General features: G+C 40.5%; 15 protein-coding genes, 4 long non-coding RNA genes and 1 other non-coding gene across 56 annotated transcripts in view; 8 read left to right on the plus strand and 12 right to left on the minus strand.

Annotated features, from left to right (window-relative positions):
* Positions 1-137,900: 137,900 nt before the first annotated feature.
* LOC122827858 lies at positions 137,901-167,562 on the minus strand. Its single transcript, XR_006370133.1, has 4 exons — positions 167,481-167,562; positions 149,536-149,688; positions 141,568-141,645; positions 137,901-138,479 (listed from the first exon to the last, which is right to left on the minus strand). It is a non-coding gene; the product is annotated as an uncharacterized LOC122827858 (long non-coding RNA).
* A 63,558-nt stretch (positions 167,563-231,120) lies between these two features.
* On the plus strand, positions 231,121-240,004 carry tbx1 (T-box transcription factor 1). Its single transcript, XM_044110933.1, has 8 exons — positions 231,121-231,636; positions 232,778-233,123; positions 234,857-234,958; positions 235,309-235,480; positions 236,307-236,462; positions 237,085-237,152; positions 237,655-237,755; positions 238,912-240,004. Exons 1-8 carry the CDS (start codon positions 231,468-231,470, stop codon positions 239,292-239,294), a joined length of 1,497 nt encoding a protein of 498 aa, XP_043966868.1. The 5' UTR covers positions 231,121-231,467; the 3' UTR covers positions 239,295-240,004.
* A 6,152-nt stretch (positions 240,005-246,156) lies between these two features.
* Positions 246,157-283,633, minus strand: gnb1l (guanine nucleotide binding protein (G protein), beta polypeptide 1-like). The gene is made up of 7 exons (XM_044110934.1): positions 283,550-283,633; positions 274,404-274,538; positions 273,856-273,981; positions 273,437-273,599; positions 268,126-268,218; positions 260,952-261,167; positions 246,157-247,717 (listed from the first exon to the last, which is right to left on the minus strand). Exons 2-7 carry the CDS (start codon positions 274,511-274,513, stop codon positions 247,439-247,441), a joined length of 987 nt encoding a protein of 328 aa, XP_043966869.1. The 5' UTR covers positions 274,514-274,538; positions 283,550-283,633; the 3' UTR covers positions 246,157-247,438.
* Positions 247,724-258,637, plus strand: LOC122827861. Its single transcript, XR_006370134.1, has 2 exons — positions 247,724-249,499; positions 258,385-258,637. It is a non-coding gene; the product is annotated as an uncharacterized LOC122827861 (long non-coding RNA).
* A 13,381-nt stretch (positions 283,634-297,014) lies between the features above and the next one.
* txnrd2.2 (thioredoxin reductase 2, tandem duplicate 2) lies at positions 297,015-326,563 on the minus strand. The gene is made up of 17 exons (XM_044111822.1): positions 326,475-326,563; positions 325,312-325,377; positions 325,182-325,238; positions 324,957-325,101; positions 324,430-324,504; positions 322,764-322,842; positions 321,899-321,961; positions 321,205-321,275; positions 317,373-317,392; positions 315,886-315,977; positions 315,620-315,794; positions 309,167-309,303; positions 305,562-305,657; positions 304,923-305,015; positions 302,594-302,665; positions 301,199-301,296; positions 297,015-300,149 (listed from the first exon to the last, which is right to left on the minus strand). The coding sequence occupies exons 1-17, from the start codon at positions 326,548-326,550 to the stop codon at positions 300,026-300,028; spliced, it is 1,539 nt and encodes a 512-aa protein (XP_043967757.1). The 5' UTR covers positions 326,551-326,563; the 3' UTR covers positions 297,015-300,025.
* Positions 326,564-327,779: 1,216 nt separating this feature from the next.
* On the minus strand, positions 327,780-548,621 carry arvcfb (ARVCF delta catenin family member b). Of its 8 annotated transcripts, XM_044111816.1 has the most exons (22): positions 548,284-548,621; positions 505,349-505,436; positions 470,630-470,721; positions 466,515-466,562; positions 464,830-465,039; positions 411,012-411,179; positions 409,765-409,785; positions 400,121-400,761; positions 391,037-391,542; positions 380,040-380,223; positions 367,875-367,992; positions 367,619-367,790; positions 366,245-366,262; positions 363,316-363,387; positions 341,755-341,882; positions 338,977-339,127; positions 338,636-338,828; positions 336,612-336,723; positions 335,737-335,824; positions 334,900-334,991; positions 333,453-333,565; positions 327,780-330,649 (listed from the first exon to the last, which is right to left on the minus strand). In XM_044111816.1, the coding sequence occupies exons 5-21, from the start codon at positions 465,019-465,021 to the stop codon at positions 333,464-333,466; spliced, it is 2,958 nt and encodes a 985-aa protein (XP_043967751.1). In that variant the 5' UTR covers positions 465,022-465,039; positions 466,515-466,562; positions 470,630-470,721; positions 505,349-505,436; positions 548,284-548,621; the 3' UTR covers positions 327,780-330,649; positions 333,453-333,463. The 8 variants fall into 8 exon arrangements, with proteins under 8 accessions (XP_043967751.1, XP_043967749.1, XP_043967750.1 ...); XM_044111814.1 differs by lacking the exons at positions 505,349-505,436; positions 548,284-548,621 and adding an exon at positions 494,245-494,311; XM_044111815.1 differs by lacking the exons at positions 505,349-505,436; positions 548,284-548,621 and adding an exon at positions 490,273-490,324.
* Positions 548,622-550,209: 1,588 nt separating this feature from the next.
* On the plus strand, positions 550,210-573,385 carry tango2 (transport and golgi organization 2 homolog (Drosophila)). 2 transcript variants are annotated; one of them, XM_044111824.1, is made up of 9 exons: positions 550,210-550,368; positions 551,161-551,283; positions 559,292-559,380; positions 562,342-562,461; positions 562,563-562,680; positions 568,608-568,675; positions 568,883-569,033; positions 569,232-569,336; positions 572,123-573,385. In XM_044111824.1, exons 2-9 carry the CDS (start codon positions 551,228-551,230, stop codon positions 572,241-572,243), a joined length of 828 nt encoding a protein of 275 aa, XP_043967759.1. In that variant the 5' UTR covers positions 550,210-550,368; positions 551,161-551,227; the 3' UTR covers positions 572,244-573,385. The 2 variants fall into 2 exon arrangements, with proteins under 2 accessions (XP_043967759.1, XP_043967758.1); XM_044111823.1 differs by having other exon boundaries at positions 550,215-550,368; positions 568,880-569,033.
* A 260-nt stretch (positions 573,386-573,645) lies between these two features.
* dgcr8 (DGCR8 microprocessor complex subunit) lies at positions 573,646-582,263 on the plus strand. 2 transcript variants are annotated; one of them, XM_044111836.1, is made up of 15 exons: positions 573,659-573,785; positions 574,095-574,238; positions 574,389-575,095; positions 575,370-575,538; positions 576,583-576,725; positions 577,488-577,800; positions 577,902-578,099; positions 578,184-578,285; positions 578,682-578,780; positions 579,612-579,694; positions 579,774-579,874; positions 580,657-580,763; positions 580,885-581,012; positions 581,118-581,231; positions 581,856-582,263. In XM_044111836.1, the coding sequence occupies exons 3-15, from the start codon at positions 574,496-574,498 to the stop codon at positions 581,937-581,939; spliced, it is 2,241 nt and encodes a 746-aa protein (XP_043967771.1). In that variant the 5' UTR covers positions 573,659-573,785; positions 574,095-574,238; positions 574,389-574,495; the 3' UTR covers positions 581,940-582,263. The 2 variants fall into 2 exon arrangements, with proteins under 2 accessions (XP_043967770.1, XP_043967771.1); XM_044111835.1 differs by having other exon boundaries at positions 573,646-573,785; positions 574,095-575,095.
* LOC122828361 lies at positions 579,300-579,558 on the minus strand. Its single transcript, XR_006370215.1, has 2 exons — positions 579,415-579,558; positions 579,300-579,384 (listed from the first exon to the last, which is right to left on the minus strand). It is a non-coding gene; the product is annotated as an uncharacterized LOC122828361 (long non-coding RNA).
* A 1,301-nt stretch (positions 582,264-583,564) lies between the features above and the next one.
* Positions 583,565-590,684, minus strand: trmt2a (tRNA methyltransferase 2 homolog A). 2 transcript variants are annotated; one of them, XM_044111845.1, is made up of 12 exons: positions 590,552-590,684; positions 587,552-588,182; positions 587,331-587,439; positions 586,911-587,092; positions 586,656-586,770; positions 586,457-586,572; positions 586,273-586,384; positions 585,378-585,500; positions 585,110-585,185; positions 584,922-585,038; positions 584,749-584,845; positions 583,565-583,875 (listed from the first exon to the last, which is right to left on the minus strand). In XM_044111845.1, the coding sequence occupies exons 2-12, from the start codon at positions 588,172-588,174 to the stop codon at positions 583,731-583,733; spliced, it is 1,815 nt and encodes a 604-aa protein (XP_043967780.1). In that variant the 5' UTR covers positions 588,175-588,182; positions 590,552-590,684; the 3' UTR covers positions 583,565-583,730. The 2 variants fall into 2 exon arrangements, with proteins under 2 accessions (XP_043967780.1, XP_043967779.1); XM_044111844.1 differs by lacking the exon at positions 590,552-590,684 and adding an exon at positions 588,531-588,648.
* ranbp1 (RAN binding protein 1) lies at positions 589,901-595,547 on the plus strand. The gene is made up of 6 exons (XM_044111849.1): positions 589,901-590,085; positions 591,325-591,458; positions 591,733-591,890; positions 593,200-593,328; positions 593,403-593,471; positions 594,315-595,547. The coding sequence occupies exons 1-6, from the start codon at positions 590,071-590,073 to the stop codon at positions 594,461-594,463; spliced, it is 654 nt and encodes a 217-aa protein (XP_043967784.1). The 5' UTR covers positions 589,901-590,070; the 3' UTR covers positions 594,464-595,547.
* Positions 593,706-593,833, plus strand: LOC122828896. Its single transcript, XR_006370280.1, has one exon. It is a non-coding gene; the product is annotated as a small nucleolar RNA SNORA77 (small nucleolar RNA).
* zdhhc8b (zinc finger DHHC-type palmitoyltransferase 8b) lies at positions 595,224-686,179 on the minus strand. Of its 7 annotated transcripts, none has more exons than XM_044111839.1 (11): positions 684,704-686,179; positions 611,536-611,657; positions 607,664-607,821; positions 606,249-606,421; positions 606,027-606,129; positions 605,804-605,895; positions 604,470-604,602; positions 603,207-603,312; positions 601,592-601,698; positions 600,443-601,506; positions 595,224-599,902 (listed from the first exon to the last, which is right to left on the minus strand). In XM_044111839.1, the coding sequence occupies exons 1-11, from the start codon at positions 684,715-684,717 to the stop codon at positions 599,791-599,793; spliced, it is 2,184 nt and encodes a 727-aa protein (XP_043967774.1). In that variant the 5' UTR covers positions 684,718-686,179; the 3' UTR covers positions 595,224-599,790. The 7 variants fall into 7 exon arrangements, with proteins under 7 accessions (XP_043967774.1, XP_043967776.1, XP_043967773.1 ...); XM_044111841.1 differs by having other exon boundaries at positions 684,700-686,179; XM_044111838.1 differs by lacking the exon at positions 684,704-686,179 and adding an exon at positions 677,038-677,388 and having other exon boundaries at positions 604,512-604,602.
* LOC122828360 lies at positions 644,573-645,971 on the minus strand. Of its 3 annotated transcripts, XR_006370214.1 has the most exons (4): positions 645,910-645,971; positions 645,394-645,556; positions 645,008-645,206; positions 644,596-644,632 (listed from the first exon to the last, which is right to left on the minus strand). It is a non-coding gene; the product is annotated as an uncharacterized LOC122828360 (long non-coding RNA). The 3 variants fall into 3 exon arrangements; XR_006370213.1 differs by lacking the exon at positions 645,008-645,206 and having other exon boundaries at positions 644,573-644,632; XR_006370212.1 differs by lacking the exon at positions 644,596-644,632 and having other exon boundaries at positions 644,692-645,206.
* pgam5 (PGAM family member 5, serine/threonine protein phosphatase, mitochondrial) lies at positions 678,878-686,741 on the plus strand. Of its 2 annotated transcripts, none has more exons than XM_044111846.1 (6): positions 678,878-679,366; positions 681,994-682,166; positions 682,253-682,378; positions 682,490-682,578; positions 684,073-684,206; positions 686,186-686,741. In XM_044111846.1, exons 1-6 carry the CDS (start codon positions 679,137-679,139, stop codon positions 686,334-686,336), a joined length of 903 nt encoding a protein of 300 aa, XP_043967781.1. In that variant the 5' UTR covers positions 678,878-679,136; the 3' UTR covers positions 686,337-686,741. The 2 variants fall into 2 exon arrangements, with proteins under 2 accessions (XP_043967781.1, XP_043967782.1); XM_044111847.1 differs by having other exon boundaries at positions 684,076-684,206.
* Positions 686,742-686,818: 77 nt separating this feature from the next.
* ankle2 (ankyrin repeat and LEM domain containing 2) lies at positions 686,819-703,355 on the minus strand. 5 transcript variants are annotated; one of them, XM_044111830.1, is made up of 13 exons: positions 703,275-703,355; positions 700,072-700,578; positions 699,067-699,261; positions 698,764-698,948; positions 695,065-695,253; positions 694,858-694,980; positions 694,491-694,554; positions 693,247-693,422; positions 693,048-693,154; positions 692,763-692,953; positions 691,117-691,957; positions 690,046-690,177; positions 686,819-688,724 (listed from the first exon to the last, which is right to left on the minus strand). In XM_044111830.1, exons 2-13 carry the CDS (start codon positions 700,565-700,567, stop codon positions 688,514-688,516), a joined length of 2,910 nt encoding a protein of 969 aa, XP_043967765.1. In that variant the 5' UTR covers positions 700,568-700,578; positions 703,275-703,355; the 3' UTR covers positions 686,819-688,513. The 5 variants fall into 5 exon arrangements, with proteins under 5 accessions (XP_043967765.1, XP_043967767.1, XP_043967766.1 ...); XM_044111832.1 differs by lacking the exon at positions 703,275-703,355 and adding an exon at positions 702,638-702,655; XM_044111831.1 differs by lacking the exon at positions 703,275-703,355 and adding an exon at positions 702,439-702,566.
* Positions 703,356-703,444: 89 nt separating this feature from the next.
* golga3 (golgin A3) lies at positions 703,445-727,305 on the minus strand. 4 transcript variants are annotated; one of them, XM_044111828.1, is made up of 24 exons: positions 727,015-727,305; positions 724,648-724,927; positions 721,022-721,162; positions 719,089-719,201; positions 717,743-718,449; positions 717,544-717,652; positions 715,655-715,961; positions 714,447-714,649; positions 714,214-714,351; positions 713,031-713,192; positions 712,572-712,940; positions 712,409-712,486; positions 710,878-711,141; positions 710,671-710,765; positions 710,234-710,450; positions 709,974-710,117; positions 709,671-709,868; positions 709,417-709,533; positions 708,505-708,644; positions 708,290-708,422; positions 707,942-708,064; positions 706,810-706,974; positions 706,546-706,712; positions 703,445-705,153 (listed from the first exon to the last, which is right to left on the minus strand). In XM_044111828.1, exons 2-24 carry the CDS (start codon positions 724,766-724,768, stop codon positions 704,964-704,966), a joined length of 4,401 nt encoding a protein of 1,466 aa, XP_043967763.1. In that variant the 5' UTR covers positions 724,769-724,927; positions 727,015-727,305; the 3' UTR covers positions 703,445-704,963. The 4 variants fall into 4 exon arrangements, with proteins under 4 accessions (XP_043967763.1, XP_043967761.1, XP_043967760.1 ...); XM_044111826.1 differs by having other exon boundaries at positions 720,896-721,162; XM_044111825.1 differs by having other exon boundaries at positions 706,546-706,715; positions 720,896-721,162.
* A 5,180-nt stretch (positions 727,306-732,485) lies between these two features.
* si:dkey-112e17.1 lies at positions 732,486-776,845 on the plus strand. Its single transcript, XM_044111511.1, has 8 exons — positions 732,486-732,744; positions 751,292-751,379; positions 751,506-752,271; positions 761,532-761,583; positions 764,449-764,569; positions 766,642-766,784; positions 771,779-772,015; positions 772,853-776,845. The coding sequence occupies exons 1-8, from the start codon at positions 732,664-732,666 to the stop codon at positions 773,525-773,527; spliced, it is 2,163 nt and encodes a 720-aa protein (XP_043967446.1). The 5' UTR covers positions 732,486-732,663; the 3' UTR covers positions 773,528-776,845.
* A 378-nt stretch (positions 776,846-777,223) lies between these two features.
* chfr (checkpoint with forkhead and ring finger domains, E3 ubiquitin protein ligase) lies at positions 777,224-787,131 on the minus strand. 2 transcript variants are annotated; one of them, XM_044111513.1, is made up of 18 exons: positions 787,007-787,131; positions 786,040-786,161; positions 785,241-785,340; positions 784,843-784,952; positions 784,700-784,756; positions 784,428-784,616; positions 784,252-784,335; positions 782,893-783,016; positions 781,922-782,076; positions 780,792-780,954; positions 780,491-780,696; positions 779,434-779,553; positions 779,208-779,291; positions 778,994-779,064; positions 778,678-778,765; positions 777,859-777,966; positions 777,703-777,775; positions 777,224-777,510 (listed from the first exon to the last, which is right to left on the minus strand). In XM_044111513.1, the coding sequence occupies exons 2-18, from the start codon at positions 786,143-786,145 to the stop codon at positions 777,468-777,470; spliced, it is 1,881 nt and encodes a 626-aa protein (XP_043967448.1). In that variant the 5' UTR covers positions 786,146-786,161; positions 787,007-787,131; the 3' UTR covers positions 777,224-777,467. The 2 variants fall into 2 exon arrangements, with proteins under 2 accessions (XP_043967448.1, XP_043967447.1); XM_044111512.1 differs by having other exon boundaries at positions 784,428-784,640.
* A 16,155-nt stretch (positions 787,132-803,286) lies between these two features.
* Positions 803,287-1,057,577, minus strand: part of fbrsl1 (fibrosin-like 1) — a 348,347-nt gene continuing 94,056 nt past the window's right edge. For 2 of the 10 annotated variants that reach the window (XM_044112683.1, XM_044112693.1), the window contains exons 2-20: positions 1,052,222-1,052,440; positions 1,005,292-1,005,393; positions 1,000,012-1,000,047; positions 938,074-938,103; positions 918,045-918,074; positions 849,046-849,094; positions 823,794-824,214; positions 822,193-822,452; positions 817,743-817,993; positions 814,772-814,822; positions 814,458-814,553; positions 811,600-811,671; positions 811,008-811,037; positions 810,619-810,690; positions 809,840-809,972; positions 808,666-808,749; positions 807,614-807,697; positions 806,495-806,747; positions 803,287-805,779 (exon numbers count right to left, since the gene is read on the minus strand). In XM_044112683.1, the coding sequence (XP_043968618.1) occupies positions 804,480-805,779; positions 806,495-806,747; positions 807,614-807,697; positions 808,666-808,749; positions 809,840-809,972; positions 810,619-810,690; positions 811,008-811,037; positions 811,600-811,671; positions 814,458-814,553; positions 814,772-814,822; positions 817,743-817,993; positions 822,193-822,452; positions 823,794-824,214; positions 849,046-849,094; positions 918,045-918,074; positions 938,074-938,103; positions 1,000,012-1,000,047; positions 1,005,292-1,005,393; positions 1,052,222-1,052,440 (3,573 nt within the window). In that variant the 3' untranslated portion in view covers positions 803,287-804,479. Of the gene's footprint in view, positions 805,780-806,494; positions 806,748-807,613; positions 807,698-808,665; positions 808,750-809,839; positions 809,973-810,618; positions 810,691-811,007; positions 811,038-811,599; positions 811,672-814,457; positions 814,554-814,771; positions 814,823-817,742; positions 817,994-818,221; positions 818,383-822,192; positions 822,453-823,793; positions 824,215-849,045; positions 849,095-918,044; positions 918,075-938,073; positions 938,104-1,000,011; positions 1,000,048-1,005,291; positions 1,005,394-1,052,221; positions 1,052,441-1,057,577 lie in introns of all 10 variants that reach the window. The other 8 variants (XM_044112685.1, XM_044112684.1, XM_044112692.1 and 5 more) reach the window with 8 other exon arrangements.

Genomic DNA, 1,057,577 nt, shown 5'->3' on the forward strand with positions numbered 1-1,057,577 from the left:
GCTGTAATGTGGTGAAATGCAAAAAATAAATAAATAAAATTGAAGGGGCATGAATAATTTACATTCAGCGCAGAGGTCTGAAAAAAGAAATACCAATCAGCATAAAAAGAATCCATCCCCTGCTGCAGAAGAATCTTACTGACCGAGCAAAAATATTTCAGAGTCCCAGGGAAATGGGCCGAGCCGGAACCTCTGGTATCCCTGGTAGAATTTCAAAGGTCACAGTCACACAGGAGCCATTACACACACACACGCACACACACACACACACACGCCCACACACGCACACACACGCACACACACACACACGTTGAACGCATGAGCAATGGGAGTCATCCTGAAAGAAAAATGCAACCACATGTACTCTCCACAGACATGCCAAGTCTGGAGTAACATTCTCCTTTATTGCCGGTAATTATTAAAGAATGCATCCAGTGATAATTAAGGTTTAAACAGGGTGAATGCACATTACAGCAGGGAATTCAGTGCTGGAGACAGATTTTAACAGCTGGAGATGGCAGTGAAGGGGCATCTGGGTAGAGCACAGAGGATGCAAGACGAGATGCAGACATTCTGCCAGGGAACGTGTTAGCATTTTACAGCATCCCCAGCGAAGAAAGGTGAGGGTCCAGTTTCTGTTTGAAAAGGGAAACACGCAGAATATCCACAATTTCGAGCTCCGCACGCACACTCTAACTTCACTGTTTTGATTAAACCCCCTGGTTTCAAGCTGATTTTTAGACAGCATCAGTCAGAGCCAGTTAAAGAGTAGCTGGTGTGAAGAATAAAACAATGATCTGCAACTGCCGGCTGCCCTCGGGCCATTTCCTGCCTGATTAAAATATTAATAAACTATGCACGAGAGTAAGATGCAGCCCAGCGCGGAGAGGGCTAATGACGGCAGTGCCCTAGCTGCGTGAGGAACTAGCTAACGGCACAAAACCAGGCTCCAACTCCGAGTCTGACTAATAGCGTGGCTCTTTAGCTCAGCAGGAAGCAAGAAACAGAAAACAGGGGATCTTATTTATGAATAGTTTTCCAGACAATATGAGGAAAGTCTTGCTTTTTGTGTGTGACAAAGAATGGTAAATGCAGAGATGGCCAGTTACATTTTTATTTGGAAAATATGTATTTTTAGAAGTATGTTTACTACACTGTACTTTTTACTCTCACTTGACTGATGTAATGAAGTATCACTACTGTTACTTGAGTTGAATCTCTGAATACTCTACCCACTTCTCTGAATGAAGAACAAGCCCGTTTTACCCAGAAATCCCCAGACACACATCTCCAGTTTTTCTTAAAATTTCACGTTTTTATATTGAAAAATTTGATTTTGACAAATGTTTCTTTTGCCTGATTTTTTCCTATGCTGTAATTATCTGATCAATGTGAATTATTTTCATTTTAGTTTGTCTGATGATGCCATTATTAGATATTAAATGATTTTATTTTTTGTTGTTGTTGAATGGCCTGTTACCAAATACATAATTTCTTGGAAGGCTACTTCTTACTTTTACTTAAAGTAAAAATATGCTGAAGTAGTACCATTCTTAGTGGAGTACAGTTTTTTGGCTACTCTACACACATCTGGGCAAATGAGAACTAGAAAAGTAAAAAATAAACTATCAAAGGAACTGACTGTCTTTCTGGACGCCTCAAACTCGCCTGCAAACTGAGTTTCAGTCCATGGTTGTCGGCCGGTTAAAGGTGGACTGCTCCCTGCGGGTCGGGGATCAATGTCTGCCTGAAGTGAAGGAGTTTTAATATCTCCGTGTCTTGTTGAGTGATGGTAAAATGGCGCAGGGAGACGGATGGACGGATTGGGACTTCATCTGCAATAATGCATTGCTGCTCTCGTCTGTCATGGTGAAGAAAGAGCTGCGCCGAAAGGTGAAGCTCTTGATTTACCTGTCCGTCTGTGCTCCAGTAATCACCTGTGCTCATGAGGCACGGATAATGACTGGATAACAAGACCCCACGTACAAGCAGCTGAAATCGGCTCACACTGCAGGGTGAAAGGGTCTCGGGAAGCTAGAAAACAGCTTGTTGTTCTGCTTTGGAGCGAGTCAGTCGCGGTTTTCCAGGTTTCTGGTCAGGATACTGCTTGGCTTCCTCTCTTTGGAGTCATTTTTAGAAAATGTCTCACTTGCCGCGTCTCCAGTACAAATGCGTGCAAAACCTTGTCGATATCCCGCTAATGTCGACAAAACACAATTTCACTTTCAATTAAATAAGAAGCATAATTAAAATCAGACATGAATAAGTCTGTTCATGTGATAAGTCATTAAAAAGCCTGATCCTCCAACCACTTCCTGTCTTCTTCTTCTTCTTCTTCTTCTTCGTGGTTTGCGTCAGCTGTGACATCAGGTTGGTGATCATGTGACTCGTGTGATGCGGAAAATTACAGGACTGCAACATAAACCAAATAAATTAAAAAAACACCTCATCATAGAGCAAAAACTTGTTGAATTTCCATTAAGCAAAATGTCAAATTGCACAATTATGTGGTCAGTGAAAACTGGCCTGCTGGGAGGCAGAATCAGAACAAACTTTCTGGGTTGGGGGCCACCATTTGGAGCTGGGTGGCCCTCCTGGTTTTGTTGCACCATAATCTGATCTCGGATAAGAAGAAGATGGATGGATAATCTGCTCACTGTTTCCAATCAATGAGTTGGTCCACAATGTCTGGCAGGAAAAGAAAATTTCCTTTTCAACAAGCTAGATGCTGCCACTGTCAAATTGCTTCATTTCTGCCTTTTGTTTTAATAGCGTAATAAGACACAATACAAGAGGGAAAATAAACCTCTAACACCACACTACAAATGTTTGGATCACATCTTTTTTACTTTTGGGATCTGTAGAAAAATCCCACTGTTATGCAGCTATAATCCAATAATGACCTTATTTATTCTTACCTTGCTGCTTGCACTCAAGATTCACAATTGTGCCAGATGTTTGAAGTTAAGGGTGAAACTCCTGACTTGACCCACTTTCTGATGAATTCAGCTACCAATAATCTGGACATATGGTGGCCTTGTCGTTTCATCACCAGATGTTTGGTTGATCCTTAAATATGAAAAATAACAAGAGACAAAACAAAGTGGCAGAAGTTGTGAACCTCAAACAGAATTAGTCCATGAATTAAGTGTTTTTTTTAAGGAAAAAAGCTTCTCCATAAAGAATTTCTGTTCATGCTTCCTGTCCCGTTCCAAGTCATTACCAATAACTTTGTCTGTGAATAAATTTTTACTGAGAACATTCTTGTTCCCCAAGAAGAACAGGAATGTCCAACTCATTTTCTTCTAGAGCCAAATCAAGATCATGAATGTTTTTAAAGAGCCGTTTGTGCAAGAATGTATTGATAAATCACATTAACAAACTGTCTCTGCATTTGATAGGTACTTCTTAAAATTAAATATTGAACATCTTTTCACGTTACACAGTCTCTCCAAGATTTAACAATAGTTTGTGAATAATTTTTCTTTTTTGCAATCAAAATCATCGATTTTGTGCAGCTAATTTAGAAATATTTGCAAGGAATTCTACAATACTTGCATCTGTGTTATGTTAATTGTGACTTTGTTGATCGTCACGTTGATCATGGTTTAACTAATAAGTCGACATGACATGACAGCAGTGTTGTAAAAGTAAGAATACTTCCCCTTACAGGAGAGTTACCATCAATGTTCTTCACAATCCTTAACTTACAGTTATGCACTAGAACGACAAAAATACGGGGATCTATTGACTTTGTGTAAAATGCCGTCACTGCTAAAAACCAGAGGGACTGACTGATGTAATTTAGCATCTGGAGTCTAGAGGGCCACATAAAAAAAGCTATGGTGTGCCAGATTTGGCCCCCAGGCCTTGAGTTTGGTGCTTCGATGGCCCCTACAACAGAAATTGCTTGTGCAATTAGGTGAATCCAGTTTTTTCCTTTGTTGTGTGACTAACCTGTGGGAAGCTTTGCTTAAAAGCCTCTCCAGAACTAAAAACAGAATACTTACAAAATTCGACCTGTGAGTTTATAGCCAAGGTTAAGCCTCTGAATAAATAATGCTCTGAATAATGGTGCTTTATCCTCAGCAGCTGCTTGCCAGGCATGTTTACATATCCTCCCAAAAAGGTGACATTACTGTATTTTATTTACAGCTCGCCTTCACGCCTCCTTCTTCCACTGAGTTCATCAAGAGAAGAAAATCTCCTGATCTGGGTTTTTAGGAAATCTCTTACTCCATAAACACTTTAGTAAGAGATACTAATGGAGTCCCATTAGTCACCAGATCAGCCTCCGGCATCTTGGCATGGATTCATAAATCATTTGAAACTCTGCTGGGGAGGAGGATCGCTCCTCTTCCAAACGACGGCCCCTCACTTATTATTATGTACTTATTTTTCCTGAGTGCCGACCTTTCTACTGCAGGTTTGAACAGCAACACTGGGGAATCCAAAAATAGAAATATTGTTGCTCGAGTACCGCCATTCAAACTGATGCAAATGAAGGAGGGTTGTTCATGCACATGTACATTTTAAAAAGTTATGTTTGTTTTCTGTTTGCGAAGAGTGTGCTTTCTGTTATCTCTTCTTCTGCTGCTGCTGTTCCTCGTAAGTGGGATTAAACAGGATTGTGTGAAAGAGTAATTCACAGGCGTAAACACGCTGGGTGATGCTAGAGCTGTAGTGGAGGAAACACTGAAAAGTGTCAACAAAGTCACGTTTGGGTCTGGCTTAGAGGAGACGCAGGCTTCCACAACCACAGCGTAAGACGGGAGCCATTTATTTGAGTGATTTTCAGTGATTATTGTGTTAAATAATTTGAACTAACAATCGTGTATTTAATCTACAAAGACATAGTTGGAAAGAAAACTGAAAAGTCTTAAAATAACATTAAAAAAAGCAATAATGGAATATCATTGCTAGCTTCTCTCAGCAAATAGTAAAACAATATTCCCAGATAATATTTTAGGAAAAGTTAATATTAAAAGCAGAGGAGTGCGGTATTGCAAATATTTTGTCGTAGATCCAATCCTAAGTAAAATACAAGGCCGGTATCGACGATACCGATACCAATACCGATACTTTTTATTATTTAAGTTTTTTATGTCATCAAACTTCTGACCTTTCAGTGTTTTTGTGCTTTTTTGCCTTTGAAATATTTCCGTTAAAAACTAGGAATCCAGACAAAGTTGCAAGGCATCTACTAAATACTTACTAACGTACTGAGCAGAAAAAATTGAAATAAAAAACAAAGTTGTGTACATTTTCTTGTAAATGAACAAAGTACAAAAAAAAGTTATCATTTGCGATCAAATCAAAACATATTTTCTTAGGTAGAGTTGAGAAACTACAATACAAAATTAAAATCAATTTCCAGACGGAACCTGAACTGAAGTATTGATTTTGCATGCTATTATCGATCCAATACTGATATCAATATTGATACTTTGGATCTATCTGCCCACCTTTAGTTAAAAGCTGATGGTGTCCAACCAAAGTGTTTAGCAACCAACTCCAAAGGCCAGGTATGAAAAATTGGTTGATGGATATTTTTTAATCCCAATACAAATTCACTTTGTGAGCGACTTCCTTTCTTTGTGTAACGTCACTTAACCATCCAACAATTCCAGCAGTCATTGTAAGAAATGACTGCCCCACTGCTTCCCATTGATCCCTTGTAGCGTGAGATTAATTTGTATTTCGGTCCCTCTAGAAATTGCTCAGGGATTTTGTAGCAGCAGCAGCACACTTGCCAAACAATTAAAACACCCAATTTGATCTGCATTTTTCCTGCAGGGCTCTCTGCTGACATTGGCATTAGACAGCAATGACCCATGTTTGATAAGTGACTTCTTTTATGCATTTCATCAAACAAAATCCCAACCCTCAAACAGAGTACCAGCTAACTCAAGCAGAGCAAAAAAGATCTACAATGCACTTTTAATCCATAAGTAGTAAAATATGAGCAAGGATGCATTTCCTTTTTAGTTGTGTTTTAATAAAGTCTGAAGATTTTTTTAAAGTGACACATGCAAGGCTGTAATGATTTAAAATGTAACCTCAAGGACTCAGGTTTTAAGTCTTTGCTTTATGACAACATTAATTATCTCTCCCTTATAAAAAGTGGGTGTTTGATCTTCTGCCCTCGTTTGTGTTTCTGTTTTGATCGAAGGCTTTTAAGACGGCTGTAATTGCACCTTTACCTAAGAAAGGTTCTCTCGATAAAAATGACAAATTACAGACCCACACAGCTAATCTTCCTTTCTTTTCTAAGAATCCTTAAGAGAATTTGTTGCTAATCAACTGTGTGAACGCCTAACCAGTAATGGGCTGTCTGAAGGACTCAGAGATCTGAAACAGGAGAAAATCACTAATATCATCACGGCTTCAGATAATGGACTCATATCTGTTCTGGTCTTATTAGATCTTTGTCATTTTTTGACAGAGTCGATCACAATGTCAGGGGTCTCAAACTCCAGTCCTGGAGGGCCGCAGTCCTGCAACATTTAGATGTGCTTCTGCTGCACCACACCTGAATAGAATAATTAAGGCTCTGGAGAACTCATCTACACAAGGTGGAGGTAATTAAGCCATTTCATTCCAGTGTTTTGTACCTGTGGCTCATCTAAAAGTTGCAGGACTGCGGCCCTCCAGGACTGGAGTTTGACACCCCTGTCTTAGAACGTCTTGAGCCTGTCGTAGGTATCAGGCTGGTTCCAATCCTTTTTGTTTGACAGATTCCAGTTTGTTCGTGTGAATGATAAATCTTCTTCACACTTCGTGGAAGAGTTTGCGCTAGATCTTTTTGTTGTCTGTCATTTTGACTGACAGGGACATAAAAAAAAAATGATGCCATGATCCATTTTCACCCATCAATTTTTAAATGACAGTGACGCATTATACTGCATTTCATATTCATTCAGTGTAATTAATATCCAGTGTGACTAAGTGGTTGTGTTTGTGTTTATTTACCACGTGTCCCTTAAATATATTTATAATGCTTGAATTTAAACATTGCTGTTGTAACCTTGCTTCACTCACTACCCTGAGTTTGTTTGTGGTAACAATATGTTGCAGACTACACACCGTAAATTCTGGACTATAAGCCGCTTCTTTTTTTCCCACACTTTGAACACTGCGGCTCATACAGCTAATGCATGTTTTTTTCTTTATACCGGCAAAAACATTTTGCCTCGTAACAGTAGACCAATCAATTAATGACTAGTTCACAGAGGCCCAATGAAATTTTGCCATAAATTATGAGCACTTTCACAATTCAATGACCGGCATTGTAAATCCAGTAGTGCCTGCAGATGTATGCATTTTGCATACCTGGAGATATTCATTTAAGTAAAACATCGTCTTCACAGCTCTGCCTAATCTAAAACATCTGCTGTTGCTGTATCAACCTTCCAGACCTTTCAGGTCTCCTCGTTCTGGTCTGCTCTACGTCTCCAGAACCAGAACCAAACTTGGTTTCTTATTCTGGAACAAACTTCCAGAAAATTGCAGACCTGCTGAAACACTGAGTCTGTTTAAATCGGGACTAAAAACCCTCCAGTGAAAGAGTTGCTTAGTTGATTAAGAGCATGTTGAACATTGATCAGCATATTTGCTGATGATTATTCTTGATGATGACATTTAACAAAATTGGCTTGGCTTGTTTCATAATTGATGACTATATGATTCTTTTTTATTATCACGCCTTGCTGCAAAAATGTGTTATGCAAAAAACCTAAGACTGCTGAACTAAGTTCCTTTCATCTTTTTAATGGTCGTCTATATAAATATTGGCTGATTATTTCCTTAATCATGTTTTTGCTCTTTTGTTTCTCATCCAAAATTTCACTAGAACAAATAGTTTTCAGTTTTCTGCCTCTTGCTTTGACCTCAATAAAAATGCCAGGTCAGCTGGACGAAGAAAAAACCAAAAGTTCTTTATCCCTCCTCTGCATCCCTAATGACAAGAAAATAAACACAGGAAATGGCTGGTCTCTATTCTCTGCAATTAGGTCATCAACACACGCACACACACACTAACACACGTTTTACTGCTCACTACATCATCTGGTGTGTACGCACGGAAAAGCTGCTTCTGTTTAAAGCAGAAAGACAGAAATCAGAGCCCAAATTAGTTTGGGCTGCTGAGAAAGGCAGTAACTGTGTTCAGTGTACAGAGCTGGCACAAATAAGGTCAATTACAAATAATGAGCCTAGTGGGCTTTGACTGTTCCAGCTAGATTACCCACGGATATCATAAACCTCCTCAGAGTTTCACTAAATCACTGCTACTCATCAGCATCACTGAAAAGCGGAAGGAAAAAAAAAAGTTACATGCAAGCAGATAAAAGACAGATTAGATCAGAAAACTTTTGACACTTTCAGATCTTTTCTCCTTTTGCCAGTTTGTTCCACAGCATGCACATATATATGCATATATATATATATGCATATATATATATATATATATATATATATATAAATATATATATATATATATATATATATATATATATAAAATACAAAAGCTCCCTGCTGCCAAGCATTTCCCCAAAGGCCACTATTATTGTAGCTTCTGAAAAGTTTTGGACTTGCAGAACTTTGTGCAGTGAGCATAATTCATAAATGTGGAGTTGCCCCCCCAGCAGTGATAATCCATCTAAATTTTCTTTCAAACTTCACAGGAATGCTATAAATAAAACTGCAGTTTTATTGACATGTAGTAGAGTTAATGAGTGGAAAAACAGCAGCTTATCTTTTAGCGTTGTAAAACAGAAGAGCTAGCCCAACTGTTGGCTCCCCTTGGCTATTTTTTTCCAAGCCTAATTTATCAAAACTTTGAAATGCTCTTCCTTAATTATTTATTACTAATTAAAAATATAATACAAAAAATACAATATAAAATATTATTAATCTTAATTATTTTTTTATGAGGACAGATCTTTACAGTAGATTGAATTGTTACTTGAAATAGGTAAAGAAAAATATATTTTTAAAATATGTAGTTTAAGCCTCTTACATGGGAGGCATTATGTATTTTCAGGGCACATAAAATCATTTTATAGCAAAATCAAGTAACGTTGCCTTGGGTTGTTATAAAAAATTATGTAGATGTCAAACAAAAAAATTTGACTTTGCAATTTGACACAGTGAAATTGGTCTCTGTCTCTTTAAGAAGATTGATATGGCTTGAATATGGCCAAAAAAAACTTCCTCCTCCTAGCAGCAAATATTTTTATTCATTCAAAGGAGATTTTTTCAAAATTGCCACATTTTCAAAATGCGAATTTGAAAATGAATGAAAAAGCAATTCAAGTTATTCAGCTGTTGTGACAATATCAAATATAACTTGATGCTTTTTAAATTAGCCCTCTGTCTCTTTAAGAAGTTCCTGCTCTCTCCAGCAGTTTCACCAGGTGTTTAATTACAGCTGACACTTGTTTGAAGGAGCAATGTGGGTAAGGTGCAGGGGAGGCAGAAAAACCTGTACGCCTCATTGCACAAGTTCCAATCAGGAGGGAGTAACGTCTCCTCCAGTCGATCAAGCCCTGAAGACATTGGAGTGAATTGTCGGGTAAGACTCTTCCTATGCAATTCTGCTCAATTCCTCTGGCAGAATTTCGACCAGGCCAATTAGTGAACAGAAGTTCTGCAGTCTGACTGTAGCTTTAGCAATGGGAGCAGAGGAAGTGAACAAAGCAATTTGGCCCGTGTTGGTCACTCTTCGAAATATTGATAAACGGGAACAGACACATTTGACTCAGCACGTCTCACTTTGCAGTGGAGGGTGGTTGTATAAGAACAGGTAATTTTCAGTAAGCTTCATATTGTCAAACTGACGCATAACATTCGTCAAGTGCAAATGTTAGAAGTAAATTTTGTAGGAGAATGTAATGGAAAAGTAACACTCACCCATTACTTGTAAGTACAAGCCACAGGTTGTAAGGCTCAGTGCTAGCTGTTAGCCACTTGTAGCTCTCATGGTTACAGTGTTTTAAAATGCCTGACAAAGTTCTTACTGGTCTGTTAGTGAATCCAGGTTTGGTGTGGGTTTTCCATTTTTAATTATTTCTTTTTTATCCATTAAAGAGCGTCTTGAAAGAAGGCGATTTTGAAAGGTCTCCAAGTAGGTCAACCGGAGTATTTTGTAAATACCAAGTTCACTACAGGCAGAGAGAAGCTCTTTACTTGCAGCAAGGCCTGAAGGACGAACTGTCATTGTATGTCAATTTTGATTGACTGACAATTCTGTCATTCACGCCAACATTGTCCAGTTTTGCCTCTTGGCTGCTTAGACATTTCATTGTTACATTCCCCACTTTGATTGTAGTTTTCAACAGCAGAGTTAACTCAGATAGAATATTGATGCAAGCGAAATGGGGAAACCCAAGAGGGACTCAATAGAGACCAAACGCAACTCAGGTTGGGTGAAATGATGTGGTGAAATGAGAATGTAGGGGAGAAGAGTAAAAGGACTGTAGCAGCTGTCACTAGGTGCTGTCCTGACCATGGTCTTCATCTGTGAGCCCCATATTTAGAGCTGGCACCACTGCTCTGACCATGACTGAGCCTATTTTCCAACAAACAGCTCACACACGCACCCCACACACAGAGGATAAGCCAGGAGAGTGGGGCCAAAGCTGCAGTCTGATATTGTGTGATAGCAATTAGTTATGTCTAAAGCCAAATGGCCATGTTTAAAAATTTAGAGAGGAGGGGAGAAAAAGGACAGAGAACAGAACGAAAGGGATATATCTGGATAAGGGAAAACGACAGGAGGGATTGATCACAGAGACAAAACTGTTGCCAGAGAGACATAATGAGCTCAGCACAGAGGATGAAATGAAAGACGAAACGAAAGAGAGGACGGGTTTGAAGGAGGCTAGGACTAGGTGGAGCAATAAAGTTCGGACAGAGAAGTAAAGTCAGCTTGATCTATGTGCATCTCTCTGTGTGTGTGTGCGTGTGTGTGTGTATGTGAGAGAAGAAAGCTGTCAGTCTAATTGATGCCGGGACAGCCTGACCATTTATTTTAATAGTGTTGTTTTGCAGTGCTTTATCACAGTCTCACTCTCATGTTGGACAAGTTGCTACATTTTTTTGACAGGAGGGGGAGAGGGTGAAAGTCAGAGTTACAAAAGGGATCGTTATGTGTGTGTGTATGTGTGTGTGTGTGTGTGTGTGTGTGCGGGACATTTGTGTCTTATCATCTTTGTTCGTTCTGGCAAGACAGAAATAAATGTCGGTGTGGACGTGTCTGTGTGGGGGAAGAGTGTGAGATTTGTGCAACACATGCTTTTTTTTATGGTAGTTTCATGAGCATGCGTGTCCTTTGTGCTACATCCTGCAGGATGGATTATTTCCTAGTTCCTTTCCTGCTTTGTCTTATTTTAACCTCTGGACACAGGAAACACACATGTGTTCGCACACTAAAACCTCTATACCCACTGCGCTGCTTCTAACGAGAGCTGCACGCTGTCTAATCACAACCTTTCTTATTTGCTTACACATCTGTGGGCAGCTAGCATTCTACTCTGTGAAAGATGTGTTAGCAGACCACACAGGGACTGCAGGGCAGTGGTAGTAGCAGGGGGTTGATGTTATTTTTCTTACCCACACACTGTGGTCTTTATTTTTTTCTGTGACACACACGTACACAATGGAAAGGAGCAGGCCGGCTACCTAGGGACTGACCTCTGACTGCCTCTTCTTCCTCTGACTGTTTTATTAATGGCTTGCTCTGGCACTCTGTAAAAGCTACTGTGCCCACAAATCTGTCTGTCTAGGCACGACACACACACACACACACACACTTCCCCAGGCACATGCACAGACACTGGGTGAAACCGAATAACGCAGTTGTGCATGCACACTTGAACACACAAATGGGAGAAACAGTCAGATGGGTCCACTTGTGAGAAGGGAAGCCAAGACATTTCCCATCCCTGAAAAAGTTTGGCAGCTTCTTCCATCCTCCGGACTTGACCTTAACCAGTACACGCACTCACACACTCACGTATGTCTTTCTATTTTCATAAGGACTTTTCATTGAATTCCATTCATTTCTATAGCCCAGCCCTGAACTTTTGTCCAAAATCTAACCAGCACTAGCAACTGAGTGTGATGCTAGTCCAATGAAGTCTCCTGTATAAGTCAAACTGTTTGGGTTCATTATGTTGGTGCCAAGACTTGCACTCAAGTGAAAGTTCACTTTGGAAAGGGGATGTCCAAAGAACACCTCCTCCAATGCCAGTTCCATCTGGAACAATCGGTAACAAGCATCATAACATGTCACTCCTCCACTCTGGTCATACATGGAACTCAGCTCCTTGATGAAATGACCGACTTGGAAGGCCGGCTTGGCGGGCTAGCATGACAGAGTGCTGCGCCATTGGTGCCCGGATGCATTCAGCAGCACTTTGAGCAAATAACTAGCACAGACACAGTGTCAGATCAAGGGTAAGTACTTTAGTATAAAAGGACTAGTGGTGGTGCTGCGGGTTCTCTAATGATGCTGTGTCTTGAGCCAAGTTGGAGGATGTCGTGGCTTGCTTGAATTTCTTCTGGAGGATGGCCAGCTGGTGCATGTCCAGCTGCAAGGCATAGAACCTGTCCGCCGTGGCGGTGTCGTGACACAACAGGCTGGACATCTGCCTCCTCATCTTTCTGGTGTGGGTGTTCCTGGCTTGTGGTGGCAGAGAGCAGGTAAGTATCTTTGTATGCATGGTACTTACGGTTGGATGCATGGCAAATATGGTTGTGTGGATGCTCCTGGGTCCAGGTGTCGGCTGGTACTCACCAGCATTGCTACGGAGGTTTGGAGATCAGTCACGGACTGTCTCCTTGGTAACTCCATCTCAGCCCATGGAGCCCTGGCGGGGCGGACAAGCTTTGCGAGGCGCAAGTGGCTGGCGTTGAAGAAGACCAGGTCACAGTGAGCCCGGAGCATGGCTCTGATCCTCATCCAGCCAAACTCGCCGTGATTTAGGTAGACTTGGGCACAACCACATGGCCTATTTATCTTGTGGTTCTTAACCTGGTTTTGGTTTGCAGAGAGTTATAGGTTAAGATCTAAGAATTTACATGGAGGTCCATGGGGATTGTGGTGGGGCTCTGAGCCCAACTCGTGTTGATGATGTAGCCCGGAGCATCGGGATTGGATTCTTGCCTGCCCTCATTTACCTCAGTTGTTGTCAGGTTGGTGATGATGCCAACTCTGTGGTCGTAGAGAGAAGTGAGGTAAAGGGCCAGGTAGCCAAAGAACATGTTCCTGAGGGACACCATGGGACTGACCTCCAGCTCATCCAACAGCTTGGGGATCTGGTCCATGGCACCTGCGGAGATGACTGGGCATTACAGATCGCTTGATCTTGGAGCTCTTGAGTATCCACATCTGCAGATTGGGCACTACATGCTCCTAACACTGACCTTACCGCATGCATATCCGAGCAGGATCTTCCGTTCCCGGGCATGCTTCAGGGTGGCCCCTCATGAAGGCTAGATAACAGCACTTCTTCTGATGGGCCCCACAAAATGTCAGTCCCCACAACAGAGCTTGTTAGGTACATAGTTCTCACAATGTATCAAATACAAGAATACACACACACACATGCATAAAATGGTCCGTTCAGCAGGGAAATCTCATCATTTTTATTGGATTATTCCCGCTATTATGGTACTTACTGTAAGTGGATAAAAGATGTCATTTTGAACAGTGATTTATTCGATTTAAAATGTGAGACATGCACACACATGCACAGACACTTTCAGAGGTTTGATTTTCCAAAGTGAAAGTTCAAAGAATTAAGTGTAGCCGCAGCTCTCTAAAGACATGAATGACATGGCAGAAGACGATGCCTGCATTAGCATATTGTTATGCAAAGGGAGTCTGTCTGAAGATAATTTCTTTTTGTCCCTCTTTTGATGTCGTCAGTCACACAGCTTCAGAATCAGATAATGCTAACTCGTCTGAGTAGCTGTCGTGCTTTTTCACTGCTTTGAACTTTGTCTTTTAGGTTTTTAAAAAAATCGCATCTTAAAAACTGTGCCATGCCCAGTGTTGGTACCACTGTTGCCTTGTAGAAAGAAGGTCTTTGGTTGAAATCCTGCGCTGGGGTCTTTTTGCATAGAGACCCCAGCACGCATGGGAATTTGTTATTCCCATGCGCGCTTCCTCCCTGCTGTTGTACTTTAGGCTGGCCATTACCTTTCTACACAATTCCACTCAATTCTCATCTTCCTTCAGTGCTCTGTCTCGGCTTCTTCCATTGAGATGGATTCCTCCAGTAGAATTTCAACTGGAAAATGTAGCGAAATGTAAACAACATTTTTATATTTCATATATATATAAAAAGGAAACCGTCTAAGGTGTGGCATGCTTTTTTGTATTCAGATCTTCAAATCGGTACTTTGTAGAATCATCTTTTTCTGAAAAAACAACTGGAAGTCTTATGGACAGTAGCTGTGAAAGGCAATTTTCAAATACTTTAACAGATTCTGCGTTGGATGTAGTTCTGGATTTTGGTGTAGAGCACATGAAAATGCTTTGGGTTTTACTAAAGCCCTTCTCTTGAAGCTCTGGCTGTTTGTTGTATGGAAGGGTAGTTCTAGTCTCAAAAGTTGCTTCTCTTCTCAATTTTCTTCTTTAGCCCCGTATTTAATTCAATTAATTTTTCTATGAACCCTGACCTGGCAATTTCTGAACCTGCAGAAAAACAATCCCACATCAAGATGTTGCCACCACCATGTTTCATCATAAGGGTGGTCTCTTAAGAATAATGTGCAATTTTAACTTTCTATCGCACAAAATGCTTCTCATGTACACCTTTTTGTTCCCATTTCACTAGAAAACCTCCCACGTGTTAAGAACCTACTTTCTTTTGTAGATCAAATGTTCACTTGGTGAAATTTTAATTATTGACAAATACAATTTTTTTTCCCCCCACATCACAAGTATGCATTACTTTTCATTGTTCCATAAAATAAAATCTTAGCAAACTACATAGGTTTGATTATAACATGGTGAAATGCAAAAAAGCAAAAGGGATGTGAATGTCTTTGGCACTATGGTATAGATAAAAATGATTGGGATTTTAACATCTGTCATTTCATCTTTTTGTTAAACCATCAACTCATTGATAATCTGTTTAAAATATCAGACATTTAGGCTAGACATTGGAAGTGTATTTTTCAGTGGAGGATATTGGTATTTGAAGGATAGTCGGAGTAAAATTATGCAGATTGTTTTAGACAAAGGTCAAAATTCTTGTAATTGATGTTATATTATCTCAAGACGCCTGTGAGTTCCCACGAGGGTAGCATTGAAATAGGAAATTGATCTAATTTAAATGCCATCCATGTTTAATTGCCCTCTCTAGTTAGCTGAAATTTTGCCAATTAGCCTCTGTTAGCTGCCTTCCTACTAACACTTGTGCTATCCAACAAGCTGGGCTCCATCTGTCTGTGGACATATGGCGACACTAAAATGGGACCTAAAGGACCAAAGTTGCCAGTAGTCAGAGATCTAAGATTACTGATTGTGATAAAAAAGGAACAATTATTTTTCTGGCAACAAAGTGTAGAATCCAAAAAGACATGTCAGCATAATGGCATGGGAGAAGCTGGTGTGCGTGTGTGTTGGGGAAAGGGAGGTAGAGCTCAAATTACTTTTTAATCGCATCATTAAAGAATTTTGAATTATGAATTTGTCATTATAGATGACTTAAGGCATGAAAGAAAATGAGATTTTTCTTTTTATTTTGAGAAGTGAAGACAAAGATAGCTGGTGCTGTGTGTATGCACATGCTTATGGAGGTGTGTACAGGTGAGTTATTGAGGAGGTAGATTGGCATATTAAAGCAAATTTACAATGGCAAATAGACCTGGATCAGAAAAATAAACAATACCTTATTAATCGTTTGTGTTTACCAAAGCTTCAGGCAAAAAAACAGCCAATATTCTGCAAACTTTGCAAGACCGTGTTTAGGTGGATCAATGACAGCTTAAGACTGTCTACACACCTGCTCTGGCAGACTTGGTTTGATTGGGGACCATGACTGTAGTTTAGTTTTTCAGCTGGTGTGATTCTCTTTCACATTATACTGGGTCAGACAATTGAAAAACCTGTTCGCCTCTTTACCTGTGGTGGCGTTGGACCAAGAACCATTCAAGGAAATGACAAAAACCTGGACAAAAAACATGAGTGCAAACTTCTTCAAAATACGTGAACAAATGGACTGAACTTACATAGCGGTTTTTCAATCATTTTGTCCACACATAGCGCTTTACACTAGAGTCAAGTGCCTTGCCCAGGGGCACATAGATATGTGACAGGAGGAAGCTGAAACTGAACCTACAACCCTCCGGTCACAAGACGACTCAACCCACAGAACCACAGTTGCCCCAAAGATGTAGTAGCATCAGATTTAAGCAGTTTTTATTTATTTTTTTGTTGCATAAGATGTAAATAAACTCAAAATGAAACAGTTTGGACATTTATTTACATCTTTCCTTACTGTGTGAGAGTCAGTGCAAGTTTACAGAACGTTTGACTTTAAAAGAAAACAAATTATTCAGAAATTGTTGAAAATCATTAGATCAGAATAATAATACATTTCTCCCCTATTCCTTCATCAATGAGCCAGTTAGTTTCCAGCAGCGTCCTGAAAGAGGCGTCATAGAAAACCCAACACCTACTTCAACAGCCAGTATTTGCTTGCAGCTCAGAGCTTAATGCCTGTAGGCCACTATTGAGCAAGGATTATAAATTAAAGTACATGATAGCAATGCTCTTCATAAGAAATGACCAACAAGCTCTGGTAACATTTTATTAGTTTGTGAAACTCTTGCTTTCAAGTTTAAGGTGTCATTCTGTTAATGAGCCACATATCGAAGACATCCAATAAACAATCATCATGCAAAATAGGAACTTGTCATTCTTTTAATACTTTGTGACAACCATATAAATGAATAACTGGTGCCAAAGCGGTGAGAAGAAACACAAGGTTGTGACCTTCTTGAGTGTCAACTTTCACATCTATGTGTTATGAACTATGGGTTATTTTTCTGGCTGTATGATAGTCAACTTTACCTCAGTGGAGGCTTCAAATGCTGCGAGTTTCCTGGGTGGTTTGTGCTTTGGTCTCTTCAGGCTTCAAAGCTTATAGGCTTCTATTGTCTTCTCTTCTGTAGGCCTTCAAATGTCCGACATTAAACTTCTTTTAAAAACTTGTTCCTTCTGAATTCTTCAAGGTTACTAGTTTTCCACAGAGTTGATTGTATATTGGCCAGAGAAATCTGGCTCCATTCTTCCCACTTTTCTTCCCTGTTTCCTCATGTTTAGAAGGAAGACTTCTTTGTGATTTACACCTAAAGTCATGAGTATGAACCAGACACTCGGCGGCAAGTCGGCTGCAATCTCTAAAGGGAAGACTGTTTCTCTCCCAAACGTACATCAGAAGAAATGGGGAGCACTTTGTTGTGGTGTGTGGTTTCGACCTCAGGGAAAAGCGTGTGGCTCCCAAGATCAAATCCCTGTCATTCTGTTGACCGTTGACCACCTTTTTTAGGGGCTACAGTGTAAGCAGCAGAAACCCCCCAGAAAACCATGAACTGCTGTGAAAGAACAACAGAAAATGTTTCCCCAAAAGATTGAAATCATAATTTTTACCGTTTGATGTTGTCATTGGTCTCTCCTTTGTCTGAGGAAGCTGTGCAGCAAGGATACTTCTCTCAATTCCAAGGAGTGGACTTATTTTCTGGTTTACCCTTTGGTGGTTATTAATGATGTTTGAAATCATCAAATGTGTATTAAAAATTTCTCACAAATTCACTCACCTTATTTACAAGTTCTCTGCCTCTGAAAACCAAGTCAGCGGGAGAAGTTGGAAGGCTTCTGCCAGTACCTATCAAATGAATTTGATATAAAATATGCCTCAGTAGTAAAAGTAATAGATGTACTGCATCTATTACAGTACAAATACAAATGCAATAATGAGAATTGTGGTTGACTAACTCCTAATCCAGATTATTTATCTTTTTTTTTTTTGCACCGACCCAAAATGTTTGCAAAAATTTTGTCAGCTAATTTTTTCAGATTTATTTTTCCTATGAAACAAAATGACAGAAAAGGTGATAAATAAATACATCAATCATCTGTCACTTTGTTTTATCTTTAATTAGCTGAATCCAGGGGTTTGACTGGCTAGCTATTAGCTTTTCTTCACTTACAGTGATACATTGTTGTAAGCTAAGAGAGATGTTACTGATAACACCTTAACTGAAAAAAGAGAAAATCCAAACTCTGCCTTTGAGGGGGAATTAGCAAAACACCAGGCAGTACTATAAAGTCAAGAAACGTTTCCTCGTGTAACTAAAAATAACTATAACTATAAAAAATAAAATATTTTTTCTGAAACTAATAAAACAGAAACTTGTTGCCAATAATTTGAACTGACTACATTTTGTTTTGAAGTACAATCTCACTGTGCTGCTAGCGTGCAATTTTGTGCTAACTTTGCTAACATGACATAGAGGTACTGAATGCTATTTGCTTTGTAAGATAAAAAACAGAATTGGTTTTTAAGATTGGAATAACAACTGTTTCTATCATTTACCTCTCATAATAGATGCCAATGTTTATTATATCAACAAAACAGCCAGCTGCTGTACATGTTTCTATTTACAAACTGTCAAACTCTTCAGTCCTCATGTCTTTTTTACCCAACTATCAACATAAATTTCTCCTTAATGACTCATTAAAACGAGACTGCAGAGGCTTCTGCCACACCTATAAATCAGCAGGAAGTTTGCTGTTTATTGGATGAGGTGGGAAAGAAGAAAAACCTCTTACAGCTTCCAGCAGCAGAGGTGCTGGCAAAAGAGCCAGTAATGGAACTGAATTCAATGGAGCCACTTTTTCCACATCCTGCAAGACGCAGCTCAGTTTTCTTTACATAAGAGAAGACAACATTATGGCTGAATGCTCTTTGAACAGTAAATTATGCAAAGCTACTTAGGTGTGCAGAATATAAACACAGAGCAAGAGATTCCTCTATTTCCACTTTAATGATGATTTACCTTGTAAAACCAATACATGACATTAAATAGTCGACTGCAATGGCAAATTTTTTTTAGCAACTTTTCAGAGTTATATGAACCTAATTAGCTGCTGAAACTTTTGATTCAGTTGCAAAATGATCTAGCTGGTAGAGAACAACCTTGTTTTCAACCTCCTTCTGATATGTTTAAAATGAACAATTTATCTGACTGACCTTTAAACATAGGATTTTTCTAGCTTCTTGTGTCTAATTGGAAGCCAATGAGAAACTACAGCACATGTTAATTAGGATATTAAAAATGCACCACGGTACTTCTAAAGATCTCTCAACTTTAACATTTCACAACTATTAATGAATGGATGTGCTTTTTAAAGGGGCAGCACTGTGTAGTTTTCAGCTACATAGTATCATTTTATAGTACAACCAGGTAACTGTTACCTTCAACTGTTAAAAAAAAGATATATATATAAAAAATATGACTTAAAAGAAACCTGTCTTCAAAATTTTATGTTTTGAAATTGGGCCTCTTGCTTTAAAACCTCCTGCTCTTTCTAAAACTCTGCCTTCAGGAAGTCATCACAACAGCTTTCCTCTATTGACCCTTTAACAACGTCTTTACCAAGGTTTCACTGAGAAATAGCATGTAAAATGAGCTCAGCAGGCACGCAGTTTCATCAAGTGTTTGCTAATTGCTGATGACTAGTCGTAAGGAGCTGATGGTTGGGGAGGGCTCGGAAGCTAACACTCCGAGGAGGACCATTAGCCTCAATGGCGGAGCTAGGCCCACCCAAGTGTTTGGCACAGCTGAATAGTTACAGTGGGAGATTAAGGGATTTCTTAAACATTCATGAAAGAATCAAGCCACCACTCCAGCTATGTTTTTGGTGTGGAAATAAAACGATTTAAAAGCTCAGAAAAGTCAGTTTTCTATATTACTGCCCCTTTAAATGTATATTAGTTATGAAGATTTCTTCATAACTGGATATTTCAATCATACAGTATACCCTTAGGAAAGTGTGTGGTCTGACAGGGAACATTAATGAGCAAACATCATGATAACCAAGCAACCATATATAAAGCAATATCATAACATCCAATGGAACATTGTTTAATGAGAACAGAAAGATTATGGCACAACTGCAAACCTACAAAGACATGGCCGCCCACCTAAACTGACAGTTCATGCAAGCAGATAATTGTGATTCTGGCAGCGCTACAGCGAGCCAAAGCTCAGGCAGGCTAATCTGTTGACAAGACAACTGTAAGTCATGCCCTTTACAAATGGCCTTTGTAAAAGAGTGGCAAGAAGAAAAACTAGTTGAGCTTCTTTGCCTTCATGCAAAACGCTGTGTGGCGATACAGAATAACTGTACAAAGCTGGCTGAACTGGATGTCATTTAAAGAGGCAGTGGTATGTAAAATTGACTTTTTGAGTTCTACATCATGTTATAATGTTGTTCTATCAACAAAAACATTGCCGGAGTGCTGGCTTGATTCTTTAATGCATGTTTGAGAAATCCTTTAATCTCCCGTAGCAACCATTCAGCTGTACGATACGATTGGAAGGACTTTCAACGGTGAATCTCTTCCTTGTAGCTGCAGTTTCCAAGCTTCAAATCACCCACTCAGCTCCTTCAGACTAGCCAGCAGCAATTAGCAAACAGCTGATTGAACTGTGCATCTGTTGAGCTCATTATGGGCTACTTCTTAGTGCAACGCTGGTAAAAACATTGTTAAAGAGTTAATAGAGTAGGAATGTGCAAATCACTTCCTGAAAACTGAGTTTTAGAAAAAGCTGGACTTCTGAAAAAGACACCTGGGCAAAAGCAAGAGCTTGTTTTACAACCCATTAACTTAAATGGGGCAGAACACAAATCGCATCGATCTGAAATATTTATAATATCGATACCAAATCAATATCGGTGTCAAATCGGTACTACTGTGATAAGATTCATTCTTTAGTTTAACATTGTTTCTTGAACTTTTACTTTTGTATTGTAGTTTGTTTAGAAAACAATGCAGACACATTTTTTATATATATATATATTGTTTCTGGTTGTCTTGTAAATATGCTGAAGTATTTTGTAGGCACTTATAAACTTTATCTAAACTCTGTCCAAGGCTTTTAGCAAGATAATTCAAAATAAACACCACGAGGTCCGACGTTTGATGATGTATCATATTTGAATAGTAAGCATCGGTATAAGTATTTATTATCAGCGATACTGTCCATGTAGTTGCTTAGTTTTGGATCAATATCAAAATATGCAGCTCCACTCACCAGACTTTTCAGAATTTCAGAAACATTGGACCCTTTCCTTTGACTTCACTATCTTGTACAGCTTTGTGTTCATCCGTCACATAGAATCTGATAGATGTAGAAAACATCAAGGGGGATGAATACCTGGAAGGCACTGTATGTTACAGAAGGATGAGATTAAACCCTGGAGGTTTTTATCACACATAATCTAAATTACATCTTCACCCTTTAACATAAATTGCAATGTGTTTGCAGTTGTACACTTCTGATATTTCGCTGCAGTATCTTAGATATCATAGAAAAAAAAAAACACTGACAAGCATCGCGCTAGAAGGAGCAACACTTGGTAAACTTGCTTGACATAAACTAATGGTCATATCTAACAAATTGGGGCCACATTTAGAGGAGCACTGGTGTCAGACAACCAGGGGGAAGAGAGATAAAAAGTGATTAAAGATCAAAAGAGGGAATGGAGAGTCAGATAAATAGTGTCTCGCTTCCTTCCTCGTCCCTTCTTCCCTCCCTGCTCCTGTCTCACTCTGTGCCGCCTGTGCAGAGGACAGCTCACTCGTTGGAAATCAAATGTTGATAAAGAGAAAATTGCATTGGATGATGGCGAGGAAAACAGGAAAGATACACTCAAAAAAGTCCCAGAGGAGATATGAGGAGGGGAGAGGGAGGGCGGGAAAAAAGCAAGAAATGAGATAACAGTTGTACTCCAACAAACCAGAAAAAAAATGCCTGCACATTATTTGAACAACATTTGTTAAACAGACACACCAACCTTTTCCCTTGGGTTTTTATCTTGGTACGCTGGTACCACGAGGAAACCATTTTACCCTGGAAACAAACAAATTTACAGAGAAATTGGTCCTCTAGTCGCGCTGCTTCACTCGTTTGCGGACACCTCAGTTCTCTCATTACGCTCCATTACGGCACCCAATCAGAGATGGAGGACATTCCCCTCCGCAGATAATAAGAAATCAAGTCAACAGACTATTGTCCTCTTTGCAAGGCCACCGATCTGGGAGGGAGGGCAGACGAGCATTTTTTAGGCTTCAGACCTTGCAAACTTTAACAGAATCTGATTTAACAATTAAAGAAGGATGTTTGGTAAATTTGATTTTAGCTCCAAAGCATTTTACAAAATTTAAATGCTCACTTTACTCCACCCAAGCAGGGTCAAAAATGAACCATCATCTTCATACTACTTATTGTCATATTCAGCGTTTTTACTGAAATCAGAAGACTAGAGACGACTACTGGAGCTGATGCCAGAGACTAATGAAATACAAAGAAATACATAAAACTGCAGTTAACCTTCTAGATCAGTGTTTCTCAACCTATTTTCGGCCGGCGTCCCCCCTATCCTTTATCCAGGTTCTTTACCACCCCCCACCAAAGAATTTGTAGGCTACTTTGCACTGAATATTATTTTATTGTTAATATTACTATCACTATTGTTGATGTTTTGATGTTTATGGTTGTATTTATCATCAAAAATGATCTCCCAGAGAACAAAACAGCCATGTGAATAGAAATTATTTTTACAGGCGTCTACAAAAAATGCAATGAATGGACGTTCAAGTTAAAATTGGCAGGCCTATCAGCAGCCAGAGTGGAAAGAAAAAAATCTTGTTCTGTGCCATTTACTTATGTTAGTTGTTAAATATTCCACAAAATGTCCAGATAAAAGATGCACAACAATACAAGTTTGAACTTTGAACCATTCGCATAAAGACTGAGCGGCTCTGCAACATGAAGACATGGATAGAACTGCAACTATATAATCATAAAGCTTCTCCTCATCAGTGTTTCTGGTGGTGCAGCTCTGTGCTGCCTTCAGGAAAATGGGACAAATCCATAACATTTCACCCACATGGCATTTACTGTGTAAACCAGAGCTTTCAGTGGAAAACCTAAAGTTCCAGAACCTTTTAATGCCATACAAATATGAGACAGGAACATGGATTATATCTTTACATAGACCTGTCTATTGATTTATAGATTAATTTTTACTGGACAGAAATTACAAAGAACAAAGCTGATTCTTAATCAAATCCTAATGAGTCAGATTGAAGGTGTCATGGGGTCAGAAGGCCTCATGACATTAACACCGACATGAAAAGTAATATTAAAGAAATAAATATATCAAATCTTTCTTAGATAAAAAAGCCGGCAGATTACTTTCAGTCTCATGATGCGCAGAACTATTTCGACATTCTGCTAATTTCGAAAGAACACAATTTTGCAATTGCAGTTTTTCCATTAAATAAAGAAATGCGATTAAAATCACACGCTGTTAAGCTTGTTCACGCAATAAGTGATTAAAAATGATGGCTATAAGGATAATAGTGCTCATTATCAACTTCAGAGGAGACAGTGGTGTATTATTATTATTCAACCATTGGAGCGACAAGCCCCTCTTACTTGGTAGCGGCCATGTTCTTATGCTGCGTTTTGGGGAAATTGTATTTGTCGATTCTACAGCAGACCCAACAAACTGAACTTCTGCTGAATTGTTTGATGCTGAGCCCTCTGGCAAAACTTTGTCAATATACCACTAGTGTTGCAAAAACACAACTTCCCAATTGCGGTGTTTCCAATAAGTAAACGTAATCAAAATCACACATGAATAAATTTGTTTGGGTGATAAATCCATTAAAAATCAGGCTGGACCATCGTACTCCTAACACTTCAAGTTGTTTTCTTAATTTTTTTTTTTAAGAAACATCTGATTGTTTAATCGTTTGACTTGTTTCAAGTGGAAAAAAAATGTTTCCATTGCAGTTTTGCAAATTTCGATACGGCTGAAAAGCCACTTCGTTCTATTGCAAAAACGTTTTATTGAAAAAATATTTCCATGGAACGAATTAATTTTTGTAATTTCAGTTTGCGCTAATTTATTGTCAGTCTAAATGCAGTGTTCACTCCCTCTGGATGAGCACATCAGAGCAGCTGAGCAGCGCCATGCGATGTTATTGCGCTTGCCTGTAGCAACAGAGAAGAAGAACAAGCTCTCATTATTGGCTGTTTACCATCCACCACCATGTTTGTTTTCTATTTCGTTGTTTCCTAAACTAGCGAGCATGTGTCATTTATGACCATCATGAGAATGTATTTTATTTGTTTATTTGTTGAATGAAGCAATTAGGCCCTTAGCAGGACTCTGGGAAATCGACTGAGCACTCAGCAGGTGATTCAGCTATTTGATTCAGGTGTGCTGGACCAGAGAGAGACGTCTAAAAGTCCCTGGACACCAGCGCTCCAGGCCCTAATTTGAGCACCCGGGCTCTGCTTTATAGTGTTCAAAACTAGCTGCTGTTGCTCTGTGCATTGGCTTTTGCCTGTGTGCACACACATTGATTATTAGGTTTGCTTATTATTCAAACAGATCTTTTCCTTTTATGTTTACTCATCCAAGATGTCATAGCTCCCAGGTACACCACTGAAATGGTCCTATTGATGTTAGATGAAGGGATTCTTACTCCTGCACACACACATGCATGCACAATAGATATTCATTTTGTTCCACTGTTGTGAAGTTTTCTTCTCCGACTTTCATAAGGTTTTTGAACCTTTTTAAACAGGTTCAAAAAGTTGTGAATAAAATTATTTAAACCTTAAAATCATTCCAGTGTGGACAAAATTATGACACTATATATATATATAACAAATGAAAACACACTTATTCTAATGCGGCTCGTTTTTCCCCCCTCTTGTGGAAGAGCGTATGGTCCAAATATTATTCAATACTGTCATTTGGTGGCAGCGCTGGGATGACCTAATGTGAGTGGTTTGTGAAATTCTTACGAGCGACTGCCCAAACTCATGATAGCAAATGTTTTGCTTTTTTCTTTCTTCCAAATTATTAAAGTTATTGTACACATTGAAACAATAAGAGCAATAAAGATGTGTGTGACCTCAAACCACTATTATCAGCAATGAATGCCTACGTCCACACTGCACGTTAGTGGGGTACAAATGATCAGAAGAACAAATAAAGTTTGTGTTTTGTTAAACATTTGTGTAAGTTAAAATAGATAAAAATGTATAAACAGGCTAAAAACCTCATAGAATAATTGATAGATTACATTTCAGTGGGTTTATTCAATATTGGGTTAGTTGGTACTACAGTTATAATGAATATTGTAAAACAATTTATTAAACAAGATGTTGTTTGCTTAATATGCTATGGAGAATAAAGCCTGCAGCCAAACAATGCAGCAGCTTTCTACATCTGCCTCTTTGCCTCTACTGTACAGGGTTACCATGCCGACACCCCCCTACTGCAGTTGCAGAGGGGCAACACCATCACTAAGACAAAAAGACACTTATTAAATCGTTTCACGGATGAAGTGGTAACATAAACATGTTTTTTCTTTTCTAATTCTTATTTGTGTTTCAGTCTGCATCACAGTACATGAATGACTCTTTTGTATCAGCAAGATTGGATAAAATTAATTCAGATTTCCAAGTAAAATAAAAGATGAGTGAAACATGTGCTTGTTCATCCAAAACTTCCTTTACAATCTGAATGAAAACCGTGCCCTTTGCTCACTTTTGTTCACGCAGCCTCACCTTCGTGTCAGCAATGTTAAATCCCTCTGACCATTTATATTTAGTCATTCTGCAGTTTGTTTGTTTTTTACCCCAACCTGGAACACAAACTCTTCTGGTGAAGCATGAGGGTCCTTTTTCCATTTTTTGTACAAAACGATAACTTGTAAAACATTCAAGAAGAGTGACGATCTGAACCGCGGGATGGATGGGATTACAAAGACGGGGCAGGATAAAAATATGTATGAGGTCACTGTAATAATGTACATGATGGATGCGAAGCCTCCCATTACTGTAGCATGACTGCTGTCAGGGTAAAACTTTCATGATGCCTTACAGCAACGAGAGAAGGCAGGAAATAAAACGACAATGATGCATGTTGCAGAGTCACACAACATGGCTAATTAACAACCTAAGGCTGTATTCACACCTAACACAATGTTCCCTTTTTCCAATGGTCGTTTTCCCAAGACAGCAAGAGTTTGCTTCCCCCATTGGTCTGGATCTTTTGTGCAGGTGTGAATGCATTCAAGAGAACCCTGGTGTGGACCGAACAACTGGACTGAAACCCACTTTTTGAGGTGTGCTTTTGCTTCTGGCGTGAAAGCAGACCGGTCTGCAGATGTGATGTACTGATATTGCACCTTTCCTGTTTCCTGCTTGGCTACGCTGCTGCCAGCGTGTTGTAGGTCAGAACATGCAGAGCATTTCACCTCATGATCATGTTGCATTTTTTCATGTTAAATCATATTTTTCCACTGCATTTTATGTGCTAAACTGGGAAGAAGCAAGTGGCACAAAATGAAGAAGATATCTGCTGCCAGTAGACGGGGTCTGTCTCTCTCTGATTCATCTCAGTGTAAATGCAGCTGTTCTACGAAACGCCTCAGAGGTTTTTGGAGAACACAAGAGAACAAACGACATCATGAAGACCAAGGACGGGGTTAGGTTGTAAAACAATACCCTAAGCATCCAACACCTCACAGTCTCTAATTCAACATATGAAACTAGAAAGAGTATAGCACAACTGCAATGCTATCAAGACATAGCGGTCCAGCTTATCTGACAAACTGGGCAAGGAGAGCATCAATTAGAGATGCATCCAAGAGGCCCATTGTTTTTGTAGAGGAACTGCAGAGATCCACAGCACAGGAGTAATGTGTCCACAGGACAACTGAGTCATCCTCCTTCTGGGCACCATGAAACTGTGGAGAAGAGAAAGCAGTTGAATGAAAGCCCTAAAAAATACTGTGTGCTGTTTGCCACAAGCCATGTAGAAGACAACAAGTGCTTCAGTCAAATGAGGTCAAGGTTGAACTTTCTGGGCTACATGGTCTGTGTGGCAGAAAACTAACAAAACCCTTCTTATATTCTTATATCTGATAATGAGATTTTAGTTTGGTCAGTTCTGTGTACGTTGAGCTCCTTTCAGAGTTTCAAGCTGTTTCTAGGGCCTCTTTGTCACTTTAAATTCAAATAAGCTGCTGCTGGCAGTGCCCACCAGCTCAACGTTTACACTTCCATGTAAAAATGGCTTTCAAACAAATGCAACAGAGCAGAAGTGGCGCCTCCTGCACAATCAACAAGAATGCAGCATGTGGCTTATGTCACACTGATGTAGAACCAGCTGACCAAACGTGCTGGAGCTCTGCCTGGGTTGCTAGGTGAGGGGAACGCCCTGCTGATTTGTGACGTTGTTAGGTTTTTGAAGTGGCTCATTTTCAAACATTAACTTAGTGACAAAAACCAACCACAAAAGTTTTAAGTGCTTGGACTGTTTTCAAAAGCAGTGGAAACCCAAATGGAAATACAAAAAAGAGAAAAATGTCAATTTTGCATACCTTTAAAATCTTCCGAAAAAGTGTTAAAAACCATTTCAATTCCTACATTACCATTGTGTACAACTTTACATTGCTGTGCCACACGAATTCCTAAATCAAGTGCATTGATGTCTGTGGTTACGTAAACACTATAAAAACAATTCAGGACTGTTTAGAAATTACAAAAACATTTTATTCTGTGAAACAGATAAATTCTTTGATGAAAGGTTGTGTAGTTCTCATGTTGGTGTGTTTCCAGCAAGATGCAAAACATTCATTAAAGCAACTTTTTGAAACTTGAAGGAGAGTACATCTGACAAACTTTAAATTTCTTTTCCCTCTGCCCTCTTCCAGTAAATATCTGTCCCCGTAACCATCTGCTGTTGACCGACCTTGAGAGATGGTTCCACCTGGCGCAACTTCAGTAGCAAAGCGACGCTTCTTGTTCTTTCGGTATAAATAATGCAGGTTTTCCAAGTGGATCACTGACTGGCTGCAAAGTCAGCCCTATTTGCTGTCAGAGAAATTAAATAAATATACTCCCACTGACAAAAAAAGGAAGAAAAAAAAAACAGATAAGAGGGGGAAATTTAATCAGTTTGCATGCGAGTCAGCTGATCCCATATAAGATTGAGAGAATTATTTATCATTAGGAAGACCTTAAATAAATACTGAATTTATTCTATCCTATTGAATGAAACAGCCCATCAATAGACAGGTGTACAGTGTGTGGACAGGCCAAAAAGTCCACTACAGTGAAGTGTCTCGCCCATCACAGGTGATTAACTTGGCGAATTGGCGTAAAAGCAACAACCTCTTTTCCATTACTGATGATGGAGGATGAAGATAACGTGTGCAATTTTACTTTTACAAAACACATCTTAGAATGCAATAATTGTTGCTTAATCATTTACAAGTGTCTTTAGTTTGCACTTTTTATGTCAGCGTAATATTACCCTAACTGTGAATTTCAATAGAAACTGCAAAAAGTAAGGGAACGCAAATAGAACAGTAAGAAAACATAAAAATACAGATATTAAAAATGTTTCAAAAATGACTAGAGACATCTTCAATGAATATTATCTGGGGGAGTTATGGAAATGTTCAACATAGGAAAGGATTGCAAGAATGTTAGGGTTGTGCAGTCAAACTTTGCTGTTATTACAAGTGAACTTATTGCACTAGATCTCTGTTAAGGCGCCCATGTTTTTGTCAAATTAGTCTGTATAAGAACATATGCATAGTAAACTTGTTGGTAAATTGGTTTTCATAGAGTTAAGAATAAATTTGATATTTTATATTCATATATATATATATTGCTGGTGGGGTTTGTAATGAAATGTCTGAATGGCCAGTAAAAAATGGAGAAAATGTTTAATTTCCACCCCTGGTTGATCTTTGCTTACACGTTACTCCACTTGCTGTGCTGCTACTTTTCCCCTCCAGTTATTTTAAAATTCATAATCGACTGTATGACTTCACTTGAATTGCCGATTTGCTCCATGGTCCCTGAACTCATACTAAATAGATAGATTACACACAGAGTGATGCATTGTAAGCATCTAAAATGGCTGAACTAACTTTGGACTTGAGAGAACGCAGTAGGCCAACACCAGCAGATGTCTTGGCTCCCAACATCGTCACCAACAGTGGGAACGGAAACCAGCTTGGCTTCTGTGCCTCTCTACTCTTCTAGACTCTTGATAGATGTTCAAAGGAAATGTAAAATTTTATTTCACTTTGAAAGAGTACCACTGAATAATGCCGGTAGCTCATGTCCTTTATACCTTTGTGTATGTTGGTTCTTAAAGCTCTGACATTAGCTGCAGGAAATGTCCACCAAATTACCAAATTGGCTTTTGCTTTACAATCCTCTTAAGCCTGCATTAGATCCTATTGCTTTTTCTACCACAACTTGTACAACTTTCCTCCAGCTGTGGTCATTAGTGACTTATTCAACTTGACAAAGGCAGCAGAGGCATAACACTTCTTTCTTATTTTATTAGAGGTGATTTAGTTGTCTTCTGTGACATTAAAATTTTCTACAAAACTAAATGTAGCATTTTAAATAGCAAAAAAGCCTAAATAAAACTCAGCTGACTAAAATGTTGAAATACATCAGTTTATAATGAATGCACAAGTTTTGCTTCTTTATTTGAATCGAGATAAATAAACTTTTCAATTATGTTTTTATTTCTTCAGGTATAAAAATATCTGAAGAAATATTTCCATGCTTGAATATTGTATATATATATATGAATCTAAATATACAAGATAAACATATTTGTCATTTTTTCATAGTTGAATGAGTTTGTGTTGTGTGAATTTCAAACACTCTTGGATCTAGTTGCTATGTGGCTTCTGCAATATTCTGAATAACACAGTTTGCATGTAGTTATTTTAAACTCCTCCTGTTCGTCTAATCTTTATCTTCCATTCTATATTGATAATAGTAAATATGCTTTATAGCCTGCCATGATTATTTTTACCACCATCATTAAAACCAGAAAGCAGCTAACATATTTGTCAGAACAATGACATCCGCCCTTCTCGTGCTGAACAAAAGCTGCTCCGAGAGCCTCTCTAAGTTTAGGTCCACAGCCTTACTCAAGCACTGGTTACATATTTACGCTCTTCGTGCTTTTGCACTTTCTTGTGTTGCGATGTAAGACAAATTCGGCACATTAATGATATGTGTGGGTGGGACGTTCGGAGGCTTTCACATTGCAGATGAGTTCTCCTTTAATGGCCTCCACAAAAGCTCCAAACTCAGCTGGAAATGTTGTTTCTCCCCCGTCTCTGTTTGTCTGCCTGTCCTTTCAAGTCGTCCTATTTTCTCCGTTGCGTTCTCTCACGCCAGCAGATACAGTGGGCCAGGGGAATAAAGCATGTACAGTTTGGCACATAATAACAGAAAACCACGCACTGAAGAGGCATACATTTAAATCCACTAATTGACACACATGGGTCTGGAGTCAAATAAACAAAGAAAACAAAAAAACACTTGGTTGCCATCTTGGCACATAGTTTACTGAAGCAGATCATAATGATGCAGCTCAGTGAATGGGCAAAGGCAAGGTTAAAAACAGCAGCAACGTGCCACTTCGTGATGACAGGGAGCAGGAGTGTTTTAACGTGGAAAGTGCCCGTTGAAAAAAACGGGGTTATAAAAGCTGTGCTAAAAGCTGCAATTTGGCCCGGCATTACACAGATTACCGCATCTCTCCACAATCCTCTTTGAAGACAAAGTCAAAGTACTTCGAACCCTGTCCCATAATTTCGTTGTCGCAGCTTTTTACCAGAAACAAAAAACACAGACATAGAAACGTTTGTACGGGTGAAATCTGTTCCCCTCTTTTAATGTGGGTGAATCAACTTTTTAGCCACCTGTCCAACATTTCATCTTCATTTGGCACTCAGTGTTTTAAGAAATTATATTGGGAGCCACAAAATGTTTCCAGCGTATTAGTTTAATGATTAGAAGATCATAAAACTAGTGAGATGCCAAAGTAAGATTAAAGTTCTTTAAACTACTTTTTAGTCGTTTAAAGAACAGATCAAATTTCTTTTTCAGCTGTTTGAAAAGTCATGATGAGGCATGAAAGGGTAATATTATGTAAAAATTGACTTTTCTTAGCTTCATCTCATAATTACATCCACTCATCAAAAACATACCTGGAGTGTTGCTTTGGTTCTTTTATGCATGTTTGAAAACTCCTTTATTGACCCATGGCAACTGCTGAGCTGTGCAAACCTCCTGCTGTTATCAAACCAGCTAGTCTCTGTGAAACGCTTGAAGACAGAGTTTCAGAAAGAGCTGAAGCTTCTTAAAGAGACAGAGGCCCAATTTCAAGGTGTTAAATTACAAAGTAACATTTCTTTTAGGTTATATGGTATATGGTTTACAAACTATGTGGATGTAAAACACACAATATTGCCCCTTTAAAGGTGCAATGCCTATCAGTATTATGTGTTTTTTGAAAGGACAGTGGACATGTGAACAGTCTAAAGCAGCGCGTGTGTGTGCGTGTGTGTGTGGGTGGGTGTGCGTGTGTGTGTGTGTGTGTGTGTGTGTGTGTGTGCCTGCTGTCTCTCCTGCCCTCAGGCAGACCATACCGTAGCCTGAGGTGCAGGTCGCCGAGGTTCTGTGAAAGTTTCTTTCCAACCTCCATCATTGTTGAACAGAAATAGTTGCTGTTCCAGTTTTCATTCTCTACCTGCCTGTCAAACATTTTCGGTGAGATCAACATTTCTCTTGTGCGATAATTCCGTTTGTTAGTTTTTAAAAATGCACTAGCCTTCATTTATTGTACTTTCCTCTATAAACAGTAAGTGGTTCTTATATGCTTTTGTTTGTCTTTGATGTTTTGCTGCTGAATAAAGTAAAACTGTCATCTTGAATCTGTCTGAGCCATTACCCCTGCTAATTTACCAGCTAATGTAAGCCTGCAGTGATACTCTATTTAAAGAGCAGAACAAGAAATTATGCACTTTGCAATTAGCATTTTAAGGGAAAGAAAATCTATATCCACCAGGTATTTATGCCATATTTTGCTTAACTCTTCCACCACTGTGTAAATGAACAAAAAATGTTTTAAAGCAAGCTCATGTTATAATTTAAATTTCTTTTGCTACTGGCGATTGGAGCAGTAATAGTTTTTACCTAAAGAAAGCAAGTAAATCACTGTAATGATGAAGGAGCCAATACTCAGTACCTTGCTAATGAGGGGGTTTAGAAATAATTTCCGCCTGAAAAAATACATACCAACAAACTAAATGAGAAACAACATCACAGTTATCAGATTAAAATGCTAACTTTTTGTATCTTTGTAAAGGTAAGATATCAAAGACTGGTTTTCTAGTGTCAGCACTACTGCAGCTTTTTCTCTGCCTGATTTAATACTCATAAAATATAGTTCATTTTGCATTTTTTCAATCTCGCCAATTTTTATTTTGTTTTAGTAAGCACTGCAAAACACTACAAAAATCCTAGTCTACACACAAAGCAATAGTTTAGACTCTTAAATATCCATATTGTCTAAAAATTCACCAAATTAGGACTGAATCTGTTAAAGCAGATTTAGTCCACAAAGGTATGAGAAACATACCAAGTTTCATTTTGGCACAACTTGTCCAAAATGTCTTCAAACTGTGCCAAATATGGTTTCCACCTCATAAAAGGGAATCTGGTCAATTTAAATGGTTGAATTGTATTGTATGACACTTTCTGTTCATGAGATTTACCCTGTTTATCTTCAAAATGAACCATTTGTGTGCAGTGTAATATCAATAATAATGACAATAAACTGAATTATATTCTTTTGCCTCCAACTGGAAGACTTTTATTGAAAGAAGGTAAAATACTTAAACAGTGCAAATAACATTTTCAAAACAGCTCTCAAATAAAAACCCAACCCAAGGAAGGGATATTAAACGGACAACACCGTTGGCAAACATGTCTCCCATATATTTTCTTCTTCTGGGCAACAAATGTTTGTCATTCCACCCTTCAGAGCACATTACTACCATTAGTACCATTACTCCACCTTGGCTGTTTAGGAGGAGAAACATCGTAGCTGTTCTAGTTGTCTGAGTGAACTTCCCCTTTTCAATTCAAAGAGACTGGAGAACGTACCGTCTAGCGACGTTTCCTCTGCCAAGGCGACGCATGTAATCGCTGCAATTACAGCAAAGGCTGTGATTTCAGCAGTAGTTCTCAGAAATACCTCTGAGGAAGCCACATCTTCCTCATGATAACTTCCCAGCCCCGGTCACTCCCCCCCCTCCCCCCCGGGGAATAGTGGAAAAACTGTTCCTAAAGATTGTGATCATGATAGCGGGCTTTTCCACCCAGCGTCATTTTCAGTTATTGGGGGGAAAAAAAAAAACCACCGCCTTCTGACATCCTCTTTGTCTCATCTACATCTGTGGTTTCAAATTCAACTTTCTGTCCCTCAAAATAAATTCCCCCCTCTGGGTTATTTTTTCCTTCAGTAAGAGAAAAGAATCTCCATTGTCTGTTTGGGTTGTGGCTCCACAGACGATCTCGTCTGACGTACTTTTCAATTCGAAGACACTGGAAAACGTACCGTCATGCAATGTGTTCCTTGTCAAATTCATAGCTGTGATTTCACAGTCTACTTTCTCCTGTAAACTGAAGAGTTTGTTCCCTTCTGGAAAAAACAGGGGACTCATTTAACCAAAATACATCGACACACAAGGGCCATGACAAACAGAGGCAGCGCGAGACTTCAGGCTGGATCAGAGTTTCACCTAACAGCAGGAAAATAGACCAGATCAAAAGACAACACCCCAAACCAAACCAGGGAGAAAAAAAAATTTAGATGTCGATGTGAAAAGCTGCCAGACCTGAAAAATCTAGCAGCTATGATGGCTGTTCTACAAAGCTTTAGCCATGAGAGGACAGAGAACGGTCTGTGCCACATACTGTCAGGTTTATTTTTGTAAAAATAAAAAAAGAAACCTTTCTACTTCACAATTGCAATTCTCTATAACTTAAAAAGCAAGAACTCAGAATTTGGACTCACTGGTTGTAACGTGGCAGAAGGGAAAAGACTCAAGGTTTATGAATCCTTCTTGCAAGGTAGTAAAAAGAATCTAGCACAATCTTGATGAAACCTGTCTCCTCCCGTAAAGGTTTGCTCTAACGTCTCACCATGAAAGCTTGGTTTGCGATCATATTTTTTAAAAGAAACAGGTTTTCTACAAATCCAAAAAGGGATTCTGTCCTCACATCCTTAGGTCAAGAACTATTGAGAACAATGTTTTTCGTCTGTCTTTGGGTCCTTTGTGAAAAATACGGGCATAAACACTTCCTGCTCTACTTTTGAGAGCTTAACTCAGAGTATAATAAAAATTCACAGCTTTCCACTGCCATTAAATGCATCATTATGTACTGAGTTTGGCTGTACCTCCACACAGGGCTCTCGGCCATGTTCACTGAACTACTTCTGACCAGATTTCGTGCTGTCTGCTTTTGGAACGCTACAGCCGACGAATCCCAGAACCCAACATTTCCCAGCACAACATTCAACTGTGATTAGATTATAACTGTAATTGACCTTACCTCTCTGCACTTTTAAGACTTTGGCGGTATACTTGGAGAAAAACTGAGGCAGAGGCAAGAGAGTGGTTGGCAGAAACTGAAACCTAAATGGTTTAGTTACAAGAAACCAGAGAACACAGAAGGGAAACGAGATGAAAGTTAAAGGGGCAGTGTATTCTCTCATGTATGTTTGAGAAATCTTTTAATCTCCCGTGGCAACCATGCAGCTATACAAAACACTTGATGGGACCTATCCCCTTCATCCTCTGACTTTCTTAAAGAGACGAGGCCCAATTCCAAGGTGTTAAATTGCAAAGTCAAATTTTTGTCATATTTGATATCTATACTGATGTGGAAAAATTACAATAAGGTCACACCTGCTAGTTGTATTGCTATATGTTTATTCTAAGTTCCTGAATATTCCAAACCAAGTTAAAGCTATTTGGGTTACATGTACAAGGTTGGACGTTGTTTTCCCCAGCTGCATGGGAACCGGTCTGTTTCCCATGCTTTGAATCTCTTATCCCATTTGTATGGTAAATGGACTGAACTTATATAGCGCTTTTCCAGTCATTTTGACCACTCAAAGCGCTTTACACTAGAGTCACATTCACCCATTCGCACTCACAAACACACACCCATTCATACACCAATACGCAGATCGGTAGGCAATTTGGGGTTAAGAGGCTGGAATCGAACCTGCAACCTTCCGATTGCAAGACGACTACTCTACCATAGAGCCACAGTCGCTATAAAACTCATGTGCTGTCTCTGCCTGGCGAGAGCTTTTCATCCAGACCTGCTTCATTACTGATTGTTCTATGAGTTCTCTGTATTGTGTACAATATATGAATAAACCTGATTGAGTAATTTTACCTGAACAGTGCTTGGAGATAGTATTTTTTCCAAGACAATACCAATTTTTGAATTGCCAAAAGCAACAGAGTTATTTGATTGTGGCATAAAATGGCACCATGTGTCAGGAAAACACTTAATACCTCCCCTTTAAAGAGACAGAGGCTTAATTTCAAGGAGTTAAATTGCAAAGTAAAATTTCTATTACATCATGATTGATATACATGTACATTGCTATAAAGTGGAACTCTGTGGAATGCACATAACACTTCTCCAACAGCATGATGAACAAGATGAGAAAAAGAGGTAGAGATAATTGAAAAAGAAAAAAAAGAAAGCCACAGCAGAGAAATGAAAAGGAAAATGAAAACAGATAAAAGAGAACTAAACGCAGCATGGAGCAACCGGCAGCGGAGCGTGTGGCCGGAAGCCAAGATGAATGAGTCATAACTCGGCTTCATTAGCGGCTATGTCTCCTGACCTATCGACATCCACATCGCACCGTGTAATCCCCGCACATCGATCCGCTGACCTCCTGAGCAGCAGGATTCTCACCGCTCCTCATTGTTGCAGCCTTCCAGCTCGGCCCGCTGTGTTTCTAAATCTCTCCCATGCCTCCTCCTCGGCCACCGCTCCCCCGCGATTCCACCAGTCCCGCATTCTGTATTTACCATTAATATTGAACTCCCACAAGCGAGTACAAAGGTCAGGATTTGTTTATGCATCTGGCAGGACCGCATAAATTGGGCAGAGCAGTCAAATGTCAGTTTGAAAATACCAAAAGTTTCAAACTCCTCCGAGTTGAGCAGTCTTGTGAGGGTGTGACCGTTACTTGCTCAAAATGCGCCTCGTTTGAGAGCTGGTTAAAAATGCAGCGGTGAGGTTTTTTTGTTTAAAGAAAATTATTAAGTAACGTTCAGGCTCCAGATTGAATTGGGTTGCAGCAAAGTTCAAAAAGCAGACTGAAGGGCTTTCGGGACTGTCAGACTGCAGGTTGAAATAAACACCCAAAAGCTGCAAGTCCCCTCTGGTCAAATAGGATTTTAGAACAAATCAAACTGAAACTTCCAGCTGCAAAACAAGTCGAATCAGATATTACTCCTAGTTGTTTCTGTGAAATATTCCACTAACCTCCAACATCATTTATTGACATTGAGCTTGGATGGAAAGTCCTCTCAGGCACAAGCAAAACTGGGAAAGTTCACAGCAACAAATCCAGGTACACAGCAAACTTCCCCCGCACACACACACACACACACACACACGTTTACATTTCACTCTATTTCCTGGTAACCCTACCCCTGGATTTACACTACGTGTGTCTCCGCTCCGCTGTGATGTCCAGAGGTGCTCTGAGAAGCGTGCCTGGGAAATGCCAGATCACATGTTAAATCCAGTAATAAAAAGTTTATATAAGACACTGTTGTTCTCAACTTCCAATAATAATTTTCTCCATCCACTGCTGTCTTACTTTGTCTGGCTTGACTGGCGCTCCTACTACAACTCGAGCAAAAGGAGACGCTTGAACTCAGTTAAGAATAAATCCACTTTTAGTCAATATTCTCTGTTTATGTATAGCCATAAAATATTAATATTGACAGCACCTACGTACAAATATACCCATATCCATATGTTCCTTCATATAGCTAGGATTTTGAGAAAATCTGTTAAGGTAGATGCTCCTACCACCACATAGTGCTATTTATTTTTCTTAATTTACATTATTAGTTCCAGCTTACATTATGCGTTGGTTAAAGCCATTTTATTTAGACATGTTCTCTAATGGGTGCACAGTTTAGTGGTTTACTCACACTAGTTCTTTTGTTGGAGGTTCTGCAAACAGACCAGCTGGTGGAGGAAACCATTTTTTTTACTAAACGACTAAAGGGGGGGACTTTGCTGGCTTTAGCTATTTATTTTTGTCACTTTAATATTGACTTATTATTTGTGTTAAGCTAAAGTTAGCTTAGCTTTATTTGTTTCATATATTGCTTTAGCTAATTTTGCATTTGTTCAGTTGACCTCAGTTGAGTTGGGCCAAAATCTCTTCTCATTTGACTTATTTTTCATTGACACCTGATGTTTTGTTAACTATATTCGTAAGCATTAAATTGACATTTTAAAAATAATTTTTGAACACCTTTTGTGTTTCTTAGTCTGGTCCCTTACATTTGAGAAGAATGAATTTTAAAATATGGATATTGTGTTTGTTTATTTTCTCGGTGGTGATCTTTGCAGATTGACTTGCTCTGGCGCTGAGTCAGTTTGAATTTTGACTGATAGCCATGTGCTGCCTGGGTTTGCCATTGTCTTCCTGTTCGATTCCGCTCAAAATAAAAATAAATTCTTATTTCCCTGCACAGTCTGGGAATCTCCCCTTGACCTGGATTGTCTCTGGTAAAAAATTTTTACCAGGCCAATCAGTGAACTGAAAGAGAGGTTGTGAATGGTGATGGTGTTGTTTGTGCTGTTTAAGAACTGGTGGTTTTAGCAGTGGCAGTCCATGTTGGCCACTCTTCCAAATTTTGATTTGACGTTAACAGCCACTTCGTTCGGACCGGTTGTTTACACCACAGGCAATTTCCTGTAAGCTTCTTGGTGTTGAATATAAAGCTACAGTGACTGTTAAGTCAACAAATTATACAGTTGTAACAGATGATAAAGGTGCAGGGAACGGATGGGTTTGTGTGTGTGTGTGTTCTTGTATTTGATACATTGTGAGGACTATGTACCTAACAAGCTCTGTTGTGGGGACTGACATTTTGTGGGGCCCATCAGAAGAAGTGCTGTTATCTAGCCTTCATGAGGGGCCACCCTGAACCATGCAAAAGTACCATTAAATTTTTTTTTACTTTTATTTTTTGGACATTTTTTCTAAGTAACAGACCCAAATATCAATTGGGATTTCTTTTTTCTTTTTTGATAGACAAGCAGAATAGTGATGTGCAATAAAAACATACATGGCTTCAAACTTTCTTACAAACAAAATTCATATACTTTGAAATAAAATAAAATTTAACACAGATAATTAGTCGATACAGTCTGACTCAACCGGGAATATTTCTGTGAAGAATTCGGAAAACTTTTGAGTCTCTCAAAAGTTTCTCAAAGCTGATAAAAGCTGATTCAGAGAGACTGAGTACCAAATAATTAGATTTCCCCCGCTCTTCTCTTTCCAAAGCCAACAACAGATGCATGGATTCATTGCTGCTGGGAAGCTTTCTTTGTCGAACTTATTGCTCTGAGAAATTCTTACCTCTCATTCAAAATGCATAATTTAAATTTCAATATATTTTTACCACATACTCCATCCCACTCCACTTCATAAATAATGAATGTGCACTTTTGGCAGTTAAGAAGCCAGCCAACTGTTGTTTGGTAGGATAGACAGTTTTATTTGTCTGAACAGACACATGGCAGCTGTCTTCCTCAGCGCTCCCCCGTGGCGCTCCTCTTTTCGTGTCGGAGTTTGTTCCTGGCCGGGATCACACTGATTCAATCTTACAGAATGCTACTTGTCTACCACCGAGTGGGAGAAATGTCTTGCTCCTGAATCAATGACCAATTCAATTTCATGCACCACGGTGACATTTAACCAACAAAGCCAGAAAGGTTAATGGAATTCCATATGTACGCACACACACACATACGCACTCTCACGGCGGTACAGTGTCTGATTGTATCGCAACGCTGCTTAGCAGAAGAGCCCAAACTAAAGAGAGAAAATCCTCCTCCAGCTAAGCTGCATATCAGTGCATTGTCATACAAGGCCACCTGGATCTGAGAGCTGCTTTGTCTGTCTGCCACTTACCTGGTCACCCATTACTCTCCCTGCTTTTATACTGCGGCCACATTGTTGGTCCTTGATCACATTTTTCTCCTTTTTGTTCATCCCCTGTCTCTGGTTGTGTTTTCATTAGCCATGTAACTGTGCAAATTAGAATTTGCTTAATGGAAACATGGTAATTTTGAAAAAAAACCTCAGATTTTTGATTAAAAAACTGCGATTCTTGGGACGTATCAATGTCAGTCTGTTTAGCAAAAACTGCAATGCAAACACTTTTTTAGCATCACACGAGTCACGTGATTAACAAACCAGGTGTTACTACAATCATCCTTCAACTTCTTGTCGTCTAATTTGTGGATTTTTTTTTCCCCAAATTTATTTATGCTTTAACATGAGGTACAGTGTAAAGAAAATGGAATAGTTATACAGTTAACAGCGTACCTTTAAATACAAACATACTTGCGCTAGAATAAGCCCAATTATACCCACATATATACACCTACACGAAATACATAAAGTGGATCAAGTCAGAGAAAACTTACTGCATTAGCAGACAGAAATAATTTGTGGATTTTGCCAGTGCGAACGTCTGTTTGGTGATGATATGACTCGTGTGATGGGGGGAAAAAGCGTCTCCATTGCAGTTTTGTGAAATAAACTATTTTTGATATGACCAAAAAAAACTACATCATCCTAGCAGCAAAACGTTTTATTGCAAATCAAGTTTTTCGAAATTGCCATGCTTCCATTAGGTAATATTTATTTTTCAAAATGTCAAATTGCACAATTATATGCTCAACAGAAACACAGCTACAGTTGCAAAATTAAAAGGCAAAAGTTTTCTCAAGCTTTTCTCTAACCTTCTTTAGCTTGTCTGCTAGACTGTAATGCCTCAGAAAAACCATTGCAGTCATAGAGGCCTCCTGCCGGAGCCAAGGATTCAGCACATGGGATCATCTTCGACAGGTAAAACCTTGTTTGGTGTCAAACCACAGTTGCACTGCTGATCAGAGGCAGGGTAGATACTGGGCCCCCGACTCTACAAACACAGCTAGACAGCTTTAACAAAAAACACCATTACTCAAACACCGGAGTGAAGTTCTCACTCTATTACTCTGACAAGACTGACTGGAAACTGGACTGGAGCCAGACAATAGGTTGTAAAGAGGAGCATGGACAACACATCACATGGGATACATGAATTATAAAAGCTACAGCTCCTACACTGTATCCTTTAGCTGAACATGGAGGCGGCGTACTTCACAAGATGCAAAAGGCCAAAACTCGGAGGGGAACGCAGAGAATCCAACACAGATGGAAATATCGGAAGATACGCAAGACTAAGAATAAGAGCCTAGAATTTTTTATTCCACAATAAGAGCTTGTCAGAACAACTTTTCTTTGGATACTTTATGGGGACACTTATTAAAATCTGCCTATTAGTGTGTTGGCTCCCGATTTATTGACAAAGCAGGCCTGAATTGATGTGGCACGGACTCAAACAGGCCCCTGAAGGTATGCAGTGGCATAAATGAAAAATGGCCTGTACTTGTATCATGCTTTGTCTAGTTTATCACCATTGGACCCCAAAGCACTTCAGACTATATTCAATCATTGACCCAATTCATGCACACATTCAACTGCTGATGCCATGTTCAGTCTGAGCACCACCTGCAGGCAAGACCGGTGAAGCGTCTTGCCCAAGGACATAGTAGCTGCGTTTCCATTGAGCATATAATTGCACAATTTAACATTTCAAAAATAAATTTGCTTAATGGAAACACAGCAATTATGAAAAAAAACTTGTTTTTCAAAATAATTTTGACGCTAGGTGTTTTTCTGGGGCCATATCAAACTTGGTTTGTTTCTCAAAACTGCGGTGGAAACACTGCCGGATGACGCCACTGACGCAAACCACAAAGAAAACAACAGCAGGAAGTCATCCTCTTCTTCGTCTTTGTGTAACAAACTTTTCCACGTGTGATTCTAATTGCGGTTTTTATGTAATGGAAACACCATAAGTGCGAAATTGTGCTTTTTCGACATTGGTGGAATATTGACAAAGATTTGCTCACATTTGTAATGGAAGCACAGCTAGTGATAGACAGACCAGAGGTCGGAACTGGCAACCCACTGGTTACAGGATGTACTACTATCTGGCTCTAAGAGGTTCTTCAAGGCATGGAAGTTCTTCTCTTAGACAAATGAACATATTGAGATTGGGTTAATAGGCCAACATATCAAAGTGTTGCTAGGCACCTCAAACTTCTAAAACCTTTTTCTCTTTGTGACAGGACTCATCATTTAGTGGAAATAACCTACAGTCATCAAGAAATGTTTTCATTAAAGGTTGTCAATACCCTCACTGGTAATACCATGTCAGTGAAGGCATCATACTGGCATTGCAACACTTTGTTGGTTCATCACAGAGCTAACACACAGACACAAACTGTGTATGCAGAAAAAGTTCAATGTCTTCACAAACTAATCATGTCACCATGTGAGCTCATATGTGACATTGCTTTTACAGGTGGCTATTTCTCCACCAGTGAAAGGTTTCATCTCTTCCACTAAATCCTAAAGTTGCGCAGAAATTCACGGCATGATTATTGAATAAATAATCGCCTTGATGATTCTCCCAGCGCTCACTCGCTGAGCTCGCTTTCCCACACATGTGGCCCTCCAGTTTCCCTCCTCCACTCACTTGCTAACACACTTTAAGGATTTAGTCAAACAAAGTCAAAAGAGAAGCAGTATTAAGTTAAGTTCTCTGCCTCTTTTTGAAAGAAGGGATTAGAGATGGTCTTACTGGCTTTGATCAACCTTGTCAAAGTCTTTGCAGTCATGTTTAGTCTATATACAGTTTCTGTCAGGAGATCACAGCCAAAACTGTGAAAAAGGTGTTTCCTCCTTTACAGATTTCTTCTGTTTTTAATGTTTTTGGATGGAGGGGAATTTTAGCCCATGAAACAAATTGTAGTGTCAGACGAATATAACCTATTTGACTACAAAAAGCAGTTTTAAATCGATTTTATTCATTAATAGGGGGACTGAGCTGGCCGTGTTGGAAAAAGTATTCCCCCTAAACCCAGCTGCTGGTTGTTCTGCCCTTGTCAGCAGAACTTGAAATCAAACCTTGCCAGTCGCTGCCAACGAGTCTTTCTGAACCATTTGAAAAGTTTGCTGCAGTTTATTTTTTTACATGTTTAACCAAGACAGTCAAGCAGTTGTTTTTGTCAGTCTCAGTTTATTTACTATTGATTTTTGGCTGATTTACTCCTAAATGCACTGACACAAAAACCTCTGAAGAAGCCATACTCAAATTTTGGAAACCAACCAGCATAAACAAATTGTGAATTATGCCAAAATCTTGTAGACGTGAACAAATCGTGTGTTCTTGGTACAGAGCGTTCAGCCAAATATTAGCAGAGGTGTGTGTTTAATGTGGGCCCCGAGTAAGATAAACTCAATCTTTCACAAGTGAACTTAAAAAAAAAAAAGCCTAAATCAGTTTGCCTTACAAAAAACCTAAAACGAATAACCCAACTATTCGCAGATTTTAGTGTACCTAACCTTCGGGTTGGATCTAGATAGAAAATGTGATCATTTCTTTTTAAAACAAATGTCCAATATCTTTATCAAAAGGTGTAAAAGTGTATTATGGTGCTTGTATCACAATAGAATTAGCAACATCTATCTTTCCACTGTTCCTTCTCACCAGCTGACTTATATCCTACCAATATATGCTTTCTGTATGATGACACTGTTACTAAGATAAGATAAGAGAAATGGTGAGTCTTATCTCAGACAACAGCTTGTGTTCGTCCCTCATGTTAAATGCCACTGTGAGTTATACTCACCACACACCACACGCCGTCCTCTAATTCTCAGTTCTGAGCAAATGATGGGCTGCAGTCAATAACGTAACGGAAATGGATGCATTTTAGCATGAAATGGACCCTGTGTGTGTGTTTTTGGAGAACTTTCAGGAAGATGTTCAATATTATATCAACAGATAAACTGCTATGAAGGCAGGTTACTTTTTTTTTTTTTGATTGTAAAGCAAACCCACGGTAGTTAAAGGCCAGTTCTTACATACGGTCATATTCAGAATATGTGGTTTTTTTATTGACGTGGTGTAATATTTGAATCTGAAATGTTTTATTTTCATCAGCTGCAAACAGGAAATCGTCATAATCAATAGAAATACAGCCTGGAAAACATCAGTCTGTTAGTAATCTATATGTGTTTTGTGTAATGAATAGAATCACTTAAAAAATAAACATTTCAATTATATTCTCATTGACTAAATATGACTCTATAGTGGACTCCAAATTATATGTAATAAGCCTTAAAAATTTGACTTTGCAATTTAACATTTCGAAATTGGGCCTCTGTCTCTTTAAAAACTCCTTTCTGAAACTCCGCCTACTGGAAGTCATCACAACATGGCTCCTCTATCAACCCTTCAACATTTTTACCAGCGTGTCACTGAAAAGTAGCTCCTATAATGAGCTCAGGTGTTTGCTAATTGCTGCTGGCTAGTCTGAAGGAGCTGCTCTTGAGGTGGTAGCTTGGAATCTGCAGCACCGAGGAGCAGCTTCATCCACCCAGGCGTTTTGCAGAGCTGAGTGGTTGCCATAGGAGATTAAAGGATTTCCCAAACATGCATGAAAAAATCAAGTTATCACTCTAGGGAAGCTTTTGCTGCTGGAAAAGCATTACAACAGAATGTAAAGCTCAAAAATTTTAATTTTACATAATACTGCCCCTTTAACCAGTGGGGAATGTGACCTGACCATTTGTTCTTAATAAAATCACTTGTGGAAAAAGAGACGCAAAAAGAGACAGATAAGAAACTTCAGTTCAGCACCATGCACAATGCCTTTAATCTAAATGTAGCCCAAGCATTTCTTCTGTTTCACTTATGCAGCTGGATGAGGATCTGTATTTGTTTTACCACCATGCACAGTGACCTGGATGGCAAGAGATAAATGTCCTGAGCTCCTTGTTAAAGAGCTGCAGCCAAACGGGGCATCTTAGGGTCAGTAAGTCTCCATTAAACACTCTATGTACCAGCAAGGTGCTTTTGAGGCAAATAAGCAATGCACCATGTCTTCCCTACAATTACTATTGTAGAGTTTTGCTCAATTTTATTGGGACTTCAACGAACCAATCATAGCCAGGAGGCGGGTCTTAGCCCAACCTCAATCATCCTCATGTACTCGCTGCTAAAAATGCTAATGGCAGAGAAAAAAACATATCATTACAGGAAAACCATTAATCCACTGTCATCCACAGTTTGAACAAATATGTTATATACATTAACTCATGCAAGGTTAAAAATATGTTTTCAAAACCCTCATAAATGTCTGCTGCTAGCATAATTCCAAAACAGCTAGAACTTCTGTAATTTTCTCCTCTTATGGAGAAAATTAATAATTTATTTAAACCCAGTGGGCTACAGCTGAAGCTTTGAATAGAGTTAACATGTTAGTGGACTTCAGCTTGGATTAATACTACATAACTTCATAAAACTGCAAAAAACTAAATATTAATAATCTTCTAGGCATATTTTCAAAGACCTGAAATAATAAAAAAAATGCCTTCCTGGCTTGTAAGACTTTCTGCTAACTGTGTTTATGGAAAGAAAGGAGGCAAAAACAGATTCAGTTATTCAGTTAATACATCCCTCTCTTCAGCAAAACCCCATGAATCATTCTGCAGCATCCTAAGGTGCTGTCTGCCCAGATGGCATTTATACACGACACACAAAAATTAGGCATGTTTGATTTCTGATCAATTTCAGAACGCACCTAAAATACAGCTGGAACTCTACAGGTGGAGTTCTGTGAACGTCCTATGCACCTGTTTGGAAAAGTAGCTCTATTCCAGCTAATAATAATCCAGTTATTCTGCATCTGCATGAGCAACACAGGCCTGATTTTATCGTCTCGGATGACAACGACCCATTTTTATGAGGCAACATCATCACGGAGTGTCTTTTGATAGTCTGTGGTACCTTAAACTGGAGAAAAATACAGTTTTTCTAGAACTGACTCCCAGAGAGAAACCTCTGGCATCAGCTGAGTCCGTGTTCAGAGGGTTGTACCTTTAAACCCCAGTACTTCAGCGACCAAGAAGTCATGCCTCAGCAGACTATAAATTAACTTGTTAACACTGTGAGTAGCAGATGTCATGCTATAATTGATGCTCAGGGACAAGTGACATCTTACTGGGATTTTTTGGATGTGCTATATCCACCACTGTTGCTAACTTTTATTGCAATACATTGAGATGAACTGCATTTCCTGCTTAAATGCCCGTCTATTTTTGATATATTGTCCTTTAGTTAAAATCACACAAATTGAAACTGTGAAAGTCAATTTGCCTCATGGAAATATGGCATTTTGAAAAAAAAGAAAGAAAATATCATGCTTTTTTTGGTGAAGTGGGTTTTCAGTCGTATCAAAACACTTTATTCGCATCGCTAGGGTCACATCATCAACATCCAGATGTTAGCATTGGCGAAAACCACGAACAAGACAGCAAGGAGCAGGAGGATGATGTTTGTTTTGGAGTTTTTTTCCAGACAATCTGCTGTTGGCTCCACCAGAGCTCTTGCAGGATTGCTCAGTTCAGAAAAAGTTGTGTCATTCCAATGTGTTGAATCCATAGCTCTTCTCTAACATGGCCGGCTACAATGGCTCCTGTTCGCCGCTCCCACGTGCAGTATGCTTGTCTCTCTAACTAACCTGAATAAGACGCCAATGTCTCCTCTAGTAGCATTTCTTTCTTATTTTATTGAAACATCACAATTGCAAAATTGTGTTTCATCAACTTTAGCAGAAAAATATGGGCAAAGGGTTGTGCACATTTGTAATGGAAACCCAGCATATGCCAAGACAATTGCTAAGTGACGGTATCGGGAACAAGAAGCTATTGGAAAACAAAAAACAAGACAGACTGCAGTGTCAATAAGAGAGAGCCGGGGGAGGGGACTGACCTGCTTTTCTCTTTCTGTACCACGTTGCAGCTCAGTGCCTGTTTCAGACGTGTGAGGCTTTACTCAAAGAATTACAGAGGAGAGACTGAGGGAGGAGCGAGTCACCCAAGATTTACTTCACCTCTATCCCCAAAACAGTTTTTTTCCCTTTTTTTGTGAAGCAACAATGCAACCTGAGAGAAAAAGGAATGAAACGAGATAGGCAGGACTGGCCTGGGAGTTATGAGAGAAAGGCTTGGTGGAAGATTGATGACACAGTAAGGAGAAGTACGGACAGGAGGAAAAGACGTTAGGGCTCTCCCAGAGTTTAGATTCGAGAGTCTTGCGGCTGCTCTTGGCTTCAAAGTGTCTCCGAATTGAAAAAGTGAACTGAGACCAGGCCCGGGATGAGGCGGTAAGAGGTTAGAGAAGAAGTGAAGGAGGATCAGAGTCGGGCGGGTAAGAGGAGGAGACAAAAGACGAGAGGGGCAGCCGAACCTCCCTGGGGATGAGTTCTGCATATGAATTTTGAAATTGGAAACTAGAGTGGCAGGGTCACTGCACAGCACTGGAGCAAATGCAACTAGGAGAATAATCGTTCTCTCCTCCCTCCCATCCTCCTCCACCGCCGTGTGCCGAGGCGGTGCAGATGGTGCGTCGTTCGCCCGCAGACATGAAGAAGCCCAGGAGGACGGAGCGTGTGAGAATGAGCTTCATTCCACGTTATCCGTACAGCGATTCAACTGAGCGCTCAAATTCACCGGAGAGCCGTCCGTTAGTTAGCGTCTGTGTGAAACAAACGCTTAAAGAGGAAGAAACCCCGGGATCCCATTTCCCTCCCACAAATTAACAGATGCTGGCCTACAAGCCTTTCCACACAAAGAGAGCGTCTTCACGTCCACTTTCATACACACAAAAGACACGGGAGTCTCGTGGCTCAGCTGGTAACATGCAATTATGTGGCTATGATGTCATTGATTTTTCCTGCAATGTTTGGAAGCTGCGCCATGCCAAGCGTTTAGAGAGTGCACAGAAAGTGCCTTGCTGTGTGGAATACTAATATGCTCATTTGTGTTGCGGTGGCCAAAAGGGAAATGTTTTTCCATGCAAGCTCCCCCTGCTAATGGATACCTCTGCAGAGCTTAGAGCTCAGGGAAACTGACTGACGGACAGCATGAGTGGCAGTCTGACTCAACCCTGATGGGCGAGTCGGCGGTCCGGTCTCAGGGTCTGGACTTGATGTGGAAGTAAAGGAGAAAAAAAAGGAAATAAAGACACTGATGGGCTGTATTCCAAAGATTATCTGGTGTTCTGTAGCAAAGTGGTAAAAAGATCATAATGAGGAAGAAAGTAAATAGTGTGGAATATAAATGGATATTATTGTAAGTCAGCAAGAAACTGAAACAGCCTTACAAGCAAAGAAGGTGACCACACAGAGGTCTTTTCTTGGAATGGGCGCAAGCACTCCAAAAGGAAAGTTATGTTAGGCATGTGATTCATGTTAGATATAGAAAATGTACAGTGAATATAAAAAATATTCACCCCCTTGATTTTTTAAAATCATTTTATTTGACAAATCTGTCATGATCAACATAATGTCTTTGACAAAACAAATCACAGCCCCCCCTTTTTTTTAACAAAACACTGACAAATTATTTTATATTAAATAAATGATAGCATCAATTAAAGGAGCTTTTATAGCTTGTTAAATAAATGCTGTTGACCATGTAAAAATTTGTAAAAAATAATAAAAGCTAAATATCTTTTATATGTGCTGTGTTATAATATAAAGTTTAGAAATGGCTCCCAAAAAACCCCAAAACAAAACAAAAAAAACCCATTAACATCTAAATATCTTATCCAGTTTCTCATATTCCAGTTATGGTGAAACATTAAAATCAGATTTTGGATCAATTTTCCTATAATTACCATTCAGTCAGCAGATGGTTTTCAGTTTGACAAAACTTCACCTTCTCAACACCCTGTTATTTGATGCACTATGGATTAAAATGAATCCCAGATCATTTCCAATTCAAAAACCTAAAACTTACACTTATCATTAGTTCATAACACTGGGAGAACAGTGCCTTATACTTCTATCATGATGCTCCCAAAAATCACTGTCCCTTGATCAAGCTTTCAGTTCTATGTCCTTTTGCAATTCAATGAACTCCACGTCAACACCAGTTTATAAAGCAAACACATGATGGAATTTGGCTCCAACTCGCTTGACCTTAAGGGACTGGAAAAGCTTTGAGACAAATGCAGTAATGTCTTCCACGACATTTAGCTCACCAAAACCTGAACTGAATCCCGTTGTCACTTTTTCCAGATGTGTGCAGTACTCCTCCGGGTGGAAAGCGGACCATCTTTTGATAGTTTGAGGTACTTTTTCCAGGTTCGGAAAATGTGTTAGCTGCCCGATGTTCAGATGTGTCGTCCAAACAAGAAAAGCTTTGCTTTGAATGAATTCATTGCACTTATCATGTGGGACGTTACATGCATTCAGTTTGAAAGTTAAATCCGTCAAAAACCCCAGATCAAGCAGCCACGCATCATCAGACGATTCTTTGTGCTCCTCATTCCTTGGTGACAGAAAAGCTTTTATCTCTGGAAGCAAATCAACAAATCCCAACAGCACTTTGCCACAACTCAGCCACTGGACGTAAGCATTGAGAATTAGGTAAGCAGTATCAAGGTCATGCATTTGACGACTTGAATAAGCAGTGTTGAAGAGTTTATGCTCTGATAGAGTTGACCAGTTTTACTGTCATTTTCTAGACAGGAGAAAATCCCAAGGCTTCCCCAAACATGACCTGTTGATGAGTCATACAGCAGTGCCTCAAAGTCTGGGAAATCAGAATCATTGTGCTATTAAACCTAAGCACACACCATACATCGCAGGCCTCGCATTAGTAGTCCTGGTAGCAGCCCTTCCAGTACATGGAAGGGAATGTTATTTTCAAACATCTTTTAAACGCTTTGAAAATATCCCCTTCTTCTATCCTTCAAGTCCAAAAGAGTGAGAAAGTCTGGAGAGCCATATTCACAATTACGTGTTGAGTTACGTCGGTGTGACAGCCGCCTGTGTGCAGTGTGGCTGGTTAACTGTTCTTCTATTAAAGTCCTGGATATGGGAGGTGTTTAATGTGACGTGTCTACATGGACCGTGTGTAAGGAGTGCTCAAAGGCAGAGATGCACAGATGGCCTGGGGCGTCTTGGTCGCTTGACATGGTGTGTGTGACACAGTTGTGTGGGAGCCAGTTAGAAGATTTGGATGGACCACATTTGGAAATGTCACCTGACCGTACCTGATGGGGGTCTACACCCGGGAGCAGATGCTGGGATGTGTGGGAGCCAGCCGCTGATGGAGGACCATACTGAGGGTCACACATGCGCAGTGGTTCCTGGGCATAAGCCAGTGGCCTCGGCCACCGCCCAATGCTCCTACATTTCATTTTAAAAAATAAATGCCTCAAAAGGGCTTAAAATGGTGTTTGGTGTCATGTCCTCCCATTTTCTTGTTGCAGTCATCTGAGCTGGGTCGTAGCAGTCAATTACATCCAAAGATTCATTAAAAAGTACTAAAAAATATTCACTAAGTGACAAAGCCCTTAAGACCTCTCAATCTCTGGTTTGTCTGGGGAGGTGATAATGTGTAATCAAACTCTGATGTGGATCAAAAAAACAAACTGGTCCACCTAAAAACCTCAGTCTGGGTTTGGTTGAGGTGAACTCTGGCATGCTTTGAATGCATATGTGAACACCAAGCAAACTAGAGACCGCTCCAAAAGGAGAAAGTGGACTATAACGCAGAGCATTCTGGGTATAGACAACAAACACGCCAGCAGGAAAAATGGCTCATGATCTTTAACCAACGACAAACAACGACTTTGTTTTCTTTTGCACATTGTGAAGAAGGGAGTTGTGCTCATGTCTTCTCCTGAAGTTTTTTGTTGTTTCCTTCAGTGGTTATTGTTGCAGCGCCACCACAGGCGAGGAGGTGAACAGGATTTTCAATTAGCTTGGTTTGTTTGACAGAGTGCAGTGTGAAAGAGAACCACACCAGCTGAAAATGTAACAAATGTTTCAATTTTGTTCCCCAATCGACCAAACTATCAGGTGTCAAAGTGGTCTATGATGAGTATATTAAAAGCTTCTCTATGACTGGGCAGAGATTTATTATTTATTTTTTAACTGATGCAAAATTCTTGCCTGTGAGAGTAAGTGGTAATAAGGCCACTATTATGGGAACGGAGTATGGAGGAGGCGATGAAAGCAGCCTGGAAATAATTGAATAATAAAAAAGCTAGATGCAGAGTTAAAGCGAGGACAGGAAAGTGAAGACAGTGGGATGGGGAAACAGACATTAGATGACGGGGACAGACAGTGATGACAGTGCATTTCAGAGGAGAGACGCGCCAGTGAGGACCTAATGTCAGAACGATAGGAAGTTTTAGGGGGTTTTTGTGCTGACTTTAGAGAGAAACTGACAGAAAAATAGATAAAATGAGACAGACAAAGAAAAAGAAGAAATAAAAGCCCAGAGGACAGAAAGCAAATATCCACTTCTGCTGCCTTGGAGTCAGCTCCGCCAAAGCATCTCTGTTTCAGTGATTCATCACGAAGCAGAAGGAAAGGATGCAGGGAGGCTATAGACACACACAGGTAGTGTGAGAATAGTTGGAGCTTTCAAGAGAGACTGATTGAGAAAGAATAGGGAAGAAATTTAGTGAGGCAGCTTGGGAAAGAAAAGCTGGCATATTGAGAGCAAAAAGGAAGAAAAATTGAGAGAAGTTAAGTGTGAAATCTTACTTTTCCTACTGAAAAGCCACTCTTTGATCCTGAAAGACTTGGTGAAGACCATCCTGACGAATGCCAATATGTCGGCGCGTTTTCGGTGTGATTGCGACCAGCAGACGCTTCAGACGGCAGAGAAACGACGCCGCAGGGACGATAGGAGGGAAGCAGTATGAAGAGGAACAACTCAATATCAGGATGTGGAGTCGGAGCGAGCTTCAATAATGTTCAATTACATCAGCGCCTGTCACCTCTCTTAAAAATCACATGGCAGTTTAATGAACGGAGAGTTCGGGGCTGGCTTCTCCCTGGAGGCGGCTCGAGTCATCAAAGCGTTATTATTATATCGAAGACTCGACTTGTTGGCGAGGCAGAAAGTACAGCTCACCACGTGACAAGGCGGAGAGTCTCGGGTGTCACTGATTGACTTTAAGTGAGATTGGCGAATTCATGATGCAGAGCGGACGTTAAAAACGCAAACAGGCCCAGTATTCACATCCATTGACTCTTTCAACAGTAGCGAGCAACAGGTATGGAAGTACCTGGTGGAACTTCGTGAAAAGTCCTCCTGATTATAGATAAATAGTTTGGTGGGAGGGAGGAGTACGGTGGCATACGGCAAAAAAAACAAAACAAAGATATTCAGTAGTAGAGACAGCAAGCTAGCAGTACCTTAGTCTGACACTCAGGCATCAAATGACCAGCAGTCAGATCCTCTTAAGCTCCTGATGGCCTGATTAGAAGCAGGTGTGCAGAGTCACACCGCCGGGCTCAGCGCCGCCCTCTGGTGGAAACCTGCAGATCCTGATCAGTGATTAATATCCGTCCGGTGTGTGTGGCTGTTTGTGGGTGTATAATGTGTATGTGAATGTGTTTCATTTTACAAAGAAGATCAGACATAAACAATATATGACTGTGTATGATGCAATCTGTACATATCAAGCCTTTTTCTTATTTTAAAAAGTGACTCAGTGACTCTCCTGTCTTTCAGAAGACAATTTTTTTTTCTGTTTATCCGAGTATTTTCTCTTCTTTTGTTGTTGTAACTCATTTGCTTGCTACTTACTCGTTCACTCCTTGTATCCTTGTTTTTGGCTCATTAGTTCCGTTTGATTTCTAAAATGTGAAAATGGAGACATGTTCCAAAAACTCCCACTTAAATACATCACTTTGAAGGCTTGAGCTGAGATCCATCCATCCTGGACATAAACCACACACACACACACACACACACACCCACACACACACACACACCCAACAACAATTTAGATTCTTGATTTAGCCACACATGCAGTTTTTTTTTTTACTTTCAGAGTGGGACGAGGAATGGCTCACATAAATCCCATTGCATGTGTTTTGGAAAACATGCAAAATTCACCTTCATGTAATCTGCATGTAATGCTTCCATGTATTCCAGTAAATCTCAAATAAAACTGTACTTTGGAAATGTGAAATCCACTGAGAGAGGATTATTGCTGTGAAAAGGAACACAACCGACAGGTTTTTCCTCTTATTAGCTCTGTGAAACAAATGTTATTAGTGGTATATTCTTTTCTTGTTTCCTTTTTTCTTCCTGTGGCTAGCGGTTAATTAAAATAAAATAAAAAAAAAAGGTTCTGGTTGTTCTCAACTTCCACATTTTCTCAATTACGGAGGCCACTGCTCCTGGGAACAGTCAGATCTTCAGAAAGCAGCTCCTGTGCCCCAGTCCTGATCTCAACCTTCTCACTTGTAATAGAGCAGAAAGGTAAAATGAATGCGCTGCAGTGGCATTGCTTTCCACATTTTTGGCACGTTACAACCGCAGACTATAAATTGTTTTATTAAGAGTAACGCATATTTGTGAAGGGGAAAGAAAAATGATAAGGATACATTATTTTTGCAAGAAAGAAAATCTAAAAGGAGATACTTTTCACTGCTTTCGCAAAATGAAAACTCTCAAACAAAAAGTTGCATAATTAATAGGTAGTTCACCTGTGTGTAGTTGAGTTTCATTATAAATCAAACTGTCCTGCGGAAGCCTCAGAGGTTTCTTAGAGAACAAACAGCATCGTGAAAACCATCATTATTTACTGTTTTTAGAAGCATTTTTCAGGTTGAGGAGTTTCATGTAGCGTTTCTGTCTGTTGGATGATTGTCAGCAGAAGCTGAGTTTTATAAGGAAATGTGTTGTGACTAAGAAGTTCGTCAGGTTGTGGGGTTGGGGTGAGGAACATTGTAGTGGTCGACCAGCTGAGTAGAAAAGGTGAGTTTTAAGAGAACTGTTGTAAACTCAGTAGTTTACAACCGATTAAAACAAACGGAAAACAAAAGGTGAAGGTGAACTTAAATTCACACGGGGGAAAAAAACTCGGGGCACAAAGAACAGCTGAGGGAATCGAGGAGAATGACTTGACACCCAGGGACTAAATTAACCAGAATACCTCGACACAAACTGAGGGTCAAGACACCAAGAGCTCAGAATTGGAGAAAAGTAAAACGGCTCTTGGTTTATGCTGAGCCTTGTAATTAATCCTTTTCAGGTGGACAGCTCTCTTTCCTCCCACTTATGTAAAATTGATCCACCAGGAGATGATGACTCTTCAAACGGAGTCTCACTCAAATCAACAGTGAAAATGTGCTGACTCATGTTCGCACTCATTGATTATGCATCGTTTCCAGCACCTTAGTTTATAATTCATCGACATTCCTCTTGGTTTTTCAGCCTCCTTCATGTCTGATTCCAACATCCAGATGTCTGAAACAACCCAACATTTTTCAGCTGATGTGCAGTATTTATTTTATTTTATTTTTTTTATTTTTTCTTTATTTCATTGGTATGTAACCTAGTTGCAGTCCAACTAATAGTGGTGTGCCTTCAACTGTAAAGCATTGGAAAATAAACAGCAACACTTTATTTGAAGGGGTGTGCATGAACATGAAGGAAGATAAATGTTTGATTGTTGTCACGAAGTGTTATTTGATAAATAATGACACTTTATGACAAGAGTCTTCGATACTCATTAAGACTCCTTCATGTTCATGAGTTATGTCAGTCTTATGCACACCAATTAAATAAAAATGTTACCAAATAAACTGCAAAGGACAATTGTTTGGTGATTATCCCTTCAACTCTAACATTATGTTCATCTTACAACCACAAACTTTAGTATTTCACAGCACAAAGTGGCACATCGTTGTGAATTGGAAGAAAATGTATTTGCGGTTTTCAAACTATTTCAACCACTCAAGTCAAGTTTATTTGGATTTGTGCTTCTGCTGAGGTCATCATAGGAGCTACTTCTCAGTGAAACGCTGGTAAAAAATGTTGTCAAAGGTTTAATAGAGGAGCCGTGTTGTGAGGACTTCCTGAAGGCGGACTGTCAGAAAAAGTAACAGTTACTTAATTGTGCTATAAAATGATACTATGTAGCTAAAACTGCACCTTTAAGAGTAAATAGTCTGACTGTGCATAATTTAATCTAATTGCAATCTGAGAATTTACCTATTAGAGCTGTCCTACCAAAGTAGAGGAATAATTTATTTTAATTTACTATCTGTGACAAGACTAGACTGTTTGTGTTGACAGTCGTAATCCAAACTGACTGAGAATAACTGAAAACTTTGACAAAAATAATTTCCCACATGTGCAAAGCTGCTGGTTTTGCTGTAACTGCAGCAAAAGGTACATTTGTCAGACAAACCATTTATTTTATTTTTTTCAGTTTATAATAATAATAATAATAATAATAATCTTTTACTTTGTGTTGTTGTATTAAAATCCCAATAAAATACTCTTTAAGTGTGACAATATGTGGGAGGACATGCAAGGCACAGTGTATAGGAATAATAAAAAATAAACACACTGACACCTTTTAACATGAAGCCGAGAATAATATTTTTAAAAGGATATTTGAAAACTTTGATTATATTTGATACATGCAGTGTAAAGCATATAGTAGCTTTCTGAGAGACTGATTTATATGGCCATTTTATAAATATGGAGAACTTTCGATCTGTAATCAGGCCAAAGAATTTGGAATCGGCCAAAAAACAAAAACAAAAAGATGAGTCTGACAATCACAAATATGACAGAGTGCAGCTGTGTTTGCATTTAGATTAGTGGCCTAATCTGAATGACCACTGTGAATGCAAGACGATCATGAGAGAAGACATACTCCAACACCTGCCTCCGAAAATTCACTACTTAATCCAATTCTGAGCAATTAAACGGAAACAGAGGATTATTTCTGTCAGGGGTGGCCGGGCCCGTCCCCTGGCATTTCAACCTCGCAATAACAATCTTAGCCGAGTGTCTAGAAACGTAGAAACGCTGACGCAGACGAGCAGCTATAGATCCGACTCACACAGAGAGAGACACACACACTCACACGCACACAAATACATCAGCAAATAAGCCATGCAAAAAAACAAAAAACAAAACAAAGCTCACTGAAACTCACGCACGGTTTGATAAGCGCACGCACGTGCATTTGTTCGTTCAGCACTTTAAAGCGAACCATTAGTCGCTCAATCAGGCAAAGCCCCACGAGGGAGAGCGAGCTAATTAACGGCCGTATCGAAACGCCAAGCCTCGCACTTTATCAAGGTTTCAGGAAACACAAAGAGTCCTCACAAATGCCATATTGTTCTTACGCTCTGCCTGCTCATTATTCTTCCGCCTCTCTGTCTTTATCTCTAACGCTAATTACTAATGAATCAAATTTTATATTGATTCAAATGAGCTTAGTAGGCTGCCACATAAAAAAAAATAGACAAAAAAAATAAAACAAAGCCCTCACAAACCGTTTGGATGATACGCAATGCTTTTTCAAAGTCTTCATTAATTGGTCATTGCCAAGTACATAAAAGCATCCGTGATTTGTCCTAGTGGTTGTAGAGCAAATGTGCGCCGCAGAAGCGCATGCTACCCAGATGGTCTTCAAGGCATCGGCTGCTTCTACCGAGTAGCTTTTGGAAGTTGACGACCGGAAGAAAACATCAAGAGACGAGCTGGCAATCCGTACAAATCCGTGCCAGCAGAGGGGATTAGCTTACTGTTTTAATCAGGTATGAAATATCCAGATGGGCCGAGGCTCCGGTTTAACCGCCCCAATAATTACAGCGTCTCAGAAGGGAAAATAATGGTGTGGCTGATGTGAAGTCACCACGTTGTCTCTCCGTCCCACCAGATTTGTTGGGACTGAGGTCGTACGGTTCATACCACAAAGAGAGTTGATAACGAAAAGGTTTATTTCAATTCAGTTTATTTATACAATGCAAATTCATAAGTATTGCCACATGGCACTTAAAAAAACACACCTTAAAGCACACTTGTCATCAGTTGCTAAGTTACAGAGTCCTCATCACAGGCAGGAGACATGCAGGACTGAAATCTTACATTTGCATAATTGAATGATCAGCTTTTAAAAACATTTCTGTGAAGCTTTTAAAAAAAATATTTTTTATATATTTGCTAAAACTGGACTCAGATCTGAACCTTCAGAGCCACATAAAGACATTTACAAAGTCGGGCGGAGGAACATTTCCAGGATTCAAGGACTAACTCACTAAAACCAGGAGGATGGAGGATATCCCCACAGCACTAAAGTCCTTTCACTGCCTTCCTGCAGCTCAGAGAATGGACTTTAAAATACTTCTGTCTATACGCCACTGAGCCACAACACTTTCAAGTTGAAACATTGATCATCATATCTGATGTGTATTTGGTTGGTTTTGACGGCATTTGACTAAATCTAGTGCTTGTTGCTTGTTTCACAACTGATGACTGTTTGATCATATAAAGTGCTTTGAACTAAAAATGTTCTGTTGTGACATTATATTATGAGACAATCTGTGAACAAATTGAGTTCCTCTGCCTTTTCCCAGTGCCAACTACAGAAATTCACAGTTTGGTCAGAAACAAACAAGTCTGTGTATGTGCTGCTCACACCCTCCCCTTTTGCTCTCTCTGCCACTAATGCTAAGCCTAGTTAGCAGGCCCACCAATGACGGCAGGTAAACAGTTTACCTGGAATGGTGAATTGATTCTCCGTCATGTACACATTTGGCAGCGCATACACAAGCAGAATTGACAGCACTAAGACCCTCCTCCTGGTTCTGATTGGTTGTTTTGGACGGGGAGCAGTGCTTTTCTTCAGAAGGCATTAGCAGTGCTGTGAGGAAGTGGATTTTTTTTCCACAGAATATCTGCCTCTTATTATAAGTAATGCCATAGGGACAGTTTTAACAAACATGTCAACACATTTTTTGTAATAGTTACATTCCCCAGCTTTAATGCGTGTTGAAGAAGCGTGATTGTGTGCATATTTCATACTTCTAGCACAACACACTAGATCTGTTCTCTCTAACTCAGTGGGATGGTGACCCGAAAGACTTTGTACTACGAGAGAAGATCAACTCAAAAATTGGCTGCTAATGGCTAACCGCACACATAAAAGTGGTGTGCTTCACTCAAGTTGTCTGACTTAATTCAAATGGACAAGAGCGCGCACATCCAGAGTGCAGTTCAGAAGATGTTAATAGACGTATTGATATCTCCTTCCTCACACAATTACACAAAAGGTTTTCAGCACTTCGTTAGATATTAAGAGACAATTCCCATTTATTACCAGCCAACTTTGAGGCCATTATTTTCTGACTGGCCATTTGTCAGAAATGGAGCCTCAATGGAAACAACAGCAGAGGATAAATCTTTAAATTATCAAACTCACTTGGCTCTCATTTCCCTCCTTTTCTTCCCTTTTGAACTCCCTAATTAAATGTGACGGCGCAGACAAGATGCTTCTGTGTGCCTCCGAGTTCATTTGGCTGCCATTATCAGTAACGTCATTGGACTCCGCTGAAGCAGGTCCGGACGCAGCCATGCGTGCCGCAATCACAAGACCACTTCCCAGAAGCCTCTCAGGTGTGATGTTCCGCAGCGTTCTCTTGTCTTTGCGTTTGTCTCCGTGTTAAAAGCGGACTTTTGTCTTCTGTTCCTCTCTTGTGCGACACCTTCGCTACAAGAGAAATGTTTGTGTTTTAATTGGTGGAATCTCAACCCCACAGTTAATTTCTTCTTGCTTTGCTTAATTTGTTTTTTGTAATGTTTTTAATGAAATCCTCAACGCTGCTGATGGCACCTTCAAGAGACATTTTCCACGCCGCAGCGTTCACTTAGGCTCTAAATTTTATTGGCGCCACAAAGTCTTTTCTTAGGGACTTCATTTCTGGTTTTCTCAACAAAGAAATAACGGAGAGAAAGACAAGCCAAAACATTCACAGCTTGCTTGTAATTACTCTGAGACGGAACACCTGAGGTTCTAAACAAGACCGGACTCCACGTTGTCCCAGGGCTTTCATCACCCGAGGCCGATAAATCGAAGAAATACAAATAACATGTTGGCTTGTTTGGTGTCTAGAACTGTCAGTTTGCATCAAGAAGGCAAAGATGAAGTAGGCCCTCATTTATGTCATACTTATTGATAAGTTATTACAAGGCCAGCTGCAAAGAAAATAAATGAGTTCAGTTAATGTTTGAGTGCATCAGGGTCGCCAACCTTTTGAAACTAAAGGATGTTGAGTAATGGCTACTTCCCATGCAGTCCAGCAGATCTCGTTCACAGTCTCCCCTTCACTTAGATCAGGAGTGGACAAACGTTTTGGCTCAGGGGCCACATCGACTTTTAAAATCTGACTGCCGGGCCGGGCTAGCAGCAGATGCATACATATCAAACATGAGCATAAAAAAGAATTACAGTTTTAACACTTACATTCACTTTTATGGGAACAGTGTTGTTGATCTCCCTTTTTTGCCGGTGCATCAAAGTCAGGTGTTAGTTTTGTTGTGGTAACTCTCAGAACAGATCTGAGGATTTCGTCTCTCAGCTAAGCTCTGTGGGGTGTTTTGTTCATCACACTAAAAGTCTGTTCGAAACATGTAAGTAGAGCCAAACACCACCAGCATCCTCTGTGCCATCTTCTGGATATTTGGACATTTAGCTGCACTTAATGAAGCATAAAACCCATCCAGTTTAAGAGAGTTGGACTTCTCCTTTAAGACAGAGTCACATTGGAGATCAATGAGTTCCTGAGGTTCAGTTTCAGGGTCTTGTGTGACGGGAGATGAAACTAGCTGCCATTCTCAGAGCCATAGACTAACGTCCTTCTTGCGTTGACTGGTTGTTAGCACAGTTGGCATGTCCAGCCAGGGTGAAAGTGGCGGCTGATGTTGTTTTCTTTAAAACCAGCAACCGTTTCTTGACAGATAAGGCATACAGCTTTTGACCGGACTTCAGTGAAAAAGTATTTAGTTGTCCATTCCTTATTGAACACTCGACACTCACTGTCAACTTTTCTTCTCTTTGGCCCACTCATTGTTGCAGAGTTCACAACAGAAGTCCGAGCTCCACAGAATCAAGTCATGCATCACGGGGCCTAAAGCGCCCCCTGGTGGAGCGCCAGGCATTACAGGACTAGACCAAATGAATGAGTCATGATTAAAATATGATTTGATTTGGGGAATTCTGTACCAATCTTCGGCGGGCCAGATTAAAAAGACCAACGGGCCGGATGTGGTTTGCCCGCCCCTGACTTAGATTCTGCCGGGCCAATCAGCAGACAGAAGAAGTTGTGAACTATGACGTCAATTTTCTGCGACGTCTTAAAGGTTGTAAGTCTGACTGTAGTTTTAGTAATGGCAGCAGGGGAAGTGAGTGAAGCCATGTTTGGTCAAATATTTAATAACATTAAGGACTTCCTCGCAGTGGAGGATGGTTGTTGACAGTGCAGGCACTTTCGGGTAAATCTCATGAAGTCAAACTGACTCATCACATTCGTCTAGGGCAAACGCTAGCGACTGGGTGAAAACTGAAAAGTCAACACACTCCGCAGCTACAGGAAGCCATTTTTTCTCAGTAGCAGATAGTCCAGGCCTTCTGGTTTTTACAATGCTATGGTAGCATGGTTTTCCTTAAATAATATTAATATTTAATATAATGTGCAGATTGTCTGTCTTATGTCATTTCTCTTTTTTCCAAATAAGTTACCCCATTTTTTATTATTATTATAACAATTATTGTGTTATTAAACAATTTTTGAAACTTTAAATCTCCACCTGGATATTTTTGCTAATTTTAATCATACGCAATTTTTAAAATGTCCCGTGAGTAAATTAATTCACCCATTCATCCATAACAACTGGGACTTTCAATATCTAGCCAGGCTTTTTTTTTTTTTTTTGCAATTTACCGTCTATTAAAAGAGCGCCCCTCAGATTAATTTCACTCCCTGCTGCGGCGGGGAGTGAAATTACCGTAATAACCCGATATTGGCTGGAAAGCGCAACGTCTCCCCTTATAGAAAACGTTTTTCAGAGTGTGGCGGAATTACAGTTCTGCAAATTTGGCTGGATCGCCGGCGATCCGTTTTGGACTTAGATGGTTAAAAGCTTTTTCCTTAAAAATCCCAGCTGCTGTTTCTGTACAATCGCTTATGATTTGTTAGGAATAACTGGTGTGAAATTCCCCTGGTATGGAAGCTTTATTGATTCACAAGGGGAAATTGCTTCTTCTCCCATCCAAATTGTTAAATATTTATATAATTTAAATATAACAATCAGTAATATAAAACTTATCTAAATATGACCTAATTATAAGATAAACTTGTGTAAAAAAAATTCTATGGTTCATTGAAATGGAAACAAAACGCGTAAATACGGTGATGAGTTATGATGTCTTTTTTAAATTAAAAACAAAATAGCGTAAAATATTCCAAACTCTGCTTCAATAATGTGTGATATAGTTGGTATTTGATTTTAATAGGCTTGAGTAAATATATATATATAAAAAAACATTTGACTTCCAGAGCTAAGAGATAAACACAGGAGCAGTATGTCATTAAAACTAGAAACATTTTCATTATAACCAGATTACTTTGTCTCTCTTCAGCACAAACATATGTTACAACTTCTATAAACGGCTTAAATGAACTCTGTCGTCTCACTTAGTTTCTAGACAAAGTGTTGCTACGTGACTGCTGTGACCTTTCTCGTTTAAATGAGAACATGCTTTGGTTTTAATGGATGTATATGTATAGTAATGACATAAAACTCGCAACAACGTTCTCATTGTAACAAGTTTTATGTCTCGTTTTAACGGAAACTTTATCGTTTTAATTAGATGCTGCTCCTGCATTTCATAGTTCTGGCTGTTACTTCTGTAAAATATAGAAGAAAAAATGCCAAAATTTTAATGGAATAAAACGAGCCCATAGAAGTTGGTTCATTAGTCAGGCTGCTTGGTTAACCAACTTGCACTTAGCTGTTTTACAGAAAACGCCACTCCTAGCTTGCAGAAGTTTTAAAATGACGTTGAAAAATTGCTTTCCTGACCGTGTCTGTCAGCAGCATATCACACCAACCTTGTATTTTTAGTAAACACTATATTTGCAGTGTTTTTGAAACCATTTACATGGTTTACCAATTAAGATTTGAAAACCAAGAAAAAAACAAAACATTTGACTCCTTCACATTGCAAAAGAATAGCTTACATTTCCGCCGGTCACCAAAGCTCTGACATTTATAACAAAACACACTGAATAAAGTCACAAAGCCTCTTAAATGACCTTTTCCCCCCCAACTCTTGTTTTTGACTTGACAGCACTTTCTGTAGCTTTGCCAAAAGCCACAGACGCAGGAAAGCCTTTAAGCACCGACTGCAGAGATATAAGTGCAGCATTTAATTCTTTTTAAATGTATATAAAAAAAAGTCTAACTTTGCTTTAAATATTTTTTATCATGCCAGCGAGTTTAACCTTCCCTTTTGCTCACAGTTTAAATGATTTAGTGTCCAAGCGAAGCTTGTTAAAAACACAAGGTCATGTATCTACTAAGTGTCTTCATGCAGTCACCTTTTCACATAATGGTAAGTTTAGGAAGTCTGGCTCTCCTCTGCATGTTGTCCCAGCATCTGATTCTACTATTTACTTTTTTCTGATGCAGTATATTACATCACACTTTGTGCTGCACTTGCTTTTGCCTTTCTGTTTTCAAAGCTAATGAAACGTATATTTCAGTATCTTAAAAATAACTTTCCACCAAACATTGTAAAAATAGTGTTGTGTTTTTGTTTTTCTTTTGTTTGTTTTTTTACTTTGCTGACATTCTCCCTATTTTTAGGAGGCAACGAGATACGAAGAGCTCCCAAACATGACTAGCTTCTCATAATTGGGTGTGTTGAAAATACTCCTAGCTTTCCATCTAGCAAGCTTCTTATATTTGTGTTTGTCACTAAGAAGCTCTATGAAAAAAAAATACATCCATTTTATTTCATTTCACATATTTCCGCTACACAGAACAACTAGACCATTAACCAAATAACTTGAGCATTAATTATGGAGGATGTCTTGTGGACAACAGATGTGATCTCCCAACGGTGTGCTTTTCTCTGTGGAATCTGGATATTTATTAATTTTGTTTTATTCAATTTGGTTCAAGCGTTCAATAAGGTGTTGAGATGATGATTAACACAGACATGTTATGTGTTTTTTGGCTCCTACAATCAGTCAAAATGATCAGGAACATGTTTACGAAACAGTACAGCAGCAGAATCTTTGTATTCTTGTTACTGTGTGCTACTTTTAGTTACTGAAGCTTCCTGCCGTGGTTGAAGAACTTCCTTATTGGAGTACTTAACTGGCTGTGGACATGAATATGACTTTAATGTGGCAGTGTTATGCAAAATTGACGTTTTTGAGGCTTACGGTGTTATTCCCAAACACCTGGTGGAACTGCGCCTCTGCTGAGCTCATTATAGGCTGGTAAAAACGATGTGAAAAGGTTAATGGGGACAGATGTTGTGACAACTTCCTGAAGTATCTTAAAGAGACAGAGGCCCAATTTTTTCATGACGTCAAATTTTGAAGTCAAATTTCTATTAAGTCATTTGCTATATACAGCCTTTTTTTTTTTTTAGAGTTTATGGTAACATAGTTACTTGATTATGTTTTAAGATAACACCATGTGGCTGGAAAACACACAATACTGTCGTTTTAAGTGAATATCTGTTGCTGTACGTTATAACCTGTGTCAAACGGGTGAGGCTAACGACTTGCTCCTTAACAGCTCAGACATGTCTAGATATTCTGTGACCATGTAATGTTGCATAGTAAAATAAACAAAAAGCTGTATAAATCAAATTCTACAAAAAGAAAAAAGTAATGTGGATGAATTTTCCACTATTTCTTTCCACTGCAGCACAAAACCCCTTGAAAACGTGATGCAGTTTGTCAGGATGAGAAGGGGATTTCAAAGCAAACCCGACCCGCATGTGTGTTTTGAGTCTTAACCATGCGGCACAGGATTTCTTGATCTTTATACTCCTTTGCTCCCCCTTCCAGTTACTTTAGACGCAGCAGACAGATACTTAAAACTGGGTGGAAGCTCTTAACGATTACTTAGTGGATCATCCTTGATGAGGGTACTTTGTCTAAGACAGACTTGTGTGGGAAGACGTAATGTCTTAGGCATGCAGTCTGCAGAGATGATGATGAGGCTGATGAGGCTGGATGGGCGGTAGAAGAAAAACGGGATTAAGGGACAGGACGTTTAGTGGGAAAATGATCCTAATCCTGGTCAGTTAAAGGGTTTTACTGTAATGCTGCATCATAAACACACAGATTTATATCTAGACGGTAACATCTCGATTACTAAGTAGGAAAAACTCACATAACGGCGTATGTAGTGGATAATGGTCCAGCCATCAACAGGATTAATGAGTGCAGTGTAGCTTCGCAGCATAAACTTATTCAGGATAGTTCTTCTAGATTGCAATGCACATATTTCAGTTTTAATGTGTCACACGCTGCTTGCCTAATGCAGGAAAGGGGAACGAGGACAAGTACAATTTTACACGTTGCTGCGGTTGCTATTTTTCTGGGCTGGAAAGGCGGCTGTGGGTGTGACGCCACCAGGAGACAACAGCAGGCCTGACGGAAGGACTTCGAAAACACAGCTTTTATTTGGGATGGATGTCTGTTCTCTAGCCTTTGCTTTGTGTCAAAGACTCATGGCAGTGAGGTTAATTTTTCAGAAGAATGGCTTACCCCTTACTGAAACTTTCAATGTCAACAATGTGGTGAGAATGCACCCCAAAGCTAGCCTCCTATTGTTTTATATTTCTACAGTTGTATTTTTATTTTGCCTTTTACAGACAGAACATTAGAAAAGTGTTTGGACCCGACACACCCTGTGTTTGCCGTAGCCATTCAGTTTCCAGTGTATTTAATTTAATAAGAAAGCTGCTTAGATGTTTTTATTCATGCACTATACTTACTACTTTACATGAACTGACCTGATCTGTGATCTTTATTTGTATTTCCTCAATTTGAATATTTTGGATTTTAACAGTCAAAGTAATTACCAGGAATAGGATCTGTGTGGGACTATCCATCTAGCTCTGAAATGTTCAGTTTGAACTGCATGTCCATATTAAAATGTATTATTGCTTCCATTTTGAAACAAACATATAGACATTCAAGGTGGAGCATGTTTTTTGTTTTTTTTTCTTAACTCGTGTCCAGCGACGCTGCACTGAGAATTGCTATCTGAGTGTGAAGGTGAGGCTCCACAGATTTACTTTCACGAGTGGATAATTATGGCTTTTGCCGTGACGAACGACCCCAGAGAGCCGAGGCGTGGAAGGACCCCAGGCCTCCCTCCGCCCGCTCAAATGTGGTGTTACAGAGTGCATTTAAAACCAAGGCCTTTCATGTGTGGTCCATTTGCTTTGGTCCTGATGTAATCCTCCTCACAGAAGTAGAGTCCCACTGCAAATCACGGAGTGGGACGACACACTGGTGTAATCTCCCCCCAAGCCCAGAAAACTGGGCTTTTCTGTGTAGGAAATCAATGGACGCAGAGTCCAGACAAATTGGAGTTTGAACAACACCCACATACACAAGTAATTAACATATTTGAGTTTTCTTTTTGAATCCCCTTGACTTTAGCATTGAAACAGAATCATTAGTTCTGCCTGGTTACTATAAAAACACGTACAAAGAGGTAACGGAAAGAAAAGTGTGTTTGAGTAGTGAAATAAACTCGTCTATAGAATCACACTCTATGAATGAATGATAAAGAAAGAAGCATATTGGAGTTAAGCTGGAGCAGGTATGCATCAACGCCTGGAACAGACCGCAGCAAATAAAACCCATGGAAACAAAAAAGCTGAAGGCAAAACAAGAGATCCATTTCTTTTCTCTACATGTGTTAATAATTTATTCCACATTGAACACTTTGCAACACAACGGACTTGCTGTAAATACAATCATTTGCGCCCGGCAGCGTCGGTCACGTTATTGCGCTTTTGCTTCAGGTAACTCTCTAAAGCTGTGTTCAGGAAACTCATTTCTCTTCTGATGCAAGAAAGAGCTTTTCAGGTAGGATTTGAATCTTTTAAAAGGTGAAAGGTAAGACGTCGCTGTGGTGTCATCTGTACTTCACTTTGTAAGACACAGCTGCCTGTCAGATTGGCACAGAAAAAAGGTTGTGGTTCAACATCCTTTCGGCTTCACATTAAAGCAGCAAAATGAGCCTAGAGACATCTCCAGTGCTTTACTGAACTTCATCCAACGTGTCTTCGTCTCTGTCATTGTACTTCGATATCAAGGGCACCTCAATTAGACCAACACATTGTCGATTTAGTGGAGTAAAAAAAAAAAAGAAAAAGTGGCAGCTCTCTTCCAGACGTGGTGGTTAATTGGGCTCCTCTTAAAACCGGCCTAGTGCTGCCGCAGAAGCCAAGAGAGAAACATGAAAAGATTGATGGAGACAAAGCGAAAGGACTTTGTGCTAATATTCGTCTGATCTGGAGAGGAGCGGGTTCCGCCGCTAAACGTGCGGATTATGGTGTACGAAAGAAAAAAGTGACGGGATGTCAGACGATCAGGTGTGGCGGGGGACAAAATCTTTCCAACATAAAACAGAAAGCTTGATCAATGGGTCTCGTTAATAAAGACCAGAGCTTTTATTAGATGCGGAGTCTTGCAATATTTAAAGCATGAATATTTCAGAGACCCCGGCAGGAACCCAGACACAGAGCACAGTCAAGTCGGAGCAACAGCTTTCCTCTCCGTTCAGACGAGAGCCGGAAAAAAGGCGAGGTCCTTCATCATGATGTCTCCTTCCAGTGCTGGGGGAGAAAATCTCAGGATTTCTTCAGGGGTCTGAGAGTTCCCACTCCAAGCAAACACTTCAGAGCACACACACCACACAGCATCAAGTTAGTAACTTTTTACGGCAAATGCTGTAATTAAAGGGATTGTTTGAATATTTTCAGTGGGATTCTACTGAATTATGAAAAAATAATTTCAGTCAGATTTCCCTGGACTCTGACTAAAACAATGCAACTCCTTCTAATTATTATTTTTTTATTTGGCTTTTTTAGCCACCTAATGAAGAGTTGCTGCCATTTGTGTTATTGTTCTGTTACATGACTCTGACTTTTTGCTAAACACGACGCCGCACTGTGACGAAACATCTCTACTTTTAATAGAGCCATGTTGTGACGACCTCCTGAAGGCAGAGTTTCAGAAAGTGCAGGAGTTTCTTAAAGCGACAGAGGCCCAATTTCAAGGCAGCAGTCATATTTGATACATACAGCATTTTTTAGAACAACTGAAGTAACGTCGTGACTTGATTGTGCTATAAAGCGGCCCTATGTGGCTGGAAAATACCTAATACTGCCTCTTTCTTTATGAAATCTTGGAGATGGTTTTGAACTCTTTCTGCTGGTCACTACTTTTAGATATCCACCTTGAAATTTTGGAAATGCCTTATAAAGTAATCTCGGTGCAGGAGAAGTTTTATTAAACGCCATTTTCATGTCCTTTTAGGCTAAACTTTTTTCCTGAAAATGGCATATTTTACCGTGACTGTAACCAGCGTGGGAGTTTTCTAGACATGCGTTTCTAGTCTGCAGGAAATAAGAGTCAACACTTTGTTATACATAAAAAAAAAGAGGTGATGTCACCTGCTTTTGAAGCGCTTGTTTGGCAGTTTGCGCAAAGGTACACAGTGTAAGAGTTGCTGTTATTTTGTCAACCCTGAAAAAGGATATGCCACATTAAAGCCTTAGTCATGTTGTCAAAGGGAAGTAAACATGAGGTGGATTTGAGAGCATTTCCTCCTCCCTGTTTATTTTTTTAGGTCATACACACTGCAATCTAATGTCAGCGTTACTCCATTTCAAATAAACTGTTGACAAACTTGGATGTTTTTCGCGAGATGTTCTATTTTCCTCAATCAATTTTCTTTCACACACAGAGCTGGTTAGTAGTCTGTCTACACTTAAATTGGCATGAATGTTCTGCCGATTAAAGGCTTTTTAGTGTTGGATTCAAGCTGCTCTTTTCAGGTTGGACGGGTTATACAACAAACCACTTTAATGTATTATTAAAAGTTAGACACGGGTACACTGTCTTCCACACAACTGATTTAATTCCTTAAATGAGCCAAACATTCCTTGAATTTTAGGAGCAAATGTGCTACAGAAAGAGTCCCACTGTCAGTCTCTGACCGCTCCTTCACCTCTGCTTCCTTTCCTCTCTTCCTTACTCTCTGCTGTCCTCACAACCGGAGAGGTTGACCTTTTCACTCTGAGCCAAATACTAAAACGGCCAACCACCATTTAAAATCCACGCAACAGGGCCACTGCTTCAACTTAGTTCTTCCTTTTTGTCCTCCCTTTCCAATTGCTCTTCATTAATCTCGTCTCTTGCTTTGTGGATTTCCTCGCACTTTCCTTCTTTGCCTATTTCAGTCATTTCACCTCTCCCTGCAGAGGGTTTCAGGCACGCTTAGTTATGCATCATCAAGTACGAATGTGGACATTTCAGATTGATTGTTCCTCCCTCACCTTCATATCCACCTTTAACTCATCAGTGTAAAGTTTCTCCCCCAAAAAGCAGCTTCCAGGAATTTCCCCCAGAGTCTTCCGGAGTGTAACAGCCGCTTCTGACATCCGTGACACCCTGACTTGTCTACATTCCCGGAGAGATGCGCTGAGGAGTGTGGGAACGCGCGTGTGCTTTTGCTGCGGCTGTGCCTTGTGACGGGTTTGTGCTCGTGTGTGTACGACAGAAACTTTGTAGGCGTGACAGTTTGTGCGTTCTTGTGATCAACTTAATTAAAAAGCGCACGCATCACTGCATGTCTGCTCCTTTTTGGCCTGTAATGATATCCTAAACGTGTGCAGGCGTTGGACATCCTGGACAAGACATCTGCAGGGCTGGAGTTCATACAAGTACTTTGAAGATGTCGGTCTTATGTAGAGTCATGTTCATGTGAAACACCTTACCGAAAAATACATTACAGATACATCAGAGGAATGAATTTCTAAAAGCGTTAAGAAGGTATTTACAAGAAAAACTGCACTCAATGTTTAGTCATAATCTGGTGTTATATTGACGTGACGTCACATCCTGTAAGATCCTGTAAGAACGGATCGTCAACAATGACTGCCACTGGCACGTTATTAAATGTACGGATGATATATAAAAGTAAAAGGAATCCAGTGCTTTGCTATGGCGACTAGATAAGATCCAAGAGCGTCACATTTTTCACGTCAGAAAAGAGTTTTGCTTCAGAAAATATATATATATATAGAAATAGCGAGGGGAAATAAAGTAGGTCACCTATGCTAGCTTGACTTTGACAATCTTAACAAGTAGATGTGCTGTGGAGTTTGGGGCGTTTCAGTTAAGTTAAAAAAAAAAAGGCGACCCACACACCAACTCTGACAGGTCATCAGTAGAGCAGGTAGAGCTAATCAACCACCATGTTTAGGTAATGAATCATAAAAGAAACATCAAGCCTGAAAACATAACACCGTAAGAGATTTAATGTTCAGTACTTTGTGTGGGAAATGTTTGCATTTTGCTTTTTTTGTTGTTGAAATCCGACATATCGGCATAGCTGTTGTCAGTCAGTTGCCATGGCAATGGGTCTTCATGTAGCATAGTCGACACAGAGAGCGGGAAAAAAGAATAGGAGTGGTTTTGAGTTTTCTGCATTATTTTCCCTTTGCTGTGGCGCACTGCACTAAATTAATAATCCCTACAGCTCCAGGTTTCATTTTGTTAAAGGAATCGTTCCACCGTGGCAACACGGTGATGGATGGCAAGTAAAAGAATCGTCTTTTTTCCCTCTAGTACTTCACATATGCGCAAAATTTCTGAATGTGAACAATATGATGCAATGTGTCTGTATGTGTTGATTGACATATTGACGTGATTGTCCTTTTGTGAAATGGTTTTGATCTTAACGATGTTCCTCTATTTGGGTTTTTATCTTTTGAATTTACTATATGATCTCAGTATGTTATGTATTTTTAGTTATGTTGAATGTAAGAAACCCCAAGAAGAGAACAGATGTAGGGAACGGCAACAAATGGGCATCCAAATTAAAAAATAATAAAAAGAAAGAATGTGAGCACTGCATTCATCCCTTTTCAGAAACAACATTAACCAGAGGCTTTGTGGTTGTTGTACAGTCTTTTTGATACCTAGAAATGGTTTCTGCCTTGAAACAGATTAATCCAAAGGGGCAAGGTGACTGTCTGAACAAGTACAGTAGCACTGTACCAATCTGTTTTCATTTAATAACATTTAAACACAATGCACAAACCTGCGATTCTTCATTTACTGCGTGAAACGCATTTGCATTATCTGCTACCCTCAGCCTCTAACTCATTTAATTACTGTGTGCTGGAGATAAAGGAACATTTATTTTTAAGAGCTCAAAAAGGAAAAGGAATACAAATTGGGCAAAAGAGCGTAACAGATGTACAATGCTCAATGCGTGCCATTATGTAAATGTATAATTGCAGCTTTCAGCAATTAATACCGCTTAAACCTTTCATGCTGCATAATGTAGAATGAAATGCAATTTAGGAGTAATTTTGGTTCCGGCCATAATTTTGTTTTGATTTGGACAATATTTTATTTACGAGAGAGACTAAGGAGTCTGCAAGAAATGTAATTAGAGAGATCATCATTTTTGGTATTTAAGCCTTGAAGAAATTTTTGCTTTTTACTATTTGAGCTGAGCCCAATGGATTTATAACTGTTTGGCTTTTGGGTAGGGAAAAGTTCAGATTTCCCAGCGCATCAATCTCTCCGGTTCAGACAGACTGTACGTTGTTGCTGGTCCACCATCTCTGTGACAACAAAATGTGGAAAAAGTGAAACGCTGTGAACACTTTTAGCATTCTGCGTGTGTTGGTGTAAAACGACGGTTCTATGATTCACAATAACATATTGTCCGATAATGTTCTGCAGGAGATTTTTGCACGAATAAGATAATGTAAGTCATCTGATGCTGAAGAAATGCAACGTGTTTCGAAACGTATAAAGCCATTGGCTAAAAATGCTCAAATGTGGCATCAGATAAACACAGTGCCTCTTCCTAAACAACTCTTTATTTAGGTCAACAAAACTTGTATTTAGAAAGCTTTAAAATAAGCTTAGACCACTAAATAATTGTGTATGTAGCATTTTCATGTCATTTCAGAAAACTTTGCAACTTTTTAAAAGTGAAGTCTAGCTGTGATCCAGAGAAATACAGTGTGTGAGGAGCAGAGAGGAAAGTGATGGACACACACCCCGTCTGGACGGCAGGCTGCCATGTGCAACTTGCAGCTTGCGTCCTGCTTCTTTAGCGAGACTTCTCACAAGCAACACTTACTGATCAGCACGTTGACATCCAAACCATGTGTAAACAGATACATGCACACACTCGGTTCACATCCAACCTTGTTTTTTTTTTGTTTTTTGCCCACAACCGGACCTTTGTAAGGTTATTATAGTTTGCTAAAAGTATAACAGACTAACAAAAACTGAATTGTAAAAACATTTTTGTTAAATGGGATAGATGAAAATTTTAATTAAGGGGCAAAACCCGTAACTTGGACTATATTGTGTGTTAAAACTAAAAAAATTAAATACAATATCTTTAGTTTTTGTGTTTATAAAATGATTTATTATTTTTGAACTAATGTCGGCAAATTACCATACTCTTCCTGGCGGCATAAGTTGCTAGAAATCTCCAAAGCCAAGTTGGTCGTTCAACAACAATTTAATACACTTTTTCTGTTGAGCTTATATTACCCAACCAACATATACATAATCACAGTACAATACTTTCACCTTTTTGATTACTAAAAATAAAAGTCTACTACTGTAGCTAATAAAAACTAAACTAAAGGTAAAACATGTAAGTAATAACTACTAATAAAAACAAGCTCTCTAAAAAAACTAATTAAAACTAACTGAATTAGAGCAGAAGTCAGACTAAACCCAAAACTATCATAACTCTGGTCCTAAGTTGAACTGGGAAAGAACAGACCAGTAGATGTAATCCTTCTTTTAGGGGGAATACAAAACAAAACGGCAGCAATAGAAAACTATCTCACATAAATCCTAAACCAGAGACAATTGTATCGTTTGCATTATTAAATTGAAGTAGAACTCACGATGCCCTAAGAGGATTTTTTTTCCGAAAAGATTGGTGTTTTTTTTTTAAACAAATTGGTGGACTTGAGAAACAGCAAGTTATTCATGAGTGGAATCCATAACGCTTCTTTCTAACTCCTGAACCCACAAATGCATTTTCCTTACCAATTAGGTAAGGAAAATGCCTAATTGGTAAAGAAAATGCAGGCTTTCCACTAATGTTAGCTTCATTGCTAAGAAGCATCGTCACTACAAAGACATAACAGACAAACGTCGGCAGATTTTGCGTTCAGTATATTTTCTCTGATCAGAGCATGATTGAATCAAGGTTCTTACTAATTTTTCAGGGTCTGCAAAGACAATGAAAAATAACAGGTGGCAAAAACAAATCTCATGTTCTTCTAAAATATAAATTGTGACATGCATTTTGCAGAACTTTCAGCCTAATAGAGAACTGGTTGTAGCAAAGTAACAATGTGACTCCTCAAAAGATGATTATGATCAACGCGACAGGTCTGTTTGCCCGGGGGTTTCTCAGAAAGACCATAGAGACGAGCTGTGTGCTGCTGAATGATCTTGTTTCCATAACGGCCTCACCCCATCTCTTCTTTCTTGTGTCTGGTGAAAGCCTACATAAAGGAGAAGTACATGTTTTTTTCAGCTTTAAGTTGTGTTATGATGTTATTCGCTTATCAAAAACATACCTGGAGTATTTTTCAACCATTCAGCCGTGCAAAACCTAGCTCCGCCTTCGAGGATGAAGCTCCTCCTTGAACAAGCTTCCTGGATTACAGAGCACCTCTCCCCCACTCAGCTCCTTCAGACCAGGACAATCCTGGTCCTGGAGGGCCGGTGTCCTGCAACTCTTAGACGTCTCCCTGGTCCAACACACCTGAACCCAACAGCTGAATCACCTCCTAAATGCAGTCGGGTTCTCCAGAGTCCGGCTAATGACCTCATTATTTGACTCAGGTGTGTTGAAGTTGCATGACACCAGCCCTCGAGACCTGGAGTGGCCACCCCTGGACTAGAGTGATGACTTCCTGAAGGTGGAGTTTCTTAAAGAGACAGAGGAACAATTAGGCGGCATTACATTACAAAGTAAAATTTCTATTAGGTCATATTTGATATATACAGCACACATATAGCAATATAAGGTAACATAGTTACTTGATTAGGCTATAAAGTGAACTGAAAACACGTAACGCTTTCGCTGTATAACTAAAGATTTTTAAAAAAAAAAATTTTTCTTTGGGGGGGGGACATGATCCTGAGCTCTTCGGAGAAGTAATCACAAGGCAGACGAGCAGGTGAGGCGGTATAAATATCTCAGCAATATCTTGTGTGTAATGACACACAAGACTCTTAAGGTGGAAGCTGTGTGCACAAAGGCCGCCCAGCCGGCACATCTATTTTATCTCAGTTATTATATTGTCAATGTTGATTCCATTCTTATGAGAAAACTTTCTTTCTGTTTTATGGGATCTGTGCTTTCCAGTTGATCTGCTGATATGAGGTCAAGCAACCTGAAAACAAACTGAGACTGCACCATTTTGTCAGGCTGTGAGGTGAAACAGCAGAGATGGCTTTGGCTGATCTGGGTCAGGTTGGTTGAAACTCCGGAGGAGACGCTCTGTTTTGTGGACGGTCCACACCAACATCTGTTTTATGAGTTCGTGCCGGTTTTGCCGACAAATACCTCTTATCTGAACGCAGCGGTTGCTTGGATTATTTTTTTTCCCACCAGGGGTCTTTTTGTGGGCTCTAGTGTCCCTTATATGACAGTAGGCTGACAGGAAAGAGGGAAGGAGAGGGGAGAAGACATGCGGCAAACGTCAGCCGGGTCCGGGAATCGAACCCGCGACGCCCGCGTCGAGGACTGAAGGCCTCCAAATGCGGGTCGCGCTATCCCCTACGCCACCACAGCACGCCCGTTGCTTGGATTTGTAACTGGATTAGATTTATGCAATTGATGGTTTCCAAAGGACAAAATAAATAATCTTTGAGATTTAAAGCAAAATACAGGGAACACAACATTTCTTTAAATGTTATCTGTAGGATCAGCCCAATAATACTGCAGGACTGTGTATTATTACACTGCATATTCATATTTTTATTCGTAGTTTAATAGGTGACCTTTTGTGTCACATTACACATTAGTTATATATTATCAGAACTGCATTATGACAATGCATAACATATTTTCAAACGTTTCATCTTTTTCACAAATTCATTGTTGAATTTTGTGTAACACAGAGATATTGCTAACATCGAGGATGATGCTACCAGCCCCAGTTAGTGAAAGTTGGTTCTGTCGTCCATTTTCTTTCATCGTTTGTGGCATTGTTGGCCTTTCTGTGGGCGGAGCCTGTGAAAGCTGCTCCACAGGGAGTCAGTCTGTGGTTAGACTCCTGACGAGTCACACTGAAGGTGATGGACTCTTACATTGAAGGTACTGCTGTCTGTCTGATTTTTAACCTGCCTTGGACGTCCTTTGAATATATTCTGCACCTGCCATCATCAAATTTCCACTTTGATTTCAATTGCAAAAATCATTTTTTGATGAGCGTCCCCTAAATGATAGCTGCTGCCGTTGGTTGGTGTTTGGCTGTTTCTGCGTCAGTTTTATTAATAGATTTGCTTAAACAAAGCCAGAGCAGAAACAACAACCCACCTTATTTAAAGAACTGTGCAAAGAAGAGAGGTCAAATATCCACTTGGATTTATGCCAGGATCTTATTGATGGCTACAAAACGTGTGTGGTGGGGGTGTAACATGTCAAGGGAGAGTTATCTAAATATTAGGCATGGCATTTGAAACTGTAGTTATAACTATATATGATAGCCTAATGCAATGTTCACATGTTCAATGTTGAAAATGGTTAGAATAGATTCACTGTACGTTCAAGATAATTTATAAGGCTGGCTACAATTGTAAGCTACATGACCTTTCCACCCTGAAGAGAAACGGTTTAAATAAATCATTAAAAGCCCCAAATGAATGGCATTTATGCTCATAAGTACGCAAACTAATTAAAGGGATACGGGATTCTTTTCCGACTTACAAACAAGCCCTAATGACATTTGTAACATTTCCTACAATCCTGCCAGGTCGTACTGCTTTTTATGTTCTCTTCATGTGAAAAGTTCATCTTCTTTTACCTGCTGCTGGGTCTCTCCAACCTATAAAGGATGAAATACAACCTGCTAAAGTTTCTCTTTGAATTCCAGCAGCACTTTCAGAGCGGCCTTAATGTGACACGTCACGTCTTTATTTCCGTGACTCGTCGTTTCCACGCTTCATCACTGCACAGCTTGGACTCCCCCAATCATCCATGAACTATAAACCCCAGTTATCTTTCCACACAGCCCAGTCCCGAAGAGTTTTTTTTTTTAAAGTGTTTTATTTATCTGTTTAAACCCATTTTTTCCAAATTAAACACGGCAATATTTTTTTATTGCTCCAGTGATGCATCTTTTTCCATCGCATCACTTCGGTTATTCTGGCCCACTTTTATTGCACTGCTTTGAGTCTCTCTTGATTGCTCTGTAAAGGTCTTTATAAGCTTTGACTTTTATTTTCCTATCACGAGGTAGTTTTTCTTCATTTTGGTGGATTTTTCTCCCTCTTTAAGCTATTGTGTCAGGTTGATGAAGGTGGTGCATGAATCTCTGATTATTACACAGAAGTAGACTGGTTTTGGACAGTTTTTGAGGCAGTTTGCAGGCAGCCTCGGGACACGAAAGGCAACGAGAAACAGGAAAATCTACAATATTGATAGCAACAATATAAAGAACATGAACATATCTAAACGTTCTTCAGCGCACCTCATGGACAACAATTGAAGTTTCAATTCTTTATAAAAGACCTTGAAGGCAGTCAAAGGAATGGAAAGCTCTTCCTGGACTAGACTATTTGAAATGTGTTGCTCTACAATCTAAAGAGATACCATAATTTCTAGAAAATCTTACTGACACTAATCCAGATGCATTAATTAGTGTCAAAGTAACATGTTTGGCTCTGAAATGAAAATGACTTTTTTAAGGTGTCACTGGATTTAACATTACAGCTCGGCAGATATTTGAAAATAGAAAACCGTTCAAAATCATATTTAGGTTGATTGTAATGAAATAGGGACGGTATGGTTGGAAACTCATCAAGCAGGTGTGTTTCTAGTCAGTTCAGTGGCTTATTAGGACCATTGTAGGTAGAAAAAGAAGCAAACTTCCACCAAAAAACTTTTCCTGTTTTTTGCAGAAAAAAATTTGAGAATAATTTTAATGTTTTGAAGTTTTTTTTCTAGCAAAATTACAACCCATCAAACTCAGAATTTGAGTTTTCATGTTCTTTCAAGAAAGTTTTTTTTAGATTAATCTTAAAATTTCAGTTTTTTTTATAGCCAATTCTCAACCTCTGGTGCCGATTAGTTGTCACTGCCTCTGATCTGGAGCAGACAAGGAGACTGCTGCCTTAGCTATGCTAGCCCTGCTATCGGCATATGCTATATCTGAAGGTATTTCTGGCCTTACGTAGTATATTAAGCTTTATTTTGGTTCATATATGCTTTTTATACTTTCTTTTATCTGTGTGTGAGCTTATGTGTTTCTATGTTGCTGTTACCTTAATATCTCCATTGTGGGCAAATAGAATTTATTTTTATTCCGGTCTTTTTTCATAATATAAAATCTGAGAGACCATTTAAAATGAAGAGAGAAAAATTAGAATACCACTTTGTCCTGTATCCAGGATTTAAATTTACCACCTACTAGAAAGCCACTTGTAAAATAAAAATCCGTTCTGATCGTAGTTCTGTCAGCCAACATGGGTCCATATCGAAGTACACATTTTAAATTTGAGTCATATTTTTTCATTTCATGCCCTTTACTTGGTTTTATTCCCAAATCTCTCATCCAATCAGGTCCACCGTGGAATGAATCGATTAATTGTCAGAAAAAATAGCGCAATTAATCCATACAGGGCCCAGCGCCTGTTTGTCACGGCTCGATTTTGTGCTCAGGATCCTCCAGAGAGAAGCGCAGAGATGTCTCCGAAATATAATAATGGTCAGAAAATAATACCTGCCGAGCCCCGAGAGAGACGCAATGTTTGTTTCGCTGTTATTAGCCCCTCAGAATAAGACGAAGGTGGTATTTTTCTTTTCGTTTCATCCTTGTGAGGAGGGAAGGAAGAGGGTGATTATGATGGTGAGGTGGACGCCGACCGCAGAGGAGAAATTTGAAGGTGTTAAAAAAGTGATGGAATAATCTTGCGCTTGGTCTTCCTCATCCTCATCCTCCCACTCACAGCTGCCGCCACTGCCGGCACAGAACATGTTGTGCCGAGGCTTGACATTTAAAATTTTCATCCTGACTGATTTGACAACAGCAAAGTACGGTTGATTTAATGAACAGCAAGCCAACGTCTCAGACTACATCGCTGTAACTTCCATGACAATCGCTGGCTTTTACCGTCTGTCTTTATTTTCAATTCTCAGGTTGTTTTCCTTTCAACCTGAGAATATATTTTAAAATTAGGTCTGCTTTCTTCATCTTTCCACACATCAATCTAATTTGTCCTCTTCTGACTTTCTTTCTCTTTCTCCCACACCTCCTCCATCACCATAACGATGCCTCATCCTCCTCTTACCTCTCATTAACTTCACACAAATAACCACTTCCCTCTTATTCCCACTTAACCATTCACATTATGTTTTCTCCTCATCTCTTTATCGCTCTTCATCACTGTTGACCTCTGGCTGCGTTCCTTGTCTTCGGCATCCCAATCATCACCCTCATCATCGCAGTCCCCCGCGGCGGACTATTTATACGCGCCGGATAGACTGCACTCTATAAAAGCTGTATGCTAATGCAGCAGAAGGCTGCGGAGCATCACGTCAAGTGGACCAATTTCAGGAGTGCTTGGCCACGTTTTATTACAGCTCATAAGCCCAAGGTCAGCTGCATAAGATTAAGAGGCGACAGCGTCTCATGCTGCAGTTGAATCATTTATCAGCCCGACACAGAGTAAGCTTTTTTTCTTTTTTATCCCCTTTGTGTCCTCCCATGTTCAAACGGGATCCACGCGCAATTCAGCACCTGTGTGGTAATTTATGTGTTTGACTTCTGCCCCTGCCATATTCTTTCAGTGTCTCTTTTCCTTCTGATCTCTTTGTCTTCGTATCTCAGTCTTTCTAACGTTTTCACACCACCTTCAGTGTTCCCTCTGTAGCTCTTGTTCAGGTCTCTGCCTAAATGATTTAGACTTTAAAATACTTCCATTCCACCAAGACGTTTGGTTCTGACTGGAAATGAGGCCGAGCATAAATCTTTATCAAATACTTTTTTGTTGTCGAGTTTGTTGTTGAAGATTATTTATGCTCCCCTCAATAATTAATGGAAAAGATTTTATGCTCTTTTCCATTAATTATTGGGAAAGCATGTTGCTGCTATTACAGCAAACTTTTCTTGCAGTAGCTTATGCGGCCACTCCAAAACATTAATATTACCAACCATCTTAATAAATATTTAGATGGAATATAAAGGTTACATTATTGTAAACGGTCATATTAATAATTTTGAGTGTTATAATAATATTCATAAGCTTTAATTATGTGTTTTCTTTATTATTGTGCATTTCAGTGAACTATGCTATAATTAGCTATGTTTCTGCTATGTAATAGCAACATTCTGCAACATTTGATGCCACAATCCTATAATGCTACGATACCTATTTCACATCCAAGTAATGTCTTTTTAGAGCTACGTGACTTCGGCACTCACCATACGAAGGTGAGCGCTTAAATCTTGACACTGTTTACTTTTGTCTGAGACTCGGCTAACCAAAGCTGATCTGATCGTTCAGCTGGGAAATATTTTGTTACAAAATCACTAAGCAAGTTTCAAATTTGTCTGGCAGCAATTTGGGTCACTACTAGGAAAAGAAACGTTGACTGATAACGAGGAAAGACATAACGTGCTAATGTTAGCATCTGCGTTTTAGCATCTGCGTTTTAGCATGGACAATTTCAGAGAATTTTTTTAAGCAAGTAAAAAAAAAAATTCCTGATTTGATTTGAAGATTATTTTCATTAGTTTCACCAACAACATTGCCAAACTCTTATTCTGATGAACACTTTACCGTGCATCATTTCATCTTGTAAGCTAGCAGCTACCTGAGCAGAAATGATGATTAATTAACCAGCTAAAATGATCTTGTTATACTCCCAGTGTTATAAGGAGCAAACAGCAAGAATATTACTCCTGAATTTAGCCGGTCCTTTACATAACAGATAAAGTACTGTTCAGTCCCAGACCTCAGAGTACAGCTCAGCAAAGTCTAAACAACTTTTACCGACAAGTTTTAATGTGCAAGATGATCAGCGGCTTCTGTCTTGGACTTTTCTAAGGTAACTGAGAGTACAGTACCGATATGGAAAATCACATCTATGAACTTCAGGAAGCGTGTCGACAAAGTGGTACCACCAACTAGTGAAGACCTAAAAATCCCAGGTATTTCAGTTTATTTTTTGTTTATTTTTCTTCTCTTTTTTCTGGCAATGACTATTGTTGTGCTCATGAGTTAAAGGTTTAGGTTTGGTGGATTTTAAAGCAAAGTATTAAAACTTTTTGGGGTTACCCTTTTATTTTGGGGAAGCAGCCATTTGTGGGAGTTTGTCATCTCTGTTTTTATTGATTAGCTAACCCCACTATTTTAAGCACCTCTTTTGATAAAGTCAAACTTTAGGTTGGTTGAACTATATCAATTCACATAAAAGTTGTGGCCACCCATTCTCTAGTTCTGATACATAACATGATTTGTCTGACCGAAGGTGTTAAAGGTAAATGTAATCAAAATAAGCTATAGCCCATAACTTGATGGTAATAAGACAGATATTTCCTGGAGGAACTACAGGAGTCTGAATATTTGCTTGGACTTGGGCATGATGCAAGAAACACAAGTGGAAACACATAACAATATTCCAAAGTGCTGAATGCGTAAATATCCAACTCCTTGTCAACAAATTTACTGAATCCACCGGAGAGTTTCACAATTTCCTCAAGCTATTGGGAGACTAGAAACAAAATCAGGTATGGTTTACTGACAGAACTTTAGTGTTACACAAACCTGTTGTTTAAAGCTATACTTTGTAGCATTGCTGATATTCATCAATGTCTAAACATAATATTGTTTTGCAATGTTGTATCAGCCACATGTGAATGATTTGTTGGAAATACTAAACACACATTACTCAAAATGTATGGCTCTTTTTTTCCATTGCAGTGTTTTCCCACAACAGTAACAGCGATGTCTTTTCTCCGTCTGTGATAAAGCCGAGCACCAAAAGAAGCTATCTCTCATCTTTTCATCTCTATTTGGTTGTCTTCCCTACCTAATTTACGCTTCCTCTCCTTGTTCTGCCTCTTTCTCTTTCTCTCTCTGTCTCTTTGTGACTCAGCAGGGGGTAGTTTGTGTGATGCAGCTCCTCTCCAACTACATAACAAGATGGAGAAAAAAAACTGTTCAAGATTACACTGTGTGCGGCTGAGAGCTTTCTTGTTTTTTCAGTCAAATCAGTGTGTCTGTGTCCTCAGAGGTGCAACATCACGGGAAGAACGGAGCTTCACCCATTTTGATTATTGTTTAGATGCTGCGCATCTATGCAGTGTGTCCACTGGACCAGGTGTGGGTATGTGCGTCAGTACAGTGAGGAAAAGAAAAACAAATCCTCAGGTCCTTTTGGGAGCCAAAGAAAATACTGTAAGATGTGTAAATGAGTGTCTGTGTACAAGTTGTCAAAGGTGACACAGTGAAAAGCTTGACATTGAGAGTGTGACAGAGACTAAAAAGGGTGAGAGAATCACCGAATAGAAGCAGGGAGGACGGGGAGAAACACACATAGGGAGGTGAGAGAAAAGCAGGAAAAAAGAAAAGAGTGCTGACATGTTTCTTTGGCCACGTTCCTTCTCTTTCATCAGGAGGTCGTTCGGCAGCTCATCTGCGAAATGGGTGCTTTAATTTAGCGGCCCAAGTCGTCTCATAATTATTAGCATTGCCACAGCTAAAGCTCAGTCCTAATAGCTTGTAGCCTCCTCTGCTAAACGACTTAACACGGGTGAAAACATTTCAGGGTTTGACCTTCGTGACCTCGTTCCTGCTTTGTTGTGTTCCTTGTCAGAGTTCTGGTCTAAAAAAAAAAAAAAAATCTGAATTTGAAATTAGTGTTAGTGCTTAATGGCAAAACTTCCTCAAAACAAATTAGTAAGCGCTTAAAAAAATCAGTTGTACTCTGTTCACTGGATTCACTAAACATAGATAGATTTAGTACTGTGTGTTTGTTACTGGTTTCACAGTTGGTGACTGTACGATGTTATGTTTTGGACGTTTTTATGATATGAACCTCTTTTGTTGCTGAAAAATATTGTCCTCAGTGTGAAAGCGACAACTGAGTGAAGAAAACGCAAAGTTAGCTACTTTTATGCTGGTGCTAAAGAAGTGAATCAGAGCAGTAAGAAGCTTAATAATGCTCCCACAGTTTTAAAAGATAAGGTCATTTGGACCTCACAAGATTTTTGTCCTGTGTGAAGTTTGACGGGGGTCACGTTTACAAGTTTTTTTTGCATCTGTGTGTGATTTGAGGTCTGATGGGACATCCTTCCCTGCTTCCCTGCTGTCTGACTGTGACATCTGCTGCACTCCTCCTGAGAGACTGTCGGATGGTTAACAGCAAACTGCTTTCTATAAGACACCAAGACACGTTTGTGGTTCAATCAGGCAGGAGGAGAGTAAGATTTTCTATTGTTAACAAGAAGATAAGGAGGGTACTGCAAAGTCAGACAGTTTGGTGCTTTAAAACTGTCATGAAACATTCTGCATTTTGAAATATTGGAATACCAGAGATAAGGTTAGACTGCACAGTCTAACAGGCAGATTTAGCTATAAAATCATACTTAAAAAATACAAATGTTTCTTCTGGAAGAAGAATTGGAAAGCTGCCATTGTATAAGTCTATCATTAGCGCTGTTTGCTTTTTAAAATAGTCACTGAAATGAAGCAGATAGCGAACACACTGAAATCTGGGACTAGTACGTGGAATGCACCGTCAGTGGTGGGCCTGTTTCTTTGCTACCTGCAATAACCACATAGTACATCAGTCAAGATAGATTAGCTGTGGTGGAATGTGAAACAAAGAACAGTTCTTCATTAAACTGTAAAAACCTCTAGTTTTTATTATTTTAGTAGAATTTAACTAAAAGGGAAACTCTGCCGCTTGAATTCCCTTCTTCAAGAGTTAACTCCAACAGGGTTTTGTATTCTTCTAAAATATACTTCTTTCTCTCAGGTTCTCCCAGCGTGGGTGTCACAAGGAAGCCAAATCGTTATTCCCTCTGTGTCAATCTAAAGCAATGTCAGACGAAATCCTTTCCTTGTCCTCATTTCCTCCTGGTGCCGTTGTGAGATAAAAAAAAATTAAAAAATATTTCTAGATATGGTGGACATGTGAAAGCATAAGTTAGCCTAATGAAAAGCCCCTTCGGGTCTCTTTATTTCCTGCCTTCATCATTCTCTTCCATCACAAAGTTCTTGCTCTTATCTCGGCCCTGCTTTTTACATCCACTCAAGTATTGATTTCAGATTTATCCAGTCTGGAATATGTGAGAGTTTTCAGATGAGTAAAAGCTTGCGGTCAGCATTTGGGTGACATGTCTGCGTGCAGGCTGTTTCATTAGCAGTACGAGTGAAAATGCTGTGCATTCCCAGGTGACTGGAGGAGCGTCCTTAGGAGCTTTCGAGGCTGAAATAATCGAACACCAATATATTCACACATATATATATATATACATGCAAAATTGACGTTGTTCGAAGAGCGCGCCGCTTTCCTTTGTTTGAATTGTTATTTTGAGGCCAAACATTTCATCGTTTGATGAGATGATGAATGCAAACAGCCTGGATGTTAAGTCCATACAGTTCCTGTATTTCAGTTTGAGGAACAAGATCAATAAACCTTCAAATTTGTCAAGAGGAGAAAAATTTGCAGTGCGTTTTACTTTGAAGTTGACAGCAGAAATCGTATTGGTTGAGCTTCTTGACATCTGTGGACTAAGAACCTTGTTAAATGTGTTTGTTTCACATTTCGGCTGAACAACCCACTTATCTGCAGAAGCTCCTACTGTTTGGTGTCGTCAGATCTGCAGGGAGATCTGCCAAACTCAGCACAATCAAGGACCTTGTAGAAACATGCACATCCCCTGAGCTTAATAACTCCATGGTCTTTTTGCTGGAATTTTAATGTGATTGGTGATTATTTTTAAAATAGAAGGGAAAGAGTACATATTTTGTTGACATTTCTTATACAAAAAAACATCTTAAAAGTGAGGGATGTGCTTCTTTCAGCTCCTTCACTGTGAGTCCAGTGCAAACAACTTCCTTCAGAAATCACAGAATCAGTATATAGAGTCGGTCTGAGTGTAAATCCAGCTTACTGTGAAGAGCTCAAAGGTGTTAGAGATGAGTGAAAAAACGCCATCAGCAAGCCAAAGGACTATTTTGGTTTCAGCTTTTATTCTTAGACTTTAGACTGTGATGCATTTCACAGTCTACTGACCTTGAAATGCAAACGCTGTCTTGTGAAGACAGAAACGTTTTGTTAGCGCCGTAAGAAACTAGCTGTGCACTGGTGCTAGCTGACATTAGCATTCCATGTAAACCTTCCCATTTCAAAATCTGAAAATAATGGTCAAACTTGAACTGAATTATTGCTAGGCACAATTTCTAATTTTAGAAATGTAACTAATTAGAAATGTAGTTTCTAATTAAACTAATAGTTTTGGACATCTCAGTGCTGACTACAGATTCTAATATGGTGCTAAGGAAAAGTTGCATTTCATCTTTTTTTTTTCCACGTAAATGTGGATTCCATTTGCTCAGAGATCCAATCTTGATGTTTTTCAAATCTTGTCTTGTTCTTATGAGCTGAATTCCCAAACCGATGAAAAGCTGAAACAAAGACCTCAGGAGGATTGAGCTGGGTTTACTCTGCTCTGGGAGACTATGGAGCCTTACTTACTCAGCATACTCTCACCCTCTTGTTTCCTTATCATTTCCTTAATTTTTTTCCCCCCTGTATACAGCCACACAAAAACTTTACACGTCTAATCATCCTTTAAACCTGCCCGGTCCTTTGTTGCAGCAATGTCCGGTTCTTTTCTCTCTCTGTGTACCACACCTTGTCCTCCTTCTCTCTCATCCTTTTCAGCCCCCCCTCAGAGACTTGAGCTCTCATTTTTGCTTCACAGCTGGGGAGCCTTTGCGCTGGAGTTCACACCGACGAATTCGGCCTATCTAGGCCACCGTAAGAACGCACTTTTCATCAAGAGCTCTCTAATTAAAACCCAGTAATACTGTAGGTTTCCAGGCAAAAGAAGAGAGACAAGCTCAAAGAAAAGACATTTATAGATAGAACAAGAAGAATATCTAATTAAGGACTTATTCTTATCCAAGTCTGATTGCATCGAGCCCCTCCCCCTGCCCCTCTTTGCCTCGCTCTCTTCAATTATGAAACCTGTGCTGGCCCTTCCTAGCGTACACGTAGGCTGGGGTTTCATCTTGCCAGTGCCGGGGTGTGAGGAGACTGACAACAAAGCTGCTGGAAGATCTGCAGGGCAGAATGCGGGGGCAGGTGAGAGGAGCATCTGTGTCAATATGCAGACCTACATTTCTAACTATAGCGTGCTTGTCCTTTGTATATGTGTCTGAGGTTTCCTTTAGTTAAAACCAAATATGAGTCTAAATAAAAAGACACAAAGTTACAATGCAGATCCCCGTAGACACTTTGCATGTTATTGTTTACATCTGGAAAATTTGCACTTGCGCACAACGCTGAGGGCGAAAAGAGTATTATTTTACATGCCATCCATTGTCGCGCTGCTGCGGTAGAACAATTTTGTTAACTAAGTGAATCCTGGAGATGATGGTATTATTAATTTAGTGCAGTGCGCCACAGCAAAGGGAAAAATAGTGTAGGAAAATCATTAAAGAGAATCTCAAAAACACTCTCTTTACCTTGCTCTTTGTTAGCTATGCTACACACAGACCTGTTGCTATAGCAACTGTCTGACAACAGCTCCACTAGTATACCAGATTTCAACACCAAAAAAACTTGCAAACATTTTTCACACAAAGAACTGACCATTCATTGCTTTGCAGTTTTCTATTTCAGTTTTGATGTTTGTATTGCGATTATTAATTAGTGATTGCCAGAAAACAAGATGCATGATACTTCTTTAATTAGCTCTAACGAGGACTGCAGCTGTATTTTTGCATAAGTCCAGTGGAATGAATTAAACAACAAGGCTGTGGATAAGTTTCTAATTACTTAACTACATGACAGATTCACAACCTTAACTTCCTCATATGACATAGGCATCAAAAAGAAAGGAAAAACTGTAAACAAAATGATATACTCAGTAAAAGTACAGCGCTAGTGAGTACTTGTCACCCTCATCACACCTTTCTACAGTTGACCATGTCAGCCTTGGGTCATTGGCAGCAGAGGAGCTTTGTGTAATAAATTCCAACTCAATGTTTATTTTATTTTTTTCCATCTACATATACATTCACTTTCTTGCTGATGTTGCCACTATCCTGTCAGGTTTCATCTCAAACAATTGTATAATGAAGTTGTGATGTTGTGTACAAGAGGAAAGTGTCCAAGGTAGAAAAAGGCTGTCCGAATTTTCACCCGCACAAAGTTCAAAGGCCAGCATCTATGATGGAACAGGGATTAGTGTCCAAGACATGGGGAACTCTCACATCTGTCAAGGCACCATATTAAAGCTGCTGTATGTAACTTTTCCAGAAATATGTTTTTATATGTTTGTTCAGACTGTCACCATGCTGTGACAGGATAATTTGAAACACATCATCTGTAAACAGATCAAAGTCTCCCACCTCTCCTCTGTGCTGCTGTTGTCGTCTAAAGAAATGCACCGTTCACCAAACAGAGCCAGGAGGAAGGTCTGTCAATCATGCTCACGTACAAGCTACTAGATGTGCTAATGGTGGAGAAACAACTTATCGTTCCAGGAAATCTGTGGCCACAGCCGAGTCTGCATTCATAGCAGACTCGGCTGTGGTGAACCAGCTGCAGCCTGACAGAGTTCATGGATGAGGGTGACAGCTTCACTACAACGTCCAAACTTCATTGGAATTTGGGTTGTAGGATCAATATTATTGCAAAACACATAAAGATTGGTCTTTATACTATATTATACTTTATACTATACTAGACTTGACTGCATGCCAGTTTCTGTTTCTTGTAATTTTGTTTTACATGGATATATTTACACACAAGCAATCAAATTTCTATAGCACATTTCAGCAGCAAGGCATTTCAAAGTGCTTTATATCAAATCAAACACAAAAACACAATGCAACACAGAATCAACAATCAAAACACCAAGTCAGATTCCGTCAATAAATTTGCAATTGATTACGTTTCAAATACAACTCTAAACAAGTGGGTTTTTAGTTGAGATTTAAAGGAAGTCAGTGTTTCAGCTGTTTTACAGTTTTCTGGAAGTTTGTTCCAGATTTGTGGTGCATAGATGCTGAATGCTGCTTCTATGTCTCCCAAGACGAACTGGCCCCGGGAATAGAGTCAGACTTTGGCTTATAGGGCCACAGGAAGCAGACTCTATGTAGAGAGGAACATCGGGGATTTGGTGCCATGCAAGTTGGCTTTTGTGTGCCAATTCACTGTGGCATTGTAATCATAATTTTCAATGTATTATTTTAATTATTGGTTGTGTTCTTATTTGTCCATTTTACTCTTTATATAGCGATAAGTTAGTAAGGGGGCAAATAATCCATAATGCGATGAGTAAATTGCTTGCAGTCATCTTATCAGGATACCCTTCTATTGCTCTAATGGGGGAACTGATGCCATCTCCAGACCTCATTGAAACTTCTAAATCCTATGTGGCATTACTCATCTGAAAGATTCCCACTGACATCTGATAACATATCAAGCTAAAGCAGTTCAAACCACGGTCAGTCACTGCATCACTTCTGGGGTTAGTGAAGTCATTACCATGTGACAGGAAGTCATGGTGAAGTCATTACCGGTGGCTGAAGAACAATGGGGCCACAGTTTTCCTGAAAGCAAAGCGAGTCTGAAATAGAATATGTCATTTCCACCCCCGTCCCATTTGTTCACTGCTCCTCGCACCAGGATCAGAACCAAAGCCTCTGTTATCTTTTCTCCTTCGCTTTCGCTCAGACACTCCACAGTATCTGAACCAGCTGCCACAGAAAGTAAGCCTCAGCGTTTCTTTCTTTCTTTTTTCTTTCCTTCATGAAGCAGTGAGACAAGTGGAAAGGTGAAAGAGGGGGTCAAGGCTGCAATCATTGGGCCTGCCTTTGACCTAATGAGACCAGCCTCTCAGCACCTCCCTCTCTTCCCCATCCTCAATCTTTGCTGCCTCCTTTCTGCTGAAAAGTACAGCAGAGCACACAGAAATAACACAAACATCTTGACAGTCACTAGAGCTAGTACAGTGGACCGCGACAGAAACTGGTAGGATAAAAGGTGGTGATCCTTGTCTCACAAGTGGATTCCTCTTCACCAACAAGGTCTTATGATCTGTCACAAGCAGGCATTGCTTGATCCTTGTCCCCACAGCCTCCAGTGATTTAATTTATGCAGGATCCTGCAGTGCTGCTAAGCTTGAAAGCTGCCGCAACAAGAATTTGAATTCAGGAGCTGGAGGGTTAGTTTTCAGAGCCGATGTTCTTGGTTGTGCATGAGTGCATGGAGGATTCTGTTGCTGAGCAAAGAGCTCAGCTGCAGTAAATACACACTGAGGACTTCAATTGGGGTGCTTGGGGATGCACTTATTCCCCAGTCTCAGCCCAGAAGAGCAACTTGGTTTGCTTATAGGTAGAGCACTGCCAATATCTTTCACCACAGCTTTAAAGACTTCATGCCAGCAACTCAGAGGAATAAGAATTACTTCCTCGTGGTATACTTTTTTAACTGGATTCACAACTTCCATCTTGTGTAAAGAACCTCTACGTCTCCCTCGCCACTTTCCTGTCTTATTTCTCCAGCTCTCCTGTGTGATAGCAGAGCACAGTGTGCTTTCATATGGTGCTTTGCTTCATGAGCTGTCAAGAAGGTGGACAGAAATGAGATGGGATGGAACGTTGAATGAACAGAGGGGGAACGAGAGAGAACGAGCTTGCCAATGATTGGGAAGCGTATGTGGGACTAAGGGGGAAAAAAAAAAAAAAAGCTTAGCTGCAGTGGCGTCTTTTCAAAGAAGTTGGCGTCAAGACAGATTAATTAGCAAAACCTAAGCTAGAGTAAGACCTAAAACAAAGAAAAGGAGTCCCATCGCCCTTCAGCTCCGATCACGTCTGGGTAAAAATCTTCCACCTGCCACAACGGAGCAAGTGTGCAGGTTTTAGTTTTTTTAAATATATTTTCAGCAGGCATCCTCCAGACGAGGATCCATTTGTTTGACTTGATGAGCAAACAAATGGAGAGAAATCAGTGTATGTTTAAAGCTGGCAAGCATTATTCACAGAAAGCCCCATCCTCCGTCGTTCATTACTTATGTGCATTCTCCGACGTGAGATTGTTTCCATATAAAGAATTGGCACAGTTTCCCACTTGACTAATGACGGCAGAGATAACTCCACCAGCCACGGTGCCTGAGGAGGACAATGCTTAGGTGAATAATGTTATTCCACTGTCACTTCTGCTTAGATCTAATCATCAATCTCTTCGCCTCATAAAGATTGCGTGTTCACGCAAAAGATGTGACGTGTTTTCTCTAAATTAGATTGAGCCTCTGTCATTTATCAGGCCTACCGCATATCGGGGCCACAGCGCAAAGCGTCACACAGCAGTGGGGTGTACAAGGTCCCATAACTTTGAGCATTTTCTCTTGGACTTGATTTGGACTTCTGCCGTACCCTTTGGCGCAAATGTAAATGGATTGAACTTATATAGTGCATTTTGACCACTCAGAGCTCTTTAAAGTCACATTCACCCATTTTAATTCACAAACACATTGGGGGTTAAGTGCCTTGCCCAGGATCACATCAGCATGTGGCAGGAGGAAGCTGGGATCAAGACGACTATTCTACCCACAGAGCCACAGTCACAAATGGCAGTTTTCACAACCATGTTGTATCGTACGAGAAGCTGTTTTCAAACTGTTTTCTTTGCAACACCAAGCTGATGATTTTGAGAGTCTGTGCCGTCTTGTGGCCGAAACGGAGTCACATTTTGAAGGCTGTCTGGTGGAAGAGATTAGAAAATATATAAATTTGTTTGATACGTCCATGGGGGAACCTAAAAACTTTTTAAATAACAAGAAATACATGGGAGGAAATAGATCTTGAGAAAGGGTGAAGGTCTGTGTCAAGGTGTGTGGAATTGTGGGGAAAAAAGGAATTTGCCATAAGAAATGTAGGTCCAGTAAGCTTGACTATGAAATCTCAACCATCCGTGGACACGGGCTCAGTAGGCGCCAAGTATAAATGCCACACGCTTGCTTAACGCAAACTTTCAAATGCACAAACCTTCAAAAGCAAGACTATAACGCAGCCTTAAGTTCTAAAATGTGAGGAAAAACTGAACTAAAAGGAGAACAATCCTTGCACTAAACCTAATGAGCACAGAGACTGGAAAAAAAGGACCCATAACAACCTACAATGCCTGTAAGCAATGTGTAGTGTGAAAGAAAAATCAACAATTAGGAGGCATTTAACTACAGAAAAGTCTCTGGTGAGATTTTAAGTAACACATGTGGTATAAAATGGACAAGCAAAAGGCTTATTGGTTTTGTAGCATATTTTGGTTGTAAAATATTATTGCTCATGATTAGCTGCCTTCCCATTGCAAATGTGCACAAAACTTTGTTGGTATTCCGCTAATGTCGAAAAAACACAATTTGGCAATTGTGGTGTAAGAAAGGGGAAGAGGAATTGAATAACTTAATATTTATGATAGTCCTGGAGGACCCTGAACAAAAGAAGAAGAAAGGGAGGTGGAGCTGGAGGTCCAAACCCCTCATAAGAGACACAGAGGAACACAAGAACACTCAGGTAACCAGACAAATACATTAAAAAAGACATTTTGTGTGAATATATAACTATTAATATAGACCCAGTTACACTTGTTCACACAATAAAGCATTGAAAAATATGTCGCCATCATCCTCCAACTACTTCCTGTCGTCTTCTTCTTCGTGGTTTGCTCCAGTGGCAACATCTGGGTCTTCATCATGCAACAAAAAGTGTATCGATTGTATTGTTGCGAATTAAACCACTTAATATATGGCCGAAAAAAATCCCACCTTGTCCTAGCGCCAAGCTTTCTAGCAGAAAACTTTTTTTTTTTCAAATTTGGCATGTTTCCATTAAACAATTTCTTTTCAAATGCCAAATTGTGCAATTATACAGTCAATGGAAACTCAGCTACTGTTGCCCACCTCAAACAATCCTGCTATTGCATCGAATCAGTCCAGTCAAATGTTGAGTATTCAGTAGCCATTATTTTTGTTTTGCTTAGTTTTTCCCCCACGAAGAAAAAAGAAAAAGTGTGACTATTAATCATTCACATGCTGTTAATGTCCCAATCTAAACCCTCTGCTCATTTCCACAGCCTCTGCCCTGATCTCTGGAGACGAGGGCGGCGGCGTGTTCTCCCAGGAAACGGAGAAGGGGGCACGACGTTTTATTTTTTTTACATCGCAAATTCAGCGAGCTGCTGTGCATAAAGATGCATAATTTAGGGTATCATTTAAATGCAAAGTACAGCTGCGCGTTCCCGTCATCCCTCTCGCTCATGCAAACAGCAAACAGAGAGCGCCATGGAAAACGAGGATCACCGCCGTGCATGGGCTTTGGCAATAAGACAGAGGGGAGCTTTGTCCCTCCGCCTCCTCCCTGTATATCAGCACATCTCCAGCTCTGACTGTTTGGGGCGGGAAGGAGGAGTGAAACCAGTGAGTGTGGCTGTGTCCGCGTTCTTCATGCCCACGACTCTTGCGTGGAAGCATCTGCAGAGTGCGCGGTCGTGCGTCACCGGTGGGGTCATGTGAATGACTCGGCGTGTCACCGACCTGAACTCTTCCACTGATTAGTCAGCCAAATACAAACTTTCGAGCTCAGCAAATAGACATGGCAGGAGGGGGGGGGAAGCTACGCAGCTGCTCACTGAAATGACTTTAAAGAGGGAATAATGGGAGCTGGCACAAGCAAAACTGTTCGTTAATGTGAATGTGTGTGTAGTGTGTTGTGTGTGTGTGTGTGTCTCTGGGGGGGAGCAGTGCAAGCGATGACTATCAGCGAGGCAGTTTAGGTAGCTGCTTCCTGAGTGCTGATGTGGCCCCTGTGATTCAATTGGCTGAGCTGCTGAGTGACTCCAGGGCTGCCAGGCTTCTGGTTGGCCAGAGGAGCTCTGCTGCAGCACAGCAACGCCATCTTGTGGAGAAGAAGTGAAGTGAAGCTGGGAAAAGAAATGATGCTGACCCTGTTACAGCTCCAAGAAGCAGACAGTGAAAACCGTGGTGGGTGGGGGGTTTGCTCCCCAAACATAACGCTACTGCCGACTTGATTTATTTATTTGCTAGCAGATTTCCTCTTAGCTGATCCAAACTTTGGAGATTTTCACAAGAGATACTGTCTGTCTGAGTAGGATTCAGCCTTGCTTAGTGCAAGAAAGGAATATTTTATTTATTGAAATGAGACACACAATAACACGGTGCTTATAGCATTAACCTTATTTGCAGCATTTATTCCAAGATTGGCTTTTCTCAACAGTCTATGTAAAAACTTCAGAAGTGAAATAATTATAAAGGTGTGAAATAATAAAAATGATGACATATGCAAAATCAAACAAAGAAATTAAAACAATGACAATTAAAACAGAAACATTATGGTAGGTTTGGATGCAATGCTGTTTTTGACGTAGCCGGAGTTTTTTGTTGTGTCTTTTTAACATATTGAAGCTGGTTATCGACTCTAATTTGGAAGGGAATGGGTTCCAAACTGTGGATCTTCTCACAGACACAGTACTTTGAACAAAAGTGGTTCTGCAATTTCTGTATACTACTGGTTAACGGTTTGGGTCAGAGTCTAGATTTTTTTTTTTATTCATTTTTTAAAAGACACAGATTTAGCTTTATTTCATTCACTTCCTTCCTTGCACAGCTCTCTGCACCGATCCTCACACTAACAAAGCTTCAACCCCATAAGTCCCAGATGAATTTCTCCCGCTAACTCTGACTGTAGGTGGTGTTAAACATCTGAGTCAGGAACAATAAGAACCTCTCAGCAGAGTGGTCCATCCAGCACCGGAACCGCCTTCTGTTCTCTGAGAAGAAATAGAGATAGTCTTTTGATCCCACTTTCACAGATGTAAAATACCTCCTCTGAATCCTAATGCGGTAACAGTCACAAAGCCAAAAAAATGATTTCCTTTCTTCTGTATGGATGACAGTTCCTGAGGGACGTTGATACGTTGTCAGCCGTTGCACCTACGACGGACTAATAATAGTGGAGCAGGATTCCTGTGGCAACATTTACATCCAAATGAATACTTTAGTTTATTGTATTACCAAAGATATTATGTGTGCCAATCAATGCATTACTCGTGTCCAGCTTTATAGTCATATTTATTTAAAATGTCTCCACTGGTTGATAATAAACAGACATGTTAAGTAATTATTCATTTTTATCCGACCTTTCCTCCACACTGGTTTTACAATTGTCTGTTGTCTAGTTTGCTGGGTCGACACAGGCCAAGGAGCGCAAAGATAATAATATCTGAGGACGAAGCAGTGATAATCAGGACAAAAAAACTGCTTTCTGGCTTTGGACCAACAGGTCATTGCAGCATCGTATTATAGACGTTGGTATTGTTTGGTCGTTTTTATACAATCTGGTGTGATAGTTTAGTCAGTTTTTAAGGAATAGATTAATTTAGTTGTAGAGGAATATGTTTGATTGTATTTTATTGCGACTCCTCTCTGTTGCGAGAATGAGATCGAAGTTATTCTGGTTTCTCACTGGGGTTTTAGATATTAGAAAGATCTACAAAAAAAATAAAAAAATTTTTTTGTCTCTCTGGACTTTTTAAAAAAAATGTATCCACTCTTTTATTACATCCTAGCCTAATCACCGTCCCCCTCTGACCTCAGTGTTTGTAATGCCCGTCTGCAGCTCATTTTCTACCACAATCTCGAAAGCCTGAACAGATTTCCCCAGTGCTTGCTTCTGTGCAATGGTTTCTCGTTCATTAGAGTTGATTTTCAAATATTACCCTTGATAAACATAGAGGGCCCCATAAGTTATTGATCAGGCTAGCCCTGGACATCTTTATTTTTGGTTTTTGCACATCTATGTGGTATGAACGTTGGTATTTGTCTCAATTTTACAGAGCAAAATTGTTCTTAAATGTGGTTCAGAAATGAAGGTGAACTGAAAGACATGAAAATGGAAAACAGATTGTCATACTAGGAGTTACAGCACTGCAGATTTATCCTGTTTTCCCTGCATATTTGACGACAGTCATATCGTAGCGCCGAACTGTCTGCAACACCCCAGTCAGCTACACTGATTGTGCTGTTTGACACAGACTTTATTGTTACTTGCTTTTAATTTGACAACCACACAGGCTGCACGCTGCTCACACTTCCTCCCATCTTGTCATTCTTCACCCATAATATTGTATTATGCTAATTTATCCCCACATGGATACTGCGGTGAAAGACGTCGGCGTTGTCGTCCTCTGAACTGACGGCTGTGCAACATGTTCTCCATGGGTTGTCGCCCCCCGCAACACTGATTCTTTTCACATGTGTTGCAAATGTTTATGCATCACTCTGAGACACTCCAAAGCTGGCAATTGATGTCCATTCCCCCTGCAGCTGATGCACAGACACGCACACGCCATGCTAGCAGAGAGCGACTAACTAAAAAGAGAACTTTATTTTGTCATATTAAAATCTAGCTCACTATGGCGGTGAGGGGGGGGGACACATTCAAACACAGTTGAGAGGAAAGTGACTCAGTTAAGTTTATAAATATCATATGCATGATATGAGAGCTTCCATATCCAATACAAACTACTCATTATTATGATAAAACTCGTGTTATATCTTAATCGCATGATATAACCTCTTAGAGCATATTTAAAGATATGCAGGAAAGACAGACGGTTGTTTTTGTGTTACGTAGGCATTTCTCATTAAAAAGGACAGTTTTATATATTTTCTAGGCACATCAAGTTTTACCTTCAGTTGTTATAAAGATGTTGTGTGTACCAAATATGAATTAAAAGGAATTTGACTTCAAAAATTGGACGCCTTGAGATTGGGTCTTTGTATCTTTAAAAACTCAAGCCCTCTCTGAAGCTCCGCCTTCAGGAAGTCGTCACAACGCTGCTCCTTAACCCTTTAGTGGCGTTTTACGCCTCAACACAGGGCAGCGTCAGATACAAAGGATCACAATCTGTAATTTAAGGTTTCAAAATGCAGCATAACTTTTCCTACCCATACTGGTGAAAGGAGGGCTGAAACAAACCTTGTTTTGTGCCACATGAGCACCACTAGCTGCACTGTTCACAACTGCCTGGACAGGGAAAATGTGTTAAGTTCAGAAAATGCTAAAGCGAATATACAGTTTCGCTGCAGTGGTCTATAATATCGCATAGCGGATTTATGTCACCCAGACTGTTGATAACCATTTCATCTCCCGTTAGGATAATTTCCTTTTATATATCCAATCTTCTAAAAGACCTGTGAGCAATGAAAGGTGATTTTCACATTTTTCATCTTGCTTTTTTTTCCCTGCTGCCCATCAACTCATTGTCTCAGTGATAGCAGGGTCCGAATATTAAAATCTGACCTTTCTCTCATCTACCATCAAGGCACACTGGATTTGCTTAAATTGATTCAAAAGTTATAATCAGTCGCTGTCTTTTCTGACCCCAGTTTCTCCAGATGGATCACGACTCCCATTCGACTCCCACTCACACTAAACCAGCTACAGCTGAAAGTAGCAAAGCCCTTGTAAATAAAGATTAGCATTTATAACAGTGACAGGCTTCCCCTTGTTTGTAATTCCCATCTGAAGTGAAAGCAGCATGTCCTCGGTGTGAATGCTGCCTCGCCTTGAGGAGCTGCTTCATGGGCCCCGGCCAACCTGGCCGAGTCCCTTTTCCCGAAAGTCTGTCACCACCAGCTGGAGTAATTATCACAGCTCCTCCCCACTGCAGGCCAGGGCCACTCCCCAGGGACAGACGGTCATTACAACCCCGTTTCTTCCTTCCAACGTTATATCTATTAGTGATGAGGAAGAGTCATACAGGTGCTTAGCTGTCTGCTTCCTGTTGTGATGCGGGTATTGCTTCATGTTGTAACAAGTGAGTGGGACTCCTGCATTCATCACACACATAAGCTCATCTGCCAGCCATGTACTACCACGATGCGCTTCGCCACCCATTTGTTGCGACCGGGATTGTATGAAATTTATTTTTCCTGTTCGTCCGTAAAGCTAGGCATCTAAAGCAAAGCCGCCGGCCGTGTTCAGTCTATCCGCTCACCTGTATAAATAATCCCGCCGTGCTCCTCCCCGCCGATCGCTCTGAATCCAGCAGCTCCGGGAGGAGAAAGGCTGTCGTACTCCAAGCATCGATGCTTATTGGTCCCCCGAAAAACGACAAAGACCCGAACATTATCACGAATCAGTAAAATCCTCCCAGGCCGAACTTGAAAAATTGGACGTTATGCTGCTAACAGTTAGCTTCCGTCAACAACTCAGGCGGAAGTGAGAGCTCCACGCAACGCAAATAACAACCCGCCCGGAACACGGTGCATTAAACAATAAAACATAATTTAACGAAGCTTCGAGGCAGATAAATTTTCCTCGAGGAATCTTAATAATCGAGGTACTCAAATCACTTGAGGAATCGCTTCAGTCCTACTCTGAAGACACTATTCCTTGCAGTCAGTCCTTCCACTCCCACGCTGAAAGATAAATATTTCCTGTATTCTTAAGTCCAACACTAGAAAAAGCTGCTGGGTGTGTAATAGTCTCAGTTAGCCCTGATATTACAGTACAAATAGATAAAACTGTACACTGGGTTACTAGCAGTTGCTAGCCTCTCCAATGCTAATGCAAATGAGTACTGGCCTCTTCTTACTCTGTTCAATAACTATACCAAGTTTATAAATCAGCAGCAGAGTTTAGAATAGCTACTCTGAGATTTCACAAAACACACACTGCCGAGGATGCACTAATGTTTTGTTTGCATTACCGGGCCACATTTAAACAAACTCTGTCATAACATCTTTAGCAAACAAATGGAAGTACTTACCTCGATGAAAATACCTTCCTACAGTCAGTGAACCAACAGAATCTATCCAAAAGCTATTCAGTTAAGTTTCGCCTGGTGTTTGGAAAGTTTGAAAACTCAAAGCCCACACAAAGTTCACTCAGAGCGTGTCTGTGAAATACTAAATCGATTACCTTTTGGTAACCTTTTTACCAAAAGGTTACTTACAAATTACTTTAGCCTTGTTTCAGAGTGTACTAAGAAACTACACCAAGAATACTTGGTAAGATTGTTTTTTGCAATGTGGTTTGATGTTTCTTAAACCGCTGAAGCCTGTTGTTGCCTTTTTCTGTACAACATGAAGCCCCACAAGGAGTTACTGAAAAGGAGTAGTGAATGTAAAGCGAAAGCTTTGAAATAGCTTTTGAAATAGCTTCAGATGGATTCATGCAAAAAAATAATTGAAGTCCAGTTTTTTCCCTTTAGAGAAGAAAAACAACACAGTTAGCAAGTAGGAACTCATGATGATGTAGTACTTGAATACCCATCAGCACTCATTCACTTTGACATCCATCTTCCAAACAAACCCTTTATTAAAGTGCTTTTTCTTTTGTACATGACCGAACCTTCCATACACAAAGGCAGTAATGGCTCATTGTGGTGCCTTTTTATTTTTTTTACAGCAGAGTATGCGTTCGAATCTGGCAACACTCATTTGACTGAGGCGCTAGTTTACTGGCAGTAATTGCTGCTTTTTTGGCATCTTCTCAGCCCATCTGTTGCTGACGATTAGAGCATGCGGTCTGGTACAATCGGAATACACACATAGCTGCAAAAACAAGCGATACCCTCAAACACGAGTGCACACAAATACATACAGCTTACATTCACCTAAATACATGAAACACAAACATGAGCACGCATGCCAAAAGAAATACGGGCCAACACACACGCACACACAGGCACACCAGAAAACAGTCAGTATATGATTCATTTTATATAAAAATGCTTTCATATTTTTTCTGCTTACAGATTTCTGGGCTTCTGTCCGTCAGATCAGTCTTTCTCAAACTGGTCTCCAGATTACTGGTGGTTGGCATTGATATTTGATTAACCACATTTTTTGTTTATTACAGCCAAATGTATAGAATCATATAGCAACTTACTTAAGCAATATCAGTAAATAAGTGAGTTCTTGGTTCTTTTTTTTTACAGTTTACTTTTTAACTTAACTTCTCTTTGTGGGACTCTTGGATCAATCAGCATCACCCACTAAGCATAGGCTCTGGACTGCTTGAGTCTTTCTGTGATTTACATCATTTCTATGTTCACGAGCATCTATACAGGTCTGCAACGTCGAATGTACTTTTGCAGGCTTTAATAAAAAAATCAAAAAAAGAATAGAGTAAATGATCTTTTTTCTTCTTATTGTCTTAGACTTCTTTTATATTTTATTATTAATACATTTTTTTAAAATCCAGACCACAAGAAATTGCTACTATTATCAAATTTTTGTCTAACAACATGAAGCAGAGCAAAAAAACTAAAAACCCTAATCTAAAGAAATTCAACAAAATATTAATTCAAATCAATGAAGCAAATCTATTTGATTATCTAATAGTTAAGCTGATAAGTATTCAAATAGACTATCTATTTAAATAAGGAACTCCAGAAACATATGGAAGACTCATCCAGGATTTCATAGAAGAACCTGGAAAAACATCTAAAGTACAGATTAGTGGTCCTGGTGCAGCAGTATTTGTGTTTTCATTGCTCATAAAATTGCACAATTTGGAATTACAAAAAATAATTTTTCTCTATGGCAACACAGCAATTTAAATACAGCTATAGCTTCTGATAAAAAGTTTTTTTATTGAAATTTTTTGATTTAGCAAAACTGCAATTAAAACATTCCATTTTGCGTCACACGAATGATGTGATAAACGCCTGATGCTGCCACTAGTGCAAACCATGAAGAAGATCAGAGGAAGTAGTTGGAGGACGATGGCGTGACGTGTTTATTTAGTGACTGTTGAACATGTTTTGATTTGAATCGCTAAAGTTAACTCAAACAGCTGCCGTGTGTAGCTGAGGATCTCTTTACTTTTCGACAAGCTAATGTAAAGTAACGTAGCATCTTAATATAACAGGTAAGGGAACAATTTCCAACAAAAACTGAACTAAGTCTAAGTGGATCATTTATGCTTGAAAGCCTTCCAACACGGACACAAAAAAGGAAGATATTAAACAACAGGCCAAAACTGACCCTCAGTGAATTAAAAAGCATAACATAAGTTATCACAAACACGGGACATCAGCCGTTGCCATCAAGTGTTGCCCAGTTCAGCTATGTAGTTTTCTTCCCCTGTCAATAAATAAAATCATTTGGAAACGACACTTTGTATTTATCGACCCAGGTTATCTATATTAAAATTTGTTTGATGACCTGAAACACTGAACTGACAGAAAAAGAGAGAATAAATCTGGAAGGAGACAAACGCTTTCCCACTGCACTCAATACTCCATATGAATCTTTCAATAATTCAGCACATGCACTCATTTACTCTCTGTAAGCAAACATAGAACACTCATGCATATTTCGTCCATTTCACAGCCCACTATGACACACACACACACACACGCGCACACACACTGTAATCCCTTTTCCAAAGATCCATTCACCAAAGAAAATAAACGTTTTTGAGAGAACGAGTACACACGTATATAATTACATACATGAATATGAATGCATCCATGCGCAGGAAAGCATAAACTGTCGCAACAAAAGCCTGTTCTATGACATTGATGAATGGACTTTGGATACTGAATCCTCTTTTTAAGTGGGGGAAGGAGTAAGGTAGAAACAGGGTGAGAGAGTCGCACGCACGAAACCACACACACACACACGCACGAAACCACACACACACACGCACACACACAGCCCACGCCTCACTGACGTGACAAGTCCAAAAATATCAACAGGGCACCGTACGTCTTCTAGATCTGCATGTGTGTGTTTGTGGGGATGTCTGAACACACGCACAGGGATCCTGTGGAAGTCCAGTCTTCACTGTGATTAATAGCGGGTAGTGCGGCTCCCACTCATTGCCTCGTACTATCTCCGTGCTAAAGCTGCAAAAATAAGCAAGCAGTCAGCTAACATGACACTGACAAGAAAAACTCCCAGCTGAGCCGCCAGCCTGCATAAAGTGTAAGCAACACAGAGCTCAGCATGCAGAGTTCTGGCTGAACAAGAAGCCGGGAACAGATAGGCGTCTGAGATTTGGCTTTAAAGGGGCAGTATTATGTGAAATCAACCTCTTTGAGCTTTAACTCGTGTTATGCCGTTATTCCCCCAAAAGAAACATACCTGGAGTTTTGCATCGATTTTTCCATGCATGTTTGAGAAATCCTCTAATCACAGCCATTCAGCTGTTTACAACACCTGGGTGGACCTAGCGCCACCATCAGAATGATGCAGTTTCCAATCTTCTGAGCTACTGCCTCACAGAGCAGCCCTCACCTGCGGCTCACCCACTCAGCTCCTTCAGACTAGCCAGCAGCAATTAGCAAACACCTGGTGGAACTGCGTATCTGCTGAGCTCATTATACGAGCCACTTCTCAGTGATGCGCTGGTAAAAACGTAGGTTTTTTTTTTCCAGCTGTATCAAAATTTGTGTACTTCGCAAAGCTGCAATGGGAACAGTTTCTTCATCACACTTGTCATGTGATCAACAACCGGATGTGATCGGTGGCGGAAAAGACCAAGAAGACGACAGGAAGTGGTGGCAGTTTTTTTTAATGAATTCACTCACATGTGATTTTAATCACGTTTATCAGTTAACAGAAGTGCTGCAATTGCAAAATGGTAGTTTTTTTTTCCCATGTTAGTGGGATATCGGGCACGTTTGTAACAGAGATGCAAGGAAGCATTGAGCTGGTAGGAAAGAAAAAGGAACGTTTATATAGCAAAACTCAGATAATGTCCCTTCCAGCAAAGGGACACAAAAAACAGGTGAGGTTTAACTTCTTTTAAAGAAAAAAACTTCCTTCCTTCAGTTGACCGGTGGCCCATATGAGAGTGTGAGACGGGGTGAGGCGGCAAAAGTAGTGGACGCTGCCTTCCGACAAGAACTTTTGTCCCATCAATTGACTGATGGGTTCATGGCCCCGGTTTCAGCGTGGACACACACACACACTCACACACACGCACACAGATTCAAATCTTATCTTCTAGTCATTCACTGAGGTGCTACTGACCGCCTGTTGTAAAGGTCTGAAACCTGACCCTCTGTGGCCAGTTGAGCGTCTGTCCGACTCAGCGATCAGAGACAGTCGGACGTAAAGGAATTTCTTCATTTACTCACATCGTGTAGCTCAGCATTCAGAGCTGGAAGAAGCTTGCAGAACTGTAAGAGGCATTTAGTTTCTTGCTGCTAATGGAGAAGAACGTTTTACTGGCTCACTTTCGTCAGCTTCTTCCTGCAAAACATTGAAAGTCAAACTGCTGCTGACCCTCCGTTCACACTCCCCTTGTGTTTATCACCTCCAGGCAAAAGGCCACAGCAATCTGAACCCTTGTCTGATAAAATGTCACCCGTCGACAGAGATTCCTCCTCACACAAATGCAAACGTCTGCTGTGACCTCAGAGAGGTTTCTGGCCCGGCGGCGGCGGTGGAGGCGGTATCGCGGCCGAGTCTGCGTGGTTTCTCCCTCCAGTCGCTGTCAGCCTTCCGTCGGGTGCCATCCATCATGCTCCGGCTATTTGGATCACCTGCAGCAGAATGAAGGAAGACAAGAGGGCCTGTAGGTCTGTCAGTCACTGAGTAATGACAGCGGGCTCCTGGTGACCCCCGGTGCCGGGAAGCAAAGCACAAGAGGTCTGCAGGAGAGCAGAGGGAAGTAAAGCCAAATAACAGTTTGTTGAAAAGTTTAGTGGTGTAAATGCTTTAGGTTTATCTGAGGAGCCATTTAGTTGCATCACAAACCCTGGTTTTCTAAGTATAAGGTTGGAATTTTGTGACAGATCAAACAGTAGTCCATAATTGCAAAGTGTTTTGTGTTTTATGTGTGTGTGTCAATATATTTAATTGATTTTCAGTTTTTGTACATCAAAAATAAACTTGGGTATCCAAACTTACCCAAACCTTGATTACCAAGTTTCTTCTCCTGCAACATCAGCGTGAAAAAAAAAACATAAATAAATTAAATAAAAGTGTAATAAAATAACTACATAAAAGGTACACAATTCAACCATTTTGACCAGTAGTTTTCAAAAACTATCCCTAGCACACTTATGGTTCCAACATGAAAACACCATATATCTAATCAATCATTTATCTTATGAGTTTCCTTCTGCTCCTGACTTTTTTGCTGCTACTGATAGTTCATGTCAATCCAAGTTAAGTTTTTTTAACGCTGTTTTGTATGAGGTTTAAAAAACAGATAACTATCAAGTATAATGCTGAAGTTTTTGTAGTCATATGTAAAGTAATCATGTGTGGGCGATTCATGTTCTTTGATTTAGCATTAGAAAATACGAGTGTCGTTTTATGTGCTTTTAGAAAAGATTTCAAACTACACACTGTAACTTGTACATTACTGGGTGTTATTGCGCGTGTTTAGTTACTTGTTGTAAAAGGCATTATTAATTAAATGGATTATTATTGCTAGCGGAGAGCCTAATTTGGTGAAAACGCAGAACTATACATTGATGTCAAGTTTAAATAGCACCTTTAAAAAACAGGCTGGAGCTGCACCAAAGTGCTGCACAAGAACACATGAAGAATATGAAATAAAACTAGAAAATTCCTGAAGAAATTTAACTGGGGCCTGCCAAAGTGTGCCCGTCGGTTTGGACCCAGCGTTCTGATGCTAAGAATTAGCATCAATGCTAAAGAAAGCTGCAATGTAATCAATAGCATGTGGAGAATCACAAGAATGTTAAGTAAGCTGGACATGCAACATTCAGTATGATAAAGTAAGTGTATTAGCTAAAATGAGCAAATATGCTAATATAAGCATAAATACTGTCAGTAGCATGTGGGGTATCATTAGAATGTTTACTGTCATTTACTTACTCCATTAAGTATACTAAACATGGCTAATAAGTCTGAAAAATAGAAAATAGCTTATTTAAGCTAAAAGGCTAATGCTAATGAACTGCCTTGCTGTGCAAGGCAGTTCCCTAACCTCGGATAAACAGATAATGCAGAATGATATCACTGCACATCCTGTTGCACTCCAGGCATATTGAGGCTTTTATTTTGAAATTTGCAGTAAGCTTCATATTAAATGCCCACACTAATCCAGTGTCTAAGAGTGCTTTGGATAAACCAGTCACGTCAAGCAAAAATGAGCAAATATATGATGTAAAAATTGCCAAAGCTTTTATTTTGAAATTTTTGTTAAGCTTCATTTGAAAGGGTCAAAGTCATCCCATGTGTAACAGTCATTGGATTAAATCAGTCATATAACGCTCAAAAAAGCAATGACCTGATGTAAAAATGTTCAAGGGCTTTTATTTTGAAATTTTCAGTAAGCTTCATTTTGAAGGGCTAGACTCATCCCATGTGTAACAGTGACAGGGTTAAATGAGTTATATACAGCCCATAGCAGCAAGTTGTTCTAAAGGCCAGCTCAGTCCTCTGTTTTAACTGAACTACTAGTTCGAACTACAGTGATGCGTATTTGTAGTCCTCAGCAGCTCTCCCTGCTCTGGGTTCCGTTGCCATGGTAAATAATCCTCTCTGCCAGCTGTGAGTGAGACATCCAGGGGAGACAATTCTCTGTTTGAGCCAGCCAGTTTGACTAAAAAGCATTGTAAACAACTGTTTGTTCGAACCGTAATACATATTCAAAAACCGTTTGAAGCATATGAGACGGCTATTTGTCGTCTCACATAGTCCCGCCATTCATATCTCTACCTCACTCACAGTATTAACAGCGATGAGATAAAAAAAGTGTGTGCCAAGGTCTGAAATTTATCAGAAATACATGGAAGTGAATCAGTGAGATCTGTCTGCTACCCTGGCGCATGACTTTGCTCTGAAGCACCTGGAGAGAAAACTGTAAGCGCTAGATAATTTTTGAAAACATTTGACCGGAGCAGGCACGGTCATGACCAAGTTTGATACCAATCATGCAATATTTGTGGCGTGAGGCGAGTTAAAAAATGATTTGGGGTCAAAATGTCGCTCTGACTCTCACTCTAAGCGGAGCGGCCTTCACACTCTGATTTTTCCAAAAATGAAAAACTTTGGGTCGCTTAGAAAGAAGTTGTGGACAAACCATAATACATATTGACGTGCTGTCTTCACTTTAAAAGAGATCAGACGTATCTACAAAATGAAGTTTGAATGGCGTTTCTACATAAAGTTATGACGACACAGAAAATCCTCAAAAATAGGGTATTTTCAGGATTTACTGGTTGCCTCGTCCTTGACGGAGAGTTGCACCTGGTGAGCTAGTAGTGATTTTGGGGTCGTTTTTTGCTTTTACGTCGCCATGGTAACTCCAAATCCCACCAAAAGTAATAGCTCCAATGCCGGGTTCGAGCGCGTTTGATACCACTTTTGTGGGTGGGCTCATGGCAGTGCGAGCCGCGTGCGGAGCCGGAAGAAAAATAAATAATAAAGAGGCATTCTATTGGGTGTAGAACAATAGGTGCCTGCCATGCAATGCATGGAGGCAGTGACTGACTTGCTTCGCAAGTCAGTCACTGCTCTCCATATGCATTGCTATGGGCAGGCCCCAATAAAGAAAATAGAGAACACAAGGATAAGTAACCAGTGGGTGACGTGTTCAGACGTTCTCTGCGCGATGCTGCTTTCTGTCGAGTCTCTCCGTGAAATCTTTTGCCGCCTTTAGGACTGAAGTAGCTGTGCCGTGCTTCTTTTCAAACCCAGGTTGGGATTCGGACAAGATATTGAAAGACACCCATTGTTTCGGCTGATCAATTACGAGAGGTTCCACTTTGAGCCAAGTGAGAAGAACGCTTTGCAAACGGATAAATAGATGGTAGCTGCTTCGCAATAAATCTTTCTTTAATGCTTGCTAAGCTCTCAGGTCGAGGCCCATCACAGGGATGCGCCGTATCAGACGTCATGCTAATGGCCAACAATTAAAAGCTCAGCAGTAAAATTTGATAAATGACTGCAGCTGGCAGAGTTTGATTGTTCCCTTTTGTTCCCATTGTTAGTTGCCGGGCTCTGTAAGGCAATAATCACTCAGCGACGGGTCTGTAACTTTAAACTGCGAGTGGATGTTCTTTTATCGCTTCACCGTGACGTGGCATATAATTAAACTGAAGTAGATAATGAACCTTTATTACGTTTGTAGAAGTTTCAGTCAATCTTTATTGCATGTTAGATGCGCAACGCGCAGTTTAATCGCCGCGCCACCCTGTGTGTGTGTGTGTGTGGTATTAATTAACGCATAAAATACAATGACGTGACTAGCACATAAAGAGGAGGGGGGAAAAAATTCTCATATGTGAACAAAACGCATGTTTGAAGCATTTATTCCTGCTATGTTACCAGATTGTTATGATGGAGAGCAGACTGAAGCACAAACAGAACAATGACAATCAGTCAGACTCCCATCAGTGGCCCAATTTAACGCCTCATATTCGTCTGTGAAAGTCTTGGCTCAGATTCTTAGTTTTATTCAGAGGCAGGTAGAGCAGCAAAGAAAAATTACAAAATAAAAGTAGCATCATTTCAAGAAATTACTCAAGTAAAAGTAAAAAAGTATTTAGTAAAGAGTACTTTTACTAAATAGTACTCTTTACTATCTAGAGTAAAGAGTACCCAAACTCTTTACTTTTGATCAGTTGAGGTAACGGATCAAAACCTCAATCGTTTCACATTTAAACGTTACATCAGCGGACAGACCAAAACATGACGTTATGTTGAAATTTTAGCATTTTAAGGTTCAAATTGAACCTAATTCATACAAGTAACAGAATTACAAAATCAGGCAAAAGAAAACTTTTCAAAGTCAAACTTCTGACAGTTTGACAAAAAGTGCAGGTGTTTGTGTGAATTTTTGGTTACAACATGTTTGTTCTCCATTCGGTGAAGTTACTCACAGTGAGTAGAGAATCTAGAAATTTATTCACGTAAAAGTAGTAAAAACAGTCCTGAAAGTACTTTTTTCCCCAAAAAATATTCCTCACGTAACTGTAACTGGCTTGGTCTTTGACTAGTCCATTCTAATATATGGATACACTTTGATCTAGTGGTCATAGCTCTAGCTTTTTTTTCTTTCTCTGTGCATACAGGGACATTTTAACTTTTATGAAGATTATAACATTTTGTAAAGAATGTTTTCTTTTTACATATTTGTTATAACTGTCACCATGTCGCGACAGTGTAATATGAGACAGATAATCTATGAAAAGATCTCCACCTCCTCCCTGAGCTACTATTCCTGTCTGAAGAAATGCGTCACCCCCGACCAAAAACAACCAATCAGAAAAAGGAGGAGGGTCTTAGCGCTGTCAATCATTCTCATGTACTCACTGTTAAATCTGCTAATGGCAATTAGCATTTCTTGTAACTTACTGTTTCAGGGAAACCTATTATCTGCCTTCATTGGTGACTATGCTAACTAGCCATAGCATCCACAACAGGCTTTGCTAACTGCAACATAGCAGAAAGTAATGGAGGGGTGGGGAAGGATAAAAGTTACATACTGCAGCTTTAAATCAAATAAAAGTGAGACCATACACAAGTGAGCACATATGTGGAGCAACAGCCCACAGTCTGAACCCTGATGAAAGCCAGGGGGAGACAGCCAATAAAAAAACCTTCAGAAACTCAATGACTGCGAAGTGAAAGGAGCGTTTTGGCCAGGCTCTGGTAGTTTCTGTCAGTTTCTGCTCATTGCAGATAACCACCGGCCTCTACTTCACCTCCACCCTTGACTGTGCCACGGTTCGATTACAGCCAGGTTCAGTTTTACCCGGGAATTCTGACAAACGTACTGTCACCACTGTTCACAGGTAGAAAGACAAAAACACACACACACACACACACACGCACACACGCATACACACACACACACACAACGTTTTGATTTTGTTCATGCAGTAAAAGAGCAGAAAAGACCCTCTCTGGAACCCCGTTGCTTCCATTCCCGTTTGGGCCCACCATTAGAGGTCCATCAGATGTGATTTACACCCCTGCTGTTAGCTTGATGGAATTGGACAGACAGATACCTCATGTCAGGGCAGCCTCTCAACCGTTGCTTCTGTCTTATTTATGAGGCCTGTGGATTTCAGCTCTGAAGCTGATCATTTTTCCATGCAGGAGGAGCCTTGTTTGTGGTTAGCGACAGTCGGCTTTACCAGGGGAACAAATAGGGAGCCATAGCGTCAGGCAGAAGTAAAACATTTTGGGATGCATACATATAAATTTGTTCATTTTTTCTTTTCTTTTTTTTACATAGGTTTGGAGTACTCCTTTGGGACTTTACAACATTCCTTGTGAATCCTCTATCTCTAAATGTCAGATGCTGGTGGGAAGTTTCTGACCTGCCTCTCATGGACAGGGATGTGCAGAAGTACATCTGGTTCTCCACTGTTTTTCACATTTTGCTACAATTGCAAACTTTTTAACTTTGCTAAATTACACAACACAAAGTGCATCATTGTGAGGTGGAAAGAAAAATAACAGATTTTTGTTTCAGATAAGCGCAAATTTACATTAAAAGGTTTGGTTGGCATTTTTATTTAGGTATTAAAGCTATTAATCTTTACATTAACCAGCCGTGAACACGGTCTGAGCGATCAAATAATTAGAAGTAATTATTAATCAAAAAGTGGGTCAGACGGAGGCCCTTTAAGCATTCAGCATGAAGAGTTGAGTGAATTTTCATCAGTACAGACTGAGCATCTGCATGAAATCAAACAATGTCGACGCTGCAACGTTTGAGTAGAAATTTGATTTGATTTTTGTAGCAGTGCCATATGCAGTCATATGAAGACACTTTGAATACAGTTCAATTTTAAGCTTTTTATTAAGAAAACGTTACCAAGCAACTTCAAATAAAAATATGCATGTATGGAAAATGAATTACCTACAACTAGAAAACAAAATAACCTTTTAATCATTCTTTTTTTTATGTATATAGATAGCTCAGCATTGTTACATTTATATTAACCGTGTTCTTATTTTCACACGATTAGTACATCACACCTCAGATTCCTGATGCTCATGCCACAGATATTTTGGGATATGTCAACAAGTTCTCACTAAAAACACTTTAAAAGCAGGTTATTGTTAACTATAATCTTATTCTGTCTAAATGGTTCTGACTCAAAGTTTTGCTGGGAAACAAAAGCCCCCTAAACACATATAGAGAGCAAACTACAGTGAGACACAGCAGCCTGAGCTGGAGGGCGAAAGGACCAGGAACTTATTAAAGTTGTTGGACGTGTTGTTTTGATTGTGTCATTTGGAATCTTCCACAGTCCAACAATAACGAAACAAAAAAAAAACAAAAACAAAAAAATGAAGCAAATACCAGAATTAATCTGGCCTTCATGTACAGTTTCTCTGCTAATACTTCCATTTCATAAACGTGAAATGCCCGTAACTGATACAAAAATATTCACAGTTTTCTGCCCCAAGCGAACTGATACGAACACAGAAAAATACCTTTTGAGGATTAAACCTAATTTTAACTCATAAGTGAGATTGTGGGTTTTTATTTGATGCAGGCAAAATGTTCTAAACGGCAGCTTCAGTCGTCCTGCCAGTGCCTGGACCAGAAAAGGCCGACCCGTGGAGGAGTGGTGTTGTTAAACAAGACCCTCTCCTAAACATCCAGCTTATTATCTGATAGGAATCTCTGTGGCCGCATTCGATCAACTCCCCCCACCCCTCACAACCTCCCCACCCGACTCCCCACGAGTTAATCACAGCGTTCTCCCCTCATCTTCTGTCCACATTATCCCCGTCCTGCAACAGAATCAATTTGCCTGTCACTGACATGGCATGGAAAGCTCTTTGATGCAGGTTAAAGGAATTCAATTACGCTGCAGAGCAGAAATCACATCTGGAATGTGAATGAAAAGGGGAGTAAAGCGAAAGAGACGGACAAGAGTGCATCTTTTTTGCAGACTCCTTACAATATCAGGCTTGATTTGGTTTTGAGTTCCAAAATTCTATGTACATTTTTTATTTGTACTTAAAAAAAAGAAAAAAAGTCCTGATAGCTATTGATTAGTTGGGTGTGCAGCTGGAACTTTAACCTATCAGGACGAAAATGCAAATTGTCTTTGAAATTACAGAAGCAGGTTTCCAATAACCAATACTTACACAGCGGCTTACATAAGTATTTATACCCATTGATCTCAAAAACCTTTCTCCATTTTGTCACTTTATAATCAAAAAATCCAATGCTTTTTTATTGCTGTTGATGTAGAAGAGTAGCACAAAGGAGGACATTGTGTTGAAGCAGAATTAAATGAAAAAAATTGGCTTGCATTTGAAGACAAATTGACAAATTATCATCAGAACTTACCCAATCAGTAAACGGTAAATTCACTATGGATCCAACAAACCACCAGGAACACTGAAGTGTGTGGTAGCAATGTGAAACGTGAAAAAAAAAAAGTGTTGAAAATGTTTTTTGCAAGGCACTCAATGAGCTGCAGCTCAACTTTTAGAGCGTGCTGCATTCAGGCTCAACTTGGAACATGGAGTTGTTCAGGTATTGAACCAAAGAAAACAAACCCAACAATAAATCCTGCCATTCCTCGTCTTTCGGAGTTAAAGCAGATTCTGATCTATTGTACAAACAGTAACCACTTTGCATAACTGAATAACTGACATATTTAAATTAGCGGACTGCGCCTGTAAGCCAGCTATAGCATTAACACACTACAGAAGAAAAATGTATTGGAAAACTTTAAAGATTCAGACCTCACTCTATAGTTAAATTGTAAATGTAAATATTAGGTTTGATGAGAGTTTCATCTCTCTTGTACTCAGTCATGTTCACAAATTAGTTCTTTAAGTAACAACCACAAAACCTCTTCCAGGCACCTCCAGTTGACCTCTTACTTACTACCAGTCAATTACCATTTTCTATAAAACACACGCACACACACACCGTTGACCCATCACCTGACCCACTCATGCATGGGGCAGTCGGGGTCGAATGCCAGACCAATAAATCTAAGCAGAAAAAAAAACCTTTGCTGAACCCTGTTTACTTTCAGAGAGCCTTTCTCTGACTCTCTCCTCAATGCTCCATAGCCCCAGGCGTGAAGGATAATAGCAGCCTGGCCGAACAATGAGCACCTGTGTGTAGGCGTGTGTGCGTGTGTGTGCGTGAGGAGTGCCTGCTCTTGCAGAGAAAGTGACCTTGCCAATCCCGACTGTTCGGACTGCTTTTGTTCTGCACAGGCTTCCACTGGTCCGCTGTGGAGTAGAAGAAGACACGGGTTCCTTTTTACCTTTTCACCTTGAAGATGTGAAGTCTAATTATACACCAGTCTCTCACATCCCCTTTGTGTTTTCATCAAAATTATTGAAAACTTGTCTCTAAAACCACTTTTAGCCTCTGTTCTGCTTTTACAGGAGCAGAGTTGTTTCATTTTTATCAGTAGTAGTCCGACTTTGGCGTACCAGACAGGAACAAACGCTGGCTGCATTTCCAATGCCCAATCTTTGTCAAAAAACCCCACTATTTCACAATTGCAGTGTTTTCATTAAATAAGAAATGAAATTAAAATCACACGTGAATAAGCTTGTTCACACCACAAGCCATCTTTTTATATACATAGAATTTATAAAAAATTATTTTCTCTACTCACCTTCCTGCCTAGTTATTTTCTACTTTTAGCTATTCTTTACACATCCTGTCGTGTTATAGACTTTGAATTACAATTGTTTTCGAAACATAAAGATAAGCTAAGTTGCTCAGAAGATCTAAAACAGCTGGAAGGGTTTTCTTCGAGGCTGAGTTATGGTCGCTTCCAACAGTTCGGGTTGAGCGCGTTTTTGAGCCAAGACAGCATTATGGCGTTTATAGTTAAGGTTTACACTGGAGCATCTTCGTGATCATCCAGCTTGTGTGAACGGCAGCGAGCGCGCGATCCGCGCTGAGTTACAAACATCCAGAGGTGCACAAAGTGCTGCGACATGCGGCGTGTGCCTCTGTGTGCGCTTCAACGCGCTAGCTCAACGAGTCAATAATCTAGCTCCAGCTGTTGCTAGCTGCTTCAGGCTCTGAGTTGGAATTGATAAAGTGTCAAAATGATCCGATCGCTATCGGCGGTTCTGAACTGATTTGAATTTGTGTCGTTTCATCATTAGTGTGACCTGATGTTTCTGTTGTTCTCTTGGTTTGTTGTACTTCATGTCAGATGGATTTCAGAATGACAGTCTCTCTCTGTGGTGGTGAAACTTGTAAGCTCCGCTGTTGCGGCCATGTCTGTGCTGTAAAGTTAAATTATCATGAGCTTTATTATTTGGGTATAAAGGGCCGGGTCATAAGCCCCGCCCCCCGGCCCGACGCTGACTTGTTCCGCTAGCGGTTCTCTTCACATGTAATATTAATCAGATTTATGGTGGACATATTCTTAAAAGTCATGTCAAGACTGCTGGTGGAAACCAGTTCAAAAGAAATACACTGGATTTTTTTTTTTCCCGCTAACCCATGAATATCTGTCACAGTTTAAGGGACGTTTAGCAGATACACCAAGGTGAAAGAACATCGCATGAAAAGACAGATCAAAAACACTACAATGCCATCTGGATACCATCCCTTCAAAGTTTGTCTAAAACTGCTCACTGTGAGATTTTAGGAAAAGCGTCGTTTTTTAAAGCGAAGTAGGAAAAGTTCAGGCAGAGGTCAGATGAACAGCTCTCTGCTTGTTCATCCAGCAGAGAGCTGGATGAACAAGAATAAAGCAACCAATCTTTTTGTTTGATGAACAAACATGATGTTCTGTTAACACTTCTGATAAACCAGAGGTTTTTAATTGTACAAATCTGACTTTTAGTCTTTAATCCATACATCTTCCTCCTCAGTTTGCGTGGCATCTTATGTTGATCAGACGAAGCCTGCTTTAAATTGAGACCCATTCTGTTTGTTATAATTTGTTACATTTTGATGTTGAATAGTTATCCTGAAAATAGAATGATTTATTTCAAAAAAGAACATATTTTTGTGACGCTCTTGCTGACGGTGAGTGGGTGTAAGAGAAAGACACAGCTGGAGCCTCAGCTGCAGACGCTCATCCATCTCAGCTTGATGACTCAGCTGGTTTAATCTTCTATCGTTTCATTTAAATGCATCAGATCTCCTGAAGACACTTTGACAATTTTACCAAGTAACATTTAAGGTGCTCACGTTAATGAAAACTTCATTAACGTGCAATCTCTGGTAAGAACCCTTTTTTTTTCCAGCTGTGCAAATCAAGTAGCTCATGAAGCTCTAAAAGCTCCTTATTAAGTTATTTTTGTAAATGTTTCAATCAGACAGAGCTGTTCATATTAGAGAAAAAGCCATAGGTAGTATAATGAATATAATCAAAATCCTATCTGCGGTTACTCAACGTCACATTGTGTTCACCCCGAGGGCAAATCGCAGCTCAGCTGGTTTAGTATTTCTCTCTCTCTGTCTCCATGTTTTATGGAGGGACGTTGCACAGTACAAGGAAATCATACAACTGCAAAATGTTGGTAAATAATGCAGTGATGAGATCAGTTGGCATCAAGGATTTTCCTTTCACATCACCATATCCTGATGAGTCATGGGAATAGTTTGGCAAATTAAATTATAACATTTTCTAGTTACAAAACGGAAAATCGTGATTGTTAAATAAGCAGATTTGTACTCATTATTGATGAAGGCAAAAAAAAAAAAAAAGTAAAAAGCTTTACAAATTGCCTGTTGGTTTGTAGTTTGATTGCTTTGCTTGGTTTTAGTGCGATCTGAAAAATGATTTACCAACCTGGTTTTTCACCACGTCGAATCCGTTACATCATAATTAATTACACCAACCTGTCCAGGGACTGCAGGTGGCAATTACATTTTTCTTTCGCTCCAACCTGGTACCGAGCATCTCTCCTTTTAAAAGGTTAATGAAATGTTGTTGGTTTTTTCTGTGTAAATAAGTAAACAGTAAAAAACATTGTTTTTGTCTGTGCTGTGAGGACTTAAAACCAAAGCTGATTCTGATAATATGTATGTCAAAATAAGAAAGAGAAACCCTACAAATGGTGCTAGTAGTTAGTTATTTTATCTTTAATCAAATATGGCCCACTATAACGATTTCTGTGTTCCTCTAGACTCTAGAAATAGCACTTAAAGACACGAGTTGTGTGCTTAAATATTATTTTATCAGGCAAACCCAAAAGGTTTGCCCCACGCCGCACAATTTAGAAGAGAATAAACACAGTTTTTATTGTCCTGCAAAGGACAAAATCAGGCGTAACACCAGCAACAGACGTAAAGGTTCACACAAAAAGTTCTTAAAGTTTTTAAAAGATATATATGGAAAAATACAGTTAACAATAAGAAAAATAACATACTGGACGAGACTACAGCAGAAAGTACTGTGCAGTTTTTAGAAATCACGCTCACGATTCAGGGATTGTGCAACTGTGTAAATGGATGTCAAAATGTTCCGGTTAGGTTTTCTGGCACTTAGCAGACAGACATAACTTTGGTAATTCTAATTCACACAAAACAAACAAAAGTTTGGTCTGGTCTAACTTCAGACGTTGAGAAAAAAAACAAAAGCAAGTTTGTGTCTTTTTTTATTGGGTGTCCGTAAACGCTCGGTTTCATCCTGAGCTTCAGGAACGTTTTGAGCAGCTCAACGACAGGTTTGGATGGAGTTCTGGGGAACTTTGGGAACAAGACAACACAATCGAGACTACAACACAAACAAGTCTGGCCTCATCTTTTTCTGAAATGAAATATAATGGCACAACTGCAGCGCTCCAGCCTAGTTCAAACCTCGACGGGTTAGATGTGGCAATTAATGAGGGACCAGCGCACTATCTAGCAGGTGATCATAAAGTTCTTCCCCGTCAGTGAATGAATAACAACCACACTCCTGCATAATGCTCTGCTCTCTGTGTGCAGTGATCGGCCGAGCCGAGTGACTTTCTAGATACAAGAATCGTACATCTTGACATTTAGAGATAAAAAAACTGGTCGTATGCTCGCGCCTCCAGGCATGTGTCCTTTTGCTTTCCTTGGCCGTCTCTTTGCTTGGGTTAAATGTAACTTCAGAAAGGCCAGAGCTTGCTAAGCTTCCCTGTCTCCAGTTCAGCCCACATCATTCTCCATGCATCATTACCACTGCAGAACCCTTGAGCCAATAAACAGCTCAGTGGCACTGGTCTTATTTAAAAGGAGTGTAGGGGAAATGGAAAAACCAGACACATGCGCGCACACGCGCACACACACACACACACACTCAAACCCTTAAACAGGCCGGCTTAGTGCACACACACTCTGATAACAGAGCTTAAAGTTCTGAACTCAAAAACACACACACACACAAAAATGGCAACCCTAGCATAAACACACAATCGCTCACGCAGCTTCTAATTAAACTCCAAATTAGCTCAAAAAGCTGTAATTAATACCTGGAATACACACTTAGTGGTATTAAAGTCTGAGCCTGAGGACGTTTTGCTGTTGTGGAAATTTCATATAATTAATATCTGCAATCAGATACAAGGACAAGACGCCCCCGTGTTTCTAAAGATAGATGTGCGTCTTGTTTTCCAGCCCCCCCTCATCCCCAGACAATATTTGGCCCCGCAGAAAAAAGGAAATGAAGAATAAATAACAGAAGACATTGACAGCGGCAGAATAATTATACGCTACTCTATTCAATCTACATAAATAAACGCTCGCGAAGGCGAGAGAAAGGGAGCGGCGCGCGCGGTTTTGTTTAAAATCATTTTTCAGGCCACGGCCCAGCACGTTCTGAAGCATGTTTATGGCTGCGAGCGTGTTTTACATTGTAAGTGAAATATTTGGTTTGGGTTGGCCCGGCTGCGACCGGTGAGTCACCGCCCCAGAACCGATGCCGAATGTGTATCCTAGTGTGACATTAACCATTCATCTCTGACCCTGCGGCGCGCAGCCCCAGAAACTCAATGAGGTCTCTGTGAAGCGTCGCTGGAGGATCCGTTTTCACCACCGCGTGATTCTTGTTTTAAAAGACACGACTGGCGCGCAGGCTCTCTGCTTCACTTGGCCTCGATATTGAAATGGGCTCAGGATGGATGTCAAACTGAGGGTTAGCTCCCGTACTGCACAGCTGATGCACGTTATATTTTCTTAAGAACACCAAATAGACAGCTCCAAGCAGGAACGAACCATTTCATGCATTTTTGGTCTGAGAGTGACAACATAACATTTTTACTGCTAAAAACAATCTTCGAAAACACAATATGATTAATTTTGTAATTGACAGGCCCCCAATTTTCTTTTTTATTTCTATGAACAATAAATAAATAAATAGTGGAGGGCCCCCTGTCGGTCAGGGGACGTTAGAATTGTCATAACTTTTTCCCCCTATATGGCGCCCTTGACCTCAGCTCTCCCCGCCATTCAACCATGATAACTTCCGCACTGTTCCCGAATGTCGCACTAAGACCGTGGGAGGGTTAAAACATAAATGTACGAATAAAGACTGCGTATTTCATATGTTTGGGAGTGATTCCTGATATGGAAATCGGCATATTTAAGCCAACAGAAAAACAAAGACGGGGCTTTTTACTGCATTACCCTTCCTGCTTGTTCAACTCGTCCAGGTTATCTGATAGGAAGCAATGAGTCATCGTCCTTGTTCACATCTGCTATCTGTTTGCTTGATCAAGACACTTGTTGCTTTTAGCTGTTTACACTTCGCCTGCCGCTTCAGCTCCAAGGATGTTTGGGGATGCTGGACTCCCCCCACGCTTCGCAGGGCCTTGATCAGATAGCACGGCGGTAAACATCTCCCCATACATATTTATACACACATGCAGCCAGAAGACTGATATATATAATGCATAAACTGTCGCGTTTACACGTATGCACGGACACATTATACACACTGACAAACAGCCTCGGAGGAAAGCACGTCCGTGAGCTCATAGGCACTGCTACGCGACCCTCCGGATCAGCACCAGCATGCTTCGCTACTCTTTGGAAGCGGCTTGCAATGGATTGGCTCGTCGGCTCTGTGCCGTCTTGCTCCATCAGTTACTCCATCAGCGTGTTCATCTGTTCTGCTCGTCCGTATGTCACTGCAGAGATAAAAAAAATAATAAAAAAAACAAACAACAAACAAAACAAAATAAACTCTCCGGCCCGTCACTCTCGGCTCGGCTGACAGACAGAACAAGGGTTTGCTTCACTGCAGCACAACGGGAAAGTGCTGCTCAACATCCTTCGAGGAGCGTTTAAATAGTTGGAAGATGAATCGATTCCATATGAATATTAGCCTGATCTTTTGTTAATTAACCAGGAATAGACAACGACCTAGTAGAGCGATCAGGGCATGTTTAGATCAGTTCAACTAAAAGGAAATGCATTCACTCCTGTTGCTACTTGCTAACTCATTCACGTAGTGCTATTCATCTGTTTGTAACATGAATATCAATAACAATTAGAGAGATTTTCACACGGTAGACCAACACAAAGAAGTGCTTAACTGTGAAGCTGAGGAAGATGATTAGGGATGCACAATATGTCTGTGTTAACATCAGTATCAGTTTATTTTAGTCACTTTTATTAACATGTATGCATCAGTACCGTACGTGTGATGTTGTAATAGTGATACAGTCCAGGTTTTAAAGTGAAGCAAAGTCAACTATTCTTTCATTTTTCATGGTCTTGAAAGGATTTTGGTCCATATCTCTATATCAGTGCATCCCTAAACTCACCCATGGTCTCAAAATAAATGTGATATCTCCAAAACCGGAGCTTTATAAAAGCATCTACACAACTATAACAGAGGTAAGTGTTTCTATGCATGTCACTACTGGTTGTAAATTGCGACAGATTGAAATGTTTGCTAACTCTTCTTTGCAACAAAGCTCAAATTGTGAATAAAAATGTATTTTCAGGCCATTCAACATATTCTCAACAGGTTTTAGGTTTAAAATGTAAATATGACCATTGTGCCTTTGACTAAAGTTGTAACAGCTCTAGGTTTTTAAAGTGTTTAATTTGATTTCATGGTGACTTTTTGAATTCATAAAAGTCAAAGTGTTGCACTGCGATTATGTATACATCGATTTAGTATTGAACACTTAACAGAAAATACTATTTTAATTCAATTACAGGCTCACCTACAGCACAGACCAAAGGTTTGGACACACCTTCTAATTGAACTCAATTAGAAGGTGTGTCCAAACCTTTGGTCTGTACTGTATATTAACGTTGACCACACACATACTCTTTTTTTACACAGTGAGAATTTGGGTTCAGGGTGATGTAGTTATCATCACGTGTTATAATTTCCATATTTTCTTACAAGTTTAATTTGGTTGTCAAATTTAAAAAATGCCATCTTCTGTAGGTTTCCAGCCTTGTTGACTTCTCACAGCCTTTTGTTTTTTTAAAGCTATTGCTTCCTTGTTTCTACTTACTGTTCTTCAAAGAACAGCTGGACTTATGAGATTAAACTAAAGAGGCGTTCTCTGTTGGGTAATTTTTTGAAGATTGTCAGTTGCCAGGCAGTTTACTTTGGGGTGTCAGACTGAAAAGGGCAGAGCTTCATTTAAACCGTTAAACATCCTTTTATTGACGAGTGTTGCGAATTATCTGCGGCTACACACACTGTGTTCCAGACAGTGGGTTGACTTGATCTACATTTCTTGCATCAGTCACCGTCAACAAACAATTAAATAAATGATATAATAATTTCCAGATTTTTATTTAGAAAAAATTCTGAAAATTAAGAATTTACTTTCTTTCATTTTATGCACCGATTTGTGTTGGTTGATTTATTTGGTCAAAATAAATCAAGCTAAAGATGAACAAAACAAAAAAAATGAGCTAGAGAAATTAAGTAACTTAAGTTAAAGGCAACAAACTAAGAAAATTTGATTATAATTATTTGTATATTTCACTGTTCAAAAGACTAAATAAAAATAATATCCTTGATTTTCTAGATGTCCTGATTGTAATAATTGCATAACATTCATATGAAGCCAGCTTTGTGCCAGCTGGGAAACCACAGTTAGGCTTTTGAAAAGAGATGTTAAGTCAGTACCTTTTCTGGCCAGAGGAGGGGGCAAGAGCCCCATGTGACTCCCTTATTTCTCCTCTGTGCTCCATTGAGCCCACTCTCCCGCTGCATTCTCCACCTACCCACATCTATATAAGCATGTATATGAGCAGTGATGGAGGCAGGTACATGGAAGATGCCCTGCTGATGAACCTCAGCCTCTTGACTGACACCAGCAGCTTGCTCCGCTCGCCAGGACCCCAGGCGTCTCTCTGTTCAACTTTAAATGGCTGCGTTCCTCATTACAGCAGCAAACAGACAGATATTTGTTGATGAAGCTACATGCTTCGGTAACTGCAGCTCCCCCCTGACTTGGGGGGGGGGGGAGGTTGTGACAGGGTGGGGAGAGCGTCCACCTCTACTCAGAAACTTCCTGACTTTGGGAAAATGTCAACAGCTTGGTTACATGGTTGGCAAAAAAAGAACTAAAAAAACTCCTGGGTGTTGTTTTTAGTTTGTATTTGTGCTTCTCGGCGTAAAGTCTTTTTTTTTTTTTTTTTACAGCTGCTGAGATGGCTTTCATGATGTGATAGCTGAGCATTTCATTTAGCTTTTTATTGTTGCTGAGCGCACCTGAAAGCACGAACTTACACAACACATCAGAGGCAAAACACTGTCCTATGGCTGACGTACGGTGGTCTCAAAGATGTGTATTCGAGCCTCTGAACTGAAGCGAGAATGTTGTTGAATAATAAGTCAGGTTTGTGTGGGTTTACAGCTGCGTCAGGCAGCAGCTGACAATACCCAGCCTAATATCATCTTATATTGGTCTAAAATAGCCCTGCCATCTGTTGCACTAATGGGCGGAGAATAGGGGATTCAGTTATTTTTGAAATTACTATTGTATATCTTTACTCTTTCTATACCGGAGAATAAAATACTTTGTAACCACTGCAGTGAGTAGAAATAGTCATTTGTCAATTTAGACCTGCAAAAAACACAATAATGGACAGTTATAGGTGCAAACTGTAATAGGTTACAATCAAGGTTATCACAGTAGGCCAAAACTAACCAGATTACAAAAACTGAAATTGAGAAAATATTTTTGTTAGTTGAAATTAATGAACAAATTTTAATAAATTAAAACAGCAATTAATTGGGAAAAACTGTATCTAACTGGAGCTATATTGTGCGTTTATAAAACTAAAACAAACTGAAAGTATAGATACAATACACTTTGTTTTTGTGTTTATAGATCTATTAGCCTTTCAAACTGATGTGAAATATGACTCTGATGTTCTAGTTCAGACAAATCGTCTTCCATTGTGCTGCTCCAGTTTAACTAAAAGGCTAGAAGCTCTTTACGTCTAATGGAGGCTAGAAGCTTCTATTGACGTAAGGTGCCAGGTTCGCTCTAGCCACAAAGGACCAACATTCAACTGGCGCAAGACTCCTGTAGGCGGTGATCCTCTTTTATGTAGACTTGCTTGCCCTCGTATTTCAGCAAACATCACTTTTCAACCACCCATACAAATAAGCAACTATACTTGGTTTGAGACATCTGAAAAAGATCACGGCTCCCAGTAGAATATTGTTTTTCCCAGTAAATCAATGGCAAGATTAGAAAAGAACGAAGCTAGCTTTGGGCATACAGCTCTGTCTGCTTCTCCCCTTAAGGCTGGCGTTTGTATCTTTCATCTTCTCTTTGTCTTTGATTGTGGTTGTTTTCGGAGCGTCTAGGGGAGAGTGGCTCAATGAACCAAACTGTAATTTGTTGTCTACATTGGGCTCTCTGGTCTGAAAACCACCAAGCTTCATGTTTATGGCAGCAAGTTTTTTTTTTTGGTCTCAAATGTCAAATCTGACAGCTAGCAAGTCACTTTTGCAGAAAAAAGGGTTGCTATATTACGATAGCTGGGGTATTGTTGTCAGTGATAACACTATAAAAGTGTGATATGTTTGTACTCTGAAGGCAGATTTTTTGAGTTCCCAGCACAAAATACAACAGAATTTCAACAGGGAAAGTCAAATGTGTCAGAGCATCTCAGAGTATATCCAATATGGCTCTTACAAAAGGAAAACATGATGATAAATGCAGCCGTAAACTAATAGCACTTCTGCAGATTTGTATTTCTCTAAACCATAAGAACAGATCATGCTGTATTTGTGGAGAGAAACATATTGTTACTTGCTTGTATTGCCGTTAGTGTAATCTACACCAACAATCACCAATCCCACTGATTGTCCGAAATGAAACTAGAAAATCCCAAACGCATCATAATAAAAGGACGTAGCAGACTGGACACTGAACATTTCTTAGCTGTTGAAGCAGTAGAGGAATGTCAAATTGCTAATAATATATTGAGGTGGTGTTAGTCTGGGAAAAGACAGCTACTCCATTATGTACTCCACAGTAAAAGCCCCGCCGTGATTAAAGGTCCATTCTGATCAGGGAACAGATGCAGGTAGAAATGATTCAAAGCAACATTAAAGTTTTAGATTACAATTCTAATAAATATTCATTAAAACCTGGGTTGCTACCTCTCTCTTACTGTTATGTTTATTTGGAAGTTTTTGCTAAATATACAACATGATGGTGACAAACCAGAAGCTTCTGAGTACAGTTGACCAACAAGAATGTAAAGGCTTGAAAATTTCTATTTGAAAAATAGAAAACGATCGAGATGTAGCAGAGTTTTAATTGTATTTTATTTTTATTCGTTGATTCAGTTAAATGTTTTAATTCATTAAACTTTTTATTTTTATTAATTTGTTATTTTATAATACGTCTACATTCATCATGCACACAAGATAAAGTGCCCATATAATTACAATTATTGGTAAAATGGGCAAAACAAAACAAGTATTCAAATGTAATACACTGTGTATTATTTTTGCTACCTTAGTTGTCATACTATGTAGAGATTTTGGGAAATAACTATAGAATCAACCTAAATGATATGTTCTGCAAAAAAAGTCATAAAGACAGTAAATCACCACACTAATGCTTTGTGTGGCCAGTGGGACGTAATCATGTTTGCTGACATAGTTAAATGTAAGACTGCACCAGGAATATACAAAGCAAAAAATATTATACTCCCTAAAAATATTCAGAAATTGTTCAAGAAAAGAGATGGGAGGAAATGTAACTTAATACAACTACGTATAAATGCAACATTATAAAGTATGTTGCCGGGGTTAAACAGAGAGATAGTTAGCCAGAAAGAAAACTGTGTTATGTTATTACTTAGCTTTAGCTAACATACTAATAACACAACACAGTCAATTGACACAGTTAGCTTAACTTAACTAAGTTATGTAATTACTTAATGTAAGCTAACTAAGTAATAGCATAACACGGCTAACTAAAACATTGAAATTATTTCCTACTTCAAAAAAATAAAAATAAAAATTGTTTCTTGTTCTTTCAGCACTCGAACAAAATGCTCCCATAAATAAAACCCATTTTGTTCTGTCTTTGTTTTGTTTTTTTCCCCCTTTATTCTTCTGTTTTCAGTGTCACACAATGTCAACAAAACATCTGTGTTTATCAGTTCCTGAGGGAATGGTTTTATTTTTGATCCCATGCTCTGCAGCATAATGACGGTAACCTTTCCAGCAGCACCGGTCACTCGTCCTGGAAGAAACGTGCAGGAAAGGCCTTGGCTGAGGATAAGTCCGATCATAAAAGGCTACTGTGTTGGTGCTGACTGACGTATCAAACCCTTGTGCCACCAGCAGCCCAACAAGCAGACAATGTTTTCCTTCTTCCTCTCCCCAGTGAGAATGCCCTGCAGTTTTCTGTAGGACACACTGACCCATACACACAACAACGAAATAATTCGAAAACTTTTGATCATGGGACCAATAAATTACAGCGCGCTGTGCGAAGAATAACAGGAAACAACCCGAAGCCGTGTTACGCACACAGTTTGTTCAATTCCTCTACTTGTTCAAGTTTGTGCAGCACTTTCGGCCTTTATCGCACAAAAGCTTAGAGGCGAGCTGATTTCAGAGAGCAGTTTTAATTACGAGTGTTTGCACGAATCCAAACAGCCACACAGAAATGTCAACAAGAGTGATGGGCCAACAAACAGCAAAACAGGCTTCGGCTCTGTAGCTGCGTGGCCGTTCCAAAACATCGTTGGGTTTCTGCTCCGGAGTCCCAGAGCGTTCACCCACAGCAGCAGAACGTCCCTCTGATGCTGATGAGAGCAGATTGGAGCCGATTAAGGCACACACACACACACACAAAGCTCCAAGGAAAGGCCAATGCAGCCAAGAGAGGCAGAACAAAAAACACACAGCAACATACTTTATGTTTGGTATGTTAGCGTGATTTAGTCTTCAGAATATGGGCAGCTGGCGCTACCATTACAACTGATTTGTGAGATCACATTGCACAATTGACCTCTGAAATAATATAATTTGGTGAACTAAGAGAGCCAGAGGTGTTGTATTGTTTGTTTTATGATCAGTGGAAAACTTTATGCAACCAGGGTTGTGTTGGTGAAAAAAAAAAAAAAATCAATTACACAAGAAGACTAAAATAGATTCATAAACACAAAGGAGTAGGATATTTTGTCTATAATTTCACTATGTTTCAGCTTGTTTTATAAAAGATAAAAGTTATAGTAGTATTATTACTATAGTAGTTCTAGTCGTTCCCCATTGATTACCGATTTTATTTATTTCAGTTAACGAAAATGCACTAATAGTCTTTCACTTGCCATGTAGAACAGAATTAATGTTATTAAAAATGACAAATAAAATACACACACCTATGTATGCATGTGTATGAGGATATATATATATATTAGATTAAAGTTAAGACACTACAATAGCCATGTAAATTAAAGTAGTCTTGACCTTTTGTTTATTTATTACATCATAACTATAGTTCTAATGAAGCTCTATAAGAGATGGATGGCCCTGTGAGATGATGAATCTTAATTAAAGGGCCAGCATCGCTCCAGCTTTCTCTTGGCTCTCTCAATCTTGCTCTCCTGGCAGAGATAATTTGTCTTGGAGGTGAAAAGAGGTTGCAGTGGTCTGTACAAGGGAAGTTAGCCAGTTTGTCTTTGGTGCAGAGGGAAGGTGAGCCAGAACTGTGGAGAGCCAGGCTCATCCATCCAGGTGGCTGCTGACGGGTCCAGATAAGCATCTCTCCCTGGGCAAAAATAACACAGTGTCCCATTGAGACCTGATAATTACACGGCCCCGCTGCCACACGGGGTCTGATGTATGGCCTCAGATAGCCATCTCACACCCAGTAACCTGCCGCACATTCACACACACGCACACAAACTGGCTCAAACACTTGCATTTTACATGCAGGTTGAGGGAGCGCAAACATTTCTAATCTATTACAGATTTGGAAAATGCTTCTGTGGCTAACCCCAGGTGTAACAGCACTGAGTCATGAGGTTTTGGTTTACTGAGCGTTGTTGAACCAGTGGTAAGAAAAAGTGTTTTACAGGTGCTAAATGGTGTCACCAGTCCATAGGTGTGGAAGTACCTTTCAACAAGAACATTGGCAAGATAAGAAATATCACTCACACCTAGCGTGACAGAGAGATGTTGGTGTGCTATCTTCTCTTGTCACCAAACATGCCACTTGGTGATGCTATGCACTCAGCAACCTGTTCAGAGCTTTTGTTCCAACAATCCAGGCAAGGAAGAGCAACTGGTAATCACATAACATCCGTCAAATGTCTTCTTTAATCTCAGTTATGGAGATTTGGATGTCATTCTTTGCAACTAGCTAGCTTTGTTTTTTCACTCTTTACCAGCCTCCTCACTTTGCATATTTTGTCACGTTTCGGGGCGCATGTTAGATGTTCATTACATTACATCTACTATGGATAAGGTGCGACAAACATATAGAAGACAAAGAAAAAAAACAGAACACAAGCAGAACAAAATCAGGGGCAATGCTTGTTTTTAACAAATCCAGGCTTTAAGAAAAATGAATCTTTATGTTATGCCACAACTGTAATGAAACAGAACTGATGTAAACTTGTCAGACACTTAAGAATCAAAAGTTGAAATCAAAAATGGTGATTCAGTTACAGTTATTTTCATTTAATTGTTGGAATACCGTGTCTCTAGTAAAAACCTATGCTAATACATTGAAGACTGGAAGAACACCTGTAGAGTAGCAGACCAGGATGATGGAGCCAACTTTTTATAGAGAGGACGGGAGAGTGTGTTCCAGCTATCAAGGGAGAAAACTCCTCTGTGTCCTTAAAAAGGTTTTTTCCAGGACTCCTGTAGGAGTGTGCGTCACCTGTTTGGCTTTTACGGGCGACCCGATCCTCGTATGACCAAACCAAGGGCTGTGTCAACATTCTTGGCACAAAGTCGAGCTTGTTCCCAGTGTGAATTGGCCTTGCCAGGGCTGCCCTTTGTCGCCGATCCAGTCTGTGCTGTTCATGGACAGGATCTCAAGACATGGAGAAATGGATGTGAGATTTGAAAAGCTCGTGGTCTCATATTTGCTTTTGGCAGATTGTGAGGCTCTGTTGCTTCGGGCATGTACTTGAGCCAGAAACAGCTGAGTCTGAGGCAACTGGGATGAGAATTAACTCCTTCAAGTCTGAGTCCATGGACAAAATAGAGCTGCGTCTGGTCAGCTAAGCTTCTTGAGACATGGAATTGGACTGAAATAATTGGACAAAAGTGCTGACCTGCACTTTCTCCCAAGGGTGGCTCATAGACTGAGTCAGGAGTTTAGTTAGCTGAAAGCAGAGTCACTCTTCTTAAGCATTAAAAGGAATCAGCTGAGATTGTCCAGGGATCTGATCAGGAGGTATCCTAGTGGCCTCGCTTTGCAGGTTTTTTGAAAATTCCCCAGTGATCAATGCAATAGACATGGGTTATGGGATCCCTCAAACTGAGCTGCAGAATGTTGGCAGGCAAAGTGATACCTTGGTTTACCTCCTGGAGCGTTATACTCTTAACTGTTTGTCTGATGGTCAATGACAGTGGGAGAGGCCTAGTCAAATGCCCCAGGCCCAGGGCATAGAGAGGGTCCAGAACTGGACAAGATTACTTCCAATCCAAACACAAAAAGTTTGACAACTGACACAACTTTACTGCTCTAGTACAGTAGAAAGTACTTGGTTGACTTAAATCCACTGCCACTAATCTTTACCACACTTCTAATGTTACCGGTCTGGCCCGTTCCAATGGTAACACCAATTAGCTTGAAGACATGCCATGTCTCTGAGAGAAACTGCTAGGTTAGTTAACGCAATCAGAGCAGAGAACACGGAGATGAGAGCGTTCTAGTTGTAATGTGCAAGTTTACATGCACTTGGGGGCGTTTTGTTTTACTAGATCAAAGTTATGTAGTGTCTGCCAGTTTCAGGCTGCATATTTTCCTATCAATACCTGTGGTTGTGCATGGATCAAATAAAGGAATCTATTTATATCTTATCTGCCATGGGGGAACATCTGATAACATCTGTGACAGACAAGCTTATCAGCTGGCCTAAATGTTTGTTAGTCAAGCGATAATCTATGCCTCAAGTCTGTCCGATTATTTTGTGGATCATATGCTGTAAAGTTTGGGAACAGTTTGATCTGCAGCATCACCCCCCACAATACCACAACAAATGTCAAAGTGATCAACTTCCTGGTGGTGATTAAACGTTCACGTCAAATGATTATCCTGAGGAATAGACAGCTGTTACAGGGATTCTAACACCACCTTGTGCTCATTGCAGGCTCTCCACCCCTGCAGTATTTTATGTAATCCATTGAGTGCAAAACACACACTATTGTGTGATCCTGCAGGTGATCCATTAATTTCTCACATTCCTATCCATCATGCGAGGAACTCTTGTGCGACTATGACAGCTAACATGAAACATTGTGCATCCAAATGGACTAATAACATCTGATAGAGGCACCTGGGGGTACGGAGAGTTTACAACATGTTTGGTATTGCGTGGTGGTCCAACAGGGTTAAGTGCTTATGATTCATGGTGGGATACTGTCCTGCTGGGAGACAGGGCTCTGGTGGCTCAAGGGAAAACAGTCTATCAGAGGAAGTTCTAACTAAGAATGTGTTTGGCATTCTGAATACATAAACAGTAATAAACACCATATCAGCAGTAAGATTAGAACTCCTGCAAATAGACACAAACATATTAACTATGGACAACGGGGATATTCCTGCAATAATCTTATGAGTCATAACTGCATTTAAACCCTTTGGGTCTTTTACTAAGCAGGGCAGCTACCAGGCTGCTTCTTGGAAAGCCTTGTTTAGCCTTGGGGTGAGCCCAGTCATACTGTACAGCCACAAAATCAAGCCTCATTACTCTCAGCCAAACTGACAGGACCAGTGTTGCCTCATAAATAGTCCTGGCCGACAAGGGGTACTCTGCAGTAAAAGGTAGAGCAATGCAACAGAGATGTACAATCCTGCAGTTACGCATAGGTGTTATCAAATTTTATGAGACTGTGGATTCAAACATATCACATCCACGCACGCATACACACACGTTTGACTTTCTTGCCAATTTCCTCCTGAGTTTCCCAAACACATTAATTCCAAAGAGATACATCATTGTTGCAGATGGTTTGCTTTTGCTCTCAGTTTTAAAGGCTTAGAATATTTCGGTGTTTCTAGATAAAATTAAAGAGGAGTGTGTTTAGTTATCCAAAGGTTTGCAATTCAGCGTCCCTACTTGGGACATTTGGAGCCAACTCTGACAGCTATGACAATTGGTAAAAGTGGAGCGCCATTAAAAATGAGTCTCTGTTGTATTTGCTAAATGAGAGACACCCGTCCAATAGGCGTGTTCAAATGTAATCATGACTATCAGCACTTTGCCATGAGTTCTAATATCTCTGTAATTCTAATGTTCTTGTGCTGTTTTCTGAAATATTCTCAACACAAGTGAGTGGAAGAGCAATGATTTTGTTTCCTGTGGTCATTTCTTTTACTATTTCCCTTTTTTAACATTAGCACTTGAATTTCATTTAATTTGTTTGCTAAAAATCTCCTTTTACCCATTATGAATAATGAAAGGAATAGTTCAAATCTGCAGTCGTTTGGATCCCGGCGGAGCTTTTTACCGTGTGCAGTTCTGGCGGGTCGTCGGTTTATGAGCTTCTTTGATGTTTCCCGAACTGAGAGCTGATGGGTCACCTGTGGGCTGACATCTGCCGCTCTTCCTGAGTGTCGCGCTAAAACTGCCGGTTAAACCATTTAATCTAGTCGAATTTAATCTAGCCAAAGTAGAGTAGAAATTAAGCAAATATTGTTGCTTCACCTTCTCATCCTCTTGACGTCTGACACCACCTGAACCTGCGATCAACACTCTCCTCTTTCCGAAAACCACAAGGGAAGACTTCGCTTCTATGTCTTTATTATTTAGCATTGGCTGAAAACAAAAATATCTCTTGTGGTGTAGGTTTGTGCTGATTTTTGCAATTGTGGAGGTGGTTGTGCTCTTGCAGGTCAAGTGCACTGATAGTTTTGTGCTACCCTCCGATCTGTCGGACCTTTTTTTCCCGAAATCTACTGGTGTCATCCAGCGGGTGACCCATCAGCTGTTCAGTTCGCAAAACCACAAAAAAAGCAAATAAATCGGCGACCCGCCAGAACCACACACTGTAAAAAGCTCAGGCAGGATCTTAGAACTATGGGAGGTTCAAACTCCTCTCATTCATGTTTAGCTTACAGAAAAACACCAATCAGTGAAATAAACAAAAACAAACTGACCAATAAGATTTAGGCCTTGGCGTGCCCCACCTCACCAACTTAAAACTCTGTGAACTAAGAACGTCTGATCACATAATAGCAATTAACCATAGCTGTCCTTACTGATAACTATTATGAGTAGTACCTAACATTAGTATGATCAGGCAGCATGCAATCATATTTGCATATATGAATTATTGTTATAAAGTCTGAGCCAAGAAAATTTACATCTGTATCAAACAAGCAGCCCTTCGTGTTACTCTGGACCCGTGAAGTAGCTCCCAGTCTCAAAAAGGTTGGTGACCCCTGATGTAGATATTAGCTTCTCAGACCACTTCCACTGGTCATATTAATGCATATTAATGTATATTTAATCTGTGAACAATACAAATAGCCATTTTTAGAGGGAGTTCAAGTACGTTCAAGTATTCAAGGGCGCCTGTGGTCCCTATCCCCCACAAATACCAGGGGTCCACTGTATTATTATCACAAACTTCATTGCATTTTATTGCCATTTTTATGATGGACCAACACAAAGTACTGCATGGTCCCCAAGAGGAAAGACGGGAATATGTGGGTCCCTTTACTCTCATAGAATCCACGTGTGTAATTTCATCTCGCTATAAATCTGGCTCTTCTGTAATGGCTTTAGAGGATTGCTGGAGAACATTTGAGAACAAACAACATCACTAAGACCAAGTAACACACCAGAAATAAATTTGTTGCGAAGTTCAAAGAAGATTTTGACTGTAAATCAATATTTCAAGCTCGTAGCTCAGAGGGAAGACAGCTTAATCTATCATCTGGAATTAGGAAGGCCGTCCACCTAAACCCAGAGATTTGGCAACATCATCAGTAATCAAACAATCAGCCAAGGGTCTCAGATTAATGAGGGGAGGAGCTGCAGAGAGCCACGGTTCAGACGGAGAATCTTTTCTGTGGACAACCACTTACCAAGCTCTCCACTATTCCTCCCTTTAAGGAAGAGCGGCACAAAGACAGCCAATAATCACAGAAAGTCATAAGTCCCATTTGCCACAAGACATGAAGCGAACACTGCAACCATAAAGGCACCATAGTCAGGACATAGGTGGTAGCATGACCATAACCAAAAGCCAGGCAATGCAGAAAGATAGGCGGCTATATATAGCCAGCACGCCTGAGTGCGGCCAACAGTCGCCCCATTGCTCTGGCCCCGGTAATCACATAAACCTAGCCAACCTCCTCTGATTTAATTTTGACTGTCAAACTTCTCCGTCCATTCTCAGCTCTGCCCACTCATGTGCCCAGGGCAGACTACTTCTTCTACCTAGGGTGACCAGATTTGGGTTTCTGAAAAGGAGGACACTTCTTTTTTTTGTTGGCGGGGGAGGGGAAGGAGGGTACAACCGGCGGACACACATGTGCTATCGATTTCTTTGCCATACAAAGAAACCTGGAATGGAGTAGTGGAACGGAGTAGCAATGTAATCACAATGCACTGTAAGCTATGTAATGTGTTTTGAGGCAGTTGACCAAAATCCCAGACGATTTTGAAATTCCCCCCGGACATTTTTTTAGGTCTGAAAAGTAGGACATGTCCGGAAAAAAGAGGACGTCTGGTCACCCTACTTCTACCCTACCGGGGTTGAACAGGCAGTCTGTTTAATTTGAACCCTTAAAACTGTTCCTGCCTCTGCGTCTCCCCGCCCCCCACCTCTCCTTGTGCATATTTTAAGTACATTATCAGTAAACAACAATAACAGCAAACTGGTAGGAAAAAAAATCCTTGTCTGATAAAACATGGAGAAAATTGGGATTGCCACGGCGAAAGGGACTTCAAACTCGGAAAGTGGCGGGTTCACGACTGTTGTCTTCGGATGAACATCCACACTAATCCGGTTTAAACTGGTTTTTCTTTTCGTGCAGTTTTATTGTCGCATTACTGCCCCCTTGTGGCCAAGAGAGGTATCGTGTGCTATTTCAATTAACTAAATTTTGTTGTATTCACACAAAATTAAATTATTTCGTTAGGTTAAAATGTGACAAAACCATGTTATTGTTACTGGAATGAATTAATTAAACACAACAAACACATTTTTTTATGTGTTAACTTAAAAAAATATTAACATAATGTGAACAACTGTCCTGTTTCACTTCTTTGAGGGTAGGTTGTGAAGACTTTAAGGGATAGTGTTATGTAAGATTGACTTTTTGGAGTGTTTTTTTGATTATTTCATGGGAGATTAAATGAGAATCGTTTAATCTCCCATGGCAACCATTCCTCTTTGCAAAATGCCTGAGTAGACCTAGCCCAGCCTTCAAGGTTGAAGCTCCTCCTCATAGTTGAATTTTCCGAGCTCCCGAGCTTCCGCCTCACAGAGCAGTGACTTCCCCCACTCAGCCCCTTAAGACTAGTCAGCAGAAATTAACAAACACCTGGTGGAACTGTGCATCTCCTGAGCTCATTATATAAACATCGTCAGTGCGACACTGGTGAAAACGATGTTAAAGGTTTAATAGCATGTTATTAAACCTTTAGGTGGAGTTTCAGAAACAGCAAGAGTTTCTTAAAAAGACGGAGGCCCACTTTCAAGGCATTAAATTACTAAATCAAATTTTGTTGGAGTCATATTTGATATATATTACATTTTTTAACAACTGACGATAACATAGCTGCTTGATTGTGTTATAAAATGTCACTATGTGGCAGTAAAACACATACCAACGGCCCGTTAAGCCTTGAGTGGTAGTTTTGAATCACAAAGCCTATGAAGACATGAGGAACTTGTCGTAAGTGCAGTTAAAGATGTTTTTGCAATTTAGGGAGACAGGGGAACTGAATGCAGATGTGAGTCATGTGCTCATGTCTCCCACTGCAGAAATATGTAACACTGTATGTTTGATTATCACATAAAATCCCAATTAAAATACACTGCAGCCTGCGGTTGCAATCTGACGAAATGGAGGAAAGTTTGAGTACAAGTGCCTTCAAGGCTCAGGTGTCATTAACACATATCACTCTCATAACTGGATTGTAGTTCAGTGAACGATGCCTAATTTATTCCACATTTCCTGCTGAGGATGTTTATCTTTCAGTAATGTGCAAACATTCCTCCGAGGCAAGTGACAAATTAAAACCCAGCACAGGTGTTACGGAAGCAGATGGCAAAGGGAGCCGTTCAACATGGTCATTATGTGAGCAATCTGCCTTCCATATGTTGGCTGGATGTAAACAAATCTTAACCGCAGCACATTTTGCTGTATTGATCACACGTCTGTTTCTTGTGTAGGATTCACAGAAACATGAGTCACTGCACCACGGGAAGCAGACTAACATCATTTTAATCTCAAATGGATATATGCCTTTAAAAACAAAGAGAAAAGTATGACTTCTCATTTATTTTGATTTCTTTCTTAAAACTCATATCTCAATACTATTTTATTTCCTCAGTTTTCAAACTACAATAAATTACATAACTATTGGTGAATGTTCTTTAATGCTTTCTACTTTGTTTTTGAAGACACATGCTGCTACAGAATCTCCTGCTGTTGTCATTGTGCGCTGTAAATGACAGCAGCAGCCTTTATTAACATCTCTAGTAAAAATACTTTTGCATTTCACCCAATATTTTCTATTTCAAGAAGGTTTTTTATTGTCAGTGAAAATCTGATTCAGCTGTTCTTTTGGTTTTCATCAGGAACCAGCATCGTGTTAGCTCTGACTGCAGCAGTGTTAGCACTGCAGTAGCCTCCATTCCTTTCTCATTGGATATTTTGCTAAATGACAGCAGAAAGTTGGAGTGTTTTTAATGGCAGAAGTCACAACCTCATACAGAGAAGTGCCAAAAAGGGCCGTTCATGGAGAACCTCAACAGAAGTTGCTGGACCATGTTGAGCCCCAACAGGTCTGTGGCCCCTACCAGCTACTATCATTCACCCTGAGACAACCAAACGCCCCCACGCTCCTTTTCCAGCAGCGTTGTGTCAGGAGACGGTAATGAACTTGTTTTCCAGACAGCCATGCTACCTTGGACCTCGGTTTCAAGTGAGGGTATGCACCCAGTGGGACCTGAAATCGAACCACCTGCTGCACTCCCCCACTCCCCTCCCGGACTCCCAGCCTTCTCCGTTTACCAAACATCAGTTTCTAGGAACACTCAGCCTACGCCGCTATTTGCCATTTGGCACGGAAGAGGTGTGTTCGACTGGATGTGTGTTTTGTGTGCGACTGACCATCTGTCCTTTCGGGAGGTTTTTATGTGTATAAATGTGTGTGAGAGCATGTTATGAGGGGTGAAGAGACAAGCAGCTGAGGTCTAATGAGCTATAATGAACTCTAATAGTGGAAAACTCATCTAGGAGCCATGACCTTGGCATTATGACTGATATACACTACCATAACACATCTAAAAACAGCCTGGGAAACAAGCTAAAGCACGCCATCACCTCACATGGTGGTAAGTCGTTGTCCATATTTCATGGGAAGTGTTGAATTACTTCAGGGTTAGCAGCGATTACAGATTTGCAGTAAATCCACAAATTGGACTTAAGAGGCCTGATCTGATACGAATACCACTGCAATAGGCGCATTTATGGAAATAACAGAGACAGGGAAACATGGAAATTATGTTAATGTTGACACTTCAGAAGGTGTCTTGCTCATAATATTCCACATGTCATTTGGTGGTGCTTTTACCAAAAGCGTCTTACTTTACAGTGACTTGGTGTGGGTGGCCACTGTAGGAAATGATTTCTTAGAGGTCGTTACTGTGATTTTTGGCTCCACATTCATATAATCAGGAAACATTGTATGGATTAATGAATGGAGGATTTGGTAGCACTTTATTTGACGGGTTGTGAATAAGACTGCCATTTAAAAATTATGTAGCTTCATGTTATTATAGCTAAAGTTTAATCAGTAATACTTTTATAACAAATTTATGTCAGATTAGTATTTCTTGGTTAATGTCAAGTTGTCATAACAAAGACATTTTGAATAATGTCAACTTTGTATTAAAAGTGTCATGATTTACTGAATGACACTTTATAATAACAGTCATAAATATTCATGAAGGCTTACACATGTTCATGTCAGGTGTTACGTCAATGCCACAGGGAGCAAATCTGCACATTAATTGTGGATATTGCTGACTTTATGCCATTGATCATCCACCATGATTGTCTTTGGGTTTTTTCAGGTCTTTGGGCTTCTTGGACGTCTTCTGTTGTTTGATTATTGTTTTGGTTTCCATGAATTTTGGCTTCCATGAATTTTGGCTCATGTTTTAATATATCACACTAATCTAAAATCCTGGACCTCCACTCCATTTGCTATGTTCTGGAATATTAAAAACAATGTGTTGGTGCAAGGGTAAAAGCACAACCCACTTATGGAGGCCTTCGTCCTGGATGCAGACATCACAGGTTTGATTCCTGGCCTTTGTCTCTTTCTCATTACCCATTTCCTGTCTAATACAGCCTGGCACTGCTTAAGCCGTACTAGAATCTTCTTTATTGAATGTTAATGTTGATGTCATCACCGTCTGGTAGCAAAAATAGATATCACGTCAATTATTTGAGTAATTTTCAGAAGTACCCACTGAGAAGGTCTTTCTCAGTGGAAATATTCTAAAATTATCTCAGCTTTTACGCTAAAAAAATGGTAAAAATAATTTTAGCTGCACCTTAATTTCTCAACGATAAGGAGAATCATAGAAGTAGATTTCCTCAGATGAAACAGTGCTGTAACTATAATTTTAGGTAGTTGTCAGGTCTTTTTTTTTGTTGTGTCTGTTTGTTATCCATATTTGATAATGTAAATGATATCTCGGGTCGTAAAATATGATTGAATCGATGTTGAAGTATGGCTAGTCTCCACTCCTTTTAGAGCTGCATAGATGTTTTTGTGGCTAGACATTATGCACAAAAAATAAGTAATAACATTTACAAGTAAGAAAATGTAGAGTAAAAAAAAAAAATCACAACACACTGTCCTCTACACATGGCGTTCAGTTTAAAACCTCATAACTCCACATTTAATGTTTGAGCCACAATTAATCGTTGACCTTAACCAAGAATCAACTTTTTCGACCACAACTCAACATTGATTTAAGATTGTTTGCTACACCAAATCCGGCAATGTATGACAAAAATTAACTTAAATCGTCTAAGATTCCTGTGAAAAGTGCCGAATGATACACTTTGTGAGCCGTTTTCTTCTAATCATCTTGCTCTCATCTTGTGTTTCGTGCTCCTATCCACCCTTGATACCAAGTTCCTCTTGTTTCGGCTCTCAGGTAGCAGGAAGTTGAGCCGAAAGGCCATCTGGACCGCAGCTGATTTTCTGAGTGCGAGGTACACACTCCGACACACACTCCACCTTAATCACCTTTGAGTCCATACACTGTCGAAGCTGACAAGGTTATGCCTTTTATGGGGCGGCTAACACAAACAATTCACAGGCCATAAGTCCTTGTCTCAGTGTTTTCGTATGACCATAAATCACAGCCTAAAGGACCCTGGGGATCTCATTCAGGTATTCATTTAACAAAAAGAAAAAAAAAAGATATATATATATATATATATATATATATATATATATATATATATATATATATATATATATATATATATACAGTATAGACCACTGAATATATATTTCTTCTATATATCCCGTATTATTTCCGTAATTTAATACCTCATTTATTTGCATGATGATTCAAATTGTTTAGAGTTTAGATTCCTTTCTTGTATAAAATCTTAAGGTAGTCTTACTGCTCCAGGGTCAGCCACCTAGTTAAAGGAATCCCTGTCACTCCTAATTGAATACTGCTAGAGGCATAAGCACCAGTTTAATATCCTGCTGGGACTTATTAAAGCTGTGAATGTGTGTCGTTCACTGCAGTGGTTGCTTAAAAGCCTAAATTCAACCCCCCCTTTACTTTTTTTTTTTAACATGCATATTTGTACAAATATGGACCACTTGGATGTGACTCTACTCCAGGCATCAGACTCGGTGCTGAACAGGTCTGCTGAGAGCGAAGAGCTCCCGGTGCTTCGGGCCAGATTCCATTATGTTTGACTGATGGCCGGTTGTCAGGAGGGCTCTCCTCGAGGTTTGAATGTGGGAAGCTAGCTGGGCGAATGTTAGCATCAAAAAATCTTTGGAGCAGATCAGTCAGGCTAACAGGAGGCATGCAGCTGCAGGACAAGAGTATGTTCATCACTTCCTGTTCATGTGAATTGGGCCTCTGGTGAGCGGTGTGCTACTCCATAAGAACATTTACAAGTATGTTGTGGTTCTGCCTCCTAGCAACAGTTTAACTACTTATGTAAAAATTATTATTGTCTGTTCAAACATTAAACAATTCAAACTTATGTATAAGGAAATGGTCTACACTAAATACGAAAAATTATCTTGATGTATTATGTTGTTATTTCAGCATAAAACACTGATCATTGTTGTTGTTAACACTATTAGAGCAACCTGTAGTACTTATGGAAATATTGCAAGCAAAACATTACAGTGTTAATAAAGAATCTGTGTAGAATGAAGGCATGTTGCTACAACGCTTATAACTAGGTAGAGATAATAGTTGTGATGTTGCAGGAGGAGTTTATTAATAAAACCCACTGCTTCGAACATTTATCATGCTTTGTATCACTGTCCTTTTTATTTGCAACTTTGAACGTTCAATAAACATTGAAATCTAAATTTAAATCATTCAACTTCTAATTACCAAAATCTGGAAATATTACTGTGCTGCAGTAAATGCTATTTTTATCTTCAATAACAATTTTTAAATATAGCAACAGATGACATGTCAATGTGGAATGTGAATATTTAGAGCTGATGTTCGCTGACTGAGGCATGATGCTGCCACCACCATGTGAGGATGGCGTTTTCAGAGGGAACTTTAGTTTGCAGTGTCTCCTACACGGCTGATAACTTGGTGTTCCTTTAACTTTCTTTTTGCCATCGTGTCATATGTGACTCTGCGTAATCTGCTGGGTGTCCTTAGATAGAAAACCTTTGAAGCTAATTAGAACTGAGCTGAAGGCACCGTTTGATAACTAGGATTAATTGAAACGTGTGTGTGTGATTAAACTGAAAAGACTTTTTTGAGGTGACATTTGTTGTGATTTGGCGCTGTGGAAAGAAACTGAATTAAATTTTTTGTGCATCACTGTGGTTTGACTGTAAAGATACAGAGGCTGCCCAGGTTTGATGGGGACAATGCACATTAATTAACATTTTGCACATTAATTAACATTTTAGGTAATTTTGTGCCAGAATTAGGTCTTTTTTTTTTGTCTTTTTTCTTTCTTTTACCTGTTTCCCCAGATCCATAGCTGGGAAAACGACAGGATCAAGGAAGTCTTTGGATCAGATCAGCCATCTCAGCTTCAATGAATTTTCTAATAAAGAAATGATTAAACGGGATACCACAGTCATCAGAATAAATTCTATGTAAAAACATTTGAAAATCATGCATCATTTTCATCTCACTTCACAATTATGCACCATTTTGTGTAAAATTGTTACGTAAAATCCAGAAAAAGCCCATTAATGTTTTTGGCTGTAACATTACTGCTCTGCAAAAAGAAATAAATAAATTAAAAAAGTTAATTAATAAATCTAATTCCGTTTATAAGTGCTAAGTGCAGATTTAGGTCAATAAGGAAGCAAAGAAGCAAATGTGGAATTAAACTGTGAGGCTGTAATCAGACGTTTTGTCTCTCCCTCTCTTTTTAGTTTTTGTTTTTTACGCTCCATATAACATGACAGACGGTGCCCTGCGTTCTCAGAATAATGTTCTGACGGAACATCTCAGGAGGCTCCTAAATATTTCCGTCTGGCTCTCTAAGTCTACGTGTTTGACCCCCAACCAAAGATGCCTCAAGTTTAATGTTTTGGAAAAACGGAGGAGGCAAAATCCAGATGAAGCTTTTCAATGGGAGTTTGGGATAAAAAGTTTAGAAACGACCTTCTGGTACTGTGGCAGGTTTTGTCTTTTCTCTGGTGTTTGCCTGATTGTCATTCTTCCAGAATTTGGGCCTCAGCAGTGTGATTGCTATAGCAACACGGGGCCCAGATAGCCTGGGTGTGACCAACCTGTCATCCTGTTTCCCCGTTTCCTGTCCTGCAGATCGAACAGTTCAAACTTTCCTTTTGCTCATTTTGGCCTCAGACCCTGATTGAGATCCGTATAAACAGCGTTCCCTCTGTGGATGCAGAGTGTTTGATCCCCACGCTTTGATCTCGGAGAGATTCTTCGGTGTCCTCCTTTTGACATACTGAAGACAAACCAGAGGTCCTCTAGCTCCTTAGATGTGACTGCAAACGCTGAAATAACCTCGGAGCTCGGTGTATCCTCTTACAAAGAGATAGTGTGGTGATTGAACCCACTGACTGGCACTTCACAACAATGCCTACTTTCTCTGTCAGGCAACACAGTCCTCATGTAAATCTTGTTTTGCAAAGTGAAAGAATGATAATTACATTCTATTTGCTTATTTTCTGACTTAGGTTTCAAAACTTGGAGTAGGATTGTTCCAAAAGTTGGAGGGTAGGGTCTGGACTTCCAGCTTCTGCTGGTGGTGTGGTTTTATTTTTAGATCCCCTGCACCTAGACCAGACAACTCAAGCAATGGTATGTTCTAAATTCTGTCTCTTCAATAAAATTCCCTTTCTTTTCTGTCAATAAGATTGTTAAGTTCAGATTCTTCAGGTTGCACAGGGACCTCAGAGCCCGGGTCAAGGGAAATGTTTGAATGTCTTCCTCAAGTCCACAAAACACATGTAAATGAGCCAATCTCTAATTGGCTCATTCTATTTATGAACCAGTTAGAGATGAAGTTGCTGGTGTACTATTAGTAACATAAGACCGCTTTAAACTGATTGTTGGATATTCCCTTTCAGGACCTTCGCTGCAGGCCAGCACTCAGGGCTCCATCATTTTCAGCGGGTCATCCTGAAGCATCCCCAGGCCGTCACACCACCAGTATGTTTGAATGTTGGTCTAATGGTCCACAGAACATTTTCACATTTTTAGTATGGTTTTACGGCAGATGTGAGAAGGGTCTTTGGTTTCCCCCATACAGACGTCAGTTTTGCCACATGAGAAAAGTTATGGTGGATCTAGAGTGAAGAAATCTGAAGTGCTTTAGATTTTGTCCAGGGTTAAAACAAAAAAATGTAATGTTAGCTGGAGATAGGCACCAGCACCTTCCGACCCCACTAGGGACAAGGGTGTAAGAAAATGGATGGATGGGTGGACAAAAAAATGTAGTGCAATTAATCACACTTTTTTGTTTTGTTACAGACAAAATTTCCAAGTGGAACCTTTGCATTCGGATGTTTCTGGTACGGCTGTAAATGTGGCGCACAAGCGACATCCGTAATCAAGGCCCTGTCCCAATTCTCACACTTTCACCCTTGTGTCTGTTCCAAACCTCTGGAGCTGCCTTTAGCCCCGCCCCCTTTCTGCCCTTGTCCACATTGCGGCCAATCCCTCATTCAATGGGATTTTAGCAAAGTGTATTACCCACAATTCATTGCTCCACATGACGTTTGGAAGTAAAAGGCCGGACTATAGCAATGTTCACTAAACAAGCTGAGTCTATAGTGAAAAAAATCATCCTGCGTAGTCAGCACTTCTAAAAATTTATTTTTCTTTAAAAAAAGTTACATGAATGATCAAAGTGTCTGGGAACACTTGAACACTGCATGAAAATTATAAGATCTGATGATTGAATAATCAAAATTATAGATTAAAAACAATAAATATCTTAGTTGTTAAACTCACATCTATTCCATTCAATAATTTAGCAGCAAAAAGGGTTTTTGAATTGAGAATTTTGCTTATTTATGAATAACACACCCTGCACATAAATTTTTTGAACAAAATTTTAAAGGTCAACATGGTTTATGGCTTACAATGTTGTTTCTTTCAGTCTCTTTTGGCAGCAGACTGCCTGTCAGACAGAAAATTGGCAGATTGGGATCAGAACCGCGGCTCCACCCCTCCTCCCCAATTACCTGTCCATCCTCACTGCTGGCATCCCTGGATCCATGGAGATGGGGCTGATTCTCTGACCATGAATCAGACCTTCAGTGCCTCTTCATCTAAATGACTTCCTCAGGTCAGAGGTCAATGTCCCATCACTCACTAAGCCATGGCCGATCAGCCAGGATGGTTGTTTGCTTTAAGGAATCTCCAAGTGCTTCGATATTTCCTGTTTTCTTCACTGCATTTGGTGCCTGCTTGGTTGCCAATGAGCAATAAAACTTTAATAGACGTTACATTGTCTTCACTTCAAGTTTTTAAGTGTAACAGTCTTTTTCTTTTATCCTTTTTATTTTACACCACTGTGTCAAATTCAAACCTCTTCCGCGAATTTCTTTGCGGTTGGTTATATTTCTCCCGTATGACTCATCATCACGTTTCCTCCCATGAATCACCCGAGGCGCGTTTGACTGCGATCTGAAAGACTCCCGATGACACATTTGTGTCAGGAAGCAGCCGTGGTCGCCGAATACTGTTCAGAAACACAGAAGAATGGGAAAGGGCAATATTTACATCAACAGCAACGCTTAGGGGCCGCAACAATGCGGGTGTCAACAAAGCAACGCAGCAGCATCAATGTCTAAATCCCAAATTGATTTGTCCCCACAGACTCCGGCTGGTGGGGCGAGAAGAAAGAGCGAGTGATTGTGGTTTTGTTTTATTTTTTATTTTTTTTTTATCAGCTCCACAAACATGGTGGCACTAACAAAGTATCCTTTCTGTGCCGTTTCCTTCCACCCTGATTGGACTAATTGGGACCTGTTGACAGCGAATCCCATCCGCGCAGGAACAAGCCAATCAAATCTCAGCGTCTGTCATCCCTGGCACACGGAGCTTCCCTCCCCACCTCCACCCTCCACACAGGCCTTTGTCTCAGTGACCCAGCTGACCTGCAGCGTTTTTTAATATGGAAAGCCTGATTAAGTCTCTCAAAACAGGACATGAGGCTTTCTGCGGGAGAGGTTTTGGTTCAAAGGACAAAAGCTGTGCTTTATGACATTTACAATCTTTCTAAGGACAAACATGAATAGCACACATTGTCACATTCTTAATAGGATGACACAAGTCATTTTTTGACAAAAGTTGAATTAGGCAAAAAAAAAAAAAAAGACTTTTCGGAATGCGACGGTATCACATGGACAAAAGAAAATGTCTCATGATGTAAACTCACCAAAAAAGCAGTTTTATTTCCAACTCCAATTACATTGATTTTTTTAAATTCTGTTCATGCTGTTGGCTCCAGAAAATGTTGGATGAATTTTTTAAAATTGTTTTTCACCTCAAAAGAAAAGTTGAAAAGACGTCTGAATAAATAAATCTACTGATGTGTAACTTTTAACATCTATTTGAGTACAAAAAAAAGATGTCAGTAGACATCCATCGCATGAACAGTAGATGTGAAACTAAACCTACTGGTTAATTTAATATCCTATGATATTAAAATGACGCTGATGAAATTTTTTGAACCAAAGTGTGTGTTGTGAATCGTTGTCTAGTTACTGACGGTGTGCGACTTTAGCCGGTGAAGTAATTGTGAGCAGCTATGATTGAGAAAGCTAAAAAAAACTATTGTAAGGAGTCCATAAGATTCCGGGACCTTATTGGCTACAGCTGGTTTCAGACTCTTATTTTGAAGTAAAAAAGGAAGTAGATGTGGAGTTTCCCTGCTGTGCTTACAAACTTCCAAGAATCATCTTGGGAAGTAGAAACAAAAATCAGTTCAAGGTTGACAGATGAGACACAAACAATTGATTTCCATTGTATCGGCCAAACAATTGACTTAAAATGCATCTACTTTGCTACTTTGCTGACTTGACTAGATTCCAATTACCTCTGAAATAAAACACGATTGGAGTCTTTCACAGTTTTTAATTAATGTGGACACAATATGGTCATCTCTATTTTATACTCTAGAATACTCAGACTGAAACTAGATCATTCGACAATGATTACAGATTCCTTACAGTAAAGAGTGTTCTGATTTCCTCCGTTCGTGAAAACAAAAGTTAGGCGAGAGTGGACTGTCATCAATTTCAACTTTTACAACTTCCTGGACAACATAAGTCTTTAAAATGTCATATATGACGTGATTTTGTATGACATAAAAATTACTGTAAATGTCTTTTTAAGGAATTACTGTATACATATCTACCTCCTGCTTATTTACCTTAGAGTTTTAAGACGTGGGGTTTTTAATGGGGTTTTAAACTCACATGAAAGAAACCTTTGAAAAGCAGCAACGAATGACCTTGTGTCATCACAACTTTTTGAAAAAAAAAAATCCTTAAACATTTGCAGAATTTTCTTGTTTTAGCACAACTCTTCTTGTAATCAAACTCTAAACATTTATGGACAAGCAGTTTGTCCATAAATGTCGGTCTACAACCTCGTATTTACACAAGTGATGTCCAAACTTTTTTTTGTCAACTTGACTAAACTTTTAATTACTTGTGGGCAAATATATTCATTCAGTTATAAATGCAAAAATAAACTTAGTATAATTTTTTTTGCTTTAGCTTTTTTTAAAAATTTAATCTGCATATGACTAAAAATCCAAAACATAAAAACAGGCTCCAGACTGTTGCCTTACTAAAGGACAACAGACAATTTTCAAATGTTTTGGGCCATTAATTGTTTTGTTAACACTTTATTTGACGGGTTGTGAATAATACTGTCATGACACCGTCATAAACATCACATTACACCTGTCATAAAAATGAGTGAGTCTTCATGAATATTTATGACTGTTGCTGTCATAAAGTGTCATTCAGTAAATCATGACACTTAATACAAAGTTGACATTATTCAAAATGTCTTTGTTACAACTTGACATTAACCAAGAAATCCTGATCTGACATAAATTTGTTATAAAAGTGTTAATAATTAAACTTTAGCTTTAATAACATGAAGCTACATAATTTTTAAAGTTTAATCAGATTGAAATATTTATGACAGGTGTTATCTCATGTTTATGACAGGTGTTATCTCATGTTTATGACAGGTGTTATCTCATGTTTATGACAGTCATGACAGTCTTATTCACAACCCATCAAATAAAGTGTTACCATTGTTTTCTATTTTGTTGTTTTCTGAGTTGTGGTCAGGGGGTGAACCGTCATTTCAAGGGGCACACTTTGGACACCTGTAACATAAAGTAGCGACCAAGTAAATAAATACAAGAGTCTTATTATGAAAAAAGACAAACTGGACATTACTAACTTGAGCATAAATGCCTATAGTGTAGAGTTTCCTGTGGGGGTAAACTGGAGGTATTTGAAATGCACCACAGGGGAAACAGATACATCCTAAATGGTTTCGTGTTTTGTTTCCTCTGCTTTAAAGATGTCCAAAGTGTCAGGACGCAACAGGACCTTTTGCTCCGGCAGTTAGCCGAGACAAATGACCAGAGGAGGAGAGGGACCGGAGCAGCTGAGAAAAAGCTCTCAGCTCCTTCCAGAATCTCTCACAGCAACTTATCCTTCAGCGCCATTACGAACCACTCATAGCTTGGCCAGCACCTGTCTTTAGCCGGCCAGGACACCCCGCCTCCCTCTATTCACCCGAGACCCCTCCTCCCGTCACCTTCGTCCTTTGGAGTGGCGGCGGGGCCCTGGTGATCCTCATCCATCCTAAACGCTCTGCGGAGAAAAGTCAAGTCGTGATGAGAGAGGGAGAAGGACAGGAGTTTGCGCCCATGTCCCCTTTGTGCTTTTAGCCGGCAGCCCTCTCCTCTGCCACGGTCATGTCCGCACAATGGCAGCCCTAACAGGAGCTGTCAGCGGACAACGCCACGCCGACGCTACGGGGGCTGGATCACCTTAGCTCTGTGTTTGGGCGGCACTGAAAGGCCGCTGGCTGCAGCTCAAGCGTGTTTTGTGTTGTTTTCTAAGGAGGTGTGTGGGGCCTTTTAACTCTGTGTTTACCGACACCAAACACTAAAGAAGAGGCGAGAGCGTCAGATCGCTAGAGGAATGGAAAGGCCTTAAAGGGGCAGTATCATGTGAAATCAACTTTTTTTTTTAGGTTTACGTCATGATGAGGATGTTACATCCTTGCTGTTGCTTTGATTATTTTATGCATGTTTGAGAAATCCTTTTATCTCCCATGACAATCTTTCTGCTGTGCAAAAACATTTTGGTGAAACTGCCTTTGAGTTTCCATCTGCCAGAGCAGTGACTCCCCCCACTCAGCTCCTACAGACTAGCCAGTAGCAATTATCAAACACCTGGTGGAACTGAACATCTGCTGAGCTTCTCAGAGAAACGCTGGTGAAAATGGTCTTAAAGGGTTATTAGAGGAACCATGTTTTGATGACTTTCTAAAGGCACAATGTGGGAAAGGGCTGGAATTTCTTAAAGGGACAGAGTCCCAATTTTAAGGTGTTAAATTAAGCAATTATGCAATTACAAATATGCACAAAACTTTGTTGATATTCTGCTAATGTCAAGAAAACTCAATTTTGCAGTGTCCATTTAATAAACCCAACTAAAATCACACGTGAATAAGTTTGTTCACGTAAGACGTTTTTAAAAACATCATCTTGCTGTCACTTCCTGTCATCTTCTTTGTCTTTTCCACCAGTAGTAACATCTGATTATTGATCGCGACACGTATGATGCGAAAAAAGTGCTTCCAGTGCGGTTCCGCAAATTATACTAATTTTGATAAAGCCGAAAATGAACCTCACATTACAGCAGAAAACCTTCTTTTAAAATTCATTCATTTGACGTATTTTCATTAATCAAAAGTATTTTCGTAATTTCAGTTTGATCAGTTTTAAAGTCAATGGAAACACAGCTGTAGTTAATTGATTGCTCTATACAATGTCGCCTGGAAAGTGCCTGGAAAATACATAACACTGCCCATTTGAAATGCTTTGTTTTAAATATATATATATATATATATATATATATATATATATATATATATATATATATATATATATATATATATATATACATGTAAAAAAGATGTCCAGTAGAGGCCTCCACTTTGCTCCTGAAGTTGGATCAATACAGTGAGGTGATGACATGTCATTTTGCCCTGGCGGAGCAGAGCGTCTCTGAATGGCGGCGCTGAGAGACGGCAGCAGGTGAATGGTCCTGACAGCAGATACAGTGTATCAACGTGCTGCTTTTAAGTGTGCGGTTAGGACTCGGTGTGTCCCTACATGCGGAGCTCTGTTTGGCCACCGCCTGTGGAAAGCGATACTTGTCGCCATCCTCATTGTGTGTTTGCTTTCGAGACTCTGCTTATGTGTTTATGAGTTATTGCCGAGTACACAGAGCCACGAGCCAGCTGCAGACTTTATTTGTTGGATACATGTAATTAATTCACAAAGGCCCTTAAGAGCTTTAGGCTCCGGATACAAAGGAGGCGGGCCGCTGCGACGAGTTCAGGTTGAATCGGCTCATGATTGTATTTGTTGGGAACCAATATTTAGGCAGGTGTCTCGGCTGAAAGGGATCAGGAACGCATATAGACACACAACCTGAGGGAAAAGACAACACCGCTGTTTACAGTATCGTGAGCCGACGGCTTTGGGTTTCACTTATGCAGTCTTTGACAAAGTGTTCATGTATTTCTACATGTTTTATCATGTTATACGAAAAAATCTGAATGAATTTCATAGGCTTTTTATGTGATGTACCAAGAAACAATAGTCAAGTCAGGTTTTTCTGTGTAGCACGTTTCAGCATCAAGGCAGTTCGAAGTGCTTTTCATCATGAAGACCTAAAAACATCATAAACGCGTCATTTAGTTAACAATTGTGAAAAACCAGTGATAGACGTAGTATTTGTCAAATAACATTGTTAAAATCATCGTTACACATCAAATATGTTGGTCAATGTTCAAATTATTACGGTTCAAAAGCGACTCTAAACAGGAGGAGGATTTGTCTCGTCTTAAAGGAACTCAATGTTTCGGCTGTTTTGCTGTTTTCTGGAAGCTTGTTCCAGATTTGTGGTGCCTAGTAGCTGAACGCTGCTTCTCCATGTTTGGTTCTGAGGGCACTGAGCAGACCAGAACCAGAACCAGAACACCTGAACGGTCTGGAAGGCTGATGTGACAGCAGGTCTTTACTGTATTTTGGTGCTTAGACATTCAGTGATTTGTAGACTAGCAGAAGTATTTTAAAGTAGGCAATTGTGAAATGAAACTAAAACAACACAGTCTATTTTTTTGTGTCGCAGAGAAGCGAGCAAAAAATTTTGGCACACATCGACACTTTGGCACATTGGCATGAACCCCACTTCCCTCTAATACCTGTAACAATTACCTTCAAAGTTCACCTAATTGGAATGGAAAATATCCAGTTAGTCCTTTGGATTTGATAAAGTGTTTCTTAGAGAACATTAGTAAATAAACAGTATCATGAAGACCAAAGAGCACAGCAGAAGGCTAAGGGAGAAAGGTTTTTACACCACTGTAACTCAAAAGGACATGACTGCTTGCCTAGACAGCAAGGTTGTGTAAGACTAGTCGGAGAAGCAGCCAAGAGGTCAAAGGTAAATCAGGAGGAACTGCAGAGCTCTACAGCTCAGATGTGAGAATCTGTCAACATTAAAACTATTAGTCATGTTCACCAGAAACACAAACACAGGCTTTATAAAGGAGCGACAAGACAAAGGCTACTGTTCAGGGAACGGCAGCATAACACCTGGTCGACGTTTGCCACAAGCCAAGTAGGAAGAAGCTCCTCTGTACAGATGAGACCAGAATTAAACTTTTTGACCTACATGTAACACACTATGGGAGGAGGAGGTGCACTTCGCCTTGAACACATCAGCATGTGAAGTCTTGTTTTTGTTTTTCTTCTGTTTCGTTTTGCTACTTAAGTAGGGGCTTGGAAGGTGGTTAGAGCTGATGGATGGAGATAAATACATGACGAACCTGCAAGAAAACACAGAGGGTGTAAAAGACTTGTAACTGAGACAGAGGTTCAGATTGAAGTACTTTATATTTATGATAGATTGGCCCACTCAAAGTCTCAAATCCATTTGAGACTCCGTCTGTGCGTGAAAATTAATGTTTACACAGCACTCCAAGGATGCTGGAGTGATATTTTCATTCAGAAAGGGCAAGATTTTCAGTCTGTATAAATAAAAAGCTAGTCAGGAAATACCCAAAACACTTGCAGCTGTAATTGCAGCAAAAGGTGGCTCTATAATTTTTCAGATTTTATCTGTAAAAAGAAATATGTTCCATTACTTTCAGCTAATATTGATAAAAAAAATTATCATTTTTGTGGTATGAAACAGTCCAATAGCAGAGTAAGAGAAAACAGGGTTTACAATTCAGATAAGGTTTTGTTGCTAAGAGACCATTAGATGGCAGTAATACACAGCTGAGCAGCTCCGTGGCCATCGGGACTCTATTTTCTTTGCTTTCTGGAAAATACAAAACAAAACCAAAACGGTTTCGGATGAAAATTTGTAATTTAAACAAAGAATGAGTCGGCATAATATAGATGCAATGGTCAAGCTGTCACTTCCTTTAGATCAGAAATAAGGAAAAGAAGAAGAGGTTGTTGGCATAGTCTAAATAATCTAAAAGTATATGTTTTGAGTATATCACTCAAAACGTGTAAACACAGAATGTAAAGTGTCCGTCTCTGAAAACGACTGACCTCATAACCTTTTCTGGGTGGTTTATTGTGCAGAGAAAATGCAGCAGCAGGGAAAACCTGAACAGCTTTTTGCACTTTGTCAACAGATTGGCCGTACGCGTTGACTCGGGACGCCTGATTTCAAAAAATGAGCACCCTACTGTCAAACAAAGAGTAGCGAGTAAGCAGAAGTACATCTGACAGAGTGAAGAAAACTGCAGTAGCTGAGTGCTGGAGCTTTATTGTGGTCTAGCTTTTATCTGTAAGACAACACTGGGACGACTTCAGAGGGCCCGGGGTGTGTGGATCAAACCGGCCTTATCTGCAGGCGTCTATCTTACCTCAGCTTCCAGAGGTTCTCTCTGCAGTAAAGTCAGCCTGCTCCAGCTCTTGCTAAGGCTTAGCCCTGTATTTGTTCAAGACTGAGATTGTTTACAGTTTACAGATAGAATCGAAGTGTATCTCCTCCCAGTACATCAACTTGCTCTAAGACAAGATCTTTAGAATAAATATACATTGTCAAATTCTCACCCCCGTGTTAACAGAAATGAACTATTAATCATTTTTCTTCTTCTGCTCAGTCACACCCAAACTTGTTCAATCAAGATGTCCCTTAAATAGAACTTGTTTGACGACATGAAGTAGGCTAAATGATCTCAAGAAAAGCAGATCATGTCCTCGTCTAAATATATATAAATGTATATATATACAGTATATATTACATTTAATTTATTTCAAGCATGATGGAAGCATAAAATCACACACATGAACAAGAAATGCAAAAGACATATTTTGTTGTGGGACAATAATCTTAACATGCTTGAAAAAGTAAAAAACTTATGAACTCCATAAACTTGTACGATATTTTCAGATGGACCCTCATTATTAAATCAAATAAAACAAAAAAAAAAAAAACATATTAAATTTTAACTTTGTCTTAACTCCTCATTTAACTTGTTCCACAATTTTACCCCATGAATTGAAATACAAAAGCTCTGTCTAGTTGTGCGTATACTACGAATCCTTAAGTTTGAGTAATCTCTGAAGTTATATCCCCCTACTCTTTCAAAAAAAACATGCTCTATATGTGCTCAGGTAGCAGTTTATTTGTTACCTTAAACATAATTTGAGCAATTTTAAATTCCACCAGCTCTTAATGAGTTTGTGTGCTCATGAAAACTGACATTATGGATTATTCTAACGGCTCGTTTCTGCAGGATACTCAGTGGATGTAAAGAACTTTTGTAATTAATTCCCCACACCTCTGAACAACATATTAAATATGGCCCTGTTCTTGAAAGCAGTGTTCCTTTGAGAGAACAACTCAGCAAATGTCGCTGCCAACCCTTATTGAGCCAGCTCAGCAGGCTGACCGTAGGGGAGTGATGGCTCTGGTCTTATTCTGGTGAAACTGTTTACTTGGATAGTCCATGGTTAAGTCTCCCAGTGAGATTAGAAAAACAGTTGCTCACCACATCCTCAAGTGCGGCACAGATGCTTATGGCTAACAAAGGAAAAATATAATCACCGTTGTCCTTGGTGCTTGGGTTGTTGAATGCTAGCCTCCCGTGTGTTTACGCCAAACTACGGGGTGTTTGCTAAAGAAATGCCCTGTGACACAGAACAGAGGAACCTGTCAGGGGAAAAGGGATTTTTATAACGAGAGACTTTTCACTTAATGTGCAAAAGAAGAAAGATAGCCTAGATGTGAGACATAAATGAACGTAGATGTGTGATCTGAAACAGCAGATAGCAGCTCTTTTCTTCTAGGTGAATTTGGTGCTTGTTTAATCACGCTGAATAAGAACCAAATGGTTCAGTAGCAAAGACCAAACAGACAGAAGTTGAAATATTAAACTGAAACATTACTGCTCAAAGGGGTGTAAGGTAATCCAAAAAACTCACGAGACGAGAAACGATTAGTTCACAAGAACGGGACGGAAAGAGATTCTAAAATTGTTCGTAAGAAAAATTCACTCAACAAACTAATCTGTCCTTATCTGATTTCTTTTCATCTTCTCAGACTTTAAAACACTGCCTCAGCTAAGATCTGCAACATTTTCCAGTGACTATTGATACAGTGTTTTGATTTCTAAATAGCTCAACATACCCGTAGACATCCATGCATTGGTTGTTATAGCGATGCTTTTAACCTCCTTCAGCAACTTGCAGTGCTTATACATTGCTTGTCACTCTGTTGCCATTCATAGTTCCTGCCGGAAACCTAAAATGCTGTCAAACAAGCACATATCTCTGATTACAACTTAATCAGGGAAAAGGGAAAAAGATGGCAGTCGCCTCAATGAGAAACATTGTGATTCCTCAATATCAAAACGAGATCTTGCTACGCCCCTAATTGTTTATCATTACTGAGATTTGGATGAGTTAGTCAAAAGTTTCCCAGTTCACTCCCAAAACTTCCAGGTCCAGAGGTTGGTCGAGAAGCCAAAGATCATTCTCAAGCAGGAGAAGCACCACGTAAGCATATTTTACTCAAGTAAAAGTAAAAAGTTATCATCCAAAAACTTACCGTAGTAAGAGTAAAGAGTATTGGAAAAAAAATAGGCAACTTAAGTACTTTAGTAGTACTGTTTAATATAATGTAATGTGAAATAATGTACAGTGGAGTCTCGACTCACGCCCGCCTCCGATTGGCTAAATACTTGAAGCCTTTTCTAAAAACACTTATAACTACATATTTCAATAGTTGAGATACTAAATATACCTTAATATGCACAGTGGAAACCATTTGGCCAGAACAGCAGAAGCTAATATCGACAGTCATACTTATTCCCAGTTTCGGAGTACAGCCAATCAGCATGTAGGAAAAGAAATGGTGCCCCTGGATTGGCTCTTTTGCCAACACCAACACGTCAAGTACTAATATGTAAGTATTTCAGGTAAACAAACTGCAACTACTTTACATATACTTTATGACAAATCTACTCAGAGAGAAAAGGTTTTTGAGTGTCAAATTATCCTTCTGCAATAACATAGATATTAATTTTGAGACTTTCCTGACTGGAAATAGTTTTCATGCTTTAAGCCTCTTAGGGGCTGGCTGGCAGTTTGCCTAACGTTAAGTATAATCCTAAAGGTGTTTTATGTTAGCACTGCCCTCTCAGACCACTTTGAGATGATTTGAGTGCAAACTGTGATGTGCAATAATAAATTACATTGAATTATTATAGTTTACCTGAAATAAATGTATTTTATTCATTAGTTTTGACACAAAACTCAGTTATTAGTTAACTAATCATTTGCAATCCAGGAACAATCAGGTCAGTGCTGTGAGATTTGAGCTGCTCAGAAATATTCAGAGAAGCTTTATCTGTCAGGATCTTGTGTGTTTGACATTTGACCTGCTTGGCTGCTTGTAATGTTGCTAAACAAGGTGTTGACACCTCACCCACGAGTGGCTCGACTTCTGCTGAATGACTGAACCGGGAAACAAAGGTTCACCTGACAAATACATTTTGGCCTGACAGTGGTAGTATGTAAAGTAAAGAAAAAAAAAGAAAAAGGATCTAATAACACACTCTGCTGAGAAAGAGACAAATTGTCCTGGCAAGCTAAATAAACACAAGATTAATCTGTGTTCTTATGAGAGCTGAAAAAGTCAGTCATGGATGAAATCGAGGCTTTTGAGAGGTAGTTGCTCGAGATGCAGCTCTGATATGGAGAACCAGAGAACCTGACTGAAATATGAAGAGACCAAAACAAAGATCTGGGGAGTTACATAAGGCAACGGTTTTAAGCCAGGGCCAGTGACTTAGCAGCTCAATGTGATTCCATCTCTCCTTTGTGAGCTCATGTCCGCAGGTGAAGTGGTTGAAAGATTTATTTTATTTTTTTAAAAAGAAGGAAAAAAAACAGCCCATGTTGTAGCAGGAAGTGTTGATCAGATAATTTCATCTACCTCTGATTTGGTGCCTGTGTCGGTGCTGCAGCAGGTGTCGGCGGAGCTGGGCGGGACCGGTTCAGCAGCCCGCTCGTCTTATCGCACAAAGCTCGATTCTGTCAGCACGGCACGCGTTGAGGCTGTGTCAAAACGCTGACATCGTCCAGATACCTGCAGACTGAAAGGGAGTGAGCTGGTAGCTGCCTGTGAGCGCCCTGTGTGTTAGGAAACCATCTGCAGTGAAGAAAGAATGCTGACCGACTTATTGAATGGGACCTTTCAGACATGCAAAGGGTTATGACAAGTTACCAAAGTATTCATAACGTTTTTACCTTTTCTCATTTTGTCAAATTTTGGCTGTGTACTTCAGTGGGATTTTATGATCAAAATCAAATAACGCATTATTGTAAAGTGAAAGTCAAGTAAGACGTGGTTTTGAAAATCTTGTGCTGCAATAAAGCTGAAAAGTGTGGCATGCATTTGCCGTTGATCTGTTTCCTGGTGCCCACAACCAAAATGCTTCCAACCACAAACCAACGATTGGTGAAATAACAAAAAACTGTATTATCAGATTGCCAGTCTTTCTGATAATACTACTTTTGAATCTACAAACAACAAAAAAATGAGGTGAACGTGAACCAAAGTCTCTACAAAATATGCTGCACTTAAAAACAATGTAATTTCTTGTTATTTGAGATGCAGATTTAATTTTAAAATCCAAAATCTGAATTTGTCTTTCAAATTCAAGGTGAGGTTCCTGGTGCTGCCACATGTTCTTAATGTTTCTGCTTTGCTCATGTTGACTTTTTTCTTCTTCAATGTGTCAATACTAAACTTCCAAATATAAAATAAAATCACTAAAAAAAATGGAAAGATGTAGGAAACGAAGCATACTTTTTAAAAATCTGCAACAGTTAGAAAAACTTTTAAAGCCCTTCTGACAACCTGTTGCCTAAGTTTTAAAAGATTAAGAGGAAATCTGATTTTCTTGCGAACAACTTATTAGTAAGGTGCAGTAAAATAATAAATTATGACATGAATTTAAGCAATCGATCAAGCATCTGTTCAGTCAAAAACACCAATTAGCTGTGTTTCCATTACAAATGTGCACAAAACTTTGTCAATATTCTGCTCAGGTTGCAAAAATACAATTTCACAATTGCCGTGTTTATGAGAAACAATAAAAAACACACGTGAATAAGTTTGTTCACACCATAAGTCATTAAAACATGCGCACCATAATCTTCCAACTACTTCCTGTCTTCTTCGTCTTTTCCGCCAGTAGCAACATCCGGTTGTTGATCACGTGACTCGTGTGATGCCAAAAAGGATTTTTATTGCATTTTTGCAAGACAAACCAATTTTGATACAGCTGAAAAAAGCTCATCTCACTACCAAAACTTTCTACTGACACATGACAGGTTTTTTTTTCTTTTTCAAAATGGTGTGTTTGTTTATTTTTTTTCATGTTAAATTGTAAAATTATATGGTCGATTGAAACGCAGCTACTGCCTGGTAAATGTGGACGGATGTAAATGTGAATGAAGTTCCACGGCACTGCTAGTAAATGCATCCTCCTTAGCACACAGACCGGCCAGCCTCTCTCAGCTGACATGTGTAAAACAGTACACACAGCAAACATTTGCTCTTTGGGTTGTTCCACAAGTTCGACGTTTGGAAGCTTCATGGAAGCAGAAAGCTGATTAAAAACTGAATTCCTCCACCCAGGAGGAGCTCAGACACACTGCGGTGCGCTGCGTCCTCCACACCTGGTGTGCACGGTCGCTGTCATAATACGAGGAAGTGATTTTTCAGGTGTTCATCGGCGGGACCTCCGCCCGTTCCCTGATGTCGAAGCAGATGGCCCCGGGGCAGCAGCGGCAGCAGCAGACGTGGACATGCATCTTCATTGTTGGAGCGGCTGTACAGTATCCGTTACAGCTCATTTTGGGAACATTTGATGTGATGGAGTACATGACAGCTGAGAGAAACCAGTGTACCAGAGTGCTTGTTTCAGTATCAGGTTACTTATTCCTTTGTCACACCGAGCGAGGCCACTACAGAGCACGTTTTAAATCAGCCGCACTGTCCTGCGAATACTCGCTAGAGAAATCCTCAGGAGGTCATGACATTCTGGACCCTAATATGGCAGAGTTTTGTTAAGCAGAAATCAAACAAAATCGTTTATTCGTGTTACCAACATCTGCTGCAGAGACAACAATCCTTCTTTTTCTCTGACCACGTGGTAATAATTTGCTCCCCAAAAAAAAATCCTCCTGCCACAAAAAAAAAAAGAAAAAAGAAAGAAAGAAAAGCCACATTTCATCTCTGCGTGATGATTTTCTTTCTGTGCATGTTTCGGGATTTACTGATGTTTTTTTGGTCAAGACCGTCTACGCACTGTCCAAAACACGATCGGCATCGCAGCTGATTCCTCCGTTTTAATGCGGATTCGGACGACAGCCAGATGTCAGTGTGTGTTTGTGGCTTTTCTGCTCAGTGTGAAAAGTGTTAGTCAGTTTTTAAGTTGTCTATAAAGGAGGAAAAGTTGTTGACAGGAAAATGAATTTCAACTTCAAAAGTCATGGGTTGCATTTGAAGTGGAAGGAGGGAATCCATTTAAAACTGTAGACAAGCCCTGATGAGTTTCATGATATTTCTTTGGTGTGGTCTGTTAAAGTATTGAAATAAAAACCAAAGTCCTCCATCTACGGTTAGATTCGGGGCTGAATATTTGGTCGAATTGGGATCAATACCATAGAGCGTGTAGTTCATCACATGTTTTGGTGCCAGAAAACCTTCAAACCCTTGCTATTGTTTTGTCTATTTAATTATTTTTAATAAATAACAAATGCTTTAAAGTTGTTTGGTGTCTTCATTTGGTGTAAATATAGATTATTTGCTCCCGTAGGCTAAAGATAATTGCTATCCCACCAGGTCTCAAGACCAGAGCGGACTTCAACTCTCCCTAACTCTAATCTCAAAAACCATCACAGCTGTTTACGCATTGTCATGTTTTTCTTAATGATTGTTGTTCAGACGGGAAGTATTTTATATAAACATAACAGGATGATCATTTGTAAATAATCCACACCTTCTGTGTAAATAACTGTTTAACGTAAAGGTTCAAAGGTTCGTCAAGTAGTGTTTGCATAAAGCGTTCTGAGATTTTTCAGACTGGAGTTGTCTGAAGGAGTTTTGATCTGGTTCTTGTTATGGCCTCAGGGTCCACTGTCAAGACGCCAAAAGAGTTATCTGCTGCAGGTTGGGCGTTAACTACCAATAACATTTCACTACAAAAATCCTGAACTATCCCTTTAAGGGGAGAGCTTTACATTAAACTATAATGTGATTCCCGCATCAAAAGCGTACCTGGAGTGTTGCTTCGTCTCTTTCATGCATATTTGAAAAATCTTTTAATTTCCCGTGGCAACCATTGAGCTGTGCAAAATACCTGCGTGGACAAAGCTCCACCTTTGAGAAGAAGCTCCTCCTCAGAGCTGCATTTTTTGAGCTTCTGTCTCAGAGAGCAGCCCTCCCCTCGTCTATCCCTCCACGGCTCCTTCAGACTAGTCAGCAGCAATTAGCAAACACAAGATGGAACTGTGCCCGTACTCAGATCATTGTAGGTCTACATCTCAGTGAAACACTGGTAAAAATGTGGTTAAAGGGTTAATAGAAGAGCCAATGTTGTGATGAGTGTCAGAAAAAGCAAGAGTTTCTTAAAGAGACAGAGGCCCAATTTCAAGCTGTGAAATTACAAAGTAATTACAAAGTTATATTTAAAACAAACATCTTTTTTAACTGTGCTACAAAATTAAACCAAGTGGCTGGAAAACATATAATGCTGTCCCTCTAACATAAGACAATGTGAACTCACATTCACTTAACCAACACTTAACCCCTAAAACATCACGACGCCAACAAAGCTAAAGCTTGTTTGAGGGTCCCCGTTGCTATGCCTGGGTCAATGCCCTGCTCACGCTGACAAACCAGGACAGGTGGAAACAATGCTCTGCCTCTGTGCCCCCCGAACTCCCTCAACTCCGCCCCAAACACCAAACTGAAACCGGATAAGGGAAGTCAAGTCATGCGCCACCATTCTTCACATCTCAGCGCTCTCCTTGCCTGAAACTCTGTTGCCTGGCTACCAAATGTTTTGTAGTTGCACCTTTGATTTTGGCCTTTTTCCCTCAGTGCCCTACAAATCCATCTCTCCATACAGAGATTCATTCGACTTTCATTCATTCTACTTTCCCCTTCCTATCATTCATTTCTCTCCAGCATTTGCGTTTGCAATCGTCCCTCTAATCCTCCAAGGTTCTTTCTTCAGCTTCATTTTCCTGCCTGTTCTCTTGCCCTCGTCGCCCTCGCCCCAACGATGCCAAAGGGTGGCCCGGCCACTGAACAGAAGCGACGGCGCTCTGCCAGCAGGGTAACAGTCGCTGAAGTTTGGCAGTCTGGCGTCTCTTCAAAGTTGGGAGAAATGAGCTGAAAGGAGGGAAACACGGCGAGGCGAGACGAAACTGGCTCGGTGAAAAACTGTTTTGGTCTGCAAACGGCGCAAAGCTGCCGCTTCAGTCGGGGGTTTGCAACACAGCAGGCCTGTCTCTGCTGTTGGAGATGAATATCTCAGGTGCCATCAAACGTCATGCGTCGGAAGAAGCTAGCGGCGGGGCGGGCATGCCGACGGCCCGCTCGGCTTTGTGCGGCGAATTCAAAAGAGCGGAGCGGAGCAACGCTGAAATTCTATTCAAGAGAGCAAACCGCAGGCTGCCTTCCACTTGTGACAACAGCTCCTGTTTACTCAGCAGCACACACAGGTGGAGAGCTACGTGAGAAGAGCTCCTCTTCTTTTCTTCGGCCTCTCCTTCTCCACCAATCAACGGACCGGACTCGAGATGATTGCCCAACAACACACACAAACACACTCATTTTAGCAGCTGCTGTAGCAGGAAATGCTCCCAGTTATTCATTGCTGAGGTAACATTTTGAACTGAAGAGAGATCACAAAGGAGGAGGGTTTGGACGTCAACAACGTGGCAAAAACACAAAATCTCACAAAGTATTTATGATCTAGTTTCTAGTGCAAAAATCTTATTGCACTTGAAATTTGACTAAACTAACTTACAAGCAGGCCTGTGTCAGTAAGCAGTAAATCAATTAATCGTGAGACATTAGCTAGTCCTTCTTTTGAAGAACAATTTTATTTACAGACTAACTAATAACTCTTTTTTTGTTGTTGTTTGTTTATTTTGGATATTTGAAATGTTTTCCAGTTTATTGATATTTGAGGATGTGTTCTTGCTTTTTTGTGCCATTACATTACTAAAAAACTGTCTCAAAACAACAATATTATCAATTATCGCAATAACTTCTGGGATAATTTATCGTCCAACAAAGTTTGTTAAATTTCTGACAAGCCTACTTACAAGTAACTTTTCACACCATGTTTTAAGTAAATAATTTCTTAATATTGATGGAAAAGAACTATTTCCATTGGCATTATTTCACTTGTAACTTGCACTTTTTCCATCAATATTAAATAATTATTGACTTAAACAAGCTCCTAAATCTTGTTGAGAAGTTACATGTAGTTAGTGTTGCCTTTCAAAGATAATAAGATATTTGCACTAGAAACTAAACAAAAAATACTTAAAAAGATTTTGTATTTTTGCAGTGAAGGAACTAAAACTGGAAAAAATTTGAAGAATAAATACTGATTGTTCAACTTTTTTTTTTTTTGCAAACATTTATAAGGTTTAAGAGTAAAACAGAACAAATCTCTCTGACATTAACACTGATATTTGCATTCACTTATAGAAAACAGATTGCACACCGACAAGATTTCAAAAGAAGTATATCATCACAACAGATGCAGCTGATTCACCGCTTCCTCTTCATCTGCGTTTTGAACTGCTGCCACCAGGTGAAGCGTATCGCAACCTCAGAACAGCCAGACTGTTGCAGTGTCTTGCACAAATTTCCTCAAATATGTTGTGCAACAACCGCTTTGCTTTGGCTTTGAATAAATATTATGTGCTAAAGAGAATTATTCATAAAATTAGTAATTTGGATCAAAATTGCAAGTTGGGGCGCCACCTGATTATGAGTCTCAAGTTATTGTTTTGTGAATACTTGCCTGATGAAATTTGGTGTTACCCTAAATAACAACGGAGCAAGAATTAATCTGGTTTTCTCAGACAGCTTGGATGAGCACACAAAGAATAAAACCAGAAAACTTCTCTCCACAACATGAGTTAACAAAAAAATACTGCAACCTTCCACTTAACATACTTCGATCAACACTGAGCTGGCAGTACGAGACCAAACTACAAAGTAAAAAACAAAGCAAGAAAACTAATAAACCACAAAACAGATGAGGCTGATTCATCACTTCCTCAAAAAGTACAAGAAACAACAACAAAAAATAGAATCAAAAACCAATAAAAAGATGTAATAATATCGCTAGATGTCTTCTGGGTTCCTTGGTCTTCATGTTGCTGTTTGTTCTGTAAAATTTCCTAAGAAACCTTTGATACCTTCATAGAAAGGCTGGATTTGTATTAATATTAAATCACACTGTTTGCTAATCAGGTGACTTCTTCAGGCACTGTATCTTATTTAAGTTTATCACTCTTTGACCAAATGTTTTAAGACTAATCTAACTAATCTTATTTTTGAGGAAAACTAAAAAAAACTTGCTTTAGCAAATTATCATAATTTTCTTTTTAAGATGGTTCAAAGAGACATTTTTCTTCAGTGCAGACATTTGATGTCGTTCTTTCCGGTTATTCATTTAGAAAGCCTTCAGTTTCCTTCCGGTTCCCAACACTTTTTGAACATTTCCAGTGGCAATGTGATGAAACGTGGCAAAGTTTAACCTGTATGGACGCTGTAGCTGCTCCCTTTCCATTGACTAAAACACACAGCGGTTCTGAGGCACTGAAACAGACCAACTATGCTGTAACTTGAGGCCTCATTTCCTTCGCAGGCTTTAGGTGGCCTGCTTACTGCAGCAAACATGGAGGATAATGGAGGTCTGTTTGTGGACGGAGGGGTATCTGGATGTAGTGATGTTGTTGAACCGAGATGAAGTCAGAGGGAAGTGGATCCATCTATTAATGGGATAATGAGAGGCAGCAGCTGCATGCCACTGGGTCAGACAGCGCACAGATGTGAAGGAAGCAATGGAGCTGAGTTGGTCGCTGGAGATTGTGTGCCATGACTTCATCAACACAGTCAAGTCTGAGCGCCGCCTGGCCCTGTGACGGCTGACGACGGCTGAAGATCATACCATGGCCTCACCTGAGAAAACCTGAACAGCACTGGAACGTGCCGCATGCTGCTCGGTTCAACTTTGACTGACCTGGAGAGACACGGCGTGCTGAACTCTGCTCTGCAGAACCAGCTATTCATGGGTAGGATCTTTTTTTTTTAAGATTCAGTAAAGTTTATTGAGACATAGGGCACACTATTGAAAAGTCAACAAAATCACCACTTGGCATCGCTTTGAGGTTTTTCCAACTTGAATATTATTTTCTGATCGCAGATCTAAACATGGAGAAAGGATTCTTTGAAGCACTTCTCTTAATGCCAGAATACCGCAAAATAAATGAATACATGACTGGTAGTAAGGTATATAACAAGAACGTGAGTCTCATTACAATGTTGTTTTTCTTAGGATTACAGTATGTACGTTTACACACACATATATATGATCTTACACAAAACCTGTCCAGCTTTTGGCCAGGATTACCAAACTCATTTTTATTTGCTAAATGTCAGATTAATTTGTAAGGATTTTGTGAAAGGATGTTTGTATTGCTTTCTTCAGATTCTAAAACGCACATAATGTTTGGCCTTAAAACAATTTAAGAAGCTTAAGTTGAGAGAACGCCTTAAACGCTGCTGCCTTATGTGACATCATAAAATAATGAAACAAAATCATGAAGAGAATTGGGGGGCCCTACCAATTCTGATTCAGTTTTGGGTACAATTTTAGATGCCTGAAGGAGCATCTGCAATTTACTTAAATAGCTATATGAAATTATAAGTAGCAAGGGAAAGCCAAGACATTACTGTTTAGCTAGGAGACGGGTTTTGTGTCCCAGACTTGATTGTGTTTTAATGCAAAATATGCATGTAGCCCACATGCTCAGATACTAGCTGAAGCTAGTTAGAAACTCAAAATGAGTCATCACTCCAAAACAAACTAAAGATCCTTCTTCACAGGTGAGACTTCATCTCTATTTATAGATAATGAATGGTTCTTGCACTAGGAGTGCTAAAAGCCAGACCTAGCTGGGAATTGAGCACAAGCGATTTGATTGTCAGCAGACCACATTGGCTCGTGGATTCATGTCACTGTAAGAGTGAAGGTGATGCTTTCAAAGTCCTCGAACAACAACATGCCAACCACCATTTTCAACCCGTGTCAAGACCCTAGGAGTCGGCAAGATGCAAATCGATAATTCCATGATCAGATCTTTAGGTTTAAACCTTTTTATCAATCGTGGTGGGAGAGAGCATTCACCCTCAATTAGATAGAGCACATTGTGCTTTGGAGATACTGGCCACCCAAAGGCACACACGCAAAATGACATCGCACTATCAATGGACTTGGCTGGAACGGAATAGACGGTAACCAGCTAGGGTAAGACTTGACAATAGAGAGGGGACTCTAAGAGGCCAAAATACCAAGAGCTTCATTTCTGGTAACATGTCTTATCAGTTTTAGAAGCTAAATGCTTCTAAAATTGAAGCATTTAGCCACCATGACTGTTGTTACACTTGGAGGAAAAACTGTTGTGGGGCAAGAGCAACAGCTGATCTTCCAAAAATAGATGTTATTACAAGGGAAGAACTGTGAAGAAACATCTCAAGACATCAACCAGAAAGTTAAAGACCCGGCTTAGACGCGTCTTCTAAACAGATAATCATCCTAAGAATATTACTTAGAATTACAAACTACTGTTTGAAGAGTACAAAAACGTTTTGCCCAAGTCATTGTGTGTAAAGGCTATTCTATCAAATAATAGAACAAAACTGGTTTCTAAAAAAAGCCCCAAAATTAATTTCTTAGATTCTTATTGAAATCATTTGAGTAATTGTGTAGTACCATGAAAATGGACAAATTTAGTCTGATTTGATGTCGAACAGCAAACAGGGGCAGTGTTTCTTTTTATACAGAGTATGTAAACACCAGGTTTCATCTGCAGATGGTTTTGATTTCAGCGTAGAATCAGACTGGGACTCGGTGTCGGCTTTTCCCCCTTCCTGACTGCGACCTCCCTGAATGTCAGCATCGCATCCTTCCCATTCCATTAAACCTTGATAAATTACCTTTAAGCTCTACCAAAGGTAACTTTGCGATTTTGAGATTTAATAAGACTACAAACATCTTAGATTGTGATGATTACACTAAAGCAACTGTCAATGTTCTAATAATATCATGAAACAACTGCAGGTGATGATCTGCAAACACACGTTACTTCTGCAAGACCTGATAAATGTACATGTTACAGTGACGACACACATTTCACACACACACCGAAACAGCTACAGTCGTTCCTGGAGGTGTTGACACATGCAGGCATTTCAGTTGATTGTTTGGCTGACAGTTTTTGGGAAGTTGAGCCTTGTTCCTTCTGTTGTTACAGGCCCTGGCAGTGTTTCTTTCCTTAAGACGATGACATCAAGCTTAGTCACTCAAGTGCTCCTGCTTTGTAATGCTTGTTCTCTTGTTCTCCACACAGAAATAGAAGCTTTTCTCTCTTACAGTCCTCAAACATAAATTAGTTTTCTGCTTCCCTCCGCCCCTCTCCTCTTCCTGCAGTAGGTACTTTTTCTTCTACAGTCCTTTGGGAACGCAGACCACATGAGATCCTCGCAGAGGTTCCAAGACATGCATTTTGATCCCTACAAATTTACAATAAGTTCGGGTTTTGCAGCTTATTCAAAGCCACTCATGAATGAGAAAGGCATCGGATCCGCGGGGCTTTTATGTCGAGAAAATTACTCAGGTGCACTGTTGCTGCAACTGTGCAGTTGCGTGGCAACATTACAATTCACAGCGATACAAGCCAGAAACACAAGCTCATCTTAAAGAAACCCGCAGAGTTCTATTTGGGTCACTGAATACCTCTGTGTTTACCCTCAGCCTACTGTGGGATTGACGCGCCGATCCTCACCTCCTGCAGGGAGTTTTTTCCACTGTGACATGTGCGATGGGGGAAACTTAAGCCTCGACACATCTTCCAAACAGGAATTTTCACTTCTCTTCTTTTTAATCCCGTAACCCCCATCGTCTTAAAAAACACATCTGTGTTTGCAAGAGTGTGTGTGACAGGTCTAATACTTCTCCAAACAGCAAATCAGTACAGCCCACTGCTCAGGTTAGTGCTGCCAACAATGAAGGGCAGGCAGCCAGCCAATCAGCACGAGGCTCGGCGGTGACCTGACAAGCTTACTTGTGACCTCTACGGTGAATCACACAAAGACTGTTGAATGTTTGCTGAGTGGAAATAGGAATGTGTCTGCATTGTTTCTTTTGGCTCATGACAAATGTTAAAGCTGTACACCACGCTTATATTTAAAATCAGTCAAACTTGCAGTTTGACTTGCAGTTTGACACATCTAAAGCATGCCATGATCATGTTTTCTGTTTGTTTTGCTATTTTGTTGTAAATCATTTAATGAAACTAGTATTGACTCTTCAGAGACAAGCTTCCTGGTTTCTGGTGACATCACAGAAGGCATAAGGCAGGTGATTGGAGTTGATTTTTACATCTGATTGTGAGTTTCTTACAATCAGATTGTGAGCTCCTTTTGGTGAGCAGACACTTTAATTCATTAATTTTGCATAATCAATTGTATTGATTTTAAAATTAAAACTTTTAACACAGTTAACAATGTTCTTTTTTCTTTTCTTTTTTTTTTACATACAAAGGTTCCGGTATTCACGTGTTTCTGGTACACCCAGAAATGTGACGCACAAGCCACATCCGCAAACAGCGATTGATGACAAAGCTGCTTCCCTTGGTACACCTTTTAGCAAAAGCTAAAGTTAAAATGTTATCTTTTGCTTCACAAAAGCAACCTGGTGGGACAGCTTTACGTTGTACTATCAAATTCAATTGGAATGTCGCAGAATTTATATTTAAACTTATTAAAAGGGCTCAGTAGTAGCAACTGCAAAGCTTGATTGTTCTTTCTTACAACGCCATCGACCAAAATCAGTCTAATGGATAGAAAATCAGCATTTTGGTGAAATCCATATCACATTACCCAGCTGTTTCTGTTGTCAGGGTACAGTTATGCCACTATTTTAAGGAAGGTGATGATTTATAGAACACGTGAACAAACATGTCAACATGTAACAAACACACTTCACAACTATTCTTACAGACCACATTGCCAAATCTCCTTGACGCAAACAAACTCTCAGAAGACTGTACCGTTAAAACGAAGAGCTGCAAGATATCGTAGAGGAAATTACTTCTTTCTTCACACACACACGCACGCACCAACACACACACACCTATTCTCTGGCAAGCTGTCATGAGTTTGCTCACAATAATAAGTCCCTCTGCTGTACTTTTAGAATCAAGCCAACAGCAAAGAAGGAGCATCACCGACCCCTTTTTCTAGCTACCCACCATTGAAATCAAATCACCATGTGGGATTTTAGAAACACGTTTTCCACCTGTTGCAGGAAGTGGAAATTACAGAGCAATGTAAAAGCAGCTTTAAGGTTGGGTGAGATGAATAACTGCTGACAGAAAGACACACTGTGCACCGAGATATGAAGCTACACGTTAACACGTAGGATCGTCTGAGGCATGCTCTCATAAGCTAACGAGGAAATTAAAAACAAAAAGAAATTCGGGAGTTTAATCTGGATGACTGAACCTGGACGATTTGGGTTTTTGTACTTCTACCAGGCGGTTGACTGGTTGACCTGTATTTCCTTTAAATTGTTAAATCTGACACACACGTTGAAATTCCAGTAAGAATTCCAATGTGCCAACAAATTTGGTGTTGGCATGAAAATAAATACTCGGCATAAGACCGCATTCTTCCAAGATGAATGTTTCTTTTTCATTGTTGATGTTGTGTGTCACACCCTCACTGAGGTCTTTTCAGCTGTTCCATCAATTCTGCACAGATCAGCCAATTATAATGTTTGGAAAGGACTTAGTGGCTTTTGGGTCAAAAACAACATTTCCCACAGTGCCTCAGAGACACTACCTGCAAAGAGGAATCCCGACCTGCCATTACAAAGGACATTACATGAAGTCTCTGATTCCTTAAAGCAGGGTGGAGAGGCTTTCATGCGAGGCTTCTTAAAAAATCAAACTACGCTGTCAGATGGGCTTAAGAGGCCGTTTAAGCACCTACATGCCTGCATTTGTACCCAGGCCTATTTGGAAGACCAGAAGCTGAACCAACCGTGCAGAGACATGGTTTTAAGTCAGACTTTGGTGTCAACATGACTCTAAATGAACTCCTGTTGTCTTTGGGGGATATTGAGAGTTTCATCCCGAAGGGGAGGGGGATCGGTCGGTAAAGACTTCAAGATCATACGAGTGTTAAATAGTGTTTATGCAAACAAGACAAACGGCCCAGGGAACTGCACGGCACCAATCCAGGTACATTTATGAGCAGGGGGGAAAAACTGCCAACTGTGCCATAAAAACAGAGGAAAGGAGCGTGTAAAGACAGAACCGAGGGGAACATGAAAACACTGCTAACACCAACATCCCTCTCTTTTTACTCTCTTTTTACTCTCTCCCTCTTTTACTCTCTCTTTCTTTCTCTCTCTCTCACTTCTGGATAATTGCTGTTTTGTCGTGACTGTCTGCTGTTATTTATTTGCACAGGAACTCAGACAGTTTCCCTAAGGGTAAGAGATTTTTTTTTTTTATGTTTTAGAGTATTTGTAAAGCAAAAGAAAAAAAAAAACATGTCGGTGAGGCAGTTGCATTTTACTTTAGTTTCTGACGTCTACAGCACTGAACTACAACTGGAGAAAAGAAGTAATTCTCCATAAAATGTCACAAAGATGTAGGTATTGTTAGCCACTGCGTTGAACTGATCCCATTTCTTGCTAAAAAGTTACTTCTTAGTCAGTTTTGTCTCATTACAAGTATACTAAGACATTTGCATGATAAACTAGACCAAAAATACTTGGTAAAATGTTTTTGCAGTATAAAGTGTCGAAATAAAAATGATTATCATCCATAAGGGCCCAGATGTCTGTTGAAGGGTATAAATACTTTTCCACAGGCCAGTTTAAGAGTACAGGAATATGCAGAAAATCATTTTTGACTCAGTGGTTTACATAAATACGACCAGCTGGGATTTCAGTAGATAACTGGTTGGTTTATCTGTTTATCTATTTCTGCCCTCAATCACCAGCAGGTGCAGAGACGATGGCTCCATCACAGCATATTGCTCTGAAGGTGTATCTATTTAGAACACCACCAGTTATGTCATACTGTGAATTATGGTACGTTTCAGTGATGTATTCAAGAAGTGCAAGAACTAAACCACAATTTTTATCTCATTTGAAGACAGTATTTCCCAACCCTGGTTCTTATTTAGTATTTAAACTGGGTGACAGTGGAGGAAACATAAAAGAGACAGAGAGAGCAAATGAGCAGCAGGGTTAAAAGGGAAGAGGAAGACTTTTGGATTAGATCTGTCATCAATTAAAGCACCCAAAGATATATTTTAAATAGCTGTTGATATGGCAGCCTGAAACAACACCAGAAACCAGCGGAGCAATGAAGTGAAAAATGAGACGGTGTCTGTGGACTATTAGAGCACAAGATTGCGTAATGTGATATATTTTATAAAAGCAGGAAAATTCAGCTTCCAAACAATGTTACAATTCTCTCCAGTCCTCCATCCCAGAGTGTGAGCTGGAAGATGAATGAGACCAGTATTGGAGAACGTTTTGGGGGCGGGTGGGAGTGGGGCTCTTCGGCTCTTCTGTATTTCAGTCCCTGTGGTCCAGACATCAACCTCAGCTCCTACAAAGTGAGTGTACCATTGGGTTATGTCTATTAGAGACTCTATTGAGCTGATCCGGGGAAATAGGTGTCTCTGATACGAGGGCCGGCAGTGTGTGACAGGACGACAGCCTGGCGCTGGCTGGTGTGTGAGGATGAACAGTCCAGGCAGATGGAATGGACCCAGATCACAGCGGTCCACAATGCGAAACGTTTCGCTGTGAAATATTACATAAACGTGGGAGGAAGCTGTGTTTGTACAATGCTGTGGAATGTGTCTGTACGAGTAAGAGAGTAACATTGGACTCCCGAATGCATGTGGGTGTAGTGTAGGAAGACATTTGTGAGGATATATTTCAAAACGAAACGCCTCAGGTTGATTTTTGAAATATCTGTGTGGCACTTAGATTGATGTACGCTGATCTCAGAGGAAGAGCAAACACCCAACATGCAACAGATCTTAAAGGGATAGTTCAGGATTTCTGAAGTGAGGGTTGTATTCAAAGGTTAGACAAGTACATGATACCAACTTGAATATGATGAAAAAGTTTGATAGTTTTTGTGACTCATTTCAGAGTAATAGTTACATAGATTTATTACACAAAGTGAAGCATTTACAGCCTTTTTGTCCTGATCATTTTCATTATGGCTTACAGAAAATGAAACCCAAAATCTTAGTGTCTCAAAAAATATTACCTCGAATATTACACAAGGTTAATACAAAAAAAACATTCACAAATGGTGAACACATTGGTGAACTTGTAAAGTTAGATAATCCCTCGCTGCAGTTATCACTTGCTGAAAAATATTGAAAAATTGAGTAATTTTATCATTTGTTTTATCACTGGTGTCACATTTATAAGCCCTTCTAGTGTCTTACATGTTTGCAGTGGGAACATTTCATGGACTTGGAACATACAGAAAATAACTTTTAACCATTCCTCTTTGGGTCATCTCCTTAAATAATCCAGCAAATAAAAAAGCATTTTATGTCTGTTGCATCATTTGTGAATGTTTTTGTTTTGTTCCTTAGAAAGAGCCAGGAATTACTTATTTTCAGTGACAGGGCATGTTTTATATATAATGTACAATCTCATATTTTAAGAAGTTTGTCACTGGGTTCCCAAAGGTCTGAAATAAAAACAGGCCTACATCATCTTAGATCCTCCACCATACTGATAGTGGGCAAAGATGATTTTCCAGATTTTTGTCCTTTGTTGATTCTCCTCAAGTGTTTGTTAAACAATAACTTTGCATCGTTTCACTGAAGTGCCTTTAAATTAGTAATGACCTTCAATTAAAGGTTTAATCTTCCCTACCTTCTTAAGTAATTTCACACATTTCAGTTAATATTTTCTTAGTAAATGACAAAGGCCATCCATCCACCCATCCATAGTCCCTCCATAGTGTCTTCCTTTTGGTCTCCTCCTGGTGGGACGTACCTGCAACATCTGACCAGAGAGACGTCCAGAAATCATCCATGCCAAATGCTTGAGTCACTTCAACTGGCTCCTCTCAATGTGGCTCTACTCTGAGCTCCTCATTTATCAACAAGATCCCAAGATACTTAAACTCCTCCACTTGGAGCACAACTTGATCCTCAACCCAGGGAAGGCGCTCTACACCTTTCTAGTTCAAGAAAAGGGTAGAGTTCTGTCTCTGACTGAGAGGTGCTGATTCTCATGTTGACTGCTTCACACTTGGAACTACTGCAGAGAAAACTGGGGCTCAAGGTCTGACGAAGTCATCAGAACCACATCGTCTCCAAAAAGCACAGAACAAATATTGAGGCCACCCAAACTGATCCCCTCTACACCTTGGCTGTACTTAGAAATTCATATTGCTGGTAAAGTGAACCAAGTTCTGACACCAATTAAACAAAGAGCCGGGTACACCAGACTTCTGGATTACCCCCCACAGGACTCCCTGGAGGCCATGGTCAGACGTCTTCTCCACACAGTCCATAAAACACATTAAGTACTTTTAGAACCTCCAGAACCTTGCTGAAGGTGTAGAACTGGTCCAGTGTTCCACAACCAGCACAAAAACCACACTGCCTTTCCTGAGCCGGCAGATCGTCCTGTCAACAACCTCGTCCCGAAGTCTCCAAACGCAGGCCGGTGGGATTGAGGACATCTTTGAAGTGCCAACAGCAGCACACCATCCCCGCCGTAGACAGAGACGCCAGATGGTGAACCAGAACCACCTCAAAGCCATATGGAAGTCGTTCCCCATGGCTTCACCAAAATCCTCCCACGCCTGAATTTTTGCCTTGCCAAACACCCGAGCCTCAGTCCGGTTGGACTGCTGGTCCCCGTAGGCTGCCTCAGAAGTTCCACAGCCCAGAATGACCCAGCTGGACAAAATCATCTGACGAAACACAGGCTTAAAGTTGTGACATATCTTTGAGTTGACTTGATATTAAATATATTGAACCGGTCACTGAGATCGAGTCAGATGGAATTTTGTAAACTTCCAAGTTTCAAGCTGCATTTGAATCAGTCAGATCCTGTTAATATCAAGGGTGAAGTGAGCCTGTGAACCATTTGTTTCAAGGGAAAACAAGCTAATCTAAACAAACTTTACTTGCTTGCCAAGAAAAACATGCTCAATATTACATTAAACATTAAACTCACAAAATTCAGTATCAATTTTTGTACGCGTCTCAAACTGTTTTTAAGGAATTTTTAGTACAAAATACAAGGCATTACAACTTTGAGTGTATATGCTGTGCAAAATAAATGCACTCAGCAAAACACGAAACCAAAGCCAAGTGTAAATTCAACATTCAGATCCTGCACATCTCAGCAGGATCAAGTAACACAAATCACTGAACAACATTTATTAATTTAGCACACCTCTGAGCTGAGCTTGTTTAATTCTTCTGCATGATTTATCATCTTCACGGCTGCCCTGGGTAATGGTTTCAATTCAATAATTAGTTAGAACATTTTGTTACGCCTCTGTCGACGCTCCAGTCTCAACGGAGCCATTTTTCAATTAGGTGATTAGTTCCTGTGAACTGAAAAATTAGTACCTCCTGTGAAGATCTTCCACTAGTTTGGAAAATGCATCTAGAATTGTGATGTTTTATTTCAAAATAAAACCTTAAACCTTGAGGAACGCATTCCAGTAGTTATTTGTTGTGCGCTGAGCAGAGGGACAAATGAGAGGGGCACTGCTCCATTGTAAATATGGATTATTTGTCATGTGCTTGATGGTGCTGGTAACTTAGAGTGCCGAGTTTGAGACAGAGCACCTGGGCCAAAGGTTTGTAACCAGAGAAGAGGTTTTCAGCAGTGTTCACAAGCGTTTCAAATCTCCAAACTTCCACATGCGGCATTGCCAAGACACCAAATTAGAAATAATATAACTCATATGTAGCAAGTTAAGCTGAGAGCTTCCACATGACCTCAGGGTTCAACCTGGAGTTAATTAATGTGTACTATTTGAAGAAGAGCTATAAATTTAAATTAGAATAACTCACATAAAGTTATGGTAAAATCAAAATCAAGACGCAGCAATACACAGAGTTAACACAAGGCATCAGTTTTGTATCAGAAGAGTTTTGATTATTCTGAGAGAATCTATATCCAGTATTAAATGCTGCATGCAAGTATGCTAAAGAGAAATGGACATGTAGGCTGGAACGGTTGAGAGCTCAGGATACCTGTCGCAAAGCCCTGCAGGCAAACTGCTTCGGAGTTGTTAAAAAGTCAGCAGAAGCCATATCTTTGGCTCTTTTATGACTGTAATTTATTTCCATCACACCTAAGACTAAAGAGTAAAAAAAAAAAAATATCTTTTTTTTCTTTTTTTCCCAAAGTCATGTCGAGAGTATGATACTTCATCAACTAGACAAGTGAAAACACAGAGAAGTGTATGTTTCTTCACAATGCCTGGAGCTTTCAGTCTGACCTTGTCCCCTCTCCATCTCCCTCTCACCTTCTGCCTCCGACTCCTCCGCCCCGGGGCACCAATGGGTGGGCCTTTAGGAGAGATGAGCGAAAGGGGCCCTTGGCATCACCCATACCTAAGATGGAAAAGAAAAAAAAAGAAGAAGATGGAATTGAGGGTGAGGGGAAACCCAAAGGGTAACATTGTTGAGACAGTGTTCGGGTGAGGAGGAATGAGGTAAATATCAGTGGCGGTGGTCTCATATAGCCCATTAGTCAATGTCTGCTGCTCCCTGTCTGAGCATCAGTGCAGAGCTGCCCCGGGGTTTGCACCACCAGCACCACTGTCTTCCTGCTGGATTGTACCAATGTGAAAATAAAGCAACCCGAGCCGGGCATAAATCAAAAGGAACATTTGTTACCTCGGGTAATTGTGCTTCATCCATCTTTGGGCTCTTTTTTCCCCGTATGTCAACCCCTGGAGGCTGCTGGTGTCGGCTTTGCAGGTCTGCCAGTAGGTTAAGCTGGGCCTAACTGGAACCAAACGGCAAAACCCAGGACGGGATCTCACACTGATGATGCGGAGGGATGACGTTCTCACACCTTGGATACCACAGGTCACAGACAGAGTCTACTGTGTTGATTCATCTGATCTGATCTGACTCACAATGTTTTAGATTTTACTCTCCAAACACACCTTTAAAGACATGTTTACTAACTCTGACCAAGTTATAGAAGACTGGTAAAAATGATTACAGTAAAGAAGACCTACGATAATGCTGTAAGAGAGATGAGTTGGAACAAAATAAAAAGGAAGGTACAACTAAATCCGACTCCAAAAGCAAGAAGCAGACTATTGCGCATGGCATTCTGGGTAAATAAAGTCAAAACCAACACGTGTTTAGTGTAGCGGGAGAAATGACCCGGGGTCTTCTGCTGAAAGACAAAAGAAAAATCTTACAACCACTAAAATCTAACGCCACTCCGTTTTTTTTGCTGACATTTTTTGAAGAAGAAAGTTCTACTCACTGTCTTCTTCAGAGGTTTTTACAGTCTTTTCTTCAGTGGTTCTTGGAGCAGCGCCACCACAGGTCAGGGGCGAAATGGGTTTTTCCAAAGGGTTTGGTTCCTTTGAGATAGTGCAGTGTGAAAGAAAACCAGGTCAGCTGAAAATGGAACAAATGTTGCAATTTTGTTCCCCAATCAAAGCGAGTCTCCCAAACTATCAGGTGTGAAAACACGCTTAAGATCGAACTTTTAATATAAAATCGAAACCTGACAAAATAACACATTTACGTGTAACCTTTAGGAGAAATGTGATTATTTAATAGGGAGATCACCCAGGATCTCCAATGTTAAGCAAATGCAAACATCAATGGTGCAGAGAAAAACAAGTTAAAGTACAAATTCAGCATTTGCTCATAGCATTGAATAGTATGGACAAGCACTATTACTTAGTAGAAAGGAGTTTTTTCTTCTATCCACTTGGTGCGCTCCTGTGATATATTGAAGTACAACTTCTAGACTGGAGTTTCCGTAGGTTTTTTTTATAGTCAATTCTTTTCAGAAATTCTTAACTAATAACACTGCAATGAACTGGCAACCTGTTCAGAATGTAGCTCTTTCTAGACAGACAGATGTCCAAGACCTTTAGGTGGAAAAATGTGTGCTTTGCCTTTCTAGGAAAACAAATACCATAAAACTTCAGTTCAAGAAACCTTGAAACAGTAAATGCTGCTTAAGAAACGAGTTCAAAGAGTTTTACTGTAATAAATTTAGCTTCTTACTAAGCAGAGAGTAAACTCTATGAAGGGGGGAAGGTGTGTTGTGCTCTGATGTGCATTGCGATCTGTTCTTTAAAAAGTTATCTCTTCGCACCATTTGTAACCTCAAATAGTCACAAAACCATGAAATCTGTCTGAGCCTGTTAGCACCCTGCCACCTCCATTCACCGTTGTGACACACGTCTTTAACGCACTGTTGTCTGGAGCGCACACACGTGTACACGCACACTCTTGTACAGCATCAGCAACACTAACAATAGGCAATCGGAGAGCTGATGATGTCTCTCTGGCTTTCTTCTTCTCAATGCGTCTGATTCTAACAGGAAGCATCACAAAAAGAGGAGGGCAGAAAAAAAAAGAAACAGAGCTGGAAGGTGGAAGAAATAAAAGAATGAAAAATATGAAATGATACCAGTCATTTTGAATCTAACTTACGTCAGCAGGTTCTCAGTCAGAGTAGACATGGGGAGGTGGAATCTCTTGTGAGTAAATCAATCACATGTCAGTCCAGAAAAAAAGCCACAAAAACTTTAAGACAATAAAGTCTGGGGACAGAGAAATGAGAAAATAGTTATGGAAAGGCGGAAGATGTTTAGCATTTTTTATTTATCCAACTCAGTTGAAACATTCCTCAGGATTGGAGTGTTTTTTTACAACTACATGGTCTTTATGTTGAAATTTTGCCCTTCCCGTACATCGTGTTTGTTCTTCATTCAGTTTTTATATTTATTTTACATTCTGTCTTTGTGTGAGTCCATTTGCCGTTAATGTCTGTCACTTTGCTGCTGTTGCATAGAAATGACGCCATAAAGGATATTTCTATTCTATTGTAAATCCACGTTGATATCGATTGGTGACGAGATCATCTCTGATCGCTCTGACAGCTCGTCTCTGAACTCTCTCCAAGGGCTTTGTTCTCCGTATGAGAGGTAATCTCCTCCCACGCCGTCTCGTCACACCCGACAGCTGACGTTAAGGAATGCGCCCACTGCTACCCCTGCAGCTCCTAATCAGCCCCATCGCCTGCACATGCGAGCTCAGGTTTTTAGCTTTCTGCTCACTTTGGTTCCAGAGTTTCCAGCATTTCATCTCCGTGTCCGAGTGTCAAATTACTGACCTTGTTTCTGTGTTAGCGAACGCAGTAGCATGTCAATGTGACTAGCTTCACGCAGATGTACGGTAAAGTGGTTCTGCACGCGGTGTGAGTAAAAACTGCAGCTGAATCCTGCGACTCTGATCCACAGTGAGAGTGTGTGGTTATTAAACAGAGAACCAGTCATATCTGTCGAACTTGTTTCCCCCAGCTGATTTTGTCATTTCACTTTCTGTACAACGACATCAAACATGAGATGAAATGTGACATAACCATCCAGACTGAGGAAACACTGGAAAAATGCATCGGGATGCAGTTTTAATTTAGAACCATGCATAAAAGTGAACAGGTGGAGAAACTGTGACGTTTAGACTTTTTTTTTTTTAAATGACATAGGTTGCATAGTGGACCACCTTTACATGCAGTTTAAAAATGAAAAGGTTTTCTTTCATTTTTGCCCTACGCAGCATGATGCTGCCACTACAGTGTACAAAAGTGTAGAAAGATGATTTATAGACTTAGTTTTCTGTTTTCACATGCAGGTCAGAAATTGAAGTTTGGTTCAGACCACCTTTTTCCAGAGGTTTGCTGTTTCCCTAAATAGAAAAACTGCCAGTGGGGCTTCTTTTGGCTTTTTTAAGCAGCTGCTTTGTTTGCTTTTACCTTGGGCTGGATTAAAATAATCAGAGGTAAAATAAAGGGATTTATGAAGGAAATCTGTACTGGATTTTTTCGGTGTATTGCAGTAAAGGAAGCTGAAAGATTTTAATGGCCAAAAGGAAATTTAAAAAGTATCTTTCATCTCCCAAAATATGCGCCACAATTATCCCTATAAAACAATGTAGTTTGTGGTTGATACAATGCAAAACGTGCAAAAGTTTAAGGGGTGTGAATTCTATTGCAAGGCATTGTGTTATTATCGTCTTATACAGGTTGTCTTAATGAAATAGATAGATATCTATCCAAGGCTTAAAACAAAAAGCATTAGATGTTGAATCTGTTCATTAATTCAGAAAATACGAGGAAAGTTTTGGAAGAAAAACTTGTTGTTTTCCAGGTGGAAGACCAGGAGCTAAAAATAGCACAAGACACCTCTGAGGGAATGTTTCTAACTCCTCCAAGTCACGAGTTACCGGGTGGCTGTTGACAACAGAGGATGCCATTTATCAACAGGTGTGAGGAAGCCAATGAAGATACGAGGACAGATCACACAGCGTGGTAGCCAAGCCCTCCTCAGGAAGAGAAGAGCACGAACAAGGGGGGGAAAGACGGAGAAAACCCGCAGAAGAGGTGTGGGCAAAACCACAGCCACATTCTCAGGCTGCAAACACCCTTTCACCACTCCAGGACCTCTCCTTCCCCCACCCACACGCTTATCTTCCTCGGATCTAAAAGGAGGCGGATGCCCTGGAAAGCTACACGTTGTCAGCTCCAGCATAATTAGGAGAAAACATGCAGCTGGCCATTGCTGAGCCTCACGTTCTGCTTCTGAAACTGAACTAGAACAATAAAAGTCCTTTTGTCCAAACCGCCAGATGCGATTATATGGCTACATCAGATAAAAAACTCCCAAAGTGGACAGATCATATGCTAAATGCGAGAACATAAATCTACCCGACTTTGTTAGCGCTAAAATAAGAGCCACCGTCGCCCTTAATGTTTTATCTGATTGTCTGTTTTGGTTTTGCGAGTGGAAAAGGGTGGAGCGTGTTTATAATGCATGAGAAACAAACAAAACTAAACATGCAATAGAGATGAGCCATGCAGGCTTTTTGTTGTACCAAGAAAAAATAACAAAACAAAAATGTGTTGGTTTCCCTGACGGTTAAAGACAAACAAGGGCAACCTAGCATGAAGAACGTACTGTATTACAAAGGTGGGGATGAATAGGTCGGGACGAAGAGAAAAGCTCCCTGTTCGGCCTGCCAGATGGGTACCTTTGCTTTTGTGAGAAGACCAGGCTGGCCTCGTCGCAGACAGCAGGCGCGACAGCATTATCCGTCCCCAGAGAAACAGGGCTATCTGTTGGTGTTCAGGTAGCGGGGGGGAGGTGGGACAGGGGGACGCCGGGGTCGGCATCCTGCTTCTAAACGTGGAAGAGGAAACTAATCCTAGGTCAAAAAGGGCCACTGTGTTGAGTGAGACTTCACATCGGGATGGGAGATTCAAAGTGTGTTCCTCTCTCTGTAATTCTGCCATCCTTATTAAAACCCTGCACCTGGGCCCGGGACGGATCCTTGGGGAACCCCCTCATGGCCACCGCCAGCCGGGCCCCTAAATCTGTCCCCGGGTCTTTACTCACTCTCCACTTATCCCTCCTTCCTTCCTTATTTTTGTGCCACTTGGGGTCAAGCTCAGGGCCACAGTATTGGGTAAATGTGTACAGGAAAGGGGCAAAAAAGGATCCGGGGGAAAAGAGCAAGGCACTGTTGGCCAAAGATCATTCACTATTTTTACTTGTGACTCACACAGGTAATAATGGGTTTCAGAACTTGCGCTGAACAACAGATCCCGGTCCACAGGTGTCATCTGCTGTTGATTGGATGAAACAGGCTTTAGGACGAGTTAGCACATAGAGAAAACCTTCTATTGGTGCATAAGGAGGAATCGTTCTGAACAAGGTTAGTGAAATTCATATGGAAGTCTGCCCAGCAAATTTACTTTCACAAGTGGAGCATTGCAGCTTTCACCATGATGCTCCACCAAATTATTAGAAATTATTTTTGCATTTATTTCAAATGTAATGGACACAGATTAAATCTAATTTAAAAGGAAATTAAATAGGAGCAGATGAGAAAAAAAGAAGCATTGAGAGAACCAAAGTCAACATCCATGTAGCCTGCCTCTAACCTGCAAACAAAACCAAGAAACCACAATGAATGTGTTCTATGAGGGTTGTTTTTTTTTTTTTTTTCGCACATCTTAATGGTTCCAACAAATGTACAAAGATTTTTAATGCCCATTTTACCCTCCAAAAGCTTAGAAGAACTATGGAGGAATCTTTTTGGCGATTTAGTTCTGTGACTGTTTTTTTTTTTTTTCTTCCTGGTTTGTATCAAATAAAAAGTAATCATTGAAGTGACATCCTTTCTGAACCCTTAAATTAATCAATCAGCAGTCAGAGCGGACGTGTGCCCCGATGGGAGCGGAATGGAAAACATTCCTACATCTGAAGAACCAAAATTATTGTTGTGGCTTTACATGAAAGTGTTGGCTCCACCTGGCTCTGTCTGCGGCGGGTTTCACACAAGTATTTGTTGAAGTCGCGGTCTTTGAGCCAGCTCCCGTTATTAATTGCTGTTGAGTTTGCGGTGATATCCGATACTCCCGTACGACCGCGTTCGACGTTGGGACAAAAACGTCTGCTGAATCAAACGCCTCTCGAGTCGTGTGTGTTTATCGTGAGGCAAAATAACTCAGAGTTATTTGTGCTGTGAGGTGAATGTTATTCAGCTGCCACTCAGCTAGTTCTTTTTTTTTTGTCTTCAGGCCACTGCCATATGTCCCTCCAAGAGTCTGTTTACACCAAGAACCTTTCGCTGCGAGTAAGTCACAACAGTCAGCCAGACCAGAGGTGGCGTCACACAGCTCCTCCAGCTACAGCCTCAACTCAATCTCTGTTATTGTTACTAGTGGCATTACCATGCTTAAACACGCCAACATAATTTGTAAGAATAAGAATGAATTAGTCGAAGGCCATGTGTGTGTGACGTGTGCTTAAAGCCTCTGCGGCTCCGGGCAGCACCCAAAACACATGTGAGCGCGGCAGCCTCTCCACGGTTTTTCTCTCCTAAACACGAGCGGGGCTCGGATTTCAGGCCTTTGTGGTCTCCTAAATATATATCGAAAAACACATCAGGCTGCGTGTCAGCGCTGTTTACAGGAAAGTGATTTATGGGACTTTCGGAGGAAGAGGGGGAACGCCGATATGGTGTGAACAACTTTCAGAGAAATGCACAGGAGGGGTAACCGTTCAATAATCACCAGACGGTTTGTTCGAATCGCAAAGAGGAGCGCGCCACGTCAGATGTCACCTAGAGTCACGTAAGTTACGGAATTAGCAAGACGTTTTTAGTTGTACGGTTGCGGGACTTCTACTCAGTGCTTGTGCAAATAGATGTTGGCCATAAAGGCATGGTAGTAAACATGGCTTGCATGTTGTCAAATAAAGCCACCATGCATTCCTCCATGCTGTCTTCGTATGACAGACTCTTTGTGTCAGACTTTACAGAGTGCAACTAGTCAAACTGGTGTAGTAGGCCTCACTTTGTTTAGGCTAGCTGCGTGCATCTGCTCGTGCGTGTGTGTGTGTGTGTGTGTGTGTGTGTGTGTGCGTGTGCGGGCGTGTGCGCGTGTGTGTGTGTGTAGTGGAGTACCGGCTGCAGCTTCCTCTTCACACATGCATTAGTTTGCACAGGCAGCCGACCTTCTCGAGTCTGTAGCAGCGTGTTCCCAAAACACTGACGTCTTAGGAAAATATCCTGAGATGGAGGCATGGTGGTGTACTGTCACTGGCAACAGGGCAGATAAAAAAAAAAGGAAAGAAAACCTCACCGCAGCTTAACAAATCTGGCGGCATACGGTGCTTCGTGTGTGGAGGCGAAAAGCGTCCCGATTTTGAAACAATGCAGAAAATGATAGAAATATGGAGAGATTTCAGATTATTCATGCTCCTGAAAATTTTCCAATCTTGTCTTGTTACAGCCATAGGCTTCAGTTTTTTGTTGGCAGACAACTCAAAGTGAGCATACGTGACAAGTGGAAAGATACTGATTAATGGTTTGGGTGGAAAAGAAATCTCACATTGGTTAAAAATCTGAAAAGTGGAGAGTGTATTTCCATTCCACCCTTTCTTAAGTACAACCCAGTGCAATAGTAGCTTTATTAGCCTAAGTAGTCACAGTGAAAGTCACTTATAGGTAGAATAAAGTATGTAATTTAATCTCAACATCAATTCAGCTACTCTGTTAGCTAAGTTAGAGGACATTAGTGAACAAACACCAGGAAACTGAAATGAGAACCAATCACGTCCTACCTAATCACCCAGGAAAAACTTAGAAATGCAAAGAAGAAGCTTAGAAAAATTTACAGTCCAGGTGGGACAATGATTGGCTGTGTACTCCAAAGTGTTTAAAGATGAGTGGCAAGAAGAAAGAAATTCAAAGCTTCCCGTAAGCAATTCAGGGTACAAAGAAAACATGTGGATGAATGTGGTCTGGTCCGTTGACACAAAAATTTAAGTCTTTTCTTCTACAAGCAACATTCTACCGTATAGCTTCAGAGCTGATTGTACGGAGCTAAATACAGGGCAGTCCTGGTAAAAAAAATTAAATAAATTAAAAATGTTAGAGCCCACAGAAGACTTGAAAGCATGTCAAGATCCAGCAAGAGAATGACACAAAACATTATATTCAAGGCAACTGTAGCATGATGTAGAGCAGCGTCAGAGTCTGTGACTTCAAAAAGCTCAACTAGGTGATAAAGAAGGATGACTGTGTTCCTCATAACAGGAAGAATGTCCTCTTCATCAGAATGCCATACAGTAACAGAGTCTTTGTGAGTTTTCTTAAGAGCCGCTGTAATACAGACTGCTACAGGAGACAAATCCCGGCCCACAACCGTCAGCATCCACAACAACTCTTAGAAGAAACTTATATAATCTGAGTCAGATCATTTGATTATCTTTTCGGATTAGTAGCTTTGATTAATTGAATTGAAAATCCTTAGGTTTAATTTCGGAGAAAGGTATTCAACTATTGACTCTGGGGTTGAATAAAAAGGCACGTCACAAATTTCAAAGTTTAATTTGTCAAAAAAAGAAACGTTTTTTAAAACCTATAATTTTCCTCCTACCACAATGCAGCACAGCTTTGTGTTCATCTATCGTATAAAATCCCTGCAAACTGGACTTCAAAAGAGCTTGAAAGAGTGTCAAGTTGTGTTTTCTGTGAGTTTTTTTTTTTAGAAACATAAACCAAACTGCTGAAGCCAAAACATCCGTTGTGTGTTTCCTTTCTTCTTTTATTTTATACTTTTGCAAGCTGTAATCAATAATATGACAATTTCTTTTGATCCTTCACAAAAGTAAAAGATCAAAGTTGTATATAGGGATGATCTATTGATCAGTTGACGTGGAAAGTAACACATGCATAACCCATGAGATCAGCAGTCCAGTAAAAATGGGTCTGTGATGAACGTGAAGGAAACAACAGGCTGGAAGCTGGACTTGATGCACGCAACAATCTCTGCTGACGCTTGTGAGAGACCGCGGGGATTTTTGAAAATCTGGTTGAAGCCGACTTCAGAGCTCAGGTTCTGAGATTTCAGACGGCTGAACTGCTGGATGTGAAACACAGAAATCAATCTAAATCACAGGGCGTCTGCAAATTCATAAAAAGTCTTAAATTCATGAAGGCCTTAAAATTTCTTACATTCTTTCAAAAAAAAAAAAGAAAAAAAAAAGAAAGGAAGGTTAGCTGGCCTAAAAGACATTTATGACAGGTCTTAAATTTTGTCATCGCATGACCAATCTCAAATATTTTGTGTAATTTATCATTTCTGTTAGGCAAAAGTTTGCGTCACACACAAATATTTTCATTGGGTTCTGCAACTTGAGACGGCTGAGGCTAACGCTAACCAGCAGCTAAACCTTTTTCATCTATCGTGGGTTAGGTGCAAATTTATCGCCCATTGGCTGGACGACATTCATTTTTGCTATTGACACTTCGGTTGCTCCATATGAGGTTAGGTGAATCGTGTGCAAAAGTAAAAACAGAACAACTGGTAAGCTTGGCACTAAGGTTAAGGCTGCAGAGAGCCATATGCAGTGTGAGGAACACAAAGCTGCTGCCAAGAGCCACAAGCAGACCATAGAAATGTCACTGTTTTTGTTATGATTGACTGTGACACAGCAGGATTACCCAACCACCCCCAAAGTTTATCAAGTTTTTTTTGGGGTCTTAAATTCAGTTTAAGGTGGCATTAAAAAGGCCTTAAAAATTGGACTGCTGATACCCTGAACTCTAAGCATCTCTTTCTGAGGGACTGTTCAGTGTATTTTTGATAAAACAAACAACAGTGAGTCTGGACGTTCCTAGGCAACAGTAATGCCATCGTTGTCGACGGGACAAACTTGCTTCCTTTTGTTCTGCTCAGGACTAACGGCAGTTTGATTCCGATAATGAGCTGGACCGGGGTCAAACGGCGAGCAGTGCATTATATGAGCCACATGTGCATCACAGTTTCGAACCACATGAAACGATAGGCGTGGGGGGGGTGGCAGGGGGTGAGAGGAGGAACAGGAACAGCAGTCCGGTCCAGATACAGACAGATTCAAACATCCAGAGGAAGGTGGCCTGGTTCAAAGACCAAACAACGACCACCCCAAACTCTCAGCAAAGACGGATGGCCCACAGAGCCTCAGTGGCATAGCAAAAGAAAAATAAAAGATCCAGACAAATGAAGAATAAACCAGCCTCAGTCCAAGTTTAAGCTTGTGTTGTTAACATGAATGATGCATATTGCTGAGTATGCGTGGAATTTCAACAAAGAAGGAAAAGAACTAAAGGGGGAAAGAGCTTGAGCCATGATGTCTTGTGTGTTTTGGCAGAACAAGAAACCTTTTTGTTTCTTCTCCTCCTTTTTGACAAAGACGGAGGTATAAGGTTGGGACTGTGGTGTTTATTGGTTTCTGCCAAGCCAGTCAGAGAAGCAAACAGAAGGAGAGTGAAACCCGATCGACTGGCACCGTGTCAGGACCAGGAGAGGCGCAGCATCGGGTGGAAAACACTGACAAACATCCCCACACACACACACACACACACGCACACACACAAGTTACAAAATGATCACAACATGAACTTATAGCAGCATGAAAAGCATTAATACTGAGCCTTTTTATGTTTAAACAGACATACATCATCCAGGATGACCTGTAAGCATCTTCTTGGATTAGGGGAAATTTGCTAATTCCACTCTATTGATCCCATCCAGGTTTGCTCTTCTACACACCCTAAAACTCACCCCTACACACACACACACACTTACTGTGGACCAGCAGGGAAATCCCTCTGTGGCCAGACGGTTCTTTTTAACTTGATATGCTTGTGAATCATCCATAGTGCTACAGTGTTGCTCCACACAGGGCCCACAGCCGGAGCAGCCCGTGGCCCCGCTACGCTCCCCGATCACCCTGGAAAACAGGATCCAGCTGCCTGGGCACCCTGTCATTACAGACAGACCCGTCTCATCCTCTGACACGACCACATCTCATACACAGCCATCAAGCCTCCTGCTGGGAACTCCGGTCCAGACTTAACCCCATAACCTGCCTTCGTTTTCAACCCAACACCAGCTGTAGCAATGTTCAGCTCCCGTTAAAAGGGTTAGTTTGGATTTTTTATAGAAAGGTTCTGTGAAGTTATTATCAATAGTTGGTAGGTTTTAGTGTTTCATCCAAGAACATGAACATGTTCAGCTTTAGTTGCTTTAAGTTAACATAATTATATAAATCAGTGAGGTGCGGTCAGGGGAGGCAGAGTAAGAGACGGTAACAGTGAGCTAGCCATACAGTAGCTGCGCTGATACAGAGAGCCAGAAAGACGTGGTTTTGAGTTGTACTTTAACGGTTTCTCCCTTTGCTGAAGAGAACAGCACGACATTAATAATATCTACATGTCCAAACTTGATTGAGTTAACGAAATTATTCTACGGCGACAGCGCGGCTTTGCATGACATGTAGAATAGTCTTTTTGCCATCCAGTGTTGTCCGCATGCGCGAAATTTCCTTATGTAAAACATTCAGGGGTCTATATTTGTAAATCTGATTATGATTAAGTCAGTGCCTCACCAGTTATGAACCTCACCTCACATCACTGATATATATATATATATATAGCATTTTTTGACTGATGGGTTAAATATGAATTTGTACTGATGAACAAGTGACAAGGATTGAACATTATGTCTATCTGTCGATGCTACCTTTCCAAAATGCTAGCACGCCTGTTGAGACTTGTCAACGGGGCTGTTACGTCTCCACACCCTGGTGGTTGCCAAGGAGATGAAGTGGAGATTGTTGGTATCACTGCATCATGCTATATAAAACTCTAAAGTTCAAGACCACAGCATGCATCTGACTTTTGTATTATTTTCTGCCCTGCATTTTCCCTGTTCTGAACCCCTGGTAGCAAAAGACAAAAAAACTTTCTGTCTCTGGATAGTGCACGATTGCTCACTTAATCACGAAGTATTCAAAGACAGATAATCAAAGGCCAGTTACAAAGCTCCTTCACTCCAAAGGGTGGATTCAAAACATTCACCTGCACTGAGCTGGAGGATTTGACGGATTGTCCAACACAGTCAGATCCTGAACTCAAGTTATACAGTAAAGTTCAATTTCCACACTTGGTGATGCCAACTCTCTGTACTGTTTTGTAGTTTGCCTGTAGTTTGACAATGCCAGGGGAGGAAGAAAACAAAGCCATTGAGTCATTGTGTTGATCATGCTTCCAAATGCTGAGCAATTAAAGTTGGAGGAAGAGGAATTTATGAGACATTTTATTGCTGACAAATATGCTGCTTGGCTAGAGACTTCTCTCTTCACAGTGGAGGATGGATGTTTACAGTGCACACAATTTCCAGTAAGCTTCATAACGTAGCTTCCTTCACAGTCGACCGGGAACATTGCATACGTCACCGCCAAATGTTAGCGACTGGGTAAAATCAGATCCGATTGATAAAAACTTCTTCATTCCATGCCTCCAACAAGCAATCGTTTTTCTGCAACCATTGGTTCTGGCCTTCTGTTTCTTTTTTTCTTTTTTTTTACTAATATAAACAAAGAAAAACATTTTTGGAAAATGTCAACTATATCTGCATTGAAAACATATTGCTCAGTACCTCAAAAAATAAAAAAGGTATTAGTTATATAACCATTGAAAGGAAGTTAACTTCTACTTACACAGCACATTCTTTTGAAAGTCAGGTTGAATCAATGAATATTAGTTCACTTGTCAATCTCTGCAATTTATGTCAAAAGTGCAAAAGAATCAATGACAGTCTAAGATATTTACCTTTGTCAAACACAAAGTAAATATGAAGGTGTATGGGGAGGTGATGGGAGTCGAGGTGATGGCAGAGTCTTATCTGATAAACTCAATAACATGGTTATTTTCTTGGCAACAGCTTGCGGCTCAGGAAAAAGGGGACACGGATGTACGTGCAAGTGGTATGGCAGAGATTTAAGCTTCCGCAGATGCAGACAAAGGCACAGTCACTTGCACAAAGCTGATACCAGCATCAGGGTAGAGCGAAGCCATGTCTAATATGCTGAGTGAAAAGAAAACACGACGCAGTGGCATCAGGGCTTCCCACTTACTGAGAAACCATCTGACTGGAAAACAAAGCAGGAGCTCAGGGAAGGAAGGGGCTGTCTGGCCTGTACAATACAGAACCACACATGCTAATTTATCTAGCTAGCTATCAATGATTGTGCTGTTGTGTTCCAGGCAATTTATATAACAGGGAATCGAAAGTAGACTTCCAAATGTTCTTGTATACACTGTATCTCAAAAAGCAGCAAGATCAATGCTGTTTAAAATGTATTTCCTCCTTCTTACAGACGAAAGTGACGTTCATCAGAGTTTGAGGTGTAGAGCCCCACGCAGCCCACACTACACTGCAGCCTACCTACACAGGCTGACATTTTCCTCCAGAGTGTTTGTAATTTTTAAATAATCCCAGTGGAGATGTGTCAGCTCATATCCCCCGAGTTCAACTTCTTGATGTGTCAAGAGCAAACACCTTCTGTCTTATTTTGACAATGAGCCTGTGTGCGGGTTTGTGTGTGGGTGTGTGTGTGGCTGACTGGTGTTCAAGAGACTCCCCTGCCGGCTGTGTTGTAGACACAATAAAGGAACCATCAAATGGACGTTGCAGAAGGGATCTGAGTGCTCCCTACCCCCCAACACACATCCCAATACAGTCTCCTGAAAAGTCTCACAAATCATCTAAACAAATGTCCCTGTTTTCCTGCTCCCACTACAAAGAGAGGAGCGCTTTTGTTGTGGCCACGGAGAGCCAAGGTGATCATGGAACATGTGAAAAATATTTGCAGCCATAAAGAAAGGCCAATTGGTATTAATGATGCGGCGGCCAGCAGAGGCCACAGGAAGTGCGTGTTCGAATGAGTGTAAGTTTGGAGTGTGTTTGGTCTGGGGTCAGTCAGACACACTTGTTTCCCACTAGGATGGATCTGACGGAGGCCACAGGGCAGGGAGCCCACAGATTCATCAGAGTCATCATCCCCGGGGTGTCCGGTATCCCAGGGTGCAGCGGTGCAGCTGCCAGGGCCCAAAGTGGCACTTTTGATGGACTCCAGGTGGACAACCAGTCAGCTTCAGATGTTAGAATCTGGAACGGGAAGAAGGATGGTTGAGTAAAAACACACAATAAAAGACTGCATGATAAATATATTTCAGTTTTTCTGATTAGGCAGTGAAACAATTTAAATTAATTAACATGTTACATACATAACTAAGCATTTACCAAGGATTTAAGCTAATGCTAATGTTGTTGTAGCCTAACATGTTTTTAATGCAGATAAATTAAACTGAAGGTATTATCAGCAAAAAGGTGTCATATTACTGTGAGTTTGTAAAAATGTAAAATACAGGCTCGTACAACCCTGTATACTACTCATATTTTTAGGTTGAGCAATTCCAAACTATTAAAATCAGTTTTTAGCCTTCCACTACTTCATTGATTCGTTGACTGTTGTGACTACATATAGAGAGGAAAGTGACGTCTCCCTGCTACAGGTACGCTAACCTTTACTGAACCTCATTTCAACAATTCTGAGATGCAGCCCTAAGACAGACAGAAATGTGATTGGCTTTTGTTTGACTAAATATATTGCTTTCCAAATAAAGGTTCTCAAAAAAATAAAAATGAAAAACAAAATAAAAACTTACTAAAATGCACAAGCGGAACACAAACTGTTGCTGATGCACTTGCACTGACAGTAACATTAGCATTAGTAGTGAGGGCAGCAGTAGACGCTTTGCATAAGTTGTGGAAAACTGCAGTTTGCACTTGCCTATAAAAATCTGGTGCAGTTTTCCAGCTAAAACGCTGATGAGACGGAACCTCATAGCATGGCTCTGTAACTTTCAGATTGTGTTTAATAGCTCTATCTACGGGGTCTGCAACCTGCGGCCCCTTAGCCACATGTGTACCTTTACACCATCCACTGTGGCTTTTAATAATTATTACTTAAGAAAGACCAAATATGATAATGAATTAGGCAGTGTTTTGAAATGTAAAGGGAATTTAAAATCTGCTGACTTCATGAAGTGCTTTTTCTGACGTTTTCTAGAAATTTTAATTGTCCCATTGAAGAAAATTAGATTGGTCTTTTATATGAGTTGCTTGCCTAAAAAAACTAAAAAAAACAAACTGGACACATCTAAATGTCTGCTATGCTCCAAGATGTTCACAAAGACTTTGGTCCACTCTGAGTCTGAGAGTCTGCTTGAACGCTGCAGTCACCTGGGTTTGCACTCAGCCAGCTGTTCTTTTTACTCGTATGAATTTCTATTCAGGTTTGGCATGGAAACGACGACACAGCTAAACAGTAACGGCATAAAGTTTTGTCCGTCATTACAGCTTTTAACTGAATATAAATAAATAAAATTTTCTGCAACAACAACTTTATTGCTAAAAGGGGAATGCTTAAACTGCAGTTGGTGTGGATTTTATGCTAGAAAGACACAAACGTGATGCACTGATTTCTGAAAATATCAGCCTTACACAGTATACCAAAAATTACGCTGTCTGTAACCAATAATCCAAAGTGCACACTAAGTTAGTCTAAAAAGTCAGATATGTTAGTCTAAAATTGCAAATGCAACAAGTGTAAGTTCCTATAATATTGATTAACTGTCTTATTGTTGGGCTGCACAGTGGCGCAGTTGGTAGAGCTGTTGCCTTGCAACAAGAAGGTCCTGGGTTCGATTCCCGGCCCGGGGTCTTTCTGCATGGAGTTTGCATGTTCTCCCTGTGCATGCGTGGGTTCTCTCCGGGTTCTCCGGCTTCCTCCCACAGTCCAAAAACATGAGTCAGGTTAATTGGTTTCTCTAAATTCTCCCTAGGTGTGAGTGTGTGCGCGCATGGTTGTATGTCTTTGTGTTGCCCTGCGACAGACTGGCGACCTGTCCAGGGTGTACCCCGCCTCTCGCCCAGGACGCAGCTGGAGATAGACACCAGCAACCCTCCCGACCCCATTAGGGAAGAAGGGTGTAAGAAAATGGATGGATGGATGGATGTCTTATTGTTAATATGAGGTTATGTATTTGGTTAAAAGTTATTTGTGGTACAAAGAGGTAGAGTTTTGTTTTGTACAAAGTGGAACCTCACTCCCCACCCACAGGTGATTTGGGAGAAACCACTTGATGACTTTTTTCTTTTATTGCTCTTATATAAATCAATAGTTGCTGTAGATTTTCACAGTTACTACAAATACCATTTTTTCTACTTCTAAGACAATTTTGTTTATGGTGTTTTGAACATCCTGGAAACGTCCACAAAATGACTGCAATTATTTAGTAAGTTATTCATAAACATTTCCATCACCTCTTTTCCCATTTTTAGACTTTACAATGTTTTTGTACTAGCTGAGGGGGGAAACATACTTGTTAGTTTGTGTGCAGCGCAGGAATCCGTCTGAGATCCTTATCACAGAAGTGAAAAATAACCCTTCTCAGTGGTTGCTCATAATACATTTTTGTCTCTTTAAGAACCAGATGCCTCGTTAAATCCGGAAATTTGTGACAAGTTTGATTTAGGGCTGTTTGTAATGAAATAGCAGAAGTTCTTCTTGGTAATCCATCAACAAAACCTGAAAGCAGATATTTTTCTAACCTGTTTTCCATTGCGCAGGTATGAAGACAAACCTCCAAATAAACCACAGCACACACCTTTAAGGCAACGTCCACTGAAAACCTTTGCTTTTTACCTCACTATAAAACAAATAAAGTAATAAGACATGGGGCTTTTGTGATATTAAACAAAAGGTTCAAATGGGAAATATAGTCAACACACTGATCCGTAGGAGGCATGGGAGTAGGTCATGAGGTCAAATCAGACCAAACAGAACTTTTTGGCATAAACTCCACTCGCCGTGTTTGGAGGAAGAAGAAGGATGAGACAATCTCTAGAACACCGTCCCCACTGCGGACCGTGGTGGTGGAAACTTCCTGCTTTGAGGACTGGACCAAGTATGGCCAGACTGTGGGCAACAACCTCCTTCCCTCAATCAGAGCGTTGAAGAAGTGTCATGTTTCCAGGATCACAATGACTGAAAACACACAGCCGGGGTGACGGAGGTGTTTGTAAGGAGTCCTGGAGAAGCCGTGCCAATCTCCAGACCTGAGTGCAATAGAAAATGTTTGGCAGCAGCTAAAACTCTGTGTTGCCTAGCGACAGCCCCGAAACGTGAAAGATCTGGAGAAAATCTGTATGTGTTAAAAATCAGGTGATTTTCTGTTGGGTTTTTTTTCTGTCAGAGTCCAGGTCTATCTATGATGTAAACCACACACCTCTCCTCTCTTTAGAAGTGGATATATAGAGTCATATTCAACAAATTGTAATTTGCAGCACGGCGAAGGTCATTTATCAGATTAAAAGCACCTTTTACAAATAATCTTTAAGCAGTTTCACCTAATAACACAATATTTTGTGTGTAAAAAATACTTTTTAAAGGCCTTTTAATCTTACGTGTCATGTTTTCATTAGCTGCAAGCATAAAATCATAATAAATAGAAGTAAATGCTTGAAAACATCAGTTTCTGTGTAATTAATCCATATGCTGTAATGTTTCGAACAGATGTAGTAGGTTACACTCTACTTTCAGCCAAGCACTTTAACATTTTGGTATGTATTGTAAAGCTCATTGTACAGAGTAACTTGATTTGGATATGGCTGTAGTGTTTTTACTGTGTAATTTCAATTAACTGTTACATAAAATATGATATGGTGTCAGAATACAAAACGGTGCCAACATGGCGGCATGGCAAATGGCCAGAGACAGTGTGTAATCTTCTGTGCAGGATGTGCAGAGGCTGGCACTTCCCCCAGCATGCGCTGAGAGATTAATTCTAGGGTAGAGAGTAACCACTACATATTACTGAATTATTAATGAATCAAATCCATCTCCAGAGTCAAACGGTAAAATCTAAATTTTGGATCAAAACAAAAAGAAACTGCTCCCCAAGTCTGTTGAGTCTGAAAGGACTTTAACTGCGTATTTTTCTGATGAGCAGATTTGCACGTTTACACAGATTTCTGAACGTACCTCCTCTTTCACTCCTCACCTCTTAAATTTTCCAAGCAGCTTTTTCTAACTTTTCCCCAGTTGTTCTGGGAGATCCGGTATAAATTTATTGTGTAGCAATTCTGGACAAACGTCGGTGACACTGTATTTGACGGGTTGTGAACAAGACTGTCATGACACCATCATAAACATGACATAATAGTTGACATCAACATGAGTAAGTCTTCATTAATGTTTATGACTGTTGTTGTCATAAACTGTTATTCAGTAAATCATGGCAATTAAAAAAAAAATTTTCCCTCTAGGGGGTCTTTTTGTGGGCTCTAGAGTCCCTTATTCGAAAGTAGGCTGACAGGAAAGGGGGAAGGAGATAGGAGAAGGGATGCGGCAAACGTCAGCTGGGTCCGGGAATTGAACCCACGACCGCCGCGTCGACCCAAATGTGGGTGGTGCTATCCCCTACGCCACCACAGCACGCCCAAATCATGGCACTTTTAATACAAAGTTGACATTACTCATAGAAATCATGATCTGACATAAATTTGATATAAAAGTATCACTGATTCAACTTTAAAAATTATGTAGCTTTCGGTTATTAGAGCTAAAGTTTAATCAGTAATAAAAAAAAAAAACCCTGAGTGATGTTTTCCACTGTGACACATATCTGCAGATCCCAGTTGAGCCTGTTGGCAGCTGATTACAAATGAGGCTAACACTTTTACTGAACGGAGGGAAACGTGCTCCGACAAGCCACGATGCACACACAAATGTAGCGCTAATTCATCAACAGCTTATATTTCTCCTAACTATGGATCTGTAGATTAGCTTTCCTAACACAGAGCCGTGTGTGTGGGAGGAAATCCCAAAAAAGAAAAAAAAAAAAACCTGGGAGTGTGGGGATGGGGGTCATGTTTGTGAGAGACACAGCGGTTAGGGAAACGGGGGAGAGGTGGATCTACACAATCCCAAGTGTAATCTAAAACCTATGGGACAATGTGGGACTGTATAGTGCTGAGCCTCAGCAGGCCCTGAAAGTCCACCTCACATGTCGTCAAACCACAAGGAATTTATCACTAATCTTGATCAGCTGTAGCTGCCGAGGGCAGGGGCAGTTCTTTTCCACCACATAACAAGAGCAATCATTAATTATGTATGCCATCATGCTAGGTAGTTCTTAGCATGTCATCTGAGTCTGTCACTGAAGCAGGACCTCCATCTTCCCCGAGTCTTTTCATCCAGACTGTTCACTTACAGAGCTTGTGGTTTTGCAGCATCGACAGCCAGTGGTGTGAAGGATTGGAGGTAGAGTGGGCAGAACAAAGCAGACATGGCAGCAGCATGTGTGCTGTCGTCTGCGCATTACCCCCAGCATCAGCCAAACAAGGAAGTGACAGAAGAAAAAAATCCCAGCAAACTATTCATAAATACAGGGAAAAAATATTGAAAAGTTAATTTTTCTCAGTAGGTACCCTTTATTTAGTTTTGATGATTTTCCATGTACAGCTAATGAAAACACAGTATTTAGGATAAGAATATCACGTTTTTAAAACAAAAACCTGGACCAAATGAAATGGATATTTAATACCTGTTTACAGGTTATTTTCAAAAAGTATTTATAATCAGAACGCATGTTCAAATTTATTGAATATGACGTTTATGTGAATCTAACCAAGGTCTCTGACATGTCAGAAGCTCCTCAGATGCATCAAAACGGACACTGTTGCTTGAGTCATGTTCGGACTACAAACTAGAGAAATCAAGTGCTGTACGAAACTGATCAACGTTCAACTCTGCCACCACATTCTTGCACAAAAATGATTTTTAATGACTTATCGTTTGATAAGTCACAATTTATTGATTTTAATTTAATGGAAATACTGCAATTGGGAAATTTTATTTCTTCGACATTAACGGAATATTGATTAAGTTTTGCATGCATTTGTAATGGAAACAGAGCAATTGTAACATTGGTACAATGTTGTTACATGTTACACTGTAACAATGTTACAATGTTGTTACATGTTACACTGTAACAATGTTACACTGTAACAATGTTACAATGTTGTTACATGTTACACTGTAACAACATAGTAACATGTCAAGAGTCACATAAACTTTTTGAAAGAGAACAAGATTTAAGCCGACAGGAAATTGGGTTTAAAAAAAACCCAACCTTTTATAATTTTAACCGCTGTCATGGAACAAACTGTATTTGGATATTGGAGCATCTTTGAAATCTCATTCTCCAGACAATACACAGTTTTGCATACCATGTCAGTAGTGCATATCATATTCATGGGTTCCATGCAAATTACAGTAACTGTCCTAAATAGTAGGCTGTTGTTGCGGTTTTCCTTCTTGTGAAGGACATTGTGGCTTTTACTTACTTACATGCTCACTTTATTAACATTATTTTGCCAGGTTCCCTCCAGATGACAAAATAGACATAAAAGTGTATTTTTAACAGTAAGAACTTACAAAACCATCCGTCCACTGTAGCTACGTCCTGTTTGGGAAACACTAGTTTCCATAGCCAACCCAAACTGATATTGGGTGTGGTGGTCCCAGTTCAGTGCAAAGCTAACACAAACATATAACCATCTTCAGACTCGGTGAATGAGGACTCTCAGTTACCTGTACTGAAATGAAATACCAGGTGTGTATTTTTGATGCAAGAGGAAACTGAACCACAATATTAACGTACCATTATGAAAACCTCACATTTCTTTTTTTTTTAAATAACCAAAAGCACAACAAAAGAATTTTTTAACACAGATTTTTTTTCTTTTTTTGCTTTGAGGTGACAATTCAAGCCACCATAATCCCCCACATTGTCCACCCTGAATATTCCTATATTTACTCACAAGAATCACGAGGGGAAATTATGAGAGTCTGACAATTATCAGTTAAGCAGCAGAGAAAGGAAAGCAGGTAGAGCGTTTGGCTATCGTCCAAAAACACTGAGTCACAGATCAGAAACAACAGATGGTATGATACTGTAGATCACTTCTTTGTCAACTTTGGCAGAGAACCACAGCGTGCTTCAGTGGAACCCAACCCTCCACACTAAACAACGCCTGCTAGAGTTTGTCATAAACCTGTCATAAGCCAGAGGAAGGCTAAATAGATTTTATGGGTAAACAAGAAATGTGAAACTATGGGAGGCTATTTTTCACTTTTGGTGTATGTGTGCATGAAGGCGTGTGTGCGTGTGTGTGATATGCAAGTTGCTGTTATTCTTCTTCATTATAACACAACATCGGTTAATCTCTTAACAATCAAAAAAAGAAAAAAGTTTGACAAATGAGTCTGGAGAACTCAGCCAGGTTCTCTGCACCGTTGAATTGCTCTTACTTCTGGGATTGGTTTTACAAAATGGAAACACGGAGACGTACCGCAGCATTGTGGCTGGAGTTGAGTAATGCGCAGCTCTTTTTTTATTTTCTTTACGTGACATCTCTGAAAGGTCTAGAGTAAAGACAAACCCGACAAAAAAATTATCACAGCGCTCAAGACCGACGCACTCCACTTCCAGACGACAAATAGCCGTTACCAGCTCCATTATCCATCACACTGATACAGTACACTGTCACTAGCCCTTTCATACGCTGCAAATGACAGTCATAACTTTGACCTGACAAACCCCGTCAGCTTGAGCAACTTCCCCAATCAATCACAGCTGTCAGAGGCACAGCGCAGCTTTGTCACGATTAATTACAGCCTTGCTGCAAGGTGCCGTCACTCATCCAAAACAGGCACTGCAGCCGTACTATCAAGTGTGTTGTGAATGAATGCAGGCAACGTGAGTCAAACAGTAAATATTTAATTGAATTTTAAGAAAGAGAGAGAGAGAAAGGGAGACAAAACAAACGAAGGAACCGTTTGGTCGCCTCAAGGCAAATGACTGCATGGTTTTCATTGTCCGGGACGGTAGAAAAAGTGCTACTACTGTCAGACGATCAGAGGCGCGGAATTAAAGTGACGAGTGAATGCAATTTACCCGGAGAGAGATTAAATCATAATGATGTCAACGTCTTTTTTGTACACATAATACATTTCACCAAACCTGCAGGGGAGCTCATGGGGAACTCTGAGCATCCAGCTGGCTAACAGTAATGTGTTTAACCTGGCAAGACACACAGTCAACCATGAGCTGACCTGAAAAACATTTCAAAGCTCATAAACTAAATACTTGTGTACGTACAGAACGGCTCATCTTGCCGAGTTCCAAGCCCGGTGCTTAAACACCAGGATCGTTTTTCTGTCTGTGTGCACTGATGAAGCAGAAGGGAATGTACAAATGTTAAACTGCAATTAGCGTGGTTTTGTGTACCTAATACTTGAGCACATAAAATTGTATTTGCATATTTACCTGGAAATATTTGAGTGACTGCATTTGCACAAACATGATAAGTACTTCACAGCATCTCCAGCTGAGCTTCTATAACAAATGTGCATAAGACTTTGTCGACATTTCACAAATTTTGCAACTGCGGTGTCAACATTACATAAACAAAAAATTTCAATCGCCTCCATTCTCGTACTACATCTTGTCATCTTCGTCATCTTTTCCGCCAGGAGCAATATCCAGTTGGTGATCACATGTTGTATTTCAAATAAATAACAAATAAGAATTTGAAAAGAAAAAAAATCCTCATTTTGCGTTCAGTTTGTTGGTTAAAATTGTGAAAAATACATTTACTCTTAGCCGCTCTAAGAGTAAATGCGGTTTCATTGCGGTTTGTCACCTGAATGACACCAGTTCATTCAGGTGACAAACCTCCAGTCACCCAATAATATTTTTGTCAGGTGACTTTTGTGGAAAATGCTCATAAACTTCAATGTATGAATGCTTTAATCTCCACTGCATTACAACGCTCCTAGCAATTCCCATGTATTAATTCTAAATGCTCTCTTCATCTTTTTTCAAAAAATCAATACCAGCAAATCTTACATGAGGCTCCAAAATACACAAGTTTTTTGGTCTTTACCTGTCGGTACAATGAAAGGTTGAAGGTAGGAACATCGGGACATTTCCAGAGTTAAAACGCGTCTTAGGCCAAACTGAACTGTGTGCTTGCGAGTATTTGAGGGTCATCAGGTCGTCCACAGTTCTAACGCGGAAAAGCTCAAGGTGCCATGCCTCCAGCTGATCCTTATCTGACCAAAGGTGATGCAGACCTGTTCTAAGGAGCTTTAGTGTTCTCCGCTCGACATGCAAAAACCTTTTTAGGGATTGACTCCTTTGTGATGGTGGAAAGCTCTGGAGCTGCTGCTACGACGCATTCTGTCTCTTCAGTGGACCAGCATTCGAAAATAACTTTCCAGCTGAGCAGTCCCAGCATTAACAAGTCGTTCTGTTTTTTTGATGAGCTCCATCTGCTAAAACCAAAACTGAGGGGGGGAAAAAAAAGGAGCTTTTGATCAGGGAAATAAAATAATATGTGTGTTCTGTCACGCCTCACATCCTGTGGAGCGAAGCAAAATGTGGTGCGCATGAAGAAAAACAAATAATATGTCCTGGTGCATAGCTGTGTTTGTTTCTGTTGCTTTCGTTGGAATCGTTAGGCATGAGCAAACGTGCAAATGTGAGCTCAGAATATGAATGTTGAGCTAAAAACTGTTGTTAGATGATTTATTTCTTTTACGGAGGTTTTGCAGGAATGCTTTGTCTTATCATCAGGAAGTCGTCCAGCCTGCTGCAGGGACGTGTCACAAGCCAAGATCGTTTTTACTCACAGCCCACTTTGCTGCCTGCGGCTATATTCTCAACCTTGGGTGGTCACTTTACATTTTTTTCCACGTCTTTTATTCCACTCCCACTGTTTCAAACATTTCAACACATTGACAGACAATAGTCGTTTGCATCTTGATTCGACTGGCCCTTTTACATCAATCTTTGGTTCAAAGAACAATTCCTTCTTCCCATCTCCCCACCCCCAGCTCCCCCTTTACACACCTCATACGCCCACAGTGACACACTGCATGACCAGAAGATGCTTGCAAGATAAAATACCTCCCATTGCTCCACCCTGCCCATATTTTCACAGTTGAGTCAAGTTCTGGGTGGCTGAAGTCAACAGAGATGACTTCTGTCTTGTCTCTTCAAGATGCAGCGAATGAAAAAGTTGAAAAATGAGCCAGTTCAGTTTGGGATACTAAAAACGTTTGCGGCCCTGGTTTCATCAGAGCATGCATGCATAGGTATATGATTTGCCCAAAAGATTTTTGAAGTTGATTTAACTTGCTATATTTCGAACTTTTTTCTTGAGCCCTAAGCTTGTGTCAAGTTCCATTAGAGTTTTTATTGTTCGATGAAAAGCAGGAAGGTTTCTGCTCTGTTGGTGAGAACCTCGTGCCAATAAGAGGGAAGCTAAGGATAGAGTCATCAGGGATAAGAGACGAGCCTGGGTTCATGGCATGGCCCCCCTGCTGCTCGCCCCTTTCATCATGCAGCCCATTTGTTGGTTTAACTCTGGACCTTCTCAGCAGGTCTTGGCACAAGGGGAAGAACCCGCAGCCAAAGAGAGTTCGGTCAGAGGAGAAGGGTAAGCTGCTTACCCTTAACAACAGACTTTCCAGCTTCAAGCACCATCTACGTCCAATCATCCGTTCGTCCTGAATCCTTCCTCTGCCTCAGAAACCAGCAAGGTTAGAAACAAGAGATCTAAATATGTCTGAGAAACAATGAATCTCTCAGGGACGTGTTGTTATGCGTCTACGGATTCGTAAGAAAAAACATGTGAAATCCTTTACCTTAAAGAAGTTATTGCCGCATTTATCTCATAGCGGCCAAAGAGATAATGACACACTTTACTGGAATGGAGACGAATGCACTGTTTCCTCAGCGTGGGTGGTCTAGTCAGGACGGCTGCGTGGAGGAGAGTCCCACAGACAATTAACGTGTAAGCCAGACTCAGCATGTGTGATTTATTCATTAGGACATTACTACATTGTGTATCTATGACCTCAAAAAAGGAAAGTGACCTGTTTCTTGGCATTTGTGAAGTATAGTTGGCAGTAGCAGCTTGCAAGCAGGAGCCTCTCTGCCCCGATGGCCAAAGTGATTAACACAGTATACACACAGCAGAAAGCTGTTTAAATCAGTTGACCAAATTATGGAGATCTCTTTTTAAGTTAATCTGATGAGCACATAATGCTTAAAACATTTTTAAATGGTATTAAGTAATGGATGGAATCAACTTCAAGGAAATCTCACAAAGGTCAAGACGATTCATCGACAGTAACAGTAAAAGAGGGACTGTAGGAGTTTTTTTTATTTTTTATTAATGTTTTAAGTGTTTCATGTAAATCTAAAAGTGCTGTATGCGAGACAGCAGTGACAATTTCCATGAAGGAAGAATCCAAAGGGATTAATAAAGTCTTTCTCCATCCATTCATCCATCCATCCGTTTGTCTCTATTTAGTTAATATTTTTACCAGGTGAGCATGATCTGCAGTGACACCTGTACCTGTGATATTCGTCTTTCCACTAATAACTGCTGACTGTGTCGCCTTGGACAGGTTATCATTATATCACAGAAAAAACAGATACTGGGTTTGTTACAGTACTTAAAATGAAGTACATATTGTTTACTCATATATATTTTGACTTTCTAAAACAGTTAAAGAATTTAGTAACTATAATTTAATTTCATCAGTATCTTCTCTCTGTTCAAAAATTAGTCAAAACATAACTGACTGGAGATTTGGTTTAATTTTGTAAAACGATGAGCAGGCATAGATAAAGGATGTATAAATCAACGATAAAACAAGCAGAAAAACTGGTTTAGGAGTTTTTGTATGACACCTAGCTGAAATTTCTTAAAATCACGAACATGAAGCTTTGGTTTCATCTACCAGTCTATTTCTATTCTCACAGTGACTTTGAAGTTCCCACATGTCAAGGAGTCCTTTTTAGACGTCTGGAGCAAAATGTGGAATTTCACACTTTAGTTCTGAACAGTAAGGTTTTGAGTGTGTTCACATTTAAAATTGTTGTATTGGTAAATATGAAAACTGAACTGAACGCGGGCTGCACAGTGGCGCAGTTGGTAGAGCTGTTGCCTTGCAGCAAGAAGGTCCTGGGTTCGATTCCCGGCCGGGGATCTTTCTGCATGGAGTTTGCATGTTCTCCCTGTGCATGGTGGGTTCTCTCCGGGTTCTCCGGCTTCCTCCCACAGTCCAAAAACATGACTGTCAGGTTAATTGGGTTCTCTAAATTCTCCCTAGGTGTGAGTGTGTGTGTGCATGGTTGTTTGTCTTGTATGTCTTTGTGTTGCCCTGCGACAGACTGGCGACCTGTCCAGGGTGAACCCGCCTCTCGCCCGGAACGCAGCTGGAGATTGGCACCAGCAACCCTCCTGACCCCATTAGGGAAGAAGGGTGTAAAGAAAATGGATGGATGGATGGATGGATGAACTGAACGCCCTGTGTGAAAAAAATATCTGCAAAAAACTCCCGATACTGTTCCACTCCTAAAAACCCATCCACACCCTTCATCATACTATCATGTACAGTATCTGACTTGCATTTTAAAATTGACATTGTAGTGTATTAAAGTCAGATTCTCAAACATCTGCTGAGGAAATAACGTAAGTGCTAATTTGTTGTCACAGTATTGACCCAATAATACTATCACTTAATCTAAAGCTACACTATGCAGTCACTATCTACACTAATAAATATTTACTTTACTTACTTGCCGTTAAAGTTAGCATGCTCATATTGACACTACATCAGCTCTTTACAAAAATCAGAGTCAAGCGTTAGCATGCTAATACTACGAAAACTAATCAGGACTTTTATAAACTAGAAAGCAATTCTGGCTTCTTAGAAAGCATAGCTGTGAGCGATCCAAGCAAACATAGAAACGTTTGAAAGATTTATTAAGTAGTGAAATTTTAACATTTTGAAATGAAAAGGTTTAAGATGCTACAAGCCGGCTTCGGCCTTGGCCCATCTCATGCTAACTGTTAGCTTCTGCCTCGTGTACAAACTAATCTGAATTCATATTAAATGAAGTTGGGAGCAGAGTTATTCACTGCAGGTAAGATAAATTGTTGCAACACACAGGATGTTTCAGACACCTAAAAACTTTCTGATGATGATGAGCTGCTCCAACATGTTACATGGTCTGTGTTTCTAATAAGTTACAAAACAAAAGATATCTAATATTTTCTCACAAGCTGTTTAAAATATGTTGTTTAGTCTTGAACGTAATGCCAAGTAAAACATATTAAGTGAGAACCTTCTGCCTGACAAAAGTGGCAAAATCTGAACATTTTCTCAGTCACGTTCAAGTTTTAGCAGCTGCACAGTTTCCACAGTACAACTAAAACAAATATTATCCACAAATGGATCCCCTGTTGCTTTCTTGAAACAGAGCCTGAAAAGAAAACCAAACAGCAGTGCAAAAATGATCTAGATTTCTGGCCACAGCATGGGTCAAATGAATGCATAAATCCCCCTTGTGTGTGTGGCCATGCTGCTGGGAGATCCCACATCATTCATCATCTTATTTAAAAAGCTTACAGAAGGGAAGAAAATGGATGATCGGAGACATTTTCTACAGACATCATTGGATGAGATTGCCAAGTGGGAGGGACTCTGTGAGGTCGCACTGCTCTTCATTGGCAGAGCGCGTCGTCTGATGGTGATGGCAGCTGATCTCGTGGATTGTGCACGGTCAGGTGCAGCAGTCACTCAAAGCCGGCAAGCTGGCAATCTGCCGCACAATGCTCACCCGAAGCCACAACAGATACCTGCAATTTGTCACCCCTATAAAGTAACATTCTCCATCTAAACCGCCATTTACGCGGGAGGGAGGAGTGGGCTTGTGTTCCGACACTTAACTCCAAATTCATGTTTCCTACAATGCTTTTTATTATGACCGAGACCCTCCCCTTTTCCACCCTCCGTCTCTGCCGATTCACAGCCTGGTGTTTTTCTTGCAGTTGGCACCGCCACAGGAAGGTTTTAAAGAAGACATGTAATCTTTCCTGGCAGTGAGGCTTTTCATTCTAGTCAAAGTCAATGATGGGCAGGAAAAGCCCGGAGGGGAGTGCATCAATTCTTTGTTCAGTGACAGCGTTGGCAGATGGCCAGCACCGTGCATGCCACAGCACACCTTGGGCTTAGGAGACAGAGAGACGTGGAAACACTGACAAATAAATCACGGTCTTAAGAGTTGCCTCTTTCCATTTACAGATGCTGTCAATCTTTAAGTCTATAATGAGTTCAGATGCAAACTCTAAACCAACTTGTTCCCATTCATACATATATATATATATTCATGTTGCTTCAAAAGCAAGCTTACAACATTTGTTTTGTTTCTCAGTTTTTATTTGGCTTTTAGCAGCAGGCAGCTTTGACAACATAAATGTTTTAAGAAAAGGACAAACTACCAATCCTGCCTCTAAATTAATTTTGCAGACCTAAGTTTACAAGCTAAACGTAGGTTTACTTAAATCCAGCCCCTACTGACAAATTCTCACTCATTTAGTCATTTTCATTGTACAAACTACATGGCATCATTCATCAGTCGTCATATCATTTGCATCTGCATCATTATGTAGCTTTTGCAGTTATGCTCTGTTGCATTTTAATGTGGCCAGATGGTCACAGCTAACAAAACAAAAATAAATTAAAGATAACTTGTACTACTACTGTGTCAGCTGAACTGACATTTGCAAATGTGAAATTGAAAATTTAGAAGTGACAGAAAGCTTTAATTGGGAATTATAATAGCTCTTTTAGCAGCTTTTGCTGAGTTGAATGTTATTTAATGAGTCAACCTTGGTTCAACATTCCCAAGCAAGTAACACTCAAGCAAGTTTGAAAGTGTACATTACCAAATATTATTTACTAAGCTTGCTAATTTTATAATTCTGCAGAAAAACTCTTAACATGAAATGTTGACTGACAAAGCTGATCAATAAATATCAATGACTAAGATGTATAAAGTAGCTTTACCAACTTTCTCCAGTTTAACATTTTTATGGGTGTTAGTGCAATCCAATACTTACTAAATTCCTTGACCAATTAAAAATTGACATTTGTTAAAAAAAAAAAAAACTATAAACTTCCCAGAAATATGAGTGACACATTTCTCTGATACAAACGAGACCCAAAAATAATAATAAAACATGTAAAGAATGATTCACTTTGGTTGATTGGTTTTTATTTAGATTTCAACCGGGGGGAAAAAAGGCCAATCAAAGATTATCAAAGTCATTCTTGACAGATGGAAACATTTTTATGGGTGTTGGTGCAATCCAATAGTTATTAAGCAGCTTTTTGCATGATTTTACTGACATTCGGACGATTTCATTCAGGTTGGAAAGCCTCCTTCCCATTACCCTAATCTTTAAGTCACTCTAGATATTCTATTAACTTTATCTTCAGAAGAAAAACTCCATAATTTTTAAACCTGCAAGAGACATAAATAATTCTGTCACATAACATCTAAAGAGCTTCAGTTATTCTGTGTTTGTCAAAAGCTTTGAAAGTGTCGAGTTACAAAAATTGTGTCAGCGGTGGGACCAGCCAGGCTAGCTGCAGTGTAGCTGCATGCTGCTGCAGAGAGCCTGAGGGGGAAATAAACATGTATCAATCATTCGCCACCTTCACTACTTTAAGGAAGCTCAGCTGTGTCACACAGGAGTGAATGACTTTATAATTGTTTGTTATTCTGCTTAAGCAGGCGTTCAGGACAATATCACACTTTGTTACAGTGTTGAAATGAACTGAAAGTGTGAGCAGAAGGGTTTCTCAAATGAATCACAGGGACAATTAGAGTCTAATAAGTACCAGCACCTGACAAACGAGGCATGACCACGCACACTAATTTTGAATTTAAAGCTCCTGTGATCGGAACGTGAGTTTCTCAGTTGCAAATAAACGTGGCACCAGCAAAGGATGACATTTCCAACTCTGAGGTTACAAATTCTGTCACTCATCTCCAGGCAGGCTACCTTGCTGCTACCTACACACACTCATAATCTGCTCCTCAGTCAGGCAAAATCAGTTGTTCAGCCTTTCATTTACAAATTATGTCTTGAAAAGTGATGCTTTTAAGTGTTTAAAGCTCTAAAAAATATGGTGCCGTGTACTGATTCTGCTGTGTGGATTCTCAATGAGGTTCACGTTTTCTCTCTGTGTTATAGAATTGCTGAATGTAACTTTTTTTAATTCCAAAAATTTTGCAAAAAGAGGGCAAAAAGACCTTTCTTTCGTTTTGCCGCGGTAGAGCGATTCCGTTAACAAAATGAAACCTGGAGGTGTAGAGATTATTAATTTAGTGTATTGCACCACAGCAAAGGGGAAATAATGCAGAACAACTCAAACTCATTCCTATTCTTCTTTCTTACTCTATAACAGCTACGCTACACACAGACCTGTTGCTGTAGAAACGGACTGATCCACTGATGTATCAGGACTTAAAACCAAAAAACACGCAAACATTTCTCAAACAAAGAACAGAACATTGAGTCTGTTACTGTTTTATGTTTTCAGGCTTGGTGTTTATTTTGCGATAATTAATAAATGATCACTTGAACACGGCAATGGTTGATAAGCAAATTTAAACACCTGCTCTACTGATGGTCTGTCAGAGTCAAGCATAGCTGACCTATTTCCCTCACTATTAATTTTTTTATTAAAACTTTTTCCTGACCTTGATATCTAGTTGTCGTAGTGCTGATAATTAGCAGCAAAGCACTGCATCCCTTTATCCTTGTACATAATGGACGGACGGATGGATGGAGTGCATTTAAGACTTAGCATGTTATATTGACAACTTGACAGCTAAAACCAGTGGTAGTCATCATCAGCAAGCAGGAAGCTAGAGGACGGGATCTTGCGTGCGTGACGTCACACTGCAACGTATCTATGAGGTCTGTTAACTTATTTTTGGTGACCCGTTAACAGACATTATGCACCAAATTCACATTCCTCTAGTACCCCTGCGCAGACACACATACTGTAGCACACGCAAGTATTTGTCCATTAAAGGACGGCAAGTTGAAAGGTCAGTTAGGACCAACACCGACAGCATGAGACCTCTGGGTGGATTTTTTGCAGCGATTTCACGTATTTGATGTGCAGGAGGAACAGTTTGAACCTGTGTTTCTTTCTTTTATTTTTCTTCCCAACACAAGAGACATTTTTGTTCGACGTAATGAATTTGAACGGATGAGGTTATTGAATCCAAGAGAGCTGACATTTGCAATTGCGCTCAAACTAAACATTTAATGTCAGGGGAGATTTCCAGATTTCTGTTAGTGTGCAGTGACTGCCATATTCCTGGCTAATTCAGATGTCGTTAATGAATGGTTTACCTTTAGATAAATATTATGAATACCCCCTTCTCCTTGTTACTCGGAGCTGAGGTGCATAGTTTCCTAGAGGTTGGTTGACATTTGTAGAAAATATTTCACTTTTTGGAGTAAGGAAGTCGGCTTTGCCAGCTTAATGGGCTGGTGAAAGTAGCACCTGAGTCACTTTAGGAGCAACATACCGTACATTCCCACAATGGAAAATTAGGACCGAAATACACCCACTTTCTGTTTATCCTCTATGTTCTAGTCCACTCTGAATCCCCGCAGTCAGAACCAAAGCAGCATTTAGATTTTATGCAATGAACTTCAATACAGCCAAAACACTGAGTTTCTTCAAATTAGGTCTAAAACCTCACCTGCTGAGAATGGCCTTTGATTAAAAACAAGTAGAACATTCGTATATTTGATGATTATTCTTGATTATTTTGAAGGCATTTGACAAAATTAAAAGTTTGTTTCATAATTGATTATTGTTCTACGCTTTTGTTATGCAAAGCAATTTGAACTGACTTTTTGCTGAGCTGTGTAATACAAATAAACGTGAATTGACTTATCTTGAGGAAAGATTTGCTTAGTAACTCATTCGGTTTTGTATTCCAAATGATCTCTCTCACTTTTATTAGGACACAAAAGCAATTATCTGCTGTTGCTTCTTGCTTGTACAGGAGGAGTCAATGACTCACTGTAATCTGCCGGGTTTTCTTAAATAGAAAACCTTTTACACTAATTTAGAAAATGAAGTGAACTTATTGTTTGATTACTAGGAGCAGTTGGAATGCACATGTGACTGAACTGAAGTTACTTTCTTTGTAAAAAAAAAAAAAAAAAAAAAGTAACTTGTCGTGAGTTGGTGCTACAGAAATGAACTGAATTTAATTGAATTGTTCTCTGAATTTGCTGGTAGAAATTTACACATTTCTAATACTAATATTCAAGCATTCCAGTTCCCAAACCCTGGAAGCTGAGTCACTCTGTCCTGCATATGATCCATGTTGGTTCCTCTTACTGTTTTCAAAAACATCTTCTGAAAAAAAGAAAGAAGGAATTTGTGATGTTTTCTTCTCCTTTAATGACCCCATAATGTGCTGCTGAGTGTACAGCACCTGAGATTATGGAGCTGGGAACTGTTTGAACACAAGAATGTGTACTCAGTAAAGCTTCCTTTGATGAGCAGTGGTAAAGAAAACATATTTAAGTCCATAGATATGAAGCAAATGTGTGCACAGGTGCAAACATACAACCACTGCAGTTGGATCTGAAAGACTTGGTGCAGTGAGATGACTTGTTGCTGTTTTAGATGTGGTGGATTCAAAGAAATGATGAGTAAATGGAGATTAATAGATGTTTTACTCACACTACCTGTAATCCTTTGTTGAAGAATAAATGATAATAATAAATCCAACATGATGAATACTTACCGTAGATTCACCATGCTGTGTATGCACTCAGTCATTTTCGTCAGGGAGGCGAACACATATTAGTGAGTAATAGTTAAGTTGAAGGAAAATGATAGTTTTCCAGTTGTTTCACAAATAAAAATATGAAAAATTGTTTTTGCATTTGTATTCAGCTTCCTTCGGGGTCACGGATTCATTGCAAACGTCACGGACAAATGTTAGCAATTGGATAGAATCAGATCTAATTGTTGAAAACGCGAGTCCCCGCCTCCAGCAAGCAAACGTTTCTCATTAGTAGAGGCGCCAAACGATCTGTATGGAGCAAAGCGTAGAACAAGGGGCGGGTTTCTACCAGGCTACCTTTACTCTGATACCCCTAAATAAAGCACTGTAAAATCAACTGGCTTTAGAGGACAACTAATAAGTAAATACAGGACAGTTGGGTAATATAATTTCAGAGAAATAACAGTTTACATGTTTCTAACCCTTTCACTCTGACACCCCGTAAAGGAAATCATGCTCACTTGTGTCTAAATTAATCTCTTAATAAATGTGCCTTCACAGAACAGCTTTATTTATTGCTCTTGCATCATCATTTATTTTCAAATGATGGATTGATTATTCAGATTTTTAGAAAATAAGTGTGTTATTTTACAGTGCAAACTGAAATACCATAAAAGAGGAGTAGCAGCCAAGAGACTGATGGTTATTCTGGATTAGCCGCACGTAATCCAGAATGGGAAATCCCAGTGGCATGACAACTATTATTTCTTCTTCCTATATGGAAGAGGGGTGAGAGGATGGGGATTGTTGAAAGAAATCCCAAAGGCATTGCAGTTTACCTGAAGCTATGTAAACACAGCAGACATTTAAAAATTAATGTCATTGTACATCGATTGGTTGAAAACTCAACTGGAGATGAGAATGCATCTGCATAGTCAAGCGATTGCTGCCTTGAGTTGATCTCATGTTAAATCCAAAATACATATTCAATTCTCTGATTATAAAATAAAAATTCAAGCTAGCAAGAGTCACTTTGTAAGGCACTGTTGCTCAAAAAGAGAGTATGCATGACAGATACTGGATTAAATATGCTTCTGATCATATGCTACTCAGTTTTGCCTTAATAATCATGATTTGTTTAGACTATAGTTGTAGCATTTGCAAGTGTACTTCAGTGACGTGACATAGTTACTAAACTGAAGGCAGTTCCCGGTAAACCGTGTGGGGCTTTAAATCTGTTTATTGGTCTAACCTCAGAAGGTACTTTGTGGCACTTATGCAATGGAAAGACTCAGGCAGCGCTGCAAGGGAAGAAGCAGACGATGATTGGCAGGGCCCTCTGGCCGGCTGGCCGAATAGTTAGGGGCTTTTGTTGTCTGCAGCTGGACAGGAGCGAGACACTGGGGTGAGGTGAAAGCTGTGAGCTAAGTTAAGACCATGGAGTCAGAAAGAGGGTTCCAGCAATTGGCTCTGGTGTTGCTTCGGGAGTCCTAATAAAGACATTCAGAAACTTGCTGGGAAGTCCTTTGCAAACTTCCCAGTTCCTGTCAGGCTGGCCCGGCCTCACAGTGGAGGGTTATCACTACCAGACACAGTTACTGCACCACTTTTGTTTGTGCAACACAGCTCACTCAGATTTCTAAGAAAACCTGAGTCAGCAGAGAAACGGTTCAAATTCACTTGAACGCCCGTTGACAATATTCTGTTTACTCCCCCCTTTAATGTCTGACCTTTTCCTGGGATCAGTTCAGCTATAGTTGATATCACAGCACTGTGGTAAAACCATAAACACATTTCTGGTCCGTCCTTGGAGCTAACACGCAGCAAGTACGGATTGGCTGTCAGTAAACTGAGCAAAATTTGGGAAGAAAAAAAAAAAGAGAAGCTAAGAATCACAAGATCAGTGATCCAAACTTATTTTTTAAGCCCCTCATTTATCAAGTTTTGAAGCAGGTCCTCTAGTCGTTTATCTGTACTGTACTGCAGCTATGATTGTTGTTCTTATCTTAGTCTCTTGATATCAAGTTCAAAGTAAGCATGCCTAAGGACTTGGTTGTCTTTAATTGTACTCTAACTCCTGCATGTCTTTAATAGAGTAAAATTTGTATTTTTTTTTTAGCCATGACTTGAAAACATATTTACAGTGTCTTGCAAAATTAACAATTTGTCCCTGTCACATACTACTGTTGAGGTAAAAAAATTACATTTCAGAATGGGGACCCAGATTGCTGAAGAGAGGTATGAATACTTTTCCGAGTGCTAGTTTAAGAGGACAGAAACCTGTGGAAAAGCAGCTGGCACTCAGTAGTCCCAACCCTGGTCCTCAAGGCACACTGTCCTACATGTTTTGGACTTATCTGTCTCTGCCCTCATGCACAAGCAGGCACACAGGGAACAGGGTGCTTTCAGTGCATATTGTTCAGAACAGTAATTTAGTTGATAATGAAGTGCATCAATGGCAAATCCATTACAACACCCACCAACTATGTCAAACTATTGATTATTTGCTATGTTTCACTGACATATCCGTGTAGGGCAGGAAATAACTAGGGAACTATAGGCACCACTTTTATCCATCTGCACCATATTTATAAGGTGTAAAACTAAGACCTGACTGCTGAGACCAGTTTCAGGCCTTTCCCAGCCTGAACCTATTCCTTCGTTCAACATGTAATCGCCTGCTTTGATTCTTCACAATAAACCCCCAACTCACAAACGCTTTTGAAATTTAACACAACCACAAAACTTATACTGCTTTACTTTATTAGTATTTAATGCTATAAACCAACACAAAGAAGCAGAACCATCTTTTTTCACCATTATTGCTGCAAGTCATTTTACAGATGTTGCTCCCAGCTTTGGACACTCAGAGCCAGAAATTAGGGGGGGGAAAAAGAAGAGAGAGGTAATTTGCAGCCTTTCCTCAGGATTGCCCAGTATTTATGTCCATCTTTCTGTCTTTCCATCAACTCAGAATAACTTCCCTTCCCCACAGGGTGATGTCGGTCATGTTTCATGAGGTTGATGTATTTGGTCCTGTGTACAGTATTCTTATAGTGCCAAAAGCTGTATTTGGTTCTCAACTCTGTAGCCCCTGAACAATGGCTTTTATCTTTCAAAAAGGCCAAATCGGTGGGGTGCACACTTCTAGACAACTTCTAGTTGTCCTAAACTGACCTGTGCTCTCCTTACCCAGCCAGTTGGCTTATTTTGATGGCTTTGTCTTGGTACAATTGCAGGCAGTTCCTTTTGTCAGATGAATATTGCTTTAAACTATTCCACAACTTTCCCCCTGAAATGTTTACCGTCTTGCTTTGTCTTCATGATAGTGTTTGTTCAGCAATGCTCTCTAGCAAACCTCCAAAGCCTTCCCAAATCAGCTGTATTTAGACTGAGGTTGAGTAATACACAGCCTGGATTTTATGTAGGGTATGACAATAAAGGGACTTGAATACCAACGTATGTTACATATTTTTGTTCCACTTATAATTATGCACTTCTTTGTGTTCTTTGTGTGAACTGTGCTTCTAACAAAACACACTGAAATTTGTGGCTGCTGCATCACGAAATACCAAACAGTTCAAGGGGTATGAAAACTTTTACAAGGCACTGTAACCTCATGAACAACATGTGTCCGACACCCAGACACTGCAGCTGTCCACTCTCTCTCTGGGGGTCAAAGGGAACATCCCAGCACTCAGTGCCACGTCAGGCTAACACCTGTTGGTTGTGTCTTAGCCAGGCCTTCGTAAAGTCAACAGAGAATTCAATAAGCGAGACTTAGAGCCAGCTCAGCTCTTAACGACAGCAGACGTAGTAGCAGAGACACTGGTCAAACCGCAGTGGGTTCATAAGATTTTGTGAGGCTGAAAGCTGCTGCTAGGACATGCATCAGAGTGGAAAATGTAGCAGGGAATTTGGAAAATGGCTCATCTTCTTCAAATGTGGTTCTTAGGGCCTGATTTGAAGTTGCAATCTCACAAAATGGAAACTGCAGGTCAAATTAGGCACGTGTTTTATACAAATTTATAAAGCAGGAAAAACTAAGTGAGTTTTAGTGGCCTTATATGAAATAGGGGGTTTATGAAAATTATGCATTGAACGATTATTATGAGCTGCATTTTAATTACAAAGGTACGTAGAACTTTGTCAATATTATGGTGACGCTGAAAAAAACCCAAAAATTGGCATTTCCGGTATTTTCATAAAATAAAAAAACTTAATTAAAATCCCATGAATAAGTTTGTTCATCCTGGAAGTAATTAAAAAACATCCATTGTCCTTCTACCACTTTCTGCTGTCTTCCTTGTCTTTTCCACTGGTAATAACATTCGGTTGTTGATCACATGACTCGTGTGATGCGAAAAAAAGTCTCTATTGTAGTTTTGTGAAAGACACAAATTTTGATACCACCGAAAAACTACCTCCTCCTAGTGCAAAAAACTTTACAGCAGAGTGTTTCTCGAAAGTGGTGCATTTCCACAAAGCAAATTTATTTTTGTAATTCAAATTTGCGTAATCATATGGTGAATGTAGACGCAGCTACTGTCTCTGTACAGCTGCAGCAGGTAGAGCAGCAAGCATTTGATGTGCTTTTTGAAGCAGAGCTCCTCAGACAGTGTTAGTTTTTACATGAAAGTGCCCTCAGCTGTCCATGGGTGTAATTAGAGGGGAGGTGGATCCCACTGTTAAACCTGCCACACTGAAGCTGAAGGAAAATTGCCTGAATGTCTTTTTGACAATGTGAGATTTACCTCTCTGATCCTCCCCTTCATTAGAGCAAATCCCTGGCACAAAGGCCAATGAAGATGAGATTTACTCTTGTCTGGGAGGTCCTTCAGGGAAAAAATAAAAAATAAAAAAGGGGCTAACGCAGCTACAAGCTGGTGGATCCTGACAGTGACGGAGCTTTTCTTCCGTCAAGTCTCTGCATCGGCTCCTCTCGCTGTCGCTCACAGTCCAGCACCCCCCTCCCTCCGCCTGCCTTATAATTAACTGCAGTTGTTAATGGGCTCAAGAGGAATTTAGTTTGTAAGCTGATCCTACAATTAGGGCTTGTTGACTTTGCATAAATGTCAGAGGCTGCCCTCCCTGGGGGCGAGGGGCAGAAGAAGAAGGGCGTCTTTGAGGGGCTGCCAGCCTTGACCAGACCTCCTGAGAAGTTGGAGGAGGAAGTGGGATCTAAAGCACACACAGATGATCTCCTCCCAGCAGCCTTCTCCCTGAATCCGTCGGGTCACTCGGGACATCGGGTCAACAACAGGAAAGGCAGATCAAGACCCGCCGATCAATGAGTCTCATAACACATCACGCATCTACAGTCGATCTTTTTTCCTTTTACCTTGAATGTAAAATACAGCCTTTATCCATGAATATGAATACTGAAATAAGAGGTCTGATTTATCATTGTTATCAAGGTCCCAAAAAACGCAAAGGATGCTCTAAATTTACGATTTCTTCCCAGTGTGTTCAAATTGTGTGTTTGTTGGTGTGGGAATTAAAGAAACCACACAACATAATTTGTGGCTTTTCTACATAAAACAAGCTCCATAATTTCCTCTGTGGGATGCTGCAGGTACAACAGGTGACAAATTTTATTCCTCTTTTTTTTTTCCTTCCTTGTCACTTTTCTTGCAGGGGATTGTTCAGCATCATGTTTTTGTTTCCTTTTAACATGTTGATTCACTGTTGTTTTAAGACTTATGAAAGAAAAAGAAGCAGCAGCAGTACAGTGCCAGAGAAAAGGTGAGCACAGAAACAGCAGAGAGTCGTAGCACACGTTACGACGATTCAGGATCGACAATGTCGTCTCCTCACCTTTGTGAATAACGTAGCACTGAGGATAAGACCAAAGCCGAAAGCCGACTGACATGGACTTTATTTTACAGTTAGGATGGATTTTATGACTGGCTGAGATCATATCAGGAAAAAAACTGTGTGAATGACACCAAAAGGTTAAATAAATTTACAGATTTTATATTAAATGTGTTACTTTAACTGCATTTACAATGATTTTACAGTTTCATTTAGAAGATGGCGAATAATATGAGCAGAAGTGTGCAAAGTTGAATTTGCAAAACCGAAAGCTAATAGCGTTGGGCCAGACAGATCTTGTTTTTTAAGTGGATATCATTAAATTGTTCTTAAGAGTCTCATCAGGTGTTAACTCTGTTAACAGCAATGATTCACTCTTTCCTGATCCCATCGTTTTAAACACCTCTCCCTGATACTGGCTGTTGTTGTGACTGATTTATGAGCGTGGCTTTCCCTCTAAAAGCATCATCGGGATTCGCAAAGTATTGCAAAGCTGCGTCTTTAAACATTTAAATTGTTCTCCAGACTGTTGTAAATTACTCTCTTCGTTGCATGTCCCGTGTTTGGTCTAAACACCAACAGTGAGGAGACAAGTTGACTCAACTTGAAATGTTTAGTTTGTGGTGCTAAACAGCAGGAGCAGTCTGACAAAGACAGTGATCTTCCCCCTTTTGTTTGTTGCTCTTAATACATTCAGCAGAGGAATTAAAGGTGAAACTGAACCTGTACAGACGGCTTGTGCAAATAGATGAAGGCTTTTGTTTATCTGGTAAGTGACATCGGTTCAGTCGGTGTCAGGATTGATGAGTTTGTGGAACTGGTTTTTTTGGTTCATATCTGTTTCTCCAGCAGGACACGAGCTAAGCCAGAAGTCAACTTTGCTTTCAACTTTTTTGAAGTCAATTAAAAGTCTGCCTCCTGGTTTTCCTGAAAACATACAGGTGCAATAGAAAAGTAATTTTCTCTTTTGCCGTGTATTATTCCATACTGTACAGATGTTCTCAATACCTAAATAACTTTCAAAGTTGATTGACAAGAGAATATTGTTACCATCATTGTTTAAGGTATTAAGATGGGACTTTTGAATTAAATCAACCGAAATAACGTTAAAGCTATTTGATTCTTTCAATTGGCTGGCTTGCAATGTTTCTAGACTTCAATGAAAATCAGGGACATTAAGTCACTGTCACAGTATTTGTTTGAAAATGAGAAATTTGACAACATCTCAATGACTTGCACACACGAACGAAATAAACAGATAACGTAGATCCAATAAATCACAAGCTGTATGAGAATGTCTGCATTTAAACCAGTTGATGTAGACCTGTTGGTAGAAGAAAGAAAGGCTGTCTGGAGAGCAGATCTTCTACCTAAAACAATGCAGTAGCATGACTGAGGTGTGAATAGTTGAACATAAATGACCCACAAGGCTTCTGAAAAAATGTCCTCTGAACAGATGAGACCAAAGTACAGATATCTGGACATAATGTTACACAAGAATCCATAAAATGCGGAGCTCATTGAAGAGGAAAATGCAGGACTACTTCAAAACAAGAAAGACCAAATAACTACTGCTCATGCATCAAGAACAGTGGATGTGTCTTTATCTCAGTGGAGATTAAACAACCCAGCGACTTCAGGTCGACATACAGCACATTGTTAGTCTGCTTCCCTGTTGTTTCCATCTATTTTATTCTATTTTAAGTAAATCAAAGTGAATTTCGAATGACATAGATGACTCACAGCCCATTATGTCTTCACAAAATGCATGATGTGTGATATTTTAAAGTTAACCCCACCAAAAACACACAACTTTCCTACGAGCTGCTGTATCGTTTAGTTTTTACATTTACAGTAAAACATTTACTGTACTGAAAGGGTTACACTGTGCTGGAGGAATTTTACATTTCCTAAAATGAGAAAAGACTATTTATCTTTGCAGAAACTGTGTATTTTAATGATGTCACATTTTCTTCTCTCATTTTATGTGACTGATGTCCTGCTGAATGTTGTTCCTCTCAGGAACATCACTAATTGCCTCATATTTCTCTAAGAATATGTCGTCAGGCCTATTTCACGGTTAACACAAACTTATCACTGAACCAAATGAAAGCCCTTGTCACAGTGATTCCAGCATTTTGGCCACCTCCGTGAATTGCTTTGGGACGTTATGCCTTAACACGTGTATGGAAGACTGATGAACAGTTAGTCCAGTCGCTATATCATATCTCCCAGAGAGACACATGTTTACAGGACACCAAAGGGCTCTAATGAAGTCATCACCAAGACAAATGTTGGGATAGGCCCGCAGCGGGTATGTGGATCTGACGCCAAGTGCCTCTGTACAGTGATGGATGGCTGCAGCCACATTTTGCTAATGATCATTTTGGAAAAGCAAATAGATGTGTCCAGCATCGATATTTCTTAATCACTTTCGTTTCCTGTGGAATTCTCTGTTGACGAAAACACAGTGAAACAATCAGTCAAGCAGGCAACAGAGAGAAAGAAACTCTGGGAAGCAGGGAAATAAACCTCAGAGGGTGGATTTGATCATTTATAGTGGATTCCCACTTTTTTTCAGTGTCTTAAGTGTGTGAGCAGCATACAGTTCAGAGATGTATGACATGGGTTAACACTCAGATGTGTGTGGGAGCAATAATAGCCTACCGCTCATGCTAATCATGGTGTCTTGTGAAAGCACCCATACCCTTCAATTGTATGTAATGTTACAAAAAAAAACTTTCAGTGTGTATGACTCTGATTTTTTTTGTAACAGACCAACACAAAGTAGTTGTGGGCAAGGCGTATCGAGTCTCTTCCTGTTAGTTTTTGCACATAATGGAATCGTTTACGCTCGGAAATTCTCTCGATTTTACAAATTTCTCTGTTGACTGTAACAAATCTTATTTATTTTGTACATAAGCATGTTAAAAACACTTGCTTTATGAAACTGCGCTTCACATTTGTTAACCTGTTGTGGTTCACTCAATTTTTTTCTGGTTATCTTCGCATTATCTGTAGCTCTATGGCTACCCAGCTGTTCCAACCTGTCGTTTCTTCTTCTATGACAGTCTTCTACGAGTCTCCTCCTCCATCCTCATCTGTGTGTCAAATGTTTATTCACATCTAGTAAATGTAAGTAAATTTTGCAGATAGATCATCAAAATTGGAGACCTGTCTCTTTTGAAAAACCAGCATTTAGCCATGGCCTGTTGTCCAAAGTGGCCCCACGGAGCTTATAGCGCTTCTACAAGAGAGTCCGTCAGCCACTATACTCAAAAAACAAAAACGTTGTCCTGCTCTGCAATTTCTCCCTGATTTGACCAGACATGAAGTTGTTCAGCCACTGCTTGTCATGGTGGTGCCTGAAACACATTGCAGGGTATATTGACCATTGGTGAACATTTGTGGAGACACCCCAGGCATCTCACTTTGGACACAGCAGCTCTTCTTTCAGGGAATATGAAGCTATTTACTGATCCTCTAAAACAGTAACACACCGGTGGTTCAAATCGGAAAGCAGAGTTTAAGTACTTTAACACACTTTTCTACAGTTATCCAGTAGCACATAGTTAGTGGGTGGCATCGTCTTAAATAAAGAAAAAACAGTAAAATGTGGAATATAATCGTTTTTTCCCCCAAGATGTTAATGTATCAGTGATGATCAAACTGATATATTTTGTCACACAGATATCTGACTATTCTTCAGCATCATGCCAATGCAGTGCATTGTGATGTCCTGTCACATAAATCATAAGACAAAGTGTGAAAAAGTTTATAGCGATATGAATATGTTTGGAAGTCAATGTATTTATTCATTTCTAGTGAAAATGTTGAACTTCTTTTCCAATTTTCTATTTTTTTTGTGCAATTTTGAAAACCATACTGGTTATGTAAAGTCACAAAAAGTGAATGTAAGTTACCAAGCTGCAAAAAAAATATTATCTGCACTTCACACTGCTACTTTAAATGTGAAAGTGTTGACATTGTAATAGAAAAGGATCATATTTCTGTATTTTTTCCAATCCCCCAACACCACCAAATGTTTTCACAAAAACACAGTCCAACTAGGCTTCTTATTTCTGCCTCTTCCGTCCAAACCCACCCACCACGCTCTCTGTTAACTAGACTCTCCAGAGTGAAAGGCCAGGATTAACCTTGGATTTGAGATACACTCACCAATCCCTCGGTGGGACCCACCCACATGAGCTCATCTCTATCTAATGAATAGCCCCTGTCACAGGTGAACACACACAGAGACGGCGACGTGCACAACAATAAAGGGCAAAAAGGCACAAACGGAGGAACATCCACACAATCAAAACATCAGCATATTAGCTCTCTTTCTTGCTGTGTGCAGGTTTCTTCAGCCAGATGTCATGGTATTGTTGCTCTGTCAAAGACAGCTCTTAGGTGGAAGCAGCCGTTTTTAAGCCAACAACTCCTCTGACGGGAAACATGTCTTAACTTACACACATCTTTCTGAATTTAAAAGCAAATCTTTTTGATTGCTACTTCTCTGAGAAAGAAGAGTCAGTCACACAGCTGAGACAGCTGAGATTTCATTCTCAAAAACTCAGCTGTTTTTGAGAATAGATGTCCTTATTAGCAGGATCCAGAGATGTTCACAAGTTATCTTTTTCCAAGTCTCAAGTCTTTCGCCCCAGGTCAGAGTCTCAAGTCTTTAGCAACTGAAGTAACAAGTAGGAATCCAAACCTGCACTGTTTGCAGCTCATATTCCCACTTTCTTTTACTCTTTATTAAATTAGATAAAAACTGTTACTGAGACTCAGATCAAGAGTTCAAGTCATGTCTCAAAAACAAAGAGCACAAGTCTAAATCAAGTCTGAAGTCGGTTTTCGTGACTTAAGTATGACTCCAGTCAGAGTTACAAACTACCAATGTATGGTAGGACCCTCCCCTCTTTTTTACACTTTTAACTAAGTGTAGAAATGTAGGATGAAATAAAAAAAGAAAGAGGCAAAAGAGGAGGAGGAGAATCAGGTGAGTGGAGGTACCAGGTACAGGTGTGGAATGTGGGATTGGGCTGGGATTACATAATTCCTTAGGATTATATTAAACTTCTAAGATCAAAGGATTGTGTTTCCAACCTTGGCTTTTAACTATTTCACTATAAATCAGTAAAATCTACCTTTTTCATCACAAACATAAAATCTCATTCTAATTTCAAATATCCGTCATGAGAAATTTAAGTATATATTTGAAGAAAAATTAATATTTTTTATGTTGTCAGCTGTTAAAAAAAGGTAGTCCGTTCTCAAGAAATTAAGATGCCATCATCTATTTGTGGTCATTTTGAAAGTTAGGACTTTTTTTTTTTGGTGGGGGCGCACGGGGGAGTTCATAATGTAAAAGGACAACAAAACTGAAAGTTATTCTTTATTCCATGATATTTGGCTGATTTTATTTATTTATTGTCAAAATGTGTGTCATTAAATACATACACACACACACAGTAGTTTTGATCGCTGAAGAAAGTTAGAATACTGTAAACATAGTTCCTTTGCTTTAAAATGTCCGTTGTGCGATTGGATAAAAGGCTTCTCCAAACCAAGGTCCTGGTTCTGACACAGAAACGGCCTAGTCAAGGTTTTCAGGTAAGCTTGTTACATGTTGAGTTTTGCTCTCTGCAATATGGGCTCCACAGGTTGTTTGCTTTGAAATCAAGATCTGCGTCTGGTTAACTTGACCTATGATAAATAAGATTAAAAAATTCTTAGATCACTGGCAAGGCATGTTTTTTTTTGTATGTTTTGTTTTTTGTAAACAAGTAGATATTTAAAAAAAAAACACAAGAGGAAGAGTTGCACCGTACTCTTGTCTTCATGTTGGCACCCTTCGACCTCATAGTTTCATTTCGAGTATCTTTTCACTGCGCAGTGATGCAGCTAGCTGTTTGTTTTTATTGGGATTACATTTAAAATCAGATCTGCTTTTCTCTGTTTCTTTTTCCTGTGTGTACACTGTTTTTAAGACGCCACATTCTGGTTTACCCAAGCAAATCCCGACAGTTGTCCATTAAATATTCTCACTTAAATCTTGTGTGACAAATGGAAATTTCTCATTTCCTTTCCTCCCCTTCCTATTCACCGTCTCCCTCACACACATGCACAGACAGGAGTCTTGTAGTGCTATCTGCTTGAGAGATAGTGCTTATTAGTGTCCTATAAATCTGTCCTGACTCCCAGTGGGGGAGTAATTTACAGCAGCACGTACTGCGTTCGCTCAGTGTGAAGATCTGCTTGTTGGTTACATTCGGCAGAGAATCATCACAGAACATCACAAATCCAGTAACTACAGCTTGTGTAGTTAAATCTCAGCATCGCTGCTTGTAATTTATGCCTACAGTTGCCTCCTCGACAGGAGGCAGGAGCAAAAGAAAAAAAAGGGGGAGGTGAAGAGTAACAAGAAGAGGAAATAAGGGGAGATAAGGAGGAGGAAAGGTGGGGAAGAAATAAATCTTGTCTCCTGTGCTTACTGAAGAGCTGCCAGTGTAGAAGCATGACATTTATGTGGAATGGTGTTGGTCATAACACCATTCACCGTTTAATGTTGGCTTTGGAGCACAATCCTGTTTGTAATCTGAAAGTTTAAAAAATGAACCTTAGAGAGAAAAGGAACAATAAAGAGTCAGGAATAAGCCTGTAATCCCACATGTAAGATTCACTTTCCCCGGCAAAAGCCAGTACAGAGAATGAATGGAGTCTTTGTGTAGGCTGCAGTTATAGAAGCTCATTTGCATGCAGTGATAAACGTTGTTTACATTGGACATACAGCTCTGTGAAGTGGTAGGTAAACGCAGCAGGAATGATAGATTTACCGCCTCACCTGGCAGCCAGACACACACATACGTACATGCAGAGCAATTCAAGCAACAGGTATGCAAACACACTCAGACGGATCATTTCGTGCAACATAAATGCAGCGTACACACAAGTTTAGACCCTCGTGCACCAAACAGTATCGGATCTCCGAATGATAAATGTCCTCCCTTCTTCCACCTGATCTGTCAACATCCTGCTCAAACAATGTTTATTTTTTCTCCCCGTGTAAGTCTGATCAAAACACAGATATGAGGGCGAGAGATGAAGAGGGTGTTGGGCAGCGTTGTTTATGCCCACTGCTTCGTCTCAGGTTGAGGGATCCTCTCTGTGAGCCAACGGGGCAAGGCTGTAAGGAGGGGCGGGGCTGGGGTCCGGGAGGACTTTTTAACGGATCTGAAGGTGATTTGTCACCGTCTGAAGGAGTCGGGCATGAGGTTAGTGGTGTGGTAGTGCAGAGAGGTGGAGGTGGAGGTGGGGGTCGGGGGGAGCAGGGGACAGCGATTTAAGGCACTAAATGGGTTACGGGTCACTGCCATCACACAGTGGACCAGTCACTCAGCTCCAGAACAGGACAGGGCAGAAGGAGTGAGGCTGTGTGCACTATGTTGGGGGGTGGGAACGCTCCACCTCCTTCACATTGCCACAAAGCTGCATATGAACTTCTTTCTGCAGCCTTAAGCTGCAGTATGTAGCATTTGCACAAAATATATTTTCTATTTGTTAAAACTGTTACTATGTTGTGACAGTATGTTGTGAGACAGATAATCTGTTACACAGTCTCGTGTGGCGCTGCTCTTCCTCTCTCCTAGAGCTAGAATTTCCTGCTACAAATGCTAATGCTAGTTAGCATAGCCACTTATGACGGATAAACGGTTTCCCTCTGACATCAAGTTCTTTCTCCACCATTAGCACATTAAGCAGTGAGTATATGGGGTTGATTGACATAATTAAGACCTGCTTTCTGGCTCTCATTGGTTGTTTTTGGTGCGTTTCTTCAGACAGTAATAGTGGCTCAGGAGGAGGTGCAGGAAATCGATCTTTTCACAGATCAACCGTCTCATAAACTGTCACAACATGGTGACAGTTTTAACAAATATGCTTAAAAAAACAAACATTCTTTATAAAAGTTGCATGCTGCAGCTTGCACAGCAACTGCAGGGTGTTTGTTTTACAGTACCAGGCAGAGGGGATGTGTTTGGCATGCCATTATATTGGAAGGATTAATTTGCATCAGTTTAACTGAATTACTGAGCTAAACGTGTTGTTCATATATAAATACAGTAAGCATCACATAACAATGACAGGATGAATTAGATAGGGTGTACAGTATGCATATCACTGCTTATGTTGTCTCTATATATATATATATATATTATTGATAATTCCCTTTACCTTGTAAGGGGTTCAACGTTAATTTTCTTCTACTTTATGACTTGAAATAAATCAGTAAATTAAACGAATGGTGTTTTTTTAATCATTGCTGCCAAAGGGCTGCGGTGTGAATGCGAAGCTTGAACCCCTCTGCCCTCGTGTTAAGGACATCCCTCTGTAGGTGGGAGAAATAATACCGAGCTGCCCCTTTTCCCACAGAGGCTCGTATCGTAGGGTTGGTTCGTGAAGCGGTCAGACATTTTTCTCACATGCTACCAGCCAGCTGCCGCTTTTAGAGCTGAGAAATGAGATGAAGGTAAACACACAGACTGGGGTGGAAGCAAAGCGCAACAAAAAAAAAAAAAAAAGGAGAAGAAGTTTGCTTCTGTAAAGAGCATGTTTGTTGGATGGTCAGGTCAGAGTTCAAGTACTGCTCTATAATTATGCTAACAGGTTAGGTGGTTCACTTTTGGATGTGAAGTGTAAACAGAAGAGGGATGCTCCAGAATACATTTTGCAGAAAACCTAATCCAGCATTACAGATTTGATCTAATGTATATAAATATGTATATTTCCCCTCAAAGATTGTCTGTTTTACAAGCATTGTATTTTATTCAAACTGTATTAGCTGATGTGAATGTCACGGGTCTGGAATGAATTAATTGATTTAGAGTAAAAGTATGTATCGAATGAGTAATGTCCTAATTTACACAAACACTGTAGCAAGGCCACCAAAATGTAAGAAATTGTAGATACAATGATAAGAATAGATTTGGCCTAACATTGGCTGACATTCTGAACTTGTAACTCTGTATGAACCTGTTGAAATTAGAATGCAGCTTACAGCGCTTTGCAAAAGTATTAATATTCCTCAGATTTGTTCAGCTCCCTAAAAATCCTCAGCAGCCTTTTGTCCCTTCTGAGGAAAAGCATCTCCACAGCATGATACTTTCACCACCATGTTTCAGGGTGGTGGACAATGTTTACTTTCTTGCTTAATGTAGTGCTTCTATTTGGTCTAATGTGATCAAAGTAACTTTCTTACACATTTCCTATTTTTCCTATATAGCACACTTTTTTATGATTTTAGATGCTCAGAGCTTTAGATATTGTTTTATAACCTATTCTGACCTAAAACTGCTACATAGCATTGTCCCTCACTTGGTTTTCATCTCTTCTGCTAGATGGTTCTGTTTGTGCCTTAATATTCTCCAACAAATCTCAAATGGTTTCACAAAACAACTTCAACTGTAATGAGATTGAATTACAAAGGGCTAACAAAGTCTTTTCCCCTGTCGCTTCTCAATCTTGTGCTATGCTGTGTTCATCTATCACGTTAAAGCCCAACTAAACACACTGAGGTTTGTGGCTTTATTTATTCAGACATCGTGATCATTTTTTAAGGAGAGTAGCTGCAACTATAGTGGACATCTTGTACAATAGAGTCAAAAATACTTAATCTAATTGTCGATGCAGAGACAAGTAAGATATGAGAACTGACATTCAAGTTTGCAACACGTAGAGAAAACCATCTCGTCCATCTGCTGGGGGAACACACACTATCATGCCAGACTTGTCTTGTTTCAGAAGGGCCTGACAGAGCCCTGATTGGTGTGTGTGTCTTTGGGTGGGCTGATTTAAAGTGTCCCTAAGGTCTCGTTCAAGGTAGAGAAATGGACAAGGGCCCAGAATCCACCGCCTGTCGTCCTGCTTCCCTCTTGCCCACTCTTTCTGTGAGTCCCAGGGGATAAACCTAATACACACACACACACACACACACACACACACACACACCCAAACTGTCAATCGTCTACAAGACATTCACAGTTTCTCACACTGTCCCAAGTTTTCTTTGTGACTGGTTTGAAGGGATTTTTTTTCACCAGTCCTCCGGTCCCATCCTCAACAAGCCGCTGCACATTCCAGCAGCACCCGGACTTATTATTGGAGCAAATTTATAGGGCCATTTATTTAACTGGATCCAAAAGACATTGGTTCTGGATGAGTTGAGCTGGGGCAAACTCCCGGGCCATGTGGGCCAGGGAAAACATAGCAGGGGATAAATCAGTGAACTAGGGGGAGGTGGGAAACAGACAGAGTTGAGGAAATAGCAGAAATTTCAGGATAGAAGCCTGAGGCTCAAAACAAAAGGTGTTGCTAGGAGGTTAAACGATGAATATTGTTGACCAGTACTAGAGAAATGCAAATAATATTAGCATCAAAATTGATATGATCACTAGGTTCACGTTACTTTTGTAGTGTTTCCAATAGACATCCCCTGTTTGTTATTCAGGATTTGAAGATTTATCTATTTGTTCATTTTTCTGTGGAGCAAATATAAAGATATTAGTGTTCAAGATAAAAGATGCTGTAGGTATTAGCTGTAGTAGTGCTAAGATGGTTTCCATTGTGGTATTAATGCAAATTATTGTACAGTCGGTGTGTGAACCGTTAAAATGGCAGTTATAAGTGTTTTTAGAGCTAAAATCCAGAAATATTTCTGGAGTACCCAGTAGTACCAGAACTCCAGTCATCTGTGGTTTTCCTATGAAGTCCAAAACGTACAGAATTTGAATTAAATATTTTGCAGTTCTGGAGAAAGACGTAAAAATGTGCACAGTTCCATACTACCCCAACCATCCATCTAACCCTTAGCCTATCATACACCTCCTTGGTTAAAATCTGACTGATGTAGAAATGTCTGCCATCCATTCCAAAGGGAATTTTTAAATAAAGGGTTGTATCATGTTTCTTCCCCAAATACCACCACTGTATTTTTGGCTGAAATAAGACTATGGGCCAGCTGTGATGCCATCCAACACATCTCACAGTCAAACCTTCTTATCTGATAAACGTTGAATTTGAGTCTTTATTGCTTCCTCCAAATGTTTACAGCTATTTGTTAACTGGATGCACGTTGGAGCTTGTCCCTACTTTCAGGTTTTTGGCAACACGAGAACGCAAACACAAAAAAAGCAACTAGAGGTGACATCAGCAGGGGGGCAAAGTTGGTTAGACATCATGTAATAAGTCAACGTCGTGTCTGGGAATCAGTGGGAAGATAAATGACAATTTGTACAGCCTGAAATCCCTTAATTCAAGTTTGTGGAGAAAAACAATAAAAACTGTGCAATAGGCTCATGTGTGGGTGTAAAATGAAACCCTACATTTTCTAGCAGTGAAGGATGATTACTGTTTTTACTTATCAAAACCTAGGCAGCGCTCTGAGTTTAATTTATGTTTGTGCAGTTTTCATGGCAACATATTACCTAACCCTTCTTTACAATCCTCTTTGACGAATGTGATCTCATCCTATCAAGTAATGTGCCACTTTCATCAGTGTGACATATTTCCTTATTTTATTTCGAAGGAATAATATTGTAGACGCTTCAGCGGAAACTCAAAACCTGTTTATTCAGCCTATGCTAGTGCACGCCATCCCACACACACACAAGCACAAACGCAACACACACATAGACCACTCAATGACTGACAGTGACGGCTGACACAAACTACTGGGGGAGTGACAGGGTGGAAGTAGTGCAGTGGTTAGCTGGGTGAGGGGCAGATAGCTCCTTTCCTCAGTAAAGATCAAGCTTCAAAGCAGCCACACCTCACATAATACACACACACACACACACACACACATATGCATGAGTTAGTCAAAAACCCTTTTGCATCTTGCTTACTCAAGCTCTTTTTTTCTTTGCAAAACTAGTGGATTAAATTTTGTTCAGTAGTTCACAAACTGGCCTACAGGGGGTGCTAGAATATTTCAGTCTATGAGAGTCTAAACATTTAGATGAAATCAAATAGTCGACAGCATGTCATGTAATCAAGCATTTCCTTTTCTTTTTTACATGGAAAATAGGAATAGAAAAACAAATAAAAATGTTCTTATTTAAATGACATAGTCACGTGACACAATGTTACTAAACGTTTTTATGAAATGGTTCTCATTGCAGCTGTACATCAGCTTAATTTTTTTGGTTATACTAAACTGTATGCTTTTGTACATCATACAAACACACACACAAATATAATTGTAAATAGAAACCAGTCATTGGGAGTGTGTCATTCTCACACCTGTAACAAGCTGCAGAGATCCGTGCTGACTGGCTTCTTCGCTCCTTACTGGTTGAACACACTCCTCTGTACGAAGCAGATTCCTGTTTCTCAGATAAATCAGGATGTCTGTAATTAGAATGCAATGCATAAGCTCAGCATCCTATTATATAATTTTGGCAACTACATGAAAATGTTACAATTTTCTCACTTACAGTGAAACAATCTACTCAATTAAAGAAATGAAAATGTAACGACATTGCATTTAACTAAAGATGGAAACAAGAAACTAGTTTTCCTTCCCTGAATTAAATATCAGATTTTTTTATTTTTATTTTTATTTTATTTTTTTTTGAGTCAACGGCCTTCAAAGGAACATGAGCACAAGTCCTGAAGACCATCCTAAAGAGGTCTGTCTGCACAGGACCGTCCACCTGATGAGACGATCTGAAAGCATTCCTCCACTGTTTGGGTGTTGAGCAGAATGGATGGAAGAAGAAGAGCTGGACTGCCGCGTTAAAGAGGCAGGACCCACCACCCAGAAAGCCTGCCACGCTCTCTGCTCCTCCAAAGACTGCCAACCTGCTAATTTGTATCAGTAAACAAGCAGCCGACAACTTCAAAGCGTCGACACCAATGAGGCCTGACTCGGGAATGGAGTTGCGTGGGTGCTGTGAGCAAGTTTGTGTGTTTCCCCATTTATTTAATATTCTGCATGTGCGTTTATTTCCTACTTATGTAGGAATACCTTTGTTTTATTGCAAAAAATAAAGAAATAAATCATTATTTATACCAGTATGGTGCACAAAAATGAAAAAAGAAAATAAAAAATGGGCCAAGTTTAGAATTTGAAAATGGTGCATGTGCTTTTTAAAAACAAAACCTTGCATATTTTTACATATGAAAGTACAGAAAACTGTCAAGGGACCGTGACTTAACTTGGGCCTAAACAACATCCATATCGACTTTCAAAACATAAATCAGTAAAGCTCTTGTGTGTGTATGCTAAAAAATCCATCATTGTGAACGTGTGTATACATGTTTCTTTAGATGGGCCACCACCCACTGAGACAAGTCAGGTAAATATTTGGAGGGTGGGGGGGTCAATGAAGTGTCCAGTGTCCAGAAAGAGCTCATGCAATCTGAAAATACTCGACAGGGACACCTGATCCTGCTTTGGGCTCCTTCTGAAGCCGAGAAACATCCCAGCTAGCAACCAACGACAACATAAAAAGAATGCTTCCCACCAAACGGCGAAAACGAGGCGCCTCCATGAGCATATTTGCTCACGTAAACACGAGAAGTCTTGTGTGGATCTGCATGAGGTGTGTGTATGAATATTGGCAGAATTGTTGTCATAACTGTGTCATGCAGGGAGAAAGCGTGATGATGGAGTTTTCTGGGTGTGGTCTCGACAAAGTGAACACAGGCTGAGGAGCGAGCACATCCGAAAGAGACGCGTGTGCAACCTGAATCGGCAACGATTCGCCTGATTTTGATTACGCAGAACTATACCGAAGGTTGCATTTGTACTTTTTTGTATCTCTGGGTTTACTACCAGGTTCAGGGGTCTTCATCATGCTGCTTCACTCAGATCCATATTCACCCTCCAGTGCCAGGTGTTCTTACAAGAGCAAACCACACAGGGGAGCTCCTGCTTTTTATGAAGCCTGCAACACACACACACACACACGCACACACACGCCTACACACACACGCCACACACACCTTCTCTCCATCCAGACCTTCCCCACAGTTAATCTGCTGTTGGGATCAGAACAGATCAGCCATGCAGCAGGAAGCAGCAACAGAACTCAAATGCCGTTAAAATAATATATATAACAGGTTTTATATTGCAACAATGTATTAATTTAATTTAATTTAATTTAATTTAAAAATGAATTGCAAAGATTTCTAGTTAAAAAAAATGCACAGTGAGACTGCACTAACTATTAAACAAACCTGAGATAACTCAACAGTATTTACGGTACTGCTAAAATTACAGTGTGTCATGATTTTTGCTCGTATTAGTATTATATTTTTTGAATTTATCATACTTTTATGAAAAGTTGCTTTCACATCCACAGCTTGCAACTAATGTGTTTTGTAATCAAAGAATGCATTAATTGAATTACAGTTCAATGAATTGTTGTCAAAGCCAGAGATTGTAACCCATATGAAAATAACTGTACATAGTGAAACCATAACCTGGGATGATTCAAAAATACTTACTGTACCATTAAAATGACAATGTGTTATGATTTTTGCTCACTTCAAAATATTTTTCACCTGTTTTATAGTTTTAAAGTTGCTTTCAAAGGCACGTTAACTGAAGCAATTATAAAACGTGTAATGAAAGTTATTCTGCAAAAAGATTTTTCAGAAATTTTTTGGTAAAAAAAAAACAACAAAACAGGATAAAATTAATGTCGGCAGATTATACAATTTGTCAAGCAAGAGAAATAAGAGGAAAATGATAAAGTGATGCTGTCGCCCTGAGTAAACACGACGCAGCAAGCAGGAGGTGATGTCAGATAGTCAGAGAAATGCAGCAGGACAGGACATGTTCAAATAAATATCATTACATCCAAAATGGCCAAATGATGCCAGTCTGTGAGACACGCTGTATGACCACAGAGAGGATTAATGAGCTGAGAAATCAGACCCAAACACAAGATTTTTTTTCTCCCCTTCACGTTCGGTTCCCCTCAGTGGTGAGGCCCTCTCACGGAGTCACATGGGAGGCTGCTTCAACACGTATGATGAGAAAGATTTCTGCCCATCCGTGTTGCCTCGTTCGTCTGTCAGTAGGTCGACCCACATTCTGCGAAGCGGGAGATAATGATAGGAGCCTATATGAAATGCCTCTATGAACGTATCATCCAGGTGAATAATTCAGGCGTAAATACAGCTTTTGAAAGATGGTAAATAAATGGAACTCAATGATGAGATAAAAAAAATATATATAACTTTATTGTGAAGTATTTTCAGAAGATGAAGCGCTCATGTTTTCTAAGTATAATTTATTTTTTTTCAAAAAAGTTTTAACTCTACTTGTCTGCACTAGAAAGTAATTTCTATATTCCTTCAGCATTAGGGACAGGATGTACTCTAAATGTGTGTGCATTCGAGTTCTTTATCACTGCAATAGAAATTTCATGTTATTTGAGAATAAATATTTATTGATTTTGCAGACCTTTTATGGTAGACTAGATGAGGTGTTATATATGATTCCAAATATACCAAATATATTGGCCAAATATACTGGTTGCTGTGGATGTCCTTTTTTTCATATTTCTGTAGTTTGCTGTACACTATTTATTGCTGTTTATTTCATATTTTAAATGGCTGCTAAAACAATAAAAAAATATATATTCTTAATTTTTGATGTACTTATATTTATACATATACACACACAATTAATTAATTAACCAATTAGCCATATTTTTTTAAATGTTTCTACTTAAAGGATAAATATTCAGAGACAATAAAGTATCTTTCACAAATTCCTGTTTAGTTCATATTAATGAGAGTAAACAATGCGAAACATTTTGGACACAAATAATAATCAGCAATATTTCCGGCAATGTTTAAAACTGATTTTTAAAACAAGCAAAGAACATGAATATGAAGACAAAAGCATAATCATCCAAAATGTATTAAAACATTTATTTTAAATGAGAGAACAGCTTTAATTACCCAGAGTCATGTAATCTCTGGACCTTTTGTTTTTTCTTTGCTTCTCAAATGTTCCTCGCCGCCACCAAAGCTGCCTAATGGATGCAGGAGGAGGAAGTGTTTGACATTACGGACACAGCAGTGCTTGTTTTAGAGAAGCTGCTCATGTGCGCGGCCCATACGGGCCACACAGTACCTCCTTAATGTGACCCAGCCCCAATCCAGGGGCTCCAGGAACTGTCCACTCAGCGGGGACCGAGTGTCACTTTAGCCCCCCTGGTGAACAAGTCAACATGCCTTAATCCCCCCATCACCTAAAGTTACACTTTTGGGTCTGCAATTAGCACACCGGTTAAATCTTCCCCCCCACCCCCTACTGAGCTTCCTATTTCCAAACTTCGACATGGAGTTCTGTGCCACAAGGCCGCGGCCTGAGCGCAGAACCCCCAAGCTAGAATCCCGAGCGGTTGCCTGCGATGCTGGCTTTTTGTGGCACAGCGCCGGCCCCCCGCCACATGGTCCCTCATCTTTCACTGTCACTGTGCGGCAAAGGAAGAGATCAAAACAAACATGCGGTGGCAGGGAGAGCCTGACATGATGAATCGCTGTAATTAGAATCAGACTGCCGAGCGTTCGCAGTGATTGGTGGAGGCCACTTTTGACACATTTTGTGCGTGACTGGATGGCAAGAGCCACAGAGTGAGATCTGTGACCTGAAGACCTGAGATACAACCGATCCCAAGATACACCACAACTGAGCAAAAAAAATAAAAAAATCCGCAGGTCATTTTACACCAAGCTATGCTCAACATAAACATTTTCTGGAAGGGGGAAAATTTGTGCTACACGGAGTCGGGTTGATGGAGGAAAAGGTCAATTATCAGCTGATCCGCAGTCATGCCAACAATACAGAATCTGGGAATATACACCCGCCTCAAATGGCATTGGCTGCATTCAGTATGCATAATCCTTCATTGTCGAAAAGGACCACAGGAAAAGCACAATTTTCTCCTTCAGCCAGAGTCTCGTGTATTTCATTAAATACAATAGCTTGTTTTCCCGTCTCCTCTGTTCAAGGAGAGTGCTATCAGCATTCCAGGAGGTCAAATCATAGCACGCCTCTTGATCCCCTAATTTGACTGTCTAGGGTTGATGTAGGAGTGTCTAATGGACACGTTATGCACTTCCTGCTCCCACTGAGAGGCCATCCTGATCCTGCTGCTGCAGGACAGACTGTAGACTCAAATCCACACTAAATACCTTTAGCTTGTCAAATTTGAGACACGGTCTTGTCACCTCACCAGAACTAGGCTGTGCTCTTTGTTGATATGGGCTGGTGGGATTCTGCATCTGTGTGGTGTATTTTCTAGCATTACAGGGCAGAAAACAAAGAGACATATGATGTTTTCACACCCGATAGTCCAGTAGACTCTATTTGATTGAGGACCAAAATTGCAACATTTGTCACATTGTCATTTGGTGGAATTACTACAACTTGTTTAACCCCCTCACCAGTGGTGGCACTGCACCAAGAACAACCAAAGGAAATTATACAAAAACCACTAAAGAAGACACTGAGCACAGCTTCCTTCTTCACAAAATGTAAGAAGGAAGGAATGGTGTCAAAATTTAGCGTTTGTAAGATTTCTCTTTTGTCTTTTTAAGACATTTCTTCTGCTAGTGCTAGACTATCACAATTGTTTATGTTGTGTTTACCCAGCATGTCCTGCACTGTAGCGTGCGTCCTGTTTTTGGAGGGGTCTCCAGTCCACTTGCATCATGTTCATTCAAACCGCACCAAAGTTCCCGTCAGCTGAACCAAGACTTAGGTTGGTAGGTGGAGCAGAGTTTGCTTTTTTGGTCTATTGCATGTTCATATTTCCACAATTGAACTAGACTTTCTAGGCAAATTAACTATAGTTTGATTAAAGTGGACCAAACAGGGCTGGTGTGAATGCACCCTCTGACCACTTTACTAGCCTGGACATAAACTCCACAAGCAAAGTTATTAATTTCACCCTGAGAGGGCTTGCCGTTATGCATGCATGCACTCAAACACCAATACGCTTGTGCATGTGCACAGTGGACCGGTCTGTATTGGTCTTTGGGCAACAGACCTTTGGTTCAAGTTCATAAAATCAGCAGAAGCAAACTTGAAGAAGGACAGGGGATGGAAGATGCTTAGGGAATGAGGGACATGAGGTGGTGGTAGAAGGGAAGGGAGAGAGGTGGGGGGGTCACAGCCTCTAACCCCTTCTGCCAGAAACAACAAGCAGGCCTTCTCATATTTAAATAAATACTGAGCCTGTGGGGAGCAGCTAAGGAGGAGGCAAGGAGTGAGAGCCGGGCCGGAGGATCTACAGTGAAGCCTATTTAGGATGAGGGGCCAGGCTGGGAAGAGCCAAGCAGGCAGTGACAGATTTATAATGAGCACAGACTCTGCCCTCACTTTTAATACCAGGCTCAAGACGTATTAGGGAGACAAAGGCCGTGGATCCTGCTTGGAGAGAAGAAAGGCCTTAATTAATTTGGACAGATCACGGAGGCCCCGGGTCCACATCATCGGTTCTTTGTGGCAGGAATGCCAGCTATTTACCAGAACTCCAACAGGACTGGGGAAGGGACGAGGGGGAGGCGAGGTGATGACGAGCGGGACCGCCGCGCCGCAGATAGGAAAAGGATACTTTTCAAAAGCTAAAAGCTTCCCAGTTTTAAAACAAAGACGGGAGGGGAAAAGAGACGAAGTGATTTTGAAAGGGATCTGAGTCAGAGCGCAGATCGCCCCCACCCACTCACACCCCCACCCCTCTGATGTCCTGCACACATTCCAAACTGTTTTCTGCTTCTTCTAATTTTTAGCTCTGCATAACCTGTCTCAATCATACCTAACCAGAAAGAGGTATTTTTTTATTAGTATGTATAATATGAGTTTACAAATGCATGAGTTATTCAGTTCATTTTCTGATCAGATGAAAGAATATACTTTGTATTTTGTCAAGCCACAGATGATTGAAATTCATCTTATAGTGAAATACATCTTATAGTAATGTCCAGGTAGTTAGATGGTGTCTCCTTTAGAAAAGCATCAGCAACAGATCCTAGTCAGAGGGCGGTAGGACTCTGTGTGGGAATCTGTTGACAGCCGTCAGGCCTGTGTTCGTTGGTTCTGAAATGACATGTGGAGTTCCCAAAATAAACAAATAGTAGAAGTGACACTCTGTAAAGGTGTGGTGGGGGGTTGGGTAAAAGTAAAAACATTGTTTTTTTCTCTCTTCATTTTGAGATTTATATTATTTTGAATAAATAAAAGTTGGCAGTTTTTTTTTTTTTTATTCTGGTTAAGTATCTTTTTTCTCTATCAAAGGGACATCAACCATAAAAACTCAGCTGGCTAAGGAAGGACAGAATTTCATGGTAGGATTTTGCAATAATAAATCCTGTTGTGATTTTTTTTTTTTTTATCTGAAAAAGAAAAAGTCTAAACGTGGTTTTTGATTGACATCACACGTGACAAAAAAAAAAAAGTAAAAAATAGACCTGATCAACTGACAAACTTTATAGCAGAAAAGTGATATTTGACATATTTCTGCATAAGTTCAATTCCAGTCTGTCCATGTTCTCTTTACAAACTGCTTGTGTTTTACTGCTGCCAAATGTTTCAGTGGTCAAATTTGTTGCTTCAGCTGTACAAAAAACACACCTTGAAAGATATTATTTGATTAGGAGCATGCGAATAAAGAGAACAAGAAGCTAGATGCAAATGAACAACTTGATGCACAGAAGACACTCCTGATAAGAGGTGTTTTATCAACGTTTTTAATATTTTTTCATATTTATCAATTACTGTTTTGCAAATAAATAGCAAGACAATATAAAGAACACCTGACCAGGCATTTACAGTGATTTACAGTAATTTCTGGGAAGTAGTTTCCATGCCTTTACCTCATGCATGAGGTAAAGAAGGTTCTAAAAATACAAACCTCCGACCTCTTCCATTTTAAATAATAAAAAAAAAGTTTGCTTAGCCTTTTTTTATGTGTGGGAATTTTTGTGGGACATTGGCTGAGTCTGACACAAGGGAATCATGTTTTTCACCTTTGGTCAGCTATTGTGTTCATGTCCATTGTGTTTTATGCACGTGTCCTTTTAATGATGACTCACAGAAAAATACAAGAGAACAAGGTTGGACAGGAAAGCAACATTTATATGCCAAAAAGGAAATTAGCTGCTTTTTAATTTCTTTATTTTTCAATTTTTAGTGGCTCTTTTTTGGGGACGATTGGGGTCTTTGCTTTAGGGCCTATGGGGTATAACTTAAAATATATTTTATTTCCTTAATCAAAAAATATTCCTTCCAAAACTGAAAAGGGAGAAGTAAAATAATAATAACAATCTGCACTTTATATCTAACTACTCCGAAATTTTGATTTCCTAGCCGCATTTTTTCAGCTTTTGTTTTTGGCAGTACTGGACAAAGAATCACGATGCTGTAATTGACTTCAAGGTTCAGCGAGAAGTCACTAATGAGTGATTAAAATCTAAAAACACCCGTAATACAAGGTAAGCTCAGGGCCGACGGCGATATTCAAATTCATTCAAATACAAGGTTCGCGCGCAAAAAATAACAAGCGAATAAAATTTTATTCATTATGCAAACCAACAAAGACCACAGAAAAAGTATCGAAAATCCCGAAACGTGTTTAAATTACAGAAACGAAATTAAAAATAGTAAAGGGTGAACACGTAAGGATAGACGTCGAAGAAGTCATTTTCGGGAATGGGATTCATTAACTAACTGGAGCGGCCGACAATATGACACAAAGGATGCACCTGTTGATCTTATTCGCAACTGGAAAAAATTCACACTAGTTATAAATAATAATAATAATAACAATAATAATAATAATAATAATAATAATAATAATAATAATAATAATAATAATAACAATAATAATAATAATAATAATAATAATAATATATGAATACGTAAAAAATTGTGAATAAATAAGAAGCTTGTCATTTGAGCTAATTTACATTATGAAAGGACATATAAGATACTAAAGCGCAGTGGTGTTTTGATTTCTCCAGACCACTTTAATCGCAGAGACAAAGAAATAAAATAACATTAATTTTGTAAATTAAATAAAACACACCTATAAAGTCACGTAATGCTCAGTTGGTCTTATTTAATGTGAAGGAGCGTCGCTGAACATTAGATTTTGCATGGACTCAACATTTAATGCAATTTGGATGCATTAAATCGCCCCTCAAAAATAATTAAAACAGAATCAAAATGATTTAGTGAAGAAGCTCATTACATCTTAAAAATGTATTGAAGTTATTTCTTTCCCCTCCTCATATAATTCCCCCTGAGGAGCGTGGTACCTTGAGGAATATTTCCTTCTCTGTGTAGCTGCGCGCGTCTCTCCGCACATTCCCCGAGGCCCCGCAGGGAGACCGGACACCCCGGGCCCTCTCCTGTCAGCGGTCAGCTTCCTCTCCTTCTTGCACCGAGATTTAGACTAATATTTAGACAGGATAGGGTTTTATAAGTGCAGTGCGCCGCACAGCCCAAGTCACGGGGCATGAATGTGAAATTGCTGATTTTATGATTACTTGAGTAAGCTGGGGCGTGTTGCTGTAATAACTTTATCAGCGTGTCTGTGATACAGAGTGGCTCGTTAAATCTAAGCCTGGACACATGGGCATCCTTCTCTGACTCCTGAAAAACATCAGGGAGGACATGCTGTTTTATTGCAGACGAAGAGGAGAAAGGAAATGGAAGCGCGCTCGCAGCTACGCACAGATACGACTCAGTCCCATCTCTGTCTTCTAAAAGTAGAAAAAATGGCTGCCACCGAGCCTTGAGGGTAGCTCATCTGTGCTAGTTTAATGAGGCAGGAGTTTTTGGTTTGATGGTGTGCCGTGTTACTATAACTGGACGCGCAGGACCACACAGGCGCCCAGTTCTCGAGGACCAGAAGATTAAATAAGACAGCGGGAAAACTATCAGCAGACCTGGAAAATATCCTGCATTGGGAGACGTAATGATAGGCTACCCGTGTTAGGGTCTGCTTCAAAGATACGCTTACAATCACACTGATTTATCTGTACAGTCATCAAGGAGAAAACATGGAGATTGGTGCGTAAAAACGCGCGCCAAATGCTATCCATGTGGCTGAATATGCCTAAGCCTCGAGCTCTCTCACTCAAAACATGTATTATTATTATTATTATTATTATTATTATTATTATTATTATTATTATTATTATTATTATTATTATTATTATTATTATCCATTTTCTGTTCACCCTTGTCCCTAATGGGGTCGAGAGGGTTGCTGGTGTCTATCTCCAGCTACGTTCCGGGCAAGAGGCGGGTTCACCCTGGACAGGTCGCCAGTCTGTCGCATTATTATTATTATTATTATTATTATTATTATTATTATTATTATTATTATTATTATTATTATTGTTATTATTATTATTTCATGAACCAGCATGAACAAACGCGTGTACTAAATTTCTACATTATTTTTACCTTCCATTTTCTAATCAACTATCAAGCAGATTCACACTTCTCTAGATTTTCGGACTTTTCATTTGGCAAATAATAAAAAATCATTAATTATCTCCAAAATAGGTCAGGTTATTATGGTAAGCCATATTTGAAGCTGTCAACCCAATAGCGTCTATTATTGTAACACTTTGTCATCCAATAGGCAAACACTGTATGGTCTGAAATTCTGTATTCAGTGATAGTTTTTCCTCACTTTGTTTTCAGGTCACATGCTGAGATTTTTTTCCAGATACATTTATTGCCATAGTGCTTTACTATTATTTGTAAGAACAGTTTTGAATCATTGTTTGATTTTGTTGTTGTTGTTTGTGTTGTTTATCGAGAAGAGACCATGTTTCAAAGAAAAAAATAATGATTCAAGTTCGATTTTAACTTTCAGAGCTAATTATCCATCTGCAGTCCTTGTAGTGTAACTTATAAAAGACGTTTAACAGTCTGGATATATTTTATCTGGAAATATGTTTCGTCGACATTATGCTACTTTAACTGCTGAAAAAGAAAACTTGTATAAATTAATGAAATCCAATCGGGTTTTGGTCATCTTTGAGAAGAAAAAAAGGGGGAACTAGCAGATTTGTGATTAAAGCGCAAAACATTAGTAAAATAAGAATAACCGGTTTAAATATACCCTATCAAGGTGACGTAAACATTTCCTCTGATAACTACAGCTACGCCGTAGCGTGTAATTGGTGATTGCCTCGGGTTAGAAGCAAGTTTGATTTCATCATTTGCGCGAGCTAGACTGGGTAAAGCTGTATACACACCTTAATCCTTCCTCCAACACAGAACATTGATCTAAAATAAGTCTCATGCCAGATTCAAATAAAGCTTCTACTATTACATATTAATAAACTCATGTTTTCTCTGTCGGACACAGCGACTTTGATTACTTGATAGAGACTGTAGATTCAGTTAAAGTCTGACTGAAATGTTCTCGATCTGTAATCAAAGTAAATCGGTTCATGTAATATATTATTGATTATTTAAAATTACGTCTGCATGCTAAGATTCTTGATTAAAATCTTTAATGCTTTTAATACTCTAAAAATTCGCTTTTATAACACACTTATTGTATTCTAAAAATTTAAATCTATTCATACTCTTCAATATTTCATAGTGGTTATTTCAGGAAACAAATGCAGATTTCTGAAAACTTTGCTTCTTTGTATTTCGATGTACATTTGAGCCTCTGCGGCGCTAAATGCCTTTACCACCCTGTCCGCCGCAGAGGCGGATTCCAGCGCGGTCGCGTCCCATTTCGGTTCGCCTCTGTTTTCTGTCTGTTAGCACCTGAATGTTTACAAAGATGGCTTCCGACTTGGCATTGATGAAGTGAAGTGAACTGGCACTGACTGAAAAAACTGACTGCCTTACTATCTATCTATCTATCTATCTATCTATCTATCTATCTATCTATCTATCTATCTATCTATCTATCTATCTATCTATCTATCTATCTGATCCAAACAGCATGTGTCAGTAGTTTGTTTATTCTCTCTGCCTCCCACTGAGCAACATCCAAAACAAACAGGGCTGAAATCCTCTGTCCGCTTCATCCCATTACTGGCTTCCTGTTGACCAACAGAGTAAAATAAATGCTATCCGCTCCCATCGCTTCAACTTCTACAAATTAAATTCATCTTAAGCTGCCGCACATGTGGCTGAGCCCCGACAGAAGCAGCAGGAGGAGGATCGGGCCAGGAGGCGTAGAGGTCAAGTCCAGCTCAGGCCTGCAGAAACTCATTCAGTGTCTCAGTTTGTTTACTGACCAAAGATTGTTTTTGTTTTTCAGTAAAGGGCATCAGTCGGAATACAGCAGGTTGTGCAAAGAGTAAATATTCTTGCAGAAGAGATTATTTATAATGTTGTTCCTTATGAGTAAAAAATACAGATATCCCTGAGTTTAAAAAGTGTGCACCAAGTTCTCCAAATATCTAAAAGTTGTAAGTCCTTCATGAAAGTTCAGTATCAGTAACGTCTCCTTGTCTCAATATCAAAAATCACTTAAATGTTCACAATAAAAGAGACGTATCTGCTGTTCAGGTTTCCGACTGAACTTAAACTCAACAACTAAGATGTTTCAGCTTCACATGTAGCCTCGGTGCATGCTGGAATCTCTACAGAGCTCAGGTCGCTGAAACGCGCGCACGCACCTAAAGCAAGCCTTTACTGAGAGGGGAAAAAAGAGGCGCACGAGAGTTCAGTGACGTTGATATTCAATTCAAATGAGTGACAAGAACTTATTGAAATAAAACATTGAGCACAGAGTGCAGGACGCGTTTTTCCTGCAGTTGTGCAGGGGTTGGTGGGGTGGGGGTGGGGAGGCGTGGATCTGTCTCGCTCACTTTTGACATTCTCGTGGCAGCAGTGGATTCTCTTCCTAGCGCGGCTCAGACAACGACACCCTGCCGGTGATCGGAGGTGAAGCGAGGACAGATCACTCTTTACGGATGCACCACACTTCGATCCGTTCTGGAAACCCTTTGTACCTGGACTACTTTCAAGGGGAGCGCTTCAAGCCAAACTCTCGCACTACGCGGCGGCCGGTGGCGGAATGTGAGAAACTTCCTTTTTGGCGCATGTTCATCTGCACCGCGCACAGCCGCCTTCTTCTGCTTTCTGCGCGGCTGGAAAGCAGAGGAAGAGGTGGTGGTGGTGGTGGTGGTGGTGGCGGCGGCGGCGAAGTAGAAGGAGGAGGAGGCGGGTCGGCTTATAACGACTCGGTCAATTGCCTATGGACGACATTGGTCCCCTCTCTCCAAAGGCGAATGCTTTCAGTATTGCCTCTCTGATTTCGGCTGCAGAGCAAGCAGGAAACACGGCGTTTGACAAACAAGACACCGGTCTGGACAGCCGGAGTTACTGTAAAATGCACTACAGCACTGTCACCCGGGAAATGGAAGGTAAATCTGTGTAGATAACGCAAAAAAAGAAAAAAAGATACAAAATAACAATAAAAAAACCACTTTGGGGCTGCATGGAAGGGGATGATTAAAGAGAGGGCGGAAACTGCTGGAGTTGATCACCGTTGCACTGATTTCAGCAGGGAGAAAAGTGCAGACAAAAGCTTCCAAATCCCCGCAGCGTTCAGTCAGCACTAATTCTCGCAGATCACGTCGAGGAAGGAGCCAATAGGAGGAGGGTTTACAGGGGCACCCCGTGTGTAATGGTAAAAACAGACCATAATAATCACCAGCCACCTGGGAGGGCGAGTGCAAATCCATCCCACTCGTGTATTTGTTCATAAACTAGGAGCGCGACAACTCACCGGCAGCCTGTTTGGTTGTTCATGCAAATCAGTGTTTACCTCGCACTCCTCTCTGCAGGCCAGATCATCTTTTGTTTGTTAACGGGGGCCAAATGTGGGCGATACCCTTATCCAAAAAGTTCAATGGGTGCCGGAAAGGCCATTAAAGAAAAAAGAAGAAGGGGCGCACTTCGGTGTCAATCAGTCTCGTCCCAGGGCGAGGAAAAGGCACATTACCTGCAGTTCCTTATCTAAATAGAAATAAGAACCGGTTTTTATCGCGAAGGGGAGGCCCTCTGCGTCAGATAAGAGAGGAGACTGCGCTGCGGTGTTAACACACAGCGCACAGCGTCAGAGCGCGATCGATCTGAAGGGGGGCAAAAAAAGCAGTTCACACGCACTCGAAGCAGCGCGTATCTGAGAGCAGTTCAGCGACTCGACGTGGGTTCTCTCTCATTTTTTTTCTACTTTTTGGAAACCTTTCGTCACTTTGGGGAATTCTACTGGTTTAGATCAGGAAGTTTTTAGTCAGGCTGAGCTCGCATTGGACGCAACTCCGAGGACTAAATGATCAGTTTTTGAGCAGAAAGGGCTGTAAATAAGCCTCCCAGCTTTCATCGGAGAATTATTCGACCCTGCTTGCTTTTTCTTTTCTTTTTTTTTCTTTTTTTTTACCGTTTGTGTTTTAGTCGACTTTGAAAGAGTAAAACAAAAAAACAAAAAACTGTTTTCTGGGATGATTTCAGCCATATCCAGCCCGTGGCTGACGCAGCTGTCCCATTTTTGCGATGTTGCAGCCTTCACAACGAGCAGCCTGAGCAGCCTCAACACGCCGGGGGGCTATCACCTCTCCCCGTCCCCCGGGGACCCGTACAGCCAGCATGAGTCCCACTTCGAGCCCTGCCCGGCCGCCCAGCACAACTACAACTACCCGGGCTCCAACCCGGGCCAGAGCCAGGGCCAGGCGAGCGACGGCGGGACTCCTAACTGCTCGTCGTCGTCCTCCAGCTCCACGCCGAACAGCAAGAGCATCGTGAAGAAAAACCCCAAGGTGGCCAACATTAACGTCCAGCTGGAGATGAAGGCTTTGTGGGACGAGTTTAACCAGCTGGGCACGGAGATGATCGTTACCAAGGCTGGCAGGTGAGACCACGTTAAGGCTCCAACCAGAGAGGGAGAAAGGGATTGAGGATCGGACATGTTCTACTGTAAGTCACCACAATAGTGCGTGAACATCACGCGCCAGAGACAAGAAAATTTATATTACTAAAAAAAAAAAACTAACTAGGAAATCAAAATCACCATTCGTCACCACCGAATACGAATTGTGGTTTAATAATTTCTATTAAGCTTTCATGTGTATTATACATTATATATATATATATCTATATATATATATATATATATATATATATATATATATATATATATATATATATATATATATAGATATATATATAAATATTTACAATTCCCCACTGTTTCTTTAAAAAGTATATATGCAATTCCGCGATTGCGTAACTGAATTTTCTCCCAGAATTAGACAGCTTTAACAAAACACACCCGTTTTAGTTTATTTGAATTATAAAGTAACACATTTTCAGGCTTTCGTTTGGTGTAGAATATGTCTGCAATAAATACCTGAATCTGCTGTTTTGTAGAACTTAAAATACGAAGATTGTCTCCGCTGCATTTCTTCATCGTGAGCATTAATTTCACACCATTATGTTGAATATTGTTGCTTTTACGCGCCTCAAAGTAAAAATACAAAGTCGTTTCGTTATTTATTGTATCTCGTTTCTTTTTAATTTTAAACTCTTCCGCCGTTAAAAAAAGGGCTAAATTAAAATAATAATAATAATAATAATAATACTCAGAAATATGAAACATAACACTGAATCGCCGATAGGAAACACACTTACTGCAGACGGGTTTTATTATTATTGTTGTTAGAATACAGAGGTAATTATAAGGGGAAAGCAGCCTGCAGCCTGAATGGGAGGCTTCAGTTTCTTCTCTCCATGCTGTCTGACAGGAGAAAGGAGATCTGCTGCAGAGCACTTTAAAAGCTTCTTCAACCTCACCTAGCCACAACACTGACGTTAATTGAGCGTTGATTTTGGGATCCCTTTCACTGACTCGACGGGTGGATTACTCAGCTTTCCTCTCGGATTCTTGAGCAACTTTTAGAGTGAAAACAAGCTTTACGTGGTAGAAAAACGCCCAGCAAAGAAAAAAAACAAAAACTAAAATCCTGCAGAATCGCAGCACACATCCCGAAAGATATAGCATAAGTGTATTTGTTTCAGGGCGCGAGAATATTATTGTGCATTAAACGAATATTTAATTAATACCCAACTGTTCCCTCTTTGTACAAACAAAAAGTTCAGATTCAGAATCAACTGAGTAGTTACTATCCAGATTAGCTCACGGATGCGGGTTTGTATTTACATTTTTTCTAGCATGAAAATATCTGGGATTTGTCAAAAGGTAGCATAAGAAGTAGGGATATACTAAGGGGAAGAAAAAAGTCTAAGTGCAGCAGAAAATGCATCATATACGTGGCAGCATTTGGAGGGACTTTGTCCAGTTACGCATGAAGTGGTTGCAGGATTTTTAATAATCACAGTTATGTTTTCCTGCCTGCAGTTCAGGCTAAATGAACGTCTCCCAGCAAAATGCCTGCTGGTATTTATACTTGGGCAAATATGCACTTTTTTTTCCTCCACAAAAGTCGATGCAATTTAGTCAACGACTAAAGCGCTGTAATAATCGGCCCGTAGGGAAACGTGGCCTTGTGTCATATTTTGTGAAGGAAATGCAAGTTGAAGATAAAGAATTAAGCAGTGAATCTGTGGGTTTCTCTTCCCTCTCAGGAGAATGTTTCCAACTTTCCAAGTAAAAATCTTTGGGATGGATCCCATGGCAGACTATATGCTGCTGATGGACTTCCTGCCTGTAGACGACAAGCGATACAGGTAACGGCTTCCTCTTTCTTTCAACTATTTTCTCTCTGCGAGTGTTTATTTTTTGTTTTAGGGCGCGCATTAAATTTAATCAGATAGGGAAACAATTGATGCAAAGATAAAGGTAGAAAGGCGAACATTTACAGGCAACAAATTTGGACTAAAACACACACACACAAAAAAGCTTCCATAATTAACGTATTTTGGGGATTTCATAAATCACATAAATGTTTTTTTCCACACAGTTTAATTTGACTAAACTTTAATTTCCAATTTTTTTTTCGCCTTGGCGGAGCGATATTTTTTGCACACATAAAGTTGCATAATGCTATTAATATAATTTTTTTTAATCACCCTTCCAGGTATGCTTTCCACAGCTCGTCGTGGCTGGTGGCGGGTAAAGCTGATCCTGCCACACCGGGGAGGGTGCATTACCATCCGGACTCTCCAGCCAAGGGCGCTCAGTGGATGAAGCAGATCGTCTCCTTCGATAAGCTCAAGCTAACAAACAACCTGTTGGATGACAACGGACATGTAAGTAGAGCCAGGGGAGGAAACGGAGCTGCGCCGAGGAACAAACCGGTGCTGTTTGTTCTGCGTCACGGTGATCGAGATAAAGTCAAATATTTCAGCAGAAAGCAATCAAGCTCATCTTCGGAGTTTCAAAAAATAAAAATAAAAAAAAATAAGGAATTTAATTCAGCACAACGTGAATAGTATTCGTGTTGTCATGAACTGAAAATATACCATCAGAGAGTTATTGAATATCATTTTCGCCGTTAAAGTTATTTCCGATTAATTAACGTAATAGTTTGTATAATGCTGAGGTATTCGTTGAAATGGCATTGCGGATAATTTTGCATCTTAAAACTAATTTCACTCCTCCTGACGCCTCTTAGTAATTAAGTAATGAACTAAATTTGGCTTAAAAAGAATGGATATGAACATGCTGGTCCGTGCGTTTAGCATACATAATATTTTCTTCATAGACGATAACTTATTATTCATGTTCAACTATTTATTAGCTGACTTGTGAACAATCCAGACAAAAATTGATTTTCTTTCAGAGCAATTGCAAACTTAATTGCGGTGTTTATTATTATTATTATTATTATTATTATTATTATTATTATTATTATTATTATTATTATTAACTTTTTAAATTATTATTATTATTTCTAATAAGCCCATGGTTAAATGTATATTTAATGTATTTTTACAGATTTTGTTTTTCACTTTTCTTTTTGTTTATTCATGCATTTGGTCACAGCAGTTTGTTAGTTTTTTACTACCGTCATTTGGCAGTCTTTGTCATATAGACCAAACTTAGTCTCCTTCTAACTTTGATGTTATTTTCCAGATCATTCTGAACTCCATGCACCGCTACCAGCCCAGGTTCCATGTGGTTTATGTGGATCCCCGCAAGGACAGTGAGAAATACGCCGAGGAAAATTATAAGACGTTTGTTTTTGAAGAGACTCGCTTCACAGCGGTCACAGCGTACCAGAACCACCGGGTAAGAGATGTTTACCGCAGTGCAGTCAGCCCGCGGCATTGTGTTTACGCATTAAATGCATATTTACCGTGCTGGTAGAGTTAAAACAAAATAGTTCCGTTTTTGCTTTTTTTTTTTTTTTTTTTTTTTTTTTAAATGAATAAATAATCTAAACCAGAAACTATTCGCGTTTTTGGAGCGTGTTTGGCTCAGAACAACTAGCGCCATCTTCTTTTACGTCAGCCATCCTCTCCGGGTGTTTAGAGCCGTACGTCACTGTGTTTATTAGTTTTCTGAAAAACAAATCAGCTTTTTTTTCTTACCAATATTCAGTCAGAGTTCACCAATTTTTAAAAAAAGGAATTACTTAATTTCAGTTAAAATTTTATGGATTTTCAGAAATGAGCAGCAAACTTGTTTTGTTTGTAATAAAAGCAAAAGCCGAGAGCTGGAAAAGTTTCTACAACAATTGATGGATCTTTTATTAAAATGACAAGCCAATAATACAAATAAAGTGTTTTAAAATAGTAACACTATTAATAAGTATAATAGTATTTTAATAATTTTTTCAAATCACTTTCTAAATCGAGAAGATGGAGTGTTAAGCACTGAGATTATTTTTGTGTTTTCTGTTGCTTTGCAGATCACACAGCTGAAGATCGCCAGTAATCCGTTTGCAAAGGGCTTCAGGGACTGTGACCCAGAGGACTGGTGAGCTTTATTATACTCAAACATTACACAGTCATGGTCATGTCTTCACACGTTATAAAAACTGAATAAAATATATATATTGTTTTGGTTACATATAGAGCAGAATCCATGGATGGATTTTATTTTAGAAACTGATGAATTGCAGAAATCACAGGATATTGTTTGAAAGTCAATCAACTGTGTTTGTTACCGAATTTGCTCTACTCCCAGTGTGTCAGATGAATGAAATACGGACTTTTTCAAAATATTAAGTCATGTTTTTATTTTTATTTTTAGAACACATTAATCAATATCAGTAGTGTTTTGGATTGTTTCTCTATTTTTGGATTACTTTATGCTTGTCCTACATCACATTCACTTTCCATTCCTCCACTGTAAAATGATCCTCACACACATCATTCCAGAATATTAAAATGAGTTGTCATCCCCTTAGCATCGAAAGAAACTGTGCCCTTGACAATCCTTAAGTGACTTTGAAACCGACTCCAATCTCCCGCTGCAGGCCCAGGAATCACAGGCCAGGCTCCCTGCCAATAATGAGTGCCTTCGCCAGGACAAGAAACCCAATGTCATCTCCCCCTCAGCAGAACGGCACAGAAAAAGGTCTGCAGCTCGCCCTTTGTTTCACTTCAAGCTTCTTGCCAGCGATCGAATATCCAGCAGAGGCTGGCTGAGCTCTTCTGTGTTTGTGGTGCTGTATTTCTGTCAGCTGTTGGGCTTTCTTTTTTTTATTTCTTTACGTCTTTCCCTGGGCTGAAGTGCAGTAGTGCATTTGCTGTATCAGCCCGTTGTTGGTTTTAAATTAAACATAAAAAATCAGTCAGCCAATGTCATTCACTGGCAGCATAATAAAGGTTATGTTGCATAACCGACCACAGATTCAGAGCGCTACAAAAACTGGAAGGAAAATTAGATTATTATTATTTTTTTAATAATCTGAAGTAATGAGTGATGTACTCATTAGCTGAGAATATCTTTGTCAAATATCTTTAAAATCCAAGAGTTTTACTGTAGCTGCCACAATTATTTTCATTTTTAATTCTGCTTATGGATATTTTTGGAATTTATTCCAAAAATAAACTAAAAAACAAAAATAATAATAAAGTAAAATCTGTGATATTATTTGTATTATTAGTATTAATCTCTATATTTTTAATCCAATTTGCAATTATTTTTTGGTTCATACTTTCATCTAGACATAGAAAGAGTTTTCACTATTCTGCTAATTTTGTAGAAATACGAACAGGCTTTTAAAATATCTCTAAAGTAACTTATTGTTAAGGCTTTTGCAATAAATTAATTGCACGGTTAATTAAAACAAGCTCAATAATTTCCATTTGCATGCCTATTTTCCTCTTTTCTCTCGTTCTACCAAAGACTGGAGACAAAAGTCTTAAGTCTGGTGCTTTGGTCTCAACTGGCCTCTTTTTTGAAGGACAGTTTTGTTTATTAAAACTTCAGCATCCATTTTATCTGTTGTTTTTTTATGGTTTTGTTTAATTTGAATATGTAAAATCCCTTCTAGTTCCAATGTTAAACATTTGTTAGAAATGACAGTTTATTGATATTTACTTGCATTATCACACCATTGCCTTTATATTCCTTGAAAGTTATCTCAAAAGAAAAATGTCTTGTTTATTGCGAAGATTTCTGGGACAATTTATCGTCCAGCAGAATTTGCGATGGCGACAGGCCTGCTTAATATACTGCATTTCGGTCTGTCTTTTTTCTAACTTCTTCATTTTCCTGAACCCTACAGAAGATGCCAGACGGGAATATGAAGGAGACCCCAGCGGCACCCCAATTCACGCCGACCCGGCCCACCAGCTGATGTCTCGTGTCCTCAGCCCGGCTCTGCCCGTCCCAGGAGGCCTGCACGCCGTGCCGCTGACGAGCGGCCGACCGAGCCCTCCCCACGACCTCCGGCCCGATCCCCACCCATTGCCCCCGGACACCCTGCACCATCACCCCTACAAGTACCCCACCGCTTATGAACACTACCTCGGAGCCAAGACCAGGCCTTCGCCTTACCCTTTACCGAGCATCAGGGGACACACGTACCATCACCACATGAATCCCGCCACAACTAACATGTACTCGGCAACCAGCGGCCCCTCTAACTACGACTACGGGCCCAGATAATGACTGCTGCCCGTCAAGGAAAATGCCGCACAGCACTGTGGGAAAACTAGGCGGACAGGAGCAGCAACACGGTCCATTCAGGCGATGGTTTCTGCAACATGTGGGGTTTAATCAGAGGCTGAGACTCCCCTCTGCTGGATAAATCCTGTCATATTTATTTAAAGGAAATGCATCTAAGCATGGACACCTGTTCTAAGCCCTCAAATGGGTCAGCTTTGACCTTTGAACCTGAATGGAAAGAGCTCCTGCCCGATCAGCGCAAGACGTTAAGCCATCAGGCAGTGAGGAGGGAAAGGAGGACCCTGTTCCTTAAGACGGACAAGACTTTTGATCACAGACTGGGATTGATTTATTTTTGTCTCTTTTTGATGCACTTTTCGATTTGCTTTGTTTTTATTGCTTTCAACAACAACAAAAAAAAAGCCATACGTTATATAGCACCCACGAACCATCTAGGTTAGTAGACGAGATGTTTGCATGTTGAGCTCATCGGAGAGGATGTCAAAAATACATCGAAATTGATTTTTTTTGGGGGGGGCTAAAAAAGGAGAAGAAAATAAAATGTTTAAAAAATGTATAAACATCTCGAGCCGCTCTGAGTAGCTTGTACCATGGCACTGACTTGCAGCAATTCTAAGTAAATAAAAACAAAGCAGGAAGAACTCTTCTGTATCTGTAAAATAAACATTAAATTCTTGTAATTCATCCAAGCGAAAGGGTCTCTGTGCGAGTCTTCCATTTGAAGTGCTCCCTGCACAAAAAAGCGGGGAATGGTCTAAAGAAAGAAAACAAAACAAAAAAAAACAGGCTTGCCTCTCCGATAGCAATGTCCGACCGGATTTGGCCCTGTTGAAGTCGGCTGAGGTGTCTGCTGCTTTTGCAGTTATTGGCAGGCAAGATTTGAAAGCTGTCTAAACATTGGAATGATTCAAATGGTGAAATATGCACCTGGTTTTAAAGACACACACACACACACACATTCACCTTTTAGCCAAACTAAACTGCTAAAGTGACTCTGGGTTTACTTCTTGCAATTATTTCTATTTGAAATAAAGGATTCCGATTTTCTTTTTCTTTTTGGAGCAAAACTATTTCAAACTTTATAAGCAAAAACAATGAATCATAATTGCTTTGAGAATAGATTTAGCTCACCTGTTGGACATTTGAGCTTGCATCTTATGCAGTCTTTATTTTTCATTTCAACCCCAGCCCCTCCCTCTCTCCCCGAGACGGATATCATCACTCATTTATAATGTGACACTCGGCGATATATTTTGAGAATGTGACCCCTCTGCTTGTCTGTGCAGCCATTTCCAGCCATCTCATATCTGAAGTCCTAGGAGGAATGCTTTGTTGTCGAGGTTAATCTCTTTGGGAGAAAAATTCGGCTTTGTGGATTTGTGGCTGTCAAAGATTCAAAGGAAAGCGTTACCTAATGATTCATCATGATTTTTTTTTTTCTTCTCTTCCTTTTGGCTCCCATAGAGCAGAGAGCATGGAAAAATGATGCTGGGGGGAGGGGCTGACCTCTGACTGTTAAATGGCTTGTAAAGGTGTCAGAGGTTAAATAATGTTTCCACTCTCTCAAATCACGGCTAATTGGTTGTATCATTTTTGTTTGGTTGTTTTCGTGCAATGGCCAAAAATATGGGCTAATGCTAACATTACATTTTTTTTAATTCATATTTTTATAAGGTGTACACGGTAATGGTTACTTACAGCCTAAGAAACGTAGGACTTAAACAGTTAGCTGTTGCGTTTTGTTAATTTAAAAATTTTCCTTTGTCACTGTTTTAACAAAATGTGCCACATACTCATCAACATCAAAGTTTTCACCAAAATGACGGCTCACTACAAAGAGAAATACAGTTCAAAAACGGCAATGACGCACTTTATTAAAGCTAGTGAATTACAAAATTGTTCATTTCTGTTATTAAGGGCGTCACGAAACCTTATGCCCCGTACTAAAAAAGTCACCGGTTTATTTATTTATGTTTTAACTATTGTTTTAATTTACTTTTTACCTTTTTTTTTTGTTTGTTTGTGTTTTACCTTCTGGTCGTAAAGCGGCGCCCCCGGAGACGTCAAGCCGAGCGATAAGCACAGACAGTCGGCCGCAGGTGTTGCAGATCAGCCTGATTGATGGGCGCGAGATCCTACGTGATCCTACGTGACGGTACAGTTTGTTGGTAGACCGCTCGCGCTGTTGTTGGGTTTCGCGTGAGGACTTCAGTCGAGTGGGTGAAAAGACTGTGTTCGGCTTTACGGTACACGTCAATAAAACCCATACGCGTTGTTATATAGGAAACTTTTCTACAAAAGGATAAGGATGTTGGTGAAAACTCGAGGACCTTGAAGAAGCTCCCAGTAACAATTTTTGTAAATTAGACAGACCAAAGAGGGTTAATCTCAGTGGAACACGTTTGAGTTGTCATTTATTCTTCTATAAAGTGTTCTTAGAAAAAAAAAAAAACATTCAATAACTATATCTTAATTTAATCAAAGCTCAACATTGTGGCCCACAATTGCTGTCTTTTTCATTTTTTGCAAGAAAGTAAAAAATAACAGTTGATTAAAAATGACAGCGAGGCTTACATGGGGCTAGTTGACAGCAGAGCCAGCTCAAGATTATGTGGGGACCTGGACAGATTTTGATTTGGGCCCAACCAGCTAAGCAAATCACTCATAGCTGCTTAAAGGCAAACATGGAAACATGTTATTTACTTGGCTGGTTTGTTTTGTGTGTGTGTGTGTGTATGAATATGAACATGGCGCACAGAGAAAAAGCAGCAGGAATGATTAATGCAAGATGAGTTAGTTTTAAATTTTGACATGTGAACAGCATTTCCCTTTCAGCTAATGCCCTTCAACACGTAAGATTCCTAAAATATTAGCATTTTTAAGAGATTCTACAATTTAGAAGCAGTTTGATTTGTCATAAACATATCTACAAAATGGAAAGTGCAAGTGTGTATTCTGTGTGAGAAGCCAAGCACTGCAGGAGGCTCTGCTGGCATGGAGGCCTCTTGCAGCAGGTTAGTTTGTCTGCATAGTTTTCAGTGAAGCTTCGGTAAAAAGCTTCTTATAGTACAGCCATCCTCTATTTATGGTTGATAAAGTGTTTGAGCATATTACCCAAATATTCAGTCATGCATAGTGATGTATAAATGCAAAACACTGTAAGAATTAAAATGTAAGTGTATCGTAATATACCCAAAAAACAGGCTTTGCCACAACCCGCATGATAAACACTTTGAGTAGTTGTCAATGATTTGGTATAAATTAGATCAGCTCCAATTTGCTGAGCTGTAAACTTTGGAAATTGCGCCTGCTGGAGAACATGTAATGAACTGCACATCTGCATCTGCTAAATGCAATCAGCACAGCTCCTCTGGAGAATATTCAACATGCATACACAATAAAGTAGTAGTTTTCATAACCCTGCAGATATTTAGACCTTGTCAACAGTATTACATTGTTTTTACAAATATCTATGCACACCAAAGGAAAAAGTCCAAACAGCTACTTAAAACCTTATGTGTTTAATTCCCTCATCCTGCAGATAAAAAAAGGGCCCAAATATTTGCCACTGACGTACAAAGGAGGGAAGGACAGATGATAATGTGACCTGAAAGATCACTTGACCCTCCTCTGGATCATCTGTTGTGACAGGCCTATCAAGGGTTTGATGTACTCGCTACAGCAAAGCGTAAATCTCTGCTGATGAGCCTTTTGCCACAAGCCACAGATGGCTTGAAAACAAACCGGGTAAACCGAACCGACTCGACACCAAACGTGGAACGGAACGCAGCCCAACATCTTGGTGCTTGAAGATATGTTTGTCACAGAAGGGGAGACTTTTATGGCACTTTCTTGCCAGTAGTGAATCCCTTTTTGTTTTACCCTGCACCATGGCGCAAACAGAGACGTGGATCTTTGACATTTCCTTTTTAAACAGTTTCTTTAAATTGTATAGAGCACCGGGTCTTCTCATCCTTCCAGGTCATCAAGTTTCCCAAAGCAATTGGATCTGAAGACTGAGATGGCTCCGGAAGGAGAATGATTTTGATGTCTGGTAAGTCGTGTCTGTGTTGATTTCACCATGTGTTTTAAATCATCGTGCAAAGGGAGCTCCCAGTTTTCTGGTGGAGTCCATGTTGCCACATACCTACAAGATGCTCAGGATCTTTTGCAGGTAAAATAGACACAAAGTATTACAGATCCTCCTTTATACTTATAACAGAAGGTGCGTTTCAAGCTTCGTGTCGTTTTGTTCCATATCAAAACCACCAGGAGTGTTCCTTGTCCACGTTGAAATCCTTTTTGAGTTGATCAAATTTCACGTTTACACTTGTAATGGTAGGGCATTACATGTGCCCTACCATTATGTCCCAGATTATGTCCCAACCCAGAGCCAGAAGAGGCTTTTTCTGAGTGGGCCTTCTAAACAACAACACTTAGCATGTACAGAGAGTGGCTATTTGTTGTTACAGAGACTTGGTAACCCAAGATGCCATTGTCTGCTGTATTTTTTGCAATGAACATTGGATTATTTTCACCTTCTTTATGGTCCCGCGCTCTCTATTGTGGCAAGAGAACCTAGTTGGGTCCTGGTCCAGTAGGCCGGTGTGTCAAGTCATATTTATTAATTATGTAAACAGAAATGCTTGTGTTACCAATTAGAAGTTCCTAAAAACTCTGATCAATCTAAAGAGAAAAAAAAAAAGCACAAAAATTTCAAAGAAAATGTTTGTGGTACCAGTAATTGAGTCTCCTGGGATTTTGAAAAGCAAAAAATCTTAAAATTAAATTTTCTACTCTGTGAATGTACTCATATTAAAAGTTGGATTTTTTTGCAGCGTGTCGGGGGGTTGTTATGCTGCTCAAAAAAAAGATGAATTTGCTTTAATAAATTCCGAGTCCTTCTTTACTAAAGGTGCTAACAAATTTATGTGTACACACCCTCAACTGTCTTTTAAAAGCAGACAGTGTTTCGGCTTAAGGTAAATTAGAAATTTTAAATGAACCATTTTAAATGAAACATTGCATATTGTTAATTTAAAAATAATTCCAGGGTCATTATTTTCATTGATTCAGATTCTGTCAAACTCTCTGCCTCTAGTGGTAGTCACTGGTAGTGACGTAGGGAGTGATCAGATCTACACGTGCAGAGCCGTGCAGCCCACCAGATTATGTCCCAACCCAAAGCCAAGCTGACCTCTGACCTTAAAGGCCAGAGAAGACACACGTTAGGTGATAAGTGAAGCACAAGCCCCATTGTGCACAAAGTCCCCCTGTCCATTTATTTACTTCCTAAAAGATCCATTATGGAGGTGATTTACGAGATCTACGGCCGGCACCCCAGCAGGCGCTTCTGAGGCCGATGGCTCTCTGACTGCTCCATTCAGAGCACATCTGCGCCAATGGAGGCAGCATTTGATTTATCAGAGAATGGACGGAAGCTGGGCCACACCACCCCGAGTGTTTGTTCAAAGCCAACATGAATTTAGGAAGCCAACATGAATGCAAGGTGTCAGAAAAGGGGTCAGAGACGAAAGGTGTAGACAAATTCCCTCACTGAGCGTTGGAAGCAAGTCACTAAGTTATTGAAAATATACTCAAGGGGCAGAATTTTACAAAAAAAAAATGTAAAAAAGAAAAAACTTTTAGAAACCCAATAAATTCTTAATTCTGCATTGTATTTTCTGCGACAGCAGCGGCTCAACAATGTATCTCGTCTGATAAATGATGTCGTCCTTCCTCCCTTTCCTGATGGTTTCTCACTGCGCAGTAAAAACACAGAATCTCACCAAGTAGTTTTGGCCTGTAGTGCGCTATGTATTATATCTTATATATGTATACTATATATTTAGTTCATGGTGCACATATCCTAGTACCCTTGAAATAGGACAAAGCTAACTTACAAGTAACTTTTCAGGTAGATTTAGGATCTTGTTTCAGTCAGCAAGTACTTAATTTTGATGAAAAAGTAATATTTTCACTAGCTGATTATTTCACTTATAACGTGGGAAAAATGTTTTGGTATTAGTGAAATAATCTGCCAATGGAACTCATACTTTGTCAACATTATTAAGGAATTACTGACTTAAAACAAGCTGCTACATGAAGTGAAAAAAACGTTATTTGTAAGTTAGCTTTGTAGTACTTCAAGTGTACTAAGATATTTGTACTAGAAACACAAATAGAACTGACTAAAATCACTAAACTGAACACATCATCAAGATTTAGTCATATTTTCAAATTTTAGGTATTTATTGATACTCTCACTGAACAATAACTAAAATAATCCTGCCAATACAGACGGTCTGGGTATTTTTTTTTTTTTAACAATTTGAAATTTATTGCCCTTTGGACCTTGCTCATTTACCTACTCCAGAAAAAACATCCACAATTGGCCAACTTTCATAAAAAAAACCCCTCAGTCTGGTAGATCCATTATACTTAATAGCGTTTCCTTTATCTACGCCTTGCAACTAAAGTAGCCAGCCCTCCCTCTGGTGAACTTTGTTTGACTAATACAGCCCAGGTCAGGCAGAAAGCTAGAAGAATAACAACACAGGATTACAAAGCTGCTCAGGTGCACTATACACCTCAAATTCATGTCCACTGGAGCAAAGCTTCCATCGGATAAGTCAACACAATCACATAGCTGCACAGCATCGAGTTAGGCTTTAGCAAGTAGGAGGCTGAAGAGCTCGACTGCTGGGGAATTAAAACTTTGATCACTTTTCTAAGTGCTCGCTCTTAGAAAAGTGATCAAAACGCACTAAGATGCAACAGAAAAAGCAGCTCTTTAAACTGAAAGGGTTCCCAAAAAGGAAATGGATGAAAAGTAAAAGGCTGGTTTTAGAAGTTCTTTAATCCGTACTTTGGTATAAATATTACACCAGTTTTACAAACTGTTCTTTCTTTCTTGTTTGATCATTTTATGATTTTAGATTTTAGACACAGACCTTTTTTTTCCATCTTGTATGGAAAGATGGAAAAGCATACTTTTTCCCTTTACAAAATTATGCTCTTTGTTAACAGAAAAAAAAAACATTTAAAAATTTTAATCTAAAAAAAATACTAATGTAAACTTTGAAGCATAGCTCTGTGTCGTGTCAGCAGGCATGGGGCAGTTACTGGTATCAAAGTATAAAAGTTTTAAGAAGTTCAGAGTTAATGGGATACAATTAGTCTTTTCTACCAGTTCCTGGTATTCTTAGGGATCTGACTGGTCTATTTGAATTTTTATCAATTTCAATGCTTCCTGTAATGCAGAAAATATTTTTTTTTTAAATTAGCAGGTGTTTTGATTAAGAAAAGGACACAAAACAATTGCTTGAGATTATGATATCCATGCATTAAATTATGATTTTTCTTCTCACAATTGAATCGATGGATCAAAAAAAATGATTGTCACTTATATTATTAATGTATTTATTCAACAGAAAAAAATGCACAAAATATTAACAGTATTTCAACAAGTAATTACCGAATTACACAATTCCGATTTCATGGACCACTCATTGGTGCAGTAGTAATTTAAACAACTTTTAGTGAGATAGCAGGAAACGGGAGGGAGTGACTTTAAGTTTTGGAATAACACCATCTGTCAACGCCTCGTCTCTGATGTTAAATCTGAAAGAAGCGTAAGAACATTTTTCATAATCCTGGTTAAAAGAACAGGACAGTCATGATGTGGAAATTAAAGGGATCCCACTTCTGTCTTGTTATTAAGGTGAAGCAACATGTAGAATCACGGCTAGCAAGCTACAAGCAGCTTGTCTGTCAAGCAGCTGGCTGCAGCCTAGGTACAGCAGCAGGTAGCCCTACTAATTAACCCAGTAATATCAAGAACTAAATCCAATCAAAATGAACATAATTCCTTTTGTAGCTTTTTTTTTTAAAACAATATATTTGAGCAGAAGTAGGAAATACTTGTTGCTTTTCTCATTTTAAAACAAAAAAAGCAAACTACGCTCTGTTCTTTTGTAAAACTTCCATTTGTTCCTCAGAGTTCTCAAGCTGAGAGAATCTGATACCGGCCCAAGCCAAGAGTCAAACCGGGTCAGTATAAAACAGAGCAGAATGATATTTTGATTTCAGTCTGCAGACTGAAACTCAGAGAGCTCATTGAATCAGCATGTGTCGGCATTCTGGTTGTAAATGGACCACAGGCTGACGCGCTGGTCCTTGGACCCAGCGGCCAGCAGTCTTTGCGTGGGGTCCTGGTGATCAGAGAAGGCCACGCTGAGCACCATGTCCGTGTGGTACTGAAGGACCGCCAGCGGCCGCAGCTTCTTCCAGCCGAACACTCGCACTCGGTGGTCCCAGCCCGCAGATGCCAGCAGCCGCCCGTCGCCTCTGACGCGGAGCTGAGAAACGCCGGGATTGACCAGCGTCACGCAGTCCTGGAGCTGCAAAACCACAGAGACAAAGGCCTTCAGCAAACAGTTTGCTTGGATAGAATGAGAATTATTTGCATTTGAAGCACTTCTGCGTGTTTGAAGAGTACATTAACAAGTAGTTTCTTTGAGGAGACTGTCTGATGAGAATAAAACCAAACAAACCGAGAATTCGGGGATGAAAAGGAAAAGTAAACAGAAAACGCACATTAGTAAGATAAAAATTAGGTCAATAAATCACTATGTCACTTCGCCCCAGGGAAAGCGTGGCCAACGAAAACACACACACTAAGATGCTATCAGCTGATACGATGACGGAGGTCCAGGCGCGAGGGCTGGAGGTCTGTTGAACCTGGCCGTAAACTCCCAGGACTCAATCATCGGCCATAAAACATTACGGCGCGAGAGCCCCGAAGAAATCTCTCAGAGTCCCATTATTTGCTTTGGAGTTAGCGCCGCTGGGGGAAGGAACATGGGGTGGGGAAACCGAGTTACCTGTGTCACTGCGAAAAGAAAAGAAAAAAATAAAATAAAAATAGAGGCCCTCTCGCTGAAAAACACGTTTGCAGAAACTCAGCTGCTTCAAGCGTCTCTGATGAATTACGTTCTGGTCAGCAGGTGAAGACTGCTGATGAATACGCTGGTGTAGCTTCTGCCTGCTAAAGATTAGCCACAGCCCCCCTCTTCTCCCCCGCCATCTCCCTGTGATCTACTGTCCCAAGGACTGTATCAATCTCTCTAAAAGGGCAACATTCTGACATATTATAATGAATGGCTCAGATCGGTATCTGGAGGGCCTGCTGCGGCAGGGCATTCCTGCAGAGAGAACGTGCTCTTTCTGCGGCGGGGGATATCTGCCGGATCGCTACATGGGCCGCAAACATCTGGACGTGGGAGCAGAAATCAAACTGGACAGCGTAAAATTGACTTCATAAGTTGCGTCGGGGGAGACTAATGGGCCTTGGATGGGAGGAGATGTTGGGAGAATGTATCTGCATGCACGCTCCCGTTCTGGGCAGGAACCCGTCCGCAAGCTGCATGTGGGAGATATAAGCCAGGTACAAGATGTGAATCAAGAGGAATGCGAGACAGAAAGAGAGAGAGAGAGAGAACAGAGAGAGGAATGTCATTGATCAAAGTAAAAAGAAAAAAAAAGAAAGAAGTTCAAAACAGTTAGTGGTGCCATTTTTCCTATTTTGTTTTTGGTAATGAATCCTTCCCTGCTGGTATCAGTAGCGTAAAACAGTAGCTGTGTTTCCATTGACTGTAAAATTGCACAAATTTGAATTACAAAAAAAAATAATTAAAAAATCATCTTTAACGGAAACACAGCAATTTAAAAGTAAACAACATTTTTTGATAACTTTTTGCGCTTTTATGAAGTGGTTTTTTTATCCTTCTCAAAATTAGTGTGTTTTGTAAAACTGAAATGAAGACACTTTTTTTGCATCATAACCAGATGAAAAGATGAAGAAGGCAACAGGAAGTGGTAGAAAGATGATGGTGTGGGATGATTTTTAACAACTTACCATGTGAACAAACATATTTGCCAGTTATTATAATTGTCTCTTAACTGATGTTGACACCGCAATCTGCAAAATTTGTTTTTTTTTTTTTACATTAGCGGAATATCAAAAAAGTTCTGCGCATGTTTGTTAAAATAAAAACTAGTGCGTGACCATTCAGGCGGAACAAGCCAGAAAACCAGATCCTGAGGAAAGTATGGGAGTTACAGCCATGTGATCGACAACCAGATGTTACTACTGACGGAGAAGACGAAGACAACAGGAAGTGGTAGGAGGATGTTTGGCGCAGCATGTTTTTTAACGCGTTATCGCATGAACGAGGATATTGTGTAAATTTAATAGCGTTTCTTATTCAACGGGAACACCGCGATTTCAAAATTGTGTCCTAAGCGGAATATCAACAAAGTTTTGCACACATTTGTAATGAAAACTAGTGCGTGCCCATTCAGACTTAACAAGACGCGTAAACAGATCCAGAGAAAAGCAGGGGAGTTAGAGATTGTTCTGAGCTTTGTTATTACCTCAGGTATGTGGTATGCCCTTACCTCTCCCCATCTGGTCTGCATTAGAGGCCTGATAATGATGGGTTTAAGTGTCTGTTTTTGTTTGTTTTGCTTCCCATAGTTTGTGTCAGGAAAAGGCATTTGTTTCATTTAAGGGTCAACTGCAGGCGGTAAATGGCTAATGATTGCAGTAATGGTCAGTCAGCGAGGCCGCCTTGTTAATTGTTTTTACTTTCTATCCAAGTGAGAGAGAGAGACAGAGCGGAGAGGAAAACTGCTACATGGAAGAAAGGTCGTCCTGTGTCATTATTTAAAATGAAAGATGCCCGTGTGCAGCGGAGAATACAGTCCCCCTCCGGCTGCTGTGTCGCTGTTTATTGGGGGATTTTTTTGTGGCAACAGTGCCTGCACTAAACACACGAGGGGAAAACAAGCAAATAAAAGATTAAGTTAATAAATAAATTAAATGCTTTACAAAATTAACTTGGTAAAACAACAACAAAAAACAGAAAAGGAAAAATGTGGGTTATTATATGCTTGCTGTATAAATACATTAGAAAAACTAACATCAATCCAACATCAAACATCTTTTTCATATTGTATCCCAGTCAATAGTATTATGCTCTTAGAATAAGGCTCAACATATTATACGTACGCTTCATATTTAAGGATACCAATGGAAAAGATTTGTTCTACTGCAGTAGCATAATCCCACATCTGACAGATGTAGGAAAACCCCAAACTTTCATTTCAAAACATTTTTTCAGTGAGTGAACAAAAAAGAAGAAAATCACTGGAAACACTGTGATTTTTCTTATTGTTCAGCCTTGCAATTTCTTTAAAATAAATGTAAATAAAGCTTTACATTTTTTTTTACATTTCATATTTCACTTGGAAGGTGAATTGGCAAAAGGGTTATAGAAACTTAGACCTAGAAGAACAATAATTAGGTAGTTTCACACAACTGGAACTGAGACAAAGAAGGCTGCACATGTTTCATGTTGATTAAATAACTGCACCAAAGACTGATACATTTGGATCACGGAAGACTAAACTTATTTTGAGACAGTTGTAAAACTTTTCAGTGGATGTTTAAGATTTCTAAATAAAACCAAAGAGCAGGAAAAGCCAAATCTAGTTTATCAACCAATTTTTTTGTTGTTATTTTTATTATCTTATTCCTACTATTAGCTCCGTGCATGTCCATCTTCTTACTTAAATAAGTTGAATTTTTAAACAGATGAGCCTAGGCTCTGTATCTCTTTTTGCTGAGCTAACTTCACCGTCTTGTTTTTTTACCTTAAGGAATAAATCTGAGTATTGAAAAAGTGGAGTTGACTAACAACCAGGTCACATTTACAGCCCCGAGTGGCTGTAACAGGGACAAATGAGCATCTTACTTCATACTTTGAACTGCGGGTGTTACAGGACGCAGACACACACACACGAACGTTGTGTGTGTGTCTGCCCACTTTCCCAGATATCACTTTAACGTAACATCTGGATCCACAACACTCGCTGTGGGTCTCCAAGTGTCCCGACACCAACTCACACTTCACCATCCTCCTTTGTCCCATTTCATCGGCCTCGACACACACTGAAGAAAGGGTGGCAGGTTTCAATCGAGCTCTGCTCCACTTCTCTTCCTCATCTTGGCACACGTCTTGCTGTTAACGCAGATCCACTGAAACATCCCGTCATCGCTCACTCACTCGCGCCTAGCGGCCGGGAAGCTTTTTCGCAGGTATTCCCGACACGCCCTGTCCCTGAATCGCACTCAGCGGAGGAGAGATTACAGCCTTTTGTCGCCCTGTCGGTTGGGGCTTGGCTCTGGCTGACGTGATACGAATTTGTGAAACTGGTGACCGGAGGAGAGAAGAGGAAGTATTGGGAGAGGGAAAACAATTAAGGTTTTTTAATTATTTTTTATTAAAGCTGCTTTAGCAGAAGTGGGATAGGCCCTGTGAGGGTGAGAACATCAGGACAATCATTCTATTTTTGACAGAGAAACCATACAGGTGACCACTGGGTGGGAATATTGTTACAGTCTGTTGGTTTGCGATGAAAAAAATACAATGTCCAGCCGTCATAGAGCTCTAAATTGTTTCTTTATATAACTCTTTGCACATCTCTCCACAAAACACAGCTTCACAAACATTTCAGACACTAGGAGGGAGCCACCCCCTTAATTCCATACACCTGGCTTTTAAAACAGTGCCTGAACTGATTAAGGGGCGGAGACAATTACCTTACCAGGTAGGAAAGAAAAACCTTGGTGTTAAACAATATTTCCACACAAATACACACAAAATTACAAACAACAATTTAACAAAACAAAAACAAGCTGGGCCCAAACAAAAAATAAAACACACACAAAAAACAACACCACCTGAGGGATAAATCCCTCACACTTCCCTCCCCTTCAAGGGACTCGCTGTTCACAGCGAGACAAAAAGTCTGCAACTGTATTCTCTTTTCCTGGAATGTAGCCTATCTTAAACCGATAAGGTTGGAGAGACAGGAACCATCGTGTTATGCGACTGTTCGTGTCTTTCATGGCTTCCAACCATTTCAGTGCCCGATGGTCAGTTTCAAGAGTGAACTCTCGCCCAGAAGGTAATATCTGAAAGAGTCAATTGTCCATTTGATAGCCAGACACTCCAATTCCACTGCGAATATCTGGTCTCTCGGGAACAACTTCCTACTAATGTAGGCAACTGGTTTCTTCTCCCTGCAAAAGAACCCCACCAATCCCCCTTGCAGAAGCATCAGTCTGAACAGTGAAGGGTAAAGTGAAGTTTGGGCTCTGGAGCACAGGTTCTTGGCACAGTGCCTGCTTCAAATCCTGGAAGGCCTTCTCCTGTGCTTCTCCCCAAACAATTTTTATTTTTGATGTCCCAGTAAGGTCAGAAAGAGGAGCTGCTCTAGCAGAAAAGTTCCTGATAAATCGACGGTACCAACCTACCAGGCCCAAAAAGGACCTGACTTGTCTTCTGGTTGTTGGTCTCTCTGCTGCTTTAATTGCCTCCACCTTATCTTTCACTGGCTTTATGACTCCTCCACCCAGGATATGGCCTAAATACTGGAGCTCTTTCTTTGCAATTGATCATTTATTGGGATGAACAGTCAGGCCGGCTTGCTTAATGGTCTGCAGCACCCGTCTCAGATGAATCAGGTGTTCTTGCCAAGAATTGCTGTAAATGACAATATCGTCAAGGTAAGCTGCAGTAAATGACTCCATACCTGACAGTACCTTATTCATCAGTCTTTGAAATGTGGCGGTGCGCGCCATGGAGTCAAAAGGCATCTTTGTAAACTGCCATAATCCTGCGGGTCCTGAAGGCAGTTACAGGCTTAGCAGCATCTGTTAAAGGAACCTGCCAGTATCCCTTGCAAAGGTCTAAAGTACTTATATATTTAGCCTGGCCAACACATTCAATGAGATCATCCAACCTTGGTAATGGGTAGGCATCAAAGTCTGATTGAGCATTTACCTTTCTAAAGTCAATGCAAAAGCGGATGCTCCCATCCTTCTTGATAACCAAAACCACCGGATTGCTCCATTCACTGGTGGATGGTTCAATCACGCTTCAACATGACCTCAATTTCCTCTTTTAACACAGGAGCCATCTTCTCTGGGATCTGAAACATTCGTTGCCGGATAGGGACACTGGTCTTCAAACGAATATCATGCTCCACCAAGTCTGTTGAACCTGGTTGTTCTTTGAAGAGATCTGAAGGAATAATGGCCTCCAATTCCTGTTGCTGGGTGAAGGTGAGATGAGAGATATCAAGTGAAATAACAGAGTCTTTTACAGTTGGCAACTCACCCTCATCATCATCTTCCTCTTCCACAGCACGCACAAAGCACTGCTGACTAAGGGGCGGAGCCCGGGATTTCCACTCCTTAAGCAGATTGATGTGAAAGGTTTGCTTGGTGTTTCTTCTCTCAGGCATCTCAATCTCATAGGTGGTAGCACTTAGCTTCTTTACAACCGTATATGGTCCCTGCCATTTTGCTAGAAGTTTATTGTCAGATGTTGGAAGTAATAAGAGAACCTTCTGACCTGGTTTGAAGGATCTGCATCTGGCAGTTTTATCATACCAGGTCTGTTGCTGCTGTTGAACCTTCTCCAGGTGCCTTCTGACGAGGTTGGTTGTCTCCTCCATCTTCTGTCTCATATTTAGAATGTAACTGATGACATTGTTCGATTGATCCTTCTTGCCGACCCAGGACTCTTGAAGAACATCCAGCGGACCCCTCAGCTGCCTGCCATAAAGAAGTTCAAATGGCGAAAAGCCAGTGGATGCCTGCGGAACTTCACGATAAGCAAACAGAAGATAGGGTAACCACTTATCCCAATCCTTGCCATTGACAGAGATAAACTTCTTCAGCATACTCTTTAATGTCCTGTTGTACCTCTCCACCAGCCCATCAGTCTGTGGGTGGTAGGGGGTGGTCCGAATACCCTTTATGCCCAACAATCTGTAGACCTGCTTAAGATTGTTAGACAGAAAGTTAGTACCTTGGTCAGTAAGTACCTCTGATGGAATCCCCACCCTAGAGAACAACTGGAGTAAAGCATATGCTATCTGTTTAGCTGTTATGTCTCTAAGGGGAAAAGCCTCTGGATAGCGAGTGCTATAGTCGCATACTACCAGGATAAACCGATTTCCTGCCTGGGTCCGTTCAAGTGGTCCCACAATATCCATACCTATTCTGCTGAAAGGAACATCAATAATAGGTAATGACTGCAGTGGATATTTTGGGACATTTTTTCCCCCTGACAGCTGACACACTGCACATGATTGGCAGTACTCTTTTATTTGATTAAAGAGACCTGGCCAATAAAACTTGGCATAAATCCTGTCATAGGTCTTTTTAAAACCCAAATGTCCTGCCCAGGGAGCACCATGACCCAAATTTAGCACTTGTTCCCTTAGACTTTGTGGAACCACCAGCTTCTCAGATCCTGTTTTCCCCCCATGAAGGTAAAGCAACCCATCTCTAAGGATATAATTCCCCCCATCAGGATGTTTACCAATTTCTCCCTCAGTGATAGGAATTGCTTGATCAAAAAGACCCTTCAGTGACTCATCAGACTGTTGTAACCTCTTGAAGTCAATTTGTGAACCCACAGTGTCCCCATCAAGATCTGGCAAACCCAATGATGTTTGCCTAACTGTGCCTGCCATTTTATGAAGCCTTCTTTGTTGTTTGCTTTTCCTCACTTTAACCACACTCTCAAAAGGGATATTAAAGAAAGGCAGTTCTCGCAGAGGATTTAACTCATCAGCAGTCTCAGAGTTTATATGCTGGCCTGTCTCCACAACCTCAGGTAAAGGCTTAGAATCCTCATCCCCAGTTAACTGTTTAGCTCGTGTTTGTGATCTGGTTACAATATACACTGGCTTACAGGCCTGAATCAGTTCTGGTAAAACTGGAATATCCTGACCCAAAATAACTTTATAGGCAAGACCTTCCACTACACCAACACTTAAAAGATAAGTTTGGTTTGCCACCTCTAAATAGACTGCTGCAGTGGGGTAAGTTTTATGATCACCATGCACACAGGAAATATCAAGACCTGGGCCCCCTAAATAGCATTGATTTTTCAGCATAGAAGGGTGGACTAAGGTCTGTACACTTCCCGTATCTAACAGAGCAATGGCTGGCTTTCCATTTACTCTAACCTCCATGACTTGTTTCTTACCCTGAAATTGGTCTTCTGCAAACACTGGCCTTGGTACAGTGCAAAAATATGCTGATTTGGCTTTTCTCAATGGGCACTCTGGTTTTATATGACCCTCTTGACCACAGAAATAGCAGACAATAGGTTTTGTTTCTGACTTAGGCTTAGCTAAGAATATTTTTCCCCTTTGCTTCTCTGCAACTGCTATCTGACCTGGACCACCACCCAAACCAAACCCCACAGACTTACCCTGCAGTAAGCTGGACTTCTGTTGTAGGTTGTATCGGAAGGTTTTTGGTCCCCGCCTTGCAGCCAGGAAATTCTCAACAAGCTCTGCTGCTTCTTGTGCCGATGCTGGGTTCCTCTCTTTGACCCATACTCTCAGCTCCGGTGACAAAGAACTGTAGAACTGTTCCAGGATGAGAATCTCTCCAATATCCTCCTTTCTTCTCCTCTGAGGTTGCATCCACTTCAAGTAAAGGTCCTTCAGACGGTTGTAGAACTCTCGAGGGGTTTCATTCACACGAACCTCCGGTTCTCTGAATCGTTGTCGGTAAACTTCTTCATTAATCTCATACTTTGTCAAGATTGCTGCTTTTACTTCAACATATTCACAGGAATCCTCTGCAGCCATGGCCACATATGCTGCTCGGGCCCTACCGGTGAGATGAGGCACCAATCTTACTGCCCAGTCCCTCTCGGGCCACTGGTATGCCGTTGCTAACCTTTCAAAGGTTGTCAGGTATTGTTCAATGTCATCTCCCTCCTCAAACTTTGGAATATCAGATTGAGTCCATGCTCTCTGTACTGGCTCACCTCTAGATTGAGGCCTAGGGGCTGGCTCAACATCTGCTTCTGATGAGGAGCCTGATTGTGCTCCATCTTTCTGCTGCTTCTCCAGATCATCTCTGAGATTGTTAATTTCAACCTGCATCTGGTGCCATCTCCTTTCTTGCTTACACTCTTCTTTGTCCCATCTGTCAACAAAGTCACTCTGGAACTGAAGACATCTTTCCAACATGGCAGCAATGCTGTTCATATCCACAGACGCAGTTTCATCACTGGACTGCAAAGTCGGCTGACCTGTAGTTCCCTCCTGCTCTGTACCCTCCACTGGAGCTGCTTCTGCCACTTTGAGGCCTTTTGCCTGCTGCTTTGGACCCATAATTAGCTCTTGGAAATCAGCGTCGCATCCCACTTCTGACACCAAAATGTTGGTTTGCGATGAAAAAAATACAATGTCCAGCCGTCATAGAGCTCTAAATTGTTTCTTTATATAACTCTTTGCACATCTCTCCACAAAACACAGCTTCACAAACATTTCAGACACTAGGAGGGAGCCACCCCCTTAATTCCATACACCTGGCTTTTAAAACAGTGCCTGAACTGATTAAGGGGCGGAGACAATTACCTTACCAGGTAGGAAAGAAAAACCTTGGTGTTAAACAATATTTCCACACAAATACACACAAAATTACAAACAACAATTTAACAAAACAAAAACAAGCTGGGCCCAAACAAAAAATAAAACACACACAAAAAAACAACACCACCTGAGGGATAAATCCCTCACACAGTCCCATTAAAAGATGAGGAGCAGGACTTTCTGTCAAGAACTGTCATCAGTTAGAGCTTAGTTGTCAGACATGACCGACTTACTCTGAAGTCTTCCGTTTGCCTTTTACAGGCCACAGCCTGCATTTTTCTCTCTCTCGCCTGAACAAACTCATCATTGCACTTGTCCATGCATTGAAGTGGGACAATTTGTTGCCATCTATTGTTAAGATTAGTAGATAAAACCAAGCATCTGTCTCCGTAAGAAACTCCTGCTCTTTCTGAAGCTCCACATTCAGGAATTAATCACAACATGGCTCTGCTTATTAACCCTTTAACAACTGAAAAGTAGCTCCTATAGCGAGCTCAGCAGATGTACAGTTAAACCAAGTGGTTGCTAATTGCTGCTGGCTAGTCTGCAGGAACTGAATGGGGAAGACGCAGTTGGGAGGCTGCTGTGTGAGATGGTTTTCTTCATTTAATAATAATAATAATAATAATAATAATAATAATAATAATAATAATAATAATTATCTTTGCACCAGAAATAATAACTAAAAGATAACAGAGGTCCTCAGGCCTCTTGGTGTTTAAGGTAAATCTACTGTTCGTAACCTTGGGATAAGGTTGAAAATTGTGTCAAATCCCCCGTTCCATCCAGCTTCATCTCTGTTCCTGGAATGGAAATCTTACTTCATGCTTTTGTTTCGTCTTATCTGAATTACTGGAATGCAGTTGCAGACTCTGCAAAATGCTGCTGATTAATTGTATTCTACAGTACTCAAGTGGTGGTGCCAATGTGTGATATTGTAAAAAAAACCCCTCAAATTATATTTAAATTATGCATTTTGTGGATTTAACAAGGAGTTAAATCCATGTATGTATATTATGTAATGTAACGGCTAGTAAACCCCAACACCCGGCGCACTGCCTCACAATCCCACAAATGCCCAGTAGAAGGGAAACAGGGCTGAAGATGATGCTTCGTTACTACGAAACAATCTGAGGCCAGCAGGGTCACACGGCAGATAAAGGCCTCTGGGAGCCATGTGCAACACATTAACCTCCATTCCTGTGCCCATCTGTCTTTATCTGGCCCAGATAAGCTCGCTTCATAGACTTCCAGTGTCATTAAATCATAACTGCGCTGTTTTGTGTCAAATTCAGTTCCCTCCCGGATTTCACTAAAACCATCCATCTGCCTCGCCCAGCCCGCTCCACTGCAGTCTTTTTGGGCTTTATTGCCGGGGTAATTTGTGGGAAGAGAGATGCTGTGGCACTTGCAGTCTCCCCGGTCTTTATTGCAGCCTCCCACTGTGAACTACTGTTCCCCTTACTGCAGATGTGTTTTTTGTTTGGCTTAGGGGCCTCCAAGGTTTTGATATTTTTATTACCTCTCGCAGGTCGTCCGTCAGAAGCCGTGGCCCGGACCTGCCACCCGGCAGGACCTCCACCCCGGCCACACAGAAAATACGTCTGTGGGAAGCGCCGAGGATAGCTGTCTGGACGTCACAGTGAGCTGCACTTCGGAGTAATTTAAGAGCCCCAACTGAATCCTTTCCCTCTTCCTTGTGCTTTTTTCCCCCTGTCATCCTCATCCTGGATCACACGCTGAATCAATATTTTGTTGCTTCAGCAAAATAAACCCCAATAACTGCTCGCCTCCTGTTTATGGTATACCGACTGAAATCCTGCGCCGTGTTTGTCTAGACACATATTCGGGGTGAGAAAATGGGAGCTCTGCAAATATTTCTAATTCGAGCGTTCATTTGTAAAAAGCCCTGGAAAGAATAATACCCCTTCGCTGGAGCAGGAGCCCACTATATCAGCCGTAGGTTCCCCCTTGGCGTTGATTCATGAGGTTTGACTGAAAAATAGAAGCATTCCTATTTGCTCATGAAATCAAGAGAAAATACAGCTTCAAATGAGGCAGAAAGTCTCTGAAGCAGGAGCTGTTATGTAAAATGAATTATGGTACGAAAGCTGACGTGATCTCTTTAAGTGTGGCAGGGGTGGGGGAGTGCGAATTTAGAACTCTCGCAAAACACACGTTAGTGTGAGAGGCTGCGACGTCTGCCATCCAAGTGTACATACGAACAATTTCCTCTTATGTTACTCTTGAAATATCAGTTAAAATTTCCAGTTTTATTCGCTGCACAAAGAGATTCCTCAGAACAACAATTTTTGAACATATTAAAGTCTATTGTGAGACTATGTTTCAGAGTGTCTGTGGGTGGTTTGACTCTGGAGTGACAGCCTCACAGTGTTGGCCCTGCCAACACTGTGTAACCAGCGGCTGATTTATGGCCCCCGGAGCCCCGCTGAGCCTCTTCCTCTTTGGCCCCTAATGTTTTCCAAGCAAGTCGGGCGAAAGCTAACACTCTCCTCTCCTCTGGTACCATTTATTCCACTCCATGGGATTTAGATGACCACTGGGTGCAACAATCAGTTAGCAGGCAGTGAAGCTCAGCCTTACCTTCTCTGAGCGGTCATTGATTATTCATATTAGGAGCAGTGATGTCATGTCGTGTGTGAGAGAACAAGTTGTGGTTAAACAAGATTTAACTAATCCTTAATGGTGGGCACCACTAACTAAAAAGTTAGTTACACTAAAACCCTAAAAACAAATAATATTTCTGCTAACATTAAACCACTACACCAACATGATATTTAGCAGTAGCTAATGCTAAAGAGCTAACTTTAATTCAAATACCTGCCCTTGAAAGACTATAACCATCAATCACCAACTTCATTTTGAGATTATAATTTACATGTTCTATGATGTCCTTAGATATTTTGTTTATATTGTTTTCTTTACTGTCTGTGTTTTATTTTGTTCTTGTACATTCCTTGTTTGAAATACATTTATAAGGGGAAAACATAGAGAAAGAGAGAGAGAGAGAATGTGAGGAGAGGAAATAGAAAAGTAAATATACTTCACTCTTTTCAAAATGAGAGCATGAATATTAATGTCTGCTTGAAAAGTTCTTAACTGTCCAAACAGATGTTCATCTTTATTCAACTGAAAGTTTGCGAACCAGCAAAGTAAATTAGTGCGTTATAATTCATCCAGAACAGTTCAATTCGGGGAAACTAAGCAGCGAAACTGTTCCAAGGAAGTAAAAGTGCTAATAAAAAAAAAAGTTCCACTGTTAGTGCACTAGCGAAAGTGTGCTCACCCATGATAATATATTAAAACAAGGAGAAACTGTTTATGGACTTCAGTTTTTATTTAATTTTATTTTTTATTTTTTACTTCCTAGCGTGGTTAGCATTACTGCAGCACACTTCTTATTCTTACCTTCCTCCAAACATTTCCACTTCAAAACTGTCACATGACTCGGAGCAGAGTTTGGAAACTCAGTTGGACAAAACAATCCTACTGTGATCCGTTGGAGGTGTCGCTCTCTTGCAGCAAAATACAGTTTCAATTTCCTTACGTCTGCTTACGTCCTGGGATTAAGTTTTTAAGAAACTCATTAAAACCGAAAGTAGCTAACACAAGGCTCTTCATCCCACAGTAACAACTTCCACACTGAGGAGAGCTTTTGTTGGTACGACAAAATCGTTCCTGCTTGTCAGTCATTCTTTAAGGTCGTTCAAGGTGAGAAGTGAAAAGAGTCCCGCCACTAGAAACCAAAGATGGTTTCTTTGTCCTTCTCTAATTCATAATATTAAAAAATTATTTAGCTAGATGTAAGTAACGCATAAAGTCATATGGAGACGCTGATGCCATACTGTGAATAAACAAAGATATCTATAATTAAGGACGAGAAGCCGAAGGCTCAGAAAATGATGAAGGGAATAAAAACAAATGTATAGATGGCAGCTGCTAGCTGAAACGGTCAAAAATGACGAATAAAGGGATTGGATAAGTCAGAAAGTAGCAACACATCTTCGGGATCTCTAGAGTCGCAGCCTAAGCAACAAACACAAGCAGATCATCTGGACAAGCCCTGAGCCTCCTAACCTGTATGTGGTTCTGGCCGTCCAGCATCCACGAAGAGAGCTTCTTCTCACAGGAGCCCGACACGCCCCTCAGACGGCCGGGGTCAAAGGTCAGGCACATGACGGGTTCGGGGTGGGCTTTGACACGGCTCAGCTCGGACCTCTGGGTCACGTCCCACAGCAACAGGGAACCGTCCTCGTATCCAGCCAACAGGAACGGTCCGAGACCCGAGTCAGGCTGCAAGAGAGGGGAGGAAGACGGGAGAGAGGGAGGAGGGACAGCAGGAACGGAAGGACAGCGACGCAAGTTAAGACGTGAGATGAACACGGGGGTTTAGAAAGCCATAAAAAAAAAAAAAAAGAAAAAAAGAAAAAGACAACTAGTGTGGTGCTGGGAGCTAAGAGGAGCAGAGGTTATCAGTCTGGAAGCTCCGGCTGACACTCAGAGATGTTGTGGCCTCCATTTGTCAGTCAGCTGCTCTCTGCAGCACAACAGTGTCATTTCATCCATCATTTGACACTTTTTAACGTCTATCAATGCACAAAATGCAATTAGTATTTTAATTTGCTAATTTAATTTTTAATCATAATTGAACTATGATTTTGACATGGCAGACCTTCAAATTTGGATGTTTTTTTTTTATTTATTTTTTATTGGGATTTATGTATTAAGGTTGTGAAATAATGTTTCTTTTTTTAAAATTGAATCCCAAAAACACTTACAGCTATGACTACAATGAAAGGCTACTCTCATGCCACACATTTCAGATTTTAATTACAAAAAATGGGCAACTTTGGGTTTGTCTTGTGGCACAATGTCAAAAAGATTTAAGACACGAACGCCTTTTAATATTCCCTGTAGGGGTGGGCGATACGGACTTAAAGTTTTATCAGAATCGTAGTCTCACAAAAGCTGCTCTTGAAAAACATCCCCACTTGCAACACGCTTCTTTAGACACCAGTCACATGTGTATTTTGTGTCACTGAAATGCACTATAAGAACATTTGATGATATTTTCAAATTTATTCAAACACCCTTATGGGGAGAAAAAATAGTAAAAATAACAATCCTGATAATATGGACAGTTTTAGTTTTTAAAAAAACAAAAAAAACATTATTTGGAATTCATCGCGACAATTTAAAATGAAAATCTTATCACTATGAGAAACTTATCATGATAAATAATAAACGATATTATAAACGCCCACCCCTAATTCCCTGGACAGTACAAGACCTACAGGAGAACAAGCATGAAGCACAGCATATATTTCTATTAAAAGTGTAAATCTTTTGGAGTTAAAAGTACATGGTAGAGTTGAAATGTTATCTAAAATAAGTGAATAATAAAATAAAGAGTAATGGTACTAACATTGGGAGGAAAAGTCTGAAACAGAAAGAGTGGAAAGAGATTTAGGATTCACAGTGAGATACCAGTTTCTTATGAATAAAATTAAATAAAAACACAATTTCTTATTTTAAGTTTGAACACACCACAGCAAACACACACCTGGCTGGGCAACTGTCTGGACAAAGCCTTGAACTTTGTTGAGCCTTATGAGAGGTCAGCGCTAGATCCAGACTTCAGATGATGGAGGAATAAACACAGATGCTCTGCGCTGCACTGGCTCTACCTTTTGTTTTTAAAATAACACAAGGCCATAAGAAGAAGAAGAAAATGAAGAAGAAAAAGAAGAAGAAGGAGAAAACGCAGTACCATGCAGAAGCCAGAAGGGAAATCTTTTTTTCCATATGTGCCCATGTCAGCCATTTTTCATCCTTGTTCAAGTCCTCTCCTCTGTTAACGCTCCATATTTCTCCTCTTCCAGCTTGAAACAAATTATAGACAGAGTCGTGTACGCCTACCAAACACATCAGCGGAGGACGAACACGGAGGGATTATGAAAACAAATAAAAACAAGTAAAAATCAGTGGCCCCCAGCCCCCTGCTTGCCAGCAGGGACCGGGCCAAGCGATCCAGATTGGGGCCCAGCGTTTCACTTAAGCGAAGGACCTCCTTGATTGATGATGTCATGGGTCGGAGGTCGGGGAACCCTGGGTAGACACCTAATTCATTATATCCTCCACAGGCCTTTCTACAAGAGGGCTCTCTCTGCTGGAGTGGGGCTGGGGCACTGGGTGGAGATTCATCACAGGAGAACAGCTGCAAAGAAGAAGAGAAGACGGACCAGAGGAAGGAGCCGCCTTTCCTAGAACAGCAGCGTGCCGGGGCGACCGAAGTGGTGCAGATTTTACCCAGGGTTTCATTGGTTAAAATGAAATTGGATTACAACTCCAGATGTAAGAAACTGCTGGTTTCTTTTAAAAACCAGCAGACTCAGTGGCAATATTTGAAGTATTATAGGGATGGTTAATAGGTTAAGAAAAATTGGCACATTCTACAGATTTTTCATTTGACCACTTAAGTCTTTTTAATTATATATTACCAAATACAAATGAACAAATACAACAGTTCATCTTTGAAATAAGAAAAATTCTTTAAAAAAATACTTCATAATCCGCAATGACAGCATAACGTCAGTGAATTTGAGCTGAGCGAAGCTAAAGCTGTGCCACGTTTTTATCTTAAGGGCAAAATGTATATATATTTTGTACAGTTTTGGCTTAATTAATGCTTGTTCTTTTGGCATATCCTGTCACTCAAAGTGATGCTAAGACATAAAACAAATCTTCTTGTTCACTTTTTAGATAGACACTTCGACATTTTTGGGATAAAAAACAGGCTACTGTTCGGGACTGATCTTCACTTTGTCCATGTTTTCATGTTTCCATGTTTCCGTCTTGGAAGTGAAAGATTCTGTTTTGCAGCCCTTACACCAGAGATATGGAGAACACGGGATATTACTGACGCATGTTGAACACATCCACCATCTGAGAAATTCCTGCAGCTCTTTCAGGGGTTGATGTCAGGCTCTTGGAGGCCTCATTGACCAACCTCCATTTAGTTTTTATTATTATTATTATTATTTTTGAAAGGACATCCAGTTCTTCTAATGTTGCAGTTTAGGGTTTTTTATACATTTTGTTCAATTACTAAAGATCGTCTTGACTGCACAGAATAGAGCAATGGAAGTTTGCCTTCTCTCTTCCGTTGACTTATATCTTCATACAACGAGATCATTTTGATCTTTCATAGCTTTTCTGTCTCTGCCAGTGCTGGGTAGGACACTTTAAAAATGTTTACAATTAGTAGTTGCTAACTTCTAACTATTAAAGTCACTTAAAGTAATGTATCTAATTCCATTTTCTTCCTGTTCAATGATTTGGATTTTGAGCAATTTTAAACCAGTCATGGCTGGTTACCGTTGTAAATTCAGGTTGCTACGTGATGTGAATAGACGGGATTCACAGCTGTTTGAAGGGAGCTGGATCTTGAAAATCTGTTCGAGAACTGTTTTAATGAATCGTTCCCAACAAAAAAAAGAAAGTACTTTTTTAAAATATTTTGAAGCAGCTAATCTCTGGGAGATTTCAAATTCTTCACTTGAGGACCTGAACTCCTCTCAAAACCTCTGATTACTCCAATATTGTTACACACACACACACACCTCACAATGCTAGAGAAAGACGCTGTTCTCTCCCCTGACAGTATTTGGTTCTGGTTCTATTTTAATCGTTTTAGCAGGAAAGGAATCCTTTATATATTAACTTATTTTAATTCCTGTTGCCTCTTTTTTTCCCCTCTCATTTAACCCTGCTTAATGGCTCTGAGAAGACAATCGTATCCTTCAGTTAATTGAATGAACAAACAGTATATTTTGTGCCACAGAGCTTTTTATAAAACTTTAGTGGAGCTTAGACTTTACTGTGACATTGGCATGTTTTTGCACACTGAATAAATGTGTGACTTTGACTATCTGCTTATGAAGTACATATTATAGAGCAACATCCACCTTAAAAGGAGAAAACATCTGAAATGTCTTTATGCAACTGTGAAATTTGACCACAAGACAGCTTATAAATGTATACCTTTGTCACTAAATAATTTCTTTTTTTGTTTACTTATACTGTAGCCAACTACTGTTTTCTATGTTTTTGCACTAATCTCTTTACTGTGCAGTGGAGTTCTTTTATGGTTCATAATTTGAAAGAAAGAAAAACAAAACATCTCCAAATAATCATTTACGGTAGTAAATAGTAACATTTAACATTACAGTAGGTATTTTGTACTTCTCCAGCTCTGTTGGGACTTCTGATAGGCTATTTATTTAAACCTCACAGGATTTAAAAAGTACAAATGAATAAAACCACAAAAAAAATAGAAAAAGAAATGATAAATCTTGATGTAAATCAAATAAAACATATGAGGTAAGGTAAGAGATCTCAGTAATGATCAAATTTTAAAGACTTGATCACCTAGGAAAAGGATAGCTGGATGAAAGATAATTTGTAAGGAGTTTCGTTCTGATAAACATTAACATTTTTTAAATTTTAAAGCGATAAAAAGGTTGGCTGCAGAAAGGCACTCAAGAAAACCTACCTGAAAAATATGCTAATATGAAGGTAATTGTGTTATTTCTTATTTTGTCTAAGGAAAACTACAAATGTATTTATCTTTCTCCTTTTAGTTCCCAGTGAAAACCTAGTTCACTTTAACCCATGAACAAGCCTGAGTTGTTGATGTCGCGGCGCAGGCCTCGGGCGGGAGCTGCTTCCACATAAGGAACCAATCGCTTCCTGTGGTCGTCGTTCAGCTCCCGCCACCATGTGATGGCCACCAGGCAGCGAGGTGATGAGCGCAGAGTGATGGATATCTGTAAAGGAACATTTCCTCTTTCCCAGCCAGCCTCCGCTCACATCAGAAGCCTCGCACGTCGTACATCACCGCCGTCCCCGCGGCCAGGGTCCGGCGTCCTCGCGCGAGTCAAAGCCACATGTGGAGCCACTTTCGATTGTTCGCTCCATCAAAGCCGATCAGATGGGGAGGAATAAAACAGTATACGCCTCGATTTTTAAGAAAGAGTCCATTCCCTGCAGTTCTTTCACATTTTGTAGACTTTAATGAGTCTAATTGAGTTTTTAGGTAAAGTAAATTAATAGCAGTGAGAGTAATTGATGTACATGGGTGCTGCATTTTGCCTCCACGTATGGTTTACATACTGATCATTGATCTTCAAAAATCCTGACCTGCCAATAACAATTTTTTTGTCTGAGAAACAATTTTTAAAAATTGCTAAGGCGAGACTACTGTTGACCACGGACTGGCAGATGTGGTGGGAGGATCTGTCTGTCTGTCCGTCTGTCTGTCTGTCTGTCTGTCCGTCCTGTCCCACAGCAGAGCAACAGGCGTTTTCAAAGGCCTTTTGCTGGATATCGGTTTTTCATATAATTACCGGCCGATTGCTGATTTCCCAAAATTAAGGAAATCGGGGCCAACCTGTCAGTGTAGCCCTAGATCAAAGCATAGTCTTGTATTGGAATGTCCTAATCAAAGTCCAATCTAAATCTAATTGGGAATCTCTGGAAAGACTTGACATGTAATCTGCATCCAATGTGATTGATCTAAATTGTCTTGCAAACAAACAGTCATAAATGTAAGTGTCTGGATGTGGGTGGATGTGAGCAAATACTTAATATTATAGAAATTGCTGCGAGATTTGATTTATTAAAGTATTTCCCATGGCAGGTGGGAGGGGCTAAAATACAATAAAATGCTCACTTTTTAGATTTTTGCTTTGCAAATCTTGAAAATGGGAAAAAAAACACATTTTCCTTCAGCATTTAGTGCACAATTATGCAGCAGTATCATATTACTACTCCTAATATAATATTCTTTGACAAAAAGAAAAACCCAAAACGATAAAATTTTATACTACACTGCTGATCACGTTTACGGTTATAAAGTTACAAAAGGTGAAGAAAGTTCAAGGATTGTGAAGATTTTTGCCAGATTTTGCATCTCCAGCACTAAAGCCGGACTTATTTTAAGAGAATAAAGTAATAAAGTGAAACAGAATAATGTTGTTTAATGCTGCTGCTGTTTTGTGGAGTTCAGTAAATCTACTGGCGAGTCTGTTTTTAGAAATAAGAAGGACCATCAATATTAAATGGTGAGAGGTGAATGATGAGAGGAGTGACGGAGAGAAGAGGTCACTGTGGGCGGGACCACTGCCTCCAGCGTTGTGGGCTAAAGGAATATTTGATGTGGAGAGATGTTTCTTTCTTTTGACTTATTAAACGAGTGAGTTAGACAGAGAAGGAAGGATCTGTACACAATCATAAAAGTATGTTTCCCACTAAATAAGTGTAGCAGTAAGCGTTTGTCTCTTAAGGAATCCCCATAAAATGATTTACAGTCACCTGAGCCTGTTTAGCTTTGAAGTCAGGCAGCTGCCTGTGCTGTATTACATTGATATTATATCATTTATAATCCTATAATTGATCATTTGGTTTCTTGGCACTCAGCGCGGAGGCAACACCGGTTCATAAATCAGAAGATGAAAAGTAGGCACAGCAAGCAGAATCAAAGCAAAACAAAGAGGGTTTTGGAAACAAACTCGTCGACACGCTCTGAAACAGATCGTCACCTGTTTGTGTGTGTCTGTTTAAAAAAAAATTATTTTAACAGCGCTCGGATTGAAAAGGCGCAGGCCTCCCGGAAGCCTGCCTGGCCGTAGTTTTAAACACAATAAGCAAGGTTTTCATTCCTGTTGCCTGTAAACTTTAACAAGCTCATAAAACGCACTCAAAAACAGGGAGTCTCTAACCACGGTCCAAAAACTGCCTCAAGAAAAAAAAAAGAAAAAGGGAAAAAAGGCCAATATTAACCGTGGAAATAATCATAGGATCACATTAATGAGAGGAAAATAAAAAGGGTTGACGGTGTCCACAAAACAAAACAAAACAAAACAAAGACGTTTTGCTCAGATCAGATTGGATATACAGCTGCAGGCTGATATATGGATGTGAACCCACGGCCTTTCCAAACGCTCTAATTACAGTGTTGAGGCTGGCTGCCAGTTGAGAAGCAGTGCATGGAAAAATGGCCCGGGACGAGTCGTTGAGCCGTAAATCAGACTGTGTCTCCTGCGTGTGCGATTTTTATTTTTGTTGTTGTTGTTGATTTGTCCGTTACTGCAGCTAGTTGTGTGATTTGGAGCAATGGAAAGAAAGCATTTTCAATATGGATTTAAACAACCAGGAGAGAAAAGGTGTGATGGCACCAGAGCTAACTTACCTTCCACAGTTGTACGCACATGACCATTCCCAGCTTCGTGTCTGGTGTCAGTGTGCAGACCGGGTTCTTACTGGGCATCTCGATAATCTTGATCTGTGGAGAACAGATTAAACGTTTCAGTTGGGATTCATGCCTCTGTGCTAAAGCTGTAAGGCCCATTTCATTTTGTGACTCTGGATTTTTAAAGAACTGGTGTTATGTAAAATAGATTTTTTTTTTTTTGGCTTTATTTTACAATGTTAATCCCTCATCAGAAACACACTTGGAGTGTTTCTTTGATTCTTTCATGCATGTTGGAGAAATCCTTGAATCTCCCAGGACAACCATTCCAGGGTGCTTAAACGCCTGCAAAGCACTATTTATCACCACAGAGCTCCACCTCGGAGGTGCATTCTCCAGTCAAGCGCCTCCAGATTAGCGGCGGCAGCAATTAGCAAACACCTGGTGGAACTGCTGAGATTACCATGCAAACTTCTTCTCAGTCCAACACTCCTCACAACGGTCGTAAACAGGATAATGGAGAAGGATTGTTGAGAAAAAGTAGGAGCTTCTTAAAGAAACAGAGGCCAGTTTCAAGGCATCAAACTGCAAATTAAAATTTCTTTTAATTTCTGTTTGAGATATATATATATATATATATATATATATATATATATATATATATATAGCATTTTTATAATAACTGAAGGTGACATAGTTTCTTGGTTGTGTTATGTAATGAGAAAATACACAACACCCGTCCTTTAATTACTTCAGTCTAAACCAAATTGTTGCATCCAGCGAAGTCTTTTTAACCTGCACAGTACAGAGTGTAAACTTTTTCACATTTTTTCAGGTTAAAAACATAAACACGCATGTATTTCATTGCATGTTAGGGAGCTAGAACAACACAAAGTGGCGAATAATTGTGACACAGAAGGTTAAAGATGTATGGGTTGATGCCTGTGGTGTGAAGTTGTGTTCAGCAACCCTGAGTCATATGTTGACCAACGTTCACTGCAATTCCACTGATATTTTTGTTCATGCTTTGGTGGACAGAGAGTGTCTAGGAGAAGCAAATTTCAAGCCTAGCTGCAGATGAGACTTTTGACCGGGTCATTTCATGATGCTGCCTCCACCATGACACTAATGTGTTTTCTGCCACACATTGCAATCCGAGTGTAGGTCAAAACATTTGACAAGAGCTCCATCTTCCACTTGTTTTCTGTGTTCCCTACAAGGCTTGTGGCAAACACCGACTGGGACTTCGGTGTTGGAGTCACGTATTTTTTTAAAAATAGCTAAAAAGCCTTATTTAATTGTTTATTTTTTTGGCTGTTCTGAGCTTGATTCATATTGAACATAAAGGGTGTTAAAATAAATAATATCTGAAACTGGACCTGTTGGCCTCATTTGTTACACCTTCCTATAGTTTCTGCAGAGACAAAAAAACCTGAGTATGAAAAAAAATATAAAAAAGAAACAAACTCCAGGCCATTAATTAGACGTTTGAACAAATTCTATTTGTCCCCCAAAATTTTTTTTGAACTATTTGAATTTCTTAATTACTAATAAACAAGTCACTCTGCTTGCAGCACTGCGGTGAACTGTAGCAATGAAGAATCATTGGAAGTATGCCCTGTATGTGTGCTGGATAAAAGCCTAGATTTGTGGTGAACTTCATTAATAATCATAATCACACTGCAAAAACTAAATCTTACCAAATATTTTTGGTCTAGCTTCTAGTGCAAATATCTTAGCGCGCGTGATATAAGACAATAAATAAATAAATAAATTAGAAAAAAAATGCACCTTTCCTCTGCTTCACACTTAAACTAAATTGTGTGTTAGTCTATCGCATACATTTCGAATACATTACTTTGAAGTTTGTGGTGTGGCAAAATATGAAAAGGCTCATGGGTAATAAAAACCTTTTATTTGCACTGTATTTAGCCTAATTAAATTCAAATTATTTTTGTATATTTATCTCAATGAATCTGTCTTCGCGACTGGAAGAAGGCTGCATATTTGGAGGAAGCACACTTGCGAGTGCAATATCTGTTTACAAGCTGCAAGTTATAACCTGCCTGATGATTTCAAACATCGCAGCTGCAACCAGAATCATGTCACTATAATTATTGTTTTTTGGTTGTTTTTTTGTTGTTGTTTTTTTAGACTTCCGCAGATCATTCCACCACCAGCTAGCACACAGCTGTCTATGATGCATCCAGCTACAGCCTTACCCGGCCACATGAGCCCTGTTTTCCCTGCACACGTTGGAATCAACTTTACTAAAAACGATGGAGTGATAAAGTGTGCCCGTGTGTACCCTCATTAGGGGCAAAACGAACTCCTCCGGCTTACTCCCGGCCGATGATTCACATATTCATCGTCATTAGGCCTCACGTTAAACAGCCCTTTAAGGGAGTGATCTGTATTTTATCACTAGGCCACATCTGTCCTCCATGTTTACCTCTGCGTGCCTGACAAAGGGAGCTTTTAAGGCTCCTCTGTGCCTCAGGTGATCTCTGTTCTTGTGTGGCATCGAACTGCCCCATAAATAAAACGCCCACGCTATTAATTAATGGTTCTGCCACAACAGCTATCTGCTGCTGGCAGGAATGTCAATGTGAGCAGTAAATAGAGGGGGGGAAAAAAAAAAACCTCAGTAGGAACTTTTTGTTTTGTCTGCTTTCTTGTCATATATCAAAATACTGACCTGTTTTTTTTTTTTTTGCATGTGGTAAATCACGCCATTGTGCGTGCTTATTGGCATGAGCCTGTGCATTGTTTCTGCAGAAATTCGTTAATGAGGGTGTTTTACTTGCACATGCATGATAAGCATCTGTCTTGGCCCGTTATGTCTGTGGAATGGGGTGGAGATGCCAAATGACGAGGAAAAAAAAAAAATGGAGGGCTGCAGTCCGTTTTGGTCTGCCTTTAATGGCTACATAGGTGTGCCTCTGTCTGTGTCTGTTGGGACAATGGCATTATTGAGGTGCTGGGAGTCATAGGCGCCCCGCTGGCCGGGCATGCTGGACCCGGGGGTTAGCGGAGGCACGTCTGACCGGATCAGGTGACCGTCCCCGGCCCTTTCAAGTTGCGCGTAACATGAATCTGGAGGCAATAAAAGATGGCTGAATGAGCTTTTGGCTGCCTTCTCCCCATCCAGTCTCACCTCTCAGACAGTGGCTCCACACAAAAACCGTACAAGCTCGCGGGCGTCGTGAATTAACTACGAGACGGACAGAAGTGTGATCTCATTCCAAGTTAACTTTTTTCTTTTTTTTTTCTTTTTTTCTCCCTGTGGATTCAACGTCTAAAGCAGACGCCTGGATTACTTCATCAATCAAAACGGATTTCGTCATTAGTTACCGTCTGAAACTCACCATTTAGCTTACTTTTGAAGGATCGCTGAGGGCTATTAGGTGCTTTAGACAAGAGGATTCAATAAAAAAGAAAGTCACCAGCTGCGACCGCAACCAACCGATATTTAGCTCCCGGTCCAGATTAAATTCTTCCACAGAGGTTTAATAAGGAAAACATTCTGATTACTGTTTGACAGTTTCTGGCTTAAAATATGAGATTTACAGTGTTGGCGAGAATCTATTTAGATAACAATCCCTTAGTAAATCGCAGAGAAGCCACACACATTTGGTAGCAATCAACAAGCTTCTGGCGTGATTCTGGTTGGATGTTTAAGAACTTATATGGATTGGAGGGGTTCATTTAAAGTTCACTGTTCATATATTTTCAATAGGGTTGAAGTCCAGGTAACTCTAGAAGTCTATTAGCTCGTCCAATATGAGGAAAATTAAAAATTTCAGAGGTAGATGTTCTCCTTTAGTATTTCATTCACACCGGACTTGACGTGAAACAGACCCCCAGGATGATGCTACCACCACCATGCATGACGTTTCGTCTTTTACTATGACCGAATTGGGTTTTCTTTGACTTGTGAAACCATGAAACCAGTTGTGTAAAATTGCATTTAGGCTTAGGCATCAGTTTTTGTAACTGCAGTTTCTGTTTTGGTTGACAGCCAGTTGACCAAAACAGACAAAAAAAAACAAAAAAAATTACAATAGTTTTCAATAAAAAAAATTGTTCCTTCGTGCAAAAGAACTAAATAAAATCAACTCCCGAACGAGAAGAAGTATGATGAAATACTTGACAGTTTTGTTCGGTTTTAAGAAATCTAATAAAAATACTGACTGAGACGTAATCCAGTCAGATCTAATATTTGTCTAATTGACAAAAAAAAGAGAGTCAGAAGGAAGTACATGGACTGAAGTATTTAACATCGTAATTACAGTAAAACTGTTGCACATTACATACACACACACATAAAGTTGAGGTAAAACAGGCCAAATCTCAACGTGACATACCTTTAGATAATCAAACGTTTTACACTTTTGAAATGTGTTCAGTTTCATATTGTTGCACTACTGGCATTGCCTTTATAATTTTTACATTTAATTTTAACATTGTATTATTTCTTTTCAAAAGTTATGAAGAGTTATAAATGTTTTATGTCGGTGTAAAAATGATGAAAGGACTGAATACATGTAGCGCTTTCTAAAAGTACTTACAACTCAAAGAGCTTAAGATTAAAGATATTTTCACACATTGATACACAACTTAAGGCAAATCAACTATAAACTATCAGACGCAGATTAGATAAAATTTACAACCAATTCAAAAAGAGTAGATCGACATTTGTCTTTAAAGTTGATTGTGATGTAACCAGTCCGATCAAGGAAAACAGCGCTACAAATCCATTTATAAAAGCTCCAGATTAATGATACTGTGTTTGGTATCAGGTTCATGCTCTTCCCTGCTGTTTTTCTAATGATGTCATGCTGATTACTGTTACTGTTTGACGGTTCTTGGCTGCAGATTTTATGTATCATGTCAAGTCTTGACAAACTCGCTCGCAATCCTTGAGTGGATTCAGAAATAAGAAAGCAGCTCTTGCTTAGAGATACAGTTATCCATTAACAAATTATTGACTAAAAGCCAAAAATAAATAAATTAGATTTTAGTATCAACAAAGATACTGAAACATCTTTGATAGTTGACAATTCCTTTGCACTAGTGCACTGCTTATTAAACAAGTATTGAAGAGAATGCATGTAGCCTTTGGGTTGGCAACAGACATGAACCAGTGGAAAATCCAAAAGTTGTCCAGCCAACTGCCGATAAATTTGCTCTCACTCATTACAGATGAAAAAAAAATTAGCGAGCTGGCTAGCTAGCAAAGTTGTAAAGTCAAGGCGGTAGACTTAACCACCTCGACTTTTAGAAATACCCTTTGTGCCTGACCTCTCACCTCTTCGGTTTGCGGGCCAGCAAAGGCCAGCAGGTAGCTGGACGGGCTCGTTTCCAGCACAGAGCACTGACAGAATCCAACACTGCCCGTCCACACAGAGTCCACCGCCTCGATGCGGCCTTCTGTCAGATCCCACAGGCAGACCCGCATGTCACGTCCCTGACTGCTCCATTTACAGAGAGAAGAAGAAAAAGGGACACAAGCTGTACTTATTGAGATCCATACACAAATATATAGTCAGCTTAAATTGTCACTCTGAGATTTAAAAGCATGTATTGACAGTAGTCTATGCTTTACTAAATGAATCCTTTAATCCCAATGTTGTTAAGCAATAGGAGAAAACATAAGTAAAGTTTTGCAGGTGGGTCCAGCAGCAGGTGTCTGCAGACCAACCAATAGGAGCACATCTTGAGACTTGCCTAATGAGAGTATCTCCTGTCCGCAGTGTGCTGACCCAGATGACTGAATTACCACCATGACCGTCTAGAACCCGCTCTGCCCTCCGACTCTCCAGGTTCCAGATGTGGACGGCGCCTTTTGTAGACCTGCAAAATCGTGCAAACACTTGGTTATTTACAAAGTCTCTACTGCAAATGTAAAAATTGCAGTATCTGTGACTTACTCATGTTCATGACAGGTGTTATGTCATGTTTATGACGGTGTCTTATTCACAACCCGTCAAATAAAGTTCGACAGGTACATTTTTTAACATTACTCAACTCACAGCTCCACCCATAAGTTATAAGATAAGTTTTTTTTTTTCTTAAATGCAAAATACATATAGATCTAATAGTTCTTTAATTGAAATTCTTAATATGTTGCTCTTTCAGCAAATTACCTTTGCCAGTGTCTGAATACTCCACCTAATGATTGGATTCCTGAATTAGTTGACAATTATCTCAATAATCGATTCATCGAGATTCATTACGATTAATCAGACTAATCGTTTCAGCCCTCGTTGACTCACCCAGAAAACAGCAGGGGGCTGTCACCTCCGGAGCATCTGAAGTGGAGGGAGTTAAGAGGAGCGCCGGCCCCTCTTAAAGTATAAATGGGACATGGAGCTGGACGAGACATCGACCAATCAAGTGCAGGCCAAACACTGAAAGATAAAATTACATTGGACTCCATTTAAAACATGCCTTGGTGACTGATAAAAACTGTGCTTCTGCAACTTCTGCAAAGCCCTCTAACAAAGCGATGAATGTTGAGATCAGCCAAGTCAACAAACAGCTATGACTTTGTTGTTGCACAAACCTCGAACAGAGCCAATCTGAGATTAGCTCCCTTTTGCCTTCAAGCTTTGGGTTTAACACAGAACTCAGCGTCTTCATTTCCTATTTTCTCTGTAAGTACAACCACCCTCCTACCTTTTTTTATGATTTCATGTGATAACAACTCTCTTACTCAACTCATCATAAATCAAAAGTCGTGACACTTTAATTACAGTAAACACACAAGAGATTGGGGTTCGTCATTCCTCTCCCGATTAACAGCCGTTGTCCCAGAGGCAAAGGTAACATCTCAGACTTTCATGTCGGTTGTTGGCTGGGCAGGTGAGGAAACCGAATCAACCACAGACACGCTGGGAGGAAACGACTTTCCTATATGAAACTCGGATATTTTCTCATGTGAGGAACTCTTAGTGATTCTTGGTTAAATCTGATGTTTTTACAAAAACCTGTAAAAAAAACAAACAGGTGTTGCACGGATTTTAAAGGTTGCATTCCTTGAGCGTATATTGCATCTGATCACAACTGAATGAACTCTTTGACGTTGTGAGTCAGCACAGGAACAGCTACAGTAAATCTGGAAGTTTTCCTGAACTTTTTGAAATACGAGAAACAATGTGAAATCATAAACTTAATGTAGCATTCAAGTGTGCTTGGCAGGTAAAAAGCAGCTCCTCTACAATCTGCCTTCCTGGTTTACTTTTACTCATCGTAGCCCCCTGCAATCAGCAGACACTGAAACTGGAGCCTGAGGCATTCAGAAGCAGCTCATTTCAGGAGGTTAGTGGTTAAATTGTCCATGTCAACCTGCGAAGCAGAGAGACACAGACCTCCGACAAGCCCGCCTAATTAAGCTCAATGGACAGCAGTCACACAAGGACATAGTTGGTATGCCAGCACCACAAGAACGGGTAAACAGTTCTCTTACATTAGTTCTGATTTGTTCTTTTTGTCGCCTTTTGTTCATATTTTTCGGGGAGCCGTTGAGGCGTTGCACGTTTGGACAATTTTCTTCCTTCTGGTTTTGGATAATGGACAGCAGAAAGTATTTTTATTCTTCATTTTGGACATGTGTTATGATGCGCAACCGTGGCAACACTGTGATGTTTTTACAACTGGGAGCATCTGACTAGCATCCAAACAACTTAAGTGATACCTGAACTACAACGACTGAAAACCCCTGAAGTCTTGAACAGGAGGCTCCATGGATGTAAGCAGAGAAAGGAAGAAGTTCAAACTCTCTTCTATCGATCAAAATCTCTTCACACTGGGCAAACATCAGATATCTGACTCCAACATCTCTCTGCCCAACTATCTAGTCAAACACAGATTAAAAAAATTAAAAAAACGAGAAGCTAAAGCAAGTGAGGTGGGTTAGAAGTTCTTGCCAACAAATGATGGTGACATCCAGGATCTTTTATTGTGGAATATCGTCTCCGCTATCCAAATATTGAGTTGTCAGAATGTCGTGATAGTCATTACACTTTCATTCAGTAACAGTCTTCAGTCAGAGTCCTTTTCAGATTTGTTGCAAGACTGACTGCTACTGAAGTTCCTTTCTGCCCACAGCATCACCATCCACAATGTCCCTAAAGATACGAGTTACGACAACAATATTGAGTTTCTCTTTGGGATGAATAAAGTATTCCTGTAGTTGAATGAACTTAAATTGAATGCAAACTTCAATTTTTTTATTTCTAGAAATCCAAAAGTAACACAACAAATTATGACTGCTTGAGATATTAGGATTTACCAATGAAATCAATCAGTGATCAGAATTTGACAGTTTTGCAAATAGCCAGGAATCCTACACAATTTTCAAGGCAAAAATCCATTTAGACAATCCATCTATCCATCCATCACACAATGCACACAATAAGTCCAGATAATCTTTTATTTAAAAATCAGGATAGTAAACCTATAGGGAAACATTTTACATTCCAGACTTTTCTGGCCTTTATTCATCCCTGTTGATGAATAATTGTTAAAGTAATCAAAACTGAAAAATCAAACTTTTTTCCAGTATATAAACACAACACCAAACAGAGGTGTCTTTGACTAACTGTGTCAGCCACTTTAGGTCCCTTCTCAGTCAAAGAACCAGCATGTTTCATTTCAAGGTCAAAGTTTGTTACATGAAATAATTGAATTAAAACAACATCTTAGAAAGACAAGAAGTGCAATTTCCCGAAATTGGAATAAGGCTTCCAAGAAAACTCCAAAACTAAGATAAGTCTGGAAAAACCTGATCAGGACACTGCTTGTATTTATATGCATCTACAAAGAAACCAATAACTTAGTTTTGGTGTTGTATATAAAAGGGAAGGTAAAAAAGAAAAGCAAATCTTTGAGTTTTTGTTAGGGTAAGGGTTAGTTAAGCCGTTCCTCCAGTAAAAGGTAGGTAAGGCTGCATTCCTGAGCAGGAGGCTCATCCTGATAACAGGTGGATTAAGCATATCTTATTGTCCTCTTGCAGCAAGCCTGATGAAGCCCTGAGTCAGAGAAACAACAACAGAAAACTGGCTCCTCTCATTGTCTAAAAAACCCCAAAGCTGCCATGTGTCATAACCAGCTGTCAGTCAAAAAAAAGGAAAAACTTCCCAGGCCAGGAGCAAGGAGCAAATGAACTGGCTCCTCGGTGGCAGACTTGGGAGAAAATTAAACAGTTTACACAATTAAAACTAGCAGAAAAACTGCCTTCTAATTCAGAAGCTGGAAGCCCAGATAACTGTGTTCAACTCTCAGATTTAAAATCCAGTCGGATTTGTTCCTTAATTTGCTCAGTGACCAAACTAACTAACTCCTATTAGCAACACGACCAAATAACAATGTATTTCTGTTGTTTAGTTTTGTTTCGCTGCTTTCAAAGATTTGTAGAAGCAAGTAAAAAAAAAAAGAGAGATTTGATGATGTACAAATTATCAGAAGAACAAATCAGGCTATTCCAAGCCAACACCAATTTCAGGTTTACTTAAATATTTTTTGCTTGTTTTTCTTTTTTTTTTTCTAACTTGCCGATTGAGATTTGGACCAATTCTGATTTTATTTTTAATTTTAAGGATAAAAAAAATGTGCTGCAGGTTCACTGACAGAGAAAGACGTTTTGAAAATAATAGAAAAAAAAATTGTGCATCTTCATTTATGTTGCAAAACATATCCTTCTATTTTTTTATTAAACTAAAAAAGGTTTAATAAAATCAAAGAACTTGATGTTGGTCAGTGTATTTATAGCCAGAAAATGAATGTTTTTTGTCTTAATGCATTCACTGGATAAGGAAAAAAATTATACAGTTTCTCAGTACTAAACCTGCCAATCACTGATCAGAGCAAAAAAAAAGAAAAAAAAAGAAAATTGGACGGGTTAGATTATCCAGTTGATGAGTGCAAAAGGTTCACATTATGAAAAGCTCAGGTTTGGGAATGTATGTTTTTTGTTCCTTAATTGGTTGTCTGGTAAATACGTCATTTATTTCTTCGTCATTTATTTTCCACTTTACTATTCAGAAGTTCCAGTATTTGCACAATATTTCATATGTCTGTGATTACATAATTTCTAAAGATAAATCAGGCAGTTCAATCAATCTGGGCTTGAGTAGCTTTTTCAACTAATAGTTTTTTTTAACCTTTACTTGGGTGAACCTTTACCTCATTTTTACCAAGATACTATTAGAACCAAAGCAACATATAAGTACATTTGCCACTTTATCCCCCAAACCATAAGCTTCTCCTGGGAGTGCTGCCAGTCTTTTTGTTTTTTTTCCCAGGCATCAGCCATTTCCAGTCCCTGAAACTGCCTCCAACAATGGCTCCTGTTGTTGTGGCTGCGAGTGGGTCGCCCACAAACCCAAACACAAACACGCAGGCGGCTTGAGAAAAGAGACACAGATACTGCAAACAAACAAACCACCAGCGAGATGTCACTCAAACAGACTCTTAGAGCCTTGCTCGCCAAAAGACGGAGGTGGCCGAGCAAACAGTCCGGCCGACATTTGTCAAGCTCTTTCTGTTGAAATCCCATAACTGCGCGTGTTTTGCTTCCCAGTTCGGCTGAGGAAGACTGGACTTTTTACAAACAGCCGACTGGATCCTTCTCACACGCGTTCTGCAACCGTTTACAGAGGAAAAACACGTCAGCAGAACTACGCGTCGCCCGGTTTACATCCTGGAAAAGGTTCTCCGACTTACAGAGAAGAGTAATGAAGATGCATTATTAAACCCGGGTGCCACAGACCAGGCCGTAATAAATCAGGTTGACTGGTTAATATACAGGAGCCAGCAAGAAGAAGAGTACCAAGGCTCCTGCTGGCCTCCAAACAGATAAGACAGTTTGGGGGTAATCTGACTCTAAGACTGTGGATAAAGGCAGTTTGTCTCTTCTTGGGCTGTCTGTCCACACCTACCAGGTAATTAGGCCTAATTATGAGAGAAAGGTCTGCTTCCCCTTCATGTTATTAAATAAGAGCCAGCCTCGTCCGCCAAGGATCTCTCAACACCATCGAGGGGGATGGCGACCTCCAGATCAAACAGTCACTATCTGTGCCCCCTCATGCCCCCATGACTGCAGCAAAGCCCCCCTCTCCCCATCTTCATCGCAGCGTGTGTCAGGCGTATTCGTTATAATATTCTGCATCAAAGTTTAGAGGTGAAGGAGGGATGCCTGTCCACATTCCTCGCTCTGTACAGAGTATCATGTGATCCCAGCAGCAGCTCCCCACCTGAGTTGCCCTCTTTGTCAAAAATAAGATGTGCCATTCATAAATAAGAGCGAGCAGGAAGGGAGGGGCATGCCGATCACAAGGGTGTATTATAGGAGCTTTGTAATGGGCCCGCTTCACGGGAGCCGATACGGAGGATCCGGAGATGCGAGCTCCGATATCGAACCAGTCGAGCATGAGACGTGAGCCGAACGATGAAAACCCAAAACCGACACCTGGCGAAGAAGTTCCAGTGAGGCGTGGCTCGGCCAACGGTAAAACGTTACGGTCTCAAAACTGCTACGATTTCTCAGACAAAGTAAAGTAATTTCACAGAGACGCCAGAGAAAGCGACTGGATGTTTCGATGTCTGTATGAAGCACAAAGTAGCAGCCGCTCAATTCACCGCTTAACCAATCAAAACACTAATTTCTTGCCCCACTTGGGGCAGTTTTTGTAAGTTAACCTTAAAGCTATTTAAATCTACCACATAATTTGATTCAATTGCATATTATTTTCTGAAGAATTCTTGCAACACATTATTTCCACTTCTTCTGACTGACCCTGGTTGGGTCGGTCAACTTTCAAAAATATGAATAAAACCAAACAATAGTAAGCAACCTTCCATAGGAAGATGTTATTTATTGGAACTAGGGTTAGGCGATATGGAGTTAAAAGTTTTATTACGGGGCTTTGTGGTATTATCATAGCAAAAACAAACCAACTATTTATTACTTGTTACTATGACACACCGGTCAAAGCCTGACAAACACAAATGCTGCTTTTGGAAAACACACCCATGTATAACACGGTTCTTTAGGATGCCAGTCACAAAAATGTATGTAATTTTTAATCACTAAACTGTTCACACTAATTGCATGTAATCATATTTTATTGATTTTTATTGATACTCTCATTGAACAAACAGTGGAGAAAATACTAAAACTAACAATCCCCACTATATTGGTGGTTTTAGGGAATTTTAAATAGCATTAATTGGAACTTATGGTGACGACAATAAATAAAAATTTTTTATAAGAAATACATCATAATAAATGAGAAAAGACGCGATAAATGGCCACTCCTAATTTGAACCAGGAACCCTTTCAATACAGTAGACTGGATCTAGATTACTTTAAATCAGGGATGACCAAAGTTAAATACAACACAGAGTATTTGTTTTTTATAACCAATCTTTTTTATAAGTAGAACCATGTCTATATAGACTTTTACTGAAAAGTTGCTGTATGCAGGTCAGATTTGATGTAATTTATACAACTTGGTGAAATATAGCAAGCATTTTGAAAGAAAGTGACTAAAATCTTTTTCTTATGACAGAATAAATTTGTTCAATCAAGCCCAAAAGAAGAAATTTCTTTTCATTTTAAGTTTTGGATGTACAATTAATTACGTTACATTTCTACAAAAAAAAAACAAACAAAAAAACCCCACAAAATCAAACAAATTTAATTGTTTAATTTTATTTAAATCTTTCCAAATGTTTTTACTTTCTTTCTTACAAGTTCTTTTGACTTGTTGATTTTGGCCCATGTGACAAAATGTTTGGACACCCCCGCTTTAAATCATTGATCAATCTCAATGCGCGCCCTAATCTTTGGCTAACCCATCGTACCTCATCTATTCAGAACCCTTGTCTGTTACTTTCATGCATTTTACTGTCTGAATGTAATGGCAGTTTTACCTCGCGGGCTGGTCAGAAGGTGGTGAACTCACCATTAGTCAGCCCTTCTGTCCTGACCCTCCCCCGTCTAATGCAAGTCCTCCAGAGGAGGAAGCCAATGTCCCAAATAGAGAGCAAGCTCCATTACTGAGGTCCAGTTGGAAAAAAACAGCAAGGGAAGCGGCACGCCCTTTATTGTGTCTTGGTGGGGGTATCAAGACTGGACAAACAGCCCGGTGTCAGATAGAGGCTGAAGTCAGACACAAGTGCACCAACACCCACTGTCAGTCACAGATCCAATGAGCGGGAAGCGGTAGCATTGTTCGCATGAATGGCGTGAATGCTAAGCAGGGGCCACGGCAGATAAGGGCTCAATGCCTTGTGGGTGTCGCGGAGGCAGTCGCAGATGGAGCGGCGTGTCAGGAAGACCTGATTTAGGAGGTTCTGACTGTGGTCAACAGGTACCAGGAGCCTTATCTGTTTGCATTATCAGCCATTTCCTCCGTGAGGTCATCTACCTGGGCACTACAGCACAAAGGGACACAAGAGGGTTGACAGCTCAAGTGTCATCGTACATCACCACGCATTTTTTTTTTTTTGGGTGGGATTGATCTTCTGGATATGGGGTGGATTTGGCTGTGAATACAGCTAACACATGAGAACAAGGAAGGGCTTATTGTGCTGTAATCCCAATAATGCAACTAGAGATTAAGAGCAGGAAAAAAAACAAAACAAAACAAAAAAACAGGAGTTACAGGATGTCAAACATGACACCCCTCACAAGTTCTGCTGCCAGTCATGTTTAGGGAGGTATGAGCAAGTTGGTGCACACCAAACTAAGAACAATTACTTTTTGGCAGAGTTTAACTATTAGTACATAGTGGAGATCTTCCAGAGATCAACCTTGTAATATTTAATACACCTGTCAAAGTAGTGCACTCTCACTACACTCCAGTTGAAACTGGATTAAAAAGCCTTAAAACAACTTCATCTTGTATTGGAGCAGAATAATTTAATGCTGAAAAATGTTGACATATCCTGTTTTTATTCTAAGCATATTAATTCAGTGGTGAACAAGAGTCCATGCCGAGAAATAAGTGTTTTCAATAAAGTCGTCATCAGTGGTACAATTATTGGATCCCTTGCTGTTAATACTTTGTAACAATCCATTTTGGCAACAGGACAGCACTCAGTGAGAGTGTTTTACTGTTTTTGAACAATCCTCCACAGCTCAGGGTCCTCTTTTCTGCTTTCATTTCTTCATCTTATGAGATACTTAATTTATTTATTTATTTTTTTAATCATAAGGTATTTCAAGTACTGTAATTGATTTCATACACTCTAGCATGTTCACGGTGCCTTTGGAAGACCAAACACAGAACAGCATCACAGATCCTCCGCCACACTAAGCAGTTGTCTTTTCCATCAGTCTCCACAACAAAACCTTCAGTTGTGTTTTCTGCCTACAATGTCAAATTTAGTCAAAGTGTTCCAATTAAAGTACTTAAAATGTTCATAAAACTCCACATGTTTACATTTATGATGGTAGGACAGAAATGCCTCACAAGGAGCCAGTTGGCAGATTGATGATCTTTAATGGTTCTGATAGATACCAGGTGCATACGATATGCAACTGACAGTAAGCTTTAGACATACTTTCCCGTTTTACTGTGGTAACATAATTATGAGTCACTGTACCATCATGGAATGATGATGGATTCATGGATTAAAAGATCAGGGACGTCGGTGTCAGGTTTTATTTTTACCACAAGGAAACAGAAAGTCGTTGATTACTAACTAGAAGTTCCTAAATACTCAGATTAATTTTAAAAGTAAAGTATTTTTACAAATGCTCCATTTAAATTTGTTTTGAATGAATCAATAACACAGATTGTAGATGATGACTTTGTTAAAAATAAATATTTCTCAACATTGGAATTTTTCTTTTCTGCAAGAATGTACTCAAATAATGATTTATGTATAGAAAAGCTAATGGAGATCTCGAACACGTCTGTCTCATCCATGAAGCTAAAAAAAAACCACAAAAAAAAACCTTGGGATTTAAAATAAGGATTGTCAAGTAATCGTGGACATTTGTCTGCTTTTAAAGTAGCTCAATACTGTGCATTATTTGTAAAGACCACGTTTAGGTCTGTTGGCCACTGATTGCAGTATGAACGTATGCTAATCTGTTCTTTGAACGGAGCTGGATGCCATCTTCTCTAGTGGTGTCCAATTACATTTTCCAGCCGGAAGATTAACCTAATTTTGAACCTAACCAGCTTACAAATCCACAAAACAATAGTTTCTTAATGGTTAAAAGACTGAGAAGCTGAGCAACAAACTTGCTAACTGCAGCTAAACACGAGCAACAACCCATAGATAGAACTACAAACAGTGCACAGACAGTACAGCTACATGGCGGCAGTTCTCAGCCTGCTTTCACTGTCAGTCTAGAGAGCAAAAAAAAGAAACCCAACCGACTAAATGTTTAGAAAATAAGTACCATGTCTGGAAGACCGCGGTGCTGTCAAGAGTTGCCAGGGAAACTGAATTTCAAGGAGGACCCCTCCCTTTAGAGAGAGCTGCCCATGTAAGTGCCTGATCAGAAACGTCACGCGCTCTCTCTCTCTTTCACAAAAGCAGACAAACACAGGCGCGCGCGTCTCTCTCTTTTTCTCTCTCACTCATCACTCTTACGTGAATAATACTTTGACTTCTATGAACAGTCGCAGATTCTCTGTTAGGTTTAGCTCTATACCTGAAACTATTTTAACGTAACTACCATTATATTGAATCTCTGGTGATGTCCTGCTGAAAGGTGATTCTCTCCTCAGTCTTAAGTCTTTTGCAGCCTCCTCCCCCCAAGTAATATTAATGTTCAATAATGGCCTAGTTAAAGCACTGAGCAAAATTTTATTGAAAAGTCGACCGTGGCAAGACCAGAAAAATTGAGGGTCACAGATGCTCTCAATCCAATGTGACTGAGTTCAAACTATTTTGCTGAGGGAATCTGTCAAAAACACAAGTCTTTATGTGCACATCTGTTAGAGACATTTTCCAAAAGGCTCGAGGCTGGTTCAAACCTTTCAGACGGGTTGTTCCATACTTATCAATTACATTCTGAAATTAGTTTCCATTGAGACATCTGGTCATAGCATTTAGAAGACTTAGGAAAAGGAAAGTAAACAGAAACAAATGTGAAATTTTGTTCATCAGCACTACTGAGATCTAAAGGCTGATGACATTTTGATGGCTGCTGGTCTGGAGAATAAAAGAGAAAGTTGGTTTTAGCTCATTCTGAATGCATCAAAGTAACACGTCACATTTTTCTTTAAGAAGATCTGCTTTCACACCTGCTCTTGTAATATAACAAAATATAGAATTTTGTAATCTTGCAAAAGAAAATTTTAATAAAAAGCTTTTGCAATAAACACAGACTGAGGAATCATCCATTTCAGTCTAATTGTGAAACAGAGACAGAAAGCATTGGGCTCTAATCCACAGAGCACACAGACCTCTTTCATAGCAGTGCTGGGAAAAACCTTTATTTGTCCATTCCTATCATGGAAAAAGCAACTTTCATGCCCGGCTAGGCCCGAGCTGGAAGATTAGCTGAAACTAGAGTGCTTTAAACCTCTTCTGTGGACTTGGATTAGAGTCAGTCAATCTCTCTGAACTCCCCTCTTGCCTCACCTCCCCCGAAAAAATGAAACAATAAAGAGTGCAGGTGGTTGAGCAGGAGAGAGAAAAGCAAGCAGAGTGTTTGAGAGTAAAGAAAATCAGTCAAACTAAACAGCAAAGGCCTAAGAAGCAGAGGACTAAAATGTTTTCACTAGATCAAAAACGTGTACGCGCCCAATGACAAAATGCGGAATGGCCGACTTCAAACCAATTAGTACTAATGGAAGTGCCAGGACAGTAAGCCCTCTGCAGGGGGGTGAGGAAGTGTCTCCTGCTCCGCCCAAACAGACAGCACTGCTGACATCATCATCAATTATTCCTGGCTTCTCACCTTACCCATAAGTTGGATGGGTGCAGAGGGATAATGTCGGGGTGCCCTTGAGACCAGATGCCTTGGTCTCCCTGTGGGTCCAAGGGAGGACCAGGAGAGAAGGACAAGGGTGGTGTGTGTATGTGTAGGGGTGTGTGTGCATATGTGTGCCTTCTACAGTGTCACCCACCCCTGGAATCCCACTCCTGTTGCAACCCGGGGCAGGCAGGTCACTTTACAGCTCATCACCAAATTAGAAAGGCTGCGGGTCAGGCTGGGCAACCGGCAGACCACAGTGGGATTGAAACGGATGAGATCTCTGAGGCTCCAGTCTGTTGGCATTTTGTCCCCAGGCTATTCTCTTATCACAGAGAAGTATAGGTCTCTGGAAAAGCTCACGAATAAACCTTAAAATTCGAACAACAGCAACAAAAAATTAACATCTTGTTTTTTTTTTTTACATTTTTCTGGGATTTTATTGTGTCAATGTGAAGTAGAAGAAAAAGACTACATGAAAGTTATTCTTGAAAGAAAGGCGTCCAAAGTCTTGACTGCCACATAACATGTTGAGGACACAGTAAGCTTAGTTCCCCCCCAAAAAAAACATGTATGGCAGAAAACGAACACTGCAGATTAACATTTCATCCCTACATTAACGCATGCTGGATGATACTGTAGGGATGCACCTCTTCAACAGATTTGGGAATGGACTGGATAGATGGAGCTAAATCACAGACAATTCTGGAAGAAAACAAGTTGCAGGTTAAGTCTGTGTGGTTTAGGTGAGGTGAGTGGTCACAGTCAATTTACTGCGGCAAGAGATTTTGAACACCTGCTTTCTGGCAAGTGTTCAAAGTGGCAGAACACTTCATCTGTCTACCATGTTTAGGTGGTGAAGCCATTGTTCCTTTAAAACTACAAAATATGCTTCCAACCTAATCGTCCAGGGTCTTTGCCATCTTATTGTATAATTTTCCTTGTATCTCTGAATGCTTTTGACAATTTTCTTAGTTGATGTTTCTAAAAGAATTGATGTTACTGTCAACTGTCCAGTTGTTTGAATTGTTATTTATTCAGCACACCTGATGTTGCAGCAGGCATACCTGAGACCACACCTGACAATTACATTCTGTTTTGTATCTAGCTAGCTCCTTGAACATTTTGGATTTTGCCAATAAACTTAAGTTGCTGTGGACACTGTACATTTCTAATTTCATTGTATTCCCGGAGAAATCGTGAAGTCCAGTGAAGTTCATAAAGACCCAAGAACTCACCACTTATTGACAAACGCAGATCCAACAGTACAAATTAAATGGATGTATCAATTTCACCAGTAAGCAGACGCACGTTTATAAAAAACCAGGAACAACAAAGCAATAACCAAGGCTGAAGCGTACCCTTAAACAGAAGTGCTGCTGTCAATGGATAAGGAAGTTTAACACCAACTTGGACTGAAAAGATGTCAACTGAGAAAGAAACGTTTGTTCCAAAATCAACAGACAGGAGCTAACTGGCCTACAGAGTAACTATGGAGTCAAGGTGAGGCCCAGTAGAACCTGACAAGTATGTAGGTGGCAGCATCAGGTTGTGGGTTTAGCTCCCGGTTGCACTGGTCCATAACACACTGCGAATTGAATAATAATTAAAGGAGGGCCACTTTAATGGACCCCTTTGGTAAAAACTAACCTGTAACGCCACCAAACAAGTAAGCAATGGTCTAAAGTAGACCCAGTACTTCATATTTTATTGCCTGTCAGAGTGATTTCATAGATGTACCACAACAGTACAAACCTTTATCACATTACACCAAAAACACACCGAGGTATTTTTCTTAACGCTAAAATCAGTCAAGACTAGAACGTTGTAAGCACATGAATGAGTATCCATTAAGTTGTCTCTGAAGAGGAAGAAGATACGGTGCCTAGAAGTACGTGCCGGTATCATCACATGTGACAGCGAGGCCTTGCTGGCTCATGTTTTTCTTGGGCATCTCTGCAGGTGAGAACAGAGAGAAGTCAGGGAGGGCGAGGAGTGACCGTCCTGGTTATCACTTTGAGGAGTGGAGCGAAATGCAGTTTTAATGCCACTATCAGCAACACCGAACCGTCCTCCCTGTGTGCAGTGAAAGCAGGGAGGCAACCCGTGTCTGGCTTAATGTTCTCATCAGTTCTTTTTGAAACTCCCCATTTTTAAAGACAGAGCCGTTTCTCAAGGTCCTGTCCACAAAAAAGAGGAGCACAAGCAGAAATATCATCCCAAACCTTTCTGTTAAGCAGCAGAAACAGTGCTTGTGAATGCATTCCATATATATTCAAGATTTAATTGTCTTTATATTGTAGTGTTTAAGGGGTAACAGTAATGGACAGAGATGGAACTAAATACAATGCAATCCTCAAAGATCTCTATGCGATCTGACTTGAAAAGGTTATTTGCCCCCTTACACATTTCTTCTGTTTTGGTCTTTTTGTCAGCCTTAAACATTTTGGATCATCAAACGAGTTTCATTATTGGAAAATGTACATTTTTGGAGTAATTTTGGTGGTTCAGACACCTGCCACATCTTTCTCCACTGTTCCTGTTTTTAGCCCTGTTGCTCTTTCCAGATTGGTAGATATCAGTGATTTGCTTTTTTTCTTACCAATTTTAAAAAATAATTTTAGATCAGCTAACAGTAAACGTATGTATCGTCACAGCATTAAGTTTTTGGAAATATCGTATCCTAAGGTATTTATCTAAATAATGGATGTTTTTAAATGCTGACATTTTCTCAGTAATTTCTTCTTCTTCCTCCTCTTATTATTATTTTTATGCATTTTTATTCCAAAACCTATTGCATTAAAATTGATACTCTTAAGCAGTATTTTTCGGATGAACGTTTTTGCTGATATGTCCTATGTACATTGATGTATAGTAGAATACGGCAAAATGAAACGTCATCAGTGAACATTGGCTGGACGTTGGCGGACAACGTCTGTTAGAAAGTTAAAGGTGTTTTATTTTGATGTTCAGCGAACGTTCAAGGTGACAAGTGTGGACACAAGTCAATGCTGCACATGAGAGTTTGAAATCTAAATGGTCCAGAGGGAAAGTCATTCTCTCCAGCTTGACCACACATGGTACAGTGAGTCTCACGCAAATACAGACAAGTGTCTCTCTTCAGATAAGCGCCAAAAAAATAAACCCAGTCAGCCATAACTACGTGCTTCTGGAGCACAGCTTGCACAGCACATCCACAATTGAGTTCAGTGTTTATGTGAGAGTCTGATTCAATCACAAGCCACCCGCCGCTTTCATTAGCTAAACAGGGAAGACAGAATCTGTGCAGTCTGTCTCCGCTACTCGCTACGCTGGCTGCGGCGTGGACATGACAATCCACGGGAGTTGTGATTTGTGCACAGCTCAGGTAGAAACAGTTTCTCCCATCTGCAGCCAGATGTGCTGGCTGCAATTTGGAGAAGCAGTCATGGCAGTGGAAGGCACTTTGATTTATGTGACGTGACTCAGACTGATAACACCAGAGCCCTGAAGCGGACCCTGTCGGAGGGAAGCTGTCAGCTCGGTGCTGATGATTTCTCGGCTTTGCTGATGTTCGGCAAAGTCTGTCGGAAGCAAAAAGCAGTTTGTTAGGCAGCAGCTTGTAAAACGGATTAGCTCCTAAATTGTGCCAACTTCAGATCAGAGTGGAAATATGTCCTCTCTGGGCTGCTTAGGCTAATGTAGCACTGGGTTTTTAAGATTTAGCTTCAAGATGTATTATCAATACAGTTTCGGAAATGTTCACTTTATATGTTTTTAGTTTAGAATAATTCGATAACAGTAAATTATATTAAATAAAAAGGGGTCTACCAAAGTCAGCAGTATTCATTGTCCTGCATAAGTGTTCATATCTATTGAATTTATGTGATACCACCTTTTGCTGCCATTAGCTACAGGAAAATGGCAGCAAAACCAGATTCGGTACAATTTGACTCTACCTGCTTCGGTCACTCGGGATTTGAAAATTTCCCAATCTCACTGAAGTACAGTCAATTTAGATTAAGAGCATCTGGGAACATGAAAGTTTCACTGTTGGTGCTGATTTATTAATCATACTTACATTTCTGTTTAGTGCTCTTCTTGCTTCCAAGCATCTTCAGATCCTCATTGTGGACGTTGATGATGTGGGTACCAAGGATTTTTGGTAGTGGTCAGTCCTGCGATGATTTTGATTGAGGGGCGTTGCTATCTGTTGACTGTCATGAGATGCTAAGAGCTCAATTTTCAGGCAGCAGACAATTTTCCACTGTAGCATGTCCTGGATGACATTAGCTGTTGGCAAGCACCACTAATCCACCTCCTTTCCGTTTGTCAATGACATTGTTCTTTAGTTTTGATGGTCTGACTGAAGCCCAACCGGACCAGCTTGTCCACTTGGGGCCCTATTGCTCATTTCAGGGCTGGTTCAGTAGTCAACAACAAATCAATTTGGTAATTAAATTGACATGACGACTGATGTAGGGAAGGAAACTGTATCCGATGCAGCAGACAGTGACTAAGAGGTTGTTTGAGTCCAAATAAAGAGAACAAGACGTGACGCGTCCTGTTTGGATCCAGACATTAAGAGAATGCGAAAGTGATTTGTTTGTGCATGCAAACAGCCCAGGTTTAAACTGACACAATTTGGCACACGAACTCGCACGCACACACACACACACACACACACACACACACACACACACACACACACAAATAGGGCTCCTTTGTTGTGTGCCGTCACCAAACACGAGCTCAGTAAATCTTTGTGCTGCTTCCAGAGGTAATAAGACGGCTTCCTGTGTGGCAGAAGACCTGACTAAATTTAGGAGCTGAGGTTACTGATTGGAATTATTCTCTAGGATATTACCTTTTTGGGATTACAGGAACATAAAGCAAACATCTCACTTGCCTACAGATTACCTCCTTCTATGTAAGACCATTTGCTTCTACAGTAAATCTCCTTTCCAAACAACTTCATTCCAGGCCAAGCCATATGTATTGAATTTAGGCCATTCCTGAGGGTATCCTGTTCTTATCAGGGGTCAGATAAGCTCATTTCACAGGCCCTCACCTCTGCTGGAATACCAAAAAATAAAAAAAATTAAAAATCACCCTCACCTTGACAGAAGCTGGCCTCATCCTTTATCACTCTACCTTTTCATCCAAATACGTCAATAGAGGAAGCGAACAGTCAATGGGAGTTTTGCAGAAGCTCCATTTGTTGCAAAAAGAGACCTGCTGATGTCAGAGCGAGGGAAAGAAATGAGACAGCCTTGACATTCCCGATTGGGAGTATTGCAGCATGCAGATTGTGTTGGCACAGCAGACAGGAGGAAAATGCCCTCAATAGTGTGTGAAACTGTATTCTGAACCTCAGGAACAACCTTTGTTTTGTTTTAGAAAAGGGGCAGAATGGGTGCTGTGGCGGCGCAGAGGTTAAGCAAGGCCTTGGTCCTGGACGCAGCCGTCGCAGGTTCGATTCCCGGCTTGATGACCTTTGCTGCATGTCTTCCCCATTCTCTCAATACTCACTTTTCTGTCAATTCACTATCAAAAATATACCTAGAGCAGGGGTGGGCACTCCTGGTCCTCGAGGGCCGGTGTCCTGTAACTTTTAGATGCATCTCTACTTCAACACACCTGAGTCAAATAATGAGGTCATTAGCAGGACTCTGGAGAACCTGACTGCACTTGGGAGGTGATTCCGCTGTTGGAGTCAGCTGTGTTGGACCAGGGAGACGTCTAAGAATTGTAGGACACCGGCCCTCGAGGACCAGGAGTGCCCACCCCTGACCTAGAGTGTTGCTTTGATTTTTTTCCTCATGCATGTTTAAGAAATCCTTGAATCTCCCGTGGCAACCATTCAGCTGTGCAAAATGCTTGGTTGGCCTATGACGGCCTTTGAGATGGTTTCCAAGCACTCAAGCTCCCCCACTCAGCTCCTTCAGACTAGCCAGCAGCAATTAGCAAACACCTGATGAAACTGCCTCTGCTGAGCTCATTACAGGAGCTACTTCTCAGTGAAATGCTGATAAAAAAAAAAAAAACTTCGTTAAAGGGTTATAGAGGAGCCATGTTGTAATGACTTCCTGGAGGTGAAGTTTCAGAAATAGCAGGAGTTTTTGAAGAGACACAGGCCCAACTTCAAGTCATATTTAACATGGACAGCATTTTTATAACAACTGAAGGCAGCATAGTTACTTGACTGTGCTATAAAATTATACAAAGTGCTCTCCTTTAAACTCCTGCTTTGATGGATCGCTGTCAAGAGTCCTGATGAGATTCCAAACACTTTAATCAAAGAGGCCTCTTTGCACACTACTTGACTGAAATCTGTAGGTAAATCCAATCGAGCACCTTCGTCTTAGACACGAAGTTCCCAGAAGATCCTGTTTGCCGGTCCTGCACTCCATCCACGCCCTGCAGGCAGCTCAGGATGACGGCTCCCGAGCCAGATACCGCCAGGGCAACGACAGCGGCCACAACCCCGCCATATTCGTCTCTCAACCAGTAATCCTTGCTCTGGTTTATCCTCTACCTCACGTTGAACACATGTTTACACAAGGTTTGGATCAGTTTCTCCACATCCCAATGCCTCAGCTGTGACTGCGGCGCATTGCGACAAGCAAGTGTGTTTTAACATGTTACCTGAGTTTTGCTTTTCTCCCCCCAAGCAGGTCTGCTGGAGCTCAAGAGCTAAAGTGACAAAGACCCCGTGAGTATCTGACTCACAGACAACTGTCAGCGTTCAATGGGCTGGATTAAGACGGGGCGTAGAGCAGAGCGCACCCTGACATGTTGACACGTTCTGCTAAGTGCATTTCAAGGTAGATTTAACCCGTTTTCTCCATTGTGGAGCAACACAGGACACACAATTTGCCAAACGGGGGGGCCGAGCATTCTTGAGAGAGCGGCTGAACTTTCCTCCCGCCGTCTTTCTCGAGCAGGAACGACAGCGGCTCGGTGCGCAGGATGAGTGAGGCTGCCGTGGATCTCGAGGAGGTTCAGGGGATTCAGAGAGCTCTCTCCTTAACCAAACAAACACGCTGGAATTTTTGCTATTGTTGGTGCCCGGAGCTGAGTGACGGGGCCGCATGGCAGGGCCGGCTGTCAGCGGAGACAACCCGGGGGTCAAAGAGTGACCGTCGACTCTGATGGCGGTTGCCATCAAAACGTCTCAGATGAACCGGCGCATCAGCTGGGGTGGAAATGTGCAGCATGATGTCTGCTGTCACACACTATGCAACACAATATATACATTCTTATCATTTAGACGGGGGTGTTTTTGTCCACAGCTGTGAAACTTTTCTCTTTTTTACTCAATAAAAAACATTTTCTTGATCAAATATAGCAGAGTAATGTATTTCAGGGAACTGCTCTGGGTTCAGATGGCTAACACATTTAGCATTTAGCCACCCGTATAATAGTATCTTACATAACAAAACGTAGCATCGTATTAAGAGTCATTATGATTTGAGTCATTTTGGCCCAGAGTGTAAATTCAGGTTTTTCTTTTACTCCTTCCTCATCTGAAAGACTAAATTTAGCAAAACATACAAAAAATACACTGCACAAGTTTCTGAAATAATTGATTATCAATTCACCTATTTGACAATTGGAATTGAAGCTTCACCATTTTTACTCATGTACTTTCACTATATACATATAAACTAAATACCAGTGTAGCTTAGGGGTTGAACGACTACATATTTTTTAAGGTCGACTACATCATGATAATAGTCGAGTCGATGTCGACTAGTCGCGGTGACGTCATAGTGACGTAAGCGCAAAAACCCTTCACAACTACTTGGAGGCTTTATTAGCTATTTTCACGGCAAATATTAAATCCCCCCCCAATAAACTATTATGGAGAATTAAAAGAGCAATAAACAGATCATTCTTCGTGAGCAGCGGGGAAAAGTTTGTTGCACAAAGTCGGGTCTGACTTTTTTTTTCTAAACACCGGCTGATGCTGATGATCTCTGGATAGTTACTATAGGAGTCAAATTATCACACTGACTACATGGTGCTTTTGGAACATCACAAGCCAAACTTGTTATGAACGGATCCCGTTTGGTTACAGCTGAATTCAACGAAACCACCTGCTTCTCCTCCGCCCGATGCGCGGCAGGAAGCTCTGCTGACTCAGCAGATTGAACGATTTAAGATATTTTCTAGTCAACGTCAACATGATAAAAGTCGAGTCGATGTCGAGTTGACTAGTCGTTGTGACGTCATAGCAACGCAAGACGCAAACTTTGGAGTAACGTACAGGCTTTATTACCCGTTTTCACGGAAAAATATGGCATTTACACAGAACAGCAACAAGTGAAACAACAAAACATCGGGATAGTTTATGATAAATAATAAGTTGCTGGGAAACCAACATTCAAAAGGAAACGCACATCTTTTAGATGGCATTACCACAGATCTTTATTTAATCAGCAACATAACATCATAATGTATTAGTTAGATCGTGACAAAGACACTCGCGAGCCGGCTAAGTGACATCCTTAGCGGGAAGGGGGCGAGTTTTAGACGGCTCGTGTTTTGTAGTTGACTGCAGCTGCAACTCCATTTCCTTTTAAAAACACTGTAAAACCACAAATATGCATCCATCTACATATCATTTAAACTAATGTATTAACTTATTTTTCTTGTGTCTTGTAACGTATACCGTGCTGTCAGATCAGCACAGGCTGTCACCACCGGCAATCACATGACTGCGACTGGTCGACATGAAATGTAAAACTCATGAGACGCCCCAGAGTCGACTAGTCGACTAATTGGTTCAACCCCTATATATATATATATATATATATATATATATATATATATATATATATATATATATATATATATATATATATATATATATATATATATAATGTCATCTAGTGGTAAAAGTAAAACAAAGTATGCTCTGGACTTAAGACAGAATACACAAAGACATATTCCTGACATGCCTTGATTAAACTAATTTATCTTTGGTGTAATTCCAGTACCTAAAATTTAACTTTATACCAGGTGAGTCTCTCACCTGAGAATGGGCTGATTCTGTATCTTCAAATAATTGGAGAAGATTCATAAATCTGAAACAGGAACAAGTCTAAAAAACTGTCTGTGTGCTACACAAGAGAGAGATTCCTTTGATACATCAAAGAGTGATGTCATCACTGCTGATGTCATTGTTACCAATGGAACTGAACATTCTAATGATGCGTTCACATCAAACTTGTTTTGAGCGTCAGAAAAGTCTGGTTTACATTCAAAGTCTATGTGGAATGTTGGACGCCATAGACTCGCTTGACGTGTCAAACGGCCGCTAGACGCTCCAAACGCGCCACATCGGCCTTCGACTTTGAATGTAAACCAGATGCGCCTGATCCTCAAAACGTGTTTGGTGTGAACGCACCACTATATGTCCAATGTTTTATTATGTCCATCATATTAGGACCAAATCCTAATCCTAATATGATGGACTCATTGCTTTGAGTCAAGGGTAACATTTAGAGGTAGGATTTGTTTAGTTAACATTAGGGTTAGGAATAGGCTAGAATAGGATTATGGTTAGGAAAATGTCTGGGTTAAGCAAAATCCCCGCTACTAAATTGAAGGGAAATGAATGCAAAGTTCTAATATGGATCGAAATCTATACAAATCTGTATAGCATTTTGTTTTCTAAATCATTCTATAAATAATGATGATATAATGTTAGGTTGTATTTCTGCCAATTGCATAACTGCAGTACACTAGTAGTCTAATGCAGTGTTTCCCAACCCTGGTCCTCAAGGCACACTGTCCTACATGTTTTAGAGGTTTCCCCACTTTAATGTGCCTGATTCAACCTGTTAATCAGTCATCAATTGAAATCAGCTGCACTGAAGCAAGGAAATACCTAAAACATGCAGGGTAGAGTGCCTTGAGGACCAGGGTTGGGAAACACTGGTCTAATGTGCTGAGACACATTCAACACATTAGAAACCAATCAGAACTAAAAGTTTGCCTTTTGGTTCTGATTGGTTTCTAATCAGAATGTGTCTCAGCACATTCAATGCATTAGAAACCAATCAGAACCAAAAGATTCTGCTGCTCTGGACAGCAGCAGAATCTGAGTAATTTTCACAGATTCTCTGTCCCATTCACACCTTAGGGCAATTTAGAGAGATCAATTAATTTTATAGATTTTTTACCTGCTGCAGTTTTTATATATAGGAAAGTTTTAATTGTTTATTTTGGTGTTTTTAACTCTGAAATTGATCTTGTGTTGTCTCCATTGAGTTTTGAGTTAGGAATATTATTTGTTATTTGTATCTGTTTTGATTTCCTAAATTTGTGTAAAGCATTGAATTGAATTTTTGAATAGAATTTTTATAATAATATATAATAATAATTATTATATATATATATATATATATATATATATATATATATATATATATATATATTATGCCCAGTGTTGGCAAAACCTGATAGTTACCTAGGTTAGTACCACCTGGGATATATATAATAATAATAATAAGTGTCTAATGCCCTGTGTTGGCAAAACCTGATAGTTAGCTAGGTTAGTACCACCTGGGTGTGGGTTGGCGTAAAGGCCGAGCCTGGCCTAGATTGGCCTTCAGGCCAAGGCCAACATTTGAGGTCCATGCAACTAGTAGAGGTTTTTCTTCAGACCTCCTGCTTGATTTGAGGACCTCACTGGTTGATAGAAGGTAAGCTTTTCTTCAGACCTCCCTGCTTGATTTGAGGTCTGCCTTTCCTCGCGCCACACTGGTTGATTGAAGGTAAGTCTTTCATTAGACCTCCCTGCTTGATTTGAGGTCTGCCTTTCCTTGCACCACACTGGTTGATTGAAGGTAAGTCTTTCTTCAGACCTCCCTGCTTGATTGGAGGTCTGTCTTTTTTTGGTCTCCTGTGTTTGCAGGGAGTCTTCTGTTCGCAGGAGGACCTCTGGTTGGGTGGAGACTCTCAGATGGTTGTTTTCTTCAGAAAGTTTCAATTTCATCTTCAGGTCTGCAACCTGACCCTGCAAAGATTTCACTATTTCCTCCTGATCTTTGAATTTGGCAGCTTGCTCAGCGTGACTTTTGAGCTGGTCCTCATATTTAAGTCGCACTTTGTATCCTTCAATCATCACTTCTATCAGACCTTTATGGCGGGAGGCATATTTTTCAGCCTCCATCTTGAAGTATTCCAGCTGTTCAAGAATACTCTTGCCGTCTGTTACTTTGGAAGAAGAAGAAACCTTTAATCTATCTTCACATTTAACTCGCAGGTGACGTTCTTTTTCCAACATTTTTTCCAGTTTTTTAATCTCCTCCTGCTGTGATTTCACTTCAGCCTGACATGCCATCCTTTGGTCTCTTTCCTCATGCAGTTCTTTTGTAAGATTATCTACCTGCTTTGTGAGTTTGATAATGTGTTGGTTAGTCTCTTCCACGTCTTTTACTAAGGGGTTGCTCTCGAAGCCAGCAGAGGGAGTTGTTTTCTGCTCGACTTCCAATAATCCTGGGTGCTCAAAGTCGCCGGAAGGACTTGGTTCCTCCTCGATCTCTGCTGATTCATCTTCCGGCTCACTGTCATCTTCAAAGACAATGACTTCGTCGTAGTCAACTTGGATGTTGAGCTCCATCATTTTGACCCATGAAAGCTCAGCTGGGAAAGCTTCATGTTTACAAGTAGTCTGTGTTTGCTTCATGTCTGTATTCTTGTAAATACTTGCTTCTTTGAAAGGCTTGTAATATCTCGTTTCGATGAATTTCGAACGTGCTCTGATGAGTGATCTGTTGCAATAGAACTGTGGAACAGGTCTGAGAAAACGCTGTCTGTGAGCTACATTCAAGAGAGAGATTCCTTTGTGGTATCATAGAGTGATGACATCATTGCTGATGTCATCGATACCATTGGAACTGAACATTCTATTGTAGCCAGACATAAAAAAATATTTTGCTAGACAATATCAAACAATGAGAAGTTTTAATTTTTAAACATTATGAAGCCAAAAAAACCTCAGAAATATACAGGGCCAAGCTCGAGAATCAACTCAAACCCAGTTTCACACAAATACAAGGAAGCTAGCATAAATGTTTGGCTGTTCAAGGGGATGGTTCAAGGTCGCTATCAAGCTAATTTTCTTGTCTCTTCTACTGTAGCTCTTTTTTAGTTACAGATAAATTGTGTTGATAGAGGAAAAATATATAAAAATGCATAAATCTCATGATTAATTTCATTATGTAGTAGAGTTGGAAAATATAATATAATCGATTTACACTTGTGGTTGCCATCCCTATTTAGCCTGGATAAAATTAACTATTACTGTGTGAACAGCACCCTGGTTGCCCTCATGTGTCAGATACCCAAACATATAACAAGATTTACAAATTAAAACTTCTAAAAAAAAAAAAAAAAAAATCTGTGATCAGTTCAGAATATCTTGCTGTATTTTTAACTAATCTTAAAGGTTTCATACATTTCATGTGTTCTACAGATTGGTTTTACCTGCTCAGGTATTTTCTGTAACCTGCAGAAGTACGAAATAGTGAAGAATCACAATGACTGATTAGGTGTAAATATTTGGAGCAAATGGTTATAAAAATGTCTCTTTAGCTTTGAATGAAATCTGTGATTCAAGGAAATGAGAATTCCTGGCTTACTCTGAAGGACGAAACTTAAAAAAAAAAAAAAAGATAAAAGTCTGGGCATTAAAAACTAAATGCCTGCTTCTGAATAGAAGTGACACCCACACAGTTCCCCCTTTTTGGACGAAGCAAGATTAGCAGTTAATGCTAACCTAAGCTTTACAAATAAATGGCATGCAAGCATCTTTCTCGATATTTGATGGGTATTTTTAAAGTGCCTTTCACTTTGTATTTCCTTTACAAATGGTTTGGTTTTATTTTTATCATATACTCATGTAGGAATAGCAGCACCTTCAGACTTTGAATCACTTTCTATCTTATATACACGGTTATCTGAGTGTGTTATCATTTTACATATCAATAACAGATCACAAAGCTTTATTGTAAAATTACATCTCTCTGTTTATTTACAGTCAGTTTGTGGCCAGGTGACATCAGGCCTGCACTCCCCAGGTTCTGGTTTTGAGTGCAGGTCATCATTAGCTGGCCGACCTGAAAGTTGAGCCCTGACCCCCACTCGCACAGCTGAAGATTTGAGGGCAAGTATTTGACCTCAATATCAATACCAAACAGTCACATATCTCAGTAAAGTTAAGAGAAATAAGTCTTTATGTGTGCGTTAACGTCTGGATGGAGCAGCAAACAGGAGAGAAGACGGGACCTGGTTAAAGGGGAAGTGACGGGTAAAAAACAAACAGATATTACAGTTTGGCTGATAGTCTCAATGACTTCCTTTGCGCTGCCTCGGGCCCACCTTGGCGGCCCCCTGAAGTGGCTCGTTAAGCACAGGAACATAGACTGAGTAACCCAGGGCACAACTCAGTATTGTGTTGGTTGGTTTGGTCTGCTCCCTGGCCCATGCTGTCCCCCCCCTCTGTTCATCTCCTCCCCTCCATCCAGGCCCCTGCTGTGCTCTGCTACACCACATGAGCCCTCTGTGCTCCAAGTGATAGAGTCAAGCTGTTCCTGCTGAGCGGAGGTCAGGGTCCTTCAGTCAGCACCTCGGCCCTGAACAGAGCACACAGGAATCCCCCCTCTTTCCCTCCCAACCGGGGCTGGTACTCAGCTCTCTCTCTCAAACAAACCTGGTAGCTTTCCTGCTCTCATTTTTTCCTCTCCCCCCCCATATCTCCTGACGGTCTGTCACTCCCTTCATCGGAATCATTAATCAGACGGGGCAGATTAAACTTCAAATAAAAACAAACTCCGACGTACTCGCCGGTTCTTCGAGTTCTGGCCCGTCCTCTTCTCCCCGTCGACTTTAACGAAGCCAAGATGTCCGACGCAGACGGCAGGTTGAACGGTCTTGGGCGGACGCGGGGCTCCGTTAATGCTTTATTGATATAAACAAGTCGCCTTATCTTCAGGGGTGATGACTCTCGAGGGCCAACCTGCCATCCGTGTAAATATACAACCGATAACCCTTATCAGCTTGGCACCAATAAAGTCAGACTTCTGGAGGCACGCATCTCTAATGGGGATTAAAGGGATTAAATGTGCAACCTGAATGCACTCGGGTTCATGTTTTATACAGTGACTGCTTCATCCCGTCTTCCACTGTCGGCTCAGAATGCATTACAGAAACAGGAGGGCAACAGCGCCGCCTGTGGGTGAGTTTGGGTAGAGCAGCTGCAGTAAAATGAAATGGACCTGTGTAAGTCTTGGATTTTGCATTCGTGCGGCTATTTGACAGAACATATTAGTATACTTGTCCCTGCTTGTGGATGGAGGACTTTACCCTGGACTGAGGGTTAAACTCCTCAGTCCAGGCCTCTGCAGGCTGACTGACAGCAGCCCTGCTGACTATTTGTGTCCATGGGAAATGGAGCGGTGTCGCTGTGGCGACGGCCCTGGGGCCATCCATCAGTGTCACGCTTTGGGGGCTGGGGGGCCGTATGGTATGTGTCACCTCGAAGACTAATGGACAGGAAATACAGCCGGAGAAACAACAATATTTGCAGAATGTATATTCAGAAGAAAATTCAGACCCGCTCCTTGTGAATTCTCGGCAAAAATCCTAAATGTGCGTTTCCCTCCTGATTGATGAGCCAGGCTATTTAAAAGCAGCTCATTCCACACCAGAGCCCTCTCGCCCTCTCTCTCTTTCTCATTACCTTATGTTCTTCCAAGGCACACATCTGTGTGTAGGGCTTAATAACAGACCTGGTTAACAAATGGCATTAGCGGACAATGATAATCCGAATCGGTGGTTTGTGACCAGACCTTCCAGTGGAGGAGCTGCAGTAACCAGCCCCTATAAGAGGCCCCCTTTCAAGTCCCCACTACAGGGGCCCTGTGTGCTCGCTGCGTTCAGAAACCGAGGGGCCTAACCTCAGCAGCCGGTGACCGTTGGGTCCAAACCAGAGCGCTTTGTGATGTGGGTCTTGACCACCTCCTCAGCGCAGGTGGGGTGGATTCCTACGGTCTGCAGCAGGTGACGATACGTGGCTCCACACCTAAGAGGCGGCACACGAATACAGTTATTAATGCCAGATTTTATTCAGAAATAAAAGCTGATGAAATCCAACAGATCTGTCTGAAATGCAGCGAAAGGAGCCGGATTCTACTAATAATAGGTTTGATTATTCAGACATTTCTATACATTACATATATTAGTATTAACACCCCAAATTCAAACTTGGTCAAAGTTTGAAAAAGATAAAAATAAAACCTCATCAGAACAAAAGAAAAAAATGAATAATTCTCTTTTATATTATTAGGAAATATGGCAGTTTGGGAATATTAAATATTTTCACAAAACAAATGCAGAACCAAATAACTGCCTAACCATCATGATTCTCACATAATGATTTATAAAATGTTTATAATCTCAGAATGTGTTTTATCAGATTATGTTTTTTTTTTTATTACCAAATAACAGAAAATACATATACTTCTAAGAAGTTTTATTAAAGCATTTTACATTTATAGAATTCTCAAAGTGCTATAAATAATAAAATAGTTAATAAAAATATATACAAAGGCAATAATAAAAGCTCCTTAGTAATAAAAACAAAGGACCTTTAAATACAGCATAAACATTAACATTTAAAACAAGTCATCACTTAGAAGGATGTCAAATTATTTATTACCATGGTAATAAAATAATCATTTTTCATTACAAAGATTTAGATTTAGTCCATAGCTTATCAAAGCTCTTGAATTTAACAATTTCTTTCACCAATTTTTGTTATAATATTTAAGTTATTCCCCAAAGCAAAAAAAAAAAACCATGTCCTTTGCCAACAAAACAACTTGTAATTAACTCAATCATTCAAATTCAAAAGTGAGTATATACATTTAAAAGTTCAGGTCCCAACAGTGAGCCTTGTGGGACTCCAACACCACTTTGTTAAACTGTATGAAACCTTTTTCTGTCTGCAAAACAACTGTTCATTCACCTCGAAACAATACCTCTCATTCCAAAAACCAGCATTTGATTTTATTTTTGATTTCTATAGTGAACATGAAACACAAATGTAACCCAGGATTATTCTGAACTTACTGCAAACTCATAGAGAATCCCTGTATGACCTCCCCAGCATTTGGACCAGTGAAATGCAGACCCAGAATCTTCTGGTCGCCTCCCCTCTCACATATAACCTGAAGATAAAAAGAAAAACAGGAGGATTAGCACAATGCTAGCTAAAGCAGACGCAGTTACTACAAAGAATAATTACAAGCTTCCACAGACCCAAGATGTCCAAGTTTGTTGGTCGGTTTCCCAATGTTTTGAATAAATAAACTAACGTGTTGACACATGCGATCAATCTGAAAATTTTAATGCATTAAAATTACATAATATAGATTAATCACACTACTATTTTGACTTAAAAGCCTCTCTCTCCCATGGAGGGTTACCTAGTTCACAGCAGTGCATTACAGACTCGACACAAAGGCAGCGACAAACGACAGCAAGAGGCAAAAGTTTTCCCAGACAGCAACAAAAGTTGAGAATTTTTAAACTTTCTTGTGTTGCGCCACCAGCCGCGCATGCACGTCTATGTGTACGAACTCGAAAATCCACATCCACGAATTACAGCGGTCGGTTGGCTGGATAAAGGCAAGCGGCTGTCGCCTCATCGCACCAGTTCCACGGGAAATCTATAAGAAGAACCTTTCCAAAACAAAACAAAATGGCTTCCTTTAAACCTTCCCGAATATAAATACAGGGAAAATTGAGAATCTTCAGACATGTTTGGTTTGAGATAATCAAACAATTTTTGAAAATGTGCATAAAGCGACAGCTTTACATATAGGCTTTATGGGCAGTTGCCCAGGGTGGCATCGGAAAGGTGTGGGGCACCCAAAACATATTTAATAAAATAAATCTCGCCTGAAAAAGTTTGCTAGTACTTGCATGTGAGTTGAGTGAAATAAGTTTCCCTTATTTTCGGAGTCTGGCTACAAAAAGGTTAGAATGTGGTAGGTGGTGATTGCACATATAAAGTTAGGCATAGTGATTAATCTGATTACATGTTTCTAATTGATTGACGGCACTAATATAAACACAATCAGCTGGATTTACATTAATGTGGTCAGGTCTTTTTATACCAGTTGTTAGTGGGTCAAAACTAAAAAACAGGAAGAAGCGTTCCTCTGCTGTTTTAGAAACGAGTACCGTCTCTATCTATCTCCAAACATCGGTCCACTAATCAGTTGCAGTTGCTTTTGTTGAATGCTAACCAAAGTCTGACATGTAATCTGTTTGGTCCAACTCGCTCAATATTAATATATTTAACTCGGGGGATGCAAAGTCTGGTAACAGAAACTTTCTTCTCTATGCTATTATTTTCTTTTTTCATATTTACGCAGAGCTGAAACAATCCTTTTTTTTTTTTTTTGACTTTAAGATCATGAATGAACCCTGAGGATGATGGGATGCCCTTCCGGGGTTTACCTTTATGCAACACTGGCTGGCATCGCGCTCTGCGACGGTGAATTCTAGTGGCTTGTAGAAGGCGTGGAAAACCTACAGAGACATAAACATTTCGTTTTCAGTATCTGCCGACAGTCGCTTCACAACATCTAGTCGAGCATCAAAGAAAAAGAATTGGGGAGATTTCAGCTGGTATTGTGTAAAAACATGAGGGTCGCTATGACAAATCTGGTGAAATTTCACACAACCAAAAAAAAAGGAAACTTAAAGGGATCATGATCGCAACTCAAACAAATTAGCATCCAACTGAGAATTGGATGTGTTGCCATGGAGAATTAAAAAAAAAGAAAAAGAAAACAAGCAGCAAAGCTTCAATTGCCAAAACGTAAACAGCCCACTCAGTGTGTCAGTCCTCTCTGAGATGTACAGTCTGATTCTGCGAGCGAACGTGCCGACACAAGTTGTGAGGGCCGTGCAGCTGTCGGGTGATGGGAGGGGTGGAGGGTGGGGGGGGCTCCTCAGATCTCGGCGGGCCTGTCGTCACCTCACACACACCTCAATCAGACCTCCTGCTAGCCCGTCACTCAAAGGCAGGGGTCCGCATTTATCGTCAGCCCTCTGCAGGTGTTGCTAGCATCTGGCAGGTAAACTCAAGAGCAGCTCGCTAATGTACTCCGTATGTGTATGTGCGTGTGTCAGTGTTTGAAAAGCTGTTGTGGGGGCGGCATTGTGCTTTCAATGATGATAACTAAATTAAATACAAATATTTATAAAAGCAGACTAATCTTCTTGTTCGATTATGTTCCCCATTTCTCCAAGAAATGTACAGCTGTTTTAAAATGAAATATGCATGGATTTTATTTTACTATTTTTAGATATTCAAATATATACCAGACCCTGAAGACTTTATCCATTTCATCCAACAACAGGTAATGTTTCCTGTGGGTTTTCAAACTGGAATCACATGGTTCTGTTTAGAAGTAGAAGGAGGCCTGAATATCATGTTAATTTGAAGCTAGTTATGATGCATTTTAACTATTTCTTTCCTCCCAAAGTTGAGTGACTGAAGCCAGTGTTCTAACACAGTTTTTGTTTTGTGAAAATTTACTTTTTTTTCAGATTCTACATTCCTTTGTGCTGAATTTAAACCATAGAAATGTAAAAGTTCCCAATCACATTATGGCAAATATTTCCACAGCGGCCAGGCATAAAGATAAGACCCAAAGTATTCATGTCCTGGCTGATGTAATCTTAAATTAGCTTTTAATTTTTGCCATCATGTTTCTTCTGATTGATCTGAATTGAAGTGGACCAGAGAGCCAGAGATCCATTGCGAGAATGGGAAGTAAGAAAACAAGAAAGAAGGAGAAAATAAAGAAAAGGAGAGACAGAGAGAGAGAGAGATGCTGTCTGACTACAAAATATTATTTTTATTATTCCCATAATTGGAAACATTTTCAGCAGTGCCCTCCTGGACCTCCAGCTGTGCCCAGGTTTTACTCATCTGACCCAAACTATCAAGGTCAGAAGACATAAAGTTGGGCAGTACTCTCAGGGGTGACCAAGGTTCAATAAAATGTAAGTTACTGGAACACCAGTGTCACCTGTGTACGGTGAAGCAGATTTAACCTGGAATATAAGGATACCAACAAAGAAAGAACCATTAAACCAATAAATCAACTATTTTAAGGTCAAATGGAGCCAAATGACCTCTGGAAAACGTCTTGGCATCAGACAAGACAAATACTGACCTATCAGTCCATGAGGACAAGACAAATTAGTCCTGATTGGCCTTTAATTAGTTTTATGTCATATTTATGCTGTTTTTGAAGGTCTTATCTTCTGTGTTTTTATGTCTTATATTTTCTGAAGCAGTTTGTGGTTTCTGACCTGTAAAATGTGCCACTAAGTAGAGTTTACTCACTTACTAACTTACCATCAACTAAGGTGGTAGCATGACGCTAAACGCCTGTTTTATTGACAGTTGTGGTTGTTGTGGGAACAACAAAGTACTGCCTCCACTTGTTTGTGTTTCAATGGTGAAATGATCCAAACTGATTCTGGAGAGGATGAAGCAACGATTTGTTTTTTTACTGGAAGTCGATTTCTATTTAAAATGGATGCTGAAAAGCTGGAACTCACAGCTTGCTAAGGGTGTTTAAACACTTAGGAAGGGTGTTTTCTAAATATATTTCAGACTATTTAAAATTTTGAGGCTTTTACGTCTTATGCATTGAAGTTTTTTTATGTTTTGTTTTTTTTATTAAATAACTCTGGTAAAAAAATCAATTTATAAAAGTCCATTATTTAACGCTCCAGACCAGGGTGGGATGAGAATGACTGACCCCACCTCTATCCCGTCTTTTCCACGTCTCCTCTCGGCCTCCTCCTCTGATAGGCCGACGCAGCCGTACTCCAGAGGGGTGAACACTGTGGTGGCCACCTGTCACACACAAACACAATTGGGAACGTTTACACTTTGCCAAAACAACCCCGCTCGTTTCTTTCGGAAAATCCCAAGCAGCGTCTAATTACAAAACTGCCAAAACGTCGCGTGCAGGTGGAGACTCCCCATGTTCATTTCAATAACGACAGAAACGCTCCTTTGCTTAAAATGTTTATGTGTGAAGAAGAATTTTAAGACAAATGCTTCAACACACGCAGCTAAAACAAGCCTTTAATCTGTGTTGAACGCAGGCGCTGTAATAAAGCCTTCATTGCAACTTGCAGACAGACGAGTACGTATACCGAGAACGATGCAGGACGATGCCGTCGTGGAAAATGTTGGTACATTATGCCATGAATCATCCTAAAGAGAGGCTAGCACTCAGATGGAGGGGAGGCTCAGATGAGAGACCAACCAAATAACAGCCTCGCATTGGCAGAAAGCGATAAACGTAAAAAGCCACAAGCGCTTGAGGTGTGGAGAGATGAAGGCTTTTATTACTGTTAGTGTGAGAATATGTGTGTGTGTGTGTGTGTGTCTTACATTGTCGTAGTTCATAAGGTCGGTGCTCTGGCCGGCAAGCCTGTGGGCAAGGAGCTTTCCTGCCCTGATGGCAGTTGGGGTCAGCTCTGGACGACCCTAAAGTCAAGAGAAATGTGAAATTACTCTAATCCATCTGTTGTTATATATATTAAACTTTTCATTCAACATATGAATGAAAAGTAACAACAGACCAATGCATGATCACAGATGATGGCGGAGAAACAGTTTTCCTGTAAAGTTGTTTCTCTTCTTTTAGCATGTTTAGAAACGAGTACATGAGGATGATTGACAGCGCTAAGACCCGCCTCCTGGCTCTGATTGGTTGATTTTGATGCATTTTTTTCCAGACGGCAACTCAGGGAGGAGATTGAGCTTTTCACAGATTATCTGCCTCAAACTCTCGCGACATGGTGGCAGTTTTAACAAATATGTAAAAATCATACTACTTATAAAAGTTACACACTGCAGTTTTAATAATGTATACATTAGCAAAGGGTGCAACTATCATACATCAAAAGTTTTCAAAAGTCAAAAAATGTCCATTAGAAGAATTATTCGGTGCTCAATTTAATAAATTAATCAGGGTTACATTAAACATCCCAGACTCTGCATTAACCCAACATACCCACAGAAAATGGCTTGTAAAACATGTGTGACTATAGAAACTACAGTCTCAACAGGTTCAATTTAGTTTGCCCGTCAGAAATGCAACAGCGCTAAATATTTTGATTTTGTTAAATTTTAATATGTTCTGTGAGTTTTATTAAGATTTTCTGGACCATTAGTCTAATCAGTCAAAAAATGTGTCAGCAAGAGGGAGAAAAAAAAACCAACTAAAGAAAATGTATAGATCAGTTTTTTTTCTTCTTAGAAATGGTCAAACCTGAGGGGGACTTTGTTCATGCCGAGAACATGATCAGGTGACACTTTGTGTTCAGCTGCCTGATTTCAAAATAAAAAAATAAAACAAGGACCAGCCAAACTCTGAAAAAAGTTTTAGTCTTTAATTTTTTGTGTGCCAAATGTACAGTTGTCTGTGATCAGCAGACATTGTAATGCATTACTGCAAAGTTGAAACAAAATGCAAAAGGGTCTCTAAATTATTCCAGCTGAATAATCTGAATACATTTTGTAGTCCGGTGAGTCAGGGTTTTTTGCAGTTCTTTTTCTTGACCAGCTTTGCACATCTAGACACTGGAATGTTTTGCCAATAGCTGATGCTCAGTCACACCAGGTCAGAGGAATCTCTGAATATGATACTGGAATTCTTTCTGCACAGTTTCAAAAGGTTTTGATCTGGAATTTCTCCCACATGTTTACTGAGTTTTCTCCATGGCCTGTGACAAAAATCATCCTTTGATTTTTTCCTCCTGCCACTCAAAGGGGTGAAATTATTTGGAAAATGTTTCCCTGTGTGTGTTTTCCTGTATTGTTTTGGCTGGTCGCCAACAGACAAACGCATAGCCACGGAGACGCACATCCAACCGTGGCGTTCAGGAAACAGTAGGGCTGCAGGGCAGTTTTAAAGACATGACTTCAACTTGTTAAATCAGCAACACATCCTGTTATCAGCAAACATCTCCAGCGCCTCCGCACGTAAACGGCGGCGCTGCGGCATTCCGACCGCTGTTTGCAAGCCAGTTAGATTGTGTCATCATACTGCATGTAAAGTTACAAATATATATATATATATATATATACTATTCAACCAGTTTTTACCTGAAAAGGGAAAAAATGCCTTTGCTGTTGGGAAAAAGCTGCAAGACAGATTGGAGAGAAGCACTCATCAAAGCTAGCCGTCAATCAAAGCGACTCAGAGAATGTGTGTGTGTGTGTGTGTGGGTGTGTGTGTGTGGGTGTGTGTGTGTGTGCGTGCGTGTGAGTCATGAGACCTGGGAGGCAGGAAGGAAGCTCACAGTTGGTCGTGGTAGAAAAAACAATGCTGACATGCAGCAGGTTTAACTTGTAATAACACAGTACCAGCTCCAGAGCTTCTACCATCACATTATTAAAGTTATTCCAGGTGAGAGAAAAAAAAAGTATTGAGTTTCTGCACAAGTGATAATGAGCTTTGCTCACCCAGCTTTCAGTTATTTTTAACCAAAATTCCTTCTAATTTCAGGTTGTTTTTTTTTCTCACAGTGTGCTAAGATATTTTTGAACCTTTAACTGTTTTTAAATGTGCACCCAGAAGGACGTGAAGTGGCTTTTCCACAGCTGGTTTTGATTGGTAAAACATATAAAATAAAGCTATCACAGCTAGCCTAAACCATTTCCGCTGCATGTTTTTATGCAGCAATCTTTTCTGCATCAGCATGAAGCTGGTGAGAAATAGGAAAATTAAATGTAGCCTCATTAAACTCATTAAAGTGAAGCCTAAACTAAAGCCTTCAGCAAACAATAAGTCAACATTTGGAAAGATGATCAAGTTTTCAGACTGACTGGACACCAAATGCTTTAAGAAGTTAAAAGTCTCGGCAGCCTTTTCATGTTTTCTGGCATGGAAACAGCAAACATCCATGTATTTTACAGCAATGTTTAAGGCTGCAGCTAATTACTTTAGTAATCTATAATTAAATTGATTATTCTGATGATTAATCAGATAAAAGAATTGCCACACACTGGAATTTTTTATTTATTTAACCACTTAAACCTTTTTTATACAATATAAGAAATGCATTAAAAGATGCAAAAAATGCAAATAATTAAATTCCTTTTCAAATAAGATTGTTAACATTTATTGCCTAAATTAAAACAACAGCACTCATCCTTTTTAAACCTTAAATCCAAAATGTATATACATTACGTACAGTTTTGACTTAATTACTGCTCTGACAATGTGGCACATCTACAGATTGAAAATACTCTCTACTCTTTTCAGACAAACACATCAGTCAGATGTGTTTAATGATATTTATCAAGCTTTATGTTTAGGAGTGTTGTCCTGCTGAAAGGTGAACCTCTGATTTGCAGTCTCGACATTGTCCCATTACCTCTGCATAGCATTCCTGCTCCTGTTGAAAACAAACATTTTCAAATCATGATGCCGCCGCCACCATGTTTCCTAGTGAGGATGGTATGTTCCACTTGAAGTGCCATATTTACCTGACATAAATTACTCTCCAAGCAGGAAAGAGATCTTTTGTTTTCCTTCCAGGTTTGCTGCATTCCCTACATGGCAACCTGCCAACAACGCTTCTTCTGTTTCATAAATGGCAGATTTACGGAGTGCATCACTAACAGTCATGATGTCATCATTCACCATGGAGGCCTATGACTTAATTACTTGAAAATAAGTTTCCTTTTCCTTCCACTTTCCAGTTCAGCCGAACTTTTAGTTGTTCTATTACGGAGAATTTCCATAAAATGAAATTGAAGTCTGTGTTTTTAATGTTGCTGCACTAATAATATAGTGAGTCACAACAGACTATGAGAGGTATTTCCAGTTTTCTGGGTGGGAGTGGCGTGTCGTGGGATCTTGTATTTCTTTTTGTTCCCCCCCTCCCGTCAAAATTAAAAGCAGTAATTATAGAGTGCTTCTCTTCTCCTGATTGTTATCGGCATCAAGTTTGCTGTCAGTCTGGCGCCTGGCAACAATGACCTACCTCGCCGATGTCTCCGAAAGCATAGACGTTTGGCACCGAGGTGGATTCGTCTGGGCCTACGACTATTTTCCCCGTCTCTTGGTTGAGCTGCACGCCCAGCTTGTCGAGTCCGAGGGCTTTGGTTTCGGGAGCCCTTCCTGAGGAGGAACCAGGAAAAGTGGAAATATGTCAAGAGCAGGAGGAGGAAAGTGCTAAAAACACAAATTTGTTCTCAGGCTTTTCTTGACTGTGCGTTCTGATTAAAAAGGTTTTATGCCCATCCATTAAATCTTTGACCAAACTATTGAACGCGTTGGGGATTAGGCTTGTAGATATGCAACAAGAGAAAAACGTGGACCTGACACGATATTCCTAATGCTGTGAAACATCACAAGAGATAGTAACGGTGATTAAGCAACATCTGGCCAGCTGGCATCCCAAAGATCCAGCGGACGTCCCGGGGTGCAAATTCTGACACTTTCTGGGCAGATGACTGACGGATGCTGTCGACAGCAGGTCTCCATGGTGATGGAGCTCGGACCATATTCTCCACCCTCTCGAACACAGCTCCTCACAACCTGTCTGGGCAGCATAATAAACAGCCGGGGCCTGAGGAACCCATGTAGATGCTATCGGACAGCAAAAATAACAAACCCCCGAGACCCCTCTTCCTGGCTGGAGCCGAAGAATAACGTCGACCCCCACCTCCACCCCCAATCTGCTCAGTCCTGGGCGGGTGAGGGGAGGGCTTCGGGGAACTGTCTGGTTCTCTGCAACGTGTGTGGGTGAATGGGACAGAACACACAGAGAGGGGAGAGAGGAGCGAGGGGAAGTCGGCCAGTCAGGCCCGATTCCCTAAGGCTGGACTTGTAAATATTTTCCTGTCTTGAAAGAATAAAACACGGCAATGAATGGCATCCTCTCACTGAACTGGTGTTGGTGAATCGATGTGGATTCAGTGTTTATAGTTCTTTTAAAAATGTGCTTGTTATTAAAATGCTCTCTTTTTTTTTTTTTAAAGCTTCGATGAGCAACGACAAACAACGTCGTGAGGTGAGATTTCTTTTGTAGCGCGTCCTCTCCAACAGTGCAGCAGTCAGGATTGCTGCCTGAGTGCCAAGGAGAACTATAACAAATTTACTTTCACAAGACAGAAAGGGAAGGAACGAGGTAGGAGTAGAGAAGCGAAAGAAGGATAAAGAGAGTACAAGATAACACTGTAGAGGTCTGCTCATACACCTGAGAAAATACAGCGACAAACAACACAGGAGTGGGCATTTATCATATGGTTTATCATTTATTGTGTCAAATTTCTTTTCAATTTTGACTCATTATTGTCACGATAAACTCCAATTAATGGAACCCCCTAAAATTGTGCATAATGTCAGAAATGCTGTCTCCACAGTTTGTTCAACGAGTCCATCAATAAAAATATAAAAGAAAATTTAAATTTGACTAAGTGTAGTCACTGTGTTCAGTTTAGCGATACAAATAAATTTTTTTTGTGATACTGGTTTCCTAGAAAAATAAATTAATTAATTCACCGCATTACAAACTGATATGTTTGAGCAGCATTTGTGTTTGTGGAGCCCCGATTGCTGTGCCATGCAGTTACAGTAAAACGGTAATAAATTGTTCTTACCGTCACTTTTATTGTTCTCAGAATAGTACCACAAAATATAGTGACAAAACTTTACATCTATGCTGCCACACCCCGAAAACAATGTTACTGATGATACAAAATGCATTTAGTGGCACTCGCAGCCCAAATGCATCCGTAAAACACCTAAATCCAAACACCTGTGACTGGAGGACCACAGCAGGGACAACTGCAGTCAAAAGCTGGCAGTCAATGTAACAACAAGGTCATAATATAGCATATATTGGGCTGCAGTGATGTTAAAAATGTGCTAGCTGTAAAACGTTGGTGATTAAGGCTTTAACACTTTCACAAAAACCCATTGTTGCGACTCGGATTGTACTTTTATACCTCCGGCCTTGCGAGAGTGACGTTCCGACTTCAGACTTGGCAGGGCTACTGATGCGGTCACACAAGCGGCCGAGTTGGCCAATCGGAACAAAGCCTGTTGTGACATTAAGAGGAAGCTAAACAGCCACAACAAACGTCTGCAAGAGCTGGAAGCTTATCTGATCAAACTAATGAACACAGACAAAAGGGAGAGCGGCGTGGCGGCAGCTTGTTATTGTTGGGGTGGAACGGATCGCGCACACCGCCACAAGACGTGATGATGACGACGTGTTTCATTCCGAGCCAAAAAAGATTTTAAGAGGCAAACTGATAAGAGGCTGTAGAGAAAAACTGTAGCATCTATGGACTGTAATCGGGATCAAGGAAAAGGGAGGCGTCCTGGAGAGAACTGAGAAAGTAGCATTGCTGAAAATTCAGTCAGTCGGTAGAAACGAGTTATGGTGCAGATAAGAGAAAACCATAGCCAGTTGGGTATTGTTGAGCTATAAAAAAAAATATTCATTCAGAAGGAATATTCATGCCAAGAGAAGGATATGAAGACTTTTCTAAGTACCAGTTTAGATAAATGGTTTAGACAAATACGACCAGCTGGGTCAGACTGGACAGAACGTCGGTAGGTAACTGGTTGGACAGAACGTCGGTGGTTGGTTGGTTGGTTGATTGGTTAGTTGGTTGGTTGGTTGGTTGGTTGGTTTGATGATGCCTGCTGGTGTCCAGAGAAGATGGCTCCCTCACTGCATATTGTTCTGAACAACGGCAAGACATTGTATACCGAAAATGAAGTGCATCAATAGTGTGTCTATTTAGAACACCACCAATGATGTCATACTATGAATTAAGCTATGCATCACTGATGCACATCTGCATGTCTTTCATTGAACACAAAACTTAATAAATGTTGTTGATACAGTCTAACTCAAGGTGGTGAGTCAATCCAAACTTTATCAGCACAGTCAGTAAATGTGTGTTGCATTTACTGACATCGACACAATGTAGCAGCTGCAGTCTCCTTATTGTATGAAGACTGATTTCTTCTGAACACGGTTTTGTATCGAGTCTCTGTTGGTTCTTTCTCCACTGTTTGTTGGATCAGAACCAACCATGAAACGTTCCTTTTTTTTTTCTTTTCTTTTTTTTCCGGCAGTCATCTGTGCCAGGACATTCTCGCGAACGAAATGTGTCAAAAACATTTAGCTAATGTGCAACTTAAATAAAACATAAAAGAAGAGTGATGTTCCAGCAGGGTTTTATTGCGTACAGTTACTGTGAGGCAGGCTGCGTTCTGGGCCGAGTCCCAAGTGGCCATTTGGGAAGCTTTAGGAACTTCCACACAAACCTAATCTTTTTAGGAAGTCGACTCTAGTATAAAACAGAGAGGCGAATACCCTTTCAAAATAAGGAAATGGTTTTTAATGACATCCTTTGGCGGGCTAGAGGCCAGCAGGGGAGGAGACTGAAGTGTCCACCATCGTTACGCAGACAGGAAAGCTTGGAAATGTTCTGTTTCCTGCCGTGTTTGTGTGGCCACACCTGGACGGGCGGGGACCGGCCGCGGGGTCAGGAAGGAGCGGGGGGAAAAGGTGGAGGGAGGCGCAGCCATTGAGAAGGATGTGGCAGACAGTGGTGATACTGTCCCCGGCTACCCTCTGGCCTTTAATAGATCCACAGGGGCCCCCGGGACCCCAGTCTGGCTCCTCGACGGAGGCCACAGCGAAGGGAAGTGGCCTTGTGCTCGTAACTCCTGCACATCAAAGACGAGCACGGCGCATTGTTGCCGGTTCTCACCGAGCCGTATGGGAACAAAAACCTCCACTTCATACAGACGTTGCCGAGTTACGGCAAGACAGAGGAAACAGCTGTAACGAAGTCTGTAAGCTTTTAGAACTGTAAAACTACTTTTACGTTCAACAGACAAAACAGAAAAATGTGTCTGGAACCTACAAATAGGTTCACGATTATGAAACCTTCTATATTTGAGAATTACAAAACGTCATGGTTACGAAGTTAGCCAGTTTTAGCATCAGTGAGGCATTTAATGAATGCGGGGGCATGTTGGCTGTAATTGGTCTGCCTCGCCCTGAAGAGTCCCATTTTATCTTTCGTGGAAGTTGCTGAATTTGGAGACGTAGGCAGTCTTCTGAAAATGTAAGGTATGTGAAGTAAAGATTCTGTTTGTTATTTATATCTCCTAAAGTAAACTAGTCAAACTAGTTTTCATTTCGGGCCAAATCAACTTCATGAATGTCCTCATACGGCCGGTTGCAGCCCAATCTATTGATAAAAACAGCTGAAATATTACTCTGTATTCCACAAGTATTTAACAAAATTAGATCACATTTAACATGATGCAATTTGGGAATATACAAATATGAACTGAATTGATTTGAATGACTAAATAATACTAAAGACAGACCAAGACAGGGAAGACAGAACAACATCTCAGCTGCAGGGTCGCCGAACAAAAATTCTCTTACAATAGAGTTTAGATCGGGTCTAGAAAGGCGTCGGGTCTGAGCCGACTAAACAACTTTAGAGGCCAGAGGCTGAATTAAATCCGACATATAATTTTAATTAAGATTTTAATGCTTTTGTTTTTTTAGATCAACATTTAGGTAAGCAGTGTAACTTGTCCCATTAGTAGTTTTTAACGTTTTCCAGCTCCATCCTGTCGCTTGCTGTAACCGCAGAGTGAGGCGAGTGCAAACTGAGTGGGCTGTGTGACTGATGGGAGCGGAGCGGGCAGGGCTGAACGCGGACGCAGTGCGCTGTGGTTGTTATAATATGAACTCTACTTGCTTTATTTCCTCAACAGGTTCAACCATCTACTCCTCTATTTACACTACAGTAACTTAATAATGTACATTCTTAATGTTGGGTTTCTCTGTGCTGGACTTATTGCAGGCTTGTTAAATGTGTCACAGAAGCCTGAGCCCAACACGACCATCAAGCATATGATTCTGGTCCGACCCGGACAGGATTTCGGTTTCGGGTCGGGCTTGGGCCATAAACCTGAACCGTCTCTTACAGCCTGCCTCACACAAACGCTCTAAAATAAAACAAAAGCCTCACGCTCGAGTTTTTTTGAAGTGTTGCTTTTAAACGGGTTCAACACAAACAAACCTGACAGATGTCCCTTCCACTGTAAATCATTCTGCTGCCTGGAAAAGGGAGAAATGACAGGGCAACAGAAAACAGGCCGATGAGAAAGAGGAAGACGGCCGCAGGTGACGGCGGGCAGAGGCGGCGCAGGCCCGGCGGGCAGTGACAGATGCGAGGCTGGTTTCCGCGGAGCTGGCACGGGGCAGGAAGGCGCAGAGCGAGAACAAAGAGGGGAACGCGGTGACCTGCGCCTGGGTGCATCCTGCTCCGTCCTGCCCCGCTCCAACCGGGGCGCCTGCAGTGAGCGAGCGACACTTCCCCTGCCTATTCCCATCACTCTGGCTTTATTACTTTGTTTTCACGCTTGATTCATGCTGTACCTGCTGACACTGCACTTTTTAAGGATGACAGAGGAGCTGGTGGACGGGGGACCACAGACTCACACCAATGTTTTATTTCAGAGGGACATTGTAACATCAGTGGGAAACGATACAACGCGTTGTGAAAGTGTCCCTGCCCTGTTCATTTTCTCCACATTTGCACAGGTTACAAACGGCGGCAGCAACGTTCGACCTTCCACATTGGCCCTTAATAACCATCGCTTAACAAGCTAAAGAACCAACTAATACTTTTAAATATAGATAGAACAGATGCAGCTTTTATCGGTGTCTCATTTTTACACTTAATTTCCGCAACAGAGAGACACTAACATTTTCAGCTCTGTCTTTTAGCTCAAGTTTTCTTGTCATTTGCTTGAAAACGTGCGCTTTTCAAACATAATTTTGCAAAAATATCAACATCTCATAAGAGAATAAGGAAATGTTCGAGGTTTTCTTTATTTTAAAGCCAAACATTGAAATAAAATGGAACTTCTTTAAAAATTTCCCACAGTAGATAGCTGTAAAAAGGTCCTATATGACTTTTTTTTTTTTTTTTTTAAAGGTAATGTAACATTTTTGGCTGTAAATAATTTATTCAGCTGAACTGAGGGCTGAAGTGCCTCCATAGATTACAAAGACTGTAGATTTCTTGCTCCACAGTGAAGTATGGTGGTGGAAGCATCATGCTGCGGGGATACCTTTCTTAAGCAGCAGATTGTCTGCCTCGTATCATACTGACACGACATAGAGACAGCTTCAACATATGTGTAAATCTTTATTTATTTGTTTTAGTAACAGTGACATACTGCGGCTTTAAAGTTGTTACCAATGAACAAGCTTTAGGTGTGTGGGGGGAAAAAAAAAAGAAGTCATCTTTAAACTGGTTTTGGATCATCATGCCATGTGTCAACTTTAAGATGAAACGTTCTTGTGGGATAGAACTGAAAGGATGCCAACATACAACCAAACACAGATTCTGTAAAAGCCTCCAGCAGAAGGACTCACCCACGGCCCATAACACCGAGTCGTAGGTGTCTTTGTGCTCCCTGCCGGTTCCGGTGTCGCTCCACGTCACCTGAAGGGTTCCCGACGGGAGCCGGTCCACTCTTTTGGGAACGGACCTCCAAACGAACCTGGTCCCATAAGCTTCCATGTAGTCCGTCACAAGACCCGCCATTTGCTGCACAGAGTGAAATGGGTCGTCTGCTTTTAAACTGGACAAAAAAACTCAAAACCGCAGATCTTCAGACTGTGCAGGCTGTGAGACGTACCCGATCAAAACCCCGGAGGGCGACGCTACGAACCATCACCGTGGTGTCCAAGCCGATGCCAGTGAGGAAGCCGGCACACTCCAGAGCAACGTCTGGGTTAAGCCAAGTTGAGGATAGCAGTGGTCTATTTGATTCTGTTTTGTTTTTTTAATAAAATGGTCATATTTAAATGTAATTTAAATGTAAACAAGGTTGCTCTTGTTTCAATTCTTCCATTCTAATCTATATACCAGAAATAAGAGCTGTCAGAGGAACGTCTATGTAAGGCTGTGATAGGCTACAAGAGGCCGGCTGAAGAAGGTTACAACCTTTGGTATGATTGGTCTATAATGGGAACATCTAGAACAATCACGATGGAGGGAATCCATCCACCATTACAAGAAAGGAGTTTGGTAATGTTTGAAGCTTCGGACCAAAGTCACCAAGAACAAAAATGGTCAGACCTCCTGCCATTATGGATTGAAATCCAGCAGCTGTGGAATGCCAGTGAATCAATCAGTCAATCGATAAAAAATTAACTGTATAGCACATTTCAGCAACAAGACATTTCTAAAAGATTTCGAGAAGGCTTCAGAGAAAGTAGGGACTATTATCAAGCTGTTGGGCATCAACTCCAACAGCTGAGTCTAGTTAGAATGAAAAACAAAAAAACGACAAGTGGACATATCATGGGTTTTGGCAGCTTCTTTTTCCCTCACTGGGTTGGGCCACAGATGCCTTGTGGATGGGTGTTCCAGGATGAAAAATGTTTGAGTGAAGTCTGTCACTCAGTGGCTTTTGGTATAGCAAGCCGCCAAAGCAACACTTAGCCGCTCTCCAGGCATCGAGCAGCTATGAAGGTGGCTGAAGCTGCCAGTCGGCAGCAAATAAACCTGAAGGATTCAGGGAGTTTCTGATGAGAGAGATGGAGCGAGTCATGAGTGGCTTACGGTTTTAGAGACTTATTTCACTGACTGTAGGTCAAAGTGATGAGTATGGATTCAAAGACGGATTTAAGGCGGAAAAAAATGCCAGTGGCTTAAAGTAAGTGTTGCAAATGGTTTAAATAAAAATAGGGGTGCACCGATATATCGGTGGTAATTTCCTGAATTTTGGATGATTGGCCAATACATGAGGAATTGGTTTTATCTATCTCTGCAAAGGTTTGAAAATCCCTGTCCTCTTTTGCTCTGCTGTGAGAGAGAGGACTGGCCGGCAGCATCATCAGGTCACGTCTGCCGTTAACCGCAGTTGCCCCACTGTTGTCACCCTGGCAACTTCTTTGGTATATTTAGTATCTTTTTGGACAAAAAAAAAAGTATTTGCCAAAATTGAATCAAGCTTTTAAAAGTCAGTTATGACTAGAAAAAAATGCACCTCGTCTAAATAACAATACTTTGTCTATTGCCCTAAGTCTCTGATTTATCAAACTCTGTACAATTGGTCTGCTGTAATCTGGCAGACCAAGCACAAGAGCCTCTTCCTCCCCCTGGGTAGATAAAGGATACAGCTGGCTCCAACCACGAGTCTGCAACACAAAGACGGAGAAGCTCTCAACAGAATTACAAACACAACAAGATACATTTCCATTTGTCCTCAGTGCACTTTAGCCAAATGAAAACAACAATAACCCCAACTCGCACTGGTCTTCTTCCAAATCCTAGACTTAGGGAGGTGATGAATTACAAAGCTTCCTAACCTCAGAGGCGTGAAGAAAATGGAGGACGGGGAAAAGCTAAAGGTTTCTGTGTGTGGTCTGGGTGAATCACCGCTGTAATCCAGCAGTGTTGAGGAGGGCTGATCCCCGCAGACGACGTGCGTCATGTTCAGGGCTTAAACCTGCATGTCGGCCCGCTGAGTGAAGTCCGTCACTCAGTCGCTTTTAGCATAGCAAACCAGACTGCCTGCCCTTCCTCCGCCTCCTCGTAAAGCGCCGCTTCAATTAGGACGCATTGAGAAGTGGCTTAAGAAAAGACGAGGCAAAGAGCTTTACTGTGATCCAAAACTTTCATCACGGAGAAGACGCCTCACTCACCCACACTTTTTCTGGCTCAATGTGGGTCATTGTGTTTTCTACATCCGCAAAGCTGCGACACACAGCCTTGGCGATAGATTTTTATACTCTGCAGGGTGGATGTGTGCCCGTTTTTGTTCAGGTGTTAGTCAAAACGTAACGGACAGGAGGCAATCAAATCTGGGACTCAAGGATTCTTCTTAACTTACTTTTAGAATTTATTTTTTTGTCTAAAAGAGAGAATTACAGCGAGTTCAATATTCGCCTGAAGTCACCCAAAAACCCCCAGACGTCTCCTCACTGGGGGAGGTTTGTTCGGATCAGCGCTTCCCAACCTTGGGCGGCTCTTCAAAAAGCCTCCATCACTGATAAGAACCACAACATGATATTCTTGTGTATCTGTCTGCTGGAGGTAGGAGGCAGATATTGTTGCTGTAGTCTGAGGGCAATGAAAGGTCAACAATCTTTATCCCACAAACAAAAGGCTTTTATTTTTCCTCATGCTGGTGCCAGATTCACATAAATGGTGAAATACACAGATCTCAGTCTGAAAACTAAACGAATGCCTGTGTTCTGATCTGTGAATAAACACGGATCTTTGTGTTAAAAAGTCCATGGTAATCAAGAATCAGGGATGGTACATTTTGCTCTGGTTGCCAGGTCAAAGGAAAACATGTTGTAAGTGAAAGGCGACTTTTGTTCCTGCTAACTAGTTGCATCAAAATCAGCTTTGTCCAGAATTCTCAACAAACAGAGAAGTTAAAATAAAAAGAAGGAGGTTAATGGGGAATAAAGTAATTCTTTAAAAAGAAAAAAAAGTGCTATGTGTGGTAAGGTATGAAACCATTTAATTTGTCCCAAAGGCAAAGCTTCTCCAGCTTGGCTGTTTTTCTTTTTCAGGGTTTTTAGGTTGTTATTTTCTTTTCTTTTTTTTGGCTCATTTGCTCGGTTATATTTATTTTTGTGAAAATGGTATTGCTCACTTTATGATATTCGATAAGAAAGTGTAGTATTCTTTCATGCATGTTTCTGCTAAAAGTTGGGATTTGAAACCAAGCTGGGAGGTGTTGGACAGATTAAATACATTTAGTCTTTTGGTTCTTAGTAATTTTTTTTTTTTTACTTTTGTCCCTCCGACCAATTGGGCTGCTTACAGCGGCCTACTGGTACAACCACTTCCTCCTGGCACACGCTTTGTGTTTTCTCCTCATAGCATGATGAAGGGAGTCAATTCTGGACTTCAGTGCCTAAAGCCAAATCTGTCATTTACCTGTCTGTCTGTGTGTGTTGTGTGTGTGTGAAGGCTTGAGGGATCATTAGACACCCATCCCTCACCTGTAACCTCACACGCCCATCCTGCCTGCAGAAACAACTCCCTGGACCTCACCTGCATAGCTGATGGCTTGACAGACCAAAACAGCTTCAGTTGGAGCGTTTCCTCTGAGTTGGGAATCATTTCTGGAAGGATCCGCTGCTGAAACGCTGCCAAGCGCCACTTCTGCCTGCAGGGGGTGCAGAGCGCTGCCCTGACCTCCACGCTTTTACATCAAAGCACTTCCTCTGCTCAAGTGCTCTCAAAGATGTCTTGACTAAGGGAAAGCTACAGTGATGCTCGGATGTTTAGGAATTCATCGTATTTTAAATGCTCAACCCCTCTTTCACTTTTCCATGTTTTGTTAGCTTAACTCCGCAAAGTTAATTTTGTTTGGGCTTTTTTAAACCAGATTTTTATGTAATCCCAAAGTTGCCATTAACCTGTTTGTTGCAAAAAGCAATAAATCAATCAATCGCACGATAAATTAAAAACAAACAATAATTTCCATTTGCACAATTTACAACTTTCCTGGACTGAATAACAGAGACCAATCAACTAGACCAAAACATCAGAACGATTCTGTTTGCCGTCTTCATAACTCATTTAATTTGTTGTTTCTGTCGTTTTGTTTATTTATTGTGGATATTTAAGATGCTCCAGTGTTAATAAAGTTTAGAATTTAAAGGTTATTGTTCTTTGAGAATTCAAAGAGGAATCTTGCATTATTATGCCATTACCATCATGTTACTCTAAAATGACCACAAAACAACAACGTTATCATTTATCGCGATAACTTCTGGGACGATTTATCGTCCAGCAAAATTTCTTGTTGTGACAGGCCAACGTAAAGTTGAACTAAAACGATACGTGGATTTAAAGATACTTTGCAAACAGAAATCCGAAAAGTGTGGCATGAAAAGGTAATATTCCAATCCTTTCTTGTCATCCTCACTCAAAGTAACTCAATCCAAGTCAGATTAGATGGCGAGTGAACAGTGAAATTCAAGTCTTGCCACAGATTCTCAGTTCTAGACCTTGACTGGGTTATTCTGTCACATAAATACGTTCTGATTTCAGCGATGACTCCATGTTTACGGTCTTCCTGCCTCTAACTGGTTCTCTTCTGGCCCTACATGCTTTACTTTGGCCAGCTTCTCAGTTTGCACTGAAGAAATGCATCCCCACAGCATAAGGCTGCCACTACCGTGTTCCCCTGTAGGATTTGTGCACCAATATTCTCTGATGAAACTGTGAGGCCTTCACAGAACAGCTGGATTTATACTGAGACTACATTACAGTGGCAAATTGGACCAATAGGGTGAGTTGTGAATTGATTATTCCAACAAAAAAATTTTTTTAGGTGCACCAGAGTTAAAACGGGCAGAATATAAAGCTGTACCCCACCATTCAAATCACTGAATGACTAAAAGTATCATTAAATTAGTGAAGATTCCCAAATAAAGTTATTCAGCTGCCAACATTGTCAAAATCTGTATTCAAAAAAACAAACAAACAATCAGAATGTTTTGTGCTTCCTTGTCCTCAGGTGCGGACAAATTAGATATACAAAGGGCTTAAATTTCAAAATCCTTATTTCCTTTTCTCTCTCATCGCGTCACAAACAACCTCCAGGTACACCACAGACACCAGTCACCGTCAGCGTGACGTGCCAAGAGGAAACGCCAGGGAAGGCCCAATTAACCAGGCGATGACAGCGGCTAAATGGCTGGATTAAAGGGCTTGTTCTGTAAAGGTCAGGATGCAACGCTGCTAATATGAATCATGAGGCGAAGACAGGCTGACAGGAAGGCAGAAAAACAAACCGCGCGTCCCTGATGAATGACGGCGCTGCACGACAGCGGGATGTGCAGCGTCAGCGAGCAAAACAGGTGCCGTCAAGTAGAAGGGAGCGTCGAAAATCTCAAAGTCAGATGGAGGGTTTTCGTCAGCACTCCAAAGCCAAGTCGTCATATTTAAAGCTACTTTAGCGGCTTGAGAGAAGCAGGCTTACGTTTTTCCGGGGGACTTGTTCAGCCAGAAGATGTCGTCGCTGGTGATGCCGTGCTCCGCAGCTCCAGGGATCTGCGACGATAAATAAAACTGTCCGTAAAACTAATATAAGAGAAAGAACAGAGTTCTCTCTAAAACACAGTTATGGCAGCTTTTATCAACTCAAACGTAAGGCTTTTTAAGACCATTATGAATGAAATTTAAGACCTCTATCATGACAAATGTACAACAGAACTTTTTAGTTATTTTTATGTTTCATATAGTAGAAGTACCGAGCTTTTTTTAGTACAGAATGGACGTAACACGGTACGGTAGTGGTGAAGACGAATGTCGTCCAACCAACTGGCAATAACGTTACATTTATCAATGACACACGCAAAAAAGCTAACCAGCTAGCAAGGGCATATTAGCAGCTGGTTAGCAGTAGCCTCAACCGCCTTGAGTCGCAATGAAAACGTCTGCACTAAACTCAAATGTTGGCATGATGAAAAAGTTAACTACATTAACTAAACAAGAGCTAATAATCTTGTCGTTTAAGGCCAGTGATTAACATGTTTAAAGCCAACTCACATTTTTAAAAAAATGTATTTAAGGTCTCAATTTTAGATACATAAATTTGAGACTTTCTAAGGACGCAGGGACACGCTGTAAATGTCATGTTTTGGAAAAATGTCCAGAACACTTTGTTTATTTACCTGAGTTGGGTACTTTGGTCGTCCACCTGTGGCGATCACAATGTTCTTGGCGGTCAGGACTGTCTGCAGGAAAGGAGGGGGGAAATGTGAGGCAGCGGCTTTTGTTCGTATTCAGAAACGGCGAGGAAACGCCAAATAAAAATGAGCGGTCTCTACGGCGCCGTATGGGAAGGCGACGACGGGAAAACTGTGAAACTGGTCAAACAATGCAGACGGGGAGGCAGACAAGCGTCCTGGGATTCTGGTTTATGTTTTATTTCAAAGAAGGATTTTATTAAGAGGAAGACAGAGGCTAAAAAGATGTGATGGTGAAAAGTGGCAGAGATTTTTAGTTTCTTAGCTCTGCTGTGAAGCAGTTTATTTCTTTAAAAGGAACTTTGGGAATTCAGAGAAGCAGAGTTTAGTAACATACACAGTTTTAAGTGTGTAGAAAGAAAGCATTGATCTCAGTGTGGCACCAACAGAGAAATCTATCACATTAATATCTTCTAGAGCCAGAAGATATTCAACAAAGACTTCCCTCAGATGAGAATCACTCAGGAAGATAGTTTGATTCAACTCATTTACTTTAGGGCTCAGCTTATCGTGGGCTTTAACATTCTATCACATTCAGAGTGAGTTTCTGCAGCCGTAGGTGGGTTTTCATTGCAGGATTGGTGCCGTTCACACATTTCCACACAGTTTAGGATTTTTAACCACAGAGCAACCTGGACTCTGGAGAACATGCCGATGTTTTTTTATCCGATTAATCGTCAGAGTAATCCATAGAATAATCTATTACTAAAATAATAATTGGTTCCATCCTTAATGTTAGCCTTTCCTGTTTTTATCTAAAAAAAAAAAACTAAAAAAAAAAACAGCCCACCTCCTTTCCTGCTTTGCTCAGACCTCTCACTGTGTGTTCGTCCAGCAGACTGCCTTTGAGGTTCAGATATTTGACTTTCCTGCAAAACAAACAAAAAAAATATCACTAATAATTCATTACAGCATGAAGAGTTAAGAAGAACAAGCGAGGCTAACAAGACATGCTAAAAATATCTACATAAAACATCATTTTGTGGGGTCCGGGGGTTAACAAAAAAGAAGCCTCAAAGCAGATTATAAAGCTGATTCCAAGTACAGGATCTGATTGGACAGAGGAGGTTACCACCTGCCCGCCCTCCAGCAGCCACTCCATCAACATGTGGCTGCAGTCCCGCAGGTGTGTGTGAGAAACACACATGTACAGCCTTGAAGGAGCTCAAGTGATGACAAAAAAGGAAGGAAAAGAAACAGAATCGCAGTTCCTTGAAAGGAAATCAACAACAAGTGAACATGAAGTTCCTGAGAAGCACGCCGTCCATGAAAAACGCGTTACATTTTGATGAGCGCCGACATCGTCAAAATCATCGATACGTGTTGAAAATGTTGGTCAATGTTCCACTAGTTATGGTTCAGAAACAGCTCTAAGCAGGTGGACTTTAGTCTTGATTTAATGTTTCGTCCAGATTTGTGGTGAATAGAAGTTGAATGCTGCGTCTCCATGTTTGGTTCTGGTTCTGGTACGAGGTGTCACTCTGGATGACAGACAGGCACAAAAATTAAAAAAAAAAATTTAAAAATCCGCTGGAAAAAGGAACCGGGCTGTTTCCAGTTTGATCGGAAATCGGTTGGAAACTCAATTTTCCGATCAATGAAAGCACCACGGCTAAGCGCTAACAAGTTGTGCTAACCGCACCACCCCTCAGTGTGGACGCCGTTACTTGACCGAAGCAGCTATTTTCAGTATAAGGGTGTTTAAATATGAAATAAAAGAAAAACACAGCAACATAAAGAAGATTGATAAAAAGTAACTGGATTTTTCACAAGTCAAGGCGCGTCTGCGATTCATCCAGTCAACATCCAGCTGGATTTAGATCTGTGTCTTCCAATCTCAAAGTTTTGGCATCTAAATATCACAAATACTTCTCTACCAACGTGATGTCACTCACAGGAAAAACGCTAAAAATAAACACTTTGGACGCAGCTCTTTTATCCTAAATTAGAGAAATGGGAAATTTCTAAAATCTGTACATGCAGTTCAAAAAAACACATCAGGGATAAAAGTGATCAGTGCATCCTTAGTGCGGCTCATGATACTAAGAAAACATAACATTTCAGTATAGTTGAATAACGCAATTCACATTTTTCTGTTAACCACTTGCTTTTCTGTCACAGCCACGTTTACAATCCAAATCCAATGTTGAAAAGCAAAATATTAATCCGTTGTACTTAATGGTGTGTCCAAGTAGTCCTGTGTAATTAAAATTTTAGCCTCCTGCATTAAAACTACAATTAGATACATCTTTCATCTCTAATCTACAGCAGATGTGTTTTTGTTTTTCACATTTTGAGACAATAAACCGACTTATTTGGTGCCTTTTCGTCTCGCACATTAAATATGTTGTCTTATTCTGTGATTACCTCTTTTATTTTAGTTGGTTGACTAATTTAATTCAATTAAGCAGTGAGAGAAACGCCAACGGGAATTTAGAGTCTCTGCTGTCACTTACTTGTCTTGGAGCTGGACTCTGTGGCCCCAGTTTAAAGATCTGACATGATTCTGAACTGCCTCTGCCATGGTGGCCCTGGAAAACATGAAAACATCACTTTACATCAAACACATCTTCAACTGGACTCAGAGGATTTCTTGAGAAATTAAAATGATAATAAAACAATATGTTGTGTTGAATTTCCATTGAACAAAAAATGAAAATTTGAGATGAAAAGAAGACAAAACAGTTATAGTAGACTAACGTTATGCTGCAGAGGTGCTTTTCCCCACTTGCACCACCAGATGGTGCCATTAGCTAAACACAACAGTGAAGGATATCCAACAGTCCTGATTCCAGTGAATAAAACACCTTATAGATTGTGAATTATCCTGGTAAACGTCTATTAGTTGGACAGAAGTAATGGAAGATTAATTAATAATAATAATTTTTTTAAAAAGCGTGGGACAGTGTGTTCTGGGGAACGGTTGGCACAAAAATCATTCAAGATAAAAAACGCTTCCACATATTTGCTAGACTCGGCTCACCAGTCATGGCGGAGTGTCTCTGGCATCTGCCAGCCGTACTTCTTTGCATCTTTGACTGCAGTACCAAGGAGAGCGGCCTGATGCATGAGCTTCTTAGGAATGCAGCCAACGTTAACACACGTGCCACCAAGACCCCATTTTGTTCCTGTTTGGAGAAGCATTGGCTACATTTTAGAGAACAAACGCTCCATGTTGGAGGGGAAAATAATGTAGAATTTATTTTACCTTTAGCAGACGGTTCAACATGATCTAAAACGGCGACTTTCTGTCCCAGCTGTGCCGCTGTGGATTTACAGATTTATACAGAAGTCTGACAAGTGATTGAATACCTCAGAAAATGTGCTAAACAGTTTACCTTCTTTGGAGCAGGCCAGGCCTCCAGAGCCTCCACCAATAACCACCAAGTCATAGTCATAGCTCCCTGTGAGATGATAGTGAATGATAACTACCAGAAACGGGAACCTTTTTCACATTTTTCCTCATGCTACATCTGCAAGCATCGACACATTTTAATGGAACTTTATGCCACAAGCCAGCGCAAGTAAAACATGAAACGAAGGTGGAAGAAAAATCACGCGTGCTTCTTACTCATTACTTCTTTCCCAATTGTGGTAAAAAGTTTGGAAAGTGTGGCGTGTGCATGGACTGAGCCACATTTAATTCCTATTTAGTAAACATTACATCACGTTTCAATCAATATCATATGACAAAAATGACAACTGCATAGGTAAGCTTATGAATCTTGAGCATCTAACACATTACTTACAAGGACTATATCTAGACATTTAGAAAGTGTGTAACGATTCTTAAAATATAGGCAAATCATAATATGACATTTATTTCACAGTAATAAAACTGCTATTTATCCTTTATTTTTATTACTTTGTATATTTGGTCTTGGTTAGCTTTATACTTTCGGGTTATTTACAAGGTTTATTTGTACGTTAATAATTGCTTAATTTTCTTGTTTGCTTTTTTGTAAGATAAGCAAGAAAGAACTGTGGGGGCATTTTTCTAAAAGAAGCCTAGATGCCTTTTCTTCAACTTCACAGATGTGCATTACTTTGTGTTGGTCTACACAGAAAATAAAAATAAAATGCAACATGGACGAAATGAATGGACAAGTTGTAAGAGTTCAGAACGCACGATATCACTATTAAGACACTAAACCTTAATAATTTTTAACAGTCCAAAAATAATAACCCAATCTTGTACGATGATAAAGGTAATGACAATAAATATGCTAATAAGAATGTCACTGGTTTGCATACAGACAGGCGGTAAAGTAATGTAACGCTCGCACGAATCTAATGCACTAAGCATGTCACAATCTGAGGAAAACTGAGTTTTTAAAACACTATTTTAGAAATATTAGTTCTAAAAAAAGTTATTACGTAAAGGCAGGCGAAGTTACATTAAGCTCCCTGAAGGATTTTGCAATGCTAGAGTCCTTACGTAAACATAGAGAGGGTCTAATTGGTGTAAACGCGAACTTCTATTTAATAGAACTATCATTACCTGTAAGGTTTCTGGTGAAAATCTGCAGACATTTCAACTTTCTCCACCGGCGTCTGACTGTACAGAGGGCAGCCATGATGTTATTATAGAAGGACCCCGGACCGGATATAGGCGTCTACAGAATTGCCTGGAATAAATTACTCTAAGAAAAAAGGCTTAATAATAATAATAATAATAATAATAATAATAATAATAATAATAATAATAATAATAATAATAATAATAATAATAATAATAATAATAATAATAATTTATTATTTACTCATAAATTAAAACAATTCTATGTCGTATGTAAATGCAACAGTGAGAAGAGGGACAAAACGGGTGGGTTGCCCATTTCGCCAATATCGGAAACCGCCACTATTTGGTGGAGCCAGTAGAGTGTTGCGTTCGTGGCTAAATTAAACCACATTCTCGACACGCAAGGAGACTTGCCTGAAGAAATGTGGATGAAAAACTATAGGAGGAAGAAAAGACACGTTTGCCCTACTTTAAAGGGGTAGTATGTATTTTTCAGGCACAGCATATTCACAACAAATATGTTACCTTTGATTGTTATACATAGGTTGTATATGTCAAACATGACTTAAAAGAAATTTAACTTTGTAATTTAACACCATAAAATTGGTCCTCTCGCACCTACTGGCTCTGAAAATTCCACCTTCAGGAAGTCATCACTCTCCCTAGGTGTGGGTGTGAGTGTGTGTGTGCATGGTTGTTTATTCTGTCTCTGTGTTGCCCTGCGACAGACTGGCAACCTGTCCAGGGTGACCCCCGCCTCTCCTGGAACATTAGCTGGAGATTGGCACCAGTACCTCTCCCGACTCCACTAGGAACAAGGGTGTACAGAATATGGATGGATGGAAGTCATTACAACATGGCTCCTCTGTTAACCCTTTAAGGTTTTTACTAACATTGCACTGGGAAGTAGCTCATATAACAAGCTCAGCAGATGCGCAGTTCCACCCGGTGTTTGCTAACTGCTGCTGACTAGTCTGAAGGGGCTGAGTGGGGGAGTCATGGGAGGAGGGCTGCTCTGTTAGGCAGATCTGGGGAGGCTTGGGAACTGTCTCGAAGGTGGCGCTAGGTCCACTCAAGCGTTTTGCACAGCTGAATTGTTGCCATGGTAGATTAAGGGATTTCTCAAACATGGATGAAAGAATGAATGCAGCACAACAGTTTTGTTTTTGACAAAGGAATAACAACCATAAATCTAAAAAGCTGATTTTACACAACGCTGACCCTTTAAAGTGCAGGGAGATTGACTTGGACTGCAAGCAAATAAGACACAAAACCAGACAACCCTTAATTTCCAGGCATGATTTATTGAAAACACACCAAATTTATACTCTACAAACCAGTATTTTTCCATTATGTTTAACAAGCGTAATATTTGCCTCTGGGTATTAGTAAAATTAACATATTACATTCTGTCACTGTGGCATCGCTCCTGCTAGCTACGAAAGCTCCGACGGCTTTACTTCTCTAGGAAATCAAACCCATTTGTCAAATGCTCTCTACCTCATTAAAAGTTTATATTACAATGTAAATCAAGGCAGCAACCCGCAAACAGTCTAAACTACATAGGAGGGGGACAGTGAGGTGGAAGTTGGGGCAGAAGGGCCTGGATGGATGGATAGATAGATGGATGAGCTGAATGGCGGGGGTCAGGGAGGGTAAGGAGTCTGACACTGGGGGTTGGAGAAAGGAAAGGGAATTTGTGGAATGGGAGTTATATAAAACACAGTTCTCTTTATCTAGCATGGAAAAGATTAAGGCACATGATAGGTACAAACACATCTGCTACTCAGTTACTTTTGTTTCACGGTCTTGAATCGGTTGTGTCTACACAGGTAGGTTTGTCTTGATTCCGCGTGTTGGCGTGTGTGTATTTGTGTCCGTGGATTTTAACGGCACAGACGCGTGGCTCTGCGTTCTGCGAATCTACAACTGTTGGGGGCGGGCTGCACATTCACACAACTGAGAGCCCTTTATTACTTTAGAAACGATGAGCACAACTCCCGATCCTTTGGTTGTGCTAGTGCATTCGAGAAGGAGGAGACGGTCAATGTGGGACTTCGTCCGATGAAAGCACGCACGTCTGACGACACACAGGAGGGGTTGTTCGGGTTATGACGACATTTTTTTTTTTTCCTTCTAGAAGTCTGGGTTTTAACATACAGGAACGATGCTTTTTTTTAAAACACCATTGACTTTTTTTTTTTTTTTTTTTTTACCACAACGTACATCTTTGTAAACACTGTAAAATATGCAAGCTTTACAAAGTCACATACGTCACAAACAAAAAAAGAAAAAAAAAAAAAAAAGGAATCAAAAATCAACTCGGACTTGAACGCAGGCACATGCCGTTCGCCTCGAGTGACAGACGCATGTAAACCAGACGGGGTTCGATTTCTCTGCAATGGCAACGACGATTCTGCATCTCGACTGTAAAAAATATATATGTACTATAAGACCCCATCTTTAATTTACAGCGCTGTCCTTCTCGTCTCCAGCTACCATCTTCCTGCACGAGCGGATTAAGTAACACCCAAATGACTCCACGAAGAAAAGAAAACTGGCACTTGGAAAAGAAAAGAATAGAATACAAACATCTTCATGCTCACAACTGGATCATTTCCTTAAAGATGCAGCAGATTAGGTGAGTTGGTGGAAATCGAATCACGTACAAACGCATGAGGAAGATAGATATATGTATATATATACTTTTTCTAAAAATTAAAAATCATCTCTTGTTCCTGTTTTGAAGACACAGGAGCTGCCACAGAACACGGATCCAGATGCATTTTCCTTCCTGTGACCCTTTTCCCACAAATACAAAATATAAATAGGTGATCGCCGGTGTGGCTCGACGACGCTTTGACACACGTTTAAGTTATGCAAGAGAGTTATTTCTCGTTTACAAACAACAGTGAGCCTTCATCAAATGAAATGTGCTTTCCAAACAAGGTGATATTAATATACAGGTAAGAAATCTGATTTTTTTTTTTTTTAATCCCAATTTTTTCTGATTTTTTTGTTTTTTTGTTTTTTTGTTTTCTTCGTCTGACTCTAATATACATTTATATAAAATCCAACATAAATGATTTTAGACGAATCCTCATTAATTTTTTTTTTTTTTTTTTTTTTTTACAGTCTGCTTCTCCTCAGAAACACAGATCCATTTATAAACATAATGCCTTGAGTCCTCTTCGATACACAACACACTGCTACACAACCTGAGAGTGCCACACGAGAAATGGCGGCTGCTTCAGGAACAGCCGTGAAGCTCAAACAGGACGAAAGAGACTCTCCTCCGATTTGGTTTGGGAACCGTTTGAGCTTTCCGTGTGAAGGATGAAACTCCAGTCTTGCTCAGGACGTCACTTGTCCCTCCCCAGATCCCAACTTGCACTTTCTTGACTACAAATATATCACCCGATTCTGATGAATCAGTTTGAATCTGATCACCTGACGCACAATACTGAAGTAAAAGCAGGTTTTTTTGTTGTTTCCTTCTATATATATATATATAAACACACAGTGAACCCAGATGGATTTGTTTTCTTTTTTTTTAGTTCATAAGGACAGACTCTTTACTCTTTTCCTCTACAATGCTACGGCTCCTCTCAGGCTCTGCTATCTCCTTTTGTTTCTCTCTGCTCTCTTTCCCCAACTCTGATCACAACGACGTACCAAAATCAAACAAATCCATATTGTCCAAAACTCCCCTAACCACAACAAAAAGAAAAAAGAAGGAGTGTCCTTTTCCCGTATCCTTTCATTGCACGTTCTTTTTCCCTCTATTCCGCTTTACGTTTCCTCTTCTTCTCGCCGGCCTCCATCAAATTTACTCTCAGAACAAGAGTCCACACTGGAAAATTCACATGATGTCGAGGAATGTAGATATGACCAAGTAGAAAGTGTCATTACTCACACATATATATATCTATATACATCTATAACTGTATAGATATATATAGATATATATATCTATCTTTTTTTTCTTCTGGAAAACTCAACTGCTACTGGGTAGTCTCTGTTATGGCCATATTCTTTTGAGATCCTCTTCTCTGTACAAAGTCCCTCTCCAAAAACGAGCTCCTGTGAAATGGCAGTGGTGATATGAGAGATCCTCTTGTAGCTGGGGATGCCGCACTATTGCTGCCTTACGCCTGAAGCACACGGAGAAAGGAAAACAAATATTAGAACAATCCCGGCAGATGGAAAGAACCAGAAAATGAGAGCTTCGTTCCAAAAAATCCAGGCCACTCCATTCAAATTGTGTGAATAATAACGCATATATGCAACAGTAACTCATCACTTAAAGGGCATATATCATCATATTTTATGTTGCAGTGAGCTCTTGAGACTGTTTTCTGACGAAAAAAAAAAAAATCGATCTTATTAATGGGAATATGTTGAAAGGATGTGATGTATTACAAAGAAAAAAATAATAACTCTATTACTTTCCCAACAAATTCTCCAGACTGCCCAGTCTGTCTAATATATTTAGTGACCTTGTGTGACATACTTAGTCTTTCTGATGAGCCATAAATGCGCAGTGACAACAAGTGCTCTTCTTCTATGAATCAAAAACTGTAAACGATCAGGAAAATGCTAAAAATACAGTCGGAATAGGACCGTTCCAGTTTGTCGATCATCTCCGTTACGATCATTTTCAATTTTAAAAAATAAGGTCGAACGAGGACAGTTTTACAGCATGGTGACAGAGAAATTCATGGGAAAGAATAGGAGCACGGAGTTCATATACGATTAAATGTATGATTATACCCCGCTTTCAATTTCAGTAAAGAGACATCAACCAAAAAGAAAAATCTACATTGACTTTACATTCAATATTTGTTTGCTTCTCTTGCTTTCGCATTGTTGAACAGTGTGAAACTGAATACAGCGTTTAAAAACTGTTGAGTGTTTCAACTGAGATCAAAAATAAAAGCTCCAATTTTGGATTTTGAATTCCTATATCCAACTCCAGAACTGATCACATCATCAACTTGCCGCGACTTTCAACCAAATTCTCCGCTGACATCGTTTCCCATTTCCCCCCCCAAAACTGTTTTCTAGTTCACTCGCAGAATGAAATAGAGAACTAGTAATTAATGTAACTAGAGCAAGATGAAAGCCCCATCGTCACTGAAATGTTGATATATGCCCTTTAAAAGTCATCGCTGTTATTGATTCGGGCCTCGGCAGTGCAGATGATAGCCAAAGATGGCCGAACAGACGCTTCATGTTCTGGATGAAATCCTGCGAGAACGCAACTTACCTTTCTTTTCTTTTCCTAAGAGGAACAAAATATACAAAAACAAATGACTTTACTGTGTGAGCTACTAAGACAGCACAATATACGGGAACAAAGAACTGACAGCTGATAAGAAGATGGAAATCAGGATGAGGAGGCAGGAGGAGAGGCATGCTGCTGATGAAACAACAAGAAAAGCAGAGGTCAGCCCCTGATCAGCTGGCAACCTTGAGAAACTCATTTTGCACCACGTTGATTTTTCTTTTCTTTTTTCTTTTTGCAGACAGGCAGGGCTTCCTGCGCATATCTGGATGGTTCTCCCAGGAGGCTTTCATTAAGGGCCACCTGAGTCCCCTGGAGGATCTATACAGAAAGAGGAAGAAGAAGAATGACTCCCCTCTATCTATCGCCGGTTCAAGAAACGACAGCAGAGAAACATTTCAATGAGGGACGCGGAGTCCAATTGTAGACAGAGACCAAACTCTGTCAATGCTCCGCGAGTGAAACAGAGAAGAGCGGCCTGCTGGCGTATTTACAAGATGAATGTTGGCCGTATTGCGCTGCGGGTTTTGGAATGTAACACAAGAAGAAGTCGACGTTTCTAGAGAGCCACACCTGACTGGACGAGAAACAAAAAAACACAAGGCGCTTCTCCAGGACCGCATCCCATTGGATGAACAAACCGAACTGCGACTCGATTGGACGAGGACGTCATCTCGAAAGCCACACTTCATCGGACAAATTTAGCGTCTGTTCGACTTTTTCTGTTTTTAAATAACGCTAGCTTATAAGATATTTGGGCGATACCAATAAAATAAATTTGGATAAGTCATAAAATCATCAGAATATAGTTATTCTCATAGTATTGTCTATGAAAAATAACTCTTATAATAAACACAATTTCGCAATTGAGGAGATCCATTAAATAACAAATGCAGTTAAAATTACACGTAAATGTAACTGCAAGTTTGTTCACACAATAAGTCATTAAAAGAAACATGCTGGTGCATCATCCTTGTACCACTTCCTGTTGTCTTCTTCGTCTTTTCCCCCAGTAGTAACATCCGGTTGCTGATCACGACTAGTGTGATGCAAAAAACAGAGTTTCCGTTGCAGTTTTCTCAAATAAACTATTTTTGATTAGCCGAATAACCACCTCACGTTAGTGCAAAAACCGTTTATAGAATAATGTTTTTTCAAAATTGCAGGGCTTCCCATTAAGCAAATTTATTTTTGTAATTCCAATTTGTGCAATTTTAAGGTGAATGGAAACGCAAGTACTATCTTTGTCTAGGATGCTCAGCTTTGTCTACACTCATTCTCTTGATGTTTTTTTTCTCAAGAATCCATCTCTGCACAATAATCTGCAGATGTTCCAGAGGCGTCTCCAGAACAGAACCAGCTGTTTAGCCTTTTTATGTCACCGGATCTCATCGTTTTGAACTGGTTCAGGGATTGTTGTTGCTTAATGGGTCTCATAAAAGTTGCGTTTCAGCTGATCTGGGGTTTGTTTCCGTGAGCAGTACAGAAGTATGTTTAGGCTAGCTGATCAAGGACCAAAGTAAAATGTTCTACATGGTGCAGTGAGAGGCGAGGAAGGGGGAGAAAGGCATAAAATGATGAACTAGGTAGGATGAAAATGGTGCACGGATCAAATCTAGAAGGTGCAGCGAAATGCTTTAGTTTGTATTTTTGATTTTTCAGGGACCTACCATGCATGCACTTAGACCCAGGAGTCAACAGGCTGAGGTTTAACATCACAAGCGTCCACCAGACTGACTGCAGGCCTGTTACTCCTGATATAGTGTTTCCTATTTGTGTCATTCTGTCGCCACGGGGAGGAGGAGTTAGGAAAAACAAAAAGCAAAAAAAAAAACAGGAAAAAGAAAAAGAGGTCAGTACATTTTATATAAAGGCTTAAAAACAGACATGCATCGCATCCAAGGATAAGAGAAGCCAGAGTTAGTTTCCTGCCACAAGAAGAGCTGTGGAAAGAAGAAATCAGAAAACGGCAAAACAAAGCTTACAAATCAACAGATAGAAGATGAATTCAAAGCAGGCAGAGGATCAAGTCAAAGAAGAAATTGCTTCTATGTAAAGCAATTTTACGCCACAGCAATCACAAAAAAAACTTTGCAACAATCTTGGAGAAACTGGTTTAAGCTTTTAGAGGAATATAGTTTATGCAAATATACAAAATATGTATATAGACATAGTCAGTGATGCAGATGGAGCTGTTTGGACACAATAACAAGAAGAGTGTTTGCAGGAATCAAGGTGAAGCTCACCACTACACCAATTGCTGAGCATGGCAGTGTGGGTATCATGCTAGGGAGGTTTTGAACAATCTATGTAAACATCACATCTTACTAATAATCAAATCCAAAGATTGCAGCAGAGCACATGTCAGATAAGTCATCTGAGGTCAGGCAGAATGGAGAAGGATGCACTTTCTTTCTAAACCTAATAAAACATATGAATTAATATTAATAAGCTGTCACCAAGACAATACATATCTTATTTTTTTAGTAAACACGTGCAACTAACTTCTAATACGACTCAGAATTACCTAAAACCTTCCCTCAAAGGTAAATATAGGAACCTTAATTTATGGATGAAGATGAACTGATGCAGGCAGACTTTTCATTTTCCCACAAGGCCAATCTCATCCATCACACACTTAACTAGATGAAAACTAAACAGCCAAAAAGTACTTGAAAGTCATCCGACATGTCGGCCGTCCTCCGCGGCCATAATCTTCTCGCTCTGCCCGACAATAAACAAGCTCCGGCTGCATAATCAGCAGACGACCTCTCGACAGTTCGCCGGCGCGCTCATTTCTGTAACAAGACTCGTCTCCTGGAAAGCGTGCTTGTTGGCGGCTCTTTTAATCAGCCCCAGATTAATTGCTTTATGAACCCCAAAAGCTTACGGGCAATTAACTGGTGTCTCAAAGATCTGAGGGCGTCCGCAGCGCTGAGCTGCAGTGGCAACGTTAACCGAGGATGACGACTTTCCAGCCCGTTTGAAGAGTTCATAGATTTAAGAGCTTCTAATGAGGACCACCGCAGAAAGACGGGAGAGACACACGGGCAGAGGACGAGGAATGATATTTCCGGGTGACATCATTGTTGGAGATGAGAGGAGGCTTGTGCGTACCTTTAACGGTTCCCGTTCTGTCAGGTCCGCCGACCCGTCGTCTGTTTTGTATTTGCAGTCCTTGTCCCTCTGGTCAATGGTGGAGTAGCCGTCTGATGAGATCAGAGAACCGTGATCAGCTCATTCCTCTGATTGGTGTCATTTGTTTAACGATTTCCAAGACACAAAGACAAATGCTATGGGAGTCATTAACTTAAATGACTCCCATAGCATTTTGGCTCCTACCATATTTAGCATAGCATAATGCTGAATATTGTAAGAAACGATTTAAACCACAATTCTTACAAGACTTCTTAAATCTTTCTTAAAAATACCCTTTTACTGTGTGATTGAATTTGTAATTGTGGTTAAGCAGAAATTCATTTTTTCGGAGAGCGAATAAGATTTACTAGATAACAGCAGAAAGAAAAGTCCAGTTTTGGCCTTAAAATTTACATTCTTCTCGAGAACATTTCCAATTCTTTCCACTAAAACCAACCTGAAGCCCCTTTCCCCCCCCACACACACACACAAGTTTGTATTTCTACCCATATTAAGACTTTGTATTGACTTCCATTCATTTTAGTAACTGCTTTTACACGTAACCCCAACCCAACCAATACTAGTCTATCCCTAACCTTAACCAGAACCTCATCTCCACCTTACCTTTTAACCCAAACCTCTGACCCCTAACTCTGAACAAGATCGTCCTCAATATTGGGCCCCATAAAGTTCACCGGTCTTCAGAAGGTTAGTAAGTATGTCAGAAATGATCCAAAATAGGATAGCTAGACAATCACACACACACACACCCACACACACACACACACACACACACAGACAGACAGACAGACAGACCTTGGTTCTTCTCCATCAGTGGCAGAGTGGTGTCATCATAACCTGGTTTGCCGTTCTTGGTAGCTTTAGGTGTGGCCGTCACAGTGGGCTGAGAAAAAAAGAGATGTCATGGTGCTTTTTAAACAAATTCATGCAGATTTTAGCTTTGGAGGATGTACTAGTAACTATTCTATAAATTGATGAGAGCACGTAAAGTACTAAAAATGTAATGTTTTTCTGAATAACTCTTTAGGTTTAGGATCTTGGCTGCTAAGATTGCAATCAGGTGTGGGCATCAAGGATAGTGACAGCCAATTCTAATAATGCTGAGCATCAGGGATCCATCAGAGTCAGCCACAGATCACAATCCCAGTTTGATTTCCTCAGACCGGCTCTGATCAGTGACTGGCATATAAAACACTGAAAGTTTAACGTTTTTTCCTACTGATTTGCTGGATTCAAACTAAGAACTCCACATTTTTTTTGTTGATAAAAGCATAAATTACAGTGACTTCCATTTACTTCTACTGTGTGCAAGTAAAAATCAGAAAAAGCTCTTTAAGTTCAGTCCATTTGCAATTTAAAGGTTAGGGATGTCTACCATGTAATCTCTTCATTTCTATTAGATCCAAAACCACTACTGCTATCCAAGGAAATATTTTTTCTTGTCTGTTTTTAATTATCAATTCCCCTCATATATTTTGACTGATTTGAAAACTAGGACAACTCTATTTTCTGTCGTAAATTTATACGCCATTGAAGTGCTGAATGTTGTATAAACTATATGTATAGAAATTTACGTTAACCCATGTTAGATTATGTTTTGCTACTTAATCGCTAAATTTCTTCCAGTGCAGAGCGGGAAGTAAAACTTGCGCTAAAGTAAAGTTGGGTACCTGGAAGTGGCTCTTGTTCCAACCGTCCTTAGTCAAAGCGTTCCTCAGCTCCTTGTAGCTCCACACCGTCTGCAGGACGTGCGACGCTGCCTTTGTTTCGCGAGCCGATTGGCTGAGGGCGCGACAAATAAAAGCGGTGGATAAATGAGGAATTTACAAGAGCAAGAAAGCCAATCGAAACTCCCCCTCCCCTGACGGTGACAGTTGCTGTGATGGATCTGTGCGGCTGCGATCAATCTCTCTATTCAAAAGGCTCTGCCTCCACGCCTGGCTTCAGGCTCTGCTTTTGTTTTTAATTCATAACCAGATGAGGGCACATTTCCTTTCATTAGTTACCTCTGAGCCACCGGTGTTAATTAAAAAGTGGCTTGGAGGGAGGCTCGCATCAAAGAAAGCTAACCTCAGGAGGCCGAGCAGAAACTCGAGCTTTTGTGTTCCGCGACAGAACAATGTGTGAGTTCGCGGTGGTTAGCAGGTGCCAATATGATCAATACGTCCTGACACAATATTAGGTCTTTGAACAGGGCTGGTAGAAGAAGAGGGTATCGTGGGGTAGGTCAGTCCTCTAGTGTTTAGAACCAGCCTGAAATCTGCAGATTCAAAGCTCCACCGCCGAGAACATTGCCTCCAGAAGTAAAAGCCTATTAAATAATTTGTGGTAGGTAGAAATGTGTGCGGGCTCACACTATTCACAGTGTGAAAGGCAACGTCTTACTGGTATTGATACATTTTGTTATACTCCATGAATGCTAATGAAAAGCTCATGATGCAACCAGCTTTCAAGCCCTGAGTAGAATTATCACGCATCTGACGTCTCTTTCATACACAACCTCCTACGTGATTGGCTTGAATAAACACACTCTCTGTGAGTCTGGTTCAGTGTGATCGTCGGTGCCTTGCACAATACAAACGCATCGAGTCTTTTCAAGTACTCATGTCCGGTTTCTAGTGTAAATATCTCAGTGCATTTGAAAAAAGACAAAAATAACTTTTTTTTTTTTTTTTTGCAAGATACAGAAGGCTGTTTTAAGCCAATAATACTTTAATATGGATTAAAAGAAACAGTACTACAAGATTTTCTTTCCCCCAAGCCATAAGTGAAAACCTCTGCCAGTGGAGCTAGCAATTTTTTCATCATTATTAAGAGGTTATTGGCTAAAAATAAACTCCTATTTTTCTTAAAAGTTACTTGCAAGCTAGTTTTGTCTTATTTTCAACTGTTATTTGCACTAGAAACTAAACAAAAAATACTAGGTAAGAATTTGTACTCTTACATTTGGTCATGCATATCAGTGGATGATTATGAAGTGGACGAAAAACAATTCATGGTTTTGAAACATTTTTTACAGAAATAAAAAAGTGAGAAAAGTGCATTGAGCTCCATTTGCACCAACACAATAAAGTTAGGAGTGGCACTTTAACACATTCATTTTGATAATTAATCGCACAGGCTTTAACGTGTTAAAAAATTTTATGCAATTTAAACCTTTTTTTCCCCACCTCCAACATAGGAAAAGTTCCCAGAGGAACCTTTGGCATGTTTCCGGTACGTTTGTAAAGCTGAGAATATCTGCAAACAACAGCGATGGAGGACAAAGGCTCTTGTTTTGGCCCACTGGGGGTTAATTTTCACGTCAACAAGACGATCGGATGGAATGCTGGGAAAGGCTATCGATGTGTGCAAGTCATGCTAAAAGGAGTTGGGCTATAACCAAAGTGATTAAAACATAAAATAGCATCTGGAGCCACACTGATGTGTTAGAACGATGCCACAGTCCTGACTTAAATCACACTAAGAAACTATGGGATAAGAATGAGTGATTAAGACTAAGCCATTATGTAAATAAAATGTTCTTCTTTATCTCTATGTGGGTAAAACCAAATACACTTTCAGGCACAATTGCTAGCCGTTTGTCGAAGTACTTCTACAAAGTATTATCCTATAAACAGCTGCTATATACCACTTTTCAATGTTCTTCCTTTGTGCTGATCGGTTCCCAGATTAGTATTTCGTAATTCTTCACCTGGTCCTGTTGATGGCGACCAGCTTCTCGATGGCCTGGGCCTGGATGAGGGAGCGAGCGTTTTCCGAGCTGTCCGTCACAATCTCGTGAATCGTGTTGAGGATGGCGACCACGGTGTCCTCCTCCAGGTTCTTGGCTGGTCGCTGCTGGCCACTGGGCAGGTTGCTGACGAGGTCCCGCATAGCGTAGCTTCCTGTGAGGTGAAGGGGTTTTTGAAGCCAAACTTAATTCCAAACCATGATTAAATCTTAAGGTGTGTCCAGCGTAGTCTTTCAATCTTGACATTAAGGAGAATACGCCCATACGGTCTCAATGCACCTGACACAACAAATCCTCCATACCTATCAGATCCTTGTTGCGTCGGTCGATGGAAAGGTTGCGCAGAGCGATGGCCACGGCTCGGACCACCTTGTCAGAGTCGGAGCGCAGCAGCTCCACCAGGATGGGGAGACCTTTCTCCTTCCGCACTGTGGCTCGGATGTAGTTGGACCACTGGAAGACGTTGGGGGAGTAATCTTTAGCGCTCTCGCACACAAACACTCCACATCACTCACTCTGCAGCTGCCAGTTTGGCTTCTCCTTCTGCTCAACTCGTCGCGCAGCGGGGCTCTGAACGGACACGCGCTTTAATTTGTCTGAATTTAAACATCACCGGATTTTACTTCTTCTTGTTTTTTGTAGCATGAAACATTAACGCTGACATAAAAGGGGTTTTTGCTACCCCAAGAGATGCAATTAGGCAGAGACTGGGAACGCCTGAGCCACCAGGTGGCAGTAGTGAGCTGTGAAAAAACGTGAGGGACAAGGAGGGAAAAAAAACAAAATCGGGGAATGAGTGTGGTTGAAAATCTTGGATATTCTCTCGAGGGTCAAGATGTGTTTTGTCAAAAACAACGTGTCAGAGACTCCAACGTGCTATGGGGGGAAAAAAACCCAGCTATTACTGTGGTTAATTCAACAGGAAGCCAACTTAAATCTTAACTGCAAGTCAATACTAAATTGTCTCAAATCGGAGCACATTCCACAGGAACTTAAAGTTAAAATCTGCTGAAGAGAGGCACGCTGGCGCTGACGCCCCGGCGGGCTGAGTGCGGCCTGTCTGCCGAGGCGCGCAGGTGCCCGCTCTCGCCTGAGGTGCTTAGCCTAACGTTTGACAGCCAGCCTTTCCACGCTGATAATTTACTGCAGCCTCTCTCTCAGCGGCTCCACAGCCGCTGTGATTGGAGTGACTACCTGACTGCTGCTGGAGAGCCGCTCTACTCATTCAGTGCAGAAAGCCCTGGAAATGAGAGTGGGCTACAGCTGTTATCTAATCACGTCACTTCAGCCAGTTGGAAGGTCCTGAGGTAGATTTTTATGTTTTTTTTTTTTTATGTTTTCCTTTTCATAGACTGGACCTGCAAAGTAGGACTGGGACTTTATTGTTTGGTTTATTATTTATCATAATAAATTTATTATGGTAATCATGGTAAGTATTTTGATTCATTATTGTCACTATAAATTCCAGTTAGCGATACCCTCTGCCACTGTTTGTATTATTGGGATTGTTAGTTTTAGTATTTTATCCACAGTTTGTTCAATGATAATATGAATGAATATCAATAAATATGAAAAAAATGATTAAGTACTCCATGAAGTTTGGTGATACAAATCCCACTCTTTTGTGGCTGTTGTGTTAAAGAAGCGTACTATAAATGGGTGTGTTTCTCAGGAGCAGTATTTGTGTTTGTGGGGCTATTATTGCCTTGCAGTGCAGTCACAGCCACACAGTTACCTAAAAGAGAAGTAGTAAATAGATTTTAATCATCATCACAACAGTACCACAAATATCGTGATAAAACTTTAACTTCATATCGCCGAATGAGTTAATTTCACTACAATTAGCTTTAGTGGGCAATATGTTCAATTTCATTTTTCCACTTTGATAAAAACTTCACAAAAATCCAAAGTTCCTGCATGTTTTTTATGTCAGGATTTCAAGCATTTTTTCAGTTTTTTTAAGTTCTTGAAAGCATCAATACAGTGAACCCTCGCTACAACGCGGTTCACCTTTCACGGCCTCGCAGTTTTTTTGTGTAGTTTTTTCCCCACAGTGCATTGTGTTCTGCGTCCTGATTGGCTAAACAGTCTCCGCTTCTTCTCTACCTGTGTGCCAATAACGTTACGGTATTTAAATATACGTAATACAGCTTGGTAAATGTTTTTGCCCAGAGGAAAAAAAAGAGCGACATCAACTACCGATATCTATGTTCTTCTCTCGAAAAAACTCACCTGCACCAAAGGCTTCAGAAGAAAAAGCCAGTAGAGAGCGGAGTCCGGCCGCAGCGTCACAGTCAGAGGAACAGTTAAATACGCGAGTCACAATTTGTCCTACTGTACTTCGTATTGATAATTAAAATGATTATTTTACTGTAGTTATTTGTAAGAAAGCGTTATATTTGTTTAAAATAAATGCTTAGGCCTGAAAACAGGCTTTGTTCTTTGGTTTCAATGTAGAGTATTTAATTATGCTGTATAATAAAGGTAACTATTTCACGGATTTCTCCTTTCACTGGTTCTTTTTGGAACGCAACCCCCGCGAAAAATGAGGGTTCACTGTATAAAGGTTCTCTCTTAATTCATGGCAGATATTTATACAAAGTCAAGCTTCAGATATGACATCTCAAAAGAGCACAGGAAGGAGAGAGATTTGGATACCTTATTTTGGTCTCTGATAGTTAGCTAGTCCGGGAAAATACTTCAGTCATATTCCATTGTTTTCCAGACTGTGCAGGAACCCTGAGAATTTATTTTTCTTTTATCAAAGTCTATTAACTTTGCTTGTCCTTAAAGCCAGTCTCCTAGCTGTCTACCAGTCACCTTTACGGTAAACGCACATCCAGTTTAGCATTTAGCTCCACTCTGTTGCTGCTTTCAGTGCTCTATCGTCCCTGTCCTCCGCTAAAGCGCAGTGGGATGCCATTTACCCCTAATTGGTGCTTCCAGCTGTAAAAGTTTCAACACCGAAAGGCCACGACCAACACCAAAGTTTGCAGAAAGTGTGCAATTAAGCAAAAAGTCAGTTTGAACATGGCGTCTTGTCTTTGTACCACTCCCACCCCTCCAACCCGAAGACTTACAGTCCACTGTCCAGCGCTGAGGTTCTGCAGAGCCCCTGCAGCCGCCTCCAGGGTATTGTAGTTCTGGCTCTCCGTCAGTAGAGAAAGGTAGAGCCTCACCACTTCGGGCTGGTACAGCAGCTCGAAGCCTGTAGGGGAACACAGAGGGACAAACTGGTAGGAACCGCTGGCAGGGCAAAAGAGGCAGATGGGCTTTGTGGAGGAGCCAGCAAACGTGTTACAAAAGTTATCTTGGAGTCCTTCTGCTCAACAAGAGAAAAGACGCTTGTGGTTGCAAAAATGCACAACACCTGCAAATGGCCGAAAATTTGGGTCAAAACTTTTTGTTTCCAGTAAAAGCTTCATAATACGAACATGAAGAGAATCTCTTAGCAGTAAATGGCTGAAAGAAATTCTTTCCCTTCAGAAAGAATAGTTAAAAATGTTCCACTTAGCAACACAAGAGCAGCGCCGCCGAAAACACTCGAGCATTACAGGAGAACACAAGGAGAGATTATTGCTCCAACTTTCAAGCTTGAACCCGAGTATTTGAGAGGGAGTTTTATCTCACTAACACACAAGACATCCAGCCACAGTCGATCATTATTCCTCTCTCTGATGGAAACCTAATTACATTTATCAGCTATTAGACAGAGCAGGCGCAGCGAGGGAGGGAGGCAGAGGCTTCTAATAAAAACTGAAATCAAATTCATCCATCAAAGGGCTTCCTTTTTTTTTTTTTTTTTTACTTCAAACAAATAGGCTCATCAGTGTTTCACAAAGAACCAGAGCAATACAAAGCTGTACAATTATATATAGTTGACAACTAAACAACATGGCCTTAAACTGTTAAGGTTTCTTGAAGGAAGCAGAGACAAACCCACACGATGAGGTGGTGAAAGGAATCGGACAAATCTGAGCTCAGAAACCTAAAACTTGGACGCATCATCCCTAAATACCACCAGGCTGCGCTAACTGCAACACTCTCTGGTGCAGAAGATGCTACTATTGAAAGATTAGTTAGCCATTGGAAATTAGCTGTCACTTCAGGAAATTAAACTGTATATTTTTGGAACAACAACAACAACGCTAAACTTTGGTGGTTGCTGGTGGTTAAGTTCCTTTGCCATTTTGTACCTTTGCAAAACGAAGCAAATAGGATTACAATCTGTGTATGCTTTGGGAACAAGCAGACCAACAGCTAAATTCAGCAGATACATTGCAAGCTAAAGGTATTACAGCAAAGTTCCATTTTTTCCTCTTTCACCATATCAACCTCTGGCTGTTGCAGACACCGGACCCCCAAGTAACGTTCGCCTGTGAATAGCAAAAATCTGAAAATACTTAAGACGCTTTCTAAAAATGGCTATCACTGCCTTTTCTTTTTTTTTTTTTAGTTCAAACACCAACTATGTCATAATATGTATTAACATGGACAGAGGAAACCGCATTAGCACACAATGCTAACCTTGCTAAAAGTGCTAATCACGCTAATCGCAAATTCTGCTGAGAATTAATTTGTGTCACTTGCAAATCCTTTTTTAATTTGCTGTAGATTATTAATTTAAAATATATCAATAATTAATGACAGCTCAAGTCAGAGAGGCTAGAAAAATCAACTGCCACCACAATCTCAGGATGGGTTAGCTTTGCAATAAAAACATTTGAAAATCAGAGCAAAAAAAAAAAAAGGAAAAATCCAATCTCAAGAATGAAGCTAAGAAAAATAAGCTCTGATTTTGATAACTTATCTTGGGGGGGGGATCATTGTGTTTTTTATTATTCATAAGATACAAGGAAAACAAAATATATTAATCATTAATCTTACTTCACACGATCCTTACAAATGTGCCAATTTAAAAAGATGCATAGATCAAATGTGTCACCTTTGAGTACAGGAGTCTAAAACAAAACCCCAAAAGGAACCAAACTTCTCCTCACCATGCCTAAAGTTAGAAGATATGAAAGTAGTGAGTAAAATAATCTTACATAAATACAACAGCCTGTTTATTCTCGACCACAGCACATTTCAGATTCGTCTTCCAAAGCCCCAAGGCTCAAATGAAATGGAATGCAACTGTGTTTATTCAATGTATTCTGAGGCCAGATTTTATATGAAAACCCTTCTATTTATGTGGGCACCATTATATAGGAACCTTGTAGGAGAAACGCACACAAACCAGTCAGGCTCTGAGAACATTTACTGTCCTAAAACAAAGCTTAGTGAAAGTATGAAAGTGGACGCTCCGCTTTTGGAACTGTTTATTACAGCAGAAGAATACTAAAATGTTATTATTTTTTTTTTAAACAGAAGGGAGTGAGTGAGTTTTGTGCTTGGGAGGTAAAGGAAACATAAAGTTAAATTTGTGCCCTTAAATTCATCTAAATCCCACATCTCACACCCATCATTTGCAGAGAGCCGCGGCTCCCCTCTAAGACTGCCACATTCAGACATGGCAACACGGTTAACACTCGCGAACTGTGGTTTACTTCCCCGTGGCGTTTCCCTTCAAGATCCCAGAATGTGTGTGGGAGGAACTGCCAGATCGGCCCAAACTAACTGAAGGTGCTGTCTGAAAAAACGTTGAGCTCATTTTCAAAGACCTGAACTCGTAAAAGCTTTAAGGCACAATCTTTTCAAGCAAAAAAAAAAAAAAAAAAAAAGAGAAGTGCCTTCATTTTCATAGCTCTGTCATTTTGACCTGTAAAAACTCAAGGTGGCACGCGAGCGTTCCTCGGGGAGCATCGGAACGATCCTCGGCAAAGCAGCGCGACCAGGAGATGTCGGAGCACGGTTGTAACCATGTGCTAAAAACATGAATCAGATGAAAAGGTTCGCTCAGGGGCAAAGCGAGAGAGAAGGGGGAGCCTGCAAACCCCTCCACTCAGCAACATTCTGCATTCGCCTCATATTTCTGGGCGTACTGGGTGCAAACTCAGCAGACTGGAGACTGTAGTCTGCCAGGCCTGTTAAAAGACATTTCAGCTCTGGAGCAGGTTCTGTCTGAGGAAAAACAAGTCAGGCGTGTTGAACTCTTACTCTTATGGACTCTACACACAGTCTATATACAGTACAGTACATTGTACAAACCATAAGCCGCCTCATTATGCCTTCCTTAAAAGAAACGAGATATTCACAAAATCTCTAAGTGTTCCTCTATCGTTCTGCAAGTGTTCTGAAAGCCTTTCAAGGTTTTACTTTGGAATTTCATTGCTAAATTGTTCAGTATTTGTACAGTAAGTGAGGCCTTCAAGACACAACGACAAAAAGAAATAAATACACCAAAGATGTTGTCTGGCCCAGTTCTGGAGATTTTTTATGCACCAGACTGAAAAAGTCCTTCTGTGAATTCACAAAAGCCCTGTTTGGCTCGCTTTAACCAAACTCTAATCTGTCTAGAAAGTAAATCACACTACCTGAAAATAACTATCGAGTGTGAAAACAACCTAACACTATCTTTATGTAAGGCTACCCAAAGCATTTGTACCATCAGAGGAGTGTTTTATTTATTGGGTCATAAAACATCTCTGCCAAAGTTTTTAATCTTCTGCGGCTGCAGCGAAGGCTTAATGTCACCACCTCAGGTTCGTCCTGATCAGCCCTCTGCCAGTTTGCATTCTTGGCTGCGGTGAACTGTGGCTGTTGTTGGTGCCGGCTGCCAGTTTGTTGGACAGAATTACAATCTGGACACGGAGATGAGCTGCGGGGCAGACGTGATCCACTACAGCTCTGTGCCAGACGGAAAACATGATGATGTTTCCTCCGTCAAGCTCCGATTTGGAGTATATGTAAGTGACATTTTTAGTGAAATAAAAATTGTATTAGCACTGCATAGTCGGAAGTGCAATATAATTAGCAGAATATACCACAAAGTGTAGTATAGTAAAGTCAATATAAGCTATTAGGATGAGAAAATATGGTTATGAAGGTGTTTGCTTTAAGCTTGATTCAATGTAGCATCTTCGTTTGAGGCTCTTATTTTGAAGTAAGGAAGGACGTAGTTCTGTCTGTTGGGCTAGCCAACAATATTCTGTTATAAACAGCAGTAAGGAAGCATCCAGCTCTGTCTTTTATCCTACAGGTCATGACAGAAAATAAAAACTTTGGCAGATAAGGTAGGAAAGCTTTCTGTGCATTTTGAGAACACTGAGACGAGCTAATTGTTAGCCAACAATAGTGAAGTTCGCATGTGCTTGATATCTTCTTTCCAGTGCTGGCCTAGAGGGATATTTCAGATTGCTTTAGCATTTGATCGTTTCTACAGAAAGACCAATGGACCTGGATAAAACTGAATATTTCTACAAATGAACAGAATTTTTAAAAACGTGTTTCATTAAATTTTTATTCAATTGCTGAACAACAACAGATTGGTCTTTGAGTGCTTTACTCTGTTAAAAAAAAAAACCATTTTATTAGGGTTCCCTATAATATTGGTAAATTCTAATTTTATTTTATGAATCCAACATTATGTACAGTTTAAAGTTTATACTTTGTATAGTGTATATTACAGTGACTCCACTAGCAGATCTAAATAACTGTGGTGCAGCAGTGGCAGGCTGCTGTTTTTACTGTAATGGCTGTAATAACTCCAGCATGTGCTGTTTACTCCACACAAAATGACATCCAACTACCAACCAAAGATGAGCTTTTAGTTGCCATAGAGACCGAAAGTGTAAAATGACTTTGCAGCGTCATGGTGTAACAGGCGCTAACAAGTCTTCTGCTTTTTGTGTTAAAGTCATCAAAGAGTTACAGAGCCATTTATCGACACAGAGGTGTACATCTACAATGCTGGATTTCCACACTGGATTACCGATGATTACACGTTAAGATGTTAATCTTGCAGCAGTTCAAAGCCGGTATTCCTATTTCAACAAGCTGTTATTTCCTGTAATATTTTGATTACATATTGATCATAGTAAAACACAAGCCGCTGGCATTCTGCATCCACGTCTCCACCACATGCCGAAAGCAAACGCTACAAAAATGATGCCATGGATAAAAACATTAAAGCGTAGCCAGCATCAGTGGCGGCTCCCTGCGAGCTCAGCCCCACGAGCCTATTTCCAACACTTGTATTTCGGTGGGGCACATCCCACACAGCTGTGGCCTCCTTATGGAGCTCCTGCTGCGCTCTGATATACAGCAGTGCACGCAAACACGCCCAGGAACTAAAGCTGGGCCACACAGCCACGGAGTTACAAACGGGCACATGGCAGGAGAAAGAGCCTAAACGAGGGAGGAGCGGCAGGCCGTTTTTCCAAAGCGGAAGACGACGGCGACGACTCCCGCAAATCGAGGCGACGCTCAATTAGCGCCGGGGTCCCGAAGATAAGGAGCTTTGTTGTGCTCCGGAGCATGAAAACTGGGTTAGAAACTAAGTTTGGTTCGAGTGATTGAGCGATGCCTGGTGAAGAGCTGCAGCAGTAATTGGGTTCAGGCGGCTCCGCTACTGCCTCCATGTATTCCACTGTGTTAGAATGGTAAATAACAATGGATTCATTGATGCGCCTGCACGTATTAATGTATGTATGCAAACACCGCAAAGACTATTCGGTACGAGGGGGAAAGGAGGAGGGAGGCGCGGCAAACGCCTCACATTCGCAAGTCTTCAGGGCTTTCTGCTTTGCTCTCACATAGTCGAGTGCATTCGAGCAAAACCGGATACACGCCTCTGCAAACAGCTCCGTGCACACACCCAAATCCATAAACACACCAAACACTTGGCGAGGCATGTCAAAAAGTGATGTCCATCAATTCTGTCTGTCTACGTCCAGCTAGAGGTTCCTTCTTGAATTTACACCGATTCTCCGTTTATTTACACCTCCTATTTCCAGCATGGCTCTTACACACAGCAGGGAAAAAACATGTACGGTGGCATGAAGGAGGATTACTTCCAGGTTTCTGCTGGTTTTGCTTTTGGTTTTTGATCACACTTTGATGTTTCTGATCAGCGAAAACAATTTAATATGAGAGTATACAAAAACAAACTGGTTTTGATTGATTGATCAACCAACGTGGCCCTATGTGCAAAAGTAATTGCCCCTGTAGTTAAGTAATTTTTGAAAAGTTGAAGATGCTTTATTTTCAGATCTGTTGATATCAATTAAATAGAACCTGATTGGTAACATGAATTAAGCTAAAACATCCCCCCATTTAAACAATGACAAAATTTCGGCGCAGCATTAGAATAACAACAGGTGACTTTTTATTATCTATATGGCTCAGAAGTCGTAAAGTTTAAGTAGTTTAAAGTGCGTCTACACTATGCTCACTTGACCTTGGTATTTCTGACAGGTTTTTTTTTTTCTAGACAGTCTTTCGATATTTCCAGTTGAAGTTCATAAATCTAGCTTTGAAAGCTGTGCTTAATTCAAGACTGTGACGATTCCACACCATGTTTTGCATTAAACAGCAGTGTCACCAAGTTTAGTACTTTAGTGGTTAAATTCTCTCCAATCTTTCACAAAAGTTGTCTCTAGGACAGGTTCCAGCTAAACCTCTAGAGAAGCCCTGATTTAAAGCCTTTGTCTACAAATGGAGCAAAAACAGAGCATTGATGATACTTCCCAGGAGAGGCTGGAAAATATTATGAAGACGGATGAGACAAAAATGTCATTTTCTGAATGCCATTGTCTTTGGCTGCTTTACAGCTCCATGACCCAAACAACCATGCATTCTAGAAATCTTTATCTACAATTTCCAGCCATCAGTTTGTGATCTTGAACTCATGCACACCTGAGTTTATGTGTAAAATCAATGATCTAAAGCTGAGAAGCAATTTGGAAAGGCCTAGTCAAAGTCTGGTTTTAAATTTGAGATGCTCTAAAATGGCATTAAACATGTTCATGCTTTAAAACCTTCCAGTGTGGCTGATTTAAAACATTCAGGAAGAGAGGAACGTAAATTCCCCACAGTGATGCAAACACCTGGCTGCAAGTTTTCACAAATACTTGATGGAAACGACTGAGGACAGTTTTAGGAGGAAGACGAATCAAAAGACAAAAGAAAACTGTCCTTCCAGAGGAATGCTGGCAACAAGGCCACATTCTCCACCAGACATAGACCACATAAATAAATGAAATCCTTCCAACGGGGAAAGCCTCCAGTTTCTGGTCTAGTTCCACATCTGAAACTCATGCAAGCTTAACTCCACAAACCCCTCTTTTATGTCTGAGCGTCTTAATGCGAGCGCACGCAGCACATGGGACAGAGTTGCGGTGCTAAAGAAGACGTTCCCGGGGCAGGAGTCACAGTGCCGTGATAGGCCAAACCTCGCACATCATTAAAAGTAAGACGGAATAATGCTCTCGACCATCTCGGGTTCATTAAAAAAGAAAAAAAAGAAAAAAAGGTGAGCGGCAGAACCACATAAATAAAACAAGTAAATTGGCAAGTTTCGCTGAGGCCTTCGCCGCGGCAACTCCGAGTCATTCAGTGTTAGCAAATAATGCCGCTTTCATGTTGTTGTTTATTCTGCTTGGAGCAGAACCAGATGGCGGTTGTTAACTGACATGTCAGCTTCGCACTACATGATAATTACTTTGAGTAGGACAGCACATAGAATACTGGACACGGAGAGAATCTGTAATTACGAGCTGTGGTTCGCTGCGTTTTTATTTTTGGAGAAAATATGAACGTAACAACGTCTATGGCGGCATACGTTTTGCATAAAGCAGCGTTATCCTTGGAGGAGGTGGGGACAAAGACGTCTGAAGTATCAGCAAAGGAGGTGACGTGAGCCGACACCAGAATATCAGCTGTGGTAATTAGAAATCTGCACAGTATTTGTATGCTAAAGACGCCTGTTAATGTCAGCTATGACTATAATTAGGCCCTGATTGGAGATGCATGTTAATGCTAGGTGTAAATCTCACTGAAGTACATCTAATTGACTTTCAAATTCCCTTCCCACGGCTCCCACTGTGAAAATCTGTTTTACTACAATCATGGGAAAATACTAAGTATCTGCCTCCATAGCACTGAACAAGTAAAACAGCAGCCAGGTGCTTTTAATGTAATACAATTAAATATATGATCATTAGCAAGTGTGGCCACCCCTATAAAAGCAGGAATAGTAGTAGTTTTGCTGATCTGGAGTTGTGTGTTAACACAATGTTAAGGAGGAAAAACCCAAGTACCCGGTGTCTCCCTGCTTCAGCACACCTGGCTCCAATATTAGCACATCAGTTCTGTAGAGCTTGACCGCAGACAAGAGAGGCAACTACGTCATTTAATTTAATTTAATTAAAGTGCGTAGGACAAGGGACACATCTAAAAGTTGCAGGAGACTCAATTTTCACCTCCCAACAATTGGCGAAGGGTAAGAAGGTAATTTTCCAACATTTTCAAGAGATTACTTGAGGACAGAACCCCATCTTCCTAGGAGTGTAAACACCCAAGCAAATTCACCATAAGGTTGTTCAGAGAAATAATAAAAACCCAAAGTTCATGAGAGGACAATTAGAAAAAAGACAGAACATTAATGACTTGTTGTAAAGGATGGCCAGGAGGAAATGCATTTTTACCGTTAGAAGAATAAGCAGCACAGTTTTACTTGATAAACCTGCTTCAAAATGAACAAAAAGAGTTTTGGACTAATGTCCTGTAAGGAAATGAAACCAACATAAAGAGGTCTTACCATAATTCATAGAGCCACATTTGGTTAAATAAATAAAATAAGAAAACGGTGCATTGCCTAAAAAACACAACCTATTAGGCAACATGGTGGAGGAGTGAATATTTTGGCTTGAGCACCAGTCACTGAGTGATGACACCATGGACTCCTCTGTACACCAATGTGTTCTAGATTCAAATTGGAGGCAATCTTTCTGCCCATGAAAAGCTAGAAATAAAGTGGCTCACCAACAGAGAGATGAGCCCAAACAGTAGAGCAAATGCACAAAGTCCCAGTCAAAGTCCAGATCTCAATTTGATTGGAATCCTGAGGCAGAATCTCAATGAACTGAAGTGAGATTAAGATGAAAGTGTGATGCAAAATCTTATACAAAAGCAAAAAAAGACTAATACAAGTTACTGACGCTAAACGATGTGTATCCAACTGATCAAATCATGCGCTGTAGTTAGATTTTCTTATGACAGTCTCAACAGCGATGGAAACTTATTTTCCCATGATGATGTAAGAGAGATAAGATATATTCCAACATCTCTTCTTAAAAGTCCGACAGTACCAGCCTTTTCGAAGCGAGAGCTTCTCTTGGTCTGACAGCAGTTGTTCAACCTCCAGTCACCCCTTCGGATTGACAGAGTTCATTGTAACCTCTCATAGTCAGTGGGCTCTAGCCACAGATTGGCATCTCTATGAGCAGCCCCAGGGCAGCACACATTAGCATACACACATGGTGGTTGGCCTTCATTTGGATGTTGACAAAGAGAGGCATTGGCCTACATCTTGGACTGCTACCCGTCGGTTTTGTGCCACAAAATGTAATGGCGTGGTGAAATGATTGAAGGGAGGGGAGAGGAAAAAGATACTCGAAAAGGCACAAAGGCTTGTGCCTCACTGACCCTTCTGTCACTACCTCCTTCATTCTTTGCCATCTCGCAGCAGGCGTCTGCTCTGGCACTACCGTAAGTCTGGTCCATAAAAGCTCTCACATTTAGCACAATGGGACCCTTAGCAGCAAGCTGTTTTTTCCGGTGCGAGGGGCTTCTTCCTCTTTCTTGTTCTCAAAGGCCAGAGAAGCCCCACTGTTCCTTTTTGGTAGAAAGAATCAAGCACCGGTAGCAAAGACCTGCTGATGAACTGGACTGTCTGAAACGTCCATGAATTTCTTTCACAAAGTTCATCGAAGATGTTTCGTCTTTTTTTTTTTTTTTTTTTTACTGCAACCTTTGACTTCTGGATACAAACACAGACCCAGGGGTTCTGTCACTGCCAAAGAAACAGCTAGTGTGTCTTTTTGTAGCTAATTCAAGAATGTGTCATGCATCACATAATGTTTCCATTCAGTGTTTCGTTCTCCTGAAGGGAGTGGGTTTTAGGGCTCCCGATTAAATTATTGTGTCCCTTAGGTGCAAAAGTAATAATCCATTTGGATGAAAATCACATTAAGAACATGTGACATTTTTTCAGTGTTGGAGGATGTAACAGCCTTTTTATGACAACTGGATTGGGAAGTGAGACGAATGAGAATGCATATTGCTGACATTCAGGGTTTGCAGACACAATGGTCATTTAGTGCTCTGGCCATTTAGAAGATAAAACTTAAAGCAACATAAAATGTTGAAATGTAGAACTTTGAATGAGATGTTTATCATTATAAATGTTATTCCAGTTGTGCAGGAACTGACCAAAGTTCCAGCAATTAGAGCCTGAGACCTGCTTGTGGCCCGTGTAGCAGTCTGTCAGACGCTCAAGTGTTTCACAGAGAGGAGACGTCTGCGTGTCAAGTGTTTCAGTGTCTGCAAGAATGTTTCTATGGCTTAATAGTCTATCAGCATCACCTTGAGTGCCTGCTTGTCCTTACCCAGGCGAGTCACGTCCTTTCCCAGACACAAACCAAATTTAAACTCCTGCAACAAGAGGATGAGAAAAGGAATGTAAAAGAGAAGAGGAAAGAGGCTGGAGAGAGAGAACAAGAGAGGCAAGTCTCGGGGAAAAAAAAGAAGCAATAGAGGAAGATGGATCTTCCACGGTTTCTTTTTTGGTTGCTCACTTGAGTGTAAATCATGAATATAAGCTTAAGTTGTCAAAGAGGAGCTATGGCTCGACAACAAATTCACCAGAGTTCTTACATCCTCCATACGTCTCTATATACATGAGAAGACTGAGGGGGGGATGAGAAAACTGGGAAAAAAAATATGTTGAGATATGTAAAGAAGTTGGGAATGAATAAGAAAGAAAAGGCAAAAGAAGCAAGTGACGAGAGAAAAGAGAGGAATAATTTGGTAGTTTTGGGAAAAGAAGGAAATATGACTGGGACAAATGAGAGGAAAGTTGGAGAGAGAGCAAGGAGAAATTGTGGAGGCTGAGAAATGAATATTGCATGGTGGATGGGGACAGCTGTCTGGTAAACAGTGAGCAGGTAAGAGTGGATCACGTCAGCACAGCAAATGTAGAGTATAAAAAGATTATGAACTTCTGCAAAGGTTGAATTTGGATGTCCAGGCTTTGGAAAGGAGCAGAGACAATCCAGAGGACTGACACTGGGTGTGAACATGTGCGAGCGTGGGTGTGTGTGTGGGGTTGATAGAGAAATACAACAATGACTGAAAGAAGGACTGAAAACAGGCTAAGACTGGATGACATGAACAGTATTTTCAAGATGGTCAAGAAGAAAAACGCCCTTTGTACAAACCCACTTAGTAAATTCTGACATTGCAAAAGCATAGAGCCTATAAACATGTTAGCCCCTGATTTATCCTTTTGTACTAGCTCCTGCTCATCTCTACTAGCGCTCAAGTGTTTTCCTGCTAGTAACGGTTACATGGTACAATCCCCCTTTTTTTTAAAACAACTACTTTGCAGGGGTTCTAAACATTCAGAGTTGGGCTTAAAATGTAATGCCACAAGACAATCGGCTACTGATTGGCTAAGGATAAAGTCATTAGTTGCATTCATCTGACCCACCATTTGTAAAAACTCACTACAGCGTATATCTGGAGTCTTTAAGACAGACTGAGCCGAGTGTTCGCCATAGCTTCCACGTCCTGCGTTGTTGTGTTGCGTACATATCACGTTTTGGACTCTGGGATTGCCCAACTATACTCAGTTGGAACAGGAAACGACACAAAGTGTTAAGAATAGAGTTGAGTCGAGTTGCACTGCTTGTGGAAAAGGGCCATAAATTTGAAAGGCTGGTAGAGACACACAGAAGAAGACTTAGAGCTTTCATTTCAACCAAAATCTGATTGTTCAAAGTATTGATTCAGAGGAAGCTGACTGCCTAAATGCAACGCTTCCGATTTTTATGTGGAAAATGCTTCTTAGGAAGCTAGGAAAACAACCGGCTCAATCAGAGCTTTGGCATGATGGTCATGTGGGGATTAACTGCGTCTGTGACACTGACACAGACGCAGACGTCTCTCGCTCCCTTCAGCTTCTCCGTCACAGACACAGACGGCCCATGCTGGATTTTCCCTGGCAGTATTTCCTCCCTCTCTAACCTCCTGGATAAACATCATCACCTCTAATAGCGACATGATATCACAGTTTGTGGTTGACGCCGCCGCGCATTGTTTGTGTCTGTGTGTGTGTGTGTGTGTGTGTGTGCACAGGACACAAAGGCAGAGCCTCTGAAAATATTTATGTGAGTAAACAAGCTCCACGGCTGTTAGCAGACAGCCACAATAACTCAGATGAATCTGGATTTGTGTGGGCTGATAAGAGTCCAATAAAAGGCAGAGAGGATGAAATGCCCCCCCCACAGGCTTCAATGAACCCGTCATTGAATCAAATGTGTATTAAAATCTAAAACGCTGGCAGTCACAGCCCAGACAAACAGGAGGGCTTTGAAAAGTGGGAAACAGTTACGTTGCTCTCTTCTTAGTGACTTGATTGCATCTTTTTTTTTTTATTATTTCTGAATATTCAGACAGATGACAATGCAATAAGACGTTAAGTTATGAAAAGACACAGCTTTCCAAGCCATAAGATGAAAAACTATTAATGTTGTGCTCTCTGAACAGGTTTATGCTCCCTGTAGATCAGTTTCTTAATCAGATTTCTTTACATCATAAAAAGGAGGAGCAGAAAGACAAGTTCACTATCCCAGTTTCCCTCTTGCTTTGTTTTACAGTTGTTTCTACCGTTTACACCAGAGTACGTGTTTTAAGACTTTCCTTTCCAATCATAGTAACAGTGAAAAGACGCATCGTGAAGTTCTGGTTTTCTTCCCCTCCTGTTAGAATCAGCAAATCTTTAATCTACTTTTAAGTACACTAAAGCGTCCTTTGCAGAAACACTAAGCAGCCCTCCTCTGCCTCGAATGAGGCAAAACTAAGACTTGCAGCTTTGTTGTTTTGTTGGGGTTTTTTTTTAAAGTAATTCCCTGAAATCATGTTTGTTCCAATTATCACTTTCCTCCAACTTCTCGGGTCCGGGGAGACGGGAGCGGCACACGACGAGGATAATCAGTTAAGAGATTGATGTTGCGGGCTCCTGGGAAATCCCAGCATCATTTTCTGAGTCATTGAGGGAAAACTGGAGGATGGGAGGGGGAGAGAGTGAAGTTTTGAGGGCGAGGACAGATGAAATAAATAAATGCTGCAGTGGGCTGAAGCATTGCGGTTGGGTTTGCGCACTGAAACCCCCCCAAACAACGCAGGTGGAGAAATGCTGTGACGCTAATGATGTCTGGAGCAGCTTTTGACGAGCCCTCCTTGGAATGGCATTGTTATGCAAACCTCTGTGTGTCTGCAACAAACACAAAGGTGGTCCCACCGACGTCAGCCGCTCACATTTTGCTGTTTGCTTCTTTTGCTTTATAATTACTTCTTTTCATCACTAGCTATACACTGGGATGCAAAAGGAACCAACGTAGTGCTATAGAGGTGTATTAAACTTTTCCTCTTTTTCAAAGTGTGAAACACTGTAAGGTTTTGTATATTAGTAATATTACAAATGGATATTGTTTCGTTTTTGGGGATTTTTTTACAAGATAAAGCACTTTCTTTGGCTCCTGTCTGCGTGTATCCCACTTTACTCTGACTCGTCTTACTGTTGGTGTAGCATGGGAAACTTATAAGTTATTTATGATTCTTCACGATTCACTGACCACCTTTTTTTTTAAGAGCAGGAGAGGTTTAGCTTCTGGTCGTGATAGCCTCCAGAGCAAAAATACCATACAACACATTAAATAATTCGCAAAAGAAAGGCGCAGTGCCTGGGCAACTGCAATAAAAGACGCTACACAGATAAAGTAAGCGATGTAAGGAGCCAGACAGTCTGGACCCAACGCTATGTGGATGGATGCTATGTGTCAAAATAGCAAAGGAGTCCAGGGTCAGAAGCACGGTGTGATTGTGCGTCAGCGTGTGCCAGTGTAAGCTTATACGCCTATGCAGATGCCTTTTGTCACTGACTTGGACCTCAGTGCGTCTGGGTCAAGGGATCATGAGGTTTCCATCTTCACTCAGAGTACCACCTCACTGCAAAATGTGACAGAAACCAGCGAGGAAGAGGTGGTGGAGGGAAGGAGGCGAACTGAAACAACTGAGTGAAGTGTTCATTTAGGACATAAAAGGGCAAGTTATTAGCCATAGCTGTCGACCAGTTGGCAGGAAGTAGCATGAATTCAGCGCACTGAACGCTGGAGTCAGCATTCGCTATGCGGGTGTTAGATTCCACAGGAAAGAAGGGTTTTATGCAACATGCGCCGCTTGGACTTTAAAATCCAGAGTTCTGCTTTTAGTTTGGGAACAAAGCAGAAACAGAAAAAGAGAAATACTCCAGTAAGACTTCTGGGACAGAAGACGTTTAGTGCTGGAAAATGATAAAGCAGCAATGCAACAGTGCGAACAAACAGAAAGTTGCTTGTTTGTACCAACCCGAACAATAAGAATAAAGCTCCTTTTGTAGGATAAAGATACTCTGGCATTTGTGCAAACACAGATTCAGTAGGCCGATATTGGACAGGGTTATACAATGCTTCAAACATCGGCACTGCTGGCTAGTCTGTCAAACAGCAATACAAGTTAAATACCTGGCTTTTAGGCAACAGAGAAGTCATCTCAGTAGATGTTGCAATTTGGTGAATTGTGAGCAAAATAATCTGTAAGGTGGAAGGAGACCTAGAGGGAGATCTCCCAGGTCTTCTGCCTGGATGCCGAAGTGCTTCTAACCCAATCTATTATCTATAATCTATTAATAAATCTCTCTTCAGTGAATCTTGGGTCTGGCCTGAAGCCTTCTGTGGCTCAGAGTTGGCAAAATAAAACTTCTCACAAATGGGTTTTAGGGAAGGTCTCTTACCAAACGCCTCAAGCATCTGAACTTGCTCATTTGTGATATGAAAGATCAACAGCACTGCTCTCCCCTCGGTCCTTCAAGCTGACAAACATGGAGTGAAAGAGGGCAAACTTGTATTGCTCGTGTTCTCACTAAAACCAGGAAGATAGAGCACATAACACCAGTTTTAAAGTCCCTCCACTGGCTCCCTGTAGCTCAAAGAATAGACTTTAAAATACTGTTGTTAGTTTATAAATCACTGAATGGTTTAGCACCACAATACATTAAAGATTTGCTGCTGTTGTATCAACCTTCCAGAACCTCTCAGGTCTTCTGGTTCTGGTCTGCTCTGCATCCCCAGAACCAGAACCAAACGAGGAGAAGCAGCATTCAGCATTTATGCACCAAAAATCTGGAACAAACTTCCAGAAAACTGTAAAACAGCTGAAACACAGACTTCCTTTAAATCTCAACTAAAAACCCACTTGTTTAGAGTTGTATTTCAAACGTAATCAATTGCAAATTTATTGATGGAATCTGACTATGTTGTGTTTTTACTGTTGATTCTATGTTGCATTGTATTTTTGTGTTTGATTTGATGTAAAGCACTTTGAAATGCCTTGCTGCTGAAATGTGCTATACAAATAAAGTTTGATTTTGATTGATTGATTGAAACAAGGAAAGCATTACACCATTAAGTGGCCCTTTTAGTCAACTTCCAGGAAAAGAAAGAGACCCATTGGAAAAAGAAAGAGACCCATTGGACAAAGAGGTTAGCAACATGTATGTGTACGACATCAAGAAATAAAGCCAGGTCTTTATGTGAGCTTTTTAAGATTAGACGCCTCGTTTTTTCAATGCAAGATACCAGTTCAACAAAAAAGTAAGGTCAACATTTTTAATAGGCTTTTTTATGTAAAAAGACCCTCAAACTCTAAAACTATTCCAGTCAACTCAGCGATCTGGTTCCACATTTATTGGCAGTACTAATGAAAGATTCTTGGGTACTCCCTATGCTCAGGTTTTCTGAAGGATTTACGCGTGGAGGCTTGGACGGCAAAGGACGAGGTTGATTTTGTGTCTAATGAAGTATTTCTGTATATAATGGCGACCCATTTTAAATGTATTGACCGAGCCTTCTGTTTTTGTTTCTGGTAATTCAGAGTTTATCATATGACGCACGCTAAAACGTTTCTCGGGCCATCGCAAAGTGAACTGTAAGACCAGTATGTCCAACCTCTGGTGTTTGCTACTGAAAGGCTCAGTTTTAGCCTCATGTGTCCAAAATCATGGTTCCAACTAAAGTCACAAGTCCCTTTAGTAAAGTTTAAATATTTATGTTTGTGATGGTAGGACAGAAAAGGCTAATATTGTCATGTATATTGTGGACAATGGTTAAGATCTTCAATAGTGAGTTCCTGAGCTCACTTACCATCCTGTTTGTCTTGACAAGATAAATGCTTGTCCTCCTCTGGGTTAGTGGCAAGAGAAACGGACCTCTGTGTCACATTATATTTATCCCACAGCGAAAAAGGAAGTCATAGATTGATCCTAAGTAGAAATTTCTTGACACATTGGACGAGAGTCGGGGCACAACCCGGACAGGGCAGAACAAATTCAGTTTATACAAATTCTTTAGGCTTCATTGATGTGTCATACACCACTTAATCTGCTTTCTGCTATCGTTTTCATATTGTTGAGTACAGTCAAACTATAAATTTGCTTCTTTTTATTGAATTGACGATGTTGGAATTTCAGTGCACAAGAAACTGTCAGAGCAAAATGACTCACGGCACGCGAGATGCCGCCTGTGATTAGGTTATCATAGCCAAACTGAAACAAGCCCAGAGAATGACCCGTCAGTATTGACGTCCAAAAGGATCCCAACTTTCCTCCTCTCTTAAATTTCAAAGGATCCTCATTCTTCAGAGAAGTAAACACTTGTTTTCATGCGGCGCGTTTGCTTCGGTTCATTGAGAACACACACCCACACACTCAGAGAAGACGTGAGGCACTTTTCCCTCATCTGCACTCAGCCGCGGCAGCACAGCGGAGCGATATGATTGAGAGAAAGGCCAGATGAGTGTGGAAAGGCAGAGATGGCTTCAGCGAAAAACGGGTGAAGGCTAATTAATCTGAGACGTACACAGAGTTTCTTCTAGAGCAACAAACAGCTAATTCGGTATTCTGTGCACCTCCCTTCAGTCTGAGACACAACTCAGGAGGAAGACAAAAAAACGATGTTTAACAGGAGTTTGTTTTTCTGCAAAGAAAGGAGTCACGGTCTCCGTGCAACTCAAGTTTTCACACGTGAAAAACCTTTGCCTTTTTTTCCTTACTCCACTCGTCCCACTGATTTTTTTTCATTTTTTATTTGAAAGTTAAATTATGTGGTTTCAATGAAGTGATGGGAAAGTATTTTACAATTTCTGTCCCTGCCACACAAACTGCTCTTTTTAACAGCTAATTACTTTGGTTGCGCTGTTATTTTCAGCTCCTCAGGATCTACGCCTGCATGAAGAAAAACAAATCCATCTAATCTCCCCGGGTCTCTCTGATTCTGCTCTTTAGCCACCTGCAATCTGTCTCTGTTGCTCTGAAAGCAAATTCAAATTAGTTCAACACATCTGACTGGTCACAAAGGGAAACTGAATAATTAAACAATAATAATTAAAGATGGTGAAAGTAACACTGGGAATGGGGTAAAACCACAATATCTATTTGCAAATAAAATATAAAACAACTTAAAATCTTGTTTTGATTATTTTCATGGTGAAAAGGAGACAATACTCAGCAATATTTGCCTTGAATAGTTATATTATTAACTACCAGCCTTTTTTGTTTGTTTGTTTGTGGAAACCTAAAAGCTAAATGTTTTCAGGTTGTAGCACATCTACATATATTTCAGTGGGCATTTGTCCCAAACGGAAATCATCCTGAAGGAATTACTGGCCGTTACGGATAACTTTTCTCATATTCCTCCTGATTGAGTTTTCTCCACTGTAGGATTTCTACACATTTGCTGCAGTCCCCCATCTTTCTAGACTCCAATGTCCAGAGCTTTCACTCTGATTTTGAGGCATTTTTTTTTAATTCACAAGTTTCCTGTGAGTTTAAGGTTCTTATTTTTATAGCACAATGGATGGATTCAATCCAAATAAAAAAATACTTAATTTATCCCCAAAGGAAATTAAATGATGTAATTTATGTCATCCAAGTATCTTCAAAGAGTTATTGTGGATGGTGATGCTGGTAGCAGTCAGTCTCGCAACAAATCTGAAGAGGCTTCTGACTGAATGAAATACTAATTGCTCAACATCCAGGCAGCAAAGACTATATTTCATAGCAACATGTTCTGGATGACACCATCGGCGGTGCTAACCCGCCTCATTTGCTTTTGCCGCTCCTCTTCAAGTTACTGCCTGGCTGCACGGTTAGAAACGTGGGAAAAGAGAGACGTTGGAGTCAGCAATATGATCTTCCCCATTATGAAGGACGGAAGAGATCATTTGAACTTCCTCCTCCTGCATCCATGGAGCCTCCTTTTGCATTTGAGCTCCTGAGATGCTAATCAGCTACTCCCAGTTGTGAAAACAACACCTTGTTTCCTCCGTTACAAAGGGATGAATTGAAATGCAAACGTTTTTCTATGCTGATAGCAAGATGATTAAAAAAATCTGCTGATGATCTTGGGTTAAAAAAAAATTGGAAAAAAAAAAAAAAGACAATGTGGAGAATAGTAATGTTAGTGTCCATATTTTGTGCTCTTTCCATCTCCTTCCTCCTCCAACACACACACACACACGCACACACACTCAAGATTAAGCACTGGCCACTGCCACATCCAGTCTGCTCTATGCACTGACCTCCCCCTATCTAGCAACACATCAGGACTGGGATACACATGTAATCTCCCATATCTCCTTTAGCCATCGTCACAAAATGAGAGCTGCTACCCCTGCAAAATCCCCACAGCTGACCGGTGGAAGCGGAGCCTGAACCACACACAGAGAGGTGAAAAATAAATAAATAAAAATAAAACAAGCAAGGTTCCTTGAAGGCTTCTGCAGTATTGAGCACCTTTGAATCAGCAGCAGAAAGGAGAAAGTGAAAAAAAAAAAAGTCTTCTAAAGGTTAATGTGGATTTGGTTCTGGTTATTAAGCTTATGTACCTAGTTGTTGCTATGCATGTCAAGCTAATAAGCATCAAATTGAACCAATTGTTCTGTCCGCAGGCGAGGAAATATATGGCTTGCTGTTTACAATAAAAAGCTGCGGCTGACATTTCGGCCTGTCTGTAAAGGTAACTGCCATCCAAACTCAGAAGGGGTGTTGTTTCCACGCCGTCGAAGATAAATGCAACCCAGGCCTCAACTACGGCGTCTCAGCTTGGCTTTCGTCCATAAACCCCAGCCAGCAGACTAAGTATTAATTATCATCCTTGGAGCTCATCTGCTACCCCTTATTTAAGGCGTAATAAAGAAAAAAAAAAAGGGGCAAAATGGCCTCAACTTTGAAAAGCACGGCAATTAGCGGTGATCTAGTTAAAGAGAGCCCTCTTTACTGTGTTAATGTAGGTAATTATGGCTCCAAAAGGAAGTGATATACACTTTGCCGAAGTGTTTGAGGAGTGCAGGCGAATTCTGCAGACGGGAGAAGACGGATGGGTGGCCTCTCTCACACACACCTTCTCTCACACACATCCACACACACAGTCAGCTAACACGCTGGAAGTCTACTTGATGTCTCTGTGTCTAGAGCCGTTAATACATAATAGTGACAAAACTCATTGTTGCTCTTATGCTTTTTATACAGCTATGCCCAGAATTACTCATAAAATCTGTAAATGTAGGTTTCAAGTCATTTTAAACTGAGTTTCTTCTGCCTGGAAGTGACACTGAAATTTTCAAGTGGCCCAGTTAAAGTCCTGACCTGAATCTGATTGTTTTTGGCGAGAGATGGAAAGGAGGCATTCCAAACTCAATGACCTGGAATTAACAAAAATAAATTGTCAAAAATATTCTATCCAATTCAAAAGTACTTCATTGATCGCAAAGGGAAAATAAATGTTGTAACTCATTTAATTAAAGAGTTACTGTAGATGCTGATGGCTGTGGGCAGGAATGATCTCCTGTAGCAGTCTGCATTACAACAAATTTGGAGGAGCTTCTGACTGAAGGCACTCTGTTCTATGACAGTCATGAAATGTACAGTCTGGGTTGTTCACATTTTTATGATTTTATTTAAAAATAATGTAACGATACGGAAAGCTGGTCGGTAGTTATCACAAGAGGTCGACTGACGTAATGCCAAGAAATGTTTTTCTACAGGTTATTGATTACATACATTTTCACAACATTTTTTTTAAATGCAATGTAAACAAAAATACATCCTTTTATTTACAAGCGATACTTGTAAATATCACTTTATTTTTGATATCGTTTTATACATTTTTGAGGGCTAGTCTCTGCATCAAAAATAAATGTCTTGGGTTTTGGAAAATACTCTCAGATCATAATGGAAATTATGCACAATTGAAACTATACATTCACATACACCTAAGCAAAAAGACATGCATCTTTTTATTGATGTTAAATTAAAGCAAACTTCTCTTGTGCTTGGAATTACCTAAATTCTTTCTATTTGCTAAATGCCATAATAAAGAGAAAGATTATATCACAGACTCATTTGCAAGAATCTTAGGAATGAAAAGTTTACATACCTTTTTCAGATCATTGGGGTTTTATGATGACCACACCAAAAGTCAAAGCCTTTAAGCCACTTTGACTGCAAGCAAAGGGTCATTGTCCATTAGATGTTGCTTCAATATTTACACATAATCTTCCTTCCTCATTATGGCATCTATGTAATGAAGTGCACCAGTTCCTCCTGGTGCAAAACAGCCCCGCGACATGATGATGCCACTACCGTACTCCACAGTTCAGGCGGTGTTCCCGCTCTCTGCTCAGAATGCAACGATGGTCACTAAGGTTGGAGAGTACTTAAAAAGGGGGTTAGTAGTATTTCTATATTACTGGAGTCAAACAGTGAAGACTCCAGAGAAACTCTGGCTGAGGCCAAGAAGCGGCTTGGCTCCTAACTCAGCAGGAAATGACGTACATGTCTGTAAATAGGGGAAAGGCAGAGAATCAGATGTACTTATACTGACAAAGTAGGACGGAGGCTTTGATCATTTGGGAGGAATGAGGAGAGAAGGAGTTTGTTTGTTTGGTTGTAAAGCATTAAGTCAAGATGAGAAAATCTGTAGCTTGAGCTCATAACCAGATTTAATATGTCTATTTTTTTTTCCCCTCAACAACAATTAAATCATTGATTAGTATCTTAGTAGGAGGCTAATTTTCAACTTCAATCCCAATTATCAAATACACATTATAGTTTGAAAGATTAAATCAAGCAGGAGACCTTCAAATGCAGACTTCTAGAGCTCACTCTGAAATAAAGATCCTCTTCTTCTGCTGCAGCCAAGTAATAGAAGTTCTCTAATAATTAGTTGATAATCAGCACTGGTGACACAAAAAATAAACTCAACTAAAACAACTATTTTTTCTATCAAGAGCTTCCCACACTATTAATCCCCCGAGTCGCCTCCTAACCGTTTATCTGCTCCGCTAACAGAGGGATGTTTTTCATTTCCCAGGGAAGGACGTACCTTTGGAAGGCTCTGTACGTTTAGGTAGATCCAAAGTGTCGTAGTTTTTGTCATTTTCTCCATTCTTTCTGCCTGCGTGGGAGGAATAAGGAGAGAAGAAGATGTTACCAGCAGAAACGTGAATTTCTAAGGATGATGTAACAAGCAAGAGACAAACACGGGTTTGGAAGGTTGATATCAGTATTAATGGACCAGTTGGACCCCAAAATGTATTTTTCTACGATGGACAGACTTCTGGGAGACATAACAATATGGGGATGAGTTATAAGTTGGAAAAAGTCCAAATTAAACTAAACATAAAAGAACTGATGGGAACACATTCACCTACGTAGAAACAAGAGTGTTTGCATTTACACGAGAAGCAGACAGATGGGAATGAACAGCATTCATGATCACGAACCAAAAAGAACCTAAACAAACAACAAAATCCACTTTCAAACACAGTTGTAAATCTGACGCACAAGCAACATCCGCAAACAAATACAATTAACAACATCAAGTCTTTGTTGTTGATCTAATATGTCTATAAATATTAAATTTGTTCAAGAATTTAGCTTCAACTTACAGATGTTGAATTTAACTTCGTTAAACGAACGCTAGTTTACATTTAAATTCTAATGGGATTATTTTGACCAACATGATGTAGTGCATATTTGTGAACTGGAAAGAAATTCATTGCTTTTGAAATATTTCTACATATAATTTCCTGCTCTGTACAATTACATAAAAATAGATTTTGCTGTGAAGCAGATTCTAAATTACGTAGAATTCACTGTTTTAATGTAGAACAAAGCATCCAGGTATTTTAGTATAATAAATTATGGGCATAATTCCAACCACTAGATGGCGACAAAGCGGTTCTAGTCCATTCTAGCTCTGGTTGCACGGTAAGGGTCATCTTGCTGAGGGATCTGAACATCCACCCCAGACTGAGGTCGTTCAAAGACTCCAACAAATCTTCTCTAACTTCTCTAGTTCACCTCCAGAGCATAATGCTGCCAACACCATGCTACACAGCAGGAACGGATGGATACAGGAAAGTTTGCCGTCAAATCGCAAATGAATATTTTCTCAAAGCAGTGTAGTTTCACTTTAAACTTTTAGGACTCATGTATCTTGTTGGTAATGTTGCTCACAAAACCCGGTATGTCACATCAAACCAGGCTGCAACAGCAGCAGAAAGCCACAATCCACGTTCACGATAAAACGATACATAAATCTCAAGGTAATCTGTCCTCAATACATATATAGGAAGGATGAACAGCCAATGATAAGAAGAGTTGCTCCGAGCTGGACTGGTCATGCGGCTGAAATAGAGCGATGCAAAGTTAGACTGACGCAGAAGGAACAGTTGCTGCCAGACGCGCTAATGGCTAAGGTTGAGCATTACTTAACAGGTAGGACATGATTTAAGAAGAGAAGAAGAAGAAGACACAGCGAATGACACTGTTGACAAGAAGGGCCTGAACAGTTCAGTTGTGTGGAGATATGAAGTAAAAAAAAAAAAAAAAGCAGCGTACGCATTTTGTCAAGCATTTCTATTTCATAGCTTAGACTTTCAAAAGCAATATTTAAGGTGAGCTGTACAAAGGAAATATTTGGGGAATTTATATTCAAATGTTGATTTTATTTATTTGGCATCAACAAAAGAATACCTCCATTTTTGTTCTGTTCTCCTGTAATGCTTGAAGACTTTAGTTTAAATTAATCTTCTGTTGATCTGGCAGAGGCTGCAGAGAGCAGCTGTATAATGTTCAATAGTTCCAGGGAACATTAATAGAGATTTGTTTTATAATGTGATATATCTTGTCTGTCAACTGTTATTGAAAGAAACTATTGTAATCGATTGTAACAATCGGATTAATCGTGATAAATTAATAATAATAATCGACAAGTTTTGAAATCTATTCATCTTTAATATAGACTCTAACAAAGGCCATTTGCTGAAATAACAAAAGAGCAGTAATTAAGCAAAAACTGTACAAAAATATCCTCTTCTGTAAAAACGTTCTACCCACAACTCTTTAAGGGACAGTTTTAGCTTCACCTGGTTCTAATTCTGTAAAAAAAAATCAATCAATAAATAAAATGAAATAAAATAATAACTACCAGCAGCTCACCTTATGGATTGAACTTTTCACATATTGATGTTAGAAGCTTTTTTTTATCTTCAAATGCATCCATCACTACAAATTATTAAGTGTATGCTAATGGAACGCTATGTTGTTGCATTTTAGGCAATTAACTAATTAGCTTTTTTGTATCTTTTTATGCATTTCTAATATTGTCTAAAAAAAAAAGGTTTACGTACTTCAATGAAAAATCTGCAGAATGTAGCAATTTTTTATATATATAATTGATTGATTAATCATCAGAATAATCAATAGAATACTTGATAGCTAAAAAAAAAAGTTAATTGCAGCCCTTATCGCTACAGGAGTTTTTTTCCACATCTACCAATGATAGCTCACATCAAGTGAAGTTTCAATGCTCACGACTACAAAAATACAAACCAGTAGCAATAAAGTTCAGAACCATGTTTATATAAACATGGTTATTAAAGTTTAGCTGCTTTAGTTTAGCAGCTAAACTAAAGGAGAAACACTTTAGAGAGCATTTCCTACTAAGTCTTTCTCATTATAGGATACAAATCAGATACTTTAGCTCTGAAGTTTAAAATATCGACGTAACAAAACAAAACAAAAAATAAAACATTTGACTGAACTGGGGTTGTTAGCCAAGGCAAGGGAATGCACATGGAATGAATGCTACAATTTTCTGAAATCCTTGGAAGTTTCTCAGGGTCTTCTGGAGGACACCCAAAACTATTTCTAACTGCACGCTACGGCCGGGGGGGAGGGAGAAGAAGGAGAGGAGGAGGGATGAAGATGATGAGGAGGAGGAGAGAATGGGAGGGGAGGACACTCACCTTGATTAAACCATTCCTCTATAGTTATCCAAGGAAGCAGCAGCAATGCCAAAAAACACAAAGCAGGGAGAAGAGAGAATAGGCATGGTGAAAAAAAACAAACGATGTGCGTGTTTGAGCGTGTGTGTGTGTGTGTCAAGGAGGTGCGGTGTTACACACGTCAACACAAAAATAAGTCATTATTTCCTGAAGGGGAATCAGTGAAGGCCGTAAGAGACGGTTAAGAAAGGGTGTGTTTGTGTGTGTAGGGGGACTCTGCAACGAGAACGGTGTTATACGGAGGATTAGGTGACAATACACTGATAGGCAAAAAACATATTCCATTATGAGGGAAGGTAGAAAGTCAAAGAGGGAATATGTTTAAAAGTGGCATCGAATGTCAGAGTGTGAATAAGTGTTTTGTCAGAATGGCTGTGTGGGCAGAGCAGGAATAAGAGCCTGGAAATGTGAACGACTGGGTTTGAGCTGATCGCAGATCTGGATTTCAATCTCTATGTGACACTGCGGTCAGATCTAGTCTATGTTCATTTCAGCTCTACAGAAACCACTGTGTGTTAGCGCTGTTCTCAGAGAACATGCTAACAATTATTTCTCCCTAAGAACTGTGTCTGTTGCTGAAGGCCAGATCTTCTTTTTCCGATTATATTACTGATTATATAATTTTTTTATCTCCTTCTGGCAACTGAAACTAAAATGTGACCAAGCAACCTGACAGCAGGACTTTATATTTATTTTATATTTATTTACTACCAAAAAAATTAGAAAAACAAGGAAGACATTGCAATTCATTGCACATTTAGAGCATCATTTTTTCTACAAAATAAGGAAAAAACACTTCATGTTTGAATCCCTTTAAATATAATAATATCCGGAATGTGAATCATAATGTCTGTCTTCTACAAATTGCAATTTTTCTCAGCATTAACTGGAATTTTGAAGTGTATCTCATATTTATTGGATTGCACATCAGTGGATTGTACAAGAATGGCAACATAGGTGTTGAAATCAGTTGCATATGAAACAAACCCCAGCTTTTCAAAATAAAGGACCCCTTTTTTTTTTTTCTTTCATTTGCTTGCAGAAATGCATGTTGGATTTTGGGATTTTTACACAGACTGCTCAAAGATCCCTAAAGGGCCAGAAGGCCACGTCTGCTCCAACATGTGGATAAATGATTTCAGTATAAATCTGTACATGTGAAAAGCTGGAGTGGGCTTGATCTCTGAACTGATGGTCAGAGTCTAAGGTCACTGTTTGGATACTATTTTTCATCAGCAGGTTAATTTCAGATATTATTATTGGACCGGAGGAGGATAACAGTTTTCTCTTCCAGGCAACTTTATGATTCCTCTCTTTCCCTTTCCGTCTTCTCACCTTTGGCCTTCTTTCCCCCGAAGCAGCCGGCGTCATCCTTCTTTTTTCTTTGTGGCCCCGCGGATCCAGGGGCCTGAAGGGCCGACGGGTCCTGGAATCTCTCGGCGCCAGGCACCTCTTTGTGCACGTGATAGGAGAGGTTCCTCATGATGCAAACGCAGTTCTCCACGGACTGCGGAGAGAGGAGAGACAGCCGTAGCACCGGCCGCACGCTGCAGCTGCGGCGCGTGCGGCGGAAGCCTGGTCGTTTCCTCACCTTGTTGTCCATGTCTTTCTTCCCCACGGCGGATTGCAGCGCGTGCAGCAGAGCGTCTACCAGGCCGTCGCATTCCCTCAGTCTGCGCCGAGCCTCTGCCCCGTCTGAGCTCACGTTTCTGCAGGACAAAGACAGAACAAGGAGTCAGGAGAGGGTAGTCCTAGCATACTGGATATACACATGCCGGGAAAGTAAAATGTTTAAAGTAGAATTCATCCTACAACTGATTGTAGCTGGTTAGATGAGACCAAAATGTAACTTTTTAAGCTAATCACCCTGAACACACAATGACACAAACACGGTGGTGGCAGCATCAAGCTGTGGGGATGCTTTGCTTCAACAGAAACTGGAAAGCTGCTCAAAGCTGATTGGTTTGGAGCTGAACGCAGGGAACTCCTGGAAGAAAAGGTTTTAGAAAAACAAAATATGGTGTGAAAAACCATATTTTGTATATGACTGGATCCCTAAATTCATGATTAACTGATTGCAAGTTTATTGTGAAGAAGGTAGAAGAAATTGACAAAATTTTCTACTTGATGATTTTGGCAGATTTGACAAAAAGCTTGAACACATCTGATCTACAGGCTGCAAAAGACGTCAGATCAGAGCAGAGACTTACACAACAAAAAACAGAGTCAGAGTCACAATTTTAGATAAAAAGCATATTCATGTCTAAGAATGATCCAGTCAAAGTTCAGCCTTAAATTCAGTTAGGAATCTGTGGTAAGTGTTAAGAATGAATGTTTACAAATCTCACTAAGCTAGAGCTGTTTAGTGAGTAACAGAGAAGATTCAAGGACATAAATTTTGATTCAATTCGTTGTATTGATGTTAAAATTCTTAACATCAACTCTTCTTAACATGCAAAGCTTCCAGCTGGAACATTTGTGCCTGAACGTTTCTGGTACGTCTATAAATCTGACGCACAATCGACATCCACAAACAAAAACCTGCTTCTCCTGAACAACTTGTGGTTCATTTTTGCTTCAAAACTATATAAACCATATAATCTGACGCTGTAAAAGACTGTTGTTGTGTTCAAGATGAGCTAAAAGAATACGTTATTCAAGTATAAAATAGCATCTCAATGCTAAACTGGCTGCATCAAGAAATCTCCATCCCACGGCTAATGTTAGCATTCACAGTCTACATTTGTAAAGGAGTATTTTTCGAAGAAGTTACAGGAATGATGAGTTTCCGAAACTCTTGAAAGCTGATGGCTGAATAATCTAAACGACAGTTTAAAAAAACCAATAAATGTCTTTGTTGAGTTTATACGTCAACTCGATAATTTAGCAACAAGAAATGTTTAAGCTTAAAATGCTTACTTTGTCAATGTGTAATTTTTGATTAAAATGTGAATACTTGCAAAAATGAGTTACAGATAATGCAAGTAACTCAATTAAACATTTTAGTCGAGTACCAACATTATGAAGAAAAAGTTAAATTATTAATATAAAATTCTTTTCTTGGTGTCTAGGGGGAGAAACGTGAAAAGCCATCCCTCTTACACAGTGAGCAGCCAGAGCACAGCTGGTTCAGCAGCAGCAGCAGAGCTGGAGGAGTCTTAGAGTGGTTGTCTGACTGTCTGTGAAAGGCAAGGCTCTAAAGAGGGTTAAAGGATAGACGGGGCTCCTCGCTCCTCACCGGGGACTTCATTTATGACGGCTTCCAACCCACGTAATCCCATTAGCTGACCCCCAGTCAGTTCTGTGGAGGCTGGCAGCCTTGCAGAGGTAAGCAGAATGTTTTTTTTTTTTTTTTTCCCTTTCACGCTTTTATTGCTGCATCAACATCCAACACGGCTGCAAATTAGGCCGGGTCCGAGCGCAGGTGTATAACATGACGCATTTACAGTAAAATAACAGATTATTAGTTTTTACTTTATTTCCATTATTTTACTTTCATAAATATATGACTACGCATGCAGCTGTAGGGAACTTTGGCACACCTAAAGCCAGATCTAACACCAAACTTACCCTTTTGTGTAGAGGAATGACAAGGAATGCACCGATCCAAGTTTTTCACTTCTGATACCGATATCCGGGGTTTAGTATGGACCGATACCGAACTGATGCAGACAAACTGAAGTGCTTAACTGAATGAAAACGTTCCTTCAAGTGTTTGTTACATTCAAATGTTGGTTCAGAAAGTGCAATTAGGAACTCTAAATGTAATTTGAACAGGCCAAACTCACCAGCTAATCTGAATAAATTCACAAATATTAATACAACATCTAAGTAGGAATCATACGAGTATATATATGTTTGTGCATTTGCGTGAACACTTGATATGTATATGTTCACAGAATGTAGAAAGAATAATTGCAATAGGTTGTGTAAAGGAAAAGTGTAAATACCTCTCTGCTTGTTGTTTTATCACTAAATGTACAGCTTTTTATGTAAATATAAGGGGATCTTAATGAACAAGCAAACAAATGTTTACGTTCACCAACAAATTTACAAATGAGACGTCAACCTATCAGCCATTTTTTAAACGCGTAATCTGCAAAGTAAAGCTACTCTTCAGTGGAGACCTGGCCAGCGGAACCGTCATAGATCTAAACTCGTCCGTCAAAAAAAAAAAAAAGGCTCACCACCACCTCTGTAAACACAACCAAAGCAGTGTCTGCCTCTGATTTATTTGACAGGGGTGAGTTTGGGGGGATTGCTGGCACAAACGAGGGTTTTATTGGCAGATGTTTCATTTTCAGGAGCCTTTTGGGGGAGAGAGGCCAGACGTGGGAGGTGTGTGGACGTGCATCTGTTGGTGAAGACGGTCTGGGCGGTCGGGGAGGCGGTGGAGGAGGCTGCTGCTGTCTGCCGCTGAAATATTTAGTCCTTCAGATGGTTTATGACCTTTAAGATTTGATGAGTATCGATCCGGAGCCGTTCTGGCGTTTTACCAGTTGTCAGAGTTTGCAACTTCATAAGAATACTCGGCTGAGCTGCAGCCTGGGCCGGCTGCAGGCCCGCTCCGCGAGAACTGTGCACCAACTGCTGCTGTGACATTCACTGGCTCGTTGCTGCGTGACTCCTGGAAGTAGCGTTGGGTTGCTATGGCAACTGTAAGAGGAACAGTGGAGCTGTAGATTTTAAAGTTTAGCTGACATTTTGGAGGCTTCCGGGTGACATTGGTCTGATTTTGTTGTGCGCTACCAAAATTAATAACCAATTCAGCAGATCTGGTTTAATGAAGCGTTTAAAATTCCAACTCTTTGAAACATACAATTTTCTCTTCTTTTTTTTTGTCCCTCCAACATTTATTGTTAACACGCATCCAAGAGTTGATTGGATGAATGAACTCCAATATTAAACCATAAAGTGTTTCTACAAAGTGTTGGTTTAAGAGTTTGCACAATCAGGTCACTGCAGTGTTTTTACTTTTTAAAGATTTATAGTTTTTTTATTCCCACCTAGGTCTTATTTGTACGGGGCATCCATCACAATAAAGGTGGGGAAAAGATACATAGTGTGAATATTTTTAGGTGTTAAAAACCTGAAATTCTAACGAGGGTGTGTACCGGTGCCCCACTTTAATATTTCATTTTGCTGCCTTTAAATTGTATGACACTATTCATGAATTGTAGCATTTTCTTTGATGGGCTTTTGCAAAGTCACAAGATTAATTTGCATTCAGAGTTATAATTTTTTTCACCAAGATTTAGTAGCATTGTTTGTATCCAAGAAGATTAGGGTGACTGGGAAAAAAAACTAAATTTGACTTGATTAGGGCCACTGAAAATTCTGACTAGTATCAGAACTTTTTTTTTTTTCCAGTGGCCCTAATTTTGTTTTCCCCATACGTTCTCTTAAATCTAAGCATATATATTTTTTATTATTTTTCCAAAAACTACATTCAGGTATAAATGATCATTTTGGCAGAATTTCCATGTCAAAAATAATGAAGATTTGGAGCTTTTCTGCACTCTGGTTCTGGTTCTGCCAGTCAATCCTTAAATAAATGAACTGGATATTTTCACTGGCAAAAAAAAAAAAAAAAAAAAGAGCAGAAACTAAACATATAACCTTTCAAAGAAAGCAACTCATAACTTTCATGCAACATTTTCTCTTATTCTGAGGGACTCGGAGAGGAAGTAAGTGTGCACTCAGAAAACCTGCAAGGACATTTTCAGGCCTTTTTTTTTACACTTGATCTTGATGTGTCTACGGTGCCGGAGCCTTTTCAGATAAAGCGTGGGTGTGAAGGTCACGCAGAGCGGCTTGGTCATCAGAAGACAATGGAGCAGCTGGGAGGAACGGGCTGCAGCAGGACTGATGGAGATGGATGAAGACGCGGCTGCCCTCTGCTACCGGCCGGCAAGGTTAACAGCAGCATTGCGGGACCATATGCTCGCCCTCGGGTTAGGCTTTTACCACGCTGATCCCAACTCGGATTTAACTTATTGATTTTGCTTCTTATCTTGTTATTGGTCGGGAAGTTCTCACAACGGCCGGATAAATAAAGGGCAAAAAGAGAGACAGTAAAGCCGGCGTGTTTGGTTGTCAGATTTAAAGTGCCAGAAGCACACTTTGTCGTCAGGTTTCATCAATGCAAGGATCTAGTCAAAGATTACAGAGGATGCACTGGTTGTGCTATTTTTGAACTATAATTTGCACATTTTGTTAAACGTTTGCATATTTGTTGCAATCTGTACAGCTACATCAGTTTGATGTCCTTAAAGTCAATTTTATATATTTTTCATTTCCACTAAGTTATTGGCCTATTAAAGGTATCATGATAAACAACAACATGATCAATAATAGCTTCCAAACCAAACAGTCTTCAGTCTGGTTAATTTGTCTCAACTATCTCTCTTTTTTTGAACGATTATTTTATTGACAGACTTTATGACTCATTTTATTTGTTGTTTTTATTCTAGATATTCTAAATGTATTTCATTTCCAGTGTCTAAATGCTCATTAGAATTGAAAAGTTTCTTGATTTTTGAGAATGTGTTCTTGTGTTATTACGCCATTCCTGTTTCATTACTTGAAAATGGTTTCAAAACAATCAACATCATTTATTGCCATAACATCTGGGGCAATTTATCATCCAGGAAAATTTATCATGACAGGCCTAACTTACTGTCCCTATGACTTAAAATCCATTTTTTATGGTTGTTCGGAGAGAATTGTGCAGTTGTTCCTGCACCCTGATGATAAGCTGGCTGAAAGAGGATAGTGTAGTACTAACTTATTGGTTACAAAAACAGACAAATACAGATGTCTGGAAATATTTCTGCCTGCCAAAAACACAGGCAGTCATGGTGTAGGAACTAAATGACCATAATAATGGTTTAAAAATACATTTAGAAAGTGACACAATCAACTGCAAACTGGAACTAATAACCCTGCTGAAGTCAGCCGGTAGTACTTGTGTTCCTTTATATCAGTGATTCTCAAAATGTGGGCACTCTCCCTTTAATTCCAGTATGTTGAGTATTGCAAGTGGAACTAATGTACAGTGGAGCCTTGATATCATGGGCGTTTGGCCCGCAAATAGTTAAAATCTGTGAATACTTAAGACTCAGCTAAATAAAAAACCAAACTGCCTCATTTAATAGTTCACTCACCAGATGAGTGAACTATCAATACGAATTAATATGCACAGTGGAAAGCATTTTAGCGCTACCACGGATGGTAATGTCTACAGTCTTCCTTATCTACACTTTTTGTTTTTGACTTTTTCCTCATCAACACACCTCTTCCTAAGTCCTGTGTGCTTTTAGGTCAGAGTGTTTATTCCATATTTTCCTTCAGACTCCTACAAATGTATAAATACGTTTGATTTCCTGAAATGTGATTAGCTAAAATGAACTGACCCGATGAGTACATCATTTGTGTATGAAACATGTATTTGTTGTTTTAAACGGAGAAACTTTCAACACTCACCTGAGCTTTGTGACTCTCTGTATGTGTGAGTGTATGTACTCACACATATGTGTTGTCATCATGACTATAATAATAAGTAGGTTATTGTTTTAGCAGCAGCAATATGTAATATTCTACTGCAAATGTCTTTATGTTTAATATCATACAGTCTCCATCTTCTTCTCGTCTATAGCTGCGCCTACAAATCTCCAGGATACACAAAATATTTTCATTTCAAAAGAAAACACAAATGGAAAAGGTAATTTAGTGATTTTTTTTTGTTTTGTTTTTTTGGTGATTTGTAGTCTGAGCTTTGGTTTTAAACAAAAGAGATGGGAAATGATCTTTTCTTTTATAGAAACTAAAAACCATTCTAACACACAGACCACGCCTCTTCTCAAAGACGACAGTAAAAACCCGTCATCTTTGGCTGATGAAACATTCCCCATTCAGAACCGCCTTACTACCAGTCACAACAAAACGCAGAAACAGCCCCCCGTTTCCTGTTTCGGCGACTACACTGTTGGTGTTGTTTACACAGGCAGGTCCTTAATAATAAAATAAGAATAATAAAAAATTTAAAAAAAGAAAAACTATTCTTGGCTTCGCTGAGGACTAAGTGGGTCTCCGTCGGTAAACAGATTTTCCTTGGCATCAGCACTTCTCCCCCGTGCGCAAACCCTGCGTCTAGGCAACTGTGGGGCTTAGCTACAGTTGCTATGGAGACATATCTTCCTCAGCAGGACCAGTGTCTTGGGTCAAAAGGAGTGGAGGGGCTGATGGTTAGAGTTAGAGATATGTGACAAAAATGAGCCAAGTACAAATCAAGGGCGTTAAAATGTTTGCAACCTGAACTCACAAGAGGAGTAGATTTGACAGATAAATAAAATCGTGAAACAAAGCAGCAGGAAGTGACAACAGCGAGCCCTCTGAGGCCCCGATGTCAAATGCTACAACTTCAAAAAAACGTTCCCTTATTTCTTTCTAGTTTGCCAGTGTTGATATTCAGAGCAGAAGGCTCAGGAAGTAAAAAGTAAGAAGTTTCCACACTCGCTTTAGGCAGACAGAGCAGCACGCTGTGTGTAGCTGGTGCTGCCTCTCAGCGATGCTGTTCTGGACAGCGACCAGAACAGAAAGATGAGCCGTGTGGACTGCAGTCTAGACAGGCCTGGCTGGCCCAGGCAGGAGGAGACAGCGAGGCTGGACATGAGGCACAGTAACACACACACGCACACACCCACACACACACACACACACACACACAGGCGCAGTTACACGCTACTACCGTCTGTCACTCTGAGAGGAAGCCAGAAACACAGGAAGGTAGAAGGAAGCTAATAGAGGTTGTTCTGATGGAAACAAGAGGAATACGAGACGAGGGAAATTACATCTAAAAACATGCGGTTTTATTTTTTATTGTATTTGGACCAACACAACTTTTGGTTTGAAATAAATAAACGTAAACACGTATAAAAACGATATCCTCACGATCGATCGATCAAGCGGCTTTTCACCGGAAAAATGGAATAAATAAAAATGTCGATAATAAACGAGATAGTTTCATGTTTTATGGGGGTTATTTAAGCACAATGGCACTTTAAAAAAAATACATTATTTATTAATCTCTTCATATACAACAGTAGACAGCAAAAATACAAAATCTTACCAAGTTTTTTTGTCTAGTTTCCAGTACAAACATCTTAGTACACTTGAAATATGAAAAATACTAACTTACAAGTAACGTTTCTGCCAGAAATTGGTGCGTTTTTGGAATAAATAATTCCTTAATATTGATGGAAAAGTAATAGAAGTAATAGCTCCACTGCTAGATAATTTCACTTTTAACTAATAGCTTTTCATCAACATTAAGGACTTGTAGGCCTAATACAAGCTCCTATATTAGAAGTTACTTGTAAGTCAATTTTATCGAACTTAAAGTGTACTAAGATATTTGCACTAGAAGCGGGACCAAAAATACTTGTTACGACTTTGTGTTTGTGAAATGTTCCCCCTGCAAGCTACATATCTGGAAACAACTTCATGTGTTCCCCTTTCTTAGAAAGCAGTTTTGTATTTACATTGCCCTGTAGAATTACAAAGCTCATAACTTCAGTACAAAAGTAATATATTAGCTTTTCAATATTTTAAGTAACATTTATGGGGATGTTTTTATTTATAAGCTGTTTATGTAATTATTACCAGCTGCCAACGTGACATCACATGTTGAAAGGTTTGTTTTGAACTTGTCACGGTAATGCTGGCATTAGTAAAACAGAAGATTCAGTAAAAAGGCTCAAAAGGCCTTTGGTTTCAGATTAACAGAAGAAGAAGAAAAAAAATCCTGTCCATTCAGTGACAGAAGAACAACGCTTTCACAGCAGTAATGAGTTCTCAAGACGCTCTAGGGAAAGAAGACGACGTCCTCCTCAACATTTCCAATTGGAAGCAGAGAAACCTAAGTGATGAGGAAAACACTGACGACATCAGCTGAAATGTATTACAGAGTAAAAGTGATCAGAGCGTCGAGAAGGTAGAAGTGTCTGTCAGCGCCGGCCCGGAAGGAGGGCGTGCGTTAAACAGCTCCCCTTGTGATCAGCTGTTGAAGCAAAGCTTGTTGTAAGGAGCCATGGGAGCAGCTGCTCCAGCTGAAGACGGTCCTACCCCGATTAGTGCAAAGGCTCGTGGAAATATTAGGTTTAGGCTTCAGGTGTTTAGCGTTAACATCGCAGTAACTCGGCTGAATTTAATTTGACTCTCGGTGCAAGAGCTGGCAAACTCAATAGTAAGATTGAAAGTGCGGTCCATCTCATGAGGAGCTAACCAGAGGCTGTCGGAACGACTTTGTCGTCGTTAAAGTGAGGGAAAGCCGTCACACCCGTGTAGTTTAGGCTTGACCCCCTTTTGTAGCGATGCCTACGTGTCTAATGTTGAAGTGAGAAGGGAAGTAGATGTAGAGTTACCCTGCTGAGGTGACAGTCTGCTAATAAACATGCTTGGTTTGACCGACTGGAAGCTCTTATGTAAGCGTGGAAAATGGGGCCTGGTTGAGAACAGAAATGGGGACTGAGTGAATTCTTTTATCACCTCCTAAACTAAACAGTCAGAGCTCCAATTCACGTTAACATCAAGACTGATTCTGAACCGAATAAATCTACATTAAACAAATATTCTATGTTTTAAAATACATCAAACCTTTATTCGCCATGTAGAAAACAAAAAAAAGCAGCTTTTTCAAAACTGTTCTGCCATTAGCACCCTATCAGAGTAAAACAAACATAAAAAGCAATACCATAACTAGTCAAATCTGGATTGGAATATTCTGTGCTGATTACTAATTCTTTAAAACATTGTGATTTGTTAAAGCTTTTAATTTCCCAAAAAGAATGCTAAAATCTTTTCTACATTCCTCCAGAAGAGCATACTACAACCAAAAGTTATTAATACTCTTGGAATACTTCAATTATACCAAAGATTTTCTTCTGAGTGGAAGTAAAATAAATGTTTTGGAGGGATTCAGCCAGAGTCCCAAATGAAGATTAGGGTAATGGCTAGGAGGCCATCCAATCCGAAGACAAATCTTTAAAAATACGAGTGGAAACATGCAAAAAGCTGGTCAGACATAGAAAAAAAAAAAAACTTGCTTCATGCAGTAAAGATCCATTTATTATTCAGAAGGATAAGATGTCTCATTTGTGGTGAATACAATATTTAAATCTCTACTGCATTAATAATTTTGACCATAACTGTACATGGACAGAGAAATACACTTGAAATATTAGTCAAAGACGTGAAGGTGCAAAAATGATAAAACATCACAAATTGGCACAACAGAAGTGATGCTAAACAACAGAAGTAAGGCTAATGCTAAAGCAAAATTTTGGCTAAAACTGAAAAATGAAAAATCTAAAATGTTAAAATGAAATTTATGCCAAACTTGGTAGCATCACTTCTGCTTTAGCATAACGTCTGTCTTTTTGGTGTTGCATGTTGGCTTTTGCATTTTATTGACCCTTCTGGACCTTTCAGATTGATCAGATTGTGGAGTGCTTGCAGTAAACAGGAATAAAAACCCCAGAAAGATTAGAAGTGAACTACTTCCCACAAAACCAGAAGCTGTAAAACCTCTTCAGAAGTGAACGCATGTTGCACGTGAACAAACGGAGGTCGGAGGTTTAATGTTTTGTCACAGACAAAAGTCGCCCAGTGATCCCAGTATGGACGGCCCAGCATTCCTTACATACAAACACCCACAGGTCAGGAAGGGAGGAACCCTGCATCTGCTGCGTCATAAATCAACAACGCACCTATAGAGCTCATACCGGACCCTGACCCGCGGTCCACTAACAGCTCAACATACACCACACCTGTCTCACTTTGCAGCCGGCATCTTAGTCACAACAAACATGGAAGGGCTTTGCTTTGGGGGTTTTTTTCCTTCCACTGTGTATATTAAAATAATCCTCGGTTAAATCCAGGACGGTCACTTAAATGTGTGCACATACTGGAAACTCTGAAAATTTTACTTGAATGAATGGACCATCTGGCTCCTCATTTGTGCCTGCTGTCTCTCTGCGTCTTTTCTTCTCCTAAAAACTGGTTTGGTCCAGAAGTTTTTAATCTGTCTGAGCTTTTAAAACATATTAGTAGCTTTTTTTTTTTTTTTTTTTTTTTCTTAAACCAAGACAAGCCAAAACTGTATTTTTCTAAATTATCATTTCAAAAAATTTGGGAACATTCCCTGGAAGCCTTTTGAAATCTAATTTGTTTTTCTTTGGATGAAGCGGGAGACAGTCGGAGCGGGACTGCAGCTAATTATCTTTCGTCCGTCCAACTTGAGCCAAACGCTGGTCCAAAACCCAAATATATACAATTTTCAATCAGTCCCGAAACTGACAGAAGAGCTGCACATTTAAACAAATGAAATTCCACAAACTAATTTGCCAACTAAAAACCTTTTTTTTTTTTTACTAATATTTAAATACTTCCCTTTCACTCAAAATTTATTTTTATCTTTTGCATAAAAATCTATTATTCGCTCCCTCATCCACAGTGCCCTGCAAAAGTCTTGAACTTTTCCACCTTTGGTGAATTTACAACTGAGAGCTTCTATGTATTTTATGACCAACACCAACTGAGGACATAATTGGACAATCTGAGCAGTGGGGGGTTACTGTGTTCAGGCCACTTTACTCTGAAATCACTAACTAAAATCCAGGGCAAAACCACTCTATTAATAAACAAAAAACATCTGTCGGCACTTAATCTCAGCATAAATCCAGCTGTTCTGTAAAGGCTGAGAGGTTTAATAGAGGACAACTATTAGTCTTGTGCTTCACTGTTCAATTTATTTTTTTGTTTTTAGAAAAGTAGCAATAACAATAACAATGCTAACACTTAAAGAGCGGTAACTAGCCCTAGTTACAATGCTTGAAGGAAATACAGCAAACATGGGAGAATGTGCTCTGCTCAGATGAACTTTTCAGTCTGCATGCAAAACACTACAAGTGGCAGCATCATGCTGTGAGGGAAGATTTCTTCCAACAGGGAAAAAGAAAGCTGGTTGATAGGAGGAGGGATGATAAATATGGTCCAATCCTCAATTGAGTTTGAGGTGGATGTTTCCGTTCCATCTAGGGATGGACAATCTGGTTGAAAAACGAATCATGACATGAGGGCTTCATATCAGTCAATATTGATAATTACTGATTAGGTTTTTGTTTTAAGTATCTGAAATACTGCCAAACTGGTGACGTGACATTTTCTGTTTTATCCAACATTTCCCTTCAAGCTGTTGCATTAATTTTCTCCTTATTCTCCACAACATTGTTTTGTTTTTGTTTTTGTTTTTTTATTTATTTATAAGCAGTTTTGAGGCACTGTGGAAAACACAAAACTGCTGCTGAGCAAGTTAAGCAGCACGTCGTTGCTAGGCAACCAAAGAGCGAGTGAGTAAGTTGACACCACCCACCTTGATTAGCTGGGCTGTGAGAGTTTGAATGGCTAAAGTCTCTCCTCTGCCTACATCCCCCAGGATGCATCAGGGTTCATTGAAATGACTGAAAAGTCTATCTATTGGTACTGATTACATTATATCTATTGTAATATATATATGTATATATATATATATATATATATATATATATATATATATATATATATATATATATATATATATATATATATATATACTGATTTAGAAACTTGTGTTGTGTTGAGTAGGTGACATGTAAATGTGTGCTACACATCGGACCGAGACAATCCAGTGTAGAACCGAGTTTGGTGCGGACTCTACCTGAGGCAGCCGGACGTGTTCTTGAAGACGGTGGTCCACTCCGCGTCCCGGGGCTTGGAGTCCTCGTTGGGTTCGTGCTCCCACCCCGAGTGGGGGATTATGACCTCGTTGGTCATGGTCTGCAGCCCGTGGTTGATGATCACCATCTTCAGGGGCTCGTAGGACGACAGATTCCAAAGGGTACCTGAGGGGGGCGGCAGAGAGGAGAAACAATACAGACATTATGTAAGAGCAAAGAAAATGTATGATCATGAGAAAAAGGAAGACGCCACTGAAGATATGTTCAATGACATTTGACAAAAGGTGACCTTAGGGCGGATTAAGGTAGAAAAACGATCAGAATGAAAAGTGTAAACAAGGTAAAGAACAAGAAAAGAGATGCCAGGCAGCCAGAAAGGAGGAGTGGAGAAAATCGTCGACGGAAAATGAAAGTGACGCAACGTAGTGAAAGCTTAGTAGCAGACAAAGACAAGTCAAGCAGGCTTCATGACTGAAATCAAAAACACATTTAGTTCTGTCTTAAACCAGCCACAAACCAGAATGTCACATATTTCACTGAAAACATGTTCACACTCAGTTTTTTCGCTTTAACAGAGCTCATATACTGTACGTCAGCCAGCTTTACTACCTCGAGAGCTACTGTAACCATTTGTTTTATAGATGCTGTGTGCGTCCAGGTCATTCTCTCCCTATGAAATCGGCACCGAGAGAGATTTTACGCATCAGTCACCTTCCAAACAACATGAACAGAGAAGCGGTGGCCGCACATCTAATCACAGAAAAACAACCTCCAGCCTATTTTACAGGAAAGAAAAACAGCAAAACAAAACAAAGCAAAGGAGGAGGGAACAAAAGAACACGGGTACATGCAGGAAACCAGATAGAGTTTGCTTTCCACCAGAGAAGCAGGAAGTAAAAGCTGAGTGAGAGAAGAGATATTTGGAAGCACAGCCATGCAAGTCGCAGAGACAAAATATTCTGTTCCACGGGGTTCCAACACACGCTGCGGTGATCGGACCGCTAATTTGCAAAACAACAACGTATATTAGATTTACACAAAGATATGGATTGTGACTGGAAACAGGTGGATGCAGAGGAGTTGGAAGGTCAAAAATATTCTGGTAATCTTACAAGAGTGAACACAGTGTGCATACGCACTGCTAGGTAATGTCACTGTAACGCCCGATATTGTCAAAGTAGTTACTGTGGCAAGAAATGAGCTATTCTCAGCATCAGTGAGGTGTTTAAGCAGAGATGGAAGGAGCTTTTTAAAAAGGAACTGCATTTTATACTTCATATTGAGATGATCAGGCTGCGACATGGAGAGAGAGAGCTAAACTTCAGCAGGTAACAGGAAAACTCAATGTTTCAAAGCAGATTAGTTCTGTTTGCGCGTTCAGTCTGTCCTTCATTGAATATCAGCTGGTCAAAAAAAAAATAAAAAAATCAAGGGTTAAAAACAGGCCACATGTTCTAAATTTTATATGAAATTTTTACAGAATATTCAAAAGCTTTTTCTGTCACTGTTTCCATTTTTCTGGTGTTTTCTTCAAATTCAGTCAAGACTTCAACGTACCTACAGTAATCACCAATAACTGAAAATATCTGTTCTGATGAGACTCGTTTGTCAGATCAAAAGTACATTTTGAAAATATCCTAAAAGCTGGCATTAAATATACTTTTCATTGGGGCGTGCTGTGGTGGCGTAGGGGACAGCACGACCCACGCTTGGAGGCCTTGAGTCCTCGACGCGGCCGTCGTGGGTTCGATTCCCGGACCCGGTGACATTTGCCACATGTCTTCCCCCCTTTCTCGCCTCCTTTCCTGTCACCTACTGTCATATAAGGGACACTAGAGCCCACAAAAGACCCCCTGGAGGGAAGATATATATATATATATATATATATATATATATATATATATATGTATATACTTTTCATTAAGCCAACACTTCTATATTAATATGCTTCTGATGTAAACAATCTATTGTTATGTTTTCTTCAACTACAAGTGGAAAATCATTATAATTAGCAGAAATGAATGTCCACCTGTATAGTTTATTTATATAAGGTGTTTCAATAATCCTCAGATTTATGCAATGGCTATGTATGTTGCAAATTAGTTTTAGCGTCAAAACATATGACAGTACTGGCATTTAATCCATCTCTACTGCTCCCTTCATTGTATCAGTTTAAAGTGTGGGATGCAAACCTAACGTATGAGGTTTCTATTCAAAAACGCATAATGTGTCAAAAACTAACATATATTCTGTTTATAGGGTGGGGGGGGAACCACAGTGCTAGCCTGTCTCCCTCTCTTTGCCTCCAAGCCTCATGCTTCAGAGAAATAATAGCTGGGAGCTCAAGTATTAAGATTAAACATAGATTCACACGCCTGTGCACACGCACATGCAGCCATGCTCAATGCGTCCGAGCGCACGTCCACAGACGCCCGCAGTGTGTGGTTGTGTTTTGCAGTTGAACGGCGGACCATTAGCAGAGCGCTGAAGCCGTCATACATTCTGGCACGGACCTCTAATAAAGTTCCTGTACATTTTCCAGACGGTCAGTATTTCCTCTGTGCAGTCGTGCCCAGACACACACAAGAAAAAAAAAACAAAAGAAGAAGCTGGACTAAAAATAACTCTCGGATTGGTTGAGACTGTTTTATTTGCCAAAAGGTTTGGTGAACGAACGAATGAATGCAAATAGGCAAGTTAGGATAAACACGTGTTTTTCCGCGTTCTCGTTCTTTAGTGTCTTTAATCCAACTTTGTCATCAAGGTAAAGAACATATCTGTCCAAAAATAGGTATTTTTGAGAAAACCTCATATTAGCAAATGAAGGGTGTAATTTCAGCAACCCCCAGGAATAAAAACTTCATATACTGCCTGACAGACTGTATCCAGCGGCAAATTATTCCCAAAGCACGACACAACCAAAGCTAAAGTAATTACATTGCTGAATAATTGCGTGCTTTGTTCACAGTAAATTTCATACCTCTATAATCCAATATCGAGTTGTTTTTCACAGCACTTTTGTGGTATGTTTAACTTGAACATATTGATATGCTTTCATCAGCATAATTAGAGCTTTATTTGGACGTAAAAACACCAGAACTATGTTCATTTGCTGAACCGTCTGAAAGGTTTTCTAAGAACAACAAAGAGTTTAGCTGGTGTGGTCACAATAATCACTGAATAGTCTGAAGCATACACTGTGGAAAAATGTTTAAGGTGGCAACTGCCAATAAACACAGGTTTCTACAACTCAGAAGCTACTTGCTACTATACATTTAAAACCAATGAGAACCTATAAAATAAACTTGATGTATTTCATAGAAAAATACATCAGAATACCATAGAAACAAGTGGCAAAAATAACTAAAGTGTGTGAAAAACTAAATTTCTGCCCATCCCAGAACTTTTTCCAACAACTGCAGTTGACTACTTGGCATAGCCGTTGTCTGTTTTCATATACTAACAGGAGATGCTCCAAATGCTATACTTCTATATTACCTAGACACACTGAACTGCTAACTGTGCAGCTGTATCCATGAATGAGTAATCATCAGCCCAGAAATTGCCTCAAAGAACCAGACAGCTTCTTCTAATGTTAATTTAAACATTCCAGATGGAGGCTTAGAGCTGTGAGGCACACTAGCACCACATCTCTTTTATTCCTTAATGACATAAAAACTATCTTGCATGATGTAGTGAGGCTATACAGATCAAACAGCTTGAGTTATGAGCTCACTTTAGCTTGTACCTTTTAAAGGTGTAGGTGAGTATTAAAAAAAGTATTTGTCTCTGCCAGAATGAACTCAAAGACCATCTGTAGCAATGTATGACGAATACTGAAGGTCTGAAGATCGACTCCTCAAAGTCTTTAATGACATAAAGGAATTGTATTATTTTTATTGGATCTCACAGAAATCGCTAAGATCCAAAGATGCACCATTTTCCAAAGACGTTCAGGGAAATTAACCAGGTCAAGTTGTTTTTCCTCTTTGGCTTTTAAGCAGTTCATTCCCTTACAACAGTCTGGTCAATCAAAGTGACTGACAAAGGCGAGCTCCCACCATCTTGGTATGCTGCAACCATAAGTTTTATGACAACAAGTCGAAAAGAATTACACCTCCAAATCAATGTCACATATAAATGTTGATTTTAACATTTCTCAAAAGTATGTCAGTATAATATTTAAGGATTGCCACTGCTCCTTTAGTGCTCTACCTTATGATAATATACCAGAGAGCATTTGGATCCGTTTGCTGTGTTCAAGAGTAACCTTTTGATACAGTCTGACTTTTATTTGATGAATCAAATACTCAGAATAATTAAGAACTTGTACTTCCTCTCCTGCCTCACCAAAACCGCCAATGCTGTCGGCACATTCAAGGCACCTAAAGGTGAAATGAACATGAAGCGCTCCTTTATGCTGATGATTCACTGGTGTTTATTTTCAATCCTCAAACTTCTTCATCACTTTGGTGTCTCTCCTTTTAATCATCTTAAATAATCCCACAATGCAAGCTTTTGAGACAGTTGAATTTGATGAGGATAAAAATGGGACATGTAAGACAGTGAAACAGCTAAAACGACAACTTTGTATAATGACTTTGTATCAATCAAAACTGAAACCCAGGTGTTCCTTTCCTGGATTCGCTGTAACATTCAGTCTGTTCTAACATATATGTGGAATTGCTGAGAAGGTTTTAAAACAGAACAAATTTTAGGAACATTATATATTATATTACAATATATTTAATTTTATGAAAACATTTTTGCCATTTATGAACTTGCGAAAGGTGACAATAGTACTTCATGCCTCTGTTGCACAAAAATCTGATAGCCAGTGGACAAAATAGGGAAAAATGAATAGAATGACCATGAAAAAAAGAATAATATTGAACTGACCACACAATGCTAAAAGTCTAATACTGTATGAAATCTAATGGTTTAGAAAAATAGACCAGTTTTATGCCGTGGTCTCTGCCGAGGTAAACTATTCCACGGTTTTTAAGGCAGACACAGAGACACATGGTTACCCCCACATTTTAATCTAGATTTCATCATATCCAAGAAAAACAGGCATGTACACAAAAGTTCTCTTAAAGGTGAAAAAAAAAACATCAGATTGCGCCATCCCATGAAATCCTACTAAATGTATCTTCTATTTTATTATTCTTATTCAGTGCTATGGTATTTGACAAATGGATGCTGGTACGTACCTAATTAAAAGGAAATATAAAAGTCCAGGCAAGAATGTAACAATAATCAAACATTCATATGAGCTGTATGAGCGCTGGTGTTGTGACAGATAGCAGAACATTCACGCCTGCCTGCCGGGCTGACAGCTTGATTACGTTGTGTCATTAGCATCAGATTGTGACAGTGTGCAGTCAAAACAGAGCGAGCGCAGCACCAAGATGATCTTTTTACACCATCATCCTGATCACAAACTGTTCAGAAAATATCTAGTCCATATTTCCAGCGCGGCGACATGCTCCACGTATTCGGCGGATGAGCGATACACAGCACGCCAAAATACATCTTCATCATCTTCGCCGTTTGTTAATATATTCCACCCTACCATGAAATTAACTGCATGATGGTTTAATTACCTCGGTGCCAGAGTGGTCCTGTCTCAACAGTTTCAACTTCACATATCGGACGGAGTTTTGAACTCGTCGATCTTTAACCGCTGCTTTCAACGGCTCGGACGCGGATAAGGCAATTTGTAGAAACGAAGAAAGCGAGGAGTGAAAAGGTACCGGGACCCTTTTCTGCCAGAGATGACGCATGATGAGACACACGGCCTCGCCAATTCTTTCCACCCCGGCTGGTTGGCTGTCACCTCCAGTGCTCCAGCTGAAATACTGCTCAGTCCGCTGGAATCAGTCACCTCAACGCTGATCACATAAGCCTAAGGGGAGGGAAAGACATGTCTTTGCCGTGGCGGCGATCCATCAAATCCGACAGGCATACAGCCCACTGACAGAGCGTTATTCAGGATGACAAAGCGCCGTGGAAGTGACGATCTCCATCCAACGTCCTGTCGCCGTTTCAGGCCAGTGACTCTGGATCGGGTTTAGTCAGTTTGCTGTCCTCTGTCAGATTGTGAGAGACAGACGCCTGAGGGGAGTCCTGCTGTCTTCCAGGCACGGCTGACCCGAGGCAGAAACACCCAAGCACCAAGCACCTGGTACGAGTGCACAACTTTGTAAATGTGTCTAATAGCTGACCTTAAACGCATCGTGCAGATATGTAACCAGGATGAAAACTGTAGAGAGCACCGAGGATGGCATCGCTTGTGAAAAATTCAGAGCTGCTGAATGATAGATAAAAGTGTTCAAACTGGTGTTGCACTTGCATAAATCATGACACCAACTGAGGTTTGGGAAAAGCGACAAAAAAAAAAAAAAAAAAAAAGTAATTGGCCTCTCAATGCCGATCTTACATAAGCGTTCTTTTTATTATTTTTTTTGTAAAACAGAGTCAGGATCTACAGTTTAAAAGACTTCACAAGCAAGTCAGACCACTTTCAAGGTCTGGAAGTGCTGCTCCTTTCTGATTTATTAATGCTGTTTATCTGTTGAGGAAACTTCTCAGGGGTAAACAGTCAGACCGGGTCGCACTGGTTTCCTTTCAAAACTAATTGAAAAACAACAAAGTCTGACTGGAAGCACGAAAACGGTGGCGTTGGGTGATTTCCAATTAAAAGGCCAAAATTCATCAAAGGAAGTCCGTTTGTCTTCTGAGTCTCAGTTCTTGCCTTGTTTTTCCTTTAACGTCCCGCCCTGCCTGTTTGTCTCTGATTGGACAGGCTGGAGCTGGAAGGACGGGGAGTAGCACTGGGAACGGGACTGGAGCTGTAGCGGGGGCTAATTAAATTTTCCAGGCACCACTGGCAGACATGTTGCTCTTCAAGCAGAGCTATTAACTTAGTTCTGCCCATTACCGTTCTCCTCCTCTCCTTCTGCTCTTCACCCCTCCTGCCATCCATCAACGTCACAGTGGCAATGAGGGCTGGGGACGCAGTTTAGCAAAAGGGATGCAAAGTGCATAAAAACCCAACAAAGATGGAAACCGAAATATGCGGGCTCACGCTATTGACTACGTACGTGGTCTCTCATACACACTCGTGCACAAATGCGTATAAAGCGATTAATGAGAATGACAAAAGTAATTGAAATGTGACTGGAAGGACTTGGCATCGCACAGAAACTGAAGTCTACAGTGTGTCTCATGGATCACGCTAAGGAACGTCAGCCGTTGGCTCCCTCAAAAACCGTCTTCTAGTGATGTCTCGACCAGATCCCCCGTACTAGTCTAGTGGCCTAATCAAAGTAGTTTTAGATTTCCTCTGATGATGCCTGTGGTGTGTCTGCTGTCTGTAGTAGAACCAATAAACATCTTTGCTGTTGAGCTCTTGTCTATCCATTCAAGAAATTAGCAGCAAAAATGTTTTTTGATTTGTAGCTTCTTCTTTTTTTAAACACAAATCAAGTGTTATTTATTAATGAGAAAAAAAAAGTCATCCAGGAAATCACAAGTAAATAATCAAAACCATAGGAATGGGATGTGGCTTCACCAAAAATAATGTTTTAATTAGCTCTCCTGCAACAATTTGACAAACTTATTACTCAGCATTACTGAGTTTGAGTGTTCATCACTTCAAGTTAGCAACAAGGTGATGAACAAGGTGAAGCTGAATCGTTACTTAATCGCAGTTGTCTTTTTCTATTTTAATTAAACGAATCGCTGAAAATTAAGTTCCAATTCATTCGTTTTATTATTTTCATTGTTTAGTTTAAGACAAGTTGACGTTAAACAACCGGAAGACCGCAATCAGGTCCAACTCAGACGTCATTCATCTTCAGTTAGTGATTTCTCATGTCAAATTTCCTCGTTTGTAGTCTCATATGAGCAATAAAATCTGTGGAAAATGCAGCACCAATCATGATCTCACTTTTCACAAAGGAATCTGCTTGAGGCCACAAACAGCCCAGAGGCTGCTGAAACAGGAGAACAGAATTACTCTGAAAAGTAAAAAGTTCTAAAAATATAAATGACTTGTCTACATGTATCGTGAGTGTGTGCGTGTTGGAAAATGAAACCACTAGGTTCCTTCCACGCCACCCATTTCCACTAGGAGAAAACAGAGCTCTCTGAGTGGTTTTTGCATAGGGCTGCGCATACTTCCACAGCAAAACCCTTAAACATATGAACTAAGAAAAGGAGCCCCGTATTTAAAACAAAACAACAAAAAAAACCAAAACCTTGAATTATATTTAATTGCAGAAAAGCCCGGCCAATTCCAGACAAGTGGCTGGGGACGCAAGCTGAGCCTGCATTGTGAGGAGCTGGTTTCCTGCGGGGCAATGACCACCTAAAGCAGGATAAAGAGTAAACCAGCAAGAGAGCGAAAATCACCGTCTGTAGATAATGAATGAAGGAGAGGGGAAGAACAAATAAAAAAATAAAAACCCAGAGACTGAGCGTGGGAGGGCTGAATAATGAGTATGAGAGGGGGAGAAAAGCCTCCTTCCCTTCCGTCCTCCTTGTCTTGTGGTGAAGGGTTATTTTTAGCTTCAATAGGGAGCAACACGGTGCTGTAAAGGCAATCATTTCTGCAGCGGCACCGCCATCGCTCACTGCTACATCTCTGTCAAAACAAAGGAGACTCACTTATGCAAACACTTAGGCATGCATGCCCACAACGGTTCGCAACGCGCTGGGATTATAAAGACTGGCGTCAGCGTAAATAATAGCCTGTATGTTTGTAGTTGGGGGTGACAGTTGCACAGATATTCGTATTATGACGCCGAGTCAGAGCGGCTGTCAGTGCTGGAAACCTAACGAGACAACGACGTTCCTCCCCTAAAGAGCATAAAAACCAAATCCATTCCCCTCCTCCTTAAATTTCAGCATGCACTCTGTGTTTTCACTTGGCACCTACTTCACAAGGTCTGGGTATCTCACTTTAAAGTGTCTCATTTTTCACACGAGTGCACAGGAAAAAAAAAAGAAGAAGAAGAAGAAGAAAAGAAAAATCTCTTCTCATCTCTTCTCAGATGCCACAGTGTGTGAGCGTGTCAGGTTAAATCAGCTGGAATAAACTGAACCCACACACACACACACACACAAATGCACACACACGTATTTCCCAGCTGATTTCTACCGGAGCTTCACTTCTGATTCAATAGCTTCTCCAAGAAGAATTAAAACGTCTTCGGTTATCCGATGCGGATTACAGACTTTTCTACGGGGATCAATACTCGTGTGCTACTTGTTTCTTCCTGACGGTAGATCTTCTAGCTCTCAGTCCATCTTTCTGCTTACAGTACAGAACGCCGTGGCTTAAGTAATTAAATATCACCTTATTTGTTTCCACACACCGGCTCGGTTCAAGAGCCGTGGGGTTTCTGTGATAAAATCTGCTTCCAAGACTTAGAGCTTCCTCGTTACGGTGCAGCATCAGGTCTTTTACAGAAATGTATCGGATCCACAATTAGAAGGGAGAGTAATTTGCAGCTCTGCAGGCGATGTGCGCACACTTATCTCTTCCTAGCGACAAACTTTGATTCACGTAGCTTAGTGCGAAAGAGAGAAGAAAAAAAAATCAATCTCGCCTGCAACACAAACCAATCACATAAAGTAAGAGGTCCAAGCAGATATATAGACATTAACATCACTGAATTGCTGTAACATAACAAATTTGTATCAATAACTAGGAGCACACTGCAACGCAGAATATAAAAGATATGGCAGCCAACTGGAGAGAAAGAGACAGGACTGCCAAACTAAAGAACTACTGCATAGAGTTAAAGCTTCAAAGAGCAGACAGGAAGGAAAATATGTAAGGTTAGTGCCAGACGACTACACACTGAATAATCATGGGGTTTCTTTTTCCAAATTTATTAAGACCTCTTTTGACTATTAGACCTGGACACTTTTTGTTTTCACTTTGGACTCTGAAAAAAGGGCCTAGCAGTAATTCCTGCCGCTGGAGCAGAGTCAACCGAGCTCTCGCCAAGAAACCGAGAGCGAAAGAGAGAGTCTTTAACGTGTAATTAAAAGTTAGGATTTTTAGCCTATTGATTCTGTTGCAGCAATTTCACTTTGGAACGACTGTGTGAGCTTCAAACGGCATGGTAATGTGCAGCTGTAACAGACCTTAGAGAGATTTGCGAGACACACAGCTCTGTGTTCTGATGAACAGAGAGGAGAGAAGAGCGGAGACAGATGCGGTAGGGAATAAAACCCCCTGTTCTTCTCCGTAAACTTATGATCATGGTACAGCGTTTATATGCTGTCAAATCGAATTATAATCACAAGGAAGTTGGGGGAAATTTGTGACAGTCACAGATTTTTGATGGATAAAATATGGCGGTGGCAATTTCTTCCCCCTCTGAATATAAGTCGTTTAAAACCCATAAACAAGAATTTACTCCCTCTGCAGCTGTAAGCAGATGTTAATTATTTAAAGAGGCAGTATGTATTTTCCATGCACATAGATCCTCTTTATAGCACAATCACAAAACTGTTACCTTAAGTTATGAGGATGCTTGATATGACTTGAAAGCAATTGTACATCATAATTTAATGCCTTGAAATTGGGCCTCTGTCTCTTTAAAAACTAGTGCTCGCAACATCGTTCCTCTGTTAACCCTAGAACAACGTTTTTACAGTTGTTGCACTGAGAAGTAGCTTGTACAGTGATTACACAAACGTGCACTTCCACCAGGTGTTTGCTAAATGCTGCTGGCTAGTCTGAAGGGGCTGAGAGTTGGAGTTGTAGGCGCGGGGGCCGCCCAGGCGTTTTGCACAAGTGAATGGTTGCCATGGAGATTAAGGGATTTCTCAAACATGCATGAAAGAGTGAAGCTCCAGGTATGTCTTGATGAAAAACTGACATTATAGCACGGTGTAAATCTAGAAAAGTTTAGACAGAAAATACAACTGTATTTTTATTGGGAACTGTTCCTCTTACCGGTGATGAGTTCTCGAACCTCCATGTCGTTGGTCTTCCTCAGCAGACGGATGAGGGCCGGAATACCGTCACAGTTCTTGATAGCCACCTTGTTTTCATTATCCTTGCCGTAGGAGATGTTCCGAAGTGCGCCGCAGGCTTTGCGGTGCACTTCGGATTTGGGGTGATCCAAAAGGCTGACCAGAACGGGAATCCCTTTCAGCTGGCGGACGTCCTTCTTAATTTTGTCATTCTCGTAGCAGAGGTGCTGCAGATAGGCGGCGGCGTTGGACTTCACCGGGTCGATGGGGTGACCCAGCATGGCGATGACCTCGGGGAGATCGGGGTCTCGCCAGCGGGGGTCCTTGCGAATGCTGTCGATGGAAGGTGAACGCCGGCCGGCCATTCGGTCCAGACTGGCCATGCTTCCTCTCTCGGGCTGAGCAAGTGGTGCTGAATACATACCATGGATGTAAGGGTGGCGCTCATCAATCAGCTCTGCCTCAATGGGGTCATCTGGGTACCCTCTGCAAGATAACAGAAGGGAGGACAGTCAAGACACGTTAGATGGAAGAGGTAAATGGAGGGTGACTTGAATTTGTCTGAGAAGAATCAGACAGCCAGGGGACAGGCTAGAAGAAAAGCCAACGGAGGTGAGACTCACTGACTAATGAGGGGAAAAGTTAGAGGAGAGGACAAGGTGAGCCGGTGTTTGGATCTGTTCTCATCAGGTTTGTCAGTGGGACTCTGATGGCAGCCTTTTGCAATAAGCGAAATGATTTGCAGCATTCTGCTCCCTACCTCCTGTCAGTAGGAGTAACAAACATGTCAGATTTCAACAAACATCAAGTTGAAGAGAAAGCGACTAGGAGACAGGAAACAATTGCAAACCAACAGAGACAGAGGAACAACAACAACAACAAAAAAAAAGAAAAGCTTTGAGGGAAAGACCTGTGAAGTCTTCTTTTTATTTTAAAGGAACCCAGAATAAAAGGATTTGATATTTCTTCCCCCAGGGGGCAGAGAAAAGAGCCAAGCAGTTCCCCCAGGGAGGACTAGGAGCCCCTACAGTGCCTGCAGGGCTCCCTTTGCTCACAGCTCCAAACACTAGCATGCAGTCACTGAAATGTTAATGACCAACACTCTGGGATTTCTCTGCTAGCATTACCCTCATTAGCAGTTCTCCTATTAGTGTTGGGGACTTAAACAGTACTGAGCTCTAACTGCTTTTCTGGTGACAGAATTAAGGAGCAAAGTGGTCCACCGAGGGGGTGGGGGGTCCTTCACTGATCCGACATTTTCAAAGTCCCTTAGAGTCTGTTCTCTACGGTGCTCCACTCCAAAGACATTGTCATACATTCTTCATAGGAACATGGATGACTGTATTTGTTTGAATCCAGCGACAGGAGTGTTTGTCTGCTTTTTTTTAAACTCTTGAGAAGGCTTCCCACTTCTGACACCACATACAAAGTCAGGGAATGTTTTAAATGTTTTTTGTTTCTACAAAAAGGCAGAAAAAAAGGAAGCAGCGCTCTGTCATTAGGAGCTAAACTAAAGTGTTGTGTAGCTACACGCAGCACTTAGCATCCCTCCCCACCACCCATCCACCAGAGTGAGACTTGTTTACCCTCATTACATAATCCAGATGGTCTCCTCTCACCATCTTTCATGGTGGTTGGTGGTGTCCAGAGTCGGTTGCTGACGAGAATTTACTCATGGCGCCCCACGTTTAATGAGCTTTATGCTAATTATGTGGTTTTACAGCTTTCTCTATGGCATTCAGTGAAAACTGGAAGGGGATCAATATGCCGTCTTGCCTCGACTCTCGTGTATCCCTCTTTCAAAAAGCCACGCAGAAACATATTGGCTTTTGTGGCATTTACTGTAGTTTGTGCATCGCTCTGCCACGGAAATCAATAAGAGATGAACTCCTTCCTGAACAATGTGTCAAAAATCCTAAATCCCTTTTCTGCTGGATGATAAAGAGAGATACAGTGCCTTGCAAAAATACTGTGGCATCAACATTTCAAGTCCGATGTTGGTCACACGTTTTGAAAGCGTTTTACAGCTACAACTCCAAACCACCTTTTGCTGCAGTTTCACCGTCTCTACCAGCTTCTGTAAACTTAAATTTCTGATCATTCTTCACAACAAAATAGCCAGAGCTCAACCAAACTGACGGACACAAACATGTAAAGACTCCTGTGGCAGACTCTTGCCTAGATTTAGCTCTGGACTTTGACTAGGCCATTCTAACATACCAATATACCTTAATATGTTTAAAGGCGTGTCCCACTAGAACATTGACCTACGCAATAATGCAAGAACACATTCTCAAAGATCAATAACTTTAAATTTTAATCAATAATTAATATTGGACATGTTCAACAGAACAACAGAAACAATAAATAAAATGAATTATAAAGTCTCTGTAAACAAAATTGTCCTTCAACAAAAATAGCTGGCTGAGACAAAAGCACCAGGCTGAAGACTTTAGTCATCCAGTTTTTGGTAGAAGGAGAGAAAGAAAAGAGAAAACAATAAATGATGTAAGTGAAAATTATTGTGCTTGTTTTAATTTATCATGCAATTGATTAATTTATTGCTTACTGTGCCAGGTCTATGCCTAACTTGTGTTGTCAATAGATAATCGCACAAAAGCTGCGTCTCTCTGTGGCTCCTCATGAGTTACCGTGAACGTTTTGGCTGCTTCATGTTCACTTCGCCTGGATTGCCAGTTTTAGTAGATTAGTTGTTGTGCCATACTCCTCCCATTTTCAGATTCCCAGAGCTCCGTGAGATGCTTATTGCTTGGGATATTATTTTATAACATAACACTGCTTTAATTTTTCCCATTACTTCATCCTTGACTGGTCTCCTGTGTTTCTTTGTCTTCATGATTATCCGTTCGCTAATTTTCTCTGAAAAACCTCTGGGATCGTCACAGAACATCTGTACCTACGCTGAGAAACACAGAGGGACTCTTTTAATTAAGTAACCTTTAAAGGCCATTGTTGAAGCTAGATTATGTTTAGGAGTATTAGGAGTAAAAGAGCCTGAAGGTAACACAAGTTACCTTCAGGCTCAGGTAAGGTAAATTCAAGACATGTTTTCAGTTTATTCTGCAGTTTTGTTTTGCTTTTTTAATGTGAAAGCCGCTTTGTCTTAGTCTGTCTTGTAAAATCTCTTAAACATATCTTGATTGGTAGGGTTGTGACATGTCAAGATGAGACTGAGTTCCAGAAGTATACAACATTTTGCAAGGCACTGGAGTTGGATCCAAAAGTTACAGAGACAGAATAGCAGCGGGGTTGTGGAAAACAACATTCGTGCAAATGCTTCATCCACTTCCACGTCTATAAATAACTACAAACTTTGAAGAAAACAAAGCTAGCCTCAGTTTAAATAGAGCTGGCATTCCAAATGCTAGCTTTGGAAAGATTTTTTTTTTTTTTCTTGTTGAACAAGCTTGCGCCCGCAGCGTAGAAGGAGGGGCGAATCAAGATTCTGACTACAGAACATAATCTGGAGAGAGACCGGTGCGCTAAGGTTTGGCAAAAACACAGAGTGACACGATAGACTGGATGCAAAAAAAATATGAGAAAACTGCATGTGTGCGTACAGGCGCTGGTGGTTACTAAAAGCATCCACTAAGACGTAAACACACACTCGCCACCCAAGCCATCACCCAAATTTTTATTTTATTTTTTTTTGTGCAGCACAATATTGGACTTGACGAGGCAAACAGAGCCAAGTATAACCCGCCGAAGGAAGAGCGCAGTTCACAATCTCAGAATCATCGCCGTGAAGCAGACCTGCATACATAAACCGCCGCTGCTGTCACTTTTGCATCTCTATTTCTCTCCGGCTTTCTCGCTCATTATGCCCCACACTGTGTTTTTTTTTTTTTTTTTACACTCGCTTTGTCACGCAGACACATCGGCACACAGATAATATGTACAGCTGTGTGGATCGCGGCTCATTTAGATCCGGGGCCGATGCGGCAGGGCTTTTGGTAAAGCAGACTGAGTGACGGGAATGTCAGGATTTGCATTTATATTGGCGGCATTGTGTGAACCAGGATGGCTGCATTCAGGGGACCTGAAAGGGCCCCTCTGCAGCCAATACACTCTGCCTGATTACGGCAGATCACCCTCCCCGTATTAACCGAGCTGCTCAACGGTCGGCCTGTTTGGGAGCATCCGGACGATCATTTAGGGGGCCTGTGTGGCCGCGTTCATTTTAAGTCCGGAATAAAGAGACAGTTGCACATCCTCACTATTCTCTCTTTCATGGTTCTTCATGTTTCCTCTGCAACTTTCATTGTCTCCCAACTCGAGCCGTACGTGACGCTGCTCTTCTGCAGATCCATCAAAGGAGGTAAACTGAAAAGAATTACACACTCTGAAAATGTGTGCACCTCACATACACACATACACACACACACACGCACACACACGCACCCCCCTCTCCAATACAGTTATGGACTTTTCAGCGATACTCCTTGGGGAATAAATTGGTCATTCTGAGCTGTGAATGATATTGTGGAGATGAGTTTGCAAGAGAAAACATGATATTAAGTCTTGGTTTTCAGATGAGATTTTCCTCAACATCAAAGTGAAGTCTCAGTGCTTCATTTATAATTTAGAGGAAAGGCTTGTGAGAAACCTCAAACATATAGAATGGGATTTGAACAAGTAATATAAAGAAAACCTTGAAAAAGGGTCTGGGACTTAGGAGGGAGGTTAAACCCGTGTTTGAAAGCTGGGGTGCCACTGTGTACAGGATGGGAATGTCCAACTTAACTCTTGTGTGATCAAGAGTTGAGTGTACTTTGGTTCAAAACGTGCAGATCGATCCGTGAACAAAATACAAACACCTTGTGAAGATGCTGCCTGAGGCTGGTAGACAGTAACATTATCCATCAAAAAGCTGCCAATATGGTCTGAAAGGCCACCCAGTGAGGACGAAGCCATTGCTAAAAAACAAATTTAGAAGCCAGATCGCGGTTTGAAAATCCACAGAGGGACAAAGACTTTAAGTTTTAGAGACGTGTCTTGTTGTCTGACAAAATTAAAGTGGAATTGTTTGGCCATATTGACCATCGTAACATTTGGAGGAAAACGTGAGAGGCTGGTAAGCTTTCGAACACCCCGTCAACTGTGAAGTATAAGGGGCGGCAAAGAATGTTATGCTGACATACTGAAGAAACATCTAAAACCATCATCCAAGAAGTTAAAGCTTAGGTCTTGGACACACAGCTGTAATGTCTGTAATGGAGATACAGCCAAAGTAGTTACAAAGTGGCTTACGGACAACAAAGTCAATGTTTTGGTGCGGTCATCGTAAAGCCCAGATATCAGGCGGAACGGACCAGAACGCCAACACACTACTGAGAAGCTTGTGGAAGGAAACCCAAAACATGTGACCCAAGACAGAGATTACAGGCAAGGCTACCAAGCTTATTAATGTTTTGAAGACATTAACAAATAAATCATATTATTTTTGTCATTATAGAGGTGATTAGCAGAAGAAAAGAATTTTAGTGATTCAGACTGATTAAACTTCAGGCAGTGAAGAATAATGTGTGTTTTAATTTGGTGGATGTAAACTTCTGGTTTCAGGATGCAAGGAAGAAAAAAGGGATCCGAATACACATCCATGCCACGTTTTTCCGACTTTTCTTTCTCTTCACAGTTATATACTACCTGTCACACAGAACCTCAACAAAATGCAATAAAGTGGCTGTAAAATCACAAACTGTGAAAAAGATTTAGGAGTATAAATACTTTTTCAAGACACTGTATGTGAGCAGGGAGGAGGTGGATCAATTGGCCAGGGTCATATCTCTTTTATGAGTCACTCAGTATATAAACATCAGTGGATTAGATTAAAACACCCCCACCCTTCTCAATTAAGTGGTGAGCAGCTATGGTCATGGGTGCACATGCTCATATCCAAGTGTGTGTGTGTGTGTGTGTGTGTGTGTGCGTGTGTGGGTGTGTGTGTGTGCGGGTGTGCGTGTGCGTGTGCGTGTGTGTGTGTGACTTCTGGATACAGGTGGGCAGGCTGGAGCAGAGTGGATTGCCATTAGAGATCGGCTTTAAGACGCCCCTGTGGTTTGTCACAGCTCCAAAGCGGCTATTAATCACAGTGACATGAAGACACCCACATGCACAGAGAGGTCCTCATAGACACAAACACTGTGACATAATGGCTGTGTTAGAGTTGGAAGGACTCAGATTCTGTTCACCACTTGTCCAGACATAAAGGGAATAGAGATGCTCTCGCCCCACTTAGTGCATATGTCCTTATTGTGACAGGCTAAATACAAGAAAACAGTCAAACAAAAATGTGATTTTGTCAGATTTTCACCACCAACTTCATGCATTGATTATGTTTATTGGGGTTGTAGACCAACACAAAGTAGGGCGTATATATCCAAACTTATCCACCGATCTAGTTCACCTCACCAAAGATCTGAAAATCATCAGTATTGGCTAAAATTGGAATCAGCAGGTCGGACCTTTCAAATATTGGTGCACACACTCATTTGCTCCTTTTTATTCTCATATCCAAAAATAATTAATGCCATGACAGCAAATAAGAGGTAATAAATTTATTTATGTCACTACTTTAGAGATTACCTAATTGGTAAGTAGTGTCCACTAGTGAGTAATTTAATAAGAATACCTTTATTGGTCCTCCAGGGGGTAAATTGACATTTCAGTAAAGTCCGTCCAAAAGAACAAAAAAAACAAACATAAGACATGGGTAGACAGGTGCCTAAAGCTACGGCCACTGGAGGCGCTGCCATCCAATGGCTCAGTATAAATGAAGTTGTTGTGTATTGATGTTCCAGAAGGCATTCATTCTCAAAGCTGTTCCCGTTAACACACTACATGTGCTGATAATTAGAACCGTACATGACCCGGACCAAACATCTTCCAAATGACATCCTGCTGTGGGCTCGCTTTTCTTCAGCTCGTCAGAGTTGACAGAAAGACAGATGGAGCTAAATAAAACCTGCAAAAGTGTTGAGATTCAGGTGGAGATTCAACTTTCAACAGGACAATGACCCAAAACAGACAGAGCAGAAAAAAAGTGTCTCTAATAGATACTGACTAAAGAAGGTAAATAAATACACAATATTTAGTTTGACAGTGACAGCGCTTAATGCCACCATGCCTCTACCTTACAGAAGAGTTAAGGTCATAAAAACATTCCACTTTACTATTACTAGCAGATGTTAAATATAAAAGTAAATGAGGCGAGGATCATAAATGCGCCACTACAAGCATGCTGAACGGCACACAGATCAAGCCAGAACATCACTGACAGCTTACTGAGTTCTGAGCCTTTTTTCCCCTTGCAATGCAATGCATTCCAGCATAAATATTAATGTTGCTTTGACACGTTCCACTAACACTAAGATTTCTGCAGAACAATCCCAAACCAGCTTGAGAATGGCTGAAGCAACATAAGAAAGTCCAATCTACAGTCCTAATTCACAGGAAGAAATGGGGCCTGCTCTGTTTTAAATGGGTTGTCACAGTAACAGACTGGTGTAGTGTGTAGCTATTATGTCATTAGGACGGCAAGCGACATGTGAAACTACTTGTGGCAGTGTTTAGAGGGCGCCGTTGGTCCTAATGCACCACAATGCAAAGTTAGAATTAACCCTGAAGTGAAAAAGCGAAGCAAACCCCGGCAACAAATCATCATTCCCATCGGCGCGGCGACGCACAATGGTGTCCGCTGTGGCGACAAAATAGGCGCATGGCGCCGACGCAGAAAGCCGCTTTAGTACTAAATATCACCATTTTTGTCTGTGCATAATTGAAGGCTTGCATAAAATGATAAGCTGTAATTAGAGCGCGTTAAATCTAAGATTCATTACAGCACTTCGGAGACGCTGGTCCCTTCTTGGAAGAATACTAATCACAGCCTCAGAGCTTAAGAGGCTGTGTGCTGCAGGGGGAGCTGATAGTAGCTGTTCTTAGGCTGGAAGAAAGGAATTGTACTCAAGGAAGGAAATAAAGCAAATGCAAAGATAAGATTAGATAATGTATGTTTTTTTTTGTTGTTGTTATTTAAATTAGCTAGATGCATGCTGGTGTTTTAGAGTGCATATGAGCGACGGTGTGTCTATGCATGTGGCTGTTAGAGATGTTTGTGACACATATAAGGCACGTTACAAATTGCCTGTCATAGCAAGCGTCTCTTGAGGAGTGACTTGTTTTCTGAAGATGGGATTTTATTGAGTGTGTGTGTGTATTTGACACAAGACAGTCACAAGTGTGTAATGACAGAGGCTCTGATTAGGCCTCTGCTCTTTTGCATCAATGTGGGAACCTTTAAACCCAGTGCGTATGCTCAATTAAAGAAGCCTGAAGCCTGCGTACCGTTCCGTCCTCCATGACGACCAAAGCAAACACATACGTTCCAGCCTCGCTCCCTTTCTTGCTCTTCAGCCCTCTTCTCTTGGTTCCATCGGAACTGGCGAGACGCCAAACATTTAACTCTCAGATTAGTGGAAAAGAGCAGAGAGCTTGAAAATACCCATCTGCTACAGATCGGTGATCAAAAAAACATCTTTAACACGCTGAGTCAGCTTCAATCCCATGGTCCAATTTACTTCAGTCTGGACGTTTTTTCTCCAAGCTCTCCTAAGGTTGACAACAAACTGACTGAGAGCTATTAGCAGACAACAGTTGGTTTTTAGGGTTTATTGTTAGGGGCCGACGGGTCTTTTCCTGTCCCCTAAGGCCAGGAGTTGTCCTCCTGTCCTGAAAGTTTGCTTGAAATCCCGCCACACTCCTCTACTCTCCTTTCATCCTCCTCCTGTCTTGTCACATCTTAAATCGTTCCCACCTCTTAATCTCTGACACAAACACGTGTTTACTGTCCATTTACAGGAAAAAGCCAATCCAAGTTAATTAGTTTTTTTTGCCAAGCTTCCTTTCTTAGAGGAATCATGTTTTCTGTAGCAAGTCTCTCTGATTCAAGAACAAGGCAATGAGACAAGCATTTAGCAAGAGTTTGCTTCTTGTTGCAAAAAACAGACTTTGGTACACAGCGCAGGGGTTAGCAGTGTCTTCTTACCTGACCCTGTGCACATCGCGGAGAGGTTCCCTGTGAGTGCGGCCCCGGTTCGTCCCCGGCAGAATTCGGCGGTTGGCGGTGGAGTAGTCGGGTTCCAGCTCGTACGGCTCCTCTTCTTCGGGGCCCAAACTGCGACGATCGTCCTCCAGACCATACGGCTCGGGTTGGAATCGCTCAGGTTGCGAGCGGTTCAGATCCACTGTGCTGCTCCCCATGGGCACCTGGGGCTGCGCCACATGGCCGTAGTCGTCCTTTCTAATTGGCAGAGTGTAGCTGTTCTCTGGACGGTAGCTGTTGGGCATGTAGGGGTAGCGCGGCGGCCGGAAGTTGACGCCACGCGACAGGCTACCGTAGTTGTCCGTCAAATCCGCGTAGCCGTCGTGGAGGCCGTAGTGACGGATGTACTGGCTCTCCGGTGTCTCCACATACGAGTCGTTGTAGGAGTTGTTGTAGGCGCGGGTCAAGGTAGAGGTTGCCTGGGGTGTGATGAAGCGTTCGCCTCCGTTCTTCATGTATCGTCGGTCGATGGAGTCGGTGTAGCTGCTCAGAGGGGATGAGCCCTCAGGCAGAGGTAAGCCGTCTGGACCCAGAGGAACCTGCCGAACTGTTCTGGTCGTCACCGTCTTCACCATCTTAGTCACCTGGAGAGAGGGGAAGATGCATATGTCAGACATTGATACAGATTTAAAGCTCTTTGCATCAAACGAATAATACTGTGGCATTTTCTGGCTGTGTGGACAACATCTGAACAAAGAAGACCTAATTAAATCCGGTGAATGTAAAGTAGAGAAAACATTTTATACATTTCTTTTCACTCGGATTGTCATCCTCAGAGTACTCCACAACAATACTACTTTAAAAACACAATTCACCATATTAGCAACAAAATACCAGGTGCAGCAACTTTTGAGACTTTCATTCTCACTATAAAAACATAAATTTACTTAAAGCAATGTTCAAGCTACTGTGATAGAAATTATCAATACTTTAAAGAGACTTGCACTGATGATGACCAGCATTGGTCAACTTTCAGCTTGTTCTGATGTCACCACATCCCAGTGTACTAAGAGGTTATGAGATCAACAACAATCTTCAGTGTGGATGCTGTAACTAAGGAAAGAAGACTCAAAGTTGGCAATCTTCAGGATCAGTGAGGTGACCACAATAGGAAAGAGACATGAGGAACTTAATGGGAAACTTTTATCCACCAGGTGTTATGTCGTGTCTGTGGTTCATTTTGACTAAGAAAGATTTCACTGCTGACAAGAAGACGGAACAGAATACAGCTGTTTTTTTTGTTTGTTTCCTTTTGAGCTTTCAACATCTGTAAGTTATAAAACATACTGAATAAGGAAATATCAACACCCATTTTCAAATCTCTAACTAAGAGATTAGTTAGAGACTAAAGGTAATGGGCAATATTCTAAATACACCCTGAAAAATCTCTAGTAATGCATGCTGCATTTATCTCTAATATAAAAGGCTGAGGGCAGTTTAAAACTATGTAATCAATTCAGTTTTGTTTTGAATTACTAATAAAATCCAGTTTTCATCTGTGAAATCGCCTCTGCTCCTACTATAAATATTTAATGACAAATGATGGCATAATGCTTAGGGGGGGAAAAAAACCACGGCTCTTTTTATTTCTTCCATACATACAATATACTGCTGAACATAACATTCAGATCCAGAATATTGCACACACACAGAATGAAAGCAGACTGAGTCTCCTAGAGTTTGATGTAACAGACATGTGAATCTACAAATCCTGCAGATCCTGTATCCTGTTAGCACTCTAGGGAAAACGTTAGCATCCCATTCTGTGGCTGGGGGGGACGACACTACCAAACCAGAATACATCCATTTCTGAGGCCCACTCCCTTCTTTTGGCTTAATATCTTTATATCCTCTGCTGTAGGCTGTGTGAATAGCGACGACAGACAGCAAGCCCAGCTCTGTCTCCAGGCTCTCCGTTCATACAGAAAACAATTTAGGCGCCCAGTTAGTTCTCCTGTGGCCAATAATTGCCTATTTTGGCCGAGGTTATAAATTCATCTTCAAAATGAATGAGGCTGATGAAAATATATTATCGTCTGCAAATGTGCACGATTGGTGGAGTTCATGTTAGTCTGGAAAAGGTGTTGGAGAGAGGTTAATTTCCACTTGATAGGAGCGGACCCGAGCTGATTGGATCAGAAAAAAGAAACAAAAATAGCAATAATAAGAAAGCTCCCTTCCCATCCCGCTAATCAAGAGGTTTAATGTCGATCAACAGCCCAAGTAATTGTAAAGTGCTTTCTATACTATTGAATCAAAGATACAATTTCATCTTTAATCAGCAGCGGGGACAGAGAGATGCGAGATATCAGAAATTACCAGGAAAAATAAACCCATGCTACACAGGGGGTGCCAGGAGCAGAAGCACAAACCACAGATTGGCTGTTTAACATGGTATCCTCATTAACTTGGCTGAAACAAATAGAAATTTACACTGGCCTCGTTTCTTGATTACACCCTGACTGAGCTACATAACAAAGCCCATTCCAGGGACGTCAAGGTTCATTTCCATGTTCCAAATAATTACAGAGTAGTTTGTTTTCGATGCCAGTCCGCCTGGGTTTTGCACAGGTAAAATTTAGAGCTCATTTGCTGGATTCAGGTCGGCTTTAGAACAGGACAAAAATCACAATGCTAGCTTTGTAATTCATCAACCAAAGTCGGCTTTTAAGGCATCCATCCGGAGCTCTAACAGTAAGTACAGTTGAAACAAGCGATTTTTATGCATACTATAACGTACACCTGTTTTTCTTCACAGCCTTAAGTTACATCAACTCAAACCTCTTTTTAGGTAAATTAGAATCACCAAAGTTAACTATTTGCTAAATGCCTGAATAATAAAAAAAGAGAATATCTCTCAATTTCGATTGATGTACAGAAACAACTAGTTCTCAAAGATTATTGCAGATTGCTTTACTTAAAGACACTGTTTAAACATATAACTGTGCTTAGTGATGGGCGATATGGACTTAAAGTTTTATTACAATACTTTATGGTGCTACTGCAGAAACAATAAACATGACAATAACTATTCATTACTTCTTTGTTAGGTAAGTTTATAGCTCTGACTTTATGATGCAACAACCACAGCACCACAAAAACTGCTTTTGAAAAACATTCCCATTCGTAGAATAAAAAAGAAGGGATTTGTATGAGTAAGTTGCACATTCACTGCATTTAATCACAACTTAACATGTATTGATATATTGATAGTAGGCCTGTCGCAATAAGCAATAAATCAACTAATTGCAGGATAAGTTAAAATGAGCTCAATAATTTTTATTTGCATGATTTTTTTTGTTTTTCTACCAAAAAGTGGATGACACAAGTGGATGTTGTTTTTGATGTCTTGCTTAATTATTTTGGATATTTAAAAAGTCTTCCAGGTCAAGTGTCAAATGTTCATTAGAATGTAAAGTGTATTGATTTTTGAGAAAGTGGTCTTGCATTATTATGAAAATGGTTTCAAAACAACAATATTATCACTTATCGCAATAACTTCTGGGCCAATTTATCATCCAGCAAAATATGTTTTTGTGACAGGCTTAACTGATACTCTCATTGATCAAAATGAAGAAAATAGTCAAATTAATCCCAATAAAGTTTTTTTAAACATTAACTGGAATTTATGGTGACAATGATAAATTAAGATTCTCATCTCATTGCGATAAATAATAAGTGACATGATCAATAATGTTCACTCCTACATTTAAAGGAGATAGACAGATTAATTAATATAAATACATTCATTTAATCAAGGTTGCTGCAAAGGTGTCTATTTTTAAACTACATATTGCGTCTCCATTTTCACTTTATCTCGGATTGTTGTGAATTTGTGCACACTTTGATTAGACCTAAGCGTTTCTTAGACCAGATCCTGTCACTGTGTCCTAATACCGAAAAACTCAAACTAAAGAAGATTGCACTTTTTTCACTATCCATTCACCAAAGCAACAAATGCAGTCTGTTTATGTTCACATTAACCTAAGAAGCAGTCATCATTTATTCCATTTTATTATGGCTGTTAGAAGCTGAGGGGAGGGTTTGATGCTACAGCTTCCCTGCCTCGACATGCCCAGCTGGCATGTACTGTTGCAGCTTTTTAGGCAATCTGCAAGGGTTGCGAGTGGATCCATCACCCATTTCCAAACACCCTTTGATGTACGCCCAACTTCACAAGATGTTAAACCATCACGCAAAGGAGAGACCAGGGACCTGGGTTTCAGAGTGGGGCAAACACACCTCAAAGGGAATTGCTGAATTGATAGTGAGAGTAATTATACACAAATGTAGCAACTCTAATGATATTATGTGTTTAGAATACAGAAAAAAAATGTTAAAAATCACATTGGTAGGAATAAAGTTTGAAACAATCGCAGGCAGTTAGACGCGGTCCTTACTAGTTTGCCAGGCTGTTAAAAATGGGCGTAAAGACAGAGAAAATCCATTCAAAGCAATGTAAGATGTTTTATTACCACTTTTTAACGGGAGAATCCATGTGTGTGGAGGCTGGGTATATAGTCGAGACCGGAGGAGGCACTAAATCATGTTGCTAAGGAAGCTGTGTGTGCCACTGATTTTCACACAAGCAAGAGCTTCTTGCGAAGACGACTTGAACAGAAACCGCTCGTTGCTTTGTTGAAAGAATAAACAGTTCTGACTTTAAAAGCAGACTGTGATCATTTACTATTTTGAGCTGAACGTTTTAACTCGCCGCCCACTTTACCTGCTCAAGTGTCGGCTAGCAAGCCCGTTCAGGGGCAATAAAATGACTTTATTTGTTTAGGTGGTATACCGCAACTCTCATTCGCTCATATCCAGAGGAGAGGAGAAGGAATGCGGCTTTTATTGGTCCAAGTCGAAAATGTCTGGCTCATGGAGACTCTCTGCCAGCAGGAAAGAGTGTCTGGATGCTGGCCAAGGGAAAGTATTTCACACTGGGGCAGCAGGATGAAAGTGGATATAATTGACTGTTTACATGCGCCCATAGACTCTACTACACATTGCGGGCCAATTGACTGTAAACTGAATGAGCAGAAATCGTAGGGAGAATCTGTAGTTAATCTGCTTTAACAATTTAGACTTTGCATCCCTGCATGAGGAAAACTTGATCATTAAATTTGCAGATGATACCACAGTAGTGGGGCTGGATTAACGGGAATGGTAAATCAGTTTAGTGGAAATGAATCGACCAGCGATGAGAGATTGCACAAGAGGGAAGGGATGATTATCAACTCCCAGAGGTCAAGATCTGAAGCCGCAACTCTCAGCGTCACAGCCCATGTAGCAGAGAGGGTAGATAAGTGTAAGTTCCTCCAAGTCCCGATTTCTGATGGCCTCCCTTGATAAAGAAAAAAAAAAGAAGTGGAAACTGCCACCAGCATCACTCCCTACCAGAATCCTCCCAACATCCTTCAAAGCTGTGGGTCAGAGTGTGTTGACGTATTGCATCTCATCATGGTACTCAAGCTGATATACGGCAGTCAGGAGGGGGATGTGGGGAGAAAATATCAAGTTTCATTCTCGGGTCTGTTCACTCTCAGGCCTCACCACTTTTAGTCAAAAATTCCAGACATCCAGAAATTTTCGGCCATCAAGCTCTAACATCTTCACCGAACTGCAACATTAACCATACCATGACCTAAAAGCCAACCCACTATACATTAATTGGTAAACTTATACAAGGACCCCACCACCTATTTGCAGTTCAGTCTTTGTGGCTTCACCTATTGGAACGCCATAATTGTTTGTGAAAAATCCTATTTGTCAATTTTTTTGTACAGCACGTCAAAGATATAGAAAATGCAGCTTTGAAGATAAAATACCTAGGCACAATGCTGCTTGACACGCTATTGGCTGGAGCTTCCAAAGCAATCAACCCAGGAGTGCTATTCGTTGGTGAGGATACCCTGGATCCCCCAAATGCAGGAAAAAGAAAGACCGAAGGTTGCAAGCTCAAGTGGTAATAGCCAAGACAGTTTCCACTGTCCCTTTTAATCCATATTAAAGTATATTTGGTGTGTGAACTATTATAAGCATTGCTAGAGGGGGGACTGTGGAGTTCAGCTGTTTTTGCTGCTTGTGGTGGCTAAAACCCATGAATCCAGTGGGTTCCCTTTGTATGATTTACATTTACCTTGTTTAGTCACAAACATGGAGGGAACCGGTTAAATATTCTACATGGGCGGCAAACCTGGAGGAAACATCAAGTATGAACTGGAAGGGGTTCTTGACTGACAATTTTTGGTGGTGTTAGTTCAAACTCTGCTGATGAATGTCTGCCACCATATAGTTTATCCAGCATCTGCTTCCAGAACATCGCTGTCCATCGTCAGAGGCTTCCCACACCAACTTCAAACTTTTTAAACATTTGTGATCTTTGTAGGGGAGTTTGCTTGATGGCAGACAACAATATCTTTTTTTTTTGTACGCCATTAGTTATAAAAAACAGTAACATCTGTACTTGTCAGCTATGAGTTACTCTGAATCGGCGTTGGCAACCCTGCTGAATTGTACCCTGTAATCTATTTACAGCAGCTACTGCGTTTCAGTTCACTTCACAGTATTCTGTTAAAGATTTTGCTGAAAGTTTATCGCCAAAACACATGGTTACCACAGAAGCAACTTTTCTGCTGGCAGATCAAGACGACGAGAGAAGCTTCTGCGTTTCATCTTCCAGCAGTTAGACGTGGGATCACCATCAAGGAACAGAATCGTGTTGGAATTACACAGCATGGTTAGACGTTCGGTTCAAAAGAAACAGACATGCATAGAAATACATCTGTGAGCTGCTGACAAATGATTGGAGAGGTGGAAGAGAAAAGAGGTAAAACCAACACACGGACGAGATGATGAGAGCGGATGGCACGCTAAGAGTTTGGATCCATTTGAAGTTCACCCTCAACATTAATCTGCTTTACTCTGCAAAGTAATTTCAAGAAAACACCCAACTCCTCCATTCAGTAGGGTGCCAGAGCCTTTAAACTTGTGTCCTTCCTTCCCCTTGGTTTTCAGCAAAGCCTTTGATTAGTGTGATGTTTTGCTGCACTCATTGGTGTGCATTATTCCTAGCAAGTTATTTCCCCCCCATCCAGTGCATAAAACATTTGAGTGTGAGAAAGAGTGTGAATGTGGCCAATCCCCTCGCAGTAAACAGGCTGGAGGGCAACGGGTCCTCCCTTATGAGGGATTAGAGCTGGCTTTTTAATTACAGCTTCACAGTCCCTGGACTAGAAGCTCCACACTGTGCTCTCTCCACTCATCTGATGGCCTAAGGGGAATGACTTACTGCAGCGATGTTGCTATCTGCATCCAAAACGCTGCAAAGCAAGGTTATAATCTATGGAGGTATGACTGAAAATGTGGAATAAGTCCAGACTCATCTAAAGAGGGCATCTAGCACAGAGTCTTTAAGCGGTCTCGACAACTTAAAATGGATTTTTGTTATTTGATAACGAGTCACTACCAGGAATGTTCTGCGAATACATCCGACTGCCAGGGTTTAGCACAGCTTTTAGCCGTAGAGGAAAAACAAATGCCAAATGTGAGTTTCCTTTTTGACCAACCTTGTGCGAGATCCTTGAGTGAAAATCCTCAAAAGGAAGCACGTTGCGTAAATACGGTAAATTCACTTAATAATTAAACATTTCTTCTTTTTCAGCATGTCTGGACTTAAAACAGCAGAACTGTCCCCTCTTGGCAAACAAGCAGCTTGAATAAAACAAGGTTTCTCTTTTGCTATATAAAAGGGTGAATAACGAAAAGCTTCGCACCCTGAATCTAGGTTTCAAACTCGTACTCTGAAACAGGAAAGGAAGTAGTTCTAATAAAGACTAATAAATACTGCCCAGGCAAATAATAATAATAATAATACAAAAAACTATAAAGAAGCCATCAGCACTCAAGTTGTTTGTACTGCAATAATTTAAGAATACAGTAGAAATAAAATAAAGGCAGAGTGTCAGAAAACATGAATGACTTGTAAGAACTGTGAGAACGACATCTGCAGCTAATAGTTAGCATACCGATGCTTGTTTCTGAGCATCCTATCACTAAACTAAAATGTTCTTCAAAGCTCAACTGCACTGGATAATTCTAAAGTTTAAAATCTGAAATAATCAAACCAAGACTGGACAATAAAATACCAGACAGTGATTCTTTAAACACTGTTGGGGTCTATTAGTCCCTGTTCTTTTAGTTAATGGAAACACAAAAAGGGAGATTTTGTGAACGCTTTTTCACAAGAAATGTCCAACAGAGATTACGTGTGGAAAAAACCCTCAAAGTTTGTTTAGAGATTCTTTCTATCAATCTGTAAAAGTCAAGTCTTCAGTTTCTCCGAAAATCCTGCTGAACTCTCCCGTCTCATTCCTGTGAAACAAAAATCATCAATGTACTTCTGTTATGAGCCTGATGTATGGATAAAACTTTAGAAAATTATGACTAAAAATAAAATGTTTAACATTAACAACTCACTTAGTGGGAAACACTCTGAGCAGTATGCTAAAGACAGCAGAATGAGGACTTTCTTACCTCAAGATACCTTTACGCATGATTTTTGATTCATGATGCTATCAGCTTGTTGTTGTCATTAACAGTGAACAGGCTAACAGGGAAAAGCATCAGTCTACAGCTGTTAAACGATGTTTTCCTCCTTATTATGCAATCAGGACTGTTTATTCCTTACACAGTAATTTAAAACACTGTTCTATGTGTAGTAGCAGTACTTGATGCATGTAGAATATCATGGAGAAGTTTGATTTCACTTAAAAGCAATTAAAAGGAAAAGGGAGCAAATGAGAGTAGAAGATAAACTCTGAACCAGTCCACCAAAACTTTCTACTCAAGACTGAAAGAATTTCTCCTCTTCCACGAAACGATGGCAACAGATTCCTCAGCTGATTTTATTTTTCCAAAACCAAACTTGACAGAAATTCTCCATTCTGGGTCTGCAGTGATTTTTGCAGACGTTGATGCCCCGTAAAGTGTGACTAAAGAAAAAAAAAAAAAAAAAAAAAAACATTTTATCTGAAATCAATCCACCTGAAAACAGAAATATTACGACAGTGTACCTTTTCGATGCACGAAGAAGATCGTGTGCTACATCTCGCAACATATTTAAAATAGAAACACATTGGGTTAATGAGGGTATAATTTGTTGACATTTCTAGAAGTGGTGTGCAGCCTGTGAACACATTAGTCAGCATGTGGTTACAGATTATGGATGACAACTTGAACTTGTTTTCAACACATTCTCCAATACATTACTGGAACACTAAAACACATACATGTCTACCTGAATTTTTATTACATGTCTGGATTTAATGTTACAATCAATATTAATAAATTATGCTGCATTGCTGCCCTAAAGGCGCTTTAGACTAAGAGGAGCAAAACATGCAGAAGACAGTATTACTAAGGATAGATTATCTGGAGAGGTGGAAGCGGCAAGCTGTGATTTAAAACATGGTCAATTGTGTTAGCTTGAAAAGCCGCAGACTGTGCTGTGCACGGCTGCTGTACAGTGTGTGGGCACACATCAGCGGCATGGAGACAGAAGCCGCAGCAGAACGTAAAACCACACTCACCTTCACATTGGTTGACATGTCCTTTCAGAAGAACAACAAAACACAGTGGAGAGAAAGTCAACAAAGGGGGTTTCTGAGAAGCACACAACTGGGAGAATGATTGAAAAACTGACTGATAGAAATAAGAAGAAATAAACAGAAATAAAGCTGTGAGCATGGGGGGAGGGCTCCTCTTTCGGGAGCAGGATTACGGGATTTAGCCTCCCTAATAATGGAAATCTGGGATTGCGAGCAGAGTATGCTGCTGGATGGCATTCATTTTGACACTCTGAATTCATCTGGATCTATAGGCTACAACGACTGCCGCAAATGCTATTAGGCGTCATACTAAGCTGTACTTTTTTCGTGCCACACTCCAAAACTACAAAATCTTACCAAGAAATTTTAGTCTACTTTCTAGTGCAAATATCCTAGCACACTTGAAATAAGATAAAACAAGTAACTTTTCACCAAGATATTGGATATAATTCCTTAATATTGGCAAAAAATGCAATTATTCCATTAGCAAATTATTTCTTATAACATGGTGAAAATATTTTGCTTTTAGGCCGGTCACGATAACAAATGTTTCTGGACAATAAATTGTCGCAGAAGTCATCGCGATAAACAATAATATTGTTGCTCTGACGTAACTCTCAAGCATAATAATGCAAGAACACATTCTCAAAGATCAATAAACTTTAAATTCTTAGGAATATTTAACACTGGAACTAGGAGACATTTTAAATATCCAAAGATAAAGAAACAAATAAAATGAATTATGACGTCTATGTAAACACAATTGTCCTTCAAAATAAGAGCTAACTGAGATCAAATCACAAGGCTCAAGACTTTTATCATCCTGGTTTGAGTAGGAAGGGAAAAGAGGAAAAATAATAAATTATGCAGATGGAAATTATTGAGCTCAATTTAATTTTTTTAATTTAACTGAATTATTGCTTATTGCAACAGGCCTGCTTGTTTTTAGTGAAATAATCTGCATGAGGAACAAGTACTTTTTCATCAGTATTAAGGAATTATTGACAAGCTCATATGTCTTGCTGAAAAGTTACTTGTAAGATAGTTTCATCCTATAACTTTAACTTACTAAGATATTTACAACTAGAAACTGGACCAAAAATATTGGGTAAGATTTTGTGCAGTTTCAGGTTGAAAGTATAGATTTTGAAGAAAAAAAAACCCCACACTATTCAATCGCCTCATCTATATCTAATTTCTGTCAAGAAGACACAGAGCGTTCGTATTACCTTGGTCTCTGTGCGCCGCGTGGTCCCGTCGTCAGAGGTGACCACCGAGACGTGAGACGTGGGGGTGCCGGGGTCCTCCTCTATGGTGACCGTCTCCTCCACCACCTCCTGCGGCTCCTGCGGCTCCTGCATCATAGCCAGGGACGTGGCGTTACCGGGGCTCTGCTCCTGGACAGAGAGGAGTGGGGAATGGGGATGAATTAAAGCAATCAGGGGTCAACAAGCAGATTTTCCTAATCGCTGTTGCACAGCATGGCGGGAAAACAACTTCTAGGTAATCATCTGTTAGACATACAGCAAGATAAACCTGCATCTGTGTTGCCATAGCGACAAACCGCATTAAGATGCAGCAGAGGAGAGGCGCGTCGTGCGTAAGCCTGCTGAAACGCCTCTCGTGATTTGAAATGCAACGCGTTTGCTTTAGGTAGACAGGAAGTGTGGAAACTAATTTGAAAGAAATAAAAAGGGTTTTTATTACACTGAGACCGTGAGATAAATTATGATGATTGTGACGAAGAAATAGAAAAAAATAACTGCGTACAAAATGTAAAACAACTAAAGCTAGGCACTTTACATTGTTAGCTGTTAATAGACTATTTGCATCCCTGCATTCTTATTGACAATATGAACTCCCAGCAAGACAAGATTTCAGATACACATTGGTACTGACTTCAAGTGTAATAATATGTTCTATTGATTGTAAGGAAATTGGGACTTTAGCGCAAATTTAACTCTACAGCTCGCCAATTTTCCCAAAAGAAATTTCCAGGACATTTCAAGCAAACTGTCAGACGCTTGTAGGAAACCCATACAGATTTTCGCGAAACCACTAAAAGTCCCCAAAATGTTCCACTTCTAATTGGGACAGATTCCACAAAATAACCAAAATGGCTTTAGTCAAAGTTTTCTGGAACCAAACTGAGCACCTGGATTTCTAAATCCTTACAAGACTGAAGTTACATACATTTGTTGACCTAACAAACGTATGCAATTGTTCATCTAAAATTCAAACGCACAAAAGAAGGAAAAAGGAAACAGCATTCTCCGTAACGCAGACACAGTGAGCAGCAAACGCCTCCCAACACACCAATCACTGAAACTCTGTGAAAGTTGGAAGGACTATTTTTGATCCACATTTTACTGGGAGGTCATGGTTTTGAAAAAAAAATCCATGATGGGTGTCGTGAGTATTGAGTTCCACATTTTTCACCTGATAAAAAAAAAAGCCTTGAGAAAAATATGCTTCCTGCCACATTTTCAGCTGATAGAAAATAAATAAATAAAAAGAAACAATACGGAGCCAGTGTTTGGACGTGCAACGCCCTGGCGTGGACTGCTGGTGCACAAGAGTGGGACAAAAATTACAGCTGTCATGATGGAGAGGGGAAGGAAGACATTTGAGGCAATCACAGATAACCAAAACAGCAGGGAGCCAAGAGAGCAAGAGGAAATCACGAGTAACAGGGAAGGTGGAGGGAGGCAGAGTAGAGGAGTCAGTGGGAACTTTTTCTGATGACCTGGTAAGAGAGGAAACAGGGAGTTTGTGAACTTGCCGACCGTACTGCTGAAGCTGGAATTGCTTTATAAAAATGCCTGTCACGTTGATGCAATGTGCCCAACTAACTAATTTCAGGGTGTTTCCACACCTGATGGTCCTGGAGACTCTGTTCGATTGGGGACTAAAGTGGCAACATTTGTTACATTTCCAGCTGCTGCTGTTCGCATTCACACTGCACTCACTGTCAAACGAACCAAACCCTTTGAGAAACTTGTTCCCCTCCTTGCCTGTGGTGGCTTGGCAGCAAGAACTACTGAAGGAAGTGACACACAACATCAGAAGATGACCCTGAGCAAAACTTCCTTCTTCACAAAATGTAAATAAAACGGAGCGGCATCAGATGTTAGCAGTTGTTGAATTTCTCTTTTGGTCTTTGGCAAAAGACCACCAGCCAATTCTCCCAATAGTGCTAGACTCTGGTATTTGTTTTGGTTGCATTTTGCCAGAAAGCCCCCAGCTGTCTGGTGTGGGAGTTTCCTGCTTTTGGGGCGGTATCCGGTCCGCTTGCATCCACAAATGAAATCAAACTGTGCCAGAGTTCACTTCAACCGAACTGAGACTAGGCGTTTAGGCGAACCAGAGTTTGCTTTTTAGTTTCGCAATAAAGTTCGATTGCGCGCACACACACACACACACACACACCTTTCCAAACAAACCAAACTTTATAGACAAATGAACTACAACTCAATTAACAACCAGAAATTTCATCTGAAATTTTCCTCATTTTACAAGTCTTCGGAAGCAATTACGACAAAAATCTAATCCAATGAGTCTTTTTCAATCAGCTACAAAAAGCTGATGAGATGGACGGGGTGAGATCAAGGAGAAAGTTTCACAGTTGTTCCTCCCCTGCGTTTTGTCGAAACTCTTCAGGTGACAGCTTGTCGAGGGAGACTGCCTGTTTTCTTCAAGTCTTTGAAGACACTAATAATTGAACAGCTCTTCATTGATTCTGCAGCTTTTTTTCCGGCTTCAAAGCCCCCAAAAAGTCCTCATTGATCTCCAGTCTTTCTTGTTCAGTCAAACGTTTGCACTTTTTAGGCTGAGGATCTCTCTGCCTAATCCCTTGGTCCTCTTGCTTCTTTGCCCCAGATGGGAAAAAGACCAGAGCTGACATTTAGGGATAAATATCACCTCATAAAGGGCACGAAAACGGACACTGTGCACCTGCTCCACTTTATCCAGTAACTCAAGAGTCAATTAGAAGTCAGTTTAGCCATTAGATGTGGAAAAAAGGGTTCCAATGAGAATGTTTCAGCCATTAGAACCAATAATGGAACTAATGACCAACTAGGCTATCTGCTCTACTGAAAGAGACCCGTTTATTTAAGCAGTCAATAACCAGCTGACGAAAAGATTTTTTTTTTTTTTCAAACAGCTGACCTGAGGCTAAACCGCCCCGCTCTACAGGGAGAGACCTACAGAGAGAGAAAAGGTCAGAGCTGATTAGTTCCCTGCAATCAGCATGCCTGTAATGCTCGATTCTAAATGTGAATTACCCTCCTGACTGCGTGCTGGCAACAAAAACAGCCTTATTTGAGGAGTCACAAATTGCAAAATAGAAAGTGCAGTGAAAGGAACACAAGTTAAGTGTACAAAATTTGCTTTAGGCAGCGAAAGGTCAGAAATATATATTGCTGGGATTCATTGGCATCCAGGCAGCAACAATCTCTCCCTGAAAATGTGCTTTGAGAGTAATACAGAAAAGAATTACAGCACTTCGATGGTCAGAGTCAAACATCATGTCAACCCAACAGAGACGCTGTTTTTTAATCTGCAGAATGTCCTCAGTGATTGTTGGCAAGCACTGCTAATCCACCTGTTTTGCTTTTGTCACTTCTCAGGAGTCAGGAATATGATTATTGGCCATTTGAAGAGATCCATAATGTTTCCTTTTTTAAAACACTCTAGGATTTGGGTCATAGCTCAGGTAAAATCTGAACCTTTTATATGCTAATCAGCTGCTTCTAGTTGTGAAAACAACACTTTGTTGCCACGGTTACACACTATAACAACCGAGAGAGCAAAAATCCATCCGTCTGCACAGCATTCAAAACCATAGGGAATGTTTTTCCATAAAAGGATAAACCAAAAAATTCAACTGGACTACTCCAACATGAGTGGCGTAATTTTAGAGATACTAGTCATTAGCCAATATTTACTCTGAACATAACCTGATGCTGGCAATAATATTTCAAGGAACTTTAATGTAAATAGAGGTTAAGGTTAGAGAGTCTATTTTAAAGTAAGAAAGTATTTTTTGAGTAGTCCAGTCAGCTAGTAAAGAACAAGAACACTATGGAACAAAAAAAAGCTTTCACGGACTTAAATTCATTTGTCTACTAAAAATCAAGAAACCGTGACAGAGTGACAGTCAAGATAAAAAGACTTGAAACTGCTAGCAACCGTAAAACTGACATCTGTTTAATATTTTTCAATCATGGCTCAGTTTTTAATAAAAAAAATAAATAAATACAAAATTATGGAGTACAGATTATCTTTGGTTGATACTTTCCAACAAAATCTGATATCTAAAAACTCTTTTAGAAAACACAGAAGATAAGGCTTTTATTCAGTGTTTTGTTTGGCATTTGGACACCTAAACGTTTGACAAGTATGAAAACCAGGACTAGAATTGTCTAGATTGATTGATACTTGTGAAATTTTAACTTAAAAATTGGTTGTCTGTTTTCCCCAAAATATTGCTAAAAGATATTACAATATCTTGTAAAATTTTTACCGTCTACCATCCTGTGAACTGAATGCATCATTACGGTAATTGACTGAAGGATTTATGTTGCTTTGGATAAGGACACTCTGGGTGAACTCTCCATATTCAATTATTGGGTTCTCCATTAATTAATTAGCTCCACCCCTGTGACATTGGGGGTCTTTGTAGGCTCATTGTGCAAACCCAGAGGAGGTGCAATTCAAGCAGGAGTGCAACGTGAAAGCAGCAGCATTCTATATTTATTTAAACCAGTGGTTCCCAACAATATTCTTCTGGGCCCCCCAGTGGTTCCCAAAGTATTTCTGCCCCCCCCCCATATGGATTACAACAAAATCCCCCACAAAAAATTAATAAATAAATAAAATCAATTGGGCACACACCTCGTTCAACCAGGGATAAACCTACACACATATTTTGTTTTCAAACTCCAGTGAAGCTTATTTCACACTTCAGGTTGCAACAAAACAAACCACAAACTATCTGTACAGTTAAACACTTTTGTGTAACTTTCTTTTTTTTCCCCATTCATCCATACTTCTTCCCGCGCCCCTCCTGCAACGACACTGCGCCTCCCTCCCAGGGGGCGCGCCCCACACTTTGGGAACCACTGATTAAAACCATGTAAAAGCACTGGATGGGAAGAGGTGAGGGGATCCTTGGAGGATTGCTCACTTCCCTGGTTCCCTCCCCCTCAACTCGGTGGGCATTAGGTGGGAGACTGAAGTTGAATGTGACATTACAGCCCTTAAATAAATGATTAACAGCTGGCTGGCCGTGGGCTAGCTCGGCTTTTTGCCAGTCACAGGGGAGGACGGGACTGACTGCGAGTCAAGGAGACTCGGGAAAGCAGTCAAGAGCAGGAGAGGTGGAGCACAGGGACTGATTGTTGAGAGAGGAGTGATAAAATGGCATAAAGGGCATGGAGGGGGCAATGCGATAAAGGAAGGGGGAAAGTCTTAAGCGCATGCAAATGTTAGAAAAATGGTTTGTATAACCATAAAGAAACTTTAAGGCAAGATGAGCCATTTTTATATCAGCTACACTGTGACTTAAACATTCTCCGCTGGTTACTGAGGAATGGCACTTCTTCCCTGCCCATCAAACACAGGATCTATGGCTTCAGAAAGAACACAATCATATGAAAATACTTGCTTCTTATGATGTAATAAAAAAGAAAAAAGGATCATAAATATTTTCAAACACATTCCATATACAATGTGTTTGTTTCTGTAAAAACAGAAACAAAGTATTTACATCCTTCTGAGTGCAGAAGGATGCATACGCTTAGACGTATATCATATTTAATAAAACCTTTTCTCAACTAAACTCAACTAAGAAGAATCTAAAACATCTAAAAACCTCGACTGCATCAGTAGGATTTTTTTCTGACATTTTCTCAGCTTGATTTTTTTCGCTAAATCTATATTTGTAGAGCATCTACAGAGGATTAGAAGGACTTTTAATCTATAAAAGCATCAGACAGGGCAGGATTAAAAAAAAAACCCACAGCATTGTAAATACTCTATAGCACAGTGAATATTGTGTTCTCCATATGGTGCAACAGTGGCACTACAAAAACAGAACATTTCTCCAAAACTGGAGAGACGACGAGACAAAACACAGGCAAAAAAAAGGTACATATTTAGGCAACTACTCAAAAAGTATCAGCACTAAACATGACAAAACAACGTCATGGAGAACTTTTCCAAAGAAGAGTGAACTTCTTGGGGGCTTTTCATGCCTATTTCAGCCAACAATTTAAATTAGGTTTCTGTAATCTATTTATAGTTCTATGTAAGGAAATGTTGATATATGGTTGTCTGAACCCAATGCAAAACATCCAGATAGTGAGGTTTGATCATCAAGTAATGTAAAGGTCATACAAATTAGGCAAGATTTAAACATTTTTTATGAAAATCTATCACTGATAGCACTAAAAATACTTAGGAAAATTAAGCTAAAATTCAATGGATACAAAGTAAGGGCGAGATTTAGCAAAGGACTTAATAGACTAACAGATTCAGTCAAGTATGAGCATGCTGATATAAATCTACAGAGAAATATTATTAATCTGTTGCATATAACCAAAGGCAGCCCATCCTTAACAAGGTGTACATACTCATAGCTCAACAGCTGCTGCAATCGATTCCCCCAGAACATATTACCCTTGACAAAAGGCTCAAAACAATCTCCTGTGGGGTCCATATAATTACGATAGATCATGGACAGAAATTCAGCCCCTTCAAAGGAGCCAATCTTAACAGAAATGGATTTCTAAGCAGAAAAAAAAGGAAAAGGAGGATAAGTAGGAATACAAAGGCAGGAGATTAAGTGATACAGTGGTGTCAATTAGCACCAACCAGCTATCTGCCATCAATCCAACCCCATTCATCATCAGTGTTCAATAAGATGGCTGCATGTTGTCTGAGAGCAGAGAGAGAGAAGAGAGAGCAAGGAGATAAAGAGCATCTCAGATGACTTTTGTTGAACTTGAGAATGAGCCATGATTGCAGGATTGGTTGGATTGTTTTTTTTTTTTGTTTTAAGTTGTGCTATCAAGCAAAGAAAGTTGGATGGTTGGTTAATTAAAAGAAACATATTGATATCTGGAAGTCAAATTTAGCGATTTAAAGTCTTGCATCATCTCAATACATTAAAAAATGAATGAAGCTCACTCTTACGCCTATGACGTGAAAATTAAAATGTTAGATTTTATTGTAATACTGTATTTTTATTATTGACAATGTAAAAAAACAAACAAAAAAAAACAGGTTTGTTTTGTTTAATAAGGCAAACTGACAGAATATGCATCAAGATTCTACCTGTTTATTCATGCATCATAATCATCAAGTCAGGTTTGCAATGACAAATAAGTGGCATTTTAAAAATAAAACGTTTTTTTTTTCCATATTTGAGAAATGGTCGACACACAGTGATCTTCATTCCACACATGGTGAGACTACCAGCACCAACTGGCTGGACCTCTGTTGAATTAAGCCAGTCACTTTACAGGGGATGAATATTTACACAGTCATTTACTGAATGTTAAATATTTATATTTAATTGCCATTATTTTCTGAAAAACATTTTCAATTTTGACTTCTATTTTTTTTTTTTACAGGTTAGCGGCTCATCAGGACTAGAATGTACATAAGAGTCTGATTACACTCAGCAGAGCAGCCACTACAATAACAACAACGATGAATGCCTCCATTTAGAGCGTCATCGTGGCACATCTAAGGGTTCACATATACATGTTGGCAACAGTGATTTTTACCTGAGTTTTTGTTTTATTCTGAAATTAAAATACATTGTTCTGTGTTAGACAAAGCAGTTTGAGATACTGTACTCATGTCTTAAAAATGGAAACATATGCAACTTCAATTGCACTTGACAGCAGTTGTCAAAATCATAAAATCTGATATGAACATGGTTAGAAACGCTTCATGCCCAGATGCTAGAGTCACCTCAACTAGATCCTCTCAATGTGGAGACTAAGTGTCTCTACTTGGAGCTTCTCCTTCATGACTGAACCTTTCATCCCATCTCTAAAGGAAAGTCCAAACACCCTGCAGAGCACACTCATTTTGTCCTCTTGCATCCATGGATCTTATTCTTTTAGTCACTGCCCAGAGCTTGTGACCATAGATGAAGGTAGGAACGTAGATCAACCGGTACATTTAGAGTACAGGCTGCACCAATGTGCCTATTGATTTCCCACTCCATGTTTCCGTCATCCGTGAACCAGACCCTGAGAAACGTGGTGCAGCACCTCATCTCAGACCCGCTTATAAGCTCAAGCATCATCGTCTCGGATTTGGAGGTGCTGACTTTCATCCCGGCCGGTTCGCCCTTCGCTACGAACTACAGCGGCGAAAGCTGGCGATTATGGTCTGATGAAGCCAACGGAAACCTATCATGTGTAAAAAGCAGTGACCCGATCCTGAGGCCAGCAAAACGGATTTTCTCAACACCTAGAAATTCTGTTCTTAGTCATTTTCTTTTATTTTCAAAAAAAAAATCCAAGGTGCCTACTTTGATATATTTTCTCCAGCAGATTTACTGTCTAACAATTACAGAAAAGGGATAAAATTACTTTTTCATTTTGCCATTCTAAATAGAAAACCATGGTGTGCTTTGTTAAAGTCTTGCTCCAAAGATGTCATGTTACGCATATGCAGAAGCCAGATTTGTCATTTGGTGAGGAAAATTGCCATTTTCGAGACCTGAATAAATGTGTAAATTAGGATTTATCTGAGTTTTAAAAGCGGACAAATGAGACATGAAAAGAAACTCTCTCATTAGAACCTTTAATCAGAAAAACAGACATCATATCATACATTTTTTTGATAAAAGAATAACTTAATAGGTGCAAAAATCATTGCCAGTTAAGGGAGTATCACAACAATATTAAGGCTGCACAAAGAAAGACTTTACATTGAAAACTATAAACATTATCCTTAAGTTCTAAATTGAAGGAGACTTATTGAGTCCAGTAAATTCAATCATCTGTAGTATATAGTTCCTATGAACAGGGAACCATTTTTCCAATTGCAAACTACAGCAGACGTTTCCCACTCACTCCCACACGAGAGCAAAAATTAGATCTGTACATCTCAGTCGGAACACAGCAGGAGGGAGGCTTGGGTTCTTCGCTTTCAGACGGTACACTCTGTCAGATCACCACCTGGTCAACCATTCTGGTGTGATCGAAATCACCTTCCTTCCTAATGCACACACACATGCAACATGCTCTGGCTCAGTCTGACCCCTGCGCTGAGACTAACAGGATTTCACTCCGGAGCCACGCCAGCAATCATTACATGGCTCTTACACAATTAATCCTCAAGCAAAGATCGCCTAGCAAACCTTGGGTCGTCCAATTTCCCATCAGCCCCTTCTGTTTCAACCACCTGCCCTACCAGCAGCTCTCCATGGCAGAGGATAATGTGATAAAGTTCTAGCAAGAATGAAAGAGACAGAGGGAGAGCGTGAGAAGGCAGTGCACTGAGGTGAAAAAGCAAATGTGAACTGTGGCCGCGTGATCCAAGCACTCGAAACAAAGAAGGTTTGTGGGATGGAGCAGGACTGGAGAGAAAGTCAAGAAAATGGGTAGGGGAAACCAGCAAGGGCGATAATACGTGGCAGACATCCAATAAAGCATGCTCTCCAAGGGTGAAAAAGGAGAAGGGGGCGGAATGCAGTTGCATCCGAGGTCAATGACAGGTCCAATCTCAGTTACAGCTAGGGCAGAGGTCTCCAGTACCTGGAATAGTTCCAAGCTCAGCTGGCACAGTGTTTAGGTGTGCAGTGATAATCTTTGTGTATTTATGCTTTGGCTTTCGGTCATTTTGTGCCTTCACCATTTCTACCTTTGTAGATTTGCTCTTCAAATGCAAAATCTGCCAAAACACCCTTTTCTCAACCGCGTCATTTTGTACCCAGCAGGGGGATGTTTTGTGCTCACTATGACAGCTGAAGATTGAAGGTAATTTTCTATTTTCAACTCAGTTTTCTCTAAGGAAAGATTGATTTGTTGATCCTAGAAATATTTACAACCATTAGTAACTGTGGGTGGATCAGTGTTCCTTACCAAATTTCAGAAGGTTTTATGATCATGAAGTAGAACCAATAAGAGACAAAGTGGAAAGAGTATGAGGGTATGAGTTGTTCAAGAAGTCAAGTGAGCACTTGTGTTTTTAAGAGCATATTTCAATTATACAACAGCAAACTGAAAAAACCAAAAGAGGGAGGGTGACGTCCTGGTGATACAACTAAGAATGACGGGAACCTTAATCTCTCCTCCGATGACTGATTCTCGGCCAAATCCGGGCCTCTGTTTTCACCTCTTTCACGTTTGTCTCTTAGTTTCAGACATTTGCTTTATTTGCCTCTCCCCACGACTGATTCTTCCACCTCTTCCCCGAAATCCCCCTCCTGTCCCCCCTGACTCATGCGTCACCCTCTGCTGATGTGCCCTTTTGTTCCTTTGCACCAGCGCTTAGAGACGGGACAAAACTTAGCCAGGCCTTGACAGACTCAGACGTGATTGCGGCATCACAAACGGCATTTTCCCACTCGGAGCGGGCTATCTCGTGACAGACTGAAGCCCCCGTGGAACCCATGGCAACATTCGACACCACCTTAATCTCTAGAAAGACTAATATTCCCATGCAAATTGGCCAGGAGATATTTTGAAACCTTGGATAATTTCTAACATATGCCATCAATTACGCGCCATACACACAAGCACTCTTGCACACACGGAGTCACATACCACATGTTTTCCTCGTATTTTATGGCCAGCAGTCAGTTTGGGGAGTCAAAGATCCAGAGAGTCACCTTAACCACGAAGCAGTCAACAAACTGGAGCAATGGGTGCAGAAATAAGTTGTGTAGTTATTTAATTAGTGGCCAAGGAGACAAAGAGTAGAAGGCGGATAATGAAGGAAAACAAAGGAGGAGGAATCATCACTGGAGCTCGTCGAGCAAACTAAATCAATGAGCGGCGGAGAGGGGTCAGCACCCACAGTCGAGGCTTGATTGTTCGGACAGCGGGTGTGGCCATGAGGAGCAGGTCAGAGAAGAATTCATCTGGCAAGGATGAAGACCAGCAGTAGCCTGGAGCAGTCGACGGGTGGTGGGCGGAGTGTGGGGTTAGGGGTGGGTTTGTCGCGATGGTGTAGCTCTGGGTTCCCACAGGATGGCTTGTTTGCAGCGCCCCTCCTCTTAGCCTCTGGATCCCTGTCAGCATGATTTTGTCAGACGACTGGTGACTGGAGGGGGTTGAGAGAGGCGGGGTGGGGGGAAGAGGGGAGGCAGGGGCGAGTGATGGGCTGAAGCGTTAGGAGGCAGCAATGAGACGAGGTCTGCCAGAAGCTCAGTTCACATGAGGTCCACAGGAGACAGAGAGAACTGGAAAGGGGACATATGCTTCACTTCCTGCCAGGCTACAAACGCAACACTTATTGTCCCCATGACACCCTTTCTGCAAAAACTGTCTGTCTGTGCAGCCCCAGGGTGTCCCGTTTAGTGAATATTTACCCCCTCCCTTTTCAACAATACAGGCTTACTTTCTGGGTCTCTTGTGTTAAAAGCAGTGAAGTTTGTCACAGATTTTATAGGCATAGCACATATTTATTTCTCTATTTAAGCTGCTATGTTGAGCTGTGGAAGTGGAGTCCATGGGCTTCTTTACAGAAATTTTACAGGTAATAGAGAAAGTGTTAGATTTTTTGATCACTAAAACAAACTTAAGCATAAAATACATTGATTCAAATCTGTCTAAGCACATCCTGTACCTTTACAAGCAACAGGTGCAACAGAAATATTACTTTGAATTCACCTTAATGCATCTGGAACACACTTTGCTCTGCTGAAGGACTTTGGTGACCCTAAAGCTCAAAAACCTTCAGAGGAACCTAGAGTTAGGAGGGGAAAAGCTCAGATAATACCCAGAAGAACTAACATAGTCCATCACAATAAGTGCGACCGCTTTCCAAACATGCCATCGGTCAGATGAGATTAAAGCTTCTCCCGGGATATTTTTACGGCCTTGTGCCAACCGTCTGGTAAAAAATTAGGCTCATTTTGTGAGCAACAGCTTGGAGTCACAACCACTGACTGCAAGAACCCTGCCTTTGGAGAAAGCCCAGCTGATTTACAGCTAACCTTCAACAGGTTAAGTGATAAGGTGAGGCTGGATGTATGTGTGTCTTATAAAGGAGCCGTTGTGCAGCTTGGTAAATCTATCAGGGCCTGAGCTATAGCCCAGTGACTTTTATTTATTATTTCTCTCCGTCAGATAAAAGAAATGTGATATTTCATCAGTTTTGCTCAGCTCTGTTCTATAGGCTTTATGGAGCACAAAGCAGGTAAAAATGTTGGTGTGAGAAAGCAATTTGTAGGATGGACTGCTTCTAAGCCAAAGGGCAGCACATTTTACAACAGATAAGAAAAATATTCTTAGGCCTTAAGTAACCCAGGACAATTCACCTGTATATCACTATACACTGAAGTTCACAACTCAGGGAAAAATAGAAGAATATTCATTAATCCCTTATTTGTAGATAGTCTTTCCTGCAAAAAGGTTTAATCTCAGTCAGTTGAGGTGGGTGTTGTCTGTGAACATTTTCAAAACTTTTTCAAAACCTGCCACAGATTCTCAAGATCCGGGTCTGGACGATGACTGGACCAATCAAATATACAAGATGCTTTGATGTGAATCATTTTCCTGTCACTCTGGCTGGATGTTTAGGGGTGTTGTTCCATTGTAAGGAGTATTTATGGTGATTAGTCTTCAGCAGCCTCCAACATGTTTTCTTATCTAGCCTGGTAAAAGTCAGCCATTGGGTGTGCTGTGGTGGCGTAGGGGATAGCGCAACCCACAAAAGGAGGCCTTCAGTACTCGACGCGGCGGTCCCGGGTTCGATTCGCGGTCGCGGGTTCGATTCCCAGACCCGGCCGACGTTTGCCGCATGTCTTCCCCTCTCTCCTTCCCCCTTTCCTGTCAGCCTACTTTCATATAAGGGACACTAGAGCCCACAAAAGACCCCCTGGCGGGGAAAAAAAAAAAAAAGAAAAAAAAAGTCAGCCACTGGTTCTGGTTTTGCTTTGTGCGGAGGGTCTGGACCCCTGGCTATTGAGAAACAATTCCTTGCTGGAGACATGGAGTCCGTTGAACTTTTAAACATTTGGATCTAATTTTACCCAATTGCTAACGTTTGGTTATTGAAATTGCCAGAAATTGTAAACAACCCCGTGGGGAGTAAGGCCATGACATCTTCGCCAGCCAATAAAATATCTTAAACAATCCTCGTGCTGTGACTCTAATTGCTCATTATGGGAGCGTGGCCTGCACGAACCGAATGGCTTTGTTCACTTCCTCCTCTGCCATTCCCAAACTACAACTCAACAACTCTAAAACAGAGCAGAAAATCAACATCAATGTTTCCAGCTCCTTCTGTTCCCTAATCGGTCCGGCTGAAATTCAGCTCTGCTCATCTTCTACAGCTTGCTATGAATTTTCAAGGGTTTTTTTTCCCAATGACGATCTACTTCTTGCTGCTCTTCCCTAAAAGTCAGATTTGTGGAGTTTGTGATTAATAATTATCCAGGCAGGTGATTCTCCAATCATAGTTGTTGATCTCTGCATCTCCTCCAGATTTACCATGGGCCTCTTGGCTGCTTCTCTTATTAAAGCTCTCCTTGTTTGGCCTTTGGATGGATGGCTGTGTCTTGTTGGTTGGCATATGCTCTTTCCACTTTGTGTGTTTAGTGATGTGTTCCAAGCTTGGGATACTTTTCAAAACCTAATTTAGCGTTAGACTGTCTGCAGGGGTCCTTGGACTTTGAGACACTGTTAGCTAACTTCTAGAGCCATCATAGAGTAGCCACACTTATATTGAGAAGAAATTACACATAAATTGACTCTATTTGAAGCCTTCTAGCTGAAACTAATTTTAGTTCATGGGTACCATAAAATCAACCTGTCACAAGTTTTTAAAAAGTTTTTGGGAAAAATTAAGAGAAATTGAAAATTTTGGCTTTCCACTTTAGAGTTATGATCTACTTCACCTTGGTTTGTCACAAAAAAAAAATCTCCAAAAAACACTGAAATTTGTGGTTATAAAGTGAAACAGTTGTATGAATACCCCTTCAAAAGTATGAATACTTTTACAAGGCTCTCCTGTTCAAATACAAGAACAGAAGATAAAATATATTTATTTAAATTAATTAAAATACAACAACAAAGCTCATTGGATTATCTAAATGCTACTGCAGTCTCACTATCACAGCATTCTACATTTATTAAAAATGACACTAGAAACCGTATTTGTGCTGCACATCCCTAGTCTGTTTCAAAGCACAGCGTTGTTTTTTCCCCCTGAATGATAATGACAGCAGGTTGTAAAGATCAGCTGCGTCCCTCAGAGTCTGAGCAGTTTGGAGCCAGAGCTCACTGTGAAACGACCGCACATCTGATATCTGCGGGTCAACCAGAGTACGTAGACACGATGCCCTCCTCATCACTCTGGAACAAAATCAGAGCTCCCTCTCATCTCGCCGAGTGGAAATCTACTCAAAGAGCATTTTTTATGACAAGGCTCCGAACGGCAAAAAACTCAGACGGAGACAATGGCACGGCAACAGTTTCATCACCGCTGAAAAACACACACACACACACACCAAAAGACAGCTAAACTGAACTATAATAAAATCTATATCGGTTTGTGAAAAATGACATTTAAGCAATGCAGTTTTTCCATTCAGAATTTGACAGAGCTGGTGGAAAGAAAGTCATTGAGAAGCCACAGAACTGTTTGGTATGTTGGAAGGTACATGAGCTTGAGCGAGCAAAAGCGTCTTTTAAGCTAACTTTCAAAGCTACAACTAGGCGATGAATATTTAAAGCCAGGCAGACATCTAAAACGATGTTTTGGTAGTGGGCCTTTTTTTTTTCCCCTGCATGCGAAATTAGCCGATGGTACATCCTCAGAAAGAGGATGTTATGAAGGGAATGTTAGAACTGGCATCTTTGAAGCCAAGGGGGAATTCACTACGAGTGTGGCTTTCACCGGTACAATCTGCAGGATACACAGCAACGTATCGGGAGAAGTTTTCAAAATCGCGCTGGAGAACATGCAATATGAACACAGCGTAAAGACTATTGGCTTCATCTGAAAACTGAGGACGTGGCTGCGCTGCTTCAAAGGAAGAATGGGCAATTTGGGGATTTATTTTTTCCTAATAAGTTAGGTTTGAGGGGTAACTTTTAATATCTCTGACAGAGTCCCTCCAAAACTCTGAGGAGCTCCTAAAAGTGCTGGATATGAAAAAAAGTTCCCTTTAAAAAAAAAAAAAGAAAAAATTCCCCACTAAAGTGTAAACGCTTCTCCAATTTTTCTTTCGGTGTCATGCACTATTCATGCTCTGGGTCTGTGTTGTGAGGCTCTGCAGGTGGCTGGGAGGAAAAGGAGGGGGAATGGGATGGAGGGATGCAGATGAAATATGGATTATCTCCTCTCAGTGTCTGGCTAAGCCCCACTTCGCTGGCATCACAGATTTTTTTTGATTTTTTTTACTATGGCTCCCCTCCCACAAAGCTAACCAGCTGCAGGCCTATAACATCTAGCTGCTAAGCACCCCCACCCAGCCTTTAATCAACCAAACACACACACTAACATCTTTATCTATCTTCTCCTCTTGATCCAACAAACCCCAAGCCCCCTCCACCAGTCTTCTGTATTATCTGCCATCATTCTGGGGTTTTTTTTCTTTTTTTTTCTCCGTGCAACAGGAAATGCTGACTTCTGAAGATTTAGACATTCCGTAAACAGGATCTTCACCCGAAAACAGCTATCAGTTGGAAGGGGAGTGATGATTGGCCACAGGCTTCAAACTGTTCTAATAAGCGCTAGGTCAGGGTGCTTTGGATGAAAGACATCATCCAACCCTTGAAGAAACGACTCCCAACAGGAAGGAAATCATTCCAGCCCTTTAAAGTCCACTGGGACATCAGAGGGAGCTGCTTCTGATGCAAAACCCAGCTAAACGCTAAAAAAATAATAATATCACAGGTTGTGGTTTCAAAAAGGCTGTTTATGTCATTTTAGCTCTGGTTTAGAAGTCTTATTGTCTACTTGGACCTGTAGAGTTTCAGCCACTATTATATTTAGGGTCTGAACTAGAAAATCTTATCAGCAAATAATATGCTTCTAAAGGAATATGAGGCTCAGTAGTTAAAGCTTCGTTACACTTGATTGTAAAAAAAAGTGGATTGTAAAATAAGGTTCGCTTCACAAACATTTTAAATTTTTTACATCAACAAAAATTGGGGTACATCCTCGATATAGAGACACAGGACAAAAAGATATGAATACATATACTCACTCACTCAACAAGGGCAATTAGGAAAAAATCCACATTTACACAGACAAAAAAATCTGTTAGCATGGCAACTGTTAGCTCTGTATTCCAAAGTGTTATAATTTACTTTTACTGTTAAATAAATAGAGAGGCTATCAACACCTACTGGTTAAAAAAAATTAAAAGTCTACTACAGCTAACTGAATGCAACATTACTTCTTATCCCAAAGACCAATCTTCTCCAAGCGTTCCTCCACTATGGATTGGCACCAAAACTAGCTTAACATGTATCTTAGTTTAAGTGGGAACGTGGATCATCTAAATGCAATAAGAAAAAGAACAACAGCCGTAATTAGCCACTGACTTCCTGGATTCTGAGGCTTGTACACACCGTGAAGAGGACGCAGAGCCACTGCGCCTCCATGTCTGCTGCTCTGATTATCAGGAACACTGAAGAGGCTGTGCGTTTCTGTCTCCGTCAGACAGAGGACGTCCGGTGTGTGCCAGCCATCTGATTACCCACGGTTCTGATGCTAAATCAGTTTAGTCTCATCTCCCTGTCTTAATTGGGCAAAATAAAGGTACTTTCCAGCTCTGCGATGGGGGAGAACGTCTAGCAAGCTCGATGGCATCTGAAACGAGTTTCTATTAAGATATTTGAATTAGCATATTTGCCATCTAAATGGCACTGGAATTTGAGGAGCAGTACAAGTAAATCAATAAGATGTGCCAACTCCTGCTAATAAAAGCAAAGTGAGGTCAAATCATTCCCTTGACCCCTTGAGTACTTGTTTATCTAATTGTAATGGGAAGAGGCATGTTGCTGGCACTGCGCTGGAAGACTGGGGGCAGCTGGGCATAGTAATCCCAGACAGGAAATAGAGGTGCTTGTCACCTTCCTGCTGTCTGTCCACTGAGGAATCCATCCCCACCCTGAGGCTGCCACTGCTACTGAACTGATGCAGTAGGATTACATCAGCGTTTAATCACCGAATGACTCAAGAAACGCAACATCGAAACGTCACCAGACAATTGTTTCAGATTTGCTCAGTCAGGCTTGGGTGATGACTTGATCAAGGTATGACACAAATTTACAATTTTATGTCGTACCCTTTGAACAGCTTTAAAAAAAATCTGAGACAATTTAACTTGGTTACATTACTTAGTACACCTAACTTGTGTGTTTTGCGTCTACAAAACAGTTGTTAGACACACCAGTACAGCTGCTGCGAAATGTTAGTCTAAAGCCCTGATTAGTACTTTCACTGTGCTATTCAAAAGAAAGCTTAGTCAGCTGCTAGTGGGATGTCTGTAAAGCATCTGGTTTCTTGAGTCAGACTAATTAACCAGCTAAAATCAGATTACTATACGTCCAGTGCTACTGGTGAAATTGGTGATATAGATTGGTGGATAGCTTAAAAACTACTACTAAGTTTTGTTAATGTAGAAAAGAAATCTGATTAAGTCTAGAGCAGCACAATTTACGAAACTGTAAATCACAAATATCAATTTGTTTTATATTTCAAAACAGCAATCACAACTATATGAATGGAATATTGCATTGCATTTTATACCATGTTAAATGAAATTAATTTATACTCTGTGTGTTAATTTACTTTTTTTCTTACAAATGCATGTTTTGCAAACATTGTACTTTAAATTAAAACTAACAAGCACTTTTAGGTGAGTTCTGCTAATATTTTTGGATTTATAAGAATATAAACAATCATGTCTGTGAAAATTCTGAAGTTATAGTAGATTTTGGGGGGGAAAAAAACATCCCTCAGTTCATACATGCTAACATATTAATGTTCTGTAAATTGCATTAGTAAAATGAATTTTTTGTAGTGGATAGGAAACCAAAACTGTGTCCATCCAGCCCAGGGGCCCACACCCTTGTATATCCGGCCCTGGTTATCATACTGCCCCAAGCTTAGAGTGGATCTGGCTAAAAATAGACCCTAAATAGTTCAGTGCGGTGACTTTGTGTACATCGTACGCCCCAGTGGGATTTCTCTGCCAAACACCTCAGCCCTCCTCCAAGAAAGCCATGTTTAATGAGCATCCTCTGGAGTCCCAGCGTATCCTGGGCGGGGGTTGAGCACGACCTCGCTGTCTGGAAGGTTACCGCAGCTGCTACCTTTTGCACCAGCTGGCGGGAAGCTGCTCAGAGGTGCGTGTGTAAACGTCTGGAGCGAGGAGAAGCCAGTCCTCCCAGCTCGCACAGACAGGACCGCGGTCCACTCGAGGGTGCGCGAGCCCGTGAGCTCCGTCTGGAGGCTTTAAATAGAACGGTGGAAGTGAGACGAGTCCGCCCACGCCGACGGTTGTAGAGAGGTTTCTTCTCACAGCGGCAGATTGTTGCCGTGAAAAGTATATTTAAACGTAAGGAGAAACTCACTGCCGCATCGGGAATATCGCAAAAAGATATAACAAAGCCGAAATCTACATTTAAGGATGGTTAGAAGCTCCTTGAAGCAGTCCAACGCAGCTCTCAGACGCAGACTTCTGCAAGCTGCTTTGTAAAATCATGACACAGTGGAATAATTAGCAGAGAAAGACATGAGTTTTCACCGTTATTAGAAGAAAACTTTTATAAGCTGTGGTCGCAAAGGATTAGGCTGCCTGCTCAATGTTTAATAAAGGTCTAAATATATTGTTTCAAACATTCATGCTCTGTAACGCAGAATATTTTCCCAGTAGCAGCCAAACAGTAAGTCTACTGGAACATAGCACTGAGGCACAGCACAACAGAGTTACACACACACACACACACACGCACACACACACGCAACTAACAAAACTTTTATTTTTGAGTTTAGGAAAAGGAAAAGAATACTGGACAGTGACAGCCTTCTCCAGTAATCCTCCATGACAAAGAGCTGTATGAAGAGAGAGAGTAAAAAATGCAGGCACACAATCGAAAGCAAATCTTTCATTTGGAGAACATAACCACAGGGCTTTTTTTTTTTCAGTCAGCTTTTACATTGTGAGAAAAAGAGGCAGAAATGCAAGATTTTTGTTTTTTTTTGTTTGTTTTGTTTTTTTTCCCAAAAGGTCTTCGTCAGCTTTTCACACAAGACTGCAGAGATTACAAAAGCACTGCGTAGGAAACTGAATGGGAGAGCTGGACCAACACCAACAGCATTACCCATAATACTTGCTAATATCCAGTCCCTTTTGTGGCCACAGCATTGTCCTCCTCCTTCCTGCCTCAGCGGGAATGTGGGCCTTCATACACAGAGGTGGTCTGTCGCCCGGTGCAAAGCGTACACAAAACCCCTCACGCCGTTGGTCTAGAGGTGCTAACAATATGGCAGCGTGTGAAGGGCGTGAGAGACGGCGGATTTGGGAAAGTATTCGCACCCGTATGAACTCGAACAACGGGAAACGTCAATGTATTTTTACTGGGATTTCATGTGAAAGATTTAGAAGCAAAAGAAGGATTTGGGTCTGGACTTTGACTGGATCATTCTGATGTGCTGTGGCATCTCTGGCTGAATACTTTGGATCATCGTGTTAAACTGAGAACCTATTTAACTCCATCCATCAACTCATCAGCACAGTTTTGGTCTCGTCTACCTAGAGCACCTTCTTCCACATGTTTGTTGTGTTTGTCTCTGCAGATGGAAGACTGCCGATAGTTATTCTGGCCTTGGACTGAGAGACCCAATAATGGACCAGTTAGTGTGCATGAGCGCGATTGTGTGCAGAATGTTGCACATTCTGCACACAATGTTTGTATATATGGCACATTTACAATAACCTCATCTGACCAAAGTGCTTCACAACAAACATTATGACAGGCAGATAAATTTTAAAACAGAAAATATAATTAAGCTTAACAAAATAGGACAATTATACAACTGGCAGAAAATACAAAGAAAAAACTAATAATATGAATAAAAACCTCAACAATGCTGAATTTCAGCTGCAGCAATTTTCCTCCCCCTTTACCTTTTCTATTTAAGTCTGGACTTTGTTGATATATATATATATATATATATATATATATATATATATATATATATATATATATATATATATATATATATGCTATATATATATATATATATATATATATATATATATATATATATATTGTCTTTTCGTTATGCTAAACTGCAAGACAAGATTTCAAGACTTCTACCAACTTTGTCATAAAGGCCAAATTTGCAAAAGGCTTACCTTTGCCTGTCACAATATGCACTAAATCAATTTAGTGCATGATAAATTTAAGCAAACTCAATAATTTCCATTTCTTTTTTACCATTATATTACCTGGAAATGGTCTCAAAACAATACTATTGTTTCTCACAATAACTTCTGGAACAATTTATCGTCCAGCAAAAATATTTATCCTGACAGGCCTAGGGACAGCTAGTGGTTATGTCTCCTGTCTGGTTCTGTGACTAACGCTCTCCTTGTCTAGCTTGTCACTGTAGGTGGATGGTGATGCTTTGGTGCAGTTTGCAGATAAATGTACTATTTAACCTTTATATGATGGATTAACAGTCCTCCATTCAGAAATTAGTAGTACCACGTCAGCCTTTCTCTGGTGCAGAAACATGAGTCACGTCTCAGACGTAAAAGTCAGATAAGATGCAACATGACCGTTCGGACTGCAGAGGCTTTGAAAACTGTACCACATAAGGAAGTGGCACGGATCAGTTTTATTTGGAGGTGAGAACATGGGAATTGTGCTGTTCAGACTGTTGTGGAAAAGTCAGATATTGGTCGCCTATCAACAAAGAAAGAAGAATTTTGTAGGACTTAGGTCGCATTTGCTTGTTGTGTGAATGTAGCCCAAGTTCCTCTCTTAGCTGAGCATCTAAAGGAGGCAACCAGCATGGCTGTGGCCTACCACACATTCAGAAAAGACAACAAACAGACCTTCTCCAATAAGAAAACAAACACTAAATCTTATTTTCAACCCCTTGTAGCACGCGTAGATGTGTTTTCCCCCCTCAATCACAACAGATTCTTATCCCACCACTAAAATGCTGCGATCAACAGATCAACTGCTTGCTGGAATGCCCCAGTCATGGTGAATATTTCATATGAACACTATTGTTGTCTGCCCCAGTGGGGCCTCAGCAAATGGCCCAATGAGAGAGGCGGGGGGCGAACATGGAGCTGGAATCCGCAGACCAAAACCCATTAGTCCAAGGGCCTCAAGAAAAAGCCAGGCAATATCTCAAAATGGTGAAAACATCTCTTTTTTTTTCTTCTGTTTTCCATTCACAGCTAAATCGGTGAACAAAGTCTGAACACGGAGGATATCTGAGGACCTCGGCTAAACCTGTGGAATGTATGAAACAGGGAACGGCCTGTTTCAGATTATCACCGAGGGATGCAGGGAGAAACATCACGCAACACACTTCCATCTACTTCTACAGTCTGTTCAAAAAAATAACATTAAAAAAATACGTTGATGGAAAATGCATGTTGCTTCACCAGCATCCTCACGCTCCTCTCCACACTCTTCAAGATTCAAAAATAACAGCAGGGACCATTTCTTCTGGATCCGATACACACACCAATAACGTCTCGCAGCGAGTGTGACGCTGTGTCATCCAAACTGTGGATTCTCACTTGTACAACTGAAGATGTGTCTGTCTGTCTGAGGGGAAAGCAAAAACTGCTATTTTCACCCAGAGAGGGGAAAAAAAAAATAAAATCTAAACTGGCAACTCACAAATCAGGCAAATTAAATGAAACTGAATCGACTAAAAATGTGTAACTTGAAACTGATGATTAATGTGGTTAATTCTTATTCAAATCTCCTTTCGCCAGCTGGGCACGGTGCCATCAGTCAGTCTGGGAAGCAGACGGCTGTGAATCACCAGAAGCCGTCTGGCAAGTCGGCACCGGACCTCCATGAACAATAGCTGAGCCACTGGGCTGCTTCATTGATCACAGGAATAAAGCTATTGTATCTCACACTAAACTGCCTTACTTTACGACATGGACGCTGTGGATTTCCGGTGATGACCATGTGAGTTTCAGGACACACAGGTTTTGGATGTCAGTTTTACGTCGCGGAGGAAAAGAAAAAGAACACGTGGAGAGAAGGCTGAAAAAACAACAAGGCTGTGAGGTTCCTAGCATGCTGCAGACCTCTGAGGGATTCCAAAAACCATATGGCGACAAGGCGCTCGCATCTCCGCCTGTCAGGGGGTTCGATTTCAATGCCAAGGGTTTCATCACTTCTTCCAGAACTTAAAAACATTAGGGGACAGAAAAACACCAGCAGCATGGAACGGTTTGGTTTTGAGATGTGCATCCAATAACAATGTTTTCTTACTGCTTCACTGTGTTGCAGTGAAGCAGAAGTTGTTGGTTCCTTGACACAGTCGTCTGGGGTTCAATTCCCAAGTTGAAACCTCTGCTTCAAGCATCTGTCATTCGTTTTCTGCCATTTCTGTGTGATTACTGTGAATACAGGCCACAAATTCTAAAAAAGTCTTTTAATTTTTCAATCTTTATCTGACTGAAAACTTGTTGGGATGATCTAGAAACACTTGGTGTAATCATTACCTCCAATATTTCAAGATTGTTTTTGTGATTTTTTTTTTTTTAAATCAAAAGTACTGATTTTGCAATGCTACCATTGAAATATTTATTTTATTTGTCATTAAGCCCTTTCCAAAATTTACACAAAGAAAAAAATGAGAAAAAACAAGCAGATATATTTGACACACAAACCTATTCAGTCTTTAAAGAACTTAAATAGCTTGATTTTTGCTACTTGCCACATTGATCAAGGACATCAAGTAAGGAAGAGGCAGCAATGTAGCAGAAGTAAGACATACTGTCACTTGCAGGTGAGTGATAGCAGTCACTTAAACCTAATGTTTTGACCATTTTTGCAGAACATTTGCAATAAAACTCACAATTATGAATCAGCGCAAAAAAATGTTGGGATCTGTTCATTTTGCGGTAATCTCCACAACTGCATAATCCCCCCAAAAAAGGAGGGACTATATAATTCATTAAATGATTAGACATAGACTGGATTTTTGACAACGTTGGGGAAGGTAGATCAGGACAGTTGGAGGGAGGCTTGTTGCATGGATCATGACTCACTTCAGAAGCCTGTCCTGGTTTATCAGGACAGACTGGTAAACCTGTCCTGTGGAGTATTGTGGGCTACATGATTGTACCCCACAATACAATCATGGGGTATTGTGGAAATACCCCATGATTCATCCTCTGGAACCTCTCAATGGATGGTGGCAATCTCACTTTAGGTCACAATTCCAGGAACAAGGAATGAGCTCACATTATGCAAATCTTTGAGGTATTAGAGGAAAGCCTCTCCATGTCTGACAATGATGCATGACCTTTCACCTGTGTGAGTGCTCAGTCATGTCCAAGTGAATTACCGGCCCCGTTTGAGCTGCTTTACTGGACTTCAGTAACGGCGTCAACAGAACAAAGCCCTCTGTTGGCGTTTTCTCAGGAGTGAGATTTAAAAAGATTCCCTGCTCATCCACTCTGAATGACTGTAGGCTGCCACAGTCTGAGAAATTAGCATCTGCAGTTGTATGACTCACTGGTTGTCATATTTCATCAAATTTGTTACTATTCAAGCACAAGACCAGCATAGTGACACCCACAAACAGATATTACCATAACATCATCATCACTGCTGGATCCCCGTTTCACACCAGACAGCCTGAGAGGCTTGAAAGAGAGATATTGTGTCTTCGGGGGCCACAGCCCTCTGCGTGGCAACCGTTTCTGTCGCATCGTCACGGCCTCTCGTCTTGTTGGAGACGGGATATTAAAAGAGGGAGAGAGAACACAGCGCTGACTGATTGGAACTCCAGCAGCTCTATTAGCGAGGCACGTTCCAGAGGCATGCAACAATTAAGGCAGCTCCACTTGCCAGGGACGACAGAAAGATCCATGAGCAGCCAAACACTCATCAGTCAGCACAGCAGAGTTGTAACCACGAGCCAAGAGCATGAAAAATTGCAGTGGAAACAAACCGCAAGTTTCAGTAAGGTATTGAAGACTGCTCCATGACTGGCCTCAGGTGGATCCGACCCAAAAATATTGATCTGATTCCACTGAGAGGGATGGCTGCACTCCAGCAAATTAGGGCGTTTTCTCACCTGATAGTCCGGTGGACTCGGTTCGATTGGGGCCCAAAATGGCAACGTTTGTAACATTTTCTGCTCAATCCGTTTGCTTTCACTAACCAAAAAACCTGTTCACAACTCGCACTGCACCAAGATTTACAGACGGAAATGACATGAAAACATCTGAAGTAGAGAACGAGAGCAACTTCCTTCTTCACAAATTACACACAAAATTAGCGTCATATTATAATCAAACACCACAAGCCGATTCTCGTTCTAGAGTGTTTGTTTTGGTTGTATTTACCCAGAATGCTCTGCGCTGTAGTCCACTTCCTCCTTTTGGAGTGGTGTCTGGTCCGCTTGCCATTCACATATGCATTTGAACCGCACTAGATTTCCCTTCAACCAAATCAAGACTGAGGTTTTTAGGTGGACCAGAGTTCACTTTTGTGATCCACATCAGAGTTCAGTTGTGCGTTCACACCTCTACAAACAAACTGGACTTTCTAGGCAAACAAACTAGAAAGTTTGGTCAATTAAAGCGGACAAATCAGGATTGGTGTGAATGCACCCTTAGACTTTGACAACAGCACCTGACCCAGTAGAAACCACCCAGATCTGGCTTTTGAAGGTAAAAACACAGATAGAACTTCATGATCAACTCGTAAAAAAGCTAGCATTCAACTAACCTGCTACACTACGGTCTTTTTAAGCTTCTATATAGTCCAGTGAGACAAAAATGGGTGAAGTTACCGTCTTGATAAAAGCCTCTTGTGCAAAATTTCTCCTGGCCTAACTATCCTCCTATGAGGGAAAAACGGGAGTATCAGCACTACAGAAGAGGGGGTGACCCACTTCACCAAGTCGTTGCACAATACTGCAGTGCCGCTGCTCGCAAAGTTCACAAACGCTTCCAAATATATACAGGATTTTCTACGTAGCAGCTCCTGTAACATCAGCATTCACTGCGCGCAAACGGAGTCGCTCAGTTGCAAATATCACAAAAATAAGGCGAATTTTAAGCACCATCCTGCAGATATCAGCTTCCCTCTGGAGAGGTGATGTCTGCAGCAGGAAGTCGCTCCAGGCTCTGCAGCCTGAAAGCCTTCAAAACCTGCTCAAGTCTGACTTCTAAATAAACTTCTGAGTGATCATGTGCAGTGAAGTGGCATTCATAAATATCCACAATTTGAAGGAGCGCGCACATTCTGGAAATAAGAAGGATTCAAAGCAAGAAGAGGAGTTTGGCCTAGAGGAGGAGTTAATAAGGTTTGTTGGAGGGGAAGCAAAACAAGAGGCCTGCTTTGCCTCTTGTTTTGCCACAGAGAACAGCGGCGGCGGCAGCAGCTTGTGGCATTGGCGGCTAGACGCATGAGAGACATCACGCCAGCCCCACCGCCTGCAAACCTCTGATTTTACAGAATGGATGAAGGGAACTGTCACTTCAGATTGGCCTCTGTGCACGTTCTCAGTGTGATTTCCACACCACAGCATGGCATGGGACAATACCCTTCCCTTTGAAAGCAGTATCAAAGATTTGGTAGCCAACACACAGAGCTGATTCGGTGACCCCATTCCAGAAAGGTTGGTTGCAAAAACGGAAGACATTTCCATGTGATTTATCTGTTTTTTTTCTACTTCAGCCAATTTTTTTACACATAATCATGGCAACATTATTCTTATCGTTTTTTTTTTTTTAACAAAGCAGTTAATTAGCATTTCTAAATATCAAATGACATAAACCTAAATCCCAGAGAGCTAGGATTGCAGAGAAAGACCAAACAAGAATCACATTCTCAACTCCGAAGCCTTTCGGCCCCTCTTTCTAAGCATTCAACTAGACGTTTAAAGAGGAACGGCAAAAGGAAATCAGGTTAAGAGACTGTCATAGAGCAACAGCGAGAGGCCTCTTTAGATTGGTTGCAAGACTGACTGCTATTGAAGATCATTCCTGCAAAACACCATCGCCATCTAAGACCAAAATAATACTTGGATGACCGAATTTCCCTTTGAAGTAAAAAAAATATATATATACTGAATCGAGTTCAATTCATTTGAGCTTTTATTAAAAAAAAAAACAGCTACTTGAATTTGGTACACCAGTATTGCTACGGAAATGCAAAAATAAAAAATAATTTAAAAAACAAGTCCCATAGCTTTAGCAAAGATTGTTTTTTGCATTTTGTCCAGTATATTTTTGGTGTTTTTTTGTGATCAACCAACATAGTGAAGGAAAACAATATTTATTTATTTTTTTTGTAAATCTGATGAGTGAGACAAACATTTATGTTCCACGCTCGTTCTGACGACAGCGCGTTAGAGCCGTTATAGTTAGAACAAAACAGTAAATTCATACCAAAAAACACGTAGAAACTTCTATTTCAAAAGCGGAAAATGTTAAACTTTTGAAACTCAGAAATTAAATTTTTTTTTTTTGGAAAAGCTGATTTTTCTCTGCCAAAATCTTACTCCAATTTCCACCTCCAATGATCCGTTGTATATTTCTCTCATACCCCTAAATAAAATCTTGTGCAATCAAACGTCTTCAGAAATCTGTCAGAAAAATTCCAGTACAACACTGAGACAGCCATTCCTTCATTATGGAAGAGTTGTCGGAAGAAAACTATGCTTAAAGAAAGCCAGAAGAAGGAAATTCTGGAAAAAAAAAACCCCTTGAAGAACAATTTAGATCAAAGCATATCCATGTGTTAGAATGGCCCAATTAAAGTTCAGACGCAAATCCAACTGGGAATCGGTGGCAGATGCTGTGCATCCAATCCAACTGATCTTTAGTTGTTTTGTTAAAAAAAAAAAAAAAAACAAAAAAAAAAAACGGGCAAAAATTTCTGCCTCTTGATACCAAAGCGGTTCAACAAAGTACTGAGTCGAGGGGGTTGAACAAAGCTACACAACACACTTTCCTAAAACCAAATATCAAAAACCATCCACTACTTCTCTCCTGATTAAAATGACACCTTTCCTTGAGTTGGTTTATGATATAAACCAACTCAAGGAATAAATTTGAAGTTCAGAAAAAAAAAATGAGTTTGGGAACAGAAAATTAGCAATAAAACAAAATTAGCATTCAGCTTGGCAGTAAAGCTTTTGCATTAGCTTGTTAATGTGCAGGGAAGCTTTTTGAATCTGTCTAATAATCTAGTTTCTCTGTTGACACCTGACAGCTAAAATGGTCCGATTTTGGAATTTGGACAACCAGGTCCCTGGCTTAATACATTTTAATTACAGCTTCTCCCCCAGCCCATTACGTGACCCTTCGCTTCTTTGTGAGGATCTGAGATCTCTGTGGGTAATTACCGCAGGCAGTAAAGCACTCATCTCGCACAATGCTTTCATCACTATTAGCAGTAAAAGATTTTAACAAGGCCATGTCAAAGTCACAACACGAGCGACGTGAGAACACGACGGATCAGGGGAAGGGTCCGCGCTTGGACAGAGGGTCTCCCGTGACTTGTGGAGCACCGATAAGCGCCGACTGAGCGCTGCACAACGAGGGGCATCGATCAGCATTCCTCTGACCCGTCACCGACAGTCGCAAGAGTTTCAGGGCCAAAGAGAAGTGGTACGTGGAAAACAGCGGAGGTGAGTTGAGGCAGGGAGCTGGAATGTTTTAGTTCTAAAGTGCTCCCATCTGACAATGTGAGTATGGAATGTAACCGCCCGTGACCCCAAAACCACCCCCCCACCCAAAACCTTCGCCCACCTCCTTCACCGCTGCGTGCTCCGTTGAGGCCGGAAAAACACAAACTGCAGCTGGACGTGGAGTCACATTCAAAAGAGGCCGGCCCCAAAACAGGCAGAGGATGGTTTTGATTGGATTAGGCCTTTTTTAACTGTACCAGAATATGATGGAAAGAATTCAGGAACTCAAGGAGGTCTGTGTCAACAGGCTTTATTTGCTTAACTCTTGAGACTTTGGCGGGTTTATGACACGTTTTTCCACACATCCCAAGTTTGGTGAGGTACAACAAAGAAGAAGAAATGAAAAAAACAACACACCCCTCCCCACTGCACACCAATGATGTTGTTAAACTGAGCCCCCCTCATTTAATCTCTAAAGAACCTAGAAAAGCAGCTTGGTAACCAACAGCAACCTAAAAGAGCCACAGGGAAATAAATATCTATTGGTGTGTTATGGTGAGGTCTTGTTCAGTTAAGAAAACATGGAGTGTGACGGACCTGGGTATGATTCAGAAACAACACATTTCAAGTTTATATTTCCACAAATGTCTTTTTTTCAGTTCACAAAGTCTACAAAGACATGCTAACAGAACTCCAGAGGCTAAAGGCAGTTGTTTTTCTTTTGCTGCTGTCTTTTTTGACATATGCACCATAAAAATGATGGGAAACAATGAGCTTTGGTAGTTCAATAGCTAATGGTGACAATATCTGGTTAAAAGCTCATCAAAAAGGCAAAACTGTAATTAAAGCTTCTACGTAACAACATTATATCCCCGAGAATGAACTCTAATATGGCAAAAAGAAACTCAACCATTGCTCTCTCTCTGTTGGGTTTGCACACCCTTGGGTGTGACTTACACTAATCAAGCAAAGAATTATGACAGCTGAAAGAAAGTGAGTTGTTCCAACTGGAATGTAAATTAATTCTTCTACAATCTCTTCTTTCCGTCTTTCCACCATCTCCTCTTCAAAACATAATAAATACTACACCAACAACATGTTCTATCGCTAAACTAAAAGCTTGCTTGGCTGGAGCACCAGGATGCTGGCAGCTTTTAAAGCAGACGCCACAGGGCCGAGGTTGTACGCAGTCCAATCCAGCGCAATGAGTGTTAAGCCCAGCACCTTCTAGCGCCTGTCCCTCTGTATCCACAGACCTGGCTGGTTGGCACAGACCAGCGTGGCAGTGCACTCCACTTCACAGCTGTCATAATGGAGCGACTGTAGAGCTGGAAATACCAGAAACTTGTTTACGTTTTTTTGCTTTTTTCTGAGGCTCTTTTTCTGGTTTGGCTGAACTCCTGCCACTGGTCAGCACAATGTTTGTTTGTCGGCAGAGTTTTGGCTGGAGTTGAGGCCACTACTCAGCAAAGGCTGATCAGCTTACAGTGGTTTGGACTTTCCCCTCCATCCTTCTCGACCATTCGCTTTTATTCTTCCCTCTGAACTCCGGGCTGCAGACGGTTACAGCAGGGTCTGCACGTTGTGAGTTAAAGAGCAGCATTCTAATGAAGAGCTGGGGCCTCATCAGTGCAACTGAAGAACCCGTGGGTCAGTAACGGACAGATCTCACTTCAGACACCCAACAGGGATTTCGAATGAACTCTGAGTGAGCGTGACATACAGCCAAATGCACCCTGCTTTCTCATATTCTTGTTCTCGTGAGATCCGGCTAAAAATGGAATGGAAACCATTCAAATTTCCTCACTGAGTGGAACTGCTGGTTAACGTTCTAGCAGTAAAACAAAAATATGTTGATTTCAGTTAATATCGCTAATGTAGCTTTTCAAATGCAAAGCAACAAGTAGAAATATCAAACTACTGGCAGCAAGTTACTGGCAAAGTGTTGGATATTATTATTAGCTTTAAACTTGACACTTGAAACCTTACGTCTAAGTTTGAAATTCTAATTTTGAACTAAGACAGGAAGTAGGTCTTTATTTGCCTTGTTGTGTGGACAAGGCTTTGGAGAGATCTCTACCACATTTTAGTCATCTGTGGAGCAGCAGTTTGGGTACGCTGCAAAAGACTCTTTAACTATTAGTTGCTAATGACTTTAAACCTCTGTGAAACTGAAGGTTCGGTACAAATTCAACAGATTGTGTCAGTTTTGATGGCGTCCTGCTAAACATCTAAATGACGTGAATTATCCTGACTTGGATCATTTCATAATTGTGAAGTTTATGAAACATTTATTTTGATAAATTGAATAATTTTCAAGTCTTTGCTTGTGTCATTTTAAGATTGTCCCAATGACAACAGACACAATCCAGTCCTGGCAAAACCTGGACTGGATGTTCTAGACCGACTATAGAATCGTTAACGATACCAGTCAAGGAAACGGTTGTGAATCGTGAAAAGAAAAAAAAAAAAAAAAAAAAAAAAAAAAAAAAGTGTTTCTTGGGTTTTGCAAAAACACTTTAAAAGCCTGAACTCATTTTCTTGATTCCCACATCGTTTATCATTTTATCTTGTTAGATGGAATTATCAACTCAACATAGATTAAAATCTTTGACTCGCATGAAAACAACTGTTCCACAACATGTTTTAGATTCAACGCAAAAAGCTTAAAATCAAAATCACAAATTCAAAGTCTTTGTTCTGCAGTTAGATGACACAGTCAATAATTGTGTTATCTAGCAAGTTATTATGGAATATTGTTTCTGCTGCCCAGAAATTAAGCTGTTAGCATGTCATCAAAGTCATGAGTCACAGAACAACCCTCTTCAGTCAGTCTGTCAGCCCCATAATGACCGTAAAACGTCAAGATAGCAGAAAAACTATAACGTAGTGACACAATACATAGGTGACCCTTCAATGTCTGTCTAATTAGCAAATAAGTCATACAATGGGATCTGATGCAGATAAGATGTTGCTAACAACAACTTTACTTGTACTTAATGGTCACTAGCTTTAAGGGAAATGCTCAACACACATTCTATGTTGAGAACAGTACACAAGATGCTTGTTGTTTTAAAGAGCCTGTGATCAAGCTACATTAAGTTGATGTGGATAACCAAATAGTCCATAAAAGGAGGGATTTATTGTTGCTTGTTATCAACAATAAGAAGCATCAGAATTAAGATGTAGACATTAATACAGAATGACAGGTGATGTATGCAAGTTGCCCATTACAACATCTGAATGCTCCTCCGGTTTGGATGAATCCCTGCGGAAGAGCTGCTGGAGGGAATCAATAATCCCAAAAGGCATTCTGAGACAGATGGTACAATGATGGAGGATCAATGGATCCTCTGCTATCCTGCCTGCTTCCAGCCAAGTAACAGGATGTGGGCTAATCCCTCAAAAGAGGGTTCTAGACTAAACATGGAAGAGAAGGTTGAACCACCTCTGGCCTCCCCACACCCGCCCCATGAAGGACACCAATAAGGTGCAGATGTTGCTAGATGGGGTCTGAAAAGAGAATGGGAGAAGTAGAGAAGGCCTTGTTCTTGCATTTCTGATTGAGGAAAGCTTTATGAATACTCCAATTTTCCCCCCTCAGGGCCCCTCGAAAGAACATAAAGGGTGGAGCCTTTATGAATCCTGTGCAAGTATCAAGAAAGCCCTGGTTCTTTTGAAAAGAAAAAAAAAAAAAAAAAGGACCCAGAAACCATCCGCTCTCTTGCTGAAGATCCTGAATAGCAGCAGCATTCCTAATGAGTAGCACAGGATGAAACAGAAACTGGATGAAGTTATAACTTCAACTCAATTAACTGATTATCTCCATCCTAGTGGTTTTGTGTATAAATCTGAATGTTTGTTTCATGTCATAACTCTGGTCTAATAAACAATCACAAAATATCATCACTGCATCAATTACTGCCTCGAAGCGGGCTTGAACAGGGCTTTCCAGAGAGAACCTGATGAGTTCTGCTTCCCCAGTTTTCTGCTCCTCCTCCATCACAGTGACAGAGACATCCCTCGCTTTCTCCAGGCCAAGTGGCTTTCTTATCTACCCGATCGAAAACACCCACAGCTGGCTTCCAGTATCAGAGATAGGAAGCTGTTTGTTGGACATAGTTAGGGGGATTGTGAATCCCGTTCCCTCATAAACAAGGCTGCAGTGTCTGTAGTCCATAGACAAAACAGATTAAATAAACTAAAGATCCAAACCTAGTTCCTTTTGGGGCCCCAGGTTTTGGGTGTATGTGTATGAGTTTGATGTTGTGAGGATTGCCTGACACCTTATCTGCATATTCTTGTAAAGGACTTGCCATACTTGCCAAGGATAAAGTGCAAAGAAATTGCTCTTAAGTGATGTCATTCATAAGGGAGAGGGAAAATAGTTGTGGATGAAGTATAAATGTGTCTAATCTTGATAGTATATGCAATCTACAAGCAAATCTTAGCAGGTAAAGCCAAAGCAGCCACTCAGGCAAGATAATAAGCTCCCATCTCATTAATACACCTCTTCTTCTCCCCAGCACTGCTTCCAAAGGTAGCAGTGTGAAGGTATCCATCTCCTGCAGCCCAAGCTCCAGCCTTCCAATTTACTGCCACTCACCTATTTTCTAATTCCATCAGCGTGATGATGAAAGCTGAGAGGGCATTACGCTTCTTGCCGGTGGTTGGACAGTGAGGGAGGGAGTGCAGGGCCGCATCGGTCACACTGTCAGCTAGCCAAATGGGTTAGGACGGACAGAATGAGAGCCAAGGCAGAGGGGATGATGGAGCTCTGTGCTTCCAACCGCTAAGAGGCAAAGACCTTTGCTCCTCCGGCAAACATAACCCCGAGGTAACATCCCAAAACCTCAGGGCATGTTCATTTGATCACAACAAAGCATACAGAGTCATACCTGTGAGGTTGTCCATCATGTGCTTGTGGACTCAAGGCCAAAATTCTAAAGGGAAATCAAATGCTGTTGTAACGCAAATCACCCAAGTACATTGAAAATTTCTTTGTGGATGGTGATGCTGTGTGCAGGAACGGACTCTGGTAGTGGTTAGTCTTTCAACAAATCTGTCATGACATGTTAGCAGATTAATAAACAGAGATGATATTTCACACTAACATGTCCTATATGACACCATTAGTTGTTGGCCAGCACTGCTAATCCACCTCTTTAAAGCTCTGACTGGCCGTAAGGTTTGAAAGATAGGAAGAATTTTCTAAATTTCTAAGTTTGGGTACTCAGCAGAAAAAGAGAACGTACAAACAATTTAGAAGAACTGTATGGTATATTTGCCTAACCATTAGCCTCCAACACATCTAGCTCTTCCCATCAGTCCTAAAAGTAAGGGGTTTGATCATTGCTATAAACATTAGGATCTGGATCTGCACTGTATTGGTCGGTTGGATCCAAGCTAAAAGGTCCTAAAACTGGGGAAAGAAAATCCAATCTGAACTGGATATTTCTGCGCTGAACATGAGTTCTCAAAATCACAGTTTAAAGCTCATAAAACTTTTTACACTATTTTTGAAAAACAAATTGTTCACTTTTATTGCTCCTTCTTTAGATTTGCACTCCCCGAGATTAAGACAACCAGGGTTAGTCAGTCTTATGGGATACTCTCCAGAGACAACATCTTATTTAAAACAGTTATTTGTGGTGAAAAAAATGGAATTCCAAGTTTTCCCAAAAATAATTACAAAATCTTGTAAACCCAATATTGTGCATCATGCTGCTGATGTATGGTAGCCACTAATGCACATAGATAGAATGTACGTAGATGGTGTCAGCTTGCTCCTTGTAAATTAAGTAAATAAACATCAAAAGCGGTAGGAGGTGTGTATGAATGGTGTGGTGGGAGATACTGCGACATGTCAAGCCACGGTATGGAAAACATGGGAAGAATGAAAAGGCTGTGCGATGGGGTACCAAGCCATCCGATATAACCAGTTACCGGGCCTGGCAGCACCAAATGATCAAAACATTCTTGCCTCTAAAACACCACAGCAACCACAACTCCTGCAGACCCCCATCGCCTACCCAGCCCCCAGTGCAATAATGGACTCTCTGCAGCTATTGAGCCCCTCATATGCTTCCGGTCATTGGCATCATTCTCGTGTGACCTCCCAATCCCAGAACGCCGGCACTCCTCATGCTCCACATGTCTTCAAATATTGATTCGTGCATCATCTTCTTCAGTCACACAAGGGGCCCTAGAAAAGGAATGGAAAAAGACAGGCGGGGACCTTTGAGCTGTCATGCAAAAACACCCCCGCAGAAAGAAGTGTGTGACAGCTTTTTAATTTCGGTAAGAAGTCAAAAAGCGTCTCAGAGACGGGGTAGAGCACTCAGTGGCTGCATCTAAAACTCTCTGCTTGCCGTCAGGAATCTGGCAATAACCCGCCACCTGTAGACAAGACCTCCTTTGGTCTTTGGCTGAATCACAGATTAATTATTTTATTATTCAGATGGGTCCTTCTCGCTTGCGGAGAGGAAGTAAAGTCAGGTTTTGCAAAGGCCTTGGCAAGATGACGACTTCTGGATTATTCATAATGTTTTCCTCCCCACACCATCCCTTCGCGACAAATCTGTTCTTCTATTTTTTATGAACTTGAGGTCCTTCAGCCTCTGCAGCTGAATTCAGAGAATCCAGGGCCCTACCCTACCGGTGTAGCTCTCAAATAAAGGCCACTTTATTTTTAACTCAGCCTGCTGCTGGCTCCCCCACTTATTGTGGGCTATCCAGTAATCTTCAAGCTAAAACTAATTTACTGTAAGCGCCGCAGCAGCATTAAGACAAGGTCGAGGCAGAGTGGTATTTGTCTCATTTCCCTAGCTGTCAATATTCCTCTGATGATAACAACTGATTTAGAGGCTGGAAATCTTGAGGGGGCAGTGCAGAGCATCACCGCTATAAAGGGAACAATCGGAAGGAATCCAAATGAGCTCAGCTCCAGTTCCATGAAGGGGAACGACACCCAAAACAACAATGTGGACGTTGAGTTTGACGCATCTTGGGGCATTTATAGGGTTTTGCAGATACATTAAAAACCCCTGAACTCTTGCAACTGTAAACATCAATGTATTTTATTGGGAATTTTGGGTGATAGACAAGAGATAAGAAGTGCATAACTGTATGATGGAAGAAAATTATACATATCTTATAACAAAAAAAAAAAGAGTTTTGAGAAGTAATTGAATTAGTACATAGAGTCAATCAGCATGTAGTTGAATTCCAATATAAATGTTGTTGGACTCCACAAATCTGTTCCTTCAAGGAAAAATGGCAAGAAGAAACGAAAGACAGCCAAACGAAGTCCAGATGTTCCACAGGCCACGCAGAAGACACAGGAAGTATGGCAGATTCACATCACCCTGAACACATCCTCCACAACAGGAAATGGATGGATGGATGGAGGATTCCAGGGCAATCCTCCGAGGCTTGAAAATTAATGTTCCTGCTAGGGAGGGGCATTATGGTCTTTACATTTATTGGGGTGGGGGAGGAGGAAGTACAATAAGAATTGTGATTTAATTATTTATGATTACAAGAACCTCCAAGTGGCACATTTAACCAATACCAAAAATACTTTTGTAGTTTTTCTGTTGATTCAATAAAAGAATCAACAAATATTCAATCAGAATCCTACATCCTACTTGATTACATTTGAAATTCCTTGCAGTTTCGGAGTACAGCAGACTCCCTCCTATCTGCGGATTAGTATTTGTGAATTCACTTATTCGCGGTGCTTTATGTGGATCGTGACTCCAAATTATTTGTGGAAAATCTGAATCTTTGTGGATCTTTTCGTAGCGCGCATCTAAAATATACATAAGAAAAGGAAACAACTGAAACAACTCGATTACTGCTATTACAACAACTATTGGCTGACATTTGCAAAGCAGCCAATCCAGGAGTGTCATTTATTTTCCTTGGTGCGAGTTGGCTATACTCAAAAGAATGGAGATAAAGAAGACTGATAAAATTAGCTTCTGTGGTAGCGCTTAAACTGTTTCCACTGTGAGAAATGATGGATTTTATGGTATATTTGGTGTTCTGAACTGTCAAAATAGGCAGTTATAATTGTCTCTAGAGGATGTTTCGAGGATTCATAAACTTTAGCTGGTTGCAGCTGGTTTTGTTGGTGGGATTCTAAATAAATGTCATGACAGCTCTAGCCCTCCAAACTATCACTGAAAGAGACTGAAATTATTTGTTAAATATTTTTTTTATTGTTGTGGTGCTCAGAAATGCCTGAAAACAGGTGTAATTTTTTTTTTTAGATTGCATGCTGATCATCCAATCCGACTGGCCAAAAATGTTCAGTCTCTAGATGCTGCTGGAGACTCGTTGACTCGTGTAGGGGATGATACCTACACTTTTCAAATTTATATTCATAAAAAATATAAATATTTTACATCACAATAATGTAGTAGTTTGCACATGTTGTTCAATTCCAAAAACTACAATAAAACAAGTAGAATTTTGTGTCTGTAATCAATCAATCAATCAATCAAACTTTATTTGTATAGCACATTTCAGCATCAAGGCATTTCAAAGTGCTTTACATCAAATCAAACACAAAAATACAATGCAACAAAGAATCAACAATAAAAACACAACATAGTCAGATTCCGTCAATAAATTTGCAATTGTTTACGTTTCGAATACAACTCTAAACAAGTGGGTTTTTAGTTGAGATTTAAAGGAAGTCAGTGTTTCAGCTGTTTTACAGTTTTCTGGAAGTTTGTTCCAGATTTTTGGTGCATAGATGCTAAATGCAGCTTCTCCTCGTTTGGTTCTGGTTCTGGGGATGCAGAGCAGACCAGAACCAGAAGACCTGAGAGGTCTGGAAGGTTGATACAACAGCAGCAAATCTTTAATGTATTGTGGTGCTAAACCATTCAGTGATTTATAAACTAACAACAGTATTTTAAAGTCTATTCTTTGAGCTACAGTGAGCCAGTGGAGAGACTTTAAAACTGGTGTTATGTGCTCTATCTTCCTGGTTTTAGTGAGAACACGAGCAGCAGCATTTTGGATCAGCTGCAGCTGTTTGATTGATTTGTTGGACAGACCTGTGAAGACGCCGTTACAATAATCAATACAACTGAAGATAAACGCATGGATGAGTTTCTCTAGATCTGGCTGAGACATTAGTCCTTTAATCCTGGAAATGTTCTTCAGGTGATAGAAGGCTGTAATGTGAAAAAGAAAAAGTACAAGGAGTACTGAGGCCTTTCCAAGAGACAGTGGACTGCAGCTCTGGTCCCGCTGAAGAATGTACATTGGAGTTGAAAAGGTCACACCACAAAGCTGCTCTGGGCAAGAAGCATGAATACAATCCGAGTCTTTGGGAGCGGAGGGTCACAGACACAGCTGGACCTGACCCGCTCCAAGACACAGCTGAAGAGAACACAGTCTCAGCTTACTGACATGCTTCTGGTCTTATTCATATGATCCCAGCCTGTGTCCTAACACAGCCCACCTTTTCCCACACCTTCATTTCATTCTGCACTCATTCGAGTCCAGCCTAGAAACTTATCAAAATGCCCCGGAGGTGAAAAAGAACAAAGACTTTGCGGGTGAGAAAAGGTCAGCTTATCCTCCGGCCATCAGGTGACACACTCAACCACAGAAGCATCTGTCAAAGAGTCATTATCAGCGCAATGTGGCAAGCTGACAGAATGTTTTTATCTGTCAAACAGGAGCTCAGCATCCCCGCCCCTCTCACCCCGCATGACAACTTGACCTTATTCAATCATAGTTTCTCTCCCTCTCTCCATTTCTTTTTTTTTTTTTACTTCAGAGTCGACTTTGCTGAGCGCTGCCAAGCTTGGCGGCAAACAAGAAGAGTGAGATGGTGTAGGCAGCCTTGTGGATGCTCTTCAAACAGAGGAAACTGCTTCCAGTGATGTATGCACATCATGCCCTAGTACGCACACGCCCACACACAGACATGGTAACAAACTCACTGTGGCAAGAAGAAGGAGGGGGAGAAAAATGGCACATTCCCGTGGTATCTGTGCAAGTGAGAGACAAAAAGAGTTCTCACACGTTTGGTACAACAGTCTATGAGCAATAAATCCCAAGCTGGGTTCATTCAGAACCTCGCAGAAACTATTTTTCACAGCATGCCCCCATCCTTCTATAGGAGCCAATGACACATTTGAGCCTCTGAAGATGTCAGGGCACACATAACTCACAGTAATCTCTCTCTCACACACACACACACACACTGCTACTAAATATGTATGAAGATGGCTATTTATAGAATTATCCAAGCAAACAGTTTATTGTAAAAAAGACCAGCTCACACTTATGTACATTACGAATGGATGCTCAGTCGCTCTATATGTGTGCAAGCATTGCACTATGCATGCTGCTACCCCCGTAAGACATCCACAAATCTCATTATCTCTCAGCTGTGGTGTATGAGGAGGGGGTAACGCATAAAAAAAAATAATAACGGGAACTTGGAGACTGGAGGATAAAAACGTGAGCAGCCCCTGTGCAGTCTAAACAATTAGAAGGAAAACAATCAGGCTGGAGGGTACAATGAGAGCGGCAGACACAGCAACACTAACCTGTTTTACTTCAGCGGGCATGGTCCAAAATGCCCCGGTCGATTTTTTTCTAAAGGTGTATTTCAGTGAAAAGATATAAAATAGAAACCTCCAGGGAAACAGCGTGAGAAATACGTCCTTCTCTCGAAAAAGTTATCCTCTCCCTCCTCTCTTCTCCGACTCGTCACGTTTTTCTTGTTTATTTACGCTGAGTTTTCCCTCTGTGAGCGGAGAGGTAGCAGCAGCTCAGACGCAAGCAGCCATCCTCTGCTCAGCTGCGTGAAGCAGCCCGCTGTTAGCCGCACAGGCACCGGAAGTGAGGCGGTGCTTTTCAAAATAAAGTACGACGCGGGTTTATGATCGAGAACTTTGTGAATATCATGCGCCTAACCTAGAACAGGAGCCATAAATAAACAATCAGCATAGTATGAGAATGAATTTGCCTTTTTTCCCCCATTTTGTTGGACTATGTTAAACTATATAAATAGTTCAATAGTGCTTTTGACATTTTGTACCTCAAACGTCTGAATATTTTGGAAACGGAGAAAGCGAAGGCATGGTTTGACATCTCTTTCCTTTGTAAATATTAAAGCATAATATTTGGGATCACCTACTGAAAGCTAAAAAAAGTTCTAAGAATATAGAAAGTAATTTTTGTTTTTGAAACGAAATCCTTGAGATTGAGTTGAAATTAGAAATTGTACTAATGAGATGGTGTGTGGCAAATGGATTCTTTGAGGACAAGAATCACTTACTGTGTTGCATAATTCAAAAATTTTTGCATATATTTTCTAGATTTAATTACTATGTTATGGACCAGCAAAAATACTTATAAGACCAGTATTAATGTAATATTTTTTTACTGCAACAAAAACGTTTATACATATAATGATTCAAAACCCATACAGAGTGTCAATCCAACTTTTTTAAAAAATTTAAAACAGTGCAAATGTTGCAGTCACTAATCTAACATACCTGTGCTTTTAAATTAACTTCATCTTAATACACAGGTCTCAAACTCCAGTCCTGGAGGGCCACTGTTGCCTTGCAACTTTTAGATGTGACTCTGCTGCACCTGGATAGAATAATTAAATCATTAAGGCTCTGGAGAACTGATCTACACAAGGAGGAGGTAATTAAGCCATTTCAGTCCAGTGCTTTGTGCCTGTGGCACATCTAAACCTGCAGGATAGCGGCCCTCAAGGACTGGAGTTTGACACCCCTGCCTTAATAGAAATATACTACTATAGATTTTTAATTAATTTATAATACTCAAATATAGTTTATATTTATATGTATTTAATTCGTAAATATTGGTATTCAGGACAATTTGCATGAATTTATCTTATGTATTTTTGCTTTAATAAATACTTTTGCTGTGTCTTTCAGGCAACACGCAAATCGTCATCTGCTTCTTTCAACTAAATGCTTTTATTCTGAAAGAAAAATTTCCTTGCTCTCCAATGTAATTCTGCCTGTGGCAGGTCAGACAGAGCTGAGAAAGAACAGGGATTTCTCATTTGACAGAGATGTTTTATTCATGTGTGAATTGATGAGACACCGAAGGCGGCGTAAGAGCCTTTCCTTTTCCAAACAAAAAACGGGCTCTCCGTTAAAGATATGAGGCCGGATCTGGACCCGGACACAAGCGGAAAAGTTGGGCATGAAAGGAAGAAACACCTCTGAGGTTGGGAGAACAGAGGAATCCCAGAGAATGGGAATGTAGCAGCTTTCTCCGATTGGGTAAATGTCTTTCCCCTCTATCTCTGGCATCAAGTGGGGTGGGACCAGCTCCCTCTTTGCTCTCCAGTTGCCTCGGTCTGTCAGACCGTCAACCCCTCCCCCTTGTTGGCACAGACGGAGAGAGAGGAGAAAAAAGAAGAGGGGGGGAGGGACTGGGGCTCGCACACAAAACAAAAGTTGCCCCTATTGAATCGAAGGCATCCCACGAGCTACTCTGCAAATTTTTACAAACACACACACACAGCTCCTTTTCTCAAAACCTCTTTGAGACTCTCTTCTGGCTGCACTTGATATAAGGGAGAGCTCGGATGTACGTGACAGAATTCCCATTCAAATAACTGCGCCTGTGACCGAGACCGAGCAGGAATGTTAATCTAATAATGCCGATGGAAGCTCAACTAAAGACAACTCTGAGGGGACGGTTGAAAAGACAGGAGAGCGAGCAAAACGGATGACTGGTCTAAGACGAAAACAGAGAAAATGGCAAACAGAGGAGGGGGGGAAAACGGCTGAGGTTTCACATTCCACGAGCTTGGCAGCACTGTTTTAGGTCCCAGGATGTTACTGCTTCATTTCTTCCTAATGAAAGCCCTGGCTCACCATGCACCATTACATTTAGGTCTCTTTGCTTTCAACAACAGCAACAGGAATTCGACCGAGGGTACAGCAGAGGAGCATTTTAATAAAGCAACCCTCGAACCCTTAGCTAAAGTCCTTTCTTTTATGCGATTTGCAGTGTCGCTTTCCATTTGCGCCACTTAAACACAGAGTGATTTTCATAACTCTGTTTAAAAATCCATTATGTACCCAGGGCAATGCTGGTGAGAACAGATGCAAGGATTGCTGCACAAAGAGTAGGGGACATAAAGAGCTGAGTATTGCTTTGTGGATTCCCTATTAATCTGCACATACGTGCTTTAGAAATGCCCATCTCCTTCTTCTAAATGTTGGGTTTTGCAGTCTATTATTTTTCCACATGTAGAAAAATAATACCAGACCGGGCTCTTTGTCTACTCCTTTGAACTACAGAAGTGTCTACAGAAGCTTGTACTATGAATATATTTTCCTGTGTTTTTAGAGGTGTTGGTTGGTTTTCTAAGCCGTTTGTTGTGACCTGAAGTCTAGATCTGTAGATTGTTGTATGGACAGACCATTTGCTGCTACAGATCCTTTGACCTTTCCTGTGGCATCCTTCCTTCCTTCCTTCCTTTCTTGAGGTTTTTACTTTTACAATCCAAGTCTAATCTTTGACTCTTCAGAACCTTTTTTCTCAGTTGTGAGGGAAGCCTCTGTGTCTTTGTTGTATTGCCCATCTGAAAGTCCCTCTGCACTGCACCAAGTGCACACCAAGATTATGTTACATTTTGTGATGAGGTGGAGCGATCTGAACTAACTTGATGTCTTTTGAAGGTAACTGATACTATCATGTAATGAATTTAGGGTTTGAAACCAAAGATAATGCACATAGTTTGTAGTGGAGTGATATTTCACTATTAAAACGCTGCTACATTCCAAAACGTAGAGATATGGCCTTCAACTAACAAGCAGAAAAGTCAATGGGTCAACAGAGTTGTCAGGATTCATCATCTGAAAACTCAAGTTGCATAAAGGAAGCTTTCAAAGTCACAATCAGCCAGTGTCAGCAGAAAGCTGTGATTGGGATCCATAGGGCCTCCAACAAATGACTTTAAAACATCCCCAATAGCTTATGGAGAGCTAAAATATTTACATATTACTTCTCTTGATAGCAGTGTGTTTTACATTGTTGTAATTCTTTGGATGATCTCTGTTCTCTTTTAGAGCACAGGCTCAAATCAACGGTTTGTTTGCCCTTATCTTTCCTCCAAGAAGCTTTTGTCAACACAGCCTGAATTTTCACCATATGAAGGGGGTAAGAGAAGACACTGAAAGCATATACAGTATGTTAAGTCACATAAATCCTCAACTTTTTTATGTACAACTGTAAAGAATCCGGTGAGAAACCCATCAGGTTACATCATGCAACCTCATGTACAGTACGAGTCCTTTTCTTCTTACGGGCAACATACGAATGTGCATGCTTATGGTCCCTTGCAAAATATTCACAAGCCCAGTATTTTTTCCACATTTTCTCATGTCTGCTGTCACTCAGTGTCTGCAAGATGGGCTGTTGATTGGCCACTGCCTCTCTAACTGTGTTTGTTTATCACTAAGGTGAAGTAGCTAGGTTGATAGATATGACAGGCGTCGAGCCAAATTCGTTCTCCCCAGTGTAATCTGTCTGAGCTGCTTCAGGAGCATACGTTCAGCAGGAAGAGTAGCACATATTCACCAGAAAGGGCTTTGTGTTGTTTTTGTAGACGGAAGCATAAGTACTATTTCTTGCGACCCCTGTGCTGCTAACACTGTCCTGTTGCCAGACGGTAACAGTAAGAAACAGAAAGAATAAATGTAGACAACTGGATGGAAGAGAGGAAGAACAGAGTGAGGAAGAAGTCAGACATGATAAGGTTGAAGATGAATTGGTTAAGGAAGGGCCAAAGAACTCAGCTGAGGATGAAAGCTCCCCAGAGCTGAGTAAGACCAATCGATCAGAAAACAGTCCTCACCCAAATACACTCTAAGCTTTCAGTCTCAGTATTTCCAGAAACTTCTGTGTAGCAGCATATAACACATAAGCAGTTAGAGTACCTGCTATACCTGAGATAACTGATGCGGCCCATTCAGCCACCATCCAGACGACCCACATTCCCCCTAGGCTTTGTAAACGCTTGCCATGCCACAGGAATCTGACACATGCAGGGCTTAGCATGTCGGCCGTAAAGTTACATTTTGAGCTCATTTGACCGAAGCAGTGTTCTTCCCACATGTTAGTTGTGTTCCCTGTATGGTTTATGGCAATCAGGATTTTTTTTTTTTTTATCTGGGTCTTATCCAACAATGGGTTTCTACTTGCCACACTTTTAAACAGGTCACAGTTTTGATGTAAATGCATTCTTCAGAGTTCTGACTTTGTTCTCATTTCTTTCCTCTACATTCCAATTTTTCCTTTGAATTATGGCTTTAATCTCAAAATTAGGAATTTTGTCCTCGGAAATCTGACTTTAAGGCAACCCCTGGACACCGGGGAGCAACCAGCTTCAGTGGCTGAGATGCGAGTTTGTGCAGGAGGAGAGCTTACTTTCTGGAAGAACATGTCAGATTGAAGTGACTTATTTTTTTATATGGTCAACTAAACTCAGAATTCAGAGAAAAACAGCAGACTTTTTTTTTTTTTTTTCCCCCTTCAGGGGGTCTTTGGTGTGCTCTAGGAGCCCTTATATGACGGTAGACTTACAGGAAAGGGGGAAGGAGAGAGGGCAAGACATGCGGTAAATGTCAGTCGGGTCCGGGAATCGAACATATAAGGGTGTATGAATTTTGCTGGACCTGGAACGGCCGCGTCGAGGACTCAAGGCCTCCAAATGTGGGTCGAGCTATTCCCTACGCCACCACAGCACGGCCCAACAGCAGACTTTTTTTAAAATAATTTTTTATTTTCAGCGGTCCCAATCCTCTTCCATACCTTCCATTTCATCTACTTCACGTTTCTTTACCAAAGCAAATCCCTTAATATACATTGGAGTTTGTGGCTGGAATGTGACAGAGCGAGATACGAAAAAGCTCAAAAATATTTTCAAAGGCACTAATTGGATTTTAGTGCACTAAATTGAGCTGAAAAGAATGCTTAAATACACAGAGTGACTGAAATAGATCGATCTTACAGTTTCCGTTATTTAATCTGTTCCAGGAATTAACAAGAGAGTAGGAACAGGAAGGGGGAAAAAAATAATTATTTTCAGTCTCGCCCGGTAACAGAAGTGGTAAAACAGTAAGGGTGTATGAATTTTGCTGGCGCTGGAACGAAAGCCTTTTGCAATCTGCTGTATGCTGTCGAGATGTGTGGTGTGAAGCAGATGGTAGAAAGGTTAATGTTCAGCAACAAGACGCGAGCTGACAGCCAGACACCGCCAGTGAAGCTACATCTGTTAACATCACGCTTTCCGCTTCCGTTAGTGACGGCAGATGTGCATAAGGATGGAGGAAAAGAAGGTTGAGAGGAAAAAGGATGTACAGTGGACAAAAGGCAAAAACAAATTGTGCTGCATGGTTACCACATGCAACAATGTGGATATTGCAATCAGTCTCGACAGTGTAGTTTAATTCCAAATCACTTTCATTGCCGAGAAGGCAGCGCTTAATCTGGCTGTTGAGGTCTAACCATGAGGTTAAGAAAATATCCGACCAAATACAAAGAAGGGTTCTGAAAAGGAAAGACGACGACAACACTGGCCTTTGCTGCTCCATCTTCTCTGAAACAATCACTGCACTGTGTTCCGGTCACAAGACTAGAGTTATTTACAATTGCGAGAGCCTCCAGAGAAAGATTATCTGCTTTGACTGACTGCTTCTTATTCTAACAATGACACAGTCAGAAAGAAAGCCCTTATCTAATGACTTTTACCATCATGTTTTATTTTCCACTCTAAAAAACTGGCTCGTCAGCATCGCAGAGGATTGCGGTCTCATCTAATAGTGGCTTTTGTCTCCCGAAAACGCAATTTTAGCTTAATTTCAGGGGATAAAACTATTTAGACGCCATCACTTCACATCAGTGAAGTGATGGCTCCATTTTCAGTTTTTATGTTGCAAAAATATATTCGCACATCAAGATTTGTCGTACACCCATAACAAGATTTGATTATTTTTTCCCCCTTGCGAAACAAGGACAAGCAGTGAGGCACAAACACACACAATGAGAGCTTATCTGACATTATGGCACACACAGAATTTTTTTTAGACACCTCTCCCTGTTATGGAGTCTCTATAATCTTGATGGATTACCGCTGAAGGGTATGTTAAAATTATGCAAGTTAATGAGAGCTTTTCTGACATTATGGCACACAGAATTTATTTTAGACACCTCTCCCTGTTATGGAGTCTCTATAATCTTATTGGATTACCGTTGAAGGGTATGTTAAAATTATGCAAGTTAAACATTTGTTTTATGCCCTGAAGACCATGTTTTTGCAAGACTTTCGGAGTAATTCCTCTTACGGACTCAGCCTAAATCAGACTTTTCTAATGAGTTAGGTTATTCCTTCGTTGCTCGTAATCAGCAACTGTGCCAGGAATTTAAAACTCCTGCTTCTAATTTTGCCTTGCGAATGTATTTATACCTGTTATACCTTTTCACATTTAGTCACAGTAAAACTACCAATGATAACACGTCCAAGTGCCTCTCTGCTAGACGGCTGTCCTGTGAAATTCATGAACACTTGAGACCCCTCTAAAAACACCTGTATCTGCCCGTAACTGCCAAAATTATGTCAATATGCATTAACACTCACAGTGGAATCCATCTTAAGCACTTCCACAGTCTTCCTGATCTCCAGTCTTTGCACTCCTGGATCGACTGTTTTGCAAAAACCAGTCAACGGCATGTTGAGTAGCATCATGCCCAGGTATTTCAGCTTCCCTAGCTGTGTGTTTTAGACGGTGGTCCACTGTATTTGATCTTAAACTTGTACAATTTTTAGAAAAGCTGTGTTTATGTTTTATTTCTTTTTTTTTAGAAGTTTGAACTGAGATTCACTAGCCTTGATGACAGACATTAAAATAAATTAGGTGCTCCAATCAACATTTTTACTACATGAGCCATTCACCAGGGTCACTACCTGCAAGTACTATACAAGTCAAGGACTTTTAACATGCATCAATCCTGGTTTAAGTGCTGTTGTTATAAACATTGTAGACTTGTTTAACATTCAAGATGAAACTCCCTTCCTACTCGGTCACTGAGATTAAGATTAAAATGCACATTGTTTCCATCTGTCAGTATCGCACAAATATGTCATCACGTTAACTTCAAATTAAGAAAAATATGTTTTTTTTCCACACACGTCACCACAATATTGCAGCTAAAGAAGTATAAAATTAGTTACTCATGCTGATTTAAATAAAGCTCTCCCTTAGCTTCAGATTATGTATTTTTGCATATTTTTAACTGTGTTTGGATCATTCTAATAGGAGGTAGTATTGCTTGGTCTATGAATAGACCAAATCTGTATGGTCTACAGAGGAAACCCAGCTTCTATAGCTAACTCTGGCATAGTATGTGATGTGCATTGTCTCTTTTGAAATAAACAACAACAATTATCTGTGTGTATATCAGGACTTTGCATCGATGTAACAGTCATTTCTACTCATCCATTGTATAGATAATCGGTCGTTAGACGATTAACTCAGTGGGTCAAGGTTTGTGATTGTAATGTAGAAGATATGCAAAAGTTTATGGGGCATGAATATTTCTGCAAGCTCCTGTAGGTCCTTGTTTCTTCTGCAAAGATTTTGTCTGAAGCTGGGATTTTTTTTAGCACACTGCTCTTTTGAAATGTGCTAGTCCAGTGTTTCCCAACCCTGGTCCTCAAGACACAATGTCCTACATGTTTTAGAGGTTTCCCTGCTTTATTGTGCCTGATTCATCTGATTGCAGTTCAACAAACGCCTGTTAATCAATCATCAATTGAAATCAGCTGGACTGAAGCAAGAAAATACCTAAAACATGCCAGGCAGTGTGCCTTGAGGACCAGGGTTGGGAAACACAGTGCTAGTCTATAAAGAAGACCCTACAACCTGGCTCGGCTTAAGACCAGCTGTGTGATTTGAAGATTGCATGTACTGCATGTGTGCTACCCTGTTACATAAAACACCAAAGGTCAGTTAATTCCAGGCTCTGCGATGCACAGCCTTGTAACGAGCTGTCAAGATGCGGCTCGGCCTAAAGCAAGTCCGGACCTCAACGAGGTCAGTCCCCCCCAGAGTGCGAAGCCAAGAGGTGGTTTAGTCTCTGCATCTCTAATGTGAAAGCTAACAGCGGACCCCTGCTTCTGCAAAAACACCTCTGCTGCTAAAAGCATGCATGCTGATGATATCTTTACTGCTCGTGGGAGGAGATGTGATAATTTAGAAAAAGCAGCAAATCCCAAAAGGATCCTTTCTGTTACCAATAAAAGGAGTCAGGAATGCGAGCTAATTCTGCTCAGAAATGATCGAGGAGAGAGTCAAGGTTGCCTCTGCTGAGGGTCTAATGGGGATTTTTGTTTTCCATTAGTAAGTTTACCTGCCTGTTGGAAGTTCCTTAAATGAAGAATCTGGCCTCAGGCATCCAAACAAACATCCATCCGTATTTTCTAATTAGAACTGCTCCCTGGATTACATGACTGCTGGAATTTACCAGAAACCTGGATTTAAAGTAGTATTTGCTTCAAGATGAACTCCAGCAAAGTGAACACTGGGGTAAAATGAAAAACGCTTGTTTTTCATACAAGTCTTGTTTGCTTTCTCAGGATCTGGTATTACAGCTCAGTAGGTGCAAGTTTACCCATGGAAAGAAGAGCCAAAACAAGCCGCACTGATGCTTCTGTTTCTCATTTTGTTCACCGTTTACAGGCTTGTAATTCACGCTGTAAAAATGTCACACAGATATGTTAAACTCATGGGGCTAATTAATACAGTGCTTTGAAGAACACCTCTAGCCCAACGATTAAAGTTGTGGGACTGTTTTCAATTGACTTTTGTTTTCTTCATCCAGACTTGTTTAGCGATCCTGCCGGACATTGAAAAGGGTCAGGTCACATTCCTCAGATGGCACTGAGGTCTTGTGAGGGAGGACGTTATTTTTAACAGATGTGCTATAGTTTAAACTCAAACTATCAGGGCCGTCCTTTAAAAACATTAGCAATCTTCCTTTCTGTTTGTAAGTTTGAGCTTGAGGCGATGCCCTTGACCAGTTAAACACGACTGATCGACTAGTTTGGTGCATAAAGAGATTCTCGTAAAGGAAAAACATGCAGCTACTGTTACTGCTTATGTTTTTACAGATTATAATAGGTTTAAGCAGTTGTGACGAAATGGCATGACAGTAAATCATCATTAGGACAAGATCTGATTTGATGGATGAATGTTTGGGCTTCTTTAGAGGAGTATAAACAATAAAGATGGATTTTCTTTCCATCTTCTCTTTCAATTTATGTTTTCCTGCTGCACTTGCCGGAGGTTTCTACCTGTTAAAAGGGAAAGTTTCTATTCCACTGCTGTTTTGTGCATGCTCAATATGAGGGATTGCTGTAAAGAGACAGTGGGCAAGCAATTGCCCACATTCCCTACATGCTAGCCCAGGTGGACTGAATGCTGCATTAGCATTCAGCATTGTATGACCATAATAAATAATTATGATCATACTTTGCTCTTTTTACTTTGCTTGGCCCAGACCTTCTTCCTATTGACCATAGCTTTAGGTACTGAAAAACAAAACAAAAAAAATTTACCAGTTTTGCCTCCAGCATCGGTCAAGTGGGCTAAATTTTTGCAGTTACTTTTTCTGGTTTAGTTTTTCCTCAAGTCTAAAAAAACCCTGGCCTAGGAGGTACTGTCACTGCACATTACAACATGTACAAGTGGGCTTTTAAGAACCACTAATTTATTGAGCTGTGGGAAGAAACTAGTCCACCAACGAATTAATAGACAAACCACCCTACAATAAATCTCAGTTTTTCTCAGGTGCATCCATCTTTGCAGACTAACACAAGTCTTTCCTTGTTCAACGATGCTTCCTAAGGGTTGTAGTAGGTTTGAACTACGGTGAGAAATAATTTGACACAAACAGGAGCAATAAGCAGCCTATTTTACTGCAAGAAACTGTTGGCATGACTTCCGCAAGCTGGTTTATAACAAGGGGAAAGTGTTGTTGGAGGGATATGGGAACAGTGAGCGATACAACAATAAACAAAGGGGACATTTTCGTAACAATGTGACTAGGGGGTTATAGGAGGCAAGAAAGTTGTTGATGGAGAAGACAGGAGACGACTGAGGGAGGGGGTCAGCTAAAAACTAAAGCTCATTGTTAGGCAGGTGATTTACGAGGGTACAGCAGCTCCCAGGCTCTGGCATTGGAAGGACAGATCTTCTGTCGCTATAGCATCCACAGCCTTTTGTATCCATTGTTCCTAGACAGGACTTTGTGGTGGGAGGGGACTTGTTGTATGGATGGAAGTGGGTGGCGGAAGGGAGGGAGGCTTGAGCGATTGCTGGTTGCCATTGCAGAGCCAAGGCTTGTACATCTTCAGCGCAGATCAAAGGCTGCACTGTTCCTAGTCTGTAAAGCTCAGAACCTTTGAAAACTCCTCATAACATTGGACCAAGGGCACAATGTGCCTCTACCAGCAGCCCATTAAACAGACCATAAGAGACCAAGGCATCTACATTTTATGACACCCATGGAGCAACAAATTATCCCCACGTTTTCTAAGAATCTCAAGATGGTATCTTTGTATGTGTTGGGCAGCAGCCACAGTCAGATAGATAAGCAGTCCAGCATGTGGAATGAGGTCGCCTACTCTTCTAGTGCCACACAGACATGATTTTCTGAGCGCTGCCTGCTTTTGTCCAAACACGGTCACCAGTCAACACTTGACCTTTCATAGCCTTGATCACAATGCTCCTTCTGGCTAAAATCAATTACTATGGGCAGAGTCATATTAAGCAACAAAAGGGCGCGATCTCAGTGTGTGAGTGATCACATGTTGGGGGACGTCAATGGATTGAGATTCTAAGGCGTATCATTCCATGTCACTGAGTCTACACAAGTAATTTCATCAGACAAGCTAATGGACTCTCCGACAGCATTGTCCTGACGATCCTTCTTGAATGGTGAAGAATAAACAGTAATTCTCCTCCTCGATGGGTATTCATAAAGTGTTATGTCAAGGTGAATGAGGATTGGCGTTCTGCTAGAAACTGGAGCAGAAATCCATCATGCTCTTTAGTGCAGAGAAATTGTCGACACCTCTTAATTCCCTAATGAAATGAACTTATTCTGAAACCCAAATTCAGCATCAGATGGCAACACATTATCTCCACTTGACGCACTGTAAAATGCAGCGTTGTGTAAAGCTGCATTTTTGTGCCCCTTCAGCTTTTCCACATTTCATCATGTTACAACCAGAAACTACAATTAATGTGATTTCATGGGTCAGACCAAAGAAAGAAAGAATCAGATTTTTTCTAAGTATACATAGTATACAAATCAAAATTGTGATGTTCATCTGTCTTTTCTAATAAGTCAATACTGTGTAGGACTATATTTCAATGCAATCACAGCTTCAAGTCTTCTGTTGTGTTTCTACCAGCTATCCTCAATGTCATTTGACATTTTTCCTACCAAGATAGCTTCAGCTTAGTCACATTGTATGGAGCTTATATGCTGTAAAGTGTTTCAACTGATTCATGGAGGACTTTCTAAGATATGAATAGGGTTTAATTCAAACCATTCAGTGGTAGCTGTGGTTGTATGCTTAGGTTCATTATCCTGCTGGAAGAAGAACCTCAATCGAGACTCAAGACTTTTGCAACATCCAACAGATTTTCCTCTATTTATCTCCCTGCAGTTTTCTTGTCCCTACTACCAGTAGGCCTCCCCACAGCAGGATGATGCAACCACCATGCTTCATGGTGGCTTCAAGGTGATGCAGATCAATCTTCCACTGGTCTTTATGTTTGGGTCAGAGCTTCAGTTTTAACCTCATTTGACCAAAGCATCTTCTCATATAGTTACCAAGTACACATGCCTTTTCAAACTGTAAGCCAAACAAAAGCTTTCTTCTTGCCATCATTCCAAAATGGCCAACTTTACAAGCTGTCACCACATTCTTACATCTCTGCAGCTAAGCCAGATTATCATGAGTCTCTATAGTGTCTTCTTTGAGCTGTTCTCCCTTATTCAACATCCCCGTTTGGGTGGACGGTCATGTTTTGTAAGATCTGGATTGGATTTTTAATTTGAAGTGTCAGAGTAAAGACAACTAAGAACAAATGCACACTAAACTTTTTCAGACTTTTAAAAAAATGTCTATCACTCTCCTTTCCCATTGCAATTATACTGTAATTTGTGTTGACCTGCCACATAATCCCTCCAAAATACTCTGTATAAATCCTTTTGAAAGACATAAATGCTATGCATTCCCGCTCACTCTGTGACAATGTCAGACCATCACAATATCATCTTTTGTATCATTAGAGTGCTGTTTAGTACTATGACTCAACAGAAACTAACCAGAATAGAGAATGAAAAGAAAAAATGTCTTGTGTTCAATGCAGTATGTAACAATATGTTGAAAGCCTCCATCTAACACGAGCTAACGATAATTGGGCTCGTGTTTATTTGCTGCACACTCAGCCGCCTGTGTTAATGAGCTGATAATAATGATAAAGGCAGATAAAAGTGTTAGCTGCCCAGCAATGTTTAGGCCTGGTCCTTTCAGAGCTCAGTGCCCTGTAGAGGAGTTCTATCTAGATCAGTGCCTTATCACGCTCATTAGTTGTCTACTTTCATCTCATTTTACTAATCAGACTTACTCCAGTCTTTTCCTCCATGACCCCAGCTTTAAGTAATGTCAGACCTCATTGAGTCTGGCACTGGGGTTGTGAATCTAAACCCTCAGTTAGCGATCCACGGTCGGCTTTAATCCATCATTCCGCCTCAGGATTGTATGAGAGTGTGTGGTGAAAGCTGAGCGAGGAGAAGGCAGAGATGAAGGGAACAACCTGATGCATTTTCATCCCCTCGTGCGTATGTCGAGTAGAACGGGTTCTCACGGCACGTATCGCCTCTTGGACACACACCCCCCCGCCCACCTGCCTTGACACCAAATTGGTTTCGAATTAGTTTAATTTCTGATCGAGACATTTCACACGGAAGTAAAAACGAGTTTCATCAGCGGTGCCAATTACACAAGTTGGCGTCCTAATTTACAAGTGGTGAGGGTTCAGAGATGTTTGCCAGAATACCATGTCTGTTGCGTTACGTGATGTTGCAGGGAATCCCAAAATTCAAAGATGGCTGACATGGAAAATTATGATAAACTAACCAGGGGTGGTGGAGGGCTTTTTCCTGTTCTTGGGCTAAGAACTGACTTTGACTCTATGCCTTGATATGACATCTTTATTGCTCTCATTGGTTGTATTTTTTTCTATGTCATACAACCATTATGAAATGTAAGCTGATGAATTCAGCTTAGAGATTGCATGGCTTGATAGTGTGGCTGCGTCTAGAAACTTGAATATTACATCAATATGACAGTTATTAGTCTAATAACAAGAAGCAGTTTTGCTTGAGTAATTATTCGTTTTGGAATTACACTTTGCATTTTGTAGTGTACAATCAAAAAACAATGTGATGAAATATTTGTTGAACTATAAACATTTAACTTTGGTCTTGGTAGGACCAGTCTTGGCCTCTGTCTCGGAAGAACTGGCCTTGACTCCAGGCCCTGACACTAACTAATCACAATGTCCCAGTAAGATCCTGACAAGTTCTAAACATACTTTACTTAAGTTGAAATTAATCAATTTGTGTTCACAGCTCATCCACTAAGTATTCTGAACAAAGTTCATTGCTCCAACATGAACTAGTTCTTGCTCATATTTTATATTTTGTTTAAAATATAGAGTAAAATTATTTATAGGTCAGAATACCATTTACAAATTTGAAAACTGATGACATCATTACCTAGCATTAGAAACCTACCTAAAATCTGTCTTATTATTCATCTTTGCTCACTGAACATAGAACCATTGTGTCTCCTCAGACTTTTTGGGTAAAACATGTCATGTTAGTCATTCAGTGAAGCATCTAAAGGTTGGTAGAGCAGTCAGACCTCCTCGTGTAAGAGAAGGATTATATAAAAATGTTAATATAATTATGAAGGGCACTGGAACACAACCACATAGAAATCATTGACGAGAATTTCTCTTCTCATTAAAAAGGCAAAACATTGCTGAACTGATGGGGAGAATGTCTGTACGACCACCGGGTTTCTTTCAAGAAATCAATATAATGTTGGCAGGTCCTTCAAAAGCGAAAGAAAACACTAACAATGCTTGAGTTTAGGTTTGCTTACAATATAAATGGTTAGAAGGGATTGTTTTAAGCACTTTCTATTCAGTTAAGGGTTCAGTTAGATCTCCAAATGGTAATTGGCCTTAATTTGTATAGCGCATTAGCAAGCCCAAGGACTCCAAAGCCCTTTTCATTGCATTTAATCATTCACACATTCACATCTTGATAGTGGTAAGCTGCATTGTAGGCACAACTGAAAGGAGGATACAAGCCCTGGTTCGACTCATAATGCCTGGAAGACGCTTTCAGCTGTCAGAAAAAAGGCCACATCCACTACAGAGCACCGCCAGGCAGCTTCTGAGACCGGTGGGCGAGAGAAGATAAGACGGGAGGGAGCGAGGTGGCGAAGATTGGGGAGGTGAAGGGAGACAAAATGAAAGGTTGAATCTCATCAGCTCCCTTTTTAAAGATGAGTCACCACAGAGGAGATTATTGCACAACATCCGGGACAGCAGGTTCAGACAATGAGAACAAGTGTCCCAAATCACTGGGAAATTAAACAGAGATTACAGAATCCCTGCAATCATGGAAAAGTGATGACCATGAGCAAACAGGGAGAGGAGATGAGCTTGCTCAGATGGAAGAAGGGAGGAGGCGCGGCGAATGAGCACAAAACGCTGGTTTGAACGAGTCAAATGGAGACGCGGGAGGCACAGTGGCGGGAGTGTTGACCACCATGTTGGTGTCGTTTACCTGCATCACCACTTGCTGCCATGCCAGTGGCTGACTGATGGCGGGGTTGGGTGGCAGATTGGCCCGCTCGAGCTGCAGGGTGACGTTGCGGCGCTCCTCCTCTAGGGCTCGGGTTAGCTGCTCAAAACGCTCCTCCTGCTCCTTCACCGAGGCCAGGATGCTGGCGGCAGAGCGAACGTCATAGTCCTCCATGTGCAGAGTTGATGGAAGCTTCCATTGCAGGCAGATGGGGAAAAGAAAGAGGGAGGGAGGGGTACCAGGTCATTACAAAACACCCAGACCCAGCCGGCTGGATGGGTGGCATGAGGTTGAACATCACAACGTCAAATATGAGAGTTAACCACAAACCAGGAGAAGCCAACGATGATTCAGGATTTAGCTAAGCGTGTTCTGAACAAAATTCCAGCATGATGAAAAAATATGGTTGACTGGAACACTAAGGGTGCACCGACCTCATTTAGTCCACTTTCATTGAACTCTAGTTAATTTGTCTAGAAAGTCTGGTTCATTTGGGGACGTGTGAATGCGCAATTGAACTCTGAATACAGATCAAAAAAGTGAACTCTGGTTTGCCTAAAAATCTACACTTCTGTTTGGTTGAAGTGAACTCTGATGCTGTTCGAATGCATGTGTGAATGCCAAGCGAACAAGAGACCGCTCCAAAAGCACAGGGCGTTCTGGTTGAATAAAACCAAAACAAACACTTGTGTCTAGCGTTAGCGAGAGAAATGGCTCGTGGTCTTTTAGCAAAGACAAAAGAGAAATTCTGCAACTGCTAAAATATAACACTACTCCATTTTAGTTTACATTTTGTGCACGAGGAAGTTGTGCTCAGTGTCTTCCTCAGAGGTTAATGTGACATTTCTTTCAGTAGTTCTTGGTGCAGCGCCACCACAGGTGAAGGGCTGAACAAGTTCTTTAAAGGATTTGGATTATTTGATGTGTAAAGTGAAAGCAAACCGTACCAGCTGAAATGTAATAAATGTTGCAATTTTGGTCCCCAATCGAACTGACTCTACCGGACTATCAGACGTGAAAACACCCTAAAGATTTGGGGTCATAGGTCATGGTGCCCTTTATCCCCAAATTTATTCGGCTACTTTAATGCCAAAGACTTGAGGGCAAATGATTAAATCCTATTCTCCATGGAGAACTGCATGGAAGCCTCTACTCCAAATCAGCCAGGCAAAGTCATTAATGAGGATGCTCAGCTGGGTGCTGACATTGTGCATCAGAAACTTTAGCCCATCATGTCATTAAGACACTCTTACTCCTGATGAAATTCAGACACAAAATGAAATGAAACGGCACATTACACACTCAGGAAGAGCAAGAATTCTTGTTTTTGGGCTGCAAAGAGGGGTGAAAGGAATGATGTCACAGCTCCAAATGATCAATAACAGCCAACATGGAAGAGCGGCGCTCTCACTGGTTACAGACATGCACACAGGCATTACGCTTTCCGACACGCAAGCAGCGTTACAGGCCACACGTTCAACATATGCAAGTTTCCCGCAGTCATTGTTTAGAATCACACACACACACACACACACAAACTGATATCCATTACTGATGGAGGCATGATATCAGGAGGCTGACAGCACAGCAACAAAGCAGGCTGGAAATACAAATCCACAACAGTATGGACCAAGGAGATAAGCAGGTGTTAGAAAACAGTCTGTCACCTCAGTTTTAATGGAGCACAGTGATGAACCAAAACCAAGAATGGAGAGCTGGTAGGAGGGGAGGGAGAAGAACAGAGAGAAGAGAGAAAAGGTAAGACATTTAAAAAATATCTGAAACGAAAATAATCTGACAGCATGTCTCCAACTTTCTATTTCACGTAGTTGCAAGTTAACGTGAAAAGAACAAGTGTCCGATTACCTGAGCAAAGAGAAGTACAAAACATAAAGTAAGTTATAAAGATTAGACAAATTTGGTGTGTGTAAATAAGTTTACATTTTATAATACATAAAGGTCCTTAGAAAAAGTTTACAAAAATCCAATATTTAGCAAAATATCCCATGAAAATCACATGTGAATCACGTGATTTTACCACGAAACGTTCCAAAATCACACGAATACATGTGCTTTCACATGTGATTCACATCATTCACATGTAAAAATTTGTGTGAACATGTGATCACATGTGAAAGTCACGTGATTTTCATGGGATTTTTTTTGTAAGGGCAGTGATGCCCTCAACAATCCTTTGGTTATAATAAATGTTACTGAAGGGTTTTAAGATTAATGTTTAACTTTCTAAAAATTGTCAGAGTTTCTCCAGGGGATGAATACGGCATTACATCAAGGACTAATTTGTTTTAGTCCTCGATTCTTACAAAAACCTCTTAAGTGCTGTTTTAAGAAAAAATATTTACTTCATCATCAGGGCATATTGATGAACAAATACAAAATACTTGTTATTATACCAGATTATAGTTCAAGGCTAGTTTCCATCTGCTTATTGATGCCAAGATACACACATAACACTAAGCATATGACAAAGTGCCAATAATTATCTGACCCATTTTTATAAAAAAATATATATTTTTTATCAACAAAGTATAGACAGTATATCAATAATTGTGCCATAAGTGATTTTATAAACATTTATCACCCAGCTCCACCTTGACCTCGGTTTTTATTTTATAAATATTATTACAGATGGGATTTTTAGAATTAAACAGAACACAACCTCTAGATCCCCTTCTGTCCTTGTCTTTAAAAAAAAAAAAAAACGAAAGAGCAATTTTACAAGAAGAGCTCAACAGGTCCGGCGTAAAAATCTCAATCTATAAAGACGACGTTATGTGGCCAGGCACATCGTATCATAGCATACTGACCATGTCACCGAGACAAAGATAGTGGACGGATGGCTCGACTCAGCCGGGAGCGTCAAAGGAACGGTTTGAATTTTAAACAGGCCGGACTGGAAACGGGGTCCACGACGTGTCCGCCTAAGACTGTGTGCACATGGAAAGTAGTCAATTCTTTACTACGGGACCTGCTGAGCACAAAGCCCTTATTCCCTTTGAAGCGCACAATCCCTCTTTGATGTTTGTTGCATGCTTATCATTTATTTATCCATTCTGCCTCTTCCATTCGGAGTGCTGTGTGCCAAGGAGACTGTGCTCCGAAAGTTAAACTCAAACATCCATCTGAATGTAAAAGATGGTTACTCTTTTTTCCCCCCTTTTTTTTTTTTCTGGTCGATCTCACAAAACATTCCAGGTCGGTGTGTATTTGCAGCAGCCAGTTGGTATCTCGGCTTTCTAAGGGGAGCACATAAGAATAGGCTGCTTGTCTGTATTGTTAGTCATCCGATACTTGAGATAAGTGACATCAGTGGAGTTTCCAGAAGCCAGGCTGATTGGACGTACTCGAACATGGGCTCTAATGATTCACACCCCTCCGGCTTCGAGGGGCGACAGAGCCATTGCTTCCCGAGTCATTGGGGGGAATAATATGGCAAGCATGTCAGCTACGCCCCACAGCTTATCATTAAACACCACCTCCTGGCCCTGCTTAAAATAGCCTGGAATGCAAGAGGAGGCGTATCTGAAGATTTCCCCTCCGCCTACGCAGCTTTTTTTAATTTTTATTTTTATTTTTAAAGCCTCAACTCAACAGATGTTTGCCAAGAGCCTTGGTCAAAGGGGATAAAAACAAAGCCAAGGCTGTCTGCACATTTAGCCCCCTTCTCGGTTACACATGCTCCAGTTAGTATCGACTTCAAGTGATGGAGAAGAAATAAAAATAATTTTTGAAATACCAGAGCTAACGTCCCAAACCAAAACTCTCCTAAAGAATGAGAAGTTCCTTCAGTAAAAAGAGGGGATAATTAAGAGCAAAGTAGGAAAGTGAAAAAGGATTTATTAATTCCACAGTAACACATGGGTTGGATTGCAGCACCTCATGGCATAAGCATCTTTAATTAAAAAGAGGAGGAAGGGGGGGACTCATAATTCATGTGTGGAGCTTCACTTCTGTTGCAAGACTTTTTCTTTTATTCCTGAGCAGTAAACACATCTCAGCATAAATGCTCAGCTCTAAAAATAGCCTAGCAGTAAAAAAAAATAAATAAACAGAGAAAGAAATAAAAAGGCAACCACAAGAAACTGGAAAAGGGTTCGGTGAAAAATCTAGATATAAATCTCTGTCGCTGTGTCCATCTATGTTCTATGAGAAATCTCCAAAAGAGATGAGTTTATGAATGAACCTCTTTGTGGGAAATGTCATTTTATGAGAAAGTGCAGGTAACGGTTATGTTTTGATGAAAATAATGCGTATTTTATGTGTAGGCAGGTTGAAAGGAACAGACTGTTTGCTTATGTTAAACATCCGCACTGAATTCACAGCTCTTGAAATTTTAAACATTTTGTCACATGCACGCATTTTGGATTTTTCCTCTAATTCCAGAATAAACACACAATATAGTTCCAGGAAGTAATAGCTTTTCCCTTTTAATGACCGTTTTATCACATCAGTGATATGATGATGATCGGATGTTGCCACTGGCAGAAACCACAAAGAAGAAGACAACAGGAAGTAAAGGATGGTGATTTTTAATGACATTGCATGAACAATCTTATTCCTGTGTGATTTTAATTGCATTTCTTATTGAATAGAAACACTGCACTTGCAAAATTGTGTTAATTTTCCGACATCATCGGAAAATTGACAAAGTTTTGCACACATTTGTAATGAAAACGCTGCTCCCGTCCGCCCTGTAAGTCGACCTAGTACTACTAAGGATAACTACCGGATGTGACTTGTTTCACTAACTCTCAGGAATGGATCATCCCTGCTTCATACTGAATCCAACAGGTTCTATAGCTCGTGATGTTTGTAACTGGAGAAAATAGAAATTTAGCTCCTGCTTAACGTCCATATTTTATTTAATCCTTTTTCTTCATGCAGACCCATGCATCAAAAGATACTTATAAATGCAAATTAATGCCCTTGTTTTTCTTAAAAGGGAGACAGCAGTTAAATACATATAGGTCAATAGGAAGCTATCTGATACAAATGTTTTTTCCTTTCTGTTTCAAATGTTAATACTGCTAATGAATTCAAACGCATAACAGTAGGAGGGATAAGTGGGTCAGGACTCAAAGAAGTATATGTGTAATTGCAGTTTCTAAGTGGAGACAAATAAGTGAAGCCACAAGGAAGTCATTGTGTGCACAGTAAAGGCAATGAAACCACATCAGTCAGTATTTTAGCTACTGCTCATGCCATCTGTCTAACTTCTTGTAAAACGAACTTCCAAGGCAGAGTCGAAAGAAAATAAAAAAAGAAAAAGAGAACAAGTGTCTCTGCAGCACAGAATAAATCTGAATTGCAATTAAGTTTCTCAAGTTGCAGCTAACTACAGGTGACAGACTTCAAACGTTTAATTACGCAGCCGAGTCTGTCTTTAGATATGCCGGACCAGAACAAATGTCCTCTGCCACTCTGCTCTAAAACACACTGTAATCTGTGGGGGAAAAAATCTGTTTCCCTCACCTGATTCAGAAGTGTGAATTATTAAAATTAGAGTGCACTCCCTAGAGGAAATTAAACTTTTAATGTATTGGGGGGAGAAAGACAAATCCTACGAGGTGCTTCAGCAATAAGGAATAGCTCTCCCACAAAGAGATAAAGACAGAGAAGTCTTGAGCTGGCAAGACAAAGAAATTTAAAAATAGTGGAGAAGAAAAAGAAGAAAAAAAAGGAAATGTAATTACCTCAGTGATGAACTGAACAATGTGATTAAAGAAGGCACGAGGTGCAGAGAGAGAAAAGCGGGCTGTACCTTTGATGCGAGTCCCCTCAGACCACAGGCAGGCTGAGGACAGCTGGAGCCCTGCTGGAGTCGAGACGTTTGTTCGGTCTGCCGCTGGAGATCTGCAGATTAAAAACAACAAAGAAAACTTGGTAAAACTTTTCCGCCAGCCCACTGACAGCGTATACTTAACATAAAGCTCTTGTGTAACGTAGAGATAAATAGTCGGAAGATGTACTGCTAGTTCACGCTCTCCATGAGACACTGTCAAGATTGTTCTGCAACATTTGAATGAATACAGCGGCTCTTGGTTTTAAGACCCACTATACTAATGTATCTGTTATCTATGTGTGTATTTGTAAGTTTTTGTAGACAACACACTGCTAGCTAGCCTGGCTATTGGGTTCCTACGCAGTTTCACTGTGTTGTTTCAGAATTGTAGATTGGCAATGGGCTAGCAGGAAGTCGGCGGACAATCGGCGGACAAACATGCGCCAACAGGGGGAGGTAACACTATGTAATGTGTTTTGAGGCAGTTCACCAAAATCCCGGACTTGAAATTCCCCCCGGACATTTTTTTAGGTCTGAAAAGTAGGACATGTCCAGGAAAAAGAGGACGTCTGGTCACCCTAGCAATATCCCATTGAATGGCATGGAAAATGAACTGTTGAAGGTCTTGAAAACCATGTTCTGTTATGCGTTACATGCCTTACTGAAAGCTGACAGTAGCTGCGTGTCCATTCGCCGTATAGTTGGGCAAATTGGAATTACAAAAATAAATTTGCCTAATGGAAACATGCCAATTTCAGAAAATTCAGGTTTTTTGGTAAAACATTTTTGAGTTGGGAAGAGGAAGTCTTTTGGCTCTATCAAAATTGGTTAATTTTGCAAATCTGCAATGTAAGACACGGTTTTTTGCAAAGTCATGAGTCGTGATCAACAACTGCATGTTGCTACAGGAAGTTGTTGATGTGTATAAAAGTAGAGTTTGCATGAAGTAGTATGAAACTGAGAGACTGGACTCATTCCAAAAGAGCAGAAACCCACTTTGGTTCTGATTAGCTTTTACTCCGACTACCTACTGAGCTACACCTGCTGCTTATAACCTCACCAACAAGCCCTACATTAAATAATATGAGTCATCCTTTCAACTCCACTTCACTTGCACCTCGACTAAAATTTTATCATTTTTGTGTCACTTCAACTAATGGATGTCTTTTTGACTCAGCGCATGGCCTGCAGCCACTGCAACATTCAGTGATGAGTCAAAAAATGAAAGTTTTTTCCTGTTGAATACAGAGAAAAAAAGCTAATTTGAATGTACTGATCAGGCTTTTTTTACACATCTTTGTGGGGGGCAACGATAAATGTGTGTGTGTGTGTGTGGGGGGGTGCTTTCCAAAGAGGAGTAGCGGGGGCCCTCAGAGCTGGAGAAGATTGGCTTCCAGTCAAATTCATCAAGGTGCTTTGATTCTCAAGCTAGTAGAGCATAGCATAGCAAGAGCCAAATAGACAAGTTTCTGACAAGAGAAATACCAAAGGAACCATCCAGCTTTGGAGGACACTGCTGGAAAAAAACTACAAATTTGAATCAAAGGTATGAGGCAGTATTTATGCTACACAAATATGGAGTAAATAATGATTAGTAAATAAAAGGTTTATGCTTATTCTCATTTCTTCTCCTTGGTAGGCAAAAGTTTGGGAGCCCTTGCAGTAGGTGACTGGTATTAGCTAATGAAAAACTTGATCACAATTTTTGAGAAAATAAACTTATTTGCCACCTTTTTCACAAGTCTGCAACATGGGAATCATCACCACGACGCTGATGTCAGAAATAGTTTTTAATCATTTATACTTTAAACAAATAGTGTCCAGATATTAACATCCCGAAAAGACAAGACAATAGCAATTAGTTCCTCACTGTATCAAAGAGCCGGAAGGTTCCCAGGCAGATGTCTGATTGTTAGTAAGGAGGCAACACTTACTCGATACACAAAGCAAACCAATTTGTCTGTCTGACCTTCACATTCACACTGAAACACTTGAGAAATGCAAACATCACAAACACAGGGAAAAGATAAAGGCCCTTACTCTATGTTACGGGGCAAATTATGTTTGATGAATCATGCCAGGGGATGAATGACTCCGTCATCCAATCAGACCTGTCCAGAGGCTCTTCTCCCTTTGATGACTGAGGAAACACAAGGCCTGCCAGATGAACCGCTGGACTGACCGCCCCCATGAAGATGTGACTGATGATGGCTACAGACTCTTCTGTTCCCACTCTCCCTTGCAGCTCGGCGTTTGTTCATACTTTCATTTTAATGGGACATAACAGCTGCTTAAATTTTGCTTCACAGCTCAAGAAATGCTTCAAGCCGAGATGATGATTGAGTTCATCGGCAGTTCATCTTACAACGTTTGTTGATGTGAGAAGCACATTGCGTAGTTTTTTTTAGTTTCTCAACAGTAACACACCCACTTTGGATTCCCTTCAGCCTTCAGAAGTGTCTTGATTCTTGCAACAGGGGTGATAAAAAGACTCCTCATTTGCTGATTGCTTGAGTCCTGCACTGTCCTGATGAAAGTAGCCATTATTTTGAAGATGGGTACGCCATGGTCATGGTCAGCAATGACACCCAGGTGGGCTGTGGGGTCCAAATGATGCTGATGGGTCCAAATGGGTCAATTTTACTGCTTTCATTTTTAGACCACCATTTAATTAAGCAGTAACTCATCCCTTGGTTTTGTTTAACGTCTACTTTGTCGCTTGTTGTAACCATAGAGAGTCAAGTGTAAATCATCTGGGATGTGTGATGGGTAGGATCCCCTCATCGCTGTTGCTTGAGCGAAGCAAGGCGGAACTGCATGCGCATTCAGTGCGCTGCGATTGGTACACCTTACTTACTATATTTCTTCAACAGGTTAAACTATCTACTCCTCTATTTACACTATAGTAAGTAAGTTACCACAACTTACTATTGTGCATTCTCAATTGGTTTTCTCCATGCTGCATGTATTGCACAAAAGCCTGAGCCTGATCTGACCATCAAGCAAATAGTTCTGGTCATACATCTACACTCTAGCAGCCGGTGTGATCATCTGCTGTTGAAACCAATTTGCTTCACATTTAAACAGAAGTTTCCAGCTTACATTTCTTGTAATGAGTAGCTATTAGAGTTAATGCCAACTTCTTATAATTTCGGTCCAGTATGCCTTTTTCCTACCGTTTCTCACTGGATGTGTTGTCTTTTTTAAGGCATTTCTTGTAGACTGCAGTGATAGCATGTGAAAATCCAAGTACATCTGCAGTCTCTGAACCACTCAGACTGACACGAGCAACCAAAGAGTCAGAGTATAATCCACGTGTTGATGCTGGAATTTCAGAAAGTTGCCTTCACCACATCTAGTGGCTGGTTTGGTATTTGTATGATCAGTCTAATAAACTGGCTTGTAGGTAATAGATAGGCACCTGGTGGCCTAGAGGTACAGCAGGTTTGCAATACAGTTTTTATTATTCCCCACGCTCCATATTCGTCGCTGTAAGATATTTGATGAAAGAAGAAAAATCTTATTTTCAACTGCAGAAGCTTTGGCTCAAAATCTAAAAGACGAACTACTTCACAGAAGTTTCACAAGAACATACTGCCTTTGTAAAATATACATTTCTGAATAATGAACCTGAAGAATATTTTGCTATCCTTGACCAGAAGCCTATTGGTGATGAAAGAAAAAAAAAAAGAGAGAGAAAATAGGCTGCATTAGCCATTGCTTGACTGTATCTGTGATCTGGATATCTTCTTTTCTCCATGGATTTTTTATTTTTTTTTATTTTTGTCTGTTCACTTGAAGCCCAGATAGGCTGTGAACAGCTCGGGTTTCTGCTGCAAACATCAAAGACGAAGCTAAGCCCGGCTGTATGGGTTATCTCTCTCTCCGTCTCTGTGCATTCCTGCCGAGGCCTTGCATGACTCCCGAACGGAGATTATATTGACCCGCCGTCGCAGCCCACAATATTACTCTGATTAGTTCCTGCTTAATTTCTATTTAAAGTGACGCTATGGTTTTGTAATCGTCAGGTCAGCAAGCACAACAAAAAGCCGGCCTGGGAATGAGAAGATTGATGGTCAGTGATGATAAATGAATAAATGATGCGTCTGCTGCCCTCGCTTAGCGCTGCTTAACCTCCTGCCTGATCCCGTGGCGCTGACCCGAGGTTAATAGCGGTAAATGGTGATTACTTGGGCGGCAGGGAGGGGTTTTGTGCGGCTAAAGAGGTGTTGAGAAAAGGCCAGTTGTTACATGCTTCCGACACATTGCTTAAATACTGGAGGTCGAGATGGAACGAAGACCTGCAATTGAGGAGGAAATGTCAGTAACAAGGCTCCGTTTCAGGGTTCTGCATTCAACAAAGTACTTTAATGGTAAATGAGGACACAGAAATGTAACTTAAATGCCTCAAATGGACAAAAGTATTTCAAATACTTCTCTACAATCAGAATTGTTTACGCCGGCCTCTGGAAAACGTTGGCACTCGCCACCGCAGCTGCTAAACCTTTCTCTGTAGTGTGACAGTACGAAGCAGAACCCTTATGCAGTATTTGTGCTCCATAGCAGCACCTGATACACCACCTGCTGTGTGCTACGCAGACAATTGCATAATTTATCCCACTTCAACCCACACTGTTAGAGGAGGACCCCAGTGAAATTCTGTGATTAATAATGAATGCCGAGCGAGGCTACGCTAGCGAGCTGACGAACTGAGCGTCTGGGGGACGCTGCACTGATCAAGGCCTCGTCTTGGCCGTCAGAGCCTCTTTGTATTCACACAGAGAGAGAGAGAAAAAAATGCCATCAGTCATACGGGCTTCTGATGGTTAGAATAAGCAAGATAGCTTGTTGTCAAAAGCTAATCGTTAGCATATTTTAAGGTCAGAAAACGCATGAGAGTTTGAGATCAAAATAAATTACAAACTGCATTCCCATCATTTTTCAAAGCAGATAACTTTAAAATCCACTCATCTAGCCACCTCCCTATAAAACAGAGTTACATTTATATAAATGGATGATAATATGGCATCTGGAAACACAAAGGGAAATTTCCTATTGCTGTGATCAAAGGGTCCTGAATCTTGAATCTTTGTTTACAAGGAAGTAACAACACATCTCTCCAACCACAGATACCACGAAAGCATGCAGATAGTCAGCATGCTTTTTTTTGTTGCTTTTTTTACATGTAATGTGTCCTCTCAGTGCAAATCATCTGCTGAGACGTGATGATTTGCATGATTTAACCCACAACAACCAGCTGCAGCAGCAATTACGGTTTTCCTTCGAAGAACCACGAGCATTGATTGCATAAAATAATTTCTTAAAGTTGAATGACATGTTTTATGAGAAAACTAATAGCAGAAGTAACAGCTTGAGTGGTGTGAAAAATAGATGCCCTTGAAATACTTGTAATTACATGGGAAATGGAGAAATTGTGTGCTTTTTTTTTTTGTCTTTCCCATTTCCACTGTATATTATACATTCAACTAGTATCAGACCTGCTTACTGTAAATACTGCTAGAATTTTAGTTTTTCGAACAACAAAACTTGTCACAGGAAGTCATTATCCACCATGCCGAATTAAACGCAGACTTGTATTTTCACAGAGGACTTTTAAATACCTCTGTGGGGTGGGTGTTTGTTAGGTCTTCAATCTCTTTTGATTTCCTCCTCACCCACATAGAAATCTTTGCTAACGAAAGCACACATAGATGACTGTGAGCTTAATGAAAAGGAAGTGATAATTAAAGTGGCTAACAAGCTAATCAGTTAGTAGTTTAAAAAACCAAAAATCTCAAACAATATATATATTAGTAGACTACATTAATAGTCTAAAATTTCACAAGAATGTGGTATATTTGAAGACGTGTTATTCAGCTTGGTTTCTATGTGATGCTATCGACTGCAATCAGTAACCCTATGGAGGTATTTTTGTTTTCTAGATTTTTGAGATGTTTAAAATTTAATAAAAGCTTGCATTTACCTCACCGAACAGAGTCACACAGTGATAGCACTTCACTAAACCAACACATTTTATTCAAGTACACACTTAATAGTTAAAAACATTGGATGTAATAACAGACTCATTTTCTCAATGAATCATGTTCTCCATATATAAAACGGAACCTGTACTTTCCTGCAGCAGGTGTGGGACACGCCGTACTGACAGAATCCCCCGACGTCTCTGTGTTTTTATGCAAGTGTTCACCAGAAAGCGCACCTAAGGCACATTGTGCTGCTGATGTTCCACATGTGTGCAGCCTGGATTTCGTTAAAAAATCCAGGCTAATTGAGAATTCCAACAAAACAATTCATTTTTTGTTAGTCTTTGTAAGACAGGCCCATCATCGAAGCGGGTACACAGGTTTTAGGAATGCTCAAACCTCATTGTCGAGTGTCGGGAGTGTCGAGACGGAACAGGTAGCAACCCTATTCATTTGGAGAGGAGGTAGAAATTGTTCTACCTCATCAAAACTCTGTGCCTCTGGAGATGTTAATGAAAAGCAAGTGGTTGAAAAAAAGCCCTGGCACAGAGAGAAAGACTCCCTGCCAAGATGGAGTGAGGTCCCTGAGACGTTTGAAGGGTAGAGGGAGTGAAGGAGGAGAAATTGATTGGCTTGTTTGTATTTTGGACCGTGCACGCTGTTAGGCTCTCTCATGCACTTCGGGGAGCGACTTTCAAAGGTAAATTTGTTACCGATTCATTACGGGGAAAATCAGATCCACCAGCTGCACCGTCTGACGCTGTGTCTGCTGTAACAAAGTCAGAAGCGGGAGGGAAATGGTGGGGGATCATCCAGCTTTTGGGTTTTATCCGTCTATAATATCTGACCTTGGTACTCCAGAGGATAGCAGATGCTCTGTAGAACAGAGGAGAGCATTGTTTTGTTTTCTCTCAGATTAATCTCATCACAGTTCACAGGAGTTTGTTTGCCAAGTCAGATGGAACTACATCAATTAAAATCTCATAAAACATGACTGACCTTAACCTGCTTATTAACACTTACAAACAAATAAGATAAGTAAAAATAAATTCACAAAAAAAAGGGAGACATGTAGAGATTATGTGCAGAAGCAACAGTATGCATTATGTAGTCTGCTGTTTTATCTGTTACAACTCAGAGTTGAAATACAAATTAATTAGTTAAAAGGCTTCCAGTCTCCAGTTTATGGTGAGCATCTTACCTCCTGGTAATCTTTCTGTGTCAGCCCCTGCTCCAGACGAGTTTAACAGGAGGCATCGGTTTATTTTGGAGGGGCAAAATGAATACATAGCAATAATAATATTACGCAAGTAAAAGAAAAAGGTACAGTGCAGTAAAACTATTCATATAAGTACCTTTTTTTCCCAAAAAAAAGTTACTCAATATAACAAGTACTACTCACTTGTGTGAACATAAACAACATCAGTAGGCTACTTGTTAACAAGCTTGAGGTGCTGTATTGGCGTTAGCTAGTCATCTTTTAGCTAACATTACCTTTATCCAGCAGCTTTACTCAACTCAGTCGGTTAGTTTGGGGGAAAAACTGTCCAAAGTTCTTTGTGTTTTGCTGCCATGATTCTAACACACAGCTGAGCAGCTCTGCACAGCAGCAGCAGGCCTCCTTCGCTGCCGCACAGGTATAAACTCAGCGCGAGCGTCGTAGCGCTCATGTTGCGTTTAAAGGTGGCTCGGAAAAACAGGTTAACTAATGTTAACACACCATTAAACTGATTAAACTGTTTTAATGGCTGAAAAAAGTTACAGAAGGCGCTGATGTTGGAAGTGTAGAAGCCTCTACTGTATCAAATCGATATAGGAATAACAAAGAGTTGGCCACTCTGAGGTAAAAACAAACAACAGCTTCCAGTCCAGGAGGTTTCGGCTGACTCTGTGGGCGGTCAATGCCCCCAATGCCTGCCCACTTCGCCAGGCCTGGTCTGTGTAATTTTGTTCAACATAGTTAAGACAGACCAAGTTCATACATAAAAATACTGCTTATAGACATAAATTGGACTGTTTCAACCAACACTGGGTAAGAACCTGGTTAGTTAGACTAGAGGAGAGACTACATTCATTTAGAACCTATATAAGGATTTGCTCAGACTTTGCTGATTGTCTTCCATGAAATAAAAAATGGTAAAATGTTGAAATGATGCTGTATAATGATGTTACCGAGTTGTGTTCATGACCTTCACATTAGAGAACGTGTTAGTTTGAGCTCCAATAAACTGGCTAAACAGTTAGCTTATGCTAGCTATTTTCAGTAACTCTTAGACATAAAAATTGGTCCTTAAGTCAATGTAGAAAATTATTTAGACAACGTTGACCATATATCGAGTATGCAAATGTACTAGTTTATCACTAAAAGCTTTATTTGACAAAAACAGAACATTTTTCTATTTAAAGTTACAAAGACCTTGAATGATAACCAAGTGACAAAACGGAGAATCTCCCCTTTTAGAACCATGAATGAAAACAGTTGGGTGATAATTGGTTACAGGACAGTAGTAAGGTTAATCTACGTCTATTTATTCACAATTCACAACCAAAGTAATCTATAACAACGGGGTGCAGTCTTTGGAATGCAAAGATTTCTGCAGAGAATAAAACAAAATGACAAAATAAAGCTTCGGTTTATAATAAGCTGTTGAAGTGGAAAGTGTTTCAAATTTATACAGATTTGCTAAAGTGATGCACAACATTCTGGTTAGTAACCATCAATTAAAGGTGACTGCGATGCCTCTCAAGCCGCCTGGCTTTATTGTATTTCTTTTGCAACGAGCCACAGCTCATTACACAAAAATAGACACTTTGTTTATGCCGATTACGGCGTAATTAAGAAGGACATTTTGTTAGCGCTAGCAAGCGGATAAAAACTCCGGGGGGGGAGTAACAGATGATTAACCGTCGACAATCCCAAAGTCTAATTGCAGTTAAGTGGTGAAAAACAACAGCGTGGCACAGCCATTCATGCCAAATTGAAAGGGAACAAGATATGTCGGTGTGAGGGTGTGTGCCGGCTGGATGTGAAGGTCACTAGAAGCAACATCTCTCCTCACAGAGAGATTTCATTATTAGAAGTAAAATGTTCAAAATTTTGGCATCCACACTTACAGTAATAAAACAGCAGAAACTTACGGCATCAAAGGCCAAAAGACCGAATGCGAAAAGAATTTGAAAACTAGACGGCTCAGCCAATCAATCTATCAATTTTATTTATGAAGCACCCCTCATACTAAAAGCGCTCTTTTCTAAATGGTAATTTTCTCCACCAAAATGGCTACAGTAGACGGAGCCCAAAAGTTGTCCTTTGTAATGGTTTGTAATTATCCGTTGGTGCACATTGTGGCTTATGTCTGCAGCTTCCCCAGGAAGGAGAGAAAAAAACTGTTTCTCATGCCGTTTGATCGGCATCACGTGACGAACCCAGATCTGAGCTGACCAACAACTGATCATTAAAGAGAGCTGAGGATCCAGAAGCAAAGAGAAGTCAATAATGGGACGACAGAGAGAAGGCAGCCTTAATTCCAGCTGCCGACATTCTGAGACTTTGACGGGAAAGACCTGAGACGCTTCGTTGAGAAACTTCAGCGTGACTCAATTTCATCCTAAAGTTTTACAGTTGACAACAAATACGAGGAGAGATGCAAAGTAATGTGGGGGGGCGGGGGGAATAAAAAAAAAATAATAAGTCAAATGTCTTTCTGGGAAATTGTCGGTGAGATGAAAATGTATTCCTCTGTACTTTAGCATTACAAAAAAAAAAAACCTGCTCTTGTCTCCACAATTCATTTGTAGAAGTGGCCGAAGCCCCAAAGCACAAGTCTACCTTATTCAGAAAAGTTTCCAAGTGTCACACTATATGAAGGAGTGAGGATGATTTAAGGTATTGGAGGAAACAAAAGCTCCTTACTGGTAAACATAGACAGCTGGAAAACACCAAAATGAAAAGTCTATAGGACCAAAGCTCCCTGAGGAGGATTTAGGAATCTTTAGACCATTTTCTCTCCTCATTTCAAAGCAATGTCCTCTTAATCTGCACAAAGCCTGGAAGAATCTCACAGCACCACGTGAGTGATTAAGCAGCGCTTCCACTGCAGGAATAGGAGAGCAGTCGGCTAGATGTGGAGCTGCAATTAATATCTCAGATAGTGGAAGAGCGCTAAAGCTTCACAGAAAGAAAAACAGCCATGTAATGTTTGAAACGGTTTCCTAAAGTCGGGGAAGTGCATTTCGGGATACATCTCAGATTAATTTCTGTTGTGACCAAACCTGTGACTGAACCTGTAGTTATCAATGCCAGTAATCTGTTAATATCTTACAGAGTCCCTATAACTGCTTCTGTGTGCATCTTTAACACGATATGTAACTGACTGGTTGCCTATGAGTCCTCCTGTAGGAATCCTCTGTAAGTATTTCAAGGGTGCAAACCATTAATGGTTTATTAGATTAAAATTAGTTTCAATCAGTCAATTAATAACATCAGTTCAATCCTTCTTTTAATGTTGCAGTTTGGCTGGCGTCCAGAAGAGGCCGCTGCTGGTCATCCTTAGGCAGAGACAGTTGACAGAAATAAAGGTGGCGGGGCCATACCGGAATGGGAAAGAGTCCGGTGTGGGATGACAAATGCACTTTATGCTGTTCAGTTTAGCAATATAAACTCGACAAGCTCCTTAAATTGCTCTGAAATATAAACACTTGGTGAGTTCCTTAAGTTATCACCTTTATAACGCTCATTCAACCGAGCTGCATGACGAAGCAGCGGCAACTTTATTACTGTGCTACGAAGGCGAAGGTGTGACAGAAAAGCGGATGGCATTAATCAGAAAAATTGTAACATGGTGGTTAATTTTGAAGGTTGCTGTGAGCAAATGCACCTCAAGAAGCCAAGTTTTAACATTCCTTCAAGCTCAACAACAGTAGTTCTGTATGAACATCTCTCTGTTCATGGGGAAATTTTCATCCTATTTTGCTGTTCAGCAAGAGGTTCCTTAGACATATTTTATAAATATGTCTAAGTTTATTAATGTGAGGAAACCACAACTTTCTGTTATTCGCTCAGTATTTAACCTAGCTGACAAAATAGTTTTTTTAAATTTTGCATACTATGAAAAATTCAACCCCAAGGACACTAGAGAAAACTGAGTTTTTTTAAAGAAAATTCACACTTAATTAGTCATTAGATCAAGATCAATCAACTTTACATTAACTCAATCGATAACGTCCATCCTTAGACAGCCTGTATGTACCCAACAGTGAATTATCTGTTGGTTTTTATTTCATAGGTGTTGCTGTGTTTAGTAATTCTGTAGCGAGCCATAAAAACTTTGTAGGGAACCTGTAAGTCACTTTGTAAGGAGCTCAGTAGGAACCAATAGATACCCTGTTAAGAACCAAGTAGGTACTGTGAAATTACCGTCACATTCAAGCTGTAAGCACCCATAGACACACAAGTGATCCACAAGGTCATGTCTTGCCACCAAAATAGTTTCTTTACCTCAGTGTACGCACGAGTCATCAAACAATGTAGTAATTTGTTTACAATGTACATGTGCATGCTTCTTCAAGAACTTCTCTTACTTTCTTTCTGCTGTTTTTTTGGGACCATTTTTGTTCCAAAACACATTTTTCAAGTAGATGGACAATTAGAAATCTATAACAGCCATTCTCCTCACTGTAGATGCCCAGCAGCTAATGACAGACAAGCAAATGTTGAATGATTACCTAGAGAACAGAGTGGAGCGTTTAGCACAGGGGTGGGCAATCCTGGTCCTCGAGGTCCGGTCTCCTGCAACTTTTAGATGTGTCTCTACTTCAACACACCTGAGTCAAATAATGAGGTCATTAGCAGGACTCTGGAGAACCTGACTGCATTTAGGAGGCGATTCAGCTGTTGGATTCAGGTGTGTGTTGGACCAGGGAGATGTCTAAGAGTTGCAGGACACCGACCCTCCAGGACCAGGAGTGCCAATCCCTGGTTTAGCAGTTAAAGAGCCAACTGTGTCCTCAAGGAACCAGAGAAAGTCAAAAGAGAGTGAGAGTATACATCAACATTAAAGCGTAACCTGCTTCCTGTTTTAGCATGGAAGCTAACAGTTCATTGACTGATGAGGGTAAACGCTGACATGTCATAGCGTAAAAAAGAAGATATAAAGTATCTCCAAAACTCATCAGAAGCAGTTTGGATTTTCATTGAAAGCTTTCACACAAAAAAAGCAGTTTCAGGATTAAGCTAAGCCTGACAGAAATGTGAACAACACACATTATCATTCATCATGTAAATGACTCTTGCTCCTCTGAACCCCCTTCTATTCTTGTAAAGCATCATTTAAATGAGCTCATGCCTCCTTAGGTCCATGCATCTCTGTTGTAGCATTACCCCCCCACATCCTCCCACCTGCTTGGACATCTTCCTTCCCTTCTCCTCTGGAGATGTTGATCCCATCAGTAAGCACACCTGCACCTCATCTGCTCCCGTCCAATGAAAAGCTATTTCAAACTTCATGAAGCACCCTGATCTACCCTGATCTACCCTGATGTTGATGTAAGAAAACATTGGTTTCTGAAAACAAACGATCGATTCTGATGCTTGCATGTTTTGCTGTCTGTAGCTAAATGTGCTATTGGTACACAGCTGTCTTTTGACGCCAGAGTAAAAATCAATCGGGCGTCATAACGAATAGCTTTAATGATGCGGCTGCTGTCTTCTCGGCTTCATGCGACCGTTTGTTAAGCGGCCCGGGCGACACCAGGAGAATGGCGCTGTGATGAGCCGGCCTGAGCCCTGCTGCAGCGAGCGTGCTTGGCCACTGATAACAGGGCCCAGAGCTGCAAAGGCGAGAATCCCATTACAAATAGCTGCATTAGGTCTGTCAGATTGTGCAGCTGAGGCGGTACATCTCCATTGACCCCGCACTGCCACGGTGCCCCCGTGGGGTCGGAGCGCTGCCCCCTTCTGGGACAAAATGGACCTCAGCACTTTTAAAGAGAAGGGGGAGGGAGGACAGTTGCACTCAGGAGGCATGGATGTGAATACAAACACAAGCAGACACACACTAGGTAAATACCTTTACTATACAGAGTCATGCTGTGAGATGCTAATTTTTAAGATGCACAAATTAATACACGAGCAAACTGATGTCGTTACACCATTAGCCAGGCTCCAAATACATTTAAGGAATCCTTCAGGTGAAGTGAGGTGCTGTTCTGTTGCATATAATGTTACTGCTCTTGGTGTGCTCATATATGAAACCAGTGATGGAGAAAGTACTAAAAAAATGTACTTAAGTAGAAGTAAAAGTACCACATTAACATTGTTACTTGAGTAAAAGTAAAAAAAGTACTGGCTTTTAAAAATACTTAAGTATTAAAAGTAAAAGTACTTCCTGAATGCATTACCTAATCTCTAATACAATATCATAAAGTGTACCTGTCGTATTTCATTTTAATACATGAAATATGTGCCATTTTAATGAACAATGCCACAGATAAAGCATGTTTTTATCGTGTTTACTCTCTGTGACAGTTTAGATTTAGATTTGTGATTCTATGCATCATAATTTCAGGGATGGAAACATCTTGCAAAAACTAATCTGACTTACTGCATGTCAGATTTAAGCAGAAATTAGTCTAAAAAGCCCAATTGCAGCTAAAACAAAAATGATTCCACATGTTTGCAACCTGCAGAATGAGAACGATGTAACCGACAGGAACTGCAGGAAAAGACAGAGGAGGAGGAGGAGGAGGAAATGAGACGCTGCATAAGTGGTATTGATTGAACTGGTCCTTGTCTGCCCTCATTTATAAACAAGGCTAACCTGCCACATGTTCATGGAGGACCGGTCAGCCTGACAATAAGCGGTGCTGGTGTGAATCCCGGTGACACCGGTGAAATGCCTTCAGCATTAAACGGGAGCAAACAGAGCAAAACAAAAAACAAAAAAAAGAAAATTACCAGCTGAAGTTGCTGCAGTACTGTTTCCTAACTCCCTATGGATGCTGGGATGTCTAATGAATGTATGTCATACATGTCATAATGTGAGAAAATTAAAAGGATTTTGTGACGTACCAAGTCCTTTATTGTCTTTTAAAGTCCAGCATGCATTTTTATTTTGATTCCCATGAATTCTGAATAGTGCATGTATGTTAGGATCAAGTATGTGGGAAAATTCTAATGTTCTGCTGCATTATAGGGAAGGGTGGGGTAGTTAATTTTTACTGTGATATCTGTGTTATTTTAGTTATTTTATTTAAGTTACTAGCCCAATTAACCGATCAGAAAGGCAACTCACCTGCAGGTTTATATGTTCACAAAACCTAAGGTATGAGTAAATAAAGTAATTATTGGGTTATGTCACAGCTTCAGTAGCTCTGTTGTATACCTGACATCTAATTCTCACATGCTAAAATAGAAAAAATCCACTGCGCTCTGGCTTACCTGGAAATCAAATTATATAAGTTGCGGTCTTGAATAAATAGGATTTTACTGCTGGAACATTGAGGTGCTTATTTGGCAAGGAAATTCAGCACAGAACCATAAAGAGTCCATTAAGCTCATTTTCATCTTTACCTGTGTTTACACGCACACACAATGAACAGATTGATTAGAAAAGAGAATCCTTTTTTGTGCTGCAAATGTCAGCGAAACGGTGTCGCCAGATTCGAGATAACGTGACATTGAATTCTCAAAGAGCAGATGGATCCGATCGCAGCAGCTGAATCATATGTGCGATGACAAAGATAAGAGTTCAAAGACGGATTTTTAAAATGGATACGGGCTTTGATCTCTGTATTGAATTCAGCCTAATTAGAACAAAGATAGATATGCTTCACGCTATCCAAACACAACAAGCTCAGAAATGTTTGATTATTACTTCCTTGCATTGCTAAAAGCGCGTGGAGGAGAGGGGGGGGGGACTCAGCATCGCAAGCCATCGGTTGTGCATAGTTGCCCAGCAGGGTAACGCAGGAGTCAAAGCAGCAGTTTTAGGAAGGGCAATTAAATTCAAGGGAAAGAAAGTAAACAAGAACATGAACAAACGATCTGGGTTGAGTGTTCCTATCAGAGCCGGAGCCCACAGCCAGAACGGTTTTCTGCGGAGAGGCTCTTCAGCTGATGTGAAAAGCGGCAGCTGTGAGGTTTCACGAAAACAAGACGCAAATTAGGCTCCCATTTTCGGCGGGAAGAAGCGCCAGCATGTTTGCTCAGACAGCAGGCCTCATTCAGAGGGCTTTGATCAAAGGACTGACAGTTAAAACTGTAACAGTCTGTCAGGCTGAGCAAATCCCAAATGTGAGCCGATACAAACAAAGAACTCCTAATTAGCGTTAAGATTACGCAGGGTACGCCAAGTGACGAAGGTTGCACTTCTTCTTCTTCTTCTTTGACGTCTCGGTATCAGTCATGCAGGGATATATCTGGCAGTCAGAAGTCTTGAGTTATCCAGGCGGGAATCTTATTTTGGCGGGGAGTCCTCCAGGGACGTAGCGGCACACATAGCGACGTGATGGATGACTTCACTAAATCAGATTAACTCATCGATGTGTTCATGTAGGTTTGCTTACTCTGGGAGCGCTGGGGGGTCTTCATGCAGGATGGGCTATTAAAGTTGCACTGTAATACTACAAACAGAGCTTCTTAAAGATTTGTCTTCACTATCGAATAATAACAGAAACACATACGAAGGTTTTCTTCCATTTGTTACAACGGTACCTGGGTATGTATCTGGATAAGATCTGAAAACGTTAAGATGCGGCGCCTTGTGTTGGGATTTTATGCATTAGGCAAAGTCATGGATAAAAGATGAAAACATCTTGAATCAATGTGTTAAAGAGCCTGAAAGTTTCATCCACACACTATTGTTATTGTCATATTCTTTCCAGATAGGATTTTAAAGAATGAGCATGTGCTATTTCATGCAAACATTTATTTGTTTAAATTCTGAAACTCTTCATAACATTGCTGCTACACCTATAAGGAAGTTTTCCTCTCCGAGATCAGATAACATGACCAGAGTCACAAGGGCGCCCCCCAGAGGCGAGTGCAACATCTCAAAATGTAGTTTCTTCTAAGAAAGCTGCCTTCTCTTTTACTGATGAGTACACCGGGATACAAGGAATAGTTTGCCGAATGAAACTATAACATGTTCTAGTTATAAAATGTTTTCATCCATCCATCCATCCATCCATTTTCTTTACACCCTTCTTCCCTAATGGGGTCGGGAGGGTTGCTGGTGTCTATCTCCAGCTGCGTTCCGGGCGAGAGGCGGGGTTCACCCTGGACAGGTCGCCAGTCTGTCGCAGATAAAATGTTTTCACATTTGGCAAAAACACGGCTGTTCAATAAGCAGTTTATTGATGAAGACCAAGAAATTGTTTCATGAATTGTCTGTTGGTTTGTAGTTTGTTTTGCTTGGTTTTAGTGAGATCTAAATAATGAATTATTCGGCATATAATCTCAATTTTTATTCTGGTTTTTCACAATCTGTTAAATCATACTTTATTACACCAACCTGTCCAGGAACTGCAAATGGAAATGAGCTTTTTTTTTTTTTTTTTTTTTTTGCTACCAAGCATCTCTCCTTTTAGAAGGTTAATGAAATGTTTTATGTTGTCTGTGTGTAAATAAAAGATTATAAGCAGTACGGTCTTGACTCTCTTATGAATGAATATATCGTGATCTACACCATTCCTCTACAGTTCCATCTGTATGCTTGGGGTTGAAGTCCTGCTGGTAGCTGAACCTCCATCCCACTCTCAAGTCTTTCACAAAAATCCATCTTTCCCTCTCTGACCAGTTTCTACTGAATAAAGCATCCCCACAGCATGATGCTAACCCTCCCCCTGCTCCTCACGTTTCTCTACGGTGAAACATGATGGTGTCCTGATACCGATATGAGCGTGAAGTACTCATACTCCTAAAAGCAACCCGATACTTCGGATCGAAACCACTTTTGTGCTGGATTTTCCTCTTGGGCTGGGCTGCCCTGCAACTCAAAGGCTGGACCACACTCCATGTCAGATGGTGGTAATACAAGTTATTTTCTGATCTTCCAAAAAACAAACAAACAAACAAATACACACACACACGGATAAGAAGGACAGAGAAATCACTTAGCAGTAAAGGGTGAAAATGTTCTTCGTTTGGAGACATTTCAAGGTAAACATGAAGGACACTGAAGTATTATTATTATTATTGTTATTGTTATTATTATTCCTACATTTGATCCATTTTAAATGAAAGCTACAGTACGCATGTCATGCTGTGGTTTTGACTTGTTAATTCAGTCTGAGGGACTGTAGAGATACTAAAAAGAGTCACCCTGAAAATAAATGATTTTCTAAATTTTATACATCACAAAAAAAGTATTTGTGACCTATTAATAACTCTGTATTAATAACTACGTACTGTAACTATATACAATACTTGTATGAGTACTTGGAAGAAGAAAGTATCTAAACTGAAGTACTGAGGCTGGAAAAAAAACTAACCTGGACACTCAGTTAAAATGAAAATTTTCCTATGCAGCTATTCTAATCCTAAGCCTCTCCAAAACCTTCTCCCCAACCGTGTTCCTTGGTCTTTGTGATGTTTGTGATTCACAAATATTCCTAACAAATATCTGCAAATCACTCTTTTATATTGAGATTGAGATAAATGACAAGGCGACTGGAGACGAAACAGTAAAAGGGCTGAATGCAAATGGACATCACGCTTCCTGGCTTAAAACACGTCAAAGTTATGAAACATTTTGAGGTGTGAAAACTTTTACAAGGCACTTCTGGTGGCCACTTAGCACAATGACTCTGGACTTTCTGGATAATGACCACAATAGTAACACAGTTCTATATGTCATATTGACAACGTTCCATTTAGAACAGGATTAGTGTCTAACTAGTTGACTTTTCATGTTCTCTCCATTACTCCCTTCCCTCAGTCACACAAAAACCCTTTGCCCATTTCCTTGAATAATGACAGGAAAAGGACATTTCCCCCAAATTCAAGGATTCCACGTATTTCTAAAACAAGTTTCTTCAAACTATTTCTCAAATAGTTTTGATAAAGGAACAAATGCAGCACAAGACATTAAAAAATATATATACAGACTTCATTCCCCCTGGCTACTTCCTGTTCAGAACAGAAAGGCTACGTAGGAGAGCGGAACGGGCCAGACGCACTCTCCAGTCGAGTCTTCAAACTGGGTCTGAAAGTAACATCACAAAGTACAGCAGACAAAGTACGAGGCGCTATGTGTAAGTATTCAGCAGTGTGTTAGTCTTTTATCTCACAGGCAGCAGAGCTAGGGGTGCAAAAATAAGTTGCAACCTTGGCAGCCTCGCATGTAGCTCTGCCTTTGTTTGAGTCCTTTGAATGCCTTGTGGAACGCAGACTGCTGATAAAGTGTTTGCATCTATCCCCTTCTGTCTTGGCCCATCTGGATCCAGGCTTCGCCGTGGCAGCGATTCCTCCCTTCGTGTCCCCTTTGGCTCGGCAAATCCCCCCCCCCAACCAAATACTGGCAAGTTTTCGAAGAGGCCAGCGCATCCGCTGGCCTCCGACTACGACTTTGGCAGGTCACCAATAACCCACTTAGATCTTTCTTTTGCTAGAAATCTCCTGGTTGGCAAACCGCTGACCGTTTTAGGTAGATTCTGAAGGCTGGCCTCTTTGCTTGACTGAGATCTTTGACTCTCTCTGTTTAAGGTTATGTAATGGCGTTGTGTGAATCAACTTCAAAGACTGCACATTCTTGCAAGATCATGAGTATTGTATTAATTCATAATCATTCGCTCAACTTCAGTCTTGATCAGCAGCAATAATCACCTCCTCTGAAATAATTGTCCTTCTTGGTTAATTTAATTACTTCACCCGACGTTATCCATCAGAAACAATTCAATCATTCTGATGTTTTGACTTCTCATTTGTAGGGAGTTGAAGCCGTTCATGTAGCTGAGGTGTACAGAAGATGATGCATGAAACAAATCCAGTCCTGAGCTTATTTAACACAACAGGGTGGATGTCGATTCGTTTCAACCCCCAAAAAGGGGAAAAGTGACAAATGTCTCACGTTTGGGTAGCTAAAAACGGGGTTGGAGCGAAGAAACCATAACCTTGTTTACTACAGAGTTATTTTTTTAGAATAAAATAAAGCTACTTTCTAAATCCACTTTGCCCTTTTTCATGGGGTTTTTGTGCTTCTAGCCAATGATCGGTGGGCGACTGAGGAAGTTGGGTCACCAGACCATCGCAGAGACACAGAACAAACAAATACAAATCTGCACTCAATATTACTTTACTTGTGAAAAATACAAAAAGCAAGGTTTTGTAGTTTTCTCCAAAAAATATTGCTAAAAATCCTCCCATTTAACATTTTTAATGTTATTATTGTTGGACTGAGACATGTGTAAAAACTGATTTCTATTCATCTATGAAAACTGTGTGTAGCTTGTGAATCCTAATGTTTATTAGTCCTGCAGTATATGTATAGATGTTCTGTAATGTCTGAGCAGACCGTTGGTTCAAACCAGTGGTTTGAGAAGAATCCTAATGTCTTATGATCCAAGAAATGGAGTCACCAGTTTTAACTCAGTCTGTCCCAAAAGCATAGACCTAGAATTGGGGTAAAAGAAATAACTCACTGTTTTTATGGTTTACGACACACAGAGATGACTTCATGTAACCAGGTTGCACTTGGATGTCGCACACCTCAGTCTGCCAGCTCTCATTGACGGCGCCAGCTGCAACAACCGAGGCAGGTGTGCGTATAGAAAAACAATGAAAATAAAAAAGCAGTTTAACGCCGCTCAGGAGAGACAAATGCTTTTCTCAAACACATTCAGGTCTTGCAATTTTCCTCCTGCAAACAAACACCGTTGCCAGAGAACGTGGAGATGCACAGCATCGGATTGTGTTTGCAACACCTGGAACGCAGCATGCAAACTCACATGGGGAGACGAGAGATTAATCAGTTATAAACAGGAAGTTTGCGCCGAACATGGAGAGAGGTCATTCCCAGACTACACGTACGTTGTGTTAATATACAGAGCAGGGAGAGAAGGAAATCCAGCATTACAATGTGAAGCTCAATGCATAGATTTGGTTGTTTACCATTTCAAAATCAACAGGAACTTCATTACATTTTTATAAAACATTTGCTAGTAATGGTCAGATAGTAAGAAATAATTTTTTTTATTAACTTGGTTGCCCACAGCTTATGGCTAAGAGCAGCATTATGAGCAAAAGATGCCTCTAACCCACAGTGCATGGCTGCTTAACATCTCCTTATTGTTCTGCATTAAAAGCTGCTTCATAAAATCCGACATATATCCAATATAGCCGTCTAGCTGCTAAACGGAGAAGAAAATTGTGCCACTGAACAAGCTATAAAAGAATATTGTGTTGTGTTGGATTGTTTAATGGACGCGGTTCGGCTGCTGTGGGCTAATGGAAGGATTATACAATCGTACGAGAGCGAGTGAGCGCAGAGCAAAGGAGAATTCAGATCAGTTTATGGATGTTACGGTGAATATGATGATGTGCGGCAATGAAAAGAGCTGTCAAACAAAAAGAAAAAAAACAGCCTCAGAGGAACAAATATGCAGAAATTGTAACTGCACTTTGAATTTATGTGTATTGAAATTCAGCCAAGCTCCATTAGCGAGGAGCGGTGGATAATAATGCGCGTATATTTCATTGCATTGGCAAAAAAACAGTTTCTATGCAAACTACGAGTACCAAGAAGTAAGAGTTACACGAGTAGCATAATTTTGGATAGGTTTTAGTTTTCTCACATTGCTTATTGATTTAGTGGACAAATCTATTGAGCAACGACCCGGGTGAGACGGCACCAAAGCTTGGATCAATTGCTGCTGTTTGTTCTGCCAATAATTTGCTAATCTCTTAATTGAGGCATTGATAATATTGAACATACTCTTGTTGGTGACTTTATTAGCAACTCCTTACTAGTACAAGTAACATTCTGCCTTCATAAATGTCCCAGTTCCTATTGGATTCAACAAAATGTTGGAAGCGTCCCTCAGAGATTTTGGTTATACAGAGTATATCAACACTGTAGCATCACAAAGTCGCTGACACTATCATCAATGACGTAAACCTTCTGCTCACATGTGAATGGTGCTCAGTTGGGTCAGCATTAATGACTGTGGAGATTATTGGAGGACAACCAGAAAGAGAGGAATTGATTTTTTTTGACAAGTTGAATTACTCTGGTAGAAGTAGCCATCACAAGATGGAGAAGGTCAACAGCTAAACTCAAGAAAACTGAAATAATTCTTAGATAAAAAATATCCCTACGCCACTGTGTTGCCACCAAAAGCCTGAGTCGTTAATATGAGAGGAACTTTTGGAGACATTTGTGTTTACCAAATTCCATCTGCTCTCTGAATGCTGCAGTGAAAATTGAGAATCATGGAACCACACAATGGTTTCCCAGTCAATCAGTTATTGTCGAAGTTTTGTGAAAACGTGTTAATCGAAACCTCAGTTTTGCTGTTCTTAGAAGACAGTGGAATCAGTTTGGCCATAAGCTGCTGCAGTCCCTCTGTTTTGAGGATCTATGTGTTGTTCATTCTGAAATGGTACTGCAAACACCTTGGTATTAACAAATCATTGGTAACACTGCAGCTATTTTCTTACCTCAAATCAGTTTGCCAGTTTCTACGTATAAAATGACATTATATTACTCATTTGATCCTCCTATGACCTGTGTTACAGTGTTCCTACAAGGTTGGTGGCATCAACTGACTCATTTACTCTTTGATTAGGTTTAGTCTGAAAAATACTTGGAATTGGAACAATATTAAGCCTGTGATTGGACAAACTTTGTAAAGGTGGAGTGCATATGAAGCTGAAAAAGTTAGGCTTCATCTCTACCATATATTATGCATTCTAACTATGAAACAGCAAATCTATAATTTATAGCACTTTTTACATATCTGTAGGTAATAATTACTGCGGTATTTTCCTTGCAGGAATAAAAATAAGTAAATATAAAGAAAATAACAACCTCAGACCAAAAAGCTGTAGGGGTTTCCAGAGACACGTAACTTTGCAAAAATGTGTTCCTTCTATATAAAGTTTGTTCTCCACCAAATTTCTTTTTTTTTAACCAACTTAATACTAAAGGAAGTTAAACTCCTGGCCAGGAAAGTGTCTCTCTTCCCAGCTGGAGTGTTTGTACCTGAGGAGATGTGCAAGTTAGCAACAGAGATATCATCGCAAACACTGTCACTGTGGCAGTGTTTACTGGCACCCAAGGCAGGAAGTGCTCATTTACAGGGAGGGAAGCAGGTTAATGAAACATTATTGATTTCCCCTCCTGCATCCCTGGAGATGAGCGAAAGCAACACCAACTCTTCCAAACCTCGTCTGCCTCCTCCGCTAACGGTCAGCCTGCTCGGTCGCAGCGCCGGGCCCGTGGGGACGGCTGAACAAGAGGAGGATCTGTATGAGCGCTTATGTCGTCAGTGGCGTGTGACTGGAGAAGAAATGGAGGACAATGAATGCAATGGAGGGGATAGAGGGAACCGTCAGCCCCGGCCCGACTCCGCTTCTTGCATGCGGATAAAGGCTGAAAATTACTGTCCTTTCACTGCAAAAACACTCACTTTTACCAAGAATGTTTCACTCTTGTTTTAGCGCAGATGTCTCCGTACACTTGAAGCAAGACAAAACTAACTCACAAGTAACTTTTCAGCAAGCTGTGGGAGATTGTTTTGAGTGAGCAATCTTGTAGTATTGATGAAAACATGCTTGTTCCATTTGCAGATTATTTGACTTATATTGTGGGTGAAATATCTTGTTACAATCTGCCCCTGGAGAAAGCACTTTTTCATCAATATTAAGGAAACAAGCTTATGTTTCTTGTAGAAAAGCATCTTCCAAGTCAGTTTTGTCTAATTTCAAGTGTACTAAGATATTTGCTCAAAACACTCGGTAAGATTTTGTGTTTTTGCAGTGTTTACACTTTGTTCAGACTCTGGTGTCTAACCCTTTACAAAACTACTTGTCATCATGTACAGATTTTCAATTATTGGAATCAGTTGTGCTGTGGCTTCATATTGTCCAGAGATGCACAAAAATCATCTGTTGCCAGTTTTCAGCTAGATCAGCCTGAACTGGTAAACTGTTGTTGGACAACTCAAAAATGTAAAAATTTAATTTACAAATACTTCAGAGCCCCTCTAAAAAAACAAAAAAACAAAAAAAAAACACTTGGAACTGCCTCTTAATAGTTCAAACACTAAAATATTTGTTAATACGCACAGTGGAAACAGTCCTTGTTTTACCACAGAAGTTAATATCTACACTCTTCCTTATCGCGGCTCTTGGGGGAACAGCCAACAATTTTTGTCAGCCAGTTTGCTAAAAATGATATAAAATAAATAACCTTTCAGATATAAAACCTTATCTGAAAAGTTATATAAGATGTACTTCCCAAATAACGTCGGCTACTCTCTCTCTTTTTTTGTTTTGTTCTTGTTTTAGAAACGACCAGAAAGCGGTTTATTTGGCTTGTTGGTATGTGGGTGGCACGTCTGACAGAAGTGACAGAGATAAATGACAGGGACCGACGCCGAGTCATGCTCCACCTCCCCTCCATGTGTGGTCTGTCTGCAGCCAGAGGTCCTGCTGTGGGCCCATTCTGGGAATCGGCGAAGGGAGAAATCATCAACCATCACCAATCAGATCAAATCAGCCTCCGTCTAAAAAAAAAAAAAACCTTCACAATTTTACTTACTGCATTGCGGGCTCAGAGAAATGAAACGGACAGCTGGAGACGGGCGATAAATTTAGACATCCGTTAACCAGATGCTCCCAGTTTGAGCACCTTGACCCCGCCGACTGAATCAATGCAACCATGTTTATGAAACCTGTAATTTGGACTAACAGGTTCTCAGAATGGGAATGAACGTAGAAAAGCATCACCGACAGTAAAAACATCTGCCAAGTGCACTAGATTGTTTCAGACGTCTCCATTTATCACAACAGTTTAATTCGTGTGGTTTAAAGTTCGGACCGTGTCGGACCCTGAACACATTCCATTTTGAAATTTCACTTTTTTCATCTGCTGACTGAACCTGGATGTAGCCGAGCTGAAATTGTTTTCTCTGGTACAGTGCAGCTACCGATCGTAAAGGACTGACAGTTTCTCACGAGGTGGGCTTGAGGGTCAAACACTTCCAGCGGAGGGTCTGGAGACAGATTTTGTTGGGGAAGTTGATGCATAACGTTTCTCTGATGCTTTCAGGGTGCATCCACACCAGCCCTGTTCAGTCCGCTTTAATCGAACTATAGTTTGTTTGCCTAGAAAGTCCAGTTTGTTTGGGGAGGTGTAAATGGACAACCCTGACTCTGATGCAGAACTAAAAAAAACGATATACGGTCCGCCTGAAACCTAGATTTAGTTTTGGCTGAAGTGAACTCTGGTGGGGTTCGAACGCGAATGTGAATGCAAAGCAGACTGGGGACCGCTCCAAGGGAGAAAGCAGATTATAGTGCAGGGTATTCTGGGTAAATACAACCAAAGCAAACATGTTTCTCAGGCCAGCAGGAGAAACCTTTTGTAGTTGTTTTTGCCAAAGAGAGAGAAATCTGACAGCCACAAAGATCTGATGATACTCCATTCTTGTTTTCTTTTTGTGAAGAAAGTTGCGCTTATGTCTTCAGAGGTTTTAGCATCATTTTCTTCAGTGATTTTTGGTGCAGCGCCCCCACAGGCGAAGGGAGGAACAGGTTTTTCAGAGGGTTGGGTTTTTGTTGACATTGCAGTGTGAAACTAAACCACACAATCTGAAAACGTAACAAATGTTGCAATTTTGTTCCCCCAGGTCTTAGAAAATTCCCCCACTTAGAAAGCCCTAGAACTGGTTCCTTAGTTCTTACCATTTAACCAAATCCTTGTTGGTGTTGTGTGTGCGCACCACTTATAAGTTGCTTATAACCTCATTTCTTGCTGGCTTACAAAATGCCATGTGTCAGTGTATTCTGCACTGCAACGGATAAAAATCAAAGGTTTCCTCCTCACTCTTCTTCTTCTTCTTCTTCTTCTTCCTACATCTCATTTCCCAAACCCTCCTCCGTTCTTACACAACCTTAATGATGGCATCATTCAGGCACCCAATGCTGCAGTGCTATATAATGGATCCGTTTTAAAGAAGCACACAGAATAAATACACCACCAAAACAAGGGTCATCAAGTAAGATTTAATCACCTTTAGTTAGTGATCACACCACAGCTGCAGACCCTGAGAATCTGTGCTCAATAATTACTTGACCAGCTCGCCAAATCTAATATGGAAGAGCTTCCCAGTGCTGCGAACGCTGCGGTCCAACCACGGTTGTTACTTTTGTTATTGCAGTTCATTGCATTCTGCCTCTGGGAGCAGATGGAATAAAATAGCATGGAAATAATTGATCGTAGTGCTGCTAAAACTAGAAAGCTTTGTACGTTGGGCTAAAGAAGACCCGCTCCTGTGTGCAAATCATGTCAAATTAATACACTGGATTTTCTTTAGAGTTCTCCGGAAACCAATTTAGGTGTTCCGAAACACAAAACTAAATTTTTCTGCAGAGGACTCTTGGCTGTTTGAATGTGTCGACTGCTTTCAGGTCGTCCGTCCATTTTCTACTTCTTTAATTCTCTAAGACCAGTAAATCTGACGTGAACGTTTTGGAAGGTTGAGAGGAACTCAGAGTACCTGGAGAGAAATTTCATACGCATGGAAAGAAGTTTCAAAGTCCACACTGAAATGCCGTGGGGCTGGATTCAAACCTCGAGGCTCTCGCCGCCAAGCAACAGCGCCACCATGCAGCCGCTTCTGTGGGAAAATGGAAAGTCTGTTTGGATGGGGCTTCAAAGTCGGATAAAATGCGACTTCTGACTGCAGCCGTGTTGAAAACTATTAGAACTATTATAGAACTCATTTAGTACCACAATATGGGAGTGGCACAAAATAAATTTGTCGGGGTGTGAAAATATCGTAATTGGGCCGTTGAGACTGCCACGAAAAAGTCAGATATAGCTAGAAAAAAAATAAATAAATTTAATTCGGATTTGGATCGGATTTGCCTGCTGCAAGAGCATAGCCGTTTGTATGTCTGTATAAACATCAGACATTTAGGCTAAGTAGCGATGTTCTAATCAGGATTTTGAATTTAATACACAGCTTGTCATCCTCAATTTAAAAATGTCTTAGTTTTTCCAAAAACATTGCCAAAATGTTTCATTTTTTTGATTTCTATTACCAATTTTTCTAACCATTGTGTCATCTCATCAGCTTGATTGCCCCCTTAATAAATATGACTCCACTTTAAATGGTAAACTTTACTCAGAGCAGCTGACGGTAAGGGGTTTGTGTGTATAGACAATCATCCCACAAGACTTTTCTGTGTTCTAGACTCAATCAGATGCATGTCAAGAGGAGGTTAACATAAAATGAGCACTTCATTATAGACCATACATGGGAGGGGACGCCTCCTGTGAGAGGTTTGAGCTTTTTTGTAGCCGCTCCTCTAATCTGCCATCACCTCCTTCAACCAGCTTGGTGCTGAGCTCCATGCCAAGGCTGGCGTCCTTGAATGCGTGACTCTAACAGGATGGAAGGGAGAGAAAAAGAAAAGACTGAACAAAGAGGCAGAAACGAGCGGAGGGGGGGAGGAGAAGGGACGGGCAAAGAAATTATTCAAATCGCTGTTAGATTTGTAGCCCCGAAAAGGATCCTCATTAGCATAACTTCAAAACCTTGGCGCTCCAGTCTTAATAATACACGCGCTTTGAGTCTTCCTGTGTACCACCTCCTCGCTCTGTAATGTTTCTGTTTCTGTATTTGCGCGGAGGCCACGCGGTGCGGAGAGAGAGCCAGGGAGAGAGAGAGAGAGAGACGATCGCCAACTTCCTCCCGTCTGTCTCCGGGGCTGAGGCGGTGGGACGTCCCAACCTCTGGTTTGTTTTGAACGTAGCCTGGCGCCTTATCAGAGAGGAAGACTGAGGCATCCCAATTAACCTTCCGGCACGGCGGCTTTTGGCTGCTCGCTTCCTCATGTACGCTCACATTCCCACAGAATGGACATAGCTCATTTAGAAACCCGTTGCTGTGAATATATAGGTACATATTTGTAAAATGTATGTAGGAATGTAAGCATGACGTGATTAGATGCTAATAATTTAACCCGGAGGCCTATTCTTATAAAAGAAGAAAAGGATGAAATCAGGAGAAAAAAAAAACATTAAGAATGACTTGAAAAGTACTTTTGGTAACACTTTGAAACTAGTAACAACATCACATGAAATAGTCATGTAGCAGGATGCCCGCTGAGCTGAGCTGGGCAAAACAACACAAATAAGAATAACAGTGTGGTATGGAACAAAATTTTTGTTTTCTCTGAGAAAAAAAGAAAAGAACAAATCTTCAAAAGGTAGAGTACGTTTCAAAAGTTCTGTCCCTTTGATTATCAATAGTAAGTGCTGAATATGCATCAACAGGCATTAGTGGTATGTACATACGCAAGTTTTGCGTGAAAGCTGCTTCAGTTAGTTTGGCTCTGTGGTTTTTCCTCTATCCAGATGCAGATGGTGGACCGCAGGAGCACGGGGTTCAAATACTGATCTCAGACTGAAGCCATCAGAAAACAGACTACCAGCCTCTATAGATTCCTGCTTCTATCACATAGTGGGCCTCAACATTACCGCCTTTGATGGAGCGCAGGGCCCTGGTGGAATGCGTGCGGAAATCTGTGAGTGTTTGCTCCTGAAATAGTCAAGGAGCAAGACGTCAACTGTAGTCACAACAGGTCAAACACTACTGAGCTGTAGGAGGCTACAGTCTCTTATCTGACTGACCAGTCTTGCTCCGTCAACTTGTACGGAGGAGACGGAGAGAGGCTCCTGAGAAACAACGCCACCAACTGGCAAAGGACAAGCATGACCAATGACAAGGTGGCAGGAATACAAGCAGTAATTACAATGATTGTCTCGAACAAGACTGGTTTTCATTTACTAAACATTAGAGATATTAGTGAGGTCAAAGAGTCTGATCTCTTTAACTCAAAGGCACTTCACAAATAGAGTGCTAAAAGAAAAACAAAAACCCACAGAGGCTGTTGTACTTGTCTGGGTTCAGGACATCTGACGGTACATTTCCGCATTTGGTGTACATCAGTACAAGCATTTTACCAAGCAGACAAAAATAACAAAACATTCAGTTTGTGGGACATGTTACAGCATTCCGACAACAGTCCGAGTCTGTAGGGTTTTGCTCATTTTTTCGTTTTGGGTTTGTTTGTGTGTCTACTTAAACTGACTCTGGAAACAATTGGAGACAATAAAAAAAGAGAAAGAAAGAAAGAAAGAAAGTCTTTAGCGTGATGGAAGTTTCTGCAACTGTTAACGTCAAAATAAAGTAAAAAAAAAAAACCACGGACAAGCACAAGACAGCTGAGAGGCAATCAGCCAATGGCGGCCCCCTCCCTCCCTCACTGGAGCTGGAAAAGAACAAAGCAATCCCATTAACAGAGAGGCACTTCCAATTTCCCTGCTTTGGAATTTGAACAGACAAGGCTTTTGGTCAGTGTTCTCGTTCATTAACTTTGTCATTTTCGTTCCAACGGGCGAAATGAAAACTGCCATATTAAAGCTGAATTAAGGTCTCTGAAGGGCTGTGGCTGTGATGGAGAATTCATTTAAAGTGAAGGCTGCGTAGTCAAAAAGGTCAAAGACTAGGATAATGAATCTAACAGAAGTTATGTGGACAGAATGCCTCGGAAAAAGTATTCATACTCTTTGAACTCGTCTTCTTTCGCCATGTTCCAGTTTCAACGAGTTTCAAGGCACTTCATGTGCTACACATGGACGAAGTGTGGCGCGCATTTCTATTCGTCTCCCTGAACAGAATCATTTGTAGAACCGTCTGTCGGCAGTAAAAGCTGCAGATCCTCCCTCTCTCCCGGAAAGAAAAGCATCCCCACATTATGATGCTGCCACCGCCGTGTTTTCATAGCAGGGGTGGTATGTTTTTTTTCTAATTAAAAAAAAAGAAAAGAAAAAGAAAAAGTAAGGCCAGAAAGTTCAATTTCAGTCACATCAAACCAGAGCACCTCGTGTCTTGCATGACCTTGTTTTTTTATTTTAACGGTCAGATTTGAGGAGTGTGCAACAATTACTCGTGTCTCTCTCACACAGCTCCTTCAGACTAGCCAGCAGAAATGAGCAAACACCTGATGGAGCTGCGCCTCTACTGGGCCAAAAATGAGAAATACTTCTCAGTCCGACAGTCCTAAGAATGGGATAACGAGACACAAAGTTGTGAAGACGTCCAACAATGTCGGAATATCCGAAAGAGCAGGAGCTTCTTAAAGAGACAGAAGCCCGATTTCAAGATGTTAAATTTGAATTCAAATTTCTTTAAAGTTATGTTTGGCGTGTACATCATTTTTATAGCAACTGAACGAACTCTGGGTACTTGATTGTGCTATAAAATGGCACTTTGTGACGGCAGATTTTATGTCGGGGAATCAAAGTAAAGCGGTGTGAATAACTAGACATTTTCAGATGAGCACTTCTGAAGAAAATGCTCGGCTTCTTCATTTTTCCCTTTAGGATTTGTATTGCTCTACCGCATACATTTCCAGTTGCTGTTTTTCTGGTCTCAAGGAATAACTCAAAACACATAAAATAAATGTTTTTTTCTACAATCAGCAGTGCTGGTGGAGGCAAAAACACTTGTACTCAAGAAGTTAATTTAAGCAAGAGTTCCACAGTGGTCTGTCCGGAGTGAACTAGAGGAGCCAAAGACAGCATCGGCCTGCAGCATCGGCCTGCAGCATCGGCCTGCAGAATCTGCAGACGAAAAGTCAAAACGTTTGTTTGCAGCGCACTGAGCAGCAACAAAACCTCCCCGCCGCTCCGCCATCGTGTGAGGCCGCGCTCTCGTTCAGCAAGGGGGCGAGGCGTGAAGGACGTCCAGCCGCACACGCCGCGCAGGAGATCCCTGGATTAGTCACGCTCGCCGACTCTCTGCCGATGCCGCTTCTTCGCTGCAGCACCGCGCCACATCCAAACACAGGCCGACTCTAAACCCAACACAGCAAGGGCATGATTGAACTCCCAACGCTGAACCGCACACAGGGAGCTCGAATTATAATTGTGACAAACGCAGCAATCAGCATGTGTGAAGCACTTAAGAAATGGTTGACAGAAATTAATCTAAACAGAAATCGGAATATCTGGTTAAATAAAATTAAACAGAAATTTGTATTTTCTTGTTTAAATTAAAATTTAAACATGTACTGCCATGTTGCTGCACGTGGATATTCTTGGCGCCAAGCACAGCAACACTGTTTCGTGTTTTATTTGCACGTGGGAGATTTGTTTTTATTTTTTGTGTTACTTCGGGGTCATTGTGCTACTGCAGTATGAAAACTGTTGGTGTAAATATAAGTTTTACACCAACCTCAGTCATCTCTGGACTCTGCAAACATAAGCTTTTACACCAACCGCACCTCCAGCTCCACACTTCAGATCAGAACAGGAAATCCTCTAAAGAGTCTGAAAAGCCACATTTTCCCCAGTTAGGCGCTTTCCTAATATGAAATGCAGGAAGTGGTAAGTTACATGAAAGGTTGGACTCATTAATGAATTCGATGCGGATGTGAAGACTTTGTCATTGAAACGTGTAATTTCCTGAAATGATCGCACGTTCGGACTGGAGCCGAAAGCCCATTTCGTTCTCCGTTTTATCCAATTCACGTTGACAGAGTGAGTGAAAAAAAACAACAACAAAAAAAACATTAAGTTGGTTTACATTAACTTAATAAAGTTCAGTAATATGTATTCAATGCACGCAATTATAAATGGTACCTTTGGGCTTTTTCTGGCACTAAATAAGCAAAAGAAATGAATGATAAACAGTATTTGTTTACTTTCTGAAGGAAACCAATGGGTGTAATAAGCACTGGGCCCTCAGGCAGAGTGACTTGCATTTCATTTGGGCTTAAAATTCTCTTCATGGGGGCGTGCTCCAGTGGCGTACAGAGTAGCGCGCCCCACGCTTAGAGGCCCTCAGTCCTCGATGCGGCCGTTGCGGGTTCGATTCCCGGACCCGACGACATTTGCCGCATATCTTCCCCCCTTTCCTGTCAGCCTACTGTTGTAAAAGGGAAACTGGAGCCCACAAAAAGACCCCCTGGTGGGGAAAAAAAAAAAAAAAAATTCTCTTCATGAAGTAGTCATTTTTGAAACACCATATTGTTAAACAATAAGAAAGAAAACAAAAAGGTTTCTATACATCTTAAGTGACCAACTCTGGCTTCTCTAAAAACCATTGGAATTGTAGAAATGCGTCTGTAGATATGCCAAACTCCTGCCAAGAATCTCCCCCTCCGTACATTCAGAACTAATGAGAAAGTTGTCTCGACATTTCATTTTTTTTTCAAACACAATCATTTACATTTAGATGAGTCACATGGCAGAGTTGATCTGGTTTAGAAAGGTTTTTTAAAAAAGAAAGAAGTCCTTTTCCTCACATTTTAGCGTCTTCAATCAAACAAATTTTGATACCAAAACAAAAATAACGTGAGTAAACAATTATTCAGTTTGATAAGGGAACAAAACTTTATCTGAAAAGATTTTTTTTTTAAATAGCTCCCTAAAGCTAATAGTTGGTTGGGCTATTCTTACCACCAATAACTGCGATCACAATGAATTTTTTATGTCACTTTAGAGGAATTTTAGCCCAACTCTTCTTTGTCAGAACAATACATGCATCTCTTGTTTTCTTAAAATTTCATTGGATCAGAGTGTGATGCGCTGACTTTTCAAACTACTCCTTGTCTTTAGAGAGGGTCTGTTGATGCTACAGGTCTGCAGGTGGCCAGTAAAATTCAATCTAAACTTAGGGTGTAAAACATGATTTAACAAGCTAGTCTGCCATGTTTTCACACAGTCACGCTGGTTCGGACAACTCTTCCCTGTTGATCTAAATATGAAACAATCCTTTAAGATCTGCATTTTGGATTTACTCAGGTTATCTGTATCTAAAACTTTAATTCGCCTTATGATCTGAAACATTTAATTGTGACCAAAAAAATAAAAGCTAAAAAGAGAATAGATCTCGAAGGGAACAACAGTCTGTAGAAATCAGATTGAATGGGAGGGATCAGGCTTCATGTTAGACACCAATGTGGGACCTTTTTATTTTTACACTAAATTTCATTATAAAAGCCTTTATTCACGTGGGTGAACAGCAGAGACCGCCTGCTGCGTTCCTCTGGCCGTTACTAATCAGTTTTCACAGGGATGACTTCTGTGCTGCTGCAGGACAGGTGACGCCATCAAGGCCTCTCTGCATGTTTTCTAAACCGGCATGTGGAGGTTCTTCGGACTCCAATTCACAGCAGCATGTTTGCATTATTTCCCCACTGAAAATGCTTGTTATTCCTCCTTTGCTCACAATTTAAGTCATTTCCTCCACGTACGTTACATATTTCCTCACAATTTCTGTCCTTTTCACTTCATAATTGCGCTTTCTGACGTCTTCATCTTTGCCCAACATTAAAAAATGTTCTTTAACGGTCTGAAGCATTTAAGTTCGGCACAGACACATTGTTCTCCTCCTGAGCAGGGTGGCCTCTTCATTTCCCATTTTCAGTTACACGAAACCCGAGAACGTGCGAGTTGAAATCCCCCGGATCGGACCTTGAGGTCAAATTAGTTCTCACACTGTATGTTCACACGGTGACCGTCCACCATAATTGGCCCCTTGCCAGTAGATTAATATGCATTCTCTTACTATTAAGAGGGTCTTTCCTAAGAGAGACTTCAGAGAATTAATTAAACCAATGACATTTTGGAGAACTAAAGAGTTAAGAACAAGCCGACCTTGATATTAGAGGGACGGCTCTCCCACTACGTAGATGCATTTAACCTGCGCAGCATTTAACTTTGTGTTACAATTTGAAGCCGATGGCCCTAAAACAGGAATTCTGAGCAGGCAAAAATGTGGTCTCCTATTACGAGTTACACAGAAAGGTCAAGGTCAGATTATGTGAGAAAAAAAAAAAAAAAGCTAAATCTTATTACGATCAAACATCAAAAGTAAAACCATTTTGTATGTTTATGAGTAGATGCCTGCACCTTACACAGGATAGTATCCAACATGCTAAAGGTCACAGAGAGAATAGGAAGTAGAAAAAGAGGAAATTATGGATTTATCTCATATGTTATTGTCCTCATTAATTTCCAATCTTAATTTCTTTTTTAACGTTGAGCAGCTCTACTAGAGAAGCTCCATAAATTTTCGAGTTATTGATCTTTTTCTTTTTGTGTACTAAGGAGGACTGCTGAGGACATTGTGATTAAGGTAAAGAAAAAATAAATAAAAAATACAATGGGATCATGCCATTATTCAACAATAAATTCATAAATGCAGATGTTTCTAATATTGTGCTGATAAATAAGGTGTTTTGTAGCATAGGTGGCAGTTTAGACAGGTTTTGGCAGGTCAAATCAGGGCCAAACCCGCCAGAAACACTTGGCCATCAATAGGCAACTTGCTCCAATCTTAAGCAATCACAAAAACAAGGATTTTATAGCTTTCAGGAAACAAAACATTAAAACAAACAAAAAAGTGTTGCGGCAGTGATGCAAATGAGAAGTCCAGTCTGTCGAGAAAAGCGAGGGATGAACCAATCATTAATTCAGTACCAATGACCAACCAGTACTCAAAGAGGTGGTTAAAAGTAGCTTCATATCCAAGGCTAGTGCTACTTCACATCAACCCGTTTGTGCCCATTTTGATTTTTGCAAGTCTTTAAATCTCGTCAGGTTTTAAAGTGTGTGTCTGGTCTGAGGCCAGGATGTGAATCCTGATTGAGGTGACGGGATGCAGCGCCGCTGATCTACTGCTCCTCTGAGAAAATCCAATGCAGAAGCTGCAGCGCTGCTTAACAGAAAGCACCAAACTAAAACGGACACAGTTTGGAGTTCGGTCTTGTCTTGGTGCCAAAACTTGGGAATGATTTGTTTTAACTGTCAGGAATAAGATTAACCCCAGCAGAAAAGGAATAACAAACCCTTGTTAGTCGGAGTTCAGTAAATCAGTGGCTAAAGAGAAACATTGTGTGGAGGGATAGAAAAGGCTGTCCATTCATTTTTCTTTCTCTCTCTTTTTTTGTTGTTTTTGACATCCATAAATAGGTGCAACTTCAGTGCATGGCTCCCTGGCAACCAGCATGAGAGTCTGAACTGTTTGTCAGGTAGGAGCGACTCTTTATCCCACTTCCCTAAAACAAGAACATCCGTAATTTGGAAAACAGTGAAAGGAAGAGAAATCCAAAGAACCGCTTTAGAAACACAGCGCTAAAGACAAGACATGTGGACAGGATATAAAAGAGAAGTCTGTCTATTGTTTTAGTCTCACTTATTGTCAGAAGACAGACTACAGTATTACCTGCTGTAATTGATTGAGTTTTCACTCAATTATGAAACTGGCACATAAATGACGAACCACATCTATTAGCAGCTCTGATAAATAAAAGAAGAATTCTAGGCTTTCCAGACATCTTAACCTTAGATGCCAATAATTATGGAGGGTGCTGTAAATCACAGCAAAAAAAAAAGCCCCAAAGTCACCCCAAAAATGATCAAATTTAAGATTAGAAAGCAAGATTTTTTTATTAAAGTAGCCTGGTAAATCTTACCTTTGGTTGATGAGAACGACCCATGCAAATCTCAGAGCCGGATGACATCCGTCCAAAGCAGGGTCACGACCTTTTCGAGGTGCTGGTCCTGCAGAAACAAAAACATCTTAAAAAAAAAAAAAATGTAGTTTTTTTTTTTTTTTTATTCTAACCAGCAAAAGGAAAAAAAAAATGTTAAAACTAGAACAGATTTCCTAATGAATAAAGTATGTGCTTTATGCATGCAATGGGAAATGAATATTTTATTTGGTAAAAAGCTATTAAAGCTTTTCAGTTTAAATCTATATCACATCAGCGGTAAGACGAGAGAAGACGTCTCAGTTTGTCTAATTTCTGGCAAACTGAGGATAATGAGAAATCAATTGGAGGAGGAGCGCCGATGATGAAGGCTGTTGATGGATTTAATAACAGAAAAAAACAGGAAAAAGAAGAGCAAACATCCGGAAACAGAGCAAAAACCTAAAAAAGAACTAGGGAGCTTTGATATTCTGGAGGTCTGATTGTGACAAGAAAAATAGTTGAGTGCAATCAACAGATTGAATGGCAGCAGAGTGGGGAGACCACAGGAGCCTGGCATAATTACAAATACAAGCAGAGACTAATTAAACAAAGCTAAATGTCAAAAAGTACAGAAATTATTCAACTCACAGGACCTCAAAACAAAGAATTCAGACAAAAGCAATCCCAAAGGTCGTTGGACAGTGACATGGGAGGAAACGTTTCAAAAGTGTCTTTACTTTAACTGTGCAGACTGAATCTGCCAAACAAACGTCCCTCCATCCGCCTCTGCTGTGCAGACGGGTTGCATTAATCACAGCATCAACACATCCACTCCTGCTGTGGTTGAGACGACGCGGCAGCATGTCAGAGGTTGACTGCATCATCCGCATTCTATAGGATTTGTAATTTACAGTCAACGCCGGCTGTCTCGGTGTGCCGCTGCACTGGGCAAGATGGCCGCTGCTGCACCTTTGGGTTAAAAGGGGTAAAAGAAAAAAATAAACAAATAAACGAGACAGTGACAGACTGAGAGAGACGAAGCATGGCCTGCAGATAAGCAGGTGATGGAGCGCTGCCTCTCCCCCTTATCGCTCCGCACTCTGAGCTCCTCAAGCACGCCCACCATCTCTGCTATTGTTCCCCTCTGAATATTAACTAAATGGAAGTGAATACATTTGTACACTTTGCAAAAAAAAAACAAAAAAAAAAAAACTGATCACTCTAGCCCAGGGGTGGGCACTCCTGGTCCTGGAGGCCCGGTGTCCTGCAACTCTTTGATGTCTCCCTGGTCCAACAAACCTGAATCCAACAACTGAATCACCTCCTCAGTGCAGTCAGGTTCTCCAGAGTCCTGCTAATGACCTCATTATTTGACTCAGGTGTGTTGAAGTAGAGATTCATTTAAAAGTTGCAGCTCACCGGACCTCGAGGACCAGGATTGCCCACCCCTGGTCTAGGCAATTTATATAAATTGTCAATCCTTATAGGTAATGCAACCACTTTTAGATCATTTCTATATCAGCAACTTTTCAGATTTTCCCACACTGGTGCGTTCACGTTTGTCACAACTCCTACACAGTAACGGTGCGTTCACACCAAATGCGCTGCACGCGTCAAAAACGCGCCCGGTTTACATTCAAAGTCTACGTGGAGGCGTGTCGAGGGTGCGTCACAATCGCTCTGGGCGTTGTTTTCCGTTGCCGGCCAAGTTGTCGGACACGTCAGACGCTCAAAACGCTCGGTGCTTCAGTGAGTTCTCACCAATAAGTCCAATAAGTCATCCAAGTTTTTTCCAGCTCTTTGACCAGAATATTACATCAAATATAAATTTTTTAAAATTATTTTTGCCAAGTTTGAACGAAGCAGTAACGTTTTAAGCATCACTTTAGGATCCCGTTCAGCTTCCTCTTCCTCTGTGAGCCTCTGGTGCCCTCAGTATAACCCAGCTCTTATCTGGACTGCTACATCTCCATGCCTACCTTTAGTCACGCAAAAATAAGCCTACTTTCAAATGTCCCAAGAGGCGCATTATTAACAAATCAATGCAGCTCAGAAATCACATCCGCCAGCCTCCTCCAGCAGTAGACTGATTAATATTTTACATGTTTCAGAGCTCGGGTTGCATGCGATAAAACAGATAGAAGGAGACGGAGCTCAGAAGGCGATCACGTTACACAGTAACCCTGTAGTGTTTAAATCTGGGTGTTTTGGTTTCTTTTCCTCTGTTGTTGTCTGAGGAACAGTTTGGGAAGCTCACATTTCACTGCATTCTTCAGAAAACAAAGCGTTACAAACATCTCCTGATTCTAACACTGTGGTTGTAATGGGAATCCTTCGACGCTCAACACCTGCGAGTCAGGAGTCGAAAATGTGATGATGACATTTCTGGGTGCAGGTCATCTACTGGCTCTCTCATACGCAGGAGACGTTCGTACAGGCAGCAGAAGGAGAAGCAGACTAGTAGGTGCCGAGAGTGGCTTTTAAAAGGGAAGACGATCAATTAAAAAGCAATTTGCTCTTCCCCCCATAGAGTCTCCTCCACGTTCCTGACATGCAGCCTCCACTCAGGGCCTCATTCACAGTCTGATGAGCAACTCGAACGCAACCGAGCAGAAAACTCCGATCAGCCCCGGCTGGCCACGGGGAAAAACCCTACAACCGTATTACAACAGAATCCAGGTTGGCGGAGTAAAACGCTGCAGCAGACACTGAAACCTGCACATCTGAAACGCAGACGACATGTGGACACTCATCAGTCTTCAACTTCTCCAGCCCCTGCAGGTTAGACGACATGGTGGATTCGCTGCTCCAACCCTAATGGACCGTGTGTTAGAACCTGTGCATCTTTAGGATGGAACATTAGATCTATGTTCAATATTTCTGCAGACAGACAAGGTTTTTGTCACTCTTCGAAATCAAAACAAATCTTCATCATTTGCAGCGCATTTTACTCTGCCTCCATTTTCTCTCCTTGTTTTAATAAACCAAATGAGGCATAAAACCAACTTTACAGCCAGATTACGGAAGAACATCACAAGATGGATTTTAGACTATAAAATAAAACTGAACAGAAATGGCAGTGCATTGTGGTCTTGATCAAATGTATTAGGGTCAGTTTCTTTTCCACACAGGAACTTGTACAGTAGGTTTGGATTTTTTTTTAAATCCATTAATAACAAATACTTATTTAAAAACTGTGTTTTGTTGACTGGGTAATATTTAAACATGTTTCACGTTCATAAACATTGAAGTGTGACATATGTACATAAAAAATATAAAATGAGGAGGGGGGGAAACAGTACTTGACATCACTCTTGCATATATTTTCATAATCAAATCATTAATTTATCCATTATAAAAATCCCTGCTAGTTTGTTGTTAAGAATACTCCCTTTATTTACTTTGTGTCGGATCAACACCACAAACCCCACAGATCAGAACTTCAACATTCTGATTCTTTACTGGATGAAGAAAGCTAAAAGTCAGCTGACGAGGTTCGAATGAAATCAAATTAAACTTTTTTTTTTTTTCTCTACATCTTGTCGCAGAAATGCTCAAACTGCTACACGTGATTCTTTCCGCTGTTAGCGGCTCCTGGTTTATGTACGGCTCAGCTGCAGACGTTTGTACGGAAGATTAATAGATGTTGACAGGTGACCTAATGTGGAAGGCATTCAGAAAGCAACCTGGTTTCTTTATCAATGACAGAGCTGCTCAGAAACACCAGAGGGGGAGGAAACAGGGGGGACTGTGTCCAGACCGGGTTACTGGGTCTAATGATTTAATGCTACGCTCATTGTCGATGCTAAATATACCCATCAGTCCTGATGTAAACCGTTACCGACTAGCTTTTATCAACTTGAAAATAAAATCTACAATCTCTTCACCTCTTGCTTTCTAGCACACAACTAATAGCTTTGGATTAGCTGGTGTGAAAATACAAGGCTGCATCTGAAGAAAATTAACTTCAGAATACGACACTGCCGACCCCGTGTTGCACTATGGGTATTGTGTTCTTGTTTGTGTCAAGCTTTTTGGGACGGATGCCCAGCCATCTTTCCATTTAGGAGATTCTAGCCAGGCTTGGATGTTCTCTTTGGAGGAGAAACTGATGTGTATATAACTTAACGTTCAATGTTGTATCTCCACAAACCCGCACACACTTTTACAACGAGTCGCCTACAAATCAATAGGCAACTGTTGCCCCGAGGCACATCGACATGCAACAGGAGGGAGCTGTAATCCAACCTACAATCGTCTGATTGAGAGACAGCCGTGCTGCAAACTGAATCCCAATATTTTTTTCTGTCCAGGGCGCGAGTTTCTGGATTTGATTTGGTTTTGACAGCATACGGTCAGCGGTTCCTACAGGGAAAGACGTAAATGAGCAAAAAGAGAAAATTGTGTTAAAAACATTTTCTCTTTGCACAACTGAAATTGTGCGTCTAGATTGTGGAGCGGTAATCAAAAGCCTGCATCTCCAGTGGAAATGAAGGCGCTATCTGACGTATTCGGTGAATATCTTATCGACGTCACATGATTTATCAGAGGTGCAAAAGCTCAGGGGGGAACAAGCAGAATTAAAACAACTAGAACCGTCCTAAACTTTCGCTACTTTGGTAGTATTTTAGTAGATTTTCCTCTTTGCTTAAAGGGGGGGGGTACTTCTTTCACATCCGGGCTACAGGATGTGAAAGAACCGGTTACCTTGTTACCTTTCACGTAGCGAAAGGATTCAATCGTCACGTTATAAAAACTTTTATACAGATGTGTTGTTGTTTAACCTCTTGGCCTACTGTCTCCAGAGTACACAAATTGTTCATTTACATTTTGTGCTCATATTAATGTCCATCTTGAAGGAAAAAAAAAAAAAGCTTCCTTTATTTCCTTATTTTTAGGAAGGAAAAATAAGGACTCTGAATGTGAAAGTGCAACTCAGAGTCCAGCTTCTCTTCTCACTTCTGGTAGTTTATGTAAGAGATAAAAAACATTTCAGCTGGATGTGGCGTCAAAGGTCTCCTACTAAGGATTATGGATTTCCTGTCTCTCATGAACAACATGGGAACACACACAGTCTGTAGTTGCAGGTTTGTTCACAAGCAATGTGCCGAGCAACTGCTGCAAAATGTGGTGAGAGGACAAAAGGCGGTAAAGGAAGCACTGTTATATTACCTGGAAAACAGAAATAACTAGAAACCTCTAGTTTGTGGCACAACTAGAACTGAAAACTCATCTTTGCCAATGATGATATATTCACAAAAACAGTTTGATTTCCATTTTATGTCAGATCAAGCTACGTTTGATGTCAGGCAAAGACACCATGAGTAAGAACAAAATTACCATTTTCTTTATTAAGAAAAAATAGCTAAAGCAACCTGGATCGATATAGTTGAACACATTTTTTCCATAAAATTATACATGCAGCATCCTGGTCTGAGAGACTGACCTCTGCAGATCATGTCAATAAAACCTGTCTGAAGTACATTAAACAGTTTTTAAAAAAACATAAACATTACATCCTGATTACTGAAATCAAGCTGAAAAATGTCGTAAGGTTTTTAAAGCTTTGGGACGCCAACGAATCCCAATAACAACCCTTATTCACAAACGTTGAAAATTTATACAAGTTTATAACTTTTCCCAGCCCAGCTAAGTCATTCCAAGTCCGACTCAACGACTCAATCAGGCGGCCACAAAAGAACCAGAACAACATCTAATGGACGACTGACCTGTCAGTGTTCACGGCCCAACAATAAGGTAAGGAACGTTTATTCAAATCATCCACAAAGCAATCCACAGTGGTGTCTGTTCTACTTCTGCTTGCTTTTACAAAAGCACACATACAGGCCGTTCTGGTATCGGTGCAAACCTGCACCCATTTATATTTATCTGAGTCTGGAGACCATCCAGCATGACCCATGCAGACGCAGCAGCAGCGCCGCATATTTGTATTCACCTCAGAGGCTTCTGAAGCTGAAGCCGGACGCTTGGGCCAAACTATTAAATAAAGGTAAAACGAAACACATCGTACCAAATCATATCAGCTCTGCACTGCAGCAGACGTGAAAACAGCCGCCAGCTGCTCCTGCTCATAAAGTGAAACAGTAATACCTTCATTATTATTAGTATTATTATTTTTAGTCCTTATTGTTTTTGTGGCAGAGCACAGGGAGTGAGCTGCAGAGGCCGAAAAAAAAAAAAAAAAGAAAAAAGGTGTGTGAGAGAACAGAAGAACGAAAACCATCTCAGTGGTTATAAAGGTTTGGTCTGTCAGCATCCTGTGTAGCATTTCCTTTGTGTCAGCCAATCAGTGGACCTGGGAAAAGTAGCTGACAGACCTGTTACTGTCGCACTTTTCCCAAAAATCGGCGGCTCTACCATGGATAATGAGGCTCATCATCCAGCACAGAAACATACAAACACACACCTAAAAAGTCTTGGAAATAATGGGTGGGAGTTGGAGTGGGTGGGTGGGGCAGAGGGGGCAGATCTGAGGCAGATCTTTGAGAGAGCAACACAAAAAAGAAAACTATATTTGCCAAAACCCACATTTATCTAGTCATCACACACACTGAGCAGGAATGTAGAGGTAAAAAAATAATAACAAATTCATGTCACAAATGTTTTACCAGGTCTACACAACAACAAACATGTTCAAAATTCATATTTGAGGCATATTGAGAAAATAGCCTTTTCCATCCTACCATAACAAATGTAACAAGTGCCATTAAGCTCCAACGGGGCTGTAAATTTAACCATGTGCTTCCAGATGAGAGAAACAAACGACCCATGAGAGAAAAAAAACCCATCATCTTAATTTTCAGTATGTTTCTTGCCGTTTAGATCAAGGCAAAATTGACCAGCTGGAATCTCTGAGGAATCTCTGAGGAATCTCTGAGGAATCTCTGAGGAATCTCTATCCAAAAGAATCAAGTTTTCAGGAATACTTTAAAGCTCAAAGGAAGGCTTTAAATAAAAACAACTGGTGAAACATGCAGCAACACCCCAACTCTCCAAAATGTGGTCATTCTAGTGGAAATTATTAAAGGTCCCCTCTATAGGTAGCATCCACATATAAAAAACCAATCAAGTTGATCCCACTACGATGAGTTAGGCCCAGAAACAAAGATGTCTCTAAAAGCACCTAAAAGTGATGCTGTGGGCTGGTTGCTATTCCAAGTTGACCTTTGGAGTCCCTTTAAAATGCCAGGAGATTTTAAATTAAACACCTGTTGGGACCTGTATGTAAACTTAGAAACTGGTCATCTTTGGCCATTACAGAATGATAACACAGGGTTACAAAAAATATTTTTTGGAAGTTGTACGTTTTTTTTCAACTCACTTATGACTACTTCGCACGGCTGAATCCAAAACTGCATTCCAAATCCATCTTTCTAATTTGATTTAGAGAAATCCGATCTTCCGACTAAATCAACGGCACTTTTGTGACATTATCAGTTCATTTCTGTTAATATTTCTCATCCAACAAAAAAGGCTATAGGAGGAAAAACGCGTTTTGTAACAGCAGCAGCTGTGTATTAACGAAATGTTACAAACTTGGATTTGTAACACTGAATGAACATCATGTCTTCATGCCTTTCCTGTCCTGGTGGAGTCTCTCCTCCTGCTCGTCGCTCATTGATCCAGATTCTCAGGAAACCGATGTGATTTTTGGATACCAGACTAAAACAGCTGAAAAACCCCAGACAATATTTTGGGTTGTTGACCAGTGTAATGATTGACAACATCAGGCTAAATGAAAGAACAAATGGTTTACCAGATTCAAAACAGACATAGAAGAACAGTGACTGTGTGCTGTGCCCTTTGGAAATGAATGAGTGAAAACCAAATGTTATCCTTGTAGGAAATTTTTTGCTGAAAAGTAAATTGACAGCAAGGAGACCAACAATTGTTCAACTTCTGGTTTTGTTGAAAACAATTATATCCACGCGTTGGATTTCTTTCCCCTCCCACAACATAAAGACACTAGAAGTCAAGGTTTCATTCCTTTTCAGTTTGGGATTGTGCTGCTGCAATAAAAAGATGAATTTAGTGCATTAACTACGCCACGGCGTCTGGCCGAGACCCAGGGAAATGAATGCATCATCACGTCTTCCACTTTGTGCCGTGGCTATATGAGATGCATAAACTCCGTCTAATTTCACGTGCAAGTGGCGCCTGCTACGTACCAGACAGAATCTAATGTTGTAAAACGATGCCTGAGCAGGTGAAGGGTTGGAAAAACAAGAAATGAACAAAGACTGAGGACGGGTTGGATATAAAATAAAGATGTAGCGAGGGTGGGCTGAGGCGCTCGGAGGGGTTTCAGAACATCTCGTGGTTTGCGCCTGAGGTTTCTGGCTGACTGTCAGCGATGCTATCAAACAGCCACGGCTCAGATGTGGCGTGCTTTTTTTTTCTTCTTTTTTTTCCCCCCTGACAGCTACACAATGAGTTTGCAAAATACAACCGTGCAGACAGTTAGGAGCTTTAATTTCCTAGACCAGTGTTTGGCGCACGCCGAATTCCCAAAGCAGATGTAAATTCTATCATCCCGTGAAAATATTCCTCTCGAACAGGGAGCCGCGCTTTATTTGCACGCTTGCTGATCGCTGGAAATTTTTTTGGCGCGTGACACATGAAAGGCGGTGATTGACAAGCCCGAGTTGAAAACAAAATCCCCTTTTTTCTGAAGGAGTGAAATTCGACTAACGAGTGCAGTCAACCAATGGAATGCGAGGGGGTCAGCAGTTCTCAAGATGACGCTTATCTGAGTCGAGCCTTCAGAAGGACGGGTGGAGTCCAAAACCCAAAGTGTGAGTGTATCAACTACTTCCATATGTAGGAGCAGAGATAGAAGAAAGACTCGTTGCAAGTCCATCTTGGTTTATATGGCAATGAAGGCTAACATGATAGCATAGCTTACTCGGTCCGTAACAATGGAGCCCCAGCACTTTGACAAAAGTTGACAAGAGAAAACTGAATGCTGAATTTTGTTTATAGTCTGTTTATTAACACTTTAACGATAACATTTAAAAAAAACAAAACATGTTATTTCTGAATATTGCAATAATATCGGTTGCAACCAACAAATTCCTCAGTTTCCATCATCGCAGTGTTCTCACCAGTCGCTCTGAGCGATTGGAAGGTTTCGACCAGATGAGGGTGTATCGGGCAGTGAAAGTCCATCCAAGAGACTGATTGTATTTTTGGCAGGCGAAGTTCAGATTCAAGCCACAAAATATCATAGACTGCCAAAACTGATATTCAAGTGATTGCAATACTGCATAGGCCAACTCAATTTGCAGGACACACACAATATATGATGCTTTGAATGACCAAAAAAAAAAAAAAAGTACATATAAGGACAATACTTTGATCTTGTTAACGGTAAACTCTTTGTGTGACCTGAGCCTGATTGGTTTTAGAACAACATTTCAGTATAGCAAAGGAATTTCAGCTGAGAAATTCATTTAAATTCATCAACAATGTAAAACAAACCCACGTTATTTTCGTGATTAGTTGAATTTTTGCTAGCATTGTCTCAGAAATACTCTCAGCTTTTGTGCATCGACACCGAGTGCAATACAGGCACCCTAACATTTGACTGTAGTTGCTCATCTAGTTTAGAGTCTTTGGTGTGAAACTAACATCATAATCTTCAAGAAGAGACCTGCAGACAGTTACCTCTGCTCAGAAAGCAAAGTGTCTGCGAGGTAAAGTAGATGTTGCAACTTATTAGAATCACTGGCTGATGCTTTACCGCTTCCATACGGCTGATTTAAATTACTGAGTCATTATGTTGCCTTTGCTAAAATTATTAACAGCCTGAAAATGTCATAAAGCCATTTGAATCTGGTTTATGGAGGAAAGACAAACGTAAAATGTGCAGGACAGTCAGCTTTAATTATTGGCATTGGACACCTCTGTTCCTAGTGATTGGATCTACCGTAGCTATAGTAGATTACCAAACTTTTTGGAATGCCAAACCATCCCCACTGAACAGCAATGAGGATCTGATCATGTTTCAGGGCTGGGGTACTTGTGCAAAAGTTGACTTTAAAAAATAAATAAATAAAATAAAATGAAGGTTGGTAGAAGTGATCTGTTGCTGCTAAAGCAGAGTCAAGCATTTCATGGAGATAAGGTGAAGTGGAGACCTAAATAAAGATGTCAGTGGATGTCTGTGATGGGCTGCCAGCTAAGCTATGGAGGGTTTCAACTGGCAATAGGCATATTAAGCACAGTATGCGCTGACTCTATGGTTGGATGAAAGGCGCAATGTAGAGGCGGCTGGGTGTGCACATCATATTACATGGCCCACTGGCTGCCAACCTGCTGTTGTGACACTCGGCGCTCTTTTCTCAAGAAGAAACCTTGAATGAGTCATTGGATTCCTACAAGCTTGCCGTTCTGTGTCTTGACACTTTATGACTTTCATTGGGCCGAAACCTTCTATGAAACGACGTCACTTGAGAGCCACAAGAGCAGAGCTGAGATTTGGAAAGGTTGCCGCCGTCACCCGCTCCCGATCCGTTAGAGTTAGCACTCACAGCTACAGTCAGTGACAGATGTAGACACTGGAAATTCAATGAAATGAACGGAGGAATGTGAGCCAGGGTTTCCTCTAGGATCTTCTTTAAACTGTGGTGGTCTCTAAAGCGTATCCAACAGATTACGCACCAAACGACATTAATGTCACTGAAATACATCTTACATTAACAATAGGGCCAACAACTTTTCCTTCCTTAGGTAACTTTCTTTCGCCTTTTCTCACCCTCTACTTTGGACTGCTGGGTTTTTTTGGGGGGTTTTTTTCACTCCTGAGAGCTGTACAGCGCACACTAGCTAGCTTCTCAGTCAAACATACAGGAGCTGTCAGTGTTGCTTTTTGAAAATAAAGTGAACTTTGATGTCTCAAACGCTGATTATGCTAAATATATATGCATAGATATAGGCTATGCATATATATCTCTTATGATTTACATTGTTTTAACACACACACACACACACACACACACATACATATATATATATATATATGTATATATAGATACATTTAGAGGAAACTGTGAGAGCATCGGGTTCAGCAGGCCAAAGCACAAAAACGCAAGCTAATTAGTTCATAATACAACTCGAATTAATGGGCATTGCAAAGCCGAGTCATTTTATTTAAGTCAACTATGAGCCTCAGAATTAAACAGTCAGTAGCGAGACATCAAGATCCTAACAGTAGTGTGTGTGTGAGTGTGGGTGTGAGTTCAGTCTGCTGGTCAGAGCCAGGCCCCATTAAAGCTGGACCTTGAGTGTTAATGCGATATTGTTTGGTTTATTGCAGTCCAGCATCTGCCAAGACACAGACATGCGAGGGCTGATCTTGTGCCAGCACTTCCTCTGCTCCGTCCCTTTTCTTCTCCGCTGCGTCTGCTTCAACAAAACGTCTACACGCCTCTTTATGCCAAGCCAACAGCATCACTGGAGAACAACTACAGCCGAAGAACCACTTGGTTATGATCCGTTAGTCTTTATTCTCTGTAGTGCTGTGGTAATCACTGGTTAACGACCTACAATGTGAACTCAGCCAATCTGAAAGATTCTGACTGAGATTAAAAAGAGAGCAGGACAAGTTGGAAGAGTTCAGCATTACTGGGTTTAACATTGTGTGAGAAATGCCTGGTATCATTAAAAAAAATGACTAAATAAAGAACTAAAAATGTATTTTGCCTGAAAACACACACGTCGCTGTTTGGTGACCTGTTGTGTGTTTTCCTCTCTGTGTGGGTCTGCCCCCTCTGTCAGAGTGGGGAGAGATTTAGAGAGCGCAGCTGCCCCCTATGGGTGGAAAACCAATGCAGAACAGCAGAGAGGCATTTCCTGCATCATGGCTGGAAAAGCCAGAGAACTGCTGCTGCTGCTGCTGCTGGACTGTAATTAGTCAGCTTCTGTCGCCAATGTCACCAAACACCTGCAGCCGCAGAGTGGGGGGGGAGACAAAAAACAGTGGACTCTCCATGCCGAAGAATAAATCCTGCTTGCTTGCTCTGGAATGCCAAGCGTCTGAGGTGGCCTTACGTAATTTCTGGTGCCTGTAGAATAATGCCGCGAGGCTCTCAAAGCACCGAGCCGCCTGCTGTTCCAGGGTTCTCTGCGTTCGAGGTTCTGGCTGCTTGCAGGCCAAGTTCAATATAGCAGAACCAAAAGGTAGTGTTTTTCTCACTGCCTTCACATATCGGGCTTACCAACCACAAAGAACGAGGTGGAAACACAAAACTCTGATCTACTGAAACGCGACACACAGATCCAGAGAGCGTGTTGTTCCACAGCGAGGGAGAAGAGAAGGAAAGAAATCAGCCGGATTACCAGAAGCAGAGATCTATTTATTATGTCTAGCTTGACTAGTTCCTCATCACCCTCAAAAGGATTAGCTTAAAATCTGTATCGGCAGGTAACAGCAAACAAACAAAAGAAAAACCAGACATCATGATTGATGCGCTGTTGGTATAAATCCTCTCACTTGCAGGTTTTTCCTTCAGATCAAACCCAACATGCTGTGAAGTGCACTCCAGCAAAAAAAAAAAAAAACAGACAAGATGGGAGGAATGTGTGAAAATTCCTGCTATGAGCAAGATTTTCTGTCAAAACCAAGACAAGTGGATGCTTTCAAAGAAAATGCGCCTCAGATGGAAGTGTGCAGCGTTGCTGGTGTCAGTAGATTTGAGGGGAGAAGACAGAGGGCAGCTAGTTAGCTGCTGGATTTCCCATCAGAGTCGCTCTGCATTAATCCAGGATGCTGCCACATAGACGACACTTCAGATTATTACACTCAGATGCCACTGGCTTCATGCCAGTGGGTGGGAACTCAATATGTATTGCTTATAGGAAATACTGGTAATTGTAATAAGAGGTGCTAACAGATGAGAGTAAATCGTTTTTAAAAAAATCTAACCTAAATGTCCCGTGTGTCACCGAGGCGTTGTGAGGACGGCTGGATGACTTTCCACCACGGGGTCTGACCTGGAGGCCGGCTCCCCGCCAACCGGAGCAAAACCAGGCGCAGCGGAAAAGCCGAGGAGCCGTGAGGGGAGGAAAAGAGCATGAACAGAGTTCATGGAGTTTTGTTTTGTGTGGGTTTTTTTAAGCAGTGAGGTTGCTAGCTGAGAGCAGAGCGTCATCTTCCGCAGTTGCACCAGTTATAGCACCGGCTGCTCCGCTACACAGAGGATTGGACCGTCAGGAAACATTAAACACGTTGCGGGAATTTTCACGTTGGTGCCAAAAGAGGATAAAAATAAAAAAATTTGAAACACGGTGCAACCATAATTATGAATCACCGACTCATTCAAACGTTGGCTCGTGCGTTTAGTCGCCTACCCACACAACCGGGGGAGTCGCTCACTGAGCTCCGTCTCGACCGTTTGTTTCAGTCGATCCGGTCCACTGACACGCGATGAAAGAGGCACAAAATATCGGCAGAATACATCGCAGAGGTGGAGACGCACCGACGTGAATGTGTCTGCTGTGTTAAATACCAGCGATTTCATTTCTTTTGAATCTGTACCTTTTGTTAAAGATACCCACTGGTGTAGTTTTCTCTCATGGTCACGCGTAATGACCGCAGGACACAGCTGCGTTGTGAGGTGACGTTTCCCCACCAGAAGAGCAAAGATTTTTAAGATTTGCAAGCCCTTAAATTCAACAATACTTAATTGACTTAAATTTCACCACATTAAAAAAAAATTTGATTGATTTATCTTCCACATCCATTCTGAATGATTATATTAATTAGTATAGTTGGTGACACTCAGATGACCCTCAGTCTATGAGGGATGCTGTTGTGAATGATGAAGCAATTGATAAGGTAACTATGACTAATTGCAACTCTAACTTTAAATCCTGTCAGAAGTGTTTGGTCTGGTTGGTTTCTGTGTGTGAAATGGGCAAATTAACTATCTGGCTAAAAATCCTCAAAAATCTTAAATGTTCAGTTGCAGTCAAAATCACGTTTGAAGAAGAATCTTCAAACATGTAACAAAACTGAGAAACAAAGGAAATATAATTACGATATAAGCAAAACGCTAGTTCGCATAACAAATAGACATGTTGAATATTTGTAACAAATCTCTATTTAAATTTAACTGATTTTAGCTTTAAAAAGACTGACTAAACATCCTGCATGTCATCGAGAAATCAGAATTTCAGACTAAGACGTCTAAAATTGGGCAAAGTGACAAATATGTTATAAAGGGACATATTTCCCGGTACATTACAGCAGCATGTCATAAAAATACAATTATTGTAGAAATGTTTATATCCATGTTTGTCCATGTTTAATAACAGCAACAACTTTTACCTTTTGAATATACTTTAGGAAAATCAAGAGAATGTTTTAGGTCTGGTTTTCACACAGTCAGTGAAACCCTCGTGAGCAAACTCGGATATGAAGTCGATTTAGATCAATGAGAGCACTGACAGGTTCTCCATTCACCACGTCTTACCATGATGCGTAAACAGTGTAATATCCAAACCGGGACAATGTAATTATACAAACTAGACTTGAGGGAGCGCTTCACTTTAAAAAAAAAAAAAAAAAAAAAGGAATCAGAGCACAAAGCAGTGACGGGATGGCCCACAATTTAAAAAACTTTCTTAAACCGTTTTCAGTGCAGAAGCGGCTAAAAGGTCATTTGTGGATTCTCATCAGTGCCATCCGAGCCAATTGAAAGCAGCAGAGAGACAAAAGACGTTCCTCTGAACCGCCCTGACCATGAAGCAGTCCGTTTTAAATCAGTTGGGTATTGCTTAATGTAAGCACATCTCAACTCCCAGCCAGCATCTAAAATGCAGTAGCCACATTCCTCTGCAGTCCCTACTGGCCTGCCATGCATTATTCACGTCTTTAAGATTGTTAGAGCTGTGCGAGGGCCTTCTCCAAGTTCAATAATGAAAATGTACCCTAGAAGCATACCAGTGGTTAAAAAAAAGAATAAAAATGTTTAAGCAGCCAGTTTAAAGGGGTCATGCTATGAGAACACTGTCTGTTTTTTGTTTAACAGTTTTTTTTCCCCATTTCATGTCATTGCGACTCCCATAAAATACCAAAACTAATTGACATTTTAATCAAATCCCCTTCCAGCTGCGGTACTGAAGCCGCTCAGACATCATCGGCAACATTAAAGCCGTCCACCGCGTGGAAGTTCAATCCCATTTTCAACACTTCTCGTTTTAATGAACTCCACACTCGGTCGCAAAAATGACATTTTAATCTGTGATATTACAACCGTTGCACGAACGAGCTCATCGTCGTCACACATCTGCGTCGTTGCGTGAGATTTTTTCCGTCTGAGCGGTAAACTCCTGTCGCTTCAGTCAGGATCAGATCAGCGTCAAATTTCATTTCAAAATTCCAAAGAAATTTGATTTTTAAGAGTTTCTGGTGGCAGATGAGGCTAATTATGGTTTACATTAATATCTGTCAATATATCTGTCAACCTTTTATTTTTAAATCCAATGTTTAAAGAGCATTTGTGCTTAATTTGTAAATCTAATGTGAAGAAAATACTTGTTCCAAAAAATAAAAATTAATTAATTAATTCCAAACTTCACATTTGGGTCTGAACTCGCCACAATAAATAAACCTTGCTGGACGATGAGTCAAAACTCCTGCTTGACATCATCTAGGTTCTGCAAAGGGATTTTTTTTTGTTGTTTTTTTGTTTATAGGTCTTCCCGTTACACTCGTAGGCACTTTAAAAGTTCAACACTTTTTCTGTGCAGTTCCACATCACTGAGTCGGGGAACGGAGGGGCAACGTCTTGCCAGAGGACACTTCAACACGCCAGGGTCCTAAACCTCGACAGCTGACCTTCTCATGGGAGTGCGACCACTCCGAGCCTCTTCTTTGCAGCATCCTACTGCTTGCATTCATGTACATGAAATGCTTCAGTTGGATCACAGAGGATCAAGACTTGAAGCAAAATTTCAAAGAAATTCTGTCCTCATGTCTTGAAGCTTTACAGATTACATCTAATGAATCTAGTTTCTGACTTTGCTGCGTATGTTAGCGCTGTGTGTGATATCACTGTCTTGGCATTCTAAAAAAAAACAAATGAAATTAATCAGAAGATAAACATGGAAGGCTGCACCAGTACCCTACAAGTTGAATAATTATGAACTGAATCAATTCAAGAATATGGCATGCTGAGGTGAGTGAAACATGACTAAAGGAGACAAAGCGTCTGCACTGTGTGAAATTAAATACCTTTTTTTGGTTGGTGCGGGATTGGTTACATTTCAATAAAAGTTAGCACTTTTGATACATTATCAGAGGATTAAAATGAATATTAAATACTTAAAGGTGCATATTTTCATCAACAATGTAAGATCGAACAGTAATAGTTTGATGAGGGTATATGAATATTTGTACCAATTTTTACACCTTTGAGAAACAAATATATGAAACAAATGAAATTCATTTTGTGGCAGATATAGTTTTAAAATGCTTATTTTTGGTCTACTACTTAACATGTAGTCGTTCCTATTGAAATATGCACAACCAACTTTGTGGGAGCAAAATTAACTTGCTTTATTTGAAAGAGTGATGGTTATTTTATTTGTTTCTACTCATGTTACACTGATGTGTGTGGAGGCCGCTTGTCCTGGTTTTAACTTTACACTCCTCTTATAAAGGGAGTTATGCGGTTTGCTTTATATGCACGATATTATAACAGTCTTAAATGATTGTACAAGCTGTTAAAAAGCAAATTAAATAAGGTCACAGGGCTGAATATCCTTTGCCAGAAGATTTATGTTGGGGATTTGCTTGAAATAAATAAAAAAAATAATTATAAATTTTGCAGAGAAAAACTGCACATTTCACCGTCTCAAATAATGTAGCCACTTGTATTTGGATTTGATACTTTCTTCTTATCAAAAAACGTCCTTGATCTCTGGACCTTAAACATTTCAAAAGGAACGACTACAAGTTAAGCTCCAGAACATTGTTAGTCACCCAAATCAGAACTTTAAAAAAAATAAAAAAATCTCATAAATACCCAAACTGATGACCCCCACTTTTGACTGTAAAACCCTCTGGATGGCTAAGAAAATCTCCATCATTAATATTAATGACGGTTGTCTGATTTACGGCCTGCCAGCCCATGCTAATCTTACGCAACACCGAGCAAACGGTGGGCAACAAACCAAGACGGTTTGCAGGATGGACTGTGGAAAGTTAGGCGCACGTGGCGTGCATCCGGCGTGCGTCTGAACTTGTTGAGTTCCCAGATGCCCTGAATGGGCGCAGCAGGGCTCCGGTTTGTCGGTGCGTACAGGAGCAGGTGGGGAGAGCAGATTGGGAGACAAGAAGAGTCAATAATAACGCTCATTATGATTCAATAACGGGCGAGTCAAAGCCTCGTGGATCACTTGTTCTGGATCTTATGTTGAACTGTTAAGGCACTTGAATTGAGCAAATAACATGGCGGGGCACCTGTTGAACGAGGAATTAAATCTAAATGAAAAAGCATTTATTAAAGCTTCTCCTCCTCCAAACGTGAGCAGAATACAGCTTCGAGTCTGTGACATTTGGTCTTTTAACACGGCGAAGCAAACAAAAACATAACAGAGGAGTTAGGAGATAGGATGTATGTAACATAGCAATTATATTTTCATTCATTTCAGGTGGTTGCAGGTCAATTATAGCAAAGTTTTTCTCCATTTGCCTCATCAGTTCTTGTTAGAAGTTCATAGGTTCAAAAGGTCAATTTTTTTATCCAGTTGGATGATATTTTGTAGACCTGCTTTGTTAGTCTCCGATTTTTGTTTTGTATGTACTGATTGGCAAGTAAAAAAATTAATAAAATTAGAGGATAAATGTAGAAATTTGAGTTTGCAATATTGGCTGGCGCTCATTTTGTTTAAGTGCATACACTTTACGTGTTAAAAATGTTAACGCAATTAATCAAATGTTACTTCAGTTTATTCATTCATTCATTTATTGATTGATTGGTATACAAAAAGGTCCCGACTGGAACCACAGCACGGGAACGTTTATGGTATCCCCGTACAACGCCCAGGTCCCCAGCGCCAACACTAGCATCCACAGTCCACATTTCTAAAGAAATACTTCTTAATAGAAGTTCCATAAACGAAACGCCTGAAAAGACAAACAATAGTATTTTACACCAGTCTGATGGTTGAAGAACCAAAATAACAGATTAAAAGCAATAAATCTACATTTGTTGTTGAGCTCTGTTATGTGCTTTAGGCACATTGTATTTATTTTTGTCTATTTTTTCTTTTAGATCGTTTTGTATTGACTTTAGTGGTATGATTTTTTGTTGTTGTTTAATATACTTTGGAGTTTGGATAATTCTTCCTTTTTGTAATTTGGTCCTGTTAATTTGTGACGCTATTGGACCGCCTATAAATAGGCCAGGTTGCTCCAGGTAAAGGGCGACGCCCACTCCCAACAACCACCGAGGATGGATGCGTTCTGACGCGGTGCGCACGTCTCCAGCCCGCCACACGGTAGTCTTTTTGTTAGCCGTTTGTTTGTTTGCTATTTTTTTTTTTTTTTGTTGTTGTGATTTTGACCTGGTGGGACCGGTTGTCCTGTTTTCGATTTTTCCTTTGCAGTAGTTTCTTTTTTCCTGCAGTCCGGTACTAGCAGGGGCTTCGACGGCCCTGTGTAGGGTTGGCCCCCTGCTGTACCGTTTTGTTCTTTTTGATCGACTCATCAGGTCCAACTTTCTGTTTATACTTTGGGATTTTTGTTTTATTTTTATTTTTGGGACACGGGGAACCGAGGATTTAATTCTCTCTTTTCCTTCACAGGAAATCAAAAGAAGCTGAACCACAAGAAAAGGTCAAGAGAGTTTTGAAATAAAAATTACTTTTTGAATCCTCATTTTTGCCTTCGTGTCCTCAAATATCTTGTGCCCTTTGTGGACGTAACAAGCTCACACTTAAAAAAAAAAAAAAAACGGGTGGGGAGGTTGTGACAAAAATGAAAATGTTGCTCATTTTGTCCATACGTACTTTGATTAAATGCAGTTGTGATTAATTGGTAACACAACTCAATTAAAAGTTTTAACTGAGTCCCAACACCAGCTCCCAATAATAAGGTAAGAGAAGCTGAGGCTCCTTTGCTAAACAGTTTTAAACATTGTTTATGAAAGCACCCAGAATACAGATTACATACACACTGAAATAGGAAATCAGCTGGCTTCACAGCTCAATCTGCCAGCCTATCACCTGCGACCCTGTTGCCGTCTCTGGCTGGAGACGCTCCACTTTTCGGCACTATGACATTTGATCAGATACACGGTAAAATCCTGGAACCGTGTGCTACAGATAAGGACTGCAGTGGAAAATACCCAGCTATTTTCTGCCAAAGCATTTGATCCAAATGATCTCTGCCAAGGATTTCCTATCAGTCCAACACCTGTCAGTTTGGCCCTGGCCCTCAGCTGAGCACTTCCATAAATTATCTGACCTGCACAAGCCAGGCAGTGACTTGGGATTCAAAATGTTTCGGGAGAACTCGGGATAAACAAATAAACCCCCACGTTAAAAGACACCACCCGACTCCATTCTCCACATAAAGCAGTCTCTGTACGTGGTTGCAACAGCTTTCAAGAAGATTGAAATCTCTCCTGTGAAAGAAACACACGACGGCGAGAACAACGTTCGGCGGAGGAATCCGCCGGAAAAGAGAGGCCGGCGGCACGAAATGGGGGGGCGAGAAGTAAGAAAATGAAGAGAAATGAGCTCGTCTCTACTGGAAAGGCAAGAAAATCCTCCGTCTTAAGAAGAAAATCCTTGTGCGGCGAGATTTCATCGCGGCGAGATAGTGAGCAATTTTAAATATGATCAGCTCCAGTGTGCTGGAAGCTCCTCAAAGGAGCAACGGCAAAGCCACAGCGACAGACGGGTAAAAGGAGAGGGGTGAAGGACGGGGGAGGCAAAACGGGGACGACGAGGCAGAGATTTCAGAGGTCTGAGCCTCGTCTTTGCACGAACAATGTTCCTGAAAGACTGCATAAAGATACGCAGAGATGTCAGATCAAAAATATTTCATTAAAATAAAATCTGGATAAAAAGGAAGCTGTAGTAGGGAAGGAAGTATCACAGTTACACATGGAAAACTGCAATTACTGATATGCTTTGTGTCAAGGTCAGCGTTGTTACTGTTCCGTCTCAATACAAGATCTTCAGAACAACTAAATGAGCTCTACTCACATTTCATTCAATCCTTCGAGGACTTCAGTGACTTGCAAAATAATTCGTACCTCTTGAGTTTTTTATGTTGCAGCCACATTTTTGCTGCAGAAATTCCAATAAAATTGCATTTATTAAAATTTGATAAAACAGACTGACAAATTATTTCAGTAGAGTTATTGAAAAATATCTTACGCCTCTTCTACATCTGGAGACTGAAATTCTTGCAATTTTTTCTTACCCAAATACCTCAAGCTCAGTTTGAATGAACAGAGAGCCTCTTTCCATCAACTCTGACCAGCCTACTGACGAAAAGCATCGTAATGGCATGATGCTGCCACCACCATGTTTCGCCTTTTGGAGAGTGCATTTAGGGTGATGAGCATCAGCGTGTCGACTGTTTTTCTGGTTGGGGTTTCTCCTTGGCCAGCCTGTCAGTTCAGCCAATTTAAATGCCAGATGGTTTTCCTTGAACTGTGTCGTGGTTTCCTTCGTGTTTCACGGGAGTCTCTGTTCCATTGGGGACCAAAATTGCAACATTTGTTACATTTTCAGCAGGTGCGGTTCGCTTTCACTGCACCGTGTCAAACGATCCAAACTCTTTAAAAAAAAATTTTTTTATCCTCCTCGCCTGTGGAGGCGCTGCACCAAGAACTACCGAAGGAAACGACTCAAAAACCTCTGAAGAAGACAACTTCCTTCTTCAACGAAACAAACAAACAAATGGAGTAGTGTCATTTTACCGGTTGAATAATTTCTCTTTTGTCTTTGGTAAAAGACAACGGTTGCGTGTTTAGGTTGTATTTATCCAAAATGCCCTGCATCTCGGTTTGGTTTGCATTCACACCTCCACAAAAAAAAAAAAAAAAAAAAAAAAGAAATCTGACTTTCTAGACAAATAAACTAGAGCTGGATTTAGGTGGATTAAAGAGGGTTGGTGTGAAAGCACGCTGATGATGATGATGATGGTTCACTAATGTTCTCTAAAAACACAGAGATCATAACACACACAAATGCACAACATTCACTAAATATGTTCCTTCTTCAAACATCTAAATACAAATATATGTCACATTTTCAGAAAAAAAAAAGATGTATTCGTTTCCCTCAGTTTAAATCTATTGTTTTTATGTTGATGGTTTGCAAAACTAAAATTCCAATAGTTTGTGGCTTAGTAGAGAAAATGTCATAAAACTGAAGGGGTGTGAATACTTTCTGAAGGCGTATTTCACTCCTGAATGCTGGCATGTGATGCATATACTAGACAGGGCAGTGCACAGGTGATGCTATACAGAAACTCACAGTGCAGCAGAAAGAAAAAGGGATTATATCAGATTATTGTGTTCAAGCCTTTAAGAGAAGAGATTAGAGTCTCATTTGATACAAAGCTACACCTGAAAAATAAAGAGAGAAAGAAGTTTTCAATCATGACTAGAACTGATTTGTAACCTTTTGCAGAGGGATAGCAACCTGTCAGATAATGTTCCTCAAGGCTCACTAGTCAGTGTTCCCCTCTTCGCACCTGCAGGGACGATGAACCTTTACCAATTTTACAACTGTCAAAGCATTTTTGTTTCCGTGCTAAGCTTCCAGCAGCAGTGAAATACACGGTTTTCTCACACAACATTTAAAAAGCTTGTATTTCCTCAACAAGCGCTGGGTTAAAATTAGGACTGAAACATGAGACGTCTGAACATTGTGGTTAGTTCAGATGGTTGGTGAGGAGGAAACCCTAAAATGTGAACCTTAATTTTTCCATCCTGAAGACTTTGTTTATTCACACAAATCTAAAGCTGCAGTATGCAACTTATATAAAAAAAATAAAATAGTTAAGATCATCATGATGTCATGACAGTATAATATAGATATATCTGCCTTTTGTAATCCTGGAGATTACAATCAGAAAGAACCAATCAAAACCAGAAGGAGGGTCACCCTCAAAGCCCCCCACCCTCACTTATCTTTGCTAAGCTACAGCTGGTTCACCACAACATAGCGTGCCACAAATGCTAAGCCAGTTATTCACTAGTTATTCATTTATCCGCCATCATGGCGCTTTCCTGTAACGGTAAGTTGTTTTTCCCACCATTAGCACATTTAGCAGTTTATAATAAGTTGATAGACAGCGCTAAGACCCTCCTCCTGGCTCTGATTGGTTGTTTTTGACAGGAAGCGGTACATTTCTGTAGATGATAATAGTCAAAGGCAGTAAAGTACTTTGAACTGCCTTGTTACTGAAATGTGCTACACAAATAAACTCGCTTGATTTGCTTGATCAAGCTTGGAGGCCACATCTAACAGAGATCCAGTCAGAAGATTCCCAGGTTATTCATTTTTTGGGCGTCGACGACGCTGGACCTCTTTAAACGGTCAGATTCCCTAACCTGCTGTGTCCCTGAATCATTTTGTTCATTTCCCAGAACAAACTTACAAGTTCTCTGTCACGTGATCAAAGTTGCACATTTTGAAGTTACAGCAGGATCCAACAACCAAGGTCTTATGGTTCCTTTTGGGCTGAACTTTGCCTGTAGGAAAGCAGCTAAGTGGCACCGTCCCAGAGGAGCTACGGCACCGTCGAAAGACTCCACACCCAATGCAGCTGAAATTAAAATTCTAAGCTTGCTTTCAGATGTAGCAGATCAAAACAGTGCTCTCTGACATTTTTCACCGTGAAAGGCATAAGACACCAGATGGTGACGTCTTCTGCATTGATGTTCTCATCCCCCCCCCCACAAAAATACTTATGCACCCAAGATAAGAGCATTATGGTGACAATGCACTTTTTCTTCTCCATTTCTTAAATTGTGAAGCAAGCATGAGCCTCTCCTCTGAAATATAACTTGACAGCAGACACAGGGAAAAGACTTATCTGATTGATAGAGGTTTATTTTTTTTTTTTAAATTAAAAGAAGAGGCGTATCTGCAAATGAAAAGTTGACGAATTTTTAATCTTTAACATCGACCTATAAAACCTCTTTCGACAAATTCTGACGCTTGTCCTTCCGTTTCTGCGTTGTATCTTAGATTTCCATGAATAAGGAGAAGTTTTCTAATCTGATTGGATATTGCTATTACAATGCCCAATCAATATGAAATAGGCACACAGCAAACACACAAAATCTGAAGTATTTTTGGTCTAGTTTCGCAAATATGTTGGTACACTAGAAATAAATGTAAAAATAATCATTTTTCCAGCAAGATACAGGAGCTTGTTTTAATTCAATAAGTCTTCAATATTGATGAAAAAGTACCATTTCCACTGGCAGATTATTGCACTTGTAACATGGAAAAAAATTATTTTCATAAGTGAAATCATCTCTCAATGAAAGCACTTTTTCATCAATATTAAAGAATTCTTAACCTAAAACAAGCTCCTATGTCTTGGTGAAAAGTTACTTGCAAATTAGTTTTGTCTTATTTCAAGTGTACTAAGATATCTGCACAATAAACTAAACCAGAAATACTCTTACGATTTTTGTGTTTGTTTTTTTTTTACAGTGCATCCATATAAGAATTCTTGCACACGGTAAGCTGGGTCACGAAGCTTTACAAGGAAACATGGCGCTGTGTCTTCTCCTCTCTTTGTAAAGCTTTTATTATTGGTAAACTGGAACATGACTGGGTTCATAGGCAGCATCAATGTTTATATATTACATTATATATTTGCTGATGTGTCAGCAAATATATTTACAGAACCTAGGTTGCTATAATTCAAGGAATAAAGCTCTGTAGCATTTCTTCCACTCTTCACAAACTTAAGTTTCACACGCGTTAAACTGAGAGTCTCCTTGGCAGAAAGTGTCCAGAGTCCATAATCAGAACTGATTACGTCCTCCTCTATGCAGTGGGAGGGACCACGAAGCCGACAAGGACGACTTGGAGTTCGTAATGCACTCGCATATGAAAACAGAGCCGCTCCCGATTTTAATAATGTTTCTGTGACAACAGTGGAATTGGAATAAATGGCCGCCTTTTTGTGAGTAACATCCTACAATATTGGTTTCCTCGGCACTTTGCGTTAATTTTCCTCATCAGCTCCAATTTCAGTGGCCTGCAGCAGAATGAAAATCAAAGAAAAATGTTGGTTACTGGCGTTTAAAAGGAAGGGAGAATTGATCTTTTATTTTCCAGTTGTGTTTTTGAACAAGGGAATCTTTTCACTTCCTTTAAAGCATCTGGAGGTTTTGCACAAGCCAAGATGAAATGAGCCAAACGGTACATAGACACACAAGTTATAACTAAGTTATATATGACACTAATGCAATGACGTAAACCTAAGCATATATTTTCAAAACTAATTAAAATACTGTACCTGTTTATATTATGAAAAGCGCCAAGTTTTACTAAAAAAAAAAAAAAAGTAAATTTTTTTTAACAAAAAAGAATTAAAACCAACCTCCTTACTTTGCTACTTTAGGAAGTCATATTTTACTGCAATTACAGCTCTACCACAGATTATAAATGTTCTGGAAAGCAGCAGTTTTCAATTTCTGCTGTAGGTTCTCTAATGGATTTAAAGTCTGGGCTTTGACTAGGCCATCCAAATGGAAAACATTGAAATGTGACTAAATGTGGGACAGTTCAAGGGGTGTGGATGAGAGGTGCACCGATTGCATTCTACTGGCCGATCGCCAATTTGTAAAAGGCAAGTAGAGAACAGAGGCTGATTGTCAGACCTTTGCAAAAGTATTTGAGATGGATCGATAAGATCGGGTTCACAGGTGTCAGTTGATCACCCAAAATTGAGGAAATTGGTGCCGATTTAACGATGCACCCGTACACTGTGAAAACTGTTAAAAGAAATCCTACTTCTGCTTAAGCCAACCAGCCATGTGTTTTGGTTGCTTTACAAGTGTCTCTTTGAACAAGACGTCTTTAGGTTCTCATTAATAAATCCTGAACGAGGCGAGTGGCCCGAAGCGTTGGAACCGAGCCTGAAAAGACACAGAGGCAGCAGCACACATTTTACTGCTGCCTCAGGCCGAAGCATGCGATAGTGGTGATTACACTTGTAAACCCACACTATAAACCGCTATTTGGCGCGCAAATAGAAACGGGGCTACACGGTTAAACTGCACATGTATGACGCATCAAAGCCAGTTATAAAATATTTTTAAAAATGCCAGTAGCAGTGCTGAGAAATTATAGATTGGTACTCTGAAAATCAAATGCAGTCAGCAGGACTGAGGTGACACAAAAGGAAACATTTGAAGGTTGGAGAAAAAAAAAAAAAAGGATTTGTGCAGCGATTGAGATATTTTACATTGAACTGATTGGCTGCTGGACGGCCATGTAATCCTCCGCTGAAATCCAGACTCACTTCAGTTGTGGTAAAGCTGAAATTAAGAGCCACGGGAGGCTTGCTCAGGGCCCAAATGTGAAAATTACAGACACGCACACACACACACACCTGAAAGGCATTTCATATTAATCTACAAGCTATCTCTCTCAACGTTACCAGGGTTACGGCAGCCCTGGCATTTTTATTTTTTTCTCCGCACACTGCTGTAGTTTCCATCGTGTGCCGCCGAAGCTTTACACTGCAACTATTTCTAACAGGAAAAGGATGAATAGAGGTATATTGTTGGCTCAGAACAGCAAAATTACAACTTCATACTGACTTTCATGCTCAAGCTTTGCAGTGCGTTTATGCGCACAGAAGTCTGCATTGCTTTCAGCAAAGAACCTGGATGAAAGAGAGAGAGAGAAAAAAAAGAGGAGAGTATAGTGGAACTGTTGCTCTCCTGTTAACAGGTCTGCAGGCTTTCCCCGAACTGCAAGGTGAAACGCAGGTCATCTGCACTTTTTAATTTTGGCTGAGCATCACACATCGCTGACTATTAATTGCAAATGTGAGGTGACAAGAAATCTCCAGAGGTTTCTCAGCTGCAGTGCATCTCAGAAAGAGAGCAGATGACTGCGTCTCAGGGCTCGACAGAAACAGCTGCCCGGTTCCGTGTGAAAGCCGAACTCTGGGGTTTGAACAAGTGGAATGACCTACATGTACCCGTGACTCAAACTGTTAGCCAAGAATCAGCAGGACACCTTGATTAGGTTCATTTATGAATACGGTCGACAAGGACCTTATTCATACAATGGGCAGAGGTGGATTGAATTGTATTTTCATTCAACCAAGAAGTTGTTTTCTCAGAGGAAATGACAACCATCTCAAAAAAACTAAGAAAAATATAGATGGGGAAACATTCAAGGAGGAAACTTGTCTGAGTTACAATAACATTTATGCCATTAAGAGCAGCGATCACTAAAGCGCAGAGCCTTGCTGGTCACCACTTCACTATTTACACTTTTGCAGATTAGAACATTTTATATTCTACTTTCTTTGGGGGTTTTTTTCAGGGGGTACAAAAGTCCCCATCTGTCACTGGACACCAATTTGTACCTCCCTTTGGATTTTTTTTCCCCCCATTAAATTGCCAAAGGGACAAACTGACCTGGTGAGGCACCAGGAAGCCTCAACATGTTACAGCAAAGTTCCTGTGTTTTATCCCTTTGAGCCTTTAACCTTGGTCTTTAACACGCACATACACACACACACGCACGCACACCCACACACACACACACACACGCACACACACAAGTTGTTGGAAGTTGTTTTTGCTGCAGCTGCATCAGAACCAGACTGTCTTTCCCATGTTTTGGATTCCTTACCTTAGCATAGAACCTGTGTGTTGACTCTGCCTGGCGGAGCTTTTCATTCAGAACTTCTTCATTATTGACTGTCTTACAAGCTCTCTGTAATGTGCACAATATATGCAATATATGAATAAACCTGTCCGAGTGATTTCATCCAACAGTGCTCGGTAGTTTTTTTCCACGACACTCCACACGCATGAAAAAAAAAAGTAACAATACAATACAATGCAACAATACAGATTTCCTTCAGCTTTAAGAGTTTGAAAGCAACTGAATATTTTCTCTGTCATGAACTGAAAAAAGCTGATGAGCTCAGTGAGCATGGAATCTGAAGACGTCTGCATGGAGGTTGGCGTGCAAAGGATCCCTTGCAGACAGTGCGTCTTTGCTGGCTTGGAAAAAACACACAGGGATCAAAAACACTTGTAGTGGCTAGAAGCAGCGAGCCGTGTGGGATTCATTGAAGAGGGATGCAAGGACCGAATTAAAACACACACACACACATACACACACAAACCAGTGTGTACTCACCAGCTGTTGGAGCGGGAGGGCTTTAAGACGCCATAGGCTGAAACCCAAAAGAGCAGATTATGAGGAAACAGGAAGAAAGAGGTTATAAACGGGAGGTGGGGGATTGCTTTCATTACCAGACTGGAACATGTTAAAAGCCTGGCTACGGCGGTGATTCCATGTCAATCCATCACACAGAACACGGGCCATTGCCTTCAACACAACACGTGTAAAAGTAGCTCTCTACGAGCGTCTTGTAGCAAATGGCATCATCAGAAGAGAATGCACTGCTGTGTTTGCAAAAAAAAAAAACAAAAACAGCTCCAAATGTTCATATCGTCTCCCGAACAGCTGAATGCAGATTGCGGACCCAGCAGGAGCAGCTGCACGGCGCAGCCCTGCGAGAGGACGGCACGGCATTCGGAAGCAGAGTCGAACTGCACTCCCCTGCTGCCAAACGATTTCAGCAACATCCTTCTGAATCAGTGTTGCTTATACGCCGGCCGCTCGGCAAAGACGGAGAAAAAAAAACACACACACACATTAACATCCAGCGTTTTATTGGGACTGGAGATTATTTGAGGCAATTACAAGATGGAACTATTCTTGCCAAGAACATTTCGAGCAGACACAGCCCTAAGCTTTTCTCTGCACAAGCAGTTGGCAGCGCCGTAATGTGGGGCAGTTAGCTTAATCTACAACACCCGGTAAACAAACTTTATTCATAGCACGGCAATAAAGGAAACAAATAGGATAGAGGATTAGTATTCTTTTTGATCAGATCTCAAGCTGACATTTGAATTTCTTGGATTTCTTTTTGGCTGTCTAAGACAGCTCATCTGTGGGGTGTCCAACTAATCAAGGTATTTAAAGGAATTATTGCCTTTTACAGTTTAATGGGAATACAGTGGAATAAATGTTGGCGCTCGATTAGCTGAATGTCACAGGAACTCAAATTAATACAATCCCCAAAGTCGACTGTGGTTTGGCTTTATGGCCGTTTAATTTCTTGACTCAGCAAAGTCCAGGAAAGGTCAGAAACTTTGGATTGGAGCTGAGAAAAATGTTGATGTTGAGGAAGCGTGACAAGAGTAAGGGGGCGAGGGGAGAAGTGTAATGCAATGTTTTGTTACACTTTAAAGAGTGACCTGGAGAGGAAATCAAGACAGGAATGATACTCAAAAGCTGCCAGTGAGATACAAAATGAAAAACAAAAGAAGCAGATGGGCTGATTTGGGGTGAACCCTACACCCCTTTCAGATTATAATTCCACAAACATTACTGATCACCTTGTCTTTTGTCCAATGCGTTTCTCAGATCAGATTGAAACTGTTGCATCATGCGGTGCCTCTAGTCTGTGTGCAGCCACCTTTTGCATCATACCGCGTCACTCTGGTTCCACAACCCAGTTTTACTCTCTGCAGTTCACAGTGGTTACAGATTACTGACTAATCTAAACAAAAAAGGGAACAGAGATAGATGTTAGTGGTTGTAGAATTTATCTGCAACCACTAAAGCACTACCATTTTTCCTGCTAGTGCTAGACCCTCACATTTGTTTTGGTTCTGTTTACCCAGAATGCCCTGTGCTAAAACCCATTCTCTGCTTTTAGAGCGGTCTCCGGTCCACTTGCATCTACATATGCATTCGAATTGCACCAGAGTTCCTTTTAATCGAACCGAGACCGGGCCAGAGTTCGCTTTTTTGATCTACATCAGAGTTTGATTGCGCATTCACACCTCTTCAAACGAACTGCACTTTCTAGGCAAACAGATTAAAGTGGACTAACATGAGCTGGTGTGAATGCAACCCGAGTGTCTAATCATAAAGCCATGAGTTGGAAATTTTGTTGGCATGTCTTACTCGGAGGGGACAGTGACCCAAACTATATAGAGTCAACTGAATCAGAATATATCTGGTAAGGCTCGTTTACCAGATCAAATGTACCTTTTGAAAACAACAACCTACACATGCTTTTCATTAAGCCCATATTTGTGTATTCAATTTTGTTTTATTGCCCTGCTGTAATATTTTAATCTTAAATATGTTTGTTAGCTCCAAGCAAAAAAATTTAAAAAATTACATATATTTATATACAAGCCTGGAATACCTTGGTCTGCATGTGTTTGACATGTTTCACTTAGTGAATTCGATTACTACAATAAATTAACCTTTCAATCATTCCTATTTTATTTTATTTTTTTAAATGACTGCTATGTCATTTCTGATCCAAAGTGAGCTGAAGGACGTTACTGGAAAGATGCATGTCTACATTGCCAAGACGCAAACTCAGATAAGCAAAAGACAATAGTCTGAAGGGCTGACTGGGGTGAAAATATTGGAAATTGTACATCACCTAAGTGATATTTTGTTTCACAATTCATCAAGTTAATATTGATTACTACTTTACTTATGATTTGATAGCCTTCATAACTTTTTGTTAATCTGCTTTCTTGTCTTATTTTCTATGTCTATAACAAGCAATCAGGTAAAAATGTCTGACAATATCAAGAAAGACGTGCTTAAACTTATCTTTAGATGTTATTCTTGTAACTCTTGTGGACATATCTTACCAGCCAATCTGCAAGCTGTCTCAGTGCTTCCTGCTTTCAGTGACAAGACTACAAAGACTCCATGTGCTTCTTATGGATTGTTAAAAAAAAAAGTCTGATATGAAAAACTAGCAAGCAAGACTCAATTAGACGAGCATCATCAAGAATCGCTGCCAGAAATTTCAATTAAATCAGCCAAACACTGCAAACATACTGCTAGCGTGGAGCTAGTGCAGTTTAGTCAACCAATAAACCAAGTCTGACAATCCCTCAAGAGAGCCCTCCACATCGCTCTCCAGTGCAAAATGCTTTGGGACAAACTGGGTCCTGGAGGACGTCAATTTCGTCCTTCGAAAAAGGAACACAGAGGAATCGCTTCCTGGGATGAGACTCTGTTCTCCCAACTCCCTCTGGGAGTCCTTCCTTCCCGTCCCCACATAGACCTGTCTCTCAGTCTCCTTCCTCTATCAACTCAGCGATGTTAAAAACCTACTGACAGCAGCTCAGAAAGGCATTTTATGAAAAAGCTGGATGTGATTTTGAACTGTGCGACAATGAACACACCTCATGTTTTTGTCTTTTGATGCATGTTATTCATTTATACTAAAAAAAAAGGGTCTCTTTTAAGTTCTTAACAAGAACGTTCCCTAAAGTCAAAATTCCAGTTGGGAAAGTTGCTGATCACAGAGCAGACCTGAGTTTAGCATCCAATATTTGTGCCTGGAGTAAAAAATAATAATAATAGTAAAAGATGTAAATTTAAAGTATTTATTGGCACAACAGACAGTTATCATAGTGCCACAAGTCATTTTTAGTGCGTGAAAAAAAAAAAAGATTTTCAGACTTGTACTGCTAAGAGCAGTTAGCTCACCCACAATTAGCAAATTGCACTGCAAAACATTGCTCTGTATCCATTCCTGTATCAAAATAACAATAAATAAATGTCACAGACATACATTATTATGATCTCCACACAAGTTGAAACACTTTTCTCCCAGTGAAAAAGTTTTCAGACGAACTTATACACAAGAAACAGGCGAAAGATGAAATCAATCCACGCTCCAGTAATGCTAAGCCTTCTCCCCTATCTGTTCATCTCTCTCTCTTTACTTCCTCGCGTGGAAACCTAACGCCGTGAAATCACTCATCATTTACCCAGCAGGAACCACATGCACGGGACTAGCACTAATATCGGGCTCGCAATTTTACACAGGCATGGACCCGCACACCTGCATTACATGTATCAATTCGCACCACTTCGTCCTGTTAAGGCGCTTGCAGGTTTCCGTGGGGACCTCTGGTTGGGAATGCAGTGGGGTCGGCTGAACGAGCAGAAGTAACTCAGGCAGCACCTTGGCACAAACGGAGCGCCACCCTGCAGCAGCAGCTCAGACGGGGCCTGCTGGAAGTGAGGTTTTGAAGTGGGGCAACTACCAGAATAAGAGGATTACAGTGTTTAAGGCACATAAGATGAAGGGGAGTTTGCACAGATACCATAGCAACAACCAAGGACATGCATTTGAATTTACTCAGCAACACACTTGTCAAAGAAGGGACGGAGATAAAAATGGATAAGGTTGTCTTAGTTTTTTTTTTTTTTTTTTGTTCATCAGCAGTCAAGTTTAACAGGATTATGTGGATTCTAATGCCGACTGAGCTTCAATTATTCTACAAACGAGGCGCCGGGAGTCCTTGGAGAAATTACCTACATCCGTGTTTGCAAAAATCTACTGCAGTAGATGTCGGTCAGTGGCTAAAAAACAAACAAAACAAAACAAAAAACGCTTCATAACCACTGCAGCGCTGTCCTCTATGCCGCAAAGCTCTGCAGCAGCAGGAATTGATTTAATCACGATCACGAAAAATTGGACAGCACACGAAGCACAGAGCTCTGTGTGAGAGACGTCGACGCTAAAAACAGAGCTCGCTCAAGGACTGGAGATGGGCTCCGATTCTATATTACCCTCCCAAAAACTCAAATCGGCTGAGTTCCAGTCACCGGAATCTCTCAGAGTGAGATGGGTTACGCTTCATTATCGTGGCCTGGGAACTTCTTGCCAAAGGACATTTTGCAGCAGGAGGCAGGAAAAGCAACCGGCGTCCACCGTCGCCCTGTCCCAGCTGGGCAGAGCTCCTGGCTTTCAGAGTCCACAGAGGACCTCTGCAGCGCAAGCCCTGCACATCAAAACCCGTCCCACGCATAAAACCTGGCATTGATGAATGAGCTGGCACCTCCTTCGGCACATTCATGTTGCGACAGTGTCCCTTTATTCCCACTGCCAGCTCTTAAGTACGGGAGAAAAACATCTTCCTGTCTTCATTTGACAGGCCTCTTCATGAGGCCGTCTCACATGACCCCCTGCATAAATTGGGTGCCGCGACGCTGTTGACCACAACGCGGAAGGAAGCGTTAAATATGCGCGTTAGATTTTGATATATGATCATATTTGATATGTTTTTTTTGTTTTGTTTTTTTTTTCAAGATTTTTTTTCCCAGGATCTTGGTCTGTTTGAGTTGCTTTGGGAGGGTTTTGTGTGTGTGTGTGTGTTACTTACTTTCTTATTTTTATTAGATCAGAGGGGTTTTTCTTGTTTTTAACTTTAGTTCAGCTCAGTGGTCCTAGTTTATTCTTTCTTACTCTAGTTTAATTTTGCTTCTTAAGTCTAGTTATCCCTTAATGTTAGATTCATTTCACTGTAGTGCCCCTGGTGTGACTCCATGACACCTTCAGTTTGGCTCCTGGCCTCCTGCAGATTTGATTAGGAACTTTTGTCATTTCTGTGCAGTAAAACTATAAATCAATAAACAGGTTTATATAAATATATCACCCATGTTTCTGTCCCATATTTGTATGACATTAAGAGGAGGACCAGTACTTGTGCTTTTCCTTTTAGAGCACTGGTTTACAATGGCATGTGGGTGAAATTTAGCAGATGATACTCTGACGTCCTGTTCTCCTGAATGCAGCAAGCTGCGTCACAACAAGCTGACAGAAACAGATTGATGCAGCTGCACTTGTATCCATGTTTGATGCTGCAGAGCACAGTTTTTGACAAGCAGATCAAATTGGTGCTGTTATGCAAATCACTGTTTTTTCCTTTTGTTTGGATGTTTTTTTTTGGTTGGTTTTTTTTTGTTTGTTTGTTTTGTTTTTGCAAGACTTGGCAATTATGATATAAGAAAATGGATCAGAACATGAACAAAATGGCTGCTGTTACAATCAAAATTTGAATTGAAAATTTTAGCCGTTCTGATTGGCTGCTGTCAGGCCGCCCATGAATGATGGTCGTGTTTTTCTTGCACCTGTAAAACTTTCCGTTCACGCGGCTCTTTCTGTTCCCTGGGAAGCTAACAATGCAGAGATGTGCAAAAATTACGATAACATAATTTTTGGTGAATGCAGCCTACATCTTATTTGATGTGGCAGGGAGATTTGGGACCTGAATAGTGGATACACAGGGGCCGTGCTGGCCCAAAATTGGTTGGCGACTAGAGCTGTACACACCGGCTGCAATCGTATGCGGTAGTTTCATATGTCGACCAGGTTTGTTTGCAAAAAGATCAAGAAAGTCTGGCACCAAATAAAGGAGTGGATTATGACTGGAGTCTTGAGGAGACACATCGGGCTTGGTGAGAACAGAGCTGTCCATTTGCATCAACATCATCCAAAAATAATGAGCAAAACCAGGCATAACCTAAGTCTGTGCTGACAGATAGGTTTTTGTTCATATGAAGCACTTTGTGCAGAGTTCAACTAACGGCTGTATGCCTGTCATAACCAAATTAAAATTAAAACAAGTACTTCTTTGAATGCTATCCTCATAGGTCATTAAACTAAGAAAACAGTCAAAACATTGAGAAAGACGGCTCTCATTAATCCCTTAAAGTCGAATTTATTAGGCTATTTGCTATGATTTCCTCTCCTAAAGCCTCTGAAATGACTGATGCACTCTGCCACCTTTCTCGCCCAAATTGCGCCTCCTGTGAACGTCCGGGAAAGACGAACGGCGCAGCAGGAGAGCAAACATCAATGAAGCGAAGAGAAAGACCTTCAGATTCTCTAATTAGGTTCGACATCCTGAATCCGAACACATTCATACCTAGAGGGAATTTTTTTTTTTTTTACTTTTTGCATTTTTTGCCTGTCAATAAATGTTTGGCTGGCCTGTGTCTCGGCGTCACTACTGCATAAAACAATTTAATTGTAAATATGTCCTGCTCCTCGAGACACTACACAACATTTTTATCCAGTTAATAATTTTGTGTCTTCTTTTCATCTTTGCTCATTTAGAAAGCTGAAATAAACAGGCTGTTGAGATTTCCATTTTTGCCCTACCTGTGGCTTCAGATGAGTCATCCCTGTCAGCATCGCATATCATCTGCGGGATTTCATTATCTTGAAAAGCGCCAATGCAGATGAATGGTTTCACTAATGATGCCATTTTTGTTTGTTGCATTTTTATTTAATTCAGCAGGAGACCTTGTTGTTTCCCGACGTGACAAGGTCTATTTTGGGAGCACTTCAGTTTCCTCAACTGTTTCGTCGAATACCAGGGAAGTCAACACAAGACGACATCCAATAAATGTGACATATTATTTTAAACTTCTACAAACGGAAAAACAATCAACTGTAAGTTTCTGCTTGTTGAAAGCAATAGTTTGTCCATTTTAAAGCTTTGCCATTGTTTTACGTTTGTTGGAATCTTGGAACAACTTTAGCTTAACAGCGCTCCGGTTGTAAGTCCGAAAACTCATCGAATTTTCTGATTGTTGTGCTCAGTGAGCAAGCTACATAAATCAATTGCAAACTGATTACAGGTTGTCTGGTTCTGGTTCTGAATCCCCAGAACCAGAACAAAATGTGGAGAAGCAGCATTCAGCTTCCATGTGCCACAAATCTGGAACAAACCTCCAGAAAACAGCAAAACAGCCGAAACACTGAGTTCTTTCAAATCAAGAACAAAGCCCCGCCTGTTTAGAGTCGCCTTTGAGCCATAATTAATGGAACATTGGCCATTATATTTGATCTGTAATGATGATTTTAATGGTGGCAGTGGACAAAATGTAATGTTTGTTTTACTGGTTTCACAAACTGATGACTCTATAATGTTTATAGGACTTTTTTTCCCCTACAACATCATTATTTACAGCAAGTAAATAATGATGTTGTTTAAATACAATTCCAGTCTCACATAACAAGTCTAAGTGCAATTTCTACAGGTCAGGCATAACGTCTAAAGTCTTGGTTTCCTGACTTAAATCAGACTCGAACCTGAGTCTGAAGCTTGAGCCACTATCATGTAAGTTCAGTTCATTTTCTAGTTTTCTTATGTTGCTGTTAACATGTACACTGTAAAACAAAACAAAAAAAAGCCAAAACACCTCTGATTTATGGTAAAACACCGGCAGCTGTGGTTGCCTTCTGATAACCACTCAGAAGTAGAGATCTTAGTATCTCTAAAGAGGTAGATGGTAGAAGAGAACAGTGTCTCTTCTATCATCTACAGATCTACAGATGATGGAAGAGATTTCGAAATGAAAGGCAGACTTAATATCAAAACCTAGAGAACGGAAGGAGCTCTTTAAAATCAAGTTGAATAAGTCAAGAGGAAAAACAAATGCGGATTCCTTTAAAAATGAGAGAAACACAAACAGCAAAGACAACATACCACACTTCTTCTTGATGGGGTTAGAAAGCTTTGGACCTCTGGAGATTGACTAGAGAATCTCTCTGCCACAGAGAAATATAAAAATACTCTTCTCTCCCAGTGAATTTTCTCCGTTTTTCTCTTTGAAACAATTACCGATTAAACCAGACAAATTGTACGTACCAGCCAGACGCTTTATGCCTCCCCCCCTGCTCCCCGGCAGCGGGAAACCATTTGATGATGTGCCAACTTCATTTCACACTTTGAAGCTTCAGAAATCCAATAGAAACAAAGCCACAAATTATCAGCAAGAAAGGTAGCAGCCACTTCAAGGATCCGAGGACTTCTTCAACTTTTGAATTAAAAAGAATCCAAAAATTAGGAAACCGAACGATTAAAAAGGAGAGTTGTTGCTGGGGATCAGAAGAAACGGTTTGTGGAAGATGAGAGGCTTGGTGCAGTGTCTGTTAAAGACTCGCTCTAGGATTGTTACATCAGTTACGTAGCTAACCAGAGGAGGACACAGAATAACGGCAAAGAAGAGCAGTGATGCAAAGGAGCATGTCCCAGGCTCTGATTAAAGATAACCAGCACAAGACAGCACCATTGCTTTTTCTCTACAATCCTTTTTGTTTTTCAGGCACAATAGGTCATCTACTCAGGAAATTACACAATCTGCACAAGTAGCACAAAATTAATGAGCTTTTCGTTTGACCTTTGAGGCAAAATACCTAAGAGAAAAAGGCTGGATCAGGATGACTAACATTGTTTCTGTGGGGAATCTTTAGGCACTTCACACTTTAACATGATGGCCACTCAGAAGGCTATGAAGTGATGACAAATTGATTTTTTATGGAACATGACCATAAATGGCAGTTGGCAAAATGGCAATCAATCAATCAATCAATTTACAGTGGACCATGGCCTATTCGCAGATTCACCTAAATGCAAAGTTTTCTGTAGAAAAATGAAGAATCTGACTATCTGTTGATTTTTTATTTATTTATTTTTTGGGGGGAAAGTAATGTGAAGTTTCTATTGTCGTTGTACATTTTTGTACAGTGTACACAAGCACAATAAAATTGGGTCACAGTTCCACAATCAATCAATTAATAACATACATTATCTAAGACGTTCAAGTGAAATTGCGGCTTGAGAACCTGAAATGCAAGCGCAGAGTCAGCCAGTCGGGTAATTCAAGAAATCAAACTGCATGATGTAATTCTGTCACTAACTGAGAATTGCATCCCACTGGACACGCCCAAACATTTAAATCTAACTGAAGCACTATCATCATCTTCAAAATATTTGGCCCGCGGGCGTGTTGCTTTTCTTTTTTCTTTTTTTTTTAATGGTCTTTCTTCTCTTCATGAGGCTCTTCAGTGTGCACCCTGAGCTGATCTGTGCTCCACTGTTTACAGTGCTCTGGGCAGCTCCAGCGATTACAATTAAGCGGCTCTTATCCCTGGACATAACCAAGGCACACCAGAACGTAGCGGGTGGGGCTAATCTGTCAGTGACACAGAGACCCAAAGCTGGGGAGTGGAGCAGGGAGGTAAACCACAGCATCTATGGAGAGCTATCAGTAGACGGACAACTATTTTCTGTTCACCAAAATCTCATTTGGAAGCGAACTGAAGAAAAAGAAAAAATCCAATTATGACTCAGTCAAAGAGAATATTCAGAGTCAGCATGTGTTCGCGAATCTTACAGGTTTTTTTTTTTTGTTGTTGTTTTTTTTAAAAGATTTAATGGAGATTTAAAGCTTTTTTCAATCCACCAAGGAAGGGGGTGAGGAGCCAGGCGAGGTTTGGGAATAGTCAGGAGAGGAATTCAATCAGCGCTATCTGTTAATGCAGAGCCCTGACACGGGGGGCGGCGTAAGAAAAGGGGAGTGGATTATCAGCGAGTCAGCATGTTACGAAGCTCAGGCCGCTGGATGCTCTAATAACAACGCAGACGGAGGTCCCAACAACTGGGCAGGGGGAATGATGCTGAGAAAATCTGATTTAAAACCAATTTTGAAACAAGCGTCACTGTGTGTTTGTGTGTGCGTGTGTGTGTGTGTGCGGGGGTGTGCGTGCATGTAACAGAAAGGGGGCTGTTCGCTCTGACCCTGCAATTTAAGGACACAAACACTCACTGAGCAAAAATAAATAAATAAATAAATAAACAGAATGAATTAATCCCGCTGAGAACATGACTCACAATAGCAGCATCTGAGCATAGCCTAACAGTAATGCAACTGGAGGAATTATCATGCCGCTCTGCAGTTAACATCGGTTTAATTTCACTTTCAATTTGTGGATTTTTGAAAGAATGTATCATGGTTCTGATAACAAAACAAACAAACAAAAAATATCTGCAAATATTCCACCTGCAGTGCTATGGCTTCAGTTCCCCTTTTTTGCCCCTGAATCCAACTCAGGCAAAGTTCCTGACATAGGGACGATGTCAGTGCAGTTTTTAAAGGGTCCGAACTCCATTGGAATTAGATGAGACAAATAAAAATGAAGTAGATGGACGAGTCAAGCGCACAGTGGATTTTTGAAAATATACATGGCGATGAACACATTAATCAACACCAGTAAATAATACATCTCATAGGATATTCAATATTCAATATACAGAACAGCCACTGATCTCCAAATCAGAACCGCACAGCATTCTGGGAGCTCCAGGCAGAAGAAAGCCTTTAGCTGCTCAACCTCTCACAGCTAGCTAAGCAAGGTGGGTGGCCACAGCTATCTCACGCGCTCTTTGGTCAGATTTGTTTACTGAGACTTCATAATTTGCTTTATTTGGTGTTTCTGTTGTTTTGTTAATTTATTATGAAATTTAAAATGTCTTCCAGATCCTTAGTCAAATTTAAATTGATAAATTATTGATCTTTGAGAATGTGTTCTTTTATTATTATGCCATTAGCGTTATGTCACCCGAAAATGCTCTCAAAATAACAATATTATTGTTCATCAGAGTAATTTCTGGGACAATTTATCACCCAATTACATTTCTTATCTTGAGAGCTAACCGGAACATACCATAATAGTTAAAATAATATTTAAAATATTCAATTCCTGCTGTTCTTCCTTATTTCACTTCCTGTTATTGTGACTGAAGTCATAATTCTGAACCAAAACACGCAGAACAAGATTCACCCAAATAAAAGTTACACATTTTAGTTCACGCTTTGTTTACTGGCTCAAATAAACTTTCGAAAATAAAAAGCAAGGCTCTCTAAATCTGCACAATTGTTGGATTTTCGCTAATTATTTTTTGCTCATTCACAAAATAAGTAAAATAAGTTCTCTGTTGTTCACAGAGAACAACAGGAAATCCGTTCCTTAGGTCCTACAAATGCATTTTAACCCAGCAGGCGCCTTTATGTGGAGACACCATTAAAAGGAAAGCACACCAATAGGATCCAGTTCCTACTTGAACCAATAAAACAATTAGTTGGGCAAATGAACAGGTGTAAAAACTTGACTTGAACAAAAAAAAAAAAGAGGGGGAAAAGAATTTAATAAACTCCTGAACACAGTTCTGCAGTCACATTGCCTTGACTATCTAGACAAAGAGGTGAGTTATGGGCTTTCCAGAACCGGTGATGCCGTGCAGGTGCCAAGTCAACGGAGCAGAGTCAGGATGGGAGGGCTTAGGGGCTGGAGAGAGGGGAGAGCGTGGAGTTTGGAGGTGAATGTTAATCACTTCAGGAGCAGAAGGCAGAGCGCTGCAGGTGCTTCCTCTACAAAGAACCATTGACTGGACTGGACCGCTTCTGTCAGCTCCCAGCCACCGGAACGCACTTCCCATGCACAATCCATCACAGCCAAGGAACCTCTGAATCACAGCCACTTCAGCTTTCACACACAAATATCCGTCATAAACGTAACCCGTCAGACAATTTTGTACTGTTAAATTTTTTGTTTGCTTGTTTCTTTGTTTGTTTAAAGGGCCAGTATTATGTAAATTTGACTTTTCTTTTTACCTTTATATCATGTTATATATCATTTTATAATGTTATTCTTTCAATAAAACCATCCATGGACTGCTGCCTTGATTATTTCATGGCAGCTGTCCAGGGATGTTTGAGAAATCCTTTAATCTCCCTTGGCAACCATTCAGCTGGGTGAGCCTAGCTCCACCTTCAAGGACGAAGCCCCACCTCTGACCTGTAGTTTTCAAGCTTCCACCTTGCAGAGCAGCTCTCCTCCTCTCAGCTCCTTCAGACTAGCCAGGACCAATTAGCAAACACCTGGTGGATCTGCACATCAGCTGAGCTCATTACAGGAGCTACGTCGCAGTGAAAAGCTGATATAAACATTGTTAGATAGTTACTAGAGGAGCCATGTTTTGGTGACTTCCTGAAGGCGGAGTTTCAGAAGGAGCAGAAGTTTCTTAAAGAGGCAGAGTCCTTATTTCAAGGCTTTAGATTGCAACATCAAATTTTTTTATAGTCATGGTTGATATATACATAATTTTTATAACAATTGAAGTTAGCACAGTTACTCGACAGTGCACTATAAATACATAGTACTGCCCCTTTAATAAATGGTCTGTGTGAATCAGAGGACAAGTTTAAAAGTACCTTGCTTCAGTCTCAATACACAGATGTTCAACTCATGAATGCTGAAGTCTTTAAGAAGCATAAAGACAACAGAATAAATACATCGCACTGCAGTTGCTCCTAAAATATGATTCATATGTAGATATGAAATGCTACACTAACCATGCAACTACAATGAGACGGGTGCCGGGCTAATACAATTAAGAGAACTTTTTTTTTCTGTCTGCAGAGCATACTGTCTGAAACATATCTACATTGAAATACACAGGGTGGCATTAGGTAATTTCTTTTCTATTGATTACATTTATGAAATACACTGTAGGTCTTCCACAGCTCTAACGCACAAACCAAAGTGTTATATATTGCATTTCTCCCGAGGATTCCATGTGTGTATAGTAGAAATACCCCAATGTTTTGGTGATGTGATATTTACAATACAAGTCTCCCAGTTAGCTTAGCCCGAGTTCGAACTAGTTCTCCCTTTTATTGGTAAATCAAATTTGGAAAATTCTGGATTTTCTTATTTTTTTTTATTTTTTTTTTTAAACCACTAACAACATGTAGGTTAGAGTAATTGTTTGGAGTTTAATACAAAATGAGATGCATATTATGTGTTGTTGCTCTGATGCATACCTGGGGATGATGCAGTTCCTTATTTTTCTGTTGGATTAAAACCCACTACTTCTATCAAAGAACTTACGGCGCATCTACATTTAGCATTTTATAATAGAAAAGGAAAAAAAGGAAGGAAAGAGGAGTTGGATGTAATAAACAAAATGAATAGGTCCTCATCCCAGCTAACCTGCACTGAACACTGACTGGTAAAAGGAAGATATTCATCACATTGTACATATGTGTAAGAGCCAGCAAGTATTATGTATATATTTTAACGTTAGTATTCATATCTAGTCCTCCGCTTTACCAGAGTTTTGCTCACTTTTCGACAGTTATCGATTCTGGTCGTGTTCAGAAAGTGGTCTGAAAATATTTTATGCTGAGAAAAATTTGCTTTCTGACTGCAAATGAGAACAAAATGCATCCTGTTCAAATTTCAATGTTGCCAACAAGTACATTCATTTCAAGAGGCAGACTGACAAATAAGAGATCAATGCTTTCTAAGGCATGTGTGTATAGATACTGGGTAATAACCTCCAGATTATAACAACTAGAAGGATTGAAATGTATAAATGAAACTAAATCTTGGGTTGCCTCTGTCCTAATTTCCTCTAAGTTCTCATTTTCGTACTGCTTTCACAACCTGTTATTGGTGTTCCTTAGCTATCTGGACAAAACTTTACAGTTTCAAGTTCACACTAACACGCAAAGAGCACAAATTAAATCTATTTACCTTCAATGCGCACCATTGATTTAAGACTATAAAGTGCTTTTTTGCAAATTGCAAATATTTCGAATGCATTATTTAAATAATATTTAAGAATCTCCTATAAAGATTCTTTACAATCTTTATGGGAGTAAGTCCGCTGAAACAAATCTTCAGAAATAGCTGAAAAAAACAACAACAACAAAAAAAAACACTGATTATTGACACTGTCCAGCCAGTAGACAAGCGTCTAAAGCTGCCTTGAATTGTGCACTCAGAGCTTCACAATGTATCACATAATATTGTAATATCAGTTAACATAACACAATATTGATATCCCAAAGCACTGCTTGCAATTTAATACAGACAACAATGATCCAGGCATCAGGAATTTATGTTTTACATGATAACAATATATCGGACCTATTCACATCTGACACAGACAATGATGCCCAAGATCCTAGAGTGGTGAAAGCAGAATGAAAGATGAGAAAAAGGGGAAATGATGAATTAATACAACAAATATGGGCTTTGTAATAATAATAATAATAATAATAATAATAATAATAATAATAATAATAATAATAATAATAATAATAATAATAATAAAAACCTGTCAATTGAAAATTTTCTAATATTTTCATCAGGATGTATTATTTCAGTAATATTGAAAATTACTGTAGGCAAATGTGTCTTTTAATCTACTGAGTAGCCAATATATAAGAGGAGTAAAAGAAACTAATATCAACAACACAACATAAATATCTCAAATCTCGACTTTCAAAGTGAATGTCCATGCTAGCAGTCAGTGCCTCCTCCAGCCTCCTAAGGCTACTAGAGGCCGCCCCTTCTCCAAATAAGGTGATTACAGGAGGGGGAAACCGGAAGACTCTCCATGGTAACTCCGTCACTAACAGGAGGAGTAAAACAATGGACTGCTAGAGAGATGATTGACAGCTCTTTGCGGCTAGCGCTCGTTCCAGTTCACTGCATCCATTAGCAAGACGGGTTCAGGACCACAGCCACGAGCACAACAACAACAACAACAACAATATTATTATTATTATTATTATTATTATTATTATTATTATTATTAATAATAATAATAATAATAATAATAATAATAATAATAATAATAATAATCAGATATATCCGTCAGCCTATTTTGCGCAGCTAACCCCTCATTAACATTAATATCCCCTTCAAGTCTCATTTTAACTAGATAACCGTAAACAAAGCAGATTCTTGCGTCCTATGCCGCGTTTCGCTTCATGAACTAATTCCATCTTTCTAAAAGCGCCTAATAGCATCTTTGTCATTGCTATTTCACTGCGTTACTACATGGCTGCTATTTAAATTTTTTTGTCACACCCACCTCCTACTGAGCAGCAACGGCACGAGCCAAAAAACTTGGCATTACAGCCACAGCACAGAAAGGGGGGTAGCGGTATTGCAACTGTACCTCAGTTTCTTCTCCTGGTCATCGTTGTCCTCGAAGGCGAAGTGATTCTGCCCCCTGTGAGGGAGCGGATCAGAACCGGAGCCTCAGATGAACGCCGTTATTTTGCATGCAACTAAGCTGCTGCAGAGACTACTTTCTTTTTTTGTTGTTGTTGTATTCTTTTCTACAAGCTCCAGAATCTCCGGTCGGACCTGCCAGCTTTGTGTGTCTCTTCGGTCGAGTGCCACAAAGGAAAAACTAAAGTAATCCAACTGCTTGCAAAGTTGCGTTCAAAGCGGTCATTATTAACAGTGAATTAGCTACTGCTACGTTGAGTTGAACGAAAAGCAGGAGCAGGCTTTATCCCTCTCATCAACAAAAAGTGCTGGATGCTGTCGGTCACGGGGAGTCTGTCTCCGCCCCACCGCCGCTTGTGCAGTGCTAGAGAACATTTCAGTAAGAAATGTCCTCCAGTCATTAGAGCAAATATGCTATTTGCTTTAATGACTTCAGTAAATCTATTGCGCAGATGTAAATACTTCATGTACGAAAACTGTATCAAAAACATATTTTTATTTTTACATTACATTTTTACATATTTTAAACTATTCTAAATTCCACAAAAAAAAAAATGTAATGCGTGCCATTACCCCATTATTTTTAGCTTATTTATCTATAGTCGCACTGAATAAATTGCAATATTAAAAAGTTTATTTATTTCAGTAGTAAATCCACAAGTGAAATATACAGATTCCTTACACACGGAATGATGTTTGCAAGCTTTAATTTCCACTAATTATGGTGATTGTTCGCTTGTAGTTAATGAAAACACGACATAAGATTAGAATATTACATCAGACCAATAAAATAATTTTTTTTTTAAGTGAGTTAAATGAAAAGTATATTTAATACCTGCTTAAAGGTTATTTTCAAAAGGTACTTTTAATTTGACAATGTCTTATCGAAACACTTATTCTAAGTTACTGGATGTGATAGTATAATAATAATAATAATAATAATAATAATAATAATAATAATAATAATAATAATAATAATAATAATAATAATAATAATAATAATAATAATAATAATAATAATAAGAAGAAGAAGAAGTAGTAGTAGTACAGGCATAAAACAACGAAATTATTGCGGCATGGTAAGCTCATTGTTCCACCCTAACATTTTTGTTATTATTTCTTGTCCTACGTCGTATCGTCATTCATAAATTGTTAATTGTGTATGTTAATATATTTTCTATTAAAAATTTATTTTGACATAAACATTAGTTATTCATTAAAGTCTCTAAGCATGTCTTTCGTTGTTTTCTATATAGGCTAACCTGACACTCACAATATGGCGGACGCACTAACGTATAATTTCTAAAGGTTGACGAAGCCAATGCGTCAGTCTTAATCCTTTTCCGTCAACCGGTGTGTGATTTAGATAGAAGGGAGGCGTTTCAAGCTTGAATGAATCGCAAAGTTATTGCTCTCAACCTCGAACTGCGAGGCAAATCAATTATTAGGTTAATAAATATTGATAATGTAATTGAAAAATATAGGAGGGAAAGCCCGACCAAGTTTACATGCTCATTAACACCCTATCAGGAATTAATGGTGTTAAACAGACTCACTTTGACAAATACCAAGCAACATATTGATGTGAACATCATCCCTTCTATGTAACTATCGGTTACTCAGCCATTGCACGTACATCTTTCTCCGTTTGCTACGGATATTATCAAATGTAGCGAAAACTCCCTCAGCTCGCCGTGCCGCTTACCGCACAGACGGGTAAATGGTGCGGAGCCACGAATTACATCCAACCCCTGAGCCTCGTTTGACATGCGTTCGTTTTGTTCATTTTATAAAGCTCAGAGAGGCGGGGTTAATGGCGAATCAGACAAACATCGTTGGTTAAGCGAAGCTCGACTCAATCGTTAGAACAAATCGAGGCAACTCTTTGGAAGCGCTTCCTTTTAGTTGTCAACAAGGAATGTGCATCATACGGAATAGTAGCTCTTAGCAGTAAATGGTGTTCAAGACGATTGGGAAACACTTTGCTGAACAAATAACCGCGTCTGTTCTGTAGTGTCAGGTTGGTCAGGTAGGCAGCTGAACTTCACTTGCTGTGTTCTCGCTGTACCTTGTTAATAGGCTAATGATAGCTAGTTATTAACTAAGTTATGTTGAAAGTAGCCTTTATTAACGATTATTGTCGCAATTATGCTTGTTCATTCTGAAGAGCAACTCAGGCAAATAGATACCAATAGTCTGTGTCAATGCCATTCGCTAACTCAGTTGAACTTCCTTATATATTTTGAACAATAAAGTGGAATATACAGTCAAGGTCTCAGCCTTTATCCTTTTAGCTTGTTAGGTGCAACGCTTTGCTAAAGCTTTTATATAGATTAAACTTCCTGGAATTTGGCTATGGCAAGCCTCAATGTGTTTTGTTTGTCCAATTTGGCAAAAAGTGTAGCCCCTTGTTTAAGAGACCTTCAGTGAAATGGTGTTTTCCAAAGTATTGGCACTAATATTTTTTTATTTCCATGTCAAATTAATTTAATATGTGTTGGTCTTGGTGATCTATTTAGTAAAATTCCAGCAAAATCCATTGATGTGTTGGTGTGATTGCACCGTTTCAAAATGTGGGAAAGTTCAAACTATATAAATACTTTCGCTTTCGGCAGCTGGGTACGGCGTGTATGCCATGCATCACACAAAAGTTTTGTCATGTGTGACTGTACTTTTTTTAAAAATGTATTTTTTTGCATCATAAAAATACCTTTATGTTGGCTCAGAATGTCAGTGGTGGATATTAGTGCACTTTGAAATAGTCGGATATTACATCCTGTCAGCACTAAACTATTGATCCGATTCTCTCTTTTTGCCTCAGACATACCTTTTAAACAAAGACAGATGTGGATTGAGTGATACTCCTGTCACCAGGCTTCAGAATATCCATGTGCATAATCTTCTTAAAGTTTGATCCTCGGCCTGCGTCCAAAAATGCCTACAGGTAAGGCAAAACCATCCATGCTTTGATGTGAAAACCACCGAAACAAATTTAAGGATATAAGTACTTTAAACTGATTTTTAGTAGGAAGAACAGGAAGTTCTAAGCTGTCTTTTTTTTTTTTTATCTAATAATCTAGATTTTAGGGGTCTGCAACCTTTACAGTCTAAAAAGCCATTTTTGCCCCCACTGCAGTTCAGTAAAACTCATTTAGAGCCACAAACATTACCAGACATGTTGGAAAAACGGCATGCATTTTGACTAGTAATCCAGAAGTTTTGACATATTTAATTTCATTTCCATTTTTAGGTTTTGAACTAAAGAAAAACTTTAGCAAAAACAGAAAATGGATGCATTTTCTTTTGTGGGGTGTTGATATTTGTGGAAACATTTTTTTTTTTTTAAATGCCAACCTACTGACAATAAACGTTGGTCCAAATAGTGATTACTAGTACTTTTAGCATCATTTTTGTTGTAGAAAATCAATGTAATTATGCCACAAAAACAGAAAATAACAAAGCTTTAAGCTGCTAAATTATGTATTTGTCTGTATTTATCCATATTTACAAACACTAGTTTGTTCTTTACCTGTTTTTGTGATAGTCGTTAAGAGTCATTGTGGAAGGTCCAAAGAGCCACCTTGCAGACCTCTGGCCTATAATGACCAAGTTCAGAATGTATCCATTCATTTATAATAAAAGCTTTTCTACATTAACTATGAATGAGTGCAAAGTAAGGCAGCTTAAGTTTTATGTTTTAATGCTCTGGGGTACAGTTCTCAATGCAGAGTATAACAGCCAGCCAGTTTTAGAAACTAAATAATAGAGCTGTTTTTGTACATCTGTTATTATGGAATAATATCTGTCTGAGTTTTACACAAACAGTGGGATAAAGTCTAACTGGGTCTCATTTTTTCACACGAGCACTGACAGAGATTCACTTTAAAATGTCCTCCATGATTTTTCGGCGTGTTGGATCGGATTCGTCCTGCTGTGAAACAGATGTGTAAGAGTTTCGTAAGCATTGGCTGAATCGCCAGAAATATAGCTGAGGGGAAAAATGTCACAACGCAGGTCACGCGTCAGACGTCTTACGAAATGGAGATTTTGCGTAAAATGGGTCATTATCACTTTTATAGTCGCACCGTGGATACATCAGAGTCGAAAACAGAAACTGACATATCGTGATTAATTGTGACGCAGATAAATTGGGATGCTTGAACCCTTGGTAAACAGGCCGTTTGCGGGAACAACTCCAGAACAGGAACGAAGAAAACAGCAGTTGAAGATCAGCTGGTACATGGTTTGGCCGGCTTGCTCTTCGTTATAAATGAGAGGCCCTGATGGTGCAAGAAGATGCGTTAGTTTCAAGTATCCCTGCCTCATAACCAGTTCATAACCATGTTTCCAGACTGTCAGTCGATCTGAAACGCAGTCGATGGAGCTCAGAAAGTCAGTGACAGTAAATAAGAGGCTCTTACAACAAGATGGCCTCAACTTGTCGGAGGCTGCCGCTGCTTCTCCCAGAAATAATGAGGAAGGATGTTGCTGGCTGGCAGTAGCAGCAGAGGTTGAGGGGGGAGACACAAACAACAGAGTTGGGGGCCAACAGGTATTGTCACGGAAAACAACCAGAAGGTTCCAGAGTGAGAATCAGCAAAATCACTAAAGGCAGACAAAACAAAAACGAGTGACGAGGTACATTTTTTATTTTTTTAAATTTTGTATTTTTGCTTCTTTGAGCTGTGTCTATTACCGTTATAATCACAAGCAAGTAAGTTATCATCTAACGTAGTTCTAAAGGAGTACTAGAAGGAATCCATTACCTGATGTGTTTTGAAGCCTCTTGTCACTCTGACATTCAATATAAAAATAAAAACATTTGGTACTCTCCAGATAGTGGAACAATGTCACTTATAACACTGTAATCCTAACTCTAAATTGTATGGGTATCTGAATTTGATACTAAATTTGGAAATTTGTCTAACATCTGCCAAAAAAACTAATATCTGATAAGATAAGCCTGCATCTAAAGCCGCTGTCAATAGAAGAACTCGACTCCAGCATTTAGTTCACCCCAATAGAAATTGTATCCTGCACAGACCCATTGGTTAATAATACATAGGTCAGCTATTCTCATGCCTATTGTTATTGGCTATTTTTATCTGACTAATATCACTCGATCAAGCCTTTCCTAACACTCCACACTGCAAAATAAGCAATACAAGAATGTTTAATATGTGCCATTATCATATTGGGTCAATATTGGTATTGGCCAATTCTCAAAGCTGCAGCATTAGTATAGTGTCAGAAGTGAAAAAGTTGTACTAATTGGTCATACTTTAGTCTGGGTTGATCGTGTTGCTGACAGAGCTCTGAAGTGAGGGCATTTTATTTATTTATATGTCTTTAGTGTTCATTACTTCACGCGCCGATTGAAATAGTTGATCACATGATTTTTTAAATAAATATAACCTCAGTGCATTCAGTGTGTTTTCAGTCAGTTCAGCGCTGTTTTCCTGTACCAGATATTTATTATCCGATATGAAATCTCAGATATTAGTATCGTATCGGAAGTGAAAAAAGCGGATTGATGCCTTCCTTGTTTTCACTTCGGAGATTAGATAATCACTTCACAATAATTGTTCAAATGTAAACCCGACTTCCTAGGCAAAAGCCTTTTTTTACAGTCGGTTTTTATCAATTCACAGTTTTGTTTTGTTTTCCCCTGTGGTTTCCATGTTCCTTATCCGGTAGTAAATGGTAGCTCCTTTCAGCTGGAAGTAAACACTGGTGCGCTACAAGCAGTCAGTGTGGGCTATGGCGCAATACGGAGGTGTGCGTCATTATATTCCCCCAGAGGTTGAGGGCGAACTCTCTGCCTGGGCATAGACCTGCTCTGTCCTTCTCCAGCCCTGACCTTGCCTAAGGAAAAGGACAACAGAGGTGTGTTATGAGTACTGAGTGGGACCTGGGGAGAGTTGAAATGTGTTGTGTGATGCGACATTTATCTGAAGTCTATTATGTACAGTTGAAACCAGAAGTTTACATACCCCGAATAAAACAACACCTTTCTTTTCTCTGTCGGAAGTTAAATCAGACCAAACCTCTCCTGTTTTGGGTCAGTTAGACTCATAAAAATTATTTGCTTAATGCCACTATAATGAAAGAATATATCAGAAAAGAATACATGCATTTTCTATTTGGGAGCATCGGAGTGTATGACTTGTGGTCAAATGTTTTGGGTTTCCTTCCACAAGCTTCTCACAGTAGGCCGTTGCTGCCTCTCTGCTACTCTGCAAGTAACATGCAGTGTGTGTTTGTGTTTTTCTGTTAGCCAACCACATCAGTAAATATGGCAGAAAAACGAAGAAATGACACCCGATCATTTTTCAGTGCAGCAAAAAGGCCAAGTAAGTTAGAAACGCTGCACTTTGAAAAGGGAAGTTAATAATACCATTTTCTAAAAAATAAAACAACCCCAAAAAAATGGCTGAAGTTTTTATGAAATACAGTTACTGAACGTGCCATTTAGTTTCATTTTACATATGCACGTGATAATTTAAATAACACAGCTTGCATTGAGAGGCACCACAATAAATCAATGTTGACGAGGAATTATATTGTTTGATCAGGTGAGGTTACTCTCTGAAGTATTTCTTCTGCTTGAACTTAAGATGAAATATTTGTAAAAATGTTGTAGCAGAGATTAGATCAGTGACATTGACCACAGGAATCTACGAACACAAGGCTAACTCAAATTTAAATAACATTTAGATATTAACCCATATTTGATGTGCAACTTGTCATTTTTGATCCTGCAGACAGAACACATTAAAGACCTGTCTTATAAGAGATATGAGACTAATAAGGGACATTATTGTAATAATTAATATTACTACTCAATACATTTTAGCCAGCCATTTCAGCCAGTTATTCAGTAAACTCCAAGCACCGCTGATAAGGTTCCATTTGTACATTTCCCAGCCTTACGTTTGCACAATGTGCCTTTTTATTTGGTGTATGTAAACTTCTGGTTTCAGCAGTCTTAAAAACAAATTTGCAACTTCATCAGGTGTAATTATGAAATTCACAAAAATGACTGAAATGTTTCTGCGGGAGGTAGATGGCTTCTTAATCAGCTTAGATGACTCAGTGATTACCCACATGCTGTTATTTCTCTATCTTGACGTCTAATTTCTGGTTTATATTGTTTTCCTCCTTTTGCGACTTTTCATAGCAAAAACTTATTCCCCAAGCAGCTGAGCGGCATTGTAATGTGAATATGGTTTATATGTAGACGCAGTAGAGTCGTATTTATAATAATGATGTAATTATGGTGTCTCCTCGTTCGGCTTGCTGGTTGGTTTCAGGTACAAATATTGCAATTAGTTCTAAAAACTGGAAAACTACCTATCTCACACTTATTTACGGCCTTCTATCACCTGAAGAACATTTCCAGGATTAAAGGACTAATGTCTCAGCCAGATCTAGAGAAACTCATCCATGCGTTTATCTTCAGTCGTATTGATTATTGTAACGGCGTCTTCACAGGTCTGTCCAACAAATCAATCAAACAGCTGCAGCTGATCCAGAATGCTGCTGCTGGCGTTCTGACTAAAACCAGGAAGATAGAGCACATAACACCAGTTTTAAAGTCTCTCCACTGGCTCCCTGTAGCTCAAAGAATAGACTTTAAAATACTGTTGACCAACTAGTTTAGAGTTGTATTCGAAACGTAATCAATTGCAAATTTATTGATGTTGTGTTTTTATTGTTGATTCTATGTTGCATTGTATTTTGTGTTTGATTTGATGTAAAGCACTTTGAAATGCCTTGCTGCTGAAATGTGCTATACAAATAAAGTTTGATTTGATTTGATTTGATTTATTTATTCAGCAAAGACTAAGTCAAAAAGCAGAGTAACTTATTTATGTAGTTTATTTCCCCTCTGCTATGACTGGAGGCCTGTAGCTCTTGTAGCTTGCTCTTTTTTTAGTCTACATTCGTTTTTACCTTTTTTTTTATCACAATAACTTTTTGTTCTTGATGCTTGAACCTTTACCATCCTCTGGTGTCGTCTTTTAGTAAATACTAAGTTTTCCCAATCATACTCATGAGACATTCTGAAATTGTAGTTAACAAATTTGTTTTGCAGTACAATCACCGACGTGGTTTCTTTCTTTTTTTTTTTTATTCCTTTATAATCAAAGTTTTTGTAAACATCTTTTATCTCCGGAGGATGACTCCGACTTCACTAAACCTTCAGCCTAACACCACACCATGCTGCCGTTTCAGATTTGCACCAAAGATCACCCTCTCAATTTTCTATCCATTCTCTAAAATTTGCCATTAAACGTTGAAATAATGTTTTTCCAAGTTGCAAAAAGGAACCCCAAACATTCAGGGTTATCTGTAAACAAGAGCACATTCTGGAGTTTATTTCATAGGATTCATACGTGAACCAGATGAATCATTAGGGGCAGGCAGAAATTGTGAAGAACATTTCACACGAGCTCATTGCCTCTACTTCCTGAACAAAAAAGAAAGAAATGTCATCTGAGTTCTGGTTTTGCTTTGATCTTTCTCCGCTTCCCAGCATGCCTTCAACACGATGCAGCCGACTGCCTGACACTGGAGATCGAGACGCTTGCATGGGATCCCCCCCTTAGGATCCAGCAGCAGATGCTGTGCCCGGTGTAGCATCATTAGTGTTTGCTTTGTTTCCAGTTAACACTGGTGACTCACATTGTGCGGGCTGCAGGAGGCTGTCATTAGCCTTTGAAACACCCCGAGAGGAGAGTTTAGTCTTATGTTTTGGCGGCCAGCTTGAAAGAATAATTGGTGGAGCACGGCCAAGCTTGGGGGAAACATACAGATGGCGTATGAATCAATACAATTTACTGTTGGTTTAAGTCCATGTGCTTTGCGGAATTGTGATATTATGTTAGTAAGATCCTATAAAATGCACTTTTGTACGCAAATAAGTGATAACAGACGTATAGCTTAAAGGTAAAATGTTCATTTCTGTAGAAGAAAATCACGGCAGTTAGCACAGATGTAATTAGTAGAACTAGTTTTCAGCAACACCACTGGTTCATGTATCATGTCAGAGTATACAAATTAAAAAAACTTTAAGGATGGCCATTAAAACAAACAGCAGTCAGGAGTTGGACTTTTATTATTTTATGATTAGTGAAATGTTCAAGAGTTGAAAAAAATAGACAGGAAGATATAGCAAATCCTGAAACAGAAGTGGAAAAATCTGCTGCCATAATGTTTAAAATATTGCAGACTGTTTATTTGTAGCCCTTGTTATATTGAGCATGTTGTCATATTGAATTTACAGGATGCGGAGAGATACTTTGTTATTGGCTTGTGTTGCTACTGGTAGTTAGCCTGGCTGTTGAGCATGACAAGTACACTCTGTCAATCCCATTCAAGGTTATAATTGTGTTGCAGTCATGATGTGTCAGTAAAATCCAGTTGCCACACCAGAATGGGGAAAGCACCAGGAGTGGTTATTTACACAACCTTAAATAATGGTTATTTTAGTTTTCATCACTTTCACTCCCTTATTATTGTGTTTCTCTATTTCAGTAACAAGCTCTCTTTGTGTGCTGAGTCTTTGAATTTTGGAGAGTAAAATTATGTGACTTTGGTATGAAAATGGTAAAAAAAAAAAAAAAAAAAGAATTAATAAATATTATGACCATTTCTCCAAAAATTATTCTGGCTTTGTTTTAAACATTGGCAAAAAAAAGTAGGAAATTTTGAGTTTGGTTAAAATTTTTAGTTGTCTTATATAAATATTGCTTTTGGAAATCTTACTTACCGGTATCTTACCTTAATGGTGTTGAATTCAAGCTTGGGAAATCCTCTCTTCCTGTATGATGGCGTGGAGTGGAATCTATCTCAATGGGAAAATGAGGCTTATCGTCTTTACGAGTTGAAAATATGTCAAGGTCATATTCTGCAACCAGCAGCAATCCCATTTTTCCATTCTTAAGCCCTTTCTCCACAGGCTGACTGGGTTCTTTTCCAGTCAGTCCCGGACAGATTCGTCTCCATTTGCAGATCCTGTGATGTTCCTCCCAGTTTTTTGCAACCTGAAAGGTGGTGCAGTCCGGACCTAGCCAGGGGTTGCTCGCATTTACAGCAGACTGCTTTTGTTGGTGAAAACTCCTGGAACGACAACATTTTCAATCCCACAACAACACCATAGCAGGTGGCGAGATGGCAAGCTTCAAATCAATAATTCTGTGGTTCGAGGTCCAAATCTTTTTATCAATCGTGGCAGGAGAGCATATGCAGCATCAACTGGATGGGTCACCAAGACGATCAAAAACAGGGGCAGGATGTGCCAAGTTCTTTCTAATTTCCACGCAGTACTGACCTCCTTCTTTAAGGGAATAAATTGTTTCCCTGCTAATGTGTCTTGTGTCTTCGAACATTAATAATCCAATCCAATAAGGGACACCAAACACAAGTGAGTGGTAGAATAAAACGTTTGTCTTTGACAGAGAGGATTTGGGTACAACAGATCCTCAATGCATAAATGGGACATCCCTACAAATGTGGCACCATTTTAACTCTTAAGAGTCGGGGTGATTTGGATCCCATAAGTTTTTTAACTCTCTGCACGATCCAGCGGGGTCGTACTGACAATGTGCGAGTTTTTACAAGTTTTGGGAACTAACGGTCTGACGGGACAATTCATCCGTTTCGCCGCTGTCCGACCGTGACATCTGCCACGCTCCTCCTGAGCACCGCAGTAAGTACGCGGGAGGTTTAGGGGAAATCAATGGATTTTTCAATAAAGTAAGTAGCATGAATTACTGTCTTTTGCACGGTTGAAAACTTCCAGTGTGAAAATGAATTCTGTGATTTATTTCAGTGCCTTTACAAACCAGGTGGAAAAACTCACCTGTCACCCGAAGGCTCAGGGGCTTTGTGTTCTTTGACCAAATCTAAAAAAAGAACTTCTCTGGCCTCTCTGTCAATCTCCTCAGGCTAATTTTGGCTGCAAATAGAGATGAGTTTTACAACAGACCGTCCAAAGCTGCCGACTTCTGGGGCACCAACAGTGAAATCCTCAGTGGTAAGTTGACATTTTAGAGATATATCACTGCCTGACTGCCTTTTACATTCTTTACTAACTGTCTTTCCAGTAATCAAGGTGGAATTACATCTTTACTTCCCAATTTAGACTTTCTTCTAAACCCACAGTAAGCTAAACTACACATTTTAGCCAAACAGAGGAAATCAATCATTTGCTGTTTTTTTATTTTCTCGCTATTTTCTTCCCACGTAAGAAGGAAACACAGACATAACCTCGTTGTTCATCAATCTCCTCTCTCCGCTTTAATAGAGGGGTCAGGACTCCACCAGCGGGTCCGTAATTGATGGCCGTTTTTATGTGATGTGACAGGAATAAATGGCCCTGTAGGGCTGGCGCGAGGGGAGGAGGGAGATGGCGCAGTGGGGGGGGGCAGTAGCAGGACCCTGAAGGAGACAGACCATGAAGGGAAGTAAGCAATAGCTCCCCGAGGGATCTGTGCAGCTATCTAACCCCCCCCACAGAGGAACGGGAGCATTTAGCTCTCGGTGGAGAGGACCTGTCCTAATTGATCACCAGGAAGCGCTGCTCACATACTCACCTTTTAATAGGACAATGTGAGGGAGAGGAATCCAGAAAGAAAGCTAGTGAATGGATGGGGCGACTGTTTCATTTAACGCGACGCAACACGTTGAATTTGTCCGTCCAATATAAAAAGAAATATTGTTAATTATAATGTTTGGTGTTTAATGGTCCGTACCATACATACAAACATACAGGATATAAGGCATAATTAAAATACTTTAGAAAATGTTATGTTAAACTGGATAATCTGTACTTCAGTACATTATTTATTAGTTCAGTACAATAAAACCGAAGATTTATGGTATTGATTTTAATAAAAACTATTCGTCAAAGCTTATAACAGTTAACAGTCTATATTTTTTTCTCTAGCTCTCGGTGAAGGCAGACTCTTCTTTTCCTCTGCTCCTCTCCTTGCCCATTCTAACCCTGCTTGCTCTGTTTTTGTGTTGTTTTTTGGAGCCTTTCTTTGCGCATCCTCCAAATCTATAAATTATGGATCAGGTCAACGGGTCTCTCAATGCAATGGATGTAATTTTCTCAACAAGAAGACAGGGCACAGGAGAGCCCTCTTGTCCTGCCAGGACAAACCCAACGGGATGGAGTCACCCTGGATTTATTCATGATAACAGGATTTATGCTGGTTGGAGCTTCCGGATACCTGGCTTATCAAAAAGTTTGTGACGGATTTGGCCAAGCTAACGAACACTCACACTGTATGTTGTGGGACAGAGACGCAAGTTGGATGCGAATCTTGCTGAGACTCGCAGCCCAGATGAGGACTCCAGAACTCCCTAACAGGATGGAAACGATCTTGGAGAAGTTGCCAGCTTCGGTTCTGTGGAACGGCCACACGAGTTTGGATGATTGGGATAAACTATAGGAGACATACCGGTTAAAAACTCTGAGACAGACAGAAATTTTAAGTCTGCCCGATTTAAAGAGAATTTGTTATTCTGAGTCTGGCTCCCTGTGGCCTTGGCGGCTATCTCAAATCTCCTGGTGTTTATGTAGACAAACTGCTCCTTCCCATCACCTCACCCTCCTGAAGTCACCCGGGGAATCTTATGGCTGAACGCTCAAGGACTCACTCTTGATTATTTCACCTTTATCAGAGAATTTATTTGGGAGAACAGGCTGTGAGAGACATGGGCTAATCTGCAAGCACGTCATAGCTACAGACAAACACACACGCCCTGACCTTAACGCCTTTGCCAGCATGTCTTTGATTTTGTCTCGCTGTATGTGGCATATCCTACCCAATGTAGTCTTTTCATCCTACTTATCAGTTACTTTTTAGATAATTACTTGTTAGAAACTGTGGAGTACTCACTTTTTAGCCACTCTTTAGCTTATTTTTTTTAGAAATTGTAGAGTACTCACTATCTAGACGAATATTATACTTCTTAGATTACAATTTAGATTATTATGTAGAGAGACTCCTATTATTGCAACCCAGAAAAGGAATTAGACCAGAGGATTCTTACTTATACTTGTCCAAGCTGTATAAGTGTATCTAGTTTATTTACTTTAGATCAACATTATTAGTTTCTTTTTTTTCTTTTCTCTTTCCTTTGGTTTCTTATTTTGTTTGTATTTCCTTTTAATTATGTAAAGCACTTTGAATTGCTTTGTTGCTGAAAATGTGCTGTATAAATAAAGTTACCTTACCTTGTAGTTACATTAAACTACATACTAACGCTTAGTAAACAGAGTGCACCTCTTACTCATTAGGTGACTTTTAAAAGCAGACGGTTGAGGCAAATTTTATTTATTGGAATCAGAGTAAAGTGGGATGCATACAAATTCACCTCATTTTTTGTTTTTGTTTTAGATTTTCCTTCCACCTCACCGTTTGGGGCTACTTTGTTTTGGTCTGTCACAGGAAGTACAAATATAATACAATGAAGTTTGTTGCCATGACATCACAGAATGTAAAATAACTTGAGGAATGCCTTTCTGGATCAGTGCAGATCAGTCTCTCCTGGTTTTCACAATTTTGTGGAAAATTACACAAAATTTACAGATCCCTGCATCCCACCACCACCACCAATGCACAATTGTGAGATTATTGCAAATCTTCTGCAAAAATAATCAAAAACATTGGGTTTAAGTGACTGCTACTATACTGCTGCCTAAGCCTTACTTCATGTCACGGGATCGTCCTCGATCAAAATGCCAAGTAACAAAAATTGAGCTGTTTAGTTAGTTTGTTTCTCATTTTCTTTCTTCTACATGTAGATTTCAGAATGGTTTTAAAATATTGCCAAACTCCTCACAAATATTTTTAAAGCTGCAGCACAAAACCAGTGATTTTGATTGCAAAAAAAAAATCACACAAAATTTTTGTTGTTGTTGTTGTTTTGGGTTTTTTTTAAAATCCTGAAGGAACTGAACATTGCACCAATTTCTCTTTACCAGGTCTGGACCTAGAGTGTGGTAAGGAAGGTGGATCATGGCTGGGAATCAGCAAGAGGGGCAAGCTGGCCGCCATCACAAACTACATGGAAGGACATCCTAACCCTAATGCACAAGGAAGAGGTAAGTCCGCCACGTCGGGGTCACCACATCTGATCACATCTGGACTGCTACCCATCCCACACGGCAGCGATGTTCACCGTTTCCCCGTTTACCATCTGCAGGGTTCCTTGTATCGAACTACCTTATGGATAAGGATGTAGACAGCTACTCCTACCTGAAGAAGGTGTCTGCAGAAGGCCACATGTACAACGGCTTCAATCTCATCACAGCTGAGTTCAAGTGAGTGAAAGCTGTGCTGACTTATACCTTTATTTTATTTGCCCTCCATTGACAACGGCGAGCCAGATTTGTGTTTTAGTAGGCCTCTCATGATAATCTTTGCTGGATGATATATTATTGCGATACATGATGATATTGGGGTTTTTTTGAGACAATTTTCAAGTAATATAATGGAAATGGCATAATAATGTAAGACCACATTCTAAAAGATCAATAAACCTTTGATTCTAATTTATCACTGGAACTGGAAGACATTTTAAATATCCAAAATAAATAAAGCAAAACAACGGAAACAACAAATAAAATAATTAAAAAGTCTCTGTAAACAACCAGTCCAACAGCCTGAAGACTTTTGCCATCCAGTTTTTAGTAGAAAGAAAAAGAAAAGAGAAGAAAAATAAATCATTCAAGCAGAGATTAATGAGTTTGTTTGAATTTATCACGCAATTAATTGGTTTCTTACTTATTGGAACAGGCCTGCGTGTTTAAAGTTGGAAAACAGAATAATTATCGTCTTGTACGCAATTTCATGCATCTTCTATATTCATGAAGAACAAGAACTCTTTAAATGCATTGTTACATTGTAATATCTAACAAAGCAATTAGCTTTTTATTCTTAGGCCGTGTTTTGTTGGCGCATGTAACAGTAGCTATAAAAACTGCTTCTTGATGCGAGCAATTTTAAGCACAAAGAAAAAGGAAGTGACGCTGAACAGCATTAAAAACACAGGGCTGTCTTATTTCGTCTTCGCCAGCCTGAAGTTACTGAATCCCAGTGACCTGCTTAGGAAGGAGAATTCAAAACGGGTTCAGTGGAGGCTAAGATGCTAGCAAAGCAGGAAGTCCCTGTAGGCAACTGACATGGAAACCTGTATGACTGCCTGCCAGGGAGAAGTTGGAAGTTTGGTTCAAACACACCCAAACGGTTCCTGCAGGGGAAGAAAGGTGTGAGGGAAGGTATTTTTGGTGTCAGGAGGTGTGTATCCTGCTAACATGGCCTCTAGCTGGATCTTGAACCGGTGTAGTTTTTTTTAAATTAATTTTTCCTTTTTTTTTAGCTTGTGCTTTCCTTTCATTGCTTTGTTTCTATCAACATTTCTGCGATTCCACCAAGCGGGATCGTCGCCTACTGTAACTGAAGCAAAAGCGCCAACGCAACAAAAAGCATCCGATTGTTTCACATTTCCTGCACGTATTAAAAAAATTTTTTTTTTTTTTTACATATTTGCACGAATGGGAGCTACGTTAAAAACACATTTCTCATTTTGTTTAAAAAAATAAATAAAACAGTACCAAAAACTGCTTTCACTGTGGACAGAGGGGGAACGCAGAGAAAGAAAGCCTTCATCTTCTAAATAAACACCGGCATTAGCAATTCATTTCCTCTCGGCTGCAGTGAGTCCCGCAGCGCTGAAGAAATAGACTGCTTCTTCCCCAATCAATAACACATCGAGTGGATGGAGACGACCACTGCTTTATATTGTAATTAGAGGATTTCTCACTCATTTGTCAGGAGCAGCTTTCCTCCAAATGAAGCTGCAGATTAGGTCAAGGTGTTGCCTTCGTTTGTTATGGATTCTTTGTCTTTACTGATTTGTTTTGGCACTGTGATCTACTTAATAATGCTTTGAGTAATAATTTCTAACCTTTAACTGGTTGATTTTGTGATTCGTTTTTATCAGTGGGTGCCTTATAGTTGGTTTTAAACCCCACAATAAACAGGTTGAAATATACAAGCTTGTCCTTACTGTACTGTATATCCTGTATTTTTTAAATATAATTTTAGTACCTTTGGCTCCATCTACATGCCTCATTTTTTACTGTCACACCTGAATTTTCCCCACAGCGAAACAATAAAGGATTATTCTGTTCTATTCTATGTTCGCCTACTGAGAAATTTCTCACTTCACCTGCTTCCGGCTTGAGTGCAGCTGATTTGGAATCGTAACTTCAGAAATTAGCCGAACCTTTTTGCCTAAAAGCATGGGTTGTGATGCTTGGCAGAACTTTGCTTGAGCTTAGAAAGAAACATTGAGACCCTGCCAATAATACACATTACAAAGTAGAAGGGTTGGATAAACTCTAGTTGTTTTAAAGGAAAATCTGCGATGATTATTTTGAAAACAATACAACATTAGAGGTTCTCAATTTTTTTTAGAGAAACAAAGAAAGCTGAAGGAAAGCTTTGCTGTGTCCAGAACAAAAGTCGTCTTGGATCACAGAATATTTTTTACATCCTCTGAGCGACTTCAAATAAAAAGGAAAGTAGTAGTGGGGGAAAAAAATGCACAACAAATTTTGAAGAAGAGAACATTTAGAAAATCAAACAGAAAATCTTAAAAGCTTGTACTGAGGTCATTATTGGATGATGAGAAATCAAAGTGGGCCTTTGATCTTCCTGTTTATCTTTCTACAAAAGGTTTTTTTTTTATCCAATCATTATGTTTTTTAGATATTCTTATTCATAAGCTACAACAGAAACCAACCAGAGGGGAAATGTGATTGGTTTGTTGAATTGCTTTCGCCATGCGCAACCACTGGGTTTCATAAAGATCTGGCCTCATAGCTTTATATGCCATAAAGCTATGAGGCCAGATCTTTATGGCAAATTCCAGAAATTACACATAAAAACTTTATAAACATAATTCTGAAAAGCCTGGCTGAATTACAGCAGTAGATGAAGTTAATGTGAAGCTATAGTGGTTTGCAGAGGTAATCCCAGCTGTTAGCTTTTCCACATTTTGTCAGGTTGTAGCCACAAATGTGAAAAAGGCTAAGTGAAAGGAGGAAGATCATTTTTTGTTTTCAGTTTTTAAAATAAATAAAATTCTCAAAAGACAATTTGAGATGTCTTTTGTTTTCACCTCCCTCCACTCGATACTTTGCCAAAGTGTTTATTTATTTATTTTTTATCAGAATTACAGCAGGAAGTCTTTTGGATCAGCAGCTTTCACATGTACAGACTGGTATATTTACCATTTTGTCTTTGTCGAAGAAAGTCAGATTGAGCGGAGAGCGTCTTTGAAGATAATCTTTCAAACTTAGAAGCTCAACTAGATTTTGGACTTTGATCGGCTCATTCTAACTGAAGAGTACTCTCTGATGGTCCGTGGCTTTTACTGTGCATCTGTATTTATGGGTGCACTTACAATTCTGGGCGATGAGTTTTCAGAGTGCTTGTTGTCGTTGCCTAAAAGCCCGACCCACCATCGCCTGTGCTGGAAGCTCATCCAGGCATCTCCAGGCAACTGCGCCACAGCTGGCGATAGGGAAGTTGCTTTACAGCTCCAACATAAAGGGCTCTTCATTTGAACCGCTCCCAGCCGGCATACTGATTATCTCTCTGCCGTAGATCTTAAAAAAAAAAAAAAAAAGCTCCTTCTTTTCTTTTTTTTTTCAAGAAAAAACCCCTCTTTTCTCTTTGTCGTCTCTCTTTTTATGCCCATTGGCTCTGATCTCCTGCTGTTCCATCATCTCTGCCCAAATCAACCCACAGCCCTGCTGATGGGAACCTCGATATTCCTGCTACTTTCATGAAGCCACTCTCTTATCTTCTTGTTCTTGTGGTCTCTCTCTACTTCTCCACAAAATCCTCCACCTGCTTCCTCTGTGGTCAATTTGATCCACATCACCGACATGAGGGTCTTTAGCTCAGGCCACAATTCCAAGAGCAAAACTAAAATTTCATGCTCTGTGCTTGGTTACTGTGCCTTACTAATTCTTTTATTTTTCTTCAGATTACTCTTCCGGCTGCTTTCTTTAGATATATATTTTTTTATTGAATGACTAGCATCAGAGCTTGGTAGGAGCAGTGTCTGTTATCACTTCTGTCAACACCGTCTACTGCCGCTGTGCTGACTGTCACCGTAGGGACGCAGACAGTGTTGTTGTTTATTTATAATGTCTAGCTGGCTCTTGGTACAAGAAACAATATTAAGGACGTGGAATTGCTGTTGTCGGAAGGATTTCGTAATGTCAGCTGGCAGCTTAGAGGATTGCTCCGTGTGTCTGGTGTTTCCTTCTTTAACACATATTTCCGTGCCTCTAGAACATGCTCTGCTCAAAAGTGTTAGATTTGTTTTTGTCAGACTACCCTTGTGTTTTTTTCTCCTCAGTGTAGTGTGGTTTTGCTGATATTAAAGCGTATGGCTGGGTGTTTTTTTATTATTATTTTATTCTTGCTCCCTTCTCAGTTTTGTACTTTTTAAACAGTTTTAGTCTTGTTTGTGCGCAGGGTTTTTTTGCGGTACAAAAAGGGAACTGTCTGCCCCAGGACTTGTCTTATCTGCCATGCGTCAGTTCGTACCCTCCTCAAGCACGTTCAGATATTTGCTAAGGGTTTAGAGTATTCCATTAGAGTCTTATGTGACAATATTTAATGTAACTTGTTGCTAATTTTCCATAGACACGTCACATGTGTGAGATCACGCCACCCAGCTCCCTGCTGGGTGAATCCTGATACATAAGCAATAAGAACTAGCGTGGCTCTTGTCAGTCAGTTGATATAGCAACGGCTCTATCCATAACATAGCCAACAGGGGACGAGAAAATCTAAGATGTTCTTCAGTGGGTTTTTTGTTGCATTATTTTCCCTTTGCTGTGACCCACTGCTCTAAATTAATAATAGCTACATCTCCAGGTTATGTTTTGTTCATGGTATCGTTCTACTCCGGCACCGCAGCTTTGGATGGCAAGTAAAAGAATCGTCTTTTCACCCTCCAGTGTTGCTTTAGCATGTCTGTAGGGTCTCGTGTTGAGGCTCATCATATACTCTACCCATTTTGTCTGTATTTCACCACAGTGGCAAATGGCTACTTGTAAACAGAACTGTATTTCAAACAACCAAAATTCAGCCTCCATTCAGATCCATGTTGAAATATTCTGACCAGCATTGGTATTCTGATGTGCACAACCAGGTACCATCAATATGCTCCAACAACTTCTCGCTGGAATATCCTGCTTTGTATCAGGGAGCTTAGCACTGATTACGCATGTCTCAGTTTTTTTCACATATTCAGGCCGTGTTTTGCTTGCATTACTGGAATTTAGCTGCATTTAACCGCTAACAACTAAAGACTGCGATCTGAAGTCAAATCTACTCTCCTTCATTTGGCTCATACACAAAGAAAAAAAAACAGTATTGCTACTGCTAATTGTCATGGATACAAATAGAACACCTAAGAGTTTTTAAAACTACTAAGTGCTGAATATGATTTACGTTTTATGGTTTCGATATTTGTGGGTTTTATGACTCTATAACATGTCACTGTCCCCTTTACGGCCACAAACCCGGCATCATGCTCTGAGTTTCCAGCTCTTCTCTGAATAGCATCCGAGTTCGATGTTGGAGCGGTATTGCACCACATTTCGGATTGACTGATGCCACTGCTACGGCTGACATAAAACTGACATCAAAAAGTTCTCTGGCCTTCCAGTTCAAAGGATCTGGTCATAATTTATGATTCTCCCTGCTGTACTAAATCTGTGACAGATGCCCTTGATGTTGGATAGATTTCTCAGTATGAATTAACTCACCGCAACGAACCGGTTCGAAAGGCGATGCGGCTCTATAGTTAAATGCTCTCTGCAGCATTGGATTGTACAATGAAAGTCGTCGTTTTCCCCGACAGTTCAGGACAATGTTCAATCCCACAGTCCCTTCAGTGTCTTCTTTTTCTAGTTCCCAATACAAACAGTTTGCAAAAGTGATGTGAATGTATTAATTCCAATAATCTTAGACTGGTATGTAGTGAAACATGTATTATGCACTGTTGTTTTTACCTTTTCCTCTATAGACTCATAATTGCTGTACTTGTTTATTTTATTAGCATGGATGCATTACTACTCTTACCACTGCCTTCTCACCTGGACATAGATGTATGTAATTGTCAAATGTCTAATTTTCTATGACGTTGTGTCCCATCTAGAGCCAAACAAGACACTGTGTGTTACTATGGAAACAGAGGCAGCTCTGAACCCATCCGTCTGAATCCAGGTCTGTGTTTTTATTATGGTTGCTGTAGAAACCGTTCATTCCCCATTCACCTTTCCTCCTGGCCTCTGGCCCGTCCGCGTTGGCCTGACATTTTCTGTCGGTGTTGCTCTCAGATTGTGTTGTTTGCTGAAGCTCACGCCAAAAGGACACCCAGCAGAGATTGTGTAGACGCATCTTTGTAACGTTCATGTCGCCTCTCCTCAGCAGGGATCTACGGCTTAAGCAATTCACTCCTGGATACTCCGTGGAAGAAACTTCTGAAAGGCAAGGAGGACTTTACCAACGTCGTCGGTGACCAGTCGCTGTCCGGCGACGGATTGGTCCAAGCGCTGCTCCACGTCCTTAATAACGAGGAGCTGTGAGTGACTGACACCCACGCGAAAGCACAAAACCTTTCTCTGTTGTGATTTTTTTTTTTCCCTCAATCTGACACTTAAGAAAACAGGTTTCTTTTTTCAAATGTCCCAACTTTTATAAATGTGTCAGAAAACGAATTTATCAATTGAATGCACATAAAGTTGATTTTTCTTCTCTGTTTCCTTGCTTGCCTGTGCAGGAACACACCTGACCCACTTCAAGAGCAGCTGGGTGAAGGATACAGCAAGTCCGTGGTCCAGGCTCTGTCAGCTGTATTCGTCCGCTCTCCTCATTATGGCACAAGGTCAGTGGCTCCCGACCTCGACAAATCTCTCTGTTTGTTCCTACTGCCACCCTGCTGCGACTGGAAGGACTACCAGAAGATTGTTCAGGTCAGGGGTGCTCAAAGTGCGGCGCAGGGGCCGTTTCTGGCCTTCAGGGTTCTTTTGGGCAGCCCACAGCTGCAAGTCAAGGACAGTACAAATTTACCTGACCAGGACAAGCACTGAATTAGTCACAGACAGCATCTGTGAAGAAAAACTGACCCACATCCTGTTCTTGTGTTGAGAATAGCAATTGTTCCAAATTTTTCAGAAATGATGTGTTTTTCTTTTAATAAACAAATGTATGCTCTTCAAAAATCAGACAATTTTGTTTTTTTGGTTACACTTTGTTTGAAGGGGTGTTTATAAAACTGCCATGACACTGTCAGAAACGTGACCTTACACCTGTTGTGAACATGAAGGAGTGTAAATGAAGTGTCATTCGGTAAATAATGACTCATTTAATGCAAAGCTGGCACTTTTAATGAACTTTTAATGCAACATTTACTGCACCTTTGCATTATCAGTGTCATTATTTGCCGAATGACAATAACAACAATCGTAAACACTTATAAAGGCCTCTCTTGCTCTCAGTGAAGGAGTGGAGGCGGACTTTTTTTCCCTCTGCTCCCTCCCTGCCCTGCCGGCTCTGTTTTTGTCCTGTATTTTTAACTGGAGTCTTTCTTTGCACATCCTCAAAATCTACAAATTATGGATCTGGTCAACCGGTCTTTCAATGTAATTGATGAGACTTTCCCAACGAGAAGACCGGGCAAAGATATTAGGTATATAATTCAATCCAAATTTATGACAGGATATGAATATGAATATGAAAAATAGGGGGGGGGAGGTATGTGTTAATGGATTTCACACCTCTGACCACAGCGGGTGGTAGCTATTGATGTCATGAGATAGAGCAGATGTTAATGACTTATTGTAATTCTTTATCACTGCACTGTACTGTTCTTGGTGAGTCTGAAAGACGACCCCTTCTGTTCTTTCGCGGGATAAACAATCTGCGTCCTCTCCTCCCGTTCTTCGTGCTTGGTCTAAAAGATGGCTCTCTAGTGGTCTGAACGACTTGCTACCTTAGCTCCAATTGTTTGTACTCAGCCAGAAAGACACCGGTCAGAGGTGTGAAATTCATTAACATATAAGCCCCTTTACACCTCCCCCTTTTTCATATTCATATTCATAGCCTGTCATTAACTTTGATTGAAGGGTGTACCTAATATCTCTCAGGGTACAGGAGAGCCGTCTTATCCTGCGGAGACACACCCGACGGGATGGATACACCCTGGATTTATTCATGATAACTGGAACTTGCGGGTACCTGGCTTATCGACAAATTTGTGACCGACTTGGCCGAACTAGCGAACACTCAGACTGTTGGTGTGAGACAGAGACGCAAGCTGGATGTGAGTCAGGGATCAACTTCGCTGGCTCTCAGTCCTCAGCTACCTTTTATTGAAACAGAGTATAATCTAATCACATGAACATTGTAGCTCTAAACAGCTGCAACGTGGCCTAATTGATCACACGTCATTTAAATACAAGCTCTTTTCTTTGAGTCTGAGTGTGACTATTGACGTGGCATTGTTTTCTGTGTCTCTCTGTGGATTTCATCTCAGCGAGTCACAAGCTTCTGGTCACCACTGTCCCCATGTCCTGGAACAGTTAATAATGTACCACAGAAAGAAAAGGAGCCTAGTAAACCATGAAAAAGAAAGAAAAAGCATAACCTTTTAGATAAACTCATTCTCCTAACACTTACTGACTTACTGACTTACTTTCTTTGCAACCCAAAACAGGGATCAGAACTTGGAATCCAGAAAAACTGCCTTAGCTACAACTTTTCAGGCTCCTATTCTTCCAAACCAGAAAAGGAGTTAGACCAGAGGATTCTTACTCATCCTTACCAAGCAACCCTGAAATAGGAGTATCTGGTTTATTTACTTTGGATCAACAATTTTAGCTTTTTCTTCTTTAGCTCTTTCCTTTGGTTTGTTATTTTGTTTCTATTTCTTTTTAATTCCTGTAAGGCACTTTGTATGGCCTTGTTGCTGAACATGTGCTATATAAATAAAGTTACCTTTACTCCTTCATGTTCACGACATGTTATGTCACGTTTGCGACATTGTCACGTTATATTTTTATGGACACCTCTTCAAATGAAGTGTTACCATTTTATCTCTATAAAATATTCCATAAGTTTATTTTTGAGAATGTGACTTTTTTTTTTTTTTTACATTCTGATCTAAAGTCAACCACTGTAGGAAAAGGAAATGGGGGCAGTGTTTGCTGTGATAGCGGTATGGATTAGCAGACGCAGACAGTGTAGAAAGAGTCATTTAATCACAAGTGAATAGTTTGAAAATATTTATTTTTTAAAAACTTAAAAATGTTGCTTTGTGTATTCAACAAAAAATTTATTGATCATTGGGTGCTGAAGTTACATTTTATTATAAAACAATTTCTTTGTGGGTTTTTGATCGTCATGCGTGACATGAGATTAGGGGGACGCCTATAACATGTCAACACACACCTCAGAAAATACGTTTTTGTGCTTCTGGTTGTAATGCGACAAAATAAGAAAAGATTCAAAGGATGCAAATACTTTTGCTAAACATGTTTTTAATTAACCTTAAGAAAACCTTGACATGTTGTTTGACCCTGGCTGATCACTATCAGGTGGCAACTTGTTCCTTCTGGGTTTTTGTTTTGTTTTGTTGTTTGTTTGTTTTTTAATTTCTTTTTTCCCATTCAGGACCAACACAGTAATCCTGATAGATGCAGAGGGGAATGTCACCTTCACAGAGCGCACAATGCTCGACGGTGACACGAGCAAATGGAGCACCAATTCTTTCCAGTTCAACCTCCAGGCATGAAGATGAGCTAGAGGAGACCCACTCTGTGCCTTTCTGCAACCTCTTTCCCCCTCCATCAGCCACTCTGCTGCAGCTGCTCTACCCTCGTTGCAGCACCGAGAGCAGAAAGACTTGTGTGCACTTTTTTCTTCAGCTAGACGCCTTCTGTCTCATATACATCGACATAAATTCTCTGCCCTTGAGATAAGTTCAAATGTTGTTGTTTTTTTAATTGTGCTAAGTTAAATACATCGCCAAAGGACAATTACATTTATATGGATAAAAAATGTTTTATCCACATGTCACAGAATACACCTGCTGGGATGCTTGAGAATGTCTAATCTGTTATTGCCCAGGCAACCATAAAGTCCTCGTGATGCCATCTTATGTTGTTGGAGTCAAACTTTCTACCTCTAAATTTAAAAAAGGAAATACACTCTTCCAGATTTCAGACTGGAACTTTTAAAGTCAAATTACCAAAGTTTGAGGACAGAACAACATATTATAAATGAAGGTAACCCTCTCCATTAGTGATTACTTTAACAGCACTTGGGTATTTCAGAAATTTTATGGTATTTATGGCATCCTTTGTTGCTGAATAATGGATTTACAACTATTAGACATGGAATACAGTTTTTTCAATCACAGTCTAAAAAAATACATCACGAGAAAGTGAATATTTGAAGATTTTATTTTTTACGTTTTGAAACTACAGTTCTCTTATTTTGAATGTAATCTAGTTTCCTAAACATTTGATACGTGTGTTTTATTATGCAGGTGGTTGTTATTGGTATTGATTGGAACACCCAGCTTGATCAAAGTTTGAGCTATTTGATCCAAACGGTTCCAGAAAGGTATAAAAAAAAAGTGCTATTGTGTGCAAGAGCTATCCAGGAATCTCTAATTTTTATAATGATTTTAATGTAAACTTCTGACTGCAACTGTAGGTGATTAAAGTCATTGGTGTTATTTGTGCCTAACTATGATAAAATGTGAAGTCTTAAGCATGATTTATTTGTTTAAAAACCCAACATCTTTACATATAGATAACACCTTTCAGTATGTTTCAATTTTGCAATTCAGCAATGAAGCTCATCTTACATCAGCATGCAAACAGCGACATCCCCTGGCCAAACGTACTAAAATAAAGCATTTGTTTCTTATTTCGTTGTCATAATCCTGGTTGAAGCAAAATCATCATGTCATGCAGTAGAGTAAATATTTAAATATAATACAAAACAAACAATCATGAAACCAAAAACTTCTATAAACTCTGAAGCTTCTGTAAGCTACATTCGTTTGAGTCTGTAGGTTAACATGAAGAACCTGTTCATTGGCTGGACCCTGAATCTGCGTAACGGCGGGAAAAGGCAGCGATTGGCCCGATGACCAATCAATCATCAAAAAGCCGGTGCTAGTGGGCGGGGCATGTACAGATTACCCGATGTATTTTCTTTCAAGATGGCGGGGCTGCTGCTGGAGCCGAATGGCAGCAGTTGGAAAATAAGATCATTTTAAAAGGTCGTGGAGCCCCGTGAAGAGATTCGTTTCGTATATCTCTCAGTGAGTACTTCCTCGGCGTTTCATTAAGCCTTTTACTGGTTCGAAAGCAGTGTTGTATGTGTCTGTGGTTGCTCGTTAGCACGTTAGCATCGTGAACATCGCTATCGTATAGGCCTAATATGCAACTCCAGACTGAAGGGATGCTCACTCTCCATTTTAGGCTTCCACGAGTTTGTGTCTATGCCTCATTTTTGTAATTTTGGTGACCGTTTGTGAAGTTGCCGTGCGAACAGACTACAAAGTTGGTCCTGAATGTATTTTAACCCGATGCCTATTCTCTGTGGTCATTTTCCCCCTTTTATCTCCTAGATGTCCGCAGCGGAGAATGACCAGTGCCTCTGTTCCAAAATAAGCTGAATGCATTGTGATTTCCAATAATTGAGACAGTGATTCTGAAGGCTGTCTACATTAATGAAAAGAGCAATGTAGTCAGCTTAGCATATTCAGCATCTGGTACGTGGCGTATACAGGGATGAACTTCTGCATTGGAAATTTGTAAAGATTTCTTCATAGTTGTCAGCTTCTATTAGATTTAGGTTTTAACTTGACCACACACACACAAAAAAGAAAAATTAAAAATTATTTTTTTAAAAATGGATACAGATGACGTTCTCCCCCCTCTCCCCTTGGAGCCACCTGATGATTTTAGCCTAGACCAGAGCAGAGCCCCTCCGCCACCTCCCCTGCAAACGTCCAGTGACGCAGAGGTAATGGACGTTAGCTCTGGTGGTGATGGACACACATACACCCCGGGGGACGGGGAAGCAAAGACGCAGGAGTGCACGAGCGAGGGCTCTCTGATGTTCTGTAGCCACCTTTCCAGTGAGGCCGGTCCCAACCCACGGTGCCCCAGAACGGCCCGCCACGCTCCTCAGGTCACCAAGTTTTTGCCGGACCTGAAGCAGCTCAGAAATGTTAAGATCAGGGTAAGCTTCTCTGAAAGCAGCAGCAGCAGTACCAGTACCAGTAACGTTAGCAGCGGCAAAGACAGGAAGGTTTTATACACAGGTGAGGGCCAGGAGGCAGGAAGCGAAGATGGCTTAGCTTGTCTGAATGGTGAAGTGGAAAACATGACGAGCTTGCTGGAGGATGCTGAGGGTAGCAGTGGAGCTGGGGACGCAGCAGGAGTGAAGTCGGAGGACAGCGAGGTAGACCTGGAGAATAAGGTAGAATTTGCCGTCTTGGATGAGTTGGAGGACTACTACGAGAACCTCCTGGACCGGGACGATGGGGAGCAGGGCGGCTTTAAATCTGATGCCATAGTTCAGCAGGAGGAGGTGCTCGACGAGGCGTCGGCCTACGCCTACGAGGTATGTCAGATCATTTTTATTGTCCGGCTTTTACAAGGTAGAGTTAGGCGGGGGAAAAAGCTCCACTCTTCTCACCATAGTAACACCTTGCAAAACTGTGCATAAGATATTATTCAATTTAGAGAATGTCCTTTGGTGGTATTATCTGTTTTTATATACCCTCATGAGTCTTTGTGTCTGGTGTGGTTTGGTCTGTTCTTCCCCAAGAGGAGGCATTCATGACTGTATTTCTGAGCCGTTTCCGTTTGCCGATCCTAACTGCTTCCTCTTCCAGGAGGGCTTCGACAACGATGTGGATGCTCTTCTGGAAGAGGGCATGCCTGTCCCGAAAAAGATGCGCTTAGCGGAGGACAAGTTTGCCGGGGACAGCGATCACCAGTCCGACGCAGACGGCGAAGGGGGGGTCCAGCCGATGGTGACCAAAATCAAGACTGTGCTGAAAAGTGAGTGGTGGACTCATTCTGACTGGTTTCTGCTCTGTTGGGATTTGTTTTTTACGTTTTCATTTTCTTTGCACCCCTACTGAAGATGTGTTTAACGGTCATATTATAGCTGGTATTAAGTAAGACCTGTGAAGACACTATTGCAGTAATCAGACTGAAGATAAATGCATAAATTAGTTCCTGTAGATCCTGTTGGGACATCAGTCCTGGGCTTGTCGCAATAAATCAGTTAATTGATTAAAAAATTTAAATTAACACAAGAATTTCTATTTCCGTGATTTTTGTGTTTTTCTCTTTTTTCTCTCTCTCTTTCTACCAAAAACTGGAGGACAAAAGTCTTCTGTCTGGCGCTTTGATCTCAACTAGTCCCTTTTTTGGAAGGATAATTTGGTTTCCAGAGACTTCATGATTTGTTTTATTTGCCGTTTATGTTGTATTGTGTCTTTATTTTGGATATTTAAAATATCTTCCATTTCTAATGTTAAGTGTTCATTGGAATTGAAGTGTATCATATTACTTAAAAATTATCCCAAAACAACAATATTGTCATCGCAATAACGTCTAGTACAATTTATTGCCCAGAAAAGTGTGTTATTGTGACAATCCTTTAATCCTCAAAATGTTCTTCAGGTGACAGAAGACCGACTTTGTAATTCTCTTTATGTGTCTCTGAATGTTAAGGTCACAGTTCATCAGATGGTGTGCAAACAAATGCTGCAAAAAAAAATATATAATGTACTATTTTTTGGAACTGGTTGTCAAGAAAATGTTTGCTGTGGAAATGTTGTATAAAGATTTTTATGACGTATGCATAAATAAAATTGCATACATGCAGGTGTCAATCCTACAAGTAAAAAGTACTACACACAATAATAAAGTATTGCATCATAAAAACCCAATTTTCTGTAACTGATCTTTCTACAAGTTTAATTTCTTTTAAGTGTCTGCAGCTCGTGATCTGCTTATCATCTGGCACACAGCAGCATTAACCGTATATTAATGGGTTTGTTTTTTTTTTTTGTTTTTTTGTTTTTTGTGCGACAGGTCGAGGCCGTCCACCGACCGAGCCTCTTCCCGACGGTTGGATCATGACATTCCATAATTCAGGCATTCCAGTCTACCTGCACAGAGAGACCCGAGTGGTCACCTGGTCTAGGCCCTACTTCCTGGGAACGGGCAGCATCAGGGTGAGCTGCCGCAAAGGCTCATGTCTTAAAAATAGCTGCGTTTCCATTGCAAATGAGCGCAAAATTTGTTGATATTCCGCTCATTTTGAAAAAAAAAAAAACAGAAAAAAACCCCACACAATTTGCCATATTTACAGTAAAAAGAAACACAATTAAAATCACATATGGATAAGTTTGCTCACACAGTAACTAATTAAAAAAAACATGCCACACCCTCATCCTCCGTCTACTTCCTGTAGTCTTCTTCGTCTTTTCCGCAAGTAGTGATCGATTGATTTAAATGAGGCGGCGCATAAAGAACGTACAATGTTACTGAAAATATACCGGATTTAGAGAAATGCTAATTTCCATCCCTTGGGGAAAAAAAGAACCGCAGCAAAAAAACTGTATCTAGCAGTTTACAAAACTATGTCCGTTTCTGAAATTAAACACTGAAAACCTCAAAGGTTCAAACCAACCATCCTTTCAGCTGATTGGAGGAGCTCTCTCTGTTGGGAGGCAGTGTGTCAAAGCCTTTCTAAATTGTGAGTTTCAATTTGTAAGTTGAATCGGATTGAAAACCAGATGTTCAGTTTTGTAACATCCAAGCAGATTTATTTTTGGCAACTCCAATTTGCGCAATTTTTTTTTCCCCGGTCAATAGAAACACGGCTAGTACGCATGTCGAAGACGATCTTCTCAGTTGGAAGATTGTATTTACAAACCTGAGAAGTAATCCGGGCGTCGAAGCACGTTTCTGAACTCTCGTGGCTTCTCGTTCAGAAACACGACCCGCCGACCAGCAGCATCCCCTGCTTACACTACAAGAAAATGAAGGACCAGGAGGAGAGGGAGCTCAACGGGGAGGTAAGCTCTAACGAGGCTGCGGCGAAGGCTAACGACATGGAAAAGGAGGACAAGTCGGCGGAGGACCAGGAGGAACACCCTTCGTCCACCGTCGGCGAAAGCGGCCAAGACAGAGAGAGCGTGGACGAGAGCGGCACACAGAGCAAAGAGGTGCAGGCGTACGACACGGCTCAAGGCGCCTTAGGGCAGGTCAAGGCCAAGGTGGAGGTGTGCAAGGACGAATCCGTAGGTAAGGAGTTTTGACATTAAGCGGACGGGTTTTGTTGAGTCTTTGTTTTCGTTATGGAACAGGATATCTCCTTAAAAAAAAATTAAAAAAATCCCCCGCAGAACTTGAAGAATTCCGTCTGTACCTGGAAAAATGCTTCGACTTCGAACAAGTCACCGTCAAGAAGTTCCGCACCTGGGCCGAGCGGCGGCAGTTCAACAGAGACATGAAGAGGAAGCAGGCGGAGTCGGAGAGGCCGATCCTTCCCGCCAACCAGAAGCTCATCACCCTGTCGGTCCAGGACGCTCCCACTAAGAAGGGTAAGGAGTGCGGCGCCGCGGGCCTGGAGGTTCTGTCACAATCAGGAAGTTATCCTTGAAAGTATATTTATTTATTTTCCCCAGAGTTTGTCATCAATCCTAATGGGAAGTCTGAAGTTTGCATCTTGCATGAATACATGCAGCGGGTCCTGAAGGTTCGGCCTGTTTACAACTTTTTTGATTGTGGTAAGTTGTTTTGTAGCGATTGAAGTTACTGGAGGAAGTGGACGATTGTTGTTTTGTGGTTCAGTAACCTGTAACATGAACCTTTTAGCTCATGCTAACACTAACATGTCTCCTCAATTTATTTGACTAATTTAATCTAAATACCCAAACTGAAAATGTATTACCTTGTCACCACGAAAGTATTTAGTTCTGTTTTTTGTCTCTATTCATTTTTTTTTTTTTTTTGGTCCTTTCCATGTTTTGAATGATTTTGCAGCACTTCACTTTGTTGAAAGCTGCTGTTGTCTTAAAATGCTTTATATAAATAAAGTAGTAGTTCAGTTTTTAGTTTTGTGATGTTGTTGCTGTATGTAACTTGTGTGAACACTCACAGCAAACTGTTTTTGTTCCCCACAGAGAACTCAAGTGAACCCTTTGGTGCTTCAGTCATTATAGACGGAGTCACTTACGGCACAGGAACTGCGAGCAGTAAAAAACTTGCCAAAAACAAAGCTGGTAATTTTACATTTTCATTTGCAGCTGTTGCACATTTTCTATGGACCTGCTGCTAGATGCCTGTCACATAAAACAAAAACAACAAAACTATAATATGTATTGCTAAAATGCACACAGTTACTGCATTTTATCATATTTTCGAATTGATTGACACAACTATATTGAAGGAACAGCGGAGAAAAATGGTTAACATACCGTTATCTGACGATACGGACAGTTTCAAATATGATTAATTTATTGTGACAGTAATGAATCAAAAATCTTTATTGTGATAAGAAATTTATCTCAATATACGATGCAATAAACGCCCAGCCCCAAATATAAATACTTTTATATTTAAACAATATTTTGAATCTTTTATTTTGTAACAGTTTATCCGTACTCAGTGCATGTACATTCAAGAATCATAAAAAGGGACAATTCATATCTTTGGACAAATTTTGTAGGATGAACTGGTCTTCAAATGAAATCAGGGGAAATTAATAAAGTCTTATCTGCTCCTTCTTCCTTTTTTTTTTGTTAAAAAATTTATTAAGGCTAGCTTGTAATCCTTATTCGACAGACAAGTTTAAAAGATGCAAGGAAACAAAATAGAAATGTGAACCTGGACAAATATATATATAGAAATGTGAACCTGGACAAATATATATATTTTTTAATTTAAAGAAACTGTGATGGAACCCAGCTTAATTGTTTTTATTTTTTTCATTTCCACACGTTTTGCATATGAACGTGCACAGTGGAGCGCGATAAAATGGCAGCATGCCAACGAGCTTTTGCTAGCTAACGTGTAACAGAACTGAACTGAACTCGGCTTGTAACTCTCTTCAGCCCGAGCCACACTGGAAATCCTCATCCCCGACTTTGTGAAGCAGACCTCGGAGGAGAAACCCGTCGAGGGCGACGAGCTGGAGGTACGCTGCACCGACTTTAGGGACCTTTGAATCGTTACCACTGAAATAACTTTCTCTCCTCTGCTGTTTTGTCCGGCAGTATTTTAATCATATCAGTATAGAAGACTCACGAGTGTACGAGCTGACCAACAAAGCAGGTCTACTTTCGCCATATCAGATTCTTCATGAGTGCCTTAAAAGGTAAATTAGATTGTATTTTTTGTTGCTTTTTTTTGTTGTTTGTGCTTTCCCTGGTTACCGGGAGGAAAACGGTTTTCTGTCTGTTACTGTCATTAAGCAGCTATAAGGCTAGCGGATGAAAAGAGTTCTGGTCCTTAATTAGGAACCTTTTCTGTAACATCGACAGTATTCCAGTGGGACTGACAGGTTTTATATCACTTTCTTCCAAAAAATAATGGACCAAGTCTCTATTGACAAAAGTGAATTTTGTCAATAGGTGGTGATTTTCTATTAAACAAAATCACCACCTCTTTCTTTCTAAAAGATGTTTAGGAAGGTGACGATATGTAACTGCATCCGATTTCCATCCAATAATGAAGATATAATAATTAAGAGTCAAGAGAGTTTTTTTATTTTTATGTAAAGGTCAGGACAAATATTAAAAATAATTGTTCAACAAGTGCAAAAAGGTTTGATTATGTTGATTAGACTTGGTTGGAATTCCTTGTTTTCGAAAATTGTGCAGGAAAGATCCGGCTATTTTGATTCTGATGATGCTGTATGTATCAAAAAAAGGTGAAGTTATTGTAAGTTATCCTTTTTTCCGTCTACACTTTGTGATTTTGCTATTTACAGAAATGTAATTATTTATCTATTTCTGTACTAGAGTGATCTCTTTGTTGCTTTTTTGTTATATTTATTCAGCATTTTTTTGTCACTTTCTTTTTTTTTCGACGTGTGTGTGGCAAGGTTAAAAGTGACCTAGATAAATGGTTTTTTTGTTGTTGTTGTTTTTGTCTCAGAAACCATGGAATGGGGGACACCAGCATTAAATTTGAGGTGATCCCTGGAAAGAACCAGAAGAGTGAATATGTTATGACGTGTGGGAAACACACGGTGCGAGGCTGGTGTAAGTAGAACCAAATTCTAAGTCTCGTCAATTAACAACTTTTTTCTTCCTTACCTCGCGGAACCACGCATGCGGAGTTTTCAGAATAGTTTTAATTCCTTGGTTTTTCTTTCCCAACCAGGCAAAAACAAGAGGGTCGGCAAACAGCTAGCGTCCCAGAAGATCCTCCAGATGCTTCACCCCCATGTCAAGAACTGGGGCTCGCTGCTGCGCATGTACGGCAGAGAAAGCAACAAGATGGTCAAAAAGGTGAAGATCTGCACGCCTCACACTGTTTCTGCCACTTTTTCCACGGGTGGAGAGCTGAATGCATGGCTCACGTAAAGCTCTGTGCACAAAACAATCTTTTTTCAGGAGAGTTCAGACAAGAGTGTGATAGAGCTGCAGCAGTTCGCCAAAAAGAACAAGCCAAACCTTCACATCTTGAACAAACTCCAGGAGGAAATGAAGAAACTGGCAGCTCAGAGGGTGAGAGTCTGTGACGTTTAGTGTGTTCCTACACGTCAATTATTTTGATGATGAATCAAAGCCTGCTTCCTGCATCCTGCTTCCGGGAATCGAACCTGCGGCGGCCGCGTCGAGGACTAAGGCCTCCTTATGTGGGTTGTGCTTAACCCCTGCGCCACCACAGCACATCCCGACTTCTTAAGCTTATTAATGTAACATAAGAAATGGTTTAAACTAATGAAAATAATCAACTCCTCTATTAAACAAAACATTTCCTTGCTTTAAATGCAATAACTTCTTTCATTTAGTGAATTTGAACGAGGTTAAGCTAAAACTATGGCGTATGTGGAATTCTTGGTAAAACATATTTTAAGATAAAAAACGTGTTGTTCTCGTAAATGCAAGATGTGTGCCTCTTTTTTTCCGCAAATGGCCTTCGTTGAGTCCGTATATGCCAGTCAACGATTAATCGACTACTCAATTAGTTGACGATCATTTGAATAATCGATTTGTCACAATTACTCGTTTCAGCCTTAACCCCTATATTTGAAGGCATATAGCTGTGATTCTATAACCAAGTGTGTTAGTCCCTTTCTAAAAGTGTTAGTCATCTGTTGTGGTTTCTTGCTCTTCTTTCCACATCAGGAGGAAACCAGGAAGAAGCCCAAGATGACCATCATGGAGTCGGCCCAGCCAGGCAGCGAGCCCCTCTGCACTGTCGACGTTTAAGTCTCGGAATCACTGACGAACCACAGCACTGAAACCCCAGTCACTGTCAAACATCACACCGCATCATGGCGTCCACGGCAGAACGCATCACTTGACATCCGGCGAGGAGCGTAGCGTCACACTGATCAGACCGGCGGAGCCGCCGCTCGCTTCCCACGGCTCCGTCTGAAATGTTGGGCAAGTAAGAGTGTGAGGGTTAGGACTGAATGCACTTAGAGATTTTTAGGTGGGGGGAAAAACTGTCTACCTCTCTAGATGCGTCCTAATCAACAAGAATATGAATTACATCAGAACAGAAATGCATGCTTTTAACTGTTACAACAACAAAAAAAAGCCAATCCTAACATTGGTTTTATTGTCAATGTGTTATTTTTAAGTCAATCTTTTAGTACTCGCACTTGTTTTGTTTTGTTTTTTTGTTTCTTTCTTTCTTTTTAGTGCTTGAAGTTTTCAAAAGGGACTACTAATGCTTGTATTTATACTAGTCAATTAATTGGAAAAAATCAGTTTGTTAATTGGATATTTAAAGAATAGAGGAATAATGATGAAAAAAAAAGAGAAGTGTACCATTTTTGTTAATCATTCTGAAAAGTCGTCGTGTTTGTTTGCATGACTTGCGTCATGAAGTGACCGTTTGGAATAAAACCGTCACCATGCACTCGTTGTCTGGTTGGATCTTACTTTTTGCTCGTCACGCTGTTGTTCGGAGAATAACCGTTTGTGGGGACGTGATGTTTTGAGTGGGACACAGTTACAGTCGCAGTAAACCCGACCCAGGGTTGGAAGTACCGCTAGCTTTGACATTTCTTTAACAACTAGCTTTTTTATCTACACTACTGCTAATTTCAGACTTTTTTTTTTGTGTCCATTTTAAAAGAAACAAAGTCGGCTACACGTTGCCTTAGTTAATTCATTTCATGAAGGGCTTAAGACTCTAAAGAGGTCGGACCTAAAACGCCCTTCAACAGGAAGTGGAAAGACCAACCCCCATTTACTTGATGAAGCATTTACTCCTTAGGCATTTGGTACGTTTTAAGTCGAGACGCGCTTTCAGAGTTGTCTTAATTGGTGTGTACTTTGTACGTTTGCCATCGTCCTTACTGTAGATCATGCTAGCTATAAATATATAGTAAAAATAAACTGTGGAGGCAGCCTTGTAAAAGTTGGGAGGAACAGTGTATACCAAAGCTTACATCCAGTCTTATGCATTTTCTAGAAAGCTACATGTTGCAGGAAAAAAAAAAAAGTTCTAACTGTGGCACAAGCTGGAGCAAACACAAATACAAACTGCTGTGCTTTTTCTACAAAAACAAAACCAATTTTAGGAGGCATATGTTTAAGCGAGGCTCTTGTGATTGTGTAGATTGCTTCAAGAATGTTTTTTATTGTTTTTTTTCTTCCCCCACCCCTCATCTGTACGTGTCTTGACTCGCCAAGTCATGATGTAAGGAGAGAAATAATATACTGGTTTTATGTGGAGTTGTATCAATAAAATGTTTGAAAAAGTTTCTGCCTAGAAACTGTGTTGCAACCTGAGCTCTTGACTTCAGTGATGTTTGTTATGCAAAATAAAAATGTCTTTACTGACATCTAGAGGTGCTTTGGTTTATTCAGCCACACAGAGGTAGAGAACTTTCTTTATTCTTCATGTACACAGTTTGTGCGAGTTCTGCGTATCAAACCAAAACATTTCAAGACTTTGTTTTGTTACCAAAAAAAAAAGGAAAAATTTACTAAGCTAGTGAAGTGTACATACATTTAGAGAACAGAAAGCACTGAAGTACAGCTGATCTAAGTCTGCTGGGAGTTGTAGTCCACTCTTTCAAACAGTAGAAGTATCTCCACATGCTTGGTCTGTGGAAACAGATCCACGGCCATCGCTCGCACCGGACGGAATGGGGCGCCGTGAACTCTGTTGGAGGGAGCTCTGCACAAGCTGAGGACGACAAAAACATCGACCATTAATCTGAGAAAACATACGTTTCCCTTTTTATAGCGACAGTTTCAGCACCGTCTAGACATGGGCTGGGTACAAATGCCAAGGTTTAACCAAAGTGACCCAAGAAAACCCCACTCCATCCAATACCAGCTGCAAATTTTAACCTGTTAAACAGAAGGTACATTTGGTATCCATGGAAACGTCAAACCGTTGGCTAGAAGCCCAAGGGCAATGGGACTGATGTCAGCGACCAGGAACCTTCATCAAAAAGACACTGTAGGGAGCTCTGGTAGTGCCAAAAAGAATATATGTTGGTGGTTTTAATATTTTTTTTCTGTAAAATGTGATGACATTTTCTTTAACACTAGATTTTAAAAAAGCATTTCAATTAGAGTGACATATAGCAGTTTATTTTAGCAAAACTTCATAAAAAAACAAAAAACAATTTAGACATGCAAAAATAAATCCCCAGTTTTGTAGATTTTTTACTAAAACCTTTAAATTTGCTTCATTTTACCAAGGCTGCATCTATGGTTTCTAAAAGTTTGTATCCTTATTTATGATATTTCTAAAAAGTTCATATGCTCTATAGTGAAAAGGAAAAATGCTGGCAAGGCACAAAAAAAAATCCAAATTTTTTAATGTTGCATCTTAATGTTTTCTGAAACTAAAGCAGCTCCTGTAGTTACACTTCTGATGGAGTCTCCCAAGTGTTAGCTTTAACTTACACTTTTGAAACAGTTTGTAATTGCTGATTTGATTTGGGTATGTTATTTAACACTGTATAACACTTCAAAAAAACCCAGTGACGCTTCTATTTAAAATGGAAGAGAATTTTTCCCACGGGTGAAACAAGCTAAAAGTCCTCACTCGATAAAGTTGGTCATGGCCGCCTTGGCGTTGCACGCCACGTAAACCAGCCTCTTCAGGTGTTCCGCTCTCCTGATGGCGAGGATGACCTTGGTGTCTGGTTAATAAAAGATCTTTTTAAAATAACCTCTCAAAACAACCGCATCTCGCCTTTCTCCGGGATATCTACTCACGCAGGCCCGCCCTCGGTGGATCCACGATGGCCGTGACTTTGGGCGACACCAGAGCGTTTAGGATGTTGGGGAACACGTCCTCGGCTTTTCCGCAGTGAAACTCGACATTACTGAGATCTTCACACGCAAAGAAAAAGATAAAAACGTGACTTCATGTCCGTGCCCACGTGAGGAAACAGCTGTCGTACCGTTAAGCTTGGCGTTCATTTTGGCGTCCTCCACCGCTTCCTGACAGAGCTCGATGCCGATCACCTTTTTAACTCTCTAGAAAACAAAAAGGTTGGAAACTCCATGAACTTTCTTCAACATGTAGCTGTTGACATCTTTCACAACATTCGGATGTGTTCAATATAGCCTGGACAAACTTTAGATGTTTAAGGAACAATCCAGTTCATCCTGAAGACGTGAATGCTGCCTGAGTAACTGCTTTCATTACGTAAAAAACACAAAAATCACTTTAGCGAGTGAGAGGCCGATGGTTCCCGTCCCACAGCAAACATCCAGCACGGTGCTGTCTTGGTCGAGCTGAGCCCATTCCCCCACGGCCGAGTACAGCACCTCGGCAGCTCCTGTGTTCACCTGGAAACAAACACACAAAACTCATCTTTAAGTACAACTACTCAAAAATTATACAATCGCCTTGTGCACGTCTGTTAAGTACGAGAATGATGCTAATTCCACCACCGCAAACATAAATGCGCTGGATCTAGAATGAGACTGAGCGAAACAACATCAGACTCTGTAGGAATACCTGTGTAGAATAAAACAGATCAATATCTGGGAAAAGACACATTTTGCAAAACGGTGGGGGATCTGTGATGCGGATCTGTCATGCTTGGAGAATTTTAAAATAAAAAATCTCTGATGTGCTACTGCAATAAAATAAAATTATTTTAAGTCAAGTTTATTTGTACAGCACATCTCAGCAACAAGGTATATCAACGTGTTTTACGCCATGAAAACACAATACGGTACATTTTGTCAAATGCCATCATCAAAATATATCTGTCAAATATATTGGGTCAGTTTTCCAGTCAATATGAATCAAAGGGAAAAAGTGGAGGTTTTAGTTTTGATACAAAGAAACTCTGTTTTAGTGGTTTTGCAGTTTTCTGGAAGTTTGTTCCAGATTAGAAGAGCATAAAAACCCAACGCTGCTTCTCCATGTTTGGTGCTGGGGATTTAAGGCCTTTAACACACATTTACCATGCATGACCATAAACATGGCCACCACTGTATTGATCATTGATATTATTCCATAACGCTAACCTAAATGAGGTTTTTACAAGATAAATTTGACTTTATTTCTAGGGAGATTCTGTTAACAAGTGGCCGTGAATCTCCTGCTTACCTGAAAGAAGGAGTGCGGGGATATCCTGAACTTCAGGCCGAGCAGCTCCTCGTGAATGCAGCTCTCTCCGGCCACAAGCTCGCAGGGCAGGTCCTCTAGGTTGGGAGACGTCCTTCAAATAAAGCCCAAAATGTGTGATTATCCAGATCACTCTGGGGGACTGATTCAAGTTCATCTTCCTCACCTTTGACCCTCTCGGACAAAGTGCAGGGAGGTAATGCCGCTCTCTTTACCCTCTCCTTCGAGAAAATATGTCTTCATGGAGTTCTTCAGGGCGCTGAGCTCCTCCTCTTCAAGTTTCTGTGAGAACATAGAACGGGTTTCACACAACGGAAGATATCAGCAGTAAATGACATGCAGCCAAACTGACAATATATCCTCACCTGCGGGTTGAAGAAGATGATCGCCATAGCTTGCTTGGTCCTCGTAGTGCGTACGGTTAGCTGCTTCCAGTGGCCTTCGTACGTCTCAGGACTGTACACAGAGTACTTGGTAGTCCTGTTTCCAGAGTTAGAGAGAAAAATAAAATGAAACGAGAAACTGCTGATATTTCCCAAGCTTGGAATAAGAACTCCAACGATCCTTTTCTTGGAAAATTTTGAAAAGCTAGCATCCTTGGTAGTACTCAGTGGAAGCACCTGATAAACTTCTGGAACTCGTGGACCACCCTCTTGGCCTCGGCGGACACGTGGCAGGTCTGCGCCGGTCCCACCACGGCGCACGAGCCTCCTTTGTACTTCCCCAGGCGGAAACCGATGGTCTTATCTTCCCCGTCTGCTCCCATTGAGATGAGGAACTCACACTTGTTCCTGTACTCCGTCTAACCGAGACCCAGAAACACGAGCAGAAACGTTTACATATTATACAAGACTCTTTGAATGAGAACACTTATTGGTTTAGACATTTCAACATCAAAAAGACCTGAAGGAAGTGCAGATCCTCTTTTACAAACCTCAGCTACACTCAAATGTTTACGAGATGAGGCTACTTCCTGGCACTAACAAGCCATTCTTGTGCAGTCTTTTCAATAGTTCAATATTGGAATGTGGGTTAAATACCTGCGTTGGAGAAGGTCGAATTGCTTCGAGAGGGCAACACATTTTGTTAAATTTTCCTTTCTGTGCAAAGAGCCATGGCAACATGGCCTTGTTGGTGCTGCCTATCTCCCTGAAGATCAAAACATGATGGGTTAGTCACAATGAATCATACAGGGCACCAATGCAAAAGTCAGCAATAAACAATCCATCTGATATGGATCCAGATGAATGGGACCACCTACTTGGCCAGTCTCTGCAGAATCTCCACCACCTCCTGCTCCTTGATTCTCAGCTGCTCTTCGTAAGGCACATTCCACAGAGGAGTCACCGCGTTGGCTATTTGAATACTGAGCGGCTCCTCTTCCTCCTCATCACCCCTCTCTGTTTTCTTGGACACCGGCTGCCCCTCTTCCTCCCCTTGCTTCCTTTTCCTCAGGATGGGGTCAGCTTTGGGTTTGGCCAGCCTGACGCTCAGGACCTGGCCCTTCCACTGCATGCCGTGCACCATCTTCATGGCCTTGTCGCGCTCCTCCTCGTTCTTAAAAGTAACGAAGGCGAACGTCTGCTTGCCAAAGAGCTTGATCTTGTGCGGGTTCAGGCCGTGCTTGGCCAGGAACTTCTTCAGGTCGTTGAATCCGACGAACTTGGGCAGGTTCCTGATCTCCACTTTGTAGATCTCTGAGGTGAAGAGGTCTTCTTTGATGTAACGGTACATGTTGGTGTCGGAGGTGGCCTCGTTGCCTTCAGCTGGAGGTTCAGGCTTGGGGGCATCAGTTTTGGAGAGTTGAGTAAGATCATCGCCAGGTTTCTCCTCCTTTGAGGATGTAGCCTCTGATGCTGCAACACCTCTCAGATCCGCCATCATTCTTTTGGCTGTCATGACACAATCATAAGGCACTTACATGCACGTTAAAAACATTGTAAACAGTTTTAGCAGACGGTATTAATCATACCAACTTCAAAGTAACAGTAACCTATTAGTTTTTTCACAGTTACCCAATGTTAATATAAGGATTTTTAATAGGAGTGTTGGTTGCCCGAGGCTCTTAAATACATCTTCATCACTTGAGTTATAATGTTTAGATAAACACAGAAGTTGCATATTGTTCAGAGGAGAACATTTCTGTACATTCAGAACTTCCCAGCTCATGTTCAACGGCATCAAAGTCAACAGTGACTTAGTCCCAATAATATTCAGTGGATGTTTTCCACGCGCCTTACCTCCAGACGCCTATTTAACGTCGATTTCACTTCCACCTAAACGAAACAGGGCGTCGCCATGTTGGTTCGACCACGTGCAGCGTCAACTGTGAGTTTCTTAAAGCGATAGTGTCACTTTCGCTTTCGGACAAAAGAGAGAGACAGACTATGCAGAATGAGACTTGTGCGGAAGATGTAAGAGAACTGCAGAAACATGTGTATTTGACTTTTAACAAGACTGAAGAGGAACTTTTAAAGATGTAAATCTAGTAATATGTGACACTAGGGCGGCACAACTAAGCTTCAAGGGGAAAAAATAATCTCATGACGAAAAATGGTAATCACAAAATTTTGAGCAAGAAAAGCATACCGAATAAATGAACAAAAACGCTATATTTTTTCCTGCTAGTTTAGACAGACAGAGCTTGGCATAAAAATACAAATCAATAATCATACATTATATTCTAATATATTACATTTGTATTTACTTGTTTTGAACCAGTTTTTCAGCCATCATAAAAGAGAAAGTATATATAGTCCCTGATATATCTCCAATCATTTTTTGAAAGAAAAAAAACCCACTCGTTAAATTCAATTTATTTAATATTGCTACTGGGTTTTATCTTACAGCAAAGGATAGCACCCGAATTTAGTATCATGTAATTACTCTTAATTTGATAGCTCCACAAGAGGAGCAAGAAACATGAATGGACATGCTCAAATATAATTCTAGAACAGATGGGGCATTTTAAGTTTTACGACAACACTAAGTTGTTTAAATATTTTTTTTAATCCATCAGTCTCCTGGCTCCACCCTTCACTTTGTGTTATATCATAGTACAATTGGAAAACTCAACGTGAAGTGATTTTATAGCTTTTACTTTTTGTGTGCCACCCAAGTGTGTATAAAAGGTGCTTTGAATCGTGTTTAGATAGATAGATAAAACTTTATTGTCATTGTCACAAGAACAACGAAATTTAAAAAGTGCCATCAGTCACTTTTTAAATTTGACTGATGGCACTTTTTACTAGAACCTTTACTAGAAGATTTTTGGCATTTTCTAGTAAAGGTTCAGCTAGAAGATGCAAATGGTTTGCTGTGAGTATTTTAACACCTTTGAATTATTTTTCTTCTATTTTTTGTTAAAGGCAAAACTGACAGCTGCTTTCAATGGCTGCAGTCTCAAGAAATTATCCAACTTCTACAAATAAATTTCTGTGTGTTTTTGTTTAGAAATTAAGTCGTCCCACACAATCAGTTTTTGGTTAGTTTAATTTCTGAAAGAAAAGTCAATGACGTGCAAAGTGTTGATAAGACGTTTTATTTATTGAAACAATTACTTCACCCTAAAAGGTTTTTGTGAAATAAAATAAAAGTGTTTCCTGTGTTTGAGCAGAACTAGGCTGCTCGCGCGCTGTCATGCTGGGCGCGCAGGCATGCGCAGAGAATTCGGCGCGCGAAGCTCCAGCAGGAAGTGGGAGCAGCAGAACGCAAACGGCGGCCAGTTTGGGATTTGAACCTCTCACATAACTTCTATAATCTGTTAACATCTGCTTTGTTATGGCAGACACGAAGGTAAGGGCAAGCATTTTATGTTAATTAATAAATACGCTTTAATTTAAAGCCAGAATTTTTTGATGGTAGTTATATTTTGTTGCGGAAATTTGACAAACTTAGGCAAGGAAAAAGAGAAGCCGACAAGTATGCCATTTGACTGTAGAAAATATATTTGGGAGGAGTTTTCAGACATAATAAATAATGATAATCTATTTAGTTTCAAGTAGAATCGTAAGAAGTGCTGAGTGACACATGAGATGTTTGGTTTTCTATAACATGTCGTTTTAGAGTTGAGGTTTACGAGCTCGAAGAAGTCCTGTGAAGTGTGCAGCCAGTCAGCATGTTAGCCTCCTTACTCTACTCACGAGCATCATTAAGCAGTGAATGCACTTTGCTATAATATATGAATATCATTATTTTTGCCAGCTAATTGAACCGACTCAATATGCCGCACAAAAGTAAGGGGTTCAGTAGCGTTACATACCTTTGTCTCCTTATTATGGTCGCTACCGTTAGCTTGCTAGTGTTAGCGTAAATGGCTGGGCGCTGAAGAAAGAAACTCCGTTTGCTGTTGTATTTTAGCGTAACGTTATACGAGTCTCCCTTAACTTAATGTTTATGTCATTATGTGCAAGTTACCGCTTGCCTTACATGTAGCAGGGAGTGTCTGAATAGACTAATTGCTTAGCAATTAGCAGTTAGCCTGCTAAGGAGGAGGCCTCTTTAATAAGCCGGGTAACTTCACAAGTTGACAGAAATTGAAGTGAAACAGCAGTTTTTTGGCTGGCGTTAAATTCAAATGAGATCACAACAATCGCCAGCTCCAGATTTATTACCCACTAACTAAACCAACAGCTGTGTCTTCAAGCTGGGTTCCCATTCTATATATAACAAAAATTCAGCTTTTAAAGTTGCAATCATTTGTTTTGGGTCTTCCTTAAATTGGGATTATTTTCCTTATTTTAATTAATTTTTTTATACATCATAAAGCCAAATGGGATTCAGTAAGCTGGAGTCAGCAGCAGCAGTCATGTACAAAAGGCTTTGTCTGCTGCCTCTGTCGCAAAAGCGATACATATAATCCCTCCACCCCCCTCGTCTCCATTGAGCCATGGTCCGTTAGTGCCTTCATTGAAATCACTTTGCTTTAGACTATTTTAATCTATAATGCACACCCCAGAATATAGAGGGTTTGCGTAGAAAGGGGACTTCTTTTCATTGTTATTAGAGGAACTAATTTCACTTTTTCCCCTGAAGGACCAGGAAGACCATGAAACCACTGGAGACGGTGCCGAGGACACTAATCATGATCCCCACTTTGAGCCCATTGTGTCTCTTCCTGAGCAGGATGTTAAAACATTAGAAGAGGACGAAGAGGTGCTCTTTAAAATGTAAGTTTTTGCCACATAAGTTTTCACGACTCAGTTTATATCTTGTTGGATGAAAATGCGGAGCAATTTGTTGAGTAGATAGTTTAAAATCCAAGTTTTGCTTAGATTCCAGAAGGAAACGCTTATCCTATCAATATGTGGTTGATATTTAATTGTAGTGCAAGTCGAAGAAGTAGCTGTTCCAAAGACAACAGAAGCACGAAAAATACTCTTTGCCAAACTGTCACTTCAATTGTATCTGCATCTTTGAAACAAAGCGTTGCTGTCTACCCAGGCGAGCCAAACTGTATCGCTTTGCCTCCGAGAACGACCCTCCAGAGTGGAAGGAGAGGGGGACAGGGGACGTGAAGCTGCTGAAACACAAAGAGAAGGGCTCCATCCGCCTCCTGATGAGGAGAGATCGAACTTTGAAGATCTGTGCCAATCATCAGAGTGAGTCAGCTTCCCGAAGTCTATCTAACAAGGGATCACTAGAATATTTCCCAATTAAAAAAAAATATATATATATGTTTCAGGTGCCAAAGCACAACGTCATGATCTGGAGACAAATTAAATCTATCCAGGGTTTCCGCCAGAACACCTGCTAAGCCTGGTGTTAGGGGCAATGTCGGGAAGTCCGCAAACACATTTTCCATTTGTGTTGAAAAATGTTAAGTTACAAACATTTGGAGCAGGCATCATCATTTTAAAATAATACCATGTGAAGCCAACGGGCAGGTGCAGTTGGATTGCCTTCCCTCACGTCCACTTCAGTATACCATGAAGTGTATAAACCTACTGTAATTCGTCATTATTGTTATGAAAGTTTTTTTTTTTTTTTATGCTTTAAATGATGCTTAGCCTGATGGGAGGTCATGTAAAGCCTGGCAGCCCGCCAGTCTTATAATGCCCTGAAGGGAAACCTGGTTGTTTCTTTTTTTAGCTTTTTTTTTTTTTAGTGTTTATACCACGAGACTTTAGTTTTTCTAACCTAAGTTATCATAAAGAAGTATATCCATGTCTACATCTAATTGAATAACATCATGAAATTAAAATCAGAAATGAGTACTTCGTTTTCTGTCGCACTTCAAACATACTGTCTAGTAAAGGTGGGCGATATGAACTTAAAGTTTTATCACAATAGTTTGCGGTACTATTGTGATAACAATAAAAGTAACTAAGAAATGTGTACTTTTATATATGTATATATATATAGGTGTGACTGTGACCATGTGCCACAGCATTCAGAGCCCCACAAACACAGATGTCACTCTTGGAAAAACATTCCCATTTCCAATGTGCTTCTTTAGGACACCAGTCACATAAAGAAGTCTGATTTGTATCACTGAGCTGCTAGTGCTAACAGTGTTTTCAAATTTCTTGGTATTTATTGATGCTTTTATTGAACAAACAGTGGAGAAAATGGTAGAACTGACGAGCCCAACAGTAAGGCCAGTAATGGTGGGATTTTAAACACCATTAATTGGAATTTGTCATGACAAAGATAAATCTAAATAATCGTGACACAGAATCTATCAAGATAATGCAATAAATTCTCACCTCCTACCTGTTAGCCAGAGAGAAAAGGTCAAGTGAATAATGTTGTCCTAGCACATTTAGGCGGTTCTGGTGGACTGACCTAACATTTCACATTGATTTAAATCGACAGCACTCGTAAACTGTGAAGCGGTGTTGTCCTCACGTTGACACACTTCCAGTCGGTTCTCCCTTTGTAACGGTTTGACCTTCCTGTAAACCGCAGTCAGTCCGCTGATGGAGCTGAAGCCCAACTCCGGCAGTGACAGAGCGTGGGTGTGGAACACACTAGCAGACTACGCTGACGAATGTCCCAAACCAGAACTCCTGGCGATACGCTTTTTAAACGCAGAAAGTGAGTCCGGTCCAGTATTTAAAGAAGGCCGTTCCTGTTTGCTTCAGCTGACAAACTGCATTTTCCTTCAACAGATGCTCAGAAGTTCAAGGTGAAGTTTGACGAATGTAAAGAGGAAGTTAAAAAGCAACTAGAGGGATCAGGTAAATACTGCGGAAACCTTTTCCATTTTTAGATTTTCCTAGTTTATTTAGTACATTTCAATGTGCTGTTTTCAATGTTGTAGACACATTTGAATAAAAACAACAAGCATTAGTTCATTCCAGGACCCCAGTTTAACTGGATGATGATTGGTAGAATTTTTTTATACCAAAAATAATAATTCTGCCAAATGAACGGACATAAATAATGAAAACGCATTAAAATGTAAATACAATGCAGACACACTCTGTTCTTTGCTGCATACTCCAGCCTGGGACTTTTTCTGTCTGCTACATAAACATGCAGAATGTAACACGACTAGCTTTGCTAAAAGTCTGATGGTGTTGCATTTTGCTACATTTCAGCTTCCTTTTAGTTAGATTTCTACTCATTTTTGGTTAAGAGGCAACTTTTTCTTTTCTTATAGTTTTTTTTTTAAAACTTTGTTCCAGCGATGGAAATGTAGGACAGCGCATTAGGGCCATCGTAGATTAAAAAATAATAGGAGGAGTAACTTTACAGCCAAAAATCGCATTAATTTCAGTTTTAAAAGTGGCAAATTTGCCAGAAAAAAACCCTCTTAATATATTTATTATGATTTTTTTTTTTTTTTTTTTTTTTACAAACATTCCATAAGTCAAACTTTTTCAAATTTCAGGGGGGAGGAGTTCTAGCAAATTTTTGACTTTTCAAACTTGGAAATTGTCTTGTTTCTGAGTTCTTTGTGCAGAAAGGTGCTCTTTCTATCGACAATGGCCTTAATACGCAGTCCTAGAAATCAGAATACATTTTAAGACGAGAAAATTGCTGAATTTGCTCATGGATCCTGAATTGTTTCACCACAGGCAACACTGACAGTGCAAACAAGGTGGCAGAGAAGCTGGAGGAGCTTTCAGTAAAAGACAAGGCGCCTGAAGGAAAGAAGGAAGAGAACAAAAAGGAAACTGAGAAGAATGAAGATGAGAAAAAGGAGGTGAAAGCTGACAAGAATTAAGAACCAAGAACTTGCTTTGCTGATCTTCAGTTTTTTATTTTGTTTTTGTTTTTTTCAGTTTTCCTCTTTTTCTACAGTAGACTCTGAACTGAATTTGGACTCTTGCATATTAGTTTTTTGTTTTTTTAAATCTGTTTTGCCTCAAGATCACAAGTCCTTGAAGCCACTGGAGAAAATATCAGAATCAAAGTTATTGACAAAAATATATATTTTTCTCTGACCCTGTTCCCAGTTTGCTCAGTGGAAGCCCACACTTTTCCACCCTTACTTTTGAGAGTTTGACATTACTATTAACAAACTGTGAAAAGAGGCTTGTGATAGCGATGATTCCCACATTGGGGTATTTTTTTTGTTTTGTTTTTTGTTATTCTGAAGCAGAGTTCATTTATAGGGTGAGGGGATAATGTAGCCTGCTCATTAGCAGCACCAGGTCAGGAACCAGGCATTATGGAGGCGCATTTTGAAGGTGACCCCCACTGATGACTCTCTATGGGCCTGTGCGTCCTGTCCACACTTCCACGATTAGATGGCAAGGTGAAGACGTCTCTTTGAGTTGATTTATCCCTCGGTTTAGTTCAGTCGGAGGCTGACTAAAGGAGGAATCCTCTCTGGACAGTTGGGGAGCATCAGATGAGTGTTTCGAAGTCACAGTGTCCACCACAAATAAGATGCACTTAGTTAAGAATCTCTTTCTTTTTTTTTTTTTTTCCTTTAAAAAGTCTTGAAAACTATTAAGTCCAAAGTAAAAACGGTTCATTAAATTTTGCAGTTTTTTTTTTTCTTTCCCCCCCTGACTCATGTTTCACATCAGGAGATAAGTTTGTATGTTTTTAGCTCATAACATTCCCAGACGTCAAAGCATGTAAAGTGTATGTAACGGAGTGCGCCCCATCTTGGTTCTGTGTTCTCACCGCCCGCTCCTTTCTCTTTCCACCGAACACGTTCTCTCTACCTTGACTCTTCAGTGCATCCAAGTGCCAGTGCATCTGTAAATACATGTATATGGATGAAATGTTGCTCTTCGTTTGCACTCAGATGATCTGAAATGTTTCCTCCACCTTCAAATAAAAGCTGGTAAAGATCACACGCTTGTATCCATGTATGAAAAACCTCATCTGGGTAAATGGAAGCGTCATCGGCAACATTATTTCGCTACTTCATTTTAAAGTTTGTAACTATATAGCTTTATTGTGGCTAGAATTAATGGAAACTCACTTTTCTATTAGGAAACTTGAATATTATGAGGAAAATAAAAAAAGGATTTCTAGTATTAAAATGTCTCCCTACTAAAAATTCTGTCTGTGTACTTTACAGCATGTTCACTCGGTTCTTAGTGATTCGTCTTGCATGCTATTGGTCATTTTAACAATGTGAGCCAATTTCAAGTCCTGCTGGAAAACAAAAGCGCCTCCATGAAGCTCGTCAGGAAACCCAGTAATATTTACTCTTATGGAAAAACTTCAGACCACTTTGCAGCTGTCCAGGTAAGAAACTTATGATGTCTGGTTAACACAATGCAACAGCTGTAGCTCATGTAATGGACATGTTTTGTTTTTGTTTTTTTATTTAGGGGGGCTCTTGACTTGTCTCAGTGCTAACATGAATATATTAATGAATTTTCACCGTTTCTGTAAATTATTGTACAACTGCAGAAGCAATAAACTGCCTTGTTTGTAGAAAAATTTATATTTTCAAAACTTAAAATGTTGAAGTGTTTTCTCAAACATTATTCTAAGTTTAGTTTTTTTTTCTTTTCTTTTTTTTTGTCCCTGATGGCGTTTTGGAAGCCATTTTTGTGTCTAAGCAAAGCAGCAGACACCGACCAACCATGGCTTCTCAGCGGTGGTTTGTTTGGCTGAGAAATAAATGGCCTCTGGAAACACCAGCAGATCAATAATGGACACTGAAACGATCACTACAAGCAAGCTGAGGATCCACCCGACTCACCTTAGCTAGATAAGGTAAAGCAACTGGCGGATCCAGATGAAGTCTCAAAGTAAGGGCTCCTCTGTTGCAGGTTTTGACAGTATTTACCATATTTTACTTTATCAGGTTTTTTATTCAAATACTCAATTGTCTGAATAATCGATAGATTACTAAAATAGTTGTGTACAACAGCCTGTGATGACGAATTCTGGTTGAGGTGTACTGTGATCATGATGCTGCCCAGAAGAGGGCGGTAGTGCTCAATTTGGTCAAATCACCGCGAAGTCTGTGTGCCTGTGGTGGTTTGAGCACACTGAGCTCTGGCGCCCTCTTTTGGACACAGTTCATATAAAACATCAGTTCCTCTTGCAGGTGATTATCAAGAATGAATCAGATCCGCTCAGAGTTGGACATTTTATTCTTTCGGGTCATTGGGAATATTTCCTCTTCACAAAAATAGGAACACATATACAGCTATTGTGTATTCTCTATTATACATACATGTCTTTGAAACAAAATGGTTGGTCGTTGTCGACCGTCAGGAATGGGGCCCTGACCTGCAGTGATGTCCATCATAGGAAAGGAACATTGGCGTAACGGCAGTCACCTTAAGGTGGAATGATGGTTGTTTGCATTTGGAGACATGGTCAGACAGGGGATTGAAAGTCATTACAAACAGGAGTTAAGTAAACAAAACAACCGTTACGTTTTATTCGTTCACCCAACCATCACATTTGCCAACATAGCCTTGTTGACCACAGCCTCACAAGAACGTTTTGTTTAAGGCAGCTGGGTGAGACCTTATAGAGCAACCATGTTGGTCAAACTGTTAGTAAAGGTTCAACCTTGGCAAATGATTACCACAGCCTCTGGTTTTTCTGCTTTGAATTTCAAAGAAATTCAAAGCTTTGTTCTCAGCAGTGTTTCAGACACACTTAGCTGTGCAGGAAACGGTTACTTCACTAAAAAAAAAAAAAAAAGGCAACGGTGGCTTTTCTTGTAGCGCAAACAAATCTGACATGTAGCTTGTATTAATTTCTGCCTTCAGGAAAAGCCTTGAGGATTTTACATCTCAACAGCAAAGAAATACGTCGATACGCTGTACCACAGCGTCTGCAAATAGTCCGATCATTTCCACTCTACTTAAGCGCAGATGTCACCCGTTTGCTGTGTTCGAGAAGTATGGCCACGTTTGGCATTGATAAGTCAAGGCAGCTTTAATGACGTGCACATTCCTTGATCTGTAATGTTTGTCCATAAGGACCATGTGACTGCTCACTAGTCATGTCACTTTAACATTAATTTCCAAAACACAAATCTATCAGTCACGATTTACCATAGACTTATTCTTGCACAGCAACATAAAACAAGCAAAATTTCAATTTACCCATTATCCATGATCTGATTCATCTAGTGAATTCATGGCAATGTTATATTTACAGACCTGGACACATTTACTGGCAACTCTGGTAAAGATGTGTTAAAAAATAAACCTTAAAATATTTTTGATCTTATGCTACAGTAGCATAATTTGACAGTAATTCTTTGAGTATATTCACCCAGATGAAAAAAAACATGTATTAAAGAAAATCATAGCATATTTATAGGTACTCCTACTATTAGTACTTTGCCTTTTACAGAACAACAAAGTTTGCACATTTTATTTAAAATGTTCTGGTATGTAAGGGAAAAAAAACAACCAATATAAGTTCCAAAAAGCATTCCAGAAGAGAAAAAGACCCCACACCATCACAGATCCTGCACCGTATTTTAGTGGGCATGAGTTGCTATTCCTCATATTCATTCGTTATTACACACCAAACCCACCTGAGGTATTGCTGGAAAGCTCAACCTTAGTCTCATCTCACTTTCTAGCTATTCCTCCAGAAAGACGGCAAATTCCATGTGTTCTTTTGTGATGTTACGACAGAAAAGCATTTGTACTGGCATCCCTTCCAAACAACCTGTTTTCACTGTCCAACACTCGCTATGGGGACTTTGTGGCAGCAGGACGCCATCTTTGCGGTAGATCTCATCACAGTGAGCTTTGGAAATATTTTTTACCAGCTCCCTTATCACCCTGCACACTGTAAATAAAACTTTTCTTTTGAAGCGATGGGTAGGAGTAGCGCTGATTGTGCCCCGTGTTTAAAAACTTTAATTTCTTTTGATTTTTTTTTTTTTACCCCCAACTGAATAAATATACTCAAGTTAAAGGTTAAATTTTTCAGAAAAACAAATCAGGTTTAGATTATGCTACTGCAAGCAAAGATGAAATCATGTCATAATTTCTTCATTTTTTTTTTTTTTAGCATACCTACCAGGAGCGCCTCACTTTAAACATTAAAATCCAACCAAATATAGGTATAAAAATATGTATCAAACACAGTTTATAAGCGATTGGGCAAGTTAAAGGAAAAAAAAATAAAATAAAATAAAATTGTATCAAAAAGACACCTTATATTTGACTTTCATTTTGAAATCACGTGTATATATTTTTTCCTTTATTTGATGAAACATGAGTTTTTCTGCGGCTGTGCAAGTCTGAACTTATCTGGAGTCCGTGATGAGGTTGTGATGAGGTATTCTAGTATTTCAAAATGCAAACATATCAGCCCAGCTCTTGTGTTGTAGGGTAGTCTCTGAAAAACAAGGTCATACAGCTCCACACTGCCCTTTTGTGAAGGTAAGAGGGAAAGAAAGCTCTAAATAATCTGCAACAAACGTCAAGAAAAAAACCCCACATTCATAATATATGAATTCATGTCAACTAGCATGTCTGCTGGTTGCATTAATTCCTGAGAAAAAATATTTTTAACACAAGGTTATCTTTTCCTTTTGTTCAATCAATAGCAACTGAATTTGGAATGCAACCATCAGACGAGATGGGAAAAACGTTCACCTTCTCTTTCCACTCCTGTTACGCTTCCTAAACTTCCTTGCTGACTCTCAAAGCCTTTTAAGAAGTCCATCACAACACCCCCGGAGACAATGTGAACGGTACGGGAGGAGAAAAAGTGAAGCACCATGAATTCTTGCCACGCCCCGGACCCGAGGAGCAGTCTTCTCGCCGAGGTTCGGATGTCCGGAGCGGCCGCCGCACGACAAGTTGCCGGACTTCCTGTTCCACCGACCAAGACGGCGAGTCAGAATTATTGACGACAAAAGCCTTCACGCTCACACACACGTGACTTCTTGAGGTGTTTTTTTTTTTTTTTCTACCACTCTTCTCCGTCAGCACAGATTCATACAGTATTGCTTTGACAGCCTCACACAATGAGTTCTTTTGATTGGACAGTTAAATCATATCACCAGGTACTAACCAGCCCCGATTGGACAAAAGACAATTTCTCCCCTGCACGGCGATGTTGTTGTGAAAAAGCTGAGGGCGCCTTCCTCGCTCACACAGATATTTCGTATGTGGTGCCTCCGACGCCTGTTACCTTTTTGACGTTACCGTGGCGACTGGGGCTCAGGTGGCAGTCCATCTGCCCGTTAACTTTCATGGCCTCTCTAAGTGGAAAGAGGAGACAAAAACAAAGACGATTCAACACCAAAAGCAAAAGCGCTTTCAACGCAGAACGAAGAGTGGAAACATGCAGGTTACCTGTTCGGATCTCAAAGAATGAAATCTCAACAGCATCATGGAGGATTATTTTTGGTGTGTTTTGTTAGAGGAGAGAAAAGGACATGGAAGACAAGTGGTCGAAACGAAGGCATGCACATGAAAATGAAACTGGGACTCAGATCATTTATTAAACGGACAAATTCAGAAAGAAAAGAAAAAAAAAAGGTGTTTTCTAGAAGGCAATCATACAGGACATGTGCAAAGTCACACTGAGAGAACAAATTAATAAATGGAGAACAGAATGCCATAAACAAGACAAAGATGCTACAAGTTGCCCGAGTTCGGCATAACACATTAGAGGTGATGAACTGCTGGCTGTGATCACCAGAACAAGCAGAGCTTCCAGTGGAAAGTCCAACAGTTCCCCTCTCGATCGCTACAACGCATGCAACCCCCTGGGAGGGGGGGAATGTCAGGATTCATACCTCTGGCCCCCTAACCGAGGGGAGTCTGTCCTGTCGTGAGCGCTGATGTAGGAAAGTTTCTGGTGGGAGTAGGAGGGGGATCGGGGCATGGCTGGGGACCGGGGCTTGTGGGTGGGGGAGCGGTAGGAGCCTTCGTGGCTGGGGGCCCTGCCCTGACTGCTGTTAGAGCTGCTGTGGTCTGTGTGTAAGGAGGTGGATGAAGTCCTGGGGGCCCGGCCAAGAGTGGTACCAGCGTGGCGCAATATGGGGGTTCTTTGGCCATAGTTAGTCAGCCCTACCCCCATCAGATTGTCCCTGGAGCCACCGTACACTGGCGGTGTAGGGCCTCTAGACCCGTGCCCACAAGGTCCATCTAGGAAGCCGGCGTTGGCGGGTGGGCCATAACCTGCGTCAAACACACCAGAGTCCTGGGCGTAGATGTGGGTCTGGGAGCGTCCATGCAGCATCTGCCGCTTCTCCCTCTCCTCCTTCTCCTTCCTCTCCTGGATGGAGGCCATTATGGTTTGGGAGAGGTTATCATAGCGCACCGGAGATGGCTCTCTGTCCCTTAGGTGAGGGGATTGTCTGCCCAACCCTCTGGGAGGCATCACCGGACTGTAAGTTTGAGCAACCTGTTGCCTATGGATCTCAGATTCCCGGATGTGGCACATTTTGGTGGGCAGGTAGGGTGAATGGAATCCCAGGGATGGCATACCCGGGTGGGCCATGCACTCATTGGCACTGGCTGGAGAGATGCTGGGGTTGAGCAGGCTGTCATAGGACAGACTGCCATTACGGTTGGAGAGAGTGTTCGGAGAGAAAACACCCTTGTACGCAGTGGAAGCGACCGTCTGGGGCGGCAGCGCCTGCAACTGGCCCTTCTCTGGCCGGCGGTGACCTTGCTTCAGGCTGAGCGTGCGGGAGTTGGTGGGATCAGCATCCAGCTGGTGAGGTGAGGACTGGAAGGTGCGGTGGAGCGGAGCGTTGGCATACTCGGGCAGATCGAGGTTTGGCTCAGATCGATAGTCAGATCGTACACCTTCTTCCAAGATGGCTGAATTTTTTCGACCATCTGGCATAACAATCTGAGAAGCAAAGGTGGGAAAAAACAACCCTCATAAACCTTGAAACAATAGTTCAAAGCCAAACAAAGGAAGGATCTCTACTTACCTTCTCTCCGGCAGTGGGGTAGTGGACTTTCGGCATCGTGCCAAAGGATGGCTTGAATCTGTACATAGCTGGAGTGGAAGGGTGGGTTTTTCCAGAAAGAGAGCTTTCTATATAAACAAAAAATACAAAGAAAACACTCAGTAGTTGTCTTTTTCTTTTCTTTTTTTATGCAAGTGACACTCTCTGTGCTCTAATAATGAATAAAAAGAAGCATAAAAGGTAATAGAAAACAAGCGTGCTTATGCAACAATTTGAAATGGTTGACAGCACTGTTGGTGAGCCCTAAGGTCAGTGACGTGCAGCAAGGTTCAAAACTGGTGAGGCACTGACTTAATCAAAAGCAGATTTACAAATAATTTTGCGCATGTGGACAACGCAGGAGGGCAAAAAGGCTATTCTTCTACATGCAAAGCCGGACTGTGGTTTTAGGCTTAATGTTTATTTTGCGATTATTAATAAGTGATTGGTGTGGTGAGAGGAGAAAACTATAAATATATCGCTGCACTTGACAGCATGGCTAGCTCCATGGCTAACACACTGTTACTGTCTCTTACTCTTGCTCTGCCTTACCTGCCTCCCCAAGTTTCTCCACTGGGTACTCTGCTTTTTATTTCATTGACATTTTACAGGCAATGCAGTAAGGATAAGCTGTCACCTGCAATGGTTGAGATCTGACTGGTTCTGAAGTTCATTCTTGCATGTCACGTTAACAACTATCAAAGTTTGGTCTTCTAAAGGTTTTAAAATAAACATCCAGATCCTGATGCAGGAAAAAAGATAGTCAGGACTGTTAGTAGTCCGCTGTTAACGCTGGATTCACAACATAGTTTTGAAAACAAAGGAAGACGAGTAGATTTTTGGTTATTTTATTAGTGTTTAAAATTCTGCGTCGTTTGTCCTCCCCCCACTGAATTATATTCTTTCAGCAAAGTCAAAACTTGTCCATGAGAGCTGTAGGCAGCAGGGACAAACAATTAATGACAAACAATTTGTCATTAATTTGTCAATTAAAGACAAATTGACAAACGATTAGACCTTTTTCAACTAATACGCTTTAGAAACACCAGCAGCACTTTAAAGCACCACCAGATGGCAGTGGTGCTCTGTGGATAATCAAACCGTGTTCCCTCCCTGACATAATGCAGCATGACACTGAGGATAGTCAGGAGCTAACCTGCTGTTTCCATTGCTTTATCCTTCTCTGACACTTCATGCTGATGAATGGGACTCTACCTACTCAGTACCATTCACACTGATTTAGACAACATTTTTAGTTAAAGAAATAGTTTTTTGACAACCCACAAAAGAAAGGGTGGTGATTAATTTCATTTCTTTCCATTTTTAACCCCCCACAAATCTGCTGCTGATTCTCTGTGCAGAGCTGGTCTCTTCAATACAGATCAAGCCAATTTCTTGGCTTGGAACACAAAAACGACCAAAGATTGTTGGAACAAACATGAAATCATCACGAGGCTTATCCAGAGCCAACTCCAAGAAGTAGGACGCTTGTCTTCTACGGATGGAGTTTGGGAAAGTTGTCTTTTGGTGCATCCCTACCAGAAAAGACTAACCATGATCGGATCACGAGTACCTGAAGTGCAAAAGAGTGTCGTACCTTCGCTGGACGTCAGCTGGCCCTTCAGCTGGTTGTACCTGTCAGCTTTGGGGGGCAGCGGCGGCTGGGTTTCGTTGCCGTCCAGGCCGTCGATGCTGCTTTTGGACTACGAGGAGGAGAGGGAGAGTTAAAGGCATCCAGAACAGGTGGGTAGGTGGTGGTGGTGGGGGAGGGGGGGGGATTGGCACGTTTAACTGAGAGGACCATCTGTTGTTGCTAAGGATGCACTAATAATGCAACTCCCACGGACGGCTGCATGAAGCAACAACTCAACTTGCTCGCATTAAATGCATTCTTTTCTAAAGGGAAACTAATGAAGGATAAAAACATCTTTCATGCATCTTACGCGAGTATTTTGTTAATCAACGTTTATGCCTGCGTAGCACTGTTAGGAGTGGACTCTCCAGGGGTTTAATGCTAGCCGCCAGTGGAGGATCAAGCTGTTTGCTAGTCAGAGATGAAGAAGCTGTGAAAATCTAGTGCAAATAAAAAAAACCTCTTATATTAAATGAGTTACAACAACATTTAATTTCTCTTTGGGGTCAGTAACGTATTTTTGAATTTAAATGTGAATATTTAAACCTGTTAGCATGATAGGCTATTATCTGTTGGCAGCAGCCTGGTAAACAGTGGTTTGGTTTTTCTATGATTACCGCTCTTCCTTAGGCAGCGTTTGGATGGAGCAGTTTGTGGTTATTATATGACAACATTTTAGAAAAGGTTCAAGGCGTACAAATACTTTCGCAAATCCCATAAAGCTGTAGAAAAGGTTTTATTTATTTATTCGTGTTATGAAACGACTTAAAAGCGGTGACATTTAAACAGATTCTTGAAACATGTTGTCTTTAAGAGCTCCTTTAATTGCCATCATTATGCGTCAGTAAATCTCCCTCCATGCCTTCGATAAAAGCAAGATGTCTGACTGAGATACAAAACCATAAATGCAAAACGTTTGCCTTCGTCTTGTTTTTTATTATTTTTTTAATACTGTAACCACGCACTGAATCCAGACAAAAAGAACAAAATTTCTGAGTCACTACTAATCAAATTCTTTGTCTCCTGTCTGAGTCAGTTGTTTTTGAAGCCAAAGAGTCTAATAATCTCCTGAGGCAGTCACGTGGAAAATGCTCTGATATAAAGGACTTGACTATTGTCTAAAAATGGGGAAGTTTGGCAACGATGGAGGGTGGAGTTCTTTATAACGCTGATGGGATGACGAGGGTTTCGGAGGGGGGAGTTCAGTGGTAACTGCACGCTGCTCACCTTGGAGTTCATTATCGTGCTGTGCATGCCGTTGTCGCTGACCTTGATGGTGATCTGTCGGTCAGAGAGGTCCGGTCGTATGAACGGGGGCTGGATTTTGACATGGGGCCTCTTCCTGGGGTCCAACACGTACCTGTACAAAATGGCGGCACATGAACAGACAAGCTCTTCATCCTGACACGTGCTGAACCTTAGACCCAACATGCTGAAACTCTGTACAAAAACTAGCGGCCGTACTGGAAATGTTGGTATGAAACATCTGGAAGGTAAATGTTTTTTATTCACTTTTCAAAAAGAGAAAATAGAAAACAGGTGGGATTAGCTAAAGCATGTACTCAGTGACCAGGCTAAAACCTGATATTTAAAAGAAAAAAGAAAAAATTCCAAGATGATATTTTTACGTTGTTTTATTATCTCTGGAGAGAAACCTGTCTGACTTTCTATCAGAAATAAACGTCTTGGTTGAATGAAAACCGAAATCTGCCAGGTGTATAAATCATTTTAGGCTGAACTGTAAGTCGGGTTATATCCTGCATTGTGAATATTTCTGCTGGTGCTTGCTACGTGAAGTTTGGAGAACCAAGAATTAAAGCCAAATCCCAACAAATTACTCCTAAATTTAAAGCATTTTTCGGAAAAGATAGGATTTATTTTTTCTTTTTTAAACAAACTAAAAATGCTGTTGTTGTTCTCTTTTGTATTTTTAAGCAAATACAAGATTACTAAATCATCATCCCTGACTGGCTACCAGATTTGTAAAAAAAAAAATTTTTAAATCATCTCAAGTGTTTGCTATAGCAATCATTTGAACCAGCGGTTGTGTAAATCCAAAAATCTCCAAGCAACGTTTAAACAGCAGCTATAGATAACAGAGCACATCTTAAGTGTTTACCGTTTCTGGGAATGGAGCCCTTATCTCACTTGGATTTCAAATATCTGCTTGCTTTAAGGACCTTCTGTTAGACGACGAATCATGCTAACCGCCTCTGCTTCCCTTTAGCCGTTTCTGTGCAGAGTGAGTGAAATCTCTCAGCCGTCTGCCTTTCCCCCACAGGGTTCTGCTGGCCGCTGTCAGACAGAACCACATACATGCAGGACACCGCTGCAACCGGCTCAGTCCATGTACAGCCTGTATTTGCCACTGCAGTGGCTGGGTGGGGCCGATCAGTCTGTGCAAACGGCATCGATGTCGTGAGCTTTTAATGAGCCACAGCACATGCACGCATCTGGATTCATGTGCTGACTCATGCTGCACACAGGTGCCCACAGGGAAGGGGGGGGTTAAAATGCATGCAAGTGTGTGTACGCTCACACGTTGGAGCGTAGCATGTTACCTGGGCACCAGCGGACTGCATAAGACGTACTCCACGTTGCCACAGCAACCCTTGGTGAATGGATTTACTCCCCCACGAAACTTGCCCGTCACCTGAGGAGGCACAATGCGTCACAAGGTCGCACAAAACGCGCACGCGGATATTTACAGACGGAGGAGAACGATCAGAAAAATGAAGAGCGTGTGTGGATTTTATTACAGAGTCATTTATCAGCGCCCCTCACCTGTTCATTAGTCGTTCGACCCCGAGCTACGAGCACCATGTGGAAGCCCGTGAGGCCCATAACCGGGATGAAGAACAGCCCCGCTATGCACATCACCACCATGCTGGTACGCACAAGTCAAGGCAAAACGTAGAAATCCTGCTCAGCGGCCATTATCGATTTATAGAGCAGTTTTTTAAACTGTATATGCTACAGTTTAGCACTGCGGCAGTAAAAGGATACGTGACGGTGGTGTGAAGTCCTCCCAGCTTTTCTCTGTGGTGGAGAACAAATATGAGGCCGAAGGAGAAAACTCCCACCATGTGAACGGTCAACGACAGCAAGAAGAGGAAGAAGTAACGGTAGTTCCTCCGGCCGATGCAGTTGTTCACCCAGGGACAGTGATGGTCGAAATCCTGAGGAGAGCAGAGGAAGATATTGTAAGACACGTGTAGGAAGAAATACAAAATATGCGGCTTGAGTCCAAAGGCGATTCTACCAAAAACACAAATGAAATTTATGTAAACTTCAGAAAATTAAAGGAGCAGTAAGATGTATCTTTTATGAATATAGTGTCATTTTATAAATCAGTCAAGTAACTATTTTACCTCCAACTGTTCTAAAAAAATCTGTATATATCAAAAACATTTCTTTAAAAACATCCTGTTCTGTGTGATACTCCGCCTTCAGGAAGTCATCAAAGCACCGCTCCTTTGTTAACCCTTTAATGTTTTGTTTTTTTACCTGTGTTTCACTGAGAAGTAGCTCCTATGATGATCTCAACTGACACATAGTTACACTATTTGTTTGTTAATTACTGATGGCTAGTCTGAAGGAGCTGAGTGAGGGGTCACATGGTAGGGCCGCTCTGCGAGGTCCTTGGAAACTACGGCTCGGAGGAGGAGCTTGGTCCTTTAAGGCGGAGCTTGGTCCACCTAGGCGTTTTGCACTGCTGAATGGTTGCCAAGGGAGACGAAAGGATTCCTCAAACATGCATGAAAGAGTGGAGGCAATGCTCCAGGTATGTTTTTGTAGAGAGACTAACATGTCGTGGCATAATACTTCCCCTTCAATAGATAAAAGAACAGCCTCTCAAATCAAACAATTTAACTGTTAGCCATTCACTTTAATGTGAGACGGTGAGGAAAAATGATGTGTCAATCTATATAGTGTATGTAAACAATGTGGTTGGGACATTCTTTAGGCAAATATTCAAACATTTCTCTTAATTTAATTATTAGAAATTCAATCTACCAAACCCAAAAGAATGTGTGAAGTCCTGATACGCTGTCAGTAGATGTGGATATCTCTCTGAATTTATTCACTTGGTACAACAGCAAGATAGGATTTTAAAAGCTGTTGCTGATAGCACAGTTATTACCTGGATGAGATGGCCAAGAGCTTCTATTCATGCCGGTAGCTATGGTCACCTACCGCTGCTCTCTTGCCAATTTCTTGGTGTTCTTGTGAGATAAACCAATCTCCAAACAACGTATTAGGTGAAAACAAGCGCTATGTTAAACAGGGCTGCTGAATCAGTCATTTCTGACTTTTGTGATTTAAATGCTATTATTAGTCTAACTTTCAGTCTAACCTTGGCACACGTTTAGGCTGCACGTGCGCTGAAGTGGTGCGCGACTGTGTCCCCGCATACACACCTCCACACAGTTGTCGCAGACGCTGCAGTGTGAGCAGCGGGGCGGCCTGTAGAAGTGGCAGGTGGCGCACCACTTCATCCGGACCTGAATGCCTTTGATCTCCACGTTTTTGTAAAGCGGCGCCCGGAAATCGTCGTCCTTGTCCTCATCCTCGTCAGCTACGAGACACACAGAGACACACACGTTCGCGCACACGTTCACGCACACAGAGACATCGTCAGAGTGCAGAGATGCCCGTGACGGATCAGGAGGAAAGCCATTTAGCTCACTCGTGTGTGGCGAATGCAGACGTACGGAAAGACGCGCAGTTTTGATTTATGATTCCATCTGACGGGGACAACGGGGAAGCACCTTAAACGAAGCTCGTCGCTGCTGTCGGCTGCCTCCGGCGAGAGCAAACACACCGAGAGGAGCGAACGTTTCTGTGTGGACGTGACCTAGTCAGTCTGCTGCGAACATTAACACAGATTAATGGGAATGTTGTGACTCATGTACAGAGTGAATAACTTGGCTTTATTTCTCTGCGTGCCAGTTCTCCACGAATTCGTTTCACTCTTTGCTGAGAAACAGTAACTAAAACCGCAACCTTCAGCCGTCTATTATTGCATGTTTTTTATTTGGTTCCGTTTATGTAAAACCTAACCTTGTGACTGAAAGCACAAAAGTGTTTATTTTCTAGCTGCAGCAGAAAATGGTGAAAAAAAACCAAAACAAAGGTCTTTCACCTGATCAAAGGGTACATTCAACTGAAGCCTGAACTTGAGAAAATAATTTCACAGTACAATAATAACTGCGGGGAGAGCCAGGTAGGTTCTGTAGACGAAAGCGGACCAAGGCAAGTAAAATAAAAGAGAGAGAGAGAAAGGGGTGTGGGGGGCGACGAAACAAAAACAGCACAGAAATAAGCAGCAACACAGAAAGACATTAGCTGTGTTATAATGGCTCTCAAGTCGATTTAAATAGATTTTAACAGGGGGAGAGCATCTTCTCTCTCAGCTGCTCTTCTACAAATTCTAATGCAAATAGGCAAAAATAACAACCCATTTCCTACATTTTCAAAACTTTTTCAGCATTTATTCAGCCAAACACGATATTTGGGTTTTTGTAGTGTTTAGCCTTTTCCACCCTGTTACACAAAATGTGTATATTTGTATAACTAAATGTTAAGTATCATGAGTAACTGTCTTCATTTACCTAGGTTACGTTGTTAGGCTACGTAGTTGTTCGTAGCCTAACAACTACGTAGGCTAGTAGTTGTTAGCCTACTAGCCTAAAAACTACTACTAGCCTAGTAGTTGTTAGAATACTAACAACTACTACTAGCCTAGTAGTTTGTTTAGGTTTAGGTTGTGAGTTTTGTAACCAGTGACCGATGAAATATTGCCCATGTGAATCTCAGTTGAAGCAGCAGCTTCATTTGATTACCTCTGGAAAACATGAGTCAACTGACATGAAATGAGGGAAATTCATCCTCTTAAAAGATGACGAACCTGTTAGCAATAAATAAGATCCTGTATGTATAAATGCTGTAATTTTCCTCTTCACCGCAAGTGACGCTGCTAGCAACTAGCTGTTAGCTTTAAGCTAACACTGACAGAGAAATTGGAATATGAATGATACTGTTAATAAACTCCCTCAGCTATGGATACATAGAAAAAGCTCTGTCTCATTATTAAGCTTGTTACCATTGTTAAATTTTTATTGCATGCAGTAGTTGTTTCTTCCCTAAGGTCTACATAAGAAACTGCTTTGATAACAGCTAAAGCTAGAAATACAATATAATTTCTGTTTTTAAAGCTTGTCTTAGTAAAGAGTTAATTCATTCTTCCGGCTGATACCCGTCTCTTTGTACCTCCATTTTATATCTGTAAACAAATGTCTCTGGCTACTTCGCTTTATTGGTTAGTTGTTTATTTTTACGACTTATGTTGATAAAGTTCCCAAATGCCAAGTATATTGTTGGTATTTGAATGTATATTGTTTGTTGGAAACTTCATATTACACCTTATCTCAAATTAATTCAGGTCTCATTCTGGTTTGAGCCTGATGACTCATATCTACAAACATTGAACTACCTAAAATGATTAAGCAACTTCCTGTTAGTTTATTCACTGGATACAACTACACTTCCCAACACTGTAGAGCAAACTGTGAACAAATTATAGAAAAAAAAAAAATCTAAATCACTGTTTATTAAAGAAGATACAAAATATCCCCCGTGTACGAAATGATGCGTGGTTGGTAGTAAATGTCCTGCGGGAGACAATTCAATGATGTGCTATTAGCTACATGTAATAGTAATTAAAAAAGACATATTAAAATATATATTTGTGATTTGTCAGGGCTTTTAGAGCAAAACTATATATATCTGCTGCAACAAATGTACGACGAGCAGATATTTACTACTCAATCAGCTATGCTGTAGCTTTCAGGTAGCCTTCAGGTAGCTTTCAGGTAGCCTTCAGGTAGCTTTCAGGTAGCCTTCAGGTAGCTTTCAGGTAGCCTTCAGGTAGCCTTCAGGTAGCTTTCAGGTAGCCTTCAGGTAGCTTTCAGGTAGCCTTCAGGTAGCCGTTTTACCGACATCTGACTCATCGCTAATAACTCTGGCCTTCAGACAGCGTTACACTAATACCAAAATGATCCACCGTTTTTCAGAAGTGGAAAAATGCAGAAACAGATGGATTTATCCGTCGTGTGAGCCAGACCTGCAGCTCACCAGCAGTAGGTGGGAATGAGGGAACATGACGGTAAACTACGTGCTCCACTCAGCGGAAGAATAAACAATCTTTTCTCTGGTGTCTGTCTGATGGAAAACATTAAAACAACAAGAGTGGAAGCAGGGAACATTTCAGCTTTTTTGAAGCTGTGACTTTTCAAAACCTCGCTTTACCCTGATACCTGTACCTGGCCAATGCATAAGTAAAACAAAGTTTTTACTTGAACTTTATTTTATTAGCTATTCTGTATGAAAATTTGCAAACACTCTCTTGCCATTACAGCCTGGTTACTGACTTTGCTGTTTTTGCTGGGAAGATGCTGTGAGGGTAGCAGAGACACTTAAGGTTTTAAAAAAAGGAAGAGAAAATATTTATTAAATTCATACACATCTTATCCAGATCAGAGGAAAGTTGTTGCTTTGACAACTGTTAACAAACGTCTTTATATACACAATTTTATATTTTATTGCAACTGTACTTGAAACATTATCTTGAATTAAATAGAAATGCTTTTTCTTTTTCACTATAGGGTGTAAGAGAAACGGGCTGCACTAGTTTTGACTATTTAAATGGGAAAAGTCAGCCTTCATCTAAACAATTAATAAGAGTAGAAATAAATCTTTTCACGCTGAAGCTATTTACAGAGTCCTGGAAACCATTTTCAATCCAAAAGATGCATTTTCCCCCAAAGGCAATAAAAATGCAAAAGAAAAAAAGTCGAACATTTGGAAGACGTACATGCTATCAAGCTTTCACACACACTTTGACAATGCAGACTAGATTTGATTTTATTTTTTTGTTGAGTTTTATGTGCCAGCGTTTTAATTATTAGGATTTAATTGGGGCTGCCAACAGAATGTGACAGGAAGAGACGGGAACAGCCTTTACAACCTGCTGATTATTCCCCCTTTGTGAAGAGAAGCATGATAACCTCCTCCTGACAGGTTCTCATCCTTTCTGAGCACATTGCAGTGAAACACTGAGTACCGCAGCTTAGCGCTTTGATAAATGTGGCCCCCGATAAACTTTTCTCCTCAAGGAGTAGCGGGGATGGAAACGCTCGTTCTCATCTGCAGCAGTGCAGGTGGCTATCGGAGATTTGAACGATGAACGTGGGAAGAAAGTCAGGTCAGGTGTGTGAGTTGAAGCACAAACCTCGGGGGTAAATACCAGGGTCCATGAAGGTTGCCATGCTGAAGTTGGCCAAGACGAAGAGGAAGACCAGGCCATTGTAGAGAGGCACAGCGGGAGAGATTACCTTCATCAACCAGGGGCACCTGAAAAATAAAAACGACGCTGTTGAACAAAAAGGACCGCCAACGTAAACGCTTTGAACTCAACATGTGTTTAAATCTCCACGGGATACGTGTGTATCCTCTCATTTGCACCGATTCGTGTGAATTAAAATTTTTCATCCGGGCTAAAGGAAAAAATTATTGTAACCACCAGATTTTGCCAAAAGTTTTATAAATGTCAAACTTGTAAAAAAACCAAACTTTTTTTAAAATGACGTAGTTCATTTCAGTTTTTTTTTATTGCTAATTCACAACAAATGTTATTTCAATGTACATTCTGGTATTGTACAGTCCGGTACCAAGTCTGGCGTCAATATACCAACCTAGAGAAAATTACCCAGTTCTACAAACCCGTTATGAAAATATTTCATATCAGCCTTCCAGACCACTCTGGTCTTCTGCTTCTGGTTCTGCTCTGCATCCCCAGAGTCAGGACCAAACATGGAGAAGCAGCATTCAGCTTTTATGCTCCTCTAATATGGAACAAACTTCCAGAAAGCTGCAAAAATGCTGGAACGCTGAGCTCCTTTAAATCAAGGATAAAACCCCATTTCTTTACCATTACCTATGGTCAATTATAACTCAAACATTATTGATTGTAGTCTTTATTACAACCTTTAATTTAGTTCCTATATTTTACCAGTGCAACCTAAGGTTTTTGGCTCTATGTTTTTTTGTTGTTTCATGATTTCATCATTCTAAGCATTTTGAATCGCCTTGTTGCTCAACTTGCCTTGCCTTCCGTAATCATAATGCAACACTCAGGGTCAGCTCACTATCCCCGTTGGTAAAAATGAAAAGTTTAAGTTAAATCCACCCAACTGCATCGTGTCATGCGGCCTCGATCGACAAATTGTTGTTGACTTTACAGTAATTCCTCTTAATGAGCAAACGAATATCAGCTGAAATCAAATAAGGCAACTGGTGCCACACGGGCTCCTGTCGGTAAACTTAAATATTTGTGCTGTCACTCTAGACATATTAAACTAGACTAAAGCCAGAGGCTCATAAAGACAAAGGAGGGGCAGTATTCCACAAACAGACCTCCTACCTATTCTGCCAAACGTTTCAACACAATGACTCCAACTCTTGTGGCACAAATCTTCGCTCGACCCTTTGAACACGCCACTCGAGGCAATTCTGACGTCAAAAAAAGAAAAAAAGCATTTTCTGATACTTGAGCTTTGAGTTTCATCTTCAACCCATAACTCCTCTGCTGCCCCAACAGTCCTCTTCTGCTTCGTTGAATTATTCAGAGCTGTGGCTCCAGAAAAGCCGCTAAAGCAGAATATAGAGAGCAGCTAAGAAGAGCCGGTCTCTCTCTTGTCATCAAATGTGTGGCACGTGGTGGGAGGTTTCATTTGGCTGTATCACCGGCAGCAGTCACGGCTGACCTCCCTCAGGTGTTCATTTTCTTCCTGTCGGTGTTTGTGAGTTATCATACCCGAGACAGCCAGCAGTCACTGTAGCTCTTCTGAGCATAACCTAAGCTAGCTTAATTGCATATCTAAGTTACCAAACAAAACTCTCTGAGGAATACACACAGATGAAGCCTGTGGTTCATTAATGCTAGCCCTGCTGACCGCACATTTAATGTGCTAAAAGGAAAAAAAAAGAAAGGAAAAAAGAGTCAACTTTGCACTTATTTGGTTACACACAAGTTGCCGCAACGCGTACAGCGGGAAAACTGATTACAACAACGTAGGCTGTTTTTAGTTGGCTGTTCTAGAAGACAATTAGTATTTACAGATCAAAAGTTAACAAAAACTAGGGACTGGAAATCAGACAAAAAAAAATTCAGATGGATCTCTGCATATGTAAAGAGCAAAGTAGGTCAGAGAGAAAAAGAAATGGAGTATAATTAAATTACTACAATAAAGATATATCAGTCTGTGTCTTTCAGAACAACTTATTGTAATAAATGGCTAATTTAAGTTATTTTTCTACCGTGATGGATTCCAGATTATTATAGCTAAATTAAACAAATAAAAAATAAAAAAACCTGAAATGCTGGTCCAGCGAAAATTGGGAGAAAACCCCAGTCAGTTGGTTGTTCAACAATTATATTTTTTCTTCTGTTGAGTATTCATTACCCAATGACTGTATGTAATCACAATATAACACTTTGACCTCTTTGAATTCTTCATCTAAAAATAAACCAAGCTATGACAAAAACTATAGCGAAAAAAAGGGAGAAAAAACTAAAGTAAAACCAAATAATAATAATTATCCAATAATAACTAATAAAAACCAGCGAACACGCTCCTCAAAACTATTTGAAACTTATCGAATTAGACAAAAAGTCACACAAAAAAAACAAAAAACTAAATTATAACGAAAAACCCCAAACTTACCTTTTTAGCCCCGGTCGAATTTAGTCTATTCTGCATCCACTGCAATAAATGACAACAGCAAGTAAGACTTATAAAGTCGTAGGCTGACTTTAAAATAAACTCGCGCTTTCCCTCATTTAAATCAGTCAAAAAGAACTGGCAAAAACAGCAAGCCATCCGACTCCATGCCTGGAGTGTTTCAAAAGTCATCTTTACGTGCTCGGTCTCTCTAAACGCGGCTTCAGTGGCTCGTTTTGTGACAGATATCGCATTTACTTCTACAAGAAGCGAGATCAAGGCGGCTCTCTGTGGAGTTGCCTTCACTCGGCGGGCTATCGAGCAGCGGCGCTGGGCCGCCATCGCAGCTTTGGCGACAAAGCAAGGCTTGTACAAATCTTTAAAAGCGTCTTCACAGAAACGCAACAGCAAGCGGTCCCAACAACTTACAAAAACAATGTATTTATCTTTCAAAGGCTCGTGTATTTTTACCCACAGTGGGAAGCTGCTGCCAAAAAAAAAGTAGAAAAAAAAGAGTGCAGTTAATGGCCGTCAGCTCAGTCGCCTGGAAGTTGACAGTGTGGGCGGAAAAGTCTAATTAAGGACACTCGCAGGTTAATAGCGTAGGAGTAACAAGTAAATACTGAGTTCTTATAAACATTGTTTGCTAGTCTATTTTACTGTGTGATAATTAAACAGAGGGAGAAAACCAATCAGCTGTCCAATTTGCGGGCAGTCATTCATTCGGTTGCGCTTGCTGCCAAAAGTGCAGGAATTAGTGACTTTGACCGAGTTATTCTTGATGACAATCTAAATGTCCGAAGACAGAAAACGGAGATCTGAGCGAGCAGGCGCCCATTCCAACCAATCAGCATCTAAAAGGGCCGGTGTGCAGCCTCTGAACATCAAACACAAAGTCACAACAGAGGCACGAAAACAGCCTTCAAAAAAATAGGAGGTGACAATTTTCATTCCCCCACCTGACTGAGACTGAGAGGAAATCTAAAAACCACATCCATGGTGGCAGCAGCTGTTATGTTACTTCTGATTTGTTCTTTTTGTAGACTTTTGTTCTTTGTTTGTTTGAGGCATGGCATGTCTGGATAATTACTCCCTCTGGTTTTGGATGCTTTGCAGCTTGAAGAACATTTTCTCTTACTTTTTTTTATTTTTTTTTTACCTTTGGACAGTTGTGATGATGCATAACTGTGGCAATGAGGTGTTTTTACAACTAGGAGCAGCTGATTAGCTTGAGTAATACCTGAACTACGATCCCAAATCCCAGAAGAGTTGGAAATGAGGCTTCAGCATCTCTAACCATCCGGCCAGACAGATTTAAAGAGGAGCGGCAAAAGCAAATGAGCTGGATTAGCAGTTCTGCCAACAACTGATAGTATCATCCAGGACAAGTTGCTGTAAAAATGTTGCTAGCGTGACATGAGAGTCATGAGAATGTCAAATAGCAACAGTCTTCAGTCAGAAGCTTCTTCAAATTTGCTGAAACGTTGACTGCTACCGGAGATCCGCCCAGATCTGCCCAGTGCCTCACCATCCACGACTCTTTGAAGAAATGTAAATAATGCGGAGTTAGCTGATAACCTCTGAAGCAGCTTAGTGTTCAGTTACCAGCCTTACAGGAGTCAGAAAAAACAATCATCTTACAATCATGAGTTCAACACCAAAATCACTAAAGCAGACAGATTAAGCTAAAACCGCAAAAATCACACTGGTGACATAATTTCAGACATGACCAAAAGGTTCTAAAAGAGTTAAGCATATGCTTTGGCAAACTTTTCACTTTAAAAGTCTTTTACAATGTTCTTTTTTCCCTGTTGAATTCAAGTCATATGAGACTAATATAAAAAAAATTAATTACTGTGACTCATTAATGAACAAACATGTATGCTGTTAAAAATAATTAACATTTTATAGATGTTTCCTTAAGGAAAATAAGTGCTTTATACGTGGGTCAGGGCCAAAGCTGAACCTGACAGGCTCCTGTATCACCGAGCAATGCCACCAGGCTACTGGGAACAATTACAGTAATGTATTCAGCTCCCGGTGAGCCATCCTATTGATTAGTTCATTAAGCCTGAACTCATACAGCATCACAGGGGAGGCCTGTTCTCACACAGGTCGCCCGCTGACACTCACTGATCCAGAATCTGTTGCCAGGTCAGATCAGTTTGACCCATCAGGAGATTTTAAGACCAGGGTCTTTAGGGAAATCACAGAAAAATATGATTCATAGATGTCAACTCCGAGCCATAAGTAGAAATATTTTTCATATTTATATCAGCGTCCTCACGAGTCCTTCACAGAATTGTTCTACATTGGTCTCTGATGGACGTTTTCCCCCCGTCTCAAAAATCATCCCCACTCTCCAATTAGGATACGGAAATGTCAGCATCGCTTATTCCGTATTATCTTGGGGCGTGCCGCTCTCCTGAAGCTCTTCGTCCCAGCACACAGTATTCAGAGTTTCTCACATACACACACACACACACCCACACACAAGCACAGAGACTGTTGTCAGAGGCGATAGAGGGGATGTTTTCTGCTGGCGTGGAGCCGAGCAGTTCCAGGAAGGTCAGGCGAGGAGCACAACTTTACAGCCTGAGGAGGCAAAATGAAATTCAGCTCCCAGTGTCATTCATAAAGGATATGTTTTCCTGGACACCACTAAAGGCAGAGCAGATTTCAGAGTGAGCTCTGCACATAGAACAGGTATCTGGATAACATTTAAAAAAGGTAAATAATGTCTTTATAGAGTTTTAGTCTTACTCACGTGGTGGGATGTTTACAGATTCTTGTCCCAGCGTTTGAACCATTTTCTTCTAGGGGTGTCCCAATACAACTTATTCATTTCTGATATGATACAGATATCGCAGCTTTGAATGTTGGCCGATACTGACCCAATATGATTTCAGAACGAATCATTGGTGCTTGTGTTACTTATTTTGTAGTGTGTAACGTTTGAAAAGCCTTCACCAAGTGACATTTCTCAAAGACAGAACAATAGGTATGAGAACAGCTAACCCATGTATTCTGGGTGTATATGTAGTCATCTGCCTCTGAGGAATTGGTACATTTTCCATAAATAATTAATGCATTGTTAGCTATTTCTAGCCTGTTGTGTTACTCCAAATCAGGTTTTGATGTATCTTTGAGAACCAGAAGGTGGGATGAAAAGCTAATGTCTTTGGGCTAAGACGGCAGCAAACAATAAAAGTCCACACTTTCAAGCACGATAGCTACCAATGTGGACAAACCAAACGCCTTGGCTGCTGGAGAAAAGTGGAGTAAATACCTGAACTAAAGAGGACAAGAAAAGCTGTGTCTGGATATGTCAAGGTATGAACTATGAAGTAAGTTTTAACAGCTAATCTGTTACAAATTGGGGAGTTCAACAGGATATTTATCACAGCCACAATGACTCCAGATGAACACCTAGACTGGTTTTGGAATGGATAAAGCAAGATTACATCATTTCCTGGACTGGCCCCAAACCGAACCCCATTAAAAATGTATGCTTGGAATCTGGGACGACTCCATCAAACCAACCAATTTAACCGAGCTCTTTTGTTTCTGTTCAGTCAGAACTTTGCTGCCAACTGGCTGATGTCTACCCAAGTCAAGGTCCAACATGTTTAGGAGAAAATTTAGGAATAAATCATGATCTTAATGTAACACAAGAGGTCTTTTGACTAATTTTTATGAATCCTGCAGGTGAACACTTTTAAGCTGTCATTGTTATTTTATACTAATAGTTTTTGGCATAATTTTCTTCTTGCGTATGATTTACTGACCAAGGCTGCCTCTCACACACCAAGAAACCTGAGAAGCTGAAGGGTGCACGCTCATCTCTATGTGCATTTTTTGCTCACGTCATTTGCATTTTAATAATAAGGAGGCCACATGAAAAGCAATGAAGTACTCTGTCCCCAAAGTCTGCCTTCACATATATTTACATATTTATCGACCCGCTGCCTGGTAAAGAAAACTTATTTTTCTGTTCCAGAAAAGCAGCTCCCACTCTAACTTTTAAACATGCAAAACGTTCTCTGCAAATTTTATTTGTAGTTTGTAATTTATCACCAAAAAGGATTATGTTGGATCGTTTTGCGCCGTTGCCATGTATGAAAACTGATTAAATCTAAGGGGTCATTAATAATTTGGGATATTGTTGTTTTTTTTTTTCTTCAATATTATCTGGAGCATTTTTTTCCTCCCTGAATCTTTGATTTTGCCAGATCCTTCAGTTGCCCGTGTTTGTTTTATTTCCTGCAAGATTTTCCCTACTTTGAATATTTAATACAAGTAAGAATTAAAATGCTGCCCGCCAGCTTATTAAATTCCAGCTTTAACGGTGGGAATGTGTGAAATTGTTTGCAAATACAATAATTAAACTCTTCGTGAGTATGGCTGCTGTGATCTGAGGAAAAGAATTGCAGCACAAAAAAAGAATGTGAGTCAAAAAAAAAAGTCAAAATCAAAAACTATTGATTCAAAGTCTAGAAATATGCAACTTCAAATACATTTCTCCATCTGGACATTTTATTTAGACCATGTTAGAAAAAAAGCCCAAAAAACTGTGGGGAAAAAAATTCCCGTGATTTTCAGCAGCAGAACTAAAAACTAAGATTCTGTCACAGCGATTACACTGAATGTCTTACATATAGTCACACAAAGCTCCAGGGAAAGGTAAAACTTCAGTGAGTTTCACCTTCGTGGTCATCATTGTTTAGTCGATCGAAGTAGAAAAAAGAGAGAGTTCTGGTCAGGATTACAACCTGGGATTCTACAGTGATTATTTAGCGAAAAATACACTGTGAAGCAAAACTAAATTCATTTCAAAGCATGAAGAAGTTTACTAGATTTGTTTATTATTTAATTATAATTTTTTTAAATATTTAAAACTTGCATGATTGTGCTCTGAAGGAAAGCATCACCTTCTTTAAAACCGATCAATGATTCTTTTATTACAGGAAGGTTTTGGAATATAAACGCTGCAAAATATTCCAACAGCATGCATTGAAATGTTGTCATTTGTATACAAATCTACCACTCACTTACACCTGTGGTATAACTTTAGATTAGTACAAAATAAAACATCAAGTGTAGTGTGGCGCGTACAATGCGAGATGACAGAAACATCCAGTAAGAAACTGAGCTGGAGTGGGAAAATACGGGGTTAAAGAAATATCTGTATTGGAAATTTTTAACACTGACCGACGAGTTCAGTTCAACATGGTTCTTTTCTAACTTGAGACATTTAGAAACACTGTTTTTTTTTTCTCACTACTCTGGCAGGAGAGGCAGAATCAGGATGCATAAAATAACAGACAGATGTGACTGACAGACTAGAGGGCATGGAAATTCATTATAGAATGATTTATATTCCATTCGACATCTGATTGCCAGATGAATGGGACCTGCCCCGATGCCGAGCGCGCCGTTCGGTTGTAAATATGAATTAGAAACCTCCTCTAAATCAATGGCCATAAAAAAAATGATGCTCCATACATAATCCCTTGAAAGCCTTTTTTTTTTTTGGTCAATGTAGATAAACATTTGGGATGAGCAGATGGCTCTAACTGATCCCTTGAAATTTTTTCTTTGAGTGAGAGGAATGAGTTGGCACATTAGCCCCCATTTTCATTTGTCTAACAAGAAAATATCTGCCTAATCTCTCATTATCTTAGCAGTTTTAAACTGTATAAGACGACAGAAGTCCACAGGATTCGGTCATCTTCGCTAACCACGACTCAATGAGAAATGCCTCTGACGTGGTGCGGGGGGTACTCAACAAATCACCATTCCCTTCTCTCATAATCCAATAAAATAAACGTCAATTACTTTTCCTAATGAAAGACAGCTTGGGGAAACATTTGCCACCAAAGAGGCACAGCAAACACACACTCTGAGCCACTGTGTGTTGTGCAAGGCAAGGGCAGAACTTCCCCCAAGGGGCAGAGGACATGTGTGCTGGCTTTTTTTTTTTCCACACACACCCCATGGGAAACTGAAAACCAGTACAGTACCATGGGTCAGTTGCTATAAATGAAGCTAAAACACACTGCGGCTTAGCGAGACAAGCGTAGTAAATATTTGTGGGTATTTGGACTGAAACAGTTTTGGCTAGCACAACTGTTTTCCTTATGTGTGTGCGAGTGTGTGGGGGCGTGTGTGTTTGTATAAAGTTCTTTGCTAATCTCAAATATGAAACTACACGTCCCCACGATATGGACAGTGGCTTTCAAGGGTGTGGATACTGATAAGAGAGTGGATTTAGCTAGCATGCCACCGCTAGCCTGCTACACCTCCAGTTGCTAGGCTAGCACGCACAGAGGAGAAGGAAAGTTGGCTTTTCCTCTGTCACATTCCTCAGCGATCTTATTCTAGGCTCTAAGCACCACAAGCCACATGTGCAGCCACCGACAGGAGCGCCGAGAGTTACGACCGCTCGGGAGGCAACGGAGTCATTCGTTTTGGTCTGCTAGCTGTTTTTAGGCAGCGGCGTGCTAGACGGTAGCTGTTTACAGTAGTTAAGTATAGTCATCATGGCAACAGGGAGAATGAATGGTGTTTACCTTATAAAACCTGTTGTAAAAGTGCCATAAAAAACTGTTGGATTCTCTCTCTTTTTTTTCTTTTTTTTTTTTTTAAGGAACAAATGTTTTAAACTTAAGCGGCAGTGAAAGCAGTCACACCAAAAAAGTGCTACAGTGGAATTTGTCGTCTTAAAATACGCTCAGCTGTGAGTTCCTCATTTAGGACCTCTTCACTCCTCTATCCAAATTCACCTTCAGTTCAATTCATGTGTTTACATAGCACAGATTCAGAGCAAATGTCGCCTTCAGGAACTTAAAAAAAAAACATGTAAAAAGTAAAATGGTTAAATTTTTGAAGTTCCAAATCAGGAAAAAAAAAAAATTATCCTCGAAATCAAAGTTTCAGTTTTCTAAATCGGAATGCTTTGGGGAATCCTAAAGCGTCTTTAAATATGGCTGCTTCACATTTAAAACAGTTAATGTGGCAGGAAAAAAATATTAACAATCTAACAGTTTGTAACTATTGAAAGCAATGTATTACATTGCCTACTTTCAAAGTATTATAGCGCCGCTAAATTTGAAAAGATTTAGAAGTGCAGTGTACTTTTCTTTGTAATTTTCTCTTTATCAACTGCAGCAATACCAAAGTTGTATTTCCATGGCAACCAAATTTGATTCTGAGGTTGCAGTGGGTTAAAAAAGATTTATTTTATTTTCCAACCTCTAACTGGAAATGTTACCTTTTGAGTAATATTGGTATGCAGAACTCAACCATATGCATCCACCAACTGAACAGAAATAATGGGGAAAAAAAACACTTTATTCTTCCTTTTTTTCCTACAGCAAAACACAACAAACTTGAGAATTTCAAGTTCTGCTGTACCGCTGTTCTAACGTTGCTGTCAGCATGGTGGTGATTTGAACATTTGGTATACACATTACCTGACAGCTGTAGACAAACGTGAGACTAGGTCTGATACATGCATTTTTTTAAATTTAGATTTTACCGGCTGGCTACAAAACAAAGCTATGATCCATCATTAAGGCTTCCAAAGCTATTCCAAGAAAAAGCAAGGAGCACATAAGTGGAACTGAGCTGAAACCCGAGGAGGTAGTCCAATATTACAGCAGCCGGCACAGAGACACACAGGCTGAGGAATAAATAGAGAGCAAAAGACACACGGAGACTGAAGGCGGTTGGATCAACCCAACACACTCAGAGTTTTAGGAAGCAAGTCAAGAAGCTGTTGACCTAAATAGTTGTGTGCTGAATGCACAATGACCCTTCGCTGTCTGGAACTGAGCCTCCCATGCAGCCACCTTGTCCAGCAAACCCACTCCAAAAGCTGCTCCATCCAATTCTCCTTTTGCTTTCTGAAGGAAACTGAGATTGGCTTTAGAGAGGTCGAGTCCAAAACGACACAAACACAAGCTGCTCTCCATAAAACAGAACAGCCCTCATAGTCTGCCTCACTTCCCCAAAAAGCTGGCAGATCGTGTCCTCAAAGCTTCTGCTTGTCTGCAATAAAGGTAAAACTTTGTTTCACCGCACAGCCAACTTAAGCCGTGCTTCCGCTGACGTGAAAGTTGCGTAAATTACAATTACGAAGTTAGAATGGAAGCGCGGCAATTTTGAAAAAGAAAAATAGCGAAAAACTTTATTTTTTTGATTAAAAAGTGTTTCCGTTGGTTGTATCAGAATTAGTATATTTTGCAAAACTGCAAAGGAAGCACTATTTTGTATCACATGAGCCACGTGATCAATAAGATTTGGAGCCAGCCTTTAAAATTAGTTTTACTACAGTCCATCGAAAGAACAAAATAAGACGAACACAATAAAACATGGGAAATGGAAAAGACAAAGAAGAAGACAACAGAAAGTGATAGGAGACGACGGCGCGGCATGTTATTTAATGACTTACTGCGTGAAATTTAGTGCAATTCCATTGCAAACTGCTTTTCCAGTTTGCAATGGAAAAGCAGCTTTAGTAATTATGAAAGGTTTTTTTTTTCATGAAATCTTTGGGGGATAAATCTACAAATTATCTGAATTGCAAAAAAGAAGAACAGAGCAACTAAATTACACGCACACATGTGTGTCATACTGCGCCTGTGCAGGCAGAAAGGCTGATTACTTGTCCACACTCTATTAGGGGGGACATTTAAATCAGGATGTTCTTTCACAAAGTCCAAAGAAACTGATTAAATCAGAAGCACAAACACAGCTCATCAACTTAATAATAAAAACATACCACCAATAACATTTAGACTACGCAGGATGGGTGCCTCTGTATGAAAATAACAGCGTTAGTCATATTGTGCGATAATGCAATTCCCATTCGGGTAATTGGCAAAGCTAAACCGGCAAAGTGGCCGGTGCCAAGCCTCAGCAAACTGTGCTTGGATGTTAATTCCAGCTTATTAGCTGATGTGTTTTTCTTTTCTTCTGCCCCTGCAGAGCCCATCAGCCTAATAAGCTGTTTATCAATTAGTTTGATTCAAGCACAGGCTGATACGGAGGACGGCAGAGATGGATGACACCAGACTGGGTCAGTTCTTTTTAGGCTTTTATTTTTCACAGTTTCAAAAATGAACAAAACTTTTATACCGCTTTAGACTACAGGTCTGATTTGAGCCTCTTACCAAAGACAAAGTCCACTGCATTATTTTTGCTTTTACAAAAACTAGAAGGTTTGCAGTCATTAGAGGACAAACTAACAAAACAAACTAAACCACCAGTAAAGTGACATGAGTATAAGGTTTGCAAAAAAAAACCCCAAAACAATAAAAAAAAAAGCCCAACTGCAACAGCGTTGTGGCTACATAAATGTAAATCAAATCGATTTCACATGTAAGTATCAGCAGATTGCTGAAAATCGTGGCCCAGTGACCGGCTGACCGACGGATCGGTGCGCCTCTATTAGAAAGACTCTCAAAGACAATAATTAATATCTGTATGATATAAATAGACATGCTTTGAAAAGCTAACTGAAATATTGATTAGTGACATTTATTATATATTCCCATTACCGTTAGTCGCTCAGACATTCCTCCGACTTTACCCCTGCTTTTTCGCATGCAAACAATAAATGAGACCTGCAGGAGATCGGCAAATATTGCAACGACAGCATCAGCTGCAATCTCTGCCTCTTTTCTTCTTTCTCATCTATGCGTCCATCACTCAAAAGGCCATTAGCATTCTGAAGAATCTCATTTGTGTCCAAGCTGCCATCAGACTGTCCAACTCGCTGAATATTACATTACGTTTGATCGGACTTATGTAAGCCAACAATCGTTGGGAGTCCTGTGTAGATGTGAACATTTCGATGATGTTTCTGCAGCTTCACGCATTGGTACAATAGTATGTCACAGTTCAATAAGCACATTGCTCGTTTCCTACACTCAAGGAACATTCTGCTTATTTGTCTTCCAGAGGTGTTGACTGCTTCATATGAACTCAGATGTGTTTGCAGCACGGTGTGTTTGATAAACGCATTGGCTTGAGCAGAAAAACTCTGCTCCAACTATCTTATCCCTTGGCTGTAGAAGTGGGTAGAGTAGCAAAAAAAATATAGAAAACTAAAAATACAGTCACATCTCCATACTTAATCAACCAGCAGAGAAAATATAACCCAAGAGTAAAAAGAGATAGCTTAATTGTAATGTTTAATTTAAGTCATTTTGGGAAATTGTGTGAAACAACACAAAATAAGAGGTACATTTGTGCTATTTTTCAAACAATAATTCAAATAAAGTGTAAAATTTTGGCATTTTTTCAAAGGTGAAACAAAACGACCACATCAACGGGTGAGATTTTTATATACGCCGCATATTTACTTGACCTCCAAATGGCACAACAGTGTCAGCAGATGAAAAACAAGTTTAGAGAAGGGCAGCTCGTATACATAAGAAGTCACTTTAACGTAAACTGTTTGGCTTTGTGCCTGTGAGTGTGTCTGGCTGGTTAAACTCTTCCACTCAGTCAAACGACCCGCTGTGAGTAGTACAGAAATTGTCTCCAGCTAAGAGTAGCTTTTCTTCAAAACGGTTAAAAGAAAAAACTGCGGTGTAGTAAAACCAATCTAAGAAGCACATTTCCTTCAAAAAGTTCACTCAAGTAAGTTGAAATCACTACCACCCACCTCAGCTTGGCTCAAATTTTTGCCTTATAAAAGCAGGATAAAAAGACGTAACTTGTTCACAAAAAGAAAAACAAAATCAGAACATTCCTCCTCTTCATAATCCTGAAATACCCTTTTATCAGGCATCAACAATGTAAGGTCTCTGCTCAGCACAAGAGACTCTTTGTTCAGGGAGCCAACACCTCAGTATTTCTAAAAGTGTGTGTTTTTAAAGCCCACAATGGAGTGTATGTGCTCCATATGAAGTGCACCACCTTCGTACTGAAGGGAGGTTTATGTGGCGTGGCGGTGGGCGCTGGAACAGCCCCGCCTCCGTTGGGTGCTCACACGGCTGGATGCATTATGACAGAGTAGGCCCGGGACCAGACCTGCCCTCCCACCACAGCTGTCCACATGTGCCTCCCATGTGCGTCTTGATCTCATGAATTGCTGATGTCACACATGAGCATTTAGCCATGCTACGTAAAAATGTTTGTATTTGTGAGGATAGTTTTCACTGAGGATAAAAACTGAGTCAAAGTAAGATAACACAAGTAGCAGAAGTAACAGAATTTGCCCTCCACAGCTTGAGAAGAAAACATTGTGTCATGATGTTCGGCACTGTGGCGCAGTAAGTGGTAGCACTGTTGCCTTGCAACAAGAAAGTCCTGGGTTTAAATCCTGGCATGGTCAGCCTGTGCCTGTGTGGTTTCTCTCTGGCTTCCTCCAAAAGTCTAAAAACAAGACTATGAGGTCATGTGTTCATGGTTTGTGTCTCTGCGATGGATTGGTGACCTATCCAAAGAGTACCCTGTGTCTCTGCTAATAACTGTAGATAGGCACCAGCCCCTTCGCAACACACAATGCTATAGACGATGGATGGGTGATTCATGATACAGAAAATCCAGCCAAATTATTACTTTTGTGAACAAACACAGATTAGACACATTTTTGTCGGAGATTTTAAACTTTCGACTAGCTATTAATTACAGGCAACATTACGTTACCCATGACTTGCAAGACACAAGTTAACAGAATTGATAGAGCAGATATTTCTTGTGAATAAAACGCGTAACAACAGCGTACCAACTCACAGAGATGGAAACCTCCGGCTACGCAAGAGCTTACATAATGACATTATGCATGAAGTAGCCAACAAACAAGATTACGTAGACTTGATGGAGAACCCATTCCACGCCACTCAAAACAATGACGACAATATACCCAAATCAAGGAAGATTAGGGTTAGAAAGTAGCACCGCCAGTCTCTAGACTTTGACCCTGGAAAAAAAATCAGTGGATGGATCTGAAGCTTTGATTTGCCAAGGTCTCAAGGTTTGATTCTTTCCATTAAACTACAAGTAACACAAAAATCTGAGCGACTGCTCCTTTCTATCCAAGCGAGCAAACTTGAAAAGGATCCCCACTCTGTGTACTCCACACCAATGCTTTTTGTAAAGCCGTGCACTCTGCTGTCAGCTGGAGAGGTACTTAATGGCATAGGCAGCAGACGATGATCAACTCCGGTTCCTTCCAGCTGAGCAGTGCTGGTTAGATAGCTCTGGAAGCCCAGAGGAAGTCTAAAGACCCAGTCCTCAGAGCATTCAGCAGATGTTGAAGCATTCAGTGCTGCAGGTAGACGACTGCATCCTGCACACTCATGCCTCAATGATCTGTGAAGTGGTGTGAGTCAGTGCTCTGCTTGCCAGTGGTCTAGAGAGAAGATTCAGTATAATCTTTTCTGTGACTGTTATGTTTTTGTTTGTTTGTTTTTCTTTTGCTTATGAAGGGTATTGTTTCATGTTCAAACATCATATTTATATATATATATGTTCCTATTTAGATGTCGCAACAAGCAATAACTCAATTAAATGGATAATAATGAGTTCAATAATTTCTAGGATTTATTGTTTTTCTCTTTTCTTTATCTCTTTCAACCAAAAACTGGATGACAAAAGTCTTCATGGTGCTTTATAAAAATAAAAGAGCCAAAGCCTCTTTACAGAGATTTCATAATTCATTTAATGTTGTTTCTGTTTTTTATTATTATTTTTTTATTTGCAAAATGTTTTAAAGTTCCAGTGTTAAATGTAAATTAGAATTTAAAGTTTCTCAATCTTTGAGAATGTGTTGTTGCCATTTCCATTATATTACTTGAAAATGGTCTCAAAACAACAATATTATCATGTACCGCAATGACTTCTGGGACAGTTTATTGTCCAGCAAAGCTTAACATGACAGGCCTATTCAGATGACTAGACAGGGTTTAATTTAAAAAAAAGAAATCCTGGGATGTTTTCACCAAACACGACTTCCTGACTCTGTTCGGCAAACTAATGAGCATCATCCGCAGCCAACTGGCACGCAGAGTAAAAATCTGGTGCAGACTCAATGCTGCGAGCCAATTTGGTTGCTCTTTTGTTATAACTGAAGGGAGATTTGGAAACACGTAGTAATGATTTAATCATGCCAAAAAATAAAAATGAAAATTTGCAAGAACCAACCTTGAAATTACACCAGCGACAGCACACATTTGGTCAGGCTACAGAGGTTGAGAAGACTTTAATGAGAGCGACTTTAGAGTTTCACAAGGCAATAAGCATTTAGCCTTAGGTGCTTTTAAAAAAAAAATCGATTCTCGAACACAAATGAAACCCATGTTTAGCATGGCTCTGTGATTTGATCTGCCTAAAGGGAACCATTTAGAACAAAATGTTCTTTGCTTTAGAATCAAGACCGCCTCCTTCTCCTCTCCCCTGCTCAGTTGTTTCTCTTCATCCATCACGAGTCCCAGAACCGAGGCAGGTGCTCTCACTGAACCTCCCCAAAGATCGCCAGTTCCACCCGCTCTTCTTCCTCCTCCTTCCATTTCCGCCAGCACAACTTCCCACACGCGCAGCTCTCTCCGGCAGAAGGAACTCTTCTGCGATTGCCTCACATCTGTAGGAATCTTAACTGTGAATTGTCAAACAAGGATTTATCTTCCTCTCCATCATGCAGAGGGAGCGTCGTGAAATCAACTGGAGGCACGGAGTGAAATCAACTGGAGGCACGGAAACCGGGCTGCTAAGCATGTAGACGGAAACACATCCACATCCACGAATGAACCGCTGGCTAAGACTTCCTTCTGGTGTGGCTGAGAAAAAGAAAAAAGTGTGGTGGGAATCCAATGGCAACTCTGATATAATTCCCGCATTTCTACTCCGATTGGACTGCAATGTGACAAAGTGCTAGTTCAAAAATGACACCCAAAGAAAAAAAAGAAAAGAAAAAAAAAAATCTCCCCAAACTGCTGAGTCTATACAATCAGCAAGCCGCAATCATGACACGTCTGTGCGGGCCGGGCCTCGTCGTCCCGCGTGCTGCACGGAGAACAAAGGGTCCCATTGATTTAACATGCAGCAACAAAACAACACAATGATTCCATTTAGTAAAAAAAAAAAAAAGTGGCTGGCAGCGCTGGGCAGAATCCTATCTGTGTTCTCTGAGAACTTGGGAACAAAGAAAGGAACAGAAAGTGGGCGGCGAGGGTCAGTAAACTCTACTGACCCGCTTTCTGAACATGCAGCACGTTGTGGAGTAGAGCTACATGACTGGACACATTCACCCCTAAAAGCAGCCTTTAAAAAAAATAAATAAAAAAAGGGTGGGGGAAATGTGTTAGCATGTTACGTCAACAAGTGCCAGTCTACACACCATTTCTCAGAGAGCTCTGCTTAGCTGGCAAGCAGGTTGCCAGAGAACAGCAGTAAATTTAGGCTACTGACATTAAACCCACACAGCCTCTGTTACAGCATCCTGGCCCCACCGGCAACAAAATAAGCTCCTGCAGTAATGAAGAGTAGACAGAGTATGAGGCATGAGGCATTCATAAACCTGCACACCAAAGAAACGATGGCGGCTGGTGGCCGTGGCTTGGAAAAAAGCTGCCATTACCGAAGAATTTTGTGGCAGATTTGTGATTGTCATGTTGTTGTTTTTTTTTTTTTTTTTTTTTTTTTGTAAATAACAGCAAGAAACAAGAACAGCGTTCAGAATAATTCTTTGCTCCAGCCCTCACTGCTGTGTGCATTCATAAATTGTGTGAAACCCCTAATTAAGGGATTCATTATTTTAAACGTAATGGTTGTACATCTATTGTAAGTGAGAAAGATTAAAGCTGCAGTTTGTAAATGTTTTTTGTACATATTTGCTAAAACTGCCACTATGCTGTGACGGTATAATATGAGACAGTTAATATGTGAAAAGGTTTATTTCCCTGAGCTACTATTGCTATCTGAAGAAATGAATCGCTCCCAATCAAAAAAACCATTCAGAGGCAGGAGGTGGGTTTAAACGCTGCCAATCAAACTCGTGTACTGGCTGTACCAATGTGCTAATGGTGGAGAAACAACATACTGTCCCAGGAAAACCTTTTATCGGTGGCCATGCTAACTAGCCTTAGCATTCATAACAGGCTCTGCTATCAGAAAGCTGCAGCAGTATGAGAGCAAGGAGGGAATGAGCAGCATCACACAAGGGGGTGACTGACAGCGCTGAGACCCGCCTCCTGGCCCAGCTTGGTTGTTTATAGTTAGCACTGAAAGAATGCAGAGGAGTTCGATTTTTTTCTTCTTCTCATATTATACACTGTCAAGACATGGTGACGATTTCAATAAATATGTCGGAATTTATTTTAAACATTTTTTAATAGAATCACAAACTTCAGCTTTAAGCCGCACACGCAGTTGAGTTGCGGATGTTATCTTGTGATATTGTCTGTGAGTAAATGGCGACGCTTCCATGTAAACGTACAGACGCTGAAAAGGAAAGCAGCATCCGATGGAGCAACGCTATCATTTACAACTTCGCAGGTCTTCACAGGCTCAGCAAAGGATGTTGTGAATATCGTAAACGGAAAAAAGGAGGCAGGAGGCAAATTATAAATCGCCCGCAGTGGCTCACCTCCCTTATTACAGGAGTTCTCGCGGACGGCTCTTCCCCGGATCGCTCGGGTCTCACCATCTGCTACGGAGTTTATTACGCCGCTGACAGCCTCTGCGATCCTGGCCCCACCGTCCCCACCCCATCCCTCCCTCCACCCTAATGAAATTGTGAAGCAATATGTGAGGCCTGATCCGCTTAGAGGGGTCGTTGAGATCTTTCTCTGGAGCTGCTCCGCTGGGCTTTTTACTGTAACAACACATTCGCGGGAAGACTGTGGGATTTAATAACCGCATTGTGATTTCAAGCCATTTAACTTCGCATGGCTCGCTACAGCAAAGGGGAGGGGGTGGGAGAGGGGGGATCTCATTTGTGCAATATTACACAAATACAAACACAGCCTGCATCTCCTTTGCATTTCCATGTTGTAGATTTGTCGAGCTGCATTTTACTCTGGGTGAGGCTGACGCTAATGAGGGCGAGTGATAATGGCTGTTTACTGTGAGCGCAATTTGGGCCATTTAGCCGAACTAGCTCAGTTTTTTTGTTTTGTGGTCTTGGACAAGAAGAAAAAAAGAAAGAAAGAAAGAAAAAAAAGAACTCGGTCTATAAATACACACACTGACCTAATTATAGGTGGAGTAGAGTCATCTGAGATTTAGTTTGTTTGAAGTCAGCCAAAAGGAAAAAAAATAAATAAATAAACCAGAAAAAATCCTCATGAGTTGGCTGGGTGGGACTGGGAGATCTTCTGAAAACAATTAGAGCTTGACATAAAAAGATAAACTACAACAGCTTGATCTTTTACTTTTTTTAGCTCAGATTTGTGAGCGGATACGTCTACGTGAATCAGAATGATTTTGTAAATTTTGCAGAATGTTACGACATACATGTCTAACTATAAAAACAAAGAGACGCCATGTAGTGTTAAAGTGCCACTAAAACCACCTCTGCCTTTTCTAAATCTGGAAGACGGAGGACATCACTCCAGGTTTAACGTCCTTCCACTGATTGCCTGTGGCTAATAAATATCACTGAATGGTTTAGCACCAGATCTGTTGTCTGACCTGACAACAGGTCTGATGGCAAGTCTCAAAGAATTTCACAAAGTAAAAAAGCAACCTTCAGTCAGCTGACAGGAAACATTTACACTTTTTCTTTTAACAATATCTGTAATCTGTTCGCTTTTCAGCATCTAAGAAAGTACCAGGCGGCAAAATCAAAGCATTCATACAAAAAGAATTGTCGCATCAACCCTTCAGACCAGTCAGCATCTCCAGAACCAGAGCCAAACACGGAGAAGCAGCATTCAGCTTCTAGGCACCACAAATCTGCAACAAACTTCCAGAAAACTGCAACGCAGCTGAAACACTGAGTTCCTTTAAATCTCGACTAAAACGCCACCAGTTTAGAGTTGCCTTTGATTCATAATAACTGGAACACTGATCAACATATTTGGTGTGCGTTTGCTGACAAAATGTAACATTTACAGCATGATGATGCCACTACCACGGTTCAATCAGGAGAATCCGCTCTGCTCATTTTCCATTACACATTATGTTTTGCGTTTAAGGTCAATTGTTTGTTTTTTTGTTGGATTTTACCTCACAATTATTTGTGTCGGTCTATTATATAAATGTCATTCATAAAAATAGTCATTGTAATGTGACAAAATGTAAAAAAATAAAAAAAAAGCTCTGGAGGTATGATTACTTTTGAACTGTAATTTCAAGGATTCTGTTCATTGTCATACGTTTTGTTTTAATGTCATATGTCACACCTTTTACATTTATGGTGTGAATTTGAAAATCAAGTCCCAGTTTAAGAGGCCTAATAATAAATAAATACATAAATAAATAATTTGTTCTAACACTTGCGGTAGAAAGAGGACAACTTCCTCCAACCTGTGCAGAAATCTGCACCAGTGACTTTCTGGTGTCGTGCCAGGACAGCGTGATTCAAACTCACCACAACCTCAAATTGGAGCACCGCAGCTCAGCTTGGCACCCAGGCAGCCGTCGGGTCGCGGAGCGGGATTAGGAAACATCCATAGTGAACCAAAATAGAGCTCTGCTTTGTACTAATCCAAACTGAACAGGTGCTTCTATTTAAAGGACCAAATCCTCTCCAATCCACCCCATCGGTATCCCAGCCCTGTGCTTCCCCTGTCGCATCTTTAGGATCTGTTTTCCAATTATGTTTTATTTCCCAATATTTTCTTGATCAGGGAAGGAAAACCAAAGCAGTTCGGTCTTGTATGTGCTGTGAAAATGTGCACGAGGAAAAGCACTTAAGAAACGAAAGCTTTCATCACTTTTACTCCTGGGAGGATGTCCTGCTGAAGTGGTACATGATTTCTTTTCTGATTGCTAGTTGGCAAAAATAGGCTTCTAATCAATAACGCAATATATTGGAACCATTCAAACACAGAATTTGACTATTTTGGACGTTTTCTTACTTTTTTGATCGACTCCACTGGTTTAATTCCAGCGCAAACAATGTGGAGTAAAAACTAAATACTGAACTTTAGAGGACGGAGGCAGCCAACTCTGGATGAATACTAATGTTTGGATGAAAAAGTTACATTCAGGCGTATTAAGTGAAGGCCATACTGAAACTCAGAATGTCCATTTTTCTCTTAAGTGTTGGCAAGAACATCCACACACGTTCCAGTTTTTGCATTGTTAGTTTTATCAGGACTAAAGTGGGGAAAGAAAGATATACTTTTTTTTTCTTCACATTTTTCAGGCTTGTTTTTATGGTGCATATTTATACACAGTCCCTCTAATGTTCTACAGTGCCGCTATTCACAGAACAACCAGATAGATACGAAGATTAAATTACACACAGAGGAATCAAACTACTAATTAAGTGAGCCAATGAAAGTCAAGAGATTTTATTTAGGGGCCTCAAACTAATGCAAATGCACACCCCACTTTTAAATTCATGCATTTATTTAATTCCTTTTTGCAATTATGTGCTATTTGTGCTAATCTATCACATAAAACACACAAATTTACACATAAAAACACCTAAAAAAAACAAACTATGAGTTTGTGACTGATGTTCGGTGCGCACCTAAAGTTTTATTTTGTGGTTCTATTGTGATAATTGCAAAAGTGACAATAAAACTACATATTACCTCTTTTGTAGGTGACTGTATAACAATAACAGGTGCATCCATGTGTAATATGGTTCTTTAGGACAGCAGTCAAATAAAGAAGTGTGATTTGTATCACTAAACCGCACACAGCAACTGCATTTAATCATATTTTCAAATTTATTGACATTTATTAATTCTCTCATTTAACAAGAGAAGAAATTAGTCAAAATGACACCAACAACACAGACAGTTTTGGGGGCCTTTAAATATCAATTTGAATTTATCGCGACAACAATAAGTCAAAAATCACGTCACGATAGGAAATGTATCACGATAACTGATAAACGATACGATAAATGCCAACCCCCGGCCGTAATGTCAAAGTGTAAAAAGAATGTCTGCTTTCGAAAGCCACTGTAGGACAGAGGAGGAATAAGTCAATGATACAAATAGGATATTTAAGTTGTATAAACTCAGGCAACAGGTGATACAAACTCTTACTTTCACACAGTTTAGCTCCTGACTGCCAGGGGTGCAAAGATGAGAGTTTGTGTGTCCAGACAGACGTCAAAGCATCGGAGCAGGAGAAATAAAGAAGAAGAGGGGAAGAGGGAGGAGGTGTCGCTTCACACTTTGCTGCGTTTCCCCCAACGCCGAGTTGGGACGCACAACACTTGCTGGACATCAAGTGACGGGTCGACATGGTGCGGGTCCGGCTTCAGCAGCAGCCACCAGACAGATTGATCACACCCTTTTGGTGCAGAGTTATCATCGCATTGCCGGAGCGCCATTAATCAAAAGGAGTGGAGCCCAAGGGCTGCTGATTTCAGCCCCTCCACCCCCCACCGGGTCAGAAACCACATTGTCTCAGTTTTCAATCCCACCAAGCCTTCTCCATCAGCCCGACAGAACACCTCAGGGTAGTGTTTGAAAAACTAACAAAAGCGTTTCCTCCGAGATCCACATTCAGCCTCAAAAAGTGCAGAGATCACAATCCCTCCTCTCATACCCGTACAAATGCTGGGAGGAGGCGGTGAGCGAGCAGACGAGGATTTTATTGCAGCAGTCTGAAGCTGTTACGATCCAAGGAGAGGAATATGGTTGACAGGCCCCGGGGCCGGTCTTTGGAGCCACGCTATTCACACAAGCACAATCGCGACCTTTCTAAATATGAATTTGGTTGCAGCCGGGGCAGTCTTGGCTTTTGTTGCGAACACAATGTGACATCCACGGGCCGCAGCAGCTCAGCGGCAAACAAAGGGAGGTAAAAGGCCGGGGGTGTCGTGGAGCGGGACGGCGCTGCTTACTTCAAAACCCTCCTTTACCTCTGCTTTTTCAAAACGTGGGTGAGATGAGTTCAGCATGAAAAAACCCCCCTGAAACAAATCAGTCTTATACAAATAAAGGTTTTTATTCTGTTGCGATGTCTAGGCCTGTCATGGTAGCAAATTTTGCTGGTCGATAAATCGTCCCTGAAGTTATTGCGATAAACAATAATATTGTTGTTTTGAGGCCATTTTCAAGCAACATAATGGTAGTGGGATAATTAGACATGTCCACATTCTCAAAGATCGATAGACTTTTAATTGTAAAGAACATTTAACACTGGAACTGGAAAATGTTTCAATTATCCACAAAAAAAAATAAAAAATCAACAAAACAACAGAAAGAACAAATTAAATGAATTACGACGTCTCTGTAAACAAAACTGTCCTTGGAAGAAAGGGTCTTGTTGAGACCAAAGAACCAGACTGAAGACTTTAGTCGTTCAGTTCTTGATAAAAAGAGAAAGAAAAAAGAAAAACAAAAAATCATGTGAATGAAAATTATTGAGCTGGTTTTAATTGATCATGTGATTAATTGATTTACTGCTTATTGCGACAGGGCTGTGTTTACATTAAGTGAGTTTATTTTCGAAATGTCAAGTTTTGCAATTATGTGGTCAACAGACATGCAGCTACTGAGGGAAGCTGATATTCTTATCAGAGGAACAAGTTCAAACAAACAAAGAATGGTCAAATGTTTTAATGATGCAGAACTGTTCTTCCCTTTGCTCCAAGCTACTCGACACAGTTTTGTACACAATACATTTTATTTTAGCCATTAAAGTTGATTTTACAAAGTTCCTCTTATTTATAATCTTCAAGAGTAAAAGAATAGTTTGCTAAACTTACAACAGAGGACAGCAGCAGCCATCAAAAGTTTTAGCCGTGTTGAGCGTAAAAGTTTTCACGGTTCAATAAGTAGCAGGAATAAGAACATATTTTTAAGAATGTCTGAAAGTTTAAAGGAACATCTGTGGAGTGGAAAATTGGGCCTTACCCAAAAGAAAAAACCATCCCTCGGGTTGAAGATTCACTCTGAGATTTAGAAGAAAGGAAACAAAAAACCTGCCTCTCATCTGTAGGAGTGAGTGGCCTGCTGGCGGAAAACCCTCCGAGTCGCAGTAATGAATCTGAGTCACGGCGAAACGTCCAGTGAGAGAAGACAGAAAGAAAGACCGAACGAAACGGACCTCGTTGACCTTGTTGGCTCGGCGTTCTAGGAGGGGATATGGAAGAATGAAAACTCTGTCAACCACTGTCAAGGGGTGCGGTGACTCTTCTCCCCCCAGAGCCAGGAACAGAAAGGGTGGACTGGCTCAGACGCTGCCTTCCAGTTGAACCAGTCTGCAATTCTTCATTCTTCTCACAACTGACTCAATTGTTGCATGTTTTTAATGGAGTCACCGACACCCAAAGGCGTTAAGTTTCCAGTGACGTAAACAATTCTGGAGTTTCAAGAATTTTAGGCTCGCACTGAAATTGGGGCCGACTTATTTTTGTGTTTGGGCAACAGCTGGAAAAGAAATCGGGTCCGCAACAGGATCGCTACGATTCATGTCTGTTTGTTTCACATGACTTGATGGTTGACGGGGTTTTGGTTTTTTTTCTCCCCATGCGGTCACATGTTTCTCAAGGCACAACGTGCCTCTGTTTACCTTGACAGGATTTGAGAGACGGGAGAGAATGAGTGGGAAACCGAGGAAAAGACTCAAACCATCATCAGCTTTTAATACTGCAGTAAGAGGCAGTATTACATAAAATAGACTTTTTTGAGTTTTACATGACGTTGTAACAATATTCTTTCATCAAACACACATCTGGAGTGTTGCTTTGATTCTTTCATGCATGTGTGAGAAATCCTTTAATCTCCCACGGCAACCACAAACGCCTGGGTGCACCAAGCCCCGCCCTCGAGGCGAAGCTCCTCCTTGGAGCTGCAGTTTCCAAGTTTCCACCTCACAGAGCAGCGCCTCCGTCACTCCCACACTCAGCTCCTTCAGACTAGCCAGCAGCAATTAGCAAACACCTGGTGACAACACATACCTGCTGAGCCCATTATATGAGCAATGCTGGTAAAAACGATGTTAAAGGGTTAATAGAGGAGCCATGTTGTGATGACTTCCTTTTAAAGAGGTTATATATATATATAGGATTTCATAACAAGTGAAGTTAACTTGATTGTGTTAACATGGCATTATATACAATACTCCCCCTTTAGAGGTATTTCTACACGTTTAGACATCAAACAATACAATATTCTATCTAACTGAAAATTACAAAATGACAAAACAAAAAGAAGTACACACATTTCCTCTAATTGAAATTTTTTATTTTTCCAAAGCTGTTTCATTAGACATCTCAACTGAGCTCAGATTACTTTTTTTTTTTTTTTTAAATTAACACGAACCTAAGCGCTGCCCTTTTTCAACTTCACCGCCGTACGACGAGGCAGACTCGCACACAGCTCTGCCCACCAGGCCTCTGTCTGAACAGCTTTTTCATTGTGACTCCAGCATATAGCCTGACACCATCGGTAGAACTCATGACACACGACGAGGGGGGCAAAATATCCCACATGAAATGATTACCACAGGAACATCCCGTGGTGCACATGAGCGTGGAGGGGATTAGGTAGTCAGGAAGCCCGGCGTTTCACTGAGACAGTTCTCATTATTCAGTCGGGTCGAGCTCGGCTTCCTGCAGCGGCAGAATACACACAAAAACACGTCTAAAGAAATCCTTTTCTGGAGTCGAGATTTCATTTAGCGATGGCAGACGCAAGGACGCATCAGCGAATGTGACTTAGTCTAAGTTTTACAAAGTGAAGAAAAGACACAACACTGCCGCTGTGATCTATCTGCTCCTTCTCAGCAAAAGATCAAATCCAGCTTTTAAAAACTCCCTCATCTTGCCCGGTTTTTACTACGTCGCTATTTTTAGCTGCACAACTTTCCCTTTCAAACTCGAAACCCTGAGCACTCATCGTCTTTTTCTCTCAGGAAGGAGAACCGACTCGTTGCTGAGTATCAGTGGGTGAACAGAGCTCCCTCCTCCTCGGAAAATACTGGAGTTCGGCTCGCTTGAAGCAGATCACCTGTGTTGTGAGGTGGGACTTAATGAGGGAGGAGCGCAGTCTCATAAAATTAAACAGAGAAAAGCCCCAGAGAGGAATATTAATTACTTTACGGATAACAACAGACACTCGTCTCATGTGCCTCCCATTAGTCACAAAAGCAGAGGCAGGTGAAGGGCGTGGGGTAAAACCTGCATTATGCATGCAGGATATCAGTGGAATGGAAACAAACAAAAGATTATTTTAGTTCTTTGTAAAAAATCACCACTATTGTCTGATGAGGACATGGATAGAAACGTTCGACCTTCACGCAAAAAACATCCTGAGTGAGTCGTAGCAAACACTGGCATCACTTTAAACTGGAGGTGCTCCGACGGCAGAATATGCAGGCAATGGAATGGTTTTAGGCCAAAGCAGGCTTCAGGAGTTTAAAGTGGCCCAGTCAAAGTACAAATCTGAATCAATTTCACAGAGTGTGGCAGGAACTGATGTTTGGTTTTTACAGTCGTTATTCATCACATCTGACTAAAATGTCCGCCTCCAGATGCTCAGAGATGGTAAAAGACACCTTTTGTAAACTTACACAGTCAAATATTAGCAGCAATAATTCGGGTTATTTAGTCTGGCACAGGAGAAAAAAGTGTGGGTTCAAAGTCATATATTCACTGTGTTATTCATTTATAAATGTCACAGTTCCAAAATATGATTGTAGTAAGCAAAATAAATATGTAGCTTCATTTAGTTTGAACCTAAATTTTTACGTAATATGAAAATTCACTTGTCGATGATAACCGGAAGTGGATTATCAAAATAAAAGCTCAGTCTCTGAACCTTTTTATAAACTGCTGCGTTCTAATCCTCCTTATCACTGTTTGTTTCTCTCTTTTCTAGCGCAACAGTTCAGCTAAATCTTGAGACATTTTCAAGACATTTTTTCCTGGATTTACAGCAACAGAGGAGCCAGTTTCACTAGCAGACGTTTACACCGAAGTTCTCAAGGCCCAGTTTTCATTGCAATAGAGCATCTCCACTTATTGGCAAGTGAATTTGCATATTAGCTAACTATTTAGCTCTGAGCTAGCTAACTATTTAGCTCTGAGCTAGCTAACTATTTAACTTGTAGATAATAGTTAGCTAGCTCAGAGCTAAATATTTCATTTGGAGCTAAATGCCAAGCCTGCTAATGAAACATTTTGGTTAGAGCTAAACAGTTAGCTTGCCAACATAATAATGTAGGTTGGAGCTGCTAAATAGTTAGCTACTCAGATATTTAGGTTGGAGCTAAACATTTAGCTTTCTAATTAAATATTTAGATTCAAACTGAATATTTAGCTTGCAAAGTAATTAGCTTATAAATGAGCTAATTACTCATTACCCATGAAACATAGTGAAAATATGAATTAGAAAAATGAAGCCTTCATTTTTTTTTTTCCTCTTATGACAGGCTAAATGGCACCCCATAAAATCAGACCCCAAATATTTATAACTGCAGGAAAATGCGATTCTACACATTATTAAATCAGGTAGCCCAAGATTTTTATTTGTAAAAATGTGGAAAATAATTAATACATTGTTTTCCTTCCGCTACACAACCATGCAGTTGTTTGTGTATAAAAACAAAACAGGCTTGGTCACCTCTCCATTTAATTACAAATGTCGCCTTAAATTCTAATTATGACTACAGCTCTCTCTCTCTCTATGCATGAAATAAATTGTAAGTAGCCATTACTTGGTGCAGCCTCCAGCTTCCTCCCTCGCTCTCGTGAATGAATGAGGGCTCTATTGGACCTGGTGGTTCTGCCGCTCCCGCCCACAGTGGAAAATACGACAGCCAGCAGCAGGTAGGGTGAAAGAGGCTTCTGACACGGCAGAACGATTTCATCCACATCAAATACTACAGAAGTTCAGCTTCACAGTATGCGCTTGTGTAGTGTGTGTAGTGTGTGTGTGTGTGTGTGTGTGTGTTTAAAGCTTACAGAGTGAGAGAGTGAGAGCTACGCATGCAGAGCCTTTCAAGTGTAGAAGTTCAGTTAAGTGTCAGATTTTTGTCGCCTTATTTGATCACACTTTAAATTGGCTTACAGAGTTTAGATCATTTTTGCAACTGAAAAAAGAGCAATGGAATAATCCCATATTTTATTTCTAGTAGTCAGGTCACACAACTCCACACTAACTGTGACAAAAAAAGAAGAAAAAAAGCACTTTATTATTTTTACAAAGACGTTTCTGAGCGTCAATATCTTATCTGGTGTTTGATAATAACTTTCTCTGCATTTTGAAAGAAGGACCTTAAAGTTAAAAATACATACCACAAAAAGGAATGTGTTAAGCTTAAAGCTTCAGAATACCAAAAAGTGACACTTACCTGCAACTACAGCTTTGATTAGGAAGAATAATTTTAAGGAACTCTGTTCCAACTAGAAAATCTACAACCTTAATAGAGTTTGAGGGAGCCTTTTTTTAATCTGCCTCCAAGGCAAAAGGATTCCCATAAACCTGGGAGAATACTTTATGCTCAGCTAGAAGCTTTTCCTTCCTCTGTGCTGGCCGCTCTGAGCAGATTTAACGTCTCCAGCTTCATTTAGAGTCATCGCCTCTGGCTACATTATTAATTGGAGTCCGATATCTGTTCTCTTTCTGCTTTGTGTTAGGATCTCTGTAATCGTTGCACCACTTCAGCAGCTAATTCTTCCATATTCTGAAACTACAGTTGTAGGTAAGAAGAAAAAAAAAAATAAAGTAATTTAGGTCCAGTAAAAGTTAGAAATGCCAGGAAGTCATCTTGAAAGTCCTCAGCAGAGTCTAAGCATTATCTATAACAAATCCATAATTTGTTGGAAAGCCTTTATTGTTAAAATATAAATGTATATAAAAAAGCACAAACATTTATTTATTTATAAATTTTTTTGCTAAACTTCCAGATTCTGTTTTTTGGTGCTGCTCTTGATATCTTTTTAATCTAATATGGACTCCATCGTTTGTGGCTTGGGGTGAAAATAATAATTGACAATTTCTGGCAGTTAATTGAATAACCAGGAACAACTTTAGTCCACTTCTGCTTTCTGTTGCCACACTTTCTGTTCTCGCTGCGCTTTGCTCAGTCTGAACTTATCTTGCTAGCAGACGACAAAGACAATACCAACCCCACAGCTTCCTGTCGTGCGTCGCAGCTATCAAAGTTTGACACGGATGTTTCTTTTTTCTTTTTTTCTTTTTGGCTGCCTGGAAATTGAGCTGTTAAGCAGCCCTCTTCAGTCAGAAGCCTCCTCAAGACCGAGGAAGACCGACTGCTACTGGAAATCCTTCCTACCCACAGCGTCACCGTCCACCATAGCATTTTTACAATTATTTGGACGAGTTTTGACATGAATAAATTGAATTCCTTCGGAATCACAACTTCTATGTTAAAGTCTTGATGTGTCTTGTGCCAAAACATCTTAATAACAATGAGACACAGCTTTAAAGTCACAGATGTGAAAAAGCAAAATTATTGGAGAAACTCACTCAACCCGGCACAGCACATCCTCTTTTTCCACACACACACACACACACACGCCCACGCACACATACGGGTTTTGGTGGTTTAGAGGGACAATTTTTTCAAACCAGTTTTTTGCAACACTAAACAGTCACCCCTTTCCACTTGTGCTAGAAAGACGTAGTAAGTTGTCAAAAATCTTGTTTGAGCTACACAACATAGATCTCACTTGAAAACTTCAATACACACATCAGAACTCAAAATACAAGAACCTGATGCAATGCTGTATTAGAAGGACAGACGATAATGAGGTGCTTGGCTCCGCCCATGATACCAACAGTAATTGTCAGGGCCAATTTTATTTATCAGGACCACAGCATACACAAACATGAAATATATATGTATTAAGTCCAAACATGGAAATATGGAATATGGCTACACAGAAAGTGGACTTTATTTACAGCACCTTCACTAAGAACTAGAGCAACAATTCTGTTTGTGAACATAAAGGAAAATCTGTGAATGGCAAAGTTAAATGAATTACGGGTCTATTGTTAAATCAAAACGATAATGCTGGCATTCTATTATAGTGGCCAGTTGTCCTTTCTTGATGTGTTCGCCAAAGTGCCTCATGACCGCAGCAATCTCCAGGGAGATCATGGATGCTTTTTTGCTCTCCTAGCACTTTCCATAGATGCTAGAAAAAAGAAATAATTCATTAGTGAAAACCAACTCCAATTGTTAATTTTTCTTGGTTATAAATTATGTAATGCCTGTTTTCAAATAAGCATTCATAAAGAACATACATTAGTGGGAGAAGCTACAGAAATGAGCATGTAGGTTGCATCGATGAAAATTAATTTCTGCAAATGCCAAACAGGTTAACACTTGGTATGGTTGCTTGGTATGTATGATTAATTATTTGAGGGAATTCTAGAAATTTTTTTTTTTCATAATTTAAAATTGCATTTGTTTGACAAACAGGCCTCAGCAGCTGGTGAAGAACCATCCAAAGCCAAAAGACTTGTTCCTCCTTCTAATGCTGGTGCCTAGTCTTTTTTCCAGTGAAGGAGATCCCACTCTGAACCATCTCACTGACTCCACCAAAATACAGGTTCTGTACAGGTGCAGCATCAGCAAAGGGCCATTTATTGAGATCTCTGGTTTCCTAAAACCAGAGATTAATCAAATTTAAGATGTTAAATTTGGTTAATATCTTAAAATTAACCAAATTTAAAGATATACTCTGATTACTTTGCTTATTAGTTTTGTGGTGCTTTGATATTTTGAAAAAAATATAAATATGTGAATGTATTTCAGATTAAGATTGGGATAGAGAAAGTAGTATAAACAGTCCCATTACTGATCACCAAATTAGATTTTCTAGCATCTGAACATTGGCTGTGTGAAAGTTTATCATTTTAATACAAGGCACAGTTAAATGGTATGTGTGTGGTAATTTAAGCCAGATGACATATTGGATAATGTCTGCTCAAAATATCATGCATAAAGAAGAACATGGTCACCCTATTGCCTTTCAGTGGTGTAGATCATTACTTTTGACCATGCTTCAGTTGTGCTTTTGAAGCTTAACTAACTAGTGTTCAGACTTGTGTAGGTGTGGTGATTTACCAGAATTTTTATTTGTGTTCCTTTTCTGCGGGCTCTATGTCCTTCTGTTTTAGTTTTCTGTTGAGCTCTTTCCCTTACCATCTGTGTTTACTTTGTGCTGAAAAGAACATATAAAAATATGGGGTTAATCAACTGAAAAGTAAAGAACACTTGCTTAAGGTGAGTCTCTTCCCAATGTAGAAAACAGTTCTCCATATTCCTGCACATTACATGTTGAATATTACACAAGACCTGTGTGTCTGTGCACTTCTACATGTAACTTTCAATTTTTTGTAACTTCAAAACTCAGTCCTCTATATACCTGCATCTTACATGATGAATATTACACAAGACCTGTGTGTTTGAACAGTAGTTAATACCATTTTAATGACTTCATTTAGTAAATAAGTTGGTCTATGGAGACCAATAGTACCTCAGGAGGGTTGGTTAAAGGATCCCCATGCATCCACGCCACCAGCCTGATACGGTTCCTTTTGGAAATCTGAAATGTAAAGAACACTCATTGAATGCGAAGTTTGTTCCCAATGTAGAAAACAGTCCTCCTTATTCAGGGACCTTACATTTTGAGTATTACACAGGACCTGCGTGTATAGGCATTTCTACATGTCACTTTCATTCTTTCAAAACTATGTCCTCCTTATTCTGGCACCTTACATGATGAGTATTACACAGGACCTTTGTGTATGGGCGTTTCTACATGTAACTTTCATTCTTTTGTACTTGTAATTTCAAACCTCTGTCCTCCCTTTTAATGCAGCTTTACATATCAAGTTCTAGACAATACCTGTGTGTTTGAACAGTACTTAATAACATTTCAATGACTTAGTTTTAGAAAATATGTTGGTTGTTGGACACCAAAATTACCTCTGGAGGGTTGGTTGAACAGGATCCGCATGTTTCCACATCACCAGCCTGACACAATTCATCTTTGGAAATCTGAAATGTAAAGAACACTCATTGAATGTGAGTTTGTTCCCAATGTAGAAAACAGTCCTCCTTATTCAGGGACCTTACATTTTGAGTATTACACAGGACCTGCGTGTATTGGCGTTTCTACATGTCACTTTCATTCTTTCAAAACTATGTCCTCCTTATTCTGGCACCTTACATGATGAGTATTACACAGGACCTTTGTGTATGGGCGTTTTACATGTAACTTTCATTCTTTTGTACTTGTAATTTCAAACCTCTGTCCTCCCTTTTAATGCAGCTTTACATATCAAGTTCTAGACAATACCTGTGTGTTTGAACAGTACTTAATAACATTTCAATGACTTAGTTTTAGAAAATATGTTGGTTGTTGGACACCAAAATTACCTCTGGAGGGTTGGTTGAACAGGATCCGCATGTTTCCACATCACCAGCCTGACACAATTCATCTTTGGAAATCTGAAATGTAAAGAACACTCATTGAATGTGAGTTTGTTCCCAATGTAGAAAACAGTCCTCCTTATTCAGGGACCTTACAATTTTAGTACTACACAGGACCTGTGTGTATAGGCGTTTCTACATGTCACTTTCATTCGTCTGTATTTGTAATTTTAAAGCTATGTCCTCCTTATTCTGGCACCTTACATGATGAGTATTACACAGGACCTTTGTGTATGGGCGTTTTTACATGTAACTTTCATTCTTTTGTACTTGTAATTTCAAACCTCTGTCCTCCCTTTTAATGCAGCTTTACATATCAAGTTCTAGACAATACCTGTGTGTTTGAACAGTACTTAATAACATTTCAATGACTTAGTTTTAGAAAATATGTTGGTTGTTGGACACCAAAATTACCTCTGGATGGTTGGTTGAACAGGATCTGCATGTTTCCACATCACCAGCCTGACACAATTCATCTTTGGAAATCTGAAATGTAAAGAACACTCATTGAATGTGAGTTTGTTCCCAATGTAGAAAACAGTCCTCCTTATTCAGGGACCTTACATTTTTAGTACTACACAGGACCTGTGTGTATAGGCGTTTCTACATGTCACTTTCATTCGTCTGTATTTGTAATTTTAAAGCTATGTCCTCCTTATTCTGGCACCTTACATTTTGAGTATTACACAGGACCTGCGTGTATAGGCATTTCTACATGTCACTTTCATTCTTTCAAAACTATGTCCTCCTTATTCTGGCACCTTACATGATGAGTATTACACAGGACCTCTGTGTATGGGCGTTCTACATGTAACTTTCATTCTTTTGTACTTGTAATTTCAAACCTCTGTCCTCCCTTTTAATGCAGCTTTACATATCAAGTACTAGACAATACCTGTGTGTTTGAACAGTACTTAATATCATTTCAATGACTTAGTTTTAGATAATATGTTGGTCGTTGGACACCAAAATTACCTCTGGAGGGTTGGTTGAACAGGATCCGCATGTTTCCACATCACCAGCCTGACACAATTCATCTTTGGAAATCTGAAATGAAGAGATGTATACTGAATGAGTCCATAGAAAAATAAAATCCACCTATTTAATGAACCTGTCCAGCTGATTGTTAAACAGACATTTTATGTATTGACACTGCAAAATATGTCTCCTGCTATAAAATGTTCATTAATATAAGGTCAAAATATATTAATTTACATATGACAGTTTCTAGCATTTTGGATAGCGCTGAACAAGTTGAAATAGTGGTCTGGTTAAGTCTTTCTCCAAAATCTGGTTTTTAGGCACTCTGCTAATCACTTCTTGTTTTCAACTATAATGAAACTCTGTACTACAACTTGACATTTCCTTCAAAAATATTTTCAATGCTAGTAGAATGACTTGTGATAGTATTTTCACACTTACTAGTACCCTTCTTCTCCATAGCCAGTCAGAATCACTACAATTATAAGTCATTTCTTCCCCTGGACCAATATCTTTGAGTGCAAACAAACAGAGATGACGTCTTCCATCCACCCTTGTAACTTTCATTTTGTTGTTTGTGTTCATCTCTTCATCATTTACCAGCCTCCCCAATGATCCATGTTCTCTGGCAGCATCAACACTAAAATATTAAGTATGCTATAAGAATAATTATACCATGCAACGGAAATGATTTTGCATATTTGGTGTTTGCATGTCAGAAGAATATTCCTCCTCCAACTAAAACTACTTTTACTGATGAAGCTGAAAATGTTTACATCACTTTGATTAAATATAAAATAAAAAACAACATTAAAACAGTCACATACCAAAGCTGTTGTCCATTGAACTTGAAATCAAACATAAAAGCCTGGAGTGCATCATGGTAAATTTTCAATCGGTTTTCTTGTTCCTTCCTACTTATGACTTCCCCTCTGCACTCAATAAGGAAATCTCCTTTTTGAAAGCACTGGCAGCTGAACACACCCCGACCTGCAGGTAAACATAATGAGTAAGGTTGAATAAACTTTAAACAATGCATATCTTTCAAATAGTAGCAAATGAGATTATTAAAATTTTTTCAAAATCAGTTAATTGATCTAATTTGAGGTCTTTCTGTGTTACTTGAACATTTGTTTGTCAGCTGAGTGGTGCTTCTAAATGTCACTCATTCTTTTATACTTGGAATTTCAAAACACAGTCCTCCTTTATACATATATATATATATGATCTATGCTAGTGTGCAGTATAAAAATAGTTTAAAAGTCAAAAAGCAAGACAAAAGTAAACAAAAACAATCCTTTAATAAACTCTGGAATCCTGTACGTAAAAAAGTCACAACTCACCTTTAAATGAATTGATGTATTTTACATCAAATCCCTCTTTATCTTCACCCAAGGAGAATAATAGCTGGCATCATGTTTGGGATTTCTTTTTGCTCTCTGAGACCTTGTTGCTGACATCTCCTGCAAAGATCAGAGTAATTTGTTGTTGAGTAACAACATGATGCTTTAAATCAGGAGTGTCAAACTCCAGGCATCGAGGGGCAGTGTACTGCAACTTTTAGATGTTCCTCTGGTCCAAAACACCTGAATTATATGACTGAATTAGCTTCTAAGGGCAGTCAAGTTGATGACCTGCTGATGACCACCTCATTTGATCCAGCCATGTGGCATCACAGACACATCTAAAAGTTATTGTATACAAGCCCTCAAGACCTTGAGTTTGACACCTCTGCTGTACACAATATGATTTGATTTTATTGTATGCGAAAAACCTGTACTGAAGTACACAGTATTACATAATTGACTTTCTATTGACAGGTTCTCAAAACCTTCAAATATTAAAACATTATCTTAATAGTAATGATTATTACAAAGGATAATTTGTGCCTGTGAAAGAATATCACTCACTGATGCACAGAAAATGTCCAAATACAGTTTTGTCTAATTCTGGAGTGAGCCACCTTCCCTTTAAACTCTGGTACACTGACTAAGATGGTTGGTGATAACTAGCTAAACTGAAGCAAATCAGATGCTTTGGTGCATCCAAACATCAAGTAACCTACAACATTCTTCAGAATTACAAATCAATATGTACTTAAATGTCTTAAGAGATTCTGTATGAGTCTTACCTCTTCTTCCACGCAAAAGAAGTTCAATTAATACTAATGGCTTGCACCTGGCCTTGATGGACTGTACCATGTTGATAGAGTAGGAGGGGTACAACAAAAGGAGAAATCCATTTTGTTTCTGAAGCACACAAGGTCAGATTTTTTTTCAGAAACAAGAAAACAAATTTATTTGAGTTATATTTTGTAACTTTCATTCAATATTTCAAAGTTAAATAGTTTATCATACATCTTTCTTTAATTAGGAAACAACAGTAAGATGGTATCTCTCACCCGCAATGTTTAATCTTTTATCAGGAAGGTCACTTCTTTTAATCATTTCTGTTCAATCAATTATTTAAGTTTACTTCTATAGCACATTTCAACACATATATATACATATATATATATATATACACACTAGATCACTTTATGATATAAAGTGTTCAAAACACTTTAAATCATAAAAACAAAACTGTTGTCTAATGGCAGACAACACCAGCAGAAAAAGGTTGTCTTATGTACCTGCCTACAGACAAATTAGACTACCTAGACAATCTGCATGTATGCAGAGTAGTGACATTGAGATAATGACAAAATATCAATCTAAAGTTTTGTGCTAACAGTAACATAAGTAATCATAATATTTTTGGCACTTTAAATATTTTTAAATAAATGCTTTTTATATTTATATTTGTAATTCTGTATTACTCCATGAGTGGTTATCCCTTCTTTCAAATTCAAAAATACTTTATTGATCCTAAAAAGGAAATTAAATTTAAAAAAAGCTTGGGTCCTCTACCACAGGCCTTGGAGTGTGAGTGGTCTTCACAGTATATTAACAGTTCCCAAAGGTGTGCTTCTCTGTATCAAGAGGTCTGATGATGTATTGTTTGAGCCACTCTTCCAGTTTAGGGGTCATTACCCCAAGGGTTTCAGTGACCACAGGCACTACTGTTGCCCACACCTTCCACACTCTTTTTAACCTTTTGCATGGCATGCATTATTAATTCATCTTTAATATTGGGGCTGATTGGGCCCTAATGATTCCAAAAACAAAGAGTTATCTTTTTACATGGTATGTAGACATAATTCTTCTCAGAAAAATATTTATTCCTTTTAAATCACCATGTTTAGCACCGTGGTAAATCTCTACAGTTGCCAACTTTTGTAAACTTACACCACAACAATAAACACTGAACATCTTGGGTCTAGCCTGTAATATGTAATAATCTTCCACTACCACTAAGTCATAAAATAATGACCTAACATATGGACACCCAATCCCATGTAGAGCTAAATTTATTATTGTGGGCTAGACAGCCCAAAATAAGTCATCCACTTATGTGGATTGGCCTCTATTGCTACGGTACTAGGCACCTGCTTGTGTGCCACCATAAATACCACCTCTGTGCTGTGTTTCAGTCTAAGCCTTTTTGTCCATTGGTAGTATTGTTTGCTCGCTATTGTAAAACACCCTGTTGTTATGATTATGCATCATAACAAAATAGCAAAGTATAAAAAATATTTACAAAAATCAGTCCAAATACACAGTATCAAAACAAGAAGGAACTTTGTCCAAACAAAAGCTATATTTCCCCAGAAAGGCAGGAATGAAAGTTTAAAAGTTAAATTCTCAATGAAAGAACAGGGCTACTCCAATGTGCTACAACCTTGAGAGGCACAATTTTCCATTCATCATCAGTAGCATTTGAATTCTTATATTAGTGGACTGAGTTTCCTCCCTTTTCCATCTTATCATTCCAGCATGGTATTTGATAACTGTCAATGCATAGCTGTTGATTGCTGGACCTTGTTTCTCTCATTGGACTTGCCTTACTTATTGTAGGTACAGTAGTTTGCAAAAGTATCCATAGCCCTTGAACTTTTCCATATTTTCTGACATTACAACCGCAAACATATTTTTACAGAATTTTATGGGAAAGACAAACACAAAGTGGCATATAGTTGTGGAGTAGAAACAAAACTATACATGATTCAAAACATTTTCTGCAAATAAAAGCTGAAAAGTGCAGTGTACAAAATCTTCAGCCCCCTTTCCCTAAGTGCGACCAATTGCCTTCAGAAGTTGCCTGATGACTGCTAATGACTAAATAGTCCACCTGTGTGTAATCTAATCTCAGTATAAGTTCAACTCCTCTAAGACTGCCTCAAAGGTTAGTTAAGAGAATATTGGGAAGCAAACAGCATCACAAAGTCCAAGGGACACACCAGACAACTCAGGGACAAAGTTGTGGAGAAGCTTAAAGCAGGCTTAGGTTATAAACAGGTTCCACGAATCATCTGGAAATGGAAAGAGAATGGCACAGCTGTGAACCTACCAAGACAAGGCCATCCACCTAAACATAAAAAAGTCCCATTTGCAATTTGCCAGAAGCCATGTTGGGATACAGCAAAAACAATAAGACGAGACCAAAATTTAACTTTTTGGCAAAAATGCAAAGCATTACTTGTGGTGGAGAATGGACACTGCACATCACTCTGAACACACCTTCCCCACTGACAAACATTTCTTTTCTTCATTCTTGATTGTAAGATGGATTGAGCCAAATACAGGTCAATCTTGGAAGAAAACCTGCCGGAGTCTGCAAACGACTTGAGGCTGGGGCGGAGGTTCACTTTCCAGCAAGACAATGACCCTAAACATTAAGCCAGATCTACAATGGAATGGTTTAAAAAACATTCATGTTAGAGTGGCAAGGTCAAAGTCTAGACATAAATTCAACAGAGAATCTTTGGCAAGATCTGAAAACTGCTGTCAAGTCAAGTTTATTTGTATAGCACATTTCAGCTGGAAGGCAGTTGAAAGTGCTTTACATCAAAGAAACACAGAACTAAGAAGTCATACAAGTAACATACACTGTGTTCCAAATTATTATGTAATTGATATCTTCTCAGATTTTATTAAATGGTCAATGGAAATGATGGTCAGTATGATTGTCAAGTCAAGAACTACTACAGTATAAATAAAATTTTACTTAACAAATCTCCCAAGGAGAACAGTATTTTTTCAAAAAGAAACTCAAAATGCACTGTTCCAAATTAATATGCACAGCAGATTTTCTAAACATTTTATGGATTATAAAGAACTGCAAACAGTTCTCTGAACTAATCAATATTTGAATGTGCAGCATCACAAGTACTAAAATCAAAACCTAATTCAATCAAAAACCTCTTAATAGACTGAGTTACGTGTTCACATAGGACCCCTTCTTTGATATCACCATCACAATTCTTGCATTCATTGAACTTGTGAGCTTGTGGATAGTTTCTGCTTGAATTTCATTGCAGGATGTCAGAATACCTTCCCAGAGTTGCTGTTTTGATATCAACTGCATCCCACCCTTGGATCTTCTGTTTGAGGAAACTCCAAAGGTTCTCAGTAGGGTTGAGGTCAGAGATCAGAGGAGGATGGTGACCTCACCATGAGTTTTTCCCCTTTCATGCCTATACACAGTGGCCTTGCAGCATAAGATGATGCATTGTCATGCATGGAGATGATTTTGGTATGGAAGGTATGGCTCTTCTTTCTGAACCATGAAAGAAAGTGATCAGTCAGAAAGTCCATATACTTTGCTGAGGTCATTTTCAAGCCTTCAGGGACTCTGAAGGGGCTGACCAGCTCTCTCCACATGATTTCAGCCTCCACTACCTCCTTGTTGATGTCACAGCTGTTTTGGAATTTGGTGGCCATCCATCATCAATCTACTACTGCGAACATCTGGACTATCCAGGGTTGCACATCAGTCATCAGTGAACTAATCTGTTTGAAAATCAATCTTCATGTACAGTTGGGCCCACTGACTGGTTCTGCTTGTGAGCTCTGGTTAGGAGCTGCCAAATAGTAGGTTCATGCACTGCAAGCCTCTGGAGGACCCTTCACCTTGTGGTTCCAGCTTCAAGTAACTGCTTGCTGCTATGTAAGGGCATTTTAACAGCTGCTCTCTTAATTTGATGAATTTGTCTAATAGAAACCTTCCTCATTCTGCCTTTATCTATACAAACCCATCTTTGTTCTAAATCAGCCACAAATCTCTTCACAGTACAATAATGCTTCAGTTTCAGTTAAAATATTTGATGTTTTCATATCTTGTCATATAGCACTACACTATCTGATGATTTTGGTCAGCAAAGAGATCCTTTCTCTTTCCCATATTGCTTGAAAGCTGTGGCCTGCTTAATAATGTGGAACATCCTTCTTAAGTAGATTTCCTTTAATTAAGCTCACCAGACAAACTAATCCGAAATTAATTATAGTGATTAAAAGAGCCCTGACACACAATACCATCTATAAATTTAATAGCACAACAAAACTGTAATCTTTATAACAGTTAAATCCAATTTGCATAATAATTTAGAACATGGTGTGCATTCACCTTAAGAAAGAAAAACAAAGAAATTAAATTCAAAGTAAAATCAAAATTAAAATCATATACATCAAATATAATGATACATGTACCTTTGATTAAGATTCAGAAACAATTGTAAATAGTTGTGTTTTTGCCTTGATTTAAAGGAATTCATTGTTTCAGCTGTTTTCAAGCTTTATTCAAGATTTGTGGTGCATTGAAGCTAAATTCTGCTTCAAAATGCTTGGTTCTGGTTCTATGGATGCAGAGCAAGCCAGAATCAACAAAATGTTAGCAGTGGAGTGTATAAATAGTTTGGTGAAAAATGGCTCTCTTATGGTTTATATTTCTTTTAATCCATGCACTTATGTCACACATTTATTAGTCATAATATTTTAAATAAACAATATTTGACCAAAATATATATTCATTTCTGTATCTTATAGCACAGAATAATCATATTGCCAACTCATCCCCAGTGTAAATTGCAAGACGTGAATTAGAAGGACACTGTAATAATTAGCAGGACCTTCCGGTAAACAACCAATCAGATTAAGACCTTGTGTGAATATTCATGAGGTCCTGCTATTACACAAACCTGCCATAGGGGGCACTGTGGTGATACACAGATTATACACAAAATCAGGTTTATGTGTATTAAGCGGACATCTCGTTTTTTTTGCATTTTTGGGGTTAATAGACCAATAGAAACCTTTCTACGTTTTTAGATTTTTCTCTGTTTTAGCAGGACACCGCTCCTGTCCTGCTAATTCAAAATGTCCTTCTAGTGTGGTGTGTATTCTGACGAAATGTCCTGCTAAATCACATATACCAACGCACACACACACACACACACACACACAAACCCTCGCCAGTGAAAATGTTGTTACCAAACTAATATATCTGCACAACTGCATCCTAGCTGCTGGCTTCGTTTTGACAACGGGATTTGATTTGAGCAGCGCCTCACAGAACCATTCTCATCAGCTGAGCAAAGCCATTCCTCCCATGCCGTCTGTCACAAGTTCAGGGCAGCCTCATCCTGAACTCATCGGAGACACGGCAGCCAGAAGTAAACATACTTGACATTTATGAATTCATGAGCTGAGGCTGTTCGATTAACCGTGCGACTGGAGAGATTATCTTTATTACTTGGACGAGGGAGTTTAAAAGTCCCAAACCTGCTGGGATGGTGACCTGAAGTGTGGTCATTTCACGGCGGCAACAAAAACTCTTTGCAAAAATGTCTAAACAGTTACCGCAAAAATGCTTTGCTAGGACCTCATAGAGCAGAGGGAGGTGAAATAATTGCTCTACTGTAAAACAGCCACAGTACAATGCTTTGTCAGAAACGGTATTCTGATAACCAAAAGCTTTTATTTTTTATTTTTTGAAATGCTCGTATTGTCCCATTTCTCTCCCTCCTCGACCTACATTCTCTGCGGTTCATCCACCCACACATTCATGCATTAACGCCACACAGAAACAGTGACGGTTCCACCTAAACGTCCCCCTTCCTCTATTGAATAATAATAAAAAAAAAAAGGAAAAATAGAATTTTAGAAACCCACCAAAAAGTAACTAATTTGACTCTTTTTAAACAGAATTTAAAACCAAAAGAAGAACATTGTCAAATATTATGGCTTCCTCCTTTCTATGAAATCAGATGGAGGATGGACCCAATTTATGACACAATGCACAAATTTAATGTTGCAGTGCCATGGAAAAGTGTTTTTGCTTTTTTTTTTTTGAGTCTTGTCCCAATCACTTTAGATCATTAAACTGTGATTTAATTTTAATACACAACCAGAGTAAACGGAACAAGCGGCTTTCGAATCCTTTAAGTTTAATTTATTTTTCAGAAATGCTGTATTGGTTACATGACAGAAAATAATGGGGCTAATCATAGTTAATTTATGATTTTACAAGGGGAAATGTATATTTTCACATAGCTTGGGAAGCTTTATCCTTCTCACTGAATCAAAACATACTCTGAAGGAGGCTTTTTATATTTACTTATGTCTTATTAGCTCCATACTGGAATCAATTTGATGATCCAAAAACATTTAAGTGTAGCAAGAGACAAAGATGAAAATACAGATTATCTGTAAATTGGCAAATACTGTTTTCCCAGCATTGCATACAGGTGCTATAAAGTTTCCCTGCAACTGCCAACAGGGCAGAGCAGCACATTTTAATGATAACAGCTGGCTGTAAATGGATTATTTCCCAGGAGTGGCTATGAGTTCTTCTTTCTTAGACTTCCAACTTCAACACCAGTCTTAATTATCGTGTCGGCTCAAAGCCTAAAACTTTAGACATGGCTGATTAATGCCACCATGTTCTACGGCTATCCGTTTCCTGACCGTCGAAGCGTGCCAAGTCCAGTAGGCAAGCCGGCGTTTTGGAGAATGATGGAGGAAGCGACGTGACAGTATCCGATACTCGCTGTCTCCCACTACCAAACCAACATTAAAGTGACCTGTCACACTGATGTTTTTGGAAAAAAATGAAAGACATCCATATAAATCCCCTTGTGTTGCCGGCATGTCTGATGGACATGCAATCGCGAGACCAGTGGCTGCAGTCCTGAGAGAATTAAACTATTTTTATTCTTGATACCAAATGTAACAAATGACTTCAGTATTAACAGAGTTAGTAGGCATATTTATTTACCATCTAGGGACGAAGTCAAGCGGCAACATGCTGTTTGAAGAAGTCGCAAACTGGAGCACTGAGAGAGTTGAAAATCGGAACTAATATGCTCCACTGCTGTGAAATGTACTTATGTACTATTCTAGCATCACAGCAATGACCTGGCAACAACATTGTCTCGTCTCATGCTGCGCTACGCAGACGCTCTGTCTGCACCGTTGAAGATCTGCTCACCTCGGCTTGCCAACCACTCGTCGACACGATAGGGGACCTAGCCCAGTCTTCTGATAAATTCAGCTAACAATTAATAAATCACTTGAGGACACTCATACACTATTAAGAGAATTATTGAACATTCAGCCCAAAATGGCTAGGTAATCATTTCGGATGGGAACCCCCCCCTCCCTAAAAACAGAACGAACACATTGAGGTCACGGCAAAAAGTAACTTTCCCTGTCCTTCCAAGAAGAACACTGTGAACTCAACAATCTTCCTTCCAACACAAATATGTCTACAAAACAGGCTGCATTCCATGGTAACCCATACAACAAAAACATAAAGATGCTTGCAAGTTGGCAAAAAAAAAAAGCATTTACATTAAACATGTAAAACTGAATATTTATAAAGTTGGCTTTATGTTCTACTTTGGAATGTCTTATTCTCAACAAACATCAGAAGAGGTAGTTTTAGATTGAAGTCGCAGTAATAAAAGTTTTTCCCCAGTCTGCTTGGCAACAAGGTATAATTGGAGCTCCGACGGACTCCCAGTTTAAAACCAGACACTAACTTTAGACCAGTTTTTATTTATTTTTATGCACTCTTCTCTCTTCTCCCATAGGTAGAGTCTCCATTATTCCTGTAGCCAGCAACCAGCTACCACATTTATAATCCATCTAATGAAGGCACTTTGGATAAAAGCAGGACATTACAGCACCATGGAGTGTGTGCACACTGCCTACTTATGGTCTGTGTCTCAACAAATGTGCTTTAGATAAAAACATTCATTGAATAGCTGTTATATGATACAAAGCTGCCGATGTGCAGATGCAACTAACGGGGGGGGGGGACGAATGTGCCGTGATTATGTGGAGCTAATAATCTCATCCAGGAGGGGTAATTAGTTGGGAAAAACCAGACTCTGCTTCTGCAGTCGCCTTGCCATGAGCTCACACCTCTTCACAACCAGACCAAATCGTAAAAAAAAATAATAAAAAGCAGATGAAAAGATCTACACCCTCAGCTAAGTATGCTCTTGCGTTGTTTGTGCACAGCCTGTTTAGTCTTTTCACGCTGTCAGATCTCACTGTGAGACGCAGCTGCCTCCGCCTTTTGTGTTTAAACACCCACGTTGGAAGCTCAGCACAAATCGAACATTACGCTTTGTTTCTTCTAACTGCTGATTTGACTTTTCCGTTCACCTTAAAGCTTACCTCTGCCCTGTCGGGTCACTCAAAACAAATATTGCCATACAAAGACCGTGTCCACTCTCTCTGGCCCGCTGACACTTTTAACAACAGTTGTGATAATTGCGGTGCAGAAACTCTGTCGCCGCAAGAAGCAGTGGGGAGGTGTCTCTGTCTGTCTGTCTGTCTGTGCGGCGTCCGATCGAATGTAATGGACTGATGAGGCCGGAGTCGCAGAGCCAAAATCTCACTGAAATCACATGACTGCTCAATTAGCAATATCGCTACGGTGTTTTCTGTAAAGCTGGTCATTTAGTTATGAATATTATGGTTTCAAAGAATTTAGCTTGAAAGCAAGCAAACTAGCAAGCAAAGTATAGCCTGGAGTTGAATATTTTGTTTGGAGCTAAATATAGAACTAAATATTTTTGTTTGGAGCTTCACAGCTAAATGATTAAAGCTTGGAGCTAAATATTTAGCTAGCATGCTTTTGCTAACTAACTAGTTAGCTTGCTGGGCAAATATTTAGCTTGACAGATAAATGTTCAGCTTGGAGCTAAATATTTAGCTAGCATGCTTTTGCTAAGGAATTATTTAGCTTGCTGTCTAAATATTGCTGCACAGTGGCGCAGTTGGTAGAGCTGTTGCCTTGCAGCAAGAAGGTCCTGGGTTCGATTCCCGGCCCGAGATCTTTCAGCTTGGAGATTGCATGTTCTCCCTGTGCATGTGTGGGTTCTCCCTCCTGACCCCACTGGGGACAAGGGTGTTAGAAAATGGATGGATGGATCTAAATATTTAGCAAGCCTGCTTTTGCTAACTAAATGTTTACACTGCTAGATACATGCTTAATTAGCAAACTAAATATTTAGTTTGTAAACTACATTTCTGTTCACTTAATACAGATATTGACATACAAACAGTAAGGATATTTAAGCTAATTAATTAGCTGGCTAATTAAATATTTAGTTTTAAACTCACAATGTGAACAACATTTTGAAAAGAAGACTTTAAATGAACTCAAATATTAAAAATTTCAGCCGCGTAATAATTTTGTCTCTTGGTAATTGATTGATATATCTGAAAGGTTACATGACATCACCTTTGATCCAAATATGAATAATAAATTACTGTTAACAATGGGAGGGTAGGAACAAAAATACTGAACGCTGCTTTGTAGTCATTATAGCTCTTAAAGCGACTTCGTAGTCAGTTAAGGTCGATTTTGGCTTATTGGAGAAGTCCAAAACCTAGACATAGCAAACCTGCCACAAAACTCGGTACAGCTCTGGTTTGAGTCATAGTCACCAGCATAATAAGTTTTCCCTTCTTTTTTTTTCTGACAGTAGAAAAGAATAACTGAAAACAGAGAGTGAACTTCATTTCCCCATGATCAAACAAGCAACCTGACACTCTATCTCAACTAAAAAAGGGTTAAAATTACAAAGTGCCTGCGTCGGATGTGCTATATTCCACTCTTCATGTGAAGGGGAGGTTTGGGGGACAAAACGTTACAAGAACGAGCCTCGTTCCACTATTCAAAGCTCTGCTCTCACCAGCTGTCGGTGTTTTTCCCCCCCTCCAATCTGCTTAAATATGGTAATGAGCCATCGGTGTAGACGTGGTGCGTATAAATGCATGAGAGCGGCATGAGGCAGGGTTGAGCGTGTGCACGTATGAGGCGCAGTGTGGCAATACGTGGTTGTTTAATTCACATATGGAGACGTGCACGGCTTGTTTGTTAGCATGTAGGTGGCAATTATGCGAACATATGCCTCCCCCCACCCCACAGCCCCAAGCTGCGAAACGCTGACATCATGGCCAACATTACAGTGAGGGCAAATTTGCGAGGTGCACAGAGACAGGTGTGTGTGGGTGTGTGTGGAACACGGAGCGCAGTAGTAACCCGGTCAGGACCCAGATCCTGACCGGGTGGGCCAATTGTCTGATGTTGGGAAAATGCAACTAAATCTGTCATAGTACGCAGTAAATCAATTAATCGCATTATAAATTAAAACAAGTAAAATTTCTGATGCATGATTGTTTTTTTTTTTTTTGCATTTCTCTCTTTTTCTACCAAAAACTGGTTGATCAATGTTTGCAATCTGGTGCTTTGGTCTCAACTAGCCCCCTTTTTTGAAGGACAATGTATTTTTAAAGGGACTTCAATTTGCACTTTATTTGTTTTGTTTATTTTTTTTGGGATATTTAAAATGTCTTCCACGCCCAGTGTTACATGCTCAGTAGAAATTAAAGTTTATTGATTTTTCAGAGGGTTCATTGCATTATTATGCCGTTACCATCATAGTTCTCAAAAACTGTAACAATCCAACAATTTTATCGTTTATCGCAATGACTTCTGGGACAATTTATTGTCCAGCAAAACCTTTTTGCCTACATCCAAGACCAAAAATGAAATGCAACTGAGATGCTTCAGGTGGAAGTGGAGAACTCGATAAGCATTGAAATAATTTTAGCTCATGGCAAAAAAAAAGGCATGCTAAAATAAATGGGCAAAAACTGCAAATTGAAACCTCCTTAAGAGGTTTTTAAAGGATTGCTTGACATTTACTGCAATCGTTGATCTCTGAAAAGTCTCAGTAATACTGAATGAATTCAAGAAGTGTTTCAGTACAGTACATTTACTACTGCATGTGCCTTATCTTACTATTCCCCCTCCTAATTTAATAACTCACATGAAAAGTTACAAACTGCTTCCTTTGACATTGGCTGTGTCATCGAGGCTTAATATAGGTCGTGCCTCTGTGTTGCAGAGCTCCACTGAGCCCAAAACCCATTAAAAGTACATCAGCCAGCCACACTGTCACTCCAAGTGATGCGTTCATTTATTCACAGTCGCTTAGTTTCAGTCAGTAAAACGCAATCCTGGACCTGCAAAAATTTGCTCTTTTTATGTGAATATGGACGACAACAAATGCACTGTTTGCTCAGTTAGAACTAAAGATTGTTGTTGCCTTGGTTTCTTTTTCTTTGCCGTTTCAGCTCCTTTATGTCATTAACATGCTGGATGTGGAAATGAACAGCAGTCTTTCCTGGGGAATACTGACAAAGAATGATGCTTATAGTTAGCGATGGTATCCACGCAAATTGAGCTTAACCAATAGAAGCTACTGAGCTCATCAATAATGCTAAAAACAGCTTTGGCTTTGTTTTCCATCAGTAATGCCCCATTTCACTGCATGATTAACACTGTACCCACATTGTGACGTTGACTTTCGGTTCCGCCCACTTTGGTGGAATTTTTCTAAATTTGTTTAAAAGTTTTCCAATGCAAAATTCACTTTTTCTGAGCTTTACATCATGTTATGATGTTATTCTCTCATCAAAAATGTACCTGGAGTGTCGCCTTGATTCTTTCATGTATGTTTTAGAAATCCTTCAATCTCCATAGCGACCATTCAGCTGTGCAAACCTGAATGGTCCTCGTCTGAGCGGGTCCCCAACTCAGCTCCTACAGACTAGCCAGCAGCAATTATCTGAGTTCATTATAGGAGCTACTTCTGAGTGCAACGCTGGTAAAAAATAAAATAAATAAATAACGTTAAAGGGTTAATAGAGAAGCCATGTTGTACTGACAAAAAAAAAAAAAAAAAAAATAAAAAAAAAAAATATATATATATATATATATATATATATATATATATATATATATATATATATATATATATATATATATATATATATATATATATATAAAAAAAAAAAAAAAAAAAAAAAAAAAAAAAAAAAAAAAAAAAAAAAAAAAAAAAAAAAAAAAAAAGAAAAAAAAAAAAAAAAAAAAAAAAAAAAAAAAAAAAAAAAAAAAAAAAAAAAAAAAAAAAAAAAAAAAAAAAAAAAAAAAAAAAAAAAAAAAAAAAAAAAAAAAAAAAAAAAAAAAAAAACAAAAAACAAATAATTAAATAAAAAAAAAAAAAAAAAAAAAAAAAAAAAAAATAAAAATTTTAAAATATTAAATGAGCAATTTATATTAAAAGATTCGTCAGAAATGGCAGCTAATACTGATTTATATTAATCATTTTTGCAGAGGGCTGAAACAGTATCTCTCTTTTTCCCAGTCTTTTATCAGATGTCTTTTATGCTGACAAAAGGAAAAATTTAAGCTGGCTTATATCATGCAACAAACAAATTCAGGATTTAAAAATGATGATTTTATTTTTACTTGAAATGAAAATCTGAGAAAGAAGTTTAAAGTTTTTTAAACAAAATGTCTTCTGATAGAAAAATATCAACTCATTACTGGCCCGTTGCTGAGATGAACCCTCCACATCATGGAGGAGATCAGTGCAGAGACACATGCTCAGGACTAAGGCATGGGTAACAGGTGTGTGGCAGACTGGCTTGAATCAGGCCTTGTTTCTGCAACACTAGCAGCAGACAAACTGTTAATAATAGCAAGCTTGTAACATCAGTAAAGATTCTTTTTCATCAAGAAAATTTCATCATAATCAGCGTAAAACCAATGCTTAAGTGGATTAAAATAATATGGAACATTTTCAGATTAACAGATAACATGATTGTTATTCTATTTTTGTTTTCTGAACAAATTATTCCTGTAAAATAAAACTAAAAAATAATACTGTTAAAATACAAATTAAAAGTAAAAACTAAAAAATTTATTAATTTATTCTTTTTCTTGATATTGAAATGTGGTCTACAATAAAATAAACAATAATGTTAATCAACAGATGTGATTTCTCTGAACTGCCTTAAAATAAAAAGCCAGCTGATATTTTAAAATGAGATTTAAATGAGATAATCAAAAATTGTTTCTTTTTTTAAAAATTTAAAAGATGTTAAATAAATAAAAATTATTTAAATTGTCTGTTATAGAATATCTTTAGGTAAAATCAAGTGGGTTTAAAATCAGAAAAAATGACCTTTTATAGATGTCTTCACTCATTACCCACTTCTATCAAATAAAACAAAAAACTTAAAAGAAAAGATTCTGCTTAATTGACAGAAAATGGAGATTTTTAAATGATTTCAAAACAATTAATCATTAATCTATGATGAATATTCATTTTTTGCTCATTCATTAATTCTGTGTGTTATCAACAAAAGGCCATTTGCTGTTGCCCTCTGGAAAATTAAATACTCTACAGGAATTAAAAATTACAACTAGAAAGAAAAACTTTATATTTTATATGATATTGTCATTTTAATTTGTAATAAATTTAATACCTATTTTACAATCAAGATTAGCACAGTAATCATATGTTATTAATGCAAAAGCTGAGATTTCCCTGTATGTGTTTTTTTTGCATGTCAAATCCTGTATCAAAGTCAAGTGTGGTAAAAGCTTTATTGCATTTGCTTAAATATCTGTTTTTATTCAACAAAGGATATTTGTCATCTCAATGTAGTTATATCTGTAATAAAAAACCAACTTACAACAAATGAAAAATCTGTAGTGTCATGTTTTAATGAATTGTCAAGAATAATGGTGAATAAATGTACCAAACACATCTAATATTTTTACTGAGAGAAAGGATTTCCACATCTGTGGTGCGCAGAGGATGTAACATGGCTCAGTGGAGGGACCCGCGAGCTGTCAGGTGGAACCGCACTGCTTCACCAGCGTCCGCTGAGGTCGACTGTGTAATCAATCACTAATGTAAAAGTAAAAGTGATTTAAGATTTTTATGGTTTTTGTCAAAACATTAAGTAGATATGTTTTTTCTTTTTGTACATGGCAGAATTCATGTATAGGTTAAAATCAAGTATACATCTATATTGTCTGATTGCTGTTACTGATTCAATATATTTCTTTGCTATTATTCTATATCATTTTTCTGTACCTGTCACTTTTGTCATTATCAATAAAAAGCACTTTACTCATTAAATTATAAAATCTGTTGTGCACACAGACTTCAAATTTATTCAAAATGAAAATGCAAAATTACTTTAGTTTATTTTTAGCACAGAGGAAGTAAATGTACATCTCTGCTGAAGACTTTCATTTACAGGTTTCTCCTGGAGTCACCAGATTCTGTGAATTAGATCCCTGTGACCTCAAAATTCACCACAATGAGAAAATTTGTACATCAAATTAGGCCCTAGAAACAATATTTCTAATCTTCTGCAGAAAAAACATGCTAAATATTATTTAGTCTTCATTTTATTTCACATGGATTTTAGAATACTCTCTTAGGGTGATTTCCTAATTAAATACCAATGTTTATTCTGCCTGATGACCTTTGTAGCTCTTTTCTCATTACACTTTCCTAAATTCACTATCTAAAGCGAAATAATAAAATGTAAAAAAAGAAGATTCTGCTTAATTCTAGACTTCAACAAAAAAATTATAATTAACATGTGGATGTTTGCAAGGTGACAAATGTCATCTGGCAAGAATCTATAGGCTAATGACATTTTCCTTACAGGTTTATTTCTGCTCATTTCTGTGTTTTAACCAATGTCACTGCTAAACAAGGCAAAGGCTCAAGTCAGCTGTTGTCACATTGTTGGGAGAAGGAAGACTAGGATACAGGAATTAAGAAATTACAACTCTTTTAAGAAATAAATACCTTTATCCTTTTTTATTATCATTATTATTATTAATTTAGCAAATTTCTAGTTATTTTCCTCCATAATGGGAAACTTTTAACACCAATCTTATTTATGCATTCAAGATCTGAGGCACGTAGCAGTAATATATAAACTCTGCTAGCCGTAGGCTGCTAAATCCTCCCCCTGTATGTAAAAGTTTGACAGACTCTTTGATTTATTCCTCTGTAACTAAAAGTCAAGATTCTGTTAAAAGCTTATAAGCATTATAAGTGCATATCTTACCTGCAGCCAACAGTAGCTGCAGTAGTAGCTTTCACATTTTCATTTAGCATAAATTTGCAGTATTTGGTCCCAGATGCTATAGCTAATATTCAGAAACCAACTTCAAAGACCTCAGTCAAACAATATTAAGTGGGCCTCAAAACTGCCGTCATGTTTGCATTGGGTGGTTGTTTGCATAGAAGCAGGTAATTAGTTACACAGAAAATGGAAGTAAGAGTCTGTGCGCCACCAATGATCTTCCAGAGATCTTACAGAGAACGGAGGTACAAATGATAAAACATCTTTTTGTCAGAGGAACCGTCTAACACAAAGTGAATGTGGTAAGAAAACGAAACCGTCTTAAGCGGCTTGCAGTGGATGTGGATGTGCAGGAAGATAATCAGAGGTGCACCGCCGTCACCATCCACTTCCTGCGTATGTAATAATTTTGTGTAAGTAATCACACGAAGTAAAAGTGATTAAGATTTATGGTTTTATAAAGCAGTGCTGGCATTAATAGCTGTGATGTATTTTTGGTTGGAGTTGTTGTTAGTGTTAACGTAAATCTAAGTTAATTACAAACATGTTATTTCTGCCACGGTTGATGCTACTGTTGCTAGTTTTTACTTGATTGTATCACTTAGATACTATTTGTACTTGTATATTGGTTTTGCAAACTTTCAGAAACTCTTTTTATCAGACGTTGATATAATTTCTTATTTGCTTCTGTAGCTTTACCTCTATTGCTCCTGCATATCATTTGGTTGCGACCTATAAATGAACAACTTTTCACTGCTTAGTTAAGAAATGTAGCTTTTTTTAGGGGATGTTTTCATCTTATCTCACTTCACTTTCTGCTCTTTAGCTGAGAAGGTAAAAGAAAGTTAGTCAGAGTAAAATGTGACAAACCTCTCTGGGGAAGACCTGATATGAGCCAATAACATTCATCACACACATTCTCAGGAGAAACTTCTCAATTTGCATCACACCGGATTATAGAAACCAGAAACATCAAGACTTGCCAGAAAATAAGCTCCACCACCCTGAACAATGCCATTAACATGAAGCTAGATAGATTGTGCGTGGCGAGGCTACGCCCACAGGAGGATCTTTAATCTTCCTCAGGCAGAAGACAAAAACAAGTGCATTTCCTCGACCTAAGCAGAACACATTTGACATACGATGTTTGGAGCTGCTGCAAAGACACCCAAAGCCTAAATGTCAAACATCTGCACTGTCCCAAGGCTGGCTTTAGGATTTTAGGCAGGTCAAAGCCTAAAGTAGGAGCAAAATGTAAAGTGACACAAGGCTGACATGTAATGAAAGTCAAGGTGAAGGAGGATGAATGAATTAAGGAGCATAGCAGGTGGAAAGCTTGATAGTGTCAATAAAATAGCAGTGAAACTAGTTGATATTCAGTGGTTATTCTCCCCGATGTTCAGTGATGCTAAACGCAAGAATGCTAGTGGGAATAATGCAAAAGGGCTACATTAGTTCTGCTGCATTATTGAAATTGCGTGAGCAAAGTGGAAGTGGGCTGTTTCAGCCGAGAGCGAAACTAAGCTGACTTGACCTCTAAAACAACTTCCATAAATTTATCAAAGGCAAAACAGAAATCAAACTCGGCATTTACACGGGGCTCTCCAGACGCCCATTACGTTGTTTGACATGTCTGAAGTAAAACTGACGGCAGGTTTATGTCTTGACTTAATACTGGTGCCTTTAGCCCCACAGCGGCACTCGTATCAGCAGGAACAACAATTAACAGTTTAAAGGATCAGCCAGTATTTGGCCAGGAGCTGAATAGCTCCACAGCAGTTTAATAAGGACTTTAGCGGTCGTTCTTTGTGGCAGGAGCAACGGGGACGGTGAGACATCCTTGAACGAAATCTGCGGTTAGCTTCAGTTTTCAACAAAAGGCTTTAGGCTGCTGACCATATTAGGTGGAACCAGGTCACTGAATTAAATCACAAACTCTGGTCGGATTAAGGCTCCGACTAAGAACCTAATTTGGAGTAAAGTGGCTCTCAGCACGAGACCTAATGACTTGTTTCAGGTTGCCATCTCATTTGGCCTGCTGCTATAAAAAGTTTTACCGAAAAGGGCAGACAGAAAGTTCTGAGCTCTGTAAGAAAAAAAGTAAAAACAACGGTAGAGTGTGCTCATCCTGAAACAGACTGAAGCTCTTGCCCTGGGGCAGATTCGACGCCTAACTCCAACTCCACAACATGACTATTGCTACAGCTAAGACTCATCAACAACTAGTAGCTACACCTTTGGGAGAATAGGTTTGAACAACCTAGAAGTTATACATGTAAGACTTTCACATAATCAGACATACTGTGTCAGAACTAGAACTTTAGCAATATCTAACAGTCCACACGGCTATTGTGCTAGCCGTGTGGACTCTGCATGCGGTTGAGATTTCATAGTCAAGGATACCAATTTCCTTCATTTCTCGTGACGATTTTCTTCATTTTTCCACAAATCCACTTAGCTTGACACGGTGCCTCATCCTCACTCAATGTCTGAGCTAGTTCCTAGCATGTTTTGTATTCTCTGAAAATCCAACTTAAACTCCAATTGTACCCGTATTTCAGGCCCACTAAGCTAATGCAATACTATCTTCCACAGAGATAACCAGGACATGCTAGCCTTAAACTAGACTTTATCAAGCTAATGTCTCACGGTCAAAATAAATCGTTCCTTGTCAGAAAGTGTTTGGCCTAGCTGCTAAAAGCTACTTCAGTGCTATGAGTTGTTAGCTGCGCATGCTAACCATGCTAAACATGATGACTTGATTATGTCCCTTGCCCTTGTGGACTTTTTATACATTCAGTTTTACAATGTTATAAACAAATGGTTCATCTATTAAGAGTGGGAAATGAAGAACTCTAGAATCTCCTGAAGTAAAAGAGAAAAACAAAACTAAGACATCCTTTTCCCAGGAAAGATAAGACATGATGATGTCAAGGGAACTACATTCCACAGTGTTCACTGAAATCTTCCAGATGGCCTTGTTATCATGACCGATTTCTAAAAAGGTGTTTTAGCTCACAGATCCAAATTCAAATGCCCTACCCTAGGTTTTCAAAGACAGAACTAGAGCTTTAGCAATATCTTGTTTCTGTCAGCGATGTGGTGAAATAACACCTTCCATTTGAATGAGGTATTTCTCAACAGTTTAATGAAATGCTACAGCTGCAGATAAGCAAAAAGTGACTACAGGAATCTAGATGGCAACCTGATTCCAGATTGGGCCAGACTGCACTCTGACTCTTTGAAACCACGCCTGTAGATTCAAACTGTGGAAGAAATATTCACTTTGTTAAAATCTTTTTAACCTTCAATGATAATCATTGAAAGTGTAGACTGCCTTATTTCGGAGGTTCAAACTTTTTCAATCACTTCAGCTAATAATCAGACTTCCAAGTACTATGACATTGACAGAGCCTTTCTAACAACAGTTCAACAGGACTTAGAGCAAGAAAAATAAGGTCATGTATTATGGACTACATGCTTAGTTTAAGGACAAGGTTGGACTATGCAGTCCGTTTTTAATCTGAAGTCAAAAGTTACAAATTCCAGGTTGTAAAAATGAACAAAGTCATCCGTGTGAGGTTTTATTTCCCCAGCAGGAAAGTTGGAGGTTTCTCAGCAGCTTACACCTTCAAACCCAACAGGGTCCTTATTTGCCTTATAAAGAGGCTCTGAGTGACATTAAAGGCAGCCCGGTTCCCACCAGCGGTACTCGTGCCATAATTGCCAGGCTCTAACCTTGCGTTTTTAGCTCACCCAGTTAACACATTCAAATAAAACCAACAAAGCAAACGGCCTCATCCTTTCCAAACACAGTGAGATCCAAAGCAAAGTTGAAGGACGACAAGGCAAGCTTCAATCTTCAGATCAAATGTATGAGTGTGGAGCAGATGCTTGATGTTCAACTGCTTGGAGAGATGTGCTAATATAGTATTCGATAGAGGCCGCGGGATAAGGTCACCTTTAAAAACCTAAAAGGGAACAATCCAAAGCTACAGAGGTAAGACTGACTGGAGCCCCCTGGGATTCCCGACTTCAAAGAGTCAGCTTGTATTTATAGGGTGTCACTTTATGCACACAGGTTTGATGGATATGGTAGATCTACATCAGCTTAGAATAAAAGCTACATGTATTGAGATATTTTTGTTACATAAACTTGTATTGCTTATTTTACACTGATTTTGTAGTGCAAAATCAGTGTATCAGTGCTAATGCGATGCCATTTTAATCGTCTTTTCTCTTTACCAGCATTCCTCATCAGCCAGTTATTAATCCATGGCTGCTTTGTTCTGGGTTGGAAGTGCAGAGCTGTTTAAAGATACATATCATTTTGTTTTTGTCATGTGCATGTATATGCGTGTGTGTGGGTGTTAGAGGAAACAACCTCGGTATGAATGATGAGCTGTGGAGCGGAAAACCAGTAAACGGAGTTGAAAATGTGGAGTCTGCGACACATTACCTGTGCATTTAAAACAACTTCAGACATACCGCCTTATTACAGACATTTAATTTGGATTTAAAATGCAAAAACCTGATGGCAGAAGCTACAAAATGTGTGTTTGTGAGTGCGAATGGGTGAATGTGACTCTAGTGTAAAGCGCTTTGAGTGGTCAAAATGACTGGAAAAGCGCTATACAAGTTCAGTCCATTTACCATTTACAACACATATGTCAGAGTCAAGGCCCGCGAGAAGATTTTGTACGGCCCCTGGGATGATCTTGATTTATTATTAGAACCGGCCCGCAGCAAGCCGGCACCCCGTCTGAAAAAATGCGAGATGCACCGCCTGCTCGATCCTCACGTGCGCATTCCCCCCTCATCCTCACAACGACGATTCCCTCCCCCGTTCGATCCACACAACGCACGATTCCCCAGCCCCCGTTCGATCCTCACAACGACGCATTCCCCAGCCACTTCCCGTTCGATCCTCACAACGCACGATCCCCCCTCGATCCTCACAACGCACGCATTCCCCGGTCCGCAGGAAATTTACGGCTTGGGCCGGTCCGCTGCACTAGACCAAATGCGTCATTTAAAAAAATCTCAATGAACATTCGATCAGTCCGGCCCTCGGCTTGTAGCTAAATTTTTTATTTGGCCCTCCGTCCATTTGACTTTGACACCCCTGATTTACAAGATGTACTTACGAATTCGACATCAAAAATGGGTAATATCATATGTTGTGTAACAGGAAAAAACTTATTATTGTGATTGGAAAGCTCCTCCATACTTCATCCGAAGTGCCAAAATCGTCTCTCATTGACATAATGACGTGACAAAAATAGCGTAATCTTGTTCGCATCCAGCTCTGTGCCATTTGTCAGAAACCCGTAGCCGTCTTTTACGCAGAAATGCGCTCAGACAGCAGTTTTGATTGTTTTGCTTTGATATTTCTTTGGCCATGTATCCACAGAGAATAGGAAACTGGATCAATACCGTTCTTCCTCCGCATAAATGGTCCAATAAAAACATTTTGAAATCACAAGAGTTTGAAACATTTACGTACAGCAACTGGCTCATATCTAACATGCGCTAGCACGTTTATAACAAAAAAGACCAATGGATATTAGTTTATAGTATTTAATGTCACTTTCATTGTCACAAAAATAAATACTACAGAATGTAGTGATAAAAAGTTTGGTTTATGTCTCCCAAATGTAATACTCAAATTTGGACAAATGCATTTTAAGAAATCTGCCACAATTTTACTAATTAAAAATTAAATATCTATTTCCAAAAATCAATATATAAAATATCTGATAGAATATTCAATATATCAAATATTCACTGAACTCTGATCCACCGCTGCACAGCATTCTGGGAGATGTAGGCAAAGGAACGGCTTTGGGTGCCCAACCTCTCACATTGAGACAGGCTAGGTTGGTGGCATCAACTAACTCACTCTCTCTTTGGTTACCTAGCAACAACTTGTTGAGTAACGTGAGCAGCAGCAGATTAAGTTTACGCCACCGTGCCTCATAACTGCTTAAATAAAAAAAATAAAAAAATATATATATATATATATATATATATATATATATATATATATATATATATATATATATATATATATATATATAGCGGAGTGAAGACTGTGGATAAAACAGAAAAGATCACGCCATCTGGCACTATTTGAAATATTTAACCCCCCCCAACTAATCGATAATCACTGATATCGTTATCTGAAACTTATATTGTGATACGTTTCTCGGCCAGATCGTCCAGCCCTACCGGCCAGTGTGCTTCGAAATAAGTAAGATCCCTCCTAATGTAAAGACTGTCCCGTCTTTCACTGCGTCCCACAGAAGGACACGGCTATTCCCCTCGTAAGCCCCCAAAGCCTCGTCTCTATCGCCTCCTTGATCTGTTAAGAGGGCCACTCCGGCTGAGAGTGTTAAGACTCAGAGCTCTGTTTCTCCTTATTACCAGTCGCAGTCTTCCTCTGGCAAAACAACACGAGGAACAGGGTGGAGACACCCGAGGAGGGAGAGGCTGCAGGTCTAAATTAATCCCACATGTTCCCCAGGAGGGAACTCTGCAGACGGCCAGGACTCGCTCGGCCAGTGGGAGGGCGGCGGAGCGCAACCAAACTCTGAGAGCTCTTTGGTGCACTTTCTCGCACTTTTCGCCCACACACTGCTGCGCACTCAACCCACATGGATCTATTTAGCTCAACTATGGCATCACAAGGCACAATTGATTTTTTTTTTTTTTGGCAAGCGCCGGAGATCCAGAAATTCACTGCTCTGCGACGACTGAAATGGGTTTAAGATGACTTTGAACAAAAACGTCAAACAGAACCTGCAGTGACAAAAAAAATCAGCGTAAATACACCCCCCCATTTCCTCCCCGAACCCCCCCCAAAAAAGCTGCTGATCAGGAACCCATTGGAACGCCGGAACAAAGCTTCCACACCTCCACCGTGTTTTCTCCCGAGACGTGTTACATTTCCTCAAAGCACAACTCGCAGTTTGGAATAAAGAAAAGCTAATTACAAAAAAAAAAAAGAAAGCTAAATTTTCCATTAAATGTGCTGGAAAAATATCAAGCTCAGGCAATTAAGCACATAAATTAAATCCTTAATCATCCGCTGCTTCAGATTAAGATGTTCTTGATTTGACTCATTTTTGAACAAATCGTGACAATCACCAAACTATGATCTCGGCCGGTTCACATTTGGAAAATTCTCATCACGCCGAGCAAAAAAAAGACGTCAGTCACCAACCCAGCCTCGCTTGCTGCTGACCGCACGTGATCGTAATTGAAACAAATCGGTGTTAAAAGCCACTAAATGTGCTCTGAACGTCTAAAGAATGATGCGACATGTGTGTTTAGCGCAGAGCGCCGTCAGAGGCCTGGCTCCGGGACGCAGAGCCAGGGTGCCGTGGACGAGGATCAATCAGCATTATCTTAACCTGGTTGTCGACTGCTGACAGGCAGACTGAGAAGGAATGAGATTAAAAGAGCTGCCCTTCTATTCTCCGGGATCTGTTTGACTCAATAACACTGATGGTCGCACGCTGTTTTCACTGCATGAATGCTCGGCCAGCATGTCGAAGTCAAGTTTATTTGTGCAGCCCGTTTCCGAAACAGGGCAATTCAAGGTGCTTTACACGATAAAGACATAACACAATAAGCAATCAAAGACCCTGAAACGTTGATACAGCAACAGCAGATCTTTAATGTATTTTTGTGCTAAGCTGTTCAGTGATTTATGAACTAACTTCACTATTTTAAAGTCTATTCTCTGAGCTACAGGGTATCAGTGTAGGGACTGTAGAACTGGTGTGATGTGCTCCATCTTCCTGGTTTTACCGAGAACATAAACAGCAGAGTTCTGGATCAGCTGCAGCTGGACGATTGATTTTTTTTTTTTTAGGTAGACCTGTGATGACTCTGTTGCAGTAAACAACACATGGATGAGTTTGTCTACATCTTGTTGGGACATTAGTCCTCTAATCCTAAAAATGCTCTTCAGGTGATAGAAGACCGGCTTTGTAACTGTGTTTATGTGTCTCTAGAAGTTCAACGCTGAGTAAATCGCTACACCCAGATTTTGGGCCCTTTTTCTAGTTTCTAGGTCTTATAGCTGAAGCACTAGATTGTCCAAAAATAAGTACCTCCTTTTTGCTTCTATTTAGTTGAAGAAAGTTATGGCATGTCCAAGCACTGATTTGTCCTAAGCATCCATCCGGTTCTTGAATGGGTTCATAGTCCCCTTACATCATTGTAATGTGTGTATCATCTGTGTAGCTATTAAAACTAGCATTTGTTATAATGCAAACTAGTGTGAGCATGTAGATATTAAATAAGAGGAGCCCAAGATGGAACCCCTGGGGAATCCCACATGTGATCTTTGTCTGCCTGATGAAAAGTTACCTATTGACATGAAGAAGAGCCTGTTTTTTAGGTAAGATTCAAACCAGTCAAATACTGTACCAGACCGTCCAACCCAGCTCTCCTGTCGCTTTAATGACAAATCACAGTCAACAGTACCGAATGGAGCACTAAGGTCCAAAAGTACCAGTACTGTGGTTCTTCCACAGTTTGCAACCTGCTGATCAGCTGTACAAACTTACATGAAGGGGTTCATATGTGTGTGTGTGTGTGTGTGTGTTTTTTAACCCTTGTTAATGTACTGTAACACACACATAAACACTATGAGTCTTTCAAAAAAATAATAAATCATTGGACTGCACTAACACCCTCAACCAGAACCACTTCTAACTTTACCTTGAGGGCACAGAACAGCTGGACATGCCTACTCTGACAGACCAGGGTGGCATGTCGGAGACCATGGAGGACAGGACATCTGTGAGACTCTGAATCAATGCAGCTTAATGCAGTAAATTTATATACCGCCAGTTAACAACACATGCCACCTAGAGGTGCTTTTTGTAGACTGACTGAGGTTAAGTCCATACAGAGAAATATAAAATCAAAACAATTCAGTCATTTGAAAATATTCCAAGTGGAACCTATTTCTAAAACAAAGCTATGATCTACTCAAAGACATTGAGTAGATCAAAGCTTCTTATAGAGCTACTGTGGTTTCTCAGTGTCACTGCATTTATTTAAAAATTTCTACGCTAAAGTGTGTAACAGGATGTAAATGCTTTTCATTTAGGAATTTACTCTTTATTTAAAGAGCCACTTGAGCCGGTCTGTCTAACTGTCAGGTGATGCCTGATGATTTATATTCCAATATGCCACATTCGTCTTATTCATCAATGACCATTATTACATAATAATCTAGGATTGCTCTGACAGGTCCTCCCTGAGTTACGGCGACATGTAAAATTCAGCAAACCATTACTATGACTTCTTTACCATCACTTTTACCCAAATCTTTCACCGGCTGACTATTATAGGCCTGATGAGTGAGTGAGGATAGTACTTTGTACTTGGCTCTATCAAATCTGCTTAATAAAAGAAAAAAAAACAACATATTTGGAGTTGGTTACTGGCCAATATAAAATCCTCTTGCAGCTCTGATACAAGGTTCTGAGGACTAAAAGCAGAGCATGTTGAAGTGAACGTGCAGGATATAATCAAACAGAAGTTTAGAGGAACTTCTATCTTTCTTAATATCATCTATTACTACTTGTGTGAGTAAACGAATCCAAAAGTCACTGACTTGATTCACTGGTGGTCATTTAAAAGAGAAATATGATATTTTTGTAGCATACAGTGCTGTGCAAAGTCATCCTTGACCTTTCTGTCTGTTATGACATCAAGCCTGAGGTTATGAATATAATATTTTGCCATGCGTGGTAGACCAACACATACACACAAAAAAAACATAATTGTGAAGCAGGAAGACAATTATGGTGGAAATGATCTGGAATTGTGTTTGTAGTTTGCCACAAGCAATGTAGGGATGAAAGACGACTCTAAAGTCAGATCCAAAACAATTTAAAAACTATTTTTCTGACTAACATCACCCTGGACACACTCAGTCCCTCTGGAACATGGTAGTTAAAGAATCATGGTGTGGGGATCCTGCCAGAAAGAGAAGATCTTGTCAGACGAAAAGATAGTAGTACAGGGCAGTCCTGTATGAAAATCTGTCAAGAGGTTGCAAAAGACTTGAGGTTGGGTCAGAAGGTCATCTTCCAGCTGGATTATGACCCTAAACATGCAGCCTGATCATCTGAGGATGTGTGGGAAGACTTGAGAAGTGATGCTCACACACACACTCCATCCAATCTATCCAAGCTTGATGCATAGATCAATGATCTATTTTGTTTACCGAGGAGGTGCGCAATCATTGGAATCAACTGTTAGAGAGCAGAGACATCTAAATTATGAAGGACAGTGAGTCTTGATGATCAGATAACCACTGCTGTCAAGTGACCAGACATTTCGTTCTCCAGATGTGCAGGGTTAGGGATAGGATGCTCTGGCCACCAAGAAATCCCCTCACACTGCTTTCCTTCAAAGTACTCTGAAGTTTGTGATTGCAATGGGACAAAAACGCAACGTTTAAGGGGGGTGCGAATACTTTTGCGAGGCGGAGTATATCACTATGCTAGCTGCTGCAGCGGAGTAAAGCTGCAGAAGCAGAGACATCGGTCAACTTCACTAAAATTACAGGGCGGAAATGTGCCCTGTGGTGAGCCACACAACCCACAATTAGAGTGAAAATTAACAATAAACATGCTGCACAGACTGAAGATCTACCATTAACTGCCATTAGGAGTGCAATGTTAAACAACAAGCCTTCAGCCTATGGTTACACTGTCCTTCTTTTGTGAATGAAGACCTATTTCTTCTGTCATGGCAGCCCGGTCCCGGTGACACAGCGATGTGGTGCTGCCGTCAACCTCCGGGCCCCTCACTCCAGGCAGCTGACGAATGAGGACCTGCAGAGGATATTACATCCTTATCTAATCTGTCAAAGCTAGCCCTCTCTGCTACAACCTTCTGCTGGTCTTATCTACAGCTAATAAGCTACACGAGCTATCTCAGCAAATCTGTGAACTGCACTGCATGGGTATTATGAACAATCCAAAAGGGACATTTTGGCTCCGGTGCGCTTGTACTAGAGCCAAAATGCCCATGAACATATTGTCCAAAATTGCATCTCAGATAAAAGATGACACTAGAATTGCCACAAATCTTCCACAACCAAGAGACTGAAACCCTAATGTGTGTGTGGCTCTAACAATGTTTTGGGGAATTACTTATACACCTGATATGTTAGGACAGGGGGAAGTTGAATACTGATCTAGAACTCTCATGGTAAAGTTTTGTGCCTCTTGCTGGACCCTATCCACAAATCAATGACCTATTATACTATAATAAATCTATCGGATTTATTTTCTGTCTAATTCAGTATTGGGATTGATGAATTTAGAAGAAGCACAAGATCAGAGCTGATTGGCGACTAGTAATTTATTTGGTAGTCGAGCGATTTTTGATATTTAATTTAATTTTTTTAATACCCCTCCAGGAGTCTTCTGTGGGCTCTAGTGTGGAGGGGGACCGTCAGATAAGGCTTCTGCATGTTGGCGTTCCAACAACGCTAATAGAAGCACTCATCATGACATGTTGTTCTATGCTATGCTATATAATCAACCAAACTCTATATCAAAGAGTTTGGTTGATTTTACAGAGAAGACTGGGTAGTAGCTTTAATTATTCCTGGGCATTGGCATTACAACCTGAGGCTGAGTTTTGCTGGCATTCCCACATGATAAATCCTCCTATTAGAGTCGACTGTTAATTGCCTTGCTATGGGAGATGCTTCCTTCTTGTCACAACTTCCGTCTCAGCCTTGCACAGTGACACAGTCGCATATTTAAATAAACAAAATACACCCAAATCAGCATCCCCGTCATGGGAGCAGTATTTAAAGCAGGCTAAGACGTTTTGGCTCCCACCATGTGGGGCTTAAAACAGGATTAGCTAACGCAACAATTCATTTGACTGCAGACGAACGCAAAGAAACAATGTCCCACAGGACAGACACCACAGCTAGAGACCGGAGCAGCAATAATTACGAAGCATGTACCCCTTTGGCAAATAAAATAAAAAAAGACAACAGAGGCAGATTAGGATCAATAAACAACAAAGACAAAATACATTACATTTTCAATTATTGTCCCCCTCCAAAACAATCTGCACTCTGTAGCCAGAAAAGACACTTTGAATTGAGAAAGAGAAAGGGGTCTTATTTGGTGAATGAAAATGACCCTTTGACGGCAGCTCGACATCTCCGCACTGTTCTGTCCTCTCTTAACCAACATGCCAGGAAATACCTTTCAAAAATCTCTACAACAGCCCCCGAGATTGGAGGACAAAACGCGAAACAACAGGCCAAGATGGATGTGAATGACGTCTGATTCGCTGGCTCTGCAGTGAAAAGGAGGAAACAGCTGCGGAAAGTGAAGATTAGATTCCTGACAGGGCCTGTTCTCGCGTGCAGCTCGGCTCTGCTCCTCTCGGGCCGGTGGCTCTACGTCGGCTGCTGGAGCCATAACTCACCTCTGCACAGCACAAAAGCATTTTAAAAAAAAAGAAAAGCGCTGAACACCAGCCCTGTCCAGATGATCTACTGATTGTTTCCACACACCGACCTGCAGACTTTAAAATGTGTAGCGTGAGGCTTGGCAGCACAGGCCAAGCTGGCAGGTTGGTTTCCTGGATAATTTATCCATGTGACATATGGTTTAAAGGCAGTGATTAAGCCTTTGTGAGGAATCACGAAAAGGTTTTGAGGGGAGAAAAGAGAAAGCTTATTTACTGCAAGAATGGTCATTTGGAGCGAATTTAGACACAGAGACTTTGAATGTCTGCATAAGGCGGCGATGAGGTTGAAATCATAGTCTTTGTTGTGATCAAGCTGCGCTAATGTGCAAGGACTAACTCTCATTCTCTGTTTAGCATTTGACACCAATTAGCCAGCTGGCAACACTGGGATTCAATCCACTATGAAGTGCCTTCCCATGTAACAATTACTAACCTGTATGTATTTAATGTATTTTTGTAAGTAAAGCACAGTACTGAAGAAGATTATATATATGTTCTTTTTTTTTTCTTTTACAAATGAATAAAAAATTAAGCAAGACTTTTTTTTTGGTTTATCTTAACACACCATCTGTATGGTGGGAGGTGTAATTTTTATTTATTTTCTTTGTTCCATCAAGTTTTCTACAACTTATTTGCATGTCCGGTCCATAGAAATTTGACTTGGTTCTCCCCAAATGTTCTGCATAGTGTATGAAAATATTTATTGATGGAAGTTGATGACCCCTAGCTAGCTACGGTGTCATAAGCTAAAATAAGCTAAATGCTTATTTTAAGGACTCTGGAATCTTCATCATCTTGAGATCAAATTCTAAAAACAAAAACAAAAAATCTCGGACTGGAATATTTTACACTAAACATTGATTGTTCAAAACACAATTTGAGATTGATGATGCCTACATTTTAAAAATAAATATAGAAACAATACAAAAATCCCAAAATATGAACTTGTCAAACAAAGAAAAAAAAGAGTAAACTGAGCACTGATTATTTGAAACAAACCTTTGAAAATAGATTCCAATTGAACCTTTCTTCTATCTACAACATATCTACAATATCTTCTAGCTTTCTGCCTGCAATAACTCTTTGAAGAATTTGAACGAATAAGAATTGATTTCCCTTTGGGATCAATAAAGTATTCTGAATTTAACTGAATTTGAATTGAATTCCCTTCACTGTTGCTAACACTCTTGTAAACACTCTAGACGAGTCGGTGGTGATAATGTCCCTAATATAAACTGGATATACTGAATGCTGCAGCAGTTCAAGCTTACATTATCATCTCAATATAAAACGTATCACTGCAGACGTCGCCACTGTAGCTACAACAGTCCTGGTACAGGTTCAGAGGTCTCTATGACTGCTGAAGTTAATATGTTGTTATTGATACATAAGTCCATCGAAATGCATTTGAATTGGTTACAGCTCTATTTGTGCCACTGGTTTAATGATACACATTAGAAGTGCTAACAAGTAGCTAACGGCAGATTCACAGTTCAGTATTTGCGTTTTTCTTTTTCTTTTTTCTTCTGTAGAACAAAACTCCTAAGGTATTTGTGGAAAACACGTCTGTTTGCGGACTTTTCTGTGGAGCATATTTAAAACGTTGGAAAGAAAATGCAGCTTGGGAAGCTAAAACAACTGGGTGCTATGCTACTTGACATGCTACTGGCTGGCATTTGCAAAAGCAGCCAATCCAGGAGTGTCGTTCAATTTTCTCGACACTAAATGGCTGTACCTCCAAGAGCAAAAATAAGCAAGACTGTCCCTTTTAGCTTATGCGGTACTGCTAAGACATTTTCCATTGTGTGTATTAATGTATATTGAGGTATATTTGGTGTTTCCGTAGGGAAACGGGAAGTTATACGCGAAAAACTACCGGGCATCTCAAGTATTTGTGGACGTTAGTTATTTGCAGGTGGCCGCTAGTGGACCTCCGGTAACACAACCGAGAAACTTTCCCTATCTTTTACATGAACAGCAGCCATGTTAACGTTCCAGCTTTTCCCAATCGGTACTCCCACTTCCTTGGCCGTTCTAGCTGTGGAAATCTATTTTTGAGCTGAAAGAGCAAGAGGGAGGCCCAGCTAACCCAAGGCCGCATTCGCGTCAGGATCGCCCCTGCAGACACCAACTTTGACCAAAAATCTCAACTCCTAGCAGGACACTGTAACTGAAACAAATGCAAATGTCTGCTAAACATCCTGCACTGACTGGAATTATACGAAGTTACAGGAAAAGAGCTTTTTGCATGTGTCATGGGAAGTTTCCCTGGAAAGCATCCTAGCTTCATAATCTCTCCAGAGCTGCACTGATAAAGACACTAAAGCTGCTTCTCGCATCACGATTGCAGATCTGCTGCTACCGTCAGCCGGTAAAGATGTTCTCCCTTATCGCCACTTCTCTCCCACCTCAGCGGCTCGATCCAGCCGCTCGAACTTGCAGCCACAATGGTCCCAGGGGCGCACAGTTTTTGGGGTGTGGGGGGCGGGGGTGAAAAAAAAAAACTGGACACGAGTAGATCCAGTAAAAAAAAAAAAAAAAGGAAACAGGGAAAAAGGAGCGGTGCAAACTTACGTGAAAACGAAAAATAAAGTGGTCGATCCCACCAGGAGCGTGGCAGCAGTGGACACCGGGATGTATTTGGTGGGTTTAAATCTCTTTCCAGCGCTGTTGGGCATTCTGTATTCTCCACATTCCTCAATTATTTATTCCGGTCGGAGGCGCATGTGGAAAAAAGAAAGCGTCCAGCGTGCAGCGGGGTGTGTGTATGTGCGGGGTGCGGGGAGCCCTTTCTATAGCTGTGAATGGCACAAGCGGTCCGTCTCTGCTCGGTGGTTGAAGCCGCATAGGTCCAAGACGTTAATAAGCAGCAATACGCGGAGCTCTGCGAGAGCCTGGAAATCCCACCCTTTCCAATCCAGCCCACTGCTGAGGTCACCGAGCCGCTCGAAAAGGTGGAGCTTCGCTTGGAAAAACCTGAAAGCGTCAGAACGTTTGGAGAAATTTTTTATGGGGTTTTTACACTTTTTTTCCTCCACCCAGGTCTTAGCTAATATAATATTGTATTCTTTTACAAGCAACTATAACCGCCTCCTGCCCACAACTCAATTCATACTGACGTGATTTTTCTATCAAATTTTTAAAATCTGTTATTTAGGTCATAAACGTTATTTGTTCTCTCTACTAAGACTGTGCCATCTTGATGTTGCGTTTTCCCCGCCCCATTTTGCAGTTTATACAAACTTTCAATGTTGTCTTCCGCTCATAAATTTTGTGGGTCCGCACCATTTGTAACCCGGGGAGACGCCGGAAGCGTGGTCCCTACACATCATTACCAACGATGCATCAAAGCTGGGATAAATCTTTATTAGAATAAATCTGGGATCAGAAATATCAACTTAATACATTTATTCAATAGAATATGTAATTGTTGGTCTCTTTTTGATAACATTTTATCAAACCCTTATTCAAGTTTCCACAAAATATCCTAGAATTCCACCAACATTAATAATAAAAAAAACATAATAAAGCAAGAAAATAAAAGAGAAATGTTGATTATGCAAGATTTTGTTTCAGCAAAAAAAGTAAAACAATTTGCTTGACAAAACTTAGAAATGTTTTAGAATTTGTTTTTTTGAATTTCTCATTTTTTGTTAATTTTTTTAAAATTCTGAGTTTAGTCAGACACATTTTTGACTTCTCAAGTTTAGAAATGTATTTTGTAAAAAAAATAAAATAAAATAAGATTTAAAAAACTTGAGTATTTTTGAGAAAATTTTTAGACTTTTCAAACTAAAAATTTTGTCAACATTTTTTTTAAAGGTTTGAGTTGTTTTAGGATTTATTTATTTTTTTCAAACTTTAAAAATATTTGAACAAAAAAAAACCAAACATTTTTTCTAATAAATTTGACTGTTTTTTTTAGCAGATTTATGCTATTTTTCCTCAAGAATTTCTGAGTTTTGTCAAGCAGATTTTGTACTTTAAACCTGAAAATTTATTTCTCAAAGAAATATTTTTGGAACAAACTAATTTTTGATTTCTCAAAATAAAATTCTTCTTTTCAAAGATTTGTTTTCTAATACATACCTGAATTTTGTCGAGCAAATTTTCAACTTCTAAAACATATATATTTTTTTGCTCAATAAAATGTTTTTCCAAATAAGAAATTTCTAAGTTTTAGAAATCGAAAACCTCAAACTTTTTTGTAAAAAAAAACAACAAAAAAAAACTAGTTTTGTTAGATGCCACTTGTAAAACTGTAAACCACCGTCGAAGAACTATATTTGTTCCACAGCAAATTCACTCCATGTTAATATGTTTCTACTGCTTAAACAAGTACAAGAGCGCCCTCTTGTGACAAGGAATAAGATAGGACAAAAATAACGGAAATTAAACCTTTATGTCTCATACGAGCCACCGTATTATTTGTAGGCACTGCTTTGATTAGCTTGCGTTCACGTTCACTCACTTTATCTCAGTTGGCTGAATTCGCCCATTTTATATTTTGTCGCACAACGGCTGTTTTTATCTACATCGTTTGAGTTGAAACCAGCAGCTAAACGCCTTCCAGCTAAAGTAACCCAGAGGATAAACAACGTCGTGTAATATTTACAGCAGACCAGTTAAGTCCAGCTAATTAGCCCACATTATTCGGCCTGCTCGGCGGCGGCATGTCGTACCGTAAAACTTTACAACTGATTTGCGGCTTCGCTGGGGGCTCTGCTGCCGTCGTGTTCGCGGCTGCAGCCGCTGACTCCCGCGGGTACTTCGGGGAGCACCGCGGAGATGGAGCAAGCCGGTGGTCGAGATTTGCCGTCCTATACGCGGCACAGCCAGCTCGGACCCCTGTAAACCACACACCAGCCGCGACCGGACCTGGCTGGGACTTCAACTGGGACAAGTAGGTTCTTCTACTCCTTGTAAAACAGTCTGGTTCTCCTAACTAGTCATGGACAGTTCCGCTTTGATGTTTACACTAAAATGGCAAGCAGAGGTGTATAACATTGACATATTTTCTTTAAAACTGCAAAGTTGATTAAGGGAATTGCAGACAAAACACCTAAGGAATTTAGTTCTAATTTCCTACCTAATGTGTTTACTGATCAGGTCATCCTTTTTGCGAGCAATAATATATAAATTCAATAGGTTTAATAACTTGGCTACTTAGCTGGGTTGCAGTCAGCTGCTTAGCAGGTTGTGCTGCTTGTTGCGTACCAGCTGAAGTTTTAAAGTACTCACCTTAAGAGTGGTCAATTTTCACATCTTGTTTATTTTCCAACCTGAATTATTTATTTTGTTAGTTTAGTTTAACAGGCTTTTTTTCAGCCAACTTGGCCTGCAGTGTGCTGAAAAATGTGGGGTGGACAAATACTCTGATACCATTATCTGCCACACCACTTTTATTTAATTCAATTTCAGTTCTGTCTATTTGTCACTTGTCAAACTCGAGGCCCCAGGGGCCAAATCCGATCTGTATATTGTCAAATTTCAAAATGGACAAAAAGATACATTTACTAAAAAGAATTGGTCCAAGCACAGAGACCTGTGGTACTCCACAAGTAACCCTGGAGTGTAATGATGATTTACCGTTCACATGAACAAACTGGAATCTGTCTAAGACTCTATTTAAACCAGCCTACTGCTTTTCCTTTAATATTTACAACATGTTCAATGTTAACATGGTTTATAACTAGGATTTTAAAGGCTGCTAATAATAAGAGCCTAAATGTGTAATATTGGACATCACAAATGCCCTCCCTGGCATTTGTGATGTCATTTTTGTTTTGATTTACCTTTAAAACTGTAGTATAATTCTTTTAACAGGCGGTGATAATGTAAAACGAATTGTGAGACGACCTCATTGATTCCAACTGCTGAGTTTCAATTGCCTAATCAGAAAAGACCTGATTAAGGAGCAAAACTAAACTGAAAAACAAGTTTAGAAGAACCATATTTTCCGCACTATAAGGCGCACCTAAAAACCTTCAATTTTCTCAAAAGCCGACAGTGCGCCTTATAATCCGGTGCGCCTTATATATGGACCAATATTGAGCCACAACAGGTCTCGCAACTATGGTAAGCAAAACCTAGGTCAGTAGAGTTATGTGTGGTACCTTTCAAAGATGTAATTATGAACTTTCTGATGGTTTGATTCCACAAGCATGTGGTGGATGTGATAATAAATGGCAAAGACTGTTGGAGTTTTGAATCAATTAGCATAAGACATTATCTTAGGGGAAGATTTACCAATCTTAGACAGTTTGGTTCAAGAAAACTCTGATGCATATTCCTGTGCTGTCCTCACTCGTTCAATGAAAAAGGGATTAGAACCCCTGCCGGATGCAGATGATGATTTATATGAAGGAGGAAGTAAAGTTAGAGAATCAAAACAACAATGTAGACAGAAGAACAAAAGCAGTTCAGAACTTGCTGAACCTGCCTTGCCATAACTCCACCTATTGATCTCCCTAATAACTTTAAAGAGAATCAGGAAAACAATCCTTCTTTGAAACATCTCTTTAATAAAGCACACAAAGAAGAGGGTGAAAAAGAAAGTACTGTAGAGTTAAAATGCTTAGCTGGAGAACCTTTCATTATAAAAGATAAACTTTTGTATCTAGCAGACACTGATGAACCCAGATTTGTTGTGCCAAAAGAATACTGTTCAGTAATCCTGAGTTTTTATTGGCCAGGGTTGTATAAAGATGTTGCTGAATACTGCAAAACATGCCATGACCGTCATTTAGTAGCCACTACAGTTTCAGACCGTGCCCAGTTGCAAACTTTACCAACAATGACTGTTCCTAATGAGAGGATAGTCATGGATATCATAGGTCCTTTACCTAAGAGCAGTAATTGCCATAAATATGCATTAGTCAGCTATGCAACCAGATATCCAGATGTTTCCATTACATTCTCTGTAGATCAAATACATTAGTAGTGTTTAGTATAACAGACAGTATGCAAATAAAGACAACTTGGCAAGAGCTTCACAGAGAAGCGTTGGATGGAATGTACTTACTACTTCCTCTAATGAAACAAGTCGGTCTGGTGAGATCTGTCGTTTGTGTGTGTGCTATCAAAACATCCTGCTCATATATGCCTTGGTTCCAAGGAAGAGGTATATATAAGCTTGAGTTCACTGACATGTCGGAAATATCTTTCAACACGCCGTATCTGTTTAAACTGTGTCGCCTGCGTAAAGGCATTCAGTTCTTCAAATGCAAACAAGGTAGCAGGGCGTCATTCTGTGCATGTTAGTTTATCAATCCTTACATTTTTGTCATATCAGATGGACACTTCTGGAGAACTTCTAGTCATGATCACAAGAATTGGGTTAGAGCGTTTGTTAATCCACGAGATGGATTGTCAGCGACATGTAAGTCAATTTAAAGGGCGACAGTTTAAGTCCAGTTTAGTGTAGGGATTTGTCAGGCCATATTAAGAGATTCTCCTCATGATCTTCGACGATGTTTTCTTTGCCTTTACGCTAAGCTTCCCCTAATCTCAAAATCACCTCGTTGTCAGGAGAGATCCGTCTGTTCTGTCCAACGGGAGGAAGAGGGAGAGCGTAACAGAAGACCCCAGCTCTGAGCAGGACAACAGCAAACCCAAAGCAACGCGCCACATTCTCCTCATCAGGCATTCCCAGTATAACCTGAGTGGAAACGGCGACACGGAGAGGGTCCTCACCCCACTAGGTCTCAACAGTCACCTAACGTCTTGATTTAGCGTGCAGTCCGTTCATTTCTCCGGCCAGCTTTACATCTCCCTCCCTTTTTCTCAGGCCGTGAGCAGGCCGAGTTGACGGGTCAGAGGTTGGCAGCGTTGGGTTTAAAATACGACGTTCTGATCCACTCCAGCATGACCAGGGCAACCGAGACTGCACACATCATCAGCAAATACATCCCAGGTAGTTCAGAGGTCAACCAGACCGCAGAAGCTTCACGCTGTCATTCGAGGACAGAATGTAATGCAAATGCTATGCAATTTAGTTTTTGTTTCCCCCCCTAAACAAATGTAGGTGTGCATCTGGTGAGCTGTGACCTGCTGAGAGAGGGAGCTCCTGTGGAACCAGTTCCTCCGGTCACCCACTGGAAGCCTGACGCTGTGGTGAGTGAAAACTCTCAACCTCTGGCCGTAGAATCAACTGTCAGCTCGATGTTGTTGTTTCCTCTTGTTAAATTCACTCTGTGCTGCCTGTTTGTGTCACTTGTTTACGCTACTAGCAATATATCGGTGCCCTGCTGCAGGGATGGGGTGGGAAAAGTTAACTTCCAAAGGCCTGATGTTGGATAAGAGAGGATCCATTGATTGGTGTTTGTGGATTTAAAATGCTCTCATACTTCCTGGAGCTTTCACATTTTGTCACTTTGCACTGAGTTAATGCTTTGCAGAATATTGCCAGTACTTGACACTCAGCATGGAATAGTCAGTTAGATTAAATGAAATCTGAAGATCAGATCATTTCCATAGTCTTGTCACAGATACAATTAGATTTATGATTGGACTTTGTCACTCCACAGTGTGCTTTGATCTGACTTTGTTTTTGTTTTTTTATTGCTTTAACTATTTTAAAGTCAAGTTTTCTTACAGAACCATCCTGTATTCTGCCTGATTCATCTTCTAATCAACTGAGCAAGTGATGTGCAAAGTTTGGTCTCATACCCCCACTACACCTTCTTCCACATGTGTGCCGGGTTCAACACATTACTTGTTTGAAACTGCAAACAAGACTTCCTTTAGCTTTCCTTGTCATAAAAGCAAGCTCGTCATTTGTCCATAAAGGTCAGATTTGTAGAGTGCTTGTTAACAGATTCTCCTACCTGAGCTGTGGATCCCTGATCTCTGCCTTTTTCATTGATGGAGATGGAAAATGGTGTATGGCTCAGACCTGGTCTTGACTCACCACTTTACCCAGATAAGTGACTGTTGCCTTAGCGAACTCACACTTTGCCAGATTCACAGTAAGCGGCGCCTGTGCCACACATCCTCTAGAACTGCTAGAGGGCCCAGAACAAAATAACCAAAACCAAGTTAATAGCACTGATCTAGAGGTAACGTCTCGTATCAGGCAAGCAGCTGGATGACAAGTGTTTAAACATGTCACAATTAGTAAGTACACATTTCCTGCCTTTGACCACGGTACTAGACCCACAAAGTCAATAAGAAAGCACTTAAACGGTTGGCATATTGGTGGAAATGGGCACAAAGGTACCGGTTTAATTGCTTGGTCGGGTTTTCCAATCAATTGACAAATGTGACATGTTTTAATGTACAGTGAAATGCTTTTCTTCAGCTTCCAGTACTGTATACTTTGGTACTCATAATAAGGTTAACTGTTTTTAATATCTCAATTTATCTTAAGAGGTAAAGAGGTAAATTTGGCCACATTTATTACCTAGAAACACAGTGAGCAGCTTGTATAGCCTTCTCCCACAAAGCTTTTTCAGGCAATGGATCTGACTTTGGAAGGAAACCTTTCACCCATTCCTGGTAGTACACAGTAGCTAGCACCATGTAATGATTTTAGCCCAGAACGGTGGGGTTCAGACTGAACCCTCTCATGTGACAAAGCTGGCTCTCAACCTCTTTACCGTCCTCTAGCAGTACCACGAAGACGGAGCTCGCATTGAGGCAGCCTTCCGCCGCTACATCCACCGGGCTGACCCCAAGCAGAAAGAGGACAGCTATGAGATCATCGTGTGTCATGCCAATGTCATCCGTTATTTTGTCTGCAGGTTTGTGGCGTTGGCGGCTCAACTCAAACCACAGTTTGGTTTTGCAGCTTTTTGCTTGGCTAACCACTGTCCAACACAGTTGTTGTTGTGTCCCCCCCACCCCCAAAATAATTATTTTTCATCAGTTGCATACATTTTCATGTTCTTCCAAATGTTTAATCATTACTCAGAAAAAACAAGGAGGGAGATTTTGCCACAAAACCTTGGGGGTCGCCATAACCTATCCAACTGCGTGTTGGCAAGAGCCAATGAAAAACGGGCTGGGACGTGGCACCAGCAGTGAACCAACTTTTAAAAAAACATTTTTAACGATATTCTACATGATTTACTATTAGTATATTATGATTATGCTACATTAGATACTATAATTATACCACAGTATTAACACATTTTAATGGTAGTGTCAACATGCTAGAGATAGCCCTCACACTACAGGTAGCATTTAAGCTAAAATGAGCATTTTAGCTAATTAGTATACAACAGGTAGACTTACCTACATGCAGTATGTCATTGTTGGTCAGCATGCTGGTGAGAACCCACATTCTGCTGGTAGCACCAACATGCTACTCGCTCTAAATGGTAGTGATAGCCCTCAAGCTAACGTTAGACCTACAGTCTAAATAAGCATTTTAGCTCGTTTTTCCTATACAGTGAACCCTCGCTACAACGCGGTTCACCTTTCACGGCCTCGCAGTTTTTTTGTGTAGTTTTTTCCCCACAGTGCATTGTGTTCTGCGTCCTGATTGGCTAAACAGTCTCCGCTTCTTCTCTACCTGTGTGCCAATAACGTTACGGTATTTAAATATACGTAATACAGCTTGGTAAATGTTTTTGCCCAGAGGAAAAAAAAGAGCGACATCAACTACCGATATCTATGTTCTTCTCTCGAAAAAACTCACCTGCACCAAAGGCTTCAGAAGAAAAAGCCAATAGAGAGCGGAGTCCGGCCGCAGCGTCACAGTCAGAGGAACAGTGAAATACGCGAGTCACAATTTGTCCTACTGTACTTCGTATTGATAATTAAAATTATTATTCTACTGTAGTTATTTGTAAGAAAGCGTTATATTTGTTAAAACAAAAATAGATGCTTAGGCCTGAAAACAGGCTTTGTTCTTTGGTTTCAATGTAGAGTATTTAATTATGCTGTATAATAAAGGTAACTATTTCACGGATTTCTCCTTTCACTGGTTCTTTTTGGAACGCAACCCCCGCGAAAAACAAGGGTTCACTGTATTAGTTATGTTTAGCATACTGAATTGAGTAAGTCCGTGTTGGTCAACATGCTATTGATACCTCATATGATATTTACTACATTTTAGCTAACCTTAGCATTGTTGCTAATTTTTACCATCTGAACCCCTGGTTTGATGCGCACACTTTTGGCAGACCACATTTACATTTTTTCAGATATTTTCTAGTTACCTACTACATACTAGATGCCAAAAGAAAGATTTCTTTAGAAACAAAATAAATGTATCGGAGATCACAAACCATGTTTCAGAGAATCTGCTAGATGTGGGATAATCAGTCCTGATTTATAAAGTGAAAGTGGATTTATAAATATAGCTGATCTGAATTGATCCAAAAGACAGTGAAGTTAAAAATACACATGACCATGTTATAAACTGTCTTGAATTCTGTTGTCTTTGATTTGTCAAACTTGCAGATCAGAACTTTACCAAATGTTTTGTACTCAAATGCCCAGAAAGCTTCTGGAAAAATATAGGAAATTTGAAGGAAAAATGTGAAGGGACTAGATTTCCATCTTAAGCGAATATCCAATTAAAAGAAACATTGTCTGGAAAAACTCAGTACAGACAACTTTATCACAGTGGTAGAGATTTTACTTAATTTGCTGAAAAACCTTTAGTGAGATTCAGCTAAATGTTTCTTATAAGCAGATGAAACTCAAAGCAGCATTTCTAAAACCTGCACATGTAAATCTCCAGTTGTAATCACTTATCTTTCTCCCCACTCAGGGCTCTGCAGTTCCCCCCTGAGGGCTGGCTGCGCATGGGCCTGAACAACGGCAGCATCACCTGGCTCACCATCCGCCCGAGCGGTAGGGTGGCCCTCAGGACCCTGGGAGACGCGGGATTCATGCCTCCAGACAAACTGACACGGACCTAAAATCTCAGCACAAAGCAGCTTTAAGGGGGGGATAAAGAAAAAGATGAAAAGGTTTCAGGGTTAAATCTCAGTTGTTGTTTTTTTTATTATTATTATTTTTCCTCCTCAAGTGTCTTGAAAATAAACTTTTGATGAATTCATTTTATAGTCAACCTAGCATCATGATACCAGGCTGTGCTGCTGCGATTACTTCAACGCCATCGCCAAGAGAAGTGAGAAACGGCTGCATAGCAACTCCTGCTGAATGTAATTAATGACTTTTACAGAAGTGACAGATTTTTACACCAAAAAGGCTCTATTTATCTAGCAGTCAATGTATTTCAAGTCGTCAGCTTAACATATTGCATTTAATTAAGTTTGAAGGTATATTTGTTGTATTGTGGTAAATAAAGAGTTTAAAACGTCTCTGGGTTCTTGCTGTGTTTTCTTTCCCCGGGCCAGAACTGAAACATTCACCAGAAACAAAAACACTCAACATTAAGGAAGATGGGAGTGAAGGTTTATTGATTAGATAAAAGCAAAAAAAGTCTATACATAAAGAAAAAAAAAAAACCATGAAAGTTTCTTTTAATAAAAATACAGAATGCTAAAAGCACAAGAAGCATGTTCAAATAATTTTTTTTTTTGGTGCACTTTTGCAAAGTTCCACATTCATTAACATTCAGAGACCAGAACTCGATCTCGTCACCTAAGAGCATGAGAATGACGATACAATCTTCTTGGTGAAGTGGATTGTGCTCTTAGACAAAAGGTTAGAAAAATACATTCAGAACATTTGTTGCTCTCAACTTGAGTGAGGATGGTGTCAATTTGGATTTTTTATTTATTTTTCCAACCTTCATCCAAACATAACTGACTCAGCTAGTTCTGAAAAACCTTAACATGTAACATAAATATGCGGTAAGCCACTTTGAGTCAGAACAAGACTCCTGGCACACAGCTTGGTTGATTAAAGTTGTTTTGTTTGTTTTCCCCCCCCCAAGGAGTCAAATTATTATTATTTTTTGCATCGTTAGAACGGATATAAATACTGGATGCAACTCATCTAGTCACATAAGGCAGCTTATGCTTAGTTGACATGTTATCTCAAAGGGATCCTCAAGATATTAAACAGGTGTGGATGGTGGTGTTGGGTCACGCTGCCCTCTAGTGCTCAAAACGAAAAACAACAAAAACTCCCACCCTTTTAAATCAGCTTAAAATCTGATCTCCGGTTAGGAAAAACCAAATTAAACCTGACTTATTGGTGCCAATTATGCACTGAAGGACATGCTTATGACATGGAAAAAAACACAAACAAACAGGAAATGGCACTGTTTAAGGCTGCCCTTAATGGGATGCAGAATGTCAAAACATATTTGGAGCCATCTGGTAAACATGAAAAATGCTAATTTTACTACAGATCAACATAAAAATATGGAAGATCTCCATTTTTTTCTCTCCTTTTGTCTCCTCAGACATTTCATGTACTAGATAAAGTTAGTCTAAACCGACAGAACGGATCCATCACTTCAGAAAATTAAGGCGATTCCTGAACTGAGGAACAACACAGGAAATGGCAGTTTTAAACACCATTAATAAAAACATTTATTATTTTTTGTGCTACTGACCAACATACAAAAATTCTTTAAAATATTGACAATTTTTTACTCGTTTTAGTATTTTCCACAACATTGTTCGGTGACAAAATCCTGACGGATATGGGTTGTAGTTTTTTTAGTGACCGGCTTTTAGTGACTGAACTTTTTTTTTTTTTTGGAAGGGGGGAGAAGTGTGGCATGTGTTCACAATATTATTAAAATAAAAATAAAGTAAAAAAAAGAGAGTGGACTCCGGCTATGATCAGAGGTGTTTTCACAGTTGCCACAAACACGTTTTCATGAATTTCGACATAGTTCCACACCCGTACAGTACGTCAACAAACATTTCAGATGCTCCTTTTTTTTTTTTTTTACAGTCTAATGTTGATGAGAATTCCTGTTTTACATTAGTAGTACCATACATCATTGATACAAATCTTCCAGACACTTGTGCATATTTCTGTCAGGTTTGGTGGTTTCTGAGCTCTGGGTGTTGTGACCTGGGTGTAGCTGGGGTGAAGGGCAGGTGTGTGTGTGTGTGTGTGTGTGTTGGTAGAAGTGCGGAAGAGAGAGGCGGGTGGTGGGGGGCGGGGCAGTTTAGAATAGTGGCTCACTCAGGTGCTTGGAGCGGAGGCGTTGGATGTAGCTGACGTTGGCAGGGCTGTACCGGCTGGGACTAAAGTCTGGCGAGGCAGCGTGGCGGACCGGACTGAAGCGACCGGTGGGAGACATCAGGCCGCTGCCGGGGGAACCAGGGGTCTGCTGCTGCTGCATCCTGAGTCGGGGTTTCACGGCAGGGCTTGGCCAGCTGAGCAACACACACACACACAACACGGGTTAGGCTTTCCTGTATCGCCTGTTCAAAAGTAAGTAATGTGGCATGAATCTGCATGTAAAACAGTCTCCTACAGAAATCACAGAGTACTGTGAAATCCAACGCCTGAAAACTAAACGGGTTTGGCCCAAGCTCCTGTTGCTAGAAAAACAATTAATTGTGCACTCTGTAAATCTGGTTTTATGTTTATTTTTAAAAAATTACAATTTTTAGAACACTATTTTTATTATGCGGGTCCATCCTTCAACAGGAAGTAGGGCTGTAGCCGACTAGTATTTTAGTAATTGAGAATTGTATTGATTATTCTGACAATTAATCGACTAATGAGAGAAAAAAAAAAGAGAGAGAATATGCTCCAGATTTTTCATTTATCAACTTAAACCTCTTTTGTGTAATATTAAAAATACATAAAAACATGCAAATAAAAAAATTCAACTAAGATATTGTATTGCCTATAAAGCAACAGCAGGGCCCCTTTAGCGCACGCTTGATCATTGGTAGCGTACTCCACACTACATCTGAAGCTAAAAAAATAACATAAAGTCTATCAACACGTGAATTAATTAATCAACATAGTGCGGTGCTGATCTGTCGAATATGTTTTTGCTTAACAAAAATCATAAATGCGCAGCGTAAGATGCTTAACAGAAGATTTTTATTTATTAATTCATTTATTTACAGAATTTAAACAAGGTGAATCTAAAAATGGCACTAAAAATTCTGGGTAGAACATATTTATAAACAAAGCTTTATCTAAAATACTAGGTGTTTATATACATATATATTTTTAGTTTTAGCTTAATTATTGCTCCGAGTATGTTGTTCTTTCAGCAAATGGCCTTTTTTTTTAAAAAGTCTGTAAACTCCAGTTAACGATTAATCAATTACTAAATTAGTCAATTATTTCAGTAATCGACTAATCATGATTAATCCTTTCAGTGCATCTTTTTTTTTTTTTTTCCTTCTACTTCACAACATGCTGGTCTATAAAATAAAATCCCAATAAAACACGCTGAACAACAACATGTGAAAAAATTCACATGTGAGTAGTTTCAGAAGACACTGAAGACTACGTAGTCCTGCAGATATTCACTCAGTGCCTCTGGGTGTTGGAAGGAGTCCAACTGGTGTGACTGGAAATATTCACAGATTAAGATTGTGAAAACAGTACTCTTCATTAAGAGTTCAGGAGTGGTTAGGATCATATAATATATACATATATTATAATCTGAAGTCAAAAGATACTGAAAGCTTAAAAAAAAAAAAAAAAGAAAAAGACTGCCGACCCACTGACCTCTGCATGTCCGATGGAGAGTACGACTTCATTGTGCTCTTCCACTTATGCACACTGGGATACTTCTGTGGATCGATATCAGCGTCCCGCAACGCTGACATGACCTCGCTGTCCAGCTTAGTGGGCGACTCACTGTTAAAGCACGCAGGATTCATCAGCTGCATTGTTATGAAAACACTCATTCCTCACCCGTCATGACCCACCGTGGAAGGAAAGCTGGAGTAGAAGCTGCAGCCTCACGCTACACTTAACAGGACCCAAAATCTGAAGCTTGAGCTGTTGCCTTTAGAGCAAGGGTGTCCAAAGTGTGGCCGAGGGGCCATTTGTGGCACAAATAAATAGTTTATATTCATGCAAAGGAAATAGTCTTAGTGAAAAATGGTCTCTGCCTTTCCAAAAAAGGGACATTTTAAAATCTAATAGTGGAAGATGGAAGCTGAGCCAGGCCTTAGAAAGGGCTAACAGGGGCAGCAGCCCAGGGCCACGAGTTTTGTGGGCGGCCTAAAGAAATGTTTTGGTTTTTTTTTGTATATTGTGCATGTTTTACAAATTAGTAAATGAGTCCATGACATTAAAGTCGTGGACTCACTCAAAGTTTGATTTTTATTAGTTCAATGTGCACTCAAATCTTTGAAAATGATCTTTTTGGGACCATCTGCCATACGTTTTAAACCCAAAAGGTGAATATACCTTGATTTTGTACAGAACACCCCACATCGCAACTACAAGAAATTTTATGTAACCAAATAAAAAAAAAACAATGCAAAAGTAATAAATAAAACTACAAATAAAATTAATTATGAAGTCTCCGTGAACAAATATTAATCATCATAATGGAAGTGATCGCGCTCATTTAAATTTAGCATGATTTATCATTGATTTACTGCAACTGGCATATTTGTGGACCACAATCATTTTCAACTTGATGGTTTCGGCCAACATGGTGAAAAGTTTGGACACCCCTGCTTTAGAGCTTTGCTTAAGCAATAATAATCTACAGTTTGAAATGACTAACTTCCTCCTGATGTCGCTAAAGATGTAAAAACAGCAAAAGAAAGCAACGCCACTCACCCCTCGATAAAAAGTCCTCTCCTAAAGTGCGGCGGGGTCCTGGGTAGGAACTCGTGGGAGTTATCTAGAGACTTGTACGACGACCCCGAGGAGCTGGAGCTGCTCAGGTCCCGGCCTCCGTGGTCCCACGACTTGGATCTCGCGCAGAAATTGCGCACCCCAGACGCTGACCCTCTAGTCCTCCCCAGCGACTCCAGACTCTCCTCGGCGGTAAAGTATTCGTCTGAGCTACCGCTGCTGCTGCTGCCGCTCCCGCTGCTCTCCGCCCGGTCCCTGCCGTCCTGCCGGAGCGACAGGCGGTTCAGCCCCGAGCTGAGGTCCGTGGCCGAGAAGGAGCTGCACGAGTTGCGGCCGTCCTTGTGCCGGTTCCTGCTGCCGCTCCGCCGCTCGCGGTAGCCGGCGGGGCTGTCTGCGGGCTCGCGGAGCGACATGCGCTCAAACTCCGCCATCAGGTTGGAGATGGGCGACAGCATGGAGGAGGAGGACGGAGAGCCGCGCGGGGACGCCTTTTCTCCATTGTGAGTTCTATCCCTGGACGAGGACGAGGAGGCGCACGCTCCGGTTTTGCAGACGACGCCGGGCGACAGGAGGCCGTCGTCGCAGCAGCACAGCAGGTCCCGCTCGGCGGCGTTCTCGATCAAGTCGGCCCCGCGGTGGCGCAGCGCGATGTGGAACTCCCGGCCGCCCACGGCGCCCTTCAAGGCGTCTTTGGACGCGGCGGAGGAGGTGATGCTGGAGAGCGCCGCGTTTTGACGGTTCTTTATCTCCTCCAGGCTGATGTCGTCGCCCTCATCCAGGAAGGCACCGACTGAAATGGAGTTGCAGAATTTTTTGGGCTTGCCTGGGACCGCAAAGAATAATCGAGATGGATTTATTAAGAAAGCAGCCAGTTACAAAAGCAAGAACTATTTACTACTTCTTTTTTTTAGGTAAATGAATGGCTGAGAGACAAAAATAAATACTGTTATTGAAAAGCATTTCCATTTGTAAAATGCTTCTTTAGGACAACAGTAACAAAAAATGTGATTTGAATCACTAAACTGCACATTTAATCATGCTTCAAAATGTATTGATATTCATTGAGCAAACAGTGGAGAGGTTCTTCAAATAATCATTCATTTTAAATTTACTGTGACAACAATAAAATTTATCATGACAAGTACAACAATAAATCACAATTGTTAAACACATTGTCATAGAGGTGGGCATTTATCATATTGTTTAATACTTATTGCGATGAATTTATCGTGATAACACCAAGCAACATGGTAAATACAAGAGGTGCACCGATTGTCGTTTTCTGGCTGATCACCAATCTTTAAAAAGCCAGATCTGCTGATTCAGGTTTTGGACAATTTTTTTTGCAGAAAAGTTGCTAAATATAGGGACAAAAGTCGCTTAAATTGACAACAGTGTGGCGACTACCACTACTCACACGAGTGCAGGAGTGACTTGGGGGGCTGACTTTCAGATCTTTGCCAAGGTACATAAGATTGGTGGACGAGTTTGGTTCGTGTAAATATCAGTCTGTCGCGATCTCACAAAATTAAGGAAATCGATGCCGATTCATCAGTGCACCTCTAATTCATTTATTTTCTATTCCCCTAACTAAGACTTTGCAGTTTCTCAGAATAAACAGAAGGCACCTGGCGAGGGAGTTTTGAACCTGTTGCTGGTCTCGTTTGGCCCCGCCGCTTCATGAGCCCTGTGATTAAAATCCTTCTTGCTCAGATACTCCTCCAGCTTATGGAGCCCCTCGGAGGAGGACAGATCCACAAAACAGTCCAGAAAGCCCCAATACTCAGCCCAGGGGTGCCCCATCTCATGAGCCAGGTCTCTGAATTTGAAGACGTTATCAATTAGTTACTCAGTGGTTAGACAGCAGAAACCTTCTACTCAATATTGTCAGGACTGTGAGGCTTAGGACGTACCTGCCCACCCTCTCGGCCCCTCTGTCCGGGTCGGATTTAAGAATGTGGTGGAAGAATTCAGCCCGGTCTCTCGGTGGCGTCTTCCAGGACCGACGAAAATCATCCGCCTGCAGGATATGACAATACGTTGCTGTCAACAACTGGAGACAGTGGTTTATTTTGGGGATACAGCATCCAAGCTACAGAGTAGTGAACTTGCTTTAGAAGGGCTAAGTGGGCCGGCGAAGGCTGTGACTGTCATCCAAGGATCTGTGGGGCTCCTCGTGTGTCGCTGGATCAGAGAGAGGCTCTCCGAGGACTCTGGCGACCAGGAAGCACCGATGATGGGCAGGGAGGTGTTGTCGGTCGCCCTCAGTAAGGGAATATAGCAGCGGTCTGTGAGGGAACGCAACATAAGCTTTACATAGGTTTTTGTGGCCATGCGTCCAATTTAGATAACATTTTCACTCCAGACAAACAGCTCAAGCGATAACTGAGTGCCGTCACGTTGTGGATTGCCACAAGAACGTGAGTTGGTTTATTTAGCTGGTGGCCATTTAGGAAATGCACCAGAACCAAGTACTAAAATCCTGACAGTACCGGTCTACAGCAGCATCTGTCATTTGTAAAACCCAGAATTAAAAAGAATAAATAAACAAACTCCACAGGATTCTTATTTTAAAGGGGCGGTATTATGTATTTTCAATGCACATCAAGTAGGAAAACGGATCAATGACTTCTCTATAAAAAATGTCAAAAGTCATAGTCATCTGGAAATGTACAAATATGATGAAGGGTTCAAGGTTTTTTGGAAGCTTTTACCAGTAAAACCCTGAGTGAAATAATTGCAGAATATCTAATTTACACTTTCACAAGAGAGACTATAGCTAGGTCTTCTGTAAATATTGAGAGCATGACTGATTAATTATTAATATCAAGACCAGAGTTACCATCATATCATATCTTCTAGAGAGAGTGTGTGTCTTGCGTAGCTTTGCAGTTTCACTGGATTGGACAAAATTATCTGAAATTGGTCTCCAGCATCGCATGTTAGTGCTGTTAGCTTTTCTAACAGCACTACCTGTGTTTATTACCCGTACCTTAACTATGAGATAACCAAGACGGGAAACATTCCCTAATAAACAGCGATGTGTGTGGGTCTCTTCACTGATGCTAAAAAAAGCTAACTTTTAGTCTTCCATCAGTTCCATCTTCCACACCGAACAGTGAGTGTTAGCTCGATCTTTTGGGGCTCATGTACAGAATGCGTCTTTAGCTTCCGACCGGCCAATCAGGTGATCCCCCATGAGCTTTGAACAAATAGTTTTCGTCCTTAACATAACTTAAAAAGTCCAAATTAAAATTCAAAACTCCATGATGTAACATTCCTCATTAGCTTGTTCCTTCTTGGTAAATGCAACTCCATATTAGGCAAAAGGAAGAACAAACAGAGGTCATCCTTACCCTCCAAGTAGTCACTTATTTTCTGCTTCACTTCTGCAGTTTTATTTTTCCTGCTACAAATAAGCTGTGGAAGGAAAGAAAAACAAATGAGCGATGCCAAGTCTGCACACGCCACTGTTGTCAGAACAATTTGCCCATCTATAATTAGCTTCCATTATTTAGTCAGTGACTGCCAACATGTTTTAAAAAGGTCACACCCTCTGCAGCTACTCACAACAACATAAATATAAGCATGGTTTTTCTTTAGCTAGCTGACTGACAGCTCCGACTGTGTGCATTCACATGTTAATGAAGCCTTTCTTTGTGACAACTCAGTAAATATTGACTAGGAGTTTGTCAAGATGAGGAAGTGTTTATAACTCCTTACGTCAGAAGGCTTCTGGCCGTCCCGGTTCTTGCAGTTCTTATCGATGTCGGGGTGCGAGCAGAGGACGTTGACCACATCTGGACATCCGAACTTACAGGCAAAGTGGAGCGGCGTTTCAAAGCTCTGAAGCAGAAACGAAAACTCTCCTTATGCATCTCGAAACGACGTACAAGTCAGTGGGGTTGAGGTTACGGAGCTAAAACTGACAGCCTTATCTGGAGTGTTGAGGTAAAGATCTACAATGTAGCGGATTCGTTTCTGCAGCATGACCTCCTGGTCGTCTGGGTACATGAGGCGCATGAACTCGGGGTTCTCCAGGGTGTCCAGTAGCAGCTGAGCGATCCCCGCCTGGTTCTCCTTGGCCGCCACGTGCATCACGTTGTACCGGCAGCCCTCCTGACGATAGAAAAAAAACCATAGAAGCACAAAAAAACATAACGTTTAGAAATGATACTCAGAAATCAACATGGCCAGCTGAAGTTACAAATTTGTCACCGCTGCTTATTTTTAAAGAATGAAGGCTCAAAACTGGCATTATTGTTAGTATTATGCTAAAATGCTTCATATCGAGACACTATGTGGTGAATTTATGCAATCAGGAGACAAAGGCAACAATTCATCAGATTAATCAATTATTGAAATAATTGTTAATTTATATATTAGTTTAGGGTATACAGACTTAAAAAAAAAAGCCACTTGCGAAAAAAATGTAGAAAAATGCACAGCCAAAACTATACCAAAATGTACCCTATACATTTTGCATTCAAGATAAAAACACCTTTTTTTTAGGCAAAACTCCTCAACTGATAATATTTGTAAGAGATGAATGAGGCTGAGCCAAAATTAATGTCTCGTTCAATATTGGAAAAATATCTAGATTGGGCACATTGTCACCGTTGCCCAGTTTATTGAGCCCAATTTTATGATTTGTGCTTTGAGCAATGTGCTGATTCATTATTTATGTTGCATTATATGTAGAGTTCTTAATTGCACCATTTGAAAGACGTTGGGTTGCAGTAAAAAAATTCTTTAAAGGTTTTATTGGCTCTAGTGGCCTTTATTTGATAGTTAATTGACAGGAAAGTGGGTAATGAGAGAAGGGGGAAGACATGCGGCAAAGGTTGCCGGGCCGGGAATCGAACCCGCGACGGCCGCGTCGAGGACCCAGGTCTCCCCATGTGGGCCGTGCTTAAACCCTGCGCCACCACAGCACGTCCTGGGTTGCAGTAAATTTTTACATGTTTGACTAATGTAACCCATTGCTTTTGTCAGTTTCAGTTTCTTTATTTGTTTTGCATTGGCTGTTGTGTTTAGTTGTGTTGGTTTTATATGTTGGACCAGTTTGTGACACTATTGGTGTATTCAAGTGCGCTATCCTGGTGCACAGCAATCAAACATAATTTTCATTCAGTACATTTAGATTTGATGGTTTTTTGTTTAGTTTTTTTTTTTTTTTTTTAAAAAAGAAACATTTCAAGTGAATTCAACACTGTTCTTCTGTATCGAATCATATCAGCCAATACTAAATCTCAGATATCTGTATTGGTATCGGAAGCGAAATAGCGGATCATAGATCCCTATTAGTTTTACCTTCATTAGGGTCAGATTTACTGAAGGCATCTCATTTTAGGGAAGAAAAAGTGTATTTTCTTATTCTCCAACATTGGCTATGTTCTTCTTGATGCTGGCTGAAAGCAAGTTGCTGCTGCAGGCTGGCGCTGACAATGGAAAAGATGTTTTTGCATCAACACATGTCAAGGTTCCAGGCCGGACTGGGCTCCTCTATTAATAGAAGAGACGTTCCAGAGTTTGTGGAACTTTGGCTTCAAAATTACAACCAAAGAGTCATCAGGTTTAGTAGCAATGGATACCCCTTCACTCTGGAAGTCGGGCGTTTAATTCAGATTTATTTTAATGTGGATTCATCCCCTTCGCCTGCCTTGCAAAAAAAACAAAACAAAACAAAAAACTTTATACTTTTTTTATCTTTTTTCACATTACAACAGCAAATGCCAGGATTTCTTTGAGTTCATAGCTGTGAAGTAAAAGGAAAGGGATATATAGTTTCTAATTTTTAGTAAGAACATCCTTCTGTATTTAGCCTCTCTCCCACAGCCCCGCCCAATGAGTAGTTACTTTATAGAACCTCCTTTAGCTGAAATTACAGCTGCATGTCATTTATGAGACGTCCTCATTAACTTCAAACAGCGACAGCCTGAAAGTTTTGCTCATATATATATTTTAACTTTGACTGGGTCTCAAACAGATGAACATGTTTTGATTATTTTGCATTTTGAATTAAAAGTAAACAATAAACAGGTTGTTTTATAACTCTGGGTCTATGTTTAAGGTTGTTCTGTTGAAAGGGAAACATATCCCCAGGTTCCAAGTGTTTCGGAGGCTCCATCTGGTTTTCTCCTTTTCTAGCATTGCCCTGTATTTAGGTCAAGCCTATCCATCAGCTTTGACCAGTTTCCCCATCAACATAGACCTGCCACAACTATATTTCACAATGTGGATAGTGTGTGTAATAAAAATAACCTACTGGGGGTGAAAAATGTTAAGGTTTTGATAAAAACAACTCGAATAGATTTAAGTAAAACAGAAAAAAAAAAAACAGAGACAAGATTGGCCTTTGAATGTTCAGCAGATATTATTGCAAAGTTTGATTTCTCAGCTAAATCCAACACCTCTTCTGACTAACGGCCCCTCCTGCACGGGGGGGAAGCTTGTTCCAACAGAAAGCTGACACATTTGGTCTTGCACATTTTTGCCGTGGTTTAGGAGGCTGACTAAAACCTTTTGTTATCAATGCAAGAGTGACCTTTTGCAACATGGTTGGATTCTTCCTCTTTTATTTAATGTTCTTCATGGACAATAGGGGAATTTCTGGAGAATTAAATTGAATTCAGTTATGCTGTATGCATAATACTGACACCAGAATTGATCAAAGTTCAGATCTGGGGGAAGAATACAAAGAAAACCTCAGCAGCAAACCGGCTGCTAGTGTTTGACAGGTTGGTAACAACTCAACGGTTGGGATGGTTGGAGTTGACTTTGAAAGTGATGACCATGAACGCGCCACAGACCCTGTCACACCATTATTTTAGAGAGATCAGCTAAAGGTTCTACAGAGACTGATGCTAAATGGAAAAAAAATTAAAAAACACAAATAAATGTAGACAAAAAACCAAATCTGATCAAATGCAAGCTGTAATATTTGACCACAAATCCCAACAGCATTATTTTTAGCATCTACTAAAGAATTAGGGGAACTTCCAAATGTGACTCAAATGTACTTTTCCCCTCTCCAAAGGCGACCCATATCCGACTTTCACACTGCAGTTTAAGAGGCCCACTTCCGATCTTTTTGTCCTCCCAAAAATTTTGGATTCCTATCTGAAATAGATTTCAGACAGGAAATCTATTTCCTATCAGAAATCGATCTGAATTCTTTCTGACTTCTGTTTCACTGATGTGAGACGTGCGTAAAATTCTTTAAATCGGAAAAATCAAAATACCGTAAATCCGGACAAAAACAAAGGCTGGAGATTATGACTATGAAAACATGAAAGAAGTGTGGAGCGCATCACATCACAATTCCACCACTATTAACTCTGACTACACATCCAAACAGACTTCTCTACAGAAGTTGCAGTCAATGCTCCACAAAAGGCCATCGGTATTAGTTGAGCTTTCTTCTTATTATTATTATTATTATTATTATCCAACAATAACCTCTGCTCCTATTGCTGATTAACTCTAAACTCCATCCATAAATGGCTCAATCCAATACTATTTCCATAAGCAGTGCGCTGCTGTGTGCTTGTAATTTTGTATCAAGTCCTGCTGTGTGAATGTAGCCAAACGCTAAGTAACATCAAAATATTCACTTTCTGCTCTCACCTGGACAACAGTGGGATTATCCCCCGAGCCGATCAGGTAGCGCGGGTTGCTCCAGACGAGATCGATGAAGGCTTGCTCATCCCCCTTCTCCACGGCTTTCCGGAGCTTGGCTGTCAGATCCTGACTCCTCGGGCTCTTAAAACTGTTGGCCTTCTCCCTGTTGATGGTGTCCACCTCCACGTGTTCTGTCATGCCAAAAAAATAAATAAAATAGCACCAGTATTAAAAGATCAGGCAAAAAAAAATAATTTTGATTTTATTCCAGTCTTCCATATAATGCGATCGCCACACACACAATCCCACCTTTCCCGACGACTAGTCCGGGTTTGATGGGCGAGATGCAGGGTGTGGACTTGCTGGGAGACGGGCAGTAGTCACAGAGTCCCTTAGAGAACCTCTCCGCCTCTTCCCGGCTGGTAAAGGCTTTGAAGCGTGCACCCTTCATGGTCTTTACTGCTTGAAGTGCGTCTTTCTTATCCGTGTAAACATGTGCTCCCTCTGCAGTACATACACAAAGTTACTCAACCCTGTTTGGTGATAACCACACGGCCGAGTGCTTCCAGGCCCATCTGTTTTCATCATGTTTTCTTAATGTCATCAGTACAATATTTACCGAAACCCTCCCCAGATTTTCTAATTGTATAACTTTCATCTACCTGATTTACAAAGCTAAAAGAGATATTTCCTAAATTTCTGCTGATCTGTCACATAAAATCCCAATGAGATAAAATGAAAATGAAGTTTGTGATTACAACATGACAAAATGTGTCCAATCCAAAGTCCCTGGTGCGTGGTCGACATCAAAAGTCACGAAGGGTGACAGGAAGAACAGGAGCCAAATGTCCTGATGGACCTCACACTTTCTGTTCTGTTGCTTCCTGAAAGCTTTTCTGCTCCCCAGTCATCTGTAATGTGAGCCTATTCAGGCAATTTTGGACTAAAATGCTCCACAAGAAGTTAACTCATCACGTAGTAAAAGTACGTGATGAGTTAATATAAAGTAAAAGGATTTAGTTAAAGCAAAAATAGAGAAAAAAAAAAAAACTACCCACGTAATGCTCAAAATAGACAAAAAGTTGCACAAGTTGGGGAGAAAAACAACAAAAAACAGAGGAGTTGACAACAGTCATTGGTAAACAGTCAGGATAAACTTTAGAAGGACTTTAGACTCAGTTACAAATAGACAGACTCAAACGGCTCTTTGCATACTAAAAAGAATCCATCAGTAAACAATGTGTTGTTTTTCATCCAAGAGAAACAGTTAAGAATATTTACATGAACTTCAGCAGAGTAGGTTCTCCATCTTACCGGTTCGTGCCAACACATCCTCCCACAGCGGACAGACTCCATAATAAAACGTCGGAGACGCTTGTGCTGGCTTTGAAGGGGTTTCTGCTTTGAACTGAGAGCTGCTGCAGTCGGCCAAGCTGTTAAAATCTGACTTTCCTGAGATCTCCTCTTCATCGGGAGGGTTTAGACCCACACCGTATCCAAAGTCTAAATCTTCACCATTTCTCTGAGAGGTGCTGCTGCTGGCCGCAGCAGCCTCGAGGGAAACTGCTGATGTGGCACCTGCCGCAGGTTTGGAGAAACTGGCGGCGCCGTCTGTGACCTGGGATGAACAGCTGCTGTCTGTTTCAGCGGCAGTAGTTTCCTCTTGTCCGGCCAGAACTCGGGCTAGCTTCCTCTCGTAGGTGGCTCGGGTCGTCGATGTGATGGGGCCACACTTTAGGTCTGCTCTGACGAACTCCTCATACAGCTCGGCGGTGCTCAGCCCCCTCAGCCTGGTCAGAACCGCCTCCATTCTTCAACTCCCTGGAACGCAACACACACTCTAAGCAACTATGATCACTACGATCCATAATTTTAATAAACACTGCGTAAAGAAGTGAATTAAGAGATGCACCAATCATGCTTTTCCCAGCTGTCATAGATTTCTAGTTTTTGTTTACTTTTTCCTCTAAAAATATATTCAGAAGACTTATCTGATTTTTATTAAGCTCGAAAAGTGCATCAAAGTTGGTTGGATGAGCTGATATACTAAAAATATTTTGCAGTTCTTAGTTATAATTTAATAAATACAATTAAGTTCAGTCTGTTTATATAGTGCCAGTTCACAACAAATGTCAAGGCACTTTACAAAAAAAAGATATCAATTCTACCCACACATATGTTCCAGTTGTTCCTTGTAATCACACAGTACACAGTAAGAGCAATTAATTATTCAGAGTAGATTAAAAAGTTTCTACCTAAGGAAATCCAGCAGATTCCATTGAGTAATTTGACTTTGTTTTTTTTGTTTGTTTTTTTTCAAATATCTGACTTGATAATTACAAATTGCATCAACAATGCAAAATCAGCTAATTCCACATTCTTGTCGACTGATTGGAGAATTTCACCGCATAAAGAAACATAAAACCTTAGAAACAATGAGAAAGAAAAATATGGCACTGTCTTAACACACATTTTATACAAAAAACAAGTATAAAATTATAGAATTGAAAATCTTTGTAGAAATTCAATTATAAGGCTATAAATAACTTGAGTATCTTTGAAGGTGCAAAACATCTAGGAAATAAACTAACTAAAACGTGACATAGGGATTGATATCTAACTTATTTTAAAATAATCTTTTCTAATGTTGCCTAAGTTTAAATGTGAATCTAATCAATTTTTTCTAACATTAAGGAGCTTTTTAAGAGATAAAATATGCTAGCCAACGACAAAAAGGTGTTTCTTTTTGATTGTGTAGGATGTAGTTATTTATAATAGCTTTCTATTATTCAAATTAATTTCAATGCAAGGTTATCAATAGAGTACTTAAAAAAACATGTGTACTAATAGTAAAAGTTTCACTCCGAACATAATTTCAGAAGGACAGACGACACTAAAGTTAGGCTAGCCTCTGCTGGCTAGCTTGCTAACCAAGAAGGCTCGAGCTTAAGAAGCCGGGGATATGAAAAGCTAACACACGGCTCACATCAAACTACTTTGTTTTGTTATGGCGGAAATTATTAATGTTGAATAAAAGAACTAATGCAACTGCACAGCGAGCTGAAAACTGGGAGTCAATATTGGACTGTACTTTCGCATGCTGTCACGCCCAAGTATGTCATTCGAGACGGGTTTTTCGGACAAATCTGATGCGTGGTAATGATGCTGATAAACATCCACGTGTAAGCGATGGCATCCATCTGCAATAATGTCCCTATACTCACCGAGGAACATCTCGCCAAAGAGGTTCACTGGTGTGGAGTACCGTTTAGTTTTGCACAGAGTAACTTAGACACAAAGCTCAAGACGGTCTGGAATAGTCTCATTGTTTACAACATGTCGTGCGCATGCTCACTTTAAAGGGAGGGCGCGCGTCGCATTCGCGGTCCGTAGGAAAATCCTAACCCCACGGCTTGAAAGCGATAACCACCGAGTCACAAAATAATTAAACACAAAACAACAACAATGTTTCAGTGTTGAATACAAAACACCAGAGACAGATTACAACATCAGACGGGTCTCGTTGATTAACTTCTACAGCATTGCACTATTTTTATAAGCATCCTAACCTTTTGTAAACAAATACAAAAAAATGTTATGAATGCAATAGCAATGCATAGCATTCTAACCACTGACAGGTAAAAAAAATAACACTGATGGTCTCATCCTTATGCCACATACCAGTGGGTGGAACCAATTGGGCAGTAAGTACAATTTTGTCTCTCATTGCAGAGTCGTTATCCTGCTTAAATGAGCCTGAAACAGTGATCTAGCCTTCAAATTCCCAAGGTCTCAATCAAGTCGAGCATCTGTGAAATGTGACAAAAAAAAAAAAAAAAAAAAAAAGTCAGATCCAGGGAGGCTCCACCTTGCAACTTACAGGATCTGCAGCTAACACCACGGCCCCTCACAGGTACTGAGTGACCCTATGCCTGTATGTGTCAAGACTGATTTGGCAACAAATAGGGAACAAACACACAGATGGTCAAGTTATTATGCCTAATCGGTGTATGTACGTATTTTCCGTGTGGCGTGAACGCAGCACCTTGCACTAAAACGCAAGACGTGAACACTTGATAAACTTGATATCACGTTTCTCTTTCAAACATGAGACATGACAGCTTATGACGAAACGTTTGAACATGTAGAAACATAAACATAGCTATAAAATATATAACCGATGTGTATGTGAGCCAACATATGCTTAACACGTTTAAGGCGTAACTAACTGCTCTACAAGGGTATGCCTGTGAAACAGTGTGTTAGATATGGACTCGGGAAAAAAAACTTTACAGTGACACCAGCTTAATGATACGATGTAAGGAACAGTTTGTTCAGTGTCATTAGCCGACTAGCATGACAAGCTAGTGGTTACACACCACAAACACTCGAAACTAACCAGGATGTTAATCAGTGACTTTACTACAGATAAATTATTTTCAGCCCCAGTTATACAATATTCGCAAGTAAAACATAATGCTTTGCTGGCAAGAAATAAATATTTTGAGTATGCCAACCTCCTCCTCCTCCCCGGCTGCTAATGCTAGGTGTCTTCTCACCGCGACGCTTTCAAAATGCTGAGCGTCAGGACCCTCTTTCGTCTAACATATTGCCTGAACAAAATTACGCCTTTAACGTTGAATTGTAAGGGACAATACCTAAAAACCACACAGAGGACGACAGGAGATGGAATATGAATAGTGCAACTTTCTTTATCATAAATGCGATGACATTTTTCAAAACAAACATTTCATCGGGAACAATTCCAGTCTTTGGGGGCGAAAAAAAAAAGAACAAAACAGCCAGAGTAAGTATGCAGACATCCCAAAATAAATTTATAGTGTAGTTTGAGTACATTTGTTACTAATACCCCGAAGAGGGGTATTAGTAACAATTTAATATTGTCCCTTTTATAGTTTACAAGAATACAGTAGTATAGGACGAATAATTACAATCCAGGAGCAAAAGGGCAGCAGCACAACTGCATGCAGAAAGAAACAATCCATCACAACCCTAACATTGAAATCCTGGTTGATTTGTCGTTAAATTGTTATTCCAACATAACGCTGATCAGTTAATTTTACAAAAAGGACACATATTTATATATTAACCTCTGAAAAACAGTGAACCTTCCCTTAACCCCAGGAACAGAGTTCACCAATATCATTTGGTGAATCCAAGTTTTGTTTTCTTTGTAAATACAGTAAGTACCAAATGTAACAATCAAAAATAAACAAGCAATAGTACCTGCTGTTAGTAGATGTAACTTTTCATTTCATTTTAACAGCTCATTTTGTCAGTTCACTCTTGATCATCTAGTGTGCAATATCACTTCATGTGTTTTACTAACAATAAACAGCTCTTCAGTAAGGATTAGTTCACCTGTACACCAACGTCTCGTTTTGCACAGACCCTGACCAGAAAAGACACTCATTCCAAACAGCTTCGTCCTGTACAGCATTTTTAACATTGCTTAAGGCTTTTTTTTGCATACAAATTACTGTAGTTCATGTTAGACTAACATAACAGAAATATTTTTACAGATTGGAAATAAAAGTTGATATGATTACCTGACACAAACTGCATTTTAACAAGAGGCAATCAAAAAAAAAATAATTGTCTGAGCCCAACTGTACATGACGTCTAACTTTACGAACAGGAGTGATAATAGTTTCAGTACAAACCGAAGTTGGTATTAGCAAAATAGCAGATGGGAAACGTCACAAGAAAACAGGCACGAATATGTGGAAGAACAGGATGTAATTTCTGTCAAAAGCTCTTCTTAAAATCACGATTCATCGCTGAGCAGCATCGACGCAACCGATTTTGCAAGGAGGGAGGACTTACTGGAATCTAGTGGAGAAAACTATCTAATTTGAAAGGGACAGGATTCATCTTTACGCCATTTCTGAAACATTTACAGGGGGGATCCTCATAAGGAAATTATTTTCAAACATTCTAATTTTTCTTAAATCTCAATAAATAAATGTGACAAATGCATAACATAAATTTAACCCATAAAATAAACAAAAAAAAATAAAGCTATGGTATAGAAAGTAGCACTCTGCAAAAGCACTTGAGTGCTGAAGGGAGGAATGCCAAATGTTGGCAGCAATTTCTTTTTAGAGAAAGCGAGTACGGGGGCTCAAAAGTGCCTTTGTGGATAATACCCCCCGTCCTGCTTCCTCTGAGAAAGGGCTGTGTAGTTATGATTGCTGCTGTTCTGCTTCGTTATTATTTTCCACAACACGTTTTGCCGCACTTGGCGAGCTGGAGGTACTGTTGTCAAATCCCAGCTCAGCCAGTCCCTCTTCTGCGTTTGTCCATGAGTTCATTGATTCATTTACAGTCACTGTGTGTTCCTCCATCTGCTTCTGGAGGCTGTCCATCTCTTCCCTAAGAGCAAAAAGGAAAAGGCTTTTGAATCCAAAGTGCCATGTGACAACACCTAATACAGTGCCTTGAAAATCTATCAATACCTGCCACTAATTTGCATCTTACTGGAATTTCAAGTGATAGAACACAATAAAGCCACAGTAATGAAAAGGAAATACAGGGTTCACCAACTCAAATTTAATGCTTTTTAAGACAATTATGAAGGAAAGTTAACACCTGTATCACTACAAATATGGTCAAAAGAAAATTGCATACTTTATGATATTTTACTAATCTTAAAGGTAGTAGTACCCAGTTTTGATTTTTTTTTTTGCCCATGGCAAAGACGAACGTCGTCCAGTCAACTGGCGGTGACAGATGCAAAAAAGTTAGCCAGCTAGCTAGCAAGGGTCTATTATCAGCTAGCTAGCGCTGGCCTCAAACACCGAACTGAAAATGTTTGCGCGCATCTCAAATATTTGCTCGACAAAAAGTTCCCGCAAGAAAAATTGAAAAAACTGGAAAGACAAAACGAGAATAAATAGTGCGGTCACAAGAAAATTTAAGACCTCAGATTAACGTACTCAAGGCTAATTGGGATAGTTTTAGTACACTTTAATGCCTCAATTTTACATACAAGAATATAAGACTTCATAAGACTTTTTAAAGCGGTGTGGGCACCCTGTAGTAAATGATTTTCAATATCTTTGTAATGCTAAGAGAAATAATGGAAGAAAATTAAAATGCATGGTTAACCCCGCCCTGATTTGATACTCTGTACCTGATTTGATGCATGTTATTTTTATTTCATCTTTATTCATACAGGTTCTCTCATTGAGATCCAAGATCTCATTTACAAGAGAGACTTGTTTTGATTAAACAATAATGTTGCTGTAAGTTGTTTGGGGTATGTATACAGTACTTTTCCACACCTGGTCTAAAGTTTACACCGCTTTTTCTTTACTAAATGGTTTTACGCTCAGTGAAATTGGATGGAGAGTAGCTCTGAACATCTACTTTTCAGAAGCATTTAAGTCTGGATTTTGTCATTAGTCATTCTACCACATCCATTTCCTCGCTAAACATTGTTAGCTTTAGTTACATTCTGGTCTCACTTGAGCATCTACGTTTGCTATGTTCCCCATATAGATTTTCGCAAACATGATTTCCTGTGACTTTCCTCCAGCAAATGCTTTCTTCTTGCCATTTTTACATAAAACAGACAGATTTGTGGACTGCCTAACAGATAGTCATCCTGTAAAAGAAATCTTCTCCCTCTTGAGTTGTGAACCTCTATAGCCCATCCAGAGTTACTTCCTCTCTAAAGATTAAGTCGAGTTTTGTGTTGGTACAACATAAAATCAAAATAAATCACATCAAAGTTTGCCCATTACTCTCAGCTCACTCGCTTACTTTAGTTGTCGTAGACAGTTGTGCAGGTTGTTCAGAGGTTCCTTGTTTACAGACGTTGACGGTTTCAGTAATTCATCGAGCAGCGAGGCAGGCACCGGGCAGTCTGGGATCTTAACTGGGGTTACTGGGTTTGATGGGTTCCCGTCACTCTTCAGCTCCATCCGCTGCTGCTGCAACGACGACATCATCACAGGGACACGTTTAGTCACGTCAGCTCTCAACTCTTACACAGCCTGGTGTAAAGGGAGCTGAAAGACGTCTTACCTTCCTGAGACGAGTCTGTTTGAGGTCTTGTTTGAGCTGCTGGTTCTGCAGCAGGACAGTCTTCATGCTGTTTCTCAACTCGCCCACTTTGGCCTGAAGCATGAACTTGTCCTTTCTGGTGCTGCTCAGCTCTTCCTGGACGGTGTCCAGCTCCACCTTTATGTTCTGAAACAAGACAGCTGCACTTTAATTTTAAACAACACAACGAGCAGAAACCATGGCATCCTGCCAAACGAACAGGTAGCTTTGTTCAAAGCAATTCCTCGACTTAAACATTCCTTAAACTACTCCATATAGTTTTGTGTGTCTACTTTACAACGGTCTTTCTCAAACAGTGATCCGCGAATTAATGCTCGTTTACTGTGAGTAAACGAGGATTAATTTACAGCGACGTGACCTCAAAGCACGACGCGGAGGTTTTGGTTTAAAAATAATAATGGATAATAATAGTGGCATACAAGCAGGGCACTCAAAAGAAAAACTGAAGATACTGGTGGAATGAAAACAATGCCAGGACTATTTACACCATTGGAGGAATTCATGTCTGCAGAAATATTTGTCCATTTCTCGGCATGAGTTGCGCAAGTTTTATTTTTACTACACTTTTACGGTACGTAGCATGCCACCAGCACGGAGGTCCAAGTCTGCACTGCTGCAGCTGTGATGGTAACGAGGCAGAAGCAGCACTGCGTCCCACCGCTGACTAACTGCATCTTAACTCCTAAAATGAAATTATTATTTATGTCGGGCTTTCTTTGTGCCGAAAGAAGATTTTTGTGCCTGCCAAAGCAACTTGAGTCTATTTTTCTTTTATTATGTTTCTAAATTACAAATAGCCCTAAAATGTTATTAACACATACAACACTTGTAAGAAAGAACTTTTTTTTTCTTTTTCTTTTTTATGAATTGCTTGTGTTTTTTTAACCACTGGAAAAATGGCCTGAGTAAACTTATTCATGGCCAGTCACATTTACAAAGCAGCACCACTTTTCTCATTCGTGAGTAAAGAGACTAATATTTTCATTTCAGTTTGTGTTTATTAAGATGTTGCTATTGCGGGGAGGTGGAATTTCTAGGTGATCCGTGATGTTTGTTAAATGGGACGAGATTGAGAAACAAAGTGGAGGCTTGCCTGCAGGGCGATCTGGAAGTTGTCCAGCTCTCTGTGGTGGCATTGTTCCACCATCTCCAGCTGCTGCTTCTGTGCTTCAATCTCCCTCTGCCTCTGCTCCACCTCCCACTTCAGGTCCTCAACCTGAATCAGCAGAAAATATTAGACATCCATGCAACTTGAAGATATTTGATCTACGACGAGTGATGGGTCAGAAAGAAAAAAAAAAGAACTGCATCAGTCTTTATAAAACTGAAAGGCTGCACATCCAAAGTGCCTTGGCTACAAAAGGAACTGCAGGAGAAAAGCATCAACAGGAATATTGTGGCTTTTCTGGGATTTAGGTATAAACTTTGGGGGAGTTTATACCTCTTGGTTGGTGAGGGGCTGCTTAGCGAGTTCCTCATCCAGTTGTTTTCGCAGGATCTGGAGCTGGGAATGAGCCTCAGCGAGCTCCTGCTGGAACCTGGAAACATCCTGAGCGTGCTGGTCGTCCTGAGCCCTGCGGAGCGAGACACGTTCCACATGTATTATGCACGCGACCATAGATTATTTCTGCAGTCGTCAGGGCAACGTGCACGTACTGCAGCTTCAGAGCTTCGTTCTGCAGAGCTTTCACCAGGTCCTCTTTGGCCTGCAGGTCCTTCTTGATCTCTGACAGCTCAAGCATGGCCGCCCTGTAGTGCCGTCTGTTATGGGCTGCCTCTGCCTTTGCTGCTGCCACCTAGAGGACGCATCATAGAATTACAACCTGAAAAGAGCAAAGTTTTACAGAATCTCCAAGTTCTAACGCAGAATTAAAGAACGCAACAAATATGTATAATGAAAATCTTTTTTTAGAAATTATATATTAGTTTCTAACTATGAGATATGCTATGAGATATAATTCTATATTCTTTACATGGTCAAGCTGAATTGCATAAAATTCTGTTATTACATGTGGATCTCTTCATTGGTGCCTTTCTTGTTATATTTTACATGAAATCTAGAGAGATACAAACTTTTGTCCTCCATTTGCACCTTTCATAATTAGCTGCAGTTCCCAATTTTCTCTACAAGGCCAAAGCATTGTGTACATGCATATACAATGTGCCTTTATATGCATATTCAATATAATATCTAAACAGATATTATAGCCGAAACATTTATTTTCATTGCCATAATATTCATATTGATACTGCAATGGCGATTTGTTATATTGTGCAACTCTTATTCAAAGTTTCTCTTTAGTTTTAAATCAATCGTTACTCCAATACAATAAGCTGACAAAATTAGCTGTAGCATGACTGGGACTCCACCAATTCAGCTGAAATTAAAGATTATAAACATCCGTTAGACCATGCAGACCCTTAAATTTAGATATCAATCATGTAAAAGTTGAATTCCTCTCATGGAAGTGTAATGAATTCAAATCTTAAGGAGTTTGGTCCCTGCTGTGCTACAGTGTGTGACTTTTAACTGCTTCCGTTCACCCTTCACCTTGCTATTCTTCATACCTGTTCCTTCAAGTCTTTCACTTTGGTTTTCTCTTTCTCCAGAGCGAGTTGTAAAGTCTCAACCAACTGCTTCATTTGTTGGTCCTCCTCTTCTTTTCTCTTAAGAACAGCTTGGACCTAAAGAGAAACGGGAAGAAAAAAATGTAGCCAAGTCCTCACATCCGTTTTTCTTTTTTTTTTCTTTCAACATTTCAGGCATACCATAGAGAAGCTGGTTGCCTAAACTGAGTTGCAAATGTAATTTTTTTTTTCACCTGCAAGTTTAGCTGGACGAGATCCGCCTCCCTCTTTGCTAAGGCAGATTCCAAAATGTTAGCATGCTCCCGCAGTGCATTATGGGACTGTGACAAACCAGCGAGTTTCCCTTTTTCATGCTCCAGCTCGAGCGCCAACTTCTTGTTGGCGTCTTCCAACTTCCGGATCCGCTTCTTGAAACAGCGTGACTCCTGGAGCTGTGGGGGGAAAAAAACAAACACAACCCAGAACATGAACTCTGAGAAATTCTGAAAGATCAAAATAAAATAAGCTTTTTTATTTATTTATGTATTTATTTTAACCTCATCCTCCAGCTCCAGAACCTTCTCCTGGTAATCCTCCAGCTCCGTGGAGGTGAGAGTGATCACTTCCTGTAACTCCTTTTCCAACATGGTCTTGCTCTTTGTGACAGTCTGCAGTTCGGTTTGCAGAGCCTCAATTTTTTCCTGAATACAATATATCATTTTAACAGCTTTTAACCACTTAATCAGATTTTTCTGCCAGAAAAAAAAAGAAAAAAAGAATATTCACTTAAAGATTTTGAAAGCTCTGTCAACTTCACCTGTAAGGCCTGGCTGTTTCCGCCAACCAACAGCTGGGCGCGGAGCTTGGCTAGCTCTGCCTCTGCCGTCTCCTTGTCGGTCAGAGCCTCTTGGAGCCTTCTGCTCAGAATGCCCACGGCGTTCTCGTAGGCTTTGTGTTTGGCTTTCATCTCCTTCTGAGCGCTGGTCAGATCCGTTCCCAGCCTCTTCATGCGCACCTTCTGCTCCGAGATGGCCCTGTTTCGACACACGTAGCAGTTAACAGGAGGCCCGCTCAGAACAAAACGGGCAGGCTTCTTCACACACGTGCACACAGCGCACAACTGCGACGGGTTAATCCTCAGACAAAATCGACACTGTACGAGAACCGTGTTGTTTGTGTTTCTGAGATGTATATAAATGGTCTGTGTTGGATTGTTTCTAACGGCTGAAATCTCCAAAGCTGAACATGACTCACTTTTTGGCTTCCGCCTCCATCTGCTCCACCTGTTTCCTCAAGCTCTCATTCTCCTGAGTCGCGGCGGTGAGCTGGCTCTGATCGAACTGCAGGGACTGAGTAAGGAGGGGACAGAAGATATTTTTCCTTCACAACAAAGTATACTTTGAATAAACCGAAAATTTCCTTTAAAAAGAAAAAAAAAAAAAAAGATTTAAACAGCGGTACCTGAATTTGGGTTTCAAGCTGATCCCTTTCCGTCTGAATGGCCTGCAGATGGGCCTCCATGTTGTTCATCTGCTCCTGAACTCTGGCCACCTCCGTCTGCAAGCGGGCCTGCTCCAGCTCGGCCTTTTGCTTCTCGCCCTGGGCGCTCAGCAGCTCCTGCTTCAGGTCCTTCACTTCAGCCAGCAGGCGCTTCTTGGTGGACTTCAGCTCGCTGATGAGCTGGTCCTTGGAGCTGGCGTCCCGACGGTATGCTTCCACCATCACCTGTTCATTCAGCAACATTGTGTTTTATTGTTTTGTTTTGTTTTAGTCTGATTAAATGTTCAGAAAGAACTTTTTTTTAAAGAGATGTCTTGCTTATATTTGCTTTGACCGAAAACGCTGTTTTAATCCTACTGCATCATTTGGGAACTCGGGTCAGAGGTTAAGATAACACTGTGAGTAAAACAACCTTATTTTCTTCATTGTCTGAATATAATAATAATAATAATAATAATAATAATAATAATAATAATAATAATAATAATAATAATAAACTTTACAGGTCAAAAACAGTTTTCTTCTCCTTATTGACTATTAGGAAATGTAGTAAGCCTGCATTAGGAACTTTAGCATGTCTAAAGAGAGCAACAATTGGCAAGGTATAAGATAAATTTTTATTTTTATTTTTTTTTCCCCCACCAGGGTTTTTTTTTTTTTGTGGGCTCTAGTGTCCCTTATGTGAAAGTAGGCTGACAGGAAAGGGGTAAAAAGAGGGGGGAAGACATGCGGCAAATGTCGGCCGGGTCCAGGAATCGAACCCGTGACCGCCACGTCGAGGACTGAAGGCCTCCAAATGTGGGTCGCGCTGTCCCCTACGCCACCACAGCACGCCCCAGTACAAGATAAATTAATAGACACAGTTTTGTGCAATGTATGGGTATTTTAAAAAGAAACTTTAAATAGGTAAATATAACTTAATAAAATATAACAAATGAGACAAAAAGTCAACTAATTTTTCCCACTGTGGGACAATAAATAACTACCCAAAGTGTACAAAGCTCATATTTAGAAATATTTAGCTTTTTGTTCTTTTCAGCATGAAGCACATTTGACAACTTTATGCTTTTGCTACCGCCCTCACACTGATACGTTGTGCCAAACACAAACCGCATTTTCCACAAAACCCGTCGCCGTCGGCGGCTAACTGCTTTCATAGATTTGATGCGCTGACGCTTCGACAAGAAGCTCCAACTTTTAAAAATGCAGTGAATTGAACTTTTTTTTTTGTTGCTCTGTCAATCAGTTCCACCCTCTGCGTGACAGCCTGTCAAGAGCAATAAAGCAGCCGTTGCTCCGTGCAGCGCGGCGCGTCAACCAGCACTTCAGGCATTCGTCAGAGAAGCTGACTGCCGTTTGGCATCCTCCCACAACAACGTCACCGTCAGCCAGCTGGGACATTCAGGACAAATTTCTACATTTATGTCCTCTCTTCAGATTTTACCAATAAAGACGACAAAAAACAAAAGAATAAAAGAAGAAGATGCATTACCTTTTGTTGCTGGAACTGCTCCTTTAGTTTCTGCGCTTGTTTCTTCAGAGAATTATTGTCCTGTTGCAGAGATTCTATCTGCAAATTTTGAAACATTTTTAAATAAGTGACCCTCAACAAAGTGTTCAAACTACGACAAACCGTTTCCACTCTTGTTTTCTACCTGACTAGCTTTGATTTGGACTTCTTGTCTGAGCCGGTCCAGGACGTCCGAGGCCACCAGGACGTCCTCGCCCAGCCGCGCGGCCCCCTCATCCAGCTGGCTCTTATCGGCCCTGGCGGCCTGCAGCGCCACCTCCAGGACGATCTTCTCGTTCTGGAGGAACTGGATGGTGTCGTCCTTGGCGGCGCTCTCCGTCTGCAGCTCGTCCAGCTGGGCCTCCAGCTCCTGGTACCTGGCCTCCAGCTGGTTGATGGACTGTTCTTTGGTTTGTAGCGTCTCCTGAGTCGTCGTCAGCTGGCGCATCAGCTCCAGGTGTTCCTTCTGAAGCGACTGCAGCTGCAAGTCCTTTTGGGAAAGTGTCAACTTGACCTATCGCGGAAGAAACGAAAGACGTACGTCAGAGGAGGTCAGAAAGTTTACCGCCCAAGTCGGCTTTTCTCTGGTTTTTGCAGAAACTACCTGCTCCAGTTCCCTCTGCAGCGTCGTGGCTGTGTTAGCCAGCTTCACCAGGCGCTCTCGCTCTTCCTCAAACTCCTCCAGTTTGTGCTGCAGGTCGTCTTCCGCCATGGCTTTTGCGTCCTGGATCTGCTTGTAGGCGGCCTCTTGGGTCAGCATGTCGGCCTGCATCACAGACGAAAAAATTCAAACAATGAACCCGGCGGTTTTTATTTCCAATTACTTTTCAAGCAATTTCAACGTAAGTTTTCAAACTTTTTCCACACCGCACCTTGGAGATTAAAACTGAACTAAAAAAAAAGGTCACTTTCAATTGCTAACTATTATTTGATACTGCTTATTATTGTTCTTAATAATGTCTTAGAAAGTATTCCAGGTTCTACAGATGGGAAAAGGAAAACTAAAATACCCCAAAATTTTATGTTTTACAATTTTTCTCTCAACACACATTACAAAACTAATTTAACAAAAAGAAAAAACTATTTTAATGACATTTAATATGTAAAGTACAAGTCAATTGCAACAGATCAATAAATCACTGACACATTAAGAATAAGAAATAGTGTGTGACATAGACTGAGGACACAAGAAGAACAATGCCAGGACAAATGGGAAAAATGGATAAACATCACATCAACGTTACAGGACTAATTTTGGATACGAACGGTACCCTTGAATCTTGTGATACTGTAATAAGAGTCTCCCCCCCACTATGTTATATTTGTTTTGTTTGTTCTGCTTTATTTTTGTTTGTTTGTCTTTTTGTAGTGTTTGATTTTTTTTTTTTTTTTTGAAAATATTCTAAAAATTCCAATAAAAATAAAGTTAAAAAAAAAAAGAAAAAAAAAAAGAATAAGAAATAGTGTGTGTGGATTTCATTATGTGTAAGAAAATGTCTGGTTTCAACTGTAAATGTTTTCCGTGTTCAAATGTTTGTTACATATCGGATTTACTTATTACGATTTTTAATACTGTTTTTTGTTTGTTTGTTGTAAAAATCCCCTGGAAAATGAGACGATGAACCTCTAGGTGTTATATTATTATTATATTATAACAAATGAAAACAAAATCAAACATTGGATTGCATTTCTTATAAAACAGTGCAGTTTGAATATCAAGCACATTCCACATCGGACTGAGAGTCAAGCAATTCCAAGGATTTCAAGCACTGAACCTCAATGTATACCTCAATGCTTTGCAGCTGCACAGCGATGCGCTCCTTCTCTTTGATGGAGCGGTGTTGGGTCTCGGTCAGCTGATGGGAAAGCGTCACGTTCTCCAGCTTCAGGTGTTCCATGGCGCCAAACTGAGTCATCTGCCCCGCCTTCGAGAGACAGGTTGATGTTAAAAGCAACCTGTCTCGATTGCAACGTCTTGACGACGCGTTGCTAGATCACTGCCACCGCGGCTGATTCCTACCTGCATGTTGGCCATTTCGCTTTGCAGTCGCACCCTGGCCTCCTGGGCCAGCGCCAGCTGCTGCTGGTACCACTGCCTGACCTGCTGCAGCGAGTCGATCTCAGCCTGGGAGGTCTTCAGTCGGCTTTGGAGGGTGCTGCGCTCCAGCTGGACCTGCTGCAGCTGACCCTGGAGGCCCGCCATCTGCTGACGCAAGTCATGAACTGCGAAAAATAATGACAGTTGACAAAAAAACAAAACAGTTTTCTAATTGTGCTAGATTTTCTAAACATGCTCATCTCCACAGGTCCAGGATTTCCTCAAGGATAGAGTTTTTTTTTTTTTTAAGTCATGATGGTGAGCTGCTGTGTCTGAAACATACGTTACTGTTGTTCAAATTCAACATATGTTAACTTTAGGGTTGTTTTCACAGCATCATTCAACTTGATTTTCTTTAGGTAACGTTATTTCATCTTTTCTCTCCTTCTACTTTGAACTGTGTGTGTTTTTCTTCACTCCTGAACACAGCGCAGCACACAGTCGCTAGCTTCTCAGCTGGACTGGAAGGAGTCGGCGGTGCTGGTTTTTCAAATAAAGTAAATTTCAACATTTCCCTTCAAATTCGGATTATGGCTTTTATAAATATAGGTTATATCTTTATACATGTAAATAAGTTATGTGAATCTTTCAGCGTGTAGCGAATCAATTCCGATTTTTAGGGCCACGATTCGATTCGGAAACAATTTTTCATCCAGAAAATTATTTTTCTATTCAAATGGTCCAGAGATTCTGTTTTAAATTGACAAATTCTATAACATAAATTACTAGTATAAGGTTAGCTTAGCTGCCTGCTCTTTTCTTGGATGAAAAAATATTATCAAAGAATTATCCACGAGACAGCCGAGTGGAAGCGTAACGCGATAAGCATAGTACTCTCAAAAAGAATTCCCTGAACTAACAATTGTGATCTTTGATAGATTTATTATCTCTCTCTCTCTCTGTATATATATATATATATTTTAACTTTAAGGTATGGTGGCGCACTGCGACAGACTGGCGACCTGTCCAGGGTGAACCCCGCCTCTCGCCCGGAACGTTAGCTGGAGATAGACACCAGCAACCCTCCCGACCCCATTAGGGACAAAGGGTGTATAGAAAATGGATGGATGGTATGGTGGCGCAATGATCAATTACATGTAAAGGAAACCCTTCTGTCTCTGTTAAGTCACCTGTGTTGTCCCTTGAAGTCATCGTGTTCTGCAGCTCCTCCAACTTCGCCATCAGCCGGTTGTATTGGTCTTCAGAAACTTTCAGGTCGTTGCTTAGAGAGGTCAAACTGGCGTTCTTGCTCTCCAAACTGCCCTGGAGCTCCACCATAGCCTTCTCTAGCTGTCTGCAGTTTTGGCGCAGCGTGCCGACTTCTGAGCTGAGAGCACTTTGCCTCTCCTGGCTGATCTGAGCCTCTTCTCTCTTGGCCTGCAGCTGCGCGTTCACTGTAGCAAGCTGGGCCTGGAGCTCCGTCTTCTCTTTGAGAGCCTAGAGGCAACAGGGAGTAGTAAGAGAACTTCAGCCAAGTCTTCCAGGAGTTTACAGAGCAGCAATAGCTTATGGGTGGCACGAATGTACATATTTATTTGTGCTGCATCTGTGGCTTTCCAATATGCTTTTAATATTCAGCTTTTTTTGATGACATTTAAAGATGTTTACATATTTAGTTCTTGGCTTGTGATTTGTCTCGTTTTTGTCCACTCCATACTGGGGGAAACGATCTCAACCGTCAACATTAACACTTCTTCTGGTTAGTTATTTCCACAATAACTAAGTAATACCAGCTTGCGTTGACCACAGCACTATCTCAGGCAAAAAAAAAAAAAAAGAAAAAGAAAAATCATTATGCATCAAAAAAAAACCCACAGAAAGCTACTTTCAGTTTCAGTGAGAGATTTAAAATGAAGTCAGATGAAGCACAGAGATGTGTAGACCTACTGGGTTAAAAAACTGTACTTTTTGTGACATGTAGAGACATATAATTCATTCAGACTGCGACAAAATGAGTAAGCACAAGACTTTGAGGAGATAACAGGAAGGCTTTACAAGGTACATTAAGGTTGTTTTATATTTTTGAGTTCTCAACTTTTAGAAAAAAACTGGATTTGGAAACACCACAGAGTACTAGGACTAGGCTAAGAAAAAAAATGAAAAAATTACCAGAATAAAGTTGTAATTTGACAAGAATAAAGTCATCATATTATCAGAATAAAGTCTCATGACAATTAAGTCAAACATAATACAAGAATAATCTCTAAATAAAAAAAGTCACAGTAATACTAGAAAAAGTCGTAACGATACAAGAATAATCTCATAGTATCACCAGATTAAAGTCAGAATATTAAGAAAAGGAAGTAGTAATTTTATGAGAATTCATACACAAAAACAATAATAAAAAATAAAATGAGGAATGTTGAGCATCTTGTGAAGTTGAACTTTGGTATTTTAAATGTTGTAAACAGTCTGGTTAAAAATACACAAACACATTATGTACATTTTGAAATACATATCCTGCTCAGTTCCACATTCCTTGGATCAGGGCAATTAGTTCCAATAATCACAGTTTGATTAGGCTATATTCTTGTCTTTAATGCCCAGCATGCTTTTCTTCATTTTGTTCATTTGTTTTTATATATCTTTAATACTTTCTTTAATCTTTGCTGTTAAACCTGAATTTCTCTACCATATGACTATATAAGGATATTTCTATTCTACTCTGTATGATTTTTAAAAATCTCTATATTAATTTTGTCCGAACTGTTTAAAGTCTACTTTATTGGTAATTAATTAAGCACTAAACAACGAAGAAACAAGGAATCAAAGTTACATTCCTGACTAAAAACTAAAAGACCTCACATACCAATAAATAAGAACAAATGGTGATAAGAAAAGTTTCCCATAATCCAAAAAAAGACATTGTATTAAAAAATTCTCATAAACCACTTAGTATTTTAAAAACACAAACTCTTATATAGTGAACATCTTAGATGGGATTCAGCTTCCTCTGTTGATTTAATTAGTAAATATTTTATATGAAAGGAGCAAAAATATGACATTAGTGGCTTATTACCTGACTGGCTTCAGATGACAAGGATTCCAGTTGCCCCTCGAGCCTCATTTTCTCTTTTAGCACCTGGAGCATCTCATCGTGACCCATCACTGAACTCTCCAAAGAAACGCTGCAATTTAAAAATGCAGAAGAGTTAGCGAAAGTAAAAAGAATCATAATCTTAAAAAAAGGACAACACAATATTCACAATATTCAATACCTGCTGGAGAAACTGTCCCTCCGGCTGCGCAGCTCTCCCGTTCCCTCCCTCTCCATCTCCAGCAGGTGCTGCTCGTCGCTCGCCGCCTGCAGCACCTCCTGCAGCGACGGGAACTGACCCATGGCCTCGGGGGCAATCTCCCTCCCCTCCACCGTGTACGGCCCTTGTTGCCGTTCCACGGCGGCCGAGAGCGTCGCGTAGGTTCCCCTCGTGGACACGCTGCTGTAGGAGGAGCTGTCGCTGTCGTTGCCGTCATTGCCGGGCTTCGCTCCGGCTTCGCTGCCGTCCATCTCCGAGCTGTTGTCGTTGAGCTGGAGCGAAGTGCTGGCCTTCGAGTCTGCGCTGCTCTCTGACAGCATGCTGACTTCTGACAGCGTAGACACGGAGCTGATGGAGGACCGGCTGACATCTGCTGTGGTCATGCCCCCGCCTCCAGCACCGCCGCCGCCGCCCCCTCCGCCTTCGCTCTCAGGAGACTTGTAGTCAGCTAAGGAATGAATCTTACTGGGACGTGGAGATCTGGATTTCTTCTCCTTGCTGGGAGGAATTCCAAGGCTGCCCAGTTTGGGGCCACGTGGAACACTGGTCCGGAGGAAAGAATACTCTGTGGTCATGGCAACAGCGTTAGCGCGTGGTAGCGCCTCAGGATGGAGCATTAGTTCAGGATCTAGAGTACTGAAGGGCCGGCTTTTAGGGGTACGATGAGCCTGGGAAGAGGAAAGAGTCATAAAAACTATCAATAACTATACCCATCGCAATAAGCAATAAATCAATTAATCGCATGATACCGTACATTAAAACAAGCTCAATAATTTCCACTTGCATCATTTATCGTTTTCCTCTCTCTCTCTTTCCACCAAAAACTGACAAAAGTTTTCCGTCTGGTGTTTTGGTCTCAACAAGCCCCTTATTTTGAAGGACAATTTTGTTTTCATACATTTTGGGTTTTTTCCTGTATTTTTATTTACTTTTTCTTAGTATTTAAAATGTCTTCCAGTTCCAGTGCACCTGACTGCCTTCAGAGTCACCTGGCTAGGCAATGAGCTGTTCTGTGTGAAATTTAATCCCAGCTTTAATCCAGCTGAATGAGTGAATAAGCAGCAGCATGAAGGCACAGGAACACAACAAATGGATTAGAGCACAGGTGGTAAAAAGAGAAAAAAAAAAAAAGGAATCATTTTCCTTTGGTTGAGCTCGTAAGATCCAAATCGGGGCAATAATTTGATTTATATCAAGTTTTGGCAGTAGCTCTGCTCGAGCGTGCCTCATTTTAAGAGCAAACTTGGATTCCTCAAAGATGACATAAGTATAGGAATAAAAGCAAAGCAGTGGCAGCACTCACTCACCCTCTCCTTTTGCCGCTGAACCCTGTACTGTTTGAGTTGCTCTTCCAGACGCCGGCGAGCTTCCAGGCGAATCTTTTCCTCGTTTTCCATCTCCAGACATGGTTTCTGGTTGGCTGCAGCGAGAGAAGGTAGGTCAAACTGAAGACTCTTCCTCACCGCACAATTTACAGCAGAACTAGTGAAGCCACAACAACGTCTCTCGATTCCAAGGAAGATGTTGCCGTGTTAATGGGTAAAGCTTCCCGGAAGGCCACTTTGAAAAGCAAGTATTTAAAAAAAATAAAATAAAAAATGGAGCTGCACAACATCCCTGTGGAATAGTAAGAGACTCGTACAGGGTTCCTACACTTTTCAAATTTTAGTTTTCCGGCAGTTTTTTTTTTATTTTATTTACGTGCAACTAGGGGTGCACCGATTGCAGTTTTCTGGCCGATCACCAATCTTTAAAAATTGTGACCTGTTGATTCCAATTCTTCACTTTTTTTTAATAACTATCACTCAGTTACATAATCAAAATACACAGATCTGTCACTTTGGAGGCTTTTAAGGGGGGGGAAAAAGTCAGTAGAGGTGTCTGAAAAGTCACTAAATGTTGGCAAAAAAGTTGCTAAATTGGCAACTGTGCAGTGATTTCTTTTTTCTTCATTTTAGTAAGTCATCGCTTATGGCAGAGAAAAGGGGGACACAGGGTGTTTTTGGTAGATAAGATCAGCTTCTAATGTCACCCATCGTCCAAAATTAAGAAAATTGGGTCCAATCAATCACCGCACTCCTAACAATAATCTATTGTAAACTGAAAGTACAGAACACGTAGCAGCATTTACGGAAGTATATTGTTCTTATGAGCTGATCTTCTTATAAACATCTTCTTCAATACAAGATAATACTCATTTTACTAAACTAGGTTTACAACTAGCGTAAAATAGAGAAAGCTATTTAAACTTTAGGACAGCACAGAGTCGAGTTACAAGAATATCCTAACATCCACAATCATAAACTAAGTTGGGTTCGTTGGGTCTTTCCCAATGTTTACTAAAGGTAATATATGAAGGCTGTATAAAAAGAACTAATTTTCTGAGCAAATTCAAGCTTCATTTAGTTTTTTTGTTTTTGTTTTAGTCTTTCAGAGAAGCTAGCATACAGAATTAACTCTGCAAACGTGGTTTTCTACAGATGCCCAATATCTGAACAATGCGGTTTCGATCGCAATTTCACCGTGTGCAATTTTAAAATGACATGGATACAATATTTCCAATTCCTATAATAATATAAAAAATACAATCACACAGTATAGTTCTGTGTTCTTGCATCCCCATTGAGACACGGAAAACAAAACCAAGACAGTGTAGGAACCCTGCATGTCGCACATTAAGCAGATTCATGCCGTTATGATGCTGTTATTTTCCCGTTAGAAGTTAATAAGGAGCCAAACTAAATAACCAGTCTTCTCATGCGTACAAACAGCATTAATCATAACAAAAAAAAAAAAAGAAACATCACCAAACTGAAACATCACCAAAGAAAAGTTAACATAACACAGGCATTAGTTCCAAAACAGCCATTATCCCACACAATGTTCCAAAAAAAACACCCACAGCAAAAAGTGATCAAGATATCCGTCAACTCCAGATTAGAAATGCAGAAAAACAGCACACTTATTAAGAGACTTCCAATGAAACCTTCTCACAAGTGAAAAATCAATGCATTCCACAGCAAAAAAGGGATTAAAATTAGAGAAAGGGACAGAAAGGGGCATTCACTCTTGATATTTTGTTGCTTTGTTTTTTGTTTTTTTTTTTTTGCTTACACAGTTCAGTCTCCTGCATAGGCATACTGAGTTTGAGGGACTGCAAAGCGTCACCCTTGTGAACCTTGACCTCAGCACTAGAGCCTTCAGCCTTCACTACCGTCATGGGTGGATAAGCAGCCACACCTGGGGAGGACTCTTGGCTCGGCGGGTTGATGGGAGAGCTGCTGCACTGCGGAGGGGATCCGTTTGGAAGGGTGCCTCCGGCGGCACCGAGGCCGTCTGCCGGTCCGTTCCCGTTTGGCAGCGCGTCTGAAGAGAGAGGACCTAAAATAGAGGGGAATGGAAAACGTCATAGTGCTTTCGGGAGATTTTTGAAATGTTGGGAGCATTACGTTTCTATGGCGATTTAACTGGTAAACAATCCTCTCTTCACGAAGCTTCCTGTCCTGTTCATTGAATTCATTTTTTTCTCCCACGTCTCATCACTTGTACTGTTATTGTCTGGAGAGTTTAGCTGTGACATCTTGCACAACAACTCTTCCCCCTGCCGATTTCCTCAAAATATGCCACAGCAGACATTTCTCTGGAGAATGGGAGGCGTCTATGAGCTTTGCGGATAATATTCGAACACATTTAGGCGTTGTTAACTTCATTTGTGAACATACCTTGAAAATTCCTTAAGCAAGCATTCCTCTACGGAAGGTGAAACGTAGCCAAGAAACCAGCTACAGCAGATGCGATCGTCCTGACAAACCAGCTGATCAGCTTTGTCGAGCAACTATGTTGTGATTTTAAAGCAACACTAGGTTGCTAAAACCTCCCTGCGGCTGCCTTTACTTTTGCACAACTGCGTATTGTTCAAGTAACTATTTGCTTCTTCATTAGTAGCAGTTACATCATAAACAAAACCTGGCTTAAGGATTGGAAGAGGCTGACGTAATATTAACAGACACATATTTGTTGCTTTCAGAGATTCTTAGGATTTTTTTTTTATTTATCTGCTAAGCAATGGACCATTTAAACTGATCAAACCCACAAAGTATTGTGACAACTAAGATATCTGCAGGTTTGAGCAATCCAAATGTAAAACTTTTTTTTTTTTCTCCAAAGAGTTTTTGCGACGCTAGTGGCTCGTATTTTTTGTGACAGTAGGCAGACAGGAAAGAGGGCGAGGCGAGGGGGCAAGACATGCGGCAAAGGTCGCCGGGACCGGGAGCCGAACCCGTGACGTCCGCGTCGAGGACTAAGGCCTCCAAACGTGGGGCGTGCTAACACAGCACACACCCAAATGTAAAACTTAAGACATTTTTAATGCCAGCTGGAATGAAAATCATCGGGAATGATTGGGGGATCTTCCTGGCTGGTATGGGCTGACAACAGAAGTGAGGCAGTGGTAAAAAAATGGACGTCGTCCAGCCAATTGGTCAGAAATTTACACTTATCCAGAGAGAAAAACTAGTTATTACATAGGTAATAACCAGGGTTATTACCTATGTTAAGTCGCAGCTAGCTACCGACCGCCTCGAGTTACAAAACATAATGAAGACGTCTGTGTGAGACTCAAACTTTTATCTGACAGAAAAGTCATGCAAGAAAAAACACTATATGGAAGATTGAACATTCCTGTCATGAAATAATTTTAAGACTTGTGATTAGCGTATTTAAGACCAACTTGAATTTCTTTAAAAATACATTTCAGGCATTTAAACGTCTTGGCTTTGAATGCAGAATTTAAGACGTTTTAGCCTTTTTAAGACTGTCTGACCTGTGTTTTTAAAGTAACAAAGCTTTTAGTCACTATCAAATAAAAAAATAGAAAAATATATATATTTTTAAAAATATTACTATTAATCTGTGCACATCACTTGGCATCCACAGAAGAAATTGGTACATACATAGTAATTGTAATATCAGTGAGTGCAATATTAATTTCACGAAGGACATTTGGAATACACTGGCAGTTGGATGAAGCTTCGCTGACGTCAACGTCCACACCTGACAAATGACATTACAGCAACCAAAGAATGGTAGAAATAAACATGAGAAAAGTGTTGGAAAAATGGGGATTTATCACAACTTGCCATATTTGCCAAAACTGCTGCTCATCCTGGTATTATAGAGTTTACACACAATTTCAAATGGTGCATTGACTTGGGGAAAGAGTGGATGCCCAAAGCATATCCACTAGTTGGAGATCTTGATGCCCGCATCAATATGCATTTTAAATATAAAAAAATATATATAAGTCAATAAAACTTCAAAACATATTAACTACCTCCAAAGCTGTGTGTGAAACAGGGTTTTTGCAACATTTTCTTAGGTTGGCATTAAAAACCCAAAATCAGAAATAAAGGTTGCAAAAAATACAGCTTGTCGTGTGTAAAGCTGTTCTATGTTTTTTTTAATTGCATTTTTCCCCCCTACTGTTTACAAATTAAAGATTAAAACAGTTATTTTTCCCCCCGGCCCCTGCTATACGGTGTGTAGGGGTGTGTGTGTGTGTGGGTGTGTGTGTGTGTGTGTGTGTGTGTGTGCTGTGTAGCGGTAAATGGTTTATCAATTAGGTCCTCGATTGTTGGAGGTGCTTCTAATTACGTGGACACCTGGATGGTATATAAGGAGCGCCGTTCCACTCATTTGAAGTTGCTGGCTGTCCGACGCAAATACCAGACGCAGACAACCTGGAGATCCAGGCCTCGCCGAGAACCGGACTCCCTGGTGGGGAGGGTTCAGGCTAAAGGAGTGCGGATCTATTACATCTTGGGCTGTCATCCATGGATCCCCTACACCAGTGTTTCCCAATTCCAGTCCGGGGGGCCCCCTGCTCTGCATGCTTTAGATGTGCCTCTATACCGGAACAGCTGATTCAAATGATTGCATGACATCTTCTGCAGCCACCAAGTGCTGCAGGAGCCTGTTAATCACCCAAAGATTCAATCCAGGTGTGTGGCAGAAGGGAAACACCCAAAACAGGGGTGTCAAACTGCAGTCCTCAAGGGCCGCTGTCCTGCAACTTTTAGATGTGCCTCCGCTGCACCACACCTGAATAGAATAATTAGGACATTAGCAAGGCTGTGGAGAACTGGTCTACACAATGAGGAGGTAATTAAGCCATTTCATTCCAGTGTTTTGTACCTGTGGCACATCTAAATACCTCAGGACAGCGACCCTTGAGGACTGGAGCTTGACACCCCTGACCTAAAACATGCAGACAGGGGGGCCCCGAGGACTGGAATTGGGAAACACTGCCCTAGACAATTAGGTTCTTTTCAAATAAAATGCCTCTAGAAGGCTAAAACTTTGTCTGGTTTCCGTGTCCTCTCTATTTTTTGTTGCGGCCAGCTGAGCCGGGCCGTAACACCCCTCCTAAAGCTTGCTATGCGCAGAACGCAAACATAGCTGATGACTAATGAGACCTCAGTTTAGTTATTTAGCATGTTAGTTCAAAGAGCTGTGAGACATGGAGCAGTAAGAAGCTCAGCCTTTGGTAGTAATCACCATAAACGGGCCAGACCTGCCAAAAAACTACACTGTGGAGAAACAAACTAGCAGTAATATGCATAGCGAAAAGGACATTTGCAGAACAAAGTGCAGAGGTGAAACTGAACAAAGTATATGTGATACTATGGAGGAATGAAGAGGAGGCCCAAGGGGTCTCGTGCCCATTTCTTCATAACTGATCCAGTTACCCAGCGACCTTCTTTACATCACTGACACGCAGTGTAGGGTGGTGGCTAACGTTAACGCATGCCATTCACTCAAAACCATACAATTGAAATAATCCTTATCTGTACAGAATAAGCGCTCACCGTTAAGAAGCTCGTTTGTCTTTTGGATGCTCTCCAGCCCTTTTTTGAGTGCGTTGACTTCCACAGTGGAGTCCTCCTCTTCCTCGCATCTTATTACTGGGTCTTCTCTACTGGCCTCCATCTCAACAGCCTCTGATTTACCACCACAACCCACTTCCACCGAGAAGAGCAACAGCCACGGCGCAGCAGGCGCTTTATTGCAAATGACGTCTTATTTAAAGCATTTTCTGGGGACGGAGGCTCCCCAGGAACGTGTCTGAGCCAAGGAACACTTTACTGTCTGAGGAGAGAAAAGAATGACAATTAATACATCAGTTATCTTGCAGCTTCTCACCAGTGTCCGCTTGTGTTGTGTAACAGCACAGCATACTTTAAACACTAGAAAATTCCTGAAGAAATTTAACTGGGGCCTGCAAAGTGTGCCCATCGGTTTGGACCCAGCGTTCTGATGCTAAAAATTAGCATCAATGCTAAAGAAAGCTGCAATGTAATCAACAGCATGTGAAGAGTATCAAGCATGTTGATGAACCTGGACTTGCACCATTCAATATGTTAAAATTAGTGCATAAGCTAAAATTAGCCAAATGCTAATGTAACCCTAAATGCTGTGAGTAGCATGTGGGGTATTATTAGAATGTTTCCTTAGATTTACTTCCTACATTCAGTGTCATAAACATGGCTAATATGTAAGACAAATAGCTAAAAGCTTATTTTAGGGAAAAGGCTAATGCTAATGCAGTATGCAGCATGCACTAGTACCGCGATTCATTAGCATTCAGTATGAGAGAAAAAGATAATGCAAGGTAATATTATTGCACCGCCATTGGGTGTAGAATAATAGGTGCTGCCATTGCTTTGCATGGCAGGCCCCAATAAGCCAGAGTTAAGCACTGTAACAAGCTGCTACAGCAGTTAAATAGATTGAAAACCCTTAAAATAAACTTAAATTGTAAACAAGGCTGTCTTGTCTAGTTGAAATACCAATAGTTTTATCATTTTTTTGACTATACCTTTTACACTTCTGACATCTATAAAAAACTTCAGAAATTAAAGGAATTACCAAGCCAACCAAATCTATTTTACTGTCACATCCAACTGTGTGTAAACGATGCTGATCTCTGAATAAATAAGAAATATCCAAGACAAACTCATACATAACACAAATAAATACAACTCAATTCTAGGTTATATGAAAATGTTACGGTCTCCATTATTACAATAAAAGTAAGTGGCCTACTCTTTGTCTATGACACAATTCATTCTCATCACATTTGACCTGAATAGTGGTCATGAAAATAGAATGACATTTTTTTGACAAGGCAAGTGTCACTTCATTCATATACTACAACCTTTGCTTACATTTTACTTTATGGTATGAAATTTATAACAAAGCTTATTCTAAAAGCACAGAAACAAAATTAATCTGCTTTTAGTTTTTGGAGGAAATAAATTGTCATGAGACCGTCTACTGCAAGACTTCAGTCAGAGGCGTCTCCAGATTCGTTTCAAGACTGACTGATACAGGAGATCCTTTCTTTCCGCAGCATCACAGCCCACAATGACTTTCAGAAGATACTTGGGTGATATGCGTTACAACATTGAATTTCCTTTTGAGATAAATAAAGTATTTTTGAACTGAATTACAAAAACAGCAGCTGCGGTAGGGAAAAAAAATCATGTAAATATCAAAGACTTTGTATTCGAGGACCTGCTCAAAATTGTTTGCTCAATTGTTTCGGGAAATTTGCCCCAGTGTCCATGAATGCACCAGAACAATCGGTCAGCGCGCATTTACAATAAATGCAAAATTCTGTGGAAATAAGCAGTGACATTCTGTCAGTTAATGGGCAAATATTTCACTTTTGAACTGAGGGGGACTGTCACCGTAGAATCACCCAAACCTCCTTTGTGTTTTGCATCATGTTATTTAGAGTAGACTATGACAACCTTTGGCTTGGAGGCTAATTTACCTATTGTACAGCAGACAAGTTACGTACTGCAGTTCAGGTGTAGAGGAGGTCAGTGGAACGATTCAAACCCATAACTGATCAAACAGAATCCAGATGTTTCGTAAAGATTGGTTAGCACGGTTATTAGGGATCACCGACACCAGCTAGAAGCAGATGACAGACCAGGCTGTATGTGGCTAAAGCTGGTTAGCATGCTAACAAAACAGCTAGGTGTGTACCCAAAGGGAAGCTAACGCTGCTAAGTTGCTAGCAACAAAGATCAACGACGCCACCTGAAAGGCGTTTTCTGGAAAATTGTAAGGAGGCAAACCAATTACCCAACATCACGTAAGTATATTACCGCACCAAAGTGCAAATGATAAGATGACAAATTCCCTAAAGGACAATAAAAACTCACCCTTTAGGTGAGCTTCGCCGCTTACTACGTGGCTGTTTAGTTTCCGTTCCTTTACCCGTCCGACGAGAAACAGACAACGACTGTGCAAAAAGGAAAATGAAATAAAGCTGTCCTCTTAGAGAGTTTACTGAATGATATATAAATTATTCGGATGTTATCCTTCAAATGCTAATAACACTGGTATATTAATTACACGAATCATAACATGGCGAGAATAGTTTCTAGTGTGTCGTATGTGATAAAATGTATAGAAATAGAAGCAAGTAGACTGCAGTGGTTTCGTTGCCCAGTAAAAACGGTCCTCCATAGTATGTGTGGCAAATTCGATTTATTAACCGACACAGCTCTGTTTCGAAATTCGATTATATATATATATATATATATATATATATATATATATATATATATATATATATATATATATATATATATATAGATAGATAGATAGATAGATAGATAGATAGATAGATAGATAGATAGATAGATAGATAGATAGATAGATAGATAGATAGATAGATAGATAGATAGATAGATAGATAGATAGATAGATAGATAGATAGATAGATAGATAGTGTTACGACTGGCGTCGTCAACTTAATTAATGCAAATATGAGTGTACAGCTGTCTGTCTCTGATTGGTTCCCAGAAGACGGAGACATCCAATTGACAGTTTCCCAGAGGAGACGGATAAAAAAGTTGTTGACTGGACTTCCTGTCTTCCATCCTGAGCTCATCTCAACTGGCCACACTGTTTGTCTCTTAACTAGTGATGGCCAAATGAAGCCTCGTGAAGCAATGAAGCTTCCCAGCCCATTTTTTGCCCAAAGGTTCATTCATTCCTCACTAGTGACATCTGCTGTTGCAACTGTGACAGCCTTGTCACTCAGATACACACTTTAAAAAAAAAATTGTAAATGCAATATTGTCACAAAGCTTTTGTCAAACTCATGTTTAGTAACAGGAGAGTCACTTAAATCCTATTTAACTATTTAACTACGTAATTTGTTTTAGTTATTAAAATGATTTGTAGCCAATCCTGGTGCATGTTGACTGTCAGTGGCTGTTTTCTTTTGACATCGACTGATATGACAATAGACATTTGTTTTAATGTATTCGGAGTGCAGTGCTTGTTGGGGCAGACAGTATTCTTTGAGTTTTGATTTGCCTCCTGAAAAACTAGAATTCTTCAAAAAATTCTCTTTTCTTTGATTCCTATTGGCTCTCTGATCTGATTTTTACTCATCAGACCAGAAGTTTACTCTTCCAACAGCTTTAAGTCTGTTTCTGCTGTGCAAAAGTGATATAACTTTGCAGAACAAAGAAATAGTGGAAATTTCAAGAAGGTGAGAATTTTGGAGGTGAAGGGGTTAATTATTCTTATTTAAGAATCTTGTGAGTGATCCTCTAAATAAATAACATTATAAAATGTTCAACTTTGTGTGTGTCAGCTGGTTGGGATCTGAAGAGGATGGATCCTTTTATGTTATGATCTGGCCACCCTTAGACGGGTCGTAAGAATAGATAGATAGCAACAAATGAGGGATGAAGGATTTTTTATGGAATATTTGCATTGAATTCCCACAACAAGATGACGCTAGAAATACCACTAACATTTTGCCGTCTAACTTTTGTTGTCATTAATTTGGAAACTGTCTGCTTTCATTGTCCAGCAAAAGATGTATGTTTTTTTTCTAATTTTATAACTTCCAAAATGTTACAAAAATGTAGTTCTTTAAGAATGGCAGCACATTTCCTAAGGTAGATATTCATAAATAGACTACTTTTTTACAGTCAGGTAACCTTCAGAGCTTCAAACTAGCTTTATTTAGCTTCACTGAGGACAAAAATGGCTTTTTGAATGATGAAGTTTGCAGACCCCTGATCTAGAGTGGTAAAATATTGTCTGTAGGGAACTGTGAGCACTGTTAAAAAGAAGACAAAAATAAAACAACACAAATGTGAGGCCAAGCTACTGGCAAAAATCCCAATCAAAGTCCCGTCATTAAAAGAAAAGAGACTGAATAAGACAAGTCAAAGAAATGGCAACCAAAATTAAATATTACATGTAGGTGAAAGTGAAACACAACAGAAAACAAACAATATATTATATTATGTTGTGGCGAGCCTAATACAAACACCATTGTTCAATTGTTAAATTGTGGGGTTGACATCAAACGTGATTTTTGAGACAAAACTAAGAAATGCAGAGAAATTGCAGAAAGCTGTCCAAACATCCTGAACTCTCTCAGAAACACTGGTTATATTCCTATGTATTAGTTCAGAAATTCCTATGTAGATATTGTGTTTCTGTTTTTTCAAGGTATGTTTGTAAAAAGAAATTGAATTTTGTGCTGTTTCCCCCTTCTTTTCATTTATCAATTGGACATGTCCTGGGAGACAAACTTGTCTCTGTGCTGCTAAATCCTCAGTTTCAACATTTGTCTCAACGATGCCACTCACAACATGGCGGCCACACTGCCGCAAGAGTCATGCAGCGTCTACTCTTGAATCTCTAGCCTTCATTCTCGCGCTTTGCAGCTGATCGCCGCATTCCAGCTGTGTAACTCTCATATGAGACACGCTTTAAACCTCTGGTGTCAGTTCATGAACCTTCCCCCAGATGATCCACTGAGTGCGTGAAGTGCTGCTGTTATATCACGCCAGCGCGTTACGTAATAAGATTAAACCAGATTCTGCTTCGAGAACTTGAGTTAAGCCACATTCACCCTTCTGTTAAAGCATAGCCTATCCCATAAACAGTAAACATGGTGTGGGCTAATTATCATTTACACTACCCTGATTGTACTTTGACTCCGCGTGAATAATTTTAAATACAAAAATGCACCAAACATAAACACTGGTGACTTTCTCCGATTTTTAGCTTACCTGCGTATCCTCCCGCCTTTTCTCCTTTTAGGAGTAGGCTACTGTGAATAAATAAATATTACCACTACAAAATCTTCGAAAACAAACTTCCTTGATATATTTTTGTCAATAAAACTCACAAACCACATCCACCAAAAAAAAAAAAAAAGAAAGAAAGAAAGAAAGAAAAGAAGAAGAAGAAGAAGAGCGATACCGTTTCAAACTACTTAATAATAACAGTCACAGGCTGAAACCCCAGGGGTGGTGCACCCGCTTCGGGTGGGGTAGTTATACCTCTGGGGTACCGTTTGATATAGAGCACAAAAGCATATCTAACATTAATAGGAAAACCATACTCAAGTCTCTGAAAGTAGCGCTGTAGTGTGCCATAATATATTTTATGTATTCTTATTAAAATATTAGCACACATCTATACAACTATTGCGCAGATATGAGATGTATAAATGTAAACAAAAGCGCAAAATTAATTCGAGGTACACATCCATCCATCCATCCATCCATCCATTTTCTGTTCACCCTTGTCCCTAGTGGGGTCGTGAGGGTTGCTGGTGCCGCCTCTCACCCGCCTCTCCCTGGACAGGTCGCCAGTCTGTCGCAGTGCACCACAGAGACATACAACCATTCACACACACACTCACACCTAGGGAGAATTTAGAGAGACCAATTAACCTGACAGTCATGTTTTTGGATTGTGGGAGGAACCCGGAGAACCCGGAGAGAACCCACGCATGCACAGGGAGAACATGCAAACTCCATGCAGAAAGACAGCTCTACCAACTGCGCCACTGTGCAGCCCTTGAGGTACACATTCGTAATAAATTCATTCATGCAGTTCTGGTTACTTTGTCTCCATCTACCGGTGATATGAAGAATTACAAATACAAAGTCTAAAAGCCAACGCTGTAAATTTACTGTTATGATGAAAGTAAATATATATATTAAATATATATATACATTTTTGATGGGTAAAAAAACTAGATGAGAGTAGTTGGCAAGATGATGGCTTGGCATTAAAGTCTGTGGATTTATTTAAATTCATTCAAGCACACATGATGTCGAGTAGATTTTTTTATCTTTCTGATCTAATGATTAGATAGGTTTTTTGTTTTTTTTCTGGACGAAATAAATCATAACCTTTACAATTAGGCCTAGTATTTATTTATTTCTTCTTTCACAAACTGCTCTTCCCCACAAATTATTTTTCCCCCATTGGTGAGCTTTTTATTATTATTATTATTATTTTAATATGGGTGACGTGACTCTGTTCCAGTTGTACAGCAGTTGAAGTGTATATTGGTATTGAATGCGTTGTGTTGTAAGCGCCATAAGAAGATATTGCTCTACATTGCTGAAGAAGCATCGTCAGCCACTGGTTTCTAACCTCACAATTCAGTGGCAAATTAAAGGCTTATTTCAGTGGTCGTAAAGGAGCCTAGATTGCATTTTCACCCCTCCCCACCCACCCTTCCTCCCCATTAATTTTATTGCAATAATCCCACCGCAATGACACAAATGCATGCAAATAATTGTTTCCAGATCAGCAGAAGAGACCATATGTCGCAGCTTAGAAATGCTTTCTAAGTGAAAGAAACAGGAACGAGTCAGAGATTTTACATGAGAATTAGGAGCTCTGAGAGGAATCAGAAAGTACACAGATATATCAACATAAATGGGTGGAGCTGTGATCATAGTCTCAGTCTTGATGCTGTTTAAAAAGAAAAGAAGGTAACTACTGGAGAGCCAAACACTGACTTGGGTGAAAAAAATAAAATAAAATAGAAACTACTCACACACTCAGTCCAGCTGAGTTTTAGCTTTGAATTGATTACAATCTACCTTTTCATTGACTTTATTCGATAGTAAAAAAAAAAAAAAAAGAAAAAAAAAAAAGAAGATTTGATCTCTGAACTCAAAGCAACTCAACATCGGACACTCGTGGTTGAAGTTGACATCTGCCTTGACGTCCACCAAGCAACTTTGGAAATGGTGTGTGCACACGACCAGACAGAGATTTTTAATGGAAGTGGCAAAAACAAATGAGACAGATTAGCAGTGGCCGACAACTGACGGTGTCATCTAGGACATGTCATGGAGGAATATCCCATATGCTGCCCAGATACTGAGCTGTTAGGATGTCACGGCAGACTCCAGTCAGAGGCCTCTTCAGTGTTGTCTGAACACTGACTGCTGCCGGACATCATCCCTGTAACCCCTTTAAACACCTTTAGGGGCGCCGCTGAGTTGAAGCATGTGTGTGGAGACTTTAATTATTGTATGGGATATCAGTCAGTTCAAAGCCTTCGCATAAGAGACAGATTACATTCAAATCTTTAACCGTGTGTCTACTCGTTTGTGTTTAGCATAATTTTACCAATTAATACTCTGAATGAGCCTTCAATAATAACAACAACAACAACAACAACAACAACAACAACAACAACAACAACAACAACAATAATAATAATAATAATAATAATAATAATAATAATAATAATAATAATAATAATAATAATAATAATAATAATAATAATAATAAGACACATATAGTAACGTAAGCAGACAGGCGAGGAGGGGGCGGAGGCGTATTATTTGACAGTAGAAGTGTGTGGGGAGGCAGGGAGCTCCGGGGGTCTCCGGTTGGTCCATGAGCGATGGAAGCGCGCCCCCGACACTTCAGGTGATCGATCGAGAGGGAAGCAGAGAGGAGCGGGACGCTGGTCGCTGGTGCGTCGCGTTAGAGAAACAGCAAAGAGTTGGAGGAAAATGACTTGTGTTACGTCGCCCGGAGCGCCCGCTTCGCTGACAGCATGTCTGCTCTTCGTTGCGGGATGTTTCGCACAGAAAGTAAGTTAACATTGGTTTGCTGCATTTAAAGAAAAGAAAGATAGAAGGAGAAGGAGAAGAAGTAAAGAAAAAAAAAAGTCATAAACAACCTTACTCCAGCGTGGCTTTCTCCTGGATACCACTCAAACCACGAGCTTCATCTGAGTAACTTAATCAGCTGTTTACTTCAAAGTTTTTTTTCTTTTTTGACTTTGTGAGACTTCAAGTGATTTTTTAAAATTTATTTTTTATTTTTTTGTCGAAAGACAAAATGTTTCATTTCGGGATAAATATGATACATGATGGACCTATTGCGTCATCTGCATGTTCATTCTAGACGCACTTCTGTAACTAACCTCATGTGAACTGCTGAAAACAAGCTAACACATTGTGAAATGTGACATTTCAAAGTGTTTTTGTGTGCGTGTTTAAAATAATTTAGCCTGCGTTACTTTGTGTCGACGACGCAGATAACCTCGTGTTGCCTCCTGACTTTTGTTGATTGTTGAATAGGAACACGCGTGCGGCCGTTTGACAGTTTTGGAAAAAAAGAACCCGCCGTCACGTTGGTGGGGATTTATTTACTCCTCTCGATTCAAGCAGATCTGCTGTACTTCACCATCCATCCAATCTTTATGTTTTTTTAATTTACTTAATTTTTTAGATTTTTTTTTTCCATCTCTAAGCTGAACTTCCACATTGCTCATTGCATGCAACGCGGCTTTCAGGGGTTGTTTTGATGGCACAGGTGTGTTTTGATGTTCCTGCACAGCTCGGGGTTGGAGAATGGCATGCAGAGTCCAAACTGCTGAAATGAGAACCACATTGAGAGTATGTTCACCTCATGTTTTATGTTTTCACTCAGTATATAATCCCACGCTCTGCCCCTGACATTATATAATGTGTATACAGGCAAGCCTAAACTGTCAGTTTTGTTGAACATGCTTTGGGTTTTGTTTGGATTCTGTCAAGGCTCTTGTATTCAGGTCTGGCTGATTGGGGCATGAGTGCACTGAAATCCCAATAAAAGGTTTTGAGGTGCTAGAAAAGCAGACTTAAATGTGTTTTATGTGGCAGACCAACGCAAATTACTGCACAATTGCAAAGTGGAAGGAAAATGATGAGTGGATTTCTAAGATAAGTGAATTCTGATGAGAACTGGTTGCACTGGGTTTGATGTAAGGGTAGCGGAGTAAGAATGGCCCAAAACAAACGTCACTTTTCAGAATTTAAAAAGAAAAAAAAAAATTGGTGTAAGTTTCCCCTTTCTTCACAATAATACATCACTGTGTCCCGATCCGACATTGATGTTGGAGAGAGTATTGTATTATATCGGTCTGCATCTAAAACCTCTGATTTAGGCACGGCAATCCTCTCCAGTATTTAGCCCGCCCCATCATTTCTACCCAGAAGTGTTTGTATCCCACACGCTGACCCACTGGTCAGTAATAAATGGGTCAGTTGTTCTCATACTTATTGTTGTTGACTATTGTTCTCTGTTTGAGTAATATCGCTTGATCCAGCCTTTTTTAGCATTCCACATCACAGTAAAAGTGATAAAAGTATGTTTGATTCAATATCAATGCCGGACAATATGCAAAGCTGCAAAATTGGTATTGTATTGGAAGTGAAGAAGTTGTATCGGGACACTCCTAATTATGCTTTGTGTTAGTCTTATTCATAAAAACCCTTATGAGGTACCGAACAGGGTTTTCTCCGGTGTATAAAAAGTCTGGCGGGCCACCAGGGTTTACTTGCACCTCCACCAGGCTGAATGTTTGTTTATTTTAGGCTTTTTTCCAGTTTTTTGAGACTTCAGTTGGTGTATAGATGTTCCTTATACTGTCTTCCAAAAACACAACTACCTGGTCAAGTCTTCAAATTCCCTTTCAACTCAAACCATTTCTTAACTCAGAAACACAGTGAGCTGCTGGAAGACTGCTCTAGTGCCCCTAGAGCAGGTTTTCTGGGGGGGAAACCTCGCTGGTGTTTGTGCAAGTGACTATATGTATGAATACTATAAAAAATTATATTTTTGTCACTATTTTTGTTCTTAAAATGTCATTCCCATGTACGCATAAACACCGCCTGAAGTGGAGCCTTTAAAAGTACTTTTTGAACTCCCTCAGCTGACTCTGTTTCTTTATAGTTGACTGAATCCTGTGACTGATGTCTAAATTTAAGGAGCTTTACCTTTGACACACATATTTTTAGGCCATCAGGAGCGGAGGAAGACCCGTGCCTTCCATCTGTCAGGAGTCATCCTCTTCCGCTTATGGAGCAGGTCGACTCTGCAGCAGACTTCTTAGAACTGGGCTGCAATAAACCTTCGGTGTATCAAATTGTTTGCATCCACTGCTTTAGTTCCCGTGTGCATAGGGTGCACACTATCTTTGCAATTATCTGCCTGAGGGGGCATGGTAAATGATGGCTTTGTCCTCTGTTCCCCTTTTGTATTAAGTTGATTTTTGGAACAGCATAAATAAGCTTGGAATTTATTCTATGCCCCCTGAGAGCAACAGAGGCGGTCGGTCCACAATTCAGCTCTTTGGTGGCAGGAGAGTGAATTTGATCTTTGTTTTAGTGCTCCGCTTTGTGTTTCGGAAGGTTTTATTTGAGATGGAATGAGGCGGGCATTCATTACTAATTGAAGTGAGTTGTGGGACAAGTGAACAGTGGATTCACTTATTCTTCTGGTGAATTATAAGACAATATGTCCACACAGCCTGTCAACAGCTAAACATGTCATCGAGTGTCAATGGATTGAAGTGGGAACGGGACAAAAAAGGGGCCCACCCCCACAAGTACAGCTTGAAGTTTTGCTGAAAGAGCAGAGAAAGTGGGCAGTGTTATTGCAGTGTCTTTGTAAAAGATGACCGCTGATGATTTAACTTTTGGATTAGATGCACACTTAACAGTCAGGCCTGGGTTTTATGTGTAGTTTGAGTTTGGACAGGACCTACAGGTTGAGACTCGCATTAGTATATTTGTGTTCTAGAAATGGGCACAAATAAAATCCAGCTAAAATGTAAGGACTGGATTTTTTTTATTTTTTTATATTTTTGTGTCACCAGTTCAGAGTGAAGTCATTTAAAAATACACATATGGTGATAAATAGTCCCAGTCAGATCTTTGATGAAGAAATTAAGTGACATCATGATTCATAATCTATAGAAAGGGGGTGGGGGCTTATCATAAAGTTTTATCACGATATTTTGTGGTGCTAAATTAAAGTGAGGGTAAGAACTTTTTTTTAGGGAACTGTATGGCTCTGACTGTACGACACAGTAGCCATATCCCACAAACAAATACTTTTCTTGGCAAAATGTCCTTTTGTAATTCACACCTTGAGGACACCAGTCACATAATGAAGTGAAAAAATTCATTGAATTTATTGATACTTTCATTGAACCAACATTGGAGAAAATGGTAAAACTAACAATCCTGACAATGTGGACAGCTTTTTAAACATAGTTAATTTCAGTTTGTGCAATTACCAATCTTATCAAAATTCTTATCGTGGTAAGAATTTTATCTCAATAGTTGATAAACGATACGATAAATGCCCACCGCTAATCTATTGTTGTTGGGGGGGTTTTCTTATGTCGGACTCCCTTGACAGCTTCAGCAGCTTCTAGGAATCTGTTTACGGGGAATTTTTGATCGTTTTTCAAGAAGCGTATTTGGGAGGTCAGGCATTTGTGCCGGATGAGAAGGCCTGGCTCACAATCCTCTATTTTAATTAATCCCAAAAGTCTCTGAAATGGCCTCGCCCATCCTTCTCTTCCTGGACCCTGCTTGGAAAAGGAAGACATGAAATCCAAACTTTTCCCACCAAGTTGGGAGCTTCGATTCGTCCAAAAATGTCTTAATGGGCTGGAGCAGCAAGACTTCCTTTCACTGGAACTGAGGGACTCCTGAAAAAGCAGCCCTGCACCATAACTTTACATTTGTGAGCCTACCTACACCAGTCTGGAGTCCAGTATCGGACCACTGTACACACCACCGCATCCAACTCTTTGCATTTGCTGATGAGTGGCACATGAAGTTTGTAGGTCCATGGCTGATGAGTCTGCAGAAAGTTGGTGGGCTCGGCGCTCTGTGCACCTCATTATCTTTGATTTTACTTGGCCTGCCACTTCATAGCTGAGTTTCTGTTGCTCCTAATCGCTTCCACTTTGTTATATTACCACTAATGGTTCACTGGGAGATATTTATTAGCGAGTTCAAAACTGGACTTATTGCACAGGTACTCTTGTGGAATTTACAGAGCCCATTCTTTCACAAATGTTTCTACAAACAGCTTGGATGCCGAGGTCTCCTGACTGGATCTTCGACATGTTTGCTCAAACAAGGCTAAACTATGTTAAACAGCAACTTTAGTGTTTAGATAAAGTCACCTAAAATGCACATGCCTGTATCATTTCTTTTCAAATACTTCTCAAAACATACAGCTGCAGTCTTTAATAGTAGTTTTTACCATCTTGCTCCTACTGGCGAAGCGGTTTGATGAAGTGCTAAGCTAGGCTACGCTAACGCTGGCATGTTTACTTCCTGTGTCGATGTGATTCACTGATAATTCGACACACGTGTTTCCAGTCAATCGCTGGCAGATAAAAGAGACGGGGAGAGTTGTTCTTGTGATGAATAAACTCAGAACTTTACCTTGAACCTTAAAGCAGAGTAAAATTCAGCAATGTTTTTGTTTTTTCTTTTGTTGGAAACAAAAAAGGAATTGAGAAATGGAGATGTGTTGGCACAGCCGGGAGTCTGTCCTTTGTACTGAACATCATTCCAAACTTTGGAAGCAGAAAATACCAAATTGTAAGAGAAAATCCCAGATTTGTTACACCAATGTTTTTCCTTTAATTGCATTTTTTGAAGTTCTCCGTGCAAAACTTAGCTGAATTGCCTGATTACGGACGCAAGACCAGCAGTGGAAGTGAGTTGAGCTTCTTCGGGGACTCTTAATTTCAATCTCTCAAAAAAAGTTTTTATCAGTCCCAACGCCTGGGATCAGGTCAGAAGAACATCCCTACTGATTACAGAGAATCCCCCAGAGGCCACTGTTTGTTTTCTCCTATTTGGACTAGTCGTTTGTAACTTCTGTGTGGCACAAAAATGTGCTGAATAATTTCCATTCACAACACCTCTGACATTGATCACCTGCACTGTATGTTGGTGCATCAGCCTCCCCCAAGCTCTTTTCTCAACTGTTGAAAGGTGGGTGGTCATGATGTATGAGCAATTCTATCATTTCCTTTGTCATGGCTTTCATTACTGATGCCAGTAAACGATAGGAAAAAGGGTTTGCGGCTGCCTGTGTTCTCCCTTTAGGCGTGTTCAGCCAGGTGGGGCTATTATGAGTGTCGGATTAAGTTTGTTGTCCCAATCGTACAAATTACAGGCTGCCTTGCTAGCTCACCCTGAAAGGACTTGTGTGGCGAGGATATGCGTGGGCTGTTCACAGGATGTGTTGCAGCAGCCTGTATTATCAGCGAAAGCATAAATAACTGGGATCTGCCAGCTGCTGATTAGAGCAGCTGAGCTGAAAATGAACCGCTTCCGGTCACCAGCTAAGTGATCAGAGGGTTTCAAATGAGTAGAAGATTGTGCAAAAACCCTGATTTTATTCTCAAGGAGTTTTTTTTCCCCAACTTTTGAGAGAGGAGCCCTGTAGCCAGAACATTTAAATCTGTTACATAACGCTAAGTAGGCCTGTCACAATAACCAATTTTGCTGGATGAGGAATTGTTCCAGAAGTTATTGCGATAAACGATAAAATTGTTGTTTTGAGACCATTTCTGAGTAATATATTGTAATGGCAAAATAATAATGGAGGAGCACATTCTTAGAGATCGGTAAGCTTTAAATTATAATAAACATTTAACACTGGAACTGGAAGACATTTTAAATATACAAAATAAATTTAAAAAACACCAGATAAAATGAATTTTTAAGTCTTTGTAAACTAAATTGTCCTTCAAAAAATGGCTAGGTGAGACCAAAGCACCAAACTGAAGACTTTTATCATCCAGTTTTTGCTAGAAAGAGAGAAAAAGGAGATAAACGATAACTCATGCCAAAGGAAAATAGTTTACTTTTAATTGATCATGTGATTAATTGATTTGTAGACTATTGTGACAGGCTTAACGCTAAGTATGAGTAGCATACCTTTTCTGTGGTAACATATCAAACCTTCCTTAATGAATGGTCGCAGATGGCTTGGCGATTTATTTTCTCTTCTTTCCTTGATAAGATGAATGAATAAACTCTGGGTTATGTACAGTGGACCCCAGGTCCTGGCACACAGTGGGTTAGGGACCACAGCCACCCGCGAATAATTGAAATCCGCAAATGCATGCGACACGTTCTAAAAACACTTTTAACAGTTCAAACACCAAACGCACCTTAATATGCACAGTGGAAACCATCTTGGCTCTTAGTATTGCACTTCTTCCCTATCTCTGCTCAGCCAAAGACAGGATTCACCAATAGTGTGTCAAGTAGCATTGCATCTAGGACTTTCAGCTTTGAATATTTTTGATATGCTCTTTGAAAAATGAGTATATAGGTATATGAGTATATGAGTATACGAATAGTCAATTTTCTTTTTTTTTCTTTTTTTTACAAATAATTTCAAGTTATGTTCCACTGAAAAATCCACAGTGGTGCTGTTGAACCTTTCTGGTATCTGCTGCCAGGGTAATTGTCTTCTGTCACGTTTTGTTCCATTACGGCCAAAATCCAGTAAAACCAACCGCCTTCAGAAGTTGCTGAATTGAACCGGGCGCGGCAGTGGTATAGCATGTGATCCACAGATGGAGGCCTTAGTCCTCGACGTGGCCATCACAGGTTCGGTTCCTGACCCGTTGACCTTGGCCGCATGTCTTTCCTGTCGTGTCACTACTAAATAAAGGCCACGAGAACAAGGAAAAACCTTAAAAAAATCAAGAAGGCTTCCATATCAGTAAGGAGTCTGTCTGTGTTTATTAGTTTAATTTGAGCAGGTGTCAAAAGCTTTAAGAGAACATCAGTTGCATACTACGGAAAAAATTTCAGTGCAACAAACTGCACACAGGTGTTGAGGTATAAACATTCTGTATGAATGCTTTTCTGATTGCCACCTTAAGAGGAGAGAAAAATGTGAAAAGTAACTCGGGGAGCTTTAGCTAAATACGACCAGCTGGGTCAGAGCGGACAGGAACCCAGTAGATAACTGACCGGCTTATTTGTCTCTTTCCTCAAACACCAGCAGGCGCACAGAGAAGATGGTTCTTCCAATGCGTTTTGTTCTGGACGGTTCCCAAACAATTTGTATTGATAACGAAGTGCATTGACTCAGTATCTATTGAGAACACGCACCATTTATGACAGACCGTGGATTATGGCGAATCAGTGATGTATCTGTTTGGGGCAGGAAGTAACTGTGGAACTCGCAGACCATTTTTATCTCATTTTCCAGCTCGGATTTAGTCATCGGTTCAACATGTACCACCTGCTCTGATGTTCCTAATAAAGGTCAAGGAGAGGAATCAGCCAACTTGCCAATATCCTTAATCAGAACCGACACGCAAAGTATTTTAAGCTTTGACAGGGAAGGGATAAAACTGCGTCATTTTGGTGCATTTAATTTTAGTTTGTGAAGCATTTTTTTTAGAGCACAAGTTGTTGGAAATGTGTTATATGAATAATAAACTTGAGCTTTAGAAGTTAAAATCTGAATTCAAAGAATAAAGAGATGGGAAATCAAAGAAGCAGCCAAGATGCTAGTTTTAACTCTTGAGAAGGTGCAGAGATTTTATCGATTAATCTTTTTTTTTTTTTTTCTTTTTCATGATTTAATTTTTGGAAAATCTGGATTTTTTTTTTCTAGCAACACACTTCTTAGGTCTCTGTAGTTTAGTTTGATGTTAGCCCTCCCAGGAGCTAACATCCTGATTGATGAGCTCTCTCTTTTTTCTTTTTTCTTTACAGCTTCCAATTATTACGGCTTTGAATTCAGGTCAACTCACATTTAAAAAAATGATTGAAATAAAAGCCAGTTTTTAAGATATTTTCTGTCATTTGTGAAGTGAGGAACAAAAATTTATGAAAATCGGAAATCAAATTTTGCATTAAAAAAATATTATTCTTAAGCCATATTTTGAAGGGTTTAAGAATAAGCCCTGGAAAAGGTGCTCTGCATAAATCACAGCAATGTAGAACCTTTTGGCTTCTGTGCAAAATGCTGTGGGTATTAGTAATTTTCTCCGTGTCTGTGATGAGAAAAAATGGAAGAGTTGATGGAAAGATTGATGGAACTAAAGGAAAAGGAAAATTAAGAGAATTAGCCTAAAAAGAACTGGAAAGTGAGCCAGTAGGATAACTACCCTGCATCTGTGGTTCACAAATGCTCTCCATCCAATCTGACTAAGATTTGTTTTGCAAAGAAGAAAAAGAAATCGAGCCTCTGGATGTGCAGTATTGACTCCGGGTAGCTGAAAATGTATCCCACGTTTTTTCTATATTTATATTCAATGAGCTCAGTAGATGCACAATTCCACCAGATGTTTTGCTAATTGCTGCTGGCTAGTCTGAAGGAGCTGAAAGCAGAGGTGAGGGCTGAACCTCTGAAGCTTGGAAACTGCAGGTCTGAAGAGGGGCTTCGTCCTTGAAGGCAGCTCTCGGTCCCACCAAGCCTTTTGTGCAGCTACATGGTTGCCGGGGGAGATTAAAGGATTTCTCAAACATGCATGAAAGAATCAAAGCAGCACTCCAGGTGTGTTTTTGATAAATAGATAACATTGTTACATGATGTAAAGCTCAAAAAAGTTAGTTTCTACTGTTTTTTTGAGCTTTTTAAAAAATGTTTCAGACTATTACTTTTGGCAATTTAGCCAAGCCAGGCTCTCCTACTGCGCTGTGCAAACCTGTAATTATAGTTAAAGGCATTCATTGGATATCAAACAAAATTTTGAATTATTTCTTAAAACAGTTTTTTTTTCTTTTACCACTGCGGAGAGGAGGTCAGGATTCACCACAGAGTTCCACAGACTCGCTTAACAACAACCACAGCTGCAGCAGCTAGTTTAAAAAAAAAAAATTAAAATTTTATGAGAAAATATGTTAATAGCTTTCAAACCACAGACATGGAAAAGAGGGCTTCTTCTCTCGCCCACCCGGCCACATATCTGTGCATGTTTTACGAGCGCAGCAGCAATCATTTACGGTTTCCTCCACGCGTCCGGTGACGACCATCATTCCACGGCCACTACTGTTATGTGCAGCGAGCCTGTTGTTTTGGGTTCAGAGAGGTCTTTTTATAAGTCTGTTGTGATCCGGAGAGCAGCGAAAGCCGGTCCGCACTGCGGTCCAGGGCTAAATTTAAGCTTTCACGGACGTTGTTCGAAAACCTGCAGTGGAGTGGACTCTCGTCCACTGATCCAATCTGGAAAAACAAAAACGTGTGCGATAAAACCCAGAGCATAGCATCAGGGCCTTTCCACAGCTGTGCAGAGGGGCCTCAGGGAGCTTCTCTCCTATCAGAGTTTCTGCATGCAGCTGTCCCAAAAAATCAAAATCTAAACCTGACCTTTTTTGTGCGTGTCTTTTTTAATGGTGGCTGTGTCTGTCCTGGTTACAAGAAACTTCATGAGAGAATTGAGTTTTTCGTTCCTCGTTTCTAAGGACTTCTCTTGTACGCTCGTCTTTAGGAGAACTTGTAAGGTTTCTTTGAATAACCAGGGAAATTCCTGTATGTTTGTTGAACTCCAAGAAAAAAAATAGCTTTTTTCTAAAATTAAATTAGAGGCAGTCATAATTTTGTTCCATTCACATAATTGCATAATTCCTTATTTAGTTATTCATTTTTCAGATTTTATTTTTGTCCTGTCTGAGGATTTCATTGCAAAATGAGTTTCCGTTTTGGATGTTACCGTAGTTTGGTTGATCCAAAATATGAACAAAATGACAAAAATAAAATTCGTCATTTGCGTCCAGGATTTTACACAGACCCTCGTCAAACTGAAAGGTGAATCTACAAATTCTATTTTTTAATTTATAGTTTGCTACATTTTGGCTGTTTCTTGCGGCTGCTTCTTCCACGTCTCATGGATGATTGTAACGCCTCCCGCGTGGATCGCACTTTCTGAAGCAGAAGCCTGTGAGGCGGTGTCACTCTTCTCCTCTAGTAAACAGGGCTTCCGAGGATTCCTGCCCCTTTACAGGGGCCTGCCTGCCTGTTTGTGAGCCAGTTTGAGAGTGTTTGTGCATGAAGGCTGGTGTGCGTGTTTGTGTGCGTGTGCGTGTGCGCGCACGCCAACAGTATTTCAGCAGAAGGCGGCTCATGTTGCAGAGTTTTCACAGCAGCGTCACCAGTCTGGGTGGTTGCAAAAAAATAAAAAGAAGAAAAAAGCTTGGTGCAGCAAACAGGGCAGCTTGATGGTCTTAGTTGTAAGGTGGAGGGTTGTTTACATGTAGAGTGCTGGTCCTGGTGTTTTGAAACCAGAAGTTCTGATTTAACTATTTCAATCTGAAATAGTTTCTCATTTCAATCAGAAACATAGTTACGCTCCAAAATCATAGACAATGATTTCTATTATCAAAAATATATACCTCAAGCTTAAGTGTTTGACAAGATGGAGAGGTAAAAAAAAAAAAAAGTCAGTTGATTAAGTTTATTTATATTGCACCTTTCAGTACCAAGGAAGTTTAAAGTGCTTTACATCATAAAAACACAAAAAGTAATAAAGCATCACACAGTCACGGATTGAGCAACCGTTATCAAACGTTACATTTTGTTGAGGGGCATCATCAAAATCATCTACACACATCAAACACGATGGTCAATGTTCCATTTATTATGGCTCAAAAGCAAGTGTTTATTTTTAGTTTTGATATAAAGGAACTCAGTGTTTCTGCTGTTTGGCAATTTTCCAGACGTTTGTTCCAGATTTGTGGTGCGTCGATGCTGAATGCTGCTTCTCCATGTTTGGTTCTGGGGATGCAGAGCAGAACCAGAAGACCTGAGAGGTTCTGAATGGTTGATACAACGACAGCAATCTTTATTATATTTTTGTACTAATGATTTATAAACTAGCAACAGTATTTTAAAGTCCATGCAGCCAAATCAGCCAAGATATGAAGAAGAGAACTGTGGAAAAGTCTGGTTCATCCTTGGTAACAATTACCTGGTGCTAGAAATTACCTGTTTAAGCAATTACACAAAAGTAAAGACATGATGGGAATTCCCAATCACTTTACAGCCCAGGAAGTAGACGGGTTCTTTGTCCCAGAGTTTAATGGGTTCTGGTCCACAATGTGCTGCTTGATCCCAGAACAAAAGATCTTGTGAAGATGCTGGGTGAGGCTCATGAGACACTCCCATGGTTCCACAGTGAAACTTGTCCTGTACCGACATGGACTGAAAGGCCACTCGGCAAGGAAGAAGACATCAGCCCAAAAGGACAAACCCATTTGTGTATGGTTGCAGTTTAACAGCAATTATACCAAATAATAAGGGAATGTATACAAGCGTTCTGACTTTAAAGGCTTTAGTACACCGTGTTCCAAATTATTATGCAAATTGGATTTAAGTGTCATAAAGATTAAATTTGTTGTTGTGCTATCAAATGTATAGATGGTATTGTGTGTCAGGGCTCTTTGAATCACTATAATTAATTTCAGAGAGCTGGTTGATTAGTTTGTCTGTTGAGCTCAATTAAAGGAAATCTATTGAAGAAGGATGTTCCACATTATTAAGCAGGCCACAGGTTTCAAGCAATATGGGAAAGAGAAAGGATCTCTACTGACGGAAATCATCAGTTAATGTAGTGCCGTATGACAAGGTATGAAAACAATAGATATTTAACAAAACCTGAGGCGTTATTGTACTGTGAAGAGATTTATGGCTGATTCACAACAAAGATGGGTTTGTACAGATAAAGGCAAAATGAGGAAGGTTTCTGTTAGACAAATTCATTGGATTTAGAGAGCAGCTGTTAAAATGCCCTTAAAGCAGCAAACAGTGATTTGAAGCCTCTGGAACCTCAAGGTGGAGGATCCTCCAGAGGCTTGTTGTGCATCAACCTACTATTGGGCCAACACTAACCAGATCTGACAAGCAGAAACGGTCTCAGTGGGTCCAGCTGTAGATGAAGATTAACTCGTTCACTGATGACTGCTGGATGGTCCAGATGGACGCAGTAGTGGATTGGTGGTGTATGGCCACCACGTCCCAACATGGCTGTGACGTCAGCAAGGAAGTGGTGGAGTCATGCTGTGGGCTTAAATCATGAGGAGAGAATCATTGGTCGACCCTTCAGAGTCCATGAAGGTGTGAAAATGACCTCTGCAAATTATATGGACTTTCTGACTGATCACTTTCTGTCATGGTTCAAAAAGAAGAGCTGAACCTTCAGTAGCAAAATCATCTTCATGCTGCAATGAATGCTGCAAGGAATACCTCTGTGTCATTGGCTGTTATGGGCATAAAAGTGGAGAAACTCATGGTGTGGTCACCATCCTCCTCTGACCTCTGACCTCAACCCTATGGAGAACCTTTGGAGTTTCCTCAAACAGAAGATCTGAATGCAGTTCATATCAAAACAGCTCTGGGAAGATTTTCTGACATCCTGCAAAGAAATTCAAGCAGAAACTTTCCACAAACTCACAAGTTCAATGGATCAGGAATTGTGCTGTGATACCAAAGAAGGTTCTATGTTATCATGTAACTCGTCTGTTAAGATGTTTTTGATTGAAATAGCTTTTGATTTTAGTACATGTGATCACTTGATGCTGCACATTCAAAGAATGACTGTTTGCAGTTCTTTATAATCCATAAAATGTTTAGAAAATCTGCTGTGCATAATAATTTGGAACAGAGCATTTTGAGTTTTTTATTTTTGAAAAAAATACTGTTCTTATGGGGAGCTTCAGTAAAATTTGATTTATACTGTAATAGTTCATGACTTGAAAATGATACTGACCATCATTTGCATTGACCATTTAAGAAAATCTGAGGAAAATATCACTTGCATAATAATTTGGAACACAGTGTAAACAAATATTCTTTCTCCAATTTGAAGCATTGAGCAAATAGAAATAAGTTTGGTGATTCTAACTGACCTAAGACAAGAGACATGCTTGATCTGATGTTAACTTCAGACAGAGAAAATGGTGGGCGTGTGTCCTTTTATTTGGTGTGTGAAAACTTGTATTTTAGGTTGTATACATTGGAAGCATATTTTTTCCTTCTCAGGTGCACTCAGCTCGTACACCAGCTCAATCAGAAACATAGTTAAACTCCGAAAACAAATCAACCCTCTCGGAGATAACCACATCTTTTCAGATGTTCCACTGAATGAAACGTTTCAGGCCGTCATGTCCTCTGTTGACCTTCCCCTGCCCGGGGGCGCACCTGTTGCCACCAGCCCAACTGGGACACAAGCGCCCTAGCTGGTTCTTACATAAAGTTCCAACTTGCACCTTATTAGCATCACTTCATTAAAATATGATCCATCCAGCCAGCCTGCCCATTTGTGGAGTGGCTCACTAAAACAGCACTGCGGCCTCATTGTTTTGCCATGAGAAAAGGCATCCTGGAATAATTAGCGGCCTGCCAGTGGAATGGCCTGTGATGTAACAGAACTGAGATGTTTGGCATTATAAGAATGTCCCATTTCCACTCGCCACTGTTGCACTTCAGAGTCCTTTCATGTGTAGTCTACCATGTAGGTCCCAGTGAGCAGTGGACCTCCCAGCCAGGGAGAAATGAAATGGTCTCATCACTGACACAGCTGTCTTTTCACCACTACCCACTCCAGGATGGGCAGTATTTGCTGTCTCTTCTTGTCTCGTTGACCATCTGCTATTTATTTTTGGTTGACAAAAACAGCCCATTTGTTTTTTTGTTTATTTTTTAAATCCAAAAAGCAGCACTTTGTCCTTCCTTTCCACCATAATAATTCAAAGTGGTTTCCCTATTGTTGCGCAATTCTGCTGCAGCCAACTAAATCAGCGTACCCTCCCTAACCTCAGCATGAACGGCATTCGTTTCGTGTAACGATAACTTCCGCTGGTCTGGCAGGGCAAGCGAAGCATGCCAAGATCTAATGTATTTACATTTAAGTGTTCGTTCCAAAGGAGTACCAGCAACGGCTAACTTGACATCAGTGCTTTTCAAATGTTTAATTTCACCAGTTTTAATACAACTCATGTGTCAGAGACGGTGGGGTCGTCCACGACAACGGTACGTCTGTTTGTAAATGTAATTAGCAAAGTATGCAAGACAAGCAAACTTGTTAAATTGCTGCATATCTGGTCAGCCACACACCTTCCCATTGCAACTCTTGGAAAGTCAGTTGGAGCTAACAAATATGTCTGACATACCTTCACTAAGACCTGCGTTGCAACTTCTAATGCCTGCACTTCCATTGCGCATAAGTTGGTCAGAGGCTGTAGTTCAGTACAAGATAATGTTGCACAAAGATTCAACTTGCAGCTTGCTGTATCTCCAGCTGTGTTCTCACCCGGAAGCAGAGCGTTGCTTGGTTACGAGCAGACACTTGTGGTGTAAGGTCAAGGTTTGTGCATAAAACACTTTGGGATCCACTTACAGCATGGTGTGCTTTTGATAAGGCAATCAAACGCACACTATGAAGAACACTCCTAAACAAACGGGCATCACAAAGACCAATGACCACAGCAGACCAATCACAGATGAAGTTACGAAGAAGTTTTAAATTTGGATTATAAATAAATATTTCAAGTATTGGTTTACTTCGTCATTCGAAAATGAAAAGAGCGTAGCACGACTGAAAAGCTATGAAGATATTGCTGTTCACCTTAACTCAAAGGCTTGGATTGGAGTACATTAATCAGAGAAAGAGCCAAGAGGTCCCTGGTAGCTCTAAGGGAGCTGCAGAGATATACAGCTCAGGTGGGAAAAGCTGTTGACGGGACGACAGTGCATTTGATAATCTTGACTTTTATGGCCGAGTGGAAGGTAAAGCAATGGTGATTAAAGGCATCAAAAGTGGCCAATGTTTGGATGGTCCACAATGTTCAAATACCAACAGCAGCAGGTGCAGTGAGAGGTGGATTTGGAAAGTATTGACCTTGAAGGTCTAAAACACAGTTTCACACCACGTTTTTGTAAGCGATGTAGAGAACCGTCTGTCATTTTCACTTTCATTTTGCTATTAAGTACTGCTTAATCCCAACAGGTTACGTTCAAGTGCATGCTTATAATATGACAAAACAGTTCAACGAGCGTAAATACGTCTTGGGTATTTAGAGCACCTCATAAAATTGTTCAGAAATTTTATCAATAGACTCATTTTCACAACTTGTCAGTTCCACTGAATTTATGGAAGCTTCTTCTTCTTTTTTTTGTCGTCAAATGTATTTCAGCAAGCTGCCCTGTCTTTCTGTAAGACATAAACAGCCTGAAACCTTGTTGAACAGTCCACACATATCATTCTGACTGTACTGTTGTAAACATGCTAACGGTACCATGAAGTGTTTTCACATATTCTATTCATAAGGTTGGACCTCATAAAAATAAATATATATATATATGTTTGTTTGTGTATCTTTTTAGCTGAAATATGATGAACTCAGAAAAGTTTGGCAATGACCACTCAGATTTCTGGATACACAATTTTGACTTCTCTCATATTATTGCTGATGATATTCCTGTTTGGCATTGTCTTAATACACATCCAAGTGCCCCAAACTCCCAAACATATGCTTTTATAAATGTGCTAGCAAGAAATCAAATAATGAAGTTAATTTGTTGAATAGCCCCTGGTTGTATTTTGATGGAATTTTGTGCATCATTATTAGCTTATAATTCACAAACAATAAGGCAGGACTCAGGAGCAAATAAAAGTTAGCTTGTTGAGAACTCTTATCAACAAGCTAGCCTATTTCTCCATCTGCCCATTAGTGGGATGTATGTTGGGGAGGGGGACGAACAAACAAAAAAATACTTCCAAGCTTCAATTTAGAAGCGTGAAAATGAACGTTGTTGTGGAACTACAGAGCAGCCTCGTCTACTTTTCTTCCTGTCTTGAACGCAAGTGTTGCTGCAGGGCGTTGAGTTTGTTACCTGTCTGGCAAGGGAGGGGGGTCTCCTCGTCTGGGGCTTTCCCACAGTTAAGAACCGAGGTGAGCAGGATGCCTCATAAACGCACAGCTCCCCTACAAAGGTCTGGTTTTCAGCTCCCCGGACCAATAAACATCTATGCCTACGCTTAGGGCCAGGGCCCCTTTTAAATCTCCATACACCTGGGAAGAATTACTGCCAGTGGGGTTTGAAAGAATGCCCCCAAAAGGTCACCAAGGCCAGCCACACAGGCAGTACACAGGCTTTTGCTACACAGGCAGAGTTGAATAGTTCAACTCCGAGATGGTTCATGTGAGTGAGCAAATCAAGAATGCAGCTTTCACGTAATATATTTACCTTTGGCCTCATTATATTTTATCAAATCAATGTCATTGATCGCCATTAGATTGAATTTCAAACAAATCACTCATTTCAGGGTCGCAATTATACAAAATCACATCATTTAACAGTTGTACTGTTAGGGCAGAAATAATAGGAGATATGAGAATCTCGTTTTAATTTTTAAAAGGCAAAAAAACCCAAACAAAAAACATTGTTTCACATCAATTCGGGAGTGTGTGCTTTTCCTAGTTGGCTTTAACACCGTCCCATTTCATTTATTAATTTATGTACTTCACATAATGGGATGAATGTTTTATCTGTTTATTAATATTAGTCTTCAGTATAGGCATGTTGTGGCTGATTTTAAGAATATTTTTTACTGAATCCCTTCCTGAAAATACACAATCTTATCCAGACAGTCAGTGTAATCTAATTTCATACCAATTTCTAAATTTTCTTTTATTTCCGTGTTGCCAGGGGAAGTTGTCCTTCTTTTGCGCTTGCAGTTTGTAGATCAGTATGAATGATATTACTGGACGTTTTTAGTCTAGTCGATGCAGAAATGACCCTTTTAAAAGTGATAAATTATCTTTTACTGCTTCATGAAATCCTACCACCTTGGCATATTGAGATGTCAGCTTTTGATGCAGTAGACCCCAGCATTATTTCTTATCCATGGATTAAAGGAGTAACATTGCAGAAGTTAAAGTCTTAATCGATTGACAGAATTTTTGCAGCCACACAAGAAGACACTCTCTCTTCAGAAACTCATTTGGTGTACCTCAGGGGTCTGTATTCGCACCTGTTCTTTTTTTTTTTTTTTTTATCCAATTTTTTTAATTGAATAAGTATTTTTTTTTAAATGCCCAGTCACATTTTGTTTCATCGCTATGCAGATGACAAATATGTCTATTTATGAATGAAGCATAATGCTAAAACACCTCTGAAAGCCATTTTGAAACATTTTCTAAATTTCTAAGAATAGATAAAACTAAATCAAAATTAAATGAAGAGAAAGTAGAAGTCCTATTTTTTTTTAAACTTATAATTATGAACTTGACCAGTTATGCTTGCCCTTTCCTGGAAACCTTGACAGAATTTTGGACTCTGGGTTCTGACTTTAAAACTCGCTTTTTCTGGTTATGCGCAATTGCAAAGATTAATGCTGCATTTAATTAGTGCTCTTGAAAAAGTCATCTGTCTTTTCTTGTGGTTGGACTGTTATAATAGCCTTTATGTTGGTGTCTGACTACCTAAAGTCCTGTATCTACTCTGCAAGAACCGAGAAACCCAAAGTTGTAGGACAAGAATGGCATTATTATTGTTTAGCGGCTCTGGTCTGGAAGTTCTTGGGACACGATATGGACAAGCTCTTTTCTCATGTGGCGTCCCGACAGCTGTTGTGTGCATGGCCAGAAATAGGGCCTATGAAAGGACCCATGAAGATTTCCTTGGAGCGCTGCACTTGAGATTCTCAGAAAGTACAAAATGTGCTGACCAGAACAAACATTTTCTGTTCTTGCCACTTTGACTAAACAAACCGATTTCTTAGTTGTTGTGGGAATATGCTCAGGCTTTCAGTGATGTTTTAACTCTTGAAACTCCAATGAGATTAAAAAGATAATGGAGGGTCGTGCTGTGGTGCCGTAGGGGATAGCGCTGCCCATGTTTGGAGGCCTTGCGTCCGCGACGCGGCTGTCGCTGGTTTGACTCCCGGACCCGACAATATTTGCTGCATGTCTTCCTCCCTCTTCCTCCCCCTTTCCTGTCAGCCTACTTTCATATAAGGGACACTAGAGCCCACAAAAAGACCCCCTTGAGGGGTAAAAAAAAAAAAAAGAAAGATAACAGAGACCAGGTCTCCGTGGCAGCTGCCCCTAGAGGGGTAACTGGGGTTACCACTTTGTTCGATGTTCAAAACACCGGGTTGTCTTATCAGTTTCAATGTCCTGTGAATTTTTTTAGTAGCACAGTTCTGTAGTCAGTTGTTATTGTCTCTAAACTTGCTTTGCTCATTTTTAACAATATCTTTGACATAGATATCTTTTTTGGAAGATTTACTGCAGGCTTATGTGGAAATGTGATCTTCTTACCGCCGGAGAAAGCAGAATGACTTGAATTTATTATGTTTTTCAGGTGTACTTTGACTGCGGTGCCAGGGTGGATGTGGTGGACGTTCAGGGCCTCATTTTGTCTCCTGGCTTCCCCTACAACTACTCCTCTGGTACTCACTGTGTTTGGCAGTTTGTTGTTCCAGTCGATTACCAGCTTGTTCTGGAGATATTTGACTTTGACGTCTTCGAAAGTCACGATTCCGAAGCTCAGTACTCTGCTTTCTCTAATTTTCAAGAAGAAGACGAAGAGGCAGCAGCAGAGGAAAGAGAGAAGGTCACCCCTACCGGCTTATCCGCTAACAAAAGCTTGTCGGCAGCCGCAAAACCAGCGCTTCAGAGTCCAGGGGATCTTTTAAAGACTTCCCGAGATGGTGTTCCTAATCAAGTCGTGGTCCAGGAACAGTCTACAAAAATGGAGATTGCCAAAGTTTCAAATTCTGCCAAAAGATCTGCAGACCTGTCCTCTAGTCAGTCTTCATTGGCCCCTTCTTCCCTCCTTCTCCTACCTGGTGCTGCACCACCTGCAGACACGGTCAACAACTCCATCTCTGCCTCTCCCTCAAATGAAAATCTCAGTCCCACTTTGAACCCAAGCGCGGTTATGGCGGACACCACCTATGGCTCACCACCCTCCACAGGAACTCCTCCTGTGAGCCCTGAAACTCAGCAGTCCATCTTTGACGCCTGCCCCCACGACGTCCTCTACATCTCAGACCTCATCACCTTTTCTTCTAGGTTCTGCGGGTCCAACCGCCCTCCCAGCAGCCAGCTGGTTTTTGGCTCAAGCCAAGAGATGGTGGAGGTCATCATGGAGCTGATCACCACCACCCACTGGGGACGTGGATTCGCGCTTCTGTTCCACTACCACAACCTTACCGAGCCGGGAGGGGACCAACGAACCACGTCCCCATCAGGCGGCAAGGTGGACTCCCTTCTTGCTGCTGTGAGCGGAGCCGCTTTCTTCGCTCTGATACTCACAACTGTACTCTGCATCATTTTCAGGTAACAGAAGCAAACAAACAATTTAAACCACTGGTAATGGTGCCTAGAAAAAGGCTTAATGGAACAGTTAATTGATCTTAATACAGTGTTTGACACCGGATGGTGCAGAAATTCACCGTCTAAAAATTTCTCGCAGTTTTCATTAAACATTGGCAAGTTTGTTCCTTGGGAGATGAGTAACTGGAGCCTCTAAATTAACTTAATGTGAAATAATAAACCACTTTCGGTTTTGTTGAAAATGACTGTTTTTTTTTTGTTGACTGATTAATTTGGAACCATAGAGGAAAAGATGGATGCATACACTAATCAGAATTTTACAACCAAATTCCGATTTACATTAATTTACGTCTTAATTTACGTTAACACCAGTATTAGTTGATTTTTTGCTTCTTTTTATAAGCCTTAAACAACATTAAAAACCAAAATATTTATTTTCAAGTTAATTAATTATATTTTGAGTAGAAGTGATGTCCCTCTATGTGAGAGAGCAGCTTCTGTAAAGGAAGGTTTTTACAAAAACAAAGGCAAAAGTGACTTTGAGTCAGCTTCAGCATCTTTTGCTAGCGATTAGCAACATTAGCATTAGCAACCGTGAACTTGTTTCTCCAGGTGTAGTCCGTAGAGAATGCAAAACCTTATGCTAGCATGAAGATTTCCAAGGTATATATTTGAAATGTTTCAGCCTCAAGCACACACCTTGTCCTCATAACAGACAGAGACCGAGTTGAAAATAAAAACACTCGTTATTGGCGTGAATATGACGCCCCATACTTTACTATCAAAAATGGTAGATGGCTCTTCTTCGTACCTGAAAAATTGGTATGAAAAAACAAACAATACTGCATACACGAAATCATTATGAGTCTTTTAAAAATGTCAAAATGTATTTAACTAATCAAATTTTCTTAAGAATTGTAGTGAAATTGGGTTAGGGCTAAGGCTAGCAGCAACTAATGCAAAACCAACACGCGAGGCCTCAGTTTGTATGGCGAGTTCAGTTTGTTCCCTAGTGCTTCGATTTCCGAATCGAAAAAGTCAAGTAGAACATCAAACACAGTAAAAACCCCACATGGAAAGTCAGAGTTTACTATCCAACATGGCTACCATGCATTTAAAATGTGGCAAAAGTGAAGAACTAATTGTTCATCTGTACTTCTGATGGGTTGTGTCTCAGTAAACCTGTTTTGTAATGCATTGTTTTTTGGTGTTTACAGTAATTTCTAGCATCACAACAGGATGCTAGCAACAAGATAGCAAAACCTGCTGTGTTAAAAAAAACAAAAACTAGATTCATTGATGTGATGTCTCTCTCAGGTCAGAGCTCTGACTTATGTGGCAAATTGAACACAGCGATATAACCCAGAGAGATCAAGATCTGAACTCCTGCAGCTCCTGCTGCTGAGTAGCTCGACAGAAAATGCACAAACTCTGGCCTGCGACGTCGCACCCCAGTAATGTTGACTCAGCTGGGCGCCTCGGTGCCTGATGTGGTGACCTTTGGTGATTAGCTGGCTTTGGCTGCGGCGGTGCGTCTTCCTTGATGTCGGCTTTTCTCACCAAACACCGAGAGGGCAGTCAAGGTGCAGCACCTGGCATCAATTCCAGCGCCACAAAACCAGAAAGGCAGGATGAAAGCAAAGGGCGGGTAACTGAGCGTCTAGGGGACAACCGGGTGAGGCAGAGCCCAGTGTGTGTTTGGTAGCAGTACCATTCAAAGGCTGTTATAAAGGTGTGAATTACATTTGTTCCCAGCCCCAAATAAGTGGCGCTAATCTTAAGAAGACGTAATACTATCCGTTCTGACGAGCTGATTGTTTTATCCCCCGTGCTGTCGATGGGTCTGAACCTCTGGAAGGGTTTACATTTGTGCCTGTAATAATCCTCAACTTTCTGAAAGAATTTGAGCAGCTTGGTACGTCGGTCCCTCTGCAAGCACAATAACTCTGCAGGCTCTCACTTCATAAGGCCAGTAAAATTAGAAACACGTGTTCCATAAAAAGGAAAGTGTATATAGCAACAACAACACCACAAACGCGGACGCACGAACACGCGTTCATACGCAACTCCAAACACAAAAGCTCAGTAGCTGTTTTTTCGTTGTTGTTGTTGTTTGGTTTTTCTTTCCCCTCCTGATGTTCCCTATTAATTTATACGAGTTCACTGAAACAGCTGGCACCAAACCAGGCTAGTCAGGCACAATCATGCGGGTTTTAAGTAGCTCTGAGTTCACCTTCAAAGGTGAAAATCATTAGGAAACAGCCAGAGGTGGATGAGGGTATCCACAGGGGTTGCTCTCCGTTTACTGGTGACAGGTAATGAACTCACTCAGCTGTGATATTCCCTTTTAATAAGCGCCTACATGCCCGCGTATTTCATACTTCACTGGGTCAAATAAATCTCAAAACGGGGAGGAAAGTTAGACAAATACTCCAGAAACGACTGACAACGTACTCCATCCTTTAAGAATATTAATAACAATGGCCATGTGTGTAGAGAGGGCAGGGGCGGAGCAATATTCAAAGAAATATTCCCTCCCCTTGAAGTTTTTCACATTTTTCAACAACCATCAATGTATTTTATTGACGTTTTGATATGACAGAACAACACAACGTGGTGTGTGATTGTGAAGAAGAAGGAAAGAATCCTGGGTTCTTCCACATTAAAAAAATATTTTTTTTTTCTAAATACTTCTGAAAAGTCAACCTAGTTTACTCCGATGCCGCTAAATTAAACCCAGCTCATTCAAGCACCATCAGTTTCCGGCAAATTAGTGGGTAGACTCCACATGCGTGTAATTTAATCTCAGCATAAACTCGACTATGATGTAAGGATGTCAGAGGTTTGAGGCTAACAGAGGCTAACGGTGGACATGAAGGCCAAGCTGACAGGTCGAGGGGAAAGTTATGGAGAGGCTTAACGCACGATGAGGCCATGAAATACAATTTGAACATTTCCCTGAGCTCTGTTCAATCCAAATGGAAAAAGAATGGCACAACGGAAAGCGACCTGAGAGACGATGGACCGCCTAATCCGACAGGGCTGGACATGGAGAGCATTAATCACTAAAGCAGACGAGAGGCCCTACAGTGAATCTAGAGCAGCTGCTAAGATCCGCAGTTTAAGTTGTCAGGACAACTATTAGCCTCGCACTCCATATATCTGCCTTTTCGTGACAAGAAGAAAGCGAATGTTGAAGGAAGGCCATAAGAAGTCTTGTTTGAAGTTTGCCACTATCCATGTGGGGGACAAAGCAAACAGGGGAGAATGTGTTCTAGTTAGGTAAATTCAAAATGTAACCTTTTGGCCTGCATGAAAATCGCTGCGTGGGCGAAGGGGAGGGCGGATTATGGGAAGATGGATGGAGTCAAATACAGGAAAATGCTTGAAGACCTGTTAGGAGATGTAAGTAACTTGAAACTGGACAGAGGTTAATTTTACAGCCTAAGTTTGTTTGTATGAATTAGTAGTTATCAATTAATGAGTTAATCTAAGTTGATTGATCTCATCAATTGACTAGCAATTAATGAATAAGTGGCCTTTTTTAAATAAAAAAACCTGCTTTTCTCTTGTGTCAAAAGGGCCGACCGCCTTTCCATAACACAAAGGGTTACATTATTACACTATATTATTAATATATTATTTTGTGTCAGCAGTATCAAATACTGACTAAATGAACAGAAAGTTATTATATACTTTGCGGCAATTAAGTAATATTTGAATAAGTTCTATCAAGGTGAAACTTAAGCGGCTTGTTGAGTTTTTATATTTCAAAACAGAACCGCCTAAGTCGCATTTCCCATTAAACACAGAACTCTGTTCAGACCATTTCTCTTAACCGTTCTGGGCTAGTCTAGGGCCGCCATCTTTGTTTCTGTATCAACTGACTTGGCTTCTGGATCGCCGGAGGCGCCCTCTGCTGGACGACCTGCAAACTGCAACAGTGAATGAAGGTCTGAGCGGATGTTTTGAGTCAATTGATTGGAACAAATTTTAATCTAGTAATCCATTAATCAACAATTATTCAGAAGTCCAGTAAGAGTTCTCATTCCTAGTTGGTTGCAGTGAAATGCTAGCATTCCTTTACTGCAGCGGTCCTGGAGGGCCGCTGTCCTGCAACTTTTAGATGTGCCTCTGCTGCACCACAGCTGAAGAGAAAAATTAGGTCAATAAGGCTCTGGAGGACTGGTCTACACAAGGAGGAGGTAATTAAGCCATTTCATTCCAGTGTTTTGTACCTGTAGCACATGTAAAAACCGCAGGACAGCGACCCTCGAGGACTGGAGTTTGAGACCCCTGCTTTACTGGAATGGTCCATTCAAGTCTAGGGAAAATGTGGCAAGCATGAAGTCCGTCAGTCTAGTTTGATGAAGCTTATTCAGTTTAGCTGAGAATAACTGGAAGAATTCAGCCTCTAAATGTGAAACTCACTGACTCAGGGGTTTGATTAGAAACACAGACTACAAGAAAACAAAAAGAAAGTTTTGTTTTCCTTCCCCTTTGCAATTATACACTACTTAATGTTGGTCTATCACACAAAATCCCTGTAAACACATTTAAGCTTGTGGTTGTAACATGTCAAAAAATGGGTTTAAGGCAAGGCAAATGTAGGAATAATGCCAATCCTCCTTTATTGGTAATGGAGAGACCGGTTAGAGCTTGTTATCACACATCACAAAGTTTTAAATTCCCACCAGTGAAAAAATGCAACGACGGCTCAGCAACAACCATTACAGGAACGGTTGGAGACAACTAGAGCGTTTGTGAGAAATCAAGTTTTTGTGGTGCATCTTGCTTCATTATTCAGGGCCACAATAGAACAAATACTGAGTCGGATCGCCACAGGTATGCGGGAGTTATTATACTAAAAGTTAATGGTGGTAATTATATTGCCAGAAAGCTCCCATTTCAGCACAGCTACATGGGACTGTGTCCATTTTTACATTTCTGGTCAAATTGCAAACATCACTGTAGGAGCAGATTATGAATTTCTGTATTATAAATGTTCGGGTCACATGATTTGTCAGGTGTCTATTTAAGTAGTACCTGGTGTTAATGAAGGCAGGTGTGTTCCACCCGAGAGGGGGAAACCAGTTTTGACCGCAACATAATAAAGGATATGGTGACAAAGAAAGAAACTGATTGGCGTGTCAACTTTACCACCTCAGGGGCTTCAAGCATTTGGCTTAGCCTCTACAGTCAAGTCAAAACTGGGTATCACAAGGAAAGATTGTAAGAAAGGAACTTTGGATGGCGTTTGCCTACGATGAGGGACGCAGCCGGAGCCTGTGTGTTGGGAACGGAGCGTCAGCTGATTGGCATTAGCTCATCTGCAGCCTGGGGTGACGTCGGACAGGATCGGCGTTCAGGAGGACACCTGGATTTCCTTGTTGCTGGATTTGAAATGTACGCATCGAATAGGTATGTGTAGCGCTACAATTAGCGAGATGGCCATCTGAATCTAAATCTAAACGTGTGCACACATAATGGCGTAAATCCAATGCATTGGTTGCTGAAGTGGAGGAACAATTAACTTTGTATCAATTAACTGGTTGCGATCTATTGACTGACGGACTTTTATTATGGAGGATTGCGTAGCGGACGTGGATTTACCAGCGGGTGCTAGTGCGCCATCTACTGCTGACAAACAGGACTTTCTGACTAGCAGTTGTGACACACAAACGGGTAAACGAGTGGTTAAACTTTCTGCTAAAGCAATTGCTGATCGGTTAGATCGATTGCAAGCTGGTAGAAAGGCTAAGCTAAATAAAGCTAGCAGTTTAAAGAAAAAAATACAAGAGTTGATGCAAAATGGTTTGGTTTCAGAAGTTCAAACGTCTCTTGATGGGTACATTGATTTGTGTGTTGAAATAAGATGCATGCATGATTCATTAATGAATTTATTGCCGGTTGAGGAGAAAGAAAACATGAAATATGGTTTAAAGCAAAAATGTTGTTTACTGATGAATTTGCTGAAAATGTGAAAAGGTGGGTTAAATCAAAAGAAAACGATGAAAATGAAAATGCTGATCATTTACTTAATGGTGTTGATATTAATCATGATGATGATAGTATTAAGCCTAATGATAGTGTTTCCAATGTGAGTAAACATTACAACAAAAGTGTTACCAGCAATCGGTCAAGTACAACTTCCTCTGCACAAATAAAAGCTGCAGCAGAGCGAGCTGCACTGGTTGCAAGAATGGCTGTTTTGAAGGAACGTCAAGCACTGGAGGAACAGGAGCAACTGATAAAAAGGAAAAGGGAACAGCTTGAGTTGGAAACTGAGCTAGCTGCGTCTACTGCAAAGTTGGCAGTTCTGCAGGCTTCTGATGAACAATGTTTTTCCCGTGCACTAACTGACGGAATGAACTCTTATTTTGAAAAGGAAAAAAGGAAACTGACATCAGATAAAACTCTTAATGTCATGGCAAAGGATTATTATCCCACAGTATGTAAAGTAATGCAGCAAAGAAATGCAGTATCAACACAAACCAAACTGCAAGCAATGGATGTGCGACCAAAACAGACTGAAAAGAAAAGTTCTATGAGCAAGCAGTATTTTGATGCACATGATCAAATGGACTTAGAAAATTCATATGATTTGCAACATGATGCAACAACTGCTTGTGGAAATCAAACCAGACAAAGGATAAATCATCAAACTGATCAAGTTCAAAATGGAGATGTTGTCACTATTATGTGTAAGCAAAATGAAATAATTGATGCACTTGTGCATCAACAGCGTCTATTGTCTTTACCACCACGACACATTCCTGTGTTTGAAGGAGATCCATTGCAATATAAAGCTTTCATTAAAGCGTTTGAACAAGGAGTGGAAAAGAAAGCCAGTAAAGCTGACTGTATTATTTGGAGCAGTTCACTGCAGGACAGCCTAAGGAACTGGTCCGCAGCTGCCAGCATATGGATATTGAACGTGGCTACATTGTAGCAAAGGGTCTTCTGCAGGAACATTTCGGAAATGAATACAAAATAGGAACTGCTTATATAAACAAAGCTCTGAACTGGCCATCAATAAAATCAGAGGATGTTAAAGCTCTACAAGCTTATGCTTTGTTTCTACGAGGATGTTGCAATGTGATGGAAGAACTTCAATATATGCAGGAGTTGGATATGCCAAGTAATATGAAAATGGTCATTTCTAAGCTGCCATACAAACTCAGAGAGAGATGGAGGGGTGTTGCTCATGATATTTGGGAGTCATACGACCACAGAGCTCATTTTATTGATCTGGTTGTATTTCTGGAGAAACATGTGAGGATCTTGTCTGATCCAATTTTTGGTGATATTGAAGTGTATGCACCTCAACATACAGCTGGCCAGAGGTCTTCCAGCAGCTTCAAGCTACAGTCAAGAATCAGAAGTAAAGAGAGTAGTTTTGCTACCACAGCAACATCAGTGGATTACTCTGAAAATGGATCAAAGATACAAAGGCCATACTGTCATTGTTGTTCAGGTGCTCACCTTATCGATAAATGCCAACAGTTTAAAAACAAGAAACACAGAGAGAAAATCTGTCTGTTGAAGGACAAAGGGATTTGTTTTGGATGCTTGTGTACTGGTCACATCAGCAGAGATTGTAATAAACGTTTAATCTGTGAAATTTGTGATCAACGACACCCAACTGTGTTGCATATTCCAAAGGCAAATTCTGAGCCTGAACCAATAAAAGAGCCAACCGGACTTAAACCATCAACTCTTCCTCAGACATGTGGACATACAGGGGCCGGAAAGAGTCGCTGTATTCTGTCCATTATTCCAGTACAAGTAAAATCTACCAAAGGAGTGGATGTCATACAGACATACGCTTTTTTAGATCCTGGTAGTACGGCTACATTTTGTTCAGAACATCTTATGCAAAGATTAAACATCACAGGGAAAAGGACTAAATTTCTCTTAAAAACAATGGGGCAGGAAAAGGTTGTTACTGCTTATTCATTGTCTGGCATAGAGGTATCAGGGTTGAATGGAAACAACTTTTATCCTCTGCCAGAAGTTCTTACGCAGAAGCAAATGCCAGTTACTTCAGATAATATTGTTACTGCTGCAGAAATAGAAAGATGGCCTTATTTGTCAAAGGTTCAAATCCCCACCATAAAAGCCAATGTTGACTTGTTGATAGGAACCAACGCTCCCAAGATGCTAGAGCCTTGGGAAGTGGTCAACAGCTGTGGAGATGGCCCATATGCTACAAGGACAGTGTTGGGCTGGGTGATTAATGGTCTATTGAATGAAGATGGAAATAACAGCAGTACTGAAGTGAAGCCATGTTCTGCTCTAGTAAACAAGATTTCTGTATCTAACTTGGAGTTCCTGCTCAACAAACAGTATGACCATGACTTCAATGAGAAAACCTTAGAGAAAACTGAAATGTCAAGAGAAGACATTCGTTTTATGGAAATCATGGAATCCTCTTTAACTTTACAGGATAAGAGATATTGTCTGAAACTGCCCTTTAGGAACACAGATGCTATGCTACCAAATAGCTATTCTGTAGCCAAGCAGAGGATACTTGGATTAAGAAGGTTTGTAAATGACCCTCAACTTCAAAAGGAATATTCAAGTTGCCTTCAGGATGTTATTGAAAAGGGTTATGCCGAGCAAGTACTAGATCAACAGAAACAAAATTTGAAATCTGGAGATGTCGTTGTCATCATGGATTCATCTGCCCCACGTGGCTCCTGGCCTCTTGCTAAAGTAATATCGGTTTTCTCTGATAAAAAGGGCATGGTGCGATCTGTAAAACTGCAGACAAAGAACAATATTATTGAAAGACCTATTACCAAACTTTGTTTGATACAGGGGGTGTAAATCAATGGATATGTATTAATTTGCTCCTGTGTTGGTTGTATAATTGTTGTGTCTGCCTGCCATAACAATTAGGGGCCGGTGTGTAGGAGCAGATTATGAATTTCTGTATTATAAATGTTCGGGTCACATGATTTGTCAGGTGTCTATTTAAGTAGTACCTGGTGTTAATGAAGGCAGGTGTGTTCCACCCGAGAGGGGGAAACCAGTTTTGACCGCAACATAATAAAGGATATGGTGACAAAGAAAGAAACTGATTGGCGTGTCAACTTTACCCCGGTGTACCACCTCAGGGGCTTCAAGCATTTGGCTTAGCCTCTACATCACAATGGTTTTCCTTCATCAGCATCTTCAATAAAAAAACTTGCTTTCTCTCACAGAGCTGTCTTTAATTAGCACTTGAATTGATTATGGTTCTTTTTTTTGTTTTCCAGACCCAAACTGTGTCCAAAAAGAGCCAGTTCCTGCACATCCAGCAACTCTGAGGTACAGAAACAAAATGTTTTGTTTTCTTTTCTTTTTCTGAACATCCTCTCTGTTTGGCATTTTATTCTTCTGAAAATGTGGTGCTGGAAATAAATGATGCACAATGCTAACAGTTGAACTTTTTAGTTGAACTGTGTGTGTGTGTGTGCGTGTGTTTGTGTGGGGAGGGACGACAACCCCAGACTGTTAAATCCATAAAATTGGAGTCAGGGGCTCCATATTAAGCGCCGATTATTAGAGACTCCATAGGGAGTGAGAGGTGGACCTTGTCTTGTTTAAATCTCTGACGTCAAGGCGCCTGTTGTTTTTCTTTTTTCCATAGCTGTTCGTGTGGTGAAAGAATTTGCGGGATGCCTACAAGTCTGGCAAGGAATTTCACAAAAAGGAAAAAAAACAAGAAGATTTAGAGATTATTTGCTGTTGACAAATGTATTCCTCCTTATATGCTAAAATGTTCTCATGATATTTTCAAGTGGACCATCTTTATCTAAAGACTCTGTTCATAAGAAGGAACAGATGCCGGTCCCTGTTTAAATACATCTGCTTCTCCTCGTTCATCCCTGTTTGTTTCTCCGCATGAGACTTATCCCCTACCTGCCTTCTTGTCTCTGCTGTCTGATTCATTTGTCAGACATTCCTCTGGAAATGGAGGTTTATCCAGGATCACCGGACATTTCTTTTAATATATTTTCGCTGCTGAGGGCCAACGCCGCTTACTTCTGTGGCTCTATCTCACCCACTCCCCACTGAGCCAAACCAGCGGAGGTTCACTCCAGGTCACAGATTTACAACAAAGGCTGTTTGGTAACATTTGCAAAGCCTGCTTTACGGCCTTATTATCCTTATCTGTGTTGTTGTAGTGGAAATTAGACTTTGACTCATTTTTGCGTTTCAACTCTTCAGTCAACGGAAAACGTGATTATAACCAGCTAATAAAAAAAAAAGAAATACTTATTAAGCGTAAAGCGTAAAAATCATAATTTTTCACGTCATAAACTAAGTGTGAACGAATGATCTCAAATCACGAGGCAGAGTCATTCAAGACTGCCAACTTAATTTGTCTTGATGGTAAAAACATGTGGAGCACAGCAAAAGCAAAACAAGAGATGAGTACCAATCGGATAAATTTGGTCAATATCCGATCTCCGAACTTTGTAAAGCCAAAAATCTTCTATCCAACTTTTCTGTCGTTAAGTTCTCCTCAGAGTTGTAGTCGAGTCCGACCAAGATGAGATCAAGACTTTGAAGGAAGTGAGATAAAGTCCAAAACCAACCCAATGAGACCAATTTCAAAACCATTGCTGTACTCATAAGAATGTACTGTAGATGCTGCTGTAAACATTTCCAAAAAGAATCTGCCTTTAGCAAGTTGTTTGCCAGCTAACCGATAACATACCAGGAATCCAGACTGATTAGTTGCAACCAACTTTAGTTAGGAGAACCCAAACCCATTTGTAAGCAAACCCTCAGCTCTCGCTGCGACCATGCGGATTTCAGTTCTTCTATGGCGTGTCTATGTCTTTCAAAACAATCTCAAAAATAGTCATCTTCACCACCTGCATACAGTTCTTCATAATAGTATGCATGAAAGCAGGTGTACTCTGCTTTCACCCGAGAAAGCAGAATACCTAATGGAACCACCGGGTACCTGATGGAACCGGGTACAACTGGTTCCATCAGGTACAACTGGAGGGCTTCATTAGTTGCATCAGGTATGTGCTTGGGCCAAAACGCCTCCAGTACCTTTACCTTGCCATTTTATGTTTCAAATGTTGCTAAGTAAGGAGTATTGCTCAAAAGGTTTGAGAAAACAGGCCAGTACCTTGCAAAAAGAAAGATACTGTGCGTTAGGAAATGCACTAAGTTATCCAGGTTTAGACCTAAACCATGGCGGTAACTCAGGGATTGCTTTCCTTCCTCTGGAATAACTGTAGCGTATGGAGGACACAATGGGTTCATTCAAGTATCAGGAAAGTCTGGAAGAAAATGTTGCATTATCTACAGTTTAAGGAAGCTGAAGCTTGGGATTCATTGGATCTTTAATGATGGTCCAGAAACATGATGCCAAGCAAGTTTACCAAGGTTTGGTTTCAGAGGCCTTCCTATCAGACACTATTGTGTCCATTAGAGTGAAATGATTTGAATCTGGTTGAAAATCACTAGTAGGATTTGCAGAAGGTAGTTGTACCACACAGACTCAAGAAGATCGATAATATAATAAGCTGAATCTGTAAGGAAAGAGCTGTAATTCTTACACTACTCTACCAGTAGCTAACAGGTGCCACAGTAAGTACTGAAGATGCTGGTCATGAAGATGTTGTATAATTTTAAGGCTGCGGGAGTCATGTAAAGTCACATTTTGTCTTTAATTTGAAGGAGCCACTTAAATGTTCCTGTTTAATTTGTTTATTACAAGCAGTTGCTAGTTTGTATATTATTTTGCCAATAAACAACTTGGATAGGAGGTGGAACAACTGGAGGTGCAGCTATCAAACTGTCGTCACCTTTAGCATTAGTTACTGTAAACATCGGTTATAGATAGATAGATATATTCTTGCTGCAGAATGAAAAATAAGCAGGAGCCAGTAAAGACTACAGCCAAATACTCCGCTCTCTTCTTCCTTCAGTAACAACTTCCACACTGAAGAGTGTTGTGACCAGTGTGTTACTGATTGGGGAAAAAAGTTCAAATTTACTTTCCAACTTGGCCAGTCAAGTTGGAAATTGTCAGATCCACGGTGAAGCTATACTTTCCAAGATTTTCATGTTTTTTGTTTGTTTTAATTTTTTTGTGGGGCTTTAACACAACACCCAATGTGTTTCAAACATTGATATGATGAATAATCTGCGTGCATTGTGTTGTAGGTCGCAGAGGGAGTCCAGAGCGTTGCCGCCGAGATCAGTGAGCTCCAACTGATGGCTGAGAATCAAGATGGTCCGGAGATGATCGCAGAGCCGGACATCGACAGCAACCAGCCCCGTGCAGGTTGGGAGGTGACACACCTGCACAGATCCATGCATTCCCACAATGTGAATTCCTTAATGACTGAGGAACTACTCTGCTCTGCTATTTATTTAAATTCAATTCTATGACCCCGGAACGCATCAGTAATAGCGCTGAAATGAGCCGAGGGCCCTTCAAAAGCAAAGCTATTGTGGATGTCGATTTAGATTTATTCACGCCACTTGTTTTCTTTTTTTTTACTTTTGGCTGGAATATTTCATGAATGATAATAACACCATCAAGGACATAAATCTTTTCATGTGCTCATTGTGCTCATTCAGACGTTAAAGTGTTTCCTCCACACAGGGCGGGGAAGAAGATCCATCAGTTTGGCTGCGTGGGAATAGATTCTCTGATTTACATGCTGCCTTTTCTTTGCTCTTTCAACAAGTACTCCACTTGTGAAGTGCCAGGGGTTATGTGCACATCTGCCAAACATGCGTCATAATCCTTAAATGAAATCATTCCGTTGTTGTTAATCTAATTAAAAGAAGATGAAGAAAAAAAGAAAGTCCAGCCGTTTTTTTTTATAAAATCAGCTGAGCCAAAGGTTTGGCATCACAGCAATTTTAGAAAATAAAAGTAACAGAATGATTTATTTATTTATTTGTATTTATTAATTTTTTTAAAAACTGACCCGTATAATAATCCCTTACTTCCTGTTTCCCACGGGTATTAATATAAATAATTCCGTTTCTCTTAACCATTCACAAAATAAGAAAGACAAGAAAACATGCCAGTCGGGTAAAGCAGAAACTATCCTTGAATGTACTTGCCTAAACTTGTCCAGATCTCCAGGTAGAGCAGTAATCAGAATGTTTTAAACAGCTGGATCTGTGACAGACGAGACTCGATAAATTCACAGCGGTGGCATTACTGTTAAGGCAAAACCTCACTAAGGTCGCTATCAACAAAGTGCAACAAAGCTTTTTGTATGGGCTTGTTCAAACAGAACTTTCTGCGGGTCAACCTGTAAACCATGTGCAAGTGCTCTTTTTATTTTTGCAAAAATACCTGCAGAAACCGTCACAGAGATCTAATAAATCCACTGACCTTCAACTTCAAATTCATGATAGGTCACGACTTGGTGTAGTCTGCAAAATATGTACCAGTATATTACAAACATGTTTGCAAAACGGATTTACTAAAAGAGATGGCATTTATAATTTGAGAAGATCAGAGATAAAAAATAAAAAAAAAACACAGGGAGAACTAAATAAATGGAGCTTTGTATTTCTGTTGTTGGAACAAATATGTTGAACAATCTGTCTAAAGACACCAAAGAGAGTAGATCAATTTGTGCTTTGACGAAAATAATAAAATATAAAATACTTAAAACCAATAATGAAGTGTATTGATTCAGTAGAGCACTGTGTCGTTGGAAAAATTATATATTTTTTCTTTATTATTATCTATTTATACACATTGTCTATATTATGTTTAAAGATATATATGGATGCATGATTGATGTTTGGTTGTTTATAGTTTAGTGAATTGACTTTTGAGAGAAGGGGTTGACTATATAAGTTTCTTTTTTCTTCAAACTACTCCTTTTCATTCAAAACGTTTGTTTATGTCAACGTGTGACAAGGGGGTTCATTTTAAACTGTAAATGAATGAAATAAACAAACAAATTAAACAAATATACTGCTGAAGCATAGCAAAACTATTTCTAATTTTAAGTTCTGCCATCTTTTTACCTTTGTTTCCTTTTGTCTTTCACAGTGGTTCCATTTCGAGTCGTCTGAGGAAGTGCTAAGCTAACGCTAGCATGATTACTCTCTTTTATTACAACGTATTGAGAATTTAGCTCATTACATACGCCATTGTGGTTCCAGTTAATATTAAGAAACAACTCAAAACAAAGGCTGTTATCCTTCTTCATGAGCTTCCTACTTTGTTTTAAATGCCATTATCTTTGGTGACATAGCTCTTCCGGGTTGACGCATTTTACAGAAAACTGCTGCAGCTCGCAAGCTTCCCCCTAGCTGTGGAAGTGTGTCTGCGTGGTGCTGCTATGTTGTCTAATAGTTTTTCTTTCTGTCTTTCTGCAGTCGCTGCTGAAGGCGATGCGCCCCGGACTGCAGACGTGGAGCTCTCCTGCAGCGGTTTGACTGAACTTGATCTCGGTGCAGATGAGGTTTTCATTGTATCACCAGCTGCTTGCCCAAGCCGGCTGCCCTTCTATCCTCATGCAGTAAGAACCTCTTGAATGTTAACAGTAATGCCTACTGAACCTTACGAAAATAGTTCACACCCTGTGAGACTTTCCAGAACTTGTCCCACAGTCACAGGTGTCTATGTGTTTGTGAAGTGGAAGCAAAATTGAAAATTGATACGTTTTTTTTTTTTTTTCAAAATGGGGAGAGAAAAAGTCCTGAAATTTGTGACATGCTTTATTACTCAGCCTCTTTTTCACTACAGTTACATCAATAACGTTTTAGCAACTGTCAATAAATATTTGTTTTTCTGATTTGATGCATATAATTCCTTTAAAGTTGTATCAACGTGATGACCAAAATCGAAAGCATATGATTTGACATAAAATTTATTCAAGTCATGAATACAGGTAATATTTTATGGCAATGACTGGTTTTAAAAGGCTGGAAAAACGGCGGCCATCTTGAAAAACGACCGTCGTCCAGAAATTCGAGTGGCTCACGGGAAATATGAAAAAAAATACAACCTGAGGGGTGAGAATACAAATTTCAAAGCTTATATCCACACTTGAAAAATTTTTTACAGTAATGTGCTGCACTAAAAAGGACAGGTAATCTACATGGACTCGTAGCACACGTTGCTTTAAGTTAGCTTTAAGAAAGTTAGCTCAGAAGTTAGCCTAACTGAAGTTTAAGCTAACGTCAGATAGCTTAAAGCAATATAAAGATATTTTTCCCTTGACTTTTGTTGCCAGTGCAGGAGAACGAAACCCCATAGCTCTTCCTGAGCTCCTGACCTCGTTCCTCTCGTAGCACCAGCGCGCTAACATTGGTTCTCCGATGTGAAATGACGAGGATGGCGCTGAATGCTATCCGCTAACCAGGGGCGTGACACGGCTGTGAATTCCTCACAGTGTTGCCTCACTTTGCACGCTGGTTCAAAGGTCTCTGCCCAAACGCGATGCTGTAAGGACGAGAGCAAAAAAAGTGTATGTAATCGCAGCTGACCCCTCAGTTCTGTGTTTCGACCCGCTAATGTGGAAAAGATCCCAGAACAAATGAACATTGGAGGTGGCAGAGCATTGGCTTTTTCTTTTTTTTTTCTGAACTGACCTAATGTTCCCAATAAGACTGATACGATTATTCCGACGTACGCAAGGTACAAGTCTAAAACTATGTCAACTATGAGGACATGAATGGGAAATGAGGATAATTAAAAGAGGAGGAGGAGCTTTGAGGAAGCAGGCGCTTTTTATTCTCTTTTGCTCTCTTTTGTGCTCTTTTGGATTAAGAGTTGGCATAAAACAACTCTGGCAGCTTTTTGAAGGACTGGCAGGCTTTTCTGCAGCCTAGGCTAATGGAGTATTATCTTCAGAGCCAGATTCCCAGCTCAAAGTGTGTGTGTGTGTTGCTGTGTTGTGCCGCTGCACGCTTTGACACACAGTGTGTGGTCTGGCTGTGTGTGTCCTCGATTCAGAAAACCATGTAAGTAATGTTTGGTAAATGTTACATGAGAACGACGCATTGCAGAAACAATTATTGGGCGTGGCAGTTGGTAGGAAGGTAGATGTTCGTGCAAGGGTCCTTACCTGCCGTGTTTTAAATGCTTCGGCTTTGATTTGATATTTTTGCTGGTGTAAAAAAAAAAAAAACAAACAAACAAAAAAAAAAACACTTCCAGAAAATCTTAAACTTGTTCGTTCCGACAGCATTTTCACCGAAAAGCCGAGCTTTCCGGCTCTGAACGGTTTGTTACTCGCTGCCTGAACGTTCGACATGTTCTCCTAATCTGTGTGAAGGTGTGTGTGAAGGCGTGTGTGTGCGTGTGTGTGTGAGAGAGAGCCTAGCTTTTTTCCTAGCTTTTTTCCCCTCTGACCCTCTCCGCCTCCCACCTCCTCCTGAAATGTTTCCAGCTCGATCTCTGATTGACTGGAGTTGCTGATCTCTTGCCTCGTGTCAAATGTAAAAGTTGCCATTGTGTTTGCGGGGCTTTACCGGGCAAAAGAACGTTTTAATTAAAGCCCCGCGCTAATTCTAGTCTAGACAAAGCTAGCCGCTACAGACTCTGTGGGAAGGATTAGGTCTCTCTGAAACAACTAAAGCACATATGTCAGAGTCAAGGCCCGCGAGAAGATTTTCTACGGCCCCTGGGATGATCTTGATTTATTATTAGAACCGGCCCGCAGCAAGCCGGCACCCCGTCTTAAAAAATGCGAGATGCACCCCCCCCCCGTTCGATCCTCACAACGCGCGCACCCCCCCCCCCCCCCCGTTCGATCCTCACAACGCGCGCATTCCACTACATCATTATTTATGAACTAACGTACATTTATTTCTTTATTTTTAAAAATCTGTATGACTATTCGTCCTGCTTGTGGTACATTTGCCGCATTTCTTTTCAGCGTTGCTTCAGTTTGTTGAAGTTTGCTGATATTTTAAGGTTCAGCATTCATCCTGGACCACCGGTTTCCATGTGCATGTTGCATCCTTACCCTAACTCTCAAGTTTTTCAAAGTTTTAAAATGGCCCCCATTTAGACACTGCAGAAACCACAAAATCTTATGTTATTTGACTTATGACATTGGAAAAACATCTTGTTAAACAACCTACCAATATTGATAGTACATGCATCTTTTCCATTGTTGTTATTTACTTAAAACAAGCTCCTTGATCTTGCAGAAAAGCAAGTTAGTTTTGTCTTGGTTGAAGTGTGCTGAAAAACTAGACCAAAAGCACTCGGTAAGATTTAGTGTTTTTGCAGTGTGTGCACTGCTTCAAGTCTTTCTCTTTCACAACCTGAAGCAACCTCCGACCACATGACACAAAGAATAAAGCTTCCTTCAAAAAGCTTCTTGCGTCTTTTCCTCTTGAAACCCCTCACCTTTTTACTCAACCCATTTCGAGTCTTCTCCACTTGGCAACAACTTCTACCCCGAAGGGAGTGTTTTGCATCAGGTTAGCTCTGCGATTGGTTCACTGATCAAAAGGAGAAATTATTTTTGAGTTTCCACCTGTCGGGGTTGATGAACCTAAGAACGATCCAAACCTGGTCAGTGGCCGATCTCTCGGCGCACGTCTGGTTTATCGTCAGCTAATCCAGTGCATCTGACGAGCAGCACCTGACCGCTACTTTCCCGGAAAAATTCAATGGAAGCGGCTTTCTTTTTTCTTTTTATTTTATTAATGTTTTTATTTTTTGGCCTTTTGCTTCATCTCTGTTTAGGTAATGATAGTGTGGCAAACCTAAAAATGCCAGTAGATTTAAAGAATATTATAAAAACACGCAAACGCTGCACTTTCTTTTTTGCTCTTTTTTTTTTTTACATTGGGGAAACGTGTGTGTGTGTGTGTGTGCGCGCGCTGCAAAAACACAAAATCTTAGTATTCGTGATCTAGTTTCTAGTTAAAACATTTTAGTACTCTTGAAAGAAGACAAAACAAACTTACACAAAACTTTTCAGAAATATATAAGAGCTCGTTCTGAGTGAATAATTCCTTAACGCTGTTGAAAATGTACAAGTCATAAGTGACGTAATCTCCTAGTCGTATTAGTACTTTTTTATTTATATCAAGGAATTAGTGACTTGAAACAAATTCCTATTTCTTGCCGAAAAGCAGACATTTGCACTAGAAAACTTAACCAATAACACTTGGTAAGATTTTTTGCAGTGCAGTTTTGCTCCAGATGAGACTGAGATCATTCCAAAATTCCTATCTGTTCTCCTAACAGCTTTTAAAAAAAATTTTTTTTTTTACCCTCAATAAAAAAATGATGAGGATTCTAAGAGACATGCAGACAGTTAGTGGGCTCAGCTAATCAGCACCCTTGGCTTTGGCTAATGCATCCTACATAACTAAATGCGTCGGGAGGCGTTCAGGTGTAAAGCTGTCTTCCGTCTGAAATAACAGACTGTCACTTCTTTATATTCCAAACCGTAGAGGATGATAACGATAAAAAAACCCGGCTTATCTCGGTCTAATTTAGTTCTCCAGGCGACGGTTTGACGGTTAGACGCAGATTGTTCGTCCTTAGCAACGACCGTCGGTTGCTGGCTCAAGCAGAGATGCGTGCTTGATTTGTCGACGGCCTGTCCGGCCCGGTGCAGGTCAGCGACCTTGCTGCTGCAGTTGAGTGCTTAAGAATAATGCCGTCTCTGATATGGAAGCTATTTACGTTGTCTGTTGAACCTTATTTCTAATTTGTTTGTTTGCAGTGTTTGGGCAACTCTTGTCTTTTTCACCTCTGCTCATTTATTTGCCACACAGCTTCTTCCTTCCGTTCTTGCTTTTCTTTGGTATCCACGAATCCCTGCCCTGAGAGGTTGCAAGTTCAGAAAAAGCAACCAAGAAAAAGTGTGAAATAAATAAATGAAAAAGACAAAAGAGTAAACTGTATATATATATATTTTTTTTTTTAATTGTGAGATTTGGAAGACAAAAAGAAAAGTAACTGAGATGAACTCTGAAAGGCAACTTATAATGCAGTATCATGAAAAAGTGTCACTAAATTGCACACAGTGACTGCATTTAAACAGTTTAATTTAATTGATATGTAATGATATTGTCATTGAACAAACAGTGGAGAAAATATTAAAACTGACAATCCCCACAACATGGACAATTTTTTATTTATTTTTTAAAAACTGAACGATAAAGTATTGGTAGATGTTTCTGTGCCACACTTGTAAAATATTTAGAATATTATTATTTCTTTTCTTCAGGGGTCTCATAGCAAATGGACCGGAAAACAAATGTAGGCCACACTTTTCAGATTTTTATTATTTTATATATTTATAAAAGAAAGGCTTAAAATCATGTCTCTCTTTTCGGCCACTCCATTGCTATCATCTACTTTCTGTTGATTCATCACATAAAATTTAATAGGATGCATTAAAGTTGACGGCTGCAACATGATAAAACGTAAAAGTTACACAAAGTGTACTAATATGTTTGTGTTGCTGGATTCATCCATATCCATGTTTTACTTGAAAGACTTGTGTGTGTGTGTGTGTGTTTTTTTTGTTTGTTTTAGCAGCGGGAGAGGTTCCTGCGACACAGCGACACCGGCCCCGGTCCTTCATGCGACTCGCCCTCAGCGGACCCCAACAACTCGCCGGCCGGGGCCAGGTCCTTTAAGGAGAGCATCTGCTCGCGGCCGAGAGCGTGGAGCGTACGCACCTTCCAGGACTTCCTGCCTCCGCTGCCGCAGCTTCACAGGAAGTGGTGCAGCTGGAACTCCACCAGCCCCTTCACCAAGCTGGTGGACAACGTCAGTACTTGACTCTTTACTGCGGGGCCCCACGACTCAGTTTCACTTTGGAGCGTATCACGATCATGGATGTTCTTAATGGGCCGATTGAGCCCAAACGGATTCAGAAAAGCCACTAACAAACTGTTAAAATCTTAACAAATAGCACTGTCTGCATTTGACGAGACAATGCTATTGTGAGATGAATGAATATTATCTAATTTATTTAATGTAAATTAAAAATTCTTCTTATTTAATGTTAAGAATGTGCAGCATTTTGTTTGTGCTGCTATCATTTTTAAGATATTAATAAAAGTTTCTGGAGGTCAGGAGGTCGTAGTAGGTCAACCAGCCTCTCCCACATTTATGCAATCAAACAAAATTGTGCTGTGCTACGTTTGTGCAGCAGAAGTTTTTTGTTTGTTTGTGCTGCTTTTGGTTCGAAGATTTTAATGAACAGCTAAATGTAAAGGGTTCAATCGGCCCCACCACATTACGCAATTCAAATAAAATTGGTGTTAAACATTGTGCTGGAAAATTTTAGCAGCACAGGTGATTAACACCATCACTTAAACGCAAAGTTTTGACTTGACTTGCAGAAAATTAAACTCTTAATGATAGGACAAAAAGTACATTTCTGTGGATCTCGGCGATCGTGGAATTGGAATTGATTGATGCAATTTGGCAATACACAGATAAAAGCCGTTTTGGTTTGATTGCTAAAATAATATTTAAGCACACAACTGTTGAAGGGACGCATAATGATCTGAATTTGAGTTTGATGCGTGTGCTTTACGGCGACTGACATTCTGAGAGCCCAGTTTCATGTCTTCTAACCCGTCGAATATTCCATTTCAGACGCCATCCGGTTTGATCCCCGACCACAAAGAAAGCAACAGCAGGAAGGTGTTCTCCGACGCCCACCTGGAGGCCCAGGCGAACACCAGCATCGTCTCCGACTCCTCCACCAGCAACGCCTCCTACCCCACACAGCGCCAGCGCCGCCTCAACTCCACCAGCAACTTGCGCCGCTCCCGCTTCACCGGGCCGTGTTTCGGCCTTCTCTCCGAAACAAAAGCTCCACCGAAGGGGGGCGGCGTCCCCCCGGGCTGCGTCGCCTCGGAGGCCGGCCCTGGCTCCTCTTCCTCCTGCTCTTCCTCCTCCTCTTCCGCTCAGGGCCACGTCGAGAGCGCGCCAGCCGGAAAGAGGCTGGAGTTCCCGGGTGAGGGCGATCACATCAGCGTGCCGGTGTTCGCCATCTCCGAGGAGGAGGACAGGCAGCCGCTGGTCTGGGCTCAGCACCCGGAGCAGACGAACGGACCGGTCAGGGCGAAGCACGAGAGCAAACGGGCTCCCGCGGGCGGCGTCAGCCCCAAGAGGGTCAGGCCGGAGTGGAGGCCGTGGGGCAGTCAGGCGTCGGGGGGCGCCGCTCCGCCAGCGTCAGGAGCGTTCAACGAGTCGGGCGCGCTGAAGAACGGCCAGCCGTCCGCGAGTCTGTCCGCGGGGCTGTGCTCCGTCACAAACCACATGTGACCAGGAGCCGAGGAGACGAGACTGTGCTGACCGAGACCCGGATTTCTGAACTAGTGGTACTGTGAAAACAACAAGAAACAAATTTTTTCCCCCTCTGACATCAACTTTTACAAACGCCACTCTGCACTGCAAAAACGCCCCAAGTATGTTTGGTCCAGTTTCCAGTGCAAATATCTTAGTAGACTTGAAATAAAGACTGAACTAAATTTAGAGCAAGAAGTAGAAACTTTATTTAAGTCAATAATTTAATATTGATGAAAAAGCTTGTGCTATAACTGTTAATACAAAAATTATATTAAAAGTTATCATTAGAACTTTTGTATTGAAAGTTGCCGTTTTCCTCCAAATTATAATTTATAAAATGGGAAACATCTCTTGTTCCACTGGCAGATTAAAATTATTACTTTTTCATAAAAATTAAAAAAATGAGCTTAAAACAAGCTCCTATTTCTAGCTGAAAAGCTTCTTTTAAGACAGTTTTGTCTTGTTTCAAGCGTACTACGATATTATTCGGTACTACAAGAAACCAAACCAAAAAATACTTGGCAAGATTTTGCGCTGGCTTATTATTTCATATATTCACATATATATATATATAAAAGTTCTTGGACAAAGAAAAAGCTGTTGATTTTCTAGAGGTATTGATTTGGTTAAAAGCACGAACGGCGTTTCTTCCATTTCGTTTAGTTCCTGTATTTCAGTCGCTGCACTTTCCTGCGGTTCTCCGTGTGGTCACCATCGCTTTTTACCCACAAGTATTGTGTAGGGCATAGACGAATCATTTATATCATTGTCACGTTTGTGTACGCGTTCTCCTACGACTGATGACGGATTATAAAAGGGAAGTTGGACTACTATATAAAGTGAGAATAGAGACCGTTATCTAGTACAGAGCACTTAAACGTTAGTTGTTCATATGCAAGTAAAGGTTCAATAAACATGCTACTGTTAACATCTGGTGTTCTTAATTTAGCAAAAAAAAAAACCTCCAAAAAGTTCTTGGATGTTTTAACTGAAATTGTGAACGTCCCGTGAAGGTTTTATCGTTTCTGATCATTTAGAATATCGCTAAAAATCCCATTTATTTTATAAGTACATACATATATTCTTTTTTTTATATATAAAATTTATAGAAGATGAGAAATGTGTTCCTGTTCCAAGCGACTGAATCCTCTGTGTGCGTGGTCGATACTTTTACATCGTCAAACAGAAACACATCTAAAACATGCCAGTTCATCGTTTGGCTGTAAAATACATTTTAATCATGAACAAAAACGGCAACCCAGACTTCCTTTGAACTATATAAATTTTTATTATATTTAAATGATCAGAAGTCAGAGCTACAGGCATTTCAAACACAGTTTCAGTACTGCCGACACCACGTGACGAAACGTACATTTCCCAAAGTCCACGGCTAATTCCCGCATCTCCCTACTGATCTATGATTCAACTAGAGCTTGATTATGATCTAGATTCATTCTTAAAATAGTGCAATGCATCCAAGCGTTACAGGCATTTAGAAAGATTTACATCCTCCTTTACAGAGGAAGCACATGCAGCTTCTCTCTGTTGTCCTTTTTGAATCCAAACATCTTTCATATCTATTACGATGAGGTAGAATGAAACCTGCTGATTTACTCCTGAGCACCTTCGTCTGGACTTTTCTATTTAATTGATTTTTTTTGCAGAACAAAAAAAATTAAAAAATTTACAGCACCCCTCAAAAGCCGCTAATACCAGTTCCTCATTGGCGCGGCTTGGGATTGTTGTTAGCTCAGCCGGATCTCCCGCAGCTAATAATTAAAACTCGTCTGCAGGGGGGGAATTGACCAGGCTTGTGCCAAGCGGCTGAGCTGCTAAAGAATGCATATCTAGACTCGGCATGAAATAAAAACAATATATATTAAAAATTAAAGTACAGAAAACAGTGACCTAACCCCACACACAAAAGGTAGAAACAGGAAAGTGCCCTTAAACTACTTTTCCTCATTGATTTTACAGGCACCATAAAACTAAATATGATAAAAGTCACATGTACATCAGAAATTAACTTTCTTATACTATAAAGGAATTTTGTTGGTGCGGAAGTCTCCATTGTATCGTGGAATTCATCTTTCTGTACAATTAAAACCCAGATATTGTAGGCAGTTTATTTTCAATACGCCAAGTACAGAATGTCTTCGGATGTTTAATAATGTTTTGAACTTTCTCTTAAGTGTGAGAAACTTGAGTAAAGATCGTCCATGTCCAATAAAAAAAAAAAAAAAAAAAACCCAAAGCAATTCTGCATAAATTTCAAAAATCAATAAGAAATCCATGTGAAACTTAGCCTTTCTAAGGCCTGCTTTATGCATTTCTACTTTTTTACATCCATCACTGTTTTCAACACACTAATAAACGGAAGATTAGTGATACGTCTAGAGTTTTAATATAAAAAAAACAAACTTTAAATCTACCATATAGAAGTGTCAACTAGACAGAAACTAGAAACCAAGCGTGATTTGTCCAGTTGTTACATTAACAATCTGAGATATTGATAGTCTTAAAGAGGATGTCAGTGCGCTTCAGATTCTCCCCCCTGCCCATTTTTGCAAAGAAAGTCTCAAAATAAAAAGTGTTGTGTACCTGAGGAGCGATAAGAGAAAAATCAACAGAGATCCAACGCTCTGATGAGAGAGGTAAGATGAATGCGCATGCCGCGTCTCTTATTGGCTTGATCCGCTTCCTGTAAACGCGGCCGAGAGTCGCAGCTGCTTTGACTTCTTGTTGCTTTTCTTCCCTGAAGTTCTACAGAAGGAAGTAACGCATTTCATCACACAGATTAGCCCTTACTACACGGCAACAACAAACTGTCACACTGGATCACAATGTGTGTGTGTTTTTTCTTTTGCCTGGAAACGTGGTGATATAAGCAGGAAAAAAAAAAAAATCCCTAAGCGGTAATATTTTACTGGTTAATGCTAGCAACATATAGCATTGTGATGGGCTGTTTGAGACTGAAAATACTTTACTGCTCCGGTGACCCGTACAGGTGGATCTGAATAGGTTGGAAGAGTAAAGAGTAAGTAACTCAATATGAAAAAAATCAGACTTTTTGTTCCTTCCACTAAACTTTCCAGATCTTTTTAGCAATCATCTTTTGTGGCTTACTTTCAATGAAAACAGTTCTGCTGGTAGCCTTATAAGTGATTGTGTTTGCCATGACATCAAATCAGAAAATACTGCAAATTACCAATTTTTCCATTTTTCCTCCTCCCTCAAGTAATTTTTGGGTTTTCGTTCATTTCAAGCTGCAATTGCTCAAAAAAACAAAACAAAACAAAACAAAAAAACTGAAATACATAAGAGTAATAAATCTTTATCTTCCAAGACTTTCACTTTTTGAGTAGAATTAGTGAAATAAATGAATGCTGTTGTAATTTACTTAGTAAAGATATTTCACATGCTTATTTTGATGTAATGAATTATGGAAATCCCTGAATAATAACGTTAGCATATTGGGAAAATACTCAAAAATAATTCTCTCATGAAGAAAACAGGAAAAAAAAAAAGATACTTGTTTAGCATGCGTACATATCCCTCTTCCATCCACAACTAGCTTCTAATCCAACAACAAAATTTAAGTTTTCGTTGCCCAGGGTGACAGTGACATTAACCATTTCAACACCTAAACAAATGATTCCTTTACCAGATATCGGCTGTTTCGGGGTGTTTATTCTGAGCAACAGAAACTTGTACGAGTGAAAAGACCTTCACTCAAAAGGGAATAATCCGAATGTGCATAGATACCCTTCACCGGAATATTTGTGGAGAACACGGCCATTGTTGTAAATGGACACTGATTGTTAATATGTGCATTAGGCAATTGCATAAGGCGGGTCGCATCGAGATCGTGTTTCACAAGTGCATTTGACTCAGAAGAACCGAACACCCGGCTCCTTCAGCTCTTGAAACGCGTCTGTTCACATATGTGGTTGAATTTCCTGAAATGATGAAGAAAAGAATTAGCTGTGCATTCAAGAACCACAGAGAAACATCTTCCTCTGGTGTTCAGACAAAAAGACAAAAAAGAAAGGGTTTATACAAGGTCTCCCTCTAGTGGCTGTGTAGGAATAAGACATGCACAAAATTCTGGCATCAAACTTTGGTGGCTGACGAAGCGACACGGGACTTACACTGCGTGATGTGCCTTCACCTGCGTGCGGCAGTTACGCCCCCAGTAACAGTCGGGACGAGATGTCACAGAAGCTGAGGACGAACGAATGCTATTAGAGCGCAGTCAAAGTGTTTGAAATGTGCAAGAGGAAGAAAACCCGCAGCAAAGTTCAGACCTGGCAGTTCAGCCGGAGGGATGTTCTGCCTGTACTTGTAGGCCAGCTCCTTGAAGGCTCGCAGGCCGCAGCAGAAACACAGCAGGGTGTCCGCAGAGATGCGACGATCTGAACGAGACGGTCAGCACTCATCATCATCATCAAAACAAGAGCGCCAATGGGTTCTTGAAAAGGGCATTTTGTGAATTTACATAAAAAGTATTGATACTTTTTTGAACTTGTTCGTGCTTTCTTATTACACAAATGTCGATGTGTCTCATTGGGATTTTATTCAATATATTGACATATTAACCACTTAGTGCTACTGCAGGGCAGCAGTCATTTTTAGGAGGAAAAAAAAAAAAAATATATATATATATATAAAGTAGGGGCGAAGCGATTAATCGGATTTTTCTATTTAATCGTCAACTAATTTTAGCAACCGATTAATCGTTAACTGGGGTATACAGACTCAAAAAAATCAAAACAACAGAGAACGTTTAGAGCAGCAATTAAGCCAAAACTGTACAAATAACAAAAAACACTTTGCATTTAGCCTAAACTCCTCCGGCGGTATACCATTAGCGTCGCCTGTTTCAGATCTTCAGATTCCACTTTAGGCAATAAAAAAAAAAAATGTTTTTCATTGACTGAATCTTATTTGCATCTTTTAGTGCATTTTGAATATTGTATAAAAAATGGTTACAAATCTGTAGAATGTTCTTTATCCGAACAATCAATTAATCGTCAGAATAAATCGATTATTAAAATAATCACTAATTGAAGCCCTAATAAAGATTCAGTGAGCAGTAATTAAAGGACTTTGATGTGCGTGGTCACCTGTCAGGAGAAACTTGCCCTCCTGTAAGCCCTGCAAGGACTCCTGGAGCAGATCTTTCCATGTCTTTCCCTTAGCAGAAAGGTAGTTCTGGTGAAAATATAAAAACAATACACTGAATATCATAATGCATTGTGGATTTCATATCCAGACTTTAGGCAAATTCAAAGTAGATCCTGCAGCCAGACGTTCTATTCCACTACGGTGTGCATACAATTGAGCATTTTAAAATTTTGCTTTAAAAAAACGGCAACAACTCTGATTTATAACAAAACGAGCAGAGTAATAATAGAAACAAATAATAAAAGGTTTACTTACTTGTAGGACCTCTGACTCGTATGCGTTGTTGTTCAGCACGCCATCCAGACACTTTTCAGTCAGATTAAGCTCTGGAAAAAAATAAAATAAAAAAATGGGTGAAAAGGTCACAGGTCACAAAGTGTTTTTAACGGAAACTGAGAGAGCAGGAGCTTGGTGTTCAACTAAAGACAATGCAGTCGTATGTTAAATGATGAACGGCTGTGATACACACCACTGAATGGAGCCAAGCAGCCATGGCAGCCAATCCTCTGGCAGCCCCAGTACATGTGGCAGAACGGACTCTGGCACAGCATACCTGCCAACACGCAACATGTGAAGGTTTTTACACAGCTGAGCTTCATTTATCATGATCTGTGCGGTAATAAGGCACACATTTTTATTTATTTTTTTACTTTTAAAGGTACAAAGAGGGACGAACAGGTGATGGGACAACTCACATTGCTGAGCGATAACTTGCTGCTGGTTGCTGAGCTCGGCCCGCCGGTCTGGCATCGGCTGGAGGCAGCAGGTGCAGATGAGGTGGTGGCCCTGAGGGGGGCAGCAGTACTCCTGAGGTGCTGTGAAGCAGAGGCAAGAAGAGGAGTTTCAGACACTGGTTTATACAGTGAGCCCCTGAAATCTTACTTTTCTAAAAGTTTGGGATCAGAGTTTGTCGGCCTTGACTCAAATAAAATGTCATTCTGTAAAATTTGGAAGTAAGAATCAAAAACGACCTGATGGGTGTCTAGTCTCGACATGGCCCGCTTTATCAAGGTTTTGTTTCGAGGTTTAACATTTTCCCAAACGTTTAATGCTTTTTAATGAGATACCAGAGAAAGCGTCGTCTCCGTCTGTGTGGAGGAGGAATTACAGCAAGGCTTCCCTCCTCCACTTATTGCTGTGACTGCTGGTCAGCTGGCTGACAGAAAGCTTAGACACATTGCTTCCAAATTTACAAAAACATTTTCTGTTCACAATACAATACAAGACTACGGTGTGTGACCGTCTAGCCGCCCTTACCCCTGCATATGTTTTGCTACCTAGCAACCATGGCAGTGCTAAACATACCGGTAAGCTAAAGTTGATCTTGCTAAGATTTGTTTCATAATTTATTTAGTCCTTTTTAATGAATTAAATTAACAAACAAACATCATCAGTTGCTTTAAACTTCTAATTTTTGTACCCCTAAATTTTAAATATACTTTTTTTAAAAATTGTCCTCTTCTGTTTTGTCCTTCTTTTACAAGAAGAAAAATGTCCCGTTTACGTTATTTTACACATGAAACCTGAAATCTACAAAAATGTGCCGGATTTCATTCTAAATGACAAATATGCTACATCTGTAATAACACTTCAGCACCAGCAGTGATGGCAGCAGCTGTATCCCAACTTTAAATAAATCATTAGATCATTATAAATATTATCTTTAGGATTTCTGGGAACAGTCTGTGACATTTTGACTCAGTCTTCATACTGTTTGAACTTCACGCCAGCCGACGCCTGATCTAGACTCACCGTCAGCTGAGGGCCGGTCGGAGGACGTGGAGGGCTGCTCTCCGGCCGGCCTTGCTGCCCCCTCCCCACACGAAGGCGTGGGAGGAGGCTGGACAGGTGGTGCAGATGGAAGACCAGTGAACCAATAGTTTGAGCTCGAAGCAAACAGAACTTGGCCCATGTCCCGCGTGTAGCCTGGACACTGCCTGCACATCAGAAGGGGCTGACTGCAGGGAAAGAAATGCAATGGTGAGTAAGGTCTTAGGAAACAAACACGCTTCTCTGGTTTAACTAAGCTGTGTTTTTTGGGGGTTTTTTTAACCTAATGTCTGAAGAGTCGCTGTCATTGTCAGACAGCTCAAACAGGTAATCTGAACTGCCCTCCTCCTCAGAGAAGGAACGTTCCACTTTGGGCTGCAACATGTCCTGAGTGATCTTGTTGTGGCTGTTCATGCGCTTCAGGTCCTCCTCACTGCGACTCTTCTCTGTAAGACAGAGAGAGAGAGGCACACTTTGGGTTTAGAAACCCAATCTTGAGGTTAGCACATCTTCTCTTGTAGGGCTGGGAGATAAATCGATTCTTGAAAATGTAATTTTTGAAAAATTTGGATTTTTCTTTTTTCTCCCCACCAATGCGCTCCTTGGTTTTCCGTAGCTCAGAGACACCCAAGGCCGACCGACGTACTTATCAAGCGCGTTTTACAGCTTCTATTTATTTGGACTTTAAATTCGTGTCAACTCCACAACAGAACATTAAGGGCAGGCTATGTTATTTTTAATGTTACTACGACGAGAATAAAGTCATAATATTACAAGAACAAAGCTGCAGTAATACGAGAAAAATGTCACAGTATTAGCAGAATGAGGTGGTAAGTTATGACCTACATGAAAAATCAAAAATTAAAATGAGGAATATTGAGCATCTTGTCAAGTTACACTTTGGTATCAGCTTAAAAATAAGGACATTATTATTAGCATCAAATTAAATCAAATTATCAGCAGCAGAACTTGAGAAGATTGAGCAAATGACTCCAGGTGAATGTTTTATACCATCATGAAAAAAGTACAAAATAAATTCACATCTTCATTTGGACTTCAGTATTGCACCAAATATATTTTTAAACAGCCCTCGGTGAGCAATTTATCAATGTAATACTGAAATAATTTCAATATTTAGACGTATAATTTAACAAAAGCTTTTTCTGAGAATTATTTTGTGCGTCAGGCTTTAAGGGGTTAAGCAAAAATTTGCACAACTCACAGAAGAGATGATTGAAATAAAAGCCAGTTTTTCAAAAATATTTTTAAAAAGTAAGAGAGGAAAAAAAAATAAATAATAAAAATCACTTAAAATTGGAAACCGAGAAAAGAAGTTTTAATTTTAAGCCACATCGGCCGGCCCTAGTCTCTTGTGTTACTGCATGTCATGATCACACGTGCGTGTGTGCAAACCTGGATGCTGGATGAGGTAGGCCTCCACCAGGTCGTTCAGAATGCGGTTTTTACAAATCCTCTCCACGGGGCAGCGGCAGGTGGGACACAGCGACGAGCGCTCCATCCAGCCAGAGTAGCAGGCGGCGCAGAAAACATGCATGCAAGGCTGCAAGCTGAAGGCACAAAACAATAGAGCCAAATACAGAACGCTGATATAAGTGCAAGTGACATGCCAGACCCAAAAAAAAAAAAATAATAATAATAATAATTTCAAGGACCTGCAGTGGTGTGCACAGAAATTTTGGGGGACAAGAGCTCAAATGGAAAAAAATGGCACCTTTTCCTGGCCAGTGTGAGATTTATTACATGAAGTCTTGTTGGGGAAAAATTACAAAAACGTGGGGGACAAGCAACGTGGGTTATTAAACCTAAAGAAGTGCTACATTGAGCCACACACAATACTACGGAAGCCAAGAGCAGACGACTCTGCATCATTTTTACTGAGATCAAGTTACTTTCTCGACGCTTTGCTTGAAATATAGAGTTATTCTCCAAATGTGAGCCACAACGATCAGGTTTAACACACACAACAAACTCATGACCAACTCGTTATGTCGAGAAAAACATCAGGAAATTAACTTGTCTTGAGAAAACCACTGGTAAATAAACTTTTTATGTTGGCAAAATTAGCAATTAACTCATTATCTCTAGAAGACCATCAATAAATTAACTGATTATGTTGAGAAAATTAGAAATCGACTTGTTTTCTCAAAAACAAAACAGGAAATGAACTAATTATCTAGAGAAAAGCATCTGGAAAAAGTATATGCATTAAGTCCTCTCTTGGCTTCCATGCACTGCAAAAAAGAAAAGAAAAAAAAAAGGAATTTCAGAAGGGCACTTTTTTTTTTGACCAGATGAAAAGGGCAGGTGCTCCAGCCCCATCTGGAGTTCATCTGTCCCTGAGGACCTATCTTCTGACTTTTCACCTGATGCAGTCGTGCAGCAGGTCCTGGCAAATGACGCATGTCAGCGACTCCTCCATCTTGTCCGTTTTAGTCTCTTTCACTGACGCTGTAGACAGAACATCCCCCTTTGCTGATCCTGTCACATCTGTAAAAAGGGTACGTGTTCAGCACAAATCAGTGTGTAAAAACATTTGCATTTGTCATAGGGCTGAAATAATTCCTGGAATGATTCGAGTACCTCGATTATTAAAATTCCTCGAGGAAAATGTAACTGCCTTGAAGCTTCGCTAATTTATGTTTTATTATTTAGCGCATCGTGTTCTGGCCGGGACATTATTTTTGTTGTATGCAGCTCTCACATCCGCCTCTGAGTTGTTGACGAAAGTTAAGTGTTGGCAGCATAATGTCCAATTTTCAAGTTCGGCCCGTGGGGATTTTATTGATTGATGATAATGCCTGGGTTTCCATCGTTTTTTGGGGGGACCAATAAGCGTTCTTAAAATGCCTGGAGTACGGCAGCCTTTCTCCTCCGGGAGCTGCTGGTTCAGAGCAAACGGCAGGAAGAGCGCTGTGGGAGTATTTATACAGGTGAGCAGATAGACTGAACACAGTGAGCTGCTGATGGTTGATGGTTACAGTGTAAGTGTAGCTTTACGGACAAACCTCTCAATAAATTTCATATCCTCCCGGTGTGAACAAACGAGTGGCGGAAATCATCATGGCTGTTCATGGCTGGTAGATGAGTTTCTGAGTGTGACGAACGAAGGTGTCGTAAATATCCCTTATTGCCCCCCCAGTTCTTACTTTCGTCCCCTGCTCTACCGGTGCCCGGACTTCAGTTAGTCTGTCCCCTGGTCTATTTCCTCACCTTTAACCCCATCTTACGTTCGTTCGTTCGCCTGTCCCTCCCACCACCACCTCAAGCTGGAGCATAAGCCTTTTTTATAAGCCTATTTGTAAAGCGTATTTTTACCTCTTTATTATTAATTGAATAGAATTTCAGATCTTTGCATAAATTTTCTTCTGCTTAACTTAGAAAGTGAGCCATTATTGTTACAGGTAAATTTTCTAAACTACCAAAAAGTAACTGTTAGGGAAGTTCACATATAAAAAAAGAGTAACACCAGTTACTCTCAGATACCAGATTTATCGATATTTTATTTTATCAAATTTTTTAAAATCCGATTAATCTTAAGAATAATCGATAGATTACTCAATTACTAAAATATTTGTTTGCAACAGCCCTAATTTGTCATCAATTGCAGCTGACCATGACTTTTTATCCAGTTGTCTGGTTTGACTCACAAAAACATTCCAGATAAGAAATGAGAAGTAAAAAAGACAAAAACAGTTGCACAGAAAACAAAATGAGAAACCGACCATCATCTGTTCTCCTCCTTTTGCATTCTGGCTCCCGGTTGCCTGAGTGTTGTTCTACTGCCGAGGCTCCATCCTTAACTTGGCCTGGTAAGACCAACACGTGCCAAAAATTAGTTGATCAAAGAAATTTATCAATCAATCAATCAATTAAAAAACAAAAAACAAAAACAACATACCCAAAGCAGAAGAAGCTGATGAAACGGGGGCTTTAGACAAGGGCTTCTTAACACAAAAGTGGGAAGTGGAGGTGGAAGGCTGAGGTTCCTCCTGAGTTGGTTCCAAAGGAGCTCTTGTGAGCATTACGGGTTCCACAGAGAGGGCCATCTCTGAAGCCAGAACCGGAAAATGACTGCAGGCTGGCCTCTCTGTATGCATGTGGAGATGGAAAACTATCAAAACAGACTCACAATATAACAAGCCACTTGTAGGACGTTATCCAACTACTCACTACTCGCTTCTGGAACAGCGGCCTCCGTGATTAAAGAGTGGTAAACATAGGCAATGTCTGGAGAACAACAAGATGTGCTGTGAGTCTTTTCTATTAAAGGCCTATAGAAATGAATGAGCATAGACAGATTCTGAGCAACTTACTTTGATCGGGGTCACTCTTCCTGTACACAAAGTAGATGACATCACCGTTCTGAAGCACGTGAGTCTGCTTCTTGACCACTTTGGACGAGTTGATCACCGTGCCGTTAGTGCTGCAGACAACAGTTCAGTTTTGCAACAAGTCAATGCATATCTTTTCTCGTTTAGAAAAAAATTAAATCCAACTCATGTGAAGGTATAAAACCTTACCAAGTATTTTGTTTTGTTTGTTTTTGAAGCCACAAAGTTTAGGGAAATATTAGGCCTTCTTTAAATGAAGGAAAACTCATGTGCAAAGTCTGGAAATACAATTATGGTGGCATCCAAAAGTATGTACACCCCTGGTGCTTAACCCCCTGCCCACATTTAAAATGTCATTTTAAACTCTCGGGGTGCAGTACCTCGTGTCTTCAAGCCAGACTAGCCCTGAGTGTTCATCTTTTACTATCTTGCAGTGCTCCCCGGAGACAAGTTTATTGGATGGAAAGGACAGATAGCAGCCTGAAAAAAAGCATAAAAGTAAAATAAAATGTGTTGTTTAGGAAACACCATTTTCTTATCCAAAACTAAATATTTACTTTTTTATTCTTCAAATTTGTCATTTTTATCATAAATTCTAAACGATATGGCAACATATAGTTAACAATTCTGTCAAAACACACCCACCCTGCACCTAAAGACTAAGTTGCCATGACATGTTTGACTCTTATTACCCAGAAATTGGCTAATTTATGCAATCTTCGCAAACCCCAATGGTTCTGCATAGTAAAAAAGAAAAGGTAGATTCCCATAATCTCTCAACCACAAAGCACACACAGGGGGATAAATAGCCCTAACCAGCTCTAAAGCAAAACCCATACCAAAAAAAAAACAAAAAAAAAACTCTACTTAATATTCTACACGCATGTTGTCAATAGACATCTTTTGTTCTCATCACAAGGGGCTGTCTAAGTTTGGGGCACTAAAGGAGGCTTTGTGTTTTCAAGGGGGAGGTTATAAAGGCTCCAGACACTGACAGAAACGTTTACAGCGCAGAAAGGGCCGTCTTCTCTTACTCAATGAGAGCAGTTTTGAAAACCGGGATAAACACTAGCAGCTTCTAACACAAATTAGAAATAGAAAATGAGACGTCTTTGCCCGTTCCAAAAAAAACCAAACAAAAAAAAAACACACACACACAAAAAACAACAACTTTCGTACCTTTTTTTCTGCCAACTGTACATTCCTTAGTGAAAAGCAGAACTGTTTCATTGGAGTCCACTTTAACTAGCTTCCCCCATGGCCGACCACTGCTGTAGTTCTCCATGTCTCAATGGCTGACCCTGGGGGAACGATCAAAAAATAAGTTTAGAGATTAAATGTGGCACATTTGCCATTTCATTTTAGAATGTACTGCTTAGAGAAATGACATGGTGCAACAAACAGAAAGTGAAATTAAACAACTTTGAGAATGTAAAACATTTACAACCCAATATAGGTTATTAAATGTTAACCTAGAATTTTAAATCTCCAGATCAAATCTATATATGCGATTTTTTTCCAGGCTTATTACAGTAAAGCAAAAATTATTTTACCACATTTAACCACGCAGCTATTATTAAATCTTGTTTTCCTAAATAATAACAGCGATAGTTGGACATTTTAACTCAAATTGAACCAGCCAAAAAATACTGTGGATATTTTTGTGACAACACAGCTGAGTAGCCAGTTTAAAATAGACTAGGTGCCATTAGGTACTGTTGCAAAATTTATGGAAAGCCGACGTCATGAACAGACTTTCTACATCGACAAAAAACATCATCTAGAACTACAGAGAACGAGCAATTTGCCAAACAGGCAGAATTAGATATGAGCTGTAGTTATAATTCTGATTTACATTTAAAAAAACAACAACAAAAACCCATAAACTTTACAACTTTTAGCTGTTTTAACTTCGTGATAAACTAAAACTAAGTCACAGTTACTCCAACTGCCAAGCACCAACGCTTCAAAAAGTTTCCCCCTAACGTGTTATTAGAGCAACTAACGAAACCCAAACTCTGATCAATGCTAAGCTAACCAAACTACTAGCATTAGCATCTGTGTTCTAGCAAAAACAAACCAGAACCGTCCACTCAGACCAGCATGTCTGTACCGCTACACTTATGTCCCACAGCTCTTAGTTTACCATGAAACGCTCAGTGTGATGTTCCAGGAGCGTAGTATTAAACAGCTACTCCTCCTTATGTTCCGGTTAGATCTGAAAAACGAAACACTTCCTGACAACATGGACCGTGGTCAGCTGACGGAGGAGGGGCGTTAATACCTTATTTAAAGTGGGGTGCAGGGTCTATGGCAAGCTGCAATAAGATTTAATAAAATAAAAAAACAAACAAACAAACAAAAAAATGCATACACCTTTCTCCAGACAATATAATCCCTCCTCGTCATATAGCATTTGTACCAGTAAAAATTAAAATAACGCTATCAGAAAGTGTATTTCTACGGTAGGAATTATATTTTAAGGTATTGATTATTATAAATGACCAATAATAAAAGAAAATAGATTCTCTGACTTTGTATTTAAATTTGAGATATCAGTTCCAACTAGTCAAAGTAAAAAATATATGGATGAGGAAAACCTTTGGGTTATTTTAAAATCTCTTCAAAGCTTAAGAATTTTACCCATCAAAAAAATCAACATACCAGCTAAAACTTACTTCATATTTTCAAGAAAAATTGTCTTGTTTTCAATTCATATGTGTTGATTTTACACCTATCCACAAATACATTCTTCCTATCTCTAGTGACCACTACAAATAGCCGAAACTAAATTTTGACAAGGATAAACTCATTTTAGAAATCTAATTCAATTGTTTCTATTAACACTTCTTATTTAAGAGAGTAAAAAGAAACCCTACAGCCCTTTTTTCCCCAAGTAAGTTATGTTTTTCTATTTCTTCCTTGACGTTTGTAATTCTGAAAAAATAACAAATTGAGACTGAATCTGTCAGCAGGATCTGACAGGGGCGGAGGGGTGTTCTCTTCTGCTTTGTGACCAATCACCAGGAATGCTTAAAGTAAGCATGTTACACACACCAAACACACAACCTACACAGCTGTCGTAAAGCTAATCCCAAGTGAACCTCTGTTTAAAAAGCCCAGTTTGCCTGCAACAAGCTGGAAAGGAACAATAACCGACGGGAAACAATGCATGTGTCTGCAGAATGACTAATGAGGGAACAACCAAGTCACTGCAACCAGAGAAAACTGATCGCAAAGGCTTTTGTTCTGTTGTTCATTTACTTCAAAAGGGACAATGCCTGTCATAAAATAATATGTCACTGTTAGCCATAAAGGGTAGTTTTTATTTGTAGTTCCTCATTACAGAGCAACACAGGCAAAAAGAACAAGCTTCTTCCATTAAAAAGGCAACAACAATAATAATAATAATAATAATAATAATAATAATAATAATAATAATAATAATAATAACTAGAAAACATTTTTATCTAAAAAAACATATCAGGTTACACAATTAAAAAGAATGAAAAGCCATATATTACAAAAATTTCCCCACAATGCAATTCTGCACCAGGTTACATATAATTTAAACAATCCACTCTTTATAAATTATCCCCAAAGTCCATATCTTTAAGCTCATCTTTGCTGTGACTGCTGTATAATTTCTTTACCAACCTACCAATCAAAAAATATTCTATTTGTAAGATTTAAGTTCAAAATAACTACTACTACTACTACTACTACTACTACTACTACTACTACTACTACTACTACTACTACTAATAATAATAATAATAATAATAATAATAATAATAATTATACGGTATAATTATATTATATCATAATATAATTATTATATTCTAAACTTATTACAATGGTCTTATTACAGTCATATATGCTGTTCTTTCCTGGAATACCGAGGCTCACAAAGTTAGAAATGTAAAGCCAGGAGAAATCCCTGGAGGTGGCAGTGCCTTCGTGAAGTCCGGCAGCTCCCCCTGTCTGGTCTGCCTCTCATCCATCATCGGGGTAATGATTACCTCCAGGTGCAGCAAAATTTCAGGCCTGTCTTCCTCGAGGTACCTCAGGGATTTCCTGAAAATCCTCAGGTGCTACAAGGTGGAATGTGGAAAAACAAAGAGTCATGAAGATGGAAAGCAACGATGCACTGTTCAGTTCACACGACAGGAACCTTATAATGGCTCCAAAGCTGTGTGTGTCTTGATTCAGCATAGGTCATCGGGAGTACAGATGAAAAGACCATCTTCATCATCACCTGCTTCTTTACTTTGAGGGAGACCAGGGTGACATGTATATATGAGCATTTACAGATTTATCTGTCAGGCTAACTAACAGTCTGCGCTTTCTATCACAGTTTTTGTGTCCCTTGCATTGCCTAAACAATGTTTTGTATGGCTCTTTTCAAAAATAATAATAATAAAAAGCATGTTTTATTTTTCTTTCCATTCCTCCACATAGACCAGATTTGGTATGGACCAACTCCCACATCAGCCAGTTCTCAATTCTCCTAATCCTTAAATGGTTGTCAAATACAAATACAAGCCACATTCACCAAATTTGTAATCATATAGAATAATTTTCCTTCTTTTTCCTACTTAGTTTATCACACAATTAATAAAAGAAATTTTGAAGTTTGAGGTTAAAGGGGTTTGAATACTTGTGCAAGGCACTGTAGGTCTGGTAAAGTTGTCAGAGTCGAGCAAATTTCGATGCTGTCTGCAGAGACCGAAGCTCTTCTGCTGCATTTTCACACGTAATCTTTTGTCTATCTGCATCAGTTCGACTCTCATTATCTGTTCACTGTTCATTCTAGCCAAAATAAATGAGACATTTCACACTCCCTACATAAATCTTGGATGATGTAGAAAGAATGAAAGAAAAAAAACAAAACTCTTTGGAACTGAATTTCTCTGGTCATGAAGAAAAACAATGCTTCACACTCATCTGTTGTTTGTTAGGAAGCCCATGTTAGCTTTAATTTTAGTCTATTCAAGTATTTCACTTAAAAACAAAATCCAGGAACACGGCTGATTTTAACCAGTATTATGAAATGTGGGCTAAAACTATTTCATCATGTCAGGGTTTCATTTCTACTTTCTCAAGGAGAAGCTTTAATTACTGTGATATATGATCTGCCATTTGTGCTTATGAAGCTTTTATCTTCATCCTCATGCTTATGCTGTTTCAGGGGGTAAATACATCAAGCCCAGAACACCAGTCAAGATTTACTGCAAGCCATTAATCCATACTTAATAAAACAGATTAAAACTGAACACAAATCAAATGCAAACATGACCTAAGTGGATGACATTCCAGGATCCTGCATCCTAATATTTAATCTTTCAGGCTTCAAACTCACAAACAAGAGACAGTACTGATTAAGTTGTCAACAAATGTACAATTTATTTGCTAATTTTAGGGAGTCATAATGTGAATAATACAGTCCGACAGTCTTGGCAGTTTTTGGAGTGTGAGCACTTCATGTGATTACAATGTTTGAAATCTATATGAAAAGAGGCACATTAATGGAAAACGGTACAAACTGTACTGGCAGTCTAGATTTCAACAATGTGCTGAAGAATCTTTCTTCTTTTGGGGAACAGAATAAAGGTTTTTCTGGTTCATGTTAGCTGCTCAGTGACATTTAACTTTGGAGGATGGACTGACCTTCGGCTGAACATGCAAATAAGCAGCAGACATTTGTTCTCTGCACAAATAACAATTTTTATCGTCTGTTGTTTTTATGCACAAATATGCATTTTGTACATTTTCTTAATTATCTTACTCAGTCGCTATTAAATGGAGTATATTATTTTTAATATCTGCACACTATTTTCTTATTCTGTACATTTGCCCTTACAGCATAATCCATTATTTCTACTTCTGTTTTTTCTGTGTTTTATTTTTGTTTGCAGGCTTCACTTTTATAGTGGTGAATTATCCCACTGGAGGACATTGACAGTTTTTTCTTTTTTTCTTTTTTTTTTTCCTTGAACTTTTTATTCAGATTTTCCAGTGCAGGTCACATCACATACATCATACATATAATATATTTAACAAACCGCATGTACAACCTCACATATTGTGCTACAGAAGAGGCTTTTGTCCATAGTCTAAAAACAAAACAAAAAACACACACACACAAGGGAGAATCTCCTATTTATTAATCGTAATCTCCATCAGCTGTGGTTTGAAATGAATGTTTCATCTGAAGTTTTGCTGTAATTTGTTCCACATGGTACACTTGGCTGAAGTTTCAGCCATGAGACTGTGATCATTTTCTCTGTGAGAACAAGTAGAATCTTTAAGACATAAATCTTACTACGATCTTGAATTTTATTCTGGAATGTACCTAGTATTATTAAAGATGGCTCTAGGGGGGTTGTAATGTCCAGGCACATATTAATTTCCCTTTGTATTCCTTTCCAAAATGGGTGAAATCTCCAATCAGTCCACAACCCCTCCAACATTTGTCTGAGGTGCGGGTAAATCTAGATGTGAGGAGGGGAGTCTTTGAGGGTTATTTCTAGTCGAAACATTCAACTAAATCATTAAAGTTGAATAAATAAAGTTAAAATCCCTGTGACTCTAAAGTCCTGCTTTTGCACCACTACACAGAACTAGTGTAGAAAATTAATCTTCAAAGGCCTTTGGGGGTCCAGAAACTCAGCACTAAACTTTTCATAAAAACATGGAGTTATAAACCATAAAGTATTCAAGTTTAGCTTTGACAGTATGACCTACTGGGAACAATCTTCTCTGGCAATTGTGGTGGAGGTAGTGTAATGGTGTGGGCCTCCATGCCCCCCCCCAGTGAACAGACAACAATTACATATTGTTAAATAATTTAAAATACTCCTTAAAGAAGAAGGGTCTCCATTACATACCCCTTTATAGTACAACTTCTCATTTTGTTGAATATTCACCCCATATAAACATTGAAAGCTTCTTTACTATCTCTATAATCTGGTTTAATCTCACAGTCATTCATTTTTTAGACATAGTCATTAAAGGTGTATAACCAACGTCCATGTAGAAAAATCAAATGAATCTGGAACCTGCTTACAATTTATGCTGAGTAGAAAGAAAAATAAAACATTGGTAGCAGATTTTTTCTGTCAAATTGTAAGAGGGCAGATCCTTCCTTATACAGTGTGTCTCTAATAGAAATAACAAACGAGTCTTTAATGCAGGCCTAATGTCAGCAAACCCCCATCTACTCCCTGGCAGTGCATTATTAATGTTCAGTGTGCGGGCTTCTGAACACAGAGGCCTCCATTCACTAATGGCTTCATTCCTCATTGTAAGATATCTGCGCGAGCCTGCTTCTCACAGACACACGCGCGTGCGCGCGCAAACACACACACACACACGCACGCACGCACGCACGCACGCACACACACACACACACACACACACACACACACACACACACAGAGATGCACCCGCGCAGTTCATATTTTAAGCACAATTATTAGCCTCGATGTTATTCCGCTAAACCTCCACAGATCCTCTGATAAGGTTGAAAGCCACGCCCTCAACCGCTCACGTCAATCAGGCGTTTCCTAATTGGATCAAAGATTACTTGTGGCAGCTGTATAAAACATCAAACGAGTGATTAAATGAAATAATGAGAGAAGAAGAAGAATAATAAAAAAAAGAAAAAAAAAAAAAAGAAAACACCCTTAATGTTGCCAAGTGGGAACGGAGGCGAACGAGCGCGCGAGGAGCGTGATTCCGCTGTGTTCACTGAAATTATCTCTCGGCGGCTCCAGCTAATTGCTGGAGGATGTCCTCTTAACTGAGTGTGAAAATCTGTGTCTAATTACTGCAACATTAATCAGGCATTAGCATGTTATCACAAGGTTAACTTATCTGAAGGGGGCCCAGAAGCAGCTGGAGGTGCCATTCATCCGCGGTTGCACCGGGCCGGCTGGGCCACCAGGGGTAGCGCTTGTTCTTCCTATGAACCACATTCACACACACACACACCCACCCACACACGCACACAGTGAGCCCCCTCACCCCCCTTCACTCTTCAAACTGTGACCTGAAATCAGAAGCAACCGTGTTAGACTGCACTGAGTGAGCAGCACTCACGGCCTGAGATTGCTCAGTGTGGGATGGGAATGTCCATAATCAATATGAGCTATTTCCTGCTCAGCCTGCAGCTGACATGGGTACATTTATGCTAAAGGGGGAGGGCAAGGATTTAAATTTTAAGGATGTAATCTGTTAACATCGGAGTTTGGGCGGAAAATATTCTCAAACACACACACACACACAAAAAGAGGAAAGCTCTTTACCAAAGGCCGCATGAGGAATTACATGGACGCAGAGGATCTGCTAAATCAATGTCAAACAATTGTGGGGTTGGTGGAGCGGCAGAGTGGAATGTAATGAAGATTGACTGGCTGGCGATTGCATCCCCCAGATTATCCCACGAGCCAAAAAATGTGAATGCAGACAAAACAGCAGCGGCCACGTTAGGTTGTTGGAAAATATGAAACATGAAGTGCTTTTGATTCGTCGGTTTTTGTTTGAAATTGCTTTTCTCTTTTCATCTAGGTGCAGGGTTCTCAAAGTGTGGTACATGTACCACAAATGGTACATAAGCTTCATTCAGAAAAGCCTCCAGTTAAAACCAGCTAATTAACAGCTGACTTGTGATGAAAAACAATAACGTCCAGATAGGAAACACATTTTTTCTGGCATATTGTAATCATGGACTCAGACAGAAATGGCTTGTGCTCTCACTGTATATCAGGTTTTAGAAATATATATATATATCAGAATTGGTTCCAGACTTTTTCCACTTTGAATCATACTTACCTCCCGTATAACTCAGTTGAAAAACAAATCTGTCGAGGGGTCAAAACATACAACAATAGAGAAATGCAAATGTATACACATTGAAGCTCATACTTTGATGAAACATTTTGTCATTTATTTCAACATTTAATGTTCTTTAATAGGAATCTACCAGCAATGCCTGATCATGATTTGCCAATATTTGCTCACTCGTCTCCGTATCATCAGCTTTCGAGGACATCTCTAGTAAATAAGGTTCTTCAGGTGATTGCAAAGATTTTATGTTGAATTTCGTTCTGGACTTTGGTTAGGCCACAGCAGAATGGTAATTTTTGTTTTGTTTTGTGGAGCAGTTGGAGAGTTAAGGTGCCACCACCATGTTTAACTGTGAGTTTGATGTCCTAGTGGTGTCGTTTCTGTGACCAGCCTTTTTTTTTTTTCCTTTTTTTTAAATTTTGGCTTAAACTTTCTCTAAGGCCACAACATTCTCTGACAAGGTTTTGAGAGACTCTAGGAAGTTCTGGGTGCTTTTCTTTGGAAGAAAAAAAAGAATGCTCTTTTTAAATTTTTTTATTTTTTTTGCAACTCTAACTCCAAAACCTTTTGTTGTTGTTTTGAACCATTCATGGAGGGAAACACTGATGTGCTTCTGAGGATTGTCCTCCTGCAAAACATTTTCCTTCCAGTGGAATAAAGAACTCAGTTCTATCAGTTGCAGCAAGTCAACCAGGCATTGAAGAAGCAAAACACCCCAGACCATCTCCACTGTTTTTTAAAAACTGCAGTATGTAACTTTTCTGAAAATATATTTTTTTACATATTTGTTGAAGCTGTCACTAGGTCTTGACAGCATGGTATGAGACAGTTAGTCTATGAAGAAATAGAGCTCCTATGCCTTGTCCCAGTGCCAACTGCGAATAACCAAGAAGATGATCAGCTACGCTGCAGCTAGCATAGTCTGTTGTGAATACTCAGGCTAATTAGGATAGCCACCAATGACGGCGGACAAATGTTTTTCCTGGAACTGTAAGTTGTTTCTCCGCCATTAGCTCTTTGGGAAGCGAGTACATGAGGTTGATTGACGGTGCTAAGACCCTTCTCCTGACTCTGATTGGTTGTTTTTGTCTTTTTTTTTTTGCACTTCTTCAGACGGCAATAGAGGCTCAGGAAGGAGATGGAGGACTTTGATCTTATCACAGATTACCTGTCTCATGACAAGTTTGTCAGGACATTTTCAACAAATATGTAATATATAGTTTTTTTCAATAAAAGTTATATACTGGAGCTTTACATATCAGCATGGTTCTTTTGAAACTCTGATTACTTTGTAATCTTTTCCATATAGACAGATGTAAATGACTTTGTTTCTCCTTTGTGATTGAATGTCTTTAGATCAGGAAAGCCAGACTGTTTCTATTTTAAGTGATTTCATGATGTTCAGGCAGAAGTATGTTTCTAAAGAAACTGAACTCAGAATGTTACCTAATGGTTAAAATTGTTACATCATCATTTAAAAAGTCAGTATTTAGTGTCTTACTCAGCTCACCTTTGTCTTAAACAATTTTTTTAGGTTACAAAAACTCACACCCAAGCACCATAAACCTGTGCAAGTGGATTTTATTGCAAGTCGTAACGGTGGTACTTGGAAAACTCGCAGTCTTCTCATGAGGTGCTCGGGATGAAAAGTTACAGAATGACAAATCTGCGCAGAAAAACGTGTGGCACACAATTCCGGTTCCTAGTAAAGGATCAGCTCATGCATGGGTGAAAGGTGGTTTGTGGCAGCAGGTTGATCCGGCGCCCTGACTTCATCACCAGCAGCTCCACAGAAGTCTGATCTGGACCCCAGCGGGGCAGCAGCAGCCCTGCCAAAAGAGCCCGTTTGTCAGAGAAGCGTGGAGGTCACAGGCCGGATGAATCTCCTTCATCCCCCAGACTGTCAAGCTCGGCGCGTGTATATCAGAGACAAAAGAGCCGCCGCAAAGGAGACCAGGAACCAGCAAATCTGTTAGGAGACAGTCCACTTCTCAAAGCCCCGGCCCCACACCCACACACAAGTGTGCCTTTTGAAAAGAGGCCTATTAGCCTGGGTGAGCGAGATTACAAGCAAATAAAATTACGCTCATTGTGATATTTGATTTCATAATGCCCCCGGAATTGTAATTACAGCGCAGTGGCAAGTTTCATTTAAAAACCATTCGTCGACAACAAAGAATCAGAAATGGCAACGAGCGGGTTGCGCATCCGTCGAGCGAGCGCGCATTATCAGCCACGTTTCGCCCAGAAGTAACAATAACGAGAGAAAAACGGGGGGAGACAATGAGAGCGCAATCAGGTGAGAGAGTGGGATTTAATGATATGGAACTGCAGAGCTTTATTTTTCATCTGTCACTCTTTCGGTGTAAACCGTCCGGAGAGGGTACGTCGAAAAGAAGATTCCCCCTCCAATGTCGAAACCAGCTTTTTGTTATTTCTTTACTTGTAGGTTTGGTTCTCATGAAGCAGCACAAGGGTAAAAGCTTCAGCACATCTGCATGCAGGGTTGCACCAGAGGTACAACAGTTTATTGCGATTGGGAATGTGGGCATATGCTTGTCTGGCTAAAACCAACAAGCAGAGGAGGGTGCAGGGGGCGGGGGGAGAGATAAGAGACATTCTTGAATGGCACAGAAACGAGACAGGAGAAAGAGCCAGCATGATAGCGGCGCTTGTTGTTCTGATGTGTTAAATAGCTGGCCTTCAACACCCCAATCAATCGCCGAGTGAGCCACTGTGTAGCCAAGGGGCTGCGTGAGATAGCCAGATGGTTTCAGCCAATGGCTTTTCACGAACACACGGACCCCGGACACACACATTGGACAAGATCTGTCAAGTATGGGAACCTGGGATTTTTCTTTTTCCTACACTGATAGGTTCAAGTATGTGTATCTTAGATAAGGACTTTGTGGTAATCTGTAGCTGAGTAACACCAAGTCATCTGCAAAATATTCAGCAGCACGGTTGGCTCTGAATGGTACACTTTTTGGCACGTAGCTTTATCTGATGAAAGGCAACGTCGCACAGTTTCGACTGAGCGACTTGGGTGAGACTGCAAACAGGAATGCGAGAAGGCTGTACCTGTGGGAGAAGACGGGCATGTCGTACAGGGGTCCAGGACCCCCGGAGGCCTACCGCCGACTAATCTGAAAACAATCCGCTCTACAAGCCCCACTGCAAGTGGAAGAACAAGCCTCTTGAACAAGCTGTGACATTAACGAACACAGCAAGATAAGATAATAATGCGTGTTATCTGGGAGATAAGAGGCTTTTCAAAGTGTGTTTGCTGCCAGACAAATTTCCAAAGAAGCATGGGAGGTGAGGGCTGTGATGGTGAGAAGGCCTGTTGGAGCGGATGTAACGAAGAATATGATACAAACCTTATAATAGCTTCCTTGTTATTCTTTTAAGGAAGCTTTTTGATCACATAAATAGAACAGGATCGAGTCCCCACTGCATATAGTTACATGTAATAAAAGTAGAAATACAGGGGGAAATCTGCTTTTGTCTGGAATTGGACAATGTTCAGCTCTGGTTACTGCTTCGTTGGAAACTCAACAGACAGATGGCTTCCTGATTTTATGGTTCACGATAGGATGATAGATATAAACCGGAAGTTTGCATTGATAACAATGATCTTTGGTCCGGATGCTATTATTTAAGGAATATATTTCAGTATTTTCAGAACTATAGGAGACCAGTAAAATGGAAACTTTATTTTCTATTGCAGTCTGAGACATATCTGCGGTTTTTCAAGGCTGCAAGACTTTCTGCAGATAACAAGCAGACTGACAAGGGAAACATGTTGAATTTGGAAGTTTACAGCTACTTGGAAAATATAAAAGCAAGGCAAAGTAATCTACATTTTCTACAATATATGGACAGAGAGAGGGGTTTTGTAATGCTCACCATTACAAAAACTAGCTAGTTATGATAGCTAGTTGCTAACATAACACACCAAAGACACAAAAAATGTGAATTCTGTGAATATAATATAATATAATATAATATAATATAATATAATATAATATAATATAATATAATATAATAATATAATATAATATGGGACACACAATCTTCTGGTACCACTTGAAAAAGACTTTAAAGACAATGAGAACATGTTTTATTTTTATAAAACAATGGAAGATTATTACTTTCGGGATGTTTTCTGCCTTTACTGCATATTAAAAATGAACATGGCTACAACCGCTTAATGTCCATACTGAGGAGAGTTATTCTCTCTACCAAGGCACTTCTCCTGAGGCTGTCCAGACTTTTCATCTGCTCCACATCACCACTGAACACACAATGTCCACAATGTGGTTAGTTAGTCACACTTCAAACAAAAAAATGGGCAGCTGCTCCACACACCACCATTTTGATCAATTACCTGGCCTGTCAGACTCCATCTGAGTTTGAAAGTCTGCAGAAAGAGGAACTACAAGTGATGTGTTTAGACAGACTGCGCAAAGCACTATTGGCTAATGTGTGACTTTAATAAATTTTGGGATGTTTGTTTTTTTAAAATTGAAGTCTGTAAGATGAAGTTAGACTCCTAAAATTATGAATGCAGTACTTAGTTGTTGTTTTTTTTCTCCAACCCTCTGGACTGTTTTGAATCGCATTCCTGACAACTGCTAAATATTAGTAGCACGAAAAAGTTTCCTGTGTAATAAAATCTTTAACTTACTTGTAATTATTACCCTCTATTTATATCTTACAAACACCGCAGCATATTTTCAAGAAGGGGTATCAGACAGCTTATTATGGAAAGAAAGTGTGTTTTATTTTTGAATGTGCTTTTTGGCTATGAATTCCATAATTTCCAATTGCATAGGCAACGTTCCCTCACGAACGCCAGAAACCAGGTGTGCCAATGTCAAACTGAGCAAAAGCTTGTGCCACCAGAAGGCATCGGCTACAACAGGATTTCTAATTTTGTGGTTTGGGAAAACTTCCGTCTTTCCCAGGTGCCAACGGCTCTGAGGTGATTCCAGCGATGAGCCAGGAATGCTCTGCTGAGCGAGTCACAGTGGAGGGTGGGAGAAAAAGAAAACTAAAATGATCACGGTGAGAAGCATATTCAAATAAACTTCACTCTTGGCTTGCGCACACAAGCCATGTTGTCACCAGCTGGCAGCGCTTCTCACCGCCCCTTCAAATGCTGAGCCACTTTTGATTAACGTCTCTTCGGTTAATCATGCACGTTGCCTGTGCCAAATTGGACAAGATGCATATGGCTTACATTTCCCTCAGAATCTCTCTAATTTTAAAACAAGACCAAAGCATTGGGAGTCTCATTTTACCCAGCATATCCACTCCTTAAGTCTGCTTTTGTCTGGTGTCCATACATGGAACGGGGAGGGTGGCGGGGGTTAGGCATGCTGCCATCCTGAGAGTCCTTGAATGAAAAGCGTGTCAGTGCCAGATGCACCCAGCTGCATAAATGTTCTTTTTTTTTATGGCTCGTGTACATAATACGGCCAGTGTGAGAGATTGCGAGGCTCTGGAAAAGGCTGGAAAAATCCTGAAAATTGAATCAAAGTGGAAAATCTACTTTTCAACTGGACCTCCTCTTTTTCCATCTGCTTTTTCTGCTTCTGCCGGCCTCGTTTGCTTTCTGAGGTTCCTCTGAGTGACTCTTGCTCCTGCCGAAGTGTGCACTGTGTCCCAATTCTCTGGTGTGATCCTGCACCCTTGATCCATATTCGACTAAAGCCCGCATCCAAGTGGACTTCGGCGAAGTGTATCACCCACAATTCATTGCTACATGGGACGTTCTGAATTAACAGGCAGAAATGTGGCAATGTTGAAAAAAAAAAAAAGTTTTCGAATGTAAAGTGTTGAAATACTTTTTTTTTCACTCTACTGTACGAATATCAATGATATTGAATTTGGCTGTGTTCAACAGGTCACAACAAAACACATTTGAACAACCAAACATATCTCACGAAATGACTTTGGGACGCAGAAATACGTATGTTGGACATTTAAAATCACTCCCTAGTTATGGTTATATGATATGTTTTATATAGCAGTGCAAATGCCAAAACTACAAAATAGAATTTTAAAAAATTACGGGAGTAATGTCACAATATTATGAGATTAAACTCGTACGCAAATAAAGTAATAGTTTACGACTTTATTTTGGTAATATTATGACTTTATTCTCTAAATACTACAACTTTATTCTTGTAATTGATTACTTTTTTCTCACACAAGTTTTTTCTCCCAATATTATGACTTTGTTTTCATAATTGTACGACTTTGTTCTCGTAATTTTATGACTTTATTTTGGCAATTTTATACCGTAATTTGTTTTATTAGTATGGCCCCTAATAGTCATTCTCGCCATTTTGGGTGCCGCAGTTACGACGCAGAGGCGCAAGTCGATGACGTAACCCGTACCGTTTGAATTCTCCAATTTTCGCACTCCTGTAACCAGCGCTCTTATGTGGGTTAGTGGGTGTGCGGTGTAGTGCTAGTATTGGGGCCAGCAGGGGCCGCACAGTAAATCTGTCCTCCTCTACTAGCTCTCTTCTCCCTGCATAGCTTTAGAGGTGGCGCTGTGAGGCAGCAGGAATATTTGTCATAGGCCCAGAGGTGCAAAGACATTAGGCAGCACTTTGTCACCAGGGTAAGGAATTCACACCATTTCGTCGTGTCCAAGTCAGCTCCTTAACCAATGAGTGGCCTGGCTTCTGTCAGCTGCAGCTCAGTTGACACCGAGGGCTAAAAAAAGATGAAGGATGTGCGCTGCTAGCCTTTTTAGGCGGTCAAAACAACACGCACTCACAAAGAAAGAAGTGTGACAGCGAGCCACCGCCAGAGCCCTCCTCGACTCAATGCTCTCTCACCAAATTCCCTCCGTTCAGATGTAGTTTAGTGGCGCAGAATGGCTGTGGACTCGTCAGGGTTTGCTGGCCCCGACAGACAGACAGACAGACAGGCTTGAACACTTGAGAAGAGCCGCCGCCACCTCCCAAATCACCAGGCCCCGGAAAAAATGCGGATCATGGCCGGGGCCTCCCGCCTCATTAGCAATTTCCATTTCAAAACAGCTTTCAAATGAGAAATAATGCACTAAGTCTCGCTGGGGGGAAAGAAGTCAAGGGAGCCACTATAGGCTACGGTGGCTCAGAAAGGCTTTCATACATGTTTTATCAGCCGGGGGAGGACAGAGAAAAGAAGCTTGGACCGAACCATTCATTTCTTGCCCATCCTATTAGCTTGGCACTATGTTATTAGCTGCCATTGTGCTCCGTAAGAAGTCCCTCTGGCCTGTTCCACTGCTCGTTAAATCTGGGGTGCAGCTCTGTGCCAGGCCCTTTTTTTTTTTTGGAGCTATTTGAGACCATGAAAATTCAATCCTAAACCCACAGCATCGAGGTTTCTCTCAGATAAATGAAAGAAGAAAAAAAAGGATTACTGGAACAATAAGACAATGTCTTACCTCAAATGCCGCTGTATCCTATTAATTGGGATTATGAGAAAAATAAAAAAATATTGTCCAAAAAGAGCGTTCTCTCTATCTCACTAAGGCACTGTAACAAGAAATCCTGTTATAGCGACAATCAACATCAATGACAAATGAGGAAAGAAAAAAATTGTGTAAAGTCCAGTCTTTAAAAAACCGCTTCCACACATGAGTAATGACTCTAAAAAGAAAGTGACAACTGCAGACGCTCTGATAATCCACCTTAGGTTGGATGTGTTAGGCGAGGTGTCAATTGTTTCCCATCTGATGATAGACTGTGTGCTGAAATAAATTGACCTTGCCAGACGATGAGTGAAATTGATGGAGCTTTTCATCTCTGGAGGGCTGCAGCGGTAAAAACAACTGAAACACAAGGCAGGCTGATCGAGTGTGTTCCTGTACGCCAAAGCTCACCTGGTAAACACTTTGTTACAGGAAAAAAATAAATAAAAAAAATAAAATATATATATAATCATAAATTTCAGGGAATTTTATCTGGATTTTATGACCAGAGGTGGAAAAACGCTTATGTGAAGATGAAACACAATGATTTATGGTTTTCCTTTTCATTTTTTTATCTAAAAAGTGTGGTAAGCATTTGTATTTTTTTGATACCAGCTTGCCTGTTCCAAATTATAAAGCATGGAGAAACTAAATTATTAACCACATATCAGTTTTCTGACACTTTACAGTCATATTCAATAAATTAAAAATATGCATCCCGTTGAGTTTTGTTTGTCAGATTAAAAGTACTTTTTGAAAACAACCATTAAGCAGGTATTTCAATTAGACCATCATTTCTGTTTTTAAAAACATCATCTCATGCAAACATGCATCTTCTCAGAACAGCTTCTAAAGTACAAATAATGTCCTGTTTTATGCTTATTGTGCGTTTTTATGTCCACTGCTATGTATTTAAGTGTTTTGGGGGGGGGGTTGCGCCGTTTTGTAATTTTGCTTGAAAGTGTAGTGGAGTTACTGAAATAAATAGATATTTCAATAACATCCTAACTCAATGAATGAGTCTGTACAGCTGCATGCTGGGGCTGTAATATAACAAAGCATATGAATACTTTTGCTAGACACAGTCCTTGTTGTTTTTTCGTCATCCTGGGTCAAACAACACTCTGTGCTAATGCGAGGCCGGCCTCTGACAGATGCTACCCACATGAGGAATATGTGGTTCAATTACCAGGAGTCTAAATTGAAAGTGATAGTGATTTAAGCCTTCCCAATACACCAGCCACATTCTGGCAAACAGTCTTTTCAAGGAGCCATTTAAAAAAAAAAAAAAAAGAAAAGAAAAAAAACCCTGTTGGAGTGTGCGAGACACGGGAGCACAATTGATTTTCAATAACATCCCCTAATGACCTGGCCACGGTTTGATCCACGCTGTCATTACGGGGCTGCTACCATGGCACGGGATTGTGAGGCGCAGAGCGCCGGGCGGCGAGATGAGTAGTCGAAGCATTATCAGGATGAATTGGCCGTCTCTGGACAGGCGGCGAGCGCAGCCAATGCCCTGTCGATAACAGGACGGGGGCACCTCAGGACTCCCTCTGCGACTCACTCCGGAGAGCCTTCCGGCCTCATTAGAAAAGCAGATGAGTGGCACGCATGAGGAAGGGGGAGCTTCTTCCCCGCCATCCGATAGCCTTCCTCCCAGGCGTTGCTCCCCGTAATGAGTCCAGACCGCAGGTCAATATGCCGCTGGGCTGCCAGTCAATACCGGTTACCTGCAACACAAACACTCAAAACCCGCTTTCATACAAAATCAATGTTCTATTAGTCCACCCTGTATTGCCTGGGCCCAATCCCATTGATTCCACCACGAAGAGCTCTGCAGCCCATGTTTGACAGATTATGGTCAAATGATCTGATGGCGAGGGCTATACTTGGCTGCCGCAGCTCAGTTGACTTTATGATTTTGAAGTAATAGCTTGATATAAAATGAGAAAGCGCTGAATTGTGAAAAAACGGAGGCAGAAGCATTATCGGCAAAACTATCAATCTCATCTTGAAATACCACTCGGTAGCTTTGACCGGCAGACGGATTCGCTGCTCGTCTTTACAGCGGCACGAAAGGTAGACCGGAAGTGTTTGACATTAGGTCCAAACTTTATTCCGTACATTTTAAACCATGAATGTTCATTTTTCTTTTTTTTTTTCCACGCCTAAAACTCTACTGTTTTTGTATACAAGAGTCTAAGAAAAACAACTGCACAACACCACAAGGTTGACAGATAAAGTCCGTTTGATGTCCACCCAACAGTGTCCTTTTCTGTTTGGAGCTGGTCCAGTTTCTGACTTGGAAGTCTTTGAATAATCCAGATGATTTTCATTGGTACATATGAACATGTGCTAAATCCAAGTTTGTCTCAGCTTCTCCAGTATTGTCAGTTTGTTCCAGTAGATTTTGTTTTGTTAGGGTGTTGTGTGCTGCTTTGCATAGATTGCAAACGATCCATCTAGGCTTCCGTACAACACCCTCCATTCGTGACTTCCATTGGTTGGCCGGCAGTTTGACACCATGATTTTCAACAGGCAGGTGATGCCACGTTGTTTCATTTAATTTAGTTTTTCTAGAAATGGTTAAAAAGACTAATAAATTTACAACGCAATCTTGCAGCAAAGTATATTAACAGGTTATTTACATCAGTTTTCTTTACAGAGACTGAACAAACATTATATATATAATTATATATATATATATATTTATATATTTATCTGCATATCTCAAAGGCAAACCAAATAAACAAAATAAATTGATAATGTAGCATTGTACATTGTCATCATTGAGGATATCCAGGTACCATGAGGTTAAATTACTGATGGTTGAATCCAAAGTCAAGTCTTTACATTATCATAAAGGATATGTCTCACAATAGACTGGGATAAATATTGTAAAAGGCAAGACTAATGCACAAAGTACATAAAATTCATAGAAATCATATCTATACATGGAACAAAGATAGGAAATGTACAAACTTATTTAGGACCTTTCCTTTCGGCACAAAGCAGAAATAAGGTATTGGATTAATATATTAATAATTATCAAATATTTAAGTCGGAAATAAACATCCACACCTTTGTGTCATCTTTACCGACATTATTGAACATCCAGTCCACTAAAAATAGCCATGGCATGTGCTTTATCAGCCTTACACACCTTTACTTTGTACAATCATACCCTTTCCCTCGGGGAGGTTCGCTCCTCTCTGGTGAAGGAGCAGTGCATCTTTGATCACGGTATTCCACAAAACAGAAGTGAGGCTCGTCGAGTTTCCAGAAACTACCGTGCCTCTACTTCTTTGGGGTTGCGAGACGGGGAATAGTCCCTCGGGTCCTGGGTGGTGGTCAGGGGGGTAGTCCTCCTGGGTGAGGCTGGCCGGGCACTGCCAGCTGGCACAAGAGGCGGGGGTGCGCTTAATGCGGCGGTAGGGGGCGTTCTGTTCAGAGGACCGTTGTGTCCTGTAGAGGGGCTAAGTCTTGGGTATGGCATGCCTCCTAAGTGTGGCATAAAGGGGGGCATGTGGGGTAGATGGCCCTCCATCGGCGACTGGTGTAGCTGATGGAGGCGGGCCCTGTCAAGCTCCTCCCTCAGGTGGAGCCGTTCTCGTTCCTCCGCCTGTTGTCGCATCCTCTCGTGCTCCCTGCGCACCTCCAAGAGGTGCTCGTGGTGAGAGTAGTCGTGAGCCTCCCGCTCGCGGTAAGCGCGCTCCTGCTCGTACATGCTGGGGTAGCGGTGTCCTTGCTCGGCCCTGAGCTGGAAGTCCATGCGCCGCTGCAGGTCCAGGCTGCGGTAGGCCTCTCGAAGCGGATCCCAGGGGAAGGCGGTGTGTGGCACACGCTCTCGTCCTGCCAGCGGGCTCACCCCCATGAAGGGAGCCATACGGGCTCTGTCCAGTACGTTGAGGCTGCCCATTTGAGGCATGGCACTCATGGATAGAGGAAGAGAGTGTGACATGGGGACACCGTGTAGGCCCGGCGTCGGGATGTCATTGCCACGGGGCGAGGGAAGATGAGGCTGCTGTGACAACGGTGGGTGGTGGTGGTGAGGGTTTCCTGGTTGGCTGACAGGTGCAGGAAGGATCTGTACTGCAGGTTGGGGAGCTGGCTCTGAACTCACCACCATGACCTCTTGCTCCTCCTTTCTCTCCTCCTTAATCTTCATGTCATTTTTCACTTTGTGGAGGAGCTCTGCGGACGGGGGCTCCTTTCTCTCTATGTCCTTGATCGCAGATGGGAGCCCACCGGCTAGCTTCATGCTTTGCTCATTGATCATGGCCTTGGAGTAGGGCGAAGGCGTACGCTGCGTGGGTTTGATGGAGTCCTCTGAGGTCCGCCTCTCCAGCATCTCCTTCCCCGGCGAGCGGCTCTCCTTTACCTTTATGTCGGCTAGAGAGGACTCCCTCTGGCGCTCTAGCAGCTCTTTTTCCGCCTCCCGGACGCGGTCTGCACTGCCGCTGTGATGCCGACCTGAATCGCTGGAGTTCTGACTGTTTGAGCGAATCAGGTTGCTGATCTGGTAGCTGACTGGTGCCGAGGCAGGAGAAGAGCGGTTAGAGTGGCGGTTGCGATCCACGGAGTCCCTGTAAAGGTACAACGGAACAATTTCTTGAATCAGCACATTATATTAAGCAGATTCTTTTCAATCACATGATACTATTCTGCCTCCAAAGTAGTTTTTCAAAACCCCCTCCCCTAAAAACAATCATCTTCCTCTAGCTTTATCTTCATCTTAATTACATTCTGCCTCTGAATTTCAGTCACCTCTACAATCTGCTAAGCCCTTGCTTAGAGAAACTCTCCCAATTTCTTTTTGTCAACTTTTTTCACACATCTGCTTTTAGTTTGCTTTGTGATGTAGCTTATTTACATATAGGAGGCAACTACAAATCACTTTACATGGACACTACGTAGGGTTAATAGCTGGAGTTTCACATTTTTCAAGATCCAGTTGCTCTTCCATCGTCTAGAAGGAAATGGTAAATGGCCTGTTCTTGTATAGCGCTTTATCAAGTCCAGATATCCCAGAGGAACTTCACACTACATTCACACTCTGATAGTGGCAAGCTACCGGGCAGTAGCCACAGCTGCACACACCGGCACCATCAGGCCCTCTGACCACCACCAGCAGGCAAGGGAAGTGTCTTGTGCAAGGACAAAATGTTGAAGACGGACAAAGTGGGGATTGATCTGGTAACCCAAAACTTATAGTATTTTAGAGGGTTACATCAATATCTAATGTTGATATAAACAATGTCCCAAGTGTATGAAAACAAAACCCATCCATCCTCTACCCACCTGTCCTTATCCTTCTCCTCTTTCCCGATGGACGAGTCTCTTTTCTCTCTGTCCCGTTCTCGCTCTTTGTCTCGCTCTCGGTCGTGGCTGTTGGCGGAACTGCTTCGCTCAGCCTCTCCGGTTTTGGGCCACTGCGGCGGAGTGGGGAAAGATGGCGGTGTGCGTCGCAGCCTGTTCCAGGTGTCGTGGTGGGGGCTGCCAAAAGTGGGCAGTCCTCCTGGCCCCTCCTTGGAACCAAACACACTATTGGACCCTGATGGTGGAAAAAAAAGAAAGAAAGAAAGCAGACAGACATTGGACTCTCTCAGTTAATTGGGCACAAAACCTTCTTGAGGACACATAAGACGAGAAAGACTCGACAACAAAAGCTGCTTTTGTCTTTGTCTCTTGAGGTTCTCTCCCCGAAGCTGCTTGGAAGAGTTAGAGGTTAATGGCTCCCCGCAACACAGGCTTTGCTTTGGGACTGAAGGGCTTCTCCCCCCACCCCAACACCCGCATGTCTCCCCCCCTCTCCATTTTCTGCACCGGATGAACAGAGGAGACTCACTCGCCCTCTGGAGAAGAAAGCTGTGAAAAGCCAAGGGAGACCTTAGCATTCCACAGCATGTCTAGTCCAATCACATCCCATTTTCACAACAGGGTGAGTGATTTGGCACACAGAAACAGGAGGGATAATGAAAACGAGAGGAAAGCATAGAGGGAAGGATGCAGAGGGAGGAAAGAGAAAGCCCCTCCATGGAGATGCAAAAAGGGGGCATGTCGAATAATTAATAGATGAATTGTCACCAAACAGCAAACCTAAGAGCGCCTGCTGGCAGAAGCGAAGTCAGATTAAAGCCAGGCTGTTGGAAACATCACTGATGGATGAAGTGGAGGCAGGGAGGAGCTTTGCTTTGCTGTGTGTTGTACTGTTTTGTCGGATCTCCCAGGGCCAGGGTTTTTTTTTTGGTTTGACACAGAAACTAGAGCTAAATGTCTTTTTGCCTTCCCCTCCTCGCTCTCCCTGTCGCCTAACGCTGTCCTGCTCTGCTCTGCTCTGTTCTGTGCTTCTGGCCACAGAGGGCCCCGACTGAGAAGAGGGGAAGCCGGTGGAGGAGGAGAGAGCCGGGCAGCGCTTACCAAGCGAGGGGTTGCCTAATCCTCCGAAGGCACTGGTTGAAAGGTTGCCGAGGCCGCCAAAGGAACTGGAGCGACTGAAAGGATCTGCAAAATGCCAAACAGGGATTAGCAAGAGGGGGAGCCGGTTAGCAGTACTCACCCCGACACCAACCCGTTTTACTCAGCTTTTCTCTTACAAGCGAGTTGTTTTTTTTGTTTTTTTATTTTCTTTTTGTTAGCACTTCCATCCTAACTCCCTGCCTGGTAAATCGTATGGCAGCCAGGACGCAGGATTTACTGGCACTAACTGGAGCTGGATAGGGCAAGAGGGACAAATCTCCCTGATTAGTTTGAATTTCTTGGAGCAATGTTGATGGTGGTCCGGTGCTGGACAGGGAAACTGAGAGCTAATTAAACTGAAAATCTGGTGAATGATTGACTTCAGTGTAGCAGCCTGACAGGGGGTGAAGGGTGGACGGGGAACGTATGAATAACATTTATCAGTCTATTTTAAATGAATAACCAATCAAAAAAAAAAAAAAAGCGGAAATTATTAGAATGTTTCTTTTAATTCTATTTTTTTTTTCTTCAGATAAAAATGTATTCGATTTTCAGTTTATTGAATTAAATTAATTGGTAACTCTAGGTCCAAATAAGCTCTCTGTAATAAAAAAAAAAAAGAAAATATATGAAATACAATAAATGTAAAATCCAATCTGTTTCCGTAAAAGACAAAATTTATGTTCCACAGAAAATAGTGTAACATCGTCTCTGTCTGGAGGCCACGTCTGTGACTATGAGCCCAGAAGGAGTTGTACCAGATATATCCACCAGCTATGTGTCTCCTTAAAAAATATACAGCCGCTCGTGGTAAACGGGATCGTTAAAAAACGAACCTGAGATCCAAACTTTATTTATCTGGGATTTGAATGACACCGTGATGGCTTTTTTTTTTTTTTTTTTTTTTACGCCGTGTTCAAACATGAGTCAAAAAACGGGGAGAATGAGCAGAGAATGCATGGAGAGAAAGAGGAAATATATGGTCAAACAATTGTGAATATGTGGTTACTTACACTTACCTGCCAAATGGCTCGGAGGCAGGAAGCCACTGGGGTGGGGGGCGGGGCCATACGGAGAGGGTGCTGGGTGTGCAGAGCCTATCAACACAGACACACTCATTATTCAGTAAAGTGGCAATTTAATTTCTAATAAACTCTCCAAAAAACAAGTCTTTTTTAGTATAAATGTAGGTTAGCTGGTGTTGGAGATTTAAAATCCAATCTCAAAAACGTAATAGGGGTTTAATCCTAATGTTTTTTTTTTTTCAGCAAAAAAAAAAAGAAAAGAAAAAAAAAGACAGTGGTGCACTAGCAACAATCCTTACATGTTCCTTTCCATTTTCCACTTATCTTCACACATTTACCAGCTTCTTTGTAAGTAATAACATAATGCAAACATAATAATGGTAACAAAGTAAAAAAAAAAAAGAAGCTTTTGCATATACAATTGTGTAATTTTTCAGATTAGAATTATTTTAAGACCTACATTTACACAAAGCGAAGACACCAAAGGAGTTCAGTGCAGGTAAGATATTGACTACTGAGAACGGCTCCGCAGAAACGCGTTAAAAAGAAAAACATCTCGATCTGTTCTTTTAAATGCTCCTACGCTAAGAAGTTATAAAACGTGAATGAATGCACACACATGTTGAACACAGAGTAGACGCGGGCTGCCGTTCACATTTCCCTTTTATTGCCGCGGTAACGCGTTTGTGCTTGAACCTACAGCGGCACGGCAAGGTCAGTTTCTGAATGCGCAGCTAAATGGCTTCTTTTACAAAACACTGTTACTATCAACCACATCTCATGAATTGTTAATGAAAGAGCCAATTATATGAATGCCTCTGACAAACCACGGCATAATTACCAGTCAAAGGGCATTCTCCTCTCTGCTGTACCCCTCCTCCCCCCAACGCAGGGCAAATCAGTCAATTACCTAACTGAGAGTCATGCATATTCATAGACAAATCTGATTTCCTTTACTGGCAAAACATTTGCTGAAAAAGCCCTATAATTAACCGAACACTACACGAGAGGAAAAATACCCACTCCGTTTCATCAGGATGCTTCCTTTTTTTTAAAATTTTTTTTAATGAAATTAGAAATTCTTATTTGCATAAAGGCAGAAAAGCTTCAGTAATAAGATCATTTGTGATTTTTACATTTGGGCTTTAGGAAACCAGCTGACCTGTGGAGGGGAAGAGGGGCCGTGCCAGGTCGTGAGGATAGGGGAACCCCGGGAAGACTCCTGGGGCCGGGGGTCGACTGAACAGGTCCAGCTTCCCGTTCATGTCTAGCTTGTGAGGGTCGAGCTGCATCTGCTGTAATTCAAAGAGGCAGAGACAACGACAGTCAGACAAAAGAAAACTAGGCCAGCGAGGCATTTCCAGTGACACAGCGGGCGGTTTATTCGTTTTTCGCTACGTTTCTCCAATTCTGGCTAGCTCCGTCAAACCATCCATGCAAGCTGATCAGGAGCAAGAAATCCTGGATGACAAAGGTCCAAACCCCGAAGAAAGCCTTTGAATCAAAATCTAACTAATAAACAACAACAAAAAATAAACTCCAGATAAAATTATTATAGGCGATAATGTTAGAATACATTACATTATTCTAACGTTAAAAGGTAAAAGGTAGTTATATTGTGTATATATTATAGTGATATTAATATTATTATAATCATTAGAAGAAGGAATACTTGGTGTTTCCAGTTTTAAATATAAACATTTAGATCATTTTTATTTTGGTTTACATTTTTGGCGTAGATACAGTGAACCCGAAGTATTCATGATGATCAGTTACCAGCTCTGCCTAGTCTTTTCAAACCAGCGGCTTGTTTGTGGGTAATTTATTCTTAGCATATGCAATCTCTGTGTGTAGTAGGTGATTATTTAACAATCACTGCTATGTGTCTGGTTTGACATGACAATAAATCTCCTGGAAGACAGAACGGTCCGTCTCACGCACCTTCATTTTCTGCTGGTGGTGGTAGATCTGCCATGCAATCTGGACATGTACTGCACACCACTTGCCGGGTTTCTAAAAAATTTGAGGAGAAACTACAGTCAGAGCCCTGGCTTTAATTTAGCTAGCTAAAATAAATAAATAAATAAATAAATAAAAATAAAAATCAAGGCTGGCATTAGAAATTTCTGGCCAGACAACAAAGCGGAAGTCAGACATTTGAACCAGTCAACCAATTTAGAAATATGGATCCCTGGCTTGAACCCAGTACGGTACTTTAGGCCCAATACTCCAAAGCCCAGCCTCAGTTTGACTGGGATTGTAAATGAGACTTTGTGGCCTGGCCAGAGAACTAAAGGGCTTTAGATAAATCAACAAATATGTCAACTCACCCTAACAGATGTCCTGAACGGATCACTCATCTGCATGGACAACAGAGGATCATTAATAACAGAAATATAGACATATGCCAAATTCTAAAAAAGCACGTTTAATGTTTATACTCATAAAATACAAGTTTCTAAAGATGCTAAGACTTATGGTGCATTCCATTTGTAGTCAGAAAAATCGACTGGAAAGCCCACTGAAGTCGAAAATTCGGAGCAAAGACTTCTATGGCCGACTTTGCGTTTCAATATGGCCGCTCCCCACATCAACATTAGTAAGCTGTGGTGGAAACGTTTGGAAACAAGACACACTTGTAAGAGTGAATCTAAAATCAACGTTCCCAATAGCACATGCAACTTTAACCTGAGCAAATTAGAAAGTGGCGTTCGCTTGAAGCGATGTTCGTAGGCGGTACTGCAAACAACGTCTACTTGCACGCCGCCATGTTGAAATCCCGATTTCTCCGACTATGTCAACCGGTACATTATTACCTCGAACCCATCTCCGACTTCAGAGGTACACGGAACGCACCCGATAGTTTCACTTGTGGTGTGTTCACCAGAAGCAGTACAGCAGAATGACGGAGGCCATGCTTACCCGTGGATCCTTCTGTAGAAGTGTGTGAGGAACGGCTCCAGGACGTGCTGCTACGTCAATGGGATTAGAAGCCTGACAGAAACAACAGAAAGGATGCTTGGTATTCAGAATAAGTCAGAACTAAAAGAGGCAAAAACAAGACGTTAGCAACCTAATGTGTGCTTTGATGATTATTGTGATGGAGGCGTGCTCAATGTGGATTTCTTAAACTCAGCAGGTGTGCTCCGGTGTTCCCTGAGTGGATCAGTGCATTTCTTCTTCGGTGTTTCTTGTTGATCATTTTGCCCATTTTTCTGTTCTGTGGATATGTCAAGCTTTGCTGCTTCTCTGTTGCTTTTAATTTCAAGCTTCTGCAAAGTATGACTGAAAATGCAATGGGAAATTTAAGGCTTTTGACCAGATGTGGCAGATGTTTTGGTTTGACCGGCCCTGACTGATGAAACTGTGCACAAGAGCGAGCTCTCATGGTCACACAGTCAACAACACTGTCCTCTACAGAGATTGCTTCACAAGACAAAGAAGACCTGAAGTTAGCTGTCTTAAGCATTGTTGAGGTATCTGAAAGTGAAGTAATGCGAATGACAAATGCATCAAGAAGTTATTTAGCAAAAAAACCCAAAAAACTATTTATTGTATTGGCATGTCGGCTGTTTATTCAGGCTACTGAAACAGAGAGCTACATTTTAGTGTTTGCTGCTCTTTTGGATATATTTCATACTTGGTTGTTTTATAATTGAATCAGATGTTTTGACAATGATTGCCAAACTCTGAGATGTTTCATCAAATTGGTGAAATGGCAGATGTACACAGAACTGGAAGGTTGAACACATAACAGGAAAGTTGACCTATTTTAACCACTGAGCCGTCATCCTCTTCCTGCTAAGGAACCTTGGAAACCATAGAGCTAATGTCAAAGTCTGCATTCTCTAGGAAAAAGCACACCGAGTCACATATTTGCTCTATAAATGCTAGTCAGGCTAACCAGAGATGTAAGACAGTAAAGATGGTTTGAAATGTCAGTTCCTGGTTATTTTGTTTTTGTTTTAAATGAGTAATGATATATACATTACTCATTATATTACTATAATGAGTAATATATTATTTTAAATGCCCATGTTGTTTGTTACCATGGTTTCTTGATTTTGTTTTGTTTTTCTCTTTCTGCAGGTGTAGGAGCAGACTCCACTTTAAATATTTTCCCTTTAAATATTTCTCACATTTTTCTTTTCAAAGTCTCCTAACAAAGTGGAATGTTGGCTTTGCTCCTAATAGGATTTTTGTTTTTAAATACTTTTTTTTTTGTTGCTTCTATTGGTTTATTGTATCCTCTATTTTTTCAGGTAAATTATCTTAAGACGAGAAACATATTTTTAACACACAAGGCCATTCAGGCAGCAGTTAATACATTTTCAAAAATGAAAATAAGTCTGATCAAATGGTTTATTCACATTTACTTTTGCAAAAAAATTCACTTGGGAAATAAAACTTCATGATTTACTTTGAGGTTCAATGACTTTGGAACAAAGTGTGACAAAAGCAAAGGAAAAAAAGAAAAGAAAAGAAAATCACTGTGTGATCCTCCAGATTTATGTCACCAGGATAAATATCAAACCCTGGCCTTCCTCAGTAACACTAAAGCTCCCTAATCCATAATTACTGCTACTATATAGCTGAAGCTAATATAAACAAAACAAAAACAAAAAAACAAAAAAAAACCTCAAGCTCATCTCCAAGAATACTTAGCAGGGGCTTTGTGTAAGAGCCTTGCTTGGACCATCTGGAGCGGTCTTCGACAGAAGGGTCCCTCAGTGCCTGAGCCAGCTGGGACCGGGGCCAGCGGATTTGGGCCAGCTTTGATTGGTGTCTTCCTCCAGGTCACAGCCTCTGAGTATATGTCAGACAGACTCACCCTGCCTAACCCTTCACATCCCCTCCCTGATTCCCCCTCTGCTTTCACTGAATAGCAATTTGTTTATTTTGACCTGGTCAGGACTCAGCTTTGACATTGGTTCTGGTTCTGTTAGGTATAGTGATGTTACACAAGCATTTCGTAAGACTGAAAGTACTGAGTTTACTCTATTGAACGGATAGGAACACCACAAAACCATAATTCCTGTCTGACCTCGTCTGATGAAACAGATTTAGGCCATCACTTTGGGTTGTATCTATGTTTAAAACTCTTATTGTGCATTAAAAAGAGGAAGCAGTCCTTGAACTGGCCTGTGTTGTTGACTATGTTGAGAATTATTAACTCTAGTTTAGTGCATGTCAAAATACAGCCATGAATTTTGCGTTTTTGTTCCTTTTGACTTGTGATGTCTTTGGTTAGGAACAAGTTTTGACATCGACTTAGTTATAGTAGTATTAGAGAATTGAATAGAAATATCCTATATTGTTCTCACAATGGGGAAATTTCTTTGCAATAGCAGCAAAATGTCAAGCAATAACAGGAAACAGACTCTCACAAAGATAGAATATAATATACATATAGCTATTTATACATTAAGAAACAGAAAAATAAAAGTGCTGTAACTAAGCGTAAAATTTCTACATAAATACCATGTAGTTGTACAGAGTTCTCTCTATTATCTGGAAAGGAATGTAACAAAATTAAGACAGAGCCATATTGTTAACATCTACGGGTCACAGCGGGTCGCATCTACGTTTATGGCTCGTGTTTTGCATCGTGAAGGAAGTAGTTCTTGAGTTGACCTGTTGTGTTAGCATAGCGCCTCTATAAAGTGAAAACCCATGCATTAACTCTCGGAACTATGCAGTCGCGAGTTTGTGTGCATGCTTCCTGGTATTCCCGGCCTGTTTTGTAGCCCGTGGGTTACGGGCGGGGATGTGGGTCTGACCTTAGGCTGGAAGGCTCCTTGCAGCGAGCTGAAGGGTCCTGAGTGAGGGAGCAGCGGGGGCATGCCTGGCATGGTCGGGGGATAGGACGGGAAGAACTGGGGAGGACAAAGGGAGGGATGGAGGGAGGAAAAGAAAGAGAAAAAAAAATAAACAACACAAACTCATACAGAGGCTCATACAGGACGCGAGCGATTCAGCACACGCAAAGCCATGGCCACAATCAACGCCCCCACGGCAACATTCAAATATGCCAAATATTTGATTTGCCAAATGCAAAACACAAATTTACATTTGAATGACAGAGGAAACTCACGTTTGAATGTCTGATGAACGGATTGTCCAGTTTGGGGGTGTATTTATCGAACTGGAGGAGAAGAAGAGAAAGACAGAATTAGGGAGCGTCTCACACGGATATTGCTACAGTACAAAACATGACAAACATGTGCAGCTGGTCAAATTCAGACACATCTCCGTAATAATATTGATAAAAAAGCCCTGAGGTAAAGCAGCTAGCTTGCACTGGCCACATATTTCATTATGCAACATGGCAAAGCTTGATTTTCTAATTAAAAGAACAGGGGATCAAAGTATTTTGAAGCCAGAGTAATATTTAAAGAAAAAAACAACATATATATTTTTTAATACTTTTTTTTTTTTTTTTTTTGACAAAATGCACTACTGATAAACACAGAAAGGGAATAGCTTCGGCTTTTCCCCCAGCGTTAGAAAAAGCACATCTCAACTTAAATTGGGTCAAAAAGCAGGTCTGTGCACAACATCATGAGCAGATTACATGAGCAGCATGAGTCTCATTTGACTGAAACTAAATGAAGCCATTTGCAATGGTTAGGAGTCAATTTAGGCTAGATCAGCACAAAACTGACAACGTTTCACGGAGGACGCGAAGTGAAGAAACCCTTCCTGTGTCACGGCTTGAGCCAATCAGACGGATTTTAGCATAAAAAAAAAACCAACCTAAAATAAAGTCTGTGGTTATGCTGGAAAAATAAAATGTCTCCAATCGTGGCCCGATCGCATGTGAAGCCGAGCGGGGGACACATGAATGGTGGTCCTTGTGTTTTGGTTGGCGCACACCAACCCTGGTTGCTATTTTGAAATTTGCTCATTACAGGAAGCGGCAGCTAATGCGAATCCCGCAAACATACAAGCCGTTTGCAGGCACTTTTAGAGAGTGCTTCTGTAAAGCCCTCTTGGCGTGCAGGATTTCAAATCGTTAAATCAAAGGGCTACGGATCAGATTCCAGGGTCGGGTCGGGAGTTTTCGTTTTTTTTTTCTGTTTTCTGTCGCAGGGGCTCGTCACATCTGAACCGAAAGCGGCAGAGCAGACGCAGCCGTAGCTGTGTCTGCGGGGGTCGATTCAGAGGGGCGGGGGAGGGAAGCAGAGCTCATTAAACAGCTGCTCTGCATTTCTGAGGGGTGAAGCTTGTTTAATGTTTGACACTGAAAAAGAATGCCGGACGCTTTATGGCCTTGTAAAAGGCAAAAAAAAAAAGAAGACAAAAAAAGGAAAACACAAAGTCTGGCCTTTATAATTTATGGTAGCTGTCACAGATTTATGGCAAACATCTTTGCCTAATTAAACCTTAATACTTCCATCTTATAACAATTCGGGAGACTCCTCGTTCAAAGACGTGGTGGGTGGGGAGGGGGGTCGGCCGTTGCTACCATTTGGCAAGCCAGCTGCTTGAGGGCGTAAAGCAATAAACAAACATAGAAGCTTCATAATTTCATTAATTACAGCCATTAGCCAAAGGCTAGTTTAATTGACTCGGGGCATCAAGAGAACACAAAAAGCAACAACAACAAAATTAAAATAAATAAATAAAAAAATAAGAGAGAGAGAGAGAACACAATGAGGAAATACTGCTTCTGTCCTTTCGCAGAAAAGCAATGACATCATCATGAATCTTGTCAAAGGGAATAAAAACAATGTTTCGGAGCAAAGTGAAACAAAAAACCAAAAAGTTAATTCTCCATGAGAAAGGACAGAAATAATGATTTGTCGGGTGTAATAAAATGAAACCTGGGGGGAAGAAAAAGAAAAATCACTCCTTTCATGATCAAAGGGATGACTTGCAAACTGCACCATGATTCCAAACCATGTCAGGAATGAGCAGCAGACCAGATAACAAAATAATAAGACAAAAAGAAAAAAAAAAAAGCATGTTGGCTCAGGAAAACCTGCCGCACGCTCCCTCTGTAGTTATCCTGAGTCTGCGGCGCAAACACCAGCACTTTGATTTCTAATGTACAGGATGGGAATAATCTTTGTAAGAGGCCTTAATGGGACCACAGGCTCTTAATCAGAAGGTCACAGAGTGATGGATTATATCTATTAAACTAATGCCGAAAAGCTACAAACAGGGGACCCATCTGAGAAGGCTGCCACAGATCGGCTGTGTGCTGGAAATGATGAATGAACAGTTATAATCTGAGAGCTGCCAGTGTTGCAACCCCGCCGGCCCCCACCTCCCTCTCTCTCTCTCTCTCTCTGAATTGATGGCAGTCGAGGCAAGGAAGCAATTAGAAAAGTTATCAAAACAGTTTGGCGGTGATGTCATCAGCCTTTATCTGCAATGAAGTCATCTTGACTGAGAGCAAAGCTTTGAATTTAAAACTAAAGAGATAAATGCACAAACACATACAAGAGGGGAAAAAAGCAGAAATTAATTCCCCCTCCCCCCACATAGAAACCATGTAATCTGCAGGAACGCTTCCACACACACACACACACACACAGGGAGAAAGAGTTGTTTAATGGGGCTTTCGTTGCTCTTTGCGAACGCTTCCATATGCAAACAATTGAGAGAGAGAAAAAAGAAAAAAAAAAAAACGCCTTCGGGGCATTTCTGCTGTTTGATCTGCAAAAATCTTAAGTGTAAGTTAGAGGGAAGACGAAGGTTTAAATGAAATTAGCCTGTGGAGTTGTGTAAAAGCGCGGCGCTGCCGTGGGCGTGCCGTTCTTCGGGAAAGTTCCTCTGGAATATTTTTAATCGAAAGAACACAGCGTTCCGGGGAGAACGGTTGAAAGAAAGCAGGGAGAAATGTGCAATTCATAAGAGCTTTGGGACGTTATCTGGTAAAAAAAAAATAAAATAAAAATTGAGGAAAAAGATAATAATAATAATAATAATAAAAAAAGAGGAGCGCATTGAAGAGGAGATTCGAGGAGGTGCGACAGGTGAGTCGGTCGGAGGTTTACGGGTGGAAGGGGGGGAGAAGCGGGGGGGTTGTGGGGGCTTTTCTTGTTACTTATCCTCACATTTCTGGCTTGGGTACGCACCATGGGGGGTGCGGTGGGCGGGGTGAGGATGGCGGCCGGGGGCAGACTGGCGGGGAAGGGCGTGAAGGTGTGCTGATGGGTGTGTTGGTGCTGGTGCATGTGCTGGTGTTGGTGAAACTCGGCCCTCAGGAGCGACACGGGGGCCAGCGGCGAAGCGGACGGCCCCCGGCCCCGCTCCGAACTCTGAACCAGGAAGCGGTTGTTCAGCTCCTGCCTCAGGAGGTCATGCTCTGCAAGAAAGGAGAGCGAGGAAAACAAAAAAAAAAAAAAAAAAAAAAGAAAGGAAGAAAGAAAATAAAAAGGAAAGGAAAGAAAAAAAAAGAAAAAAAAGATGGGAGGCAGGGAAAGGAAAGGAGTTGGGGGTTCAGGGGGGGTGGGGGGAGGACACAAGAAAAAAAAAAAAGGCACGAGCGCCCAGTCAGTCTTCACAACAAGGGTAGAAGAAAGAAAATAGTCACCTGGCATTCTCTGTTTCTCCAGCTCATGCTGTGAGGGTTTTCTACGTGGGGACTCATTGGTGGTGGTAAGAGAGTTGCCTGTGACAATGTGCCAATCAGAATCCCCGAATGAGGCTGGCAATACATGATTGGTTGGTTGAATGATATCAACAGGCTGGTATCTAAAGACAAGAGAGAACCAAGAGTCATCCCAGCAGAAAACACACACTCTTGCCCTCTATGAGGTCAGAAAAGCACAACTGGTTTGTGGTGCCTTGCAAAAGTATTCGTATAAAATATATACAAATATATATATATTTTTTTCTTCCACATTTTGTCACGCTACAACCTTTGATTTGTGATGAACCACAAAGCATTAAAGAAGAGGAAGGAAGGGGATTATTAGGGAAATAAAAGAAAAATCTGGTGTGCATTTGTACTTATGCCCCTTTACTCCATCCACCACAATAAATTCAGTGCCTTAAGAAGCAGAGGTCGCGCTAGACTTTTGTGTTCTCCGTCATTTTGACCAACAAAATAAAAAAAAAATAAAAAAAAACAAACAAAATCGGTCATGTACTGTTTCTACTCGTCAAATTATAGTCATATTAACATTAGGCTGTTTAGCCACATTTTTATGCGGTTTAGTTAATATTCACCTAGTTGAACTGTGAATCCAGATCCCATCACACATAAAGCAGATGAACGCATCCAACATTTTTTCCATAGTGACAAAAGAACCACTGACTGTGGCCCCAATAACTTATAATAACTGAAATTAAACAACTCCAAATAAATTACCAGCACTTCACCTGCTGGGGTCTGAATAGAGTTCAGAAATCAGTATTTGGTTGATTTCCAATGAGGTTTTATTGATAAAATCCTCATTGATAACCATGAGGTTTTCAATGGGGTTCAGTGCAGTGGACTCTTCAGTTTTTTTTCCAGAGCTGTTTGTTTAGCCGTTTTGTGAACAGGTTTGTTCAAGAACACATCAGTCAGAACGGGGTGGAAAAGTTGTGAGAAAGTTTAGAGACTGTGTAGTTTATAGAGCAATATTCCGAGAAAGCTAATCAGAAAAGAAGCTAATGCTGTTTGCCACAAATCGTTTAGAGGAGCTGCAAAAATGGAGGAAGAAGGTGTTCTGGTCCAATGAGAACAACATTAAATTTAACGGTAAATACCCTGTAGACACCTTCTTACTTAGATCAAAGGACCCCCAGTTTCCAATATAAAAATCTCTGGCAAGGCTTTAAAACTGATGCACGCTGATGCTTTCCGTCCAATCTGACCAAAACCTTGATGTTCTGCAAATAGCAACGGGCAACAATGTAAGTCTTGAGATGGGGTAAACTGCGATAGAGGTGCAACTCAAGAGACTTGGAGCTGAATTTTCAGCAAAAAGTGGTTTTACAAGTAACGACTGAGGAGGGGTGGGGTTGGAGGGGAAAAGGCTACAAATGCACACCCAGCCTTTCAGATTTTCTTTGTAAAAGCCTTGTACCATTTTCCTTCCACTTCAAAGTCCTAATAGAAATTTGTGGTTGTAGCGTGACGAAACGTGACAAAGACCAAAGGGTGGGAATACTTTTGCAAGGCAATATATATATATAATTTGTATTTTTTGGGAGCGATTCACCCATCATCACTGGAGACTTCATTTGTTTATTTCACAAATTTGTGCCCCACATGTCTGTTTTGTTGTTTGTTTGTTTTTTTGGTAAAAGTGATAGTCTGTATGGAGTTTTAAAAGGATGCAAATCAGACGGTTTTGGCAGGATTTTTGAGAGAGCACCATGATTCACTTGAAGCAGCGCTCTCGCTAATTTCTAAAGTCTCCAGCTGGGATGGCGGTCGAGTCGTTTTTCAATGCTTTCGTAACTGTGACCCTATGACCCTTCTTCCAATGCAAAAACATGTAAAAATACAATCCATCTACTGGTGATGCGCCACCAAACCAATGTTTACAACACGTTTATGATGCTAAATAGTACCTAAGAAGGAATCCTGGATGCTTAAGGGTGATTATGTGGAATCATTTGGTGTGTGTTTCTGGTTGAAAGTCTCGACTAAGCTTGTTGACGTTAGCATTACTGACCTTAAAGATGGCTGCAGGCCTTCAGGGAAGATAATTAGGTGCCATACTCTTACTTTCTACCAGTGTTTCTACTTCATAAACTTCAACATATCATTTTCAAAATAGATTTATTTTCCTGTCCCCACTGTGAGGACTGTGGGAAACCAATTATAATTGCTAAAAACTGGAGAGAATACTGAAAGCAATGTAAACCAAATGCAAAGTGTGCTCCAGATAAACACCAGCGGCTATGAGTAGGACCTTGTGCCCTGACGAAACGGCCTCTTTAGATAAACTCACTGATGGGGGAGATAAACAGTGGCTTCTGGTAGATTTTAGCTACTTACAAAATCCACACAAATCATTTCAGTAGTGGGGAAAAAAATTAAAGTAATAATAAACAAGTACTTACCAGAGGGGTCCACAATACATTACTTTGTTTTCAGCCCAATAAAACAAACTTATTGATTGTCGGCTGAACGTCCTGCTCTTCCGTAGTGTAATACAGGCAGGTTTAGGGAAAATGAACATGAAATCTTCTGTATGCTATTGAAAAATTTGAACTTTCTTTTTAAAAACTAAAAGTAAAATCAGGACACTACATCTGCAGTGCCTTGCAATTTTATTAATATTGCTTCCACTATAAATTCCACTCATTTCACAACCACAAACCTCAAGGTATTTTATGAGGACTTAAACACAAAGTGAAGCACAATACTGGGGAAGGAAAACAAAGTTATAACTTTTTTTTTTAAAACAAATTACAATTTTAAAAGTATTCAACCCTTTTGAGTCAATACTTTAAACAACTTTTCAGAATAACTTCAGCTGTTGGTTTGCAGTCCTATATTCTCGATTGGATTTAGGCCAGAACTTTGACTAAATTGTTGTGACACATAAATATAACTACTTTTTAAAACCTTATGCATAGAAAAATTATATTTATAAGCCATAATGAATCATACATGTATAAATTAGTTTATAAACCCACAAACTATCTTATAGTGCTTAAAAGAGAAGTATTATGTTTTCCAGCCACATAGTGCCATTTTAAAGCATGATTGAGTAACAACTTCAGTTGTTGTAAAGATGCTATTCATACCAAAAATGACTTAAAAGAAATTTGACTTTGTTATTTAACACCTTGAAATTGGGCTTCTGTCTCTTTAAGAAATTTCTGCTCTCTCTAAGACCCCGCCTTCAGGAAGTCACCACAGCATTGCTCCTCTATTAACCATTTAACATTTTTAACAGTGTTGCATGAAAGATGTAGCTCCTGTACAACATATATTTTGTGTAACAGGTATGTTTGTGAAAGAAAGGTGTGAATTAGAAACTTAGATATGAATAAAAGAAAATGAGATGAAAGGGAATTACTTCAGAGATCATCTGGGGATGTAGTTTGTCGCAGTAGTTTTGTTTTTTTTAAGAACGGGTGTTTTGGGGAGTTTTAGTAGTGAAGGCATCTGATTCGTACTCCAATTTGGAAGGCGGCCGTAATGCACCAAAAAGTTGTTTACCAACTGCCATAAAAAAAAAGAAGAAGAAGAAGAAGCTCCTATAATGAGCTCAGCAAATGTGCAGGTGTTTGCTAATTATTGCTATCTAGTCTGAAGGAGCTGAGCAAGGAAGTCAGCTAAAGGATTTCTTAAACATGCACGGAAGAATCAAGGTAACACTCCAGGTATGTTTTTGATTAGGAACCAACACTATAACATGTTATAGTATATAACCCAGTTATCTGTTACTTTGTGTCACATAAAGTACCAATAAAATAAAGTGAAGCTTGTGGTTGTAATCTGAGAGAATGCGAAATAAACGTTATGGGACAAATTAACATTTTTTGGCTGCAATTACATAAGTTTGGCAGATAAGAAGTCGCAGTGAACCAAGCATGTGAGGTGTGTGGCTTTACCTGGGTAGGGGGTGCCAGCGGGGTGTCCAGGCACCACTAAACTGTTGGTCGGTAAGGTCGGCGGTGGCGGCAGTGTGGCTGGGGTTGCAAACATGGCCGAATGGCGATGGGCTGGACTCCGTAGGGAGGAATAGTGCGAGGTAGAGAGGTTTGCTATGGACAGAGGCAAGGCAGGGGCTGAGGACGGGAGCCCGCTGAGGTGGTGGTGAGGGGATGGGGGCAAGTGCTGCTTGGCGAGACCCAGCGGACTGCTCCTGTGGCTGGAGAGTCAACAGGAAAGGTAATGATTATTTACAGCAATAGCAAACGCAGTCTGTTCTGAATGGACAGGGTGCAACAGGAAGCAGTGAACTCAGCAGTAAAACTCAATAGCAAAACAGCAAATCGCCCAGCAGCTTTGGTCATCTCCTGAGGTGGAGCAGAGCAAACGAGAGAAATCAATAATTGCATAATTTAGAAGCGTCTCTTGGTTAATTTTAAGTTAATTTTGTTACCAACATAAGTAGTACATTACATTTTGAAAGATAAACACAAAAGTTCGTGTCTCAACAAATCTCAGGTTGCCATCTTAATCTGTTCACTGGAATGGAGAAGACCATTTTAAAAGGCTTTACTTACTGAATTTGTCATTTGCATGTTGCTTGTTACTGATTAGTTAATTGTTGTATTCTTGTATTGACTGACAACATTTTGTTGTTAAGTCATTCTAACCTTGTTTGCATAACCTTTGTTTGCTTTTCACAACACTAATTACTCATTGTCTAGGGACAACAGATGAAGAATAGCCTTTTGGCTAATTCTAGCACATTTACTAAAATGTTAATTATTGTACATTGTCCCTACCAAATACATGAAATTAAAATAAAGTTTAGACTGTTAACATCAGAAAAAGACGAGCAGGGGTTTGAAACCACGGAAGGAAAGATCTAAGTAGTTGTTTTCTGTCAAAACTATATATTTATGTTCATGCTAGGCTACAAAAAGTGCTCCAAGTATAATTTGAAGTGACAGTATTTGAAGTTATTTTTGAAAATATGAAATTGTAAAACATTTTTCTAAATTAAATGTTCATCTCAATGGACCTCAGGAGTTTGGCTACATTATTCAATGTAGCCAAACTACCAGAAGTAACGCTAAATGGTTATTTAGCATTACTTCTTAAGGCTAAATAACCATTTCCATGGTTATTCAGTACAAACATGCTAAGAAAAACGTATCTTTAGGCATTGTAAGGCTAAATTGTAGTTTCAAAATTATTTAACATTTAGTCTTTTTTATGATTGAGTATAAACTCTAATACTCGCTGGAACTGGGAAATTGAGATACATCTGACCTTGGCTGCTTGGAATTAACAAATAAGGCAAGTGAGAATTCGAGCAAGACCAGATTTTGAGACCAGAAATCATATCAGGTCTGAAGGGGTTAAAAGTTATGATCTGTTCTATGTACAGTATGTATGTTTATGAGTGTGCTTGTGCAGGTTTGTGAGTTTGTCATATACCTGCAGTGTTTCCACTCTAAATTCTCACCGAGAATTTATTTTTATTTTTAATTTCTTTTATGGCTGTACCACCAAAGGCGACGATAACTCTTTAAATTACCTGATGTCGTGGAGGCTGTTGTACTGCAGAGGGTGGTGCAGCTGGTGGCTGATCACCGGCCGGGCGTGGTGAGGCGGGGGCGGGAGCACACGGGGCTCCGGGTGTGAGTGCGGATGAAGGAGGTGAGGCGGGGCGTGGGGCGGGGCCTTCAGCAGGGGCGGGGTAGGGACAGGGGGCGGAGGCTGCTGCTCCTTCTTAACGCTGAGGGGCGGCGGGGTAAGAAGGCGTAAGCCCCGAGGCTCAGGGGGGGCTGCCGCCGCTGCGAGCGCCGGGGAGCCCGTCGGTGCCGAAGCCGGGGTGGGGCTGGGCACGGGCGGCGCAAAGGGCACCTCAGTGTTGCTCTGCTCTTGGCTACGCTGGAGTCCTGACACTTTGGCGGAGCCACAAGTCTTGGACACGGAGTTCTCATTCGCTGGCACACCTGAGGAAGAAATGACCAAAAATAATCAACATCAACATTCAAATTGAACTCAAGTGATTTTAAGTCAAGTTTATTTGAAAAGCACATTTCAGCAACAAGGCAGTCCATCTTGGTTTACGCACCATGAAAATATAAAGGGACTAATTATGAAACAAGCAATAAATGCTACATTTTGTCAAACACCACCATCAAGCAAACACACATCAAATATGTGGATCAATGTTCCAGTTGTTATTCATCAAAGGCAGCCAAATGTTTTTAGCCTTGATTTGTACATTCAACAGCTTGCAGCGAAATGAGTAAGGATTTCTCATCACAATAAACTTTCAGCTCCACTTGCTATCTTCTGCAGGACCCTCTTGTCTGCCATATTGCAACTATACACTCAACGGCCTCTATATCAGGTCAGATTGTTCCTTTGCTTGGTAACAGAAGAAATCAGCCAATCACACGGCATCAACCGAATCTCTTACGTTAGAGGCAAAAGAAGTAAGAAGTGACTTTGAACATGGCATACCAGACAGGTTGATTCATAACCGTCTCTCAAAGACGACAATTTTCCAGAGAGCAGAAGTTGTGTGGATGAAAGAAAAAAAACACTTTTCAGAACTCAAGGAAGAATGGCTGTACTGTTCTAGACGTGACGGGAAGGTATCAGCTGCTACCGTCGTTACATACAGCAAGGTGATGCATCGTGTCACAAAGCTCAAATCAGATCAGAGTAGTGTCTGTGGCATGTGATCAAACTGGATATCTGCATCATGGACGTGCAGCCAAGAAGTCTGGAGAAGCTGCATGATGCTATCGGTCATTACTGGCTAAATGTTCCTGGTACTTCTGAAAGCAAAACAGGAATCCAACCCAGAACTAAAAAGGTGCACTTAATACAGTGGCAGGTGAGTGTACAAGTTTTAACTGAGCAGAAAAATTAACCTGCATTATTAAAAGATTCCAATAGTCACAAAAGAGTTTTCCAGCTGTGCGTAGCTAAATAAATTATAGCTAATCAATGAGTCTCCATGATGGAGTAAAAAGGACGCCGCTCTCCTCCTTCCCAGCATCGCTCCAGTGTCCTCTGAGCAAGGTTCCCCTTGTTTCCTCTCCCTGGGTTCCATTAAGTGTTTAATCAGGTCATTTTCATGCTTGACTATAATCAGATGATCCAATTTCTTCCTGCGATCAAGTCAGTATGAATAAATCACAGCTAATTAAAGTTAAATGTCAGCGCCCATTCAGGGCTTTGCTGAGCACACAATCTGGCATGAAATAATTATGTTTCAATTGTGCTGTAAAGAGAGATGGTGGTCCCTCTGTCACCGAGTCACTACATCCTGGCTCTCTTGTTCAGTCTGCAGATTTCTTTGAAAGCACAGGAGAACCCAACGGACTCGGCCAAACTCTCTTCATTAGGGTTTTTTTTTTTTTTTTTTTTTTTTTTTAAAATGGCAGATGCTCTTGTCACCAACATTCCCCCTAAATTACTTTTGGTACTCTTGTTTCTGAAAGTTAATGGCCATAATTAAGTGTTTTTGTGGCAGGTACATTAGGGGTGCATTCACACTAGCTCTGTTTGGTCAGCTTTAATCAAACTCTAGTTCATTTGCCTAGAAAGTCCGGTTTGTTTGGGGAGGAGTGAGTGCGCAATGTAACTCTGATGTGAACCTGAAAAGCAAACTCTGGTCCGCCTAAAAACCTTGTTCTCAGTTCGGTTCAAGTGAGTTCTGGTGCGGTTCGAAAGCGTATGTGAATGCCAAGCGGGCTGGGGACTGCTCCAAAAGCGGGAAGCGGACTATAGCGCAGAGCATTCTGGGTAAATACAACCAAAACAAACTTGTATGTCTGGTGCTAGAGGGAGAAATTGCTTGTGGTCTTTTGCCAAGGACAAAAAAAAAAATCCTATAGCTCCTCAAATCTGACGCCACTCAAATTTTCGTTCACATTTCAAGAAGAAAGAAGTTCTGCTCACTGGCTGTGTTTCAATTGACCATATAATTGCGCAATTTAACATTTCAGAAACAAATCTGCTTAAAGCCAATTACAAAAAAAACTAGACTTTCTATAAGATGTCTTGCCACTAGGACGGGTTGGTTTTATGGCCGTATCGAAATTGGTTTATTTAGCAAAATTGCAATGAAAACACTTTTTTGGCATCACATAAAATACACATCAACAACTGGATGTTACTACTGGTGCGTAACACACAGAAGAAGATGACAGGAAGCAGTGGGAGAATCATGGCACACACGGTTTTTAAATGACATCATGTAGACAAAAATTATGCAATTGTGATTTTAATCACATTTGGTATTTGATAGAAACAACGTAAAAACAGAATTGTTTTTTTTTTTTTTCAAAATTAGCGGAATATTGACAGTTTTGCAGACATTTGCAAAAAGGAAGCACTATTATTTTCTTCCTGTCATTCCCTTCATTGGTTCGAGGTGCAGCGCGACAGGCGAGGGGCTAAACAGGTTCCTCAATGGATTTGGTTCGTTTGGCAGAGTGCAGTGTGAAAACAAACCGCAGCAGCTGGAAATGCAACAAATGTTGCAACTTTTTGTCCTCAATCGAACCAAGTCTATCAGACTACCAGGTGTGGAACCACCTAGAATGGGTCAAAAATAATCAGCATCCTAAAGCATTTATCGCAATCTCCTAGAGGACTAGAATGCTGGATCTTTCTTGTTTCATTAAGAGAGACTGTCTGCTTCCTCAACAGTCAAATGAAAAGCAGAACGGACCTCTAGGAGTTTGATGAAATGGCGACGTTACTTCTCAAGCTCTAGAGCTAATCAAAGCTGCGGCTGGTAGGGTTCATGCTAAAGCACGGGGAGATCACATGCGCCGAGACATCAAAGACAGAAGGTATTCACATATGCATGTCGACAATGGAAGCGAAAAAGACAGTCCAGTGATGAGAACAGTCTTTTTAATCTACAACTAAGATGCAGCGCTACTTCAGTCAAAGCCTTACTCGTGTTTCAATTAAAAAAGCTCCATGGGCATTCTTGGCGGTTTAAAAAAAAAAAAAAGAAGAAGAGAGAGAAAAAGAGGAAGAAGGAGAAGAAAAAAGCCAAGAGCAGGGAGCTGCTGTCAAGCCAGTAAAACTCGACATGGAGCAGACTAATGGAATATCCAGTCCCCATTAACAGGCTGCTTAATCTTTCAAGGATCCAAACACCCATAAAAAGGCCAATAAAAAGGCAGGGCAGAGCTTTTATTTTTTTTTATTTGTTGAGCTCCCCCTGCCCTTCGCCCCAGCATTTATTAGTGAACTGGGGCTAGCTAAGATGTCACGATTTTCAAATGAATTCTGGAGCCCAGGCGTATATAGACCTCCCAATTTATAGAGGTTTGGGACTTGGATTAAACTGTCAGCCTGTTTTTTTTTTTTTTGTTGCTGCAAGCAAGCAAGAAGCCAAAAAAAAAAAACAGAAGAAGAAGAAGAGGAAAAAGGAAGACTCGAGGCAACGACAGAGAGACAAGCATTCACACACAAACCACAAATATCCAGTCGAAATGTCGCCGCCGGGTGATGTTGCCTTGGCAACCGGTTCTCTTCTCAGACACAATGCGAGGCGAACGAGCCTGAAAAATGTCTCAGTACAACCGCCATGAGATGGAAGGGGGCTTCTCATATTAATGCCGCTGCGCCAGGGCCACAGCGAGTGCCAGGTTATCTTAATGATGATGCTAATGGGCTCTAATGGAGGCTGGGAGGTATCGGCGCAGACCCCTCATTAAAATCGCTGCAAAAAGCTCGCGCGCACGGACATATGAATACAACAAAAGACGGACACCGGTGTTTTCACTCTTGGCACAGGCAGACGCAAACAAATTAAGCCCATACATCTTCATTTTATCGGAACACATCAGAAAGCGAAAAAGGAGACAACAATTGACCAAACAAAGCAAAACAATGGATCCCTGAAATTGTCTGTGTGCTTCTGAACGGATGATGGCATCAACAGGGTTTTCTGGTGCCTGACAGTCTGAGTAGAGAAGTGTGTAATTGCTACTACTACAACAGAGAGATTTAAAATACCCTTACTTTTTAATTTTAACTTAATACCATCTTTCTCCTTTCAGCTGCTATTTCAGTATATCAACCCATCCTGTTTCTTCAAAAACATAAAACCGAATGAGCTTGTTTTACACTTCACTGGCACCGTTTGATTAGCTGCCAGGTCAGAAACGACAAATCTGATGTTTTTCTACATCAATAAGGACAAAATACTTAAGTTTGTGCTGAGTATAACAACACCCTTCAGTGTGGGTGTTGTAGCTGGGGTAAGGAGTGCGTCATTGAGGCATTTAAAAAAAATACAGCTAAAAATAGCAGAAAAGCTGCAATAAGCTTCCAGAAAACTGTAACTTTCATAAGATATGCCACACGCTCACACGGAAGTCCTATTTTTCGATTTTCCTATCAGAAAAAACAACAACACCCTCTGAAGTTGGAATGACGACTGGAAAAGACGGAGCTCCTGAAACAACACCAAATTTAGTATCCAACATGGCTGCCAGGCATATTTAATCAAATAAAGGGAGCTCAGATAAGATCATTTTTTTGTATTTGTGATGGACTGAGTCTTTCCAAAACCAGCAAAGGGCTGTTTAATATCCATTTGTGAGAATATTCATTTTGCATTTTAATGCATAAAGTGGAGAGAAACAACAATATTGTCGTGGAGCTATAGCATCGTAAAAATGATTCCTGCTAGAACTCGAATGCTGTGGAACTCCAGTGTGATGCTCAACGTTGGAGTTCATGTTATAAATGTGTTGACAATCTATTTAATGTCTCACTATTAAGGTAATGATTAAATTTACACACTTATACACTTTGGTTAGAGCTAACCACTAATAGCTCTGCTCATGCTAATACCTATATGCATCTTAAATCTTCAGTCTGTATAATGATGTCTAGTGAAAAATTAATAAATGACTCTCTTTCACAAACCGTAGTGTGTGAAAGAGAGCTTTTTGGGATGCAGGTGGATGAAGGTGCTAGTTATTTTTACATAAGTTTGCAGGAAAAGATTGAATCTAGATATGATGCATAGAACCGAGATTATTTTACAGTATTTTCAATGAAAAGCACTGACACGCAGTAACTCTGTGATTTTTTGAAGGATAACCGATTGTTTTAACCAGAAAGATTTTATCGTTAAAACAGTTACATTTTCAATTCATCCATAAAGTAGAAAAACGTATTGTATTGATAATTAGATGTTTTGAAGACAAATTAGAATCAGGTAAAGGCAAGAGCTTTAAAAACAAACAAACAAACAAAAAAAAAAAAAAAACTAACGGAAACTTGCCACAAACTCTCTCATCTTAACTCAGGATTCATCCACTTTCAGCTTGTCTTGTTTTTCTTTTTTCTTGTCTGGACATAAAACAAGCGCTGCCTTCAATCTCCTGCTGAGAAAGACAGTAGGAGATCCACAGGAAGTCCTGTGTAACAAATGCCTTACGAGTGTGTGTATGAAAAAAAAATAAATGGTGTCGAAAAATCCTGCCTGCAGACCTGAGCAGATGGTGTTAGTGAGTCAGGCAGGTTGGAGGGCAGCCCAGTGGTGGGGCAGAAGGGGCGGAGGGGTGGATCCCCCTCTCCTGTTAGCTGGGTTAGCACACTGGAGCTGGTGGGGGGCAGGGACTTTCCCAAGGGGGTGTTGGCAGGTCTGCTTACCAGCTGACATCTCATCCCAGTATTGATTTTTTTTTTTTTTATCGTTGCACTCGTGGCTTTCTCATTGAGTGGAGGTTGGATAGAGACTTGCAGTGGGGCCACGTGCCTTGGTTTACAGTGCTACGACTCTGCATGTCGGGAAGGGGGGGGCAGAGAGGGGCCGAGGTGGCAGATGGACAACAAGCTGCAGAGATTTGCTGGTTATGACTGATGTGTCCACGCGGGGAATCCGGGGTGAAGAAAGCGTCGCTGCACAGCTGTTCTCGCCTTCGTCCTCCTTCACATTTGACCCCGTTTGTCCCTGTGGAACATCTGGAGAGCCGGTGCTGATCTGATCCTATAGGGGACTTTGCGCCAGATGGTCCAGCATGGCACGGTCTGAAACGGTTTGACTCTGAACTGTACAAGGATAGGTTAATTACGATCATCTAGAGGAAGCACTGCTTCACCTTTTGACTCGAAAAGAACAGTGGAGCTTTGTTGGGAAATCCCAAAGAGCTGCTATTAAAAGTTGCCATGATAAATTTTACTGGACGATAAATTACTGCAGTAAATGATGATATTTCATTTTGACCCCGTTTGCAAATAACATAACAATAATATTAAACTTTGAAATGCCTTGCTGCTGAAATGTGCTACACAAATAAAAAATTGATTTGATTTGATTAATGGCTTACTAATGCATGTATGCACTCAAAGGAAAAACTAACATTTCTAAGGAACATTTATCAATGGAACTGGGAAACATTTTAAATATCCAAAATAATCAAACAAAATCACTAAAACAACAATAATTAAAATTGATTATTAAGTTTCAGTAACCAAAAGTGAATGTCAAAAAAAAAAAAAAAAAAAAAAAAAAAAGAAATCACCTTCAGCTTAGACAGGGAAAACAGGCAAAAGGGGCAGGTAGCCAAAGTAACTACTGAAATGTTTCTCAAAATGCCGAGTTTTCAATGACATTAAAGAGAAACATCTCTTTAACGATGGTTGTCCACTGGAAACTATGGAACACAAATCAAAAGCAATATATATTGTGATAGGCATGCGATCAAAATGTGAATACATAATATATCTGATGGAATACTCAATCATTTCACCAAAGTTCAATCCAGAACCGCAAAGCATTCTGGGAGATGTACATAGAAGAAAGGATTTATTCATTCAATCTTTCATGGCCAGCAGTGGCATCAACTAACTCTCTCACTGTCTGGTTACATAGCAACAAGTTGTGGTTAGCTAGCAACAACCTGTTGAGTAACTTGCACAGCAGCATAAAGTGAAAACTGGGGGGAAAATAGGAAACTTCCCCAGTTTGGCAATATTTCAGATATTTAAAGCAAAAACTCTAATGTACAATTATCAATATCGACTGATATGAAACGCTTAAATTGTGATCCGTTTATCAGCCATATCATCCAGCCTTAATCACGCTCATTTTTATTCACCAAGAGATTAATTGATTTACTGTGGCAGGCTTAGAGACAACCGCTCCAGAGAACATTCAGCTCCCAGCTAACGCCCTCAGTAAACTAATGCCACGCATGCAAATCGCAGCGTCACTTAAATTACCTGCTCACTGCTAACACCAGAGCCGAGCGCACACAACAACCAGGAAAACAGAACCTGTATGCAAAAAACCTCTTTAAGATTAGATACGAGAATATGCAAATTCTCTCCCTGCCGGGGGGATGCTGTAGTATAAAAGAAGCTTAAGGCGGCTGGGTGTTCTCATTTCCTAAGCAAACACTGCGGTTCACTCCCTTCACGGCTTTGCCAAAGCATAAACAGTTGGGGCACTGACAAATGACATGAACAGAGGTATTTAAATAAAGCAACATATCTGCGTAAAGATGTCGGAGGACGCATGAGGTGTGTGGGAATGTGGTCTGATCTTGATCCGACTCCCACCGGTTTCGGGTGACAACATATTCCCCGGCTCTTGACAGTCGGGCTCACGGTGATTTGGTTTTTGTTCCTCTCTGAGACGAGCAGCCCGCTCAGAGCCAAAGCTTAGCTCACGAGTGAGCAACTGTGGAAGATGGCTGGAGCAGATCCTGGCAGCACTGTGCAAACCACAGGCTTGCCAATCAACACTCCATGGCCATGAGGTATTCAGTCATCAAAAAAAAAAAAAAAAAAGAGAAAAAAAAATAGGCAGGGTGATTTCAAATAAACGATTTCGCATGAGACGACCAGAAGGGCTGAGCCGTGTTGAATCATTGCGCCAATAATAAAATCACAGGAGATATTCACACCGGCCTGCTTCCCCCCCCCATCACGCTATGTAATCTGCTTCTAGCGTCTCCAAGCTGGTGAAGAGGGGAGCCAAGGCGATGTTTTCGCAAATCACTCAGAGATGTTAAACGGGGGGAGTGGGCAAAAGCGAGAAGCTGGCCAAGACAGCTGAAGAGTGGGGACAGCTGGCACGTTTCAATTATTCCTCTCTGTCTCTGTGCTTCGGCTCACAAAAGGAGTTGATGGCACAAGAATGAGGATGGGTGTTAAGCTGCAACACGTTTACAGTAGACGCTCAGGCATAAATCAAGGAGCCTAATGTTCGTTTCAGAGAGCTGGCAGCTCAAGCTGCGGGATGAAGAAGTTTTTCTTTTTTTCGCTGTGCAGATCGGATCCCGGCTCAAACCCGGGCCATATGGCGCGAGGCGTATATGCCAGTCACTCCTTGTGGCACATATGCTATTGTTGTAGAAGGGAGGCAACTTGCAGGAAGCGTAGCTTTAAATTGGTGAGAGACAAGTGAGAGAGGGAGAACGGCTGAGAACAAGCTTTTAAAGAAGGCGCGGGGAGGGGAGGGTGAATTATGTAAGATTGACTCTTTTGAGTTTTTTTTTTATCATGCTATAATGTTGTTCTCTCGTAAAAAGTACGCCTGGAGTGTTGCTTTGATTGATTCACACAAGTCAGAGAAATCATTGAATCTCCCATGGCAACCATTCACAGGTGCCCAAACACTTGCTCTGTTGACAAAACTCTCAGCAGAGCTCTTCTTTGGAGCTCCAAGTTTCTGCTTCACACAACACCCCTCCCCCACTCCCACTCTGCTCCCACAGACTAGCGGCAGCAGCAGTTAAACACCTGCTGGAACTGGAACATCCGGTGCTTCTGTGTACAACCATGAGAGCGGCCGGCACAATATGGGACATTTACGGGAAAACAACAATATGGGAGCACTGCGGGAAAAGGGGGGTAAAAAAAACGATAAGAAAACAGGAGACTTGACAGGTATGGCCTCATCACCGTCTCAAGGCGTCTTATGAAAGGACGCTGGGTTCCAGCAAACTTGTGGCAACAACACACTTTGATGCGTAACTCAACTAATTTCTTACCATTAACACACATTGGAAAGGTTATGCTCCAGAAGGTGAAATAAGTAACAACTAAACTGATGGAGGCATCAGGCAACACTAACGCAGTTTTGCCTTCAGAATAAGAAGCACCCAACACGTGTAGGCCTGTAAGTCAACCTTAACCCTAACCCCACGCCTTCTGCAATGCCAGCTTCATCTTTGAAAGCTCACATGTGGGACATGACTGGCTTGATTAGTGACTCATGAATCACCAGAGGCAGCTCAGAGAGGGGTTTCCCCTTTATGACGGAACGGCTCTGAGAAAGAAGCTTCTGCCTCTTTGGGTCCTTTTATGTCGTACACAGGCTCCCAAACTGCAGTTAAACCGCCATTAACCTCTGACAGTAACACGCTGCAGACAAACAAGACGCCTCCACTCACACACATCCTTCCTGCAGTATCCACGAGAGCCCACGCCTTGACCCCCCCATCCCAAAGCAGAGCTCTGGGACAGCCATCAGTCACAGCTTCTTATGACCGCAGCTGGGTCGTCTGAGGTCAGTGCTGCTGGGTTCCACCAAATAAAAAGGGCGGACATCTTGGGACTTCCCAGAGAAAAGCTCGCGACTAATGGCCCTTCCGACAGCAGCCCACCCTGCCGGCCTGGAATTTGACCCCTTTTCGCCGCCGGTGACCCCTAACCAGAACCGGTGACCCTTTGTACTCCGAGGCCGCCGCGGACAGAACACCAACACGAAGGAAAACAGAGGGGAGTTTGCAGACGAATCCGGCATTGAAAAGAACATCCTCCAGGAGTTATTTGTGCAATGCTTGCAGGCACTAGCCTTATCATTTCATTAATTAGCATGACATGCCTGCCTGATGGACTTGAACGCCGCTGCAGCAGCTGTCTCAATTGATTACAGCGGCAGCCGTGGCGCCGCAATTATCGAGGTGACTGGAGACACCGCCTGCCACTTCTAATAAAGGACTTAACTCCTGCTTCCCACATCACAGCGCAGCGGTGGGAGGACGGCGGCAGCCTCCCAGCGTCTCCCGTACCTTTAAGACCTTTTCAGAGTCTCTCCACGGGCTTCTGTGAAGCTCAGTGTGGGCCGCAGATCTTGAGCAGCATGTCAGCTTTACTTAAGCTTGCAGAACGCCTCAACAGTATCAGCTTGGTGCCCCACAGGAAAGCATCCTCCATTAGCCCACCAGCTGGCTCGCAAGCCGAAGAGAGGGAGGAAAAAAGGGAGATAGAAATAAAAGGGTGATGGGGTGGAGGGGGGGGGGGGGGGGTTAAGAAACACAAAGACGGGGCCGCTTTCACCGGGAAGCTTCAAGTCTGAGCAGGGATGCGGGGCGGGAGTGGTCGACGGCGCAAACAGAGGCGCAGCTTTCCACCCTTGTTTCATGTATAAACACGCGAGAAGCCCACATGCCTCTAAGTGGATATAATATTATCTTTCAGTGCCGTACTGATTACTTCTCAATGGGATGGAAATGGTTGAGTGAAAATCCTTCAACAAATCTTAAGTGGCGTGGCAGTGGGCTGAAAGAGCCTGTGTGTTTTTCTTTTCCTCCCTCCTCCATCTCAATTTTCACTATCCAGAGCTCAAAGCAAGGCAACAATTGGAAGCTGACAGCTCCCGACCGTTCACCATACCTCACTGACTGTTTTGACATTTGCAGCCGTCAAAGCTAAGTGCAACGAGACGGAGGGGCCGGGGGAGTGGACAAACATCTCCACCGCCAACATATCGCATTTCGTCAAGTGATTTTCCAGCGACTTAAAGTGTTGTCTGAGATGTGCTCCCGCTATTTCCTGATCTAAAACAAACGAACTAAGCTAAAGGTACTGATGTACCTGCCAGGTGGGGGTACAGGTGGTAATAATCCCATCATCAACGTGTGCCCGAGAGCTACAACCCCCCTCAGCCGCTACATTTCTTTTTCTTGTCGCGTTTCCGCGTCGAAGCACGTTGCTATTATAAGACAGGGCTTCTGGTCTTCGCTACGTTGATGGAAGATTGCGTCCACTTTTCTAATCTTTCAAGACTCCATCAGTGCAGCAGGCCTTTAATTGTACATTACATCATGCCTCAGGCGTTTCAGACTGTGTGCGCCTTCTGAATAAAACCACATAATCAGTTACAGTAGGATAAAGTCGAGCCAAGATTACTTATGCACCACTTAAAAAAAAAAACAGCAAGCGCCGGCTAAATGGAAAAAAAAAAAAATGAATAGAAACCGAAATAAATAGAATAAAATACATTCAAATAGAGTGAAATAACCACTTACGCACTTAAATGATTTTAAAGGAACTGTAATGTGAACAGGCAGCCTTCGCAGCGATGATAAAACGGGAGTAAAATGCTCCTGCAGAGAGTTAAAAACTGTGCAGCAGTAATTCTCACAAGCCGACGACAAGAGGCAGAACAACTAGCTACCAATTATCCATTTTACGCAGCCGCTCTCGACAATCTTTAATTGTAATAAGGACGTGGATTTCTGTATTAACGCCATCTTTTAACAGGATACTTGATTATTTTAGCCAGTTGTCTCAGATGAAAAACAGCTACTTTCACAACAATATCTAGTGTCTATTTTAAAACCAAAGTTCATTACAGTTGGTAAGTGGATTGCAACATGTATAGAAGAATGCATAACTAGCATGCCCTCAACCTAAGTCTTGATTATTTCTAAATGAACCTCAATAGAAAATAAATGTTCATGTGACTGAAATTATCTGTAACATCTTAGCAGACTACTTCTCAAACGCTAGAGTCCCACTGTGTCTCAGGAGATTTCAACACAAGTTTCACATATCAGTAAGGAGAACGTGAAAACATTAGTGCAGAATGTGCCTAATAATGCAAACAAGGATCCTGCAGCAGAGCTGCTTCTGGGCTTTAATTAGGCTTCCAGCAGCTGTTGATGACGAGACCAGATCTACCATCATTTCCCCTTCATGTCAAAATTATTTATGAACTACAAGCTTTTTTTTTTCCTTTCTCCCATCAGAGCTTGGCGTACTTGAAAGGGAAGTCTTTTAGGAACTGTTGCTAAAGTCCTTTTTTTTTCCTTTCATTTAGGGGAAGGTTGGGTGAGGGGTATTGAAAACTAACATCTCAGAGCTGACGACACACTTAAGAGGACTGAACTGAAGCAGTTTGAAAAGCAGAACTTGGAAAACACACGCCAACGCCTTTCGTCTCCCAGCTGCAGTTAACCTCGGCACTGCAGGAAGGGTGACAAGTGGAGGTATCGGATTTGCAAACGTGCAGTCCTTCACTGACACTCATTCATCATTCTAAATGAGAGAGAGAGAGAGAGACTGAAAAAAGTAGTAAAGTGACCCAGACATGGGTGGGAGGATTGCAGAGGAATAAGGAGAGGGCTGGCTAAAGATTTGTGTTAAATAAACTAATGGAGACAAGGCCTGAGTCCTGACCCGTGTGGCTGCTCCTACCACACACACACACACACACACACGCCCACACACACAGAAATCTCCGAGTCTGGTTTTCTCGAGGCACGATGGACAAGGGACATTAACAAACAGCCTTCACATCTGCAGAGCTGCCACATTTCACTATCGCGTTCCAAGCGCTGCAAGAGAAGAAAAGATTTGTTTGGAGTGTGAAAGCTGCATGACAGTTTGGGGAAATGTGTGAACGTGAGTATGTGTGTAAGGATGGAGGGGGTGTGTGGGGTGTACATTGACCATAATTGGACTCTGTAACGATACAAATCGCTAGCAAGATAAAACAAACTACACCGGGGGGGAAAAAAAAAAAAAAAGCAAACAAGAGCCCTCCTCCTCCCCCTCTTCCAAAAAAAAAGTGACAAACAAGCCTGGGTGGCACAAAAGAAAAATCAAACACTCTAAAGTAAACACAATTTCTCCGTACGGCTCAAAACACTTCAGACTGCAAGGGGTGATGACAATGCTAAAGTAGTTGGAGGGAATTTAAAATCAGTCCAATGTGTTCGACTGTTTCCACAAAGAGAGAGAGGGAGAGAGAAACTCTGACCCTCATGAAACCGTGGAGATTTTACGGCCTCCTCTCTCCTTTTAGCAGCCAGTTCTTACATTAAAGCAAGCAGCTTGGAGCTAAGTGTTGGGAGTGTCGCACTAGAGAGAGGGTTTTAAGCACTATACAGTAGCAAGACCCAGATGGCTCATCGCGCCTGAAAAACATGTATGCTGTAGCCGAGCTACACAGGCACCTGCTGCCAGGATTGGGTGCTGCTAATACAGCACATGAGATGCCCCGAGCACTTTAGCACTTGCTCCGGACATAACGGCTGACGGGTCAATAAATGTATCATTAGCGCTAGCAATAGCCGCTCATTGATTTCTGTTTTTCTTCATCTCAAAATGTGGCAATTTGTCACGGTGTTACACAAACTTAAAAAACAAGAAAGTGTATAAAACTTTAGAAGGGAAACCGAAAGTTAGGTATATATTTTTAGCAAAATTGAGATGCTCTACATGAAGTCAGAGGAAGAAGAGAGATGCAAGGAGCTATTTAAAAGGAAACCTTGTTAGACAGGCGCTTCATTCAGAGCGAGAGAGAGGATGGAACATGGAGGAAATGCTGGCAGCCCTTTGGAAATCTCAGAGTTACTTTAGGGGTCTATGTTCTCTACTTAATGGTCAACATTCATCATTGCTGTTTAATAATGCTAGCGCTGCTAACAAGCATAGCCTGGTAAAAACAAGCTCCTTATTCTACCCCTTACTTCGTCTAAAGCAGGGGTCTCAAACTCCAGTCCTGGAGGGCCGCTGTCCTGCAACTTTTAGATGTGCCTCTGCTGCACCTGAGTAGAATAATTAGCTCATTAAGGCTCTGGAGATCTGATCTACACAAGGTGGAGGTAATTAAGCCATTTCATTCCAGTGTTTTGTACCTGTGGCACATCTAAAAACCGCAGGACAGCGGCCCTCGAGGATTGGAGTTTGAGACCCCTGGTCTAAAGGGTCTGGACCCTCAGCTATTGAGAAATGATTGCTTCATGGACTCTGCTGAAGTTTTAAGTGACTGGATCTGATTTGAACAAATTGCTAACATTTTTGAAGCATGTAATGTCGCAGTTCAATGAAGCTTATCAGAAATTGTGTGCACTGTAAAGAACCCTGTGGAGAGTAAGGTAACTATCTCTTTGACAGCAATAAGATGTCTTATACATTCCTCTTGGTCCAACTTGAATTACTCAATATTAGTACGTGTGTCCAACACAGACTGAATGGTATCGTTCACTTCCTCTGCTCCCATTACCAAAGAACAACCCTATACAGGCAGTCTACAATTGTAAAACATCAACAACAACAAAATAAAAATAAAAAAAATCAATGCCATCGTTCACAAGTCCTCCTTCTATTTGCTGATTGGCCCGGTTGAAATTTACTTCAATGGGATAAATCCAGGACAGAGATGTGACTGGAGATGAGAATCGAGTCAAATTGCATAGGAAAGCATTGGCTAACTACGTAAGCAAACATGTACAAGTTAGCTTGTATGGTTAGCAGGCTAACTGTAGAAGCTTCCTTACAATACAAGTTAGAGATCTTGCTTAGCTACTGATAGAGCTTGTTTGGATATAGAAAAGCTATATACAAAGCTTGTCCTTTATACACATATACTTAGAAGCTTGTGGCCATTAATATAGGACACACACAAGCTAACTTGTATAGGACATTAGACACTAAAGAATGATAACTCAATAATCCTTATGTTTTATTTTAAAAAGCAACTGCTCTCTCACACTGGAGTGTGATATTGCCTTGCCTATATAAATATAATATAATATAAATAATCTGTGCCCAATCACGACTGGAAGGTTTGGTGAAAAAAAAAAAATTTACATTCCATCCTTACACCTTCTTTTATTGAAGTTTAAGAAAAAACCTGAAAAGTAAGGCTGAAGCTTTCAAAAAACAGAGATTAGAAACAAATCTTCCTGATTACTGCACAGATTACTGATTTAAAATTCTAAACCTTTTACATTCATAAATATAAAATAGTTCAATATTCATTCTGAATATTACATTTCACTGTTAGATCAGTTAGAACAAGCTGTTGTGAGCAAACTTCAACAATAGTTTTTAACAACCCTAGCTGGCCTCAGACTGTTTTTTTTTCTTCTTCTCTCCTCTCGCTGGGCTGTGTGACATTGGAACAATCCCGTTCCAAAGCAAACAGCAGTGAAATCCCAGTCCTGCTGCTCACCCCTCAACACAGCAGCTTCAATCTAGCAGCCGCAGAGGCTGGAGCCAGGCCTCTGTTGAATGAGGTATTACAGTCAGTCAAAGGCCATTAGGGGCCCCAGCACCAGGGCCCAGGGCAGGGAGTTCGCTAGTAGCCAAAAACAACAGCCAAACAGATGACCGCTTCAATATTGGAGAAGACCACAGAGTGCATGTTCTGTTTCCTAACCACCGCTGATACGGCCAAAATTACAGACCTCTGTGTCTGGATGAATTATTCCCTTTGTTCTGAGCACTGGAAGGATTAATGCCGCTCATTCCAGGTGAAACACTTAGCCAAACACAAGCCCTTTCTTAGGATTGTGTCAGATTACGCCTTTCACCATGTGTTTGAGACGAATAGCCGGTCTCCAAAGTGAAACTTTTCAAAGCCGCTCATCTGTCAAACCTGCGGTAATATCGTGGGATGAGACATCCTGAACTATGACCTGGAGGATGTGATCACGCATGCCGTACTCTTCAACTGAGAGTCTGATGAATCCGTTTTCTTTGGGACAGTGTTTACAAAGTTGGTCTCCTTCCTGCTGCGGAAACTCTGGCGCGTTCTTCTGATGTTTGGATGTCCTCGTCTGTCATGGAATTCAAAGCATTTCATACCCGCTCTGTTCCTGGCGACGTCTTTTCAGTCTTTTATAAGCCTCTCTAAACTGCTTCCCTAAATGTCCAATCCATTACAAGCACGCTTGTAATATCCATCTAGGCTGACGACTGTCCCCCAGCCAACATTTGTCCATTATCCAAGCACTGTGTTTGGCTACAATCACCTACCATCTGGCTTTGTCAATGAGCATTGCGGCTTCATCTGCAAACAACATTGGCTGTGAACCTCTCGACATAAATGAGCTTAAAACGCACAGAGCAAGGAGCTGGGATCTTCAAACAAATCCAGGGCGGGGAAGAAAAACAGTCTTGCTGGCAGGCAGACTAAAGCTGGGAATAAAAGATTAAAAGCGTGAAAAACCTGCAAGTGATCACAGGCGTCACACTTTACATTTCAGGCCTGACAGCAGTGATAAGATGCCGGTTGTGTATTCTCATAAGTAAACAATGAGAAAGCCTTCCACAATGTAGCTGGCTGTGTTTTCATTGGAGGAGGAAGAGGATTAAGATTAGACAGAAGATGTGGTGAAAGCTGCTGTTCTCCAGTGTTAGCCGTTATTTTATTTTCTTCCCTCATAAGAAAAAAAAAACCCAACAAAACAAAACACAGACCTAGATTTTATTTTACCAAATGCCTGTCATGCGGTGAGATGATAATGCAAGCTGGTTCATGAACTACAGCAGCTGGTAATGCTTGAGGGGCTATGCACTTATAAAGGCAGAGCTTTTTCTTTTTTAGAAACTAGAGAAAATGAAGACAGTTTGTAAAATGTTGCCCACTTCATGAAGTGCATGATAAATGGTGTAGCATTCAAAGAGTTGAAGTGCTTCAAGATGTAACTTTTAACGTGATGTCACCATTTTTTGTTTTTGTTTTGTTTCTATATCTAAAGATCAACTGGGCATCTGGAAATTACTCTTTGAAGCTGTAGAGATGATCCGCTAATTATAAATCAGCAACTTTCATCTGGTTCTTCATTAGTGCAGACAGAACAACTGCACAATGTGGCATGAGAATATGGCATCCTCCCATTGGCTCATCGTGGCTATTGTTTATTTGTTTCAAATGGGACAATGCAAATCACATAATATGTCAGAGTTAGCCACAAAGGTTAGTTTTAATCTGTAGTCCCCAAGGGTACAGTCAATACATACAATTAATATCAAGACTCACCCGTTTTAAGCTTAGGGAGGCCTACAACATTTGAGTAGCATTTTGAGTAAGTAGCGCTAAGCAGTAAATTCAGTAGCAGCGACGCACATTTGTATATACAGTGTCTCAGAGGTGTGAAGTTAAAACCGTTGACAAAACAAAACATTCAGCCAAGCCGAGAGATCAAATTGAACATCAAATCCAAGAAAAGGCAGCGTTGGACCTTTCTTTACCAAAAAACAACTTATGTTTCTACTAAGCATCAGTCTAACAATAGTGGAAGTGCTGGAGAATTGAGGAACAATAATGGCAAAAATGGAAAAGATAAAGTGCAAACTCTTAATTCGAAGGGACGTGCTTGAAAAGTGAACAAAAACATGATCCGATTCACTCTGTAAACGCAGACATGAGTCCTCCAAAAGGCTGGTTGCGACCCCGACGATCTGTTCCAAAAGTCCCTCGCAGCCTCTAGTGATCGTGTAATTGCTCTCTCTTCACGGCTAAAGCTGAATCTATAGTCGGTCAATGATTACACAGCCACACGACGAGCCCTGGACACGCAGCACTTTTGACGCGACTCCCGCTTTCTGCCACCGCAGCTGCCAGACACGCCGCTGACTGACAGAAGACGAGCATCCCGACTCGTAACGACGAACGTCCGCGAGAGAGGGGGAGAGGAACGCATTGATCATCAAACGGGCCTCTGGTTTCAACAATGAAACTCAATCAGCAGCGAACAAATGTTCTAAAGGGAGTAAGTTAATATTTAATGCACCCTGGGCTCTTTGCACATACCAAGCATGTTTCTAATGGACACAATAATGCACTAAAGGAGCCGAGGAGTGGCACAGGGGAATAGTGTGAAAGATCAGCAGTGAGTTTACAAGCCAGATAATAGCGGCGCATCGAAAAGCCGAACAAGCCTTTGAAAACAGGCGGCGTGTAAAAGCCTTGACATCACCGTCTGAATCTTACCAAACAAACACAATTCTCTGTTGTCGGCTTTTTTTTTTCCTTTCTTCTTAGGATGCCAGGCCACAGGCTGCCTTCATCCCCCTTAACCGTCTGCCACACTACATAAATACTACAAGACAAGACCATTTCAATTTTAAAAGCTATAAATATTGAGGAATAATGAAAATTATTTATTGGACAACAGAATGTCACAAGACAGAAGAGAATTTATGTGGGCTGGAGCCGTTTGTCTCCCTCTTCTCCGTCTCCTTTTGTTGCGGATGCTGAACGATGGGCATCTGCAGTAAGAGCTGGGAGTCCTGTAATTGCTTTTTCTGTCCCTGAAGCAGACCTTCCTGCTTTAAATCAAAAAAAGCCAATCTCTGTCAGTAATGCCTCAATTAATAATTAAACACGTGTCTTATCTCAGCTGAGCTCCCCACTATTTATTTTCATCTCTCCGACGAGATGGCTGCACAAACAGCATTAGCGTTATAGATAAATGGGAGCTTAATATCGGGCTTTTTCTCCAAAAAACGACTCCCTGTGCTCACAAGCAGTCTTGTGGCTGTGAACAGTAATATCCTAAAGATTAATGGGGAAGAAGTTATGCTTTTGTTTACCGAATCCCTCCTGAATATTTAGTTAACTAAACCTTTTGCCCTCTGTAGCAAGTCCTTTAAATGTAGTATTTCTTTCATTCTATATGAAAAAAAAATGATGAGAAATTCTCCTGCTAGAAACTGGATGAGTTTACTCTAACGGTAAATAAAAGGCTTTTGGAACATTCTGAATTTGCAAATGTTGGCAGCCTTTTGGAAATCTTAAGATTTAAGGTAAAATGAATCTTCTACCGAAGACTATCATGAACTAATGTTTACAGTTTGTAAAACAGACCTAGCAACACTCATTTCTATTATGAGACTCTAAAGAAAGTTCATTTTAATACATCACTTTGCTTCGAACGAGCAAAAGCCAGTTTTACAACTACTCTCTTGCACTCAACGGAATGGTGCTTCTGCTTTAATATACGTATAGACAGCGAGTCTTTAAAGTGGAAAGGCCAGAAAACATTTTTGCTCTTCTGAATTATAATTTTCAAGCAGGAATTTGAGCCGGCTAAAATCGGTATTGGCAGGTCAAAGCTCTAAAAGACCTGAAGTCATACACTGGCCACAAATCTCAAATCAGTGTCACTTTGTTCGGTAGCTTATCTTTCATAACACAAAATCATGTCCACCATACATTATCATATAATGAAATCTAAAGCCTTGTGGACAGGTAGTTGAACAAAGTATTGGTCTTAAAAACTATTTTCTGACCAACATAAACTCAGTTGACTTTCATCAGGTTTTTATTTCACACCTGTGATGCTAATCAAGCTGGGTGAAGCCCTGTATGTTTTCCAGTGTCACGTCCAATCTCCAGCTACAGGGTGTGCCTAAAAGCCAGCCACCCTCTTCTGGCTACCAGCACTCAATCCTGACTTAGCGGCGTCGAGAAGCTGATTAGTCGGTCAGGGGGCCAGCCTACATTCATTATTTAATAGGCGAGAGACTACGAGCGGTAGAGCCGGCCACAGAGGTTAGTGATACATTATGCTGACCCGGCCAGAGGAGAGCCGCTCAGCCGAATACAAACATGTTCTCCCCGTCTGCTGTTATATGTCTGGGCTGCTCCTCAGTCCCCCTCCCTGTATCCCTGACCTTACCGTACCCTCGGCAATCACCATCCTTCCTCCCTTCTCTGCCGCTCAGGCGATACCACGATTCGTTTTAACGCGGGCCTCCCACAGCCGAGTGCGACCCCCGCACCGCCGGCCCCGGCCAGAGTAATAGCAGAGGAGGGGACCCCCTGTCCTTTTATTGACATGTGGCAAACAGAGGCGGTGGAACAAAGGCCACTCAGAACCCATTGAGAGAAAAGGCCTACAGACAGGGTGGTTGATTAGCGATTCGACACAGGGACCCTAGACTGTGTAGCACATCATGAGAGCTTAGGGAGCGAGCCATGAACCGATGGGGGGATGGAGGTACAGTGGAGGCGGGCTGAGAGCGGAGGAGAGGAAGAGTTTTTATCATCAAGAAACACCATTTGGACACAAAATAATTTGGATATCTGTCCAAGAAATGGTCCAAATAATAATAATAATAACGAAAACAAAATACAGGCAGATACTAAATCCTTAAGCTACAGTGCTGGTAATGTGTTTACATATAAACAAGAGTTAGGGGATTAGCCCTAAATCCACCGCCAAGCTAAATGGTTTTATGCACTTTTTTTTTTTCCACCCCCCAGTTTGTTTACTTCGATGTCAATTAGGCTAATTTGTTCGACATCCCCAAATGAGCCACAAGATCCTGAGCGAGTGAACTTTGAAGTCATGTTTTTTAAAAGCTGCGATTTCCCCCAACGCCGCGGTAACCTCGGCTTCACCTCCTATCTGGCCTCCGAGAAACACTAACGGTGTCAGACGTGAACGGCGGCAGATGTGTGCGCTCCCTTTTCCCTCTGCCTCCGACTCCGCACACCCTCCTCTTTCTTTTGTTCCCCTGGCCTAATCCAGTATGTGTGGGCCGGTAAGTTTAATGGAAACAATTTATTAAGTCCGGCTTAAAATGCCATCTGCAGCTAAGCCTCCCAAAGCCGCTAAGCTCCTAGTTTCGCCCCGGAGCTTGCTGTGTTCACGCTTACTGTAATGCTCTGTTTAAAATGAGCACAACGGGTCAAAATTAATCAGGATTACAAGGGCACAAATCCACTTCAGAAATGGGTTTTCTACCAATCTTATCCCCCCCCCCTCCCCACCGCCCCTCCTTTGCTATCCCAAGATGCCTTGGGATTTCTGGTAGGGAAGCACACCGCGTTGGCTTACCCGTCAGGCGAAGACGATAGATGCTCAGAGAGTACAAGAGGCCTGGCGAAAGGCGGTTTTAAGACCCGTCCATGCAACATTCAGCATCATCAGCGCGGATTCCTAAGAGTTTCTCTCAGATATTTCGAGCTGCTGACAGCTGGGTGATAACTCCCTGCTACTTGGAAAGGCCCGGCATTGTGAAATGTCATGTAAAGTGTTTATCTGCGCTCCGTGGAGGAGCCCTGTGCATGTTCGCCAGCTACTTTTAGCTCTTTATTCGCCTTCGAGCAAGTGACAACGCTAACCTCTGACCTTCGATTCAATAACAGCAGCTCGCGGCGAAGCGTAAAAGTCTTCGCAACGTCTTTACTTAAACACGCCATCCTCCAGTAAATCGATAATCTGCAGGAGGTTTAAGACAGGAAGTAAACAAAAACCAATAACTGTTAGATAATGCTTGCCCTCTGATGCACCTTCCTACATCGTAACCACCAACACACAGACACTCAACTGAACTCGCACCAGCTCTTGGGTGAAAGCGTCCACAGAGAATTGCACAGCGCCATTCCTGATACTATTACGCTGTGCTACCATCAGGTTGTCAAAAGAGCAGCAGTGGAGAGATGATAAAAATGAAACGAGAGGAAGAAAGCAAGGGAGTCCAGTTTCATCAGCAACCACAGACACTAATATCTCTGAGTTTTTGAAAATTAACTAGCAGGGGTGCACCGATTTATCGGTGTAGATTTTCTTAATTTTGGGAGATTGGCTGATTTTTACATGTGAAGCCGATCTTATCCACCGATCTTATCTAGCTTGGCAAAGCTCTAAGAATCAACCACTGTCCTCTTTTACTCTCCAGTGAGAAACGTTTGACGGGCCCACCAAGTTATGTCTGCACGTTTACAATTAATAATAGTGACCCACTGTTGCCAACTCAACAACTTTCTTGCTATATTGGGCAACATTTCAGACAAAAAAAAAAAAATGGTATCGGCCAAAATCGTAATGGGCAGGTTGAGCTTTTTAAAAGGTCTTTAATCGGCGACATGCCAGAAAACTGCAATTGGTGCACCTCTCTTAACTAGTAGCTAGGCTTGTTTTCAACTGCTGTGTGGATTTTGAGAAGAATGTCACAAAAATGGAGAAAAAAAGTACATTAACTTTGTTTCCATCTAATGGTTTCGAGTGAACCGAGCCTAATTTTGTCAAATTTTGATGCTACGCATGGCTGTAATAGACAGGAAGTAGAGTTTGCAAGCTAGCATGGACAACACATCTCAAAAAAATGGAGAGAAATTTCCAAGAATGTGTTGCTATCAGGAAAGTTGCAAATGTTTGATCATGTCAGAGACGTTAGAGAAAAGACAGGAAAGAATCGACTGATCAGTCATATGAAGTAAATGTTCGGCAAAGGTGTTTCCATCTTCCCTGTAGAGCATCAATTCTTTTTCGGAAAAAATAAAAAATTTTGCAAAATTATTTCCGATTTCATAGATTCCACCAACACTTTTCTAACGCGATACTTCGAAACGCGCATTAAAAAACGTTGATGGAGAGAATTATTGTGTCAAGGATAGACTACTAAGATGCACTGAATTTCATTATTTTTCTGCAAGTAATTCATGAATAGTTAATAGTACATTTTTTCTATTTAAAACTGAACTGTTTATAATAGTTTGAATTATGTTACCCTGTAGTAAAAAACATTTAAAACATGGAATTTTGAAAAAGGTTCCTTTTGATTGTATGATAATTGAATAATAACACTGTTTCCTCAACTAGCTAGCTGTTTGCTCTCCCAAACAGCTAGCTAAATATTGTTAGCATGCTACAAGTAGCATGTCTGTTGAGCAACTGACTGAAGGCTGGCTACCTGAGCAGATAGCCTGACCAATTAGCCATTAAATAAGAGTTTCACATCTAAAATGTGAGCACAACAGGCATTTGAAAACAACTACTAAATTTAGCAGGTGTTTGTCTTATAGTTTTGCCGAAGCCTTTATATCTGAATCAAAACCAATAAATACGGTTCACGTTCCTATAATAGTAAGTCTTATAAACTACTGGTTTAAAGTTTTATGTAACTTTTTTTTTTCTTAATCATTAGAATCACATACCAAGCCTATTGTGGATAATCAGGACATCAAGTGAAGAAAAAAAACATACATAAAAATAAAACAAACACCTATCAAGTGAATCACACAAGCATTTTCACAGCACTGTGTATGCATATTAATGTAGTATGTACCGTATATGTTTCTGGTAGGAGTGTGTGTGTGTTTGCATCTGTTGTTGACTCTACCAGCTAGCAGCTCCACAGGCCTGGTGATTAAAGGAAAGAAGCCTTTCCTTTTCGGCAGTCCCTCAGGGCCCCAAGCTGCTAATGGGACACACTGTAGATGCAGTGTTGTACAGCAAACCAGAGGAAAACAGCCTGTGGGCTCCTCTGTATTACACACAATGTCCACATAGAAATCCTGTCTTGGCCACAAGCGGACAGCGTCCCACGATCTATTACAGCTCCAGAAATCAAGTCTGGAACGTGAGATGAGAACCGACTGGAAGTTATCCCAATTTAATTTATTTCACGTTCTTTCTTCTTTCTTTTTCTTTTGATTTCAGATTTTGTTGCCACCTCACTTTCTCTAACCTCTTCCTCTGGACCCTTCACCTGCATCGCCCAAATAGGATCTGGTTGATCTGTGTGATAATCAGGAGAGACTTTGATTGGATTGTCTGGATTTAATTCCAGCCATTTAATCCTGTGCCCTGCGCTCACTGTAGCACCAACCACAGAGTCATTCCTTCACCTGGTAAACACAGGGGAAATTTAGCTGTAAATAAAATATCATGAAAGTTACTACAAACGCTTGTTTCACAACTCCTGTTGTTTATGGATCACCTGAACCACACAGTTCATCAATACATTCGGACACAACCGACCCTTAGAGAAAATTCACGACCTTGATATTGAAAAGAAAACGAGTTGGACACCCTGATCTAGATATATAAAAAAACAACAACAACGAATCAAGTTCTTCTTAAATGCTTCCTCTTAAATAAAAGAAACCAGATGGAGAAAGCTCTAGCTACGATGAAGCCAAGCCGATGAATGCTGATGCGTTTGTCGATTCTCCCTGTGCAAAGTTCCTCACCTGTCCGTACTGTATAGCTCACAGAATGTGGATCCATCTCATTCCAACCTCACCTTGTCTTAATGGGCCCTCCTTCCTGCTTCTTGCCCAGAGGGGACACGGCCGCCATGCCGCTGCTATCTGTCACGGCGACGCCCATCAAACCCCACACCCACATCTCAGACACCTTCACCCCCTGATTTGACCAGCTGAGCTTCACTGCATGTAGTAAATATTCATGTGTCAGAAATGCCTGTTGATGTGTGTCACAGAATACACACACAAACCCATACACACACACACACAAAAAAAGCATGTGGAATCCCAAGTGGTCGCGGCGTACAAAAAAAACAAAAACAAGGGCCTAATAATTCACATATGTGCATTCGTGAATGCGGACAAGAGCTCGTGTTGTCTGGGGGCTGACAAAGCTCTTTTTCTGTCTTTCCTTTGGCATCAATTATGATCCAGGCCTGCTGTCAGAGAGCTTGTAATGCCTGAGGGGAAGTACCCATTTGTGGGAGCATGTGGCAGGGAGGCTCTAAATCCTCTCTAATGAACCAATATGTAGGAGGGCTAAGCCTTTGGCGGGGTCGTCCAAGAAACACCACTGTGCACCCAGAGGAGAAAAAAACACAACAAAAAAAAAACCCCAACAAAAAAAAACGCATGCATATGTAGTCACCAGACCTTGTTTATGTCTGGCGACATTTAAATCTGAATGGGAGCTGCAGGATTAGAGAGCCAGAGAGAGCCGTGGGCTCATTTGCAATAATACTTAAAAAAAAAAAAAGGGCACAGATTTTGCTCTGTTTATGAATAAAACGGAGGAGAAAACGGACGAGGCTCTTACCTTTGGGTGCGGTAGGGGAGAAGAGCTTCTCTGATCCTACATCAGATACCTGGAGGAGGGGGAAAAAAAAAAGAAACACAGAAATTCAGAGATCACGTGAATCTGAAAGAAACTAATTAAAATTATCATTGGCGCTGCCAGCATTTCTGTTCTAGAACCACAACTGCAGAAGCTGATTTATTTATCTGCAGGTGACGGCGTCACAGAGTCAATCAGCAGCAGTCGCCCGATCAAGCAAAGACAGGAAGCTGCTTCAGGAGCCTGACTTTCCCCCTGATGAGGTAACATTAGGTGGCAGTGTTGGGCCACCTGAAAACCCCCACACAAGAAACACTGTCAAGGACATAGGAAGGCAGTCGGCTTGGCAATGCAGCATCAGAGGACAAAGACTTGGAAGGGAGAATAAAAAAACTAACATGCTTCTGCTAGGAAATCAGTGACATTTTTCCACCAATCAACACCATGCACTTCTATTTCTAATTCATCCGATTTCATTTCAACAACGGGTCTCTCATGGTGGCGTGACATTGTAGTCGGTAAGCAGGAGACTTGGTGTTGGTTGAGGTCAATATGGGGGAGGATGAGGATGATTTGATGGAGAGTGTCGCATGAAGTTTGGCGACTAGAATCAAAATCGCTGCAACGCAACTCGTGTGAACGGACGATATCGTCACTGAAAATCCGCTCCCGTTTTCCAGGCGATTGCTTCAGCTCCTTTTCGTCTGTAAAAATCGGCAGGAGCCCGGCATATGTTCCACCCAGAGGGCCCCCCGAGTGTCCTTAACTGCCACGTGTGTATTTCATGCTGCACAAAGGGAGCATATGTAAAGAATGAACAGCAAATCTTGCGAGCGTACAAGAGAGACATAGAGAGAAAGCGGATGATTCTGTAAACACAGATGGCTGTCCTTGGCATCCCTGTTAGTTCTTCACAAGTGTTTTGAGGACATCCTCTTCTTTCCAAGACCTTCGGATTCCGACTTTTACTGCGATTTGACTTTTCTTTGTTCTTTTTTTTTTTCTTCCTTCCTACAATGTTTGGACGTCTCTTCTCTCGCAAACCACAACAGACCTCGAGTAGAGAGCTGATTCTCTTATGAACTTGCTTTATTAACAGGGCATGAAAACAGAGATTTGAAAGCTCAGGGGAAGCCTCCGCCAGGAAACTCGACAGTCGAATCAGAAACGGACAGCATTAAAGGGGAGAGGATCCGCTGATGACTACAAAGAAATATTTTTGTCGAGTTCTGCGGCATTTATTCCACGAGGAGACGTGAGTCACTTGGTTGAAGCTCAACAGAGATTGCAGACAGTAATGGACTGAACAAATTTCCGATATAAACACTCGATGGTTATTGCACAAAACCCTTTAACTGAGTGTTTTGGTTTTAGCTGCTTGCTGAGTGGACAGATGCTAGCTACCGCAGGAGGAGTAGCAGTAGCAACATGTCGGTGACGGCTTCTACTAGACCGCAAATAAGCAGCAAATGTTCAAGATTCCTGAAAGTTTTCACATTTATGGACGGTTGAATGGATGGATCAATACATACATTGATAGATTAATGACAGACGCATGAATGAGTAGAGAGAGACCAGAAACTATTTGGTGGCAGGACAAATTGACAAAATTATTTGATTTTTGTGAAAGTGCCTTAAACTGAATCGATTATGGACTCTTCTTCATTTATTATTATTATTATTATTTGTTTTAGATACATCTGGATGTGTCAGCACATTTCATTTATCATTTTATAATACAATGATGTTATCTTTTGTTTTTAATCAGGCTTAGCATTTCTAAAATTCCCTTTTGTTTCTTAATGCGTCCTGTCCAGCAGTGTGGCTCTCAGAGTTGATGTCTGAGTGCAAAGAAGTCCAAAATATTTGTTTTCACAAGTGGAACATTATACACCCACACACACACACGCACACACACATTCATAATTGCTTTGAGGTTTATTTCAAATGCAGCGGACAGAAAGAAAAAAGGAAGGTAGAGACAGACAGAAATAGAAATGAATATTGCAAGAAAGACAGAGAAATACAGAAAGACAGAAATAGAGAAAGATCAAAAGACAGAAAGAAAAAGAAAGAAAAAAGAAAGGGACACAAAGAGAGAAATGTAGAAAAAGAAAGAGACAAAGACAGAAGGAAAGAAAGAAAGAGAGAAATAAATAAAAAGACATAAAGACAAGCAGAAAGAAACACAGAACAAGTAGACTAATCGATAAATTGAATCATTTATGCAACTGGACATGGATGAAGGTCTTCAAACACAAATATTTTTGAATGCCTATATTTTGAAAACACTTGAATCCTACGTCAGAGCTCGAGTCTGTGTAGGAAGTCTAATAACATTTCTTTGGTCTCCACAAGTGGAACAAAAGGACAAACTCGCAGCTGAAATCTTTTCAGTTTCCTCCTGCAGCAGACAAAGTGATCTGGCTCTAGAGGAGAGAAAGACTGGTTGCGCGTTGCCCTCTTTCAATCTCCCGAAACCAGAGCGGCCAGGCTCCAGCACGGACTCTTTTGTTGGCTTTGGATGACATTAAACGCTCCAGTACCAACCCTCGGCACAGAAAACAGCACAACCTCAGCCTTGAATCGAGGCCCTGCGGGCCCTGAAAGAAAAATATGGGCTCAGAGTGAAATGAAGCTTGTCAAATGGACACAGGAGGCGACTTAGGGTCGTGCTCAGAGTTACACGGGGGTCACGAAAGTAGACAAAAAAAAAAAATAAAATAAAATAAAAACAAGCTAGATGAGGCTATGACTCTATATAACAGCTAAAAACAGTTGAGACCAAAATGGTCATCCGGAGCGCGGCACAGACAAAGTGTGTTCCCAGGAACAGACGAGCTGTGTTTGGTACATCTCCTCCTTCCCATTCCAGCCCCGTGATGAACAGAAGCTCTTTTTAAATGGTACCTGGATCCCAAGTAACAGCGAACCAACATTTAAGAGTTTAAATGCTGCGTTTTGCACCTGCCAAGTCTGCATGAGTCAGTCACATAATCCACAATTACAAGGCTGGCTTGTAAAGGCGATGCTTAAAAAAAAAAGGGCATGTCACAGCAGAGTTCCTGTTTCTACTGGTGGTTATTTTGTTGTTGCAGCTTCTTCCTGCACGTTGCTGTTGGTCAAGTTGACAACTTTTCTCTCTCTCTGTCTGTCTCTCTCGGGGCCCCGCTGTCGGCTAACCGAGCCGCCTGCGGTTGAAGTGCGAGGAGGTCATGTGTAACAAATTCTTCACACTCTCTCTGCCGAGGCGACCCCGACTGCCATTACCGACCGAGAGAAAGATGAGACGGACAGGAAATGCTTATGGAGAGAAGCCGAAAGACGACGAAACGGAGGAGCAAAGGGCATGGTTTTCAAAAGGAAGCGGGGAAATTTAACCATTAAACAAAACTAAAGGGTGGTGGTGGGAGGGGAGGGAATTTAAGCCACATTGCCTAAGAAGCCAAAAAGCCCTTGGAGCGGGCTGCAGGAAGCTTGACCTTTGCGAGGGCCGTCTGCTATTTGAGCCTGGGGCTTCAGGGGCCTGGCCCCCTCTCTGGAGGGCCGTCAGCTGGCCTCCGCTTTCCTTCTCTATTCTATTCATTAGCTATGCTTTATGATTCAGCTTCCTCTGAGCCACACAAGAGCTCCCCGAGGAAAGAGACTGCTGGATAGAGGGAGAAAAGCGAAGTGAGGCAAGGGGGAAGGAGGTCACGGGGCCCAGCCGGAGCTCAGCTCCCAGCAGCTGTGAAATCCTCCCGTTTCCTCGGCAGGCGTAAAAAAGAAACACGGGAGAGAGGGGGAAAAAAAAAAGAAAGAGAAAAGAGTTAAGGAGAAAGCTTGGCCAGTAAAACCCACCATTACAGCGCTAAATCCCTAAAGCGCCACATGCCGGACCGATAATTCCCCAGATTTAGGGAATGCCAAATTACAAATTACGGCTGCTGTTTGTTTTAAGAAGTCCACAACACTCCCCCCCGAACACAGATGACTTATTCACTCCATAAATCCTCCAGACAACGGCGCAGCCGCCGAGGGAGAGCGGGGGAGGCGGTGAGCGAGGCGCGCACGGCGAGGCCAGACGAGGAGGCAAACAGAGGGAGGGAGTGGAAGAGCGGAGAGAAAAGTCTCCATGTCGGCGTTGCTTTTACTTAACAACACGACCGGCTAATTAATTTGGAAATATCGGAGACAACCTTAATAGCGTTCTTTTACTGGCGAAACGCCTCCACGCTTCATTTCTGCACAATAGGCCACCGGAGCAAGGCAATCCAGCCGAGGAGGGAGGGCCGCGTAATCAGCGGAATGACCTTGAGGCATAAAATTTATGAAAAGCATTGATCAGTTAAGGATGTGATTTCACTCAGACACGAAGGTCAGCAATTACCCCAGACTCAATTAACCTCATTTAGTAAAGACTGCTGAGAGACCAGTTTCTCCCCCCACATCCCATAACCCAGCACACATCAGCCCCTCCCTGCTTTATATCAAATGATCCCCAGGCTTTCAGCCTTACCTTTGATCTGGGAGCTCTATTTAATGCCCCGCATTCCACATAGCAGAGCAAATTATCTCCTAGCAGTAAGAAACCTTGCAGTCAGAGATTAGGTAAGCCCCAGACCAAATACAAGCAGATTCCTGGTACAGCCCTCCTCTCTTTCTGGGTAAAGGAAGAACAGCCTTGCCCTTCCATGGTACACTTTCTAAACACCTTGGGGCAGCTTAATCACGACGGCTCCGGCATGAAAACAACAATCCTGTCGGCAGGCCTCATGTCGGTGAAGACTGTAATTGCCATGTAGTTCTGACTCATTTGGAGTGTTGCGTATAAGACAGAAAGCTGTTGGACGAGGTCTGAGGTGTTTGGTGTTAATCATATATAAAGTGCCAGAGAAAATTATTCATACGACAGGATATTTTTTACATTTTCATCTTAATGTAACTCAGTCCAGCATATTTCTGCGACCTCTATGTGGAGGATGTGATTACACACAACATGCTGGACTTGGTCAAAAAGTTACATTTGGGCCCAATTTTTAATTTCTTTTAACTAGAGCTCTTTCTTCTTCATGTTTGTCATGTCGCCAGCTGCAAACAGAACGTCTTGTTACTTTCCTCCTTTCTCCATGGCTTTTTTTTTTTTGTCTTTCTAAAATCTACTGCAAGCGCCAGAATTTGGGAACACATGATGAAAGGCCTCTCTGTACATACTCTGCGAGAACAAAGACATTAGTTTACTTGAGGTGGCGAGGACAAGAACAGAGCTCGCACCGGCCAAGTTTATGTCGAGCGCCGAACTCCTGGGATGATGACGGAGAAATTGCGGAAGAAATAATATCTCCCCTATGCTGCATTAACCAGGCCCGCTTCCAATTTCTGACCAATTACACAATAGTTGTCAGACGGAGAACAAAAAAACAAAAATAAAATTGGTTTCAGCTGAATGATGTGTTGAGAACAAGCAGAACCGAAGGAGGAAAAATCAACTTCTGAAGTCTTGCGGATTCGTACAAGCATCAGTCGTCGCTAATGGATTGAACAGAGATGTTGGGACAATGTTTTATAACTTAACCTCTGGCCTGTTTACTGTGTTCCCTGGTTTTCATGATGCTGTTTGCTTTATGATGAGCCTCTGGGGCCTTCGCAGAACTGTTGGATTTACACTGAGATTACATTACACACAGATGGACTCCATTCGCCAATTAGGTAACTCCCGAAGGCAGTCGGTGTTTCTTCCACTTGACGATTCCAGCACTTTTCAGTCACGCTCTCCATCACGTTAAACAGGTGGATTTATTATTTACTGTTTCAGCACATATTACACCAACTCCTTCCAAAAACCTTGTAATATAGATTTTTAGGAGTACAGGGGTTTCACTATTTGGTCTATTATGTAGCTCAGGCAGGTGGAAGTGGTACGAATGCTTTGGAAAGCACCAGATCTAGGCTGGTTGGGAACCAAAACGTTTTGAAGATGACAATATCCTTATAGAAATATCAGCTCTTACAGAACAATTCCTGAAACAAGTTTAATGGGCAGAACAAAAAAAAAGCAACTCATGGAAAAAAACAACAACAACAAACCAGCCCACTGTTATTCTGGCCTCAGCGCCCGGCCCAGCTCCTGTAGACGAGACAAGCAAAAAATCTCGTTGGAAGCGAAGATGCCCGACAGGCCTCTATGTACACACAACCATGTTTGTATTTATATTGCTGCGCTGTGACACGACACAAAAGGATTCAGCAGACGGCAGGCCAGAAGAAAATGAGAGGGAAAATGAAAGGAGCCACATGGGCCATAGGGCACATTTCCTAGCACGGGCAATCAGGCGCTCAATTACCCAGGTTGAACCTGTCTGTCCATCCCTCTTCTTACCAACACACAAGTCCGTGCACGCACACACTCCAACCTACGCAGTGCTAATTTGCCTCCCTGCCTGGCGTTTCATCACTGTCAGCTTCCTCCTTCATTGCCCTCTCTGCTAACTTCCATTGAGTGTCTCGTCAAGCCACATTTTGCCACCAGAGCTCAGGGTGGTGTAGCTCACAGGTGAGGCTGAGTTGCTTGGCACGCCAGGCCAGCAAAGGCAATTCACTTTATGAATCAAAAATGCGTGCAACGTTTAAAATTGAAAATTGTTTGTTGCCGTGGCACAGCAGCAAGACCGCAAGACCATTCTGCATCCCCAACCATTTCTTCCCCCAGACATTGTGCTGAAGCCACCTTTGCAATAAATGCCGCATTAGCCATGCACAGTGGGACTACAGCTCCCAGGCCACAACAGGAGACACCAAATTAATTATCTCCCCAGCATTTGTCCTCACACCGTTCCAGAAACTTAATGACCTCCCGAGCGGTCGTTTATTATGAGCCGCAGCAGTGCCTTCCATGGGAGCAGACGGCATCTACCTTGCCTCCAATTCCCACCCTCCGCTCCTGTACACATCCACCGCTGCCGGCTTGTCAGGACAGGTGTGAGCCGGTAATAATGCGGAGCCCCGGCAAGAATGGCAAGATGCGCCGAGATGACAGAGAGAGAGAGAGAGAGAGAGAGGGAAAGGTAGCATCCCACGCAACTGTCAACCGACGGATACTCGCCTCGACTGGAGGATCATTAAGATGATAATAAATTCCATGGTGACCAAGTAGAATGAAGTGGCCTCCCCTCGCATGCTTGCAAAAAAAAAAAAAAGACAACAAAAAAAAAAAACCACACACAAACCACTTTGTACTTAGCCCCAAGTGCCATTTTTACAGGCAAACAAACGCCTGCATGTGTATGGCAGAGCACCAGGGCTGGAAACTCCTGCCCCCGCTCGCCCTAGCAACAGACGCAAGGAAATGAATACCGATGGAAGTGCACGGGGGCACGAGCTTTGTGTAAAATATTACCCTCGATCTCGCTTGCTGCACCCCGCGCCATCACTCCGCCTTGCCTCTCTCTCTCCATTTCTCTCTCTCCTGGGCTGTGAAGCAGTTGCTAGCCCTTATCATTGCTGGCTGTCAGTTTAGTATACAAATTAGCAGTCTATCAGGGGAATGCAGGAGCCCGTTTCATCAGTAGGGAGAAGGGCAGAGGCGCGCATTGCATTAAGGTCTCTCACCGCCGCAGACAGAGAAAGTCACAAATCAACGGCGCAGCAGGCCCGCAGCCAACGCTAATCAGATAAGGAGAAATGAAGGAAAAGGGACGAGACATATTTCACTAGAGGGGCTCCAGATCTGTTCGAACTCCCTGCGAGGGGGCCGAGAGTGAAATATAGGGATGGGGCGCAGGGACCGACGAGGCAACAAATCACGGTATCAGCCCAACAAACTGACAGGAACTCCATGAATAATAGATACGGAATATGAAAAGTACAGGAATTCCATTTGCGAAAGTGCCTTTATTCGATTAACAGCTACAAATTGGAGGAAATTAGTGCCAGCGCATCGACGCTATCTCCGCCTAAGTGAACATGTGGATGTTAATACCAGAGGAGACAAAACATCTGGTGAGGGCTCATTAGGTGGCATAACGCAATAAGGCACAGCCTAAATTGCGGCAATAAAAGCCGACAGACAAATCATCTCAACCACCGCAATCCATTTAACTCAATTAACGAAACGCTTAGATTTGGAGCTTGGTGGTTTAAAAAGCATGCCAGGCTCCAGAGGGGCACTAAGTCCAAGGTGGACAATGGAAGACGGTGGGGAAACTGAAGCAGGAAATGAGCCGAGTCTCTTCAGAGAAGAAAGTCGAGTTTAATTGTACAACTCGTTTCAGCAACAAGACAGTTCGAAGTGCTTTCCATCATATTCTGCAAAAGCACAAAGTCTTACAAAGTATTTTTGGTCTAGGTTCTAGTGCAAATACCTTAGCGCACTTGAAATAAGACAAAAGTAACTTCAGCAAGATGTAGGAGCTAATTTTAAGTCAAAAATACCTTGGTATTGATGATAAAGTACGAGTTCCACTTAATTTGAACAATCCATTTTCCCAGGTTATGAGTGAAATAATCCGCCAGTAGAAATAGTACTTTATCTTCAATATTGACTTAGAACAAGCACCCTTACCCTGAAAAGTTACTTGCCAGTTTTGTCCTATTTTAAGACACTGGACCAAAAATACTTGGTAAGGTTTCATTTTGTTAATGCCACCATCATAATCATCAAGCAAATACACATCGATGCTCATCAATGTTCCACTTACTACTAATCAAAGGGAACTCTAAACAGGTGGGTTTTCAGCCTTGATTAGAAAGAACTCAGTGTTTCAGCTATTTTGCAGTTTTCTGGAAGTTTGTTCCAGTTTTGTGGTGCATAGAAGCTGAATGCTGCTTTGCCATGTTTGGTTCTGGTTCTTGGGATGCAGAGCAGACCAGAACCAGAAGACCTGACTGGTCTGGACGGTTGACAATAGCAACAACAACAACAGGTCTTTAAATGTATTTTGGCGTCAAGTTATTCAGTGATTTATAAACTCACATATTTAAAGTCCTCTCGCTGAGCTATACAGAGAGTGTGCAGAGTGGTCTTCTTGTCTTTCTAATGTCAAAATGTATGCCAGCAGCGATAAGAAGCTGGGATAATCTCTGCGGTATCAGGAGGCTGCTCGTCATTACACCGTGGCCCTGATACAGATCGGAGCACCGCCGGCCTCCTCTGGCTCGCCAGGCTTCGCGCCAGGAGAGATGGCAGATAGCCCTGTAAAGACACGGCTCACCACTCCCTGATTGGTTGGTCAGGAGCCACAACCAAAACGTTCCCCTCGGGCTGCCATGAGAAGGCAAGATAGCGGGCGGCGGGACACAAAAAGCTCACTCTCCGCGCATCTAGATTATCGCTTTGTCGTACAGCCTTTCCACTATTGTCCGTGTGGGTGGTGGGAAATAGTAATAATGAAAAGAAGAAGAAAAAAAAAAGCCTTTGTGTGAACATTATTGTCTCAGAAAGAGGAGAGTAGACAGGCGGATTATTTCAAAAACAGCTTCCCCCCCCCAGAGCTCTCACAAAGCACCAGTGTTGATGCCGAGTGGAGGATCCTGGAGGAGATAATAATAATATTCCTAGTCAGAGCCTTTGCTGCATTTGAGCCGCCTTGTAACAGAGAGATACACATCATTCTGACTGGCCCGCTGTGACATAATCACCCTGCAGAGAGCTGCAGGCGAGCTTGGTAGGCAAACCACCTCTCACTGCAGCTTGTTAAGAGAAAGGTGGCTTTAAGCACTGCTCAATAAAATCTCCCATTGAACTTGTTTTTTTTTAGTATTTATTTTTTTTTTCCCAGTCCATCTGAACAATGTCTAGGAGAGTCATCGCCCACCTCAGGCTACACAACTTACATTCATCCTTTCTTCTTTTCTCTCAAGATTACACTTGGATGAATTTGCTAAGAGGGAAAAAAAAAGAAAAGAAAAAACAAACAAACAAACTCTGTAGGATTTTAAATAATGCAGATGAAAAAAAAAGAAGAAAAAGCAGTGACCCTTTCCCTTGCCTCAACCCACACATGGTGAGTTTGTTCTGCAGGGGGAAAGACAGCTCACAAAGAAAAGAAAAGCCAGAGCTGGCACTACACGGAAATTTGCGGTAGGCATTGGCTCGCTCCTCTGGGCGCGGACACCTTTAATGAGAGGAAAAAATGTGTAGCGAGGGGCAGCTCTCACCCATGCTACGCCAGTGATTTTTGAGTAAAATGAATCACCTCCCCTCTAACACAAATAAATATTGTTCTAATACCGGTGGGAGCCTGATGCAGACTCTAGGCTAGGGAAAGGGATCCAAGCTTTTACCAGCCTCCATGTCCCCAGTGGGATCCTGCATCCCACAAATCCAGAGTCTGCACACGATAAGCCCACTACATGTCTGTGAACCCTCGGATTCAGGTGTGGCTAAATGTAGAACTCTCAAATGATTGGCACCAGGTGATGGAGGGTTTGAGCGTGAACAGGAACAAAATAATGTCGCACACTTTTTGGCGCTACACCACTAACATCAGTGGATTTTACTGGGATTTTTATGAAAGGTTTGGGATTTGTGTTCATCCCCCAAACTCTAACACCTTTAAATAAAGTCCAGTCAAACCGTGTTCTGCTCTGAGTGACGTCATGCTTTATTATTTATTCTGCACTATATTGATAATTCCTAATTGCACTTTCTTAACCATTTGAAAGAGGTTTCTCGTATTTTTTTCCATCAGTTTCATTTGTCTTACATTGGCTGATGAACTCCTAAATTGCACTGACCGAATAAGTTATAGTTGTGTTGTTTTCATATCAGATGTTCTGTACTGGTGAAGAGTTATCAAATAAATCTGCTATTCAGTACATTTATGTCTATGTAGAAAATAATCAGTGTTTTAAGTCAATTCTGTGCCGCTTTTCTGTATTGGATCGGTATCGGCCAATACTAAACCATAGACAACTGTATCAGTATAGAAAGTGAGCTAGCGGATCCCTGGCTGTAACATGACCAAGTGTGAAAAAGTACAAATTGTAGAAATACTTTACAAGATACTGAGCACTTCTATCACCTGCAAAAACCAACAACGCCCCGAGGATAAAGACAACCACTTGCTCTACTGAGCCACTAAACAGTTGGGTAGGAGCAAGATGGCAAGTGGTGGAGTGGAAACCTGGAAGGGGTGTGGAGTAGACTGGCACCATTCGCCCAGCATCCGGTTGCTTTCACACCTCCGTCCTACTTCAAGGCAAACATGGCATGAACTATATAAAGGTGTTTGTGGCTTCTGAAGCTCCCGGGCCACTGTGGAAAAGGATGTGGCACGTTAAGTGGAATTTACTTTTGATGCGGACGTCAAGCCTCGGGTTTCTAGCAGCTGAAACCCAAGCTTCTCCCTCGGGGAGGTTGAGGGGGACAGCCTTACTGCAGGGTTGGCCAGGACACCGAATACCCATGCAGTCACCTTTACATAGGCCTTTGCTGCACAGCTGTCATTATAAAAAGCAGAAGAGAGCTGGAGGTGGTGGCTGAAGAATGTTGGGGAGAGACAGTGCTTCTGTAGACAGAGTTTATCAGACTTACATAGCTGCTACTCACCATTTTGTCTGGTAAACCAGCCCTCAGTTAAAACTGCAGTTTGTAACTTTTATAAAGAATATATATATATATATATATATATATATATATATATATTAAAACTGTCAACATGTTGTGACGTGACAAATAATCAGTGAAAAGATTGATCTCTTCCACCTCCTCCCTGACCTGGTATTTCTGTCTGAAGAAATACAACATTCCCGACCAAAACAACCAATCGGAGCCTGGAGAAGGTCAATCAATGTCAATCAATGTACCTGCTGCTAAAAGTTCTAACGTCGGAGAAACTGCTTGTAGACGGTCATCGGTGGCCATGCTAACAAGCCTGAGCATTCACAACAGGCTATGCTAGCTGCAGCGTAGCAGAGAGAAAATGAGAGTTGTGGGGGGAGAATGAGCAGCATCACATGAGATTGTGATTGACAGCGCTTAGACCCACCTCCAGGCTCTGATTGGTTGTTTCTAGTTAGCACTGGGAGAAGGAAGAGGAGTTAGATTTTTTCACACATCTGTCCCATACCAATCTGTCACCATACAGTGAGTTTCAAAAAATATGTGTAAAAAAAAAATATATATACTTAAAAAAAATAAAATAAAATAAAAGGGACATAATGCAGCTTTAAACTACAATGCTTGACTTTGATATTGATATTAAATCATTCCTAAGTGATTTAAAAAGGAAAGTGAAGCCATAAAATGAGAGAAAAAAATCTCCCATTCCTCCTGTGTCTGTTTCATGACATGGCAGAGCTCTTCAGTCACTGACAGCCCAGATGTGTAACGTTTCCAGGGGAAGTGAGGAAGTATTAATAACTGTGATGACATATCAGTGAGACATGTGAGGAGATTTGCTTTATGCAGGAGGAGATGATAGAGGAGGAGGAGGAAAGCTAAATGTGTATCGCTATGAAGCCAGGAGAGGCTAGCTTAGCGCCACGGTGACAACTGCAGAGGTCCTGTGAAATTCCTTATTGTTTTAGACTGGACTGCTAGAGAGTATCATCAATCTGGGACGGCATTCTCTGTCCTGACCTTGACAATGGACATGCAAGTAATGTCTTTGTAGAACCTCCTTTAGTGGCCTCTACAAAGGTTTTTTTTCCCCCCCCAAGTTGTGAAGCTCCTCAACTCTGACCAGCAGCCCCTGCTGAACAGCAGCATCCCTAAGGCATTATATTGCCACCACCGTGTTTGACAGTGTCAATGTTGGCGTCTGGAATTTAGGTCACAAAGGTTATTTGAGCAACTTCTTTTACATTTGCTGTTCCCCTTTAACCAAACGCAAACAATGTACAACCTGAATCCTCCATAAACCAAGACACCTTGCAGCCTAATTCTATTCTTTCTGCATATTTCATTCAGTAAAATTTAATCAAATAAAACTCTCTTTTTAAATCTTTTCTATCACCAAAAAATTATGAAATGCAAGTGTGATTAAAAAAAGCTTGGTTGAATATTTAAACCTATTACCTGCACATTCCACTATATGTGTTGAGAAAATCAAATCTTTCTTCTGTTAAGCAACACTTCTTCCTATTCCACCATATAAAACGCCACTACTTTTGTGTTTGCATTCCTTCATTCAAAACAGATGTAGAATACAGCAATAAGATAATATAACTTGAAATCGGACTAATGTCTTCTGAAGTAATCTGGTTGCCCTGGATTTCATGTGATCATATCAGACTAGAGGTGTGTGAATACACATACATGCAGTGGTGGAGAAAGTACTAAAAAAATGTACGTAAGTAAAAGTACAAATACACAGACAAAAATGTACTCTAGTAAAAGTTAAAGTACCACATTAACATTTTTACTTGAGTAAACGTAAAAAAGTACTGGCTTTTAAAAATACTTAAGTATTAAAAGTAAAAGTACTTCCTGAATGCATTACTTAATCTCTAATACAATATCATTAAGTGTACCTATCATATTTAATTTTAATACATTAAATATGTGACAGTTTATATTTAGATTTGTGATTCTATGCATCATAATTTCAGGGATGGAAACATCTTGTCTCCTGTCCTCACATAGCATGAACTTCATTTTTTTTCCACTAATGGCATTTATTTAAAAAGAAATCCAACAGAAAGGGGATGGAAAGAAGGTGGATGAGGGAAAACATGCAACCAAGGAGCCACGTAGCAGTGTTGTAGTCAAGACCACCTAACCAATGAGCAACGAGCAGCCTCTGATTTCTTATGTTCTTGTTTTATTTATTCGCCAAATAAATAAATGAATTTTTCTGTAATTAAATAAAATAATAATAGCGACTGCAGTGTATGCAGAGCATCACAAGAACAAAGAACGGCTCTCAGTGAGGCTTCAGTCCTATAGGACTTAGTAAAGATCCGTCCAGAAGAATCGGATCGTTCGTGAATGTTATATCACTGTATACAGACTTTGGTCACAGCGTTGTCAGTCAACATCTCCACACAATGATTCAGCGCATGAGTGACAACTTTTTTTCTATCGCAGATGCAACATCTGTGTTCAGCTAGTTTTGCTAACATCACGTCCACAGAGCTTACCTTTCTTTAAGCTTCCTTTTCAAGTGACGCTAAAAGTTGGACGAAACGCTGCTGATTTTACATTTCGCCAAATCTTATGATTTATGTAGCGGTATTCTATTACTGACGATTAGACAGACATCTTTTCCCGCACAGAGGAAACCACTGCGCATGTCTTGGAGCTCCGCGTGCGAGTGACAGGAGGAGGCGGTGGGTGACGACAGACACACGTAATTAGTAGGTCACGTTATTCCTTGTTAAGTCCCTGAACTTCACATTTCAACAAAAAAATAGTACAATGCGACTTGGATGTAATGACTAACGCGAGGGTTTTGTAGAAATGTAGTGAAGTAGAAAGTACAGATACTTACTGTAAAATGTAGTGGATTAAAAGTCGAAAGTATTCAAGATAAAATCTACTTAAATAAAGTACAGATACATGAAAATTGTACAAAGTATTTGTACTTTGCTACTTCCCACCGCCGTATAGATGCCATGTAAAATCTGAAAATAATGTAACATCTTCCTGTGGATTCCTAGTTATGAACTACATTGTGTTAATCTATCCAAAAACCCGTTAAAACACATGAAGGTTTGTAGTTACACTGAGACAGAATGTGAAAAGTTCAATGGGTATGAACACTTTTCCACATCACTGCATGTGTAGCATAATTTGCTCTAGATTCAAATATAATGAAGCAAGTAAATGCAACTTTGTCTTACATGCAGCTGCTTAAATTATTTAGGTGTAAAGAAAAAAGAAAAACAAAGCAATTGCTCCCCAGAGCGCTAAAATGCTTTTCCTGGCTTGTTTGTTGCAGCACTAATGAATATCTTGGTGCTTGTTGAAAGCTTTTATTTCTCTTGAATATTATATTTTGTCTAAGCAAAATAAATCTGCAGAACCCAGTCATATGGAGAATTCAGTCACTTTGCTTCAAAATGCCAGCACCAGTGATGTAAACGGAGACTGCAGACACATTGCACTGGATTGATTAGTCTGCGGTGTATTGGAAAAGACTAGGCTTACCAGCTCATTACCTGTGGAAGATTGTCGAAACAGGCAAACTTCCTGTCAATAAACCCACCCTGACAGTTATCCTAGTGAATGGCGTCCTGAACGCTGAGGTGTTTTTGTGAAGGAACTCGCCCTCATCGGCAATATTTTCCCCTCTATTTCTCCAACGACCGGCTTGATTAGCAAATTGAGCCGAAAACCGGCTTGTTTATTGAAAGCAATTCTACGGCGGGTTCTATTTTCTGTAGTTATTTCATCACATGCTCGTCCAGACCCACCCGGCACGACCCAGATGGCTACCGCAAGTATTTGAATAAGAGATATGCAAACAGATGAAGTGAAGGGAGCAGCTTGTGTGCTCAAGCAGCCTTTTCTCACATCTGCCAGAATCCGTGGATTAGTTGGTCCGGGCCCTAGGGCCTCTACACTGCATTCATTCAGCGCATGGAGGTGAATGGGTGTTTGCAAGGCATGTCTGTCACAAGCAAAGATGCATATCGCAGAGCCGAGGAATCCAATGCAAGCAGAGTCGAGACCGAAAAAGGTGGAAGATTAGAAAAGTCTGCATGAATGGAGATGACGCTGATACCATCATCAGGTCAAGACCTTTTTGGGTTTGATCGTTTATTCGTAAAATGAAGAGCTTGGTAGAAGAGAGAAGGATTCTATCAGCATTTCTAAGAGCCTGGATACAATGTAACCATGATTTACTCCTGTTCTTCTGCTTTTTTTTTTTTATAAACTGTGGATTAGCTACCAGGATCAGGATATACCAAAGACCTAAAAATGTACAGATTCAGAAAAGCTAAAAGATTTTCATAATGTCGATTCCAGCTAAAGTCAAATAATAACCTGAGTTTTATCTGGGTGTTTGCGGCATTAAGTGATTCAACTTTGCCCCTCCACCACTTGTTGCTGAGCCCTGCTGATTCCATCGCTAGAAACAAAACCAAAACCAAAAAAGCAATAAAAGAATTCAGCAGCTGGAAATACTAATGAATACTAATACTAATAAGCACCAGCAGCACCACCTTTTACTTACTTATAAATACAACCCATTAACACCAAATGTCTATATTTGATATACTTCTTACATTGGTAAACATAATAAATGCTTTTTAAAAACTATACAATGCTGTTTTTATGCTGGATACGGAATAGATGTTTTTGGTTATGACGGATGAATCAGCGTAAAAGTCTGATGTTTTAATTATGCCACAGAGAAACGTAGAAAATAAAACAATAAGTCCAAAATGGTTTCTTTTTTGACAATGAGTCAAAAAAGACAATGAGTATTTTTTGACAATGAGTCATATGAAACACATTTGATATTTCATTACAAAAGAATCTTTATGCCATCAGGATTTAAAAGGTTAGAATTTTATCACAACAATTTGTGATACTAATTTGATAACGATAAGAATGATTAAAGAGGCATTTGCTATCTTGTTATTTTTTATTAATCTAAATAGATTGACGCAACGATAAATTTAAATTACTATCACGGTAAGATTTGTTTCACGATGTATGATGAGCGCATTTGTAGCTTTATACAAGTTATTGTTGGTAAAGAAAATCTGTTCAGGTGCAGCGCAGCAGCGGCTGGTGTCCTTATGATGCAGCATGCCGTGGTATCCCAGCATGCCGTGGTGTCCCAGCATGCCGTGGTGTCCCAGCATGCCGTGGTATCCCAGCATGCCGTGGTGTCCCAGCATGCCGTGGTGTCCCAGCCAGCGACATGTAACTGGAAACCCCTGTGGGCTCCTGGAAGACTAAGATGCTTCCTCTGACTTGGAGCCCAGATCCTTGGCTGACGGGGCTCCTGGTGGGATGCCAGAGTTGGGAGGAAATATTTTTATCCCCTGCTCCTGCAACCCACTACAGATCAATAACTCCCTATAAAAACACAGTTACAGAAACAGATCGGCTCAGGGGTTAAGTGCATTGCTTATGCTATGAACCTTTTTGACAGATACTCAACAAGCTTCCAAACACACACAGAAAAAAAAAAAAAAAAAAAAAAAGCCTCGGTATGGATCTCTCCTGCTGGCTACCCGGGGAAATTCAGCTCCAAACATTGTGAGCGTGGCAATTATAACGGGAGAATACGTGGGGAGTATCTGCAGGCACACAATGTGGGGTGATTGATGGGTTGGCGGAAAACTATCGAAACTGCCGGGGGTCGACTTTAACTGCCTTCCTGACAGCTACACTTGTTGTGTCAACCCCCGGCCTCACCCTGCCACTAACAGGTGGCCAGGTTGCCTCACAGCAACGTCGTCCGCCACACACGGCAGAGGCCGCGGACAGTCTTGAGCGAGCCACGAAACGCTCGGGTTTCCAGCGCCGGGGCAGGCACGGTGGTGGAATGCAGAGCGAGGAGCTGAGGGGGAGGGAAGGAAGAAAAATACTCCTCCAATCAAATAAATGCCACTGTAAGCACAAGTGACAAGTCTTGTTTGGGGTCGTCCCTGCTCGGGGCCCGAAAGGCCAGCACTGTCTCATCTCCTCAGCTATGTCTGCGAGCCAGCTGGGTGGGAGAGGAGGAGCGCGAGGAGGAGGAGGGAGAAAACGCCTGATTGGTGCCACAGCCAAGGGTGAAAGCAGGCCAATTATATTCCCTATTCCCCCAAGAACAAACCAGGCCCCTCTGGTGGAGTGAAGCCTCTGCCACCTTGCCTCTCCTCCACCTCTCAAGACACTTCACGTAGATAAATAAATGACAGCTCCACCGGGGTTCGGCCTAGCCGTGGAGGCTCCCTGCCTGTCCGCTTCCCTTCACCTGGCATTACAGCAGATAGACATTTTTCCACATTATTATTGTTGCTTTGTCATCCGCTGCCCCATTCACTAGCCGAGCTAGTGGCTGATGATGCCGGTGGAGGACCCGAGGAGATTGGGAGGGGAATGTCTCTTGTCAAAGTCAGCATGGCCTAGCATTGCAGAAATTTTAACAAGTTCCCTGGGCTCTCGTGCTCTCTCTCTCCCTGCCTGACAGACCGAGGTGCCACAACAGGACCGCCTGACAGGCCTGGACACGACGCCGTCACTGACACTTGATAGACGAGAGGAAAGGCGAGAGGAGAGGCGATGAGGAGCCACCCTGAAACGCCTGAATTAATCATACCACCTTCCACCAGCTTTAGGTATTAAAAACCTAGAAATATTCATTACCTCTTAAGATATTTAAAGCCCTTTTGTACATTTTGGCATGTTACAACCACAAACTCGTCTTGGTGACAGACCAAGACAAAGTAGTGCAACTCGGTGTTAAGGTGTGCTTAAAAAAGTGTGGCGAATGTGTTGACACAGCCCCTTTTTTTTTGATACTTCTCAATAAATGAAATCAAAGGCAACAATTTCTCTTCAAAAGGAAACCTCGTTAAACACAATCCTTCCACTAACACGACTTGTATGTTAAAAGTTCCTGGATTAGTATTAGTAACAGGTCACAGAGAACTTGTTAATCATTTACCTGAAAATAGAGGAAGTACACAACTGCAAACCTACCAAGACATGGACACCCAGCTACACTGAGGCCTTGAGATCATTTGTGGAAGAGTAGTAAGAGGGAAAAACCATGCCGAAAGAATATCTGTTTGATGTTTGCAACCAAATGAGACCAAAGGAGAAGCTTTTCAAGGATGTCATACTTACATGGTGGTGGCAGTTTTATACTGTGGAGAATATATTCAACTCAGATCTACTTTGTAGCAGAACACTAAACTATTTATATCAAATCATATTCATTGAATAGTATGTCCTAGTCAAAGTCCAGACTTATAGGTCCAATAAATCCAATGCATGCTATTTTTTTAATAACTACACAGTAATTTCAGAATTGTATTCTTTATTATGTTTTTATATACACTTTCTATTCTTATCTTTCCTTCAAAAAGGAATTTCATTTCTGTTCTATTCACAGACAATCTGAGTAAGCTTGAGCCATTTTGCAAACAAAAAAAAATATATATTTTTTTTTTCTTGAGTATCTAGTTGGTACAAAGCTGGTAAAGACATGAAAATAAAGCAGAGGATCAACTCTGGGAGGTTGAGAATAACCACATGCCACATGTTTCAGATATAGATATATATTTTACACTTCAAAATTGTGGAGTACTTTGCATTGGGCCGTCATGCAACATCCCAAAACAACGCATAAAAAACTGTTGCTAAATCACATGAGAGCGTCCCAGGAGGTGTGAATACTTTTGTAAAGCATTCTGTATCATTGCACTGCTGTAAAGTTTACCCATCTTAACAAAAATTTTAAAATAAAATAAAATAAAACACATCCCGATATGTTTGTATTCATTTATTTTTTGGTAACAAGCAGGAAGAGGCCCTCAGTCAGTGTCATGCTTCAACTCAATGTGTACAAGCATTTTTTCCCCCGGCGCTCTCACCACTCCCCGATGCTTAAACCAAAAACCAGATGTTGCGGATCAGTAGAGATAAAATACAAGGCAAATAAAAGTGGTGGAGGGACTGGTACACATTAACTGTAATCAAACAGAAACAAAACCAAGACCAGGACAATTTAATTTCTTCTCGCATATAATTTGGTTTTATGGGGCAAGAAAGGCTCAACAAAGAGGGAAAGATGAAAAGGAACTCAAACTACATGGGGAAAAAAGTGCAGAGGCTTTGTACATACACTCTTCATCCATTGTCCACAGCTGCAGACAGGGCTGATGACTTGTGTTAAAAACTTACTGTAAACGGCCCATGGGAAAAGACTGTAACCCTGATGGATTCAAGTTGTTTCAACATGGCTGAGACTAAATAAAAAGAGCTGGGAAGCACTGGTAATGAGAGGAGGAGGAGGAGGAGTTTCTTAAAAGAAATCTACTTTTTCTGGGATTCATAATGTCAGGGCTTGTACACACGTAAAAACAAAAAAAGAAAGAAGAAGAAACAATGTCATACAAACAGATTCGGTTTAAGAAGAGTGTTCATCCACCCTCTGTATGACAACAGTGAGGTTGTTTTAAACATGCTGCACACACAGGGGGCAAAGCTAAAACCTACATCAGTCAATTGAAGTCCTTCAAACCAACTTTGACTTCCTGTTCAGAATGAAACATGGCACCAGGAGGTTCATATGTGTGGACAGAGAGGTACCGTGTTGTAAATGAATGAATGTAAAGTTAATGAAACAAGACAACGTCGTCAGGGAGTCATTTTAAAGCAAATATGTGGCCGTTGAAAGAAATCCTGCCTCCATATTGGGAGGAATAGCTGTTTTTACTTTCGTTGCCTCCTGGATCTCCAGGACGTTTTGAATTGAATTGAATACTTTGCAACTCAACACATTGAAGCAGCAACGACCAAATCGTTGTCAGAGAGATGCGGGTTTTTACCGTGGTTCAGAGGCAGCCACTTCTCCTCCACTGGATGCACATATGTGATGTCAGAGGCACATCATTTGTCGCAGACTGTCACACGCTGACCTCTAAATCTCTGGTTTCCAATGTACACGATCCTCCAAATGAGGAGAATCCGCAAATCTCCACTTTCGGTCTGAGTTTTTATTATTAATAATTTTTTGTGACATTACCCGGAGTTTTACGTGTCGATGGAAAGCGTATGTGGACCTGTCAATTCAGTTTCCCAGATACCCGGCTACGTGTGGACTAAGCCTGAACGTACAATTTTAGCGATACTTGATTGCATCCATCCAGTGGAATTCCCTCAAACAATGTGATTTTAAATAATTTTTCATGCCATCTTGCCAAACAACTGAAGTAATGTTTGGCCGCCGGAGAGACGTTGGATGAGGCCCGAGTGAGGTGCTCTATGAATCCACTTCATCTCCGTCTTCTGTTTGCAGAGTCTCTCTCGACTCGCTGGTGTTTCCACAGTGCTAAATTGCACAGCTGTTCCACAATCTGTGGCAGTGTTAATTACCCAAATGTGAGCGGCAGCTCGTCAGTTCCTTGCTAACGAAGAGGCCTGCTTTTTCAGCGAGGGTGCCGTATGTTTGGTATGTAGGCCCGTTTCCACCCAACACTCCCCAGGCTGTGCTTGGACCACCCGACACATCCGCATCCCGGAGAAGACGCATCTAATTAAAGCTCCCGACTCGAATCTGCTTACTAAGGGGGGAAAAAGAAAAAAAAAACACACGGCCTGGATTAGAGGACGAGGAGAGAGCGGTGAAGTGGAATGGGAAAGCGGGGGGAGGCTTTAATACACTACAAGTGAAAGGGGCTTAGGAAGAAATATGAGAAGTCTCTATGGTAAGATCTCAGGCGAAGCTGGAAGGAAATGCTGTGTGAATGTGAGCCGATCAGTCAGAGTTTGTCAGTCTGATCCCTGAGCAATTCCAAAGCCCCGAGGCAGAGACAGACAAGAAAGTTGTTTCTAGAAAAGTGTCTTTTTAACACTCCTGGTAGCTTCGTCTTTCACGTGTACATCAATTCGTGACTACTAGCACACACACAAAGAGAGCCCACACCAGAACTGGCAAAGAATCAGCAACAACAGTTCGGTTTAAGATGTTTTTTTTTTTTTAGGCGCATAGATGATGTCAGTATGTAATGACAGCGTCCTTTCAGCAAACACTTTCAACCAGAGACGCTGTGATAAGGCGTTTCCAGGCTAATATTGGTTAGGTTGTTTTTTTCTGTTTTCTCTAAAAAAAGAAAAAATGAGTTGCAAGTGCTTTGACAGAAGTATTAGTTTTAAATTGGGGCTTTCGAAAACACCGCCTCAAGTTATTGTTGAAAATTAAAATCTCAGTATTGTGACTGTAAAGCCCACTTTCCACACTGGACTCTTTCCTGTGTAGGATCTTGATACACGAGATCTCACAGATGTGTGGGAAAGTTCAAATATTCCTGAAAAGTAGAGTTTCAGTGCACAGCACCTGAGAAATTATTGCCTACTATATACTGCATTCATGCTGTTGCATACGCTGACTTTGTGGTTCCATGTATTGTGCAGCTCTCTACTGAATCTGACCAAAAATCAAGGAATTGCATAACTTTGACCATTTATGAATCGCTAACATTTACCAACTTCTAAAAGTAATTTAAAGTACATGCTTGGTTTCTGGAGAATTAGTTGATAAGGGAAGAAATTGAGGTTGGATCGAGGTCCAAAACTGCATCATCGGCTGCATTTTCTGCTGGAGCGGTTTGCTTTCACACTTCATTGTGCCAAACGATCCAAACCTTTTAAAAACCTGCTCACCCCCTCGCCTACAGTGGCGCTGCACCAAGAACCACTGAAGGAAGCAACTTCCTTCTATATAAAATGTTAACAAAAATGGAGAGGCATTAGCCTCTAGCAGTTGCAGGTTTTCTCTCGTCTTGGGCTAAAAACTACAAGCCATTTCTCCTGCTAGCGCTCGATCTGTTTGCTTGATATGGTCGTATTTACCCAGAATGCCCTGCGCTATAGTCCGCTTCCTGCTTTAGGAGCAGCCTCAAGTCCGCTTGGCCTTGGTTCATTCAAACCAGAACAGAGTTACCTTTAACTGAGACCAAGGCTCATCAGAGTTCAATTGCGGATTCACATCTCCCGAAACAACTCGCCTTTTCTAGGCAAATGAACTAGAATTTGATTAAAGTGGACCAAAGAGGGCTAGTGTGAATGTACCCTTACGTATTAGACCCACAATCTCTGATCTAAGCAAAATGAGGGAAAAGTGGAGGAATGAATGGTTCATCTCTACAATAAACTCTCCAATACTTAGATCATGATGTACATTAATCCATGACTTATGCCCAATGTTTAAAAGAAAGGTGTTAGGAAGTCTCTTCAAGAATCCCTTTTTTCCTGCTCAAAGTCTTGCTGAAGTGTACCGCCCACCTCTGGGTACACTTAAGCACCACGACCTAAAGCACCACAGCGAGAAGACATAATGAATGCATGAAGCTCTGTGTCACGGGGGTTCGTATGGTGCACAAAACGATGGGGCAATTAGGCCCTCACAACACCTCGGGATAGCGTGATGAAGGACTCCTGGGCTCGTCTTCTCCGCCTCTGTTCCTCTATCATTAAGGGGCTGAGCAGCCACATCTGGCTAATGGCACGCCTGGGGTTCCTGCTCAAACATTGTGCCATGCCGAGCACATTTAATTACGCCTCATAAAGGTAACAAAAGACGCGGCCCGCTCTTGGGGAAGCCGCGTTCGGGAAAATCGGAAAACGGGAGAGAGAGAGGTGGAACGTGGCCCGCTGCCAGAATCACAGGTTGATCCAGGTCGGTGGCTTCAAAAGACAGGGAGGGGGGGAGAGGGGGGATTCTCGCACGAGTCTTTCCTCCCCCCAGCCCTCCACGTCTCCTTGAGATGGGCAGGAGATGCTCAGCAGCTCAGAATCAAAGAGAGTCTGGTTTTGTCTCCCCTCCCTCTGTAAATTGTGACCTGCTATCAAAGGCTAATTGTAGCAGAACTGGGGGAATAAAGGGTGAGCTCTTTGGAATATGTACAGGAGCTGTTTGAAGGAAAAGGGCTCCACTTTGTCAGGCAGACAAGAGGAAACAACAATAACATCACAGGAGGACACAGTCCTCCATTTCCACCTTGCCTCTCAGGCACAAAACTTGCCAGAGAAGCCATGCAAAGAGCTCTGCACATTCAGCCTGCAGCCTCAAACACATATTACCCGCTGACCGAGTGACCCAGGCCTTCAGCCGACCTCGAGGTATACAAAAGACCTTGGATGACTGCTTTGTGCCGCAGCCGCACGCAGCTGACATTTTGAGCTGAGAGAGAAAAACAAATTTAAAAAAAGCAGCGGCGCTATAAGCCCCGGGTCCCTCGGCGAGCAGATGCCCACATTTAGGAAATAGCATCAGAAGAGGGAAGGGGATGAGGACAAAGAGCGGTGGCTCAATGTCGAAACAGTCAATTGTGTGGCAGTTTGAAAGCCGGCTAACGCCACAGGAAAGGTCACCGGTCACTTCCATTTGGACCTTAACATAAATCCCCCGCTGTCTGACGGAAGTTACACCGGTAGCTTTAAAATATATATAAAAAAGAAAAAACACAGCAGTACAATAAAGAGGGAAAAATAGATTTTCTCCTGCCGACATGGCTTTGGCCCTTCACAGCCCCTTGGCTTTGCATAGCACCTAAAGTTTATTTATAACCCTAAATGTTGAAAACAGAGACGGATCTGTAATGTGCATTAAGAAACCCGCCGGCCAATTTCCCCCCCCCCCACTACCGCTCCCCCTGAGAAGACTCGCTCCGTTTCTAGCGTAGGGAGGGTGTTTTATGGCGGGTCTCTTGTCAGGATAAAGATGTAGATCTAAGTGCCAGAGGGACGAGCATAAATTCTCCGTCTTCCGCCGACCGGTGCTGGAGCTCTGGGAGTGTCCTTGAAGTACTAACGTCACAGGCTGTGCATCAACTGTTAGGAAGTGATGAATGTCCACATCTCCTCTGACCCACACGTCTGAATGAGAGAAATTGCTAGCTGGGAGTACATTTTATGAAATTCAGTCTTCCTATGCATGCTTTTAGCAAATCTATCCACAGCGTGATTTATAGACGACCTTTAATCAGCTGGCAAATTGGACTGGAGGAACAGAATTTGACTCCGTCTATGTGCTCTGAACTGATTAGATTACATACTTGTCTAAATAAATTGCTATCTATTTGACTTGTAAATTGCCTAAAGATTGTATCTGTTGTGGACCAGTGCTATAAAAAAAATAAAAAATAAAAAAAAGGATTAAATGAATAATAATGCGTCAGTACTCTGGTGTGGGTATGTTGAAAAAGTACGTGAGGGTCTCTCAAAGATCTTTGAGACTTGATTTTCATTACCAGAAAAATAACGGCCAGAATAAACCTGTGCTTTATTCTGCGACTTGTGAAGAATCAACACACAGAACAGATTATATATATATATATAGAGAGAGAGAGAGTACGTCAAGTACTGCTGGCATTCATTTGCCTGGAGGCTGGAGGAGTGGAACATTTTCTTCAAATCTGCAGCACAAGCACCCTTCTATATTTCTTGGAGTATCTCAGAGGACAGCTTAAGTCTCACTGTATAAGCCAATTTGGATAAACTCCACATTTTTAGACAGATTCCAGTTGGGACTTTCAGTACAAGCTCCACCCTAAGCGCCGCTTTAGCAACATATCTAAAAGTGAAAGTTCCCCCACACTCCCTTCCCACCTCACCCTTGATTTTAGGTTATCAGAGGGAGTCTGCCTGCAACAGAAATCAGACACACAGCAGCCGGCGGACAGACTTTCCAGCATTCTGTATTTCCAGGGCGCCGTCGTCACGACTGAGAATACGGCGTCGCATCCGAACGCTGGGACTTTTTTCTCTAACGTTGCTCTCGTTCATTTTTCACCTCTGAGCTCATGCACGCATCCGGAATAAATCTCCATTTCTTCTTCTTCTTCCATCTCCTATCCAGGCTTCGGGGGGCACAAAGCATTAGTCTCATGATGCGGGGTTTGTCATGTCTTCCCCAGCTGTGATCTGCCTGAACTCTTACATTACAAATAGCTGGAGGATTTTTCACCCTCTTATCACATTTGCCAAGCAGGCCTGTCTCTTATCGGCTTTCCGCTCGAGATAAATGGGCTTTTGAAGATAGGAATAAGAGAGGGTTTTTGCAAGCTAATTCCAGGGGCCCATCTGCGGCAGATTGCAGATAGGTGCCAGCGAGCGGAAAATAGATTCGCATTTTCACATGACGGTGGGAGACGTCGCAGGTTCAGAAGCAATTTTGGTTTTACAATGTCATTTGCTCTCCCATCCCAAAGACGCCCGGAACCGACGGGCGACGCGCGGAGATAATGAATGGACTGAGAAGATTCAGTGGGAACTTCATTATTGCTCTGATCCCTTTAAATAGTGGCTTCCCACTAAATCTGACGAGAAATATATGATATTTGTAAAGCAGCCTTTATGGAGATTACAAGACTAGACAGCAGGGCTGCATTATTAGTGATGCGGCTAAATATTGTGATGATGACACAAGTGATGACGAGCTCACCGTTTTCTTTTCAAAACATGGATGTATGGCACTTAAAAGTATAATAATCTACCAAACACCACATTCAAGCAGATCATAACATTATGATCTGCTTGAATGTGGTGTTTGGTAGATTATTATACTTTTATTATTATATTATATAATATATTATATTATATTATTATACTGCACATGTGTGCAACACTGCACACATGTGCAGTGTTGCACATGAGAGCAAGAGCATTGCAAAAAATCCTTTTATGTTTATATTATACATTTAACAAAACGGTAAACAAGTATTTTATAACACATATACTTCACGTTATGTACTTTTCAATTAAATGCACATCTCTTACAAGTATATATATATTCTGTTTAAAAAAAAAAAAACGTTTTGTATTCTGGATAGTAGATGTCTGTTACTAAAGTCAGAGCATTTCCTGTTTCCTGGAAAGATGCACAACAGGAGCCGAGTGAGACAGAACTGGTTACATTGAGGAAGTGTAAGCCTGTTTTAATGGAATAAGGAAAAGGGAAGAAAAAAAAGAGTTGACCCAATCAATGTGACTGGTTTTGACACTGATATTGTTGGATGCTGTTTTGCACATGGACTGGCTGTTTATTTGATTATGCTGAATAATAATACTCGTCATATTTTACGTTCTCTCTCTGGATGTTGTTGGATTATTTTTGTTGTATGTCCTGTACTGCCTTAGTAACCTGCTATTTCTGGATTATGTCATTCTAATCTTAAATTAGACCTTTAAGAAAATGATTATAAATAGCATTTTACTCAGTGCAAGTATAACACACACACACACACACACATATATATATATTGTAAAAGGAAACCAAAACTATTAGGTTTAGTAGAACACTAAAGAGATATTTGAGAACTTTTGCAGACTAACAAATATGAAGCTGATATTCAGATTCACTACATCAAAAGTATTTTCTGCCCTCTTCGAGTGAAATTCCTTAAGATTCAAGGTTGTTCTTCCCACTGTGGGGATAAACACAAAGCAAAGATGAACGGAGGAGTGCATCACTAATGAACACAACACTTGTGGGTCTCCCTGGATGGTGTTCTGGTAATACTCTAGGAAAAGAATAAAGTGGGCCGAAGCACCATAAGCTCATAAATGGGACACACATCTATAAGCCCCTGTAGGATTGTTCTGAAAAATGTTCCAGGTTGTTAAATCTACAAGAACAAAAACAAAAAAACAAAAAAAAAGAGAAAAAACAACAAAACAAGAGTTTGCTTTGTGGCTTCCTGCTAATCCTGGACTAGACTGTCAGCATGGTGTCATGAGGAGCCAACGTGAGTCTGACTTTGGTGGTTCCGATTCCTGGAGTCGACATGTGGAGGAGGGAGAAAGAGCCTTATTAAAGAGCCCCTCCCGTGGTTGTATAAGACACGGGACAGACGCAGATTGTGTTCATCTTCCGCCTGATGGATGTGAGCCTGCGTGACTGCAACCAGATCTGACTTAAACCGGATCCAACAGAAACAAAAACAACCAGATCTGAATTAAATCTGGCTGCCGTTCGCTTCTTCTTTGTGAGCCTGCGTGACTGCAACCAGATCTGACTTAAACCGGATCCAACAGAAACAAAAACAACCAGATCTGAATTAAATCTGGCTGCCGTTCGCTTCTTCTTTCTGTTTTGGATTTGGAAACCTCATTTTGCACATACAAAAACGTCCACGTATTCAAATCTACTTACCCTACGTTTATATAAATACTAGCCGAAAAGGTGGGTAGAAATGAATAAATAAATCCGGTAAAAACGAGCCAGTTCCGAACATCGAAGTTCGGAACTTATTTTCATCGTGTTCTTGCACAGTGTGCAGAAGCGACTCGTCGGGAGAGGAAATGCGCCTGCAGCCGACGCTGACGGACTACAAAAGAACGTAGCTCCCAGCCAGCAGATTACTCCAATATTGTAGTAATTTCGTCTAAGCGGAAATCGTGTATGTTTTTCCGTGTAAGCATCATAAATCATAATTTCAGATATAGACACTAAAAAGGGGGGGCAAAACATCGTCTGAATGTCATCTTACCGATTCCAAATGCGCAGCGATCGGTCGAGGAGGATATCCAAATCAGCCAGGCTGAAGAAAATGCCAGCACACGTTCATAAATATGCTTGTTAGGGTTTAAATCCAACTTGGAAATGAAAACGTTTGGGGGGGAAAAAAATAGATTGTTCAAAGGTTGTGGACGATGTGAAAAGCTCAGAACCTGCTGGAACAATAAATCTTCGCGTCCGTCTCTTGAAAGAAAACGCCTTAGTTTCTTTCAGTCTCTTTCTTTTCTACACTTGTTTTCTTCTTCCTTTTTATTAAAAAAAAAAAAAAAAAAAAAAAAAAAAAAAAAGCAAAGTTCTCAAATGCAATTATTTGAGCTCCTTAATAGAACGCAGCGGGCATTTGCCATAAGCCAGCGGCGCTCATGCGGCTCTCCAAGCTGTCGGACGGCGAGAAGCAGCGCCGAGGATCGTCCCCAGTATAGATTCCACAAAGTATCTGTCGATCTTTAAGCGGCGAACGCGGAGAAATACAGATCCAAGACCCGCGTGGGGGCTCTGCCGTGCGTCGGGGAAGGCGGCGGACGGTTATCCATAAGATCCAGGGCGAGTTAAGTGGAAAGACAGCGGTGCGAGAAAAACGCAGTGCGCTCTGCTGCTCTCCGACCTGCTCTCTGCGCGCAGAACAAGAAGGCAGTGCGGCTCTGCGCGTCAGGCAGAGTGGGTGTGCGTGTGTGTTTGTGTGTGTGTGTGTGGCAGCAGCTGTTGAAAATGAGGACAGGACGAGACCAGAGCAATCAATGTACGAGAGCTTGATCTGATTTGTTAACACTATTGCCAATAATGAACCGGGGATTTGTTTCCCTCCTTTTAATCCGTTTAAACGCGTTTCTGCTTAGAGTTGTCCTCCTCTACCGGCTCACATGGATTATTTAGTGGGGTGCATGCGAATGTGTTTCTCGTGCATAAATGCACTCTGAATAAAATATAAATCAACTTAAATATTTAATGTTTATACATGTGTGACCAGTAAACTTAGATATCAAATGCCTGCGTTCTAAAAATATTCACACCCACATATTTTTTTTTAGGATGAAACTACAAACGCCACTATTTTCTGTTGGATTTTTAACTCTGAAGTAGAAAGAAAATCATCAATTATTTTGAACACTTTTTACACATTACACGCTGAAACGTGTCTTGTGCATTTGCATGCAACTCCCTTTACTCCGATACCTCTAAATAAAGCCAAATCCCCTTCAGGAAGCTGCCTAATTACTAAATAGAGTTGAACTGTTAAAAGTTAACACATTAATGTTAATACAGCGCCATGGAGACCAACAAACTCGGAAAACATCTTCAAACATGTAAAGTAAGGTAGGATCTGGTCAAACCTATGTGGAGGAAAACAAACATTCTGATGACCACAAAATTCTCCCTGTCAACCATGGTGTTAGCAGCATCATACTGTGGGAATGCCTTTCTGCAGAAGCTGTAAACACACAGCCAGAGCTATAATGAAATGGTTTAGATCAAAAGACATTTGTGTGATAGAACGGTCCAGTTAAAGTCCAAACCCGAGTCGAATGATGAGTCTGTGGCGAGGCTCGCTCCCCAACCAAACTGACTGAGCTTCAGCTGTCATATCAGCCAGTCCTGCCCCTGTGCAAAGCTAGAAGCGACATCTCCCAGAAGACATGTTCCCTCCACTTCTCAATTATGTACTCTTTTGTTTAGCTGGACACAAAATATTCATGTTGCATGAAGACATCACATTGTACTGCAAAACAGTCTTAGCATCCATGTTACTGAATTTATGAAGTATAAAAATGTATGAGCAGAATTTGCCTGTGCTCATTTGTAAACAGTACTCCATAAGGAATGATCACCAAATGGATAAAAGCTGTTTATACTTTTCAGCTATGGGTACTTGGTCTTTTTGTACAGTGAGGGGTGGGGGGTTTCCTTTTCCTTCCCCTTTTGACCCCTTCAGTCTATAACAATTCCCTACAACTTCGTAGCCACGGGGAGTATGGATTGGCATCGTGAGCGTGCAGACTCCTCTATGTACTTCTTTTGTAAAGCAAAGATGTTCACCTTCTAATGTACTTTAGAGAAAAACTCTCTGAGGGTAAAGAGGAGGATGGTGGAGTTTTAACATCTCCAACAAAGTTACCCCTGAGGTTATCCTGTTTGCTCTTATGACCTGCTTAACTTAGCCTTGATTGAAGTCAGGTTGAAAGAGGCTTATGCCTGCAAAATGCCAAGGCAAAAAAAAAAAGAGCTGGGGGAATCCTTTGCAACACATCCTCCCTAAAGACAAGTTCAAGATCCATGTTTACTGTGTACTGAGCTGGGTTAGACTCCACAGATATCCCTGAGAGAGAGGCAGGGATAAGAGCCAGAACTTCTAAGTCTGAAGCCAAAGTTCTTCACATGGAAACTGAATTCCTCCCTTTGGGTTCAGGGTCCGTCTTTGCCCCGAGCAGACAACTACGAGCACCGTGGTGTCCGGTGTTTTGGATCTTGTTTGCAGGAACCTGGAATAATGTGGTGATGAAAGAGCTGAACCAAAAAGCCAAACTTAAGAGTTACCAGTGTGCCTAAAAAGTAGGGTGTCGAGCTCCGTCTTGAACTCGAATGTGGATATATAAATATATATATATATACATATATATATATATATATATATCAGTTCGGGCCTAGGATTGCTTAGAACTGTAGAACTGAGGTGTCAGTGGTGCAGGGGTAAAAGCACACAACCTATGTATGGAGGCTTCAGTTTACTATGTGGCCATCACAGGTTGGAGTCCCGGCCCGTTGACCTTTGTTGGATCTCTTCCCCTTCTCTCACAACCCACTTTCCAGTCAACCATTAAATAAGGGCCACTAAAGCCAAAAAAGGATAGCTTAGAACGTGCTAGCGAGTGCAATGCCTTGGTTCTCCTTCATTGCAACGTATCCAAGATCATGCGCACGTTGAAGGAAAATTGAATGGACTGAATAGAATTGAACTGATGAATGGAGGAAAAATTGAAACGTAACACACACACACACACACACACACGAATAAAATTGTGAAGGAAAATATACAAAACCAGAAAAGGATTAGATGGACCAAAATGTCATCTTAGAAAACTTCCTTAATTCTATAATGGAAAGATGCTAAAAGGTAGGATGGATCACTACTCCTGTGTTTTGGCCTGGGCCAAACACTGAAACCCGACTAAACTGTTGCTGGTAATCTGAAGAGTATCTCCTGTCACTGTTCTTTTGTGACACACAGTCATCGCTAATACCACTAAATTATCTATCGTTGTTGATTGGTTTTCATACCTACTGCGTTCTGCAACCTTGGAAGTGATGCCCAGTGTTCAACAAACAGTGTTTCTTACATACAACGGTCTAGAAGAAGTAGAAGTGAATAGAACCACCTTGTAATGCAGTCAGTCTATGCTAACAGCAAAACCCACAGAAAGTTTAACTGCTGCATTTACTCTGCGAGAAAAGCCGAAGTGTATTTCCTGACCTTCAGCTCTTTAACAAGCAGCTTTCAGCTTCAAGTCCATTCAGCTGTGGACCACTAATGCTACCAGCCTCAGCCAGAAGAACAGTTAATCTCAGGTAAGCCTCCACTGACTGAGTGGATCTGCAGGCCTGGTCCAAATATCTACCTTGTGGAAATAGCATCTGGCATACAATACCTCCCTCCTCAACAGCCTCCTAAAATAGGTGCATGCACTTTAAAAGCTTTGCTGTGCAGAAGGACGGCAGCGATGACAGGCCGTCTTTATTGTGACCATAAAGAACAAGCTTCGTTCAAAGCTTTTGAAATGACATAAATTAAAACTGTTGACTCATGCTTTCTTTTAGAAAAATAAAATACTTGGGACTTAAGGGTATCAAAGCCCTTGTGAGAAGCTGCAGACATTTTGTTGAGTTGGATGGATGATCAAGGCTGTAAAATATTTTGCAGCTGCTTTACCAAGGCTAACAGAACTCCACCGCTAGCTTAGACGATATTTTATCTCCACACCGACTACTACAAGTAATGATGGTGCCGACGCATAACATTGGCTGTCGCCATCAAAACGGAACCCAGTCATGTTTTATTCCATTTCATTTCTGCGGCTGTACATTGTAATTTCGGTCTGGAGAGTGCCTCGCAGAGGCCATGATTTATTCATTACGGGGGCTCGAGTAGCATAGACCAACGATGTGAGAATGAGCACCTATATTCAATGACTCCCATCTTTCAATATGGACAGGCTTTCTAGGTCATCCATTTGGAGCATCAGTGCTCTCCAAAGCATGAGTACTTCTCCTGAGAACAGAGGTCAGAGAACGTCAGACACTATGCGACACTCGGAAGGACTTTACAGTGGCAGGGAACCCAAGTGATACACAACTAACGGAATAACAACTACTGAATTAGAATTACATCTTTAAGTGTTTTCTTTTTTTGCTGTTATATTTCCATGTACTGTCTATTTTATGCTTGAAAAGAATCTTTTTTTTTTTTTTTTTTGTAAACCAGCCTTGAATATTCTCATCAAACCCTGTCAGGAAAATGTTTCTGGAGGTTCCTGTTTAACATGAATCGTCCCCCCCGATTGATCAAGGCGATGTAGAACAAAAAGCGTCCTCCGCCGGGCAGATTAAAAATGAATTTTCTCTGGGATTCAAAGGGCTGTTAGGGCAGAGAGAGAGAGATTGAGAGAGAGGGGAGAGATGAGAGCTGGTAGCTCTGCTAGTTTGCCTCGGGAGCGCCTGTAGCAGCTAGTCCCAGCTGATCCATCCATCAGCCTTCAAGCCCATAGAGGTGAGTGACTGTTTGAAGGGTCTGCCAGCTACCTTATCCTGAGGCTTAACAATCCAATATTGGTTGTTGCCGAAGATAATTACTCTCCATTGATGATGGAACACCCAGGGCAAGCTGCATCCATTTGCATTGCCCAACACCACAGATCGATCAAGGGAGGAAAGCAGTTGGGAGCTGATAACAGCATTCGTTAGACCAGCGTTCCTGGGAGCGATGTTATGCCCTCTCACTGGAGTTTCGTTCTCCTCAAGCACCTCCCTCTCAGAGCCCCCCCCCTCTCTGCTCCCCAACCCCCTCCAGCTCTCTCTCTCTCTGTTCTTTCAGTGAACAAGGTAAAGAATGGCTCCCTGTGATAGAATCAGTAAGGACACTTCTGGCTTTATTCTCACACCAAAAGCATGCACATGTCACCTTGGCATTCTTTATTGTGTTCACAGTTCTGGAAGAAGGAGGTGTAGAAACTAGATCAGGCACTTAGTAAACAATTGTTTAAAGACACACAAGTCCTCTGTCTTCCCCCACCACTCCTGAGTTCTTGGGCAGAATGATGGAAATACAAACGCCTCTTTTGTCTAATAACCATGAAAACAGAAGGCTTAATCTTGTGGCGTCTTTCAGTCGAATTGTCTCTGCCTGAGCATAATTCTAATTTCCTCTTGGAGAAGTGAAATCAGAAAGTAAATTGCTACAATATGATATCTCTAATGTTTCATTCTGAGCTGAGACTTGCTCCAGAATTATTAGGCATACATACAGGAAATGCGGAGCGTGAATAAATTATGCGTGAATATTACACGTATTGGCAGTCATCAGAACTATCTCACTCCGAACTATCTGCTTGGGATGTGAGACGTAAAATTAAAAACAAGTGGTGTTATTTTCCCTTGTAATAAAATTTCCATTCTCTAACAAGATAAAAGTGAATTGTGCTCTGACTCGGAGAGAGCCAGAGACGTTTGGGGATGAATTTTTCATGCACATTGATAATTTAATACACACTGGCACCAGTTTATTAACATTCGATGACTTCTCTTCCTCTCCGAGAGTACTCTCTATACAATATGTAGTCCTTTGGAGGACAGAACCGATATTTCCGTATCAGCTAGTCAAAGCCTGGTAAAGCTAAAAGTATTAGTAAAAGATAAGATGTCCGCAAGCTAATCTAGAAAAAAAAAACAATAAGAAAAGTGGTTAGTAACCAGAATCATAAGATTTAATATTTTTTTAGGTCTTGTCCTGTGAATGTTCTTTTGGTTGGTGATTGCCTGACCACAACACTCTTCAGTGTGGTAGTTGAAAGAATCAAAATTAGCTATTTTCACTATCAGAGAGGTGCAAGAGAACAGAGCTAGAAGAAACACATACATGGCAGAATCCATTTTAAGTGAAGTTTTTGCAGTCCATTCAAGCTACTACAACAGATTTCCACATTTCAGCATTTAATTTCTTTGCAAATTTGTACTTTTGTAGTTTTGGTAGCTTCATATCCAAGATACAAAATATGAGTAATCGACTATTTTAGGTGTGAAAAGGAGACATACCAGATCAATTTGTGAAATTTGCTGAATTGGCAACCCATCACATTTTGACAATAAACCCATTAGACTTCAGGAGGAAGGCTGAATGTGTTACAACAAACTTGGTCTGTTTTGGGGCGTGCTGTGGTGGCGTAGGGGACAGCGCAACCCACATTTGGAGGCCTTGAGTCCTCAACGCGGCCGTCGCGGGTTCGATTCCCGGACCTGACTGACATTTGCTGCATGTCTTCCCCCATTTCTCTCCCCCTTTCCTGTCATAAGGGACACTAGAGCCCACAAAAGACCCCCTGGTGGGGAGAAAAAAATAAATAAACTTGGTCTGTTTTATGCTAGGTCAATTTCTTCATTCTCCAGAAAAAACACATGGACATGGGCTAGGACTTAAAATAATCATGCTAACTGGGCTAATTGCTAATTCGGGATGCTAAAGACTATGTAGAATGTGTACCTTAATTTCTTTTTCTTTATTTTAACCTTGTTGGACATTGCCTCTGATTCTATTACAAAAAATAGCAGGAAGGCTAGAAAGATTTTGAATTCAAAAATTTTGCACTGGCAGTTCAAAACAGGCAAAAAGCCAAGATTACAAAACAACCAGTGGAAGTTCATGTTCAACTTCCACTTGAACAGGAAAAACCATGTTAACGTGCCATTGCTAGTGCCCTACCCACTTGATAGGCTTAAAACTCACAAAGGATTTAGGAATGAGCAGAAAACAACTAACAAGCACACGTCGATCTCCGGATAAAAATCCGTCTTGAAATGTAACATTACTAGGTGAGGGATGACACTCAGTCTGGCATAAAGAACAGCTTTCACAACAACACAAGCTGTTCTTGAAGCAAGTTCGACATTCAAGGCCAACACATAACACTATCTGAAAAAGGAAGCATTTGGGTTTCCAGTCTTCTGTCTGGAGAGGAGAGACTCGAGAAAAAAAAAGAAAATGACAAAATATTTCTCACTCGGAGGAACACAAAGTTGCCAAGAGAGACTGGAAAGAGATTAAATATAGGGTTACCGGAGCACAGACCTAATCCATTCAGAGACAAATGCAAGGTCTCTGAAGCACATTTGTTGTATGGCCCGAGGTTTAACAGCTAGCAGTATAACTCCATTTCTCATCATTACCTTCCTGCACTATAGCACTGCAGAGATAGGGTCAGCCGAGGAAATAGAGTGAGTAGGTGCAAGAAGGAGCACAAATAAGAGAGATGATAGAAATCACAACAGACACACCGAACACTTGGTGTAAAACTGCGTGCATGTCTTTCAGCAGATTGCGGTTTCCAGTTTTTGTGCAACAAAACGGCCGTGGGCTGATTGCGTATGATGTTGCACAGTTGTGCGGCGGGATCATCCCCATGGCCGCCATATGCTGCCACAATTTGGTGGCGGATTGAACTTGGACACAAGTCTCGCAGCAGTAAGTCAGCGCGATGTCAGATATGGAAATCCACCAGCATTCATGAATGATACAAGGCTTGATCTTTAGCCCCACACGTCAAAGGATTTGTCAGGGTGGATGAGGCAGATGCTTTGACAGATTCAAGGAAGCCGGGGGGAAGGGGGGTGTTCTTTGGGCATCCCACTGCGCCGCACACAAACTCTCCAGTGTTACAGAAGTGTATAATAAGTCCCCTTGAGGAAAAGTGTTAAGGAAAAAAGAAGCACCCGAGCTTCAAAAAAAGGGACAAAAACAACAAATTCTGATTGCATTCAAGTCCTTATTAACATATCCTTTCACCAGCAGAGGATGCCACTGGTTTTAATTCAGTAAGACACAGCTGCTCAGGCCCTGCAATTTCTATTATGACTCTATGATTCAATCAATTATGGCTCTAAAACTATGGCTTAATTAACTGCGTGCACAGGCGGCTGCTTTTCACAGGAGCCGCTCAGGATAACAGGGAAACAAAATGGGTGCCGGCTTTTCTCATGCTGAACAGAGGTTGCTAAGATGGTGGCGGATAAATTAACCATGTTCCGTTAAGTTTTATTGATTTGCCTCATGAGTGGGAACGTTGTGCTTTTCATTTTTTATATCCTTCCTCAAAAAGAAATAAAAGAAAGAAAAAACAAATTCTGTGAAAAACTCTGCCCTTGGCCCAATTTTAGACTAATGGAGCAGTGTCCTAATGAAAAGGCTCAAAGACAAGTTAGCGAGGGGTTATAAAACGATCACAAATGTTTTCAACCACTCACAGATTGTGCAGACTGCTGCCCCAATAATGGTTTCAAATGATTTCCTCATGATTGAATGCGCAAATGCCTCCGATTGCGGCGCAGACGGCATTAAAAGCAGCAGAGTAACTTAATATTAACTCATGTCAAAGACGGAAGAAAAGCATCCATTAAATTGGAAAATGGTCAAAAAAAAAGTCCCCATGCGTAATGGAAATCAACAGCAAGTAATTAGTTTAAATTAAGTTAGGAGTATTACGTTATCCAAAATAAAATTTTCAACAGTATTCTTAATGGAATTAGGGACTAAGAAGCCAGATGTTTACACTCCTTACTGAACTGAAATCTCCCTGGTGTCCTAAGGAGTCTACTTGAAAAAAAGAAGCAAAAAAAATCCAGGTAAACAAACCACGAGTTATCTAATTGCTGTCAGGTGAACAACAGATCCTAAAATAACCGAGTCCAGCTATGTCAGACTAAAATAGAACACATAAGATTAAAAAAAATTTAGAAAAACATCCTGCAACCAAGCCATAGATTTTTCATGTTTGTCCTTATACAATATCAATAATGTAACTCCTATTTGCCATTTCACCCAAGAAGACCCACTTTAGGCAAATAATGTGGAATATTACGCAGCTAATGACAAATTAATGATGAAGAGGCCAACAAAATTAGAGAAATTAGATTTCAACCACTTATAGCACATTAACAGAAAATTGCCTTTATTCAATCACATCTCATTACATAAAGTAAAGTCTAACTCAGGCGATGCCTGCGGCCAATATATTACTGTTGAGTTCCTATGTGAGCAGATTTTACTGCCTGTCTGGCTTTCAAACCTTAGTCTGTGTGGAGAAAAGCCACTGTAAATGAGTTATAACATTAATGCCAGTCACATGGTTTCCATTATAGTCTACAGTAACCCTAAATCCTATATTCTTAGCAGAAAAAAAGACTCTTGGCCTCCAAACTAATGATTTCCACACTAGAGGTTAAGATTTGTTAACCTGAATTTCTTAACCTACAAAGAACCTTTGAGTCAACTGTCTCCACAGCAGTTGTTGTTAAAAGGATTTTTTTTACCTCCAGACTTTTATGACCCTTCTCCCGTGACAAGTTTTAATTCATTTTTTTATTTTTGGATAATGGCTGCGAAACTGCAAGACCTTTTTGTATGCAATATGGATTTGGTACTTAGCTCTTGGGGAGCTCAGTCTTATTCCAGAAAAGCCTCTTTGCATCCGCAGCTCGTTCATTCAGCTGGCCGCAGGCCTGTCATGACTTCTAACCCCGTCTATCCCTGGGGACTTACCCCACATGGCCACTTCTTCCATTCCCTCGAGGAAACCGCCCCAGCCCCGCTCAGGCCGAAGCCCAGTGGGAATGGGAGTGGGGTTGACAAAAGACCAGTGCAAGGGCAAGGGCCTTCCTCGCTAATTACACCCATACAGCTTTTGGAGAGGAAAAACTAAGAGCCTTTGACATCATTTTGTGTTGGTCTTTTGTCCCTTTGTTCCTTTGTGTCTTTGTAGGCGCTCTGTCAGAGTCCAGATCAGAACTTCTTGCTTCTCGCTTGAGATTTCGTGAGAAGTTCCTGGTCGTGGACATTTTTGACCAAAAACTCTGACCCGTTGTTGAGTGTTTGAACAAGATGTATTTTATGTGAATGGATATTTAGAAAAATAGAAGATCACAATGTACTTCTGCTTTTTAAGACTTTTCTCCAGCTATTCAGAAACACTAGAGTTTAACAGCATCTCATGGCATGAGTTTGTCATTGTATGTCTTGTCAAACCGAAGTCTTGTCTTGCAAAATGTTATTCGGTTGCATGTTACCAGCTGAGATTAGGTATAGGCCAATATCACCATCCCTGAATATGAATTTTTACACATCTGCAAATTATGTTTGAGAATATTATTTTGACATTAGAAAGGAAACATAATTCTTGAGTTTCCCCTGATCTATGCATAGAGATAGTTTTGGATTCTCAATAGAAAAAAGAAATAGTAGCAGAGAAGCAATGAAAGAATTGCAAGAACTTTGACAATTATGTGACTGGCTAAATGTTAGCTGCGAACAAAACTTGGTTAGCTTTTCCTTTGGGCATTGTCATTGGTTCAGAAATTTGTCTACCCTGTATTTGATTACTCAAAATCAAAAATAATTCCTTTGGCCAAACTTAAACATGATAAGTTCACCCTGTGCAGAAATTCTTTAAAATACACAACAAAAAACAAAACCAAGAAGTGCATCTTAGTTTTTCCAAAATAGCTCTAAAATCTTGTATCATCTTATGAGTGGAATATTGTGTTTTGTCATGTCTAATGAGTGCTGTGTTTCATTAGGAGGCTTACGCAGAAATGGAGTAAATCATAGAAAGAGACAAAGATTTCAATATGTATCTTCACAGAAAAAAAGTGAAGGACATGTAAGAAATTTAAAAAAAATCCCAACAACAAACAGCACAGAAAGTATCTGGGCTTTGTGTGGAAAGCCTTGCAGTGTACCAGCTGGAAAATAATCTTTCCTTCAACTTAAAACCTTTTTTGTCAGTCTTTGACACAAAGTCTGTTCAATTTGAGAAGAGCTTTTAGATTCCAGGAATTCCAAAATAGCTAGATTTAATAATCAAGCCTTCAAAACATCAGAATGTCTCATGGTTTATCATGAGTCCTTTATCAGGGAAGGCCAATCTTCTGATTGGAGAGATCACTTTAAAATTGCATTAAAGAAAATGTACTTAGTACCATCTGCTGATGTTTGCAGGGCTAGGTTTTTCACTTTACATATAAGTCCTTCCCCGTAAAAATATGTTTTAAGCAATAAAAAGCTTGATTATATAGAAGTTAAGCCGCAAGCTGGCAAGCAAGGAAAATAAAAATCCGGCGTAGGAGAAGAAGAAGAAAAACCCAACACAAAACCACTCAATTTCATTTTAATCAAAAACACAGTGATGGCAGCTGACTGGGGCTCCATCGTAAAGGCAAACAAGAATTAAGTGGGATGTTTTAAAGGCAACAACAGAGGGTTTTTATTTTACGTCTTAAAGCTTTAATTGGTGGCTCTGTTATTTCCTCTTCCAGGGACTGAGGGTAACAGTAAACCCAGTGTCAAGGAACAGGGCCTCACTTGCTGTGGCAACCCCAGTAACTAGCTACCCCTCGTTGGGCCTCTACATCTGTGATCTTTACCAATTGAGCTCAAGAGGCTGAGCTCCCCTGGCCCCTAGCTGCCAACAGGGGAGGCCTCTCAGCAAGGCCTAATCTGCCTGGAAGGGCCCTGTCAACTGCTCGGCTTAGGGGTCACATATGGAAGTGACTAGAGCCGTTCCAAGCCAACTGGGAATATTCATAAATCTCCAGGCTGCTTCCTTAAGCTAATAATGGGGAGGGAGAAGAGGGGGGAGAAGCCACATCTCTCTGCAAGCTCTGTCTGGGAGTATCATGGTGCAGACACAGCACTCTAGTCAAAAGGAAATGTATATCTTTGGTAATAACTGCAATAAAATATTTCCCAAATTTAGTTTGAGATGCGTAGAGGGACGGGGGTTGCAGTGAACACAGACAAATATTTCATGCGGCTGACGTCACTTCAACTTCTCAACTTCTCCAGGGCGCTGACTCTGTGCGCGGCATTGAGTTTTGCGTATGCTTGCTGTGTGTCTCTCTCCCTCTTTTCTTTTGCTTTTCCTTTTCTGTGTTACAGCTCAAAGGGTGGGATCCAGTAGACTGTGGGACCAGTAAATTTGATACTCTCCTTGAGGAGAACAAGCGCTCCTTTATGCGAACAGTTTACAGCTCCATATGTATTTTCAATTCAGATTTATTTAGTGAGGGGCTGAGTAAGACTCCGGAGGGATCCATAAGCCTTACTGCTCCATCTCCACCTCTCTTGTGAGATTTACATCCTACAACAACACAAACAAAACTCCTGTTTCTCCCACAGGAGTGCAGCTGTGAATCAGAGCGGCTTCTATCAGGCCTCAACATGCAAAACAGAAGTAGAGAGGGAAAACCAAGTTTACAGTGTCCTGGCTTAACAATAACAAAGGGAGGTGCAGGAGTTTGATGTACGCTGGATGAAAACACCAAGTGATGTCACGGCAATCTCAGGGTGCTGACACATGTAAGGCAGTCCAGGATGGTGTTGAAAGAAAGCCCTCCCCCTAACCCCCGGCCACAATGGTAATTTCCCTCAGACTGACGATCCATTAAGGTTTCACAATAAATACCGACTACTTAGTCCTAGATAAAATACAAGATGATCTGGTCCTCCCTCCGTACTCCTTGAATCGTCCCGTCTGAAATGTTGAAGGATGTGACGAAGTCAGACGCAGACAAAAAAGCCTCTCCCGGCTGGTCCCATTAGCTGGAGAGAGTGATGTCCAGAGCGTCGGAGCATGTCCTGTGCTCTTGGGTCGGGCCTGTTTTATTAATGAGCCAATCGAAAGAGTGCAGGCGGAGGAGCCGGTCACCGCTGACTGCAGGAAGCACCATGGGCGGCCAGCCTGGTGAGTTAGAGTGGCTGGGAGTCAGAGGACCAATCCCTGAAGGGGCCTCAGCCACTAATGTACTCCCTAGCGATGCTCGGCGGAGGCACGTTTGACAAATGGACTCTTTTAGCAGAGCTCTGCTGAGGGTATCTAGGCTCTGTTGTTGGCTCATGGCTGGTTTACCTGCCCACCGCAGAGCTCGCTTCTTCATTTGAACCACCTCCCCAGAGGTCCGACAGCAACTGTTAATGAGGCCATGTACACATGAATGGATGGGCTGGGCTTTTCAGAGACACACCAGTGTGCAATCATACACACAGACACTGAGCCTGACTGGGATAGGAAGCGCTGGCAGGCAGATCTGGTTTTGTGCGCCTGGAGCCACCGCTATGAAGCCTGTGATGGATTACACTGGAAACCTGGCAAAGGAAAACGTGCGCTAGCTTCTTAATAAACTCTATTAGAGGTGCAACAAGAAGTCTGCTGATGACCATCTTTTTACGATCAGCCAACACACCCGACCTGAGTATTAACAGGTCATGCTAGCAAATATCAGTCTTTGGTGTGGAAGTGATTACAGAGGGAACAAGACTCATGTTAATTATTTTCAGTTTAGGTGTTGTGTTTAAAAGAAAAAAAAAAAAACAACAACAAAAAGGACATGTAGATATTTTCAACAAGTTGTGTGTTTTCATCTTTTTGAAGTTTTTCCTCTCATCTAATTTTATTGGATTCAAACACGAGCTGTCTGGCATGCTTTCCAGTTGGCTAGCAAATTCCAGTTTGTTGACTTTAGCATAAAACATAATAGTTGAACAGACTACGGCAGATTAGCGTAATTTTATCCCTTCGGGATTTCAACCTTCTTCTGTCTTTACACATCCTGGATCTTAAACATTGGGAGCTTTTTGGAAATCTCAGTTTCAGTAAAAAATTTGAAGTCACACAAACATTAATGTTTATAATTAGTAATGCTAATATTCGTAATCATGATAACCCCTTATATAAGATTCTGTAGGAACATGGAATGTAAATTCTGTCATAATTTTGTCTTTGTATTACATTAATAAAACCTAATCTTATATTTTCTCCCCTTGTGTGACATTGCCTCTGCTTCAAACATATATATATATATATATATATATATATATATATATATATATATATATATATATATATATATATATATATATATATATATATATATATATATATATATATATATATATATATTACTCACGACAGGAATGCTAGAAAAACAGTTTTTGTTAATTAGAGAAATTGTAATATTCTCAAACCAGTGTTATGTCAAATTTTTCCAAAAACTGAAGATTAAAAATTGACAAAAAATTTCGGATGTCTGGATCTCCTTAAAAACATGAACAAAATATGCTTGACTAATGAACCAGTGGACATTGTATAATATTATCTGCTTGCTAGATATACCAAGACAACACAACAGCAGAAACATATTAGGTAGCACTTTTGGGGAATATTTTAAGATTTTGACAGACATTAACTAAATTTTTCAAAAATAACAAAATTTAAAACGGCTTTTGTTATTTTTGTTTTATTTTATTTTAGGAAACAATTTCCTCCTCATCCCAATGACAGCTGCTGAAGTAGGAGACGAGCATTAAGATGGATCGCGATATGAGTGTAAATAGGGAGTTGAGTGCATTTGTGTTTTCTTTGCATGGTGCAGGATTGTGACAAATTCCAGAGCAAGTCTCTAGCGAGTCCCACTGCTTTGGTGTCAGCACTGAGCGGCTGTCTGAGCGTGATGGAGCCGAGAAACGCTGAGCACCGAGCTCTCCCTTGGGATACACGCCGAACAAGATGTCGCCTGTCAAGCGGGGAGCATTTGAAAATAAATAACATCAATGATGATTTCAGTTTACTTGTCACGAGCGTGTGCGCTTTGAGAAGTGATGCCATCGTGCTGGCTGGGATGCAATCCCACATTCCCCCTCCTTACCCCTGCTCCCCACCTCCTTCTGAGACATGCCTCAGCTGCTAGATGCACTCCATTTCCTATTCAGATTCAACATCAATCTGTTGGAGGCTCCAGATATCGGTTGTAACAGACTGCTGGATGAGAACATGTGCAGTGATCGTTCATTAAAGCCTCAGAAACAACAATACTGGGTTAACTCAGTGGGGAACATTTGAACATATCTGCTTCAAAAGGCCAAGGAAGTTATTTATAAGTAACTTTGATAATAAACCTCAAGCATATGTTATAAAAAAGTGTTACTTTATACAAACGACAACCAACCATACAATTTCCATCCTGACCTTAGTTTGGTCTTGTATAGAAATAATATAAACCTACGTTAAAAATAAATCACTATATATATATATATATATATATATATATATATATATATATATATATATATATATATATATATATATATATATATATATATATATATATATATATATATATATATATATATATTCAGGATTAATATTGATATTAATATTTATATATACAGATTCAACCAATAAGTGCTTAGTAGTTCATTTTCGATACCTGGTGTTTGTAAAGCTTTGACCCATCAGTGCAGATTTTGGTCAGTTGTGATCTCTCTGTAGTGTGTAAGAACAGCATTCAAAATGCATTTTTTTTCTAGGCTTCCTGCCAAGAAGGCTCATTAATTATTCATATAGGAGCAGAGGTGATGTCATGGAGTGTGTGTGAGAGATATGTTCCTCAAACATATGCCATCTGAAAACAAAGACAGAAAAAAAATGACATAGTTCATATTTTAAAGTGGCATAAGCCTGTTATATTAGTGATTAATGTAACTGGAAATCTTACTGGGATTTCCAAAAAGGCTGACAACATTTTCAAGCGGGTATATTGCAAAACAGGCAGTGGGTTAAAAGATCAAAAGAAAGCAAAAACAGCTCAGACAAACTTTGATATACTTTGCTAAGCATTTCTGCTACCTGGTGAAAGTCTGGCTCTCTCTCGCTTTCTCACAGTATAAAGAAACCCACAGACACAGTTTTCCTTTGAGTCTCCCTTCATTGATTTCTTTACCAACACCTCACTGATAATGAAATACCCATTACTTTTAACCTTCGTCACTCTGTGAAAGACATCTACACTAAAGATTGTTGTCCATATTCCATTTGATATGGTGCGTTTACCACCCAGAAAATAATCCGACTTCCTTTGCGTTTAACTGGCCTGTTAAACGCCAGTCGCTGAAGGTCAAAATCGTCCAATTCCGATCAACAGATAAATTGCCTGTGCATCTCTAACTTCAGTGCCATCGTAAATCAATTTCAGAAGTAATCAATCAGCTTTGCCCGATACCGCCAGTTGCAAAAACAGGTGAGAACATACATGACGGTATCCACACATGCCAGCATACTCAGCTGGCCTCAGCACATTGGAATGAAGCCCAGCGGGGGAACCTGAACCGATTGGAGTCTCAAAAAAGACCAAAGAGCACTTGCAACACAAAGAGTTTCATCTCAGCTCCTTAAGGAGAACCATCTGTTGTGAAGCAGACTTTTTTTCACTCCCTCTCTCTCCACAGCTTTACAGTCGATCGTAGGTCAAGAGCAGGAAAACAAATGTGCACTGTGCACATCTGTCTGTCTGCCATTCCTCCAGCCAAAGATTACATATCAGAATGTTCTTTTGGCAGCACAGCAAAAAACTAAATGAAGAGAAAAAAGCAATCCCAAGGTATTTGGGCCAGATCTTACTTCCTAAGAAAGGCACCATAAATTGTTTGCAGTGTGTTCATCTCTTGAAGGCTCATCACGAGCAGATTAAGACGGTGAGGAGGGAAGATGTTGGACGGAAAAAAGACAGGGACTACATGAGCTCAAATAAGATCTGGGTGCAGTGGACTGGATGATGAGGAGATTAAGCATCTGGATCAAATGGTTGGCTAAAGAGGAGTAGCAGAATGTGCTTGCTCTTACTTTGTTGTTGACTTTCACCTTGCATGACCACGACAGTGATGCACAAGACAGGAGTTAAGGGAGGTCAGGCTCATCCACGTTTACGGCTTGACAGCTCCCACCGGGGAACACGGTGCGGCTTTTCTGCCACAACACAGACACCAGGTGGGGTATGCCAGTCTTTCATCTTTCCCTGACCCTATTGTCATCTTCCTTTGTCCAAGCTGTACCACACAAAGTGAATCAACCTCTCGCTGTGGACCTTGGTGCCATGGCCCTTTATGTCTTTTTATTTTTGGCCCTCACTCAGCACAAATATTATCTGCCTTTGATTTGAGGCTTGTCTGAGGTCAGCTGATCACAGTCTCAAAGTTTCTAATCAGGACCAGGGAGGAAGAATGAATCAAATTCTTGCCATTGGTCTCCCAACTATTCTTACCCGCCACCCCCCTCATTTTGACTGCAGTCAATAAGCAGAAATTATGAGAAAGAGAAAAAGGTCAAAGTGTCTGAGAAACACAAATACGAATCTATACATCATCAAGGCTCTCTATTTTTGTCATTCAGAATAGTCAATTTATATGGAGAAACTAATCGTGAATGCCATACATTTGTATAGCGCTTTATCAAGTCCAAGGATTTTCAAGTTCTTTGCAGTCATTCACCTATTCATGCACACACTCACATACTGATGGTAGTATGCTGCACTATAGACACAGCTGCCCTGGCATAGATTGACAAAAGCAAGGGCGCCACAGTGCCCTCTGACCACCAAAAGCCAGCAAGACGGGTGAAGTGTCTGGCCCAAGGACACAAGAAATATGATGGGATTGAAGGGATTGAAAACGGTAACCCAAAGGACAATCCCCTACCCACTAAGTCACCGTCATCCCAAATATTCCCATATTGGTTACAGAAAGTGTAGAGCAGTTAGTAGACTGAAAGTTAGAGATCAAATTATAGGTTCTTATTTTAGACATCTTTCAGTGTGAGATTATCCTACTGCAATAAAAGCTGAATTTACTTAAGGCCTTTTAGGGTCACTCTTACTGTAAATGACGTCTTGGGCAGTGCAGATGTAACTACATGGCTTCAATGGGCCACAGCTGGACGGCGGGCATCTTTTCCTTCTGGTGGGAAAACCAGTTTGTCCTGGCAGACCTCAAGCCCGCCTGCAGACTCAGCAGCGTAACTCACCTTGTCATTTGTGGCCTGCCTGCCTATGCCTTTTACTTGTTCCTCGCCAAATGGAGTCATGCTATAAGGGGAGGAGGTGCAGGAAGAAGGGTTAATGAAGGACATTAACCTCTATCAGTCTCAACAACACCCAAGCCCATGGCCTTTACAGGAGAATCAGATCCTTCCACCCTAATTAGAGGGCAAATATTGAGCAATTAGGGTTAGCTCTCCAAACTTGCTAGCTGGTGCTCTATTACACTTTTCTGTCTGATGTTTTTTTCCCCCCTCTTGAGATACATTCAGAATGATTGATGTAAACAAGGGTCCTCCATAGTTCCCAAACACCAAATAAATACCTGCAATAGCTGCAACAAAAAGACAGGATCATATTCAGTAAAAGTTCCCCTCTTTGTGACTAACCATTGTATTCCACTGATAGACATGTCCGTTGTTTTCATTTGGTATGATCAGCTAAACTGGGTGGTCTGGGAGACTAGCTGTTAGCCTTCCAATGTTATGAGGATTTCTTGACCTGAACCAGGCTAATCTGGGTGCAATGAACCCCCTACACTCCCATCTCCAACGCTGCAATGTTCAGTATTCCTGGATTTACCCATTCATGAATTATTCAGAGGAACTTATTAGTTTATTTGGAGAATATATCTAAAATATTCAAAAGAAAATGCAATTTGGTAAGCTGAAATACACTGACACTCTACTGGATGATGTTTGCAAAGCAGCCAATCCATTAGTGGCATTTACTTTTCTTGCCACTGATTGGTTGTATTGCCAGGAGTGGAAATAAGGATGACTGTAAATATTAGCTCCTGCAGTAAAGCTGAGGCAGTTTTCACCTTGCCCTCTATGGTGACACAGTCTGTACCAGCATTTTATTTGGATTCAACATACAGATCTGCCACTTTCTGACAGTATAACGAAGTTAATGTTATTTTAAAGAAACCTAAGTTAACATATGTAAATTATTTGGTTAATTAGAAAACAACTTTCTTGTAGTATAGTTCTCAATTCAAAGTAAATCCATCAGAACAGCATTTTTTCAAATAATTTGGACTTACAAATATCCAAAAAAAACCAAAACATTAAGAGAAATTAAATTATGGTTATCATATAATTAATTCATCAAACTCTCATACTGGATTTCACAGTGAAGGGAACTATTACTGATAATAATTTCACAAGCCTTGCTTCAAAACACCCAAATGACCCCTCTAAGAGCCATCACGAGGCAAAGCAAGTAGAACTTCTGAATAAATGCTCATCTTTTTTTGTCACCAGTCCTCAGAGTTTGACAATATAACTAGTTGTGGGATTAATCAGGCCTGCGCTGTACAATTGAGGTCTCAATGTTAATTTGGGATGCTGTCCTCTCAGATTACCTCGGAGGCCATGAACGTGAGGGGCAGTCCATTCCTACTATTCCCTTGATAATCCCTCCATCTCTGCGCTTCTCCTCCCTTTAAAGTACACTGCAACAAAATAGCCACAGCAGGCATTATTAATTAACTGGAATAGGCAGGGAGGGAGGAGCTCATCTGTTATTTATGAGAAGATAACCAACTGGAAACCTCTCTGACAGTCCTATTAATGATCTTTAGTGGCCCTCGGGCCATTCCATCTCGCCATCTCTTGTTCCCGTACCAGTCCCCTTCCCCGGCTCCCTTCTTGCCAACACACGCTCCTCTCTTTGTGAATCCCCCATTCTGGCCTTCATCTGTTAATGTGGCAGGAGTAAAGCGAGTGGAGGGGGAGAGGGAGAGATAGAGATAGAGAGAGAGAGTGAGTGGGAAGGGATGGGAGATGTAGGCTGTAATTTGTGCAGAGGATTTAGACATTACAGGGGAAAAGGGGCTCTCCTGGGACCAGGCAGTTGATCAGCCATGGCCCCAGAGGAGTGAGCCAGACAAATAACAAATGACAGCTCTGTGATTAAATCAAACCTTCTACTTTAAGTGTTGAAATATCTGCCTGTCACTAACAATCTAGAGATTGTTCAGGCTCCCTCCTTCCCTCCTCCTCCTGTTAGTAGCCATGCCTTCGTCTCAGAGCAGAATCCCATCAAGCTCCTATCCCCTCTTCATGTAACCAACCCCTCCCACAGCTCCCCTACCCTAAAACACATCAATCAAACGGCTCCCTCCGGACCCCCTCCCACCTCCCTCCTCCATACGCTGAGCCAGCCATCTACTCTCAGGAGAGCCTATCAACTGACACATGCACACAAACATGCTGGTAGCCTAAGTGGAAAAGAAAGGAAAAAAAAAAAAAACATCACAAAGAATGGTTTAGCACATATGGAAATTTGTGACAACTTGGAATAATTGTTAACTGGCTTTCTAAATACCTGCAGACAGTATGATATGTTTGTATCTACTGTCAAGTTCGAGAGCTACTGAGAGCTGTGATGAACTATTTGTCAAGCTGATTTATTCGTGATTTGTTCTGGCAATACATTTAACTCAGCTACTTTATACAAAGGCAAGACAAAAATTTCAAGATGTTTACATATTGTACATCAATCATGGGACATGAATGTCAGATACTCTGTTGAGGACAAGGTTTTCTAACATAAGGCCTCCAAAACTATTCTTTATGTTTGTTTGGAGTCTGCCAGGTCTAGTGCCTCCAATGTTTTAACAATATCACCGGAACCACACAAGCTTGAGCAAGTTACAATCTAGAAGAGGCTCGAACAACGGTGTTGCTGTTTTTTTCTGTTTCTTTAGGCATCGACTGAAATTTTCAGCCGCCCACTTAGGGTTTAAGGTCATACAAAACCAATTTTAAGCTTTGGAGACACATCGGTGTAGTGTGTGGAAGAGTAAACGTTTTAAAAAAGGATTGCCATCGTAAAATGATGGTAAAATCCTGCAGAGGCTCCGGTTTTGTTATACAAAGACGGAGGACTAATCTAAATTCTTTGATTTTAACTAATCAGAGTTGCGTGGTTGAAAATGGAGTACAATTGGATGAATGTTACAGTTTCATGATGCAAAAGACACATCCAACTGGTTTGGAAAGGTTAAACATTAGGCTTCTGGAATGACACAAACCTCAATCATGAGGATAATTTATGAACCATGTTTGACAGCTGGAGCGTTTGACCAAATGAAAACCAAGACCTAATCAAGAAAAGTCTGCAAATATTTAACTGGAATTACGCCAGATGTTTGTAAATGGCTTCAGCCAGTGTGTACCTAAAGTGCCCATTGCTGGAGGCATTTCAATGATTTCTCACTGTGCGTGTATGTATATCTCACATAGAACATTTGGACTGTGCAGATTATTCAAAGTTGCACAATTAATTATGCTCCATTGCACCATTAAAAACATAAAAATGAACATGAAATACATGGTCAAGCTAAGGACAAGCAAACTTTTGTATTTAATTGCAACATTGAATTTTTAGTTTAGCTTAGTTTAGTTAATCAGATGCAAATTCATTTAGCTATCAATCCTGAACAGTAATCACTGTTGCCTTCGGTTTTTCACCCAGGTTCTGCATGCTGTTTTATGGTTTAACCTTTTGGAATATGTCCCAACAGTCTGAAAACGGCATTAAAGCGCTGCATGATATGCTGCTCTCCTAGGTAACTCTGTAGCCTTTTCACACAACATTAACATCTTGACACCTTGTGGCCACAAATGCTTACTATACCCCAGAAACCGGCATGCTGGGAGTCAAACTGGGTCCTGTAAGAGGTGGGTGGAGGGGGGGACTGGACTTCCTCTATCAGCAGGTTTTTATGTTCTGGCAGCCTTAATTGAGATGGCATTAGTCCCAGTTGTGGGTCCATATAGCCTCAAAGCAAAGCCAAATGCCCCAGTTATGCCACACATATACTAGTGCCATAAAGGGTTGTTGTGAGTAAAGCACAAGAAGAAGAAGTAAGCTGACCTTATAAAACGTCCAGGCGCTGAGCTTTTGCGGACTGTTAGGTAGGCTGTTGATGTCTAACAGTGACATGATTTAAGGCTAAATTAGTATTCATCACACTAGTCACAAGCCATTAATCTAATATCCCCGACATGAAATGATATGCAAATTGCAGTCCATTGTCATGCTGCACCACACGTCAGTCTCTTGAAATCACCACTGCCACATTACTAGTCAGCCACACTGAAAAAGTGGCCCTACTTTACCTAAATGATCTATACATTGTTTACCCAACTGCACATCGTAGTAGGGTAAATAAGTATGAAAAATAATTTTGTAAATCAGGCCAATGCAGATGACGCACTACTCTTACTTAACACTAAAATCTAGCAATTTTCAGCATGGAAACCTAACTTACTTTCAAACAGGCGTAACTATACCTCAGTCTAAAGATACAATGCCGTTTCGTAATGCCAACCATTCCATGCATGTCCACTCGACTACACTGAATTTATCTAGTTTTGTGACAAAAATCCAATCCACTGTTTTTTCTTTTTATTTGCTAAGTTGTCTGTTACTTTAACATTTTATATACGCAGCACTGAAACATCCCTCCAGTGATTCATGGTTGCGTTTTGGGTGACACTCTTTCCATGGCGCAGCAATAGGGAAAGTCCGTGTCCACAGCAACCGTCGTTGCACTAGGCGTCTCGACAAAGTTTGGCGCTTTGGAAACAAAGTGAAGTGTTCAAGCGTGATGCAGTGATCTTTCATTAATGAAATTCAGAGTGATCAATCACTGTTTAAATTTCACTTGCTTCGCCATGATACAGTTAAAGAACACGAGAGAACAATTGTTCCTGTTGGTGAGCTCGGCTATGAGGTCCAGGGCAGGGCGTTTGAGCTGAGTCAAGGAATATGCTCACGACAGATGTTGAGAGAGGGGCCACAGCAGAGGTCCAGGGAGAGCAATTACTACAAACGAAGCGGATGAGTTGTTAGCTAGTCTTTATTAGCCTCAGTGATCAGTTCAGAGGCCGTTAGTCTCCTGTGATCAGAAACAACCCAAGTTGGCTCTGAGTGTTGCCGTTTGTGCTGCGGGGGGGGTAACTGTGTGGAGGCCTGTCATGAAATGATGACATGAACATTGACGAACAATATGATCCTGGAGGGCAGCGGGAAAACAGGTAACTCGTGTTTCTGACTGTTGTAGCCTCTGGAAATGTGCCAAAAGTTTAATTTGTGGATAGATTTGCACCTTAAGTGGACAAACAAAAGTATACATGAAATGATTTTCACTGTCACTACTGCAGCACTCAATATTATTCAGATAATGCCATCTATTGTAACAACACTACATGCATTCCCAGCTACCTTTCGATTCACTTTCTTTGTTTTACAGGTGCCATTATGAGATTGCTATTGGAAAAGCTCTCTCTGACCACACACACTCTGCATTCATAAAACTGAAGAACGAGTTCTGGGTTTGTAACTATGGACATGTAAAATGCTGCCTTCATTGCAGCATATGTCTCTTGGAAAAGTATTAAAAAAAAACAACCTCACACATACATCAGTGGCATACTTTTACACAAGTACAAGACAGCAATGCAATAAGCACAGTCAGGTCGTAATAGATAGTAGTTTTTGGACTTTTTGCTGACCACAGTTTCTATGGTTGTTCACATCTTTGCCAGGTTGGACATTCAATGCTTTCAAAGATCAAGAAGAAATGTGAGCTCAACCTTCTAGGAAAAAAGTGTTACTACAGACCTTTAATGTATGTAATGTAAGATAAGGACATGACTAGAGAAGATATATGACTTAAAGCAGGCTTTAAGCAGCTACCAGCTACAGTTCATTTAGTAGGAGAGTTTCTCTTGAAGTGCTGACTCAATCTCAGTCGTGTTTTAATATTCCATGCACTGGAAATGATCCTATGCATCTATCCTGTGTTTCAATAAAATATATGTTGCTTATAGCAATACCGTGGCACATGATTGATGTCAAAACATACAATGGCATTGCAGTCACAACTATAATGCCAAATTCTCCTCTCAGCTGATAGATGACGAGGGCTGGCACCATGGCTGGTTTATGAATCTACCTCATGTAACTGCTTGCATCTGATTACCATGATTTTTAATGACTTATCACATGAACAAGCTTATTTGTGTGTTATTTTAATTAAATTTCTTATTTAATGGAGACACTGCATTTGTGAAATTGTATTTTTTCGACATTACGGACAAAGAGTTGTCCTCATTTACAATAGAAATGTAGCTAGTGATGCTATTTTTACCACACGTGTGCTTCGTTACTAAGAAATTTACAGAAGTACTCCTCAAATGTTATAATCTCATAACATTATAATTGGTTAATCTCATGCTACATACAGAAGCTGTTTGCATTTATCAAGATTCAGTCATCTTTGCATGCTGTATAGTTGAAGGAGGTGCAACAAGACGTCTGCTCAACCCATTTTCTGATTAATTCAGCCAATAATTATTTGACCTACCAGAGGTACTATTAGACTGTGAACAGAACATTGCCTATAGGATAGGCCTGTCACAATAGCAAATTTTGCTGAGCGATTAATTGTCTCAAAAATTATTGCGATAAATGATAATATTGTTTGAAGACCTTTTTACACTGATTTAATGGAAATGCGATTTCCTGCCAAAGATAGATACACTTTATTCTCAAAAGAACAGTTAACACTGGAACTGATGAAATAAACAAAACAACCAAAAACAAAAATAAAATGGATTTTCAGTCTCCATTAACAAAAAATGTACTTGAATAAAAAACTAAACAACATAAAGCCAAAGTGGAAATAAATACTGCATTCAACCAAAAGACTGCAGATTATGAAGTCTGTATACTATGTCGCCCTTCACTAATTATTAGATTTAAATAGAGAAGATGGGCACATCCAACTACCTGATGCAATAGTTCACACTACATGTTAGTTCACACCAACATTTTCCCCTTACGACAATCTTAGACCTTTGGGCGTTCTAAGATTGTCGCTTGTGATTTCGCATACTTCACAGATCTTCACCGACTCATTGGCTGATTCATCCAGAACATTTGTCAGATATTGGTCAGGTGACCACAGGGGTTGATTCTTAATAGGACGCCAGTTCCCACTTATTCTAAAATCATACTATAATACAGAAACTCTATTTCTGTGTTTTCTGTGATGTCATTCACTAAAGGAGGGCTTTGGGACATTTTCTTTGACACTTCTTTTCCGACCAGAGTTGCATCCTAGGAAAAATGAGTTGTCAGTGTTGCTCCTCCTTATATTGGACAACTGAGGAACTTTCCTGCTAATGTTTTCCTCCCACCACAAGTCATCAGATGTTATATTAACAGCTAAGTGAAGACTTCCTCCACAACAAAGGGCACCTAATAAATGACTTATAAGGGCGAGGATTAAAAACAGTTCTGTTCCTTATCTCACTTGATTTTTTCACAGTCCCTTAAGCTCCCCCCACCCCGTCTGTCCTGAACTTCAAATGCATCCGAATGCTCAGAGGTACTTTCCCAGTTCTGTCCTAGGGGAATCATGTTAAGGCAGAGAAAGAATGGAGGTAGAGATGTGAGACGGGTACCGAGCTGGAAAGCAAAGGGGAATAGGAAGGAGCCGGGAGCTTTGAGCGTCAGAATGTGCCGAAAGCAACATGGCCATCGCCTTTTTCATGAACTCAAAAACCAGGAGACAATTGGTGGAAAAAACAAAAAGGGAAGAAGAGTAAAGGTCGAGGATCAGGGGTCATAATCTGTCCCAGAGCTGAACACTCTGTGAAATTAAAACAAATCCAAGCCTTGTCCGTTCTCAGCTCAGTACTGGAAGGATTCATGTCTTTTTGTCTATAAAGGTGTGAACAAAGAGGAGCATCATTGACGTAAGCGTTTATGGATGGGAGATGAAAGTTTTTAAGTAACATAAGCCAAACAAACAACAAAATTGATAAATTGATTTGATAACAAATTGGTAAACGATAAATGAGATTGACACGATAGTGACGGTGATAATCTGGATGGAAAGACATGAGGTAGAATTTGTCAAATATGAAATCAATCTGCATTTTAATTGATCATACAAAGCTTTGGATTTTAACTGAACAAAGACACAACGGCTAACATTATTTAGACTACATCCAACACTAAAACATTAAACATATGCACTCACACCAATACAAATGGCTTGGTAACACAGTGGTTCTGAATCTGACATTGATAAAAAATGAGCTAAAATGAAACAAAATGTACAATATTGATACATAGACATTTCAGTGGCATTAGGCATGGGATTTAAACATGTAGGATAAGAATGGATTATTTATTTTGAATGTTTGTTTTATAAAAAGAAAGTAAAAGCTACTGCTGCTACAGTTAAAAGTGAACACCATGTTGAGCATTGGTTATTATTTGGATTTTCACAAAAAAACTAATGCAAAAACACGAAACACCGAGTTACACTGTACTCCAGAGAAAAACTCAGCACTTTCTCCAGCATCTCATTAAAAACACTTAACCATGGAAATAATATGAGGAAAACTGTAGCAGTTTCAAAAACAATAACTCTTAAAAACCCCTGGCTTTTTTCTTGAGACCTGTGAATGACTCCTGCCAACCGGGATAAAACCACATTTTCATGCTACGCAGTCTTAACAGTTTTTAATAAAATGTAGGCAAATTTCGTTTGGATTAAAATTATGATTATGAAATACGCCTGCAAAAGAAAAAGAAAAAACTTGCTCCAGCAAATCAATCATTCGTCCTGCCGATTATTTGCTTTTACCAGGCAGCGTAAAAGCAAATAACATCTCTGTGTAACATCTCAATGTTGGATAATTCTCTGTTTTTCTTATCAAAGTCCTGCCACACTGTTGTGATTTTAACGCGGTATGGAGCCCGTTCCTCCTTCAGACCGCTGCTGCAACCGCAACGTGAAGGTTATTGCTCAGCATCCCCATGTTCTGATGACAGCACAGTGTGTCGAGTTGGTGAAGTCAGGTGGATTTAATCTGTTTTACAGCACGGCTATTAAAATAATTGGAGGAATTAAATTGTTTGAAGACCTTTTCGCACATAGACTGAATCTATGCGGTGAAATGAAAAACACCCTCGCGAAGCTGGCTCTGCTGTTCGGTTTGGATAATTTGCACGTGTCAAACAGAGACGGCCCATGTCGGCGTGTGAGAGTACACACAGAGAGCAGGCACGTCTGATAGTCAAGCCAGTTCCAGTACGTGCCAGCTCAGGATAACATCAATGCTGAATCTTTTCTACGTGTAGCTCTGAAACACAATGAAGGTCTATCTAGGCTTGTCTTGGCACGTGAAGTCTGAAATGTGATGTCTGCTGGTATTAATAAGTATTTTAGATGGGACTCCACTTCACTTCATCCATGCTGTGCTGCTGGTATTGCTTTCATCCTACCGGCTTAAAAAACAGGGAAAACAAGTCGGTCGTTCAAAGGACTGACTCTTTAAAAAAAATAAAAATAAAATAAGAGGGGGTGGGGAGGTTGAGTGAACCGGGATGAATTTAACAAGCAGAGGTCTTCCAGATTTAAAAGAACTGAGAAAAAAATTTATGGAGGCACATTTGGACAAGGGCCACATCGAACAGCTTGGCCAGCTGAGCAACATCACAGTGGGATGCCTAATAAGCCTAGCACAATTTTTCACCCCATATTTTATCAATAAAAAAGCAGTTTAAACAGCCTCCAGTCCTGAACCACAGCCGCTGCACTGCCTGCCATCTGGAGCCCTCTTTCATTTTATAATCCAACTGTCATTAAAATGCTTTTTGGCAGTTTACAGCTCGTTCCCCATGTGCAGATGTGGAAGCGATCTTCAGACAGGGGCCTTCTGATCAAAGCGTTTGCTGTTGTCAGGCAGAACACTTAGCACCCTTAGGCTACCTCTCCAGTTCCATCATGACGTCACGTCTGCTTTTGTTTATTTGTTCGTTTATTCATTCAGCTATGAATTGATCAGGCAGAGGGCCTGTGCTAAAGATCCACCATCCAGGATGAGACTGCAAAAAAAAAATCTTAGGCGGTGGAAATTGGATGGACCGGGAGAAGCCATCAAGGAATCACAAGACCCTGGATGCCATGTGCTGTACAGTCAGAAGATTAAAGAAAAAAAGGTGAGTATCAAGCTGACATATCAATGGCTAAAGAGGGCTGGACTGAAAGAGGTTGAGACGGCCCACCAGGACTTGAAGCAGCCATTGCAGAATTTTGCCTTTTAGCTGGAGAAAGACGGCAACTTGGTCAACACACGTGATGTGTCGGCCTCTCTAATGTGAAGCCCCGCCCCTCACCAAATCAATGAGAATTGAAACTTAAAAACAAAAGCACTGGAAAAAAAAATAAAATTCCCCAGCATCATTAAAAAGAGAGTGTGAAAACTTGATTGAGAGGAACTATGCAGCACAAAATAATTTTTTCAAAGCACATTCAAAAGTAACGGCAGCAACTCTTATAAATGGCGTCGCCTCCCTATTATGAGACATCGTCTCCACACGTTTGAGTTGATGCTGTCCAGTGACCCGCCGCCTCCTGACTGATGCGGCGTGGGGCACATGGCGTTAATACTCTGACTGGGTGTTGATTGAAGCTCCCCTACAGCCAGTGACGCATGTTGCCTTTGCTTGGCAGCCGTCCCGGTGTAAGAACTGGGGCCATATTCCGCCTGTCTGCGCCATGTGTTTGCTCTCCTCAAAGCACAGCGGCTGGTGCCACTCAACCACTAAGCACCCCTCCTCCTATCCTCCCTCTGCTCACCATTCTTCCCACCCACTGGCATCTCTGTGGGCACCCCAGTCCTAGCAGGTCTCCACTAATGAAGTCAAATTAATTTAATGGATGCCCATGCTGCCTGCATCTGAGGTGCTTGGCAGGGGGACAGCTTTGACAACAATCTCAGTTTCGGGCTCCAAACCTCATGCATATCCAAGAGCCGATATTCCTATGCTGGGTGTCACGATGAAACTGACAAGCATATCATCCGTGGTTGCGCCACCGCGCCTCGGTCGATTCAGAAACGGTCTTCGGCGCTCACAGGAATTACGACTGGAATGTTCCACAGTTCACTTGTTAGCGAGGCCAGGTGTTCTCAGCTAATTAAAGTTGAAACCGAGGGAGGAAGGCGAAAATAAGTGGCAAATGAACATGAGCGACAGCCATCATTAACATTTACCACCTTCTGCTTCTAACCTTAAAAATCCTTGTTAATTTTAATGGGGTATACAATATATTTTTTTTTCTCCAGTAATCCCCGAAGCCCTTGTGCCCCCCTCCCCTCCCGCTCCAAGCTGGTGCAGATCAAAGCAGGCTGGCTTTTCGCATCAGGGACTGCCATGGCTGGGCTTTCTAGCTTAATTGAAGGCAGCTGGACTCTGTATGTGTTTGGGCCAGAGCTCGGTGTACTCTCCGGGGTTCTCAGCTTTCCTCTTCCCATACACATTTGCCCACAAGAAAAATTTCCTCCAGAGCCCATGTGAAGATCAGCGGGGATTTGAGGCCTGACAGTCGCCAGCACATCCACAGGCATCCGAGTATTTAGACTGACTCGGAGACCCTCAAGTGGTTAGAAAAGAAAAATGGTCGCAGTGGGTGGGAGAGAGGCTCATTGCTTACTTCCTTGATTGTCAATCCTCACCGTTCGGTGGGCAGTGGATACTCTTTCCCCTTTAAGATGCAAAGTTGTTTCACTTGGCGTTAGGATTAAATATTTGGCCTCTTGAGCCAAAATACAGGGATTTAAAAAAAAGAGAAATAACTAGGGTCTGCGCCTTTATGGTAAAAGTGAAATGGATGATGATATTTTTAAACTTGGCAAATGAGCTAGTCTGCTGACAGATCTCTTTTACACAAACGTTTATTGAGTTTCCCGAACCATTTTTTTTTTGTCTGACCAAAGAGGAAGCAGCACTTCTTCAGGGGGAAAATGATCCATGGCGGCACAGGTTCCAAAAACCACCAGGAGAATTCTATATTTGTCCCGATTGCAAATGCCATTTGCTGTGGAGGGAAAAGCGAGTCTTTTAGCATGAAGAAGTTTTCGGCAGACCAGCCAAGGCAGGGACAGACATCGAGTTTTAGTGTGCCAACTCCAAATGCATAAAAAGTCTGTCTTGAATTTCCATGCAGAAGAAATGTGTAAGTAATTACAGTCCAGCCATGTTTATTGAATAAAAACTCACTTAGGCATTGTGTTTATGCACGATCAGAAACGCTCAAATCGTACATCTACACACACAAAAACATTTGTGGCTTTTTATATTTCCACAGAACATCTGCACTCAGTATGGAATCAATTTTGCTTTTATTACTCATGTGGAAAAATGTATAGAAGTCCTGGATTGTTATTCAAACACAGGCCCTTTTGGAAAAAGACAGAATGTTGTACCCTGCAGGTTTTTAGCAGAGTGGACAGGCATGTAGCTGGGAGCTAGACCGTTTAACTGCGTTCTGAACAAGTCGTCGGATTCCTGTTGTTTTGACTTTGAGAAAATGTCCGCCCAGACCGTTACACCGCCATCAGCTGCCTGAACCGTCCGTACAAACCAGGATGGATCACACGTTCATGTTATTTCCACCAAAATATGACCTTTCCTTCTGAATATTGCGGCTGAAATCAAGACTCATCGGACCATGACATATATTTTAGTTTTCAAATGTCCAATTCTAGAGAGCCTGTGTGAATTGTAGTGTCACAATGGTTGTTAAAAATTAGTTACTTAAGCTAATGTTGCCTCAAACAAGGTTTTCCTTCCCCTTATAACCTCTTACAACCATCTGGTGATGTTTGGATATGAAAATCCCAGTAGATAATCAGTTTATGAAACACTCACCCCCACCTGTCCGGCACAAACAACCATGCCAGGTTCAAGGTTTCTTCACTTCCATCCAATTCCATTTCCTGAAGCTGGTTTTAAACTACAGCAAGTTATCTTAACCGCATCTAGTATTGCTGACCTGAAACAAACTCAGTCACTACAAGCAACTGAACAGAGATGGATAATAAAGTGAACAATGAGTGAAAATTTGGCCCTTTTCAGCGTTTCCTCCTGAGCAGTTTTGTTCCTGTCGTTTGACGGGATGCTGGATTTTTATCATTGCATTTAAATGTGTGATGATATGCATTTTAAACCTAAATAACATGTTTGTAGGTAGAATAGATGGTGCAGAGTGTATATTAATAAATTAATTATGTGGATAGATTTTTAACAGTGCAGAAATTTAGACATGAACAGGTCTGATGTGTAAATATTTATAGCACAGAAAATTCTAAAATGAAATGCACAGTATATACACTGGATGAGTCAGGATTTTATTATCATTGGTTTCTTCCTTATTTTTGATTTGAATGTGAAAGTTTTCTTATTCCTATTTTTAATTTCCAATTTTTTTTTTACATGTCCAAAATAAAGATTTCAATTTAAATTTCACACAAATTCCAAAAGACGGCAAAGTAATTGTGCATTTTTTTCCCCCCTACACTTCAAAACAGTGATGCACAGCTACATAACCAGTTAGACAAAACGTGGCACAGAAATGGTGTAAAACCGCCCAGTTTGTCTTGGTTGATACGGCGTACCATGATTTCTCTATTGCCGTATCATTGAACTAAAGAGATCTCTAGCAGAAAATTGTTCAATCGAGCGTCTCAGCCAGCCGTTGCTGAAGACTTGTATTACAGAAGCAGGGCTTTCAGGTGGGAGAAATAGAGTGTTTGAAGAAAACCAACCTCTAAAAATGGATCTAGTCGGAGTACAAAAAAACCCCCCACACACCAAAACCTGGTGTTCATCCAGGGGACAATAACTCCCTCAACAGCAATCATCGAAAGCAGTTAAACATGGCTGAGTGGCGACGGGATTGTTCTCAAAAAGTTGTTAACAGTACTGGCGTTTTGGAAGAAAGTGCGGCAAACTCTTCGTCAGGATCTCTCCAGAACAAAAGGAAGTTCTGCAAACACTCTCTGCCCCCACAAACAGCTTCCTGGAGCAATGGCGGTAAGTGAAAGAAGATTACAGTGTTGATGCCGTGTTGTATTTTCACACCTCCTTTGTTCTGAGCGGGGAGCGTGCTTTTGCTCCTGCAAGCCTTCCATTTTTATTTGCAATGCCGGCATCATGGCTAACCTTTAAGAGGGAATCTGGACCAGGGTACGGGATGCCACATCAATGACGGCGCAGCCACGCTGACGGTCCCTGCATTAGCGGATGACATGCATTGCTACTGACAAGCCGTCTTTGCTGATGTCAGTTGGCTCTGTCTGCCGGCGAGCCCGGCAGAAGCTCAAAGAGTCTTTCTCTGTCATCACGCCTCTTCCTCCCAACATGCACTGGGATTGGTCTCCGCCTCCAAGCATGGCAGCAGACTCACTTGCCTCCCAGCTTGTCGACAAACACGTACACATGCATATGCGCATCACACGCTGCTTTGACTATGGGTGCCCTTTCTCACGACAGAGGCAAATGTGCTCCCTTGCCACCACATGCTCATACATTCAAGTTTAATTTAGTACACTGTTAAATGTACGTGTTTGCGTTTAGAAACTCCAACTTCCACTGCATACTAGTGGAATTTCACAATAGACCAACACAAAGTGGTTTACGATTGAGAAGTGGAATGAAAATGGTAAATGGCTTTTGAAACGTGGAAGGCCAAGGAACACAACAGGAGAGAGTTGCAGGAAAATTTAACACAGGATGAGGTTATAAAACAATATCCTAGGCTTTGAGGATTTCAGGGAACAATCCATCATCTGAAAAAGAAAAGAATACGGTACGACTCTAAACCTACCAGGGTCAGCTTTTATAACCAACAGGCTGGGAGAGGAGAGGATTGATCAAAGAAGTAGCCAAGATGCAGAGATCCACAACTAAAGGAGGGGTAGTCTCCACAAATTTGGCCTTTATGGAAGACTAAAAAGGCAAAAGTTACTGTTGAAAGAAAGCATTAAAACATTAAGCTTGTGCTTTTTTCCTCAAACCATTGAAGGGACATAGACTTACAAGATTGTACTTTGGTCAGTTGGAAGATTTTAGCCCTTTATTCAATAGGCCAACCCAGCACATCAGCCTGTAAACTCTGCCCTCACTATAAAAATGACGGTGGCAACATCATGCAGTGGGGATGCTCTGAGAGATTGTAGATTCACCATCCAGCAGGAGAACGTCCCTAAATGTACGGCCAAAGGCACAGAGAAATAGGTTCAATTCATCCAGTCTCATAGGTCTGGATGAAGTTCAGACCTTTGGCCAATTGAGAATCAGTGGCAAGACATGTCCTTTCCACACAATCTGACTGATTTTGAAACACTCACCAAAAGACTTGCTGCTGCAATTACAGCAAAACGTGTTGACTCACTGGGAGTTGAATAGAACCGCACGCCACATGCTCAGACTTTTATTTGTAAAAGATGTTGAAAATCCTCTATTGTCACCTCTTCTTCATCATAAGCTACTTTGTGTCCAACACATAAAATCCTATTGGAATATGGTGAAGTTTTTGGTTTTAACACGACGAAATATGAAACAGTTCCACTTTTAATTAGGCACAGCAAAGACATTACAGCCTCCACTGTGAAATGACTAAACGGAGGGAGTGTCATATGACCACCTGGTGACTATGGGTTATTTCTAACAGAAAATCTACTAGCCACTCTTATTTTCTTTACTTGAAATGTTTGCATCTAAACGTTGCCAAAATTCAGGGGAAACCCAGTTGGGTTCTATGACACTTTGTCTTCTCCAGGAAAGGATGTAACTGAGGAGGAGCAAAAAGCCAGAGAAAGAGAAAGAGGGGAAAAGGAAGAAGAAGAAGAAAAAAAGAAGACAAGAGCAGAAAAATGACATCTCCATATTAAGGCCTGTGTTGCCAATGTCAGTTCTAATTTCACAGCGCCTGTGGGGAGCTGAATGCAACCAGTCAGCTCTGGTCTCATCTCGTTCCTCCTCCATTTTGAATCAGGGCAGATGAATCCCAAGCTGGGGTGGGGGGTGGTGGGAAGGAATATTACTGGCAAATTGGTTTTAGATTAAAGAAGGTGGCAAGGCATTCTGCTTTCTCAGCTCTTTCCCAGGTGCACTTAATCTAATTTCATTAAAGAGATGAGGACGGATGATCACTTGTGTCGAAACATTAAGATCATCCCTTTTCAACGTCGGTAAAAAAAAAAAAAAATGTTGAGGTTGTCAGTGACCTGGTGGGTGGTCTGTTTATTATAGAATATGATGACTCTGGGAGGCCTGGCTGGATGCAACCCAGCAGCAGAGGCTATGGATGAGTGTGTAGGAGGAAATAAATTAAAGTTGTACATAAATTGATGTCCACTCTTAAGTGTTGGAAGTTGGCAACAGAGGAGGAATAGGACACCCTGGCCTTAAAAGTTAGCAAGCAGCAGAGCTGGGCAGTAACTAGTTACAGTTACTCAGTTACATTTCCTGTCAGGCTTAAAAAAAAAAACATCTGTATGTTCAAACAACATCTCACCTGAATTGTGCATAAAGCCATGATTAGTTGATTAAAATGTATCCAACTCAATATTTCCAAACTCACTTTCTTGCTTCTGCTAGAGCTAATGATAGCATGTTTGCTCTCTGTTTTGATACGACTTGTTAATATTCCTGGTAGCATGTTTTAAAGTGGTTCCAATCAATCAGATAGAGACAAAACTTCCATAAAAAGTCAATCTTCTGCATAAATTTAGTGTTTTGACATAAACATAAATAAAAAATTAGTGTTTGGTGTTTCAGTCGCTCTCTGTTCAGCTTCAGAAAAGAAGCTGCAGCATTCTTGAGTAACTTTTGTAAAAATAAAAAAATTTTCAGATGCGTTTTTACTCAAACTGAAATATCTCTAATGCTGCTCGAGTAAACTTTCTGAATACCCTCGCCAATGTGAGTGACTTCACTGAATGAAGAACAAGCTTGTTTTAACCAAACATTCACGTTAAAATCATTTTCATTTTAAAAGAAAATGATTTTAAAATACCAAATTTTCCAAACAACATAATTTTAAAATGAATTATTGCAGAGTATCTGATCAAAAGGCTAACTGAGTTTCCTTTGTTACCAAATACTTTTTTTGCTCTTATTTGAGTAATTTCTTGGTTGGCTGTTTTTTACTTTTACTTGAGCAAAAAAAAAAATGCTAAAGCAGTGCTACTTTTACTTGAATGAAATCTTTGGGTATTCTACCAACCTCAGGAGAGCAGATAGAGCATGAAGAACGTGAAAAATTTATTTTAGGGGTTATTTTTGCATCCCAACATCTCTGTTTTTCACCATAACCGGTGGTGTAAATGATGTGCTGCATCATCCTGTAACCTGGACGAAGATACAGAGGAAGAGGAGGAATTAACATGTCGATCCGAGGCAGAGAGCGGCCCCGATAAACGACTAGATCAGAGCTATGAAAGAAGCACAGACAGAATGAGACGATGGTTCTCGAAGACTCTCTCAAAGACAGACAATTTCTGCTGAGAGGCTGCTCAGCAAATGGGACCAAATGGAATTAGCCAACCCGGGTGTCCTGTGCCACAGCGATGGCGATTCTGCGGCGCTTCTGCAATTTTATACACAGACGGACATCAAATGTAATATAGGCACAGCGGAGATAACTCAGAAGACACCGGAGAAGCCGGGTCAAGACAGACAAGTGCACATAATGAAGATAGGATGACTCTGAAAGAATGTCATCCTATCGCCATTACTGACAGGAGATAAATCCCGCTCCGGTTATCCGACTCTCAAATAACAGAGAATGATAGTTTTGATTTCAAACGGGCAGAGATCGAAACGTTTGGCGGATTCTTCCTCTACATGCGGAACACAGAGGCATGAAGAAGATTTCCAAAGCGGTAGATGAAATAACACATTTAACAACATCCACTGTCGATAGGTTCTGTTTTACTACGTTGGTGTAAAACAAAAAAAATGTCCAAAACGGACAGGTAGCTGTTTGCAGTCATTTACCTCATCCTGCTGAACAATCACATGACAGCTAACTGCTGGAAAATAGCATATAATCTTTATACATAAAAGACAAATGGTAATATAGAACTAAATGCATAACGGTACCATTAGAAATGTAATGTATGTCTGACTCAGTAAATACAATTACAACCTTAAAAAAACTCACCTTATGGAGCTAATGTTAGCATGTCTCTGCTTTGATATGACTTGTTGATAATTGGCCTGTTTTAAATTGGTTCCAATCAATAAGATGGACACAAAGTTTGAATAAAAAGTCAATATTGATGTCATGTTCTGTGTTTTTCTGTGTTTATTTTGAACTTTCTGTGTTTCTAAGTCTCCGTGTTGTCCTGTCTCCCTTTGATTACTTCCCAGGTGTGTCTCGTTCCCTGATTACCTCATGTATATTTAGTGTCACCTGTGTCTCTGTGTCTTTGTCGGGTCCTCGTCTCATTTGGTGTCTCAGTCGTCTGTGTACCAGTGCGTCGTCTAGTCCTTTGTGTAACCGGTTGCTACCGGCGTTGAGCCCTGGCTTCCGCTTGGCCGTGCTGCCCTGTGTTTTGGACTGTTTTTGGATTATTTGTCATTAAATTCATCATTCATCTCACTTTACCTGGGTCTGCTGCGTCTACCTCACCACCTACACCGCACCATTCTTGACAATTGATCAAATATTTTGTGTTTTGCTTTAAAATGACAACATACTCTCAGCTACAGAAAGGACGCTGTAGAAGAGACCAACTAAAATCATGTGAAAGGTCCAAGATAGTACCCATTTTATTATAAATTATTCACATTTATATGTTAACCGTGACTTGGGAGTTACATCAGACCAACTCTAAGGAAACAACTGAGGTACACACCTCTGAATTAGCTACGCTGTCACGAATGCTTTGTTATATTAATGTTCACTTCAGAACATTTTCAGTCATGGACTTATTTCCTTTTTCAGTCACTGTCAATCTGTCCTTCAACATGACAGACTAAAAGCTTGCATCATAGGTCGAGTAAAAAATGAGTGGGAAGGTTAAGACTTTTTCTCGTGTTCTGGTCTTGGGTCAAACTGAATAGCTTTGGAATATATTGTACATGTGCGTCGTTTTGGAGATAAGATCACAGATATTGAGTCATGTTGGAAGAACTGAACCGACTTTACTGTAGCAAACACGGGACTGTTATTCAAATACAGCGTAACTGATTGCACCCCTGAGCCGCACCTGGAAGCCAAATTCTAATGAAGTTAATCTGTGAAATCCTGACAATGTGGGTGTTCAGGTGGCTGCTAATCTGATATGAAAGGAGTCTTTTCTTTTTCACTGGATAGATGGGGAAGAGCTGGCACCTGCTTCAGCACAAGGTTGCAGAAAATTATCGCTGTCAAGCTATCTTCAGTGCAGGCAATTACAAATGACAGTGTTTGTCTTCCTCCTTATGAAGCCCAATTTCATTCATAGCTTTTTTTATTTTTTTAAACTGAATTTAGTGATGGCTTGTCAAATTATCTTTTGCTCGTCCTCGTCCGCTCAGTAATTTGATATGGTTGTTTCACAGTTCTCGTCACCTTGATTTGAGGAAGGTGCGTTTAGGAGGAATAAAAAGGTCATCGCTGCTTCGGTTATCTGGATTTTTATTCTGTCCAGTGGTTTGGTGTGAAGGTTCTTCCATCTTTTTCATGTTACAATTTCTAGACCTGGAGTCTATTTTCTTAGGATGAAAAGCCTACTCAAGATCACCAGAAAAAAACAGCAAAAAGATTGCTGAATGAAAGAATGGACGGATGGATACAAGGTTTACAAAGTGGGATGGGGAAAAGATCTTGAATTTAAAGTTGATTTTCCATGTTTATTTTCTGAGCATGTATAATTCAGCATAAAATAAGAATAATAATAAAAAAATCCCATCACCAACTTTTCTTCGAACAATTTAAACATATTAAAAATGAAAGTTGAGCTATTTGTTCAGGACAGTAAAATACCATATGAAGTTTCTTTATGTGGCACATCAAACTAATGCAATTAAATTTGTAAAGTAGACAGAAGTATTTATGGACGTCAGATTTTTTTTACAAATAAAATCTGAAAAGTGTGGCTTGCTTCTGCATTGCCGGACAACCTTTAGCTAACCTTTGGCTGCGACTTTAAAGACTAAAATAGTTTTATAAAACTACTCAACCTTGCTGGGTTTTCATCTATCACTTTTCAAATTTGGAACTGTAAATGTGACAAAATGTGGAAAAAGTCCAAGTTATATGGCAAGAGTGGAGAGTGTAGCGATAAAGACGCAAGTGGGCTAAAAACCTGGCCTTGAAGTAACCTTCATCGACACTTAGTCAAACACTAAATATGGAAAATAAAATGTTTGGACAGTTTACCAGAAACACATAGGGGGGGAAAAAAACCCAGATTCTTTGAAACTGCTTGAATGCAGCTTGTTTTTCAACTGCAGAATCAAACTTTAATAGCACTAAATTTGACACAGTGTTAAGATGTGTGTCAGAAGTAACTGAGCAGAAGAGAAAACAAAACCTTGTACCAGAAACACTCTGAGGCTCCTATCCAGTTCTACCCTCCACGCTGCTGCCGAGGAGCGGCATGGAAACTGACAGGCTAGTTGCATTTTTCTTTTCTTTTTTTTATTTATTTATTTTTTGACGTGTCAACTAGCGAGCGTCTTCCGCTCCTTCTCGCTTCGGTAAAGAGATAAAAGCCTATTGACTTGCCAGGCAACAGTTAATGCAAATTGCGCTTGCTATCAATGTATTATTTATAAGGAGAGTTGCAGACGTTTCCACAGAACTGAAAGCTATGCTTACAGAAGATTAGGCATGCTATCTTATTCATTTACCAGAGGGTAATTGCTTAACTGTGGAGAAATTAGGATCCGTGAGATTCCCCAAAGGTGTTTCATCTTGTAAACAGGTGGTTGCTATCAGCCAACCGCTTTTAAGTCGGCAACAAACACATTCACAAAGGTGAAACTGATATGGAGCTGGTAGGGAATTATGAAATGGTTAACTTTAAGAAAAAAAAAAAAAACAACTTTCCCTGTAGGAGAAAGCTTTTTCTTTTTACAAACACAAGTCTGAAATGTTCAGCTGAAATAATAAACGCTTAACCTTGAGATAAGAAACCTCTGTTAGGTGTTGAATGTTCACTGACAGACACATTTGTCGGGACCTCTGGTAAATTTGAAAAAAAGCCTTAAATTAAATTCATCTTTAATTGCAGTGCTATAACCTCATACAGAAAAATAGTGGGGAAAAAAAAAATCAATCTTTACTTTGAGAGGATTTATTTAGTAGAGAAAAATGTTGAGAAATAGTTTTGCAGTTGTTGTTAAGACCAGCACTTTAAATAAAGTGAGAGGGATCTTTGAGCAAGTGGCATTTTCTCCATGGTTACTTACATTGGCGTCTTCCTAATCTCACTTATAAAGCATGTGAATGTTAATCTTTTTGTTTACGACAAATCCGCTGACACTACTTACAATTGACAGCTGCTATCCACTGCTGTCTTCTTTCCCCATCAAAAGGTTTACGGTAAAACAAAACGATTGGTTTTGCATCCTTTACTGTTCAGCCAGTCGCGCAGCAACCTATCACCATTTCTACAGTGAAATTATCTAAATAGCAGCGGCTACAAACCGTCTGTTGTTTGAAAAGCTTTACTGGAATTCACGTGTCCGAATGTTGTTTAAGCCCCCGCCATGGTAGAGTGGGCTGCTCTCTGAAGAGCGTGACGTCACATGTTAATGGTCAATACCGAGAGATTTCAGAGAATCGGGTTGTCTAAAAGTAACATGATGGTGGCATCGACTGACGCTCCTGTGCGGTTATGGCCTGCCCAAGTTCCCACATTCCCACATATGTTCCTGCCCATATTCAAGCCTGTTTAGTGAGGAACAATCTACCAATGGACACACAACCACCTTGGCTAGAACCGCACCAAACATTCACCAGATAGAGTGAGACTTGACAACAGAGAGGGGGGCTTTAGTCCAATCTGGCGAAGCACTATGGAGATTTACATTTGTGATTGCTGGCATGTAGATAGAGCCCAGTGGTTGTCACGGAGACTTGCAGATCCCCAAAGACCAACTCTTTGCTGTGCTTCTCTAACAGTGAACTTTGTATATCATTTAAACTCCTTTAAATCCTGTACACTGTGCATGGTGGCAAAGAAAATAGAGGTTTTACTGCAGCCATGTTTCAAAAGAAATTATTGGTGCTGCCAATAATTGTGCCATCAGTACACCAGAGATTTTCACATATTTTTTAAAAACTTTTTTCCACCAGGGGGTCTTTTGTGGGCTCTAGTGTCCCTTATTTGAAAGTAGGCTGACAGGAAAGGGGGGAAGACATGCGGCAAACGTCGGCCGGGTCCAGGAATCGAACCCGCGACGGCCGTGTCGAGGACTGAAGGCCTCCAAATGTGGGTCGCGCTATCCCCTACGCCACCACAGCATGCCCATTTTCACACATTTTTAGATGTAAAATTTGTTTGTGTCTGCAATGGCATGTCTCATAGAGACGCAAAGTTTTACTGATATCACACATGCTGCTATGCTAGATGCTGTACGATTCAAGATTTTTCTAAATTACTCCAAAAAACAAAACAAAACAGTGTTTTTACACAAAACACAAAATAAATTTCATTCTGTGACTCGTTTTGCTGACGTTTTTAATCTCTGCAAGATGAAAAATAATCAACAGAGGCTGTGGTTCTTTGTGGCTCTGTTTTTTTCACTCCACACCTTCTGACTACCTCCTCTCTCTCTCTCTGTCTCTCTCTAGATGGGAGCTTTAATTTTGTTATTCACAACTCCCAGTCACTTCATGTGGCGTGTGAATAAACACAGGAAAAGCAGCCTTACCTTGTCGTCAATGTCACTTTCGCTGTCACACTGTAACAGAAAACAGACAAACACGGGGAAATGTTAGGAATTATTCATTCGGCTCCCCCACGTAGCATGATCATTGCAGATGTTATTTTTGTGTGCCACCTTTTATTCACTGTCAGCTCTCAGAGCAAACAGCACAGGATGAAGACGGAAAGGAGAGCGTGTTAGTCAAAGAGAGAGGTTTTTTTTTTTTCCCCCTCAAAGTTTCAAAAGAAGCGCACAGACGCACAGAAAGCCATTCTGGTGTTTTTGTTGCAAATTCAATGCTGGAAGTTTGCAAAAGATGAGAAAACGAATACTGCGACACACAGTTCTATTATAAAGAGCCCTGTTCGGTAATTATGCATTCAGCTGCAGCTTGTCATTTAGCCCTTTAAGTGTGCTTTAAAATTGGACGATAGGATCTCAAGGACACAGGTTCTTTGAATTCTCACTGCGCCTATTAAGTGTGGTATTTCAAATCTGCGTTGTGACGAGCCCGCCTTTAATTCCTATGTCAGACTTTTACAAGGGTAAACAAAGAGAATAACAAGAAAGGATGTTTTCTGATATGTGCGTTGAATAGCGTGGCAGAGGGCCAAATCACTTTCTGTTCACCCTGGAAGTGAAGTGGTTTGTCTCCGACGCTGAAATTTTTTATTTTTTATTTTTTCATAAGTCATTTTGCTTCTAAGGCTCGTGACAATTAGGCTCAGAGGTGTTGTGAGGACAAAAATCCAAGACCTTGCCGATAATGGGGGGCACTGCTTTTCATTTCAGGTATGCTCACAGACAGGAATGTCTCTTTTCAGCAAATGAATACGTTCAAAAAGACTTGCACAAATGCTGTTAATTACTCTGAGGACGTTAAGGTGAAGTTAATGACAATAAAGGTAAAAGTTGAAATCTGAATCCATCTCATTTCTATCAGTTGCTGTGTTTCTATTACAAATATGCACAAGACCTTTTGTTGTATGTTCTAAGATGTTTTGCTTATTTTGAAAAAAACAAACAAAAAACAACAACTTAATTTTGCCATTGTGATGTTTCCCTTAAAAAGGACATGCAATTAAAGTCAAGTGTGATTAAGTTTAAAAGTGATGGATGTAAACACTTACATGAGATATATTAATACTTCAGCCACAGCACTAGTCTATCAGAGCAGATATCTGCGTTTTATTGAGGCGTTGGAGCCACAGGTATGGCTATGTGACATTTTGAGGAACTTTTACTTCAAGATTGTACAGACGAGCTATGGTTTCAAGGCTTCTGAATGACTACTTACTTCTGATGAAGTGGAGTTAGCATTTAGAATTTTTATCTTGAGCTATAGCTAGGTAGCTGGGTGAGGGTTATCCCAGTAAAAACCAACTCCTTGTTTTACGCTTTGCTTCGTGAAGCACAGCAGAGGGAGACCCTCTGGACGCCCGGCTATACAGAGCGACTGCTTCCTGGAGGCGTGGATTCTTTTGAAATTTAACATTTTACCCAATTGCTAATGTTTGGCCGTGGCGCTATGAAGCTTACCGGAAACAACCATCCTCCACTGAGAAGAGAGAAGTGCCAATCTGAATGCTAATCTGTAAATGATGATTTGGAGGCGTAGCCAACACGGACTGAACGGCTTCGTTCATTTCCTCCGCTGCCATTGCCAAAACTACAGGCGGACTACATCTCTAAAACAGAAAATCGACGCCATCGTTCACAACTTCACAAATTCCAGTTTGCTCAACTTTTCGGCCAATGAAAACGCAGCTACTCATTTGCAGCTTTCACTCGTGACCCCTTCCCCCTGAGACGGTAGGTGGTGAAGCCGTGAAAACAGGACTGGTGGAACCGCGGGGCTGTCCCACTGGACCCCACAGCAGGATGCACAAGGGGCAAGGGCGATTGAAGCGAAGAGCCACAACGAGCGAGCGGAGTGGTCCCCGGCGCAAATCGGCCTTCAATCTGTCAATGAAGTCGCTGCCACAACATCCTTACGTGGAGCCTTTTCATTTTGTTTGACTCCCTGTCTGGGCTGGGCACAATGAGGAAAGACCCGGGTCAATGGAGGCACAGCAGCCTTTTGTTGTGAGCGTGGTGGGTCCAAATGTATAATTAAGTAACGAGAGTAATCAGAGCAAGGACTCGGTGGCCAGGATCCCTCAAGAGGTGATAATGGAAGCATGTATGTGTGGATAACCGCGCAAGCATGATTCCTCCTACTGTTCTGAGACAGCAGGCGTCCATGCTGCGACGGGGCTTCAATGGGGAAAAAGAACAATGCCTCTCAGCCTGTTAGGAGGGTTAATGCTGGGGCTTACCTTACTAACTCAAGCATAAACACTCAAAGAAGGTCCCGGTTCTTTTTTCCACACGCAAACAAGCATTATTCTTGCTAATGTGAATTGCGGTTTTTGTTAACATACTGGCACTGCGTCTACAGAAGAAAAACTATCGGATACATTATTGGTCAGCTTTAATCAGGCCTTTATATATGCCGTGGCTTGTGAAAGTACCCATATTTCTTGAGCCTTGTCACTTTTTTGTCACCTTTTGCTATGCCTTTGCTTCCATTTTACAAACACGCACTACTATGTTTAGTTTTCTAACAGAATACATTCAAGTTTGTGAATCTAAGGTGACAAAATGTTTTAAAAAAGTAGGCATTCATACCCCTTAAATTTTACACAAGTTTATGCTGCTGACCTGTTGACCTTTTGCCTCCCTTTTAATAACATTTTTCTTTATTTTAACACTAACTTTCATTTGCAGATCTTGCAGGAATGATCTTGGGTTTCGCTTTTTTTTCTTTCTTTTTTTTTTTTAATCAAACTGAATAAAGAAATGCATCAGTGAGGACCTGTGCCAAACTACATCTATGTGTTCTGTAGCTGTAATAAATATTGTATAATTTCATCAAATCTTAGCATAACATGATTAAATTTTATATTAAGACGATATTGCACTTGAACACACTTCAGCAGAACTCAAACAAACCTAAATTTATATTTTCACAGACAAAGCTTCTTTGATAGAAGTTTAAAGTTTTCTACTATTTAAATAATAGTAAGTATTCATCAGGGCTTGTCAGAAACAGGAAATATGGTCAATTTGACATAATAGCACACAGAAAAATTGCCCAATTTTTAATAAGTAACTACTTCCGTGATTCTTTTGTGAAAAGAATTATGATTTATTGTGACAACAATAATCTCTAATTGGTGAAAAACTGAAAATGTGACTGGATTGTTACTTTATTTTGCCAGACTTTTATTATGTTTCCAATGTTGGTTTCATAAAAGCTCAATTAACATAAATCTAATTTAATCCATATCGACAGTGTGGTTAAATTCAATTATTGTGTACTGCTTAGCGGCGCAGTGCAGAAGCACCACTTCTTGTAACTGGTGCACTCAAGTAGCCTCTGCTGTGATGTTTTTCTTTTTACACTGCAGAAACTCAAAATCTTAGCAAGTAACATCGGTTTAGTTTCTAGTGCAAGTATCTTAATACAAAACTACTTAGAAGTTAATTTTCAGCCAGAAATAAGAGTTTGTTTCAAGTCAATAATTCATTAATATTGATGAAAAAGTTCTAGTCCCATTGGCAGATTTTTTCCATTTATAACAAAAAAAAATATTCTGTTGTGAGAAAATCTGAGTATGGAAATAGTACTTTTTCCATCAATATTAAGGGATTATTGATTTAAAATAAGCTTTAAGTTTAGTTTAAACTTAGTTTGGTGTTATTACGTGTACTAAGAAATTTGCAATAGAAACTGGACCAAAAATACTTGGTAAGATTTTGTGTCCTTGCAGTGCACAGCAATGTTGTTGTTTGTTGGGCTCTGACTTTACTGTATACAGTGACAGATGTGTTGTAAAAAAAAAAATATACGATATAAAATTTATTTTTTTAAAGACTTTTTGCTGTCATTTTTATTGGTACTGAAATAAAGATCAGAGATTAAGGTTTCCCAGGATGCACACATTTGGAAAAATAATGGACAAAAACATTTAGTACTTGTATGCTCATATTCCCTTTTCTGAAAATTCACAAACATTTCTACTAATTTTGACTCACATTATCAGACTGTAATAGAAAAACCCCTTTATAGTTGGTGCTGTATTCCAGTTAAGTCCAAATTTAAATCTTCTATTTGTCTCAACCTGCTACGGTATTTTAGAGAACAACAGGGATATTTTTCTATTTCGATCTATACGTGCAGCCCAAAAACAAAGCAAATAATAAAAAATACAAATAAAAAAAAGAGAGCGAGAATGGATGAAATCTTGTATCCTCAGGAAATCAGTGGTAACGTATTCTCGGCATGCAGCTAAGAGGATGACTTCCATCTCACAGCGGTCGTGGGCTCCACTCTATTACAAAAGGACAAGCGTAAACCGTAGGTGATGGAGATGAACAACTGGCTCTGTCTATTCCCCAGGTGCGTGCTTCTCCTTGTTGCTGCAGCGGTAGCCATGACACTAGAGACGAGGCCTCGTCAGGCTGGAGCAGGCGAGGAGGAAAAATAATATCAAAAGAGCACAGCGTGGTGCTTATCCTTTTACAAGAAGCATGCACTGAGCAGAGCGTAGAGGGGAATACTAGCTCAGACAGGGACGGAGACACAGCACTACGCAGCGGGAGGGGAGGGGGAAGGCAGGTGGAACGAGGGAAGCTAAACACTAAGCACAGGCAGGGGGGGGGGAGAGGGGATGCTACAGAGATGAAGGGAAGTGAGGATGGATGTAATGTTCCAGCAATTTTGTCGGTACTGTGTGTGATTGCCCTGTTGGGCTATTTCACTTAGGCAAGTCGAAGGAAGGAATACAACAAAAGCGGAAAATTGTGACCGTAGACGCAAAACGAGACTGTCATTTAACATCCGGGACATCGTTAAGTATCATCTCCAGGACAGTAGTTTTAACAAATGCTTTATGAAAAAAAGGCGACTTATGAAAATGCAAAGTTGTCCAAGTGGACATAGAAAAGTGCTGTTCACCAAACTGCCAGACGGAAACCAAGACGCTTGTGGGTGTTTATCTTAAAAATATATATGTATATGTATATTATTCTTATCATTGCACTGCAAAGAGTCTTTTGATATGATATTATAATTGTGATGCATTGTGCAGCCCCAGCGCATCTATAAGTAAACTGGAACTGTGACGCCTTACGATCGCCAGGCATTTGGTGCGTTATTAGGTTTGAAAGCATCACCTTCAGTCCTCCAAACGTTTTTGTCATTATGCTCAACCAGCTCTGTCACTAGTAGAGTTTCCTTTACAAATGTACACAAATTTTTTGGGGGGGTTTCTACTAATGTCAACAAAACACTATTATGGAATTGCAGTGTTTCCATTGAATGAGAAATGCAACTAAAATCCGCAGTGACTAAGCTTGTTTACGTGTTGAATCATTAAGATTCATGATGGGGTGACTTACAAGACATATACTGTATATTTCAGTCACAGCACTAACGCTCATCATCAGACAAGATGTCAGCAACTTGTTCAGGTGTTGGAGAGTTAAGCCTCCTATACTTGGGAGTGGCTACATAATTTTGCGCCGTTTTGGGGAAATTGTAGCCAGAGATTTTAGAGAAGAGACAACAAACTCACGTTCTGATGAACGCTGCCATGCTGAGACCTCAGGTGGAGCTAGCTGCACATTCTCCAAGGAGGCCAGCGTCTACAAATAAGTGCCTTGTTGCTGTATGCAAACTAGCATGATGCAAACAAAAAGTAATTCCACTTTGCAGTAAACCCAACTCCTTCCGGCGTAAAAGCACGTACGTTGAATAACTGTTTTTTTTTGTTTGTTTTTTTTCCGTTTTTCCCTTGAGCAAGTTCATTTTCGTCGTTCCAATATGTACAATTTTATGGTCAATGGAAACCCAGCCATCAACTCCTCTGACCATACAGATAAAATATTCCTCTGGAACGAATTCGGCTTGTCCATGTGAGAAACTGAAACTTTTAGCCAAATTTTGAGGAGTAGATTGTGGTGCTGGTACTTGTGTCACAGATTAACACGTGTGTCTGTGTAAATGTCGTAATTTTATGTGGATCGGAGGCATTAAATTTAATCTTTATAAATGAAGCAAAAGCCCAAAATGAAAGTGTCCTTCATGCTGATGGTGAGTTTGTACAAACCTCTGTCCAGCAATATTCCAACACTCAGACAGGCCTTGCTAAGCAAATCCTTTTCCCTTTCATCCACCCAGTTCACCACGTCCTCTGCAGGGCCTCCTCTCCTCCCAACGTGCACCGACATTTACACAGCTTTCAACACTTCACACACACCCTATTTATTCCAGCCAGCGGCCCCGGCGTGAGCAAGGCCGCGACCTGGGCCGTCCCCGACGACGACCCCGTGGCTCAGCCCTGAAACACGGCAGAACCGAGGAAGCCAAGGAGAAAACGCAACCCGAAATCAGACGGACGGATGGATGCCTGCGTTTTCAGGCTGGGGAGAAAAAAATAAACGCATTCCGTCCCCGAGCGCATTAAAATGACAGAGCAAATTAATCACACGGCCCCATTCGTCACTGTCAGAGCAGACGATGCCATGGTCAGCCGTGGTTCTGCCTCAGAGATACAGAGCAGGGGTGGGGTGGGAGGCAACCAAAGAGGAACTTGTCTGGTTAAGTAAATACTGGCAGGGCGTCAACAACTGTCATCCTGAATGCTGATCGCAACCCTGTACTTGCTTTGTATTTTTTCTCTCTCTCTTTTTTTTTGGATTCTCTTCTTGCATTTCCCGCAGCTAGAGCTTCCAGAGCTCCTGGCATTTATTTGTCCCTTTCTGTTTGTTGCAATAGAAGTTATAGACAAAAGGATCCAAAACAGAGGAGGAGATCATATGCAAACGATTGTTTAAGTGGCAATTTGTGATGAATTCCTTGCGGCCTTAAGCTTTAAGGTGTAGTATGTGACGTGGGAAGAAGAGGCGTAAAAAAAAAAAAAAGAAGCTAAGGTTATTATGGATCAATTCAAATAACAGCGCAGATGTTGGGATGATTTGTTTTACTTCTGACAGCTGCCGGCTCACTCTACTATTCAAGTGAATAACAACGCAAAAAACGTCCGATTGGCTTCAAATGCAGAAGATGTTTCCACTGAGATACCGTAGATGGTAAAAAAAAGAAGAGTTTTGACAAACCCCAACCTCCTGGAGTGAGAGCCCACCGAGGGGGTAATGGTCCTTTTAGATAGTTGAGGACCAAAGAAGTGTCAGATACGGGTTGAACACCAACAATTTTCTCCTGCAATTTCCCTCCTGCAGATGCTGGGATGAGGTGTGGGGTGTAGTGGGGTGTGTGAGACCTGTGGCTGTTCGGATGGGGGCGTGGATACAGAACCTCAAATCCATCCGTGGACGTGCTGTCAAGTGTGTGGAGCGTCGACGACACATCAGGAAGTTTCAATTATCTCGTGCAAAGACGCAAACGTTGCCCTTTTCACTTACGGAGCCTGAAAAACTACGGCACAAGATGCAATGTTAAAACCGCAAATTTCAATGGATTCTATTGGAATTAAAAAAAAAATATTTAATTTTTTTTTATGATAAACCATCACAGTAAGAAAAATTGACTTTCAAAATGTCATGCCAATAAGTATTTTGTGCTATTTGTTTTTGTATTCAGCCAACCTGATTTAATACTTTGATGAACCACATTTTTTTGAGATGCAGTCATATTTATTATTAAATTTCAGTTTGTGTTCTGATGAGGATTGTTTGCATGATTAAAAGTACTTTTTGTAAATAAGGTTCTAAACGGCATTTCACCTTTTTTATTAAAGAGGCATTGTTAACTGCTTGGGGAAAAAAAATTTTATTTATTATAAATTCTGAAGCATTTCTTTTGTGTAGGTCTCTCACATACAATAGCATGGTTATAACAGGGTGAAAGTTAAAAAGTTTGTTGGGTGTGAAGACTTTTTCCAGTTGCTTTCTTAAGTTGTGCTGGAATATTTCATCAGATTCAGACTTGACTGGATAAAAAAATGACACAAACAGAGAAAACAAATCAAACATGTTCAAGTTTTGTAGTTTAGCTGGCGATGTGGCGCTAACTGAAGTGCATTCAAGTCAAATTAAAAACGACAACATCTGTCCAGTGAATTCTCTTGAACCCTCTGGATGCATGTGAGAGAAGCTCCCAGCACAGCGATCTGGTCACAGGATCAAATATATACAGCCATTTGACACTTGACCTCCCCGACGGGCCTGAATGGGAAGTCAGCTGATTACTCAGGGTCAACCTGGGAGTCCTGGATTAGGAAAGTATTGATCGCAGAGAAGATGCAAGGTCTGCGGGGAATGAGCTTGGAAGAAAAAGCTCTGCCGGGCAGAAATGATATCGACCGGGAAGCCTAGACAGGCTCTAACGCAAAACCATATTTGAGCTCAGGACTTTGGACTTGGCTGTGCAAACAGAGAGGGCTGCGGCGAAAAAAAGAAAAAGGAAAAGCCTCTTTTTATGGAGGGGGGGCTATTGGGAGAAGACAGAGAGCGAATGAGAGAGTGGAGGGGGATTGAAGTAGACAAGTTCAGGGCTCTTTGCATTAGACAGACACAGCAGCCGCCTCTGGTCTAGAGCTGACACACTTCAGGGAAGAGTCAGCAGGGGTCATGTAAATCAAGACAGGGCGAGGAGAGATATAGTCCTGACCTGGGGCCAAACTAAGCAGATTTTTAACATTACCCAGAGTCCATGTAAACAGCACTGAGACCTGGCACTGCTTCACTTCACTTCCATGCAAAGTATTTGGAGAAGTCCTGGAGGAAGTCAGTGGGGTTGGGAGGAGGGAGCGGACTGCAGAGCTGCAGGATTTGGACAGATTGATGGTGATAGCAGTGCGGACTTGAAGAGCAATCCCCCTCCTTTACTAAATCAAATGACCGGCTTGTCCTCTCCAAATCCCTCAAACCTTTGCTTTCAGCAAAATCCCGGCGGGGAGTGACAGAACTGGCGGAGCGGCTAGTGTGATGCTTGGAGTAGTTTGGTGAGGGGGGAAAAAAACAGACAGTAATGGCAGATGTATGAGCAAATGGGGAGCATTTATTCAGCTCAGAGAGAAAGGACTGCCAAAAAACCTGACGGGACGGGGAATACACAACTGCGCTATGAATACATTGGAGGAAGAAAAATGGGCAAAAGGATGAGAGAGACTGGAAGAAATAAGAAACCCACTTTTTTTCATAAGCTCTCCTACTTCCTCTGGCCTCTTGTTTGTGTGACCATAGCTGGTTTGCTATCTCAACTTTAGTGTTTGGCATATACAGACACACGCCAACACACATTGGTATCTTTACTAATATTATGACTTTGTATTGACATTCATTCATTTTAATAACTGAATTAATACCTAACCAAGACATTTTCTGCAACCCTGGTAAGTACGACTCTTCCTAACACAAACCTTAACCAAAACCTAATTCTCATCATACCTGTTAACTCTGACCCTAAACAAGTGGGTCCACTGTACTCGGACTGGGCTTTAGTGCCAATTAGACACATCGGTCTTCAGAAGGTTAGTAAATATACCAGAAATGATTCCAAAGAGGCTAGCTCGACAAGTACACGCACACACACACGCATAAAGTATGACTTTCTGCCTTCACAAAGGCTTTGCATTGACTTCCATTCATTTTTCATTCTTTTCTGTAGCCCTATAGTCCTAACCTTTCCCCTAAATCCAACCTAAACTCATTTAACTGAACCTAAACTAAACTCCTAATACTAAAACAACACTTTCTTTTATGGGGTCCAGACTTTGGTCCTCATAAGGAGCAGTCGGTCCCCACAACATAGTACACAATAGGAAAATGTTTCTTGCAATGAAAGAAATACAAGACACACATATAAAATACTTATTTCCTTTGCATTGACTTCCATTCATTTTTCACTGATTTCCATAGTCTAACAATAAAACCCCATTTACTCCTTAGTCTTAAGCCTAACCACTGGGCCCAAAAACAGCACTTTTTCTTCTGGTGCCTCGACTTTGGGCCCCATAAAGAGCAGCGAGTCCTCACATAGTAGCATATGTTGGCGAAACAGGCTTCATAAGGTCAGAAATCCTAAAACACACCCAACACACGCAGACTACCGAGCACCGCGCTGTGTTTTGACGTGGCCCCGGGCCCGGTGCTGCTGAGCTGCGGTGGGAGACACTGGGCATTGGAAATTTAAGTCAGGGCCTAGGAGAAATTAGATGAGGAGGCAAGGAAATGGGATGTTGACTTGAACTGGCCCCGGGGGCAGCTGAGAGTCTCCCTGTGCAGCTCCGCTGGCTCCCTGACAGTTTGATGGAGCGAGTGGAGGCTTCCCTGCGGCCCGGGCCGCCGTCTCTAACACTGATGTAGCTCAGTGAGGAACAGATTGAGCCTCCAGGCGTTGCTCTGTTCTACTCTCCTTCTTTCTCTCCGTCTCACTCCATGCTGCTACTGCTAACTCTCTCTCCCCCACTAATCCAGTCAAGCCAACATGCAGAGACATTGAAGCGCAGCACATTTGCATATGCGGGATTTCTTCGCACCAAATCAAATGTTTAACACGAATAGAAAACATCTAGAGATGTACACAGATGAAGAAGTAAGTCTGGAACGCTCTTTCTGTCTCTTCCTTCCGACAGTACCGTGATGAGCCCTACAGATGCTGTTGACTGAGCTCTGGCCGAGGCACAGGGGAAGGAGGAGTAGAGGGAGGTTTGATGGAGGAAGAGGCAGAACGAGTAGAGTCAGGGGGGCTGGCAGGCCACAGTGATAATGAAAAGATTCTGGCGGTAGCCCACTGCGGGCTGGTCATGAGAAGCTTGTGCTGCCGGGGGGCTCTGCTGCTAATTTCAGGGGGCAGCCAAGTGTTTCACGCTAGACTTGTCATCAGGCCAGAGGGGGCATTCATACAGGGTGACAGCAATTGCGAGAGCGGGTAAAGAGTTTGGGGAGGTGGGGGTGATGCAGAGGGCAAAAGCTTTGGCTACCCTTGCCCCTCCCCGGTTCCTCCTCTTCACTCTTTGCAATGATCAAACGCTCTTACAGACGGGGTGCAGAATTACAAATGAGTTTCTGTGGGCAATGGCTGGAACTGGAATCAGCTAATCTCCGAGCTCCGCTCGCTCCGTAGGTGGCCATGAGGGCCACAGCTTGTCCTCTCACCGGGACCTTCTGGATGCACACCGATTTGAATATTATGGTTGATTTGAGAGTATTTGTTTTTTTGTAAAATTGTGGCTCTTTCCATAAGAACTACAATTTACAGCACTTTACTCCTGCCCAATCAACATTAAGCATAATAGACAGATATTTTAAATAATAATAATAATAATAATAATGGCGTATCGCGGTGGCCTTAGTTGTAACCGCAGGCGCCACAGGTTCAACTCCTGGCCAGATGAGTCTTGCTGCATGCATTTCCCGTCTTTCATTGTCTACTTTCCGGTCTGACATTTATTAAATAAAGGCCACAAGAGGCATAAAAACTTTTTAAAAACAAATAATCAACTGAAGAAACTTTGCTGCAATATGCTCAGCCTATCTGCTGAAGTATTGCTGTCTCTCGCTCTGTTGCAGCCTTTCAAATGGCCTCCTATACCTTTAAAGATTGCTCTCACTGCATTTCAAACACCTCACTGATGATGAAAGTGACTTTCAGTCTTCTTAAGTAAGTAGCAACAACCACACCAAGGAGTGTTGATTTTGAGTTTACGACCAGGACAGATCTACCTTATCAAACATGACTTGTATTCATTGGGGACATCTGAGCTGCTGCAACATATTTTGCATTGAGATGGTATTTTAGGGTTGAATGTCTTCGGTGATTAGTTAACTAAATTTAGTGCAACTACAGTCAACTACAGTTTTTTTCTGGTGTTCCATCAGATTGTTTCTTGAAGCAAAAATGAAACCCCAGTGAGCCAAGAGAATCAGATCTTTTGTCCAACGTTGATATTTGCGGATGTTGCTTGTGCGTCAGATTCACAGCCGTACCAGAAACACAAGCATCCAAAAGTTCCGAAGAAGAAAAGTGATTAATTGCATTAACATTTTCATAATGTATATAATCAATTAATCAAAATTCATATGTTAATGTTAAAGCCCTAATTACAGTGCTTGAATCTTGCTAACATAGCATGTTAGTTGGTGTTCCTTTGTGCCACATCTTGGCACAAAGAAATTTCCCTACATGCGAAGTGCAATTTAGGTTTATAGTAGGTACATGTACTGATAAAAACTAAACAAACAACATGAACATCATAATCATTAATCACGGTTAATCATTGGATACTGGACAAAGTAAAATTGCAGAGTGTTAAGAATATTTGGATACATAGTACGGATTGGAAGTTCCAGAAACTTGATGCTAACAGCTAGCACACTCTCCTTCCAACACAAAGAAACCCTTGGCTGTAGTTGTGACATCAGGAGTAAAGAGCAAGAGTTTTGCAAATGTGCAAGAGGGATGGTGTCTGTACTGATAGCTTGGCGGTAGATGGAAAAGGCTGGAAGGTTCGGAAACTCTTTGTCACATAAAGGAGGATGCAAGAGAAGGGAAGACAGTCAAAGAGAGACAGAGCGATGTCGAAGGGGAGGAGAGAGGGGAGAGAGGGAGGCAGGCACATTGCACACTTCAGGCTGTGAATAATTTAAAGGAGCACTGGGGAGACGAGACGAAGATGAACACAAAACACTGGCAGCGTTTGACCCAGAGCTGTAGCTACATCAGTGCACATCAGAGAAAAGAGAAAGAGAGAGAGCGTTCTCCTTTCTATGTCTTTCCTGTCTTTTGCTCTTCATCTGCCTCCCTCTGTGTCAGAGAGGATACAGCTGTACACTGTTCTTGTTCTACCTCACATTCTATGAAGCTCAACAGAACGGCTGACAACTCTGTTTCATGAGAACCTTGTTCCCCTCCCTGCCAGGGGCATACACAGCGCCTTGCAAAAAGTATGTTCACCCTTTGAACTTGTTCAGGTTTCGATGCTTTTCAGCCACTGACCTCACTGCGTTGTTTATGTGAGGGAACAATTCACGAAAAGTGAAAAGCGCCACTCCTATCCTTTGAAGACGTGACTGACCAACTAAATGGAAATGCGGAGCTGCAGTGTTCCACAGCTCAAGTAGATGTATAGTCACAGTCCAGAATAGGGTTATAATATGGATTAAAAAACTATCACAATATAAGCATTTTTTGTTGATAGATAGATAATTATTGATTAGGGTTTTTTTGTTTTAAATATCTGAAATACTGCCAATCCGGCAACATGACCTTTTCTCTTTTGTCCAGTTTTCACTCCATGCTGTTGTTTTTTTTTATTTTTTATTTTGAAGCAGTTATGAGGCATGGTGGCAAAACCTGAAACTGCTGCTGCACATGTTCCTCAGCAGGTAGTTGCTAGGTAACCAAAGAGAGAGTGGTTGATTCCACCAACCTTGCTTAGCTTAGCTTTCCTTTGTCTCTATCTTCCAGAATCCTGTGCGGTTCTGGACTGTAGTTCAGTGAAACCGCTGAAAATTCTATCAGATGTATTATCTATTGATATTGATCGTGTGTCTGCCACGGTATATATTGTTATTGATTTATTTCCCAGCCATAGTCCAGTCCTTAATTCACCTGAGTCTTTGCAAGACTTTACAGCTGTTTCGTTCATAGATGTTCTCTGTCCAATCTGAGCTGAGCTTTTTTGCCAAGACGAATCCAACAGACCTGCAGCTGGAAATGCAATTAAACGTGGCTCCACAAAATAACAGACCCTTCAACATGCGTACATGTTTCTGAAAACTCTCAAAAACCATAAAACATTTCACTTCCCCTTTAAAATTTACTACATGTTGCTCCATCACATAATCTCCGACTAAAATACAATCAAGTTTGTATTTGTGACCACAAACACTTTGAACAAGTAATCCACTTGAATAGTTTGGTTTAAATGAAATGCGTTTCAAAGGAATCTCACATTGTGGGCACCTGGACATATTTTAGCCATCATTAGGTGTAAGACGGCAGCAGAAGCAGCAGCACTGTGAACAGGAAGTACTGCAAATTGCAGGTAGCAGCTGTAAATAAAGAGCTGCCCTACAGTTAGGCTACGAGGGGTTAAGCCGAGCTCGCTCACGCCACCTTTATCAAGCAGTCATGAATCACCTAACCTCCTGAAGAGTGGACCCGCGTGTGCCATGAAAGGTCTGCTGGACATCTGTGCAGGGAGTGGCAACTGGGCGGACGGAGGGCGGTCTGAGCAACTCAAGAGGGAGGGGCGATTTATTACTGCAATTAAGGTGCCGTGGGAATAGCAAAGCTGAAGTTGCATGTGAAATATGACAGATATTTATAAACATTAAGTATCTTGCAAGTTAAAAAAAGGAGATGGCACATAAACAGAGCCAGATTTGATCCTTCTGTCTCTCTCTCTCTCCCTCCCTCACTGACTGCTGCTCAGTCTGTGTAGCTGATATTAATGGGACATCCCTTGTTTGTAAATGTGCCAAGTTGTGAGCACCACTGCGGGCTGTCTATTATAGCAGGCCTCTGGGGCAGCTATTCCATATGGTGCCACATATGGCACTCAGCAGCATCAATTAATGTTGTTATAATACTGATTTTTATGAGCCAGAGCTTAACTTCTTTCCTGTTTATTCGACGCTTATATCTCCTGCGTTTTGCCGCCCCTCCCCTCCTACCGTCACCGAGTCTTTGATTCTTCAGACCGCAGAACCCCCCTTTTCATGAAACGCTCAAGAATCTGCCATCTGAGTGGAGCGAGGGAAAGCTGAGCCAAATTCTGAAGGCTTCAAGCTAGCTTTTGAAGACAAAAGCTAGCTTGAAGAAAAGTGTTGCTTCTCCAAGACTTAAAATGTACAGTGAACCCCGGGATAAAATCCAGGAGTAGTTGGGAAGCCCTCTGAAAATGCATAGAATTGTCCATTTTAATACTTCACGCACAAATTACACCTTAATATGCATTAATACACAGAGGGGAGACTGTCTTAGCACAACTGAAGAAGCTAACATTCATGGTATTCCTCTACTATTTCCCCTATGGCTTTGGCCAATGAGCGGTAAGGAAAATGAATGGAGGTATTGGATTGGCTGCTTTGCAAACACTAAACAATAGCATGTCATATCACAATATTTTAGCCACGCTCTATCAAAAAGCCATAAATAGAAGAATTTTCCGTTAATAATTAGAAGTTACTAATTAAAAAGGTTACAACTCACCAATAAAAATTGGTGAGTTTTGTGAATCTGTGAAAAACTCCCACATCATTAGTTTATGATGAGTTAGTACAGTAGCTGGTCATTTATTTTTGCCACTGCCAGAATTTACCTATCTTTAGGAAAATCGAGAAGAACAGAAAGATGAGAATCTGATAAGCCTTATACTAAAAACTGAAACATTCCCTGGTTTTCTCACTTTGTACCTTGAATCACACAGTAGACTTTAGTGGCCAACTTATCAGGAACAATGCCTTTTACACTCTTAGAAAGAATGCAAAATATTTACTTGATAGCGTAAGTTTGACAAACATTGTTAATGATGCAGAACCTGCAGAAATACTTGTCCCTCAACAACTTGGTAATTTCATATCCAACTGGAGTTTCTACACTGACCTTTGTCGTATTAACAACCAGCTGGGGAATGTTTTGCAGCCTCTATGACAACTTATACTTCATGAATTTACTTTTTCAAAGAAAAGCTAACTGATACGCTAGCTCAGTTAAGGTGTGAGACAATGTGGGAATTAAAATTGCAAAGAAGGGTTCAAAATGGCAAGAAGCAGGTATGAAACAGGTAAGTAGGCAAACCGACCAACCATAATCGTCCTTATTTTTACTATTTCTGAACGTCTATCGCCAAATGCTGCCTTACCAGGAACTAGCTCAGGTCATATTAGGCCACAATGTGTTATATTAGGCCTGTATTCATGCACAATGCAATAAGCAAATGGATGAGAGAACAGAATCTAAGGGGCCCTTTTTGTTCCCCCCAGTGCCTTTGGTGGTGGATCTGACAGGACGGGGGGAAACAAGAGCACGGCGAAAAGCCCCGCTTAAAAAGCTCCCAGAAACACCATCCTTGTCAGCGGTGTCACAATTAGAGACGAGATCACTGGCACTTCCCGGCAAGAAATATCTCACCGCCGCTCCTCAATGGAACGCTTTCGTTTGACGAACGCCCCTCAAAGCCCGGGGTTTTTAAAACGTTTCGGATGGCTAATCACTCTCAGGATGAAAGGCCCCGGCATGTTCGTTTGTGTCGGCGCGGGGGAGCTTCCCTTGCCGTTTCGCTCGCTCTGATTCTGATTGTTTTTGTTCGCTTTCTTTTTCTTTTTTTCTTTTGTGTTGCAGCAGGCAGAGGGAGGCGAGGCAGGAGAGCTGGCAGGCAGCGCCGTTTGAAGGTGCAGTCAGACCCGAGCGCAGGCCCGATGCTTTGTAGTGATATTTCCAGCAGCACAATCTCATTACTTTTTGACGTGGGAGATGCATGCAGGGGCGGCTTGTCATTTCATGCTGTCAAAAGTTCTACAGGGGATGGGGTGGGGGGGAACTGGGGCGGCAGCGAAACTTCAATGACCTGGTTCATCAAGGATGAATATATTAAATCGAATATCATAGATAAAGCCCAAATGAGCGCTGTTATCAGAGATGTTTGTAAACCTTATGTCTGGTCCGTGGGGTATTGACGGATCCTTGTCTCTCGTCCGTAAGACTGTAACAACGTCTCATCTTCCAAACTGCTTTACTGTATGCCCAGTTGGGTGGATTAATTTAGAATAGAAAAAAAAAGACCTAATGGCAGCATCATTCACCTTTCAAAAGGAGAGGACAGCTCCTGCATAGTTTCACATGAGAGAAGCGCTGACAGTTCCCCCCTCAGGAAAACGCCTGGGGTTTGTCCCATGACGTTGATTTCACGCGGACTCCTTTCAATGCCGAGAGAGAAATTAGCTCTGTGTGAGACGCTGCCTGGCACCGACTGAAGCGGCTGGTTACCATGCAAACCCCAGCCTGTTGCTGGGGCGACTGTCCTGAAGTGTTTCCTGGGTAATTTTTGAGGTCACTGGTTTGTGCACGCCTATGTGCTGCAGATGGGCCCACCCTCACTCAGGGCCCGGCGGGAGCTCTTTCATTAGCCCAGTGAATGGCCTTATTCATCCCCTTCGCCCCAATTGGTCACGCTGAGTCTCTGCAGAGGGCCCAGGACAAACTTTTCTCCCTGATCTTCCACGCACCACCCACCTTAGTCAGGCTTTACTTTTGTTCAGGGTGGATGGGGGGAGTGGAGATGTGGTGGCTGAAGCTCCAGGGACTCACAAAACAAAAGTGATGAACTACTCAGTGTATGTAAAGTGTGATTGACATACTAGCTTTATTTTTTCCCAATCAAAGTTGCATTATGTAATTTTTATTTAAAAAAAAAGTATTTGTTACATATTTGTTAAAACTGTCAGTATGGTATAGGATAGACAATCTGTGAAAAGAAATTGAGCTCATCTGCCTTCTCCAAGTACTACTTTTGCTAGCTAAAGACAGACAGACCTCGATTAGAAACAACCAATCAGATTCATGAGGAGGGGCTTAGCATCATCAATCACCCTCAGGTATGTACTGCTTACACCCTCTCCATTGCTCTCCTCTATGGTGCAACTTCTTCCTGATAGCAGAGTTTGCCAGGATTGCTAAGGCTAGTTAGCATGGTTACAGATGATGGAAAATAAACAGCTTTCCACATGTTGTTTTTCTGTCATTAGCACATTGAGCTGCTCATACATGAGCATGCTTGACAGCACTAAGAACCTCCCCCTGGCTCTGATTGGCTGTATTTGACCATGTGCAGTGGATTTCTTGAAATGGCAATTATAGTAGCTCAGGGAGGAGGTGGAGGAGATCCATCTTTCCACAAGTTTTCTGTCTCATAACATGTCACAAAATGGTGACAGTTTTAACAATTATGTAAATAAAATATATTTTTTTTAACTAAAAGTTACATACTGCTGTTTTAAAGAATTAATAAAAAATAAGGAAATTGAACACAATTCACATCAAGACAGTTATAGGGTAATAAAGTAAACTCCGTAAATTTGTTAATCTGACCTAAGGTGTTGGCTGGGGGTCCTGATCACAGTATCTATCGGGTTAGTACAGGTGCACTGATACATCAGTCGATTGACAAATTGGCCCCAATTTCCTTAATTTTAGGAGATGTGCAATCAGCCGATACTTAAATGGTAAACTGATTTTATCCACCAACATTTTTTGCCTCCGCAAAAGTCTTGAAATTAGCAGATGTCCCCGTTGTTGCCAAGTTGGTGACTTTGACACAACATTCTCTACTTTACAGACAAAAAAAAATCAGTTTCGACCAAAATCGAAATTGGCAGGTCAAACTTTTTAAATCTCATGATCGGCCAGAAAACTGCATTTGGTGCACTCCTGCTGATTACTTGATGAAACTCGACTATTGATTGATACCTGTTATTGGTTTACTGTCTGTCATAACAACACCTAACAACACATGCAGTTCCGTTTTTCAGGGGAAATTCTTTAACAAACTTCATCTTTGCATGCACTCCTTGTAGAACTGCATCCCAGTTGGTGTGCATTATTTTGTGTAGTTAATCGGCGTGTTACAGAGAGTATCTACCCATTTCCTTCTTTGTGATGATGTTTACAGTGAGAGAGACGAGACGGGGGTCCATGTCTGGTTTTAGATGTGCCACAGGTACAAAAGTGCAGACTGGAATGACAATTTATTATATTTTACCTCTTTAAAAACAAAGACCTAAGACATAATAATGTTTTAGCTGACCTATTGTAAGAACATAGCAACCTTCCTTATCTAGCTAACCCTGGCTTGGAGCAGCATGTTGAGGCTGAACTCCAGAGAGCAACTATGACTGTCTGTTCGTTGTCTAGAAAAGCAAGGAGAGGCTGGATGGAAAAATAAAAATCATGCTGCCTTGTTTTTCAAACAAACACAGAGTTAATTTGATGAAGTCTCTTAAAGAATAAAGTATTAGACCATGTTCCATATTATTATGCAAATTGGATTTAACCTCTAGAACCCCACCGTGGGTCCAGCTGCCTGACTGTATAGATGGGATTGTGTGTCAGGGCTCTTTGAATGACTATAATTAATTTCAGAGAGCTGGTTGATTAGTTTGTCTGTTGAGCTCAATTAAAGAAAATCTATTGAAGAAGGATGTTCCACATTATTAAGCAGGCCACAGGTTTCAAGCAACATGGGAAAGAGAAAGGATCTCTGCTGACGGAAATCATCAGATAGTGTAGTGCTGTATGATAAGATATGAAAACATTAGATATTTAACAAAAACTGAAGCGTTTTCATACTGTGAAGAGATTTGTGGCTGATTCAACACAGATTTGTAAACTGAAACAAAATCTACCTGGTGCTTACATTTTTTGCTCAAGCGTGTGTCAATAAAAATCCATAGAACTATTTTAGTTGGAGTATTTTTGCTCCCAATTCCAGAAATTAAAGGTATGTTTTTTTTAAAAGCAATCATTTCGCCAAAGTAAAGTTTCAAGAACCTTATTTTTATCTCAGTGTCATTAAAAAAAAAGCAACACATAAAAAAAACTCAGGCAGAGTTATTTCATTGCTGTTTCCACTCAGGCCATTGAGTTGCCTCGGTAGCTGCAGTTCATAGATATTCTAGACGGTTCTTTACAGCCTGCCTCTTTTTGGCACTTAAGTAACTCTCAGGTCTAGCCTGGTGAGAAGTGACTAATTGTCTTGAGTTGTTAGTGTGCTGGGAATGGGGACCCACTTCAGTCGGTGACAGGGTGCACAATAATTTTGTTTTAACCGTCCCTCCTTACCCCTCTCTCTCCACCCCCGTCCTCCCCCCCTCCCCCACCTCCCTCTCTCTCTCTCTCTCTCTCTCTCTCATTCTCCATCTTGCAGCAGATTTTGCCCCTGTGCTTCTCAAGCTACTGAGCTGTAAAATTGACTGGACAGCAGGCAGTATACAGAATGAGACCTGGCATCATGGACACACTAACCTTGTGGAGGGCCACTGCTGCTGGCTGCACCTAAAGAGATGGAGACAGAATGTCAGCCATATTAGACTGAGAAAGGTTCAACGAGGAAGAAGGAGAGACCAGAGGGAGACAGACACGGAGAGACATATTGTTTCTTCATGACAGAACAATATGGCAACTTGGCAAAAGCAAATCTAAATCAATATGAGGTGGGCATAGGCTCTACACACAGATAGAAAAAGGATGGAAACCGCACGAAGAAAAAAGTGGAAGCATTAGAACAAACCTTAGCTACAGCATCACGGTCAACATGTTGATACTTTCCGTCTTTGTATTACTCAAAACTTATCATCACTGACAAAATGTAGATGTTACCATCAAATAGGTAGGGACACGTACCAGGACAGCTAAACGTATCACAGCAAGGCTGCTTCGTTTTAAAATAATTTAAAAGAGGTTAATAAATGTTTCCAGAGGTCAATAAAGGTCAACCAGCCAGTCTACGTTCACAAAATCAATGGTGTCATTTGTGCTGTTAAAAATTTTAAAAACAACATTTCCAGAGGTCACCAGAGATAACCTTGATAAAAAATTTATTGTGCTATGTTTGTGTAGCTTAAAATTTGTTAGCACAGCTTATTGATATCAAAACAATATGGCACCTTTGCAAAAGTAAATTTGCTTCACTTTGCAAAAGTGGGGGCTAGGTGGATTGGTTGACCTTTGATGACCTCTTTGAATATTTATTAATAACTTTAAAATGATAGCGGCACAAGCAAAACTTTTTGATGTGCAAACATTTGACACCAACGTTTGATTTGAATGGGTGAAAGGTGCAACTTTACTCAGGTTGCTTTGGAGGATGCAGGGTCTAAAAGAAAAGATTGTCAGTTTGGGGACATTTTTGAGTTTATGTAATATTCTGCATTTTCCACAGAAGACAAATGGAAACTGCTTTGACCTGCTTGTAATGCTAATATGCTAACATGTCAACTGTGTGTGTGAAGAGAGGAGTTTTAGAAGATATACTTAGTAATCAGTATGACGTTGCCTCTGCCCTTCATGGAAATATTTAAAGAACGCTACAAATAAAACACTCTGAAAGTAGCTTGTTTGGCGTTCTCAAGGAAATAGCTGGAATTGGCTGGAAATGGCGGCGGAACAAAGCTTTTCAAAAAACTGAGATCGGAAATCAGCCCCGAATTCTCTGATTGGTGCATCTCCGGCATGAAGGTGGTTCCTGTATCAGTGAGGATCTCACCTCCCCTGTAATGAATTCAGCTCGTACCACCAGTCCTGGAACAAATCTGAGCAATCAATTACTATGAATCACAAATAGACTGGCTGCGGTTTAGATGTGAACAAATGGCGCTTCGGTCTCTTACAGATGATATTAGTGCTCTGAGCTTCTTTCTCTCCGCAAGAGATTAAGCAGGTTTGTACTCTCTCAGGCGGCCAAGCGCTCCCTCCCTCGTCCCCCCTCTACACAACGCCCCCGCCCCTCCAGGGTGCTGCACTATCATTTGCAGGAAAATTACTTCAGTAATGAAGAATCCAGGCCCATAAATCCTTGTGGCCTCACCTTCCTTTGCTGCCCAAGTCTCGCTGAAGAGCTAGTAAAAATTCCCTTTAAAAAATTCATAGCGCAATTTTGCTCAAATCCCTCCCAGCAAGCACAATTATGGAACTTTCATCTCAATTGATTTATGTCTTGGGTAAAGAGATGAGAGGTGGAGGGGGGGGCATCACTCAATGTGTGTGTGTTGGGGGGTGGGGGGTGGAAAGCAAGGTTACGGGTTTGGAGAGAGGAAAATAACAAGTGGTAAATCATTGTTTTTAAACCGGAAGGTGTAGAGACCTTTGTCAATTTCTCTGGATGTTTGTTGTACTGCAGGTGATGGCGAAATACACCGAGTACAGAGGAGGAGGAGGAAGAGGCAAGGCAAGCATTTGAAAGTAGAAGTAAAACAGCAGAAAGAGGGAAAGGGGGTGAGAGAGAGGAGAGAGAGGGAGAGAGCGACGAGGGCAAAAAGCAGTATTACACTTGATTAATAACACTAATCAAATTATACAGTGTTCCACTGTGCCCTGAAATCTGGGGCCATAATGTCCTCTAATAGCGAGGTTCATGGAGCTAAACTTCAGAGGGAAAACACAGCGCTGACTGCTGCACGCCTTAATGAAGGCAGTAAAACATCCATTTCCAGAAGCCATGAAATGAAAGGCGAGATTGTAGATGTGCACCCAGTGGCTCCCTGACTGCATAAATAAATAAATAAATAAATAAATGAATACAAAAAAATATAAGAGAACAAAATAAAACCCCCACAGAAGACAGCTTAAGAGACAGGCAGAGAGATGCTTTACTGTCTTGGAGAGAGAAATGACGAGAGAATAAAATACACGTGGAGTTAAAGGGTAACGCCAACAACAAGGAAACATGAAATAAAAAAGCAGAAAGAGAGAAAGAAAAAGGCTGATGAAGCGGAGACAGAGAGGCAGGTTGGCAGATACTCACAGGGCTTCATTTCCAGAGAAGTCCTCCTCTGGCATGAAGACAGTCATTTGTGTCTGCTGATTATGGATGAGCTCGGTTGCTTTACTGTGTCTGTTATACTTAGTGCTGCTGAAAGCAGCCACAATTCATCACTATTTAGCTGCTGATGCACCTAACCACACCATCCTCCCCCTCATCTATATCAATACCTTTCCATTAGAGAATCCCATTGTCCACTCAGGCATGCATTGTGTTGATCCATCTTTCCCTGCACATCTCCAGTTGTCCACCCATTCATGTGAGCAATCGCCCAGACATTCATTCATACATCCCTCCGGCTGTTTGTCCATCCGTTGTTACACACATTTATCTACGTATGCAGAGACTCCTCGATCATTTGTTCACACATCTATCAGTACCCTCAGTCAGTGAAAGTAAACCATGGACATGGTATCTGACCTTTGCACCATGCTAGCTGCTGGTATGCTAGCTTTAGCTTATCCAAACCTATTGCTATTGCTAGTTTAATGCTACAAAAGCACCGGTAGCAAAAGGGTTCAATGCTATTTATAGTAATTCAGCTTCAATGCTTTGATTCAATACAAGATGATATAGTTCCACACAATAAAACATGGTAAAGCAAAGGAAAGATAACAAATAGCAAAAATAACAGAAAAAAAATTCAAAATTCTCTTACTGCCTTTTATGGTGATATATTCTTTTCACATGATTTCCTAAAACTATTTTCTAAATCTCTTGCATTTTTGTAACCATTTAAAACTTTAGTTTAGCTTGACACTAGGGCTGAAATGATTAATTGAAAAATTCAAATACTTTGATTACTGAATATCCTGGAGGGAAATGATCTGCCCCGTAATAAGCACTTTGTGGTCAGGTCAGAAGTTTTGTGTGTTGCAGGACAAAACTCTTTCCGCTAACACCTACACTGTTGACGCTGTTGTTATTTCTGTAGCTATTTCTAGCTATGGAGAGAGAAGTGCCCAGAAAACATCAGGAACTGTGGAGACGTTTTAAACTACGCGGCGCTTTGTGATCACATAGCTTGAGGAAAATAGCATTGCTCCACTCCGAGAAAAGCAGTGGAAGAAGAGCCCTTTGTGATCTTATTCACAAAACAAATAACAAAAGCAATTGTATTTTACTGATACAAACATTAAAATCTAGCGGATCTCAATTTTACCCAAAGACAACATTTCAAACTTCACTTCCCACTTCTTTTCTTGTCAGATGCCTCAAAAATGTAAAGAATTAATCACAAAGTATAGAGCGGTGTGTAGATCTACGTGTTTCAAGATTACTGCTAGAAATTGCATTTAATCAACTAAATTGCACAAGTTAAAAACAATCAAATCAGTTTTAGCATCTTGAGTTAAGTAAACACTACTTCATTGTCCTTTGGGCAAGAATTCATCAAGAGAGCTGACAGGGGGAAGAAAAGAGAGAGAAAAGAATAACAACAACAAAGCTGAGAAAACACAGATTGCTATTGTTATTATTATCATAATTACAGTTGTGCTTATCATGCAAGCAGCCTCAATCAGGATGAAATACAGTTTCATTTGATGAAGCTTCCTGTTTTGACTGGCTGGAGTTCCAGAACCGCACACTTGGCTGGCGTGCCAAAAACTCAATCAAGCACAATTACTTAGCCATCAGATAGAAATGTAATTGATTTGAAAGCTGACATGAGATATAACTACATTACAGTAAGGGCACAGCGGGGAGGCTCCTCGGGGACAGGGCCTACGGGGAGCTCATTACCGCCAAGCTTTGAATTATTGAGTGCTAAGGCTGTGACATTGAGGAATGGAGGCGGGCGATTGGCTGCAACAACTCGGCAAGTGTTTATCTCAACTTACAGCAATCTAAGACGTCTGATGGAGTCATCTCCCGGTGCATGAATATTGCAGAGGATGAAGTTGTAACCCTTTATAATTGAAAGGGTTCAGACCAAGATGAAGTCCAGGGTGCACGTCGCGTCTGTTCTTTCACTTCTCTTGTCGTCGTAACGACCGGAGCCAAACAAAACACGGAGTCCCATCCAGCGGCAGGGCACTTCCACGGAAACAACGCACTCAGTCCTTGGGTCCCGTGTTGAGTGGATGTCTTTAAGTTGTCAATCCCTTATGTGGGAACATCAAGTTGTACTCACGGGTTGGCAGCTCGCTGAGTCGGCAAAGAATGAGGCTTTGAAAGGTTCTACTTTCACGTAGGTTCTTATTTTTGCGTTTGCTAGGCTTACTAGGTTTGTAGTAAGGGCTGAATGACTTCATATTTTTTAAAGGCGAGGTCAACAGGTCAACATGTCGCTGTGAGGTCATAGAAACGCAAGAGGAAATGCTTTGTTAGTTATATTTACAGCCAGTCAGCACAACAAATGTTGCAGGACGATAATTTGCATTACCGCTTCGGTAAGTTATTTCATATTTTTATACACTTCAAAGTACCTGAAGAATTCACCTAGCCATTGTAGAGGAAAGAACTGACTAGTTTGTAGTTGGCAGCATAAGAAAAAGTATTCATGGCATGCTAAGTTCACATTTTGTCACATTAAACACACAAAGGTCAGTGTGTTATCAGTGGGATTAATATCATGGACCGGCGCAAAGTAACCCAGCTGAGATGCAAAACTTTCAAAAATATTATCAAAATCAAGAAATTTGCATTCAGCTCCCCTTATATGTGTTAAGATAAAGGGATACTGTGTTAAGTATTTAATATATAAATATAAGTATATTTATTATACTTATATTTAGTGTAAGTAAATAAGTATACTGAATAAGTAGCTAAATAAATTCAATTGTAGCTACTTAGTTTTAGAAGTCAATTAATAAAATAAACTCCATTTATGTTGTTTGATTGTAATGTAAATGCAGCTGTTCTGTGAAGGCAAAAAAGAATCACAAAGACAAAAACACTGAGTTATTTGGGAACAAATGGGCAAAAAAACCTTCTATAGTTTTGCACTTGTAAAGACTGACTTTTAGCTTTTAGCTGCAACAGCAGCAGAAAGTAGTTCCACAAAATATTTACTCAGAGGCGCTTAATAGGAATGCATCCCAGACAGATTTAGGATCATTTTTGAAAGCCGTGCCACATTTCCCTTCCCCTCTAATCACGTCCTGCTTTCTCCCATAAAATCTCAATAAAACACATAAATCTGTAGCGGTGATGAGAAAAAGTTCGCCAGTACAAATACTTCTGCAAAGCATACGGCATACGTATTATTTTTGAAGTCGTTTGCCAACAGCCATATCCTTTTAATACTTTTCTCAATTTGTGCTCTATGCAGCTTTCTAGATACAAAGAGCTTAAATTAGGTGAAAACCTCCCTTGAGACAGAGAGGGTTGAAGAAATATATCTGCCTGACCCCGATTAGCAGACTATGAGTCTTTTCCCTAAAGTGCTGAGAGATGACTGTTGAGAGGATAAAGATATAAGTCACTGTGGAGGGGCCACCGGGTCCCCGAGGAAATGGGGGCCCGTCTACCTCTGGGAAAGCTCTGCCCCTTAGGCTTCTGCCGCTGATCTCTCTGTCTCTCCTATCCTCTCTATCACTCTTCTCTATCCTCGCACAGCCCTCCTGTGAGCCTTCTCACAAAGAGAAAAAAAAAAAGAAAAAAAAAGAGAACTCAATTAATTCAGGCAAAATGAGAACGAGGGAGGAGGCGGAGGCGACAAGAGCCCAGAGACACGCAGAGCAAGCGGGAGAGAGCTGGATGTCAATCTGCAGCCTGGAAACGGCAAACAGACCATAGGTTGACTGTGCCTGTGCATTAAGTCTTTAGCTGAGTTAATCCTCTCTACAGTATAAACATGGCTGCCAAAGGAATGCCCTTCATTAGAGTGAGGGATGCTGGGTAAATAGTCAGGTCAGCAGGGGGCGGGAGGAAAGAGGGAAAGAGCAAAGCGGGAGAGCCATAGAAGGATTGGACTGACGAGATTTAAAACGTAATTTAACTCAATCTTCAGACGGGTTGTTTAGCTAACCGATGCCTACAAGGGATTCACAGATGAGCGTTTCAATAAATAGCCATATGAAGATGCTGGTTTACAGTCAGTTTTATGTTGGCATAATATTGTGAGTCGCAGGATCCTTAGCTGAAGCCTGCAATCCCGAGGTAGACGCTTTCAATCGCTTGTTAACACGTATGGAGAGTCAACCAATCAGATGGCAGCAAATCGCTGCATCTCAAGGTGAGGACTGTTAGTTGACATCTGAACTTGAAGTACTAAAATAGAAATAAAGTGGGATTTAATTGACTTTGAGTGTGATTGTTAGCAGCAGAAGGACAGATCTGACTATTTCTAAGACTGTTGATCTGCTGGGATTTTCCCCCACAACCATCGCTCAGGTTTACACCAACAAAAAGAAGAGAAAATGTTCAGAGCGGCAGGTCAGTGGACTGAAAGGCCTCGTTAACGTCAACGATAAATAGAGAAAAGACAGGCAGGTTCCAGATTAGGAAGGAAACAATTAATCAGATTAATCGTGATGAACCGTGGCCTAAAAAAAAAAAGAATTATTAAATGTTTCTAACATTGTTTTAAAAAGCTTAAGGCAGGGGGCGTGCCGTGGTGGCGTAGTGGTTGGCGTGACCCATGCTTGGAAGCCTCGAGTCCTCAACGCGGCCGTCGCGGGTTCGACTCCCGGACCTGACGATATTTGCCGCTTGACAGATATTTGCTAGGCTGACAGAAAATTCCCCATTTTCTGTCAGCCTAATTTCATGTAAGGGACAAAAGACCCCCGGGAGGGGAGAAAAAAAAAATGGGCCTCTTAGTAGCAGTTGAGTCTTTTGCTTAAAGACCAGCGGCAAACTGGGCACTGCTGCTGACCACCTCCATCCCTTTATGGCCGCAGCGTTCCCGTCTTCTAACCAAATCATCTCAAAATGGTTCTCACAACAATCTCCAATGGTCTCCAGAGTCACCTAATTAAAACTGGACATGATGGATGTGCAGCCGACAAATCTGCCTCAGCTGGATAATGATATCATGTCAGTATGGAGCAAAATCTCTGAGGAATGTGTCAGACACCTTGAGGAGAATTAAGGATGTTCTCTACTCACTATTAGAAAGGTTTATAGGCCCCGTTTACAATGAGCTGCTCTGTAGTGAAACCGTGACAACTTTGTTGTGCTCCAGCACCAGAACTTTCTGAAATCCAGGTTTTAGAGTGAGACTTTTCTGTAACACCAGAGTAGAGATGTGAAATTTTCACATAGGTGCAGAATGTCTGCCTGTAGGGTTTATTCAACAGAGAGATGAGTTCACCATAATGTCTGATAAAGAATATATGAGTTACATCAGCACTTCCTTCATGGGAGACAGCTTAGCTAGTGAGGTGCAAGCTAAGGGTCAAAAAAGCACATGCCTTTTCAATGACATGCTAAAATCGCATTGCCATCTAGTGGCTTGGCATGAAAACTACAACTGACTCAAATTTCTTGGATGCGTCTAAGTGTGGAACTCTTTCCCAATAAACATCAAAAATACCGGCGTTGTACGGGCGGCGGATTCGTGTGAACATAGCCACAGTGGCTGCTATTCCTATGAAAAAAAAAGTGGCCTAAAATGTCTGTATGTATATTAGCATACAAGCGTAAGCTGTGTAGTTTGCTTGAAAACAAAGCAGCCTATGTTGAAGATGAAAAGTGCAATGGGACAGTGAAAGAAAAAAGATCAATCTGTTCCATAACTTCACTGACTGGAATAGATAAAACAAATTAAAAACAACTGGTCTATTTCCCTACCCAGCGCCTTCATTAGAGCTGTAAAATGTCCCCACCCCCAGTGAAAGTGTACGTAAGCAGCCGCTTTGGCCTTTAATTTAACTGCAGTACATATTTTTATGTCGGACCAGCCTCAACTCTGCGACAAAAACAGGAAAGTCAGAGAGGTCCAACTTTCCAAATGATGAATGTAGCTCATCTAAAGAAGGAGACTCTGTGTAGAAGCCTAAATTCAGTTTTTGTTCATTCAGACTTTAGGATAAGTTATGTTCATATTTCTTATTATAATTTGTTTATTTGGATAAAAATGACAACTAGTTAAATCTATTGCATAGTAATTTACTATATTTGATAGCACTAAAGTCTTGTAAATTTGCATAACTAATTGGAGTTAAGGATTTTTAGGGTGTGGCTAGCCAGAGTCAGTTGGGCAGTTGGAGTGGTGCCACAGTTTTTTGACCTCTCTCTCTCTCTCTCTCACTCTCTTTCTCTTTAGATTTTCTTTCTTTACCTTTTGTGGAAGGATAACCTTTGTACCGTTTTTTATTTCTGAAGTAAAACCATTTAACTATAATAAGAGGATCGAGTCTTTTTGTTGTTGTCGTCATCAAGTGGACTAAGGAGAAAGACGAAGAGCGTCAAGCTTATGGCTTCTTTATTTTAGGAAACTACACTGTGCATCAAATGGGTTTCCTTGCACATTCATCTGCCACAGGTACTTCAAGAGTGACTGAACAAGTCTGTATGAACATTTTTTGACTCTCTTTGGAGGCTCTTAATATAGCTACACTTCTAGGAGCTGAAGGGAAGGGAAAGAGGGAGGCGGGGTCGCCAAAGTTCATGAAATAAATAGAGGCTGCACGAGCTTTTAAAATTACCACGAGTCCTGAACTTGGAACGGCGTCTGAACCGAAACTGCAGAGTAAAAGCACAAGACTGTTGAGCGAAGTACGTCAACTAAGTCATAAGACACTCTTAGTCAATGGCTGATAGTGTTCCTCGCATTAGCCCAAATCAAAATTAGATCTATCTTGAACAATCTAATAAAAACAGCCATATGATGACACTTTCCCTCATTTATGCTTTCCATTTTCTCCTCTGCAAACCCTTCAAGAGAATAACTTCTCCTTTGTTCACAGGGACCGTGAAAGGAGAAATGAGCTGTAATCGTGTGCCACCATCTGTGTGGCCTAAAATAAAAATTCATCAGAAGAAACTTTTTTTTCTGGATCTATGTCCAGTTGAGCAAACAAAGAGAACTCAAATGGCTCTAATGAAGTTTTAGGTCAAATATGAACCAATAAAAGCATGAAAACTTATTAACAGCTCAATTTACTACTTAAGTGGACGGTGTCGTCTTGTCTTATCCAAACATCGGCTGACACTGATATGCTAAAATTGATAATAAAAAAAAAAATGCAACCTAAAAAGTTTGTTGTTTAACAATCTGTTTCTAATTACCCATAAAATGAGACACTTTAGCGTTCTGCAAACAGTGGAGTTGTGGAAAATATTTCCATTTTTCACATTTTGTCAATTATACTTATCTTTAGAGGCAAGTTAACTATAATTTATGCATCCCGAACAACGTTACCTTACTTTACAACTTACAAAATAAAAAATGTTTTTGAAGACACTAAGGCTCAGTCACATTGGACACAGGCCTCCATAAAACCCCCCCACAAAAAACAAAACAAAACCCCATTTCTAAATTTTGTCACAGATTCTCTCTTGGAATCATTCCTCCTTTACTATTCCTTTAATATTCAATATATATGAAACGTATGGAAAAATGAATTTATTGTTGTAACTCAATTTTGCCAACAGAAAAAAAAGTTTTACACAAAGACTAATATTTTTGTTAATTATGCTGATTTTCTGCTTAGATAATAAAAACATGACATTTATGATTAATATTTTATTGTCAATCAATATGTTTAATACTTGCTAATTAGGAAACTAATTTTAATTGGTTGAATGTGGTTGTAGAACCAAAAGTTACACTTCAGTTTCATCTAACCAAGATCTGTTTTCAGATGGATTGTGTCAAAGTGGAAATTGGAATTATTATTCAACAATTACTTTTCTTCTTTTTTTTAAAATAACCTAACTGTGCTTTAAATTTCTACACAAATTTCTCCCTGACCAGCCTGCTGTATTATTTGGTTTTCAAGATGCTGTTTGTTCACTCTTGTTTTCTTTTTTTTTTTTTAAAAACCTTTATAAAGGAAAAGTTAATTTGTACTGAGAGAGGACTTTTAAAGAGAACTGTTTTTATTTATGGTATCCAGAGGGAAGAAGGCTGAATATAAACACAACATTTTCAAAACCATGAATTACTTTTTGTTTAATTCACATTCCTGGTGTGGCTTGTGTTGGTCAGTCACAAAATGACAAAAAGTAAAAATAAAAAAAATACATCAAAGTTGCAATATCACAAAATGTTAAAAAGTTCAAGCACTTCTATAAGGCACTGCATGTCTGGAACATCAATGCTTTGGGGGAAAGCAGATCTTTAATGAGACATCATGTCAGTCTCCATGTAAGTCTAACAGGAAGGAAGGAGGGGAGGCGGTGAGAGTTCACACTTAGCTGCGTCGTTGGTGGTGATCCGTTGAGAAAATGAGAGAGAAACCACAACCTATGTGCCTATTGTGCAAACTTGAAAAACCACAGAGTGGTAGAAGTTGCTAAAAGAGCAGGTAACGTGCACATGGGCTGAAACCGCAGCCCAACACAAACCGAACCTTCAGTCTTGGCAAATAAACACTCGTTTTCTCTTCTCACCTAGAGCTCAGAGGAGACGTCCGTTCACATCAGAAGCTTCCACACACTTCGATACAAGTATAAAAATATCCCCTCAACTCCATCAGCAGGCGAAGACTGGATACAGTTTCGTATCGAAACGGAGTGACTAATACTCTGGAAGTCTGTGGCTTGACACTAAAGTGTCCCTTTCTGCTGGGCAGTTCAAAAATACAACACAGTGAGAGACAAATGACATCGCAAGCTTATTGAATGCTTGACTATGAAGCTTCCAGCTCACCCCCATCAATACGTCTGAATCCCCAGACACCTGCACTACTTCTCCTCTGACCTGAACATGACACCAGGACAAGAAACACCAGGCAACCATTTAGTTTTGCTTGTCCTCCCGAGGCTGTCTGGGCTTCCAGAAACATTACCCTCGCATTCACTCTAATCCCCAGTGAATGACATGCAAGGTAGCCTGTATGCAGACAAAAAAGAAAGCCAAGCCAAACAGGTGACTGCGTATCGGTGACGGACCACCGTGGTAGCACGCAGCCATCAAACATGGCCGACGTGACGCATCCCTTCTTCTGTCCTGCGCTTAGCCTCGATGGCTGAGATATCGACTTACATCGAATGGGTTATACTTCAAGAGTCATTCAACGTGGGAAACAACTGTGCACGGTTCAGTGGCTTTTGGCTGGCACAGACGGAGTGCTGTAGATAACGACAGCGTTTGGAGCCGCAGGGTATCAGCTGACCCGGACCAATTATTCATAAGGCCTTATTGTGATGGGTGACGCTCCGAACCAGTCAGGCAGGAGCAGATGAGAGAACAAGAACTGGCAGTGTTGGGTGTCAGGACATAAAATGTAATCCCAAGTAAGTAAAAAAAAAAAAAAGAATAAAAGAAACAGAGACAAGTAAACAGATTTCTCCAGACAACGTAGGATGGTTGGTGGACAGCAGTTGGAATACTACAAGTTTCCAAGTGAAGGTTTTAAACAAATAAATTGTGATTGGTAAAATAATGTTCCCAGGCAACTTCAGACAAAGCTTTTCCTAATCCACGGTGGACCCAAACATTTGCTGGAATGAGCGACCACAGCTGCCCGCCAATACTTGAGACCCCTATAAAAAGGAAAACTTAACTTCCTTTTTTTCATAGTTCAAACACCAAACATACCTTGATATGTATTAATACACACATTGGAAACCATCTTATTACTAACGTGGAAACCAATATCTACAGTTTTCCTTATTTCCTCTCTTTGTCTTTGCAAAAGTCACCCAATCATGCCCAAAAGCATTTCAGCTTTCCAAGCTGGATTTTTGTTTGAATATTTCAGAAATCCAAAATAGACTCGATTCTTTTTGTATAATTTGGAGTTATGTAGTTAAAAGCTGAATCCGCAAATGCTGAACTCCATACGGGCAAAGACCCACAATATCCCCACTGCAACCAAAAGAGTTTATTGAGATATTGTGCAGACATTCACCTTCCACTAGGGAACAACCCGAAACACAGACCCAGGGCAACAACGAAATGATGCAGTGCAGAGCTATAATTTAGAATAGTACAGCTAAAGGCAACCCCTAAATCCAATTGAATATCTGTGCAAAGACTTGGAAGTTGATCTTTCACAGATACAAAACTATTCCTCAAATCTAAGCAGTTTTCTAAAAAAAAAAAAAAAAAAGGATATCAGATGTGCAGAAGGTAAGGAGAGATAGTCGCAAAAGGTTCTTCTGCAAACTATTGATAATTCCACCTTTTTTCATTTAAGCACTACTTCTGTTGGCTCATCACATAAAATCCCAGGAAAAATACACCGAAAGTTGAAGCTGTAAGCTGGAAAAAAATGTGGGAAAAGTTCAGGGCGTATGCTGCCTTTCCCAAAGCGCCAGATGATGAGCATGATCTTCAGTGGCAGAACACAGGTAACATCATTAAGCCACTCCCCGAGAAAGCCTATTATGCTCCAGGGCAGAAGACGCTCAACATTTCTGCAAAAACAATCAGAAAGGAGCTGCTGAGAGGAAGCTTTGAGGCACGAACCCAACGAGAGCCGACAGAGAAACCTGGCAGAAGCCGTTCACCTTTTAGCTCGGATGAGAAGCTCTGCTCACATCTATTTACAATCAAAATGAGCCGCAAAAAACGCGTACCCCCAAGCAGACACAAAAGGCCCACTTATGTGGAAGCACAACAGTGCGGCAATTATCGGAGAGAGGAGCAATGCTGGATCGGTTACAGTTGTTGAATGTTAATTACAGCGTTTTACGGCGTCGAGGAGATAACGAGTTAGCGCCTGGTGACAGCAGCGACACGTCCTTTAACGAGAGCCGTGGAAATTTATGAAACTTGAGATCAGGAACAATGAGGCGTTGCTGGCTTGTCAGACACTCTGCCTCTCACCCTCCCTTAGTCCTAACGAAGGTGCACGCTCGTTCCTCTCCTTCGTTTCCCCACCTTCAGTCCAAAATGATTGCTATTCATTTAGAATGGGTAAAAAAAAAAAAATCTGTAAATTGGGATGTTATCTTTGGCCAATCTAAATGCTTTCTACCCGTCTGCTAACGCCATTATGGTTCCCTGTTTGCCTCATCTCAAATTTATGAGATAGATTTTCATTGTGGTTATATTTTTTTACCTATGCGGACATATTTTAGAAAATTGTAGCCGTCCCTATTTGTCAGAAGCGAAGGATCAAGAGCTGGGTAAAATCTGGGAAGCCGTAGCGGTCATTCTGTGAAGCCTGGTTTGGAATTTAGGTTAATGGAACCATTATTAGGGCTCAGCTTTAATGCCCGCCATGCTTAAGAGGATACATACCCTTCATATTTAGAATAATCCCTGGAAAAATCTTAAATTCCTCCCACCCCGCCTTCCTCACTCTAGCTACGCAGAGGTCAGAACCTACAGAAAACAGGCCAGATGACTACTAAAAGTGCAGAGTTATCGATTTGCTACAGACGAGAATCTTCTTCTTCTAAATCTAACACGGAGTTACTCCTAGGACATTTGTGGGAACCTATATTAGCATATGTAGCACCTTATACATGGGAAGAAAAGATGGAGCACCTGGGTGGTGTTCAGATGTCAATAAAAACAGGTGTTAACCAGCTTAGCAAACATGTTGAGAGCTTGGATAATCCTAGCCTGGATCCAAGCGGGGCTCCTGCTCTGGAATACTAATGCCCATGATGCACGCTGGAACCACACAAAGTTGATTATGGGCTTAGACTAGTCTAGTACAAGTGGAAGGAGGCGTCAAAGCTTCATTTGCAATTAATTACAACCAATACATGTCCCTTTGTCTGCCAGCCTAGCCATATATGAATTTATATTTTTCTATAAAAATTAGTTTATCTGCGATGGAGTTACGATCCGCCCCCTGAAAAGCACTAAGCTAAATTCATGGAGAACTTATCCTGTAAATTCTGTTCAACATTAAATATACAGTTCGGTTTTCTCCCAACTGGTCCCCATCTGGGTAAAAGGTTTGCTCATCTTAGAAAAAAATAAATAAAATAATGTCACACACATGACCTTGTGGTGTTTATCTTTCTCAATATGACAAAAGCCCCTAAAACAGGCTCATCCACGCTTATCCTCAGCTAAGCCTTGGCGGAATATGCCGTGTCATTGAGCCCCAGCAATCAACACCGCCATTGTGTGTCCAGGCATCAAGTAAGCAGAGAAGGTCCAAATCGTCTAAAGAAGAATGTTAACCTCATATTTCAAACCAGAGAGGATATAATATCTAATAAGTCTTTTGGACTCCAAATTTTTAAGGATGAAATTGAGTGCTTGCAGAGAAGCGTGTGTAGAATTTATATTTGAACTGTTTGTATTAACATAGTGGAGGCAGAATCACCGGAATCAACAGAGTCACAAACATATGTTAAAAATATACATGCATTATCAGGATTTAAAGGGGCAAAGTTATGTAAAATCAATTTTGGGGGGCGGGGGGGGTTTACATCATGCTATAATATTCCCTCATCAAAAATGTAGCTGGAGTGTTATCTCGAAACTTTCATGCATTTCTGAGAAATCCTTTAATCTCCCGTGGCAACCATTCAGCTGGACAAAATCCCGGGCTGGACCTCGAGACGAAGCTCATCGTCAGAGCCGAGATTTTCAAGAGTTTGAGCTCCCGCCTCACAGAGCAGAAGTCCCCACTCTGCTAACTGCTGCTGGCTAGTCTGAAGGAGCAAACCCCAGGTAGAACTGTGCATCTGCTGAGCTCATCATGCAAGCTACTTCTCAGAGCAACACTGGTAAAAACGTTGTTAATAGAGACACAAAGGCCTAATTTCAAGGTGATAAATTACAATATAGAGAACATTTTTATAATTGAAGGTAATATAGTTAATTGATTGCGCTTTAATCAATTAACTATACTTGATTAAATTATAGTTAATTTAATCAATATAATGAGTTAATTATATTGAGTTCCAGGTATGTTCCACTACCTGGAACATAGTGTCATGTTCCAGGCACATGACATTATGTCCCTGGAAAATACATAGTACTGCCCTTTTAAAAATGTATGTACTACTGTGAAATCGTCTGTTGCATAAAATCCCAAGAAAATATGTTGAAATTGCAATGTGACAAGAATGAGTACATCTGCCCAGATTGTTTTATTGATTCTTTTTATTTTAAAAAAAAACAAAAAACCAATAAAACTTCTCTAAAAATTACATGACATATTTTGAGTTTTCAACGAAGTTCTGTTGGTTAAATTGACCTATTTGACTGAACAAGTAAACATGTGCCTATCTGAACACAACAGACAACACCTACAGCAAAGCAATCAAAGCTTAAACACACCACAAATCCATATTCAGAACATAGAATGTGCCCCCACACACACAAAAACATATCTGCAACTAAAAAGTGAAAAAAAAAGAAGTAAACAAACCAGCAGCTCTGCCTGAAAGCACTTAAACGGAATTAGAAGTCTTCATCGATCTCAAAACACGCCGCCGCGTCTGTTTGGGCAAAAATAGGCTAAATAAATGCGTCAGTCATTTCTGTTTCACTTAATCAACTGTGAATGCATCACCTCGCCTGCTGCATGCATTCGTACAACTTTACATGCCACCGCATAATCAAATCAGCATCTGGTGTCAGGGTTGCTTGTGGTTCGGGGTGCTCTCATTTGTAAACACCACCTGCCAGTTCTCGCTCCTCTTCACTTGCCGGGTGACATTAGCGCGAGCGTGAAATGCGATGTGTTTTGCGCGGAGCGAAGCTCGGCGCCGCGCACATCTGAGTCTACCCCCGCCCCTTCCACCTGGAAAGCAGGCGTGAATAATCTGTGGTCACCTAAGTCAGGAGAGGTTGTCATGCATGAGACAGCTGCCAGACAGCTGCAGTAACACATGACGACCAAATCCTTAAATCCTCCCTGAGTAACACAAAATTATTATTATTATTTTCTTGTGTGTTTGATTTTTTTAAACTTCCATGCCATAGATTCATTTTCTAAATAACCTGTGCTGCCTTGTTACATTTCACTTTTTTTTTATTTTTACATATTTTGCAATCATACAACTGCAAACTTCAATATATTATTTTGCTATTTTGCCAGCACAAAAATAAAACCCCCCAAAAAACATAGTTTGATTTTCAATAATTGGAATCAGAATAGCATGGCATGCATTTGTATACAGTCCCATGTACGGTGATATCCATAAACAAAGTCCAGGGAATTCAATTACCTTCAAAAGTCATTAAACTGGTGAACAGATGCCATGTGTGCGTGTGTGTGTGTGTGTGTGTGATTGTAATTTAGTCTGAGTGTAAATACAGCTGTTCTGTAAAGGCCTCAAATGTGTGTTAGAGTGGCAAGGGGAAAATTATTGTTGAAAGAAAGCCATAAGACGAAATGTTTAAAGTTTTCACAAGCTCTGCAGGACAAGTGGAAGAATTTCCTCTGGTTTGATGAGATCAAAAGCAAACTTTTACAAAAAAGCTGTTGGACTTAAGGCCTTCAAGCGGTACACCAACCCTAAACATGTGGCAAAAGATTCTACAGAATGATTTATGGCAGTGGTTCCCAAAGTGTGGGGCTCGCCCCCTGGTGGGGGCGCAGTGCCATTGCACGGGGGAGGGCGAGGGAAGCTGTATGGATGAATGAAAAAAAGGAAAGAAAAAAAAAACCTTATACACAAAAGTGTTTCACTGTAAAGATGGTTTGTAGTTTTGTTGCAACCTGAAGTGTGAAATAAACTTCAGTGGAGCTTGAAAACAAAAAATGGGTGTAGGTTTATGTCTGGTTGGACGATGTGTGTGCACAGTTGATATTTTTTTTCTTTTTTGGGGGGGATTTTATTGTAATCCATAGGGGCGACCAGAAGAAAATCTTTGGGTACCACTGGTTTATAGAATTTATGGACATATATTCACGGCCCAGTCAAAGTCAAGACCAAAATCCAGATGAGAATCTATGTCTAAATTTGAGAACTGTTCTTCCTAGAAGGTCTCAATGTGCCATGCCATGACTTTTTTTCAACATGATTAAGCCACAGTGTTCTTAGGTAATGATGTGGCCAGTATATGGGAAAGATTGTTTTTCAATAAAAAGCTTTTGTGCTGGGATGAGATGGTTTTTCATCTGTCCCAAAATTAGTGTCTTTTGCAAAATCTGCAATGGGACGAGTCACGTGATCAACAACCGGATGTTACTACTGGCAGAAAGAACGAGGACGACGACATGAAATGATAGGAGGAAGACGGCGCGGCATGATTTTTAATTACTTATTGCGTGAATGAACTTATTCACATGTGATTTTATTTTCTGTGTTTTTCTTATTCAATGGAAACACCACAATTGCAAAATCGTGTTTTTGTCGACGTCAGCCGAATATCGACTCTACTGAGCTTAACAATGATAGAGAGACTGATGAAAGTGTGTGATGAAGTCATTGTGAAGAAAAAGACAGCCTTAGTGGTTTTAGTGCACAGGAGGAACATGAAGATGGCAATCAATGACTTCTCCTGGTGGGCGACTGTATTTTTAAGCAGACAGGCACTGTTTGGAGAGAAAAAAAAAACATTTACTCGTATTTGTGTATGTTACCATGACGCATTTTCTTACAAGAAAAAAAAAATCTGCTTAAATGTCTTCTAGTGCAATGTGGATAACTGTGGTGCATAGACAAGTGCAGCCTATGGATTACATTTTTTTTTCTTTTTAAAGTTAGTGGGTGCAGCTTACAGGTGTGCTCAGTAGTTTGGAAACTACAGTAATCTTAGTCACCCTGAGCTATGTGGTATAGAAAAATGTTTGTTTCTACATCCCCAAAACTGCTAGAAACCTACCAAAAAAAAAACATTTTTATTTGTAAAAAGTTTAGACTCAAACCATTTGTCCCAGGGGTGACTTTACTGTGGCAAAAGGTGGGCAAGTTCAAGTGGTTTTGGGTACCACAATCAAGTCTATGCCTGTAGTATGAGAAATATTGTTTTACGGTGAAACATTAAAGCTTAATCAGACAGAAGACATCTAAAATTACAGTTCTTATTGCTGAGCAATTCTGATCTGACTGATGTACTCCTGGACACGGTCAAGATTTAGACTGACTACCTCATACAACATATGATCTGAAAAGCGACATACCAATATTTGCTGCTTTACATGCGATAGCATGAGCTCGTCAGATTAGAATCTGTCAGTTTTGATGAATGTCCACCAGGCAGTAAGCTTTGAGGAAATGAGCAAAAGACAGAGAGAACAAGTGTTGGGGGAAAGAACACACAATTATAAAAGCTTCATTTCTTCAGAGAACCATAAAGTCTCGTCCCAGAAGGGCAGCTAAGCACAAATCAATTTCTTTCAGTCGATTACAAGCACTGAGGTTCTAACCTTCATTTGTGAGTCTAATACTCTTACAGTTATGTAGAACACATACCAATTAACCAATTCTGCAAGAATAAGAGGGCCATGAACTGACGCGATTATAGAGGCTGGGCCCCCGGGGAGGTCGGGTTATCGGCTCAGGAGCATGGAAAACGAGGGGCACGGAAGCGCCAGCGATCAGGGAGCGGGAATAATAAAAAAGAAAAAAAGACACAGGGAGAGGAGAGATGGGAGCCCAGGAAAAAGTCATTTATTAAGTCTAATACTCTGTGAAATGTTCCCATGGTAATAAGGCAGGAGATTGCGTTAATATCACAGAACCATGCAGAAAAGGTCACTCGATATCTGCGCCGCCCACCGGGGTCGCGCCAACGGGAGCTGCTCAAACACATCTGATAATGCTCTCAGCGTCGCCGCTCGGCGCCAGAGGTCGAGAGGATGGGAGCTCAGGGAAAGATGCCATTTGTGGAAATTGCACTGATACGCCGCTGTGCTTTGACACTGTTCCCGCTGCAAAAGCTTTTGGCTTTTTTTCCCCCCCCGCAGACAGCTGTACAACAAGCACGATGCGATCCACGAGCCGCACGCGTACGGCTCCCGAAGCACATAATGCTTTCCACCACGTCTTTGATTTTATAGTCATTTATCTCGACAAAGACGTGAATACAAGAGGAAAAAAGACGAAGAAGAAGAAGAAAAACGCGTCTTGGTTTCGTTTGGATTATAAAATATCTGTGGGCACATGAGCTCATGAAAGGAAATGCATTAGACACACTCGCCATCTTTCAATAAATCAGATTTTTATTTTCCTTTCGGTTCCGAGAGGCTGAATAAGCCTCGGCACATATGCGAGGATCAACACATTGTCATTCACTGCCGAGGTGCACCTTAACCACCGCCCTCGCAGCCACAAGATTTATGGTAATTCCTGATAGCATGTGATAGGATGCTGCCCATAAAACCCATGTGAGGCATGAGTTTCTATGGTAACCCTTCCCTCTATTTGCCAGCCCTGTGAGCATTGGCGTTTTGCTTTTTACCCTACATTGTAGGCGCCATCTATTGAAATGCAGGCTGCGGGAATGAGATGCAGATTTGTGGCAAAGCAGAGACACAGATGTTTCCTCATTGCCTTTTAATCTCCTATTCCCTTCGCGACTGGCAAGAAACATTCCCCTTTAGAAAGGTAATTGGAGGGGATGAATAATAAACAAAACAAAAACAGGCCGGAGTTTATTGGGAACATTTTAACATTTGGAGTAATCACACTTTATGGCTATTTGTTAACACGCGGAGACTAAAGCAAGTGCAGCTTTCCTCTCTGGAAATACTCAACCAATGAGCTTTAACTTGTCTAATCAGGAAGGAACCCATCGGGGTCTGGCAGAGGAGGCTATTGCTTATGTTTGTTAAGGCAGAGCGTCAGGGGAAGGCGACAACAACCTTTTTGTCTGTTGTTGTTTAAAAATATTTCTTTACTAATGATAATGTGGTTAAGAAATTTTTTGTAACACACAAGAAGGAAAAAAGTGAGCACATTTACTTCTCTAAAAGTAAAAGTTCTCTGAGTTGAAGTAAAGAGGTGAAATAGAAATACGGTAGTCATTCCTGATTAATGCAAGATTAAGGTGAAAAATTGGGGAATTTTTACTCACCTGCTAAAATGGCAGGTGAGTAAAGCACAACTTTTCCATGTCCAGAATCCTTCCTGTCTGAGGATTGTGAAACTACTCAAATCTCGGCTTCAAGAGACGGAACAATTGAATGCCAGAATAACAATGACAGCGGCAGGTGTTGTTTGTGAGCATAAAGTTTCTCAAGTAGGATATTGTTCTGTTCTATCTGGTGGCATCCATTTATCGCTTTACTATATTATATTAATAACTGTTCTCTATGTTGCTTCTGTTTGTAATTACCTGCAGGACTGGTATAGTTTTCTTCCTATGTGCTCAGATTAACGTTTTGACACCTGCAGGGAAGCCCAATAAGTAAAACATTAACTGAATATATGTATAAGAAACCCCCACAAAACCCCCCCCCCAAAAAAAAACAGTTGCATGACTCAACAATTTGACCTAACTTAGTTCCTAAGTAAGTTAGTAATTAGCAAACACTTGGTGGAACTCTGCGTCTGCTGAGCTTCATAAAGTTGTCAAAAAACATTGTTGAAGGATTAATAGAGGAGAAATGATGTTGTGATGACTTCCTGTAGGCAGAGTTTGAGAAAGAGCAAAAGTTTCTAAAGTGACAAGAGGCCCAATTTCATGGTGTTAAATTACAAGGTAAATGAAAACAAATTTAAGTCATGTTTTATATATATAGTATTTTTTTAACAACTTACGTAATTGTGCTATAAAATGTTACTACGTGTCTGGAAAACACATAATAATTGCCCCTTGAAAGAGCACATATGGACATAATAAATCCATGTGCAATATTTAAATTAGAACACTTATCCTTTAATCATTTGACACAACTGAGCTTAATCATCACACCCTAATGTTCAAAAATGTTGTTTTTTTTTAATTTTCTGACATATTGAACATTGCTCCTGTGTGTAGGAGTGGCCAGCTGGAGGTGTCCGTTTCATCCACCACATGCTAACAAGATGCCGAGATAAAGTAGACTGGGGCTTCAGTCACGCGTGGTAGTAAAAATTGATTTGATGACTAAGAGCCTTTATAATGCAACACAGAGGAGATCTAAATCCAGTAGCACATGTCTGTAATTTAATATGTGTTCACCGAGATCCTTTACATCATCTCTGCTGTCTAATTGCCTGGCTTCCATATGTTTCGCACACAAGCAATTAAACCGCCACGAACTCGACCTCCAGCTTGGCGAATGCAAGTTTGAGATAATGACTTCATTACACGTTGTCTGGCCCACAGTGTTAGAAGTGAACGCAATTCCTTCATCTCCCAGACATCAACCTCCGTTTTCAGGAGATCCTCTGTGTATTTGTTGACAACGCCGAGACAAATGTGGATATTTCAGCGCCGTGTGATATCAGACACCCGGCTATTTGCATGAAAAGCCTGTCCCCCTCTTCCTCCCTGGAGAGCTTTATTATGGGAGGATATTTCAAACGCCATCAAATGCGCCAAACATTTACTTTGATAACTCCATCAGATGGCTCCACGGGTTTTAATGGCGGCAATCTGAGAGTGCCGAGGCACACGCCTAAAGCGCAGACAATGGCGGCAGAGAGAAACACGAGGACGGCTCTAATAAAATCCCTTTTAAAAAAAAAGTTTTCAAATAACGTACCTTGAGGACCAGAGAGTGCCAGCCTTTTTAAGTGTGTGTGCCTTGTTCTGGCTCCTGCGCTGGCAAGAGATTTGAAACGCAGCGAGTGTTGTGGGTCAACATGACAAGGCGGGAGAAAGACAACCCGGGGCCTCCATCAATCCTCTCAGCCGCAGCCTCCCACCCACACGCAGCAAACTGCTCCCCACGGCAACTTTCAGGCTGGATTACGACAGCGCCGGCAACGTTCTCGCACTGCGGCGGAAAACATAATAAAACCGGGAAATCTATTAAATGACCAAGTGCTTGCCAGAACGAGGGAGAAGATTTGAGAAAATGGGGGAAAAACAAAGTGCAGGACTAATTAGCCAATTAATTTGTAATTAAGCCAATGCAGCCTAATGGCGTGTGCTGGAATTGGTAATAGCTCCACCAGACAGAGGAGCCCATTAAACTAACTGTAGGCTGCCGAGTATAACAGACGGACTCAAAACACAGTCTGGGAAAGGCCCAACGGTTGGATGTTACGATTACAGCTGCCATCTACAATTTCAGTCAAAGCAAACATAAGAACAGACACACGTGTGCACACGCGCTTAAGTATATTGTTCTTTGAGCTTTAGCACGTTGACTGCAAATGTGAGAGAAGTCTCCCCCTCCAGATACAAAATTCAACAAAGCATTTCATTAAGATTTTCATTATCATCCGTGGCAGAGTTTGCTAATAAATGCTAATTATATTCAACCTAATATTTAATCACTAACATTTTTTTTCCCAGTCAGCTCAGTCTGAGGAAATACTAATTTTACTCAGTGCATGCACGCTGCCGTTCATGCATGTCAGCGCTGGAAACAACAACTAGAAATAAAAGAGGAAATGCTGAATGGTGCGCAGAGATGTTTTTTTTTTTTTTAAATTATGAGCACTATTAGCTTTGACTAACTTCCCACCCTAATGAGATCCTCTTGGAGGGCTATTTTGGTGTAATTAATAATGCAAACGGAATAAATAACAGCATAAATATTCATCAGTGCATTTACTCTGTGGTGAGCACAGAGGACTCTTTAAAGATGAAGAGGGAAACTGAGCCTTGCGGTAGTGCTGCTAAATATATTAGTTAAATTTATTGATTTGTATACCTTGAACAGGCTTCTGTTAATGTGCTGCTCCACCCTCCTCAGATAGAAATGAGTGATCTTATGGGGTATCTAGTTCTGTCTCTCAAATTTCTTTGGTAGGATTAAATTTGGGACAGAAAGGAAAAGTTTTATTTTATATTTTGGGGCTAAAAAATAAAGAACAGTTTTATTTTTTTAGAATCTGATTTAGATATACAAAAGAAGTCCAATGTTGAAAGTAGTTGTAGTTACTAGATATTACTAGTAGAGATATCTTTCTTGATTTCTTGCCATTATTGGATATTTGATATCCAGGATATTGTATTTGTTTTTTGTTATGATCCCAATTAATGGTTATAGATCAGGGTTGGAAGGCAGAAGAACCGGAAATTGAGACCTGTGCCTTTTTGATCAGCTCCTTCTTCACCACAACACTCCCATTCGTATGTCCTCTGCTTCATTCTGCCATCATCAGGATCAAGACATCACAATACTTGAGGCAAAGATTGAGTGCAGACCCAGTTGAACCCACATCTGTGTTTGCAGACGCTAACAGAACTGTATCATCTGCAAGGACCAGAAGTGAAACTAGACCGCCAACTCTCTGCAGCTACATCTTGCAATCTTATCTATGAGCACTGCAAGCTGAATTTGCAACAAGCAGCATCCTTGACAAATTTCATCCTGTACTTGGAACGTACTTGATCCTGTGTTAAAGACTCTTCTGTAATTCTTCCTAAACGGTGAAATCAGTTCTGATTGGTGTTGTAGCGTGATGGAAGTTGCCTCTTCTTGTTGACAGTGAGGCATTCTCCTCTATGAGATCTATAGACATCTTTATGTAAATATGTGTTCTCCTTTCATTTCATGTTGCTTCTTAAGGGCAATGGCATTTTTTCTTTTACTTATTGGGAAGATACCTTAACTTTGAATCAGTGGAAGAATAACAGCTGGGTGAAGGAATGCTGTTGAACTGAAATGTTTGCGGCATACCTAGGCTCAAATAAACATGTTAATAAAGAAGTGAAAAGGAACTCCAATATATATCCTCAACGAGGCAATTTTCTCTGTTTATTTCAGTGCAACAAGTTGCCTCATTGAGTAGTAAGAATGTTGCATGTGATGATTCCCAGTGCAATTCAGTTTTGCTGCATGGCAAACTCTGAAACATTTAATATGAAGGACAGGATTACCACAAAGAACAGATACGCTCACTGTAGCTGAACCTTGACTGAAAAAACGAGGTACAACACTTTCACTCAATGTCACTCAATGATAGTTGTTTACCTTCTACGTATAAAGGATATTTTCTTTATTTGCGTTATTTATCACAACATCCATATAGATTACCTATCAATGTTTTCACATGTGTCACTTTATGCATCCAGAGGATAGTTTTAATGTTGCTGTAAAGTTAGAAACCATTTTTGGGAACAAAGACTGAAATGTTTTAATGTATTTTAGTAAACAGTGTAATAATCTTGTGTAAAAGTTTTACTCAAGAGCTTAAAGTGTTTGAAATGCACTTGAGAAAAATACCCAACATCGCACAAGTAGTGGAATATGTAAAATAAATGCTAATACTAAGTATAGTCAAAAATACATTTTCCAGCAGTGATCTCTACATCCCCTCTATTTTATCATCCATAAAAATATGCCGTAATGTTGTTTGCCCATTCAAAAATAAAACAACCAAACATTTATGGGATAATAAAATGACACGTCTTCATAAGGTTACAGCTCTTACCAAACATCAATAATTTCGCTGACATTCTGACAACTGAACTGACTTTTCAACCCATTCCTGGAAACCACTGAGGGAAAACCCTTGCTGAACCCTCTTGACCTTAGAGCGACCAACACGAACCTTTTAACATTGATAGACCACAGTTCAACGTTTCAAAGCAAACACACGGTGGTATAATATGTAGCCAAACCTAGATAAGCCACTCGTATAAGCAAAGCATTACTCAACATCCCTGGGCTGATTACAAGCCTTCCCTATGTTTATCACCTTGCTAGGACAACCTTATGTGCAAATGCACTTAACATAGCCAGCAATCGTGGTGCAATCATCTTCCCCTCTTGGTGTAATCATCTACGCCTCAGATCTCTTTTGGCTCTCCTGGGTTAATCTTCCAGGACCCGCCAAGTTGGCTCGTGCTGCTGAAGCTATCAGCCGGAGCTGCTTGCTCAACCTGGGGAGGCCATTGTCAACGCGGCAGAGCCAGGGTGGAAAGACAATCATCAATAGGATAGGATTTAATCCAGCTCCGGAACCAAGGGTAATGGAGTGTCTGTGTCTCGGTTAGAGATAAATTGTGAAACGGCGGCGTCCCCTGAGCCCCCGGAGCACCTCTGACTGCAGCCATCTGGTGTTGATCTCTATCTTGTTCACCTCAAACCCAGACATAAAATGGCAGTCATTTCTCCCCATTCCTCCTTTCCTCTCTGTTGCCCCTGTTCCAGGTATGTAAACAATCAGACACACTTTGTTGGACCATGTTTCATTGATTTCTTGTCTCGCTGTCTCTAATCAGCCCTTCACTGGTTTAATTATCTGTAACTTGTGGTGGGTTTTCTTTTCTTTTTCTTTTTTTTTTTTTTTGCCCTGCTTGGATTACACTCCCACAGGTCACGTCAGCCTCTCACAGGGCCTCTTTATCGTTAAGTTGCATTTAATCACTTTAAACGTCGCACACAGATGCTCGACGTTTATCCAAAACATATTGGTCAGTACCAGTTTTAAAATTCCATTGAAATAATAACGAATTTCAGTATCTAACAAGTGAAGAAAAAATTATAATAATGGGAGAACGGGGGGTCGGGGGGGAAGCTAAACGACCAGTGAGGTGTTCTGAATTATAGATTTTTTTTAGAATAATGTTCCTCAAGGTTAGACAGAAGTGTGTATTGCTGAAGCACAGTGAGACCGATAAAGGTGTCTGGGTCACAAAAGCCAGGAGCTTGTGTTACTAATCAGGCTGTTTTAAACACCTCTCTCAATGTGAATCCAATTACTAGCCGCTTTTGTTTGTTCACACAAAGCAGCTATGTTCAAGGCCCGTCTCTCTCTGATTTTAATCAATCCTCTGGGGAAGTGTGTGTGGGAGATACAGATCAGGACTTGCCATACGTCAAACAAACATACGTGTGCGCATCTGTGTGTGTGACTGTGTGTGTGTGTTAGACACGGAGGACTGTTCGTGTGTCTAGTTGCATAAAAGTAATAAAAACTGTCAAAGAATGTGAAAGCATCAAAGTGTTTTCTAAAGTTATTTATCTCTGAAATGTGTTAGAAAAATTCAGCAAGCTCGCTAACTTTTTATCTTTTCAAAAGATAGAAATCCAGGTTCAAATGAAATATGAAGATGCACTTTGGACTCAAACAGCAGAACAGGAAACTTCACATGAGACAAATATACAAATTTCCGAAACTTGCTATACTATTAATGGTGGTTTCTCAAACCTAGAAGGATCAGAGTTTTCTGACTGTGCAAAATGAGTAATGTCGATAAGGTGGATTTTTTTGTAGATATGCAAAGAATAATCAGCTGTTGACTTAAAGCGCAGGATTTTCAGCTTGACTGGCTGTGACTGGTGATGAGCCAGTTGGAAACCCAAAACTATGATCTTTTTCCGATAAAATGCGAGTGCTACCAAGTGAGTGTGAGAACACACTATTAGTGCAAAACACTCAAAATCAGTTGCTGTCGGTCTTGGGTTTCATATGGAATCAGAGGAAGAACGAAGATGTAGAAGAAGCTAATTAAAAGAAAACCAGGTACGAGGGTCTTAAAGTAAAGCGCCACAGAGCTCAGTAAAGTAACCCTTTTGGAAGTCTTGATATTGAGATAAGATCCATATTTTCCAGCAAAGACACTTAAGTAGACGTCTGTTTTAATAATCATACCCATGCTAGTCCCTAAAGAGATGCTAAAGGCTAGGGCTAGTGACGGTGACAATGTTGGTAAATGTTGCGATGAAGATACCAAGCGTGATATATGCCCGTTTTTTTTCCTTCCTTTTCTTTCTAATCTGTGCTTCACACAGTATGCAGACTTTAGCATTTTTTGCAATATCATTTTGGTGTTTGGTATTAGCATCTGCCGTGAGACCAGTAGCTAGCTAAATATAGCATGAGCATAAAAAAATACAACTTCAAAACGCTAAGAAAATATCATCCAGTAATTATTGCACTCCAACAAGTTGCTACCTCTGCTCAGAACATAAATAACTAATAACTGTTAAGCACAAGAAGGCGAGATGAAAATATTTATAACACTTTTAATTAACTTTTTTTTTTTTGTTCATATCAGAGTACTTGCAGATAACCTTCACCAAAAAATCTCTTCTGAAAATGACTTTGTTAAACCATTGCTGTTCCTTTTGTCTTGGGGGCAGTTCCAAGTGATTGAGTCAGCTCTGATGAAGTGAAGAAAATGTTCTGCTTTGCATTTGCATTTGGTGACCACCTTCTCGATAGGCAGTGAAGTCCCCGACTGAACCTTCACATCAAATTAAGAACACAGCTATCCTTTATTAGGCCGTCCAATAATGTCACTGCCGCTCTCCCTCTCCATCATTATGCCAGCTGCTTTTTGTCGGCCTGTTTACGAGCTTCATAAAAAGCAACACAAAACATCTGGAACCTCAAAAGAGACTTTAAGTGGAGCTCTTAAAAAGAACCGCCGGAGCAGACTAAAGTCTGCTTTGTCTCTTATTGTTGTGTTTCAACTTTGAGCTCAAGAGAAAACCAAGTCATGAGTGGGTTTTTTTCCCCCTCTTAAATTAATGCAAGATCTTCACAATTCACATGTAATAATAAAATATATAGAGTTTTGCCAGGTGCTCTTTTTGTGTGTCCCCCACTCGAGATAATGCGCTATCTGGTTATCTTGCGGAAGCCACAATAAAAAAATTTTTTTGTTTTTTTCTCAGATAATGAAATGATTTTATTACATAATAAAATAGATTTATCGACATTGTGGCTCTTGTGAAATTATCTTGTAGTCACAAAATAACTTTCACAACACATATTCATAATGAGGCAATGCTCTTGTTATCTGGAGAAAACCACTAAGTAGTATTTACAGCAGCAATGACCATCCACGTCTTCGGTAGCCAATGCAGATAAATGTAGTGTATTTCTCTCGCTCTTTGGAGTTTATCCTCACACAACCAATAAGCACACTTTTGGACAGCCTAAGTATGAATTTAAATCTACATATTTTTTGGTTCCAATCAGGGTTGAATTTGTGAGGTTGATTATCAATACAAACGTGGTCAAATATTAGCCACGGTCCGTTTGGCCGATGGGGCAGGACGTCGATTCTGTGTGTGTTTCCACACAGCCACCGGTTCTGACCGCATACTACTTGAGCAGGAAAATCCAGCCTGAATGGCAGGAGTGGATTTAATGATTCATGGCCCATTCAGGGTCTTCATCTCTGAGGTCAAGCGCACTTTATGAGGTCACCGCCTGCAGATTTATTACCTAAATTTCCCCTGACTGCCAATACTTTGTGCATCCAAATGGGGTCACTTTTTTTTTTAAAATGAAAAGTGTTTTTGAAGGCCTGGTTAAAGTACCACCTGGCAGACAAAAAAAATATAGCAACAATTTTTACAGATCAAGTCATGATTCTGTGTTTTTCTACATGATTCAACGCTCTAAAACAGAACAAGTGCAGTCTGCAGTCTTTTACAAAGCGCTGCTTTTAATGTTTGTCCCCTCTTTCCCTGCACAACATTAAGTGAGTGGGAAGCAGAAAACAAGTGCAGAAAAGTCAAACCACTCCACCAAAGCTTCCCTCTAATAAGCTGTTTGCGTAGGAGTGCGAGATGTCTTCGACCCTGACCCTCAGAGCTTTACTTTTACATTTCGCATGTAGAAAAGCGGATACTACTTCCAGTCAGTTTGGCTCAGCTTTTGTGCTTTAAGCCTCGTGAATAGACCCTTAACAGTGGGAGAAAGAATAAAATAACAGACAAAAACAAAAAAAAGAAAGGAAAAAAGCAACACTTACACAAGGCGTGGGGAAAATATTCAATTCTTCGTTTTTAGACCTTGCTGAGTCTCCTCGACGTCCCTTCCGATCATACAGCCGGAGAACTTAACAGAGTACTAACCGCATAGATTAAAAAAAAAAGAAAAGAAAAAAGAGAGAGAGACAAAATGTCCCAGAATGAGCCAGAGACATCATCTTTCATGTCCAAAACAAAGGTCAAAGTCTCAGGCAGCCCACGTTCAGACCCGGCAGCTAATCGCCTCACTTCGTCATCCCATGTGGGAGAATTACAGCAGCTGCTAAGAGTGCATAATGAATGCCATAAAGTTGCCCTATAAAATGAAGGTTTTGGCCAAGATCTGGCAGTAAGTGGGAGCAGGTCTCACCATGGATCTGACTGTGCTCAGCCTCACGTGGAGAACGATCGCTGATGAGTTTTGTCAGGGCAGGAAGGTGGTCGGGGGGGGGGGGAGCTGCTTCCACATCATTAATGAACGATAATATTTCAACGAAGGGCCCGAGCAGTGACCGTTATATAAAAAAAGAAAAAGAAAACTCAAACAGCGTGACCTTGTTAAGATGAATGTCTGGTAGCGACGTTCCCCTCGGCGCGGCTGCATTAAAGGCGGCGCTTCGCTTTTTAAAGGAGCGGGCCACGGCTACGGATACACGGGGGTGCACCAGGGAGCGTTACGAGTGGCATTTAATTAAGGAAAAGTAAGCTGTGGGATTTTATAGACTGGTCCAGGATAGCTTGATCTGGAAAGTGAGTGGAATTGAAGGATGCTTGAAAGGCAGCATAAATCTAACACAGTGCTAACTTAACCTTTCTATCATTGTAAAAGTCAGGGTGAGGACACTTAAAGCGCCGTCTGCGGCAGACCGCATCATCTCACTCTTCCTCTTTTAGTTCTGAAGGAATCCACGGCGCAGTAACCTGAAGAAATATATAAAATGATGGAATACATGCTGTAAATGTCGCTAACGACAAACAGACGAACCTGACCAAAACATCAGCGGTAGATCTCTTTAGTTGCACCTGGTGGAGGTTAGAGCAAAGACTTATAGGCAAGTAATAAGCATCAGATGATAATGACCTAAAGGGTACGCTGAAGCTTTGTAATCTCCCTTTTCAGTTCACAATTCACAGAAATATCAGTTACAGTAATTCGACTACAGTCCAACCTTGTCGACGATGCCTGGACTGTAGGTGTTGGAAGAACAAGAGGAAGACTTTCTCTCTCTCTCGCCACTTTCTAAGAGTCAAAGGAAACATTTTTCTTTGGGATAACTCAAGCGGAGTCAGGTCAAGACGCGCATGACAGGAGAGAGTGAGAAAGTAACATTTCAGTCCGAAATAAACGCTTTTCTGTCAAACAAGCAGAATCTCGGAGATAACTGCTCCCATAGCAACACAACACAGATTTTTTTTTTATAACCTAGAAGTTCAGCTTTAGTGTCTTTGAGATCAGAAGCAGGAATCTGGGCTTTATTTACAGCAGATGCTAAAGTAGTCCAGTTTTTGTAACCGATGACATGGTTTACAAATTGCAAAAAAGTGATTAATAATTAGCATAACCCGAATAAAAGAACAGCACATATGACACCTTGCAAACGTCCATGTTGTAACCTCAACATGTTATTTTATCCACCAACACAACCTTTCTTTTTTGAATCACAAATCAAAATTTTGACATGCACTTGTGCTTCTGGCATTTATTGACCAACTCTCAAGTTTTTAAGTTATCCAGAAAAACCTAAAAGGACAAAGAAGAGCCAGAAGTGCTGCTTGCTGGATTGCATCAAAGGCCATCTGGCAAATAGCACACTGGCAGTTGTGCTGCAGAGTGCTTGCATAAAGGAGACACTTCCTCCTGTGTGAGGCCCCAGGTCTTTGTTTGACATGTGGCATCCTGTGCAGCAGAGAGTCTAACTTACAAAAAAAAAAAAAGAAAAATCAAAGAACATACTTCCACAACGTAGCCTGCCATTGCGGCTTGGCGTGTCATCGAGGTTAACGACACGGCCGTCTCCGTTCCACCACTTATTTATTTCCCCGCTAATGGCTTCGCTTAAAGCTCAAAATTGCAATTTCAATCCCGGAAGATATCAGTCTTCCAGACAACGTCCTCGTTGGTCCCATTCTTCAAATGTTTAGACAATGATAATTTGCTTTTTTGTAGATGAATTGATTTCCTTCTGAGTTAAAAATCAAATAATGGTTGCCATCTGTCTGCGTGCTTGCAAGTGGTTCTGCTTGTCTTGGTATGTACGCTTATGTGAACCCATGGGAGACTGGTGATTAGGAACGAGCCGAGCAAGGGGAGGGCAAATGATTCATATAATGTTATATCAACAGCTGTTATAATCCTTATATTGCTCAGTTCATTTTATATTCAATTTTTTTGTTATCATTTACTGACTCAATACCAAAACACAATCCTCGTCTTTGGAAGTTAGTTTGTCAAAGTCAGAAGAATCATTAATAGAAGGAACCGTGTCAATTCGGAGAAGCTTGTTTTCGATGCCATCTTAGCAATGGTGCTACGTACCATTTAGAGAACTGTTTTGTTTTTTCACTCTTTCAGCCATCAGGCTACTTAAATAATCTTGATCCTGTAGGAGTGATGTCAGAGATTTATGGCTCGAGTGCCTAAAATGTCAAGTTGTCCAAGTCTGCTTTTGAGTAAAAGTTGCTGAATTTCTGTGGTTCAAATTGCTGTGAGTTTAAAATGGACGTGGTGGCTAAAGAGAGAACACTTTGTCTTTTAGCAAACAATTTGTGATTTAGGGCAACTTTATTTGAAAGTAAAAATATTTCCCTAAGATGTAGAAAGCTTCCATCTGCATCAAACAACAGGTCAAATATGTGACATTTCTTCTAGTGTATTTACATGGGAAACATTCTGAGGCCTGAGCTCAGTTCTCTCTGGACAGTCCAAGTGTTGCTGCTGATTAGACTGTGATTTTATTTTTGTCACAGGGATTCATTTATATGTCTGGATCTACAAAGTGTAAACTGAGTAGCCTGTAAGGCGAAAAATAAAATGTTATGATTCTGATTGAACTTGATATATCTATGCCTGCCTGAATGTCGTAACCATTTAGATATTTGTGTCATTGTGAAAGTACACACTTTTCTGCTCTTAATTAGCAGAACTACTTGTACTGCAATATGTCAAAGCAGTCAGAAACGCAGAAAATGTACTGACCCCTTTCTGCCAGGACATTATTTTTGCCCCTTTTTATAGAGACATTAAAGTAATAATAATCACACATACAGGGTATATTAAAAAGAAAAAAAAAACAGTACATATTATGTCTCCTTTTAATTTCAAAGGGACGTAAAGAACAGATTTGTGCGCAAGGGTTCATTTTCACACACCAACTTGTTAGAGGTTGTCAAACGGCAGCAAGAATGACTCACTAATTATCCTTTTCAACAACATCTGCAGAGTCCCTTGAGAATGGCTGTAAATATGTCCAAGTAGGAGAACTAAACTATGTTGACTTTGAAACCTTAAAGACTTAATCGCTGACTTACCAGATTCTAATGTTAAAAATGGAAAAGTATTTTTGTAGCTTGTGGTCTTTTCGTCCAGAGGACTGAGCTGCTGCAGGATGCTGCACTGAACTCTTTTCACATCAGACAGATGGTGCATGTGAAGCCAAACGACGCATCCTGAGACTAGAACAGCGGGGCACTGCTTTAAATCAAAAATCAAACTCAAAGTTGAATGTTTCCAGTCAACCAGAAAGTTTACAAGATGTGCATGATATTTCTGTGTGGTGGTAAATATCCTCATCACCGACACAGAAAAACGATACAATCATACTTACATTTACAGTATCTGTTGACAAGAAATTTAATCACAGAGTTTTACTATACAATTCAGTTTTACAATTCAGTGTTAGAATTTAGCAGCTACGAAATTTTTACCATCTAGGTCGACCTGCAGATCGAAGCATTTCCTTCCACCAGCAGCAGGAAGGTGGGGTTGGAGAAAATCCTTTCTACTTGCACATTTCCACACACTTTGGAGGAGCAGAGCGTAGTAAAATATAAGTAGTTCTCCATAGTACAAATAAATAAATAAATTAGATTTTTTTTTTTTTACTTGTAATTGCTTATAAAAAATAAATGAATTGAAATAGTTTCCTGGCTCTTGCTCGTATTTTGTTTTTCTACCCAAATGTCCACAGAAAGTGAAATATTGCACAATGCAATGTTCTACGTGACCAAGCTGTACTTCCAAAATGCTGAAAACTCTTTAATCAGACACAAATGTCATTTGTCTTATTCATGAATCACGACTCAGAAAAACAAAGACCTTGTCTGTCAGAGAGGCCAGTGAACTGAATGCTTAACACATTTAACTTACCCTCACCCTCTCCACTTCCTGCTGCTGGTGGCACAATGGATTGTGGGATACCTTGTCCGTAGGTGTACTACGATGACAAGTTTTGCTGTATGATAAATCGTCCTAGAAGTTAATGCGATGAACAATAATATTGTTATACTGAGGTCATTCAAGTAATATAATGGCAATGGCTCAGTAATACAAGAACATGTTAGCAAAGATCAATAAACTTTAAATTCTAATGAACAATTAACACTGCCAGACATTTTAAATACCGTAATTTCCAGACTATAGAGCGCAACTGATTATAAGCCGCACCCCCTACATTTTTAAAGAAAACACATTTTGTACATACATAAGCCGCATGTGCCTACATTGAAACATGAGATATTTACAAAGAAAGATGGTACACAGAAAGTGTTTTTAAAGTTTTAATAATATGCCGTAGCTTTTCTTTCTGAACAGCAGCAATATAGCAAAACAGCACTAACAGGACTGGTTTAAATAACATACGGTTAAAAGTCACGGAGAGCCGTCATCCTCTTCCTCCTGTGCTCTGAAAACCATGGAAGTCTTCTTCCTCAGTGTCTGTTTCCTTCTTTATCGGCCAGCTCGATTGCTTTTAACTTGAAAGCTGCATCATATGCATTTCTTCTTGCATTCTCCATGATGAGGGTCTGTTCAAGCTAATTTTATTCATGCACAAAGCACGATGTTACATTAGTCTTCCTCTACAGATATATTCCAGCTGTCTCACGCTTACCTTTTCTGCTCCAGCGCCCCTACTGGCCGTTAGAAAAAAATTCATAAATAAGCCGCATCGTTGTATAAACCGCAAGGTCGAAAGCGTGAGACAAAAGTCGCGGCTTATAGTCCGGAAATTACGGTAGAGCCACATACATCGAGCCGCATCTCACAAACACACACATCCATACAGCGCTACGCTAGCCAGCAGACACGTCAGTCTTCAGTCAGTCATGCATTAAAAATAACATTACAAATATCTCGCACTTCGAAATATGACGACTTCCAGTGGACCAAAGAACCCATCCGCGATCGATGTGCTACAAAAACTGGAGCAATTGGCCGTCGTGACACTGAGTATGTATAGAGGACAGCAGAGCCGCCGGAGGTAATTGGGAGCGTTGTAGGAACGGAGCATTAAAACCTTAGTGGGGGAGAGTTAAAGAATGAGCTGAGTGAGCTGATGCTTGGTCTCTAAATGAAAGGAAACAGCACGTTCACAGTTCATTACCACTTCCTTTTTTCTCATTAATCAAACCGCAAAGCACTAAAATGTGTCAAAAAGGAAGTTGTCTCATTTTACCTGAGAACATATATTTGTGTGTGAAAGTGTAAAGGAAGGAGCAGGTTTTGCTGTCATTTCAGTGAACCTGCGGGCGTTGCTGTTTGTGTAGGATGTAGACAGTAGTCTGGTGCGCGATAACGAACCTTCGTCCCGTGACATCTTCTGCGCTACAAATGACTTACCAAAGAAAAAACTGGATAACAGAGGCAGAACAATAAAACGCAACAAATAACCAAATAAAACTACAACTAAGTTTAAGACAAAGCGATAATACTTTCATTTAGGAGTCAGTGTTTATGACGCTACAGATAAAAACTTTGATTTCTTTTCACAAAATGCTGCTTATAAAGCTTCCTCTGGAAGACACACAGACCTTTGTGACAGAATGAGTCTCCGTTCGCGCCGACTGAAACCTTCCAGCGGTCTCCGACATCAGAGAGGCGGCGCGGAGAGCCGAGGGAGGCCACAACTCATTTATGCCTTTCTCTGGGCTGGTGCTGGTTATTAGCTGGAATCAAATGATCCAACATGCCTGTGCCACGGGCAGGCCCCGTCACAGAAAACCACCGCTGTGTGTGTGTGTGTGTGTGTGTGGGGGGGCGTGTGTGTGTGTGTGTGTGCGCGGATGACATGATAGAGCGAGAGGGAGCGAAACAGACCTGCAAATTCCATTAGAGGCAGCTAAAGATGTAATAAAGAATTGATGGGTCACAATCCACACCTGAGAAACAGTGGCGCTCAAATTAAAAGTATTTTTCAACTCAAACCGTGGCCTCTGAGGAGCTTCCTGGGGCCCCCAGTGACTTAAAAGTCACTTCCTTTTCCGGTGTCACCTGACCCTTCCCCCTGATTAGATCTGATTATTGCTTCCCAAAGCCTCACGTCTTCGTGCGTTTCTCAAATACTGCACTATTACGCAAAACACAAGAAAGCTACTTCATATATATTTGAAGTAATTTTACTGGAATGCAGTTTTCAAATGAAGTGTTTACTCCTAACCGGTACTGAAACGCTTACAAGAGGAGTAAAAGCTGTCACGCAGTTTAGCCTTAATTTGCCAAATACACCTGAGGTAAAACAAATATGTGCATATTTACAGGAGTGCTCGGAGCAAAATGCTAACATGTGTGCAGCGGGAACGTAACCTGCTGATGCTTTGAAGGCGCGCAAGTTCACAGTTTTAGTTAGGAGGTGGAACAGCAAGAGTCGGAATGGGACGAACCACAGCATCAGGGAGCAACATTCACAGCTAAAGGAGCAGCTGAGGGCAGCGGAGCGGGGCGATACGAACTTAATGTTTTATCACAATATTTTGTGGAAATACTGCGACGCTCACAAAGGTGATGATAAGAACTGTTGTGTATTTTTCCGGCGATTGTATGGCGATGACAACCCAACCTGACATGGCAATCGTAGCCTCACAAACACAGTTAACGCTGTTGGCAAACATAAAGAAGAGCAATTTGTACCACTAAACTGCAAACAGAAACTGCATTTAATCCTATTATCAAATTTTTTGTTACTCCCATTGTTCAAACAGTACAAGAAACTAATAAAGCTAACAATGCCGACAATATGGACAGCTGGGTACGGGGGAGGAATTTCGACAGCATTAATTGGCATTTACCTCGACAACAATAAATCTAAACTCATATGATAAGAACTGTATCACGATAAATAATAAACGATACGATAAATACCAACCCCTAGCAGCACAGCCCCCTAGCATCCCAGCTGATTGAAAAGGAAGCTGACTAAAGACGTGCTCCTTATCATTCATTCCTATCCTTTCCAAATTGTAGTGAGCTACCACTTGGAGGCAGCCATTTCGGCTTTCCAAGGCTGTTGTTGCTCTTCACCCTGTCTTGCTCTGGCAGCTGCCCCTGCAGCCTTGGTGAGAGCTGGCGCTCATTACTCTCGGCCCAGTCTTTTGGCCTTAAGGCTGCACTCTCTTGTCCTCCAGTCCTGTGCTCCCTGCCATACTGATAGCTCCAGCCTTATCTTTTAGTACCACAAAGCTCATGTGTTATGTGTGCTCTCTCACAACACACTCCAACTGTACACTCGGAGTGTCTGTGACGGCAGGACGTTGTGCCAGATTCTGCCTACAAATAAGACTATGTTTGAGAGGAAAATGTACACTGATGTCAGGGTGTATGACAAGTCGCCAGCAAAGAAGGATAAATATATACTTAAAAGATGATTAATGTTCCTTGAGATTTTTTCAGATTTTGTTAAGACGACAAGCTACATTCTGTTTTATTGGGATTTTATGTGATAGAACAACACATTGCTTGATTTTTCTGTGTAAAGGAAATTATGCTTTTATTCCAAAGAAAAGTAGAAAGAAATGAACATGTTTGAATTCAGTCAATACTTTTTCAGGCGCGTTCTGCTAGCTTTTCCAATCTAGACACAGAGGTTCACTCAGAATTGATTGTATGCAAACATCAATTTTCATCCTTGATTTCCAGTTAGGTTTTAGGTCTGGACTTTGACTAGGACACTCTAAAACACAAACATTTCACTCTAGCTCTGGCAGTTTATTTAATGGGTCTGACTGACTGTGAACCTCTGCCCAGTCTAAAGTTATTTGCAACATGCTTTCTTGAAGCCTGTTTCTCTGTTGTTGCTGTAGAAAAAAATGTTTCTCAACATTTAGACTATTGCTTAGTCAGACGTTTGATACCAAATCACACATCTGGACTCCACCAATATATTGTATTTATTCGATTTAGCTGACTTCTGAAAGTGTTTACAGAAATTTAAGCTAAGAGGTTGGCTACAATTGTCCACCACACGTTTTGGAATTTAATTTAGTAAATAAAATTGAAATCTATGCTCTACTTCTCTTCCCATTTTATAATTAAGCACTATTTATGTTGGTTTATCAATAAAACCCCAATAAAGTACATTAAACTGTGAATGTAATGTGGAAAAAATGTGAAAACAATCAAGCGGTTGGACAGTACTGCACACATTGATGGTTTGCAATCGTTTTAATTTATGTAACAGAAGGCCTTAACATGCATTGAATAATACCAGCTAAAAGCAGAGAAATGCTGGTGAATGAAGTTAGTCACTCTGTGCTCCTAGTCAAAGCACCTTACATGTGATGTCTTTTCAGATAAAGAGTCGCCTCTCATTGTGCGACTGGACACAAACCAAGAGTAAACGGAGAGAAAAATCAATTTCCGCCCACATAAGAAAACCCATTGTAAGTGTGAAAAGCTCGCAACTAAGGCATATTTGCGATAAACAGACACAAATTGAACGTGGTCGCACAGAGTAAATAGGCAAATCAATTCCATTCCCAGTTAATCAGCATTTCGCCGGGCCTTTTCTTTTTTTTTTTTTTCGCGATCTGGCATTCAGCCCACCATTCACAGAGAATGTCTAGAGTCAGGCAGATGAGGAATTTATTCAGAGTTAATAAAAAACAGACGCTTAGTCAAAATCACCATTGGAAAAGTCATTAAAAGTGGGAGAGCGGCAAGGCCGGTGTGGAAATGGCTGATCGGCTCCTCGGGTGCCAGGAGACCCAACAGGACACGTCGCCTGTGGCCCTGATGAATTGAGCCATAAAGGTGATTGGCTCGAACAAAAGTCTCTGCCTATCAGGAAAAAAAACAAAGACAAAAAAGAAACAACCCAAAAACAAAAGCACGTCGGCCTGATCTGAGTACGTCGCCGCAGTGGGGGGAAAAAAAAAAAAAAAAGAGGACCAACGCGTTTTAAGCTGCGAGGAAACGACACGTGAGGAATAAACAAGAGATTTTGCACAGTGGCTCTGTGTGAATTCCTACATCAAACCTGGCTGCAGCTGAGACAAACGGAGCCTGTGGGATGCATAAGCCTTCATTACTGTGCAGAAACTGGTTGTCAGGTTACAAATGCAAGGCCTCGGGAGCAGCGTGTGATTTTTGTAGCAAGAGGCTGCCTGCTAATTACCAAGCTAGGCAACACGCCGCTATTAAAAAAAAAAAAAAAAAACACAACCCTGAGTGTCTGCTGAGCTAATTTGTCTAATTACATCTTTGTAACTTATAAAAAGACCTAACATTACCCCAAAGGCGGCGTGCTTTCGGATTGGGATCTTTGCAGAGGGGCAAATGAAATCTTCTGCTGTCTAACTGGAGCTATCGCGTGCCTTAGCAGCTTTCTCTGAGAAGGGGAGAGATTTTCTGGATAGGTGGCGGAGCCGTGTTGGGTGAAGCCGTTGCTATTTTTACATCCCTGAGGTTCCTTTCCCCCGTGGGACAACCGCCCCCATCCTGTCGACAAGCCTCCTGTTAACTTTTCTCGTCATGTTTTTCCCTTTTTTTAACCCCTAAATTTATCTGCGAAACCAATATTTGGCTCCTGTTACAAGGCACACCGGCTTCCAGTGTAATAGGTTGTGACGGAGCCGTCACTGTAATGAGGGCCTATGGTAACTCTGTTAGCAAGAATGTCTAACGGAAGAAGCAAAGTGGGTGGGTAGGAGGGGAGAGGGTGGACTCTGTCTGACACGTGTCTATTTACTGAACTTTGAAGGATTCAATCAGGAAAGAAAAAAAAAAAGAGACAAATTTTAGGTAGAAAATTTGTTTTTCAAAGAGCTCTCGCTGCCACACGTTCGCACTTATGCTGACGAGCCCGGCGAATTCCTTTCTTTCTGATCTTGAATGGCAACAACACAGGGCGCATAGAGTCTGAGATAATCAGATAGGAAGAGAATAATCACGGTGGAGTTAGTCAGAAAAAGAGCAAACAGGATGATGCCATCTCGAAGCCTTCCTTCCTTCTTCTGTTTCAGTTTTTTAAAAAAAGCAGAAAAAAAAAAAGCCGCTGCCTGGCTGCGATGTTATCTCTCTTAGCAGTTCATTTTCGGTTTAACAGCTCTCAGGAGCCGGGAAGGTTAGCTATTTTTGGGGTCAGATCTTCTGCCTACGTGTGGATAAGCTCATCTTTCGGTTCCTTGGAGGAGTCCCACCTTGTCAGACCTAGTTTGGACTGGGGAAAGTGAGTCGCAATTACAAAACCATGCGGAGAATTTCACTTGTCGGTGGTGGTATTTTTAAGTAGAAACCATAAAAAGAATTAAAGCAAAAAAATGAAACGCATCACAACAAAACATAATAATCAGCAGGTGCTTGTGCTGTTTCTTTTAAAAATCCAACTTCTGAAAAGGAAACCTGGTAACCGACCAACACAAGCCACTCTTCGCAAATTTGCAATCACACGATACAGCAATGGCTGTGTGGCTTTTCTTCTGTCTGACTTGACTCAACCCACTGGTTTGTAGAGATGGCGGTGCACGTTGGCCCAGCCAGAGGTGTGTCAACTGAAACCGAGACGCAACCTCAGAGACCCAGCGAAGCCTGCCACCTCATCTCGTTTTTACTCACCGATGCCTCAACTCCTTTTCACTGCCTCTCTCACTCTTTTCTCTCTCTCTCTCTCTAATCAGGTGAGATTTTATCAAGCCTTCCCTGTCAGTAACCACTATCGGTTGTGAAATTTCAGACGGCAAAGCGTGTGGGAACCACAGTATCGGTTGCGCTCATCTCGCCCAGCACCTTTACAGACGCGCGGGTGGTTTCTGAAAAGGCGAGAAAAGCTTCACAAAGAGCATATCTGAGACCGGTTTAACACAAACTGTCAGTGGAAACACTTTCATACCCTATTCAACCCTTTTTTTTCTTCTTTTCTCCCTCTTTCTTTCTCTCTCGACTTCTCTCTTTCTGTTCTTGTTTACTTTGCACACCAACACCGCCAGCTTGCAGTGGCTCGTTGCAAGTTCAGGAAATGTAATTTGTGAAAAGTTAGATTTTTTTGTGTGTGTGTGTGTGTGTATGTGTGTCTAAATCTGCTGGGCACATATGTAGAAGAGATACAAGATGTGACAGCTTGAAAATCCCAATCAATCAAACCATTCTTAGTCGTTATTAAACCTTTGTATAAGAGCGGTAGCTGAATGATGTCCTGTCCCTCTGGGCCGACATTATACTACATCAGAGGTTTTCACTGTCACTATGTTCTTCCACGAGGCTAAACTGCTGCTTTTCATTCAATACCGTGATCAAAGTGATTCTTTGCACTTACAACTGAGCTCAGAGATTAGATTTCATGGTTCCAATAAATAGCGCCCAGTATGGATGCAAAGTAATGGCCTGACTGCTACTGAGAAGCATTCTTTCAGGAGCAGACAGATAATCTCCCTGCTGAAGTGATCAAAAAGCTTGAGTCTTAAAATGGAGTCTAATGGGGACAGTGAAACTTGAGCGACACATTACAATAGGTTAGAGATTCAGTAAGAAAAATCACTGGTGACGAAAATCAGCAGATTTTTCAGAAAAATGGCATCATTTCCAGCTAGTAAACACACCTTCCCTAGGTGCTACAAGGACGCAGCAACTAAAAGATTACAAGAACTACAAGAAAAGAAGATTTAAATTTAGCTTATTTGATTATCAGTAGATGCATTTCCATTGACCGTATAAGTCCGCAATTTGACATTTCGAAGATAAATTTGCTCAAATTAATTAAATTTCCTTCGTTTTTTGATTTAAAAAGTTTTGAAATTGGTGTATTTCACAAAACTACAATCGAGACACTTTCTTGCATCACACACACAATCAACAACCGGATGTTGGCACTGGAGCAAACCACAAAGAAGAAGACAACAGGAAGTAGTTGAAGAATGATGGCGCCACATGTTATTTATTAACTTATTGAGTGACCAAGTTCACTCACTTGTGATTTTAATTAGGTTTATTATTTATTTGGAAACGCCGCAATTGCAAACTTGTGTTTTCTTTCTACATTAATTATACATTGTCAAAGTTTTGCACACATCTGTAATACAAACACAGCTACTGAGTTACTCAAAAAGGACCTCAGAGGAATCATGTAAGAATTCATTAAAAAGTGGAAGATATTTTCTACTTTTCTTCATTTTTTTACACCTTTGCAGTTTTGGATGTTTCATTTGTGTCTTGAAAAGAAGCCAGCCGCTTTATTTTGTACCCGCCTTGGGGACATTTTACAAATTTGGCAAAGACGCAGAGCAATCCACAGGTCATTTTAGTTGTTACAAAGAAGGTTGAACGCCAGACTTGCTCTGTTTTGTCCTTTAACCTCTTTGTGTTGGTGAATGACAAATAAAGTGAACTTGTGTGGCGTCTTTTCAATCATATCGACCACTCAACGTGCTTTACTCTACCACTGAGCCACAGTCGTCACCTCTTTAATGGAAGGGGCTGGTTTTAGAAAGGTTTGATTAATGTGCATTAATCTTATACATGATTAACGTATAGGATTAATCTCTCTTACGTAGCACTAAGAACGGCAACAGGTCCTTTTAATCTGTTTCAAACAGTGACCCTGCAGTTCCCAGTTTGCATTGCCATTCCAAAGACATAAAATCATTCCTTCAGTGTAGGATTCATTGTGAAGACCAGCAAGCTGAAGCTGTGCGTTTTTCTCCTTAAAATATCTTTCATATAGTCAGATATTCTATCTCTGATGTTTTCCCTTGAACTCACCTTACCAAATACGTTAGCATAGCTAACACGTGACGCCTTTGGTGGCGCTATCAGTTGTGTCACAGGCACTTTAATGTAATAAAGTGATGCTGTGGGCCCCCTGGCATGAATAATTTACATTACCAGGTGACCATAAAAGCAGGGGTGCAGTAGTGTGAGGAGGGGGCTGTCGGAATATTTATGTGATTTTTAAGGCGCAGAGGCCCCTGCTTTGGGTGAGTGAGCAATTTTAATTCAATTTGAAATTTCTCTTTCAAATTGAGACAAGACCTTGAGCTCAGGCAGGGGAAATAAAGAAGGAGGTATTAGGGATCGCAGCCACGGTTATGGGGTGGGAGGAGAGAGGAGTGGAAGTTCTCCTTGCCATCCATCACAGTGGCACTTCAATGATTGTCAAATAAGTAGCTCTGTCCAAACTCATCTTTTATCATTATGTTTGTACGAATCTATCTGGGGATGGCATCATCTAGCACATAGGAGGGCACCGTCTCATATACATGATGCGGAGGTGATATGGAAATGGGATACATGGCAGCAGAACGCTGAGACGGATTCACATCGCTATCTGCGAGAACAGTTTGCTATTTGAAGAGAGAGCGACCCGATGCACCAAATACTGAATATTCTGTGAACTCCACGCACACACATTCAGGTTTTTTCTTTATTAATATAAAGTTAGTGGGTTTAGCTACAAGCGTTGGAATTGCGTATCCCCCATCATATTCCTCGTCTTTCCAATACTTTTGAGTTACAACAGAAACTTTTCTACCTGAAATTCTTCACACGCCACTGAGACTTGGTGGGAAAGGTACGTATCTTGAAGTCTGAGAGTTGTGGGTTCAATTTCACGTACTATGTAATTTGTCCTCCAATTTGTGTATTATTGTGGGATTGAGTGATTGTGACCCTCGTGCAAACTGCTTTATAAATTTACTCAATTTACTTCCCATGATTTATTTTCAGATTTTGTCACACTGAAGCCTCAAACATGTCATATTCATTTTCTTTCCATGGGTGTAAATCTTTAAATGAAATTTAGATTGTGCTAAATTGGCATTGATTAAAACTTTGGTGGTCAAGGTCATCAAAGTTTTATTTGTTTCTTTTGTTCTTTTGCATTTTATTTGACTTTTTTTTTTTAATGTCTGTCATCGGTCCTTCAAAAGGAATTGAAGAAAAATTATGTGTTGCAATGGTCATGTCAAAGTCCAGACCTAAATCCATTTGAAAATGTGTTGCATTGTTGTGTGATTTGACTGAGCCTGAGTCATTTTGCAATAATAAATATGAACAAAATTCACATTTTAATCTGTTGCTAACTGCAAAGTAAGAAAAATAAATAAATCCAGAATATCTACTTGTGTTTCTCTACTAAATGTAAAATAAATCCCACAGAATGAATTTAAAGTTTTTGGTTGTGATGTTATGGGGCGGAAAAGTTCAAGCGGTGTATAATTACTTTCATCTTTACAACCACTACCTTGCTTCGTGAGAGCAGAACTGCCATGTAAATAACAGTGTAAATCTGGGTGAAAACTCTGGCTTGGCATTAAGAAGGCTGTGAAAGCGAAAGCTGTTCAATCCATTTCCCAAATTGTCAAGGGGCCGCCTCAAACACAAAACAAACCCACCTTAATCTCCTCTAATCATACTTAAGTATGAATGTTTTATGTGGAAATGTCTAGGTACGATTTAGAGGCCTTTCCCTCATTCCTGGGGTAAACCAGCTATAATCCAGAAATCCTTCTGGCCACAACAAAGATGAAATGTGATGTAGGGAGATCAGATGCGGAACAGCGCAAACACCGTGTAAGTAGGAGGAAAAACATTCCCACACTGCAGTTTACCATGTTTGTTTACAACATGGAATGCACATGATAATGAATTCAGGCAGACAAACTTTTTTTTTTTTTTTTTTTAGAATGCACCCAAGAATAAAGCTGTTATGAAAAAAAAAAAAAAAAAACACAAACAAAAAAAAAGTGACATCCATGATTGGTTATGATCAGCCCCGTCACTTGTGTCTCAGAAATTAAAATTACAAGCCTGATGTATGCGATACCAGGGACCGAACTAATACTATTATTATTCGAGACGGCGCATAACCAAAGCGGTGGAATGATTACATTTGACTTGCAATGATTTCCCCTCCCGCGAAAGAAAACAGCAGCTTGGAGAAACAAATAGACACATTCCCAAAGGTGGCTTTGTTAGTGCTGTAAATAAATCTCATCACTGTAGTGGAAAAAGTATTTTGACTTCATTGGAGTGCAGAACGTGAGAACAACAGTTCAACCCATCTGTCCCCTAAACCTGTATCAGGGCGGTGGGAGGTAAAAAGTGCACCTGTATTAGTCACATCATCAAGTTCTCTTCCTCCCAGCTAGCTGAGACCCGCTTTTGGAAAACACGGGCTGACACATCGGCAACAGGTAAACACATTTAAAAGGATCTGACGCAACGTAATGGAAGAGAAAAACACTTCCGTATTGTTCTGGGCCCCTGGTGCTGTAGCTGGGCTTGTTTGAGGAGTCGGTCATTGTCTGGTGTCACCTAATTGGATCAAGTGTGTGTGGAGAACAGATGTGTACGGCTGGCTTGAGGTAAACACCGGACCAGGAGGTGCCAGAACCGAAATTGCTTTGAAAAATGTCTCTGGCTCCTAAGGACGGCTTAGAAATACTGCATAAAAGCATATTTGTTGCACAACCTGGAAGGTAATAAACATTTTCCCTCCTGTTCTGGATAAAAGACTCCTTAGATTACTTTGTTCATTAAAGAGTTGAGTAGCAGATGAATTCAAAGTGGATTTGTATGGCAAGTGTATTTGTATAGCGCCACTGACACCCAAGGTAATGCAAATAAAAATAAAATATAAAGGAACAGATGCAAAGGAAATTACATCAGCAGCAGCAAATATATTCAAACAGTAAATGAAAAATGCAGTTATCAAATAGAAAATGTGTTAAATTAAAAAATTTAAATAAATAAATAGCTAAGATCTGATAAAAAAAAAAAATTCTAATAGAAAAAGAGAAGATATGCAGCAAATAGTAATGCATTTGGACTTGATTTGAAAAGGCAATCATTTTCTGAAAATCAAATGTTTTAGAGAGTTGGTTTCTAAAGCATCAAAACTTGTATGCATTTTGGGTTTTAGCTTTATTGAGTGCTTAAGTAATCGTGATACATTACATTACATCTTTTTGGAACCAAAAACATTTACTTCTGTTATTCCTTCAGTATGCTGGATAAAACTCTGCTTGTCCATTCAAAGTATGAAAACTTTTGCCTGTATAGAGGTGCTTTTGAGCCATAATAAATGAAACATTAATTAACATTTTGATCTGTAACGATGGCATTTGACAAAATGTAATGTTTCATTGACTGTGTGTTCTGTGACTTTGTATTTTTGTGTTTGGTTTTTTTTTTATGTAAAGCATTTTGAACTGTCCTCTTGCTGACATGTGCTACATAAATAAACTTGATTGATTGAATTATTGATTTAGACTTGTTTCCAGTGAACGGTAGGTCATGGGTCGGTGCGGATTGGTACACTATATTATGGTCAAGAGAACGTTTTTCCACTAGCAGATGGAATCTCACTGGAAAGATGCGGTTATAACCAAACAGCTAACGTGGCGTCAAGCTAGCATGACGACCAACGTTTTGAAATAGTATGTCTTGTGCTCGTTGCAAGCTTCTCTTAATAAACTGTCTTGTGTGACACCAGTAGCTCCACGCTAACCATATTGTTGTCCTATGATCCTACATGTAAAGGGGGGCCAGGGACATAGAAATTTAAAGCTGTTTGTCGTCTGTATATTTATGGTAAAGTACCATGTAATACTTCATAGTCTGAGTTATACGGGGGCATATTATAGAAAAAAAACTATGGCCTGAGAATGGAACCTTGTGGAACACCAGATGTAATCTTAGACATAAAACTGGCAAACGGCACAAAGTTGTCCTTGAGTGTCAAGAGAGACAGCCAAGGAAAATTTGACTGTGTTAAACTTTCCAGTTTAATACAGTAACAAACATTCCCGAGCAATTTTCCAGTCTATAGAGAATTATCGGTATGTTATGATCAACTATGTCAAATGCAGTACTGAGATCCAGTAAAGCTACGATAAACGCTTTAGATGCATGGCTTTTGAAACGTATCTCATATTGGCCTTAACCATAATCTTCCAGCGCTGTGGTGTTGTCAAAACCTGCCTGCAACGTACCACCAAGATTATTTGTCATCAAAGCAGAGTAAATTCTCTGGTAAACTCATTTTCGATGATCTTTGCCTTAGAAGCGGACTAACATCAAGAACAATACAAAGGCCTCGACATGGCATTGAACAAGCAATGATCTCCAGTAAAGGTCGAATTACGCCTTCGAGAGCGAGGATTCCTGATCTAATTAAGAGTTGGCAAAAGGTGTCGTTGGGGTCTGACAGATTTTGCACAGCCCTCTTTTCTGCTTGCGCAATCTTGCCACCGAAGTAACATTAGCACGAACAAAGAGAAATGAAGAGAGACACAGACGGCGAATCACTGCTTACAATCAGGCATCTGCCTCCCCTACGCCACGGCTCGATTTAACCTTGAAGAGTAATGAGATCTGACTTGCTTAAATGTTAGCATTCTTAAATCACCAGGAACTGCCTCAGAGGAGCCGATAATCACTATGCCAAATTGCTGTGCTCACTAATTTCATTTCTCCCCAGCATTTGCTTGCAGTTAGTGTCGATTATTCAAGAACAGGCATTTAATGCTGCCAGGTCCCAGGGGTGTGACATTAAAATGTAATAACTTGCAACATAAACGAAAACAAAAAAACATTACTTTCTTCCCCCTGCATCTTTCTCTCGCTCTCTCTCTCTCAAGCCTCCCCCCCCCTCTACACCTCTTTCTTTTATCCTCCACCACCTCCCTCCTTCTTCAATCTCTCTCCACTCCCTCTCCATAGTGGGTGTTCGAATCTAATTCTCAGCCCATCTGGCAGGCGTAATGAAGGCGGGTCGGGCTTGTGATGCCCTGCTGCCATGGCTCGACGGAGCAGGAGGTTAGGTGACAGATTGGGCCAGGATGAGTGGAGGGGAGTCGTGGAACCTGCTGAGTGAGTAAGCCAGCCCAGTTAATCTCTCATGTGCCCCAGCGTGAACGGGGGCCAAGGCCGAGCACACGCTGTGGTGGCGGAGCACGGGCTCTGAGCGCGGCTGGTCAGGGGTAAAAGACTTGAGGGCGGCTGTCATGTTAATGCACTCATTCCGAACTGTAGCTATTGTGTTTAGCAAGGTGACGATGGGCAAATATAACTTTCATGCTGAAGGTTTGTCCTTTACGAGGAAAAGGCAGTGCCTCGCAAAAGTATTCACACCCCTTCGACATTGTGAAGCCACAACATTCAAAGTATTTTAGGGCTGCAATTAACAATTATTATAGTAATCCATTCTGGCTATTATTATTGAATTAATTGGATTTTTTTTAAAATCTCACATTCTACATATTTCCCATTGACAACTAAAGACTTTTATTCCATAATGTAATTATAGAATAAAATAATAAATCTAAATAATAAACATTTTACTGCCTAAAATGCAATACCATTGCATTCCTCTAGTTAAATCTGAACCAAATAAAGCTAAAACTTTACCAGTTGAGGATCTTTGGATAAAAACATATTTATAAACAAAGGTGTTTATATCTTAAATACAAAATGTATATATTTTTTTTCTACAGCTTTGGCTTAATTATAATAATTACCAATAATAGTATGCTTTTTTTGAGCCTGTATGCTCGACTTAATGATTAATCAATTTCTAAATTAGCCAATGAGCATTTCAATAATCAACTGATCACAATTAATCAGATTAATCGTTTCAGCCCTGAAGTATTTTATCCTAATTATAAATGATCAACATAAACTTGTGGATAATTGTAAACATGGTCATGATTTTAAAAAATCTAATGTGGAAAGTGGGATGTGTGTGTGTGCGTGTGTGCGTGTGCGTGTGTGTGTGTGTGCTCAGCTCTTCTTTTCTCTCGTTCGCTAAAATAAAATCCAGAGAAACAAAATGACTTGACATAGCTGGTAAAGAAGCCCTGTGCATCATGAGATCTGAGTATCAACACAAACCTTCTATGAAGGTGTTAGTAGATTGTTATCAGTGAGGATTAGTGGACAAACAGCAGCAAAGGCAAAGTATGGTGATGGCAGCATCATGCTATGGCAGTGCTTCTCAATTCCGGTCCTCACGCCCCCCTGCCCTGCATGTTTTAGGTGTTTCCCTTCTGCTACACACCTGGATTGAATCTGTAGGTGATTAACAGGCTTCTGCAGCACTTGATGGTCATGCAATCATTTGAATCAGCTGCTCTGGAGTAGAGGTACATCTAAAACATGCAGAGCAGGAGGGGCCTGAGGACTGGAATTGAGAAGCACTGTGCTATGGGAACATTTTTCTTTATTAGGGTCAGACTTAAGTTGAGTCAGAGACATGGCTTTACCACACAGCTAGAGCTTTAATGGTAGAGTCTAGATCAAATTATATTCATGGTTGTAAAAGTATGAATCCTTCTACAGGACAATTGTACAACTCTGTCAGCTTGCTGCCTCATGATGATGCTTTAAATTAAATTCTGCAGCTGAAAGCGTTAAAGAGGGTTAAGCAGCTCAAACACAACTGACTAAAAAATATTACAGAGCATTTTAGTCCCAGTGTAAGAGGCTGGTCATGTGCTTATATTATATTTCAGAAATCACCAACACTCACGCAAGTCAAGGCTGCAATTTTTCAAACGGGGAGTATCTGAACTGGTAACCAGTTTCCAATGTAAAAAGATTTTAGCTTGGTGAAGCACAGAAGACAACATCTATGAAATGAGAGCAAAAGCAACAACATCAAAAAAACAATAAGTTTATCATTAGTATCTCTATCTCATAGGGGAATAACAAAAAAAATGACAACATAAGCAACAGAATCAAACATTATGTGTTTAAAAATTAGCTTAATGTCTCCAAGGAGCACTGCAAGTGAAAATCGTCTGTGTTGGACACTGGAAACCTACGGGGCAATTATGCTTCAGCTCCTTTATCTAAACATAAACCGCACTCCAATCTTCACAATCTGTGTGTGAACCTCATAGGAGGGAAGTGGCAAAGCAACCAAAGCTCTGCTGATGGATATCCAGTTGCTAACACCTGCATGTTTGTTTGGTTTTTTTAGGACAAGTATTTGCACAGAAAAACAACAACAACAAAAAATGCTTTTCATCTCTAATCAGTCAGCAGCAAAAGGTTAACTAGCTTAACAATGAGGTCTACTTGGTGTCAAGAACAGGCAGAGCTCGAGAGAGGAGAAAGAAAACAAAAATTAGAATGTCTGCCAGGACTAACAGAACCAGCAGGCATGCTTAAGCGGTGTTCTGGACTCTAGAGAAACCACAACACTGTCATTAACAGTTACTCTCCTCATAAACCCACCAGCATCGGCTGGAGGTATAATTGCCCCTGCTTCTCCTGTAATCTTATACTTTGCCTGCTGTTGCTGTCAGACACCTTCTCCACAGAGAGAGACGGAGAGACGGCGTGAGCGAGAAAGAGGCGCAGGGGGGGTGGAGGAAGGAGAGAGAGAGAGGAGGAGGAGGACCGGGAGGAGGGGAAGTGGTACGTTTGCAGGGTAGGTGTTGCTCGTGTATCGTCAGATACGGGGAAAGCAAACTAACGAGTGTTGTGCGGGGAGAGAAGAAGGAAAAAACACATGCCAGGAAAATCAAATGAATGTGTGTTGCTCCTAAAAATCCCAAGAGCGAGGCTGAGGGGCTCCGATGGCGGGCGGAGCGGGGGGAAGGAACAAAAAAAAAAACATGTTCTTTTTCGTTGAGTGATTAGAAGGAGAGTGGCAGAACATGACCTACTTAGTAGAACTTTTTTTACTGTAAAGGTTTCACAAATGTTGCTCTGCACAGGCGGAGTTAGGGAAGTAGGGGGCACCTAAGCCACCCAAACTTGATTTATAGCAGCGCTAAAGGAGCAGCAGCAGTAGCTGTAATAACTGCTATGAGGTGCAAATGCAGAAACACCTCAAACATGCACAGTAGCATACCTTTAAAATGAGCCTACAGATTGCTGTAAGGGGTGTGAATATAACTGGAGATAAAAAACCAAAAATAAACCTGCTTTTCCTTTATATTTGAACAAAAACAACAAATCTCTTCTCTCTCTCTCTCTATATATATATATATATACATATATATATATATATATATTTTTTTTTTTTTTTTTTGTCCTGCTACAACCCCATGCTAGAAATTCGTAGAGACAAAGAAAAAGCAACATGTTAACTCTGCTGTAGAAATGGGCCTGCCTCCGGCTATTCCTAATTTCAGGCTGTATTTGTGCAGTGTTGCAGAGCTCTTGTGGGCTCGCAGGAAGCCCGCGGGCCTTTCGTCTCATCTGTAGCGGTGGGTTTTTGCCTGTTGCTAGCAGCGATCTGTTGGTGTGTGCCTTTTGTTCTACCTCTCCATGCAAGATTTGGCCACAGGTCGCAGATTACAGGCAACGCAGTCATCACAGACACACTGCTGCTCGTTTCATCTGCAGCTACAGTTTGCACCTGGGAGAACGGTGGGTCTCTATATTAAAAAAGGAGAGCGGTTTGTATGATCGTAATAATAATAAAAAAAAAGATTTAAGCGTTTTGGTAGGGGAGGGTTTTTAATTACGTTTGTCACTGGTTTACTCTGAGTTTCTTAGGAGATATAAAAAGAAAATGCAGTGCCTCTTTAAATCAGGTTTGTTGCTGGGGGTGTTTTTACATGTAGATTTGTTCGGGAACCAAAATTGCAACATTTGTTGCATTTCCAGCCGATGCGGTTTGCTTTCACACTGCTCTCTATCAAACATATCAACCCTTTGAAAAACCTGTTTACCCCGTCGCCTGTGGTGGCGCTGCACATGGAACTACTGAAGGAAAGGACAACAAACCTCTGAAGAAGACAAAGAGTGCAACTTCCATCTTCACAAAATGTAAACAAAGATGGAGTGATGTTGGATTTTAGCACCTATTAGTGCTTGATTTGCTCATCTGTTTTAGTTGTGTTTACCCAGAATGCCCTATGTTATAGTCTGCTTCCTGCTTTTGGAGCAATCTCCAGTTCGCTTGTCATGCACAGGAGCTCTGCCTGAAACGTTTCCAACTTATCCTTAAAACCAAGGTCTTGGTTTTAAGGCGGACCAGAGTTCGCTTTTTTGGTCAGAATTAGAGTTCGATTGCGCGTTCACACCTCCCCAAACAAACCAGACTTTCTAGTCAAACTAACTGAAGTTTGATTAACCCTACCGCGTTCTTAAAAGATGGGGTCATTTACCCTGTTCACCGTCCAGCAGGGTCACACTGACCCAGCATGCGCTTTTACAAGTTTTTTTCTGTGTTGTTTTGAGAACTGACGGTCTGACAGGACAATCGCCGGGTTCCACCGTGACATTTGCTGCGCTCCTCCGAGCGTTGCGCCAAAATCACGAAAGAGTTCAAACGGACCAAACGGGACTGGTGTGAATGTAATAATAATAATAATGTGATAAATAAATCTGTACTATCCATTTTGTAATGTATACATTATTTCAAAACTCCCCATCTCTCCAGACTGTATACATATGGAAGTTGTAAGCATGGACGGGTAGATACATTATTTTCATACCTACCTTAAATTACATACCTTGATTTAAACCATTTCATTTTAATTTCATTATAATTAAATGAATCAAACCCAAAATTAAATCAAACCATTTAATTTAGCTAATTCAATTATTTTTAACTACCTAAATTAAAAATCATATTTGTCCTTTTTTTTTGTAGGAAACCCAACATCAAGTTGAAATGGAAAGGGAGACACAATCAAGCAGAAGCCGAGTGGACAGGATGGAGGCCCAGCTCGTTACGAACAGAAGCACAATAGGCGAGGCTTCCCCTCTCTTCACAGCTCAGTGGGCCGGTTTACATATGTTTGAATGACAAGTGTGAAAACAGTCTGCCTCTGAAATCAGTGTGAATTGTTTGTTCGTGGACAGCAATTAAAGTCCAAAAAACTTTATTGACGTGAAACATGTCGTGTGGAACAGCGGAGACAAAAACAAAACAAAACAGCAACAACGGAAACAGCAGCATGGTCTGCTCCTTCCCTACAAGGATGGTTTATGGCAATATCACACCTCTACGGAAATCTCATCCCACAGTCCACAGGAGGCTTTCAATCCCGTCTGTCTGCAAATGGTGGGCTGCCACTGCATTCATTCCTGCTTCTCAGATAGATGTTTGTAATTGGAGCTCTAATTTATGATCGGGCCTCAGTGCCGGATAATGATATGGAGCATTGTAATTTGCTGATGCAAATTGTACGTTATAATGGGAAGCCATAAAAGCCTCGGCATCATCTCAGAGACTTGCCAAACACCCTGAGCGTTCATTACAGCCCTCATTAAAACATCCATGTCAGCACTGGGAGCTCTTACAAATGGAAGGAGCATGTAATTGCCGCTTGATTGTGGTATATGTAACATATGATAAAGTGGAATTACCACTTTATTTGTCTACGGTGTCCGTGAAACTTAATGGTGAGAGGGGCCTGCGGTAAACAAATCCTTGGAGCACGCTTTGATTGATACATTATAGGCCTATTTGTTTAAAGTGGGGCAAATGTGAGTTAGGGGAGAGCGCATCCAGGACAAACTAAGAATCATGATAATCAAGGCTGGGCTTGTGGGGATAAAAGTAATGCTTTTACCCATGAGAGCCCGCATTTCATTTCGACTAACTTTAACATGGGTGATAGCGGGAAGCTTCATGTGGGAATACATTAACCGGATTTAATATGAGGAAAGGTCATTATTGCTCTTCTTTCTTACCAGGAACACAAGCTATCATCATGAATTAGATTTCAGGGCAGTAGAATTAGTATAATCCATGGAAGTCACCTTCAAGAAACCATTTGTATGAACAGGCGCTTTGGCCAACAGGATGTGGTGCTCCACAGAGAGGGGAGTTACACCCGGCACAACGTTAGCTTCACAAGACAAAATGAGGTTTTGGGAAAACGCCTAATCTTTTGTCGTTTTTGTTCAGGCTAAAGGTCAACACATCATTTGATAGCTTCGAAGTGAACATCAAAGCATCAGAGCAGATCTGTTGATTTTGGCAAAATTGAGTTATCATTTGGTACCAGCAGGCGGCGTGGTCTACCATGACAGACTTACTTAAGCCAAAATGGATTTACTATATGCTAAAATGTTCACTATGTAAATCTTTTATAAAGCTATGACTTAGATTAGCATTTCATTTTTCTATCTTTACTTGAACTAGATTTCTCACCATACAATGCAAAAATATAATATATATATATATATATACACACACACACACACACACACACACATTTTTGGTAGTAGTATCACTAATAACTTGTGATTCTGTTCCAGCCATAAGGTTTTTCAAAAACTCCTACATTAAGTAATTTCCAGGCGGTGATTTTGAATTCCTTCATAACAACATAAGAGATTAAGCACACAGGTCCCCTAGCAGCTGAACGTCTCAGCCTTTAAGTAGTATTTAAAGCAAACCAACTGGTAAAAAGCAATTAGGAGTTCATTAAGAACGGGCGAAGTATGTTAGAGTCGTTATTTTAAGGACGGGTCATCACCGCTTTACGGAGTCGCCTTTTTATTCAAATGACTTCTCCAGGAGTCCCATTTATGCTTGGTGCTGTTTTAATGCATCCCCATTAGAACAAAACCTGAGCTGCACAGCTTAAGATGAGGTTTCCTCTCACAGCTCTGAATGATAGCAGGCCTTTATCGTCTGAGCTGTGTGCTCAGCCACTGGGAAAGGATTTTCAACCGTGCCATTCACCCAGGGCCCCAGAAGCCTGCAGCCTTTATCTGCAGACCCGTTGATTGATGTGTTATGGGACCTGCTGTGGTTAACAGCAATTTTTATCTGTTGCTACCGGCAACAGCTCAGGTCCCTGGTGCGCGAAAAGCAGCGAGATCCAGGAACTGAAGTCCGACCGCACAGAGGGATAAACAAATAGGGTTTCTTCCTTCTTCTTCTTTTACAGCAGACAGCCCTCTTAGAGAGGCCCCTGACAAGGAGTGCCTCACCCAAAGGCCAGGACAATGTCGGGGCCCCAGCCGACTCCTGCTGGGCTCCTGGTTTCCATCTCTAATTTTCACCCTGTGAAAAGTAAGTGGTATAGAGACACCAGGATGACTCTGGAAATTAAGCAGAGTGAGAAAAAACAGGAAGAGGCATGCGGGGAAAAAAGACAGAGACACGGAGCAGCGATGCACCGATAAGAGTTTTGTGGCCGACTGTCATTCTCCGTTTGATTTTTTTTTCGCTTTTCTGCTGCGAGCGATTCTTAAATATTTATGTTGGGAGCAGAGGCAACATCATGTCTGAGAGAACGGTTATAGAAAGACAGAGTTTGACAAATATATGAGAAACTTATCACAGAGATGACATTTTAATCTGCTCTTAGCAGGATTAGCCTAGCTAGCAAAACTGAAACAGAACAGTGGTCTATGTACTAATTCCTTAGAAAATGACAATCCTTGTCTTGGCTCTGAGGTTTCCAAATCCAATATGCTTCCTAACCAGCACATGTTGAAAGCTCAAAAGGACAAAATAAAGCAACTTTGCTGTACCACATTGAGCCTTCTCGTTATTTGTTGGAAGAACTGCTCTCTCTCAAGTCTCTTGCAAGTAAATTCCTTCTTATTTCTATGTGCTTATAGAATTTGTCCTGCAGTAACAACTTCCACACCTGACCAGAAGAGCTTCCATACGCTGTGTTCACTGTCTGCACAGAGTTCTTAACAAGTTGAAATTGTCGGATTCTGCTCACCAGCCTTTTTCAGTAACTGCGTTGCCGTTACAGATGTGCACAAAACAATGTTAGATTTCCGCTAATGTAGAAAAAGCGCAGCTGTGGTGTGTCCATTAAATAAGAACTGCACAAAAAAATCACACGCCATAAGTCATTAAAAAATATCCAACTACTTCCTGCCATCTTCTTCATCGTGGTTTGGACCACTGGTAACATCCAGTTGTTGATTATGAGACTTGCGTAACGCACCAAAAAGTACTTCCATCTTAGTTCAAGCTAATCTTAAATCAGCCAAAACACTGCCTCATCCTAGCGCAGTGGAAGCACTGCAACTTTTCCGAAACTGTTGTGTTTCCATTAAGCAAAGTTCTTTTCCAAATGTCAAACTGCGCAATTATATGGCCAATAGAAACACAACTTCTGTCTCTCTATTTCTGAGACAAAGAAAAATGAGAAAGTTAAACACCAGTGACAAAAAGAAACTAGCAACACAGCAAATTATTGCTACAAAAATTATATTGTGCAAAATATAATTTGTATTCATTCGTCTTATTTTCACTGGATGCAACAATGAATCACGGTTGCTTTGTGCAATGCAGCGTGAAAGTTTTATTAGATAATTATAATTGACATAATCCAGTATTTGATTGAGATCTTTAGAAAAAGCCTCATCTGACAGGAAGCTAAGTGTCTTTCTCTCCACAACAAAGAGGGGTCGTAGAATCCAAATCAATCTAAACACAACTGTTAAACGATGCACACATGACTCTGAGATAGCTCCGTTTAGAGAGCAGACTCATTTAGCGTTAAACGTGATTATGACAAGCTGAAGGGGCGTCTGAGAGGCTGAGCTTCCGTGCTCAACCAAAAGCACTCCAGCTAAGGTTTTTACTCCCTGACACCGTGGAGATAAACCTTCCCAGAACAGACTAGTCAGAATATACTGTCACAGACAAAAGCTCTGTGCTTTTATCGTGCGTGAAAACAAGAGCCACATCTTGGCCTTGGGTGGTTTCAAAAGATTGGGGGTTGGAGACTTGAGCTTAATCACTTCATCTGACGGGAAGGAGTGGTGTGTTGTCTTTTAAGCTCAGCTGAAATGCCACCCCACCAAACCCATCTGCCCCCCCGCCCTCTTCTTCAACCCGCGAGGTACAATCTCCCCAGCCCACAGGAAGAAACAAGATGGCCAGATCGCTGTAAAGAGATTTTGTGACATTTTCTGCATCTCCTGCAGCACCTATCTTCCAGGTGCAGAAGGAGATGTTGGGGTTCTTAATCTTGAAGCCCCAGAGAGTGTGATAAATTGCCTGGAACCCTTGCACATCTCTGCTTGGACAACAAGCAGGTGGAAAGCAAAGGAAACAATGCCCACATAGTTCCCCACTGCTAAGGTTATAATGAAGCCACCCAAAGCGCTGAGAGAATTGGTTTGGGAAACAATTCCCTATGAAGTTCTCCACAGTGATTGAGTCAGAAAGGATAAGTCGAAGCGTAGCTTATCTGTTGTCACTCGGTGCTTCAAAGATTAATTCTAATTCTCGTCCCTCTTCAGTCTCTTAGCTAAATGTCACTGAAAGTCTAGTGATGACACAGAAGCACAAATTCCATGTTATAACAACCTGATATAGTTCAAACATTACAATTGAGAAAAGTTGCTTTTACCGTGACAGAAAAGAACCAAAGCTTGCATTGCATCTTAAATTATGAGATATTTATCACATCTGCCAATTGCCCACCTCTGGATTTTTGTTTGACTTGCTGACATTCGTTTTATTCAATTCCAACGTCCCTTGTAAAGCCATGACGCAAGAAATAAAAAGAAGAGTGGTCATTAATTATTCATGGTACAAGCAGAAAATAAAAATTATGCTCTGTGTGAGTGAGAGAGAGAGCAGTTGGTATAAAACAGATTTTTATTATCATTTTGAAATCTAAATGAAAAAAAAATTTAAATTTTAAATTTGTCTTTAGCATCTTATGCTGCAGATTAGCACAAAGTGGTTAGCGTTACCAAAACAAACTCGACCTGACATGGTAGCCTCAGACTGACTGAATCATCGAAGCCTGGCAACATAACAGAGAAGCATGAACAAGCTGAAATTAGATTGAAGCCGCCAAGCAGAGAGATTGTACGGTGGCCTGTAAGAGACATTCAAAGCCAACGCACCAGGTACATTTTTCTCCATTTCCTTCAGCTAGCAAATGCTTTTTTTAAGTGGTAAGGATTAAACTAAAACCGCTTTTAATAATTACCATGATGTATTTTACTATTAGTATTTAGTTCATACAGAGGAACCACTGAATATAAAATTGATCTTTTCCTAAAGGCGATTTTTTTTAATCTTGTAAATGTGTACATGGAAACGTATTTTCCCATTGCCAGTTATGGAAATTAAGATAATTTCTACCTAACGACACTCCTGCCAAAACATCTTCAACATGACAGAGCATCTAACTCTATATTATGGAGTTGCTTTAAATATTTTATTATCTTCTAACTTATTTGAAAAGAAATAACCAAGGCAACAAACATAATGGAAATGGTTAAGAGGTAGATTATTTTGTTTTGGGGGGGAAGGTCATTTTGAATGGTCCATTATGACATTATGATGTGTTCTGAATCCTAGAACATTCTGCACTGGGCCCAAACCCAACAAAAACAAATGTCAGCGATTTCAAACAACAGTTTGAATGCTGGGTGCACTGTGTGCCCGGACTGCAATTACTGCCTGATAAATATAATGTAGCAAAGCATGGTGAGAGAGGACTAAAATAAAACAAATAATAATAATAATAATAATAAAAAATAGTAATACTGCTGCTATAACTACCCCTCCTCGTGTAGGGATTATAAAACAATTAATGTAAAAATTAAAAAGATCACTGATAAATTTAATAATGATTATTGAAAAATGTCAAACTTATTATACTGCTAGAGGTCACTTTATGTGAAATTGGTATTTATAACCTTTTAAAATAAAACAGCAGGAACCGTTTGAGGCAAACAGAAACTTTCTTCAACTGTAAACTAGCTGCAGTATATAAGTTTAACAAAAATATCTTTTTACCGTAACTCATTAAACCATCACCATGTCATGACAGTATAATATGAGACAGTTAATCTATGACCTCCTCCAGTGCTACTATTGCTGTCTGAAGAAATGTAATGCTCCTGGTCAAAAACAACCAATCAGAGCCAAGAGGAAGGTTAATCAACCTTGTGTATGTGCTGCTACATGTGCTAATGGCAGAGAGACAACTCACCACTCAAGGAAAACTGCCTATCAACCACCGTCATTGACTATGATAACTAGCCTTAGCATTTGCAACTGGCTATGTTGTGGTGAACATAGCAGAGAACAAGAGGGAAGGTGAGAGCAGCTTGCACATGAGAGTGACTGACAGCGCCAAGACCCTCCTCCTGGCTCTGATTGGCTGCTTCTGACTGACTGGAGTATTTTTGCCGTTAGCACTGGGAGAACTGAGAGAAGGCAGAAGTGCTTAATTCTTTTTTCACTGATCATCTATCTTATGCTGTCAAAACACGATGATTGTTTTTCTCTTATTGTCATATTTTAATAAAGAGAAATTGTGTAAAAAAAAAAGAAAAAAAAAAAGAAGAAAATCATAAATTTTTTTGCCAGATTGTCAAACTTGAACTGAAATGTTCCATCAAATTAGACATATTTAATCTTCTCTTACTGGTTTGGGTCAGTTATACAGTCTCCACACACACACACACACACACACAACTGATTAGTTTTTATCTGCAGGGAGGTAAGTCATTAGATGTTGATCAATTTAAATAGTCACTTATAAGATTATTTATCAATACTACTGCAGGTCTGTCTTGCTGACACTCCACTTAGCAATCTTGATTCTTTTCTAACATTCTGTTCTCTCTCCTACCCGTGTTTTTCTTCTTCACTCTCCTCCTCCTCCTCCTCCTTCTACAGCCTTTCAGCCTCTGCCCTGCAGTTCCCTGCAGCTCCTCTGACCCAGCACCCTGAGCCCTCCTTCAAAACCATCGTACTGTAAAGCCCGGAGCACTTGCAGATAAGCAGCCCCCAGAAATCAAGCGGACCCTGCAGCCGAGCAGATTGAGTGTCAGAGCTCAGTACCCAGGAGGTGCCTGGAGGCTACAAACACTGCAGATAGCACCATCAGATAGCCGGCGAGGGGGAGCCAGACAACATGAAACTTCCTGGCCTCGTTACTAGACTTTGCTGTGCTTGCACAATCCAACCCCCCCCCCCATCTCCCGCCTCCTCCTCCCACACCACTACCTCCAAGCCAAACTGCACCTCTCTCGCTCCGAATCCCTCCCCTTCGCCTTTCGGATAAAGAGAAGTTCCCTCGTTCCCTTCCGACTTAAACTGACAGCTCGAGCCAAAGGGCTCTGCCAGCTTTTTTTTGGAGGTCTTGTTTGTTTTCATCCTTCTGTGAGTGTGCTGATGCCGGGGAGCAGGAATGTGACATGTTCTATTAAAACAACATAAAAAAAAAAAAAAAACTCCCTCCCCCCCCGATTCCACAGAGATCAATGTTTTTTGAAGTTTGCTTTGTTCGGCGCTTTAACAGTAGCCCTTTGAGGCAGATTAAGGATGACAAACCATTTATAGTTGCTTTGTTTGTTTGGGTGATTGCTTCCGAGCTACAATAACCCGCACCATATGCCGCTCATTTGCAAATAAGGAGCATGTCTTAAATAAAGTACCTCTTATGAGTTCCCTTTTTAGCAAAGGACATAAAGGACAAGCGCTGTCTTCATTATTCCAAGACTTGACACATCATGGTAACAAACAGTGGAGCGGAGGAAAGCGCTTTACTTCGTCAATGCAGGAAAACAAATGCTTAAACGGGATAAAAATAGGAAGGCGAAAAGATTTCACAAACAATAAAAACTAAGTAACTGCTTTTTTTTTTAGGTTGACTATAGAAATGAACTCTAAAACATTTGCCCATTTACAAATTTGTTGCTATATTAAATTGTTCAGATCGTCAGATCAACAAAGATAGCCTGAGTAAATACAAGATGTTTTCAAGCGACAATTTCCTCTTGTGAAGGGAAAATAAATCCAAATTCTTTGCTATACCAGCCAACCTGGTCCTGTCAAGATATGAGTAGCAAGAGGAGCAAATCCAGGTTCCCCGACTGGGCCTGGTTGCTACCATAGCAGTAGAATAAAAAAAGTAGCGTCTGTCCAGCAACATGAAGTTGAAAAACAAGCCATTCTTCTATTTAAAGAGATTCGGAATAGAATACCTTTATTAGTCCCCCAGGGAGGAAACTGACATTTCCGTACAGCCTGTCCAAAAACAAATAAACAAACAGAAGATATGGGCAGATAGGTGCCTGAGGCAGAATAAATGGGAGGCAATGCCCTTTCATTAGATGACAAAACCAAATGAAACAAAATATCTGCAAATGGAGCTAAACGTCGAACAGTGATGAACCTTCAGAGAGGCTGGTCTACCAGAATTACTCCAAGAGTGCATTTCCAACTTATCTAGCAGGCAAGAAAATGAAAACTCTGCATGGCTCACTCGTCTGAGTCAAAGTCACTGCTGATGATTCAACAATAAGTAAGATATGGGCAAATGGCATTCACGGGAGAGTTCCAGGGCCAAAGCCAATGCTGGGGCTGCATTGCTGTTTCAGAACCTGGACAAGTTCTGCTGTCATCCGGAAAATCTTAAAGGAGAAGACAGAGCAATCGGTTTGTGAGCTGCAGTCAAAGCTCACTTGGATTAGGTAGCAGGTCACCACCATGTCCCTCAAAAAAAAACCAAAAAAAAAAAAAAACCCAAAAGGTTTTAAAGGCCTAGTCAAGAACTAGCAAGTCTACCTCTAAATGGCCAAAAAAAACAACAACCCAGAACACAACCCCAGATTTATGTCCTGCAAGCCAGGACATAAATTTGATAGAGATGCTGTATTATGAACTGTGTTACTCTTGCTAATGCCCAGGATGAGTTCTTAGGTGAGAGGACCAGGTCGGGTTGGATAGTTGTTTAATTCTAAAAAAAAAAAATAAAATTGCTTTTGTATTGAAAACTATTACACTTTTATTTACTCAGGCTGTGTTTGATATTAAAACAGTTTTGATGATCTGAAACATTTGACTGTGACCAGTAAGACAATCCAAAACAAACAGGCAATCCTTCAACACCGTTTTATAAGAAAACCCATAGCATGCACTTGTTTTTATGAATCATTAGAAACTTCTGACCCAATTTTTTTTGAAGACTAAAGACTAGATGTAGCTGCCATCCCACACATTGCCTTATTTAAGGAAAACAGGATTTATATCGTAATGAACACTAACATGCCCCGCTGACTGTCACCGCAGGAAAATGTGAAACTCGGTGCCAAATTGAACTGCTGGCGAATGGCGCCGATCAATGCCAATAAAGCGGGGCCCTTTTCGTCAAGGTAGTGCAGGACACCTTCCCACAATTTAATCATTCAGTCAGCCAGAATTAATGTTCCTAATATCATGATTTCTCCATTACTCTATTTAACATAATTAAAATGTCGAGCGCCGGGGCCATAAAGCGAGTCGTTGGAGATTGTAATTCAGCCGTAAAGCTATGAAGCATGAAAATGTCACTTACCGAGTAGCCGCGGCCCGACAGAGAGTGAGTGGAGCTCTGTGGGGAGAGAGAGGAGAACAAGGATGACCTTTGAGGAGCGATTCACTCGCTCACACAGACATGATGAAGCAACGACGCTTCACTATCAATATTCACGTTAACCTTTTGCCCACCCTGTCATGTACCCGACACCTGCGCACATCACTCCTTTTTCCTCCTGCCTGGACGGAGGAGGAGATCCAGGGGAAACCGGCCACTCAGTCTCTCAGGGATTGTGGGGATGATGTCACACCTGACTGAGCAGGATTTACTTTCAAATCGAAAAACCAGCTAAATTTGCTCATTTTGGGGGCTCAGCGACCAAACTAAATCACATCTAGCAAAATACGCATTTTTTAAATTCAAACACTGTGGCTTTTCCAGCACCAGAGGTTAAGCAGTAGTGATTTAATGAGACACTAACCATTAGATCAGAAATGAATGCCAGTTGAAGCTCAGTAATCCAGTCGGTCGGTGAATGCCCCATACCACGAGGTAATGGGTCATAGTGACAACAACTCTGCCAGCAACTTATGTTGTCATCCGGGACATTTCGCTTTTTATTGTCGTCTCCGTTGTTCGGATACTGAGCCGTTAGCCATGAGTCATACAGCAACGGCATCTTCAGTCAGAGGCTTCTTTAAATTCATTGCACGACTGACTGCTACTGCATCACCTTCCACCACAACTCTTTGAAGATGCTTGTATGGCATGAGTTACAACAGAGTTTAATTTCACTTTTTGGGATTAATACAGTATTCTTTTTTGAGAACAGCTTTTTTATAATGCTCATTAATGCAAGACTTAAGAACTGTAATACTTACGTAAATAGAACTTTAATGAATTTTACCTAATGTCACTATTTTATCTAATCTTTATTATTATTATTATTATTATTATTTATTTATTTTTTTCATCTGTGCTGCCTTTACCCAAGCTAAGTCATATTAGATTCCTCAAGCGCTTATTGTATCGAGCCTGATGATCTCTTTATGAATTTATGGAAGGGTTTTGGAACGCCATCAATTTTATTTTTAAACGTAGTTCCCCAAAATGCTAAGCAAAGCAGGAAGAGGACAAGGGGTAAAAAAGAAAAAAAAGCCAGCTTTTGTTCTGTTCTCTGGCTCTCTGTGTGTCACAGCGCAGCACGAATACCAATCTCCAAATCCCTTCCTCCACTTCCACTTTTCACTGCTTTTATTCCTCCGTCTAGATTGGCAATTTCTCCCCCCTGGTCTCTGGAGGGAACTTTTCTGCTAGAGCAATTTCATCCATAGGTCCACCTTCAATCCAAAATGACCTCCCCCACCACACACACACACACACACGCAAACACATGCCCACACCTCCGCTGCCCCTGCCTCCCTTGTTCTGCACTCTCCCAGTGCCCCTCAACTATTCACCTACACCTGCTCTAGGCATCAGCCCCTCATCAACGCCTGTGTGTCCCTCTGATTCGCAGGACAGCTCCTGTGGCGACGATTACCAAGGAGTCCTGCCGCGAACCGGAAAGCAGGCCCTGTGGGAATCAAAAGGCTATTCCCTCTCTCCTCAACCTCTCTGCACCCCTCGCTGCCACAGCGAGAGAGGAGAGAGCAGGCAACACTGCACAGAAGGCAAAAACAAAAAAACTGTAAATACAAAAAAAGGAAGGCAAAGTGTGCTCATATTTCTAGGGATGCGTGCTGTTTTGTCAGCTCAAGTCTATATGCGTGTGTTTGTGCGACAGCGTATGCACATAGGTGACGGGAAGCCGGAGCCGTTTGGAATTAGCCCTACTATGTAGAGTTCATTCAACTTGGAGCATTCTGAGTAGAAAGAGAGGCTTATTTAAATGATAATGAGGGACAATCCATTGGATTTAGTGCTGGTGAAGGAGGGGAAAAAATAAAATAGAGGAGGGAAAACGGGGGGGGGATCCATTAAAACGCCAGCGGTTCATAAGCCATAGGGTCGGCATACAGCTAAACACTCTCTCTTTAAAAGCCATTATACATGGCTCTCAATGGATTTCTGCAGCGCTTAGGACTTCAAAAGGATTTAGAACCCGCCCAGAGAAAGAGGGGGAGGAGGGAAGGTGATGGTGGCAGACGAAGAGTGTGTGTATGCGTGGTGGTTACGACGGCTAATGGCGAGAGGGATGGGGCGGATGCTGGCAACATTTAAGGGTTAACTAAACAGCCTTGGAGAACAAAAGTGTTGCTAAATCCAGCCCCTAATCCTCTCCCTATTTCCATGCCCCACACCCACCCTCTTCTCCTCCACTCTCTTGGCAATAAAGAAAGAAAGAAAAACATGGCAATGGGAGGGGAGTGTCCAGTCTGTCTTCTTTTAAACCAAATGGTGATTTCTGCCACCGCCGGGGGAAAGCCAATCAGAACAAATCAATGTGTGGATGTGCCATGACTTTGTCCGGCTGAACGGAAACAAAACTGAAGTTGTTGTCTTTGGACCTGAAGAGGATCGATCTTGAGCAGGGGTGGGCAATCCTGGTCCTGGAGGGCCGGCGTCCTGCAACTCTTAGATGTCTACCTGCTCCAACACACTTGAATCCAACGGCTGAATCACCTCAGCTGCAGTCAGGTTCTCCAGAGTCCTGCTAATGACCTCATTATTTGACTCAGGTGTGTTGAAGTAGAGACACATCTAAAAGTTGCAGGAGACTGGACCTCGAGGACCAGGACTGCCCACCCCTGGTCTAGAGTCAGAACGCAGCTTCACTGTTACAGCTAGAAACGAGAGATCAGGTCTGAAATCTGGGTGTAGCGATGGAATCAGACCTGAACATTAAGAAACACATAAAGACAGTTACAAAGTCGGCCATCTTTTTCCTGTAGAATGTTTCCAGGTTTAAAGGACAGAAACTCATCCATCCATTTATCTTTAGTTGCTCAGAGAATAGACTTAAATACTTTTGTTAGTTTATAAATCACTGAACAGCTTAGCAACAGAATACTTTAAAGATCTGCTGCTGTTGTATCAACTTTCCATTCCACTAATGTCCAAACATGGAGAAGCAGCATTATGTGGTCCTTTAATTTGAAACACACTTCCAGAAAACTGCACAACAGTTGAAACACTGAGTTCCTTTTAATCAAGGCTAAAACACCAACCTGCTTAGAGTTTCCTTTGATTAGCAGCAAATCAAGCACTGATCAACATAATTTATGTGTATTTGCTTCATGATTGGTGACAAAATGTGATTTTTATTGCTTGTTTCTTGCATTATGTTACTATGATGCAAAGCACTTTGAATTGCCTTGTTGCTGTAAATGTGCTACACAAATAAACTCGACTCGACTTCTGGAATCACGACGGGGGGGGGGACTGTACGTCTGCCCTCAGCGGGAGAACGATGAGGCGGTGTGTGTGTGTGTGTGTGTGGGTGTGCGTGTGTGTGTGTGTGTGTGTGTGGGTAGGCGTATGTGAAGGAACCACCCTGTTCTCTGCGCGACACACATGCGGAGGAAGCCACCTCACATTTCCCTAATCCTTCTGCGGCTCAGTGGTGAAGCCCCGCTGCACTGCAGGCACAATTACCTAGTCAAAATAAGCAGATAAAGACCCCCACCATGGCAATGAACAAACAACATCCCCCTGCATTTTTTTTTTTTAAACTTTACTTCCCACCCCCTCTTCTACCGAATTGACACATGACGCATCATTAGTCGAGAGCTCTTAAAGCTGGGGAGCCACTTTGATGTGGCGGAGCACGTTTCATGAAAATTAGCAGCGCTTTCAACGCACTCGTCGAGATTTCACGGATCCGTAAAAAGATACTCAAAAAAACAAAAGCTATATTTATATGCATATATATTTATAAGCGATGGGGACAATGTGGCAGTGAGGAACGTTGTCAGGCCTTAACTAGAGTGCAGACAGGAAGAGGGCAGAGAAGCAGGAAAGAGAGAGGAGAAGCGTTAAGGACAGGCAAAGAGGGAGAGATGGATGGATGGATGGATGGATGGATGGATGGATGGATGGATGGATGGATGGATGGATGGATGGATATACCATGGCTACAACGTTTATGTGGCAGCAGATTAGAGAGACATGCCACATCGAACACTGTCGGCGATTACAGCATGCAATTTTCAACAGTGAATCCCCCAAACTCCTCCCCTCTGCCTCACCCCCCTGTCCAACCCACAACCATCACCACAACAACCGCCGCTCCCGTCACCCCCACCTCCTTTCCATTTGCTCCCCCTCCCTCTCGGTGCTTGTCGTATATCCCTGTCAGAGCTGTCAACAAGCGGCAGTCTTTTATCTGACAAGCCCGCCTCTTCCTCCTGACTTTTTCATTAAGAGACACCCTTTTATACAAATTTGAGAGAAATAGCATAAGGGGAGGGAGTGGAGGGAAGAGGGTGCAGAGGGGGTGGGGAGGTGTTGTGCAGAAGGAGCCGAGAAGCACAGTAAAGAAAAGAGAAAGAATGAAAATTGGAAAAAAAAATAAATTAGCCTGGTTGATTTAAAAAGAGAATCTTTTTAAGGAACTTCTTTGTATCCCAGCTAAAATGCCGACTAGCTTAAAACAATGAACCTAATGAGTTTGTATTTTCTTTGTTGTTGTTTCCATCATGTCTCTCCTCTCCAGGAAAAAAAAATAATAATAATAATCTCCATGTTTTTCCAGCCCTGCTCTGCAGGCTTTTTTGGCTAAATGAACAATCAGGTTTCGTTAGGTTTGGGAGGCTCCTGCTTGACAGGCATTAGTTGAGAATCATATTTCTACATTCTTTAAAATGAGACGCTCGGGATTTTGCATAAATTCTCATTACTTTCCCTGTCTCTAAATTGCATTATTTTATTCCTTACGCCGCGGCGATGCCTGGCTCCCGCTCTGATTTGCCACCTACTCCTCTGACTAAATGGGCTTGCATATGGATGTCGGTGAGGCGATAATTGGAGCGTTCCTTTAACTCGTTCCATTCTGGGGTTGGGGGGGGTCAGCTCACACCAGGCTGATTTATGTTAAGTCATCTCTACGTTTAACCATGAGGCCAACTTGCTGTTGCTGTGTAACCACCTTAATCATTTCCTGCATGTCGGTTTCCTTATTAATGCACAGGAGCTCTACGAGCCGAGAGCACCACACCACCTATCCTCTGATTTCAGCCTCAGTGCACATTCAGTGCTGCCATCCTCTGTCCAAATTCTCATTTTACAGGTTTCTGGGTTTAGTCTGTGGGAATGAAAACTGCAGCTCTCAGTGGGAGGTCTGGGGAAAAAGGGAAGGTTCTTGTTCAGGGGACTCACCTCGCTGAGCTGCTCCTTGGAGTTGCTCCTGTGCGGCCGACTAAATTCGTGGAAAGTCTCGTCCTCTCTGAGTTTGACCGGACGCGGCGCCAAAGGTTTGATCTGCCGAAGACACGCGAGGAAAGAAGTCAGAAAAAAACACTATATCGATAATCACACATAAACAAACATGTACACAAATGGAATATAACATTTACATGACCTTCCAAAAAAACAAACAAAAAAAAAAAAACATCCACATTTGTTAAATCATTTCAAATGTCATTTTAATGCCACAAACTTTAGTGAATGGTTGGGCGATATGGATTTTCACCACAATATTTTGTGGTACTATTGATAAAAGTCACAAGAAGAACTACTTAATACCTATTTTTTAGGTAGTTTTGTGGCTGTGACTGCATGATGCAGGAATCATACTGTCACAAACACAACATTCCCATTTGCTGCAAACGTTTCTTCTACTTTCTCTCTGACCTGTCTGTTGTGTTCCTTGGTCTTCGCAATGCTGTTTCTGCTTTCATGTTCACTAATAAACTTACTTCAAAGTGTGTTTTTTAAATTATTGGCTGTAAAAGGACTTCCAAAAACAAAATAAAGAACAAAGAAAAATTTCACTTGTGTGTTACCAGCTCAACACCTGACTGAAACACAGCGACCATTACAGATCCACAGAACCCAGAAACCAAGACTCCCACATGCTGTTAGTTAATCACTAATTCACTATTATTAACTATCAACAACTAAATAGTTGATGAGCACTGTGATGGACTAGTGGCCTGTCCAGGGTGTAACCTGCCTTTCGCCATATGAGTGCAACCCTGCAAGGATAAACGGTTGTAGATGATGGATGGGTGGAAATAATTGTTCACCATTATAAGCGTTACTCAACCAGTATTTAGCACATTGAAATAACAAAAACAATAGGATTTGTTTTTCTTTGAATTTGGAGCTTTTATGACCTACAGTACATCTTGGTGTAAATTACTCCAAGATGTAATTTATACCGTCTTGGAGAATTTGATGCCCAAAATGTAGGTAGATCAAACTCTCAGGCTGGCATTTCTAAAGCTCTTTCTTTTATTTTATTCTCGCCTACTATTTATAGCAGGGGTGGCCAATCCTGGTCCTGGAGGGTCGGTGTCCTGCAACTCTTAGACGTCTCCCTGATCCAACACACCTGAATCCAACAGCTGAATCACCTCCCAAGTGCAGTCAGGTTCTCCAGAGTCCTGATAATGACCTCATTATTTGACTCAGGTGTGCTGAAGTAGAGATACATCTAAAAGTTGCAGGAGAACCGGCCCTCGAGGCCTGGAGTTGCCCATCCGTGATTTATAGCAACAACAACTGAGCATATCTCTGCAGCATAAGTACAATAGACACATGAGTTGTTGTTTTTTTTAAAAATGGAAATCTGAAAAATATCTACCAGCTACTACCAGACAGAAAGGTTTGTTCATCCGATTTTGAAAATAGCTCACCATAAGTAAACTTCAGTTCCTCCAAAGATACTCAGTTGGATTAGGGTTTCACTTTGGAACATTCTAGCATGTAAATATGATTTGATCTATACCTTTTAATTGTTGTTCTGGTTTCATGTTTAAGGTTTGTTATCCTTCACCTGTCTCAGGTCATTCACAGCTTTTAAAGTCATTACACATTTTGATCTGTAATGACGGCACTTTGCAAAATGTAATGTTCCAATTGCTGATTTTTGTGCTTTTATGATGTAACGCACTTTGAACTGCCTTGCTGCTGTAATGTGCTTATATATACATATAAATCAATCAGATTTATATGTATATATAATTGTGTGCGTCTGTTTTAGTTACATGTAACCGTACAAGTGAGCGCATGTTCTCTGACCCACATCAGTGTTACCCTTATAATAAACGCTTTGCTTTCTTGCAGCCTGTCAAGCCACACAGTTGGCGTGTCTCCAAATTCCCAGCCAGATGGGAGGTTGGCGAACTCGGCGAGGGGGACCTGGCGCTGATGTGGAGTAGCCAATGAAAACGCCTCTCTCTGCTTCTCCATCTTGGCGTACAACGGTGATGACTGTGGGGTGTAATCCATTTGACTAGCAGTGAGCGTGTAGTAGCTCCCCCGGTGGCAAGTGTGGTGTCTGGCCCCGGTCTCCTGATCTCCACTGTAATTTAAGCAGATCACTGCTACAATTAACCTTTCCTGGTAAATATCAATTATGGCCCCCGGCTGGGTTAGAATTAAAAGGGTCATCAGCTCATCTGACAGGTCCTGTTCGCTACCACCTGGCTGGGAAAGAGTGGGAAGACAGGGCAGCCGAGAGAGGAAGTGTTTGCCTACCCTTGTGCTCACCAGCATACATGCCAAGCAGACAATTCACTTTTAATTACACTGCTGCTGCCAAGGCCTGCACGCTGATTGGCCAAGGGGCATCGGCAGTCCGCTGAGGTCAATAGTGATAGTGTAGGGGCTAAATAGGGGGAGCTGAAGGAAGGAGGGGCTCCTACCGAGCAATCAGGAAGTGGTGATGAAATGAAGATAGACCTGGCAGGTGGGCCTAATCAGGTTTGACTTCCACATCTAACCGCGTCTCCCTCAGCCTCTCTCAGTTTCTCTAGACTTGCTGTCAGCCTAATCACTTCTTGAATCTCAAAATAGAAGGTGGCCCTTTTGATTTCCTCCGCTCAAAGGGAGCACAAAGAGAGCAATCCTCCTTGGCAGGTGGGCAGGCAGGCAAGCAGGCACATCAGCAGAGACAGAGCTTCGAGGTACAGTCGGTGTCACGTCGGTGTCAAGTGTTGTTGTTGATTACTTTGTTTACCCACCATCGGTATTGCTGACAAATTCCTGAAGGCACCCAAAGTGTTTTCATCTTCTCCAGGGCCCTGGGGGTACATTACCACGTCCGCAATCAATTTGGCAATTGATCAGAGCAAAGCTTCTAATTAGGCATCTAGGTTAATGATGCGGTGTGCAAGGACCATTCCCCAAGCTGCAGTTCAATGGAACAGAATGGCAATTGATCTGGGAAGGAATTCGCAAACTCTGACAAAAGACTGGCAATCCTGACTGCCTGTGATTATGTAGGGACTAACTTCCTGTCTGGGGAGGTGCTTAATTGGCCTGGGTTCTTCTTTCTTCCTTTTAGTGTGGGTCTAACAATACAGTTACTCATCAGAGGAGACGTCTATGATGTAAAATAGGCCTTTAATTTGGAGCTGATCGCAATGAAGCAGATTCTAACATCAGCATTGTTAGCGGCTAAGGCTTAGCCAAGCATGGAACTCCCCGAGGGCTTACAAATGGTTTGGATTTTGTCTGCCAAAATGTTCTTACACAAACTATTTAAAAGAAGTGGGGGCTTATTAAGTGCTTTTATAAACTGAATATTGCCAGCCAGACAGACAGCAAGTCTTTATTGTACGATTCAGTCAACAAAGCAACTCATTTCCCACTTTAGATTTTAGTGGAAAACTTTAGATTCATTGATAGCTCACAGTTCATCACCAGACTAATTCACTCAATGGGATAGGATAATATAGATCTTGCTACACACTACTATTTAATAAAATGAAAGGATGTTTGTGTTTGAGAGAGGTGTGATCATTCCCTATTTGAAAAAAAGTAAATAGTAGAACATCAAAATACAAATTTAATTCATTCAAATTAGATTTTTATGTCTTGAAAACATAAGTTACATTTATTTGGTCCAAAATCACTGTAATATTTTTAACTCTAGTCATTCCTCCTAAAGCAGCAATAATATGGAATGGCAAAATGTGAACTAAACAATTCAATCATAAAGAACTTGTTTCTGTTTGAAACAAACCCAGTTGCCACAACTGAGGCAATCATTCAAGTTTCTTGACGTATCCTGCAGAATTTTGAACTTGGCCCATTCGCCAACACAATTGTCAAAGATTTTGACAGCATTGGTGCCCCATACAACACATCTTTAAAGGTGCTGGCGAAACTTGTATCAATGTCTAAAGGTTTGCAAGTAAAAATAGGAAAATTAATGAGTTGGGGTTTTTTCTGGCCTATGGTTGAAATGCACCACAACATTGTTTTTGTGCTGAATTACTCGCCAGCAGACAACAGATTTGTTTCGCCAGCGCTGAGGGAAAAAAAGTTTAAACTCCTCTCCCAAATTGAAAAATTACAACGAGCTGTGCAGTTCGACTGCTTGAATACCAGCCAAGGTCGTCTTCTACATTCATGTAGAGAGTAAAATACATGTTTGGGGCACTCGTGCTCATTCAGAGGCTTCATTGTAACTCTGGAGCCAGTGGAAAGGCTTTGGTTAGGCTTCATTCACTAACGAGCTGCTTAAGAAATTCGCAGTTAGGGATTCGTTTTTATATTTTTATTTAACGTTCCTTTTAAACAGAGATATTCTTAAGAAGTAGTCGGGCAAGGTTAATCAGGTTAAAGCAATGAATGTGAGTAATTGTGTTTGTGTTGAGGAGAGTTGAACATGACGGGTACAACTTAAGTCTATAGATGTTAAATAGAAGGGAGAAAAAAAAATCCCAGCTAAGTAAAGGCTTGAGTTTTACATGAATAATGTACTAGAAATTAGCTCCATTAGTCTCGGTATTGAACATGTCTGCAGTCTGTCTCTGGAGGCCGCTGCTTTGTGCTCTTTAATTATCTTCAAAGGACCCTCCAGCATCTTAATTTCCCCCTAGTTGAGTAATGCTGGCTGAGGTCTGTACATTTATAATACTCTAACCCTGGGTTAAGTTACAGAGACCCCCTGTGAAGCACGGCCTACACCGGGCAGAGACGGCTCACATCAGAACGCGCTCGGCTTGGCTGGCCCTCCCTTCTCTTCCTTCGCTGCCCTTGCGGTGTCAATCAATCCGCAGCTTGTCAGCAGGGAGCTGGCTGAAGGCTACAGGGTGAAGCTTTGTTGTCGTGCTCCTTTGATCCTCCCTCCTCCTTCACTTTGCGGGGGGCGCAGGGAGTGAGGGGGCATCAGAAGGCCTGTGTGGTCTCCCCTCGTCCTCCTCCTTGGATCAGAGAGCCTGTTAGTTCTGACCTCACTCCTCTCCCTTTTTTCTCGCACTCTGCCTCAACTCTCCTTGGCTGCCATCACCTGTCATTAGCACTGAGGGGAAGCTGCGCCTCCTTCTTGTCCCGGTGTCAATCCTCATTACTTTAGGATCTTGGACCTCGCCCTCCCACCTGCTCCTTCCTTTCAAGCTCCCTCGATGCTCTTCTTCTTTTTCAAGCTACGACGCTGGAGCTCTTGGAGCTTCGCCGGCGCAGGACAAGGAGGGAGAAGAGAAGGGGGAAAAAAGGGGATTCGGGAAGAAGCTGAAGATGACTGATACAGATCATTTCTCTAATTTGTTCTGAAAAGTGTCCTGCGCAAAGGACCCTCACCTCTATTAACCCGGCGACAAGCTGCTGCTGCTGCTGCTAAGGGAGGCGTCTTCAGTGTGTGTGTGGGTGTTTGCGCATGTGTGTGTGTGTGAGGGCGGCCCAGACGGAGACACCTCGGTGCTTAGTGCCAGGCTACGGCACCAGCTCAATCTATTGGCTCATTATCCCCCACGCCCAAGCTGGGGCGCAGACAAGTGCACTTTAGGGCCACAGGCCAAATTGATTCATCTGCCTTCATTTTGTTCAGGCGCAGAAGAGGCAGCTGCTTGGAGAAAGAGGGGGTGAGGGAGGATGGAGCTGCAGACGAACAGAGCCGGAGAGTTGAGCTTTCCGAAGAACGGATGCGTCTGGAGAGTTGCGTGTTTGTGGGTGTGTTTCTCACCTGCGTGTCACAGCGAGATCCCTCACGTACGTTTTCCTTTCTCTACAAATTAAGGGCACAAACAGCAGCTCCCATTTAATCAAATTCCAAACGTACGCCTCCCCAATGCCGCGGATGGAAATTAGCCCAAGGACAGGACAGTGGATTTAGAGCAGGGGGAGCAAATGGATTTTTACTTTTATTTCGATGGGTCCCTGTGTATCCATTAAGTCTTTTAATCATACATTATTCATCAGGCTCGCCTTATAATAAATTACCACTGAGAAAGAGATGCACGTTTGGCAACAAGGCCTCAAATGTCCACCTATGCGCCTCCCCAGCTCTACTGTAAACTAGGGATTTACAGGTTATTCGTATTTAGATGTAAAAAGTAAATCGATCAAGTTTATTGGTGTAGCACATTTCAGCAACAAGGCGGTTCAAAGTGCTTTACATCATAGAAACACAAGAATGAGAAAGTCATAAAAACATCCTACAGTCAACAACTGAGAAACCAGTGACAAATATTACATTTTGACGAGTTTCATCATCAAGACCAACAACACACATCGAATATGTTGGTCCATATTTCATATGTTGTGGTTCAAAGGCAGCTCTAAACAGATCAAGTCAAAGTTTTTAAAGAATCTGGATTTTAAAAACCCCCATTTGATATTATCCAGTTGTTGTTGTTTTTTTTTTTTGACTCAATTGGTAATCAATAAAATCATGAAACTTTTATCTAGGCTTGTCGCAGTAACAAATTTAGTAGGTCACTAAACTAATAATCTGAATCGTTCCAGAAGTTATTATAATAAACGATAATATCGCTTTTTCAAGACCATTTCAAGTTATGTAATGGAAATTGTATAATAAAGCAAGTTCACCCTTTCACATATAAATACATGTTAATTTGTAATAAGCATTTAAAGACTGGAATTGGGAGACATTTTAAATATGCAACATGAACAAAAACCTGACACCACAATTAACATGGATACTGAGGTTTCTGTAAACCAAATTATCCTGCAAAAAAGAGCAAAATGGGTGACTTTTGACATCCATTTTTTCATCGAGAGACAAGAAAAACAAGGTTTTTGAGCTCATTTTAATTTATTGTCCCATTAATTGATTTATTGCTTATTGCAACAGGGTTGTTTTCATTGCAATTTATCCTACTATGAAAGTCCCATCCCTGCTCTGAACCACATCGTATTTGCGAGATGAGCTTGTGAAAAATCACAGCAAGATGGTATTCTACTCCACGTAATGACAACAGAAGCTGCAGTCAGCAGATTAGAGGCAACAATATGTACAAAGAAGGTCTGGTGTAAACAAATCAGAGGGCGTGACCTACAAGCCATTTGGCATTTGTCCTCCCCTCCACACTATTGCACAGAACGCTGCGGCGTGTAAAGCTGACAGGGCAGCTAGCGCAGCTGCCCAGCAGCGCAACAAAGAAGTCAACCTGAAAGCGAGGGTCTGATTTGCAGCCAACGGAGACCCCAGGAGAGACCAGAGTGTCCCACAGGGCCCCATCCAGAACAGATGAGCAGGGGAGGAGGAGCCATCCCCGCGGGCATCAGGTCTCTGCAATCACTCTCACCATATGCCTCCTAGGGGACAGAGGGAACAAGGGGGGAAGGGGAGGTGCACCTGCTTCCAAATACAAAACCATCCCTCAGCACCTGTCCTGGGGGTTCACTGACAAATGCAACTATCACACACACACACACACACACACACCTCACCTGTCAGCCTGAACCACAGGAACAATATCTGCCCTGCGCTGATAAGCACAAGACCGCAGAGCAGAGCCCTCCCCTCCCCCGCCCCTTACCCCCAAACCCCGTTCAGTCAGACATCAAGGGAGACGCTACATGCAGCCATTAAGCTAGTGGTGTCAAAATGCTAATAACTTATTATTGTTATCTCTCTACACTCTTCGTTCTTATCCAGTAATATAAGTTGTATGTTTGTGCGTGTCATCAGCATTGTAGGTAGTTTAGAAAATATTTACCTCACTAACAGGGGGAATTCAAGAATTTATACATTATATATATATATATATAATATATATATATATATATATATACATATTACTTCAAGCAATTCCATTTGTACTTTGATTTGCAAGCCATTAAAGAACAAAACAAAACAAAAAATCTAAGTATCCTTAGGTAATAGGAATCATTTGCATGTTTGGTTAACATGTAGCTTTCATTCACGTAACTAGTTGTGTAGATTTGTAACTAGGTATGATTACAAATGAATGTAATGCGAATAAAATTGCTAATATTTTCAATTACAAACCAGCTGCTTCAGAAAATAGGTGTTAACTTGAAATAAAGAAATATAAAATGCAATTAATTAACTTATTTCTAGTGCACGTTCTTTTGTCATGGAAAACAAAACTTTTTTTTTTCCACACATTTTATGATCGGTATAGTAAACCTGATCTAATTCAATAATTCAACAAAACATATGTTAACAGAATCACCAGTGAAAAAATGAAAACATTTAGTCCAACAGCAATGGCACAGAAATGTAAGCCGTTTCCTGAAGAAAAATATAAGGCCTAAAAATACTGTTATACTTTTTATTAACATACCAACTTAGTATTCTTCACCTTTGCTGGAATTTAATTTTGCGATTTTCATTTTGCTCCACCATGATTTGTGCTTCTGTAGTAGTTCTGTCACTACTTTCACTGTAGTGTAGGCACGCTGCATGTCTCATCTCATTTCTGTTACAGGCTGCAACACTTAAACAGACAGAGATAAGGCAGACGTAAACACTCTTATCAGCTGATAGCAGTCTGCTGGTAGGACAGCTCAGCGAGCCAGACAGATGTTGAAACCACTATAAGTGAGTACAAACACAGATTTACAGACTCAAAAACTGTCATGACATCAAAGAAACCATTATGGCTTGCACCTTAAGATGTATAGCTGAGTTAAAAAAAAAAAAAAAAAACCTAAACATCAAGTATTGTTATTATTATCATTATTATAAATGGTAGCTGGTCAGAATGTTATGACTCATTTTCAATCTGTGGTTTTAGGGTTTTGATGCGCTTGTAAAGATTTTAGTAATTTACCTTTAAGAGATTTTTTAGCCTCCTTGAGCTGAGTGATTCATAGTGGATGATGGAGAGATGAGAAGATGTTACGTTGTTATCAGTATTTTAAACTGATTTGAAAGTCTTAAGTTGTTCAAGTCAACTTAAGCAGTTAACTAGTTCAGGGTTAGGGCTGTTATCGTTGGTAAACAGTAGTCTTTGTGGGTATTCTCTCACTTTAACTCAGATTTCTAAAAGCTAGCCAACATTTTGAATCCCAACAGGTTACAGGAAAGAAACTTACACTTTTAGCTGGACGTAAAACTCCCTGTTCTCTCCTGAAAGTCTTGCTCTCTCACGTCCTTGAAGCCTGAGTGAACTGAATGTGTACAATTCATAGAAAATACATGCCATAGAAAATACAGTTTCCTTTCTAGTTTCTTATGACTCCACTGTATGCATCTGATACTGAAAGTAGATAACTTTTGAGTGTTTTCCTGTCAGTAAGAAAATGTTCAAGTTGAAAGTGGACACATTCTGGTCGCTAGATTTTTTTTCCTGAACATCGGTCATTATTGTTATTATTAAACTGCTTTGTAAAGCAGTATTTAGCACCCATGGTATATAAAAACATTTTTTTAAAATGTTTTATTTAAATGTCTTAAAACTTCTATATTTTTTACCTGAAGTTGTTCTTAAATAATTTCCATCGGTGTTGAACGTGGCAACAAACCAACCATTCTACTCAACTTATCTGCCGCCACTAATTATTTTTTAACACTTGAAAATGATCTCATTAGCAATCGAAAAAATTACAATTCTCAACGTGTAACATTCACACTCTCCTCCGTCTGCACTCGATAACTTCGTCACCCTCACACATACTTTAAGAAATGTTTAATTTCCTCCAATGTAATCTGAAATAATTATCAGCCGAAGCCGACATAAGTGCTGCAAAAAGGCTCCTTTTAACAAGTCCGCCAAACTCTGGCACACATATACACCCCGCAAACGCACACAGGTTCAAACTAGCTGTCGTTCAGCCTGCCATAATTTAAACACTGAAGATAGGACTGTGGGCTGAAGGAAATGAGCAACTGATTAAAAACTGTGGTAGATGAACAGACTAACCTTAGACTGCTTTTTTTTCACTTAGGTAAGGCAGATACTTTAATTAGCCTTCTGGTTATGGCAGAGGCTCATAACCCTGATATTCAAGGCAAATTGCCCTGCATGTTTTAGAAAGCTGCTTGCTTTAAACAACTTCAGATGAAGCCTGTTAATCAGCCATCAATTAAAATCATCCCGGAGAATAAAAAGAGAAAATATTTAATCAATGTTTACAGAAAACTGACCGTTTGTTTTGTTTTTACAAGCTGAAAAATGTGCTTGGAAGCAGATGCTAGCTTTTAGCCACGCTAGCACCAAGTGATCAGCAGTAGCACTTAGTAGTCACAGGTCATGAAGCATTTCATACCAATACGAACAAATGCGGATTAGTTTGATATTAAAATGTTTTGGTTAGTTAAAATATTGATGTTTTGCAGCTCAATATAAAATTAGACAACATTTTATTATTGATTTTCCCCTCACACTTTCCTTCTGTCTGAAGAAAAACGCATTCTGCTGTAACTCAAATGTATAATGCACAAAGACATATGCAGGCACTTTATAGATTGGCATGATGAGTCAAGAGTGATCATAAAAATGATTAATAGACTAGTAGATTTAATGCATTTGAGCAATTTGAAAAACTATAATGTGAAGCCAATGTCTCACATACACAATACAAAGCATCAGTCTAGAGAATATACAGCTAAGTAACAGAAGTACAACTTATTATTAAAGCTCTTTTCACAGACCGTCAAACACCATTTAAGGATAATGAAGAAAAGCCCCACAAACTAATGGAAATCAATAAACTTCCAGAACAACCCTGGTTAAACAAGAACGTTCTTAACTGCTTTTAAAATAATCCTTAGAGTCTGTTGAAAAAAAAGTTAGCCGTTGCGAAAGTTGGCCTTTCAATCTGTGGCACAATGACAACGCTATGTGATGCCTTGTTGTTAATATAGTATGGGGTACAACATATTCTGAGACTAGCAGTCTCAGAATATGTCGTACCAAAGCGATTGGTCCAAAGTCCTTGGTCAAAAGCGATTGGTCAATATGAACATTTCAACATTCTATCAGGAGCCAGTGCAAATGGTCTCTCCCCGTACAGGAGACCACATGGTGTTATTCAAAAATCTCCTTTAAATGTGAGAAACACTGATGAGAAACAGATTTGATATTAAAATAAAAACTCAAGGCCAATTCAAATATTAGACCGAGATGAAGAGCACTGCTGATTCTCAGATGTAATTCAGGTCGAGTTTGCTTTCAAGACAAGAGAGCCAGTCACTGACCTGGGTCAAACAGCAGACTAAGGAGGACAGACTATCCATCTTGCAAACTTAAAGTTGAATGTCATCGACATAAAACGTGAAAGGAAATGACTAACTGAGCCTTGTGGAACCAGGCAGGTTAAGTAGTATTAGGAAACTGGTTTTTCCTAATAATGAAAGTTCATGAAGAAAAGCAGTCAAATACAGAGCCACATATAGCCAAAAGCTTCTTATTTAGCTCACACTGAGATCAAGTGAAACGATCAAGAAACAGAGCTGTTTTTGAAACCTCGACTGAACAAGTTGCAAAGGCTCCATCCATGACTGCAAACACATATGGTTTGTTGCACCCATGCAGAGCATCTCATATAAGGGAAATGATTGAGCTAACTTTTTCATAGCAGGAAAAGTATTAGCTTTGATTATAACGCGCTAAGAAAATGTATGTACCAATAATGTGACAATAACAGTTGAGCAACTTTGGTGGTTGGTATTTAGTAAGCTATAAATTGATTATTTTTTAATTAATTTATTTATTTCAATTTTAGAAACTACTAACTTTAACATTAACAAAACCAGCTTCATGCAAAATAAAAAAAAAACAACAAAAAAAAACAGTAAAGTGAATAACAAAAATACATTAATCTAATTTATTCCAAATACTGAGGGGAGGAAAAAACACAACACCCCTCTAATTTAAATTGTCACACTGTGTCAGAAGTTATCTACCAAAATTAGGAGATAAACCATAGGTTCAGAGAGTACCGCGAGTTAAAAGGGAAAAAAAAAAAGATGAAACGGGAAAAGTTTTAAGAGAGAATCAGAAAGAAGAAGGAGAGGAGGTTGAAGCGAGTCATGAAGGTAGTTTGCAGGCAGAGAGTGAGAGTGAGAGACCAGGAGAAGCAGCCAGAGTGCTCCTGGCTTTTTAATAGAAGGCAGATGCAACACATGTAGAGAATCAGCCTCGGCTCGGCGGTGCGGCTTCCCTCTGATGTCTGAGAGCTCAGAGCACACTTTCTGCCCTTGGAAAACTTCTGGGACGTTATCTCATGCCTGCACAGCACACACTGCTAGTAAATTCTGGAGGAAGTGTTATGTGTTAGATGAAGAAGAGGAGCTGAGTGTGTGCGTGTGTGTGTGTGCGTGGGCGTGCGTGTGTGTGTGTGTGTGTGTACTGTCGAACTCAAATGGATTTATTTGAATGCGTGTTCTTGCATGTGAGCTGAAATGTAAAAAATACACAAGATGGACCATAAATGTTTGAGTGGTTGGATTCTTTTTTTTTGGCTTCAGCACTTTCAAGTTAAGATGGAATCAAAGACAGTGGGTCCAAAGTCTCAGCTGAATCAAATATCTAAGAAATACTCTTTAATACACACTAGCAGTGCATACCGTAAAACACATAGTTGGGATTTTATGAGGAATTAAATGGATCCAAAAAATTTGTTATTAAGTGTTTTTTGGGGTTGTTTTTTTTTTTTTGCAGAAACACAGATGTGGGTTTTATCAAATCAGAAAAATCCTATCAATTCACATTTCTGTTTTGCAAGGTTTGAAAATCTCCAGAAGGTAAAACATCATAGGTTACTTTAGGACAGGGGATTACTAGGCCCATTATCGTCACTAACACGTTCCTCATGCAACTGAACACCGACATCTCCTGTCACGCTTTCAAAAAAAAAAAAAAAAAAAAAATGAAACTATAACTTCCGAATGAGGTGTATTTAAAATTCCCATATGTTCATATACTCAATGCTTTGCCAAAAAACAATCCTACCCATTGAATTGATCCATTTTCTTCATGCTCCAGCTGTAAACTTCAATATATTTACTGGAATGTTCATGTTAAGGACCAACAGACAGCAGTGAATGTCAGTGGAGGGGAAGTGATGCACGATTTTATTTGTTCTACAACTAAAACTCTTAAAAATATGGAGTGTGTGTGTGTTTGTATACTGCAGTAACTTCTACATATGGAGTATGTGGGGTGTGTATGTCTACATGATTTTCAGAGCTAAAGATGGACATTTTTGCTTATCTCTTTGCTAGCAGCTGCAGGTAGTCAGAAAAGTGTTGGAAGAGCAATTTTTGAGTTTTGCCTCAAATTCTTAAACAGATTTTGGGCTGAACTTTGACTGTACCACTGGAAAAGACGAATATGCCTGAATCTAAACGACTCCACAGTAGATCTGTCAGTGCGTTGTCCTACGAGAAGGTTATTCTCCATGTCAACCATTAAGCCTGGCATGTTGTCTTTCAAGACTGCCCTGTATTTTGCTTCATCAATCGCATCAACACAGTCAAGTCTGACTGTCCCAGCTGAAACAAAACAAAGATTCCCAAAGAATGATGGTGCCACTACCATGTTTGGGACATTAGGTTGCTGGTTATATGAGGGGTTTCCTTCTCCTTGCCTGACGAACAGTTGACCTATCAAGAGATTCTTGAGTTGTGAACGTCTGCAGTACTTCCAATCACCCATTGGCTGATTCTCTGACTAAAGCTCCACTGCAGTGTTCCTTGGTTTTCATGATGACACAGTTGGTAAATATTACAAATTGAACTGGATTTTAATTAGCAGTATTAAAGAAATGGGGCCTAAATCCAACTCTAAGCCACACTTTTCAAATTTTTATTTATGAAGAAAAAAAATGTTTGGAAAAACATACATTTCCTTCCACCTGACAACTGTGCACCACTTTGCATTGATCTATCACATTAAATACCCAAAAGACGCATAAAGTAAGTCATAAGTGGACAAAACGTGAAAAGTTCATTCAAAGCGTTGCGGAACAGATGTTAAAGTAAAATAAGAAACATTAAGGTTTCTGAGGACAAGTGGAGTTCAAACAAGTTTAGGGTGAAATGTGAGTAAACTCAGAAGAGTTAACTTGAAGTGAGAAGGAAGCTGTGGATTGAAGAACAGTTGGCTAAGCCTGGGGTGGAAGGGCAGGGCTGAGTGTAAAATCAATAGAGAATGCATCCAGAACGGGTTGCTACATGTCAGATGAGAGAAGTGAGAGAAGGATAGATTCAGCCTTCAGGTGAGCAAATAGGCGGGAGAAAGTGGAAGAAGAACAGAGAGGATGCAGGAAGCTTCCTCCGTGTCATTTCTGTGAGTTTGCCAGTGACATCTGCCTCTTTGCTGTCAGCCGCTTCACTCCTGACAAGGACTAGCAGAGGCAAGTTGCTGAGGAAGTTTTAAAAAAGCAGACGGAGGAGGAAAGTGGGAAGAGTGGAGCAGATAAGATGAGAGGATTCCAAAGCTTTGGATTGGTATGGAAATCAGGTTTTTGGAGAGAGAGAGAGAGAGAGAGAGAGATAGAAAATAAAAAAAAAGAAATGATGAAAGGCAGATGGAATCAGCCGTCTACATGACAGCATCCAGCCTGGAGAGAACAGATCTACTGCTTCTGCAATTACATGGCTGCATTTGCATCTATATGATCCCTCAAAATGCTGACATGTGCTGGGATTTGGGCCGTGCTGAATGTGTGTGTGTGGGGGGGTGTGAGAGCATGTTTGTGATGTTAGAGGATCTGACAGGCACTGCTTGTTGCATTGCATGCACACAGTTGCGGTGGCATTCTGTTAAGAGGGATAATAATTATTTAATATTTATACATTCTACATTCACATCAGACTTTCTTGTGTCTCAAATGACCAAGAACAGAGAAAACTTGAAGAAAAAAAAAAAAAAAAGCAGCGCAGCTTTCTCAAGATTTCAAAAATCCTCCATCTTACCTCCAAGGTTATTAAAGCTTAAACAGCAGGATGAAATCTAGTTAGAAGGTTTATCATTTATTACGAAGCAGCAAAAAAATTAAAAAATAAAATAAATGCCTAGACAGACATCGGTGTGGCTTGCCTTATCAAATTCAAAATCATCCAAAGATCCTAAATGTTATAGGCCAAATGTGATTACTTTTATAGTGGCACTTATTAGTGATTTTTTGTAAGTACAATAATGCCCATACTGTATTTCAGTCCCGGTCGAAACTGGACAATAAATCTGTAATATATACTGCAATAGACATGTGATCAATACCAAAAGATAAAACATTCGCTGAACTTCGACGCAGAACCGCACTGCATTTTGGGAGATGTAGGCAGGGGAAAAACCTTCGCCGATCAACCTCTGATGGTAACCTAAGTAACTCACTAACTCTTTGGTTACAACCTGTTGAGAAAAAAAATCACAGCAGCAGATTAAGGTTGTGCCACCATGCCTTACAACTGCTTAACCATGAAAAGAACGCCGTGGGGGGAAATATCACGGCACCAGCTTGGTGATATTTTAGGTTTTTGAAAAAAAAAATTCAAAAAATCAATAATTATTGATAGGCAATTATTGATATTGATTTATATCTCGGTAGGTTTTTAACCCTAGTCCCAGTCAAAGTTTCCAAATGTAGGATGTAGTATGGGTTCAATAGTCTTTATGACTATAGTAAAGCCATTACAATAGTCCAAGATAAATAAAAGCAGAATTTCAGCTACATGAAATATGGACAATATACATGAGAGCAACATTTTTATTATTTTTTTAAAGCTTGCCACCAAACATTGTTTCTTCAGAACGTGACGTAGCAGAGTTACCTAAGGTGACGATGTAGTCAAAGATGACCCACGTTCAGAAATAGCATCCCTGTTACAATGTGTCCCTGTGCTCGACATGACCCCCTTTCCAATCCGCAAGTGATGACTCATATACAGCGTTTTATGCACACTTTAGCTTTGACTGGTTTAACAAACGCAATGTTTAGTTTTTGAATCCATTTTTGGAAAGTTATTGGTTTGTAGGAGGAGAAAATGTACTGTGCAATGCAGAGAGAGGAGCTGAAGACGGGGGGGAGGTGGGTGAGCGCTGAATGAGAAAACAGGAGGATTTGGGGAGGGTAATTGTCTAGGGGAGCGGCCTGGGCAACCTTGGCAGGGTGAAAAGTCAGGGGCTTTGGCTTTCCAGGGCACAATACTGCCAGGGTAATTGTGCAGCCGTCGTGACCTTGCATTGCTTTAACTTGCCCTCCTCTCCTCATCTCTTTCTTTCTCCTCTCCCCTTTTCTCGTGGAAGCTGAAGAGGAGTTGGGACCTGCTCTTAGCTCTAATGATGTCAGTTCCCCAGAGGATTGCCTCCGTCTGCTGAATCCAAACAAGTAGCCTTCAAAGTCTTAGCCTGGGCCTAGACAAACACACACATGGACTCAAACACACCCGGGTAAACACAAAATTACTAAGATGTGTCTGTCTTGCTTTTCTGCTGTCATACAGCTTTGTGGTCCAGTTATAGAACTTTAATGGTATTTTGACACAGACTTCCTACTCAATGTATCTTTTTCTACAAAGGCTTAGGACTTCTTTCTTCTACTGTACAGATTATTTGTCTTGAGCACTTCAATTGGAGTTATTGTAGAGCTATTTTAAATGGAGTTACAAACGCAACTTTAGCATAAACTTCAGCATAATTCCTTTTACAGCGTTAATGATACTATTTCATGCATTTGGGGAAATAAAACAAAATACATGTGTGTATGATTCCTTAGAGTGCAGAACTTGTTTTTTGCCACCTTGAAAACTAACTAAACATATCATATCAGATTCCCTGAAATTTGAACCGAATTGCACCGTAAAACCAAAGTCTGATCATGTATCAATGTGCTATTCTAGTTTTGAAGAGGATTTATGTCCCAGATATTTGGCCTTTTTCAATTTTATAGGTACACCCTCACCGGTCACTTTATTGGGTACATCTTGTAAGTCCTTGGTTGGACCATCCTTTGAAGGCAAAGGATGGTCTTACGTACAAAAGTACGTCTTACGTCTTCATTGCATGAACTTCACAACGTACGAGAAACTGTTTGGTCTATATCGATATGACTCAGTTCAGGTTGGTCTGCTACACTTCCATGATGCAAATGTCCTGTTGCTGAGATCTGGTGACTGTGGAGGCTACTTGAGTGGAGCTCATTGTCACACCACAACAGTACTTTCAGCAACCTGAACTGTTACACAAAGCAGGACGGTTTCAGGGTTTCATGGTTTCATGTTATTTCTGGAAAATTCTGAACCTGTCATGTGAATGTTACAGATGACGTTCATCAGAACAGGTAACATTTTTGTTTGTCCCTTTCTGAAAAGCTTGTGTGAAACGCAGCGTCAGTTTCTTGATCTTAGCTGAGAGGAATTGTAGTCTTCTGCTACTGTAGCTAATCTGCTCCAATGTGTGATATCTTATGTGTTTACAAATGTTGTTACATACTTTGGCACTGACTAGTGGTTATTTGAGTTATTGTTTCTTTTCACACCAGCATGGCCATTCCCAAAGATGGTTCAGATATCAACTTGGATGGACCTAATTAAATTAAAAGGTAATGCCACAAAATGGTTGCCATGTTGCAGATACCCAAACTGCATATCTGTGTTTCAGTGGTAAGCAATGTTTTATTTTAAACTGTTTGCTACTGTAAAACATGTAACGTGATCTCCAGCTAAGAAAGGGTGGCGTGGACCTCATTTGGCATACAACAAATTCTGTTGCAACTTAGAGACGCCATATATACACCTCAGATATGTGCCACTACAAAACAAAAATATGCAGCTGCTACTCAAGTGTCATAGTGACGAGCCAATGATAACAGTATTTCATCTCATCTAATACAAATGCTTGAAAGGGTTCCAATGGAACAGTAGTCGGACCTATTTTTGTATTAATTCAGTAAAAAGCTACATGACCGCTTGGCGTCACTTCTAGAAGGTGCATGAAGCATCAGACTTTCCTCTTTGCATGGTTTGTTTCTTGCAAGGTTCAAGAAACAAGATGATCATATCAGCTTGAAATGATCAATAAAATATGAACTCAGGGATGGCTATATGATCACTCCAACAATATATATGGGGCTGAAGTGATCAAATATCCAGTAGAGCTGGATGTTTGTTTTTAAAGGCTTCATAAAAAGCCATTTATACCACTGTGATCCCTGTGCTTTAAGCCTGGTGTGGTTAGTGACAGTAAGTAGACAGTAACTCAATAACACTAACTGCAGTACGACAGAGGCTCAGAATGAGGGTACATCCCACATGAAGGCTGAGGAAGAGGGGATTGTCCAAGCTTACAGAGGCCTATAATGACTAAGACCTGCAAGCAAAGGGCTGTCTACCAGGCCAGTTGTGCTATTGGACAAATCTTTTTAAAAAGCATGAAGAGACTTGAACTCGCTCATCAGAAACAACTGACTCGCTCCCAAATTAGATGCTTTCAGATATCCCAGTAGATTCTCAGGAGAGATCTGTGGGTACTGACCTGTGATGTTTGGTATGTGGTATGCTTTGGGAATTCATGCGAAGCCTGCTTTGTCTTCTGCAACACAGTTTAGGCATACTTGTTCTCGGTCTATCTGTTCATCACCTGCCATGGGTTTTTGGCAGCAGGGAAGTTTTGTATTATCTGCACTGCTCTTTCAATTGCATTACCATCATAATTACCCCCATGAATCAGATAAGCACTGTAATCAGTTTTATCTGCTTGACAGTCTTTTTTTTTCTTCACACTCGCTTTTCTCGTTTAACATGTTGAACAAGGAAAGAAACTCCTACCACACATTGTGCCAAACAGTCTTAAGCTGCCAGTGACATCGACTAAGAGCTTTTGTGTGGCAAAAATAATGTTAAGCAAACACCCTGAAAGGTGACGTGAGGAACACCCATTGGCTCGTCATTGTAGCACCTGCAAGTGAGCTATTTGTCCTCCGAGTTGATGCAGTAGAAACAGGAAAAATGGGCATAAATAAGGACTGCATATGGCTAGATGACTGGAGGAGCACATTTCCAAACCTGCAGATCTCATGGGGTCCATCAATGTTTCACCAGGAGCAAATGAATGGTTACTGACCAGGTCCTTGCAACACTTGCTGACATTCCAAGGAGGTAATTCAGACATTTGATTTAAGTGTTTTGGAGCAAGGATGCATCCAAAGGTTGTGGAACAGTGACACTCAAGGACTTGAGTAGTCCAACCTTAAAATACATGAAGAGAACCTGCCAGCGGAGGTTGTGTGATGGTTGGGCCAATGTTTTTTTTGGATGCCATGGGTTTCGCAATCTATATTACCGTTACTTTGACATCAGTCTGGTAAAAAAATTTAATAAAAACATGCCCTTGTTCAACGCTTTGCTTTGTACAGATGATCTGGACCAATTTCTTGCTTGAGGAGTGGACTCTGATGAAGTTTAAAATGACTGGATGTGATTATACTCAATCAATAATGTTTGGCTATGATGTATGTAATGCCCTAGCTTGATCACGAAGGAAGCTGCTATATGAAGTTCCCCAAATCTCAGCCCAATTTAATACCTGTCAGATGTGCTTGGACGATGGACAAACACTCCACCTTGCAAATCGCAGGACTCAAACGTCTGCTGATTAAATCTTGGTGCCATATCCCACTTTACACCCTCAGGGTTCTAAGGGAACCCATTCCTTGATGGGTAATGGTTGTTTTGGCACCAAAAGGAGAAGCAATATACTATTAGGCTGTGGTCAAGAATAATAAAACCGTTCAATGGACAAGAGCCAGAATACAGACCCCATCATGCCAGCCATGGCACTTCAAACAACAAAACCTTTTTGCCCTCCTGTTTATGTGGTTTAATGTTCCTTTAATAAGATGCCAGAGGAAGTGAGCCATCAGACGTTCACATGGCTGTACAGAGCATAGAGCAATGCAGAACTGAAGGCTATTACATTTTATACATGCTTACAAGTAAAAAAACCCTAATGAACAGAATGTAGTGCACTGATTAATCAGCTTGAAAATAGCTTGAAATGCTCCCAGTGTTATTCTATAAAAGGCAGAATGAGAACATAATGTTAAAATGGTAGTAGTAATAGTAGTAAAAGTACAAAATAATAATATGTGCAAAAACATCTTGTGAAGCTTTAGTCAACAAGTTTCCTTAAGTCTGTGGATTAAAGATAAAAGAATTATAAATGTTATAAATACAATAAAGTTGAAATTATGTACATTTTAAACTACCTTAGTAGCAGTCTGGATAGCTGCTGCTTTTACAAATTAAAATATTTAAATCACTTTTTACAATTTGTTTGAAATGCTTTTTTAAAATATGCAGATTCAGTGAGACTGTGGTATTTTTACTCAAGATTATCATAAGCTCAGAATCGTATATCAACCTGTACCTACACCAGAAAAAATGGCATGTATTTTCAGAAGAAGGCTACATCTGCAGGCATGCTACACTAATAATCTCTTTCATCATGCCGCACCCAACCACAAATATGATAAATGGCTGTGGAAGTGTTGCGGCACCTCAGATATGGGCAGGCTCATTTGGCATACGTACAGTATATGAATCTGAAAATAAACTCTAAGCACAACTGTTCACGAACAGATTCTTACAAACATCAAAAGCCGACACAGGCACATGCAAGCAACAACCTAAAACAGGCATCTGGAAAACATCTAAGCCAGTGACAGACCTGTGTAAGAGCAACTGCAGTCCCACTGTGAAGGCATGTCGGGGAGGCTGAAGAACAGCAGGGGGCCATGAGGACAACAAGAGAAGTGTAACAAGCATGTTGAAAGAAGTCAGTACTACCTGGTAAGTGAGACACTGAGTCCACCCACCTGGCTTTTATCCTGTTGTAGTTTGAATTTTGTGCAAGCTAAAATCGTAAATGCTAAAGGCTCAAATTAATCACCAGATGACTGTGAATGATAAAGTTAAACGGTACGGATAGGATGTAAAAAAAAAAAAAAAAGAAGAAGAAATTAGCATTACCAGGAACAGTAAGTACAAAGTTACAGAAGGCAGTCCAATACAGCAAGAATTTTATTAGAAAATATAAACTAAATTTAAAGATCAGCAGTAAAATTAGTACACAGAAGCATGAAAAAAAATGAACACAAGACTAACTACCAGGCATATCTCTCAAACTGCTTGAATCTCAGGGAGACCTCAGTCCCCAGCTGCTGTCAAACTTAACCCTGGTCAGAATGAACAAGATAAATCAATTCTCATATCAGCTTGACTTTGCCTCCAATTTATGTCCATTTCTAATGTTCTCCACTATGTCATAATAAGCTTGGTTGATGCTAGCCATTTCTCTTCAGCAACATAAACTGTTTTACTGTTAAATTTTAGTCACATCTTTTTAACCTCATGTCCCAAATTTATACTAAAAATGATCTAAATATGAAAACAAAAGAAGAGTAAACAGAGATGTTATAAAAACAGACAAAAGAGCTCATGCAAAACTTACAAGTCATATTTACTAAATTAGAATAATATTCAATAATTATTTTTTATCTCAATAACTCAATTCACTGAATGAAAAACATTAGATTAGTTACACATAGACTGATGCTTTGAAACCTCTGTTTCTGCTAATTATGATGGCATTCTATGTAGAGCTAATGAAAACACATTTAAGATTCAAATGTTACATAAGACCAACAACAAGATTTTATGCAGAAATGTGGGCTTAATATTTTTTTTAATTAAATATTAATCTTTCTGCTGAAGAGTTAATATTTTATCAAATATATTATTTATCCGACAAATGAGATAAATAGCATATTTATCTCATTTATAAGAGATAAATATACTGTTATAAATGAGATAAATATACTCTCATTTATAAGAGAGTATATTTACTGTGGGCACCTCTCATATAGACCATTACTAGCATGAATAGTAAGACCTTGGTTAGTTTTTTTTCTTTTTTAAAAATTTTTACAGCAAGACATGGGCACAGATTAAACTGTTCTCACAACCAACAAAAACATTAGTGCCAAAGGAAGAAAGTTATACATTAGCCCTTTAATTGCAGAAAATGATTGGTGCACAGGGGCTATGTGTTGGTGGGATCCATCTTTAGAAATGACAGATGCCTTAGGGATGCAAGATGTCAAAGGGGGCATTGGTAAATGGTGGTATATGTCAAGGTCGCCTCTTCATTTGTCTGCCAGTTGGATGGTGAAGGGCCGTTGCATAGAGTATATATAGGTCTGTGGTGACCTGACAACCTCCCATGGCCCTGCAAGCAATAGGAGCCTTCCATCTTGTGTCACAGTGGGGATGTCTAAGACTGGCATGATGCAGGGAAAAGTGGCCTCTCCTCCCTTTCAGTGTCTCTCTCCACATCCCGGAAGCATCCATCACAGTGTTCCCCAGCGGGGCGTGAGTAACAGATCGACTTTCCACCAGAGCGCTAATCAATCTGACTCTCGCTGCCTCTCCCTGGGAACATTTATGGCCTGCCATAAACCAGGCCTTTGGGGCATTACGGCACCCAGTAATCCTGCTAAGTGAGCAATATTTCCCATCTCTTGGGCAGCAGTTAGACGGGCTTGGCCATAAATAGCAGAGTTAATCTGTGGCCGTGACTCCTCGTCCAACCCTCGGCAGCTACAACCCCACTGGGGCCAAGTGGGAGCCACCCAGTGGCCAAGGTAAAACAAAAATAATGAGATGGCCTCTTGTAGAGAACACACTGGATCACCACCTCTTCCTTGTTTCCCCCACGGCCCTGCTTTGATAGAAAGAGCCACTAAGAGAGGAACAATCAATCTAAGAGCATACAGGGCTCAGTTTGCACCAAGTGCATCAGTGTTTTTTCCTCTACAAGCCACTAAGTTCATAAACTATCTGAAAAACACAGTTTGTCACGGTGCTCTTCAGCCTCAGTCACAACACAGCCTTTAGCTCACAAGCAGCTAATGTAATGGATTAAGACAAAGCAGAGATTGTCAAGCAGTAACAACTAACAGCACAGGCATGACGAGAGCAATAAGTCAATGACTTTACAATGGAGTTTGTATGTTATGAAGCCCGAAGAAGAAAACTACAAAAGGCAAAAAAAAATAAAAATAAAATCTGGCTTTATTCTTTAAAAGTTCCTCTGAAGGTCAGGGAGCTCGTCTCAGTGGGAAGTCTCTTTCCCTTTCTATGTTAAAATGCATATGATGATGTGTGAGTATTTCTTCTTAACATTTTCAAACAGGCTGTTTGCTCTTAATGCCCCAGTGGGAGTTCTATAAGTTAAAACACAGATGAGAGAAGGCAACGCTAGCCTTGGGTTGTGTGTTGCCAGAGGCCTACAGCTACCGCCCTCCCCCCTCCACCATTACCAACCGAGGCGAGGGCTGATCCCATTTTATTTTATTTTATTCCACCCATCATGCATCAAAACGTCTCCCTGAGGTATCTCACTTTGAGCCGGGGCCTCTGTCTAGCTGGAAGGCCAAGTCTCTCTATCACACTCCGGGTGCCGGAGTCAAGGTTTTCACCCCGAGCCCCCGGCAACCCTGCTCAGCTCAGCCAAACCCCCAGGCTGCCTGCTTGTCAGTCAGGAAAGCTAGCAGACTTTTTTTTTTAGTACTTGGTTCAGGTCAGAAACCCGACACTGTTTTCTCATACAGAGCAGGGCCGAAGCATGACAGGTGTCCATGGAAACCACATTTGTACACATGTTTCCAGTTGTTTGAAGATTTTTGGAGGATTATTTTAACAAGTGAGGTCAGTTTCTCACTGAATCTGCGCAATACGTTGAGTAGAAAAGACAGGAGAATTATTTCAACAGAAGAAAAATATATGTAGATTTAGCTATGACAATAGAGAATATTTTGTATCAACTGTATTTATCCTCATGCTTCAGCTGCATCATAAAAAAAAATATCCAATAAGATCAAGCAATTAGTGTATGCTTAACTTTACAGGAAAGACTGATCATAGAAATAGAAAATGCTGAAAAAAATCATCTCAGTGCTTTAATAATCCTTTTCTCTGTGATTTATTTGAGTGGAAAGCTAAGCTTTTAAATATTCTCATGTAATAGTTACTACTCTTTAGACACCTCAACATGGGATTATGTGACTGAGTTGGAAGGCTACAATGTTATAAAAAGATAATCAAAAAATAACATCTCTCCTATACAAACACAATCATAACTTAAACCACAATCTTATAGGTTACCAAACAAGTAGAATAAAATTATAGATGGGACTTTAGTGTGTTCATTTTGATCACTTAATTACATATATTTTAAGGCCAAAGTCCCGACCTGGAACCTTTGCATTTGCGTGTTTCTGATGCGCCTGTGAATCTGACGCACAACAACAGCGACAGATGACATTAGAATCTATAGACTTATGCGGTTTTCAAACTTAACGCAATTTAATTCTCCTACTTGGACATATTTAGAACTATTCTCAAGGGACCCTCCAGATGTTTGTGAAGCACATAATTAGTGAATCATTCTTGCTGCTGTTTGACAGCAAGCATGTTGGTGTGTGACAATGAAGCTTAACACACAAAACTGCTCTACTGTAAGTTACTGAGTTTAAACTTTAAATCCCTTTAAGTTTGAAAGGAAATGTGATATGCACTGTTTTTCTTGTTAACATACCTTGTATGCACGATTAATATTACTTTTAATTTGGACCCCGACTTTAATTTAGATTAAGTAATTACATAGATTTTAACACATACATTTTTTTTTAACACAATTAATCATATTTTGTTTTACATACAGCGGTTCTGGCCAGAAACTTTGTATTCAGGTACGCCCATAACTCTGGCACACAAACGACAACAATGGACAACAAAGCAGCTTCTCTTGGCCCAATGCAGGTTCATCTTTTGCTTCAAAAAATGGCCTGATGGTACAATGGAAAAGACTATTGTTGAGTGTAAGTTGTGCAAAAAATTAGTTAGCCTATCAGCATGTCAAGCCTAAAACACCATGTCACCATCATCACCATCTACATCACAACAATATAGGTAAGTAACATGGAGTGACTGAGTAACATATAAAACTTCATCTTTTGGGGCACATTTTTCAGTTCCTTTTTACCTCATGTAAAAAAATAAAATAAAATAAATCAATAACAGCTTTAAACAAGAACAATATGTCTGAGTGGTTGTTCGAATACAAGAATGGACTTTTCTCTAAAGAGATGTTAGCACTGCAAGGTCTGGTAATCATAAACCTGTGATCAGCTTCTACCCTTGAGTGCAGAGACTTTAACTCCCTTACAACTAGAAGACAAAAATGAGCCACTGATTGTGTGCCGGGTATAATGCTACAGAAGGAGAGCCAGACAGAGGAAGGAAGGTGGAGGAAAAGATGACATTCTTAACAGTGACAGTGCTGCTGCTGCACAGAAGAAAAAAAAACAAGAAAAAAACCCTTTGCTTTATCTTTCCCAACAATCAGTCTAATTACGTTCATTGGAGGAGACCAATTAATCCTCCATTGTCAGCCAGTGGCTAAGTGTTTCAGCGCCCCTCACACTACCACACACAGACACAGCGGAATCTGCAATTAACACTATCCAAATTTATTTAGCGCCACTTGCCTCAGCTTCTGACTCCCTCCAATTATGTCTAATCAATTCCACCAGGAGGTGGCGGGGAGGAGAGTGGAGCACCGGGGAGGTCAATGTCATTTGCTGAGACAAACCCCTCTGCGCCACCCAAAGGCCAGAGGTGTCACTGAGGTTGTCATGTAGAAGGACATGCAAGGGCCCTTTCTGAAAAGCAAGCTAATACCCCATCTGCCCCTGCTCTATAATGCGTTATCGTATTCCTCTGTTGGTGGTAATTTAGAGGCTTTCGATTCAGACTGAAAGGTTAAGTCAAGCTTTAATGAGCAAACATGTCAGGTTCTGGCTGAGGGGCTTTCCTTAAATACAGCAAAAGGATTAAATATGTTCAGAACTGCAAAACAAAAAAATAAATATAAAATTAGCCACTGAGACTGACTGATGATAGCTGTCCTGTAGCTGTCTGCTGCTTAATGAGTCCCTACTGTTCCGGTCTTAACCTGGGATATAAACTATGAAGCCTTGTTCGTTAAAGCAGAGAGCAGACATTCGGTTCATCTGTTGACTCAGCCAGATCAGAGCAGCACCATTTATAATATCTGATGAACTGTACGGTAAGTGATGCGTTGAGTACAGACATTCATCTGGCGGTAAATACAGATTCCTTGTTCAGACAGAGCAGATGTTCCCAGCAGCTGGACGAGCTGCAACAAGTTCCTGCTATCATGTAAACAAAGATTGCGACTCAAGAAAGATTTAATAATGTTAGTTTAGTTTATGGGTGACAACAAAAGACATCCAGAGTTGGAGGGTCTTAGATTTATATGCCTATAACAGACTCTTGATGTCTTCTGATCCAAATGAAGCCTTACCAGCACTGCAGCTGGGAAATGATTCACATTTTTAAGACAATCGCTGTAGACAAAAATTACTTTTTACTACCGTTGCATCTCATTCATAGAGCTGTAACATAATATCACAAGGTCAAGACATTTCTTGTCAGAGTGAAGTCTGTCTACCAAACCTCTAGTCCACATATGTCAGAGTCAAGGCCCGCGGGCCACATCCGGCCCGCGAGAAGATTTTTTACGGCCCCTGGGATGATCTTGATTTATTATTAGAACCGGTTTAAAAGTAAGAAAAGACCGCAGCAAGCCTCCTTATTTGAACTGTAAGTAGTTCTTTAAATGTTCTGTGAGATGATGTACTTACCCATGTATCCATAACAACCGGAACTTTCAATATCCACCAAGTTATTGCGAAATATACCGTCTATTAAATGAGTGCCCCGGATTAATTACACTTTCTGCAGCTGCAGCTGCGTAACCCGATACTTGCTGGAATGTGCAACGTCTCCTTTCAGAAACCGTTGGAATTTTTCCACTTAGCGCCACGTGTGGCGGAATTACGGTACTGCAAATTTAGATGTGTCACGCTACACGTCCAGGTCTAGAAGGGTTATTAGCACAGCAGTCAGCATATGTAAAATTAACTTTCAGATACCCATCAAAAATGGCAAAAAGGAAGGTGGACACTGAGTTTAATATTTGTTTTCACTGCATGTTACTTCTCCTTGATGAAAGTGTTGTTTTTGATTAATAGATTTTTGCACTTTATTTTATTGTATTTCAATCCAATTATATTTAAAAAATATTTCAGTTGTGTCTGTTGAAAATTAAAGATTACTGACAGAGCCATAAGAAAATATTGCTTTATTTATCTGATCATATTGGAATATATTTGTTAGGTTTTCAGTAGGTTCAATTAGGTTCACTAGACTATATGCGTCATTTAAAAAAATTTCAATGAACATTCGATCAGTCCGGCCCTCGGCTTGTAGCTAAATTTTTTATTTGGCCCTCCGTCCATTTGACTTTGACACCCCTGCTCTAGTCAGTATGTCACTGTCTAGAGAGGTAGCTGTGTTTTCAGGATGCAGGATTACGATACATATCTTGTTCTACTAATATTTGAGATTGTTGTTTAAAAGTAAGAAAAGAAAATACTGTAGAGCTGCTCAGTGCAATTGACTGATAAGATGCAAAAACAGTCTGGACTGCATGTAACCATCCTGAGCCAAAATCGAAATAACTTAAGATTATAGGAACCTAAGCTGTAAATTTCTATACTGACGACACTAAAACAGGGTTCCAAACCATCTGCAATAGAAAAATGTTCTATTTTCCCAGACTCAGCTTTCCATAGCTCCTAGTCGTCTATGTTCACTCAAGTCATAAGATTCAGTGTGACATTATGGCACATATTACTACAGGAGACTGGCTTCGCCTCTACAAGCTGGAACAGGTAGAAACTTAAAAAAGAAACAAAGAATGAAACAAAGAGCCAAAGGAAGAAAGAAACAAAGAAGCAAGGAAAGAAACAAAAGTACAGATTAAAGGAAGGTCACAACACTTGAACAATGGTGGGAATGAAGTGTGGAAATTGCATTTCATCCAAGACCTGGGAAATACTGAGATCTATATTCCAGATTCTCCCAAGCTAAGACAGAACGAAATTTAGCAACGTATAGACTATTCCAGCCTGGACTGGATTAATCTACACATTCTGTAACTTGTAAAAATGTGCAAATCTAATTTTGTCCTATTCCTGTGAACGCAGTAATGTCTGCTTGACAGTCGAATGTGCTTGCATCCTAATATTTAACAAATTTAGAAGTTTGCCATTATTTAATCATGTGTTTCTGCATTGAAAATAACTAGTTTTTATTACAAAAACATGTGAGTATCTATTTGCTTAAAGTGCCCTGCGACAGACTGGCGACCTGTCCAGGGTGGGTTTGGTTGGTTGGTTGGATGCTTAAAGTTACTAGCCCTGAAAACTGAAAGTCAGAAAATGGTTTAAAATGTCAATTTCTCATCCAATACTAAAATACAATTTGTCACCATACAAGACAAGAAAATGTTGCTGCAGTTGCTTCATTCGTTCTTGTTACACTATAAATCTGAACTAAAGGAATGATGTTGTTCACTTACACCACATTTCAGAAATAGATTTTATTTTCTTACCCTTAATGCTTGAATAACAACAAAATGTACTTTTGGACTGCGTGCAATCCAACATGAACAAAACCAGTGAAAGGTCAAACTGCTCTGGCTAATTTGCTGGGTGGCTGGTGGTTAATGCTATGGTTACATTTTCTCCATCAGCTGACATAAAATAAATTTGATGCTGAATGAAAGGATAATTAATCTGAAAAAGCCCAATTGTCTTAACAGTAATCCTTTCATATTACTGGTTAAGAGAGGTTGTGTTTGCAGACTTTTAATGGATTAACATTGACGGTTCCATTAGTGTCAGCTTGTGTCTTTACAGAACATCTTTATGGATGGATGTGTGCTGACATTTCAAGCAGGACCATGACAAGAATTAGGCGTCCACATTCTAACTATTATTTCTGTAATTTGAGTTCATGTTTTTCATATTCACAACCCCAGGGCTCGTGAGATGGCTTGCCCTAAAGCTAGACATTTGTCCTGGCTTTGTCAAACAAAAGAGCCACAGTGAACTTGCACAGTGGAAAAGGCAAGCTTAGTGACTGGAATAACCATGTTACATGGTAACCATGGAACGGCACTAATGTTTAATGGGTTCAAGCACATAGGGAAACTGTGCCATCGTGTGCGTTCCATTACAATCAGACAATGAAAGGAAAATCCGAAAGTGACTCTTTCTGGGATTTTGTGTGTTCAAGTGTCACGCAAACTTCAAAATCAGGTTTTTTAGCTCAGTTGCTAGAACAGTGGAGCAGAAAATTAATGCAACAATGAACCATTCTGATGCAAGCAAGCGCATGTTGCTGATGGCTCAGGGTCAATAACCCTCTAGGTCGATTCATACCCTCTAATCCAAAACATTTTTGCCATTTTGTCCCTTTCTACATTTGTTTCGTAAACTAACTGTTTACAACCACATCCTTAAGTCTGTGTTGTTGTTTTTTTCGGTTTCTAGTTAAGAAATTTTTATGAATGATCGAGGTGACTGATCAGAAAACAGAACACATCATTTGATCAGAGGGTTTTATGTCACATTTCTGTTGATTGTAACTCCGATTCTCCTCTTGGTCAGTCAGCTTTCATGAAATATGACACATTATGACCTCTAGATTAGCTATGAGTGACCTTGTGCTGACGCACAATATTTCCTGAAGTAACATACACACTTTTCATTGCAGATATGAACAGATTATAAAAATGTACTTTTTAATTATTGGTTGTCAAAATGGACATGAAAAGACCAAACCTGCAAAAGTAGAGAACGGGGAAGAAATTATTAGCAAAAAAAAACTTTGACTGGCTCCTTTCATGAAAAACCAGACAAAGACATAACACACCATTGTAACCTCCTTTCCTGTTTTTTCCCTAATAAATAAATAACACTTAAACATTATTTGATGCTTTCTGTGATGTTTTTTTATCCCATCATCTCAACATAAAGTCTTTCCTATTCACGTCCTCTTCTACTGTTTATATTTCCATCATCCCAAAGATGATTTTAATCCAGGCCTAAAATATAAGGAGGTTCAAACAGAGGTCTGATTGTGCATCATGAGTACATTTACAAATGCAGGGTATTATTTCAAATATGGAGGAGATTGCTTAGTAATTGGTATTTAATGTGCCCCAGTAGCAGTAGCACATACTCCTGTGTGACTGGGACAGCTGCAGAGGTCAGAGGTTAAGGGTTGAGAGGATCATTGGCAAACAGAGCCCCCGTGGGAGACAGAACCAGAAACTACATTTCCATGCAAGTTGTTGCTCAATATCAGCATCAAATGAGACCCTACTCTAACAGGCAATCATGTGGCTACCACTGGGTCATTAATTAAACTAAAGGAGACCTGGCTAATTCAGCTTTGTGACCCTGCAAAACATTCTCACAGCTCACTGCGCCACTCAGATGTTATCCAATCAGCGCCGCAACCACACACCGCTAATTGGTGATGTTATGTCTGCTTTTCACTGTTCTACTTTTAGTCTGGCCTTTTGACTTCAATCGCATGACATATGTCCCAATTACTGTGACATGTTTCTCAGTGTATGGTGTCTAATAACGCGAGCATGCTCGAAGTGGTTTCGAAAGACGCATCGAGTCCAATCCTTTGGTTTCATTCCAGGATAATAATATGGCCTCAGAAAGCCTGAAAACTATCATCTTCACACTTCAAAATAGGAAGAGACCTTCAACACGGTTGGAGAATTTCCTTAGCTTCCTTAATTAAATCAATCTGTCTTATTTTCTTCTCAAATTAGGCTTTTCTGTCACGTTCTAGCAAGGGAACAGAGAGGAAAACTCCAATTACTAAAACTCTGCCATGGTAACTGTAGAGCTTGGCTTTCACTCAATAGTGGAGAAAGTGTCTAAGTATAAATGTGATGGTGATTTAGTGAAATTAAAATTAGGAGAATAGTGCCTCTCAAAACTATTCCCTCATTTTTTTTACATTTCTGTCATGGTGCAACCACAATTTCCCATTTATTTTCTTAGGAAATTTGTGATAAAGCCAACAAAAAAGTGTATAATTATGAATTGTAAAGAAAAATAAACAGAATTCCAACCTTTTTTTTTTTTTTTTTTTTTAAAGCAAATTTAAATCTAAAATGTCTGGTGTGCATTTGCATTCAGCTCTTTCTGATCTCCTGAAATGAGATCAACTGTTTGTTTTTTTTTTGGACACAAATGATGGACATGTGGGATAATTAATTCAAAGGCTGAACTTTCGCTCACTTTTAAGACAGAACTATTTTAAACCTACTGACCCAAACAGTTGCCATGAGAAGTCCCCGACTAGTGAACAGAATCATAATGTCATTAATGTCATAACAAATCCAGCTGTTCTGTGAAGAACAGTGAACAATCAGCATCAACAAACAACATACTGTCCCATGAAAACTGTGGCCATGCTAACTAGCCTTAGCATTTACAACAGGCTCTGCTATCAGGAAGAAGCTGTAGCAGTAGCAGAGAGTATGGGGGAGGCTGTGAGCAGCGCGTACACAAGCACTACTACACTTAGTAGCACTAAGACCCTCCTCCTAGCTCTGATTGGTTGTTTCTGACAGAGTGTTGTATTTTTGAAGGGGGCGCTGGGAAAAGGCAGAGGAGCTTGATTTTTTTAATTTTTTTTTTCAGCAAAGATCACCTGTTTCATTCTACATACACAGTCACGACATGGTGACAGCTTTAAAAAAAGATACCCCCCCCCCACACACACACATCTTTCATAAACGTTGCATATCGCAGCTAATTACAAATATGTGCCACACTTTCCAGATTGTAGTTTTCACAGCTGTGCAATAATTCCTGACGGTCTATCACATGAAAACTGAATACTCTACTTTAAGGTTTCTGAGACGATCCAACTCATAGAAGACAAAACAACAGAAAACTCTGCCCTGTTCAACATTCAACTCTCAGTTCATCTAATATACTAATATAATTCAGATAAATCGGTTTAAATCCAGCTTGCTGTAAAACAAGTCTTTACCCATCCCCCTCCCCTAAGTAAACATTGTTTATTTCACATTATAATAAGGCCACTATACCCTAAAATTTTCACACCTTCAGGTAACAGCATTGAACCCTGACCCCTCCCTCACTCTGACGAGGTCAACCACATAAACCACACTCCCATCTGGATTCAGATCCTCATGGTCTGTTAAGGCTGTCTAACCCCTCCACCCATTCCACCCCTCCATCTACCACTTTAACCCTCCTGCCTCAGGGTACACATGCCCTGCTGTACCAAAGCAATCTTTCTCACAAGCCAGCCTCCCCTCTCTTTGTTTTGCAAATGGCCTCTCCCACATCATTTTACATACACACTCCAACCGCTGAGCTCTGGGGACCGTCCAGGAAGTAATTGTGGCTTTTGTGCGTGTGGTCCCCACTCCTCCCCCTCCCCAGCTCCCTCCTGCATCACCATCCTTCAGTTCCTTCCCCTTCTTCCTCAAAGGAGCCGCGCCCCCTCGTCAGCTGTCATCATATAACTGCCTACAGACCCGGGGGTCTAATGACAGGATCTATAGTACATGAAAACACAATTATAGCCCTCGGTTCAATTGCTACTGTGTGAATGGCCTTTAGAGGAGAAGGAAAAATGGGACAAAACACATGGTGTCTACTTGAAGGTGCATAGTTCTGAACAATAGCCTTTAAATCACAGCCCATGAAAACATGATGTCATTCTCGCCGTCAACATTTTGAATCCGTCATGTTTAAGCAAGCCTACTTATTAATTGAAGGGTGTCCTTGTCGTGGGATGATTTCTGAGTTAAAAGGAGCTGTTTACCCTGACGTAACAGAGCTGTTTTAAAGACTGACAGGGGGACATATCTGTTCAACATACCTTTAAAATTCAAAAAGCCGTTCACTGCCTTTGATTATGCTCTCTTTGAGGCAGCATTTTGAAGCTGCGTTAATTTAATCTACAGCAGGAGTCGCCGATGAAACCTGCTCAGTGTCTTCTGCTGGGGGTTTATTCTCGCGATTCCTGAAATATTTTCTATCAGGCAGTCAAAATGGCAGAAAGAGAAGCCTGGCGGAGTCTCTCTCTTTTATTTTTTCAAATGGGAACAGTGACCCCCAATGGACGAGACAATGAAGTCTTCCAAAGGGTTAACAGCATCCCCACCTGCTTGTATATGTAAGTGCAATGTCTGTCTAATACAGCAGGGGTCAGTGTTGCATCATGCAAAAAATGGGCCTAGTTGGAGAAAAAGCAAGTGTTGCTTGTTTCTCAGTGACATCAGTATCGTTCACAGTTTTAAAGCGCTGTGTTGATGACCCCATGACCTCCACCCCACCCCTGTCATTTTAAGTAAAACGCTATAAAAACACGGACTGTCAATCCTGCTGACATAATGACCTCTATGAACTAAAGAGGCATTGAAACACTTAACATCCTACAAAATGCAGTAGGCAGACGCTTCATTACTGTCAATCAAGGGTGGTCACAAGCAATAATACACAAGCAGATGAGCTAAAAGCTTTCAAATGAGAGGTATGTGTTGACCTTGTGCATAATATACAATGAATACACCATGCAATACCAAAACCACAGTGAAAACAACAAAGAACTAAGGAATGCAAAGCAGTAAAATGCACTGAAAGCTCAATAGCAAATGTCATTCTATGTAATAAAATAAAACTTGATTGTCTTATACCCAACATCAATGAATATAACAAATATATATGTATATATACATATACTCATCTTTTTCTCTGTCTGGCAATTCTACCCTGGTCAGCTATATGTCTGTTTATGTTTGGCTTTTTGTTGTTGTAAAAAGTAAGTCACGGAAGTCTTTCCACCTTGTTTAGTCATGCAGTTAACTTTGATTCTATATCCTAATTCTGGTAATTAGGATGGGTGGTGCCTCCATTTCATAAATCCTTTTTGTTCTGCCCAAGGCTAAAGGTTAAATATAGTTAATAAAAGTTTAGTTATAAAAATGCAATGAGTTATCTGTGATAGCTCATACTAACAGTGATAACAGCACACTTACTTTCAGTCACCAGACACTACTGATGTGTTTTTACACATGAACATGAAGAAGTAAATGAGTCATTAAGTCGTCTGTAAAGTTCTTACTTATGCAACTATGTTAATAAAGCACCTAAAGTGAATGAACACATAACTGAGTACAGGAATTAGCTGAGTCAGTACATAAGGAAGTGAAGAAGTAATCAGATTACTAATTAAACAAGGGGAAATTACGTAAAAAAGAAAGCAAAACGTAAATAAAATAAACCCATATGCATATAAGTAAACAAGAAAGCAAGTAAGTTTTTTGCGTTAGTATGCATAATTAGTTAAGTATTTACTTAGGTAAGTAACTTGGTAAATAAGTATGAAAGAAGTCAAATAGTAATTACGGTAGGTAAGCAAGGAAATAAAGTACATAAGTAAGAAGCTAAGTAATAAATGAAGTCGGTAATCCGGATAGCATCCACATTATGAGTAAGTCAGCAAGTTAATTTGTAAGTAGGTAAACTTACTTGCATGTGAATAAGTACTTAAGTAACTCAGTAAGTAAATAACTATTGCAGTTAGTCAGTAGTTAATTAAATAAGTAAATAAACAAGTGGGAGAATAAATAATTAGGTAAGTAATTAAATAAATAAACAGGCAGATAAGTTGCTATGCAAGTATTGAATACATGCATACACAACTAATTAATAAAATACAGAGATAAATAAGTAAGGAAGGAAGGAAGGAAGGAAAATACTAAGTCAATAAGTCAGTATCTAAGTAAGAAAATAAATAATTTAAGAAGTATTGAGATAAGTAGGAATCTTAAATAAAAAAAAATAAAAAAAGTGAGTAAACAATGGTGCGAATCCAGGTGAGTTAACAAGTAGTGCAGGTAGAAAGGTAATTAGGTGAGCATATGCTTATCTACACATGCATGAACGCACAAGTAACTGATAAGGTTATTACTTAGGTAGTAAGTAAGTACATAAGTCAGTAAGTAAGCAGTGTTCTTCATGCACAAACGCATACACAATTATTCATTTTTGTAAGTAACTTAGTATAAAAGGAGTAAGTAGGACAAGTACTGAGGAAGATGAAGTAAATAGTGAATGAATTAAGCAAGCAAGTTTGTGATCAAGTACTTAGCAAAGTAAACAGGTACATATAAGTACAGATAAATTAAAAAATATATAAACAGACAAAAAGTTCTAATTGAATTCAATTAGAAGGTGTGTCCAAACTTCTGGTCTGTACTGTATGTTTTGCTGAAACAGATTAGTACTTTAGGTTTCATCTTGCTGTTATAGTGACAGCTGCTAATCAATTGTTCCTGAGGAGTGTAGCAGTGTTCTTAAGTATCCCTGAGATGTACATGTTAGAACTGTAGAAAAAAACTCCTAAACCCCAAAACCTCTTAGCACAACCTCTTAAAGATGATTTCCACCTAAAAAAAACACAACAGTCAGCATTTTTAAAATGACATTTATCTCATCAATATTAGTCATAAGGATCAGACTTTGATTGACCCCTCTTCTTCAACATGACCTCAAACTCAGAAACAACTTTACTGCAATCAGATTCTATATTTTTTTAGAATTCACTCAAATGCAACGTCAATAATATATTTTAGGTACATGTGACAAAACAATGCAAATGCTGACTTAGAAAATCTGATGCTTTCATGTTATATACTTAGGAAAAAGGATCAGGGTGCATTTTCAGTAAGAAGTAAATTGGGGTCATACAAAAGGTATTAGGAATTTTCCATGCGCCCACTTCCATATTTTAGTCCAAGATGAGTGAAAACGACAGAATTTAGTAATCTTCGTTGAGAAACTTTGTTTCTAACATTTTTTTCCCTGTTCCCCAGAGAGCTCAGCAGGTCTTACAGGCTGTTCAGCTTCAAAGCAACACAGCACTTCTTGTGACACTTCAAATAAGTAGTAGATGCAGACAGAAAAATCTTTATTAAAACTAAAGAGTGTGTACACCTAAACTCACAGACGATTACACATACCGTTAGCCTCATATTTAAATGGTTAAAACACTTTAATTCCACATAGGCTTCTGTAAACATCAAATGTATAGAAAAGATTTCTCAACAAATGTAAACTCAAGTGAAGTAGATTTTGTAGTAAGCTTCTGAAGTAGATGTAGCACTGCCTGCTCCAGAGATCTAATGCAACACACTTTCCTGATATGCTCACTAAACAGTACTGTAAGATAAACCCCAAAGATACAGCAAGTCATAAAGCACAGGATGTAATAAAGCATCGGTCCCCATTGTCTGCTCTAGTTAAACATCTACCAGGAGCAATATAGGTGTTGCTATAGCTACACACTCCCCAGTAAATGCAGAACCGGAGTATGATGTAGCCTCAGAAGTCCCACTTTAATAAATTACATGAAAAAAGAGAAAAGGCAATCACAAGGACAACGTTTGCAAAGTTGAGGTGAAATAATGTCCGCCGAAATTTACAACGGCTAATCCCGACCTCTTTAGCTTAAAAGCCTAGACTGTTCTGAAACATAGAAATGCAACAGCATGCGAAATGAATCATGATCCCACACAAACCTCTTCTCCCATATGAAATACGACTGTTTCCAGGACTAATTGTCCCCAGAGTGGTTGCTCTGCGGTAGCCCGGCTACATTTCAATGCCTGTGACTTGTTGAAAGTGAAGGCATGTGTGTGTGTATAAACCTAAACCATCTAGCCACCTTACATGGCCGGATATTAATCACTGAGCACTGTCCCATGCAATATTCACCTGGCGACGAGCAGCAGGTGAAGAGGTTGTCTGAGTTTGTTCAATCATGCTAGCTCTCTTTTCTTTCAGGATCTGTTTCTTTGGTCTTATAGTCCAGGAAAGCAGCAGGTGAAGCTAAAGGCTTCAGTAAACAGAGGAGTGGCTAGATTTTCTTTTTCTCACGGCAGCCAGGCGGGGACACAAACTGTACAAGGGTGACACACTAAAATTGCAATTTCATCTAAATGGACTACAGTGTTAGATTACAATGGATGGTGGGCCAAAACCGTCCATTGCTATTTCGTCAAACAAGGTACATGGATCTGTTTAGCATGTGAAAACTATGTTATGTTATAACACGGTATAACAATTCTGTTAACAAAACAAAACCTGGAGATGAAAGGATTATTAATTTAGTGCAATGTGCCACAACAAGGGGCAAATAACGCAAAAAAAACCCCCAAAGCTTCTCGTATTCTTCATTTTTCTCGTTGTTGGTTATGTTACACACAGACCCGTTGCCATAGCAAGTGTAAACAGCTCCTCTAGTGTTTCAAGATTCAACACCAAAACAAACAAACATTTCACACAGAAAGAACATAACATTCAGTCCGTTACAGTTTTATGTTTTCAGGTTTGATGTTTGTTTTGTGATTATTAATTAGTGATAGTCTGAACACAGCAGTGGTTCATTAGCTAATTTAAGACACCTGTTCTACTGATGATCTGTCAGAGAGTTGGTGTGCGAGTTGGCTTTTTTTTTAACTGACCCAAAACAGCACTTCTACATGTTAAACATGTTTAACATGTTAAGCTAGCATAACTTGCTTGACTTTGACAGTCAAGCAAGTTATGCTAGCTTAACTTTCACAGTCAAGCTAGCATAACTATCCAACTTCCGTCTCCCTCGCTATTTGTTTTCTTTTTGAGTAAAACTTTTTTCTAACCTGTGATATGTGATACGTTTTGACCTTGTTATCTAGTTGTTGACAATCCATATCAAAGCACCGCGTCCCTTGTTCTTTTATATGTCATGCATACATTTTAGATTTGAACCGACAACTTTACAGCTACAACCGATGTAATCATTGCTGGTGAGCAATCTTGTCAGAACATGTCAATGCAACTATTTTTAGCACCGTTATTTTTGATTCTATTCAACTTACTCATCAACTTAAGTAAGCTGATAAGTGAAATTTATCATAGATTACAAATTACAAACTGTTTTCATGTTGATGAATTTAATTGTGCAGTAGTGAGCAGCTGCGTTTTCTCGTTATTATTATTATTAAACATCATATATATCAACCTGCCTATTTCACTATTGATGGAAATTAGCCACATATAACCTCAGTTGTTTGCATGTGGATGTTATTAATATGTAATGTCCCATTAAAAAAAGAATGTGTTAATTATTAAAGGCGGTTGTACAACAACAAAGTGAACATTTCTGTTATCTGCTGACATGGAGCGTGGCCAGGATGCCGTTCAGTAACAAACGGCATCCTGAACAAACGTTCAGGAAGGCTGCAGCCAAAGGAAATAACAAATTTCGATTTGCCTGAAAATACTTCATTCAGGTCAAAGTCGGAACAGAAATCCTTTCAACCTCAAAGTTTTACTGGCTCTCCAAATTCAGCCATCTGCGGCCGGCTCAGATCGGAGCACCGTTAACGTTCGAACCCTCCCCCGAGAGGGCAGACGCAAAATTTGCCCTCTCGCCGCCTCTATTTGTACACCAGTGGAACTGTTCTCTCGCCTTTCCCGGCCTTTCCCCCCTCGAATCCCGAGGAAAGTCAACACGGGCAGCTCCAGTGGAAACCCACTGGGACGAGTTTGGCTCCTCTAACTAAATCCACAGCGGTCAGGCTGTCTGCTGAGCAGGAATAGATTGCATTTAGGAAAGTTGAAATTGCAAATAAAGAAACGGAATATATACTCCCAGAAACATTTCTCGAACAGGGATGCCCTTCCAGTAAAGACTCGCTGTGTTCATTGAATTTCATTTGCAAAAAATAATAGAATTTGATTTCATTTTTCAGACACAGACAAGGATATCTTGATCATGTTAATGTATAAAACTTGCTATTGTATAAAGCAAGGAAACGTGTTTTTTTTAAAGGAGGTGTTTGAATTTTGGTTTTGAAGAAATTAGTAGCTATTTTTTTTTCCCCACCAACATTTCATCAGTTTCTGAAAATACTAATGTCGTTATTTTGTTTTACGGTTTATATCGGACCTGCCGGTTCCAGTTTTGACTGATTTCAGTTTTTGCACGGAAAAGAGAAAAATGTAAAACAGATTATTTGATAAAGACAAAAGTTTTAACTCCTACTGAAAGCGCTTATTAGACTATCCCCATTTAAGGGTTAAATGATGGACCTGAATCTGCTGCTGCTGCTAAAATGCAGAACTTCTAAGTGACCAAAGGAGCATCATCATAAATCCTTCACTCTCTAAACGTCACATCTTCCAACAAACTCAACAAGCGTTTTCATACATGCTGGTATTTCCGTAGTTTTGCTCAGTTTAAAAATCATTTCTGCTGGTATCTGCACATCTCTGTTGTTGCACGGGTTCTATTGTCACTTATTGTAGCTAGTCTGTTGTTTTTTTAATGCACAAATGCACATTATGTTTTCTATTTTCAAATGAACCTACTCGGTTGCACATTCCTTTGGATTGGAGTATTTTTAACAGTGTTTATGTTGAAATATTGCCCTCATACTACAGTATGTCATTCTTTATTCTGTTTTTACACATATATTTGATATTCTTATCTTTGTGAATCGTGCTTCAGTTGCCTGTCACCTTGCTGCTGTTGCATCAGAATTTCAATGAGTGGAACAATTGAAATTCATAAAGATTCCTGTTCTACTCTCAAGTATATCTCAGCAACTTTGATTTAATTTTCGGAGAACGCGCCGTTACTTTGAGTAATAGACCAAAAAAGGTGGAATTAATTTGCTTGATGCATTCAATGAACAAAGGGAAGTTCGGCGTGCCGTGCAGGATTTAGGGTAATTAGTGCACCTCTTCATGTCTTTTTTTCTGATTCCATTTTTGCGCTATGACTACTGGTGGAAAACTTAGTGAAAGAATAAACTTTTTCTCCCCCCGTTTGCTGCTGTGACTGAGGCATCCTTGAGCAACGCAACTGCAAAACTTCAATGGAAATAAAAATCTATACAGGCTGTGGATAAAAAGTTCCAGAAAGTTTAAACACCTTTTCTTTTTAAAGCAAACTTATGTTGGTAGAAAGATGAAAACCTAATTCGATGCAAACAAATTGCTCAAAAGGGAAATGAAAGCATGCTACTGTCTGATAATTAGATGTAAGCAAGATATGATTTCACTGTAAACTCCTGCTTACAGCCGCCAGCTTAATCATTCTTTTTGTAGTTTCGAATTAAACTCATTTTCTTGGTGTTCATTTCTCTTGCGCAGCGTTCACCCGACAGCTGATGTGGTAAAGAGAGAGATATCCACTTTGTGATCCAGCAAGCCTCTGCATGTTTCAAGTGCTGCTAAGCTATTTTATCTGTCAAGGTCTGTTAAAAGTCACGGTCAACCACTCTAGTCTGTTGTGGTCGTCTAAGAATGCGCGTGCGTCCGCGCGCGCACGCAAACCCCCGAGGCGCACACCAGCGCATGCTCCTGTATGCTGCGTGCCTGCAGACACCTCTGCGCCGCGGCTCATTATCCACTCATCTCATAATGCTTCTTGTTAAATTGCAGCTTTAATCTGACGAACAGAAGAAAGACATTTTCTATCAAGTTCCCACTTACAAGCTCTCAAGCACATAATTACTTTTAAGGTGTTTTTTTTTTTGTGACATTTTTCACTGATGATTTTAAAGAGCAACAAGTGAAACATGTTCACATTAAGGAGACGGCAGTAAAGGTTCAATAATCAAGAAAATATTTAGAGTTTTGTGGCATATATGGAAGATGTTCCCACTGCAAAAGAGTAAACATGGTGTGAGAAACAGCTTTATAGATTTACCTTTGAAATGCTCAAAACAATAAAAAAAATAGTGAGTTCTAATCTGATTCATAAGAATAATATCCTGCATTGCTTTAGATTCTTAGCCAAAGACAGATGTTTTGATTTCAAATTTTATGATAAAACTATTTTATGTTAAGAAAGAGAATTTTTCTGATTAAATCAGATTATATATGTGTATGTTATGAATGTGAAAATTCCTAAAAGAAAAAAAAAACATCAGAAATGAATAAAAAGCATATCTGCAGCTTTATAAGTCTGGATATCAGAAATCGGGACACTATATCTCTTAGCGGTCCATCTGGAGTTAAAATATATTTGACGTGAAAGTTGCTAAACACAACGTTGCAGGTCAGCGGTGTTTGTGCGTTCGGCAGCTCTCGAGTTAGCCCTGAACCATGCTCTGCTGCACAGTCAATGCCCCAGCTTATCTTATCAGCCTCCAGTTGGCTTACCTCTTATAAACACACCTAGATATGAGAGTCGGGGAGGTAATCTTGAGGCAGCTGCAGAAGGAAAAGGGCAGACGGACTGGTGGCTCTGTGATAGCAGGGCGGCCTGAAAGTGAGAGGATGAAGAGCTTGAGGCAAGCATCAGGTCCAAGCTAATAACCGTGTCCACAGGTGCTTTCTTATGCGCAAAAAACACAGCAACTGTGCTGAAGGACGGACAAGTCAGCACTATGTTTTATTCATGATCCCCATTTAAAGCTTGCTGAAGGTCAAATACATGCTGCTGGATATGATGTAACTTGATTCTCCTACAGATCACAATGAAAACAACAACAACAACACAGGACTCGTGGATTCGCTTCTGGACTCACAGACACAAGATGAAAGTTAGTTTCTTCATTCGTATTACAGCTTCTTCTTTCCTTTTTTGTCCCTCTAATCTGTTCTTAGTGGTTTTATTAGTTTTACTTTCTTCTTCACTTCCTTTTTTCCTTAGTTCATTGCTTCCTTTTGTAACCACTTCATTTTTTCTCCTTCTTTCGTTCATTCCCTTCTTAGTTTTTTCTTTAGTTCTTTGGTCTGATTCTTATGTTGTTTGTTAGTTCTTTATTTTAAACTGCTCCTTCTTTGTTACATACAAGCTTCCTAATCTCTTATTTCCTGCTTCCTTCCTTCTTGAGTTTTTTTTCTTGGTTCCCTCTTTCCTAAATCATTCTTCCTTCCTTAGATACAAGCGAAGCCCTTTCTTCCTTATTTTGCATCATCCCTTCCTTGGTACCTCCTTAGGTTCCTTATTCGTTCCTTCTCACTTAGACACATACAGCCCAGCCCTGTTCAGGGCCTTGGGGGACTACAGTTAGTCATCAGCAGCGGGACAGAAAGAATGAGCATTTCAGCGTTCAGTTAATCCAACAAAACAAGTTTTTGAACTGCGGTACAGAACCAAAGAGAAAACCCACACAGCAGGGAGAGAACCTGACACAGAAACGCTCCAGCTGAGATTTGGATTAGCAGATGAATAATTCATGGTAGATTTGATTCATTAGGTATGCAACATGATTACTCACGAGAGGCACTTTTTTCCTGCAGTGGCATTTTGTTGCTTTCTACTTCACATGAGCATTGCAGAGCTGCTGATACGCCGCAACAATGACGGCCTATGCAGAAATGTGGTCGTGAGGCTAACATCGACAGTTACCCAGAGTTAGCCAACATATTGCATATAAGCAGCTTGTTCCCAGGCTGCGAGTCAGAACTACAAGCTGGTCTAGAAGGGACATCTTGGATGTTTTTAAGTGAAGTTACCATCACTGCTCTTACCTGTAATAGACAATTGCCATATGGTCTACTGGTACTCAGAAGAAATCTTGGTGTCAACTATTTCTAAGGTGAGTTTGAACAAAACAATTGTGACAGAGATACTAAAGCACCGACAGCTATATAGACGAGTTGTTCAAGCACACTAGCTATGTTTCCTTCTGCTTGTCATGGGACTTTTGAGCAAAGTTTTAAGATGTTGCAAAAAAGAAAGTGTGTATTTTTAGGTGTTTTTGTCATTTAGGCTGTACATCCACATGGATTAGGAGTCTTGGAAGACCAGAAGCAATCATTTTTGAAACCGGGTTTTAAAGTGGATACGTTTAAGGATGCCAATTTCATGTTTCAATTGTACATGCAAGCCGCGTCTTTTTTGAGGTTTTTTAAACGATGATGTCATAGCTCCAGCTCCCTTGCAAAAATAAACAGGGCGTCTTTCTGTGTGTTTTATTTCATTCTCTGTGGGTGTTACAGTGCCACCTGTTGGACCGGCATACCTACTGCATCATGTTCTGAGGTGCTGCATCTTTCTGTGTGGACGCATGTCTTTTCTTATTCGTTTTGAAAAGTGTACCAGAACTTATTCTGCAGATATGCTTCAATCTCCTTTTCTTTTCTTTTTTCAGGAAAGCTAAAAACTATCTCAAGTGAGTGATTTTTTTTTTTATGAAATTTTTTGTGAAATTGAGGAAGTTATTTCAAATTTTGCTTTGTTCTATCAACCTTTTCCAAAGCGATACTTCAAAAATTTGCATAAAAAACAGTTACTGATCTTGGATTCCTCTGGGAACTGTTTACCAAGTATTCTTTTATTTGATCGTGTTTAAATCTAAAACATAAGTGACTCTAGAGCGGCGGTTTTCAAAGTGTGAGGCGCGCCTCCCCTGGGGGGCGCCAGAGCACTTTAGGGGAGGCGCGGTGCGAGGGAAAAAGTAAACCGGAAAAGCGATCTGCTTGCTGTCTACTGATGTGAGAGAAACGTCTTTTACGCACACGATCAACTCTGTGGATTTAGGAAAAAGTTGGTACTGTGGGGTGCGCGTGTGGAGCGGGGATCAGTGGAAATGTTTCCCCCCTTAGAGGATGTTTTGGCCAGTGATGTCAGTAACGTTACTGACGTCGGACCACTTTTTTCTGTAACGAGTAATCTAACGCGTTGCTATTTCAAATCCAGTAGTCAGACTACAGTTACTTATCAAAATCATTTTTGCGTTACTATCTTCTTTTGTTATTTAATCGTATTTCCTCTACTCGTCTTGTCGAGTGACCGACGTCTCTATGCAACAGAAATGTTAAAAATGGGGGGAGATGCGCATTTTGTTGGTGGAAAAACTGGAACTATTTTCAGTTTCTGTCGCCAAGTCCGATTATTATAAGCGGCTTTGGGCTTCATTTTTTAAAAGTTGCTTGAAAATTTAAGGAGTGGCTGGTTGCGCCTTTTTGGGCTCGTTTTTGAACGTGAAGTTGCTCATTTGGGGTTGGAAATAAGCAGAGACTCATAATAAATCCCGTCATTAAGGTAGTTTTACTCCGTCTCTCCCTGTTCATCATTTCTCGGATGATCCGTCCCGCTGTGTCTTTGTTAATGTCAACTTAATTTATTACCTCTCCATGACATCGAGCTTCGCGTTGCGCTCCAGAAAACTGCAAACATCGAGACCAATATGAACAGCGCAATAAACGTGAAAACAGCCACGAATAAACGTGTCCGTAGTTGGCAATAGTTATAATGGCAAGTGCTGACTAGCACCGTTATAATTATTAATATTACGGTAAGTGTCGCAGCCATCTGAGCTGTGGAGCTGCAGGAGGAGCTCTGTGCGCTGCGACATCAAACTCAGGGGCGTAACGCAGAATCTGGAGGCTGGGGGGAGGGGGGCTTTAAAATCCTTCTTAGAGTTTTCCAGACAACAGTGGACCACACAAATTACTCATGTTTTTTATTTTTTGTACAATCTCCTCTTCAGTTCAGCCTTATCAGTGGAGACACATTGTTGATGTTACCATTACAAAATAACTTACAATTAAGTATTGCCAAAGATCAATGTGATTTTCACAGGAGGCAGAGCGTTGTTGTTAGCAGCTGCTGAAAGTAACTAAAAAGTTACTTTTAGTGTAACTTCGTTACTTTCCAAGTCAAGTAGTCAGTAATATAACTAAGTTACTTTTTCAAGGAGTAATCAGTAGTCCGATTAAAGTTACTTTTTCAAAGTAACTATGCCAACACTGGTTTTGGCCAGAGCGGGGCTGAAGGTGGAGTTTTTACACTCCACCCCCCTCCACGGGGGGGGGGGGGGCGCAGCAGGCATTGTGCTCCTTGGAGGGGGGCTCACCCTTTCATACTTTGAAAACCCCTGCTCTAGAGCATAAAACTCAGAACGGCAGAAGTTGCAGTGGGGCCGTGGTTTTACAGTAGTTTTATTACCTGTAGTGGAATGTAGATGTGATTGAGTAGCTGAAGCTTCGCTGCACGCTGGATAAGAGCAGCAACTTAAACGCATACTTTCTCAGCAAACTAAGTATCACGGCCAAAACACGTTTTCAGCCATGTTAACTTCCTCAGGAAATCTTATCTGAGAGAGATATTTTCGTCTGTGGTGGAGGCCTCCGGGCTGCATTGCCTCATTATTTGCTTTGGCTTCCTGACTATGTTTCCCCTCTTATCCTCAACAGCCCAATAGTGGATGTTGGCTTCGGACAAGAGCATAAAAACATCCGCCATTTAAACAAACTGTTAACACATAAATGAGCTATCTCAGTGGGACAGACTCAGACTTGGTGGGCTCAGCAGTGTGCTAAAAGCTTAGGATATTGGCAGTCCTCTATCGGCACAAGCAGAAAGCCACTTATGGAGGGAGGGAAAATAGGGATGGGATTGGAGTGGAAACCCACCTGAAGGCGGCAAACTATCAGTTTGTTCATGAAAGGCAAACAGTTGTGGAAGCCGATGGCTCAACGGTAAACAAACATTTTACAGGGATCTTCTTAATGACAGAACAAAACTGCTGTGTGCCTGATTTCCCCCCCATCAACACGACTGTGCAGTCGATCTCATCTGTTTCCTTCTTTTGTTTTATTAAGTTAAATGAGCAGAGAAGTACACTCCCAAAACACCCATTTTATCAGGACACATTTACAGGGCCTGTCAAAAATGTTCGTACCCTTTGAACTTTAGAGGAAGTTCATTGTTGAAAGAAAGTCAGTAACAAGTGTGGTGGACCTCTGGTATTTGCAGGGGGTTGAGTACCACAGCCACCCACGAAGAGCTAAAATCCACAAATATTAGAGGCCAGTGCTAAAAACAAACAGTGCTCATTTTTCAGAAATCAAACACCAAATATGCCTTAAAATAAATGAATGTGAACAGTGGAAGCCGTCTTAGCACAAGACGCTAACGTCTGCAGTCTTACTTATCGCTGCTCTAGGAGCTACAGCCAATCAGTGAACAAAGGAAATGACTGGTGTGCAGGGATTGGCTGTTTAGCAAACACCAGCCAATAGAGTGTCAATTAGCAATGCACTGAGGGAATTCAGTTTCCCAAGCTGGATTTTTTTCATGTGCTCTACAAAAGACCAACAAATAGACAAATTTTGCGTGAATAATTTGGAGTTAAATTCCACAGTACATATTTGCGAGTAGTTGAAGCCACAAATACTGAACCGCACCTAAGTGGGGGTGCACTGTATTTGCTACAAGCCATGTAGGGAACACAACAAAAATATGGACTAAGATATGGACTAAGGTGCTGTGGTCAGATGTGACCAGAATCTTTTTTTTTAGTCAACATAGAAAACACTAACAGTGACTGAAAACTAACATCCTGAACAAAGCAACCCCACTGTGAAACATGGTAGTGGATGTATCATGCTGTGGTAATGTGCTTTCCATTAGTAGGAATAGGGAAACTGATCAAAGTTGATAGGGATAAATATAACACATATGGCTACATTTGTTGACGGCCTTTGAAAAACTGGCAGTAACTGAACTCAAGCGTGAAAGTTCACCTGAAAGTAATTGGAACTTTAAATTGCAAAGAAAGGTGGTTTATTCAACAGACTGACACTAATGACCACTCCAGAAAATGTAAACACAAGCATCCATCAAATAAATAAAAAAAAAAGACTGCAGTTTGCAAACCAGAAATGTGATATAAAATCCTTGCAACAACAACTGATGAAACATCCTACATCCTACTAAAAAGTCACATAAGACAGCAAAAAGTGAAAGGTCAGTAAATTCACTCATGAATCTGAACGGTGTACAAAAGCAACACTCTCTCCCCATCAGACCTCTCATCTACCTACAGCCAACACTTTAGACCTTACCAGGCCTCCGTTCAAGTGGGCCTGACTGGAACCATACAACCCAGAAGTAAACGCCTACCGTTTTGTTCTTCTTGGAGTACGTCTTCTTCAGCAGCCTCTCGTTCATCCTCTCCTGCTCCCGCTGAGCGTGGTGCAGGAAGCCGTTCTCCAGAGGGTCCACCGCCGGCTGGACGTTCTCCTCCTCCTCCTTGTCCTCGTCTTCCTGCTGTTGCTGCTTCGTCGTCTTCTTCTCCTTCCACCACTCCTTCGTCTCCTTCTTCATGACACCGGTCTTCTTCTACAGACAAAGAAGATATCACGGTCAGACTTCGGCAGATGCTCGTGCATCCAGAAATTAAAACTATATAAACAGCATGAGTAGGGTATAAAAAAAAAAGAACCTCACATGTATTTGTTACAGGATTTTATTACAAGACCACGTTCAGCGTCTTGGTGAAATTTTCAATACCTCGAGTGGCATGTTGTCGTAAGAAGTTATATTTGAAGTTTGAACACAGCAGACATATGGACAGAAGAGACAAAAATGTTAGTTTTTGGCCTATGTACATGTAGAGGAACCCTGCATGAAAAGCTTGTAAGAGGCCACTACTTGACTTGAAACTTGAGACTGAAGTGGAGGTTCACTTTCCAGTCTGTCAAGCCATGAATGTTAATGTTCACAGATGTTCTCCGTTCAATCTGACTGAGATTCAGCAATTTTATAATGAAGAAAAGGCAAAAGATTCTGTCTTTAAATGTGTTAAGCTGATGGAGACATATCCCTAAACACTAGAAGCTAAGTTTAGAGCAACAAAGCTACTCCAATTTTCCAAATAGACTAATAATAAGGTGACTACTGAAGATAATTGATTACCTTGAATGGTACTCAAGGGTGTAAAATAATTCAAAACACACACACACACAAAAAATCACAAAACTGTACAGTGAATTTTGTGGACGAAAGTTAACATTTGAACAGTGCAAAACCACAAAATGTTACCACCTCTTATTGTCTAGTTTCTAGTGCAAATATCTTAGAACATTAAAAATAAGACAAGATTAGCTTACTAGTATTTCTTCAGCAAGATATAGGAGCTTGTTTTAATGCTAATGCTAATGCTAATGCTGATGAGTACTACTTCCACTGGCAGATAATTTCACTTTTATCAAGACTTTAAGAAATTATTGACTTAAAACAAGGTGACACGTCTAGTTTTACCTCCTTACTTAGATATCTGCATTAGAAACTAGACCAAAAATAAATAGCATGCAGTTCAAGAGGTAGGAATAATTCGCAAAGCGCAATCAGAATCCGGCATCCAGTGACGGACGGATCAATGCAAAACTCGTGTCAGATTTGCAGTCTCGAACATTTCAAGGATTTTCCTAAAAACCTTGAAATGATGGCGCTGGCGGCTCCGTGAAAAGCAGCGGCTCACGCTGCCTTCCAACGAGAACAAAGGCGGGAGTATGTAGATGGATAGCCGGACTGGCAGGAGATAAACGTGTTGAAAGAAAGGATGGTGGGTGTGCCGCAGCTGGCAAACAGTCAAGTGCACGGCCCCTTTCACTTCTGGCTTATAGAAAGCAAGCAAACACTAGAGCGGAGAGCGGCGATGCTAAACCTCCTCTTTTAAAGTCATCTTTAATCCTGTCAGCAGCAGAACAATGCTGTACTGGAGAACATAATCACTTTATGGCTCAGATATAATGAGCTTATGATATGAAGTGCTCCTTTATTGCACACTGCAGAAAATATAGTTGCTTCACAGTTCAACTATGACCAAGCAATTCCCCTCTTTAACTAATCGTTCCTTTCATAATTCGGCTACAGCCCGGGTTGAACCAGTGTTTGCTCGTAGGGATTCAAAAACAATTTAGCACAGCCTGATATCAGACTCTGAGTTGTTGTTGTTTTTATTTTACCTCCTCCAATAAATCCACAGAGAATGCTAAATATAGGGAGAAGAAATATTTTCACTTCAAAGTGTTATATTAGTTACTGTAAGGGCTCAAGCTTGTTCTCTTTCATCAAACCTGACGTTACTGTGGAAGACATAAATCAAATTATCGTGGATGCATCATTTCCTGTGAGACGGCAACAAGCCTGGTGGAGATTTCAGCCGTCGTCGTCACAATTAGCACCGTTTGACGTTGAAGCGCAGCAAAGACCTGCAGCCACGTCAGAACTATTAGTTTGTTTTGATTCTGAGATTGGAAGTGTTGGACTCTGTACACATTTGAAGTCGATGCAAAAAGTGGAAACATCTCTGATTATGCAATGTCAAAAGGATAACTCTAAGTATCTTTCACTAGCCAAGTGACATTTATCTAGTAGAGTTCAACTCAGAAATGAATGCATCTGAAAAGAAAACGTTTTTAACAGAATAAACAGGGGTACAATAACCTGCTTCGTGAAGTATGCATAGCCTTGGATTAAACTTTGTTAAGGCACATTCCATTTTAGCACTTGGTGTTCTTTTTTAGGAGTCTATCAACATGCCACATCTAGACTTGGCAACAGTTTTCTTCTCTACTTTTGCACATGTTCTCCAAATATAACTAAATTACGAGAGCTTCTCTTTTCCACAGCCCGGTCCAGATGACCCCCACAGATTTTCCAAGTCTTTGGTTCTGAACTCGTCTTAGATCATTTTAAGACTTTTGTTTTTCTTCAGGTGAAGTCATTACACAGAGAGAGAGAGAGAGAGAGAAAGAGAGAGAAAGAGAGAGATTTTTTTATTTGAATTTGAATGTTTGAACCTACTGTGATGGCTAGAAATTACATCTTTTTTTTTTTTTTTATTTAAACATATTTGGTAACCTTCCTACAACTCGTTCCTTTCAACAATGAAATGCGTAGGACTCCAGGATCTATGCAAACAAATTGCTTCAGTGAAAAGACTCAAGTAGGTAACTGTGAAGGAAAGTCTAGTGGGACATGTTGGCTTAATTATAATTCTGAAGGAGTCTAAACCAGTTCAGTGGTTTAGACATAACCAGTCGGGTCAGACCGGAAAGAACTTCGCCAGATAAATGGTTGGTTTATGAGTCTCTGCCCTCAAACACCAGCAGGCAACCAGAGAAGATGGCTGCCACATTTACTGATAACGAAGGAGTATCTATTGAGAACGTCCACTAATCAAGTGATATTATGGATCATGTTAGTGGTGTAGCTATAGAGAGCAGAAAATAACTGTGGAACTAAAGCACCATTTTTTATCTTGTTTGACCAAATTCTAACTAGGGATGCACCGATCCACTTTCTTCTCTTCCGATACGATACAGATATCACAGGTTTGGTATTGACTGATACCAATCTGATACAGAAAAAACAGTGCTGAAGGTTTCGTTTTTAGAAACAATAAATCTACTAAATTACAAGTTTACTTGATAACTGCGCATCAGTTCAGCACTTCAATACACCAACAGCTTCACAAGCTTGGTCAAACATGTAAAAAAGCAACTTTAATTTGTTCAGTCAGCGCAATTAGGAGTACAAGAGCCAAAGAAACTGAACCTTACATGTTAACATGTTTGACTACATCGGACAAACATGTTAAAAATAAACTGCAACAAACCTTCCACATGGTTCAGAAAGTGCAATTAGTTGGGAATTCTAAATATAACATAAATAAATAAGTCAGAAAGCGTGACGTCACTCACAGCACAAAGGATAGAATTGGATTGAGTAGATGAGCCTTTATGTATCAGGTGCATTTTCACAATATCCAATCTGGAATGTTTTCCAATATCAGGACCGATACGGATGTTAATATCGGATCGGTGCATCGCTAATTCTATGGTATGCAACTAAAACCTGGATGTTAAAACATGGCCTTTTCCAGCCTGGAATTGGTCATTGTTTGAGCACGCGCCACCTGCCTTGAGTCGACAAAATTAAAGTCTGAATTGACTTATTTCTGAAGAATTAAATCAACATCTATTTAGGCAAATGTTGAGTACATTCGACATTTTTTAACTAAAGTGTTTCGTCAGCAGTTTTTTAGGCTAGACAGTTTCCCCCCTCTGCTCTCTGGCACAAACAAGTAACCGGAGACTTTCTCTTGTTATTTAAACCTTAAAATGGACGTGAGAGGAACTGTTTAAGCTTTATGACAGAAATGCTGGCAGAATTGAACTCAGTTCAGGTTGATTGGTGTGAGCTGAAGTAGACAGAGCACAGCGTGTTTTGAAACAGTAACCTTACAGCCTAACGCTCTCAGTAGACACCACAGCTGCCAGCAGCTGGACAAGGCTAACTGATGTATAAGCATCTAGCTAAAACCACAAAAACGTAGCCCAAATGAAGCAAAACGATCTGGCCAACGTTGGAAAGTTAGCAGATGGTGTGACACTTTCTATCGCAACAGGTGTCCATGTGTCAGCAACTGAACACACACACAGACACACACAGATTTAGCATTTCCTTCTCTGTAGATTTGGGAGTTAAAAAAAATCACTCAAACATTCTGGAGGCTGGGTGCGACACTTGCGGCATTTTTATTTATTTTTTGCTGTGCAAGGGAAACACTTGATTACTCACATGCTGTGCTAATTAAAGCGGCGCCAAATAAAAGATTAAAACCACCAAGGCTTTTGTATTTGGGGGGAGTAATTATTGTATCAGTCTTGTCATTTTACTCTTGTGAAATACATTTTTAAACACTGACAAACGGTTTGTAAGCAAAGCCCCGCTCACAGTTTGACACCACTTTGACAGCACGGTTAAACATTATCTCGCTGACATCCCAGCAGCACAAAGCAGCTCTTCTCACCTCATCTAGAAACACAATCATTTCTCACGAGGGACCAGATGGTATTAACAGGCTACTTGTCATGCCATTCATCACCTGGAGGGCCATATTTAAAGAGCTGTTACGCCAGTGCATGTAACAGAACCAGGATTTTTACTCCATTAAGTCAGAGCTAAATATCAACTGTGACTGTCTGTCAGCCATGATGGAGGGCAGGCTTCCTTCTCTGCGGTTATTAATAGAAACATGGACTTTGTGCAGCAAATCCCTGTGGTTACTCTGTCTTTCAATAAGCTGTAAAAGTAATAGTGCCACTGCAATTTTGCTAAAAGGAGTTAATTAGCACAACCAGGGTGGTGCATTTGTCATTTAACACTTTATCTTTATTCAAAGAGAGCTAATTATTAGTCCTAAGAGATGCGTAGAAAAATTGTCCAGTAATCAAAACTGGGCCATTTTCAGGTCGAAAAGTTCCCCCTGCACTTCACAATAGTGGTCCTGCCATTTATAAGTGCTAAGAAATCACACCAATAGCAACAGATTGCAGATCAAAAGCTGTTACAACCAGCAAAAGACGGGAAAGCAGTTACTTTTAGTGTTAGTAAGGGGAAGCAACGAGATGAAGAAGCTATTTTAAGCAGTATTTTCTAGAGCGAAGGTACCCAAACTCTCCCATGT

Source organism: Gambusia affinis, linkage group LG03, assembly GCF_019740435.1.
Source record: "Gambusia affinis linkage group LG03, SWU_Gaff_1.0, whole genome shotgun sequence".
Classification (NCBI taxonomy): domain Eukaryota; kingdom Metazoa; phylum Chordata; class Actinopteri; order Cyprinodontiformes; family Poeciliidae; genus Gambusia; species Gambusia affinis.

Excerpts from the sequence above, each read along its gene's own strand:
- tbx1 (XM_044110933.1), top strand. The coding sequence starts at position 231,468 with ATGGACGACATTGGTCCCCTCTCTCCAAAGGCGAATGCTTTCAGTATT. Across the intron at positions 234,959-235,308 it reads GTAGACGACAAGCGATACAG|GTATGCTTTCCACAGCTCGT; the intron begins GTAACGGCTTCC and ends TCACCCTTCCAG. Across the intron at positions 237,153-237,654 it reads GACTGTGACCCAGAGGACTG|GCCCAGGAATCACAGGCCAG; the intron begins GTGAGCTTTATT and ends CTCCCGCTGCAG.
- gnb1l (XM_044110934.1), bottom strand. The coding sequence starts at position 274,513 with ATGTCTCGTCCAGCTCCATGTCCCATTTATACTTTAAGAGGGGCCGGC. Across the intron at positions 273,982-274,403 it reads AGCCCCCTGCTGTTTTCTGG|GTCTACAAAAGGCGCCGTCC; the intron begins GTGAGTCAACGA and ends ACGATTTTGCAG. Across the intron at positions 268,219-273,436 it reads CTGGCCCGCAAACCGAAGAG|ATCAAGATTATCGAGATGCC; the intron begins GTGAGAGGTCAG and ends TGTTCTCCACAG.
- txnrd2.2 (XM_044111822.1), bottom strand. The coding sequence starts at position 326,550 with ATGGCTGCCCTCTGTACAGTCAGACGCCGGTGGAGAAAGTTGAAATGT. Across the intron at positions 309,304-315,619 it reads CTCGGTGTTATGGGCCGTGG|GAAGGGCTCCCGAAACCAAA; the intron begins GTGAGTCCTTCT and ends GTTCCTCCTCAG. Across the intron at positions 302,666-304,922 it reads GTGGAAAAGACGGGATAGAG|GTTTTCCACGCCTTCTACAA; the intron begins GTGGGGTCAGTC and ends ATGTCTCTGTAG.
- arvcfb (XM_044111814.1), bottom strand. The coding sequence starts at position 494,296 with ATGGGCCCACAGCAGGACCTCTGGCTGCAGACAGACCACACATGGAGG. Across the intron at positions 367,993-380,039 it reads AACACGTCCGGCTGCCTCAG|AAACGTGAGCTCAGACGGGG; the intron begins GTAGAGTCCGCA and ends TTTGTCCTGCAG. Across the intron at positions 341,883-363,315 it reads ACGTACAGAGCCTTCCAAAG|GCTTCGAGCTGCTGTACCAG; the intron begins GTACGTCCTTCC and ends GTTCCCCTACAG.
- tango2 (XM_044111823.1), top strand. The coding sequence starts at position 551,228 with ATGTGCATAATCTTCTTAAAGTTTGATCCTCGGCCTGCGTCCAAAAAT. Across the intron at positions 551,284-559,291 it reads GCGTCCAAAAATGCCTACAG|GCTAATTTTGGCTGCAAATA; the intron begins GTAAGGCAAAAC and ends CAATCTCCTCAG. Across the intron at positions 562,462-562,562 it reads CCCTAATGCACAAGGAAGAG|GGTTCCTTGTATCGAACTAC; the intron begins GTAAGTCCGCCA and ends TACCATCTGCAG.
- dgcr8 (XM_044111835.1), top strand. The coding sequence starts at position 574,379 with ATGGATACAGATGACGTTCTCCCCCCTCTCCCCTTGGAGCCACCTGAT. Across the intron at positions 579,875-580,656 it reads CTTCATGAGTGCCTTAAAAG|AAACCATGGAATGGGGGACA; the intron begins GTAAATTAGATT and ends TTTTTGTCTCAG. Across the intron at positions 581,232-581,855 it reads AGAAACTGGCAGCTCAGAGG|GAGGAAACCAGGAAGAAGCC; the intron begins GTGAGAGTCTGT and ends TTTCCACATCAG.
- trmt2a (XM_044111845.1), bottom strand. The coding sequence starts at position 588,174 with ATGATGGCGGATCTGAGAGGTGTTGCAGCATCAGAGGCTACATCCTCA. Across the intron at positions 586,385-586,456 it reads TTTGTCCGAGAGGGTCAAAG|GACGTCTCCCAACCTAGAGG; the intron begins GTGAGGAAGATG and ends CTTTATTTGAAG. Across the intron at positions 585,186-585,377 it reads TCGGCCTCTCACTCGCTAAA|AGAGTTAAAAAGGTGATCGG; the intron begins GTGATTTTTGTG and ends TTTGTTTTCTAG.
- ranbp1 (XM_044111849.1), top strand. Across the intron at positions 591,459-591,732 it reads GAAGAGGTGCTCTTTAAAAT|GCGAGCCAAACTGTATCGCT; the intron begins GTAAGTTTTTGC and ends CTGTCTACCCAG. Across the intron at positions 591,891-593,199 it reads GATCTGTGCCAATCATCAGA|TCAGTCCGCTGATGGAGCTG; the intron begins GTGAGTCAGCTT and ends TGTAAACCGCAG.
- zdhhc8b (XM_044111837.1), bottom strand. The coding sequence starts at position 677,141 with ATGCCCAACAGCGCTGGAAAGAGATTTAAACCCACCAAATACATCCCG. Across the intron at positions 606,422-607,663 it reads TCTGCGACAACTGTGTGGAG|GATTTCGACCATCACTGTCC; the intron begins GTGTGTATGCGG and ends TGCTCTCCTCAG. Across the intron at positions 604,603-605,803 it reads TGCAGTCCGCTGGTGCCCAG|GTACGTGTTGGACCCCAGGA; the intron begins GTAACATGCTAC and ends CATTTTGTACAG.
- pgam5 (XM_044111846.1), top strand. The coding sequence starts at position 679,137 with ATGTCGTACCGTAAAACTTTACAACTGATTTGCGGCTTCGCTGGGGGC. Across the intron at positions 682,379-682,489 it reads CATCAGCAAATACATCCCAG|GTGTGCATCTGGTGAGCTGT; the intron begins GTAGTTCAGAGG and ends AAACAAATGTAG. Across the intron at positions 682,579-684,072 it reads ACTGGAAGCCTGACGCTGTG|CAGTACCACGAAGACGGAGC; the intron begins GTGAGTGAAAAC and ends ACCGTCCTCTAG.
- ankle2 (XM_044111830.1), bottom strand. The coding sequence starts at position 700,567 with ATGGAGGCGGTTCTGACCAGGCTGAGGGGGCTGAGCACCGCCGAGCTG. Across the intron at positions 692,954-693,047 it reads GGGGCCGAGAGGGTGGGCAG|AGACCTGGCTCATGAGATGG; the intron begins GTACGTCCTAAG and ends CTTCAAATTCAG. Across the intron at positions 690,178-691,116 it reads AGAGGACTTTTTATCGAGGG|TGAGTCGCCCACTAAGCTGG; the intron begins GTGAGTGGCGTT and ends GTGCTTTAACAG.
- golga3 (XM_044111825.1), bottom strand. The coding sequence starts at position 724,768 with ATGGAGGCCAGTAGAGAAGACCCAGTAATAAGATGCGAGGAAGAGGAG. Across the intron at positions 721,163-724,647 it reads GACAAACGAGCTTCTTAACG|GTCCTCTCTCTTCAGACGCG; the intron begins GTGAGCGCTTAT and ends CCTCTATTTTAG. Across the intron at positions 719,202-720,895 it reads TATGCAGGAGACTGAACTGT|CCAACCAGAAACCATGTCTG; the intron begins GTAAGCAAAAAA and ends CTCTCGCTGCAG.
- si:dkey-112e17.1 (XM_044111511.1), top strand. The coding sequence starts at position 732,664 with ATGACTTGTGTTACGTCGCCCGGAGCGCCCGCTTCGCTGACAGCATGT. Across the intron at positions 752,272-761,531 it reads GTACTCTGCATCATTTTCAG|ACCCAAACTGTGTCCAAAAA; the intron begins GTAACAGAAGCA and ends TTTGTTTTCCAG. Across the intron at positions 766,785-771,778 it reads TGCCCTTCTATCCTCATGCA|CAGCGGGAGAGGTTCCTGCG; the intron begins GTAAGAACCTCT and ends TGTTTGTTTTAG.
- chfr (XM_044111512.1), bottom strand. The coding sequence starts at position 786,145 with ATGGAGAACTACAGCAGTGGTCGGCCATGGGGGAAGCTAGTTAAAGTG. Across the intron at positions 784,336-784,427 it reads ATCAGCTTCTTCTGCTTTGG|GCCAAGTTAAGGATGGAGCC; the intron begins GTATGTTGTTTT and ends TGGTCTTACCAG. Across the intron at positions 777,511-777,702 it reads GTGAAGGCACATCACGCAGT|GAAATTCAACCACATATGTG; the intron begins GTAAGTCCCGTG and ends TCATCATTTCAG.